The sequence below is a fragment of the Eurosta solidaginis genome, chromosome 3 (assembly GCF_040869045.1).
Source record: "Eurosta solidaginis isolate ZX-2024a chromosome 3, ASM4086904v1, whole genome shotgun sequence".
Classification (NCBI taxonomy): domain Eukaryota; kingdom Metazoa; phylum Arthropoda; class Insecta; order Diptera; family Tephritidae; genus Eurosta; species Eurosta solidaginis.
In genome coordinates this window covers 269420570-270574002 of record NC_090321.1, presented here as the reverse complement: position 1 = coordinate 270574002, position 1153433 = coordinate 269420570, and the positions used below count along the sequence as shown (strand labels likewise).

Below are 1153433 nucleotides of genomic sequence, written 5' to 3'. Positions count from 1 at the left end.
TGATAGAAATGTTCTCCAGAAGATTTATGGTCCTGCGGTGATGCCGACGGCAAGTATCGAAAGATAGGAGAATAGGAAATAATAAACGCCCAAAGGCTTCACTGGCCAAGTCATATTATTTTAACGGACGAATACGCTCCGCCTAAGAAAGTATTTCCATCAACAGGTGGAGCAAGACGTGATCTCCATCGGCTCACCCAATTTGCGTCAGTATCGAGGGATAGCTGGTCTGAATTGTTACGAAGTGGGAAGTGGTCAAAATTGCCTAACCGGCTATGTGGAAATTAATGATGATGATAAAGTGAGAATGAAATGTTGATCATCCCATGCATGCCTACTTAACTTAACCTAAAATAAACCAACAATTCTTACATTACCCCAGTAGTAGCCAATGACAAAAGAATGAAAACATCTCGGTGTATAATCCAGCTTTAATATAAAATCGACTAATCCATCATCTGTGAGGCTAATAAAGTTACGCTCGCCCAATATCATAATCGAAGATGAGCTCCTGTGTGAAAAGAAATTCTAATTCAAATGAAATGCATTCAAGTCCTGCACAAACTTACGTTTTTGTTTGTACTACGCACATGTCCACAACACCTTCACCAATGCAAACTGACCAGGAAGGCTGGAACTCCGACCGATTCAGAGACGAATGTGAAAGATCCTGGTAACTATACGAAACATGTATTACATTACATTTTACTGAAACTGAAAAAAAAATCCAGCACTTACGTAAAACACTCCAAATTCCAACCAGCGGTAAATCGTAAGAAACTATCAGTACGTTCACAATAGGCCACAGGCACTGGTAAGGCGCGATTCCCAGGTAACTGACACTCATATAATATACCATCCTGCTCATGAAAAGTCAATGTACCATCCAAATGTGTAATACAAAAGAATTCACGACCTTTGACGCGCCCAAATGAACCTTTAGTCAACGCCAACGCACCACGTTGTAGCTTGTACTCGGCTAAGGAATGCAGACGTAGTTGAGTACCATGCTCAGCAACACCACCAATACACTGCAGTTTGTAGATAGCCACTGAACGTGGGTGCAGAAGAGCAAGTTGATTGTTCTTCTCGTTAGCCAATTGACCACTGCAGTAATATAAACAAAATGTGAGACACGAAAGGTTTTTAAAAATGTAACATCCTTACTTACCCACTAAAACGCCCAGCATATATGCCCAGTATTGGTTTTTTCAAATTCACTTCCAACAACAAGTCTGTCGCTCTAAATGCATTGCCATCTTCGACACGACGTCCTTGATCCAAATGTGGATAGAAAATAGTCAAAGTACCACTGTGCGAACCCACTAACACATAATCCTTCTCATTATCTTCGAGTCCGAAGCGGACGCATAGTAAACTTGCTGAATCATAGTTCTCTTCCAAATCGGAACACTGTGTGTGCCACCAGTTGCAAACGTTAAAGAGGGACATGACGTCCGACTACACTTTGTGAACTGACACAGCTGCGTATTTAGTGTAGTCCTAACGTACAAGTTCTTTTTCTTGTTTTAGGCGTCGTCGTTTAGGGTGTTGCCATGGCGAAGTTGCGTCAGCTGTTACGGAGTAATACAAGCTCTTGTGCTATTAGGTATAAAACATCAGGAAATTATTACCCAAAAATGTTGCAATCTTGATATATCTTTAAAACATTAAGTATGAATGTATATGTCATAAGACAGTTTGTGAAGCTAAATCACAAAATTGGCCACTTGAGTGATATAATCGCCATACTAAGAGAAAGTAATTTATTCGTTCAAAGAAAGTCCGCACTATGCAGTTGTATGTTGTAGCCTCCGCAAAACCTTGCAAACCGTATCCATCCATCAGGCCTAAGCTTTTCATGGCAACTGGTCTCTAACAAGCAGGGAATGTCCTCCAATGTGAGAAGTGCTAAACTGCACGGATAAATCGGTAGGGGCTATCGGTATAAGAAAACGATACATTAGCTTCAACCGAAAATTTCAAAATGGGCATTGCAACGCTCTTCAAAAATTCTGAAACTTGTCGCTGGCGGCACTTGGAGCAAAGACAACACAGAGCTACCTGTTACTTATAGAGGAAATGTCCAGCCGTTTAAGGCGCTACGCGTCTCCGGTATGTTCGGTGAACTTATGAGAAACAAATTGGTGGCATGTCTCCTTATGCCACCTGCATATCATTTACACAATGAGGCGGAATACCGTTTCCGCAAAATAGCCAGAAACGGCTGATTGAGGCGGCTCCGCCAGGCGTTTAATCTAAAAGAGCACTATAATGCCAGGTGTGTTCGAGCCGCCAAATAATAACAGAAGTACTGCTAAAAAGCTATTGATAGAATTTTGCGTTACTCAAAGAAAATGTTCTGCAATAGCGCAGTGAAAGTTGCGTTTGATTTGCTGGATCAATAGTTCGTCAGCATTTCATTCAACGAACGCGCGAAGTGGCCACAGCTGTTCAAAATTTACCGAACGACGCGATGATCTGTCACTTCTGTCATTAGAAGTAACAAGCGATCATTAAAAAAATTGTCATCAATATCTCTAACGTAAGTCCAAGGAAACTAGCAGTTTCAATAGGGTTGGAGATGTTAGAGGCGTTTATTCCACATTGCAGTCGAAAGATGGTTGGTGTCGTATGGAAATACATTAATGCAGAGCATACATTGAGTACGTCGGGGTTGATTCTGGATAAGGAAGAGCGTAACCAATGGCAGTATCCAGCTCGAAGTTATGCCAGAGTGCCATGTGTTTCGCTGGGGAGTCTGCTTTCCTCAACTGCTAGTTTCCGGTGTTGCACTCTGAGCAGGCCCGACGAGAGGGGAGGGGGAATGGGGGGATTCCCTCCGGGTCCGGGGTTTCTCAGGGGGCCCGCGATTTAGAGCTACTAAGAAATTTGTTTTTAATTCAGTAGAGTCTTTAGTTGTTCCATGTGCAAATTTTAAGTCGAGTTTCAAAAGCAACGAATATTGATAATGATTTTTTGCCTGGGCCTTCGAACAGGGAGACAATAAAAACATCAAATGTATGTTTACATGAATCCCAAATCGTAAAGTTTTCGTGGTGACACTGATGAAGGTTCACCTTCAAAAAGTCTTCCAACAATACCACCAACTTTGTATCAAAGTCCAGATTATTTAAACGACTTTGATATCGGTACCGTGAAAAATGAGTTTTCCGATCTGAAGAAGTCAACGAAATAATTCGTCGAGGTCATCAAAAGTGTCCTGTTATTTTTCCACTTGATTGTCATGACGAGGCATTTCCTACCTCGTTATTAAACAAAATCTTTCCAAATGGAGAGAAAGTGGAGCGTGACTGGTTGTGTGGAGTGCTAGAAGCAATGTTTTTTATTGCCTACCATGTCGTCTGTTAAGCACCAATACTTTAAATCGACCTAAAATTTGTTGTCCTGGCGGATATTCGAAATTCCAGGTATGGAAGAAGCTATACGATAAACTGCCATCACACGAAAATACTCAAGATCACATTAAATGTTATATTCACAATTGATACACTTATCAATGAACAGCTAATCACTGAAACTCAAAAGTGAAAGAAATTTTATATAGAATTTTGGACACTATTTTATTTTTGGGTGAAAGAGGCCAAGTATAAATTGTGCCGAATATTAGCAACACTAAGGGATACTATCATTTCTAAGTCGATACTAAGCAGTGACTTGTATGCACATCAACAAATCAATAATTATGTCTACACATATGTCCATACAAGCAGCAGAGAGAAGCGCACAAACACATGCATATATCTTATCTGAGATGCTCACAAAAGTAGGCATTCATTTGTGCAAGTATCACTCACATATACACGCGCATATGAGAAACGTGCATCTGTAGCTATAGCTGGTAATTTTATAGCTGGTAAACGAAAAGTAAATTCTAGAAACGCCTAGAAATATGCAAACGAGGAAATCTAAGAGTATAAAAGAGCGCCAGCTGAGGCATGGCAATCAGTTTGATTTAAGCACGCTATCTGTTGAGAAGTAGAAGTGTTATTGTGAAGTACTTTAACAAAGGCCATTTTGCATTATTGAATATTTGGAGTTATTTATTCAACAGTTTAGTGATTCGAACGTTAGTAGAAGGTTGCAAGCAAATAAGCGGAATTGCACTAAATTCGTTACAATATCTTGGTTAACGAAACAATGGAAATTTTTTGGGCATCTTAGAACTCATAAGCCATTACCCTGCATGCATGCATGTATAGAGTACTCGCTGTGGACCAAGCGAGTGCTCCAAAATTAATCACAATTCATACAAAAAAAAAAGTTCCAATTAACATTGCGATGTCCTAGGATTGGACCATATATATACTCCAGCTCCGCTTTACATCATAGTTCTCCATGGAGTACCAACAGACCAATAAACATTGTGTAGTGATAACAATCGTTAAAAACGAGCAACGATCGGCTTACAATATGTTCATGTAGAAACACGAGCTGGTCCATTGCTGCATTACAGTGGAGTATAATGGTAAGTACTCTAGTATGACACAAGTGGACCACATGATCCAACGATTTTTGCAGGGTATGAACCGATACTTAGAGATCATTTGGAGAAAGTTATGATTTTCACAACGAGAGCACAAACGTTTACAAGTTCACTATCTTTCCCCAGAGATTCAGAACGAGTTTATAGAAATTTGTGCAAAGCACGTGAGGGAAACTATATTAGATCAAGGCAAGAAAGCCAAGTATTTGGCCATTATCGTTGATGCTATGCCACATTGACTACGTTCATTTTGCGCTAACTCCATTTCAATTCGAGATTCGTCACATTCTCGACAAAAACTCAAATACTGATTACTCGCCTTGTGCAACCGACAGTCTCAATTTATGTGGTGTTGATGCTGCAGAATGTTGTACGGCTGCAATTACTTTCTTCGGAGTGTCCTCAACAAGTTCGAATATATCTGCGATCGTTGATTCGGTAATCACTGGCATTACTGAACGATTTGCAGCTATGAGAAATTTGAGCGAGACGTTTTCCTTTTTGTGGCAATTTGAAGACATGGATGAAACTGCGGTTCGCTAAATGCCATTTATGTTCAAAATCTGTGTACAATTTTCCCCAACATTTGTGTTGCTTTACGTAACTTTTGTACTATACCTGTTACTGTAGCTAGTGCAGAACGGTCCTTCAGCGTCCTTTCAAGAATCAAAAACTTTCATAGATCGTGTTCATCTCAAGAGCGAGTTTCAGGACTTGCCACGCTTTGCGTTGAATCCGTTTTGGCAAGACAGTTAAAGTTATTATAAAAAATTTTGCAGCGAAAAAAGCAAGAAAAGCCACTCTTTGATATCCAAACCCTCTATACTGAATAACTAAAATTTATAATCATCATTAAATTTATCAGAAATGTATTAAAATGTTACCAAATAACTAGAAAAGATTATTTGAAACAATATGCGGCTGTTAAAAGAGAATTTCATTTCTGCGTTACAATAAAACAGTATAAATAGTAAATATTCTGTATTAATTTTATTTTCAGCTCTTAGTCCAAGAATCATTTAGTTGATGTGGGAAAAACTTTTTTTAATCCATCAATAATTATTCATGAATGAGACCTCATTAATTCAAATTAATCAAATGTATTAGTGGAGTTTTTATAGGGGGCCCGTAAATTGTTTAGTCCCGGGCCCGGATTTTCTCTCTACGGCCCTGTCTCTGAGAACAGAGTTCGCTGGGCAATTATCGGCAAATGGTTTTGCCGACTCTTTGGATTTGGGCCTGTTTATTCTCATCTGGTTCTAACGGTTGAATTTTTGTAAGCCGAATCTTGGCGGAGATGCCTCCTTATATCCCTGGGTACAGGGGCCGCACTAATCTGTTGGCTGTTAGGATGTCAAAATATCTGGCAATTCAACCGAAACTGTTCCGAATTTAATTTTTCCATTTTAGATAGATTTCTCGCTTCATTGTGAAGATGTTGTTCTGACGTTATAAGAAGACATTCCGCCTTTTTCCTCTTCTTCATTCCGTGGCAGTTTTGGGAGCGGTGTTTTCACAGGCCTGCTTCCGCCTCTCTCTTAAGCTCGTCGACCATATAGGAGATGTTTAGTACTTTCGCTTCCAACGGCAGCGGGTTCTATGTACCGGAACGACTCGGTATTTTGCTCGAACAAGGACAGTCATTGCAGTGTAACTCCTTAAACTCTAATTTGTTGCGTCCCTCCCACAAATTGTCATCCTCGAAGCTGATCTCTGCGGCGGGACTGCTCTATGCTCTCCTGCTGCGGAAAGTTCGTTCGAGGGGAGTAGAGGAGGACTCGCTTTTATCACAATGATCTGTGGTAGAGGTTTACGCCGGTCACGTAATCGGCGGCGGCGGCGTAGACCGACAAAGTGATCGGCGTAAACCTTTAATTGAATGGCTGGACTTCAAAGTATTACATTGTCCACAACTAATGAATATAGAATGTTTGACGACCTGGAACAATACCATTAACTTCGTATGAGTATCTTGGAGGCTTGTAAAGCAAAAATTAAAAAAAAAATATTTGGAAAGGTTTTGTTTATATGTATTTAAGGAAATCGACGTTTCGGCCAATTCGGAAAGATCCCCGGTTTTTGCCTCAAAATCTCGCATATCGTTCAGAAAATTTCGGGAGTAGCTCCTTGCGGAGAGAGGGAGAAAACTTAACATGGTCACACTTTTGTAGTGTAGTTTCACCGAAGGAGATGTTTTGGCCTAACTCTAATACCCGTCGCACATAGAGGTATTTGAGCAATCTGGGCGGCCAAAATTATTTTTTGCCTTTAAATAGTTTAATTATGTTACTCATGCATGGTGATTTCAGTTAAATTTAACTATTTATTTTATTTTATTATATATACAGTGGTCCAAAAAAGTTTACGGACAGCAGTTCCTTAAAAAGTTATTGTTTTTTGCTTTAAATTATTTAATTATGCTATTCATTGTGATTTCAGTTATATTTAACTATTTATTTTATTTTATTATATATACAGTGGTCTAAAAAAGTCTACGGGCATTCTAGTATAATAATGTACAACTTACAATCAGATCGCATGTTTCGCTGATTTTTGGCATTTATTTGTATATGCCTGGCATCGAGAATTCTAACATAATTTATTAAGTAATTACCAAAAAAAATGTAAGCCTGCGGAAAAATAGTGAAAAAAAGAAAACTCGTATCCCAATCCGATACACTGTTATTTGTAACAGAAGCCCAGTCGCACGGTTAGTTATCATTCTTTAGGGCTCATCATCAGAGGGTATGTCAGGCAAGTCATCATCTTGGATTTCAAACGACGTATATCTCTTTCGAGTTTCAATGGTATCTTTTTTTGAATATGGTCCGAAGCTTAGAAGGTATTTGTCTAAACTAAATTCTACAATTGCGTTTCTAAACGTGAGATTAACATCAAAACTGAGTTTCATAAAAATCAGATATATTTTAATATAACCGCCCACAAGAGTAAGGGGGCATGGCACGGTACCAATCATCACCACATTGTATATATATTCCTTTTATGCTACAACAAGATCACGCGCCGAATTTCAACAAAATTGGAGTACGTTTACTATTTTTTATTGCTCACCCTATGGAGATGGCACCACTGTGCAACGCTCAAAATTACCAATTTTTTTCAAAAAGCGGAAATAAGAGGGGCCAATCGTTCCACTATTTAAATAAACAAAAAAAATTGGAATCAATGCGGGGGAAAGCGGGGCACTAAAACAAAAACCTTCTGGAAAAAAAAAAAAGGGAAAAAATTTTGCCCCAATACATCACTTTTTAAAAATTGTATTACGAAGGCCTTAAGGACTACATAAATCTTAAAATACATAAATATTTTACAAACTTACCTGTTTCATAAGAATCCATGGCTTCTTTTTTATAAACTTCACTGAAACCCGTAAAAATATCAATTGAAAATGTATATACTCTAAGAACGCGAAAAACTGCCGCAAGATATGCACGAATGGTCCAACTTTGAGTGGATGTCCACGCAAGGCATTTGAATTATGAAAATAAATAATTATTGATTCTAATACGCTACAGTATTGGCCTACAAAAAATATTTTTTTTTTATTTGCTGCGTTTTGAAAAATTGATTTTTGGCCGCCCAGATTGCTCAAATACCTCTGTGCGTCGTCGGCACGATTTCTTTAAATAATTTGTGGCTACATGCTGGTCACGCACAAAGGCGACTTACGGTTGCTATCAATTATCTGTTAATAGTCATGGCTCTGGCTTATTGTTGATCGCGCCAAAGGGCGCCTTCAGTTTTTTCGGCTGTTTCTAAGAGCTACAATTCCAAACGCGCGAACAGTAGCAATCCCGACCACCAGTCGCTACCACGCATCCTGGCCCTTATACCATATACCAGCACAGAAGCCATAGGACTGCGACTTCGAACTGATACCTTCGTTGACGCCACTTTCCTAGAAGCTCTAGGTGTAGCTCCGCAGAATTTCTGATTGATGCTTTTATCGCGCTATGCTTCCGAGATACACCAAAAAAACACCTTGAAATGTTAGGGAGTAACTATTCGGCCAAGGATGCCGCTTTCGAAATCATAAGCGGTCAAAGTGGATGTCATTGCGTAACTCATGGTTGAAAATCGTATAATCCTTGGCGCATCTACATACATAATTTAAACTTTACAAGGACCGTGGAAAAAAATTTTAAAATGTAGACCAAAATTTGCAGGCGTTTGTGTTCGATACATTCACTTCAATAGTCTTCTTTTCCGGCCTTATAATATAACAGCTCATTATGGATGACCGCCTTCAGTGTTCAGACTAGTTCGACTACCCCCCCCCCCCCCCCCCCCGTACGTTAGGCTAGTAGAACACCCGGTCATTTGTTGGACTGGCTTGAGAAAGCTTTTGCTTCACCACTTTGAGTGTTCTTGCGAAGGCCAAATCCTAACCTGGTTAAAAAATGTGCCTACGTATTCACATTTCTAACAGGAGCCTCACGTGTAGGTCGTATTTAAACATGGTTGATAGGCTATATCCAATGTGATTCACTCCAAAGGACTAGTTGGGGATAGGGCCGCCAACTTTAGGAAATGTCAAACCGGGAGACGTGGGTGTTGAAGGATGAAGTGTGAAAATCAAAGTTAAGATTTCAGATGCTATTTTATTTTATTTATTTATAGTTCAGCAAATAAAGTGATTTTTCAAACCCTTCTCGTACGTGTTGAAGATATGTATATGCAACTTAAGTATAAGCTGTGAATCATTTCAAAGGAGAATTTAATCCATTGGAGCCTACTAAAGGATTTTGCATCACTGATTTCGCCTATTCTTTCAGCCAATCGGGATATAAAACTCGGCACTTTTCGGGTAACTTCCTTTTTTAACAACTTGAGGACAATTTGAAAATATGTTCGACTTGGGACATTTTATTTAAATACATTGTTCTTTATTAATTTTTTGAAAAAGTTATGCGAAGTGAGCATTTAAATTTATTATATAATTTTTCTTTAAGTGTTTTGTTTTAATAAAATAAATCCGTGTTAAGCCGGCATTGAAAGCGGTTGTTTTCTCAAATAACTTTTGAACGGTTAGGAAGTGTTAAATTTCGCAATTGGATTTTTATAACTGGCAGTGATGCGCATCCCTTGATAACCCTTTCGACCATATCGGACCAATTTTCGAGATGAACAATAATTGGCCTAGACAGTCTTAAGAGTAGAAAATACGGCCGAACGCCGCCGCCGCCGCGCCGATATTTTTGACATTCAGCGGCGGCGTGCGAAAAACGTCGCGGATCGGCGGCGTATATCTCTACTTGGGGGTGGGTGAGGGAGGGATGGCCTGAAGCTTTAATGTGGCCATATAAATCGTCCCGAGATGGTCGGGCTAGCACCTTAATGGTGCTGTGTTACCGGAGCGTACCGGATCTGTATCCGGCAAAGGACCATCTCATCGACCACACTCCCAAAGCCTTTGGGGAGTAACCTTATCGCTACAACAACAACAGCGCAGGCCTTGTAAACTGCGTTGACTGACATCCGAAGGAAACATAGGACATACCCATAGGTGGGTGCTGAGCGACGCACTTTCATTTACGTCGACAAAAGAAATTGGGACGAATATAAAGCAAACACAATGTTATAACCGCCTTTCCAATCCTAACTGATGTTCGTTAAAGGTACCGTGATTTTCGCACCTTAATTGAAGCCGCGCCGGCTTGCATGGCAGAATTACGGAAAAATTTTCCAGCGGAGACAACAGCTTTTGCGAGAGATCGTGACCTTGTGAGACAGCAAGATCTTGGCGACCACAAAACAGGGACATAAACGGGCGAAATGGAAACAGACGCGCACATTAGGACGGGATTGCCATGCTGATACTTAAGAACTTTGGTTTTTACGGGTTAACATACCTGGCGCTCGTCTTCAACCTATCTACGTCCACTTACCGTTATCCCTGATAAATGAAAAATTACGAGAGTGGCTTGGGAAACCTGATAGCGTAGAAGGCTCCTATCGCCAGATGTATCTCTTATCACCAACACACTTGAAGCCGTTATGCTCACTTATTTTAACGCAAACCTGAGGCGGGCAATCTTCATCATGGTTCTCAAAAATTACACAAATAAATTGCGGAGTGAACCACAACCCCCACCATAAGAACAGGGGTGGCTTTCCGTAATTCGATATCGATCAAGAACGAGTATAAAATAATCGTTTTCGCTTTCCGCAACACAAATTGTCGACGCGTCGTATCGAACGTTCGATACAAACTGTTCGATACCAAATTAGGTGTCGAATTGGCTTTTTGAAAGTTATAATTTTATGCTTTGGTGATTATTTAGGGAATGATTTCTTCAGAGATTAAGAAACAAACGCTATTTATAAAAGAAAACATTCTGCTAGTTCCAAAAAGCTTTCTAAACACTCTTTGAACTCTGCAAACGAAAGAGATCATACAAAGATACGGGAACTAAAATGGCATCATCGAGCGTTCGATATCGACTTGAAGTATCGAATCAACGAGTGTCGACTATTGAATTACGGAAAGCCACCCCAGTACTCGCAGTGCTCGACTTATTAAAAGCCTTTGACACAATAGGCCACGTCTCAAAAAGTTGTCTGCAAATTATCTTTGTGGTCGGCAGGTATAGGCCCAGTTCAGGAACGTACCATCAAAACCCAGCATAATTTAACAAGAGGAGTCGCAGTGTGGTATACTATCCCCATTTTTGTTTAATTTTTACAATCGAAGCTCCCTTCCTCACCAGAAGGAGTTACAATTGTGTCCTACGCCGATGACCGTACGATAATAGCAACACGATATGGGCTGGCTTTCCGTAATTCGATAGTACTCGCTGATTCGATACTTCAAGTCGATATCGAACGCTCGATGGTGCCATTTTAGTTCCCGTATCTCGGTATGATCTCTTTAGTTTGCAGATTTCAAAGGGTGTTTAGAAAGCTCTTTGGAGCTACCAAAATATTTTTCTTTTATAAATAGCGTTTGTTTCTTAATCTCTGAAAAAAAAATCATTCCCTAAATAATCACCAAAGCATAAAATTATAACTTTCAAAAAGGCAATTCGACACCTAATTTGGTATCGAATAGTTTGTATTGAACCTTCGATACGACGCGTCGACAATTTATGTTACGAAAAGCGAAAACGATTATTTTATACTCGTTCTTGATCGAGGGGTGGCTTTCCATAATTCGATAGTCAAAAATCGTTAGCTCGATACTTTAATTCGACATCGAACGCTCGACGACACAGTTTTGGTTTACGTATTTAAATTTGAGTACATTTTTCTCGTGTATCAAAAAGTGTTTCGAAAGTATATTGGAATCATCAAAATAATTTCAATAGGGAAAAGCGTTTGTTTGCTGACTCCTTAGCTTAAAATTATTCCTCAAATAATCGCAACAGCATTAAAAACTCTAGCTTACGAAAAGCAATTCGACACCTAAGGTTCTGTCGAACAGATTGTATCGAACGTTCGATACGACGCGACGTTACGGAACGCAAAAACGGTTATTTTTTGATACTCGTTTTTGTTCGATATCGAATTACGGAAAGCCACCCCTGGTATTTTAATTGATGAGCTTTACAGTAAAATTAAAGACTATCTCCCTGATCCTTCCAGTTTTTTCACCTAGCGAAATTTGGCACTGTCATCGACTAAAGTCTCGAAAGCCTTATTTACAACGTGGTCATGGCATATGTCGATAATGTTAGACATACACTTAGACAAACTATACTGTGATTTTTGAATCACTACTCTACCTTCGTTATCACTGCTACAACACCAACAACAACAACAACAACAACAACAACAACAACAACCTTGGTTATGGTTATTTTTAATAATAATTTCCTTAGAATTCCCCACTCTTCGGCGGTAAATGAAAAATACGAGCCACACTGCTCAATATACCGTTCAATATTCTCGGTAGCAGCTCATGCCTTACATATTTTGAGAACAATAAACAGTGGAAAGCAATATGAACAGTGGAGTTAGCAGCCTTTAAAAATCCTTTCCATTAAAAGTTTCTTACACAATTTTTACATATTTTTATTTATATTTTGATTAAATTAATTTGAGATTGATTATATTGTATGCACTGTTTGCTATATTATATATTAATTTTTTTTACACTCACTTAAAATGTAGTTTACTAATTTTAAATTATTCCCCCAATCACTATTGTCGACATAAGTGGCTTTAAACCTCTCTGCAAAGATGTTTAGTCGACTATCAGCTGGATGAGTAATTTGCATTCTAAATATATTTTAATATTAGCTGAAGTTTAAAGGCGACACAACAGAGATGTCAACATCCACTTAAGTCAATTATTAGTAATCGTAATTCTTCCCAACTTAGAAATAAGAATAATGTTAAGTGTACAGCGTTTAATCAACAAATTGTTTAATAGTAAAAAATGTATTTATTAACTATTAAAATATGGAAACGTGAGAAATTGCTACCAATAGGTTTATAATGATGTAGATAAAAGTAGATTAGCGAATATTATATTTTGCCATACATGCTACATATACAAAGCTTATTTAATATGTAATCCATTTTTAATAAATACTAGAACTATTTATTACGTAATCATACCCAATATAAATGTATAATACTTTTATGGGTCTATTATGGATGTCAGTGACAAGACAAATGAAATTAAAATTCCATTTTATTTATAGTCTTTATGATTTGAATATTTGCACGGCAACTACTACAACTCCTTAGTTACCAAAATAAGTACTGTACCAGAGTAATAATAGCTCCATAAGACCTTTTCTTAATAGGTCTCTATGTTGTGTTAAGCACTGTTAACACAACAACATATCCTATCACTGCCTTCGTACAACGGTTATTTATAGAACGATAATAATTTATTCTTTTTCACTTCGTATTTGCATGATTTTCTTTTTCACCAAAGTGCGCACTTGTTGTGGTGTGGCTTGCTGTATTTGCTGTTGTTGATTGCTGCCGCTGGCAATAGTTTGAGTTATTGTCATCACTTCACCTTGTGACGCACCGGATGAAGAGCTGACTATGCTGGAAGAAGAGGTGATATTTTGCTGTTGTCGTTGTTGTATATTTTGTTGTTGTACGACTGCTACCAGATTTCCACCGGCCGTTTGCAGCCGCACCGGACTGGCGTTTTGTCTATGTTCTGTTAAGCAATGTTAACACAACAACATATCCTATCACTGCCTTCTAACAACGGTTATTTATAGAACGATAATAATTTATTCTTTTTCACTTCGTATTTGCATGATTTTCTTTTTCACCAAAGTGCGCACTTGTTGTGGTGTGGCTTGCTGTGTTTGTTGTTGTTGATTACTGCCGCTGGCAATAGTTTGAGTTATTGTCATTACTTCACCTTGTGACGTACCGGATGAAGAGCTGACTATGCTGGAAGAAGAGCCGATATTTTGCTGTTGTTGTTGTATATTTTGTTGTTGTACGACTGCTACCAGATTTCCACCGGCCGTTTGCAGCCGCACCGGACTGGCGTTTTGTCGTTGACCCTGTTGTGCGGCTACTTGTTGTTGTATGAGATGAATGGCTTGCTGCGTTTGCGATTGATTGCCACTGCTTGTGCCCACCTTAATGGTGCCAGCAATGTTTTGACCGCTAGCAACATGAGCGCGCAGATTACCAGCAGTGAGGGCTTGTCCGGAGGCGGCAGAGACAACCTGCACAAAAAGGAAATAAGGTAAATGCATTTCCTCTGTATTTTTAAAGTTCAAATTTAACTTTAAGGAAATAATTTATTTTATTCTATTATTATTTTTTTTTTCAAATTTTTCCTTTTTTCTTTTCGGATATTTAGTTTTGTATGTTAAGTTTTTTATTAATGAAGTTTTTTAAGGATTTAGACGTTTGCTTTTTAATTTTTTTTCTTACTATCCTTTAATTTTTTTAATTCGTTTTTTTTATTTATTTTCTGTTTTTTAATTTGTTTTAGCTTTTTTTCTGCTTATATATTTTTTTTTATTTTTTTATTTATTATTTCATTTTATCTATTTTTATATTTGATTATTGTCATTTATTGATTTATTTTGACCTAATTTCTATTTTTCTTATTTTTACTTTTTTATTTTTATTTACCTATTTTTTTGTATATTTAATAATTTATTTTTATTCCTTTATTTGTATGCTCAGTTGAGCAGAGCTCACAGAGTATATTAATTTTGTTCGCATAACGGTACCCCGTAACGGCATAAACTAATCGTGATAGATATAGACTTCTATATATCAAAATGATCTGGGTGAGAAAAGAAATTCATTTAGCCATGTCCTTCCGTCCGTCCGTAAACAGACATTATTAAACATACACAGGCTGATATATCAATTATAAAACTTTCAAGTTTAAAACAAAATACTACCATAAATAACAACAATATCATAAATATAACGGGCGTTACGACAGATACAGTTTCAACATTGGGTACCATTGAAACGGAACTTTTTTATTAAAATTTTTCAATTCCATATATAGTAGATGACAAATTCAACATACTGTCAGATGGTATTTTAGACAAAGACTTTTTGAAAAAATACAATTGCATAATCGACTAGGCAAACGAGAGCATAACAATTGGCATTGGCAAAAATATTCATAAAATTTCAATTTTACATAATACAACTAATAACACCTTTGTAATTCCTCCTAGATGCGAAGTTTATCGCGTATTTAAGCTGAAAAAATCTATTTATAGACCCACAGGAAATGTAGTGGTGTGTTCACCGCAAAGTGTATCGTTGACACTAACAATACGATAATAAAAGTTTTAAACGTCACTGATGAGGTAAAATACATTAGAAATTGTAACATAGTTACAGATCATCACCAACTATAATGTGTATAAAATCAACGATATTTCAAAAGATTCGAAAAGGTCAGAGGAATTAAAGTCAATTTTAGAAAAACAAATGCCAAATTATGCCAAACCAAAACTTCTCGTTTTATGTCTAAAATATGATGATATGTTTGCACTGAAGATCGATCGTATGACGCTTAACAACTTTTATGAACAGAAACTACGATTAACAGATAAAAATCCTATTTACATAAAAAATTACCGCTTACCATATTGTCAGAGAGAGGAAATTAATAGACAAGTTGATAATTTATTACAAAATGATCTTAAAGAACACAGTTATTCTAACTATAATAGCCCATTGATACTTGTGCCAAAGAAAAATTCAAATGACAGAAATCCTACCGCATGTGTGTCGACTTTAGAGCCGTAAACAAAAAATTGATAGCAGACAAATTCCCACTTGCACGAATAGACGATATTCTGGATAATCTAGGCAGAGCCAAATATTTTTCTACATTGGATTTGTATTCAGGTTTTCATTAAATCCCATTAAATAAAGATTCTAGAGACATCACCTCATTCAGCACTGATCGTGGTGCTTTTCGATGGAACGTTTTACCATTCGGTTTAAACGTAGCTCCGAATTCATTCTCAAGAATGATGTCAATTGCCTTTTCAGGAATTTCTCCACACCAAGCCTTTTTATATGTCGATGATCTTATAGTCATTGGGTGTAGCGAAGCTCCCCATCTTAAAAATTTAGAACAAGTCTTTCAAACATGCAACAAATTTAATTTGCGTCTAAATTTCGAAAAATGCAACTTCATGCGTTCAGAAGTCACTTTCCTAGGACACAAATGCTCATCAAAAGGTCTACTTCCCGACGATTCCAAAATACTTGCAATAAAGAAATATCCGAAACCTTGTGATAAAGATGCAGTAAGACGATTCGTGGCATTCGCCAATTACTATCGAAGGTTTATACCAAATTTGCTTGAATAGCAGCACCTTTAAACAAACTTAGCAGGAAAAGAGTGGAATTTAAATGGGATGAGTCATGTGATACAGCATTTGAAAAACTTCGAAAATCTTTAATTTCTTCTCAAATTCTCCAATACCCAGACTTCAAAAAGGAATTTATAATTACTGTCGACGCCTCAAAAATTGGTTGTGGTGCCATTTTAAGTCAAAATAAAGATGGCATCGACTTACCAATTTGATTCGCGGGCAAATCATTTAATAATTCAGAACAAAAGAAATCAATAATTGAGTTAGAACTTTTAGCTATATTTTTTGCAATCAAACAATTCAGACCATACGTTTATGGTACACACTTTGCCGTCAAGTCCGATCATCGTCCATTAGTCTACTTGTTTAAAATGAAAGACCCCCCTTCAAAACTTTCACGTATTAGACTTGAACTCTCAGAATACAACTTCACTATTGAATACATAAAAGGTAAAACGAACGTAGGCGCAGATGTACTCTCTCGCATCACAATAGAAGAAATTAAAAATTCAGGAAAATCAATTTTAGCGGTACAGACTAGATCACAGGCAAAACAAGAACAATTAACGCAACAACAAATAGTCAAAGAAGAAAACGTAAAGGAAAACATAAAATTACAAGTCTGTGACAATTTTTCAAACAAATTTTCAAAGAAAATACCCAGAATAAAATCCCAAATAAATTACGATAAAAGTGGAAAAATTACAAATTTTGAGATAAATGCGCATTTAAAACACAAAAAAATTGAGTTCATTAAGGTTGCATGTGCTAACAAAATAATACATTTAGATGAATTACTTTTGAAGCTCGAAAAAGAAGCTGGCAAGCGGAATATTAATATAATTGAATTACAAAAAAATTATAATTTTTTTAAATATTTTTCGATATCAGATCTGAAAACCACTGGGAACAAAATTTTAAAACATTTAGAAATCATCCTAACCGAACCCGTAGAAACTGTGACAGATGAAGACAAAAAACAAAAACTGATAACAATTTACCATACTGACCCAATTTCAGGAGGACATTTCGTTAGCAAAAAAGTTTATGCAAAACTCAGAACCAAATATTATTGGAAAGGCATGCGCGCGATATAGCGAAATTTGTTAAAAACTGCGAAAAATTTCCTTTGAATAAGGTAAAGCCAAAAACAAAAGAAAATTTAGTCATAACCGAAACACCCTGTAAGCTATTCGACATTGTTGTTATTGACACTATAGGGCCTCTACCGCAATCCGATAATAGTAACAAGTTCGCTGTAACCATTATATGCGATCTCAGCAAATACTTAGTAACGGTTGCAATACCTGATAAAAGTGCGAAAACGGTTGCATCAGCTATTTTTGAAAGTTTCATACTAATATATGGCATTATGAAAACAATTAAAACTGATTTAGGTACCGAATCCAAAAATGAAATTTTTCAGAGTTAACAAAATTATTAAAAATAGAACATAAATTTTCCACAGCGTACCATCATGAAACGCTTGGCACAGTAGAGCGAAACCACAGAGTTTTCAATGAATATTTAAGATCTTTTCTAAATCCCAATTTTTTCCACTGGGATGTTTACTTGAAATATTACACTTTTCTTCATAATACAACAACAGACACAGTATTCGATAATAAATTCTCACCATATGAATTAGTCTTTGGCATAAAATAGACCCGATTTACAACATAGAAAACTATTCCAAAGAAGTTAAATTTCGTTTTCAAAAAACTTACGCATTAGCAAAAAAAGCTGTTACAGAGTGACCATAACATCAATCATTAAATATTAACCACATCAATTTTTGACCATACCAATCATTCACAATGAGGGTTACCTTAATAAACGTCACTTTGAATGACGCCAATTAATTCCGCGCATTCAAACTGACCGGTCGTGCCTGCACTCGTGAAAACAAAAAAAAGAAATTAATAAAATTATACATATGTGTAGTCCGCCTCTTTTGAAAAAAATAACTTTATTAAATAAACTTTTGAAACTATTGTATCACAATACGGGTGAACAGTTTGTTTTCATTAAAAATAAAAAGTTAGCGTGTGTGCAGGCCGGTGGGAGTAACTACCGAATTGGAACAGCATAATAATTGTGGCGAAGCTGCATGTCGGCAGCGCGTGCAATGGTAAGGATAAAAAATGAGATGACCACGAGGGGCATCTTACAAACGTTACCCCTATTACTATATGTGTTCTAAATAAAAATTAGCAAAATCGGATGACAAACACGCCCACTTTAAAAAAAAAAAAAATTTAAGTCAAATTTTAACAAAAAATTTAATATCTTTACAGTATATAAGTAAATTATGTCAACATTTAACTCCCGTAATGATATGGTGCAACAAAATACAAAAATTTACCAATCCTTGTGAAATTTGGTAAGGGCATAGCTTTTATTTTAGATGAGCAGAGCTCACAGAGTATATTAATTTTGTTCGCATAACGGTATTACAACCGAATCAAACCGTATAAAGAAAATACCAAGAAAAATTTTCAAATTTTGTCTCGAAGTTGCTTTGCTAAAAATACATTCTTGGCATACGGCTCATAGTTTCCACCTTATAGGAGTCATATATGAGTCTTTTATGATTATAGGTTTAGATTTTCCCGAGGCACATATTTCGGACTCTTATCGGACTCATAATTAAGAGCGCTTCGAAAACATTTCAGGGGTGATTAAAAAAATATTCAAATAAAACGAATTGATAGCTGAAGAAAGATAATAAAGGCAAGTTGATCCACTTTTTAGTATTACCGTTTGTATGTATCCATGAAAAAGACAATTTTGTCTCCTAAGCTCTCAGCTGAGTATGTAATGTTCGGTTACACCCGAACTTAGCCTTCCTCACTTGTTATTTATAATTTTTTTATCTTACTTTAAAAGCTAACAATAGTCAGAAAAATCTCATTTGATAAAAGAGTCAGACCAATATTTTTTTCTTGTTTATCGTGAGTATTTGATTTAGTGTTTTTTTTTTTCTTTCGGCTTTTGATATTTTTCTTTTGGTTATTACTGGTTGTATTACGTTATTATTGCTGGCGCTCCTATTGGCATTGCTTTAGTTGCGAAGTATTTCGGACAAATAAAAAAATTATTCGACGGAAGTAGCTATTTACATATCTAAATATTTTTTTTTTTTTTTTAATTTTTTAAGTTTGTTTTATTCTTTAAAATTTATATATTTTTTGTTTAGTTTTGTATTATTATTTTTTTTAATTTTCCTTCTTTTTTCATTTTTAAATTTTTTTGTTAAATTTGTATTTGTCTGGAATTTCAGGTTATCATACTTCCTAATATTATAAAATTTCTTTTATTAATCCTTCCAATTTCATTGTTATTTTCTTACCTGTATGGTTTGCCGTTGATTGGCTTGTGATGCTGCAACCGAAACAGGTATCACGCGCCCCACACTCGTCTTGCTCAACACTAATCCTGTAGCTGCCAAGGAGCCCTGCTGTCCCTGTCTCATCACCTGTTGGATTTGTTGCACGGTCACCGAACTAGGCAAGGATTTTGTATTCTGTATGTGCACCAATTGTGTTTGCACACCGCCTGCACCCTTAGGCTGCTGTTGTACCAGCGTCGCGCCTGAGGGTGATTGTCCCACCGAAGAAGTGGTGACCTGCTGACTACCTGCCTGTGCGGCTGTAGCTATCTGCGTCATACGATTAATTTTGCGCGGCATGTTTAAAGGCTGCATATGCAATTGGCGCATCTGTGCTTGATTCGCCATTGATGTGGTTACCTTTATTTGACCGCCTGGCTTAATGTGTGACAATGCCATATTTACGGTATTTTGCTGCTGACCACTACCGGTTGATACCGTTACACTGCCAACCCCACCTTGCTGCACGACATTTGCACCAGAAGAGGTTTTAACCAGTGTAGCAATTTGTTGTGCGGTGACTTGTTGCACTTGTTGTTGCTGTTGGGATTGCACCTGTTGTTGGCCGCCACCACCACCGCTGGATGACTGCACTTGTGATTGTTGCTGTGGCTGTAGCTGCACTGTGGTGCCCTGTGCCGTAGTAGCTGTGGTATTAAATATTTGTCCTTGCTGTAACACCTGCGCTTTAGGATGTGCACCTATCACTTGACGCTTCACCAATACCATATCATCCCCCACTTGGCGCGTGATCGTCTGTTTACCAGCCACTTGCTTTATAAACTGTGTGCGCCCTTGATGTGCCACCTGAACTGTGGCCACAGAGGTTGAGGCCCCACTTGGTGACGCAACTGCAGCCACATTAGCAGATGAGACAGTGGCGACTGCAACCTTTTGGCCTTGTACCTGCATTGTGGCCTGACCTGCACCAGTTTGCAGAAGACTGCCTTGAATAATAGTGCCAGCTGCATTCACAAGCGCTGTTTGTCCGCTTGCAGTTTGCACGAGCGTTTGGTTTCCTCCCTGTGTTGGTGTTGCTTGTAGTACCTTTAGCTGCTGACGTTGGCGATAGAGTTGTATATGTGCTGGTTGATTGCCGCCAACATTACCAGCAATCTTGCCGCTTTGTTGCAACGTGCTCACCGGTACTTTTGTCACCTGTTGCGATGTGCCTGGCAATGCCGCAAGACGTAGTTGCGCAGCTTGAAATTGGGCCGCCGCAACACTTTGGCCTAAATTAGACATGGAAACGATGGTTGGACTGGGATTTCCGCTGCGTTGCTGCAGCACAACATCCTGTAATGTACCTGTGGTTGCTGCTACAATGCGTTGCGCACGCAACGCGGATGTGTTCAATGCTGTAACTGTCGCACTTGGCTGCAAGTTGGCCGAAGTCGTTAGAACAGTGCCAACAGTGGCCAATTGCGACACAGACACTACTTGAGGTAGGCTCTGAGATGTTATCGTCTGCACTATGCTGGCGCCAATACCCTGTGACGCGCTCGACACAATAGTTTGTGGTGATATGGATACTATTTGCGCGTTAGATGACTGCACATGTTGTTGTTGCGCGGCTTGCACACTGGAGGGGTGGGATTGCACTGGTGTAGTTAACACAACTGAAACTGCAGACGACGTTCCTACGTTACCTTGTTGCTGTAGCTGAACATGTTGAGCACCGGCGGAGACAGCTGCTTGCTGCGTTAGTTGCTGCATTTGTCCAGCGGTAAGAAGTCCCGATTGCGGCGCCACAATCGCTTTCACAATTTGTGTATTACCCATGCTTGTGCGTAATATTTGTTGTTGCGTTGTGCCTGCGCCTGCTGACTGTTGTTGATGTGAGACTGGTAAGGCGCCTGCATGTTGTAGCACAATTGCGGTAGCTGTAGGCTGCTGCCCTACACCCTGAACATTGCCGCTGGGCATATGTTGAATTTGTAGTTGTTGTGTGTGGAGCGTGGGACCAGCTTGTTGTGCCGTTGTCGTTCCGACTGGAATATTTTGTTGCTGTTGCTGCACAACCATTTCTTGTATTTGTACTTGTGCGACTGCCTGTTGTTGCTGTAGCTGGTGCTGTGACTGTTGCTGCAATTGCACTGTTTGCGTAGGTGCTGGTGGTGGCGGCGGAGGGCATTGACTACGCTGCTTCTCGCGTATCTTATTTGCTTTCATTGCAGCGATGTTTAACGGCGAAATTGGTTGATCGTAATTGACGATACCAAATTCTTGTAAAACTTCCATATGTTTCGGATTCATAAGACTTGGCGTACTGAAGTGACGCTTTGGTGGTGGCGCCTTTTTCAAATAAGCTGCTTTGATACAATCAAATCGGGACCGCATTAGCTTCGTAAAAGTAGTGTTGTTGTCATTGACATACAAATGCGTTGTACGTAAATAACGTAATGGGCCTTTTAGGTATTCAGACTTCAGCATCCCTTTCATTTTCTTTTGCTTCTTTGGACTCTCCACAAATTTGCCCTCTTCACGCGGTTGTATAACCATTTCGTAGCGCCAGCGACATTGTTTTGGCGAACGATGTGTTTTTGATTGAAAGTTCACAATTTCCGATACCAGATCCCAATTTGGCGTGTGTCCTGGTGATAGCACCATTAGGTTGCATGGCAATCCTTGTAGATTCACTAATACGTGTAATATTACTATGTCTTCATATATTGTCCACTCGGCCATTCCCTCGGGCTCCACTAACTGTTTCTGAGGCGTTTGTGGCTTCAGTCCCGGTATTTGCACATTCGGTTTGAAAACGCCACGATATCGTTGGTTCTTTAGATCACGTCGTATACGCGCTATTGCCGCTGATGGACGATCGAAGAGTGAACGTGGCGCTACGTAATTATCTTCGCGTCGCATTTTTAACGGTCGTCGACTGCCATCCAGTGCGAAACCGGCATCACCACGCGATCGCTTGTAGTCTTTCTTAATGTAGATGGGTGGTAGTTCGGATTCTGGTATTGGACTCATCTCGTACATGAATGTCAATGAGTAATCAATGTAGATGTCGTTGTCATCTTGTGGCGGAGTTGGTGGGCACCACATCTATAATAAAACAAATATATTTGATTAGAAATTAGTGTTATATTTGTATTCAATCTGAGCTTATCATCTACGTATGTATGAATGTATGGACGTATTCGAGCTACAGTTTTTACAGCAGTGTAACTTTTCATGACAGGGCATCAAGTTCTTCGGCAAAGTATTAGCAGCTGTGCCAACGTAGCGCGTTCGTGAATGGAAAGTTAACATCTATTGATCATCACAAGCAAATCAAATGCAACTGTCGTTATTATACGGTGGCCCGAACACACCATATATCAAAGGTGTTTGCTGCAACGAAAATGATAACAGCGCTATGCTATTCTTTTTACAAAAAACACTTGAAAAACTTCGTAATAAGTCACAGCTTTTGGCCTGATACGTCCTAGCGTGGCTTGTGGAAAGTCATAGATGATCCTAAATAGACCTACATTTTGTTCACTTAACGGCCGTCAGAGGTATTATAAATTTCAACCGACTTTGGCAGCCCGAAAAAAATATGTCAGCCAACTGTTCTTCACGATGATGGCGAAAACAGTGTCAGTTGCAGAAATTCCAAGAGTTACTTTAGATTGGGTAAGCAATTTGGACGTGAAGTCCTCTCGCCACACAAAGAATACACTCTACGAATATCTGATTAAATTTACCCTGATATATGACTGCAAATCAAAAGACCTGTTAAAACAAGATGAGACGACTCTTGAAGTATTCGCTGCTACAACAACTCTTGAAGTATTCGACAAGAACTTCTCTCACCTTGGATATTTATATATTCTGTCGAAATGCAGAACACCACAGCTTAGCATGTACTGTGGTATTAGAAGGACGTGTTTCCAATCACCTCCTGTTTCAACTTTTGATTAGAAATTTGCTTCCGTAATTGTGCCGCGGAAATGCAAGAGGTTTCGATCAACTCAGCTCCACATATCGCACGGTTTATTGTAAATTGATTCAACTCAATATTTTGACTTCATTTAGATTTTTCGATATACCAACATAACCATTTGGGAAGATTATGCTGACATTTATAGAATACTCAGTAAGACTAGAATAGGGGATATTCAAGGTGTTGGGGGATTTAAGGAGTTGACAAGCGCAATACAAAGCTTTATAGCTTCAGAGCTTCCCCAATCTAATGGTCAACACCACCTACGCGAAGGGTATCCTGTTACAAATATGAATGTATCATACACATATTTAGCAGGCCTGGCTCTGGCGACCCCGAGTTCCTCATGGAACTAGGGGTGGGGCGGTAAGGCCTAGAAGATTTAACGTGGTCATTAGAGGTGTCCTTATTTTTAGAAACGTACTTTTTAAAGAGTGCCGGCCTGATGGTTGTTACTTTCGGTCTAAAAAACTTACATGCAAAGTTTGATGGACCCTTTTGCTCATACGGGCACGCTTTGCACATTTAAGTGGTAGGTGAGGGACGATCAAGTGCAAGTATGTGGGGCGAAGAACACAGGAAGAGAATAATATACAAACACACATAAGATTGATAAAGAGAAAATATATATAAGGCATATGGCCTTATACATATGAGGAAAATAGAGCTGCCACCGCTCTTATTATGTTCAAATTATTAAGCGTTTTAGGATAAACTAGCCTTTATTTACCGGCGGCTTCGCTCGCACTAAAGGCCAAAAATATGTAATGTCGCGTTTGTGTTTCACAACTCGAACTGAATTTTCAGATATAATTTTAAAAGTTCAAATCATAAACAAAGCAAGTTTTAAAATTAGAAAAATGGTCGACGTAAATTAAACACACATGCAACACATGTTCCAACAATTTTTGCAGTGTAGATTTAACGATATATGTATGTGAGCTGAAGAAATTTGAAAATTCCTCCATAATTTGAAATTTATAAATAAAAGCAGTTATGTTTATAACAAAACTGGTAAAATTAGTCATTGTTTATGCGATTGGTACCTTTTTTTATTTGTAAACTGATACATTTCTTTCTAGGCTCACGGCAACACTGCCAACAAGTCTGAAAGGTTTTCGTTTTCCCACGTTTGTATACGAAACGTGCATTAGTACGTTTTTCTACTACTACTTCTTCTAATGCTACTACTTTAAAAATACTTTTTTAAATATTTTATGTATATATTGCAAAATGAATCGGCTTGCATATAATTAAATGTATGTGAAGGCGAAATGAATGTCAATAATGCGCTGGTTAACATAAAGTCGACTTCAGTCTATGGTTATTCCGTTTTTCGTATTTCTTGCCAAAAAATGTATGTTTTTGTTTTCGTACTATTGCAACACAGTTTGGGAATTGGTTTTCGAGGTTGAGAGAGAATATTTTCATTTCAGTTTTTTAAGGCCGCGGTACAATCACATTTTTCATATAGATGCGTTTAACACAAGCTTATGCATTCCAATAACATCGCCACAATCAACCAAGATATTGCGTTTATAAATATGAAGGAACTTCAGACGTGACAATTGAAGTTTATTACGCCTTGCCCATTCACATACAAAATTCCGCGAAGCACTTGTATAAACATTATCCCCTTACAACAAAGATACTTGCTAACATATTTTGTGTCGTATTCGATTGTTATATTGCAGTTTTTAATTGTGAAAAATGTTAGAAAATTTACCATGCAGTGGGAAAAATAATTTCACTTGCAAAGTGTGCAAACACCCTTAGCCAAAGCAAATGTCAAATTCTTCTTCTTATGATTTGCTTGGAACAAAATTGGGTAGATGGCTACTTTGCAATATCAGATGGCGCCAGTGTCGCTCATTCTACCATTCCCCATAAAAATACGTGCAATCTACTCATAATGCAAAAGCTTGTGTTAAACTCATCTATATGAAAAACTGCTTATGTGTCGGAGCTGTTAGTGTTTCCGGAACCTTCTTGCGATGAATATCGTTTGAGACGAAGCGTACGATATTTCCAATGTATTTTTTTACTCCCCTAACACCCCAAAACACACAAACGTCTCACCTAGAACTCGCTGGAACTGAAACTGATTTAGGAGCCGAAAATAGGCCCATCCCTGCTTGAGGGTGTGTTTTTTAGGTTTTTAAACAATATTTATATATCGGATCCTATTACAAATTTAGAGCATTAATATGATGCTTGGTTAGAGTGATGCGCACTGTAGTAAAATCTACTTGTTAAGCTGCAAGTATGCACCGACATGTATCGTACGTACGGCCGTTTGTCGTACGAAACACGTTTGACCGAACCCTCAAGCCCGTAGGAATCAATCAGCCCAATTCTAAACGAAAATTCCGTGCGAGTTTTCTCCCTTCTCCCATTCCTCGTATTCTAAATAAAAATTCCTTGTGAGTTTTTTCACTTCTCCCTTTCCTCCTATTCTGAACAATGTTCGAAAAAGCGGAAACCGGTTATGGGAGAAAAGTAGGTATTATGAATGTGAGGGAGAGGGAGATTTCTCTGCCATTTCATAGGAGTTTTTTCACTTGTTAAATTAAAGGGAATGCATCAAAATAGTTAAAGGAAATTGGTTATTTTAAGAAAGAACACTTATTTGTACAAATTTGTGCTAAAAGATGTATTTATATTCTACCACAATATTCTCACTGTTAATACAACAACAACTACAACCACAATATTCTTTATTTTAAGTCGAAAAGTATATCATAAGCAACGGTAGAGCTCTTGGTATACAAATTTGATGCAGCCATCCAGAAATTGCGCAAGGATTTTTTAATAAGGCTTAAATAGATTTTGGCATATGATGAAGGACGAATTCAATTCAACTTGGCCGCCAGAAAATTGCTTTGCTGAATGAAAGCAGGCAACTCCGGCAGATTTGTGTTATGCGGCCGTCTTCTTCTTATGTTCCGCTGTTGATGTTGCTGTGGCACCAGTTCATTACTCATTTCAGTGAATACCACATGAAATGCAATAAATACTGTGCAATGTTTATATTTTATTTCTTAATTTCCAACAAATTTGCAACAATAATTAAACTTTTCAATTTTTTAAACAAAATAAGAAATGTGCAACGAAATTTCAATTGACAAAACAGCTGACTTCGAAAATTCGAAATTCCTATTCCCCAATTATTGTTCTCCCTAGGAGAACAGAATTGGAGGAATTTTTCCGCGGGAATAAAAAAATCCGCGAGAACAAAATTCCGCGAGAATATTTAGAATTGGTCTGAATGTGTGCGTCTGTGTACATGTACATAAGATATTTGTGTGTGTATTGTGTGTGTATTGCACTGTTGCCATTGTCCAGTTTGCATGCATGCTTATGGCGACCGTGACAGGATTTTATTATGCTCGGATCACACGCACTCAACTCACCTGTACCACCACCAAAGACCATCACGGTCGCCATCATCATAGCAGCAGTGAAGCAAAAAATAAGTATATGATATATCTATGTATGTATTAATACAATTTTTCCTAAGGGTTTTTTACATATATGTTTATGTCGGTGCAGTTGATACAGTAGTCAATTATATAAAGGTTCTACTGTATTTCCTTTTTTTCTACTTGCTACTGAGTATGTCTCTCTGTCTGAGTCTCTAGAACATAGTAGCTTCTGATGAAAATAGGTTTTACTCATTACTTCGTTTTTTTATGTTCTATGCTACTGGAGTTATTCTTATTAAACTTGTGAGAATGTACTTGTCATTTGATCATAGTAGTCTTTGCTTTATGTATTACTTGTTTTAATTTCATTTGGTTTCATAGTTATTGAGAGCGAGGTGAGAGTTACAAACTATACCGAGTATGGCCCTTGGATGATGTGTGTGGGTTTGTATGTATGTGTATTGAAAACGATATCGATGGAATATACGTGTTGTATATTGAAATATGACTTAGAGGGGCAATTGAAATTGGAGTGTGAAACTGAACACATCATCAAGGGGCTTACTGCGCAATTAAATTAATTAGAATGGAAGAAGTTGCACCAAATACGGCGAGACACAATAATGAGAACGATAATTCTCAGAATTTGGATGCTGATCCTACATCAGAAGCGGGACGTGCTACGCCACAAGAAAATTCGGCTGAAGTTTGGAGTAAAATTTTGGAATTGCAGAATCGAAATTTTTTTAGAAATTATCAAAGCTGTCCAAGCACCGGCTATGCAAGAAAGTAAAACAATTTTTTTCCAAAATTCAATCCTGATTGTGCTGGAGCGAATTCAATTTCTTGGTGTGCTACGGTTGACGTGATTGTAGCTGAAATTCCCTTGCAGGGCAGTGCACTCATTATAGCCCTCAGCAAATCATTGGAAGGAACTGCTTCACATTAGCTATCACAGATTTACTATGCTGGCATTACATGGCCACAATTTAAAGACTTATTTGTGCAACGCTTCGAGGGTGTGGAGACCGCGGCAGCAACTCTTCTTAATATGTTTAATGGTCGTCCGAAGGAGGCAGAATGTATTTCAGTTTATGGAAGTCGTTTGGTGACGCCGCTTATGTCCAGATGGAAGTTGATGGATATGGAGGAAATTGCGGTATCAGTGGTTCTTACACATGCAGCTCAAATGGACAACAGATTGCAGCGTTTAGTGTTTACAGCGAATATAAGGACTAGGAATGAATTGCAAAAGGAGTTAAAAGCATTTGCGTTTATTAAGAAAAGGGAACACGTCGCTCAAGAAAATGTTTGGTCAAAAAAAAAAAATAATGAAGTTGGAGTCATGTGTAAAGTGTCATTTTTGCGGAAAACAATGGCATAAGATGGTAGATTGCCGGTTGAAGAAAGACAGAGGTAAGCTTCCATCTAAACCAGTCAGCAGCACAGTAACTGCAAGGGATCGCTCATCGCTTACCTGTTTTAAATGTGGAGTGGTAGGCCATATTTCGTCAGTATGTCCAAAAATCAACAGTTCAACCACATCAAGCAATGTCAAAAAAAATGCATATGAGAAGCGAGTGGATATTTGTACAGTAGATGAAACGAAAGGTTTACTTTGTCAGTTGGGTGAGTTTATTCCATTTTGTTTCGACTCGGGTGCTGAATGTTCCCTTGTAAAAGAAGGGGTGTCAGGAAAATTATATGGGAAAAGAATAAATAATATCGTAGTTTTAAAAGGTATAGGCGGTTCGTCTACATGTTCAACATTACAGATTTTGTCGACTATTAATATAAGTGATTTTTCTTTAGAAGTTTTGTTTCACGTAGCTATAGATAATTGTTTAAAGCATGATGTAATGATCGGTCGTGAAATTCTTTCCCAGGGGTTCGGTGTTGTAATTACGCATGACAAATTTGAAATTTTTAAAGAAAAAAACGTAAATGTTTACTCGGTTGCCGATGTAAATATCGATATTACTTCTATCAGTACGGATCTCACTGGGTGTGAAAAATCTCGTCTGATAGAAATTTTAAGAGAATATTCTGATTTTTTTATAAATGGGATTCCGCGAACTCGTATTACGACTGGTCAGTTAGAGATACGGTTGGCCGATCCAAACAAAACTGTGCAAAGGCGACCTTACAGACTTAGCTCGGAAGAGAAAATTATTGTTAGGGATAGGATAAAGGATTTGATGGAATCTAATATCATTCGTCCCAGTTGTTCGCCATTTGCTAGTCCCATTTTGCTTGTTAAAAAGAAAAACGGCTCCGATCGTTTATGCGTAGATTACCGTGAGTTGAATGCAAATACCGTATCTGATAAATATCCTTTACCGCTGATAACAGATCAGATCGCTAGATTGAGAGGTGGCGAGCGGGTTCCATCAAATCCCAATACATCCCAACTCTATAGAACGTACAGCGTTTGTTACTCCGGAGGGCCAATACGAATTCTTGGCTATGCCTTTTGGTTTAAAGAACGCTCCATCTGTTTTTCAACGTGCTGTAATGAAAGCCTTAGGTGAGTTAGGTCATTCATATGTCATTGTTTATATGGATGACATTATGATAGTTGCCACAACAATAGAAGAAGCATTTGAGAGGCTAAGAAATGTGTTGAATGTCCTTACCAAAGCTGGATTTTCATTTAATATCTCAAAGTGTTCTTTTCTTAAAACGAGCGTTGAGTATCTCGGATATGAAATTAAAGCAGGAGAAGTTCGACCTAACCCACGGAAAATACAAGCCTTGACAGCTCTTCCGCCCCCCCAGTCAGTCACGCAGTTGAGGCAATTTATTGGGCTGGCATCTTATTTCCGTCAATTTGTACCTAAATTTTCTCAGCTAATGAAGGTCCTATATTTTCTCACCTCTGATAAGAGTAAATTCTAATGGAAACCTGAACACGAGAAGATACGACAGAAAATAGTGTCACTATTGACTAACAAGCCGGTATTAGTAATATTTGATCCACAATACCCAATAGAGTTGCATACCGATGCTAGTGCAGATGGCTACGGAGCGATTTTGTTGCATAAAATTAATAACAAACCCCATGTAGTGGAGTATTATAGTAAAAGAACGTCTTCTGCAGAGTCCAAGTATCATTCATACGAATTAGAGACTCTGGCTGTTTTTAATGCGATAAAACATTTTCGTCATTATTTACAAGGTCGTCAATTTATAGTGTTCACGGATTGCAATTCTTTAAAAGCTTCACGCACAAAAATTGAACTAACGCCTAGAGTACATCGCTGGTGGACGTACTTGCAGTCATTTGAATTTGCTGTGCAATACAGAGAGGGAAAGCGTATGGCACACGCAGACTTCTTTTCTAGAAATCCAGTTCCGCTAGAGGCAAAGCCCTTTACTAAAGTCGTTGAAAAACGTGTGAATTTAGCTGAGATTTCTGATAATTGGCTTCTCGCCGAGCAGCAGCGTGACCAAGAAATAACCACTGTAGTTTCGAAGTTACGTAACTATGAGCTCCCAGAAGATGTAGCAAAAACATATGAATTACGGGCGGGAACCCTTTATCGCAAAATACAAAGGAACGGAAAAACAAAGTGTTTGCCGGTGATTCCAAGATCTTTCAGGTGGTCTGTAATTAATCAGGTCCATGAATCGATTATGCATCTTGGTTGGACAAAGACTCTTGATAAGGTTTATGATTTCTACTGGTTTGAAAACATGTCGAAGTATGTTCGAAAATTTGTAGAAAATTGTATTACTTGTAGGCTTTCGAAATCACCTTCTGGTAAAGTTCAAATGGAACTTCATCCCATTCCTAAAGTTAATATCCCATGGCACACCGTTCATATTGATATAACGGGAAAATTGAGTGATAAGAATGATCTTAAGGAGTATATTATAGTTCAGATCGATGCTTTTACAAAATTTGTTTATTTGTATCACACAATGAACATTGATGCTGAAAATTGTATAAAAGCATTGAAGTGTTCAATATCGTTGTTTGGAGTTCCATCTCGTGTAATAGCTGACCAGGGTAGATGTTTCGCTAGTCAGAAATTTCGAGATTTTTCTTGTTCACAAAAAGTAAACCTGCACCTAATTGCTACCGGGGCAAGTCGTGCCAACGGGCAGGTTGAACGCGTAATGAGCACTTTGAAAAGTCTGTTAACTGCTGTAGAAACTAGCAATCGCTCTTGGCAGATGCATTAGGTGAGATTCAGTTAGCTTTAAATTTTACTACAAACCGCGTGACTAAATTTAGTCCATTGGAACTACTTATTGGTAAAGAAGCACGACCTTTAGGTTTAATACCCATTGATAATGAGGAATGCAATGTTAACATTTCAACTGTAAGATCACAAGCTTTAGATAACATAGAACAAAATGCTAAATATGATAAATCTAGATTTGATAAAAATAGAGCGAAAATTGTTAGATATAAAATTGGCGACTATGTATTGTTGAAGAATGAGGAAAGACACCAAACAAAGTTAGATCCTAAATTCAGAGGCCCATTTATAGTGACAGAAGTTTTGGATGGAGATAGGTATGTGCTAAAATCATTAACATGCAAGAGAACATCCAAGTATGCACATGAGCATTTGAGGCAAATGCCACAGGGGCAAGTTCCTAAGGGATTCGAAGAAGTTGACAAAAACACTACTAATACTGATGGTACGGAAAATGAATGTACGGAAAAGGATGTTGGTGACTTATAAGATCGCATCACTTTGACTATAATGCAAGCACAAGTGCAAGCAGAAATGTATGATCATGGCGTGTGGCGTGTTTTGTACTGTGATGCGGGTCTAAAAAAAAAAATAAATAAATAAAGCATTTAAGGTATGCGGGAACTGCTGTCTATAAATTGCTGTTAAAGAAAATATTTGTAATTGGTCTCCAAGTTTGAGCTCTGTCATATAAATGAGTTTCTGAAAGATAATAATTATGATATTAATGATAATGTCTGAAGTTGGAAATTATTTGTTCTTTTACTTTAATAAACTGTATAACCTACATATGCTATAGTAATTGCAATGTGTAAATATTTAATTTCTTTTAGACACACCCGAGGACGTATGATAGTCAGGAAGGCCGTGTCGGTGCAGTTGATACAGTAGTCAATTATATAAAGGTTCTACTGTATTTCCTTTTTTTCTACTTGCTACTGAGTATGTCTCTCTGTCTGAGTCTCTAGAACATAGTAGCTTCTGATGAAAATAGGTTTTCCTCATTACTTCGTTTTTTATGTTCTATGCTACTGGATTTATTCTTATTAAACTTGTGAGGATGTACTTGTCATTTGATCATAGTAGCCTTTGCTTTATGTATTACTTGTTTTAATTTCATTTAGTTTCATAGTTATTGAGAGCGAGGTGAGAGTTACAAACTCTACCGAGTATGGCCCTTGGATGATGTGTGTGGGTTTGTATGTATGTGTATTCAAAATGATATCGATGTAATATACGTGTTGTATATTGAAATATGGCTTAGAGGGGCAATTGAAATTGGAGTGTGAAACTGAACACATCATCGTCAAGGGACTTACTGCGCAATTAAATTAATTAGAATGGAAGAAGTTGCACCAAATACAGCGAGACACAATAATGAGAACGATAATTCTCAGAATTTGGATGCTGATCCTACATATACAAAAAATTTACAATTTTTATTAAATGCGGTGCGTTCACATTAAATATAACATTTTTTGATTACAACGGTGCGTCCGTTTATATAAAACACTTGGATTTCTTTACTAAAACAGTGCGTCTAAATCTAACTACCTCACTTTTCAACAATTTTAAAATTATCGAACCATTTTATATATTTTTTTGATATTAACGGTGGTTCCGTGAAAAGCCAATTGAGATTTTTTTTTGAACAAAGCGGCGCGTCCGTGAATATAAATGGAGTTTTGAATAGTTTACCACAATTTTAAGATTTTTACCAATTCATACTTCTGGCCCTTTTTAAAATTCAATTACTCCTTACAGATTTTTCATACAATTATATTTCAGTTGCATTAATTCTGCCAATAAATTTTTAAATATTTTGTTAGCGACAATTCACTGTAAATCAATTCCCTTTTCCCAAAAAATTTTTTTTTCTGTTTTTCCTCAACAATTCAGCTTCAAATACAAATTGGGACATCAAACAAGTGCTTCATTAATTTCATAGTTTGAACTGAATTCTTTTTGCTATTCTGATAACTTGATACGTTCAACAATATAAGAAGTAGGCAAGTGCAAAAAGCTTCAGATTCAGAATCCGATTCCGATAAATCAGCTTCAAGCTACGAAAGTTTAACTTCATCTTCGACAGAAACAGTCACAAACAATAAAAAGAAATTATCCTTGTCGACAGATTTCCCAGGCTTCGAAGATTCTTCTAGTAAAAATTTAACTTCTAATTTAGCTTCAAATCTTAACGATTCAAATAGTGCGAAATTAACTCAACTTCTTCTAACGTAAACCCAGATCTTAAAGATCCAATTAGTACAAACGTTGCCTCACCTTCTTCTAATTCAGCTTCAGGTTTTAACGATCAAATAACCGTAACGGTAACAATAATCAAAGATATCGAAATTCTAACGGAAATAGATACCAAAATAACAACAATAGCAATACACGTCCAAATTCCAATTCAAATTCAAATAGCAGTAACAATAGAAGTAACAATTCAAGATCGTCAAACGGTAGAGGTAGAAACGCAAACGTTCGCGCTTTAAACGCGAGTGCCCCTCAGGAGCGAACACTGAGGGAGGACGAACTAAGCGAGTAAGCGAACTTCCCTCACCAATAGGCATCTATTGTTTAAATTTAAATTACTCAGATTTTATAGAATTACAACTTAACGAGTCACAAAAAATTTGTTCTTTCTTAGTAGACACTCAAGCAGACATTTCATTAATAAAAATATCATGTATAGACAGTCATCATTAAATACACAGTCATTAAATACAAACGACATTATTAACATTACAGGTGTCACTTCAAATTCAGTTTCGACTTTAGGTAAAATTACCGTAAATCTAAATTTTTCCAACTTTTCTCTTAAACATACTTTACATGTAGTAGATGAAGACTTTAATATTCCGTCCGATGGCATATTAGGTAAAGATTTTCTGAAAATTACCAAATGCATTATTAATTATGAAAGAAATAGTATTTCCTTTTGGGTAGGTAATGAAAAAGTCGCGATACCAATCCTGCACGGAACAGAAAGCGACAGTTGTATCATTCCACCCAATGTGAAATATTCAGACTTTTTGATATAGGAGATTCACCCGAGCCACTTTTCGTGGATTCGCAGGAAATTGAAAAGGGTGTTTACACAGCTAGGTGCATTGTTAATTCCAGTAACCCAATAATTAAAGTCATAAACACCAAGGATGATATAAAGTATGTGAAAAGAAACAATATTCGGACAGAAAAACTTTCAAATTATAATGTTTATACAATTAACAAGACAGAGACAGAAGACAAACGTACGAAAAAACTAATTTCAATTTTAAAAAATCAAATACCTCAACATGCTCAAAGTAAATTAATTGACCTTTGCATAGATTATGCCGACATTTTCGCTCTTGAAACGGAAAAAATTACTTTAAACAACTTCTACGAGCAAAAATAAGATTGACAGACAACGAACCGGTATATGTTAAAAACTATCGGTTGCCATACTCCCAACGCGAAGAAATAAATCGCCAAGTAAATAAACTGATAGGCAACGATTTGATTGAACCCAGTTACTCCAATTACAATAGTCCTTTGATTGTAGTCCCAAAGAAGGATACTAATTGTCAAAAAGCTTATCGTATGTGCGTAGATTTTCGCGCAGTAAACAAAAAACTCATTGCTGATAAATTTCCACTAACTAGAGTTGACGATATCTTAGACAATCTTGGCAGAGCAAAGTATTTTTCGACATTAGATCTTTTTTCGGCATTTCATCAAAACCCCTTGCATCCTGACTCACGGGACACTACTTCTTTCAGCACTGACCGAGGTGCATTTAGATGGAAAATGCTTCCATTCGGTTTAAATATAGCACCTAATTCATTCTCGCGAGTGATGACAATAGCTTTTTCGGGTATACCACCCAATGTCGCATTTTTATACGTCGACGATATTATCGTCATAGGTTGTAGCGAAGCACACCATATTAAAAATCTTTCAAAAGTTTTCGATACTTGTAGGTCTTTCAATCTCAAACTTAACCCAAATAAATGCAACTTTTTACGACCAAAGGTTTGTTGCCAGACGACTCCAAAATAAACGCTATTAAAAAGTATACAAAACCGACTGATAAAGACGCGGTACGACGATTCGTCGCGTTTGCAAACTATTACAGACGGTTTATACCTAATTTTGCGTCTCTGGCAGCGCCTCTAAACCGATTAAGCAGAAAAAGAGTTGAATTTGTTTGGGATGTTGAGTGCGAAAGGGCATTTTTATCTTTGAAAGCAGCATTACTTTCACCAAAATTACTACAATATGCGTCGATGTTTCAACAACTAGATGTGGCGCTATTTTGAGTCAAGAACAGCAATGCAGTGATTTACCAATTTGCTTCGCTTCTAAAGCATTTAATAAAGCAGAGCAGAAAAAACCAATTATAGAATTAGAGCTTTTAGCTATTTACTTTGCAATAAAGCAATTTCGACCATATGTGTATGGCACCCATTTCATTGTAAAGTCAGATCATAGACCTCTAGTATACCTTTTCAATATGAAAGACCCATCTTCAAAACTTTCAAGAATAAAGCTAGAACTAGCTGAATATAATTTCACTATTGTGTATATTAAGGGTAAATCAAACGTTGGCGCTGATGCACTATCGCGCATTACAATCGATGAGATTAAGGAATCGAACAAACAAATTTTAGCAGTACAGACAAGATCAATGACAAAACGGCAAAACGATGAAAACCTTCCTAGGAAAACTGACAAAAATGACGAAAAACAACTTACTTTACATGTCTACGACATATTTTCATTTAATTTTTCAAAACAAATACCACGGATGAGATATACTTATGATAAAAATAATAAAACAACAAATTTAAAAATTTTTGCGCATATTAAACATAAAACACGAGTTACTTAGTTTTGAGTTTGTTAACGAAATCATAACTTTAGAGAAATTACTTTCGAGGCTTGAATTAGAAGCCAGCAAACGCAAAATTAAACAAATTGAATGGCCTAAAAATGATATTTTATTCAAACAAATTTCAAAGATATTGGAAACAAGATTTTAAAATCATTAGAAACTAATTTAACAGATCCAGTGGAGACAGTAGCAGACGAAGACACAAAACTAAAACTATTAAATTTTCCCATAATTATCCAATTTCAGGTGGACATTGCGGAATGAAAAAACTTTACGCAAAACTTCGAACAAAATTTTATTGGAAGAACATGACTCGTGATATAGCGAAATATATCAAAAGTTGTAATGATTGTCTTTTAAACAAGGTTAAACATAAAACGAAAGAAAACTCATTTTAACACCAACTCCTTGTAAACCATTTGATCTCCTAGTTATAGATACAAAAGGACATCTCCCTGAGTCCAAACACGTTAACAAGTTCGCAGTTACCATGATTTGCGACATGACAAAATATCTGGTAACAGTTGCTATACCAGACAAATCAGCAAAAACAATTGCTTCAGCCATTTTCGAAACATTTATTTTAACCTACGGCGTAATGAACGCCATAAAATCAGATTTAGGTACAGCATTTAAAAATGAATTTTTTGAAGAATTAACTAAACTTTTAAATATTAAACATAATTTTTCAACTGCATACCATCACGAAACTGTTGGTACAATTGAACGTAATCATAGAGTTTTTAATGAATACTTACGTGCATATTTAAAGAATAATTTCTATGATTGGGATATTTACTTAAAATACTTTACTTTCCTACACAATACAACAACTCGCACAGTTTTCGACAACAAATTATCTCCCTTCGAATTAGTATTTGGTAAAAAGTCAACTTTGCCTCATGAATTACGAAAGGAAAAAATTGATCCACTTTACAATGCCGAAAACTATGCTAAAGAGATTAAATTTAGAATGCTAAAAACACATGAAATGGCAAAAAATTTAATAATTAAAAATAAAATACAAACAATACAAAACGTTTTATGATAGAACGGCACGACCATTAGCTATTAAAATAGGCGATAAAGTTCTCGTACAAAAAGAACCACGCCACAAACATAAAAAAATATATACCAGGGTCCTTTTGTTGTAATTAAAATTAACGACCCTAATGTTACTATTTTTGATGAAACAACAAAAAAAGAAAAGACTGTACATAAAAATAGAATAAACAAAATAAATTAATAAATACAGTAATATTACATTCATATGTACATACAATTTATTTACAAGCAGCCAAGAAGGCAGAACTAAACAAATATAATTTTAAATCTCGGAAAAATACAAATATAAATGTCGAATTTAGCATGTGCATCAATGCAAAATGTAAAACACAAAAAGAAAATATTTTCCATGTATTTATATATATATCTTAATATAAAATTTAGGTAATTGAAAATTCATAATTGAATTATATACAATTTAAATTTATTATAAAAACATACAAAAAAAATATTAATGTAATTTTAAAATTTTTCAATTTATCTTACAACAAAATGTAAAATTGCTCCGGATGAACGAATTTCAAAAAGGAAGATACACCCTAATATTTTCGTTCATCCGAACCAATTAATAGAATACAAAAGAAGAATATGGCACACGTGTTTAATTAATTAATTTTCCAAATTCTTCTTTTGAAAAGGAAGGGTGATATAAGGAACATAAGCCTTACACCAAAATTTAATAAGGTATTCTATGTGGTTGGGCCTTAAGTTGTATTTGACATGCGCGTACAGTTGGCAACGCGCATGTCAACTACAACTGCGGCCCACGTCACGAATATAAAAATGAGGTACCGACAATATATTTTTGGCAGCTAAAAACGTCGGACGACTTTGGGAAAAACATTTGGTAAAATAAAAAGTATTTTTAAAAGTTCAAGAGTTCGGATTTGTATATGAATGGGTACCCGGGAGAGAACCACCACGCCGGACATCTAGTTATTGGAAAAAAGGCCACTGTATGGAGGCGGCACCCTCCAAGAAGGATATTTGGGCAGGTGAGAGCAACCTAACCTACATATGTATATGGTTAGTTTACAACATCAACTTTTGGAATTAGAATTTTTCATGGTGCAAATGGCAGAAACAAATACTGAATAAGAATTTCTGGTTCATTTATTTGTAACCTCCAATTTCATATAATAATTTTAGGATATTTCAACAAAATTTTAAACAATCTTTAGGCCTTTTTGTATAATAACTGCAAACGGTAAAAAATTAGCGCACAAAAGTTTACTAGGCAACTCTGTCTAGTGAGAGAGCGATCAGCTGAAACGTTCTTACGGAAAAAATCAAAATTGGTTTGATTTCTACGTTCAGGGCTACGGACGTACGTGCGTTGAACGTCGGTGAGCTTTCGTTTACATTGCACACTCATAAGTTAGGTCGAGTCAGCCGACACGTTTTTTTCTACGTACATACGTGGGTAACTGACGCTTTAGAAGATGTTGAAAATAGTTATAGCCAATGAAATAGAAATTGTGAAAAATATTTGAGGAATAAAAAAGATTCATTAAGTTTTGGATTTGAGTTACGAAAAGTATCAGTGCACGTCAAACTAAAGTAAATTTACTGGTTTTTATTCGTAGACTAAGCCAAGTTGACTATCAATGCAGCTAAAATATTTTGGCATCAGGCCAGACTTCCTATTCGCGAAGACCATAAATGTGTTGACAAATTGATTAAATTATACGAAAATTGGAAATCGATTCAAAAAACTCCCCAGCGGGTTAGGGGGTCAGAATATACCCGCGGTAGGTATGCCTGTAGTAAGAGGCGACTAAAATATCAGATTCAAGGGGATGTGTGGCGCAACTCCTCATGGAACTTGGGGATGGGGAAGGAGGTATAGCCTGGAGGTTTAATGTGGCCATACAAATCGTTCCCGAGATGGTCGGCTTGCACCTTAATGGTGCTGTTACCGGAGCGTACCGGATCTATATCCGGCAAAGGACCATCACATCGATAACACTCCCCAAATCCTTCGGGGAGCAACCTTTTCGCTACAAAACACTGCTCCTAATAAAAGAGGTAGTGGACAAAAGAAATTAATCGTGCAATATGTGGAAAATTTAGAAGATATGTTTGATATCGCCACAGCTAATGCCTTGGACACCATAAAAATTAACGAAGACAAAAAGTTCCTGGAAAGTCAAAGACAAAAAGGACGTCCTGGATGCATGGCTGGTGTTGATATGGCATTATATGAACGGGAAAAAAGAGCACAAGAGTGGCATGGCAAAGAACAAGAACGCAAAAGAAAACATCAACAAGAAATGTTACATCAAGCGGGTAATTTATATTTTAACTAACAGAGTAAATCATTATTATTGTTTAAACGTTGGGTCCTGTTATCATTTGCACATCTCTTATAAATTTCTTAGCCGTTTTCTCATTTTCTCAATTTTCACAATTTCTTAGCTGTTGCCAATTTGATCGATTGCAATTCATATGATGAAAATGATACATCACATGGCGATCCAGATAGCAATAAAGATGGAAGAGGTTATTGTAGAACAGAAGTGGAATCAATGGCATTTCAACCAAATGCTGGTTTTGAAATAAAACACAGCTCTACTCCTGTCACAAAAACAGGTCGGAAGCACTTTATAACTCCGCGTTTGGTAGCTGCATTGGACAATGCGAAAGTATCGGATGGCATGGCAGCTCATATACTAATTGCAACTGTTGAGGCATTGGGTCGAGTAGAAGAATATGCCATCATGCGTTCCACAATTCATCGCCTTCGTCGGGAAAATCGTTTGAGAGAGTTCAGTAAAATCTCAGCTGGTTTCTCTGATAATGTAAGTTGAACTCGTTAGTAAGCATCGTTAAAAATATTGGTTACTTTTTTTTTAAATTCATAGTTAAGTAAAGATGGAGCATTGATCGCACATTTTGACGGAAAGCTGGTGCAAGACTTAACAGGACGCAGCAAAGTTGAACGAATTGCAGTTTTGGTCAGCTACAATGGTACAAGTAAATTTCTCGGAGCACCCAAAATAAATTCTTCAACTGGTAAAAATATGTATATTGGAACGATTTTCCGTCACCCTTGTCAAATTTGGTTTTGAGACAAACCGGTTTCGGCGTTGTGCCATCATCAGTGTCGATTTTCGTTCTGATCCGTTGTTGTCGTTTTTCCTGTATTTATAGTTCGTAGGTACATGAGCAGGTATGAGCAGTTAGGGTTCTTCACATACAAGCAAAAGGCCGACGTCTCAACGTACTCGAAAACATGGAAATCTACAAACAGAAAACATTCGACGGTAGAATAATAAACGAACAGATAAACACAATTTCTGACACAATATTCGAGCCTTTAAAACTTGTTTACAAGAAACAAATGCTCCTATTACCGTTTACAACTCAACTCTGGTTGGGTTGAAATTTCGCAAATTGGTATTACAGATTACAACTCAACCTGTCAAAAAAATGTCGGTTGAGTTGTCTAGTCTAACAACTTTTTGTGGCATTACCGTTTACAACCTTGTGTTGGTGTAGTTGTCAAAGACGTCAAAATCTTACAACTGATCACTAGCAGTTGTCTCATACAATTTTGCAGTTGTTTTGAAACAATTTTACGCTTTAGAAGACGGCTCATCACCTAATTTTTAACAAAAATTTTCAAAGTTGGTATCAAAAGACACGTTTCGACTAGAGTTGTCACGAATATTCGGCAACTATTCGGTATTCGGCCTATTCGGCCACTTTTTTTGCTATTCGGTATTGGGCCGAATAGTACGTATTACCAAATCATGTAAAAAAGACACGTTATATTACTCAAAATTATGTATTTATTTCCCAATTACAACACTTTAGTATTTAAAATTCATCAGTGGTAAGTTATGACGGATAAAAACAAGCTTTTCAGCACTTTTGGGTAGCAAACGATTACGCTTTTCATCGTAGATGTTACCAACCTCAGAAAATAACCTCTCACTATACACGCTATTTCCAGGAGAAGAAAGATAAACTTTAGCAAATTTCGAAAGGTTTGGGTATTGTTTTTCGTTTACTAACCACCTTCCGCTCTAGGCGAACTGTTTTCAAATAAAAATCCAACTCGTTTGCGACAGCATTCTTCTCCACGTCCTCCTCATCATTAGCATTTCGCATATTATCTGTAGCGACTTCCTCAAAGCAGTTCCAGAAACTGTCGTGTATTTCAGTAGTCCTATCATTTTCATTCAAGTTTCTTTTCTTATGAACTGGAGAAGAATCGTCATCAGTACTATTAGATTCATCAGAACTAAGATTGATTATAACTAACTCGCCCCAACAAGTATTTCGTGCCGAATATTCGGCGCTTCGTCCGACAGCGTTGCCGAATATTCGGTATTCGGCAATTCACTATTCGTGGCATCTCTAGTTTCGACCTCCGATTTTGGAATTTGTATTTGTATTTTGTATTTAATTTCTGTCATATCATTTCGGTTCAAATTTTCATGTGGTTGTTGTATTTTGCCGGATTTTTTGTACACACTAGTGTAGAAAGGCGTTGGATCAACCCAGCGTTATTTTACAAATCGCGGCCGAAAAAACTATGGATCGGGCCTCATATTTCGGACCCTCTCGGGCCATTTTGTGGGTTTTTGTGAATATTTTTCGACAGAAATAAAATAGTTTACTTCCGCTTTGGAATCCTAAAAACGGATATCGAAACGCGTCTTTTGATACCACCTTTGATAAGAGTTAGATGGTGCACGGTCTCATAAAACGTTGCCGCATAAAAACAAAAAATTGAAAGCCGGTAGTTAAACCTTTTTAATCAAACAATAATCAACAATTTTGTACACATTTATAGAAAAAACAACGTTTAAACGAAGGATTACATGGAATAACTTTTTGACTTTATGGAGCGACATTCCGAAGTTGGATGAGGCTGGCCGCAGTCGGATGCAGCCAAAATAGGTGAAATTATGCGCCCATGAGTCCCATCGATATTACTCACTACTCCTGGGAATCCTGTTTTAGAGTAAAACACAATTTTTGCTGTTTGGGTTTTAATCCGCTTCGCACTGTTCAGTACGAACTGCTTAGTATTTGCTTATAAATGAATTTATCAATGACCCTGTATCACACTTAACATATTTTAAGTACTAAGCATCATTGTGAATAAGCATTGTCATTCTAATTTGTTTTGATTTACTCATTCTTTATTACTTACTTTCATTTTTCTCTTTTATTACATCGTATGATTTTTTCTAAAATATATAGATTTAAGCACATTCTAAAAGGCTTGAATAAACCTGTAAACTAATCTAAATTAAATAAAAAGCCTAATCTAAATTACTATTAGTGTTTGAATGCAACATTAAATTGGTGCCGAAACCCGGGAATTCGAATGCAAGTTATTTGCGTAACTATACAAATATTTGCTTTACTTTAATACAAGTAACATAATATTTCGAGGTTATTATCTTTCCCAACACTTCGCCAAATCGCCACCACGTGGAAGGCTCAATATTTAATAAATATTTCCTATAACCTGTTTTCATCTGAGTAGAATGGAAGCTGTAAGCACAGCCATTGAAGATCAACGACGGATGCAGGCGCATCTCCAGCGTATGATGGACTCATTCGAAGCAAAACATTCCGTCGGAAAGACGAGAGGTTATGTTCAAAGTTTGCTTACCGAAACTGACAACATTTACCAAAGCTTCAAGTCTGGGCACGATAAAATCTTAGAAACCCTACGTAATAACTCAATTCAAGAAAAGGACGTTCCCTATTTGTCTGAAGATGTGTTTTACTCATGCTACGATCTATATATTTCATTCAAATCAAAGTTAATTGACCGTCAGCTTGAAATTAGCAATCCAGTTTCACCAGCTATTCATGCAAGCACTTTCGCCACTGTGAATTCTAGGAACGACACTGTAACATCTGCTGCTCGGTTGCCAAAAATCGAGCTTCCTACATTTTCTGGAGATTATCTGGAATGGATTCCATTCCGTGATATGTTTCTGTCACTAGTTCACAACAACACAGCCTTAACAGATGTCCAAAAATATTTTTATTTGAAAGGTTCTTGTACAGGTACTCCAAAGGAAATGGTAGATGAATATCCAGCGGCTGACGCTAGTTATGCTCCTGCATGGTCAGCTTTAGTAAATCGATACCACAACAAAAGAAAATTAGTTGACCAAATTTTAAAGAAACTTTTTGCAGCATCACCTACCAATGGGGGCCTGCAAAGTATAAAAACTCTTCTTGATTTGACCAGAAATTGTCTAGCTTTATTAAAAACGGTTGATGTAATCACAACAGGTTGGGATCCTTTACTAATCTTCGTACTCACTCAAAAACTAGATAAACAATCACGAAAAGAATGGGAACAGTCGTTACATGGAAGCAATGAAATTCCTCAAGTGCAGAGCTTGCTGAAATTCCTTGAGAACACCTATCGTGCGCTTGAGTTTGTTGAAGGAGATAGTGAAGCGAATATAGTTGTCTCTAGTGTTCGTGATTCTAAAAATAAAGTACCAAGCAAACAGCGACGAACTTTGCATGCAAATACAGCGTCTACACCTACAACATCTGCTAGCTCCATCTGTCCCTTTTGTCAAAAGCATCATCACTTGTATAAATGTTTTAAATTTTCTGCTCTCTCTTCTTACGATAAGAAACAATTTGTAATGCTGAATAAGCTGTGTTTAAACTGTTTAGATAAGGGTCACACCTACAGTGAATGCAAAATTAATTTGCGTTGCCAGGAGTGCAAACAAGCGCATCATACTATACTTCATACAGCCTTTACAATCAGAGGCTCCAATAATGCTAACGGTGAGTTGAACGCAACTGTTTCTCTCTGTACAACCAGCAAACCAGTTAGCAATCAAGATGTAACACTTAAAACACCACCAAACGTACACTCTCTATCGAGTAATATTTCTTCTCCGGTCTTACTAGCTACCGTGCGAGTAATTGCTGCTTCATCATCTCATCGGTATAATCTCAAAGCTCTTGTAGATCAGGGAGCACAAGCTTCGTTTATAACAGAGAATGCTGCTCAATTACTCCACCTCAATAAAACCAATGTTAACGTGTCGATTAGTGGTATTGGGGGCATTCCAGGCATAACCGCGAGAAAAGTTGTGAGTCTTACATTGTACTCAAATTTGAGAAAGAGTTTTCGATTGACTGCAGATTGTTCTACCAAAAATTACTTCATATAAACCAAGTCTAGTAAAGGTAAGCAATTTACCTAATATTTCTGATTTACATCTCGCAGACCCAACTTTTGCTGCGCCAGATGATATCGACATGATAATTGGATGTGATCTATATGGTGATATTTTGCTAACCAATATGAGAAAGTATAAGCGGGGAATATTATTACAAGAAACACATTTTGGGTGGATAATTTCTGGCCCTGTTAATAACAGTATTTCTGCAGACGTAATACATTCAAATTTATGTACACATGACGACACACTTCGATTATTTTGGGAACAGGAAGAGCTGTTTGATGAAAAACCTCTTAGCCAGGAAGAAAGAGCCTGCGAAAAACTATTCCTCGAAACACATACAAGGGATGACAATGGACGATATACTGTCCATCTTCCTTTTAAGACTTTACTTACCAACGGAAAGTTGCCGTCATTTCCTTCCACTCACCTAATTGCTGTGAAAAGACTACGGCAACTGGAAAGCCGCTTTAAATCCAATAAAAAGTTTGAAATTTTATACAAAGAGTTTCTATCAGAGTACGAAGCATTGAACCACATGGAAAGGATAGGTGAGTTCCCTAGAGATTTGCAAGAAAATCAATACCTTTTGTGCCATCATGGCGTCTTAAGAGAAAGCAGCACTACAACTAAATTAAGGGTAGTATTTGATGAAGGAAACGGCAGACAGCAAATTACCCGATGGCGCTGCCATAAAATTGCATTTACAGCTGACTTGGAGAAAATGTTTCGTCAAATAATGATTTGTGATGACCACCAACATTTTCAGTGTATTCTGTGGAGAGATGATGTACGGAAGCCAATAGGTATTTATAAGTTGCGAACCGTTACCTACGGAACTACCTCAGCTCCTTATTTAGCAATACGTGTTTTACGTCAATTAGCCTTTGATGAGAAGACCGAGTTCCCTCTCGCAAGTGAAATATTTTTGAAAGACAAGTATGTTGATGACATAATGTCTGGGGTGATTCCATTGCAGAGGTAATAGAATTGCAACAGCAATTGAGTAATCTCTCTAATCGTGGTGGATTTAATTTAAGAAAATGGAACTCCAATTCTATAGAATTAATGAATTTTGTTCCGGCTGAAAAACGAGATAATGCTAACTCATTTCAATTTAGGGATGAGAGATTTGTTAAAGCTTTGGGGCTACATTGGGAAGTAAATGGAGATCACTTATGCTTCAAACTAAACTTTAGTTTCGCGTCCACAATCACCAAAGGTAGTATGCTCTCAGATGCCTCGAAGCTGTTTGATCCTCTGGGTTGGTTAGCGCCTGCTACAATTTTAGCCAAAATGATGTTTCAACGTTTGTGGAAGGAGAAATTGGATTGGGGGGATCCACTTCCACCTGATTTAAAAGAAGAATAGATACAATATCGTGACTCATTAAAAGACTTAGAAAGCATAAAAATATTAAGATGGATTGGCAGTAACAAAAATAGTAAAATAGAATTGCATGGATTTAGTGATGCATCTTCATTAGCGTATGCAGCAGTAGTCTACGCAGTTGTTTACAGCGAAAACAATACATCTTCATTCTTAATCCAGTCTAAGACTAAAGTTGCTCCGCTTAAGACTGTTACGATTACCAGACTAGAACTATGTGCAGCAACACTGTTAGTTAAAGTCATGGCAAAAGTTAAGCGTTATTTCGATCGAGAGCTGGCAAACATTTACTATTGGACCGATAGTATGGTTGTCTTAAGTTGGATACGAAGTTGTTCAACACGATGGGCCGTTTATGTAGCCAACAGAGTTGCAGAAATTCAACGTTGTACTACATCAGAGCAGTGGAGATACATACCTACAAAGGAAAACCCTGCGGACTGTTTGACAAGGGGATTAAAACCACCTGAACTTATAACGTACTCTTTGTGGTGGAACGGCCCACAATGGCTCATTCAAAACGAAAATACTTGGCCTCGTTCCAAACTTGACTGCAGTACTTCCTTAGAACAACGTAAGACTTATATAGCAACACACGCTGCTCTCCCAACTTTACACTGAACTTTTCTTCCCTATCACGACTTAAACGTGTAACAGCATACGTTTTGCGATTCTTTCATAATACTGTAGCAAGAGTACTCACTCGTAAACACCAGGAGGGACATTCTATAGAAACTGGCTATCTCAAGACATATGAACTCAATCGTGCGCTTAACACTCTTATAAAAGCGGTACAATATGTGGATTTCGCGAGTGAAATCGATTGCTTGAAAAATACTCTTGCATTGCCTAACAGCTCGAAGTTTCTAAACCTTTCTCCTTTCATTGATACTCAAGGTCTACTAAGAGTTGGAGGACGAATAAAGAATGCAAACGCACCATTCGACAAAAAATATCCCATTTTGTTAACAAAAACAAATCCACTATCTTTGCTTATTTTTAGAGACGCTCATCACAAAACTTTGCACGGAGGAGTCCAACTGATGACTTCTTATGTCATGCGGTGCTATTGGATTCTCTCCTCTCGTTCTCTAGCTCGCTCTACACTTAGTAACTGTATTGTTTGTTTCAAATATACAGCTAAAGCACACCAGCAACAAATGGCAAACTTACCGACTGTGCGCCTACAACCAACGAAAGCATTCGTCCATAGCGGACTAGACTACGCAGGACCTATAACAACTAAACAATCTACAGCGCGAAAAGCAATAACTTCAAAAGTTTATATCTGCCTTTTTGTATGTATGAGCACGCAGGCAGTTCATCTGGAAGCAGTTACAAGTCTAACATCAGATAACTTTATCGCCGCTTTTCGTCGATTTGTTAGTAGAAGAGGTCGCTGTACAGACCTATATTCCGACTGTGGAACTACATTTGTGGGAGCTGACAAGGAACTGCAAAGTTATTTTAAAAGGCAAAAGGCCGAAGCCACCGATCATTTAGGAGCAGCACTAGCAAACGCAGGAACGACATGGCACTTCATACCCCCTGCGTCTCCCCACTTCGGAGGTTTATGGGAGTCAGGTGTGAAATCGACCAAACATCACTTACGTCGCGTTATGAAAGATCGCATACTCACTTATGAAGAGCTTAGCACGCTACTTACACAAATCGAGAGTTGCCTGAACTCTAGACCTTTGTATCCTTTAACTACTCACCCTGATGATTATCAGGTACTAACACCTGCTCATTTTCTTGTAGGTGAGCCAACCACTTGCATATCAGAAGAAAATTTACTTGACACAAACATCGATCGACTCACTCGCTGGAAACTTGTAGAGCGCCTTAAGCAACATTTCTGGCAGAGATGGACTGATGAATATCTACACACTCTTCAAAAACGTACGAAGTGGACTCATCAAAAAAAAACCCTGCTGTTGGAGACGTGGTGCTATTAATTCATGAGCGCAGCACTCCTGGATATTGGCCATTAGCCATAATACAGGAGCTTCGCCCTGGAACAGATGGTTTGGTGAGGGTAGTAACTCTTTTATGCAACGGAAAATTCTTAAAACGACCTATTTCAAAAATTTGCATATTGCCAATCTCGGATTCGACTTCTGGCAACTAGAATTCCGCTGAAGACTTCGCAGAAGAACATTAAGAACATTCGTTCTTGGAGGGGGAGAATGTTCAGTACGAACTGCTTAGTATTTGCTTATAAATGAATTTATCAATGACCCTGTATCACACTTAACATATTTTAAGTACTAAGCATCATTGTGAATAAGCATTGTCATTCTAATTTGTTTTGATTTACTCATTCTTTATTACTTACTTTCATTTTGCTCTTTTATTACATCGTATGATTTTTTCTAAAATATACAGATTTAAGCACATTCTAAAAGGCTTGAATAAACCTGTAAACTAATCTAAATTGAATAAAAAGCCTAATCTAAATTACTATTAGTGTTTGAATGCAACACGCACAAATATGCTCCTCAATAATATCTAAAACCAGTCCACCACCAAACCCATTTCCACAGAATTTTTGATAGCTGCCATATCAACAAGGAATCTGAGTGTAATAATTTTAAAATAGGGATAAAGCCTTCCCTGGAACGCGTTTGCGGAAATGCTCCTTAATTGTGCTTAGTAATGAGCAAACTGCTTCCTTTCAAATCTGCAAAGTAACTTCATTTGAAGCTCATCATGTCAATTAAACATTTTCTTACTTGGTGCTAGGTATTTCAAGAGATTGGAATGGATGTTTTCCGTATTCGCGACATGTCAATCGCCAACATTTTCGCCATTATAAAATAGATTTCATATCATATAATATCTTGTAATAACAAAATCACTTTTGCAAATGCTTAAATTTCCGCCACAAATTGATCAGCTGTTCATTTATCTGTCAAATCATCACTTTCCTACATTGGCAACACCAATTCAACTTCAACTGAAATAAGTTGTAATTCGTAATACCAAATAGGAGTTGAGTTGTCTGAAAGTTGAGTTGTTTTAATTACAACCCAACTAAGTTGAGTTGTATACCGTAATAGGGGCAAAAGTAATCACACAGGTACAACAGACAAACACACAACAACAAATAAACACAAAACAATTAACACACCAAAACAACAAACCCACAAAGGCCAAACGACTAAAATTACGGATTTTTACCTACCCCAGTCGCCACACAAATCGATTAGTAAACCACCCTCGGTTCTGAATGAACACACAGCACATACACATAACTAAATATACACAAGCATCAATTTTGACAATAACTGCTCATGTCTACGAACTATAAATACAGGACAAACGACAACAACAGATCAGAACGAAGATCGACACTGATGATGGCACAACGCCGAAACCGGTTTGTCTTAAAACCAAATTTAACAAGGGATGACGGAAAATCGTTCCAATATACATCATTTATCCACCCTGTCGGAAAATCAAAAACAACAAGGTAAGTAAAAATATTGCAGAAGTGGTATAGGGTCGACTACAACAATGGAGCTGCAGTTTATTTAGAAAAAATTATAGGCCACAATTTAGTTCATTTACCTTGTAGACACCATATATACGAAATTGTACTTCGTGCCGTATTTGGAAACAAACTTGGCGCGACCTCTGCATCTGGTGTACTCATATTTGAAAGATTTGCCAAATGTTGGCCAAATTTTAACCAAGAAACATTTTCAAGTGGACTTGATGCAATTGTATTTTCACAAATTAGTTCAAATAACCGGAAAGACTTAAGACTTTTGTAGTAACGAACTTACTAAATTGCATAGTCGAGAAGATTATAAAGAAATGCTTCAATTAGCATTGATCTTTCTTGATGCTAGAAATTTCAATTTCAAAACACCCGGCGCCACCGGTCACACTCGGTGGATGTACAAAGCAATATATTGCTTAAAGATATTTATATTTCGGTCGCAATTTAACCTTACAAAAAGGGAACTCGACGGAGTACGAGATATTTGTATTTTTCTTGTAAATATTTATATAAAAGAATGGTTTCTAAGTACAAATGCTATATCAGCACCGCTTCACGATTTGAATTTCATAAAAGATGCGTTAAGATATTCTGAAATAGATACAAATATATCTGTCGTTGTTATCAAAAAAATAAGTAATCATTTATGGTATATTATTCTTCGACCCGAATGTGTCACTTGAAGAAAAACGCAATATGGTTGAAAAACTGGATTCAGAGAATCCAGAAGTCAAGTTAAAAAATGGGTGTAGCTATTCAAACTTATCCGCGTTTACTATTTATACTTTGAGTGACTTTGTCTCAGAACGAACGAAAGAATTTTTTGGAAATTTCGGTTTATCTACGAATTTCATTCATCTTGACGCCTCAGTTTGGGAATCGGCTTTCGATTGTGAAGAAGGCTGGAGCTTCTGCCGCGATCTTTTCATCGTTAACGATGCCGCTGAAAGAGGGATTCAATTTGTTCAAGATTATAATCGGTTACTTACAAACGATGAGGAAGAGCTGCAATTGGTGCTGCAGCTGGTCGAGTATAGAAAACAATATTTTCCTTTTAAAAAATCAGTATTGTGCCAATATGTTGATATGTATGAAACTAGGTGTATAGTTTTTATAAATGTAAAAGATAAGAACTATTTAATGCAATTGACTGAATTCTAGGTTAAAATTACATACAATTTTGGCATTTCTATTGTTTCGATTTTTAAAATAATGTGTTATATACATAAGTATAAAAACGATTAAAAGCAAATAAAATGTGACATACTGCATGCAATTGAATATAAAAACTTCAAATATATTTCGGGTCCATTGAATCTTATCGGATCGCCACCAAACATCGCATGTAAGTTTTTCAGACCAAAAGGAACAATAATCCGGCCGGCACTCATCAGAAAAACAGGTTTCATTTTTTTCGAACAAATAGGAACACCTCTAGTGGTCATATTAATCGTTCCCGAGATGGTCCGGCTGGTACCACAATGGTGCTTGGTACCACGCCGTACCGGATCATCAACATCGATAACACTTCCCAAAACTTTCGGAGTGTTTTTTATCGTTAATACAACAACTACAACAACAGGGGACATTTATGCATGCCTTTGAGTCTCATTTTTATAATGGAACTCTATGAAAAAATAAAACTTTGTTTGCGTTTTCGCAACTAAATTAATTTTTCTCTACAATAAAACGTGCGATATATATCCCAAAATTTCAAAATAATTTCATCTTTAAAATACCCACACCGCTACAAATATTTTAAGATTTCCTCTTGCCTTATCCCTCTCTTTACCTTAATTCTAAAATGTTTCTCTCCCGCTACTTCTCCCACTAATCTCTATAATATATGTGTTCATAAGTGTTAGATGGCATGGCCCCGCAGTTTATATTAAGAACTGTAATTACACAACACTAATTAATCTATATGAGGTATATGTATTAGGGTGGGTCGATTTGTATGGACGAAAGTTAACCGATATCGCGCCATTGATGTTTCGATAGGATTTGGGCTCAGGAAAAAAAGTTCCACTACGCATACCCAAAAAAATAATGATCGAGCCTGCGAAATCTCATTTTTTTTATACTTTTTTTCGACTTTCATTTTTAAGGTTTTTTTTATGACCTACTAAAAATATGTAATATTTTTTTTTTTTCAAAAACTGTTATCGACAACGTTTTTAGCGGACATTTTTGGGTCAGACAGGGTATACATGAAAATTTTACAATCAAATAATATTTTTTATTAGGTCATGAAAAAAAACCTTAAAAATCAGTCGAAAAAAAGTCAAAAGAATTCAATTTCGCAGGCTCAATAATTTTCGAGGGTATGCGTAGTGGAACTTTTTTTCCCTGAGCCCAAATCCTATCGAAAAATCGATGGCGCGATATCGGTTAACTTTCGTCCATACAAATCGACCCAGGTTAATATGTATATCCAAAAAAATTTTAACCTAAACATAATGGACTCGGAGTTTTAACGAATTAAAGAAAAGTTGCATCGCTCACTTCGGTCGTTAATTGAGATGAAAGGTATCCATTACGTGTTCCAGGCGTTACAGGCGCTTGCAAAATTTAATCCAAATCACTTGAATATTTTTGGAGAACACCTCGCTCATACATTATGTCAGAGGTTTTTTATATGTACAAAAATTTCCAATTTTCTTATTTTAGTTTTCGTAAACAAAATACCTTAAATTTAAAACTGAAATATCGACTTACCGGCATCAGTTCCATAGTATTATCCGATATCCAAATCTGTGGCATTTTGCACAAAACCCATAACCATACACGGCAACGATGAGCAAAGAGGAACCAAGATTTCAAAATTGTATGAAATTGTTTCAATTCAATCACGGGAAGTTATCAATTGGATGCAAGAGATGGAGGAAACGTGACGTCAGGCAATTATGCGAATATAGGCATACAGAAGAAAAGAAAAATTTATAACGATGAATAAATACTATTTTCTTTTATGCAATCTGCTTTGGTGTACTTCAAATCTTATATATTTATGAAATTTCATTAAAAGAAAAAGTCGCGAAATTTTATACTTAAATTATATGCTCTAGGTTCGAGGGTATAAACAGTCAACAAAAGGAGAGAAGTTGCGGACAATTTTTATGGAACAATTTCATTTGTGCTTTGCAATGTTTAGCTGCGCTAATTTTTTTAAACAACTTTGTTTTTTAAATAATTTTTTGTGATTTTGCGAAATTCTGAGAAAATAATTAAATAAAAATCTGTGGCCGTTTGGTGAGAGGCAATGAAGGAGAACATTGTGTGAAGTGAAAATAGACACACACACCACACACAAGCACACAAAAACGTGTTGGATTGCAACTGTTTTGGTGCCCAAGCAAATAAGCAACAAATACGTGTTCATGTTCAAAACAATACATTGCTTTTCAACATTTTTTCTAACAATCTGATTTAACTGTTCACAATTAAATAAAGAAGTATACGAATTTACTAAAATATCTTCTTTTTTTTGCCATTTACCAAACGCAACTTTACATCGATTAGCATTATCGCTTTTGCCTTTTAGTCTAAAATATTTTTTACCAAGTTAATATTTAAACGCGCTGAAAATATGTGTGGAGTTGCTTACAAAAAAATTACTTCTAAAGACACCAAAACAGATACCCAAAAAACAAAGCAAGCAAGAAAATAATATTTATACAAGTTATATATTTTCTACCACGCAAATACAGAGTTATTGCCGGCAAAATACTGGTGGAGGGCAGGGCACGCGGATGTGAGAGTGCGTCGTAATTTATTCCAAACAATTTTTACAACACGGGCCAAAGATTAATGTTATTTGTCTACTTGAAGAAGATTTTCGACAAAATCGGTTTGAAAAAAAATCAATCGCAAGGAAACAACAAACACAGCAAAAGACAAATAAAATTGCAATAAAACCACAACATTTTTTTTTATATTTTGATTATTTTTTTTTTTTTTTTGTTTCTTTTAAAAGCATATAAATAAATTTGTTTTCTTTTCTTTTGTTCTTCTTCATATTTTTTCTTTAGTTATTTTCAACGGTTAATTGCTACTTATATAATATACATACAAATATTTATGATTTTTTGTTTATGCGTTTTTTTTTCTTTTTCTTTAGCTCTACTACTTCGACATCTCTTTCTTTCTCTTTTCAAGTGCTCCCTATATTTATCTGTTATAGATACATATATGTATATGTATAACAATTGTGTTGTTTCTGGAACCAATCGAAGTTAAGAATGCAATATTCTACATATTTTTTCTTAGTTTTTATGTGTTGTTTTTAATGCGCAAACATATTTCAGTGGAAAATATTTCCTGATAAGGTAATTTGTAAACTAAACAATATTTGTAAAACTGCATAACTTAACATTAAAACTTTTTTAAATGAAATAAAATGCTATTTTTAAATTATTGTTATGAAGAAATTATATCAGCGGGGTTACGCGCACAAGCTCGAAAAATTATATGAAAAAGGCGCCCACTTGTAGTGTTTTGGATATTTGTTTTCCAAAATCAAAATTACTAATAAATGAAACCGAGACAAAAGATAATCAGCACAAAGAAATATGTCGTGATGCTGTTTCTGAGTTGATTAATAGTAACTAGAGCTTACGATTTCTCGAACATGTTCGAGAAGAAGAACAACAACAAGAGATTTCTCGCGAGTCTCGCCTTCTCGCGAGATTCTCGAATCCCGAATTACTCGTAAAGCTCGCGAGATTATCGAATTACTCATAAGGGTCGCGAGACTCGAATCCCGAATTACTCGTAAGGCTCGCGAGCTTCGCGACATTCAACTTAATCGTCATTGGCTGTTTTATATAGAGCTTACGATTTCTTCTAGAGCACAAGCCAAAATGTCCGCAAAACCACAAGTAATAAACGACGAAATGTATAGAAAATTGCCAATGCAGCGACTGAATTGAAAGGCGAGAAGATCGCGAGCATTATGAGTAATTCGAGATTCGAGCATCTCGCGAGAAGCCGTGTTCGTGATGTCTCGTTGAAAAATGATATATTGCGAACAAAATTATATTTATAACAAATATGTTTTGAGTTAAATGTCATTGGAACAATATAAACAACAAAAAAGTCACAAGTAAAAAAAACCAAGCGTATAAATACTGTCCGTACAGCGATTAAGTAAGAATTTCGAGAAGCTCGCGAGATTTACGAGTACTTCGAGACACGAGAATCTCGCGAGAAGTCGAGTTCTCGATTTCTCGGATTTCGAAAATCTCGCTTGTGTACGAGAAGAAATCATAATTTCTAATAGTAACTAATTTGGGATGGTGGGGCGAGGTTGCCTGGGTAAGCTATCTAGAATGTTATTTCAAAATACGGCAACTGAAGTCAAATTAAAAAAAGAAAAAAAATGTATGGTTTTTTATTTGGAAAAATGTCTAATTCGACTTTCTGTGCCAAAACAATCTTAGCAAAACGGAAAACAAAAAACAGATTATTTTAAGAAATTGAATTGATATCACGACATAACGTCAACAGTTTTACGGCAGAGACATTCAGCCCAATCATGCAATCCATTGTAGACTGTTTTTTCGGGATTCGTCACATTCGAATTCATAACATTGCTACGATGGATTGCGTGATTGGGCTGTTTGTTTTAAATATTTTTCTCGTTTCGTAAATTTTCTCCGTTGGTAAGAACTTGTCGTAGAAAATTTGAAATAAACGTCAACTACCACTGTACGAATTTCGAATTTACTTATTACTTTCCGAGACGCTCGGAAACACGGTCGAATTACATGATAGCAATTTCGTAACTTTCCCGAAAAAACAGTCTACGATGGATTGCGTGATAGGGCTGATTACGTTTTGAGAATAGGACGTTTTCGAAGCGGTAGCCGCTAATACTATGTTCAAACAGAAAAATAAATTGAGGCAATTTCGATTTAAATTGAGTGGTTTTCATACAACTCAATTTAGCTTGCACAATAGTAATTTCCTAGCTGGCTGGCTCACCTCTACAGCAACAACATACCTTAGTTCAGACTGTCAAAATGTGCGTGTTGGTATTAGGGGAATGGAATGAAATCTTAATATATGTCACAACACGTGTCACAACATTTTTGGGCGCGATGGACTCCTTAACCTAAATGTTACGTATACACAATGGCACTCATATTTTCAGGTGGTGCGAATATACTTCCGTGTAATTGCTTGGTGTTTAATTACACAACCTGCTTATCAATAAAAAATATTATACCGAATGATATCAAGTATAGCACATCACCAGGCCCGCCGAGAGGGTGGGGCGGGGGGTTTCTGAGGGGACCCGCGATTTAGAGGTACTATGACATTTTTTTTAATTCAGGAGTCTTTAGTTGTTCCATGTGCAATTTTTAAGCCGAATTTTAAAAGCAACGAAAATCTGCATTTCGTTTTAATATTATAGTGAAGTGAGATATAGGCCGAAACGTGGTCCCGAGTACCCCTAGAATGTGTTTATAGAATATGGATAACAAATGAAAGCTGTTGATGTATGCTTTAGTACAGAGTAATATATTATCCAGATACGGACTGTGACTGGGACTAGGACTAGGACTGGGACTGAGACTCGGAGTGGGACTGGGACTAGAATAAAATACATACCACCCTCTGGGACAGGCAATAAGGGATGCAGAAGAATGAGAAGAAATTGAGAGAAGAGAAAAGAGAGAAGGAGATTGAGAAAGAGACGAAGATGGAGATAGATAAAGCGAAAAAGACGGAGGGAGGAGTGAATAAAAGGATTAGGAAAAAGTGAAGAGGGGGGAAGGCAGAGTCAGACGGAAAAAGCTTATTAAAATGTATGCAGATAGGCCAACGTCTGCCGGGTCTTTTAGTGAAAACATAAATTTTTAAAATCATTTTTTGTGTTGTAAGAAAATGTGTTCAATGTTTTGGTTTCATTTTGAGTTTGCCATCTTCCAATGACAATCCCTATACTCCAGTGAAATGAAAAAAATAAAATTAGCTGATAAGATGAGTCAACCATATAGTTGAGCCATGCGTAACTGACGTTTAAATCTACTCAATAAACACACTTTACAAGGCTGCATTTGTGGCTTGAAACAATTTATCACGCAATTTTTTTTTTAAATTGGCAATTTATTATATGTGACCCGGTCTATGAAAAGGTGGCTTATGACTCAAAAAAGAAATTGCGAGAAACAGCTGTTAACAGCCGTTTTTTTTTTTTTTTGAGTCATCTTTTCATAGATCGGGTCACATATGATAAATTGCGCAATAAATTGCCCCGACGATATCAATTGCCAATTTGGTGTGTGTTTGTACATAGTATAAGATAACAAATCCATTAATCTTTAATAAATTTGGCGGTCAACTTCAATCAAAAAATTAAATTTACAATAAAATATACATAAATCTGTAACTAAATAATCATTTGTCAGTTAAAAAGAAATAGCAATTGTAATAACGTTAATGAGCGGAAAAAAATTTATAGTAACAACTGTAAAATTACATAACGTTTTACAGTCATATACAAATGTCGGTAAATGCTTCTCGATAACCTCATTTCAAGTAAAATAATTACACATATTTTTAAAACAAAACGTGCATTAAAATAGCTAAACAATAGCATAGAATGTATTTAAAAAAAGAAAGTTGAGCTCGATGCAAATACGTATGTGCTCTGAAGTAAACTCTTTCTCAAAAAGTGCGTCCTAACTAAATTTAGTAGTAGCGTTATAAAAACTATTTTATTTGAATCATTTTTTTATTCTTTGTATAATTTAATTTTATACTTAACAAATACAATTAAATTAATACTAAAAGCTACTAGTTGGAACTATAGAACGCACAGCGGTTGTTAATATATTAATGTTATACATGTTTTTCATTTGAGTAATGCAACACTTTTGAGTACACAGCTTTTTCTACTACAAAACAGCTCAAATGTTTCAACATATTAGACTTCACTACTACTGTTTATCTGCAAAACTATGCAGCGAACGAAGAGGGAAAAAGTTATATGAGTTTCCCAACATGTTTAAATTCAAGCAGGATCTTGAACTCGTTTAAGTCAACTTTCGAATTAGTAATGAATGAAGTCGGGATGGCGTTTATACTCGTCCGAATCCAAAAACCGGCAAGTTCGGGGGATGAAAAAAAATTGTTTCGGAGTAGTATCAGAAGGCGGTAGTACCGGAATGTACTGGTCAATCCGACAACACTCCCGAAGCCTTCGTAGGGTGTTTTTGCTTGCCCGTCTTTGCTGTTTATTTGCTGTTGTTGTTGTTGTTGTAGCGATAAGGACACTCACCGAAGGCTTTGGGGAGTGTTGTCGAGTTTATGTTCCTTTGCCGGATGCAGTTCCGGTACGTCCCGGTACCAAGCCCGACCATCTCGGGAACGATTTGTTATGACCAAATGCGACCTTCTACGCCATCCCGCCCTCTCACCCATAGATCCATGAGGAGTTCGGGGTCGCCAGAGCTACGGATAGGTGAGGTTGACAATTGGGTTTGGAGAAGCTATGTATTGCGCTGGCAACCTTAAAGGGCTGCGCTACACAAACCCCTTTAATCCAGTATTTTAGTCGCCTCTTACGACAGGCATACCTACCGCGGGTTGTGTAGCGCAACCTTTTCAGGTTGCCAGCGCAATAGATCGCACACTAACTACAAAAGAGTCACAACTTGAAGATTGTAAATGTTCAGGAGAGAAGAAAAACGGTTTATGTGAAAACGTCTTATACTGAAATCCAGTTTTACAAACAAGGAGACCTTCATTATAAAATGAATTGACGAAATTTTGTTGTAAATATTTATTTACGGACAAAATATATAGCAATTTTGAATTATGACTATTTATGACAATTATATATGATAATTATTTCATCAAAAAAGCCACATTTCACAATACAAGCAAATTTACTTACTCTTTACGTATAAAAAGACACAATTTTAATTAATACACAACAAGATAGTCAGAATTTGAAATAATACGCTCTATGCGTAAAAAAAGTTGTTCTTAAGCACATTGATACAACTAAAAATAGTACTCATTAGTTGATAAACCGCAAGCGATGCAATCAACACCAAAACTGGCATAACGGCAATTTTCCAGTTATAGAAGAAAATAATGACAACGAAATTTATGGGGCAGTTAGAGATGTGTACTGTGAATTGGTTTATGGAAAGCTTCTCCAAACCCAATTGTCAACCTCACTTATCCGTGGCGAATCCTGTTTCATTAACAGCCGAGGTTCTGGCGCCCCAAGCTCCTCCCTCATGGAACTTGGGGGTGGGGAGGGAGGGATGGCCTGAAGGTTTAATGTGGCCATACAAATCGTTCCCGAGATGGTCGGGCTAGTACCTTAATGGTGCTGTGTTACCGGAGCGTACCGGATCTGTATCCTGCAAAGGACCATCACATCGATAACACTCCCCAGAGCCTTCGGGGAGTAACCTTATCGCTACAACAACAACGATTACGGATAAATGTCAAAACGTCATATAACCGGAGGGAATTTTGTTGTTTTAGCAGTGCTTCGTTTCATCCAATAGGGACGAACACTCACAAATTGTCACCAATATCCTCCAACGGGAGTCCGAGCAAATTTGCAGGGATTTTACCAAAGAGATATTGTTGTTAGAGGCATTGGTTCCATATCTCAATTAAAAAGAAAATTAGTGTCATGTGGGAACACGCTACAAGCGAGACATACTTTAGGTATGTCGGGGTTGATTCTGGATAAATAACTGTTATACCTATTGCAGTATTCAGATCAAAGTTGAGCCAGAATGACTCGCGTCTGCTTAGTGTGATTGCTTTCCTCAACTGCGAGTGTAAAGTTATTTGTCATTGAGAACGGGGTTCACTGGGCATTTACTGCATGGTAATTTGCCGACATTTTGTGGGTCTCTCTGAGAGCTTTTTGATGTTTTTCTTTTTTTTTCAAACGGCTGAGTGCCGAATTGCTTCATAGTGTTTACGCATAAACAAATCAGCAAAGATCTCGCATTTCGGAATTGTTGTATTTGTAATCGAATTTGAAAAAAAGTTTGATGACGTAGCGCTTTTGAAGTTTTTCGATTTATTACATTTCTCTCATATTTCGTTACCAGTGTTCGGAGTATTTAAAACTGTTACCTGAGTAAACGACTACGGCGGAGTAAAAATAAAATTTTCGGAGTATATTTTTTTTTCCTTTTTGAAAGCGGGCAAACAACTAACATCAAATTGATTTGGTGACTTGGCAATCCCTTCGATTGTGTTTTCGTCATGAAAAATTTCTCAGCAAAAAAGTTATCTGCCTTATCAGATGCACATGGAGTCGGCCTAAAACGTGTAGGATTACCAAATAATGCTCCCATTAGCACACAACATTCTGGACGAAAAGTGGGCTCTATCTCCACGGATACATATCGCGAAAAATATTATTATTATTTTTGGTTTAACATACATTTTTCATACCCTTTTACTGACAGGAGGTTTCAAGACCGGGCAGATTTCTGTAGGAATGATAATGGCGACCTGGTAACTGACGTACAGAGTGTGGGGGAAGACGAACGCGATATCCCCATTGCCGATTATGAAAAACACGCTCCGGCATCCAACTTTGGCGAAGTGGGAATGGCAATATTACGGCTAAAAAATCACAAGGTGACAAATAATGATCCGCCGGGCTGTTCAAACATGGGGGCGAAGAGCTGGTATAAGATAAAGAAGCAAACAAGTGGGTCTTGCAGTAAATGTGAAGACGAAGTACTTGCTGCCATCGTGTCCTTTGTAGCCACGTCACTGTTGACGGATTCAAAATTGGAGACTGTGAAGGATTTCGTCTATTTGGGAAGCAGCATCAAAAGCAAAAATCAAACGGAGAATAAGTCTTGCCAACAAGTGCTTCTTTAAGCAATTGAAAAGTAAAGTCCTGTCTCGACGAACAAAATTCCCGCTCTATAAGTCACTCATCATAACTGTCCTGATGTATGGCTCGGAATGATGGAAAGTGTCGAGAGAAGATGAGATGGCTCTTGGAGTATTCGAGAGAAAAGTTCTCCGGAGGATTTATAGTCCTATCCGTGATGTCGACGGCGAGTATCGAAGGAGATATAATGATGAGCTATATGAGCTTTTCGCAGATATGACGATAGTGCAGCCAATAAAACAGAAAGCTTCGCTAGCTAGGTCATGTTATGCGGATGAACGAATAAAAATAAAAAAATAAATGTAAGGCGCGATAACCTCCGAAGAGATCTAAGGCCGAGCTTCTCTTCCAATTTGTGTCGTGCTCCTCTTGATTTTTCCCTACAAATTGGCCGGACGGGACCTACGTGTTTTATGCCGACTCCTAACGGCATCTGCAAGGCAGATGAGTTTTCACTGAGAGCTTTTCATGGCAGAAATACAATCGGAGCGCTTGCCAGACACTGCCGAGGGGCGACCCCGCTTAGAAAAATTTTCTTCTAATTGAAAAATCTTATTTCTAAAATTTTGATGTTGCTTTGCCCGGGAGTTGGGATGAACGAATACGCTTCGGAAATTTGTAAACATAGGAAATCGAAGACCTTCACTGAGTTTGGAAAGACAGTTGGAGGAAACTTTGACCTCGCTTGGTGCTCCCAATTGGCGACTGTTATCACAAAACAGGGTTAGCTGACCTCACTGACTCAACGTATTTCATTTTTATATAAAACTTCAAGATGAGCATTATGTTGAATTTAGGCAGGATTAACAGATCGCGTCCGAACACATTTTTTGCTTGCATTTTACTCCTTCTATTCTAACTCCATACGAAAAATATGAACAAACATGTCTTAAAACACGAACAATCATTTCGTCCAATCGTCACTTGTAAATAATCAGCTTTTCATACGTACATATGTATTGAAAACTTCAACCAAAAGATATTACGTAGTAACACTATTTAGTTTTCAGCAAAATACTCCGATTTGAATAAAGTCTGAATACTGCGTCAGCAATAAAACATGTTGTCAAAAGCGTGACGTAACGCCGAGAAATTTATTTCCCAGCCAACTATGATTTTTTTCCTCTCTCATTTTTTATTGCGGGATCTGTTTATTGGTGCATGGTGTTTACGGATTAGGGCATTCGCAGGTGACAAAATTAAAGTACTGGTGAATTTTGGTGTATCAGATACTGAGATGTAAAGTTTCCGTCGTATGAACCCTAACGTCTCTCAGACACGGCCATATTCAAAAGGAATTCTGAAACCACGATAAGTAGATAATTTTGTCTACTTGCTGAACCACATTAGTGCATATTTGCTTAGCGGTATGAATAGTATAACTTTGGAAACGTCTTCTCTAATTTAATACGAATGTTATTCGATAACTGTCAAATTACTATTGTGACGAATATTAGCAACACTAAGCCATACTATCATCTCTAAGCCGATACTAAGCAGCAGGCATGCTTAACCAACGAAACGATATCATTTCGTTACGATAATCAACGTTAATAAACGAAACGAAGTCATTTCGTTTCGTTTATTAACGTTAAGATCGTCAAATTAACGAAATGATTTCGTTTCGTTTTCTGCCATATCAAAACGAAATCAAATCGTTTATGTTGATTATTAATTTCAAACTATGCTGGCAAAGCTGATTGATGGCGGAGTCATTAAAGGTGAAAGCATTATCCAAGCTGATTGCAACTTTTCTCATGAATTTTGACAGTACGAACATTTCTCAGAGTATTTTTGACATTACCACCAACGAATTACACAAACAAATTACATAGAGTTTGTGTGTGTATATGCGCTCGTTGTTGCCACCTTACGGCTTCACCATGGCTATAGCATTGCCAGCATAATTCAAACATAAAGTATCACGTTTTCGTTAACGTTTTTAACGTTAACGAAAGCTTTTCGTTTCGGTTAAAAACGAGATACAATTTATCTTGATAATTTCTTTATCGATAATATTTCGAAGTGTTTCAACGGAAACGGTGGAAATTTTTTGATAAACGATTAGCTTAACGTTAAGGTGCATCCCTGCTAAGCAGTCACTTGTATCTACATAAACAAATCAATCATTATGTCTACACATATTTACATACAAGAAGCAGAGAGATATGCACAAACACATGCATATATCTGAGATAGTCACAAAAGTATGCAATCATCGGTGGTAGTATCACTCACATATAGACGCGCATGTTGCTATGCGAGAAGCTATAAACGTGCATCTGTAGTTTATAGTTGGTAACTAAGTAGTAAATTCTAGAAGAAGGAACTCCTAGAAGTATGCGAACGAGGAAACCGAAGAGTATAAAAGCAGCACAAGCTGAGGCATGAGCAATTCAGTTTGTTTTAAACACGCTATCAGTTGCGAAGTATAAGTGTTATTGTGAAGTGCTTTCAAAGCAGTCTAATAAAGACCATTTTGTAATACAGAACATTGGAGTGTTTTATTCAACAGTTTAGCGATACGAACGTTATCAGAAGGTGTGAAATAAGCGGAGTTTCGCTAAATTCGTTATACTATTTTATCCAAACCCGACCGATACTTTGTTCGCATGGCAATAGAGAATATACTCCTTCTTTATTTTTTTCAACATATTCACCATTATCTTACAAAACATTACCGTTTCAAAATATACGCTGGTTCTCCAAAATTATCGCACGGCGTTCTTTATCATCAAATCTGACGCACCCTCATTAGTTATAAGATATTTACTTGGCATACACACCCTGTTTTCTTAGCCATGAATTGTACAGTAACTAACTTAACTACTTAACTGTTAGCTAAACAGACATATTTACAAGAGTAAAATATTTAACTCTGTATTAATTGTAAAACTAGCAGATTTCCTTTTACAATTATGAAGACCTCTCCTTATTGAAGTATTATGCTTTTCCTCTACCATGCACTGTACATATTGCGCATGAACGCGAGCCCCAGCCAAGAGTAGTATGGACAGTAAGGACATGTAAAACTTTCAATTCGACGCATGCGCAAATATGAGAACTATTTTTTGTACGCCCTTCTTTCAAGTGAAAGTGTTATCCGCCCTCCACCTAGAGTAGTCTCAATATTATCCAAATGAAAATAACCCAACAAACGTACATCAACGCACCAGAATGCACGACAGCTCAAATGCACAAGAAACAGTGCTGATTAATATGTAATAATACTGTCACAGTATTTAAATCATAGTGAGTGAATAACTGAGTGATCTCGCGCTACTTCAGTAGCATATCTTCACTGGTTAATTATTAATGTATATCACCAATTGCGTCAGCAACCCTTCTATAGCATCATGTTGGTCCATTACTTGTCCGATTGGCTGCCATTTTCGGTAATATTACCGACTCTGTAGAGTCCATACTTGAAACTGCGCTATTGTCAGCTAAAGGATCCAAGAGATCATTTGTAGTTGTTTCATATGCATCGCCTTCAGAAGGCGCATCAGCTTTTTTCGTACATTTCGGCGTTTTCAATAGCCAACGATGAAGTGTTGTTGTACCAGAGCGTATATTTGCTGCAGGAACACTTTTCTTTGACAATCGGCCACGGCCGGTTACAGACATGTTTGCCGCATTTGCTTTTGACGCAGGCGCTTTTGCCGCGGCAGCCATCAACTTACTAGTCGCTGTGACACTACTTGCTTGGCTAGTGCTGTTACTCAATCTAGTTTTATGATTTGTGTTGGCATTCTCGGTATCGCTATCCATCAAATGCTGCGCCTCTTCGACCTCGCACTCGCCATCATTCTCCTCACCATATTCGTCTTCCTCATCAACATCGTCGTCACTCTGGTATATATGGCTTGTATTCGGCGTTGACGAATATTTCGCTGTACTCAATCTTCTACTTCGCCGCCTTGGTTGTTCTTTTTTTGCAAACCGCGAAGTACGTATATCTGGCAACACAGGACCAGTATCTAATGTCCATAGATTAATTTTCACCGCTCCACGTGAACGCGTACGCGGGCTGTTAACATCAGCAGGGTTTTGATAACCTCCAGCAGGTGATGGCGTCGTATTTGCTGCTCTCAATTTCGACGCAGATGTATTTCCACCGGCGACGCTTCCACGTTTTGTCGCTGATGACGAGGCATTCAAATGTACGAGCAGTGTCTCATTTTCTTCAGAGTCCGATTCATCCGACACATTGTAGTATGTCGAATTCGTTGTAGTTGTATCATGTATTTGCGTATGCGCATTCCATACATCTAAACTATTCGAATTTGTTGGTACATCTAAATCGTTGCGTCGTCGCCCATTTTCGAACCGCTTATGCATATGCGTAACATTCTCATCATCTTCGGTTGCACTTCCGCTATTCGCCTCATTATTGTCTACGTCCGCCTCATCGCTATCATAGTAATCATCCTGTTCGGCTATATCGAGCACAGTCACATAACTGCAGGCATCATTCTCACTTCCGCCTTCAGCAGTGCTGTTGATATCGTTTTCAGATTGTTGGTCTGGTGTCGGAGAGCAAACATTTCTGGAGCGTAAATTTTTTTTACATGGTGAGTAGGATTTTCTTGGCAACCGTTTGCGCACTTTCTTTACTTTTTCTTCCTCTTCACTCGCATCTTCATTCTCGTATTTACTTTTTTGCTCAACTTCATCCTCACTGCAATGACTTCTCACACTATTGTAATTGTTATCATTTTCGGATGATTCATTTGAGCTACCCACAGTATATGCCTCTTCTTCATCCGCGCCATCATTTTCATCTGCGATTTGCTCGCTTTCGTTTGCCGATTTCTCTTCATCTTCATCTGTAGACGCCACTTCTTCCTCCTCCTCATTCTCGTCATTACCTGTACAATGCTTCCGTGGGCTACTACGCGTCTTTTTCGGACTATTGCGTGTTTGACGTCGGTTTATTGCATTTCTACTTGTTACATTATTAATTACTTTGCCTTTTGTGGGATTTATAGCATGGGGCGTAGTACCACTTACTGTACGCTTTCTCGTATTAATCCTTGAATTCGCATTTTCCCTAAGCATTTTACGTTTCTGCATCATGCGGCGACGATTCAACAAGTTTTGATTTTTTACTCCAGTAGGATTTTTTGTTGATCTCGTTGCTACTGAAGGCTGGTTGTCGTCTTGAGAATCTGACACATCATCGTCGGTTGCATCATCGTCATCTGTATCCCCTCCTCCTGTTCCCTTGTTGGTGACCGCTGTTGCTTCTACCGCCATTGAAGTACGTGTTGTCTTTCTAGTGGATTTTGGTATTGTCATCGTCGACTCCACAGGCTCTTCTGCGGATTCTGTTGGAGAGAACGATCGTTTTGTTGCTCTCGTAGTACTACCCCTGGCGGTAGACCCCCGCCCTACGTCAATACTATTAACTCTACTTCTATTGCTCACACTATTATTTCGTCTGCTACGTACACTCTGATTAGCACTTTTATTCGGCTTAGCCTGTTTTTCCGCTATACTATTATTTCGCGATCTTACAACACGATTTAAACCTTGTCGGCTGCTGGCAGCAACGGTATCAACCGAAGTTTTGTTCACCCTACGTCTACCTAATTTACCACCGCGACCTATCTTTTGTTTAAGTACTCCTCTTCTTCTATTTGACTTAATCATAGTTTTTGTTTTAGTTGAAGTAGTTCCTTGTTTTTTATTATTAACCTGATTATTTGCATCCTTGCAATTATAAGTGAGCATTTCATCAGCTTCAGCCTCCTGTTTAAGCATTTCTTCCTCCTTTTGCAATGCTGCCAAACGATTTGCTTCCCATTCCCTTTTTTGCGCTTCAATTTCTTCTTCCGCTGCGCGTAGTTGTTCGGCAGTCCATGCAGCACCAGTTTCTTCAACAAACCGCATTGCGTAACGTTCGATTGGCGAAAGCTGCGTATTATAAATAAAAACATTTTAGTTAATAGCTTATAAGGATAAAAAATACGTAATTTTTACTTTCTAAAAGGTCAGCCTGAGAATGTAAAACGTTGAGTGATATAACCAAACGTTAAAATTCGTTTTGACTATGTCTGAACGTCTAGATTTATTTTGGCACCCGTTACCGTATTCAAACAAAACTGATACTTTGTTCAAACTGTTAGTAAACTTATGCCAGACTTAACAAAGTAGTACTTTTATATTTAAACCTAGAACAGTTATTTCTAAAGTTTGACCGAGCTACAGCAGATTATGCGGCTTCGGCTATGCTCTGTCGGTTCCTTCGGTTTCAGTTCTACTTCAAACAAACCAAAAAACCCAGCCATGTCTTCATTCACAATAATGATGAGATGATCCTGAAAACAATCCAGAAATTATCCCGAAGTAGTCCCGCAATTATTCAAGAAAAACTGCGATATTATCTTAATTACATTAAAGTACATCCCGCCTTAATCAGATGGATCGGCTGCATGTTAAATTGCAGGAAGATTACACCACAATGGGGATTGTACGAAGGCACGAAATCAGTGGACAGGGGCACGCCGCAGGGAGGGGTGCTATCACCTCTGCTGTGGAGCTGGTCATCAATCAACTGCTCAAGCGATTCGATGAGGGACCCGTAAAACTTACGGCTTACGCAGATGACGTTGCAATTGTCATATGTGGAAAGTGTCTTCCAACGATTAGTTCTTTGATGGATCGGGCGCTTCGCGATATTCATACCTGGGCATCTAATGTCGGGTTGAAAGTCAATGCGGAGAAGACGGATATGGTCTTGTTTACAAAGAGGTATAAGGTCCCAAATTGGACCAGGCCTAAGTTAGGAGGGGTGACCTTACAGGAGAAACCTTGCACAAAATATCTAGGAATCATCCTAGACAGTAAGCTGTTTTGGAAGCTCAACGTGGAGGACTCAACGGCACTCTATGCATGTAAAAGAATGCTGGGGTGTACGTGGGGCTTATCGCCCTCTCTTTCTCATTGGGATTTTACAGCGATTGTAAACCCTATTCTATACTATGGAGTTCTTGTTTGGTAGAAAGCCACACAAAAAACGACATACCTCAAAAAATTGGAGGGGGTATGCAGCCTATCGATGCTTAGCATTACGGGAGCCCTGAAAACAACCCCAACGGCTGCACTGTATGCCATTCTGCACATTCCACCTGTAGACCTGGTAGCAAAGAAAATAGCATTAACAACTGCAACCAGGCTCGGTGCCTCGGGGCAGAGAAGGCGAGAGGTGCACATGATCGACCAAGCGGGAAAGGCATGGGTTCAAGCGCGGGGCTGTAAAGTGTTGAAGATTATGTGTAGGTCTTACAACCTTAGACTAACAATGTTAAAAAAAAAAAAGAGGACTGTAGACTCATGACGGGTATTCTGACTGGACACTGCCTTCTGGCGTCACATGCCTTTAAATTAGGCTTGGCCAGTGATAGCAGATGTAGGAAGTGCGGGTTGGAGGAGGAAACGATCTGTGCTCGTGCCCTGCACTTGCCATACTAGGACTCCAGCTATTAGGAGTGATACAGCTGTTAGATCTAGAAGCTGCAGGAAGTGCGGGTTGGAGGAGGAAACGATCTGTGCTCGTGCCCTGCACTTGCCAGACTAGGACTCCAGCTATTAGGAGTGATACAGCTGTTAGATCTAGAAGCTGCAAGTGGTTCAAGTCCTACGAAGCTTCTAGTATTTGCCAAGAGGACGGAGTTATTTTATAACATAGGTCCTGGTTTTTGATAGGGTTTTTCAGTTTGGTCGTTAAAACAAACTTCTGGTAACACTACGGACTCAATCAGTCTATGTGAGGTCCTCATGGACCGGCCAGTTCAACCTAACCTAACCTAAATGCATGTGAGACAAATCAAAATCTCAACGAACCGGTTAGTCAAGTAAGTGAATTGAAAATAATCAAAATGGAATTGAATCTTATAAAGAGAGAAAATGAGGTTCAAAAAAGGAGATTGAGTTATTGAAGAGAGAAAATGCGATAATGAAATGCAACATGGAGCATAATCAAAATGAATCTTCGTTTTTTATTTCGGGAAATGATAGTTTCTAAATGAAAGTGTTATGAAAGCGCTTATTTCAACAAAGTTAAAAGGACGTGCTTTACGCTGGTTTCATTCGCGATCGGATGCAATGTCACTTACTGTTCGAAATTTACTTGAAGAAATGCAGTTACTGTTTGAAGATCGATCTAGTCGTTTGGTGCTAATAAAATCATTTGAAGCACGAAAGTGGCAGACGAATGAAACATTTCAGCAGTATTTTAATGAAAAAATAATACTATCAAATAAAATGGCAATGAGTGAAGTGGATTTAATAGAACATATCATTGACGGTGTCCCAGATTACGATTTACGTTCGCAAGCCAAAATGCAACGATTCAAAGAAAAACAAAGTTTGATCAAAGCGTTCCAGGGTCTCAAGTTGAGAAAAGACTTTCCGTTTAAAAAAAATGATGCAGTTCAACAATCAAAATCTATAAAATGTTTTAATTGCAATCCTTTGGGCCATTTAGCAGTTGTCTGCAGCAAACCTAAACGTGAAAAAGGAACTTGTCATGCATGCGCACAGAAAGGGCACTATGCTGCTGAATGTCCGACAAGAAGTATCAATCACGTTGATGAAGAAGGCGATGGTAATGACGATGATTACGTAAGAAATATAAAATATAGTTTCATTAAAGATAGTTACATATTTCAATCAACACTAGGTACTTTAATTGACACAGGCAGCTCAATAAGTTTTATCCGCCAACAGTTCGTGCCCGATATACTTTTAGTTAGAAACATTAAACCTAAAAATACATTTTTCGGAATCAACAAATGCCAACTTAAAATAATTGATCAACTTAAATGCATTATTTCATATAATAATTGTGAAAGAGATTTATGTTTGTTTGTTGTGTCAGATGAGACTATGACTTACCCTGTAATTTTGGGTAGGGATTACTTAAATTTGGCTAAATGGAAATTTAAAAATGAAGCATATGCTTGTGATTCTTATGAAAATATGTATTGTACTTTAATGACAATAGATATAAATAAGAAGGATTCATATATTGAAAATAATGAAATAATTGGGAAACAAAACAAAAATTTGATAAAATATTTAAGTCTTTATTTGTACTACGAACGCCCCGATGAACCAGAAAAAAAATGATGAACCAGAAACTTATTGCAAAATGAAGCTTTTATTAAATAATGAAAAGCCTTTCCTTTACCCTCCGCGGAGATTAGCATATAATGAGAGAGAAAAAGTTCAGGAGATTTTAGATGAGTTATTAGAAAAGAATGTAATCAGGCCAAGCAGATCCGAATACTCTTCTCCAATAGTTTAGTACGGAAAAACACAAGAGATATACGGCTTTGTATATGATATGTATGTATTTGGCAACTCTAACACTTACGATATTACAATACCTAACATAAGTATATAATGTAAATTTAAGGTTCCTTATTGTCTTCTTCTTTTCAATAAAGTTAGTCTCTCACTAGCAGTTCCCGGTATCGTATTAATTCTGCCATATATACATATTACTGGCGACGAGGATGGGATTCGAACCCACGCGTGCAGAGCGTGTCTGAGCGGTCAGGGGAATTGTTAACAATTAATACACATATTGGTCTTTTTCAATATACCACACTAATTTTTGGGCTGAAGACCGCGCCCCAAATCTTCAATGGTATAATGTGCGAGATTTTGAAAGGGTTGGATAAAGTTCACGTATATTTTGATGATATTTTAGTATAACGTAAGAGTGAACGAAGAGAAATGCGTATTTTTTCTAAGGAACTTTGCTATTTAGGATACTCCATAAAGCAAGAGGGTATTCGACCAAGCCAAGAGAAAATCGAAGCGGTTTTAAACGCTCCTGAGCCGCTAAACAAAGCTCAATTGGCTTCTTATTTAGGCATGGTAAATTTTTACCAAATTTATCTAGAGAACTCTCGTGCTTGTATACGCTGAATAGCAAACATGTTGACTTCAAATGGACAGCGGAGCATAGTGCTTGCTTTGAAAAGAGTAAAAAAGCTCATTCTCAACATTGATGTTCTTACTCACTATGATCCATCGAAGCCAATTGTTGTTGCGTGCGATGCTAGTCCGTACGGAGTGGGAGCGGTGTTATCACACATTATTGATGGCGAGGAGAAACCGGTTATGTTTGCATCAAGCACACTATCCAAGGCGGAAAAAAATTACTCTCAGCTGCATAGAGAGGCATTGGCTATTGTTTTTGCAATAAAAAAGTTTCACAAATATATTTATGGGTTGAAATTTACTATACAAACAGACCATCAGCCGCAGGGATTCAAGGGGTTGTGTAGCGCAATACATAGCTTCTCCAACCCAATTGTCAACCTCACCTTCGAGCGGCGAATCCCGTTTCACTAACAGACGAGGCTCTGGCGACCCCAAGCTCCTCATGGAACTTGGGGGTGGGGAGGGAGGGATGGCCTGAAGGTTTAATGTGGCCATATAAATCGTTCCTGAGATGGTCTGGTCAGCACCTTAATGGTGCTGTGTTACCGGAGCGTATCGGATCTGTATCCGACAAAGGACCATCACATCGATAACACTCCCCAAAGCCTTCGGGGAGTAACTAATCGCTACAACAACAACAACAACAACAACACCATCAGCCGCTACGAGCGATTTTTGGAAGAAAAAAAGAGATGTCAGTTGTAGCAGCTGATCGTTTACAAAGGTGGGCGATTTTCTTATCGATGTATGACTTCGAAATCCGCTACAGAAAAGGCTCAGATATGCAGCACGCTGATGGGCTATCGAGACTTCCACTAGATAAACCATTAGAAGAAGAAATAGTATCAATAATGTGGCCATCAATAATTTTCCACTTAAAATTGATGAAGTCAGGCAAGAAACAGGAAAGAACAAAATCTTAAAGAGATTATTATTATTATTATTTTCATCATAGTTTACAAATAAATTTTTATAAACTATTTTTGATTAGGGTACCTGGTTACTGAGACCATATGGTTCCCTGCAATTAAGACATATTGGCAAAGATCCCTGTTAATAACACTGAGTCAAAAAACTAAACGAAAAATCTGCTTTAGATATACTTTACCAAAATGTTAGAGGCTTAAACACCAAGTTAACAGAACTGTTTTTAAAATCATTTAACTCAAGCTACGATATAATTGCTTTAACCGAAACCTGGCTGAAACCTCATGTTTTTAACTCAGAGATCCTCTGTAATGACTACCAGATATATCGAAATGACCGCCTGAACAGGGTTGGAGGTGGGGTTCTGCTTGCTGTACACTCTTCAATACCATCTGAAGAGATTTGCGTAACCGCCACCGATACAACTGAGTTCTTGTGCATACGCACACAAATAGCAAATATCCACATTTATTTGGCCATCTGTTATATCCCGCCATCTTCTGAACTGTCCGTTTATATGAATCACATTTCCTTGCTAAGAACTGTTAATTCGATGCTAAAGCCTTCCGATTCCATTATTGTCTTGGGTGACTTCAATATGCCACACATATCATGGTGCATCTCTGACTTTAATATCGTACCAGTTTCGTCAAAGTCTTCCAACAATGAATTTCTAGACGGAATGTCTGAGCTGTGCCTTCAACAAATCAACATCCAATCGAATAAATTCGGAAGAGTGTTGGATTTAGCCTTTGTGGATGATGAATCTAAATATTCCATTAGTCGATGCGAACCCATTATTGAACCTGAAGATGCTTACCACCCTTCCCTCAAAATAGTTTACGAAGTTGTAAATTATGCTTGTAACAGCGGAAATAAACGATACGACTCCAGTTATCGCTTCGACTTTGCGAAGGCCAATTTTAAAAAATTAAATCGTGATCTATCTCGAATAGTGTGGCCAACATTTAATGCTGATGTGGAGCAAAGCGTTTCTCACTTTTACAATACCATTTACTGTCTTTTTGAAAAATACGTACCTAAGCGGATTTGTGTACATTCCGATACAAGCCAAGTATGGTTCACTAAAGAGCTGAAAATTTTAAAGAATAAAAAGTCTCGATCTTTCAAGTTGTTCAAAAAGACGGGTTTACATAACCATTACTTACAGTACTCGATTCTACGCTGCAAGTATTTTCAATTGAACAAAAAGTGTTACAAAGCTTATCTTTGTAAAATGAAAAGAAATATAATTTGCAACCCGAAGGCATTTTACGGATTCGTAAAATCTAAACGCAGGGTGAAAGGGTTTCCATCATCCATGAAATTCCAAGATAATATTTCCAGCGATGATCAAGAGATCGCCGACTTCTTTGCGGAATTTTTCAAATCAAATTACTCTATTGAGACCAACGTTTCACCTAATGAATACCCATACCATATTGATTCATGTTATTCAATCAGAGCTCCATTTATATCTTCAGAAGATGTATTATCTTATTTAAAAACTTTAAAAGTATCATATTCATACGGCCCCGACAGGATCCCGACACACTTTCTTAAAAAATGTGCCGCAAACATCTATCAGCCGCTAACAGATTTATTTAATTTATCTTTAATTTACGGCGTTTTCCCAACAATATGGAAGGAATCTTTTCTTATTCCGCTTCATAAAAATGGAAGCAGGTCTTCAATAGAAAACTACCGGGGCATAGCAAAGTTATCCGCTATCCCACAGTTATTTGAGGCTATTGTTACCCACCACCTAACATTCCCTATTTCCCCCATAATTGCAAGCTCGCAGCATGGGTTCTGTAAGGGCAAATCACCTATCACCAATTTACTAGAATTTACCACCCATGTTTCTAATGGATTTAGAAAAGGCCTTCACACTGATGTAATTTACACCGATTTCAGTAAAGCTTTCGACAAAGTATCACACCCATTACTTATTCATAAGCTCAGTCAACTCGGTTTTCAACCCCGTCTTATATGTTGGATTTCTTCGTATCTTGGTTATCGTACGCAAAAAGTAATCTTTAAAAATACACTTTCTGGGGTCATCAATGTTTCTTCTGGTGTTCCTCAGGGCAGCCATCTTGGTCCGATTCTGTTCTTGTTGTTCATAAACGATATATCTGGTACAATTAAATACTCAAAAATCTTGATGTACGCAGACGATGTAAAACTTTTCAAATCATGTGCCTCGGTTGAGGAACATTCCTTGCTTCAAATGGATTTAAATCACTTGGTTACCTGGTGCAATGTAAATTATATGCCGCTCAATCTCAAAAAATGTAAATTCATGTGTTTTTCTCGGAGAGTTTCGCCACCAGCTTCATATACAATTAACAACTATAATCTAGAAACTGTAAATAATTTTATTGACTTGGGAGTCATGATGGATTCCAAACTTAGTTTCAATCTTCATATTAATGCTACAGTGAATAAAGGCAAAGGTGTTTTTGCATTTGTTAAACGGTGGTCAAAAGAATTTAACGACCCTTACATAACTAAAGCACTTTTTACAACATTAGTTAGGCCAATATTAGAATACGGCTCGATAATTTGGAATCCGCGTTATCAAGTCCATGCAGACAGTCTCGAATCAATACAAAAACAATTTTTACTATTTGCCTTAAGAAATTTCCAATGGGACTCTTTAACTAATCTTCCACCTTATACTAATCGATTAAAGCTTATCAATCTTCCAACTCTTGCTAGTCGAAGGGAAATGCTTGGTGTGATATTTATGACAAAAATTTTAAATGGATCAATTTCGAGCCCATTCCTTCTGAATGAAGTGAACTTTTGCGTTCCCTCTCGGACATCGAGACACTTCAAACCTCTTCTGCTGAAACAATGTAGAACGAATTTCGAACAAAATGAACCTTTTCGGCGTTTATGCCAAGATTATAACTCTCACTCAAACACATTTGATAGCTCGGACTCCCTTTTTTCTATAAAAAAGATTGTTCTCACCTCTCTAAATTAATGTATAATACGTTTGCTTCTGTTCTCTTTAAGTATTACGCTTGGCTGATGAAATTTCTTCTGTAGCTGAGCAGTCTCAGATCGTGACGCTTGACAAACCGCTGCCCATCAAAGACTCGGCAAAATAAAAAATAAAAAAAAAGTTATTATATATATATATAAATCGATCGCGTGAACAGTGAACAGGATTAGCCTGGTTTCATTGGGCCACTTGAGGGCAGCGCGCTGCCACAACGTCCATTATAAAAAAAAAAAAAAAAAAAAAAGCTAAGTGTATATTGTCTTAACTTAAAGGGTATTTATTTTTCGTTGCTGTGTTAAGTAGTGTGGTAGACGTTGTGGGTTTTCAAGGCGTTATTGACAGTGTTAATTGTTTCCGTTTTACTGCAATCTAGTGCAACATCCATGGGGGTTGATACTTTCGTCAACGGACAAATTTGCATCATGTGTTCGGGAGTCAATGCAGTGGAGCATGTCGAACATTGAATCGGGCCATTATCATTGTAATGATGAGATATGTTGAACAACGTGGTTCCAACTCTCATTCTTGCAATCTTTATACTTTCATCGCTGGTAAAGTTTATATTGTAGTTTGGCCTCTTTGTACCCGGGTTGTGTGTTCGAAGAAATATATTTGAACTTTTCCATTTTTCTTGTTCTTCAACATCTTGACAACTATAACAATGGTTTCTTATAATACTGCTATAGCAAGGTACTTCCACAGTTAATGGTAACCGGAGCGCTGCTTTTGCTATGTGATCAGCTTCTTCATTTGTGGCCTGGAACCCAAAGGATTTTTATTAATTGAACATCTCTAGGTCTTTGGATTTCCGGTCCATTATATGCAGTAGAGCCAATGTATTTGACTACACTTTGGCTGTCGGAACATATCAACGTTTTTGCTTTTCTTTCAGCAGCGTATATAATTGCCTGTTTAACAGCTGCAAGTTCTGCATCGAAGATTCCTGCAAGTAGCGGTAATAGACTTTGCTTCAGAGTTTTAAAGGAGTCAACTGAAGTTTGTTCTACTAAAGCATAGGTTGAGGTGTCGCACTGCCTAGAGTCGTCAGTGAACAAGATAAGTTCTGGGTTGAATTCATTTTTTATTTTTGCGTAGAAGGTTTTAAAGATGTTAGCATTTGTGTTTTCTTTTTTGAATTCGCTGAGTGTCATATCCGTATGGAATTTTATTTTAGGTGATTTCCTTAGTGGTTGTGCTGGTATGGATGTTTTTTTAATGTTAAGGTAGCGTATAATATTTTCCAGAGCGCTAGCGTTTCTGCCGCCTACTTTTCTTCTATTGGCTGATTGTAGCTCCCACATATGCTCGTGTAATGGGTGATCTGGCAGTGTCAAAGCTTTCGCTGCGAGCTGACCTTCTTTGTAGTTGCCAATCGATTACGTGGTACCGCGCTTCTAGTCTGAGGGCGGCTATTGGGGTGGCCATGAGCAACCCTGCAGTCGTTCGAAAGCATCTATTCATACATGCATTGATTTTGTTTTTATTCTTTTCGGATGTCCACCCATAAACCGTGAGTCCGTGTTGAATTATTCCTTCACATATAGCTCGACTGATTTATATGGCAATGTCTATGTGTGGTCCTTTGTTCCTCGTACAGAATATCTTTAGTAGGTTATTAACCTTGATTAGTTTTTCGCAAATTTTGTTGATATGCTCAGTCCATAGTGCATTTCTGGAGAAAGTGATGCCAAGGATTGAGATATGGGGTTTGAACCTAACATCTTGGTTGCCTATTTTCAATGCGGATATATCAAATTTGTGTTTTTTGCATACATGCATAGCTTCTGCCTTATTAATTGGTACTACTGCACCAGTTGCTTCTGCCCACCTTTGTACTTTGGTGTTTACTTCACCAAGGCTGTTATTTATTTGTTCTGCTGAGCCTGAAGATACAACAAAGATGTTGTCAGCGTATACACCAATAAAGTCCACCCCATTTATGTTTCTAATATTTTTAATAAGCGTATTACAATATGCTGCAAATAATATGACTGACAGTGGAGATCCTTGGGGGAGGCCATTGTCTAGATTGAGAAACTTCGATACAAAACCATCTACTCGAACTATAATTCTACGATGCGACATAAAGGAATGTATAGTTTTCAGCACTAGTGCCGGAACACCCCAGGAAGAAAGTTCTTTTATTACAACAAATGAAATAACTCTATCAAAGGCCTTTTCTATGTCTTCTGAAAATATAACATTTGTGTTTATTTGCTTTAAGATTGTCTTTTATTTTTGCTTTAAATGCGTGACACAATGTATGTACTCCACGCTGTGGGAGGAAGGCCTGTTGCTCTGGGAGAAAGTGCGATTTGTAGTGTTCTCTAATTTTCCTCGCAAGAATTTTGTCAAATACTTTAGCTAGGACCGATATTAGCGAAATGGGTCTGTATCCTTCCACCAGATTTGCGTTTTTATTTGGTTTGGGAATTGGAGCAAGAACTGCTACCTTCCAGTAGTGCGGATAAGTTCCAGTTTCGAGTATTCCCGTGTATAACTTGCATATTCTCTTCTTCAGCGAGATGTCCGAATGTTGTATCATGCAGTATGTTATTTTATCAATTCCCGGTGTTGTGCCTTTTGAATTTTTTATTGCTACATTGAGGTCATCGATTGTTATATTGGAAAAATATTTATGAAGACTGAGTGCTTCCCCGGATGGGGAGTCAATTTTATAGTTTTGTTTAGCCAGTATAACTTGTGTAGCAAACGAATTGTCGGAGCCTATTAAACTCCATGTTTCTGCAAATTTATCTGCTATCTGTTGGGGATGAGTAAGGCACTCGTTTTCTGAAAAAAATTGGGAAAACTTATATATTGTGGCGATTTGACTTTTTTAATTTTGTTCCATATTGTCCTTGTATCCATAGTAGGGTTAAGGGAGTTGATAAAGTTTTGCCATGTATCCCTCTTGGCTTGTTTACATGCACGCTTTACCTGTGCGCAGAGTTGTTTGTATTTTATTATATTAGCAAGATTTCGTTTCACTTTATAGACCTTCCACGCGAAGTTCTTTAATCCAATTAATTTGGCTATCTCGGCATTAAACCATACGGGGGTTTTGCGTGGCTTTGTATTCTTTTTTACTGGCATGACAGCCTTCCTGATAATTTTCTTTATGTTGGCTGCCTCTTGGTTAATGTTGGTCGTTACTTTAAATTCTCGACTTACTTTTACGGTCTTTTTTGAAAAAATCTCCCAATTTGCTTTAGCATCTACAAAACCCGGTTTAAATTTTTTTGGAAATTTTGTTGGAAATCAAAATTGGGAAGTGGTCATTTCCTTCTGGATAGCAGTTCCAAGTTAGGATACCTGCCAGTTCTGCACTAGCCATAGTTACATCTACAGTCGTCAGAGTGTTTTTTGTGTTGAGCAGCGTTGGCGAACCATCATTCAAGAAGACTAAGTTTCTACAGTTTGCGAATTCTTCCCATATTTTCCCGGTACGGTTCGTGGTTTATGATCCCCATAGTGTGTTGTGTGAGTTCAAATCACCAAGCAGTAGATGATGCCCACAGCTGTATAGTGGAATGCTGTCAAGCAGTTGTGAAGTAAGATATACATCTACTTCTTTATATATATTAGTTATGTGGAGATCCGTCAATCCATGTACGGTAAGTGATTGATGAAGGAGGTTATTCCTAGATACCACATGATTTGATACGTTTAAAGTACTTTTTATTAAGAAGATAATGCCAGATTTGGCGTATTGAAAATCTTTATTATGTTTAAAAGTTCTATAATTAGGTAAATGTAGTAGATGCAGATTCTTTTGCACTATGTGTGTTTCTTGTAATATAATGATATCGGGATTATGTTTTTTAACTAGTAATTCAAGGGCATATTTATTATTGATATATCCTTGAATGTTCCATTGGAGGATTGAAAAATTAAGTCCGATATCCATATTTTTAAACGTTTAAATTGTTTTATTTATTCAAAGTCAGAGATGTCGCTGTCAAATTGTTTTGTTTGGACGAAGTAGTTATTGCTTTCTATTAGGTCTTGTGTTAAATTAGTTATAGGTGATTGGTATATTTGCGGTTGGGTGTAGTCGCTAGAGTTGTTGTGAGTTTTGTTATTAATTGAGTGTATTGGAGTTGAGTGGTAATTATTATTGTTTGTTGTTGTGCAAGGTGACATTTCTATGTCTCCACTTTCTGCGTTTGTATTATTAGCTAGTGCGTTTGTTGTTGTATTTTGTTTAGCTTTTTCTGTTATCTTTGTAATCAATGTATCAATATTGGAGTTTGAACTTGTCTTTTGAATGTTATTTTGAGGTGGTTTTGTACTGATTTTGTGTTTGGTTTGTGTTTTCTTGGTTTTGAATGTTATTTGAAGGTTGTGGATCTGGTGCGGTGACCTGTTTGATATTTTCTTTTAGCGGTCGTTCGATGTTATTATTTTTTGTAATTTGTGCATACGAAGCCTTGTTTGTATGCTTGCTTCTGGGTTCTATTTGGAAAGCAGTGGGGTTACTGTTGTACAATTTCCAAGTTTCTCTTACAGTACACCGACGTTCAATTTTTATTTTGTTGATGGATTTATGCTTGAGGAAGCTAGGACGGGCGGGGTCTTCAGAAGTATGTGTGTCAATATTGCAATTTACACAGAAGATTCTCGAGCAAGTATCATGAGGTGGAGGTGTCGCACATTGCTTGCACAGCTGATTACCTTTGCAATTATTTTTTGTATGCCCCAACTTCAAGCAATTTCTGCATTTCATAGGGTTAGGAATGTATTCTTGAACTGCGACTTTTTCCCAGCCCAAGCTAATTTTTTCTGGTCTCCGGATTAGATTAAATATTAGAATTGCTGCTCCTGTTGGTGCTGGTGTATCGTTAGTTACCTTCATGACTTTCCTAACTTCGATTACTTTTTGGTCTGCTAAGCCTTCCAATAACTCTTTTTCAGTAAGGTGGATAATGTTTTTCGAAAATATTCTACCCTGTGTTGAATTGAGGTTTTTGTGAAATGATATTTTAACTGGTACAACATCAATATAGGTTGCTTTGATGAATTTTTCTGCTGCGTTAAGGTTATTTGCCTTTATCAGCAGGTCACCAGATTTAAGCTCTGTTACTTCAGAGTATTCGGAACTTATGTGTTTAAGCCCTTTTTCTATTTGGAAAACGTTATAGGATGCTAATGGTCGGGTTTCAGTGTTGTTTTGGGCGATGGCGGTGACTATGATGTATCGTGGTATATGGTTATCATTTTGTGCTATTGGCGGTATAGGTACAAAATCCTCTTCCCTTGGTCTTTTAGATTTGGTTGTAGGAAGAGATATATTCTCGTCCGGATCTAGGTGTTTAAACCTATTTCTATGAGGGGGGTTAGCCCCTTTCATTTTGTTTGATTTCAGCTACCAAATATGTAGTTTTTAACACAACCACTTAGAAATAATATATACACTAACGGTCGCGTAGAAGAAAAATACAATACAAGCTTGTTTAACACACTATAGTGTCTATAGACTTAGTTGCGCTGCGAGAAAAACACGTCTGCGTAAGGCGGCTGCCCGAATAAGACTGTTAAAGAGATGATATAAGATAATTAAATCGAAAGATTGGCCGAATACTGTGAAAACAGAGCTAAAAGCTTATTTTTCTAAGCGTGTCACTGGCAATAGAAGATGGTTGCATTTCTTATGGCGATCGATTGTATTTTATTTGTATTTGTATTTATTAGGCAATTCATCCCAGCACAACAATTTGACAAAAATTATTTTACAGTGCTAGTCGGTAAAAGGCATAAAATAGGAACAATCTAATCTTGAAACTTAAAGCTAATGACTATGGCTAAGAAAAGGTTACAACAAATAATATATTTAATAAATAGTAAATAGATAAATAAAGGAATGATAGAGTACATTTGCTTAAAAGGAATCAGTATTTTAATTGTCTAGGTTATTATAGAAACTTGTTAATTCTTTATTGAAGAGCAGAGCATTGCTTATAAGCCTAAGTCTAGAAGGGAGCGAGTTCCAAAGACGTATGGAATTAATGAAGAACTGGCGATCAGATATTAGCATACGATGTCTGACGTGGGTAAGGAGAACAGATCTAGACGACTGGAGAAAATTTAGCCTCCGATACAGATAGTCAGGTTCCTTCATATATATTAATTTATGTAGCGTAGTGAGCGTTTTAAGTTTAATAAGGTTATCGAAAGAAATGTTTAGCAACCTGTAAGCATGTTGAGAGACGTGGTCAAGTCTTTTCAACCCATAGACGTATCTAGCAATGTTGTTATACACAACATTAAGTTTCCTATTACATACATAGTCACAATTGGAGTAAACCTCACAACCATAAAGGAGCGTAGGTATTAAGTACGCTTTTGCTATTAGTAGACGAATATGTAACGGAGTAAAATATTGTGTAAGCCAGAGTGTACGAAGCATCCCATACACTTTTCCCACTGTGCGGAAGATGTGATCTTTCCATGTCAGGGTTTTGTTAAAAACTATACCTAGATTTTTTGCCGTGTCAACGTATTCTATAATAGTGTTGTCTAAAATTAAATTTTCCATTCCACTTTTATCTAGTGACCTTCTATGAATGACTATACATTTCGACTTCTTAGGGTTAAGACATAAGCCGTTCATAGAAGCCCACGTACCAATTTGACACAAATCGTAATTTAAGTTATTAATACATGAACTGGTACGATCACTAGGATAGCACAAATACAATTGTACGTCGTCAGCATAAATGTGAATTGCTGATTCCAAAATCGTTAGTTAGGGCAGTATTAGAACTCTTGCATGATAGTCACTTAGGTATAGTGAGAATGAGGTCAATCGCGCGCTCATATGAATGGTGGCCGAACATCGATAGAGACATAGAGAACTGGGTCACGCAATGTAAATCTTGCAGTGTTTTTAAAAATAATCCACCTCCTAGTTTGACTAAATGGGAGTCAGCGCAGTTTCCGTTCTAAAGAATTCATATCGACTTTTGTAAAATTTCAAACATAACGATTTTGGTGTTATTTGATGTGTACTCTAATTGGATAGAGGCTGTAGAAATGAAACGTACAGACGGTAAGTCTTTGCGATGTTTTGAGAAAGATATTTGCGATTTTCGGCTTACCACAGAAAATAGTGAGCGATAATGGGCCTCCCTTCAATTCAAATGCATACTTAGCCTTTTGTAACTCCAATGGTATAGAGGTATTGAAATCTCCCTCTTACCATCCTCAGTCGAATGGAAGTGCAGAAAGAGCAGTACAGACGGTGAAGCAGGCATTAAAGAATAGTCTAGTTGACCCGAAAATGGAAAATGGGAGTTAAAATTACAAAATTGTTTGCTTATATACCGCAACATCCCCTCGACGGCTACCAACGAAAGGCCAGCAAGCCGAATGTTTACATATATGCCTCGAACGTTATTAGATGTGTTAGCGAACACAGAAGGTAGGAAGAGAGAGAACAAAATTCAGAAACAGGTTACAACTACTCAGGAAGGGGAAAAGAGAAAAATAAAAAGGAGTTTTAAAGTAAATGAAAATATATTGTATAGAAATATATTTGGAAACGAAGTCAAATGGATATCTCGACGTATAATAAAGAAATTGAGTAATATAAGATTTGTTATTGTTGTAAATGTTTATCAAAAACATGTCCACATAGATCAAAAAAGAAAAGCAAATACAACATATGTTAGAAGTTGTCCCATTACTTTTCAAAGTGAAGATAGTCGAAAAAGGTCGAGATCACCGGAATCAAATATAATCGTAACACGAAGTCGAAGCAAGAAAATTAGAGGTGAATTAGGTACAGAAAAATAATAATAAGCATAAATAAAGAAATATGTAAATAAAGCAAAGAGCTGCCATGTAATGAAATTAAATCTATAGTAAACATATCAATAATGTACATACTTGCACATTTAATAAAATGGTAAGAAGATGATATGTATGTATTTGGCAACTCTAACACTTACGATATTACAATACCTAACATAAGTATATAACGTAAATTTAAGGTTCCTTATTGTTGTTACGGTCTGCTGCTACGGTCTACGGTTACGGTCCACTTGGGAGCGTGTCAGCGCGAACACACTTATTGATGGGGCGAAAGTTGCGATAAAAAGTATCGAAAAAAAAACAAGGAAAAAGACAGACGGGCGATCACTAGCGAAAATTGCCATGAGTTTCCGGCAAGAAAAAAAAGAGGAAGGGTGGAAAATTGCGTGAGCTAAATTTTGGCGGCCCTACAATTATACAAATGGGAATATATAACATCTAGGGGCATAACTTCAGCAGCAAAGGCGTCAAGCTCCGCTAATACGCTGCTTTAGTAACCTCATTGCTCACTTCGCATCCCCAACGATATTCAACTATACTGCTTTGGTAACCGCAGTGAGCAGCGCATCCCCAGCGATACTCAACTAATCACAAAACATCCTCGCCGGCTGAGCGCGTAAGCAGGTAATTGTCCAGAAACTAGGAAAGAGTCGATAGCGCAAAGCACCGAAACCGTTCTTTCCGACAAATCTCGTTTCTACGCGTCTATTTTGGGTGGTAATAAACCTTGCACCAGTTGTTTTGGGTGGACACAAGATCCAGTTGGAGTAGGTCGGCTTTCGCAGTCACACCTAGTGAGATAAACCCCTTCCTCTACGTTTACGAAGAACACTACCACCTGCGGAAAAGCGTCCGACACCACCTCTGCCTCCAGGGCTAGCAGTACGCTGCCGCGTAATACAATCAACGTCAAAATAGCCAAGTCATCCGGCTCGTGAAGGGTAACACGAAGCTTTATCGCCACCCGGTTCACTCGGTTACCTCGACCCAAAGCGCCAACCACCACCAACGGCGCCTACTATTATCACGGGCATCACCATCGGTAGTACCTCCCCCAACCTCTTCATTAATTATTAATATACAAACATATTCAAATTCAAGGCTATCACCCTAGTATAGAATCCTAACACGTAATACATACATACATGCATATACCTAAGTTAAGGAGAGCAAGCTGCATCCACTTGTAGTAAAGTTAACTTATTATACCATACAAAAAAAAAAGGAGACGTTACGTAAAGTTAAGTAAAGAGGTTTAATTAACTTAGAAGCAAAAAAAAAAAAACAAAACATATCTTAATGGTCATAGGTAGGCAATTTGTACTGCCTGTGAAACGAAAAAAAGTTTCAGGTATTAAAATTTGCTTTGCGTTACAGTAAAATTTTACTATTACTTTTTAATTAATGCAATTGTTGCGGATATGTTTTTGGAATGAGCAAAATGTATTGATATTGTTTCTTTAAGGAATAAAGTTTTATTGGTAATTCAAATTCAATTGCATTATCAGTTAAAACGCATTAAATTTATATTAAGGGATACAATTAACGAGTAATGCAAATTAATTTACATTATCAACAAAAAATATACTATTTTCTATAATCTTTATCAGTACACTGTTAAATTTAGTGATAATGTAAATTAAAGTACATGCAAATTTTTATTGCTTACTGCCATCTTACTAACTGCAGCATGCCCGTGTAAATTGTGAATAATTAATATGGCATCTACTTTATTGCTTTTTTCATTATCAACCTCAACTCAAGAAGTGAATGCATTGTCGAGCTTAACTTACAAATCATAAAATTTGCAGTGGAACTTAAATTGCTTCATTCTACATGAATATATGTCAAAAATAAATTTATACATATTAAAGTAATATTATTATATACATACATGAAACATTTCAAATCCGAATTATTTTCTTTGTTCTTTCATTTTATTATTTTAATTTTTTTTTAGACTTAATTGAACTAAAAACAAAACAATACCAGCACTGGCTGGTAAATGCAAAACAGTTTACGTTTTACCTGAACATGTAAAACGATGTCGTTAATTTTACTACAAATTTAAAAGTTCACGTTTTACCTGAACATGTAAAACGATTTCGTTAATTTTACCATAAATTTAAAAGTTCACGTTTTACCTGAACATGTAAAACGATTTCGTTAGTTTTACCATAAATTTAAAAGTTTACGTTTTACCTGAACATGTAAAACGATGTCGTTAAATTTTCTATGAATTTAAAAGTTCACGTTTTACCTGAACATGTAAAACGATTCCGTTAATTGTCCTGTAAATTTAAAAGCTTACGTTTTACTTGAATATGTGAAACAAATTCTTCGAGGAGTATGATTTACCCCAAATTTAGTCTTAGTTGCGTTTATAACAATTTTCTTAGTACATATTATATATTAGTGTCATTATACTATGCGTTATACCGAATTGATATTTTGTTAAACTCAAAAATAAACTACAACAACATTAATTTTGTAAGGGGGCCCCAATTATCGGAATTTGTATCCAAACTTTATAGCCCTAAAATAGGTTTATGAATGAAAAGAAAAAGGGCATTTAACCAAATTTTTACTTTGTATGTAATATATCTACTATTCATAAGCACATTTATTTTAAATTTTTTTCTCACACCAAGCGCTTATAACCCTTGTCAAGAAAAAAAAAAGGGGGTGACATAAATATAGGTATAGCTTGAAATATTTCTTTTATGCATATATACGATAGTAATAATGAAATCTGAATAAACTTGTAAATAATATGGGAATGCTGGCGTCCACATTTATTTAGAAGGCACTAGGTAGGGTCTACAGGTCAGGGGCCACCGAAATTTAGGTGCGTCGGTGGCCATGGTTTTTGAGGGTGGGATATGCACCGGGCGTCGCAACAACACCCGCGGCGCCCCCAAGTTATATTCGGCCCTTTTCTTTTTTCATTTTAATTTTCAGCTTTTTTTGCAATTTTATTTTTCAGCAGTTTTTTTTTGAATTTTGATTTTAGAGTTAGTAACCGGTCATGTCCGGTTCGGTAATTTTTGTTGCGTTAGATTTTTTTTTTTGAATTTTGAGTTTAAATTTTGAATCTTTTAACGGTCTGTCCGTGACATCCGGTTCGACCGGATGTTGTTTTAGTCCATTTGAGCGTTTTGAATTAGTTCTGCGCTTTTGACAGTTGAGTTTTGATAGGCATGATAGGAATTTTTTTCTGTTTATGGCGCAGGAACAGTAAGGTTGGCAAGGACCCGCCCCAGCCGACAATGACTAGCCAATGTGCACCACCACATCATGCCGACCGCCTTCCTTACTGCTTCCATCGAAAATGCGTATTCCATAACATTGTCTTGTTCTTTTCAATAAAGTTAGTATCTCACTAGCAGTTCCCGGTGTCGTATTAATTCTGCCATATATACATATTAGTATAGATTATCGAACATTAAATAAAAACACTTTGAAGGATAATTATCCAATACCATTAATTGATGACCTTTTAGACAGATTAGTTGATAAAACTATATTTTCGCTTTTGGGCTTAAAAAGTGCTTTCTATCATGTGCGAATGGATGAAGATTCTATTAAGTACACATCTTTTGTAACCCCTTTAGGGCAATATGAGTTTTGCAAAATGCCATTTGGGCTTAAGAATACTCCATCTTCGTTTCAGCGTTTCGTTAATTATGTTTTTGATTATTTAATGCGTGCAGATAACGTTGCCATTTATTTAGATGACATAATGGTTGCAACTAAAAGCGAAGATGAGCATTTGGAAATTTTGAAGGATGTTTTTTGATAGACTAGTTAAAAATAAGTTGTTATTTTGTAGTGCACAAAAAGGAGATGTGTCAGATTTTTTGAAAGAAAAATTGGAAGAGTTTTGCTTGCATGAAGAGGAGCGAGATATGGACAAGGCACGTTCAAAGCAGCGGAGATCATTAAAAAATGTCAAAAATACAATAAAAATCAAAAAGATCGCAATAGAGTTTCGAAGATTTATAGAGGAGATTTCGTGGTTGTTAAAAATTTCGTTAGTAATTCGGGGGCTTGTAAGAAAATAATTCCTAAATATAAAGGGCCGTATCGAGTATCCAAAGTTTTGCCCAATGACCGATATTTGGTAACTGATGTTGAAGGGTTCCAGGTTAGTCAGATACCGTACGAGGGTGTGTGGGAAGCGGCGAATATGAAATCATGGTTGGTAAATAAAGACTTGGAATCAATCGGGGCGATTGCAAATCAGGATGGCCGAACTGTGGCACTGTAACTTTAACTCTTCACACGTTATATAAATAAATTGTGTATTCATAGAGAGACTTCAAATAAAGAAAAAATATATTGAGTCGGAAAATAAAGAGTTCGAGTAGAAACATATAAAAAAAAAAATTAAAGCCGGTAGTTAAAAATTTTTCAATCAAACAATAATCAACAATTGTACACATTTTTAGAAAAAACAACGTTTAAACGAAGGATTACATTGCATAACTTTTTGACTTTATGGAGCGCCACTCCGAAGTTGGACGGGGCTGGCCGCAGTTCGGATGCAGCCAAAATAGGTGAAATTATGCGTACGTGAGTCCCATTGATACTAATCACTACTCGTCGGAATCCTGTTTTAGAGTAACATACAATTTTTGCTGTTTGGGTTTTAATCCACTTCGCACAAATATGCTCCCCAAAAATATCTAAAACCAGTCCAACACCAAAATCATTTCCACAGCATATTTATAGCTGCCGTCAGCAAGAAATCAGAGTGTGGCGCATAATTTTAAAATACCAACGCGTATGTGGAAATGGTCCTTAATTTTGCTTAGTAATGAGCACAATGCTTCCTCTCAAATTTGCAAAATAACTTCGAAAGAAGCACATCATTTGTCACATGAAGATTTTCTTACTTGGTGCTTGGTAGTTCCAAGGGATTGCAATGATCACGCGAATGTTTCCCGTATTCGCGAAATGTCAATCACCAACATTTTCGCCATTATAAAATAGATTTCATACAATATCCGTTTTGCTTTTAATAACAAAATCACTTGCAAATTCTTAAATTTCCGCCACAAATTGATCAGCTGTTGATTTATCTGTCAAATCATGAACTTCAACTGAAATAAGTTGTAATTCGTAATACCAAAGAGGAGTTCAGTTGTTTTAATTACAACCAACTAAGTTGAGTTGTAAACGGCAATAGGGTAGAAGTAATTCAAAGAAGTTCTTTGGCGTTTACTTTAGAACTACATATTGCCCTTAAGTAACTCAGTCGCTAGAGGGTCCAATAACATTTCATATTTTATACTAATTCAAACAAAAACTGTGCTACATAAAATTTCGCAGATATTAACGGGATCTATGTATTATATGGCCTTAGTGTTTTTGCCCTGGGATCGATATAAATTATATTACATATTATTTTACGCACCTGCTTCACAAGATTTTGCATTTCCAAATCGGCTTTACTCATTTCTGTGGTTGATGCAGCAGCACCATCTGCTGCTGTTGTTTCATCAATGGGTATGGATTCATCGAATTCTGCCAAATCAGCAGCAGCTTCCGCTTTAGCCGTCTTTGTAGCCAGCACATCTTGCTCATCCTCAGCAGCTGCTAATGCGCTTTCAAAAGCACGCAAAGATTGTTTCTCCGTTTCAATTTCACTCCCCAAGTCGCTAACTAACGCTGCTGCAGCACTCGTTGATGGCGTTGGGTTATCCATACGACCAACAGCACTGCTATTTACAACATTAGCCCCAATCGCAGACGCGTCACCATCTTGTTCAGGTTGTTCCAAATTAAAGAGATCTTTGATGGTGGAACTCTTGAAATATGTTGTTGTAAAATTGCCACCTTCAATTGCCATATCACTAAGCATTCGCTTTTGATTTGCCTTCTTGAGTATATTTACTTCGATTGTCTTTTCCGACACTAAACGATAGATATGTACATCACGCGTTTGTCCTATGCGATGACAACGATCTTGTGCTTGAGCATCCATGGTTGGATTCCAATCGGAATCATAAAATATCACAGTATCCGCACCGGTTAAATTTATACCAACACCACCGGAACGTGTTGATAAGATGAAAACGAATATACGTTTGTCACCATTGAAACGTTCCATCAGTACTTGACGTTGTTCGACGCGCGTTGAACCATCCAAACGTAAATAGATGTGGCCATGATAATTTAGGAATGCCTCTAACACATCCAACATTTTTGTCATTTGTGTAAATATGAGTACACGATGCTGTTCCGTTTTCAACTGACGCAATAACAAATCAAGTGTTTGTAATTTACCGCAATCGTATTGAATAAGACGTGGGTCAGGAAATTGTGTTGTCATCGCCGAAATGACGGGGTGCAATAACGCCAACTTCGGTGAAACATATTGTGTGACCGTGCGCTCAATTACGCGCTCACGTTGCAAGCGTCCGGATGTTAGATGTTGCACATAAAAACGTATGCGTGGCGCCATTGCAGGTGGTACATAAATCACGTAATTATTAAATGTTTGACGTAATTCGTCAACACGTTTCTCATACGATTTCAATATTTTACTAAGTGTCCAGCTATCTCGCCGTATCATAGCTGTACAACAATTAGTATGACTACGTGTTTGCCAATTGGAATATTCTAATGTGCGACTTGGTCTAACACTTTTTGCTAAGGCATCGCGGCAGTCCTCACCATAAATTGGCACAGCCTCTATACGTCGTTTATTTATAGCGGCCATTAATTTAAGACGCGCCATACGCTGTTCTTTACGCTTCTCCAATATCTCCTGCATATTGTAAATTGGATCATTTTCGGATGTTTCAGTTGGTGTAGTTTCTTGCTCATCGACGTCCATTGCTGTGCTTGCTGCGTCGTCATTTGCTGTTTCTGCGCTGTTGCTTTTCACTTGTAGCGCAATGGTTGTTAATAATTGAGTGTTCTCTATTTTCGGCTTTATAGTTATATTGCCTTTTCCACCTATACTAGCGCTACACGACGGTGAATTTGCAGCATTGGTGGTGGTACTTGTTTTGCATACCAATGTTACCCGGTTACCAGCCATTGTATTACTTGCAGTTAACGTGTCACTTAACGCACTGCTGCCAGCAGAAGATGTAACCAGAAAGTATGGTTTACCATTGCTATGTTGCATCAACTTAGCGAATTTAGCAGCCGGTGGCGTCAAATTGCCACCTGTTTGTGGTGCAACTTGTACGCGCGTCAATTGTATTCCAGAGGAAGTGCGTATATTACCAATGCCACTATTAAGGGATATGCCTGCTGATGCGGAAGTTGAAGGCGCCGTGGACAATGTGGGCAATTTGGAAACGTTAATGGGATTTATATTGCTTAAACGCATTGTTAGTCGCATATTAGCCGTATTGGTTTCACGCAGAGGTACGATTTTATTACCATCTGTACGCATGGCAGGGCTAGCGCCAACCCTCACAGACGTGGTATTGTGTTGGCTCAGATTTTGTTGAACTTGTTGATCGCGAACGCGTATATAGAATTTAAATTTTCCACGAGGGCAGGGCGGCGGAAGCTCTGGCGCGCTATCGATTTCTTCAATCAGTTTGCGAGACGGTTCGAGTACACGTGACTTGTGCGATACATAAGCGGTGAGTGTATGTTCCAAATTAATCAAAAGTAAATTAAGCATTTGCATGTCGATTTGCTGAAAATAAAATTATTGAAGTATTATTAAATCGGGTACTTCAACTTGCATCCTTCGTACATATTGTATAAGCTTTTATTGTGGTGCATTATATTTTAACAATTATTTGTGGGGCATTCCACGTGAAAGGAAAAATTACTAAAATTTAAAAATTCCTCGAATAAATTTCGAATAAGTTCTAATTCATTATTAAAAGTCTATATTTCACTGATTTCAAAACTTTTTATTAATCATCTAACTAATTCTAGCAAGTGAGTCATTAGGAGTATTCTATCTAAAATAAAATAATAAAAAAAATTTTTTAAAGTTAAACTGTTTTATTGAAAATAATACTTACATGAAGTAATAATAATACTAAAAGCTAGAAAATAATTATGTAGGTCCTAGGTACTAGTCATCACACTCCTCATCAATCTAGGGCGTTGATCAGACAATTGAATAAAAGCGTTGTACGCGTCAAATTTTTATTGATAGTCATAGGTAAAACCAACTGAACCTTACCCAGGTTATGCCACGCCTCACATTTTTAGAAATTTTAAGCGCCCAACGCTTTTATTTGTCTGATCATCGCCCTAAATTGATGAGGAGTGTGATGACTAGTACCTAGGACCTACCTAATTATTTTCTAGCTTTTAGTATTACGAGCCAGACCCGTGCGCATCTTGCGGAACCAATATTTAAAGGATCTTATCAAATATCAACAAAAATCAGCTGTTCTATCAATCAATTAAAACTTACAGCTGGCGCTGCCATCTGGTGTATGGTAGCAACTGCCGGTAATGCAGTGCAAATATTCACAATAGTGTCATAGTACAAATAGATTGTGTACTCACAATCGTTTATTTTTAACAAATTATTTTAATAAAATATAGCTAAACAAAAGCTCTACGACCAAAATTGCCCAAAGCTCGCTAATAGCCCGAATCTCCATCTTTACAACCAAAGCTTTTTATAGATTTGGATTCCAAATAAGAGCGAAAAAGGGAAATAAAAAATAAATGTAAGGCGCGATAACCTCCGAAGAGATCTAAGGCCGAGCTTCTCTTCCAATTTGCGTCGTGCTCTTCTTGATTTTCCCTACAAATTGGCCGGACGGGACCTACATGTTTTATGCCGACTCCGAACGGCATCTGCAAGGCAGATGAGTTTTCACTGAGAGCTTTTCATGGCAGAAATACACCCGGAGCGCTTGCCAAACACTGCCGAGGGGCGACCCCGCTTAGAAAAATTTTCTTCTAATTGAAAAATCTTATTTCTAAAATTTTGATGTTGCTTTGCCCGGGGTGCGAACCCAGCGCATACGGTGTGATAGGCGGAGCACGCTACCATCACACCACGGTCAGCGCCATAAAAACAGCAACTAGAAATAATCAGACCAATTCTAAACATTTTGAATTTTGTTCTCACGGATTTTTTTATTCCCGCGGAAAAATTCCTCCAATTCTTTTCTCCTAGGGAGAAGAATAATTGGGGAATAGGAATTTCGAATTTTCAAGTCAGCTGTTTTGTCAATTGAAATTTCGTTGCGCATTTCTTATTTTGTTTAAAAAATTGTAAAGTTTAATTATTGTTGCCAATTTGTTTGTGTTATGTATGAAACGAAGTGGTAACGCCACACACTGAATTAATTTACTATCATTTTGGCAACTCTGTTTTGCTTATTCTTTTTCGTTCTTTTTTTATTCTTTAGTATTAACTCAACACATTTTATATTGAAATGTTCATATCCACTCATATTAAATAAACTGAGTAAATATACATATACAAAAGTGGTGTCAAAAGTGGGATTAAAAAGATGAGCCTCACACCGGAAGATTTGAAGAGGGTGATGGATGCATTGGCAGGGGCAATTCGCGAGGCTGTAGAGGGGGCGTCCCACAGTGCTGGGGCAAATGCAAATCAGCGGGCAGCAACCAAACCGCCACCGTTTAGTATTGCAGAATACAAGTCAGAAGACAAATCCTCAGTGCAGGATTTTTTCACACACGTAGATCGGGCCTTACAGCTGAGCAAAGTTCCAGAAGAGGAAAAACACAAATTCGTACTCGTGCATATGGGGGCAGAGCTGAACGCCGCACTAAAAATACTTGTTAGCCCAAAGACGCCTGACTCGCTGAAATACAATGAAATAAAAACAGTGTTAATTCGCCATTTTGATGGATAGCTCACGGAACAAGTATGCTGAAAGTATCAAATTTAGACAAAGTAAGCAAGAAAAAGGCGAATCGATTGCCGAGTACGCACTTCGTTTAAAAAAGGGCGCTGCATATTGTGAATATGGCGACTTTTTGGATAGGATGTTAACAGAGCAGTTACTGTATGGCGTGGAGTCACGCTATATTTGCAATGAGGTTATAAGTAAAAAACCAAACAATTTTACTGAGGCATACTAAATTGCGCACACAATCGAACTAACACAAAGTGCAACAACAGATCTGAAGTGTACAGAGTGGGAACAACCAAGTGAACCAACGTTTAAACTGGGATACGAACCAGTCAAAACAAAAATAAATGCAAATGCTGAAAAGTTGACCAAGAAGCCAAAAGAAAAATCCGCAAATTGTTACGGATGTGGGGGCCAACACAGCAGAAAAGACTGCAAATTCAGTAGCTCCAAATTTTTTTCGTGTGGAAAATTGGGACACATTGCAAAAGTGTGCAAGGCTAAACTAGATCAGATTTCAGAGGATGAGCTCGAACCAGGGGTGGCTTTCCGTAATTCGATAGTCGACACTCGTTGATTCGATACTTCAAGTCGATATCGAACGCTCGATGATGCCATTTTAGTTCCTGTATCTTGGTATGTTTAGAAAGTTTTTGGAGCTATCAAAATATTTTCTTTTATAAATAGCGTTTGTTTCTTAATCTCTGAAGAAAAAATCATTCCCTAAATAATCACCAAAGCATAAAATTATAACTTTCAAAAAGGCAATTCGACACCTAATTTGGTATCGAACAGTTTGTATCGAACGTTCGATACGACGAGTCGACAATTTGTGTTACGGAAAGCGAAAACGATTATTTTATAGTCGTTCTTGATCGATATCGAATTACGGAAAGCCACCCCAGTTCAGCAGCTGAACAGCATTAATGTATGTAAAGCAGTAGACAGAAAAATGCTACACGTAAATATCGATGGAAAGCAAATACAGCTGGAGCTTGATACGGGTGCCCCATGCGCCATTATTAATTATAAAACTCTTCGCACTATAAAACCGAATTTTAGATTATTAAAAACAGATAGACGATTTACAAGCTACACGGGGCATAGAGTGAACTGCATGGGTAGGGTTGTAGTAACCGCATCAATGGGGAGGACTAAGCGGCGCCTGAATCTGTATGTTGTCCAAGAAGATTTCGATACACTTTGCGGCAGAGAATGGATCTCACAATTCGCACGTGAAATTAACTTTTCGGAGCTATTTTCGTCAGCCAGGCAAATTAACTCTATAAGTTCAACCGCGCCAAAACTTTCAGAAAACCAACGAGAACGGCTGCAACATCTCCTTGCAAGTTACGAAGAAGTCTTTGACACGACAGCGGGTAAGTTGAGAGGGCCGCCTGCAAAAGTGAAGCTGAAGGCGGGAGCCACACCAGTGTTCGCACGAGCACGCGAAATATTTATTTATTATTTATTTATTTATTTATTTATTATTACGGTCTTTAAGACCTAGTTTAGGTTAAAATAAGAGATTAAACATAAATACTCATGTCACATTTAGTGACGTACAATATAAAAACAATTTTTCTTTGAACTTACTAATATTTTCACAGTCTTTCAAATCAGAAGGTAACTCATTATACATTTTATACCCTAAATATTCAAGAGACCTTTTGGCGAACTCAGTTCTTATTCTAGGCAGTCTTATATTATTGCAATTTCTTGTTCCATAATTGTGGATTTCATGATTATAATGTATTTTACTACTCAGGTAATTCGGTAACATTCCTAACCTAAGTTGGTGTATAAATTTCAATGTGAAATAACTAACTGACTGTTTAATACTAAGCCAGTTTAATCTATTGAGCATTACAATTTTTGGCGTTCTTGGAGGACATTTTAAAATAAATCGCATTGCCTTGTTTTGCTGTATTTGAAGTTTCTTAATATATATATCATTACTTAATAGCAGAATAGTAGGACAATAAATAAAGTGTGGTTCAATAATTGAACGATATACCAATATTTTATGACTTTGACTGATATGTTTACATGTTCTATACATGAAGCCTATTTTCTGTGCAATTTTCCTTTCCAGATAAGTTACATGCTCTCCAAAATTTAGATTATCATCAATCAAAACTCCTAAATACTTAATTTTGTCTACTCTTTGGATTTCCATGTTTTTTACCTTCAGCGTAATATTATTTAAACTATTGTTACTTATGATATTAGTGTTTTTACAAAATATCATGAACTTAGTTTTTTCGACATTTAATTTCAGTTTTCTAAGGCATAACCATTTGTATAGCGAGTCCAGGTCTTCTTGTACTTTCAGCATGGCACATTCTGCATATTTTTCACTTATGATAAGCAATGCATCATCCGCAAATAGACGTATTTTACAATATTTTAAGCATCTTTTGATATCATTGATATACAATGTAAACAATATTGGCGCCAAGACCGAGCCTTGTGGTAAACCAATGTTAACATCCACCACTGATGAAACCTCCTTTCCAATTATCGTTCTCTGTTTTCTGTCACCCAAATAACTCCGGAACCATTCCAAAGCCTTTCCTCTTATACCAATTTTAAACATAACGTCCAATAGCTCAGATCTATCGACAGTTTCAAAAGCCCGTTTTAAATCCAAGAAGACAGACACCGTAAATTTTTTGTCCGCCATGTCTTCTTTCCAATCTGCAATTACCATATTCAACGCTGTTTCACAAGAATGGCTCTTCCTGAATCCCGATTGTTCTGGGATAATCACATTGTGCTTCTCTAAGTATGCCACAAGTTGATCCTTCACCACTGTCTCCATAATTTTTTCATCTGTAGGTAACGTGTTAATTGGACGTAGTTCCTCGGGTTTCATTGTATTTTTTACTTTTTCAACAGGTATTATTGTTGAAATTTTCCAGTAACTAGGTACAATACCGCTGTTTAAGGATTCGTTAATTATGTCTTTGTAGAAATTAGCAGTATATGTCATGGCATCTTTAACGACACCCTCCGATAAAAGCTTGTCGCCGCCATATTTGTTTTTAAGTGATTTTGTGATAATAATAATATCGTCCACTACAATGTCAGTAAATTTAAATGTTTCAAATGGATTACTATGATTTGCGCTTATTTCATCCCCATTTACAATTTCTTCGATGCTATCATTAATTTCAACAATACTTTGTATAAAAAAGTTTTTAGGGCATTAGCTATGTATATCATATTCATTTTCCATTACCAATGGCATTGAGAGAGGCGTATGCCAAGGAAATAGATCGCAAAATCCAGTCTGGCTTTTACGTGAGAGTAGAGCATTCGGAATAGGCTTCAGCAACACATGTAGTCGCGAAAAAAAATGGAGATATTCGCACTACTGATTACAAGCCAACGGTTAATCCAAGAATGATTATTGACGAACATCCGATTCCTAAAGCGCAAGACTTGATCAATAAAATGAAAAAAGCGGCGATATTTTGTCACTTGGATATAACCGACGCATATACACACCTTACGATCGACGATGATTTCGCACATGTTTTAACATTAAACACAGCTACACACGGACTAGTACGACCGACTCGTGCGGTATATGGGGCAGAAAATATTCCAGCTATTTGGCAAAGAAAAATGGACCCGCTCTTGCAAGGAGTGCCAAACGTTTTAAATTTCTTTGATGACATCTTGGTGTTCGCGGAAAATTTTGAAGAGCTGCTGAGGGTTTTGGCGACAACGCTAAATCGCATAAATGCAATGGCCTACGCTTAAATAAGTCAAAGTGTGTTTTTGCTACTCCATCGGTGGAGTTTTTAGGCCATCGCATCGACGCAGAGGGGGTGCATAAATCTGACAAACACATTGAAGCTGTACTGAATAGCCCCAAACCAACGAATGTGGAGGAGCTACAGCTGTTTTTAGGAAAAGCTACTTACTATAGTGCATTTATCCCAGACCTGGCGACGAGAGCGCGACCATTGCGCGATATGCTGAAAAGCGAAAAATTTCACTGGTCCAAAGAGGCAAATTCAGCCTTTGAGTATCTAAAACAGGCGCTGGTTTCTCCACAAGTCTTGATACCCTACAACCCGGCACTACCGGTTCTACTAGCGACGGACGCGAGTCAAACAGGGTTGGGAGCGGTGCTATCACATCGCTTAGAGAACGGAACTGAACGACCCATTGCATACGCAAGTCGAACACTGAATACTGCAGAACAGCGATACCCACAGATGGACAAAGAGGCACTGGCAATAGTATGGGCAGTTCAGAAATTTTTCAAATATTTATACGCGCGTCATTTCACGCTAATCACAGATCATAAACCGTTGTCACAAATTTTACAACCAGACAAGTCTCTACCAGTACTTTGCATTAGCAGAATGGCTAATTACGCAGACTTTCTGAGTAGATTTTATTTCGAAGTGGTGTATAAAAATTCAAAGGCAAACGCTAACGCTATCTTTCACGAGCCGACCCTCTACGACAGCAACCATTACAGGTGGGACAGATGCGGCAGGCATATACGGATAATCCAGACGAATACGACGAGTTCGACAACTTTGTGATTCGCCAAATCAACCAATTACCATTAATATCCGACAAAATTGCAAACGAATCCAGAAAAGACGAGCGACTGGGTAAAATAATTAAACTGCTGGAAACAGGTCAATGCTTGAAGAGGACAGGATACAAGTCCCCAGAAGTGAGTTACAAGCTATCGTCAGGATTTATTTAATAATTTGGGAAAAATTTAAACAACGTGGCATCAGGACGGACAAGGCGACAGCTGTTTCGATTATACCTTGTAAATCTCTTCAAAGCCTTTTCTCCCGGGAGTGGGAGTCGAACTCGCACTCCTACGATAGTTGAAATGGTTATAAACGCATTCAGCTACGTCATGCCTTAGTTGTTGTAAATTTTTTCCCAATTGCCTTCTGTTTGCATATTTTAATCTTTTACACATTGCATACTTCGTATGCAATTATGTGTTAAAGCTATGCTTGGTACGGTGGTTTCAAAGAAACTTTGGTTTTGTTGCTGTTTTTGTTCTATTTATAGAACTACAACGAATTAACCAATTTTGTCTGTTTGTATGATTTTAATAATCGGGGATTGCCCATATTGCTTTTTTTTAAATGTATGAAAACATTTATTTGAAGCAATTTTTTAATTTTTTATAATTTATTTAATAATTTGGGAAAAATTTAAACAACGTAAACAACGTTAAACAACGTTGTTTAAATTTTTCCCAAATTATTTAATAAATTATAAAAAATTAAAAAATTGCTTCAAATAAATGTTTTCATACATTTAAAAAAAAAGCAATATGGGCAATCCCCGATTATTAAAATCATATCGTCAGGATGTTTGATGTTCGAGCATCGCGTCGTCATTCCACCAAAGTACAGAGCCAAACTGCTTGACAATTTACACACATCACACCTAGGGATTGTCAAGATGAAAGGAATCGCCCGCTCATTCATATACTGGCCGGGCATTGACAATGATATCGAGAACATGGCGAACAAATGCGAATCATGTGCAAAACAGGCAAACAAACCCGGGAAAAGTGGCGATCATCATTGGGAGTATCCCAAGGGACCGTGGGAACGCATTCATATTGACTATGCGGGGCCGTTCAAAGGAGCAATGCTACTGATAATCTCGGATGCGTATAGCAAGTGGTTAGAGGTGAAAATCACTAAATCAATTACGGCGGCCGCGACAATTACTTTGCTGGACGACGTATTTGCGGCTTATGGCGTTCCTCAAACGGTTGTATCTGATAATGGAACAAATTTCACGTCCGAGGAATTTAACAACTTCCTGACTACAGTCGGTGTTAAATATCACAAATACTCAGCACCGTATCACCCGGCAACTAATGGACAAGCAGAGCGAAGCGTACAGATGGTCAAGAACGCATTGAAGGCGATGGGTACCACCCACGAATAGTTCTTTGCAGGAAAACATAAACGAATTCTTGAGACAGTACAAAAATGCACCACATTCGACAACAGGCACCTCGCCAGCACTATTGTTTATGGGGCGGCAGCTACGAACACGATTGGACTTGATTCGACCAGAGGAAATCTCGAGGAAAGTAGAGGAAAAACAATACATGCATCTCAAGAAAAAGGGAAGAGAGTTCAAGGTAAATCAAAACGTATACTTCCTGTCGGGTAACCCGCGAATTTCTAAGTGGCGCAAAGGAACAATACACGCCCGTCTAGGGGATCTTCACTATCAAATACAATTCAATGGGAAAATGATAAAAAGACATGTAGACCAAATACGGAAGTCACACGCGGGGCCCGATAAAGCAACACCGGAAGTGAATCATCATGAAACGAGAGTTGCAGCCAAAGAGAACGGCACAGCTGCATCGGGTATAGTAGAAAACCACGAAGAAGTCGAAGCACCCATAGAATCACCACAAAATATATCATTGGGATCAGTAGAAGATTTGGAAAGGTTCTCTACTCCCAACACTACAATAATACAGGACGATACACCGCCATCGCATTCAACACCAGCACGGCAGGCGACACCGGAAAGAGATCCGGAACTAAGCGAGACGCCGGCAGCCCCTCGGCGGTCGACCAGACAAAGGAAACCGAGAGTTCCATTCTCACCTTAACTCCTGCAGAGGAAGGAAAAATGTTATGTATGAAACGAAGTGGTAACTCCACACACTGAATTAATTTACTATCATTTTTGCAACTCTGTTTTGCTTATTCTTTTTCGTTCTTTTTTTATTCTTTAGTATTAACTCCACATTTTATATTGAAATGTTCATATCCACTCATATTAAATAAACTGAGTAAATATAAATATACAAAAGTTTGAAATTAAGAAATAAGGTATGAACAATGCACATTATTGCATTTCATGTGGTGAAATGAGTAATGAATTGGTGCCACAGCAACATCAACAGAGGAGCATAAGAAGAAGACCGGCGGGATAACACAAATCCGCCGGAGTTGCCTGCATTCATTCTGCAAAGCAATTTTCTGGCGGCCAAGTAGAGTTGAGTTTGCCTTTCGCCATATGCCAAAATCTATTTAAGCCTTCTTAAAAAATCGTTGCGCCATTTCTGGATGGCTGCATCAAATATGCGAAGAGCTTTTCCGTTGCTTATATTTTTCGACTTAAAATAAAGAATATTGTAGTTGTTGTTGTATTAACAGTGAGAATATTGTGGTAGAATGTAAATACATATTTTCGCACAAATTTGTACAAATAAGTGTTCTTTCTTAAAAGAACCAATTTCCTTTAACTATTTTGATGCATTCCCTTTAATTTAACTAGTGAAAAAACTCCTATGAAATGGCAGAGAAATCTCCCTCTCCCTCACATTCATAATACCTACTTTTCTCTCATAACCGGTTTCCGCTTTTTCGAACATTGTTCAGAATAGGAGGAAAGGGAGAAGTGAAAAAACTTACAAGGAATTTTTATTTAGAATACGAGGAATGGGAGAAGGGAAAAAAACTCGCACGGAATTTTCGTTTAGAATTGGGCTGAACATATATGATTATTACTTAATGTATTATTTTCAATAAAACCATTTAACTTAAACAATTTTTTTAATTATTTTATTTTCAAGTTTTTAGTCTTTATTTAATTGTCTAATATTTCTTATTCTATTTAGTTCATTTAGTGACTCATTATTACAAGGATTCTTTCCTGACAATTTGTTACAATCTAACTCCTCCAACTCCAAAGTATTATGATGTCACTTCTACCGGACTGTATGTAATATTTTTTCCAAATATTAGCCAAATCGGACCACAAATACGATTTTTTTTTTCAAATATTTGGATCCTTGAGCCACCTACCTGCGATTATTTTTAATAAATTGGAGTTCTTTTTGCTTCTAACCATGGTGAACGAGTAATTGATGGTATAGGAGCAATAACAAAAAGAACTCTTTGGTCTGATATTATGACAAGAAAAGCAGTAAAGTAATTAGAAATGGCAGACTGGTATAGGTACTTTGCGTTAAAAGGTATCAAAGGAATGCATATTTTATATGTTGATGCAGATGATATTGAAAAAAATCAGACCAAACTTGACAAAAGAAAGCAAAGCATTAAAATGATTTACTGCTAAAGGATATAATAAATGTGTTATCCGCTAGAGGCATCTCTTCTGAATACCAAAACGTTTCAATAATCCAAGAAGAAAAGTTAAACTATTCTAAAGTATATAACTCCAGCGACAGTAAATAGAAACTGGGGATAAATCTAAAAAAAAAGATTGCCCTTAACATATTTACTATAATAGTTTATTTTATTTTTGTTATGAACAAACTAAGTTAATCAAGATTATCTTATCAGCATGATAAATTCCTTATTTGTGTTCTTTTTATTATGAGCTTATGATTGGTAAGATTCCAGGATCACATGTCCCACTAATGACTGTGGATTGCCCTTATATGTATCAACAGCTCCAATAATTTGGAGGGGTGGCTTGGGGTCACTTCCTCTTCCTGATAAACACACATTAGCTTCTTGAAATCACGTTCATTCCGACAGCCTTAGGGAGTGTTATCGATGTTGATGGTCGTTTGCGGATGCAGATCCGGTATGTTTCGGTAAGAAGCAATATTAAGGTACTAGCTGGACCATTTCGGGAAGGATTTGTGAGAGTGTAAGGAAAAAAATGTGATAAGAGTGTCCCCAGATAATACAGGTAAACCAGTTGTCTGGCAGAACAGTCCGCATCTAAGTCATAGAGGTAGTTTGCTGGCCTAACAAGCCAAATGTTTCAAGACATGGGACAATTAGCATCAAAATACGTTTAGAGCATATGGCATTAAACTTTATTATTATTATTAGTAAATCAAAAACTTGTTCTACAAGTATCTTAAAATTATCAATCAATTGATAATCATAAATATATAAATAAATAAAAAATAAATTAATGAGGATGGTAGCCGTTTTACTTGTTACATTCTTTTTTTTAATTTTATTTATTTATTTATTACCATCCTCGGTGATAGAGGATATTCGAGAACAAGTTGACAAAAATTTTACTGCTTTCCTGACTCTTCTCGACCATTCAAAAGCGTTTGACTCGGTCGACCACACCGTTCTCTGCAAGAAGCTGGACAACCTATTTAATTTCTCCAACTGTGCAACAGCCCTAATCAGATCGTATTTGGCCGACCGAACTCAGGCAGTAAGTGTTGGTAGCAGAAAGTCTGACTTCGTCAGTGTTTTAAGAGGAGTCCCACAAGGCTCAATCCTTGGTCCCCTGTTATTTGTTTTGTATATAAACGATTTGCCTGGTGTTCTCAAGTATTGTAATATTCACATTTATGCTGACGACGTACAATTGTATATGTGCTGTCCTAGTGATCGTACCAGTTCATGTATTAATAACTTAAATTACGATTTGTGTCAAATTGGTACGTGGGCTTCTATGAACGGCTTATGTCTTAACCCTAAGAAGTCGAAATGTATAGTCATTCATAGAAGGTCACTAGATAAAAGTGGAATGGAAAATTTAATTTTAGACAACACTATTATAGAATACGTTGACACGGCAAAAAATCTAGGTATAGTTTTTAACAAAACCCTGACATGGAAAGATCACATCTTCCGCACAGTGGGAAAAGTGTATGGGTTGCTTCGTACACTCTGGCTTACACAATATTTTACTCCGTTACATATTCGTCTACTAATAGCAAAAGCGTACTTAATACCTACGCTCCTTTATGGTTGTGAGGTTTACTCCAATTGTGACTATGTATGTAAGAGGAAACTTAATGTTGTGTATAACAACATTGCTAGATACGTCTATGGGTTGAAAAGACTTGACCACGTCTCTCAACATGCTTACAGGTTGCTAAACATTTCTTTCGATAACCTTATTAAACTTAAAACGCTCACTACGCTACATAAATTAATATATATGAAGGAACCTGACTATTCTGTATCGGAGGCTAAATTTTCTCCAGTCGTCTAGATCTGTTCTCCTTACCCACTTCAGACATCGTATGCTAATATCTGATCGCCAGTTCTTCATTAATTCCATACGTCTTTGGAACTCGCTCCCTTCTAGACTTAGGCTTATAAGCAATGCTCTGCTCTTCAATAAAGAATTAACAAGTTTCTATAATAACCTAGACAATTAAAATACTGATTCCTTCTAAGCAAATGTACTCTATCATTCCTTTATTTATCTACTAGCCTTTACCCGCGGCCCCGTCCGCAAAGAGAAAATTAAATATATGGGATATTCACGTTAGCCTGCTTATCAAGTTATCTGTTTAAAAAGATGTTTCTGTCCAATACATTTTATTTTTGTAATTGAGTAAAAAAAGAACTAAATGAGCTGATAACCTGACAGGATCCCCAAATGATCCCGAAGTTATCCAGAAAAATCCACGAAATGACCCCGACGCTATCGCGGACAGATCCCGAAAACCATTTAGAAATGCCACGCAAGGGTCTCCAAATTCTAGACTTATCCAGAGAACCACAAAGAAATGATGCCTGAAGGGTACCAAAATGATCCCGAAATAGTCCCGAAAAAGTTCCGAAATGACCCTGACGGGCTCCCGGACGGTTCTCAAAAACCATCCAGAAAATATCCAGGAAGGGTCCTTAGGGGATCCACGACGGATCGCGAAAACCATACAGAAATGATTCCGGAAGGGTCCCAAAATGATCCCATATTAGTCCCGAAAAAGTCCTGAAATGACCCCAACGGGATCCCAGACGGATTCCGAAAACTATTCAGAAATGATGCCGGAAAGGTCCTCAAATGATCCCCTAATAGTCCCGAAATGACCCTGACGGGATCTCGAACGGACTCCTAAATGACCCTGACGGGATCCCGGACAGATCTCGAAATCCATCCAGAAATGATCTTGGAAACCCAAAATAATCCCGAAACAATATCTGAAAAGTCCAGAAATTACCCCGACGGGATCCCTCACGGATCCCAAAAACTATCCAGAAATGATGCCGGAATGTCCTCAAAAGATCCCCTAATAGTCCCGAAATGACCGAAAACCATCCAGAAATTATGCCGGATGGGACCCCAAATGATCCCGAATACCATACAGAAATGATGCCGGAAAATACCCCAAATGATCCCCAAATAGTCCCAAAAAAGTTCCGAAATGACCCGGAAGGGATCCCGGACGGATCCCGAAAACCATCCAGAAATTATGCCGAAAGGGTCCCCTAATGATCCGATACCAGTCGATAAAAAGTCCCGAAATAACCCCGACGGGATGCCGGACGGATCCTCAAAATCATATAGAAATGATGCCGGAAGGTACCCCAAATGATCCCGAAATAGTCCCGAAATGACCCTGGCAGGATCCCGTACGGATCCCGAAATCCATCCAGAAATGATGCCGAAAGGCTCCCCTAATTATCCCGTATTAGTCCCGAAAAAGTCCCGAAATGACCCCGACGGGATTCCTGACGGATCCCGAAAAGCATCCAGAAATAATGCCGAAAAGGTCCCCAAATCATCCCGTATTAGTCAAGAAAAAGTCCTGAATTGACCCCGTCGGGATCCCGGATGGATCCCGAAAACTATCCACTAATGATGCCGGAAGGTATCCCGAAATAGTCCCGAAATGACCCTGACGGGATCCCTAAAACCATCTAGAAATGGTGCCGGAAGGTACCTCAAATGATCCCGAAATAGTACCGAAATGACCCCGACGGGATCCCGGACGGATCCCGAAAACCATCTAGAAATGATGCCGGAAGGTACCCCAAATGATCCCGAAATAGTCCCGAAATGACCCCGACGGGATACCGGACGGATCCCGAAAATCATCCAGAAATGATGCCGAAAGCGTCCCAAATGATCCCGTATTCGTCGAGAAAAATTCCCGAAATGACCCCGACGGAATCCCGGACGGATCCTCAAAACCATATAGAAATGATGCCGGAAGGTACCCCAAAGGATCCCGAAATAGTTCCGTAATGAACCTGACGGGATCCCGGACGGATCCCGAAAACCATCTAGAAATGATGCCGGAAGGTACCCCAAATGATCCCGAAATAGTCCCGAAATGACCCCGACGGGATCCCGGACGGATCCCGAAAACCATACAGAAATGATGCCGAAAGCGTCCCCAAATGATCCCGTATTAGTCGAGAAAAAGTCCCGAAATGAACCCGACTGGTTCCCGGACGGATCCCGAAAAGCATCCAGATATGATGCCGAAAGGGTCCCCAAATGATCCCGTATAAGTCGAGAAAAAGTCCCGAAATGACCAAGACGGGATCCCGGACGGATCCCGAAAACCATCCAGAAATGATGCCGAAAGCGTCCCCAAATGATCCCGTATTAATCGAGAAAAAGTCCCGAAATGACCCCAACGGGTTCGCGGACGGATCCCGAAAAGCATCCAGATATGATGCCGAAAGGGTCGCCAAATGATCCCGTATTAGTCGAGAAAAAGTCCCGAAATAACCCCGACGGGATCCCGGACGGATCCTCAAAATCATATAGAAATGGTGCCGGAAGGTAACCCAAATGATCCCAAAATAGTCCCGAAATGACCCTGATTGGATCCTGGACGGATCCCGAAAACCATCTAGCAATGATGCCGGAAGGTACCTCAAATGAACCCGTATTAGTGGAGAAAAAGTCCCAAAATTACCCTGAAGGGATCCCGAACGGATCCCGAAAACCATACAGAAATGATGCCGAAAAGGTCCCCAAATGATCCCGTATAAGTCGAGAAAAAGTCCCGAAATGACCAAGACGGGATCCCGGACGGATCCCGAAAACCATCCAGAAATGATGCCGAAAGCGTCCCCAAATGATCCCGTATTAGTCGAGAAAAAGTCCCGAAATGAACCCGACGGGATCCCGGACGAATCCCGAAAACCATCTAGAAATGATGCCGGAAGGTACCCCAAATGATCCCGAAATAGTCCCGAAATGACCCCGTCGGGATCCCGGACGGATCCCGAAAACCATCCAGAAATGATGCCGAAAGCGTCCCCAAATGATCCCGTATTAGTCGAGAAAAAGTCCCGAAATGACCCCGACGGGTTCCGGACGGATCCCGAAAACCATCGAGAAATGATGCCGAAAGGGTCCCCAAATGATCCCGTATAAGTCGAGAAAAAGTCCCGAAATGACCAAGACGGGATCCCGGACGGATCCCTAAAACCATCTAGCAATGATGCCGGAAGCTACCCCAAATGATCCCGTATTAGTCGAGAAAAAGTCCAGAAATGACCCCGACGGGATCCCTGATGGATCCCGAAAACCATCTAGAAATGATGCCGCAAGGTACCTCAAAGGAACCCGTATTAGTCGAGAAAAAGTCCCAAAATGACCCTGAAGGGATCCCGAACGGATCCCGAAAACCACACAGAAATGATGCCGAAAAGGTCCCCAAATGATCCCGTATTAGTCGAGAAAAAGTCCCGAAATGACCCCGACGGGATCCCGGACGGATCCCGAAAACCATTTAGAAATGATGCCGAAAGGGTCCCCAAATGATCCCGTATTAGTCGAGAAAGGGCCCCGAAATGACCCTGACGGGATCCGGACGGAACCCGAAAACCATCCAGAAATGATGCCGAAAGGGTCCTCAAATGATCCCGTATAAGTCGAGAAAAAGTCCAGAAATGACCCCGACGGGACCCGGACGGATCCCGAAAACCATCCAGAAATGATGCCGAAAGGCTCCCCAAATGATCCCGTCTTAGTCGAGAAAAAGTTCCGAAATGACCCCGACGGGATCCCGGACGGATCCCGAAAACCGTCCAGAAATGATGCCGGAAGGGTCCCCAAATGATCGCGAAATAGTCCCGAAATGATCCCGGAATAGTCCCGAAAATGTCTCAAAATAATCCCGACGGAATCCCGGACGGATCCCGAAAACTATACACAAATGATCCCGGAAGGGTTCCAAAATAATCCCGGAATAGTCCCGAAAAAGTCCAGAAATGACCCCGGCGGGATCGCGGACGGATCCCGAAAACCATCCAGAAATGATCCCTGAAGGGTCTCGAGATGACCCAAACGGGATTACAAATATGGTGAAGATAATTATAAAACCATGTTAATAAGGCAACAGGCGCGTTGGAGCGAATGAAGAGTTACAAAGAAACATACAGGTAAAGCTAATAAAAGCGTGCTAATAAAAGCAATTGATGGAGGGCGGATGGCGGGAGGAGGAGAGTACCACTGATCGTTTTGCCAAAATTGTTTAGATCTCGATCTGTATGAGACAGATACCAAAAATTATTGATTTTAGGACAAAATTTACATTGAGTTATAACAATTTATAGATTTTGCCCGAGAGGGGAAAGGGGGGGGGGGGGGGGGGGGGGGGCGGGGGTGTATCACTGCTCACTTTGTAAGCCCTCGACTTATTTCACCCATTGAGTTTGTAATATTGGCGAAGGTCAGTATACGTAAAGTTATAATGTGTAAAAATTGTTAAAAAGTAATTATTCGAAGGGGTTGTGGGACCCCATTCCCCCTTTCCATGTTCGAAAAAAATTTCGCCAGTAGCCTATTATCTCTGTCCCAAATTTCATCAAAATCCGTGAAGCCGTTCGGGCGTGATTCAGTCGCAAAGACAAAAATATATAATAATTAAATTATAACTGTTCCTAGGGGGCGGAGACCACGCCCCTTTTGAAAAATATATAGCTAGTAGATCCTTCTAGACTATTGGCTATATGCATGCCAAATTTCATACAAATCCGTCCAGCCGTTCTTGCGTGATTGAGTCACAAAGACAAACGTCTGGACAAACATCCAAACATCCAAACATCCAAACATCTTCACATCCAAACTTTGCCATTTATAATATATATTAGATTTACTATTTATTAAATATATTATTTGTTGTAACCTTTTCTTAGCCATAGTCATTAGCTTTAAGTTTCAAGATTAGATTGTTCCTATTTTATTTATGCCTTTTACCGACTAGCACTGTAAAATAATTTTTGTCAAATTGTTGTGCTGGGATGAATTGCCTAATAAATACAAATACAAAAAATAAAAAAAAAATAAAATTGACTATTTATTGACCCTCTTATTAATTTAACAATAAATAAGACACCAAGCATCTCCCTGCGGCTCTGCAATGTGGGCAGCTGTATTAGTTTTAACCGGCTGCAATAGGGGGGGAAGATTTTTGGAAGGATCCCATGGTAAGTGTTTTAAAGCGAAACGCAAAAATTGTTTCTGGACCGATTCCAGCTTGTCAGAATGAACCTGATAACGCGGATTCCAAATTATTAAAGCATATTCCAAAGTAGATTTGACCAATGATGTAAAAAGACTTTTTGTAACGTATGGGTCATTAAATTCTTTAGACCAACGTTTAACGAAAGCCAAAGTACCTTTAGCGCTATTCACGCAAGATTCAATATGAAGTTTAAAATCGAGTTTTGGGTCCATTGTAACGCCAAAATCAATAAAATTAGTGACTTACTTGATTTCATAGTCGCCAATAACATAATCATGGGATTGGAAGGACTTCTTTGTAAAACACATGAACTTACATTTAGGTAGGTTTAGTGACATGGCGTTTACATTACACCAGTCACCAAGACTATTCAGATCAGCCTGAAGACATGCCCTATCCACGGGTGAGCGGATAGGCATTACAACTTTGACATCATCAGCGTACATCAACGGCTTGCAGCTCTTCAAAACACTAGGAAGGTCATTAATGAACAACAGGAACAAAACCGGCCAAGATGGCTGCCTTGAGGAACACCAGAAGTTACGTTTATGAACCGAGACCAACAAGTATTAAATATAACTGTTTGTTTTCTTTCCTTCACATAAGAAGACACCCAAGATAGAAGCAAAGGAGGAAATCCCAACCGATCAAGTTTGAATAAAAGTATAGAATGAGAAACTTTATCAAATGCCTTACTAAAATCAGTATAAATAACATTAACTTCACAATTAGTCTTAAAACTGTTGGTTACAAAGGTTGTAAACTCGAGCAAGTTGGATACCGTTGATTTACTCTTGCAAAAGCCATGTTGTCGAAAGTCAATTAATGAAGATACTCTAAAAGCAATCTGTTTTGTGATAATAAATTCAAATAGCTTAGGAATAGTGTTGAGTTTGGCTATTCCTCTATAATGTATAACACACGTTCTTCTTCCATTTTTATGCAGTGGTATAATGAATGATTCTTTCCAATTCTTGGGGAATACCCCTTGCTTCAGGGACGCATTAAACAAACAGGCTAGAGGTCGATATAAGTATCGAGCACAAGATTTCAGCACTACCGACGGAATTTGATCCGGACCACTAGAGTAAGAAATTTTTAGATTTTCCAGATGAGTTAAAACATCATCAGTATATATATATGGGACTGCCTGGGAATCCAGGCGAGACAATCTGAAAGGATAATTCGATGGCGGGTAATCATAGGTGTTTGAATAAGTAGATTCTAGAAATCCGCAAACATGTTAGCAATTTATGCTATCAAATATTTCGTAATATATACTGTACCACAATCTCATAATTCAGACAAATGCCTCGCAAATGCGAACATCCTTTTTATCTCGATCCGCTCAATAATAGATTGGATCAAAATGTCAGTGACAATTTATCATCAGTTTAAACTATAAAATTTTCGCAAGACATGCTCAATGCATTTCAATATATTCTGCAATAATAAAATTTTTGATTTTTATCTCAATGCATTCAACATATCCAACAAAGCTTTAACACGCACATAAGTTATAACATACCGTAAACGGATCATATTCCAACAAATCATAAGTAAGCCGTGGCGCATCATATGTTATGCCTTCCATTTGAAATGGCGATATTGTTGGACGTACTTCAAACATATTTGGATGATTACAAACTTTACGCAATTGCATCAGCACGTTGATGACACTCAAAAGATTTCCTGCTGATAGTGTTTCTTTTGTTCTAAACAAGTAAAAATAACGGGGAAAACAATTTTGTTTAATTTATACAATTTCATAAATCAACAGCAACTAGGTTTACACACTCACTTTGACCGGCTCATAAAATCTTCGTACAAATATCGCTGCCGATTAGACAAACGACACATTATAACGTGCTCATATTTTTTGGGCATTTGCTTTTCGACTTCTTTTTTTAAACGCCGCAACAAGAATGGACGTATGACCTGAGATTAAAAAGGAATAATTGAGTGTAAATACACAGACGTTTTCTGAAGAAAACTAAACCTTATGCAAACGACTTATGAGCGTCTCATTATACTCCATGTTGCCTTCAATCATACCAGTCATCGGATTTGAAAACCATTCTTTGAACTCACGATGTGAAGAAAACACATATGGCATAAGAAAATGCATGAGTGACCATAATTCCATTAAATCATTTTGAAGCGGAGTGCCAGTGAGTAAAAGACGTCTAGGAAGAGAGTAACGAATTATATAAGTACGAATTATTATTATAAAACATACTATTTGGTCTTAAATAATTTTTATTTAATTTTTACTTTATATTTTTAATTCTTATTTTTTTTTTTTAATTTGTTTTTTTTTTAATTTTTTATTTATATTTTCGTTTACTATTAATCTTATTACTTTTCTTTCTATTATTTTTAAATATAAATATTTTTTGATATTTTAAGACGGGTAACATTTTTACTTTTTATTATATTTAAGATATCAATACCCCTGGGAGCATACCCGAGCACTTTTCAAGCGAAAGTATTCGCCATAAGCCGGTGCGCTGACCTGAACCTTGAGCGCAAATACTCCAATGAAACAATTGCCATACGCATTGACAGTCAGGCCGCCCTCAAGGGAATCTCGGGTTTGAAATAAAATCAGGACTGGTCCCTGAGTGTGTAGAAAAGCTAAATCATCTAGGAGCACACAACGAACTACTGTTGGCCTGGGTTCCAGCCACAGGGGAGTTGAGGGTAATGAGCAGGCGGACAGCCTGACCAGAGAGGCAGCAACGACACGACCTATTGGTCCCGAGCCGTCCCTGCCAGTAGGCCCACAGGAAATTAGGGGGCATCTATTAGTAGAAGAAAGGGAAAAGAGGGAAGAACACTGGCGAAATATGCCAGGCCTGAGACAATCTAAGTTAATATTAGGGCGTTACAGCACAACTCGATATAGGGCATTAATAGGCCTCTCGACTAACAGCTATTCTTACAGGACACTGTAGGCTGAACAGTCACATGCAAAAGCTGGGTATAATATCGAACAACACATGCCGATTTTGTGATCGATCAGCAGAGACGGCGGACCATATCCTCCTGGAGTGTGACGAAAGCTCAAGACGTAGGGCTAAGTTTATGGGCTCACCATGGCAAGAGCATTCTCACATCAAATCCATCAAGCCAGGTGAACTGCTAGGGTTCATCGGGGATGTCGGCTTGGATGAGGTGCTGTGAAGCAGCTGAGGGCACAATAGACCAATGGTCGCAGTGCGATCCTCAATTAATTATCTATCTATATTTTTTAACTTTTTTTATCATTTACCATTTTTTTACAATTTCTTAAGTTATTATAATAGTTTTTCTTATTTAATGTCCTCAGAACGAATTTTAAAAGCCAATGAAAATATTTTACAAAGTCTCTCGTATAATAACTCTTCTGGATTATTTTAAGCACCCAAGCGTAGTTCTTATTCTAATAAACAATTCGAATAAGCACTGATTATGGTGCTAAACCTAAGCTTCCAAGTAAAGTAAATTCGACTCAACTCACCTTTCAGTTGAGAAATTCAATAGTAATTGCCAACGTTGTGACTTGAAATTTTTGATATTTTGTGCTTCATCCAATATAAGATATTTCCATTTCTTGCGACGAAAACTCTGTTGATCTTGTACCACCAATTTGTATGATGTTATACAAACATGAAACGCATTCGGTTTCGTCCATCCTACACGTTTCATTTTGCGCTCTTTCTGTGTACCATAATAGGTGAGTATTTTGAATGCCGGACACCACTTTTTGAACTCCATTTCCCAATTAAGCATCACCGATGATGGCACAACAATTAAATGCGGACCCCAGTTGCCTTTGACGCATGCCAGATGCGCTAGCAGAGCTATTGTTTGTATGGTTTTACCCAAACCCATTTCATCAGCAAGTATACCGTTCAATTTGCGCTCATTCATAGTAACTAACCAATCCAAACCTATATGTTGATATTCACGTAATGTATGTTTAAGAAGAAATGGTACAGGCGTCACCACATTTGTCGAAGATAGTGTATTGCCTTTGGGTTGTATACTTTCGGCAAGAGCAGCAGCATCTTTAATCATATCATCTTTACTGTTGCCATCAGTCTGTAAGAGTGCATTAGTGTCAAAAAAAGAGATGAAAGAAGTTCTGGTATATATTATTTACTTACATCCTCCAACAGACTTTTGAGACCATCTTCCTGTTCATTTTCCTCACTCTCATCAGTGGAATTCACATCGTCATAGTCTTCAACTTCGTCTGAATCGCTTTCGGTTTCCACTGCAGTATCTTCACTGCTGGTATCAGCTTGATCGTCATCGTCCGAATCTACACTCTCCATTTTAGCGCGCTTATTTGCTGGTGGTGCTGAACCTTTCCTGCGCGTTGATATTGCTTTTATTGGTTCATCGATTTTACCTGATTTATACTTTTCTAATAATTGTTCAACTGTCAAATCATTATCGGCTTCTAATTCGTCGATTTCCTTTTTATGATCAATATCCATTTCTTCTTCCTCTTGCTTACTTATTGTATTTTCATCATCGCAGCTATCTTCATTCGCTTCGAATTCGGCATCATCTGCATCATCTTCCTGGCTGCTTGTCGCCATTTTGGAATTTTCCTCTTCAAGTAAAATTTTATCGCGATTCTCCAAATAACCTTTGGGAAGGTCTTTGAGGAAATCATCAAGATCCATTTGAGATTCTTTTTCCAAAGCTGCTACCTCTTCTTTAACATCCGCTGCTTCCTCTTCCGCTTTGGCAATTGTTTCCTCATCATCCTCTGAGCCAGATTCTGGACGGAATTCGTCTAAAAAAAGCGCAAAAATTTAGAAGTCAATTTACAATAACCGATTTAGATAAGCAATGCACACTCACCATCGGATCCGTTATCGCCCGCCGTTTGACGCTTAGGCGAGGATATTCTGCTCGAATCCATGCTTGCGGCTCCGCTAGCACCTGCCGCCGCTGCTGTATCCACTAAACTCTTATTCATCCCTTCAGCAAGTTGCTGAGAGAATTTCTCCGTTTGATCAACGATGAAGCTTAAATGCTGATCAAGCGCTTTCTTTCGCTTCTCTTCCAGCTTTGTGTGGTGTTTATATTCAACCAATTTCTCCACATTTGACCAAAACATTTTTACCTCCTTTGAAATAAATGAGGCTATTCGCTTCAAATGTAACTCTTGCGCTTTCTCAGCCTTTTGCGCCGCATTTGCTTTATCCTGAAAGAATTTCTGTACCATTTTGGCACATTTCTTTGCAGCATTCTTTTTCCATTTGCGTTCTTGTGCAAAATCTGCTGCCAACCAAACCATTTCCTCCAACAAATAGTCCCAGTGTGCTTTCGGACGACTGGGTTCTTGCAATTTTGGCAATCTTTTTTCAGTCCATAATCCCTCTCGTTGTAGTTCGGATACGCGCTGCAGCACATAAACCTCTTGCTTAGCTTTGAATGAAAATTCGAGCGAGTTGTTCGCGGCAGCACTGCCATTGCCGCTATTCGTTGATGTGTTTGTGCCGGTCAAAGCTATTGTATCTACACTACTGCTAGCTGCAGCGGCATTACTGCTATTCACCGATGCTGGCACCAATGTGGCATTGGGTGTGGGCGAATAGAGCGGTGGAGGCGGATTTGTATGCAAATTGCTGTTAACAGCGGGTACAAGCGGTGTGCCACCTAAGAGGATATCGATGTGAAAATGCAAAGAGAAAATTTAATATATTTCACGAATTATGATTGCTTTAACATTCAATTATACAACGGTACATGCGTTAGAGGGATGCACAAATTATACAAAAAAAAACAAAAAAATCAACAAGCAATGGACGGCGTTACAGATAAAGCCAATCGAATTTATTTTTAGAAAACCAATTAATATTAATTAAGGAATAGTGCTTTAACTACAAAGGCAATAAGGATAATGGATGGATCTCAATAAGAAAAATGTGATGCTATTTTATTTGACCCAAAAAAAAAGGAAAACATTGCTGATAATTCGGATGCTCATTTGCAAAATTTGCGATTATATTTCTTATTTATTACGTTGGAACTTTAAGTCGGACTTGCACTACACATAAATCTTAGTAAAAATAGGCTTAAATTCTTTAATATTCCATTTTTTAAATTTATTTCCTTTTATGTTTTTGTTGTTATTATTTCTTCGTTCGTTTTTTTTTACAATTAATTTAAAGAATCATGGGCTCGCATTTTTTCGCTTATTTTTTCCTTTGTTGTTTTTGTTTATTTTTTCTTCCTTTTTTGTTATTTTTTCCCCTTTTTATACTCAGCGTGTTTTGCACACAGAGTATATTAACTTTTATTGGATAACGGTTGGTTGTACAGGTACAAAGGCATCGAGATAGATATAGACATTCATATATCAAACTCATCAGTGAGTAAATATTGAGATATCTTCACCAAATTTGGTACACGAGCTTATCTGAATAGATTTGTATTGAAAATGAGCGAAATCAGATGATAACCACGCCCACTTTTTATATATATAGCATTTTGGTAAAAACACAAAAAACTAATTATTTAGTAAATAATAATGTTGAAATTTGACGTGTGGACTGATATTGACTCTTGATAAAAATAAAAAAATAAAAAATTTGTAATGGGCGTGGCGCCGCCCACTTGTGATAAAATCAATTTTACAAATATTATTAATCATAAATCAAAAATCGTTAAACCTATCGTAACAAAATTCGGCAGACAGGTTGCCTTTACTATAAGGAATGCTTTGAAGAAAAATTAACGAAATCGGTTAAGGACCACGCCCACTTTTATATAAAAGATGTTTAAAAGGGTCGTGGACGAATAAAATAAACTGGGCAAATATAGGCTGACACATCGGAGAATCAAAATCTTTTCCAACTCCTTGGCCCACCGAACGGTGTGCTTCCTTCATTTATTACACCGAGCACGTAGGTAAACGCAGCCTTGTTTAGGCGGAGTTTTTATAACACTAAATTTTTTAAAACCTTTATTATAAGTTCATTAAAACACTCCTTTCATTTACATAACCTCTTCTACTCCAAGACTTTCCTCGCAATTTTTAAATCATGTCTTTCTTGCTCATTTTCTTCTCAAAAAACTGCAAATGATAAGGAATCCATTTTAAGCTCTAAACTTTTTGTTTTTTAATGATATAATGCAATTTTAAACTAAAATTTAAGTTGACATTTTTATTTACAATCGCTCAGCTGACTTCGAATAACCAAAATTTGACATTTTATGTTGGCAGCACTTTTTACGGTTTCACATGAGTTCAGTGATAGCAAATTGTTCGTATGCAAATGATACGGAATCCATTTTAAGCACTAAACTTTTTTTTTTTAATGATATAATGCAATTTTAAACTAAAACTTATGTTGACATTTTGATTTACAATCGCTCAGCTGACTTCGAATAACCAAAATTTGACGTTTTATGTTAGCAGCACTTTTTACGGTTTCACATGAGTTCAGTGATAGCAAATTGTTCGTATTCGTAGCGGAGGGTTGTATTCGCAGATTTTCTACGATGGATTCAAGAATAGAGCTGATTATATCAAAATTATCATCTGTATTTAAATCGCTTTAAGCAAAACTAGGTGAGAACTGCGAAGTCTTTATGCCGTTACGTTTTTCATTTTTATATTTGGTTTCTATTTTTTTTATATCTCTATTTTTAGGGCTATGCCATTTTAATGTAATTTTTTTAGGTTTTTCCATATTTTTTGGTTATGTTTTAATTTTTTAATTACCATCAATTTTGTTTTTACTTAAAACGCTTGTTTTAATTTCTTCCCAATTTTTTAATTTTAAATTCCTATTTACATATTTTCTTTTTTTTTATCCATATCCTTTTTTCCTATCCATTTTATTTTATCCTGTTTTTTTTTTGCCTTTTATAGTTAGTTATTTTATTTATTATATTACAACAAAGAATTATAAAAGTAGAAATTGTAAAACTATACTTTAAAATAATAAATAATGGATCTTAGACAATAACATTAATTGTTGCGTGTCTACATAGCACATATAGTTAAAAACAATAGTTTAAGCAAATTCTGTTACAATAAGTTCCCTATATTTAACGCAACTACTTATATAAGAGCGTAGCGAGTGATAGTTACCACCACTAAGAATAGTTAAAACCTTTTGCAGGTCCAAAACTTTCTCACCAAAACATTGAAACCGGATATCTTTGTAAATAGGACATATCCCAATAAAATGAAAGGTGTCTCCAGCAGTACATAAGTTGCAAACCGAGCAGTTTACAGAAGTGACATTTTTAAAAGCTCTTGCATTGAGGTTTAGCAAGCCACCCCTAGCGCGAAAGATCAGACTTATGGCGTAGGCCGAAAACTCATTGGAGAAGTAAGTGACCTAGATTGCAGTGCACTCTCGGTGTAGCTAGCAAACTCTTTTTGCAGCAATCTCTCTAGTACTACAGGAATTCGCAGTTTTAGCGCTGCAGACGAGAAATCACGCTGAGGGTCCATATCAACACTTACATAAACATTTTCCCAGCTTTTCACCCAGTACGAGCCTTGACGCACTGTCGCCTCAGCTACAATGCGGGTCAGTCTATTTGGTGATAAACTAAAACAGCGCGCGATATAATACATGTGCGTGCTCGAAGTATGGTAGAATAGCGAACATACACCTGATTCGACGTGCAACATATAGTTTGGAGTGTTAGATGGGAGAAATATTAGCTTTTTTATAAAGAACCGCAGGTGTTTCTCTACGGACTCAAACCTATTAATAACCCATAGTTGCGAGCCATAAAACATGATAGACCTGGACGCCGCTTCGAAAATTTTCATCTTTTGCGAGATGGGAATTCTGGCGTTATTTATATATTTGAGCCATGTAGCAACTATAGCAGTTTTAGCTTCTGGCAGTTTCGCATCTAAGTGCTTTATGAAAGAAAGTATATAATTTAAAAGCACGCCTAAGTATTTGTACTCATTTACAATCCCAATAGTGTCATTACCATAATTCCAGCAATACCCCGCGGGCATCCTGCTAGCTTCCCTAAAAACTAATATTTTGGATTTAGAGAGATTAACTGTTGTTGTTGTTGTTGTTGTTGTAGCAGTGCTTCGCCCCACCTAACAGACGCGACCGATCACAAATTGTCATCAATATCCTCTAACGGGAGTCCAAGGAAACTTGCTGTTTCAACAGGGGTGGACCATAAGGAAAGGGGTGTTAAGAGGCGTTGGTTCCACATTACAATTAAAGAGATGGTTGGTGTCATGTGGGGACACATTGCAAGCGGGGCATACATTTTGTATGTCGGGGTTGATTCTGGATAGGTAAGAGTTTAACCAGTTACAGTATCCAGAGAGATTAACTGTCAAACCCCACTGCTTACTGTAAAGGTAAAGCGCATCTATCATTTTCTGTAAATCTGTTGCAGAGTCTGCCAGAAGCACAATATCGTCAGCGTACAAAAGAACTTTAACTACAGCGTCAGCAACCTTTACACCATAGGAGAGAATGTCACTTAAGTCATTAATATATAAAGAGAACTGGACTTAGCATGCACCCTTGCCGTACACCCTGTTTAACAGAAAATGGTTCCGAAAGCACTCCATCCATTCAAACCTGACTAGTTGTATCTTCAATAATTAAGCGAAGTACCTCAATAATGTGGCTAGATAGACCGAGCTGGGCAAGCTTGTAGAAAAGCAAATTCCGTGGAACTGTGTCAAACACATGAAAAATCGAAAAGAAGGCGAAAGTTTTCTTTTTCACACTAAAGTTCAAGTGTACAATACTGGTCAGGTTGAACATATTGTCAATTGTTGAAAAGTTTTTGCGGAAGCCCGCCTGAAACTCGGTAATAACATTATTGCAATCGAGCCAAGTGTTAATGCGACACAGAAGCAAAGCAGCGAAAATCTTATATATGGTGTCAAGCAGTGATAGTCCCCTGTAGTTGGAAGGAAGGTCAGGGCCGCCTTTTTTGAAGAGGGCGATAACAATTTTGCCTTTTATATATTTTAACGAATTTGCTGCAAATCCTCTTATTTGCAATCCTCTGCTAAGTTCGAATCACTAAACTGTTGAATAAATAACTCCAATTTGTAATAATGCAAAATGGCCTTTATTAAAGTACTTCACAATAACACTCAAACTGTGCAACGAATAGCTTGCTTAATAACCACACTGATTGATAGCTCAATGAAACTCTACTATTCAAAATAATACTGCTATTGCTAGATATCGTCTTAATCGCAACTGCTTACTAGTTAGTTTCGGCTACAAAATCGCCAGCCACAACTACGTGCACAAATTATTGCTCTCTCTTGTAACAACTCAGATAAGATATATGCATGTGTTTGTGCATTGCCGCTCCGCTGCTCGTATACGTACATATGTGTAGACGCAATTATTTATTTGTTTATGTAGATACATAATGATTGATATATTGATGTGAATGTTTGTAGTTTACAGTCTCTCGCGCATACATAGCCGTATAAGTAAATGCATCTGTGTGTGACATCTTTCGGCTGCCTTATATATGTGTATACATGATTTGATTATTGACGTAAATACTGCTTATCGTGGCCTTGGCATCGCCTTAGTGATGGTATAACTTAGTGATGTTAATATCCGTGACACTGCCCTCCACCTAAGTCTGATCGTCCCGATCAGACAAATCTCCCGATCTAAACTTTGCCAGCCTTTCCAAATGGACCACTTTCATTTTGGTTCGTAGATTACCGATGGTTTGTATGCGGTACACTACATCGTTGATCCGTTTTACAACTTTGTATGGGCCTTCCCAATTACACTGCAATTTCGGGGACAAACCTTTTTTTCGTTGCGGGTTGTATAACAGCACCAAATCTCCTTCCTGAAAACCTTCTGAATTAATTGCTTTATCATATCTGGCTTTCATCTTGTCACTCATAATCTTTGTTCGTTGCCTTATCAGATCATGTATTTCTCTTAGCTCTTCTTCCAAATCACTAGTGGATTTCATGACATTTCTCTCCGCATTGGCATCTATCCCAAACTTCAAATCAGCTGGCAGTCTAAGGTCATTGCCAAAAATTACTTTTGCAGGGGTTTGGCCCGTTGTCTCATGCATTGCTGATCGGTAAGCCATCAAGAATAATGGTATGCGGGTATCCCATTCTTTATGGTACTTGTCCACTACTTTCCTTAAGTGCTCCTCCAATGTTCTATTGAATCGTTCTACCATACCATCGGATTGAGGATGCAATGTAGTTGTCCGTGTTTTTCGAATGCCCAATGACTTACACATTTCCTGGAACACAGCTGATTCGAAATTCCTGCCTTGGTCAGAATGTAACTCCATTGGTACACCATACCTTGCAACCCAATTGTTTATAAACACTTCTGCTACCGTTTCCGCTTCTTGATTTGGGATTGGGTATACCTCTGGCCATTTGCTGAAATAATCCATAACTACCAGTACATATTTGTTTCCGCCGTTGCTAGTAGGAAATGGACCGGCGACATCCATAGCGATCCTTTCAAATGGCGCACCTGAGTTATATTGCTTCATCTGGCCATGACTTCGTGTTCTGGGCCCTTTCGCTCTGCTGCAAACCTCGCAGTTCGCAATCCACTCAGTGACCGACTGACGGCAACCAACCCAATAGAATCTCTGTTTAATCTTCTCGAGCGTCTTCGTGATTCCAAGATGACCTCCGCTTGGACCATTATGCAGCTCGCTGAGCACATCAGGAATCCTCTTTCTGGGAACAACTATCAGTTTATTCTTGTATTTACCATCCTCACTCTCCCATACTCGATGAAGGCAACCGGATATCAATTCTAAACTGTTCCACTGTGCCCAATATGACTTCGCAATGGGACTCTCTGCTGACATCTCTTCTCTGTTTGGTCTTTCATTTCGTTCGAGCCCTTGCATAACACGTGACAGATCTGCATCTTCTAGCTGGCACTTTCTTAGCTGTTCCTTGTCCCATTCATCTGTACATGTTATAGTCATTAGCCGGACATCTATAATGTCTTCTTTAGCCTCGGCTTTTGAATAGTGCTTGCATTCCAAACTACATGGTCTTCGTGACATTCCATCGGCATTTCCATGGATACTACCTTTTCGATGCTCAATGGAAAAGTCATAGCTTTATAGTCGCTCGATCCACCGTGCCAATTGTCCTTCCGGATTACGGAACTGCAGTAGCCATTTTAAAGCTGCGTGATCTGTCCTGACACGGAATCGCTGGCCGTAGAGGTATTTGTGAAAATGTTTAACGCACTCTACCAATGCCAACAGCTCTCTCCGCGTAACGCAGTAGTTCCTCTCTGGTTTTCCAATCGAACGGCTGTAATAGGCAACTACCTTCTCCTGTCCATCGACCAGTTGTGATAAAACGCCTCCTATAGCATATCCACTCGCATCTGTATCTAGAATAAATGTTGCTCCTGGAATCGGATATGCTAACATTGGGGCAGTGCACAAATGTGCACATTCAATGTTTGGAAAGCCACTTCTTGCTCCTTCTTCCATTCAAAAGCTTTATTTTTTCTTGTAAGCTCATGGAGGCTATGGGCTACGCTGGAAAAATTTTGTACAAATCGGCGGTAATATGTGCACAGCCCAAGGAAACTTCTTAATTCGTGTAGGTTCTGTGGTCTTGGCCAATCCTTTACAGCCTCTATCTTTTCGTTCGCAGTGCAGATGCCCTCTGTCGTTACCTCGTGACCCAAATAATTTACTTCCTTTTTAAACAGCGCACACTTTTTGGGACTTAACTTCAGACCAGCGCCAGCTATTCTTTGGAAAACTTCCTCCAAGTTCTTAAGATGTTCATCGAAATTCTTGCCCAATACGATGATGTCGTCCAGGTACACCAAGCATGTTTTCCAATGTAGTCCTTTCAATACCTGATCCATGAGTCTCTCGAAAGTAGCTGGTGCATTACATAGTCCAAAGGGCATTACTGTAAATTGCCAAAGACCATCTCCGACGCTGAAGGCTGTTTTCTCTTTGTTTTCCTCCTTTACCTCCACTTGCCAGTAGCCGCTTTTCAAGTCCAGTGTGGAAAACCATTTGGTACCAGAGAGCGAGTCCAGAGTGTCGTCAATTCTTGGCAATGGGTAGCTATCCTTTTTCTTAACGTCATTCAACTTCCGGTAGTCCACGCAAAACCTCATTTTTCCATCCTTCTTCTTTACAAGTACTACCGGTGAGCTCCAGGGACTAGCTGATGGTTCGATGACGCCGCTGTCGCTCATTTCTTGTATAATTTGACTCACAACTTCCCGCTTCGCCAGTGGAACACTACGTGGAGCTTGACGGATCGGCCTCGCATCTCCAGTGTCAATTTGATGTTTCACAACGTTGGTGCGCCTGGTTTAGAACCATCCTGGTCAAATATGTTCGCGTACTTTAGGAGCAGTTGTTTTGCCTTACTCTGATATGCTTCCTCTAGCCCCTGCGTCCATGCCGTGATGTCATTTGAAAGATTAGTATTACTAGCTGAAACGTGTTCCTGGAGCTGTTCACAGTTAATAACTACTTCAGCCTCTTGGCATCTTCCCAAAATAGCTCCTTTAGTCAGTTTGAGTGGTGAATTGAACTCATTGAGTACTCTTACCGGAATACGTCCATCTTGTTTTGTCATAGCCAGGGTTTTTCCTACAAGTATGTTCAGTGCTGATTTTTTTGCTGCTTCGACAACCCACAATTTGTTTGTCCCACAATCTCCATCAATCTCCAGCACTCGTTTACTGCTGTAGCCTCTCTCGTAGCCGAAATTAAGTGGTACATCCATGTTCTTATATCGCATCGTCTTGCTTTGCATGTCGATCTTGATGCCCTGGTCGATTAAGAAGTCCACTCCAATTATGATTTCATCAGCAATCTCTGCCACTATAAAATTGTGTACTACCGTGACGTTCCCAATTGCGACTTCACATGATACTTCTCCTAGAACCGTGCTGTCTTCTCCAGTGGCTGTACGCAATCTTGCTCCATGCAATGGTGTTATCTTCTTGTTGACTAAATCCGCTCGAATGATGAAATGAGATGCACCCGTATCTACAGTCAGTAAACGTTCCTTTCCATCCACATGTCCTCCGACAGTAAGATTGTTTGACCTTCCAATTTGTGAGATAGAGATTATGGGGCATTCAATTGAGGGAGCCAGCTGTCGCCCCTTGCGGCTGACTCGCTTTAGTTTAACGATTGAGTGGACTTGGAGATTTGCTCATCTCCTTCAGCTCTGCGTTTATGACCACCCACATTGTTGGAGCTATTGGGACCGGTGCTGCAATGTCGTGCAATATGAACTGGGTTGCCGCACTTGAAACATTTAATAACTCCGGCATTTTTCTGTTGTGATCCCTTCAGTGCTTCCAAAATTGTGTCTACCCATTCTGGCCTTTCTACTTCTACACGATGAGCCTTATATGCTGGTTTACTCAATAGGGAGGCAGTTTCCTGAGTCAATGCATGTGATACCGTTTCAGCAAATGTCAGTTTTGGGTTCGCGTATGTAGCTCGCTTCGTTTCCACGTCCCGTATGCCATTTATGAAACTTTGGATTTTTACCCTTTCAGTGTATTCCACGGGTGCGTCCGCATTTGCAAGATGAGCCAATCTTTCAATATCTGAAGCAAACTCCTGCAATGTCTCATTTGCTTTTTGGTAGCGGTTTTGCAACTCAATTTGGAATATCTGTTTTCTATGCTCGCTTCCATAACGTCGTTCTACAGCAGCCATCAATGCTTCATAATTGTTCCGCTCTCCTTCGGGAATCGTCTGTAGGATTTCCGCTGCTGGCCCCTTCAATGCCACAAACAGTGCAGCAACTTTATCTTCCGCATTCCAGTTGTTCACTGCTGCGGTCTTCTCAAACTGTAGCTTGAAGACCTGGAAAGGAACAGAACCGTCAAATGATGGTGTTTTTACCTTTGGATTGTTTGCTAAAACAGCTGGGCGGTTTAGTTGTAACTGCTCCATACGGCCTTTTAGCGCTTCTATTTCGGCATCAATTTTATCCTCGAGTTGTACAATTTTTGCATCCTGCTCTTCCAGTTTCACAAAGAGCTGCGATGATACCTGTTCCGAAATTTGTGCCGACATTTCAGATATACGTGCCTCTTCCGCTTCCAGTTGAGATGCCAAATATGTCTTCTGTTCTTCCAATTGTGATGTTATACGGGTTTCCTGCGATTCCAGTTGGGATACCATATACGTCTTCTGTTCTTCCAGTTGTGAAGAAATTTGTGTTTCCTGTGCTTCAATCTTCGATGTTATTCGTGTCTCTTGGGATTCCATCTGTGATGACATATACGTTTTCTGTTCTTCTAGTTGAGATGACATATACGTTTTCTGTTCTTCTAGTTGAGATGCCAGTTGAGATGTTATATCTGTCTTTTGCGATTCCAGTTGAGAAGCCACTGTCGATGTTTGAGCAGATATTGCAGCCAAAATCATGTTCAAGTCTGTGTTCGCCATTGTCTGCGGTGTTTCTTCCATTTTTGTTATTTCCTCGCCATCAAGATGAAAGTCATACTCTTCCACATCAATTCCTTCGCTTCCATTGCCTCTCGTAGCCGTGCCTGAAGTTCAAGTTTAACGACGCTTGTATTCAATCCACGGCTCCCCAACTCCTTCTTTAGTTGCTGGATCTTCAATTCACTGAACTTTGCCATGTCCTGGTTGTCCTCTGGAATTTATTCAACAATTCCTCTTCTGACACCAATTGTAACGAATTTGCTGCAAATCCCCTTATTTGCAATCCTCTGCTAAGTTCGAATCACTAAACTGTTGAATAAATAACTCCAATTTGTAATAATGCAAAATGGCCTTTATTAAAGTACTTCACAATAACACTCAAACTGTGCAACGAATAGCTTGCATAATAACCACACTGATTGATAGCTCAATGAAACTCTATTATTCAAAATAATACTGCTATTGCTAGATATCGTCTTAATCGCAACTGCTTGACAACTCAAATCAAACTGAATTACTTCTTGCTCGCCTGCCCCGCTTTTATAGTTTACGCTGCATACTTCTAGGCTCTTCGATTTCCAGAAGTTACTAGTTAATTTCGGCTACAAAATCGCCAGCCACAACTACGTGCACAAATTATTGCTCTCTCTTGTGACAACTCAGATAAGATATATGCATGTGTTTGTGCATTGCCGCTCCGCTGCTCGTATACGTACATATGTGTAGACGCAATTATTTATTCGTTTATGTAGATACATAATGATTGATATATTGATGTGAATGTTTGTAGTTTACAGTCTCTCGCGCATACATAGGCGTATAAGTAAATGCATCTGTGTGTGACATCTTTCGGCTGCCTTATATATGTGTATACATGATTTGATTATTGACGTAAATACTGCTTATCGTGGCCTTGGCATCGCCTTAGTGATGGTATAACTTAGTGATGTTAATATCCGTGACAATATATTACTGTTTTATTAGGATTTTTTATCTTTTTACCTAAACTATTAACAGCATTAATTTTAAGCTGGAAAATAACAGTTTATGTAATCATTTAATGTCTATCAAAATTTCTAGCTTTTAGTCATTTGTTTTTAATAAATACAATAATTAAAAAAAATTTAAGTTAACGGTTTTATTGAAAACAATTCTTACATTAAGTAATAATAATACTAAAAGCTAGAAAATAATTAGGTAGGTCCTAGATACTAGTCATCATACTCCTCATCAATCTAGGGCGTTCATCAGATAATTAAATAAAAGCGTTGGACGCGTCAAATTTCTATTGATAGTCATAAGTAAGACCAACTGAACCTTAATAAGGTTATGTCACGCCTCACATTTTTAGAAATTTCACGCGCCTAACGCTTTTATTTGTCTGAGCAACGCCCTAGATTGATGAGGAGTATGATGACTAGTACCTAGGACCTACCTAATTATTTTCTAGCTTTTAGTATTATTATTACTTCATGTAAGTATTGTTTTCAATAAAACCGTTTAAATAAAAATTTTTTTTTATTATTTTATTTTCAAGTTTTTAGTCTTAATTGCCTATTATTTCTCATTCTATTTAGTTCATTTAGTGACTCATTATTACAACGACTCTTTCCAGACAATTTGTTACAGTCTAAGTTGAACTCTAAAGTATTTTGATGTTACTTCTACCGGACTGTATGTAATATTTGTTCCAAATATGAGCCAAATCGGACCACAGATACGAGTATTTTTAAATATATCGATCCTTGCGCCACCTGGCGGTGATTTTTTCATATGTCGCTTTCTATTCATTAATGTAATATGTGTTCCAAATATGAGCCAAATCGGACCACTAATACGATTTTTTGAAATATTTCGATGCATGCTCCACCTATCGGAGTTTTGTTTATCTTATTATTGCATTGTTATTGGGTTCTGAACTATAATTCCAAGTTTCAAGCTTGTAGCTTATCGGGAAGTTACTTAAATTTTAATTACAAATGTTGTGCCGGCCGGCCTTGTCAGCTCAAGCTAAATAAAACCGTTTAAAAATAACAAATTTCCAAGAAAATCTTCTTGGAAAATTCTAAGATAATAGTTTCCAATAACATTTTAAATTCAGGCGATCATTTGTGGGAGGTTTTTGGAAGTTCATACTAATTGTCAGCAACTTTAAACGATTGTTTGCGATAATCTAGAATGATTTAGCTTCTGAATTGTAAGCAATCAATTGGCAGTCTCGCAATTAATATATTTTTATAGCACTTTTTTTCAAAATCCTGTAATAGTTTCTATTATACACGATTTGGATCAGTGCAATCATACGCTCGAATAATGCTCCATCACAAAAATAAGATAATAATATAAAATATGAGTTTAAAACAAACTTGATTTTTTTGTCAGCGATAATCTAGAGTGATTAAGCTTCTGGATTGTAAGCAATCAATTGGCAGTATCGCACTAATAAAATTTTATCTTGCACTTGTATTAATTATCTTGAAAAATTAGCTTTCATGCATTAGACAAGATTTCTAGAAGTGCCGAATATAAAAGTTCATCTGAATAGATGTTGAATACTGGGAATGCAATTTTATATTTTGTCCTGTAATACATTCATTTTTTTCTGGCGTCTGCAAAATTTCAGTTGCCTTGAAAAGGTAGTTTTACTCCCAAAATTATGATCAAATTTTAAAATTTTTATAAGTATTAAAAATTTTATATACATAAATTTAAAAAAAAAATCAAAATATAATTTATAAAAAAAAGTTGTTTGGGAACATTTTTCGAGCACAAAATATTAAGGGAGTTTAAGAGTTGTATGCATTTGTATAGGAAACGTATCGCATAGCAAAGAGAATCTGCGGATAGTTAGCAATTTTAAATTATTAAGTTTTTTCTTTTCACATTTTGTTTCGTATTGATAGTTACAAATTTGTTTTTCAATGTTGAAAAAATAAACAATGAATTTTGGTGTTGCGTATTTGCAATGACGTAGCAAATGCATGGCAGTGTGTTTTGTTGGTGTATTGTAGAAAATATACTACAACACTTTGCAATGCAATGATGCTAGACCATTTGCACAAAATCGTGAAATCCGTTATTATATATTAAAGACGCATGGCCTCAGTTTTTGAAAGCTATCTATGAAAAGATAATAATTTACTAGGGCTCTGAACTGCATCCGGATTTTGCAACTATCCGGATAAACCGGATATTCGAATAACCGGATAAACTAAGCAAAAAATCCAGTTATCCGGATTCACAAATGGGTAATCCTGATATCCGCTGTTCGGCTATACGGATACGTAAACGGAAAATACGGATATCCGTATGTCCGGATACTGGAATATAAAAGTTGAATATCTGCATATCAGAATTGAACGAAGCAAACATCGAAAAATTATTCCCAAAATATGTTTATAGGTTATTAAATTAACATCAAAAACTAAAAAGCTACAATTTTACAACAAGTGAAAATAAGAACAGTGCCATTTGTTTATATTGTGAAAAAGCGCTGTTAATTGATTTAAATGCGCCACGATTTTATTGTTATTAATGTTAAATAAACATATATGGTACATCAATTTGGTGCTTTCACTGGATATCCAAAAATACGGTTAACCGGATCTTCATAAATCCGGATAGTTTCACAAACGAATATTAAACGGATATCCATCCCATCCGGATTTTATCCGTGTTAACGGATATCCGGATATTTGAATATGCGGATAGTCCCAGCCCTATTATTTACACACACCTGAAGATATGTTACCTTAATTTTAACCAAAGGTGACGAGCGTTTCCCCCCAAAATCAAAAACAATCTGATTTTTAACAAAAAAAAAACGTGATTGCCGTTGCTTACTTAATATTATAAAAGCCCAAACTTTATAAATGTAAAATGTAAATCTTCTGCAACTCGCACGTAAACGTTTTAAATGCCTATTACAAAAATAATTTACATTTATTAATATGAAAAAAGAAATTTATTACAAAAAAAAAACAAATTTTTTTAGCAAAATAAAATCTAATGGAATTAATAGGCATAATCAAATGATATTTAAAAATCTTACTTTTGATACAAGAAGCATAAAAAAGCATAAGAATAGTATTTTATAGAAAATGAAAATAATTTTTATGTTTATATTGATTGCATATTAAATGCACACTTAACTACTCTCAACAAACAATAAAAAAAACCAAATAAATCAAAATATAAAAGTTACACATACACTCTGTGGTACTTTGAGAAGAACACACCTTGATCCTTGACAGACTTTCTTTTGTTTATTAAATATTCAGCATTTGCATTTATCAATAAATTGCATTCATTAATAACTTATCATAAAGTTTTGCGCTCAAACTCGAAAGATGCGCCAGGTACCTTCCCAGTATATGACGGCATACAATGTGTGTTTTTTGTGCAGTTCGCATTATTTTTTAGCATAAAAGTTTGCAGGTTTCCTGTGTTGCGTTCTATTAAACACATTGTATTAAATAGACAACAAGAAAAACTGTCCATACTGCGGTTCAAATGTGGTCCAATTCAAGTCACACAGAGGTAAACAAATATGTAATCTCGTAGAAAAATTGTCTATGTATGTAATATTATAATACGCAATTCAAAAACTATTTACTTTCATGTTTAATAAAAAAATTGCATATTCTAAACAAAAAAAAACTTTAAGCACCTGGCACCAAAGGTAAGGTAGAGTTTCCTACAGCTGGTGGAGCGGGTATTTGACCAAATACCATCCCGTGCCGACCTCCTAAAGGCCTACCGGGTATGTGACCTATGTAGTATATATAATGGATCATACAATATTAACATGATACACAACAGAATATAATAAAAAGTGAGTGTGGCAGTATTTTTTATGGTCGAAATTAATGCGACACAACTTAACTAAAATTAAATGGCCAAAAATGTCTAAATTTTTTAATTTATGTGCGTGTACAATAGGCTTAGGCTTAGTTAATAAAATAAAATTAAAATAAATAAAACACGTATTAAAAATAATAATAACAAAAGTTTTTCATAGAGACAGAAAAGGTTTCATGTGTATGTGCATGGTGATCGGGGAAGCAAAGAGGAAGTTGCAATTTAGTCTTTTTTTTTGTGTTAAATTTTAAGCCTTTTTATGTCTTGGGATTTCAGTGAAATGTTGAAAACGAAGAAACTGAATTATTTAATTAATTATATATCCTACGGCACACATACCTTGTTGAGTGAGTTGTACAACAGATGCTGGTAGCTTTGTAGATACCGCCACAGGCGTTGCACCAACAGCTGGTATTTTAATTTCAGCACCCTGTGGCAGCACGTCGCCACTTGCATTGGCGGACCCACTAACACTGCCACTATTAGGCGTTGATATTGTCGTTGTAGCAGTACGTAAATTGCTAGCGTTTTGTGTGGCTCTGATAGAAGCCCCACTACTGCTACTATTGCTATTACTACCAGTAGCTATGTCTGTAGATATTTGAGATTGCGAACTCTGCAAAGAAGGAATGTTTTATACAATAAACATAATTAATCAGTATATATGTATATAGGATACAATTGTGATTTTATTCATATGCATGTATACAAATAATGGAAGTTAGTAGTATGAATCAGACAAATGCCTCGCAAATGCGAACATCCTTTGAAAGTAGGCTTTCTCAAAAATAGAGTTAGCTAACTTGTTCAGTGACATTTTATCATCATTTTGAACGAACACCGCTAAATTTGAAATTACACAGAAAAAGGTTAGCACACGACAACATAGTTATTTGCATTTTTTTAAATTCGAGTTCGAGATGATACTTAAGCTGAAAAGGAAATTTTGCGTGCGAGTTTTACTTTGACAGTTCAAGCATATGAATTTAATGATGGCAACCAGAATGAATGCATCTACGAAAAGTGTGACAACTTTTTGACTTTTGACGACTTTGTTTATAATATTCCATTTCTCTTGTATTTGCTTTTTTCCAAGTTTAAGAACCAAAAGAATCAGTGGGTTAAGGGGTCATAATATACCCGCCGTAGGTATGCCTGTCGTAAGAGGCGACTAAAATACCCCGGCAAATCCTGTTTCATTGACAGCCGAGGCTCTGGCGACCACAAGTTCCTCATGAAACTAGGGGGTGGGGAGGGAGGGATGGCCTGAAGGTTTAATGTGGCCATATAAATCGTTGCCGAGATGGTCGGGCTAGCACCTTAATGGTGCTGTGTTACCGGAGCGTACCGGATCTGTATCCGGCAAAGGACCATCATATCGATAACACTCCCCAAAGCCTTCGGAGAGCAACCTTATCGCTACAACAACAACAACATCAAGTTATTTCGTGACATGAATATATAACCTTTCCCCAGAAATACCCGCGGTACGTATGTCTGTCGTAAGAGGCGACTAAAATACCAGATTCAAGGTGCTGGGCTTCCCAAGGCAGTCGGTTCTATGTACCGGAGCGACTCGGGTTTTTTCCCGACCAAGGACTGTCATTTCAGTGTGACCCCATTTAATTTGTTTCGTCCCTCCCACAAATTGTCATCCTCCCAGCAGCTCCTTGCAGCAGGGCTGCTACATATTCTCTTACTCCGGGAAGGTATCGAACCCAATCCGGGTCCGTCTCCTGACCCCGGTCATGAGAAATGGTTTTGCTGCATTTGCCAGAAAAGAATCTTTTTAGGACGGTCATACTCTGTTCAGTGTGTCTCGTGCAAGGGATGGTTGCATCGGACAGGGTGTTGGGCTTGATCCCAAAACCCGACGTCCACGTAACTTTTATAAATCTTTTGTGGCTCCTTGCTGCTCACGCCCAAGGGCGTCCCGTAGTCTACGCCTAAGCGTATCCCCACTACCTTCCAGCAGCTTCGCTGCTCAGCAAGCCACAACAAGTACCCGCTGCTGCTCGCGCCCCCCGGCGCCAACAGCTCAAACAGCTGATACCACTCATAACTACTACCTTCGTAGTAGAGCTGGTAGCAATGCTGAGCATCAGCCCCTGCCCCCGTCTTCTTCTCCCCCCCTCTTTTCTGGCAGCAATCGTGCAGTTCAGGGAAACAGACTCTTAGTCCCTGCCTCCGTTTGCACCGTCTGCCAGCACAGAATATATAGGTTTGCGACATCCGCTCAATGCAGCTCCTGCCTTCGGTGGTGCACCTTCCTAGATGTTCTGGTCTCCGCGACGGCAACCCCCCGACGGGTTTCATCGCGCCATGTTGCCAGGTCGCAAACCCAAATCATCCGGGTACCCCAATGCTTGCCCAAGGGCGCCCAGTCCCAATGCCACAACAGCAATTGCGTCCTGGCCTTCCACAACCTAGGCGTAGTCACCCCTCACTTACCCCTAGAGTGGCGGCGTCACCCCTCATGCACTTCAGAATTCTGCAGTTCAACTGTAATGGACTAACTGGGAAGATTACGGAGATAGGTGATTTCATGAAGCGGCACAACATCCGCATTGCTGCGATTCAAGAGACTAAACTCACGGCAAGATCTGCATTGCAGACCTGCTCTGGTTATAATGTCCACAGGAAAGACCGCGAGAGCGGAAATGGAGGCGGCCTCGCGTTTATTATACACCACTCTGTGCAATATCATATATTTGATCGTGGCATCGACCGCAGTGACAATGTCTTAGAACGTCAAGGCCTATCTGTCCGGTCAGGCGATGCAAATCTAGAAATCATCACCATCTACATCCCTCCTGTCACCTGTTGCCCCAGTGGATACCGCCCTAATATCGAGGCCTTACTCACTGGCAACAATCGCATTATCTTAGGCGATTTCAATGCCCATCACGACCTATGGCATTCAAACTTGCGGGCGGACAGTAGGGGTGAGATGTTGGCGGATCAAATAGACGAAACGACGTTCTGCACAATAAACGGAGACGCCCCCACACGTATGGTAGGAAGCTGTCATAGCTCGCCAGATATCTCAATCGTGAGCGCAGAACTCGTAAACTGCGTCAACTGGCAGCCGATGGTAACATTGGCATCCGACCACCTGCCCATACTTATTTCGTTCGAGCGTACCGCCGACTTCATCGTCACCGAAAAACGCACTTTCATAAACTTCAAAAAAGGAAAGTGGGAAGAATATAAATCTGCAACAGACAGCAGCTTTGCTGCCCTCCCTATCCCGACTGATGCCCGCCAAGGGGAGCGTGCCTTCCGTAAGGTCATTGAATCCACCTCGGCACATTTCATTCCCGCCGGGAGAATTCCCGAAATCCGGCCCCACTTCCCGGCGGAGGCCGCGAGCTTAGCGAGGGAACGCGACCTTATAAGACAGCTTGATCCAGGCGACCCCCAAATAAGGGATATAAACCAACGCATCAGATTGCTTGTGGACGAACACAAGCGGGCGAAATGGGAAGAGCACCTAAGAGGTTGTAACCTCTCTACCGGTGTAGGTAAACTTTGGTCCACCGTAAATTCCTATCGAATCCGACTAAGCACAAAGACAAAGTTTCCATCGCCTTTGGCGATAAGGTGCTGTCGGATGCGAAAAAATGCGCGAGCGCTTTCTGCCGACAATATATAATGCATCCTACGGTCGACAAAGATAGACGGAGAGCCAATAGACACGCACATAAACACAAACTCAGCGCGTCACCAATTACCATCACCGCTAGAGAGGTTGAGGACGCCATTGGTCGCGCTAAACCATCCAAAGCAGTGGGCCCAGACGGCATAGCCATGCCGATGCTTAAAAACCTAGGGAAAGAGGGTTTCAAATACTTAGCGCATGTCTTCAACCTGTCTCTTTCCACCTTTGTCATACCCGAGAAATGGAAAATGGCCAAGGTGGTCCCGCTACTAAAGCCTGGGAAACCAGTTAACGTAGGTGAGTCATATCGTCCGATATCTCTCCTATCGCCAGTGGCAAAGACGCTTGAAGCCATTTTGCTCCCTTATTTCCAAGCACATTTGCAGCTAGCCCCTCATCAGCATGGCTTCAGAAAACTCCATAGCACTACCTCCGCGCTAAATGTCATTAGCACCCAGATAAATTGCGGTTTGAATCAATATCCCCACCATAGAACAGTACTCGTAGCGTTAGACCTATCAAAAGCTTTTGATACGGTCAACCATGGCTCGTTACTGCAAGACCTGGAAGGGTCCACCCTTCCCCCATGTCTTAAAAGGTGGACCGCAAATTATCTGGGTGGTCGGCAGGCATCGGTGCAATTCAGAAACAAAACATCAAAACAAAGGAGAATTAAACAAGGGGTGCCACAGGGTGGTGTCCTATCCCCGCTTTTGTTTAATTTCTACATATCTAAGCTACCTTCACCACCGGAAGGAGTCACAATCGTTTCCTACGCCGATGACTGCACAATAATGGCCACAGGCCCAGGCCCAAAGATCGATGAGCTATGCAATAAAATAAACGGCTATCTCCCTGATCTCTCCAGTTTTTTCGCCTCGCGAAACCTGGAATTGTCACCGACTAAATCTTCCGCGACTATTTACAACATGGACGCCCCAAATGTCGACCATATTGAACATCCACGTCGATGGCACTACGCTACCGACTGTCCTACACCCCAAAATCTTGGGTGTGACGTTTGATCAGGATCTACATTTTGGTGCGCACGCAACCGCAATTGTTCCAAGAATACAGAGCCGTAATAAAATCCTCAAATCCCTTGCTGGCAGTACCTGGGGAAAAGATAAAGAAACGCTCTTGACCACATACAAAGCAATTAGCCAGCCGATTACGTGCTACGCGTCACCCATATGGTCGCCAAGCCTAAAAACCACCCACTGGAAGAAACTACAGGCCTGCCAAAATACTGCCCTCAGAATCGCCACGGGCTGTCTTCTTATGTCCCCAGAACACCATCTGCATAATGAGGCAAGAATACTCCCCATCAGGGAGAGAAATGAGATACTGACCAAACAGTTTCTGTTGAATACCCAGAAACCTGGGCATCCCAACAGACATCTGATTGACGAACCAGCACCGCCTAGGGGCCTAAGGAGTCATCTCCGTAAGCATTTTGAGGAAATACGGCACCTGAGAACCCAGCCGTATGAAGCGGAAAAACACAAGCAGGTCCTTGGTGAACTCCATAGACAGGCGTCGGACCTTTATGTCGGGAATTGCCGGGTGAATCCAGTACTTGAAGAAAAATATCCAGAACTCGCAGAAGAGGAACGCATACTCCCCAGGGAAACGCGTGTCACTCTTGCTCAACTTCGTTCTGGATACTGTAACAGGTTAAACTCTTACCTATCCAGAATCAACCCCGACATACAAAATGTATGCCCTGCCTGCAATGTGTCCCCACATGACACCAACCATCTCTTTAATTGTAATGTGGAACCAACGCCTCTAACACCCCTTTCCTTATGGTCCACCCCTGTTGAAACGGCAAGTTTCCTTGGACTCCCGTTAGAGGATATTGATGACAATTTGTGATCGGTCGCGGCTATTAGGTGGGGCGAGCATTGCTACAACAACAACAACAACATTCAAGGTGCTGTGTAGCGCAACCCTCTAGGTTGCCAGCGCAATATATAGCTACTCCAATCCCAATTGTCAACTTCACATATCCGCGGCGAATCCTGTTTCACTAACAGACGAGGCTCTGGCGACCCCAAGCTCCACATAGAATTTGGGGGTGGGGAGGGAGGGATGGTCTGAAGGTTTAATGTGGCCATATAAATCTTTCCCTAGATGGTCGGGCTAGCACCTTAATGGTGTTGTGTCACCGGAGCGCACCGGATCTGTATCCGGCAAAGGACCATCACATCGATAACACTCCCCAAAGCCTTCGGTGAGCAACCTTATCGCTACAACAACAACATGAGATGTTGACGGTGTTTTTAAACTTGGTGACCGACCAAACTTCTGGTAGCACTAAGCAGTCTATATTACGCCCTAAACAATCGAAATGTGGGTATGCAGCTCCGTAATCTGCCATCAAATATGTTTGCGTGTACCAAAATTGTTTTGTGTAATATTGGCATTATCACAGTATTAATTAATTACAAACCGTTTTATCTGTTATTGCAGTCAAATAATCTTGTGTTTCTTTTTGCGTTTTGAATTGTTGTTGCTGCTGTTGACTCAGTTGATTGCCACTGGCAACGCCTATTATTGTTGCTATGTTATCTGTATTTTTTTCTTGTTGTTGCTGCTGCTGCTGAACTAAAGCAGCAGCTCTGTCCTCGCTAACCAACTGATCTAGACGATAAGCATTGCTAAAGGTGACAAATTGCGGGGTTGGTGGTTTCTTACGCCACGTTGGGTAGTCCATCATGTTGCCACCACTTTGCAAATAGAATAATTCGGCGACATTTTCTGTGTGTCTACAAAAAATAAACAAATTATACATTTGTATTCATGACAATCAATTAAAATTATATTTTCCACTCACCTTTCTTTAAGACTTCGCAAATGGAGATATTTTTGTTCCAAAATGCGCTTCTTAAGCGCATTTATATCCTGTGGTGCTGACACTGCCGTATTGCCACTATCCTGCGTACTCCCACTAGCTGGCAACAACGAAGCAGTCAAGCTACCACTCACACACCCCCCAAGTTTTGGACGCTTGGGCAGCGGTGAACCGCTGTATGTATCCTGTTCTCGGTGCTCTGCTTCTACAATTAAATCACTTGTATTTGAAGGAGTTGAAAAAGTAGTTATAAGGCTTCCGGACGAATCCGTCCTCAAAATACGTTGTTGTGAGATTTGAGCACAAAATTTGTTATCGATTTCCGAACTGAAATCTGTTGTTGATGTATTTGTTATTCCTGTTATTCGTGATGATGCTTGCGGCATAGGCAATTGATGCGCCTGCGCCACTTGATGTTGAAATTTCTGTGTTATTGCTTTATTTTCAGGAATTTGTAAATTAGTACTCGTTGATAATAGTGTTGTACCAATTTGTTGTTGGTTTTGCAAATGTTGCTGCCTGAATGCTTGTTGAAAGTTGCGAGTCGCTGGTGTATCGGATGTATCTCCAAATGTACTTGATACGGCTTGATACGATTCTGTATTGCCTGAAGGCAAAGTTGTCGGATTGGTTATACCACTGCTATTGGTGGTCGCTGCCACCACCAATGTTGTTGGATTTTTTGACGATAAAACTGATCTATGGTCGGATACAGCAGGAGGGGCTGGGCTAGCCCGTTGATGCCCCCCTCCTGCTGACTCACCTTCATTCATGTTTGATGCATCTGAAAATGAATAGTAGAAAAATTTAAATAATTTACTGATTTAAAAGTATGTATTTAGGTGACAAACTATTTTTTCAGAAAAATTCGATTATAGCAAAACTTGATCACTCCTGAATCCATAGTAAAGTTTCAGAAGCATAAAGCTAGTTTCGCGTTATTATTGCAAGGTTACAAATTGTTTTATCAAGGAATAATATGATAACACAGAGTGCCCTTGCGAACTAAATACAAAAAGAATAAAACTCCATAAAAATATATCAACATATATGAATATCATACCAAGGATTAATAAAATAGTCAAGTAGGTATTCTAAATTATAGCCCTTATAGAACCCAATATTCCATCCGAAACGCAAATTAATATATTTAAATGCCTAAGGCTCACTTTTTAACTCAGAGATAACCTGACACAAGGAGTTAAACTTATACATTTTTTAAATTAGCTCTGAGCTAAAAAAATAACCTGCCTTTCTGCAAGTGGGCCTACAGCCATCGTTTTGTTTCTGACTGTAATTTTAATGGGTTCACCATGCTAAGTAAGATATACGTGGATTAATATTGGCAGCAGTTTGTCACTGTTTTCTTTTTTTTTATCACTGTATTTTGCCAGTAGTTACTATGACAATTTAGTTGATAAGATCAAACAATAGCCATTAGTCGGGTAAATCCATCTCACGACACATAGGCTCGACTGTCGTGGGATGTTGTTGTTGTTGTAGCGATAGGGACACACACGAAGGTTTTGGGGAGTGTTATCGATGTTGATGGTCCTTTGCCAAATGCAGATCCGGTACGTTCCGGTAACAGGCACCAGCCCGACCATCTCGGGAACGATTTGGTATGACCACATGAAACTTTCTAGGCCATTCCGCCCTTCCACCCCCTAGGCTCATGAGGAGTTAGGGGTCGCCAGAGCCTCGGCTGTTAAAGAAACGGGATGCGTTACGGGTAGGTGAGGTTCACAATTGGGCTGGAAAAGCTATATATTACGCTGGCCCCCTTGAGGGTTTGGTATTTTCAATTTGGTATTTTAGTCGATTCTTACGACAGGCATACCTACAGCGCCTGTATTAGTTATTCACAAGTGATATTAGCGTTTATATCGCAAATTATTTTTATCACACGGGTAAATCATACGACAGAGCGCCCTAGTAAGCGCACGATTTTCATCTCGGATCACCGAAACATTGTGATATACCCAATGGTTTTACTTTTCTTGATGTGGCACTAGAAATTTATATTTGGCAAACTGAAAGAAAATAGATATGAACTTACGAGATGCGACAGAAAGCATTCGCTTGAAATACAAAAATAAATTTAAGATTTGTAGCATTTTGTTTATCACTTAAAAATATTAAATTGATTTATAAGTGTAATGATAAATGCTTTAATTTTGCAAGGTTACAAATTGTTTTATCACGTTGATTAAATGATAACACAGAGTGCCCTTGCTAGGTCTTGAATAAAAAATAATATGCATACCAATGATGGCAAAAAGTTTTTTGCCTGTCCTACTGTACTTGAAAAAATAAAAATTATTGGAAATGCATTTCCTTCTCAACTTTTCAAATCTGATACTTTCGATGTTTTAAACTTTAGAAATTGTGTTAACTAGAAATGAAAACATAGTATGAAATTTGTATTTTATATCAAGCATGGTAAATTACCAGCCTACCTAAGTGAAAAACTTGGTTATGTGAATGAAACCCACTCTTACATAATCAGGGAAAATAATAATTTTAGATTACCCCTTTTCAAAACATAAATGGACAAGCAAAATATATTTTACAAAGGCCTGAAATGTTTTAATGAACTACCTAATCATGTTAAAAATTGTGAAAACTTAAACACCTTCAAAAAAAGTTTATTAGAATATTGCAAAACCCTTCCAATAAGATAAAATATTTTGTATCTGTATTTCATGTTACTGATCCTTGAGCGTACGTGGCAATCCAAATAGACACAGAGGAACTTTATGCATCAAAATACCAGATTCAAGGGGTGTGTAGCGCAACCCTTCAGGTTGCCAGCGCAATATATAGCTTCTCCAAACCCAATTGTCAACCTCACCTATCCGCGGCGAATCCTGTTTCACTAACAGGGGGTGGGAGGGCGGTTGGCCTAGAAGATCGCATGTGGTCATAACAAATCATTTCCGAGATGTTCGGGCTTGGTACCGGAATGTACCGGATCTGCATCCGGCAAAGGACCATTAACATCGATAACGCTCCCCAAGGCCTTCGGGGAGTGTCTTTATCGCTACAACAACAAGAGGATTATTTTGTTTGTACTGTCCCCTTCAGGTAAGGGGTTACGAATATGCCCGCAGTGGGTATACCGATCCTAAAAGGCGATTATAATACCATGTCTTGACACGAAACAGGGCAATGCGGGCATGTGCGCTTCCGCGACCCTAAAAAAACCCTATAAAAACTGTATCCGCGGGGAGCAGAACAAGTCAGTTGTGACCTGATATAACGTATCGCTTGCCAACAGGTCGTGTCTCCTAGCTTGAGGATTTGGATGAATTGCGGGGCTGGTTTCATCTCAAAGAGTTCACTCATAGAAGTCTGACAGAGACATCTGAATTGACCATAAAGTTTTTCATCACTGAAAACCGACTCTGAGGGGCAGATGAAAAGGTTGGCCACATTCCATAATTGTGACAATCGGAGAAAACGGGGCTGAAACAGAGAAACGGATGCGTATTGTCAGCTAAAACAATCGATAAATGTACGAGTGAGCCAGCGCTCATCTTGTATCTTCAGATGGTTGAAGCTGCCTTTGGCTAGAAAGGATGCAAAAACATGTTGTTAAACAGGTATGTGATGTGAAAAAGTTGCCCACATCCCTGGATTGTGGTTTAAATAGGAATGAAAATTGGAGTGAAAATAGAGCTTAATGAAGATGTTTAGTACACTGTTACATATCTCATACTGATTATTAATTTAATCTGATATTGAGACAAACTCGGAACTCGCGGTGGAGCAACCGGGTGCTTAGAAATGGAAAGGCGTGGTATAGATAGGTCTCCGAACTCACCAAAGCTGGTTGCCTTGAACACCCAACTTCAGCCAATTGGTACCAACTTTGTTGGGTCAGTGATCAAGTGATATTGATCCGTGCGTTTTAGCATACCGTGTCATCTCGTGACAGGTACCCACCTGAAATTTTACACTCTGTTCCTTCTTCATGATGACGAGCTCACATACGGACGGATACATTGCTCTTTTTTTGGTTGCAGTAACAGCAAAAACCGTTATCCGTTAGGCAATGCCGGATATACATAAGTTCGCTACTTTGACGCAGTCGAATCATTAGGTCCTCTCACTTTGCTTACATGTTCTTCAAAAAGGTGTTTTGAGTTAATAACTAATTATACGCATATTGTCACTTGCGAAGCGAATGAAAATTTTGTCGAATTTCGCGGTCTCGAATTGCGAGATGCGAATCGCTAGCGAATTCGCAAAAAAAAGTCGAATGAGTGACGAAGATGAATTTGTCGAATTGCCACAAGCGAAAAAATCATATTCGCTTCGCCAAATCTGTCAAAATTTGTCGAATGCTTATTTTGTTCGCGCTTGAAAATAGAAAAGGACGCATTGGCATTTATTTGAATGTGTTCAATTGAAAAAAGTAAATAAATTGAATAAATAAATAAAAGTGAGTAATTCATTAAATTAAATTGAGTTATTTATTGGTTTGAATAAATGAAGTTTTCAGAATGAGAAGAACAACGCCGCAGCAATTCCAAAAGCTGGTCGAGCTGATGGAAAATAATCCAGACGTCGCCAGAGGCATGGGGAATTTTGGAGAGACCAGGAGGAGCATGGCAGAATTGTGGGACCATTTCGCCACGGATCTTAACTCCATATGTCCTCCAATACGTAATGGGCGCGAGTGGAACAAGGTAAGAAGAATATACCTGCACGAATAATACAAAAGTATACATCGCAGAATCGTGGCATCGTAGCATCGTACGGTTACTGACTGGAGTTACTTTTGATACTTAAGGCTGTTTTACACGAGTCGAATTACTGATGGTTTTTTTGACTCCCAACTCAATTCAACCATCATATACAAGTAGGCACTTTGTTTGAGAAAATTTACCAGGAAATCGACTCGAGTAAAGCAGCTTTACCTGCTAATGTATCTACTCGGGTATGTTACTGGCATTTTGAAGGGTGCAGAGATGGGCCCTAGGTTTGGTTAGATCCTAGCTCCGAGCCACCGCCTACTATTTTTCTGATAATACCCGATAAGATACTTAACCAGTTAGTTTCAAAAGTAACCGTACGATATCACGATGCAAGTTTCCAAAGTAACCGACAACGTGATAATTGTCAGAAGCGTTACTTAGTTATATACCCGAACCATCGTATCCGTGCAGGCCTCTAGTAGTAACTGAATTGTATTCTGTGTGTCAGTTCATACTTACCAACATATTTGCCCTAGGTTTGGTTAGATTATAAGTTGAAGCTTAAAAAAAAGGTTACTACAAACCGCAGCGAGACCGTAGCCACTGGAGGAGGACCGTACGCCCATCGAAGTTTATCTGCGCTAGAGAGATCCGTGGATGAGCTACTGAACCTCCAAGAAGCCGCCAACCCGACAGGACAGTCCTTTGGAACCAATAATCCGGGTGATAACGGGCGTGGAACCAATATTCCGGGTAATAACGGAAAAAGGATCAACGTTATAAAACATTTTTAACTTTATTTATTACTATTTAATAAACTTGTTTTTTACATTTCTGTTTGAGCACAAATAAATAATAAAAACAGATGACAGAAACGTCAAATTCGGATGAACTAATTAAATTTGTTTGAATGGCAATGACACATTGCAGTCGAATAAGTTCATTCGCCACTCACAATGCAAATTTGATGTGAATTCGCCAATACGTTCGACTCGCCAAATATATTCGCTTCGCAAGTGACAATATGCGTATTAAAGTAGGAAATTTAACGTCCCTTATTTTAGCGGCGATAGGTTGGCGGAATAAGTTGAAAATTTTACATAATTAGTAGCTAATTAAATGCAAATTAAGTGCGAGAAAAAAAATTTATAGCTTTACAATTTTTTTTTTTTTGTGACATTCTGCGCTAAAATAAGACTGAAGTTAGCGAAACCAATCGGCGAAAGGTTGGCGGAATAAATTGAAAATTTTACATAATGAGTACCTAATTTATTGCAAATTAACTGCGAGAAAAAAAATTTATAGCTTTACAAAATTTTTTTTTATGACATTCTGCGCTAAAATAAGACTGAAGTTAGCGAAACCAATCGGCGAAAGGTTGGCGGAATAAGTTGAAAATTTTACATAATGAGTACCTAATTTATTGCAAATTAACTGCGAGAAAAAAAATGTATAGCTTTACAAAATTTTTTTTTATGACATTCTGCGCTAAAATAAGACTGAAGTTAGCGAAACCAATCGGCGAAAAGTTGGCGGAAGAAGTTGAAAATTTTATATAATGAGTACCTAATTTATTGCAAATTAACAGCGAGAAAAAATATTTATAGCTTTACAAAAATTTTTTTTATGACATTCTGCGCTAAAATAAGACTGAAGTTAGCGAAACCAATCGGCGAAGGGTTGGCGGAATAAGTTGAAAACTTTACATAATGAGTACCTAATTTATTGCAAATTAACTGCGAGAAAAAAAATTTATAGCTTTACAAAAATTTTTTTTATGACATTCTGCGCTAAAATAAGACTGAAGTTAGCGAAACCAATCGGCGAAGGGTTGGCGGAATAAGTTGAAAATTTTACATAATGAGTACCTAATTTATTGCAAATTAACAGCGAGAAAAAATATTTATAGCTTTACAAAATTTTTTTATGACATTCTGCGCTAAAATAAGACTGAAGTTAGCGAAACCAATCGGCGAAAAGTTGGCGGAAGAAGTTGAAAATTTTACATAATGAGTACCTAATTTATTGCAAATTAACAGCGAGAAGAAAAATTTATAGCTTTACAAAATTTTTTTTTATGACATTCTGCGCTAAAATAAGACTGAAGTTAGCGAAACCAATCGGCGAAAAGTTGGCGGAAGAAGTTGAAAATTTTACATAATGAGTACCTAATTTATTGCAAATTAACGAGAAAAAAAATGTATAGCTTTACAAAATTTTTTTTATGACATTCTGCGCTAAAATAAGACTGAAGTTAGCGAAACCAATCGGCGTAGGGTTGGCGGAATAAGTTGAAAACTTTACATAATGAGTACCTAATTTATTGCAAATTAACGAGAAAAAAAATTTATAGCTTTACAAAATTTTTTTTTATGACATTCTGCGCTAAAATAAGACTGAAGTAAGCGAAACCAATCGGCGAAAGGTTGGCGAAAGAAGTTGAAAATTTGATATAATTAATAGCTAAGTAAGTGCAAATTAATCGGGGACAATTTTGTCTCTGATGTAACGTGGGTTACCATGGAAGTGCCCATATGTATGTTCCAAGGCGCCGTCCGTGGAATTGATTGATTTAGATCTATGTATATGTTATAAACATACATATGTCAGGGCGCCGCAGCGCAAGTGACCAATTTCTTATGAATTACTGTGTGACATCCCAGTAAGCCGCTGAAGCTGCCAAGTATCAATACTTTCAACCTAACATTTCACCTGTGAGGCTATACAACTTCAAGGACTTTTCTCCATGACTAACGCACGGCGATGGCCGCCTACTCGTACCAAAGAGGATAAATATAATAATAGCCGCCACTCGTTATTTTTTAGGCATTTACTCGATGTAAACTGTGAGGTAGTCGCTACTTTTGTTTTATGAGGAACATTTTTGAATTTCCTTCCATTTATCCATGCGGTGTTGTCACTTTATGCAAACGTGTTTTTTGGAAAGAGAATTAAATAATTAATTAAATACAGTCGAAAAAATAAACACAAATACCCCATGAAAATGTGTAGAAGACATTTATAAACATCTCGCCCAAAAAAAAGTAGCGACTACCTCACAGTTTACATAGAGTAAATGCCTCAAAAATAACGAGTGGCGGCTCTTATTATATTTATCCTCTTTGGTACGAGTAGGCGGCCATCGCCGTGCGTTAGTCATGGAGAAAAGTCGTTGAAGTTGTATAGCCTCACAGGTGAAATGTTAGGTTGAAAGTATTGATACTTGGCAGCTTCAGCGGCTTACTGGGATGTCACACAGTAATTCATAAGAAATTGGTCATTTGCGCTGCGGCGCCATGACATATGTATGTTTATACCATATACATAGATCTAAATCAATCAATTCCACCGACGGCGCCTTTGAACATACATATGGGCACTTCCATGGTAACTCACGTTACATCAGAGACAAAATTGTCCCCGATTAATTTGCACTTACTTAGCTATTAATTATATCAAATTTTCAACTTCTTCCGCCAACCTTTCGCCGATTGGTTTCGCTAACTTCAGTCTTATTTTAGCGCAGAATGTCATAAAAAAAAATTTTGTAAAGCTATAAATTTTTTTTCTCGCTGTTAATTTGCAATAAATTAGGTACTCATTATGTAAAATTTTCAACTTATTCCGCCAACCCTTCGCCGATTGGTTTCGCTAACTTCAGTCTTATTTTAGCGCAGAATGTCATAAAAAAAAAATTTTGTAAAGCTATACATTTTTTTTTCTTGTTAATTTGCAATAAATTAGGTACTCATTATGTAAAATTTTCAACTTATTCCGCCAACCCTACGCCGATTGGTTTCGCTAACTTCAGTCTTATTTTAGCGCAGAATGTCATAAAAAAAATTTTTTAAAGCTATACATTTTTTTTCTCGTTAATTTGCAATAAATTAGGTACTCATTATGTAAAATTTTCAACTTCTTCCGCCAACTTTTCGCCGATTGGTTTCGCTAACTTCAGTCTTATTTTAGCGCAGAATGTCATAAAAAAAAATTTTGTAAAGCTATACATTTTTTTTCTCGTTAATTTGCAATAAATTAGGTACTCATTATGTAAAATTTTCAACTTCTTCCGCCAACTTTTCGCCGATTGGTTTCGCTAACTTCAGTCTTATTTTAGCGCAGAATGTCATAAAAAAAAATTTTGTAAAGCTATAAATTTTTTTTCTCGCTGTTAATTTGCACTAAATTAGGGACTCATTATGTAAAATTTTCAACTTCTTCCGCCAACTTTTCGCCGATTGGTTTCGCTAACTTCAGTCTTATTTTAGCGCAGAATGTCATAAAAAAAAATTTTGTAAAGCTATAAATTTTTTTTCTCGCTGTTAATTTGAAATAAATTAGGTACTCATTATGTAAAATTTTCAACTTCTTCCGCCAACTTTTCGCCGATTGGTTTCGCTAACTTCAGTCTTATTTTAGCGCAGAATGTCATAAAAAAAAATTTTATAAAGCTATAAATTTTTTTTCTCGCTGCTAATTTGCCCTAAATTAGGTACTCATTATGTAAAATTTTGAAATTCTTCCGCCAACTTTTCGCCGATTGGTTTCGCTAACTTCAGTCTTATTTTAGCGCAGAATGTCATAAAAAAAAATTTTATAAGGCTATAAATTTTTTTTCTCGCTGCTAATTTGCAATAAATTAGGTACTCATTATGTAAAATTTTCAACTTCTTCCGCCAACTTTTCGCCGATTGGTTTCGCTAACTTCAGTCTTATTTTAGCGCAGAATGTCATAAAAAAAAATTTTGTAAAGCTATAAATTTTTTTTCTCGCACTTAATTTGGAATAAATTAGGTACTCATTATGTAAAATTTTCAACTTATTCCGCCAACCTTTCGCCGATTGGTTTCGCTAACTTCAGTCTTATTTTAGCGCAGAATGTCATAAAAAAAAATTTTGTAAAGCTATAAATTTTTTTTTCTCGCAGTTAATTTGCAATAAATTAGGTACTCATTATGTACAATTTTCAATTTATTCCGCCAACCTTTCCCCGATTGGTTTCGCTAACTTCAGTCTTATTTTAGCGCAGAATGTCATAAAAAAAAATTTGTAAAGCTATAAATTTTTTTTTTCGCACTTAATTTACATTTAATTAGCTACTAATTATGTAAAATTTTCAACTTATTCCGCCAACCTATCGCCGCTAAAATAAGGGACGTGGAAATTTATAATGAGAACTGAGTCGTTACATTCGTTAATCAGTCCTTAATTTCAAAATCACTATGTTTCGCGCCATCTGGACCGGTTATAAGTCCAACCACCAGAGATATGCCACCCCCCCCCCCCCCCCCCTTCCAAGAAGAAGGAGACTTTTTATGCGTCTCGCGCCCCACGAGCTTAGAGTGGTAGCACGATTCAAGATTGCTCCATCTCACACCAGCTTCCCTAAGGAAAATCCCTTTCAAATGAGCTTACAAGCAGCGAGGGGAATACTAAATCCCTTCCAGTACGACGAAAGCGGAACGAATGTGCCCCCTCTTACAAGTTCGTCAGCCATCTCATTGCCCGGTATATCCGAGTGTACATGCACCCACACCAGAATAAAGGAAGTTTGCTCAGCGATCTCGTTAAGATATTTGCGACACTTCTCTACTGTCCTGGACTTACATCTGACCGATCAAAGTGCTTTTAGTGCAGCCTGGCTGTCAGAGCAAATACAAATTTGGTTACAGCCGTGAGCAGCCTTCCCCAGATGATCAGCGGCGTCCTTTATAGCATCCACCTCCGCCTGAAAGACGCTGCAATGATCGGGTAGGCTAAATGATGGATTCCACCCTAGTTGAGGTGCAAAGACACCGCTACCCATCTTATTATCCAGTTTAGAGCCGTGAATATATATATGCAGCCTATCGGTCCGGTCCGGCGGCTCCTTCAAAAAATAATCCCTATCCGGGGTAATAACCTCGTACTTCATATTGAAAAATACAGTCGGAGCGCAATAGTCCGACAAAGGCGAATCCAGATACTTACGGATGGCTGCATGGCCGTCCACATTATCTCTCCATCCGGATAACTCTCGCAGCCGCAGAGCCATTCAATCTATTGGCAACACATTAAAAATAGTGTCCAGCTCCTTCGCAGGGGTGGTGCGCAGAGCACCCCCCACGCAGATTAGATAACTTCGGCGTACAACTTCAAATACTTCAAGCCTAGTTGTAATAAGTAGTTGGCTAAATTCCATCTGGAACTCTTTGGTTATTTATACTGTACATGATCACTTCATCATTTCATATGGAAAAAATATAAATTCTCATACAAATATCTAATACTTAGAGCCTGGCGCGCGTCTAATCACTACCATCGTCTCAGACACGGGCAACTTTTCATATACGAAAGTGCAAATATTATTTGGGCTGCACAATACGAAGATGATGATCCAATAGCAATTCAGCGTTCAAATTTGAATGGGTTAGCAGGTGGCATTGTCGTGCTTGGTTCAACGGGACAATTGCGTATTGGATATTTGGGCGCAGAACCTTTTTTGTTTAAGGTACCCGCAGTGAATATGGAAGAACTTAGCTTCAGGCAGGCACACAAAGAGTTACAGCAGTTAGAGGAAGAGATCAGAGCAGCTGTGGATGTAACAGATGTAGAAGATATCAATAAACGTGCTGCTGATGAGATGCGTATACATTTTACAATTAAATGAGTGATCAGTGATGATGTGGATATGCTGATGCTGGATGTTCCCGCACAAGTAGCCGTTAAAGAATTGCCCGCTTGCTCAGGTTTGCTGAAATTGAGATGTAAACTGGAGGTAGCTGAACTGTAGTCAAGATACAATCACATATTTGGATATGCAGTGGGACAGGTAGAGACGTTGGAGTTGGATAGGTCTCTGAAGCTAGCCCAACCTTTACAGCCCAATCAGAAAACGAGACCGTACTAAATTGCACAACATTTATTACTAATTTACTACCGGTTAATTAAATTTATTACCCTTGTATTTTAAAAAATATCGAGGGTTGGGCTAGCTTAAGTTTAAGCCAGCCCAACCCATATGCACAATCAAAAAACGAGACCGTACTAAACTGCCTAACATTTATTACTAATTTAGTACCGGTTAGTTAAATTTATTACCCTTGTATTTTAAAAAATATCGAGGGTTGGGCTAGCTTAAGTTTAATTATTATTAAAATGTATTTATAATTTGTAATAATCTAAGTTTTAGGCTTAAAACGCCGAAATAATAAATAAATAATAATAATAATAATGACAAGGCAGATTAAGTAACCTGCACAATATCTTGCCAATTGTTTGGGGTCATCACCTATCAAATTCGGTTGCCCGTAGTTCATATAATGTTCTTGACTGCAGCGTTTTAAACAATTCATAAATGATATTGGTTCCTGCTTCAAAAACTCCAATTTTCTGCTATTTGTTGATGATCTTAAATTTTTCCGTAGAATTAATGCCCCTTCGGATTCCTGCCTTCTGCAAAGTGACCTTAATAATGTGGATGATTGGTGTCGCGCCAATAATCTTTTCTTAAATGTTAAAAAATGCTTTAGTATGTCTTTCACAAAATCCATGAGTTACTATTCTTCGTTGTACTCTATTTCAGGCATCCAGTTGGCGTCAATTAACGAACATGTTGATCTAGGCGTTGTCTTTGACTCAAAATTCACAAAAAAATTAAAATTAAATATGTTATGTGCTCCCAGTGGCCTACAGGAACCTTGTTTTCTTCGCAGATATGCAAGGGACTTTAAAGATCCGTATACTAAGAAAGCCCTATATATATCGTTAGTACGCTCCAAAATTGAATATGCTTCCAATATCTGGAACCCCATCTACAGTAATCATTCGGCCAGAATAGAAAGAGTTCAAAGAAAGTTTGTCCGTTTTGCTTTGAACTCCATACATTTTGATAACCCGCTGCTTTCTTATTCTTCTCGTTGTCAACTGATCAATCTGCAATCACTTGAAGCAAGGAGAACGGTGCACTTGGTTATGTTTGTGTATGACTTAATTGTGGGCTCTTTGGACTGTGCGACTCTTCTTGAGAAAATATCGTTTAATGTGCCGCAAAAAAATTTGCGCGCATTCCTGCCTTTTTACTTGAGTTCTTGTAGAGCAAATTACTTTTATTTTGGCCCAATTTTCCGCGCCCTTACTGAATTAAATAAAATCTCTACTAGACTAAATAATGATTTTTCTGCGTCCAGAGATACATTCAAGGCTTCCTTTGTCTTACTCTTTACATAATGTTGTACCTAATGTATATGTTTAATACCTATATTTATTTTATTTTTAATATGTTATTGTATCTAGTCTGTAAGATGGTCCTATTAAGGTGGCAGACACACTATAGCAAACAACAATATTATATATTAAATAATTTATACCTCATTTATTGGCAATTTAATACCGCAAAAAAAAATTTAAAGCTGCGTCCGGTTCCGAGAAACGGGAGTGTCTGCTAGCTTAAGACTCAAGCCAGCAGACACTTCGTGAAAACACGACCTACGACTTCCGAACGACTTGGATAATTGATATTACATTTATTGGCAATTTAGTACCGCAAACAAAAATTTAAAGCTGCGTCCGGTTCCGAGAAACGGGAGTGTCTGCTAGCTTAAGACTCAAGCCAGCAGACACTTCGTGAAAACACTACCTACGACTTCCGAATGACTTGGATAATTGATATTACATTTATTGGCAATTTAGTACCGCAAAAAAAAATTTAAAGCTGCGTCCGGTTCCGAGAAACGGGAGTGTCTGCTAGCTTAAGACTCAAGCCAGCAGACACTTCGTGAAAACACGACCTACGACTTCCGAACGACTTGGATAATGGATATTACATTTATTAGCAATTTAGTACCGCAAAAAAAAATTTAAAGCTGCGTCCGGTTCCGAGAAACGGGAGTGTCTGCTAGCTTAAGACTCAAGCCAGCAGACACTTCGTGAAAACACGACCTACGACTTCCGAACGACTTGGATAATTGATATTACATTTATTGGCAATTTAGTACCGCAAAAAAAATTTAAAGCTGCGTCCGGTTCCGAGAAACGGGAGTGTCTGCTAGCTTAAGACTGAAGCCAGCAGACACTTCGTGAAAACACGACCTACGACTTCCGAACGACTTGGATAATTGATATTACATTTATTGGCAATTTAGTACCGCAAAAAAAAATTTAAAGCTGCGTCCGGTTCCGAGAAACGGGAGTGTCTGCTAGCTTAAGACTCAAAGCCAGCAGACACTTCGTGAAAACACGACCTACGTCTTCCGAACGACTTGGATAATTGATATTACATTTATTGGCAATTTAATACCACAAAAAAAAATTTAAAGCTGCGTCCGGTTCCGAGAAACGGGAGTGTCTGCTAGCTTAAGACTCAAGCCAGCAGACACTTCGTGAAAACACGACCTACGACTTCCGAACGACTTGGATAATTGATATTACATTTATTGGCAATTTAGTACCGCAAAAAAAAATTTAAAGCTGCGTCCGGTTCCGAGAAACGGGAGTGTCTGCTAGCTTAAGACTCAAGCCAGCAGACACTTCGTGAAAACACGACCTACGACTTCCGAACGACTTGGATAATTGATATTACATTTATTGGCAATTTAGTACCGCAAAAAAAAATTTAAAGCTGCGTCCGGTTCCGAGAAACGGGAGTGTCTGCTAGCTTAAGACTCAAAGCCAGCAGACACTTCGTGAAAACACGACCTACGTCTTCCGAACGACTTGGATAATTTATAGTACATTTATTGGCAATTTAATACCGCAAAAAAAAATTTAAAGCTGCGTCCGGTTCCGAGAAACGGGAGTGTCTGCTAGCTTAAGACTCAAGCCAGCAGACACTTCGTGAGAACACGACCTACGATTCCGAACGACTTGGATAATTGTTTTTACATTTATTGGCAATTTAATACCGCAAACAAAAATTTAAAGCTGCGTCCGGTTCCGAGAAACGGGAGTGTCTGCTAGCTTAAGACTCAAGCCAGCAGACACTTCGTGAAAACACGACCTACGACTTCCGAACGACTTGGATAATTGATATTACATTTATTGGCAATTTAGTACCGCAAAAAAAAATTTAAAGCTGCGTCCGGTTCCGAGAAACGGGAGTGTCTGCTAGCTTAAGACTCAAGCCAGCAGACACTTTGTGAAAACACGACCTACGACTTCCGAACGACTTGGATAATTGATATTACATTTATTGGCAATTTAGTACCGCAAAACAAAATTTAAAGCTGCGTCCGGTTCCGAGAAACGGGAGTGTCTGCTAGCTTAAGACTCAAGCCAGCAGACACTTCGTGAAAACACGACCTACGTCTTCCGAACGACTTGGATAATTGATATTACATTTATTGGCAATTTAATACCGCAAAAAAAAATTTAAAGCTGCGTACGGTTCCGAGAAACGGGAGTGTCTGCTAGCTTAAGACTCAAGCCAGCAGACACTTCGTGAAAACACGACCTACGACTTCCGAACGACTTGAATAATTGATATTACATTTATTGGCAATTTATTACCGCAAAAAAAATTTAAAGCTGCGTCCGGTTCCGAGAAACGGAAGTGTCTGCTAGCTTAAGACTCAAGCCAGCAGACCCTTCTTGACAACACGACGTACAGCTCCCTAACGACTACAATAATTTATACCTTATTGATTGCCTAAATGTTTCGTTGTCCTGAAAAATATTTTCACTATACCAAAAGGAAAAATGAAATTTTATATTTTGCCGACCCTAATAAATATAAATTATAATTTTCGAAAATCAGTGAGTTGCATGTTACTGATTACTCAAAACTTAGCAACACTTAACACTTAACTTGACTGTTGAATTTTGATTTTCTATGTAAGTTCTAAGTGACGTTTACATTTTGAGATGCCATTTATTTGTTTCCATTTCATTTTGACATACAGATTGACACTTATTGATTATGATGCCAGAGTGTATGCGCTAAGTGGAGTATAATCGGTACTAAATTGCCAAGTTTACGCCAAGTCAAGTCAAGTCTATGCTAAGTATCAGTAATGGGCCCTTAAGTCTGAAGCCAGCAGACGCTTCGCGAAAACACGTATGAACATACATGCATACATACATATGTGCACATGTACAATGTACATGTTACCGCGCATACAATGATTTAAGTAATGCGTAAATTTAGTTGCATCAATATGTTGATTGTTTTTGTGTTGATGATGTTCGCAACTATAACGGTTTATGAAATACATGTCGGTCTTCTTTCTTTCGAAAATCAGAGAAAAGTTTGTGCATATTTCGTATTTGTATTTTCCCGCTTGCGCGCAGGATTTCTGATAACGGGTACATATGTATGTATGTACATATGTGCTTTAGGGTGTGCCGAGAAAAACAACTTTTCAATTTCCATCCTCTCAAATGTTTCTATTTTATTAAAAACAAAAAACCCTCACCAAAGATGGGTCCTATAACTCCACTCTACAGGGTACGATATTTTTATTTTATTTTCCCATTTCGTTAACATGGGAACAACTATTTTTTGTCCAAACTTGAATTTACTCAACTTTTTACGAAAATCTTTTATGTGCCGTTTTGCCTAGTTTTGAGGTCTTGTACAGGTTACAAAAAGTTTTTATGATTTTTTTCTAATCATATCATTTGAAAACACTCTTAATGTATTGCGACCTTAATTACGAATTTATGTTATTATTATATTGTTTTAGTTATGGCTATGTGAATTTATGCTTTATCATTTCAATACACTTTTTAAGTGTGAAATAACTGTTTACACAATTTCGTCAAAGAACACAACTTCAAATGACCACGACTTTTGGACAAAAATCGTAATTAAGATCTCAATATATTAAAGAGTGTTTATAAATGATATGATTAGAGAAAAAAATCATACAATTGTTTGAAGCCTGTACAAGACCTTAAAACCCGGCGGGAAATCCGTTTTTCGGGTACCACTTAGGGTGGAGTAATAGGACCAAACTTTGGTGAGGGTTGTATTTTTATATGAAATTGAAACATTTCAGAGGATAGAATTTGGACAAAATTTTTTTTCGAACCACCCTAATATGAACTTTTTCATATGTACCCATTAGCGCAGAAATCCTGCGCGCATGCCATTTGAAACATATCGAAATACAAACTTTTCTGTGATTTTCGAAAAATAGTAGAGCGAGATGTATTTTAGAAACCGTTATAGTAGCAAACATATCAGTTTGTGCTACCACATACACAATCAACATATTCATGCAACTAAATTTACTCATTACTCAAATCATTTGTAGTAAGTATGCTCGCTACCTTGAATGTATGTTCCAGCGTTGCCACTCGCTACCTTGAATGTATGTTCCAGCGTTGCCACTCGCGCAATTTTTTTTGTTCCTAAAGTGTATCATTCCTGAAAAAATTTATCAATTCGTTTTAATAGATTGATACATAGTTTTTGAGTCATTTCGTCTGAATTTTATATAATGTGTGAAACAAAATTCTGAAATTAATAATATTTAAAACAAAACATCACCGCACTATTTTGGCTAAACGGATCACACAACTGAATTTTATAAAATTTTACCAACGCTCAGTTTTAAATAAATGTCGCTGTTATAAAGGTTTTTCTATTTAACATATCGAAACGCGTTTATTTAAACGGAATTATTGTTTATACGTTTTTTAACAAACACTACTTATTTTAAACAAAACTAATACCAACAAAATAATTATGTGGAAGAAATACGGTTTATCTATATATATAATATAGGTATAAAGGAAAAAATAAATATCATTCTAAAATTTGATTTACTATAAAACTGCATATTCAAAAATTTTTTAGAAATCTTACTGAAAATTTGTAGTTCCCATGACAGGGACAGAGCTTCAATCTTCCAAAATAAAATGTATACATTTTAGATTTTTTGTATATTTGTATCCACTCATTAAAAATGTATTCAAATGTATACAATTGTATCCAAATGGCAACCCTGGCATGCACATTGTACATATCTGTTTTCATATGTACGCACTAGGGTAGATCTCCTGCGATCTCATGCTATTAGAAAATATTGTTTAGGACAACGAAAAATTTAGCCTGTTAAAATTGCATGGGGAAACTAGGTTATTTTATATTATTGCCACTTACCTAATTCATGGCCAAGCATACCGAGAGATATTGAGAGTTTGTAAAGGACAACGTGCCAAACAAAAGTAACACCTTAAAAATTTTTGACAAAAAAATTCTATGCAAAAATTTTGAAAGCAATAGTTCTTGTTTGGAACATCGATATTTAAATATTTCTAACCCAGCTCAATGAGTTCAAAGGGCGGAACAAAGTATCAAATATACAACCATACCAAAAGTTTTAAATTTCAAATTTGTTTTCTTTATTTTGTATATATTTATAGAAGCGTAGGGTATATTTGAAAAACTGGTGTTATTTGAAAAACAAAAGGTGTGGTACCAATTTTGTGTTTTCCTTGAGCGTTTTTCGAGTGCATTTTATGTCATCGAATTCATGCCAAGTATTACCACGTTTTACTGCCGCAACATAGTGACCCATTAATGCTGCAGTCCTGCGCAACATTGTAGCATCATCGTAATTGGCTGCCAGAGTTATTTCCTGAAATGAATTTCTGCTACTTCCCCTATACGCGATAATGCCAACAAGTTGCAGGTGTTTGGATTTATCCATTGGGTTGTTCATTGTAGATGGCAATTACTTAATAGGAATTTGTTTATTGTCATCTAGGGAATTGAACATGTCAATGACAAACAGTGGGCCTGAAATATGATTAGTGTTAAAGAAACATTTCGCATTATAAATCAATCACACAAAATTGGGTCAGAAAAATGAATGTGGTATTCATGTTTCCCGATGACAACAAAGTAATGCTGTTCCTGTTTGTATGACACATTCGTTGATATGGCTCAACAATTTTTGAAATTAAGGTAAGAACAGCACACATTCATTCATTAATTTTTACTAATAATTTTAATTATTTTAAATATTTAATTATTTCTATAATAATTAAAAAATGGGATTCGGCACAACGCTATCCGAAAAAAGGGTAATTTACCAGTTGGGCCAATTCTTATAGCGTATTCGGACTCAGCGCATCAAAATTCATAGAAAACATGAGCCGCATTACCTGATCCGACTACATTTTTTAATTTTTTTGTATAGCTGTGTTAAAAAAAATTAAATCAGTTTTTAAAACTTTTGTTGTGCCAGAAAAATTAATGGGCTAAATCTCGGAGAATAAAAGGGATGCGAGCAGAACTGTTATTTCAGTTGAAAGAGCATATTGTGAGTATAATATATATGTAGATACGTTTTTACATTAGAAACTAATTCTTCGAAATTTGAGAGAGCAATAAAGTTTGAAACTCGATTTCCCAGCAATTTAATTTTGGCACATTCATGCTTCTGCTAAGCGGGCGACGATATAACACGCGCTACACGTTCATCAAAAAATCCTTTTTTTTATTTCAAAGTGGAATGTTAGTTCAAAAAATATTAAATCATTTATGACGTGACGCCGAGCAGCTTGCCTACATTTACTTGGAGCAGGCAATTTGTTTCACTAATTGTATGCAGCTAACGCGTGCCTTTGTATGAATGCATGGTCGAGTTACCCTGCAAAAATTCGTGCGATTAATACATAAAGAGATTAGACTCCGCTTGATCTCTTTTGTCTACATTTGAGCATAATTGCTCCCCTTTAGTCCCTTTCGGTTGCAGTTGCGATTAGTTTGAAATCTATGTAGCCCATTTTAAAAAATATTTAATATAAAACGCCCTAAATTTGTGGATAATATTTGTTATTCCTTTTTGAAAAACGGGGAAAACAACTTTCAACAAATAGATTTGGTGGCTTGGCATACCCTTCGATAGTGTTTCTGCCACGAAAATGCAACTGCTGCCTATTTGAGACCTTGTTGAACCGATAGGGACTAGTCTTCATATGTTCGCATAAAGGTACAAAAGGGACTGGTTATATCGATCCCTTTCGGTATAAATGGGTAAAATTAGTCTTCATAGGACATGCTCAAACAAAAGGGAACAGTTGAACTCATACAAAGAGATCAAAACAGGCATTGGTCACATACTCCATTGCGACTCAACCCGGATTCATCATAGACTAATCGCATTTTTTGCAGGGTAACTACATATACATACATATGTACATATGCAATCGTAAATAAACGTACTAATCACTTGGTAAGTAGCTAGTATTTGTGTTTTACCAAACCATTATTGTAAGACAATAGGATACAAAAGAAAAAAATTATTTCTATTCTTTTATAAATTTTATTTTCACACTTCGTTGCTCATTTTCCACTTATAACAATAAAATAACAAAATTTAATAATAACTTGTAAAATATTAATTTTACAAAAGTAATTAATATAAATTATAATTTATTATTAGAAATTATTAAATTCTATTTTCGAAAAGGAAATTTTTTATATTATTACATGAGGTATCTAAACGTGTACACTATACTGGGTCGATTTATTAACCGATAGCGCGACATCGTTTTTTCGATAGGATTTGGGCTCAGGAAAAGAAAGTTCCACTACACATGCCCAAAAAAAAATAATTTTCGAGCCTGTGAGAATTATAATTTTTTTTTACTTTTTTTCGACTTTGATTTTTAAGTTTTTTTTCATGACCTACTAAAAAATCTTCATTTGATTGTAAAATTTTCATGTATACCCTGTCCGACCAAAAAATGTCCGCTAAAAAAAATATTCTTTTTTTTTTCAAAAACTGTTATCGACAACGTTTATCGGATATTTTTGGGTAGGACAGGGTATACATATGAAAATTTTTTTAGTAGGTCATGAAAAAACCTTAAAAATCAAAATCGAAAAAAGTCAAAAAAATGACATTTCGCGGGCTCGAAAATTATTTCTTTGGGTATGCGTAGTGGAACTTTTTTTCTTGAGCCCAAATACTATCGAAAAATCGATGGCCCGATATCGGTTAACTTTCGTCCATACAAATCGACCCACCCTAGTGTACACATATATTTTCTTACGAAGGTTTTGAAATGTGCGTTGTGAATGCAAATAAAATTTATAAAATAACTAAAGGAGTAGAAATTATTTTTTTATTTGTATCCTATTGTCCTTTGTACTACAATAATGATTGCATATGTATATTATATATATATATATATATATATATGTTGTTGTCGTTAAGTTGGCCATGCATACATACGTACATATGTATATACATACATACATATGTAGGCACGCGTTAGCTGTATACAATTAATGCCACCTATTGCTTGCTGTAAGTAAATGTAGGCAAGCTGGTCGTAGTAACGTGAGAAATTAGTTAATATTTTTTGAACTAACAAAATAAAATAAAAAGGGGAATAGAGTATGTAATATTTGTTTAAAAAGTATAACTTTTATTTACTATTTCGATTTTATAAAATAATAATTTTATTATTTATTTACTATTTCGATTTTATAAAATAAAATCTTTCTTTAACGCAGTTATAAAGTAAATGTCGTTACCTTCAAAATAAAACAAAAACGACGAGTGGAACCAAATATATAGAATTTGGAATGTGGGCAAGTTTGCTTAACCATGGAATCTGAACACATGCAGATTTTTGAAATAAACTTTTTTTGAAGGAAGTCTTGATATACATATGTATTTAGGTATTGACTTAAATTGTGAAATGATTCCAGGAAATCTGGTATCTTTAACCTTCCTATACCCGCGCGTTGGTCTGTGAGACCAACAAAACGCTTTTACGTAAATACTCTTTTTTCCAGCAACCCTAGAAATTTGAATTTTCTGTTAGCTGCCGCTTTTTTTACAGGCTTTGTTTTAGTGTTTGTGCGAGACGGGCACACTGGTGTCTGGTGTATTTGATAATAATTGGTCTGTGAGACCGGCACGGGTATATGTGTAACTTTTTGTGCAGGTAAAATTTTTTTTGTGTTTTTTCTTCATTGCTGTGCATTTTAAGCTATTGCATAGATTTTATCGCGGGCTTGGCGACTAAATCAAAAAAAACCGTAACGGATATTTGTCAAAAAAGGTTCGAAAAGGTTCGAAAAGTTTCGAAAAAGTTTCGGTGTTAGCAAAAAGATGATTACATAAAATTGGATCTATTTATGCGAATATTGGTTGTTGTCTTTGGTGTACATTTATCTTCACTACTGCGCCGTAGATGGCACTGGTAACCGCCAGATGCCAGATGACCTGCACGCTAGATTTAATCAATAAAAGTAAAAAATTTGTTTTCTTATCGGTCACCACGCTTAAAAAGTGTAACTTGAATTAATATCAAAGACAAAACTTGAATTAATATCAAAGAAAACAAAATGTTGCATAAATATTATAATTGCATAAGTGATAATATGCAATAGCTTTACCGTGGCAGTCCCCGAGTGCCACACGTCCTTTTTTATTATTTTGAAGGTACCTGTAATTATCAAAATGAATCAAGAGCAAATCAAACTACTTTTGGAGGAAGAAATTTCGAGTTCTGAATATAAGGATGAAAATGACAGCCAGGTTGAAGATTTGTTTGGAACATGCTATTATGGTATGTTCTAACTGTTACTGTAGGGTGAAGAAGCTTTTTTCTTACCGCGGAAAAAATTCGAAACAGGGACTGAGCTGTGCTCTAAATTAAAAGAAAAATAGCACGATAAAACTACGCCTCTTGGTGGTTCACTGTAGACTAGTTTATTCAATATAAAGAGAAATGTAGTTTAGTTCTAGTTATATAACAATAGCTGTGTTTTTTTTACTTCTATATACGTTTACGCTTAAACTTTATATGGACTGCTAAGCGACAAACTTTAAATACACCTCTGAAATTGATGCGCATAAAATTTGTCCTACTAAATTTCAATACGCATTATACTCAAATGTAACTGAAATATTTGTCTTTATTTCACCCTCTACACTAATTCTATGTATTCTATGTGTGTCCACAATTCATCGCAACCGATTCAGCTATATGTTATACCCTATGTCCATCAGAGGGTTGTGACTCCGCTTTTCGGTACACCCTGTGATGTTATGTTAGTTATTTAACCACTGCCGCTAGATGGGTCTCCTAAGCATTATCCAAGAAAAGATAGGCGTTTTTTCACGCGCAAACGAAACGTATACGCGAGTATAAAAAAACACGGCTATTGTTTCAGTGTAGCTGCATATGTAGGTATACATACATGCGTTTGTTAGAATTAGTCTAGAGCGTTACATAGAATTAGTCTAGAGGGTGAAACAAAAACACATATTTCAGTTACATCTGAGTATAATGCGTATTGAAATTTAATAGGACAAATTTTATGCGCAGCAATTTCGCGTAAACGTACATACATATATAGAACTAAAAAAAACACAGCTATTAATTATGTGGGTACACACATGTCTGTTTGTATTATGAGTTCATGCTCTAATATTGAAATGTCAGTGCGACAGTTATGTACATTATTAAATGGTAAGGTAATGATTGAATTTAAAGTAAATGCATTTGCAAGTGCTCCTGCCTACGACAACATGCAGCGTGTGAAAAATTCCTAGTTATACATCAAGCAAGGAATATGTATGTAAGTGGAAGGAAGATAATAATCTTTTTCATAGTTTTCAATCAATTTTTGTAAAATTGGAAATTATTACCACTACCACCCAACTTAAAATGTTGATGAAAACAAAAGTTTAGTGCATTGTGCTCTAATTAAATGTTGCGATATGAATTAAAAAAATACTTACTTCTTGATACACTTTTTCACGCTCGCGATTTAAAGAAATGTCGACTAACGCCCCGATTCTAGTGTGGTAACAACATTCTTCACCACGGTAAAGAAATCATGTGGAAACTTTTACACCCTTTTGGTATTCTATCCGTGAAAGTAGCCGGATAATTTTTTACCCACAAAAGTAGGTGGTTACATCGAAATAAGCACACAACAGCTGTTGTTTAGAAAAAGGCAAAACTGAAAAATAAAGAATTGTAAGCGCAAATAAGTAAAGATAATAGTAAAAAAGTGTTGCCTCTTGCTATATATTATATATTTGTTTACATTATGTTCTTTCACAGAATAAATTACAATATAACTATGTAAAATCTTATGCATGTATGTACACATATACACATCGTCTCGTTTCTTCGTTAACCTCGTATCTACGAGTGACACATTTTCGGTAAAGCCATGGCGGAACCATACAAGGTGGCAGCATGGTGACATACCTACAAACATAAATAAAAATTGCATGTACTTTGTTTTTGTAAATTCGATGTACGAATGTCAAAATCGTACTGCGCCGGAAGTTGATGTATCAAATCAAATAAAAAAGCTTATATTCAGCTGTCGCATGCTGCCACTTTGTATCGTTCCGCCATGGATACAGCGAAGAAAACCAACGTTTAAATTTCACCACAGACATTGGTGAGTTCTTTGGTGATGACAGCGTTTCCACTTTGGCCAGAATCGCGAATAAAAGAACTGGTAACGATTTTCGGTTACATAATGTTCTGGGTACTATTTTACCGGTAACGCTCAGAATCGGCCCGTAAATTCGTATAAAAATAACACAAAATTCACTCTATTAATAAATAATATTTTATCACATTTATTTAGAACGCACAACTTTTTGAATCTATTTCTTATTTGCAACTGAAGAAATTCCTCAGAGCAACCTCTTTAGTTAACAAATCGCGAAACAATAAAACATCGAATTCGGCAGCAAAGAAGTTGAAACCATCAAAAATTGTACTAAATGATAATTACATACAAAAATATGCATACCCCACGCGTACCCGTTAGCGCAGGAGTCCTGCGCGCATGCCATTTGAAGCTTATCGAAATACAAACTTTTCTCTGATTTTCGAAAGAAAGAAGAGCGAGATGCATTTTATAAACCGTTATAGTAGCAAACGTTTCCTTTTTTGTTAACATAGGTATATACAATCAACATATTTATGCCACATCATGTTTTCATTTGGGACCAAAATTCATCGAAAAAAGGACCAAATCTCAAAAAAGGGCCAAATTTTTCTTTTAGTTTATTGTTATACAAACAATTCGGCAATTTACTAGAGTGTCGTTTCGTTGTGAAATATAAAAAATTTTGCATTTTTCCTTGGTTTCCTACAAAAAATAGATACCATCAGCTGAGTTTAAATTAATAAATAGAAAATAAATATTAAAAGTATACAAAAACTACGTTAATTATTTAGGTATAACATTTCCACATTTCTAGGATAAGCCTATGTCTTTCACCAAATTTAATGACAATGTGCTTGCCCAAGGATCCAACACATCTCTTTTTAATGCCTCGCCTAAATTATCTCGTTGGTGAAATGTCATTGTTCTGTTACATTTTGTTGACTGAGCAATTTTTATATTAAGAATTACATTGAAGTAAATTGAAAATTATATGTGAGTTAACGAGCGTGTGGCAAATTTTGTGAGCAGTATTTTGAATTTTTCCCTCAGTGAAAAGGAAAGGAAAGTACCAAAATCGTGGCTACTTTCTAAAAAGGACCAAAATTTAAAAAAGGAACCAACGGACCAAATTGGCAACAGTAGTGTAGCAAGTATGCGCGCTAACATGTATGTGTGTACAGTTGTGAACACGAAAATAGCAGTGAAATTCTAAATGGTATGATTTTCACATTATAGCTGTGTTTTTATACATACATATGCACTCAAACATTATATGGACTGCTTAAGGTGTAATTTTATCTATTATGAAATTTTTGCGCCTAAAATTAGTACTGCTAAATTGCGGTATGCATTATACTCAGTTGCAACTGAAATGTGTCTCTTCGTTTTATCTCTGCGTCATTCTCCACTTCTATGACCGAAAAAGGGTGTGTGTCCACTATTAATTGTAACCGATTCAGCTATAGGTTATACACTATGACCAACAGAGGTGCGTGCCTCCGCTATTCAGAACAACCCGTTTTGTAGCAAGTTATTTACCACTGCTGCGAGTCTTCAATAATTGCCGCTAGATGGACCTCCTAAACATTATCTAAGCGTTTTTTTAACCACAAATGTAGATGTATATGAAGAGTAAAGAAGAGCAAGATGTATTTCATAATTTATGTTCTTTAGGATGGGCCAGATATAAAAAGTAAAATTTTGTCTTTTGGTATAGTAAAAATGTTGTTGAGAACAACGAAAAAGATGGTCCTTAAAAATTGCAGCTTTTAATTTTTATGTTAAGAAGTGCCTCATCGCGATTTTAGTTTCTCCATACAAAATTATATGGGAAGGTTTTGATTTTTTTATTTGAAGTGTACCTGCGCTGGGTCTTAAATGATGAGCAATACCCATTCGTATAAAAAAGTGTGAGTTTCAAGCAGCTGAGAAGCCTTGTTTATTTAATTAACTTACGCACTTTTGCCATATATTCCAGGAGAATAATAGAGTTTTCTTTTCTGAAATAAAAGTTTTCCTAAGTAAATGGTAAAGCCTTAATAGAGTTACTCCTACCCCAGAAAATTTTCAACATTTATAGTGCATGCAAAGAACATAAATGGCTACCCCGTGTATTAGCTGATTTTCAAAAACACACACAGAATTATTTCCTTCATTTAAATTTTCGTCGCTAAAAATTTGTGAAGTTATGAAAATAAATTGCCACGATCAGGTGGTTTAGCAGGGTTGTTCTGCCACACCGCCATTTTTTGCAGGGTAAAAGTGTAACGCTTTTGCGTTACCTGCTTTTTAGAACAGAACAAAATATATTTACAACTCTTGCGCCGCGTACAAAAATCATAACACTTTTGCCAGAAAAGAAAACGCTATAAGACCGGATCATTAAGTAAACGTCATTAAAGCGTAGGTACACATCGAATAAAAATTCCCCATGTAATTTGTAAGAGAAAACTAGATTCGCATGATGCACCTCTTAACATTAAAATTAAAACCTGCAATTTTGACGGGCTAAATTTTTCGTTGTCCTAAACAATATTTTCTAATAGCATGAGATCGCAGGAGATCTACCCTAGTGCGTACATATGAAAACAGATATGTACAATGTGCATGCCAGGGTTGCCATTTGGATACAATTGTATACATTTGAATACATTTTTAATGAGTGGATACAAATATACAAAAAATCTAAAATGTATACATTTTATTTTGGAAGATTGAAGCTCTGTCCCTGTCATGGGAACTACAAATTTTCAGTAAGATTTCTAAAAAATGTTTGAATATGCAGTTTTATAGTAAATCAAATTTTAGAATGATATTTATTTTTTCCTTTATATCTATATTATATATATAGATAAACCGTATTTCTTCTACATAATTATTTTGTTGGTATTAGTTTTGTTTAAAATAAGTAGTGTTTGTTAAAAAACGTATAAACAATAATTCCGTTTAAATAAACGCGTTTCGATATGTTAAATAGAAAAACCTTTATAACAGCGACATTTATTTAAAACTCAGCGTTGGTAAAATTTTATAAAATTCAGTTGTGTGATCCGTTTAGCCAAAATAGTGCGGTGATGTTTTGTTTTAAATATTATTAATTTCAGAATTTTGTTTCACACATTATATAAAATTCAGACGAAATGACTCAAAAACTATGTATCAATCTATTAAAACGAATTGATACATTTTTTCAGGAATGATACACTTTAGGAACAAAAAAAATTGCGCGAGTGGCAACGCTGGAACATACATTCAAGGTAGCGAGTGGCAACGCTGGAACATACATTCAAGGTAGCGAGCATACTTACTACAAATGATTTGAGTAATGAGTAAATTTAGTTGCATGAATATGTTGATTGTGTATGTGTTAGCACAAACTGATATGTTTGCTACTATAACGGTTTCTAAAATACATCTCGCTCTACTATTTTTCGAAAATCACAGAAAAGTTTGTATTTCGATATGTTTCAAATGGCATGCGCGCAGGATTTCTGCACTAATGGGTACATATGAAAAAGTTCATATTAGGGTGGTTCGAAAAAAAATTTTGTCCAAATTCTATCCTCTGAAATGTTTCAATTTGATGTAAAAAGTGGTACCCGAAAAACGGATTTCCCGCCGGGTTTTAAGGTCTTGTACAGGCTTCAAACAATTTGTATGATTTTTTTCTCTAATCATATCATTTATAAACACTCTTTAATATATTGAGATCTTAATTACGATTTTTGTCCAAAAGTCGTGGCCATTTGAAGTTGTGTTCTTTGACGAAATTGTGTAAACAGTTATTTCACACTTAAAAAGTGTATTGAAATGATAAAGCATAAATTCACATAGCCATAACTAAAACAATATAATAATAACATAAATTCGTAATTAAGGTCGCAATACATTAAGAGTGTTTTCAAATGATATGATTAGAAAAAAATCATAAAAACTTTTTGTAACCTGTACAAGACCTCAAAACTAGGCAAAACGGCACATAAAAGATTTTCGTAAAAAGTTGAGTAAATTCAAGTTTGGACAAAAAATAGTTGTTCCCATGTTAACGAAATGGGAAAATAAAATAAAAATATCGTACCCTGTAGAGTGGAGTTATAGGACCCATCTTTGGTGAGGGTTTTTTGTTTTTAATAAAATAGAAACATTTGAGAGGATGGAAATTGAAAAGTTGTTTTTCTCGGCACACCCTAAAGCACATGTGTACATACATACATATGTACCCGTTATCAGAAATCCTGCGCGCAAGCGGGAAAATACAAATACGAAATATGCACAAACTTTTCTCTGATTTTCGAAAGAAAGAAGACCGACATGTATTTCATAAACCGTTATAGTTGCGAACATCATCAACACAAAAACAATCAACATATTGATGCAACTAAATTTACGCATTACTTAAATCATTGTATGCGCGGTAACATGTACATTGTACATGTGCACATATGTATGTATGCATGTATGTTCATACGTGTTTTCGCGAAGCGTCTGCTGGCTTCAGACTTAAGGGCCCATTACTGATACTTAGCATAGACTTGACTTGACTTGCCGTAAACTTGGCAATTTAGTACCGATTATACTCCACTTAGCGCATACGCTCTGGCATCATAATCAATAAGTGTCAATCTGTATGTCAAAATGAAATGGAAACAAATAAATGGCATCTCAAAATGTAAACGTCACTTAGAACTTACATAGAAAATCAAAATTCAACAGACTTCTAAGTCAAGTTAAGTGTTGCTAAGTTTTGAGTAATCAGTAACATGCAACTCACTGATTTTCGAAAATTATAATTTATATTTATTAGGGTCGGCAAAATATAAAATTTAATTTTTCCTTTTGGTATAGTGAAAATATTTTTCAGGACAACGAAACATTTAGGCAATCAATAAGGTATAAATTATTGTAGTCGTTAGGGAGCTGTACGTCGTGTTGTCAAGAAGTGTCTGCTGGCTTGAGTCTTAAGCTAGCAGACACTCCCGTTTCTCGGAACCGGACGCAGCTTTAAATTTTTTTTTGCGGTAATAAATTGCCAATAAATGTAATATCAATTATCCAAGTCGTTCGGAAGTCGTAGGTCGTGTTTTCACGAAGTGTCTGCTGGCTTGAGTCTTAAGCTAGCAGACACTCCCGTTTCTCGGAACCGTACGCAGCTTTAAATTTTTTTTTGCGGTATTAAATTGCCAATAAATGTAATATCAATTATCCAAGTCGTTCGGAAGACGTAGGTCGTGTTTTCACGAAGTGTCTGCTGGCTTGAGTCTTAAGCTAGCAGACACTCCCGTTTCTCGGAACCGGACGCAGCTTTAAATTTTGTTTTGCGGTACTAAATTGCCAATAAATGTAATATCAATTATCCAAGTCGTTCGGAAGTCGTAGGTCGTGTTTTCACGAAGTGTCTGCTGGCTTGAGTCTTAAGCTAGCAGACACTCCCGTTTCTCGGAACCGTACGCAGCTTTAAATTTTTGTTTGCGGTATTAAATGGCCAATAAATGTAATATCAATGATCCAAGTCGTTCGGAAGACGTAGGTCGTGTTTTCACGAAGTGTCTGCTGGCTTGAGTCTTAAGCTAGCAGACACGCCCGTTTCTCGGAACCGGACGCAGCTTTAAATTTTTTTTTGCGGTATTAAATTGCCAATAAATGTAATATCAATTATCCAAGTCGTTCGGAAGTCGTAGGTCGTGTTTTCACGAAGTGTCTGCTGGCTTGAGTCGTAAGCTAGCAGACACTCCCGTTTCTCGGAACCGGACGCAGCTTTAAATTTTTTTTTGCGGTACTAAATTGCCAATAAATGTAATATCAATTATCCAAGTCGTTCGGAAGTCGTAGGTCGTGTTTTCACGAAGTGTCTGCTGGCTTGAGTCTTAAGCTAGCAGACACTCCCGTTTCTCGGAACCGGACGCAGCTTTAAATTTTTGTTTGCGGTATTAAATTGCCAATAAATGTAAAAACAATTATCCAAGTCGTTCGGAAGTCGTAGGTCGTGTTTTCACGAAGTGTCTGCTGGCTTGAGTCTTAAGCTAGCAGACACTCCCGTTTCTCGGAACCGGACGCAGCTTTAAATTTTTGTTTGCGGTATTAAATTGCCAATAAATGTAATATCAATTATCCAAGTCGTTCTGAAGTCGTAGGTCGTGTTTTCACGAAGTGTCTGCTGGCTTGAGTCTTAAGCCAGCAGACACTCCCGTTTCTCGGAACCGGACGCAGCTTTTAATTTTTGTTTGCGGTATTAAATTGCCAATAAATGTAATATCAATTATCCAAGTCGTTCGGAAGTCGTAGGTCGTGTTTTCACGAAGTGTCTGCTGGCTTGAGTCTTAAGCTAGCAGACACTCCCGTTTCTCGGAACCGGACGCAGCTTTAAATTTTTTTTTGCGGTACTAAATTGCCAATAAATGTAATATCAATTATCCACGTCGTTCGGAAGTCGTAGGTCGTGTTTTCACGAAGTGTCTGCTGGCTTGAGTCTTAAGCTAGCAGACACTCCCGTTTCTCGGAACCGGACGCAGCTTTAAATTTTTTTTTTGCGGTACTAAATTGCCAATAAATGTAATATCAATTATCCAAGTCGTTCGGAAGTCGTAGGTCGTGTTTTCACGAAGTGTCTGCTGGCTTTGAGTCTTAAGCTAGCAGACACTCCCGTTTCTCGGAACCGGACGCAGCTTTAAATTTTTTTTTGCGGTACTAGGTAGGTAGGTAGGTAGGTTGAACTGGCCGGTCCATGAGGACCTCACATAGACTGATTGAGTCCGTAGTGTTACCAGAAGTTTGTTTTAACGACCAAACTGAAAAACCCTATCAAAAACCAGGACCTATGTTATAAAATAACTCCGTCCTCTTGGCAAATACTAGAAGCTTCCTAGGACTTAAGCCACTTGCTGCTTCTAGATCTGACAGCTGTATCACTCCTAATAGCTGGAGTCTTAGCCTGGCAAGTGCAGGGCACGAGCACAGAACGTGCTCGATCGTTTCCTCCTCCAACCCGCACTTCCTACACCTGCTATCACTGACCAAGCCTAATTTAAAGGCATGTGACGCCAGAAGGCAGTGTCCAGTCAGAATACCCGTCATGAGTCTACAGTCCTCTCTTTTTAATGATAGAAGCAACTGTGTTAGTCTAAGGTTGTAAGACCTACACATAATCTTCGACACTTTACAGCCCCGCGCTTGAACCCACGCCTTTTCTGCTTGGTCGATCATGTGCACCTCTCGCCTTCGCTTAATCTCGCCCAATCTTATTGGGACGTCTACGGAGCAAGCTTCAAGGGATGCGCCCTTTTTAGCTAATTCGTCCGCTTTTTCATTCCCATCTATTCCCATATGCCCTGGGACCCAATATAGATGTATGCTTCTCCCTGTCCCGATTCTCTCCAGAGACTGCTTACACTCTAACACGCATTTAGATGCTGTGCTATGCGAGATTATTGCCTTAATTGCTGCTTGACTGTCAATATAAAAGTTAACACGGTTGCAGCTTAAGCTATTCTCTTCCAGGGTTTCTACTGCTTTGGTTACGGCTAATATTTCCGCTTGGAAAACGCTACAGTAATCCGGCAGCCTGTAGGATCTGCTTAATTCCGGATCAGCGCAGTATACCGCAGACCCTACTCCTTCCACTATTTTGGAACCATCGGTGTACACATGTATCGCCTCGTCCGCCATTTGCGCACCCTTGCGCCAACCGTCCACCTCTATTGTGGCCTTAAGATCTCCCTCAAAGTGCAGGTAGGGAATCATGTAGTCTGTTCGTCTTGTGACTGAGGACGCTATACTACTATGGCCATATGGTCGGCGCTCAAGCTGCCCCGAAGCACCGAGCCTGGTTGCGGTCGTTAATGCTTTGTTCTTTGCTACCAGGTCTACAGGTGGAATGTGCAGAATGGCATACAGTGCAGCCGTCGGGGTTGTTTTCAGGGCTCCCGTAATGCAAAGCATCGATAGTCTGCATACCCCCTCTAATTTTTTGAGGTATGTTGTTTTTTGTGTGGCTTTCCACCAAACAAGAACTCCATAGTATAGAATAGGGCTTACAATCGCTGTAAAAACCCAATGAGAAAGAGAGGGCGATAGGCCCCACGTACACCCCAGCATTCTTTTACATGCATAGAGTGCCGTTGAGGCCTTCTTGACCCTCTCCTCCACGTTGAGCTTCCATGACAGCTTACTGTCTAGGATGATTCCTAGATATTTTGTGCAAGGTTTCTCCTGTAAGGTCACCGCTCCTAACTTAGGCCTGGTCCAATTTGGGACCTTGTACCTCTTTATAAACAAGACCATATCCGTCTTCTCCGCATTGACTTTCAGCCCGACATTAGATGCCCAGGTATGAATATCCCGAAGCGCCCGATCCATCAAAGAACTAATCGTTGGAAGGCATTTTCCACTTATGACAATTGCAACGTCATCTGCGTAAGCCGTAAGTTTTACGGGTCCCTCATCGAATTGCCTGAGCAGTTGGTTGATGACCAGTGTCCACAGCAGAGGTGATAGCACCCCTCCCTGCGGCGTGCCCCTGTCCACTGATTTCGTGGCCTCGTACAATCCCCATTGTGATGTAATCTTTCTGCAATTTAACATGCAGCCGATCCATCTGATTAAGGCAGGATGTACTTTAATGTAATTAAGACCATCCATAATCGCCCATTTTGCAACATTATTGAAAGCCCCGGCAATGTCCAAGAATACTCCTAGAGCATACTCCTTATATTCCAGGGATTTCTCTATGCTTATTACCACCCTATGCAATGCGGTGTCTACCGACTTGCCTTTGGTGTACGCATGCTGTGTTGTGGAGAGCAGCTTTCCATCCACGTTGGACTTTATGTACACATCTATCAGCCTCTCAAAGGTTTTGAGCAGAAATGATGTTAAGCTAATGGGTCTATAGTCTTTGGGATACTAAATGCGGTACTAAATTGCCAATAAATGTAATATCAATTATCCAAGTCGTTCGGAAGTCGTAGGTCCTGTTTTCACGAAGTGTCTGCTGGCTTGAGTCTTAAGCTAGCAGACACTCCCGTTTCTCGGAACCGGACGCAGCTTTAAATTTTTTTTTGCGGTACTAAATTGCCAATAAATGTAATATCAATTATCCAAGTCGTTCGGAAGTCGTAGGTCGTGTTTTCACGAAGTGTCTGCTGGCTTGAGTCTTAAGCTAGCAGACACTCCCGTTTCTCGGAACCGGACGCAGCTTTAAATTTTTTTGCGGTACTAAATTGCCAATAAATGTAATATCAATTATCCAAGTCGTTCGGAAGTCGTAGGTCGTGTTTTCACGAAGTGTCTGCTGGCTTGAGTCTTAAGCTAGCAGACACTCCCGTTTCTCGGAACCGGACGCAGCTTTAAATTTTTTTTTGCGGTACTAAATTGCCAATAAATGTAATATCAATTATCCAAGTCGTTCGGAAGTCGTAGGTCGTGTTTTCGCGAAGTGTCTGCTGGCTTGAGTCTTAAGCTAGCAGACACTCCCGTTTCTCGGAACCGGACGCAGCTTTAAATTTTTTTTTGCGGTATTAAATTGCCAATAAATGAGGTATAAATTATTTAATATATAATATTGTTGTTTGCTATAGTGTGTCTGCCACCTTAATAGGACCCTGTAAGATTCTTGATCATAGACTGAATTAATAAACTATACTAATTGCATTGGGCCCTTACCTCTCTGAAGTTGGCAAGACAACTTTTACGTGGAAAAAAATTACCTATTGGGAAAATTGCCGTGAATTTGCCGTAATTTATCCGCGAAACAAAAAAATTTGCCGTGGCCATATTTTAGAAAATACAGGGTGGCACGCCAACTTCGCGTGAAGTTAGCGTGCCTCTTTTCGAAAACCACCTTAGACACCAGTTAGGAAAATAAGTCTTGCACGTGAATTTGCCGTGAATTATCCGTGAAACAAAAAAATGTGTCGCGGCCACGTTTTAGAAAATACAGGGTGGTACGCCAACTTCACGTGAAGTTAGCGTGCCACTTTTCGAAAACCACCTTAGACACCAGTTAGGAAAATAATTCTTGCACGTGAATTTACCGTAAATTTGCCGTGAATTATGCATGAAACAAAAAAATTTGTCGCGGCCACGTTTTAGAAAATACAGGGTGGCACGCCAACTTCACGTGAAGTTAGCGTGCCACTTTTCGAAAACCACCTTAGATACCAGTTAGGAAAATAATTCTTGCACGTGAATTTGCCGTGATTTATCCGTGAAACAAAAAAATTTGCCGCGGCCACGTTTTAGAAAATACAGGGTGACACGCCAACTTCACGTGAAGTTAGCGTGCCACTTTTCGAAAACCACCTTAGACACCAGTTAGGAAACTAATTCTTGCACGTGAATTTGCCGTGAATTATCCGTGAAACAAAACAATTTGACGCGGCCACGTTTTAGAAAATACAGGGTGGCACGCCAACTTCACGTGAAGTTAGCGTGCCACTTTTCGAAAACCACCTTAGACACCAGTTAGAAAAATAATTCTTGCACGTGCATTTGCCGTGAATTATCCAAGAAACAAAAAAATTTGCCGCGGCCACGTTGTAGAAAATACAGGGTGGCACGCCAACTTCACGTGAAGTTAGCGTGCCACTTTTTGAAAACCACCTTAGACACCAGTTAGGAAAATAATTCTTGCACGTGAATTTGCCGTGAATTATCCGTGAAACAAAAAAATTTGCCGCGGCCACGTTTTAGAAAATACAGGGTGACACGCCAACTTCACGTGAAGTTAGCGTGCCTCTTTTCGAAAACCACCTTAGACACCAGTTAGGAAAATAATTCTTGCACGTGAATTTGCCGTGAAACAAAAAAATGTATCGCGGCCACGTTTTAGAAAATACAGGGTAGCACGCCAACTTCACGTGAAGTTAGCGTGCCACTTTTCGAAAACCACCTTAGACACCAGTTAGGAAAATAATTCTTGCACGTGAAACAAAAAAATTTGCCGCGGCCACGTTTTAGAAAATACAGGGTGGCACGCCAACTTCACGTGAAGTTAGTGTGCCACTTTTCGAAAACCACCTTAGACACCAGTTAGAAAAATAATTCTTGCACGTGAATTTGCCGTGAATGATCCGTGAAACAAAAAAATTTGCCGCGGCCACGTTTTAGAAAATACAGGGTGGCACGCCAACTTCACGTGAAGTTAACGTGCCACTTTTCGAAAACCACCTTAGACACCAGTTAGGAAAATAATTCTTGCACGTGAATTTGCCGTGAATTATCCGTGAAAGAAAAAAATTTGCAGTGGCCATATTTTAGAAAATACCGGGTGGCACGCCAACTTCACGTGAAGTTAGCGTGCCACCCTCAGAAAACCACCTTAGAGGCCAGCTAGGAAAATAATTCTTGCACACGAATTTGCCGTAAATTTGCCGTAGATAAGTGGCATATTTTATAAATTTGTGTGCAAGAATTATTTTCCTAGCTGGACTCTAAGGTGGTTTTCTGAGGGTGGCACGCTCACTTCACGTGAAGTTGGCGTGCCACCCTGTATTTTCTAAAATATGGCCACGGCAAATTTTTTTGTTTCACGGATAAATTACGGCAAATTCACGGCAATTTTCCCAATAGGTAATTTTTTTCCACGTAAAAGTTGTCTTGCCAACTTCAGAGAGGCTGGGCCCTTGGTATCATAGGATATGCCATACATGTTTCATAGAAAATTTTCTTGAATTCCCTTAGTGTTATTTCATTTGACATCTTTGATTAGCCACACATTTTGTTGTTGTATTTATGTAACGATAAAGACACCCTTATTTATATTTATTGTACGGACTTATGGAAAATTGTACCCCATATTCCATTCGAATGAGTGGCGTGGAAGGGATTACAAAGAAAGGCTTGTCAACCTCACCACAACGAGAGGAATCCTGTTATAAATATAAATGAATCATACAAATATTTTGCATGAGAGGCTCTGGCCAGGACCAGGAGATGGTGGGCGCTATGGCCTAGAAGGTTTAATGTGGTCATATTTTTATTTCATTTCAGCAACAACATCGATAACACTATCCAAAATTTTCGGGGTGCGTTTATCGCTACAACCCACCCAGGGTAATTTTATAACCGCAGCCGAAAGCTCTGTGAAGTTGGCACCTACTTGGTCGAATAATTAAAAAACCATATCTCATTCGTTTGTCCACCGTTTGTCCATGTTTGTCCAGGAAAAATTTTCGTTTGTCCACCTTTTGTCAAAGAGTATATATTTGTTAAGAGGCGTCACTCGATACTTTGTTGTTGCCAAAGCAACCCTGTCATGTCGAATGTGATTCTCAAGGAAGTTTTGTTTAGTTTTTTTTAATTGAATCCTATATAGTTATGCGGTAAAGTGACTTTGCATAATTACGATTTTTCGAAAGAGAATTAATTAATTAATTTAATACAATCAATAAAATAAACACAAATACCCCACGAAAATGTATAGGCGTTTTTATAAATACATCTGATAAAAAAAACCAACGACTACCTTGAGAAAACATCGAGTAATTTGCTTTGGCAACAACAAAAGTATCGAGTGACGCCTCTTGACAAATATATACTCTTTGCTTTTGTTAAAAAGTTATTTCAAAAAAAAAAAATCGTGTGTGAAGTTGGCACCTCCATTTGCGAGTATTTAAAAAAACTAAATGCCATTCGTTTGTCCATCGTTTGTCCACGTTTGTCCAGGAAAAATTTTCGTTTGTCCACCTTTTGTTAAAAAGTTATTTCAAAAAAACAAAAATCGTGTGTGAAGTTGGCACCTCCATTTACGAGTAATTAAAAAAACTAAATGCCATTCGTTTGTCCATCGTTTGTCCAGGAAAAATTTTCGTTTGTCCACCTTTTGTTAAAAAGTTTAGCACAATAAAGCGAACAAAAATTTTTTTGGGTTTTTTCGAAAAAAAATGTTTTTGTTATAACTTTTTAACAAAAGGTGGACAAACGTAAATTTTTCCTGGACAAACGTGGAGAAACGATGGACAAAGGAATGGCATTTGGTTTTTTTAATTTCTCGTAAATGGAGGTGCCAACTTCACACACGATTTTTGTTTTTTTGAAATAACTTTTTAACAAAAGGTGGACAAACGAAAATTTCTCCTGAACAAACATGGACAAACGATGGCAAACGACGGACATACGATTTAGCACAATAAAGCGAAACAAAATTTTTTTTGGGTTTTTTCGAAAAAAATGTTTTTGTTATAACTTTTTAACAAAAGGTGGACAAACGAAAATGTTTCCTGGACAAACGTGGACAAACGAATGGCATTTGGTTTTTTTAATTACTCGTAAATGGAGGTGCCAACTTCACACACGATTTTTGTTTTTTTTTTTGAAATAAACGAAAATTTTTCCTGGACAAACGTGGACAAACGATGGACAAACGAATGGCATTTAGTTTTTTTAATTACTCGTAAATGGAGGTGCCAACTTCACACACGATTTTTGTTTTTTGAAATAACTTTTTAACAAAAGGTGGACAAACGAAAATTTTTCCTGGACAAACGTGGACAAACGAATGGCATTTAGTTTTTTTAAATACTCGCAAATGGAGGTGCCAACTTCACACACGATTTTTTTTTTTTTTTTTTTTTGAAATAACTTTTTAACAAAAGGTGGACAAACGAAAATTTTTCCTGGACAAACATGGACAAACGGTGGACAAACGAATGAGATATGGTTTTTTTTAATTATTCGACCAAGTAGGTGCCAACTTCACAGAGCTTACGGATACAGCGATACGACATACGGCACCAATGACTCCGGCTTAAGGCTCCATTACTGATACTTAGCATAGACTTGACTTGACTTGAGAACTGTCACAGTTCTGTTAAATGAACAGTGCATGTTACTGATTACTCAAAACTTGGCAACACTTAACTTGACTTAGAAGTCTGTTGAATTTTGATTTTCTATGTAAGTACTAAGTGACGTTTACATTTCGAGATGTCATTTCTTGGTTTCCATTTCATTTTGACATTTTGTCATCCAAACTGACATTTATTGATTATGATGCCAGATTGTATGCGCTAAGTGGAGTATAATCGTGGCTAAGTTGCCAAGTTTACGCCAAGTCAAGCCTATGCTAAGTATCAGTAATGGGCCCCTTAAGGCTTATTTTATATAAGCACGGCCGAAGGGCGCCTGAGCGGAAAGGTGATCTAATGATTAGATTAGATTATTTATTTATTACGGCCAGAAGCCTAATTCGTAAATTAGATAATATTACAGTTTTTTATCTTATAGCTAAGGTTTTACAATATTCATATAATTTTGTTTTAAATACTGTTATTTGGTTGCAACTTTTTATATCCATAGGCAGATCATTGTAACTTTTCAGACCCTTGTAGAAAATGTTCTGTTGCCAATTTCAGTGGCTTAAGTGCAGTATACGGACAATTCCAAAATCAACAAGTAAGGAAGGTTAAGTTCGGGCGTAACCGAACATTATATACTCAGTTGAGAGCTATGGTGACAACATAAGGGAAAATAACCATGTAGGAAAATGAACCGAGGAAAACCCTGGAATGTGTTTGTATGACATGTGTATCAAATGAAATGCATTAAAGAGTATTTTATGAGGGAGTGGGCCATAGTTCTATAGGTGGACGCCATTTCGGGATATAGCCATAAGGTGGATCAGGGTTGACTCTAAAATGCGTTTGTACGATATGGGTATCAAATGAAAGGTGTTAATGAGTATTTTAAAAGGGAGTAATCCTTAGTTCCATAGGTGGACGCCGTTTCGAGATATCGCCACAAAGGTGGACCAGGGGTGACCCTAGAATTTGTTTGTACAATATGGGCATCAAACGAATGGTGTTAATGAGTATTTTAAAAGGGAGTGGGCCTTAGTACTATAGGTGGATGCCGTTTCGAAATATCGCCAGTAAAGGTGGACCAGGGGTGACCCTAGAATTTGTTTGTACAATATGGGTATCAAAAGAAAGGTGTTAATGAGTATTTTAAAAGGGCGTGGGGCTTAGTTATATAGGTGGACGCCTTTTCGAGATATCGCCATAAAGGTGGACCAGGGGTGACTCTAGAATGAGTTTGTACGATATGGGTATCAAATTAAAGGTATTAATGAGAGTTTTAAAAGGGAGTGGTGGTAGTTGTATATGTGAAGGCGTTTTCCAGATATCGACCAAAATGTGGACCAGGGTGACCCAGAACATCATCTGTTGGATACCGCTAATTTATTTATATATGTAATACCTGCCAAGATTTTAAGGGTTTTTTATTTCGCCCTGCAGAACTTTTTCATTTTCTTACACTTAATATGGTAGGTGTCACAACTATTTTATAAAGTTTTTTCTAAAGTTATATTTCGCGTCAATAAAACAATCCAATTACCTTACCATGTTTCATCCCCTTTTTCGTATTTTTTATAGAATTATGGCATTTTTTTCATTTTTCGCAATTTTCGATATCAAAAAAGTGGGCGTGGCCATAGTCGGATTTCGTTCATTTTTCATACCAAGATAAAATGAGTTCAAGTAAGCACGTGAACTAAGTTCATTAAAGATATGTCGATTTTTGCTCCAGTTATCGTGTTAACGGCCATGCGGAAGGACAGACGGACGACTGTGTATAAAAACTGGGCGTGGCATCAACCGATTTCGCCCATTTTCACAGAAAACAGTTATCGTCATAAAATCTATGCCCCTACCAAATTTCAAAAGGATTGGTTAATTTTTGTTCGACTTATGGCGTTAAAAGTATCCTAGACAAATTAAATGAAAAAGGGCGGAGCCACGCCCATTTTGAAATTTTCTTTTATTTTTGTATTTTGTTGCACCATATCATTACTGGAGTTGAATGTTGACATAATTTACTTATATACTGTAAAGATATTAAATTTTTTGTTAAAATTTTACTTTAAAAAAATTTTTTTTTTAAAAGTGGGCGTGGTCCTTCTCCGATTTTGCTAATTTTTATTAAGCGTACATATAGTAATAGTAGTAACGTTCCTGCCAAATTTCATCATGATATCTTGAACGACTGACAAATTACAGCTTGCAAAAGTTTTAAATTACCTTCTTTTAAAAGTGGGCGGTGCCACGCCCATTGTCCAAAATTTTACTAATTTTCTATTCTGCGTCATAAGTTCAACTCATCTACCAAGTTTCGTCGCTTTATCTCTCTTTTGTAATGAATTATCGCACTTTTTCTGTTTTTCGAAATTTTCGATATCGAAAAAGTGGGCGTGGTTATAGTCCGATATCGTTCATTTTAAATAGCGATCTGATATGAGTGCTCAGGAACCTACATACCAAATTTCATCAAGATACCTCAAAATTTACTCAAGTTATCGTGTTAACGGACGGACGGACGGACATGGCTCAATCAAATTTTTTTTCGATCCTGATTATTTTGATATATGGAAGTCTATATCTATCTCGATTCCTTTATATATGTACAACCAACCGTTATCCAATCAAACTTAATATACTCTGTGAGCTCTGCTCAACTGAGTATAAAAAATGAAGTATAAGGATTGATAGACATGGTCAATGTGAGTATAACTTCACAATTTTGTTTGTGGGCAAATGCCAATAAGAGGAGTTATTAAGGGCTAAAGTTCATATGAAGCATTTTTTTAAATCCAAATTTCTCTTTAAGTATCGAACCGATTTTCAAAATTTTGTTTTCATTGTATAGGTAGTAAAATTGCCATATCAAATAATGCTGTTTGTATTCCTATCCCGTAAAATACTTAAAAACCGATGTTTAAAAGTGCTATATTTACTAAGTAAATTACGCATATTTATTTGTACATATGTATGTGTGTATGTATATTGAAATAAAGCCAGTATGACCTTATTGCCATTTTCAAAACACTGTTGTTGTAATTTTATTAGGCTGTACCTAAAAACGCGCAAAAGAGTGCGTACCGTGGCATGTTGCCACGGTTCAGGCAACCACCCGGACTTGGCATGGCGTAGCCCAGGGTTATTTAAATAAGCGCGGCCGAATGCCGCCAACTCGGAAAGGTGTTCTGCACATAAAGGAAACAAATACCAGGTGTTCTGCGCAGAATTACTGTTAATTTGCACAAAATTAAGTTTTGGTATACCAGGAACACGACAGTTGGTATTGCATTGATGGGACTAAGGATATTATATATAATTTTAAATGAAAGCTTAAATTATTTCCCATCTACCAAATTATATTTTTATATATTTAATACAGCAATTAAATTAAAAAAAATTAAGTTTTTAAAAATTTTGATGTTTTTTTAAAAAATTATATTATTTCAGAAAATTCTTTGCAGTTATATACTTAAGATATACATACATACATCAAATGAAAGGTATTGGAAATACATATCCAACGACGTCAAAATTTTGAAAATCGGTTCAATACTTTAGAAGTAATTTAGATTAAAAAAAAGCTTATTATTAACTTTGACATTTAATAACTTTTGTTGTTGTTGTTTGCCCAACAAAAAAAATATACCGTTATGTTTCTTTTATTAATACCTATCGATCTCAATTTTTCGTTTTTATACTCAGTTGAGCAGAGCTCACAGAGTATATTAAGTTTGATTGGATAACGGTTGGTTGTACATATATAAAGGAATCGAGATAGATATAGACTTCCATATATCAAAATAATCAGGATCGAAAAAAAATTTGATTGAGCCATGTCCGTCCGTCCGTCCGTCCGTCCGTCCGTCCGTCCGTCCGTCCGTCCGTCCGTCCGTCCGTTAACACGATAACTTGAGTAAATTTTGAGATATCTTGATGAAATTTGGTATGTAGGTTCCTGAGCACTTATCTCAGATCGCTATTTAAAATGAACGATATCGGACTATAACCACGCCCACTTTTTCGATATCGAAAATTTCGAAAAACCGAAAAAGTGCGATAACTCATTACAAAAGACAGATAAAGCGACGAAACTTGGTAGATGGGTTGACGTTATGACGCAGAATAGAAAATTAGTAAGATTTTGGACAATGGGCGTGGCCCCGCCCACTTTTACAAGAAGGTAATTTAAAAGTTTTGCAAGCTGTAATTTGGCAGTCGTTGAAGATATCATGATGAAATTTGGCAGGAACGTTACTACTATTACTCTATATGTGCTAAATAAAAATTAGCAAAATTGGATTAAGAACACGCCCACTTTTTAAAAAAAAATTTTTTTAAATTCAAATTTTAACAAAAAATTTAATATCTTTACTGTATATAAGTAAATTAAGTCAAAATTCAACTCCAGTAATGATATGATGCAACAAAATACAAAAATAAAAGAAAATTTCAAAATGGGCGTGGCTCCGCCCATTTTCATTTAGTTTGTCTAGAATACTTTTATTGCCATAAGTCGAACAAAAATTTACCAATCCTTCTCAAATTTGGTAGGAGCATAGATTCTATGACGGTAACTGTTCTCTGTGAAAATGGGCGAAATCGGTGGAAGCCACGCCCAGTTTTTATACACAGTCCACCGTCTGTCCTTCCGCTCGGCCATTAACACAATAACTTGAGCACAATCCGATATATCTTTACTAAACTTAGCCCACGTACTTACCTGAGCTCACTTTTTCTTGGTATAAAAAATGGGCGAAATCTGACCATAACCACGCCCACTTTATCGATATCGAAAATTACGAAAATTGAAAAAAATGCCATAATTCTATACCAAATACGAAAAAAGGAATGAAACATGGTAACTGGATTGGTTTGTTGACGCAAAATATAACTTTGGAAAAATCTTTGTAAAATGGGTGTGACACCTACCATATTAAGTAGAAGAAAATGAAAAAGTTCTACAAGGCGAAATCAACAGCCCTTGGAATCTTGGCAGGAATACTGTTAGTGGTATTGCATATATAAATAAATTAGCAGTACCCGACAGATGATTTTCTGGATCACCTGGTCCACATTTTGGTGGATATCACGAGAACGCCTTCACATATACATCTAAGGGCCACTTGCTTTTAAAACCCTCATTAATACCTTTAATTTGATATCCATATCGTACAAAAACATACCAGAGTCACCCCTGTCCCACCCTAATGGCGATATCTCGAAAAGGCGTCCACCTATAGAACTAATGCCCCCTCTCTCTTAAAATGCTCAGTAACACCTTTCGTTTGATACCCATATCGTACAAACATTCTAGAGTAACCCCTGGCCCACCCTAATGGCGATATCTCGAAAAGGCGTCCACCTATAGACCTAGTGTCCACTCCCTCTTAAAATGCTCAGTAACAGCTTTCGTTTGATACCCATATCGTACAAACATTCTAGAGTCACCCCTGGCCCACCCTAATGGCAATATCTCGAAAAGGCGTCCACCTATAGACCTAATGCCCACTCCCTCTTAAAATGCTCAGTAACACCTTTCGTTTGATACCCATATCGTACAAACATTCTAGAGTCACACCTGGCCCACCCTAATGGCAATATCTCGAAAAGGCGTCCACCTATAGACCTAATGCCCACTCCCTCTTAAAATGCTCAGTAACAGCTTTCGTTTGATACCCATATCGTACAAACATTCTAGAGTCACACCTGGCCCACCCTAATGGCGATATTTCGAAAAGGCGTCCACCTATAGAACTAAGGATTACTCCCTTTTAAAATACTCATTACCACCTTTCATTTGATACCCATATCGTACAAACACATTCTAGAGTCACCCTGGCCCACCCTAATGGCGATATCTCGAAAAGGCGTCCACCTATAGACCTAATGTCCACTCCCTCTTAAAATGCTCAGTAACACCTTTCGTTTGATACCCATATCGTACAAACATTCTAGAGTCACCCCTGGCCCACCCTAATGGCGATATCTCGAAAAGGCGTCCACCTATAGACCTAATGTACACTCCCTCTTAAAATGCTCAGTAACACCTTTCGTTTGATACCCATATCATACAAACATTCTAGAGTCACCCCTGTACCCCAGCGGGTTAGGGGATCAGAATATACCCGCGGTAGGTATGCCTGTCGTAAGAGGCGACTAAAATACCAGATTCAAAGGGCTGTGTAGCGCAACCTTTTAGGTTGCCAGCGCAATATATAGCTTCTCCAAACCCAATTGTCAACCTCACCTGTCCGCGGCGAATCCTGTTTCACTAACAAACGAGGCTCTGGCGACCCCAAGCTCCTCATGGAACTTGGGGGTAGGGAGGGAGGGAATGGCCTGAAGGTTTAATGTGGCCACATAAATCGTTCCCGAGATGGTCGGGCTAGCACCTTAATGGTGCTGTGGTACCGGAGCGTACCGGATTTGTATCCGGCAAAGGACCATCACATCGATAACACTCCCCAAAGCCTTCGGGGAGCAACCTTATCGCTACAACAACAACAACAACAGTCACCCCTGTCCCACCCTAATGGCGATATATCGAAAAGGCGTCCACCTATAGACCTAATGCCCACTCGCTCTTAAAATGCTCAGTAACACCTTTCGTTTGATACCCATATCGTACAAACATTCTAGAGTCACACCTGGCCCACCCTAATGGCGATATCTCGAAAAGGCGTCCACCTATAGAACTAAGGATTACTCCCTTTTAAAATACTCATTACCACCTTTCATTTGATACTCATATCGTACAAACACATTCTAGAGTCACCCTGGCCCACCCTAATGGCGATATCTCGAAAAGGCGTCCACCTATAGACCTAATGCCCACTCCCTCTTAAAATGCTTAGTAACACCTTTCGTTTGATACCCATACCGTACAAACATTCTAGAGTCACCCTTGGTCCAGCTTTATGGCGATATCTCGAAAAGGCGTCCACCTATAGAACTAAGGATTACTCCCTTTTAAAATACTCATTACCACCTTTCATTTGATACCCATATCGTACAAACACATTCTAGAGTCACCCTGGCCCACCCTAATGGCGATATCTCGAAAAGGCGTCCACCTATAGACCTAATGCCCACTCCCTCTTAAAATGCTCAGTAACACCTTTCGTTTGATACCCATATCGTACAAACATTCTAGAGTCACCCTTGGTCCACCTTTATGGCGATATCTCGAAAAGGCGTCCACCTATAGAACTAAGGATTACTCCCTTTTAAAATACTCCTTACCACCTTTCATTTGATACCCATATCGTACAAACACATTCTAGAGTCACCCCTGGCCCACCCTAATGGCGATATCTCGAAAAGGCGTCCACCTATAGACCTAATGCCCACTCCCTCTTAAAATGCTCAGTAACACCTTTCGTTTGATACCCATATCGTACAAACATTCTAGAGTCACCCCTGGCCCACCCTAATGGCGATATCTCGAAAGGGCGTCCGCCTATAGACCTAATGCCCACTCCCTCTTAAAATGCTCAGTAACACCTTTCGTTTGATGCACATATCGTACAAACACATTCTAGAGTCACCCCTGGCCCACCCTAATGACGATATCTCGAAAAGGCGTCCACCTATAGACCTCATGCCCACTCCCTCTTAAAATGCTCAGTAACACCTTTCGTTTGATACCCATACCGTACAAACATTCTAGAGTCACCCCTGGCCCACCCTAATGGCGATATCTCGAAAAGGCGTCCACCTATAGACCTAATGCCCACTCCCTCTTAAAATGCTCAGTAACACCTTTCATTTGATTCCCATATCGTACAAACACATTCTAGAGACACCCCTGGTCCACCTTTATGGCGATATCTCGAAACGGCGTCCACCTATGGAACTAAGGATCACTCCTTTTCAAAATACTCATTAACAGCTTTCATTTGATACCCATATCGTACAAACACATTATAGAATCACCCCTGGTCCACCTTAATGGGGACATCTCGAAAAGGCGTCCACCGATAGACCTAAGGCCCACTCCCTCTTAAAATGCTCAGTAACACCTTTCATTTGATACCCATATCGTACAAACAAATTCTAGAGTCAGCCCTGGTCTACCTTTATGGCGATATCCCTAAATGGCGTTCATCCATAGAACTATGGCCTATTCTCTCTTAAAATACTCTTTAATACCTTTCATTTGATACACATGTTATACAACCACATTCCAGGGTTACCCCAGATTGATTTTCCTTATTTTGTCTCCATAGCTCTCAACTGAGTATGTTATGTTCGGTTACACCCGAACTTAGCCTTCCTTACTTGTTTTATATCAGCATTGTCCGTATACTGCACTTGTTCCCCCTTTCGTTTGCATATTTATCTGGCATTACTTGAGCTACAACTGTGCTTCCGCATTTAGAAAGTACAGATTCACCGTGTTTAGGCCAAAGTAGAAATGCAGCCCCCGGAGATTGAGCCAATATTGTGGCAGAGTATTGTTGTCCAGAGCTTTGTGATGAGCGATCAGCGCTAAATGCCTTTGAACGAGATAACGTTGGTGTACGCATTTTGTTGCGAGAGGTATGAGTATTCATAACAGCGGAGGAGCTTGTACTAGGTTTTACAGCTGAAACTCGTACTAAATCATGGTTAACTGAGCGTCTGCGACGTGGGCGTCTGGCTCGAGCTGAGCTTAGCGGTCCTGGAGTATGACCACGTTGAGTGTGCGTTTGTTTTATACTTGACTGCCTGTATGCATATATAATTGACGTAGAAACGCCAATTCCACTCCCGCCTTTTGAGCTATCCTCTGTAAGGTAACCTTCATCTTTTGGGTTGAATTGTCTGCTTGAAGTAGGTTTAAGTCCACCACTGTTGTTGACAGCTATTACCTTAAGTATTTATAACTTTTTAAGCCCTTTTGGATAATTGACTTTCGAACAAAATTAGATCATGTTCTACGAAATAAAGTCAGAATAATTTCATTTTAAATTAAATCCACTACAACGTCAGCTGTAAGAGGTTAAACTCTTACTTACCTATCCAGGATCAACCCCGACATACAAAATGTATATCCTGCTTGCAATGTGTCCCCACATGACACCAACCATCTCTTCAATTGCAATGTGGAACCAACTCCTCTAACACACCTCTCACTATGGTCCACCCTTTTTGGAACTGCAAGTTCCAAGGAATCTCCACATAGAGGACATTGATGACAATTTGTGATTGGTCGCACCTACTGAATGGGGCTAAGTACTGCCACAACAAATTTGCAACCTTTAACAAGTTTAAACTATAAGTTTGCGCACTTTAAGTTATACATATTTGTGATCAGAAAAGTCGCCTCTTTCACCCTAAAAGACACCATTTTTTATATGAAGGTGGTGCTATTCTAAAATTTTCCCATTTTTATTTATAAAAGTACATGAATGGAGCGCTATTTAAATAACAATATACTACAAATTTATTGTAAAACAAAGTCAACACTGCACAGTGAAATGAAATGAAACGAAACATCGCGCAAAATTTTTGAAACGACTTCCCTTGTTTTCTGCGGCCGCCATATTGGTACTACATTTGCCGATCTATATTCGAAGACTGTCAAATACAAATTCTGCAGCACAACGTTTCAAACAGTACCAATGAAACGAATAAAAGAACGCCACAATCCATTATAAAGTATGCACAGCTTTTGTAGTAGCCACACCTTTTCAAATTATTTGCAATATATTATATTTTTTTTTTACAAACTTTTTTAATTTTTAAATTCCTCAAAACACATCGCGCACTAAAAATACAACACTGCATATACCAATCGAATTTTCTCTATCCCGAACAGACGGATGAAACTGGCAGCCATTATCACTTACCTCAGACAGCTTTTTTCAATCACGAAATTTCTAGTTTTCCCATGAGCATCTGTCCACAAAACAATGACAATTTTAATATTAGAGCTCAGCTCTAGATGGCAGCGTAATAATTTTTTAAATTATCGTTATATTTCCCACAATTAAATACTTATTTAAAATGCTTTGTATTTTACAAGAAAAATTTCTGCGCTTCACCGGAATTGAGCTTATATTGTACTCTTCACTCTCACACGATACCGTATGTTCCGTCTCATTTATTTTCACAAAATTTCACTTCACCAACCACTTTAAAATAACATCTGAACGCGTTGAGAACATTACGGAAACTGAAACGGCGAGCAGAAAATTTTGTGAACGAACCGACCATTTTGGATTGAATCATGCTAGCTCGTCAGCCATTTTACACAGAGTTGCATATTAAATGTAAATGATGAGCTTCAATATTATTGCACAATAGTTTTGATTTCGATTTTCTGAGTTGTTCACACTCGTACAGTTTGAAAATTTGGTGCGTAAAAACACAACTAAAATCAACCTTAAGGTAAGGCCACATTAGGCTGCATTACGCAGCACTGCACTGCACTACAAAATATAATTTGTATGTATTCTTATGAGGCAATTCACACCTAGCGTCAGCAGCACTGCGCGACCCGGCACAGCGCGGCAAATTTGATCAACTAGGCAAAAAATCCGCGTTGGGAAGTGTCGCGCAGTGCTGCTGCCGCTAGGTGTGAATTTTTAATTTAATTTATTTATTATTACGGCTGTTTACTAAGTACAATTCATTATTATATCATTTATTACTATTGAATATGCTATTGGAATTGCCTCATAAGAATACAAGCAAAGAATTTTGCACCATCTTTTTTCAATCGGGCAAAAGAGTGTGGAATTCCATTTCCTCATATAGATTTATTATATGCAAACGCTGATATACTGTCTTGTGTAAATCTTGAAGACCACAGAATATCCGATCACGAAACTATTTCATTTGCTATAAAAGTAAGTAATTCAAACCCGTTACGAAGAGTCATTTCATCAACATCCTGGGAGAATTATTCGGCCGATAACTTGACGACTCTACTGAGAAATTGCGATCTCAGTTTAATAAGAAGCATGAATGTCAACGACATGGTCAACTATATAAATACTTGTTTACTAGATTGTATGGGAAGAAGGCGTAATTAAAGATTCGGTATCGTACATGGGTTTCTTCTATGCAACCGCTATAAACAAATCCATGACTACTGGAATAGTGCCAGACATGTGGAAAATTTCGAAAATAGTACCAATTAGGAAAGTAAAAGATTCAATAATGGCAGAAGAACTAAGACCGATAAATACACTGCCGAACATAGAAAAAATTCTGGAAATTGTAATAAAAAATCAACTGCTTAATTACTTAGAAAATAATAAAATCCTTATAAAGGAACAATCCGGTTTCCGACAAAGGCACTCTTGCGAGACGGCGTTAAATTACGTCATATCTAGCTGGAAGGAAGAGCTGAGCCTAAAAAAACATATAGTAGCAGTTTTCATTGACCTGAGAAGAGCGTTCGAAACAATTGATAGGAATATAATGCTCGATAAACTACAAAAAATTGGTATTAGGGAAAATGAATTGCAGGGGTTTAGTAGCTTCTTATCAGACCGGAAACAAAGAACAACCATCGAGTCAGTAGTTTCATCCGAGGCACAAGTGGACATAGGTTTACCACAAGGGTCGGTATTAGCACCAATCCTGTTCAACATTTACATAAACGACATATCATCAGCACTGAAATATAGTAAAGTCAGGTTGTTTGCAGATGATGCGCTACTTGAAGTAAATGAAACGGACATTTCAATAGCAAGGAGCAAATTTCAAGAAGATTTGGACTCATTGTATAGATGGCTTTGCACTAAAGCTTAACGTTAACAAAACTAAGTTCATGGTTTTATCTAGGACGACCAATAGAGAATCACTTAATTTTGATCTAAAAATAATGAATACGAGCATTGAGGATGTCAAAATATTTAAGTACTTAGGGATCCTGATTGACAATAAACTGAGGTTTGCAGATCATATTGATTATATTGTAGCCAAAATGGGAAAAAAAATTGGATTTTGGAAGAGATCGTGTAAACTTATTAGTAAGAAATATATGTTGATAGTTTATAGATCCATCATAGAACCGCACTTCTTATATTGCCCTACAATATTCTTTATTGCCAATGAAACACAAGTAGACAGGTTACAAATTATGCAAAACAAAGCTATGAGATTTAGATTGAAAGTGAGGTACGACACTTCCATAAAGAGTATGCTTGATGCACTAAACTGGCTGAGCGTAAGACAGTTGATTTTTTACCATAGTATGAAATTTGTAGTTTATATCAAGCATGGTAAAATACCAGCCTACCTAAGTGAAAAACTTGTTTATGTGAATGAAACCCATTCTTACATAATCAGGGAAAATAATAATTTTAGATTGCCTCTTCTCAAAACAGAAATGGACAAGCAAAATATATTTTACAAAGGCCTGAAATGTTTTAATGAACTACCTAATCATGTTAAAAATTGTGAAAACTTAAACACCTTCAAAAAAAGTTTATTAGAATATTGCAAAACCCTTCCAATAAGATAAAATATTTTGTATCTGTATTTCATGTTACTGATCCTTGAGCGTACACGGCAATCCAAATAGACACAGAGGAACCTTATGCATCAGGTCAAATACATATATTGCTCGCAATCAAATTAGGAAAGAATTCCTGAAAATATCGTCCCAGACAAATAGTTGGAGTGTTCATGTGAATCACGTGTATTCCTACAACAATGGTATATTATAATTAATTATGTTTACATAAAATCTGGTACAGGGAGGATTGGAAACACGTCCTTTCAAACCGTCCGATAAGAGTGGCTTATTCTGCTGAGCTGCTACCTTTTGGGTTGACCGGAATCAAATGCATTCCGACAGCATAAATAATAAAACTGGGTAATCATACGTCTTGGAGTAGGGCAGGATTGAGAACACGTCCTTCCAACCTCCCAATGATATGACTCCAAGACTCGCCCATTGGGACCACCAGTTCCCGTGCTGTCGGAATCTCATGCATTCCGACACCCCAAACGCTAGAATCCTATTATTATTAAAATGTATTTAAAAACTTGTATTAATCCAAGTTTTAGGCTTAAAACGCCGTAATAATAAATAAATAATAATAATAATAATATCTTGAGGATGAGATGTCTTGGACCCATAGCCACGACCTTTTTCTTTTCCTTTCCTCTTCTTCGCACAAAAATGAAATAATTACACCTTCAAAAACTGTGTCGTCCATTTTGCAAACAAAAATAAACACAAACTTTTGCCGCAATGTGTCGCTCGATTGCCGCTTAATGTGAATTGCCAAAATATGTCGCTCTGTGAGGCGCCGCTGCCGCTACGTGTCGCGCAGCATAATGTGCGCGTACCTTAAGGCAAGGTGCACACGAGGCTACGCGTCTTAAGGGCGAATTAAAGCTGGAGTCATTGGTGCCGTATGTCGTATCGCTGTATCCGTATCCCTAACGTAATCAGCTGTTTATCGTTACGACGGTAAACCAAAACCCAATTGGTTGGCTACGATACGGTTACGACTTTAGCGGCACCAATAATCGATTGCATTGATTCTCATAAGGTTGGTCGAATCAGCTGTTAAAAGGTTACCGATACGGTTACCGATAAAGCACCAATGTATCCAGCTTAATGGTGACCTATAACCATAAAGCCATAACCAGATAAAACAGCTGATCGAACCTACCTTATCGAAATCAATGTAGTCGCTTAATGGTGCCATACCATAACGCTAACTCGATTACATTGATTTCCATCAGGTAGGTGTGATCAGCTGTTTTATCTGGTTATGGCTTTATGGTTATAAGTCACAATTAATTCGCCCTTTAGACGCGTAGAAGATATTTCATATAGCTACAATCATTCGGCTAGAATAGAAAGAGTTCAAAGAAGGATTGTCCGTTTTGCTTTGAACTCCATACATTTTGATAACCCGCTGCCTTCTTATTCTTCTCGTTGTCAACTGTTTGTGTATGACTTAATTGTGGGCTCTTTGGACTGTGCGACTCTTCTTGAGGAAATATCGTTTAATGTGCCGCAAAAAAATTTGCGCGCATTCCTGCCTTTTTACTTGAGTTCTTGTAGAGCAAATTACTTTTATTTTAGCCCAATTTTCCGCGCCCTTACTGAATTAAATAAAATCTCTACTAGACTAAATATTGATTTTTCTGCGTCCAGAGATACACTCAAGGCTTCCTTTGTCTTACTCTTTACATAATGTTGTACCTAATGTATATGTTTAATACCTATATTTGTTTTATTATACCTTTCATGAAAATGAAATGGTATATTAATTTCGTCACGAAACCGAAAATTGTAAGTCCTTAAAGGAAGATAGATAGACCCACCATTAAGTATACCGAAATAATCAGGTTGAAGAGCTGAGTTGATTTAGCCATGTCCGTCTGTCCCTCAATTTTTGAGATATCTTGATAAAATTTGGTGAGCGGGTGTATTTGGGTGTCCGATTAGACATTTGTCGGAACCGACCGGATCGGACCACTATAGCATATATCCTCCATACAACCGATTTTTCAGAAAAAGAGGATTTTTGTAATATCTTACCCAACTTAACAGATTGAAGCTTCCAACTTCATCATATACTTTCGTATATTCCACATATTGTTGCCTGAAAAAATTGATGAGATCGGTCGTATATATAGTACATATCCCCCACAACCGATTGTTCAGATAAGGAACTTTTCGTAATTACTGCCCTATTTTAAGAGCTAGAGGCTTCAAATTTCAACGAATGCTTACGTATATAGCATATATTGTTGTCTGAAAAAATCATAAAGATCGGTGGTATATATAGTATATATATGGTGGTATATATAGTATATTCGCAAATTTTAGCCCCATTTTAACAGCTAGAAGCTTCAAATTTCACCGAATACTTACGTATATAGCATATATTGTTGTCTGAAAAAATCATAGAGATCGGTTGTATATATAGTATATATCTCATACAACCGATTGTTCAGATAAGAAACTTTTCGCAATTTCTACCCCATTTTAACAGCTATAAGCTTCAAATTTCACCGATTGCTTACGTATATAGCATATATTGTTGTCTGAAAAAATCATAGAGATCGGTTGTATATATAGTATATATCTCATACAACCGATTGTTCAGATAAGAAGCTTTTCACAATTTCTACCCCATTTTAACAGCTGTAAGCTTCAAATTTCACCGATTGCTTAGGTATATAGCATATATTGTTGTCTGAAAAAATCATAGAGATCGGTTGTATATATAGTATATATCTCATACAACCGATTGTTCAGATAAGAAACTTTTCGCAATTTCTCCCCCTTTTTAACAGCTATAAGCTTCAAATTTCACCGATTGCTTACGTATATAGCATATATTGTTGTCTGAAAAAATCATAGAGATCGGTTGTATACATAGTATATATCTCATACAACCGATTGTTCAGATAAGAAACTTTTCGCAATTTCTACCCCATTTTAACAGCTATAAGCTTCAAATTTCACCGATTGCTTGCGTATATAGTATGTATTGTTGTGTCAAAAAATCATAGAGATCGGTGATATATATAATATATATATAATGGTATATATAGTATATATATTTTTTTTTTGCGATTTCGGCCCCATTTTAACAGATAGAAGCTTCAAATTTCACCAAATGCTTACGTGTATAGCATATATTGATGTCTGAAAAAATCATTGAGATCGGTGGTATACATAGTATATATCTCATACAACCGATTGTTCAGATAAGAAACTTTGCGCAATTTCTGCCACGGTTTAACAGCTAGAAGCTTCAAATTTCACAAAATGCTTACGTATATAGCATATATTGTTGTCTGAAAAAATCGTAGAGATCGGTGGTATATATATTATATACTTCATATAAACTGTCATTTTTGCCCCTTTTTTACGGCTAGAAGCTTCAAAATTCATCAAATTTCATCAAATAGTTACGTTTACGTCATATATTTTTAAAAAACGTGATTCGTAGTCATAGTTTTTACATGCAGACCACAAAAAACGTGAAGCTTTGCATCCTCACATAGATTACCTACCTATTTTTATACCTTTCATGAAAATGAAATGGTATATTAATTTCGTCACGAAACCGAAAATTGTAAGTCCTTAAAGGAAGATATATAGAACCACCATTAAGTATACCGAAATAATCAGGTTGAAGAGCTGAGTTGATTTAGCCATGTCCGTCTGTCCGTCTGTCTGTTTGTATGCAAATTAGTCCCTCAATTTTTGAGATATCTTGATAAAATTTGGTGAGCGGGTGTATTTGGGTGTCCGATTAGACATTTGTCGGAACCGACCGGAGCGGACCACTATAGCATATATCCTCCATACAACCGATTTTTCAGAAAAAGAGGATTTTTGTAATATCTTACCCAATTTAACAGATTGAAGCTTCAAACTTCACCATATACTTTCGTATATTGCACGTATTGTTGCCTGAAAAAATTGATGAGATCGGTCGTATATATAGTATATATCCCCCACAACCGATTGTTCAGATAAGGAACTTTTCGTAATTACTGCCCTATTTTAAGAGCTAGAGGCTTCAAATTGCAACGAATGCTTACGTATATAGCATATATTGTTGTATGAAAAAATCATAAAGATCGGTGGTATATATAGTATATATATGGTGGTATATATAGTATGTATATATATATATATATTTTCGCAAATTTTAGCCCCATTTTAACAGCTAGAAGCTTCAAATTTCACCGAATACTTACGTATATAGCATATATTGTTGTCTGAAAAAATCATAGAGATCGGTTGTATATATAGTATATATCTCATACAACCGATTGTTCAGATAAGAAACTTTTCGCAATTTCTACCCCATTTTAACAGCTATAAGCTTCAAATTTCACCGATTGCTTACGTACATATATAGCATATATTGTTGTCTGCAAAACTCATAGAGATCGGTTGTATATATAGTATATATCTCATACAACCGATTGTTCAGATAAGAAACTATTCGCAATTTCTACCCCATTTTAACAGCTATAAGCTTCAAATTTCACAGATTGCTTACATATATAGCATATATTGTTGTCTGAAAAAATCATAGAGATCGGTGGTATATATATTATAAACCCCATATAAACTCTAATTTTTGCCCCCTTTTTACGGCTACAAGCTTCAAAATTCATCAAATTTCATCAAATAGTTACGTTTACATCATATATTGTTGAAATACGTGATTCGTAGTCATAGTTTTTACACGCAGACCACAAAAAACCTGAAACTTTGCATCCTCACACAAAGTACCTACCGGGCCATCTCGGGAAGTATTTATGGCCTTACTGCAGTAAGGGGCGCTGCTGTGGCGGACGGTTCTTTCCCCGTATATAATACTGGACCGCTGAGCCCGCCTTGTCGGGCAGGTGGTCGTACGACCAAGATGAACAACTCATTACCTGAATGTAATAAGGAGGATGTAAAGAGGAGGACTGAGTCGCAATCCAAGGACGACAAATACGAATTAAGCGATGCGTCGGACTCGGGGAGCGAGAGTAGTGCTGATTCAATGAACTCCGTGTTGGAGAAGCACACAAATGAAAACGGAGTAGAAGAGTGGAGAAGGGTACGGAGCAGAGGAAGTAAAAGAGCTCTCTCGCAGTACCGTGCAGCACTAAGAATTGTACAACGCTTGGGAGCAGTGGTCGACCCAACAGAAGTGGAGATCGAGCGCTTGGAATGGGCCCATGAAGCGGTAGAAGTAGGTCGAAGGCAGTTCAAAAGCTTTGCTGCGAGAAACCCTCGGTTCTGCAACCGGTACGAGGAGGAAGAAGCGTCGAATGGCAGAATGAAGAGGCAACGTTCGGCAGAAGGCGACAAGCCTGCTTTCAAGAGGCAGAAAGGACCCAGTCCTAGAGCCGCGAGGCAGGGCAGTCGCATAGACAAGACAAGTAGGCCCAAAGCTGTAAGACAGATGGGTTCCAATAGCGAGGTAGCAACTACCTCGAAAGCTGCCAGTCAGAGGGAAGTTCCAACTACGGAAATAGGATATAAGTCAAAGGGAGATAACGCTAAGACTCCGGCTTTCTCGGAGGCGCTAAAGGGAGTTAACGCAAAGACTCCGGTGTTCTCGGAGGTTCCAAAGGGAGATAACACTAAGACTCCTGCTTTTCCCGAGAAGATGAGTGATGTGGCAAAGCAGTCACTGACTGTGGCGCTGGTTGATCGTAGCAGTCCGTTCGGACAAATGACTACTGAAAGGTGGAGATCTGTGGAAAGGGAGCTTATTAGCTTAATGCTTAAGATGATGCGGGAACAACCAAGTAAGCCCCTTCCAACCTTTGATTCGGGGGGATGGTATAATGGTGTGAAGATGATAGCGTGCGACAACATCGCGAGCTTGCGGTGGCTGGAGGAAGTCGTTCCAAACCTCCAAAGGCAAGGCACGAACGCGCGGTTTGAGGTGGTGGATAAAGCGCAAATCCCCACGGTACCAAAAGTTAAGGTATGGATACCATGCGTGATGAAGTCGGAGGATACACTGCGACTTCTGCAGAATCAGAATCCGAACATACCGACACAGGATTGGAAGGTACTTACTGTATCTCGACCTACCGAGGATGGTCAGTTCTACATCTTCCAAATAAACAAGCAGGCGGAGGATATTTTGTACACGCAGCTTGGCAAAATGTCCTTTGGCACTGGCAAAATTTACATGCGACTCAGGAAAAGAAGTCCCGAGGATAAAAATCCTAACACGCTGGAAGTGGGCGAAGTCGAAAAGGACCTCAGAAGCCTAAGGGAAAAAAGACAGGTGGAGGTCCACGACGTCACCACGAACGTGCTAGAAGAGAACAAACCGCTAAATGGTGCTGTGACTCGCACAGAGGAACACACGGCACAACATTCACGAGGGGCTGAAGGGGGCCTCGAATACTCTAAACCAAAAGGGCAAGAGGAGGACGACGACGTCAAGACGAAGGTGCTGGAGGGGGACAAACAGCCCAATGGTGCTGCGAGTCCTACAGATAAACCTCCAACACAGTAAAGTGGCGTCGAGCGAACTCCTCCTAACCCTTGAGGAGGGTTCGTTTGACGTGGCGCTGATCCAGGAGCCGTGGCTCTCATCGGGAGGAAAGGTTTCTGGACTTAGCGCGCGCGGGTTTGGCGTTTACTACGCACAAACGGAAGGACGGGTGCGAGCTGTAGTAATTGTAAGGAAACAGCTTCATTCATATATGCTGCCTAATTACACCACCGAGGATCTCGTAGCGGTGGCCGTTGAGCAAAAGAATAAGCAGGCATTTATCCTGGCGTCTTGCTACATGGCCCATGCTGCGGAGGTTCCACCGATGGAGTGCAAAAGGCTAGTACAGGAGGAAGGGCGCAAAGGGCGGTTGGTCATAGGCGCTGATGCAAATGCGCACCACAATGCGTGGGGAGGAGCAGATACGAACGAGAGAGGCGAATCTCTATTTTGTTACATCCTGCAAACCAATTTGCAGACAGCCAACAGGGGAAATGTTCCTACATACATTGGTCCAACATCCAGCAATGTTCTGGATATTACATTGAGCTCCGAGCGTTATATATCAAGGTATGATTGGATGGTTCTCGATAGACCATCCTTCTCCGACCATGCGTATATAAGCTTCAGCATCCCACTAAAGAGGGTAGAGAAGGGAGGAACCTTTAGAAACCCTAGGGCAACGAATTGGACTAAATTCCAGAAACATGTAGAAACGAAACTGGGACAACCCAAAGAGGTTGCTAATGTAGAGGAACTGGAGGAGTCGAATGAATTCCTAACAAGGACGCTTATGACTGCGTATAACAAAGCTTGCCCTCTAAGAAGATTCAGAGGAAAAGCAAAGCCGCCATGGTGGAGCAATGAGCTGAGTCTTCTAAGAAGACAGGTAAAAGAAATGTTTAAACTCGCAAAGACCGCGGAAAGCGAAGCGTGTCGAGACGAGTACAGGGATCTACTGAGGATCTACAAGCGTGAAATTACCAGGGCGAAGAGAAACTCATGGAAAAGTTTCTGTACGGACATAGAGTGCTCCAGTGAAACAGCACGGTTGAAAAAAGTCCTAGCAAAGGGAAACATAGTCCAGGGACTAATAAAGAAAGAGAACGGGGAATGGTCACGTGATAGTGAGGAATCCCTTGAGGTGCTTCTCGATGAGACGGTTTAGAAGAACCAGCAGACATCACTCACACTTCGATCACGGAGCTAGTGGTGCCGGGCTTGGTGACCGATACCAAGATCGAGTGGGCAGTGAAGACGTTTTCTAAGTTTAAATCGCCTTGCCCAGATGGTATATTCCCGGCCATGCTACAAGTCTCAAGTAGGGCGTCGTGGAATGGCTTAAAATAACATTCGATGGGTGCATAAGACTGAATCATGTACCGCACTCTTGGAGAACTGCTCGTGTAGCTTTTCTACCAAAGGCGGGGAAGATCGGTCACGTGTATCCCAAAGACTATAGACCCATTAGCTTAACATAATTTCTGCTCAAAACCTTTGAGAAGGCTGATAGATGTGTACATAAAGTCCAACGTGGATGAAAAGCTGCTCTCCACAACACAGCATGCGTACACCAAAGGCAAGTCGGTAGTCACCGCATTGCATAGGGTGGTAATAAGCATAGAGAAATCCCTGGAATATAAGGAGTATGCTCTGGGAGTCTTCTTGGACATTGCCGGGGCTTTCAATAATGTTGCAAAATGGGCGATTATGGATGGTCTTAATTACATTAAAGTACATCCTGCCTTAATCAGATGGATCGGCTGCATGTTAAATTGCAGAAAGATTACATCACAATGGGGATTGTACGAGGCCACGAAATCAGTGGACAGGGGCACGCCGCAGGGAGGGGTGCTATCACCTCTGCTGTGGACACTGGTCATCAACCAACTGCTCAGGCAATTCGATGAGGGACCCGTAAAACTTACGGCTTACGCAGATGACGTTGCAATTGTCATAAGTGGAAAATGCCTTCCAACGATTAGTTCTTTGATGGATCGGGCGCTTCGGGATATTCATACCTGGGCATCTAATGTCGGGCTGAAAGTCAATGCGGAGAAGACGGATATGGTCTTGTTTACAAAGAGGTACAAGGTCCCAAATTGGACCAGGCCTAAGTTAGGAGCGGTGACCTTACAGGAGAAACCTTGCACAAAATATCTAGGAATCATCCTAGACAGTAAGCTGTCATGGAAGCTCAACGTGGAGGAGAGGGTCAAGAAGGCCTCAACGGCACTCTATGCATGTAAAAGAATGCTGGGGTGTACGTGGGGCCTATCGCCCTCTCTTTCTCATTGGCTTTTTACAGCGATTGTAAGCCCTATTCTATACTATGGAGTTCTTGTTTGGTGGAAAGCCACACAAAAAACAACATACCTCAAAAAATTAGAGGGGGTATGCAGACTATCGATGCTTTGCATTACGGGACCCCTGAAAACAACCCCGACGGCTGCACTGTATGCCATTCTGCACATTCCACCTGTAGACCTGGTAGCAAAGAACAAAGCGTTAACGACCGCAACCAGGCTCGATGCTTCGGGGCAGCTTGAGCGCCGACCATATGGCCATAGTAGTATAGCGTCCTCAGTCACAAGACGAACAGACTACATGATTCCCTACCTGCACTTTGAGCGATATCTTAAGGCCACAATAGAGGTGGACGGTTGGCGCAAGGGTGCGCAAATGGCGGACGAGGCGATACATGTGTACACCAATGGTTCCAAAATAGTGGAAGGAGTAGGGTCTGCGGTATACTGCGCTGATCCGGAATTAAGCAGATCCTACAGGCTGCCGGATTACTGTAGCGTTTTCCAAGCGGAAATATTAGCCGTAACCAAAGCAGTAGAAACCCTGGAAGAGAATAGCTTAAGCTGCAACCGTGTTAACTTTTATATTGACAGTCAAGCAGCAATTAAGGCAATAATCTCGCATAGCACAGCATCTAAATGCGTGTTAGAGTGTAAGCAGTCTCTGGAGAGAATCGGGACAGGGAGAAGCATACATCTATATTGGGTCCCAGGACATATGGGAATAGATGGGAATGAAAAAGCGGACGAATTAGCTAAAAAGGGCGCATCCCTTGCAGCTTGCTCCGTAGACGTCCCAATTAGATTGGGCGAGATTAAGCGAAGGCGAGAGGTGCACATTATCGACCAAGCAGAAAAGGCGTGGGTTCAAGCGCGGGGCTGTAAAGTGTCGAAGATTATGTGTAGGTCTTACAACCTTAGACTAACACAGTTGCTTCTATCATTAAAAAGAGAGGACTGTAGACTCATGACGGGTATTCTGACTGGACACTGCCTTCTGGCGTCACATGCCTTTAAATTAGGCTTGGTCAATGATAGCAGGTGTAGGAAGTGCGGGTTGGAGGAGGAAACGATCGAGCACGTTCTGTGCTCGTGCCCTGCACTTGCCAGGCTAAGACTCCAGCTATTAGGAGTGATACAGCTGTCAGATCTAGAAGCAGCAAGTGGCTTAAGTCCTAGGAAGCTTCTAGTATTTGCCAAGAGAACGGAGTTATTTTATAACATAGGTACTGGTTTTTGATAGGGTTTTTCAGTTTGGTCGTTAAAACAAACTTCTGGTAACACTACGGACTCAATCAGTCTATGTGAGATCCTCATGGACCGGCCAGTTCAACCTACCTACCTGTTTTTTATTTTATATTTATCTTAAGAATCGTTAAGGTATCTAGATCTGTTCACTATATATTTCTTATCTTATACATCCGATTATTCGGAGAATACGAACGGGATATGATTATTGTTCAGCCCCATTCATGAAAGGTATGAAGTCTTCGACACAGCCGAAGACAGTCCCGTTCTTACTTGTTTTTAATATGTTATTGTATCTAGTCTGTAAGATTCTTGATCATAGACTGAATTAATAAACTATACACAATTTCTCTACGCCTCAAGATCTGCACACGAAGCTACTTTCGAGCGTCGCTACAAAAAGCAAACAAATAATTGAAAAAAATAAAAAATTAAATTTCAGATATACCCGTGCCTTTGTAAATTATGAGAGGCAATTTTAAACCACCTCGGACTAGAGAAAAGGGTGATATCTAGTTTCAAACACTTTTTAGCCTTTTAAACGCTTCAACAATGTCTAACCAAGCTGTTGTGGCGTTTAATACTCTTTTTCGCTTTCGTAATATACCTTTTACGCACTATTATTAACTAAAGTAACATTTTTTAACTAATTACACAAATTTGCATACAAAAAAATGTAAACAAACATCTTGTTCTTCCTTATTTTTAAGCGTACGTACGCTCAGCGACCAACATTGCTGTACGCTTAGCTACACGAAAATTTCATTCCTTTGTCGCTTTCATGCAGCTGACGCCTCGTATGCAGCTCTCCATTCAAATACATGTGTTCGGCATCAAAGCGTACAAATTTCGCCTGCAGCGTCTATGACGCGTAGCCTCGTGTGCACCTTGCCTAAAGGTTCATGCACGTTAGACTAGGTCCGGGGAATATTTTGAATAAGGTGCCACGATTTTCCAACTTTTTTTTCGAGGGGCGGCAGGGTCCTAAAAATCACAAAATTATCATCCGCAACTCTAGGAAACTCTTAGTTTATGAAATATAAGCTTATTAATTTCCAAATTTAGTAAAATTTCAACTTAAGTCCTGCACTTAAAATTTGGGTTGCACATGTCGATAGCGGTGTCAAAAGACGCGTATTTGCGTCAAGATTCAGAATCCGAAAGCAGAAACTATAGTTTTTATCTCGTTTAAAAGTTATTCGCGGAAACCCCGTAGGTACTATTGTCGTTTTTTTCGTTCTTGCAATTAAACAAATGAAAACATATGAAGGTGGTGAATAGTGTTGCCAGCTCCGCAAAAATATCTTTTTATCATGATAGAACATCATAAGGTGGTGGCTGGCACGTCGACATAAATGCAAACAAACATACACTATCAATGTATTTTGGGCTTGAGTGCAGAATACATACATTTGTCAAACAAAACAAAAAAATCGGACTTTGTGCTGATTCCAACGGTATATTTATTTTTTGGTGCAAATGAAAGCTTTGGGGTAATTCCATGTCAAAAGGCGAAATTATGAATTTTTCAAATCAAAATATCTCCGAAACTAGTGGATGGATTTCAAATTTTAAAAAATCGTAAAATAACTTATAAAAACACCTTTCATCTGATGTATATATATCTTTAACTTTTCTAGTCTTTATTTACCAAAAAATTGAAAAAGCTCTTTTTTGGTGGAAATTTTTTAAATTTTAATTTTGCGTAGAACACCCTTCTGCATAGGCGGCCTTCGGCTGTGCTTATAAAAAATTACCCTGGGCTACGCCATGCCAAGTCCGGGTGTGTGGTATAACCGTGGCTACCGCCACGGTGATGTCCTTCTGCGTAGTACACCCTTCTGCGTATCTTTTGACGTGGAATTACCCCTATAGTTATTATTTGCACCAAAAAAATTATAGGGTTGAACTCACCATAAACACCACTACCGATACTCATATAAATTTTTTTTTTACAAATGTATGTATTCTACACTTAAGCCCAAAATACATTGATAATTTATGTTCGTTTGCATTTATGTGGACGTGCCACCACCTTATAATGTTCTACCATGATAAAAAGATATTGTTGCGGAGCTGGCAACACTATTCACCACCTTCATATGTTTTCGTTTGTTAATTGCAACAACGAAAAAAGCGACAATAGTATCGACGGGTTTTCCGCGAATAACTTTTAAACGAGATAAAATATATAGTTTCTGCTTTCGGATTCTGAGTCTTGACGCAGATACGCGTCTTTTGATACCGCTATCGACATGTGCGAACCGAGTTTTAAGTGCAGGACTTAAGTTGAAATTTTACTAAATTTGGAAATTAAAAAACTTATATTTCATAAACTAAGAGTTTCCTAGAGCTGCGGATTCCATTTTGGTGATTTTTAGGACCCCCTCTACCCCTACAAATCAACAAAAGTTTGAAAATCGTGGCACCTTTTATAAAATCCAACCACTAGGTCCAAAGAGGATAGGTATATCCAACCCAGCGGGTCAGGGGGTTAGAATATACCCGCGGTAGGTATGCCTGTCGTAAGAGGCGACTAAAATACCGGATTGGCCTGAAGGTTTATGTGGCCATATAAATCGTTCCCGAGATGGTCGGGCCAGCACCTTAATGATGCTGTGTTACCGGAGCGTACCGGATCTGTAAACGGCAAAGGACCATCACATCGATCACTCCCTAAACCTTCGGGGAGCAACCGTATCGCTACAACAACAACAGGATAGGTATATCTATATATATTTATCCTCTTTGTTAGTACTTTGGCATATGATCCTCTGTAGTAGCTCCATGGAGTACTACAATGAAAGTACTTTGGAAAGTACTCTCATGTATGTACTCTATGGAATACTCACAAACAAAGCGAGAGTGGGATCATCTACTCCTCTCCTAGGACATTGCAATGTTAATTGGAGCACATTTTTTGTATGAATACAGATTAGTTTTGGAGCACTCCTATGCTCCTAAAGGAGTATTCCTTACACTACCCGTGTTTTTTTTTACACTCGTATACGTCTCGTTTACGCGTGAAAAAAAACGCCTATCCTCGCTTAGATAAAGCTTAGGAGACCCATCTAGCGGGTGTGGTTAAACAACTAGCTACGGGAACAGGGTGTACCGAAAAGCGGAGACACAACGCTCTGATGGCCATAAGGTATAACATATAGCTGAATCAGTTGCGATGAATTGTGGACACACATAGAATACATAGAATTAGAGTAGAGGGTGAAATAAAAGACACATATTTCAGTTACATCTGAGTATAATCAAAGAGGATTGGTATAATGCGTATTGAAATTTAGTAGGACAAAATTTATGCGCAGCAATATCAGAGGTGTATTTAAAGTTTTTGCTTAGCAGTCCATATAAAGTTTATGCGTAAACGGATATACGCGTGTTAAAAAACCCGGCTACTATTTATGGAATACCCTGCAAAAATTTTTGGATTACGTGTTCCATTTTCTTCATGTTTGAGTACTCTAACAATACTCCTTTGCAAAGCGTTTGCGGACCACCATCAGCCGATCATAGCTCGTTTTTAACGACAGTGATCACGACACGATGACGATCGAACAGAGTTGCCAAAAGCAAAACATTGCATGCAAATAACTAATAATAAAATTTTACTTTGGCTACTCTGATAAAATGCAACAACGCACTGGTTTTATGTATACATATTATATTAGTTTCTTTATTCACGTATGCGTATGCGTATTATATTAATTTCTTTATTCACGCAAATGCTAAATAACATAAGAATATTCGTAGTATAAAATATAAAAGTTGTATTGCCCCTCTTCATTTACTTTCATTTTATATTAAATTCACTTCGATAATTCTTTCCGACACAATTCCTTTTTAGTACTTTGGCGGATCATATGCCTGTCGGTTCTCAATGGAGTACTACAGTGAAAGTACTTTGGAAAGTACTCTAACGTATGTACTCTATGGAATACTCACAAACAAAGCGAGAGTGGGATCACCTACTCCTCTCCTAGGACATCACAATGTTAATTGGAGCACATTTTTTGTATGAATGCAAATTAGATTTGGAGCAGTCCTATACTCCCAAAGGAGTATTCCTTACATTATTTATAGAGTACTCGCGTTTTTTGAAGGGTACTCGCGTTTTTTGAAGGGACATCCAGACCGTTCCAATGAGATTTGATCGTGAGCCAGCGGCCGATGACTCAATGGAACGTTCCTAATGTGAAATATTTGTAGTCGTAGTATCGTGTTATCGATTTTACAACCAGCAAGGCTTCATCTCTAAATATATCAGCTGTTCACCGCCAACCGATTTGATATGTACAATTGTATTTGATTCGAAGTCTTCCAAACATAGGAATGACGAATTTAGGACAATTCGATGGAATGGGCTTATCCACGTACCTTGTAAAGAAACTACAACAAAAGGGCTTTACAACAAAACACGAATTGCTTATCAGTAATAACTTGGAGCTAATGGAAATCACAGGCTTTTCGGATGTCGCAATTCTGGAAATGAAACAAAAATTAGCTGAAGATTATTTTCCGCGTCAACAGCATATATCGAACTCAAATATATACAAAACTGGTATAAAAAGGTAAGCTGGCAATGGTTTAGGTAATAAATTTTAAACACTCTTAAATGGTTTTTAATATTTATAGCATCGATGATCTCACTGCTAAAATACCGTTAAAAACCGGTAGTGTATGGGAAATAACCGGCAAGGCAGGAATTGGAAAAACACAGCTTTGTCAAACTATTGCAGTCAATTTTGTAGAGCGGACATGTGGCGCAGTCCTCTATGTGGATACTAAGAGCGACTTCTCAGGTACGCGCATAATGGAAATGCTGCGTAGTCGAAACATCCCCAATACAGATTGTGGACGTATTATGCAAGATATCTTAGTTGAGCGAACAAATACAGCTAATGGTGTTTGTGATGTACTTGCCAAATTAGCGAGCCAATTGTTGGCGGGAGCAGAGGCGGATGGTAGTAACATTAAGTTGGTTATAATTGATGCATTGCCAGCTGTATTTTTTACATATCGTACTGAAACCAAGCGACTAAAAGGTTAAATTATTCTGTTTTTTGATTGATTCGTATTATTTGAAGGATTGTTGTTGTTGTTGTCACTGTCATTGTTGTTGTTGTTGATCATAAATTCTTATTTAGGCAACTATTTGCTAGCAACATTAAATAACTTAATATACAAATTGGCAAAGGAATATTATATGGCTTTTGTATATATTAATTTATTAATGGACTGCGAGGAAGAACAACCTAATGCTGAAGATGCAAGTATGCTGTCATGATATAACACTTATCTCCATTAATTATGTTATTTAGTATACATTTTTGTTTATGCTTTTTGCAGATTTAGAGTGTGATGCATATTTTGAAGATATTCTTACTACGTCCAGCACTTATAGCAACAAAAGTCTGCGACCGGCCTTAGGCGAATATTGGAGTCGTGCCCCACGTTTGCGCTTAGCATTAGAATGGCCTGTAAATGCAGATTATGCAACAGATGAGCGCAGTCTAAGAATTTTGAGAAGCTGTTATTCTGCGGTTGGGGCCATATGCAGTCTACGTATAACTTCTGCTGGTATTTTATCAATTACAAATAAATAGCAGAAAGCCATATATTAAATGCGAAAACGTAAGCTTACAATTTGTTCAATATACTAATATATTTACTAAAGTACATAACTAAGCAATCTAAACATAAACTACCTGAAAACCGCACGTTCATCAATTTTAAGAAAGGAAAGTGGGATGGTTACAAATCTTATACTGACAATGACTTTGCTGCCTTTCCTATCCCGACTGATGCCCGCCAAGGGGAGCGTGCTTTCCGCAAGATCATTGAACCGCCTCGGCTTGCTTCATTCCCGAAATTCGGCCCCACTTTCCGACGTAGGCCGCAAATTTAGCGAGAGAACGTGACCTTATAAGACAGCTCGATCCGGGCGACCCCTAGATACGGGATATAAACCAACGCATCAGATTGCTTACAGATGATCACAAGCGGGCGAAATGGGAGGAGCACCTGAGCGGTTGTAACTTCTCTGCCGATGTAGGTAAACTTTGATCCACCGTAAAGGCCCTATCGGATCCATCTAAGGACAATGACCGCCTTTGGCCATAAAGTGCTGTCGGATGCGAAAAAATGCGCGAGCGCTTTCTGCCGACAATATATAATGCATTCTACGGTCGACAAAGATAGACGGAGGGCCAACAGACACGCACATAAACATAAATTCAGCGCGTATGCAATTACCATCACCGCCAAAGAGGTTGAGGACGCCATCGGTCATGCTAAAACATCCAAAGCAGTGGGCCCAGACGGCATATCCATGCCGATGCTTAAAGAGGGTTTCAAATATTTATCACATGTCTTCAACCTGTCTCTTTCCACCTTTGTCTTTCCCGAAAAAGGAAAATGGCCAAGGTGGTCCCGCTACTAAAGCCTGGGAAACCAGCTAACATAGGAGAGTCATATCGTCCTATATCTCTCCTATCGCCAGTAGCCAAGACGCTTGAAGCCATTTTGCTCCCCTACTTCAAAGCAAATTTGCAGCTAGCCTGTCATCAGCATGGCTTTAGAAAACTTCATAGCACAACCACCTCCCTAAATGCCGTTAGCACCGAGATAAATTGCGGTTCAAATCAAAACCCTCGCCATAGAACAGTACTCGTTGCCTATCAAATGCTTTTGATACGGTCAACAATGGCACCTTACTGCAAGACCTGGAGGGGTCTACCATACAAGTCTTAAAAGATGGACCGCAAATTATCTGGGTGGTCGGCAGGCATCGGTGCAATTTAGAAACGCAACATCAAAACCAAGAAGAATTAAACAAGGGATGCCACTGGGGGTGTCCTATCCCCACTTTTGTTTACCTTCTACATATCAAAGCTACCTTCGCCACCAGAAGGAGTTACTACCGTTTCCTACGCCGATGATTGCACCATAATGGTCACAGGCCCAGGCCCACAGATCGATGAGCTTTGTAACAAAATAAACAGCTATCTCCTTGATCTCCCCAGTTTCTTTGCCTCGCGAAATATGTCATGATCACCGACCAAATCATCGGCGACCTTATTTACAACATGGACGCGCCAATTGTCGACCATATTGAACATCCACGTTGATGGCACTACGCTACCGACTGTCTTACACCCCAAAATCTTGGGTGTGACGTTCGATCAGGATCTACATTTTGGAGAGCATGCAGCCGCAATTGTAGCGAAAATCCAGAGCCGTAATAAAATCCTCAAATCTCCTGCCAATACTTGGGGAAAAGATAAAGAAACGCTCATTACCACTTACAAACCAATTGACCAGCCGAATGCATACTACGCGTTCCCGATATGGTCGCCAAGCCTAAAGACTACCCACTGGAAGAAGCTACAGGCCTGCCAAAATACTGCCCTCAGAACCGCCACGGGTTGTCCCCAGAACACCATCGACATAAAGAGGCGAGAATACTCCCCATTAGGGAGAGAAATGAAATGCTAACCAAACAGTTCCTGTTGAATACCCAGAAACCTGGACATCCGAACAGACATCTGATTGATGAGCCACCACACCCCAGGGGCTTAAGGTCATCTCCGTAAGTATTATGAGGAAATATGGCACCTGAGAACACAGCTGTATGAAGCAAAAAAACAGAAGCAGGTCCTCAGTGAACTCCACAAACAGGCGTCGCACCTCTATGCCGGGAATTGCCCGGTGAATCCTGTACTCAAAGAATAATACCCAAAACTTACAGAAGAGGAATGCACACTCCCTAGGGAAACGCGAGTCACTCTAGCTCAACTTCGGTCTGGATACTGTAACAGGTTAAACTCTTACCTATCCAGAATCAACCCCGACATACAAAACATATGTCCTGCTTGTAACGTGTCCCCACATAACACCAACCATCTTTATAACTGTATTGTGGAACCAACGCCTCTAACACCCCTCTCATTATGGTCCACCCCTGTTGAAACAGCAAGTTTCCTTGGACTCCCCTTAGAGGATATTGATGACAATTTGTGATCGGTGGCGCCTAATGGAGAAACACTGCTACAACAACAACAACAACAACAACTTGGGTTAGGCTCAATACTCTCCCGGAGCAGGAGCGAATGGAGCAGTCCAACTGCATGGACCTGGAATGTAAATATGTTTGAGGGAAGCTACCCAGCCAGCATTTTTTGAAAATTTTGATAAAAAAATATTTAAATATCATACCCCCAGATGATTAAAAACGTTCAAATTTAAAAGCATTTTCTGTTCGAAAATTAACGTATCGTCGGGAGAAAAATGTACCATAAATGTGATCATTCTTGAATAATCATTTATGATTCCTATTTCGAAACGCTTTTTATTCATATTTGATATCATTGTAAAATTGAGCTTTAATAGTTTTAGAGTAGTATTTGACTGCTTTTCACCGCTTCCCAAGGCAGTCAGTTCTATGTACCGGAGCGACTCGGGATTTTTCCCGACCAAGGACTGTCATTTCAGTGTGACCCCATCTAATTTGTTTCGTCCCTCCCACAAATTGTCATCCTCCCAGCAGCTCCTTGCAGCAGGACTGCTCCATATTCTCTTACTCCGGGAAGGTATCGAATCCAATCCGGGTCCGTCTCCTGACCTCGGTCCTGAGAAATGGTTTTGCTGCATCTGCCGGAAAAGAATCTTTTTAGGACGGTCATACTCTATTCAGTGCGTCGGCAAGGGATGGTTGCATCGGACAGGTTGTTCTGGGCTTGATCCCAAAACCCGACGTCCACGTAACTTTTATAAATCTTTTGTGGCTCCTTGCTGTTCACGCTCTAGGGCGTCCCGTAGTCTACGTCTAAGCGCCCCCCCACTACCTTCCAGCAGCCCCGCTGCTCAGCAAGCCACAACAAGTACCCGCTGCTGCTCGCACCCCACGGCGCCAACAACTAAAACAGCTGCTACCACTCATAACTACAATCTTCGTAGTAGAGTCGGAAGCGATGCTGAGCAACAGCCCCTGCCCCCGTCTTCCCCCCCCCCCCCCCCTCTTTTCCGGCAGCAATCTTGTAGGTCAGGGAAACAGACTCTTAGTCCCTACCTCCGTTTGCACCGTTTGCCAGCACAGAATATATATGTTTGCGACATCCGCCCAATGCAGCTCCTGCCTTGGGTGGTGCCACTTCCCTAGATGTTCTGGTCTCCGCGACGGCAACCCCCCGACGGGTTTCATCGCGCCATGATGCCAGGTCGCAAACCCAAATCATCCGGGTACCCCAATGCTTGCCCAAGGACGCCCAGTCCTAGGGCCACAACAGCAATTGCGTCCTGGCCTTCCCCAACCCAGGCGTAGTCACCCGTCACTTACCCCCAGAGTGGCGACGTCTCCCCTAATGCACTTCAGAATTCTGCAGTTAAACTGTAATGGACTAACTGGGAAGATTACGGAGTTAGTCGATTTCATGAAGCGGCACAACATCCGCATTGCTGCGATTCAAGAGACTAAACTCACAGCAAGATCTGCATTGCAGACCTGCTCTGGGTATAACGTCCACAGGAAAGACCGCGAGAGCGGAAATGGAGGCGGTCTCGCGTTTATCATACACCACTCTGTGCAATATTTTATATTTGATCCTGGCATCGACCGCAGGGACAATGTCTTAGAACGTCAAGGCCTATCTGTCCGGTCAGGCGATGCAAACCTAGAAATCATCAACATCTACATCCCTCCTGCCACCTGTTGCCCCAGTGGATACCGCCCTAATATCAGGGCCTTACTCACTGGAACAATCGCATTATCATAGGCGATTTCAATGCCCATCATGATCTAACATCAAAACCAAGGAGAATTAAACAGGGTGTGCCACAGGGTGGTGTCCTATCCCCACTTTTGTTTAATTTCTACATATCTAAGCTACCTTCACCACCGGAAGGAGTCACAATCGTTTCCTACGCCGATGACTGCACAATAATGGCCACAGGCCCAGGCCCAAAGATCGATGCGCTATGCAATAAAATAAACGGCTACCTCCCTGATCTCTCCAGTTTTTTCGCCTCGCGAAACCTGGCATTATCACCGACTAAATCTTCCGCGACCTTATTTACAACATGGACGCCCCAAATGTCGACCATTTTGAACATCCACGTCGATGGCACTACGCTACCGTCTGTCCGATACCCCAAAATCTTGGGTGTGACGTTCGATCAGGATCTACATTTTGGTGAGCACGCAGCCGCAATTGTTCCGAGAATTCAGAGCCGTAACAAAATCCTCAAATCCCTCGCTGGCAGTACTTGGGGAAAAGATAAAGAAACGCTCATGACTACATACAAAGCAATTAGCTAGCCGATTACGTGCTACGCGTCACCCATATGGTCGCCAAGCCTAAAAATCACCCACTGGAAGAAACTACAGGCCTGCCAAAATACTGCTCTCAGAATCGCCACGGGCTGTCTTCTTATGTCCCCAGAACACCATCTGCATAATGAGGCGAGAATACTCCCCATCAGGGAGAGAAATGAGATGCTGACCAAACAGTTCCTGTTGAATACCCAGAAACCTGGGCATCCCAACAGACATCTGATTGATGAGCCACCACACCCCAGGGGCTTAACGTTATCTCCGTAAGTATTATGAGGAAATATGGCACCTGAGAACACAGCTGTATGAAGCAAAAAAACACAAGCAGGTCTTCAGTGAACTCCACAAACAGGCGTCGGACCTCTATGCCGGGAATTGCCCGGTGAATCCTGTACTCAAAGAATAATACCCAAAACTTACAGAAGAGGAATGCACACTCCCTAGGGAAACGCGAGTCACTCTAGCTCAACTTCGGTCTGGATACTGTAACAGGTTAAACTCTTACCTATCCAGAATCAACCCCGACATACAAAACATATGTCCTGCTTGTAACGTGTCCCCACATAACACCAACCATCTTTATAACTGTATTGTGGAACCAACGCCTCTAACACCCCTCTCATTATGGTCCACCCCTGTTGAAACAGCAAGTTTCCTTGGACTCCCGTTAGAGGATATTGATGACAATTTGTAATCGGCAAGGGTGACACGCGTTTCCCTGGGGAGTATGCGTTCCTCTTCCGCAAGTTTTGGATAATTTTCGTTAAGTACTGGATTCACCGGGCAATTCCCGGCATAAAGGTCCGACGCCTGTTTATGGAGTTCACCAAGGACTTGCTTGTGTTTTTTCACTTCATACGGCTGTGTTCTCAGGTGCCGTATTTCCTCAAAATGCTTACGGAGATGACTCCTTAAGCCCCTAGGCGGTGATGGTTCATCAATCAGATGTCTGTTGGGATGCCCAGGTTTCTGGGTATTCAACAGGAACTTTTTGGTATTATTGGTAGTATTGGTTTAACGTATCGTCGGGAGAAAAATGTACCATAAATGTGATCATTCTTGAATAATCATTTATGATTCCTATTTCGAAACGCTTTTTATTCATATTTGATATCATTGTAAAAATTGAGCTTTAATAGTTTTAGAGTAATATTTGACTGCTTTTCACAGTCATTTTCTGATCATATTCGTGAATATATTTCAATCGTTTTGAATGCCATTATAATGCATTTATTCTTCATATCTCATTCAAAATAGGATACTACATAATAATCTTATTTCATCAGGGGAAGAAAGCATGCGAAAGTGAGCTATTCGAACCACAGCTAACTCGCAAACAAACTTGACCGATATACACCTGCGACTACAACATCCAACATTATCTACTATGATCGTCAATATCTTAAAATACAATACGGTACGGGATGTTGAAGACATATCCAGGTACATATGTCAAGAGAGTTTCACTTACCTGGGGTTCAAATAGCTCACAACCTTTGTATTGTCCAACTATTATGTATTTTCCGGGAAGCCGAAGGCGGAGAAATGGTTGAGGAAATCTTCGGTCACGAGCATCATTTACATTATTTCTTGTCTTGAAGAATAAATAATAAAATTTTTATATATTTTTTCTGAGCTTCATGATTGAAAAAATATGTATGTGTATGTGAAAAAAATAAGATTTTCATTGAAAAGTAAAATGTTAACAAGTATAAAATTCATTATTCAGTCAACAAATATAGTCAGAAAAGGTTCAGAAAGCTGAATTAAAAATGATTATAAATTTTTGATCACCTAAAGTAAACACATTTAATTCAAATATAATTCCAAAATGTGATTGAAAAACTATATTCAGTTTTTGATCATCAAAGGTAAGCATATTTGGTTATTCCTTTTGTTGTTTTTTATGAAATATTAAAATTTAATCATCAAAGGACTTCAAAAATGATTCCAAAAAGTGATCGAAAAATGATTTTTAGTTTTTCATCATCAAAAGTATTCATATTTGATTATTTCTTTTGTTCAATTGTATGATAACTCATTATTTAGTCAGAAAGAGTAATCAAATTGTATTGATATGTAGGGAAATTCAAAACTGAATCACCTAAATGCTGAGTGGGTACAAATTAAATGGAACCTAATGGTTCAAACCAGGGGTTCAACCCCCCATGGGCTTACAACGACTGAATTTTTTTCATAAAAAGTGGTATATGGAAGAGTGTTGACTGATAGCCAATAAATATGGTAAATGTTTCTCTTTACTCCCGTTTCTATTAATTTTTTATCGCAAAACTAGTCTTGCCAGTAACAGATGCTACCTAGGAGCTTCCCGCTTCCCAAGGCAGTCGGTTCTATGTACCGGAGCGACTCGGGATTTTTCCCGACCAAGGACTGTCATTTCAGTGTAACCCCAATTAATTTGTTGCGTCTCTCCCATAAATTGTCATCCTCCCAGTAGCTGTTGTTGTTGTTGTTGTTGTTGTAGCGATTAGGTTACTCCCCGAAGGCTTTGGGGAGTGTTATCGATGTGATGGTCCTTTGTCGGATACAGATCCGATACGCTCCGGTAACACAGCACCATTAAGGTGCTGGCCCGCCTCCCAGCAGCTCCTTGCAGCGGGAATGCTCCATATACTCATTTGCTCCGGGAAAGTGTCGAACCCAATCCGGTTCCGTCTCCTGACCCCGGTCCTGAGAAATGGTTTTGCTGCATCTGCCGGAAAAGAATATTTTTAGGACGGTCATACTCTGTTCAGTGTGTCTCGTGTAAGGGATGGTTGCATCGGACAGGTTGTTCTGGACTTGATCCCAAAACTCGACGTCCACGTAATTTTTATAAATCCTTCCTGTTCACGCCCAAGGGCGTCCCGCAGTCTACGCCTTAGCGCCCCCCAACTACCTTCCAGCAGCTCCGCTGCTCAGCAAGCCACAACAAGACGCTTGACAGCTGTCAAAGAGTGAAGACGTGTTTTTTACTGCTCTTATTCTTTTATTGTTTTTGCGTTTAATTTATCGTTTTGCTTGCTATAAACAATGGATGATTTCTGTGGAAAGTGCAATAAAGGTTTCGGTAGATCTGATTCTATGATTGTCCCATGTAGTGGCTATTGCAAACAGCTCTTCCATCGCGCCTGCTGTGCAGGGCCTATCGCCGAATATGACGTGAACCTGATGAAATCTAGCCACAATATTCGGTACCTGTGCCCAGGCTGTGCTAATGGGCCTGAAAAACTCTGTAAACTATTTGAGTCTGTGATTGCTACACAAAAAAGTGGGTTAGAAGCACTGATGACTGCCTTTGAAATTAAATTCAAAGATTTGGCCGCGCAAATTGATACTCTAAAAGCTAATATGAACATAGTGCCGTTGCATTACAACAACGAAACCAATAAAAGTAATGTGACTGACAATAATGGTGCAAAAAATAGCAAAAAAACGCCAAAAAAGAGCAAAACAACACGAAAATAATATTAATACGGCTTTACTAGCCGCAGAAATAAATGCCCTAAAGACAGATGTAGTTAGCTCTCGTACTTTTAGTGCTAAAAGCAATCATAATATTAATAGTGATAGTTGTCGTTCTGCAGATGTCGATTGCTTGGTATTCTCGCCTTTGCCCAGTACCTCACGCACTCTCCCTACTGCACATCTGGCTACCACTCCTGCTAATAAACCTGTTAACACTGATCCTAAAATTAATGCTGCTACAAATACATACAATAGTAATACTGCCGCGATCAGTAGTGCGCCGTCAATTAACCATGCTACTAATACGGTTGAATCTATTTCTGCTGTTCCGTCTGCAGGGCCTGCTGCTGTTTCTACTGACGGCTGCCCTGTCTTTTCGGCTGCGTCCCGACGAATAGACTCTGCAAACATCATTGCCATAACTGCTGCTGGCATTTTGGGCCAAGATCTTAATCATTTGGCCTCCATTTCATCACAGCCTGCTGTTTTTCAGAATGTTCGAAGAGAAGTGACAGCCGTTCCGCCTCGTAAAGTGATCTTTGTATCAAGGTTGCATGCATCACTATCGGAAGAAGACATTTCTAATTATATCTGCACTAAGCTTGGAGTTGAAAATAGTGGCATCAATGTCTTCAAGTTTACTTTTAAATATGCGAGAGACATATCTTCCTTCAAAATATCGGTTCCTGATAAATATTTTGATAAGGTACTGGATACTTCCTTTTGGCCGACTCATTCTGTGGTTCATGTATACTCTAAAAAGCATGTCAATACGTCAAAAAACTAAGAGACCTGTGCTGTGAGAGCAGCACATACCTTGATAGCTGTCTACCGTCCTGTTCAAAAGGTCAGGGAGTTGATAATATTTCCATAAATGGCACCCAAAAGCAATTGAGTGTCTACTTTCAAAATGTTTCCGGAATGCGAACTAAGTCTAACGTAATGTACAATATAAATTCGCTTGTGGACTATGACGTGTTCGTTCTTATTGAAACCTGGCTAAATCCTGAGTTCCTTGATGCTGAGTTTTTTGACTCTAACCTGTACACTGTCTATCGCAAGGATCGCGCTTTTTCCAAAACTGGACTCTCTAGAGGCGGTGGAGTTTTAATTGCCATACACCGGCACATCAACTCGTCGCTTGTGGAGCTGAAGGATCAAGACTCGCTTTTGGACCAACTGTGTGTCTCAGTTCGCGGCATCTCTGAAATTTTTATCTGTGTGTCATACATTCCACCGTCTAGTCTAGACTCACTTTATAAGTCTCATGTAGATAATATTACTGATTTAGTTCGTTCTTGTGATAGTGGTAACTTTTGCATATTGGGTGACTTTAATTTACCTAATATTGAATGGTCTTATATCGATAATAACTACTCATTGGTTCCGAACAATGTAAACACCACTTCTGAGATTTACCTTATTGACAGTTTCTCAAGTGTTAGTCTTTCTCAGATCAACGGCTTCACCAATCAACTGTCGAGAATTCTTGATCTTGTCTTTCTTAATGATAATTTTAGCTGTACCGTCACCGAATGCCTGGAACCGTTGTCGTGCCCTGGTTTGCACCACATTCCGCTTATCCTCGAAGTAGAATTCTATAACTTCGAAAGTATTGGAACTCTGAATGAGGATCCTACTTTTTCATTTAGACGTGGAAATTATGACTGTTTATATCAGGAAGTTTCTTCTGTTGATTGGGAAGCCCTGTTTCGGGGATGTGATCTTGCTCGATGCTTCAGCTTATTTAAAAACGTTGTAAATCAAATCTGCATAAACAATATACCTCAGAAAATGAAGCGGTGTTACAGAATACCATGGTATACTAGAAAACTAAAGAGGCTTAAGAATCAGAGGTATAGGTTTTACAAAAAGTTCAAGGCCACTAAGCTAATGGCGTATAAAGAAAAATACCTGCGTTATTCCAAATCATTCAAAGCGTTAGGCAAGAGGCTCAATGGTAACTATGTTCGTAATTTTGAATCCGACATTAAGGAAAACCCTAGGGCATTCTGGACTTATGTAAATTCCAAAAAACGATGCTCAAGTATCCCTGCCTCAGTAATCTATAATTCTGAGCATGCTTCATCAACAGCTGAAGCGGCCAATCTTTTTGCAGCCTTCTTCTGCTCCAATTTCGTTACGTCACCGGAAGACCCGCAGGAGTTGCCCACTGTGGTTGACAGTCCCATTAACTTTGGTGCGCTGACTCTATCAATTGAAGATATGGTCGATGGAATCCAGAATATTAAATCATCTACCCATACTGATATTGACGGCTTATCGTCTTATCTTTTGAAAATTTGTTTGGCTCTGGCATTTCCCCTCCTTTTAATTTTCAACAAATCTTTAGAGTGCGGCGAATTTATTGATGCGTGGAAGATAACCTTCATCAGCCCTATTTTCAAGTGCGGTAGCAAGAACAATGTCGCGAATTATAGGCCCATTGCAAAATTATCATCTGTTTCAAAATTATTCGAGTACATTGTGAAACAAAAAATGTACTTTGCCGTTAAACCTCTAATCACTGAAAATCAGCATGGTTTTATGGCCGGTAGATCCACTGTAACAAACCTATCTATCTTCTCTGATTTTTGCATATCTTCTTTTAATGACCGTTGTCAAGTTGATACTGTGTACACCGACTTCTCAAAAGCATTTGATAAAGTTAGTCATTCTATCCTGATTTCTAAATTGACTCGCGTGGGCTTCCACTCGATGTTTTTATCATGGATTAAATCATACCTCCACCAGCGTAGCTGTGTTGTGGTTATAGACAATAACTCTTCAAACACATTCACAGCCACCTCCGGGGTGCCTCAAGGTAGCATACTTGGCCCATTACTTTTTGTAATTTTTATAAACGATATTTCCACCTGCTTCCAGCACTCTAATTTTCTATTATACGCTGATGACCTAAAGATTTTTAATACCATCGCAAACTCAGACGACGTGATTAAAATGCAATCTGATTTAGATAACGTTGCTGTTTGGTGTCGTGTCAATAACTTGCCACTAAATGTTAGCAAATGCTTTCTTGTAAGTTGTCTAAATCACGTGGCCTCATTCCCACTTCCTACTCTCTCGATGGTATCCACCTCTCAACTCTTAACGAGATAAAGGACTTGGGTGTTGTCTTCGATTCGAAATTTTCTTTCACGACTCATATAAATTCTACTATTGCTAAGGCGTATTCACTTCTGGCTTTTATTAGGCGTTCCTGCACATACTTCACGGATCCCTACACCCTCAAGTTATTGTTCACTGCACTAGTTCGTTCGAAGCTGGAATATGCCTGTTTTATTTGGAGGCCGTATCATGAATGCCATATTGTTAGGCTTGAACGTGTGCAGAAAGCGTTTGTTCGGTTCGCGCTGCGCTCGATGAACTTTTCTGAACCGATTCCATCTTATAAATCCAGGTGCTCACTTATCAAATTAGAGTCCCTGGAATGCAGAAGAACTGTCCTATCGCTCATGTTTGTTTATGACATCATTAATGGTGTAGTTGATGCACCTTGTCCCCTCAGGAGTCTCCGATTCCATATCCCTATAAGGCCTCTTCGTAATATACCTATTTTCTATACGGATTGTGTCCGAACCCTCTATGCTTCAAACGCACCTTTGCTTAGAGCTATGACCGACTTTAATCGCATCTCTGATTCTTCAGCTATTGATTTTGCTCTTTCTAAGTTTACTTTTAAAACAATACTTACTGATATCTTTTCAAACAGATAAATGTGCTTGTCAATCTCTTCATAGCATGTAAGCTTTATTGTGTCTATACTCAACTCATGTACTATACTATTAAATAATTATCTAATTTTAATTTAACATTGTTATCTAGTCTGTAAGGGCTTTAAATGCCATAGACTTAAATAAAGAAAATAAAGAAATAAAGTACCCGCTGCTGCTCGCGCCCCACGGCGCCAACAACTCAAACGGCTGCTACCACTCATAACTACTATCTCCGTAGTAGCGTCGGTAGCAATGCCGAGTATCAGCCCCTGCCCCCGTCTTCTTCCACCCTCTTTTCCGGCAGCAATCGTGTAGGTCAGGGAAATAGACTCTTAGTCCCTACCCCCGTTTGCACCGTTTGCACCGTTTGCCAGCACAGAATATACATATATGTTTGCGACATCCGGCGGTGCCACTTTCCTAGATGTTTTGGTCTCCGCGACGGGAACCCCCCGATGGGTTTCATTGCGCCATGTTGCCAGGTCGCTAACCCAATTACACCGGGTACCCCAATGCTTACCCAAGGACGTCCAGTCCCAGGGCCACAACAGCAGTTGCGTCCTAGCCTTTCACAACCCAGGCGTAGTCACCCATCGCTTACTCCTAGAGTGACGACGTCTCCCCCGTTGCACTTCAGAATTCTGCAGTTAAACTGTAATGGATTAACAGGGAAGATCGCGGAGATAGTCGACTGGCAGCCGATGGCAACATTGGCATCCGACCACCTGCCTATACTTATTTCGCTCGAGCGTACCGCCGACTTCATTGTCACAGAAAAACGCACTTTCATAAAATTTAAAAAAGGAAAGTGGGACGAATACAAATCCTTTACAGACAACCGCTGTGCTGCCCTCCCATTCCCGACTAATGGTCGCCAAGGGGAGCGTGCTTTCCGCAAGGTCATTGAATCCGCCTCGGCTCGCTTCATTCCCGCCGGTAGAATTTCCGAAATTCGGCCTCACTTTCCGGCGGAGGCCGCAAATTTAGCGAGAGAACGTGACCTTATAAGACAGCTCGATCGCAGCGACCCCCAAATAAGGGATATAAACCAACGCATCAGATTGCTTGTGGATGAACACAAGCGGGCGAAATGGGAGGAGTACCTAAGCGGTTGTAACCTCTCTGCTGGTGTAGGTAACCTTTGGTCCACCGTGAAGTCCCTATCGAATCTGTCTAAGCACAATGACAAAATTTCCATCGCCTTTGGCGATAAAGTGCTGTCGGATACGAAAAAATGCGCGAGCGCTTTCTGCCGACAATATATAATGCATTCTACGGTCGACAAAGATAGACCAAGGGCCAACAGACACGCATACAAGCACAAATTCAGCGCGTCTCCAATTACCATCACCGCCAAAGAGGTTAAGGATGCCATCGGTCATGCTAAACCATCCAAAGCAGTGGGCCCAGACAGCATAGCCATGCCGATGCTTAAAAGCCTAGGGAAAGAGGGTTTCAAATATTTAGCGTATGTCTTCAAGTTGTCTCTTTCCACCTTTGTCATTCCCGAAAAATGCAAAATGGCCAAGGTGGTCCCGCTACTAATGCCTGGGAAACCAGCTAACATAGGAGAGTCATATCGCCCGATACCTCTCCTATCGCCAGTAGCCAAGACGCTTGAAGCCATTTTGCTCCCCTACTTCAAAGCAAATTTGCAGCTAGCCTGTCATCAGCATGGCTTTAGAAAACTCCATAGCACCACCACCGCGCTAAATGCCATTAGCACCCAGATAAATTGTGGTTTAAATCAGAAGCCCCACCATAGAACAGTACTCGTAGCGCTAGACCTATCAAAAGCTTTGATACGGTCAACCATGGCACGTTACTGCAAGACTTGGAAGGGTCTACCCTTCGCCCATGTCTTAAAAGGTGGACCGCAAATTATCTGGGTGGTCGGCAGGCATCGGTGCAATTCAGAAACGAAACATCAAAGCCAAGAAGAATTAAACAAGGGGTGCCACAGGGTGGTGTCCTATCCCCACTTTTGTTTAATTTTTACATATCAAAACTACCTTCGCCACCGAAAGGAGTTACTATCGTTTCTTACGCCGATGACTGCACAATAATGGCCACAGGCCCGGGCCCACAGATCGATGAGCTTTGCAACAGAATAAACGGCTACCTCCCTGATATCTCCAGTTTTTTCGCCTCGCGAAACCTGGCATTATCATCGACTAAATCATCCGCGACCTTATTTACAACTTGGACGTCCCAAATGTCGACCATTTTGAACATCCACGTCGATGGCACTACGCTACCGACTGTCCGACACCCCAAAATCTTGGGTGTGACGTTTGATCAGGATCTACATTTTGGTGAGCACGCAGCCGCAATTGTTCCGAGAATTCAGAGCCGTAACAAAATCCTCAAATCCCTCGCTGGCAGTACTTGGGGAAAAGATAAAGAAACGCTCATGACTACATACAAAGCAATTAGCCAGCCGATTACGTGCTACGCGTCACCCATATGGTCGCCAAGCCTAAAAATCACCCACTGGAAGAAACTACAGGCCTGCCAAAATACTGATCTCAGAATCGCAACGGCCTGTCTTCTTATGTCCCCAGAGCACCATCTACATAATGAGGCGCGAATACTCCCCATCAGGGAGAGAAATGAGATGCTAACCAAACAGTTCCTGTTGAATACCCAGAAACCTTGGCATCCCAACAGGTATCTGATTGATGAGCAAACACCGCCTAGGGGCTTAAGGAGTCATCTCGAATTATGTGGAAATACGGCACCTGAGAACTCAGCCGTATGAAGCCAAAAAACACAAGCAGGTCCTCAGTGAACTCCACAAACAGGCGTCGAACCTTTATGACGGGAATTGCCCGGTGAATCCAGTACTCAAAGAACAGTACCCAAAACTTGCGGAAGGGGAACACACACTCCCCAGGGAAACACGGGTCACTCTAGCTCAACTTCGATCTGGATACTGTAACAGGTTAAACTCTTACCTATCCAGAATCAACCCCGACATACAAAATGTATGCCCCGCTTGCAATGTGTCCCCACATGACACCAACCATCTCTTTAATTGTAATGTGGAACCAACGCCTCTACCCCAGCGGGTTAGGGGGTCAGAATATTCCCGCGGTAGGTATGCCTGTCGTAAGAGGCAACTAAAATACCAGATTCAAGGGGCTGTGTAGCGCAACCCTTCAGGTTGCCAGCGCAATATATAGTTTCTCCAAACCCAATTGTCAACCTCACCTATCCGCGGCGAATCCTGTTTCACTAACAGACGAGGCTCCTCATGGAACTTGGGGTGGGGAGGGAGGGGATGGCCTGAAGGTTTAATGTGGCCACATAAATCGTTCCCGAGATGGTCGGGCTAGCACCTTAATGGTGCTGTGGTACCGGAGCGTACCGGATCTGTATCCGGCAAAGGGCCATAACATCGATAACACTCCCAAAGCCTTCGGGGAGCAACCTTATCGCTACAACAACAACAACCAACGCCTCTAACACCCCTCTCATTATGGTCCACCGCTGTTGAAACAGCAAGTTTCCTTGGACTCCCGTTAGAGGATATTGATGACAATTTGTGATCGGCGGCACCTATTGGATGGGGCGAAGCACTGCTACAACAACAACAACTATGAGCTTCCATATGTTCAAAACCCTTCTCCCCCCATAGACAAATCCTGCGCACGCTCCTGATTCAAACCATTTTAGTAAGTACGAAAAGACGCTAGTAACGGAGCGTGTCTGATTTATATCCGACAACCATCTGTACATATCCGAAATTTTTGTCGCGCTCCTTTTAATTTTTCCTATAAATTGGGGGGACTGGACCTGATGTTTTACGCCGACTCCGAACGGCATCGGCAAACAGATGAATTTTCACTGAGCATCTTTTAAAGGAAAAATACACTCGGAGTATTTGCCAAATTACTGCTGAGGGCGACCCCACTTAGAAAAACGTTTTCCTAGTTGAAAAAAGAAACCTGTTTCTAAATTTTTGAAGCTGCTTTGCCCTGGAATTGAACACAAGATCTTCGTTATTGTAGGCGGAGCACGCTACCACCACACCACGGCGGCCATGCTAATCATATTTTCATCTTTAGTCTGTATATTTTTTTCAATATTTTATTATTGTTCGCGATATATTCGAATTTGTGCACCTCCTTGTTATTATTAGTTAATCAACGAGTTTGGTGCAATAAGAATCCAACAAAACTTTGATACAAAATTTAAAGCAATTCCATTTTTGCACATATCTGCTAAATTGCATAATCTACATACCGGTTCTTTGATAACCCATTGAACTCGTCGAAACTATGCGTCACAGAACCATTAGTACGGCTTCCTTGCTCGCTTCAAATGCTTATACATATGTATCTAGTGTGGTTTCTATGAATTAGCTAGGCAATTGGAACAAATATATCTTGCTATTAAAAGCATCTAAGTATAAGCTTCGGCTCCTTTCATAAATCTCTATGATTATGAAAAAAATATTAGAATGGTCGAAATGATTTTATCATATTATTTTATTGTATGTACAGTAGGGTGTCTGTTATTGCCACTGTCTAGAGAGGTACCTACCAATTTTAATATTCCTTCTGTATGCAATTGACAAAAGGCCCTGTATTTTCTGTTCCAGCGAGATCAGGAGGCCTTTGAAAAAATGTAACTAAAATCCACAGACCCTAATGGTCGTGGTATCGAAAAAATGCCTCCGGTCAGGGCTAGTAACAACAGGTGCTGGTACCCGAGCATTTTGGAATTTAAAATTTTATATGAAATATAATTTTTTTTTGAGCAGAAGTCATGCAAATTTGTTTGATTATAGTTCTCACTAACATATTGTGACGAATATTAGCATCACTAAGCTGATACTAAATAAATAATCACGCAACATTAAAAAAAAAAACATTAAGCATCCACTCGTATATACATGAACACATCAATCATCATTTACACACATATATAAAAGGCAACTAAGAGATAACTCACACGCAGATGTAGTCATCAGCCGAAGTTGTTACTCACACATACACACGCATATAAATAAATAAATGTAAGGCGCGATAACCTCCGAAGAGATTTTAGACCGAGCTTCTCTTCCAATTTGCGCCGTGCACCTGTTTTAATTTTTTCTACAAATTGGCGGGACGGGACCTACTTGTTTTATGCCGACTCGGAACGGCATCTGCAAGGCGGATGAGTTTTCACTGAGATCTTTTCATGGCAGAAAACACTCGCAGTGCTTGCCAAACACTGTCGAGGGGCAACCCCGCTAAGAAAATTTTTCTTCTAATTGAGAAACCTTATTTCTAAAATTTTGATGTTGCTTTGCCCGGGGCGTGAACGCAAGATCTTCGGTGTGGTAGGCGGAACACGCTACCGTCACACCACACGCATATATGTAGCTCATTTGCCAAGCGGGAGATACAGCAGTTCTAGAAGGCGAAACGTCTAGACTTTGGTAGAGGTATGCGAGTCAAGCAACGGAGTGTATAAAAGCAGCGCTAGCTGAGTAGTCAGGGTTCAGTTTTGATTTAAGCACACTATTGGTTGTGAAGTGTAAGTGTTATTGTGAAATACTCTCAAAGTAGTCTAATAAAGACCATTTCGCATTATTGAATATTGGAGTTATTTATTCAACAGTTTAGCGATTCGAACGTTAGTAGCAGATTTCAAATAAGCGGAATTTCCCAAAATTCGTTACAATGTGTAACATACAATGCTGGTAATAACCCAATTTTGTCCGAAACCCACTTTGGCTGCTATTGGGCACTTTCAGCGTTAAGTGGTAATTTTCTGCACGCACCGTTAAGTATTTTTGATCCACTCAAGGGTTGGGATTTAGCGGCACGTTACTGAGCATAATTTTTTAAAGATATTATGTTATTTCATTTGACAAGGACTCAACTGACGGAAAGATGTTTGCACCTTTTCAACAAAAATAGTTGCTGTGGTGTTAACAGTGCTTCGTCCCATTCAATCGGCGCGCCCATTCACAAACTGTCATCAAAGTCCTCTAGCGGTAGTCCAAGGAAACTGGAAGTTCAACATGGAAAGGATGATTGGTGTCATGTGAGGACAAATCGCATGCAGAATATACATTATGTATGCCGGGGTTGATTCTGGATAAGTAAGAGTTTAACATGTTACAGTATCCAGAACGAAGTTGGGCCAGGGTGACTCGTGTCTCCCTTGGTAGTGTGCTTTCTTCTTCTGCAAGGGTAGGATATGGTATATTGATAACAGGATTTACCGGTATGGCCAACGAGGCAGCAAAATTCAGCACCTCAGCTCCACTAAAACTTAAATCCACACAGCATAGATCAGATATCCTACGAACCGTTAACACGGCATTAAGTACCTACAAACGGGAGATTTGGGACAATTACCAGCATGTATACAAGAATATTAACCCTAATGGAAAAGCAGCCATATACCCACGCAATATTCCCAAAAGAGACCTTCAAAAATACACTCAGATACGCTTGGGTCATACACGGCTCACCCACTCCCACATATTTTCCCGAACCTCGCCGCCGATATGCAACCTCTGCGACCAAGCACAATTAACTGTACCACATCTAATATTTGATTGCAATACAATCTCTAACACTTGTAATAACCACAACAAAACCATGGCAGAACTACTAACAATTACATCTGAAGAAAATATTAAAATATTTACAAAAATACTGAGAACTTGTCAACTATATTTTGATATTTGACTTTTATAATTGCAGGCTGAAAACCTTAGTCGTTAGTGCCTAGCTTTAAGTTTATTGTATAATTTATTATGCAAATAAATAAATAATAATAATAATAATAATATTTTTTATACTCAGCTGAGCAGAGCTCACAGAGTATATTAATTTTGTTCGCTTAACGATACCCCGTAATGGCATAAACTAATCGAGATAGGTATAGATTTCTTTATATCAAAATGATCTGGGCGAAAAAGAAATGATTTTAACCATGTCCGTCCGTCCGTCTGTCCGTGAACACGATAAAGTAAATTTTGAGTTATCTTAATGAAATTTGGTATATCAGTTCTTGGGCACTCAACTCAGATCGCTATTTAAAATGAATGAAATCGGACTATAACCACGCGCACTTTTTCGATATCGAAAATTTCGAAAAACCGAGAAAGTGCGGATAAGCGATGAAACTTGGTAGGTGGGTTGACCTTAAGACGCAGAATGGAAAATTAGTAAAATTATGAACAATGAGCGTGGCACCGCACACTTTTAAAAGAAGGTAATTTAAAAGTTTTCCAAGCTGTAAATTGGCAGTCGTTGAAGATATCATGATGAAATTTGGCAGGAACGTTACCCCTATTACTATATGTGTGCTAAATAAAAATTAGCAAAATGGGATGACGAACACGCGCACTTTTTAAAAAAACAAGTAAGGAAGTCTAAGTGCGGGTGAAACCTAACCCTGGTAAAGGCGTCTACCGATTCTGTGTGAATTTTGTTTAGGGCCTCCTTATGCTTGCCTGGATCAATCATAGTTCTTATAGAGATGCTCATTTAAACCCCGTGGAGGCGGGGCTAGATCAAGCAGTTGTTTGCTAGGGTGCCCTAGTTTGTGACAGTTAAGCAAAATCTGCTTGTTCAGCACTTCGTTGTGCTCTTTAATGTTGAGCTTTTGGCCTTGCTATGTAGGTGGTGTTCAGGGGTCATAACAAAAATAGTGTTTGCTAAAAGCACCAATTGCTTGTTGTCAGAGCTGGGTAAATGCAATTCCATTACATTTCCAATTACATTCCTCAGTAATTGGAAAAAGTAATCTATTCCTTTTCTCTACAGCAAAGGAACCAGAGCTGTAAAAATATTGCATCAATTGAATGTGCATTCTCTCAACATTCTTTTAAAAATTTGTGATTATTTGGTTGCATATTATAAATCTCCATTCCTGAATGGCTTAGAATACTTTAACTCAAAGCTAAAGTGTGTGTGTTATGAATGGTAAAATATAGTTCAATATAGAGTGTGAATGTAGAAACAATTCCCAGTCTTTATTGAATGTAAAGTTGAAATAAATGCACATTTTTTTTCCATTCAGTACTAAATACTTTTTCCCCAAGGTTATTTTTTTATATACTTTCATTGCCCTCAGATATGTAAAATCAATTTAGGAGTTGGGTGCAAAAAAGGCGTAAAACTGGTCAATAGAAATAATAGCCCCTTCTAATTATTCAAGTAGTTTATTATAAAACTAGAAAGTCTTAAATCATCTTCATGGTGTCCAAACCTAAGACATACAAGAAATACTACTTCATAGCAGATTTTGTATACATCGTAATTGGGTTGATTTTTCTTTCATTAATCGTGTAGGATCAAGAAATTTGAGGCTCTTGTGGGTTGACTGGTTTCCTTTTTAGGTATATCTCGCGGATAACTCGCTTTTATAAAAGCATAGGGATCTTGATTATGCAAAGTATTCCAAAAATGAAGATATATTCGAATTTTGCTGAAACTTCGCAAATCTATTGCTTTCTTGCTATGTGTCAAAATGTTACTATATCTCCTACTTATTTTGCTATTGTTGTAAAATGGATTATGTAAATGAACACATTGTGCATAGACCAAATAGAGTAATTGTGGTTAGTTTTTGTCGATCATATAACAAAAACAGATACTTAAGCTTAAGTAATTTAAATTTAAATACATCAAAGTACATTGGTCTATCGGCGATTTCGTTGGAGCTTCTTAATTCCGAGAATTTCGATAAAATTATGTCTATTTCCATGGCATCGTCCTACAGCGATTCAGGCTTTGTCTATCCACCTCAGTCACCTTCTCCGTTTTCATTCATCTGTGCTACAAAAATTGGTAGAAGCTCTTCATAGGTTATTAATTTCCCTCCCCACAAAGAGATTGACTTGCTCCATCGGACTACAGTTTTTTAAAGCTGATGTTTTGACAGTGTTTGACGGGATATAAATATAGGACCCGAGTGATTGAGAAGGACCATTAGTCTATCTGCCTATTTGCACGGCATTGGTAAAAGATTGAAATTGCTGAATTCTATCTTACTTGAGTATATTTGTATTCAAAGTCAATTTTCTTCGCTATCAAAAAAGCTACAACTACCTATAGAGCCTCGGTTAATTGACTGTATTGTGTTTAGAATATTTTTCTTAAGAATTGTACGTTTTTCACACAGAAACTTAATGATCTCATTTCACCTTCTAATGAAATCGTAAATTTTTTGCTTTCACACAGAAGTAACTGCTCGATTAGTATGAAGGAATGTCAAGCGAATAAAATGACAATGCTATATGACAGACAATCATGGCGGAACGATACAAGGTGGCAGCATGGTGACATACCTACATACATAAATAAGAATTCCATGTACTTTGTTTTTGTAAATTCGATGGACAAATGTCAAAATCGTACTGCGCCGGAAGTTGATGTATTAAATCAAATAAAAAAAAGGTTATAATCAGCTGTTCGATGCGGCCACCTTGTATCGTTCCGCCATGCAGACAATGACATTTACTTTGACAAATGACATTTTTAAGCACTGAACACACCAAAAACTAAGAAACTGAACGCGCCCAACAGAGTTGCATTGTGCTTTTGATTTCATTAGGCATTCGATTAGCTACTAATGAAATAATTATAGATTCGAGTTTTGTAGGGAAGATTGAGCTCAATAAGCGTCTTAATGTAGAAAACTGCCTTTATTATTCAATAAGCCGTCTGTGTGAAAACAGTATTAGAGAAACCTAGTATATTGCTATTACAATTTGCAAACCCACAAACGAGTATAGATACAGTATTAGACCAGAAGAATATATGAAGGAACTTAAGAGCTTTTTTTTATTGAATTGCCTTTTCTTCAATTGTTTAATCACCAATTGAGGACGTTCAAATGTAGGTTAGTACTTTTTCATGCAAGTACCTTTTATATGGCACATTGGCAACACTTATTTGAAACGATGACAATTTTTAAAACAGGGAATATTTTACATTTTTTTATTATTAAATTTTTAGGAAAATTTCAATAAAAATAATTTTCCAGTTAACTTCTCTGTGTTTTTTATTACTATTTAAATAACGAATAAACTGGTCATCACGGACAATAATTAAATTTTTGTGTTGATATTTTGAAGTGGTTTTAATTAAATGCAACCATGTGATATTTGAGAGGGTTTTGTGCATGTACGACATTTTTCATAATTGATTGGTACTAGAAAAGTATGTGCACACTCAGCAAAGGCCCCATTTATTTGAATGCTTATTCTGTGTATAAAAATGTTTGTGTTTCATTCAATTACTTCATTCTTTCTTCGAATTCAGGAGGGCAATCTTTTTTCCACTACTGAATGAATAATGGGTTAACTTTTAAGCCACATTCCTTCACAAGGAATGAATGAATGAAGAGCAAGCATTCTCAAATCAATGATTTAAAATTTCAAATGATTGCAGTTTTACAGCTCTGAAAGGAACTGATTACATTTCAATTCCAAAAAAAAAAAAAAAAATACCAAAAGTAATTTCGTTTCTTTTGAGGCTCTACTACAAGAAATTTTTGTTTGTAATTGAAACAATTAAAAAATACTTTGCGCAAATGTAAAATCTGCCCCAGTACTTTCGAACGAAATTGGAAATGTAATTGATTTTTTTGTTTTCAATTACATTACAAGGAATTGCAAAAGGACTTTCAATTCGCCCATTCCATTCCTCAAAGGAAATGTGACAGTAATTGAAAAACTACAAGTTAATTCGTATATAAGAACTTATTCCGATTGATACGGATGACTTTTCGGATCACACCTTTCATTATTTTATCAGATTTTTCTTGCGAGTGGGTACACAAGGCATTTGGAAACATCAAGTCATATAAAACCATTATTCTCCTAATCTTCCCAGCTAAGTAAGGGCGTCTTCTACCCTCCCATATCATAGGAAGGTTGCTATATGGATACCGCACACCAGTGATTGAAAATCCTTTTCTATTCTGGAGTTTTTCCGTTTGCTACTGCTCCGGCTCTCATCATGTATGGAGCAGAGCCATAGCATACAAATGTGATAGCATTTCTCCGGCTCTGCTATGCGCTACGTCGTGGTTTAGAGCAATAAAAAAAATGTATTGTTTATGCTCCGTTCGGCGTTCGTGGTAATTTCGGCTCAATTCGAGGTGACATTAGGATCATTTCGGGATAAATTCTGAATTTTTAAAGGATTATTGAGGATTGGTATCATGGATTATATAGGTGGCATTTTGGGATGATCTCGAGAACATTTTGGGTGATATTTCGGTCTCATTTCGGGATCATTTGGGGGTCTTTTTGGAATAATTTTGGGGAATAGGTATCTTGTGGTCCTCCTGCAGTAACTTGGTTGTCACTCGGAATGATTTTTGGAACTAATTACGTGGTCTATTTTATTTCGGGTCCCCTGTGGAGATTTTTAGATCACTAAAAGTCCGATTTAGGGCCGTTTCCGAATGATTTTGCGTACTTTATTAAGGTCCTTGCACTTCGGGATCAAATCGGGATGATTTGGGGTTATTTAGGGGTCCGTACACCTAACAGCTGGAACGCTTATTCTTATATGTTTTTTTACTTTAATATTTATTTAGTATTGAAAGCTCTTTCAAGCGGATTGAATAGCCTTTATATAGACAGTCCAAATGCCAATTTTTAAGATAATAGCTATCGAAGTTACCTGAAGTGACCTCCCAATGACCCAAAAAACCATCCGGAAGTGATGCCTAAGAGGATCAAGAGAGAATCTACAAAATCATTCCGAAATGACTCCGAAGTGGTTCTCAAATGATCTATAAATAATCCTGATATGAGCCCAAAATATCACCCAACATGATCTCGACATGACCTCGAAAATACGATAGGGTTAGGAAAAATTCTCGTGCGGTTTTATTAACCTGATGCCCACTACCTGCAGTGTGGCCACATACAATCACGCTTTGAATCGCAAAATATTTTTTATACTCAAAAAACTTGCATCATAACAACCCTTATGAATCTCTCGAAACATTCTACAAGTAAAAGTGCTCACATTACCCTCTTCCGAAAGACAGCCGAAGGCTACACCGCTGCCGGATGGCAATTCCACTACACAGACGGATCCAAAACCGCAGCAGCTACAGGGTACGCTATTGTGAACCATAACTATGATACCATACAACTTTCGTTACTCAGTCCGGACAGTTCAATTTTCACTGCTGAAACCGAAGCTATACTTGATGCTGTAAAGTGGTTAAAAACCCAAAAAGGCAAGCACGTGGTGTGCTCCGACTCACAATCCTGCATAAAAGCTGTGATGAACATATCACACTATAATGATTCCATTTGCGAAATAAGAGATATACTCATCAGCTTCCCGCAAAAAATTAAAATTATGTGGATCCCTGGGCATGCCGGGATTCATGGTAACACTATGGCCAACGAGGCAGCAAAATTCAGCACCTCAGCTCCACTAAAACTTAAATCCACACAGCATAGATCAGATATCCTACGAACCGTTAACACGGCATTAAGTACCTACAAACGGGAGATTTGGGACAATTACCAGCATGTATACAAGAATATTAACCCTAATGGAAAAGCAGCCATATACCCACGCAATATTCCCAAAAGAGACCTTCAAAAATACACTCAGATACGCTTGGGTCATACACGGCTCACCCACTCCCACATATTTTCCCGAACCTCGCCGCCGATATGCAACCTCTGCGACCAAGCACAATTAACTGTACCACATCTAATATTTGATTGCAATACAATCTCTAACACTTGTAATAACCACAACAAAACCATGGCAGAACTACTAACAATTACATCTGAAGAAAATATTAAAATATTTACAAAAATACTGAGAACTTGTCAACTATATTTTGATATTTGACTTTTATAATTGCAGGCTGAAAACCTTAGTCGTTAGTGCCTAGCTTTAAGTTTATTGTATAATTTATTATGCAAATAAATAAATAATAATAATAATAATAATATTTTTTATACTCAGCTGAGCAGAGCTCACAGAGTATATTAATTTTGTTCGCTTAACGATACCCCGTAATGGCATAAACTAATCGAGATAGGTATAGATTTCTTTATATCAAAATGATCTGGGCGAAAAAGAAATGATTTTAACCATGTCCGTCCGTCCGTCTGTCCGTGAACACGATAAAGTAAATTTTGAGTTATCTTAATGAAATTTGGTATATCAGTTCTTGGGCACTCAACTCAGATCGCTATTTAAAATGAATGAAATCGGACTATAACCACGCGCACTTTTTCGATATCGAAAATTTCGAAAAACCGAGAAAGTGCGGATAAGCGATGAAACTTGGTAGGTGGGTTGACCTTAAGACGCAGAATAGAAAATTAGTAAAATTATGAACAATGAGCGTGGCACCGCACACTTTTAAAAGAAGGTAATTTAAAAGTTTTCCAAGCTGTAAATTGGCAGTCGTTGAAGATATCATGATGAAATTTGGCAGGAACGTTACCCCTATTACTATATGTGTGCTAAATAAAAATTAGCAAAATGGGATGACGAACACGCGCACTTTTTAAAAAAACAAGTAAGGAAGTCTAAGTGCGGGTGAAACCTAACATTGCATACCCAGATGTACACTTGAAATGCTGTTGTTGTTTGTTTTGTGCGCTTAATATTGTTACAAGGCTGCGCAATAATCTATATATGTATGGTTCTATTCTGAACTAATTTTCGTTTAAAAGAAGCAAAAAGGATACAGAGGCTAACACCAATGACCTTGAGTGGGTAATAATGCAGTTTGCCTTCATATATGGGGATTTCCCTACTGTTTATTTTAAAACAAAGATATAACAGAACAATAAACATAAACACACAAGCGTCATTGTACTAAAAAGCGTCATTACAAAAGAACGACAGGGTTATAAATTTTCCAAATTTTACTAGAAATAGGTTATTACCTGCATCTACGCACTTTTACAAAATCTTGTACATAAAAGAAGGCGATTTAACCGATTTAGTCCATTTTTACTGAAAATATTTCCTGTTAAACACCAAATTTTTCGTCGAGTTATGGCTCCAGAAACGTCGGTTACACCCGAAGTTAGCCTTGCTTGTTACACTAAGAGTTTTCCAATTACTTTTCCAAGTAATTTAAGTAATAGGAATTTTCTAATTACTTTTGGGATTCCTTGTAATGTAAATGGATAATTTTCAATTATATTTTCAATTCCTTTCGAAAGTATTGCGACAGAAATTACATTTGCGTCCTCATATTATTATTATTATTTTTTTTTCATTAAAAACAAAAAATATGTTTGTACTTAAGTCCCTTTTTTTAAGGAATTGAAATGTAATCAATTCTTTTACTGTGGAGAAAGGGAATTGATTACTTTCCCCAAGCACTTGTAATGGGAATTGACGGTAATTTAATTCCTAAAGTAATTATTACTACCCAGCTCTGCTTGTTGTTATAAAATTATAAAAAAAAACACACTTTCGGAAACCTTGTACCTTCTGTTAAGTTTATTCAATTTATATACTCAGCGTGCTTTGCACACAGAGTATATTAACTTTGATTGTATAACGGTTGGTTGTACAGGTATAAAGGAATCGAGATAGATATAGACTTTCATATATCCAATTCATCAGTGTCGAAAAAAATTTAATTGAGCCATGTTCGTCCGTCCGTCCGTCCGTCCGTCCGTACGACTGTCCGTTAACACGATAACTTGAGTAAATATTGAGATATCTTCACCAAATTTGGTACACGAGCTTATCTAGACCCGGAATAGATTGGTATTGAAAATGAGCGAAATCGGATTAAAACCACGCCCACTTTTTATATATATACCATTTTGGAAAACACAAAAAACCTGATTATTTAGTAAAGAATACACCTAGAATGTTGAAATTTGACGTGTGGACTGATATTGCGACTCTTGATAAAAAATTTTAAATTTTAACCGCCCACTTGTGATAAAATCAATTTTACAAATATTATTAATCAAACATCAAAAATCGTTAAACATATCGTAACAAAATTCGGCAGAGAGGTTGCCTTTAATATAAGGAATGCTTTGAAGAAAAATTAAGGAAATCGGTTAAGGACCACGCACACTTTTATATAAAAGATGTTTAAAAGGGTCGTGGACGAATAAAATAAGCTATATCTTTGCAAATAAGGGCTTTATATCAATGGTATTTCATTTCCCAAGTGGATTTATAGCAATAAATAAGAAAAACTTCAAATTTAAAGAATTCGGCGTGGTACCGCACCTTTTATGACTAAGCAATTTTCCATGTTTCGGGAGCCGTACTAGAAAGAATGGACGAGATCGATTGAAGACCACGACAACTTAGATATAAAACAAGTTTAAAAGGGTCGTAGACTAGAATAATAAGCTATAATTTAGTAAAAAATTATTTTGAATCAATGATATTTCACTTATCAAGTTTTATTGTAAGAGGAAATGGGGAGGCATTTCTTTTAAACGGGCGGTGCCACGTGTTATGTAGAAAAGTAATTTATCTGAAATGAAATGTACAATTGAAGCTCACGCTGAGTATATAATGTTCGGTTACACCCGAACTTAAACACCTTTACTTGTTATTAATATCTTAGCTAAATTATTTATTTTTCATTTTAGTTTTTGTCCTAGTTTATCTGCTGCCAATTGGTTGAGAGTGACTATCTGTTTCTTTGATTAGTTGAAAAAATATTTGAAATTTGAAGCTGCCTCAGAAAAAACTTGGAAAATAGCAGACACCCTAATGTACAATGCTTATCAGTGTGTAAATATGATCGTGTTCGCATTTATGCGCTCAGTTTGTTTTAATTTTGTATTCATTCATTGTGGTTGCATATTCCAAAGCCTTCAGTTACTTAACGAGCAGTATCAAATCTCGCTTGGTTTCATAGCAGCGCATCAGCAGTGTAGTGCAATTCAGAAATCGTGAAATTTATAAGAGGATATTTCTTTTGGATTAGTTTGTAGCGAAAATGTCTCAAACTATAACATATTCAGAGGAAAATAGAAACGGTGTCAATTCCCGTGTACCACTGAAAGTGGCGATTGTTGGCGGCGGTTTAGTGAGTGAAAAGTACATTTTTTTTTAATTTACCTAAGAGCTGGAAACAGCAAAAAAAAACTACTTTTTATATTTAAGTGGAAGCTCAAAGTTCGCATAGTTTAAGTGGTTTTCTAATAAGAAATTGCTAGTATGATGGAGATGCTGGAGGATTCTAAGGGCGCGAATGTTATTGGAAGTGACGTTTGAGATGATAACGAAGTTAACATCTTCGTAAGCACCTAACCACTCAACCTTTGATAAGGATCTGTGAGTGCTCTCACCTACTGAATGGGGCGAAGCACGGTTAACACAACAACAACAACGAAGAGCGTGATTTTGCGTTTTACGCCTAGATTCTGAGCGTTACCGGTAAAATAGTTCCCAGAACATTATATAACCGAATATCGTTACCAGTTCTTTTATTCGCGATTCTGGCCCAAGTGGTAACGCTGTCATCTCCAAGAAACTCACCAGTGTCTGTGGAGAAATTTGAAAGGTAGTTTTCTTCGCTTTCACGGTAGCCACTTTGGTCCATTTGGACCAAAAATGGTCCCTTCCAACCCCATTTGGTCCGCTGGTCCCGTTTCTTCAATTTTGGTCCTTTTTAGGCAGTAGCCACGATTGGTACTTTTCTTTCTTTTCACTCAGGTAAAAATTCACAATATTGCCGAAATATTCGCCACACTTTCGTTAGCCCCCATATAATTTTGAATTTACTTCAATGGAACTCTCACCATAAAAAATTGCTCAGTCAGTAAAATGTACCAGAACAATAACATTTCACCTAGGATATAATTTATGCCAGGCATTAAAAAGAAAAGTGTTGGCAAACACATTGTCGTTAATTGTTGTTGAAATAACCGACTAATAAAAAAAAACTCTTGTTTTATAATAATATTAATAACGGCTAGTTATTTCGATCGGTTATACAGCACTATGTAAAATATATGAAAAAAAAATTTCTTCTCGCCTAGCATAGCTTATAGCGAGCACTTTGTAGTGACCTAACACTTTCAAAGCTTATACAAAGAAATTCGATGCATTACTTCTCGTTTGGAACTTTCATATTTAAATCTTTCTCACCCAGCTCAATGAGTTCAAGGAATTCCAGGACTATTGTGGTGTTAAGCCACGCAAGGTAATTGAAAACTAAGTATCTTCGCACAAGAAATATTTTAACTCGAAGACAGAAGGAAGCAAATGCAAAAGAGATTTGATTTCGGAAGAAATGTTTTGTATAAAATCATGCCCGTAGGTGCTAGCAGAATCCCTGAGTCATGGGATCAAAACTCACACTTACTGAATCTAGGCTCTGATATTAAGTTTAAACGCTAAGAGAAAAGGTAAGCATCTATAAAAATAGCACTAACAAAATTGCCTAGTTTCATTTATGATTTACTGAGTTTTCCACGTACATAGTTCGGCAACACCAGAACGCAAAATTTTGAACCGTTTCTTACTAAAACCTAACTGCACCATACATTTTATTTCATTGCAATCAACAACATAATGCTGGAACCAAGAGCTTTGTCACCAAAACTAGGTTCACAACGTTTGGTTGGTGGAAGACATAGACTTATCCTATGTCAAAATATAGTATCATTTTTGGTTGTATGCCCATATATTTGTTTGTTCAGCTTGAATTAAAGGAAAGTCTTCACTATGTTTAGTCAAATTTTATATAGAACCATCCTAAAATTTTGTATTTTATACTAATAAAATAAAACAAAAATTTCTTTTTTTCGATGAATTTTGGTCCCAAATGAAAATATGGTGTGGCAACCGTGTTCGCTTTACCGAAAATGTCTCAAGGGCCAATTAATGGTGACTTAGAACCATAAAACCATACCCAGATAAAACAGCTGATCGGACCTACCTTATGGAAATCAATGTAATCGATTAATGGTGCCATACCACAGCGCAAACGCCATAACCATACCATAGCCAACCAATTGGTTTTTGCTTTTTCGCCATATCCTTAACCTAAAAATATTTGAGTTGGTGAATTTATTAACTTTTTGTATATTTTATTTATTGTTTTGGATACGTTGTTTAGATACGTTTTACTAAGAGACTTATCTTTTGTGGAATATGTTTGTAATTTCTTGCGTTTTCTTCATTTATATGAAATTTTCACGATTTTTAGGTTAAGGCACCATTAATCGATCACATTGGTGATGGTTATGGATATGGGTATGGTTACAACTATGGCGTTAGGGTTAAGGAAGTTTAATTAGCCCTTCACTTGTAGATACGAGGTTAACGAATAAACGGGACGATGTGTATATGCATATTATGCATGTTAGGTTTCTACATAGGTATATTGTAATTTATTGTGTGAAAGTACATAATGTAAACAAATATGTATAGCAAGAGGCAACACTTTTTATACTCAGTTGAGCAGAGCTCACAGAGTATATTAAGTTTGATTGGATAACGGTTGGTTGTACATATATAAAGGAGTCGAGATAGATATAGACTTCCATATATCAAAATAATCAGGATCGAAAAAAAATTCGATTGAGCCATGTCCGTCCGTCCGTTAACACGATAACTTGAGTAAATTATGAGGTATCTTGATGAAATTTGGTATGTAGGTTCCTGAGCACTTATCTCAGATCGCTATTTAAAATGAACGATATCGGACTATAACCACGCCCACTTTTTCGATATCGAAAATTTCGAAAAACCGAAAAAGTGCGATAATTCATTACAAAAGACAGATAAAGCGACGAAACTTGGTAGATGAGTTGAACTTATGACGCAAAATAGAAAATTAGTAAAATTTTGGACAATGGGCGTGGCACCGCCCACTTTTAAAAGAAGGTAATTTAAACTTTTGCAAGCTGTAATTTGGCAGTCGTTGAAAATATCATGATGAAATTTGGCAGGAACGTTACCCCTATTACTATATGTACGCTTAATAAAAATTAGCAAAATCGGGGGAAGGACCACGCCCACTTTAAAAAAAAAAAAATTTTAAGTAAAATTTTAACAAAAAATTTAATATCTTTACAGTATATAAGTAAATTATGTCAACATTCAACTCCAGTAATGATATGGTGCAAAAAAATACAAAAATAAAAGAAAATTTCAAAATGGGCGTGGCTCCGCCCTTTTTCATTTAATTTGTCTAGGATACTTTTAACGCCATAAGTCGAACAAAAATTAACCAATCCTTTTGAAATTTGGTAGGGGCATAGATTTTATGACGTTAACTGTTTTCTATGAAAATGGGCGAAATCGGTTGATGCCACGTCCAGTTTTTATACACAGTCGTCCGTCTGTCCTTCCGCATGGCCGTTAACACGATAACTTGAGCAAAAAACGATATATCTTAACTAAACTTAGTTCACGTACTTATCTGAAGTCCCTTTATCTTGGTATAAAATATGGCCGAAATTCGACTATGATCACGCCCACTTTTTCAATATCGAAAATTACGAAAAATTAAAAAATGCCATAATTCTATACCAAATACGAAAAAAGGGATGAAACATGGTAAGGTTGTTTTATTGACGCGAAATATAACTTTAGAAAAAACTTTATAAAATGGTTGTGACACCTACCATATTAAGAAGAAGAAAAAGAAAAAGTTCTGCAGGGCGAAATAAAAAACCCTTAAAATCTTGGCGGGTATTACATATATAAATAAATTAGCGGTATCCAACAGATGATGTTCTGGGTCACCCTGGTCCACATTTGGTCGATATCTGGAAAACGCCTTCACATATACAACTACCACCACTCCCTTTTAAAACTCTCATTAATACCTTTAATTTGATACCCATATCGTACAAACTCATTCTAGAGTCACCCCTGGTCCACCTTTATGGCGATATCTCGAAAAGGTGTCCACCTATAGAATTAACCCTAACGCCCTTTTAAAATACTCATTAACTCCTTTCGTTTGATACCCATATTGCACAAACGAATTCTAGAGTCACCCCTGGCCCACCTTTATGGTGATATCGCGAAATGGCATCCACCTTTAGAACTAAGGATTACTCCCTTTTAAAAAACTCATTAACACCTTTCTTTTGATACCCATATTGTACAAACAAATTCTAGGGTCACCCCTGCTCCACCTTTATGGCGATATATCGAAACGGCGTCCACCTATGGAACTAAGGATTACTCCCTTTTAAAATACTCATTAACACCTTTCTTTTGATACTCATATTGTACAAACAAATTCTAGGGTCACCCCTGGTCCACCTTTATGGCGATATCTCGAAAAGGCGTCCACCTATAGAACTAAGGCCCACGCCCTTTTAAAATACTCATAAACACTTTTCATTTGATACCCATATCGTTAAAACAAATTCTAAAGTCACCCCTGGTCCACCTTTATGGCGATATTTCGAAACGGCGTCCACCTATAGAACTAAGGCCCACTCCCTTTTAAAATACTCATTAACTCCTTTCGTTTGATACCCATATTGCACAAACGAATTCTAGAGTCACCCCTGGCCCACCTTTATGGCGATATCGCGAAACGGCATCCACCTATGGAACTAAGGATTACTCCCTTTTAAAAAACTCATTAACACCTTTCTTTTGATACCCATATTGTACAAACAAAGTCTAGAGTCAACCCTGGTCCACCTTTATTGCGATACCCCGAAAAGGCGTCCACCTATTGAACTAAGGTCCACTCCCTTTTAAAATACTCATTAACTCCTTTCGTTTGATACCCATATTGCACAAACGAATTTTAGAGTCACCCCGTGGTCCACTTTTATGGCGATATCGCGAAACGGCATCCACCTATGGAACTAAGGATTACTCCCTTTTAAAAAACTCATTAATACCTTTCTTTTGATACCCATATTGTACAAACAAATTCTAGGGTCACCCCTGCTCCACCTTTATGGCGATATATCGAAACGGCGTCCACCTATGGAACTAAGGATTACTCCCTTTTAAAATACTCATTAACACCTTTCTTTTGATACTCATATTGTACAAACAAATTCTAGGGTCACCCCTGGTCCACCTTTATGGCGATATCTCGAAAAGGCGTCTACCTATAGAACTAAGGCCCACGCCCTTTTAAAATACTCATAAACACTTTTCATTTGATACCCATATCGTTAAAACAAATTCTAAAGTCACCCCTGGTCCACCTTTATGGCGATATTTCGAAACGGCGTCCACCTATAGAACTAAGGCCCACTCCCTTTTAAAATACTCATTAACACCTTTCGTTTGATGCCCATATTGTACAAACAAATTCTAGGGTCACCCCTGGTCCACCTTTATGGCGATATCTCGAAACGGCGTCCACCTATGGAACTAAGGATTACTCCCTTTTAAAACACTTATTAACACCTTTCTTTTGATACCCATATTGTACAAACAAATTCTAGGGTCACCCCTGGTCCACCTTTATGGCGATATCTCGAAACGTCGTCCACCTATGGAACTAAGGATTACCCCCTTTTAAAATACTCATTAACACCTTTCATTTGATACCCATATCGTACAAACGCATTCTAGAGTCACCCCTGGTCCACCTTTATGGCGATATCTCGAAAGGGCGATCACCTATACAACAACCACCACTCCCTTTTAAAACCCTCATTAATACCTTTAATTTGATACCCATATCGTACAAACACATTCTAGAGTCACCCCTGGTCCACCTTTATGGCGATATTTCGAAACGGCATCCACCTATAGAACTAAGGCCCACTCCCTTTTAAAATACTCATTAACACCATTCGTTTGATGCCCATATTGTACAAACAAATTCTAGGGTCACCCCTGGTCCACCTTTGTGGCGATATCTCGAAACGGCGCCCACCTATGGAACTAAGGATTACTCCCTTTTAAAATACTCATTAACACCTTTCATTTGATATCCATATCGTACAAACGCATTCTAGAGTCAACCCTGATCCACCTTTATGGCTATATCCCTAAATGGCGTCCACCTATAGAACTATGGCCCACTCCCTCATAAAATACTCTTTAATGCCTTTCATTTGATACACATGTCATACAAACACATTCCAGGGTTTCCCTCGGTTCATTCTCCTACATGGTTATTTTCCCTTATGTTGTCACCATAGCTCTCAACTGAGTATGTAATGTTCGGTTACACCCGAACTTAACCTTCCTTACTTGTTTACTATTATCTTTACTTATTTGCGCTTACAATTCTTTATTTTTCTGTTTTGCCCTTTTCTGAACAACAGCTGTTGTGTGGTTATTTCGATGTAACCACCTACTTTTGTGGGTAAAAAAATTATTCAGCTACTTTCGCAGGTAGAATCAAAAGGGTGTAAAAGTTGCCACATGATTTCGTTACCGTGGTGAAGAATGTTGTTACCACACTAGAATCGGGGCGTTAGTGACAAGTGGAAAGGAAAGAGGAAAATTTTTTTGAAATTCACTGGACAACTTCTAAGAGTTGGATACTCAAAAATATAAAAAATCGATAAAATTTAAAGGGTAACGTAACTAGTGTAATTTAAAAAGAAAAAAACAAAAGAACAGTTCATAAGCAAACATCTGGATTTCTAATAAAAAAGCTAATAAGCAGAATCAATAGGACGTAGAACCGCTATATGATCGCCAAAAACAAACGGCTTATTCTAGTATTTGATGACTTTAAAATAAGAATTTGGAATCTAATTCCACTGAAATATCAGTTACTTACTTGGGATTCAAGTTTTAAAGGAATCTCACTAAGTGATTTCTATTTGAAAGCAATTAAGAAGGAGTTATATTCTTGTATTGCTCGTTTTCATTTTTCTCCTTGTTGTTGTTGTTGTAGCGATAAGGACACTCCCCGAAGGCCTTTGCCGGATGCAGATCCGATACGTTCCGGTTCCAAGCCCGACCATCTCGGGAACGATTTGGTTTGACCACAGCCGACCCTCTAGGCCATAACGCCCTCCCACCGACTAGATCCAGAGCCTCGACTGTTAATAAACAGGATTCGCCACGGATAGATGAGGTTGACAATTGGGTTGGAGAAGCTATATATTGCGCTGGCAACCACTTAAAAGGGTTACGCTACACAACCACTTGAACATATTTGGTATTTTAGTCGCATCTTACGAAAGGCATACCTACCGCGGGTATATTCTAACTCCTAACCCGCTGGGGTAGTCTTTTTTCTTATTTTTTTTCTTTTCGCCGTTTTGTGCCATAATTTTCTTGTGTTGTAAGACCATTGCAACAACTATTAAAGAAGAATGCAAACTTTAACTTTGAGGACCAGTGCATTAATGTATTTGAGGATTTGAAAACTAAATTAACTGAAAGTCTCCGCTTCCTATTTATAATCCTTTAGAAGAAACAAAATTACATTGTGATGCCAGTTCTCTTCAACCTAATTCTGATATAGGGCGTTTTTGTGACAAATCCTGAAATGGGAAATTTTTGAAAAGTATTTTTAGATAGGATGATTTTGAATTGGCAGCCGGCATGGGGTGATAATGAACTGACAAAAAAAAAAATTCAAGAAAGTGGCTTATTCTCATAGAACTTTATATTCCGGCCTTGACTTGGTAGAAGAGTTAAGCTTTTGTGCGGTCCTGCTACACAGGGAGTATTTAAATTTTTAATATGAAATTTCCATTTAAGTATTCATGGAAGTGTTCTGGATAAACCGTTAATTTAGAATATTCGGAACACGTTCGTTTGATACTACCTCACGAGATTCGAATATTCCAAATAAGTATATACATAATATTTCAAACGACTCCATATTCTTAAATGCAGAAATGTCCGGAACATACGGAATGAATAAGTTAGCATGCTGAGTACAATTCGTTATGGCATCTCCATTATTTACTAATGACATTTCTACGTAAATCCATTTACTCGTCGAGTTTTTGACGTGGAACGATGAATTTTAAATTGGTTTAGATTTCGTATGTTCATAGGTTTATGAGAGTGCACGATTTCTTGGTTGTCCTCTCTTTTCATAAAATTACATATGTCCAGCCAAACTAATAGATCATGGCACGGTTAATAAATTAATAATAAAATTAAAAAAATTGTTCCAAGGAATTATGTATTTCTGTACTTATCGGATATTTGTAAGCTGATTGCTTCCTATTTCTACTACTAATATTTTTCGAAAAACCGCAAAGAAACAACACAGTTAACGGATGTCAATGCGATTTGGGAGCAAAATGGCTGCAATTGTCAAAAAATTTGTCAGGCGAGCAAACCTCTTGTGATTGAATCATGCGCTATATGTACCTCGGGAAATGAAAGATAATATAATAAGTTTAATACATGAAAAAATTGGACATCAATCTGCTATTGGTTTCCAAAAATGAAGCAAAAAGTTGAAAAATGTTTACGAAACTGCATTTAATGTATTATGTATGCATATCCAGTACGAGTAAATGAACGAAATTTATATAAATATCTAAAAGTCCCTTGCCATTTGATAGAATTCATGTTGTCCACTTTGGTCTCTGCCTTCAATACTATCCAAGCGGAAAATTTTGTTAGTTGTGACTGACGCCTTTACAAAATTTTTTAACTTTGAGCAAATGCTTCTGAGGCAATCAAGAAAAAACAAGAATATAATTTTAATTACTTCTATAAAAATAGTGTGACGGCGAAAGAATACAAATTTGGATATTTTGTAGTTATAAGAAATGTAGGCACGGTTGTGAGAACAAATAAAAAATTGTTACCAAGTTTTAAAGGGGCCAATATAGTATATAAGGTATTGGGAAATGATAGATACTATCAGCCCAATTCTAAACGAAAATTCCGTGCGAGTTTTTTTCCCTTCTCCCATTCCTCGTTTTCTAAATAAAAATTCCTTGTGAGTTTTTTCACTTCTCCCTTTCCTCCTATTCTGAACAATGTTCGAAAAAGAGGAAACCGGTTATGGGAGAAAAGTAGGTATTATGAATGTGAGGGAGAGGGAGATGTCTTTGCCATTTCATAGGAGTTTTTTCACTAGTTAAATTAAAGGGAATGCATCGAAATAGTTAAAGGAAATTCGTTCTTTTAAGAAAGAACACTTATTTGTACAAATTTGTGCGAAAATATGTATTTACATTCTACCACAATATTCTCACTGTTAATACAACAACAACCACAATATTCTTTATTTTAAGTCGAAAAATATAAGCAACGGAAAAGCTCTTCGCGTATTTGATGCAGCCATCCAGAAATGGCGCAAGGATTTTTTAAGAAGGCTTAAATAGATTTTGGCATATGGCGAAAGGCAAACTCAACTCGACTTGGCCGCCAGAAAATTGCTTTGCAGAATGAATGCAGGCAACTCCGGCGGATTTGTGTTATCCCGCCGGTCTTCTTCTTATGCTCCTCTGTTGATGTTGCTGTGGCACCAATTCATTACTCATTTCACCACATGAAATGCAATAATGTGCATTGTTTATACCTTATTTCTTAATTTCAAACAAATTCGCAACAATAATTAAACTTTTAAATTTTTTAAACAAAATAAGAAATGCGCAACGAAATTTCAATTGACAAAGCAGCTGACTTCGAAAATTCGAAATTCCTATTCCCCAATTTTTCATCTCCCTAGGAGAAAGGAATTGGAGGAATTTTTCCGCGGGAATAAAAAAATCCGCGAGAACAAAATTCCGCGAGAATATTTAGAATTGGTCTGTATATAGTGCGTGATATAGAAAACTGCCAACAAACTCAATTACCCTATGATGGAGTTATTAAAGCTAACCAAATGAGAAAATAGCTTGCCAATAATTTTAGTGAGGGAGATATGATGTTACATAATAGCGTAGATTAAAAAAAAAAAAATTATTTCACATATACGTTATAAACCAAAAGAATCAATATTAATTGTTATGAAAACTAACTTTAACCCTTTCGCCCCTACTGGGACAATGCGTCCCAGCAAACTTCAAATATGTGTACAACTTTTAATTTTTATCCAATTACGCATTGAAATGTGCCCAATAAAACCTTGAAGCCTTCCTTGATGATCAGTAACCGCCTTCCGTCATTATTGACATCAAATTTCCTCTTACGCAATATTTTGCACTGACATGTCGCAAAATTTCATCAGTAACGCGTTGTATTTCAGTGTGAAACGTCTATCTGGTACCGTTTTTATTCGTAATATACCGCTTGCTGTAAAGTTTAGGTGTGAATAAATATTATTCGTTCGAAATTGGAAAGAAATTATAACGAAAAAAGTAAGTTTTTTATATTTATAACTGCATTGGGACATATAATCCCAATAATGCATTTGTATGGGATAATAACATCCCAATATTTGTTTATACCTTTAGATGTGTACACATTTTTGGCCCTTTTGGTATTATTAGGACTTATTCGTCCCACCTATAAATGTTAATAAATGTTATTCGGATTATATATCCCAGGATAACGGTAAGGATTCAGGTATGCCAAACATTTCATATTATAGTCATATTACAGGATTAGCTGTCGTAATGATGAAAACACCGCCTGATTTCGAAAAAAACCTCAGGGGTGAAAGGGTTAAATTATATGACCGAGGTCGGTCTTAATTGGCCGAGTTGTAAACAGCATTGTACAAGAAAAACCCATGATGCAATTACTAGAGGTTTGTTCTCTAATAATGACAGAGCTTTGACACTCCCAAATTTGAAAATCTGGACGGGTTGCATTTACGAAGCAAGGAAAACGTGAATTAATTCAATCCTCTTCAGCGAAAATTGTAGTAGAAAAGTACCTTTAGAAGTATATTTCTGTGATAAGAAATTTGTAAATGCCAACAGGGTTTAGGTGAAATAATTCATTTTCTACTAAATATTTCGTGAATTTAATTTTTTTATTCAAAAATGCACTATCTCAAAATTTGTTTCAAAACTCCCTAACTGAGCATAAGTTCAATGCATTTTGACATAAGAGGGAGTTAATGAAAAGCATTTTGAGATAAGGGGTTCTTCAACCTAATTCTGATATAGGGCGCTTGCGACAAATCCTGAAGTGGGAAGTTTTTGCAAAGTATTTTGAGACAGAACGATTTCGAACTGGCAGACGTCATGGGGTGATGCTCTACTCCGCAGCTGCAATGAACTGACAAAAAAAAACAAATGAAAATGATTTATTGTCTTAGAACTTTATGTTCCGGCCTTGACTTTGACAGAAGAGTTAAGCTTTTGTGCGGTCCTGCAACTAGGGAGTATTTAACTATTTATTATGAAATTTCGGAAAGCTCTTTTCCGTTTAAGTATTCATGGAAGTTTTCCGGATAAACCGCTAATTTAGAATATTCGGAACACGTTTGTTTGATACTACCTCACGAGATCCGAATATTTCAAATAAATATATACATAATATTCCAAATATAAACTGAGTCCACAAATTATTAAATGGAGACGAATGTTGCGAACATACGGAATGAATAAGTTAACATGCTCAATGTATACATTTCGTTATGGCATCTCCATTATTTAGCTACTAATGAAATTTTTACGTGAATCGATTTACTACTTGAACTTTTGACGTTAAATTGGTTTGGGTTTCGTATGTTCATAGGTTTACGAAAGTGCACGATTCCTTGGTACCTGTACTTTAACTAAAATTACTTATGTTCAGCCACACTAATAGATCATGACATAGTTAATAAATTCATCATAAAATTAAAAAAATTGTTCTAAGGAATTATGCAGTTCAGGGCCTGTATTCAGTAAGTGTGAGTTTTTAAACATACATTTTTCTTTCATATAAATTACATGAAGAACAAGTAAGGAAGGCTAAGTTCGGGTGTAACCGAACATTACATACCAGCTGAGGTCTATGGAGACAAAATAAGGAAAAATCACCATGTAGGAAAATGAACCTAGGGTAACCCTGGAATGTGTTTGTATGACATGGGTATCAAATGGAAGGTATTAAAGAGTATTTTAAGAGGAAGTAGGCCATAAATTTATGGGTGGACGCCATTGAGGAATATCGCCATAAAGGTGGACCAGGGCTGACTCTAGAATTTGTTTGTACGATATGGGTATCAAATGAAAGGTGCTAATGAGTATTTTAAAAGGGAGTGGTGGTAGTTGTATATGTGAAGGCGTTTTCGAGATATTGACCAAAATGTGGACCAGGGTGAGCCAGAACATCATCTGTCGGGTACCGCTAATTTATTTATATATGTAATGCCACGAAAAGTATTCCTGCCAAGCTTCCATGGGCTTTTGATTTCGCCCTGCAGAACTTTTTCATTTGCTTCTACTTAATATGGTAGGTGTCACACCCATTTTGCAAAGTTTTTTTCTAAAGTTATATTTTGCGCTAATAAACCAATCCAATTACCATGTTTCATCCCTTTTTTCGTATTTGGTATAGAATTATGACATTTTTTTCATTTTTCGTAACTTTCGATATCGAAAAAGTGGCGTCCGACTACGACGGATTTCGGCCATTTTTTACACTAATACAAAGTGAGTTCAGGTAAGTACGTGAACTGAGTTTAGTAAAGATATATCGATTTTTGCTCAAGTTATCGTGTTAACGGCCGAGTGGAAGGACAGACGGTCGACTGTGTATAAGAACTGGGCGTAGCTTCCACCGATTTCGCCCTTTTTCACAGAAAACAGTCAAGAATCTAAGCCCCTACGAAATTTCACAAGGATTGGTATATTTTTGTTCCATTTAAAGTATTCTAGACAAATTAAATGAAAAGGGCGGAGCCACGCCCATTTTGAAATTTTCCCTTATTTTTGTATTATGTTGCACCATAATCATTACTAGAGTTGAATGTTGACATAATTTACTTATATACTGTAAAGATATTAAATTTTTTGTTAAAATTTGACTTAAAAAAAATTTTGTTTTTTAAAGTGGGCGATTTTGCTAATTTTTATTAAGCATACATATAGTAATAAGGGTAACGTTTCTGCCAAATTTCATCATGATATCTTCAACGACTTCCAATTACAGCTTGCCAAACTTTTAAATTACCTTCTTTTAAAAGTGGGCGGTGCCACGCCCATTGTCCAAAATTTTACTAATTTTCTATTCTGCGTCATAAGTTCAACTCACCTACTAAGTTTCATCGCTTTATCCGTCTTTGGTAATGAATTATCGCACTTTTTCGGTTTTTCGAAATTTTCGATATCGAAAAAGTGGGCGTGGTTATTGTCCGATATCGTTCATTTTAAATAGCGATCTGAGATGGGTGCCCAGGAAACTACATACCAAATTTCATCAAGATACCTCAAAATTTACTCAAGTTATCGTGTTAACGGGCAGACGGACGGACGGACATGGCTCAATCAAATTTTTTTTCGATACTGATGATTTTGATATATGGAAGTCTATATCTATCTCGATTCCTTTATACCTGTACAACCAACCGTTATCCAATCAAAGTTAATATACTCTGTGAGTTCTGCTCAACTGAGTATAAAAAGTGTACATTTTGAATCTCACAGTTACTGGATCTACCCCCACTACTTATCGGGTATTTGTAAACTGATTACTTCCTGTTTCTACTACTAATATTTTTCGAAAAATCGCAAAGAAACAACACAGTTAAGGGATGTCAATGCGATTTGGGAGCAAAATGGCTGCAATTGTCAAAAAATGTGTCAGCCGAGTAAAGCTCTTGTGATTGAATCATGAGAAAAACCTTTGTAATTTTCAGGAAATCGTATATCATTATGTTTTTCTTTTCTCAATTTTGATATGTGAAAATTTATTAAAAACTACAATATATTGTATGTACATACATACATACATTGAAGTCGAATTTCATTTTATAATAGCTTCTCAGCGTCCCCAACTCAATTGTCAACTTCAACTACCTGAGTCGAAACCTGTTACAAAAATTCGTGTATCATACACATATTTGGCAGGAACAGTTAATGCTCGCTAGATGATGATGATGATGAGAAGCTCCAAACCATTCCAAGATGCGAAACTTTGAAAAAAAATGCTCCCGAATCGAATCTTCAACGCTAACAATATAATTTCCGACGGTTCTGATAGTGTTTGAAAAAAATGTTCTTTACGGACCTTTACACGTTGCCTCCGGAGAGTACAGAAGATTACTAAATCGTGAGCTGCACGAACTTTATTGTCCAGCTAATTAAAATCCAGCGGCTAGGCTATGTTATGTGAATAAAACAAGATACGTCGGCCCAAAAAGCTTTCTTTTCGGTACTCATTAATGGAAGCAGTGATAAAAGAAAGCCCCCCCCCCCCCCCCCTCTATCAAAGAGACCAATTCTAAAATTTTAATACCGTTGGGCCTATGTTTCCAATTGGCTGCAGGTGTCGAAATGGAAAAACGACTGGCCCGCATTCATGGACGTCCTAAACGGTTTTTGCGGCTAAGCGCCGATTACAATTAAGGATTCAAAAACAAGCTTTTCGCACTTTTTATTCTAATGCTTTAAAAGTTTAACAACGGACTCATCTAATATATATGCTTTATTAATTGTGTTAAAGCAATACAAATAGGAAAATGTTGGCGTGGTCTGCTTTCCAAATTTTTTTAACTGTCAAAGTTATTTTATTTTCAAGACAGATTTTCGAAAAAATTAAAAGCGCTAAATTACATAGCTACATAAAAATAAGTTAGCTAATCTTATAATGCCACACATGTACTCCTATGTATTTTGATGCGATGAATCCAAATGGAATGCTAAAGTTGGGGGTTTCGGTTCGGCACTAACTTTAAAACAAGCTCAATGGTCAGTATATTTTTTTTCTAGTTTTTAGAGGTTAGGGCCGAACAGCGACCGGATTTTTCTCAGTGTGTCAATATGCATAGAAATATATGTATCGCAGTACCAGATCCGGTTGATTTTTTGTGTGGTTGTGTGTAAGCTCGCTCTTTAGGCATATGTGCACAGGAAAAAACAGGAAATGCATGTGTTGATGCGCTGAGTCCGAATTTGACATCAGAGTTGACCTAACAGGTCGTGGCGATTGAAATTTGTTTGAGGTTAGGGCCGAGCTGGAGCGCCCTAAGGCAATACGGTCATCGGATTCGAATTCAGCGTATTGTAATGCATGTGTGTACATGCGTGACATCACCTGATCCAGTAAAATTTTTTTATATACCAGTGTAATTTTACGCTTTTAATTTTATCAAGATTTACATACCTTTTGACCCCCATTAAAATATCTGTTATAAATAAAAATGTATGCAGTTCAAATAGTAAAAGGAAGTAGACCACACCTATATCTTTATTTATATAAATAATAAGGGAAAAAAAGAGATTAATAGGATGGCTAACTTCTGGCTGGTTTCTAACTTCGAAAGTCAATATCCATATTTTTCCTACAAATCTTTAAAACGGGGAAACTGATTTGTTGCATATGGATCAGACTATTCAAAGAACTTGATTTGGTCTAATACCCAGCCGAGTGTTTGTACCGTTATGTTGATTAGGCTGTACTTGCTGGTCAATAAAGACCTCACATAGACTGAATGTGTCCATATTGTTACCAGAATTTGTTTGACTACCAAACGGAACAACCCCAATTTGCGAATACTAGAAGTTTTCTAGGACTTAGCTTAATTGCTGCTTCGTGATCTGGCAACTCTGCTTTTGATCTCGTAAGCACAGGCTTAAGCTTGTCTCTTTAGAGAGAGGAGCAACTTTGTGAGTCTAACGTCGTAGGATTTTCATACGATCTAAGAAGTTTGGCAAATCCGCGCTTGTGTGCACGCTTTTCCTGCTTGATGGATTATATGCAATGCCTGTCTCTTTTTCACTTCTCCCAAACGGACTGGAACGTCTACCGTCAATTCAACGAGCGCTGCACCCTCCTTTGTCAACTCATCGGACTTTTCGTCGCCTTCTATCCCTTTATGACCGGGAACCAAGTACAGATTTATGGTCCGGCCTGACCGAAGTCTCACTAATGCTTCTTTGCATTCTAGGACACTTCTTGATTAATTACTGTTTGAGATTATTGCCTCGATTGCCGCTTGACTATCAATATACATATATGGGGTATTCCATCCCATTTCGACCAATTTTGAATCCAACCCCTTTAGAATTGGCTGAAAGTTTTTCTTCTTTTTCTAGCTTACGAAAGACGTTTTTCAGAATTTTTTAAAATTTTTTCATCCAACTCAAAAAAAGTATTGAATTTTAAAAAAAACACCGTTTTTGTTTTCAAAATGCTGTAACTTTTTCAAAAATTGACCGTTTGGGATCTTTTTTTTTTTTTTAAATTTGTTTTTAAATGTACTTTTCGAAAAAAATACAAAAAAAATTTTAATTTTTTTTTAATTTTTCAGTTTTTCGAGATTTTTCGAATTTCGCCATTTTTTTTTTCTCATAAGAAACTTCAATCAATTCTGCAATCATCCCCACTAATCCCGGAGTGGGCCGATTTTTTTTTTATATTTTTTTTATTTAATTGAAAAAAAAATTTTCAAAAATAAAAGATTTTTTTATCAATTTTATTTATATAACAAAAAAATGTAAGAAAACGATTTTTAAGTATTCTTTTCTTTATATATTATGAGAATCTACGATTAAAATAACGAGTAATTTTAAAGCGAGAATACTTAAAAATCATTTTCCTACATTTTTTTGTTATATAAATAAAATTGATAAAAAAAAATTTTTATTTTTGAAATTTTTTTTTTTCAATTAAATCAAAAAATATATAAAAAAAAATGGGCCGACTCCGGGATTAGTGGGGATGATTGCAGAATTGATTGAAGTTTTTTATGAGAAAAAAAAATGGCAAAATTCGAAAAATCTCGAAAAACTGAAAAATTAAAAAAAAAATTAAACATTTTTTTGTATTTTTTCCGAAAAGTACATTTAAAAACAAATTAAAAAAAAAAAGATCCCAAACGTTCAATTTTTGAAAAAGTTATAGCATTTTGAAAAAAAACGGTGTTTTTTTTTTTAAATTCATAACTTTTTTCGAGTTGGATGAAAAAATTTGAAAAAATTCTGAGAAACGTCTTTCGTAAGCTAGAAAAAGAAGAAAAACTTTCAGCCAATTCTAAAGAGGTCGGGTTCAAAATTGGTCGAAATGGGATGGAATACCCCATATGTATATTGACGTGACTACAGTTTAAGCACGCTTCCTCTAGAATTTCTGCTGCTTGCCTTACGGCTACAATTTCCGCCTGAAAGACACTTGCAAATATTGCTACACACGTGTATAGTATTGTGACGAATATTAACATCACTAAGCTGATACTAAATAAATAATCACGCAACAATAAAAAAACATGAAGCAGCCACTCGTATATACATGAACACATCAATCATCACTTACACACATATGTAAAAGGCAACGAAGAGATAACTCACACCAGGGCCGTAGAGAGAAAATCCGGGCCCGAATTTAATGATGATTACAAATTTTAATTATTCAATATAGAAATTTCGGATATCAAAGAGTGGCTTTACTTGCTTTTTTCGCTGCAAATTTTTTTATAATAATATCAAAATTTAACTGCCAAAACGGATTGAACACAAAGCGTGGCAAGTCCTGAAACTCGCTCTTGAGATGAACGCGATCTATGAAAGTTTTTGATTCTTGAAAGGACGCTGAAAGAACGTTCTGCACTAGCTACATTTAAAGGTATAGTGCAAAAGATACGTTAAGCAACACATATGTTGGGGAAATCGTATGCAGATTTTGAACATACATATGATGCATTCCATATGAAAAGATAGGTCGACCTCTACGATTTTCTTTAAATTCGGAAGATATGTAGTATTTGACGTCTACAATAGTGTGTCAAAATATTTTTTTTAAATTTTGAATATTTTGGATTTTATTAACGGTTGAAAATTTTTGAAAGCTAAAATATCTTTTAAACTATTAATTTTAGAATAAAATCTTTTGCTACAAAAAGTCTTTAAAATTAGTGAAGTTTATAAAAAAATTTTATGTTCTCAAAATTTCGAAAAATAATATGATTGAAAAATAAAATAAAATTTTTTTCAGTTTAAATTAATGAAGGATAGCACCGATTCTCTTTAAAAAAATCTGAAAGAAACTTGAATATGTTCTTAACCTACCCTTCAAATTTGAAAGAATGGTTTTATTTTTTTTTTTTTTTTTGAGAAAAAAAAATTTTAAATTCTATGTTGAATAAATCTATGATTTTGACGCACAGTAAGTTTGTGATACAAAAATTTTTACACTATATAACACTTCGAAATGGCATAAATATTATGAAAATGTAGTTTTATATTTTAAATTAGGTCAGTTTTTTTACTACTTTAAAAATTTTACAATCGCTCTCATTACATGGCGATACAACTTTACATTTAATTTTGTTGCTTGAAAAGGGTATAAAGCTGCGGAATGACCGTGTGCCATTGATTCGAACAGCTGTAGCGAAACGATCCTTTAGGAAGTCTTTCTTTTTGGTAATCAGCTTTGGAACAGAAACCAAATTGCATTGTTTTAAATTCATTTTTGACAGTATTAAAAAATTCAATTGGGGTAGTAATTGGTGTGGAGTCAGGACGGCGTAAACTTTCTCGTCGAACAAATCTTTTAACAGTACCACCGATTCCATCACAAGCGTTTTTACCATGCGATGTGGCAAAAAGTGCTATTCCGCTTTTATATTAAAATCCTGAAAGTGATACATTAAATTAATAAAATTGTATTTAGTTTTATATTGCGAAACTGCGCCATCTGAAAAGTAGTAAATTTTTTTAACATTGTCGTTATTATATTTTGATACAAGCTAATTAATCATTTTCTTTTGAAATAAATAAAAAGCAGTTGTATCATGGATATTACACTCTGAGATGAGTACAAAGCTCTCAAATGTGAAGCTCTTATTCTTATCCTTTTCTGCGCGATAAACAACAAAGGGATGAACTGTAACCTGATTGCTGTTCCAGTGGTAATCCTGAATGGCGTTCTGTACCAGAAAAGTGAAATTTTCAGAGAACCCACCAACTACTATAAATTCGCCTTCCTTTAATTGAAGTTTCAGTGCTTTGAAGAACTTGTTTTGGCTCTTGGCTATAAAATTGTGTGTTAAAATTACTGAAGCATCGGCTTTCAGCATTTCAATAAACGTATGAGTATTTTGATTCACTGCTTCTATAGAAGAACGGTCTGTATTGGTCCACTGTAAAAATTCCAAACTTTTTATATTATTTAATTCAAATGCTTTTCCAAGTTCAATACTTATTCCTTCGAAACCTGGACAAGAATTACACTTCCTAAGTTGACAATTATGTTCGAATTTCTCACAAGTCATCTCACGTAAGGCATCTTCGTATGTTTGAATGTATGCATGTGTGTCGTAATTTTGATAGAATTACTCCGACTTCGCATTTTATATATTAATTAACGGCCTTATTCATAGAAAATAAAATAGGTTTGACCAATCTTTTTTATTTTCTATGAATAAGAAGGTAAATATATATGTAGAAAACATCTGTTAACAATATGGATGCCATTTCGAAGTGTTATATAGTGTAAAAATCATAGATTTATTCAACATAAAATTTTCAAATTTTTTTTTCTCGAAAACAAAAAAAAACCATTCTTTTAAATTTGAAGGGTAGGTTAAGAACATATTCAAGTTTCTTTCAGATTTTTTTAAAGAGAATCGGTGCTATCCCTCATTACTTTACACTGAAACAAAATTTTATTTTATTTTTCAATAATATTATTTTTCAAAATTTTGAGAACATAAAATTTTTTTTATAAATTTCAATAACTTTAAGGACTTTTTGTAGTAAAAGATTTTTTTCTAAAATTAATAGTTTAAAAGATATTTTAACTCAAAGAAAAGCTTTCAAAAATTTTCAACTGTCAAATAAAATCCAAATTATTCAAAATTAAAAAAAAATATTTTGACACACTATTGTAGACGTCAAATACTACATGTCTTCTGAATTTGAAGAAAATCGGAGAGGTCGACCTATCTTTTCATATGGAATGCATCATATGTAGATGGCATTTAGTAATTCCAATGGTGACAGACCTTTATCAAAATTTGCTTCTGTGTTTCAAGTGAATTATTTCGTATTCTAAGCTTTGAGAGATGTCCGACTTGTATTTTTGGACAAATTTTGCAGCGCTCGCCCGAATCGTAGTTTCATCTTTGTCTTCAAATTGCCACAAAACGTCTCTCTCAAATTTCTCATAGCTGCAAATCTTCAGTAATGCCAGTGATTACCGAATCAACGATCACCAGGAATGTATTGTTTTTAAAATCAGGCTCTGAATAATCTGTAATCATCTCTTTTAAATTATCTTCAGAACGTCTTTTGGGTTTTCTTTTTCGAATGTCCGGAAACTTTGGCGAGATGTTCAATTGAATAGCAACTGTTTTGCATTCGTTTAAAATTGTTTCCCATTGGTTCCTGATCAACTTCAAATCAGCTAATAAGGCATCTAGATGTTTGACCTCAACATCTATGGTGGCATGGAAGACCACGTTTCTTTCATTAATGGTAGTCAGTATTTTGAACCAAATTGAGGACAGCAAAGATACATTCGAACTTGGTGGTGTACTTGAGAATGTGCCGGGAACATCGCCGTATGCTTGCGCAGTCAAATTTGGCTTTTGGCTGAAAGACTATGAAGAGAGCTCGGTATATTTTTTTTGAGGATGTCCTATCGTTGTGGAGTACTGCTGAAAATAGTAAAATATTTTTGTACAACTCCGAAGAAAGCAATTTCTGCCGTACAACATTCTGCAGCATCAACACCACATAAATTGAGACTGTGGGTTGCACAAGGCGAGTAATCAGCATTCGAGTTTTGTCGAGCATGAGACGTAGCACTCCGTTGTAAGCCCTTTCATATTCGCGCCGTTATCGTACCCTTGTGCACGAAAATCTTCAATCAAGTATGGAAAATTAGATCAGCGATTTTCTGACCAGTTTTTTGGTTACAATTCACGAAAGCCAAAAACCGTTCTTGAATTGTAAAATTTGTTGCTTTCGTATTGAAATGCAGTTAGCGCAAAATGAACGTAGTCAACGTGACTAGCATCAGGCATAGCATCAACGATAATAGCAAAATACTTGGCTTTCTTGCCTTGATCTAATATAGTTTCTCGGACGTGCTTTGCACAAATTTCTATAAACTCGTTCTGAATGTCTGGGGAAAGATAGTGAACTTGTAAACGTTTGTGCTCCTCTTGTGAAATCCTAACTTTCTCCAAATGATTTCTAAGTATCTGATCATATTATGGCTTATGAGATGTTAGATGCCCAAAAAATTTCCATCGTTTCGTTCACCACTTTCGCCTTTGAAAGCTAGGCCACTTTCACCCAAAAATAAAATAGTGTCCAAAATTCTATTGTCACGGATATTAGCATCACTAAATTATCCCATCACTAATGCGATGCTAAGGCCATGTCAAGCAGTATTTACGTTAATAATCAAATCAAGTATACACATATATAAGGCAGCCCAGAGAGATGTCACACACAGATGCATTTACTTATATGCCTATGTGCGCGCAAGAGACTGTAAACTACAAACATTCACATCAATAATTCAATATTTATGTATCTACATAAACGAATAAATAATTGCGTCTACACATATGTACGTATACGAGCAGCGGAGCGGCAATGCACAAACACATGCATATATCTTATCTGAGTTGTCACAAGAGAGAGCAATAATTTGTGCACGTAGTTGATGTCTGGCGATTTTGTAGCCGAAACAACTAGTAAGTTCTGGAAATCGAAGAGCCTAGAAGTATGCAGCGTAAACTATAAAAGCGGGGCGAGCGAGTAAGAAGTAATTCAGTTTGAGTTGAGCTATCAATTAGTTTGATTAAGCACGCGATCTGGCGGCCAATAGTAGAGTTTCATTTGAGTTATCAATCAGTTTGGTTATTAAGCCAGCGAGTAGCAAAGTATAAGTGTTATTGTGAAGTACTTTAATAAAGGCCATTTTTCCATTATTCAATATTGGAGTTATTTATTCAACAGTTTAGTGATTCGAACTTAGCAAAGGATTGCAAATAAGAGGATTTGCAAGTAAATTCGTTACAATTGGTGTCAGAAGAGGAATTGGTGAATAAATTCCAGAAGACAACAAGGACATGGCAAAGTTCAGTGAATTAAAGATCCAGCAAATGAAGAAGGAGTTGGAGAGCCGTGGATTGAATACAAGCGGCGTTAAACTCGAACTTCAGGCACGGCTACGAGAGGCAATGGAAGCAGAAGGAATTGATGTGGAAGAGTACATATGTATTTCACCTTGATGGCGAGGAGACAACAAAAATTGAAGAGAAAAACGAAACATCGCAGACGGTTACCAGCACAGACTTGAACATGATATTGGCTGCAATATCTGCACAAACATCGACAGTAGCATCAATGTCGTCGCAATTGGCATCCCAACTGGAAACACAAGAGGCACGTATAACAGAAATGTCATCGCAAATATCCACCAACATGTCATCTCAACTGGAAGAACAGAAGACATATATGGCATCACAATTGGAAGAACAGAAAACACACATGGCGTCACAAATTGCAGAACAATTAAAAGAACAAGAGGCACGCATAACATTACAGCTCGAAGCACAAGAAGAACGTATCTCAACAAAGCTGGAGGCACAGGAAACAAAATTCTCATCGCAGCTGGAGGCTGTTAGTGAACGACGAAATAAAGTGGAGGCCGAGATGGATGCTTTGAAAGATCGGATTCAGGAGTTACAATTGAACCGTCCAATCACTTCAACGTCTACTCTGAAGGTAAAATCCCCAACGTTTGATGGTTCTGTTCCATTCCAGGTATTTAAGCTCCAATTTGAGAAGACGTCGACAGCGAACAACTGGAATGATGAAGATAAAGTTACAGCTCTGTTCGTGGCATTGAAAGGGCCAGCAGCCGAAATCCTACAGACGATTCCCGAATGAGAGCGGAACAACTATGAAGCATTGATGGCCGCTGTCGAGAGACGTTACGGAAGCGAGCATAGGAAACAGATATTCCAAATTGAGTTGCAAAACCGCTACCAAAAAGCAAATGAGACATTGCAGGAGTTTGCTTCAGATGTTGAAAGGTTGGCTCATCTCGCAAATGCGGGCGCACCCGTGGAATACACCGAGAGGGTAAAAATCCAGAGTTTTATAAATGGCATACGAGACGTGGAAACGAAGCGAGCTACATACGCGAACCCAAAACTGACATTTGCTGAAACGGTATCACATGCATTGACTCAGAAAACTGTCTCCCTATTAAGTAAACCAGCATATAAGGCTCATCGTGTAGAAGTAGAAAGGCCAGAGTGGGTAGACACAGTTTTGGAAGCACTGAAGGGATCACAACAGAAAAATGCCGGAGTTATTAAATGTTTCAAGTGCGGCAACCCAGGTCATATTGCACGACATTGCAGCACCGGTCCCAATAGCTCCAACAATGTGGGTGGCCGTAAACGCAGAGCTGAAGGAGATGAGCAAATCTCCAAGTCCACTCAATCGTTAAACTAAAGCGAGTCAGCCGCAAGGGGCGACAGCTGGCTCCCTCAATTGAATGCCTCATAATCTCTATCTCGCAAATTGGAAGAAGGTCAAGCAATCTTACTGTTGGAGGACATGTGGACGGAAGGGAACGGTTACTGACTGTAGATACGGGTGCATCTCATTCCATCATTCGAGCGGATTTATTCAACAAGAAGATAAGACCATTGCTTGGAGCAAGATTACGTACAGCCACGGGAGAGGACACCCAGGTAATTGGAGAAGTAGAATGTGAAGTAGCAATTGGGAACGTCACGGTACTTCACAATTTTATAGTGGCAGGTATTGTCGATGAAATCATAATTGGAGTGGACTTCTTAATCAACCAAGGCATCAAGATCGATATGCAAAGCAAGACGATGCGATATAAGAACATGGATGTGCCACTTAATTTCGGCTACGAGAGAGGCTACAGCAGTAAACGAGTGCTGGTGGAAGAGAGTCAGCAAATACCACCAAAATCAGAAGCAGTCATCTGGGTAAAGGTAGATGGAGATTGTGAGACAAACAAATTGTGGGTTGTCGAAGCAGCAAATAAATCAGCACTGAACATACTTGTAGGAAAAACCCTGGCTATGACAAAACAAGATGGACGTATTCCGGTAAGAGTACTCAATGAGTTCAAGTCACCATTCAATTTGACCAAAGGAGCTATTTTGGGAAGATGCCAAGAGACCGAAGTAGTTATTAACTGTGAACAGCTCCAGGAATACGTTTCATCTAGTAATACTGATCTTTCAAATGATATCACGGCATGGACGCATGGGCTAGAGGACCCCTATCAGAGTAAGGCAAAACAACTGCTCCTAAAGTACGCGAACATATTTGACCAGGATGATTCTAAACCAGGCCGCACCAACGTTGTGAAACACCAAATTGACACTGGAGATGCGAGGCCGATCCGTCAAGCTCCACGTAGTGTTCCACTGGCGAAGCGGGAAGTTGTGAGTCAAATCATTCAAGAAATGAGCGACATCGGCGTCATCGGCGTCATCGAACCATCAGCTAGTCCCTGGAGCTCACCGGTAGTACTTGTAAAGAAGAAGGATGGAAAAATGAGGTTTTGCGTGGACTACCGGAAGTTGAATGACGTTACGAAAAAGGATAGCTACCCATTGCCAAGAATTGACGACACTCTGGACTCGCTCTCTGGTACGAAATGGTTTTCCACACTGGACTTGAAAACCGGCTACTGGCAAGTGGAGGTAAAGGAGGAAGACAAAGAGAAAACAGCCTTCAGCGTCGGAGATGGTCTTTGGCAATTTACAGTAATGCCCTTTGGACTATGTAATGCACCAGCTACTTTCGAGAGACTCATGGATCAGGTATTGAAAGGACTACATTGGAAAACATGCTTGGTGTACCTGGACGACATCATCGTATTGGGCAAGAATTTCGATGAACATCTTAAGAAATTGGAGGAAGTTTTCCAAAGAATAACTGGCGCTGGTCTGAAGTTAAGTCCCAAAAAGTGTGCGCTGTTTAAAAAGGAAGTAAATTATTTGGGTGCCACCGTGGTGTGATGGTAGCGTGCTCCGCCTATCACACCGTATGCCCTGGGTTCAACTCCCGGGCAAAGCAACATCAAAATTTTAGAAATAAGATTTTTCAATTAGAAGAAAATTTTTCTAAGCGGGGTCGCCCCTCGGCAGTGTCTGGCAAGCGCTCCGATTGTATTTCTGCCATGAAAAGCTCTCAGTGAAAACTCATCTGCCTTGCAGATGCCGTTCGGAGTCGGCATAAAACATGTAGGTCCCGTCCGGCCAATTTGTAGGGAAAAATCAAGAGGAGCACGACGCAAATTGGAAGAGAAGCTCGGCCTTAGATCTCTTCGGAGGTTATCGCGCCTTACATTTATTTTTTTTATTTAAATTATTTGGGTCACAAGGTAACGACAGAGGGCATCTGCACTGCGAACGAAAAGATAGAGGCTGTAAAGGATTGGCCAAGACCACAGAACCTACATGAATTAAGAAGTTTCCTTGGGCTGTGCACATATTACCGCCGATTTGTACAAAATTTTTCCAGCGTAGCCCATAGCCTCCATGAGCTTACAAAAAAAAATAAAGCTTTTGAATGGAAGAAGGAGCAAGAAGTGGCTTTCCAAACATTGAAGGAGCGTTTGTGCACTGCCCCAATGTTAGCATATCCGATTCCAGGAGCAACATTTATTCTAGATACGGATGCGAGTGGATATGCTATAGGAGGCGTTTTATCACAACTGGTCGATGGACAGGAGAAGGTAGTTGCATATTACAGCCGTTCGATTGGAAAACCAGAGAGGAACTACTGCGTTGCGCGGAGAGAGCTGTTGGCATTGGTAGAGTGCGTTAAACATTTTCACAAATACCTCTACGGCCAGCGATTCCGTGTCAGGACAGATCACGCAGCTTTAAAATGGCTACTGCAGTTCCGTAATCCGGAAGTACAATTGGCACGGTGGATCGAGCGACTACAAAGCTATGACTTTTCCATTGAGCATCGAAAAGGTAATACCCATGGAAATGCCGATGCAATGTCATGAAGACCATGTAGTTTGGAATGCAAGCCCTGTTCAAAAGCCGAGGCTAAAGAAGACATTATAGATGTCCGGCTAATGACTATAACATGTACAGATGAATGGGACAAGGAACAGCTAAGAAAGTGCCAGCTAGAAGATGCAGATCTGTCACGTGTTATGCAAGGGCTCGAACGAAATGAAAGACCAAACAGAGAAGATATGTCAGCAGAGAGTCCCATTGCGAAGTCATATTGGGCACAGTGGAACAGTTTAGAATTGATATCCGGTTGCCTTCATCGAGTATGGGAGAGTGAGGATGGTAAATACAAGAATAAACTGATAGTTGTTCCCAGAAAGAGGATTCCTGATGTGCTCAGAGAGCTGCATAATGGTCCAAGCGGAGGTCATCTTGGAATCACGAAGACGCTCGAGAAGATTAAACAGAGATTCTGTTGGGTTGGTTGCCGTCAGTCGGTCACTGAGTGGATTGCGAACTGCGAGGTTTGCAGCAGAGCGAAAGGGCCCAGAACACGAAGTCATGGCCAGATGAAGCAATATAACTCAGGTGCGCCATTTGAAAGGATCGCTATGGATGTCGCCGGTCCATTTCCTACTAGCAACGGCGGAAACAAATATGTACTGGTAGTTATGGATTATTTCAGCAAATGGCCAGAGGTATACCTAATCCCAAATCAAGAAGCGGAAACGGTAGCAGAAGTGTTTATAAACAATTGGGTTGCAAGGTATGGTGTACCAATGGAGTTACATTCTGACCAAGGCAGAAATTTCGAATCAGCTGTGTTCCAGGAAATGTGTAAGTCATTGGGCATTCGAAAAACACGGACAACTGCATTGCATCCTCAATCCGATGGTATGGTAGAACGATTCAATAGAACATTGGAGGAGCACTTAAGGAAAGTAGTGGACAAGTACCATAAAGAATGGGATACCCGCATACCATTATTCTTGATGGCTTACCGATAAGCAGTGCATGAGACAACGGGCCAAACCCCTGCAAAAGTAATTTTTGGCAATGACCTTAGACTGCCAGCTGATTTGAAGTTTGGGATAGATGCCAATGCCGAGCGAAATGACAGGAAATCCACTAGTGATTTGCAAGAATAGCTAAGAGAAATACATGATCTGATAAGGCAACGAACAAAGATTATGAGTGACAAGATGAAAGCCAGATATGATAAAGCAATTAATTTAGAAGGTTTTCAGGAAGGAGATTTGGTGCTGTTATACAACCCACAACGTAAAAAAGCTTTGTCCCCGAAATTGCAGTGTAATTGGGAAGGCCCATACAAAGTTGTAAAACGGATCAACGATGTAGTGTAGCGCATACAAACCATCGGTAAACCACGAACCAAAATGAAGGTGGTCCATTTGGAAAGGCTAGCAACGTTTAGATCGAGAGATTTGTCTGATCTGGACGATCAGACTTAGGTGGAGGGCAGTGTCACGGATATTAGCATCACTAAATTATCCCATCACTAATGCGATGCTAAGACCATGCCAAGCAGTATTTACGTTAATAATCAAATCAAGTATACACATATATAAGGCAGCCCAGAGAGATGTCACACACAGATGCATTTACTTATATGCCTATGTGCGCGCAAGAGACTGTAAACTACAAACATTCACATCAATAATTCAATCTTTATGTATCTACATAAACGAATAAATAATTGCGTCTACACATATGTACGTATACGAGCAGCGGAGCGGCAATGCACAAACACATGCATATATCTTATCTGAGTTGTCACAAGAGAGAGCAATAATTTGTGCACGTAGTTGTGGCTGGCGATTTTGTAGCCGAAACAACTAGTAAGTTCTGGAAATCGAAGAGCCTAGAAGTATGCAGCGTAAACTATAAAAGCGGGGCAAGCGAGTAAGAAGTAATTCAGTTTGAGTTGAGCTATCAATCAGTTTGATTAAGCACGCGATCTGGCGGCCAATAGTAGAGTTTCATTTGGGTTATCAATCAGTTTGGTTATTAAGCCAGCGAGTAGCAAAGTATAAGTGTTATTGTGAAGTACTTTAATAAAGGCCATTTTTCCATTATTCAATATTGGAGTTATTTATTCAACAGTTTAGTGATTCGAACTTAGCAGAGGATTGCAAATAAGAGGATTTGCAAGTAAATTCGTTACACTATATAAAATTTCTTTCCACTTTTGAGTTTCAGTGATTAGCTGGTCATTGATAAGTGTATCAATTGTAGCGTTCTTTTGAATTAGATTTTGTAAAGATCGCCTTTGAATATAACATTTAATGTGATCTTGAGTATTTTCGTGCGATGGCAGTTTATCGTATAGCTTCTTCCGTACCTGGAATTTCGAATATCCGCAGAACAAATTTTAGGTCGATTTAAAGTATTGGTGCTAATAGACGACATGGTAGGCAAGAAAAAGCATTGCTACTGGCACTCCACACTAACCAGTCACGCTCCCTTTTCTCTCCATTTGGAAAGATTCTGTTTAACAAAGAGGTATGAAATGCCTCGTCATGAAAATCACGCGAAAAAATAACAGGACCCTTCTGATGACCTCGACGAATTATTTCGTTGACTTCTTCAGATCACAAAAACTCATTATTCACGGTACCGATATCGAAGTCGTTTAAATAATCTGGACTTTGATACAGAGTTGGTGGTATTGTTGGAAGACTTTCTGTTGAAGATGAACCTTCATCAATGTCACCACGAAAACTTCACGATTTCGGATTCATGTAAACAAACATTTTTATTTGATGTTTTTATTATCTCCTCTGGCCCAATCAAAAAATCATTATCAATATTCGTTGCTTTTGTAATTCGGCTTAAAATTTGCACATGGAACAACTAAAGACTCTCCTGAATTAAAAGAAATGTCTTAGTACCTCTAAATCGCGGGCCCCTGAGAAACCCCGGGCCCGGAGGGAATCTCCCAGGAACTCTACGCCATGGCGATGTCGAGAACCGAATAAGATATAATGATGTGCTGTACAAGCTTTAGGCAGACATCAACTGAGTCCAGCGAATTGAAACTCAGCGGCTGGGCCATGTTATGCGAATGAAAGGTGATGTTCCGGCTAAGAAAGAATTTTATCGGAACACGCCTATGGAAGCAGAGGAAGAGGGCGGCTCCCACTCCACTGGAACGACTAGGTGGCAAGAGATTTAAATTCCCTTGGTGTGACCAATTCGCGCCAGTAAATCGCAACGCAAAAGCAACTGGCGTGCCTTGTTGAACGGTCATAACCGCTTAAACGGTTAAGTGCCAAAATAAGTAAGTAATTACAGCGGAGTCGTACCAATCAAGAGATTTAATGGGTTTCGAGCGTAATATCGTTAGCTTAATGTGAAAATGTGCTAAGCCACTTTTTACGAATTTTACAGGAGACGAAAGAAAATGAATAATTTTTGAAAAACCCTTTTTTTTCAAAACTGTGAATGAGGATACCTTAGTTGCAATACTTTTGAGTGTAACGCCCCGATTATGAGCTTTACGGGTAAAATAGTACCCAGAACATTGTGTAACCGAATATCGTTACCAGTTCTTTTATCCGCGATTCTGGCCAAAGTGGTAACGCTGTCATCACCGAAAAACTCACCAGTGTCTGTGGAGAAATTTGAAAGGTAGTTTTCTTCGCTTTCACGGTTGCCACTTTGGTCCATTTGGACCAAAAATGGTCCCTTCCAACCCCATTTGGTCCACTGGTCCCTTTTCTTCAATTTTGGTCCTTTTTAGGCAGTAGCCACGATTGGCACTTTTCTTTCTTTTCACTCAGGTAAAAATTCACAATATTGCCCAAAAATTCGCCACACTTTTGTTAGCCCCCATATAATTTTGAATTTACTTCAATGGAACTCTCACCATAAAAAATTTCTCAGTCAATAAAATGTACCAGAACAATAACATTTTACCTAGGATATAATTTATGCCAGGCATTAAAAAGAAAAGTGTTGGCGAACACATTGTCGTTAATTGTTGATGAAATAACCGACTAATCAAAAAAAAAAAACTTGTTTTCTAATAATATTCATACGGCTAGATATTTCGATCGGTTATACAACACTATGTAAAATATATGAAAATAAAAATTGCTTCTCGCACATCAAATCTTATAGCGAGCACTCTGCCGTGAGCCTAACACTTTCAAAACTTATACAAAGAAATTCTATGCATTACTTCTCGTTTGGCACGTTGATATTTAAATCTTTCTCATCCAGCTCAATGAGTTCAAGGAATTCCAGGACTATTGTGATATTAAGCCACGCAAGGTAATTGAAAACTAAGTATCTTTCCACAAGAAATATTTTAACTCGAAGACAGAAGGAAGAGATTTGATTTCGGAAGAAATGTTTTGTATAAAATTATTCCCGTAGGTGCTAGCAGAACTCCTGAGGCCTGGGATCAAAACTCACACTTACTGAATCTAGACTCTGATATGAAGTTTAAACGTTGAGGGAAAAAGTTAGCATCTATAAAAATAGCACTAACAAAATTGCCTAGTTTCATTTATAATTTACTGAGTTTTCCACATACATAGTTCGGCAAGACCAGAACGCAAATTTTGAACCATTTCTTACTAAAACCTAACTGCACTATACTGTAACGAATTTACTTGCAAATCCTCTTATTTCCAACCCTCTGCTAAGTTGGAATCACTAAACTGTTGAATAAATAACTCCAATTTTTAATAATGCAAAATGGCCTTTATTAAAGTACTTCACAATAACACTCAAACTTTGCAACGAATAGCTTGCTTAATAACCAAACTGATTGATAGCTCAAATGAAACTGAATGCCAGCGTCTCTACATTTGCTGCATTTTATACTCTCTGATTTCCTCGTTCGCATTTTCTAGGCGCTTCCATTTCCAGAATCTACTAGTTGACCTTCAGCTCTCAAATTTCTCAGCTGTAACTACAATTGCACGATTTTATAGCTTCTCTCATTGCATACTTTCAGGAGTATCTCAGATATATGCATGTGGTTGTGCCTTGCTTCTCAGCTGCGTGTACCTACATATGTGTAAACATAATGATTGATTCGTTATGTAGATACAAGTGACTGTCTGCTTTATTGTTGTTGTGACTTTATTTACTTAGCATCAGACTAGGGATGTGAGTATCACTTAGTGTCACTCATATTCGTCACACTGCCCTCCACCTAAGTCTGATCGTCCCGATCAGACAAATCTCCCGATCTAAACGCTGCCAGCCTTTCCAAATGAACCACTTTCATTTTGGTTCGTGGTTTGCCAATGGTTTGTATGCGGTACACTACATCGTTGATCCGTTTTACAACTTTGTATGGGCCTTCCCAATTACACTGCAATTTCGGGGACAAACCTTTTTTTCGTTGTGGGTTGTATAACAGCACCAAACCTCCTTCCTGAAACCTTTCCGAATTAATTGCTTTATCGTACCTCGCTTTCATCTTGTCATAATCTTTGCTCGTTGCCTTACCAAATCAAGTATCTCTCTCAGCTCTTCTTCCAAGACACCACTGGATTTCTTGACATTTCTCTCCGCATCGGCATCTACCCCATACTTCAAATCAGCTGGCAGTCGAAGGTCATTGTCAAAAATTATCTTTGCGGGAATTTGGCCCGTTGTCTCAAGTACCGCCGATCGGTAGGCCATCAAGAATAATGATATGTGTATATCCCAGTCCTTATGGTACTTGTCTACTACTTTCTTTAAATGCTCCTCCATTGTTCTATTGAAACGTTCCACCATGCCATCGGACTGAGGATGCAATGCAGTTGTCCGTGTTTTCCGAATGCCCAACTTCTTGCACATTTCTTGGAACACAGCTGATTCAAAATTCCTGCCTTGGTCAGGATGTAACTCCATTGGTACCCCATACCTTGCGACCCAATCGTTTGTAACCACTTCTGCTACTGTTTCTGCTTCTTGGTTTGGGATTGGGTATACCTCTGGCCATTTACTGAAATAATCCATAACCACCAGTACGTATTTGTTTCCGCGGTTGCTAGTAGGAAATGATCTTGCGACATCCATGGCGATCCTTTCAAATGATGCACCTGAAATATACTGCTTCATCTGGCCATGACTTCGTGTTTTGGGCCCTTTCGCTCTGTTGCAAACCTCGCAGTTGGCAATCCACTCCGTGACCGACTGACGGCAACCAACCCAATAGAATCTCTGCTTAATTTTCTCGAGCGTCTTGGTGATTTCAAGATGACCTCCACTTGGACCATTATGCAGCTCGCTGAGCACGTCAGGAATCCTCTTTCTGGGAACAACTATCAGTTTCTTCTTGCATTTACCATCCTCACTCTCCCATACTCGATGAAGGCAACCGGATATCAATTCTAAACTGTTCCACTGTGCCCAATATGACTTCGCAATGGGACTCTCTGCTGACATCTCTTCTCTGTTTGGTCTTTCGTTTCGTTCGAGCCCTTGCGTAACACGTGACAGATCTGTATCTTCTAGCTGACACTTTCTTAGCTGTTCCTTGTCCCATTCATCTGTACATGTTATAGTCATTAGCCGGACATCTATAATGTCTTCTTTAGCCTCGGCCTTTGAACAGTGCTTGCATTCCAAACTACATGGTCTTGTGACATTGCATCAGCATTTCCATGGGTACTACCTTTTCGATGCTCAATGGAAAAGTCATTCCTTTGTAGTCGCTCGATCCACCGTGCCAATTGTCCGTCCGGATTACGGAACTGCAGAAGCCATTTCAACGCTGCGTGATCTGTCCTGACGTGGAATCGCTGGCCGTAGAGGTATTTGTGGAAATGTTTAATGCACTCTACCAATGCCAACAGCTCCTTCCGTGTAACGCAATAGTTCCTCTCTGGTTTTCCAATTGAACGGCTGTAATATGCAACTACCTTCTCCTGTCCATCGACCAGTTGTGATAAAACGCCTCCTATAGCATATCCGCTCGCATCTATATCTAGAATAAACGTTGCTGCTGGAATCGGATATGCCAACATTGGGGCAGACCACAAACGCTCTTTCAATGTTTGGAAAGCTACTTCATGCTCCTTCTTCCATTCAAAAGCCTTATTATTTTCTTGTTATCTCGTCGAGACTATGGGCTACGCTGGCAAAATTTGGTACAAATCGGCGGTAATATGTGCACAGGCCAAGGAAACTTCTCAATTCATGCAGATTCTGTGGTCTTGTCCAATGCTTTACTGCCTCTTTTCATTCGCTGTACGGATACCTTCTGTCGTTACCTTGTGACCCAAATAATTTACTTCCTTTTTAAACAGCGCACACTTTTTGGGACTTAACTTCAGACAAGCGCCAGCTATTCTCTGGAAAACTTCCTCTAAGTTTTTAAGATGTTCATCAAAGTTCTTGCCCAATACGATGATGTCGTCCAGGTACACCAAGTATGTTTTCCAATTTAGTCCCTTAAATACCTGATCCATTACTGTAAATTGCCAACGACCATCTCCGACGCTGAAGGCTGTTTTCTCTTTGTCTTCCTCCTTCACCTCCACTTGCCAGTAGCCACTTTTCAAGTCCAGTGTGGAAAACCATTTCGTACCAGAGAGCGAGTCCAGAGTGTCCTCAATTCTTGGCAATGGGTAGCTATCCTTGTTCGTAACGTCATTCAACTTCAGGTAGTCCACGCAAAACCTCATTTTTCCATCCTTCTTCTTTACAAGTACTACCGGTGAGCTCTAGGGACTAGCTGATGGTTCGATGACGCCGCCGTCGCTCATTTCTTGTATAATTTGACTCACAACTTCCCGCTTCGCCAGTGGAACACTACGTGGAGCTTGACGTATCGGCCTCGCGTCTCCAGTGTCAATTTGATGTTTCACAACATTGGTGCGGCCTGGTTTGCAACCATCCTGGTCAAATATGTTTACGTACTTTAGGATCAGTTGCTTTGCCTTACTCTGATAATCTTTCTCTAGCCCCTCCGTCCATGCCGTGATGTCATTTGAAAGATCAGTATTACTAGATGAAACGTGTTCCTGGAGCTGTTCACAGTTAATAATTGCTTCAGCCTCTTGGCATCTTCCCAAAATAGCTCCTTTGGTCAGTTTGAGTGGTGACTTGAACTCATTAAGTACTCTTACCGGAATACGTCCATCTTGTTTTGTCATAGCCAGGGTTTTTCCTACAAGTATGTTCGGTGCTGATTTGTTTGCTGCTTCGACAACCCACACTTTGTTTGTCCCACAATCTCCACCAACCTTTGCCCAGATGACTGCTTCGGATTTTGGAGGTATTTGCTGACTCTCTTCCACCAGCACTCGTTTACTGCTGTAGCCCCTCTCGTAGCCGAAATTAAGTGGTACATAGTACATGTTCTTATATCGCATCGTTTTGCTTTGCATGTCGATCTTGATGCCCTGGTCGATTAAGAAGTCCACTCCAATTATGATTTCATCAACAAACTCTGCCACTATAAAATTGTGTACCACCGTGACGTTCCCAATTGCGACTTCACATGATACTTCTCCTAGAACCGTGCTGTCTTCTCCAGTGGCTGTACGCAATCTTGCTCCATGCAATGGTCTTATCTTCTTGTTGACTAAATCCGATCGAATGATGGAATGAGATGCACCCGTATCTACAGTCAGTAAACGTTCCTTTCCGTCCACATGTCCTCCGACAGTAAGATTGTTTGACCTTCTTCGAATTTGTGAGATAGAGATTATGGGGCATTCAATTGAGGGAGCCAGCTGTCGCCCCTTGCGGCTGACTCGCTTTAGTTTAACGATTGAATGGTCTTGGAGATCTGCTCATCTCCTTCAGCTCTGCGTTTACGACCACCCACATTGTTGGAACTGTTAGGGTTGGTGTTGCAATAATGCGCAATGTGCCCTGGCTTTCCACACTTAAAACATTTGACTGCATCATTATTCTTCTGTTGCGTACCCTTCAATGCTTCCAAAATTGTGTCTACCCACTCTGGTCTTTCTACTTCTACACGATCAGCCTTATATGCTGGTTTACTCAATTAGGAGGCAGTTTCCTGAGTCAATGCATGTGATACCGTTTCAGCAAATGTTGGCTTTGGGTTTGCGTATGTGGCTCGCTTCGTTTCGACGTCCCGTATGCCATTTATAAAACTCTGCATTTTTACCCTCTCGGTGTAATCCACGGGTGCGTCCGCATTTGCCAAATGAGCCAACCTTTCAACATCCGAAGCAAACTCTTGCAAAGTCTCATTAGCTTTTTGGTAACGCTTTTGCAACTCTATTTGATGTATCTGCTTCCTGTGTTCGCTTCCATATCGCCTATCTAGAGCACTCATCAATGTTTCGTAGTTGTTCCGCTTTCCCTCGGGGAATAGTCTGTAGGATTTCAGCAGCAGATCCTTTCAATGCCACGAATAGTGCAGCAACTTTATCTTCAGCACTCCAGTTGTTCACTGCTGCGGTCTTCTCAAACTGAATCTTAAACACCTGGAAAGGAACAGGTGTTTTTACCTTTGGATTATTCGCTGAAACAGCTGGGCGACTTAGTTGTAACTGCTTCATACGACCCTTAAAATCATCGACTTCTGCCTGAAATTGAGCGATTTTTGCATCCTGCGCTTCCAGTTTTGATGATTCCCTTGCTTCCTGTTCAGACAGTTGCGACGATATGCGAGTTTCTTGTGCTTTCAACTGCTCAGCCATATATGTCTTCTGTTCTTCTAACTGTGTTTCCATCTTAGATGTTATGCGTGTCTCTTGCGATTCCAGTTGGGATGCCAGTTGAGTTTCCATCTTGGATGTTATACGGTTCTCCTGGGATTCTAGTTGAGATGCCATATATGCCTTCTGTTCTTCCAGTTGAGATGACATTTGCGACGACATTGATGTTACTGTTGATGTTTGTGCAGATATTGCAGCCAATATCATGTTCAAGTCTGTGCTCGTAACTGTCTGCGATGTTTCGTTTTTCTCTTCAATTTTTGTTGTCTCTCGCCATCAAGATGAAAGACATAATCTTCCACGTTAATTCCCTCTAATTCCATTGCCTCTCGTAGTCGTGCCTGAAGTTCGAGTTTATTGCCGGTTGTATTCAATCCACGGCTGCCCAACTCCTTCTTCAGGTGCTGGATCTTCAATTCACTGAACTTTGCTATGTCCTTGTCCTCTGGAATTTATTCAACAATTCCTCTTCTGACACCAATTGTAATGAATTTACTTGCAAATCCTCTTATTTGCAACCCTCTGCTAAGTTCGAATTACTAAACTGTTGAATAAATAACTCCAATTTTTAATAATGCCAAATGGCCTTTATTAAAGTACTTCACAATAACACTCAAACTTTGCAACGAATAGCTTGCTTAATAACCAAACTGATTGATAGCTCAAATGAAACTGAATTCCAGCGTCCCTACATTTGCTGCCTTTTATACTCTCTGATTTCCTCGTTCGCATCTTCTAGGCGCTTCCATTTCCAGAATCTACTAGTTGGCCATGAGCTCTCAAATTTCTCAGCTGTAACTACAATTGCACGATTTTATAGCTTCTCTCATTGCATACTTTCAGGAGTATCTCAGATATATGCATGTGGTTGTGCCTTGCTTCTCAGCTGCGTGTACCTACATATGTGTAGACATAATGATTGATTCGTTTATGTAGATACAAGTGACTGTCTGCTTTATTGTTGTTGTGACTTTATTTACTTAGCATCAGACTAGGGATGTGAGTATCACTTAGTGTCACTCATATTCGTCACAATACATTTTATTTCATTGCAATCAACAACATAATGCCAGAACCAAGAGCTTTGTGACCAAAACTAGGTTCACAGCGTTTGGTTGGTGAAAGACATAGACTTATCCTATGTCAAAATATAGTACCATTTTTGGTTGCATGCACATATATTTGTTTGTTCAGCTTGAATTAAAGGAAAGTCTTCACTATGTTTAGTAAAATTTTATATGGAAACATCTTAAAATTTTGTTTTTTTATATAATAAAATAAAACAAAAATTTGGTCCTTTTTTCGATGAATTTTGGTCCCAAATGAAAGCATGGTGTGGCAACCGTGTTCGCTTTACCGAAAATGTCTCACTTGTAGATACGAGGTTAACGAATAAACGGGACGATGTGTATATGCATATTATGCATGATAAGTTTCTACATAGCTATAGTGTAATTTATTCTGTGAAAGTACATAATCAGCCCAATTCTAAACGAAAATTCCGTGCGAGTTTTTTCCCTTCTCCTATTCCTCGTATTCTAAATAAAAATTCCTTGTGAGTTTTTTCATTTCTCCCTTTCCTCGTATTCTGAACAATGTTCGAAAAAGCGGAAACCGGTTGTGGGAGAAAAGTAGGTATTATGAATGTGAGGGAGAGGGAGATTTCTCTGCCATTTCATAGGAGTTTTTTCACTAGTTAAATTAAATGGAATGTATAAAAATAGTAGCGGCCACCGTGGTGTGATGGTAGCGTGCTCCGCCTACCACACCGTATGCCCTGGGTTCACACCCCGGGCAAAGCAACTTCAAAATTTTAGAAATAAGGTTTTTAAATTAGAAGAAAATTTTTCTAAACGGGGTCGCCCCTCGGCAGTGTTTGGCAAGCGCTCCGGGTGTATTTCTGCCATGAAAAGCTCTCAGTGAAAACTCATCTGCCTTGCAGATGCCATTCGGCGTCGGCATAAAATATGTAGGTCCGGTCCGGCCAATTTGTAGGGAAAATCAAGAGGAGCACGACGCAAATTGGAAGAGAAGCTCGGCCTTAAATCTCTTCGGAGGTTATCGTGCCTTACATTTATTTTTTTATTTTTATAAAAATAGTTAAAGGAAATTCGTTCTTTTGAGAAAGAACACTTATTTGTACAAATTTGTGCGAAAATATGTATTTACATTCTACCACAATATTCTCACTGTTAATACAACAAGAACAACAACCACAATATTCTTTATTTTAAGTCGAAAAGTATATCATAAGCAACGGAAGAGCTCTTCGTATATTTGATGCAGCCATCCAGAAATTGCGCAAGGATTTTTTAAAAGGCTTAAATAGATTTTGGCATATGATGAAAGACTAATTCAACTCGACTTGTCCGCCAGAAAATAGTTTTGCTGAATAAAAACAGGCAACTCCGGCGGATTTGTGTTATCCCGCCGTCTTCTTCTACTTATGCTCCTCTGTTGATGTTGCTGTGGCACCAATGCATTACTCATTTTAGTGAATACCACATGAAATGCGATACTATGCATTGTTTATATTTTATTTCTTAATTTCAAACAAATTCGCAACAATAATTAAACTTTTCTATTTTTTAAACAAAATAAGAAATGCGCAACGAAATTTCAATTGACAAAACAGCTGACTTCGAAAATTCGAAATTCCTATTCCCCAATTATTCTTCTCCCTAGGAGAAAAGAATTGGAGCAATTTTTCCGCGGGAATAAAAAAATCCGCGAGAACAAAATTCCGCGAGAATATTTAGAATTGGTGTGAATGTAAACACATATGTATAGCAAGAGGCAACACTTTTTTACTATTATCATTACTTATTTGCGCTTACAATTCTTTATTTTTCAGTTTTGCCTTTTTCTAAACAACAGCTGTTGTGTGGTTATTTCGATGTAACCACCTACTTTTGTGGGTAAAAAATTATCCAGCTACTTTCGCGGGTAGAATACCAAAAGGGTGTAAAAGTTGCCACATGATTTCGTTACCGTGGTGAAGAATGTTGTTACCACACTAGAATCGGGGTGTAAAACTATATATTTAACAAAAAATACTATTTATTTGTCAAACTATTTCTAACGGTTCTGATCTGGACTCTTTAGCCGGATGGTTTATTTTTAAATTCAAACAAATGCTGTGTGGTGTCTTATTCCAAAAAGACAACTGCCACATACTTTACATACAAACTAAATGCTAAATCTCTTAATCGTTGTCAAGAGAGTTAAGACTTGGATGTAATTTTTGACTCCAAACTCTCTTTTTCTAGTCACATTTACTTCATTGTTTCAAAATTTGTTGCAATGGTTGGGTTCAGTAGACGTAACACCAGTGACTTTAAGGACCCTATCAGAAGTGGTGTTGAATATTGCTCAATAATATGGAATCCTTTCTATGACTCTAACTCCTATAAAATTGAGAAAGTTCAAAAAAATTTTACAAAAATTGCTTTACGTATGCTTCACTGGTCAAACGGCCTCCCATCATATACCAGCAGGCACAAATTGCTTGGTTGTTGTTGTTGTTGTTGTAGCAATGCTCGCCCCACCTAATAGCCGCGACCGATCACAAATTGTCATCAATATCCTCTAACGGGAGTCCAAGGAAACTTGCCGTTTCAACAGGGGTGGACCATAAGGAAAGGGGTGTTAGAGGCGTTGGTTCCACATTACAATTAAAGAGATGGTTGGTGTCATGTGGGGACACATTGCAAGCGGGGCATACATTTTGTATGTCGGGGTTGATTCTGGATAGGTAAGAGTTTAACCTGTTACAGTATCCAGAACGAAGTTGAGCAAAAGTGACACGCGTTTCCCTGGGGAGTATGCGTTCCTCTTCCGCGAGGAAGTACTGGATTCACCGGGCAATTCCCGACATAAAGGTCCGACGCCTGTGTATGGAGTTCACCAAGGACCTGCTTGTGTTTTTTCGCTTCATACGGCTGGGTTCTCAGGTGCCGTATTTCCTCAAAATGCTTACGGAGATGACTCCTTAGGCCCCTAGGCGGTGCTGGTTCGTCAATCAGATGTCTGTTGGGATGCCCAGGTTTCTGGGTATTCAACAGCAACTGTTTGGTCAGCATCTCATTTCTCTCCCTGATGGGGAGTATTCTCGCCTCATTATGGAGATGGTGTTCTGGGGACATAAGAAGACAGCCCGTGGCGATTCTGAGAGCAGTATTTTGGCAGGCCTGTAGTTTCTTCCAGTGGGTAGGTTTTAGGCTTGGCGACCATATGGGTGACGCGTAGCACGTAATCGGCTGGCTAATTGCTTTGTATGTGGTCATGAGCGTTTCTTTATCTTTTCCCCAGGTACTGCCAGCAAGGGATTTGAGGATTTTATTACGGCTCTGAATTCTCGGAACAATTGCGGTTGCGTGCGCACCAAAATGTAGATCCTGATCAAACGTCACACCCAAGATTTTGGGGTGTAGGACAGTCGGTAGCGTAGTGCCATCGACGTGGATGTTCAATATGGTCGACATTTGGGGCGTCCATGTTGTAAATAAGGTCGCGAAAGATTTAGTCGGTGACAATGCCATGTTTCGTGAGGCGAAAAAACTGGAGAGGTCAGGGAGATAGCCGTTTATTTTATTGCATAGCTCATCGGTCTCTGGGCCTGGGCCTGTGGCCATTATTGTGCAGTCATCGGCGTAGGAAACGATTGTGACTCCTTCCGGTGGTGAAGGTAGCTTAGATATGTAGAAATTAAACAAAAGTGGGGATAGGACACCACCCTGTGGCACCCCTTGTTTAATTCTCCTTGGTTTTGATGTTTCGTTTCTGAATTGCACCGATGCCTGCCGACCACCCAGATAATTTGCGGTCCACCTTTTAAGACATGGGGGAAGGGTAGACCCTTCCAGGTCTTGCAGTAATGAGCCATGGTTGACCGTATCAAAGGCTTTTGATAGGTCTAGCGCTACGAGTACTGTTCTATGGTGGGGGTATTGATTCAAACCGCAATTTATCTGGGTGCCAATGACATTTAGCGCGGAGGTAGTGCTATAGAGTTTTCTGAAGCCATGCTGATGAGGGGCTAGCTGCAAATGTGCTTGGAAATAAGGGAGCAAAATGGCTTCAAGCGTCTTTGCCACTGGCGATAGGAGATATATCGGACGATATGACTCACCTACGTTAGCTGGTTGCCCAGGCTTTAGTAGCGGGACCACCTTGGCCATTTTCCATTTCTCGGGTATGGCAAAGGTGGAGAGAGACAGGTTGAAGACATGCGCTAAATATTTGAAACCCTCTTTCCCTAGGTTTTTAGGCATCGGCATGGCTATGCCGTATGGGCCCACTGCTTTGGATGGTTTAGCGCGACCAATGGCGTCCTCAACCTCTCTAGTGGTGATGGTGATTGGTGACGCGCTGAATTTGTGTTTATGTGCGTGTCTATTGGCTCTCCGTCTATCTTTGTCGACCGTAGGATGCATTATATATTGTCGGCAGAAAGCGCTCGCGCATTTTTCCGCATCCGACAGCACCTTATCGCCAAAGGCGATGGAAACTTTGTCTTTGTGCTTAGTCGGATTCGATAGGGACTTTACGGTGGACCAAAGTTTACCTACACCGGTAGAGAGGTTACAACCTCTTAGGTGCTCTTCCCATTTCGCCCGCTTGTTTTCATCTACAAGCAATCTGATGCGTTGGTTTATATCCCTTATTTGGGGGTCGCCTGGATCAAGCTGTCTTATAAGGTCGCGTTCCCTCGCTAAGCTCGCGGCCTCCGCCGGGAAGTGGGCCGGATTTCGGGAATTCTCCCGGCGGGAATGAAATGTGCCGAGGCGGATTCAATGACCTTACGGAAGGCACGCTCCCCTTGGCGGGCATCAGTCGGGATAGGGAGGGCAGCAAAGCTGCTGTCTGTTGCAGATTTATATTCTTCCCACTTTCCTTTTTTGAAGTTTATGAAAGTGCGTTTTTCGGTGACGATGAAGTCGGCTGTAGGCTCGAACGAAATAAGTATGGGCAGGTGGTCGGATGCCAATGTTACCATCGGCTGCCAGTTGACGCAGTTTACGAGTTCTTCGCTCAAGATTGAGATATCTGGCGAGCTATGACAGCTTCCTACCATACGTGTGGGGGCGTCTCCATTTATTGTGCAGAACGTCGTTTCTTCTATTTGATCCGCCAACATCTCACCCCTACTGTCCGCCCGCAAGTTTGAATGCCATAGGTCGTGATGGGCATTGAAATCGCCTAAGATAATGCGATTGTTGCCAGTGAGTAAGGCCTCGATTTTAGGGCGGTATCCACTGGGGCAACAGGTGACAGGAGGGATGTAGATGTTGATGATTTCTAGATTTGCATCGCCTGACCGGACAGATAGGCCTTGACGTTCTAAGACATTGTCCCTGCGGTCGATGCCAGGATCAAATATATGATATTGCACAGAGTGGTGTATAATAAACGCGTGGCCGCCTCCATTTCCGCTCTCGCGGTCCTTCCTGTGGACATTATACCCAGAGCAGGTCTGCAATGCAGATCTTGCTGTGAGTTTAGTCTCTTGAATCGCAGCAATGCGGATGTTGTGCCGCTTCATGAAATCGACTATCTCCGTAATCTTCCCAGTTAGTCCATTACAGTTTAACTGCAGAATTCTGAAGTGCATGAGGGGTGACGCCGCCACTCTAGGGGTAAGTGACGGGTGACTACGCCTAGGTTGTGGAAGGCCAGGACGCAATTGCTGTTGTGACCTTGGGACTGGGCGCCCTTGGGCAAGTGGGGTAACCGGATTATTTGGGTTTGCGACCTGGCAACATGGCGCGATGAAACCCGTCGAGGGGTTGCCGTCGCGGAGACCAGAACATCTAGGAAAGTGGCACCACCCAAGGCAAGAGCTGCATTGAGCGGATGTCGCAAACCTATATATTCTGTGCTGACAGACGGTGCAAACGGAGGTAGGGACTAAGAGTCTGTTTCCCTGACCTGCACGATTGCTGCCAGAAAAGAGGGGGGAGAAGAAGACGGGGGCAGGGGCTGATGCTCAGCATTGTTACCAGCTCTACTACGAAGGTAGTAGTTATGAGTGGTATCAGCTGTTTGAGTTGTTGGCGCCGTGGGGCGCGAGCAGCAGCGGGTACTTGTTGTGGCTTGCTGAGCAGCGAGGCTGCTGGAAGGTAGTGGAGGGGCGCTTAGGCGTAGACTACGGGACGCCCTTGGGCGTGAGCAGCAAGGAGCCACAAAAGATTTATAAAAGTTACGTGGACGTCGGGTTTTGGGATCAAGCCCAGAACAACCTGTCCGATGCAACCATCCCTTGCACGAGACACACTGAACAGAGTATGACCGTCCTAAAAAGATTCTTTTCTGGCAAATGCAGCAAAACCATTTCTCAGGACCGGCGTCAGGAGACGGACCCGGATTGGGTTCGATACCTTCCCGGAGTAAGAGAATATGTAGCAGTCCTGCTGCAAGGAGCTGCTGGGAGGATGACAATTTGTGGGAGGGACGAAACAAATTAAATGGGGTCACACTGAAATGACAGTCCTTGGTCGGGAAAAATCCCGAGTCGCTCCGGTACATAGAACCGACTGCCTTGGGAAGTGCTTGGTCTTGAGGCTTTGCATGACAGAAGAACTTTTATCTCACTCATGTTTGCCGATAATGTAATAAACTTTAGCACGAATTGCTCTGATTTATCTAATTTGTTCATTCCATATATTCTACTGCGTGATCTTCGGCATAATAGATTATTTATCGAAATAACTCATAAAACGAATTATGCTATGAATGACCTATAACTAGGACTATACATCTAGCAAATCGATTCAGTAGTGTTATTAATTTTAATAACAGCTTATATAAGTTTAAGCTTGAATTGTTTTCTATTTTTAACTAGTCTGTAAGAAAGCATGTGGTTATCGACATGTAAGAGTTGAAGTAGAATATGGTCAGCGCAAAGCATTTATCAAACACCAAAGTCATGTCTCAATTGGGTGAATCCAATTTCAGAGGTTGTGTTCGCAACCCTCTCAAGCAAGGGGTTGCCAGCGCAATATATAGTTTCTCCAACCCTTGTGGTCTGCGTGTAAAAACTATTACTACGAATCACGTATTTCAACAATATATGATGTAAACGTAACTATTTGATGAAATTTGATGAATTTTGAAGCTTCTAGCCGTAAAAAAGGGGCAACAATTAGAATTTATATGGGGTGTATAATGTATATACCACCGATCTCTATGATTTTTTCAGACAACAATATATGCTATATACGTAAGCATTTGGCGAAATTTGAAGCTTCTAGCTGTTAAAATGGGGCAGAAATTGCGCAAAGTTTCTTATCTGAACAATCGGTTGTATGAGATATATACTATATATACCACCGATCTCAATGATTTTTTCAGACATCAATATATGCTATATACGTAAGCATTTGGTGAAATTTGAACATATCTAAACGATTTTTATTTATTTATAAAATAAAAAATAGGTAGGTACTTTGTGTGAGGATGCAAAGCTTCACGTTTTTTGTGGTCTGCATGTAAAAACTATGACTACGAATTACATATTTCAAAAATATATGACGTAAACGTAACTATTTTATGAAATTTGATGAATTTTGAAGCTTCTAGCTGTTAAAACGGGGTAGAAATTGCGAAAAGTTTCTTATCTGAACAATCGGTTGTATGAGATATATACTATATATACAACCGATCGCTATGATTTTTTCAGACAACAATATATGCTGAATACGTAAGCATTCGGTGAAATTTGAAGCTTCTAGCTGTTGAAATGGGGCTAAAAATGCTAAAATATATATATATACTATATGTATATACTATATATACCACCATATATATACTATTGTAACGAATTTACTTGCAAATCCTCTTATTTGCAATCCTCTGCTAAGTTCGAATCAATAAACTGTTGAATAAATAACTCCAATATTGAATAATGGAAAAATGGCCTTTATTAAAGTACTTCACAATAACACTTATACTTTGCTACTCGCTGGCTTAATAACCAAACTGATTGATAACTCAAATGAAACTCTACTCTCTACTATTGGCCGCCAGATCGCGTGCTTAATCAAACTGATTGGTAGTTCAACTCAAACTGAATTACTTCTTACTCGCCTGCCCCGCTTTTATAGTTTACGCTGCATACTTCTAGGCTCTTCGATTTCCAGAACTTACTAGTTAGTTTCGCTACAAAATCGCCAGCCACAACTACGTGCACAAATTATTGCTCTCTCTTGTGACAGCTCAGATAAGATATATGCATGTGTTTGTGTATTGATTCTCCGCTGCTCGTATACGTACATGGTACATATATGTAGACGCAATTATTGTTTCGTTTATGTAGATACATAATGATTGAATTATTGATGTGAATTCACGTCACTGCTTAGCATCGCTTAGAGACGATAGCATCGATCAGTGCTGCTAACATTCGTTACACTATATATATCACCGATCTTTGTGATTTTTTCAGAGAACAATATATGCTATATGCGTAAGCATTCGTTGAAATTTGAAGCCTCTAGCTCTTAAAATAGGGCAGTAATTACGAAAAGTTTCTTATCTGAACAATCGGCTGTGGGGGATATATACTATATATACGACCGATCTCATCAATTTTTTCAGGCAACAATATGTGCAATATACGAAATTATATGGTAAAGTTTGAAGCTTCAATCTGTTAAATTGAGTAAGATATGACAAAAATCCTCTTTTTCTGAAAACTCGGTTGTATGGAGGATATACGCTATAGTGGTCCGATCCGGCCGGTTCTGACAAATGTCTAATCGGACACCCCAATACACCCGCTCACCAAATTTTATCAAGATATCTCAAAAATTGAGGGACTAGTTTGCATACAAACAGACATACGGACAGACGGACATGGCTAAATCAGCTTAGCTCTTCATCCTGATTATTTTGGTATACTTAATGGTGGGTCTATCTATTTTCTTTTAAGGACTTACAATTTTGGGTTTCGTCACGAAATTAATATACCATTTCATTTTAATGAAAGGTATAAAAATAAAAACACAAAAAAAGCCATGAGCACTGTGTCTGTATTTAAGGGCTCACTTTCCGCTGCGTTTTTTTCCACTTGTGTACACACAGAGTATATTAACTTTGTTCGCATAACGGTAATCCGTGACGGCATAAACTAATCGAGATAGATATAGACTTCTATATATCAAAATGATCTGGGCGAAAAAAGAAATTCATTTAGCCATGCCCGTCCGTCCGTCCGTCCGTCCGTAAACACGATAACTTCAGTAAATTTTGAGGTATCTTGATGAAATTTGGTATGTAGGTTTCTGGGCGCTCATCTCAGATCGCTTTTTAAAATGAACGAAATCGGACTACAACCACGCCCACTTTTTGAATATCGAAAATTTCGAAAAACCGAAAAAGTGCGAAATTCATTACCAAAGACGGATAAAGCGATGAAACTTGGTAGGTAGGTTCACCTTTTGACGCAGAATAGAAAATTAGTAAAATTTTGGACAATGGGTGTGGCACCGCCCACTTTTAAAAGAAGGTAATTTAAAAGTTTTGGAAGCTGTAATTGGCAGTCGTTGAAGATATCATGATGAAATTGGGCATAAACGTTACTGCTATTACTATATGTGTGCTAAATAAAAAAATAGCGAAATCGGATGACGAACACGCCCACTTTAAAAAAAAATGTTTTAAAGTCAAATTTTAACAAAAAATGGAATATCTTTACAGTGTATAAGTAAATTATGCCAACATTCAACTCCACTAATGATATGGTGCAACAAAATACAAAAATAAAAGAAAATTTCAAAATGGGCGTGGCTCCGCACTTTTTCATTTAATTCGTGTAGAATACTTTTAAGGCCATAAGTCGAACAAAAATTTACCAATCCTTGTGAAATTTGGCAGGGGCATAGATTATAAGACGATAATTGTTTTCTGTGAAAATGGGCGAAATCGGTTGAAGCCACACCCAATTTTTATACACAGTCAACCGTCTGTCCTTCCGCTCGGCCGTTAACACGATAACTTGAGCAAAAATCGATATAACTTTACTAAACTTAGTTCACGTACTTATCTGAACTCACTTTATCTTGGTATAAAAAATGGCCGAAATCGGACTAGGACCACGCTCCCTTTTTCGATATCGAAAATTACGAAAAATGAAAAAAATGCCATAATTATATCTCAAATATGAAAAAAGGGATGAAACATGGCAATTGGATTAGTTTATTGACGCAAAATATAACTTTAGAAAAAACTTTGTAAAATGGGTGTGACACCTACCATATAAAGTAGCAGAAAATGAAAAAGTTCTGCAGGGCGAAATCAAAAGCCCTTGGAATCTTGGCAGGAATACTGTTCGTGGTATTACATATATAAATAAATTAGCGGTACCTGACAGATGATGTTCTGGGTCACCCTGGTCCACATTTTGGTCGATATCTCGAAAACGCCTTCATATATACAACTACCACCACTCCCGTTTAAAACCCTCATTAATACCTTTAATTTGATATTTGATAAAATCAACTAAACAAGCTAAAACAAACCCCAAAATCCATAAAACTGAGGCTAGTAAAGCTTTACAATGGCATATTCGAATCCGGTGTAATTCCTCAGAGTTTCAAGACAACGACTATCATTCCAATACTTAAACCACATAAAGAGCCAGACGATTTAAAAAGCTTCGACCTATATCACTTATTCCCTGTATGAGCAAAATGATGGAGAAAATAATCGCTACCATGTGGTTTTTACGAGGTACGAGCACTTTAGATGCTCTTCTTTTTCTTGATCATCACATATGTAAAACTCTGTCAAACAAAAATCACATTTCCATCCTTTCGATCGACTTTGCTAATTAAAGTTTCAATGCCCTTAATTATGAAAAATACAAAATAGTTATTTATACAGCTTATTAAAATCGGCGTTATTTATACATATTTGAGTCGTGTGAATAAAAAATAAACAAAAACATTTCTTTCTAGATTCGAGGAATTTGAACAATAAAACACTTCCGCATTTATATTTATATTTATTTTAAGTATGTATATCTGAGACTTCAGTCTTTTAAGATACATCAACAAGGTGGAAATTTAACAAGTATATAAACTTAAATCTAATACAATTTTGTTTAAATTAATAGAATAAAATTAAATAAAAATTTTACAGTGGGTATCAATTAAATTTATGTATGTTTCAGATAAAATTTATTTTTAATTTCAAGTTTAAAAGTGTAAATATATAGCATATATAGGATTTAGAACCAGTATAGTATAGGACAGACACTTAGGAACATGAAGCAGTTAGATTGCAATCATACTCACTCCGCAGAACTAAAGTAATTGTGAATTACCCTTTTGTAATTACAACCCATAGCAGCTTTGGCATGTTCTGGAATAGAATTCCACAGCCTCACAGCATTAACGAAGAAAAGTCTTGATGAGCACAAATAGGTATATTGTGGAACGATCAGGTTATGATGCTTTTTAGACCTTACGAATTTCAGTTTCTCATAAAAATATTCGGGAGTTTTATATTCTATAAGCTTGTAAATGAATATACAATTTCTTGCTGCCAGGTAATCTCAAATGGTTCATCCTAGAATTTTAGTCTTCCAAGCCGATATGTGGTCATATCTTTTAATACCATAAACATATCGCGTTACATTGTTGAATGCAACATCAATTTTGTGAGATGAAATATAATCGAGTTTGCTGTATACGAGCTCCGAGTACGTAAAGTGAGGCAAAATTAGTTGAACTGCTAACTTTTTTCTGGTATTTAGAGGCTTAAATGAGGCTGACATTCTTAATCTTCGTAGAACAACATACACATTACTAACAATTTTATTTATATGGTCTGAGCAAGTTAGCGAGGAGTTGACTACAAATCCCAAATTCCGTATCTTCTCAGTAAACATTAAGACGCTATTACCAACACACAATTCTGTAATGTATTCCACATGAACGACACTATTACTGATAGGCAATTGTAGCATGATACATAGGGCGGGTCGATTTGTGGGGAGGCAAAAAAATCGCCCATTTCTCTGTGAAAATCATATTCTAGGGATCAAAATAAGAAACTTTGCCGAAGGAAATATACCTCTAAAACGAATTCTGATGCCCCCCCCCCCCAAGTAGGGGCAAATTTTGAAAAATCCCACTTTGACCCATTTAGAGTGCTCCACTCGAGTCCAAATGTATGACCGACCCCCACTAACTTTGGAGGCCCGACCCACCGATGCCAGTAGCACACCTCCTGAACCCCCCTGGGGGTTCACCATGCATTTTTACTGACTCAAATAACCACTTGAGTTCATTCGCATTGACCAAACCATTCAATATGTATGAATCATACATTAAGTTCATTTGCATTGCCCACACCATTCAATATACCGATAAACCAACTTATGCATGAATCACATTAACGGTATGTAGGTCACTACACATTATGCTGACTAATCATTATTTATTATGAAACTATGTACATTGTGGTATGTAAGCATTAATGTAATTATGTATGTATAGGTTAACAAATTGTGTATAAAAAAAGAATTTCTTTAATAAAGAATCAATCGTCAATGAGCAATCAAACTATCATCAATTATCATTTATCGACTGATGTATTAAGTCCCAATTCGTTTTTATTTAACGTTTAACATTACACAATACATACGACTTAGCGGCATTTAGACAAAAACAATTATCGGATGCCCATTGAGAAATTGCCAAGAGATCACTGTTAATTTTAAAACACAAAAACTCAACAGGACCAACGCGACTGGAAAAATACAGTTGAATATCATCTGCGTAAGCATGAGCTTTGACGTACTGACATACAGAAAATACATCGTGTACAAAATTGCTAAACAAAAGGGGACCAAGAACAGATCCTTGGGACACACCAGAGGTAACACTACTAGACATTGAAGACTCAGCATTGCAGGCAACCCTTTGTGTTGTTCCAGTAAGGTAGCTTGTCATTAGTTTAAGGGAGCTATCCGAAAATCCAAAAAGGTATTTAAGCTTTTTGCAAAGGAGGTCATGATTAACAGATCAAAAGCCTTAGAAAAGTCCAGGAGACAAAGGAGCGTAAGATGACCATCGTCGAACTGTGACCTAATGTCGTCTATTATTTTTACCAGAGAGGTACCTCTGAAGTTGGCAAGACAACTTTTAAAAAAATAAATAACTTTTAAAAATAAAATAAATGTAAGGCGCATAACCTCCGAAGAGATCTAAGCCAAACTTCTCTTCCAATTTGCGTCGTGCTCCTCTTGATTTTCCCTACAAATTGGCCGGACGGGACCTACATGTTTTATGCCGACACCAAACGGCATCTGCAAGGCAGATGAGTTTTCACTGAGAGCTTTTCATGGCAGAAATACACCCGGAGCGCTTGCCAAACACTGCCGAGGGGCGACCCCGCTTAGAAAAATGTTATTCTAATTTAAAAACCTTATTTCTAAAATTTTGATGTTGCTTTGCCCGGGGTGCGAACCCAGGGCATACGGTGTGGTAGGCGGAGCACGCTACTATCACACCACGGTGGCCACGGTGGTGGAAAAAATTACCTATTGGGAAAATTGCCGTGAATTTGCCGTAATTTATCCGTGAAACAAAAAAATTTTCCGCGGCCCTATTTTAGAAAGAGCACCTTAGAGACCAGCTAGGAAAATAATTCTTGCGTACAAATTTGCCGTAAATTTGCCGTAGGTAAGTGGCATATTTTATAATTTCGAAAAAAAAATATTTACTCTACTATTTATAGGTTACTCACCATCCCTCTAAACAAAGGACATAGGCTTTTATTCACTTGTGAACACAAATCGTTACCGATAACTCTGTTATCGATTAGTTTATCGAATTATCGCAAAGTAATATTGCATTGTCATCGGAGTTATACATGTGTGCAAAATTTCAGCCCAATCGGACACCGGGAAGTGTATCAAATTTAACTTGCAAGAATTTATTACAAACAACAGCCAAGTGAAAGTAAATAAAAGCTTATAAATAAAATGAATGTCCATTTGTGTGAGGCTTATAGAATCAAAAACTATCCGGTCGATTTTGTACAAACTTTCACATAAGTTGCGTATACCTCACGCAGTGGTTTACACATAGGTTTTGTTGCGATCTATCCACAGGGTCTCGAGATATAGGCCAAAACGTGGAAAGAATTCGACTGGCTAAAAAAGTTGGGGCAATCTTGCACGGTTTACCGCGGAGACGTGAAGCCATTGTTCATATAAATGTTAAAATTTGTAATAAAACTTTTCGCGCACTTGCTAAGTGAAACTAAACCGTCTAAATCAAAGAATGATACGATAGTGATTTGGGTAACCCAATTTCTATTCCTTTTACATATATAAGTGCCATTTCAATAGACATCAACACTTGTCATCGCACTTACCACACATTAGTAACAATTTCAACCCTTTCAAAAAAATCTTGCGCGCTTGTGCAATAAGCGGATTAAACATTTCGTAAAATGCAACGTAAACTAGGGAAAAGCTTCGGCACAGATCTTAGAAAATGTTCTCTATACTCCTCATACATAAGTATCACAAATAGGACAACCAAGTGGATAGTTGCGGTCATGTACACACGTACATATGTACATTGGGCTGGGTCGATTTGTATGGACGAAAGTTAACCGATATGGCGCCATCGATTTTTGAATAGGATTTGGGCTCAGGAAAAAAGTTCCACTACGCATACCCAAAAAAATTTTTCGGACGTGTGAAATTTCATTTATTAAACTTTTTTTCAACTTTGATTTTTAAGGGTTTTTTCATGACCTACTAAAAAAATTTTCATATGTATACTGCTAAAAACGCAGGCGATAACAGTTTTTTGAAAAAAATAAAACAATTTACAATCAAATGAAAATTTTTTAGTAGGTCATGACAAAACCTTAAAAATCAATGCCGAAAAAAGTCAATAAAATGAATTTTCGCAGGCTCGAAAATTATTTTTTTGGGCATGCGTAGTGGCGCGATATCGGTTAATAAATCGACCCAGTCTAATGTACACACATATGTATATGACCTTATGTTCGTTTACTTCATGTGTGTAAAAAGGAACAAAGTATGTATATAGCATTTCCTAAAGGCCGCGGCACAATGACATTTTTCATAAAGATGCATTTAACACAAGCTTATGCATTCCAATAACAAGACCTGCTGAAGACCTAACTCGGCTTAAAGGCACATAAGCTTGACCAGCAGCAAATAATTTGCAGTCTAGATAAATAACAGCATAATCTACAGTAGTTTACTGTATGTTGTGCATAGCGTACAAGTACAAGTGTGTTGACTTCTTTCTGACAGGCACTCGCTTAAGTGAGCATAACGGGAAAATCTGGGTTGCCATTGTTGTTTCTGTTGAAAACGGTCAAATAGGGTTCTGTGCAGAGACGTAAAAGATTGAGCATTTTAATTTTAGATCATGGCGAAAAGTGTTCAGTTCAGAGTTATTCATTTTCATTAAAAGTTTAATTTATTACGGAGGATTACTCCTTTAAGTGTAAAAAGCAGAGAAAACGTAGTTTTTCTAATTATTGTGAAAAACTTTAATTTGAATTTCTGTACCCAGGTTTACTATATTTGTGTAACACAAGAATCTGGAGGTCAATTCCTTAACTATGAAAAACGGAAAAATGTACACTTATCGAAAACTCATTTGCACAAACAATTTTCACTTTGAATTTAGTTGTGTTTTTATGCACAAAATTTTGAAACTAAAAACAAAATTTTCATTTGTCAGAAAAAATAAAGAAAAAACGGCCTAATGTCAAAAAACCCTATCGAAATACAAACTGGCTTGTGTATTCGTGGGTTTTTATATTATCTTAATATATAAGAAACACGTGTGACACAATTTTGAGGCCAATGGACTCCTAAACTACTAAACTGATTTTGAATTTGTTTTGCACCCCGTTTGTAGTTTGATCTAACTTGAAATATAGGATAGGTGACTGGGTGACTAGGGTCTCGAGATATAGGCCAAAACGTGGATCCGGGTACCCCTAGAATGTGTTTATAGAATATGGATATCAAATGAAAGCTGTGGATGAGTGCTTTAGCAGAGGGTAATTTTCCTACCCCTGGGTGACTAGGGTCTCGAGATATAGGCCAAAACGTGGGCCAGTGGATGCCTAGACAGTGTTTATACAACATGGATATCAAATGAAAGCTGTTGATGAGTGCTTTAGTACAGAGTAATATATTATCCAGAGACGGACTGGGACTGGGATTAGGACTAGGACTGGGACTGAGACTCGGAGTGGGACTGGGACTGGGACTGGAATAAAATACATACCACCTTCTGGGACACGCAATAGGGGATGCAGAAGAATGAGAAGAAATTGAGAGAAGAGAAAAGAGAGGAGGAGAAGGAGATTGAGAAAGAGATAGAATGAGACGAAGATGGAGATAGATGAAGCGAAAAAGACGGAGGGAGGAGTGAATAAAAGGATTAGGAAAAAGCTAAGAGGGAGGGAGGGCAGAGTCAGACGGAAAAAGGTTATTAAAATGTATACAGATTGGCCAAATTTAGGGCAGGACAACGTCTGCCGGGTCTTCTAGTACCTTTATATTAAGTCGCTTTCATGCTTGTCCCCTCATTTCCTTACGAATTTTTGACCCACGGAAAAGTATTTTTCGGTAACTTCCCGTTGAGCTAGACACTTGATACTTAGAGCATAGTTCAGATCTGGGGAAGTTACAATGCAAGTGAAAAAAAATCCGACAGGTGGCGCACGGGACGAGATATACAGAAAATTTATTTTAAAATGGAAATTTCGAATTTTAACTAACTTCTCGGTGATCCAGAGACTTGAAACTTAGCACATAGTTTGCGAGTCGATGGCATTACAATTCGTGGAAAACAGAATGCCGCCAGGTGGCAGACGAATCGAGATAAACGAAAGTCCCTGAAGAAAGGCAGGGAATTTTGCGATCGATTTTTAGGTAACTTCCCTTTGCCTGAGCAGGGGATTTAGGATGGAACAAATAATTGTCAAAAAAAAGGGCAGGGTTATTAACGAAATTTTCCAACTTTTACTAGAAATAGCTTATTACCTGCGTTTTTAATGAAAATATTTCCTCTTAAAAGGCATACATGTGCACCAAATTTTTCATCGAGTTATGGCTCCAGACACGTTGGGAACTGCATTGTAAGAAAAGTGCCACGCACATTTTTCAACATTTGAATTTTTGCCACTTTCTTGTTATAATGGCACAAAATACGATTGGTACAAAACTATTTTTCGCTAAGATTTAACTTATTATTTTTGCCTACAACCCTTTTTAAAGTCGTATTATATAAAAGTGGGCGTGCTCCTTAACCAATCTTACCCATTTTTCTATCTGCTATAAGGAAAATATGTATACCCAACTTTGTTGCGATATGTAAATTATTCTTAGAGTTATGGCTCCCGATACATTGAAAATTTCTTAGACAAAAAAATGGGCAGTGCCACACCCATTTTCAAAAATTTTAGTGTTTTCCAATTTAATGTTATAATTCAATTTAGAAAGTAAAATTCTATTGATACAAAGCTCTTTTTCGCTAAGATATAGCTTATTATTTTCGCCTACGCCCTTTTAAAAATCTTTTATATAAAAGTGGGCGTGATCTTTAACGGATCTCGTCCATTTTTTCTAGAAATATTTCAAGCTATGGGGAAAATTTGTATTCCCAATTTTATTACGATCCGTTAATTTTTCTTTCAGTTATGACTCCTGCAACATAAAAAATTGCTCAGTCCTAAAAGGGGCGGAGCCACGCCCATTTTTTAAAATTTGAAGTTTTTCCTATTTATTGTTATAAATCCACTTGGGAAATGAAATACCATTGATATAAAGCTGTTTTTTGCAAAGATATAGCTTATTTTATTCGTCCACGAACCTTTTAAAAATCTTTTATATAAAAGTGGGCGTGGTCCTTAACCGATTTCGTTAATTTTTCTTCAAAGCATTCCTTAGAGTAAAGGCAACCTCTCTACCGAATTTTGTTACGATATGTTTAACCATTTTTGATTTATAATTAATAATATTTGTAAAATTGATTTTATCACAAGTGGGCGGTGCCACGCCCATTAAAAATTTTTTTTTTCAATTTCTTTCAGGAGTCTCTATATCAGTCCACACGTCGAATTTTAACATTCTGGGTGTATTATTTACTAAATAATCCGTTTTTTTGTGTTTTCCAAAATGTTATATATGTTATGTTATAAAGGGGACCAAGAACAGATCCTTGGGGCACACCAGAGGTAACACTACTAGACATTGAAGACTCAGCATTGCAGGCAACCCTTTGTGTTGTTCCAGTAAGGTAGCTTGTCATTAGTTTAAGGGAGCTATCCGAAAATTCAAAAAAGTATTTAAGCTTTTTGCAAAGGAGGTCATGATTTACCAGATCAAAAGCGTTAGAAAAACCCAGGAGACAAAGGAGCGTAAGATGACCATCGTCGAACTGTGATCTAATGTCGTCCATTATTTTTACCAGAGAGGTGCCTCTCTGAAGTTGGCAAGACAACTTTTACGTGGAAAAAATAAATGTAAGGCGCTGTTTTATGCCGACACCAAACGGCATCTGCAAGGCAGATGAGTTTTCACTGAGAGCTTTTCATGGCAGAAATACACCCGGAGCGCTTGCCAAACACTGCCGAGGGGTGACCCCGCTTAGAAAAATTTTCTTCTAATTTAAAAACCTTATTTCTAAAAATTTGATGTTGGTTTGCCCGGGGTGCGAACCCAGGGCACACGGTGTAGTAGGCGGAGCACGCTACTATCACACCACGGTGGCCACGGTGGTGGAAAAAATTACCTTTTGGGAAAATTGCCGTGAATTTGCCGTAATTTATCCGTGAAACAAAAAAATTTTCCGCGGCCCTATTTTAGAAAAACCACCTTAGAGGACAGCTAGGAAAATAATTCTTGCATACAAATTTTCCGTAGATAAGTGGCATACTTTATAATTTCGAAAAAAAAAATTTAAATTTGTTTATGGTGCACCGCCAACTTCACGTGAAGTTAGCGTGCTACCCTCAGAAAACCACCTTAGAGACCAGCTAGGAAAATAATTCTTGCACACGAATTTGCCGTAAATTTGCCGTAGATAAGTGGCATTTTTTATAATTTCGAAAAAAAAAATATTTAAATTTTTTTATGGTGCACCGCCAACTTTACGTGAAGTTAGCGTGCCACCCTCAGAAAACCACCTTAGAGACCAGCTAGGAAAATATTTCTTGCACACGAATTTGCCGTAAATTTGCCGTAGATAAGTGGCATATTTTATAATTTAAAAAAAAATATTTAAATTTTTTTATGGTGCACCGCCAACTTCACGTGAAGTTAGCGTGACACCCTCAGAAAACCACCTTAGAGACCTGATAGGAAAAAATTATTGCACACGAATTTGCCGTAGATAAGTGGGATATTTTATAACTTCTAAAAAAAAATTTCAAATTTTTTTATGGTGCACCGTCAACTTCATGTGAAGTTTCGAAAACCACCTTATACTATGTTCAAACAGAAAAATAAATTAAGGCAATTTCGATTTAAATTGAGTGGTGTTCATACAACTCAATTTAGCTTACACAATAGTAATTTGATAGCTGGTTGGCTCATCTCTACAGTAACAACATATCTTTGTTGAGACTGTCAAAATGTGCGTGTTGATATTAGGTGAATGGAATGGACTGAAAACATAAAATTTTTAGCGGTATACATATGAAAATTTTTTAGTAGGTCATGACAAAACCTTAAAAATCAATGTCGAAAAAAAGTCAATAAAATGAATTTTCGCAGGCTCGAAAATTATTTTTTTAAGCATGCATAGTGGCGCGATATCGGTTAATAAATCGACCCAGTCTAATGTACACACATATGTATATGACCTTTCATGTTCGTTTACTTCATGTGTGTAAAAAGGAACAAAGTATGTATGTAGCATTTCCTAAAGGCCGCTGCACAATGACATTTTTCATAAAGATGCGTTTAACACAAGCTTATGCATTTTAATAACAAGACCTGCTAAAGACCTAACTCGGCTTAAAGCCACATAAGCTTGACCAGCAGCAAATAATTTGCAGCCTAGATAAATAACAGCATGATCTACAGTAGTTTACTGTATTTTGTGCACAGTTGAAGCCCACGACACGACAAGACAATCGGCTGCTTGCAGCTGTGCCGTGATTAAATTTAGAAAGAAATTGAACTGATTTAGGCTGTATTATGTGAACGCCATCGTTACCAAAGCCTGCGCGAACCGATGATATATCGTTATGGTATAGCTGAGCACGTCTGTAATATGGCCATATAATTTCAGTGATGTGACCTATTGCTCCATTTACAAGTCCCTTAGCAACGTCAACGTTAGATCTCAACATAACTTTAGCACCAACAAATATTTCTAGTTTTTTAGAAAACCTCCTGTTTTGTTAATATCTGAGTGTATTATATTATTAACATCAATTTGATCATTGTTTTTTGTTCCATCAATTAATTGATCTTGCTAATAATCAGTTATCAGCTGAGTGAAAGAAATTGTGCTTTTGAAACGATAAGTTGAGCCAACTGTCAACAACCAATCGACAAAAACGTTGAGTGAATAGAGCGGACAATTTTTATGCTCACTAATTTGTCGTAAAGTTGCAACTGTGCGTTCCAAGAAGTTATCACTAATCAACTTCGCCAGCAGTTGTGCTTTTGGAATGCGCCCCATGCTTTCTTTGTTCAACTCATGGCGAAACGATACAAGGTGGAAGCTGATTATAAACTTTTTTTATTTGATTTGATACATCAACTTGCGGCGCAGTACGATTTTAACATTTGTCCATCGAATTTACAAAAACAAAGTACATTGAATTTTTATTTACGTTTGTAGGTATGCAACCATGCTGCCACCTTGTATCGTTCCGCCATGGTTCAACTCATTCAAATGAATTTGTATATATGTGCATACACATGTTCACGTGTTCTTGCAACAACAAAACGTTTAATACATACATACATATGAATATACAGATTTTCGAGAAAACATATCGTATGTGTTTGCCAAAAGTGGCTTCACTTCGTATATCAGCATCTTCGGTTTGTCAAATCTTTCGCGTTCAACGCAAACGCGGTGTCAGGATGAAAAAGACTCTCAACCAAATTACTGATACGTATCGCTACGTTTAAAGCCGGAGTCATTGGTGCCGTATGTCGTATCGCTGTATCCGTATCCCTAACGTAATCAGCTGTTTATCGTTACGACGGTAAACCAAAACCCAATTGGTTGGCTACGATACGGTTACGACCTTAGCGGCACCAATAATCGATTGCATTGATTCTCATAAGGTTGGTCGAATCAGCTGTTATAAGGTTACCGATACGGTTACCGATAAAGCACCAATGTCTCCAGCTTAAATAACCCTGACTGAGTATGAGTACACGATTTTTTATATCATAGACTGGAAAGAGTACAAAAGAGTTTCATTCGATTTGCTCTGCAACCGCTTCACTTCGCTGAAGCGCTACCATCATATGGTGCACGGTGTGCCCTCATAAGCATTAAGTTGCTTTCGTCTAAACGTTGCATTCAATCTTTGATGTTTGTATATGATTTAATATGTGGCTCAGTTGACTGCCCGGAACTGCTGACACAAGTAAATTTCTATGTACCAAGTAGAACTCTCCGTGCGCAATATCCGTTTCACGTTAATCTAATTAGCTAATTACCATAATTATGATCCTATTTCTAGGGCCCTCAGTGAGTTTAACAACATTTTTCGTAGTCTTGATCTTGATTTCGCACTCCCGAGATCGTGTTTTAGTGCTAAATTAGATTCATATTGTGTATAATTTCAATTTTAATATGTATGTACACTTAAGATTCTGATTTGTACATGCTAGTCTGTAAGATTATTGCAATCATAGACCTAATAAACTGAATTGAATTGAATATATTGGGGCATATTCATAATCGAAATAAAATGTGACTAAGTTATTTGAAGCATTTTTGACAGAGAGCACATATAAAATAGTGTCAAACAGGGCTAAATAACTTAAAATCATATTTTATTTTGACTTTGCCTATGTCGCGTTCAGTTTACTACTACTCATTGCAGATCTCTGCTCTGTGGGTTAAATCTGTAAAACAAAATCAAGTGCGCAGAAAAGTATGCAACATTGAGGAATAGCAGCCTAACTTCTACGTTCGTTGTATACACAAACAAAGCAAAGTTACCTCGTTCTTGAGCCGCTGTAGGTTACTCACCATCCCTCTAAACAAAGGACATAGGCTTTTCTTCCCTTGTGAACACAAATCGTTACCGATAACTCTGTTATCGATTAGTTTATCGAATTATCGCAAAGTAATATTGCATTGTCATCGGAGTTATACATGTGTTCAAAATTTCAGCCCAATCGGACACCGGGAAGTGTATCAAATTTAACTTGCAAGAATTTATTACAAACAACAGCCAAGTGAAAGTAAATAAAAGCTTATAAATAAAATGAATGTCCATTTGTGTGAGGCTTATAGAATCAAGAACTATCCGGTCGATTTTGTACAAACTTTCACATAAGTTGCGTATACCTCACGCAGTGGTTTACACATAGGTTTCGTTGCGATCTACCCACAGGGTCTCGAGATATAGGCCAAAACGTGGACCCGGGTACCCCTGGAATGTGTTTATAGAATATGGTTATCAAATGAAAGCTGTTGCTGAGTGCTTTAGTATAGGGTAATTTTCATACCCCTGGGTGACTAGGGTCTCGAGATATAGGCCAAAACGTTGACCCGGGTACCCCTAGAATGTGTTTATAGAATATGGATATCAAATGAAAGCTGTTGATGAGTGCTTTAGTTGAGGGTAATTTTCATACCCCTGGGTGACTAGGGTCTCGAGATATAGGCCAAAACGTGGACCCGGGTACCTCTACAATGTGTTTATAGAATATGGATATCAAATGAAAGCTGTTGATGAGTGCTTTAGTAGAGGGTAATTTTCATACCCCTGGGTGACTAGGGTCTCGAGATATAGGCCAAAACGTGGACCCGGGTACCCCTAGAATGTGTTTATAGAATATGGATATCAAATGAAAGCTGTTGATGAGTGCTTTAGTACAGAGTAAGTTTTTACACCGCTGGGTGACTAGGGTCTCGAGATATAGGGCAAAACATGGACCCGGATACCCCTAGAATGTGTGTGTATTATGGATATCAAATGAAAGCTGTTGCTGAGAGCTTTAAAGTAATTTTCATTGTGATATTCGATTTAGTCGCATCAACCTGGCAAAACTGATAAATATGCATGCGAAGCCGAAATGAAGACATGAATTAATAATACCCTACCTATTTACATACGTCCTATTCGATTTGCCTGAAATTTGGTATATAAATTTGCCCATATTAGTATTTACGATGCTTTTTTCCGTAGACCAGAAGTAGACCAGAAACGGACTAGGACTGGGATTAGGACTAGGACTGGGACTGAGACTCGGAGTGGGACTGGGACTGAGACTCGGAATGGGACTGGAATAAAATACATACCACCCTCTGGGACTGGCAATAACAGATGAAGAAGAATGCGAAAAACTTGAGAGAAGAGAAAAGATAGAAGGAGACTGATAAAGAGATAGAATGCGATGGAGATAGATGAAGCGAAAAATACGGAGGGAGGAGCAAATACAAAGATTAAGAAAATGTGTAGAGGGGGAGGGCAGAGTTTGACGGAAAAAGCTTAGTAAAATGTATGCAGATAGATCAAATTTAGGGCAGGACAACGTCTGTCGGGTCTGCTAGTTATACATACACATGAAATTCGACTGCTTTCCGAAATAAAATATTTTCTGTTCCTATTAATAAGGAATAGTTGTGATTCGACTTTTTTCCATTTTAATATTGTATAATATAATTTCATTGTTCAATATCAATAAAATTTTGGATTTTTAAATGAGTATAGTTTTTAACCGACTCATTTCTAACTCTCAAACTTTCTTTAGTCGGTAATTAAAGGTTTTTTATGAAGCTTTTATCTATATTTCGCCTTTAAATAGCACCCATATAAAACCTGTGAAAAACGCAGTTTCGCAAAATGTGTTGTGAGTTGAGGTGACAATGTGGATATCAATCAAAAAGTATTGAAGAAGGTATCAATATGGGAGGGTTATTATTTCAAAAACCCACTTAGGTTTGGGGATATTGGCCTAAATTTTTACCATAGAATGTGTTTATACAATATAGGCGTTTGACACTTATTGTATTGGTGGGGACATAAATATAGGATGCTATTACTTTCAATAAATCATTTTGCCTGAGCAGGGGATTTAGGATGGAACAAATAATTGTCAAAAAAAAAAGGGCAGGGTTATTAACGAAATTTTCCAACTTTTACTAGAAATAGCTTATTACCTGCATTTTTAATGAAAATATTTCCTCTTAAAAGGCATACATGTGCACCAAATTTTTCATCGAGTTATGGCTCCAGACACGTTGGGAACTGCATTGTAAGAAAAGTGCCACGCACATTTTTCAACATTTGAATTTTTGCCACTTTCTTGTTATAATGGCACAAAATACGATTGGTACAAAACTATTTTTCGCTAAGATTTAACTTATTATTTTTGCCTACAACCCTTTTTAAAGTCGTATTATATAAAAGTGGGCGTGCTCCTTAACCAATCTTATCCAGAGGCAGAGGTAGAGGGCGGCCCCCACTCCGTTGGAAGGACCAGGTGGAAAACGATTTAAACTCCCTTGGTTTGACCATTTGGCGCCGGTTGGCGGAGCGAAGGAGCGACTGGCGCGCCTTGTTGGACGGCCATAACCGTTTAGACGGTTAAGCGCCAATTAAGTAAGTAAGTATAATGAAAATATGTATACCCAACTTTGTTGCGATATGTAAATTATTCTTCGAGTTATGGCTCCCGATACATTGAAAATTTCTTAGACAAAAAAATGGGCAGTGCCACACCCATTTTCAAAAATTTTAGTGTTTTCCAATTTAATGTTATAATTCAATTTAGAAAGTAAAAATCTATTGATACAAAGCTCTTTTTCGCTAAGATATAGCTTATTGTTTTCGCGTACGCCCTTTAAAAAATCTTTTATATAAAAGTGGGCGTGGTCTTTAACGGATCTCGTCCATGTTTTCTAGAAATATTTCAAGCTATGGGGAAAATTTGTATTCCCAATTCTATTACGATCCCTTAATTTTTCTTCCAGTTATGACTCCTACAACATAAAAAATTGCTCAGTCCTAAAAGGGGCGGAGCCACGCCCATTTTTTAAAATTTGAAGTTTTTCCTATTTATTGTTATAAATCCACTTGAGAAATGAAATACCATTGATATAAAGCTCTTGTTTGCAAAGATATAACTTATTTTATTCGTCCACGACCCTTTTAAAAATCTTTTATATAAAAGTGGGCGTGGTCCTTAACCGATTTCGTTAATTTTTCTTCAAAGCATACCTTAGAGTAAAGGCAACCTTTCTACCGAATTTTGTTACGACATGTTTAACCATTTTTGATTTATGATTAATAATATTTGTAAAATTGATTTTATCACAAGTGGGCGGTGCCACGCCCATTTAAAACTTTTTTTTTTAATTTCTGTCAAGAGTCTCTATATCAGTCCACACGTCGAATTTTAACATTCTGGGTGTATTATTTACTAAATAATCCGTTTTTTTGTGTTTTCCAAAATGTTATATATATAAAAAGTGGGCGGGGTTATCATCCGATTTCGCTCATTTTCAACACCAATCTTTTCTGGGTCCAGATAAGCTCGTGTACCAAATTTGGTGAAGATACCTCAAAATTTACTCAAGTTATCGTGTTAACGGACAGACGGACATGGCTCAATCAAATTTTTTTTCAATACTGATGATTTTGATATATGGAAGTCTATATCTATCTCGATTACTTTATACCTGTAAAACCAACCGTTATCCAATCAAAGTTAATATACTCTGTGAGCAAAGCACGCTGAGTATAAAAACACTTCCGCATTTGAATTAATGCAATTTATAGAACGGAAGTTTTTTATTTTTTTATCACTCAACCCATTTCACTTTGAGTAAATTTTTGGTTAGAAGTGCTTAATAAAAATTCCAATGCCCTTGATGATGAAAAATACAAAATATTTATACAGCTTTTTAAAATAGGCGTTATTTATACATAGTTGGGTTGTGTGAATAAAAAATAAACAAAAACATTTCTTTCTAGATTCTAGGCATTTAAGCAATAAAAACGCTTCCGCATTTGAATTAAAGCAACTTATAGAACGAAAAATTTTTAAATCCGGTATTTTTCTGTTAATTTTAAGCGGATTATTGTTGATATAATTTAGCGAGTTAAAAACACGTCTTTCTGCTTTTTATGACCAAACCAGAAGTGTCACCATTTCCTTTTTTTCTTTGTTGTTGTTATTGTTGTTGTAGCGATAAGGTTGCTCCCCGAAGGCTTTGGGAAGTGTTATCGATGTGATGGTCCTTTGCCGGATACAGATCCGGTACGCTCCGGTACCACAGCACCATTAAGGTGCTAGCCCGACCATCTCGGGAACGATTTATGTGGCCACATTAAACCTTCAGGCCATCCCCTCCCTCCCCACCACCAAGGCACATGAGGAGCTTGGGGTCGCCAGAGCCTCGTCTGAGGTTGACAATTGGTTTTGGAGAAGCTATATATTACACTGGCAACCTGAAGGGTTGCGCTACACAGTCCCTTGAATCTGGTATTTTAGTCGCCTCTTACGACAGGCATACCTACCGCGGGTATATTCTGATCTTCGTTTTTCTTTGTATTATCTTTTCTTACATACATATACATGGCTGTGTTCATTGTTTAAATACCAAGTAAATACTGAGTTGCATTCGTTACGATAGATTCCTTATATTAAGTTCACACAGTGTTTCATTATACCGCTTACGTTACATTTACAACTCGGCCAACCTGATACATGATCGACCTCGATCAAACGCAACAAAGAAGCCTAACCTATTTCTAGTGGATCCTTTTCTGTATTCTCGACGCAAACCTCGGGGGGTTGCCGCCACATTTTCATTCGGTGGCTCTCTATGACACCATCATATGGGATTTGGGTAATTTTAATTATTACCACTCCGCGTTGTTCGACTCCAAATAGAAGTCGACTCGGGGTATCTCGGCAGGTGCTATGTACAGAGTTATTAATTGCGTATTCGACCTCGAGCAACTTTTTAACCCAGTCATCATGGTTGATAGGATCGGTTAACTTTCTCAACATGGTTTTTAATACTCTATTCACTCTTTCCACTTGCCCATTATCTTGTGGAGACGCCACTGCCACCTGCACATGGCCAATATTTCGCTTCCACAAACATGAACTAAATTCAAGAGATGTGAAGTAAGTGCCTCGGTCACTAATTATCCGCCGTGGCCTACTATAATAACTGAAGTACTTGTCTAAGGCCGCGGTGACCTCTCGAGTGTTAGTTGAGTTAGTTGGATAGAGTTTTACATATTTAGTGAATGCAACAATGACAACCAAAATATGCTTTCTCTTTGACTTAAGTGACGGAAGTGGTCCAAAATGATCCACATGAATCGTATCAAACGGCAGTGGGGTTTTGGGGATGACATATAAAGTCCTTCCTTTATCCTGTGGTGGTGTCGAATACATAATGCACTTAAAGCAATTCCTAACAAACTTTTCTAACTTTTGTCGCATGTTTGGGAACCAGTAATACTATTTTAACTTTCCGAGAGTCTTTTCCGCCGATTTTTCCAATATATCAGCTGTATAACGTTATGTTCCATCTCACTGGGTACATAAAGAGCCTTTTTACCGTCCGGTCCTACTTTGTAAACGAGTCCATCCACTAAATTATAGTCGTTGTCATCCTCGTTTTCTAATCGGCGCCGTATAGAGCTAATCTATTCTAGTTGTCTCGCTCTTGTGCAATCTGTATCTGGAACTCCACATCGTCAGTGTTTACGATCAATGCTATCTGTCTCCTACTGAGGGCGTCAGCGTGCCACATGGATGGATGATCCTTTTCTGTGCTTTATCTTATAATCGTAATTTTCGAGCTCAAGTGCCCATCTGGCAAGCCGAGAATTCAGCTGTCTTTTCTCAAGAGTCATAGTCAATGAGTTGCAGTCTGTTATTATAGTGAAGGGTATACCCTCTAAATGAGTCCTAAACCTCCTAAGTGCGTGTATAATGGATAGGGTTTCCAGCTCAAAGCTGTGATATATTGACTCGGCACTTGATGCTGTTTTCGAAAAATATGATATAGGGTGGAACTTATTATAGTCTTGCCGTTGCAACAACACTGCGCCAAATCATAAACTACTGGCACCACAGTGAAGCTCCGTTTCCTTAGACGGGTTAAATATTGCCATGACTGGGTTCTTGACCAATCTTGATTTGAGTTCGGCAAAGGCATCGAGGCATTTTTCGTCAAAGTTATATGGTGAGTTTCTCTTAAGAAGATTCTGCAATTTGGGAAAAGGAAGGCACAAAGCGGCGAAAATATGAAAAGAGACCTATACACGATTGTAACAGCTTTGTATTTGTCGGAACTGGAAAATTTTGTATACTTCTAATGTGGGAGTTATTTGGCAATATTCCTGACCGTGACACAACATATCCTAAATAATTAACTTCATCGTATCCAAATTGGCATTTATCCAAATTGATCTTCAGACCCCGTAAGGCCAGTCGTTCCAATACTAAGTTCAGCAGAGTTATGTGTTCGTCAAAGTTTCCTGTAGCTATGATAATGTCGTCCATTGACACGGGAGCCATTTGCACATGGTGAAACCCGTTTTTTAGATCTATTACCGAATAGAAGTGTTTGTTTTCTAGGTATTCTATGCAATCATCGATTAGGGGCAATGGGTAATTATCTATGACAGTGATTTTGTTTAACGTCCGATAATCCACTCCCATGCGTACTATACCACTATTCTTCTTAACTAGTACTATTGCCGAAGCGTAAGGCGAATTACTAGGTCTTATGATTCCATCTCGGCAGAATTCGTTAACTATGGTATGCACTTGTGTTCTTTCGGCATACGAGAACCTTCGGGGAGCACAATGGAAAGGTACATCACTCGTCAGATGTATCTTCATTTCGTACTTTAATGCTTCGGGTTGTGTACCCGAGTCCAAGTATGCATCTCTAATAAGCCGTTCTAAATCATTTTGCTGCTGCTTAGTTAACTTAGTACTTGTGTGTAGGTCCTTTTCGTCATGTGGAATTTCAATACACAAGATGTCAGGTACGTCAGCTACGGTGAGGTCATCAGACACGTTAGCAGTGGGATCGCCAGGTACGTCAATAGCGGCAGGATCTTGAATTTTACAGGGGTAGTCATTTTGATATTGACCATCACCCCAGTTTGATTTAGTAATAGCAAGGTGTGTGTCGGAATCAGTTACAAACTGCTTTGCTTTATAAAGGTTATAACTTTTAGCATCATCTCTCATTTTCAATAATTCATCTCTAGTATATCTATTCCGATCACTAATCAGACTAATATTGAACTTGCTCAGAAAGTCACGTCCCATAATAACCGGCATACTCATATTTCGATCTTCAATGACATTTAATTCGATTTCTCTTATCTTGTTTACAAATTTAATATTACATTTTATTTTATAAAGTATTTTAATTTTGTTCCCCCCGATGCCTTTATAATTAGGCCCCGTCCTAATCGTATGGTTTTCCTTTAGCTGTTCTGGGACCAGTGACCGTCTCATCAAACTGATTGGGCTGCCGGTGTTATAAAGAGAAAGTACGCTATAAGAAATTTGACTCCTGATTGTCTTAAAAACTATACTTACAATATTGAAAACACCCATCTCGTCTGCTAAGTCGTCTTCGTATTCAGCAACAGTAGCTATCTCTCGCTTCATTAGAACTTTGCCTGGATTTGGAGAGGAGCGGTGGTCATGCCCCATCTTCCAGTATCGAAAGCAGGATCCGTCTGGTCGTATCGGGAATTGGCAGTTTGGTTTTATGTGCCCGTTTCTTGAGCAGTTGAAACATTTAACTTTTGCCTCCTCCGTTGGCCTCGTCACGGTTTGCCGTTGGTTGTTGGTTTGCGTCAACTGTGTCCCACCAGCCGCAAAATATTTGTGCTGATATCGATTCACTAGCGTCTTGAGCTCATCCACACTCCTTGCCGTCATGAGGATGTTTGTATGCGGGGTGGAGCTCCCGATACCGTCGATTATAAAGTCAATTAATTCGGTGTCACTAATGTTTGCACGCTTACCTATTTCCTGCATGGTGAGCACATAACGGTAAAGAGGCTCCTCCGTTTTTTTCCAACGCCGCTGCGACAGCATTTTATACACTTCTTGTCGCGTAATTCCTACGTCAAATTCGCTTAGTAGAGTCTCCTTCAACTCTTTGTAATTTAAGGCAGTCGTGGTCGTTAAAAATACACGAGCCGTACCCTTCAGAGACCGGCGAAGGGCAAGCAGCCGGAAATGTTGATCCGCTCCTGAGGCCTCCATGATCTCCTCAAGATCACGTAAATATTGGCGAACGGGATATGTTATGTCGTCACCGTTGAACTTAGGGAGAGACTTTTCAATATCTCCAAGTTGCAGGCGGCTCTGGCTTTTGTACTTTGGAGATAATTCTCGTTCCTCAATCTCCTGGATCTGCCTGCGCAGCGACAGTATCTCGAGACGTCTTTTTAGAGCTTCTACTTCCGACTCTAAATCGTTGATAGCAGCAGCCTGCTTGACGGCGGTGGCATTAGTAATGTCAATACTAGCGGCAGTGAAATTATTGATGGTAGAAAAGGCGGTGGTATTGGTAACGGCAGCGACGTCGGCATCGGTGGTAGCGATATTATTGGAAAATTTTTTGAATATAAAATATTGCATGCGCGAACTTCGGTGGAAAGCAGCGGAGCGTAACAAAATTCTAGTAGGTCACTTTCACCACACCAAAAACTTGAACACAATTTTTAACATAATTTAAGCACAGAAATACACTGATTTGAGTTTTAGTGAGTAAAAGTTAAAATTCTGAACACATTAGCTGAATAAAAAGTGTACATATAATTATTAAATAACAAATACAGACAGTGATAGTTTAACAAATTCTGCTGTGGTAAGTGGTGAATGTGACCTACTAGAATTTTGTGAAGCTTGCCTCACACGATTTTTCGTCTATGCAATGTCTCTATATTATATCGTTTCTGATTATTGGTGGCATCAAAGGCAGTGTTATGGATGTCAGCAGCGTCAGTGACGTCGATGGCGGCAGTGAAGTCGTGAGCGGCAGTGACGTCGGTAGCAGCAGTGACGTTAATATTAGTACCAGCCGTGGTAATATCAGGAGTATTAGCGGCGGTGTTCTTGGCGGCAGCGCCGGCGGTATTAGAATTGTTAGTGATAACTGAATTAGGAGCGGCCATGGCAAGATCAGTGCTAGGAATGGAGTCCATATTATCACCTATAACGCTTTTGAACAATTTACGTAATTGCTGTACTGTGGCCGTTGGTGGAAATTGCCTTGGTGACGTCTTCCTTGGAAGTGGCCATATTAATCGGCGTTTTCTCCGTTGTTCCTTGAAAATAATCTTGTTTATCGTTGACTTGGGTATTCACCCCACACCTGAGCTTTAAATCCGGTATTTTTCTGTTAATTTTAAGCGGATTATAGTTGATATAATTTAGCGAGTCTTTCTGCTTTTTATGACCAAACCGGAAGTGTCACCATTTCCTTTTTTTCTTTTTATTATCTTTTCTTACATACATATACATGGTTGTGTTCATTGTTTGAATACCAAGTAAATACAGAGTTGCATTCGTTATTATAGATTATACATTCCTTATATTAAGTTCACACAGTGTTTCATTATACCACTTACGTTATATTAACAAATTTTTATTTTTTTATCCTTCAACCCATTTAACCTTTAGTAAGTTTTTGGTTAGAAGTGCCTAATTAAAACTTCAATGCCCTTAAAGATGAAAAATACAAAATATTTATACAGCTTTTTAAAATGGGCGCTATTTATACATAGTTGAATCGTGTTAATAAAAAACAAGTAAGGAAGGCTAATTTCGGGTGTAACCGAACATTACATACTCAGTTGAGAGTTATGGTGACATTAGTTGTATATGTGAAGGCGTTTTCGAGATATCGACCAAAATGTGAACCAGGGTGACCCAGAACATTACCTGTCGGATACCGCTAATTTATTTATATATGTAACTAGCAGACCCGTCAGACGTTGTTCTGCCCTAAATTTGGTCTATCTACATAAATTTTTATAAGCTTTTTCCGTCTAACTCTGGCGCCCCCCCTCCCCCTCACTTATTCTTAATCCTTTTATTCGCTCCTCCCTCCGTCTTTTCGCTTGATCTATCTCTATCTTCGTCTCACTCTATCTCTTTCTCAGTCTCCTTCTCCTTCCATCTTTTCTCTTCTCTCAAGTTTTTCCCATTCTTCTTCATCCCTTATTGCCAGACAAATCGGATAGGAGGTATGTAAATAGTTATATGCGTATTATTAATTCATGTCTTTATTTCGGCTTCGCATGCATATTTATCAGTTTTGCCAGGTTGATGCGACTAAATCGAATATCACAATGAAAATTACTTTAGAGCTCTCAGCAACAGCTTCCATTTGATATCCCTATTACACACACATTCTAGGGGTATCCTGGTCCAGGTTTTGGCCTATATCGAGACCCTAGTCACCCAGCGGTATAAAAATTACTCTGTACTAAAGCACTCATCAACAGCTTTCATTTGTTTTCCATATTGTATAAACACTTTCTAGGGGTACCCGGGTCCACGTTTTGGCCTCAATCAAGAGACCCTAGTCACCAATAGGTGTGAAAACTACCCTGTACTAAAGCACTCATCAACAGCTTTCATTTGTTATCCATATTCTATAAACACATTCTAGGGGTACCCGCCTCCACGTTTTCGCTTATATATCGAGACCCTAGTTACACGCGGGTACGAAAAATACTCCTATCAAAGTACTCATAAACAGCTTCCATTTGATACCCACATTGTACAAACATATCCCAGGACTACCCAGGTCCACGCTTTGATCTCAAGACCCTAGCCAGAACGGGATACAAATTATTCTATGTCAGTCTCCTTGTTCTAAGCTACGCCTCCACCAATTTTCAGCCAAATATGTTCATTCGTTCCTTCCTCTTCAATCACTCTTTATCTATTAAAAAAACGCATCAAAATCCGTTGCGTATTTTTAAAGGTTTAAGCATTCAAAGGGACATAGGGTCAGAAAAAGCGACTTTGTTTTATACTATGTAGTGATGTACATCCATACATACCTATAAACCTACGCCCGAAGTTAAATAACGCAGCGACTGCTATATATGTACGTGTGTATGTGTCGCATCATCCCTCACTCAAAAGCAATCAGCGCGCTCAGTTCACAGCGAACAACCACACAAACACATTTTTTGGTAAAAATGTTACTTTTGTTTAAACAATTTGGCTGATTTAAGAAATAAATCAAGTATTTTTTTTTGATGAAGATCGAAGGTAAATATTTGAAAGTTTTACTGAAAAGTAGAATTTTTTAAATCCATCCATCCGTTTATGAGTTATAGGTGTGTAAACAAAAATTTTATGATTTTTTACTACATTTTGGCAATTTGCCACGCCCCTATAATATATATCTTCAAATTATATTAACTGTACCATCTCACGTACCTAAGCTTTCAAATGCCAAAAACCGTTTTAAAATCGGAGCATTCTGTGTGAAGTTATGTGCATACATGGCATTTAGCGACTTTATTTTATAAGATTTACTAGCAGACCCGTCAGACGTTGTTCTGCCCTAAATTTGGTCTATCTGCATACATTTTAATAAGCTTTTTCCGTCTAGCCCTGCCCTCCCCCCCCCCCCCCCCCCCCTCTACACTTTTTCTTAATCCTTTTATTCTCTCCTCCCTCCGTCTTTTTCGCTTCATCTATCCCTATCTTCGTCTCACTCTATCTCTTTCTCAGTATCCTTCCCTCTTTTCTCTTCTCTGAAGTTTTTCCGATTCTTCTTCATCCCTTATTGCCAGTCGCAGAGGGTGGTATGTATTTTGTTCCAGTCCCACTCCGAGTCTCAGTCCTAGTCCTAGTCCTAATCCCAGTTCCAGCCCGTCTCTGGTCTACTTCCCGGAAAAAAAAGGATCGTAAATATTAATATAGGCAAATTTATATACCAAATTTCAGGCAAATCGAATAGGACGTATGTAAATAGGTATGTGGGTATTATTAATTCATGTCTCTATTTCGGCTTCGCATGCATATTTATAAGTTTTGACAGGTTGATGCGACTAAATCGAATATCATAATGAAAATTACTTTAAAGCTCTCAGCACCAGCTTTCATTTGATATCCATATTACAGACACATTCTAGGGGTATCCGGATCCAGGTTTTGGCCTATATCTCGAGACTCTAGTCACCCAGGGGTATAAAGATTACTCTGTAGCTAAGCGTGGGGCAGTTTAGGGCGAGCAGTTTAATGTGAGCTATAAGGGAGTAATTTGATGTGCTTGTAGGCACAGTGGATGACGTACCCGACTCACACGTTTGGGGTTGCGGGTTCAAAGCCCATTGCAAGCAAGCATTTTTTTTTTAATTTATTATCTTTTTTTATTTTATAAATTATTATTTTAATGAACTGTATGTTATTTTACTTAGAGAGAGGTCACTATGTACCTGTTACACCTTGTATTTATTCATTGGGGCGAGCACTGGGGGCTCCAAGGTATTGGCTGCGGGATGAGCCACCTTGTTTTGCTTTGAAAAACCCCTATTACACCTTGTATTTATTCATTGGGGGCGAGCGCTGGGGGCTCTGAGGTTTCGCTCTAATGAGCCACCTCATCTTCTACTCGAAGAACCTCTTGTATTTATTCATTGGGGGCGAGCACTGGGGGCTCTGAAGTTTCGCTCTAATGAGCCACCTCATCTTCTATTTGAAGAACCCTTAAAAAATGTGATATCGAGGCGAGCACTGGGCTCTGAGGTATTGGCACCCCATCTTCTACTCTAAGAACCTCAATTTTAAATTAAAAAATAAAACTATATCTTTAGAATATTTCACTAACAAGTTGAGAATTACAAGCACACTCAATGGCTAATGAAACAAACGAAAGAAAAACAGTCATAGTTTAAGTCGCTTAAACACTCTGTACTAAAGCACACATCAACAGCTTCAATTTGATACCCATAATGTAAAACCACATCCCAGTGTTACCCTGGTCCACGTTTTGGCCTACATTTCGAGACCATAGTCACCAATAGGTATGAAAACTACCCTGTACTAAAGCACTCATCAACAGCTTTCATTTGTTATACATATTCTATAAACACACATTCTAGGAGCACCCGCGTCCACGTTTTGGCCTATATCTCGAGACCCTAATCACCCAGGGGTACGAAAAATACCCCGTATCAAAGTACTCATAAACAGCTTCCATTTGATACCCATATTGGACAAACATATCCCAGGATTACCCAAGTCCACGTTTTGATCTCAACACCCTAGCCAGAACGGGATAAAAAGTATCCTATGTCTGTCTCCTGGTTCTAAGCTACCCCTCCACTAATTTTCGGCCAAATCTGTTCATACGTTCTTGAGTTATAAATAGCGTAACTAACACCACTTTCTTTTATATATATACATCACATTAGAAACTTCAAAAATAACAGCATTTCTCCACTATTTAATGGATGTTATTATACATATAAACCTTCCTCCTCAATCACTCTATCTACTAATAAAAGCGCATCAAAATCCGTTGCGTAGTTTTAAAGGTTTGAGCATTCAAAGGGACATAGGGAAATAGAAATTTAAGGAAATGTTCAATATTTTTAACGAAAGAGTATTTTTCGAGAGCTGTATATATTATTAACCATTGATTATTATTTGTGTATGTACATACATATGTATGTCAAGCTGATATGAAAACACATACATGCCTATAAACCTACGGCCGAAGTTAAATAACGCAGCGAATGCTATGTGTATATACGTATGTATCGCATCATGTCTCACTCAAAAGTAATTTTCTCGCACAGTTGACACCGAACAATCACACACATGAATTTTTTGGTAAAAATGTTACTTTTGTTTAAACAATTTCGCTGATAAAAGAAAGGAATCAAGTTTTTTTTTGATCCAGAACGAAGGTAAATATTTCAAAGTTTTACTGAAAAGTAAAATTTTTCAAATCCATCCCTCCGTTTATGAGTTATAGCTGTGTAAACAAAAATTTTATGATTTTTTACTACAATTTGGCAATTTGCCACGTCCCTATAATATATATGTACCTTCAAATTATATTAACTGTACCATCTCACGTAGCTAAATTTTCAAATGCGAAACACCGTTTTAAAATCTGAGCATTCTGTGTGAAGTTATGTGCATACATGGCATTTAGCGACTTTATTTTATTAGATTTATAGATAGATAGATAGATACCACGAATAGTATTCCTGCCAAGATTCCAAGGGCTTTTGATTTCGCCCCACAGAACTTTTTCATTTTCTTCTACTTAATATGGTAGGTGTCACACCCATTTTACAAAGTTTTTTTCTAAAGTTATATTTTGCGTCAATAAACCAATCCAATTACCATGTTTCATCCCTTTTTTCGTATTTGGTATAGAATTATGGCATTTTTTCATTTTTCGTAATTTTCGATATCGAAAATGTGGGCGTGGTCATAGTCGGATTTCGGTCAATTTTTATACCAATACAAAGTGAGTTCAGATAAGTAGTGAACTGAGTTTAGTAAAGATATATCAATTTTTGCTCAAGTTATCGGGTTAACGGCCGAGCGGAAGGACAGACGGTCGACTGCGTATAAAAACTGGGAGTGGCTTCAACCGATTTCGCCCTTTTTCACAGAAAACAGTTATCGTCCTAGAATCTAAGCCCCTACCAAATTTCACAAGGATTGCTAAATTTTTGTTCGACTTATGACATTAAAAGTATCCTAGACAAATTAAATGAAAAGGGCGGAGCCACGCCCGTTTTGAAATTTTCTTTTATTTTTATATTTTGTTGCACCATATCATTATTGGAGTTGAATGTTGACATAATTTACTTATATACTGTAAAGATATTACATTTTTTGTTAAAATTTGACTTAAAAAAAAATTTTTTTTAAGTGGGCGTGGTTGTTCTCCAATTTTGCTAATTTTTATTAAGCATACATATAGTAATAGGAGTAACAACGTTCCTGCCAAATTTCATCATGATATCTTCAACGACTGACAAATTACAGCTTGCAAACCTTTTAAATTACCTTATTTTAAAAGTGGGCGGTGCCACGCCCATTGTCCAAACTTTTACTAATTTTCTATTTTGCGTCATAAGTTCAAATCACGTACCAAGTTTCATCGCTTTATAGCGATCTGAGATGAGTGCCCAGGAACCTACATACCAAATTTCATCAAGATACCTCAAAATTTACTCAAGTTATGGTGTTAAATGACGGACGGACATGGCTCAATCAAATTTTTTTTCGGTACTGATGATTTTGATATATGGAAGTCTATATCTATCTCGATTCCTTTATACCTGTACAACCAACCGTTATCCAATCAAAGTTATTATACTCTGTGAGCTCTGCTCAACTGAGTATAATAATCAAAAACATTTCCTTCTAGATTCCAGGAATTTTAACAATAAAACCACTTCCGCATTTGAATTAAAGTAATTTATAGAACGGAAAATGTTTATTTTTTATCACTCAACCCATTTAACCTTGAGTAAATTTTTGGTTAAAAGTGCCTAATTAAAATTTCGATGCCCTTAATGATGAAAAATACTAAATATTTATACAGCTTTTTAAAAAGGGCGTTACTTATACATAGCTGGCGTTACTTATACATAGTTGGGTTGGTGAATAAAAAATAAACAAAAACATTTCTTTCTAGATTCCAGGAATTTGAGCAATAAAAACACTTCCGCATTTGAATTAAAGTAATTTATAGAACGGAAAATGTTTATTTTTTATCACTCAACCCATTTAACCTTGAGTAAATTTTTGGTTAAAAGTGCCTAATTAAAATTTCGATGCCCTTAATGATGAAAAATACTAAATATTTATACAGCTTTTTAAAAAGGGCGTTACTTATACATAGCTGGCGTTACTTATACATAGTTGGGTCGTGTGAATAAAAAATAAGCAAAAACATTTCCTTCTAGATTCCAGGCATTTGAACAATAAAACCACTTCCGCATTTGAATTAAAGCTTTTCATAGAACGGAAATCCTTTACTTTTTTCACTCAATCATAAGATGAACAGACTACCTGATTCCCTATCTGCGCTTCGAGGCAGATTTTAAGGCCACAATAGAGATGGACGGTTGGCGCAAGGATGCTCAAATGGCGGACGAGGCGATACATGTGTACACAGATGTTTCCAAAGTAGTGGAAGGAGTAGGGTCTGCGGTATACTGTGCTGATCCGAAAATAAATAGATCCTACAGGCTTCCGGATTACTGTAGCGTTTTCCAAGCGGAAATATAAGCCGTAACCAAAGCAGTAGAAACGGTGGAAGAGAATAGCTTAAGCTGCAACCGTGTTAACTTTTATATTGACAATCAAGCAGCAATTAAGGCAATAATCTCGCATAGCACTGCATCTAAATGCGTGCTAGAGAGTAAGCAGTCTCTGGAGAGAATCGGGACAGGGAGAAGCATACATCTATATTGGGTCCCAGAGCATATGGGAATAGATGGGAATGAAAAAGCGCACGAACTAGCTAAAAAGGGCGCATCCCTTGAAACTTGCTCCGTAGACGTCCCAACTAGACTGGGCGAGATTAAGCGAAGGCGAGAGGTGCACATGATTGACCAAGCGGGAAAGGCGTTGGTTCAATCGCGGGGCTGCAAAGTGTCGAAGATTATGTGTAGGTCTTACAACGTTAGATTAACAAAGTTGCCAATATCATTAAAGAGAGATGACTGTAGACTCATGACGGGTATTCTGACTGGACACTGCCTTCTGGTGCCACATGCCGTTAAATTAGGCTTGGTCATTGATAGCAGATGTAGGAAAATTTGGAGCATTTCCATGGTGGAGCGCTTATTATATTGTTTCTCTGTGTTCAATATGGAAATCGGGAAAGTGGCCCGTATCCTAACAATGGACCTTTAAGGCGGTTTTATTTTCCGAAGCGTTGCTCCCAAGTTTAACATTGAACTTATGGGCGGAAATCCTAGCCTTTGATTTTAATTTCGTTGTCCCCGCATACACATTTAAGAATAAGTAAGACCCGTCACTGTTGCATGGGATTCTGTACATTACGTTCGATATCTCATCCTTTGGAATTCTGTCCTTTGTATTGCTGTAAATATGTCTCAATGTATTGTTGCATTTGAACGCTATTTTGACCCTTTCTTTGTCATATAATAAATCCGATCTCTTGATACTCTCTGCTATTCTTGGCACTTAGATTATTGATTTGTATATTTTTTTATTTGCCAGTTTATTGACCAATCCACTTGGAAACTCATTTTCCTCTAGGGTTTTTTTGATGATAGTAATATTTTTCTTGTGATACATTCTGTCGCTTATTGTAAGTGCCCATCTTATGAAGCTTTTGGCGGTATTTAATACTGTACTTTTTTCATGGTTTTAATAAAAGTTAATTAGTCTTCCCAAAGCTGTGGGTTTTCTGTACCAGTCAATATATAATTTGTTGTTTCTTCTGTTGATTGAAGTGTCCAACTACGGTAGTTGAGAGTCTTTCTTCGCCTCTATTGTAAATTGAATGCTTCTGCTGTAGCTGTTGAGTTGAGTGAGTACGTTTTCAACTTCTTCCGTGTTTACAATGGCAAATAAGTCAAACACATATCTACTTTGTAAGTAGGCGTGGTTTGGTAGTAGCTTCTGTCTCGAATCTTGTTAGCAAACTTAAATACTTTAAATGAAAATCGGTTCGGATGTATACATTTGGATAAGATTAAGTAACTTATAACGAAAAAATTAGTAAAATATTGCTAGCCTTCTTGCTAACTATGCAAGAAAATATTTTTGGGACACAGGTGTCGCATATGCGTAAAAGGGTTAAAAATACGGTCATATTGTACACGTATCTCTTAACGTGAACTTAATACCACAATTCGACTGTACAAATATAGAAACGAGCAAGTAAGTAAAATTATATTTGTTATTTTGGTATATCAAAAGCTATTTGTTTAACTAATTTAGAATTTGTATTACGCTTGACGCATTCGTCATTTTAGCAGGCACACGGTAAAAACTTTGAGCCTAAATCTGAAACATTTTGGATATATGATCAAACCAAATTTTGTTTAAATATAAATTATAGCGGTCTTCCTGAAAGTGAGTGCATGGAACTGGGTTTCAAATTGAAACTGGAGAAGTCTACACTTAAAGTTAAAAAAAAAATAGTAGAAGTAGTAGACTGAAATCCTTTCAGTCTAACTAGTAATACACAATTCTGGTTCGGAACTAAACCTAAATTGCCAAATAAGTACAAATTAGGTATTAACAAGATTTTACCCAGTTATAAAATCTACAGCTTGGGTTTTTATATTTCATATTCAATTTGAGAAATATGTTATCTAGAGGTTCCGAATGTTTTAGAAACGTAGCAGTTTTGAACTAGATTTTCCTACAGCGTTGCTCCACTTACTGTGTAAGAAATCAATTCGGAACACCTTATATGTATAACACAATTTTTTGAAAAAGATTCGATAACTTTCAGCGCTTTTCACAATTAAAATTTGTTATTTTTGATTTTTCAGCACCAAATTTAAACTCTTAGGATACGTTTTAAAATCAGACGGTCTTATTCCATTTTATATTTTTATATTTTTGAAACCTTGTGCTTTTGTTTCAAGCCCAGAAGTGACTACAAGTTTGTATTTTTGGATTTTTTGAAACTTTTCTGGTTTTGTTTTAAAACAATTTTAATATATAAAAATCACGTTTCACTATGTTTGGCGCCAATGGACTCCTAAACTACTGAACCCATTTTGAATTTGTTTTGCACCCCGTGTGTAATTTGATCTAACTTGAAATATAGGATAGGTTAGGTATCAGTTTATAATCGCAATATTTTTTTATTGCAAATTTTTTTATTTGTTTATACGTAATAATAAAATGTTACGTATACGCACCGGCACTCACATTTTCAGGGGTGCGGATATACTTCCGTGTAATTGGTTGGTGTTTAATTAAACAAGGGCGTGGGCCTTAGTGCTATTTTCGAGATATCGCCATAAAGGTGGACCAGGGGTGACTCTAGAATTTGTTTGTACGATATGGGTATCAAATGAAAGGCGTTAATGAGTATTTTAAAAGGGCGTGGGCCTTATTTCTATAGGTGGACGCCTTTTCGAGATATCGCCACAAAGGTGGACCAGGGGTCACTCTAGAATTTGTTTGAACGATATGGGTATCAAATGAAAAGTGTTAATGAGTATTTTAAAAGGGCGTGGGCCTTAGTTCTATAGGTGGACACCTTTTCGAGATATCGCCATAAAGGTGGACCAGGGGTGACTCTAGAATTTGTTTGTACGATATGGGTATCAAACCAAAGGTGTTAATGAGTATTTTAAAAGGGAGTGGTGGTAGTTGTATATGTGAAGGCGTTTTCGAGATATTGACCAAAATGTGGACCAGGGTGATCCAGAACATCATCTGTCGGGTACCGCTAATTTATTTATATATGTAATACCACGAACAGTATTCCTGCCAAGATTCCAAGGGCTTTTGATTTCGCCCTGCAGAACTTTTTCATTTTCTTCTACTTAATATGGTAGGTGTCACACCCATTTTGCAAAGTTTTTTTTATAAAGTTATATTTTGCGTCAATAGACCAATCCAGTTACCATGTTTCATCCTTTTTTTCGTATTTGGTATAGAATTATGGCATTTTTTTAATTTTTCGTAACTTTCGATATCGAAAAAGTGGGCGTGGTCATAGTCGGATTTCGGCCATTTTTTACACCAATACAAAGTGAGTTCAGATAAGTACGAGAACTGAGTTTAGTAAAGATATATCGATTTTTGCTCAAGTTATCGTATTAACGGCCGAGCGGAAGGACAGACGGACGACTGTGTAAAAAAACTGGGCGTGGCTTCAACCGATTTCGCCCTTTTTCATAGAAAACAGTTATCGTCCTAGAATCTAAGATCCTACCAAATTTCACAAGGATTGGTAAATTTTTGTTCGACATATGGCATAAAAGTATCCTAGACAAATTAAATAAAAATGGGCGGAGCCCCGCCCATTTTAAAATTTTCTTTTATTTTTGTATTTTATTGCACAATATCATTGCTGGAGTCGAATGTTGACATAATTTACTTATATACTGTATAGATATTGAATTTTTTGTTAAAATTTGACTTAAAAAAATTTTTTTTTAAGTGGGCGTGGTTGTTCTCCAATTTTGCTAATTTTTATTAAGCATACATATACAGACCAATTCTAAATATTCTCGCGGAATTTTGTTCTCGCGGATTTTTTTATTCCCGCGGAAAAATTGCTCCAATTCTTTTCTCCTAGGGAGAAGAATAATTGGGGAATAGGAATTTCGAATTTTCGAAGTCAGCTGTTTTGTGAATTGAAATTTCGTTGCGCATTTCTTATTTCGTTTAAAAAATTGAAAAGTTTAATTATTGTTGCAAATTTGTTTGAAATTAAGAAATAAAATATAAACAATGCACAGTATTGTATTTCATGTGTTATTCACCGAAATGAGTAATGAATTTGTGCCACAGCAACATCAACAGAGTAGCATAAGAAGAAGAAGACGGCGGGATAACACAAATCCACTGGAGTTGCCTGCTTTCATTCAGCAAAGCAATTTTCTGGCGGCCAAGTCGAGTTGAGTTCGCCTTTCGCTATATGCCAAAATCTATTTAAGCCTTCTTAAAAATCCTTGCGCAATTTCTGGATGGCTGCATCAAATATACCAAAAGCTCTTCTGTTGCTTATGATATGTTTTCTACTTAAAATAAAGACTATTGTGGTTGTTGTTGTTGTATTAACAGTGAGAATATTGTGGTAGAATGTAATTACATATTTTAGCACAAATTTGTACAAATAAGTGTTCTGTCTTAAAATAACCATTTTCCTTTACCTATTTTGATACATTCCCTTTAATTTAACTAGTGAAAAAACTCCTATGAAATGGCATTCATAATACCTACTTTTCTCCCATAACCGGTTTCCGCTTTTTCGAACATTGTTCAGAATAGGAGGAAAGGGAGAAGTGAAAAAACTCACAAGGAATTTTTATTTAGAATACGAGGAATGGGAGAAGGGAAAAAACTCGCACGGAATTTTCGTTTAGAATTGGGCTGATAGTAATAGGAGTAACGTTCCTGCCAAATTTCATATGCCTTCATGATGTCTTCAAGGACTGCCAAATTACAGCTTGCAAAACTTTAAATTACCTTCATTGTCCAAAATTTTACTAATTTTCTACCAAGTTTTACCAATTCTTACCAAGTTTCATCGCCTTGTCTGTCTTTGGCAATGAATTATCGAATTTTTTCGGTTTTTCGAAATTTTCCATATCGAAAAAGTGAGCGTGGTTATATAGTCCGATATCGTTCATTTTAAATAGCGATCTGAGATGAGTGCCCAGGAACCTACATACCAAATTTCATCAAGATACCTCAAAATTTACTCAAGTTATCGTGTTAACGGACAGACGGACGGACGGACATGGCTCAATCAAATTTTTTTTCGATACTGATAGTTTTGATATATGGAAGTCTATATCTATCTCGATTCCTTTATACCTGTACAACCAACCGTTATCCAATCAAAGTTAATATACTCTGTGAGCTCTGCTCAACTGAGTATAAAAAGAAAGGCTAAAATGTGTGTTAGTTGGTCGCCGGTGTTTGAAGAGATGCGTCGGTCGATTTTGTTCAAACTTTCACACAAGTTGCGTAAACTTCACGCGGTGGTTACTACATAGGTTTGGTTGCGATCGACGTACAGGGTCTCGAGATATAGGCCGAAACGTGGACCCGAGTGCCCCTAGAAAGTGTTTTTAGAATATGGATAACAAATGAAAGTTTTTGATGAGTGCTTTAGTAGAGGGTAATTTTCATACACCTGGGTGACTAGGGTCTCGAGATATAGGCCAAAACGTGGGCCAGTGAATGCCTGGACAGTGTTTATATAATATGGATATCAAATTATAGCTGTTGATGAGTGCTTTAGTACAGAGTAATATATTATCCAGAGACGGACTGGGACTGGGATTATGACTAGGACTGGGACTGAGACTCGGAGTGGGACTGGGACTGGGACTGGAATAAAATACATACCACCCTCTGGTACAGGCAATAAGGGATGTAGAAAAATTAGAAGGAATTGAGAAAAGAGAGAAGGAGATTGAGAAAGAGATAGAATGGGACGAAGATGGAGATAGATGAAGCGAAAAAGTCGGAGGGAGGAGTGAATAAAAGGATTAGGAAAAAGTGAAGAGGGGGGAGGGCAGAGTCAGACGGAAAAAGCTTATTAAAATGTATGCAGATAGGCCAAATTTAGGGCAGGACAACTTCTGCCGGGTCTTCTAGTTTTAATATATTAAACTTATTGTTTAAACAAGTTTTAAATTGAAATTAAATAAAATTAAAAAAGACAATATTAAATTGAGAGGTTTCCAATTTAGTAGCGAAATGTTTCAAAAATTGTTGAAACCGATTAATGGATAAACATTTGAGCTCAGATTTCTAACCGTGCACTTGCACCCGAAAATCTCATAAAGCCACTGTATATAAATAGCGCACACAAAACGTTTCTTGCTTTAGTTACTTTATATTTAGCGAGCAGCGTAAAACGTCCAAAAAACTAAAAACTATGAATTTACATAATTATATCGCAATCCTGGCTGTCGTACTTGGCGGTCTTTTGACCCATGTAAATTCGCAGACTGAAGAGTATTTGGTATCATTATTTAAAAAGAACGTTTTTTTTTGCCGTGGCTCATTAGTCACTTGGAGACTAGTTATCACAGCTGCGGGATGCATGAAGGATTACTATATATATACAATATACGTTGCAAAATTCAATAAAAAAAGCCCAAACGTTTTATGCGCACCTTTTCGTATAGTGGATCGTGTATTTTATGTAGAAAATAATTCATTATGGCAAACAGAGAACGATTTTGCTGCAATTACACTGCATCAAGACTTTACAACTGATGATGGCCTGATGCCAACTGTAATTTGCCCAAATAATCTTCCGCAGGGCACAACGATGAAAATACTCGGAATACATGAGTTAACTATAGTAGCACCAGGTGAATGTGACTATTACCCCAAAGGAAATAATATGTATTGTGCTAAATATGACGGAAAATGTGAAGAAAAGGCTGGAGATCCAGTCATCTTTGAGAAACATCTTTGTGCGGTGGCAACATTTGCGACGGGAAATCCGAAAGTGTATATAAATTTAGGTGATCCAACGATTTCGCTTTTCCTAGCAAAATTGATTAAACGTTTGAGCTAAGTGAATCATTACTCTATATCGGCTGAACGCTCCATTTCAGATTTATTTCGTAAACGTCTCAGCTCATATCAAAATATATTGAATTTAAACTTATATAGAGCGCTTTGGAATAAAATACTGAAGGGAGGTTCCATAACGAAGTGAACTTTGGTGCGCAAAAAATGTAACTTATAACACTGGATATAGTATGTATACAAAAAAAAAAATAAATTTAACCTTTAAACAATTTTCAATTTCTTGTATTCTTTTTAAAATAAAATGTAGATTTAACTTTTTCAATAAAGTTGAAATAGTATTTCCAATCTAACGATTTGTTGTTTTTTGCTGTTATCGCTTGATGTACTTGTTGGTCCGTGTATTATACTTACTTTTGATGGTTTGGTACACCTTATAGGAGTTTTCGTTCTTTAAGGTGCTCTCCGTTTGAAAATTTTTAGTAATTTTTATAGCCTTATACGTTTATGTTGTGTTTATTTTATGAGCTTAAAGGCCGGAAGGTAAACTAAAGCACAATGTTTAAAATTGTTTTGTTTTTTAATTTGTCGATATTTCGGCTTCAATGTGAAGACATGTTCAGGATTGTTGGTAAACACAAATATATAAAAAGGAACATTAAATTTGGATATATGGTCATTAAAAATTATTAATTTATGCAACTACTGTGTCACTTTTAAAATTAGTTCTCTCATCGTTAGGCGTGTTCAAAATGTGGAGCATTTCCATGGTGAAGCGGTTATTATATTGTTTCTCTATGTCCAATATAGTAACATTTTGGAAATCGGGATAGTGGCCCGTATCCTTACAGTGGGCTGTTAAGGCTGTTTTATTTTCCGAAGTGTTGTTCCCAAGTTTAATATTAAAATCATTAACGGCGTAGGTCTTCTTATGGTATCAGAACGTGTCATTTGGTTAACACTCGATCACAAAACGATCGGATACTTTCAACAATGATCCAACCATGGTTAATGAAATTAAGTGGCAGAGACTGCACCCCAACATTTTCACCACGTCGAGTGCAGCACTAGTTGTAAGTTTCATGAAGAAACTGTGGGGTGAAAATTCGTGTGCAGAAATGGTCTGGGAAACTGAAGCGCGGGAGCATTTGATCGCCGCGGCAGCTTGGTGGCATAGATAGGTGCCACTAAGAATTCTCCGGGTGGGGTGTTAACCAGCATCCCAGTTGTTGGAGAGTTTAATATCTACTGCATGCGGTCTTGTATCGAATCAGCTTACTGTTTAAAAGTTTACTCCGTTTATTTTGGGAACGATTCAGTTCAGCCTTGGCTCCTTCAGCGAAGTGGGTGCAAGCCATAGATGTCAGTCTCTACAAAGGAGGTCTCCTGGAGGTTTGATATGGTGGTCACAGTGCTTCTATTCAATGTTATGTTGCATTGGCCAAACAAACTAGACACTGGTTCCGGTTTCAAAAATATGGCTCTGAATGACTTAAATTAGACCATCTAAGTATGTTATTGAAGGTATTGCTGAACTACACCTAATCAGTTAATATTGTTAGGAAAATGAAAGTGGCAATCCAAAATTCTCACTTCGTCAAACGCAGCCCTAGTTGTAAGTTTCATGCAAAAGAGGTAGGATAAAACTCCTTTGCAGAATTGTTCTGGCGAACTGAAGGGTGGAAGCATTTGAACGCTGCAGCAGTTTTCTAGCATAGATAGGTGCCACTTAAAATTCACTAGGAGGTGTGTTAACCGGCGCCTCCAAGCTCTCAAACAGTTTAATAACTACTGTATGTGGTCTTATCCAATAAGCTATCTCTTTGAGAATTTACTCCGATTATTTCCGGAATGATTCAATTGAGCATTGGCTGCTTAAGCGTACCAGGTACAAGCAATAGGCTTTCGGTGTCAATCTTATTGGTAATATTACTTCGGTTCCAACTCCTATTCCAGGTACGTACCGCAGTCTCTATTGGTTCCGGTTTTGGTATTGTTTGGACTTCAGTCTACATATATGCTGATTCTATTATGCTTTTATCGGCGACCACCGTGGTGTGGTCTTAGCGTGCTCCTCCTACCAAACCCAAGGTCCTGGGTTCAAGTCCCGTGCAAAAGAAAAAGAAAAAAAAAACATTGTTTCAACTAGAAACAAGTTTTTCTGCGTAATATCGCCACTTGGCAGTGGTTTGGTCAACACTTCAAGTGTATTTTTGCTATGAAAAGTTTTTTTATGAAAATTCCTCTGTCTAACAGCATACATTAGGAATCGGCATAGGTCCCTTAGCGCCGATTTTTAGGAGTAATTAAAAGGAAAACTATGTAAAGTGTAAGATGAGCTCCTCCAAAATCTGATCGGAATTAAATCGGGTAAAGTATATATAGTTTTTTATTCTGGTTTCGTCATCGGTCCCCTCTCTACTCCTTCCTCTCCTTTTATTTTTAAACACTGCTAAAGATATACGGCGATTTAGTCGCCACTACTTCGTATGCGCATTTCTCTGCGCTCCCTTTCAGCATGCATCAATTTCGTCATTACTATAAAGGCCATCTTGCTCTCAGCAATCCAACAATATATTTGTCCGCACATTCGTGGAACTAAATTCCTAATGGAAGGCTCCTCTCCAAAAACTCTGTTTACAGACAGTCTTTCGCCGTGAGAACGAGGGCAGTGAAACATTACATGTTCTGCGCTTTCCAATTCGGAGGGACAGTTTGGACAGAAAGGATCCTCCTCTATCCCACGCTTATGTACCATTCCGCTATATTCCGGACTAGCATAAAAGTCCAGCGCCCTTTTCTCGAATCTTCCCACCGTTCTTGCCACCTAACTATTGTTCGTGATCTTGCGCTTTTCTTAGTATCTTCAGATGGTCGGCTGATTCCAATGCCATACAGATCGGCCATTTCACCTGAGAGTAGATCTACTGGAATTTTCCTGAATAAAACATGGATCGCGTCGTCGGACACCGTCCGATAAGCACATGCTATTCGAATAGCAGTAATGCGGTAGGCTGCTAGTATATCTTTTTGGCGGACCATTTTAGATCCGTGCCATACTGGTGCTGCATATAATATTATTGAGCTGGTTACGTTGGATAATAGCTGACGGGTAGCTATGCTTGGGCCGCCGATGTTGGGCATTATTCGCGTTAGGGCTCCACTAACTCTAGAAACTTACTCCCCCACCGCCCTGAAGTGCTCCCTAAAAGTTAGTTTTGAGTCAATGATTACTCCTAGATATTTCAAGGAAGGCTTTGAATTTATTTGATAATCTCCTATGGTTAGGACCAACTCATCCACAGTCCGCTTTGAGCCCACCAGAACCACTTCTGTCTTATTGCTAGCCATCTTCAGCCCCATGTTTGTCAACCATTCCTCTATTCTTCCCACGGCGTCATTACATAATGTTTGGAGCAAATCAAGTTTCTTGGCCACTGCTACTACGACAATATCATCTACATAGCCGACAATTTCCGTGCCTCCGGGAAGGTCGATTTGTAGCACCCCGTCATATATCGCATTCCAAAGAGTTGGACCTAGAACAGATCCCTGAGGGGCACCGCCCGTGATGTTTTGCTATCTTGGTCCCTCCTCCGTATCAAAAAGGAGTACTCTGTCGCTTAGATAGCTACCAATTATCCGGAGCAGGCAAGCAGTTGTGCCAAAGTTTCGTAGCGCTGTCATTATCTGCATCCAGTTCGCGGTGTTAAAAGCACTTCTAATATCCAAAGTTATCAGTGCACAGAGCTTCCTTTTACTTTGGCCTCCGGTTATGGCTCCGCGGGCTATATTGACAACTGTTTGTATTGCGTCTATCGTGGATCTCGATTTTCGAAATCCAAACTTACTATTTGAGAAGCCACCTGGGCCTTCCAGGGTCTGCTGCAGACGCCAACTAATAATACGTTGGAGAATCTTTCCTATTGAATCCATCATACAAAGTGGCCTTTATGAAGATGGCTGGTCGGTTTGGTAATAAACCAAATATTTATTTTATTTTTAAAAATTTATTTTTGTTTATTTTTGAGTTTAGATATTTTCTAACTAATTAGAATTTTCTTTTTTTGAAGTTATTCAAAATTTTAAGTTAACACGAAAACTCAATTAAAATTATTTTAAAAATTAAAGTAAAGAGTACAAAGTAGTTAACACTATATTTACTCCCCCTCCAAGAAAATTTGAAACAAACAAATTATTAATTAATATTAAAAGTAACCTTTTTTTGTTTTTTGTTGTTTGATGTATTTGTATTTAAATTAGTGTTAATAAGTATGTTTGCTGGTTTAAGTAAATCAATTGAAATATTTTTAATAGTATTTTTGTATTGAATTGTAAATGTTTTATTTTTCTTAGAGATAACTTTAAAAGGTCCTTCATAAGGTGATTCTAAATTAGATTTACGAAGAACTTTAACAAAAACATACTCACAATTTTCTAATTGTTTAGGAACGAAAAAATTTTCTTTATTATGATGAAACACTTTAGAACGAACAAGCGAAAAATATTCTCTTATTTTATGAAGAGCGTCATTAGAAAAATCATGTTCTTTATTACTATTTGAAATAATTAATTCACCAGGTATTCTAAGTGTTTGGCCATAAACAAGTTCAGCAGATGAACATTTTAAATCTTCTTTAATAGAAGTTCGTAAACCAAGTAGAATGAATGGTAAAATGTCAGACCAATGAACCGAGTCGTTTGATGCTATAATTGCTGCTTTTAAAGTTCGATGAAATCTCTCTATCATGCCATTTGCTTGGGGATGGTAAGGAGATGTATGAATTTTATGAGAACCTAAAAGTTTAGTTAATTCCGTAAAAAATTTTGAGGTGAATTGTGAACCTTGATCTACTGTAATATTCAATGGTATACCAAATCGTGGTATATAATTTTGAATAAAAGTTTTTACTATAGTATTTGTTGAAATATCTTTAAGTGGATAAGCTTCAGGCCAACGTGAAAATCTGTCAATAATTGTTAAAATATAACAATTTCCATTTGAAACTGGAAGAGGTCCAACAATATCCATATGAATATGTTCAAAACGGCCTGATGGTATTTCAATTTTTTGGATAGGAGATTTAGTATGTCTTGAAATTTTGGATTTTTGACAATTGATGCAAGATGAAGTCCAATCGTTAATCTCTTTACGCATGTTAGGCCAATAATATTTATTTTGAATTAATTTTCTAGTTGTTCTTATACTTGGATGAGATAATGAGTGAATTTTGTCAAATATAATTCTTCTCATAGAATGTGGAACATAAGGTCGAAAAGGTTGTAGAGAAACATCACACCATATGTTTAAATTAATAATTGGAATATGAATTTCTTTTAAATTATTTTTAGAATTTGGATCAGAAATGGTTTTTTGTAAAAATGTATCAGTTTGCTGTTCTTTATATAAAGTTTCTAAATTTATATCTTGAGTTGAAATTGCATTTATTTCTGGAATACGGGAAAGTGTGTCGGCAACTATGTTGTCTTTTCCACGTATATATTGAATATCATTTGTAAATTGAGCAATATATTCAAGATGACGTAGTTGACGAGGAGATCTATCTACTTTAGAATTTAGAACATGAATTAAAGGTTTATGATCAGTATAAATTGTAAAAGTTCTACCTTCAAGAAAATGTTTAAAATGTTTAATTGAATTATAAATTGCCAAAAGTTCACGATCAAATGTTGAATATTTAGTTTCTGTTGTAGTTAGTTTTCTTGAAAAATAAGCTAAGGGTTCTAGTATATTATTGCTAGTTTGTTGAAGAACTGCTCCAATAGCAACATTTGATGCATCTACTGCTAATGATAAAGTACCATTTTTGTCGAAATGTGTAAGTAAAGTATTTTTAGCAAAAAGTTTTTTAACATTTTCGAAAGCTGTTGTGGTTTCATTTGTCCAATTTAATTGTTTGAGTTTGTTTTTAATTGCATGTGTTAATATTTCATGCAGAGGACTAAGTTCTGTTGCTAACATTTTAATATATCTGTGATAGTAATTTATCATACCTAAAAATTTTTGTAATTTATTTATAGAAATTGGTTTTTCAAAATTTGTTATGATTTCAATTCTATCTAAAGATGGTTTAATACCTTCGCCTGAAATTTCGTAACTTAAAAAATTTAATTTATTTACACCGAGAGTACATTTTGAAGGTTTGATATTTAAATTATATTCTTCAAGTCTTTTGAAAACTGATTTTAAATGATTTATATGTTGATCTTCATTATCACTGGCAATAAGAATGTCATCAATGTATGTAAATACAAAATCGAAATCAGAAAATACTTCATTAATAAAGCGTTGGAAAGTTTGAGCACTGTTTCGTAAACCGAAAGGCATTCTTACGAATTCAAACATTCCAAAAGGGGTAGTTATTGCAGTTTTATGAATGTCTTCTTCTGCCATTGGAATTTGGTGGTAAGCACGTACAAGATCAATTTTGGAAAAATATTGTTTGTTTTTTAAATCAATTGTTAAATCGTGAATATGTGGTAAGGGATACCGATCTGGTGTAGTAATAAAATTAAGTCTTCGATAGTCTCCGCAAGGTCTCCAATCATTTGGTTCTTTTTTAGGAACGAGATGAAGTGGAGATGCAATAGGAGAATTTGAGGGTCTGCATATACCCGTTTTAACTAAAAATTCAAATTCAGCTTTAGCAATTTTAAGTTAGATTGGATCAAGACGTCTTGGTTTCGAAAATGGCAAAATACCTTTTGTTTCTATCCTGTGAACCGTATGGTGTTTAACTTTTTTAGTATAATCTGGTTCACAGGTAATAGATGGAAATTCATTAAGTAATTTTGAAAACTTATTTTCGACAATAGGAATTTTGAGTGAGAAAATATCAGAAAATCCAGAAGATCCAGTAACTTTAATTTTTGTAGTAGAATCCATTATTTCTTTATTTTTAATATTGACAATAATTCCGAATTTTTCTAAAAAGTTTGCTCCTAAAATTGGTGTATCAATATTCGCAATAATGAATGGAAATTCAAAATCTCTTCTTAAACCTAAATCAATTTTAAGTAGTTTTGTACCGAAAGTTTCAATTGAAGAACCGTTTGCTGCAGTCAAAGTAAGATCCGAATTTCTTTTATAAATTTTAAATTTAGAAAAAGGAATAACTGATACAACTGCACCTGTATCGATAAGAAAATTAAGTTTATTGAATTTATCAAATATGAATAGGCGACGAGTAGGTTTAATAATAGTTCCATTATCCGTCACCGTCATAATGGATCGTTTCAGTTTAAATTTTGTTCGGAATTTGAATTATGATTTTGATTAAAATTGCATGGGGGTATACATTTGAGAGCGTTATTCTTAAATTTTTTGTGATACCAACAAATAGTTGTTTGTGAATTAAAATTACGATTGTTTGAAAAATTTCTTGATTCTGAAAAATTTCGAGATTTAGATCTATTTCTATCTTTAGATCTTGAACGGATTTGTAATTGATTAATATCATTAGAAATTTTATTTAAATTTTGATAAATAGTCGTAGTTAATTCAGTTAAATTTTTAACGCATTGTTCTAAAATATTATTATTTATACTTGAGACTACAGGAGATTTGGAAGAATGAGGTTTATTGATTAAATCAAAAAGTTTGTCAGCTAAAATAATAATTTCATCTCTGTTTTGATTATTATTGGAAGTCAAATGAATTTGTATTTCTTGTGGTAATTTACGAATCCACAATTTAAAGAGTAATTCTTGACTAACTATGGAGTCAGAACCTATAAGTGATTTCATAAATCTGAATAATTCAGATGGTGAACGATCACCAAGTTCAGTTTTTGAAAATAATTGTTCTAATCGTTTTTCTTCGCTAAGAGAAAATCTTTCACATAGAACTTTTTTGATTGTATCATATTTATTAAAAAGAGGAGGAGGGTTAATAACATCTAAAATTTTAGATATAGTATCTCGTTGAAGAGTAATTAGAACATTTTGAAATTTTAAATTGTCATCATTGATATTGTTAATTTCAAATTGTCCTTCAACAAGCAAAAACCAGGCATCAGGACAATCTTGCCAAAATTGTGGTAATTTAATAGATTTAGTAGAAGGAAAATTTGTAAAGTTATCTTGTGTTGAAGTATTTTGTGTTGTTTTAGAGATGTTGTTTTGTGTTGTATTAATGTTAGAATTTTGAGTTGTATTGTGAGTCACGATGTTATTTGTATGGTTGATATTTTGATTTTCTGAATTTGTAAAATTACGGGTTCGTATTGGTGAACGTAGAACCATATGAAAAAAAAAAAAAATTAAATGAAAAATTTGAAAATTAGAAAATATTTAAGAATTTTTTTGGAAAGGGAGTTAACAATTTAAATAAAATATTTATTTTTATATAAAAAAAAAGTAGATTTAAATAATTTATATAAAATTGTTAAAATATAAAAATAATTTTAAAATAAATTTGAAAATCTAAAAGGTTTAAAATTATAAAATTTTAATTTATATTATATTTGCAAAATTTTTAATTTAATATTAAAATAAAAATTGTACTTACATAATGTTGGAGGTCCTCTAATTTAAAATAAAAACAGCCGCTCTTCTGAACAATAAAGAATGTTTATTTCGACTTACTTCAACGTCGGTTAGATACACAGATAGAAAAGAAGTATTCGTAAGTTAAAATGGCGAATACAAAGAAAGAATTCGCAAAGCAAAAATGCGATTACAAGTTGCAAATGAAAAACAGAGTTGCCACATGAAATAGAATTTCAACACTCCTCCTCAAATCTGGTATTCATTTGCAGTCACAAATTAATAATTTAACTCAAAAAAAACTTTGAAGTTATTTTACATGTACTAGATTAAACCTAACAATTTTACAAACTTGTTATGATTTAACTTGCTTAGATTTTTCGTAAATACATCTGCAATATTATCTGAGCTTGAACAATATTGTAATTATATGATGATATTTAATTTCTATGTGCTTACATCTTGTATGGTATACAGCATTTTTGATAAGATGTAATGAGCTTAAATTATCACCATTTACAACAATTTTGTCAGGCCTATGTACATTTATTTCGTCCAAAAATTGTTTTGTGAACATAACCTCTTTTGCGGCAGTTGACAACGATATGTATTCCGCTTCGGTGCTGCTCAAGGCCACTGTTGATTGCTTCTTCGACTCCCAAGACACCGCACCACCGGCTAAAAGAAATACATAGCCAGTGAACGATTTGCGCTCGAGTGACTCTCCACCCCCAATCAGCATCAGCATAGCATTGTATCGGCGTTCCCTTCTTACTGTACGTGAGCGATAAATCAATCGTAGAACATAAATATCTTAACACCCTTTTTGCCGCTGCCGAGTGTTCGCTATGTGGCTCATTATTATGCTGCGCAAGCTTGCACACTGTATGTATAATATCTGGCCTTGTGCACAATGCCAGATACAACAACGAGCCTATCAGCGACTGGTACTCTTGTTTGCCAACGCGCTTGCAACTAGAATCAGCGCATAATATTTGTTGCTTAGGATCGAGTGGTGTTGCTATAGGACGACAGTCTAACATTTCATGTTGTTGCAGCAATTCTTTGATTTGCCCTTTTTGTCGTATAGCTATTGCGCCCCTTTCACCTTCTCTTTCGACTTCCATACTAAGAAATAATTGAACAGGACCCTTATCTACCACTTGCAGTCTTTTCGAAATTTCGTGTTTAATAGAGCTCATCTCTTTCTTGTTTGAGCTGGCTATTAGCAAATCATCTACATACACTGCTAACAAATTGATGTGCCCGTCGTGATGCTTCGTATATACGCAAGGCTCTGTTACACATTGTTTAAAACCAATATTAATTAAAATGTCATGCAACCTCATATTCCATTGACGTCCTGCCTGTTTCAAACCATATAAAGCTTTCTTTAACTTTAAGACTTTATTGGGATACTCGCTGTTTGTAAATGTTTCAGGCTGCACCATATATATTTCGTCATCTATGATACCATTTAAAAACGCAGATGAAACGTCAACATGGTGTAGGTATAGCTGGTACTCTGCAGCTAACGCGAAAATTGTACGGATCGTAGAATACCGCACCACAGGTGAAAACGTATCGGTATAGTTCACCCCATATACTTGGCTGCACCCTTTGGCTACTAGCCTTGCCTTAAATCGATCAATTTCACCGTTCTTGTTTTTCTTGATCGAAAATACCCATTTGCACTTTATGGCTTTCTGATTTTTTGGTAAATCTACTAGCTCCCATGTATCGTTGTCTAAAAGAGCTTGATATTCAGCACACATTGCTTTACGCCACTCACTTGCATGGTCACTAGACATGGCTTCACCCACTGTATTCGGAATATCAACATCATTGAGAAAATTTGCATAATGGTATTCTTTCTTTGGCCTTCCTGGTTTCCCTGACCGCACCAACTTAGGCCGACCAGGTCCTACTTGTTTAGTAGCAGGCTCTTCATCACCTTCTTCTTTTGCAGATTTATAATCACTCTCTGGGTCGTCTTCAGCACTAACACGTTCATTATCTAGCTTGTCTTCAGTGCTAACACATTCACTCTCTGGCTTGTCTTCAGTGCTAACCCACTCACTCTTTAGCTTGTCTTCAGTGCTTACACATTCACATTCTGGCTTATCTTGATTTGACTTTAAAATATATAAATCAACGTTTAGATTTTCTTTCGGAATAGTTGGTTCTATAAATGATACATCACGTCTTAAAATAATTCCTCTTGTGGCAGAATCATACAAGCGATAGCCCTTGGTAGCACTACCGTAACCAACCATTACATACGCTTTTCCCTTAGCATTGAATTTACTTTTAGGTTTTTTATCTAAGGCGTAAGCCACTGATCCAAATGTTCTTAGATGTGACACAACTGGTTTTCTTTTATACCATGCCTCATAAGGCGTCATTTCATCAACTGCTTTTGTTGGTGACCTATTTCGCAAGTAGGCTGCAGTATTTACAGCTTCTGCCCATAATGTATCACTCAAATTCGCACCAATTAGCATGCTCCGTGCCATCTCTACCAATGTCCGGTTATAGCGTTCAGCTACACCATTCTGCTGCGGGGTGTAGGGTACCGTGAACTGATGCAAAATGCCACAATCTTTTACATACTGCTGAAACAAATTATTTGTGTATTCAGTGCCATTGTCACTTCTAATAGCTTTAATTAGACACCCAGTTTGACGTTCAGCGAAAACCTTGAATTCTTTAAATTTACTGAAAACTTCGCTTTTGTGCTTCATTAAATAAACAAAACCATATCTTGATTTGTCATCTACAAATGTCAATACGTATTTCGAACCACCAGCCGATGTTTTTACTGGCCCAAATACATCTGTATGTACTAGTTCAAGTAATTCGCTTGCTCGATTTGAACTTGATGTAAATGGTTTTGTTACACATTTACTCTGCATACATACAACACACTGAATAGATTTTGGCACATTTACTTGAAGCCCGTTCACTAAATTTTTGCTTACAAGCATACGCATGCTGTCATAGTTCAAATGACCATACCGTGCATGCCACTTCATTGCTTCATTCTGCTGGCCTGCAAAGAATAACATTTTCTTATTTTCTGTGAACAAAAATATACCACCAACTTTGTTTCCACGCAATATTACGCTGCCGTTGTTTTCATATACCGTGACAAAATCTTTTGCAAATTTAACACAAAGGTTATTTTTCACTGCTTTCGATACTGAAATAAAATTGCATTGCAATACAGGAACATAAAGTACATCAATCAGCTGGATTTCTTTCCCTTCTGCTTTTAGTCGAACTGTTCCCTTTCCCATTGCTTCTATACATTTGTTACCAGCAAACAAAATGTTTTCATTGTATTCATTCAACTCATCGAACATGTTTCTGTCACAACACATATGCGACGTGGCTCCGCTATCGATACACCATACGTTCGACTGCAAGTTGTTTGACTCAAACGCTGAGAACAGAGTAAATGCTTTTGGTTTCTCGTTTGTTTTATCTGTCTGTTCCTGGTTTTTGTTGCTTTTGTTGCATTGTGCAGCAAAATGACCCGTGCGTCCACAACTAAAACATTTTAAGTTCGATCGATTTCTAGAACATTTACTTCGCTGCGACGACTTGCTGCCACTGCTTTTACCCTTTTCATGTGCCATGAAAACCTGCACGCTACTTTCTGCAATAGGCGACACACTCATTTTTCGACGTTGCTCTTCCTCAAGCAATTTAATTTTTAACAAACTCAGCTTTGGAAGCTCATCGCGTGACTCTAACGCGACAACTAAATTTTCGAAAGACTTCGGAAGACTAGCTAGGAGCATTATTACAAATAACTCCTCCTGCAGATCTATACCAATTTCTGCTAGCTTCTCAACTATACTCGAAAAATTGCTTAGATATTGTTGTACCTTATCACTTTCTGCCATGCGCATATCCAGTAGCTGCTTAAATAAAGACACCTTTCGGGCAAGGCCTTTTGGTCGATGTATATCCTGCAACACACTCCATGCTTCTTTTGCTGTTTTGCATTTTTTCACGTAGGCAATTTGTATTGGCGTTAGGCTTAACACAATTGTTGCCATGGCCTTCTCATCACTCGATTTCCATGCTTTTTGTTCAGCGTCTTCGGCTTCTGTAGCTGGCTGCATAAGTGCACCTGACACCACATCCCAGAGCTCCTTGTATACAAGTATACTTTTTACTTGAACGCACCATGCGTCATAGTTGGACTCATCCAACTTCTCAACATTAAAAAACGAGGAATTGTTCATTTTTCTTAGCACTTTATGTAGGGGCTGGGCCCATAACCTGTTGGAGGTCCTCTAATTTAAAATAAAAACAGCCGCTCTTCTGAACAATAAAGAATGTTTATTTCGACTTACTTCAACGTCGGTTAGATACACAGATAGAAAAGAAGTATTCGTAAGTTAAAATGGCGAATACAAAGAAAGAATTCGCAAAGCAAAAATGCGATTACAAGTTGCAAATGAAAAACAGAGTTGCCACATGAAATAGAATTTCAACACATAAAATTAAATTTAATAAAAAAATATTAAAATTAATAAATAGTTGATTGATGATTGTAAAGATTTTAAGCGAATTAATTGCGTTTTTTTGACGTGATAATCATTAAATACATCGTTGTTGATGTTTATGCAATTGTTTTGTTATGCAATGGCTTTGTTATGAAATGGCTTTGTAATTAGTGAAGAGGACAGGTTACGAATGATTCCAAAAAATGGCATACAATATGATTTGTTCGCTGAAAAGTTGACGTAGTGTATACTCAATTAAATAATTTATTATACACAAAGTTCACACAAAAATCTCTTTGTTATAAGAGAAAATACTTGGTCAACTTTTATAAATTTTCGTTTCGATGATATGTGCGTGGAATAAATGTCGTACGCACAGAATATTACATAAATAAATAAATGTGTATACATACACATACGAATAAGTGAATGTAGAAAAGTTAATTGCTTTTGATTATTTTCAATTTTTGTTCATAAATCTGGTAAAATTTGGGTTCCATTTTCGGATTATTATTAATTAATTTGTCTTAATCTGTATTTGGATTTAATATTTTTATTTATTTCTTTTATGATGTTGTTGTTAATAAGGTTTATTGTACATAAATAATAACTTAAAATATCTTGTAAATGTCTTAAATCATGTTCAGTTTTTCGTAGTACATTAGTGATTTTAAAATTTATTCCGTATTCCGTTAGTGGCAAGCATGTATAGTCACTGCCGTTGGAACAGAAAACACTGCAAATTCCACTGTTTTTTTTTTTTTTTTTTTGTAATGAAAATGTGTTGAAAAAATTCTACAGGCTTTTATATTTCTCTGCTGTAGTGTGCTTAAATCCTTTTCGTTCATTAACTTTTAAGATTTTTGCAATACATACATCGATTCCTTAAATTTTTTGGTATTGTTTTTGCACATCACATAAACATATAAAGTTCGTTGGTGGGATCGCCAATATATTTGGTAATAAACCAAATATTTATTTTATTTTTAAAAATTTATTTTTGTTTATTTTTGAGTTTAGATATTTTCTAACTAATTAGAATTTTCTTTTTTTGAAGTTATTCAAAATTTTAAGTTAACACGAAAACTCAATTAAAATTATTTTAAAAATTAAAGTAAAGAGTACAAAGTAGTTAACACTATAGTCGGGCATCTTACCAGGTTTCAGCAATAGAACCAGTCTGTGACGTTTCCATGAGCGGGGGAAGACGCCTTCTTGGAAATAGGCGTTGTAGAGATCCGTAAATACCGATGTTCTAGACCTTATCGCTGATTTAAGAGCTATATTTGGCACTCATCAGGTCCTGGAGACTTACTGTCCGCAACTATTTGTGTTGCATCTAGTACCTCGTGCTCTGTTATTTCTGGGATTTCAATTCCTTCCAGAAACTCACTTTAATAGGTCCGGTAATGATGTATATTGGAACGATTTTCCGTCATCCCTTGTCAAATTTGGTTTTGAGACAAACCGGTTTCGGCGTTGTGCCATCGTCAGTGTCGATTTTCGTTCTGATCTGTTGTTGTCATTTGTCCTGTATTTATAGTTCGTAGGTATATGAGCAGGTATTGTCAAATTGATGCTTGTGTATATTTAGTTATGTGTATGTGCTGTGTGTTCGTTCAGAACCGAGGGTGGTTTACTAATCGATTTGTGTGGCTGACTGGGGTAGGTAGAAATCTGTGATTTTAGTCGTTTGACCTTCTTTGTCGGTTTTTTGTTTTGGTGTGTTAATTGTTTTGTGTTTATTTGTTGTTGTGCGTTTGTCTGTTGTACCTGTGTGATTAAGTTGTTTCCTGTAAACAAGTTTTAAAGGCTCGAATATTGTGTCAGAAATGGTGTTTATCTGTTCGTTTATTATTCTACCGTCGAATGTTTTCTGTTTGTAGATTTCCATGTTTTCGAGTACGTTGAGACGTCGGCCCTTTTCTTGTATGTGAAGAACCCTAACTGTTTTATTGATGTTTGCTGGGGAACATTCATTCTCGACCATGTGATTCGCGAAGTTAGACTCGGGTATAATGTTTGGATTCCGTATTTTTTTGTTGTAATCTCTAATATGTTCTCTGAACCTCGTTCTTATTTGCCGTCCTGTTTGTCCTATGTAACTATGCTGACATCCGCAGGTAAGCTTGTATACGCCGTGGCTGCTAAACGGATCCTCTGAGTTAATGTTAGTTCTTAGTTTTCGCCCTAGATTGTTCGATGTTTTGAATGCTGTGTTAATGTTGTATTTTTTAAAGAAATTTGCCAATTTATATGTTGCTTTTCCAGTATATGTCATAGTCGTCCAGCTATTATTTTCTTTTTCATTATTTCTTTTTGGTTCTCCATTTGTCCTTCTGAGCTTATCTACTAGTGCTTTTTTATATCCGTTGTTTGCAGCGATATTATATATGACCTCAAGTTCTCTCTTATATGCCTCTTGTGTAAGAGGTGTTATTTCAAGTCTATGTACCAAGTGCCTTAATGCTGCATTTTTATGATGTTGAGGGTGATTTGAGGTATTGTGTATTATTGTGTCGGTGGCCGTTGACTTTCTATATATGTCATAGTTAAATCTTTTGGCTTCTTTATCAATATTTATCGTGAGGTCTAGATAGTTGATTCCTCCGTCTTTTTCGGTTTCCATTGTAAATTTTATATTGCCGTGCTGTTTGTTGAGGTACTCCAGTACGAGCTCTTCGTTATTAGTAGTTAAAACGCATATTATGTCATCCACGTATCTAGCATAAAATGACACGCCTAATTTGGACTTCAGCTCCTGTATGTACTTTTCTTCCCGATTTTGCATGAACACTTCCATAAGAATTGCTGATGTGGGGCTTCCCATTCCAAGACCGTTTGTTTGTCTATATATTTTATTGTTGAATTTAAAATAGTTTTGACGTAAAGTGGTTCTTAGCGTATTTGTGATTTGCACACTTTTTACTTTGTTTTTTGTGTTATGAACTATTGTTGAGCTAACTATGTCCAAAGTCTCCGATAGTGGTATAGATGGGTATAGATCTTTTATGTCAAAAGATACCAATTTGCTGTTTCTTGTTAGCTCTACGGTCTCGAGTCTCTCTATTAGTTCTGTTGTGTTAGCTATTGCATATTCGTTCCTTAGCTCCAGAGTGTCTATCAATATCGTTTTTAAATATTTGGACAGTTTGTAACATGGTGCCGATTTAAAATTAATGATGGGCCTCATTGGCGTGTCCGGCTTGTGGATTTTTGGTAGCGCAACCAGTGGAGGAGCCGAAGGGTTCATTTGGACCAATCTATGTGCCATGTTAGAATCTACTATATTTGTTGCATTTTTTATAGCAACTTTGATTTGTTTTTGGTATTCATCTGTGGGATCCTCTCTCATTCTACGACATTTCATTTCCTCTATGAGATCCTCGGTTTTGGATATATATTTCTCTTTTTCGATTAGCACAGTGGTGTTTCCTTTGTCCGCTTTCGTTGTGACAATATTGTTTTTCCTTAGTTTATGCCGTAGATTCTTTATTGTTTTCTCCTCTGTATTCGGTTTTTGTCCTTCCTGTGCTTTCACCTCCTTTCTTATGATTTCTCTGCACATGTGTCTTGCGTGCTCCTGTTCTTCCTGTGGTATCAATGATATTGCGATCTCCGCATCTACAATCGCTTGCTCCGTTTTTCTTACTGTATTCTGGTTCATGATATTGTGCTTCAGGCCCTTTTCGAGAAGTTGTGCCTCTTCCTTGGTAATGGCCACTGTTGTGAGGTTAACGAACTTGTCATGAAACTGGTGAGTGTTTTGGTTTTGGTTACCCTCTCGTCGTCCTGCCAGCTTGTCCAATTTTCGGTTCAGCGACCTGTATTTTTGTTGTAGTTCCTGATCGACCTCTGTCTTAATGCGGTCGAAGCATTCCATTAATACAGTTGTAGGTAGTTGTTCTGCCAATCTTAAATGGATAGATAATAACTCGGCATTTATCTCATCCTTCTTCGAGTATAAGTTTTCCAACTCATATTTTAAAAAATCCTTTTCCGCTTTTCTAACTGTTTTCCTGCTAGATTTGGTATTTGCCTTTATTGTTATTTTTGCGAATTTCGGAGTAACATTCAATTCCAGGCATTGTTTGTTGAACCAAATGCTCGCCTTTGCTTTATATATTTTCAGTAGGCGTCGCTTGTAAATTGTTAGTAGTCCGTTCGCGTTCAAGTTAAAAGCCTGACAAGCAATAACTGACTTATCTTGTTTGGTTGATTTTCCGACAGGATGGATAAATGATGTATATTGGAACGATTTTCCGTCATCCCTTGTCAAATTTGGTTTTGAGACAAACCGGTTTCGGCGTTGTGCCATCGTCAGTGTCGATTTTCGTTCTGATCTGTTGTTGTCATTTGTCCTGTATTTATAGTTCGTAGGTATATGAGCAGGTATTGTCAAATTGATTACAAGTTGCAAATGAAAAACAGAGTTGCCACATGAAATAGAATTTCAACACATAAAATTAAATTTAATAAAAAAATATTAAAATTAATAAATAGTTGATTGATGATTGTAAAGATTTTAAGCGAATTAATTGCGTTTTTTTGACGTGATAATCATTAAATACATCGTTGTTGATGTTTATGCAATTGTTTTGTTATGCAATGGCTTTGTTATGAAATGGCTTTGTAATTAGTGAAGAGGACAGGTTACGAATGATTCCAAAAAATGGCATACAATATGATTTGTTCGCTGAAAAGTTGACGTAGTGTATACTCAATTAAATAATTTATTATACACAAAGTTCACACAAAAATCTCTTTGTTATAAGAGAAAATACTTGGTCAACTTTTATAAATTTTCGTTTCGATGATATGTGCGTGGAATAAATGTCGTACGCACAGAATATTACATAAATAAATAAATGTGTATACATACACATACGAATAAGTGAATGTAGAAAAGTTAATTGCTTTTGATTATTTTCAATTTTTGTTCATAAATCTGGTAAAATTTGGGTTCCATTTTCGGATTATTATTAATTAATTTGTCTTAATCTGTATTTGGATTTAATATTTTTATTTATTTCTTTTATGATGTTGTTGTTAATAAGGTTTATTGTACATAAATAATAACTTAAAATATCTTGTAAATGTCTTAAATCATGTTCAGTTTTTCGTAGTACATTAGTGATTTTAAAATTTATTCCGTATTCCGTTAGTGGCAAGCATGTATAGTCACTGCCGTTGGAACAGAAAACACTGCAAATTCCACTGTTTTTTTTTTTTTTTTTTGTAATGAAAATGTGTTGAAAAAATTCTACAGGCTTTTATATTTCTCTGCTGTAGTGTGCTTAAATCCTTTTCGTTCATTAACTTTTAAGATTTTTGCAATACATACATCGATTCCTTAAATTTTTTGGTATTGTTTTTGCACATCACATAAACATATAAAGTTCGTTGGTGGGATCGCCAATATATTTGGTAATAAACCAAATATTTATTTTATTTTTAAAAATTTATTTTTGTTTATTTTTGAGTTTAGATATTTTCTAACTAATTAGAATTTTCTTTTTTTGAAGTTATTCAAAATTTTAAGTTAACACGAAAACTCAATTAAAATTATTTTAAAAATTAAAGTAAAGAGTACAAAGTAGTTAACACTATAGTCGGGCATCTTACCAGGTTTCAGCAATAGAACCAGTCTGTGACGTTTCCATGAGCGGGGGAAGACGCCTTCTTGGAAATAGGCGTTGTAGAGATCCGTAAATACCGATGTTCTAGACCTTATCGCTGATTTAAGAGCTATATTTGGCACTCATCAGGTCCTGGAGACTTACTGTCCGCAACTATTTGTGTTGCATCTAGTACCTCGTGCTCTGTTATTTCTGGGATTTCAATTCCTTCCAGAAACTCACTTTAATAGGTCCGGTAATCTTGTGTCGGAAAAAGAGTTTCTGCGATTCTTCTCATTAGTATCGGGCATGTAGGCTGCTCTGAGTTCCGCCCTTTAATTTTCGCCATCACCGTTCTGTAAGCCAATCCCCAAGGACCAAGATCAGCACTATCCATCACTTCCTTGAAGCAGGCTCTCTTGCTCTTTTTTATAGTATTTTTAAGCGTCGTTCTTTGGGCTATGTAGGTATTGTGTAGCTCATCATATCGTGGCGACGAGCGTGCCCTCTGTGCCCTTCGCCGTGCCTTGTGGCATTCTCTACGCTCCTCCGCTATTTCCTCGTTCCATCAATATACTGGGGTCCGATTTACTTTTGCGCGACTTCTGGGCATGGCAGCATCACACGCCATACCTAATGACTTAGATATTTGAAACGAAAGATCTTCTGCACGTGTCCTTCGTATTACGGCATCGTTCCATACAACATCAAATACTTCTGGTTCAAAAATGTGTTGTTTCCATCTTATTCTTTGCAGTTGGTTGGAGGCATTCCTTGGTGCAGTTTCCACTAGATCTAGGCTAATAGCTTTGTGGTCGCTGTGTGTGTAGACGTTACTGATGGACGATTTTCCTCGTCTCGCTATTTCGCTACTAGGAAACGTGAGATCTATAATGGAGCGCCTATTGCCAGTATCGAATGTATATTTCCCTGCCTCAATTAGAAGTTCTAGCCGCAGGGGTGTAAGGCTTTCGAGAAGAACTCTACCTCTATCGGTAGTTCTACTACTACACCATACAGTTAACCATGCATTGAAGTCTCCACATATTATAAGCGGGTGTTTACCCTGTGCTTCTATGGTCATTCCAAGAATCATGATCTCAAACTCTGTGCTACTCATGCTCGGAGGTGCATAGCAACTAAAATGTATATTCCTTTGATTTTTGCCCACGTGAATCCTGCCACTGTTGGTGCCATCTTTTCCTGCGGAAGAAGTCTTTTTGGTATCAAATTGAGGCTTTCCCAGCCGAGTCCGTCAGCCAGCCTTGCTCCTGCTTATTTTTGTATGGCTCAGAGAGTACCGCTAAGTCAAATCCTCCTTCAAACATTGTTTGGGATAAGAGGTCTTGGGCCGCTACACAGTGGTTTAAATTGAGTTGCAACAATCTCATAGGGCAATCTGGCTGCTTCCTTCCTGTTGTGGGCATCTAAAACTGCCTGCCGAATGTTCTCCCCCACATAACGCACATTTCGGTACGTTGGTCCAGTTCGCGGCCTTGTGTCCATCCTGACCGCATTTCCTGCAAAGTTTTGACCTATCTATAGTCTCTTTGCACTTCTGGGCTATATGTCCATAGGCCCAGCACCTATAACAGTATCTCTCCTGTTTCACCTCTCTAATTCGACAAGATACCCATCCTACTCGTGTTCTTTGCGCCTTTAGAACAACTTTATCATCATTCGCTGTAAGACGTACAAGTGCCGATTTTGTACCACTGTACCCTGTACGTAAACTTTTTGTGGCAGTTGAATCAGGCCGTTCTATCCTACATTGCTGATGGATCGCATCACAAATCTCATCCGGCGTAGTTATTTCATCGAGGTCTCTGAACTGAACTTGAGATTTTGCTGTGACCTTCGCTGACTCGTTTAGAACTGCTTCAATCTCCGCTTGGTACGTGCTTGTTTTCCCTTTTGGGCTCTTTTAAGCTGCAGCAACAAATCTCCTTTTGCCGTTCTTCTAATAGTTTTGACATCACCCCCTAGGGCTTTTAGTTCATCGCAACTCCTCAATTTTCCCAGTATGTCAGCATACGTAGCATCTCCAGTCCTGTATAGTAGAACAACCCATTGATAGGCTAATACTTGTGACCAAAGGGATCAGAAGGTAGACGAAGAGGAATTCGATAAATGATTTTATGGAACCCGGCTTGGGGTCGTGGGACGAAGCCACACGTTGGCCAGGAATTTAAATTTAGTGGGCTGCAGTAGAATCTTCTTTTGCTCACGCTCCATGATGCAGGCACCATCGGCGGTTGCGAGCATGTAACCGCAGCCTCCTTTTTTTGTTACATAGTGGGCATGAGTGTGTCTTTCGACAAGAATGCGTTTTGCCAATGCAAGAGTATGTACCGCGAAGTATGCAATATTGCTGCGTGGCTAAGAGTGAGTGGAGTGTGGGTAAAAGTGTGATCCAAGTTTTACCGAGTGTTTGAGCCGAGCTGTATTATACCAATTATTTTGGAAAATATGGGTGACAGGCTGACGCTTGGTAGTTGGGTCGACTGCAATCCCCAAATGCAGGGAAGATCAGTTCTCAAGAAGTTTCAAGTGAATGCAGTGGTCATGAGTACACATTTACAAAGTGCAGTATTCGTGGTTCGAGTTAGTATAACACATTTGAACGTAGTCCGACGGTAAAAGTGTCCGTGCCGGTGGTGCAAATTAAATTGGCTAAAATATATAGCTAAACAGGAGCCACCAAACTAAACTAAAGCTAATCCCAAGAGTTCCCGCCATATTTGAGGACTTCGCCCGCGGGAGGTTATATACAGTTACCTCAAAATTTTATAGAAGTCCCAACTGAACTTCACTTTCCGTTATATATATATATATATTTGGGTACAAAGGAAAACTTACGGCAAATTAGTTAAAACGCTCCTACCCCTAATCATATTATAACAAAACAGCTGGACTATCGGCTAATTGGATGTGGGTCAACGTCCTAGCAAGTGCAGTCGCAGCAAATGCCAAAAACACTTGTCGTCGTACACCAAACCATTGAGAGCGGGGAAATTTGCTCGCCTTACTAAGCCGATCGAGCAAAGGAAGACAAAGATTATCGAAAATAAAGATGTTGTAGGGACGAAAAATCGTGTGAAGCAAGCTTCACAAAACTTCTAGTAGGTCACATTCACCACTTACCACAACAGAACTGGTTAACTACCACTGTCTGTATTTGGTATTTAATAATTATTTATACACTTTTTATTCAGCTAATGTGTTCAGAATTTACATTTTTACACTCTAAAACTACAATCAGTGTATTTTGTGCGCTTAATTTATGTTAAAAATTGTATTAAAGTTTTTGGTGTGGTGAAAGTGAGCTACTAGAATTTTGTTATGCTCCGCTGCTTTCCACCGAAGTTTGCGCCTGTAACATCTTTAGCGAAGGTTGATTGAAGAATAAAGATGTTGCATGCGCGAACTTCAGTGGAAAGCAGCGGAGCTTCACAAAAAATTCTAGTAGGTCACTTCCACCACACCAAAAACTTTAATACAAATTTTAACATAATTTAAGCACACAAAATACACTGCTTACAGTTTTAGAGAGTAAAAATTAAAATTGTGAACAAATTAGCTGAATAAAAATTGTACAAATAATTGTTAAATAACAAATACAGACGGTGGTAGTTTACCAAATGCTGCTGTGGTAAGTGGTGACTGTTCAAGAGTTTGTGAGACTTGCCTCACACTATTTTTCGTGTGTGGAATCGTTTCAACTTAAAGTGTTACGAAAATTAAACTTGCCGAATTACATGTAAAGTTACTCTAGTGGTGAATTACCTTCCTGCGATTTGATTCTTTACTTTCCTATTACTTACAAGTTCTCTATTTATGTTATTTCAAACATTTATATACAAGTTTTGTTCGAAACAATCAAGTGTGGCAACTACATGCGAGAGAAGAAATTGAGAATGAGTTGAGCTGCAACTGAAAGAATTGAGAATCAGTTTTGTGACTACAATTTTCATTTCTATTTGCAAAGCGAAGTTCAAAACTATAAATTAAATAAATTATAAAATATAAAATTTGGTGAAAGTGCGTTTAATAAAACAAAATAATAAAGTGTATAATGTTTAATGTGTGCCAGCATATTTGATGTAAGCCCAATTGAAGTTCGGTTAGTAAGTGCGTACATATGTATGTATATGCACCCATATTGAAACATTAGATGATAAATTTTTGAACTTTCCTTTATATCAATACAATTTGACTACTCCTTGCGAATAAATACTGAGTTTTCATACAGTTGAACAAAATAAATAATAAAATAAGATTAGTTTTAATGATCAAAAACTGAAAATCATTTTTCGATCACTTTTCGAATAACTTTGATGAATAGATTTTAAGATTTTATAAAAATGAACATAGAGAATAACAAAACTTGTTTGCTTTTGATGATGAATAATTGAGAACAATTTTTAAATCACAATTTGGAATCATTTTTGAATTTAATTTCTTTAACTTCGGTGATCAAAAATTTAAAATCATTTTTCAATCAACTTTCTTAATATTTGCAGACTACCTTTCTTGAATAAATGATGAATTTTTTACTTGTTAAAACTATACTTCTCATTGAAAATTTGATTTTTCTTCATTAGCTCACAATTTTTCAATCATAAAATCCAAAAAAAAATTACAAATATACAACACATATTCAAGACTAAAAGTAATATAAGTGCTGCTGCTAACCTGAGATGTCTTCTAGCATTTCTCTAGACGCGGCTTCCCAGAAAAGACATACTGGATGGAACCGATGTACGGAAGTTGTAAGCTGTTTAACCGCTGGTAAGTTAAGCTTGATCGACACGCCTGGACCCGGCTTCAACATCCTCCATGAGCTATGATTGTCGAAAACATCTAGTTATATTTAAAGAATGATATGAGACATAGTAAAATCGTGATTTTTAAAGTGACATCGTTACCATGATCTAAGATGATGATCATAGATGATGTTGGATGTTGTAGTCGTGTGTGTGTACAACGGTCAAGTTAATTACTACCTGCGGTTCAAAAAGCTTACTTCCGAGCTTCCAGATGCTTTCACCCCCTGATGAAATATGATCTTTATATAGTATTTAGTTATGTATTAAATATGATGGAAAAATGAATCACAACAATCTTATTCACAAATGATTCAAAACCATCATATAATATGATTGAAAATTGTTCTTAAATGTGATCAAAAAATGACTGTGAAAAGTAATCAAATGTTATTCCAAAAGAAGTAAAGTACAATCTTCCAGTAATATCAAGTATGATAAAAAGATGAATAAAAAGTGTTTCGAAATATGAATCATAAATGATTATTCAAGAGTAATCACATTTATGGTACATTTTTCTACCGACGATACGTTAATTTTCGAACAGAAAATGCTTTTAAATTTGAACGTTTTTAATCATCTTGGGGTATGATATTTGAATATTTTTTTATCAAAATTTTCAAAAAATGCTGGCTGGGTAACGAAAGTCTAGTAATGTCGAAAATTCTTATTTCAATACAGAAAAACTTTATTTTAATGTTGCGCAATATTCAACATATTTAATATTTTTCGGCATTGATTTAATATTTGATTCTTATCGAATTGAGTTGTCGTCTTATTGAATCAATATCAAAGAATTATTAAATTAATAGTGAGCATTGTTGTTGCAAAACAGGAGCAATATTAAATTCAGAATGCCAATTATTAATATTAAATGAAAACGTTATTAAATTAAAAACTTACATTATTAAATTAAAAACGCACGCTATTAATACTAAATTACGGAATTGTTGACCTCTTCCCTCCTTTACTACCCCTTTACGGTTTTACTGACTTTACAAAACCTTCAGTACAATTCATATATCATTTTTTATTCGTATTCTTCGATTTAAAGAGCTTCACTTACCAAACTCAACTCTTGTGAAACATAAACACAATATAATTTTCAAAAGGGAACAAAAATTCAAAAGATTTCATGAAAATAAAAAGTAACAACTATGCTATATATTTTTGTCTGACATATGTTTTACCATTGCATAGCGGATATACATAGATGTAGAGGCGAAGTATTTAACTCTGAAAATGTTTTTATTTCTAAACATTCCTTCAAATATCCAATTTCATACGATTGGAAATGTGAACAAAATTTTTTTATGAAAACTTCTTGACATAAAATATAAGCTATGCTAATTTGATACAAAAACATTTATATTTTATATAACTTAAATGTGCTGCTATGTAAGTTGGTGGACAAATAATATTTTTTTTTGCATTTCGTTCCACTATAAAGAAGTTCATAACAATATTGTATTCTTTTCAGGTCGATATCGTATGCTTGAGTCATTTTAGAGAAATAGTGTTGTTTGGTAATATCAATAAATTCTTCTGATTTCAAAAAGAAAAAATCGTTTCAAAATGCTTGAGATAGGCTGCAAAGCACTTCTTACCTCTTCCTTTCTCCATGCAATGAGCTTGCTGCGAAACTTTGCCCGGAGGCCAATCGGTGGAATAGCCAACTTTAAGTCATCCTTGTCTAAATACTGAAGGCTTTCAAGAGTTACCTGCGCACCTACACTTAAGTATATATATATATATATATATATATATATATATATATATTTAAAATTAGAATTTTTTAGTATTAATAACAATAGATAAATTTGCTTTGAAGGTACACCAAAAACGTTTGATAATGTATGATCTTTCAGCCATTCGATCGGCTTTTTTCTATCTTCTTCGTCATTGACTTCATCGATGGACACAGTATTTTGGTCACATTCACTGAAATTCACATTTTCTAGTGCAAATTCTTCAACAATTGCAAGATGAAGTTGCATTATTGTTACAATTCCACCATTTTTGTTGGATAAAACACCGTCTTTCAAATTTAATTGAATAGACATTTTTTAAAAGCACGTGTTATAATTTGCAACAAAGAACGAATCAGCTGATTGATATAAAATGTTGTCATATTGATTTAGAAATTTAATGTCATTGATTAATGTTGTTTCAATATTGATTTAATGTTGTGCAATATAGATTTAAAAATGTTTCAACTTAGCGTTAGAATCAATATCAAAAAATTCTTAAAATAATATGGTGCAACATTTTTTTTTTTAACATTAAAATAAAGTTATTTCAATATTATTTTCGAAATAATTAATAAATACAATCAAATCAAAGTTGGAAATTGTTAAATTAATGTATTTCAATATTATTATTCCCCTAAGTTGAGAGTTATTGAATTAATATGTCGCGTTCTTGTTTTTACAATGCACTTTTTTCGTATTTATTTATTCACATATGTGTATGGCAACATAGGTACTTTCGTACAAAGCTGTCGCAACAACTTTTTTTTGTTCATTTGACTACTAAAACGGTCAATTACGAATCAACGATTTGTGCGCAGTTGATTCAACATCTTGATGCGATGGATAAAAATTGACAGAAATTTCGGTTGAATTGACCCGTATTTCGGTTGATTTTACCAGTCTTTTTCTTTCAGTGTGCCTTACGGCTACAATTTCCGCCTGAAAGACACTTGCAAATATTGCTACACACGTGTATAGTATCTTCTGCATTTCCCCATCTTTGCGCCAACCTTCCGGTTGTAGAGTGTAATGACTTAAATTGTCTCACCCGCCACTTTGGAATATCCCATAATGTTTAAGTCTTAAAAAATTAATTAGTCTCTCTAGATCTTGCAGTGATTAATTACAATGATAGCTGCTAACTCGGCTATCAGTGCGCTACAAATACCTTATTAATCGGCTAAAAAATAAGATTAAAGAGATAACTCATTTTTTTATTAAACCCATTTGGCAAGAGTCTAGTTTTGCTTTTCGTGAGATAGTGCTATTGACTGAGCAGTCTAGTTGTTTTTATATTCTTAAAATCGTCATTGGTAAAAACGTTTCGAAAATTTATGGGGTGATGATGATTTGACAGTGATTTGCCCAAATGCACCTGTTCTTTGTTTAGACGCGGCAGCCGTAAGAATTTTTAAATTCTAATTACAGCAGTGGGAACCAGTAATAACACAAACAACACCATCAACAAAGAATCACGCTTGCCAGTAAATGCTACTTTGGACTAGGTAGGCAATTGAAAATTGAAGTCCTCTCTCGGCAAACGAATATCATGCTCTATAAGTAATTTATCGTACCCTTCCCGCTATATGGTGCAGAAGCTTCGACCATGACAACATCAGATGAGGTGGCTCTGAGAATATTCAAGAGAAAAGTTTTTCGAAAGATTTAAAAATAAAATAAATGTAAGGCGCGATAACCTCCGAAGAGATCTAAGGCCGAGCTTCTCTTCCAATTTGCGTCGTGCTCCTCTTGATTTTCCCTACAAATTGGCCGGACGGGACCTACATGTTTTATGCCGACTCCGAACGGCATCTGCAAGGCAGATGAGTTTTCACTGAGAGCTTTTCATGGCAGAAATACACCCAGAGCGCTTGCCAAACACTGCCGAGGGGCGACCCCGCTTAGAAAAATTTTCTTCTAATTAAAAAACCTTATTTCTAAAATTTTGATGTTGCTTTGCCCGGGGTGCGAACCCAGGGCATACGGTGTGGTAGGCGGAGCACGCTACCATCACAACACGGTGGTCGAAAGATTTACGGATCTCTAAAACTCAGCGGCTAGGCTATGTTATGCGAATGAAAGGTGATGTTCCGGCTAACAAAGTATTTTATCGGAACAAGCCTATGGAAGCAGAGGAAGAGGGCAGCCCCCCCCCCCCCCTCCACTGGAACGACTAGGTGGCAAGAGATTTAAATTCACTTGGTGTGACCAATTCGCGCCAGTTAATCGCAACGCAGAAGCAACTGGCGCGCCTTATTGAACGGTCATAACCGCTTAAACGGTTAAGTGCCAATTAATTAATTACAGCAGAGATTTACTAATCAAGAGATTTAATGGGTTTCGAGCGCAATATATAGTTTAATATCTACACAGATTCTCCAAACGTTGGTAATTGTTTTGAATATATATGCTCATATATTTAGCAGGTGAGGCTCTGGCGATGCCACCTTTCTAATGCAAGTAGGAGGGGGATATTATCAAGTAGATTCGATGTGTTCAAAACAAACCGCTCCGGAGATTGACGGACTAGAACTGTAAATTCCTGAGCGGTTGCTGCCAACTCCCAAACTTGTTTCTAAAGAACAAATAATTAAGGTGAGACAACACAGAAGCTTCGGCGTGGTCAAATCAAAACGTTCGCACGGCAGTCTTGCTGCCTATTTGACAATACTCCTCAAACTATTCGGAAGTGATCTTGTTGTAACAAAAAACACACCTTCCCGAAAGCTCTTTTAACCGCATTCGTCATAAAATCTTAATGTTAAAGTTTTGCTCGGATCCAACTCTTATAGAATTTGTGACCCATGGGACTCCACAGACATCGCTGATGCTACGCACATTCTGGGACATCGGGAGGGACCTTTGACAATCCGTCTTACAAAAGCATCTGCCGTAGTGAAACCGTAATGAAGTGCAGTTCGACATTTCTTTCCATGATGCCATTCACATCAGTCTACTGCATTTCCTGCACTGTTAAATCACACACAAGATGAGACAACATCTCACCACTTCGGTGGCGATTAGTAGAATCAGCCCCTTCAAATACTATACTAAAATGGAAACCGGCACAAAGATTTTGAGAATAATATTATTATACTTGCACGAAATGAATTCGAGAACACGTTTTCGGACATTATACAAAGAGAAATATTAGGCGTAATAAACAGAAAGAGGGAGAGGCAGTAAGACACTCTTACTTGTCAATCAACCCCGACATACGTAGTGAATGTCCTGGATGCGATGTGTCCCCACATGACACCAACCATCTTTTCTTTTGTAATGTGGAACTTACGCCTCTAACACAAATCTCCCTCTGGTCTGCCTCTGTTGACACTGTCAGTTTCCTTGGACTCCCGCTAGAGGACTTTGATGACAATTTGTGAGTGGTCGTGCTTATTGAATGGGGCACTATTAGCAGTGTTAATACAACAACAGAGAAAGAGGGAGAAAGAGAGTGAGATAGAACGAGAAAGAGAGAGATTAGGAAGTTTGAGACTTATTTTATATCAATCCTAAAAACAACCCGACTAGAATAATATTTTTGTACTTGTAAAACTAATATAATTAAACCTTGAAGCTCATTATCCAAAAAGAAGTATTGATCTAGTTGAGTAGATAGATGGACTACCTGTCACAGGATTATCAATGCTTTAAACAAAATTAATTGTTAAAAGGATAATTTATTTTTGTATACTGAAACTATTTTACTAATAAAAATATACATATATTGTCTTTTCTTTCGCTCTCCAGGTGGGTTCATTAGCCGCCCTCGGTTTCGCTAGTCGTGAACATGAAGTGCATTTATATGAATATCGTGAAGATATACGAACCGCAGAATTAGTACAAGGCCGCAGTATAAATTTGGCTTTATCGCAACGTGGTCGAAAGGCTCTAGCTGAAGTAGGTTTAGAGCAGGAGGTACTCTCAACTGCAATACCAATGCGTGGAAGAATGTTGCACGATATCAAAGGTCAGCGCAGCATTGTACCTTACGATCCCTGTACACATCAGTGTCTCTACTCAGTGGGTAGAAAGCATTTAAATGAGTTGCTATTGAATGGTAAGTGGTAAAATTGTCCTTAAATTATTGTTTATACTCAAGTTAATGTCTCGTTTTAGCAAGCGAAAAGTTTCCAAATATTCATAGGCATTTTGAGCATAAGTTAAATTATGTAGATTTGAGTGAGGGGCGTATGGAGTTTAAACGGTGAGTTTGTTATTTTATTTAATACTAATGTCAGGTTTCATAACTAGTATTTTAGTTAGGCTTACAGCTAAGCATCGATTGAGTGTCAGCTTCCGGGTTTTCTTTTAAAAATATTTTAGAATTTTACATTCTTTTAAAATATCGGATTGAGCCTTAATTTCGTCAGATACTGATTGAAACTAAAATTATAAATAGCGGCACGAAATACAATAAATCCATACTTATGTAATTTTAGGTCCATTTTTATACTCAGCTGAGCAGAGCTGACAGAGTATATTAATTTTGTTCGCATAACAGTACCCCGTAACGTCATAAACTAATCGAGATAGATATAGACTTCTATATATCAAAATGATCTGGGCCAAAAAAGAAATTCATTTAGTCATGTCCGTCCGTCCGTAAACACGATAACTTGAGTAAATTTTGAGGTATCTTGATGAAATTTGGTATGTAAGTTCCTGGGCACTTATCTCTTTAAAATGAACGAAACGGACTATAACCACGCCCACTTTTTCGATATCGAAAATTTCGAAAAACCGAAAAAGTGCGATAATTCATTAACAAAGACGGATAAAGCGATGAAGCTTGGTAGGTAGGTTGAACTTATGACGCAGATTAGAAAATTAGTAAAATTTTGAACAAAGGGCGTGGCAACGCCCACTTTTAAAAGAAGGTAATTTAAAAGCTTTGCAAGCTGTAATTTGGCAGTCGTTGAAGATATCATGATGAAATTTGGCACGAACGTTACTCCTATTACTATATGTATGCTTAATAAAAATTAGCAAAATCGGAGAACGACCACGCCCACTTAAAAAAAAAATTGTTTAAGTCAAATTTTAACAAAAAATTTAATATCTTTACAGTATATAAGTAAATATTGTCAACATTCAACTCCAGTAATGATATGGTGCAACAAAATACAAAAATAAAAGAAAAATTCAAAATGGGCGTGGCTGCGCACTTTTTCGTTTAATTTGTCTAGGATACCTTTAATGCCATAAGTCGAACAAAATTTTACCAATCCTTGTGAAATTTGGTAAGGGCATAGCTTCTATGACGATAACTGTTTTCTGTGAAAATGGGCGAAATCGGTTGAAGTCACGCCCAGTTTTTATACACAGCCGACCGTCTGCTCTTCCGCTCGGCCGTTAACACGATAACTTGAGCAAAAATCGATATATCTTTACTAAATTTACTTCACGTACTTATCTGAAATCATTTTATCTTGGTAATAAAAATGGGGCAATCCGACTATGACCACGCCCACTTTTTCGATATCTAAAATTTCGAAAAATGAAAAAAATGCCTTAATTCTATACAAAATAGGAAAAAACGGATGACAAATGGTGATTGGATTGGTTTTTTTGTCGCAAAATATAACTTTAGAAAAAACTTTGTAAAATGGGTGTGACTTCTACCATATTAAGTAGAAGAAAATGAAAAAGTTCTGCAGGGGAATCATGGCAGGAATACTGTTCGTGGTATTACATATATAAATAAATTACCGGTACCCGACAGAAGATGTTCTGGGTCACCCTGGTCCACATTTTGGACGATATTTCGAAAACGCCTTCACATATACAACTAAGGGCTACTTCCTTTTAAAACCCTCGTTAATACTTTTAATTTGATACACATATCGTACAAACACATTCCAGGGTTACCCTAAGTTCATTTTCCTAAATGGTGATTTTCCCTTATTTTGCCTCCAAAGATCTCAGCTGAGTATGTAATGTTCGGTTACACCCGAACTTAGCCTTCCTTACTTGTTCTTTTTAAACATTACCCTTAGACAAATTTTTTGCCAATAACACTCTGCTGGATATTGGACCAAATAAGTTATTTTCCCGTTTTTTGAAGTTACGTTCCAAAAAGAATATTGGCTTTCGAAGTTCGAAATTTTACCCAGCCCAATATATTTTTATACTCAGCGTGCACAAAGAGTACTTTGATGGGATAACGGTTGGTTGTACAGGTATAAAGAAATCGAGATAGATATACAGCCCAATTCTAAACGAAAATTCCGTGCGAGTTTTTTCCCTTCTCCCATTCCTCGTATTCTAAATAAAAATTCCTTGTGAGTTTTTTCACTTCTCCCTTTCCTCCTATTCTGAACAATGTTCGAAAAAGCGGAAACCGGTTATGGGAGAAAAGTAGGTATTATGAATGTGAGGGAGAGGGAGATTTCTCTACCATTTCATAGGAGTTTTTTCACTAGTTAAATTAAAGGGAATGCATCAAAATAGTTAAAGGAAATTGGTTCTTTTAAGAAAGAACACTTATTTGTACAAACTTGTGCTAAAATATGTATTTACATTCTACCCCAATATTATCACTGTTAATACAACAACAACAACAACCACAATATTTATTTTAAGTCGAAAAGTATATCATAAGCAACGGTAGAGCTCTTGGTATACATATTTGATGCAGCCATCCAGAAATTGTGCAAGGATTTTTTAATAAGGCTTAAATAGATTTTGGCATATGAAGAAGTAGGAATTCAACTCAACTTGGCCGCCAGAAAATAGCTTTGCTGGACGAAAGCAGGCAACTCCGGCAGATTTGTGATATGCGGCCGTCTTCTTCTTATGTTCCGCTGTTGATGTTGCTGTGGCACCAATTCATTACTAATTTCAGTGAATACCACATGAAATGCAATTAATACTGTGCATTGTTTATATTTTATTTCTTAATTTCCAACAAATTTGCAACAATAATTAAACTTTTCAATCTTTTAAACAAAATAAGAAATGTGCAACGAAATTTCAATTGACAAAACAGCTGACTTCGAAAATTCGAAATTCCTGTTCCCCAATTATTCTTCTCCCTAGGAGAACAGAATTGGAGGAATTTTTCCGCGGGAATAAAAAAATCCGCGAGAACAAAATTCCGCGAGAATATTTAGAATTGGTCTGATTGACTTCCATATATCAAAATCATCAGTATCGAAAAAAAATTGATTGAGCCATGTCCGTCCTTCCGTTAACACGATAACTTGACTAAATATTGAGATATCTTCACCAAATTTGGTACACGGACCCAGAATAGATTGGTATTGAAAATGAGCGAAATCGGATGATAACCACGCCCACTTTTTATATATATAACATTTTGGAAAACACAAAAAACCTGATTATTTAGTAAATAATACACCTAGAATGTTGAAATTTGACGTGTGAACTGATATAGAGACTCTTGATAAAAATTTGAAAAAAAAAATGTTAAATGGGCGTGGCACCGCCCACTTGTGATAAAATCAATTTTACAAATATTATTAATCATAAATCAAAAATCGTTAAACATATCGTAACAAAATTCGGCAGAGAGGTTGCCTTTACTATAAGGAATGCTTTGAAGAAAAATTAACGAAATCGGTTAAGGACCACGCCCACTTTTATATAAAAGATTTTTAAAAGGGTCGTGGACGAATAAAATAAGCTATATCTTTGCAAAAAAGAGCTTTATATGAATGGTTTTTCATTTCCCAAGTTGATTTATAACAATAAATAGGAAAAACTTCAAATTTAAAAAAAAAATGGGCGTGGCACCGCCCCTTTTATGACTAAGCAATTTTCTATGTTTTGGGAGCCATAGCTCGAAGAAAAATTAACGGATCGTAATAAAATTGTGTACACAAATTTTCCTTATAGCAGAAAATATTTCTAGTAAAAATGGAATGGATCGGCTAAAGACCACGGCAACTTAGATATAAAACAAGTTTAAATGGGTCATAGAGTAGAATAACTTAGCAAAAAATAGTTTTGAATCAATTATATTTCACTTATCAAGTTTTATTGTAAGAGGAAATGGAGAGACATTTTTTTTTAAATGGGCGGTGCCACGTGTTATGTAGTACGTAGTAATTTATCTGAAATGAAATGAAATGTACAATTGAAGCTCACGCTGAGTATATAATGTTCGGTTACACCCGAACGTAGACACCTTTACTTGTCTTTATTTATTGTATTTAAAAAGTGCATGCTCTGAATCCTGATGGGCGCCCAGAATCGGCCTAGCGTGCCCTAACGCTCAATCGCCAGAGATTTTCTTTCGAAGAGATCGCACAGCCACAAACAAAAATAGTAAACGAATCTGATAATGCGATAAATGTTTTTCCATGGGCTGAATTCGCGTACAACATCAGAATGGTTTGGCATTCGGCCTTAATCTAAGGAGGAAAAACAAACAAAGATGACTGGGATTTTTTGAGGTTAGCCCCGAACCAGCGCCGGCAACGCCAGTCCTAGGAGCGGATTCAGATTCAGCGCACCAAATGCATGAGAATACAGTTCGCCTTATGAGATTCACCAATATTTTTCTTTTGTATTGCTTTTGACTCTTTCTTGGATCTGCCCTTTTGCTCCGTTTAATATCGTATTATTTCAGCATGAAAAGAAACAAATTAAACATATAATTTAAATAATAAAAGAAGGTAGCCTACGTTTTAACTTTTAAAAATTTATATATATATAACTAGGGTCCGAATCTTAACTTCGAAAGCTAATATCTACGTTCTGGAGGCTAAAGCTGCAGTTACCCACGAACGTACGTACAAAAAACGTGTCAGCTGACACGACCTATCTTATGAATGTGCAATGTAAACGAAAACTCACCGACGTGCAACGCACGTACGTACGTAGCCAGGAACGTAGAAATCAAAACAATTTTGATTTTTTCCGTAAGAACGTGTCAGCTGATCGCTCTCTCACTAGACAGAGTTGCCTAGTAAACTTTTCTGCGCTGATTTTTGGCCGTTTGCAGTTTTTATGCAAAAACTTCTAATTAAAGTTTGAAAAATTGTGGAAATAATTCGAAATAATTATGTAAAAGTTCAGATTATAAATATGTTAACTATTTATACTTATTTAGTATTAATTGCAGCCTTTTACAACATCAAAAATTAAAATAGAAAAAGTTGATGTTTCCATAAGCATGCATTCAAACAGGTCAATGGCAACAATTTTTTCTTTGCCACTACGGGCATAAATAGACCCATTAGCTTAACATCATTTCTGCCCAAAACCTTTGAGAGGCTGATAGATGTGTATATAAAGTCCAACGTGGATGAAAAGCTGCTCTCCACAACACTGCATGCGTACACCAAAAGCAAGTCGGTAGACACCGCATTGCATATGGTGGTAGTAAGCATAGAGAAATCCCTGGAGTATGCTCTAAGAGTCTTCTTGGACATTGCCGGGGCTTTCAATAATGTTTCTAAATGGGCGATTATGGATGGCCTTAATTACATTAAAGTTCATCCCGCCTTAATCAGATGGATCGGCTGCATGTTAAATTGCAGGAAGATTACATCACAATGGGGATTGTACGAGGCCACGAAATCAGCGGACAGGGGTGGTATCACCTCTGCTGTGGACGCTGGTCATCAACCAACTGCTCAGGCGATTATATGAGGGACCCGTAAAACTTACGGCTTACGCAGATGACGTTGCAATTGTCATAAGTGGAAAGTGCCTTCCAACGATTAGTTCCTTGATGGATCGGGCGCTTCGGGATATTCATACCTGGGCATCTAATGTCGGGTGAAAGCCAATGCGGAGAAGACGGACATGGTCTTGTTTACAAAGAGGTACAAGGTCCCAAATTGGGCCAGGCCTAAGTTAGGAGGGGTGACCTTACAGGAGAAACCTTGCACAAAATATCTAGGAATCATCCTAGACAGTAAGCTGTCATGGAAGCTCAACGTGGAGGAGAGGGTGAGGAAGGCCTCAACGGCACTTTATGCATGTAAAAGAATGCTGGGGTGTACGTGGGGCTTAAGGCCCGCTCTTTCTCATTGGGTTTTTACAGCGATTGAAAGCCCTATTCTATACTATGGAGTTCTTGTTTGGTGGAAAGCCACACAAAAAACAGCATACCTCAAAAAATTTGAGGGGGTATGCAGACTATCGATGCTTAGCATTGCAGGAGCCCTGAAAACAACCCCGACGGCTTCACTGTATGCCATTCTGCATATTCCGCCTGTAGACCTGGTAGCAAAGAACATAGCATTAACAACTGTAACCAAGCTCGGTGCCTCGGGGCAGCTTGAGCGCCGACCATACGGCCATAGTAGTATAGCGTCATCAATCACAAGACGAACAGACTACCTGATTCCCTATCTGCGCTTCGAGGGCGATCTTAAGGCCACAATAGAGGTGGACAATTGGCGCAAGGGTGTACAAATGGCGGACGAGGCGATACATGTGTACACAGATGGTTCCAAAGTAGTGGAAGGAGTAGGGTCTGCGGTATACAGTGCTGGTCCGGAAATAAACAGATCCTATAGGCTGCCGGATTACTGCAGCGTTTTCCAAGCGGAAATAGTAGCCGTAACCAAAGCAGTAGAAACCGTGGAAGAAAATAGCCCAAGCTGCAATCGTGTTAACTTTTATATTGACAGTCAAGCAGCAATTAAGGCAATAATCTCGCATAGCACAGCATCTAAATGCGTGTTAGATTGTAAGCAGTCCATGGAGAGAATCGGTACAGGGAGAAGCATACATCTATATTGGGTCGCAGGGCGTATAGGAATAGATGGGAATGAAAAAGCGGATTAACTAGCTAAAAAGGGCGCATCCCTTGAAGCTTGCTCCGTAGACGTCCCAATTAGACTGGGCGAAATTAAGCGAAGGCGAGAGGTGCACATGATCGACCAAGCAGGAAAGGCGTGGGTTCAAGCGCGGGGCTGTAAAGTGTCGAAGATTATGTGGAGGTCTTACAACCTTAGACTAACAAAGTTGCTTCTATCATTAAAAAGAGAGGACTGCAGACTCATGGCGGGTATTCTGACTGGACACTGCCTTCTGGCGTCACATGCCTTTAAATTAGGCTTGGTCAGTGATAGCAGATGTAGGAAGTGCGGGCTGGAGGATGAAACGGTCGAGCACGTTCTGTGATCGTGCCCTGCACTTGCCAGGCTAAGACACCAGCTCTTAGGAGTGATATAGCTGTCAGATCTAGGAGCAGCAAGTGGTTTAAGTCCTATGAAGCTTCTAGTATTTGCCAAGAGGACGGAGTTATTTTATAACATAGGTCCTGGTTTTTCAGTTTGGTCGTTAAAACAAACTTCTGGTAACACTACGGACTCAATCAGTCTATGTGAGGTCCTCATGGTCCGGCCAGTTCAATCTAACCTAACGGGCATAAATTTCGCTCAAATATGTGTACGTACGGCATACGTATACGTACGTTACACACGTCGTTGGTGGGTAACTGCAGCTTAACTTCAAAATAACTTTTTGCTTTTGAGGCAATCTCTACAAAAACATTGGTTCGGTCCACTACCTCCACCCGAGTGTAGAAGTATAAACTCTGTGGTCATAACCAGTAATCGCCTAAAACCCACGTAAAGGATAGGACATAGGCGATTATTGCTTGTGACCACTGAATTATAGTTCTTAAGTGAAGAAAAGTTTTAAAACGAAACGTCACCCGTTAATTCAACTATAAATTTGAAAACCTTCTGAAATTGTGAAGAGCCTCAACTTATAATCTTTCTTTTCATTTCAACAACTTACAGCCTATCCAATAAAGAAATTGTTGAAGATGTCGCTGATTTGGTCGTCGGTTGTGATGGCGCATTCAGTTCAGTGCGTCAGCAAATGTCCAAAGCGCCTGGTTTCAATTATTCACAAGAGTATATAGAACATGGCTATTTGGAACTTTGTATACCTGCAAAAAATGGCGAGGTAAATGTGTAATAGCTTTTTTCAATAATTTCATAAAAAATTATGTTGCAGTTTCAAATGCCTGAAAATTATTTACACATTTGGCCACGTGATGCTTTCATGATGATTGCGCTACCCAACCAAGATAAATCGTTTACGGTCACACTTTCGATGCCATTTAAAGTATACGAAACTATACGCACTACCGCCGATTTAATGAAATTCTTCCATAAATACTATGCGGATGCGGTGCCATTAATTGGTGAAGAGAGATTGATAAAGGATTTCTTTAAAATGCCACCACAACATTTGCTCTCAGTTAAGGCAAGCGAATTCGAAAAATATTGTATTCTTGTATTCCATTCAATAAATAATATCAAAATATGTATATCCCTGCAGTGCAACCCCTATCACTATGGCTCGAAGGTGCTCATTATTGGTGATGCTGCACATGCTATGGTACCCTATTATGGACAAGGCATGAATGCTGGCATGGAAGATTGTACATTGCTTATGTCATTATTTAATCAAGAAAATCTAAGTACTGCAGAAATATTGGCGCAGTTTACAGAAATGCGTTGGCGTGATGCTCATGCTATTTGCGATTTGGCGATGTACAATTATTTGGAGGTAAATTTAAGATCAACATTTATATCATGCATTTCTTAATTTTGGTTGTACCTTTTACAAAGTCATGTGGTATTGAGAGCTAAGTGGAATGTAACCTGATGTTGTTGTTGTAGCAGTGCTTCGCCCCATCCAATAGGTGCGACTCACAAATTGTCATCAATATCCTGTAACGGGAGTCCAAGGAAACTTGCTGTTTCAACAGGGGTGGACCATAATGAGAGGGGTGTTAGAGGTGTTGGTTCCACATTACAATTGAAGAGATGGTTGGTTGTTGGTTGTTGTTGTTGTTGTAGCGATAAGGTTACTCCCCGAAGGCTTTGGGGAGTGCTTTCGATGTGATGGTCCTTTGCCGGATACAGATCCGGTACGTTCCGGTAACACAGCACCATTAAGGTACTAGCCCGACCATCTCGGGAACGATTTATATGGCCACATTAAACCTTCAGGCCATCCCTCCCTCCCCACCCCCAAGATCCATGAGGAGCTTGGGATTGCCAGAACCTCGGCTGTTAATGAAACAGGATTCTCCATGGGTAGGTGAGGTTAACAATTGGGTTTGGAGAAGCTATATATTGCGCTGGCAACCTGAAAGGGTTGCGCTACACAACCCTTTGAATCTGGTATTTTAGTCGCCTCTTACAACAGGCATACCTACCGTGTGTATATTCTGACCCCCCAACCCACTGGGCACGAGATGGTTGGTGTCATATGGGGACACATTGCAAGCAAGGCATACATTTTGTATGTCGGGGTTGATTATGGATAGGTAAGAGTTTAACCTGTTACATTATCCAGATCGAAGTTGAGCTAGAGTGACTCGCGTTTCCCTAGGGAGTGTGCGTTCCTTTTCTGCAAGTTTCGGGTATTGTTCTTTGAGTACAGGATTCACCGGGGAATTCCCGACATAGAGGTCCGACGCCTGTTTATGGAGTTCACTGAGGACCTGCTTGTGTTTTTTGGCTTCATACGGCTGTGTTCTTCGGTGTCGTATTTCCTCATAATGCTTACGGAGATGACTCCTTAAGCCCCTGGGCGGTGTTGGCTCATCAATCTGATTGATCAATGTAAACTGATCTCAGTTGTCAGCTTGAAAACACCTTTTTTGCGAGTCATTTTTAAAGAACAACTTGGGTCAAAAATACTCTAGTCCTCTCTTTGCTAGTTTTTTTGTTTGTTTTTTCAAGAACCCCTTATCTCGAAATTTTTCCAACGGAACTCGGAGGTAGAGGTTTTGGGGAGTGTTCTCGATGTTGATGGTCCTTTGCCGGATATAGATACGGTACGTGCCGGTCACAAGCACCATTAAGGTACTAGCTCCACCATCTCGGGAACGATTGATTATGACCACATTGAACTTTCTAGGCCAACCCGCCTCCCTACACCCTAGTTCAGTGAGGAACTTGATACATGCACATTTGTAACAGGATTTACCTCGTGTAGGTGACCCCTTGAATCCCAATGTGTATTTATGCATACAGTTAGTAAAACCAAAATTACATAGCTAGTTCAGCGAACACTCTTCATATAAGTTAAAAGTCACACCAGGCACAGTGCCTACAATGTATGTATGTATATTAGACTAGGTCGATTTATTAACCGATATCGCGCCATCGATTTTTCGATAGGATTTGGGCTCAGGAAAAAAAGTTCCACTACGCATACCCAAAACAATAATTTCCGAGCCTGCGAATTGACATTTTTTCTTCTTTGATTTTTAAGGGTTTTTTCATGACCTACTAAAAAAATTTTCATTTAATTGTAAAATTTTCATGTATACCCTGTCCGACCCAAAAATGTCCGATAAAAACTATGGCGATAACAGTTTCTTGAAAAAAAAAAAATAAATTATATATATTTTTTATGAAAAAAGTCAAAAAATTGAAATTTCGCGGGCTCGAAAATAATTTTTTTGGGTATGCGTAGTGGAACTTTTTTTCCCGAGCCCAAATCCTATCGAAAAATCGATGGCGCGATATCGATTAACTTTCGCCCATACAAATCGACCCACCCTAATGTATATACTTCGATTGTACTGCATTTTTTGAAATTTTTTAATTAAATAATTTTCCACTTAAAATGTAGAGGAAGAAGTTAATAGATCTGCATAAAGACAATTGCAAGCATTCGCTCATAAATTTCTATGTAATTACAAGTCGACTGATTTCCAAATTATGTTTTTCTTTTTACAGATGCGCGATCTTACTAAGCGTAATAGTTTTCGTTTACGTAAATGGCTTGATACGTTACTGTTTCGTTGGTTTCCACGCACTTGGGTGCCACTCTATAATAGCGTGTCCTTCTCCAGCATGCCCTATAGTAAATGTATAGCAAATCGAAAATGGCAAGATAAGGTAACTAGAATTTGAGCTACATAAGTCAAATATAAATGTTAATATTATTTCTTTTTCAGCTGATGAAAAACGTACTTATATCTGTTTCGGTTGCATTATTGGCTACCTTCATTTCTAATTACTTCGGTGTTTTTTAGGATGTTACTATAAGTAATGGAGTTCATAGTTTTTAAGAAATGCTGCTTTACATCGCTATATAAATAGGTACTAAATTACTATTTTAGTAGTACAATTTTGAAGTTTGATGCATGTTGTGTATTAGTATATATGTATGTAGTCGTAGAAGCAGTAATAATTCACTACATGTGCGGAAGGTCGCTTTATTTTGGATTATCATGATGTAATTGTTACCCAAAACTATTTTCAAAAACACCCTGTTTAAGAAGTTTAGAATGAGCATTCAAAATTTCGGAGTTTTAACCCTCCGATTAGCGGTGAATAAATTCAACACATCTTAGCGTTGTCGTCTGGCCAGAAGAAATTTTACACTTTGAACTTTATCCACAAATATTTAAATTTTTTCAATTTTTATTTAAATTTTGAAGAAAACTCGTCGCACACTGTGATAAGTTTGAATTTTTATTGATAAATTTTGAAATGAACTCGATCTATGAGGTTTTATAGGCTTAAAAATATGTTCGTCTACCCAGACGACAACGCTAAAATGTGGCATAATCAAATTTTGTACAAAAAAAAGATAAAACAAAATCCACAAATATTTCAATTTTTACTAAAATTTTGAAGAAACTCGTCGCACACTGTGACTATCCAGAAATAAGTTTGAATTTTTATTGATAAATTTTGAAATGAATACGAACTATGAGGTCTTATCATGATGAAATAATAAAGGTGATGTCAACGACATAACCTCACTTTTTCCGCAGCTCTATTGCTTTCATGTATGTATTTTAGGGTAGCGAAAAAGGGGAAAAATTTAGTACTATTACGTACTACCTTTTTGGTATTAATTCAGTTTTTGTGTAAAAAGAAAAATCGATATACCCAGTGCAACCAGTACCTTAAAAAAATATATCTTCAACTATCAGACGGCTTGGGCTAACTTAAGCCAGTTAACTGGCATAAGAGGTGAAATTCTAAAACGGCAGAAAAAAAGGGTTCCACAATTTTTAAGCATTTCTGCCTTAAGTTATAGAAAAGCTTGTAACTCACTCTGAAAAGATATAAGGAAAATAAAAGGCCCTAAAGTTATTAAAATAAAATTATTTATTTTTCAAAGACTTGTTTAGAAACTCAATTCAAAATGCATTCGACATTTAAAATAAGGTCGTTTTATTTTTCCATCAAGTCGCGAATTCCTTGATGCGTTTAGCATAGCTTCCACAAAATGATTTCCACCAAAAATGTTGTCATCATTTAGCTTGGTAAATAGAGATTTTAGGTCGATACTACTAATGAACCGATGAAACCTGTATAGGGCACTGTCAAAACCACCAAGGGGCGACCTCGAGGTGGACAGTACTTCAAAACATATCAAACAATAAAACCCATGCCAGGGCTTTGCCGATAACATCGTGAAATGAGCATTTATCCTAAAAAAGGGATGATGTGTCGGTTTAAATTTCAAGGTAAACCCTTTAAAGCCGACCAAACGACCCCAGCGGGTTAAGGGCTGAGAATATTCCCGCGGTTGGCATGCCTGTCGTAAGAGCAGACCAAAATGCTCAACACCTGAGTTCGAGGCAATCCTCCACCTGACCTCAACTACACCTAGCAGTAGATCAGTCAAACGAAACCTGGTAATGTTATCCCACAATATGGATAAACTGAGAATAAAAACTTAATATATCAACTTCCGATGGACACACCAGCAAAACTTACAACGTGGATACCCCACGACAGTGAAGCCGCACTCAATACGAATTCGCTCTTCGAAATAAATTCAGCGCTACTTCCTAGGAGCTCCCAGTGCTGTTTGCTGGTTCCCGGTCACAGACGAATGGAAAGCTATGAGCAAGAGTGATTCAAGAACAATTATTATTAAAGGATAATTGCAAAACGACCAAATGACACGTACCGATTTTTTGAACTATCATCAGAAAATGCAGAGCAAATTTTTGCGCTCATCAAACAAACGATGAGAAGAACACCGACCTCCGCAGATCCTGTTTTAGGAAAAAACGGTTATATCTCTTTCGAAAACTTATTTTTTTCCAAACTTACAATATATTTCCGCAATTTTTCGTTTGGGTTTTGTCAACGCATAATTTTTTTTAAAGAGAAATTCAAATCAAAACAGTGACAGAAATAAAGTAGTGCCTACCAATTTATTTTTAGATGTTTGCTCCCATTTTGTTCATTTCCGTATGTAAATATAGTAAATTATGTAAGCTTGGTATCACTTTATTACATACATATTTTATGCATGCCGATCTTGTCAGAATAACGGAAAACGTCAATGGAATGCAAACACCTGAAATTTCATTTCATCATGAGGTCTTAAGTGCTATGTTCGTCTAGGCAGACGACAACGCTAAAATGTGACATAATCAACTTTGGTACAAAAAAAAAACAGATAAAATAAAATGAAAAAAATATCGATTTCGGAGTTATTATAAAGACCGCCTGTAAACTTAAAAAGTCACTAAAGCTTTTCATGATCGGGTGGGTAGCAGTAAAGTTATTGACGAAAATAAAGTCTTCTCGTCTGGCCAGACGCCACAATCTATCGGAGTTTTAATTTTTCACTCAAGCAATTCAGTTAACTTTAGTAACATAAAACAAAAGAGAGATATAACTTTTTTAAACTTCTCAACGTCGAATAGACTTTGGATAACACCGTTGAAGGGACAGTTATTGGTGATAAATTGTGTGCAACATAAGCAAAAAAAGTTTAAACTCCCACTGAAAGCCCGGATTTAAGATATTCGTTCAAAGTTCAGTAGGTATATTCTGTGATAGCTCTCGAATTAATATCAAGAGAATTTGCGATTGTCAATTTCTTAGAACCATCAAGCATAATATAGAGTTTAAACTCTGTTTATGTTTGAAAGTTGGCGGAACAACGGAACTTTGAAGCCATGATTTCTTTCTGGTGAGCATTCAGTTACAGGCAAGTATGGAATGTACCGCAACGAGCCCAAAACTGTTGCATACTTATAGGCTCACCAACGTGTAGTTAAAACAAGTAAGGACGGGACAGCCGAAGACTTCATACCTTTCATGAATGGGGTTGAACAATAACCTTATCCCGTTCGTAATCTCCGAATAATCAGATGTATAAGATAAGAAATATATAGTGAACAGATCTAAATACCTAAACGATTTTTAAGATAAATATAAAATAAAAAACAGGTAGGTACTTTGTGTGAGGATGCAAAGTTTCAGGTTTTTTGTGGTCTGCGTTAAAACTATGACTACGAATCACGTATTTCAAAAATATATGACGTAAGCGTAACTATTTGATGAAATTTTATGAATTTTGAAGCTTCTATCCGTAAAAAAGGGGCAAAAATGACAGTGTATATCAAGTATATAATATATATACCACCGATCTCTATGATTTTTTCAGACAACAATATATGCTATATACGTAAGCATTTGGTGAAATTTGAAGCCTCTAGCTCTTAAAATAGGACAGTAATTACGAAAAGTTTCTTATCTGAACAATCGGTTGTGGGGGATATATACTGTATATACGACCGATCTCATCATTTTTTTCAGGCAACAATATGTGCAATATACGAAAGTATATAGTGAAGTTTGAAGCTTCAATATGTTAAATTGAGTAAGATATTACAAAAATCATCTTTTTCTGAAAAATCGGTTGTATGGAGGATATATGCTATAGTGGTCCGATCCGGCCGGTTTCGACAAATGTCTAATCGGACACCCAAATACACCCGCTCACCAAATTTTATCAAGATATCTCAAAAATTGAGGGACTAGTTTGCATACAAACAGACAGACGGACAGACGGGCAGACTAAATCAACTCAGATCTTCAATCTGATTATTTCGGTATACTTAATGGTGGGTCTATCTATTTTCCTTTAAGGACTTACAATTTTGGGTTTCGTGACGAAATTAATATACCATTTCATTTTCATGAAAGGTATAAAAAGCACATGTTTGGCTATTCAACATAGGTATCTATAGATGTACAATTAAAATATTAATAATTTACTGACTACTGGTTTTTCTTTTTATAAATTAAGTTTAAAAAATAATTAAAATAGCATTTCACAACTTACTACAATTTTATTTTGTTGCTTCATTAAAAAATGTCCCATTGTTTCTTGCTTTTGAATTTAAACACTTTGCTATAAGCTAGGCACATGTTTCACCTCCTTCACTTTGGATCGAAATGATTTGCGATCTGTACTACAACCTTACAAATAAAACATGTGATTATATATTTAAATATTCCACATACACTACTATCATTAAGGAATACAAACATTTGTATGGCGCACAATATTCATGGACCTTTCATATACTTTTGTGATCTACCTTCGTACCATGTGCACAAATGAAAGGCAATTGTACGGCAAACAATTTTTTTTTACCTACGTAAGTATGTATATACATATGTATGTTAGTGCGTATGTATGTGCCTGGCCACTAATTTTGCCGCCTAAAGTGCTGAGTTCAGTGTTGTAGTCAGATTTCGACTAAGGCGGGATTTCTTCCTCTCCGTTCTTAATTAAACTATAAAACAAAAGTTGGTATTAATGTCTTAATTAAATTTCGAACATAGTATGCAATTTAAGTTTCGAAAACTTCAGAATGTTTTCTGGCGTCTTTCCGACTTTGCAAACAATTTTTTTTTACCTACGTAAGTATGTATATACATATGTATGTTAGTGCGTATGTATGTGCCTGGCCACTAATTTTGCCGCCTAAAGTGCTGAGTTCAGTGTTGTAGTCAGATTTCGACTAAGGCGGGATTTCTTCCTCTCCGTTCTTAATTAAACTATAAAACAAAAGTTGGTATTAATGTCTTAATTAAATTTCGAACATAGTATGCAATTTAAGTTTCGAAAACTTCAGAATGTTTTCTGGCGTCTTTCCGACTTTGCCTCACAGAAGATATGGTCAGCACAGAGTTTATAATGCTTCCTGTAAGCCGACACACATATATATCTTATTACACATAATTGCTTTTGCAAAAGATAGTAGAACAGTACCTCTCACTATAAACATTTTGCTTTCTTTGACGGTAAGCAAGCTGATTGTTCGAAAAGATATTGAATACATCACTCTGGTACTAGTTCGCCTAGCAAAGGGCTAGTACCAGAAGGCTCTACAACGAGAGCGTACTGGATTCATATACGTAAGAGGGGGAGGCCATTTTGAGTTTCTTTTACTAAATGAGCAATACAGAATTAGTTTTTATCATGAACTGGCCAACAGACTTTAGCAGAAAGACGAACCAAAGTAGACTGGATTAAAACCACATTTTGTAAAATATCGCGCCTAAATTTGATGCTTATGCAGAAGTGTTGTTGTTGTATTAATGATAAAGACACTCCCCGAAGGTTTTGGGGTTGTTATCGATGTTGATGGTCCTTTGCCGGATATAGATCAGGTACGTTCCGGTAACAAGCATCATTCAGGTACTAGCCCGACGATCTCGGGAACGACTTTATATGACCACGTTAAACCTTCTAGCCCATTGCCTTGTTCCATGAGGAACTTGAGGTCGTCAGAGCCTCGCCTGCTAAATACGTGTGTAATATATTTATATTCGTAAAAGGACTTCCCACGCGTAGGTGAGGTTGACAGTTGGGTTGCGGAAGGTTTTAAGATATAAGGCTTTGTATTGCGCTTATCAGCCCCCAGAATCCCTAGAGAAGTTCTACATTTCCTTCAAATGTCTCTTTGAACTCCGAAGTAGTTTTCATATATCTTTGTTAATTTAATCAGTTGTACCCCTTAAAATATGCTGCTCGGTTAGGCGAACTATGAAAAAATGATTAACGCATATTAGAAATAATTATAATTAAAGCTTTCCAAAATAATGACGTATCAGTTCTTAAAGGCCCTGACAAAGTTGACGTATCCATATCCATATAAAACAGCTGATCCAACCAACCTTATGGAAATCAATATAAATGGTCAACGGTACCATGCCATAAGGCCCTAACCATAACCAATACCATAGTCAACCAATTGGTTTTTCCCCATATTTTGGTGAGTTGGTGAATTTATTAAAATTTTATATATTTTATTTATTTGTTTGGATACGTTTTGACTAAGACAATTTTAAGTGTACTTTAACGCACGTTAGCATGCATGCGGGCTCTGCAAACCATGGGTGGCAAAAAATTTACACTAAGCTAATAAATCCAAACATTTAAGCTAAAGGGAATTATATTAACTACTCCACCTGCTATACAGCTTCAAACACAATATAAGAAAGTCTGCATGAAAGTAGTGTGCTACACATATGACTTTTGTTCGCAGTAATCAAGAAAAGTAGAGTACAAAAAAGTACCTATTAATACATATATCGCAAGTAAATATCGGTTAAAACTAGAGCGCGTTTTCGAGCCTTTTTTTTAATCTTGACGGCCTATGTAGTAAGGAGACATTGTGATCGCCTTCTACACCGAAGACCCTTAGATCAAGTCCGAAAAAAATTACATCAAAAATATTTCAAAATTTTTTCTAAACGGGCTCACCCAGTCGAGGTCGGCGGTTGGTTGGCAATCACTTTGAATGTATTTCTGTCATGAAAATTCATCTCTCTTACAGATGGCTTGTAACAATAAGGCTCCCCCTATTTTTTAAGCACTTCACAAATTAGAAGAGAAGTTCGGCCTAAATATTCTCGGTGATACATCGTGCCAAGTTATTGTTATTGTTGTTAGCAGAATTACCTCAAACAGAGACTCTTCAAGAGTTTGTATTGCCTGTTATAGGTTACCCTACAGGTGATAAGATAGGGTGCCTAGAAAAATGTCCTTGCATATTGACATCGCCAGCTCACTCCTCCAAAACAGTATGGCAATGTGATTCAGTGCTTTCGCTATCGAGTATGCCGATAAATACTCCAAAACCGACTTCGATGTAGTCGAGGAGTTGGTTCTTGGTAGTAAGCCACTGTAATGAAGACTTACTCTAGCCAAAAATGGACTCCTCGGACGAAAGAATAGACCTCCCGACGATGAAACCTCTTTAGAAGGTGCCATGTTAAGGGTGTAATGTGTAGGTATCGCTTTTTAGTTGGGGCAGTGTCTCCCACATATTCACCCATTGAATACGCCTATGATTGATTTAATGTTGCTCGACCGCTGACAGAAACAAAAACATGAAAGATAAAGATGTAAGAGGAAATAAAGAGCGAAATATTGAATGAGAAAGCAAAAAAAACCTATTTCCCATTTCTAATACCACTGCATACATACATACATACAACTTTTATCGCGCTTTTGTGTTTACTAGAATGTTCTATTTTTCTATCATTTTTGTTTTGTTGCCATATTCTTAACAATTTTATGCCGGCTAAGTATATTTTCATGTGTATGCAGTATATGTATGTATAAGCGATCAGCTATTGAAAAAAAGGTATATATGTATGTACCTATTTGTAGGAGAACGACTTCTGATATGGAGACGTATGTACAAGCGCCTATTAGTTTATATATATTTGAGTTCGCACTCTCCCACGTTGGTATGTATGAATTTGATGCCGCTATGGGAGTCGCCTATATGTACATATATAAGTACATTGGTTGCAATTAAATTAGACTTGATTTGGCCAAAAAACAGAAACAGACTCCCCGAAGGTTTTGGGAAATGTTATCGATGTTGATGGTCCTTTGCCTGATATACATATATCCGGTACGTTCCGCTAACAAATCACCATCTCGGGAACGATCTAATATGATTAGGTACATTGAATCTTCTAGGCCATCCCTCCGCCCACAATGGAACTTGGGGTCGGCAGACCCTTGGCTGCTAAAGAAACAGAATTCGACATAGGTAGGCGAGGTTGACAATTGGGTTGGGAAAGCTATAGATAAATTACGCTGGCAACCCCTTGAAAGAGTTGCGCTACACTACCCCTTGAATCATTTGGGTATTTTAGGCGCCTCTTACGACAGGCATAGGTACCTGCCGCTGGTATATTCTAAGTCCCCTTGTCCGGTGTGGTAGATTGGCTCATATCGGAATTCGCTGTGCCTGCAAGTTGGATTAATAAAGGAACACTCATCAAAATGTTTGCATTATCGGCAGGAGAAACGACCAAGCAGAACGCGCCGAACATTTCTTATTCTGATACTAGGTACATTTCAAGCTATAGGTACCAAGAAAACTTAAAGCAGATAAAGTCCCATACGTCTTTAAGGGTCGTAGGCAATCTAAACATGACCAATCGAATAAACGCCAAAAGCTTGTGATTTTTCGCGACTGAGCTATCAATATCTGGAGATATCGTGTAACATAACTTTCGGATTGTAGGGTCGTCAAAGATTTGTCTAAATGTATATCTTAGGGGCATTAGTATCTACCGAAAGGTTTGCAAATTTAGAACTGTCTATAAGTTTTTTAGTAATGACATAGTACGCTTTGAATAAATTATTTTTGAATTGGTGCTTCATGCCGCTTTAAAAAATTAATTACCGTCTGAAGATAAGTCTTCAACAAGAAAAATGAATACGAACGAAGAGCTTCGTAAAAAAGTTTTGTACATTTGGACGAATAATCCCAATGGTACTTACAAAAGCGAAACTCATAGGGTCATCCTATGACACTGCCTAAAGTACGGTTTTGTGGTACAAGGAGTGTGGATTAGTGAAGGCCAATCCAAAAAGTGGCCGCCCAAATGGATCAGCAGACGCCCAATTGGAGAATATGTTCTACCCATAATTGGGAAAACCTGATCTATGTCAACAAGATCATGCCAAAATAGCGAAAAGCACAAATGTGCAGGCCGCACGAAAGATACTAAAGCGTACGAAAAGAAAACAGTTTCAAAACGAAGTGTAAAATAGACCTCAAAAGGCATTTCCCTTGCACGTGGGCCTACGAGTTCAGCATCTCAAAATTTATAAAAAATGTGATCTGAAATAAAAAAATTTTGTTTTGTTTTTATTTTACAATTAAAAACAGCTAAAAAATGGCAAAACTACGCTTTCAAACACCTTTTACCAATACAAATTTTTGTTGCATTTTCCATTCTTCATATTGGAAACTATGACAGTATTTGAAAATTCTTCAGATATAATAAGTAGGTAGTTTGTAAGGATTAAAAACACGATCATACAAATTGTAAAACAGACCAATATCTTAAACTTCATTCAAACTTTAAGTAGACATTTTTGTGTGAAGCGATACCCCTTTTTTATATGTATGTATATTCCAGTTCAGCATCTCAAAATCTATAAAAGGCTCGATTTATAACAAAAAGATAAATTATTTTCAAAAACAGTTTTCGATTTCGATTTTTCTCACATCCTTAAAAAATGTGCATTTCAACCATTTTTTGTTTGATAAGTCTAGCCTTTATCGTTTCGGAAAAATTTTGAGACCACTCTTTCCAGTTTACCCCATAGTGCGCCGTTCTTCACGATGTGAACAATCAACGCAGAAATTTACGTTAAATGGTCACCCTTATCGCGAAGTTCACACGGAAAAGTGTTCGCTTTCACTTTTTTTGTTCGGGTAAACTTTTTCCGCTTATCGGCAATTTCGGGCGAACAAAAGTTCACTTCGAAACAGCTTGCTCTATTGTGAATTAGCAGTGAACAAATAATTTATTTGCAATTGTGTAAATTTTGTAAACAAGCAGATATATATTTCCTTAAAAGACAGCAAAAAATAGAGATAAACAAGTAAGGAAGGCTAAGTTCGGGTGTGACCGAACATTACATACTCAGTTGAGAGCTATGGAGACAAAATAAGGAAAATCACCATGTAGGAAAATGAACCTAGGGTAACCCTGGAATGTGGTTGTATGACATGTGTATCAAATGGAAGGTATTAAAGAGTATTTTAAGAGAGAGTAGGCCATAGATCTATGGATGGACGCCATTTAGGGATGTCGCCATAAAGGTGGACCAGGGCTGACTCAAGAATTTGTTTGTACGATATGGGTATCAAATGAAAGGTGTTACTGAGCATTTTAAGAGGGAGCGGGCCTTAGGTCTATGGTGGACGCCTTTTCGAGATATCGCCATTAAGGTGGGCCAGGGGTGACTCTAGAATGTGTTTGTACGATATGGGTATCAAATGACAGGTGTTAATGAGTATTTTCAAAGGGAGTGATCCTTAGTTCCATAGGTGGACACCGTTTCGAGATATCGCCATAAAGGTGAACCAGAGGCGATTCTAGAATGTGTTTGTACGATATGGGAATCAAATGAAAGGTGTTACTGAGCATTTTAAGAGGGAGTGGGCATTAGGTCTATAGGTGGACGCCTTTTCGAGATGTCGCCATTAGGGTGGGACAGGGGTGACTCTAGAATGTTTGTACGATATGGGTATCAAACGAAAGATGTTACTGAGCATTTTAAAAGGGAGTTGGCATTAGGTCTATAGGTGGACGCCTTTTCGAAATATCGCCATTAGGGTGGGCCAGGGGTGACTCTAGAATGTGTTTGTACGATATGGGTATCATATGAAAGGTGTTAATGAGTATTTTCAAAGGGAGTGATCCTTAGTTCTATAGGTGGAAAGAAGCCTTTTCGAGATATCGCCATAAAGGTGGACCAAGGGTGACTCTAGAATGTTTGTACGATATGGGTATCAAACGAAGGGTGTTACTGAGCATTTTAAGAGGGAGTGGGCATTAGGTCTATAAGTGGACGCCTTTTCGAGATATCGCCATTAGGGTGGGCCAGGATGACTCTAGAATGTTTGTACGATATGGGTATCAAACGAAGGGTGTTACTGAGCATTTTAAGAGGGAGTGGGCATTAGGTCTATAGGTGGACACCTTTTCGAGATATCGCCATTAGGGTGGGCCAGGGGTGACTCTAGAATGTTTGTACGATATGGGTATCAAACGAAGGGTGTTACTGAGCATTTTAAGAGGGAGTGGGCATTAGGTCTATAAGTGGACGCCTTTTCGAGATATCGCCATTAGGGTGGGCCAGGGTGACTCTAGAATGTGTTTGTACGATATGGGTATCAAATGAAAGGTGGTAATGAGTATTTTAAAAGGGAGTAATCCTTAGTTCTATAGGTGGACGCCTTTTCGAGATATCGCCATAAAGGTGGACCAAGGGTGACTCTAGAATCTTTGTACGATATGGGTATCAAACGAAAGGTGTTACTGAGCATTTTAAGAGGGAGTGGGCATTAGGTCTATAGGTGGACAACTTTTCGATATATCGCCATTAGGGTGGGCCAGGGGTGACTCTAGAATGTTTGTACGATATGGGTATCAAACGAAAGGTGTTACTGAGCATTTTAGGAGGGAGAGGGCATTAGGTCTATAGGTGGACGCCTTTTCGAGATATCGCCATTAGGGTGGACCAGGGGTGACTCTAGAATGTGTTTGTACTATATGGATATCAAACTAAAGGTATTAATGAGGGTTTTAAAAGCGAGTAGCCCTTAGATGTATATGTGAAGGCGTTTTCGCGATATCGACCAAAATGTGGACCAGGTGATCCAGAAAATCATCTGTCGGGTACTGCTAATTTATTTATATATGCAATACCACTAACAGTATTCCTGCCAAGATTCCAAGGGCTGTTGATTTCGCCTTGTAGAACTTTTTCATTTTCTTCTACTTAATATGGTAGGTGTCACACCCATTTTACAAAGTTTTTTCCAAAGTTATATTTTGCGTCAATAAACCAATCCAATTACCATGTTTCATCCTTTTTTTTTCGTATTTGGTATAGAATTATGGAATTTTTTTCATTTTTCGTAATTTTCGATATCGATAAAGTGGGCGTGGTATTGGTCGGATTTCGGCCATTTTTTACACCAATATAAAGTGAGTTCAGATAAGTGCGTGGACTAAGTTTAGTAAAGATATATCGGTTTTTGCTCAAGTTATTGTGTTAACGGCCGAGAGGAAGGCCAGACGGTGGACTGTGTATAAAAACTGGGCGTGTCTTCCACCGATTTCGCCCATTTTCACAGAAAACAGTTACAGAGTCTATGCCTCTACCAAATTTAAGAAGGATTAGTAAATTTTTGTTCGACTTATGGCATTAAAAGTATTCTAGACAAACTAAATGAAAATGGACGGAGCCACGCCCATTTTGAAATTTTCTTTTATTTTTGTATTTTGTTGCATCATATCATTACTGGAGTTGAATTCTGACTTAATATACTTATATACAGTAAAGATATTAAATTTTTTGTTAAAATTTGAATTTAAAAAAAAAAATTTTTTAAAAAGTGGGCGTGCTCTTCATCCAATTTTGCTAATTTTTATTTAGCACATATATAGTAATAGTATTAACGTTCCTGCCAAATTTCATCATGATATCTTCAACGACTGCCAAATTACAGCTTGCAAAACTTTTAAATTACCTTCTTGTAAAAGTGGGCGGTGCCACGCCCATTGTCCAAAATCTTAATAATTTTCTATTCTACGTCATAACATCAACCCACCTACCAAGTTTCATCGCTTTATCCGCCTTTGGCAATGAATTATCGCATTTTTTCGGTTTTTCGAAATTTTCGATATCGAAAAATGGGCGTGGTTATAGTCCGATATCGTTAATTTTAAATAGCGATCTGAGATGAGTGCCCAGGAATCTACATACCAAATTTCATCAAGATACCTCAAAATTTACTCAAGTTATCGTGTTAACGGACGGACGGACGGACGGACGGACATGGCTCAATCAAATTTTTTTTCGATCCTGATTATTTTGATATATGGAAGTCTATATCTATCTCGATTCCTTTATATATGTACAACCAACCGTTATCCAATCAAACTTAATATACTCTGTGAGCTCTGCTCAACTGAGTATAAAAATGTTTGGTATTGCACTTAGGTTGGTATTGATTGAGCGCAAGGATAATATACATAAATTTGAAAGCGATTCGGATGCAATTAAGGAACTGTTCTAACCCTTTCAGCACTTTTGAATAAAAAGTTAACTCTTTTAAAATTAGTTTTCGGCGCTAATACAGGCTAAACAAGCCGGCATTCAAATAGGTACTTGCTAGATATTCTTAATAAATCCTTGCACCATTGAAGCAAAAATTTGGAGTTCCAACAAATTGTAAAGTTGAGCGCATGTCTTCGTTTTTTCGCCGAAGGAGGACATCAAAAAGGCGTTGGAAAGGACCATGACGGGGGTCTTAGGCAGTCTTAATTCGGTGAGTTACTTTCAGAGGTGCTGAACATTTTGGAACCGTTGCTTTGTCCACAATGGACAACTTGGCCGACTTTAAAAGAGCAACGTCAAACTGCACACGATTTTTATACAATGTTCGGAATACTAGGAATTGTAGGATGTTGGGCCCGCCTCCTGTCCCCTTTGCATAAATTGCATTTTTAGACGCCTTTCGTAAATATATTTTTTGGTCATTCCATACCTAGAAAAAGACACGTTGTCATAAAAAATAGAATTTAAATACTTAGCAATAAAGGAATTTTACTTTTTTCCACTCAGCTTCACTCAAAACAGGTGGAACAAGGCTATTTAAACATAACGTTGCTTCCAGAAGTCCCGCACTTTTTCTCGATCATCTTGTCAAGCAGTATTTATTGATTTACTTCTGTGCATTATTTATTGATTTACTTCTAATAATAAAAGTACATACATATATATATAACAAGAATATCAAATTTCAAAACAAAAAATCACTTACATTTTGTTTTTATCTCGTTCGCCTGTAAAATATAAGTGAATAAATTTGAATTACTCCGCTATTCATTTCGCCCGAATAAAGAGTTGCCTATAAGGTGAAATCTTTTTCGAACACGAAAAATTGTTTGTCACCCTCTGCGATAGGGTGAACAAAAACTGTGAATATTTTCGGGTGAAAATAAAACTCGCGATAAGGGTGGGTGTCTTCAAAAACGTTTACTCCTATTCCTACGTTATCATAATGGTTAAACTATATTTTGGCCGGACTTGGTTCCATCACATTACGCTCTTGTCACCCATAAGTAATTCGAATATAACGAAGAACATTATGTTAGAAAATACTTGAATCCCTTTAAAGTATTTACCAGTGTTGCCAGGTTAGCCTTTTCGAGGCTAGATTTAGCCTTTTGTTTTTGCCTTTAGCCTCGAAATTTTGGGTTTAGCTTCGTGACTTTTTTCTAGCCTTTTTTACTCCGAATGTATTTTTAATAATTTCTAAAATAAAATAATTTCAATAGTTCCTGTGAACACCTAATACCTAATAATATGATTTCTCTACAAAAGATTAATTCTTTTTCTGCTGAAAATTCGTTGAAAATTTCAAAGCCAGATGTATTTTCTTACTTTGAAAAAGAGAAGTGTAGTTATTCTTCAATCAAATAGCATTAATAGAGCTGCAGTGGCGAAAACTTATAACTATACAATGGAAAAATGTACACTCCACTATGGAATTTTGGTCGGAAGTCCGAGAACATAAAAATGCATTAAACGAACCTTCTTTTTTAGAACTTGTCGAATTCATATTTAGTTTTTTGGTATTACCACTCAGTAACGCGGAGGTTGAAAGAATTTTTAGTGGCATGAAAATTCTGAAAACTAAATTAAGGAACAAACTAAAAATTAAAATGCTTAATGCGCTGCTTAATATTAGATGCTCGTTAAAACGCTTATCTAAATGTTGTAATGATTTTGAAATTACCGATGATCTCAAATCTATGGTAAATAGCCAAACTTTATACGCAGACCTAAGCTCTTTTGATTCTTCAGACGGGGAATATTTTATATAAATAACTAGTTTGTAATATTTTTTTTTGTATATACACATATGCAATCATTTAAAGTAATTCCATGTGCTAGTCAAGGAAAATGTGCCTGATATGTTTTGAAACAAGAAGTTATGTTTATAAGTTTTTATTTTCAAATGTGTAAACTAAAATATAAAAAAAAAATTAATGAATTAACCAAAAAAATTCTGGCCTTTTTTTAGCTGCTTTTTTCTAAATTTAGCTTTTTCTAACCTTTTTTTTGCCAATCTAGCTTCTTTTTTTTCATCACCTGGCAACACTGGTATTTACGTTGCGGTCAACTGAGCGATGTTGGGCTCTCATCAAGGCAAACTTTTGAAAATGGCGAAACCAACAAAAACGATTACAGAAGGAAAAATGTGGCAAAAATTATTGCTAAAAGTGAGCAAAACCGTTGTATAAAAATTGATGCCAGCTCATTCTAGAAAAGTTCGGTTGTACAGTCTACAACGGATAAATTGATAAAATTTGTCTACCTGTTCAGCACTTTATGAGCTTTTTTTAATTTGCAGTACTTTTTGTAACAATCCTTATGCAAATGTATTTCTTTGATAGTATTAAGAACATCCTTGACAAATGATAAGAGGAAAAAAATGATATTGACCGGAAGTAAACTTTCGTTAAATAAAATTAAATGTCCTCAATAGCATCTACATTAAACATAAATATAGAATTAGCATAACAATAAATAAATATAAAAAAATGTGCGAGAAGTAAACATTCAAACAAATATTTTGATTCATAAATCTTTTTAATATATTGCCCGCTAAAACAATTGAATCAACATATTTACACCCACTCTTTAGTAAGCTGTTTGGTGGTCTGGGCACTTGAACCCACAATATATTTATCAAGGCTTTGATTTTTTTTTTCTTATTAGTGTAAACAAATTTACGTTGTTATTTTCCGGTGTATTGCATGACACTTTCTTCTTTCCTTCGCTTTGGGCTTTTCACGTGATTATTGTTCGCCCTAATAGCATCGCTTTTAAGAGTTTATATGCTAACTGATATAGTGGTCTACCTAAAGTATGGGGGTTGCCATACAGTGAAAATAAAATTCCAATTCCATAGTAAAAAATATAGAATCAAATATTATTCATTAAATGTTTGTTTTATTTTTTATATTTTTTCAGAACATGCTGCTAAGTCTTGAAATTCATTCCTAAATGGTCCGACCCAAACTGTCATCATATATTTGGCTATCAGGGCTTACACTACGCTTTCAAATACTCTGGTTCACTGAACTAATAAATTTGCATCACAATTTACCCATACATAGGATAGATAATCCCGAAATAGGCCACCCTCCAGCAACCGGATAATTTTCAATCGTGAATAGTGAGAAAATTGGTGTCGATGGTCATGAATTGGCAACGCCGATAGTCAAAATTGATAACTCGGTTGATCGGCTAAAACAATATTGAAGTTTTGTTGACGTGACGTGATGCAAAATTTCTCAACATAGTTTTTGATGCCGAGAAGCGCTGCAATACGAAATTCGGCTATTAAAAATTGGTAAAATAAGCTTTATTCATTCTTATAAATACGCGTTATTTATTTATTTTTAATTAAGTTTCAGAAAATGGTTAAAATAACCAACAACGGGCAATTCACGGAGCTTGTTGCAGAATTTGAAAACAATGCAACCCTTGCCAAACGGTTTAACAAGGGGGCAGTTCCAACAAATTTTAAATAAAGTCTTTATATTTTTCCCGGAATAGATAATTGTGCTCTAATGGAAATCAGCAATAATAGTACTAACTTCCTATCTGGCAAATTTGAAATGTCAGACCTTTGGCGCATCTCTTTTCATTGGAGAAGTAACATCTCCTTGCACTCGTCATCACTCGAATTTTCACTGTCCGATACGAGAAACATTTTAAATCACAAATTTTACACTAATTACTTTATAACCACTGAACAAATTGTAAATAAACAATTGCCAAAAGTATAGGGATCACAGTTTTTCTATAAAACTATCGATAACATAGCAACGTTTTAGTAAATACCCATTTCGCATTGACATGACGTTGATGTCGATACGACGTGATGTCGATGACAATACGAAGTGATGGTTGACGTTGACAACCATAATAATAAAAATTGAATCGAATCGAAGCCAATCGTATATAAAGATTTCGCAAATTGCGCTTTGCTTTCATTTAAAAAAAAATTTTTTTCTAGTTGTACTCCAACTATATCAAGTGAGGTTTTACTAATAATTTGATAACAAAAGTTCTTTAGTTGATATCTTAAGCAAGGCGATTTCAGTACTAGCTGATGAAGATAGAATTTCAAGCGATCACAGAATTGTTGTCGGCCGTTGTCGTTTTTCACTGCCGATAAATTCACGCGTGTTCCATTTTATCGTCCGATTGTGTTTGTTAAATTGCGTGCATTTACTGTGAAAAAATAATTATTTGTGCGATTGGACTGAAAAACTAATTAGTTATGTGCAAAACAGGCGCCCTTTATGAGATAAGCACACAAAAGCAAGCGTACGAGTATTTTTGCGAAAAATTAAAAAAAATTTAAGCCTTGGTTTCCTCGGAAGCGGTGCCGTTACATAGCGGCCGTTATATAGCGGTAGAATATGTTGTCAAAAATGTTGCATTGTAAAAGTAATCATATGGAGATTAAGAAGGCGGTGGAGTTCACAGTAACGTAATTAGCGGTAGGGCATAAAATATTACGACTGTCATGACGGTAGTAACTCGTTCATCACCGTCTTTTGCCATCGCTATTGTCAAAGCGGTGAACATTTTGTCAAATAAATGAAATTGTTTATAAAAAAAAACATTTTTGAATTACGTGTCACGTCGTATAATGTGCATGAACCTTTAGTGAACGTAACATAACGGCACCGCTTTTAGAGCAAACCAAGCTTTTAGCACCAGCGCGGACGACTGCAATTTTTCGGCTTATCAGTGACTGTGTAAGCGTACCATTATGGAACAAAATTTTGAATCTTTGTTTTATTGTGGGAATCGATATGTCCTCATGGAAATGATAAATCCCGTTTTTATTGCCATTTTTTTCTTTTACCGCAATTTTACGGATATGCTTATAAGTTTCGCTTTTATTCATTACCAATACTAATCCATCTTTTACAGCCGACCGTTTATATAACTCTTGGATTGGTTTGAAATCTTCCGGGGTTGGCAATATTCTCATTATTTGATCAGCAGTTTCGTTCAGAGTTTTCAATTACACAATGTGCCTATTTTCTAAACGATCAAATATTTGTAGGCATGTATTAGACATATTTATGCGGAAGCATATACAAACTTTGTTTTACTTTCCTTCCGCTTCTAAACTCATCATCCATAATTTGTACATATGATTATTTAATTTGGCGCGCAAGAGGGCTCTTCGTATATTTTTGACAGCTGAAATCGAGAGCGTACTCTCTTTTCGATTCGCTCACCGTGGGACGCGCGATCTTTTAATGGTTTGCTCTGGCGCTCCCAATCATACTTTTAATGTTACCATAGCGGAACGATACAAGGCAGCATGGTGACATACCAACAAACATAAATAAAAATTTCATGTACTTTGTTTTTGTAAATTCGATGGACAAATGTCAAAATCGTACTGCGCCGTATTTTGATGTATCAAATCAAATAAAAAAAGCTTAAAATCAGCTGTCCCATGCTGTCACCTTGTATCATTGCGCCATGAATGTTACTTTGCTTGCCGGGTGGTATTCTCTTCCACCTTTCTACTAAATTTCGTTATCATATTTTTGCGATTTTACCTTTGCACTTGTTTTCGTAAAATCCACTGTCTTTCTAGCTATTTTTCATCTTCGTTTTCGCCGTTATACGCCGCCGCCAGCTGTTTGGAAGTGCATGTACATACATACATATATATGTGTGACTGTACTATTGCTTAGTTTCCTTTCGACTGGTTACTAATATTTTATAAGTATGTAGCTGCATATTTATTTTGTTTTCCTGTTTTTGTCTGCTTTTTCTCTTTATTCCACGTTTTGCCAACCATTTCTTTTACTCGTCGGTTTGAATGCGAAAATATTTTCATGAGTGTGTGTATGCGTATATTAGGTTAATATTATTTGTTTGGTGACTTGCTGTTCATTAAAAAGACTACGAACTTGTCAAGAGCACATGGGGGGTCGGTGACATGGAATACAGTGTTAATAGTGGCGAACGTTTTGTATGTTTCGGCGAATTGCACTCGTTACGTACAGTAAATGTCTTCGTTTCGACATCAGTTGTTCGTCACATGTTCGACGCGTATGTATGTCCGGTGAAACGTTGTTTGATAAATAAATTTCCAAATTAGATAATTGAATATAAATCGAAACGTATTTTTTGTGTTTTGTGCAAAATTTTTACTGCTCCAGTTGCGATATTTTACAAACTTTAAACGTCGCCTGTTTGTATGTAACAAATCGATTGAGGAAATTGTGTAATAGAGTGAATCACGTTAAAAGCAAAAAAGTCCATTTCTTATTGAATACCATAATTTGCAGACTGTTTGTGTATGTATGTGTGTGTGGCTTTAGTGAGGTTAAAAAGGAAGCAATTAAAAAAATATAAAAAATCATATGAAATAGTAAAAAAATCTTATAAAACCAAACCAAAACCCCAGTGCTCTTTAATTTCTCTTCGAAGTGTATAAAACGTGCACACGTGCTACTAGTTTAAGGCCATCGTAAACTCTGGACGGTACAAACACCTACACGAAGCTCACTTAGACTCCAAACACATATATGTATGTAATAATAGAGAACAACAAAATTATTAAGCTGCTAAATAAGAAGTGTATGTCTATGTAGCAATTTTAGAAATAAGGTTTTTCAATTAGAAGAAAATTTTTCTAAGCGTGGTCGCCCCTCGACAGTGTTTGGCAAGCACTGCGAGTGTATTTCTGCTATGAAAAGCTCTCAGTGAAAACTCATCTGCCTTGCAGATGCCGTTCGGAGTTGGCATAAAACATGTAGGTTGCGTCCGGCCAATTTGTAGGGAAAATCAAGAGGAGCATGACGCAAATTGGAAAAGAAGCTCGGCCTAAAGCGCCAAATACACGACACGAACATTTCCGCGAACATTCCCGTTATTTCATGTTCTGCGACCTTTTCTGTCGTGTATGGTGGTGTTTGCCAGTTCGCGCAAATGTTCGCCAAAAATCAAAATATTTTAATTTTTGGCGAACATTTGCGCGAACTGTTCGTGCGTGTATGGCGAAATAGCTCATAATCGTAGTAATTTCTGAACGGAACAGACGTGCGCGGAAAAGTAAAATGGACAATAAAAAATTTCTGAGTGAATTTATTGAAATGTATAAATCTTTGCCATCATTGTGGCAAGTAAAAAGCAAAGATTATTGTAATAGAATTAAAAAGAATTACGCTTAATTGCCACAGCGAGCAATATTGCTGCAGCACAATTGTTGTCCGTATTCATCGCTGTCTGAAAGAGAACTAATGTTCGGCCAAAAGTTCGTATGGTGTATGGCCAAAGCTGCGAACAAGATTGCGGAATGTTCGCGGAAATGTTCGTGTCGTGTATTTGGCGCTTTAGATCTCTTCTGAGGTTGTCGCGCCTTACATTAATTTTTTTATGCTTATGTATAAATGAGACAACCTTCATAACAAAAAAGTAAAATAATGCAAAGTTGTAAATAAAACAAATCAAGAAAACTAAATATTTTCTTTAGTTTTTATAAAAATCTTTAATTTACTATATGCAGGCTAAAACGTACAGATTGTGGTTGTTTACCATTTTTTTTTTCATATCCCAATTTTGACATTACAACTTTTGTTGCGCATTTTCATTTTGACATTTCAGCCCCAGAATTACAAAACAAAGTATATTTTAATACATATGTACATACATACGCTTAAGGAAAACGTTTTGGCAAACAAAACCAAACAGGGTTTACAATAAAAAACCTCTTTGTAGAAAAAAACATTTAATTATTTAATATTTTTGTTATAATAATCGATATACGCAAAACGCATCTAATACAAATATCCACGAAGTAATTGTATTTGTAAAAGCCCCGTCACATAAGCAGTTTTTTTCATGTAGATGCGTTTAACACAATCTTATGCATTATGAGTATATTGCACGTATTTTTACGGAGAACGGCACATGTAGCGACACTGGTGCCATCTGATATGAAGAAGTAGCAAACTGACTTATTTTGTTTTGTTGATTTTCCGACAAGGTGGTTAAATGATGTATATTGGAACGATTGGAACGTACTCGAAAACATGGACATCTACTAACAGAAAACATTCGATGGTAGAAAAATAAACGAACAGATAAACACAATTTCTGACACAATATTTGAGCGTTTAAAACTTGTTTACGAGATACAAAGTAATCACACAGGTACAACAGAGAAACACACAACAACAAATAAACACAAAACAATTAACGCACCAAAACAACAAACCCACAAAGAAGGTCAAACGACTAAAATTACGGACTTTTACCTGCCGAAGTCAGCCACCCATATCGATCAGTAAAAACCACCCTCAGTTCTGAATGAACACACAGCACATACACATAACTAAATATACACAAGCTTCATTTTTGACAATACCTGCTCATTAGAGCGAGTCAAATTGTATGGGGAAAATACTTCAGGTGCACATGCAGTTTCTGAATCTATGGGTCATACTGAGTAATATTGTCCATGGGACCATAGGTCTGAAATGAATTTCGATCCTCCCTAATTTTGTTAGAAAATTGGGATATATCCCAATCCGAATAGCGCCTCTAACAAATAAAATACATGAATTTAAATGTCAAATTCGGATTGGGATATAAAATTTTCTAACAAAATTAGGTAGGCTCGAAATTCATTTCAGACCTATGGTCCTATGGACAATATTACTCAGTATGACCCATAGATTCAGAAACTGGATGTGCACTTGAAGTTTTTTTCCCAATACAATTTGACCTGCCCTACTGCTCATGTACGTACGAACTATAAATACAGGACAAACGCCAACAGATCTGATCGAAAATCGACACTGATGATGGCACAACGCCGAAACTGGTTTGTCTCGAAACCAAATTAGACAAGGAATGACGGAAAATCGTTCCAATATACATCAAGTAGCAAACTCCCAACTTTTGTTGCAAGCAAATCATATGAAGAAGAATTTGGCATTTGCTTTTGCTAAAGATGATTTCACACTTTGCAAGTGAAATTATTTTTCCCACTCGTTGGTAATTTTCTAACATTTTTCACAGTAAAAAACTTAGCAAATGAATACGACAAAAAATATATAAGCAAGTATTTTTCTTGTATAGTGAAAATGTTTATAACAGTGCTTCGCGAAATTTTGAATTGTGCAAAGCGAAATAAACTTTAATTGCCAAGTCTGAATTTCATTAATATTTACAAACGCAAAATCTTGTTTGATTTTGGCGATGTTACTGGAATGCATAAGCTTGTGTTAAAGGCATCTATGTATATGAAAAACTTTATTGTGTCTCGGCCTTAAAGCAAAATAAAACTCTCCTTTTCAAAGAACAAATGCTATTTTTGATTGAGTAGGCAACTGAAAAGTAAAGTATGAGTCTCTCATCATACTTGTCTTCATATATAACTCGTATTAATGGACGCTGTCAAAAGACGATGCCATGGCCCTAAGAGTGTTCGAGAAAAACAGTTCCCCGTGGTAGTTATGGTCCTATCCAAGGGACCAAGATGATCGAAATAGGTACAATCATGAACATAGTGCAGCGAATGAAGGCCCTATGCCTTCGTCGTGTTATGCAAATGAAGGAAAACGCTCCCTTTAACAGAGGATTGACATGTGTTTTTGAAACAAGAGGAAGTGGGGAACATACATTGAGTTGGGAGATACATTTGGAGGAAGAATTGGTGTCCCTACCACGGTTATAGCTGGTGTGGCTTCCTATACCACGGCTCACTAGGCGGTTACACGTCAATTCAAGATAATGATCATGAGAAGGGAAATTGGAGAAGTGCCGTTTGAAGTGTCTCAACGTTTTTGTTACTATCTCCCCTATTATGATTTTTCATACGATAGCCGATAAACGCTTGCTAGCGTATCGTAAAAAAATCAGCTTTCATATTGCGATTTCCACACGCCCGATAGATGCACTATTGTGAATGACAGCAGAGTTTTTTTTTTACAAATTATTGCGAAACTATACGAAAAAGATAGCAAAACAAAACGCAAATAATAAAAATTCAATTTTCTTGTACGTAAAAGTGGCAAAAGTTTTTAAAAGCTGTAATAATAACGTGTTTTCTGCAACCTCAGTTGCCTTTTATATAAACTCAAATGAACAAATTGACGAAACTCGCATAGAGGCCATAAAAAGAAGAAAATTGAGAGATGCTTTCAATCTTCTTGAAATTAACTCTACACTGTAAGTACTTGACATACTAAAAGTAAAAAAAAGTTTAATAAAAAAAAAATAGATTTCAGAGTATGTCTTAACAGAATTAGAAGGCAGTTTGCGCGCCCGTAAAAATAGTACATCTATCCTAAATATTTTCAAGGTTTGTGCCACTTTAAGGTTTCTTGCCCAGGGTTTTGCAACAGAGTGTTGGGAATGAGGCTTTAGTGGATTCTTTTGGATTTTGTAATAATTTTATATTTACTTTTATTTATATAGCTGCCAACGTGTTGTGCAAAAATTTATCAACGATAGCTGGCGTAGAAAATTGAACCGCCGATGCGATAGTTAGCGTATGGCAATACCACGATAAACGATAAACGCTAATGATCGGGTTTCACGTGTTGGAATTTGTTTCATATTACGGTATGACAGCGAGCGTTTATTGCGGTATGATTGCAAGCGTTTATTGTGTATCGTATGATTTCATAATAGGGGTGTATATTTTGTGAGGTTTCCCTTACATTTCAAAACATAAATTTAAAAATTATCCTCGCTAGGAATGCAAAAATATCAATTTTCTAATGACATAAATGTTTTGTTCTTAGCCCAATCAAAAATCAAGTTATAAGCCAATATGTGAATCAACCTATGCAAAGGAGGTATTTGGCCCCTTACCCCGGTTTTGAGAGTATATTGGAAATTCTAAGTACGTGGGGACTATGTGCTCGATTAGACTTACAAATGATGGATGGTACATATCGGCAAGAATATATTTTCACTGTCAAACAATGCAATTGATGTTATATGATGATGCACCAAAATGCAGTTTTCTCAAAAAGCGCTCGGGGAATTTTAGTAACATTTTACTGATGAGGTTATTATAGCTCACAAAACAGGAATCTGAAAAAATCTGAGGTGGTTTGACTTCGAATTAAAATATAGTTAGGTACCCCGTACTGCATGTAAGGACGAAGATGAAATCACAATCTCCCACTAGGGGCCAATCCCAAGGACAGGAGAATAAGACCTGAGCGTAAAAGTTTACGCGGGTACCTCTCATGGATGACCCAAGCCCATGGTGTACTTAAACGCGTATCAATATACGTTGATCACAGACCCAACAAAGTTGTTACCAATGGGCTGAAGTCGGGTGCTCAAGTCAATCAGCCTTGGTGAGGTCGAGGGCCAATCTATGCCCCGACATTCCATTTTTAGGTAAATGGCACCCAGTTGTTCGGCAACTCAACCGCGAATTCCGAGCTTGTCTCAGTATCCCTCTTTCATTGATTATTGTTATCTCAATATCTGATTAAATTATTAATCAGTATGAGATATGTATTTGTTTTTTTTTCATTGCTACTTACAAGTACAGGTGTCGGTACTTTAATGATATCGTCTCATCCCTATGTGTATTAAAAAACAGAACAAGCCATAGACAATTTACGCACTTAACTAAACAAAAAAAAAAAGCCCCGACACATAAGCACTTTTTCATATCGATGAGTTTAACACATACTTATGCATTATGAGTAGATTGCACGCATTGTTATGGAGAACGGTAGAATGAGCGACATTTACCATTGGTTGGTAAATTTTTGTAACATTTTTCGTAGGTAAAAAACTGTAATATAACAAATGAATACGACGCAAAATATGTTAGCAAGTATCTTTGTTGTAAGGGGATAATGTTTACAACAGTGATTCGCGAAATTGTTTATGTGAATGGGCTAGGCGTAATAAACTTCAATTGTCACGTCTGAAGTTCCTTCATATTTACAAACGCAACATCTTGGTTGATTGTGGCGATGTTATTGGAATGCATAAGCTTGTGTTAAACGCATCTATATGAGAAATGTCATTGTACCGCGGCCTTAAGCATCTGGAAAGTGTTGCTAGTATGTAATCCGTTTTTATGAAATAGTAGATAAACAGCAACACAAAAATAAACAGCGCATTCTAAAAACCAAAACATAAAATGCGGGGAAACAGTTCAACGTTTGTATTCATTTATTTTTATTTAATTAAAAAAAAAGAAAAGAATACAATTTCAAAATAGAATTTCGCAAATTACATAATAACAAATTTAAATTGAAATGAAATTTTTTTTGAAAGCGTTGGCGATTGCTTAATAGCAAAAATGTAAATAAAAACAAAGGTGTCTAAGATCGGGTGTAACCGAACATTATATACTCAGCGTGAGCTTCAATTGTAAATTTCATTTCAGATAAATTACATTTCTACATAACACATGGCACCGTCGGTTTAAAAAAAATGTCTCCTCATTTCCTCTTATAATAAAAATTGATAAGTGAAATATCATTGATTCAAAACTATTTTTTGCTAAGTTATTCTACTCTACGACCCTTTTAAACTTGTTTTGTATCTAAGTTGCCGTGGTCTTTAACCGATCCCATCCATTTTTACTGGAAATATTTTCTGCTATAAGGAAAATATGTGTACACAATTTTGTTACGATATGTAAATTTTTCTTCGAGTTATGGCTCCCGAAACATAGAAAATTGCTTAGTCATAAAAGGGGCCGTGCCACGCCCATTTTTTTAAATTTGAAGTTTTGCCTATTTATTGTTATAAATCCACTTGGGAAATGAAATAACATTGATATAAAGCTCTTTTTTGCAAAGATATAGCTTATTTTATTCGTCCACGACCCTTTTAAAAATCTTTTATATAAAAGTGGGCGTGGTCCTTAACGGATTTCGTTAATTTTTCTTCAAACCATTCCCTATAGTTAAGGCAACCTCTCTGCTAAATTTTGTTACGATAGGCTTAACGATTTTTGATTTATGATTAATAATATTTGTAAAATTTATTTTATCAAAAGTGGGAGGTGCCACGCCCATTAAAAAAAATTTTCAAATTTTTATCCAGAGTCTCAATGTCAGTCCACATGTCAAATTTCAGCATTCTAGGTGTATTATTTACTAAATAAATACTCAGGTTTTTTGTGTTTTCCAAAATGTTATATATATAAAAAGTGGGCGTGGTTATCATCCGATTTCGCTCATTTTCAGTACCAATCTATTCTGGACCAGATAAGCTCGCGTACCCAATTTGGTGAAGATATCTCAATATTTACTCAAGTTATCGTATTAACGGACGGACGGACGGACATGGCTCAATCAAATTTTTTTTCGACACTGATGATTTTGATATATGTAAGTTTATATCTATCTCGATTCCTTTATAGCCGTACAACCAACCGTTATCCAATCAACGTTAATATACTCTATGTGCAAAGCACGCTGAGTATAAAAAGCGCACAAATTGATTGAGTAAACTGTGTATGTACAGGGGCGAATAAGGGTTGGGGTTTTGGGGCTTTTAAACCCCTCATCAGCTTAATGAAAAGACGCTTACCCGTCTAGACGATTTAGGCCATCCAGCACTTGCATATTTCTTTAGTCACCCACTTCTGCCCAATGCTAGATTTTACCACATTGAGAGCTAGTAACCAGTCTTCAAGCCTTCTGATAAACTTTTCTCACGCATATTCTAAGGCACGTCTCATCTGCCTTTAACGCCAGATGTATGTATATGAGTTTGCCCTATATATAAGAACGAAGATGGCATAAAACATATAGATTATTGTTCGTCAAGAGATGGACTATAGTTTTCAAGTGACTACATAATCTAGAGTAGCATTTGCTACACGCTACCACCTAATAATAAAAAATTTATTCCGAGTTTCGTATATGCGTATGTCAAAAGTGATATGGCTGCCAAGACGCTAGTGAGTCGATTTTTTTATGATGACAGCAAGAACTAAAAATTCTCCTCTGTTGGATTATCCTCCCCAGCATTAAGTCCAAGAAATCTTTCAAGGAGTCGCTTGTTTGAAGCCTGGGTGAGCTATAGTGGTAGAAATACTTGGTTTGAAGAAGCATAATAAGTTTCAATCGTCGTCGTGGCGGTGGGCTTAAGGCTTCATTCTGTATTGCGAACAACAGCTAAGGCGAACGATTCGCCTCTAAACGATTTCGTCTACTAATGAAATTATCTACCATTTTCGCTCAGCCTTTACGTTTCTTATTTCATGTCAAACAGGAAGGCGAAAGCAATTGTCAATGATATGTTGCCAGCGTTTAACATAGTGCAAATACAGTAGCAATTCGTCTCTGAGGCGAAACGGACGATCCTTTCTTTCGTAGTAGAGAATGAGGCCCTTAATTTTTGTATAATAAACCCGACAGAACTTCCGCTGGTGAACTGGGCCGATTGATTGCACCTTCCGAAAACACTTTGCCTCCGCCCATGTTTTGAAATGTGTAGATGAAGTCTTTATGTACAAAACAAAAAAAACAAAGAAATAACAAAACAAATAAGAGTTACATACAAATAATTTACTATTGGTTTAAAAGGTTCTTCCGCTATATATCCACATATTGCACGTTAAAATCTAAAAGGAGCTAAATAAAAACTTGCGACTTTACTCTGCAGGGGTCCTGATTTCTAGATCGAACCATCTCTAAACTGGATTAAATAGCCGTTCCATTACTCAACAAAAAACAGCGTGGTAAAAAATTCTTCAAGTCATGTGGGCAAGCCTGCAAACTTCTCACATTTTCCGAACAACCTGTTTTTGAGTTGGTCACTGGTCACTTATGCGCTCTGTATAAATAAATAACCAAAATGCTTTTATGTGCATATTTTACTCTTCCGGTTTTTCGCCAAATTTTTAGTTATCGCCCACTTTACTTCAATGCTTGCTTTCGCATATTTTTCTTATATGAGTTCTACTTTTTGAACATCTTTGCCCTTCTTTTTCTACAGTTAATTGTTGTTTTGCCGCCTTTTGTTTTACTGACGTCACAACATGTTCTCACCTCTGCCAGTGCGGACCCCGCTTCCTGCTCACACATACCAATCAACTTGAGTACAGTGACTTTTAGCAATTCTTTCGTCAGTTTCTATAGATTATATTTAGTAAAATTATTTTATGTATTTTCCTTGGTGAGAGTTTCATATTTACGGCTCTCAGCACATTTATACTGTTTTCACACAGACGGCTTATTGAATAATAAAGGCAGTTTTCTATATTAAGACGCTTATTGAGCTCAATCTTCCCTACAAAATTCGAATCTATAATTATTTCATTAGTAGCTAATCGAATGCCTAATGAAGTCAAAAGCACAATGCAACTCTGGTAGCAGCGTTCCGCTTCCGTTACCGCTTCTTAATTTTTGGTGTGTTCAGTGCTTAAAAATGACATTTGTCAAAGTAAATGTCATCCCTTCAAAAAACGCGAGTACTCTATAAATAATGTAAGGAATACTCCTTTGGGAGTATAGGACTGCTCCAAATCTAATCTGTATTCATACAAAAAATGTGCTCCAATTAACATTGCGATGCCCTAAGAGAGGAGTAGGTGATCCCACTCTCGCTTTGTTTGTGAGTATTCCATAGAGTACATACGTGATAGTACTTTCCAAAGTACTTTCACTGTATTACTCCATGGAGCACCCACAGAGGATCATATGCCAAAGTACTTAAGAGGAATTGTGTCGGAAAGAATTATCGAAGCGAATTTAATTTAAAATGAAACTAAATGAAGAGGGGCAATAAAACTTTTATATTTTATACTACGAATATTCTTATGTTATTTAACATTTGCGTGAATAAAGAAACTAATATTTCTCTATACGTACTTTAGTATGTATACATAAAACCAGTGCGCTGTTGCATTTTATTAGAGTTGCCAAAGTAAAATTTTATTATTAGTTATTTGCATGCAATATTTTACTTTTAGCAACTCTGTACGATCGTCATCGTGTCGTGATCACTGTCGTTAAAAAACGAGCAATGATCGGCTGGTCCGCAAACGCATTGCAAAGGAGTATTGTTAGAGTACTCCAACATGAAGAAAATGGAACACGTAATCCACACTTTTTGCAGGGATTGTCTACATGGCGGAACGATACAAGGTGGCCGCATCGAACAGCTGATTATAACCTTTAACCTACATCAACTACCGGCGCAGTACGATTTTGACATTTGTCCATCGAATTTACAAGTACATGGAATTTTTTTATGTGTGTAGGTATGTCACCATGCTGCCACCTTTTATCGTTCCGCCATGATTGTCTGTCATATAGCATTGTCATTTTATTCGCTTGACATTTCATCCTTCATACTAATCGAGCAGTTACTTCTGTGTGAAAGCAAAAAATTTACGATTAGGTAGGTAGGTGAGAACGCTACCATCACGCCGCATGGCAAAAGTATACTCTTCAGACGCGAACTACTACGTAAAGCTAGTTGACTCAACTAATCGACAATAGCCATCATACTAGATTCTATTTGCTAGATTCGTATCAAGCTCAATTCTCACGGAAAGTCCTGGCTCATTGGGAGACTTCAAAAGTAGAGTTAATGATATTTTTGTACACATGAGTTGTGATAGGCAGATGTCGCTGTTGTGTTTCATTTACACATAAGACTAATGGCCAATCAGCGATATCTATTTTGAAAAAGTCAGTTTAATAAAGGCAGTATATCCAAACTACAGACAAGAAACCAAACAAATTATCTGGCTTATAAATTGAACCAGAAACCTATCTGGATCTATCTAGCTCCGGATCATAACAAGCAGATAAGATGGAATATTTCCCTCCTGCACAGAATAGCAATTAAACTTCCTTAACCCTAACGCCATAGTCGTAACCATACCCATATCCAAAACCATCGCCAATGTGATAGATTAATGGTGCTTTAACCTAAAAATCGTGAAATTTTCATAAAAATGAAGAAAACGCATATAAACATATACCACAAAAAATAAGTCCTCCAAATTTTTATAGGTTATGGATATGGCGAAAAACCAAAAACCAATTGTTTGACTATGGTATGGTTATTGCTAGGGCGTTATGGTATGTAATCATTGACCAATTACATTGATTTCCATAAGGTTGGTTGGATAAGTCAAAATATGCTATTGACTATGGCGTTATGACTATGTCAACTTTGCCAGATCCTTTACACACATCCCGTTTATCGAATATTTTTCTTAGTCACTGTAAATACATACTTACCTTCGTAGGTAATTCAAACACCTCATCGTACACAATAATGTGCAATTTCCTTTACACTCTCTTTTTCCCTCTGCCCTTACACCGTTCAGATCTACTTTTGCAATATGCGCCTCGTGCAATCGCGCTCAAGTGACAGACAGATGTGTTTGAAGAAAGTAGTGTGAATAACAGAGATGTGAACTGAAGACAATTCGTGCAAATTTAATGTGGGTAAGCTTGTTGTCTCGCCAGTTGAAAACACACCGACCGATCTGCTCTTCGCTGGTACATGTTATAACATGCTTGGACAAGCATGTGGATTGGAACCACGAAATGTAACCGAAATCTTGCCAGCGAAGGAGACAAGGAAATTAAAACTTGAAAACAGAAATCTTATCATATCTTTGTTAGGTTTTTTCTTTAACTGTTAGTACCTACATACTTGCAAATAGCCGATATGCATATTAGACTGGGTCGATTTATTAACCGATATCGCGCCATCGATTCTCGATGGGATTTGGGCTCAGGAAAAAAAAAAGTTCCAGCCTGCGAAATTTCATTTTTTTTTTTTTACTTTTACAAAAATGTCCGCTTAAAACGTTGGCGATAACAGTTTATTTAAAAAGGAAAATGTTTAACGGAAATTTTTGGATCGGACAGGGGAGACATATGAAATTTTTTTTAGTAGGTCTTAAGAGGCGTCACTCGATACTTTGTTGTTGCCAAAGCAACCCTGTCATGTCGAATGTGATTCTCAAGGAAGTTTTGTTTAGTTTTTTTTAACTGAATCCTATATATTTATGCGGTAAAGTGACTTTGCATAATTACGATTTTTGGAAAGAGAATTAATTAATTAATTTAATACAATCAATAAAATAAACACAAATACCCCACGAAAATGTATAGAAGGCGTTTTTATAAATACATCTGACAAAAAAACCAACGACTTCTTTGAGAAAACATGGAGTAATTTGTTTGGCAACAACAAAAGTATCGAGTGACGCCTCTTAACAAATATATACTCTTTGGTAGGTCATGAAAAAAACCCTGAAAATCACTGTCGAAAAAAAGTAAGCAAAAAAATGAAATTTCGTAGGCTCGAAAATTATTTTTTTGGGTATGCGTAGTGCAACTTTTTGTTCCTGAGCCCAAATCCTATCGAAAAATCAATGGCGCGATATCGGTTAACTTTCGTCCATACAAATCGACCCACCCTAATGCATATACCTAAGTACATACATACGAGTTTCAGATCTAATTAGCTGATTGTTGTAATACATAGTTAGCAAATCAGACTGTCTAGATCGTTTGGGCCGATGCAATAAAGCACGCAGTTTTAGTAGTTTCGAAATTCTGCAGGAGAACGTAAAACATAGCGTCCGCAAAAGCAGTCTTCGTTCACACCCATAGCTTTCTTCAAATGGATATAAGCGTGTTACGCGTAGGAGGTTATTTTCAGCCCCGACAATACTGGCTCTGCCCATACCGGAGCGCACTCGCTAGCTTTCCTGTACACTTGATCCTTCGCCAATTCCTGTAGCTATGACTGGGTTGACGGGTCTTCCACTGAAAAAATACAAGTTTTCTAATACAACTGAATTTATAGTAAAAAATGTTCTTTTCCAAAGGAAATTTAGTTCTGTTAGATTAGGTTGAGTGGCAGTTAAAGGACAGGTCACTTGCTTGGTCTTTTTCTGGTCAGTTGCGCTACCACATAATTTAAGGGTGATATTAGCTTCCAGTTATTTAGCGAATTGCTGCGTGGCACCCAATAAGTTGCAAATAAGACGCAAAACGATGCTGGATATTTTCTCCGGATGGTCGAATACGTTTCGTTCTAGTTACTTACGGCTTGTCTACGCAAAGGCTGGACAGCTAAGCATAAAGGGACTGGATGATTCCAGCTCGTCGTCCTCCATACGGCTAATACAGCTGAGGCTGTCCCGTATATTAAGGCGCATCATATGGACTTAGCGTAAGTCACTTTCAAAACGTAAATTGAGTCGTAAGTTCTACACCTATTCAAAGTCAAATATTTAATGACGTCACTAACCCAATATAATTTCTTGGCTAACCCTGAATTTCAGAAAATTATAAAACTGCCGATTTAGTCTTAAGATTTTTGATGGTGGAATAAAGCTGAGACCTTCAAACTTGCCGTATCTGAACTCATTATTGTTATTAAAACCGTATTGTTTGTTGTCATAGACTACACAAAACTGTACTTAGAACCTAACTAAAGTTAATATACCTGCTAAGCTCAACCTTCCATTTCTTAGAACTGTTTTTTTTTTTTGTATTTTTATTATATAGCTGTGATGTGATGGTAGCGTACTGCGCCTACCACACCGACGTCCTGGGTTCAAGTCCCGGGCAAAGAAACATCATAATTAAGAATCGAGTTTTTTCAATTAGAAAACAGTTTTTCCAAGCGGGCTCGCTCCTCCGAAGTTGTTTTGCAAACGCTCCGAGTGAGTTTCTGCAATAAAAAGCTTCTCAGTGAAAATTCATCTGCCTTGATGCTACCGTTTCGGAGTCGGCACAATATATATACATACATAGGTCCCGTCTTACCAGTTTTTAGGAAAATTAAAAAGGGTCACGAGGCGCACTGAAAGAGAAGACCGGCCTAAATTACCTCGAAGGTAAATCGCGACAAGTATTTTTTTAAAATCTACCTTGAAAGTGTTTATTCGACGCTACGAACAAAGAAGTTTTTCCTTACCGGGAATATGCATTCAAAAATAATTTTTTATTTCTATTTAAAAAATGAAATATTTCATACATACATATCTGATATTCTAGCCAAGCATTTGATTGACGTCAATGAAAACGTTAATTATTTTGTAGCGAAAGAAAGATGACTAATACTGTTTTCACACAGACGGCTTATTGAATAATAAAGGCAGTTTTCTTCATTAAGGCGCTTCTTGAGCTCAATCTTCCCTACAAATTTCGAATCTATAATTATTTCATTAGTAGCTAATCGAATGCCTAATGAAGTCAAAAGCACAATGCAACTCTGTTGGGAGCGTTCAGTTTCTTAGTTTTTGGTGTGTTCAGTGCTTAAAAATGTCATTTGTCAAAGTAAATGTCATTGTCTGCATGGCGGAACGATACAAGGTGGCCGCATCGAACAACTGATTATAACCTTTTTTTATTTGATTTGATACATCAAACTTCCGGTGCAGTACGATTTTGACATTTGTCCATCGAATTTACAAAAACAAAGTACATGGAATTCTTATTTATGTATGTAGGTATGTCACCATGCTTCCACCTTGTATCGTTCCGCCATGATTGTCTGTCATATAGCATTGTCATTTTATTTCCTTAACATTTCATCCTTCATACTAATCGAGCAACTACTTCTGTGTGAAAGCAAACAATTTACGATTTCATTAGAAGGTGAAATGAGATCATTAAGTTTCTGTGTGAAAACTGTATTATACAGGCTAAGTTGTTGTTGATCACGTTAGAATATCATCGACTCAATGCATTTAAGGAACCTTGAAAATTTAAATAAAAGTTTCTTGAATTCAATGTGGGTTTATGTTAGGTCGGTAGGCAGGACCTTCGGCTCATTTTGAAGAAAATTCGGTTAGCAAACTTTATCTGTGAAGGTAACTCATTCAAACTCGCGATTGCGTCGGAACGATTTTGGCCGTTTCGTAACAAGTTCGCCAGCTATCGCTGTTTCGCGCTTAATTACGCCAATTGAGAGAACCAAAGGAGATCAAGTTTTCTCCCACCTACGCCTCTCTCAACTCAGTGGAGGTTTTGCCCTTCCTCTGCTTCTAAGTACGGGTACCGATAGAAGTACTTTCTTGACCAGAGCCTCTTCGTTAATTCGCATAACTTGACATAACTAGCCAGCAAAGACCTTGCATTTTAATATCCCCGGGAAGCACATACAGCTCAGATTTATTATCCTTCGGTACTCGCCGTCGGCGTTTCTCAAAAACTCCCAAGGCCATATGTGCCCATACATGAGGACAGGTATGATGAGCGTCTTGTAGAGCATGAATTTCGTTCGTCCAGAGAGAACTTTACTTTTCCATTGCCTACTTTGTACAAAGTTGCACTTGTTGGCAAGAGTTGTTTTCTGTTTTCTGCTGATTTGCTGGTTTCCAGATAGACGAAGTCCTTTACAGTCTCCAATTTACATATATTCGTCATCAGTGACGAGGTTGACAAAGCGCGAACGCGCTGATTATTTCTTGAATGACAGCAAGTCCTACGTCTTATCCACATTTACCACAAAACCCACTTGCTAGCCTTTTAGAGAAAGCAGAACTTACTTGTCTAGCTAATCTAAAGCCTAATTTAGTTTCGGGTGGCTCGAAGAGTCCTTTCCAATCCTTATGGACATGGTAGTCGGTTTACAAAAATGTACTTGGTTTAGTTGAATTTGGTAAGCTTACTCTACAATAAGGTGCACTGGTCGTATTCGTTAGGTTACACCTAAACTCAAATTGATAGGGATGCACTGGTCCATATATTACGACGACGGGACCTTCGGTATGTTACGCAAGCACACAAGTCTCCTAGGATGGGAGGTGCTAGTAGATACTGATATATCGGACGATGTAAAAATATCGTACCTAATTAGCGGCTAATAAGCAACAAAATACCAGCTAAGTCGCATTTCAATCAGGGAAATGTAAGTCAGTTTTATGAGGGTGCTTCGCACACTACACGTAAACCACGAAGCACAATAAAACAATCACTAAAAAGGAGTTAAAAATGTTTCTTTTCGCAACTAATTAGCGCCTAATACGCGGCAAATACCAGCGATTTCGTACTTAGATCAGTGTAGTACGAGATAAGTCAGTTTTTACTAGGGTGCTTCGTTAATTTCACGTGAATTTAAGCGAAGCCCCCCAAACCAAGCACTTAAGAAAGCGCGGAAAATTTTTTCTCGGCGCAACTAATTATCGCATAGTTTGCGACAAAAGTGCTTGCCCAATCACTACGGATCGACCACGATTAGAAAAACTTTTTTGTTAATTGAAAACACTTTTTTTTTAATTTTTGCGGTAACTTGCGAGTTGAACCCAAGACCCTCGGTGTGGTAGGCGGAGCATGCCACACACCACATAGGCCGACGGGGATGAGAAAGTAAAAACTTAAAAGTTGAATTCCGTACATGTCCCGTACAAACACGCATGTCCCATACAGACAATTTAGGTTTAGCACTACACTTTTACTATTGTGATGCCTGACCTTTCAGCCATTTACCATTTAAGTATCTCTTCAGACTTTCAACTCCATATCACAAAAAATTAGGAGTCACACCACCTAGATACGAGAGCCTCTGACTTACCAGAGCGACGCATCCGCAGAGAATGTTAACTGTCGTCTCATCTTTTAGTTCACAAATGCGACAAACTTATGTATCGGATAGAGTTAATTTACTTAGCTTATATCGTAGATTATGGTGTTCTGAATAGTACACAGTGAGAGTTCGTAGGTTATCTCTGCTTAGATTAATGAGTTTGTATACTGTCGTTGCTGGCACTCTGTATTTGTCCTGGACATTGAAACCTATTCCTAGTGTGTGTCGTTGTGAGTTCACAGGTGGGCTCTAAATCACCTATCTGAAGTTGGCAAGACAACCTTTACGTGGAAATAAATTAACTATTGGGTAAATTGCCGTGAATGCTGCTATAGTACCCCGCTCGACTATGTGGTCTGCCTGTTCATTACTTTCATGTCCCTGATGTCCGTGAACCCATCCTAAAAACTCCTTGTTTTAAATGCCAGACTCCAATGCATTTCTCTATTAGCTTTGAAGTAATTGTGTAAGATTCAAGACACGTAAAGCTGCCTGGCTGTCTGGTGGGGATCGATCAAAATCGCCTAGGCACTTTTGCACCAATGAATGACGATGATGATCTTTTAATGAGTTGTATGTATTTGTACAACAAACTTCCTTAAATACCAGGGACGGAAAATAATAATTTTTTTTTCGGAGTCGAAAAAGTCCTGGTCAAAAAATTGTCCTAGGTGAAAATGTTTGAGTTTCCAGGTATCCCTATAGCAATATCATGTCGAATCATGCATCCATTTTTATTTTTCGAACTTTTTCCATAGAAGTCCACATATAAAAGTAAAATCTGTATTTTTATTTTTTTAGTCCGATAGAACTAGTTAAACACGGACTTTTAAAAATAAAAGTCCCGAAATAAAAGTTAAATCCGGACTTTCATTTTTTAAGGCCAAAAGAAAAGTCCGGCTTGGTAACAAAGAAACGGCTTATCCGAATTAAAAAAAAATGTTTGTTTCGGATAAGCCGTTTCTTTGTTATCAAGCGGGACTTTTATTTCGGCCTTAAAAAATAAAAGTCCGGATTTAACTTTTATTTCCGGACTTTTATATTTAAAAGTCCGAGTTTAACTAGATCTATCGGACTCAAAAATAAAAATCAGAAATAATTTTTATCTTGATCCAAATATATTAAAAGTCCAAAATTAATAGTTTTGCAAGGAATTATATTCAGACCAATTCTAAACGAAAATTCCGTGCGAGTTTTTTCCCTTCTCGCATTCCTCGTATTCTAAATAAAAATTCCTTGTGAGTTTTTTCACTTCTCCCTTTCCTCCTATTCTGAACAATGTTCGAAAAAGAGGAAACCGGTTATGGGAGAAAAGTAGATATTATGCATGTAAGGGAGAGGGAGATTTCTTTGCCATTTCATAGGAGTTTTTTCACTAGTTAAATTAAAGGGAATGCATCAAAATAGTTAAAGGAAATTCGTTCATTTAAGAAAGAACACTTATTTGTACAAATTTGTGATAAAATATGTATTTACATTCTACCACAATATTCTCACTGTTAATACAACAACAACCACAATATTCTTTATTTTAAGTCGAAAAGTATATCATAAGCAACGGAAGAGTTCTTCGCATATTTGATGCAGCCATCCAGAAATTGCGCAAGGATTTTTTAAGAAGGCCTAATTAGATTTTGGCATATGGCGAAAGGCGAACTCAACTCGACGTGGCCGCCAGAACATTGCTTTGCAGAATGAAAGCAGGCAACTCCAGCGGATTTGTGTTATCCCGCCGTTTTCTTCTTATGCCCCTCTGTTGATGTTGCTGTGGCACCAATTCATTACTCATTTCAGTGAATATCACATGAAATGCAATAATGTGCATTGTTTATACCTTTTTTCTTAATTTCAAACAAATTCGCAACAATAATTAAACTTTTCAATTTTTTAAACAAAATAAGAAATGCGCAACGAAATTTCAATTGACAAAACAGCTGACTTCGAAAATTCGAAATTCCTATTCCCCAATTTTTCTTCTCCCTAGGAGAAAAGAACTGGAGGAATTTTTCCGCGGGAATAAAAAAATCCGCGAGAACAAAATTACGCGAGAATATTTAGAATGGTCTGATTATAAAAGGAATAACAGTTTCGGCCTCTGTTAAATACATACAAATGTATACATTAGCACGTGCTCTTTTGTTGTTGATGTCGTAGCAGTGCTTCACCCAACAGCAACCATAACAACAACACGTGCTTTATCTACTGCATAGGGTTACATACATTCATTTTTGTCAAACCGGTTTTTATTAGCCGGCATGCTGACTCATTGTGCTCGACCGCAATCTTACACATCTACAGGCCTATAAGTATGTAAATGCGCTTGTATATCTATACAGTAAGATATGTGCCTAGGTAGGAAAAGTCTGGTGCTGGGTATTCAAGGGAAATTGAATATTTGGGCCGTAGTTAACTGATATCTGTTTCTGAGCCTTTGCCAAACAGTAATAAAGCTCCTTAAAATCAGGGGTCGTTAAAGTTGTAACTTTTGTAATATAAAAACCTTTTTAATGATTATTTTTTGACGTACATGATGGTAGCCGTCGCAAACATTGGAAGAAAATTAATTAAACCCCAGACGCGCCAATTTTTGCATTGATAGCCTCCCAAGCGCGGTGCTGCAAAGTGTCGAAGATCATGTGCAGGTCATACAACCTTAGACTGACACAGTGACTCCTACCATTAAAAAGAGAGGCCTGTAGCCTCATGACGGGTATTTTGACTGGAAACTGCCTCCTGGCGTTACATGCTTTCAAATTAGGCTAGTTAGAGATGCTGTATGAAGTGCGGTTTGGAGGAAAAAACTACGGACTCATTCAGTCTATGTGAGGTCCTCATGTACCGGCCAGTTCAACCTAACCTAGTCCACTACGCAAATACCAGATTGAAAATCCGCGCCGATTCCTCTAAAATGCAGTGGCTTTCAAGCTAGCGACTACGCCTGTAAATGTTGCTCAATCACCTGCAGTACTGGTGAGGGTTGGTTGGTAGCTACACTTGTACCAATAACGCTTGAGTCTTCCATATGTATTTAAAGTTATTAATCAAAGTCAACGAATATTTCAGAACCAGTGCCATTTCGGAGGGCACCAAATTATTAAATAAATATCTATTAAGTGTTAGCTCTATTCACTGAAGGAAAATTTGTGAAGACAGACCATGATATACCAACATTCACATTAAGTATGACTCCCATAAACGAGGTGCTGATGACGTTGAATTATTGGGCATGAAAGTCAGTACGCAATGCCAGATTCGAGAAGGTGTCACAGAGGATATAAGAGAAATTATTTGTAGAGGTCGATGAGGGCTTTAATTTGTAAAAATTTACCTACACGAGGAATAGGTCAATCAATTATTATCAATCTCTCATCTGTCCATCGCTTGCGCTTAGGTGTTAAGGAAGAGCACTGAAAGTTACTTACTATATTGCCATATTTATACAGTTTTAGTGTGACTAGTGTTGTTGCATACCATACTTAATGCCCAAAGTGAGGGGTTTAGACCTTTAGTCAATTACTCTATTAACGTTGTTGTTGTTGTTGTTGTAGCGATAAGGTTGCTCCCCGAAGGTTTTGGGGAGTGTTATCGATGTGATGATCCTTTGCCGGATAAAGATCCGGTACGCTCCGGTACCACAGCACCATTAAGGTGCTAGCCCGACCATCTCGGGAACGATTTATGTGGCCACATTAAACCTTCAGGTCATTCCTCCCTCCCCACCCCCAAGTTCCATGAGGAGCTTGTGGTCGCCAGAGCCTCGTCTGTTAGTGAAACAGGATTCGCCGCGGATAGGTGAGGTTGACAATTGGGTTCGGAGAAGCTATATATTGCGCTGGCAACCTGAAGGGTTGCGTTACACAACCCCTTGAATCTGGTATTTTAGTCGCCTCTTACGACAGGCATATCTACCGCGGGTATATTCTGATCCCCTAACCCGCTGGGGCCCACTATTAACGTAGTTTCCAGGTGCTTTAGCACCACCTTCGCTGATTCTGGAGCACCTATAGCCTATATCAGCTGTCGTTACACGAAAGCAGCGGGTGAAGTGCATTGATTATCTGGCATTCGATCTTGTATACCTACACCTGCCAAACGAATTGGGGACGATCCACTGAATCTGAAAGCCAGCCGCAATTAGATTCCATCCATTTTCTCAGGTGTTGTATCTCTTGCTTGCTCTTAAGTAAGTTGCTCATAAGATGAAATCTCCACATTAATATGCCTTATCAGGGCATTTACATAATCGACTTGATGAAGTTGCTTACCGGTCTTTGCTAGGGCAAAATGCAGTACTGGCTTGGGCAGAAGTCTTTGATCATATCCTGGCGAACTTGCTAACGGCACCAAACAGCAATTTTAATATCATGAAAACGGCATTCATCTTCAAGTACACTAGTTGGATCAGTTAGAGCAGCAAAGGGTCTATAAAGGTGTCAGTAATAATTTCTCTGTTCGCGGTGAAAACAACATTGTACTGTGAATGGTGCAAGTAACTGACGTGTAACGAAATTCGTTGTCCCCATTGCATTGTCCATTAGCGGCGGTAAGACTGGTAAACATTCTGTCTACAAGTTTTTCTTTATTAACGAGACAATTCGGTCCCCGCCCTTTTCTATGTCGCCCTCTCGCCTACAAATCCTGTTTCCGAGCTATCCCTTAAACCTTTATGTGGGATTAACTGCTTATTCCAGAAATGCTGACTGCCTTTGTCGTACTGTCTAGGCACACGATTAAAAATTGTATGTTAAGTTTTAAACCATTCATCGGTTAATGCAAGTTTTCAAACTTGTTTGACCTAGTAAATTGAAACCCTTTCAAATTACTACTATTATGCTTTCTGATTTTATTTGGTATAAAAATGTTTTAAGACCAAACCCAAAAAGTTCAAAACGTCAAAAAATAGAAACTTCTAAACAGTACTTGTTTTAAAACAAAATCCGAAGTTTGAACTTGCCGCTGAAAAATTAAAAAAATTTCATTTCCTAAAATTGCTGCAAGTAAGATTCTGTTGGCTTCCCCTACTTTCGTAGGCGGGCCGCTGCGTTTCAATTCGGTGAACTTTGTTAGTGTCTGCATAAAGCTCGTACATCTCGTCATTAAATCTTCTTCGTTACTCGCCGTCGCCAATGCCTAGAGGCCCATAAATTTTTCGAAGAACTTATTTCTCGAACACTCCCAGAACCGCCTCATCTGATGTTGTCAAAGCCAATGTTGTCATAGCACCATATAGCAGGACGGGATCGATAAGTGATTTGCAGAGCATGATCTTCATTTGCCGTGTGAGGACTTTACTTTCAGTCTCGACAGACGTTGTTGTTTGTGTTTTTATTTAGTTTAGTCGCATAAAAACAGCAATTACTTTGGCGGTTCACAAAAGTCTTATTTTTCATGTTGTCTCTCCATAGTTTGAAGCTGCAAGCTGTTAAAATGAGGATGCTTTGACAAAAAACCGTCTTATCTAATCGTTTGTGTGGGAGTTATATGCTAGAGTGCCCTGATCCGGTCGGTTTCGGCAAATGTTTAATTGGACATCAAAATATACCAGCTCACCAAATTTCATCAAAATATCCAAAAAGTTGAGGAACTAGTTTGGCGTTTAAACAGACAAACGTACAGATGAACATGGCCAACAAATCAACCCAGCTAGTTATCCTAATCTTCTCGAACGAAAATTTGTTCCCTCATAGCATTTTTACGGTTGTTGTTGTTGTTATAGCGATAAGGTTGCTCCCCGAAGGCTATCGATGTGATGGTCCTTTGCCGGATACAGATCCGGTACGCTCCGGTAACACAGCTCCATTAAGGTGCTAGCCCGACCATATCGGGATCGATTTATATGGCCACATTAAACCTTCAGGCCATCCCTCCCTCCCCACCCTCAAGTTCCATGAGGAGCTTGGGGTCGCTAGATCCTCGTCTGTTAGTGAAACGGAATTCGCCGCTCGAAGGTAAGGTTGACAATTGGGTTTGGAGAAGCTATATATTGCGCTGGCAACCTGAAAAGGTTGCGCTACACACCCCTTGAATCTGGTATTTTAGTCGCCTCTTAAGACAGGCATACCTACCGCGGGTATATTCTAACCCCCCAATCCGTTTTTAACAACAATAGCTAATAAAACAACAGCACTAAAAAAGCTGATATACCAAGTAAATATGTGCATTGTACATATGTACATATAACAAACATACTGTGTGTGCGTGTAGAGTTTGTAGAAATGATCGAGTAAGCAATACAAAATAGAGCAAAGCATTTGAAAAAGTGGAAAGAGAAAGGTGAAATTAAAAACACCGCAACAAGTAAATCATTAAACCGAATAAAAAACAACAACAATAATTAAGCTAGCGTGGTGAATTGCGCAGTGCAGGCACATTGTTGGTTCTAACGGATCAACATCAGCAAGCAAAACCAGCAGTAATAAACAAAGCTGAAGAATTTTTTGGTTTAATTTAAAGGCTCAGTGGCTGCTGAAAACTAAAAGCAACAGTGTTGTTTTCTTTTATTCTGGATAAGGAAAAATTTTTCTTTTTTTTACGTTTACAGTTGAAAATCGAAAGGGGCGCTTAATAACTGACGTATAGAACGAATCGCATTTTAAAATCTATTGGGAAAGTTATTGATGAAGTTTGTTAAAATCACAAGCTAAGTACCAGATGTATAAACACTGTTGAAAGGTATAACTAAAGAAAACTTAAGTGAATTTCGAATATTCGAAGTTATAAAAAAAATACTTAGCAGTAAAATCAGCGTGTTTTTTTTTGTTTAGAAAAGAAAAAAGTGCATTTGTGCAATTTCGAAATTAATTTCGAATTTTTGAAGATCTAAAAAAATTATATATTTGCTGTAAAAGTGAACAGCTGAATGTAATAGGCAAAGCAGCAAGCTCATACAAGCTGGAAATTGCGAATTAACTAAGTTTCTCGTTTTTATAATCCATAAAAAGTCAAGTTTCTTTAAAAAAGTCAAATAATAAGTGTCGGCATAACTAAAAATCGCCAACATTCCAAAAACAACAATAGCGCTGCAACGAACGGTGCTTCAAACCAAAAACACTGCTACGTGTGTGTGTGTGTGCATAAGTGTGTGTTATTGACGTTAGCTAAAAACGCATAATGGTAAATTCGAACAACAACAACAAAGCAGCAACGTTGGCGACAACAAATTCAAAAGCAAAAAATTCAAAGCAACAAGTGAAGCAGCAACGACAAACGGTTGGTGTTGTTGTAATGAGCGGTACAACAACATGGGGTTCAATAAGTAGCGCACAACAAAAACAACAGCAACAACAAGAGCAACAGCAGCAAACACCTTTGGGGGAACAAGAGGAGAAGCAACAACAACAAGAACAAGAGAAACAGCAGCAAGCAAAGAAAAACAAGTGCAAAAATTCCCAAAAGCTTGATAACAACAACAAAACCAATAATGAGAAAACCGGCGCAGATAACAAAGAAAGTAATAACAATAACAATGTTGCTAACAAAATGAAAAATGTTAATAGTAATGACATGCTTGATGAGAATGTCAAAACAACAACAAAACTTATACAAACTACAACTGCAACACAAACAGTTTCCGCCGTTAATAGCAACAACAATAACAGTAGCGGCAATATTGAGGCGAATTCATGCGCCACCAGCAATGATAACGAAACAAAAATACGAAAAAATCTAGAAGAACAATTGCAATGCAAAACGACAACAAATGTAAATAAAATCAACAACAATCGAACTGTGAGCAATAATAATAAAAATAGCGCCGATAAGAACTCCAAAACAAACAGCAAAACACGTAGCGAAAACAAACAAAAACAACAGCCAGGCACACAACAAGCTGATAACAACAACAAAATAAGTAACAAGAAAAATAACAACAATAAAAATAAAAATGATAGCAAAATTTCCACAAACACCAAAAACAAAATCCAATGGAAGCGTATTGAAAAGCGTAATAGCGTCATCTTTAGCACCAATCATCACTACAACAACTATAATAATTACAACAATTCCAATAGTAGTAGCAATCAAAAAAATAAAAACAACAAATATCATATACCCGTATCTAGCACGCCCAGCACAATCACCGACGAAGATTACTATGATGAAGATCGTGATTATGATTTGTATGATTTGTGCTTCGACAACAGCAACAACAACACAGCTGATGATACCGATTCGCTGCCTTCACAGGATTTTCAACAAAACAAATATACAACACGCCGTCGACAACAACAGCGCCATGAAAATAAAAATACAAAAAAATTGCCAAGCGCCAGTGATTTATTGACCGCCGCTCTTATGGTACCATGCAAGAAATGTAATAAAGTGAAAGCATTCGGTATATCAGGCGCATTTGGGAATCCAAAACAATTTCGTAAATCCAAATCATGTTTGGGTGGTGGTGGTGATGAGACTGGTTTAGTTAGCGAACGTAATTCTATTATTTCCATGAACAGTTTAATGGAGGCTTGGCAAGATTTGGGTGGTAGTAATGTTGGCAATAGCAAAAATAAAGATAATAAAAACCAACGTCCTCAGCAATATGGACGTTCACATAGCGATCGACGCACTTCATTCGATCGCGTATTCGCTGAACGTAATAAAGATTTTGTACCAATTATACAGCCTACGCGTCCAGTACTCGCATCATCTAACATCGAACGGATTCTAAGCGATACAACGAAGCTGGTGATTATCGAACGTGTGGGGAAGGGACGCTACACATATCCCATTATGCAGGTGAGTTTTATGAGAAGTGATTATTTGTAAACTATTTCCTAAAGAACAGTCTACCTAAAAGTCCGAATATTAAAAACGTATTCTAAAAAACCTAAGGCCAATTATCGAAAATAATATTAACAACCTAAGCGCAGCTAGACTGCCCTCCCATAGCGAGTTAGAGGGCTTACCCAAATGATGCAAAGAGTGGTGGTGTAACGTGCGTTCCATGTGGGCATATTAAACCGTTTTTTATTGTTACCGGAACGTACGGGATCTGTATCTGGCAAAGTACCATCAACATCGATAACTCTCCCCAAAACCTTTATCGCTACAATAACAACAACAACAAGACAGTCCCAGGATAGTACAGCAAATACATTTTAATAAAATCGGACTTCTACAGATATTTTACTAAGCGCTGACGTGCAAAGGTAATGTCAGTGGCTTTTGTTTGCTATGGCACAGCAGCATCTGAGGGTTCGAAAGGTTTTCGAAATAAATATATACTAAGGCCACGAGTTAGATATTTATGAAACGTTATGTTGTTATGAAACAAGCCGTTAATATGTTATGAAACAAACCGAATGATTGCATGACCCCTACTGCATTTTTGATGGGAAAATAATGAGCTTCCTTCGATTCATCACTTTCTCTGCCGACATCTAGTACCACAGACGAAACGACTCATATTGCTAGGAAATTGTTTTCTCCATAGTTTTATTTAACTCCATTCGTACTTTGCTCGGCCATATCAATACAAAAGTGAAATACCACTATAAATATTGCATTTTTTTAATAACAGACTGTGAAGTCTTTTTATAATTTTCCAAAATTTTATCAAATTTTTATTTTGGATCATAAAGTCAATCCACGTAACAAGCTTCAGCACTTTGATAATGAATTAATGCGTTTTTTTTTCATTATTCGAAATTTTCTATATGAAAAAGTCGTCTTACTTCGCTTATTTTCAACATCAATATGTTCTGGCTAAGCCAGTATCCCCAATTTCGTAATAATATCTCAATTTTTGCTCTAGTTATCATGATAACGGATGGACGGACAGATGTTGTTCAATCAGAAAATGTTTCGATGCAGATAATGACGATGTAATGAAGGCCATATGTGTATATCTCGATTCTTGTATGCATATTCAAGTACACGTTGGGTATAAACATTTCAGGACAGTTACGGCATTGTTTTCAGGTTCTTTCGAAGCTTCCGGATTTGTGTCGACAGCATTTTGCCGCCTTTACAAAACCCTTTCGGGATCACTTAAGGACCTTTTCGGGCCAATTTCGGTATACCTATTCGAGACATTAGCGTCGCGGATTTTTTTTAGTTCTATTTCATGATTTCATATTTAATTTTGGGCTCAATTCGATACTATGTATTTCAGGATCATTTCGTGATCATTTCGGGAATTGTTTCCAAGACTAATTCGCAAATTAGTTCAGCATCATATCTCTATTGTTTTTGCAGATATTTTGGGATACCAGATCATGCTATGGTAAAAGTTAACAAATAATTATTAAATTTTTATTTACAATCCCTGTTCTGTACCAATCTATTTTGAGAACTCTGGTGTGTATCAAATTTTGCACAACTTATCAATTTGCATTTTAAACTACTTTAAATCTTTTGCATTTGATAAAGTTCATGACCTTTCAAAGAGCAGGAAATATGTTTCGTATGTAAATATGAGAAATAAATATGCATAAGAAGGAAATTACACAAATTTTAAATTTAATAGTAAAACATTTCGCAACAGGTTTCGATAATGTGGTTTAGATATGCACACTCGTCACTGTGCCACTTTTGGAAAAAAATATTTCTATTATAAAAATACCTCATTCAATCAACACATATTTTTTATAAAATAATGATTGAAAGCATTCATTTGCTTGTTTAATTTTCCAGCGTGCGAATCACAGTTATACCACTGGTTATGTAAAATGATACCAAAAAACTTTATGAAAATTATCGCAAACTAGAAATTTTTATTAGTTTTATGATCATTAAATTGTATTTTTTGTTGTTGTGCGTACATTTTCCTGCTTTTTGTTATTGATATTAGAGAAAAATTGTAAGTTTACAAACGGCGATGGTTACTAGGACATGTTTCTGAATTTCACTTCTTCATCAGCTAGCTTTTCGGGAGCTGAGCGTTGAACTGGAATCTCCAACATTCATATGAGTGCAAAGGCAGATAGATGCCTTTATAGCTCCGACACATAAGCAGTTTTTTATATAGATGAGTTTAACGCACGCTTATGCATTATGAGTAGATTGCATGTATTTTATTGGAGAATGGTAGAATGAGCGACACTGGCGTCATCTGATATTGAAAAGTAGCCAACTCCACAATTTAGTTCCAAGCAAATCATAAGAAGAATAATTTGACATTTGCTTTGGCTAAGGGTGTTGGCACACTTTGCAAGTGAAATTATTTTTCCCACTGGTTGGTAAATTTTCTAACATTTTTCACAATTAAAAACTGCAATATAACAATCTAATACGACACAAAATATGTTAACAAGTATTTTTGTTGTATAGGGAGAATGTTTACAACAGTGATTCGCTAAATTTTGTATGTGAATGGGTAAGGCGTAATAAACTTCAATTGCCAAGTCTGAAGTTCCTTCATATTTACAAACGCAACATCTTGGGTGATTGTGGCTATGTTATTGGAATGCATAAGCTTGTGTTAAACGCATCTATATGAAAAATTTCATTGTGTCACGGCCTTTAGCTGCTTAGCCATCCTGCTTTTCAGTTGCGGAACGAAAATTAAGAAAAACGTACGAAAACTGCAAACACGTTTTATTTTCAGTATCATTGAAATTAAAGACGTTGTTAGCGATAAGGAAAAAACATATGAAAATATATTTTGATTTATTTTTTGCAAGTAGCAAATGCCGCCCAAATTATTTTGCCTGCACACAAGGCGAATTCATTACAGGTGGTGTTATCCCATCAGCTGATTGCTTCTTCTTGATAATTTTCCATACAAAGCCTTGTAGTACAACATATCAGTTAATCGAAATCAATGAAAATTTTCTTTTGACTTGACATTCTTCCGTACGGCGAATTTGTTGAATTTGCTTTGCCACCACCTAGCACAGATTCGCCTTGCCCGCACCTTAGCTTTCATGTTTTTAAACAAAATGCGCTCTATTCTCTCTTTTCCTACACAAGTCACTCTCATTCACATTTGGCCTCTCCCATTCCCTTTAGTTCTCATTCCATTTCGACTTTCTCTCCTTTTTCCTCTGCCTACTCTCTTTCATTGCTACTCTCACTGCCATTTCCATTACCACAACAGCTTCATATAACTCTTTACCAGTGGTCGGCAAAAATTAAAATAAGAGTGTATTAGTGAGAGCGAGAACACGAGCAACCCAGCAGGAAACTAAAGTTAAAACAAGTAAGGAAGGTTAAGTTCGGGTGTAACCGAACATTACATACTCAGTTGAGAGCTTTGGTGACAACATAGGGGAAAATAACCATGTAGTAAAATGAACCGAGGGTAACCCTGGAATGTGTTTGTATGACATGTGTATCAAATGAAAGGTATTAAAGAGTAGTTTATGAGGGAGTGAGCCATAGTTCTATAGGTGGACGCCATTGAGGGATATCGCCATAAAGGTGGATCAGGGTTGACTCTAGAATTTGTTTGTACGATATGGGTATCAAATGAAAGATGTTAATGAGAACTTTAAAAGGCGTGGGCTGGTAGGTGGACGCCTTTTCGAGATATCGCCATAAAGGTGGATCAGGGTTGACTCTAGAATTTGTTTGTACGATATGGGTATCAAATGAAAGGTGTTAATGATTATTTTAAAAGGGCGTGGGGCTTAGTTCTATAGGTGGACGCCTTTTCGAGATATCGCCATAAAGGTGGACCAGGGGTGACTCTAGAATGTGTCTGTACGATATGGGTATTAAATTAAAGGTATTAATGAGGGTTTTAAAAGGGAGTGGTTGTGGTTGTATAGGTGGTCGCCTTTTCGAGATATCGCCATAAAGGTGGACCAGGGGTGACTCTAGACTTTGTTTGTACGATATGGGTATCAAATGAAAGGTGTTAATAAGTCTTTTTAAAAGGGAGTGGGCCTTAGTTCTATAGGTGGACGCCTTTTCGAGATATTGCCATAAAGGTGGACCAGGGGTGACTCTAGAATGTGTCTGTACGATATGGGTATTAAATTAAAGGTATTAATGAGGGTTTTAAAAGGGAGTGGTTGTAGTTGTATAGGTGGTCGCCTTTTCGAGACCATAAGGTGGACCAGGGGTAACTCTAGACTTTGTTTGTACGATATGGGTATCAAATGAAAGGTGTTAATGAGTCTTTTTAAAAGGGAGTGGGCCTTAGTTCTATAGGTGGTCGCCTTTTCGAGATATCGCCATAAAGGTGGACCAGGGGTGACTCTAGAATATGTTTGCACGATATGGGTATCAAATGAAACGTGTTAATGAGTATTTTTAAAAGGGAGTGGGGCTTAGTTCTATAGTTGGGCGCCTTTTCGAGATATCGCCATAAAGGTGGACCAGGGATGACTCTAGAATGTGTTTGTACGATATGGGAATCAAATTAAAGGTATTAATGAGGGTTTTAAAAGGGAGTGTGGTAGTTGTATATGTGAAGGCGTTTTCCAGATATCAATCAAAATGTGTACCAGGGTGACCCAGAACATCATCTGTTGGATACCGCTAATTTATTTATATATGTGATACTACGAACAGTATTCCTGCCAAGATTTCAAGGGTTTTTTTTCGCCCTGCAGAACTTTTTCATTTTCTTCTACTTAATAGGGTAGGTGTCACACCCATTTTACAAAGTTTTTTTCTAAAGTTATATTTTGCGTCAATTAACCAATCCAATTACCATGTTTTTTCCGTATTTGGTATAGCCTTATGGCATTTTTTCATTTTTCGTAATTTTCGATATCGAAAAAGTGGGCGTGGTCATAGTCGGATTTCGGCCATTTTTAAACCAATACAAGGTGAGTTCAGATAAGTACGCGAACTGAGTTTAGTAAAGATATATCGAGTTTTGCTCAAGTTATCGTGTTAACGGCCGAGCGGAAGGTCAGACGGTCGACTGTGTATAAAAAGTGGGCGTGGCTTCAACCGATTTCGCCCTTTTTCACAGAAATAAGTTATCGTCCTAAAATCTAAGCCTCTACCCAATTTCACAAGGATTGATAAATTTTTGTTCGACTTATGGCATTAAAAGTATCCTAGACAAATTAAATGAAAAAGGGCGGAGCAACGCCCATTTTAAAATTTTCTTTTATTTTTGTATTTTGTTGCACCATATCATTACTGGAGTTGTATGTTGACATAATTTACATATATACTGTAAAGATATTAAATTTTTTGTTAAAATTTGACTTAAAATTTTTTTTAAAAGTGGGCGTGGTCGTTCTCCGATTTTTAAAATTTTTATTAAGCATACATATAGTAATAGGAGTAACGTTCCTGCCAAATTTCATCATGATATCTTCAACGACTGCCAAATTACAGCTTGCAAAAATTTTAAATTACCTTCTTTTAAAAGTGGGCGGTGCCACGTCCATTGTCCAAAGTTTTACTAATTTTCTATCCTGCGTCATAAGTTCAACTCACCTACCAAGTTTCATCGCTTTATCCGTCTTTGGTAATGAATTATCGCACTTTTTCGGTTTTTCGAAATTTTCGATATCGAAAAAGTGGGCGTGGTTATAGTCCAATATCGTTCATTTTAAATAGCGATCTGAGATGAGTGCTCAGGAACCTACATACTAAATTTCATAAAGATACCTCAAAATTGACTCAAGTTATCGTGTTAACGCACGGACGGACATGGCTCAATCAAATTTTTTTTCGATCCTGATGATTTTGATATATGGAAGTCTATATCTATCTCGATTCCTTTATACCTGTACAACCAACCGTTATCCAATCAAAGTTAATATACTCTGTGAGCTCTGCTCAACTGAGTATAATTACAACATGCAGAGGATGTATTTATACCAAAAATGTTGGAAAGTGCCATTTTTGATTCAGAAATAGTTTAAAATACATTCATATTTTCAAGTCGCTTAAAAAATCAAATTTCCAAGACTTATGTATATATTTGCCGCAACCGAGGAAATACGAAATGTTTAAAAATATGTAGCTGATTTAAAAAACAAAATCATAAAGATACATTCATGTCAATTTTTTTACTATTTTTCTAAGTGTTTAAATATTCTATAGTAGTTTTTTGCAGTGCAGAAGTTCAATTTTTTTTGCCGAAGAAAAAAAAAGGAGTCCAAAATGAAATTGTTACAACTTTTGTTAAAAAAATTTAAAAAACTCATAACTGTTGTATTGAAAAGTTATTTAATATAATGTACCCAAAAAGGTAAAAAACCAAACCTAAACATGTTTGGAAAATGAGCTACATATGGAAAGGTCGGCATACCAGTTGCGTTATGCCATCGTAATATTTCTCACAAGGAACCTTATCACTTTTGTGACAACCGTACGCAGTGTTTAATCGTTGCTGTCTCGCTAACGACTGACGATGGAGAAGCAAGTCTGGCTCAATTGAGCTATGGCGCGCCGACCACTGCACCATTGTGAATGATGACAAAGTGTGTTATCTTATCTGTCAACTGCCTGACAGGCTGTTCAATATGGCTACTTTTCAGCGTTTTGACAGGCTCTTCAATATGGCGTCGCCTATCTTCAGCGGGTGATAGAAAGAGATACAGAATGAGACAGCGATAGTCAGATACGAATCAGGTGATCCAATCACTTTGGGATTTTGACGTTTATGCAGAAGATATCACACTTACTCATCATTCACAATGCACTGCACTTTATCAATGTTTAGTATTCTACCATGAATACTTCCAAAAATATACAAAATGAAGTATTATGTTTATTTGGAATTTGTCCCCCGCTTTTCCAACTGTGGAGATCAAGCTTATTTTATCTATTACGCAACTTGAGTTATCTGCGATGAATACTTCCAGAGATATGCCATATTAAAAATTTGTATGTGGTCTTTATCAAATTTCACTTTTAAAGTATGTTTATTTACCGAGATATGAAATATCTCAGCAAAACATGTGATCAGTCCACTATGAGTCTAGAAAGGGAAAGTAATACAAAGGAAAACAAATGTTCGATGCGAAACTTATTATAATTGTTTATGCCTGAACGGATACCGTCAGATCGGGCCTGTGTATACGCCTTCTTGTAGTGTCGGACAGCTTCTATTTCGCCTAAACTTTTTTGAATCATTATGAGTTTTTTTCAGATAGATCCTCTTCGTACCTCTTTTCTTTGAGCATTCCCTATGAAAAGCCCAATTATCATCTGTTTTTATGCTTTAAACGGTACTGTCGCACTAATTTTTTTTGTACCCCGCCTTTACAGTCGATAGGTTTTCTTTTTTCGCATACTGGTACGGTCGGGCGGCTCCTTTTTCTACCCTACGGAAATACTTAATATTATTTTAGACTGAGTAATCACAATACCCATAAGGCGTAAGTGGCAATCAATTACAGCTCATTTTAGACAAAAGGGATCAATCGTGCCACCCTCTCTTTAGGAATTCGTCGCACAATTTTTGGAAGGATTTGAATAACAACGGACATTGACACGCCCACGATTCATAAATATAACCCACCCAGCATTGACAAAAGGTAAAACAAGTTTCGAAATAAACTTTTTTTTAACTTTTTAATCAAGAAACCGAATACAATACGAACGTTGAGTAGAATATCACCAAATCTCAGAAAACTTTTGAATAACGCCCTATTTGAGAATTTGTTTCAACAACGCGTTTTCCAACCATTTTCTGATCTTAAATTCAGTACATTTTGATATAATCTGAAGCAATTATGAAAACAAATTTAGATAGGGCGTTTTTGAATCCAGACCTGTTAAATAATTATTACAAATGGTAATGATTAGCCGTTCCATTGATTATTTTCTTTACACGCCATTTAATGATTACTTGCCATTTTTTTTCTATTTTTAATGATTACTTTTCAATTAATTAAAAAAATAATCAAAAAAAAAAAAAAAATCATGATTTTTTACGATTATTAAAAAAATCAAAAATAATCAAAAGTAATCAAAAAACGCCCTTTTGATTACTTTTGATTATTTTTGATTTGTCGATTATTTTTGAATTTTTTATTTTTTTGATTTTTTAAAATTTTTTTTTTGATTTTTTTTGATTACTTTTGATTATTTTTCCGCTTTGTTAAAAGAAAAATTCTTATTTGTGCATGCACGGAATAATTTCTGCATACAAGTACATTTTAGGATGCAATATTAAATCGTAACCGCTTATCGAGGGAAATATATACATGCAACATATAGGGCGAATGGTATATGAGCGTTGATCTAAACATATTCTCCGGTAAGTATATAAGCCAATTTTGTTTTGTATACAAAATTAATATATCCAATATTTTGGATTACGTTATGGTTATGCACTGATTGTTTTGTAATCAAAGTTTATCATATTTATTTTAGTAATATTGGTTTCATATCTTCGCCAGTGTGGGGCAATGTTCTCCAACAAAAGGTGGGCTGAAATATTTGGTACAAAATGAGCTGTATAGCTATCTGGGTGATTCATGTACTAGCATGGACATTTGAAAAACACGAAGTGCGTTGAAAGAAACTGCAAAACTCTTCAACACGCCTTTAACTTCTTCTGCTCCTTTTGGATCACTATTTTCCTTTGCAGCAATTATAAATGCTCCAAGGCGTAAGTCTTTGTCGGACGTTTCATTCGCAACCTTAACTTTATTGAAAGCAAATGCAAATTTGTTATAATGACTCAAACAACTTTTAGATAATGAATATACATAAATACCTCTTATTATACTCAGCTGAGAAGAGCTCACAGAGTGTATTAACTTTGTTCGCATAACGGCAATCCGTAACGGCATAAACTAATCGAGATAGATATAGACCTCTATATATCCAAATCATCTGGGCGAAAAAAGAAATTCATTTAGCCATGTCCGTCCGTCCGTAAACACGATAACTTGAGTAAATTTTGAGGTATCTTGATGAAATTTGGTATCCGGGTTCCTTATCTCAGATCGCTATTTAAAATGAACGAAATCGGACTGCACCCACGCCCACTTTTTCGATATCGAAAAAGAGAAAAAGTGCAATAATTCATTACCAAAGACGGATAAAGCGATGAAACTTGGTAGGTGGGTTGACCTTATGACGCAGAATAGAAAATTAGTAAAATTTTTGAAAATGGGCGTGGCACCGCCCACTTTTAAAATAAGGTAATTTAAAGGGTTTGCAAGCTGTAATTTGGCAGTCGTTAAAGATGTCATGATGAAATTTTAAAGAAACGTCACTCATATTACTATTTGTGCGCTGAATAAAAACTAGCAAAATCGGATAGCGAACACGCCCACTTTAGAAAAAAAAATTTTTTCATCAGATTTTAACAAAAAATTTGATATCTTTACAGTATATAAGTAAATTATGCCAACATTCAACTCTAGTAATGATATGGTGCAAAAAAGTACAAAAATAAAAGAAAATTTCAAAATGGGCGAGGCTCCGCCCTTTTTCATTTAATTCGTGTAGAATACTTTTAATGCCATAAGTCTTAACTTAGTTCACGAACTTATCTGAACTTACTTTATCTTTGTGTAAAAAGTGGCCGAAATCCGACTATGACCACGCCCACTTTTTCGATATCGAAAATTACGAAAAATGAAATAAATGGCATAATTCTATACCAAATACGAAAAAAGGGATGAAACATGGTAATTGGATTAGTTTATTGATGCAAAATATAACTTTAAAAAAACTTTGTAAAATGGGTGTGAGACGTACCATATTTAGTACAAGAAAATGAAAATGTTCTGCAGGGCGAAATCAAAAGCCCTTTGTATCATGGCAGGAATAGTGTTGGTGGTATTACATATATGAATAAATTAGCTGAACCCGACAGATGGTGTTCTAGGTCACCCTGGTCCACATTTTGGTCGATATCTCTAAAACGCCTTCACATATAAAACTAAGGGCCACTCTCTTTTAAAACCCTCATTAATACCTTTAATTTGATACGCATATCGTACCAACACATTCTAGAAAAAGCGTCCACCTATAAAAATAAGGCCTACTGCCTTTTAAAATACTTATTAACACCTTTCAGTTGATACCCATATCGTACAAGCACATTTTAGAGTAACCCCTGGTACACCTTAAAGGCGATATCCCGAAACGACATCCACCTATAGAACTATGGCTCACTCCTTTTTAAAATACTCTTTAATACCTTCCATTTGATACCCATATCGTACAAAGAGATTCTAGAGTCACCCCTGTAGTGGAATTCACTAACTTATAACGATGCCATTTGTCGAGATTTTAATTAACGATTTTTTCGCTTGCCTTATCGATTGTACTATTCACTAACTAGTTTTAACGACTCGAAATAAATGACATTTAAATTTCGTTTTAATAGTAGAAAGGTGGCAGTATTGCTTAACGAAACCTAAAAAATGCGAAAAGCACAAAAGGAATGCCAAAAATAAATAAATTCAGTATACTAACTTCTTTTAAATGTCATTATTGTGCTAGTGTTAACATATTTTAACAAATGGTAAGTAAATGCGGCATTAATTTCTTGTTTTCTCTGTTGATGATTTAAGTGGAATGGGTTATCTAGTTTTCTAAGAAGGTGTCTGTCCACTGGCGATGGCCTAAGTAATTCTTCATCTTGTGATAAAACGTACGCCAAGTACTCAAATGCCATTTGGTTTATAAGGCAGCTTTTCGTGTTTGAAAGCATTTAATTAAAGTTCCGATTTTCTTTTTTAACTAAAATTTCGTGATTTTTAACGCAGTCAATTTACTTGCCGTTTATTTAACAACACAGCTGATCGTCGGTCAACAAATATCGATATAAAATTTTTACTGAATAACGAAATCGTTATAGTTATCGATTCGCAAATACAGCGATGGCAAATGTCGTTAAAAAAGTTAGTGAATTCCACTACTGGTCCACTTTTATGATCACTCCCTTTTAAAATGCTATTTAATACCTTCCATTTGATACCCATGTCATACAAACACATTCCAGGGTTACCCTAGGTTCATTTTCCTAAATGTTGATTTTCCCTTATTTTGTCTCCAAAGCTCTCAGCTGAGTATGTAATGTTCGGTTACACCCGAACTTATCATTCCTTACTTGTTTTACTTTCTTTTAAGTTTTGATTTCCATCGAAATATCGTTATTTTTGGCAATGTTAATTTAATGAAACAATTTTTAATTGATGAAAATAATTATTAATTAGATACACATTTCATAACAACACTACTTCCTTTTTAAACATCAACTTGTGCAATTTTTATGTTTACAAAAACACATTATTAATAAAAAATAACATAAAATTACTAAACTAACTGTACCATTGAGCATGTATATTAGATTGGGACGAAACCTCACTTTTCTGTAATTTGCGTTGTTAATACTAAAAATATGGCTCACTATGCAAAACTTAAGATCTTATAGAAAATATCCTAGACGTAATCATAAGGAAATAAAAAGTTTTAATCTAATGTACATGGACATATGTTAATAAATTTATCTGGGATATAACAACCTTTGGTTAGACAACTAATCATGATGATGAATGACAACTTAGAGGATCGCTCCAGTTGGAAGTGAAGCTATGAACCATCAACCTAATTAGTATTACTCATATATATTGTTTGAGCATATTGTTTTGTCATAAAACAATACGCACTCCCCAGGTATTCATCGGAAACACTTATAGACACGATAATTTGTAGGTGGGTATGTACATACATACATATGTACCCATATGCCTAGATAAGTGCTCACGATGTACCGGTACATCCTCCAATGTACTTTTGTGTACAAAACAATCAGTGCAGAGCCATAACGTAATCCAAAATAGTGGATATATTAATTTTGTATACAAAACAAAATTGGCTTCACTTAAGGATGGACCATAGAGGATCGTTATTATTTTATATAATGAGTGTAGGTAATTATGCGATTACGATTTAATATTACGTGCGTAAAGCTGGCAGACCCAAGTGCTCAAAAATAAGTTTAAGTTGTTTGAGAATTAAGTGCATTTTAGGTGCTATTTAGGGCCACAAAAGATAATTTAGGTGCTCATTTGGTTTTCGAGATATTCGCAAAAAAGTGTGGGTCTGCTAGGTTAACGTCAAGCTAGCAGACCCACAATTTAAATAGCACCTAAAATGCACTTAATTCTCAAACAACTTAAACTTATTTTTGAGCACTTGGGTCTGCCAGCTTTACGCACGTTTTAATATTGCATCCTAAAATGTACTTTTATGTAGAAATTATTCCGTGCATGCAACAAACGAGAATTTTTCTTTCAACAAAGCAGAAAAATAATTTAAAACAATCAAAAAAATCAAAAAAAATAAAAAATTAAATATAATCGAAAAAATCAAAAATAATCAAAAGTAATCAGCATTTTTTGATTACTTTTGATTATTTTTTATTTTATTTTTTTTTTTGATTTTTTTCTAATGGTAATCAATTAGCTTTTTACGGAAAACAATTCAAATAATCATTGGCCGTTAAAATAGGCGTCTAATTAATTGATTACTAATGCTAATTTAAATTTAACAGGTCTGTTTGAATAAAATTCTGAATATTATAAGATATGCCACGCCCATTTTCTTAATTTTAAAGTTTTTCCTATTTATTGTTATAAATCCACTTGCGAATGAAATAAAATTGATATAAAGCTCTTTTTTGCAAAGATATATGTAGCTTATTTTATTCGTAAAAAGTGGGCGTGGTCCTTAACCGATTTCGTTAATTTTTCTTCAAAGCATTCCTTATAGTAAAGGCAACCTCTCTGCCGAATTTTGTTACGATAAGTTTAACAATTTTTGATTTATGATTAATAATATTTGTAAAATTGATTTTATCACAAGTCGGCAGTGCCACGCCCATTTTAAACAAAATTTTTTATCAAAAGTCTCAATATCAGTGCACACGTTAAATTTCAACATTCTATGTGTACTATTTTCTAAATAATCAGGTTTTTTGTGTTTTCCAAAATGTTATATATACAAAAAGTGAGCGTGGTTATCATCCGATTTTGCTCATTTTCAATACCAATCTATTCTGGGTCCAGGTAAGCTCGTGTACCAAATTTGGTGAAGATATCTCAATATTTACTCAAGTTATCGTGTTAACGGACAGACGGACGGACGGACATGGCTCAATCAAACATTTTTTTTCGATACTGATTATTTTGCTATATGGAAGTCTATATCTATCTCGATTCCTTTATACCTGTACAACCAACCGTTATCCAATCAAAATTATAATACTCTGTGTACAAGTACAACTGGGTATAAAAAAACAAAAAAATCATCAAACTCACATGAAATGATATGTATACGTACAAATGTATTATTTGCTTAATATAATTACACTTTTTACTGTTTGTTCGTTTGCTTTTATACTCGCAAACAGCCTTAATTCCAATAACACTTTTTTTCGCAAAATAAATATTTTTTTATTTTTAATTGTTACCAATAAACTGTTCTGGATTGGTTATATTTCCCTACCAAATTTGACGCAACTCATTCACATCATAAAATTGCATTTTTTCATGAAATTTCTAATCTACGACCGATTGAAAAGTGACCTTCAAACTCACCATTTTCACTAGTCTTTCACGTCTGATAAAAGCTGTATGTTATCAGTAAATATTAGAAATAAATTTTTGTCGACTGGCAAAAACAATTATTGTGTCAGTTTAGAGTACAATTACCGAACCTAGGTGAATAATTTCTTCACGTCTATTGAGATTGGAAGTTGAGCAGTAAGGGTGATCTTAAATCGCGTTCTACCATTGGAATTTTGGGTATGATAAGAAGCTTATAATTAGCTATTGTTTAAACCTTCGAAATCAAAATTCATCAACATTAGGAGGATTCGTTTTGTCTTGCAAGGTGCACGAATTGCATATATTGTTTATATCCTATACAACACTACGACAGTACCCCATTGCGAAGTTAAAGCATTTATCAGTAGAACCTTCAAAATATTGGCATGGTTAGATTAGGTTAGTGTGGCCACAGATGCGAGCACCAGTGCAGTTAGGCCCTAAAAGGTCCCATTGTGATACGACGTGGATCTCTCCCCTACTCAAACCAACAGCTCGATACAGCAAACGTCAGGAGTTTCTTAGGTTCCAACTTAGCCAGATCACAAAGATCGTGAAAGAAGGGAGATCCCAGAGATTTCTTCCTCTTGTGCCAAAGCGCGGGACAATCGCACAGAAAATGTTTGACTGTTTCTATCTCCTTTTCGTATTTGCAGCTCCTGCAGGAATCATTATAGGGAGCACCCAGTCGTTGTGTGTGCCTCCCGATTGCTATGTGGCCGGTTATAAGTCCAACCACCAGAGATATGCCCCTACCAAGAAGAAGGAGACTTTTTGTGCATCTCGCGTCCCATTCAGGCCACACGAGCTTGGAGTGGTAGCAGCATTCAAGATTGCTCCATCTCACACCCGCTTCCCTAAGGAAAATCCCTTTCAAAATGAGCTTACAGGTAGCGAGCGGCATGCTCAATTCCTTCCAGGACGACGAAAGCGGAACGGATGTGCCCCCTCTTGCAAGTTCGTCAGCCATCTCATTGCCCGGTATATTCGAGCGTCTAGGCACCCATACCAGACTGTGGGAAGTTGGCTCAGCGATCTCGTTAAGAAATTTGCGGCACTTCTCTACTGTCCTGGACTTACATGTGACCGATCCAAGTGCTTTTAGTGCAGCCTGGCTGTCAGAGTAAATACAAATTTGGTTATAGCCGTGAGCAGCCTTTCCCAGGTGATCAGCGGCTTCATTTATAGCAGCCACCACCGCCCGAAAGATGGTGCAATGATCGGGCAGGCTAAATTATAGATTCCACCCTAGTTGAGGTGCAAAGACACCGCTACCCACCTTATAATCCAGTTTGGAGTCGTCAGTATATATCTGCACCCTATCGCTCAGGTCCGGCGGCTCCTTCAACCAATAATCCCTATCCGGGATAATAACCTCGTACTTCATATTGAAAAATACAGTCGGAGCGCAATAGTCCGACGAAGGCGAATCCAGATTCTTAAGGATAGCTGCATGGCCATCCACATTGTCTCTCCATCCGGATAACTTTCGCGGCCGCAGAGCAGAAAAGGCCGCACATTGCTTGGGCATTAAATCTATTGGCAACACATTAAAAATAGTGTCCAGCGCCTCCGCAGGGGTGGTGTGCAGGGGTGGTGCGCAGAGCACCCCCACGCAGATTAGAGCACTTCTTTGTACCTTCTGGAAAACCCTTAGGTTTGATTTAGTAACTAAGCTCGTCCACCAGACCACTGCCCCGTATAAGAAAATTGGTCTAACCACAGCGGTGTAGAGCCACAGGGTAATATCCGGTGATAATCCCCATTTTCGCGCAACAGCTCCCCTAGAGCTGTACAGTGCCACCGTTGCTTTTTTCACACGCTCCTGAGCGTTTTCCCTCCAGGATAGTTTCGTATCCAAAATTACTCCTAGGTATTTGGCAGAGTCCCTCAGCATCAGGGTCATACCCGCTAGCACCGGCAACTGCAACGCAGGTATCTTATATTTCCTGGTGAACAAAACCAGTTCAGTTTTGGCTGAATTGACCGATAGACCTTTACTCCTGGTCCAGTTCTCCACCAGTCTCAGCTTTGTTTGTATTATATCGCATAGTGTCTGCGGAAACTTCCCGCTGACTAACAGCGCAAGGTCATCTGCATATGCGATCACCTTGCTGCATCCGTCCTTCTTAAGAAGAACCAAGAGCTCATTTAGTGTGGCAACCCATAGAAGCGGAGAAAGTACTCCCCGCCCCCCCTGCGGGGTGCCTCTCCGTATGTATTTGACCACCGTTGAACCAGCCAGATCGGCATGAACCTTTCTTCGCAACAGTAACTGCTGAACAACTTTCACTAGCCCCGAATGGGCCCCAAGCTCATTAGTGCATCAGTTATCGGAGAGGGCGTAACGCTCCCTCAATGTCGAGGAAAGCTATTAGTGTGAATTCCTTGAATGCCAAGGATTTCTCGATCTGGGAGACAACTGCATGCAAGGCCGTCTCCGTGGCCTTCCCTTTCATATACGCATGCTAGGATGTCGATAACTTCCCCTTAATGCGGAGTCTATTTACCTCTCGAGTGTCTTCAGCTGAAAGGATGTCAGACATATCGGTCTGAAGTCTTTAGGGGTCGCGTGGCCAGTCCTTCCAGCTTTTGGTATAAAAGTGACCCTTGAATCGCTCCAACCCCGTGGAATATAGTTAACAGCACAAACTCCTTTGAAGATGTTATACAACCACAAAGAACTCAGCTCGATTGTTTGCTGGAATTGTACCGGGCCAATCCATCCGGCTTGAACGACATTAAAGCCCATTTAATTTTACCAATAGTAATGAACTTCCCCTCATACGACTCATCAGTGTGAGTCTCCCTCCAATTCATTACTTCATCACTAGCGCCCGGAAAGTGCGTACTCAGGAGCAGGCACTCTCTGCCGAATCCGGCCATGTCCCAACAGATCCTTGCAGGCATCCCGGGACACATTTTGGAGCACCTTTCTGAGCCTAGATCCCTCAGACACCGTCTCCATTTCGCTACAACACTTCCACCAGGAGATCCTCTTCGACGACCTTAGCAGTTTCTTGTAATCCCCTAGGATCATTTTGTATGCGTCCCATTTTTCAGCCTACCTGGAGGCTTTAGCAAGATTTAATGCTTTCCGACATGCCTTGCGTAGATTATCTATGTCCCTGTTCCACCATGGTGGTTTGGTTTTACCCGTAGATTTCTTCCTAGGACAGGCCTTACCAAGAGCCTCCCCGCATGCCTTCGTGAACGAGTGAACCATATTATCCAGCTCCGCAGAATTCTGGGGTATATGAACACTAAATCCGAGAGCCTCTCTTGAAGCTCCTCACTGTAGATAAGCCAGTTGGCGTTTTTAAGGTTCCTATGCCAGACCGCTTTGAGCGCCACCCCGCCGAGGTCGAAGCGGACAAATCTATGATCCGAAAAAGAGTGGTCATCAAGCACCGTCCAATTTTTTATCATAGATTCCCCGCTGCCCGAGATCAGGGTGGCGTCCAGAACCTCCTGTCTGCTCTTAGTGCCAAACGTGGGCACCGAACCCCTAATACAAATCTTAAAGTTATGATAAATAACAAAATCAAAGAGTGACTAATCCCTCTCGTTCGTGTCTCCACTGCCCCAAGCCTCGTGGTGCGCATTGGCATCTCCCGCTAGTAGTAGTGGCCCCTTTGCATCCCGAGATATCTTACGGACTAGCTCCGTCGGAGCTGACTCCTCAAGAGGAAAGTAAAAGGACGGCAGTGTAATATCCGTACCACCGACCGTCAACGTCATAGTTGTAGCAAAATGTAATATTGGCATAGAAAATAACAAAATACCACACAAAATCCAGAAATATAAAAGCGAAAAGCGAGAATTGAGAGGAATAACGTTGAAGCAGGTTTGCATTTTTTATATCCTACAATTCGTTGCATTAAAATATACATAGGTTTGAGCATAACATAAATTGCACGAATTTCATAAAATTTTTCCGTGTATTTTGTTGTTGTGACTTTACAATCTATGCAATACATGCATTTCGTGCATTCCGTGCACCGCTTGCAAAACAAAGCGAATCTCTATTATAGCCAAGTTTAAACACAAATTTTGGCCTCCGCTGTGTTTTGTTACATTTATATAAAGGAATCGTTTAGAATAGTTCAATAATGAGTCCCTTGAAAATAGATCGCAAGATCGCCGCACTCCTTTACATACGATTTTCAAAATTCGCCGAACCGTTCGACCCTAGCCTAACTTTTTGGGATAGGGCTCTGAATTGCGTTAAAAATTTTTAGCTTTCCAGGAAATTTATGAAAATCGGAATATATACTTTAAATCTCGTATGATTTTTGTATCATCTCGATACCTGCGCCGCCTAGCGCGATTGTTTCCCGTTTTGTTTCATTTTCTTGGTCCTCTTAACTAAATGAGGAATTTTCTTACAGCTTGATCTCGAAATTCACTCGTTTGCTCAGTAAATTCTAAACATTTCGCTCCGGGCGTCACCTATAGCAATTTTCCCCTTAATTAAGGTCATATCGGGTTCTCAACTTTGTTCGAGAGATTAAGTTTTTTAATGCCCGAGTATGCATGTAAATTTTAAAATTTTATAATCCCATTACAAGCGAGAATAATTTGTTATGGTAATTTGGAAAAAATTTGCGATTACAATGTTAATCATTTGCTACAAAATGGCAAACTCAAAATAATTCAAAAAAAAAAAAAAAAAACTAAAGTTCGAATTTTTCGTAAAATATTTTCAAATTTTAGCATTTTTTCGAAAACGTTTTCGATATTGGTTTGCATAGCTTTATTTACAATATTGATAGAACACATCTTTAAATTATAGAAAACTAAAAAAGAGAAAGGTATTTGACGTTATTTGATAAAAAAATTCCCTGTGTTATTATCGCATTCGCTGCTGCACGTACTATACAGCCTTCTGGCAACATTCGAACCCGCAATGTGCAAGCTTTTCTGGGTTAAAAACTATCAACGGTTTTCGGTATACATATTCGTTAATTATTCCTCAGCTTGCAATGTTTTTATACTCTCTGTTGTCTCGTTTACCTATTTCTCTTATGATCTAGATTTTCCACGAACAGCCTTCTCGAACAGTCGCTTGTTTATTTCTCTTGTTCACTGCTGACTTCTGTGGTTATGTATGCGTAGTAATAATTTCTGCGCTTTCAGCTGTTGTTTCCATATATGTGTAACAGAGATCTGCTTTGAGTACTAATAAAATTAGTGCACTTAGTCATGAGCCAAAAAATTGTGTCCAAATGTGTACTTAGTCAAGTGCAGACAAATACAAATATGTCTCATACATATATGGCAGTGTTGAGTATAAACTGATGTCATAGTCGCATTAACTCAGTAGCACTTTGATTTCGTGTGTAATACACTGTATACTTCGTTTATCATCGGTTTTACTTTGGCGCTGTATTCAGTTTAGTTTCTTGTACATCGTTGTGTTGCTAGCGTCAGAAGACTGATTTGACTTTATTCATTTTATTGCACTGTTAGTCTTAGTTATTCCAATTAGTGTTTTCGTATAAGACACTTGAGTACTGTATTAATTTTACGAAGCATGACTATGTAAATGTGTGTTAGTGGATATAAGTGCTTGATGTTCTTTCTTTGCATACGCACCAGAGGACTGCTTTCAGTACTAATAAAATTAGTGCACTTAGTCATGAGCCAAAAAATTGTGTCTAAATGTGTACTTAGTCAAGTACAGACAAATACTATGAGTGATTAACACATAAAATAGAAAATACATACGAGTGCCCGTAACACATATGTCTCATACATATATGACATTGTTGAGTATAAACTGATGTCATAGTCGCTTTAACTCAGTAGCACTTTGATTTCGTGTGTAATACACTGTATACTTCGTTTATCATCGGTTTTACTTTGGCGCTGTATTCAGTGTAGTTTGGTGCACATCGTTGTGTTGCTAGCGCCAGCAGTCTGATATGACTATATTCATTTTATTGTACTAGAGTCTTACTTATTCCAATTAGTGTTTTCGTATGACACAGGTGACTTTCTTGCTCAAAAAGTCAATTGAGTACTGACTGCTTCGTGGCTTATGAGCGGTTATTCATTTTACGAAACTTGACTATGTAAATGTGTGTAAGTGGATATAAGTGCTTGATATTCTTTGTTTGCATACGCACTAATACTCATTTTTTAGTTAGTCCACTAATAACCTTAAAGGGTCAGTTATGCTTACATGGCATAGCGGGCACAGCAACATTGCTCTCACAAACAATATCTGTTAAATGAGATTTGCGTGTACTTGATTAGACTATGCAGCGCATTGCATTGCATTGCATGTAAGTCTGTTGAATTTTAATTTTCATGTATGTGCTATGCGCGCGACTCTCTCACTCCCTGTGCTGTTAACATTGTTAAGAGTGGAAAAATGAGCATCACTCTCAGAGTAGCACATATTGCTTGCTTGTGGTTGTATATATTTTACATACAAACTTCATTTATGTGTGTGCTTGCCCTTGTCAGCGATAGTCTATGTACGCTACGTAAAGTATAATCACGTTTATGTTTCACATGCTATGTACTGTTTTGTCATGCAATGCACTGTAAGTATAACTGACCCTTAAAAGATGAATAATTGCAGCTCACTGATGTGTAATAACATCTGAGCTCTAATGAGCTCACACTGTTGCCTTCTATGCATATGTGTGTGTATGGCTGAGTAATATGCGCTGTTTATTGCTATGTACATGTATATGCGGCTGTTTTCTCTTTCGGCGGCATATTGACGTATTGGAACTGCTAATATTCGCCACAATATCTTTCTTGCATAATTCCTTGAGCTTTAAATGTGAATATATATGAAATAAGTTCCCTCAAACTAGCCTTAAGTCCGCAGCATTTTCAGGGGTCACCGTTTTTTCTCATAGAAATGAACTGGTTGACATTTGTCAGGGAATTGTGACTTATTGCAGATGTACCGCGTTTGCGCGTTTGCGAATATTTGCAACATCCCTAATATGAACCAATGGACAGTGATTTGCTTCTTGTGTGCGACTGTGACGTCAAAGCTCTTAATGAAATCTTACTCACCTTCGTATCGTTCAAATATATTCACATTAACTTGACGGACAAAAACTTATCTTACATACTACTGATTTACATACATACATATGTAAATGTGCACAAATGTATGCACATATTTATTAATTTATCTCCAAATCCCTTTTCGCTTGAAGAGGGTTTTACGCAATTTTTGCAAAGCTAAAGTTTCTAATAATAACAATTAATTTGAATTCTATTCAACATAAGTTTTATGCTTTTAAATTTTACAGTTATTTAATTATTCACTCTCACTGCTTTCAACTTCTTTTACATTCAAATAAAAGTTTTACCTATACTACATTAGGGTGTCTCTTCATCACTTTTTTTTTTTTTTTTGAATGAAGGAATTCACAATTTTTTAGTTACAGTCAGGGTTACAGGTCAAGCAAGATACATTTACGAATAAGGCTTGAAGTTTGAAATTAAAAAGAAGTGATAAAGCCGAAGGTGCATAATGATAATAAAGGTGATAATGAATTGATGATTTGCACTAAAAAGGTATTCAAAAAATGAAGTCTTCCCTTGATAAACAAAAATCAGAAAATTCTCACCTTACCTGTTTTGATGTATGACGTTACGGGAATACGATGAGACCTACATTTATAAGTATTGTTCTTGTTATAGCAGAGCGACTACTCACAAATCAAAGATGACTTGAAACGAAACTCTCTCATTTTTTGCGCTCTCACGAGGGATTTATCTCAAATTTGTGCTGACAAAAATCACAGATAACTCCCTCGCGCCAGCTGAAGCGGGTGCCAGAATAAAAAATGTGTCAGCTAAAACGAAAAACGGGCCAAAAATTTCGGTAAACTTTAGTTTGACCTACAACTGTAGAATAGCGTTAAAAAATTATGGGAAAAAGGATAAAAATACTTGTTTTAGTGTAAATATTATTAGTTCGATGGCGGAGGGTAAATATTATTTCCCATTCAAAAGTTATCACTAAAAACAGGTTTTGTAAATATGAAGTCCCGATGCAACCAGTCCATGTTGTTCACAGAACCTGGAACGTCAGACATGTAGGATAAGCCCTACCCATTAAATGATGTTAACTATTATATCATAGGTCCGATTTACTGAAATTTCAAAAAAATATATGGTTTTCACTGTAGTTAAATGCGTTACAATATTTGACTAATTAATTTAATCAAAATGAAAATTTTACTTAGATTTGTTTATATTTAACTCTAACTAGTCGTATTATTGTAAAATTTGTTTAAAGAAATGAATATTTTACGACTATCATTTTATTAAATGATTGAAACTATAATCGCCGAAATGTATGCCAAAATCGCCATATTCAGATCTGTTCATTTTTGCTTGGAGTGGCATCATTGACAAAATTGTGCATTTTGACAGCGCTCTCTCGAAACAAAGGAGTTGCAAATCCATTCATCTATGCCACAAATTGGCTACTTAAAGAGATATGCTATTGAAAAGATTGGTGTCATGTGGGGCACGTGACAGGTGGGACATACATTATGTATGTCGGGGTTGATTCTGGATAGGTAAGAGTTTAACCTGTTACAGTATTCTGATCGATGTTGAGATAGAGTGACGGGGGTCGCTCTGGGGAGGCTGGTTTTCTCTAATACGAGTTTAGGGTGTTTGACTTTAGTGATGGAGTTCTCCGGGCAATTCCTGGCATAGAGGTCCCATGGCTTTTTCTGGATATCTCTGAGGACCTCTTTGTGCTTTTTTTCTACATACGGCTGAAATTTCAGATGCCATATTTCCTCATAGTGCTTGCGGAGATTACTTTATTAACCACTGTGATGTGTGTGTGGTGCCATTCAATGAGATGTCTGTTGGTATGCCCAGGATTCTGGGTATTCAGCAGAAACTGTTTGCTCAGCATTTTACTTCTCTCCGTTATGTGGAGTACTCCTGCCTCGCTGTGTAAATGGTGTTTTGGGGACATACGAAGACAACCCGTAGCGATTCTGAGAGCGGTGCTTAGACAGGACAGCAGTTTCTTTCAAGGTATATCCAGTAGGCTCGTTGACCATATGAGAGACCCGTAGCAAACGGCCAGTCAATTGATTTGTAAGTGGTAATGAACGTTTCTTTTCTTCACCCCAAGTGCAGATCTCTGCCGGCAAGAGATTTGAGTTTTTTGTTACGGCTCTGGATTTCAGGTGCAATTGACATAGCTCATCAATGGGTGGGCCGGGACCCAATGGTAACTCCTTCAAGTGGCGAAGGTAACTTCGATATATAGAAATTAAACAAATGCGGACATAGGACACCACTCTGCGGCACCCCTTGTTTAATTATTCTGGGTTCAGATGGTACGTTTCTGAATTGCACCAATTCCTACCGATCAGACAGATCTTTTGAGACTAGGACGATGGAGGGACCCTTCTAAGTCTTGCAATAACGTGTCGTGGTTTACTTTGTCAAAAGCTTTTGATAAGTCTAGCATTCCGAGAAGGTCGGGCTTGTACTTTAATGGTGCTTGTTAACGGAATGTACCGGATCTATATCCGCCAAAGGACTATCAACATAGATAATACTCCACAAAACCCTCGGGGAATGTCTTTATCGCCACAACAAGAACATTACGCTTACTGACATACCATCGGTACAGTGTCGGTAACATAAACGCTAACGATCATGGTTTTTAGTTTTAAAAAAGTAGCGGGCCATCACGGCAATTAGCGGCTCCCATGGTATAGTGAGATTGCATGTCATACCAAAAGTTGAGGTTTCTGTAACGAGAAAAGTAAACTCTACACGATTTGCACTTCGACAGTGGTCGAAAAATCTCCCGAGTGTACTGCTGTCATTGATTCAGCACGAAAACTATGTGTAATCAATTTGTAGAACAAATGAAAAGTATCAAAATCCAAATAGGAAAAAAAGTTGAGCCCAAAACTTCGCAAAATTCTTTCGCTCAAAAGTATTATTAGATATTATTATCACCTGTATTAAGGTTAAGTTAACCTCAATATATTTCATTATATGCATCAATTAACTCGATTTCTTGTTTGTTCGGCTGAAACAACTTATCACATTGTCGCGTGGAGCTAAATGTTCGAGCTTTTATTGGCTAGCAATATTAGCACAATTGCTTCCATAATTCCATGATGCTCGCCGGAGTCTGGCGTATCTGAAGGCCGAGAAAGAGTAAAGTTTTCATGGTAAGAGCTGAGAACAGATTGGCTCTAAATATGGCACTAGGTTAAGTTCTAAATTTGGATCTGTATGTGAGGAAAAGACATAAAGGTAAATGTTTAACTTGACTGAGTAAATCTCGTCATTCTTTGCTACGCACTGAAAACCATCGCTCTTGGCTACACTGTGGCTGAAGTGTGTTTTCGTAAGAGCTCTGAATTTAAGTTTGAAATCAGTCTTTTATGTCACTTATAAAGCTTGTCAATACTAGGACAAGAAAAAAAATTTTAATCAAATAGCATTCTATCAGTCAGCAATCAGAGTTCAGCTCTAAATCTCCATCATATTTTGTCTAAAAAAACTGCGTATAATTTTAATTCTTGAATACCTTGCGGTTCATCTTATCCCATGTTGTCCAAAAGATGGATAAACTCAAAGAAGAGCTTACTAACGTTGACGTCTAGGCTACATGGATAGGATATGTTATACGTGTGAGTTATCAACATCATCATTATGAATCATTATTCCAGCGATTTGCAGCAGAGGACAGATCTGTCATACAGTGAAACTATCAGTTCAGAACTATTTGACTCTCTCCGTGACGTTTGGGCGTACTTTACATAAATTTACTATTATTATAGGCATTTTTGTAGAAATGATCCATATGCAGCAAAATAATTTACCTCTTTTTCGAAGTTAGTATCCAAAACATATATATCGGCTTTAGTAGTTATTAAACTGTAGGCGGGTGTGGTCTGCTTTCTTTTTATACTCAGCGTGCTTTACACACTTGCCAATAAATGCTACTTTGGACTAGGTTGGCAATTGAAAAGTAAAGTCCTCTCTCGGCGAACGAAAATCATACTCTACAAGTCACTTATCTTACCCGTCCTGCTATATGGGGCAGAAGCATGGACCATGACAACAGCAGATGAAGCGGCTTTGGGAGTGTTCGAGAGAAAAGTTCTTCGAAAGATTTATGGACCTCTACGCGTTGGCGTTGGTGATGGTTGGACTGATATTGAGACTCTTGATAAAAATTTGAAAAACTTTTTGAAAAAGGGGGTGGCACAAAGAGGTTGCCTCTACTATAAAGAATGCTACGAAAAAAAAATAACTAAATCGGTTAAGAACCACGCCCACTTTTATATAAAAGATTTTAAAAAGGATCGTGGATGAATAAAATAAGCTATATCTAATGCAAAAAAGGGCTTTATATTAATTATATTTCTTTTGCCAAGTGGAATTATAACAAGAAGTAGGAAAAAATTAAACTTAAAATAAAATGGGCTTGTCACCGCCCTTTTATGACTAAGCAGCTTTCTATGTTTCAGGAGCCATAACTCGAAGAAAAATTAACGGATCGTAAAAAGATTGAGTGCACACCAAAACCAACGGGATCGGTTAAAGACCACGCCCACTTTTGTATACGTATAAAGGATGTTAAAAAGGGTCGTAGACTAGAATAATAAGCTATATCTTAGCGAAAAATACATATACACAAACATCTATTTTGACAATACCTGCTCATGTACCTACAAATTATAAATACAAGATAAACGACAACAACAGATCAGAATGAAAATTGACACTGATGACGGCACAACGCCGAAACCTGTTTGTCTCGAAACAAAATTTGACAAGGGATGACGGAAAATCATTCCAATATACATGTCTTACAACTCGTTAACCCGATTCTGATAGCGAATCAAAATTCATGACAATATATGTGACGCATTACCAGCTCCGCATACTTGTTTGTTTTGGCAAATGTGCACAATCATAAAGATAAAATTAATTTCTTTCCTAAATTGCATATTTGTAGCATCTCTAACAAACCAACAGCGGGCTTTTTTGTGTTCTGTTTACTTTGCTTTTATTTCAAAAGAGTTATCTTGGTTTCCATCTCTTTTGGTATTGTAACAAAAGCTCTCTTTCATGTGAAATCAAGCTTCAATTCAATCGTGCCTTTATTACTGTTGCCACGTAAAACCGTTTTACACAAAAATGGTCCTTTTTTGTTTGGGTTTCGTGCGCTGGTCCATTTCCTTCTAAGTCGGTCCGTTTTATGAATTTGTGTGCGATTATGATTATATCAATCTATGTTTGGTTAGCCCCGGTAAAACTCTGATAAAACTCTATTCAAAACCGTAAGACTACTAATGACGAAGGCTTAGCAAATTAAAAAAAGAGCAATTATTATCATTCAAATTATTGTTCTGCCCTTGAGGTCGAATCAAACCTGGAACTGTCTTAAAATCAAGTGATATGAGAGTAATTTCACAGAAATCATGCAGCCCTTGAACGAATTTTATTAAACTTATTAATATATACACATAACTTTCAATAATAATTCATTTTAGAAATGAGAAAAATCGGCAGATGCTATCACGTATTCTGAAGAGGAGTTTAACATGTTCATTAAAGCTAAGGCCCACTTGCAGAACAATAGGTTAATTTTTTAACACAGAGTAAACCTGACATGACGGTTTGAACTCATACATTTTTGACAAATTTTTTGAAACAACTCTGAGCTAAAAAAATAACTTGCCGTTTTGCAAGTGGCCCTAAAAGTGCTATAATTAAAAAAAAAACCATTTTCGAAAAATATCAACATGGCACATACGACGAATTGCTCTATTTGGTTCTTTTAAGTAATGAGTTTTAGTACAAAGAGAAAAATTCGCGGCAACCCTAGTCTTGAGTCTTTGTTGGCTTAAGCTCTGAAACTTTTAATTTGCAGTTGCGGCCTAAAAGTATGCTTAAGTTAGCTGTACAACAGAATGATCGCTAGTGAGTATGGTCATCTTGCTGCTAAGACAAACAACACCTTATTGGGCCATAATTTGTTTTCTTTCATTTGTTCAAACGCGCAAATAAATGGTTAAATAGCAAGGCAAACACGTGCTATGCCTTGCATGCAAGACTACAGAAAGTCTAAGAGACTACTTCAGTAATGCAATAAATTTGTTGATCATAGACATATAGGAATATTTCTGGAGAATTTTTGTTGCTTCCTGTCTGGAGTTTACTTTGGGCATATGAGCCCGAGCTTCATACAGATTCAAAGATAAGATTACAACATCGGCAGCGGCAATATAACAAAGTTGATCATGAGCATCCTTGTTGAAGGGATTAAAGTTTCTCTTCTAAATAGAGTTAATTGTGGTGGAGTATATCAGAGATATGTCCACTACTGTGGGCTTTAAACAACGGAAGCTATGCGATTATATAGAACGTTGCTTTTAATTGTTACGTATTTGTGGAGGTGAGTAACTACTTGCTTCGGCCTTAACTCAAAGAGCACCAGAAGCACAAAGCTCCATCATCTTCTTCCGATAGTCCGTTCTATGGAATCGAGGTTTGACGCAACTTTGCATTCGATTTATTCCGCATTTGAATTTCAACCACAGTCATCGCATATATATTGAAGGCCTATCCAATAGCAAATTAGAGCAAACTCTAAGAGTATCTTGCTTCCTGTGTAACCAGATTTTAAGTCTCTCGTCGCACTTTAAAAGAAAAACATTAGCTGGAAACCTAGACTTAGATTAAATCTGAGTATCCGGACCTCTGCCAGAAAGGAAACATACTGGATGCAACCGAACGTAATATTCCCAACGTGGCTACTTTCCCAACGGCCCAATAATTTCCTTATTACACAAACTCCCACACGACTATTATTCCCCAAATAGCATGTCTCTTCACAATTGTCGGGCCTCCATTTATTCTGCAACGGCGTGCTAATCCTCCATGATTCATAGTCTGAAAGCAACAGTTTACTGCATGGCCACTATGTCGCGAGGTGTTGCATCCAGCAAATCTTGGATCGTATACGTAGAAAATTTGTAACACAAAGGCAAACATACTGCCTTACACACTAGGCACTCGTCTTAGGCCATAGGTAGCAGTACAAAGAGGTCAGAAAAATTTGTACGAACTACGTACCGACTCATAACCCAATTAGTAACCCTCAATAATCAAGATTTTCTCCTTCAGACACTCCAAGTGTGAGATAAAATGCAACTCTTCACCCATCGTCAGCCCTTATATATAACCTGACTCACATTCGCGATTTTGACCTCATTTATGCGTACAGCCGGTGAGCGCTCCCGCCAAATCCTCTCCGTGAACAGCATTGTCGCGGTTTCGATCAACGATATGTCTGCACCTACGTCATTGTTCCAGTTTGCCATTATTGTGCATGTATACTCACTCAGGCACTTCGAATTCCCTCCACTATGGGGAGGAGGTCCTCCGTGCATGGTCAAATTTGGTTCTTGATGTCGCTGCAGGGAATGCATCATTATATGTACTGCAAGCGGATTCCTGCAGGCAACTACGAGCCAGCTTACGTTCATACATTTGTTAACCCCAATGATCTAAGCCCTTCTGTCCCAAAAAAATGACTCCTCATAAGGGACATTTTAGGGCATTTGAGCTCCGCCAAATACTCGATGAGCGCTGGGGTGATGGTTACTCTTTAAAGGTTCAGCGATCCTCCAGTTCAAGTTTTATCGCCAAACGTTCGAGTATGCCCTTTAATTTCACTGCTTCTAAGGCCCCCCTTCGGAGAATGTCTTTACCGCTACAAAAGTGTAGAAGGGGTCAAAGAGAAAGAGATTCCTCACGCAGTGACAGGCCGCATTGTTAATTTTGCAGCGCATGGGAGACATGGTCGTACAAACCGACTGGGAGAGTGGGCGCTTGGCATGACCGAGGGGCCGCGAGGGCGTAAAAACAGTCCGGAAGCAATTCGGTAACAAGAGCTTTGCATCAGAAAACCCTCTATACCGCAATCGGTATAAGAAGGAGGACACTTTGTGCTAAAAGAAGGGGTAGTCCCAGGGGCTTGAGTTAGGTTATGCACATCGACACATAGCTGTAAAGCTGGAAGACAGATGAACTCCTATAGCAAGGTATCAACTACCTCTAAAGCTGTATGTCTGAAAGAGAATTGATAATTTGCTTGACGGTAACAACAGAGAGGAGGACGAATGAAGCGGTTGATACGCTAATGGAAGGTAATTCGAATTTCTAGTGGAGTCGAAAGGGAGTAACGCTATAACTCCGGCTTTCTCCGAGAAGATGAATGACGTGTGCGAAACAGCCCCTGACTGTGGCGCTAACTGATAATGACCGTCCCTTTGGGCAGATGTCTACCGAATGATGGTAGGAAAGGCAAAGACTAAGCTATGGATCCCATGTGTGTAAAGTGGGATTACATGTTGCTCTTTCTCATCATTTGGCGCTTCATCGCCTAAGCGATTTTGAGCGTTTCGTAACAAGTCGGGCCAACTATCTCTGTTTCCCGATAACCTACGCCAATTGGGAGCACTAAAAGAGGTCAAGTCGTCCTCCACCTGCCTCTGCTTCCAAACTGCGGTGTCGACTGAAATACTTTCTTGGCCGGAGCGTCTTTGTCAATTCGCATAACATGACCTAACCACCGAAACCTTTGGGTTTTTAATCGCTGCATTATCGCCATATCTGCGTAGAGCTCATAAGCTCATCATTATACCTTATTCGATACTCGTCTTCGGCATCAGGGACAGGACCATAAAACTTTCCAAGAGTCATCTCACCTTCCCTCGACACCGTCCATGATTGCGAGCTATACATTAAGACAGGTATGATGAGCTAATTGTAAAGTGTGATTTTTATTTGTCGAGAGAGGACATTACTTTTCAATTGCTACTCAAAAAGTAGCTCTTTTTCGCAAGAGTTATTCTCCGTTTGATTCTTATCTGACATTATTTTTGCTTTTAATGCTGCTTCCCAGACAGACGAATTCCTTCACAGTCTCCAAGTGGTCCAATCATCTTATCTATAGCCAATAAATAGGGTGCGTCCAAAAACTTTAGTAACATTGAATGGGACCGCGTTATTTCGTAAGGTAGGCTCTGGTTTTTAATATATTTTTCAGGTTGGTCGTGGAACAAGTTTTTGAGAACACTACATACTGTAAGTGCACCTTACGGACGGCACAGTTGAATCTGAAGGTTTTTGCTGACCTTTCGGCTTTATCTGGTGGTCATCTTTGGCAGTCTGCTAAATTGAGCATACTAAGGATGCGGGTATTCACAACTGTTTTTTATACTCAGCTGAGCAGAGCTTACAGAGTATATTAACTTTGTTCGCATAACGGTAATCCGTAATGGCATAAGCTAATCGAGATAGATATAGACTTCTATATATCAAAATGATCTGGGTGAAAAAAGAAATTCATTTAGCCATGTCCGTCCGTCCGTCTGTCTGTCTGTCTGTAAACACGATAACTTGAGTAAATTTTGAGTTATCTTGATGAAATTTGGTATGTAGGTTTCTGGGCGCTCATCTCAGATCGCTATTTAAAATGAACAAAATCGGACTACAACCACGCCCACTTTTTCGATATCGAAAATTTCGAAAAACCGAAAAAGTGCGATAATTCATTACCAAAGACGGATAAAGTGATGAAACTTGGTAGGTGCGTTGACCTTATGACGCAAAATAGAAAATTAGAAAAATTTTGGACAATGGGCGTCGCACCGCCCACTTTTAAAACAAGGTAATTTAAAAGTTTTGCAAGCTGTAATTTGGCAGTCGTTGAAGATATCATGATGAAATTTGGTAGGCACGTTACTCCTATTACTATATGCATGCTAAATAAAAATTAGCGAAATCGGATGACGAACACGCCCACTTTAAAAAAAAATTTTTTTTTAAGTCAAACTTTAACAAAAAATTTAACATCTTTACAGTGTAAAAGTAAATTATGTCAACATTCGACTCCAGTATTGATATGGTGCAACAAAATACAAAGATAAAAGAAAATTTCAAAATGGCCGTAACTCCTCCCTTTTTCATTTAATTCGTCTAGAATACTTTTAATGCCATAAGTCGAACAAAAATTTACCAATCCTTGTGAAATTTGGTAGGGACATAGATTCTATGACGATAACTGTTTTCTGTGAAAATGAGCGAAATCGGTTGAAGTCACGCCCAGTTTTTATACACAGTCGACCGTCTGTCCTTCCGCTCGGCCGTTAACACGATAACTTTCGCAAAAATCGATATATCTTAACTAAACTTAGTTCACGTACTTACCTGAAGTCACTTTATCTTGGTATAAAATATGGCCGAAATCCGATTATGACCACGCCCACTTTTCTGATATCGATAATTACGAAAAATGAAAAAAATGCCATAATTCTGTACCAAATATGAAAAAAGAGATGAAACATGGTAATTGGATTGGTTTGTTGACGCAAAATATAACCTTAGAAAAAACTTTGTAAAATGGGTGTGACACCTACCATATTAAGTAGAAGAAAATGAAAAAGTTCTGCAAGGCGAAATCAAAAGCCCTTGGAATATTGGCAGGAATACTGTTCGTGGTATGACATATATAAATAAATTAGCGGTACCCGACAGAAGATGTTCTGGGTCACCCTGGTCCACATTTTGGACGATATCTCGAAAACGCCTTCACATATACAACTAAGGGCTACTCCCTTTTAAAACCCTCGTTAATACTTTTAATTTGATACACATATCGTACAAACACATTCTAGAGTCACCCCTGGTCCACCCTTATTGCGATATCTCGAAAAGGCGCCACCTATAGAACTAAGGTCCACTACGTTTTAAATAATCATTAACACCCATCACTTGATACACATGTCATACAAACACATTCCAGGGTTACCCTAGGTTCATTTTGCTAAATGGTGATTTTCCCTTATTTTGTCTCCAAAGCTCCCAGCTGAGTATGTAATGTTCGGTTACACCCGAACTTAGCCTTCCTTACTTGTTTTTTACGTAAACTTACGTAAATCGCTAGACCTCAAAATGAGATTAAAAAACTTTGATAAGAAGAAATAAAAGAATTTGTTAATGTAAGTATTTTGATCAGTTTTGCATATCGACTGCACGAGCTTGCTTTGTAATTCCGTCTTCAGTATTCGTACAAACCCACTCAAATTGAAAATTTACACACACACATGTATGTGCACACATATATATGGGGTATTCCATCCCATTTCGACCAATTTTGAACCCGACCCCTTTAGAATTGGCTGACAGTTTTTCTTCTTTTTCTAGCTTACGAAAGACGTTTTTCAGAATTTTTTCAAATTTTTTCATCCAACTCAAAAAAAGTTATGAATATTTAAAAAAACACCGTTTTTGTTTTCAAAATGCTATAACTTTTTCAAAAATTGACCGTTTGGGATCTTTTTTTTTTTTTAAATATGTTTTTAAATGTACTTTTCGGAAAAAATGCAAAAAAATTTTAAAGTTTTTTTTTTAATTAAATAAAAAAAAAATATCGGCCCACTCCGGGATTAGTGGGGATGATTGCAGAATTGATTGAAGTTTTTTATGAGAAAAAAAATATGGCGAAATTCGAAAAATCTCGAAAAACTGAAAAATGACAAAAAAAAACTTTAAAAATTTGTTTGTATTTTTTCCGAAAAGTACATTTAAAAACAAATTAGAAAAAAAAGATCCCAAACGGTCAATTTTTGAAAAAGTTATAGCATTTTGAAAACAAAAACGGTGTTTTTTTTTTAAATTCATAACTTTTTTTGAGTTGGATGAAAAAATTTGAAAAAATTCTGAAAAACGTCTTTCGTAAGCTAGAAAAAGAAGAAAAACTTTCAGCCAATTCTAAAGGGGTCGGGTTCAAAATTGGTCGAAATGGGATGGAATACCCCATATATACCCTGCAAAAAATCGTGTGATTAATCCCTAAAGAGATTGGTCTCCGATTGAACTCTTTTGTATACATTAGGGCATAATTGATCTCCTTTAATCTTTTTCGGATTTCTTCGAGATGGTTTAGTCAGTTTGAGATCTATGTATAAAAAAACGATAACGAAATGAGTAAAATGAAAAAGATTACAGGTCATTCAATCGAACTATTTAATAAAAATGAAAAGCATTAGCTTAGTACCTGAATAAAATACAAATTATAAAAGACTGAGTCTCGGAAAGGAAATGAAACTAAAGCAATTTTAATTATTAATTTTTTTAAAAATGTATTAATCGGTGAGTATCATTCTACTACCACTTGGGTTAAAAATGCGACTGGCCCTCATTTGAGTCCTTACTGAACCGAAAAGGGTCTAGTCTTCATATTGTTACGAATTTTTGGCAATTCTGCTTATTTTAAACCTTCTGCTAACGTTCGAATCGCTGAACTGTCGAATAAATATCTCCAATCATATATATTATTTCTAATTTCTGGTCCCTTTCTCGCTTTTATTTGGAATCCAAATCTATAAATAAAGTTTTGGTTGTATTTTATTAAAATAATTTGAAAAAATAAACGATTGTGAACATACAAAGAAATATATTTGTACTATGGCACTATTGTGAATATTTGCACTGCATTACCGGTAGTTGCTATTGTACGCTAGATGACAGCGCAAGCTGTAAGTTCATAGAACAGCTGGTTTCTGTTGATAAGAGACTTTTATATTGGTTGCGCAAGATCCGCACGCTCGTATTCAGTATTGCAAAATTGTCTTTATTTAGACTACTTTGGGGTAGTGCTTCACAATTATACTTCACAACTAATAGCGTGTTTAAATCAAAACTGACTACTGATTCCTCAGCTTGCTCTGCTTTTATACTCTCGGTTACCTCGCTCGCCCATTTCTGCTAGAACAGTTGTATCTCATGCTTGGTTATTTAGCTATATACATGTATATCTGTAGTTTATACTTTTCTTCTAGACATATGCGTGTGTATGTGTGAGTAACAACTTCTGCTCGTAGCTGCCGGCTACATATAAGTATGTGAAATAATGTCTCTGCTTCAAGCTGCTGGTTATGTGTATGGAATATTCTTTGTTGCCTTATACATACTCCTTTGCGACTCATCCTGGATTCATCCTAGACTGATCGAATTTTTTTGCAGGGTACATACAAAAGCAACCATACATACAAGCATACATATATTGTACACATTATATTAAATATTACGTAAGTCAGTCAGTCAGCCAGTGTTGGAGACTTGGATTCCGTTTGTTCATAAATCGAATTGAAGCAGAATTTGGTAACCGAAAACTAAGAAAACTGAAAAAAAGAAACATCAAAGTAAAAAACAATGAAAAAAAATGCAAAAAAAATCTATACATTCGTGAGCACCTTTCAAATTCTGTAGTCGCTGCACACCGCTGCTGCAATTCTTCAGCGATCTCTGCGACGCGATCGTTGTTAAACTCGCAGTTGGTGTACGTCGTACTGTAAATCATAGAAGTGCAGCATAGGTGCTTGTAAGCCATGCGACACGCCATGTAGCTGTGGGGCTTTGGAATCGCTGAGCTGATCGCAGCATTTCTTGATATGAACATTTTATTTTTTTTGTTTGCCGGTATTTTTTTTTTGTTTTGGTTTTTCATACTAAGCGGGGATTTTTGTTTGCTGCAGAATTTCAATTTTGTTTCATAACTTTGTCGTTGTTGTTGTTATTGGCTTAGCAATTTGTTTGCATTATTAATAAGTAACACATATTAGGTGGCTTAGAATGGTAAAAGCTTTAAGCTGCAGCTTAAAAATATAAAATTTTAGCTCCAAATTGAGTTTTGTGAGTTTTGTAAAATGTAATTATGTACCACGAATGGATTTTAAATTTTTTAAATAGCAATAACAATTGTAATATTATATGGCAATTTGCTTAATGAAGTGGTAACGGCATTGATTGGTATTTTTGCAATTTTTTTTAATGCCAAATAATGTTCGTTAGCAATGGAACGTTTTACAATTTAGAAGCGAATTGAGCAATTATCTGCAAAAGAATTAAATATGTTGCAAAAAAAAAGGATTGCATACGAAGAATAAGATAAAAATCAATAATTGAAATAAATAAATCATAAAATGACAAAAAAAAAAAAAAACAATAAAAAAAAGAAACAAAACAAAAAATTTACCAGATAAAATAATTATGAATTAAAAATAGAAAAAAATTTAAATTGCTAATTAAAAAAATACATCCAAATAAATAAAGTAAACCAACTTTTAACTAGGTTAGGTTAGGTTGAACTGGCCGGTCCTCACATAGACTGATTGAGTCCGTAGTGTTACCAGAAGTTTGTTTTAACGACCATACTGAGAAACCCTATCAAAAACCAGGACCTATGTTATAAAATAACTCCGTCCTCTTGGCAAATACTAGAAGCTTCCTAGGACTTAAGCCACTTGCTGTATCACTCCTAATAGCTGGAGTCTTAGCTTGGCAAGAGCAGGGCACGAGCACAGAACGTGCTCGATCGTTTCCTCCTCCAACCCTCACTTCCTACATCTGCTATCACTGACCAAGCCTAATTTAAAGGCATGTGACGCCAGAAGGCAGTGTCCAGTCAGAATACCCGTCATGAGTCTACAGTCCTCTCTTTTTAATGATAGAAGCAACTTTGTTAGTATAAGGTTGTAAGACCTACACATAATCTTCGACACTTTACAGCCCCGCGCTTGAGCCTCCGCGCCTTTCCCGCTTGGTCGATCATGTGCACCTCTCGCCTTCGCTTAATCTCGCCCAGTCTAATTGGGACGTCTACGGAGCAAGCTTCAAGGGGTGCGCCCTTTTTAACTAGTTCGTCCGCTTTTTCATTCCCATCTATTCGCATATGCCCTGGGACCCAATGTAGATGTATGCTTATCCCTGTCCCGATTCTCTCCAGAGACTGCTTACACTCTAACACGCATTTAGATGCTGTGCTATTCGAGATTATTGCCTTAATTGCTGCTTGACTGTCAATATAAAAGTTAACACGGTTGCATCTTAAGCTATTCTCTTCCAGGGTTTCTACTGCTTTGGTTACAGCGAATATTTCCGCTTGGAAAAGGCTAAAGTAATCCGGCAGCCTGTAGGATCTGCTTATTTTAGGATCAGCACAGTATACCGCAGACCCTACTCCTTCCATTACTTTGGAACCATCTGTCTACACATGTATTGCCTCGTCCGCCATTTGTGCACCCTTGCGCCAACCGTCCACCTCTTTTGTGGCCTTAAGATCGCCCTCGAAGCGCAGATAGGGAATCAGGTAGTCTGTTCGTCTTGTGATTGATGACGCTGTACTACTATGGACGTGTGGTCGGCGCTCAAGCTGCCCCGAGGCACCGAGCCTGGTTGCGGTTGTTAATGCTATGTTCTTTGCTACCCGGTCTACACGTGGAATGTGCAGAATGGCATACAGTGCAGCCGTCGGAGTTGTTTTCAGGGCTCCCGTAATGCTAAGCATCGATAGTCTGCATACCCCCTCTAATTTTTTGAGTTGAACTTTTAACTAAATAATAAAAAAAAAATCAAGAATAAAATGAGAATAACAAGTGAAAAAAATTTAAAATAAAGAAACTTAGTTGAAAGTTTGTTAAAACAAGCAAGGAAGTCTAAGTTCGGGAGAAACCGAATATTATATACCCAGCTGTACACTTGAAATGCTGGTGTTGTTTGTTTTGTGTGCTTAATAGTGTTATAAGGCTGCGCAATAATACACATACATACATGTGGTTCTATTCTGAACTAATTTTCGTTTAAAAGAAGCAAAAAGGATACAGAGGCCAATGACCTTGAGCGGGTAATAATGCAGTTTTCCTTCAGATATGGGGATTTCTTTACTGTTTATTTTAAAATAAATATATAACAGAACAATAAACATAAACACACAAGTGCCATTGTACTAAAAAGCGTTATTACAAAAAAAAAAAAAAGCCCGGGTTTCAACGAAATTTCCCAACTCTTACTAGAAATAGCTTATTGTATATAAAAGAAGACGACTTAACCGATTTAGTCCAATTACTGAAAATATTTCCTGCTATAAGGAAAATATGTGTATCCAATTTTGTTACGATATGTAAATTTTTCTTCGAGTTATGGCTCCCGAAACATTGAAAATTGCTTTGACAAAAAAGGGGTGGTGCCACACCCATTTTAAAAAATTTTAGTGCTTTCCAATTTAATGTTATAATTCAATTTAGAAAGTAAAATTCTATTGATACAAAGCTTTTTTTCGCTAAGATATAGCTTATTATTTTCGTCTACGACCCTTTTAAAACTCTTTTATATACAAGTGGGCGTGGTCTTTAACCGATCTCGTCCATTTTTTCTAGAAATATTTCTTAAAAAAAAAAAAAAAAAATGAATGTAAGGCGCGATAACCTCCGAAGAGATTTTTAGGCCGAGCTTCTCTTCCAATTTGCGTCGTGCTCCTCTTGATTTTCCATACAAATTGGCCGGACGGGACCTACATGTTTTATGCCGACTCCGAACGGCATCTGCAAGGCAGATGAGTTTTCACTGAGAGCTTTTCATGGCAGAAATACACTCGGAGCGCTTGCCAAACACTGCCGAGGGGCAACCCTGCTTAGAAAAATTTTCTTCTAATTGAAAAACTTTATTTCTAAAATTTTGATGTTGATGAACCCCGGGCAAGACGGTGTGGTAGGCGGAGCACGCTACCAACACACCGCGGTGGCCGCCAAATATTTCTTGCTATAGGGAAAATTTGTGTATCCGATTTTATTACGTTCCGTAAATTTTTCTTCGAGTTATGGCTCCCGAAACATAGAAAATTGCTTAGTCATAAAAGGGGCGGTGCCACGCCCACTTTTTAAAATTTAAAGTTTTTCCTATTTATTGTTATAAATCCACTTGGGAAATGAAATACCATTGATATAAAGCTCTTTTTTGCAAAGATGTAGCTTATTTTATTCGTTCACGACCCTTTTAAAAATCTTTTATATAAAAGTGGGCGTGGTCGTTATTTTTTCTTCAAAGCATTTCTTATAGTAAAGGCAACTTCTGTGCCGAATTTTGTTACGATAGGTTTAACCATTTTTGTTTTATGAGTAATAGTTTGTAAAATTGATTTTGTCACAAGTGGGCGGTGTCACGCCCATTTTAAATTTCTTTTCTCAAATTTTTATCAAGGGTCTCAATACCAGTCCACACGTCAAATTTCAACATTCTAGGTGCATTATTTACTAAATAATTAGGTTTTTTGTGTTTTTCAAAATGTTATATATATAAAAAGTGGGCGTGGTTATCATCCGATTTCGCTTATTTTCAATACCAATTAAGCTCGTGTACCAAATTTGGTGAAGATATCTCAATATTTACTCAAGTTATCGTGTTAACGGACAGACTGACGGACGTACGGAAGGAAGGACGGACGGACATGGCTGAATAAAATTGTTTTCGATACTGATGATTTTGATATATGGAAGTCTATATCTATCTTGATTCCTTTGTACCTGTACAACCAACCGTTATCAAAGTTATAATACCCTGTGTACAAGTACAGCTGGGTATAAAAAGGGTGCATGTACTTATGTACGCGCATGTGAAGTTATACTTCTTTGTCATCATTAAAAAATAGTTTGTAATTGCATGCAAAAAAATAAATTTCTAACTTACTTCTAACTGTTTAAACGGTAAATAATTAATTACAATAAAATAATAAAAAAACTGGAAAAAGATACATTAAGTGCAACATAAATTTGCGAGTTACCCGAATGTTATTTGAAAATAATGTCCAATGCCATAGCATCTTGCGGTAATGACCAAATCGGAGCTTTAGAAAAAGGCTACGTATATACCATATGTCAGGCAAATCGAAGCATGAACAGAATTCGTTCGAATAAATCGGTACCTGGTCCGTTTCCCGGAAAGAAACTTCCCAGAAACACTCTGGATTGCTATGAAGCTATTCTGTGAATTTTAATAAAATCGGATTAAAGATAGATTAAATCTCCTAAGTGCACAAACGTTACCATACATGTACATATATACATACAAACTAGGGTGCTCGACCTGGTTTATTCGAACCGGTTTTAAGCCGGTTTTTTCTTAATTTTTTGGCCGGTTTTCTTTTATCCGAATGTCGAAAAACCTGGTTTTTTCAGCTAACCGGGTTTTCAGGAGGACTATAAAGGCTTTTGAAAGTTTAACTAAATACGGTAACATGTTAAATTTTTATCGCGATCTGGATCATTGTCCACTGGAACGCGGGGTAATTGTATTATCATCTTGTTTCTATTGAGGCGGCAACCACAATATATGTATCAGAGAACTGCAAGAATCACAATTTTCGTGATTTAATCAAACACTGAAACTTGCATTCACATTAAATCATGCGAATAAACTCATAATTGAATAAACTCAGCATCTGGCTTTACTAGACTCCGTTAGCATGATTGCGATCGAATGACCGCACAGGTTTTGCGTACGATTGTATTGATCAAACGAAGGCAAGCGGAGAATAAAATCAAAGCACCAGAATTAGTATCGTTTAGTTCGGCAAACAAACAGAATCGTAAGCAATGTTTATATGTATGTTTATATGTAGCTTGTCGCCGGCAGAAGAATCATGCAAATATTCAGACGCATGGAGTTTTCATATTTGCCTTTTCGTTCCGATGAATGTAATCGCTGTTGAAGCAAACGAGCAAACGCCTGAATTGATAATATTCACGCATGCAATAAGTTGGTTGATTTTAAATCAATGTCGATTATGTTCGTTTAAGCAAGTTGGATCATTGCACACGGTCATGTTGCCGAATGTAATCGAGCGTTGTTGTGTTCGATTTTTGCTGTTCTCTGATATGTATATGGATGACCTTATGTGTTTGTATGGTAGCATGGTTAATACGTTTGTTGGAAAAATAAAGCAAAAGTAAAATATTGTGAACGATTTTGTATATTTTGCCAAATATCAGAAACGGACAGAAAATTTTGAAAAATTTTATAACGCATTACTGACAATAAGTTCTACCAGCACATTGAGTGAAAGAGCATTTTCTGTCTCAAGTTTCATAAATACTAAAGAAAATAATAGATTGAGCCCGAAACATTAGAACTGTATTTTATTTTTAAAAGATAACTTTAATCGCAATTAGTAAATTCTTCACACATGAGCACTTTTAGTTACCATAAATGAATATTATACTGTGAAATGAAATAAAACTTAATATTCTTTTGTTTATAACTGTATTAAATACACATTGAATTTTTTGTATGTTTTTAATAAACGATTGGTATGTTAACCTTTTACTTTTAGATGAAGGAAATTTTATTAATTTGGGCAAGTGCCAAAAACCGTTTTATACGGTTTTCCCCGGATTTGAGAACTTAAAACCGGGTTTTTTCTAATTACCATTTTTCGAATAATCGGAAATCCGGTTTTTGGAAAAAGTCGAATAATCGAACACCCCAATACAACACATACCAGAAAAGAGAACTTGTTTAGGAACTTAAACGAAACGTTTAAGATACATACATACATCCATACATACCTATAAATGCACATCCGAAGTTACATAACGCTAGCGAATGTGTACTTTTTACACCATTAGATCTAATTCAACATGTACATATATATGTGACGCATAATATGATGTGGTGAAAGTCCCACTCAAAGCAAGTATGCTCGTACAGTTCACAGCGAACAACCACGCGAAGTGCATTTTAAACCTCTTTATTTTCCGTCACATCTTAAAATTTCACGCTCATCATTTTTTCATAACGCACCTAAACATGTATAAATTCAAAAAGTAACAAAGAAAAAAGATAGAAATATGCAAAAAAAAAAAAAAAAAAAAAATGTTAACACTTCCAAAATAAGTTAAACATGGAACTAAAATAAACTAGACAAATGTTATTAAAAAACTTGTAATAAAAACAAACTAAACAAAAAAAACTTTGTTATAAAAGATCAGAAGAAAAAAGAATACAAAAATTATAAAAATGTATTGCAAACAACTTTAATATGAGACCAAAATAATTTAAAAAAAATGGTAACTAAAAAATTAGAAACATATGTATATAAGTAGTTGAGCTTACTTATATTCATGTTTTTATTTACTTGGTCATTTTGCTTTATTTTAAATAATTTTAAATTTTATAGAATCTTCCATATTTTTGTTATTTGCTTAAAACTATTTCTTGACCGTGTTTTCTACACCATTTTTGATGCAGAAAACAAACAAATGTATAATTAAAACTAACGAAGAAGAACGCAGTAATTTTTCGCCCTGAAGAAGACCACAAAAAATTGTCGAAACCTCGTCACCATATGAAATAAAAAAGGAGTTTTTCTAATTTTTTAGACTGTAAACCCGATCTTCTAACAACTCCAATTACAACGAAACCGTCGGTAGTACAAAATCTTAACTAAAAAAGAGAACAATAACGAAATATGAAAAAAAGTATATATAAAAATACTAGCCTTAGATCTGTCCGAAAATTGGAATGCTTACATTTCAAAAGTGACCCTCGCTTCCCCTCCTCACTTGCAATCCGTTGCTCTTCTACTTTATCTTCCATTTTTCTTCTAGTTTTTGTCCACCCCTTATTCCATTTATATTGCTACTACCCTTTCCACTCCCACTGCCACCCCACTCCCATTCTTATTTCCACTACCATTCCTATTCCCCCACCTCTCTCTATTCCAAATATGAAACGGCTTCACCTGACCGGTTATAAAACACTATGAAACAGAAATGCATTGTTTAATGTAGAGATTCTCTTTGAGGGAGTTGAGTTACGATTAAGGTATCGAATCCTGATCTCGGGATCCCGAGATTTTTCAGGATTATGACATACGTTGTAATGTATATAAATACGAGTTTAATAAAAAACATTTATTTGAAAAATTTCTGTTTTATCGGATAATTGGAATTTTTGACGTCCAAAGAAGGAAAGAAGATGTTTGAAATTAAAACTTAAACAAATAAACTAATTAAAGATCAGCTGTATTTAATTAGCGAGACATTGCTTTATACAATTGTTTTTGTTATTGATATTAGAGAAAAAAATTGCAAAGTTTACAAACGGTAATGGTTACTAGGACGGGTTTCTGAATTCCACTTCTTCATCAGCTAGCTTCTCGACAGCTGAGTATTAAAATCGAATCTCCAATATTCATACCTGATACTAGTGTAAAGGCCTTTAGATGCCTTTGTAGATGCCTTTAACCACTCAGCCATATGAATATTTATTGCCTTTACTATATATTGACCTTCCATGGAATCACAATCTCATTTATTACACTAAATACATTTATTTACGCTGCTCAATGTATCCAGACATACAAAAATATAAATGAACCTCCATGCATATTTTAAATTGCTAGATATAAATTATTGCTTAAAAATAACTATAATTTAACACTCCTTCGCAGACTTGTCTGTATAGCATAAAAAGTGATTTAATTTATTTTTTCCAATTTTTGTTGTATTGCCTTCTCGTGACAGCTTTTTTTGTTCGTTTTTTCTTCTTTTAATCCGATAATGTTTTCAATGTAAGCATTGTTATTAACTAAACTGCATTGAATTTAAAATGCAGCGAAACACAAATATTGCAAAATACTTAACACTCTTTGATGCTCTGCTCAAATGTAATTTTTTTTTTTTTTCACGCAAACATTTTATTATAATTTTTATTATATTCTCAGTTTAACGTGGCAGGTTCTTGAAGAGTTAGTTTTAAATAGATGTTTTGTGTGAATATTGATTAAGGTAGTGTTGGTGATTATTTTACCCAGCAAGCGATTTTTAGTAAAAACAAAAGTGTGGGACATTTGCATTTTATCAGTGACTTGTTTGGAAAAGTTCATTAATCTGCGTGCTTTATGAACACTGACGCGATTAGATTGTGCCATCTGTGAAGGTGATATGCAACATGTATGATATCAGACATCATGATTATGCCATTTACATCTCATTAACATTAACCATATCGAACGATGTACATATGTACTTATGCATGTATGATGATATTGCGTTGGATAAGTTAAATGTGTTTACATCATATTTAATAATATCATACACATACCATGTTATATCATATTCAGTTATTTGACCATATTCTATTATGACCTGGTGTGTTTTGTGTAGGTCATATGATATGATATGATCGTATCTGTTAATTTCGTATAACACATAACACCATATACGAACACATAAAACTACAATAAAATACCCATGTTAAAATTGGTCAGATCATATCACATCGCATAATATTATGTCACATGGCTAGTTTCCTATAACACCATATCATACTAATTAAGATCACATCACAGCATATAAAATCATATAAAGTTACAATAAAGTACCTACAACTTGATCAGATTATATCATATCAGATATCCGGTCATTAGTGACCCTTGGAGTGCTATTTATATTGAGCATAGCCTCACCAGTCGACCAGTCGGCTGTTTGGGTATAAGAAAAAAGGAGTTAACGTCATATTTGGCCACACAAGATCATAGAACTGTAAATACCATTGGATCAAAAAAGGTCATACCGCCATGTCACATCATACCAAGTTATTCGACCCTATTCTTATTGGAGTTATGACCTCGTTCTCTGTAGATTGTGTAGCTCATATGATATGATATGTTTAATTACCTTAATTTCCTATTACACCATATCATATCGTTTAAGATCACTTCACACTATATTTTTACGAAGGGATTAATTTTTACGAACATTAACGTAAAATTTGGTTAGGTCGCATCATATCAGATAAGCTGATCATCTGTGTCCTACACAGTGTTCTATATATCCGAGCATATGTAGTTTCACTAATCTGCTCTTTTGAGGTATCAAAAAAAATGGAGGTTTCAGCATATTCGATAAATTGATTATAACACCACACACCATTTAATAAAACATCAAAATTTTGTCAGAATGCATGTCATCACATCATATTATGTCACATCATATTATGTCACATCGTTAAATCCATATAAAAAAAATACCTGGAGCGATATAACTTTAAGCAGATTTAGGTTGTTGCTATTGCAACTTGCATTGTGTTTTATTTTTTAATCTTTTCTACAAAATAGTAGGATGTCACCTGCATATTTTATGCCGACTCCGAACGGTACCTGCAAGTCAGATGAATTTTTTCTGAGAAGCTTTACATGGCAGAAATTCGCTCGAAGTGCTCGCCAAAGGAGGGTCGATTATGATTATTTATAAAAACAAATCACATCATATTCTAAATCAAAGCACATCATATCATATACTTATGTACGATCATCTAAAAATACTATAAAATACGTTAAATATGGTCATATTATATCACGTCACAAAACTTCATGTGGCATCATATCACATGTGCCGCCTCAAATCAGTTACAATCATCAATTCATGTTGTATCACGTGAAATCATATCACGGCATAACCTTTCATCCCATATCATATTACCACAAAGCATCTCATTCCATATTATATTATGTCATATCATATCTCACCAAATCAGAATACGTCAAATCATATCCCTACATCACATCAGATGAAATGCTTGCGATATTTTATCATGTCACGATATGTAAAACACTACTCGTTTACAACTAGGATTTTTTGACTGACATCAAACTAGCCCTGAAAAATACCCTCTTGCATTTAGTAAAACACAGAGTTTTGGCTAATCATAAAGTTTTCAGAGTTGGAAAAATTTCGCGAGATTTTTTTTTTTTTTTTTGTTAGCCGAATTAAGTAAAATTTATTATTTTGCCATCCAGAAGGATATCCCCACTTAAAATATACCATTTATTTTGATGAAAATACGGCAGTTCGCTGACTAGTTAGTTTGACTGCAGAAGTAAGAAGCAACCCTGCATCCAAATCATCGAAAACTTTCAAGTAAAACGAATTTTTTAGCATAAAAATCAAAAATACTCAAACTCAAATGCAAATGATCTCCTTCATTTTGTTTACCGGGTTGCTCGGTTATTTGATTTGGTCGCACGTTTTGCTAGCTATGATTGAACTTTCAAGTTTCAACTTTAGCCAACAGCCAATAGGCAATAATCAAGTTACAAGTACACACAAGAATTCCGCAAGTGACAAGTGACTTTAAGCAGAAGACACGCTTGCGCAGAATCAACATAATGGTTATGAGTCGTGTATAAGGTAAGCCAGTTGTTGGATTCTTGCTCGATTTATTATTATTTTATTGTTATTATTGCGCTCATAGTGCGGTGTACATCATTTCATCTGTCAGCCAAGACACAGTGATGCTAGTGCTTGTATTGTTGTTGTAGGTGCTGAATGCATGCAAATGCAGTAAAAATGCAATTGAGTTAAATGTCAAAATCTACTTTGGCAGCAGGAAAGTATGGTAAATGCTAACTTGTTGATCTTCTTCTTCGGTTTTCGTAGTTGTTGCTTACACTGTGAATGACATTAAAATTGATTTCGATCGTTGTTTGGGGTTTTAAGGTTATACAAAGATGACGAAAGAAGAAGATAAGATGTAACGAGAAAAATAAAGGAAAAAAAGGATAGGGAAGACATGAATCGGACCGGGGATAGGTTGCAAAGTGTATCGTATAATGAGTTTTTTTTTTAGCCAAGTTATGACATTCGAAAAAGATAAGGACTATTTCTTATTTATCCACACCACGGGAAGTTCAGGATCTTAATCCTGCCCATTCTAGGTAGGTATTTGCAATGGTAACCATATCCAGTAAAAATTGTGTCAGTCGGCCTATTTATATGGCCGCTGAACACATACCTGTAGTTCGGAAATTTATTTCTTAGTATTCTTTCCAACCGATAGATAGCTGTTACCAACCTCGGTTCGATTATTCTATTACGTGTATGGCAGCAGCGTCCCGTGATACTTCAGCCACGACCATCGCTTCTGGATATTTCAGGGCTCTTAATCTGCTCAATTGTCGATTGCGTTTACCAGCTCTCCTTATTCGGCCACATCGCCAGCTGAAGGCCGTGATCAGTCATACATATGTATATTGACATTGTTCAAGACTTGCGAATGGGATGTGTATAAAAGTCCACACAAGCAGGGACAACTTCCGTCGGTTTTTTTGCAACTTTTTCAGAGCACTCGTGTCCAAGTATCCACTGAACATCTCCTTCATGGTACGCCAATGTTTTAAGGCACAACCTTCTCGCTAGCTAGCGGGCTCAATCGGCAGTGTCTGCTCACACCGAGGTGCGGCTACAAGCGATCAATTGGCTCTCCATACAATCTGAAATTACATATTTACCCACAGAGCGGGTTATGCGCTGGGTTGAGACGCGCAACATATTTAACAACACACTCCAATAAAAATTCCAGCCTCGAATAACGAGACAGCTCTTGTTGATAAGGACCATTGAAAAATTGTAAAGGCCTACGTTTAGAGGACACGCGTCTGGAATGGGGATGGTGTCTCTTCCTGACTGGTTGATATCCTATTGAAACAAAAGATGATACTTCCGCCAGCTGCCATAAACGGGTCACAGTACCCTGAGAGGTTGTTCAAATGCTTCGAGCGACCATGTCGTCTCACCTAGTTATGTTAAAGCAGTTTTAACGTTCTACGTGATCAGTCGCATTCATGCTTTATTGGTAGTAGGCTGTCTCTTGACTGGCTATCTCGTCTGATATGATAAAGCACTCAATCAGAATCCAAGCTGCGGCCTCTTTTGCTCTTCTTTTCTATCTAGTGGGGAAGGTTATTGAAAATTTATTGTAAATGTGCAATACCACATCTAGGCAAAGTTATTTAAAGTTCTATTTATTGCCTCTGCGCCTATGCCATCAATCCATGAGTTTTATTTTGGTGCTACACGAGGCTATTTTGAGCTATTTTTCGACCACGCTGTGGTGGTGGCGGCCACCGTGGTGTGATGGTAGCGTGCTCCGCCTATCACACCGTATGCCCTGTGTTCAACTCCCGGGCAAAGCAACATCAAAAATTTTAGAAATAAGATTTTTCAATTAGAAGAAAATTTTTCTAAGCGGGGTCGCCCCTCGGCAGTGTCTGGCAAGCGCTCCGATTGTATTTCTGCCATGAAAAGCTCTCAGTGAAAACTCATCTGCCTTGCAGATGCCGTTCGGAGTCGGCATAAAACATGTAGGTCCCGTCCGGCCAATTTGTAGGGAAAAATCAAGAGGAGCACGACGCAAATTGGAAGAGAAGCTCGGCCTTAGATCTCTTCGGAGGTTATCGCGCCTTACATTTATTTTTTTTTGTGGTCCCAATGAATAGCGTGCTCAGCATCTCCGGTTAGTTAGGTGATAGAAAGAACGAATTAAGCAACAATAACAATGAACTGATTACTTTTATATAGCTAATGCAGCAAAGATCTTCCGATATGTCGAGATGCACCGAGACAGTATCCCGACCTAACTTAAATCACCAAAGACTAATGAGCCTCAGTGAAATTAACAAATCGGCAGCGAGACTGTAATCACCTACCCTCTAGAGCAGATTACAGGTGGCCTACAGTTGTAACGTGTGTTTCACAAGTACCTTTTCCATGAAATAAGTTTGACAATTGCTTGGAATGTTGCAATACCCCGTGACCCGAGGCTAGTAATCTTTAGATAGTTCGAGCCTATCAAAAGCAAGGTAAGGCAAGTCCAGACCACCCTCGATTGCGTCATTATTTAGCTCAGGGACGTAATTGCCATGTCATAGTAAACTCCTTAAACGTTATATCCCTGGCTAGAACCTAATCCACCACATCTTTAACTGCCGCAACTTTCGCCTAGAGCACACTACAATGATCACGCAGCTCAAAACCTGAGGCTTACGTAAAGTTAGGTTAAAGTGGTCGCCTCCGCTGCCCAAGCGGAGACTCCCGTGAAGCTTAACCAGCGAGTTTCCTAACGTAGCGTAGAATTTTCTTTTATATTTGCGGTTTCTAGCTCCGCAAGGCACTGAAAGAAGTCAACAGAGGTGATTGTTTGCAAACTGGTACCTTCCCTTGCTAGCTCACCAGCAGCGCAGTTTCTCGAAATGTAACTGTTGTCTGATACACATATGATGCTCAGGTTGCAATTATATTGGGGCTTATATTAAGCTCCAAACAATAAAAAAAAAAATACTAAACAAAATTTATGAAAATTCCCTGGACAGCGAAAAATGAAGCTCTCTGATACTAATAAAATCTATCAATACATCTGCCTTGTCTGCGCGAAAGTGGAAGCAATAGTGCCTCAAATTCGCAAGTGAATCAGTTTGCTCACGTAGTCTGATTAAGGATATCTAGTGCCATGGTCGGTTTTGTCTAAACTCCCCATAGAAGACTATTGCCTACAACGTCATAAAGTCTGTGTTCGATTGTTGGTGAAAACGTCCTCGATGGTAAGTAACTAAGCCACCTTTCTAAGTTATTTAATGCCGAGTTATTAAAACCTTTGAGAAAACGCCTGAGGTAATCGCTAAATCGACATCTGAAAGCAGCCATCTTATCTATTCAGTTTCGCTAGGATTGACAGCAAGCTCACATGACTCTAGCCACTTCATCACTGCCTTCAGATAAAGCAAGAAATCGGTTAAGTCTTGCCTGACTTGATTCTTCACAACTTGAATTTGAGGCTTTATTTTATGAGAACTATGAAAGTACATAAATTAGAGTGTTGCTGTCAATCCATCACCATAATTTTGTTGCGCGGAAAACCCCACAAGCTGTCTAATACCTAGTCTACCAATTTTTTTTGTTTGTTTTATTAATTAACGCGAACTAAATTCTACGTAAATAAATCAAGTTGAAGATATTCAATTTAACGCCTACACTTGATATAAGCTTTAACGTTGGCATTTCCGTTGCTCTCAACTTTTATTTACTCGAAACAAAATATAACAAGTAGAGGGGAAAAGTGGCTAAATAAAAACCGATGATATAATACACAAATCATAAAGTTGATAGCCAGCGCGGTTGTGTTAGAATAAGAAAAAAATAACGAATCAAAATTGTTTATTGAGCAGTCTTGAGCAATTACTGATGACAGCAATCTAAAACGGCAAACAATAGAGGTATTCACAAAAGGCTTTTTTGATGTAGAGAAGGTAACTGTTTTTCATTTCAAGAATATATATAAAAATCCCTTGAGTCAGATTGGATAGTTTTTCCAATAATGTATATATATATCAATTAGAGCTGGAGCGCGTAGCGACCGAAAGCTCACAGTAAAACGCCGCGACAAATTCCAAGAAATCGCTGTGACTGACTAACAGAACGCTTTCCAATATACCTATCACAGCTTTCATCGCAGAAACCATTATCTGTGACCATATGAATCAATGAACCTGTAATTTGTACTGTGTTTAAGCAGCGTCATGCAAACTCATCTACAATACTTCGGCGGCTCCTGGATATTTAGTCGGCTATGTATGTGTTTGCATTTGGAATATACTATTGGAGCTATGAGGGCGTACCCGACGGTGTTAAACTAGATTTATGTAGAGATGGCAAATGTCGCATTTTTTGAGGAGCTACGTGCTGTGACTTTGACTGAACAGTGATAAAAGAGGAATATGATCTAAATCGCTAATCTCAATCATGATAACAAATAATAGCAATCCCAAATCCAATCACAGCTCTCTTCACATCAGATAAATTAACTCTCCCAAAATGAAACAATATTTCCGTCATTTTTTCTGCGATCATTTTTTTGCTATCACTGCGAAATCACGACCGCGGATGAAAATCACTGCGACACAGTCACAGATGAAATTTTTCTTGGAAAATCGCTTTTCAGATATATCTGAAGAAACCTTGTTTTACACCAACAAGTCTTATATGAACTGAGTTAAGGGAGAAGAAGAAAACGCAAGAACAATCACTTGTCCGTCGATCATAATGTCGCATAATATGGGTATAGCTGCTTATTATGCGTATTGTGAGTATTGTGATTGGAACTGTGATTGCTATTATCGTTAGACGCGACACATACATATATGTATGCCGTCACAGTCAGTCATCTTCGTTGATTTATTCGAAGCTGTCGGTGCAATTTACTGGGAGCTATCACTCGCTCTGATAAAATCGCCGGAACATGCATGAATGTTTGTTCAAGATTACTTCCTTCACATGACTGTCTAAAATGCCACCACTCTAAGTTCATCATTTTGGCAGACCTGCAGCCTTTTTCAGTATGTTTTCCTTTTTTTGAGCAGTGTAGCTAAACGATAAAATTCATCAAATTCAGTGTAGCTATTTTCCATCATATATCGGTCGGATGTTGGCGGCCGCCGTGATGTGGTGGTAGCGTACTCCGCCTACCATACCAAATATCCTGGGTTCAATTCCCGGGCAAAGCCACATCAAAAATTTAAAAACAAGTTTTTTCAATTACAACAATCTTTTTCTAAGTCGCCCTTCTGCAGTGATTGATGAAACACTACGAGTCTCCCATGAAAAGCTTCTCAGTAAATCTTATATGCCTTGGAGATGGCGTATTATTATTAATAGGTCTGGAAGCACTGCGACCTTTGTGCAGATCTATTGTACAAGACCTTTCAGCCTCATTTTGTATCTGGAGGCTTTTGATGTATCTAAGTACCTCTTCAGGCTTAGATGGTATAGTCTAGATGGTATAGTCTCTGCCAAGCTAGAGCGACGCATTCGCAGATAATGTGAACCGGCGTTTCATCATCCAGCTCATAGAAACGACAAATTTGGGTAGCGGATAGATTTAATTTACTTAGGTGATATCGTAGACGGCAGTGTCCCGTGTAGTACCCAGTGAGAGTTCTTAGGTCCTCCCTGCTTAGATTAATGAGTTTGGCTGATACTTTCGTTGCCGGAAGTATAAACAGTTTAGCCTGCCTTTGCCCTGGGCAGTCAATTCAGTGACGTCTGAATTGTTTAGTTTCCCAGTTACTTATAGTTTGCCTGATGTGTGATTTTGTAAGTCCACAAAAGGGCTCTGAACCATAGAATGCTGCTGTAGCACCCTGCTTTGCTAGGTAATCTGCATGTTCATTACCTTCATGTCCCTGATGTCCGGGAACTCATCCTAACAAAACCTTGTTTTTAGCTCCCAGGACATTAAGGATTTCAGTGCATTCATCCACTAGCTTAGATGTGTACTGTGTAAGATTGTAAGGCACACAGGGCCGCCTGGCTGTCCGACATAATGTAGATTCTCTTCGATGTCGAGCCTCTACGCAGACATTCTCTACCACAGACTTCTATTGCATGAATTTCTGCCTGAAATATGGTGGGGTAGCATCCCATTGGTATCGATTTCTTGAAGTTCGGCCCATAGATGCCAGCTCCCGTTCTTCCGTCATCGAATTTCGATCCATCCGTGAACCAGACCTCTGAGTCAGGGTCGTTATAAGAATTCCCTATTTCCCAGTGGGTCCTGTCCACGATGGACACTTCAAAGTTCCGTGAGATTCTGAGCTTAGGGGACATTATGTCACGCAGTTGTATTGAGCGATTTCCTATGAATTTTCTTATTACTTTCATATGCCCTATCATATTTCCTAGCTTCAACTCAGAAATATTTGGAAGCCTAGTGTTGCCTCTTTCTCTATCAGAATAGGGAACGGAGGTATTCCCACCAATTTGTGGTAAAAATTAAAACGAGCAAGACGCAAATTGGGTGAGAAGCTCAGCCTCAATTCTCTTCGCTTTGTTTTTTTTTTATTATTTTTATTATCGGTCGGTTTCGCACCTTCCAGTCACCTCCCTTGAGATTTATGTGATTTCGAAATACTGACTTTAAGTCTAACTTGTTCTTCTTTCTTTCCTCTTTGCAGGTATGTAAGAGCTGATACTGTTCCTTAAAAAGTCGTCTTTTAAATATAAGGTATGTAATTAAATTCTTATAATTTCTCAATTCAAAAAAGTTATAGCATCTCCTTTTTGATAATTGACGCGAACTACAAATAGCAAGGCGATCAGTCCTGTTGAGCTGAGTAATGGGACACCTTTCTTCTGTTGCCAAGGCAGGAATTGAAAGGAATAATTTCTGGGCTGTAGCGAGTCCTTTTTATTCGTTTAATCTGAACGAGACAGCCAGGCCAAAACAGAATGACGATTATTGTATCAGTTGCTATTCTGAGCTTTACAAAGTGAGCGAGAGATATGTATTCACTGCTTCATAGTTTCGATACACATCTTTTCCAAAAACAACCCAAAGAAAATACTACACAGTGAAGTTTTTAACAGCTCTTTGTGAATACCCCTAACGACTATAAATTCGATCGACTAGCGAATATTTAACTCGTATCAATTTGAAGCGAATGTCTCTGTTCACGTCAAGCTATTACTTGATTAACTAACCACGAATATCAGATGGCCAACAGGCAATTCGTTTTGGCATAAATTTGTGATTATTTAGTTAAGTTATGGCGAAAAATTGTAAATACGGTTAACTGCAAAAACTCAATTAAAGCAAGCTACTGCAATAAGCTTAGAGTAGAAAATGCTAGAGCAGGAGAGGAAGACTGCGCTTGAATACAGGTGGCAGGGAGAACGAGATACAAATAAAGTTTAATCGTCTGAGGAATGCTGTTAAAGCTGGCGTCTGAGCTCCCAACACTTAACAAATTTAACATTTTAATCACTTATTGACGTTTAGTGTCGATGCTGAAAATTACACTTTGCTGTTGCTTTTTCAGATCTTTCGAAATTCGCTACCACGAGTTTTGTTTTGAGTTCGCGCGAGTATGCAGTTACCACGCAAAATCAGCTCGACTTGAATCGCACCTCCTTTATGCCACTACAAAAATCTTGCGCTATGCCAGAGTGCGAAAATTTATGCAAATTGAAAAAGAATTTATAACAAAACAAAAAAAAAAAAGAGAAGAAATCGAATGCAATTAATCTAAAAGCAAAAGCTGGTTTAGAACTCCATAAAAATACAACAAATGGGATAAATTTATAAGAATTAATGCATTTGAACTGACAAAGACCACTTTGAACAATAATGACAACAATAACAACAAAATAAAATAATGCCGACTGCAAATTAGACGTTGATGGTGATGATCCTCTATCAACTTAACCACCACAAGTTTTTTTATGTCACCAATTTTATTTCAACTTGGTTGTTTTGGTTGTTGTTGTTCTTATGCGGTTACTGGTTCACGCTTATCGCTCAGTAAGATGGTTGGAAAAAAATCGTATTATATATTAAGTACTTATTGATGTACTCTTTACAATGTACCAAACGATGTAAGCACTTACATACATATGGGGCATTCCATACCAACTCATCCTTTTGATGGATTTTACGCCACCATTGTTTACTCTTTAATTTACAAGTTTAGGGTGGGTGCTATTGAAAAAATGTCGCGGCCTGTAAGGCACCGCTGTGTACGAGAAGGGAAACGCGCGCTAAATTCGAGCGTTATCGTGAGGCGATGAAAGAAGAGATACGCAGAACGGCGTGATTGCGAAAGGCTACAGATACTGGCTGATACGAATAATGCCGCAAAATCTACTAAACAAATCCTGCAGACGACGGAAGGTTCAAGACAGAGGTAGATTGCTGATGGAAAGATAACGGTGACTCTGAAACTGACGCACAGGCTGTGCTTAAGTTGTGCAGGAAGCATTTCCATTCAGTGCTGGAGAGGGAGAAGAAGAACCCGAATACCTGATTACGGAAAGCATGTTTCGGCATCCGACTATGACAAAGATAATATTCCTGCTGACGAACAACAAGGGGCTGGGAACCGACTCTCTCTCTGTCGGAGCACGCTACCACACCTCGACGGCCGCCGTCTAAGAAGTTTAAGCGCTCAAAATTTACGGAATACATGCAAGTTTTCTCTTCCTTTGTGTAAGATTTTGGTTTTCTTGCTGGAAGCCGAAAGCGCGTGTCGATTAAGCCGACTGGGACCCACTAGACCAATTCTGGTGGCGGTTTCGTATTCAGCGCCACTTTGCCAGATTGGCCAACTAATTTTGTGTAGCTGTGTAATTTCTTGTTTTTAACTTATTCGAAGATCTATGTACCTTTTGAGACCATACAATAACTGAAAGAAAGCCTAAAAAAAATTATGCATTTCAAATGAGAAAAGAAGGGCCTACTTTCATTTATACCTTTTTTTATTCTTCTAATCTAGTAAGATAATAAAATGTGTTAGGACGCGTACATTTTCAAATTTCGAAGCTAATTTCGAAAATCAAGGAAATGAGTTTTTTTGCTTATTGATTAATCTCGACAAGAACAAAAACGATTTGGCCCGAAACCCAGAAAAGGGATGATTGATAAGTTATTTATTTGGTTAGTTATTTTATCAACTCTCTTCAATTCTGCTGGTGATCACTGCCAGAATTGACACAATGCTTACCTAAATAAAATGAACTTTTAGGCACAGGGGAGAATGTGCCAGCAAATGCAAAAAAAAAGATAGAAACAAATATTTTTTCTGTTTAGTCCCCGGTTAACTCATATAAGTAGACAACATTTGGTTAATTCGTTGTAGTTCTATAAATAGAACAAAAACAACAACAAATACCAAGTTTCTTTGAAAACCGCTTTACAAACATGCATAACTTCAACACATAGCTACATACGAATTATGTGATGTGTGGAATATAATACATATATGCGAAAGAAGGCAATTGGGAAAAGCTTTACAACAACTAAGGCATGACGTAGCTGAATGCGTTTATAACCAATTCAACTAGTTATCGTAGGAGTGCGGGTTCGACTCCCACTCCCGGGAGAAAAGGCTTTGAAGAGATTTACAAGGTATAATCGAAACAGCTGCCGCCTTGTCCGTCCTGATGTCACGTTGTTTAAATGTTTCCCAAATTATTAAATAAATTATAAAATTAAAAATTGCTTGAAATAAATGTTTTCATACATTTAAAGCGATACGGGCAATCCCCGGTTAACTCATATAAATATTTTTTCTATTTAAATTTCATTATTAAGCTGATAAAAAAAAAAAAAAAACAAACAACAAAGGTGTTGTTAGCAACAACGGTAACCTGAATTGAGTTCAGCGACAACGATAATGAAAATATATCAAAGTGACGTTAAAAGTTAAAAGAAACAAGTAAGGTCGGGACTGTCTTCGGCTGTGCCGAATACTTCATACATTTCATGAATGAGGCTGAACAATAATCTTATCCCATTCGTAATATCCAAATAATCGGCTGTAGAAAATATGAAATATATAGTGAATAGATGCATATACCTTATCGATTTTTAAGATAAATAGTTAACAAAATTTTTAAGTTAAACGGTTTTATTGAAAACAATACTTACATTAAGTAATAATAATACTAAAAGCTAAAAAATAATTAGGTAGGTCCTAGGTACTAGTCATCACACTCCTCATCAATCTAGGGCGTTAATCAGACAATTAAATAAAAGCGTTGGACCCGTCAAATTTCTATTGATAGTCATAAGTAAGACCAACTGAACCTTAATCAGGTTATGCTACTCCTCACATTTTTAGAAATTTCACACGATTTTATTTGTATGATCAACGCCCTAGATTGATGAGGAGTGTGATGACTAGTACCTAGGACCTACATAATTATTTTTTAGCTTTTAGTATTATTATTACTTAAGGTAAGTATTGTTTTCAATAAAACCGTTTAACTTAACATTTTTTTGTAATTATTTTATTTTCAAGTTTCTAGTCTTTGCTTAATTGCCTGTTATTTCTCATTCTATTTAGTTCAATTAGTGACTCATTATTACAAGGACTCTTTCCTGACAATTTCTTACAATCTAAGTCCTCAATACATAATCCTTCCAAACACTGTATTCGAATCTGCGCCACGTATGTTTGTTTTGATGTCACTTCTACCGGACTGTATGTAATATATGTTCCAAATATGAGCCAAATCGAACATCATAGGTCGCTTTCTATTCGTGAATGTATTATGTGTTCCAAATAGGGACCAAATCGGAACACCAATACGATTTGTTTGAATATCTCGATCCTTGCCTAACCTGGCGGCGATTTTTATCCATAGGTCTCTTTCTACTTTTGTATGTATTATGTGTACCAAATATTAACCAAATCGGACCGCAAACACGATTTTTTGAAATATTTCGATATATGCGCCACCTATCGGAGTTTTTTTTCTTATTATTGCATTGTCATCGGGTTCTGAACTATATTCCAAGTTGCAAGCTTGTAGCTTATCGGGAAGTTACTTAAATTTCAATTACAAAATCCGTTCACAACGGCCATGCGGCCGTGCTGCCGGCCTGTCAAGTCAAGCTAAATAGGTAGGAACTTTGTGTGAGGATGCAAAGTTTCACGTTTTTTGTGGTCTGCATGAAATAGCTATGACCATGAATCAGTTATCTCAACAGTATATGACGTAACCGTAAGTATTTGATGAAATTTGAAGCTTTTAGCCGCTAAAAGGGGGGGGGGGGGGGGGGCAAATATGACAGTTTATATGGGGAATATAATATATATCTCTATGGTTTTTTCAGACAAAAATATATGCTATATACGTAAGCATTTTGTGAAATTTGCAGCTTCTTGCTGTTCAAATGGTGTAGAAATTGCGAAAAGTTTCTTATCTGAATAATCGGTTGTAGGGGACATACCCTATATATACGACCGATCTCTTCGAATTTTTCAGACAACAATATTAGCTATATACGAAAGCAAATGGTGACATTTAAAGGTTATAGCTGTTAAAATGGGGCAGAAATTGCGAAAAGTTTATTCTATGAACAATCGGTTGCGGGGGATATATGCTATATAGACGACCGATCTCATCCATTTTTTCAGACAACAATATGTGCAATATACGAAGGAATATGGTGAAGTTTGAAGCTTCAATCTGATAAATTGAGGAAGATAGGACAAAAATTCTCTTTTCTGAAAAATCGGTTGTATGGGGGATTTATGCTATAGTGGTCCAATCCGGTCGGTTCCGACAAATAATCTAATCGGACACCTGAATATACCCGCCCGCCAAATTTTATCAAGATATATCAAAAATTGAGGGACTAGTTTGCATACAAATAGACAGGCGGACAGACGGACATGTCTAAATCAACTCAGCTTTTCATCCTGATCATTTCGGTATACTTATTGGCGGGTCTATCTCTTCTCCTTTAAGGACTTACAATTTTGAGATTCGTGACAAAATTAATATACCATATCATTTTCATGAAATGTATAAAAACACATAAAATGGAATAATTATTTGCAAAACGGCAGAGTCAACTTTGACAGTAACGGTAGCTGACAATTAAAGCAACATCACACATTATCAGCAGCAAACAGATCCTTGTTCCACTGTGCAATCATAATAATGATAATGACAATAACAAAATTTTAGTTCACATAAATGATTCGAATAGCAGCCATCGACCTAATGTACATTAGGATGGGTCAAAAGAATAAAGTTAATTTGTTTTTCTAAATGAGCCACATAAAAATTTGTTGCATGACGGTATTATACAAGGTGGCAGCACGGTGACAGCTGATTTGAACTTTTTTAATATGATTTGACACATCAACTGCTGGCGCAATACGATTTTGACATTCGTCCATCGAAATTAGCAAAAACAAAGTACATTGAACTTTTATTTATCGTTTAACGCTATTTATCTGCGGAATGAGGTTTTGCCAGCTTAAACAATTGTAAAAAACAGTTTATAAAAGGATTTTCCGACTGACCATAATTCGCCCACATCAAAAGGAGCTTACTTGTCATCACCAGCAAGTATGTCACAGGTCCCTGTAGCTGACCAAGTTGCCCTATAAAGAAGGCATGACGTACCGCGAGAATATTCTACATCTCTTAACACAAAGAGGCATGAGGCTTGCTGACCTTCCAAAAGTAACTAAAGTTTCTCACAACGCAGGACGGGAGCGAAAGTTTTGAGAACTATGCATGGCCGTTATTTTCTGTTATTTTCTAATTGAATGCAATTATGCTCCAATAATACTGAATGCAATTAATTCTATAATATGTATTGCATATGTTTATTTTTTTGTAATGATCTTTGATAAAATTAAAAAATATGAGAGCAGAGAGAATTAAAAAATTTCGTTAAACGTCATTTGTCTCTTACCGGTTTTACCTTGTAATATTTTTACCATGATCACACCAGTTTCGCAAGAGCTGATGCCATATGATAGATTCAAAAGATATAGTTTTCTTCCACCTGCCAACTCAGTGGAGGTCTCGCTCTTCCACGCTTGCCCCCAATTACTTCCATGATTCCGGTATTATTTGTTGGCAAAAGCTATTCTCCTTTTGATTTCTAAGCTTACATACATTTTTTTCGCTGTTAATTCTGGTTTCCATATTGGCGAATGACTGCACAGTCTCGAATTTATATGGGTCAACAGTGACGTAACCGCGAAGGCACGTATGCGCCGATTCTTTCTTAGATAACAGCAACCACTCCGTCTTGTCCTCTACACCCACAGAGCGCAGAACTTACTGCCGGATTGCCAAGGACAAGAAAAATCTTCTCGTTGGGTTGGACCAAAGAGATATGCATGGTAGAGGCGTTGGTTCCATGTTGCAATTGAAAAGATGGGACACATTACAGGCGGGACATAAATTGGATATGTCGCGGTTGATTCTGGATATGCATGAGTTTATCCTATTACAGTATCCAGATCAATGTTGAACCATAGTGAAGCGCGTCTCCCTGGAGAGATTGCTTTCTTCAACTGCAAGTTTAAAGTATTTGTAATTAAGAACGGAATGCACCGGCCATTTATTATCATAGTAATGTCTCTGAGGGGTTTTTTATGCTTTTTTGTTCGAACGAATTTATTTATAGTGCTTACAGAGATGACTTATCAAGTTCCTTAGAGGGCGGCCCCTTTAATCAGATGTCTGTTTGAATGCCCAAGTTTCTGGGTATACTATGGGGATTGATTTCGCCTCACTGTGTAGATGATACTCTGGTAAAATAAGAGGACATCCCGTTGCAGTTCTGAGCGTAGTGATTTGGCTGGCACGTCATTGGAGGTGGCGTCCCACACACTGCCGACATTGACATACACTTTTTCTCAACATACCAATTACTAACTAAATTTCATTGAGAAATATCCACCGAAGAGGCTTGACAATGAGCATGGTGGGGAAAGGGCCATTAGGAAGTACTTGTCGAATTATTTACACTTCCGCTAAGAAGTATTTCTCTGGCTCATTTAAGGAAATCACTTCATTGTCGACCCTATTGTGTATGTGCAAATATACTTATATGAAACAATCATAAAATTACAATTAGATAGTGCAATAAATACAATAATAATAAGTATATTAGTAGGTACATTAGGATGTTTCAGTTTTTTTAACTATTTTTTCTTCTGCACTACTTGAAAATCTTATCCCACTCTGCAGTCATAATATCCCAATTGCTAAGAAAAGGCTAACTAATTGCTGATATTTTACGGGATTCCGAAAAGAAGATCACGTTTAGTTAACTACAAAAAGTAAGCTACTAATTGGAAAGTCATGCAGCGTTTCCATGGTAACCAAAATTAGTTAGCTTTTTTCAAAGAAAAGAAATAGATAAAACTGCATCAATGTTTATTAGAAGCCAGCCTGTAGTAAGCTTAAAATAGGTTTATTTTCCTGTTGAGCAGTTATAAATGAAAAAGAATAAGATAACTAACAAATAAGTATATCTAGTATAAACATATTTAGTTTCCCTGCAGAGAATTGCACTACTTCCGAACTAGCGCAAAACTATTGCATTAAAATGTGTTAATAATTAAAATTCTGTTCCCTCGCAGATACTTAACATTTTGATGTCCTACACTGAAAGAAATGGTGCTAGTAAAATCAACTAAATGGTTCTGTTGTTCTTGACTTAACGGAGATTCGGTGAAATTGATCGAATTATGGTTAGTTCGACCGAGTTCTCTGTCAAGCGAACAAATTAGTTTAGTCATTTCAACAGAAGCGAAATTGTCGCACTTAAGTTAACAAAATTTTGTAAAATTGACAGATTCCCAATCAATCTAACTGATTTTTCTGTTAACACAATTGATCTTACAGATGATTTCAACGGCGATCAATTGTCAATACATGAGCAAATTTCAAAGAGAATTTTACGCTCTCTGCGCTCTCTACTTTGTACTTATGACGATGGTCTCACTTGTTAAAAAAAAACACCAAAATAAGAAAACCATCAAATCGGAAAACAACAAAGAAATAGTTTTTCAGTTATCAATACAAAATAAAAGTTTGAGTTGTTTTGGAATCGTTTCAACCTAAAGTGTTACGAAAATTAAACTTGCCGAATTACATGTAAAGTTACTCTAGTGGTGAATTACCTTTCTGCGATTTGATTCTTTACTTTCCTATAACTTACAAGTTCTCTATTTATGTTATTTCAAACATTTATATACAAGTTTTGTTCGAAACAATCAAGTGTGGCAACTACATGCGAGAGAAGAAACTGAGAATGAGCTGAGCTGCAACTGAAAGCATTGACAATCAGTTTTGTGACTACTATTTTCATTTCTATATTCATATGTATGTATATGTAGCAAGCATGCGTATTTATGTATTTACGTATTTATATGGCGGCCGCCGTGGTGTGATGCTAGCGTGCTCCGCCTACCACACCGATGACACTGGTTTCACACCCCGGGCAAAGCAACATCAAAATTTTAGAAACAAGCTTTTCAATTAGAAGAAAAATTTTCTAAGCGGGGTCGCCCCTCGGCATTGTTCGGCAAGCACTCCAAGTGTATTTCTGCCATGAAATGCTCTCAGTGAAAACTCATATGCCTTGCAGATGTCGTTCGGAGTCGGCATAAAACATGTAGGTCCCGTCCCGCCAATTTGTAACAAAAATTAAAAAGGAGCACGACGCAAATTGGAAGAGAAGTTCGGCCTAAAATCTGTTTCGAGGTTATCGCGCCTTACATTTATTTACATATTTATATGGCAACATAGGTACTTTCATACAAAGCTGTCGCAATAACTTTTTTTTGTTCATTTGATTACTAAAACGGTCAATTACGAATCAACGATTTGTGCGCAGTTGATTCAACATCTTGTTGTGATGGATAAAAATTGACAGAAATTTCGGTTGAATTGACCGGTATTTCGGTTGATTTTACCAGTCTTTTTCTTTCAGTATACGAAATGGCATTTACCCCATTACCTTGAAATAGGAGATGTTTCGTTTGTTTTTTTGATGAGTCTAATGTTCGTGTGCTACTCATGAATGTTTGTCAGCTCACTTTGCACTTTTTGAGCTCCATACTAACATTGGCGCTTATCAGTTACAGTGGTTTTTGTGGTTTCACTATCTATGAACTTATTTGTAGGTGCAACATTGTTGCAATCTATATTCTTTCTTTGTTTATAGAAAAAGCTTGTTAATTGGAAATATATATAGTAGAAACCTTTTGATTTTGGCGACCTTTTTGTTAACGAATCACTTTTTTTCTAGCTGGCTTGAGGTCTGAGTTGAAATAAAAACACAAGGGTTTTTTTTTATATTACCAATATATTTCGATTACACACGGTAATCGTCTTCAGGGTGAACACTACAAAACATAAAACAACAAAATAAATAAATAAATAACAAATTTCCTAACATACAAATTTAAAAAAAATTATAACATACATTTTTTACACGTGTGTATCACTTGACGTGGAGTTTATCACTGATCGTTTGTTTGTCAACAAATATCTATAGAAGCTAGCAGAGTTATCTACGTCCGTTTTATAGTTCATTCGTTTACTGGTTGGTGTGTTAATAATGTGAAGCATTTCCAGAGTAAATCGTTTTCTGTAATGTTGTTCTTGTTGAAGAATAGTAGCTTTGTCAAAGTTTGGTGAGTGGGAGTTTTCAGTACAGTGGGTCATAAGTGCAGTTTTTTGGTTTGCAGTATGTTGGCAATATTTGTAATCCGATTTGTGTTGCGCTAGTCTAGTTTTAAGTTTGCCTTTTGTTGTTCCAATATATACGCTGTGGCATGGTTGGTTGTTTTTTCCATTGCAAGGAATTTCGTAAACTATATTGCTTTTTTCTGTATGTGGAATTTTTGATTTTGTTTGATTATATATGTTTTTTAATGTATTTATCGGCTTATGGGCTATTTTTACTTCATCTTTGTTGTAGCAGTCTGATTTGGCCAATCGTTCCGACAATTTTGGCACATAAGCTACTGACTTAAATATTTTCTGCGGTTTTTCTTTTTCTTTTTCTTGATTCTTTTCTTCTTGATATTTATTTAAAAGTGTTTTAATTATGTTTTCAGGAAAATCATTTCTTCTTAACAAAAGTTTTATTTCATTTTTAATTTCCTCGTGGTAAGTGTCGTCCGTAATTTCTAACATTCTTCTTATACAGCCCATTGCTGTATTCATTATCATCGTCTTTGGATGCTTTGAGTAAAAGTTGATGATTCGTCCTGTTGATGTTGATTTCTTATACCACTTTAACTTCAATTCGTTTTTGCTTCTAATAACAACTGAGTCAAGATATGGTAGTTTTCCGTCTTCTTCAAGTTCCATTGTAAAATTTATATATTTATTGAAAGAGTTTAGTGTGTCTAGCGTACTTTTTACATCATCTTCGTGTATTATAGCAAATAGATCGTCGACATATTTTGTGAGTAATCTGGGTACTCTTGCTAATTTCGTTGTTGTGTTCTCTAATAGTTTTTCCATCACTATATCGGCAATTACTGGTGATGTTGGGGATCCCATCGGCAATCCTTTTAGCTGTGTATACAATATATCATTGAATTTGAAATACCTATTTTCTTCGATGCAAAACGTAAGTATTTCCATAAACAGTTTTTTTGGTATATTTGTGTGTTCTTCTATTTTCATCCAATTGTCTCTTATGATCTCAAGGGCTAATTGTGTGGGAATGCTGGGAAACAGGGAAATTACGTCGAAAGATATTAGCTTTTCATTGTCAGAAATGTAGGTGTTTTTAATTTTTGTTTTAAACTCAAGTGTATTTTTAATGTTGTATGCCGAGTTTGCTGTTGCGTTTTTCAATATATCTGCTATATATTTGCATAGGCTATGTGCTGGCGATCCAGTGGCCGAACAGATTGGCCTGAGCGGTGTTCCTTCCTTATGTAGTTTTGGTAGTCCATATATCCTCGGAGGTAAAGCTGTTGTTGTAGATAATTTATTTTTCTCTATTTTTGAAATTAAATCCAATTTATAAAGTTTGTCGACCAGACTGTTATTTTTGCTTTGTAGTCTCGATGTAGGGTCCTGTCTTTGAACCCTATACATTGTCAAGTCGTTTAATATATCGCCCATTTTCTTATTGTAGTCACTTATATCCATAGCTACCGTTTTGTTGCCTTTGTCAGATGTTAATATACGAATGTTTTTATTTTTACTAAGAAATTTCCGAGTCCGTCCCACTGTATCAGTTATTGCACGATCTATTGTACTTTGCCTATTTGTTGTTGTATGGTCTTTTATAAGTAATGAGAGTTTTGTTCTTGCTTCATCTTGTTTCTCTTTAACTTTAATTGTTTGTACAAGATTCTCTCCATCAGCTATATATTTGAATAAAGGAAATTTTGTATTCTCGATTGGAAGCGCAAATTTTGGACCTTTTGTCAAAAGCGTTTGTATGTCTGATGGAAACTCGACTTTCGTTTTGTTTACGAACCAACCTTCATTTTTATTGTTGTCAGCAAAGAGATGATTTCCATTTTGACGCAGTTTGTCGTGTTTTGCTTCTTGTCGTTTCTTTAGAGTTGTTGTGAGTTTTTTTGCGACTTTTGTTTCACTTTGAAGTAATTTCTCAAAATCTCCCGCGTTTAGATATTCCTTAAGTTTTGTTTTTGTTTGTTCCATCTGTTGCTGCTGTCTTTTTAGTATGTTGTGTTTTTGTTTTATTAGCAGACTAAGGATTTTTGTGTGAAAACAGTATGTATGTCTATCTAATGTTCTGTCTATGTCTGTTTGTGTATAACGATCAAATATGAACAAGCTGTTACATTTTGTAGAATTTTTAATAAAATTAGGAACTAACTTAGATTTTCTGCACTTTAAAAGGAACTTCATATTACATTTTTGCTTTACCACTTTTTTTGAAATATACTGTAATTTATTTATTAATGCTCTGGCGTTGTTGCTGTTGGTTTTGATTTGAGTATAATCCATTTTATTGTTGCATGTATACGGCGTGCCTTCCGTCTTTATAAATTTTGATTTTGGCGACCTTTTTGTTAACGAATCACTTTTTTTCTAGCTGGCTTGAGGTCTGAGTTGAAATAAAAACACAAGGGTTTTTTATATATTACCAATATATTTCGATTACACACGGTAATCGTCTTCAGGGTGAACACTACAAAACATAAAACAACAAAATAAATAAATAAATAACAAATTTCCTAACATACAAATTTAAAAAAAATTATAACATACATTTTTTACACGTGTGTATCACTTGACGTGGAGTTTATCACTGATCGTTTGTTTGTCAACAAATATCTATAGAAGCTAGCAGAGTAATTGCCGATATAGTGATGGAAAAACTATTAGAGAACACAACAACGAAATTAGCAAGAGTACCCAGATTACTCACAAAATATGTCGACGATCTATTTGCTATAATACACGAAGATGATGTAAAAAGTACGCTAGACACACTAAACTCTTTCAATAAATATATAAATTTTACAATGGAACTTGAAGAAGACGGAAAACTACCATATCTTGACTCAGTTGTTATTAGAAGCAAAAACGAATTGAAGTTAAAGTGGTATAAGAAATCAACATCAACAGGACGAATCATCAACTTTTACTCAAAGCATCCAAAGACGATGATAATGAATACAGCAATGGGCTGTATAAGAAGAATGTTAGAAATTACGGACGACACTTACCACGAGGAAATTAAAAATGAAATAAAACTTTTGTTAAGAAGAAATGATTTTCCTGAAAACATAATTAAAACACTTTTAAATAAATATCAAGAAGAAAAGAATCAAGAAAAAGAAAAAGAAAAACCGCAGAAAATATTTAAGTCAGTAGCTTATGTGCCAAAATTGTCGGAACGATTGGCCAAATCAGACTGCTACAACAAAGATGAAGTAAAAATAGCCCATAAGCCGATAAATACATTAAAAAACATATATAATCAAACAAAATCAAAAATTCCACATACAGGAAAAAGCAATATAGTTTACGAAATTCCTTGCAATGGAAAAAACAACCAACCATGCCACAGCGTATATATTGGAACAACAAAAGGCAAACTTAAAACTAGACTAGCGCAACACAAATCGGATTACAAATATTGCCAACATACTGCAAACCAAAAAACTGCACTTATGACCCACTGTACTGAAAACTCCCACTCACCAAACTTTGACAAAGCTACTATTCTTCAACAAGAACAACATTACAGAAAACGATTTACTCTGGAAATGCTTCACATTATTAACACACCAACCAGTAAACGAATGAACTATAAAACGGACGTAGATAACTCTGCTAGCTTCTATAGATATTTGTTGACAAACAAACGATCAGTGATAAACTCCACGTCAAGTGATACACACGTGTAGAAAATGTATGTTATAATTTTTTTAAATTTGTATGTTAGGAAATTTGTTATTTATTTATTTATTTTGTTGTTTTATGTTTTGTAGTGTTCACCCTGAAGACGATTACCGTGTGTAATCGAAATATATTGGTAATATATAAAAAACCCTTGTGTTTTTATTTCAACTCAGACCTCAAGCCAGCTAGAAAAAAAGTGATTCGTTAACAAAAAGGTCGCCAAAATCAAAATTTATAAAGACGGAAGGCACGCCGTATACATGCAACAATAAAATGGATTATACTCAAATCAAAACCAACAGCAACAACGCCAGAGCATTAATAAATAAATTACAGTATATTTCAAAAAAAGTGGTAAAGCAAAAATGTAATATGAAGTTCCTTTTAAAGTGCAGAAAATCTAAGTTAGTTCCTAATTTTATTAAAAATTCTACAAAATGTAACAGCTTGTTCATATTTGATCGTTATACACAAACAGACATAGACAGAACATTAGATAGACATACATACTGTTTTCACACAAAAATCCTTAGTCTGCTAATAAAACAAAAACACAACATACTAAAAAGACAGCAGCAACAGATGGAACAAACAAAAACAAAACTTAAGGAATATCTAAACGCGGGAGATTTTGAGAAATTACTTCAAAGTGAAACAAAAGTCGCAAAAAAACTCACAACAACTCTAAAGAAACGACAAGAAGCAAAACACGACAAACTGCGTCAAAATGGAAATCATCTCTTTGCTGACAACAATAAAAATGAAGGTTGGTTCGTAAACAAAACGAAAGTCGAGTTTCCATCAGACATACAAACGCTTTTGACAAAAGGTCCAAAATTTGCGCTTCCAATCGAGAATACAAAATTTCCTTTATTCAAATATATAGCTGATGGAGAGAATCTTGTACAAACAATTAAAGTTAAAGAGAAACAAGATGAAGCAAGAACAAAACTCTCATTACTTATAAAAGACCATACAACAACAAATAGGCAAAGTACAATAGATCGTGCAATAACTGATACAGTGGGACGGACTCGGAAATTTCTTAGTAAAAATAAAAACATTCGTATATTAACATCTGACAAAGGCAACAAAACGGTAGCTATGGATATAAGTGACTACAATAAGAAAATGGGCGATATATTAAACGACTTGACAATGTATAGGGTTCAAAGACAGGACCCTACATCGAGACTACAAAGCAAAAATAACAGTCTGGTCGACAAACTTTATAAATTGGATTTAATTTCAAAAATAGAGAAAAATAAATTATCTACAACAACAGCTTTACCTCCGAGGATATATGGACTACCAAAACTACATAAGGAAGGAACACCGCTCAGGCCAATCTGTTCGGCCACTGGATCGCCAGCACATAGCCTATGCAAATATATAGCAGATATATTGAAAAACGCAACAGCAAACTCGGCATACAACATTAAAAATACACTTGAGTTTAAAACAAAAATTAAAAACACCTACATTTCTGACAATGAAAAGCTAATATCTTTCGACGTAATTTCCCTGTTTCCCAGCATTCCCACACAATTAGCCCTTGAGATCATAAGAGACAATTGGATGAAAATAGAAGAACACACAAATATACCAAAAAAACTGTTTATGGAAATACTTACGTTTTGCATCGAAGAAAATAGGTATTTCAAATTCAATGATATATTGTATACACAGCTAAAAGGATTGCCGATGGGATCCCCAACATCACCAGTAATTGCCGATATAGTGATGGAAAAACTATTAGAGAACACAACAACGAAATTAGCAAGAGTACCCAGATTACTCACAAAATATGTCGACGATCTATTTGCTATAATACACGAAGATGATGTAAAAAGTACGCTAGACACACTAAACTCTTTCAATAAATATATAAATTTTACAATGGAACTTGAAGAAGACGGAAAACTACCATATCTTGACTCAGTTGTTATTAGAAGCAAAAACGAATTGAAGTTAAAGTGGTATAAGAAATCAACATCAACAGGACGAATCATCAACTTTTACTCAAAGCATCCAAAGACGATGATAATGAATACAGCAATGGGCTGTATAAGAAGAATGTTAGAAATTACGGACGACACTTACCACGAGGAAATTAAAAATGAAATAAAACTTTTGTTAAGAAGAAATGATTTTCCTGAAAACATAATTAAAACACTTTTAAATAAATATCAAGAAGAAAAGAATCAAGAAAAAGAAAAAGAAAAACCGCAGAAAATATTTAAGTCAGTAGCTTATGTGCCAAAATTGTCGGAACGATTGGCCAAATCAGACTGCTACAACAAAGATGAAGTAAAAATAGCCCATAAGCCGATAAATACATTAAAAAACATATATAATCAAACAAAATCAAAAATTCCACATACAGAAAAAAGCAATATAGTTTACGAAATTCCTTGCAATGGAAAAAACAACCAACCATGCCACAGCGTATATATTGGAACAACAAAAGGCAAACTTAAAACTAGACTAGCGCAACACAAATCGGATTACAAATATTGCCAACATACTGCAAACCAAAAAACTGCACTTATGACCCACTGTACTGAAAACTCCCACTCACCAAACTTTGACAAAGCTACTATTCTTCAACAAGAACAACATTACAGAAAACGATTTACTCTGGAAATGCTTCACATTATTAACACACCAACCAGTAAACGAATGAACTATAAAACGGACGTAGATAACTCTGCTAGCTTCTATAGATATTTGTTGACAAACAAACGATCAGTGATAAACTCCACGTCAAGTGATACACACGTGTAAAAAATGTATGTTATAATTTTTTTTTAAATTTGTATGTTAGGAAATTTGTTATTTATTTATTTATTTTGTTGTTTTATGTTTTGTAGTGTTCACCCTGAAGACGATTACCGTGTGTAATCGAAATATATTGGTAATATATAAAAAACCCTTGTGTTTTTATTTCAACTCAGACCTCAAGCCAGCTAGAAAAAAAGTGATAGTAGAAACCAATTTCAAATAATATTTCTTGGGGAGTTTTTCATATCTTCATAAATATGTGGCTGATAGTGAATCTATTTGACTTTATACAATTGCTGCTAGAAATAATGATAAAACTAGTAATGTTTTTTAAAATTTAGCTTCGATGAGCTAGGTCGGATTTTGGACTCGTTGGGGTTATGCCTTTCAATATTAAAAATTATAGAGGAATCAATGCAATGGAAGTTTGCGGTAGGGAATGCCTACGGAGAGGCTCATCCTCGAAGATCATCTACATTATGTCGGACAGCCAGGTGGCCTTGCGTACCTTGCAATCCTAAACAGTTACATCTAAGCTAGTGGATGACTGAAATAAAATCCTTAATGACCTGGGAGCCAAAAACAAGGTTTTGTTAGGATGGGTTTCCTGACATCAGAGACATGAAGGTAATGAACATGCAGATTACCTAGCAAAGTAGGGTGCTACAGCATTAATATATGGTCCAGAGCCCTTTTATGGACTCACTAAAGCACCCACCAGGGAAACCATAAGTAACTGGGAAACAAAACAATTCAGACGTCACTGGATTAACTGCCCAGGGCAAAGACAGGCCAAACTGTTTATACTTCCCGCAACGAAAATATCAGCCAAACTCGTTAATCTAAGCAGGGAGGACCTACGAACTCTCACTGGGTACTATACGGGGCACTGTCGTCTACGATATCACCGAAGTAAGTTAAATCTATCCGATTTGTCGTGTCTATGAGCTGGAGGATGAAACGCCGGTTCACATTTTTTGCGAATTCGTCGCTCTGGCAAGGCAGATACTCTCCCATCTAGGTGGTGCGACTCTTACCCCTATGTGATATGGAGTAAAAAGCCTGCAGAGGTACTTAGATACATTAAAAGCCTCCACATACAAAATTTGGCTGAAAGGGCATGCACGATACATCTGCACAAAGGTCGCAGTGCTTCCATGCGCAATAGTAATAATAAATAGAGGAATCAAGCCCATAGGCCAGTTTATAATTCCCTGCTAAGTTTGATGAGATAATTTTGCTACGTGTCACCTGATCAGAAAGCAACTTGACAATAAACATTTCCAGCAGACACGGCTGGAACCGACTGGAACTTTTCAATACCTCTACTGGCAGACGTTTCAAAGTAACTAGGAGCAAAAACGTTAGGAGAAGACTTATTTATCTTTAGTTAGAAGCAGAGTGTATACCAACAAAAAAAGCCGCACCTTATCTGGGCCTATGATTATAGCTACTTCGAAGAAACCTGCATGACTGATGAACTTGCGAGGTAATTTGCAATCCAAAGGTTTTTCCTAGACAGTGGAAGACCAAAACATGATTTCTGAAAGTTATAGAAAAAAGGCTGAATAGTGATGGAATGGAAAGAAAATTGTGGTTAAAATCTTTATTTTCTAAAAAGTGAAGGTCAGCACGCTCAAAGTAGCGTTAGATTGTGAGTTAATGACCACATGTTTGAATAGCTGTAAGCCAAATGGCGAAGGCCACTTCAAAAGGAGTGCCTTTACCAGTCTTCCTTTAGTTCATAAGACTGTGTGGTCTAGGCCTTTCCCTCGGTGGAAAAACCTTAGCTTCCATTTTCAAAAATATCTCGTGCATAAAGTGATATTACCAGAGTGTGGATTGTAATTACTCACTCACAAAAATAGGTCTAGAATGAATGAGTAAACTCATAAGTGCTCAATTATAATACCATCTCATAGACAGCTTGGGGAGTGCCCATACCTGTATAAGATGATTGGCTCATATGCGAAGCTTTCCCGCCAGGGGTTTGCTGTTAACTGTTTACAGGTATATTGCCAATCATGCATTTACATACATAACATAAAATTTGTGTTAAATTGGTTTGATTACATAAGAAGACAACAAACAAGTAAGGTAGGCTAACTTCAGGTGTAGCCAAACAATTCATACTCAGCTGCCAAATTACAGCTTGCAAAACTTTTAAATTACCTTCTTTTGAAAGTGGGCGGTGCCAAGCCCATTGTCCAAAATTTTACAAGTTTTCTATTCTTCTTCATAAGGTCAACCCACCTACCAAGTTTCACTTTTTCGGTTTTTCGAGAATTTCGATATCGAAAAAGTGGGCGTAGTTATAGTCCGATTTCGTACATTTTAAATAGCTATATGAGATGTGTGCCCAGGAACTTGTAAGGGGAGTTCGTCGATGGCTGGGTTAGCAGTCAGCCAATCCAGAGTCGAGAAAAACACCTATGGATGTCGGCAGCCGATGGTAGAAGAAATCGACGTTGGTCGGCGGATCGGTGGATTAGTCGGATGTCGGCGGGTCGGTTCCCAAGCAACCGGCGGTTGCTGAAACCGACGCTGGACGGCTGGACGGCGGATCGGTCGATTGATGGATGGTGGCGGGTCGATTTCCAAGCAGCCGATGGTTGGTGAAATCGTCTCTGGTGGTTGATCGGTGGATTGGTGGATGAGGTGGTGGATGGATGCAGGCGCCTTCGAACGCAGCTGTGAATCGATTTTCTAGCAACCGATGATTGGTAAAATCAATGCACGCTTGGCGCGATTACCTCTAACAATGTCCTGGCTCGGAAGCTGAGGAAGCACCAGTGTCTGGGAGAAGGGGAGGTAGGAGTGGGATTCCTTCGCTACCCAGTCTCCGGACACACCAAAAGTAGTCGATGACCGAAATCACCACTAATACAACGCAAGTGGTGGACCTGTGCAGGGCAAGGGGATTTAATTGTTCGCACAAGTTGTGGTACAAACCTCACCGTAGGTCGCACTTTCGATCATCAATATGTACCAAACGTTTCTACTTAAATATAAGTAGATATAAAGTAAATGAGAAGTTTAGCGCACTTGTGCTAGGCGATTGGCGCGCGAATGAAAGCTTGCTAGTGATGATTTGCATATTCTCTTGTGCCTTGCATGCGCTTACTGATCGCTGTTACAGTGGCACGTATGGGCGTATATAGCGATAACTATAGCTGTATTTCGTTGCTAACTAGTACAATTAAAACACTAGCTAGCAACAATAAAAAGTAATCGAGTTGAGTTTGCTAAGCGCTTTCAGTTGAAACCGCTTAGGTAATTGTCGACCTGATTGATAGTGTTGTATAGTGTTGCATATTCGAAAATTGGGCACTATTGTGAACGACCGAATGAAATGAACATACGAACGTGCAGATAAACAAAAATAACAAAATAACAGCGTGGCGGCAGGGTGACATACATACAAACAAACACACGCATTTCATGTATTTTGTTTTTGTAATTCTCTGGTTGAGTGTCAAAAACTTACTGCGCTAGAAGTGGAAATGTCATAGCAGCTAAAAAAAGTAACAGTTAGCTGATAAACTTCCACCATCTGTATGGTTTTGGCATAATGAAACTGTTTAGCTAGTTAAAGCGTTTTTTCAAGCTCGCTTGAAAAAAAAAAAACACCTTATATGAAATACTTGTGATGCTACTGAAAGCGGCATTACAAACTTACATACCAAATTTCATTATGATACCTCAAAATTGACTCTTGTTTACGGACAGACGGAAGGACGGACATGGCTAAATGAATTTCTTGTTTCGCCCAGATGATTTTGATATATAGAAGTCTATATCTATCTCGATTACTTTATGCCGTTACGGGGTGCCATTATGCGAACAAAATTAATATACTCTGTGAGCTCTGCTCAGCTGAGTATAAAAATTGCAAAAGAAATTAAACATGAGTTTCTGGTATGAAGTTAACATATTTGTTTGTGGCAACAAAACTCTTTGTTTTTACACGAAAATAATATTCTTCATTGTTAAGTATACACATACCCATATTTGTGTGTGTTGATGTTTTCCAGCTGCCAAAAGACATAATCGAACGGCATTGCTGTAGGCAGTCTCTCAACTAACCTGATTTGTCTTGTCACACACCCAGATATTAGCTGTCAACTAAAGATGATAATAGCACTTTATATCCATTTTTCGGTCCAGTGACACTTGAATCGAAAACCTAACGAATTCGGATTCATAGTCTTCTCTATATAGCACATCTAAATACTTTAAGTATTTTTCTTATGCTGATATATACTGTCGATAATGGTGAAAGTTCTTTTATTTGAAGGCCCTAATACTAGCATATACAAGTACTCATCCGCTTATGAGCGCTGAGAGTCGGCTATCTTGAATCAGTTTTTCATATCAGTCACTAGGCTATTTGTAGGGACACATCCACCTGTGTAAATATGTAAACAAGTCTTTATAGGCCATTGTCAATAAATATGACAAGGGCATAATTCTTAAAGAGTGTTTTCAGAACGAGCGCGTGATTTTAATGGCACAGCTGCTTGTCTTATTTTTTAAAGTTTTCGGGATTATATCGCGGATTTGAATTGAACTGTGTGATTGTTATGATACAATTTTTCTTAAATGAAAAAATTGTTTAAATTAGAATAGAACAAAGAAAACTTTTAGACAAATGCCAAAGCTCGTTCAAACGTCGCCGATGAAGGAATTTAGCAGTTCCCGAAATGCATCTTTCTTCTATTCTTATTTAAAAAAAATTTTCATTTAAGAAAAATTGTATCATAATAATCATAAGATAAAATAATTATTGTTAGGCCTTGAGCTCGATTCGAACCTGCGATCTTACAAGTCAGTAGGCTGATACAACAACAAAAAACTGTTCTCGGGATCATATGATCAAAGTTTCGGTTTCAAATGAAAAAGCCACTTTAGTATAGTATTGGTTTTTTATTTTTATTAAAAAGTTTTATTTAGGTTGACTTGACAGGCTGCACGGCCAGCGCGAATTTTGTAATTAAAATTTAAGTAACTTCCCGATAAGCTACAAGCTTGAAACTTGGAACATAGTTCAGAACCCGATGACAATGCAATAATAAAAAAAAATCGCCGCTAGGTGGCGCAAGGATCGAAATTTTCACAAAAATCGTATTTGTGGTCCGATTTGTTTAATATTTGGAACACATAATACATACATTATTAGAAAGCGACCTATGAAATAAAGTAAATAAAAAAAATGTTTAAGTTAAACGGTTTTATTGAAAGCAATACTTACATTAAGTAGTAAGTACCTCGGCGACCGAGCTTTACTCGGCAATCTTCGAGTATGCCGCATAACATACTTTGTTCTACATGTCATCATCCTATTCAAAAATGTCCCTATTGTAATGCGGAGTGAAGTACCTTTCGTTTGATACCCATATCGGCATATCTCATGCAATTTTTTTTTTTTAAATTTCGAATAGGTGGCAATCGTAAATGGCAACCCTACTCAACAATGGCCCTGTTGTAATGCGGAGTGAAATACCTTTCGTTTGATACCCATATCGGCATATCTCATGCAATTTTTTTTGGCAATACAAATACTACTACTGAGCCGTTCCCGAGATTGTTCGGCTATACAAACATACACATATACGAATATACAAATACTACCCCAACCCTAAATGGCAACCCTACTCAAAAATGTCCCTATTATAATGCGGAGTGAAATACCTTTCGTTTGATACCCATATCGGCATATCTCATGCAATTTTTTTTTAATTTCGAATAGGTGGCAACCTTGTGAAACATTCTGAGTGGCAACACCTAGGTAGAAAGTCTTAGAAGGTGATACATTATCTCTGTACCAAATTTCATTTAAATTCGGTTGAGCCGTTCCCGAGATCGTTCGGCTATATAAACATACTAATATACGAATATACAAATATACAAGAATTGCTCGTTTAAAGTTATAAGATAATACTAAAAGATAGAAAATAATTAGGTATGTCCTAGGTACTAGTCATCACACTCCTCATCAATCTAGGGCGTTGATCAGACAAATAAAAGCGTTGGGCGCGTGAAATTTCTAAAATTGTGAGGCGTAGCATAGCCTTATTAAGGTTCAGTTGGTCTTACTTATGACTATCAATAAAAATTTGACGCGTCCAACGCCTTTATTTAATTGTCTGATCAACGCCCTAGATTGATGAGGAGTGTGATGACTAGTACCTAGGATCTACCTAATTATTTTCTGGCTTTTAGTATTATTATTACTTAATGTAAGTATTGTTTTCAATAAAACCGTTTAACTTAAAAATATTTTCTTAATTATTTTATTTGTCTTTTAATTGCTGAGGCAAATTAACGTGCGATTTTGTTTTATTGACGTCATTTTGGGTATTCAAAAAGTGTCATATTGTCATAATATCATAAAATTGTGTATCGGCGCTATGTTTAGGACATGATGAAGTATTGGGATACTTTGTGAATCTTCCAAATGCTAAAGCTGGAGACATTGGTGCTTTATCGGTAACCGTATCGGTAACCTTATAACAGCTGATTCGACCAATCTTATGGGAATCAATGCAATCGATTATTGATGCCGCTAAGGTCGTAACCGTATCGTAGCCAACCAATTGGTTTTTGGTTAACCGTCGTAACGATAAACAGTTGATTACGTTAGGGATAGGACTACAGCGATACGACAAACGGCACCAATGACTCCCGCTAAGCCACTATGCCCCCTAAAACTACTTACACTATGACACTCCAATTATGTGTATCATGACACAGGTGGCCAGCAATGGGTTAAACTGTTTGGTATTCAACTTAATAATTCATCACAAACTACTCGTTCTGTTTACCGTAACGACACCTCTTTATGTTAAACACAAATTTTTGCTTCTATTTCGAATTTGGCTCTCACACGCAAACTATTAACGGCAATATTCACTAACATTCATATTTACATACACAAATATTTAACTATAATAAATTCGGCAATCGAATGTAGCAACAATTTTAATCAAAATATCTGCATTACTAATAACCAAAACGTCATAACAAATGTCAACATTGTGACGCGTTTGCTTCAGATTTTGTGTGTGTATGCATTTGCGCTACTCCGCCAGTAATTTAACTGGCTGCCGACTACTCGAAACTAGTATTGCACTGAGGATCATGTTTTTTTAAAGCGCTTTTGTTAGCTTTGCTTTTACGCTTATTTTATTTTATTATATCTATATTTTATACTAAACTAGAGTACCCCTCAGACTTTGTTCTGCCCATAAGTTGGTCTACCTACATTTAGAAATTGAGGCTAGGTTCATCTCTTCACTATCTATCCCATTCTCTTCTACTCTAACTTCTATTTGTCTTATAACTTTTGCACATCCCTTATTTCATTTGTCTGCCTCCTAATCCGACTCCAACTCCCGAATCCCATGCCTACTCCTACAACCACTCCCACTTGCGCTAAACATCACATTCCCATTCGCACTTCCAGTCCTAGTTCCACTCCCACTGCAACTCCCTTTCGAACTCCCATTCACTCTCCCTCTCTTACTTTAATTTCCTCATATTTGGAATCTCTACACCAAATATCGAACACCTGCTTCCTGGCCGACCGATTTCAAGATCTTTGTTTGTAGAAAACTAAAAGAAACTATATGAAACTAACACAATTTTTAAGATCACTATCATTCATATAAATAAAGTATAGATGGATAATTGACCCGTCCTCCTACCGGTAATATTCCTCCATGCGATGTTATTACTCTACCAATAAACAAAGGCATTTTTCATATTGTAGCTTCTGCAAAAGAAATAAAACTTCTTGACTCTCCTTCTTTCTCTCCATATTTGATCCCTGCTTAGGAGAGAACGTATGTTCACCCTTTTGCATTTTCGATTTTTCTTTCTTCTACTTCCACTTTCTTTTCTCTCCCTGAACCTTCCTCTATTCTTGTTCATCTCCTTCTTTGCACATGCTTCCTCCCCTTTTTATCTTCCTCTCGCACTTTCTTCATTTTTATCTCCTCCCTTCTCCTTCTTCCCCTTTTCAATTACCACTTTGATCTCTTATTTTCTTTTTTCGAAAGACTGCCTAAACAATACATTTCAAACAAATTGCAAAAAAATAAGTTTTTTTGGAATAGTTATGCCCTTGGTCTGTAATGGCACCCTAAGGTCAATCTCACCACATAAAACACACATCAGCTGATGTCGCTCGCACGGGCTAATGCAACCGGGCGCGTGATTGGCTCGGCCATTATAATTTTTGAGCTTTAAGTGAACGGCTACAATATTTAATATACTGACAATTTGCATTTGAGTTATCTAACAAAAAAAAACTGAGTTTGTGTCAAGTTTAACTAAAGTAAACTAAGTAATTTAATATATTTAATAAAATGCACGTCGAGTGTGATACATCAACTGTAACATCCACGTTTTATTTTGCACCGAACATTTGGGATGTCTTCCGGCGTGCCGGATATAATTTATACAACTTTTAACGTGAAGGTATAGTACAGGTCCACATGTCGGAAAGAAAGTTGTGCAAGTATATAGCATGTCGAAGAGGAACTCCTTTACTAAATTTCAAGCAAATCGCACTATAAATAAGACTTTTTCAAATAGGTCGGTAACTGGTCCACTTCCCGGAAAGAAAAGTGACTTAAACTATGAGCAACCAGATGAATAAAAAAGGAGCTGAGTGCTGCGAGATGGATGTTTGCTAGGCACTGCGATATAAACAACCCTCAGTTTTTTAATCCACAGGATATCATGCCACCATTTCCTTCATGGAGGAAATTATTTCATGTCGAATTCCCTGTGCCAAAATGCTGTTTTAATACAAATACTGATCCGGCCCGCACAACCTTAATTTAAGACTTAAAAACTGACTATGGGTCAGGAGCAGGCGGGTTTGTTGAAGACAATATTAACGAACTCACTTTTCTCCTGGGGAGTTTACCTCAGTGTTCCAGGCTAAGGTTTTTGCAATTTTTCAAGGCCATGGACTATGTCGTGGGGAAAGCTAGATAGAGGGGCAGAAGTATATTCTCTGGCAGTAATCAGCCAATCTGCACAATAGGCGTTGACTAGCCCTCTTACTACTTCAAAATAGGTTCTTAATACCTAGCCACACGGAAGTCCCTGAGAATTAGATTACTGACCACTTGCCCGGAGTGAGGTCTCAACAGCCATTCCTTGGCAAACAAACTGTTATATCTTACAGACGGCTGAGCATTTCCTATGCTCCTGCTTCGCCTCTGGCAGGATCAGTAAGTGTAAGCCTTTTGGGCTGGGTATGTTAGGAGACAAAAGCCTGAGCTCTTCGACACCCAAAAATTAGCTTGTGTTTATTTGTAAATCGTGTAGATTCAAAATAGATAAAGCGAACACGACCAGTTTAGGCTTTCTTTGCACGTTAAAAAAATCTTTAAAGCTACGAACTGCTTACATTATCGATCAGCCCATTTTTCTGTATGTGACGGCGGTCGGGCACCAAATTCAAATTAAAGCTATGTGGATGCGGCAGTCCAATGGCTAGCTTCTTACAGCGCTTGAGCGCGCTTGTTAAATCGAGCATCTTATTATGTTCCTGACGTGTTCCGAATCATATATAATCTTTCACGATTCATAGAGTGCAAATACTTAATCTTCAAACACGCTCTCTGACTTAGGACGACGCTTATCGTAACCCAGAATTGTTATAAAGATAAAAAAGTCGACCCACCAATGATCTGTACATTCATGAAGATGGAATTACCGATATGTATCTATCCTGCAGGCTCTGAGTGCAGCAAAGAGTTGGGGATGTAAATAGTCTATAATATATATAACTGGTCCATAGTTTGCTACTTCCAATTGCGGGTCGCAAATCAGACCATGCCCGCTTTACTATAAAGTCTTCAATAGCCGCCCTGCAAAAATCGCGAATATTCCATGCATGCATGTATGGAGTACTCGCTATGCACCAAGCGAGTGCTCCAAAATTAACCACAATTCATACAACAAATATGGTCCAATTAATAGTGCGATATCCTAGGACTGGACCATATACTCCAGCTCAGCATTACATCACAGTAATCCATGGAGTACTCCAGTATGACACAAGTGGATCACATGATCCACGATTTTTGCAGGGCGCGAACAAAGTTGGATAGCTTCTGTCAGTTTGAAACGAATATTATTATGAGCACACAATATGCCTAAAAACGCAGCTAACTGTAAACTGCAGGTATACTGTTTGTTTTTAACTGATGCCGGTTTGAAATAGGTCTTGTCTCTTCGGACAAGATTGACTAAAAAATATTTAACCATCTAGTTTCACCACTGGTTTATTTCAATGAGGTTTCACTTCAGGGTATATATTGGAATTGTGTTATTGACCAACCCAATCAAATTAAGCATTTATCTAAGTTCTGCAAAGTGGAGCTATGATCGTGTTTATTACAAGTATCTAACTATGAGTCGTATGTGTATGTGCTTGTGTATGTTTCAACCCAGCCAATGCATTTAACAAGTGACCATACTTGAACAATTGTCATAACTCTTAAATATCTAACCTAAGCGATTTTTTGTTGTTGTTGGATATGTCATAAAAGAATTTACAGATAATAGTTCTTTGCCATTCATTGTATTAGTGTATGTATGTACATGAATACCCACAAAAAATTTAGCGTCATCTATAAAACTTAGTTTACTTGATCTGAAGCTTTCAACATGAGGTCTGATGTTTTTACTGACTTTAGGCTCTTTCAAGTAGGGTTTATATATATAAGGCCATTGACATTCATGCCGCCTTCTTAAATACATTTGCACTGTAGTTTAATGTGGAAACAATATACGTGAGCGAAGTCAGACAACAAATCTGTGATGTATAAAGGAGAAAGTGAAACGACTCAGGAAAGAAATTAAATGTAAAGAAAATGAAAATAAGAAAAAAAGGATGAATGAACATGGTAATTGGATTGGTATATTGACGCAAAATATAACTTTAGAAAAAAACTTTGTAAAATGGGTGTGACACCTACCATATTAAGTAGAAGAAAATTAAAAAGTTTTGCAGGGCGGAATCAAAAGCGCTTGGAATCTTGGAAGGATAACTGTTCGTGGTATTACATATATAAATAAATTAGCGGTACCCGAAAGATGATGTTCTGGGTCACCCTGGTCCACATTTTGTCGATATCTCGAAAACGCCTTCACATATACAACTACCACCAGTCCCTTTTAAAACCCTCATTAATACCTTTCATTTGATACCCATATCGTACAAACAAATTCTAGAATCACCCCTGGTCCACCTTTATGGCGATATCTCGAAAAGGCGTCCACCTATAGAACTTAGGCCCACTCCCTTTTAAAATACTCATTAACACCTTTCATTTTATACCCATATTGTACAAACGCATTCTAGAGTCACCCCTGGTCCACGTTTATGGCGATATCTCGAAAAGGCGTCCACCCATAGAACTAAGGCCCACTCCCTTTTAAAATACTCATTAAGACTTTCATTTGGTCCACCGTTATGACGATATCCCTATATGGCGTCCATCTTTAGAACCATGACCCACTCCCTCTTAAAATACTCTTTAATACCTTCCATTTGATACCCATGTCATATAAACACATTCCAGGGTTACCCTAGGTTCATTTTACTACGATGTGATTTTCCCTTATTTTGTCTCCATAGCTCTCAACTGAGTATGTAATGTTCGGTTACACCCGAACTTAGCCTTCCTTACTTGTTTTGTATTATATTAGACATTTGTCGGATCCGGTAGGATCGAACCGCTATAACATATATCTCCCATACAACCGATCGTTCAGGTAAGGCGATTTTGGCCAATTCTCCCTTAATTTAGAAAACATAAACGTGAAACTCGGTGATATATATTTTAATATATCATAGAAGATTTCATGAAAAAATCACTTTGATCGGAGCTATATATAATATATATCCCATACAACCGATCGTTCAGATAAGGTGGTTTTTTCCATTTTTTATTTTACTTACTTACTTAATTGGCGATTAACCGTCTAAACGGTTATGGCCGTCCAACAAGGCGCGCCAGACGCTCCTTCGCTCCGCCAACCGGCGCCAATTAGTCACACCAAGGGAGTTTAAATCGTTTTCCACCTGGTCCTTTCAACGGAGTGGGGGCCGCCCTCTACCTCTGCTTCCATAGGCGGGTTCCGATAGAAACACTTTCTTGGCCGGAGCATCATCTTTCATTCGCATAACATGGCCTAGCCAGCGCAGCCGCTGCGTTTTAATTCGCTGGACTATGTTGATGTCTGCGTATAGCTCGTACAGCTCATCATTAAATCTGCTTCGGTCCTCGCCATCGCCAACGCGTAGAGGTCCGTAAATCTTTCGAAGAACTTTTCTCTCGAACACTCCCAAAGCCGCTTCATCTGCTGTTGTCATGGTCCATGCTTCTGCCCCATATAGCAGGACGGGTACGATAAGTGACTTGTAGAGTATGATTTTCGTTCGCCGAGAGAGGACTTTACTTTTCAATTGCCTACCTAGTCCAAAGTAGCATTTATTGGCAAGATTGATTCTTCGCTGGATTTCAGTGCTGATATTGTTGCTAGTGTTGATGCTGGTTCCCAAATAAACGAAGTCTTTTACTACTTCGAAAATAATGCCTGCCAACAGTAGCGTGGTTGCCAAGGCGCATATGCGCTGACTCTTTGCTCGATGACAGCAGGTACTTCGTTTTGTCCTCATTCACCATCAAACCCATCTTTACCGCTTCTTTTTCCAGCTTGGAGTAAGCAGAACTAACAGCGCGGGTGTTTAGGCCGATGATATCAATGTCATCAGCATATGCCAGTAATTGCACGCTTTTATAGTATATTGTTCCAGTGCGGTTAAGTTCTGCAGCTAGTATAATTTTCTCCAGCATCAAATTAAAGAAATCGCACGATAGGGGGTCACCCTGTCTGAAACCTCGTTTAGTTTCGAACGGCTCGGAGAGGTCCTTCCCAATTCTGACTGAGCTGATGGTGTTGCTCAACGTCATTTTGCACAGCCGTATAAGTTTTGCGGGGAAACCAAATTCAGACATAGCGGCATATAGGCAGCTCCTTTTCGTGCTGTCGAAGGCGGCTTTAAAGTCGACGAAGAGGTGATGTGTGTCGATTCTCTTTTCACGGGTTTTTTCCAAGATTTGGCGCATTGTGAAAATCTGGTCGATGGTAGATTTACCAGGTCCGAAGCCGCACTGATAAGGTCCAATCAGCCGGTTCACGGTGGGCTTCAATCTTTCGCACAATACACTTGAAAGGACCTTATATGCGATACTAAGAAGGCTGATTCCACGATAGTTGGTGCATTTTGCAGCATCCCCCTTCTTGTGGACTGGGCAAAGAACACTTAGATTCCAACCGTCGGGCATGCTTTCGTCCGCCCATATTTTGCTAAGAAGCTGCTGCATGCGCCTTACCAACTCCTCGCCGCCGAACTTGAATAGCTCCGCAGGCAATCCATCAGCACCCACGGCCTTGTTGTTTTTCAATCTGGTTATTGCTATTCTAACTTCGTCATAATCGGGCGGGGGGACATATATTCCATCATCATCGATTGCGGGATCGGGTTCTTCATCTCTGCGCGGTGATTTGCTGCCTCCATTTAGGAGAGCAGAGAAGTGTTCCCTCCATAATCTAAGCACTCTCTGGACATCAGTTACAAGGTCGCCGTTTTCATTCCTACAGGAGTTTGCCCCGGTCTTAAAACCTTCCGTCTGTCGCCGTATTTTTTGGTAGAATTTTCGGGCGTTATTCCTGGTGGCTAGCAGCTCAAGCTCCTCGCACTCACGCCTTTCTGCTTCTGCTTTTTTCTTCCTGAAAAGGCGTCTCGCTTCCCTTTTCAACTCACGATAGCGTTCACACACTCCTCTTGTCGCGCTCGCTTTTAACGTAGCCCTGTAGGCAGCGTCTTTTCTTTCGGTTGCAACGCGGCATTCTTCATCATACCAGTTGTTTTTTCGTGGCCGCCGGTAACCAATTTTTTCCTCGGCGGCAGTATGAAGTGCTTTGGAGATATGCTCCCACTGCTCCTGTATTCCTTCAGGATGAGTTGTGCCCTCAGAGAGCAGGTGTGAGAGTCGAGTTGCGAAATCATTGGCAGTCTGTTGTGATTGAAGCTTTTCGACGTCTAGCTTTCCTTGTGTTTTTTGTTCCTTGTTTTTAGCCGCGTTAAGGCGGGTGCGTATTTTGGCTGCAACGAGATAATGGTCCGAATCGATGTTAGGTCCTCGGATCGTTCGCACATCTAAAACACTGGAGGCATGCCGTCCGCCTATCACAACGTGATCGATCTGATTGCGAGTATTTCGATCAGGAGACAGCCATGTAGCTTGATGTATATTTTTATGCATGAACCTCGTGCTTGATATGACCATGTTTCGAGCACCGGCAAAGTCAATCAGCCTCAGTCCGTTAGGAGAAGTTTCATTGTGTAGGCTGAACTTTCCGACTGTAGGGCCAAAAACACCTTCTTTGCCCACCCTGGCGTTAAAGTCGCCAGGCACGACTTTTATATCATGACGGGGGCAGCGCTCGTATGTGCGTTCTAATTGTTCATAAAAAGTGTCTTTCACCTCATCGTCTTTCTCCTCTGTCGGCGCATGGGCGCAGATGAATGATATATTAAAAAATTTTGCTTTTATTCGAATAGCGGCGAGACGCTCGTCCACAGGCGTGAACGCCAGCACTTGGCAACAAAGTCTCTCTCCCACCACGAATCCGACGCCGAAACTGCGCTTATTCGCATGGCCACTCCAATATATGTCACAATTTTTGATCTTCTTTCTTCCTTGCTTCGTTCAACGCATTTCTTGGATGGCGGTGATGTCGGATTTTGCTTTGACGAGGACATCAACCAGCCGGGCATCTGCACCAATCCCATTCAGGGAGCGGACGTTCCAGGTGCATGCCCTCAATTCATTGTCCTTCAAACGTTTGCCATGGTCGTCATCAATAGAGAGTGTATTTATCCGAGGCTTGTTGTTATATTTCATTGGAGTATGGTTTTACGTGGCGGGTCCCAAGCCCAGCGCACAACCCGCTCAGCGGTGGTGAAAATATTACTTGGCACGTTTATATAGCGAGCCGCTTGCTCCAAGACAGACGCCCGCTTGCAGCCGCACCTAGAGGTGTACAGACGCTGCCGATGAAATCTCCCCCGGTTAGCCCTTAAACCGATTATGTCAGAGTGGCCTAGCCAGGTTGTCGCCTTCTCACATTAGCTCACCGCTAAACGGGTGTTTAGCGGCTACCCAGAGGATACTTTTATTTTACTTTTTTTATTTTATATTTATCTTAAAAATCGTTTAGGTATGTACATCTGTTCACTATATATTTCATATCTTATACAGCCGATTATTTGGATATTACGAATGGAATAAGATTATTGTTGATTCATTAAAGGTATGAATTCTTCGGCACAGCCGATTATATTCCCGTTCTTACTTGTTTTATATTTTTTTAAGTTTTATGTTTGATTTTATGATTGTGATTTGACATATACATAGATACATTCATATATAAAATGAAAAAATAATAGCCTTTGTTGCTTCTAACAATTTTGAAGGCTTCAGTTTTTTTTTTTAATTTTGCCATTATTCATATTCGATGCTGTTTATTTTTAATCTAGATAACCATCTGTTAGTACGTTCACAACTTTACATAAATTTGTTTGAATCCGCATTATTATTATTGTTTTTCAATCGCTAAATAGGTAATCAAGCCTGGTCTGAATTCTGACTCGAATTGTAAAGTAAAACCGTGCTGATACCGAGTCGATTTCCTCATGGTGCTATCTTCCAAATTAGGGCGATTCCTCATTCAGCCGTCGATATATGCGGCTTTTCGCGGCCGTCGATATATGCGGCTTTCCCACTCCGAAATTTGTTATCTCCATAATCCACCAAAGTAGGTGAAAATATTGTCGTTGTAGGGTACATTAAGTATGAGAAGACCTTGCCAACTCGTGGGGTAAGATCATATTCTAATCTAATACCACTATATGCTTGAAAGTCCCACGGCAACAGTTCCTACTTACGGGGGAAGCTTTGTTTTTTTTTTTTTGAATAGCGATTTTCTTGAGATCGGTACGTATGTCACTTATATTGATGTAAGCGGTCGATGTACTGCGACTGCCTTAGTAATATCTAACAATGCACCGGCTTTTGCCAGTTCATCCAATTTTTCATTGCCGTTCCTCTGACCTGGTACGCCTGTAAGTGTAATATTCGCTGAGTTTGCTGCATTGCACGGCACCCTCTTACAGTTATCGACGGCCTTGGATGACGTAAGTGATGAATGCAACGCCATGAGCGTTGCCTGGCTGTCTGCTAATATGCATACCTCACTACCGATCACAAAGTTCTCCAACAGGAAGCAACATAACTTCTGTTTTTTTTTGGTAGCTCGGCTTAAACTACTACCTGAGTTTGGAAGACGGTTTGAGAGTGCGATGTCGCAGAAGACCCTTGCACTAACTCCGCAGTCTATTTTTGACCCGTCAGAAGAAGAGTGAGGTGACACCTTCCTTATATACCATGCCGGCTGAGCAATCTCTTTTTGAGAGTATCAGCACATTAAAGTACTTATTAAAGTTAAATGCGGGCGAAAGGTGATTATTGTGGAATCTACATCATGTAACCATACGAGAATACCGCTGGGGCTATACTGCTTCTCGTTGCAGCACCTAGACTCCCTAAGTGCTATGGTAGAGGTAGTAGCTGTAATGCACATGTAGAGGTCTAGTGGCAGCTGTTCAAAGATAACATTTAACACGACCGTTGAACACGATCTAACTGCCTATCTAATAGCCCTTCACAGGCTGCCCTTTGTACTTTTTTACGTTTTCCAACGTTGTATTGCTTGTACAGGGCTGGTCGCTACACTATCGCTCCGTACGATAGAATGACCCTTATGACTACTGACTACTGACCTTATGGCCACATCGTAAGTTTCGGTTTTAGACATCATTTCGACTGCAAAGTAATTAACCTTCCTGAAAGCGAGAGCTCTATGTCGTTTAGTAAACGCAGGCGAAATTCAGATATTTTGCTGCTGTTGCTGAAGAATATCAGTTTTGTCTTGCTTGGGCTAACATTAACGCCGCTCGATGCCCGCCAGGTATGTAGCCTGCTAAGATCACCCTGTAGAATTTCGCTTAACTTTGTGGGAAAAGCCCCGAGGCTGCGATTCTTATCAATCTCGAACAGTATCTTGTTCAATGCTACAATATACAGCAGTGGGGAGGGAAAACCACGCTGGGGTGCTCCCATGTTTTGGGTCGTTGTCATCGAACCCCTGTCTGCCTGTATAGTTCTGTTCTCCAGCAGTGATTGGGTCCAAACCAGGGATGCACCTTAACGTTAAGCTAATCGTTTATCAAAAAATTTCCACCGTTTCCGTTGAAACACTTCGAAATATTATCGATAAAGAAATTATCAAGATAAATTGTATCTCGTTTTTAACCGAAACGAAAAGCTTTCGTTAACGTTAAAAACGTTAACAAAAACGTGATACTTTATGTTTGAATTGTGCTGGCAATGCTATAGCCATGGTGAAGCCGTAAGGTGGCAACAACGAGCGCACATACACACACAAACTCTATGTAATTTGTTTGTGTAATTCGTTGTTGGTACTGTCAAAAATACTCTGAGAAATGTTTGTACTGTCAAAATTCATGAGAAAAGTTGCAATCAGCTTGGCTAATGCTTTCACCTTTAATGACTCCGCCATCAATCAGCTTTGCCAGCATAGTTTGAAATTAATAATCAACATAAACGATTTGATTTCGTTTTGATATGGCAGAAAACGAAACGAAATCATTTCGTTAATTTGACGATCTTAACGTTAATAAACGAAACGAAATGACTTCGTTTCGTTTATTAACGTTGATTATCGTAACGAAATGATATCGTTTCGTTGGTTAAGCATGCCTGGTCCAAACACATATGTGGCTGTCTACTCCGGCCGTTTGAAGGGTTTTGACAAACGCGGTGATTTCTATATTATTGTTTAAATGGGGAAAAACTGTTGGATTTTAGTAAGATTAAAGTTCACTTTTTTTCTGTAGGACCTGGTAATAAGACAAACTAGGTCTACGCAACAGAATATTTTAATTTTTTTTCCTACCCTATAGAGGGCGTGTCCATTCCTCTGGAACGCAAGTCTTATGGATGTAAAACTTTTAAGACATCAATGCTGAGAAGAGCTGAGGGTAATAGTATGAGAACAAACACCACACAACACCATTACTATCTTTTAGCAGCTTGATAATTTTTATGCGCTGCAAATTAAGAGTGGCGAGGTCGTTAAATTAACATTAAAGTTCTTAACCTCAAACAACAACTTAGTTGTACCGTAAAGTCTAAATCTACTCATGGCACTCTAACATAAATATACATTTAATGTTTTGTGAAATTGTTGTTGTTTTTTTTTTTTTTTAACTGAAATCTAATACTAACGACCAACACCTTTGAGAAAAATTTGACAAAATTGCAATCCTTCATGCGTGCATAATACATAGTTTTTGTTGTTGCTTCCTCTGTTCTAAAAGGAAAAAAACAAGAACAGCTACAAGAGGTGATAAGAAACCGCAAATGCGCTTAATTTTTAGAAGCAATGTAATTTATATAAACTTTATTTTGCCCACTTATGGCAAATGTTTTTATACCCAGCTGAGCAGAGCTCACAGAGTATATTAATTTTGTTCGCATAACGGTACCCCGTAACGGCATAAACTAATCGAGATAGATATAGACTTCTATATATCAAAATGATCTGGGCGAACAAAAAAATTCATTAAGCCATGTCCGCCCGTCCGCCCGCCTGTCCGTTAACACGATAAGTTGAGTAAATTTTGAGGTATCTTAATGAAATTTGGAATGTAAATTCCTGGGCACTCATCTCAGATCGCTATTTAAAATGAATGAAATCGGTATCTAGGTTAGGTTGGGTGGTAGCTTCCCTGATAGAGGAAGCTCACTTGGACAACATGAAGGTCCGTTGTGATACCACATATAATAAACTAAAATAACCGTGACGTAGATATAACTACATAGAGAATCGTTGGGTAGCAACGATAAAGTTCCGAATTATCCCGATCTCAACCTTGGATAGCTCCTCGAGAGATCCAAGTGAGTCGCGACCGAAATACGTTCGCATAGTTCTGGCAAAAGCTGGGAAATCAAGCATAAAGTGATTTGGTGATTCCACCTCATCATCCTCTATACAGCTGCAGCAGGATGGATTTTCCAATATATTGAGACGTACCGCATGGATACCCATGGGACAGTGCCCTCTCAAAACCCCAATGACTATTGATAGGTGAGCCTTAGTGAACCCAATTATTTCAGCAGACCTCCTGCCATGCACTTTCGGCCAGAAAGATCTTGCGACCCTGCAAGACGTAGTACCCGCCCAACGTTTGCTGAGCTGACTCGAGGCCTAGCTATGGAAGAGCAATCCACAGGTAGCTAGCGGAATCCCGAAATCCATACAGCCGTCTTCATCCGGTTCAGTTGTACCGATTCGGGGTAAGAGAGCCGCTTGACAGTTACCCGGAATATCACTATGGCCCGGGACCTAGATAATCTTAATTGTAAAATAATTCGATGCAATCGCAAGTGAGGTCAGGCACTCCCAGACCACCCTCGATCGCACTGTAGTTGAGCTCAAGGCCTTTATAGCCGCTTGGCTATCAGAGTAGAGGTTAAATTCCCTAACCGTAGTAGCACTGGATAGCATTTCATCCACCGCATCCTTAATCGCAGCAACTTCCGCTTGGAATACACTGCAGTGATCAGCCAACTTAAACTTGCGGTTTACATCTAGCTCTTGACAAAAGACCCCCCGCCAGCCTTTCCGTCCAACTTCAACCCATCCGTGAACAAGTTTACCGGTCCCATGCCCCCCATAATTCCTCTTCCCCACTCCACCCTCGGGGGAATGACTGGGCTGAAGGTTGCATAAGGAGGTGTTGTTCTCAGAGCGCCACTGATACCAATCAGCGCCGTCCGTTGCACTGACACTAACATTTTTGAGGTGCTCGCCGTGTCCAGTGCTTTCCACCAGATCAGCACCCCATGGAACAGAATTGGTTTGAACACCATCTCATAAAGCCAGTGTACTACTCCTGGCGAGAGCCCCCTCTCTTTCCGATAGCCCCCCTGCAGCAGTACAAGGCAACCGTGGCCTTCCTGGCCCTATCTTCCAATTTGGGCCTCCAGGACAGCTTCTTGTCCAGAACAATCCCCAAATATTTAACCCTGTCAGTAAGTACCAACGGTGCCCCTCCAATCGAAGGAGTTCTGAAGTCGTGTATCTTATATCTCCTTGTAAAAAGAACCAATTCTGTTTTCCCGGGTTGACCGCCAATCCACATGATTCAGCCCACCTAGCCACAGTATCCAGGTAGCCCTGCAAAACATCGCGCAGGGTGCCCAGAAATTTGCCTCTGACTAGGATAGCGAGGTCATCTGCATAGGCAACTACCCGACAACCATTGGCTTCCAGCTCCACAAGAAGCTCGTTGACTACCACAACCCAGAGCAGAGGAGATAGGACACCCCCCTGTGGCGTGCCCCTGCACACCTTCCTCTTAATTATGGCCCCTCCCCACTCCGCTGCGACAATTCTGCCGCATAGAAGTTTGCTAATAAATTCAACCAGAGCCGCTTCGACTCCTAAACCTACCAGAGCTCTTTCGATTGCCCCCGGCAAGACATTCTTAAAAGCCCCCTAGATGTCTAGAAAGGCACCCAGAGCATACTCTTTGTGTTCTAGGGACCCCTCTATTTGCTTTACAATCGAATGGAGAGCCGTTTCCGTCGATCTGCCCTTGCAGTGCGCATGCTGTAAAGCCGACAGTAACACCCGAGGTATCCTTTCCCGTAGGTACAGGTCAATCAACCGCTCAAACGTCTTAAGAAAAAAAAAAACGAGAGATTGATTAGCCTGAAATCCTTAGGTGATACATGAGAGCCCCTGCCGGCCTTCGGAATGAAGATGGCCCTAACCGTGTGCCACGACTTAGGGATATAGTTAAGCCTGAGGTAGTTAGTGTAGATGATGGCCAACCAGCGGCAGGAAATCCCTGAAGAGTTTTGTAGTTGCGCAGGAATGATGCAATCGGACTATAACCACGCCCACTTTTTTCATATCAATAATTTCGAAAAACCGAAAAAGTGCGATAATTCATTACCAAAGACGGATAAAGCGATGAAACTTGGTATGTGGGTTGACCTTATCACGCAGAATAGAAAATTAGTAAAATTTTGGCCAACGGGTGTGGCACCGCCCACTTTTAAAAGAAGGTAATTTAAAAGTTTTGCAAGCTGTAATTTGGCAGCTGAGTATGTATTGTTCGGTTACACCCGAACTTAACCTTCCTTACTTGTTTATTCTTGAAGTTGTTGTTGTTTTCGCTCATTTTGTTTTTGTTGTTGTGCTGAGAAACTGACTTCAAACAAGAAAAGCTTTAGCAATAGACTGCAACATTGGGGTATCAATACAACAATAACAAAACAACAAAAATGCAAATGCAACAGCGATAAGAATAACAAAAATACAACGACAATAAGTTGCAATACAAACAATAACAATAACAATACAATCAAGCATCAATAATAAACTAACAGCAATAATAATATAAACACTAATGACACCAGCAGTAGCTAAATAAACCAATAGACGTCAACAGCAACAACATCAACAACAACAACAACAACAACATCAGCGCCGTAGCCAACTTGAAATACTGCACCGAAAAATTTTGAATATTTTTTTAAGCTAAAATCCGCTATATGTTGTTGTTATTTTGTTGTTGTTGCTTTTGTTGTTGTAATAGTTATGTGTGTTGTCGCTGTGCTAGTCAGCAAATGCAGTCGGTGCAAATTCGTTTCACTTTTGTTTTTATTGTTTCCTTTGTTGTAATGTTTGCCACAAAACCTAACTAACAACGACACTACAATAACAACAACAACAACAGCCATTTACAAAAGTCGTAATACAAACTTAGTTAAACCTGTAAAATTGGTTTTAAGTTTCAAGGACTTTTAGTGGACATTCACTTTTCGGTTGGTTTTCAATCGCATGGCAGCAGCACCAACAACAGCAACAGCGTCAACCTAAACCAACTAACCAGAAAAGCAAGCAATCCACTCAATATTTACTAACAACATGCAGCAGAGGCAGAGTGAATGCCAACAGCAATAAGCGTTAAGAGCGCCTTGTTGATGGCTTAGTTAAAATAACTCAGCTCAGCTCAGCAGATAAGACAGACAGACGGGCATAGAGTTGTAGCGCGTTTACAAGTCGCCATTAGTATCCCAGTGAACAATAGAATGCTGGTGATTCCCGCACAGGATTACATGTAACTCGCTACTAGTTATGAATTAAGCACATTTTCATGATTGAGTTCATATGCTACCAAGAGTACGAGTCAGCGAGTGCAATTAAACCAAATCGCAGTCCAAGATATGAAGGGAAATGAAAGGCGACAAAACTAAAAGAGATAGGCAACGAAAAGGAAGTGTAAAATTAAATGAAAAAAAGCAGGGAACGGCATGAGCGGTTCCAGGGAGGGGAACTTTTTTTGTATTGACTGTAATGAAGTACATAATACAAATCTACATAGTAGTTTCTTATCACAAAACGGATTTTTACTAATTTTTAATTTTTCTTGCTTTTTTACATTATTATTATATAAAAATAGAACGTAAAAAATCAAGAAAAATTAAAAATTAGTAAAAATCCGTTTTGTGATAAGAAACTACTATGTAGATTTGTATTATATACTTCATTACAGTCAATACAAAAAAAAAAAAACAAAAAAAACACAGCTCATATCGCCCACTTTTTCGATATCGAAAATTTCAAAAAACCGAAAAAGTGCTATAATTCATTACCAAAGATGGATAAAGCGATGAAACTTGGTAGGTGTAAGTAAAGTGTTAGTAAAATTTTGGACAATGGGCGTGGCACCGCCCACTTTTAAAGGAATGTAATTTAAAAGTTTTGCAAACTGTAATTTGGCAGCTGAGTATATAATGTTCGGTTACACCCGAACTTAGCCTTCCTTACTTCTTTATTTTATACAGCCGATTATTTGGATATTACGAATGGGATAGGATTATTGTTCAGCTCCATTCATGAAAGGTATGAGGTCTTCGGCACAGCCGAAGACAGTCCAGTCCTTACTGGTTTTAATTAAAAGCCAATCAGTTACACACAAACATATCCTTTTCATAAGTAAAGACGGATACCGGTTCGTATACGTAGCATTTTTTTATAATTCTATGCATGTTAAAAAGCACGATAAAAGAGAGCGAAGAAGGTAAAGAGGAAGAATAAGGACTATTATTTTCAGTCTTGATGCTTTGCGACCTTAAACTAGATCTATTGTGCTTGACCTTTTAGCTTACTGCTACAACAACAACAACAACGACAACCTTTTAACTTATTATTGTACCTGCATCTTGCGACAGATCAAATCAAGAGGTGTATCGGATAGATTATGGGCCAGATTATGTATCACGCCGTGACACTTTGCGTCGCAGTCACCCACATTCACAGTCTCCACTATATAATACCAAATATTTCAAAAAGACATTCCGGTTTACTGGCACTCACTGAAACGAATGAATGTTCTTTCTTATATTGTAGAAATTTTGGTTCACACGAGGAAAACTTACTCGTTTCGTTATACATAAATTGGCCCTTAATTTAATTTGGTGATATCGTAAACTAAAGTGTTCCGTATAGTGCCCAGTCTGATATTCTTTTTGTTGGGCGTATAAACAAATGCCAATCCAGTGTTACCTGCTTTGGATGGTAAAATGCTGCTGTAGCAACCTGTTTAACAATATGGCCTGCTGGTCATTTCCCTCATGCCCGCTACAAAACCTGTTTTTTCGCACCTGAGAACACTGAAACATTCATTCAATAGTTTCAATAGTTGCTGTTGTTCGTTCAATAGTTGTTGTGTGCGACAGCAAACCACGAAAGATTGCCTGGCTGTAAGGCATAATATGGATACTCCTCAATGATAAAACCCTTGAAAAGTATTGTCTACCGCAAACTTCTACGGCATGGAATTCTGTTTTAAAGATTTGGGGGTAACATCCCATTGGTATAGATTTCCCGAGCTTCGGCCCGGAGGTACTTGCTTGTTTTACCATTAAAAACTTAGTCGGTATCAGTATATGGAGTCAATGGTCCCCAGCGAATTCTGTGTGTAGTGGATTTCCCAATTAAAGACCACGGCTATGGCTTGGGTTACTTACGGCTACGGTAAAGGTTATGGTTCCATCATAGCTCTGTTGAATGTAATTGGTACGGTTGCGGTCAGGATTGTGATTGTGGTGGCGGTTACTGCGCCGGCTTCGCTGAGTGTTGCGGTTACGGTTATAGTTATACCAGTTGGGATGATGATTTTACTCATAAAACCTGGTGCGGATTGTTACGCTTGCGGCTACAGTTTTGATAAGGTAATGGTTCATAGCACTATAATATGATTAAGCAAGGACATGACTGTTCCGTTTGCATTTATAAAAGAACCGGCCCGTCCTCGGTAGGAAATGCCAAGCCTTCTGAGTGTATTGATAGCTTGTCATATATCGGTTTGCTATCGGAATGTTACCAAGCTGTTATCGGCGCGTCGTCAAAAAGTTATCGATTTGTTATTAAAAGGTTATAGATTTCCTATAGAAAAGTTACCGATTTGTTTTCAAAAGCTTATAAATTTGTTATCAATAAGGTATAGATCTTTTATCGAAATTTAATCGACTTTTCTATCAAAAAGTTATCGCTTTGTTATCGAAAATTTATCGATTATTTGTCGAAACGTGTTTCGTATCCTGATATTGATTTACCATTCGGTTTTTACCAGCATGTTATCAGCGTGTTATCGATTTACTATCGAAAGAATATGTTATCAAAAAGCTATCGACTTTTTTCAAAAAGCTATCGATTTCTTACTTCTTAGTCTTTATCGTTTGTTATAAGTTTTATAGCCGTACACCCGTATGTACACAGATCGTACTTCAGTCGAGTACATACTTGGCACTCATATCGTTTTTTGTTTATTGGGTTATCATTCATCTGAAACCCAACCATATCTAAATACATGCGACCTAAAACAAACCACCAACTGGTGCTGCACTATGTTGCCACTTTGCGGCTTAAAATGCCTACAAGTTTTGACTGCACGAAATCAACATTCAGGTTATAGTTTGTAGATCCTACCACTATTTGGATATGTGAATGTATAAATACTGTAATCATCTGTTCGCCCGACCTCGCGCTTGGTTTGCTGGTGATATATTTTCATTTGCGTCTTAAAACACAGAAAGCGCTTTAAAGTACTTTGCCATTTGTAGACGTATTGAATTATTTTATATATAGCGTGGAAGGAAATTTCCAGCCTCTTGAATTATGAATATTCCAGAACACTAAAGCTATCAAAGTATGTAGTACAATATTTCAATTCGTAACTTTGGCAACGTGCTAAGTGGAGGCCTAGTATACCTCAGTTGCCCGTCCAAACTAAACTTTTTATTCCCTCTCATTTACACTATTTGTACAAATAAACATCCACACAGATGATAACGAATGCGTACAATACTGAAGTTCTACAGATGTGACATCGTATCATCTATGAAGTGAAATCAACCGACTTCAATTTAAGCACTAAGTACGAGCTCAAAAGAGTAGATACCATCGCGTGCTTCTCGACTAATGCCCACTCTAAGACTCTTCTAATAGTGATCAAACGCTGCAGATTTCTGCAAGGAAGCCGAATATGTCTATAAATTTTAAGCCTGTGTTGATAGGTTCGTTGTTTTTCTTCCAGTGTGGATGCATCTCTTAAAGTGTATTTAGCGCAATCTACAACAAATATAATCCCGTAACGCGTGATAATAGTCGTGAAATAAGTTTTGTAGGAAAATTTGAAGTCAAAAGTCGACACAACTTTTCAGTACTTATCTATGATATTTCGCACTCTCAGATTTTCCCCATACTCCAGGTACTGCAGAAGGTTCGTGATGGAAAATTCGAGCGCAATTTTTGCTTTTCGACTTTAAAGTCAATTCCGATAAGAAGTTGTCTGTATGCTGCTATGTCTGAATTTGAGTTTCCTTCAAAGCAAGGGACGTCTCCTCGAAACCTAACGACACCAGATTCAGACTAGGCGATTGTACATCGCGAGATTGCCAAAACTTGGGGAGGTTAAGTGACTATATTTTAGCAGATCTATTGACCAGAGGAAAAGCGGGGCAGGTGATACCTTTTCGGGTTTGCTTTGGAAGGAATGGGGAAAAGACAAAGTAGTTGTTGTTATCACAAAAAAACCTGCCCAATCGCGCATGGAATGACTCTCGGGGTATCAGGGCAAAATGCGAATCGCACTCACATTTGTCCTTCTTTTGTTTTAATAACATTTAGATGATGGTTAGATTAGAGTGGCCACTCAGGAATTTCTTAAGTTACAAACTAGCTTGATCACAAAGATCAACAAGAAAGGCAGATCCAAAAATTTTCCTCTTGTGCTAAAACGAAGGAGAATCGCACAGGAAATGCTTAACTATTTCTAACTCCTCCTCGTCGCTACAGCTTCTGCAGTTATAATTATAGGGAGCACTCAGCAGTTGTACATCACCGCCGATTGCTATGTTGCCGGTTATAAATCCGACCACCCAAGATATGTCGCTCCTTCCAAAAAGAAGCAATTCGCATCCCATACTGGCTACACGAGCTCAGTTTCACAGGATTTAAGATTCCTCCATATCACACCCGCTTTCCTAAGAAAATTCCTTTCGTAATGAACTTATAGGTAGCGAGCGGCATGCTCAATTCCTCCTAGGACGACGAAAGCAAAACGGATGTGCCCCCTCTTGCAAGTTCGTCAGTCACCTCATTGCTTGGTATATACGAGTGTCCAGGCATCCTAAGGGAAATGTGCTCAGCAATGTCATTAAGAGATTTGCGACACTTCTTTGCTGTCTTGGACCTGCAGGTGACCGATCGAAGCTCCTTTAGTGCAGCCTGGCTGTCTGAATAAACACAAATTTTGTTATAGCTGTGAACAGCATTTCTCACGTGATGAATGGTCTCGTTAATTGCAGCGACCTTCGCCTGTATGATGCAGCAATGATCGGTTAGACTAAAGCATAGATTTCACCTCAGTTGAGGTGCAAAGATATCGCACTTTATTATCCAGCATGGAGCCGTCAGTATATATCTGAATCCCATCGCCCATTTCAGCGGCTCCTTCAACCAATAATCTTTATCCGGGATGAAAGCACATAGTAACATAAGACTGAATTTCGAACTCCGAAAGCGCATAACTATGTTTTGAACGTTAACTACGGAAAACGGGGAAATATCGTTTTTTAATTTCAATCTGTTAACAAAGCTCGTTTGGTTTATTAATCCGAATAAAATTGATTTCACCGTTTATCGTAATTGCGAGGGGCTCTATGTGGAACTTCGAAAGATCATAAACATTCTTTCGAGGTCAACTTAGAAAAACGAAGAGTGACTGTGTAGTTGTTGTATTAACAGTGCTTCGCCCCATTCGGTGGGCACGACCACTCACAAATTGTCATCAAATTCCTCTAACGGGAATCTAAGGAAACTTACTGTTTTAACAGGGGGGACCATAGGGAGAAAGTTGTTAGAGTCGTAGGTTCCACATTACAATTTAAAAGATAGTTGGTGTCATGTGGGGACACAACGCATTCAGGACATACATTACGTATGTCGGGGTTTATTCTGGCCTGGTAAGAGTTTAACCTGTTACAGTATCCAGAGCGAATTGGGGCCAGGGTGACTCGTGTCTTCTTTGATAGTGTGCTTTCTTCCTCACCAAAGGGTAGGATATTGCATATTAATAACAGGGCTCCCGGGCGCATCCTGGCAAAGGCGTTTACCGATTCTGTGTGGCTTATGCCTGTTTGAATAAAACGGCTATGTTAGCAGGTCTCGTCTTAGTACTTGTGGAGATGTTCCCTTAATCCCAGTGGAGGCGGTGCTAGATGAAGCAGTTGTTTGCGAGGTTGCCCTCGTTTGTAACGGTTCAGCAAAAACTGCCTGTTCAACATTTTGTTGTGCTCTTTAATATTGAGCTCTTTGGCCTCACTATGTAGGTGGTGTTCGGGGGTCATAAGGAGACATCTGGTGGCAGTTCTGATTGCAGCATTTTGACAGACCTGTAGCCTTTTCCAGTATGTGTTTTTAAGACCAGGCTACCAAACTGGTGACGCGTAGCTCATGAGCGGCCGGTCAATTGCTTTGTACGTGATTAGCAACGTTTCCTTTCCCCAGGTGCTGATGGCAAGCGACTTGAAGATTTTGTAGCGACTTTGTACTTTAGATACAATTTCGTTGGCATGGACCTTGAAGGATAGAGTATTATCGAACGTTACCCCTAAGATCTTTGGGTGACTGACAGTCGGTAGTGTGACACCATCGACGTGAACGTCCAATATTTGCGACATCTGTTCCTTCCACGTCGTAAACAGAGTGGCCATGGATTTTGTCGGTGACAATGCCAGGTTGTGCGAAGTGAAGAAACTGGAAACATCGGTAAGATGACTGTGTGTTGTTGATTAATTAAAAAAAAAAAAAAAATAAATGTAAGGCGCGATAACCTCCGAAGAGATCTAAGGCCGAGCTTCTCTTCCAATTTGCGTCGTGCTCCTCTTGATTTTTCCCTACAAATTGGCCGGACGGGACCTACATGTTTTATGCCGACTCCGAACGGCATCTGCAAGGCAGATGAGTTTTCACTGAGAGCTTTTCATGGCAGAAATACAATCGGAGCGCTTGCCAGACACTGCCGAGGGGCGACCCCGCTTAGAAAAATTTTCTTCTAATTGAAAAATCTTATTTCTAAAATTTTGATGTTGCTTTGCCCGGGAGTTGAACCCAGGGCATACGGTGTGATAGGCGGAGCACGCTACCATCACACCACGGTGGCCGCTAGAAATAATGTCTTTGTCTAAAGCTCTGCCACCGTGGTGTGGTGGTAGCGTGCTCCGCCTACAAACGGGGTCGCCCCTCGACAGTGATTTGACAAGCACTAAGAGTGTATTTCTGCAATGAAAAGCGTCTCAGTGAAAATTCACTTGCCTTGCAGATGCCGTTCGGAGCCGGCATAAAACATGTAGGTCCATCCTGCTAATTTTGTAGGAAAAGTTAAAAGGAACACGACACAAATTGGAGTAGAAGCTCGGCCTAAAATCTCTTCCGAGATTATCGCGCCTTTTATCTATTTATTATTATTTGGTCTGTAGCTCGATACTGATTTAGTAGTAATTTATTTCTTAAAAAATAATTATTTGTTATATAAAATTAAAAAACTCGATTTCATTCATTCATAACTGTCACCATAAAAGCATGACTGCTACTTGTAACCATCTACACACACACATACAAATATGTTACCAAAATTGTACGACGCCCATTAATGGCCTACTTAACGCAATAAATTAAGTGGCTATTGGGCTTGGCTACCTTCAAAACAAACAAACGAACAAACAAACATATGTTACAGTTACTGAATACATATGTACATACAATAAATACAATGGTAGCTTACATATGTTCGACAAGTGGTCTGGAGGACTTTTGCCTTAAGAACATAAACGAATTCTCGCAATCGACATAATCAAAACTATAGCAGAACTTTTAATTAATGTGCGCCTACAAGAAGTACAATTTTTTAGTACTTTTAAATGCGTGCAAATGCCTGTAATTGGCATTTATAGGTGTTGGCAGCGCTCAACAAGTGAACGTCAAAAATGATATGGAGCGGCAGTCAAAACTCAACCTCTCAAGTCTTTGCCTCGGTCGGTGGGGTGCACAAAGCATTTTACCGCTCCCGTTCTGCTGCGCATGCGCATAAAACGAATTTGACAATCCTGCAGAATAGTAAAATAAAAATAAAAACAAACAAAAGAGTTTAAAACAAGTAAAGGTGTCTAAGTTCGGGTGCAATCGAACAGTATATACTCAGCGTGAGCTTCAATTGTACATTTCATTTCAGATAAATTACTTTTCTACATAACGCCGCCCATTTAAAAAAATGTCTCCCCATTTCCTCTTACAATAAAACTTGATAAGTGAAATATCATTGAATCAAAACAATTTTTTGCTAAATTATAGCTTATTATTCTAGTTTACGACCCGTTTAAACTTGTTTTATATCTAAGTTTCCGTGGTCTTTAACCGATCCCGTCCATTTTTACTAGATATATTTTCTGCTATAAAAAAAAATATGTGTACACAATTTCATTACGATCCGTTAATTTTTCTTCGAGTTATGGCTCCCGTACCTGTTGGCCTCACAGACAACCTTTTAGCGGAGACGAAAATTGCATGGGCAATAGATAGCTTCTCTCCATATAAATCACCGGGCGTGGATGGTATTCTACCTCTTATGCTGCAGAAGACTCAGAAATCTTTGGCTAAGGAACTAAAGGAGATCTTCTAGGCATGCATTCGTCTCAATCACAATCCGGTCTTGTGGACGAAAACAAGGGTGGTTTTCATCCCTAAGGCCGGCAGAAGGGGGCATGAAATAGCCAAAGACTTTCGGCCAATAAGTCTCACGTCCTTTGTTTTGAAAACGTTCGAAAGGCTACTAGATATACATATACGGGAGCTTCTAGGCGAGACTCCAGTTTCCACGGCACAGCATGCGTACCTGAGAGGAAAATCCACAGAAACCGCGCTACATGAGGTAGTTCGAAAGGTGGAAAAGTCCCTTCATCACAAGCAGTTTATTCTGGCTGCGTTTGTAGATGTGGAAGGCGCGTTTAACAATGTAAGAGCCGAAGCGATTGAGGCTGCCCTCGGTAGGGCAGGTGTTGAAGAGCCACTACGGCTTTGGATTTCTACCCTGCTTCGCAACCGCGAAATAACAGCAGAGCTAGTGTTGGCAAGCAGGTATGCAGAGGCACACCACAGGTGGGGGGGTTGCTTTCACCTCTGATTTGGTTGATCACCATAAATGAAATCCTAGGAAAACTTAACGCAGGGGGGTTAAGATCGTGGCGTATGCCGACGACGTGGCGATCTTGGTCTCTGGTTCTCTCCCCTCCGTAAAAAGCGAAATCGTGGAAAGGGCCTTGGCTAAACTCAGCAGGTGGGCACAGGGATGTGGCCTTAGGTTAAATCCCGACAAGACGGCCCTGCTTCTCTTCACGAGGAAGTACAAGCCACCTGCTTTCAGACTACCATTCTGCAGCAACTAAACCTGTCATCGAGTACCAAGTATCTGGGACTAACAATTGACTGCAAGTTGAATTGGAAAGTATGCATCGAAGAGCGGGTACGGAAGGCCTGCATCGCCTTCTGTGCCTGCAAATCAATGTTTGGTAAGAAATTGGGACTCAAGCCAATCATGGTACTTTGGATGTACGAGGCGGTGGTGCGACCGGTGCTTACCTATGGTTCCATAGTCTGGTGGGAAGCTCTAAGTAAGAGCTACAATCTCACCAGCCTGCAAAAAGTCCAAAGCACTGTGTGCGTTGGTGCCATAAGGGCCGGGCGCACTTGCCCCACAACTGCTTTAGACCCCATTTTCACCTGCTTCCGATCGACTTGTATATACTTTGTACATCGTCACAAACCGCACTGAGACTCATGGAGTATGGGTGTTGAAGGATACTCAGCAAGGGCATAGTAGTATCCTAAAGAAACTTCCGGATGGTACATGTAGTACCGAGACAGATTACTACCCTCGCAAACTGAAGTTTGAGTACGGTTGTAATACCGCCATTCCAAGCAGGAACGAGTGACAGAGAAATCCGGGCATAAGAGTCGACGACATCCAAATCTACACTGACGGCTCCAAGATGGAATCGGGAGTGGGGGCCGGAGTCTTCTCTGAGTCCCTAGATTTGTCTGCATCATTCAGACTCCCATCGCACTGCAGCGTGTTTCAAGCTGAAATTCTCGCGATTTGACAAGCCTGCAAATCACTGGAGGGCTTGAATGTAGCGGGTAAAGTTTGCATCCTGTCGGATAGCCAAGCAGTGATAAAAGCGCTTTCCTCGCCATACATTAACTCAAAATTAGTGTGGGCATATCCCAGTTATCCACCAATCTAGAACTACGCGTTATCTGGGTCCCGGGTCATAGGGGGATAGAGGGTAACGAGAAGGCCGACGAGCTAGCACGCAGGGGCTCATCGGAGGTGAACTAGGAAATAACCAGTGTCGAAGTAGGCATACCCTTAGCAGTAGCCAAGGGGAATATCCCAAGCTTCTATTTGAAGAAAGCACAAACAAAGTGGAATGACATCACTACCTGTGCAATATCAAAATCCATTTGGCCAAACTGGAAAGAGGACGAGTGCCACACCCATTTTCAAAACTTTTACTGTTTTCCAATTTAATGTTATAATTCAATTTAGAAAGTAAAATTCTATTGATACAAAGATTTTTTTAGCTAAAATATAGCTTATTATTTTCGTCTACGACCCTTTTAAAAATTTTTATATAAAAGTGGGCGCAGTATTTAACTGATCTCGTCCATTTTTTCTAGAAATATTTCCTGCTATCGGGAAAATTTGTGTACCAAATTTTATTACGATCCGTTGATTTTTCTTCGAGTTATGGCTCCCGAAACATAGAAAATTGCTTAGACATAAAAGGGGTGGTGCCACGCCCATTTTTTAAAATTTGAAGTGTTTCCTATTTACCGTAATAAAAACACTTGGGGAATGAAATACCATTAATATAAAGCTCTTTTTTGCAAAGATATAGCTTATTTTATTCGTCCACGACCCTTTTAAAAATCTTTTATATAAAAGTGGGCGTGGTCCTTAACCGATTTCGTTAATTTGTCTTCAAAGCATGCCTTGTACTAAAGGCAACCTCTCTGCCGAATTTTGTTGCGATAGATTTAACGGTTTTTGATTTTCGATTAATAATATTTGTAAAATTGATTTTATCGCAAGTGGGCGCTGCCACGCCCATTTTAAACAATTTTTCCAAATTTTTATCAACAATCTCAATATCAGTCCACATGTCAACATGTTTCAACATTCTAGGTGTGTTATTTACTAAATTATCAGGTTTTTTGCGTTTTCCAAAATTTTATATATATATAAAGTGGGCGTGGTTATCATCCGATTTCGTTCATTTTCAATACCAATCTATTCTAGTTCCAGATAAGCTCGTATACCAAATTTGGTGAAGATATCTCAATATCTACTCAATATCTACGGACGGACGGACATTGCTCAATCAAATTTTTTTTCGATACTGATGATTTTGATATATGGAAGTCTATATCTATCTCGATTCTTTTGTACCTTTACAAACAACCGTTACCCAATGAAAGTTAATATACTCTGTGTGCTAAGCACTCTGAGTATAATAACAAACAGCGCTGCTCTATTGCACGAATTGCTAATTGGAGACTGTGTCGAATTCGTTTTGGTAAACGGACACCCAAATTTGAACGAAATAAATTCTTTTTATTTTTTATAAATTTTTTTTTTTTATTTGTTATTCTTGTGAATTATCATTTTTCATGGTGTGGCGTGTTGCCATTTTAATTTTAAAAATTTAAGTTGATTTTTATAATCTTATGAAATTGTTATGACCGTGTAGTGAGGTGCGACAGGCCATTATAGCGGCGACAGTGGTTGGACTTGCTCAAATTTACTAAGCGATGAAGTGAGGTGCAACCGACAGCCGCAGTGGTTACAGTGGTCGATTTGATTAATAACTCGTTAAGTGAATTTAATATCTTGAATCGGATTTATTTGAAGCATAGTAAACATTTTATACAAAATAGAAATACATACTTTTTTAACACTTTTATACCAAATAATAAAAAAAAGGTTAAATGATGTGGAACGATTTTCCGTCATCACTGGTCAAATTTGGTTTTTATACAAACCGGTCTCGGCGTTGTTCTGACCTGTTGTTGTACAATTCAACTCCATCTAACCTTTGCTCTACGTAATCTTCCATATCAACGCCTGTCGTTGAACAAAAAGAAGTTTTTTTTTGGAAAGAAGTGTTTCTCCTGTTTTTCGAAGTTAACCTCCAAAGTATAGATATATAATTTCCAAGTTCGAAATCGGACCCATTCTAAGATCTTTTTTTTATTTGCTGTTAAAAATAATTAAAAAATTAAAAATGTAGGCGTAGACTTCCTCACTTTCTTATTTGTAGTCAAAAAGCAGAACTTCGAAATTTTTTTTCGGTATTGGACCAAAACACTTTTTTCTGTTTTTCGTAGCCAGCCGTCAAAACATAGAAATTGGTTTCCGATTTTGGTAATTTTTTATTTGTTATGTTTAAAAATCTAGGAGTGGTCTGCCTTCTTTTACATTTGAAATTTCTAAACTTTTTTTTTCTTTTCAAGCTTATACAACATGTACTATAAGAGACAAGAGGAAGATTTTTGGAAAAATTAAAAATAAATTACGCAAAAAAGTTGGCGTATATTTGTATCTTGTCAGGGTTCGGCTCTCACGTCAAAAGTCGCCGAATTGCTAGTACAAGTTTGCCTTTCTGAGGCTAGAACTGAACCACGATGCCGTAGGCCAATTCTAATACCGGCTTGAAATTAAAAAAGCTTATACGGTTCAAATTGACTGTTGAATGGTATAACACCTTATCTCGACTGCCGTTTCAAAAACGCCTTATCTCAGAAATGAGAGATATCTTTGGTGGGTTTAAATTTCGAGGTTGAATAAATTAAAAGCTCAAAATGTGTAAAAAAAAATCTTCAGATTTTATTTCTTAAAATAATAATAACACATTTTTTGCTATTTGACCTATAAATGTCTCAAACATTAAAAATTTCCATTAAAAATAAATATGTGTAAGGCGCGATAACCTCCGAAGAGATTTTAGGCCGAGCTTCTCTTCCAATTTGCGTCGTGCTCCTACATGTTTTATGCCGACTCCGAACGGCATCTGCGAGGCAGATGAGTTTTCACTGAGAGTTTTTCATGACAGAAATACACTCGCAGTGCTTGCCAAACACTGTCGAGGGGCAACCCGCTTAGAAAAATTTTCTTCTAATTTAAAAACCTTATTTCTAAAATTTTGATGTTGCTTTGCCCGTGGTGTGAACCCAGGGCATTCGGTGTGGTAGGCGGAGCACGCTACCATCACACCACGGTGGCCATCATTAGTCTTGAATTAAAATAGAATTTTGAACCGCTAGCGTGACAAAATCGATCACTGTGCAAATTCTATGTTGCTAAACGCTCTAGAGCCAACGCGCCGCGCCCAGAAATGCCCATAATTGTAATAGGTTTACTTTTTAATATTGAAAAGACATTTGTTTGCAGCAGTTTGATAATTTTTTTTTTGTTAACATTAATATTATCTTTAAAATGGTTTTTTTCAGCTTCTGCATAAGTCCGGATTTATACTTTTTTTATTTCAATTGTTTTAATTTTTATTTTTTTAGTTGTATTTGCACATACATATTTTCAGCTCTTTGTTATTGTTTTTGTATTTTGATTACCTTGTATCGAATTAGGCTAGTGATTGTAATGTGTTTTTCTGTACATTTATGTTTATCGGTTTTGTATGCATATGCATAGTTATGTTTACATGTAATCATATGTACCTACTGTGTTAATAGCGGATACGTTCACTTTACTGAGTTCTAATCAGTTAGTGTCTCTCAAATTAATAAAGCTTTTTTTGAATTTTCGAGTTTTTTTTGTCCTTTTGAATTGGTAGTGGAGAGTATTCAACGCAGTTAATTATTTATTGATATCGATAATTTTTCGATAACAGATCCATAAAAGATCGATAACTAGCCTATACCAGACTAGCACCAAACCGATAACTTTTCGACAACAATTCGATTAAACTTCTATAATTCTTATAGCAAACCTGTAACTTTTGCTAACATATCGCTACTAAGTTGATAACTTTTCGATACCTCCTCGATACCAATCGATAACCATAGATAGTCTGTTATGGATAACAAATTTACAAAAATTTTACAACAAACAGATAAGTTGTTAATAAGAAATGGATAACACGCCCAAAACTCGTCAATAACAAACCGATAACTCATCGGTAACAAACCCTCAACACTTCTTTATCAAATTGATAACGCGCCGTCTGATTTCGATTTCCTTTCCTTTAAATTTCATTTTTTTCTGTCCTTTAACTTTTTCCTTTCCTTTCCTTTCCTCTCCTTTTCTTTTCTTTTCTTTCCTTTTCTTTTCTTTCCTTTCCTTTCCTTTTCCTTCCCCGCCTCCCATTTTCCTTCATTACCTTTTCTTTCCTCTTCTTTCCTTCCCTTCCTTTCATCACCACTATTTGTTTCCATTCATATCTGCACAGTATGACCACAATTGATAAGAGTAACGTCAGGCATTCCGTTTTGGCCTATGCCACTATGTGAACTAACCATGAATCGCATATGAGGGCGAAGCTTTCTTCATCTTGGTGTATGTATCAGTCCATTACTCCCGGACTATAATAAACTCAGCCAGTGCAGCTCGAAACAAAGAAAGCCAAAGATCAGGTCTCCAAACCGGCTTCGATTTGGTAACACCCACGATTAAGACGGGGACGAAACGAAGGAAGTGTTCATTACGCACAACGTTACGCAGTATTAACGCTTTAATCGCAATTGCGTCCGCATGGAAAAGTCCTTAAATTGTCGCGCTATAGTTATCGAGTGATTTGACCCCTGTCAACTCCTGCCCGAGACTCTATCACGCCGATATTAACGCATATACAATTTTGCGATTGCAACCTTTGTTACTATAACTTGAATTAGGGATAGGAAACTCTCACGATCCGCCGGTATATCCACCGACATTGCAGAACTAATAGGTTGAGTTAAGTGTGTAAGGCGCGATAACCTCCGAAGAGATTTTAAGCCGAGCTTCTCTTCCAATTTGCGTCGTACTCCTTTTTAATTTTTCCTACAAATTGGTGGAACGCGGCCTACTTGTTTTATGCCGACTCCGAACGCCATCGGCAAAACAGATGAGTTTTCACTGAGAGCTTTTCATGGCAGAAATACACTCTGAGTGTTTGCCAAACACTGCCGAAATGCGACCTCGCTTAGAAAAATTTTCCTCTAATTGAAAAAACTTGTTTCTAAAATTTTGATGTTGCTTTTCCCGAGGCGTGAACTCAGGATGTTCGGTGTGGTAGGCGCGAGCACGCACTCATCACATCACGGCGGCCGTCATTGGTTGAGTTGGCTTTATGAAATTTACTAAAGCTCCTTCATCCCTTATTTGCAGAATGTGTTCAACTGCATCAATTCTATACAAGTGAAGCCAACTTCAACATCGAAATAAATATACAAGTAAACAACCTTAAGGGGCACTCGAAGCGAAAAGACCTAAATGTGGTCTCGTATCCAGGCGAAAAATGTGACAGCTCTATGAGATTTGGCAATACATAAAAAAGCCTTTTGGTACGACAGTGTACCGGTGGACCATAAAAAACATCCTTAACGCGTAGGTACATATTTCCGTTTTCTTTTGCCGAGAGAAACGAACTCAATCACCATGCATAAGAAGCGAGGCCTACAGGTGCAGGCGCTGGTGTGCGGTGAAAAGTTCCTTTGGGGGTTAGTACAAAAAGAGCAGGACAACGTCCAAGAGCAAGTAAGAATAAATGTCCGCCCATCGTGCTTAGAAACATAATTAGCCTCAAGTACCTCTGTGCGTTCCCTCAGAACTGGAAGAATTAAAAAAAATGTGAAGCTACATAGCTTATTTAATTGAAGACAGTATCAAGAATGTGAGTAATATATTCGATCAGAATGAGGAAATGCCTAACGTAAAAAGAAACCAAATCATTTTATAATAGTGATTTGTTATTCGAATATGGAAAACACACTGCAACACAAATAGTAAACAACCGCATACAAATAACAATATGCTATACGAAGGCGGACTAACGCAAGTTCGTTAAGTTTAATACAAAGAAATATTAAAATTTTACTCTAATTTTTGTGCATATTTATTTAATATAAAAAATTGTAAAAATAAATTATATATATATATGCATGTAAACTGTAATGTGCTTCAAAATCTTCTAAATTTTATGCACACACTTGAAATTAGTTAGGATATTCCGTATAGCATCCGCACACACCACCCCGATAAAACTGCCACCGTTCCTCTTTAACTCCACTCAAACGTATCGAAAACATTTTTTATAACTAAGTATTAGCGAAGCTGTATTAGATATCTTTATTCCTCGTTAAAACACATAAATCTCTATTTTCTTGAGGTAAGCCTAGATCACCCATAAGTTTTAGGAAGTCGACTGGCATCAACTCGACTTAACCTATAGGAGATGAAATGTATGTGTGCGAGACAACTATCCAGGAAATTTTTTCAGACAACTCACCCATATTTACCATGAAAAGAGTCCCAAAAAGGCTTCAGCCGTGTTCTAACTACACCATTTTGAGTTTTAAACCAGATATTGATACCACGGAAATTCAATTTGTCAATTTCCGATTTCTATTCTGAAAGTTATTATACATATTCAGAAAATTATTGTTCTGGCCTTGAGCTCGTTTCGGACCTTGAATCCTTTATCGATAGGCCGATAAAAACAAAAACAAGTTCAAAAAATTGTAATTCAAGTTCTGAAATTAAAATTTTAATTCAGAAATTTACAACTGAATTTTAGAAAAATGCAGTTCGAATTAAGAGCTTCCAATCTAAGTTCATAAAATTGCAATTTGAGTTCAAAAATTCAAATTTAAATTTGGAAGTTGACATTTAAATTTCAGAAAAATGCAATTCAAGTTCAGAGTATTACAGCCAAATTCAAAATTTCCAATCCAAGTTTATAAAATTGCCATTTAAGTTCAGAAATTCAAATTTAAATTTGGAAATTTTCAATTCGATTCCAGAAAATTGCTATTCAAGCTTAAAAATTAAAATTTAAATCCAGAATTTACAATTCCAAATCAGAATTTCCAATTTATGTTAAGAAAATTGTATTTCAAGTTCATAAATTGAAATTTAAATCTAGAAATTTACAATTCAGTTTCAAAACAATGCCATTCAAATTCAGAATTTCAAATTTAAGCTCAGAAAATTACAACTCAAGTTCAGAAATTCAAAAATTTACAATTCATTTCAGGAAAATGCTATTGTAGTTCAGAGAACTACAATGAAATACAAAATTTCCAATTTAAGTCGAGAAAACTGCAATTCAAGTTCAAAAATTAAAAGTCAAGTTCAGAAATTCAAACTTAAATTCAGAAATTTACAATTAAATTTCAGAAAAATGCAGTTCAAGTTCATAGAGTTACAAATCAAATTCATAACTTCCAATTTAAGTTCATAAAAGTGTAATTCAAGTTCAAAAATTTAATTTGTACGAATTGAAAATATTTATTTGGCGCAATTTTTTTTTCCAGAAAAATGTTACTCAAGTTCAGAGAATTACAAGTCAAGTTTAAAATTTTCAATTTATGTTCCGTAATTTGCAACTCAAATATAAATAAATAAAATTTCAATTCAACTTCAGAATATGTTATCTAAAGCTCAGAAATTTTATTTCAGTTTCTGAAAGTTAAAAGCCATGTTGAGAGTTTTTATTCCAAATTCCAAAAAATTTTAGACTTAGTTTTAGATAATTAGAATTCAAGTTCTGAATCTTAAATTTAAATTCAGAAGTTAAGGAAGTCCAATTTAAATTCAGAAACTTACAATTCAATTTCAGAAAAATTCAATTCCAGCTCAGAAAATATAAGTCAAGCTCACAATTTTCAATTAAAGCTCAGAATTTCCAAATCAAATTCATAAATTCATTCCTAAATTCAAAAATGTACAATTAAACTTCAGCAAATTGCAGCTAATATCCAGTTTAATTCAAAAACTTACAATTCGAGCTCAGAAACTAACAACTCCATTGTAGAATCTCGATTTTAAATGCAGAAAATTAAGATTTTCAGTATATTTATTTTATACTTCACTTTATGCTTTGACCGAACTTTTGTTGATCCCCCTTCCAACCACCGCTACATTCCATATCGTTAATTATTGTAATTAATGATGTGGAAAATGTTCAATGAAAATCAACTGAATGGAAATAACATCTGCAAAAGGAAAAAAAATTAAATAAAGAATAAAGGTAAATAAGTAAAAATATAAATAAATGCAAAAAGGGGGGGGGGGGGGGGGGGGATCTCGTAGTGAAAAATATCACGAGCTTAGTCATGATTTTAAAATTATTGCAAATTATTTTAGTCTGAGGCGCATAATTGATCTGCTTAGAAAATGTATCATAGCAAATAATTAGGCAAATTTTAGATAACGTTTTTTCCTCCGACATAAGACAAGAACTAGTCTAAACATCAATCTCTTTCGCTACTTATTTTGTTCCCTCCCTTCCTCACAATGTAACTTCAATGATACACCATCGATCCTGTTCTGATTTTCGCAAAAAAATACGAATCGAATTGAATTCCCGTTCTTTCCTCGAGGCCTTAGGGCCCGTCACAAAAGTCGACAGCCATATGAGAGCCTAGTCCAAACTTTACCACCTCCTTTGCTGAATTAAGTTGCTTTCTGTCTTGGACTTCGTATCAGATCAGAACCTTGTCAAGCGCTTCGGAGCGATCCATACCTCTCAAAGTAGCAGAACTTTCCTTTTAATTTGTACGAATGTGGTTTCTGGGAGTGTTTTTTGAATAAGAGCAATCCGCATTGAAATCTTTGGACTAATTTCGATGCGACGCTCAAACCCCTCACAGTATTTTTTTGGACTGTGAAACAAGTGAAAGTTTTAAGAAACTGCCTAATGATGCCACAAGTGCTGAGTCGTTGCCAGGTAGCAAGAATGAAGACGAACTCAATACACTTATTTCCCATGACGAAAAGCATGTTCCGGCACCCGAATATGACGAACTGAGAATGACATTATCCCAGCTAAATAATAACAAGACCCCTTATCAACTCCTATGCCAAACATGGTCAGGCGAGCGCATACCGCCGTATTGGAGTTTAAAGGGCATACTTAACCAATTAACAAGAAAGGCAATTCCACAAAGCGCGCCAATTACCACGGAAGCAGCCTTCTTATTATCGCTCATACGGCTATATCTAGCGTGCTGTGCGCAAGACTGAAGCGCAAAGGCTACGAACTGATTGTATCTTACCAGTCCGGCTTCAGACCGAGTAAATCTACTATCGACCAGATCACCCGGTGCGCCGGATCATGGAGAAGACTCACGATGAGAGAATCGTCACTCATCATCTTTTTGTCGACTTCAAAGTAGTAGTAGTAGTAGTAGTAGTGGTAGTAGTAGTAGTAGTAGTAGTAGTAGTGGTAGTAGTAGTAGTAGTAGTAGTAGTAGAAAAACGTTGCTTGTATTCTGATATCTCTGAACTCAAGTTCCCTGCAAAGTTAATAAATGATGTTAAACAATACCATCAGCTTCGTATGGATCTTCGAGATACTCTCCGAGACATTCGAAACCGAATGGCGTTTCAGACAAGGCGACTCTCTTTCGTGCGGTTTCTTTTAACTAATGCTGGAGAAGATATCTCTAGTAGCAAAACTATACCGTAATGGCACAATCTATTACAAGAGCGTACAACTACTGGCGTATGCTGATGATATTGTATTGACACTATTGGCTTGAACAAAGGCGCTGTGAGTTCCGCATTCTCTGGATTAAGTAAAGAAGCAAGTGGGGCTTGCGGTAAACGAGGACAAGGCAAAGTACTTTCTGTCATCCAAGAAATTATCTGTCCACCCGCACCTTTTTACCCACGTCACTATTGACGGATATAAATTAGAAACTGTGAACCACTGCGTCTTTCTGGGAACCAGCATTAACAGCGAAAACAATGTCAGCTTAGAAATCAAACGGAGAAGAACTCTTGCCAACAACTGGTACTTTTGGATTGGATTTAAAAGTACATTCCTCTCTGGGCGATCAAAAATCAAGCTCTGCAAATCACCCATCATACCTGTCCTGATGTATGGTCTCGAAATAAATGACGGCGTCGAGAGAAAATGAGATGGCTCTTGGTGTGTTTGAGAAAAGTTATCCGGCAGATTAATGGTTCTGGCCATGATGTCGACGTAGAGTTACTTCGGAGGTATAATGATGACTATATAAGCTTTATGAAGATAGTGCATTGAATAAAAGTCAAGAGGCTTCGCTGGCTATGCGAATGGACGAAGGCGTTCTGGCTAGGAAAGTATTTCAATTGACATTGCAGTTTCGAAGCAAAGGAAGGGAGAGATTTCCATTGAGTTGGGAAGGGCAGGTGTAGGAAGACTTGACCTCCCTTGGTTCCCCAATTGGCGTTAGTTTTCGCGAAACGGACCAATTAATGAGTGATTGAATGATGCTACAAGTTAAAAAAATTGCAAGAAACTCAATTAAGCAATAACTTGAAAGTTATCATATGAACTCCATATCCTATTCAAATTGAAAGCGTAAGACATAATAATAGTTTCGGTTTACTTTATAAAGAGCCAAGCTTGTTGTTGTTGATGTAGCGATAAGGTTACTCCCCGAAGGCTTTGGGAAGTGTTATCGATGTGAAGGTTTTTTGCCGGATACAGATCCGGTACGCTCCGGTAACACAGCACCATTAAGGTACTAGCCCGACCATCTCGGGAACTATTTATATGGCCACGTTAAACCTTCAGGCCATGCCTCCCTCCCCACCCCAAGTTCCACGAGGAGCTACACAACCCCTTGAATCCCAGCTTGTATTCTTGTGCTTTGAAATCGCCGACCAGTTTTTTGTAAAAAAAGATACTTCACGCAGGCCACATTTTCATTTTTTAGTCTATTTGAAAATTGGCACATTTTACAACAAAACATTAACGCAGGAGCGGACTTTTAAATCAGGGACCGTTGTGGCCACACTTGTCTACTAAAATTTTTGAAAACTTCAAAATCTTTTATAAAAGTTAGTCACATTTTAAATTTATTATTACGAACTTATAATTACAATAATTTAAAGTATTTGTTTAATCCGTCTCAATTTAATAAAATATTACTTTGTTTTGTACCAACGCATGCAGCAGAGAATTTACTACACAAGCTATGGATTTTACGAAGCTTTGATTCCAAAATGGTGAAGCTTCCTTTTTATATAGAACTCTGAATGTGGGGAGCCAACAGCAAATTACCTCCTTGATAGTTGTGAGGTGAAAAGAGCACTTCTGACAAAAAAAATTTGGAAGTGGAGTGGTTTTTAAAGACCAGACTGCTCAAATTCGATATATTTGAAACCTTTTATGATCATTTTTATATTTTGTGGGATGTCGGAGTCATATTGGAGACTTGTCTTGAAACTTTGTTTATGCTTGATTGGAATCCTTTCGGACAGATAGAAGTTCGACTTTTAATTTCTTTGTGGCGTTATGTTGCTACTCATATTTAAAAAAACCGCAAAATTAGCGATACTTTTTGAGCAAACCTCGCATTAGGGATATTTTTTTTTTAGAAATCTAAAGTAGTTTTTACCAGTTTTTACTAGCGCTATAGATAACCCGGTAAATTGAGCGCTTCGAGTGGCCCGATACTCGTTTGCAACTCGTTCGTTGGGCAATTGAAAGAACCGCATTACAACAGACTGCACTGAGAGGGTACATCAAAACTCCCGTAACTAACTGAAAGATGAACTCTTATCACAACGATAAGCTTTGACGGCTGCTGCTGACATTGCGGCTGACCTCTACTATTATGCTTTTTCTGAAAACAATCTGCCTTCCTCTTGAAAATGCTCACACACTTCCCCTATCACCTAACCGGTATGTGTCACTAGGCAAATAACTCTAAGACTTAGTTTTTCACGAGCCTTTAAGATCCCAAGATTTTGGGTACAAGGTGTACGAAACGGTGACCAGTTTCGTCTCTGCGTGTCGAAAGCGTCGTCTCCTGACACCGTCTTCACAGCAAGCATAGTGATATCTTAGTGAGATGACTTAAGCAATTCCTTTACCCAAGAAGCTTCACGTGCTCGAGTTAAAGCTTTACAATTTTTGAGGAATAAGCACTGAACAGTGGTGCGAATACTCGTTGCTCGAACACCCGGGCTGCTCGAAAATGTGCGAACCAAATCGAGAGCTCTTGTATGTACCACCACTTTTTATATAAATTAAGAGCCAGCTTTTATAAAACACTCACCTTAAGTCGCAGCCACTCACGTGCAGATTCACCACTATATAAAATAAAATAATGTTCACAATGGCAATGAGGCTTACCATCACTCACTGAAGTTAGTGAATGCTCTATATATATATATACTATATCAATTGCCCACATACGAAAAAGTCACTTGTGCGGCTGAGTTACGCTTTATTCGCCCCTTAATCATATGGCGCTACGATTAGTCCGGTCCTGTATACACAACTACATGCATATGGTATAGAGTGCAGTTTGACGTCATAAGAGCGTAGAGGCACACTTGGAAAGCAACATATTTATATAAATATATATATGTACCCAATATATACGAGGGGATCTTTATTATGATTCACTGATAATAGAGCACTAGTAGAGGAAAAATGTATAACAACAACTACAAATGTACATTACAGGCAGAAATATAATTTGACACGTCTGAGTCATTAAAGAGCCATATGTATTTGCTCACCACCCAAATCTGTGCCACCCACGCACAATACCTGTCAGATGGAGAGAGAGCAGTGAAGAGTGTATGTGCAAATTCATTCATAACATTAAAGTAGGGACGGCTGATATGAGGATACATACTTATTTACACACATCTGTTTGTAATTTTTACGTTTCATATGTATTACATGTGTTGCACGTAGATGTGGACAAATGCGTTGCAAGTAAAGTTGCCACTTTGATCCATTTGAACCAGAATTTGATTCGTTTTGTTTACGTTTGGTCTTTCTTTCGGTTATGCTTATATAAAAAATATAAATAAACAATCGCTTAAGGGATAACTGGAAAGGTACGTAAAGACGCTTGCTTTGCTCCAGTAAAAAGGGTGACCGTCGGCTTCGATGACTCAAATGTACAAAAGAGCGCAAGAACGTCCTCTCGAAAAACTCACCCTAGAGTTACATGCTCCAAATCACAGTAGCATCTTCCAGGTTGAAGCATATTAAGGTAAAAATATTTAACAAGAGACACACCGTTGTCCTCAACTATAGGTAAAAGGGCAGTTTAACAGACCATCAAATGGAATGGATTGGACCTTATGTGATTATCAAGCATGGGTGGATTGTACGTCGCGTGTCAACAACTTCAGACAAGGCTACGAAATATAACAATGAAAAGTATCTTTTTAATATCAATCACTCTATCTTACTTTATCAAGGAAATGCCATGCCAGGATGTTCTTAGGCTACCGGAGGTGGGAATACGGAATTGTGTAGGATTACTTTTCAAACCAAGAATTTTTGGGAAGCTCATCAAGTCGCTAGAAAATTCAAAATTTCAGCTTTGAGGAATGTGTGGCTTGCGGAAAAGGAACGTTATAATGCGTAACACTGCCAAACGTGTTGAGACCTTTGCAACTTCTGGATTCAGCGTAGCTGTTTAAAAAAGGTCCTTGCTTCCCTGAGTCTTATCAAGGATTGTTTAGCACGGCTTATGTCAGGGTTTAGTTAAGAGTTTCCTCAGAACTTATAGGTTTTTCGAAACACAGCTAAGTAATCAATTCAAATATATTTTTTTTATTAAACTGAGTGCTCCTATTAAGATTGCTTATTTTATTGACAAGTGTATTAAAAATAGATCTGAGCGAAAGATCCTGGCCTGGTTTGGCATATAAAATTACATTTTACTAGAATAAGGCCAGTGAATCTCTCTATGCTGACTATGAATGGCAGCTGCGAGGCAGTTGACTTTTCACTGAGAAGCTTTTCATGGCAGAAAGACACTCGTTGTAGTTGCCAAATAACTGCCGAGGGGTGGCCCGCTTAAAAAAATGTTTTCTTTATGTGTTGATGTTGCTTTGCCCGGAGCTTGATCCCGGAATCTTCAGTGTCGTAGGCGGAGTAAGCTACTACCACAGCACGGCCGATTTATCGACTTTCTTATTGGATTTTTATTCACTAATAATCGGCGGGTAACAGATTTGTAATAACGAAGTGATGAGTCGTCAATAACACGCCAACTTCAAATTGGTAGCACTCAGTTAAAATTCGATAACTTTTCGATAAAAAATATATAACTTTTCGACAACATATCTATAACACGCCTAGAACAAAATTGTAACACACTGATACAATTTTTTTTAAACATTTTTCGATAAGAAATCGCTAACCTTTTCACAACATCGATAATTTTTCGATAAATAGTCGATAACTTTTTGATAACATATCGATAACTTTTGAAAAATGATTCGATTACACGCCAATAAAAAACTGGTAGCACTCTGATAAAAAATCGATAACAAATTGATTACAAATCAAAAACCTTTCTTTTACTTATCAATACTTTTTTGATAGTAAATCAATAACTTCTCCATAACAAACCGATAAAAATGTAATACAAAATTTAGAACGTTCGATATCATATACCTCATCGATAGCACACCTTATAACAAACCTGTAACTTTCTCGACTTCCTTTCCTTTCCCTTTTTTCCTTTCCCTTCCTTTCTCTTCCTTTCCTTTCCTTCTTTTCCTTTCGTTTCCTTTCCTTTCCTTTCATTCCCATTCCCTTCCCTTTCCTTTCATTCCCATTCCCTTCCCTTTCCTTTACCTTCCCTTTCCCTTTCTTTCCTTTCTTTTACAACCCTTTTCTTGCATTACCTTGCCATTATTTGCTGTCTGATTTCGCTATAGTGTAGTGACTAGAATTACGATTACATTCTAGATTCCCCCATACCGTCAGCAAAGAGTTTTACACATCAAACTCGATTCATTGTGGGAAATTTTAAAAGAGTTTCCATTTGTTTTAAAGCTTTGGTAATTTTCAATAAAGATATTCGTACCAAAATAAAAAAAATGTTTTGTGGCAACCTTAGTGTTGACATCAATGTTATGCAAGTATGCTAGGGAAGCTGTAATTTTTACGCAAACAAACAGATAAAGAAAAGCAAACAAACATTAATGATCGTTTTCACCAAACTAAACTTAAGTTACATTTTACTTGGGGGATAGCAATCTATCAGATAGCTTTTTTTGACATATTTGTTTTCACCAACACAGGGTGACCAAACCACGGTTATATCGATGATAATTGTGAATATTTTGCAGAACAAATTGCAAAAATCTAGCGTAAATACACGAAAACTGGCTGAACAGCTGACATTTGTTTACACCTTTTGTTTGTACGTAATTGATACGCAAAGCTTCTGTTAGCATGGAGAAAACGAAAATTTCCATAACTTATAGGTAAGTGAAGATGGTGAAAACGGCCTTAATTGTGTGAGCTCATGCGTTTAATGCGAATGCGCGCGTATGCGTACTACATACCAGCATAAAAAACACACACACACACAACTGCATTTGAAAAATATGTAGAAATGTTATCAAGGACACTCAAGAGTAAAAATGTTATGAGCGTTTTTGTTCAAATACTTTGCTGTGACGCTGTGACGTTAACTTGTTGTGTTATGAAATTGAGTGCCAAAAGGCAATGAGTAGGCGTTAACTGAGTTGAAAGTTGCAGTAGTGGTTGAGTATTTAAGTACAGTAGCTGCATGTGCTGAGAGTATGCCTCATTTGACCTTCGCTTTCGCAGATTTTGTGCGAAAATTCGAGGACTTCATTCAGAAATCTCTCTCGCTTGAATATCCAATAAAATTTGCTTTGCTTTCGAATAATGTGCGCAGTAACTAAAAAGTATGTACATTCGCTTAAAAACATACATTTACATGTGTAAATATATTTATATTGAAAAGCATGTGGGCAGCAAAACAATCGATGGGTAGCTTTTCCGTAAATTTTTGTTTGCTCCGAAAACCACTGCGTATACGTGACTTTTTGTTTAAAGCATTACATTTTATATGGAAAATTCGAAAGTTTACAATCCCTTAGTTGAAAGTACTAAAAATAAAGCAATTTTCTTATTTTGTTGCCCTTGAAATATTCAAAAAGCGTGCATTTTCGTTTACCATATGGCAAGTAATTTGTTGTTAAAACAAAAAAAAACAAACCGGTAACCACAAGTAGTGCGCCTGCGGATAAACGCCGCTCATCGCACCCACACATCAGCATCAACCAACTGTTACGCACATCGCTCGTTTATAGATTTTTCGAAATTGCACATACATTACATTTTCGAAAAATATATTTCTAGCACACATTATTGGAATTTCATAGAATAAAACTTCTCAGAATTAATTTGTACGAAAAGTGCTTTGAATGGACCTACATTGGGATTTGTTGTTCGTTGTAATTTGAGGATTTGCGTTAGTTTTTGCGTTTTATGAAGTTATGGTTACTGTGTCTGATATAGTTCTTAGAGTTCAATATAAAAGCTGTTTTCTTTTTTATATGGGTATACATATGATCTTAAACTTTATATGGACTGCGTAGTGTGTAACTTTATCTACACTTACGAAATTGGTGCGTAGAAAATTAATACTGCTAAATTTCAGTATGCATTATACTCAGTTGCAACTGAAATGTGTCTCTCCATATCATTTCTACACTATTCTCCACTTCTGTGACCGAAAATGGTGTGAGTCCACTATTCATCGCAACCGATTTAGTTATAGATTATACACTACGACCAACCCTGCAAAAATAGCGAGTACTCCATCCATGCATGTATGTGCGAGGTCCTAGGACTGGACCATATACTCCAGCTCAGCATTACATCAGAGTAATGCATGGAGTACCCACAGTCCAATAAACATCGTGTAGTGATTACAATCGTTAAAAACGAACAATGATCGGCTTACAATATGTTCGTTTAGAAACATGAGTTGGTCCATTGCTGCATTACAGTGGAGTAGAATGGTAAGTACTCCAGTATGACATAATTGGACCACATGATCCAACAATTTTTGCAGGGAACAGATATGTATGTCACCTGCAAAAATCGTTGGATCATGTGGTCCACTGGAGTACTTACCATTATACTCCACTGTAATGCAACAATGGACCAACTCATGTTTCTACACGAACATATTGTAAGCTGATCATTGCTCGATTGTGGTTAATTTTGGAGCAATCGGTTGGTCCATAGCGAGAACTCCATACATGCAGGCATGGAGTACTCGTGATTTTTGCAGGGTCTCCGCTATTCAGAACAACCCGTTTTATGCGAGTTATTTATCACTTGTCGCGAGTCTTCAATCATTGCGCTAGATGGGTCTCCTGAACATTATCTAAGTGATGATAACCTTATTTATTTTACCCGCAAATGTAGATGTATACACATTTAAAAAACACGGGTAATATAACAGTACAGTTATTAAGCGGCGTTGCATCAGCTCCACATTCAAGCCGATCTTTCTCAGAAAATCTGTTCGCTCTGATGTGACGATGTACATAAACGAAAGGGTGGATCTTAGCTAAGATAAGGTTAGGTCGTGTGATACCTACTTTGAGTAAAAGAAGCTGATTTTTACTGCATGAAAGTCTAAGGGGATTTCCCATAAGGTAACGCTTACGTTAGCTTCAATCGCTTAGAGCATCTTTGTGTAGTAATGATATAGTTAAGACTACGCGCGACCTTTGAAAAATTATCCAAGGATCGCTAGCTGTCTAAGCATGGACTTGCCTTGATTTTGATTGTATAGAACTACTTTGTGTAAATATCATAAAGTGACCAAACGCAGAAATATCATATCCTGCCAACTGAAGTTGTTTATTACTAGGAACTTTGCTAGTCAACTTAATTCTTGCACTGCGTTGCTGTATATGTAGGACGTGAGTCATCTGAGCCATCCTGCTAACTCAAATTCTTACAAGGTGTTGAGATCCCTATGACCAGCTTTGGTCGCCAAAAGCTGTTGTTGTTGTTGTCGTTGGAGCGATAAGAATACTTCCCGAATGTTTAAGGAGTGTTATCGATGTTGATGGTACTTTCCCGGATATAGATCCGATACGTACTAGCTTGACCATCTCGGGATAATATGAACACATGAAACCTTATAGGCCATACCGCCCTTCCACCCAGGAATTCCATGAAGAACTTGGGATCGCCAGAGCACCGGCTGCTGAAGAAATTCCATTCGCCACGGGTAGGTGATGTTGACATTTGTAGAAGCTATAAATTGCGCTGGCAACCCCTTTGAAAGGGTTGCGCTACACAACTTTGAATCATATGGGTATTTTAGTCACCTCTTACGAAGGGCATACCTGCCGCGGATATATTCTAAGCACCCTAACCTCCCTCAATTGAACTAGTAAGGTTCCCTATATTTTTATGTTGAGAGGATAATCAGCAAATCACTGCCCAATAGGATGATTCTCATCATCATCATTAATTGGCGCTTAACCTCCTCAGCGAATCTGGTATTTCCGTAACAAGTCACGCCAGCTATACACACGTGTTAAGCGATAACTGACGCTAATTAAGAGAGGGAGGTCAAGTCTTCCTGCACATGCCTCTCCGAACTCATTGGAGGTTCCTCTTTAATTTTTTTTCCAAACCACGTTGTCGACTGATATACTTTCTTTGCCAGACCGTCTTTGTCCATTCGCATTCACGTGCTCCAGCCAGCGAAGGCTTTGGGATTTTATTCGTTGTACTATCTTCATATACGCTTAAAGCTCATGCAGCTCATCATTACACCAATGGGACGTTCTTAGTTATGTGCGTTACTTATTGGCTAAGATTTTATCAAGGAAGAATATATGCGTTGATATGGCAGAACTGGAACCTTCTAAAAGCCCCATCGATATATCTATATATCTATGTTCGTTGTCTGCTTCATTCCGAACAATACCTTTCAACGCAGCAACCCAACCCAAATAAACCCAAACCAACATAACGCCAAACTCACGCTTAAATCTATATACACATGTATGTACCCTTATATCTGTGACAATTTGAAAAAAACAACCTATGTCGAGTTAGGACAAAAGTGATATTCTGGCTTCATAACAGAAATCCGTTACAGATCTCCCTGCGTTACTTACTCATAGCCCTAGCGCAAAATGGCTGCTACAAAATATAGGAAGTTACAATGGTGAATTGCGGCTAGCTTTTCAGATATAGGTCTATGTATCGCCATTATGCTAACTCGACATAGGTTGTTTTTGTTCAAATTGCCACAGATATGTGGTACGTCAATAGATTCAACTGTTCAATCATCTGTTCTGTCTGTTTAATCGACTTTTTCTTTCACTCGATTGTGGGTTCCTCCATTTCCCCCTTGAATTCGTAGGCGTCATAAGTTCGCATTTCAAATTATTAACGAATTTGCCATATGGCAGCGGCAGCCAACCGGCTGCAGTTCATATCCCGTTGTGTCTATAAAATTAGCGTAGACGTAATTTACGCTCATAAATAGAATTGTGTGCGCATTTTTACACTGACCAATATGTTTTGTTTGCTCCGCTTACTCTTTCATTCATCGATTTTTTTTAAATGTCACCAGTCCATGCAGGCAAATGAATGAAAATTTTGCGTAGAAATGGCAAACTAATACAACGTAAATTTTTTACTTTTGCGTGGGTATCATCTATTGACGCGATTAACTGTATATGAGTATGTGTGTTGTGTTAGTATTAGTTAATTGTAAGCGGTTATCGTGCATGATGTCAAATGGGGTTTTTTGATATTTAACTTTTTCTGGAAAAATTTTATCTCCTGATTAACGTCACCGCGTTAATATTTGATCGACGGTTTCAAAAGCGTTATAATTATTATAAATATTGACACACGTTATTCGTGGATGGATGCAGATAACAGTATATATAATATTGCGCATAAATGTATGTATTTTCAGGTCAAATTAAACTTTTTTCAAATCAAATGAAACTTTTTGCAAACAAACTGAAACTTTTTTCAAATCAAATGAAACTTTTTCCAAATCAAAGAAAACTATTTTCAAATCAAATGTGTTCTTTTTGCAGTCAGGTGAAACCTTTCTCAAATCAAATGGAACTTGTTTCAATTCAAATAAGACCTTTTTCAAATCAAATTAAACTTTTTATTTAATTTATACAACGTGACATCAGGACGTACAAGGCGACAGCTGTTTCGATTATACCTTGTAAATCTGTTTAAAGCCCTTTCTCCCGGGAGCGGGATTCGAACCCGCACTCCTACAATGGTTGAAGTGTTACAAACGCATTCAGCCACGTATTGCTTAGTTGTTGTAAACTTTGCCAATTCCTTCCTTTCATATTTTATTCTTTGCACAGTTTTTCATTTAAATTAAACAATTTTCAAATCGAATCCAGCCTTGATCATGTCAAATGAAATTGTTTTTCATTTCAAATAATTTTTTTTTTAAATACTATTATATTTTCCTTTTCCCTAAAGATCGATAATGTTGATCACGTAAAATTATAGCCTATATATTTAATGTTAAGAGGTGTCTCCTGGATTTTTTATACAAATAACATGGAGGATATTTAATATTAGAAATGTGCCTGTGTTATAAAGAATAGTACCCAAGTGGCAAGCAATTTTAATTTTGTAGATAGTTGAAGTTGAATAAATTAACTTGATTTCAAAAAAGTTTAATTTCGCTTGAAAAAAGTTTTATTAAAGGTAAAAAAGTTACATTCGGTATTAAAAAAGTTTCATTCAATTTGAAAAAAAGTTTGATCGACTTTTCGAAAAAGTTTCATTCTTTTTGAAACTAGTTCTATTTGATTTGAAAAAAGTATCATTTGATTTAAAAAAAGTTTCATTTGATCTCAAAAAAGTTTCATTTGATATGAAAAGGTTTTGGTTGACTTGCAAAAGGTTTTATTTGATTTAAAAGCAGTTTAATTTGATCTCAAAGAGTTTTATTTGATTTGAGAAAGTTTAGTTTGATTTGAAAAAAGTTTCATTTGATTTGAAAGAAGTTTCATTGGACTTAAAAATGCTGAATACGTTTTTATGTTTTGATCCGGGAAATCAATGTTGTTGTTGCTGTTATAGCGATAAAGACACGCCCCAGGGGTTTGGGGATTGTTGGTTTCATTTGATTTGAAAAAGTTTTAGTTGACTTGAAAAACATATCATTTGATTTGAGAAAAGTGTCATATGATATGAAAAAAGTTTAATATGGTTTGCAAAAAGTTTAATTTGATTTGAAAAAAAGTTAAATTTGATTTGAGAAAAGCTTAATTTGGTTTGAAAAAAGGTTTCATTGGACTTAGAAATGCTAAATACGTTTTTATGTTTTGATCCGGATAATCAAAGTTGTTGTTTTAGCGATAAAGACACTCTTCTCCAAGGTTTTAGCGGTTGTCGTTCCACTAACAAGCAAGATTAAGGTACAAGCCCGATCATCTCGGGAACGATTTTATATGACCACGTTGAAGCTTCTAGGTCATCCCGCCTCCCAACCCCTAGTTGCACGAGGGTCGCCAGCGCCTCGTCTGTTAAATAAATAGGATTCGCCACTTGTAGGTGAAGCTGACAATTGGGTTGGAGAAGCTATAAATTGTACTGGCAACCCCTTGAAAAGGTTGCGCTACACAACCCCTTGAATCATTTGTGTATTTAAGTCGCGTCTTACGACAGGCATACCTGCCGCGGGTATATTCCAGCGGGTTAGGAAAATTGTAAAATCTAGTATGGAACAACTTCTACAACGATTTTTCTTCTTTTAATTTTTTCAGGTATGTTCAAAATATACCACATTGGCCATTTATACATAATATACCGTAGAAATCGCTTAAGTCGGTAAGTATCGATGCAAACAAAAAAAAGTAGATACAAAATTTTAAATATTTCCGTTATATAAATGAATCGAAAAGCTGCGAACAATGTGTCCTTAAAAAAATTTTTTTCGGCAACTTGATGAAGGAAATGTTTTTTCTTCTGATGTACAGAAAGTGTGGTTTGTAAGACCAAACCGTTTTGCTCTGCCCTAGGCGAAAAATATTTTCTTGGCTTCAATAATCGTTTGGAAGAATTTCTGCAGTTACTATCGCCTCAGCTTATGCGACTACCTGAACATCTAGTTCTGGGTTCCCTATCATGCTCCTGCACATCGTCCCCATTTCAACGTTGTTGAAGGTACCTTCATTGTCGACATTGTCTGTCAGGTCAAACTTCTTTAGTGTTGTCCTTATGTTTAGATCGATAAGCGTTTGTATTATAGGTAGTATAACCCACTAGGAGCAGCTGATACGTAGCCCTTACTATCTACTGCTATAAATAAATAAATAAATAATCTACGACGTTTATGATGTCGGTTTCCTGCGGATCACAGAAAGTGTGTCTCAAGTCCTCCAAAATTTCTGACTAGAGACAATTCGCGAACCATCATGCGTCTTTATACTAATTGGAATAAGATTGGACTGCAATAGTATTTTGTGAATTTATGATGCCTCATTTGTTGTACTCAGGTTTCTGTGAGTTCGATTGAAGAACTTCCAACTTCCTATCTCGGAATCTGCTTCATAATCACAGCAAAATATTTTGAGTTTCAGCTCATACAGAGCGTTGTTGAGACCAATTTGCAGAAAGGGTGTTTTTAAATACAGTTGTGAGGTGGGGCGCTTTCAAACCAATTCTGAGGTAGACAATTTTCTGAGATAAGGTGTTTTGGAAACGAGATAGGTTCATACTTTACTCAGCAATCGATAAAATATGTGAAATAATATGTGTGTAGTATGTTGCCGCCCTAACATATCCTCATCAATCTTTCTTTTTCCTTCCGCCACTCTAAGCATTTTTCATCCTTGTTATTTTGGTTTATGTACACTAGGGTGGGTCGATTTATTAACCGATATCGCGCTATCGATTTTTCGATAGGATTTGGGCCCAGTAAAAAAAGTTCCACTACGCATACCCAAAAAAATAATTTTCATTTTAAAAATTCTTCTAAATCTCCATAAAAGATTTTTTTTTGTCAAAAAACTGCATTTACCATCGTCTTTAGCGCACGAATTCACTTGGGACTGCGCCAATTAACACAAAAAAAAATACATAAAAAATGATTTGGATCCTTGAAAATGAAAAAAAATGCTTAAAAATCGAAAAAATCGATGAAATTTCGCAGGCTCGAAAATTATTTTTTTTTTTTTTTGGGTATGCGTCGTGGAACTTTTTCCTGAGCCCAAATCCCATCGAAAAATCGATGGCGCGATATCGTTTAACTTTCCTCCATGCAAATCGACCCACCCTAATGTACGCTCATTGACTATTATTTTATATATATCATGGCGTTTGTATCAGCTCAGCAATGTCGACTAAATGGGTTGGGTTAGGAGTATCTCAGTGGATTCCCCATGACGTGCGCTATCGTGTTTGAATAGCAAAAATATATAAAAACTTTCTGCGATAGTGATATTCTAAAATTGCTGCAACTGCTTTCTGTAACTGAATATCTTTAACCAAAACTAACAAGAGTTTAGGTTCTTATATGTTAACTCAAAGCATGTACCATCTTATTCATAGACTTAAGAGTTTTGAAGATTCGGCTGTTGTTGTTTTTATCGATGTTGATAGTGCTTTGCCGGATGCAGATCAGGTACATTCTGGTAACAAGCACCATAGAGGTACAAACCCAACCATTTTGAAAACGATGTAATATGACCACATTGAACCTTCTAGGTTATCCCGCCCCCACCGCCCACTTTCATGAGGAACTTGGGTGGCCAGAGCCTCGTTTGCTAAAGAAACAGGACTCGCCACGGGTTATTGGGGTTGACCGTTGGGTTGGAGGAGCTATAAATTGCGTTGGTAAACCATTAAATCATTTGTGTATTTTAGTCGCGTTTTACGACAGGCATACCTTCCGCGGGTATATTCTAAGCTCCCTAACCGGCAAGAGTACAAATACATAAAAATATCCACTTGTTTATATGTAGCTAAATATATATGTATACGACATTTTATATATGCCCGCATGTTTAATACACAGGCGCCATGGAAACCCTGTATTTCGTCCTTGAAAGAGTATATTTTTCACATCATTAAATATTCTTTTATTTGGTATCGTTAGATGAGGCGTTAGTAGCCGCACTTATTCTGCGAAAGACTATTTATATATCGTACAGCAAAAATCAAAAAGTATGACATGAATGTAGGTTGATGGCAGTTTTTAATGGGAGCATCCTTGATATAATTGCTATATAAAAAGTATGTAAATGGATGTAGATAGTTAAGTGCATCTAATTTTACACAGTTAAATAGCGGTGTAAGTGTGAAGCGTAGCGAAATTCATATGAAAACACACACAGAGAGATGTTGTTGTTTTATTAACGACAAAGACACTCCCCGAAGTTTTTGGGGTGATAACACTCCGATGTTGATGGTCCTTTGCCGGATATACAAGATCCGGCATGTTCCGGTAACAAGCACCATTAAGGTACTAGGCCGACCATCGCGGGAACGATTTATATGACCACATTAAACCTGCTAGGCCATACCGCCCCCTCCTTGCGGAACTTGTATTGTGTATGTGTATGATACATTCATATTTGTAACATAGTTCGCCTAGCGTAGGTGAGCTTGAAAATTGGGTTGCGGAAGCTCTTGAGCTATAAAGCTTTGTATTGCTCTTATCAACCCCTTGAATCAAAAGAGAGATGTCATAGATCCTTGTGCCAGCTAGAGCAATCAAAGGTGGTAGTTTCGCTTTTTTTTGTTCTTTTGTAAGTGAAATAAGAAAACTTAGAAAATAACTGCTATTTTGAGATCGAAATAAAAAATTTCGAAAATAACTGTTATTCTGAGAGTGAAATAAAAAAACAGAAAATAACTATTATTTTCAGAGCAAAATAAAAAAAAAACTATTACTTTCCAAGCAAAATAAAAAAATAACTGTTATTTTCCAAGGAAAATAATAAATTGGCGGCTATCGTGGTTTGGTGACAGCGTGCTCCGTCTACTGCAACGAAGGTCTTGGGTTCAAGTCCCGGGAATAGCAACATCAAACAAGTGGTTTCAATTAGAAGCAAATAGGAAAAAAACTTCGGCCTAAATCTCTGCGGAAGTAAATCGCGCCTATTATTTCACATAGACCGGGCTTAGAACCACTAACCGCTTTTTCTCCTGCTTTCCTTAAAAACTTCACTTCATTGTTGCTTAGTAAGCTAGTTGATAAAGAGTTTAAACTATATGTGGATCGCGCTTAAGGTTCTACCACACATGATCTTTACCCTTACTTGGCTCCCGTGAGCGTTACATATTTTGACGACGAACATTATGCCATTAGCTTAATTCTCCGTGCGAGAGGTGGTCTCTTGAACTTTAGTGCGAGATCTTTCAAAAACGTAACAACTGCAATATGTCCAGTATGTAACCTAGGCGATGATGAAAATGTTCACCACTTTATCGGTGTTTGCCCAGCCTACAATGATTACCGGTTGGCTAGTTTTGGTGAAAAAGTTTTGTAGCTGGCAAGTGTGGTAAACATCCTTAATGGTAGAGATTATGTTAATTTGTTTAAGTATCTGCAAACCAGCTTAAAGTATAGAGATCTTATTTTAAATGAATTTTCGTAAGCTCTTTATGTCAAATACGTTTAGTCAATTATAGTGTGGCACTCAGCACGTTTGTAACTGCCATAATTTTAATTTATTTTAAACTATTTTTAAGTCTTTAATGTTTATTCATTATCTTACAAATGTATGCTCCTTTGAATGGTTGAAAATAAATATACTACTACTACTACTACTACTATTTATATATATTTTTTTTTATTAAAATTTAAAAAATAACTTTAGTTTTAGAATAGAAAATAAAATACAAAAATACTTTTTTTTCCTAACGAAATATAAAACTTAAAAATAAAAGTTTTTTTGAGAGTGAAATAAAAAACTCAAAAAATAGTTTTTATTTTCCGATAGAAATGGAAGACTCAAAAAATACTTTGTATTTTCCGAGAAAAGCAAAAAACTCAAAAAATAACTTTAATTTGCCTAGGGAAATCTATCTATATAAATCTTATAAAATAAAGTCGCTAATGCCATGTACGCACATAACTTCACACAGAATGCTCCGATTTTAAAACGGTTTTTTGCATTTGAAAGCTTAGCTACGTGAGATGGTACAGTTAATATAATTTGAAGGTATATATTAAAGGGCCGTGGCAAATTGCCAAAATGTAGTAAAAAATCATAAAATTTTTGTTAACACAGCTATAACTCATAAACGGATGGATGGATTTAAAAAATTCTACTTTTCAGTAAAACTTTGAAATATTTGCCTTCGTTCTGCATCAAAAAAAAAATTTGATTCCTTTCTTATATCAGCGAAATTGTTTAAACAAAAGTAACATTCTTACCAAAAAATTCGTGTGTGTGGTTGTTCGGTGTCAACTGTGCGCGCAAATTGCTTTTGAGTGAGGTGACACATAGCATTCGCTGCGTTATTTAACTTCGGGGGTACATTTATATGTATGGATGTGTGTATGTATTTTCATACCATATCAGCTTGACATATGTATGTAAAAAATAAATAAATGTGAGGCGCGATAAACTCCGAAGAGATCTAAGGCCGAGCTTCTCTTCCAATTTGAGTCGTGCTCCCCTTGATTTTCCCTATACATTGGCCAGACGGGACCTACATGTTTTATGCCGACTCCGAAGGGCATCTGCAACGCAGATGAGTTCTCAGAGAGAGCTTTTCATGGCAGAAATACACCCGGAGCGCTTGCCGAACACTGCCGAGGGGCGACCCCGCTTAGAAAAATTTTCTTCTAATTGAAAAACCTTATTTCTAAAATTTTGATGTTGCTTTGCCCGGGGTGTTAACCCAGGGCATACGGTGTGGTAGGCGGAGTACGCTACCATCATACCACGGTGGCCGACATATGTATGTACATACATATTTGTGCGTTGTTGCCAAGTTAATGCAACATAAATGGTTAGGAATGCAAACATCTCTTGAAAAATACCCTTTCGTTAAAAATATTGAACATTTCCTTAAAATTCTTAAACAAAAGTTTTATTTTTGGTATTTTTGCATGTATATGCTAATATTTGTGCACTAAGGAAATTTAATTCTTCAATATATTTTTTATGCTAAGGTAATCCTGGGATGTGTTTGTACAATATGACTATCAAACGGGGAATTTTTCGTACACCTGGGTGACTAGGGTCTCGAGATATAGGCCAAAACGTGGGCCCTTGTACCCATAGACAGAGTTTATACAATATGGATATCAAATGAAAGCTGTTGATGAGTGCTTTAGTAAGGAGTAGTTTTCATACCTATTGGTGACTATGGTCTCGAGATATAGGCCAAAACGTGGACCCGGGTACCCCTAGAATGTGTTTATACAATATGGATAACAAATCAAAGCTGTTGATGAGTGCTTTAGGAGAGGGTAATTTGCATAGCCGTGTGTGACTAGGGTCTCGAGATATAGGCCAAAACGTGGGCCCTTGTACCCATAGACAGAGTTTATACAATATGGATAACAAATCAAAGCTGTTGATGAGTGCTTTAGTAAGGAGTAGTTTTCATACCTATTGGTGACTAGGGTCTCTAGATATAGGCCAAAACGTGGACCCGGGTACCCCTAGAATGTGTTTATACAATATGGATAACAAATCAAAGCTGTTGATGAGTGCTTTAGGAGAGGGTAATTTGCATAGCCGTGTGTGACTAGGGTCTCGAGATATAGGCCAAAACGTGGGCCCTTGTACCCATAGACAGAGTTTATACAATATGGATATCAAATGAAAGCTGTTGCTGAGAGCTTTAAAGTAATTTTCATTGTGATATTGGATTTAGTCGCATCAACCTGGCAATACTGATAAATATGCATGCGAAGCCGAAATAAAGACATGAATTAATAATACCCACATACCTATTTACATACGTACTAATCGATTTGCCTGAAATTTGGTATATAAATTTGCCTATATTAGTATTTACGATCCTTTTTTCCGGGAAGTAGACCAGAGGCGAGCTGGGAATGGGACTCGGAGATGGACTGGGACTCGGATTGGGGCTGGAACAAAATACATACCACCTTCTGGGACTGGCAATAAGGGATGAAGAAGAATGGGAAAAACTTGAGAGAAGAGAAAAGAGGGAAGGAGACTATATAGAGAAGAGATAGAGTGAGACGAAGATGCACATAGATGAAGCGAAAAAGACGGAGGGAAGAGTGAGTAAAATGATTAAGAAAAAGTGAAGAGGGGGGAGGGCAGAGGTAGACGGAAAAAGCTTATTAAAATGTATGCAGATAGACCATATTTAGGGCAGAACAACGTTTGACGGGACTGCTAGTAATAAACTAAAAAAAAACTGTTATTTTAGGAGCGAAATAATAATTTAAAAAATTAACACTAATTTTCGATTTCTATAGTAAAACTAAAAAAAATCAAAATCAGTTATTATTACCGTTGATGGGCGCCAATAATTAACGTATGTACTTCTTATGTTGATAAGATTACCCAGTCAGTATTATTTTTTTCGTCTAATAAAAAAACGTTACGTATTTGCGCCTGAACCCGTATTTTCAGATGCAGCAAATATGTTGCGTGTAATGCTTCTCAGTACTGTTTTTTTTGTTGTTTTTGTTTTTTTGTTGCAAAACATAGCGCTTCCGCAGAATCTGGTCGAAGAACGCCCTATCTCGGAATTTTTTTCATAAAAGTCCTATCTCACTTCAAAATGTATTGAACTCATACTCAGTTAGGGCGAATTGGAACCTACTTTCCAGAGATTGCGTTTTTCATAGAATTTCCAAAGAAGGGCGTTATTCAAAAGTTCTCTGAGATAGAGCGTTTGCGAAAAGGCAGCTGAAATAGTGCTATATTCCACTCAGCAGTCGATATAGTATATCTGAATTTCCTACTGGGTCATATGTCTATTTTTTTGTTTTTTGTATCATTCTTGTAATTGCTGACACCCACTACAACAGGGACATTTATTGGGGTTAACGCAGGATAAATACACATGAATAAAATCACTCTGCTTGCGTGCTGCACCCACACACAAATTTACCACCTACAAACACCAACATAATACTCTTCAATACTCTTACACTCGATTTACTTGCGGCGTAGCTTATGATGTGAGCAACTGCTTAGAAAATCCACGCCAAGCAGATATTTATCTGAATGTCTGGATGAGTTTGTTTTCTACCTTCTACGGCTTGCTTGTTGTCCAACTTTTGCTTTGACTTTTATACGCAACAAGTGTTAGTATGTGCATTTTTTCATAAAAAAAAAAAATAAATAAATGTAAGGCGCGATAACCTCCGAAGAGATCTAAGGCCGAGCTTCTCTTCTCTTCCAATTTGCGTCGTGCTCCTCTTGATTTTCCCTACAAATCGGCCGGACGGGACCTACATGTTTTATGCCGACTCCGAACGGCATCTGCAAGGCAGATGCGTTTTCACTGAGAGCTTTTCATGGCAGAAACACACCCGGAGCGCTTGCCAAACACTGCCGAGGGGCGACCCCGCTTAGAAAAATTTTCTTCTAATTGAAAAACCTTATTTCTAAAATTTTGATGTTGCTTTGCCCGGGGTGTGAACCCGGGGCATACAGTGTGGTAGGCGGAGCACGCTACCATCACACCACGCACCACCGTCACCACAGTCTCCTGCTGTGCTCAGAGAAATTGCGAAAAATTTGTAGCAAACCACCTGCCTCCCCTCTCACAATAACTTTCCCAAAGCCAATGCCGGTTATAATAAAAATAAAACTCGCGTGGTATATTTAAATTCTCACTGAATGTTGATTATATTAAATTGTGAATTGTGTGGGCATTGGCTGGGTGTTGTAATTTGTTCTTATTGCTTCTGTTGTTGTTGTTGCTATTGTTGTTTCTGGCGTCATCATTTTCACAGTCATCACCCCAGAGCTGGCCACTAGTTGCTGCTTCCGTCTACGTAGCTTCCTCCATCGCTTCAGCCTTTCAACGCATTGAAGGATTGCATTTCAATGGGTTGTTTTTTTTTTTCTAAATGTGTGTTGGTGTTGGTTGAAGATGAGATGGAGCAATCACCTGTAGCAGCCATCAGCTTCAGCAAGTTGTTGTTGGTGGTTGGTTAAGCTGTAAGTTTTTGTTTGATGGTTTTCTATTTTTAGTTTTTCCATCGCAATGAATAAAGTTTTGCGTAAATGTAGGCGTAGTGACTGATGAAAAAAAAAATATATATAAACACGTTGCGGGTTTGGTTATACATATATGTGCGCACTCACACACGTGATTTAGTTATTTATTTTTTCAATATATCCATGGACTTTAATCCTTACAGACCGTGATACAAACTTAAACTAAGTAATACATATTTGTAAAAACAATACAGGGTACTTAGAAAGCAGAATTTAAAATAATCAAGACTTTCGCTTTTGGAGCAGAAAACTCTAGAGTCGCTGACTCAATCCAAAGAGATGACGCTCCAATAATATCAACAACTACAGATGACGCGTTGGGCGTTCACATTGTTGGCGTTAGGCTACCGACTGTCAGTCACCATGCCACCGAAATTGTATCTAAAGTACAAAGCCGCAACAAAATCCTCAAGTCGCTTGCCGACAGCACTTGGGGAAAAGATAAAAAACGCCGCACAAAGCTACTGGCCGGCCGCCCATGTGTTTCGTGTCACCAGTTTGGTCGCCTGGTCTGCAAACACACACTGAAAAAGGCTGCAGGCCTGCGAAAATGCTGCACTCAAAACTCACGGCATGCCTTCTTATGACTCCTGAACATCAGCTACATGGCGATGCTAAAGAGCTCAATATTAAACAGCATAACGAAATGCTGTACAAGCAGTTTTTTTTAATTTTGATATCTCCATGATGAGATCCGGCACCGATGAGATCCGGCACCAGCCAATACATCCAATTGAGCCAGACAAGCATAAGGAGATCCTAGGAAAATCTACACCGAACCGATAAACACCTTCCTAGGACGCATCCGGTGAACCCCGTTTTCAATATACACTATCCTATCCTACCCTTGCCGAAGAAGAAAGCACTTTACCAAGGGCCCAACTTCTTTCTGGGTATTTTAACAGGTTAAACTCCTACTTGTCCAGAATCAACCCCGACACACGTGACACCAACCATATTGTTACGAATATTAGCAACACTTAGGGGTACTATCATCTCTAAGGCGATGCTAAGCAGTGACTTGTATGCACATCAATAGACCAATCATTATGTCTACAGATATGTACGTACACCCAGCGGAGAAGAGACGCACAAACACATGCAAATATCTTATCTGAGATGCTCCCAAAATTATGCAATTATAATTATGGAAGAGTCGCTCACAAATACATACGCATATGAGAAGATATACACGTGCATCTGTAGTTATAATTATATAGCACTAACTAGTAAGTTCTGGAAATGGAAGCGTCTAGAAATGTGTGAACGAGGAAACCGCACAGTATAAAAGCAGCAACAGTAGAGGCGCGACAATCAGTTTTGATTTAAGACGCATCTAGCGAGAAATAGTAGTATTATTGTGAAGAACTTTAATAAAGGCCATTTTGAATTATCAAATAGTGGTGTTATTTATTCAACAGTTTAGTGATTCGAACGTTAGTAGAAGATTTGGAAAAAGCGGAATTTCAATAAATTCGTTACAATATATTCAATTGTAATGTGAACCTACGTCTCTAACACAAATCTCCCTATGGTCCACCGCTGTTGAAACTTCTAGTTTCCTTGGACTTCATTTAGAGGGCTTTGATGACAATTCGTGAGTGGTCGTACCCATTGAATGGGTCAAAGCTCTGTTAACACAACAACAACAACAAAGTCTAGAGTTGCAACAGTACTGATAATGTTAAACTCATGGAGAGCACGAACAACAGGAGCATTACTAGCATAATTGGTTTTAAAATTACCACAATAGAATTGACAAAATTACGAAGACACCTAGGGGGTTGAAATCGAATCCCACCAAATAAATATGAACAGTCAATGAAACCATTAATAATATCATACGTAAATGACAATCACAGAGAACGATATTTGAAAACGATTTTTTTGTATTCCGTCAATCCTGGTAACTGCAGTTTGACTACTTGGTCTCCAAATAAAAAGGCCATATTTTAGGTGAGACCTCACGAACGTATAGAGATCTGCGAACCTGGAAGCATTGCGCCTTACAAAGCCTAGCATAGAATATGATCTGGAGGTTACCAAGGTCCTAAACTCTAACTCACTTACATATTGAAGCTCACAATTCGATATACTATATGGGGTTACACTGAAATTGCAGCCCCTGGTCGGAAAACCTCCTTAGTCGCTCCGGCACAAAGAACCGGGTGCCGTGGGCAGCATCCGCAATTGTTCCCTAAATCCAGAGCCGTAATAAAATTTTCAAATCGCTACTTCATATTGGTGTAAAGAAGATGCTTTTATCCACTCAGCCATATGAATGTCATGCTGATCGCTTTGCAATTGTTCTTTAAGTATTGCCTTTTTGTTGCTTTTCCTTTATACACCAATGGGTACATACTGATTCTTTATGTTTTCAATCCTAATTGTGTGGGATACTTACAGGCGCGCTCTTGAAAGCTTAGTAATATTGAATTTTTAGCAGTGCTTTATAAGCAATACTCTCGCTGTTCACTATTATATCAATATTGTTATCTGTATTTAATTAGCGAGACGTGCTCATATTGCTTTATACAATTGTTTTTGTTATTGATATTAGAGAAAAATTGTAAAGTATACAAACGGCGATGGTTACTAGGAGTTGTTTCTGAATTTTACTCAATTATGATTATAAAGAAAGAATCCGTATGTACCCAATGGTGTATAAAGGAATAACAACAAAAAGGACAATTGCAAAGCGAGCAGCGGGGAATTCATATGGGTGATTGGATAAAGGCACCTAATAAAATATCTCTGTATTAACCTCTAGAAAACCATCAAAGACATTTTTTTTTCGATCCAAAATATATGCTTGTAAAAGAAAACACCCTGTAAATATTGAGATGATCCATCAATGATACGGCGAGTCCAAAGCGCTCTTATGAATCCAATTTCTTTTTTTCTTGCCAAACAAAATCAAAATTAAATAGAATAAAAAACAAGTAAGGAAGGCTAAGTTCGGGTGTAACCGAACATTACATACTCAGCTGAGAGCTTTGGAGACAAAATAAGGGTAAATCACCATTTAGGAAAATGAACCTAGGGTAACCCTGGAATGTGTTTGTATGACATGGGTATCAAATGGAAGGTATTAAAGAGCATTTTAAAAGGGAGTGGGCCATAGTTCTATAGGTGAACGCCATTTCGGGATATCGCCATAAAGGTGGACCAGGGGGACTCTAGAATCTCTTTGAATGATATGGGTATCAAATGAAAGGTAATGAGTATTTTAAAAGGGAGTGGGCCTTAGTTCTATAGGTGGACGCCTTTTCGAGATATCGCCATAAAGGTGGACCAGGGGTGACTCTAGAATGTGTTTGTACGTTGTATATGTGAAGGCGTTTTCGAGATATCGACCAAAATGTGGACCAGGGTGACCCAGAACATCATCTGTTGGGTACCGCTAATTCATTTATATATGTAATACCACGAACAGTATTCCTGCCAAAATTCCAAGGGCTTTTGATTTCGCCCTGCATAACTTATTCATTATATTCTATTTAATATGGTAGGTGTCACACCCATTTTACAAAGTTTTTTCTAAAGTTATATTTTGCGTCAGTAAACCAATCCAATTACCATGTTTCATCCCTTTTTTCATATTTGATATAGAATTACGGCATTTTTTTTCATTTTTCGTAATTTTCGATATCGAAAAAGTGGGCGTGGTTATAGTCCGATTGCGGCCATTTTTTATACCAAGATAAAGTGAGTTCAGGTAAGTACGTGAACTAATTTAGTAATGATATATCGATTTTTGCTCAAATTATCGTGTTAACGGCCAAGCGGAAGGACAGGCGGTCGACTGTGTATAAAAACTGGGCGTGGCTTCAACCGATTTCGCCCATTTTCACATAAAACCGTTATCATCATAGATTCTATGCCCCTACCAAATTTCACAAGGATTGGTAAATTTTTGTTCTACCTATGGCTTTAAAAGTATTCTAGACGAATTAAATGAAAAAGGGCGCAGCCACGCCCATTTTGAAATTTTCTTTTATTTTTGTATTTTGTTGTAACATATCATTACTGGAGTTGAATGTTGGCATAATTTACTTATATACTGTAAAGATGTCAATTTTTTTGTTAAACTTTGATTTAAAAAAAATTTTTTTTTTTAAAGTGGGCGTGTTCGCCATCCGATTTTGCTAATTTTTATTTAGCGCACAAATAGTAATATGGGTAACGTTTCTGCCAAATTTCATCATGATATCTTCAACGACTGCCAAATTACAGCTTGCAAAACCTTTAAATTACCTTATTTTAAAAGTGGGCGATGCCACGCCCATTGTCCAAAATTTTACTAATTTTCTATTCTGCATCATAAGGTCAACCCACCTACCAAGTTTTATCGCTTTATCCGTCTTTGGTAAAGAATTATCGCACTTTTTCTGTTTTTCGAAAAAGTGTTAGCTCAAAATATTACCGCAAAAATAAAGAAAACACAAACGAACAAATATGAGAAGCTTAGGGAAAAACAAAAACAATTAACATAAAAAACGTACCACAGTGGTTTCATAATACAACAAGTACTACCATACCACCAGACGTTCAGTGGATTCTCTCACTAGGCCCAAAATACTCTTTACCAACAACAAAGAATAGCCTCCCCCTTTTTCAAATTATAGCAGATGGCGAAGACTGCATACATACAATCAAAGACAAAGAACAGCAAGAAATAGAGAGAAATAATTTTACAACAATTATACGAGATCACCAAAACAAAGCAGATATTAGCGCGAGGGACAGGTTTGTTCTAGATACCCTACAGTCGACAAAAATATTTCTTAGAAATAATAAAGAATTGTTAGTTTTAAACGCGGACAAAGGAAGTGCGACAGTTTTAATGAAAAGGGACGATTACGAAACAAAATTACAACGCATCGTCAATGACATTTCCACATATCGAGTATTAAAACGAGATCCGACTACCAAGCTCCAAGACAGAAACAATGCGATCGTGGAAAAGCTCTTTAAAAACAATATGATAGACTTGAAAGAAAAATACCGACTCTTGAGTAAGACCGCTAATGCACCAAGACTGTATGGTCTACCGAAGATTCATAAAGAAGGTATCCCATTGAGGCCAATATGTTCTTCCATCAATTCGCCTTCGTACAACCTATGTAAATTCGTTGTAAATATTTTGATGAATATAACCAAAGAATCAAAATACAATGTAAAAGATTCCGTTGAGTTTAAAAATAAAATTAAGGATACATATGTCTTTGATGATGAGAGCCTAATTTCGTTCGATGTTGTCTCATTATTCCCTAGCATTCCAGTAGACCATGCTTTGGAAATCATTTCGTCCAAATGGAACCAACTTAAAAAGCATACAAATCTAACCAAAGATCTCTTCCTTGAGGTAGTACGATTTTGTATTAAAGAAAACAGGTACTTCAACTACAACAATAAGATTTATGAACAACGTGCAGGAATGCCTATGGGGTCACCGGCATCTCCGGTCATAGCAGATATTGTGATGGAAGAACTGCCAACTAAATTTGAGGAAGATACACCATATAAACCACGCCTCCTCACTAAATATGTAGACGATCTGTTTGCCATTGCAAGAACGGACCATATTGAGAAAATGCTGGCTAACTTAAATGAATACAACAGATCTATAAAATTTACGTTAGAAGTTGAGAAAGATGGAGAATTGCCATTTCTGGACACTCTGGTAATAAAAAACAACAACCACCTCACGTTCGATTGGTATAGAAAGCCTACTGCCTCCGGTAGATTATTAAACTTTTATTCGAAACACGACAAGTCTGCAATTGTAAATACGGCCAAAAATTTCGTAAGACGTGTTCTCACAATTAGCGACGCGATGTACCATAAGAAAAATATTGAAATGATTCAAAAAGTTCTTGAAAATAATGAATTTCCTGCTCAACTTATAAAACAATTCATACATAGCCATTTCAAGACGACTAGAGACAAGAAAGCCAAACCAGATAAAATATATAAATCCACCACTTTTGTACCAGGTTTTTCGAATAGGATAAAGCATTCGAATTTGTACGACAGGGAAAAATTTCAAATTGCCTTCACATATAACAACACTTTACAAAAAATATTTACAAATTCAAAAAGCAAAATCGGAAAATATGAGAAATCTGACGTTATATATAAAATTAAATGCAACGGCGACGGGTCCCACGTATGCAATAAGGTATATGTGGGGACAACTAAATCCAAACTAAAGACAAGGATTTCCGCTCACAAATCAAACATAAAAAATAGGGATCACACTAATGATAACAAAACGGCCCTCACTCAGCATTGCAAAACAACTGGACACTCTCCGGATTTCGATGAGGTAGAAATTCTACAACAAGAAAAATATTATACGAAACGCTATATTTTGGAGATGATTCACATAACCAGCACACCCAACGATAAAAGAATGAATTTTAAGTCAGACACAGACCAATGCGCTCACGCATACAGACAATTGGTAAAGCAAAATTGCAAAAATTAATGCTGAGAGTGTTATACAACAACATTTACCTGGTGGGAATTTAGTACATACTTATGCTATGGGTGTCGCTCACAGTTTAACTTTTTATGCTATATTGTTGTTAGTTAAGAATTTTGTTTATAATTACGGTTCTTTATTTGTTTACTTTTTATGTTTATTTTCGTTTTTGTCATATCAAATTTTAAATTAGTCGATCTGGTACATCCAACGATGTAAGTCAAATATATACATGTACTTTTATGTTTTTTATTATAATACTTGTATTTTTGTATTTCTAGTCCTGAAGATGACTTCTAATTGAAGTCGAAATATCGATAAATAAAAAACGACAATATATAACATATACAAATAAACAGATTTCTTTGTTTGTTATTTAATATTGTATGGCCTCGAGCTCGACAATTTACAAACATTTTTCGAAATTTTCGATATCGAAAAAGTGGGCGTGGTTGCAGTCCGATTTCGTTCATTTTAAATAGCGATCTGAGATGAGTGCCCAGGAACCCACATACCAAATTTCATCAAGATAGCTCAAAATTTACTCAAGTTATCGTGTTTACGGACGGACGGACGGACAGACATGGCTAAATGAATTTCTTTTTTCGCCCAGATCATTTTGATATATAGAAGTCTATATCTATCTCGATTAGTTTATGCCGTTACGGATTGCCGTAATGCGTCAAAGTTAATATACTCTGTGAACTCTGCTCAGCTGAGTATAAAAATACTAAGAAATATTATATCATAGAAATAAAAGCAAAAAAAAAAAAATACATATGTACATATATTGTTAGCGCCTTGAGTTCGATCTCAAACCTATTATCTCTCAAAATTAGCTGGTCGAAAAATAACAATAAGCATTATAATCTTATTCACTTAAAATATTTAAAAATCCTTATTAGTCCTTTAAATATTCACAACACCCTATATTCAACATATTTCCAGTTAGCCGGCTTATTCCTTGATTTAGCTTTTCAGTTGCAGTTGGAAATAGTTTGGCCATATTGTTACGAATAATTAAATTTATACAATGCTAATGCGCTTGAATATTTGAAGAGATTTCATAGTGACTGTAAAATACGCATAGAAATATACTAAGCTAAATACATATGTAGATGAGAGCAAACAAAAAACAAAAAAAAAAAACTGTTGATCTGCTTGTGTTTAGGATTTAGAAAATATAAAAAAGTTTCTTTGGCAGCTAGTCCTCCCAATTGGTTCCTACAAATCAGAAACGACGTAGAATCATTTATATGCACCAAAACTAAGTACACTATATATAATTCGTTAATTATATCTTATTTAATGATTCATATATATATGATTATATTATAATTACTTTTTTCATTTTAATTCAAAATATTTGGAATTTATTTTTAATTGTTTTTATATCATTTCATAATATTTTATTTTGTTTTGCTTTATTTCATTTTATTTATTTTAATTTATATTTTATTTATTTTTCTAAATTCTTTGTTTTTTATTTTATTATTTTTTTAAATTTAAATGTTTTATTTTACTTTTTAATAAATTTTTTTTTATTTAATGTAATTTTATTTGGTTTTATGTTGCATTATTTTATGTTACTTTATTTTATTTTATGTTATGTTATTTTATGCTATGTTATCTGTTATTTTATTTTACTTTATTTTATTTTATTGTATTTTATTTTATGTTATGTTATTTCATTTTATTTTATTTCGTCTTATTTAATTTAATTTTGGTGGCGGCCACCGTGGTGTGATGGTAGCGTGCTCCACCTACCACACCGAATGCCCTGGTTTCACACCCCGGGCAGAGCAACATCAGTATTTTAGAAATAAGGGTTTTTCAATTAGAAGAAAATTTTTATAAGCGGGGTCGCCCCTCGGCAGTGTTTGGCAAGCACTCCGAGTGTATTTCTGCCATGAAAAGCTCTCAGTGAAAACTCATCTGCCTTGCAGATGCCGTTCGGAGTCGGCATAAAACAAGTTGGTCCCGCCCCGCTAATTTGTAGGATAACTTATAGTAGCACGACGCGCGAGGTTATCGCGCCTTACATTTATTTATTTAAATTTAATGTTATATTTTTTAATTTAATTAAATTTTTTTTTTTAATTCAAAAGTTTTATTTTATTTTTTTTTAAATTTTTCGTTTTATTTATTTTTTTAATTGAATTTAATTTTATTTCATGTTACATTATTTTATGTTACTTTATGTTATTTCATTTTCTTTTATTTTATGGTATGTTATGTTATTTTATTTTATATTATTTTTTTATTTTATTTTATTTATTATTTTCTTAAATTTATCTTATTTTACTTTATTTTTTATTTTTTTATTTATATTATGTAATTAATTTTATTTTTATTTAATTTTAATTTGTTTATTTTATTCAGTTATTTTATTTTGTTTTAAAGTATTTTATTTCATTTCTTTTTATTTTATCTCATTTTATAAATTTTTTATATTGTTTTATTCTATTTTATTTTGTTTTGTTCTATGGTATTTTAGTTTGTTTTGTTTTATTTTTATTTAATTTAATTTATATTTCCTATTAATATCTTCTTAATTTCAGTTAACTTTTATCCTTTTTCATCAAAAATTACTCCTTTTTCATCAAACATTAATTCATTTATAACAAAGATTAATTCATTTATAGCAAAATTTTTGCAATTTTATTATTAATTCAAATTGTTAACTACATTACGCCTGCAGCTGCCCACTTATCAAGCCAATTAAACGCTTATATGGTCTCTTAAGCCATATCTGCGCAAATTATTGCCTCCGCCTAACGTTTGGCGCTTTGTGGCGTGGTAGTCGAGTGCACATGCGCGCGTCACCTTTCAAAATTCACAAAATCTCTTTGATTTTAAACCGACTTTAAAAGTAACTTTCAAATTAAGTTTTTGTTGTCATTTTTTGTTTGTTTATAACGCGTTGGTTTTATTGCTTAATCTAGTCAAATGCTTGTTTTCGTGTTGTTGTTGTCTAACCAGTATGCTTGAATTCTAGTTTTCAAAGCTTTGAAATAAGTATTTTTATACTTTGACTGGTTGCTAGGAGAGCGCAATTGCTAACTTGAGTGCATTATCAAATTAGTTCACGGCAAAATGTTTGCCGCTGCGTGCTACTGCACCTTGCATATTCGGTGTTCCTTTTTCAATATGAAGTTTTCGACTATTGTTGTTGTGGCGCTGTAGACTAGCAACCATATATGTAGGTATGTGAGTGTGTGCGACGTAGCTACATGGACTTGTGCATGAAAATGCATTGAATACTCCAAATCCACCTTGTCGAACGCTTAAGATACTCGTAAGCTATTGCATGCACTCAGGCTGTGGTCATTAATGCAGCGCGTGAGAAGTGCTACTCTACCCACATAACCAGTTACAGTTAGCTGAGCTGGCCATGTACTGGCCAATAACTTGAATTTATAAATATAAATATAGTAAACTCTAATAAAGTCCAGCATCCGCTTCCAGCGTAAAAAGTAGGAGCTATTAAGTGAAGGAATGTCGAGTACAAAATACACATTTATTCAAGTAAAGGTGTGTATAAGGGTATTCCAAAAGAAGAAAAAATATTATGTTGTTCTCTAGCTGCGGACACGAATAGAAGAAGGGAATTGTGAGTAAAAACTGAAAGGATGAACAAGTGAGAACTGACTTGAAAATTAAGAGTACGAGGTGCAGGGAATGGTAGGGAAGGAGAAAAGGCTAGAGAGCCAGGAAGCTGCAAAGCCAGAGGGAAGGGGAAGAAAAGTCAGCAAAAGGGAAATGGAAATGAAAGAGTCGAAGTGAGAGAAAAATGGAAAGGCATGGCCTGCCAAAGATATCATTAAAAGTTTTATGTTTTATGATATTGTATCGAAGTTTGGAAAATTCCTGACTATTTTGCAGCTTCTGTTCGAATCTTTGAACTGTCGAATAAATAACTTAAATATTCAGTATAGTAATATTTCCTTTATTAAGACTAATTTGCCAGTAGTACAATTACAATACTAGCGTACTTTGCTAAAGCGTGTTAAAATCAAAACTGATTAATTATTCCTCAGCTTGCGCTGCTTTTACACTCTCTGTTGCCTCGTTCGCATATTTCTCCTATGGTCTCGACTTTTCACGAACATGCTTGGTTGCTTAGCTATATGTGTTTGTATGCCTGATTAACAACTTCTGCTCTTAGCTGATGATAGCGTGATGTGAGATTGTTTCTCTATCTTCTTCGCTCTTATCTGCTGACCACATATGTGTATGTGAAATAATCTCTCTACTTTAGGCTGCTTGTTTTGACGTGTTCATGTACATAAGTGTGGCTGCTTGCTTTATTGTTTTATGGACTTATTTAGTGGCACCATAGTGATGTATAGAACTGCTAGTATTCGCTACAATATCATTGCTTTATTCATTCACACTTATTTTCGTACTCCCTACTGTATGTACTGACAGCAGGTGTATTGTTGTGTTGTAGACGGTGCTGCTAAGGTTACTTAGAGGACATCAATTTATATGTGTAAGCATGATTTTATGTCTGTATCGGCTGCAAAGGCTTGCCACTTAAAAATGTCAATGTGCTGCTAGTGCGTTCTTGCTGCGGACGTTGATTGCAGCCATTCTAATGGTCTTGGGACACTCCTCCAAAGCACGGCAGATTACGCTGACGTCGTTTTTGTTGTCATCCGTTTCAATACTTTTGCTAACTAAATGCGCCCTTGACGTAGTTTCTTGACTTCGTTCAAGCATCCAAACTTCAAACCTGTGTAGCAGCTGTACCAAGCAACTATAATAACAACAACAACATCAACAATTATTATAATAATAACAAGAACAATTCTAGCATCAACAGCGTTTGCTTTGAATTAAACAAGTATAAAGTAAGAACAAGTACGCGAATGTACTCGTCTAATCACTGGTCCGTTGACTTGAGTTCGCCTAGAGCAAAGCGATAGAGTTTATAGTATCAACAAACTAAGAACTTTTTATATTTCATCAGCTGTACTAGGTATCTGTATTTTTTTGCGTGTGTTTTTAAAAAACCAGCTAAATCCATCAACAACCGCCTTTGTTGCTTTTGTATGCGTTACACTTCTAAAATATGTATAGTTGAACCTTTTCAGACTTCCCATATGCAGAGAAGATCCTGTTGGTATGTATTGATAGGTGGTTTGGAATTTTAGCGCAATTGGCTTTATGATAGGAAGATGTAGCTGGCTTAACATTTTTTTTCAATTAGGTATTTGATATAAAGCTACTACACTAAGTTTAGATTTTATTTGCATTCTAAACCCTTAGCATGCCAGGCAATCCTTTCGTAAACTACACACTGTACCCTAGTTGCACCCACATGTTAGCTGTAAAATTTACGGAAAAGCTGGAAAAGTCATTCTCTCGCCGCATCTGCGGTTAGTGCTCTCACTCCGCCTTCGGTATAGATAAAAGCTCACTAATGCCGCTCATAAAGTCTTGGACTCATGCGTATCCAAAACAAAGTCGGTTACTGAGTGGCGCAGAAATATCAACGAGATGACCAGTGCAGCCGGAGAAATATTCGGTGGGTATACCCATACATCTTTAAACTTTTATAAGTGTAAGACATTTGGGCGCACTTTGTTTTGCATTAAATGAAGATACCTAAATCTGACTCTAAAAGAATTGTGGATACTGCCCGTCATTAGCATAATTACTGTTTAATAGGCGCCCACGCCGCGAGAACAGTTTCGAACCTGTAGACGTTATGAGAAAGAGTAGAGGAGGGATTAAGTATCTCTTCTACTAAGGACGATTGCGAAAGTAATTTAATTGCCCTTCAAAAAGTGAACTAACAGTGCTGTCTGCCATCTGGTGCTTAGAACAGGTAACGTGCCAATCGTCCGTGGGTGGTTAGGTATCAAGCAGCATGCCCACGATATGCTACTCATTATCCTCCCCTGCCAACTGTTCCGGTGGACGTAATTTCTTTATTAATATTCCGTTCGTGTTTACAGGGGTCTCGATTAAATTCTTCACAACGCGCTTTTCAGCAGTTTTCTTTGCAGCACCAACAGCATTATTTGCTCTAGCCTCCGAAATCTACTCTATTCCTCGCATTTCCTCAGTATACTGGTGTTTTTTCCATACACATTACTCCCCTTAGTATACTTGTGTCTTTTCCCCAGTCATTACATTCCGTGGCGTATAGACATGCTAAGCGTGACGCAGTCAGTTAACCGCCGCATGAGACACACACATGCACACATACTGATATAAAGAACCCTGCAGTATGAACCCTGGATTCGTTCCCGGTCAGTGTTTTGTGTGATGCTTTCGATACCTATTTCTGAGCGTGGTTTTTGTTGCGATTTATTGTGATCGCTGCCAGTAAGATCCTCTAGGTCTATACGTCTAGTAGCGCTTGGCAGCAAGCTTTCTGGTTGTTATGTTGTCTGCCTTTTATCTCAAATACTAACTGAACCCGGTTTTTAGTTTGTTGCATTCGACGTGTCTTGCGTTAGACGATCAGGCTACCATCTAGGTCCCCTGGATAATCTTCTAGTTCTAGTTCATCCCAGAACGTTTGTATTGGATATTTTCAAGATAAGTACCAGCTAACTATTGGGGACATCAGCCGTATTTGTGCAAACGTAGACTGTCCGACAACAAGGGTCACATTATTGGCGTTAGTGTCTACGATACAGATCGATGTAGTGCCCGCCGAGGACTAAACATTTCGTTTTATGGTAAAAAACCATGGTTCGTGACTAAAAATTCTCCGATTTTGGTTCACTTGAAAGTCGCTTTTTAGTACTGGCAGGGAAGTTAGGCTTTTGCAACAACATCTATTGCAATAAAACTGCTACATAGCCTAGACTCTGGCACATAAGAGAGCTTCTGTGTATTATACAAACTGAGTTTTTGGCTTTCGGTGCAGAACGAGGCTGTTGTGGTCATTTTGCCTGTACTCTTCTTCAAGGTCTTCTAGATCCTTGTAATCAGCCGCCTGGTGTCGAAAGTTGAGACACCCAAGAAGTGTTGAACTTCCACAATCTGTCCGATTCCTGACTTAATTCTTAATTAATGATTTTGGGGTCTTTCAGTAGGTCGCTGCCGATGTTCGGCTACTTTTGTTACCTCTATTTTTTCATATAAGCACTAAGTAACTTCAAAGTACAAACAAGGTTTCGTGCAAGCGAAATTAACGTTTTCTATAAGTACAAACAGAGTTTCATATACATTTTTTTTAACTATTTTCACGTATCTAAATTTTAATTAACGAAGCATTTTAAACTACATTCCAGATCAGTGATTTATGAATAAAGCCATTGAAATTCAAATTAATAAAATGTATTATGTATAGTGATACAGATATAGGAGCAGAAAAGAAAGCTTCTAGGTCCTAGTTTTTGATGCGGGTTTTCAGTTTTGATCGTTAAACTTCTGGTAACCCTACGGACTCATTCAGTCTATGTGAGGTCCTCACGCACTGACCAATTCAACCCAACCTAACCTAACAACGCCGGTCTAAGCTCATCAAACAGTCGATCGATCATCTAATAAAATCATAAGTTGCAAGATAAGCTCTATATTACTTAAAATTAAATCAACTGAATATTTATTCAAAACCACCTATCATAAAAAAATAAATATTTTATCGTTCAAACGCAAATTGTTTCGATCATTATCGCATAACGCCAACAAAATTATAACTAATCCGATCCTTTATCTGCGTAAGCATATTTAACAAACTTGATTAATTTGGACAGTTTAATCGTCGCTAAAACACATACAAATAATTATTTGTTTAAAAGTAGTTTTAGAATGGCCGCAAATACAATTTGTTTAGGTTTTGTTTTTGTTTTTTTTTTTTTTCGTTCAAATACTTTATTATTACTTTGCATATTGAAATAAATTTTAAAATGCGATTAATTCTTACGCTGCATAAATTAAACGCTCCGCTGCCAATGACTCGACGGCCTTTAGGTGGTGCATTTATTCTGTTTCTATATGATTTTGTTTGAGTGTTCTCTGGCGTAAATGTTTATGGCGCATGCGCAGCCCAACCCAGCGCAACAATGTGAAGTGACTTTTAAAATTATGCAGCAATTTATTTGCACCGTTACAACACAACACACAAGCAACAAAAAAAAAAACAACTTATTACATTTAATCATAATAATAATACTTTTATATTTTAATACTCATATTTTTTTTAAACTTTTATTTCTTAAATTTTTCTAAAAGGTCTTAGTTAATCCGGTTATGCGCACGAATAATATGCAAATGAAATGACCAACTCAGGGCCAGGTGAGAACGCCACAATTAAAAAATAAAATAAAAAATTAAACGCCGAAGAACATAACCATCATAAAAGCACTCTGAATTAGCAAAAGAGAAGTGCGCTTTGGTGCGCTTATTTGCGAATGCTAATCGAAAGAATGTATTTAGTCAAGGACGTTGATTTAAAGTTTAAATATTCAAAACAAATCAGGCATTCAAGTCCATATGCATTCAAGTCCATATATTTGTGAAATAATTAGCCAAAGGTATTTAACTTACTTATATAACCGCGTACATACAACACTTCCAATGACTTTGGAGAAGGCCACTTATTGAAATCCTTAATATATTACTTGGAATTTCACAGTAAACTTTTTTATGGCCCTAGTTATTTGTAATTAAAGTTTTTATACCCAGCGTGTGCTCATTTTGATCGGATAGCAGTTGTTTAAAAGGGCATAAAGAAAACGAGATATATACTTCCTTACATCAGCAGTATCAGTCTCGAATGTTTTTTTTTTTTAGCAAGCCATTTCCGTCCGTTTGCGGCAAAAATTGAGAAATTTAGTATGCAATAAATTGCTATTGAAGGGAGTGACATCGAAAATTTTGAAAATTGGAAAAAATGCCACAACTAACTACCAAAAACCGATAAAGTAATAAAAATTGATCCACGGGTTGTCTTTATGAAAAAAAGCAGAACTTTGATAAAACTTTGGATTTTTTTGCCCTACCGTCCACATTTGAAAGAAGAAAACTCAAACGTTTTGTAAGCAGTTGAAGATGTCATGTTGAAATTTGGCAGTCAGGTTGTGCTTGCTGCTGTATATGCACTCGATGAAAATAAACAAAATCTGTTGACGACACACGTCCATTTGAAAAAAAAATGTTTTTCAAACCTACACCATTTCCAGTTGCAAATGAAAAAGCGTCAGATGCAATATTAAGAATATAAAAATGGTAATAAAAATAAGCTATGCATGTGCTACAGGGCATAACCTTCAAGGATCATAACACGTAATATAATAAGTACCTGAGCGACCGAGCTTTCTTTGGCAATCTTCGAGTATGCCGCATAACATACTTTGTTCTACATGTCATCATTAATCAAACTCTACTTTTTTATACATATGTACATATATTATATATTTTTACTTACCAATATTTGATTTCCTTAAAAATAGATTTCAACAAGTAAGGAAAGCTAAGTTCGGGTGTAACTGAACATTACATACTCAGCTGAGAGCTTTGGAGACAAAATAAGGGAAAATCACCATTTAGCAAAATGAACCTAGGGTAACCCTGGAATGTGTTTGTATGACATGTGTATCAAATGAAAGGTGTTAATGATTATTTAAAACGTAGTGGGCCTTAGTTCAATAGGTGGATGCCTTTTCGAGATATCGCAATAAGGGTGGACCAGGGGTGACTCTAGAATGATTGTACGATATGGGTATCAAATTAAAAGTATTAATGAGGGTTTTAAAAGGGAGTGGCCCTTATTTGTATATGTGAAGGCGTTTTCGAGATATTGACCAAAATGTGGACGAGGGTGACCCAGAACATCATCTGTCGGGTACCGCTAATTTTTTTATATATGTAATACCACAAACAGTATTCCTGCCAAAATTCCAAGAGCTTTTGATTTCGCCCTCCAGAACTTTTTCATTTTCTTCTACTTAATATGGTAGGTGTCACACCGATTTTACAAAATTGTTTCTAAAGTTATATTTTGCGTCAAAAAACCAATCTAATCACCAGGTTTCATCTCTTTTTTCATATTTGGTACAGAATTATGACATTTTTTTCATTTTTCGTAATTTTCGATATCGGAAAAGTGGGCGTGGTCATAGTCGGATTTCGGCCATATTTTATACCAAGATAAGGTGACTTCAGATAAGTACGTGAACCAAGTTTAGTTAAAATATATCGTTTTTTGCGCTTCAACCGATTTCGCCCATTTTCACAGAAAACAGTTATCGTCATAGATTCTATGCCCCTACCAAATTTCACAAGGATTGGTAAATTTTTGTTTGACTTATGGCATTAAAAGTATTCTAGACGAATTAAATGAAAAAGGGCGGAGTTACGCCCATTTTGAAATTTTCTTTTATCTTCGTATTTTGTTGCACCATATCATTACTGGGGTCGAATATTGACATAATTTACTTTTATACCGTAAAGATATTAAATTTTTTGTTAAAATTTGACTTTAAAAAAATTTTTTTTTAAAAGTGGGCGTGTTCGTCATCCGATTTCGCTAATTTTTATTTAGCACACATATAGTAATAGGACTAACGTGCCTACCAAGTTTCATCATATCTTTAACGACTGCCAAATTACAGATTGCAAAACTTTTAAATTGCCTTCTTTTAAAAGTGGGCGGTGCCACGCCCATTGTCCAAAATTTTTCTAATTTTCTATTTTGCGTCATAAGGTCAACGCACCTACCAAGTTTCATCGATTTATCCGTCTTTGGTAATGAATTATCGCACTTTTTCGGGTTTTCGAAATTTTCGATATCGAAAAAGTGGGCGTGGTTGTAGTCCGATTTCGTTCATTTTAAATAGCAATCTGAGACGAGCGCCCAGGAACCTACATACCAAATTTCATCAAGACACCTCAAAAGTTACTTAAGTTATCGTATTTACAGACGGACGGACGGACATGGCTAAATGAATTTCTTTTTTCACCCAGATCATTTTGATATATAGAAGTATATATCTATCTCGATTACTTTATGCCGTTACGGATTACCATTATGCTCTGTTAGCTCTGCTCAGCTGAGTATAAAAACGTATCAAACACTAACCCCAAAATGTACTGGAATGAAAATTTCGAAATGAGTAATTCCAGCCTATAGTATAAGGGATTGTTATGACAATTAGTGAAATCGAGAGCTAAGTTATTTAGGTCGAGTATCTTCATGCGCCGAATTATTAACCTCAAACATTTTTTCAGTTATACACTATGAAAGTCTCACAATTTTATTACATACCAAAAACTTCACGAATGACAACTATCAGTTAGTTTAATTAAATGTCAACTTATTTCCCTAAGCGCCATCTGTTGGTAAGTAGCTAAATGGTTAGATGTTGTTTTCAAATTGAACATATGCCTCTAGTGTTCAACGGTAGCAAATTAACATGGTGAGATATATGTTTGCTATGGTGAGAAATCTTTAGTAATCTGTGAGGAATTGCAATTATTCATTTCATATTTGCAAAAAATATGCATTTAAATAAATTTTGCTAGAATTTGCCACGGCACGTATGTGAAATTAAGAAAATTAAGTCGAATCATGTGTAAGATTTTTTTACGAAGATTTTTAACTTTAATGTTCTCTTTTAAAGCTTTGATAGAATATGAGTACTATTTCGTCTAACTACCCCAACCCTAAATGGCAACCCTACTCAAAAATTTCCCTATTGTAATGCGGAGTGAAATACCTCTCGTTTGATACCCATATCGGCATATCTCATGCAATTTTTTTTAATTTCGAATATGTGGCAAGCCTACTCAAAAATTTTCCTATTGTAATGCGGTGTGAAAGACCTTTCGTTTGATACCCATATCGGCATATCTCATGCAATTCTTTTTAATTTCGAATAGGTGGCAACCCTACTCAATAATGCCCTATTGTAATGCGGAATTAAATACCCTTCGTTTGATACCCATATTGGCATATCTCATTTTAATTTCGAATAGGTGGCAAGCTTGTGAAACATTCTGAGTGGCAACACCTAGGTAGAAAGTCTTAGCAGGTGATACATTATCTCTGTGCCAAGTTTCATTTAAATCGGTTGAGCGGTTCCCGAGATCGTTCGGCTATACAAATATACGAATATACAAGAATTGTTCGTTTGAAGTTATAAGATAAGCAGTTTCCTATGTTCCAATTGACATGTATTGGAATGAGAAAACATTTCCATGGAACCATATTGCATGCTGGAAGTCTCCAACGCAGTCTCCTTCAGTTTTTGAAAATTTATCTAAATATCGCAGCTGTTGCTATACAACCTAGGTTTGTCAGTTGCATGTTAATGGGTCCTTGTATCTATGTTTTTACTTTTCCCTAAAGGGTCTCGATGGGAATCAGCATTGTCGAGCACGGTGCTAAATGTAGCACTTCCGTTTGGCTATTTTAAGCATCAGCTACCGCCGACTCGCTTGCTCTGCCATGCAGTGAGCAACTGACCTTACTCAAGCAGCGCAAATGCTCATGCTAAACGGACCCTCTTTGTCGGTCGACAATACAGGCACTGACATCGCGCTGAATAAATGAATGTATGGCCCTATATGAACAACCTTATATATACCTTGTACTGTGGAAATTACTTATACGTATATACTTTGTATAGACATTGTAAACTGTAAACTAAAAAAAAAACAAGTAAGGAAGGTTAAGTTCGCGTGTAACCGAACATTACATACTCAGTTGAGAGATATGGTGACAACATAAGGGAAAATAACCATGTAGGAAAATAAACCGAGGGTAATCCTGGAATGTGTTTGTATGACATGTGTATCAAATGAAAGGTATTAAATAGTATTTTATGAGGGAGTGGGCCATAGTTCTATAGGTGGACGCCATTTAGAGATATCGCCATAAAGGTGGATCAGGGGTGACTCTAGAATGTGTTTGTACGATATGGGTATCAAATTAAAGGTATTAATGAGGGTTTTAAAAGGGAGTGTAGTTCTATAGGTGGACGCCTTTTCGAGATATCGCCATAAAGGTGGACCAGGGGTGACTCTAGAATGCGTTTGTACAATATGGGTATCAAACGAAAAGTGTTAATAAGTATTTTAAAAGGGCGTGGGACTTAGTTCTATAGGTGGACGCCTTTTCGAGATATCGCCATAAAGGTGGACCAGAGGTGACTCTATATTGTGTTTGTACGATATGGGTATCAAATGAAAGGGGTTAATGAACATTTTAAAAGGGAGTGATCCTTAGTTCCATAGGTGGTCGCCTTTTCGAGATATCGCCATAAAGGTGGACCAGGGGTGACTATAGAATTTGTTTGTACGATATGGGTATCAAATGAAAGGGGTTAGTGAGCATTTTAAAAGGATGTGGGCCTTAGTTCTATAGGTGGAAGCCTTTTCGAGATATCGCCATAAAGGTGGACCAGGGGTGACTCTAGAATGCGTTTGTACAATATGGGTATCAAACAAAAGGTGTTAATGAGTATTTCAAACGGGTGTGAGGCTTAGTTTTATAGGTGGACGCCTTTTCGAGATATCGCCATAAAGGTGGACCAGGGGTGACTCTAGAATGCGTTTGTACGATATGGGTATCCAATTAAAGGTATTAATGAGGCTTTTAAAAGGGAGTGGTGGTAGTTGTATATGTGAAGGCGTTTTTCAGATATCGACCAAAATGTGGACTAGGGTGACCCAGAACATCATCTGTTGGATACCGCTAATTTATTTATATATGTAATACCACGAACAGTATTCCTGCCAAGATTTTAAGGGTTTTTTATTTCGCCCTGCAGAACTTTTTCATTTTCTTCTACTTAATAGGGTAGGTGTCACACCCATTTTACAAAGTTTTTTTCTATAGTTATATTTTGCGTCAATTAACCAATCCAATTACCATGTTTCATCCCTTTTTTCGTATTTGGTATAGAATTATGGCATTTTTTCATTTTTCGTAATTTTCGATATCGAAAAAGTGGGCGTGGTCATAATCGGATTTCGGCCATTTTTTATACCAATACAAGGTGAGTTCAGATAAGTACGTGAACTGAGTTTAGTAAAGATATATCGAGTTTTGCTCAAGTTATCGTGTTAACGGCCGAGCGGAAGGACAGACGGTCGACTGTGTATAAAAACCGATTTCGCCCTTTTTGACAGAAATAAGTTATTGTCCCAGAATCTAAGCCCTGCCAAATTTCACAAGGATTGGTAAATTTTTGTTCGACTTATGGCATTAAAAGTATCCTAGACAAATTAAATGAAAAAGGGCGGAGCCACGACCATTTTGAAATTTTCTTTTATTTTTGCATTTTGTTGCACCATATCATTACTGGAGTTGAATGTTGACATAATTTACCTATATACTGTAAAGATATTAAATTTTTTGTTAAAATTTGACTTAAAAAAATTTTTTTTTAAAAGTAGGCGTGGTCGTTCTCCGATTATGCTAATTTTTATTAGGCATACATATAGTAATAGGAGTAACGTTCCTGCCAAATTTCATCATGATATATTCAACGAATGCCAAACTACAGCTTGCAAATTTTTAAATTACCTTCTTTTAAAAGTGGGCGGTGCCACGCCCATTGTCCAAAATTTTACTAATTTTCTATTCAGCGTCATCAGTTCAACTCACCTACCAAGTTTCATCGTTTTATCCGTGTTTGGTAATGAATCATCGCACTTTTTCGGTTTTTCGAAATTTTCGATATCGAAAAAGTGGGCGTGGTTATATTCCGATATTGTTCATTTTAAATAGCGATCTGAGATGAGTGCTCAGGAACCTACATACCAAATTTTATCAAGATACCTCAAAATTTACTCAAGTTATCGTGTTAACGGACAGACGGACGGACGGACGGACGAACATGGCTCAATCAAATTTTTTTTCGATCCTGATGATTTTGATATATGGAATTCTATATCTATCTCGATTCCTTTATACCTGTACAACCAACCGTTATCCAATCAAAGTTAATATACTCTGTGAGCTCTGCTCAACTGAGTATAAAAACTGGGTGATTTCAAATACTTCCTAAAAATTCGTCAAAAATCGTCAATTTTTTTGTTGTTTTTGTATATTTTTTTTACTATTCTCTTTAAAAAGCTAATACCTTCAATATTTAGTCCAACGTAATTACGGATCTTGAAGAAAACAATTGGACGTGGAGCACTTCACGGATATTGTTATATGGGGCAGGGAACCTGTTAAGTGCTTTCTCGCTTGCAACTGACTATTCTCATTTCCGTATGACGCTTGACTATTCCCACTTTCATATGACTATTCTCAAATGGAAATGACGGTTTCGCATTTACATTTGACACTCTCCCATTTGCAAATGACTCCTTTGATATCGTTGTGATGCTACTACGCATTTACAGTTCACTAGTCTTGTTTTCATTTCATTCACTATTCTAATTTTCAATTGACTAATCTACATTTCCATATGACGCCTTCTCATTTGCATCTGAAAATGGTCTGGTCTTAACAAAAAATTCAAAAAATTACCGTATATAACAAAATTATAGTGACATTTAACCTCTGAAATGATTTGGTGATACAAACTACGAGATAAAAAAATATTGAAAATGGGTGTGGTCCCGCCCCTTTTTATAAGCTTTTGTTTAGTTTCACTTGGCTGCTGTTTGTAATCAAATCTTGCAAGTTAAATTTGATACACTTCCCGGTGCACGATTGTTATTGAATATTATTTTGCGAGAATTCGATAAATTGATCGATAACAGAGTTATCGGTAAAGATTTGTGCTCACCTTGGCATAAAAGCCTAAGTCCTCAAGAACGCAGGTAACTTCGCTTTGTTTGTGTATACAACGAACGTAGAAGTTAGGCTGTTATCGCTTAATGTTGCATACTCTTCTGCACACATTGTGATAACAAGAAAGGGAGGTCCTAAATGTTCTTAATTATACCATCCAAATTTAACACGCCTTTTATTAGAACAATTAGGACGGTGATATAAACTGTAAGATTTAATAATTTAGGTGTAAAGTTTTAATGTTAAAAGTATATAATTATGTACAGTATGGAATTTTTTTGTTGCAGACGAAGAAGCCTAATTATCGTTAAAGGTTACAATGAACTTATAAAGTGTTATATTTCCTTACAGTCAATTTATTTTTTTACCTTTTAGTTAATTTTATCAACCAATAATAAAAGCTTATTTTTAAAAAAGTTTTTTTTTCTTTAATTTTATTTTTTTTTTTATCTTTCCATAATAATCTTAATGCTATAAATCGAACATACATACACCAACCCTTACTAAATTTGGTTCAAGTATTATTTTTATGACTCACAATTTTTTGTTGGGAAAATCGGCCGCGACCACTTTTTAATATCGATAATTTGGAAAAATGGAAAAAAGTACAATGCATTAACATGCATTGGTAAAGTGATAAAGCTTGGCGAGTGGATTAACTTTATAACGTAAAATAGAAATTTGGTAAAATTTTGGAAATTGCCCATAACACTTTCAACCGAATTTAGAAGAAAATTTTAAAAATTTGCAAGCTATAATCAAAGTCGTAGAAGTGTTGTTATTTGAATTACAGCAAAATGGGTTGTTTTGCTTCTTCCGCACTAAGATTTCTTTACATGTAACGAAAGTTTGACCTTTAATTTACGTTACAAGCAGACTGAAAGATAGCCGATCTAATCGGACTACAGTTATAGTTTTGATTTAACAATGCCGGACCAGATCCGCTTTGCCATCCCAAACGCATATGACTTATCAAGGAAGGTGAGGCTTTTCGTAGATAAATGACGTCTATCGTTGATTGCCCGATGTTCTTTAAAGCCAAATTAAACTTCCTTAACCCTAACGCCATACTCGTAATCATACCCATATCCATAACCATCTCCAATGTGATCGATTAATGGTGCCTTAACCTAAAAATCGTGAAAATTTTATAAAAATTAAGAAAACGCATAAAATTACAAACATATTCCACAAAAAATAAGTCTCGTAGTCATAACGTATCCAAAACAATGAATAAAATCTACAAAAAGTTATTAAATTCACCTACTAAAATATTTTTAGGTTATGGATATGGCAAGAAACCAAAAACCAATTGATTGGCTATGGTATGGTTATGGCGTTAGCGTTATGGTATGGCACCATTAATCGATTACATTGATTTCCATAAGGTAGGTTTGATCAGCTTGATATAAGTCACCATCAATTAGTCCTTTAGGTCCGTGACACTTAAAGCCATAAGCGTACGTTTTGTGAACGTATACACTGGCTTCTTTTATGGCCTGAAAAGTGCTGTAATGGTCGGACAAGAAGTAAATTTGCTGAGTCGTCAGTGAAAATAGCAAAGAGATTGTGGTTTAGGTTCCTATCATTTTCCCATTCGCGCATCATAACTTATCTCACCTAAATATTAATTCAATAAGGCAATTGTCGATTTTTAAGTCAGATGACGGAAAGTAATTGGTTAAGATTTCCGGTTAAAGATTTAAATCTCAAAATGATAAAATTCGCAAATATACATATTTGCAAATCTAAAATTAAACTTATATGGTTAAATACTTAGCTACCTAAAGCAAAAAAAAAAGCGAAAGACAAAATAAGATAAATTGCATAACGCCAACAACAACAATTTGATCTTAAATCTCATTAACTTTGGCAGAATATTTTCGATTTCGATACATGAAAAATTTTAATACCAAAAAATTCCAACAATTAAACCGTGACTTTAATGCATGGCTACGAGCTTAAACTTACACACATATATGCACGAATACATGCACACATTCATTCATACACTCACATATCATATACAGCAGCGAACAGCAAAATAGCAGTGGCAGTTTGGGATAAAATTTTGTCAGTAAAACTCATGCTTTTTATACTCAGCGTGCTTTGCACACAGAATATATTAACTTTGATTGAATAACGGTTGATTGTACAGGTATAAAGGAATCGAGATAGATATAGACTTTCATATATCAAAATCATCAGTGTCGAAAAAAAATTTAATTAGGCCATGTCCGTCCGTCCGTCCGTCTGTCCCTTAACACGATAACTTGAGTAAATATTGAGATATCTTCACCAAATTTGGTACACGAGGTTATCTGGACCAAGAATAGATTGGTATTGAAAATGAGCGAAATCGGATGATAACCACGCCCACTTTTTATATATATAACATTTTGGAAAACCAAAACCCGATTATTTAGTAAAAAATACACCTAGAATGTTGAAGTTTGACGTGTTGGCTGATATTGAGACTGTTAATAAAAATTTTTAAAATGGGCGCGGCGCGGCCCACTTGTGATAAAATCAATTTTACAAATATTATTAATCATAAATCAAAAATCGTTAAACCTATCGTAACAAAATTCGGCAGAGAGGTTGCCTTTATTATAAGGAATGCTTTGAAGAAAAATTAACGAAATGGGTTAAGGACCACACCGACTTTTATATACCAGATTTTTAAAAGGGTCGTGGACGAATAAAATAAGCTACATCTTTGCAAAAAACGGCTTTATATCAATGATATTTCATTTCCCAAGTGGTTTTATAACAATAAATAGGAAAAACTTCAAATGTAAAAAAATGGGCGTGGCACAACCCCTTTTATGACTAAGCAATTTTCTATGTTTCGGGAGCCATAACTCGAAGAAAAATTAACGGATCGTAATAAAATTGGGTACACAAATTTTCCTTATAGCACAAAATATTAATAAATAAATGGACGGGATCGGTTAAAGACCAGGGCAACTTAGATAAAAGACAAGTTTAAAAGGGGCGTAGGGTAGAATAATAAGCTATAACTTAGCAAAAAATAGTTTTGAATCAATGATATTTCACTTACCAAGTTTTATTTTAAGATGAAATGTGGAGACATTTTTTTTCCTATGTTGGGCCCCAGGACACATCAATATAGATGGGAAGACAAGCGCGGATGAGTAAGATAAAATAGGCGCATCCCCCGAAGCTTGCAGCGTAGACGTTCCAATTAGATTGGGCGAGATTAAGAAAAGGCGAAAGCTGTACATTGCAGACCAAGCAGGAAATACATGGACTTAAGCACAGGTCGTAAATTGTCTGAAGATCATGTGACGATCTTCGAACCTTAAACTAAGAAAGTTACCTTTATCGTTAAAACGAGAAGGCTGAAGGCTCATTATGAGTATTCTGACTGGGCACTGACTTCTGGCGTCACATGCCTTCAAATTAAGCCTAAACTAAGCTGGCACAGCTATTTTCGTGTTCGCTGCTGTTCGTATGTCTAATGGGTGAATGTGTGGCCAAGAAACGGCTTCAACAACAGCACCAGCTGACATTAAAGCTTTTGGATCAAATTGATGCAAAAAAAAAGATGGAAAATAACCAACAAAAAGGAATTTTAAATCTAAAAAAAAAACAAAAACAATAAAAGCTTTACAAGAAATAGCAATGAGTAAGATAAACAAGAACAATGGCAACAAAAACACAAAAGCGCAATCGCACACGTCTCTCAAACAAAAAAGACCTTGCTTTCGATTTCAATCTATAAAACATTCAATTGTCATATTACAGCAGTGATGTGAACGCTAGCATAGAAGAAATAGAAGAAGTAAATAGAGGAGAAGAAAGAAAAAGAAGTGGTTTTATTCAGCGCTGGCAGTAAAAAGAATAAAACAAAAAAATGCTACGTATGAATTAGTTAAAGAAACTTGGGTGCAACAAGCAAGGCGCATGCGCACACATTTTCGATATCCACTTACACTTTGCTTGCGTTTGGGTTGTAGCGAAGTTGGAGGAAATGATAGAAAAATATGTTTTATTTGTATAGACTTGCAACATATGCTGCTGAGGGGGGAACTGTAGATAGAGTATCGGCTTTAGGTGCATGTCTTAAAAATAGTGACTCGCTTGCAGTTTTACAGTGTCGAACTGGCAAAGCTCACCATTTTATATATTATACTCTGACCTTTGGTATTATGATACCATACCGATACTGACTTAACACCATTTATACCACACCGCCGAATAGAAGTTTGGGAATGGGTGTGATCATAAAGCGAAAGCTCGCTTTCAATAGATCTCTGTCTTTCTGTAGACATCGGTTCGAAAAGATTATGGGTTTCCTTCCCTCTTTATGACTTGCAGCTTCGAGTTTGTTGCGTACTCGCTCGTTTCTACAGCTTTCGACCCACATATCTTGCCGATATGGCTATCCTTTCTCATGGCCTTCGGACTGATCGTTTTTGCCACTTGAAAGCAGGCAAGGTCACCGTTACTTCTCGAGGAGACCGAATAAATACCCTGGCTTCAAATCATCGAATAGTCATGGGTCGTGTATAATCCTGGATTAGAGTGAGGAATTCTGCTTGTTTAGCTGACGAGGCTCTTACGACCCCAAGTTATTGATAGAAGAAAGTACTTAATGACCATCAACATTGAAAAAACTACCAAAAACCTTCAGGAGTCTCCTTATTGGTACAAGAAGAGGAGGAAGGGGGGTCGGCATTTCTTGGTCTCCTACATCCCGAGGCCACATATTCGGGAGGTATGGAGTCCGACTAAGCCTCCACAACATCGACAAAGTACCTACCCTAGTGACGGCATGGTATGTTGTGAAATACCTAGCCGCCTCGGAAAATAAAGATACTGAATATAGGGCCATGCTACGTACAGCGGCTTCAAATCTACTTTAAATCCATAGTCCTTATGTAATTTGGCAGTAGGTAAGGGGAAAACTTCCTTGTTGCCACTAAACTGCTTAAGTGTAATATTAATGCGAAACGCCATTTCTCTTTTAAAGGGTCTTCAAAAGTCGCTACTGGAAATTGTTCCAAAAAACAAAAAACAAAACACGGCAACAAATTTAGTATTTACAAGTGCCCTGATCGAAATGAAAAAAAAATCCAAAAAAGCAAAACTTGCAGTACAAAACAAAAATTAATCTGTAAAAACAACAACAAAAATACGTGACTTTGAGCAGCAAACAACCAACTCGTAATTCCACAACTACACCACTACAACAAGAAATAGGCGAAACATTAAAATGGAATTAACGCTTGATACGCGCAAATAGATATTAAAATGGACGCGTTCGCAAAATTCTGCCATACTTGAGCTCCAATTGTAGATTGGCCAAATCGAGTTTTGATCGCATGTCGGCTTCGCCTGCTTTGTGTTGTTGTTATTGTTGTTATTTTTATACTCAGCTGAGCAGAGCTGACAGAGTATATTCATTTTTTCGCATAACGGCACCCCGTAACGGCATAAACTAATCGAGAGAGATATAGACTTCTATATCCCAAAAGGATCTGGGCGAAAAAAGAAACACGATAACCTGAGTAAATTCTGAGATATTTTAATGAAATTTGGTACATAAGTTCCTGGGCACTCATCTCAGATCGCTATTTAAAATGAACGATGTCGGACTATAACCATGCCCACTTTTTCGATATCGAAAATTTCGAAAAACCGAAAAAGTGCGATAATTCATTACCAAAGACGGATAAAGCGGTGAAACTTGGTAGGTGAGTTGAACTTATGACGCAGAATAGAAAATTATTAAAATTTTGGACAATGGGCGTGGTACCGCCCACTTTTAAAAGAAGGTAATTTAAAAGTTTTGCAAGCTGTAATTTGGCAGTCGTTGAAGATATCATGATGAAATTTGGCAGGAACGTTACTCCTAATACTATATGTGTTCTAAATAAAAATTAGCAAAATCGGATGACGAACACGCCAACTTCAAAAAAAAAAAATGTTTAAGTCAAATTTTCACAAAAAATTTAATAAATTTACAGTATATAAGTAAATTATGTCAACATTCAACTCCAACATTTGTCTCCAAAGCTCTCAGTTGAGTATGTAATGTTCGGTTACTCCCGAACTTAGCCTTCCTTACTTGTTTTTGCTTTCGTTTTTAATTCAATCGCATTCACTGTTGCTACTTTGGTGCATTTTTATTTGGGTTTGGTCCACTGATCCTTTTATGAAATATACATCGACTTGATAGATAGGCGTCATATGTTAAGAACAATGACATTTTTTTGATTCTCTTTATAAAGTCTACACACACAATTCGTCAGAGTCAAGAGTGAAGTTTCTATGTAATATTTTAGTATTAGTCACACAGACATGACTCTGGCTGCCTCATCAAAAGGAATTTGATTTTGACGGCGAGTCAACATGTGCACAGCTGACTCGCGAGTCAGACGCATCGTGTATAGACCATAAAGTGTCTGTAGCAACACCTCATTTAAGCCATATATTGAACTCATTTTTCGAAGTCTATTACAAAGCAAGGCAAAACTTTGGTCTGGCATAATTCTGCATCCTTGTTATCACTTGATATTAAAGAGCATTCCATACCATACTACTGACTAGAATATCGCCTTATTTCTGCTGATGGCAAAAATAACATTCAAATGCTTTAGACACTTTTTGTTTTTAAACGCGGTCGCTCCAGCTTGGTTTGGGAAGCCCTCAGAATGTATTTCTGCCAAGAAAAAATTCTCAGTTTCATTGTAATAAATTAGAGTATTTTCAAAAACAATCCCTGCTCTTTGCGTTGAGAAGTTCTTTTTACAAAAACTAAAACACCTACCAACCATAACAAGTTGCAGGGAAATACCTGGTGTATAATTAATTGTAAAATTTGCCAGGCACATGGTGGACAGCCAAGTTTTGCTTAGCGGTATTATGTTCAACATCCCCTCCAGGCTACCTAGACATTTTCAATCACTTTTCTTAGGCACATGTAGCTCACATCTTGAAACTTCTGACTCGCTGTTCTAAACTATTAAGGGTATACTGGATGCCTTAAATAATTAAATACAATATTTAAGGTGGGTAGCTTAGAGAAAAGTCCTTTCCAACCTCCCAAGTAGTACAGCTCTAATTGTTGTAAGATAAAATTGTACATGGGCCTGTGCTGCTCGGCGTAATAGCTGCTGCATGAACGTTGCAATTCCCGGAGAGAAAATTTGAGCAATCTTACTTCAAACGCAGAGGCAAGAAACGACTTGTTTTTTTTTTCCATTTACGTTAGTTATATAAAATGGTTTAGTATGAAGGGTAGATTCTTCTACCAGATGTATATTGGGATGCCCAGGTTTCTGGGTATTAAGCAGAAACTGTTTTTTCAGCATTTAGTTTCTCTCCCCTATGGGGACTGGTCTCGCCCCACTGTGTAAATTGTGTTCTGGGGACATAAGAAGCCAACCTGTAGTGGTTTTGAGGGCGGTGTTTTAACAGGCCTCTAGCTTCCTCCAGTGTGTATTCTTTAGGCTCGGTGACTATATTGAGGACACGTAGCATACAAGCGGCCGGCCAATTGCTTTGTATGTGAATATTATCGTTTCTATATCTTTACCCGCGGGCAAAAGGTTTGATTATTTTATCACGGCTCCGAATTTTAAGTACAACTGTGGATGCATGCACGTCAAAATGTAAATCCTGATCGAACGCCACACCCAGTATTTTTTGGATGCAAGGCATTTGTAGCGTAATGCCAACGACATGTATGTCCAATATTGGCGTGCTAATTGAAATAACTACAAATCCCTGAAAAACGAGGGGAATTTGCGATCGCTTTTTGAGTAACACGCCGGTGAGCTAGAGACTTGAAACTTGGGCCGTGGGTCAGAACCGGGTGACAATGCAACATTTTATTCAAAAAAAAATTCGCTTGGAGGCACGCGGATCGAGATAGTAAGAAAAAAATTTTAATATGGGAATCTTTGAATCCATTTTTAACAAACTTCTCGGTTACATAGAGACTTGAAACTTGGCACTTAGTTAGAGGCCTGGTGACAATATAACCTGTAGAAAACAAAATTCCGCTAAGTGGCGCGCTAGTCAAGATAACTGCAAATCCTTTGAAAACGGGGGAATCTTGCGATCGATTTTCGAGTAACTTCCCGATGAGCTAGAGCCATGAAACTTGGGCCGTAAGTCAGAACACGGTGACAATGCAATATTTTATCAAAAAAAATCCGCTAGGTGGCGCTTGGATCAAGATATTGAGAAAGCTAGTTTTAAATTGGAAATCTTGCAATCGATTTTTAACAAACTTCCTGGATATCTAGAGACTTGAAACCTGAAATATAGTTTAAAACTCGGTGACAGTGCATTGTTTGATCAAAAAACGTGAGCTATGTAACGTACAAGTCGAACTATTTAGAAGATTAGGCCATACCTTCATGTCTAGCCTCTTGAGTGTTGCAGGCGTTGTAGAATTCCACCTCGTTGAAGGCCAATTCAATGCACGACCTTGCATACTTATAGGCGTGCGCGACTTTCACCATGATTATTTTAGACTTTCAAGCGTATGCGAATTTCACCACGATTTTCAGCTATGCAAATTAAGTAGCTAACAAACGAGGTGGAATACTCTTGTTATAATGCGAGGTGGAATTCTGTTGTTTTCGCCAGTGTTGTCAGCGAAAATTCCACTAATTCTCTTAAATCTTGCTATTTTGAACAAATAAGGTCGCTGGTGATTTAGTCGGTTACGTGGTATCGTGTGGCGAAAAAACTGCAGGTATGAGGGATATAGTCGTCTATTTTTCTAGATAGTTCATCAATGGGTGGGTCGAAGGTTGTTGCCGTTAACGTGCAGGTTGGTCTTATTTTTCGCCTATGCACTATGTAAGAAATTTATTTGGAACATAAGTAACGGTACGTTCATATTAATACAAGCATTGGTATTTCTCACGGCACTCAAGCTAGCATTACAAGCAATAACTAACTTATTTTTGTTTTGTTGATATTCCGACAGGGTGGATAAATGATGTATATTGGAACGACTTTCCGTCATCCCTTGTCAAATTTGGTTTTGAGACAAACCGGTTTCGGCGTTGTGTCATCATCAGAGTCGATTTTCGTTCTTATCTGTTGTTGTCGTTTGTCCTGTATTTATAGTTCGTAGGTACATGAGCAGGAATTGTCAAAATTGATGCTTGTGTATATGCTGTGTGTATGTGCTGTGTGTTCATTCAGAACCGGGGGTGGTTTTTACTGATCGATTTGTGTGGCTGACTGAGGCAGGTAATTCCGTTACTTTTTCTGTTTTGTTTGTTGATAATTTAATTTATTGTTCTGTAAATTGAATTGAATTTTGTATGCATATTTGGTGACATTTTCTGTTAAAACATTTTATTCTTGTATCTTATTGTAATGCATGTGGGTACACAATAGTTTTGGTTAGCAACATATAGCTGGCCATGGACAAAGCACGGACTAGCTAAATGTAATCCTGCTACAGTAAGCGATTGTCCCTGTGCTTTGTTGATTGTAATTGCAAAAGCAAGGCATACGGAAAATTTAAGCGCTCAAAATTTAATGGCAAATTTGTAGGAATCATTGGGATTCGTGGTATGAGCACATGTTGTTGTTGTTGTTGTAGCAGTGCTTCGCCCCACCTAACAGACGCGACCGATCACAAACTGTCATCAATATCCTCTAACGGGAGTCCAAGGAAACTTGCTGTTTCAACAGGGGTGGACCATAGGGAAAGGGGTGTTAGAGGCGTTGGTTCCACATTACAATTAAAGAGATGGTTGGTGTCATGTGGGGACACATTGCAAGCGGGGCATACATTTTGTATGTCGGGGTTGATTCTGGATAGGTAAGAGTTTAACCTGTTACAGTATCCAGAACGAAGTTGAGCCAGAGTGACACGCGTTTCCCTGGGGAGTATGCGTTCCTCTTCCGCAAGTTTTGGATACTTTACTTTGAGTACTGGGTTCACCGGGCAATTCCCGGCATAAAGGTCCGACGCCTGTTTGTGGAGTTCACCAAGGACCTGCTTGTGTTTTTTCGCTTCATACGGCTGTGTTCTCAGATGCCGTATTTCCTCAAAATGCTTACGGAGATGACTCCTTAAGCCCCTAGGCGGTGCTGGCTCGTCAATCAGATGTCTGTTGGGATGCCCAGGTTTCTGGGTATTCAACAGGAACTGTTTGGTCAGCATCTCGTTTCTTTCCCTGATGGGGAGTATTCTCGCCTCATTATGTAGATGGTGTTCTGGGGACATAAGGAGACAGCCCGTGGCAATTCTGAGAGCAGTATTTTGGCAGGCCTGTAGCTTCTTCCAGTGGGTAATTTTTAGGCTTGGCGACCATATGGGTGACGCGTAGCACGTAATCGCTGGCTAATTGCATGAGCGTTTCTTTATCTTTTCCCCAGGTACTGCCAGCAAGGGATTTGAGGATTTTGTTACGGCTCTGAATTCTCAGAACAATTGCGGCTGCGTGCTCACCAAAATGTAGATCCTGATCAAACGTCACACCCAAGATTTTGGGGTGTAGGACAGTCGGTAGCGTAGAGCAATCGACGTGGATGTTCAAAATGGTCGACATTTGGAACGTCCATGTTGTAAATAAGGTCGCGGAAGATTTAGTCGGTGATAATGCCAGGTTTCGCGAGGCGAAAAAACTGGAGAGATCAGGGAGGTAGCCGTTTATTTTATTGCATAGCTCGTCGACCTGTGGGCCTGGGCCTGTGGCCATTACTGTGCAGTCATCGGCGTAGGAAACGATTGTGACTCCTTCCGGTGGTGAAGGTAGCTTAGATATGTAGAAATTAAACAAAAGTGGGGATAGGACACCACCCTGTGGCACCCCTTGTTTAATTCTCCTTGGCTTTGATGTTTCGTTTCTAAATAGCACCGATGCCTGCCGACCACCCAGATAATTTGCGGTTCACCTTTTAAGACATGGGGGAAGGGTAGACCCTTCCAGGTCTTGCAGTAACGAGCCATGGTTGACCGTATCAAAAGCTTTTGATAGGTCTAGCGCTACGAGTACTGTTCTATGGTGGGGGCTTTGATTTAAACCGCAATTTATCTGGGTGCTAATGGCATTTAGCGCGGAGGTAGTGCTATGGAGTTTTCTGAAGCCATGCTGATGGGAGGCTAGTTGCAAATTTGCTTGGAAATAAGGGAGCAAAATGGCTTCGAGCGTCTTTGCTACTGGCGATAGGAGAGATATCGGACGATACGACTCTCCTATGTTAGCTGGTTTACCAGGCTTTAGTAGCGGGACTACCTTGGCCATTCTCCATTTCTCGGGTATGACAAAGGTGGAAAGAGACAGGTTGAAGACCTGCGCTAAATATTTGAAACCCTCTTTCCCTAGGCTTTTAAGCATCGGCATGGCTATGCCGTCTGGGCCCACTGCTTTGGATGGTTTAGCGCGACCAATGGCGTCCTCAACCTCTTTAGCGGTGATGGTGATTGGTGACGCGCTGAATTTGTGTTTATGTGCGTGTCTATTGGCTCTCCGTCTATCTTTGTCGACCGTAGGATGCATTATATATTGTCGGCAGAAAGCGTTCGCGCATTTTTTCGCATCCGACAGCACTTTGTCGCCAAAGGCGATGGAAACTTTGTCTTTGTGCTTAGTCGGATTCGATAGAGACTTTACGGTGGACCAAAGTTTACCCACAACGGTAGAGAGGTTACAACCTCTTAGGTGCTCCTCCCATTTCGCCCGCTTGTGTTCATCCACAAGCAATCTGATGCGTTGGTTTATATCCCTTATTTGGGGGTCACCTGGATCAAGCTGCCTTATAAGGTCACGTTCTCTCGCTAAGTTTGCGGCCTCCGCCGGGAAGTGGGGCCGTATTTCGGGAATTCTCCCGGCGGGAATGAAACGTGCCGAGGCGGATTCAATGACCTTGCGGAAGGCACGCTCCCCTTGGCGGGCATCAGTCGGGATAGGGAGGGCAGCAAAGAGGTTGTCTGTAAAGGATTTATATTCTTCCCACTTTCCTTTTTTAAAGTTTATGAAAGTGCGTTTTTCGGTGACGATGAAGTCGGCGGTACGCTCGAGCGAAACAAGTATAGGCAGGTGGTCGGATGCCAATGATACCATCGGCTGCCAGTTGACGCAGTTTACGAGTTCTGCGCACACGGTATGAGCACATCTTCACATTTGCTTTTACCGCTGATGATTGTTGCTTGATTACATTCGGCATTAATTTCTAAACGAAAAGTCTGATTCCATTGCACAATTTTGGTGGGTTTAAATTCCGAAGAAGCATGATTCGTGAGCCAATTTCAAAGTTGATATATGCGCAGGCATTCCTTTTGGTTCTAACGAGTATAGAAATTCATTTGGATAATTCATAATTTTATCTTCATCTGTAACTGTGTCGATTGATTTATATTTCGTCACTTCACCAGGAAATTGGTTTTGAATGCGATCATTGATTTGTTAACATGATCATTTTTGGGAGCTAATATAGCCAAAAAAGAAAAACAAAAACATTTGAATTTAAAATTCTTAATTCTGAAATATGAAAAACTTTCGTCTTGATCGAAGGAACCTAGAGCCAAAATTTGGTGATGATCGAAGTATAGCAAACACGTTTTCATAGGGAACACACACACAGAATTTGATTTTTATAGAAGATGTAGATAGACTGAAGCTAAACAATTTTTTTAACAGCGGCAGATTACTAAACGTCCAACGGCATAACATCCAAACTCAACAATGCAGTCAAATTTTAGGTGTTAAAATAACTTAAGTTTGTACGGCAGCCCTAGTTTTTCCCCATTCCACATTTTACTGAAGGTGTTAGGACTTAACGTCACATAGCTTCTTACATTAATTATCCTACCATTACGACATCCAGATATATGCAGTATAATATATTCCATTTGTATGGGAGATGCCACGCCCCCTATTTCCCAATTCCATATTTTCTTGGTGGTGTTAGGAATTGACCTCATATGACTCCTTACTGAATCTCAATGTTCTGGCATGTATACCTTCAAAGTTATGCAGTATCAAATATTCCATTTGAATGGGAGGTGCCACGCCCCTTTTATATATCGAAATTATTTTTAGCCTAAAACCTTCCCGTTGATCGAAGGAACCCATAACCAAAATTTGCTGATGATTGAAGTGTGGGAAATACGTTACCATAGCGAACACACACACCCACACACACACAGAATTTGATTTTTATATATATAGAGAGATAACCATATCTAGACATTTTAACTTATACTTAGTCAGTTAAACGGTAGCTCAATTATTCAAACACTCACTATCACTAAGCTACAGAGTAGCTTTCAATTATGTATATATGCACATTAGGGTAGTTCTTATAATACAAGCTAAAAAAGTATGAACTATAAATTATGGTTCCGGTGGAGACAGGGTGGGGCATGGAGCTTAGAGATACACAGAAGATAAATAATAAATATAATTGTAACGTACACCTACAGTACAGTCGGAAAGTATTAGAACAAGATAAAAAAAGATGTTGTTGAAAAAGCCTCAGCTACAGTAAATATCCGTCGAAATACGAGCCCAAATTATTATTTTGCAAAAAACAGGGAAAAACTATCGAGAAATAGCCAAATTTTTGAAAATATCTGTGTGTTCAGTTCATACGGCCATTAGAAGATATCGGGAAACTGGACAAATACTAACAGAAAACGATCTGGTCGACCAAGAAAAACAAATCAAAGAATCGCCAACAAAATATATTCAATAAGTAAGGCCAATCGAAATTTGTGCTGAAATCAATGAAGACTTGGATTTAACAATATCGCTCATGACAGTCAAAGGCCGGCTTAAAGAAAAAGGTATGATTGGACACATTGCTGTCAGAAAGCCACTTCTACGGCCAGTACATAAACAGAAAACAGACTGAATTTCGCTCAAGAATATATTGATCAGGGCGATTGATCAGTGGAAATCAGTTTTATGGTCAGACGAATCAAAATTCGAAGTTTTCGGTAGCCATAGGCGTCAATATGTTCGCAGAAATGTCAAAGAAATATTCAAAGCAGTTTGCATTGTGGCAACTGTGAAACATGGCGGTGGCTCATTGATTGTTTGGGGCTGTGTCAGCTACGCTGGCGTTGGTCAACTAAAACAAATTGAAGGAATTATGAAAAAAGAGCAGTATCACAGTATACTCCAACGACATACAATACCATCTGGCATTAATTTGATTGGTCGTGGTTTCATTTATAACAATATAACCATCCGGAACATACATCAAAACTTTGTACTTCTTATTTAGAACGAAAAAAGTCCTTGATACAATGGAGTGTCCACCACAATTCCAACATTTAAATCCCATCGAACCGGAAGAATTGGATCGACGTGTGAGAGATCTAAATCCAACAAGCCTTCCTGACCACTGGAATTGTTTGAACGAAGCGTGGAAAATAATATTCCACATCAAACACTTCAAAAAATCATCGAAATAATGCCGAAATTGTGCGCTGCAGTCATCAAAGCAAAAAGTGGCCATTTTCAAGAAAATCGCTTTAAGTCACATACTCACTGTTTTCTTATAAATTTTGATGGAACTTTCAGTAAAATTCATTCAAAATGTCTTCGTATCATATAACTACGTTGAATGTGAAAACTACTGCGAATATGTGAATAATATTTTAATAAATAATACGATAAACTGACACAAACAACTTTTTTCAAGTTGATCTAATACTTTCCGACTGTACTGTATTGATCCCTTTGGCAAGGAGGAATGCCCCCAGCTAGCTCAGTATGAGGGGTCGTGGCTCTTAACCCTTGTCCACCTTGATGGAGGGTAAATGTTACAATCATCTTCATTCCCCACAGAGATGCACACACATCGCACACGAGTCTATTCTGACTCATCATCATGACGCACGTGTTTGTAATTTTTGTTTACCGAGTCGTTGAAGGCAGGGATTTGTTGAGCGTCGAGATATAAAACTGCTTAGCTACAGAGAATTGTCAACCTCAACAGCTATGTAAAACACTAATAAGGTAAGTTAAGTACTACTGACAGTTTTTGATTTGATTTTAACCTATCTGCATGAAGTTGATAACGCGGATTCCAGACTATCGATCCATATTCTATTATTGGACTAACCAATGTTGTAAAAAAAGTTTCCATAACATAAGGATTGCAAAATTCTTTTGACCAACGCTTTACGAATGCTAACACACCTCTAGCCTTATTGATAGTTTCATTAAATGAAGGTTGAAACGAAGCTTGCTATCCATCGCAACCCCCAAGTCGACAAACTCATACATTTGCCTGTTTAAACTTGTTTATAATTATTAATTGATTAGGCAGCTGGGTGCGAAGTTCTACGTGATAAACGCGTGTTTTTAAATATCTTTAAGTTAAGTGGCATGTAGTTTAAATCGAACCAAGTAACTACAAAGTTTAGATCTGATTGTAACAATTTCCTATCTTTGGACGAAAAAGAGGATTTTAAAAGCCCAAGAAATTCGTGCACGTTTCGATTGACGCATGCAGGTAGCACATTAAATTAAACTTTAGGAGAAAAAGATATTTTCAAATAGAAAAAAATAGACCTTATGATTTCTTCTCGAACACAAGCGAAAATTCCGAGACCCGAGAAATCGAGAACTCGACTTTTCGCGAGATTCTCGTATCTCGAAATACTCGTATATCTCGCGAGCTTCTCGACATTTAATTAAGTTGCCCCAAGGGCAGTACTCTACGCATATCGGTGTTTTATAATTGCGGTATTGTGGAAATTTTCGCTTGTGCTCCGGAATAAATAGTAAAAAACCAATGCATCGATTAAATGGAACTTCGAGAAGCTCGCAGGCCTTACGAGTATTTATTTATTTTATTTTATTTATTTCATTAACCAAACACTCAACCTTAGGTTAATTTACAGTGTTTGAGCTTAAAACTAACTTAAAAATAACATTAAAAAATAAAATTGACAAGTGAATATGCTTAACAGGTTTGTTTAACAGAGAATAACAAGTCTTAGGATGTAATAAAATGCAAAGAAGAAGAATGTAAGAGAAAGTGCACATTGCCTTTTTATTGACGGAAATAATTTATGAGCTCATTCTTGAAGCGCAGCGCATTTTGTATGGCTTTAAGTTTTTGGGGCAGAGCGTTCCAAAAGCGAACAGCGTAGACAAAAAATTGACGTTCCGTAACTAGGCAGTTGTACTTCATAGTAGTTAAGTTGAACGATCGAGGTGATCTGTTAAATTTAAGGTGGTCCATGAGATATTCAGGTTCTCGAGATGCGATGATCTTGTGAAGCAGTGTTAGGCACTTTAATTGTAACAGGTTATCGAATTTAATAGAAAAAATCCGCTTGGCGAAAATGGAGATGTGCTCGTAACGACCAACACTATACACATATCTGGCTATATTATTATAGAGGACATTTAGTTTACTACGACAAAAGCTATCGCAATTGGCATAAAGTTCACATCCATACAATAAGGTGGGTAACAGATATGTTTTAGCTAACAGCAGTCGAATTTTCACTGGGGTAAAGTGTTGGGTAGTCCAAAGTGAGCGAAGCATGCCATAAACCTTGCCTTTTGCTATATAAATAAATGTGGTTATTCCGTGTTAAATTCCTATTAAAAATCATTCCAAGATTTTTTGCGGTGTTTACATAGCCTACGACTGAGTTATTTAATTTTACTTTATTGAAACTACCAAGCGATATGATTTTCTTATAGATTACTATGCACTGTGATTTATTTGGGTTTAAAAGTAGGCCATTATCACTTGCCCACTTGTTTACAAGTTCGAGATATCGTAAGCTCTAGAAGAAACCTCACATTTGGCTTAAAAGGCGGAAAATAATTTCTTGAGCGTTCTGTTATGACCTGGATAAGGCGCCCAAGGCGTGTCGCACCATAGTCACAGTTCATATTTTAATATATTCATCGGATAATTTAAACTTAGACCCCTATACGCCACCCGCTAGCCATTTCTAGACCGATATCGTCTGCTAACTATTAATCGATTTTGAGTAATAAATATAAAATAAAATGTTTATATTTTACGAGTCAGATTAAAGTGGCTGGTCAATAAAGACTTCACCTAAACTAAATGTGTCTATAGTGTTAATCGTCCACAACTTGTTCATAAAATTATATACGCCATAAAAAAAAACTAGCTTGTTTGATTTATAAGGACCACCCTAATGTACATAAAAAGCACTATTGAAAATAAAATTAAAAAAAAGTCGTCAAAGAAACTAAAAAATGTTTATCTAACCACAACAAAAATGGTTTTTGGTAAAATTAAAAAAAGTAAATATTAGAATTTATATATTTAGGGTGTCCCTTATAATACCGAGTTCGCACCTTTTTAAGGAAGTTTTCGCAATTTTTCTCTTGTTTGTTTCCTTCAGAAAATCTGAAATTTCGACAGACTTGAAACTCTCTTATAATTTAACAAGGCGAAATCCTCTCAATTGATTATCTCTCTTCGATACATATTTGAAATTTAAAACCAAGTTTATGTTGACAGTAATCGTAATTAAACAAGTAAGGAAGGTTAAGTTCGGGTGTAACCGAACATTACATACTCAGTTGAGAGCTATGGTGACAACATAAGGGAAAATAACCATGTAGGAAAATGAACCGAGGGAAACCCTGGAATGTGTTTGTATGACATGTGTATCAAATGAAAGGCATTAAAGAGTATTTTATGAGGGAGTGGGCCATAGTTCTATAGGTGGACGCCATTTAGGGATATAGCCATAAAGGTGGATCAGGGTTGACTCTAGAATGCGGTTGTACGATATGGGTATCAAATGAAAGGTGTTAATGAGCATTTTAAAAGGGAGTAATCCTTAGTTCCATAGGTGGACGCCGTTTCGAGATATCGCCATAAAGGTGGACCAGGGGTGACCCTAGAATTTGTTTGCACAATATGGGCATCAAACGAAAGGTGTTAATGAGTATTTTAAAAGGGAGTGGGCCTTAGTTCTATAGGTGGACGCCGTTTCGAGATATCGCCATAAAGGTGGGCCAGGGGTGACTCTAGAATTCGTTTGTGCAATATGGGTATCAAACGAAAGGAGCTAATGAGTATTTTAAGAGGGAGTGGCCTTTCTGGACCAGGGGTGACTCTAGACTTTGTTTGTACGATATGGGCATCAAACGAAAGGTGTTAATGAGTATTTTAAAAGGGAGTGGGCCTTAGTTCTATAGGTGGACGCCGTTTCGAGATATCGCCATAAAGGTGGACCAGGGGTGGCCCTATAATTTGTTTGCACAATATGGGCATCAAACGAAAGGTGTTAATGAGTATTTTAAAAGGGAGTGGGCCTTAGTTCTATAGGTGGACGCCGTTTCGAGATATCGCCATAAAGGTGGGCCAGGGGTGACTCTAGAATTCGTTTGTGCAATATGGGTATCAAATGAAAGGTGTTAATGAGTATTTTTAAAAGGGAGTGGGCCTTCGTTCTATGGGTGTTCGCCTTTTCGAAATATCGCCATAAAGGTGGACCAGGGGTGACTCTAGAATGAGTTTGTACGATATGGGTATCAAATGAAAGGTATTAATGAGTATTTTAAAAGGGCGTGGTCCTAAGTTCTATAGATGGACGCCTTTTCGAGATATCGCCGTACAGATGGACCAGGGGTGACTCTAGAATGCGTTTGTACGATATGGGTATCAAATGAAAGGTGTTAATGAGCATTTTAAAAGGGAGTAATCCTTAGTTCCATAGGTGGACGCCATTTCGAGATATCGTAAAGGTGGACCAGGGGTGACCCTAGAATTTGTTTGCACAATATGGGCATCAAACGAAAGGTGTTAATGAGTATTTTAAAAGGGAGTGGGCCTTAGTTCTATAGGTGGACGCCGTTTCGAGATATCGCCATAAAGGTGGGCCAGGGGTGACTCTAGAATTCGTTTGTGCAATATGGGTATCAAATGAAAGGTGTTAATGAGTATTTTTAAAAGGGAGTGGGCCTTCGTTCTATGGGTGTTCGCCTTTTCGAAATATCGCCATAAAGGTGGACCAGGGGTGACTCTAGAATGAGTTTGTACGATATGGGTATCAAATTAAAGGTATTAATGAGAGTTTTAAAAGGGAGTGGTGGTAGTTGTATATGTGAAGGCGTTTTCCAGATATCGACCAAAATGTGGACCAGGGTGACCCAGAACATCATCTGTTGGATACCGCTAATTTATTTATATATGTAATACCTGCCAAGATTTTAAGGGTTTTTTATTTCGCCCTGCAGAACTTTTTCATTTTCTTCTACTTAATATGGTAGGTGTCACAACCATTTTATAAAGTTTTTTCTAAAGTTATATTTCGCGTCAATGAAACAATCCAAGTACTTTACCATTTTTCATCCCTTTTTTCGTATTTGGTATAGAATTATGGCATTTTTTTCATTTTTGGTAATTTTCGATATCGAAAAAGTGGGCGTGGTCATAGTCGGATTTCGTTCGTTTTTCATACCAAGATAAAGTGAGTTCAGATAAGTACGTGAACTGAGTTTAGTAAAGGTATATCGATTTTTGCTCAAGTTATCGTGTTAACAGCCATGCGGAAGGACAGACGGACGACTGTGTATAAAAACTGGGCGTGACATCAACCGATTTCGCCCATTTTCACAGAAAACAATAAATGCCATAAAATCTATGCCCCTACCAAATTTCAAAAGGATTGGTTAATTTTTGTTCGACTTATGGCGTTAAAAGTATCCTAGACAAATTAAATGAAAAAAGGCGGAGCCACGCCCATTTTTAAATTTTCTTTTATTTTTGTATTTTGTTGCACCATATCATTACTGGAGTTGAATCTTGACATAATTTACTTATATACTGTAAAGATATTAAATTTTTTGTTAAAATTTTACTTTAAAAAAATTTTTTTTTTAAAAGTGGGCGTGGTGCTTCTCCGATTTTGCTAATTTTTATGAAGCGTACATATAGTAATAAGAGTAACGTTCCTGCCAAATTTCATCATGATATCTTCAACGACTGCCAAATTACAGCTTGCAAAAGTTTTAAATTACCTTCTTTTAAAAGTGGGCGGTGCCACGCCCATTGTCCAAAATTTTACTAATTTTCTATTTTGCGCATAAGCTCAACTCATCTACCAAGTTTTGTCGCTTTATCGGTCTTTTGTAATGAATTATCGCACTTTTTCGGTTTTTCGAAATTTTCGATATCGAAAAAGTGGGCGTGGTTATAGTCCGATATCGTTCATTTTAAATAGCGATCTGAGATGAGTGCTCAGGAACCTACATACCAAATTTCATCAAGATACCTCAAAATTTACTCAAGTTATCGTGTTAACGGACGGACGGACGGACATGGCTCAATCTAATTTTTTTTCGATCCTGATTATTTTGATATATGGAAGTCTATATCTATCTCGATTCCTTTATATATGTACAACCAACCGTTATCCAATCAAACTTAATATACTCTGTGAGCTCTGCTCAACTGAGTATAAAAAAAAACTGAAAATACGATTATTAAGATTATTAGATTATAGTAATCGTATTTGCGATAATTCTTATTGCCCAGCTCTGCTACCATTTATATGTCTGCAGCTAGAAATTTGAACATTAAAAATTTCTCCAAAAACTAAAATTATACAAAACTCTTTTCTTTCTTTTACAGGTAAAAATTTATTACGTGTACATATGTCTAATTTTTCATGAATGATTCAAAGCATATCAAAAAGGTAAATTTATAAGTAGAATAGATGTTTTCCGAATTTTTCCGAAAGCATTAAAACAATCAGAACCGAAACCGTTAACGTTTTAACAGTTAAACCGAAATAGATTAACTTTGAAAAACTGTGTTTGAAGCACTTTGAAATGTCGAAAAACTATGCAAACCCGAAACCTAAAAACTTTGAAAAGTAGAGGCACTTTCAAAAACCAAAACCGATAAAATTTTAAAAGCAAAAACGCTTTGAATAAAAGTAATCAAAACCCAAATATTTTGAAAAACAGAAACCTAGGCATTCTAAAAGCCGATATTGAAGCAATTTCGAACACCGAAACCGATTAACTGTCCTAAAATGTAATCGAAACACTTTGAAAAGTCGAAACCCAAACTTCAATACTGTGTAAACTCTAAATCGTAATACTTTCAAAAACAGAAACCGAAACACTTTGTAAGTCCGAAAAACCTTTTTGAAAAACTGTAACTGAAACACATTGAGACCGCCAAACTAGAAACTTTGAAAAATCGAAACAGATAAACCTTAAAAAGCAGAAACGCGTTGAAAAGTAATAACCAAAAACGATAATTTTCGAAAAACTAGAACGGAAATCGTAACGCTATGAAATCTTGAAACCCAAAACAGATCAGATACTCTATGAAAATGCGAAAACAAACAGTTCGGAAACTCAAAACTGAAGCGCTTTGAAACTTGCAACACTTTGAAACCCAAAACCAAAAACCCGCTCAAAAACTCAATCCCGAATTTCATTGAAAAGCGAAACGCTATGAAAGACCAAAAGTAAACACTTTGAGAGCTCAAAACTTATCTCGTTTCTTGTTTATAATTCGATTTAGAACAGTTTAACTAGATATAATTTGGTTATGTTAACTATATTAGTGCAAAATCTTAATATGACAATAAATTGTTTGTTAAAAAGCGAGACAGTCAAGAACACATGCAAAAGTTGACATTATCCCACATTTCATATCGCTCTTGTGTTTGTTTGTTTTGACCTCCCTAACCTTCGCGTTGATTATAATCGTTACATAATACAATCGAAATCGTTTCAAGTATCAGACTTAGCTAGAAACCGAACTCATAGAACCTGCTCTTTAAACTCTCGTTACTGCATATCACTAACATTTGTAGGGTCAGCAGGTGGTGGTGGTGGAATTAATGGCATGGGCACACTGCCTAAATTCGCATGCATTCCTATTGTTTGAGTATGTAAGCAACTGTGTTTGGGGTTCTGTGTACTTGTATTTTTATGCCACCTTAGGCTGTTCAGCTAATAAGAGTGGATACAGATTGGTAGCATGTTTGTGTGACGTAATTTTCTGTTCAACCAAATTTTAGAGCTTTCAATTTCATTGTTTACTTGCACCTCCTGCTATTGCTCTTGTTGTTTTTCTTTTGTGTTGCCTTTAAGGTTTTGCTGTTATTTTATGAGTAATTTGGCATGTTGTAACTGTTTTTATTGTTTCAGACTTGTAATGTCTTCAGCGTTTTGTTTTTGTTTCTTTTGCTATCTATTGTTATTGTTTACGTATGGCCCTTAGCAATTTTTAGTTTGATGGGCTGGTTGAATTGCATTCTGTTTTGGAATTTTAATGTTGCTTATTTTGATACGTTTGCTTGAGCTGTGATAGTCCGAGTCCCAGCTGATATCGGGTTAATGTACGACAAAAAGTGGCAGGTTTGATACTTTATAGATAAGCAAGCACAATTGCCTCCCGGATGACAATTACAGTTGCGAACTTTCCTGGAATAAATAGCCCTAGGACTTTACTTCTAAGTGCTTCATAAAAGCTTCTCTGGAATGCTCCAGCGTACCGAGCGCATCGTTGTCTGCACTCATCATAGTCCTCAATATAAAAGCTCGGCCTTTAATAAATGTATTTTCTCAATTTCTTCTTTATTTGAATTTCTCTGGCTTTGTATCGATAAAATGCAGGCTCCACCCTCAAGTGGAGGTCTCGGTTGTGGATTTGTCTTTTAAGTAACACGTATAGTTCGCCACTTTTTTGTCTCTCAGTGCCGAATACTTTGCAAAGACATAAGACTTCGAGAAATGGTACCGATAAAGTGCGAATACTTTGCAAAGACGCAACACTTCGAGAAATGATACCGATAAATTCTGAAAACTGTAACCGAAGCACCTTCAAAACACGAAATACCTTGAAAACCCCATCAACCGAAATAGTAGCACTCTGAAAAACCGAAACCGGTAAACTCTGAAAATGAGAAAAGCTTTGAAAACCAGTAACCGAAACACTTTGAAAACCCGAAAAACCTTGAAATCCCTATCAACCAAAATCCTAAAACATTGAAAAATTCAAACCGATAACTTTGAGAAGCAGAAACCCTATAAAACATATAAACAAAGCCGAAGCCCATTAAAAAATCCAGAACACTTTCAAAACTCTAAACAGTTTGAAAAAGCGGAACATTTTGAAACCCCAGAACACTTTGAAAAATCGAAATACTTTGAAATCCTGAAACACTCTGAAAACCCACAACACCTCAAAAACCGAAACCGGAAAACTTTGAAAAGCAGAACAGCTTTGAAGGCGCTCAACCAAAACGGAAACATTTTGAAAAACTGGAACCGAAACCCGTAGAAAAAGCAGGAACACTTGGAAAACCTTTAACAATTTGAAAAATAAAATATGGACATTTGGAAAACCCCCATTCGGAACACATTTTAATAAAACGAAGACAAAAAAAAAATTCTCGAAAAACCGAAACCAAAATGGAATCCTTTTGAAAAACTATAACTGAAACCGGAACTTCGCCAAAAACTAAACGATTTCAAAAACTGAAACCGAAACCCTTTGAAACTTCGGAACACTTTGAAAAAACAAAACGCTTTGAAAAACTGAGAACCGCACATTTCGAAAGAATTAAAACATAGAAATCAAACAGTTCGAAAACGGAAGACCGAAGAACTTCGAAAACGCGAACACTTTAAAATCCGAAATGCATAAGCTTTGAAAAGCAGATAAGATTTGAAAAACCGTAACCCAAACCCTCTAAAAACCCGGAGCAATTAAAAAAACTAAACGTTTTAAAAAACTGAACATTTTGGTAACCCGAATCTCAAACATTTTAAAAAACCGAAATGAATAAAGTTCGAAAGGTTGGTAGATACGAAACTGAAACACTTTGGATACTCAAAACATATTCGAAAATCGAAACCCGAACATTTGAACAACCAAATTTTTTGAAAAGCTTACACTCAAGCACTTTGAAGAATCGAGATTACAATTACACAATTCAAAACTCGATTTTGCTCGTTTCCCGGAGTCCAATGCAACCACACCAATAGGCAACGATAACGATGTGAGTCAATAATAAGAGTTTAATAAGTTAGATTTGAAACGAATGCATTCCAGCCGTCCATTTAGTAACTGTGTTGATCGCCTTTACCGGCCGTATAACAAAATCTAAAGGAACTAGCGTACCCGGCAGACGTTGTCCTCCCTGTACTTGAAAAGTATACTTATCTTCCCTCTATCACTCTCTATATCATCGAATAAACTACAACTTTACGAGATTTTCTTCCATTTCTCCTTCTTATTGCTGTCCTTTCCTTATATCCTTTATATGCACTCCCATCTCATTCAACTCGCATTCAAATTCCCATTGCCAATCTCACCTAAATTGCTCCATATATCAAATATTTGATACCCCTTCATAAAATTATGGAGGCATTGAGAATTCAATTTTTGTTTCATTCACTACAGCCCCCACTTCCACGGTCTCTACCTCTTTAACCCAAAATAACACCTAAATTACCTCAGATATGGAATCTTGGCGACCGCCGTGATGTAGAGGTAGCAAGCTCCGCCTACCACACCGAAGATCCAGGGTTCTTGCCCCGGGCAAAACAAAATACAAAATTTAGAAACAGTTTTTTTTCAATTAGAAAAAAGTGTTTCGAAGCGAAGTGATTTGGCAAACATTGCGAGTGCATTTCTGTCATGAAAAGCTTCTTAGTCAAAGCCCATCTGCCTTGCAGATGCCGTTTGGAGTCTGCATAAAGCATTTAGGTCCCGTTCCGCCAATTTGCAGAATAAATTAAAAGGAGTACGACGCAAATTGGAAGAGAAGCTCGGCCTAAAATCTCTTCGGAGGTTGCCGCGCCTTTCATTTTTTTTATGTAATCTATGTACTAAATAATGGATACCCCTACAAATAATAACGCAGATATAGGAAATTTAAATATTTGTTTCACTCGCACTCTCATTCACCCTAACGCTCGCGCTTCCATTCCCACTCTTAAACTTCCACTCTCCCTCCAAAGCCATCTTACCTCATATATCGAATTCATGAATCAAATATTGTATACCCGTAATCAGATAATAACATAGATATAGCGAATTAAAATTTTTGTTTAATTTTTACTCCTACTTTCATTCTCATTTTCACTTCCACCCTTACTTCCACTTTCACTCCTTCTATTTCTCGCACCTAAATAACTTCATGTACTGGATATATAACGAAATATGGCAAATATATCGATTTTAAAACTCTTGTTTCCTTTCCATTCTCTCTCATATCCTTTCCCTCTTTCTTCCACTTCGACTTTCATTTCTACTCCCTCCACGTTTATCACCTAACTTTTTTGGTATTTGGAATTTCACTACCAAAAATGCGATACCTACCTTTAAATATTTAAATATTTACTAATTGGGGGCTGGCACCGCTTACTTTTTCAAAATAGCAAAAAAAAAAAAAAAAATACCGGGTGACCATGAACTCCCTGGTAAATTTTTGGTGAGTACTTTGGACGGTAACAGGTCACACAACACATACCCAATTCTATTTATAAGATAATCACTTACTTGGATGCTGAGATAGGGGAGGATTGCTACCTCCATCCATCACTTTCCTTAGCTGTAGCATACATGTATAAAACATATACAAATGCAGCTTAACCTAAAGGACATGGGTGGATGAAGTGACTTAAGTATATAAACATTATATACGACAATTTTATTGTCTCATAAAATGAAATTAACTTTCGCCAGTGTACTTAAATATTTATGAATAAAATAATTTTCCAGCACAAAACAAATTATATGAATTCAAAGAATATACTGAGTACCTACGCATCTCAAAGTGGAAGCTAATTAAAAAAAAAGGTGAGATCCAATTGGAGTAACTTTTAGGGGAAGAGAAAAACTTGTGTGTGTTCGAAACAATGAAAAAAGCGCAACATATGGTTATTTTATTATGAATACACACACTTATAGAAGCAAAAGTTGTGTGTACCTAAGAACTTTTCGTGCTTTTGTGCGCTGTGCGGTGGGTGGAGAAAGAGATTGTATTGTTCATGCTGCATGCAACGCCGTTAATGCGTCGAAAAACAACAATACGAAGAGCAACAATGCAAGGCAGAGCAAAACAATGCAATAAAAGATGTACTAATGGTGCATACAATGCAACTCAGTGAGCATGCAACAACCATGACAATAATAACAAGTTAATGCTGTGTAACACCGTGCAGTGATCCGCCTTTGAGTTGAAATTGTGGGGGGTGTGCGGCTGAGCATTAGGAAAAAAGATTAAAATAGAGATGGAAAACTATTTTTTTTTGGTGTGAAAAGAAAGATACATAAAAAACAAGTAAAGGTGTCTCAAGTTCGGGTGTTACCGAACATTATATAATCAGAGTGAGATTCAATTGCATATTTCATTTCAGATAAATTACTTTTCTACATAATACGTGGCACCCCCCGTTTAAAAAAAATGTCTCCACATTTCCTCTTACAATAAAACTTGATAAGTGAAATATCACTGATTCAAAACTATTTTTTCCTAAATTATAGCTTATTATTCTAGTTTACGACCCTTTTAAACTTGTTTTATAGCTAAGTTGCCGTGGTTTTTAACCGATCCCGTCCATTTTTACTAGAAATATTTTGTGCTATAAGGAAAATTTGTGTACCCAATTTTTTTTACGATCCGTTAATTTTTCTTCGAGTTATGGCTCCCGAAACATAGAAAATTGCTTAGTCGTAAAAGGGGCGCTGACACGCCCATTTTTTTAATTTGAAGTTTTTCATATTTATTGTTATAAATCCACTTGGGAAATGTAATGCCATTGATATAAAGCTCTTTTTTGTAAAGATATATCTTATTTTATTCCTCCACGACCCTTTTAAAAATATTTTATATAAAAGTGGGCGTGGTCCTTAACCGATTTCGTTAGTTTTTCTTCAAAGCATTCCTTATAGTAAAGGCAACCTCTCTGCCGAATTTTGTTACGATAGGTTTAACGATTTTTGAGTTATGATTAATAATATTTGTAAAATTGATTTTATCACAAGTGGGCGGTGCCACGCCCATTTCCAAATTTTCCCAAATTTTAATCAAGAGTGTCAATATCAGTCCACATGTAAAATTTCAACATTCTAGGTGTATTATTTACTAAATTATCAGGGTTTTTGCGTTTTCCAAAATTTTATATATATAAAAAGTGGGCGTGGTTATCATTCGATTTCGGTCATTTTCAATATCAATCTATTCTGGGTGCAGATAAGCTAGTGTACCAAATTTGGTGAAGATATCTCAATATTTAATCAAGTTATTGTGCTAACGGACGGACGGACATGGCTCAATCCAATTTTTTTTTTTTTTAATAATTTTGATATATGGAAGTCTATATCTATCTCGATTCCTTTATACCTGTACAACCAACCGTTAACCAATCAAAATTAATATACTCTGTGTGCAAAGCACGTTGAGTATAAAAAATATAATGTAAGGCGCGATAACCTCCGAAGATATTTTAGGCCGTGCAGTTTGCGACGTGCTCCTTTTTAATTTTTCCTTCAAATTCGCGGGACGGGACCTACTTGTTTTATGCCGATTCCGAACGGCATCTGTTTCACTGAGAGCTTTTCAAGGCAGAAATACAGTGGGATTGCTTGCCAAAAACTGCAGAGGGGCGAACCCGTTAGAAAATTTTTTTTCGTATTGAAAAAACTTGTTTCTAAAATTTTTATGTTGCTTTTCCCGGGGCGTGAACACAGGATCTTCAGAGTGGTAGGCGGTTTGGTGGTTAACCAAATACTAAAATATTTATTTTCTGAAATATTATATAATTTATTTGATATTTTAAAATATTATAATCAAAAATTTTCATTTACCAAAAACTAATTCGATAACAAAATATTTAAAATTCATATTATAAAATACAAAGTTAATAATTTAACAACAAATAATAAACACTATATTTACACCCCCTCCAAGATAATTTAAAACAAACAAATTATTAATTAATATTAAATGTAACCTGTTTTTTTTGTTGTTTAATGTATTTGTATTTGTATTTAAATTAGTGTTAATACGTATATTTGCTGGTTTAAGTAAATCAATCGAAACATTTTTAATAGTATTTTTGTATTGAATTGTAAATGTTTTATGTTGCTTAGAGATAACTTTAAAAGGTCCTTCATAATGTGATTCTAAGTTAGATTTAGCGGAGCACCCTACCATCACACCACGGCGGTCGCCAGATATATAAATCTTATAACTTTAAACGAGAAATTCTTGTATATTTGTATGTTTGTATAGCCGAACGATCTCGGGAACGGCTCAACCGATTTGAATGTAATTTGGCACAGAGATAATGTATCACCTTCAAAAACTTTCTATCTAGGTATTGCCACTCCGAGAATGTTTCAAAAGGTTGCCACCTATTCGAAATTAAAAAAAAATTTGCATGAGATATGCCGATATGGGTATCAAACGAAAGGTATTTTACTCCGCATTACAATAGGGACGTTTTTGAGTAGGGTTGCCATTTAGGGTTGGGGTAGTTAGAAAAAATAGTACTCTACTTACTCATATTCTATTAAAGCTTTAAAGGAGAACATTAAAGTTAAAAATCTTCGTAAAAAAATCTTACACATGATTCGACTTAATTTTCTTAATTTCACATACGCCAATAAAATTGAAATGCACCGTGGAAAATTCTAGCAAAATATATTTAAATGCATATTTTTGGCAAATATGAAATGAATAATTGCAATTTCTCATAGATTACTATTAGAAAGATTTCTCACCATAGCAAAAAGATATCTCACCATGGTAATTTGCTACCGTTGAACACAAGAGGCATAATGTAATTATTTCTTATGTTTTATTGTTGAAAATAAATAGACTTCGCCCCTGAAGAAGCTAGGACGGCTAGCGAAACGTAGGACCACAACAGTGGAATAATTACCATCTTTTTATTTCCTACTGGAACCCACCAATAGGTCAAATAGACTAAAAACAAAATAGAGGCATATGTTCAGTTTGAAAACGACATTTAACCATTTGACTACTTACCAACAGATGGCGCTTATGGAAGTAAGTTGACATTTAATTAAACTAACTGATAGTTGTCAATCGTGAAATTTACAAGTTTTTGGAATGTAATAAAATTGTGAGACTTTCATAGTGTATAACTAAAAAAAATTTCAAAGTATGTTATGCGGCATACTCGAATGTTGGCGAGCAAAGCCTGGTCGCCCGGGTACTACTACTACTACTACTCTTTTAAATAATAAACTCATTTCTCAAAGATTTCATTCCATTTCCTAAAATATCGAAATAGATACATATTTACTTTTTTAATTTTGGAAAATTAAATTATTTAATAAAAGAAGAACCAATTTTTAACACCTCCTTTACACAAATCGATCAAAACACAACGGCAGTGTGTCCTTAAACCATGGGTCTCCAAAAATTTCAAGCGATTTCCGTTTCGTATACGCACAATTGTTGAGGTCCATACCATAACGCAACATTTGTAAATGATTTTCATATAAATAGATTTCATTTTGGTATGGAGCTGTTTATAATAGTTCTTTTTAAAATTTAACAAACACAAGTAAGGACGGGACTGTCTTCGGCTGTGCCGAAGACTTCATACCTTACATGAATGGGGCCTGAACAATAATCGTATCCTGTTCGTAATCTCCAAATAATATATAGTGAACAGATGTACATACCTAAACAATTTTTAAGATAGATATAAAATAAAAAATGACAAAAAACCCCCTTATCTGAAAGATCGGTTGTATGGGATATATATTATATATAGCTTCGATCGAATTATTTTTTACAGGAAATCTTCTATGATATATTAAAATATATATCACCAAGTTTCACGTTTTTATATTGGAAACTAAGGGAGAAATGGACAAAAATCTTTCTATCTGAGCGATCGGTTGTATGGGATATAACTATATATTGCTCCGATCAAAGTGATTTTTTCAGGATATGTTCTATGATATATTAGAATATATATCACCAAGTTTCACGTTTATACTTTCTAAATTGCGGCAGGAATGGCCAAAATCGTCTTATCTGAACGATCGGTTGCATGGGAGATATATGTTATAGTGGTCCGATCCTACCGGATCCGATAAATGTCTAATATAATACAAACATACATCCTTGTGCCAAATTTCATTGAGATATCTCAAAATTTGAGGGACTAGTTTGCGTTCAAACAGACAGACGGACGAACGGACAGACGGACATGGCTATATCAACTCAGTTCGTCGTCCTGATCAATTCGGTATACTTAATGGTGAGTCTATCTTCCATATTTCTCAACGTTACAAACATCGGACCATATTTTTTTTTATTGTATTTAAGGGCCTACGTTCCCCTGCGATTTTCCCACTTGTATAAAGGAAGTGTTAAATTTTTTTCTGTATTTCTCCCCCTTTCTTGTATTGTCTCGGTGCTGTGAACTATATATAAGGTTGTAAGTTTGTATCTCAATGGTAAGTCTCCTTACGATTGGCCCTCCCTCCCCCATTCCGTACTATGTTTCTTCAGTTGCTTGAATCTTATAGCAAGTTTCCCTCCTCTTCCATTCCGTACGATTTAATTCGTCGATCAGTGCGATTAAATAAATCGGTCTGTGCCGCTCCTCTAGCGGAACTGTTTGTAATAAATATGGCAATTTCTTCGTTCCTCTTATCAAATACGCTTAAAATTTCATGTCTAGCTTGCAAGGAAGTTAAATTTGACTGAGGTAGTCAAAGTCTCGTATGAATTTACTTATTATGCATTGTCCAGGCCCTTTGAACCATGTAAGAGATTGCAAGTATTAGCTTAATTTGAAGTTTCTTAAAACTTGATCTCAAGATTTCCCCGTTGAAATTTCTTAATATCTCGCCCCGGACCTATCAAATAAAGTTAGTTAAAGTATTGACTTCAGATTCTCAATTAAGTGTGACGTATTAAGTTTTTAGCCAAATCTACAGTTTATTCAATGCGCGGTCGTTTTCCTAAATATATAAATCCTTGCGACACCTATCGAAACTGTTTGTCATACATTTTTAACCCTTTTATTGACCTCCGAACCACATTTCAAATTGCAAGTCTGCAGCTCCCCTGGAAGTGACTTAAAAGCCGATCCCAAATTTCCTAATCTCGAAGGTTTTTCTTGGTGCGCCGCCCATCGAAAAATTCTATCATTTTGTTGTATTGTTACGATGACCCGAACTAAGGTTTCAAATTTAACATGCTCTTTATTGATTTTTAAAGACTTCTAAATATCCCTATCGCTGTCAATTCAATATGATAGATGGATGCATCATGAAAAATCTTAACTCGAAATATAAATTTTAGTAGCAATTCCAAAAAAATCTGTCACAGTCCCAATATTGTGGAAAACACATCTTTGAGCTAAGATATGGTATTTTTAAAACCAATGCTGAGTTTGGACATTCTTTAACAGAATTCTGGGATTGAGCGTTTAAAAACAAAAACTGCCGGGATGAGGTTTTCTTTAAATATTTTGTTTTCGGATACGCCTTTTGGGCGGTGGTGGTTTGGTGTTTCTCCTAATTACTATTTATATACTGAATATTACTGCATAATGTTCTTCCTTGCTGCAGATTCGTAAGCTAATACGCTGATACCGCCCATGTTGCCCGTTTTATAGTTTTAGCGCATGCAAAGGTAACACCATTACCCATAACTGCAAAAAGTATGTGCTTAAAAAACTGGCAAAGCTTGAGGCAACTCAACTCTGGAGGCTACTTAGCACTCGTGGTCGTTCAACAAGCAAGTTTGTCGAGCAACAAGCTTAGTGCAGTACTTTTGCAATGAATAAAAAATAAAAATAAAAGTAACTAAAATATTTAAAGACACAAATTGAAATGGAGCGATGGGTGAAATATGGTAATTTCAACTCTTTTTATTTTATAATAATCGTTTTATAATCCAGCAGGGAATGGTTTAACTTTTTTTGCAAGTACTTTTAGCTGCCGCACCTCAATGTTATGAAGCAGTGGGTGTTAGAGTATTGGAAGTGTAGATGTACGCGGTCAGATAAGCAATAGAATCTACCTAGAGTCCTATACATCAAGGCCTCCGTTGCGCTGCTGCAAATTTCACTCAATTCCGATTATTTAACGAAAGAAATTAACGTCTTGTGTTCGAGCTGCAGTGGTTGCAGTAGTGTTACCTATTATGACAGAGCTAGCAAATCAAACGAAATATAGAAACGTCCAATTTCCCACCGCAATTCATTCAGGCATCAAGCAATCTGCCCTTTCTTCGAGCAAACGATACCCTGTGGACGCTAAGATGATTAGCGACACGTCGGGTTGTACTAGTGGAGACTTTTGACTTGTACTAAAGCACATAGTGGTCAATAAAGCCTATTTTTGTTAATTAATTTGATAATACAGATAGTCTAGCAAAACAACCAGAAATCGATATTAATTACATGGAGTTGGAGCATGCCTTAAACTCTGTCAAAGATACCACTCCGGCTTTTGATAAAATCAACTACCAAACGCTAAAACAAACCCCAAAATCCATAAAACTGAAGCTACTAAAGCTTTACAATGCCATATTCGAATCCGGTGTAATACCTCAGAGTTTCAAGACAACGACTATCATCCCAATACTTAAACCACATAAAGAGCCAGACGATTTAAAAAGCTCTCGACCTATATCACTTATTCCCTGCATGAGCAAAATGATGGAGAAAATATTCGCTACCAGGCTGATGTGGTTTTTACACAATAAAAAGCTCCTATCCCATTCCAAGTAGGGTTTCAATCTGGTACGAGCACTTTAGATGCTCTTCCTTTTCTTAATCATCATATATGTAAAAGTCTGTCAAACAAAAATCACATCTCCATCCTTTCGATCGACTTTGCTAATTAAAATTTCAATGCCCTTAATTATGAAAAATACAAAATATTTACACAGTTTAATACAGGGATGCACCTTAACGTTTATCAAAAAATGTGCACCGTTTCCGTTGAAACACTTCGAAATATTATCGATAAAGAAATTATCAAGATAAATTGTATCTCGTTTTTAACCGAAACGAAAAGCTTTCGTTAACGTTAAAAACGTTAACAAAAACGTGATACTTTATGTTTGAATTGTGCTGGCAATGCTATAGTCATGGTGAAGCCGTAAGGTGGTAACAGCGCGCGGACATACACACACAAACTGCATGTAATTTGTTTGTGTAATTCGTTGGTGGTAATGTCAAATATACTCTGAGAAATGTTCGTACTGTCAAAATTCATGAGAAAAGTTGCAATCAGCTTGGCTAATGCTTTCACCTTTAATGACTCCGCCATCAATCAGCTTTGCCAGCATAGTTTGAAATTAATAATAAACATAAACGATTTGATTTCGTTTTGATATGGCACAAAACGAAACAAAATCATTTCGTTAATTTGACGTTCTTAACGTTAATAAACGAAACGAAATGACTTTGTTTCGTTTATTAACGTTAATTATCGTAACGAAATGATATCGGTTCGTTGGTTAAGCATGCCTGGTTTAATAAAATGGGCGTTATTTATACATAGTTGGGTGGTGTGAATAAAAAATAAGCAAAAACATTTACGTCTAGATTCCAGGAATTTGTCCAATAAAAACACTTCCGCATTTGAATTAAAGCAATTTATAGAATGGAAAATTTTAATTTTTTTTTTGTTTAGAAGTGCCTAATTAAAATTTCAGTGCCCTTAATGATGAAAAATACAAAATACATATTTATACAGCTTATTAAAATGGGCGTTATTTATACATAGTTGGGTGGTGTGAATAAAAAATAAGCAAACACATTTCTTTCTAGATTCCAGGAGTTTGAACAATAAAAACACTTCCGCATTTATATTTATGTTTATATTTATTTTAAGTATGAGGGTGTATATGTAAGACTTCAGTCTTTTAAGATACATCAACATGGTGGAAATTTAACAAGTATATAAATTTAAATCTAATACAATTTTGCTTAAATTAATAGAATGAAATTAAATAAAATTAAATTAAAATTTTACAGTGGGTATCAATTAAATTTATGTATGTTTCAGATAAAATTTAGTTTTAATTTCAAGTTTAAAAGTATAAATATATAGCAGATATAGAATTTAGAAACAGTATAGGATAGAACAGACACTTAGGAACATGAACCAGTTATTATCATACTCACTCCGCAGAACTTAAGTAATTGTGAATTGCCCTTTTGTGATTACACCTACTCATAGCAGCTTTGACATGTTCTGGAATAGAATTCCACAGCCTCACAGCATTAACGAAGAAATGTCTTGATGAGCACAAATAGGTATATTTTGGAACGATCAGGTTATGATGCTTTTTAGATCTTACAAATTTCAGTTTCTCATAAAGATTTTTGGGAGTTTTATATTCTATAAGCTTGTAAATGAATATACAATTTCTTGCTGCCAGGTAATCTGAAATGGTGCATCCTAGAATTTTAGTCTTCCAAGCCGATATGTGGTCATATCTTTTAATACCATAAACATATCGCGTTACATTAATGAATGCAACATCAATTTTGTGAGACTAAATAGAATCGAGTTTGCTGTGTACGAGCTCCGAGTACGTAAAATGATGCAAAATTAGTTGAACTGCTAACTTTTTTCTGGTATTTAAAGACGTAAATGAGACTGACATTCTTAATCTTCGTAGAACAACATACACATTACTAACAATTTTATTTATATGATCTGAGCAAGTTAGCGAAGAGTTGACTACAAATTCCGAATTCCGTATCTTCTCAGTAACCATTAAGACGCTATTACCAGTATACAATTCTGGAATGTCTTCCACATGAATTACAATATTACTGATAGGCAATACATACGATTTAGCGGCATTTAGACAAAGACAATTATGGGATGCCCGTTCAGAAATTGCCAAGAGATTACTGTTAATTTTAAAACACAAATCCTCAACAAGACCAACGCGACTGGACAAATACAGTTGAATATCATCTGCGTAAGCATGAGCTTTGACGTACTGACATACAGAAAATACATCGTTGACAAAAATACTACACAAAAAGGGACCAAGAACAGATCCTTGGGGCACACCAGAGGTGACACTACTAGACATAGAAGACTTAACATTGCAGGCAACCCTTTGTGTTCTTCCAGTAAGGTAGCTTGTCATTAGTTTAAGTGAGCTATCCGAAAATCCAAAAAAGTATTTAAGCTTTTTGCAAAGGAGGTCATGATTTACCAGATAAGACACCTTTGAAAAGTCCAGTAGACAAACGACCGTAAGATGACCATCGTCGAACTGTAACTTAATGTCGTGCATTATTTTTACCATAGCTGTAGAACATCTGTGTTAAGGTTTAAACCCTAATTGTAATGGGGATAACAAATTATTTCGCTTAATAAAAGTAGAAATTTGCGTTGCCACTAGGGACTCACACACTTTTGAAAAGGCTGACAGAATTCTTGTTGGTCTATAATCACAAGGATTAGTGGCATTATTCTTTTTTGAACTGGTATAATAACAGCCTTTTTCCATTCCCTTGGAAAATGTGCAGTGGTAAAACAGTGATTTATAATATGTGATAGAGGTCCCAGAACAAAAGGCAACACTTATTTTAAAAATTTCAGGGATAACCCATCATTACGTACTGCGTTTGATTTAATCATGGTGAGTGATTTTAAGACATGACACTCAGATACTCCCTCGAATTGAAATTTCTCGTTTGAACTAAAATTATCCACAAGTGTTAGAGGTGGGGGGCTATGCATACTTCTACTAGCACTAGTAAAGTAATCATTTAGTACATCTGGAGCTATTTTACACTCAGCCTCAACTTTCCCATGCACATTAAGCTTTTTCAGGTTATTCCAAAGTTCTCTTGTTGATAGAGACGGGCTCAGTTTGGCATCACAGTGACGTCGCTTCGCATTTCTAATGTTGTTGTTGTTGTTGTAGCGACAAGGTTGCTCCCCGAAGGCTTTGAGGAGTGTTATCGATGTAATGGTCCTTTGCCGGATACAGATCCGGTACGCTCCGGTACCACAGCAACATTAGGGTGCTAGCCCGACCATCTCGGGAACGATTTATGTGGCCACATTAAACCTTCAGGCCATCCCCTCCCTTCCCACCCCCAAGTTCCATGAGGAGCTTGGGGTCGCCAGAGCCTCGTCTGTTAGTGAAACAGGATTCGCCGCGGATAGGTGAGGTTGACAATTGGCCTTAGAGAAGCTATAAATTGCGCTGACAACCTGAAGGGTTGCGCTACACAGCCCCTTGAATCTGGTATTTTAGTCGCCTCTTACGACAGGCTTACCTACCGCGGGAATATTCTGACCCCCTAACCCGCTGGGGTAATTTCGCATTTCTTATAATCACAGTCGCTTTGTTTCGTGCAATTTTATACTGCGACCAAGCGTATGCAGTACCCGTCCTTCTCCATCTATCATATAATGTATTCCCAATTTTAATAGCTGACTTTACTCTATTGTTATACCAAGGGCAAGACGTGTTAATGGACTTAACACTACGAATAGGGACGTGTTCATTAAATAATTGAGCCAAGGTGTTATTGAAAAATTCAAGTTCTTCATCAACACTCTAATCCAAGTCCTTGTTATAATGAGTCACTAAATGAACTCAACAGATTGAGAAATAATTGGCAATTAAATAGAGACTAAAAACTTGGAAATAAAATAATTTAAAAAAAATGTTTAAGTTAAACGGTTGTATTGAAAACAATACTTACATGAAGTAATAATAATACTAAGAGCTAGAAAATAATTAGGTAGGTCCTAGGTACTAGTCATCACACTCCTCATCAATCTAGGGCGATTCATTAATTGCGCGACTTATGGAGCATGATCCAAGTGGTAGCTGGGTGAATGACGATACAGAAGGGGAAAGTGGTGCATCAGCAGTTGGCATGCACTACAATCAGTTAAACGAAGAAAGCAATGGACGACGAAGAGGAGTCACTGATGGTGAAATACTTGAAGATAACAATGCTGACGGAAGAAGTGACGGCAGTGAGTTGCAACTGGAGAGACGGGAATATGAGATGTTTTTACGAAGGCATCAACATGAGATGGAACTAGCAAGACGTGAGAAAGAGCTAATGCAACGGGAGATGCAGGACGCAGTAGTGAAATGAATGTTAACATTGGAGGAGGAGTAGAAAATAATACACGTACAACCTCGACTATGAGTCTCAAGACCGTTTCTGAGCTAATAAGTGAATTAGATGGAACACCTGGTAATTTTAATGTGTGGAAGAAGCAATTAAATTTTATCAAAATAGTACACAATATCAGTGATGTTGAAGCTAAGGCTTTAATTTGCGATTAAATTGAAGAAAAAGGCATTTGAGTGGCTACATTCAAAAGCAGAACATATGGAGATGATGTTTGATAATTTGATGTTGGAGATAGAGCGAATGTATAGACCAAAGATGAGCAAGATTGACAAGCACAAAGAATTTGAAAACCGAATACGGCGAAAGAGTGACACATTTAGGGAGTATACTCATGACAAAATTATTATGGGTAATAAAATTGCTGTCGAAGATTCCGATTTGGTGGAGCATTTAATTGAGGGGATTCCTGATCGTTTATTGTGCAATCAAGCAAAGATGCAACAATTTCAAACAAAGGAAAACTTAATAGAAGCATTCGAAAAAATTAGCTTGAGCGAATCTTCCGTTGTTAAGAGATTATCAAATGATAGTAGCGTACAACAGAGAGTAGCTAAAAAGATTTGTTTTAACTGTGGCGAAAAGGATCATGTAAGTGCAATGTGTTCAACAAAAACACAAGGACGAAAATGTTTTAAATCGCATCAGAATGTCCAAAATAAGCAACTTATGACAAACAGACTAATTTTGTAGTGTGTAATACGGGTAAGCGTTGTTTAAAGTTGGTAGAAATGGGTGGAGAAAAAATCGATGCGCTTCTCGATACTGGTAGTGATTTAACGTTGATGTCCCACGGCCAGTATAAAAAAATTGGGTCACCGACATTACATAACTGTGGAGTGCATTTTTCTGGACTTGGCTCTCCTTTTCACACTGTAATTGGTGAATTCGAAGCATGCATTGTTATAGATGAGCATAGTTGTCCCATTCTAGTACGTGTAATTTCAGATAGCATTTCACGGTATAAGCTTCTAATTGGTATTGACTTTCTGGAGCAAAGAAATTTTCATGTAAATAAAGGTTCAATCTCTTTCGATCCAGACGAACATGATGAAATATTACAGATGAATGCACTAGATGGAATAGAAGACTGGAAAAATGATTTATCTTACATTAAGGAAGGTGATGTAAAAAGTGAAGTACAGAAATTGATTGACAACTATACGCCGAAGAAATCAATTGAAAGAACGATTAAAATGAGACTTATACTTAAAGATGATGAACCTATATATGAAAAAGCAAGACGGTTGTCCATAGCTGAAAAAGGCATTGTTAACAAAAAGATAAAAGATGGCAAGTTAGAAGCGTTTTTACGTCCAGTTGATAAGGGAATTACTCCTTCTAATACTTTTCACGTTGATCACATGGAACCATTGCCAACAACAAAAAAATCGTATGCTCATATTTTTGCTGTAGTAGATGCGTTTACAAAATTTGTTTGGCTTTATGCTACCAAGTCGACTACATCAGTAGAGGTAATTGAGAAGTTGCATCGTCAAGCAAATATTTTCACAAATCATAGGCGCATTGTTAGTGAGGCACAGCATTTACGTCAAAGTAATTTGCTACGTATTGCGCAGAAGAAAACATTCAGCATAATATATTAGATTAACAACAGCTGATATGCCTAGGGGTAACGGACAAATAGAAAAGGTGAATAGGACATTGATTCCACTGATCACAAAATTATCTGCACCAAAGCTACACGAATGGTATAAATATGTTCACAGAGCTCAAAAGCTGGTTAATACGAGTACACATCGAAGTACTGGAACAACTCCTTTCCAACTTATGTTCGGCGTTGAAGCATATTTCAATCCAAAGTTAATGGAGTTATTAGAAACTAAATGCATACATGATTTTGATAAAGAGAGGAGTGAAATACGACTTCAGGCGCATGAAAATATATTACGCCTTCAAGCAGAAAATAAACGAGGTTTTGATAAGAAAAGAAAGAAAACTTATCAATATCGCGAGGGTGATATAGTTGCTATAAAACGCACACATCAAGGACCAGGGTTGAAGTTCAAGCATAAGTTTCTTGGACCCTATCATGTTACGAAATGCCTACGAAATGACAGATATTTGGTCAGACGTATAGGAGATGCCGAGGGAGATGAACAAACTTCTACTGCTAATGAAACAGTGGAGCTCTGATGATGATGAGGACGAGTTTCGTAGTAATGAAGAAGAAGAAAATAATGGTTAAAGTAACCATACAGATACTCGGGTCGATTATATTATCAGGACGGCCGAATGTAGGGTAATTTATTATATTACTGTCCATCGATATACTTGTCTTGTTATATTTCTACGAATTATGTTGGCCTTGAGTATTATTTAATTTGAAATTCGATTTGTCATTGATGAAAGTTTTTAAGATTCAGATTTCTTGAAGCAATCAAATTGTACACATCGCACATGTTTAATGCTGTACCAGTAAAGAAATTTATTCTTCATTATAAAATGTGGTATTACAGTATGTAATATTTGTTCCAAATATGAGCCAAATCGGACCACAAATACGATTTTTTTGAATATATCGATCCTTGCGCCACCTAGTGGCGTTTTTTTATGGGTCTCTTTCTATTCTTGTATGTATTATATGTTCCAAATCAAGTCAAGCTAAATAAAATCGTTTAAAAAAACGAATCTAACATGCAACATCTATGAGGATTGTACACACATGACGCTAGTATTTTAGTAACATTATCTGTAATTTCAGCAATAAGAAATTCAGTTTCAGAGTTATTTGATATTGCTAGAGTTCTGACAGCAAGTGTAAACCTAAAATAAAGTGCAACTCCTCCACCTTTTTTGTGAGTTCGATCATGCCCAATCAGACTGAAATTTGGGATGCCATAATGAATATCAGACACTGCAGGATTAAACCATGTTTCTGAGACACAAATGACATAAACACCTGACCCTCCAAAAATATCCCTAACGTAATCCAACTTTTCACTATTAAGACTTCGCGCATTAAAATGTACCACATTCAGGCCATTAGACTGCTGACATAAAATATTAATTAAAGTTTTATGGTTATTATTATAGTTATTATTAATGCTGGAGGCCAATGTTCTACTAGGGATTAAATCCATCACACCGACTTTATGAAGAAAACACCACAAAATAAATGCAATACAAAAACAAAAGAATATAACAAAAATAAAATATGATTGAAATTAAACAAGAGAAAGAAGAAGAAGAACACAGTGTAGAAAGAAAATATTTGAGATTTGAAAAGAGTAAGCTGAGCACATGTACCCAAGAAAGTAAACAACCAAAGAATATACAGGATAGGAAAGAAAAAAATTGTTTCCAACTTAAATTGTAAACACAGGCATTTGAATTAAAGCAATTTATAGAACGAAAATTTTTTATTTTTTTTATCACTCAACCCATTTAGCCTTGAATAAATTTTTGGTTAGAAGTGCCCAATTAAATTTCAATGCCCTTAATGATGAAAAATACAAAATATTTATACAGCTTTTTAAAATGTGCGTTATTTATACTTATTTGAGTTGTGTGAATAAAAAATAAACAAAAACATTTACTTTTAGATTCCAGGAATTTGAATTAAAGCAATTTATAGAACGGAATTTTTTTATTTTTATCACTCAACCCATTTAACCCTTAGTAAATTTTTGGTTGGAAGTGCCTAATTAAAATTTCGATGCCCTTAATGATGAAAAATACAAAATATTTATACAGCTTTTTAAAATGGGCGCTATTTATACATATTTGGGTCGTGTGTTCTAGTATTTGCCAAGATGACGGAGTTATTTTATAGCATAGGTCCTGGTTTTTGATAGGGCCTTTCAGTTTGGTCGTTAAAACAAACTTCTGGTAACACTACGAACTCATTCAGTCTATGTGAGGTCCTCACGGACTGGCCAGTTCAACCTAACCTAACCTTCATGTGCGCCGTGTGACTTGCATGTTGTCGCTGCTTAAGTAATAAATTGCGATTTGCATATATATATATGCGCATTGGTCTGTGTCACTTTCAAAATTGATTCTCTTATCGTTAGGCGTGTTCAAAATGTGGAGCATTTCCATGGTGGAGCGCTTATTATATTGTTTCTCTCTGTTCAATATGGAATCGGGATAGTGGCCCGTAAGGCCGTTTTATTTTCCGAAGCGTGGCTCCCAAGTTTAACATTGAACTTATGCCTTGCCTTTGATTTTAATTTGGTTGTCCCCACATATACATTATAGCATAAGTGAGACCCGTCACCGTTGCATGGCATTATGTATATTCTGTTGGATTTCTCATCCTTTGGAATTCTGTCCTTTGTATTGCTGTAAATATGTCTCAATGTATTGTTGTATTTGAACGCTATTTTGACCCTTTCTTTGTCATATAGCAAATCCGATCTCTTGATACTCTCTGCTATTCTTGGCACATAGATTATTACTTTGTATATTTTTTTATTTGCCAGTTTATTGACCAATCCACTTGGAAACTCATTTTCCTCTAGAGTTTTTTTGATGATAGTAATATTCCTCTTGTGATACATTCTGTCGCTTATTGTAAGTACACATCTTATGAAGCTTTTCGCGGTATTTAATATTGTACTTTTTTCAGCTGTGGTTCTTCTGTACCAGTCAATATATAATTTGTTGTTTCTCCTGTTGATTGACGTGTCCAACTACGGTAGTTGACAATCTTTCTTCGCCTCTATTGTAAATTGAATGCTTCTGCTGTAGCTGTTGAGTTGAGTGAGTACGTTTTCAACTTCTTCCGTTTTTACAATGGCAAATAAGTCATACACATATCTACTTTGCAAGTAGGCGTGGTTTGGTAGTAGCTTCCGTCTCGAATCTTGTTAGCACACTTAAACACTTTAAATGAAAATCCGTTCGGATGTATACATGTAGATAAGATTAAGTACTTATAACGAAAAAATTAGTAAAATATTGCTAGCCTTCTTGCTAACTATGCAAGGAAATATTTTTGGGACACAGGTGTCGCATATGCGTGAAAGGGTTAAAAATACGGTCATATTGTACACGTATCTCTTAACGTGAACCTAATACCACAATTCAACTGTATAAATATAGAAACGAGCACTTAAGTAACATTATATTTGTTATTTTGGTATATCAAAAGCTATTTGTTTAACTAATTTAGAATTTGTATTACGCTTGAGACATTAGTCATTTTTGCAGGCACACGGTAAAAACTTTGAGCCTAAATCTGGACATATGATCAAACCAAATTTTGTTTAAATATAAATTATAACGGTCTTCCTGAAAGTGAGTGCATGAAACTGGTTTTCAATTTGAAACTGGAGAAGTCTACACTTAAAAAAAAAAAAAATAAATGTAAGGCGCGATAACCTCCGAAGAGATCTAAGGTCGAGCTTCTCTTCCAATTTGCGTCGTGCTCCTATTGATTTTCCCTACAAATCGGCCGGACGGGACCTACATGTTTTATGCCGACTCCGAAGGGCATCTGCAAGGCAGATGAGTTTTCAGAGAGAACTTTTCATGGCAGAAATGCACCCGGAGCGCTTGCCAAACACTGCCGAGGGGCGACCCCGCTTAGAAAATTTTCTTCTAATTGAAAAACCTTATTTCTAAAATTTTGATGTTGCTTTGCCCGGGGTGTGAACCCAGGGCATACGGTGTGGTAGGCAGAGCACGCTACCATCACACCACGGCCAGTCTACACTTAAAGTTATAAAAAAAAATAGCAGGCGGCTCCTTGAAATCCTTTCAGTCAGCACCTAGTAATACACATTTCTGGTTCGGAACTAGACCTAAATTGCCAAAGAAGTACAAATTAGGTATTAACAAGATTTTACCCAGTTATAAAATCTACAGCTTGGGGTTTTATATTTCATATTCAATTTGAGAAATATGTTATCTACAAAAAAACTGCTACCAGCTTTAATTAACTTCGACTATAAGTATGATTTCTTTTCCCAAACTTTGCCACACTGGCTCGGATGTATCGATAAATGCTCGAATATCGGTTCGTAACCAAGGAAATAGTACCAAGAAAACAAGTAAGCTGACATTTTAATACTAGTTCGGAACTACCGAAAGATATAGAGGGCGAAAAAGTAGAGGTACCGAATGTATTAGAAACGCACCAGTTTTGAACTAGATTTTCCTACAGCGTTGCTCTACTTACTGTGTAAGAAAAAGTTTCAATAACTTCCAGCACTTTTCACAATTAAAATTTGTTATTTTTGAATTTTCAGCACCAAATTTGAACTCTTAGGATAAGTTTTAAAACCAGACGTTCTTATTCCATTTTATATTTTTATATTTTTGAAACCTTTTGCTTTTGCTTCAAGCCCAGAAGTGACTACAAGTTTGTATTTTCGGATTTTTTGATTTTTTTTTGGTTTTTTAATATTAAACTTATTGTTTAAACAAGTTTTAAATTGAAATTGAATAAAATTAAAAACAGACAATACTAAATTGAGAGGTTTCCAATTTAGGCTGGGTGCGAGTTCGCCTAAATTTTAGGTACCTAAACTAATATTCCGCTGGAACTTTCCAGCACTGCAATAATTTAGAAAAAAGCTGTCAGAACTGTGCGAGTTGATTTGAAAACCTAAATTGTTTAAATAATTTCCCATTTGGTATGTTTGATGCGTTTTCACGCTTAAAATGAACAGAGGTCAATTAGGGTCCGCGGTAAGTACCTATGTATCCCAAGATAGCAGTTCAAGAAAATCCAGTGGCTCCGTTTTATAAAGCTTTTTTCGAACATAATGGATCACGTGCACAATGACCTTTTCCACAATCTCGAATTCAATGCTGTCATGTTGGTACGCCTCCAATAACTTCTTTAGGCCAATTAGTGCACTTGGCTGCCAAATATGTTCAGATAGCAGTCCATATTTGAGAAGGATCCAATTCTTGAGTCGCCACCATCAGCTTGGACAAAATTGAGCCCACCATCACATACAATCGATCGGACCTTAATCGCAGCAGGGATCATCGCTCTATGATCTATGATTTACTTAAATTGAATGGACAACAGCCATTTATTTGTATACCTATACAATATTGAAAAATCAATATTTTTGTTTTTGAAATTTGACATTTGAATTTAGGTTGAAAAGCATGCTCATAAAAATTCTGAATTTTTATTTTGCACTGCCTTACCGACTGTTTCCAGTGATTTAGGTTTTTTCTCTATTTAGGTCGAAATTTAGGTCAACTCGCTCACAGCCTTAGTAGCGAAATGTTTCAAAAATTGTTTAAACCGATTAATGGTTAAAAATTTTGGCTCAGATTTCTAACCGTGCACTTGCACTCGAAAATCTCATACAGCCAATGTATATAAATAGCGCACACAAAACTTTTCTTGCTTTAGTTACTTTATATTTAACGAGCAGCGTAAAACGTCTAAAAAACTAAAAATTATGAATTTACATAATTATATCGCAATCCTGGCTGTCGTACTTAGCGGTCTTTTGACCCATGTAAATTCGAAGACTGGAAAGTATTTGGTATCATTATTTAATAAGAAAGATTTTTTTTGCCGTGGCTCATTAGTCAGTTGGAAAATAGTTATCACAGGTGCGACATGCCTGGACGAGATCGATAAAAACTCAATACACGTTGCAAAATTCAATAAAAAAAAGCCAAAAGTTTTATGCGCACCTTTTCGTAAAGTGAAGGATATACATTATGTAGAAAATAATTTAAAATGGCAAACAGACGACGATATTGCTGGAATTGAACTGCAGGAAGAGTTTAGATATTATAATGGCCTGAACCCAATTGGACTTTACAAAGAAGAAATTTCGGAGGGCACCACGATGCAAATACTCGGAATACATGAGTTAACTATAGTAGCACCAAGTGAATGTGAATATTACCCCGAAGGAAAGAATATGTATTGTGCTAAAGATGACGGAAAATGTAAAGAAGTGGCTGGAGATGCAGTCATCTATAAGAACCAACTTTGTGCGGTGGTAACATTAGCGGTGGATAATCCGAAAGTGTATATAAATGTAGGTGATCCAAGGATTTCGCGTTTCCTAACAGAATTGATTAAACCTTTGAGCTAAGTGAATCATTATTCTATATCGGCTGAATGCTCCATTTCAGATTTATTTTGTAAACATCTCAGCTCATGTCAAAATATATTGAATTTAAACTTATATAGAGTGCTTTGGAATAAAATACTGAAGGGAGGTTCCATAACGAAGTGAACTTTGGTGCGCGAAAAATGTAACTTATAAAACTGGGTATAGTATGTATACAAAAAAAATAAATTTAATCTTTAAACAATTTTCAATTTCTTTTATTCTTTTTAAAATAAAATGTAGATTTAACCTTTTCAATAAAGTTGAAATAGTATGTTCTATCATACGATTTGTTGTGTTTTTTGCTGTTATCGCTTGATGTACTTCTTCGTCCGTGTATTATATTTGCGTTTGATGGTTTGGTACACCTTATAGGAGTTTTCGTTCTTTAGGGTGCTCTCCGTTTGAAAATTTTTAGTAATTTTTATAGCCTTATACGTTTATGTTGTGTTTATTTTATGAGCTTAAAGGCCGGAAGGTAAAGTAAAGCACAATGTTTAAAATTGTATTGTTTTTTAATTTGTCGATATTTCGGCTTCAATGTGAAGACATGTTCAGGATTGTTGGTAAACACAAATATATAAAAAGGAACATTAAATTTGGATATATGGTCATTAAAAATTATTAATTTATGCAACTACTGTCTCACTTTTAAAATTAGTTCTCTCATCGTTAGGCGTGTTCAAAATGTGGAGCATTTCCATGGTGAAGCGGTTATTATATTTTTTCTCTATGTCCAATATAGTAACATTTTGGAAATCGGGATAGTGGCCCGTATCCTTACAGTGGGCTGTTTTATTTTTCGAAGTGTTGTTCCCAAGTTTAATATTGAAATTATTAACGGCGTAGGTCTTCTTATGGTATCAGAACGTGTCATTTGGCTAACACTCGATCACGGATACTTTCAACAATGATCCAACCATGGTTAATGAAATAAAGTGGCAGAGACTGCACCCCAACATTTTCACCACGTCGATTGCAGCCCTAGTTGTAAGTTTCATGAAGAAACTGTGGGGTGAAAATTCGTGTGGAGAAATTGTCTGGGAAACTGAAGCGCGGGAGCATTTGATCGCCGCGGCAGCTTACTGGCATAGATAGGTGCCACTAAAAATTCTCTGGGTGGGGTGTTAACCAGCATCCCAGTTGTTGGAGAGTTTAATATCTACTGCATGTGGTCTTATATCCAATGAGCTTACTGTTTAAAAGTTTACTCCGTTTATTTTGGGAACGATTCAGTTGAGCCTCGGCTACTTCAGCGAAGTGGGTGCAAGCGATAGGTGTCAGTCTCTACAAAGCAGGTCTCCTGGAGGTTTGATATGGTGGTCAAAGTGCTTCACTTCAATGTTATGTTGCTTTGGCCAAACAAACTAGACACCATATTCTGGTTCCGGTTTCAAAAATATGGCTCTGAATGACTTAAATTAGACCACCTAAGTATGTTATTGAAGGCATTGCTGAACTACACCTAATCAGTTAATATTGTAAGGAAACTGAAAGTGACAATCCAAAATTCTCACTTCGTCAAACACAGCCCTAGTTGTAAGTTTCATGAAAAAGAGGTAGGATAAAATTTGTTTGCAGAAATGGTCTGCAAAACTGAAGCGTGGAAGCATTTGAACGCTGCAGCAGTTTTCTAGCATAGATAGGTGCCACTTAAAATTCACTAGGAGGGGTGTTAACCAGCGCCTCCAACTGTTTAAGATTTTAATAGCTATTGTATGTGGTCTTATCCAATAAGCTAACTGTTTGAGACTTTACTCCGATTATTTTCGGAATAATTCAGTTGAGAGTTGGGTGCTTAAGCGTACCAGGTACAAACAATAGGCTTTCGGTGTCATTCGTATTGGCAATATTACTTCGGTTCCAACTCCTATTCCAGGTACGTACTGCAGTCTCTATTGATTCCGGTTTTGGTATTGTTTGCACTTCAGCCTACATATATGCTGATTCTATTAAACTTTTATCGGCGGCCACCGTGGTGTGGTCTTAGCATGCTCCTCCTACCATACCCAAGGTCCTGGGTTCAAGTCCTGTGCAAAAGAAAAAGAAAAAAAAACATTGTTTCAACTAGAAAAAAGTTTTTCTGCGCAGTATCGCCACTTGGCAGTGGTTTGGTCAACACTTCAAGTGTATTTTTGCCAGGAAAATCTTTTTTATGAAAACTCTTCTGCCTTACAGCATACATTGGGAGTCGGCATAGGTCCCTTAGCGCCGATTTCTAGGTGTAATTAAAAGGAAAACTATGTAAATTGTAAGATGAGCTCCACCTAAATCTGATCGGAGTTAAATCGGGTAAAGTATATATATTTTTTTATTCTGGTTTCGTCATGGGTCTCCACGCTCTATTGCTTCCTCTCTTTTATTTCTAAACATCTTTTCCTCTTCCATCATCGTTCTCTATAATTTTTCCTCCCCTCTCGCTATCTCGACTCAATATCCCTCTTCTTCTTGCACTCCCGAGTGACGAGATAGGGAGTGCCACCTAATATAACTGGAGCCTAGTGGCACTCATGGCTTGCGGCTTGCAAGAAAATGGGATGGGCGGCTTTCACCCGACGAGCTAGCTGGGGCCAGCGAGCATGCCTCCCCGTTCTGTCCCTAAATACAAAGCAACATAACACCATCTCTATCTTCATCTCTATATTCGTCTTTATCTTAATCTCTATATTCGTCTTCATCTCCATCTACATCTCAATTTCATTTTCAATCTTTACCTCCATCTAGATGTTCATCTCTATCGCCATGTCCATGTTCATCTTTATCTCCACCTTCATCTCTATTTCCTATCTCCAACCACATCTTCATCACAATCTCAGTCTCCACATCCTTCGCTTCTCTTCTCCACCTTCGTGTTCTTGCTCTTTTATTCTTCTTATATTTCCATCTTATCCCTCTTCTTCTTTGTTTTACTTCCTCTCTTATTCACCATTGCTTTCGGCCCTTAAATTTTACCACCCTCTTGGAAAATAATTCAGAACCCGATGACAATGTAATAATAAGAAAAAAATTCCGATAGGTGGCGCATGGATCGAAATATTTCAAAAAATCGTATTTGTGCTCCAATTAGGCTCATATTTGGAACATGTATTACAATAGAAATCGCTTTGTGAAAAAAACTCCCGCTAGGTGGCGCATGGATCGAAATATTTCAAAAAATCGTATTTGTGCTCCGATTAGGCTAATATTTGGAACACATATTACATACATGAATAGCGCGACATATGGAAAAAATCGCCGCCAGGTGGTGCAAGGATCGAGATACTAAAAAAATCTTATTTTACTTTTTACTAGCTCCGTCGCCATTTTTGTTTATTTTTGGATTTCTAAGTAGGTGTGGTCACGCTTCTGTAAGACGCTCGTGCCGATCCCTGACTCAAAATATTAATTTAGTGCAATTCATGTACTATTAGGTGGGTTTTGTCTAAGGCTGGGGTAACGCTCAGTCAATCCAGATTCGAGTAAAGGTCCCACAAACCCCTACTGAATAAAAAGTCAATATTAATGTGTTACGAACACACGCACACTCGGCTGGAGGTGTTAGGAGAGCAGCAGCTTTCCGTTCCAAGATAGCGAGGTGGAGTGCCGGATAATGGTCATCGAGCAGAGGCGGGTCGGCAGGACGGTTGAAGTGCGGTAGGGTAACGGACGGATTGGTACGGTGGTATCAGCACGGCGCACATAGAGGTATTTGAGCAATCTGGGCGGCCAAAATTATTTTTGGCTTAAAATATTTTAACTATGTTACTCATGGTGATTTCAGTTATATTTAATTATTTATTTTATTTTATTATATATACAGTGGCCCAAAAAAGTCTACGGACAGCAAATTTTCTTAAAAAATCATTGTTGTTTGCTTTAAATTGTTTAATTATGTTATTCATGGTGATTTCAGTTATATTTAACTATTTATTTTATTATATATACAGTGGTCCAAAAAAGTCTACGGACAGCAAAGTTTCTTAAAAAATCATTATTTTTTGCTTTAAGTTGTTTAATTATGTTACTCATCGTGATTTCAGTTATATTTAAGTTTTTATTTTATTTTATTACATATACAGTGGTCGAAAAAAGTCTACAGACAGCAAAGTTTCTTAAAAAATCATTGTTTTTTGCTTTAAATTGTTTAATTATATTACTTATCGTGATTTCAGTTATATTTAAATTTTTATTTTATTTTATTATATATAAAAAAGTCTACGGACATTCTAGATAATAATTCATTCTAGTATAATAATGTACAACTTACAAGCAGATCGCACGTTTCGCTGATTTTTGGCATTTATTTTTATATGCCTGGCATCGAGAATTCTAACACAATTTATTAAGTAATTATCAAAAAAATTTAAGCCTGCGGAAAAATAGTGAATTTCCATACATGGCTTACGTGTGCGGTATTACCAGACTAGTAAATAATCAATACTAAAGCTAAAACTCGTATCCAAAATCCGATACACTGTTATTTGTAACAAAGGGCCAGTCGCATGGTTAGTTATCATTCTTTAGGGCTCATCATCAGAGGGTTTGTCAGGCAGGTCATCATCTTGGATTTCAAATGACGTATGTTTCTTTCGAGTTTCAATGGTATCTTTTTTTGAATAAGGTCCGAAGCTTAGAAGGTATTTGTCTAAACTAAATTGTACAATTGCGTTTCTAAACGTGAGATTAACATCCAAACTGAGTTTCATAAAAATCAGATATATTTTAATATAACCGCCCACAAGACAAAGAGGGCGTGGCACGGTACCAATCATCACCACATTGCATATATATTCTGCTACAACAAGATCACGCGCCGAATTTCAGCAAAATTGGAGCACGTTTACTATTTTTTATTGCTCACCCTATGGAGATGGCCCCACTCTGCAACGCTCAAAATTACCAAATTTTTTTTTCAAAAAAAGGAATTAGCGGGACCAATCTGTCCACTATTTAAATTAACAGAACACAGGCTTTCTAAAAAAATTTAATCAATGCGGGGCAAAGCGGGCACTAAAACCAAAACCTTTTGGAAAAAAAATTGGGAAAAATTTTGCCCCAATACATCAATTGTATTGCGAAGGACCCATAAAATCCTAAAATAAGGACCATATAAATCCTAAAATACATAAATATTATACACACTTACCAGTTTCTTAACAATCCATGGCTTCTTTTTTATAAACTTCACTGAAACCCTTAAAAATATCAATTGAAAATGTATATACTCTAAGAACGTGAAAAACTGCCGCAAGATACGCACGAATGGTCCAACTTTGAGTGGATGTCCACACCAGGCATTTGATTTATCAAAATAAATAATTATTGATTCTAATACGCTAGAGTATTGGCCTACTAAAAATAATTTTTTTTTATTTGCTGCGTTTTGAAAAATTGATTTTTGGCCACCCAGATTGCTCAAATACAAAAATAGGCTGGCGACTGACTTGGCACTTTTGCGCGTTTTTTTTTGACAACAGATGAATTAGCACTTTTGCATATCATTGCCAGAAGAAAGGAAAAAACAATTTTTTTCCATTTTTTCATCTATATAATTTAAATTTATTTATCGTACTGCATTAAAAACTAATTTTTTATAAAAAGTTGACTTAGCACCTATTCTTATGAAGCTGGCGATATGTTTGTTTCGATTCTATTAATTTGGCTTTACACGCAGCTAATAATATTTCTTCTGTAGCTGAGCAGTTTTAGATCTCGACGCTTTACAAATCACTGCCCATCAATGAAATAAAATAAATAAAAAACTAGGAAGGCTAAGTTCGGGTGTAAACGAACATTACATACTCAGCTTAGAGCTTTGGAGACAAAATAAGGCAAAACCACCATGTAGGAAAATGAACCTAGGGTAACCCTGGAATGTGTTTGTATGACATGGGTATCAAATGGAAGTTATTAAAGAGTATTTTAGAAGGGAGTGGCCATAGTTCTATAGATATCGATATATAGTTCGAGATATCGCCATAAAGGTGGACCGGGGGTGACTCTATAATGTGTTAGTACGATATGGGTATCAAATTAAAGGTATTAATGAGGGTTTTAAAGAGGCCCTTAGTTGTATATGGGAAGGCATTTTCGAGATATCGACCAAAATGTGGACCAGGGTGACCCAGAACATCATCTGTCGAGTACCGCTAATTTATTTATATATGTAATACCTCGAACAGTATTCCTGCCATGATTCGAAGGGCTTTTGATTTCGCCCTGCAGAACTTTTTCATTTTCTTATACTTAATATGGTAGATGTCACCCCCATTTTACAAAGTTTTTTCTAAAGTTATATTTTGCGTCAATAAACCAATCCAATTACCATGTTTCATCCCTTTTTTCGTATTTGGTATAGAATTATGGCATTTTTTTCATTTTTCGTAATTTTCGATATCAGAAAAGTGGGCGTGATCATAGTCGGATTTCGGCCATATTTTATACCAAGATAAAGTGACTTCAGATAAGTACGTGAACTAAGTTTAGTTAATATATATCGAGTTTTGCTCCATTTATCGTGTTAACGGCCGAGCGGAAGGACAGACGGTCGACTGTGTATAAAAACTGGGCGTGGCTTCAACCGATTTCGCCCAAACAGCTAACGTCATAGAATCTATGCCCCTACCAAATTTCACAAGGATTGGTAAATTTTTGTTCGACTTATGACATTAAAAGTATTCTAGACAAATTAAATGATAAAGGGCGGAGCCACGCCTATCTTTAAATTTTCTTTTATTTTTGTATTTTGTTGCACCATATCATTACTGGAGTTAAATGTTGACATAATTTATCTATATCCTGTAAAGATATTCAATTTTTTGTTAAAATTTGACTTAAAAATTTGTGTTTTTTTAAGTGGGCGTGCTCGTCATCCGATTTTGCTAATTTCTATCTAGCGTACATATAGTAATAAAAGTAACGTACCTGAAAAATTTCATCATGATGTCTTCAACGACTGCCACATTACAGGTTGCAAAACTTTTAAAATACCTTCTTTTAATAGTGGGCGTTGCCACGCCCATTGCCCATAATTTTACAATTTTTTTATTCTCCGTCATAAGGTCAACCCACCTGCCGAGTTTCCTCGCTTTATTCGTCTTTGGTAATTAATTATCGCACTTTTTCACTTTTTCGAAATTTTCGATATCGAAAAAGTGGGCGTGGTTATGGTCCGATTTCGTTCATTTTAAATAGCGATCTGAGATGAGTGCCCAGAAACTTACATACGAAATTTCATAAAGATACCTAAAAATTTGCTCAAGTTATCGTGCTTACAGACGGACGGACGTGCGGACGGACATGGATAAATGAATTTCTTTTTTCGCCCAGATCATTTTGATATATAGAAGTCTATATCTATCTCGATTAGTTTATGCCTTACGGACTACCGTTATGCGAACAAAATTAATATAATTTAATAATATTCCTATCTTCATTGCTCATACAAATGAGACTTCCAGCTAAGCATAGAACGGAAACAATTCTCAAGTCACTTTCCCGCTACATTTGGGATAAAAATAGTATTTTGCAGGTCTGACAAAACTCCGTTATGAGAATAATCGCTTCAAAGCACTTAATAAACCAAACCTCACTTGTCCATTTATTTAATGTTACTGACCGCAACAAAAATGTACAGAGGTAGTTGCGAATGGGATACCAACTTGCGGAACATCTCTGCAGACAACTGCTTGATGGAGGCTATAATGAGGCCGTATAATGAAATCAATGAAATTGGGCGATAGACACAGCACCCCTTTGGTACAGTCGTCTACCGCCAGGCCGTCACCTATGTATATCCACAATGTCGAAAGTCGGTCAAAAACCTCGTTAACTTTTCTCGACGAACGTTGGAATTAGCTCAATCACCACCATTCTTAGTTAGGGTTACAATGCGTCCCATAAATCCGAGACATGTTTTCATTACTAAATTCGCAATGGACGGACGAAAAGAATCGTTGCGAAGTGGAAAACATGACGCACATTATGATCATTCAAATTAATTTTGCAAACTTGACGTGCTATGATTTTTTTCGACATTTGTCAGACCCTGAATGTTAAACTTCTATTTACTAGTCCACGCTACTGTTGGCAGCCATAACTTCGAAATGGTAAAATACTTTGTTTATTTGGGAACCAGCATTAATACTAAGAACAACATCAGCTCTGAAATCCAGCGAAGAATCACTTTTGGCAATAAATGCTACTTTGGACTTGGTAGGCGACTGAAAAGTAAAGTCCTCTCTCGGCAAACGAAAATCATGCTCTACAAGTCATTTATCGTACCCGTTGTTGTTGTTGTTGTTGTTGTTGTAGCGATAAGGTTTCTCCCCGAAGGCTTTGGGGAGTGTTATCGGTGTGATGGTCCTTTGCGGGATACAGATCCGGTACGCTCCGGTAACACAGCACCATTAAGATGCTAGCCCGATCATCTCGGGAACGATATATATGGCCAAATTAAACCTTCAGGCCATCCCTCGCCAGAGCCTCGTCTGTTAGTGAATAGGTGAGGTTGGCAATTGGTTTTGGAGAAGCTATATATTGCGCTGGAAACCTGAAAGGGTTGCGCTACACAGCCCCTTGAATCTGGTATTTTAGTCGCCTCTTACGACAGGCATACCTGCCGCGTGTATATTCTGACCCCCTAACCCGCTGGGGGGGGGGGGGGGTATCGTACCCGTCCTGCTCTATGGTGCAGAAGCATGGACCATGACATCGTCAGATAAAGTGGCTCTGAAAGTGTTCGAGAGAAAAGTCCTTCGAAAGATTTATGGACCTCTACGCCTTGGCGATGGCGAAAGAAGATTTAATGATGAGCTGTACGAGTTGTACACAGACATCAACTTAGTCCAGCAAATTAAAACGCAGCGGCTGCGCTGGCTAGGCCATGTTATGCGAATGAAAGGCAACGCTCTGGCTAAGAGAGTGTATTCTACCGGAACCTGTCTATGCAAGCAGAAGAAGATTGCGGCCCCCACTCCTCTGAAAGGACCAGGTAGTAAACGACTTAAACTCCCTTGGTGTGAGCAATTGGCGGTTAAGCGCCAATTAAGTAAGTATTTTGACAACAGCAACATCGCCTGTAGGTTAAGAATCACCTTAACTCCCCTAATTTCCAAAAAACTCGGAATTAATTGTCTTAGTTGACACTTGTAAATGAGTATGTAAGCTTGCTGCTCAATTCATCCATATCGACAAGCTTATAAGTTTGTATAACTTTATTGTAGATTTGGCGTTCTGGTAAGCTTTTATATATGGGGTATTCCATCCCATTTCGACCAATTTTGAACCCGACCCCTTTAGAATTGGCTGAAAGTTTTTCTTCTTTTTCTAGCTTACGAAAGAAGTTTTTCAGAATTTTTTCAAATTTTTTCATCCAACTCAAAAAAGTTATGAATCGTTTTTGTTTTCAAAATGCTATAACTTTTTCAAAAATTTACCGTTTGGGATCTTTTTTTTTTTTAAATTTGTTTTTAAATGTACTTTTCGGAAAAAATACAAAAAAAATTTTAAATTTTTTTTTTTTTTTGTAATTTTTCAGTTTTTCGAGATTTTTCGAATTTCGCCATTTTTTTTTCTCATAAGAAACTTCAATCAATTCTGCAATCATCCCCACTAATCCCAGAGTGGGCCGATTATTATTATTATTTTTTTTTATTTAATTGAAAAAAAAAACTTTAAACATTTTTTTGTATTTTTTCCGAAAAGTATATTTAAAAACAAATTTAAAAAAAAAGATCCCAAACGGTCAATTTTTGAAAAAGTTATAGCATTTTGAAAACAAAAACGGTGTTTTTTTTAAATTCATAACTTTTTTTGAGTTGGATGAAAAAATTTGAAAAAATTCTGAAAAACGTCTTTCGTGAGCTAGAAAAAGAAGAAACACTTTCAGCCAATTCTAAAGGGGTCGGGTTCAAAATTGGTCGAAATGGGATGGAATACCCCATATGTACATATTTTGATTTGCCCGACGCTCAGGTTTGTGCTCATTTGGGCGTAACACTCTTTATCAAGTCTCGCATTTAATTCGGCACCGAGTGTTGAGTACATTAACTATGCCCACGCTCAGACTAAAATAATGCAGCTTTCTGAAAAGCACTATCAACTTTTTTCATTGTAGAGGTATGTATATATTTTTACTTGCGTAGTGTAAGCTAAGTAATTGTAGCATTTCTAAAATGCGCCGTAAATATTAAAAAAAAGCTTTGAGAGATTGTGTATTTAATTGTAGCCGAAAACATTCTAAACACTTGAATGTGTGTGCTAAATACTCATTTACCGTAAAATGGGTGAAAAGAGCAATTGACCACATGCCTCAATATTTCATTTTAGCGATTGACTCAGCGTATTTCATACTCAAAAACCACTCACATTTCTTAAGTCTCACTTTTGTTTATTCACTCATTTACTCTTTTGCTCACGCGTACTCAGTGTTGTACTCATCTTTTTACTTACTCACTACCTTCTGAAAATAACTCGCCCTTTCACTCAAATATGGTCACCTTTTCGGCACTTCTTCTCTTTTGAATTATTCGCTCATTATTTTGCCGATTTATGTATTCCCTCAATTGATTGCCACCTTTGCACTTAGCTCAGCAACTTCGTTTTCTCCCCTGCTGCTTTCCAACAATAAAAAAGTCATCATACCAACCATTCTCCAGCTGTTAAATAGCTGTTTTTTATACCTAGTTGCATTTAAGCTAATTTCACTGTTTATTATTGTAGAGGTGGACTTCCAGTCACTGTAACAAATGAAAGGCGAGCGGCCGTTGTCATCGGCCAACCCCATTTGTAACAGGCACTTCTGGCAAAGGGGCTCAGCTTTTGAAAACAGCAACACCTGGGTATATAACGTTCAGTTGTACTCAATTATGGACTGCGTGAATTGTTTTACTTTGTTTGCGCTGTACTTAGTGTTTTCTCCTATTCAAGTTGTGAAAAAAGTAATCTCCACATGTTTGCACAAAACTAGCACTAAATGAAAAAATATAAAAAGAAAATTTAAATTAAAAGGAAAAATAATTAGTCGCGAAAAGAAATTAGAAGAAGTAATAAGTGCAAAGAGAAACGAAAATTATTGTGTAAACTGTTTTTGATTTTGGTACTTTTTCCCAGAAAGCGATTACTTACTTATTTTAATCTTTTTTTTCATATACTACTTTTCGTTAGTCACTAGAAGTACTGAGATGTAACCCGGAACGTTAACACATTTAAATCGACAAAACTGTCAAAGTTATCGCAAAGCCATCGATGTTCGAAAATACCGACTCTCAGGGCGAACTGTGCATCTCTACAATTGTTTTTCACTACGCAATAAATAAGCATCTGTAGAAATCAGCTAACATTTCATAGAAATATAGTGATGTATAAGTAGGAACGCTTAACTAATTGAAAGGGCCATAAGTTGATTAAATTTGTGGCTTGTTTCAGGTTCGTGATTAAAAGACAAAAAAAAGTTGCAATAGTTCATTTCAAGATGCTTCAAATAAGAAAGTTTGCCTGAGACGTAAATCATTGTGAATGATAACTAAGTGTGATATCTTCTGCATTGAAGTCAAAATTCCAAAATGACTGGATCACCTGATTTGTAATTGACTATCGCTATCTCATTCTGCATCTCTTTCTATCACCCGCTGAAGATATGCGCCGCCATATTGAACACCCTGTCAAAACGCTAAAAAGTAGCCATATTGAACATCCTGTCAGGCAGTTGACAGATAAGATATCACACTTAGTTATCATTCACAATGACGTAAATGTTTGGGCATCTGAAATTTTTTATGTAATGTCAAATATTTTTCAGTGCTGAAAACAAAAGCAAAGTTAGACCAGAGTGGCTCACCAATTTTGAATTGCTCTCTAGCAAAGATGGTCCAGCCTTTTGTAAGGCATGTAATAAAGGCTTAATCAATCACCTGACTCATTTGAAAAGGCATGAAACTGTTACTGCCCATATTCAAAGTATGGAAGCAAAAAAGAAGCAAATATCAATGGACTCCTTTTTAGATGCAAATAAGAGGCAAATAAGCAAAATGGTACAAAGCGCTGAGCTTACCATGGAAATGTTCCTGATAACGCACAATTTACCATTCACATTCATGAATTACTTGCCTGAGTTGCTCGCTGAATGCTGTCCTGACTCAGAAGAACTGAAGCTACGGCAATAACGGAAACAATTTGTTTTAGTACAATGAAAGACTTATGTAGTTTCGGAAGTTAAGTCCTGTAAGTTTTCTCTAATTATCGACGAAACAACAGATGTTTCCGCAAAAAAGTGCTACGTGTTAGTAGTATGTAGGTATGTCACCAATCTAATTGTTTGCGATCGTTTTCTTGCTTTAATCGAATTGCCAAAATGTGCTGCAAATCCAATTTTTGCAGCTATTAAAGCATTTTTTTATGCACATGAGATTCAAACTAAAAATGTTATTGGTTTCGCTACTGACGGAGAAAACGTGATGGCGAGACATTTAAAGAGTGTAAGAATTTTATTTGAAGCGGAAGCAAATATTTGTTTATTTAAAATATTAAACACGTCAATCACTCCATCGCTGTACAACCTATGCTTGCAAAAAAATGCCACGGGATATAGAGATGCTATGTCTAAATATTTACGGTTTTTTCTCGCATAGTCCTAAGAGAGTATACGATTTTATTGAATTTGAGTTGTATATGTATTGAATATTAATTTAAGTTGTATATGTTTTGTTTCTTTATTGAAAATAATAACTGATTAAAAAAACCATTTGTCTTTTGTTACTGCGAAACATTTTTTTTGGTACTCTCAAATGTCCTTTGGTACGTTTTTGATACGAAAAAAAAAAAATGTGAGTGGCAGCCCCGGTGGGGTACGCTGTGGCTGCTGTTGCCACATTTCTGTTTTTTGGGACCCAAACTCAGAAGGAAAATATACCAAAATTATAAAAAAAAAACATAAATTTTTTTTTTTTCCATATTTCTCATCATACCTGCCCTGATGGTGGAGTCTACGCGGGAGATATTTCTCGAAAGATTTTTAACCTTGTCCGTGATGCAAACGGCGAGTATCAAAGGGAGCATAGTGTATAAGTTTTACGCAGATATGATAAAGTGTTACGAATAAAGGCCCAAAGGTTTCGCTGGCTAGGTCATACTAGGCGAACGAATGATGACGCTCCGGCCAAGAAAGTATTCGTTTCGACAGCCACATTTAGAAACAGAGAAAGGGGAAATCTCCACTGAATTGTGACAGAATGGTGAGCCAACACATAATGCCCCCAATTAGTGTCAGTAGCCACCCGCGCAAAGTGACAGCTGGCGTGATTTGAGATGTCTTTATTGACCGGTTATTTCATCTTCTTATCCTTATGCCGTTCATTCAGCTGAAACCATTCCAACAAAACGGGATTGATTTGGCTGTGCAGATTGGAGAATCCCACTCCCGGAAGAAGAGATTTACAAAGTATATTCGAAACTGCTGTAGTTTGGTCCCTCTTGATGTCGCATTATTAAAATTCTTCCAAAAATATTCATCAAATTGAAATTTAAAATTGCATTAAAAAAATATTTTCATACATTCAACAAGCAATAAGATACTACCCGCTTAACAACAGCGGATATCTCGAAGTAATTTGCGATATGTTGAAATATTCAAAATGATAAGATATGAACTGTTTTGAAATGTGCTAATCGGGTCGTATTTTTCTACTAGAATAATCATGGGCACTAGGGTAATCGACAGAATGAAGGTGAAGAAAGGCCTTCTTGCTTAATTAAGAGTTGCCCCTAGATAAGCATACCCTCTGGCGGTTCCATTTCGTCTTTTAATTCTGGCGGAAAACTGATAGCGGTGTCATTCGGAGATGATTATTTCTTCTCCGGGTAAAAGGCAACAGCGCAGTGAGCCATAGCTATCTGCTTACACCTGTGTGAAAAATTCATGGTTCCTCAATACGCTAATGGGTCTATTAAAGTTTATAAAGTCATAAACGCAATCAATTATTTAAGTCCGGTTTTAAGAAGGTCTTATGTGGGGCTTGAATCTACTACTCGATGAAACGAAAAGGAAGAGAACAAGCCTTTTGAGTAGATATTGGGAGAAGCACCGCCCAAGGGGAAGTTGCCCCGATAAACGCCATAAAATGTTTAAATCCTGAAACTAATTGGGCCGCGAACGAGGAAAGTCTGGGAGAACCTGATCTCGGTTGTGATTTCGTCCAACTTTTTTGAGATTAAGATCATCGGGGTACCGGGAAAATGTGTTGCGGATTTTTTACCTCGAAAGGAACAATTTAACTGAATTTAGATAGCAGTAAAAAACGCTGAGCGGACACTACTTCTTGCGAAATTCTTCTGATCGGAAAGTGGACTTCGGGCTTACTTTTTACTTATTTGGCGCTTAACCGTATAAACGGTTATGTGACCGTTCAACGAGTCGCGCCAGACAATCAATTGTGATTGTGGTTTACCCCTTAAAGCATGTCTGCATTGTACGTCTACATACGCCTGATAAGTACACCTCCTGTTGTAGATGTGTATTTCGGTTATGTGAAAGTATTTCGGTTATGGATTTTTTTTGAATCTGAAGAGGATTATGACCAATGTCATAACATTGCAGACATACTAGGATTTCTTCTGTAAAATGCTTTTCAAAGATTGAAGAATATTTGGAAAATTATGGAAGATATCAACTTTAAAACTAAACAATTTCTCAAAGGTTGAAGCATGATTTGAAAATTATGTTGACTCCCAATTTGAGAATTAAAAATTTCTTAAAGGTTGATGAATAATCAGATAATGGTGTGGAATATGAACGTGAGAACTTAAAATTTCTCAAATGTTAAAGAATAAGTAGGAAATGATGCTGAATATCAACTTGAAACTTAATATTTCTCAAAGGTTGGAGGATATTTTGAAAATGATGTTGGGTCTTAACTTGAGAGCTAAAAATGTCTGAAGGGTTAAAAAATAAAAGGATAATGATGTTTGATATCGATTTGAACTAAAAAATTGGAAAATTATTTTGGATGTCATTTTCAAAACTAAAAATTTCTCAAAAGTTGAAAAATTATTTGGAAATGATGTTCGATATAGTAAACTTAGGAACTAAAAATTTCTCAGCATATTTTTGAGACTTCCATGACTTAAAACTGGTTCACCCATAGGTAGTTTTGAGACCAATTTTTATTTTTTTATTTTCATCTTTAGCATGGCCAAAACAGTCAGCAAATAATAAGTTAGCAAACGATCTTCCTGGTTTTTTTGTTATCTCTTAATTGACTGCCCCTTTATAGGTTCACAAATTCGGTGTTTTTTACTATAGCGGTAGCAGAAACGAGATGAACCCAAAAATCTTTAACAAAAAGCAACATTTTTGGCACGAATAAAACAAAGTGGCATTCCTGTTGCTGCTGTTGCTTCTGACTGTTGCTCTTGTGGCAGCAGTTGTTGTTATTGTTTGAATTGTTGTTGCTGCTGCTACTAGACGTCGTAGAGTATGTGGCTTCATTATGCTGCAGTTGCATCGACCAGTTATAGTCGTTCAGTAAATGTAGCCGCGTCCAAAAGTGTCTCCAAACTAACGCTTGATCTACGTCAATGTGATTTTCTTAGGATTTAAAGATAATGAATAATTTAAAATTCAAACTAAAAGGTTTCATATTAAATGAAGATAATGAAAATAGTAAAATATTCGCGAAGAAGTGATTTTTGCAGTTTTTAAGATAAAAAAATAAAAATTTGAAGGTTTTTTTTTGCAAAAAAACTAAAAGAATCTCAAAACGTTCGAGAAAAATGGACTAAAAATAAAATTTTGATAATAATAAAAATAGTGTCAGCTGTTTCTCACATCGCACTGATTAAGCAGTTCTTTTGCTGCCAAAGCGAGCAATATTGCGAGTAAATAATTAGCAAAACAACAAAGTAAGAAAAAGCAAACATAAAAGAAAATTACGAATTGTAAATTAAAAATTGAAAACTTTTTATGTAGTAGCCGTAGTTGCGTATGCCTTGCTATGTATGTATGTATGTGTGCAAGTATTTATGTATGAAATATGGCGAGAGAATCGACGCATAAAACGAAAACACAACAACAAATCTTAATGCGCTGCAATGTACAAGAGAATGCACCAGTTATTGCAACCGCAACTCCTTTCCCTTTTACATCACATTTTTACCAGCTCTGCTGCTCAACCCCATACGTCTATCTTATGCTCTTTTAGCTTCAATTGCCTTTTCTTTTCTATTACATTTATTGCACTTGCTTTTGCTTTCGCCCATTTTTGGTCTTATTCGTAATTGCAAGATTTACTGTTGTTGTTTTCGTTATATACCTATCCAAGGCGAATCTATACTAGGTGGTGGCAAAGCGAATTCAACCAATGCGCCGTACGGAAGAATGTCAAGTCAAAAGAAAATTTTCATTGATTTCGATTAACTGGCATGCAGTACAAGGCTTTGTATAGAAAATTATCAAGAAGAAGCAATCAGCTGATGGGATAACACCACCTGTAATGAATTCGCCTTGTACCTATTTAATGTGATTATTTTATTGTATTTTGAGTTGCTTCTTAAATTCGCATATTTTAAATTAATTCTCACTGTTAAAATTACAAATTTGTTAAGCGAGGAGTGAAAGCTTATTAGTGTAAGTAAAATTGAAGTGAAAGTCCGATAGACTGTGAATATGTTTGTTCTATGAACAATTCTTGGAGCGCCAAAAGATTGCGTGAAGTATTTTACCGTGGTCTCATCAGCACCTGATTATTGATAATCCGTGTTTACTTACTTACTTACTTAATTTATCGCTTAGCCGTTTAAACGGTTACGCACGTCCAACAAGGCGCGCCAGTCGCTTCTTAACTGCGTTAACTGGCGCCAATTGGTCACACCAAAGGAATTTAAATCATTTTTCACCTGCTCCTTCCAGCAGAGTGCGGGCCGCCATCTCCCTCTGCTTCTATAGGCGGGTTCCGATAGAAATTCTTCCTTAGCCGGAGCATTATCTTTCATTCGCACAACATGGCGTGGCCAGCGTACCCGCTGCGTTTTAATTCGCTGGACTATGTTGATGCTTGCATAAAGCTCATACAGTTAATCTTCGGTAATCGCCGTCGCCAACGCGTAGAAGTTTGTAAATGATTTGAAAAACTTTTCTCTCGAGCACTCCCAGAGCCGCTTCATCTGACGAGGTAATGGTTCATGCTTCTGCACCATAAAGCAGGAAGGGTACGAAAACTGACTTGTTGAGCATGATTTTCTTTTACCGAGAGGGGACTTTACTTTTCTTTTTTTTTGTCTGCCTAGGCCAAAGTAGAATTTATTGGCAAGATTGGTTCTTCGCTTGATTTCCGGACTGATGTTGTTGTTTGTGTAGCAATAACAAATAAAAGAAGTCTGTTACTATTTCGAAATTATGGCTGCCAACAGTGTCGTGGTTGTCTACAGGCAAACGCGCTGATTCTTTGCAGCTACTTCGTTTAGTCCTCAGTCAAATCCATCCTTTCCGCTTCTTTTCCAGTTTTAAGTAAGCAGAACTTTCGGCGCGTCTGCTCAAACCGATGATATCATATCATCAGCATACGCCAGTAATTGCACGATTCTATAGAATATTGTTCCAAACGGTTAAGTTCTGCATTATTTTCTCCAGCATCAGTTTAAGGAAATTGGACGATAAAGTACCATCTTGTCTGAAACCTCGTTTAGTTTCGAACGGATTCAGAGAGGTCCGTTCCTATTCTGACTGAGCTGATGGTGTTGCTCAGCGTAATTTTGCACAGCCGTAAAAGTTTTGCGGGGAAACCAAATTCAGACATAGAGATAGTATATCCCGTTATTTTTGAGAAACAACGTGATCTGTGATCCATTGTAATATGTAGAAGAAAAACACAAATGATATCCGCAAAAAGGCATCTGACCTCTATGCCTCGAATCGCACGGTGAACCTCGTCCTTAAAGTTAAATACCATGAACACAGCAGGGGAAAGCAATCTCCCCAGGGAGACGTCTGCTACTCTAGCTCAACTTCGATCTAAATACTGTAACAGGATAAACTCTTACCTACCTTACATAATGTATGTCCTGCTTTCCACGTGTACCCGCATGACACCAAAAATCTTTTCAGCTGCAATATGAAATCAACGCCTCTAACACCTCTCACTGCCTGGTCCACCCTCGTTTAAACTGCAAGTTTCCTTTTACTCCCATGAGAGGATATTGATGACAATTTGTGAGTAGTCGCGCCAATTGAATGGGACGAAACTGTAGTTGAGAGACGTCAACAGACCTTTTGAACGTGTTTTTAACGGGTTCGGTCGTAGGTGGTTGTGAAAAAGTCGTAAGCTCTGATTAATTTACTTTAATACATGTAACTGAGACCTTACCGCTGTGGGTACAAGTATGGCTAGCAACTTGCCCGCTCTATATCCGATAAGTGCCAGTTTGGAGGTAGTCACTTAACATTTGTTAGAAAAATGTACATAGCTTTTCGGGCTACCTCCCACTTTCTCTTCAGGGTATCTGCCACTTGTGCAGTCAAAGTTCTTCCATGGTTAATGCTTACTTGTTCAACAAGAGTGCCGATTGGGTCATATATGGCATTTGTTATGCTTCCCTAGGTCACCATACATTTACCGCTTTAGTTGTGCATATCTGGGTTACTATTAACTAATGCATTGAATACAAAAACAAGTAAAGTAGAGACTTTACTTTTTGCATCACCCTGTTTATGAAAAGTGCATATGGAAACATATTCATATATGGATATGTGAGATCTATTTTCACTATCATGCAATCCCTGTCCATAGCGTGTTGTATATTCGTGCAAAACAAAGTTATAACAAATAATATTGGAAATACAAAAAAAAAAAAAAAAATAAAAAATAAAAAATTTGGCGAATCAGCAGTGGGGCAGGCGCAGACTTCAGTTCAATTGCAATCGCAGTGTTTTTGTTTTTTATACTCAGCGTGCTTTGCACACAGAATATATTTTAACTTTGATTGGATAACGGTTGGTTGTACAGGTATAAAGGAGTGAGATAGATATAGACTTCCATATATCATAATCATCAATGTCGAAAAAAATTTGATTGAGCCATGTCCGTCTGCCGTTAACACGATAACTTGAGTAAATATTGAGATATCTTCACCAAATTTGGTACACGGAGTTATCTGGACCCAGAATAGATTGGTATTGAAAATGACCGAAATCGTATGATAACCACGCCCACTTTTTATATATATACTAGCAGACCCGGCAGACGTCGTTCTGCCCTAAATTTGGCTTATCTGCGTACATTTTAAAAAGCTCTTTCCGGCAACTATGCCCTCTCCCCTCTTCATTTTTTCCTAATCCTTTTATTCACTCCTCCCTCCGTCCTTTTCGCTTCATCTATCTCCATCTTCGTATCATTCTATCTATCTCTCAGTCTACCTATCTACCTAAATAGGTATGTGGGTATTATTAATTCATGTCTCTATTTCGGCTTCGCATGCATATTTATCAGTTTTGCCAGATCCATACAACTAAATCGAATATCACAATGAAAATTACTTTAGAGCTCTCAGCAACAGCTTTCATTTGATATCCATATTACACACACATTCTAGGGGTATCCGGGTCCACGTTTTGGCCCATATCCCGAGACCCTAGTCACCCACTGGTATAATATATTACTCTGTACTAAAGCACTCATCAACAGCTTTCATTTGTTATCCATATTCTATAAACACATTCTAGGGGTACCCGGGTCCACGTTTGAACAAAATCGACCGACGCATCTCTTCAAACACCAGCGACCAACTAACAGACATTTTAGCCTTTCCTTTTATATGCATATATATAGATTTTTATTTTTCACACTTCACTATAATATTAAAACGAAATGCAGATATTCGCTGCTTTTGAAATTCGGAATAAAATTGCACATGGAACAACTAAAGACTCCCCTGAATTAAAAAAAATGTCTTAGTACTTCTAAATCGCGGGCCCCCTCAGAAACCCGGGGTCCGGGGTAATCCCCCCTCCTCTCGACGGGCCTGGTTATGTGCTATACTTGATATCATATCATTCGCTATACTATTTTTTATTGATAAGCATGTTGTTTAATTAAACACCAACCAATTACACGGAAGTATATCCGCACCACCTGAAAATATGAGTGCCGGTGAGGATACGTAACATTTTGTTATTACGAATAAACATATAAAAAAATTTGCAATAAAATAATATTGCGACTATAAACTGAGATATAACCTATCCTATATTTCAAGTTAGATCAAACTACACACGGGGTGCAAAACAAATTCAAAATTGGTTCAGTAGTTTAGGAGTCCATCGCGGACAAACAATGTGACACGTGATTTTTATATATAAAGATAACATTTTGTAAAACACAAAAAACATGATTATTTAGTAAATAATACACCTAGAATGTTGAAATTTATTGAGACTCTTGATAAAAATTTGAAAAAAATTGTTTAAAATGGGGGTGGCACCGCCCACTTGTGATAAAATAAATTTTACAAATATTATTAATCATAAATCAAAAATCGTTAAACCTATCGTAACAAAATTCGACAGAAAGGTTGCCTTTACCATAAGGAATGCTTTGAAGAAAAATAAATGAAATCGGTTAAGGACCACGCCTACTTTTATATAAAAGATTTTTTAAAGGGTCGAGAACGAATAAAATAAGATATCTCTTTACAAAAAAAGCTTTATTGTATTTCATTTCCCAAGTGGATTTATAACAATAAATAGGAAAAACTTGAAATTTAAAAAAATGGGCGCGGCACCGCCCCTTTTATGACTAAGCAATTTCTATGTTTCACGAGCCAAATTCGAAGAAAAATTTAGATATCGTAACAATATTGGGTACACATATTTTCCTTATAGAAGGAAATATTTCTAGAAAAAATGGACGAGATCGGTTAAGACCACGCCCACTTTTATATAAAAGATTTTTAAAAGGGTCGTAGACGAATATAATAAGCTATATCTTAGCAAAAAAGAGCTTTGTATCAATATAATTGTACTTTCTTAATTGAATTATAACATTAAATTGGAAAACACTAAAATTTTTGAAAATGGGTGTGGCACCGCCCCTAACTAAGCAATTTTCTATTTTTCGGGAGCCATAACTCGAAGAAAAATTAACACATCGTAATAAAATTGGGTACACAAATTTTCCCTGTAGCAGAAAATATTTCCAGTAAAAAATGGACGGGATCGGTTAAAGACCACGGCAACTTAGATATAAAACAAGTTTACAAAGGTCGTAGACTAGAATAATAAGCTATAACTTAGCAAAAAATAGTTTTAAATCAATGGTATTTCACTTATCGAGTTTTATTGTAAGAGGAAATGGGGAGAACATTTTTTTTAAACCGGGCGGTGCCACGTGTTATGTAGAAAAGTAATTTATCTGAAATGAAATGTACAATTGGTCACACCCGAACTTAGACACCTTTACTTGTTTAAAAATAAGTAGCTAATAACAAGGGCATCGAATACGAGCAAAATGAGTAGTGGAAATTCATGCACTGTAGATTTGTGAATGTATGTAAATTAGACCGATTTAAAAAGGTTGTTTTCTTTTTTCCCTCACAGTTTAATATGTGGGGTACAAAGATAGCTACTCAAACATAGGTTCACCATCTTTAGGGTACAATAATACGTCATACGATCATAAATTCATAAACATTACAGTACAGTACCTCTTTCAATGGACACGTTTATTAGGGGGGCACCTCCCTTAGCCGGACAGTTTTTATTCATTCAGTTTTAGGTATACTTTTTATAACAAATTTCCGCTCGACAGGCGGATACTCTCTTGGCCGGACGCGGACATTTATATTATTATTATTACTATTATTATTGCTATAGTATAGGAGGAAACATCTACTGAGCGGGTATGTACCTCTTATCGGCGGGCACTGACACCTTTTTTTATAACAAATCGATCAAAAACCTCTCTAGGGCAGACGCCAACTCCTCGTAGGGAGGAAAAGTGTCAGCTTATATATCGCTTTACGCGTTTCAAAAACGTCATGCTTGTTACGTTAATATGCATTTGAATAAGGGGACTCTCAGAGAAAAACCAATAATTAGATAAATAACCATGTAATCAACTTTAAGAAGTGCCATAATGTGAACAAATATTCAGGTACGAGAAGCTCACTACTTGGTGACACTTTTATGTAAATGAAAATTAAGGAAACCGTAATGCTTGTTGCTAGGTTAGGTTGAAATGGCCAGTTCGTAAGCATCTCGCATTAACTAAATGTGGCTCATTCGATTGTAAAACTAAAAAATCCCCTAAAGAATCATGAGCTATGCATAAATTAATTGCGCCTTCTTGGAAAATACTAGAATTATTCTACGGCCCACCCTACTAGCTGCTTCTTGATTTGAAAACTTTATTCAACATAAGTTTTGACACCTTGCAGCCCTTCGTTTCGTTGCACAACTTTCCTGCTGCATTTATCATGTGTAGCTATTGTTTACTTCCCAGTTCATCCGTCTTTTCATGACCATCTATGCTCATATGAATGGTGCCGTATAAGGATGATAAGCTTATCCATATCCAGTACTTCCAGGTGCTTACTTACACTCCGCTTATCTGCAACCTTCTACTAACGTTCGAATCACTAAACTGTTGAATAAATAACTCTAATATTCAATAATGCAAAATGGCCTTTATTAAAGTACTTCACAATAACACTGATACTTCACAACCTTGCTTAAATCAAACTGATTGTCGTGGCTCTACTGTTGCTGCCTTTATACTCTGTGATTTCTCGTTCGCATACTTCTAGGCGCTTCCAGAATTTACTTAGTTACTGCTATAAAATTATAACTACAGATGCACATGTATAGCTTCTCATATGCGCGTGTATATGGGGTATTCCATCCCATTTCGACAAATTTTGAACCCGACCGCTTTAGAATTGGCTGAAAGTTTTTCTTCTTTTTCTAGCTTACGAAAGACTTTTTTCAAATTTTTTCATCCAACTCAAAAAAAGTTATGAATTAAAAAAAAACACCGCTTTTTCAAAAATTGACTGTTTGGGATCTTTTTTTTTTTAAATGTGTTATTAAATGTACTTTTCGGAAAAAATTAAGAAAAATGTTTAAAGTTTTTTTTTGTAATTTTTCAGTTTTTCGAGATTTTTCGAATTTCGCCCTTTTTTTCTCATAAAAAACGTCAATCAATTCTGCAATCATCCCCACTAATCCCGGAGTGGGCCGAGAATTTTTTTTTTATTTAATTGAAAAAAAAAAAAAACTTTAAATTTTTTTTTGCATTTTTTCCGAAAAGTACATTTAAAAATATATTTAAAAAAAAAATGCTCCAAAACGGTCAATTTTTGAAAAAGTTATAGCATTTTGAAAAAAACGGTGTTTTTTTTTTAAATTCATAACTTTTTATGAGTTGGATGAAAAAATTTGAAAAACTTCTGAAAAACGTCTCTCGTAAGCTAGAAAAAGAAGACAAACTTTCAGCCAATTCTAAAGGGGTCGGGTTCAAAATTGGTCGAAATGGGATGGAATACCCCATATGTGAGTGACACTTCCACAGATAATTGCCTACTTTTGGGAGCATCTCAGATAAGATATATGCATGTGTTTGTGCGTCTCTTCTCCGCTGCTCGTATGGACATATGGGTAGACATAATGATTGATTTGTTGATGTGCATACGAATCACTGCTTAGTATCGGCTTAGAGATGATAGTACCCCTTAGTGGTGCAAGTATTCGTCACCATATTATGATATCATGACAATATGTTATATTATATAACTTTGTGAACTCACAAAGCGTCATAACAAGTCAATTTCTCTTAATATCATAAATCTTATGACGGTTATAAGTTTGTGCCATTATGACAATACGACGTATGTATTTTGAAGGAGTTTGAATACCCAATAATTATATCACCATACAGTGCCTTTGCTAAATGAAAAATATAGTACAGTATGTACATCCTAAGTTTGAAGAGGTTTTGTATATTCCTTTTGAGCAGCAGTCTAATGTACGTACATACAAACATATATAAAACATGCATTTACATATATATTAGGGCGGGTCGATTTAAAAATCGCTCATTGCTCTGTGAAAATCGTATTCTAGGGATCAAAATAAGAAACTTTGCCGAAGGAACCATACCTCTAAAACGAATTCTGAATTCGAACTTTATATGCTCAGCGTGAGTTTCAATTGCACATTTCATTTCAGATAAATTACTTTTCTACATAACACGTTTAAAAAAACAATGGCTCCCCATTTCCTCTTACAATAAAACTTGATAAGTGAAATATCATTGATACAAAACTATTTTTTGCTAAGTTATAGCTTATTATTCTAGTCTAGAACCCTTTTAAACTTGTTTTATATCTAAGTTGCCGTGGTCTTTAACCGATCCCGTCCATTTTAACTAGACATATTTTCTACTATAGGGAAAATATGTGTACACAATTTCACTACGATATGTTAATTTTTCTTCGAGTTATGGCTGCCGAAACATAGAAAATTTCTTAGTCATAAAAGGGGCGGTGCCACACCCATTTTCAAAAATTTTAGTGTTTTCCAATTTAATGTTTTAATTCAATTTAGAGAGTAAAATTCTATTGATACAAAGCTCTTTTTCGCTAAGATATAGGTTATTATGTTCGTCTACGACCCTTTTAAAAATCTTTTATATAAAAGCTTATTTTATTAGTCCACGATTCTTTTAAAACTCTTTTATATAAAAGTTGGCGTGGTCCTTAACCGATTTCGTTAATTTTTCTTCAAAGCATTCCGTATAGTAAAGGCAACCTCTCTGCCGAATTTTGTTACGATAGGTTTAACGATTTTTGAGTTATGATTAATAATATTTGTAAAATTGATTTTATCACAAGTGGGCGGTGCCACGCCCATATTAAAATGTTTTTCTAATTTTTATCAAGAGTCTGAATATCAGTACACACGTCAAATTTCAACATTCTAGGGATACTATTTACTAAATAATCAGTTTTTTTTTTTTTTTTTGTTTTCCAAAATGTTATATATGTAAACGGTGGGCGTGGATATCACCCCATTTCGCTCATTTTCAATACCAATCTATTCTGGGTCCAGATAAGCTCGTGTACCAAATTTGATGAAAATATCTCAATATTTAGACAAGTTATCGTGTTAACGGACAGACGGGACGGACCGACGGACGGACATGGCTCAATCAAATTTTTTTTCGACACTGATGATTTTGATATATGGAAGTCTATATCTATCTCGATTCCTTTATATCTGTACAACCAACCGTTATCCAATCAAAGTTAATATACTCTGTTTGCAATGCACGCTGAGTATAAAAACATAGGCATTTCAAAGTGGGATTTTTCAAAATTTGCACCTACGACCCAAAGGGGGGGACATCAGAATTCGTTTTAGAGGTATGGTTCCTTCGGCAAAGTTTCATATTTTGATCCCTAGAATATTATTTTCACAGAGCAATGGGCGGTTGTTTTGCCTCCCTACAAATCGACCCGGCCTAATATATATATAAATATTCTTAAGCCATTAGACGATACGTAACCAATAGATACGGGTATTCAAGCAATGCAATTAAACTTTTGCACGAATAAATGATGAAAAAGCACTCCACATGTGATAAACTTTGAACACAAAAAAAAAAAAACAACTAAATTAAAGAAATAGGAGAAAAAATTACTGAATATATAACATTTTAACTCAAAATAATTATCGAAATAAAATTGGAAACCTAGATATGTAATTACAACAAAAAAAAAAAAAAATAATAATAATAAAGAATCATCAAAACAAATATTTGCAATTAAAAAGCTACACATTTAAGAATCTAATATTTGTAATAAACGCAATCACTGTTAAGCAATTCATTCAAAAAACAATTATGTTGCAAATAAATACTCATACACTGACACACATATCCTTACCTCATATTCTTCATACATCAGTCTGTCGCTTGTTTCGTAAATTGTCCCAATGACATAGTTTATTGTTATGAAAAATATCAATCAATTCATAAATGTTTTGCTCAAAGAGCGCTGAATTTTTGGCGGCGCGGTTTTGCCTCTAGTACATTGACCCAAATAAGTACAGTATTTTTTCGCAGCCAAACGAATAGTGAGTAGTATACAGGGTACAACTGAGCAACTTTATACAGCCTTCGCTTCTATAACAAACTCAGCACCTCTTTATTAAGTGTAGAGCAAATATAAGTGTAGAGCAAATATAAAATGCATTGTACTCCGTGACATTCTGCTGTTCTTGCTTGATCACTTGACCTCAACTAGGACACACTAGTGGAATTATTGAACATTAGGCGAGTGTTTTTCTGAATGCAGAGACTAGTAAAGGGAGGCTCCCCGCTAGAAGGCGTTCTCTCCAATAATTTCGGTGGTAATTGTGAAGAAACCGGTACGGCTCAAGGAGACGGAGGACCATGAATAAAATTCGCATATGCGAACTATATCTGTGTTATCATGTAGGAAAAGCTGGTTCAAACCTTCTGTAACTAGAAGTTCTTGCTGCACCTGCTAGAGGAAAATTGTTGCTTCGTTGGGCTTTCTTCAGTACTCTTGATCTATATAGCCATTTTACAACCGATTTTACTTAATGAAGTTGAGATTCTCCGAACGCTATTAGCTTAATGGTGTAGCCGAAGAGGTTGCATTTAATCGCTCCTGAAACTAAATACCCTTTCCGTCTTCCCGACCATTGTAATTTATTATAACAAACCGAATTTAAAATGGAAAATTATGCATTTTTTTTTGTTGTTTTTTATTCCAGTCGTAGTACAAAGATTTATCCATACATTTTTCAATACATAGCGCCTTTTATCAACCACCCTGTATCTTCCCGCATCACACAATTGTCGCCGTGTGACAACGTTTACCATTCCTACGAAGCGTTTAAAAATCCGATACACTGCTAACTGAGTGACTTTGCGCTCCACTGGGGATTTTACACATTTGTGTGTGTGTGTGTATGTATGTATATATTTATTTATGTACATACAATAAAAAAGCAGGGTGCTATTGCCATCTAACCGTTGCATTTATTTATATGTTATCTCGAACTTTCTCGAATGCACGAAGAGTCGTCTGCACGCCATACGAAAATGTAGTACGACTGTTCAATGCACTTTGTTTTTATACTCAGTTGAGCAGAGCTCACAGAGTATATTAACTTTGATTGGATAACGGTTGGTTGTACAGGTATAAAGGAATCGAGATAGATATAGACTTCCATATATCAAAATCATCAGGATCGAAAAAAAATTTGATTGAGCCATGTCCGTCCGTCCGTCCGTCTGTCCGTTAACACGATAACTTGAGTAAATTTTGAGGTATCTTGATGAAATTTGGTATGTAGGTTTCTGAGCACTCATCTCAGATCGCTATTTAAAATGAACAATATCGGACTATAACCACGCCCACTTTTTCGATATCGAAAATTTCGAAAAACCGAAAAAGTGCGATAATTCATTACCAAAGACGGATAAAGCGATGAAACTTGGTAGGTGAGTTGAACTGATGACGCAGAATAGAAAATTAGTAAAATTTTGGACAATGGGCGTGGCACCGCCCACTTTTAAAAGCAGATAATTTAAAACTTTTTGCAAGCTGTAATTTGCCAGTCGTTGAAGATATCATGATGAAATTTGGCAGGAACATTACTCCTATTACTATATGTATGCTTATTAAAAATTAGCAAAATCGGAGACCGACCACGCCCACTTTAAAAAAAATTTTTTTTTAAAGTCAAATTTTAACAGAAAATTTAATATCTTTACAGTATATATATAAATTATGTCAACATTCAACTCCATTAATGATATGTTGAAACAAAATGCAAAAATAAAAGAAAATTTCAAAATGGGCGGGGCTCCGCCCATTTTCATTTAATTTGTCTAGGATACTTTTAATGCCATAAGTCGAACAACAATTTACCAATCCTTGTGAAATTTGGTAGGGGCTTAGATTCTGGAACAATAACTTATTTCTGTGAAAAAGGGCGAAATCGGTTGAAGCCAAGCCCATTTTTTATACACAGTCGACCGTCTGTCCTTCCGCTCGGCCGTTAACACGATAACTTCACCAAAAATCGATATATCTTTACTAAACTCAGTTCACGTACTTATCTGAACTCACTTTGTATTGGTATAAAAAATGGCCGAGATCCGACTATGACCACGCCCACTTTTTCGATATCGGAAATTACCAAAAACAAAAAAAATGCCATAATTCTATACCAAATACGAAAAAGGGATGAAGCATGGTATTTGGATTGGTTTATTGACGCAAAATATAACTTTAGAAAAAATTTTGTAAAATGGGTGTGACACCTACCATATTAAGTATAATGAAATGAAAAAGTTCTGTAGGGCGATATAAAAAACCCTTGAAATATTGGCAGGAATACTGTTCGTGGTATTATATATATAAATAAATTAGCGGTATTCAACAGATGATGTTCTGGGTCACCCTGGTCCGCATTTTGGTCGATATCTGGAAAACGCCTTCACATATACAACTACCACCACTCCCTTTTTAAACCCTCATTAATACCTTTAATTTGATACCCATATCGTACAAACACATTCTAGAGCCACCCCTGGTTCACCTTTATGGCGATATCTCGAAAAGGCGTCCACCTATAGAACTAAGGCCCACTCCCTTTTAAAATACTCATTAACACTTTTCGTTGGATACCCATATTGTACAAACGCATTCTAGAGTCATCCCTGGTCCACCTTTATGCCGATATCTCGAAAAGGCGACCACCTATACAACTAGCACCACTCCCTTTTAAAACCCTCATTAATACCTTTAATTTGATACCCATATCGTACAAACACATTCTAGAGTCACCCCTGGTCCACCTTTATGGCGATATCTCGAAAAGGCGTCCACCTATAGAGCTAAGGCCCACTCTCTTTTTAAATGTTCATTAACCCCTTTCATTTGATACCCATATCGTACAAACAAATTCTATAGTCACCCCTGATCCACCTTTATGCCGATATCTCGAAAAGGCGACCACCTATACAACTAGCACCACTCCCTTTTAAAACCCTCATTAATACCTTTAATTTGATACCCATATCGTACAAACAAATTCTAGAATCACCCCTGGTCCACCTTTATGGCGATATCTCACATGTCATACAAACACATTCCAGGATTACCCTCGGTTCATTTTCCTACATGGTAATTTTCCCTTATGTTGTCACCATAGCTCTCAACTGAGTATGTAATGTTCGGTTACACCCGAACTAATCCTTATTTGTTATTTTTGTTGTAGTGGTTCTTTTGCACTTTATTTTTTACTCATATACAACTTTTTTGTGGACTTTATAACAAAACTTGCATTCTAGAGCATTGTTTACATTGGCTTATATAAAATGTAATAAGTGTAGATGGGAGGGGATGAGTTTAAATATTTGTGGCAAATATGAAACAAATATTCAGTGAAAGTGTTAAAGTAAAATAATGTAGGAATAATGAACATATAAAGAGCGAACTTTAATTGCTTGTTACTCAGGTTCTCACTATGATGAATTTTTAAAGCGGGTAGCGCTCAGTCAAGTATCGAGTAGGGCTTTTGCTTACAAATACACGCTAATATATTGTTCGGGAACTACAGGTTGAAAATGTGCGTTAGGTAGTTTATTCCCTCAGCGCCAAAATTTTTTAGCATTGGCATGGCTATTCGGTCTGGGCTCCCAATTATGTAGTTCAATATGTTAATTTTGTCTGCTATACTGTAGCTAGATATATAAGTATTTGCATCCTTCGTAAAAAATAGTTGCAAATCTCGAATGTAAGAACTAAACAATCTTTAGAATGAATAAATAAAATACATAAATAAATGAATAAATAAATGGAATCAATCTCTTACCTATCCTCTAACAATTTCTCATTCGTATACCACTTGCTGCAATGAGGTGTGTTGAACACTTCCTGGCCCTCCAGATGTACGCACTAACTGTATTTATTCTTTTGCTAATTTATTTATTTATTTTCTTTGAGAAAACATTAGTAATATTTTTTCTAATAACTACATACAAATGTGAATTCTTTTAGCAACGGCGGCGTTTTGCTTTTTCATACCAAACATATGGTGGCCGATTTTGGCGCAGACATTGACCATTTGTGTGTGTTAATGGAACATGCGGTATTTCGATGTTCGAATATGTGCGCACAATTTACATACATATTGTACATCTAGGCAAAAGTAAGGTGGGGATTCCGAGAAAGTGCCCAAAAAATGAAAAAAGGAATAGAAAATACAATTTGCATGATTTCTGCGAATTTTCAGTGTTATAGTTGACTTGTTTCCTTACAGACCATTTATAAATTAGTAGATTCTATGAAAAACGTTAATCAAAAACTAAAACGTGTTTCAGTCTAATTTTAATCTTCTTTGCAAGTTATTGCAAAGGGAAATATAGTCCAGGGACTAATAAAGAATGGTCACGTAATAGTGAGGAATCCCTTGAGGTGCTTCTCGATACAGATTTCCCATCGGGAGATGGTTTAGAAGAGCCAGCAAACAGCACTCACACTTCGATCACGGAGCGGGTAGTGCCGGGCTTGGTGACCGATACCAAGATCGAGTGGGCAGTGAAGACGTTTTCCAAGGTAAAATCGCCGGGCCCAGATGGTATAGTCCCGGCCATGCTACAAGTCTCAAGTAGGGCGGTCGTGGAATGGCTTAAAATAATATTCGATGGGTGCATAAGACTGAATCATGTACCGCACTCTTGGAGAACTGCTCGTGTAGCTTTCCTACCAAAGGCGGGAAAGATCGGTCACGTGTATGCCAAAGATTATAGACCCATTAGCTTAACATCATTTCTGCTCAAAACCTTTGAGAGGCTGATAGATGTGTACATAAAGTCCAACGTGGATGAAAAGCTGCTCTCCACAACACAACATGCGTACACCAAAGGCAAGTCGGTAGACACCGCGTTGCATAGGGTGGTAATAAGCGTAGAGGAAGCCATGGAATATAAGGAATATGCTCTAGGAGTCTTCTTAGACATTGCCGGGCTTTCAATAATGTCTCTAAATGGGCGATTATGGATGGTCTTAATTACATTAAAGTACATCCAGCCTTAACCAGATGGATCGGCTGCATGTTAAACTGCAGGAAGATTACACCACAATGGGGATTGTACGAGGCCACGAAATCAGTGGACAGCGGAACGCCGCAGGGAGGGGTTCTATCACCTCTGCTGTGGACGTTGGTCATCGACCAATTGCTCACGCGATTTGATGAGGGACCCGTAAAAGTTACGGTTTACGCGGATGACGTTGCAATTGTCATAAGTGGAAAGTGCCTTCCAACGATTAGCTCTTTGATGGATCGGGCGCTTCGGGACATTCATACCTGGGCATCAAATATCGGGTTGAAAGTCAACGCGGAGAGGGCGGATATGGTCTTGTTTAAAAAGAGGTACAAGGTCCCAAATTGGATCAGGCCTAAGTTAGGAGGGGTGATCCTACAGGAGAAACCTTGCACAAGGTAACAAGGAATCATCCTAGACAGTAAGCTGTCATGGAAGCTCAACGTGGAGGAGAGGGTGAAGAAGGCTTCAACCGCACTTTATGCATGTAAAAGAATGCTGGAGTGTACGTGGGACTTATCTCATTGGAGTTTTAAAGCGATTGTAAGCCCTATCCTATAATATAGAGTTCTTGTTTAGTGGAAAGCCACACAAAAAGCAACCTACCTCAAAAAATTAGAGGGGTTATGCAGACTACCAATGCTTAGCATTACGGGAGCCATGAAAACAACCCCGACAGCTGCACTGTATGCCATTCTGCACATTCCACCTGTAGACTTGGTAGCAAAGAACATAGCGTAAACAACTGCAAACAGGCTCGGTGCCTCGGGGCAGCTTGAGCGCCGACCATACGGCCATGGTAGTATAGCGTCATCAATCACAAGACGAACAGACTACTTATTCCCTATCTGCGCTTCGAGGGAGATCTTAAGGCCACAATAGAGGTGGACGGTGGGCGCATGGGTGCTCAAATGGCGGACGAGGCGATACATGTGTACACAGATGGTTCCAAAGTAGTGGAAGGAGTAGGGTCTGCGGTATACTGTGCTGATCCGGAAATAAACAGATCCTATATAAGGCTGCCGGATTACTGTAGCGTTGTCCTGTAATATTAGAAATGAAAAAGGTTTGAATTCAGTGTAGTTCCATTTAAGCGGCACCAGATAGAATTGACTGCCATTGAAGCGGCAGCAGATTGAATTGACTTCTTTATTAAAAAGTTGTTTCTTTTATACAAAATTTCTATAAGCTAAAATACCTACTTACACTAATACTTACAAACTAAGTTAATTACATACATATACTTTCAGTTCCCTGGGAAATGCACTCTCAACGGAAGCATAAATAAATAATGTTAATAATTTGTATACAGGTAAAGGCTTGTGGCGAGCATTTGATTAGCTTTAAACAGTAACATACCAAGGTTCAAGTTACCAGACGGTGCACGGCGTAGTTACCGTGGCGTGTAGAAAATTTATCTGTGTACAAATGAATGAATATGTCAATGAATCTCAGGCCGTACCAAAGCGAGCCAAAATATATGTATGTACAAATGAATGGATAACTTAATGAGTGAATGCTACAGTCCAAGCGGAAATAGTAGCCGTAACCAAAGCAGTAGAAACCCTGGAAGAAAATAAGCCAAGCTGCAATTGTGTTAACTTTTATATTGACAGTCAAGCAGCAATTAAGGCAATAATCTCGCATACCACAGCATCAAAATGCGTGTTAGAGTGTAAGCAGTCCCTGGAGAGAACCGGGACAGGGAGAAGCATACATCTGTATTGGGTCCCAGGGCATATTGGTCTAGATGGGAATGAAAAAGCGGATGAATTAGCTAAAAAGGGCGCATCCCTTGAAGCTTGCTCCGTAGACGTCCCAATTAGACTGGGCGAAATTGAGCGAAGGCGAGAGGTACACATGATCGACCAAGCAGGAAAGGCGTGGGTTCATGCGCGGGGCTGTAAAGTGTCGAAGATTAGGTGCAGGTCTTACAACCTAAGACTAACAAAGATGGTTCTATCATTAAAAATAGAGGACCGTAGCCTCATGACGGGTATTCTGACTGGACACTGCCTTCTGGCGTCACATGCCTTTAAATTAGGCTTGGTCAGTGATAGCAGATGTAGGAAGTGCGGGCTGGAGGAGGAGACGATCGAGCACGTTCTTTGCTTTTGCCCTGCGCTTGCCAGGCTAAGACTCCAGCTATTAGGAGTGATACAGCTATCAGATCTAGAAGCAGCAAGTGGCTTAAATCCTAGGAAGCTTCTAGTATTTGCCAAGAGGACGGAGTTATTTTATAACATAGGTCCTAGTTTTTGATAGGGTTTTTCAGTTTGGTCGTTAAAACAAAGTTCTGGTAACACTACGGACTTATTCAGTCTATGTGAGCTCCTCATAGACCGGCCAGTTCAACCTAATCTAACCTTGCAAGTTATTGAATAAAAAAAAAGAGATTAAAATCTTTACTAGAAATTTGTTCCTTCTGTTGGCTGGTTATGCCTTTATATCTTCTGCAGTGCTCATTTACTTATTTATCTATATAAAATAGGCAAGTTAAAACTTTGCACTGCAAACATTCAAGTTGGAGTATTAAATCGTTTTGTTGGTTACAACAATTTTGTATACTATAAATAAAAGAAAACAACAAAATTTTTTTAAGCGGGGTCGCCCCTCGGCGATTTGTAGAAAAAACTAAATGGAGCACGACGTAAATTGGAAGAGTATCTGTGCCTAAAATCTCTTCGGAGGTTATCGCGCTTTACATTTATTTTATTTCTTTTATAAATAAAAATATATAAAATGAAATAAATAAAATAAAACAAAATAAAATAAGATATACAATAAATTAAATAAAAAATGAAACAGAATAAAATTAGATATATAATAAATTAAAAAAAAATAAAATAAAATAGAATGTAATGAAATAAAAAGAAGAATAAAATTAAATAATCAAAAATAAAATAAAAACAAAAAATTAGACAAAATTTTAGATTTTATTGAATTTAATAAAATAAAATAAAAAAATAAAATAAAATAAAATAAAGTAAAATAAAAGAAAAAATAAATAAAATAAAATAAAGTAAAATTAAATTAAATGAAATTAAAATAAAATAAATTAAATTTAATTAAATTAATTTAAATTTTTTAAATATAAACGAGCTCTAGGCCAAATTAAATTAAACTAAGTTAAATTAAAGTAAATAAAAATAAATTGAGTTAAATTAATTTAAAAAAATAAAATTAAATTAGTCTAATTTAAATTAAATTAAATAAAACAAAAGAAATAATTCAAAATAAACAAAAATTAAAAGAAAAAATAAGCAAAAATAAAATAAAAATAATTAGAAAATTCTTTGATTTAATTGAATGTAATAAAATGAAATAAAAAATAAAATAAAATAAAATAGGATAAAATAAAACAAAATAAAATTAAATTAAATAAAACAAAATAAATAAAATAAGATCCTCGATTAATCGGATGTAATAAAAAAAAAAAAAGAAAAAAATTTCATGTTAAACCGTTTTATTGGAAACAATACTTACATGAAGTAATAATAATACTAAAAGCTAGAAAATAATTAGGTAGGTCCTAGGTACCAGTCATCACACTCCGTCAATCTAGGGCGTTGATCAGACAATTAAATAAAAACGTTGGGCGCGTGAAATTTCTAAAAATGGGAGGCGTAGCATAGCCTTATTAAGGTTCAGTTGGTCTTATATATGACTGTCAATTGTTACTTGACGCGTCCAACGCTTTAATTGTCTGATCAACGCTCTAGATTGGTGAGGAGTGTGATGACTAGTACCTAGGACCTACCTAATTATTTTCTAGCTTTTAGTATTATTATTACTTTATGTAAGTATTGTTTTCAATAAAACAGTTTAACTAAAATTTTATTTTTTTTTTAAATTAATTTATTTTCAAGTTTTTAGTCTTTATTTAATTACCTATTATTTTTCATTCATTCTAGTTCATTTAGTGACTCGATATTACAAGGACTCTTTCCTGACAATTTGTCACAATCTAAGTTCTCAATACATAATCCTTCCAAAGACTTTACTCGACTCTGCGCCACGTATTCCACGCGCCCCATAATATTTTGATGTCACTTCTAACTGTATGTAATATGTGTTCCAAATATAAGCCAAATCAGACATCATAGGTCGCTTTCTATTTATGTATGTATTATGTGTTCTAAATATGAACCAAATCTGACCACAAATACGATTTTTTGAAATATTTCTATCCATGCGCCACCTATCGGAGTTTTTTCTTATTATTGCATTGTCATCGGGTTCTGCACTATATTCCAAGGTTCAAGCTTGTAGCTTATCGGGAAGTTACTTAAATTGCAATTACAAAATTCGTTCACAACGGCCTGTCAAGTCAAGCTAAATAAAACCGTTTAATTAAAAAAAAAGTTATAAAAAAAAAAGCTATTGATTTAATTGAATGTAATAAAATGACATAAAATAAAATAAAAAATGAAATAAAATAAAATTAAATAGAATAAAAAAAATTTAATAAATTAAGATCTTAGGGTTAATCGAATGTTACAAAACGGAATATACAAAAGAAAAAAAGAAAATAGAATAAAATGAAATAAAATATAATGAAACAAAGGAAAAACGCGAAATGAAGAAAAGGAAAGCATAGGAGGGGAAAAGAAAGGAATTGAAAAGACAGAATAAGAAAGAAAAAAAGAAAAGGAAACGAAATGAAATAATAGGTGGGTAGCGAAAAGGAAAGTAAGGAAAGGAAAAGAAAGAAAGGCAAAGGAGATGACTTCGTAGTGGTTGAATTTTAGACACTAGCCAAACTCAAGCAAAAAAATAAAAGTTAAAACTAAAATTAAAATTAAATTCAAATTAAAACTAAAAAATTTAATAAAAAAAAAATTCAAGTTAAAATTAAATTAAAATTAAAGCTAAAATTGAAATTGAAATTATGGTTTAAGCTAAAAATAAAATAAAATTTTAAATTAAGGTTTAAATTAAAATTAAAATTGAAATTATATTTAATCCTAAAAGTAAAATTAAAATGAAAATCAAAATTATAATTAAAGTTGAAATTAAAATTAAAAATTACAAAAAAATTAAAATTAAGGTTTAAGTCAAAATTAAAATTAAAGCTAAAAGTAAAATTAATATTAAAATTAAAATGAGGTTTTAATTTTACGTTGAAATAAATTAATTCATTGAAATCTATATTGAAAGTAAAACTATTATTAAAATAAAAATAAAATTTAATTTTTAAAGTTAAAATCGCAAACATAAAATTTATATTAAAATTAAAACTAGGAGCAATGTAAATGAAAGCTAGAAATAAAATAAGAACGAATTAAAACACAATGCGGCAGACTATTGAGGACGATACACGAAATAAAATTAGTTGTAAATGTCGTTGTAGCGTAAGCGCCAATAACGAAAAGAGCTCCTTTTTTGTGGCACATTTTGCCGGCTCATATTGGATTGACCTTCTCCCAGGAACAGAAAAATTTTGTATACTCACACGGTGTTCAACTTGTTAAGGAAAATTCCCGCACAGTAATATTCGTTGAATATTATTATGTCAGCAAAAAAATGGGACTAAGTCTAAAACAGCAGCTAAAAGATTTCCAGTTACGGATATGCTATGCAAACATTAAATACTGCCACGACCACCACGACTTCCTGGGGTACAGCGACTGCCGAAAAAGTATGATAGAGCATAGCGGATAACATCCAGTTGTAAAATAGAAAAAAAAAATTAAAAATTGAAATGTAATAAGCCTGTTGTTTCATTAAAAACCAACCAATTACACACAAACATATCCGTGCTACCTGAAAAGACGGGTACCGGTGCGTATTCGTAACATTTTTATTCCTTTCATTAACATGAAATGGTATATTAGCTTTGGTCCGATGTTTGTAACGTTGAGAAATATAGAAGATAGACTCACCATTAAGTATACCGAATTGATCAGGGCGACGAACTGCGTTGATATAGCCATGTCCGTCTGTCTGTTTGAACGCAAACTAGTCCCTCAAATTTTGAGATATCTCAATGAAATTTGGCACAAGGATGTATTTTTGTATTATATTAGACATTTGTCGGATCCGGTAGGATCGGACCACTATAACATATATCTGCCATGCAACCGATCGTTCAGATAAGACGATTTTGGGCATTTCTCCCTTAATTTAGAAAGTATAAACGTGAAACTCGGTGCTATATATCTTAATATATCACAGAAGATTTTCTAAAAAAATCACTTTGATCGGTGCTATATATAGTATATATCCCATACAACCGATCGTTCAGATAAGACGATTTTGGCTATTTCTCCCTTAATTTAGAAAGTATAACCGTGAAACTCGGTGATATATATCTTAATATATCACAGAAGATTTCATGAAAAAATCATTTCGATCGGAGCTATATATAATATATATCTCATACAATCGATCGTTCAGATAAGGGGGTTTTTTGTCATTTTTTATTTTATATTTATCTTAAAAATCGTTTAGGTATGTACATTTGTTCACTATATATTTCTTATCTTATACATCCGATTATTTGGAGATTACGAACCGGATAAGATTATTGTTCAGCCCCATTCATGAAAGGTATGAAGTCTTCGGCACAACCGAAGACAGTCCCTTCCTTACTTGTTTTTATTATTATTTGGTATTTAAAAGCCACAGAATCCCTATGAATCTTCTGCAAGCAACAAGCAAGAAAAAAACGTAAACCAAAATATCAAAGAGAAACAAGTGAAAAGAAATGCTATCACTATTCAATCGGCTGCAATAATTTTAACCTAAAATGCATTCGTTTGTAGCATAAAGACCATAAAATAATTGTGTTTGTAGTAGCCGACTTTTTGCCTTTCTGTACACTTTAAACACTACAGCGGCAGACCAAAAAACGCATAAACATTAGCCATACGAGCAAATACTGATAAACAAACAATTTATAAAATTATATTTAGTTCAACGTTTTGCTTGTACCGCGAATGCACTTAGCAACAGAAGAAAAGTAAAGCTAATTTGCTGGCGGCGCTGGTAGTCAATTACAAACAAACATTCAAGCTAACAAATAAAGTAACAAGTGATTAAGTTTTAGGCTATGGGGTTTGCATTTTCTTTAAAATACCTCAAAAAATTTTAGGCGACAAGTTTTATAAAAGAATTGCAACAGCTAGAACAAAGGGCGGTAAAGCAGAGGTTATCGGGAAATTGGCGTACCACCTATTATAAGGACATTATTACGAACTGAGGTAACACTATATTAGTCCCAGAGCATGCTAATCTACACAGATGGCTCTAAAATGAACTCAGATGTCTATTCGTTTTCCCTAGAGATTTCTACATCACAAAAAGTGCCCTCATACTTTAGTGTGTTTCAAGCAGAAGTCCGCGATTAGGCAGGCCGAAGTTCGGAACATAATTGGCAAAGTAACAATCTTTGCTCACAGCAAAGCAGCAATATAGGCGTTAGCTTTAGCCAGTTCAAAGCCAGTAAGGGCATGCAAGCAACTTATAGCTGATTTAACCGACACTCTGGAAATATGCATTATCTTGGTTCTGGAACATAGGGAAAACGAGGGAAATGAGATGGCTGATGAGCTGGCACGAAGTGGTTCAGCAGAAGGAAGGAAGGGAATAACCAGCGTCGAAGTAGGCATTTCACTGTAGCTAACCAATTGGAAATTCGAGATTTTTACGTGAACAATGTTGAGCAAAAGTGGAAGATCACTACGAGTCCAGACTATAATGAAAGGAGAACGCGGAGTCTACTGGGCAGATCTATAGTGGATACCCATAAACTTATAGCGGTCTGCAGCGGTCATTGAGCTCTAGGCACGAATGCGAAAAATATGGGTAATCCGCTTAGTGACCACTGCAGAAGTTGTTAAGACCTAACTAAAGTAAATGCCTGGCTCTAGCTAGAACGCCTTTAAGATCCATCGGAATGCCCTTTGGAAAAATTTTATTTTTATCTGGTTGTTGTACATATTTGATGTACCATTTAGAAGGTTCAAACGATGGCACAAAATGGCTTTCTTTACCTGCCCATCTAGCTATTGTCAGATATTAAGCAGTGCCTTCAGTTTTTTCTCTTACACTACTTTACACCACCTTTGCTTTCTTCCGTCACATAGTTATATTTTTATCCGTCTTTTTTTAGCTGTTTCCTCTCAGTTTCCTAGTATCTATCCTATCCTCTTTTCACCGCGTATCTGTTTTCTCTTTTACTTTATTTTTACTCTTGCGCTCTTTTCCCACGAGATTTGCCAATGGCAATGCAACAAATGTATTTCCATGTATTTTGCTGCACAGAATCTGAAGCGACTGTAAGAACTAGACTTACAGTTCGCGGTCCGACCCACGGTTTAAGCCCTTTTTTGAATATAGGACCGGTCCTGGACAAGATATGCCAATTATAAAAGCGAGGTCAAACTCAGAAGATCTCTAAGTATTGCCTTTTTTTGCTACTCCTTTATTCACCATTTAGGTACATACAATTCTATATACAGCAAAAAGGCAACACTTAGAGACCAATTGCAAAGCGAGCAGCGGGTCGTTAGTGGATAAAGGCCTCTTCCTTTACACTAGTATAAAGTATGAATGTTGGAGATTTCGAGTTCAATACTCAGCTCCCGCGAAGCTAACTGATGAATAAGTGAAATTGAGAAACATGTCCTAGTAACCAGCGCCGTTTGTAAACTTTGTAATTTTTCTCTAATATCAATTTAAATATTTTATAAAAAAACCTTCCAAAAAAATCTTTTTGTTTATTAATTTTTCCAAGTAAAAATGCTCTAGTTTAAATCTGACTCTGGACAACCTCTCTTTTGAGTACAAATCTGGTGCACAAAATTTCAGATTTACTCAAGTTTTCGCAAAATTTTTGCTTTCAAATGCGTAAACTAACTTATCGCATAATTTGTGATCTTTTCTGTGAGCAAAAAGTTGTTGGATTGTATCTAAAGGCATTGAATGATATCACATTTTTTTATGTAGGCTAAGTTAGGTTTAAGGCACTCACGTAGGTTGAATATATTCCCAGTCTGACCAGAGGTTTTCTCGACAACCAAACTGAAAAACCGCATAAATAACCAGGACCTGTGTTACAAAATAACTCCGTCCTATTGGCAAATACTAAAAGCTTTCTAAGGCCTATCCTTTTGTTGAATTCTAATAGATAGAGTCTTCTTCTGGAGGGGATAGGACTTGAACACAGAACATGCTGAAGAAATGTAGTATTGACACTTGTTTAGAGTATGCGACTCTAAAGAAAACCCCAGATACTGACCAAGAGAATGCCATGAAATACCTTTTAGCTGTATTTTAATGTGAAATCTTGGCACATAAAGTATAAACGAGCTATTCCCTTATCCATATTTGCAATTTTGTATATTAACTACTATCTCAGAAATTGAATTTCTCACAATAATTCGAAGAGAGATTGAAAGAAAAAAATGAAAGTCGCACGAGAAGTGCCCTAGTCAGTGGCGTAGTGAGGTTTTCACGCGCCCGGGGAAAAATATTTTTTTGGCGGAGGGAGCTTCGTTCCCCGGCGGGTTGAAAGTCTTTGAGGAGGTACTTAGTTTTGTCCGGCAGCATTCATGGCATGCAAACTGGAATCAACAAAAGAAAACTATGCAGAATAAACAGTTATATAATTTGTCTCTTAAAATTTTTCACGTCACAGAACTTGGCACTGATTTAATGTACATACGGCCATATTGTTCACGACGTGGACCTTGCACATAACACAACAACTGGACAGCCACTTCGATCGCATAACGTTACTGCTGTGGCACCCCAACAATTTTTGTTTATGATGTTGGAGCACAGTCTCTGCTTCAATATAAATGCATCAGAAATTGCCTGCAATGCACAAAGATGCATCAAAATCCTCAAATCGCTGCAACGGAGAAAGTTGCAGGGCTGCCATATTTCCCACTTAGAACTGCCACGGAATATCTTCTTAAGACGTCTGAGCACCGAGGCGTCCAAAAAGACGATTTATTGATGTAGTTGCTCCTCCAAGCCACATAAGAAGACATTTGCATAAGCCCTATGACGAGATCTGGTGTAGTATGATCAAGAGCGACACGAACGCAGATTCTGTGATTTCTTTCAAAGTCAGGCTCCCCGAAGACATCGCCGAAGAAGAATGCACACTTCCGAAGGATATGCGCGTTACTCTGTCCCAACTGTGATCTCTATGTATGGCCCCAGCCTGTTATATAGCACAAATCATCTATTCGTCTGTAATTTGGAACAAAAATCTGTAATAGCAACTGCTTTTTGGTAAAACCATATTGAAACAGGTCGATTTCTTGGACTTCCGTTAGAGGATTTATTTAAAGTTTCTTGAGTGCTCTAGTCTCGCCTGAGGCGAGGGATTTTTACAACAAAAATAATAAGAACTTCGGATAGTTCGGTCAGATTTAAGACCATGATACGCTTCCCTAAAATTCATCCTCGGATTTTGTAATCTGAGCTGCACACGATCGATCCTCCTTAAGTTTTCATACCAGAAATGAACTAATGTTATGAAACTAAAATTTAGTATATTTTGCAGCAGAATTGTAGCTTCGCTTTTGGTGTCACTTGTGGTGTTAGTGTTCTCTGCTAAATGTTCTAAGTGTTCTACTACATTCTCTAGCCCATCGATGATAACGCTAACCGCTTGTATTCTGGCGTCCCATCGTGTTTTAGATTCATGTTTGACAGTTTTGTTAAAGAATTTTTTAATAATTCCGATCATAACGTTGAACTTGTGAAAAAAAGATATGTGCTTTTAATTATTCCACAACCTGTCGCAAGTGTTCCGGATATATGCATTTTTTAGTATAGACAATTTTTTCCAGAAATCAATATTTTCCAGAAATTAGTTATAATAAAAATACAAATTATCCAGGAAGTTCTGCTTTGCGGACCATTTCCCTGTGAGTAGCGCCCGGGGCAAGATGCCCCCTTGCCCCCCTCACTACGCGACTGGCCCTAGTTGACATTAAGATGAGAAAATTAGAGATGAGAAATGCAGAACTGCAAACATATTATTGCACTTACATACATACACATTTTTCTGCTTTCCCAATAAACATTTTTGTCAATTCTCAGTTTGAGTTACATTTGAGAATCAGTCCATTTCTCACATTTCAAACGTTAGTTTTCAAATGCATTTCAAATAACCGTTGATAGCATTCTCAAGCCAAAAGGCACATTTTTAATATGGAATTTTTCTTTATTTTCAAATTGAGAATTTTTGGATTCTCAACTTTTTCTCAAAGGAGAATAAAGCGGAACGAAATGAAATCCACTGTTATGCCACTTACGGTAAGGAAATTTATTATTTGCCTCACTTCACTTTTAACTCGTTTAGATTTATGCATAATGTAGTACAATATCACTTAATATTATTAAAATGTATAAATACTTCCTTATTTTTTCACTTTATGTCCAACTTCACTCAATAAAATAGCTTGTTTACATTTCCAGCTAAAGTATGCAAATTAGAGATCGACGAATTATCAACGGCACTATCGACGACTGTCGATAGCATTTATGTAAAATAAGCATGTTGTACTATGTTTTATTTTATTTTTGGGTTTCATGAACACTTATTATGTACTTTAAAATTTAGAAAGTATTCAAATTATTATTAATGAAAATATTCCATGATATCGATGGTTTTCAACTAGAATGGAACTAAATGCAAGTATATCTCAAACCATTCTCAAGTTGAAGAACAACGTTTGAGAAAAAGTTGAGAGAATATTTAGCTTCAAATGATTAATAATGCGGAATATCGAACTGAGAATTGATGTTTTCTCAAACATTTGAGAGAAACAAATTTTCAAGTATGTCTCAAATTATTCTCAAGTTGAAGATCGACGTTTGAGAAAAACTCGAGAAAACGTTTTATTTCAAATGATAAATAATGTTGAATATCAAACTGGGAATCAATGTTTTTCTCAAACATTTGAGATTTATGTTTTCAGTGTTTGTTGGGATGTTAACATTAACGAGTCTTTTCGCTATAAATACATATATGAATGCCACCATGGCGTATACGTAACATCTAACTAACTTCATCAGTTCCTGTTAATTTCGTTCATTTACCACTCACCTTTGGCCTAGTTTAGTTGGGTTAAATTCCAGTGATTTCTTATCATTTGGCGCACAAGCTTTGCCTGCACTCTCTTTTAACGCTTTTGTTATATCTAAATACAAATATATGTATGTATGTGCTGCATGTGTACAAATTGTGTCTAGTCAGTCCCGATTTCGCTTTAGCCATTTTTCGCAAAATTTTGCTTATAATTTTTGCTAACATATGGTGTTTTGGCTTCAAATCAGCAAAATCGAAAAAATATAAAAAGCACAAGAAATATTTGTGCTTCGCCGATTGCCTCGTGCCAGTTCGATTGTACATAAATAAAAGCGTGCTGATGTATGTATGTGTGTAAGCAACTGCGTACAGTGCACTGAAAGAAAAAGACTGGTAAAATCAACCGAAATACCGGTCAATTCAACCGAAATGTCTGTCAATTTTTATCCATCACAACAAGATGTTGAATCAACTGCGCACAAACCGTTCATTCGTAATTGACCGTTTTAGTAGTCAAATGAACAAAAAAAGTTGTTGCGACAGCTTTGTATGAAAGTACCTATGTTGCCATATAAATAAATAAATGTAAGGCGCGATAACCTCTGAAGAGATTATATGCCGAACTTCTCTTCCAATTTGCGTCGTGCTGCTTTTTAATTTTTCTTACAAATGGCGGGACGGGACCTACTTGTTTTATGCCGACTTCGAACGGCATCTGCAAGGCATATGAGTTTTCACTGAGAGCATTTCATGGCAGAAATACACTCGGAGTACTTGCCGAACATTGCCGAGGGGCGACCCCGATTAGACAATTTTTCTTCTAATTGAAAAAGCTTTGTTTCTAAAATTTTGATGTTGCTTTGCCCGGGGTGTGAACCCAGGGTCTTCGGTGTGGTAGATGGAGCACGCTACCATAACACCACGGCGGCCGCCATATAAATACGTAAATATGTGAATACATAAATACGCATGCTTGCTACATATACATACTTATGAATATAGGAATGAAAATAGTAGTCACAAAATTGATTCTCAATTCTTTCAGTCGCAGCTCAGCTCATTCTCAATTTCTTCTCTCGCATGTAGTTGCCACACTTGTCTCGAACAAAACTTGTAGTATAAATGTTTGACGTAACATTTGAAAAAGAGAACTTGTAAGTTATAGAAAAGTAAAGAATCAAATCTCAGGAAGGTAATTCACCACTGGAGTAACTATACATGTAATTCGGAAAGTTTAATTTTCGTAACACTTTAAGTTGAAACGATTCCAAAACAACTCAAACTATGTATTATTTTGTCGGAAACATCAACATTAAAAAAGGATGCTTTTTTATTATCTTATTAGATTCGTTCGCGTGAGTGAAAATTCATAAAGACTTGAATAAAATGCTACTAACTTTGGAAAAATCCTGTTCGTTCAATCAAAAATTTTGCAACAAAAGGGCGCAATTTTGCATGTCGCTTGGATGAGAACTTGCAAAATTGAACCCGATAAATAGGTGTCCCGGTATCTCAAAATTTTTTGCACAGTAAATTCAAAAAAGAGGTTTTTCGTTTTGTATTGATAACTGAAAAACTAGTTTTTTATTGTTTTCCCATTTTGTGTGTTTTTTCGATTTGATGGTTTTCTTATTTTAGTGTTTTTTTTAACAAGTGGCACAATCGCCATATGTACAAAGTAGAGAGCGCAGTGAGCGTAAAATTATCTTTGAAATTTGCTCATGTATTAACAGTTGATCGCCGTTGAAATGACCTGTAAGATTAGTTGTGTTAACAGAAAAATCAGTTAGATTGATTAGGAATCTGTAAATTTTATAAAATTTTGTTAACCTAAGAGCGACGATTTCTCTTCTTTTGAAATGACTAAACTAATTTGTTCGCTTGACAGAGAACTCGGTCGAATTAACCATAATTCGATCAATTTCACCGAATCTCCGTTAAGTCAAGAACAACAGAACCGATTTGTTGATTTTACTAGCACCATTTCTTTCAGTGTGGCTTGAACAAAGAATATCTTAAGTATTTTTTTTTAATCGTAAAAGGCCACACATAGAATGTTTGACCACCAAATAGAATAACCACAATAAGCTGCCGGGACGTATGTTATAGAATAACTCCATCCTCTTGGCAAATACTAGAATTTTGTAAGACCTAGCTTAATTGCTGCCTCGAGATCTGAAAACTCTGCTGCCCCTAATAAGAAGACCATTAACCTGGCGATCGCAGAACACGAAGACGAGCTTGGAAATTTTGCCATTGAGTTTTAAGGAAGTTCCCGATAACCCAGAGACCTTAAATTTTTAATGAAATTTCGAGCTTTATTAGGTTGTGTTATTTAGGATAAACGAGTTTTCTATATAGGACAGGGATCGAAATATTTAGAGGTACTTAAAAGTCGATTTAGAATTGTGGAATCTTTTGCTCGATTTCTAAGTAACTATTCATTGAACTTAAAAAATGAAATCTTTCACAGAGTTCAGGACACCTTGGCAATGCAAGAAGGAGAAGATAAAAAGGAGATATTAAATTTGTATATAAATAGCCCAGAAGAAATGAAAAATGTGTCCTTAAACAAAGACATGATCTTGTTAAACTTTGATATTCAAATTTTAACATAACCACTGTAAATATTTGTATGAGGAACTAAATTTACTTATGTGGGTAAAGATTATATCGAAAGTCTGTTTATAGCACTTTGCCTTTATATTTTTGTTCCTCATAAACATTTTTACAGTGCTTATATTAAAATTAGAATATCCAAGTTCAACAAGTTTATGTCTTTGAGACATCTTTTGTTCCTTCTGGTCCATTTACATCAAGGAAGTACCTAAAAATTTTGTATCCTCTTTTTTTCTCTAGGAAAAGCGTTAGAATTTCTTGTGCTTTTTAACGCCGACAAGAGATTTTTGTCTTTTGCATTGTTTAGTAATTTTCTTTACGCTATTTGTTTAAAATTATTTTAGCTTATTTTATTTTGTTTATTTGTTTTCATTTTTGTTATTTTTATACCTTTCATGAACATGAAATGGTGTATTAACTTTGGTCCGATGTTTGTAACGTTGAGAAATATAGAGGATAGACTCACCATTAAGTATACCGAATTGATCAGGACGACGAACTGAGTAGATATAGCCATGTCCGTCTGTCCGTCTGTCTGTTTGAACGCAAACTAGTCCCTCAAATTTTGAGATATCTCAATGAAATTTGGCACAAGGATGTATTTTTGTATTATATTAGACATTTGTCGGATTCGGTAGGATCGGACTACTATAACATATATCTCCCATACAACCGATCGTTCAGATAAGACGATTTTGGTCATTCCTGTCGCAATAAACGTGAAACTCGGTGATATATATTTTAATATATCATAGATTTTCTGAAAAAATCACTTTGATCGGAGCTATATATAGTATATATCCCATAAAACCGATCGTTCAGAAAGAACAATTTTTGGCAATTTCTCCTTTAATTTCCAATATAAAAACTTTAAACTTGGTGATATTTATTCTAATCAGCCCAATTCTAAACGAAAATTCCGTGCGAGTTTTTTCCCTTCTCCCATTCCTCGTATTCTAAATAAAAATTCCTTGTGAGTTTTTTCACTTTTCCCTTTCCTCCTATTCTGAACAATGTTCGAAACAGCGGAAACCGGTTATGGGAGAAAAGTAGGTATTATGCATGTGAGGGAGAGGGAGATTTCTTTGCCATTTCATAGGAGTTTTTTCACTAGTTAAATTAAAGGGAATGCATCAAAATAGTTAAAGGAAATTGGTTATTTTAAGAAAGAAAACTTATTTGTACAAATTTGTGCTAAAATATGTATTTAAATTCTACCACAATATTCTCACTGTTAATACAACAACAACAACAACCACAATATTCTTAATTTTAAGTCGAAAAGTATATCATAAGCAACGGAAAAGCTCTTCGCATATTTGATGCAGCCGTCCAGAAATTGCGCAAGGATTTTTTAAGAAGACTTAAATATTTTTTGGCATATGGCGAAAGGCGAACTCAACTCGACATGGCCGCCAGAAAATTGCTTTGCAAAATGAATGCAGGCAACTCCGGCGGATTTGTGTTATCCCGCCGTCTTCTTCTTATGCCCCTCTGTTGATGTTGCTGTGGCACCAATTCATTACTCATTTCAGTGAATACCACATGAAATGCAATAATGTGCATTGTTTATAACTTTTTTATTAATTTGAAACAAATTCGCAACAATAATTAAACTTTTCAATTTTTTAAACAAAATAAGAAATGCGCAACGAAATTTCAATTGACAAAACAGCTGACTTCGAAAATTCGAAATTCCTATTCCCCAATTATTCTTCTCCCTAGGAGAAAAGAATTGGAAGAATTTTTCCGCGGGAATAAAAAAACCGCGATAACAAAATTCCGCGAGAATATTTAGAATTGGTCTGTATATATCATAGAAGATTTCATAAAAAAATCATTTCGGAGCTATATATGATATATATCCCATACAACTGATCGTTCAGATAAGGGGGTTTTTGGCATTTTTTATTTTATATTTATCTTAAAAATCGTTTAGGTACGTACATCTGTTCACTATATATTTCTTATCTTATACATCCGATTATTTGGAGATTACGAACGGGATAAAATTATTATTCAGCCCCATTCATGAAAGGTATGAAGTCTTCGGCACAGCCGAAGACAGTCCCGCCTTACTTATTTCATTTTCTTTTTGCCTGCATTGCGCTTGACCTTAGGCAACTATATTTTTAAATCAATAAATTAAACAAATTAATTAGATGAACAAACATGCATAGCCTGCTTTTTTGTAAGTGCAACGTACAATCCACATTCAAGGTAAAAGGCAAAAAATAGAATTGGCGAAAAAAAATAAAATAGCAACGAAAGAGAAAGAAAAATACAATTGAGTGTACATTGACCGATGAATGACTTCAGCAAATTATAGATTTATGTAGCACATAGAAGTGCGAAAAGTAAATTGAAATGCGTAAAGAAAATGCGTGGAAATGGGAAGCCCATAGCAATTAGATTGTAATGAAAACAAAAAGTGTGAAAAGCTTTGTATAAGCTTGAAGTGACTTAAAATGAAAAAGTGGTGAAATAAACAAGTAAAGAAAAAAACTATAAAAAAAGGAATCTCAAATTTCAAAGGTACACAAGAAATTCTTAGAAGAAATAAGAGTGAATTAAACTTGCAACCCTTCAAAGTACAAAAATAGATATCTAAAAAAAAATTAAAAGAAAGTAGTATTTATTTCTGATTATCAATTTTCTCGGTGTTGAGATAATTCTGTGGAATTTTATACTTTTTCATGTTCCTTTCGAATCACTGATTTCCGTATAACTCTGTAGTTCTTCATCATACTCAGATTTGAGAACTATACTAGAACTTAGAAAAAGAAGGCTAATTTACATTGTTAATTATAGAATAATAAAATCTTCTTGCTGCTATCTCTTGAACGGTAAATGTCTCGCTTGACAACAAATACACATATACATACATAGTAGGGAACCTTGAGGGATTTGATACGAGTGCTTACCCACTTTCCATTGCGGCGCCTTAGACTGAGAATTGATTGGAATCATGTCCTTTCAGGCCACGATAAAAGAAAAAAGAATTGGGGCGTTAAAAGGGCTGGAATAGGGATGTGCTTGAAAACACGTCCTTTTCATCCTCATTGCAAAAATTTACTCATCCCATTGAACTGTGTTGATTGGAATTTTACACTCTAAGACACTTTCGGAATCACTTTGATAATATTTTGGGATTGCATTTTGGCAATTTTAAAAATAAAAACATAATTTCCGGGTTGCTTCGTGCCCATTTTGTGATCAAGTGAAACTGTTAAGTATAACGTTAATATATGGTGGATATAGTTGAGATATTATCAGTAAAAAGGAAGAGTGAGAAGGAGTAGAAAGAGAGGTAGAGAAAAATAGTTGTAGAAAACGAAAAAAAGCCGGAGAATAGAAAGAGTACCGATTGGAAGAAATTTACGTGACGATGGATAGATACAATTAACACAAAAGAGAAGGATACTGAGAGTGGAAGGTAGAGAGTGAAGGTTCAGGGAGAAGGAGATGAAGAAAGAAGAGAAGGGAAGCAAAAGAGGACTAGAATAGAGTATTATCTAGATAGGTACAGACACTGAGTATAACACTGAAAGAGGCGAACAGACAGGGACCGAAAACATAGCAGGAGAATGGGAAAATTTTCAAAGAACTTCCAATTTACCTACACCGTGAATGTAAAAATAGCATAAAATATTACTAACAGGTTGCATTTGTTATGTTATTATTTCAATACGAAATCAATTTCAATAATCCAATTATTCGGAAGTTTTTTTTTTTTTTTAATTTTGATGTACATCTCAAAATGTCCCTTTTTCTATTTCCAGAAGTGGCAGCCCCTGAATCCTCTCAAAATCGTAACTAGCTTACATATACATTTTTTTTTTCTGAAGAAATTTTTAGACTTTCTTTAGCATTTTGTATGAAATAAAATCTAAAGCATCGTCCGGAAAAAACTTTCCAAAATCAGTGCGAATTTCGAAATGAAGAAATTACATTATTGAATTTCATTTTAAAAGCACAAAACTTTTTGGGTGTAAAAGCAAGGTTTAAAACCTGTAGATCGCATATGCCAAAAGTTTTTTGAAATAAAAAAAAAAAGGTTTATTTGAAAATAATTTCCTTTGATATGAAAAAAGTTTCACTTGGACTGAAAATGATATGTACTAAAATTTATTAAGGTACAAAACAGCATACCCGAAAAAATTCCAAACATTCTGTGTAAATAGAAAATTTGAAATTTTCATACGGATTTTGATACTTTTCTGGAATTAAAATATTTCTAAAATTTTTGCAGATTGTGGATAGGATTTTTCGGTGTGGTCATTAAAACAAACTTCTGGTAACACTACGTACTTATTCAGTCTATGTGAGGTCCTCATGGACCGGCCAGTTCAACAGCTCTGTGAAGTTGGCACCTACTTTGTCGAATAATTAAAAAAACCATATCTCATTCGTTTGTCCACCGTTTGTCCACGATTGTCCAGGAAAAATTTTGGTTTGTCCACCTTTTGTTAAAAAGTTATTTCAAAAAAACAAAAATCGTGTGTGAAGTTGGCACCTCCATTTACGAGTAATTAAAAAAACCAAATGCCATTCGTTTGTCCATCGTTTCTCCACGTTTGTCCAGGAAAAATTTACGTTTGTCCACCTTTTGTTAAAAAGTTATAACAAAAACATTTTTTTTCGAAAAAGCCCAAAAAAATTTGTGTTTCACTTTATTGTGCTAAATCGTTATTCAAAGTTATTTAAAAAAAAAAACAAAACTCGTGTGTGAAGTTGGCACCTTTTTTTTGCTCGTAAATGGAGGTGCCAACTTCACACACGAGTTTTGTTTTTTTTGAAATAACTTTTTAACAAAAGGTGGACAAGCGAAAATTTCTCCTGGACAAACATGGACAAACGATGGGCAAACGAAGGACATACGATTTAGAACAATAAAGCGAAACAAAAAATTTTTTGGGTTTTTTCGAAAAAAAATGTTTTTGTTATAACTTTTTAACAAAAGGTGGACAAACGAAAATTTTTCCTGGACAAACGTGGACAAACGATGGACAAACGAATGGCATTTGGTTTTTTTAATTACTCGTAAATGGAGGTGCCAACTTCACACACGATTTTTGTTTTTTTGAAATAACTTTTTAACAAAAGGTGGACAAACGAAAATTTTTCCTGGAAAATCGTTGACAAACGATGGAAAAACGAATTGCATTTGGTTTTTTTAATTACTTGTAAATGGAGGTGCCAACGTCACACACGATTTTTGTTTTTTTGAAATAACTTTTTAACAAAAGGTGGACAAACGAAAATGTTTCCTGGACAAACATGGACAAACGATGGGCAAACGACGGACAAACGATTTAGCACAATAAAGCGAAACAAACATTTTTTTGGGTTTTTTCGAAAAAAATGTTTTTGTTATAACTTTTTAACAAAAGGTGGACAAACGAAAATTTTTCCTGGACAAACGTGGACAAACGATGGACAAACGAATGGCATTTGGTTTTTTTAATTACTCGTAAATGGAGGTGCCAACTACACACGGGATTTTTTTTTTTTGAAATAACTTTTTAACAAAAGGTGGACAAACGAAAATTTTTCCTGGACAAACGTGGACAAACGATGGACAAACGAATGGCATTTAGTTTTTTTAAATACTCGCAAATGGAGGTGCCAACTTCACACACGATTTTTTTTTTTTTTGAAATAACTTTTTAACAAAAGGTGGACAAACGAAAATTTTTCCTGGACAAACATGGACAAACGAATGAGATATGTTTTTTTTAATTATTCGACAAAGTAGGTGCCAACTTCACAGAGCTCAGTTCAACCTACCCTAACCTTGCAGATTGTGTTATTGAGCGGAGACTTCCTCCATTGCTTTCAATGTGCGAAAACGGTTTTTAAATTAAAAAAAAATTTTTTAGTTGCTTGTTTTTAATGGTGTGTTTAATTTATACTTATTATTAAAAATTCATGAGCTTAACACCGGCTTATAATAATTGAGTTTTCAATTTCTAGGTGTACCATCGCAATATGCCGGTAAATGTTTGTTTCTTTCTTTTCAGTTTTCTTAAAAAAACAGAATAATTGAATATGCAATTACTATAAGCTCATGAATTCTTAAATATAAGTATAAACTGAACACACCATTAAACGAGTTTACAAAGCTTCTCATTTGCAACGAAAAAGAAACTTTACAAAAACAAATCTACACAACACACAAATTAATTGAGACAGAATGTCTCAGTTGTGTTGTTAGTGTAGAAATGAGATAAACTGAATTAAGCAAGGAAACAAATACAAGCAGGATAGCCTAGTGGTTAAGGCAACTGCAGTTTCACCATGTGATTCGCGGTTCGAATCTCGGTGAAACCTTTGATAACATTACGAAATTGCCTGATGATGATTACGTGGCGGTTTTCGAAATGGTACCATCGCAATATGCCAGTAAATGTTTCTTTCTTTCTTTTCAGTTTCTCTTAGAAAAACATAATAATTGAATATTCAATTATTATAAGCCGGTGTTAAGCTCATGAATTTAAAAAAATATTTTTTTTGTTTTAATAATTTGGGAAAAATTTGTAAGCACTGTGACGTAAGGACGAACAAGACAACAGCTGTTTCAATTATACCTCGTTAATCTCTTCAAAGCCTTTTCTCCCGAACGTGGGATTCAGCCCTCACTTCTGTGATGGTTGAACTGGTGGCAAACACATTCCTCCAAAGCCTTGCGCTTGTTGTTGTGCAACTTTTCCCAATCGCCTTCTTTGCATAGATTTATTCTTTGGACAGTCATACTTTTGTATATTAACTTGTACCAAAGCTATGCTTTGTTGTTGGCGGTTCATTTTAAAAACTGGCTCTCTATGTTCTATTATTTGCGTTGTCCATTATTAAATTAAATAAATGAAAAATTTCAAACATTAAAGGCAATGAGGAAAATCCTCGCTTAATAATAAAAAAAGATATATTTTCATAGGACCTCATATAGATTAAATGAGTTCACAGTATTACCATAAGTTTGTTTAAAGACCAAACTGAAAAACCCTATCAAAAACTAGGACCTATCTTATAAAATAACACTCGCCTCGTGGCAAATACTAGACATTTTTTAGGACCAACAGCACTTACTGCTTCTAGATCTGACACCTGTATCACTCCTAATAGCTGAAGTCTTAGTCTGGAAGGCGCAAGGCACGTGCACAAAAAGTGCTAAATCGTTTCCTCCTACAACTCGCACTTCCTAAATCTGTTATCACATTGTTTGTTAATTCTATGCATTCCTATAAGTACAACAAAGCAGACTAGTCCTTAAAATTCACCGGCAACAACAATGCATTGCTCTCGTACAGCGAACGTATGTGCGTACAACGAATGAGAAGACAATTGGGAAAAGTTGCACTGCAACAAAGGCATTACTTTGGCTGAATGTGTTTATCTACAGTGCAGCCATCGCGGGAGTGCGGTTTCGAGCTCCACTCCTGGGAGAAAAGGTTTAGATAGACATTGGTTTGCATAGCCAATTGAGTTTTTTTTTTTTATTTTCGACAATTTTCAGAAAAACTTCTATAAGTTTTCTAACTGAAACGAAAAAAAACAAGTAAGGAAGGCTAAGTTCGGGTGTAACCGAACATAACATACTCAGTTGAGAGCTTTGGAGACAAAATAAGGGAAAATAACCATTTAGCAATGTTTGTATGACATGGGTTTCAAATGGAAAGTATTGAAGAGTATTTTAAAAGGGAGTGGGCCACAGTTCTATACGTGGACGCCTTTTCGAGATATCGCCACAAAAGTGGACCAGAGGTGACACTAGAATGTGTTTGTATGATATGGGTATCAAATTAAAGGTATTAACGAGGGTTTTAAAAGGGAGTGGTCCTTAGTTGTATATGGGAAGGCGTTTTCGAGATATCGAGCAAAATGTGGACCAGGGTGACCGAGAACATCATATGTCGGGTACCGCTAATTTATTTATATATGTAATACCCCGAACAGTATTCCTGCCAAAATTCCAAGGGCTTTTGATTTTGCTCTGCAGAACTTTTTCATTTTCTTCTACTTAATATGGTAGGTGTTAGAGATATACGCCGCCGATAAACGCCGCCGCCACCGCCGATTTTCGTCGTTTTTTGCACGCAGCCGCCGAATGTCAAAAATATCGGCGCGGCGGCGGCGGTGTCCGGCACGTTACTATATTTTCTACTCATTTAAGACTGTCTAGGCCATTTATTGTTCATGTCGAAAATATGATGGATATGGTCGACAGGGGTATCAACGGTTGCGCATCACTGCCAGTTATAAAAATCCAATTGCGTAATGTAACTATTTCTACCCGTTCAAAAGTAATTTAAAAAAACAGGCGCTTTCAATGCCAGCTTAACACGGATTTTGCATCACCCAATTCACCTAAACACGAAAAGAAAAATTATATTAAAAATTTAATGCTCACTTTGTATAATTTTTTTATAAAAATTTAGAAGGAACAATGAATTCAAATAAAATTACCCAAGTCGAACATGTTTTCAAATTGTCCTTATGTTGTTAAAAAAGCAAGTTAACCGAAAAAAATGCTGATTTTTTCAAAAATTTTATATTCCAATTGGCGTAAATATTCGCTTATTATTATTCTTATTATATATTATTAGTTATGCAAAATCCTTTAGTAAGTAGGTCTCAGGGGATTAAACTCTCCTTTGAAATGATTCTCACCACATACTTAAGTTGAAGGTAGAAGGGTTTCAAAAATCACATTCAAACATCTGTTGTTTATTTGCGAAACTTTAAAATAGCGTCTGATGTGTTAGTTTTGATTTTTATACTTCATCATTCAACACCCACGTGTTCCGTTTTGATATTTCCTAAAGTTCGCGGCCCTATACCAGCTAGTCCCTTGGAGTGAGTGAATCACAGGGATTCTAGCCTATCAACCAAGTTTAAATATCACCTACACGTTTCGGCTCCTATTACATATGTGAATACGTAGGCACATATATTAACCAGGTGAGGTTTTGTCCTTCGCAAGAACACTAAAAGTGGTGAAGCAAAAGTTTTCCCCAGACAGTCGAACAAATGACCGGATGTGCTACTGCTCTGATGTAGTGGACTGTCGAATTAGTTTGAAAACTGAAGCTACGCGATTATTCATAATGAATTCTTGTATCAAAAGGCCGGAAAGCAACAGTTTGAATTGAGCGTATAACCTTACCATCTTTCAACTTAAAATCGGTCGACTTTCATTCTAAAATATCGTTTTGGTTTAGCGAAGACTATTGAAATCAATGTCTCGAACACAAACGTCTGCAAATTTTGGTCTACATTAAAAAAAAAAAAAAGGTATCCAGAGAATGTAACAGAAATATGCTGCAATGACCAAAATTTGCTTTAGTGCAAGTCAAAGGACTCCACTATTCAAGCCCTACGTTTCGCTAATCTTCTTAGCTTCTTCAGGGGCAGACTGCATTTATTAAATAGTAGTATAATACACCACAAACAACAACGTTGAACATGAAACATGAAAATAGGAAATTATAGAACTTAAATTGAAGAACTTTTTTTGTGTAAATATCACATTAAGATAAAACCTTACAATTTATGTGTATAAATATGTAATTATAATTTATATAATACACAGTTGTCATTAATAAATAAACTAAATTCAAGTCAAAATTTGAAAGGTTTAGATACCCTTCTGTTTAGGTATACTTGTCAAATTGGACTTTGATCCATAAGTACAAAAAACCAACAATTATCATAAACATAATAAATAAGCGGATGAAATGTCATCAGTGTCCTCTTTCCTGTTTACAGTTCGGCTTCTGTTTTGCATTATTCGCAAGCTTTCCAGTGTCAATCTGACTTTTCCTCGTTTTTCTTTGTCTAAGATTTTAGCATTGTTTATGTCAGCTATGTAGCCAGTGGCTGTTGTATGTTGCGATAGTGCTATGCTGTTTTTGTTGGTTTTAATGTCTGCAGCATGTTCTTTTAATCTTACGCCTAGTGTACGTTTTGTTGTTCGTATTGTAACGAATTTGCTTGCAAATCCTCTTATTTGCCTTTTTGCTAAGTTCGTATCACTAAACTGTTGAATAAATAACTCCAATATTGAATAATGGAAAAATGGCCTTTATTAAAACTTTCAAAATAATACTGCTATTGCTCGCTAGATATCGTCTTAATCGAAACTGCTTGACAACTCAAATCAAACTGAATTCCAGCGCCTCTACAATTGCCGCCTTTTATACTCTTTGATTTCAACCTTCGCATCTTCTAGGCGCTTCCAGAATCTGCTAGTCCAGCAGCTCTCAAACTTCTCAGCTGTAACTACAATTGCACAAATTTATAGTTTTTCTCATTGCATACTTATAGGAGTATCTCAGATATATGCATGTGTTTGTGCATTGACTCTCCGCTGCTCGTATACGTACATGGTACATATGTGTAGACGCAATTATTGTTTCGTTTATGTAGATACATAATGATTGATCTATGGATGTGAATTCACGTCACTGCTTAGCGTCGGCTTAGAGATGGCAGCACTCCTTAGTTTTGCTAATATTCGTAACAGTATGTATGTTTTATTGCATGTTTGGTTTTCTGTTCCCTTCCAGAGTCCTTTTATTTTGTTAAATTTAAATTATGTAGGATTATACTATTTTCACCCATGAGTTACGCAATAATATCCACTTGGACTGCTTATGATTTCGAGGGCGGCATCCTTGGCCGAATAGTTACTGCCTAACCTTTCATGGTGTTTCTCTGGTAGCGCTAGGCAGTATAGCGCGACAAACAAAAAATCCGTCAGAAAGTCTTCGGAGCTATACATAGAGCTTCTAAGGAAGTTCACGACGGTATGAGTTCGAATTCGCAGTCCTATAGTTTCTGTGCTGGCATGTTGTATGAGGGCCAGGAGGCGTGGTCGCAACTGGTGGTGGACAGGATTGCCACTGTTCGCACTTAGGCGCGGTTAACAATAGGCCAGTGTTGGTGGTCATCGTTAAAATTGTGCCATGAGTATTAAAAGACCATTAATAGCAACCGTAAGTCGCCTTTGTGCGTGACCAGCAAGGGGTTACAAATAATTTAAAGAAATCGTGTCGATAACGAGTATTAGAAGTTAGACAAGAACATCTTCATCGGTGAAACTACGCTTTGTACGAGACATACAGACAAAAGTGTGACCATTTTAAGTACTTAAATTTTTTTCGGCAGACGCAGCAGTACCAGTCCCTTAGACCGGGGCTAGGTTCGAAGCCTCCCTGGAGTAAGTGAATGAAGGACAGTCCCTCTGTAAGGAGCTGCTTTTGAAATTTTTTGAATGATCCGCGAGAATTTGAAGAAAAAACCCCGGATATTTCCGAAATCGTGAATGCGTTGATTCCCTTAAATACATACAAACAAAACCTTTCCTAAATATTATTTTTTTAAATAGAAAAAAGCTTTTTAATGCAAGAACACCGGCGTACATCGGCGCGCCGCCCACGCCGCCGCCGCTGCCGATATAGTGATCGGCGTAAACCTCTAGTAGGTGTCACACCCATTTTTCTAAGTTTTTTCTTAAGTTATATTTTGCGTCAATAAACCAATCCAATTACCATGTTTCATCCCTTTTTTCATATTTGGTATAGAACTATGGCATTTTTTTTTAATTTTTCGTAATTTTCGATATCGACCATTTTTTATACCAAGATAAAGTGAGTTCAGATAAGTACGTGAGCTAAGTTTAGTAAAGATATATCGATTTTTGCTCAAGTTATCGTGTTAAGGGCCGAGCGAAAGGACAGACGACCGACTGTGTATAAAAACTGGGCGCGGCATCAACCGATTTCGCCCATTTTCACAGAAAACAGTTATCGTCATAATCTATGCCCTTGCCAAATTTCAAAAGGATTGGTGAATTTTTATTCGACTTATGGCATTAAAAGTATTCTAGACGAATTAAATGAAAAAGGGCGGAGCCACGCCCATTTTGAAATTTTCTTTTATTTTTGTATTTTGTTGCACCATATCATTACTGGAGTTGAATGTTGACATAATTTACATATATAATGTAAAGATATTAAATTTTTTGTTAAAATTTGACTTTAAACAAAATTTTTTTTTAAAAGTGAGCGTGTTCGTCAACCGATTTTGTTAACTTTTATTTTGCACACATATAGTGATAGGAGTTACGTGCCTGCCAAATTTCATCATGATATCTTCAACGACTGTCAAATTGCAGCTTGCAAAACTTTTAAATTACCTTCTTTTAAAAGTGGGCGGTGCCACGCCCATTGTCCGAAATTTTACTAGTTTTCAATTTTGCGTCATAAGGTTAACGCACCTACTAAGTTTCATCGCTTTATCCGTCTTTGGTAATGAATTATCGCACTTTTTCGGTTTTTCGAAATTTTCGATATCGAAAAAGTGGGCGTGGTTTAGTCCGATTTCGTTCTTTTTAAATAGCGATCTGAAATGAGCGCCCAGGAACCTACGTACCAAATTTCATCAAGATATCTCAAAATTTACTCAAGTTATCGTGTTTACGGACGGACGGACAGACGGACGGACGGACGGACATGGCTAAATAAATTTCTTTTTTCCCCCAGATCATTTTGATATATAGAAGTCTATATCTATCTCGATTAGTTTATGACGTTACGGATTACCGTTATGCGAACAAAGTTATATACTCTATGAGCTCTGCTCAGCTGTATATAAAAATGTCAAAACCGTTATCGAAAAATCGAGAAACTTTTACGAAAATTTTGAACTTTTTACTTAGAGTTTTCCGAATTTTTTTGATTACGCAGTTTTAAAGCCAAATCAATTTTAGTCTTACAAAGTACAACTTAGAGAGCTCTCAAAACTCGCAAAGATTTTTTCAAATTTTTTTTTTCTCAAGCGTGTTTCATATTTTCTCCTATATAAAATACTACCTACTATACATATTTACGTACGCATTGACATTTGACCCCTTTTACCGGTATTATTATTATCGAATTAAAAACAAAATACTTTACGCCTGACTAACTAATATTTATCGTACTATATATTTAGTTAATTGCAGTACAGTTACAAAATAATGCGGAACCTCGATATATGACGACTAAATAGGTGCTATTCAGATAAATAATAATTACAGTTAGTCATGTTAAGCATGACATACTTAGAAAGAATTATTAATTTATTAAAATAATGAAAATTTTAAAAGGTTTGTATTTATAATCAAACTTCTATTTTATGAGTGGGCTTGAAACAATCTAGCTGAATGCTGACACTCAGAGGAACTTTTACGATTAATTTATTCATACCGTTTTTAAAACCAAATCTAACAGGTAAGGAAGGCTAAGTTCGGGTATAACCGAACATTACATACTCAGCTCCCAAATTACAGCTTGCAAAACTTTTAAATTACCTCTTTTTCGGTTTTTCGAAATTTTCGATATCGAAAAGTGGGCGTGGTTATAGTACGATTTCGTTCATTTTAAATAGCGATCTGAGATGAGTGCCCAGGAACTTACATACCAAATTTCATTAAGATGCGTCAAAATTTACTTAAGTTATAGTGTTTACGGACAGACGCACAGACTGACATGGCTAAATGAATTTCTGTTTTCGCCTAGATCATTTCGATATATAGAAGTCTATATCTATCTCGATTAGTCTATGCCGTTACGGGGTACCGTTATGCGAACAAAATTAATATACTCTGAGTATAAATACATACATAAATTCCATGTCACGTTGTTTGTCCGCGGTGGACTCCTAAGCTACTTAACCGATTTCAATTAAATTTGCACACCGCAGCTTGACCCAGCTTGAAAGCTTCGTGTGAATTTTTTTTCCGGGAAGTGGACCAGGGACCGATCCATTCGAAAAATTATCTTCACGGCATAAAATTGAGTATATAGGTAGACCGTTGCCTAGATTAGTTGTTACGATACTTTTTTCCAAGAAGAGGACCAGGGACCGATCTTTTCGAACAAATTCTGTTCTTGATTCGATATATTTGAAATTGGGCATATAGGTAGCCCTTTGCCTAGATTAGTAGTTATAACACTTTTTTCGGGGAAAGGAGCAGGGGCCGACTGGGAATGGTACTGGGATTGGGACTGGGACTGTGATTGGGACTATAACTGCGACTGAGTCCGGGACTGGGGCTGGAAAAAGGGATGGAGAGGAACACGAAGAACTAGAGAGAAGAGAGATGGAAGGAGAAAGAGAGAGGGAGTTAGCAGGAGGTATAGAGATATCGATAGATGGAGCGGAAAATAAATGAGGGGAAACATGGAGAGGGATAAAGAGACGCAGAGAAAGAGAAAGGAAGAGGGAAGAGTGAATAAAAAGATAAGCAAAAAGGGGAGAGAGGGGAAGGGAGAGTAAGAGGTATAAACTGCATAAAAGTTATGCAGATAGGCCAAACCTAGGGCAGACCAAAATTCTGCCAGGTCTGCTAGTCTTATATATAAAATTCGCATGTATTTTTCATTCCCCCAAATGTTAAGGGTGATCCGTCCATTTATTTTTTGTTTGTTTTTTTTTGTATGAAACAGCATTTAAATATAAATACAATTCTCTGGGACTGAGACTTAGACTGGGAAAGGGACTGGAAATAAGAGATGAAGAAGAATAAAAAGAACTTGAGAGAGAAGAAAAACGAGAGAAGGAGACTGAGAAAGAGATAGAGTTAGAGGAAAATAGTGATATAGGGATTGATTGAGCGGGGGAGAAAGAAGTAGTGGGAACTAGAGAGAAAAGAAGGGATGAAAAATACGGAGAGGGAGAAAGAGATGCAGAAAGGAGAGCGGAAAAGGGGAGAGAGGGAGACTAAGAGGGAGGTTAGTTTAGGTTAAACTAATCGGTCAATGAAGACCTCACTTAGACTGAGTGTATCCATAGTGTTACCAGAATGTGTTTGACGACTAAATATTAAAAACCTCAACTAGATACCAAGAAGTATGTTATAAAATTACGCCGTCCTCTTGGCGAATACTAAAAGTTGACTGAAAAGCTGACTTGAGATCTGGCAACTCTGCCGCTTCTAGTTGCTGAAGCCTTGACCTGGCAGAACGTGCTCAAATGTTTTTTCCTGCTGCTCGCTGTTCCTACATCTGCTGTTACTGACGAGGCCTAACTGATCGTGAGCCGTGAGTCTTCTCTCCCTAGAGATGTCAGTCTAACGTCATAGGATTTGTACATGATCTTAGAAGAGGCAAAAACTTCTTTAAAGTTATGCAGCTAGACCAAAGTTAGGGCAGAACAACGTCTGCTGGATCTGCTATTAAAAAATATATATTTATACTCAGTTGAGCAGAGCTCACAGAGTATATTAAGTTTGATTGGATAACGGTTGGTTGTACATATATAAAGGAATCGAGATAGATATAGACTTCCATATATCAAAATAATCAGGATCAAAAAAAAATTTGATTGAGCCATGTCCGTCCGTCCGTCCGTCCGTCCGTCCGTTAACACGATAACTTGAGTAAATTTTGAGGTATCTTGATGAAATTTGGTATGTAGGTTCCTGAGCACTCATCTCAGATCGCTATTTAAAATGAACGATATCGGACTATAACCACGCCCACTTTTTCGATATCGAAAATTTCGAAAAATCGAAAAAGTGCGATAATTCATTACAAAAGACAGATAAAGCGACGAAACTTGGTAGATGAGTTGAACTTATGACGCAAAATATAAAATTAGTAAAATTTTGGACAATGGGCGTGGCACCGCCCACTTTTTAAAGAAGGTAATTTAAAATTTTTGCAAGCTGTAATTTGGCAGTCGTTGAAGATATCATGATGTAATTTGGCAGGAACGTTACCCTTATTACTGTATGTACGCTTAATAAAAATTAGCAAAATCGGAGAAGGACCACGCCCACTTTTAAAAAAAAAATTTTTTTAAAGTAAAATTTTAACAAAAAATTTAATATCTTTACAGTATATAAGTAAATTATGTCAAGATTCAACTCCAGTAATGATATGGTGCAACAAAATACAAAAATAAAAGAAAATTTAAAAATGGGCGTGGCTCCGCCCTTTTTCATTTAATTTGTCTAGGATACTTTTAATGCCATAAATCGAACAAAAATTAACCAATCCTTTTGAAATTTGGTAGGGGCATAGATTTTATGGCTTTAACTGTTTTCTGTGAAAATGGGCGAAATCGGTTGATGCCACGCCCAGTTTTTATACACAGTCGTCCGTCTGTCCTTCCGCATGGCCGTTAACACGATAACTTGAGCAAAAATCGATATATCTTTACTAAACTCAGTTAACGTACTTATCTGAACCCACTTTACCTTGGTATGCAAAATGAACGATATCGGACTATGACCACGCCCACTTTTTCGATATCGAAAATTGCGAAAAATGAAAAAAATGCCATAATTCTATACCAAATACGAAAAAAGGGGTGAAACATGGTAAGGTAATTGGATTGTTTTATTGACGCGAAATATAACTTTAGAAAAAACTTTATAAAATGGTTGTGACACCTACCATATTAAGTAGAAGAAAATGAAAAAGTTCTGCAGGGCGAAATAAAACACCCTTAAAATCTTGCCAGGTATTACATATATAAATAAATTAGCGGTATCCAACCGATAATGTTCTGGGTCACCCTAGTCCACATTTTGGTCGATATCTGGAAAACGCCTTCACATATACAACTACCACCACTCCCTTTTAAAACTCTCATTAATACCTTTATTTGATACCCATATCGTCAAACTCATTCTAGAGTCACCCCTGGTCCACCTTTATGGCGATATCTCGAAAAGGCGTCCACCTATAGAAAGAACTATGCCCTACACCCTTTTAAAATACTCATTAACACCTTTCTTTTGATACCCATATTGTACAAAAAAATTCTAGGGTCACCCCTGCTCCACCTTTATGGCGATATCTCGAAACGGCGTCCACCTATGGAACTAAGGAATACTCCCTTTTAAAATACTCATTATCACCTTTCTTTTGATGCCCATATTGTACAAACAAATTCTAGGGTCACCCCTGGTCCACCTTTATGGCGATATCTCGAAAATGCGACCACCTATACAACAACCACCACTCCCTTTAAAAACCCTCATTAATACCTTTAATTTGATACCCATATCGTACAAACACATTCTAGAGTCACCCCTGGTCCACCTTTGTGGCGATATTCCGAAAAGGTGTCCACCTATAGAACTAAGCCTCACACCCTTTTAAAATACTCATTAACACCTTTCTTTTGATACCCATATTGTACAAACAAATTCTAGGGTCACCCCTGGTCCACCTTTATGGCGATATCTCGAAACGGCGTCCACCTATGGAACTAAGGATTACTCCCTTTTAAAATACTCATTAACACCTTTCTTTTGATACCCATATTGTACAAACAAATTCTAGGGTCACCCCTGGTCCACCTTTATGGCGATATCTCGAAACGGCGTCCACCTATGGAACTAAGGATTACTCCCTTTTAAAATACTCATTAACACCTTTCTTTTGATACCCATATTGTACAAACAAATTCTAGAGTCACCCCTGGTCCACCTTTATGGCGATATTTCGAAAAGGCGACCACCTATACAACAACCACCACTCCCTTTTAAAATCCTCATTAATACCTTTAATTTGATATCCATATCGTACAAACACATTCTAGAGTCACCCCTGGTCCACTTTTATGGCGATATTTCGAAACGGCATCCACCTATAGAACTAAGACCCACTCCCTTTTAAAATACTCATTAACACCTTTCTTTTGATACCCATATTGTACAAACAAATTCTAGGGTCACCCCTGGTCCACCTTTATGGCGATATCTCGAAACGGCGTCCACCTATGGAAATAAGGATTACTCCCTTTTAAAATACTCATTAACACCTTTCATTTGATACCCATATCATACAAACGCATTCTAGAGTCACCCCTGGTCCACCTTTATGACGATATCTCGAAACGGCGTCCACCTATAGAACTACGGCCCACTCCCTTTTAAAATACTCATTAACACCTTTCGTTTGATGCCCATATTGTGCAAACGCATTCTAGAGTCACCCCTGGTCCATCTTTACGGCGATATCTCGAAAAGGCGTCCATCTATAGAACTGAGGTCCACGCCATTTTAAAATACTCATTAATACCTTTCATTTGATACCCATATCGTACAAACGCATTCTAGAGTCAACCCTGATCCACCTTTATGGCTATATCCCTAAATGGCGTTCACCTATAGAACTATGGTGCACTCCCTCATAAAATACTCTTTAATGCCTTTCATTTGATACACATGTCATACAAACACATTCCAGGGTTTCCCTCGGTTCATTTTCCTACATGGTTATTTTCCCTTATGTTGTCACCATAGCTCTCAACTGAGTATGTAATGTTCGGTTACACCCGAACTTAACCTTCCTTACTTGTTTTATGGTATTTTTATCGATGAACATAATTCATTTATAAGATATCTCTATTGATTTAAAACAAACCAACCAACCGATTCAGCTGCATGTGCATAATTCTTATTATTGTTGCGATGTCACGTGCCGGCGCACTGGACGCGACAAAATAACCGCCATAATTGCTGTGTTAATAAATGTCACAGCATGGCATGGCATGTTTGCGGTATTGCATGTTTATTAGTAGAATGCTACCTATTTGCCACCTTTCTAACGGTAAATGCACTTTTCTAGCGCTCTGATGTGCATCAGTGCAACACATACCGTCAAAGTCACACCGTTACTGAGCCCACTTGCCCTTACTACGCCCCCATCTGCTATTGCGTGCGTCATGTGCAGCCGTAATTGCGACGCTCATCTTCAAATGCAATTGACACATATCAAAAAAATGAGCTAAAACTAATTATATGCCGATAGTGAGGGATTGTCACAGTAAGTGGGTTGACAATTCAATATGAACATGCCTATGGAGCATTCCAGGCCAACTCATGCTATCGATGGATTTTGTGTTATAAATGATTAATGTGTAAACATCTTTGTTGACGGTAAAAGGGAATCCTGAACGTAGGTGTAAGAGTAGTCTTTTTTAGTGGTATCCTAAATGTGGGATATGCATATACATTAAGCTGGGTCGATTTATTAACCTATATCGCGCCATCGATTTTTCGATAGGTTTTGGGGTCAGGAAAAAAAGTTCCACTACGCCAACCCAAAAAAATAATTTTCGAGCCTGCAAAATTTGAGTTTTCTGACTTTTTTCTTTGATTTTTAAGGTTTTTTTCATGACTTACTTAAAAAATTTTCATTTGATTTTAAAATTTTCATATACACCCTGTCCGACTTAAAATTGTCCACTAAAACTTTGGCGATATCAGTTTTTTGAAAAAAAAAAAAAATATATATATTTTTTGGGTTTTGAGGAGTGTTTTGGTGAAAAAATTTATGGGCAGAAATGGCGAAAACCCTCTTATTGAACAATCGATTGTATGGGAGGTATATGCTATAGTGGTCCGATCCGGTCGATTCCGACAAATGTCAAATCCCCCATCAAAATATGCCTGCTTGCGAAATTTCATCAAGATATCTCAAAAATTGAGGGACTAGTTTGCGTTCAAACAAACGGACAGACGGACATGGCTAAATCAACTTAGCTCGTCCCCTGATCATTTTGGTTTACTTATTGGTGGGTCTAAGGGAAACATATACATAAAAAATGATTTGGAGCCTTCAAAATGAAAAAAATCGATTTCGACCAAAACAAGTCCCAAAAAACAAAAAAAAAAAACTTTTTAAAAAACTGTTAATGCCAACGTTTTTATCGCATAATTTTAAGTGGGATAGGAACTATGAGACAAATTCATTTTCATCGGCAACACTTTTGCACGTTTCTGAAGAAACCCTTAAAAAAAATTTTTTTTCACCAAAATACTCCTCAAAACCCAAAAAATATATTTTTTTTTTTTCAAAAAACTGTTATTGCCAAAGTTTTTAGCGGACTGTTTTGAGTCGGACAAGGTATACATGAAAATTTTAAAATCAAATGAAAATTTTTTAAGTAGCTCATGAAAAAAAAACCTTAAAAATCACAGAAAAAAAAAAGTCAAAAAACTCAAATTTTGCAGGCTCGAAAATTATTTTGTTGCGTATGCTTAGTGGAACTTTTTTTCCTGAGCCCAAAACCTATCGAAAAATGGATGGCGCGATATGGGTTAACTTTCAACCCAGCTTAATATACATATGTATATATAGATGCAACCGTAGCTTGTCGTTTTGGTAAACTATATGAAGTTTTACAGAATGTGCAAGTGTAGGTGCAGTATGTGGGATTAGTGAGCGGAAGCATCGAAATTACGGTACACTTGATGATGATTGCATTTCCCTATTTATGGGTCTAAGTATTCTGCGAAGATATTGCTATACGCCAAAGAAGATATACGCCACTGCTTTGTCTTTTTAGAGGATCTCGTTCCCTGCCGTTGCGTATTAAATGGAACTGAACTTATGGATATTCTTATTTTCCTCTTGCATACTATTTTTAAAAAGAGGATCTAGGGTGAATTAAGCAAGTGCTGTACCGGGCAGCAAGATATTTCGTCCCAATTATTCACGGCAGGACGTCAGTCGAAATTTTTGGTTTGAGTCAGATAAACGTATTCCTGATTTCCTTCCTAGGTGGTCGGCTAAAAAAGATACTCAGAGCAAGCAACGAAGCTAGGAATGCAGTAACAGATAAGCGACATTAGTGCGGTATCATTGAAGGGGGATAACAGAGAGCGTGCACCATTAGCGGAGCATGAACAAATTAGCAGGATTAACATTGGCGTGCCACCCATTTTTTATCGACGAGTTACCAGTTTAATAAAGGTGTGTTTTCGAAGACTTACAGACGAGTTATCGATTTACTATCGAAATGTGATAGATTTCTTTTTGATGGCAAATATTGTTGCTGAGTTGGGTTACCAATTTTTTTCTATGAATTATCGCTTCGTTATTGATTAACTATCGAAAAGTTATCGTTTACTTAACGAAAAGTTGTTGTTATATTTTTAGAAGGTTATCGATTTATTACAGAAAAGTTACCGATTTGTTATGAAACAGTGACCAATATGTTGTCAAAAACTTATCGATATGTAATCGAAAAGTTATCGATTGAGAATTGAAAGGTTATTGTTTATCGAAAAGTTGTCGTTGTATTTTTAAAAGGTTATCGATTTATTAGAGAAAAGTTGCCGATTTGTTATAAAAAGTGACTAATATGTTGTTACAAAGTTTTTGTTTTATTATAAACAATTTATTGATTTTATATCGGAAATGTTTTATCGATGACCCAGCTTCAGTAATTTTGGGCGGGTGGCTTGGACTCCTTTCCAACCTTCCCCACACATCGCAACCATACTTTTCGTGTGTTAAATATACATCAGCTGCTCGAAATCACGCCCATTCCGACAGCTCTAATAGTCAATTCCCCTTACTTGGCTTCACAGTCGATCCCGACAACTGATATAATTATATATATACATATTTTATAATATTGTAACGAATTTACTCAAATTCCTCTTATTTGCAACCTTCTGCTAACGTTCGAATCACTAAACTGTTGAATAAACAACTCCAATATTCGATAATGCAAGTTGGTCTTTATTAGACTACTTTCAAAACAACACTACTACTTCTCGACAGATAGCGTGCTTAAATCAAACTGATTGGTCGTGCCTCAACTGTTGCTGCTTTTATACTGTTTGGTTTCCTCGTTGACATATTTCTAAGCGGTACTATTTCTAGAATTTACTAGTTAGTTATCAGCTATAAAATTACCAGCTATAACTATGTTTATAGCTTCTCATATGTGCGTGTATATGTGAGTGATACTTGTACAAATTATTGCCTACTTTTGGGAGTATCTCAGATATATACATGTGTTTGTGCGTTACTCTCCGCTGATTGTATGGACAAATGGGTAGACATAATGATTGATTTATTGATGTGCATACAAGTCACTGCTTAGTATTGGCTTAAAGATGATAGTATTCCTTAGTGTTGCTAATATTCGTCGCAATATAAATTTTGTTCACTATGTATGCTTCTGTAATTTATCTGTAATCCGTAAATGTATTTAGTCCTATTAGTTGTTAAATTTATAGACTAATAAATAAATAAATAATCGACTGATCGGTTTTTTTGGGAAACAGATACCGATAAAACTTCAATATAAAAAGAAATGATCTGTCTCTAACCCGTCCACAAAACATGCTTATAAAAAGCCGATGACTCGGCGATAAGAAGCTGATAACAAACCGATAGCTTAGCGATAATAATTTGCTATCGATCATAAAACAATAAGCTGTTGGCGCTTGTGACCGATAAGGAGCTACCGACGTCTTCTCAAAAAGTCTGAAACTATTTTCTTCTGGTAAAGTTACCTCTCTTGTGGTATAGCTTCAGCGTCTGGGTTAGCTTTCGTTAACTAACACATTAGTCTTCTGAACATGGAACTTTATAAACAAATCTTATATATTCAAACTTTAGTGAAATCGTTGATGCACCTTGATAAATTGAGCTGGCATGAAATGCGCCACATGTAGTATGGACAAGTTCATATATTTGTAGTAGGTAAGCATTGTTTTTATAAAAGACTATATTTGTATGCATATAATAGATTTATGACTAATTATTTTGGCATGTCTTTAAGAAATGTTATTTAAGAAAATTCTTATAAATAAATATATGTATATATTTATGTGAAAACTGTTACTCATACGCCACCGCTAACCCACCTAACTGAAAGCACTCATTCACTCAGCCAACACCTTGTCTTCAAATCCATATACTCATCTTCTTGTGTATTGTCTGTGGCATTAATTTTATTTTCTTATATCCACCAATCGAAGTATGAGCTCGTTTCTAGACATGAACTAAAAAAGAATTATTTGTGTAGGCTTTTGAACAGACAGTCACAATCACAAATAAAATGAACAGGCTTGTTATCGACCGGTAGCAGATGAGTCATCGTTTTTATATTGAAGTTTTATCGATATCTCTTTCGTAACAAACCTATGAATCGTCGATCACAGGCCGATAACAAATCGACAACTTTTCTAAAACATCAAACATTTTTGACAACAAATCGATAAATTTTCGGCGGCAAACCGCTCAATCGTTGATAACTTTTCTATAAAAATTCTTCAACCTTTCGTTAACTAAATCGATTTCTCATCGAAAACCTTAGTCATCGATAAAAAATCTATAAGACACCTGTAACAAATCGTTAACTCGTCGATAACATACCGAAAACACCCCGTTGATTAATATATACATAACCCGTCGGTAATAAGCCGATATCTGGAGCTAAATAAGTTTCTCTCTGATCGATTTCTGTAAATCGATGTTATTGTTTATAGTCGAACTTATCAAAGATCATGCTTAGATTTTTTTTTAATTCGCTGTCCCATTTCGATTCTAAGTGGCTATATCAATACCCGTTAAACAGCTGTTGAAGTTCATTTGGCGATGTAGTGATAGTGATAAGTGGCGCTAAGTTCATTAGGCTTAGCAGTACAATGTACATAACACATGGAACACTTACGTAGATCTGAAAAGCGTTAACTCAAAAATATCGAATTATGAAGGCGTATAGACTAGCAAGTTTCTGGATGCAATACCTATTTGCCTAATCAAATAAATAATAGCTTTCCTTCCAAACGAGAAAAGGCTCAGTAAAAAGTGGATACTTATTAAGAGCGTAATCAATAATGCATAATCATCAGTTTTGCTCGTTTTCTTAACGTCGCTCTTATTACATGAAACTGCTCATTCGATTTTAACAAAATTTGGCACATAAATAGTATGGTATATTCTAAGGCTTTGAAGATAATTGTTGCTAGGTATTTAAATTTGTATAAATTAAGTACTTTATTATCGAAAAATTATCGATTTGCAATCGAACAGCTGTTATCTAAGTGTTACCAATTTGTTATTGGCCTGTTATCGCTTTTTTATCGAAAATATCTAGATTTTTAATCAAAAAGTTATCGATTTTTATATAAAAGTTATCAAGAAGATTGTTATCGATTTTCTGTCGGAGTGGTACCATCTTGTTATCGGCGTGTTATCGAAAATATAGCGAATTGTTACCAAAAGTTTATCAATTTTTATCGATTATTTATCGAAAAGTTACCAACGTGTTATCCATTTGATTTTGCAGTGTTGCCAATTTGTTATCGACATGCCATCGATTCCTTATTGAAAAGTTATAGTTTTTTTATTTAAATTGTAATGATTTGTTATCATAAACCAATGGATTTGATATCGTTTTTTTGTCGGAGTGTTACCAATATGTTGGCGTCGTGTTATCTATTTGTTATCGAACACTCATCGGTTTTGTTATGAGACAGCCGATAAACACTCAGTACGAAATCGATGAGACATATGTTGCCCGTCGATAACAAGCCGATAAGCAACCAATACAAAAGTCGATGACTCGGCGATAACAAACCGATAAAGACGATTATTTCCCCTACCCCTTAAGCAGTCGAGCCGAGCTCTACATAGTTACTTCAGAAACATTACTTTTCTAGGCAAACACCTTTATGGTTATACACCGAACTTACCGAAAAGTACTCGTAGTCACGCCTTTTTACTACCTTTATATTAAGTCCCTTTCATGTTTGTCCCCTCATTCCATACGAATTTCCGACCCACGGAAAAACCTTCTCGTTGAGCTAGACACTTGATACTTAGAACATAGTTCAGATCTGGGGGACATTACAATGCAAGTGAAAAAAAAAACAAAAATCCGCTAGGTGGCGCACGGATCGAGATATACAGAAATGTAATTTTAAAATGGAAATTTTGCGATAGACTTTTAACTAACTTCTCGGAGATCCAGAGACTTGAAACTTAGTACATAGTTTGCGAGTCGATGGCACTACAGTTCGTGGAAAACAAAATGCCGCCAGGTGGCGTGCTAATTGAGATAACTACAAATCCCTGAAAAAGGAGGGGAATCTTGCGATCGATTTTTGAGTACCTTGCCGGTGAGCTAGGCACTTGAAACTTGGGCCGTGAGTCAGAACCAGGTGACAATGCAATATTTTATCAAAAAAATTCCGCTAGATGGAGCATGGATAGAGATATTAAGAAAATTAATTTTAATTTTGGAATTTTCAATCCATTTTTAACCAACTTCCCGGTTACCTAGAGACTTGTAACTTAGCACATAGTTCGAGACCCTGTGACAATACAATTTATAAGAAACAAAGTTCCGCTAGGTGGCGTGCTAATTGAGATAACTACAAATCCCTGAAAAACGAGGGGAATCTTGCGATCGATTTTTTAGTAACTTGCCGGTGAGCTAGGGACTTGAAACTTGGGCCGTGGGTCAGAACCCGGTGACCATGCAACACTTGAAAAAAAAAACCGTTGGTGGCACGCGGATCGAGATAGTAAGAAAACAAGTTTTAATTTGGGAATCTTTCAATCCATTTTTAACTAACCTCCCGGTTACCTAGAGACTTGAAACTTGGCACCTAGTTAGAGGACTGGTGACAATACAACTTATAGAAAACAAAGTTCCGCTAGGTGGCGCGCTTGTCAGAATAACTGCAAATCCTTTGAAAACGGTGGGAATCTTGCGAACGATTTTCGAGTAACTTCTCGATGAGGTAGAGACATGAAACTTGTGCCATAAGTCAGAACCTGGTGACAATGCAATATTTTATCAAAAAAATTCCGCTAGGTAGTGCATGGATCGAGAACTGAGAATACTAGTTTTAAATTGGGAATCTTGCCATCGATTTTTAACTAACTTCCTGGATATCTAGAGACTTGAAACCTAAAATATAGTTTAAAACTCGGTGACAGTGCAATGTTTGAGCAAAGAATTTGAGGTACGTAACGCACAAGTCGAACTATTTAGAAGATTAGGACATACCTTCATGGCTAGCCTCCTGAGTGTTGCAGGCGTTGTAGAATCCCACCCAAAATTCTTTTACAAGCGCTATTGTTAACGTTTTTTAGTCAAAATTCAACAAGACTATATCTGTATTAAAGGAAAAATTGCCTTCTATTTTTTGGTCCATTTATATAAAGGTAGTCCTTAAAATGTTTTTATCATCTTTTTATTTTATTATTTAATTGTGTTTTCTTTTCTGGAAAAGAGTTTACCCTTGTGTTGCACTCTTATATTCTAACTTTTGAACTGAGTCACCTGGAGCTACGCAATATGACTCTCTTTGTAGGTGATGAGATCCCTTTTCTTGTCTATTGGTAAATATTCTGTGAAAGGAACACATAAACTCACGAGAGAGCCTAGAAAAACCAACAGAACGGCATTATTTTCAGAAAAGAAAACGCCAGCCATTTTTATACTCAGCTGAGCAGAGCTCATAGAGTATATTAATTTTGTTCGCATCACGGTGCCCCATAACGGCATAAAGTAATCGAGATAGATGTAGACTTCTATATATCAAAATGATCTGGGCGGAAAAAGAAATTAATTTATCCATGTCCGCCCATTCATCCATCCGTCCATCCGCCCGTCTGTCCGTAAACACGATAACTTGAGTAAATTTTGAGGTATCTTAATGAAATTTGGTATGTAAGTTCCTGGGCACTCATCTCAGATCGCTGCCTAAAATGAACGGAATCGGACTATAACCACGCCCACTTTTTTATATAGAAAATTTCGAAAAACCGAAAAAGTGCGATAATTCATTACCAAAGGCGGATAAAGCGATGAAACTTGATAGGTGGGTTGACTTTGTGACGTAGAATAGAAAATTAGTAAAATTTTGGACAATGAGCGTGGCACCGCCCACTTTTAAAAGAAGGTAATATAAAAGTTTTGCAAGCTGTAATTTGGCAGCTGAGTATGTAATGTACAGTTACACCCGTACTTAGCCTTCCTTACTTGTTCATAAAATATTTTAGGTAGTATTTCCACCTAACCTCAATTAAGTATTTGTATATGTATCAATTATTTGTCTAAAAAAAATACGATAAAATGTACAAAAACAACACAAACTATGGCTTTGGCATTTTATTATCTACATTCTCTCTAACTCTGCACTTTTGCGTTTCACATATTAGTTTAAAACCTAACTTTTTGTGGCATTAATTGAACGCAAAATGTTGTTACTCAAGTTACGTATGCAATTATTTATCGCTATGAGATTATAAGCATGCGCAAAAGCTGTATGTACGTATATGTGTGTGTGTGTGTGTGTGTGTTTGATGGCATGTGTGTATGGTGTAAAAGTGTGTTACTTGAAAAGTAGTTAATTCGTTTGGCGTGCAAATGAAAAAATATGTTTTATTGATTAATTAGATGCCATTAACCTTCAGCAATGATTTTGACCAACGGTTCGTTGGAGCTTGGTTAGTTAAATGGCTTATTTAGTTGATTTACAGTTTAGTTTTAGTGGAAGTTCTTGTTTGATGAAAAATTTGTTGACGTTAAAAAAGTTTCGCCAGTGGTATGGTAGGCCATGCTGCGATTTTTGTTACATTAGAGCTTAACTGAAACGAATACTGAAGGCTGTGCAATGTACAGGTTTTTATACTCAGTTGAGCTTGTACACAGAGTATATTAACTTTGCGCTTCTAACGTTAAATTGTCGCGACATAAACGAATTTGGTTTAGACATTGACTTCCATACATAAAAAAAAAAAATCTCAAAATGGAAAAGGTTGCTTCCAACTGTTTGTATCACATAGTATCGACTCAAATGGTTCTTTGTTAAAGAGAGCTATAAGATGACACTGCAGCAGAAACTGGTGGATATGTGACTGTGAGCTGTGAAGAGGATGTTCCGCCGTTCATAAGAATGTATCCCGAGATAGTTATGATAGCGAATCCCTTTTAGACAAGCCACTTCGTTCAATGTGTGAACTTAAGATGAAGCGAAAATATCAGTGAGTAGTAGATACTGACGTCAAGTAACTCAATACGTAGACCACACAATACCGTACCCTTGCGGGAACAGCAAACTTTCCACAAAGATCCCTGAGAGGAGTGAGTGGGCAAATTGCATGGCATCGGCAAGTCAAGAAATCTCCGTTTTCACGGACAGCGCTAAGCTGAACAACAGAGTTAGCAGTGGAATATTCTCAAAGAAACGCAATATAAATAAAAGCCTACGCTTACCAGACCACTGCGGTATTTTTCCAGCAGAGCTTATAGCTCTCCGAGATCCTGCTCTCTATATAATTAGCCTGTCGGCGTCTAACTCTATTTCCATTTTTTCTGACAGTCAATCTGCAATAAAATCCCTACAATGTAGTGATACAGCGTCACTAGTAGCGCCAAAATGCAGGGAAGCTCTAAACAAGCTAGCTGATAAGTGCATCGTGAGCGTAATATGGGCCCCAGGCCTCATTTACATCTCGGGGCATTGCGGCGCTGATGAGCTAGCAAAGGAAGGCTTGCAAACAATCACCTCTGCTGGCTGTGTAAATCCTCCTGCAAGCACTGGGTGCTATCTCAGTTCGCGGAACAAATAATCCAAGATGGGTCATGGAACCAACATGTAGGGTGTCCAGGCAAATCTGGCCTAAACTGGACGAAAAGAGATCGCAATCGGTCGTATTTCTGAATCGCCTCTCTGATAGCCCATTAGTGGGTATTCTAACAGGAGTTGTCTTATGGGCGCCCAAGGGGCTCATATGCGACTGCAAACAAATGACTTCTGCTGCAGCTGCAGGGACGAGGAAAGCGTAGAGCATTATCTATGCCATTGTCCCGCCCTGTCAAAGACCAGCTACCGATGTCACCACAGACACTTCTTTGGGTGCATTGCGGAGCTAGAATCCGCAAAAGTAAACGAAATTATGTGCTACATTAAGGCAAATGCACTGGTTTAGCATTATGGGTGTATCAACCACATTCTACAGAAGGGAAACTAGGGCACCTTCGTGGTGTCACAACTAGCCACAATGGCCTACGTGAGTCACCGCTTGGGCAGCGGAGGCGGTCACTTTAATCTAACCTGACCTAACTCAAGTACGTTTCTGCAACACGGGTGCTTGAGAGACTATTTTTCTAAATCTTATCGCAAAGCAAAAAAGCTATAAAACAACCATATGTGCGATTTTTGAGCAGTCCGTAAAAGATTATGGTTCGTTTATTTTGGTGGGGAAGGCAAGTTTGTTATGTAAAAATCACGCATGGTAACGCTTATAGTTTTTTTTTTAAATCGTTTTTTAACAGTCATTTTTTGAGTTAAAGTTTTCGCTCGGATAATAACTGTTATACTTCGTTATAAAAATTAAATTTTGAGCTTTTAATTTCTGTCGAAAAATAACAGTTAATTTTCCAAATTTTTTATTTCGCTCAGAAATCAAAAGTTATTTTTCGAGTTTCTAATTTCGGTCCAAAAATAACAGCTATTTTTTAAGTATTTCAAATCGTTCAAAATATAACATTTTTTTATACTCAGAGTGCTTTGAACACAGAGTATATTAACTTTGATTGGGTAACGGTTGGTTGTACAGGTATACAGGAATCGAGATAGATATAGACTTCCATATATCAAAATCATCAGTATCGAAAAAAAATTTGATGGACCCATGTCCGTCCGTCCGTCCGTCTGTCCGTTAACACGATAACTTGAGTAAATATTGAGATATCTTCACCAAATTTGGTACACGAGCTTACCTGGACCCAGAATAGATTGGTATTGAAAAAATAGCGAAATCGGATGATAACCACGCCCACTTCTTATATATATAACATTTTGGAAAACACAAAAAACCTGATTTAGTAAATAATACACCTAGAAAGTTGAAATTTTACACGTAGACTGATATTGCGACTCTTGATAAAAATTTGAAAAAAAAAAATTTCAAATGGGCGTGGCACCGCCCACTTGTGATAAAATCAATTTTACAAATACTATTAATCATAAATTCGGCAGAGATGTTGCCTTTACTATAAGGAATGCTTTGAAGAAAAATTAACGAAATCGGTTAAGGACCACGCCCACTTTTATATAAAAGATTTTTAAAAGGGTCGTGGACGAATAAAATAAGCAAAAAAGAGCTTTATATCAATGGTTTTTCATTTCCCAAGTGGATTTATAACAATAAATCGGAAAAACTTCAAATTGTAAAAATGGGAGTGGCACCGCCCCTTTTGTGACTAAGCAATTTTCTATGTTTCGAAAGCCATAACTCGAAGAAAAATTAACGGATCGTAATAAAATTTGGTGCACAAATTTTCCCTGTAGCAGGAAATATTTCTAGAAAAAATGGACGAGATCGGTTAAAGACCACGCCTACTTTTATATAAAAGATTTTTAAAAGGGTCGTAGACGAAAATAAGAAGCTATATCTTAGCGAAAAAGAGCTTTGTATTAATAGAATTTTACTTTCTAAATTGAATTATAACATTAAATTGGAAAACACTAAAATTTTTGAAAATGGGTGTGGCACCGCCCCTTTTATACCTAAGCAATTTTCTATGTTTCGGGAGCCATAACTCGAAGAAAAATTAACACATCGTAATGAAATTGTGTACACATATTTTTCTTATAGCAGAAAATATTTCTGGTAAAAATGGACGGAATCGGTTAAAGACTACAGCAACTTAGATATAAAACGAGTTTAAAAGGGTCGTAGATTAGAATAATAAGCTATAACTTAGCAAAAAATTGTTTTGAATCAATGATATTTCACTTACCAAGTTTTATTTTAAGAGGAAATGTGGAAACATTTTTTTAAACGGGCGGTGCCACGTATTATGTAGAAAAGTAATTTATCTGAAATGAAATGTAAAATTGAAGCTCTCGCTGAGTATAGAATGTTCGGTTACACCCGAACTTAGACACCTTTACTTTTTTTATTCGAGCAATGATGTTGAACTTTATAAATCTTCTTTTCTAAACATGGTTCAATTCCAAATAGATTCTCAAAAATCGATTTAGAGAAGAGATTTATAATTATTCTTGCTGATTGCCTTAATTTCTATTGATAACAAGTGTTGGCATTGCATTTCTGTTTGCGGATGGCCGTTTGTCATTTTGCTCTGTCATCCGGGCTATGCTTCTTGGCTTTAAAATTAGGTGGCCTATAAAGTTGGCTAAACACTGCAACTGAGAGATTTTGCAGGTCCTTTCTTTTTATTTTGTGCGGTCCTATTGGGACAGTTTATTGTTGTTTACAAGTCTGTTAAATTTTAACCTCAGAGTTGGTGGATCTATGGTGTACTCAATAGCGATAGTCTACTTTTCGAATAAAGCTTACCGAAGCGAATGTGTCGTGAATGAAATATGGATGAACTGCTTTTGTTCCAGAACCAGCGTTAAGTTTACTGCTCAGCATTTTACCTTTACACTGCTTAAAAATAAAAATAAACCTCAGCTGTTGTGGTATTCTACTGCCTTAGCAGTATTCGGCGTAGTTGGCTTGAATTCGTAGTGATAGACACTTCCACCTAGCCTCATAGTCTGCGTACCTAAATATGTTTATATATACAGTAGAGCGGATCGATTTATAGGGCATCGAAATAACGGGTAAATTGCATGCTAGCCATTTTTTCTTCAGATGTTGTCGATCACAAAGGTTATCGATGATTTTTAGATTTTTATCGACGATTTATTGGGTTTTTATCGAACTGTTACCGAATATCGATCAAAAAGTTATAGATATGCTAACAAAAAGTTATTATTAGTTTGTAATCGAAAACTTATCGATTTGTTATCAGAGCGTTACCAATTTACTATCGGTAAGTAATCGTTCTGTTATAAGAAAGATGTCAACATTTTATCATTTTAATAGCGCATCGCCTTGATATTGCAAAGTTATAGACTTCTTTTCGGACCGCCAGTACTTTCTTATCGGTGCCCTACCGACGACACATCCGTTTTTATGAAACCGATACCGATAGAACAAAAGCCTATAAGAAACAAATAAGAAGCCGATGACTATCCGATAACAAACCCATAGATCAAGTATTACAGATCGATATCGAATCTTCTCAAAAAACCCAAAATTATTTGTTTCTGTTGTGGTTTAACTTCGAGCTCTTGGCGACTCTAGTGTACTTAGAAAATATACCCAACTTATACCCAGGTGTGTTAAGTAAAATTGCTCAGTACGTATAGCATTTTCTATATATGCGATGTTGAGGTGGATAAATCTACCCGCCCTAATATCGCTTTAAAAAGCATACATGTTTAAATTGTTATGACACCTTCGTTGGTATAGCACATTCCTACCTTGTCGAAGGTCAATGCTGCATTACGACCCCCCAAACGTATTTTTTGTTATGCCTACATGAGCACACTGGAATCACATAGCCTTAAGCACGTTGGACATCCACAATGCAAGAAAATTATAACAATAAATACTATGTAGTACGTAGTAGTTAAATAAAATTGTCTATTGTATTGCATTATGTGGAATTGAATGCTGATATAAAACAAAGTAGTTTTTTGAATAAAAGCTTTTTTGTATCTATTTTTAGTATCATTATTTTTGTTTATTTTATTTCGCAGTGGTTTATATGTAGTATGTAGTCTACATATGTATGTACATACATATGGATTGTTGTGCCTAGACGAGTTTTAAATAATTCATTGCAATGCTAATCAAAATTAAAATTCCAAATAACAAAAATGACAGCGGGAGGCGATTGTTTGCAATTACTGTATGTAATAGTTAAACAATCACAACGAAAACAAGTAAATTGCTGCCTACTTGTAATTACGTTTAAAAGGTGTCCCTACCAGAGTTAACGAATAAATCAAAATAGGGTGATGCAAATTTAAAAAATGTAAGAAAAAAAAACATTTTATTTTAATGTGCTTCTTATTTTATTTTTATTTTTTTTATTAAAATATGTTTATTTTTTTTAATTGTTTTTGTTTCATCGGCCTATTGATAAAGGATTTAAGGTTCGATTCCAGCTCAAAGCCAGAACAAAATTTTTTTAAATTTTTTTGAGCAGAGCTCACAGAGTATATCAAGTTTGATTGGATAACGGTTGGTTGTACAGGTATAAAGGAATCGAGATAGATATAGACTTCCATATATCAAAATAATCAAGATCGAAAAAAAATTTGATTGAGCCATGTCCGTCCGTCCGTCCGTCCGTTAACACGATAACTTGAGTAAATTTTGACGTATCTTGATGAAATTTGGTATGTAGATTCCTGAGCACTCAGGTCGCTATTTAAAATGAACGATATCGGGCTATAACCACGCCCACTTTTTCGATATCGAAAATTTCGAAAACCCGAAAAAGTGCGATAATTCATTACCAAAGACAGATATAGCGATGAAACTTGGTACGTGAGTTGAACTTTTGACGCAGAATAGAAAATTAGTAAAATTTTGGACAATGGGCGTGGCACCGCCCACTCCTAAAAGAAGGTAATTTAAAAATTTTGCAAGCTGTAATTTGGCAGTCGTTGAAGATATCATGATGAAATTTGGCAGGAACGTTACTCCTATTACTACGCTTAATAAAAATTAGCAAAGTCGGAGAAGGACCACGCCCACTTTTAAAAAAAATTTTTTTTAAATTAAAATTTTAACAAAAAATTTAATATCTTTACAGTATATAAGTAAAATATGTCAACATTCAACTCCAGTAATTATATGGTGCAACAAAATACAAAAATAAAAGAAAATTTCAAAATGGGCGTGGCTCCGCCCTTTTTCATTTAATTTGTCTAGGATACTTTTAATGCCATAAGTCGAACAAAAATTTACCAATCCTTTTGAAATTTGGTAGGGGCATAGATTTTATGGCGTTAACTGTTTTCTGTGAAAATTGGCGAAATCGGTTGAAGCCACTCCCAGTTTTTATACACAGTCGTCCGTCTGTCCTTCCGCATGGCCGTTAACACGATAACTTGAGCAAAAATCGACATATCTTTACTGAACTTAGTTCACGTACTTACCTGAACTCACTTTATCTTGGTATAAAAAATGAACGAAATCCGACCATGACCACGCTCACTTTTTCGATATCGAAAATTACGAAGAATGAAAAAAATGCCAAATACGAAAAAAGGGATGAATAATTGGATTGGTTTATTGACGCAAAATATAACTTTAGAAAAAAACTTTGTAAAATGGTTGTGACATCTACCCTATTAAGAAGAAGAAAGTGAAAAAGTTCTGCAGGGCGAAATAAAGAACCCTTGAAATCTTGGCAGGTATTACATATATAAATAAATTAGCGGTATCCAACAGATGATGTTCTGGGTCACCCTGGTCCACATTTTGGTCGATATCTGGAAAACGCCATCACATATACAACTACCACCACTCCCTTTTAAACTCTCATTAATACCTTTAATTTGATACCAATATCGTACAAACAAAGTCTAGAGTCACCCCTGGTCCATCTTTATGGCGATATCTCACATGTCATACAAACACATTCCAGGGTTTCCCTCGGTTCATTTTCCTACATGGTTATTTTCCCTTATGTTGTCACCATAGCTCTCAACTGAGTATGTAATATTCGGTTACACCCGAACTTAACCTTCCTTACTTGTTGTATATTATTTTATATTTTTAATTTTGTTTTACTTTATATTATTTTTATACTCAGCGTGCTTTGCACACAGAGTATATTAACTTTGATTGGACAACGGTTGATTGTACAGGTATAAAGGAATCGAGATAGATATAGACTTCCATATATCAAAATCATAAGTATAGAAAAAAAATTTGATTGAGCCATGTCCGTCCGTCCGTCTGTCCGGCCGTCCATTATCAATTACAATTTTGGAAAACACAAAAAACCTGATAATTTAGTAAATAATACACCTAGAATGTTGAAATTTGACATGTGGACTGATATTGAGACTATTGATAAAAATATGAAAACATTTTTTAAAATGGGCTTTGCACCGCCCACGGCAGAGAGATTGCCTTTACTATAAGGAATGTTTTGAAGAAAAATTAACGAAATCGGTTAAGGAGCACGCCCACTTTTATATAAAAGATTTTTAAAAGGGTCGCGGACGAATAAAATAAGCTATATCTTTGCAAAAAAGAGCTTTATATCAATGGTATTTCATTTCTCAAGTGGATTTATAACAATAAATAGGCAAAACATCAAAATAAAAAATGGGCGTGGCACCGCCCCTTTTATGCCTAAGGAATAATAAGTTATATCTTAGCGAAAAAGAGCTTTGTGTCAATAGAATTTTACTTTCTAAATTGAGTTATAACATTAAATTGAAAAATACTAAAATTTTTGAAAATGACTAAGCAATTTTCTATGTTTCGGGAGCATAACTCGAAGAAAAATTAACATATCGCAATGAAATTATGTACACATATTTTCCTTATAGCTGAAAATATTTCTAGAAAAAATGGACGGGATCGGTTAAAGACTACAGCAACTTAGATATAAAACGGGTTTAAAAGGGTCGTAGACTAGAATAATAAGCTATAATTTAGCAAAAAATAGTTTTGAATCAATGATATTTCACTTATCAAGTTTTATTGTAGGAGGAAATGGGGACACATTTTTTTTAAACGGGCGGTGCCGCGTGTTATATAGAAAAGTAATTTATCTGAAATGAAATATGCAATTGAAGCTCACGCAGAGTATATAATGTTCGGTTACACCCGAACTTAGACACCTTTACTTGTTTTTTTTCTTATTTTATTTTATTTTAGTTAATTTAATTTAATTAAATTTTATTTGATTTTATTTTATTTGTTTTACTTCCTGCTATATTTTTCTAATTTACTTTGTTTTATTATTTGTATTTCTCTATTTTTATACCTTTCATGAAAATGAAATGGTATATTAATTTCGTCACGAAACCGAAAATTGTAAGTCCTTAAAAGAAAATAGATAGACCCACCATTAAGTATACCGAAATAATCAGGTTGAAGAGCTGAGTTGATTTAGCCATGTCCGTCTGTCCGTCTGTCCGTCTGTCTGTTTGTATGCAAACTAGTCCCTCAATTTTTGAGATATCTTGATAAAATTTGGTGAGCGGGTGTATTTGGGTGTCCGATTAGACATTTGTCGGAACCGACCGGATCGGACCACTATAGCATATATCCTCCATACAACCGATTTTTCAGAAAAAGAGGATTTTTGTAATATCATACCCAATTTAACAGATTGAAGCTTCAAACTTCACCATATACTTTCGTATATTGTACGTATTGTTGCCTGAAAAAATTGATGAGATCGGTCGTATATATAGTATATATCCCCCACAACCGATTGTTCAGATAAGGAACTTTTCGTAATTACTGCCCTATTTTAAGAGCTAGAGGCTTCAAATTTCAAGGAAAGCATTCATATAGCATATGTTGTTGTCTGAAAAAATCATAAAGATCGGTAGTATATATAGTATATATATGGTGGTATATTTAGAATATATATATAGTATATATATATATATATATAGTATATATATATATATATATATATATATATATATATATATATATATATATATTTTCGCAATTTCTACTCCATTTTAACAGCTATAAGCTTCAAATTTCACCGATTGCTTACGTATATAGCATATATTGATGTCTGAAAAAATCATTGAGATCGGTGGTATATATAGTATATATCTCATACAACCGATTGTTCAGATAAGAAACTTTGCGCAATTTCTGCCCGGTTTTAACAGCTATAAGCTTCAAATTTCACCGATTGCTTACGTGTATAGCATATATTGATGTCTGAAAAAATCATTGAGATCGGTGGTATATATAGTATATATCTCATACAACCGATTGTTCAGATAAGAAACTTTGCGCAATTTCTGCCCCGTTTTAACAGCTATAAGCTTCAATTTTCACAAAATGGTTACGTATATAGCATATATTGTTGTCTGAAAAAATCATAGAGATCGGTGGTATATATATTATATACTTCATATAAACTGTCATTTTTGCCCCTTTTTTACGGCTAGAAGCTTCAAAATTCATCAAATTTCATCAAATAGTTACGTTTACGTCATATATTTTTGAAAGACGTGATTCGTAGTCATAGTTTTTACATGCAGACCACAAAAAACGTGAAGCTTTGCATCCTCGCACAGATTACCTACCTATTTTTTATTTTATATTTATCTTAAAAATCGTTTAGATATGTTCAAATTTCACCAAATGCTTACGTGTATAGCATATATTGTTGTCTGAGAAAATCATTGATACCGGTGGTATATATAGTATATATCTCATACAACCGATTGTTCAGATAAGAAACTTTGCGCAATTTCTTCCCCATTTTAACAGCTAGAAGCTTCAAATTTCACCAAATTCTTACGTGTATAGCATATATTGTTGTCTGAAAAAATCATTGAGATCGGTGGTATATATAGTATATATCTCATACAACCGATTGTTCAGATAAGAAACTGTGCGCAATTTCTGCCCCTTTTTAACAGCTAGACGCTTCAAATTTCACCATATGCTTACGTATATGGCGGCCACCGTGGTGTGATGGTAGCGTGCTCCGCCTATCACACCGTATGCCCTGGGTTCAACTCCCGCGCAAAGCAACATCAAAATTTTAGAAATAAGATTTTTCAATTAGAAGAAAATTTTTCTAAGCGGGGTCGCCCCTCGGCAGTGTCTGGCAAGCGCTCCGATTGTATTTCTGCCATGAAAAGCTCTCAGTGAAAACTCGTCTGCCTTGCAGATGCCGTTCGGAGTCGGCATAAAACATGTAGGTCCCGTCCGGCCAATTTGTAGGGAAAAATAAAGAGGAGCACGACGCAAATTGGAAGAGAAGCTCGGCCTTAGATCTCTTCGGAGGTTATCGCGCCTTACATTTTTTTTTTTTTTTTTTACGTATATAGCATATATTGTTGTCTGAAAAAATCATAGAGATCGGTGGTATATATATTATATACCCCATATAAACTCTAATTTTTGCCCCCTTTTTACGGCCAGAAGCTTCAAAATTCATCAAATTTCATCAAATAGTTACGTTTACGTCATATATTGTTGAAATACGTGATTCGTAGTCATAGTTTTTACACGCAGACCACAAAAAAACCTGAAACTTTGCATCCTCACACAAAGTACCTACCTGTTTTTTATTTTATATTTATCTTAAAAATCGTTAAGGTATGTAGATCAGTTCACTATATATTTCTTATCTTATACATCCGATTATTCGGAGATTACGAGCGGGATAAGATTATTGTTCAGCCCCATTCATGAAAGGTATGAAGTCTTCGGCACAGCCGAAGACAGTCTCGTTTTTACTTGTTTTATTTAATTATTTAATTTTTTATTTTATTCTCTTTTGTTTCATTTCATTTTATTCTACTTTATTTCATTTTATATTATTTCTTATATTTTATTTTATTGTTTATGATTTATTTTATTTTATATTTTTTATTCCATTTTTTTAATTTTAGATTCATTTTGTTCAATGTTATATAAATATTTTTGTATCTTGTTTATTTTATTATAAACTATTTTATTTCTTTTTATAATATATTGTTTTTTATATTTCCTTCTTATTTATTTTTTTCTCTCGTATTTCGTTATATTATATTTTATTTTATTCTAAATTATCTTATTTTTTTTTTTTTGATATAATTTTTTTATTTTATTTTATTTTACTTTATTTTCTCACTTTTTAATCTCATTTTGCTTGGCTTTATTTCAATTTATTCTATTGTATTGTATTTTATGTATTTTTTTATCTTATTCAATTTTTTTATTTCTTATTACGTTGTTTTATTTTATTTGATTTTATCTATTTTTACTTTATTTTATTTTAATTTAATTTAATTTTATTTTATTTTATTTTCCTTTGTTTTATATATTATATTATATATTTCATTTAATTTTATTTTACTTGGCTTTATTTCATTTTGTTTATTTTAGATCTATTATATTGACTTGTATTTTTTTTTTGCACATAACTTTGTTTTATGTTACTCTTTTATTTAATTTAATTTAATTTCATTTCATTCTACAGTCTTATTTTATTTTACTTTGTTTAATTTATTTTAATTAAATTTTATTTTATTTTGTTTTATATTTATTATATTATATATTTTATTTTATTTAATTAAATTTTGTTTCATTTTACTTTTTATTTTATTTTGTTTAATTTGATTTCGTTTTATTTTATTTTGAGATTCAGTTAAAGTTTTTGTTTTTAACCTTCTCACGAAGAATTATTTGGAGTTTGGTTATATACATACTTCCACAAAAAAAGCCTTTGAGTGCAGTTTTTAGGCAGCCTTTAAAACTGTATTTTATGTCAACCGCGTATGTTACAATGTTATCTAGTCATTTGAATTATGCGTGCGCGCTTACTTACATATGTACTTATCCAATTATACATACATACACCCATTTACATACTTATTAACCGCACTGATAATAAAATTATTGCCAATTGTGTTAACTGGCTGACACAGTGGCTTACTAATTGAATAACTTACATATGTATGTGTGGCATACCTATTTTCATACAAACACATACACTGAAAGAAATGGTGCTACTAAAATCAACAAATCGGTTCTGTTGTTCTTGACTTAACGGAGATTCGGTGAAATTGACCGAATTAATGTTAATTCGACCGAGTTCTTTGTCAAACGCACAAATTAGTTTAGTCATTTCAACAGAAGAGAAATTGTCGCTCTTAAGTTAACAAAATTCTGTAAAATTGACAGATTCCTAATCGATCTAACTGATTTTTCTGTTAACACAACTGATATCACTGTTCATTTCAACAGCGATCAACAGTCAATACATGAGCAAATTTCAAAGAGAGTTTTACGCTCACTGCGCCCTCTACTTTGCACTTATGACGATGGTGCCACATGTTTAAAAAAAATACCAAAATAAGAAAACATCCAAATCGAAAAAACACACAAAATGGGAAAACAACAAAAAACTAGTTTTTCAGTTATCAATGCAAAACGAAAAACCGTTTTTGAAATTACTATGCAAAAAATTATGAGATACCGGGACACCTATTTATCGGGTACAATTTTGCAACTTCTCCTCCAAGCGAAATGCAAAATTGCGCCCTCTTGTTGCAAAAGCTTTTTTTGAACGAACAGGATTTTTCCAAAATTAGTAACATTTTGTTCAAATTTTTACGAATTTTCACTCACGAGAACGAATTTAATAAGATAATATCTGCCTCGCAGATGTAGGTACCCTCCGGCCAAGGGAAAATCAAGAGGAGCACGACGCAAATTGGAAGAGAAGCTGTCGTACAAAGCTGTCGCAAGAACTTTTTCTTTTTTTTTGTTCATTTGACTACTAAAACAGTCAATTACGAATCAACGATTTGTGCGCAGTTTATTCAACATCTTGTTGCGATGCATAAAATTTAACAGAAATTTCGGTTGAATTGACCCGTTTTTCGGTTGATTTTACCAGTCTTTTTCTTTCAGTGTATGCATACAGGTACATACATATAAATATACATAATTTCATAATAACTGATAACTAGTTATAATGCATATAGATTACAGAAAAGCTGAATAATTATTATATTTTGAGTTGACAGGTTTGTGGGCGTGTTGATTATTACCTATTAAATTAATGTTAAAATGTATATTTAGATATTTGTATGTATGTCATTTTGAGTGTATGCATATATTGTGTGTAATTGCTCACAAATCATTTGGTAGCATTTCTGCTATGTCTTCTTTAATATATCGTTAAATGCATTCCAACATTTATCCAACGCATATACAAAACTTCATACATATGTATATGTAAGCATGTAGTGGTACAATATATATCAGACTTACTTAAATGCATAAGCACGCCGCAGCTATAACTAGTCCGAGGCAGTCGTAATCAAGGTTCTCAAGCTTTGTTTATTGGCACTGAAAATGCGGCATTCAAGGAATAGCTTTATATAAGTTTATATACCTACTAATATGTACATATGTATCAGATTGTGGTTGTGTTAAAAGGGCAATTTATTGCGTTTTCGGTTTGGCTAGAAATATGTTATACGTAGGTGAAATAATTAAAGGTTTGTAGAAAAAACATAAACGCAGTGAAATTAAATAAAATAATTACAGGTAATTACTTGCGCCTGTGGCTTTACGTGAGCGGCATCACATTGTGGTAGAGGAAGCACGCGGTAAGCAACAGTTGATCCAAATAACATTTTGTATAAAAAATGCTACTATTAAAAATGTTCAAGATATCGGCTGAAATGCCAGTTTTCAGGCTGATGCCAACTCCGTTCTTAGCTTTCGTTAGATTGTCCTCTTAGACGACAAGTAAAAGTGATTTTTAAGTTTATGAATATCACAGGAAGAGAAGCGTGAAATCTACTGGGCGAGGAGCACCTCAATTCAAGGGGATTCAAGGGGTTGTGTAGCGCAATATATAGCTTCTCCAACCCAATTGTCAACCTCACCTTCGAGCGGCGAATCCCGTTTCACTAACAGACGAGGCTCTGGCGACCCCAAGCTCCTCATGGAACTTGGGGGTGGGGAGGGAGGGATGGCCTGAAGGTTCAATGTGGCCATATAAATCGTTCCCGAGATGGTCGGGCCAGCACCTTAATGGTGCTGTGTTACCGGAGCGTATCGGATCTGTATCCGACAAAGGACCATCACATCGATAGTACTCTCCAAAGCCTTCGGGGAGTAACCTAATCGCTACAACAACAACAACAACAACCTCAATTAAAAATTACTGCGCGTAGATTGATTGCTCCAGCGAAACAGCGAGGCCGAGAAAAGTGCTATCTAGCGGAGATATAATTTAGGGACTAATAAAGAATTATAACGATGTATAGCAGCGTAACAGCAAAGTATCTCGAGGTTTTTCGACGATCATCTCTAATGGGGAGATGGGATGATATGGAACTAATAATTCTAAGACTTGTGGTGGATACCAACTTTCCTGACGTCAGTACTTATACTTCGGTCATGGAGAGGATAGTGCTAAATATTGGTGATTGATACCAAGATCGAATGGGCGGTGAAACAATGTTTAGATCGCAAAACCCAGGTGCCATATTTCCGAAAATGATCGTGGAATAGCTTGACAAGCAAAAGTGCACTTAAAAGGCTACAACATCATTAGCTTAATATCATTTCTGCTTAAAACCTTTGTGCTGCTAATAGATGTGTATATAAAGTTGACATGAATGAAAAACTGTACTCCTGATCACAACATGCGCTTACCAAAGGCAAGTGGGTATCCACAACACACTGGCGTGGTGACAAACATAGAGAAAGCCTTGGAATACACGAAATCTTAGGAGTATTGCAATGTCTCGAAGCCGGCGATGATGGACTGTCCCAATTTCAACGAACTACATCCAGCCTCAACATCTGACGTCAGATTGATCACCAACAAGATGAAGAAGGTATTAGTTTCTGAATGGGAGCTAGTTTTAAGCTAGTTTCGGTAATCCTGAAGGAGAAAACTTGTTCAAAATATATAGGAATCATACTAGCCAGTAATCTGTATTGGAAGCTCAAAGTGCAGGAAAAGGAAGAAAAGTTCTCTACGACACTTTTGTGCATGTTAAATAAAAGGCCCATGGGCCTCCGTACTTCATTTGGTGTAGATGTATAGAAATAACTTGAATTTGCAGATGAGAGGAAAGATTCCACAATGCACATAAGCGAGGCGGACAGCTCCGTACGATGAAAATCGAGGAACATGAGATTTAGAAAGCAGACTTGCTCTGGACCAATCGGGATGCTTGCCAGGTCTCAAGCAACTAGCTTCCTTCCCAAGCTAAACAAATCTGCAGTGAGAATACTTACGGGTGCCATCACACGTCATTGCGCTATTGCACGAATGCTCTGACTGTGGCGCATACCAACAAGCTCCCTCTGCAGAAGCTGTCAGGATGCGGAGGAAGAGGAGGCTATTAATCACTTTTTCTGCCGATGACCATTCTGGAACTGCTTCGTGCTACTCATACATACAAAATGCATTAATAAATACCAACATTCTAAACCCGATAAAAAAATTAGAACTGTGATTGACTAATGAAAATGAAATACGTTTCCTAATAAAAATATAATTAATATAATTAATTTACTAACAAAACAAGTATCTAAAATACCCGAAAAGTGTCGAAGAAGTTGTTTAGTGCTGTTTCAAGGCCTACGTTTTTATATGCGAGAGTATTGAATGAAGCAGCAGTGACGGTGTTGTTGTTGTAGTTACCTATTATTTACTCTTTATAAGGTGCATATATCTTCATATACATATTTCTTCTGTACTTGTGTTTGTGACTTAAATGAAACTGTGTGTGTTTGTTCAAGGGGATTTGGGGATGCTTTGGATTCACAATTTTATCCGGGAAGTGGAGCAGGGACCGACCTGTTCCAAAAAGTCAAATTTAGCGTACGATTCGCTTGAATTCTGTACAGGGGTACATATTTGACCAAAAAAACTTTTGAGAAACTTCTCACTCCAATTTGGTATAGAGGTACTTCCGTGACTAGCACAATATTTGTAAAACTTTTCTTTCCAGGAAATGGCCTATGACCGTCCTATCCCAAAAAATCGAAAAATTCGATTTACTAAATCCTTTTTATAGGCCCATTTGTTTGAGATTTTTTTTTATCGGGGTTCCTCTTGTACAAGCTTATTAATTGGGACCTATTATCTGTGGAAAAATGAACAAGTGCCAAACAATTTAAAAAATCGTGGTTGCGGTGCAAGCATTCTATATTTGGTCAAGTGATTTCGTGTATGAGGAAATTGTGGTGAGAGAAGTAGAGGCCGTGGGAGTGGGAGTGGAATTGGAAGTGGTAGTGTGAGTGGTAGCTTGAATAGCACTAGTAGTGTTATTGATAGTGTGAGTGGGAATTGGAGTGCGTGTGAGAGTAAGAATGGGAGTGGAAGTGAAAGTATTACTAGGAGTGGGAGTGGGAGCAGGAGTCTGAGTATGATTGTGAGTGAGCGGTAGTTGGATTGTCATAGGCTCAGGACTAGGAGGAAGATAAACCCAATAAGGGATGGACAGGAATAAGAATAAAAATGGAAGATCAAGTAGTAGGGAATGGGATAGAGAGCGAAGAGGGGAAGCGGGGCTCACTTCAGAAAAGTAGGCAAATCAATTTTCATGCAGAGCAAAGTATGCCGGGTTTTCCAGCATAAAAATAATTTTTTAGGTACAAACGTCTTAAATATGTACTTAAATAAGAGCTAAGTAGAAATGCACTCATTGAATTTGTAGCACTCATTAATGACGTAGATATATTTTAGTGCACCATCATTAGCAGATACAATGAAAAGTGAAACCTACTAAAAAAACAAAAACAACAACTTGGGTAGCACATTGTGTCAGCATATGCGGATATTAGCGCTTTATGATATTTCATTAATTAAACAAATAAATGTTTTGCATTGGCATTGTGATTGATTCGAATCAGATTGCAAATATTAATCTTAAAACAAGTAAAGGTGTCTAAGTTTGGGTGTAACCGAACATTATATACTCAGCGTGACCTTCAATTGTATATTTCATTTCAGTTAAATTACTTTTCTACACGTGGCACCGCCCGTTGATAAGTGAAATATCATTGATTCAAAACTATTTTTTGCTAAGTTATAGCTTATTATTCTAGTCTAAGTTGCCGTGGTCTTTAACCGATCCCGTCCATTTTTACTAGAAATATTTCCTGCTATAGGGAAAATTTGAGTACCCAATTTTATTACCTTCTGTTAATTTTTCTTCGAGTTATGGTTCTCGAAACAGAAAATTGCTTAGTCATGAAAGGGGCGGTGCCACGCCCATTTTTTTAAATTTGAAGTTGTTCCTATTTATCGTTATAATTCCACTTGGAAAATAAAATACCATTGATATAAAGCTCTTTTTTTACAAAGATATAGCTTATTTTATTCGTGCACGACCCTTTTAAAAATCTTTTATATAAAAGTGGGCGTGGTTCTTAACCGATTTCGTTAATTTTTCTGCAAAGCATTCCTTATGGTAAAGGCAACCTTTCTGTCGAATTTTGTTACGATTGGTTTAAGGATTTTTGATTTATGATTAATAATATTTGTAAAATGTATTTTATCACATGTGGGCGGTGCCATGCCGATTTTAAAATTTTTTTCCAAATTTTTATCAAGAGTCTCAGTCCACATATAAAATTTCAACATTCTAGGTGTACTGTTTACTAAATTATCAGGTTTTTTGTGTTTTCCAAAATTTTATATATATAAAAAGTGGGCGTGGTTATCATCCGATTTCGCTCATTTTCAATACCAATCTATTCTGGGTCCAGATAAGCTAGTGTACCAAATTTGGTGAAGATATCTCAATATTTACTCAAGTTATCATGCTAACGGACGGACGGACAGGCAGACGGACGGACGGAAATGGCTCAATGAAATTTTTTTCTATACTGATGATTTTGATATATGGAAGTCTATATCTATCTCGATTCCCTTATACCTGTACAAGCAACCGTTATCCAATCAAAGTTAATATACTCTGTGTGCAAGGCACGCTGAGTATAAAAATAGCGGAAGAAATTTGTTGGAATTATCTTTACGGTCTTTTGCGTCATAATTTAACAACAAGCAATGTTCTTCATTGGTTTTTATCCCATATGCTGCCGTCCATAGCAAAAAGGTGGTAAAGTGCAAAAAGTGAAATCGTGGAAAACTGAATTTTTGTTTCGGAAATTCAAGACAGTGTGAATTTTAAATCAGTTATTGTTTAGTTAACGACCAAATTGTAATCACTGAAATTTATTGTCATTAAAATTTCTATAGGGCAGTAACTGAACTTTACTGCCTTTTTGCTATGGATGGCAGTATACATGATTACCGTTTCTTCAATTTCAATTACGTCAATAAATTAATGACATTTGTTTGAACAATTATCACCGGCACAACTATTTACCCAACGCCGTTTAACGATTGTAATAACAACATTTATACTTTAAGGGTGTTCCAATTAGCTATTCATCTTGATCACGATCGAGTCCACAACCAACGGAAATACGACAAAAAACGAAATCAATAGAACCATCCTGTGGATCGGAACTTGATCCAGATGAATATCGGGACCACATTGTTGTTGTTGCACTTGCATGTTAAATTTTTATCGGGATCTGGATCAGTGTTCATTGGAACCTAGGTTTTATTTATGTAAATTTTTTACTTTCTTTATATTGTTACGAATATTAGCAACACTAAGGGGTACTATCATCTCTAAGCCGATGCTAAGCAGTGCCTTGATGCACATCAATAATTCAATCATTATGTCTATACATACGTACGTACACGCAGCAGAGAAGCAACACACAAACACATGCATATATCCAATCTGAGGGGCTCACAAGAGAGGGCAATAATTTGTGCAAGTATTACTCACGCGCATATGAGAAGCCATAAACGTAGTTGTGGCTGGTGATTTTGTAGCTGATAACTAACTAGTAAGTTCTGGAATGGAAAAGCCTAGAAGTAGACAACGAGGAAACCAGACAGTATAAAAGGCGACAACAGTAGAGGTGCGGAAATCAGTTTGGTTTAAGCAAGCTATTGGTTGCAAAGTATAAGTGTTATTGTACTTTAATAAAGGCCATTTTGCATTATTGAAGAGTGGAGTTATTTATTCAACAGTATAGTGATAAGAACATTAGTATAAGGTTGCAAATAAAAGGGAATTGCAGTAAAATCGTTACAATATTAATTTCGTTTAATGTTTTTCACTGAACTGCTATACAAAATTGTAGAATCTTGTAATAAATTTTTGAGTAAATTTGCAAAAAGCTAGGGTCTTAAAACTTGGAACACACTTCGAAACCCGTTGAAAATTTAATATGCGCGAAAAAACTTTGCTAGGGAAAAAACTTTCCAGGGATCGTGAAATTCGAAAAATCCTCCGAACTTGGAAATTTTGCTTTCGAGTTTTAATTAACTTGCGGATAAGACAGTGACCTAAAACTTTGAACATAGCTTCGGTCTTTATTACGTTGTAATATTCAGGTTAAAAAGTTCTCTAGATGGGACAGGGAGCGAGATATTTAGAGATATTTAAAAATTCCTTTTACAACATGTGGAGTTCTGCGATCGCTTTTTAAGGAACTTCCCGTAGAGCTAGATTCTTGAAACTAAAAACAGACTTCAGAACCCCATGACCACGCAACATATAGGACACAATTATCGCCAGGTGTCGTGAAAACTCAAAAATATTTTCCGAACTTGGCAATTTTGCTTTCGAGCTTCGAGGAACTTTCCGATAACAAAGTGAATTGAAATTTTGAACATGGCTTCGGGGCTAATTATGTTGTAATATTTAAGATAAAAAAGTTTTCTGGATGGTACAGAGGTCGAGATATTTAGAGGTATCAAAAAGTCCATTTTGAATAGTGAAATAAATTTTAAGTAACGACTCATTGACCTGGAAACATGAAACCTTACACATAGTTGAGGTCCCTTGACAATGCAACAAAAGGGAGAAATAAAAAAAAGATAAAATTTGTTTAAGTACTTCCTTTATATAAATGGACCACAAAAAACGAAAAATGTCTATTTAATCGAAGACAAAATCTTGTTGAACTTTGATATTCAAATATTAACACAACCACAAAAACAAAAATATAAGGTTGGAGCCCACATTGCCGGACTTAGGAAAAGATTTTATTGATAGCCTCTTTATTTCACTCCACCTTTATATTGTAACAAATTTTGGGGATTTATGATAATTATGCTCCTTCTTCTAACGTTTAAGCGCTGAACTGTCGAATAAATAACTCCAATATTCAGTATTCGCAAAATGGTCTTTATTTGGACTAATTTGGGGGTAGTACTTCACAAATTCAATTATACTTCACTACTAGCGTGTTTAAATCAAACTGATTACTGATTACTCAGTTTGCGCTGCTTTTATAATCTCAGTTAGCTCGTTCGCCCATTTCATCTTAGGTCTAGACGTTTCACGCACATGTCTTCTAGCACAGTTGTATCTCATGCTTGGTTATTTAGCTATCTAAATGTATATCTGTAGTTCATGCTTTTCTTCTGGCTATATGCGTGTGTATGTGTGAGTAACAACTTCTGCTCTTAGCTGCCGGCTACATATGTGTATGTGAGATAATCTCTTCACTTCGAGCTGCTGGTTTTGTGTGTGGAATATTCTTCGTTGCATTGTACATAAGTGTGGCTGCTCGCTCTAATGCTTACATGAACATAAGTGTGGCTGCTTGCTTTTTTTGATGTTGTTATTATTTACTGATATCATAGTGATGCTAATATTCGCCACAATATTTTTGTTCCTCATAAAACATTTTAAAGTGCTTATGTTAAAATTTGTATATCAAAGTTCAACAAGATTATGTCTTTGTTTAAAGACACATTTTTCATTTCTTCTTGGTCCGTCCATATACAACGAAGAATTTAAAAACTTTCGTCTTTTTATGCTTCATTATTATTTCATTAGCGATTGTCTGTAGTGTGATGTTTTCGCATATCGCAATTTTTAGTTTGTTTAATTGTGCTGCATTGTTGTTATTGCCATAGTTGTTGTAGTTTTTGTTGTCGACGTATTTCTTTTCTGCTGTTGTCATTTATTGAATTCTTTTTCTACTTTGACAATTTGTTGTTGTGTGTTGTCTTGAATATATTTTTCTTCTATTTTGTTTCTTTGTTTTGTGGTTACTTGGTTTTCTTTTATTTTTCTTTTTCGTATTTTCTGTTTTTGTCTTTGTCACCTAATTACCCTAACATTGTAATGCACTGATTGGCCTATCGGAAGTGAAAAGTGCATGCAAATTTATAATGAGTATTTAGCTTCGTAATATTCATACAAATTTGCACCTAATTAAAAGAAAAAAAGACATATTTACAAATACACAACAGCTTTTAATTTCAAGCACTGTATTATTTTTTGTTGCAACAAAATGAAATTCAAAGTCGAATGCTGATTCACATAAAATTAAATTATTTGCAATATAAACTTTTAACAATGTTATTAAAATTATAATTGCGAACGCTCGGATGTTCAGATGTTTGGCTTTGTAATTCAAGTGAGTTATCGTTTTGTATGAAACAAATATGGACTCATTAAGGCATTGTTAGCTCCTCACGGACCGACCAGTTCAACCCAGCGTTTTGTTATCGATGAGGTAAAGGCTCGATAACCATGCTGTTGTATAGTTATCGATTTGTTAACAAAAAGTTCTCAATATGTTATCGATTGTTATTGAAAAGTTATGCATATACTATCGAAAAGTTCTTCAAAAAATATCGATTTGTTATCAACAAATTATTGATTTCTTGTCAAATAAATATCTACAAGTTATCGAAAAGTTACGGATTTGTTATCAGAGTTATCGATGAGTTTTCGGTTCTCTGTCAGGCTGATACCGATAAAATTTCAATATGAAATCGGCAAAGATTCGATATCCCGTTAATGCAAGGCCGTTAAGTAACCAACAAGCCAATAGCACGACAATAATTTCGCTATCGATAATAAGTCGATAACAAACGATATTGATGCTACCGATAGTAAGATTTTCGCCGAGATTCTGTTCCAATTCGCGTCGTGTCCCTTTGTTATTGTACCTAGAAGTTTCTTTGGACGGACCTACGTGTTTTATGCCGACTCCGAACGTCAGTTGCAATGCAGCTAAACTTTCAATCGGCGTTTTGCCAAATTACTGCCAGTTAGGGGTTAGGCTAACGGCAGAGTGCTCTCCATAGGCTTTTCCTGGCGCGTAGCTTGAACCGTTTCTCGTTTTGTGACAACTTTTACAATTTTCCATAAAAAGTCATTCTCATAGCTTTCTATCCTTATACTATACCAACGACTCTCGCTTTCACTCTGTCGTCAGTCTGAGCATATGCCCGTGGCAGGTATACCACTCGCTGTTGTTGTTGATGCTGTTGTAGCGATAAAAACACTCCTCGAAGGATATATGTATATAGATCCGGTACGTTCTGGCAACCATTAAGGTACAAGCACGACCATCTCGAGAACGATTTAATATGACCATATTGAAACTTCTAGGTTGTTCACATCCCTGAATACTTGTGTTCAAATTGTGGAATCTTGTATCTAGAGTCAGTAAAAGAAAATTTCAAAATGGGCGTAACTCCGCCCTTAATTCGTCTAGAATACTTTTAATGCCATAAGTCGAACAAAAATTTACCAATCCTTGTGAAATTTGGTAGGGACATAGATTATATGACGATAACTGTTTTCTGTGAAAATGGTCGAAATCGGTTTAAGCCACGCCCAGTTTTTATACACAGTCGACCGTCTGTCCTTTCGCTCGGCCGTTAACACGATAACTTGTGCAAAAAACGATATATCTCAACTAAACTTAGTTCACGTACTTATCTGAAGTCACTTTATCTTGGTATAAAATATGGCCGAAATCCGACTATGACCACGCCCACTTTTCCGATATCGAAAGTTACGAAAAATGAAAAAAAAATTCCATAATTCTGTGCCAAATATGAAAAAAGAGATGAAACATGGTTTGGTTTATTGACGCCTGGTCAGGAATCCCTCAGGGTACCCATTGCGGTCCTCTACTATTCCTAATTTTTATCAATGATCTGCCTCAGCAATTCAAGTTCGCTAAATGTCCAATGTTTGCAGACGACGTCAAGCTTTTTCTAAGTGTCCGTGATACTTCCGACCACTTAAACTTACAATCCGATCTCAATTCTTTTGCCGAATGGTGCTCAAACAATAACTTGCTCCTAAACACAAACAAATGTTGTGTTATTTCATATTCTAACAAGTAAGGAAGGTTAAGTTCTGGTGTAACCGAACATTACATACTCAGTTGAGAGCTATGGTGACAACATAAGGGAAAATAACCATGTAGGAAAATGAACCGAGGGAAACCCTGGAATGTGTTTATATGACATGTGTATCAAATGAAAGGGTCTAATGAATATTTTATGAGGGAGTGGGTCATAGTTCTATAGGTGGACGCCATTTAGGGATATAGCCATAAAGGTGGATCAGGGTTGACTCTAGAATGCGTTTGTACGATATGGACATCAAAAGAATGGTGTTAATGAGTATTTTAAAAGGGAGTGGGCCTTAGTTCTATAGGTGGACGCCGTTTCGAAATATCGCCATAAAGGTGGACCAGGGGTGACTGTAGAATGTGTTTGTACGATATGGGTTTCAAATTAAAGGTATTAATGAGAGTTTTAAAAGGGAGTGGTGGTTGTTGTATAGGTGGTCGCCTTTTCGAGATATCGCCATAAAGGTGGACCAGGGGTGACTCTAGAATGCGTTTGTACGATATGGGTAACAAATGAAAAGTGTTAATGAGTATTTTAAAAGGGAGTAATCCTTAGTTCCATAGGTGGACGCCGTTTCGAGATATCGCCATAAAGGTGGGCCAGGGGTGACTCTAGAATTTGTTTGTGCAATATGGGTATCAAACGAAAGGAGTTAATGAGTATTTTAAAAGGGAATGGGCCTTAGTTCTATAGGTGGACGCCTTTTCGAGGTATCGCAATAAAGGTGGACCAGGGGTTACTCTAGACTTTGTTTGTACGATATGGGTATCAAATGAAAGGTGTTAATGAGTATTTTAAAATGGCGTGGGGCTTAGTTCTATAGGTGGACGCCTTTTCGAGATATCGCCATAAAGGTGGACGAGGGGTGACTCTAGAATGAGTATGTACGATATGGGTATCAAATTAAAGGTATTAATGAGAGTTTTAAAAGGGAGTGGTGGTAGTTGTATATGTGAAGGCGTTTTCCAGATATCGACCAAAATGTGGACCAGGGTGACCCAGAACATCATCTGTTGGATACCGCTAATTTATTTATATATGTAATATCTGCCAAGATTTTAAGGGTTTTTTATTTCGCCCTGCAGAACTTTTTCATTTTCTTCTACTTAATATGGTAGGTGTTACAACCATTTTATAAACTTTTTTCTAAAGTTATATTTCGCGTCAATAAAACAATCCAATTACCTTACCATGTTTCATCCCTTTTTTCGTTTTTGGTATAGAATTATGGCATTTTTTTCATTTTTCGTAATTTTCGATATCGAAAAAGTGGGCGTGGTCATAGTCGGATTTAGTTCATTTTTCATACCAAGATAAAGTGAGTTCAAGTAAGCACGTGAACTAAGTTCATTAAAGATATGTCGATTTTTGCTCAAGTTATCGTGTTAAGGGCCATGCGGAAGGACAGACGAAAGAGTGTGTATAAAAACTGGGCGTGGCATCAACCGATTTCGCCCATTTTCACAGAAAACAGTTAGCGTCATAAAATCTATGCACCCACCAAATTTCAAAAGGATTGGTTAATTTTTGTTCGACTTATGGCGTTAAAAGTATCGTAGACAAATTAAATGAAAAAGGGCGGAGCCACGCCCATTTTGAAATTTTATTTTATTTTTGTATTTTGTTGCACCATATTACTGGAGTTGAATGTTGACATAATTTACTAATATACTGTAAAGATATTAAATTTTTTGTTAAAATTTTACTTTAAAAACAATTTTTTTTTAAAAGTGGGCGTGGTCCTTCTCCGATTTTGCTAATTTTTATTAAGCGTACATATAGTAATAGGAGTAACGTTTCTGCCAAATTTCGTTATGATAACTTCAACGACTGCCAAATTACAGCTTGCAAAACTTCTAAATTACCTTCTTTTAAAAGTGGGCGGTGCCACGCCCATTGTCCAAAATTTTACTAATTTTCTATTCTGCGTCATAAGTTCAACCCATCTACCAAGTTTCGTTGCTTTATCTGTCTTTTCTAATGAAATATCGCACTTTTTCGGTTTTTCGAAATTTTCGATATCGAAAAAGTGGGCGTGGTTATAGTCCGATATCGTTCATTTTAAATAGCGATCTGAGATGAGTGCTCAGGAACCTACATACTAAATTTCATCAAGATACCTCAAAATTTACTCAAGTTATCGTGTTAACGGACGGACGGACGGACGGACGGACGGACATGGCTCAATCAAATTTTTTTTCGATCCTGATTATTTTGATATATGGAAGTCTATATCTATCTCGATTCCTTTATATATATGTACAACCAACCGTTATCCAATCAAACTTAATATACTCTGTGAGCTCTGCTCAACTGAGTATAAAAAGACAACCGCAACATATTTTAATTATAGACTAAATGACAGGTCTCTGAATCGCTGTCATAAAATTAAAGATCTGGGTGTGATTTTTGACCCTAAACTTTCCTTTTCAAGTCACATTGATTTCATTGTCTCGAAGTCTTTTGCAATGGTTGGATTTATTACACGTAACACAAAAGATTTTAAGGACCCTATGACGTTAAGGCACTTTATACCTCATTGGTAAGAAGTCGTCTGGAATACTGCTCAATAATATGGAATCCATTTTATGAAGCTAACTCGCTCAAAATTGAGAGAGTTCAACAAATTTTTACAAAAATTGCATTGCGTTTGCTTCATTGGCCCGATGGTCTCCCATCGTACACTAGCAGGCGGAAATTGCTCGGTCTTCACGCTTTGTGTGACAGAAGAACTTGTTTCTCACTCACGTTTGCCTATAATGTTATAAACTCTAACAACAACTGTTCCGACGTATCCAGCTTATTCATTCCGTATGTTCCTCCACGTTATCTACGGAATAATAGACTATTTATCGAAGCAACTCATAGAACGAACTATGCTATGAATGAGCCTATATCCAAGACTATACATCTAGCAAATCGATATAGCAGTGTTCTTAATTTTAATAATAGCTTATATAAGTTTAAGCTTGAACTCTTCTATTTTTAACTAGTCTGTAAGAAAGCCTGTACTTTTTAGACTGAATGAATAATAAATAAATAAATAAATAAATAAATAAAATATAACTTTAGAAAAAACTTTGTAAAATGAGTGTGACACCTACCATATTAAGTAGAAGAAAATGAAAAAGTTCTGCAGGGCGAAATCAAAAGCCCTTGGAATTTTGGCAGGAATGCTGTTCGTGGTATGACATATATAAATAAATTTAAAAAAAGGCGTCCACCTATAGAACTAAGGCCCACTACGTTTTAAATAATCATTAACACCTCTCATTTGATACGCATGTCATACAAACACATTCCAGGGTTAGCGTAGGTTCATTTTGCTAAATGGTGATTTTCCCTTATTTTGTTTCCAAAGTTCTCAGCTGAGTTCGGTTACACCCGAACTTAGCCTTCCTTACTTGTTTCATTCTTGCTTTATCGATTGCCTAATGGAGCGAAAACTCGAGTCGGTTTTTAAAATGACATGGACAATGGTTTCTGTGTGAAATTGGTATACATTTCTTCATATATATTTGACTTAAATGTATTTCCTATTACAAAAATTTATATTAAATACGTGAATGATTTTATTTTTAAAATTAAATTATAAGCTTACATTTTTTATCATTTTCTCTTTACAGGTAATTAACTACAAAAGTCAAAAATACTAAAAACTAAATATTAATGTTGATGTGTACAAAAGCACAATAAGGAAGAAAAAAATAATGGTTTGAAAAAATTTAGCCAAACATCCAACTCAGACGTTCAAAACTCGAGTATACGACTATCTGAAGGTAAATATTGCTTTTTGACCAGCTAGTTTTGATCATTTCCCTTTTATTTAGTAAAAAATTCAAATAATTTAGTGTAGCGGTAATATTTTAAAATCAATCGCAAGTTGCTTTATCCAGCGATATATTTTATTTTTTTTCTAACTTTTTAATCTTCATTGCCTCCGTTTTAAATTTATTTATTTTAGTTGCAAGTAGTATTTAGTTCGTCTCAGCCTCTCAGACAATTTCAATCAGTTATGACGTGAAGCGCATCAACGAGACCAACAACAAACTTTTGCTTGACATATTTGCATTTCTTGGCGTCAGGTTTTTCTTTTCTTTTGTTACTCAAGTTTTCTCTGTTTTTATACTACATTGTGAAGAGGTCGTTAAAGTGATCGACTTATGCCTTACCCGTTGATAATCCAGCAAAAGGCCTTTCTTACTGCTTCAGTCCATAGATGAAGAGCCACTTTGAGGTTCGCCTAATACATGTCGTCACATACCACCCTCTGAAATAATGAGATTTGAGCACATTCGCAAAAAGCGTATTAGACAAAATGGAAGAAGTACTTGCGGTCATCACAAAATGCCGCGCCGCATTGATGTTTTTGAAGACTATCCCTAGTTAAGAGTCAATGAATGATTAAAGACGCCATGGCTCACAAGTTGTTCTTGCCTCGATTTCACTCTGTTTTCTCAAATAACCAGTTATCGCTAGAAAAGGATGATTGATGTGGGTTGCTTGCGTACTTAATGTTAAAAATCGCGTAGGCGGATAAGCAAATCAAAAAAGGCATCAGTTTAATTCACTGTTCGCCTCTCTATTCGTGTGGCATTTGAGCGTAGACCTGCCCATGTTGATCACATGGTCCTGAATACATGGAATAAGATATTTGTATCAATCTCTTTTTGTCGGTCTATGTATTTTCGTATGATAATAAATTCTTGTGTCGGGGTCGTCTACTCGTTCTACTATTTGTTATTTTATGCGTCCATAGTCAGCAGCGAATCTATTGTTCTTTGTCGCAGATTTCATCCCCTTACTAAACTGTAAGAGAAAGAAGAAACTATCGTATCACCCGTCAAGGAGGTATAGAAGAGTTATCGATTTTCTATAGAAGTGTTATAAATTTGCTTATCGATTTATTGTTGTTTATTTATTGGAAAATTATAGATTTTTTATCGAAAATTTATCGATTTACTATCGAAAAGCTATCGCTTTGTTACCAAAAAGTTATCGATTTGCTAACAAAAAGTTGTTGATATATTATCAAAAATTTATCGTTTTGTTTTTAAAAAAAGTATCGGTACTTTATTGAAGAATTATCGAGATGTTACCAAAATGTTATCGCTTAAAAACTTCACCTGGCAATCACCAATAATAACCAGTTTAGTGCAATATAGGTACATTAGATCTTTATCTATTAGCCTCATCTTTCCAATCCATACTAATACTCGTCCGATCTAAACTAATGCGCCTTCGCTCTGAATGGGCGGTTGAAAAGAATGTTTTTATAATGCGTGTTTTTTTTTTCAACTTTATTGAAAAGGTTGCAAAGCGCTGTTACCCAATCCGCATTTTCACTACTTACTTATATAGTCAGAGTGGGCGCAACAAGCTTCCGATCTGAATTAATGTCCATTCACAAATTTTCCATTTTTTGGGTTGAACCCTGCCCTCTCTATTTCACCTGTTATGAGACCGGAGCTTGCTGTATCCCTCTCATACATCTTGGAAACATTTTTGTATTATTTTCACAGAATTCTTGCTGATGTTTTTCCCACAGATCTCGCAGTTTCTAAGTTATTCGTGGTTGAGCTGAAGTAAATAATGCTTCAAGCAACCATGACCAGTCAGCGGATGTTTTAAGTAGAAGCCTAACCCACTGTGGCGGGAATGAGCTTGTATGTAAGTCTAGATGGCATTGGTGGAGTTATCACATCTAAGTTTCCATTCAGATAGAACATTTATCACACAGCTTTTGTGGATTTATGGAGATCTGCACAAATTTCAAGTATGGGCCAGGACAAAGCCAACACAACTCAAGTGTTTTTAGCCGATTATCGGTGTTATTTTACTCAAATCCATTTGTTTGATGTTGGGAGCCAAACAGAGGAAAAGTGATTTTGTTGTGAGCCCAAGAGAGCTATTAGGGTAATTGTATGCGTTTTCTTGATGTATACTATCATCGAGGCACTGCTGCCATAGAACAGACTCCTCTCCCTCCCTCCTTATCTTTCTCTCTCTCCCTCTCTTTCTCTCTCTCTCCCTCTCTTTCTCTCTCTCTCTTTCTCTCTCTTTTCTTACAAACCCGCAACCGAGTATATAGTTTTCGATTTAAATCGAGTTTGAATTTCGTTACTTGTTCCACGTTTTTCTTTTGTTTTCTCATTCAACCTTTTTTTTTCTACATTGCAAGTGCTTTGCTGGATTACCGGCTGTACTTGTGTTGTTAGTTGACTTGGCTGCTTAACTGTTAAAAATACAAGCGAAGCGAACCGGCTGCTAGCCTGTTGCTGTTGCTTTATTGCATACAAGAAGATTCCGCATAATCATCTGCAGTCTCAGCAGCAGTGGTAATTGCAAAAAATATGCATGCTCTTGTTGTTGTGGTGCATAAAACAACTTACTTTCACTAAGCAATGAAGGCTTACCGACAAACAAACATACATATTTAAGTGTTTTATTCGTTAACAAGTAACGGCTTTAGATGCTGTTATATACAAATAATTTCGGCGGAATATATATCATTTAAACTGAATGGCAAATTACGAGTTGTTGGTTTTTGCGCGAATTGATATTAAAAATAAAAATTTAAAATAATTTTTTTTTATCATCTGTGAGTTTGTTAAATTTTCTCAATTGAGGAAGTCTATTGACCTCGTATTTTTCATGTCATTAGCAATTATGAACGCTTTTGATTTTGGTACGTTTTATGTTTAGTAAAAGGCTATATTATAATAATGAGTTTGAAACTTATATATCAGTCCAGTGATTTTGGCCGCTCTGATCTGAGATACGGCCAGCAAACTTAAACGTAGAGTTTTCACGTGATATGGAAACTGAACTCACAAATCGATTGGTGAGATGGGTGTATTCCCAACAAATAATAGTAATAAAAATTCACAGCAACTTAAAACAAGCTAAACTCAAACCGAAGCATACCTCGATTATATAGCCACATACGCGACCTTATTCAATCCGCTCTAAGGTTATAAATCAAGTAAAGTGCAACTACAACTGAGACCTCTAATAATAAATTCTTATTTTAAAGCCGCTTCAAGTGATTGATGATGCGATCTATGGGGAAAAGTAGTTATGACGAATCATGCTTCCTTTTTTTTAAATTTTTTTATTTTTGTTTTATATTTTTTTTTATATTTTTATTTTTTTTTATATTTTTTTTTATATTTTCGGAAAAGCCCATAAATAAAGGTTAAATACTGATTTAAATTTTTTATGTTCGTAATTAGTACTACTCAACTAGAAAACAGATCTTTTAACAGTCACAGCATGAGTTCAAAAACCTTCAGAATAGAATGAGAAAAAGGTTACAAAAACGTTTCAAAAGTAGAGACCGAAGAAGCTCCAGAAAATGATCATAAAAAAGTTCCGAAATTACTTGAAAGTGGCTCCAAAATTCATTTTAAAAGAGTCATAAAACTCTCAGAACTCGACTTGACTCGTTTCATTGTGTGAACCTCTTAGGGCTCTCGAAAGCGCTAATTTCTGCTTCGAAAGCATTTTGTAGCTATTTAAGAAGTGGTTTCCTTTCCCTAAAATGTCCAGCACAATAGTAAGCCCAGTTCCAAATGCTTGAGAATAAGTGATTGCAATCTTAGTATTTAATTACTTTTTCTTAATTGAGTGCAATCAAGTAAATTTTAAGGTATTGCCAATTTCACACAGAGGCTTAATCAAATAATTATTAGTCGTCTTCTACATGAAAGCTCCCATTGAACTTAATTTTAACTATTTTTTGTAAAAGTGTAATATTTTTATGGGGCTGCTGACAGATGTTTGCTTAATGAAGCAAGTGTCCGTGTGAAAAAAAGGAAAACTTAATTATTTGATTGAATAAAATTTTCATTCGATTCAGTTTCTGGGTGAAATTGGCATGTGATTGTAATTAATTTTATATTCCATTTTGCGCAATCACAAAAAAGCAATACAATTTTCTGACGATGTAAAGCGTAGAGTAATCCATAGACTGTTAATCTAAACTAGTATCGCCTGTGGTCGAAATTCGACCAACGTGTATTTTTTTCAACTCAGTCTATGCAAGTGTTGGAAATATAGCAAACTGGTCTAACTGACTTAACTTTTTCTTTAAAATTTTGAATTTGATCTAAGACTTTGTACTTTTTGATTGTATTTTCTTAAATTTTCTACGAACTTTTCACATGTAATTATAACGTTTTGGTATGGAGCTCCTTAAACAAAAATATAAAAATTATGTAAAATCAAATGAAATTGACATAGAATTATGGTGAAATTACTTGAAATTGAATTCAAAAATAGGTTTTTCACACCAACCGGAAGGTCCCCGTTGGCGCGCTACCGAAGTTAGTTTTGGGAGCTCGGTTCCCCAGTAGGCTTATATCACACATATACATATATCGCCCATTTACTTCAATAGTGTCATAATTCAAAAAACATGAACTTTTAATTAAAAACGAAGAAATGTCACGCCACCCGTTTAATTTTGTATAAATACATTTCACTTCAGTTACATATCTAATATGTAAGTGTGACACAAAAAAAAATTCGATAAAAAATTCATAAAAAATAAAATAAAAATATAAAAAAATTATGTAATGAGGAAGAAGGCAGAGTTTACTAAATAAATGTTTAATTAAAGAAAAAAAATTAAGTACTTAAATTGCGAAAAAATTAAGTGAAGTGAACAAACAGTTCCATATAAAAACGCAATAAGTGCACTTAGACTTTTTTCCAGCTTTTAATATGAAAATAAATTAGCCTAAAAAACAATATATATAAAAAATTTAAGGTTATATTTTTGTAACTTTTTTTTTGTTCAGTATAAGACGTACTTTATTTAAAATGAGGATTAAATTTGCAAATGCAAAAACATTTTCGGGCAATTTTGCCATTAATTGTCATAAATGAATTTAGTTAGTTTCAACAAAAGTTAACTCATTATTTGTGATTTCATGTTCTTTTGAAAACAACTAAAATAAAAAACAAATAATCTGTTAAATAAAGACTTATATATTTACGTGTAAGTGAAATTTGCCACAAAACATGGGCCAAATTAATTCTACCCTGCAAAAATTGTTGGATTACGTGTTCCATTTTCTTCATGTTGGAGTACTCTAACAATACTCCTTTGCAATGCGTTTGCGGAGCACCATCAGCCGATCATTGCTCATTTTTCAACGACCGTGATCACGACACAATGACGATCGAACAGATTTGCCAAACGTAAAATATTGCATACAAATAACTGATAATAAAATTTTACTATGGCAACTCTGATAAAATGCAACCGCGCACTGGTTTTATGTATACATACTATAGTATAGAGAAATATTAGTTTCTTTATTCACGCAAATGCTAAATAACATAAGAATATTCGTAGTAAAAAATATAAAAGTTGTATTGCCCCTTTTCATTTACTTTCATTTTAAATTAAATTCACTCCGATAATTCTTTCCGACACAATTCCTCTTTAGTACTTTGGCATATGATCCTCTGTGGGTGCTCCATGGAGTACAACAGTGAAAGTAATTTGGAAAGTACTCTCACGTATGTACTCTATGGAATACTCACAAACAAAGCGAAAGTGGGATCACCTACTCCTCTCCTAGGACATCGCAATGTTAATTGGAGCACATTTTTTGTATGAATACAGATTAGTTTTGAAATACTCCTATACTCCCAAAGGAGTATTCCTTACATTATTTATGGAGTACTTGCGTTTTTTGAAGCGTATTTAAGTTTTTTTGGTACGCTACAAATTATTTTGGAACAATTTTTTTTAGTATTTTGGTAGAGGCTATTATAAGTAAGTGGCAACAATGGGAAACCATATTTGTTTGTAGGTGAAACATTTGTGCTTTCGAATTTAGCGGGGATACATAAAGGTTTAGGTCTTTGAAATTCGCATTAGAACACTTAGATAATTGTTCACAAAGATGGCGCGCTTGTGCACGAAAATGAATTTCGATATTTGTATGAATTGTTCAAATTTACAAAAAACTTTTTCTATTAATTATAAACAAATAGAGTGATATTTGTTAACAAAAACAGGCCTATACACTGCGGCTGATCAATACGAATCGATTCATATAACTTTTATATGATTTTACGCATGCTAAGTATGCGAAACAGCCTGTCAATTGATTGTGTGGAAATTTTGTTAGCGTATTAATATATAGATGATGGTAAATTTTTACAGCGTTCGTTATCTTCTGCTTTCTTTTTTGTTGTTGTTTTTGTTGTAGCAGCATTTTTCACAAGTGAGCTGGAAGTACTTTCTTACTGATGTCCGATAAATGATAACAATCGCCACAAAATGGTAAATTTCTACCTGTGATTATTATTATTACTATTATTACTAGGCCTGGAAGTGCGTCCTTTTTCCAGATCTATTGTGCATGCCCTTTCAGCCTACTTTTGTACCTGGAGGCTTTTGATGTATCTAAGTACCACTCCAGGCTTTTTACTTCATATCACACAGGGATTAAGTGCCACACCACCTAGATGGGAGAGTCTCTGCCTAGCCAGTGCGACGCATTCGCAGAGAATGTGAACCGACGTTTCATCGACAAATTTGGATATCGGATAGATTTAACTTATTTAGTTGATATCGTGGACCACACTCCGTATAGTACCCAGCGAGAGTTCTTAGGTCATCCCTGTTTAGATTAATATGCAGTCAATCCAGTGGCGTCTGAATTGTTTAGTTTCCCAGTTACTTATAGTTTCCTTGGACTGTGCATTTGTTAGTCCACAAAAGGGCTCTGAACCATAGAATGCAGCTATAGCACACTGCTTTCCTAGGTAATCTGCATGTTCATTACCTCCCAAGTCCCTCGTGTCCGGGAACCCATCCTAACAAAACCTTGTTTTTGGCTCCCAGGTCATTAAGCATTTCAGTTCAGTAATCCACTAGCTTAGATGTAACTGTGTAGGATTGCAAGGCACGCAGGTCCGCCTGGCTCTCCGAAATAATGTAGATGCTCTTCGATGTTGACTTCTATTGCATGGATTTCTGGCTGAAATATGATGGGGTAGCATCCCAGTAGTATCGTTTACTTGAAGTTCGGCCAAAAGATGCCAGCTCCCATTCTTTCGTCATCAAATTTCGATCCATCCGTATATCATTATAGGAATTCCCTGTTTCCCAGTGGGTCCTGCCCACAATGGACACTTCAAAGTTCCGTGAGATTCTGAACTTAGAGGACATTACGTCACGCAGTTGTAATGTGGGATTTACTATGAATTTGGGATCCTGTGATATTAGGATCCCAAACATCGCCATCGTTTTTTTTATCGATTTCAAACCGGAATAGAGACAAAACTTTCTCGTATGATAAGGCTGCTTTAAAGCGCTAGCAATTGTTGCTTGCCAAAGGTTTATGAGGTGAAATACTGTTTGTATTTTTGCGGATAACATCGTCCTTCTATAGAAATGGCTTTTTATTTGTTTTTGTGTGTCCCTCAGAATACGCATCCTTAATATCGGGCTGCAGTTAATATGCGGCAAGTCTATAGGGCTCGTATATACGTGGTCGTCTTTCACAGTGCAATTATGTTTAACGCAACAAGTTCAATTTTTCTCGTATGAACTAAAATTTCTATCAGATAAAATCATTAATTCACTTGAGTTAGTGACAGTAATCCTGAATGCCTTTATGAAGTTTTTAATATTTTATAGTGGCATGTAAATGACTAAGGCCCGATTTTTCAGTACAAGTTTAACTCAGTTTGTCAGTTAAACTACGCTTAAACTTATTCTGCAGTTTTTTAGTCTACTTTAACTAAAGTTTAAGCTGAGCTTAAGCGGTCGATCTGGATTGGTTAAACTCTAGTCAACCTATCGGTGCTTTCCGTTCGTTCGGAATGGCGTCGAGTATACCCAACAAGCATTTGGGCTTGAGTACCATTAGATAGATCATGTTGATAACCGGACGGGACCTACTTGTTTTATGCCGACTCCGAATGGCATCTGCAAGGCAGATTAACTTTCACTGAGAGCTTTTCATGGCAGAAATACAAACGAAATGCTTGCGAAACACTGCCGATGGGCAATCCCGCTTAGGAAAGTGGGTTCGAATTGAAACACCTTGTTTCTAAAATTTTGATGTTCTTTGTACGGGGCGTGAGCCCAGGAACTTCGGTGTGGTAGGCAGAGCACGCAACCATCATACCACGGCGGCCGCCTATATAATTTATTTTTGATTACTTACGCCTCATTACTGCTATCAATTAGGTGTTTATTTCTCACAATAAATAGCTATTTGCTTTGGTGGTACCACCTTGGACATTTTTTTTCAACTTCGCCTCAACTCGTTATCCAATGTAGGATATCAACTGGAGAAACTTGTTGAATATTCATTTGAGAATTGTACATTTCTCAAGATCTCTCGAAATTAGGATATTAATTGGAAAATATTAATGACATTAGAGATCAACTAGAAAACTTTTAATTTTACAAAATTTCTCAAAAGTTGGATAGTGGATTGGAGAATGAAGTTGGATATCAGCCCAAGAACTATATGGTTTAAGAATAATTAAATAATGATGTTGGATATCAATTCCGGAACTATATATTGTAACGAATTTACTGCAATTCCCCTTATTTGCAATCTTCTGCTAACGTTCGAATCACTAAACTGTTGAATAAATAACTCCAATAATTAATAATGCAAAATGGCCTTTATTAAAGTATTTCACAAAAACACTGATACTTCACAACCTTGCTTAAATGAAACTGATTGTCGCGCCTCTACTGTTGCTGCCTTTTATACTCTTTGATTTCTCGTTCGCATCTTCTAGACGCTTCCATTTCCAGAATCTACTAGTTGGTTATCTGCTATAAATTTCTCTGCTATAACTACAGATGCACAGTTTTTATAGCTTCTCTCATAGCTCATGCGCGTGTGTTTGTAGGTAATACTTGCACATGTATTGCATACTTTCAGGAGTATCTCAGATATATACATGTTGTTGTGCGTTGCTTCTCCGCTGCGTGTACGTACATATGTGTAGACATAATGATTGAATTATTTATGTGCATACCAGTCACTGCTTAGCATCGGCTTAGAGATGATCGTATCCCTTAGTGCTGCTAATATTCGTTACAATATATATAATATCGCTGGAGAACTTTTATCCATGTTTGTTGGGTAAACACAATCCAGCTGTTGCCGTATCTACAAATTATCTAGATAATAAAAAAACGAATGTTGTCGCACAAAAAAGCATACCCTAAAGGCGGCCTTAAACTGTGACTGAAAAACTGCTCAGTAGTTTAACTGGAATTTAAATTTGACTAGAGTTTAAGCAAGCTTAGTTGAAGCTTAGCTTAACCAGCTACTGAAAAACCGGGCCTAAGACGCAAAGTGTCATGGGGCCATACATAATCTGGCCCCTAACCATGGAATCTTTAACATCCTTAGAAAACGGTACAAACACGCCTACAAAGTTTTACCTGCCAAACAAAACAACTAAAATTTGTATTCCTGTTAATCTTTGTGAAAACTTTTCTTAAGTGTTGTTATGTTGTTAACACCTATGTTGAGTGTTCTTTTAAACTTTCCACACATTTCTTTTTTAACAAACAAATGTTTTCGAACAACCGAAAATGACAATCGCCAGCTTTACATGCACCTTTTTAGTCATTATTGTTGTTAACACCGGTAACAAATATTTTGTGTGTTTCCTGCCTGCCTCCCTCGCTCTATTCAAACAATCAACCACAAAAGGTGTTCACGCAATGTTGGCCCCTTCAGGGATTGTTGTTAAAACTATTATTTAACCGGTTGTTTTTGTTGTTGTTTTTATTGCGTAGCAATTGTGGAATTCTTACCGAATATTGTTGAATGCGGTTGAATGAGCATACAATTTTCACAAAAACAACAATGACAATAAATACGCACACGTGAATTAACTAAACTGTCAACAGCTGGTTAAATTATGTTGTTGTTTTGTGAGTGACAGCCATGCAATGATATACGAGATTGTAATGCATTTTTCCACAAGTTTTTCCTTTTGTTTCACATTCTTTTTTACAACAAAACAACAAAAACAAACAGAGACATCAACTTAATTTCTTGTTTGCCTTTGGTGATTTATCAAATGCCCAAACAAATGTGTAGGCAAGCGTACAACCAAATCAAATATGCAACATATGAGCAATGTTTGTTGCTGTTGCTATTGGCTATTGGTGAAGAGGAGACAGCGTTTCAAGACGACAATGAATGACTTGAAGTGTAATTTGCAATATTAACCAAATCGCAGCAAGATACTACAAAATACTACAAAATGTTAAACAATTTTTGCGCGCTTCCAAATCGTATGTAATGGACAAAAACAAGAAAATAACAACAAAAGAAGCTTTGTAATAAATGCATAAATTAACTAGAAAATTTTTGTTGTAAATAAATCAAAGAATAAAAAATCAAATTGCATGGTTGTCGCCTAATATGTCGTCTGTCCACATATCTGTCTGACTGAGTTCGCTTTGTAATTGGCTAATGTGAAGTACATATGGAGCCTATACAGTCGTGTACACTAGGTTAGGTAGGGGCCCTCCCCTCCCCATAGATCCATGACGAACTTGTGGTAGCCACAGCCTCGCCTACCTAATATGTGTATGATACATTCATACTCTCCTATGGTAGGTGAGATTGACAATTGGGTTACTGTGCACTGAAAGAAAAAGACTGGTAAAATCAACCGAAATAGGGGTCAAAATGAACCGAAATTTCTGTTAATTTTTATCCATCGCAATAAGAAGTTGAATCAACTGCGCACAAATCGTTGATTCGTAATTGACCGGTTTAGTAGTTAAATGAATAAAAAAGAAAAAAAAAGTTGTTGCGGCAGCTTTGTACGACAGCTTCTTTTCCAATTTGCGTCGTGCTCCTTTTGATTTTCCCTACAAATTATTGGCCGGACGGGACCTACATCTGCGAGGCAGATGAGTTTTCACTGAGAGCTTTTCATGGCAGAAATACACTCGGAGCGCTTGCCCAACACAGCCGAGGGGCGACCCCGCTTAGAAAAATGTTCTTCTAATCATCACACCACGGTGGCCCTTACTAATCGAACGTCAATTGGGCTTACATCAAATATGCTGGCACACATTAAACATTATACACTTTATTATTTTATTTTATTAAACGCACTTTCACCCAATTTTATATTTTATAATTTATTTAATTTATAGTTTTGAACTTCGCTTTGCTAATAGAAATGAAAATAGTAGTCACAAAACTGATTCTCAATTCTTTCGGTTGCAGCTCAGCTCATTGTCAATTTCTTCTCTCGCATGTAGTTGCCACACTTGATTGTTTCGAACAAAACTTGTATAAATGTTAAAAAGGATGTTTTTTATTATCTTACTAAACTCGTCCGCGTGAGTGAAAATTCGTAAAAACTTGAACAAAATGTTACTAACTTTGGAAAAATCCTGTTCGTTCAAACAAAACTTTTGCAACAAGAGGGCGCAATTTTGCATTTCTCTTGGAGGAGAAGTTGCAAAATTGTACCCGATAAACAGGTGTCCCGGTATCTCATAATTTTTTGCACAGTAAATTCAAAAAAGTGTTTTCGTTTTGTATTGATAAGGGAAAAAATTGTTTTTTGTTGTTTTCCCATTTTGTGTGTTTTTTCGATTTGGTGGGTTTCTTATTTTGGTATTTTTTTTAAACAAGTGGCACCATCGTCATAGAGAGCGCAGTGAGCGTAAAATTCTCTTTGAAATTTGCTCATGTATTGACTGTTGATCGCTGTTGAAATGACCAGCGAGAGCAGTTGTGTTAACAGAAAAATCAGTTAGATTGACAACGAATGAAGAAGTTCTCCCTCCGCAACTTATGCAAGTACATATTAATGGCCTCAGCTACCAGTCAGTCGCCATTGAGGGTAAGAGGTAAAAACTTCGTACAAGTTAGGCAGGTTGGCCAAAGTTTGGGCAGAAAACCGTCTGCTGGGTCTGTTAGCTATTTTCCACTAGTGTGCGTCAATGATCAATAATGCAATTTTGTTAATATGATTGTTTTTTAACACACATTCATTCACTTTCTCACAAACGAAGTTATTTTTGTATGCCATAATCAGCATTTTCTGATATCTTATTTTATTTATGCTTATTTTTTCTATATTTTTGTCATCCCATGTAACTATTAGACAATCTACTCATTTGGTCATATAACACATAATCAATTTCATATGCATATTACTTAAACGTCACAATCGCATTAACCACCTCGTCCCCAATGTTGTTGCCTATGGAGTCCCCTATGTTTGTATGTCACATGATGGAAGATTGGTGAATTGGCTAGTTTCGCTTACAATACGTTGACAACATAATTGTTGTATGCCAATTTTTTTACAATCTTAATTTTTATTCCTCAAAAATTTTTTTTAGTTTTTGCAACTAAATTTTGTCGCATTTTTCAATGCAGGAAGAAATAATTTGGCAAGGTGGTTTCAACATAAAAATATTCACGATGAATCGCATAACTGAATATTTATTTGGTATTAATATAAAAATCTGAGAAAAAATAGATAGTCTAATGGTTTGTTTTGTTAAAATTTGTCCATCACATATTAACGTAGTCACAATATTTCGGATGAGTAATTATGAATTTATAATATTTAATATGTACTAGCCGGGTTTGTAGACGTTGTTCTGCTCTAACTTTGGTCATTTTCCATAACTTTCAATACCCCTTACTCTGCCTCTCATCTCTCCCCCGTTTACTTATCCTTTTATTCACACCTTTCTCTGTCATTCTCTTTCTTTGTGTCTCTTTTCTATCAACTCTTTTCGCTATAGCTCTATTTCCTTCTCCCTCCACCGCTCCATAAACTACTTTATATCTATCTTCATCTAATTCTCTTTTTCAATGTCTTTCTCCTCCCCTCTTTTCTCTAGTTCTTATTATTCTTCTCCATCCCTCAATCCTAGTCTTAGTAATAGTCCCAGTACCAATTCCAGCCCCAGTCATAAAAAAAATAAAAAACAAAAAATATTGTCTAAAAAACAGTTTGGGCGTGGACCACCTTTACCACTTAGGGGTATAAAAATAGGTGTTTGCCGATTCTCAGATCTACTCAATATGGTCACAAAAATTTCATGGGAATCGGTCGAGCCATTTCGAAGTATTTCAACTACAAACACCCATTGATCCCACGTATGCTTTTAACTTTCAAAATGCTCTCAAAGCCCTACAATAATGCGACTGGTTACATACCCTCAAAAGACCGCCCATCTCTAAGAACAGCATCAAAATACTTCATAAATCAGTTTCAAATCGGGTTCGCCTTTTGTCAGTAGTTTGGTGATCCCTTCGGGCGCATTTGAAAAGCTTCTTTGATAAAACTAGAAAAGTAGCCCACCAAACATTAGAAGAGACGCTCGGCCTTAATTTCCTTGGAGGAATATTATTATTATACTAGTATTTACATGCCGCTCCGCCCGCACGAATAGAATAAAACTTTAAATTATTGTTATACAGCACAATCCAGCAAATAATCTTGAAAATAATTAGACATTATGAAAAAAATCGGCAAATTAAACGATGGTAGTCCTGAAATTATCCCAAAGGTACCGAGATTACCCCAAAATGATACCAAAATAAATCGAAAAATCCAAGGAAAGCCCAAAAATTCTTTAAAAAAAAGCCACGAAATTATCCCGAAAGAAATCTCGTAAAGATCATGAGATAGTCTCGAAACTATTGGAACCATCTTGAAAAAGTCATGTAGTGATACAGAATGCTATTCGAAATTATAACAAAAACATTTCCGATATTATTTTTCCGAAATTATACCGACGAAATCCCTTAAACTAGCCTCGAAATAATCCTCAATACAGTACCGAAATACATAATCCTGAAATGATCAGGAAAATAATCCCGAATGGATCCGCATATAACAATACAGTTAAACAGTACGGTGCGTTGTCATCCTTAAACTAATCCCGAAACGATGTTGAAATAGTCCTTAAATAATTTTAAAATCCTCCCGAAATAACTCCGAAAAAGGAGGCGGGTGTCTCCGATCATTCTTTCAAAGCTGTAATGAATTATACAAACAATTTAATAACACCACCAATAGGCTAAGAAATATAGCGATTTAAAAAAGATTCCAGAAGCTAGGGGCGGCACTGACCTCTTTCAAATTTTTGAGCCGCAACTCATGTACTCAATATCGTTGCTAAATTATTGAAATGTTAATGCTCCCAGGAGGCAGGAGAAATCTCGTCCGAGTCTCTCTACTTGTTCTGGCGTTGTTGAGGCCTAAACTTGATTAAAATGCAACTCATCCCACAAGAGGTAAGACTCGGCCTTTTCCAACAACAAAAAAAAAAAAACACAATTTCGAACAGATAGTGCATCCTTCCAGAGTATTGGCTATCTGCTGCCACACTTTATCTCAATCTGCTCAATGGTTCTCGCGAGATCTACCGTCGGCCAGATTTTACTATGCGTCAAATCTTTGAAAAAAAAACCGCGAAAAAAATTAACCCACATAGCCTCTTAGTCGATTTTAAAGCCGCCTTCGACAATACAAGTACACACCAATCAAGCAATGGGTGAAATTTTGGATGAAAAGGAGTACAACTCAATAGTTGCATCTCAAAATCAATATTTAGAGGGTACCAAAAAGACCATAATTTAATAATTAATAACAAGCACATACCTCTATGTTTGAATTTTGTTTGCCAGCAAAACTTTTACGGCTGTGCAAAATGACGTTGAGCAAAACCATCAGCTCGATCAGAATTAGGAAAGACCTCTCCGAGCCGTTCGAAGCTAAACGAGTTTTCAGACAGGATGACCCCCTATCGTGAGATTTCTTTAGTTTGTTGGTGGAGAAAATTATACTAGCTGCAGAACTCAACCGCGCTGCAAAAATATTCCATAAAAGGGTACAACTACTGAAGTATGCTGGCGATATTGACATCATCAGCCTGTACACCAGCGCTGTAGGTTCTGCCAACTCCAAATTAGAAAAAGAAGCGGAAATGCGCGTTTACGTCTTGGAAACCACGTCACTGTTGGCAGCCATAATCTCGAAATAGTAAAGGACTTCGTTTATTTGGGAATCACCACAAACACAAACAACAACATCAGCCTAGCAATCCAGTGAAGAATCACTCTTGCAAACAAATACTACTTTGGTCTAAGTAAGCAATTCAAAAGTAAAGACTTCTCTCGGCACACGAAAATCATGCTCTAGAAGTCACTTAACGTATCAGTACTGTTTATGAGGCAGGACCATTTTAACATCAGAACAAAATTCTTCGAGACATTTATGGGTTTCTACGCATTGGTGACGGTGTGTACCGAAGAAGATTTAATGACGAGCTGTACTAGATTTATGCAGATACTAACACAGCCCAGCCAATTGTAAAAAAGAAGAGCGCGTCCCCCACTCCGCTAGAAGAAGCAAGCTGAAAACGAGTTAGACTCCCTTGGTGTTACCAATTTTCGCCGTTAAAATGGTTAAGCGCCTATTGAGTAGCAAGTAAGATTCTGGCGAGTTTCAGTCACAAAAAGATGAAACGTATTTTTCGCTCTGCTCCATTCCGACACAATCTTTATCGTCTTGTAGCGATACGATTTTAGAGTGTTTTACCGATGTAGAGAAAATGCACTCTTTGTTGAGGAAATTTAAATTCTCACGTGAGGAACTGCTGAGAAAGAAACGCTTTCTCTCTGGACTTTAAAGCGATTGGAGTCCAATTTTTTATTGGATAAATAAATTGAACAGCTTGTTCAAAGTAATTGCGTGTATTTATTTAACAATTCAGTAATCGTTAAATTCGCCACAATGTTGAAAATATTTAGTACTGTAAACTTCAATACATTTGAATCTCTAACTAGTCTACACTAATCTCCGTACATAGCGAAGCCTCGCACATCCGTGGCTATATCTATTAAGATATATGTATGTACATAAGTAGTTGCCTGAATTTAATTAAAAACATTCTAAACTTGCTTTGTTTTGTTTCGACCTTGCCACACCATGTTCGCACTATTCGTAGATATATATATATTTTCACACAATGCCATATTTGTATTTATAGTAAACCCAACCCTTCATTGGCTATCTCCAATTAACTGATGTGAAACGCCCCTTACTTAATGAATGTCAAAGTTTTTTCAATTTTTCTTACCATATTTGTAGTAAATTTTTAGCAATTGTATAATTTAATTAATTTAATTTTCATACATATATAGATACATATTAATTATTGCAATTTTTTTCATTTTATAAACAATATAACTGTATCTAATTCTCACGTGTCAGTTATGAGCAACGACAAGTAAAGGTGGGTTCTACGAACAACAATTACCGCCTAGGACGGTCATTCATTCCCAATTGCGGTGAGGCAAATAATTGTACAAGTATAAGAGAAAAACAAGTAAGGAAGGCTAAGTTCGGGTTTAATCGATCATTACATACTAAGCTGAAAGCTTTGGAGACAAAATAAGGGAAAATCGCCATGTAGGAAAATGAACTTAGGGTAACCTTGGAATGTGTTTGTATGCCATGAGTATCAAATTAAAGGTATTAAAAGGGAGTGGCCCTAGTCGTATATGTGAAGGCGTTTTCGAGGTATCGACCAAAATGTGGACCAGGGTGACCCAGAACATCACCTGTCGGGTACGGCTAATTTATTTATATATGTAATACCACGAACAGTATTCCTGCCAAGATTCCAAGGGATTTTGATTTCGCCCTGCAGAACTTTTTCATTTTCTTCTACTTAATATGGTAGGTGTCACACCCATTTTACAAAGTTTTTTCTAAAGTTATATTTTGCGTCAAAAAACCAATCCAATTACCATGTTTCATTCCATTTTTCCCATTTTTCGTATTGGATATAGAATTATGGCATTTTTTTAATTTTTCGAAATTTTCGATATCGAAAAAGTGGGCGTGGTCATTGTCGAATTTCGCCCATTTTTAATACTAAGATAAAGTGAGTTCAGATAAGTACCTGAACTATGTTTAGTAAAGACATTGATTTTTGCGCAAGTTATCGTGTTAACGGCCGAGCGGAAGGACAGACGGTCGGCTGTGTATAAAAACTGGGCGTGGCTTCAACCGATTTCGCCCATTTTCACAGAAAACAGTTATCGTCATAGAAGCTATGCTCTCACTAAATTTCACAAGGATTGGTAAATTTTTGTTCGACTTATGGCATTAAAAGTATTCTAGACAAATTAAATGAAAAAGGGCGGAGCCACGCCTGTTTTGAAATTTTCTTTTATTTCTGTATTTTGTTGCACCATATCATTACTGGAGTTGAGTGTTGACATAATTTACATATATACTGTAAAGATATTAAATTTTTTGTTAAAATTTGATGTTTAAAAAATTTGTTTGAAAAAAGTGGGCGTGTTCTTCATCCGATTTTCCTAATTTATATTTAGCACATATATAGTAATAGGAGTACTGTTCCTGCCAAACTTCATCATGCTATCTTCAACGACTGCCAAATTACAGCTTGAAAAACTTTTAAATTACCTTCTTTTAAAAGTGGGCGGTGCCACGCCCATTTACCAAATTTGTACTAATTTTATATTCTGCGTCATAAGATCAGCCCACCTACCAAGTTTCATCGCTTTATCCGTCTTTGGTAATGAATTATCGCACTTGTTCGGTTTTTCGAAATTTTCGATATCGAAAAAGTGGGCGTGGTTATAGTCCGATATCGTTCATTCTAAATAGCGATCTGAGATGAGTGCCCGGGAACCTACGCACCAAATTTCATCAAGATACCTCAAAATTTACTCAAGTTATCGTGTTAACGGAGAGACGGACGGAGGGTCATGGCTCAATCAAATTTTTTTTCGATACTGATAATTTTGATATATGGGAGTCTATATCTACCTCGATTCCTTTATACCTGTACAACCAACCGTTATCCAATCAAAGTTAATATACTCTGTGTGCAAAACACGCTGAGTATAAAAATAGTTATTTAATTGTAAAAAGTCTCTGAAGCATATAAATACGTACAAATGAATCTAAAACAAGCCATATAAAAAGCATAAACTTCTATTGACTTGCAGTCAAGTTGGAGAGTGTATTGACATCAGGGTGGCCCAAATTTGCGAACAAAAAACTACAATTATTTTGGTGTTTAGAATTTGCTTTGATTATTTTATATTAAGTCTACAGTACACACTACCTTACAGACTGATAAAAGTTTACAATATAAATAAGAGAATATATCATCGACACAAAGGAGGCTCTGATAGGGAAAAATCAATTGACTTAGTGTAAGTTAAGCCATTGAAGTCCCTTAGGGCCCGTGAAATGGGTGTATTACTCACGAGTTTAGTTCTGCAGCTATCAACGTAAAAAGGAAAGAAATTACGCAGACTTTTTTGTGGATCATTAAGATGTCTGATCCTAAAGATATCTTTTCTCACCTTGATTTTCTTACTATTGTAAATCGACCAAGCTTGTTTGGTTATGATGCAGCTGTCCGAGGAGTATCAGGTGGAGACCGCTACCTCCTGGAAACCGCTATGTATGCTACTTTTTATTGATGTAAGTGGATGATGCATCTCGAACGCCTCCGCAGCTTTCATCAGTGCCCCTGCCTTAGTGTTGCTTTTCCATCTCAGAAAATGCATACCTCGCGCCTTCTAAACAAGACTTTGACAGGAGCGTACAGGCTCTTTCGCTTGAACGCCTCCGCAGTATCCATCAGAGCCCCTGTGTTGCTTTTCCACCTCAAATGCATATCTACCGCCTCTATTCGAGACCTTCGACACCTTTTTTTCCCCCCTGGCCGGTGACCATACTATGTATAGTCCCATATGTTAGTATGGGTCTGACGGCGGTCATATAGTCACATCACGAGTGTGGGCTTAGACCTCAGTTTAGAACCTTTTCGACCCCGCTATGATTTCTTGATACAAACTATCTTTTTAAAATCAGAATAACTTCTACTGCATCTTTTGAGATAAAGTTTCAGAACAATCAAAATTTAAGTTCTAGATAGCTCCTAAGTAATATACCCATATTGCATGCAAATACGTGGGCCTTAGGGCCATTTAACTAGTGCAAATGAAGACGCTTGCGAAGAAAAGGTAGAACACATCCTGAATGTTTGTGCTAGTAAGAGTGACACAGGTCTCGCAAGTAGTTTTTATCTAGAACTTGTCGGGCTAATATTATAAGATAAATTTAAATTCTTTATAGAGAATGTGGTTGTCGATCAAACTTCATATTCAGTTTGGGTGAAGTCCCATTCCTACTACCACTTTCACTCCCACCACCACTTTCAGCTCACTCCGATTCTACTGCCACTCTCACTGCCACTTTCGTTCTCGCTCCAACTCACTTTTTCACCTTCAGTCCACTCTCACTTCCATCCCCTCTACTTAACTTACCCAAACTCCCTTATATATAGAATATGTTCAGTAAATATTGTTTGACTGTTTCAAATAACGCCGGCGATATAAAGAAATTTACCTTCCCAAATACTGGTCGTGGTGCTGCAGCTCTGTAAGTTGTACTATCTGTCTTCACGGCAAAATTTTTGAACAGAAACCCCAAAACATTTTGGCCACCCTATTATAAGTAAACCCGTATTAGTGTTCCATCGTAGCGTTTGAACATTCTAACATTCGCCATGCATCTACCAAATATATTCAAGCACACACACACACATGTGCACAAACATTTAAGCGCATTCACATTTACTATGGCGCGATTTCGATCGACTGACTGCAACATTTCATTAAATTGCAATTATTTTGCAATACTTGCATTTTGTTGTTGTTACAGTTGCTGTTGTATTTGTAGTACTCAATAGCACAACGAGCGTTTTCTTATATTTTTTTTTGTTTGCTGATTTTTGCTTCTTTTTCTTTTGTTGTCGTAAGCCACAAATTCTGTCGGGTTACAAATGCATAGTAAAGCAAAGCAAGACAAGCAAAAAATTTACAAAAAATAAAATAAACATCTCAGCAAAATCCACCAAACAAAACTCCTTTCACTTTTGTGTGCTGCAGGCAATCAAAAGCCAGTAACAAGCAGTTCAGCCAAGTCAGACTACATACTAAACTTAAAAAATATGACCGCAGTTGACGCGCTGCACATTGCTAATTATATATTTGCACACATACATACGAATACTCAAGTTAGCAAAAACTGCATTCATACAATGCAAGCAATGCACATGCAAGAGCGATTTGTACCCAGTAAACCAAAATCGAACACTCAGTGATATTCAGAATGTAAAACAATTTAATATAACGCAGATGTGACCACCAAAGTTAAGCCCTGACTACTTGACCTTTAAATGTACTAACTAGTGCTCTATCGGATCTTTGGATCGTGTTTTGTGTTTCCTTGTATCTCGATTCCTTGACGACCTTACGAAATTTTTCTGTTTTATATAGCAATTCATCACATTCTAAATGAAATATGAGGTTTCAAGCCACTAGGTGACCTGTGAAGCAATGGAAGCAAGACCAAGTTCTACAATATTGCACGGTACGCTCAAACAGTATTTTTCCCACTTTCCATTGCAAAGGCATCAAATTGCGAGGTATATGGTAGATTTCAAGCATCTTACTTGCTAGGAGGTCATTTGGAATTGACTTGCTTTCAGAACACCTTTGATTGGCGGAATACCGCTGACACTTTCTGATACGTTTAAGTATCGTGGAACTATAATGCACAGGAAACTGTTCTATGAACTCTGGCCAAGGGTAGTACACTGGCTTTACGGGGTATTGCGTTCCGCACTTAATACGGCGTGTATTACCAAAATGTTAGTGTCAGTACAACATACAACGTATGTTGGTATGAGCGGCGCTCTTAGAACAACGCCTGCCTTGGTATTGAATGTCATGCCGAACATGCATGGTGGATATTGCAGACAAGATGGTTGCAGGCTTCGAGACATGGGCTATGCGTTTCTCGTGTAAGGAATTGCAGCATTCTTACCAACCTTGACTTTATCTTGGACAATACAGACTATTGTGTGCCAAAAACTGTCCTCCCCCTGTGCAAGCTTTAGAAAAGTCATTCCCTCGAGAGTGCGAGGACAGGATTTTATTAGGGCAGTGAACTAGTTGACGAATCGGTCGAAGTTTGACAGGAAAGTTGGACGAGGGGAGACCTATGTAAGCCGCAAATGCAAGTTGCCTGATTACTGCAGCCTCCCAGGTTGCCGCAATGAAGGTTGTGATGGCAGGGATGCTGTCCAGTCTTAATACGGCTACTCCGATAATCAAGCGAAATTTAAAGCCCCAAGTTAAACTGTGGTGCGATGCAGTGTGGTTTGTTTCAATATTAACATCATATTGGTCCCAAGAGGAATACATAATATACCTGGCACCTGTCACGCGGATCTCCTAGCGCGCATGGGTGTAACTGAACCGAATATGCTTGGGTGTAGGGAGTACAGAGTACCTCTGTCCACCTGTGTTCTGCTCCTATATAGATGTGCCTCGAGTAAGCTAAGCAAAGGCTGGACAGACACTACCACTTGCAGGGTAGTGAGATCCTTTTGGCCGGAAGCGGATAGCAAGCGGTCTGCTGAAAAACATTGGGTTCAACAGGACCCCTCTTTAAATGTTTTCTGGGGTTTTGACGAGTCACTGTCCAATGGGAGTTCACGCAGTCCGTCCCAACATATTGGAAAACGCTTCTTGCTGTAACTGCATAGATAATTATGAGGCGGAATCTCTGATAGCTGAACTTTTCCCAGAACTGGACAATAGCATTTCGGTTTCGGCCCACTAGGATCTCCGAAGGACTTATTACGGGTAGAGATCGGTGTTATTCGAGACTACATCTCTTCTTTTTTAAATAGATGTAGCTTACGACGATCGATGTGGCATGGAATTGCATTCGGTTTGGCAACTATGTTCAAGTCTAAAATTTATACTGTGTTTCTATACTCAGATGTTACCAATACGTTTCTAGGCATCCTTATCAATACGCATAATATCTACTCGCCATAAATAACAGTGATTTTTATAAAAAAAAAAATCAATTCCAATTTAAGCTGAGCTTCTTTTTCAATTGGCGTCGTGCTCCTTTTGACCTGTTAATATTCCGACAAGTTCGCATAGCGGACAAGACTAGAAATAATAAGGAGTTAATTTCGGCTGTCTTTGTTGCAGCTCCAATTGTACCTGGATATCTTTTTTATATGGGCAGGGTTTTCCGTCTGGAGCTTTTTTTCTCAGTGAAATGACAACCAGACCACCACTTGCAAAACGGCAATGTTTCTCTTCCTCGCCTGGTTGTCTTTTCTATTTTTATCGCCGTAACACTTGAGCCACACTACTGAAGAGCAACGCCAGTAGGTTTGGCAACTGCCTGCATCCAGCGTCCGTATATTAAAGGAGAGCGGTAGATATTCCACGTGGGCACAACTGTTCACTCAGCTTACAGCTATCCATGAAGAAGGTTTGGGCCTTATATATTTTTATACCTTTCATGAAAATGAAATGGTATATTAATTTCGTCACGAAAGCCAAAAATTGTAAGTCCATAAAGGAAAATAGATAGACCCACCATTAAGTATACAGAAATAATCAGGTTGAAGAGCTGAGTTGATTTAGCCATGTCCGTCTGTCCGTCTGTCTGTTTGTATGCAAACTAGTCCCTCAATTTTTGAGATATTTTGATAAAATTTGGTGAGCGGGTGTATTTGGGTGTCCGATTAGACATTTGTCGGAACCGGCCGGATCGGACCCCTATAGCATATATCCTCCATACAACCGATTTTTCAGAAAAAGGATTTTTGTAATATCTTACTCAATTTAACAGATTGAAGCTTCAAACTACACCATATACCTTCGTATATTGCACATATTGTTGCCTGAAAAAATTGATGAGATCGGTCGTATATATAGTATATATCCCCCACAACCGATTGTTCCGAAAAGAAACTTTTCGTAATTACTAACCTATTTTAAGAGCTAGAGGCTTCAAATTTCAACGAATGCTTACGTATATGGCATATATTGATGTCTGAAAAAATCATAGAGATCGGTGGTATATATATTATATACCCCATATAAACTGTAATTTTTGCCCCTTTTTTACGGCTAGAAGCTTCAAAATTCATCAAATAGTTACGTTTACGTCATATATTGTTGAAATATGTGATTCGTAGTTATAGTTTTTACACGCAGACCACAAAAAACCTGAAACTTTGCATCCTCACACAAAGTACCTACCTATTTTTTATTTTATATTTATCTTAAAAATCGTTTAGGTATGTAGATCTGTTCATTATATATTTCTTATCTTATACATCCGATTATTCGGAGATTACGAACGGCATAAGATTATTGTTCAGCCCCATTCATGAAAGGTATGAAGTCTTCGGCACAGTCCCGTCCTTACTTGTTTTATATTCATTTCTACCTCACTAGAAATTCGATGGGGAACTTATTTCCGAAAGAACAGATCGAAATAGTGTAGTCCACTTCATGCAAATTTACGCCGAAATTTGATACCACTGCAGGAAAAGATTGCATTTAGTCTAACTGCAGTTGAACTTGCCTAGAGTGAACGTGTCAGGTCTCTCAGCTTTTATTACTGCGGAGGGAAGAGACTTTAATATAAGCATTGTAACAGATTTTTGCTATCTACTCATTCTGAAAATTTTGGTGCTTCCTCCGAGTGCCAGTCACCATTATAAACGCCTGCGATGTATAGCCGGTGCATCATGCGTGGGCTTAGGGTTAAAAATCCTACTTAATTGGCTTAATTGAGGGGTGTTAAAGCATTTCCCAATATGTACTCGTCATGCAGAGTATATTTAAGAGTTTGATAAAGAGATGGCAGATCCCACGATACTTAAAAAATCACTTAGTGTGCAAGCTTGACTTTTGAATGCCAGTGACTTTTGTCAGTGTCTGTGAATGAACAATGTAAAAGATCAGGTCACCTTTGATTTGTTTTAGGGTAATTTTCACCCAGATTCAAAGAAAAATATATTCATATTTTAATGACACTTTCTCCTACTTTAGTTAAACCACAGATTTAGTATGCAACTGCGCCATGTACTGCCCTTTAGCCGAATCACTATTCAACTCAGTTACATAAGCCGTGATTAGATATGTCATTGTACCTTTCATTATGAGTAAGATGGGAATGTTTTCATCGTGAGACCGTTACACCTTTATCCTCGAAGTGTTCGCGTCAATTGGTGTGACAAAATCACATGTAACCTTATATAAATGTTAAACTACATACATAACCAACTTTTTTGGTTTTAAATGCAGACCTTGCAATGTTTAAAACGAAATGAGCTCATATGACTGGTTTTGAATTGAAACATTTTAGTTTTGTCCAGCAAATTTCCATTTTTTTAAAACTTCTGGACTAATATTTAAACCCAAGTATATTATAAATTGGGTTTACCCTCACATATATACCAAAAAAAACGCTTTGTGGGTAAAACTTTTTAGTTTTCATTTTAATGGTTTTAATTCTTCAAAAATTATATTTTTCAAGTATCTGGACTAAAATTCAAAACTAGATATCTTAGAAATTTAAAAAAGCTTAAAATCAGCAGAAAACTTTGCTAGGTTTAAGAAATAAACTAAAATGTTTGACCATGCAACAATAAAAATCTAGTTGGCTAGAATAAGAATAAGCATAAGTACTGAGGCAATTCTTATTTATAAGTTCGCCTTCCTCGGTTTGTTCGCTAACACCTTATGGCCTTCAGACTTCAACACTAACAACCTCTTTTTGCACTCAGTTGAGCAGAGCTCACAGAGTATATTAACTTTGATTAGATAACGGTTGGTTGTACAGGTATAAAGGAATCGAGATAGATATAGACTTCCATATATCAAAATCATCAGGATCGAAAAAAAATTTGATAACTTGAGTAAATTTTAAGGTATCTTGATGAAATTTTGTACGCATGTTCCTGGGCACTCATCTCCAATCGCTATTGAAAATGAACGACATCGGACTATAACCACGCCCAGTTTTTCGATATCGAAAATTTCGAAAAACCGAAAAAGTGCAATGATTCATTACCAAAAGGGGATAAAGGTATGAAACTTGGTAGGTGAGTTGAACTTGTAACGCAGAATACAAAATTAGTAAAATTTGGGACAATGGGCGTGGCACCGCCCGCTTTTAAAAGAAGGTAATTTAAAAGTTTTGCAAGCTGTAATTTGGCAGTCGTTGAAGATATCATGATGAAATTTGGCAGGAACGTTACTCCTATTACTGTATGTATGCTTAGTAAAAATTAGCAAAATCGGAAAAATTTTTTTAAAGGCAATTTTAAAAAATTTTTTTATATTTACAGTATATAAGTAAATTATGTCAACATTCAACTCCAATAATGATATGTTGCAACAAAATACAAACATAAAAGAAAATTTCAAAATGGGCGTGGCTCCGCCCTTTTTCATTTAATTTGTCTAGGATACCTTTAATGCCATAAGTCGAACAAAAATATACCAATCCTTGTGAAATTTGGTAGGGGCTTAGATTCTAGGACGATCATTGTTTCCTGTGAAAAAGGTTGAAGCCGTGCCCAGTTTGTACACACAGTCGACCGTCTGTCCTTCCGCTCGGCCGTTAACATGATAACTTGAGAAAAAATCGATATAACTTTATTAAACTTAGTTCACGTACTTATCTGAAGTCACTTTGTATTGGTATAAAAAATGGCCGAAATCCGACTATGACCACGCCCACTTATTCGATATCGAAAATTACAAAAAATGAAAAAATGCCATAATTCGATACCAAATACGAAAAAAGGGATGAAACATGGTAATTGGATTGGTTTATAACTTTAGAAAAAGCTTTGCAAATGGGTGTGCCAGTTACCATATTAAGTGGAAGAAAATGAAAAAGTTCTGCAGGGAGAAATCAAAAGCCCTTGGAATCTTGGCAGGAATACTGTTCGTGGTATTACATATATAAATAAATTAGCTGTACCCGACAGATGATGTTCTGGGTCACCCTGGTCCACATTTTTGTCGATATCTCGAAAACGCCTTCACATATACAACTACCACCACTCCCTTTTAAAACCCTTATTAACACCTTCCATTTGATACCCATATCGTACAAACAAATTCTAGAGTCAGCCCTGGTCCACTTTAATGGCGATATCCCTAAATGGCGTCCACCTATAGAAATATGGCCCACTCCCTCTTACATGGTGATTTTCCCTTATTTTGTCTCCATATCTCTCAGCTGAGTATGTAATGTTCGGTTACACCCGAACTTAGCTTTCCTTACTTGTTTTTCAATGGCATTCTACACCTCACACGGCATTTCGCTTGACTGGGTGCAAGAATTACGGAATTACGAGTGTACATACATATTTTTTTACCTTTGGCGTTTTTCGACAACACAGTTAGTGGGCTCACACCAAAATCGCTTGTGACAGCCACTGATGGTGGAGCAGCGATCGTCGCTATCTTCACTTCATCGCTCTGATGTCGTATTGTATTGCACGCCGCCAGCGCACTAGAAGACATACAACAATTATGTTTATTATGGCAGCTAACAACTGCCGGTTTTGCTCGATGAATCCAAGCTAGGGCTCCGTCAGCAACGTTTCTTTGCCATTTATTGTCTGTGCGCATGCGCATACCTATGTGTGCGACATATTGTGTAACCCGAAGTGAAAAACTTGCAGACAAATAAACAACAATTGGATGGACAGTTTTTAAGTTGAGTATTGGCAGTCAGGCAATTGGCCAGAAAGTCAGTTTGTTGTAAAGGATGAGAAGAAATAGGAGTGGAAACGAACATAATAAGGAGCAGCAGAGGCGAAACTATGGTGAAGAAGTGAAAAGAGGCGAGGAAATCATTGAAAATCAAGCATTACAGTGGCACGTTTTGTTTTAGTCGTTTTTGTTTTGTTTTTGTTTTCTATTTTTATTTACATTGTATTTACGGTATTTTTCTAAGCATTATTAGCAGCATCGAATCGAATCATATTATAAGCGACGCCACGAGTTCATTGTTTCTACTTGGTCGTTTGCTGCCTTATAGCTGAATTTCAAAAACGACGATTTTGTTTGTTGTTATTGCCTATTTGATCGCGCTAGTTTGTTGTTATTGTAATTAAATAGTTTCTTTTATTTTTGCAGCTTCTTTGTCTTTTTCAAATTACTTATTAGATTGCTTGACGTATTTGTAATTTATATACCCCGTAGCTGAAATTTCAATATTTAAAAAAATTTAAAACTTCAATAACAAATTAAATCCAGTGGCTAACATAAAAATTTTTAAGATTTCAAAATCTTAGTTTTGATTCTCTTCTTGAAAATCTAGTCGGTGGTAAATTAAGACTGAAGCCGCGCTGATTATATCCAATCAGTTTGCCCACTTTGTCCATCCGTTTTTCCAGCTATATGGAATTTCATGCGCGATATTAGGCAGGCTGATTCCACAGTTTGGTTGACGATGTTTGCAGGATCAGATTTAATTTCTTGTGGATAGGGCCCATTAAAATGCTAATCTGAATGCATGCACTCATTGGAGCACATTTTTCATTAGTTGTTGCATCTATTTTTTCCGACTCTTCCCCTTGGTATTTGAACAGCCCGAGCATGGTCTGTAAGTTTCAGCTGACTTTATAGATCTTGGTATCAAGTTCTTCATCTGGCTGTTTATTTACGTAAGCGAGGAAGTAAGAGCTCCATAACTTAAGCACGCCGTTGTTTTTTAGGGTTCGCCGGAGCCATATTATGTCCCAAACTGCTGTAAGTTGAAACTGTGAAATGTGTCGAATATTGACTGTAAACTTTAATTGCGCTGTGGCAATAAATTTCTTTGTCGTAGATGCCACATCGTAATGGGGGAGTCGATGTTTTTACTTCCTAGAAAACTTTCATGTTATTGTTGTTGTTGTAGCGATAAGGACACTCCCCAAATGCCTTGGGGAGTGTTATCGATGTTGATGGTCCTTTGCCGTATGTAGATCCGGTACGTTCCGGTAATAAGCATCATTAGGGTACTAGCTCGACCATCTCGGGAACGATTTAGTATGACCACGTGAAACTTACTAGGCCATACCGCCCTCCCACCCCCTACATCCATAAGGAACTTGGGATCGCCAGAGCCTAGGCTGTTAAAGAAACAGGATTCGCCACGGATAGGTGAGGTTGACAAGTGGGTTGGAGAAGCTATATATTGCGCTGGCAAACCCTTGAAAGGGTTGCGCTATACAACCCCTTGAATCAACTTAGTATTTTAGTCGCCTCTTACGACAGGCATACCTTCCGCGGGTATATTCTAAGCCTCCTAACCAGACGGAAGTTTTTAATTCCTCCTGTCCTGTAAGAACGAAAACGGCACATTGCAGCCGATATCCAGAGAGTACTAAGATTATGAAGGGAAGGTAATGTAACGCCCAGAGAGAATGAACCCGATCCCCCAATCTATGTTGATGGAAATAAAACTCCCACTTCCGATTATGACGAGGTCAGAATAGCAATAGCCAGATTTAAAAACAACAAGACCGCGGGCGCTGATGTATTGCCTGGGTAGCTTTTCAAATATGAGCATAAATCTTCCGAACATTTTCTCTGGAACATTCCAAGAGCCATGCCATCTTCTCCCGACATCGTCCATGATTCCGAGCCATACATCAGGACATGTATGCTTAGCGACTTGTAGAGCGTGGTTTTTGTTCGTCGAGAGAGGACTTTACTTTTGAACAATTTACGCAGTCCAAAGTAACACTTGCTGGCAAGAATTGTACTCCCTTTGATTTCTAAGCTGACATCGTTTTTGCTGTTACTGCTGATTCCCAAATATACGAATTTCTTCACAGTCTCAAATTGATATCCGTCAACAGTGACGTGGCTGTCAAGGCGCTCATGCGCCAATTATTTCTTGGATGACAGTAAGTACCGGTGAAGTCTCTTTCCCTCCATGTTCCAACATACTAAATGCATATTTCGCTCTCTACTTTCTCGGCACTATATTTGATATCGTAAAAAACGGTTGTACTCCTGCCATATTTCGTATATCGCAATTTTTGATTGCTGTGATGTCAACCTTTACTGAATGTAAGATAGGAGATAACAGATAATCACTCAAGCAGAAAACTTTTTTATTTCAAATATTCTCTGCTGGGCTGGGTGTATGATTCAGGTGTGCCCCCTGTTTAGTCGCTTTATTCTTTGCAATACCGGCAAACTGACCAATCATCATTCCCAAGCATTTTTTTAAAGAAAGGAAAGATGCTAAGCATAAAACACTGAGTTGAAATACGCCGTTGCGCATGCGACTGCTAGAAATTGCAAATATCTGTTGATTCGTATGTATGTAAACGTCTTGCAATGCAGTACATAAGCGAAAAAGCTTTTAGTACACATTTTTTGTTGTGGTTAGTACCATGCAGATGCTTCTTCTACTATTATATGCCTTTAATTAGTTTTTATTGAATTTGTTATTAATTTTTTGTTTGTTTTTTCGCTTGCATTTTTTGACTCAATTAAATTTTCAAATTTCAATTTTTTGCGTAAACTTCAACAAAATTGAGTAATATACTTATACATACATTCTGTACTTACATAGGTATTCATACCAACAAAATATTTTTGTTTGTGAATAGAAAGAGAAAACAAATTTTTGTTATGGCAGTGGTAAGCAGTTTGGGCTGACGTGGTCTTAATACAACATTCCAATTAAAAATTATTAAAAAATGTATAAATAACAAATAAATATTTGGTAGTTTGCTAAATATATTCCAACATATTAAATTGCACCACACATTTTTTTGTTTTTGTATACCCAATTTTTGTTTCGTCATGTGCACTGCACGCGTGCATGCGTACTTGTACGTGCGTATATTTGATGACGACACTATGTTGTAAAAAAATCAATAAAAAAATAAAAAATATTAAAAATTTTCTGCATTCCATAAAGCGCAGTTATGCACATTCGCTCTATCACCTGTTTAGGTAACTTTGAAGTTCGGTTGTCTGTGATGTACTTACATATACATATATGTATGTATGTACCTACTTAATTATCATGCCCATTTGTACGGTAGCCCAGTTGTTCAAATTAACGGAACGACGCCATAACTACATTTTTGGACGCCACTCACTTTGCGTGCTACAAAATATCAGTGACCAAATGTGCGCAAAGTTAAAATATTAAAAAAAAAATCCTTCGAACATATATACAACTTAATGGTTAATTACTGAGAACGCGCGTGCTACTACTAACTAGATAAAAAGAAGAAGAAAAAAAACATTTTTAGAAAATATTTCGCTCCTTATACACTGAAAGAAATGGTTCTAGTAAAATCAACAAATCGGTTCTGTTGTTCTTGACATAGCGGTGAAATTGATCGTATTACGGTTAATTCGACCGAGTTCTTTGTCAAACGAACAAATTAGTTTTAGTCATTTCAACAGAAGAGAAATTGTCGCTCTTAAGTTAACAAAATTCTGTAAAATTGACAGATTACTGATTAATCTAACTGATTTTTCTGTTAACACTACTGATCTCACTGGTCATTTCAACAGCGATCAACAGCTAATACATGAGCAAATTTCAAAGAGAATTTTACGCTCACTGCGCTCTCTACTTTGTACTTATGACGATTGTGCCACTTGTTAAAAAAAACGCTAAAATAAGAAAACTATCAAATCGAAAAAACGCACAAAATGGGAAAACAATAAAAAACTAGTTTTTCAGTTATCAATACAAAACGAAAAATCCTTTTTTGAATTTACTGTGCAAAAAATTATGAGATACCGAGACACCTATTCATAGGGTACAATTTTGCAACTTTTCCTCCAAGTGAAATGCAAAATTGCGCTCTCTTGTTGCAAAAGTTTTGTTTGAACTAACAGAATTTTTCCAAAGTTAGTAACATTTTGTTCAAGTTTTTATCAATTTTCACTCACGTGAACGAATTTAATAAGATAATAAAAAACATCCTTTTTTAATGTTGATGTTTCCGACAACATAAAAGTTTGAGTTGTTTTGGAATCGTTTCAACTTAAAGTGATACGAAAATTAAACTTGCCGAATTACATGTACAGTTACTCCAGTGGTGAATTACCTTCTAGCGATTTGATTCAAGTTTTGTTCGAAACAATCAAGTGTGGCAACTACATGCGAGAGAAGAAATTGAGAATGAGCTGAGCTGCAACTGAAAGAATTGAGAATCAGTTTTATGACTACTATTTTCATTTCTATTTGCAAAGCGAAGTTCAAAACTGTAAATTAAATAAATTATAAAATATAAAATTTGGTGAAAGTTCGTTTAATAAAACAAAATAATAAAGTGTATAATGTTTAATGTGTGCCAGCATATTTGATGTAAGCCCAATTGACGTTCGGTTAGTAAGTGCCACCGTGGTGTGATGGTAGCGTGCTCCGCCTGCCACACCGTATGCCCTGGGTTCGCACCCCGTGCAAAGCAACATCAAAATTTTAGAAATAAAGTTTTTCAATTAGAAGAAAATTTTTCTAAGCGGGGTCGCCCCTCGGCAGTGTTTGGCAAGCGCTCCGAGTGCATTTCTGCCTCGCAGATGCCGTTCGGGGTCGTACTTTCGTACAAAGCTGTCGTAACAACTTTTTTTGTTCATTTGACTACTAACACGGTCAATTACGAATCAACGATTTGTGCGCAGTTGATTCAACATCTTATTGCGATGGATAAAAATTAACAGAAATTTCGGTTGAATTGACCCGTATTTCGGTTGATTTTACCAGTCTTTTTCTTTCAGTGTATGGACATACGTATATACTTTTTTCTCAGGGTTGCTTTATACTAATTTTTGAACTACCTAAAATTAAAAAAAAAATTTTTTAATATTCATTAGTGCAAGGGTATTTTAAGCGTTTTTTTCTTCTCACTACTGCGGTGATTTTTTGTAAGAGGCCGAGTGGAGGTTAGGATACTTTCACCGACTCCTAAGAAAAGCTAAGCATGAACGTATTTAATGATTTTGAATACTCACCGTCTTACCAGTGAAAAAGAAAATAATCCTATAAACTGAGTCCCATCACTTAGACTCCAATTGTAGGACTCGGTAAATTATTCGATCAATCGACTAATCAGTTAACCAATAATTCGCTATAAAATCGTTAGCATGCTTATGAATCGGTTAACTGTATTAGAATAGTCGCCTATCTTCGACTAATCGAATAGTCGCTTTGCTTCAACTAACCGAGTGCCATAGCAAATCGAATTTCTACAACCGACTTGTCTTTAAAATTTCTGTAACAAAGAAAACTTAAAAAAAAAGTATAAAAAGTGTTATTCAAAAAGTTAAACAAAAGGTAAGTCAGGTGTAAGAAAAGAAAGTGACGAGAATTGTTGGCGCTTTTGCATCAATTTATCCACATTATCCAACGGGAAAATCTTCCAATTCACAGCTTTTGAATTAATCAGTTAAAAATATTGAAATAAAACTGGCGAATCTCTCGTTTTCCTCTCCCATGGAATTTTGTAGTTGCGACATAAAGTGCTGCGTTTCAACCCTACCAGATCCCTATGTACCGCAATTGTGTAAACCTTAGATTGAAATACACGTGTTAAGTTCGGAAGGCGCTTATGAATGGACGCGGATAGCGTTGTCGTTAAGACTCCTGCTCCCACCCCACAAGCCATGTCATATCACTCCGCGAAACTGAGATGTCAACTTTCATCTTCGCAATAAGTCCTTGCAAGTAGAGGATAATAAAATTCGCGCAATTTTTGACCGTGCCCGTATGTAGGCTTTTTCTAGACGCCGTTTACTTCATAAGGAGATTGATCGGTGTCCCACTTTATGTTTAAAGCCTCTGAAGGTCATGATCTAATCTCTGCTGGAATCGCACCAGAGGCAAATTTTTATCCTCCCCTCCCAGGTTAATTATGGAGTTTACTTCAAATACTTTCCTACGTACATCGTTTTTTGAAAAAAAAAAAAAAAAAAATAACCATAAATCCAAGCTTGCTCATCAGCCATCTCATGCTCGCATATGTTGTGATGCCCCTGCACCCAAATTTTGGGAGGTCCTGTCGACTCGCTGGATCTTTTACAATAATTGATCATATGATTATATGCGTTTGTCAGAGTCCACTTTGCATAGTTTCTAGAACACGACAACCTCGAATAACCCCGGAAATACCTTTGGCTCAGTTGCTATTATACTTACCCCAAAGTTGAAATAATTTTACTTTAGTTCATATATGTGCATTCCTAAATGTAAAAAATCTTACTACATGCATTCTATTAACCGAAAATTAACTAGTCGACGAATTTCGACTAATCGAATCCGAGCTCTATCCAATTGCCCTATCAAAAAAGCAAGCATCAGTCATAAATAAACCTTGGTTAGCCCAGTTCATTGTTTTGAGTGCACACCATCCACTGTTGACCAGAGGGATTTCACTAATTTTGAAAATGAAGTACATGCTTAGCTTTTGCTTAGACTGAAGATGGTGGCCAGCGTAGCTTCGAACTACTAACAGTCATCCAATGCTGTGCGATGTAAAAAGTTCCCGCGATCTTGTTTCATCCAGGCTCACAAGTAATATATGTACATAAGTATGTATGAACTCATCCTATTGCATAGTCGGGTGATTTCGTAGTCCAATCCGTCACTCTGGAAAAGTGGTAGTTGTTTGTGTATATTACACGCCTTAATTCTATACTACAGTGGCTTCGTATCAGTTTTAGTTATTGACATATTTATCTTTCTTTTTTTCAACGGGCGGAACTTTTAAGTGGCGCTCCTGTGTGATTCCACTGTAATTCTGCTAAGTCTGAAGCAAATAAATCTGGGTATTAAAAAAAACGCAAACCAGAGATATGCGCTAAATAAAATAGTACCCAATTACTTGAAAATATACAAATATTTATCGTTATTAATATATATCTATTTGCATGCGTACACATGTACTCATGTATGTATTCACGTTTTCAGTTTTTTTTTTTTAAATCCGTTAAAATTTCGTTACGGTATGACTAGATCCGGCTGAACAAGTTCAATAAAAATTCTTAAGAAAATAATAACCAAATTAATAAATAAATAAATTGAAGATATTTGAATGGTTGATTATCTGATTGTTTTGGTTTTGTTTTCCACAAATTCTATTAATCTTACAAGTACTTAGCGGATAATAAAGTGGTGAACAGCAACAGACAATCAAATGAACTGACTGTGCTTAACCCATGTGTGTATATTTTTATTTACACACATACAGACATATATTAAAATGGCTTTTGATTGAACTTATACTAGCAGACCCGGCAGACGTTGTTCTGCCCTATATTTGGTCTATCTGCATACATTTTAAAAAGCTTTTTCCGTCTAACTCTGCCCTACCCCCCTCCTCATATTTCCTAATCCTTTTATCCACTCCTCCCTCCGTCTTTTTCGCTTCATCTATCTCCATCTTCGACTCATTCTATCTCTTTTTCAGTCTCCTTCTCTCTTTTCTCTTCTCTGAATTTCTTCTCATTCTTCTTCATCCCTTATTGCCAGTCCCAGAGGGTGGTATGTATTTTGTTCCAGTCCCATTCCGAGTCCCAGTCCCAGTCCCACTCCGAGTCTCAGTCCCAGTCCTAGTCCTAATCCCAATCCAAGTCCGCCCCTGGTCTACTTCCCGGAATAAGGATCGTAAAAACTAATATAGGCAAATTTATATACCAAATTTGAGGCAAATCGAATAGGACGTATGTAAATAGGTATGTGGGTATTATTAATTCATGTATTTTTGTTTCGGCTTCGCATGCATATTTATCAGTTTTGCTAGGATGATGCGACGAAATCGAATATCACAATGAAAATTACTTTAAAGCTCTCAGCAACAGCTTTCATTTGATATCCATATTACACACACATTCTAGGGGTATCAAGGTCCACTTTTTGGCCTATAGCTTGAGACCCTAGTCACCCAGCGGTATAAAACTTACTTTGTACTAAAGCATACATCAACAGCTTCACTTTGATACCCATAATGTAAAAACACATCCTAGTGTTACCCTGATCCACGTTTTGGCCTATATCTCGAGACCCTAGTCACCAATAGGTATGAAAACTACCCTGTACTAAAACACTCATCAACAGCTTTCACTTTTAGACCGTTTGGGATAGAAAAATTTTAACCAAGAAAAAGTCTTAATTTTCATTCTAAAATAACATTTCCATAAATATATGTGCAAGGCAGTTTGCAGCCCGAAGCATAACTGCAGAAATGCTGTGCGGCCCGATTTCAAAGACACTTGGTAAAAAACATGTATGAGTGCATGCCAAGCGCTACATAGAATCAGTGTTGGGTAAAGAAAAACTAAAACAAGCACAAAATTAAATGCGAAATAAAAAAAATATGTTTTCGTCACTTTAGTTGTTTTACTCATTTAAAGTCAAAATTTTATATTCGAAACATTTTTGGTGGATATAAAAGTTGATTTTAGGTTGATGTGGCTGCACTTGTAACTACAAAATTTCGCTGCAGCAGGCAAATCTGCTGCACTTGTGTTTTGAATGTAACGTCCAACAAATTTTCGGTATCAATGCCTGTCTAGATTTGTGGTAGCCATGGCGTATGAGCAACATTTTACATTCTTTCTCCAGTGATCGTGGCAAGGATTCTGGGTATGGTGCCATTTCAACAATTAAACAATTGTATGCAAAAAATATAACGATTTCTGAAAATATTGTATCGAAATCTGGGAATTTCTGTTATTTTTCACCTTCTGCAAACGTTCGTATCGCTGAAATGTCGAATAAATAACTCCAATATTCAGTATTGTAAAATGGTCTTTATTTAGACTACTTTGGGAGTAATATTTCACAATTATACTTCACAACTAATAGCGTATTTAAATCAAACTGATTACCGATTCCTCACCTTGCGCTGCTTTTATACTCTCGCTTTCTCGTTCGCCCATTTCTCCTAAGATTTAGTCCTTTTGCGAACAGTTGTATCTCATGCTTGGTTACCAACTATATACATGTATATTTGTAGTTTATGCTTTTCTACTAGCCATATGCGTTTGTATGTGTGAGATATCTCTTCACTTCGAGCTACTGGTTATGTGTGTGGAATGTTCTGCGTTGCCTTGTACATAAGTGTTGCTGCTTGCTGTGTTTTGTTGTTGCGATTATCTACTAACAGCATAGTGACGTCAACATTCGCCACAATATATATATTGGATGATGGCTACTTTTTCCTGACAGATGGCGCTGGTGTCGCTCGAGCTACTGTTCTTCATAAAAATACGTGCAATCTAGTCATATCGCGTAAGATTGCGTTAAACGCATCTATGTATATGAAAAGCTGCTTGTGAGACGGCGCTTTAATTCACGGGTGCGCTATTCGTTTACAGCAACTGTATAAGGTAACATATACAAACATATACATACAGAACGTTATTTATATTTTTTCGGCCATCGATTGTTCTCTTGTTCTACATATTCCATTTGCTTGAAAATGGTCTTCCTCTGTGTAATATCGAAACCAGCAGTTCTGCCATTCAACAGTTACATAAAAATTGTAAATTAAATAACTGTTTTCATTGAAAATATCGGTTCGGTAACTAATATTTGTTATCTCTGGAAAATACTTAAAAAAAAGTTTAAAGAAGTAAATCGGACAATAAGTTATATGGTATTAAAAAAAAGTATGCAAAAATATCCAGAAATTTTCAAAAATGTATATCTTTTAAGGGCTTGGAGAAAAATTTTAAAAATACACAGAAGGTATTTCCGAAGGGTCTGAAAATATGCTAAAATTTCACCGGTTGCCCTTGTCATTTGGGTTATTTAAAAGCCCCCGCTTGGGTTCATCGCTGACTACGCCCCTGAATGTACATGCATATGTATTTGTTTGCAGGAAATGCATTTACAAATATGTAAAACAAAAATACATTGCATGCAGGTAAAATTTGAAGAAAACAAAAGTGGCACACAAATTTTGGCATATATTTTTTAATTTTGGTTTTCTTTTTTTGTTTATTGTAATTTTGCAAAGCCATCGCCATTGATGCATGATACCCACATTTGAAAACGATGTTACATTTGTGCATTCAAAAGCAAGAAATTTTAATTAAGTAAACGAGCGATAAAAATATGAACAAAAAAATAATTCTACAACCCAATAGCCGACATTTTTAAGTATTTCACATGATTTTGTACGCATAGCATTACGACTTACAAAAAATATTACATAAGTTCCGCACTTAACTTGCATGTAAAAATAAATAACATTTTTTTCAACTTTTCTAAGTTTTTGTGTGTAGGTGTTATTGATGATGGCATCTTCCTTTAGAGCAACACCCTGCCAAGTGCTCTCTAATGCGTGCGTAGATAGCCCATATTTGTACACACATCCATTTATGCAGAACCTACATAACCATTTAAGCAGGGCTGCAAACCGGTTCGCACTGAACCGGCTCATGAACCGAACCACCCACTATTTTGGGGATTTGAACCGAATCGCGAACCGAACCGTTTTTTTCTTAACTCCAAGAACCGAACCGAAAAACACCCAAAAAAATGGTTCGATTCGGTTCAAAATAAAGTTTCAACAAAAATTACTTAACTTATTCACTTCACCACTTTGCTTGAAAATACACCTCTAAGATAAAATTGCATAAAATTTTTCTCGATGGCAACGCCGTCACTTTTGATAGTAATAGCGTCTACTGTTTGCGCCTGTGGTCAAAAGCTTGTGGAAAAATAAACAAATTTACATAATGAGTTCAAACGCCGTGCATAACAACTTTGTATATGAAAGAGCTTTTTCATTACTCATTTAAAACATAGTCCGAACTATAACACAAACCACATACATATGTATAATTATAAAAATTGTAAAGTTAAATTAATCAAATTTTTATCAATTTCCGAAACTTTTTATTAAGAGTTTTTAGAAAATTTCTGAATGGGCAGTCTTGAAGCTCATTCAATTGTAGTGTAATAGTTTGCAAGTTGATGAGAATGAAATGAGAATTAATTTTTAAAAAAATTTTCACCGAGGGTGTTGCGCATATCTTCCATATAAAAACAAATTTTGTTCGTGCGGTGTATAGAAAAAAATGCGAACACCCTCTTCAAACTTGCACATTATTACACTACAGTTAGATGAACTACAAAACTGCACACTCAGACATTTTTTGAAAGTTTTTAATAAGTCTGGAAAACTGATGGAAATTTGAGTAATTGTTGGGAGCTTTGTGTAAGCTTTGAAATGTATGTATGTATATATAAAAAGTTTGTGTTATAGTTAGAACGATATTTTAAATTGGAATTATTAAAAACTAATAATAAAGATAATTTGGGAACAATACCGTTTTAAAGGGAGACCATATTATTTAGCACATAACCGTATATCAACATTTATAAGCTTAATGCCAAAGAAAAGCAAATAAGGCATTTATATTTTCATGAATATCTTTTAGTTTGTGTAGTAATCTCGCATCTAAAATTTAGTAGCTATGTTTTATAGGTACATATGTGACCCGGTCTATGAAAAGGTGGCTAATGACTCAAAAAAAAAAAAAAAGAAGAGCACAAACGTCCTAAAGAAATGTATTGTTTATCTTTAACAGCTGTTTCTCGCAATTTCTTTTTTGAGTCATAAGCCACCTTTTCATAGACCGGGTCACATATATTGAAAGAAGCTAATTGAATAGTTTTTCTTCTCTTAAAAATACGACTACTTTCTTATGTGCAAAATATAGCTATACGTTGTAAATACTCCCTATAGGTATAGTCATGCATTGGATTTGATCGCAATAACTGTATTTTATTTGTATGCTTAGTAGGTACATATCGATGGTTGGTTGCACACAGATCACAAGTGAAGAATTTCAAATTTTGTATACTATCAAAACTTAGAATTAAACGTTTGAACCACTTGAACCGAACCGGTTCACAAACCTGTTCAAGTTTTGCCTGAGTGGTTCGAATCACTGGAACGAACCGCTTCGAATTTCGAGGCGGTTTCAGCCCTGCATTTAAGTATATGGCATATAACCCACTTCATTTAAATCTGCTTTTTGATTTGAATCGACACAACAAACTAACCACTTAACGATTAAGGCTTGTGCAAATATTTATAAACAAATTTTCAATTACTTGCATAAAACACAAAACGTGCAAAGTCAAGTGAAGGGAGGAAGCGACGTGCTTAGATTTTTGTTTGCTTTTATTGCATATATATATATATTTTTTTTTTTTCATTTGATCGCCTCACATTTGTGCCACTGCCTTTACCTCCGCGTTTGCAGCTGCTTTAATTATTCATTTGATATCCGCATACAAAAACAAAAATGCAAAGCGTTAAAAGTGAAATCATGAATATTAATTCGAAATACATAAATAGTTATAAAGTTATGTAGATTTGGATACACAACAACAACAAGTTGTGATGAGTGCACGGCAACTAACGTCAGCGCTTCAAATAATGCATGCTAATGAAAAGACTACGTAAGACCGTAATTCATTCATATAACTTCCAAAAACTGAAAACACAACAACAAAATGCAAAGTAGTATTTGGCCATGTTTGCCAAATTAGTTTATGTCTAGCCCTTAGTAAAAAAATTTGATTCCGGTGTGAATGAAATATAAGTGTCTTTGAGTCGACTATGCCATGCGCTCAGTTCAAAGTGGAGAGATTTGTAAATAAAGGTGCTTGCAAGTTATGATTTTGCATGTTGGACGGGGCTTCTGGTATGTTTGTGTATAAGAAAGGGGGGCATAGCCAAAAACCCAAAGTAAATGGACGAAAAAATGGCTTTGACTATGGGATGTTTTAAGATTTTTGCATAGATTTCGAGTCTGAGCATAAAATTTGTTTGTAATAGGCTTAATTTTTCCACTCCAGTTGATGCAGCACATGTGCTTATGTCGAAAACTTATGGCCCATTAAGTGGAATATAGAAAAATTCTTAAAGGTTTCAAACTAACAACTAAGACAAGGAAAGCAAAGAAAGGAAAGAAAAGAAAAGGGGGGAAGAGGAAAGGAATGATTAGAAGTCAAAACAGAAGCCAAAACAAAGGTTGTCGATTTGTTATCGAAAAGCTATCGATTTATAATCAAAAAGTTATAGATTTATTATGCCTGGAAAGAAGCGGCACGGGAAAAATCACACATATATATTGTGTCTCAAGGCATATGGGAATAGATAGGAATGAAAAAGCGGATGAAAACTAGCTAAAAAGGCTGCAGCCCTTGAAGCTTGCTCCGTAGACGCCCCAATTTTATTGGGCGAGATTAAAAGAAGGCGTGAGGTGCACATGGTCGACCAAGCGAGAAAGACGTGGGTCCAAGCGCGGGGCTGTAAAGTTTCGAAGATTATGTGTAGGTCTTACAACCATAGACTAACAAAGTTGCTTCTATTATTAAAAATCGAGGACTGAGGACTCATGATGGGTATTGTGACTGGATACTGCCTTCTAGGCGCACATGCCTTTAAATTAGGCTTGGTCAGTGATAGCAGATTTACGAAGTGCGGGTTGGTTGAGGAAACGGTCGAGCATATTTAGTGTTCTTTCCCAGCGCTTGCCAAGGTAAGACTCCAGCTTTTAGGAGTGATACAGTTGTCGGATCTAGAAGCAGCAAGTGGCATAGATCCTAGAAAGCTTCTAGTATTTGCCAAGAGGACGGAGTTATTTTATAATATAGGTCCTGGTTTTTGATTGGATTTTTCAGTTTGTCATTAAATAAACTCTAATAACACTACAGACACATTCCCAACCTAACCTATGGATTTGTCAAAAAGTAATCGAGTTATTATCAAATAGTTATGGATTGTTTATCGATAAATTTTCGTTATGTTATCAAAAAATTTCGATTTGTTATAGTTGTGTTATCGATTTGTTATCGAAATTAAAAAGTTATAGATTTAATTTCGAAAAGTTATCGATTTCATATCGAAATGTGACCAATTTTTAATCTGTGTTATCAGTAGGTTATCGAAAAGTTATCGATTTTTTACGATAAAGTTATCGGTTTGTCTATGAGTTCAATGTCGAAAAGTTGTTGGTTACTTATCCAAAATTTAACAATTTGTTATCGAAAGTTTATCGATTGCCCTCAAATAGTTATTTTTTTTTTTTTATAAAAAAAGTATTAATTTTTTGCGGAGTGTTACCAATTTGTTATCGACGTGTTACGAATTTGCTAGCAGCGTGTTATTACTTGTGATCGACGGCTAATAGATTTGTTATGAATCTTGTACCTCTAAAACTTCAATATAAGAACGATGACATATCTCCAACCAGTCGAAAACAAGCCGTTAACAAAAAAAAAAAAAAAACTCGATAACTCTACGATAACGCAATCGATTATATGGCGATAAAAAAGCATTAACTTGTCGGTAGCGATTTTGTTGATAAGAAACCGAAGAAGCTCCTCTCAGGAGGCCCGAAATCATTTGCTTCTGGCAAAGTTACAGTACAAAGTACTTACGCATTTCTTTCTATAAAACAGATTATTAAAAAACTTGTAAATTTTATCAAGCTGGCTCAGCGGTTAAGACGATGTGGGTCTGGAATTTATACGTACTTCTTTGGAACTCTTATACCACCCAAAACTACTTAAGAGGCTTGCAGTGTAGTTATCAAGATGTTGCTCCTTTTAACTTTCCCTTTCTGTCGTTTTAAATGACAAAGATTCCAGCCCTTGTTCCGGTAAAGCTATGCCATTTTCACAATCTATATCTTAACCAGCCTTAGCAGTAATTGTTCGGATACCGCCTGTTTAGCGAACACTGTGTAATATGAGGTAGCCAACAAAAAAAAATTTCTTAATACTTACTTACTTAATTGGCGCTTAACCGTCTAAACGGTTATGGCCGTCCAACAAGGCGCGCCAGTCGCTCCTTCGCTCCGCCAACCGGCGCCAATTGGTCACACCAAGGGAGTTTAAGTCGTTTTCCACCTGGTCCTTCCAACGGAGTGGGGGCCGCCCTCTACCTCTGCTTCCATAGGCGGGTTCCGATAGAAACACTTTCACTTTCACACTAAACGTGACCAAAGTTTTACGAAAACTGTAAGTTTGTCGCTCAGTAAAGATATGAGGCAATGAATCTCTCGGATCAAAAAAAAACAAAAAATAAGTGTTTTCTGCAGCGCTCTTCCATCAGAAGCTGTCGCGGAAATTTCCACTGCGAACATCAGGACAGTCGCGGTGATATTTTACCAGAAGATCAAATTAACTAATCAAGCCTCATTCAAAATCTTATAAATTAAAAATTTATCTGAATCACACTTATATGTAGGAAGGTACGCACATACAAATTTACAACAATGCAAGCATCCAAATTTGTCTAAAGCCCTCTGTACTTGCAATAAATCGTACATTTTATTCCATTTATTTATTTATGTACCTAAGTATTTGTTTGCATTCACATTCACGTTCGTATGTACATACATATATGGTAAACGTATTTATATTTAACAAGTTTTAATGTAAACCAAATTCTGTCTCGTGTCAAGTAAGCGTCCGCGACTTATGAGGTCAACAAACTGTAAGCAAGTTTGTGTTGCTAAGCAAGCAAATTTCAATAAATAAACACAGCCTAGTATACATATGAGCACATTTATACCTACATTTATATTAGGGTGTCCTATGTGTTGGTGATTTTATCAGTAGCCGAGAACAGGCGTTTACTATATTAACGTATATTGAAGAAGTCTAATTTTGGTTGCCCTGCAAAAATTGTGTGATTATGCCAAATAACGATAGGAAACACCTATAGCTCCCTCAAACCTCAACGAGCCCTTTTAAATCATACAAAGTTTTCAAAAAGCTCAAATCCTATCAAACGGTTAATGCTAGAGCGGAATTAGGACCACAAAACTTGGAAGAGCGACTTACCTTCTTGGTTAAACTAAACCTTTTATCTGAGATCTCTTTCTTAATCAAGATAAGACTACAAATAACAGCGATTTCTACTGCGAAGGCTGTCTTCTGATCGGAAGGTTTTTACACTTACGTATAGAAAATCAAATTCTTGATTGCATACGGTTATCTGCTAATCCCTTACGTGCCATCTCGTCAGGCATCTCACTTCAAAAACTTCTAACAAAAGTAGTTACTTCACCAGTTTTGTTCTGGTCATTGTATGATTTGTAGGCTGTTAAACCGCAAGAATTTATTCTTGAAATACACTGCAATACGGCGGCGTTTAACTAGCTTGGAAATCTTTAAGTTGTTCGAGTATATTCCAGGCCCATCTTTAAAGTGTATGAGCATATGCCACCCCCATTGTAGAGTCCATCTGGGAGCCATCAGTGTAGGTGTGTTTACCGCTTCCAATCTATCCTGCTACAGCTTAGTAAGCCTACCAGTCTAGCTCTGAGAACTTCTACGGAATTATTTAATATGACGCTGGAGCAACATCCACCATATTTTCTTTAGTTACGCTGACCATATTATACTCGCGTTGCTCTGTACCCCAGATTTGGCGACAATCGCCGTTGAATGCGTCAATAATATGGAAATATTGTAAGGAAAGATAATGCTTTAGCGCTATTGCACGCCAGTCGATGAGCGTATAATATGGCCTTCCACATACAACTCGTCTCATCTACGTATCATGATCGTATAAAAAATCAATTTACAGTCACCTTCGTCATCGGGATTCAAATCGAAGTTCAAAGTCACGCTTAGTCCATATTCGTAATCATAAATGCAATAACAGCTTTTGTTATAGCAAAAAAGAGAGCTGCGACAATATGAGACCTGAGTCCTTGTTACGTACTGTTATCCTCTGCCAGATATCGCAGTAGGCTGCTAGATGTTGCAATTGCAGCACAAATAATAGATTCCTTGCTTCATATTATTGCAGCCATTTGCACCTGTGCCAAAAGCTGCGATTGGGTCTATGATTGTCATTATTCGTAAGCGTGATTATGAAAGAGCCGCCGATGCCGTCACAGTGACTTAGTCATGATAAAATTTTTGAGACTATCGCAGCGATCTTTTACAGTTTGAGGTGTGGCTTTTCAAGTTATTTTTGGCTTAACTTTTTAGTTTCTCATTTAAAGAGATGTTTTTGACTATTCATAAATCTGCGAAATTCCATTGTAGACTTGCGTGAATTTGTGTTCGTTCGAGAAATTCTAGGAGAAGCTAAATGTGCGGAAGACAGGTTAAGGAACATTCACCCTTATTGTAATTGTCGTTGTCGTCACTGAATGACGACGACTCACGATGACGTGTTAATTTCGGTATTGCCATCGTCGTTTTCGATAACTATTGACGACTATCGACACATGTTTGGTATTGGCTAAGCAAATTTGCTGTCGTCGTCGCCCTCACACGACGCCATTTGTGTCGACGCCGTTTTTACTTGCGACAAAAGGAAAATTTGTAAGTAAAACATTTCTTTTTCAATTAATTAAATATACAAATATGTAATATGCATTGTTCTTTTAGATATTCAAAATGAAAATAACGAGCGCGCAACAATTCGAGGTTCTTGTAGCTGGGCTAGAAAAAATCGGAGTTATTTCTGACTTTATTTTCTATTGAGTCTAAGCTCCTCTTTATTATTTCCGTCACTAGAGCTCATAATAAAACATTTTTGTAAAATCTTGAAATGAAATATTTAAACAAATCTCAAATCGCGAAAAAAGATACAGAAATAGTAAAAAAAATCAAACAGCTGATCCAGAAATGACAGAGATGGTATATTTTCCTTCCATTTTATCGATAAATTGTCGTCGTCGTCTCAACAAGCTTAATCAATACCGATTTGGTGTAGAAGTGACGACGACGTCGATACGATGTGACGTCGACTGAAATACGACGACGATGTCGACGACGACAATGACAATAAGGGTGATTATTTTTTCATCTAAAAATTTTTTGTATCACACTAATGTTCATATAGGAGAAGTTAGTTTGCACTGCAGTAAACAGTCCACGCAGCTTTACTGCGGTGCTGACAATGCATTTTTTGATATCGAAACTGCGTTACGGGTAGGTATAGCTATATGCTGAGTATTTTTAAAAATAATAAAATATAGTTTAGAAATAAAGAAATGATTTAGTTTTTGTATAACTAGTACTTATTTATTGGTATTAGAAAAAATTGCAAAGTTTACAAACGGCGATTGTTACTAGGACATGTTTCTGAATTTCATTTCTGCATCAGCTAGCTTCTCGGGAGCTAAGTATTGAACTCGAAATCTCCAACATTCGTACTTTATACTAATATCATGGCAGATGCTTTTAACCATATGAACGCCACACAATTAGGATTAAAAGCATATAGAATTAGTATGTACCTAAATGATGAGTAAAAGAATAGCAACAAAAAGGCAATACTTAGAGACCAATTGCAAAGCGAGCAGCGGGGCATTCATATGGCTGAATTGTTAAAGACATCTGCCTTTACACTGGTATAAAGTAATTCATGCTTTGGAGATTTCGATTTCAATACTCAGCTCCCGAGAAGCTAGCTGATGCAGAAGTGAAATTCAGAAACATGTCCTAGTAACCATCGCCGTTTGTAAACTTTGCAAAATTCTATAATATCAACAACAAAAACAACTGTATAAAGCAATATGATCATGTCTGGCTAATTAAATACAGATAATAGTGCTTATTTATTTAATCAACATTTTTACGCACGTGAGTGTCATTTCTTTGTGGTAAAGTTTTCGCAGCGCTTGAATTAAAAATACTTATATTTCACCTCATTACAATCAATTGTAAGCGCAAAGCATGTTGTCTGTTCATTGTAAATATATTCTGCATTCAAAATTTACATACAGTACTGGTAAAATAGTTGATACTATCATTAAAATACTATTTATTACGAATTTTATATTAGAGTCAATAGCCTTTTATCGTTTTAAATAGAGCTTACGATTTATCGAACTTGTTCGAGAAGAGATTTCTCGCCAGTGTTGCCTTCTCGCGAGATTCTCGAATCTCCAATTACTCGTAATACTCGCGAGCTTCTCGACTTTAAATTCTCGCGAGATTCTCGAATATCGAAATACTCGTGATATTTGCGAGCTTCTCGACAATTAATTTAATCGATTTATTGGCTGTTTTACATATAACTTACGATTTCTTCAGGAGCACAGGCGAAAATTTCCACAAAACCACAACTAAAAGACACCGAAATGTATGGAGTACTGCCAATGCAGCGACTGAATTAAAAGTAGAGAAGCTCGCGAGTATTACGAGTAATTCGAGATTCGAAAATCTCGCGAGAATTGAAAGTCGAGAAGCTCACGAGTATTACGAGCAACTCGAGATTCGAGAATCTCGCGGAATTGAAAGTCGAGAAGCTCACGCGTATTACGGGTATTTCGAGATTCGGGAATCCCGCGGGAAGCCGTGTTCTCGATGTCTCGTTATAAAAATAAAATATTGTGAACAAAATTATACGTATAATAAATATGTTTTAAATTAAATGTTATTGGAAAGCAATATAATCAAAAACAAGTAAGGACGGCACTGTCTTCACTTCATACCTTTCATGAATGGGGCTGAACAATAATCTTATCCCATTCGTAATCTCCAAATAATCGGATGTATAAGATATGAAATATATAGTGAACAGATGTACATACCTAAACGATTTTTAAGACAAATATAAAATAAAAAATGGCAAAAAACCGCCTTATCTGAACGATCAGTTGTATGGGATATATATTATATATAACTCCGATCGAAATGATTTTTACAGGAAATCTTCTATGATAAATTAGAACAAATATCACCAAGTTTAACGTTTTTATGTTGGAGATTAAGGGAGAAATTGCCAAAAATCTTTCTACCTGAACGATCGGTTGTATGGGATATATACTATATATAGCTCCGATCAAAGTTATCTTTTCAGAAAATCTTCTATGATATATTAGAATATATCACCGAGTTTCACGTTTATACTTTCTAAATTGCGGCAGGAATGACCAAAATCGTCTTATCTGAACGATCGGTTGTATGGGAGATATATGTTATAGTGGTCCGATCCTACCGGCTCCGACAAATGTCTAATATAATACAAAAATACATACTCGTGCCAAATTTCATTGAGATATCTCAAAATCTGAGGGACTAGTTTGCGTTCAAACAGACAGACGGACATGGCTATATCAACTCAGTTCGTCGCCCTGATCAATTCGGTATACTTAATGGTGAGTCTTGTTGAGTCAGAATTAGTTGTCGCAATAATTAAAGTTGAAGCTGCAACTTTACTTAGGCCACCCTGCCTTCGCCGTGGAGGGCGCCGCATCCAAACTGATGCAATGTTGGTTAACTTACAGGGAAATGATTTACTTGGCGCAAATCACCGCCATTCTTCGATTAAATAAAGACCGCGCAACTTTATATATTTTTTATGCACTAAACTTTATTTAGAATAATATTTTTCCGAAGCACGTCCGATCTGGCCAAGTGTAAAATTCTTAGTCTTTTTTTCTATTTCCTTTGTGACGTGGGCTGCAGTTGCATTTGACATGCGCGTTGCCAACTACCTGCGCCTGTCAAATCGACTTAAGCTCACGTCACATAGACTAGCTTATATTATTATCCTTACAGTCTATCTTCTATATTTTCATCGTTACAAACATCGGACCAAAGTTAATATATCATTTCATGTTCATGAAAGGTATAAAAGCGAAGTGTATAAATACTTTTCATAGAGCAATTAAGTTTATGTCGAGAAGCTCGCGAGATTTACGAGTACTTCGAGATACGAGAATCTCGCGAGAAGTCGAGTTCTTGATTTCTCGGGTCTCGAAAATCTCGCTTGTGTTCGAGAAGAATTCGTAAGCTCTAGTTTTAATATTTAATAAAAATGTTACTCATACGCCATGGTGTATGAATACCCATTTTGGAGTTCCTGCGCTAATTGAACAGAATAGAAAGGAAGTTATTATTGTTTTATACCATAAATAGGTGCCCACTTCCTATACTCATATGCTCATTTTGTTTCTGTAAAACTCGTAGGCATTGAAATTTGAAATTTATTACTCAGCTATACTCACCTACAAGAAATTATATTAATAATACAAGCAGACTTCGCAGACGTTGTTAAGCTCTGGCTATGGTGTATCTGCATAACTTTTAAGCAGTTTTTGCCTCTTACTATCAATTCTCCTATCTCCCCCTTTTCCTTATCTTTTTGTTCACTCTTCCCTCTGCCTTTCTCTTTTTCTGCATCTCTTTGTCTCTCTCCGTATTTCCCCTCACTTTTTTCCGCTCCATCTATACGTATGTATCTCTGTATATTCGTCTAACTCCATCTCTTTCTCCTTCCCTGTTTTCTTTTCTCTCTAGTTCTTCTTGTTCTTCTCCATCCCTTGTCCAAGTCACAGTACCAGTCGGTCCTTGCTCCATTCCCCGAAATAAAATATCGTAAATACTAATCTAGGCAAAGAGCTACCTACATATATAAAAAATTGCATATAAATCGAACCATAAATAAAACTTGTTCGAACATATCGATCCCTGATCCACTTCACGGAAAGAAACTTCACAGTAATGCTATTCTATCTTTCAAGTTGGATCAAATTACACATGTTGTGCAAGTTTGATTAAAATCGGTTAAACTGTTTAGTAGTCCATCGCGGACAAACAACGTGACACGAAATTTACATATATTTAGATTGGCAGCTATGCCAAGCTTTCCAGGAGAAATGTGATATGGTAAGAAAAAATGTTAAGGGACCCTCTTTTCCAAATCGTGTCACTTTTCTCCACTGATATATCACAAGACTATACGCCTCATAGATATCACATTAGATATCTCATCTTTCATACGTTGATATATGTATCAGATGCCGCACTACTCTTCCCAATGAACCCCAATTTTCGTTAATATCTTTGACCTTAAAAATGATGTGGAAAGAAGAATTTTTTGAAGTAGAACATCAACTTTGGGAGGTACAACACCCACTTTTCAAATTTCACGGATTTGACACCATTTTAACATATGGTTATAGCCTTTTAGAAGCGGTTCGTGACATATATCGCCCTACTAGTTCAAATGCAACTGAGTGAAGCATATGTAAGAGTAGTGGTGACTATTTAGTACTCTATAAACCTTTTATGGGTTGGTCTTAATATAATTGGGGATATATCGCAACTTGTATTTTTATTTAATTATTTTTATAAGCCTTATGATCATATCCTTACATATAAAGGGGAGTTATGGGAATGACAGTTGCAGTAATCAAAAGCAAATATCTGCAAAACAGTCGGGAAGTTCAATTTCAATGAAAATTTTATATAAATAGTTACTTACACACATACAAAAATATATAGTTGTTTTCCGTTGTATATGAATTACTCACCCATCAAAAATCTGTGAGCATTATTGTTTTATATTGTTCTTTAAGTTGAATAAAAATATACGTCTTTTCCATAAGAAACGTGTTTGTAACTTTTGTGTGGCCACTAGTGTAATAAATGCAAAACAGTGGCATCAATAATATGTACTAACCTACTGCGAAATGAAAAACAAAAAACACAAATGCCTTTATCGCTATATCATCGGTATTCGTTAGCTTATTTATAATTATTTATATACATTTTTTATTTTATTTATTTATTATTAATATATATCTGAACATATATGTATGTATGTACACTAGGGTGGTCCTTATAAATGAAATAAATTATTTTTGCCAGTCTCACCCCTTTCAGACGGTAATGCGTAGGTCAGGTATCACATATAAATTTTGGTCCTTTTTTCAGATACGAAACCAGGTAGTCTGCGTTCCAAGTGAACCACCCAAACATGCAGCTGAAATAAGCAAATTTCACATATGAGTTGAAATAGCGACCTCTTATAGGAAATTTTTGAAAAAGAGGCTTGGCCCCGCGCGCTGCTCTCAAGAGTGTATTTTAACAAGAAAATTAATGAGTGGGCGTGAAAAAGCCCATTTTTTGACCAAACATTTGAAGAAAGATGACCTTGCATAGAAAAGCAAAACTCGGTATATATATTTCCATCTTAATCCCCACTTTTTTCAAACAAAATGGTTGAAATTGAATAAAGACCATGCCCACTTTTATGTAAAAGATTTCTAAAAGAATCGTAACAAAACCTAATAACCAATAAATATGCTAAAAAATAACTTTAAAACATACCAGTGTAACAAGAAATTGGAAAAATTACAAATATTTGAAAAGGAGGGAAAAGGAGGGGACTCTCCTTTAGTCACACAAGACTTTATGTTTCGGAAGCCATAACTGAAAAAAAAAATTAACTTGTCGTGAAAAAACTGGATAAAATTGCTTGCTTTATAAATAAGAATGTTTCTATTAAAAGTGGGAAAAATCGTTTAATAAACACGCCCACATTTGGTATGCCCAGTGACAAAAAACTGAAACTAAACCAACTGTACAACAGAACCTCTCAGCTTAGTATATAGTATTCTGTTACTTGTAGCGTTTTCTTTTCTGAAATAAATTGTTGCCAAAGTAAATGGTAAAGTCTTAATAGAGTTACGCCTACCCCAGAAAATTTTCAACATTTATAGTGCATACAAAGAACATTTCAACTCACCATATTCCCTCATATTAACAGAGTATATGTGGAACTTAAGAGCTAATTGAGAGTTTCACAGAGTTGCACTGCCACACCGCCATTTTATACAGGGTAAAAGGGTAATGCTTTTGCGTTGCGAACAGGCTACTGCAGTTTCACCATGTGATTCACGGTTCGAATCCCGGTGAAACTTTTGATAACATTACAAAATTGCCTGATGATGATTACGTTGGCGGTTTTCGAAATGGGTCCATCGCAATATGCCAGTAAATGTTTCTTCCTTTTCAGTTTCTCTTAGAAAACATAATAATTGAAATTCAATTATTATAAGCCGGTGTTAAGCTCATGAATTCTTAAATATAAGTATAAATTGAACACACCATTAAACAAACATACATTTTTTGTTTTTTTGTTTTTTCAATCAACACGTGAACCAATTGTTGTCGGTGTCGTCCATATTTGGTCAGGTTTGTGGCTCACTTTCTGTTTTAATATTTATACATCTTGTTTGTTCTTCAATGCTTACCTTAGAAACACCTTACCAGCAAGTGCCAAATGTATTTAAAAACAAGTAAGCAAGGCTAAGTTCGGGTGTAACCGAACATTTTATACTCAGCTGTCAAATTACAGTTTGCACAACTTTTAAATTACCTTCTTCTAAAAGTGGATGGTGCCACGCCCATTGTCCAAAATTTTACAAATTTTCTATTCTGCGTCATAAGGTCAACCCACCTACCAAGTTTCATCGCTTTATCCGTAATGAATTATCGCACTTTTTCGGTTTTTCGAAATTTTCGATATCGAAAAAGTGGGCGTGGGTGTAGTCCGATTTCGTTCATTTTAAATAGCGTCTCATATCGCCCATAAACTTACATACCACATTTCGCTAAGATACTTCAAAATTTGCTCAAGTTATCGACGGACGGACGGACGGACATGGCTAAATGAATTTCTTTTTTCGCCCAGATCATTTTGATATATAGAAGTCTATATCTATCTCAATTAGTTTATGCCGTTACGGGGTACATGCCTACATTGATTTAAATATGATTTTCTGCTGCTTGCGCGACAGAAAATATTCGTTTATTGGCGTTTTTGTTCTATACACACTATGCACATATGGGTAGGTTAGGTGCACCTATGGGTCATTATTTTACAAATCGTACGGATTTGTAGAAAAAAAATTTTCACTTTTTTAAAAGACACCAAATTTATTTGTTGGAATCTTTTCGCAATTTAAGTCAACACATATATATATCAGGATTTCCTCGAAAAAAAAATTTTTTTTTTCAGAGATCTGCATGTGCTCAGATTCGATGGGTAAGCAAACTTGCCCACATTCAAAATGCTATATATTTGGTTCCACTCGTCGTATATTATTCATTTTTGTTTTGTATACAGCCAACGCCTGCCTGTGTATGCATGCATGGTCAACTTAACTACACCATACATATGTATATGTAATTGTAAACAAAAACCAAACGTCGCTACCAGTTTCACTGGGTACTTCGCTGAAATTAATATCATCTGCTTCTTTCATCATTTCAATAAAGTAAATATTGTTACCTTCAAAATAAAACAAAAATTAATAAGATACGACGAGTGGAACCAAAGATATAGCATTTTGAATGTGAGTAATTTTGCTTACCCATCGAATGTGAGCACATGCAGATCTCTGAAAAAGAAATTTTTTCGAGGAAATCCTGATATACAGGTATTTGTTTATTTCGTATGAGCAACCTAAAAAAAGTTTTAGCCGAATCAAAATTATGAAATCTCAAAAGTTGTTCGATTTGTAAAATAATGACTCATATATAAGTAGACTCATTTGAAGATTAACGTCATTAAAATAAGCAGCTGTGACAAAGGCAAATCACAAATGTGCTTTTTATAAATATATATTTTTTCATACACTCAGCTCATCCCTAGACAATCTAGTCGCTTTGGCTTTGACTTAAAAAAGCCGACGGTTCACAAAACACACGAGACATTTTAACAACAATTTTTATTTGTACATACATTACATAACAAAAATAACATTAGTTTTGCATATTTCTGTGGAAATTTTTCTCTTGTGATAACGTGATTTTATGTGTGGAAACTTTTATTAAGATACCCTGTAGAAATATTGGTGAGTGCAGAGAAAACAACTAAACTCAAGATGCTGTGCATTCAAAATTCGCTTCAGCTGCGCTTTTAGAAATTTGACACAAACTGTTGAATTTGTTTGCTAATTATTTTCTTGATTATTGCATAAGCTTCTTCTTAACGCTGGTTTCATCATCTTGAGTTAAGTTAGATTTGACCAGAATTGTAGCAATGTAGCAGATAGCTTTATTTGAAATTTTCGTTTTTTTGTAAAACAAATCGCATTGTGAATACACGCAAACTAGCCAAACAGCTGGGTTTTGTTTACATACTTTCTGGAACTTGGCTGAGATGCAAAGCTCCAGTAAGCATGGAGATAACGAATATTTCGATAACTTATAGATAAGTAGCTAACTTGGTGAAAACGGTCCTGACTGAAGATGTTGGAAACGGCCCTTAATTGACAGTTAAGCATTTGGGGCCGTTCGTTGCTCATGTGTTCGTGGATGGTTTTTACCATCCCTAGTTAAGTTCGAATTTAATTGGAAGACAACAATCTTATAGATAGTTTCATTTTAAATTTTAGTTTTCAACAGAACAGGATAATCAACCTCAAGTTGAATGGAAAAATGGCAATATTTTGGTGAATAAATCACAAAAATCTATTGTGAATACATGAAAATAAGCAAATCAACTGACTTTTGTTAACATTTTTTCCTTCTTCCTTGACAGGCAGAGCTTCGGCTTGCAGTAAACGAAAATTTCGATAACTTGTGAAATAAGTGATTTACTGATGGTCGCGTCACAATGAAATTTGTCATGTTCAAGAGTTTTGATGCAAAATCAAACATCGTCACAATCGCGCAAAATTATGCATTCGTAATAATAAAAAGTAAGGAAGGCTAAGTTCGGGTGTAACCGAACATTACATACTCCGCTGAGAGCTTTGGAGACAAAATAAGGGAAAATCACAATGTAGGAAAATGAACCTAGGATAACCCTGGAATGTGTTTGTATGACATGGGTATCAAATGGAAGGTATTAAAAAGTATTTTAAAAGGGAGAGGGCCATAGTTCTATAGGTGGACGCCTTTTCGAGATATCGCCATAAAGGTGGACCAGGGTCTCTCTAGAATGCGTTTGTACGATATGGGTATCAAATAAAAGATGTTAATCATTATTTAGTTCTATAGGTGGACGCCTTTTCGAGATATCGCCATAAAGGTGGACCAGGGGTAGCTCTATAACGTGTTTGTACGATATGGGTATCAAATAAAAGATGTTAATCATTATTTAGTTCTATAGGTGGACGCCTTTTCGAGATATCGCCATAAAGGTGGACCAGGGGTAGCTCTATAACGTGTTTGTACGATATGGGTATCAAACTAAAGGTACTAATGAGGGCTTTAAAAGGGAGTGGCCCTTAGTTGTATATGTGAAGGCGTTTTCGAGATATCGACCAAAATGTGGACCAGGGTGACCCAGGACATCAACTATCGGGTACCGCTAATTTATTTATATATGTAATACCACGACACTGTTCCTGCCAAGTTCCAAGGTCTTTTGATTTTGCCCTGCAGAACTTTTTCATTTCTTCTATTTAATATGGTAGGTGTGACACCCATTTTACAAAGTTTTTTCCAAAATTATGTTCTGCGTCAATAAACCAATCCAATTACTGTGTTTCATACCTTTTTTCGTATTTGGTATAGAATTATGGCATTTTTTTAATTTTTCGTAATTTTCGATATCGAAAAAGTGGGCGTGGTCATAGTCGGAGTTCGGCCATTTTTATACCAAGATAAGGTGAGTTTAGATAAGAACGTGAACTAAGTTTAGTAAAGATATATCTATTTCTGCTCAAGTTATCGGGCCGAGCTGAAGGACAGATGGTCAACTGTGTATAAAAACTGGGCGTGGCTTCAACCAATTTGGCCCATTTTCACAGAAAACAGTTATCGTCATAGAATCTATATCCCTACCAAATTTCACAAAGATTGGTAAATTTTTGTTCGACTTATGGCATTGGAAGGTACTTACTGTATCTCGGCCTACGGAGGATGATCAGTTCTATATCTTCCAAATAAACAAGCAGGCGGAGGATATTTTGTACACGCAGCTTGGTAAAATGTCCTTTGGCACTGGCAAAATTTACATGCGACTCAGGAAAAGAAGTCCCGAGGATAAAAAGCATAACACGCTAGAGGTGGGCGAAGTCGAAAAGGACCTCAAAAGCCTAAGGGAAAAAAAGACAGGTCGAGGTCCCCGACGTCACCACGAACGTGCTAGAAGAGGACCAACCGCTAAATGGTGCTGTGACTCGCACAGAGGAACACCCTGCACAACAGTCACGAGAGGCTGAAGGGGACTCGAATATTCTAAACCAAAAGGGCAAGGGGAGGACGACGAAGGTGCTGGAGGGGGACAAACAGCCCAATGGCGCTGCGAGTCCTACAGATAAAACTCCAACACAGTAAAGTGGCGTCGAGCGAACTCCTCCTAACCCTTGAGGAGGGTTCGTATGACGTGGCGCTGATCCAGGAGCCGTGGCTCTCATCGGGAGGAAAGGTTTCTGGACTTAGCGCGCGCGGGTTTGGCGTTTACTACGCGCAAACGGAAGGACGGGTGCGAGCTGTAATAATGGTAAGGAAACACCTGCATTCATATATGCTGCCTAATTACACAACTGAGGATCCCGTAGCGGTGGCCGTTGAGCAAAAGAATAAGCAGGCATTTATCCTGGCGTCCTGCAACATGGCCCATGCTGCGGAGGTCCCACCGATGGAGTGCAAAAGGCTAGTACAGGAAGAATGGCGCAAAGGGCGGTTGGTTATAGGCGCAGATGCAAATGCGCACCACAATGCGTGGGGAAGAGCAGATACGCACCCCAGCGGGTTAGGGGATCAGAATATACCCGCGGTAGGTATGCCTGTCGTAAGAGGCGACTAAAATACCAGATTCAAAGGGCTGTGTAGCGCAACCTTTTAGGTTGCCAGCGCAATATATAGCTTCTCCAAACCCAATTGTCAACCTCACCTATCCGCGGCGAATCCTGTTTCACCAACAGACGAGGCTCTGGCGACCCCAAGCTCCTCATGGAACTTGGGGGTAGGGAGGGAGGGAATGGCCTGAAGGTTTAATGTGGCCACATAAATCGTTCCCGAGATGGTCGGGCTAGCACCTTAATGGTGCTGTGGTACCGGAGCGTACCGGATTTGTATCCGGCAAAGGACCATCACATCGATAACACTCCCCAAAGCCTTCGGGGAGCAACCTTATCGCTACAACAACAACAAGAGCAGATACGAATGAGAGAGGCGAATCTCTGTTTTGTTACATCCTGCAAACCAATTTGCAGATAGCCAACAGGGGAAATGTCCCTACATACATTGGTCCAACATCCAGCAATGTTCTGGATATTACATTGAGCTCCGAGCGTGATATATCAAGGTATGATTGGATGGTTCTTGATAGACCATCCTTCTCCGACCATGCGTATATCAGCTTCAACATCCCCCTAAAGAGGGTAGAGAAGGGAAGAACCTTTAGAAACCCTAGGTCAACGAACTGGACTAAATTCCAGAAACATGTGGAAACAAAACTGGGACAACCCAAAGAGGTTGCTAATGTAGAGGAACTGGAGGAGTCGAATGAATTCCTAACAAGGACGCTTATGACTGCGTATAACAAAGCTTGCCCTCTAAGAAGATTCAGAGGAAAAGCAAAGCCGCCATGGTGGAGCAATGAGCCGAGTCTTCTAAGAAGACAGTTAAAAGGAATGTTTAAGCTCGCAAAGACCGTGGAAAGCGAAGCGTGTCGGGACGAGTACAGGGATCTACTGAGGATCTACAAGCGTGAAATTACCAGGGCGAAGAGAAACTCATGGAAAAGTTTCTGTACGGACATAGAGTGCTCCAGCGAAACAGTACGGTTGAAAAAAGTCCTAGCAAAGGGAAACATAGTCCAGGGACTAATAAAGAAAGAGAACGGGGAATGGTCACGTAATAGTGAGGAATCCCTTGAGGTGCTTCTCGACACACATTTCCCATCGGGAGACGGTTTAGAGGAGCCAGCAGACATCACTCACACTTCGATCACGGAGCTAGTAGAGCCGGGCTTGGTGACCGATACCAAGATCGAGTGGGCAGTGAAGACGTTTTCTAAGTTTAAATCGCCGGGCCCAGATGGTATATTCCCGGCCATGCTACAAGTCTCAAGTAGGGCGGTCGTGGAATGGCTTAAAATAATATTCGATGGGTGCATACGACTGAATCATGTACCGCACTCTTGGAGAACAGCTCGTGTAGCTTTTCTACCAAAGGCGGGGAAGATCGGTCACGTGTATCTCAAAGACTATAGACCCATTAGCTTAACATCATTTCTGCTCAAAACCTTTGAGAGGCTGATAGATGTGTACATAAAGTCCAACGTGGATGAAAAGCTGCTCTCCACAACACAACATGCGTACACCAAAGGCAAGTCGGTAGACACCGCATTGCATAGGGTGGTAATAAGCATAGAGAAATCCCTGGAATATAAGGAGTATGCTCTAGGAGTCTTCTTGGACATTGCCGGGGCTTTCAATAATGTTGCAAAATGGGCGATTATGGATGGTCTTAATTACATTAAAGTACATCCTGCCTTAATCAGATGGATCGGCTGCATGTTAAATTGCAGAAAGATTACATCACAATGGGTATTGTACGAGGCCACGAAATCGCACTTTTTCGGTTTTTCGAAATTTTGGATACAGAAAAAGTGGGCTTGGTTATGGTCCGATTTCGTTCATTTTAAATAGCGATCTGAGATGAGTACCCAGGAACCTACACACCAAATTTCATCAAGATACCTCAAAATTTACTCAAGTTATCGTGTTTACGGACGGACGGACGGGCATGGGTAAATTAATTTCTTTATTCGCCCAGATCATTTTGTTATATAGAAGTCTATATCTATCTCGATTAGTTTATGCCGTTACGGATTACCTTTATGCGAACAAAATTAATATACCCTGTGCGCTCTGCTCAGCAGAGTATAAAAAAATTTTGCGAAGCACTTTTATATACATTCATACTAAGTATACAAGAAAAATACTTGCTTACATATCTTGTCTCCTATTCTTGTGTTAAAGTGCAGTTTTTAATTGCGAAAAATGTTTAAAAAAAAAATACCAACGAGTGGGAAAAAGAATTACACCTGCAAGGTCTGAAAGCACTCATAGTCAAAAGAAATGTCAAACTCTGCTTCTTATGCTTTGCTTGCAACAAAAGTTGAAATTGGGCCAGTTTTTCATGTCAGATGTCGCTGGTGATGCGCTGCTTTCGCTCTCCATGCATATACATTAGACTAGGTCGATTTATTAACCGATATCGCACCATCGATGTTTCGATAGGATTTGGGCTCAGGGAAAAAAAGTTCCACTACGCATACCCAAAAAAATAATTTTCGAGGCTGCGAAATTTCATTTTTTTTTTTACTTTTTTCGACTTTGATTTTTAATGTTTTTTTCATGACCTACGAAAAAAATGTTCATTTTTTTCAAGCCATTGTTATCGACAACGTTTTTTGCATCCAAAATCGTATGCCATGGGGCTTTTAAGACGGCGAAAACATCCCTTAAACGATTTAAATGCATAACCGTGACCATCTTAGAAATATCTGCGAAAGACTTTGATCAACTCAGATCCTACAGGGTACTTTTTTGTAAGCAATTAATGTGCAAATTAGTTTTTGAGTTGAACAACAAACAAATAACAAACTGCGAAATTCCCAAACGCATTAGTCATGAGCCGGTAGTGAAGGAGATCAACAACGTTTAGCGCATGTTTTATAAATTCATTTAACTATACATTTGTACAGATGTATGTATGTGTGTTCGTAAATATAAGCAATAAATCTGAGAAATCAATGTCGGCGAAAATTTTATTTTTAGATAAACACGTAAAACGTATCAAAATTTGTTTAAAAAAAAAAAAATTGGGGTTTTATTCATGGTTGAGTGTTGGGCATATTTGGTTTGTTGATACGACTTACCAAAAATGCGACTGTCATTTACTAATGGCGTTTTCTTTTCTGAAAAGAATGCCAGCCTGTTGGTCCTTCTTTGTCCACTCGTAAATTTGTATGGCCTTTACACAAAATATTTCCCTTTGACTTACACAAAGCCTTCCTTTACCTCCAAATTAAGCCATTTAACAGGGCGCTAGGTGATTGAGTTAAGAGTGCATCATGATGGTAACATTTTTGTTAGAAAAGAAAAGGCCATCAGTGTGCAGACATACCCTTGCATCATTTTGTAAATTTCGAACATGCGTGACTTTCATTGAATGTCAAATTTGAGAGTATTAAAGAATAAAAAATTTGTTTTTTCAAATGATGCAATAAAACCAGGCAGGTAAAGTCAGGGCCCGTATTACGTGTTACGATCAGTGACTCAAAACCATTTTCACTCAAGCGATAACTATGCAACTGTTAAATTTTTTTTTTTTTAATTATAATAAATAATGGATCTACCGAGTACTATTTGTCGCTAGTACAAATATGCCATTAATCCGATACACCTTTTCAGAGCTATTGTGTTTTAAAAAATGAGTTTCGATTACGGATCGTAACACGTAATACGGACCCAGTATTACCAAATGGAGTTACATATGACAATACTCGCGCTCATAACTTGAATGTGTTGATTCTTGATTTTTTCTGCAGCATTAATTTGTTTTAGTATTATAGAAAAATAGTACATTTATGCCATTCCGAAATATGAAATAAAGCAGATAATGCCTGCGTTCCATATTTCCTTCTGTGGGCGAGTGTTATTCCTTTTTAGTTTAATAAATAATGTCTGTTGGCATTGATTCCTTTTTTCAGACGTTCATTCCGCGGGAATTCTTTCATTGCACCAGAATTTCGTAGCTACCGAGACGAAATGAAAAATTTCTTGTCAACGGAACTGAATTGCTGGATCTTTAGATTATCACATTAACATAACGCTAACGTCAATAGGATAACTGGCGTTCTGGAACAATGTCATGAAGTTGCGGATGGGTATCTTGAGGGCTACCAAAACCCAGCATTTACATATGTAAACCGGACGTTAAGAAATTTAGCACATAAGCTTGTCTGAACTCCAAAAATATATTGGTGTTGGTAAATGGTCTAAAAATCTAAAACTGAGACAATGCATTAAAAAATACTGATAAATTGGTGAAACTTGGTGCGTGAATAAATGTATGTCATAAATATGCATTAAGGGCCAAATTATGTATGACGCCGTGACACTTCGTGTCGCAGTCACTGGTGTTCACATTCACTACTATATAATATCAAAAATTTCACAAAGGCAATCAGGTTCACTGTCACTCACTGAGGTGAATGAATGCGCTTAAATCGTACGAATGTTGGTTCACACGAAAAAATTCGACTCGTTAGGTTAAACATAATATGCCCCTAAGTGAAACTTTGAAAATTGCGCATTGTGCCGCATTTAGTAGAAGGAAATTCAAAGGGTTTGAATGTCGTAAATCAAAATCATTGATTCATATTAATTTGGGTATTATATCTTGATTTGAGCAAAACTGGTTGAGAACCATGCCCACTTTAAAAAAAAAAGTTGCTTAAAGATTTAACCACCACAAAATTGGCAATATATAACTACATTGCTATTATAGATATGTCAGTGCAAAGTACGAAAAGGTGATACGACAACTGAGAGTATAAAAGCAGCGCAAGCTGAGGATTAATCAGTCAGTTTTATTTTATCACGCTATAAGTGAAGTATGCGAGTACTTAAATTGTGAGGTACTACTAAAGTAGTGTTGTACATAAAGAACATTTTACTATACTAAATGTCTGAGTTATATATTCGACAGTTTAGCGACTCGAAAGATTAAAAAAGGTGTAGAATGATCAAGAATTCCTACAATTTGTAATAATATGTTTGGGAAATGCTACTGTGCGTGGTTAACGCAGATATGAAGATAGTGCAGCGATTAAAAACGCAAAAGGTTCGCTAGATAAGTAATGTTAAGCGAATGGGAGAATACGCTACGGTAAAGAAAGTACTTCAGTCGATACCGCAGTTTGAAAGCAGAAATAGGGGGAGACCTCCACTAAGTTGGAAGAAGCAGGTGGATGATGACTTGACTTCGTGTGGTGCTTCCAGTTGGCGTCAACTATCGCCAAAGGAGGGATAGCTGACATGACGTGTTACGAAACGGCCAAAATCGCTTAGGCGGTTAAACGCAAACTAATGATGATGACGATGATATGCAACTGTTTATGCTTGATACGGGCTCAAAAATGGTAGTAAATTTTTGTAATAAAAATTCAATAGGATAACTATAAATGTTGAATTTCACATTTCCGTTCATTTGCAACTGTTTTACCAATATTATTATTTACATAATTTCAAGTGCGCAGTTTATATGCGACTATGTAGTTTTATGTTAATCTATTGATGGGTAGCAATCATTATTTGAAATTCTCAACGCGTGATGAGCTATTAAAATTTTTTGTTATTTTCGTTTTAACAAAAAATACAAAAAAAAAAAAAAAAACTCAATTGTTACTATTGTTGTTATTTGTTCAAAATGATTGTACATACATACAAACAATTAAATAAAATTTATGAAGAAAATTTTTAACTGTGTCACAATGTCAACACTCAAAACATGATTAAACAAAAATAAAAACCATAATAGTAAACAAAAAAGAAAAAAGCTGAAACACGTTTCGTGTTAAATTCTATAAACTAAAACAGCATAGTCAAACTTTAGACAGTGAAAAGTATTTTAAACGCGCTTTACTTTAATGCATTAACTAGCATGCATTCGTATTTATAGCAAAAAAAATTAAAAAGAATAAAAATTACATAAATAAAATACCTTACTTACTAAACATGTAGCAATTTTGAGGTTAGCAAATTTAAAATTTTTAATCGTACTTATACAGCCACGAACAGAAAACTAGTACTGGTAATTTATTTTAAATTTCCTTGACTTAATACTTCTATTCTCATTTTCGATATTTTGGGAAAAAAAATTCCATGATTTTTATAACTGAAACTGTACAAACCAATCTTAAAAACGTTTTCGAAAAAATCTGAAAACTGAAGAAAGTTTTAAATTTTACCACATTTTTAACTAAATCAGTTTTAGTCCCACAAAGTGCAAGTTATTGATCTTTCAATACTCGCATTGATTTTGGAATTTTTTTCCGAAGTTTGTTTCAAATTTGCTTTCATATGAAAAAACACATTTTAAGTAGAGGAAAATATAAAAAAAACCCATCGGAAACAAGTAAAGGTGTCTAAGTTCGGGTGTAACCGAACATTATATACTCAGCGTGAACTTCAATTGTACATTTCATTTCAGATAAATTACTTTTCTACATAACATAAATTAAAGATTAAAAATCTTTAACCGATCTCGTCCATTTTTTCTAGAAATATTTCCTGCTATATGGAAAATTTGTGTACCAAATTTTATTACGATCCCTTAAGTTTTCTTCGAGTTTTGGCTCCCGAAACATAGAGAATTGCTTAGTCATAAAAGGGGCGGTACCACGCCAATTTTTTAAATTTGAGGTTTTTCCTATTTATTGTTATAAATGCACTTGTGAAATGAAACACCATTGATATAAAGCTCTTTTTTGCAAAGATATAGCTTTTTTAATACGTCCACGACACTTTTATATAAAAGTGGGTGTGATCCTTAACCGATTTCGTTAATTTTTCTTCAAAGTATTCCTTATAGTAAAGGCATCCTCTCTGCCGAATTTAGTTACGATAGATTTAACGATTTTTGATTTATAATTAATAATATTTGTAAAATTGATTTTATCACAAGTGGGCAGTGCCACGCCCATTTAAAAAAAAATTCAAATTTTAATCAAGAGTCTCAATATCAGTCCACACGTCAAATTTCAACATTCTAGGTGTATTATTTACTAAATAATCAGGTTTTTTGTGTTTTCCAAAATGTTATATATATAAAAAGTGGGCGTGGTTATCATCCGGTTTCGCTCATTTTCACTACCAATCTATTCTGGGTCCAGATAAGCTCGTGTACCAAATTTGGTGAAGATATCTCAATATTTACTCAAGTTATCGTGTTAACGGACAGACGGACGGACATGGCTCAATCAAATATTTTTTTTTTCGATACTGATGACTTTGATATATATATCTATCTCGATTCATTTATACCTGTACAACTAACCGTTATGCAGTCAAAGTTAATATACTCTGTGTGCAAAGCACGCTGAGTATAAAAATTTTAGTATGCACTATACTCAGTTCTCTATTGTCCACTTTTACGACCGAAAAGGGTGTGTGTACACTATTCATCGCCACCAATTAGGCTATAGGTTAAAAACTTTGACCATGGTCAAATCTGGAGTGGCAAGAGAACTAACATAAAAATACTTTCGACGAGTTCTCTAAAGTACGGTTGCTCCTCGGTAGTGGGTTGCCAACACCTTCGAATGTATTTATGACATGAAAAGTTTCCCAGCAAAAAATTTATAATTTAAAAGCAGCACATCAAAAATTGCAAGAGAAGCTTGGTCTGGAACTGCTCACAGATATATCGCGCAAAAGTTCTTTTAAAAATTTTTGCCGGATTAGCATCGCTGATGCTAAATCAGCTTGCGGTTAAAAGCATCAGTTCCCTAACAAGTGTTTTCTACTTGTCGTTTGAGCCTTTGCCATTCCAGAATAATGAAAAACGGCAAGGATAATCCAACTATTATATATTATATATTATATTATTTCCTTAGCCAGTAGAGCACCTATGGAAATCGATCTGCTCTTCTTTATTAAAGGCAAATATTCAGCTAGCCGGCCATCAGCATGGCTCCCGTAAAATGCATATCAATACCACCGCCCGAAACGCCATCAACACGTCTTCTTATGAGTCCTGAACACCACCTTCATAGTGAGCCAGAAGATATCAACTTAAAGGAGCATAACGAAACTACGAGTGAAAAGTTTTTGCTGAAGCGGGGCATCCGAGAAAACAACTACAGCACCTACCAACTCTGCCGGTAGTTCCAGATTAACATAAGGAGGCCCTTAGTCTAATCCACAATGTCGGGCCCTGTGAACTGTGTTATCAATTTCAATTTGTATGATATTGGTGTATAGAATTTTACGAATTTTGGAAAATTCCTGATAATTATGCACCTTCTGCTAACGTTCAAATCGCTGAAATGTTGAATAAATAACTCCAATATTCAGTATTGCAAAATGGTCTTTATTTAGACCACTTGGGGAGTAGTACTTCACAATTTCAATTATACTTCACTACTAGCGTGTTTAAATCAAACTGATTATTTATTCCTCAGCTTTTTTATACTCTCTGGTGCCTCGTTCGCATATTTCTAGACTTTCCACGAACCCGCCTTCGGGAACAGTTGTGTATCATACTTGGTTATTTAGCTATATGCGTGTGTATATGTGAGCAACAACTTCTGCTTTTAGCTGGTGACTACAGTTGTGTATGTGAGATAATCTCTTTGCTTTAACCCTGCAAAAATTGTTTTAATTGTTATGCAAAAATTGTTTATTTTTAACGATTGTAATCACTACACGATGTTTATAGGACTGTGGGTACTCCATGGATTACTCTGATGTAATGCGACGTTCGATTATATGGTCCAGTCCTAGGATATCGCAATGTTAATTGGATCATATTTTTTGTATGAATTGTGGTTAATTTTGGAGCACTCGCTTGGTCCATAGCGAGTACTCCATACATGCATGCATGGAGTAGTCGCGATTTTTGCAGGGAAACAGCTGGTTATGTGTGTGGAGTATTCTTCGTTGACTTGTACATAAGTGTGCCTGCTTGATTTAATATACACATGTACATATCTGTGGCTGCTTTTTTTTTTTGTTGTTGTGATTATTTACTAACATTATAGTGATGCTAATATTCGCCACAATAATAACTAGTATGCCATCTGGTATAGTGCTGGCGCAGAGGCTGACGAGTGCGTCAATTGGTATGACCCTGATGCATATACTGACTGGTATGGTATCTTGTACGATTCTGGTGTACGATAATGGCTATTTTGTCAACTGATATGATGCTGATGCAGAGAGTGGAAAATTATGTCCCGGCTGGATAGCTTACTAATGTCTATATACGGATGAACAAGAATAAACAATACTTCCTAACAAATTTAATATATTTAGTGCATTCTCAATTCGCATTCTCAACTCCAATTACATTTTTCGATAAATTTTTTGTTTTTTGCTTTTTTTAAATTTTAAATTTTCATAAAGGCAATGCTTTGTTTAATTTACGGTGCTTTACTTGGTGGTTTTATTTTAATTTTATTTTCTTGCCTAGCATGCACTGCAATAATTTATCATTCTAAAAATGATATAACTAAGTATGTTTTTTTATGATTTATAAATTATTTCAATGTCCGCTTAATATTGTCTGGTGAATGGAGTGCACGGTTTTTTTTTTATAAAATGCAAAGTCATTGCTAAGTTTTGCCTATAGTTATTTTTAGTAAACACTTTTTTCAGTAATAATTAATTAAATTTGTTTTGTAGTGACTGTTTTATATTTTTATTTAGAATTTCATCTGCTTAGTTGTGCCGTTCGTTTGTTATTAAAGTGATTAATAACCTGGGCTACTCAACCATAGACCACATTTAAGTACGTATTTTATATACTAGCTCAAATATATATAATGCAGCCGCCGTGATGTGGAGGTAGCGTGCTCAGTCTACTACACTAAAGGTCCTGGATTCAGATCCCTGACAAGGCAACACCTCTCTGTTTGGCAAACACTACGAATGTTTTTCCAACATGATAAGGTTCTCAGTCAAAATGGTTATGCCTTGCAGCTACCGTTCGGCGAAGGCATAAAGCATATAGGTCTTGTACCTAGGGAAAATACATATAGGTCTTGTACTTCTTGTACCTAGGGAAAATCAAAAAGACGCTAATTGAAAGAGAAGCTCGGCCTATATCTGATCTTTGGTGAATCCCGCCAAATATTTTTTATACTCAGCGTGCTTTGCACACATAGTATATTAACCCTGATTGGATAACGGTTCGTTGTACAGGTATAAAGGAATCGAGATAGATATAGACTTCCGTCTGTCCGTTAACACGATAACTTGAATAAGTTTTGAGGTATCTTGATGAAATTTGGCATGTAGGTTCCTGGGCGCTCATCTCAGATCGCTATTTAAAATGAACGATATCTGACCATAACCACGCCCACTTTTTCGATATCGAAAATTTCGAAAAACCGAAAAAATGAGATAATTCGTTACCAAACACGAATAAAGCGATGAAAAATGGTAGGTGGGTTGACCTTATGACGCAGAATAGAAAATTAGTAAAATTTTGGACAATGGGCATGGCACCGCCCACTTTTAAAAGAAGGTAATTTAAAAGTTTTGCAAGCTGTAATTTGGCAGTCGTTGAAGATATCATGATGAAATTTGACAGGAATGTTACTCTTATTACTGTACGCTTAATAAAAATTAGCAAAATCGGAGAAGGACCACGCCCACTTTTAAAAAAAATTTTTTTTTAAAGTAAAATTTTTACATAAAATTTAATATCTTTACAGTATATAAGTAAATTATGTCAAGATTCAACTCCAGTAATGATATCGTGCAAAAAAATACAAAAATAAAAGAAAATTTAAAAATGGGCGTGGTTCCGCCCTTTTTCATTTAATTTGTCTAGGATACTTTTTACGCCATAAGTCGAACAAAAATTAACCAATCCTTTTGAAATTTGGTAGGGGCATAGATTTTATGGCGTTAACTGTTTTCTGTGAAAATGGACGATATCGGGTGAAGAAACGCCCAGTTTTTATACACAGTCGACCGTCTGTCCTTTCGCTCGGCCCTTAACACGAAAACTTGAACAAAAATCGATATATCTTTACTAAACTTAGTTCACGTACTTATCTGAACTCACTTTATCTTGGTATAGAAAATTACCGAAATCCGACTATGACTACACCCACTTTTTCGATATCGAAAATTACGAAAAATAGAAAAAAATGCCATAATTCTATACCAAATACGAAAAAAAAGATGAAACATGGTAATTGGATTGGTTTATTGACGCAAACTATAACTTTAGAGAAAACTTTGTAAAATGGGTGTGACACCTACCATATTAAGTTGAAGAAAATGAAAACGTTCTGCAGGGCGAAATCAAAAGCCCCTGGAATCTTGGTAGGAATACTGTTCGTGGTATTATATACATAAATAAATTAGCGGTACCCGACTGATGATGTTCTGGGTCACTCTGGTCCACATTTTGGTCGAGATCTTGAAACCGCCTTCACATATACAATTAAGGGCGACTCCCTTTTAAAACCCTCATTAATACCTTTAATTTGATAGCCATATCGTACAAACGCATTCTATAGTCACCCCTAGTCCACCTTTATGGCGATATCCCGAAATGGCTTTCACCTATAGAAATAAGGCCCACTCCTTTTTAAAATACTCTTTAATACCTTCCGTTTGATACACATGTCATACAAACACATTCCAGGGTTACCCTAAGTTAATTTTCCTACATGGTGATTTTCCCTTATTTTGTCTCCAAACCTCTCAGCTGAGTATGTAATGTGCGGTTACACCCGAACTTAGCCTTCCTTACTTCCTTTCGGCCATACCAAGATAAAGTTAGTTTCGATAAGTACGTGAACTAAGTTTAATAAAGATATATTGATTTTTGCTCAAGTTATCGCGTTAACGGCCGAGCGGAAGGACAGACGGTCGACTGGTCGCCCTTTTTCACAGAAATAAGTTATCGTCCTATAATCTAAGCCCCTACCAAATTTCACAAGGATTGGTATATTTTTGTTCGACTTATGGCATTAAAAGTATCGTAGACGAATTAAATGAAAAAGGGCGGAGCCACGCCCATTTTGAAATTTTCTTTTATTTTTGTATTTTGTTGAACCATGACGTTGAATGTTGACATAATTTACTTATATACTGTAAAGATATTCAATTTTTGAACTTGAAATTTGACTTAAATTTGACTTTTTAAAGTTGGCGTGTTCGTCATCCGATTTTGTTAATTTTTATTTAGCACACATATAGTAATAGGAGTAACGTTCCTGCCAAATTTCATCATGATATCTTCAACGACTGCCAAATTACAGATTGCAAAACTTTTAAATTACCTTCTTTTAAAAGTGGGCGGTGCCACGCCCATTGTCCAAAATTTTACAAATTTTCTATTCTGCGTCATAAGGTCAACCCATCTATGAATTATCGCACTTTTTTGGTTTTTCGAAATTTTCGGTATCGAAAAAGTGGGCGTGGTTGTAATCAGTATGCCTTGGCTTGATTTCATAACCGTCTGGAGAATGATAGCATATGTACGTATTAGTCGCCGTCACTAATTATGGGCTTGAATTAGGTTGTTAGGTTGCCAGGCGTGGCCGTATGTGAGAAATATAATTTGCTGACTCAGGGAACATGTATTGGCCATCCGTGGAAACGTGGCAATAAGGGCAACTGGAGCGTGTTAACTTATATGATGAAATATACATATTAGCAGTTCGCAAACAGATAAAACTAATTAAGTACTACTAATTGTACTTTCCATTAAAAACAGAGTCATTGTACAAATGTTTAATTAATAACAGAATTCAACTGCGCAAATACGTATGGGCAATTCCTGGGTAGGCGGACACGACACTCGGACGCATTTCAACCAGCGGATATTAAAATATTTGAAGCAAAAATTTTGTGTACCTAAAAAGGTGAGTATATATGTACGACCGTATAAAATGCGGTTCGGAGCGAAAAGAAATAGAAGTAGTTTTTTAATGCTTGTGAAAGTATACAACACTTAACGAAGCTAAGGGGAAACTTTACATTCCTTTAATGAGAGAATAAAGGTGAACGAACACCCAATGCCCGTAGATTTTCATAATCTGGAAAATCTTTTTTAAGTCGCTGTATATAAGCTTAAAGCCAGGCTGCACTTAAAGCGCTTGGATCGGTCACATGTAAGTCCAGGACAGTGGAGAAGTGCCGCAAATCCCTTAACGAGATCGCTCAGCAAACTTCCCTCAGTCTGGTATGAGTGCCTGGACACTCGGAAATACCGGGAAATGAGATGGCTGACGAACTTGCAAGAGGGGGCACATCCGTTCCGCTTTCGTCTTCCTGGAAGGCATGCCGCTACCTGTAAGCTCACTTTGAAAAAAATTTTCCTTAGGGAAACGGGTGTGAGATGGAGCAATCTCGTATCCTGCTACCACACTAAGCTCGTGTGGCCTGAATGAGACGCGAGACGTACAAGAAGTTCCCTACTTCTTAGAAGGGGGGACATATCTCTGGTGGTTGGACTTATAACCGGCCACATAGCAATCGGGAAGCATGCACAACGGCTGGGTGCTCCTTATAATGACTACTGCAGGAGCTGCAAAGACGAAGAGGAGATAGAAACAGTGAAGAATTTTCTGTGCGACTGTCCTGTGCTTTGCCGCAAGAGGAAGGAATCTCTGGGATCTCCCTTCTTTGACGATCTTTGTGATCTAGTTAAGTTGGAACCTAAGCAATTCCTGACATTTGCTGAATCGACCTGCTGGTTTGAGTAGGGGAGAGATCCACGTGGTACCACAATGGAACCTTTTGGGCCTAAGTGCACTGGTGCTCGCACCGGTGGCCACTCTAACCTAACCTAACCATTTAAGCTTAAATACGGTTACGAATGCGACACTAAATAACATTGAAAAGATATTCTTTGCGAGAAACACCTCAAGTTTTAAATCTAATATCTACATGCCTAGAATTTCGAAGACGACCTCAAAGTCCGGGCTTATAATAAAACTCAACGAATAAATACCCTCCAAACCCCGCTCAGCCGACGTGAGGGTTGCATCCGCATGACGCACGTATTTATTTTTACCGAGTTGTTGATAGGCGGGGGTTTGTTAAGCGTCAAGCTACAGAATAAAAATCATCAGCAGTATTACATAGCAGTTCGAAATTACACATATGCTACTTTTTTAATCAAGTGAACATTTTCCGTACGTAAAGATTTTTTATTTTTTTCTGTTACCAGTTAAAATAGGATGGACAGCTTTCTTTATGTTAAAAAGTGAATCCATTATATGAAATGAGTTAGAATGAAAGTTAAAATCATGAGACAAACATCGAAAAGGGCCATTTAGTTAGAAATTAGTTTCATAATGCCTAGGATTGCAAGTTATTTCCCTTTTCATCTTACAGATGTACGTATTATAGCACTTTTGGTATAACTCAAAATATTTATGACGCAAAATACACTACTTCAAGTGATTAGAGAGCCCGACCTTTTCTACAACTTGAAGTAGAGCGATTTTTGGTTTTTTTAAAGACTTCACCTCTTTAGTAAATCTTATTTAGACTGGTTCGGTAGACACGCGTTTTCGCTTAAGTAAGTATATTTCCAAACTAACGTAAATGGTGGTATAAAAGTCAGAAACACCGTATTTGGGTCAAGCAACTGTAGATATAATTTAATTAAGTTTACTAGTGTTAGCCTTCGCAAAGTCAGATACAACAATTTAAATTTGCGCCAAATTCGCAAAACCGATGAAGCCTTTCTTGAAATCAGGTTTATCTGTCCAGGATAAGTGTACCACTGCACTAAATCTTGCTTACTGCACTTGTAGTTTGCATTAGCTGTAGTCAGCGTTGACATATGAAAGAATAAACTATTTAATTTCCACATCATATACACTAGGGATATACGCCGCCGCCGCCGATTAGGGTCGATTTTCGCACGCCGCCGCCGAATGTCAAAAAATATCGGCGCGATGGCGGCGGCGTCCGGCGCGTTACTATATTTTCTACTCGTTTAAGACTGTTTAGACCATTTATTGTTAATGTCGAAAATTGGTCGGATATGGTCGAAAGTGGTGTCAACGGATGCGATTCACTGCCATTTATAGGAAACTAATTGCGAAATTTAACTCTTTCTAACTGTTACAGGCGTTTTCGATGTCAGCTTAACACGGACTTTGAATCACCCAATTCACCAAGTTATTAAAACAAAACACTAAAAGAAAAGTTATATAATAAATTTATATGCTCACTTTGCATATATTTTTCAAAAAATTAATAATGAACAATGAATTCAAATAAAATGACGTTTCAAATTCTTTTCCAATTGTCCTCAAGTTGTTAAAAAAAGCAAAAAAGGTGCCGATTTTTTTTTTAATTTTATATTGCGATTGGCTGAAAGAATAAGCCAAATCAGTGATGCAAAATCCTTAGGAGGTTCTAGGGGCAAAAACACTCCTTTCAAATGATTCTTACCTAATACTTAAGTTGAGGATATATGTACGCATAAGAAGGTTTTGAAAAATCATTTGGGATTACATTAAAAAATAGCGTCTGAAATGTTAATTTTAATTTTCACACTTCACCCTTCAATACTCAAGTCTCCCGGTTCGACATAAAGTTGGCGGCCATATCCAAACTATTGCCTTGGAGTGAATCACATTGATTATAGCCTATCAACCAAGTTTAAATATCTCCTACACGTTACGGTTCCTTTTACAAATGTGAATACATAGGCACATCTAATTACCAGGTGAGGCTTTGTCCTTCGCAAGAACACTCAAAGTGGTAAAGCAAAAGCATTCCCAAGACAGTCGAACTAGTCTGAAAACTGAAGCTACGCGGTCATCTATAATGAGCTCTTATATCATAAGGCCGGAAAACAGCAGTAAATATCTGTCAACTTAAAATCGGTCGACTTTCATTCTAAAATATCGTTTTGATTTAACGAACACTATTGAAATCAATGATGTGAACACAAACGTCTGCAAACTTTGGTCTACATTTAAAAAATTTTATCCAGGGTCCTTGAAAAATTTGAATTATGTAGATTGCTTATGATTTCGAAGGCGGCATTCTTGGCTGAATAGTCACTCCTTAACGTTTAAGGTGTTTCTCTGGTTCGCCAGCATAGCGCGACAAAAGCATCCGTTGGAAAGTCTTCAGAGCTACACCTAGAGCTTCTAGGAAAGTGACGTCAACGAAGGTATGAGTTCGATGTCACAGTCCTATAGCTTCTGTGCTGGCATATGGCGTGAGGGTCAGGAGGCGTGGTAGCGACTGGGAATTGCACATCGGAAATCGGGAATTGTAGCTCTTAAAAACAGCTGAAAAAACTGGAGGCAGGCGCAGCAGTACCAATTCCAAAGACCGGGGTTAGTTTCGAAGCCTCTCTGGAGTAAGTGAAAGGGAACAATCCCTCCGCAAGGAGCTACTCCTGAAAATTTTTGAACGGCCTGCGAGATCTTGAGGCAAAAACCCCTGATCTTTCCGAAATGGCCAACATATTGATTTCCTTAAACACATACAAAGAAAACCTTTCCTAAATACTATTTTTTTAAATAGAAAAGTCAAGCTTTTTAAAGTAAGAACACCGGCGTACGCCGGCACGCCGCCCACGCCGCCACCGCCGGTATATGATAGAGCCTACGCCGCCGCCGCCGATAAAGTGATCGGCGTAAACCTCTAATACACACATTTGACCTTTACTTCCAAGTAATAGAAATAAAGTCGGACCACTTTTGACTTTCGGTTCGTGGTGGAACTTATTTGGAATCGCCCGTATATAAAAAAACAATTGCAAGGGAATTTTGTTTTGATAAAGTATAGCAAAATGTTTTGTCAAAGCTGCGCTTATTTGATTTCGCTGTTCTGTTTGATTTGCTAATTAATTTTGAATGGAAAGTTTTTGGTTATTTTTTATTGACACGACTCAATTAAGTATAAATAGCGCCCACCAAATATAGTTTCACTGATTCCTTAGTCAGTATGAGAATGGTGGTTACAGTTGTACATTTCATATAAGCGCAGAACTGAAGAACGTCGATCCAGCTGGTGTAGAAAGTAGACGTGAAATAAACACAGGAATGGAGCAACAACTCAATGCGATGGATATACGTTATCCTTGTGATTATGTACCAAAAAAAAATTTATTAGAATACAGAACTGTGGTAAAAGTGAATGGAGTCATTAATCCGAAGGATAAAGTAGAAGCAAAATCACTTTGCCGTGTCCGATTAAGACGGCGCAAAATGCTACTAGTTGATAGAAGGGATTCGGTACCTGTAAATAATCAAACTCCTTCTCCTCTTCTCAAATCTGTGATAGTGGATATAGTAGACAAAAGAAATTGTTCGCATGGATCAGAAACAACCATTTGTGCTGGAAGTAGAGATGAAGTGTGCCTTGTATCTTCTGGCGCACCGGGCGTTGACGATTGACAAATTTGTGCGGTGTAACAAGGTGGTTGTAAGGGCCGCCATTCTTCAGGCTTATTTACGGATTTACTTACATAGAGTTAGTAGTTATTTTAATATTATTATCATCTCATGATCTATTTATACACACTTAAGTCATTTACTTGCGTCACACTTTTTTTTTAAACAATCAAAAATATTTATTTACTTACAATTATAACAATTTATTTGTACATTATACAAGAAAAAAATATCACTATTTCGAATGCTGAGTGGAATATAACTATATCTCAACTGCTATTTCGAAAACGCTCTATTTCAAAATGTTTCTTATTCTATCTTATGAAGTTATTAAATTTTTTAGGTTAAGGCATCAATAAACGATACCAATATACATTTATCTATGGTTAAAAGAAAATATGTGTAACAATCGTGCGTTATGAATATATTAAAGAGCCGATATTTTACCAAAACAGTGTTTTACTTTAGCAATAGGTGTCGCTGGATGTCGAACTGATCCTACGAAATTTACACCTAAAGTTCGCTTTCACTTTGCGTTGTGCTTCTTTTTTGTGTTCCTTACAGGTTGAAGGAACGGGACCTACAGGTTTAATGCCGACAGAAATACACTGGGAGTGTTTGCACTGCCGAGTTGTTATCTCGCTTAAAAGTACTTCTAATCTAATTGAAACAACCTTGTTCGAAGTTGTTGTTGTTGCTTTGTGCGGGACTTTAGCACAAGGCCTTCAGTGTGTTTGGCGGAGCACCCTATCACCATCCAAGCAAACGCAGTATCTAACGTTAGAAAAGTATTCTGATTTTATATTAGAATTTTAATGTAGTACTCTAGTGTATCTCTAATCGAAAGCTAAGTTAGAGAATTAGGTTAGAATTCGATTAGAGAACTGTTTGAGAAACACTAGAAACGCGTTGCTGTCACAGTTATCGATTATTTTTAGGACATAATCACTTTTCCTTAGTGTTATACAAAAGTATTAAAAATGGTGAAACGTTTTGTCAAAATATTGGTAGTTCCAAAATCAGTTTTTCATTTATAATAATTAAAATTAGTAAGCGAAAATTAATAAAAACAAGTAAGGAAGGTAAAGTTGGGTGTAACCGAACATTACATACTCAGCTGAGAGCTTTGCAGACAAAATAAGGGAAAATCACCATGTAGGAAAATGAACCTAGGGTAACCCTGGAATGTGTTTGTATGTTATGGGTATCAAATGGAAGGTATTAAAGAGTATTTTAAAAAGGTGTGGGCCATAGTTCTATAGGTGGACGCAATTTCGGGATACCGCCATAAAGGTGGACCAGGGGTGACTCTAGAATGTGTTTGTACGATATGGGTATCAAATTAAGGTATTAATGAGGGGTTTAAACGGGAGTGGCCCTTAGTTGTATATGTGAAGGCGTTTTCGAGATATCGACCAAAATGTCGAACAGGGTGACCCAGAAAATCATCTGTCGGGTACCGCTAATTTATTTATATATGTAATACCACGAACAGTATTCCTGCCATGATTCCAAGGTCTTTTGATTTCGCCCTGCAGAACTTTTTCATTTGCTTCTACTTAATATGGTAGGTGGCACACGCATTTTACAAAGTTTTTTCTAAAGTTATATTTTGAGTCCCTTTTTTCATATTTGGTATAGAATTATGGCATTTTTTTCATTTTTCGTAATTTTCGATATCGAAAAAGGAGGCGACTATGACGGACTTCGGCCATTTTTTATACCAAGATAAAGTGAGTTCTTCACCCGTTTTCGCATATTTTCACAGAAAACAGTTATCGTCATAGCATCTGTGCGCCTACCATATTTCACCAGGATTGGTAAATTTTTGTTCGACTTATGGCATTAAAAGTATTCCATACAAATTAAATGAAAAAGGGCGGAACCACGCCCATTTTGAAATGTTCTTTTATTTTTGTATTTTGTTGCACCATATCATTACTGGGGTTGAATGTTGGCATAATTTACTTATATACTGTAAAGATATTAAATTTTTTGTAAAAATTTCACTTTAAAAACATTTTTTTTTTAAAGTGGGCGTGGTCGTTCTCCGATTTTGCTAATTTTTATTAAGCATGCATGTAGTAATAGGAGTAACGTTCCTGCTAAATTTCATAATGATATCTTCAACGAATGCCAAATTACAGCTTGCAAAACTTTTAAATTACCTTCTTTTAAAAGTGGGCGGTGCCTCGCCCGTTGACCAAGATTTTACTAATTTTCTATTCTGCGTCATAAGGTCAACCCACCTACCAAGTTTCATCGCTTTATCCGTCTTTGGTAATGAATTATCGAACTTTTTGTGTTTTTCGAAATTTTCGATATCGAAAAAGTGAGCGTGGTTATAGTCCGATTTCGTTCATTTTAAATAGCGATCTGAGATGGGTGCCCGGAAACCTACATACCAAATTTCATCAAGATACCTCAAAATTTACTCATGGCTAAACGGACATGGCTAAATGAATTTCTTTTTTCACCCAGATCATTTTGATATATAGAAGTCTATATCTATCTCGATTAGTTTATGCCATTACGGATTGCCGTTATGCGAACAAAATTAATATACACTGTGAGCTCTGCTTAGCTGCTTAGTGTCCTTATCGCTACAACAACAACAACAAGCTCTGCTTAGCTGAGTATAAAAATCAAAGGTTTAATACATATAAATTACTGTTCAAATTTCATCAATGAAAACTATTTCCAGTATCTACAGCAAACAATTAAAACCATTGTGAAGTGCACGTAAAATTTAATCACATGTTTTCGTATTTTTGTATGAAATCGCTTATTAATTATTACTTGTGTAATAAAAGATTTTTCAATACAATTCCCCCGAATAAAAAACATCGCACACGCTATCACATCACCCAACAAGGCACATCAGTAAATAAATTAACGCCCAAAGTAATGAGTAGCCAAATAACACAGGCGTTAGGCGAGACCTTTAGTCAGACAATTTAAACATTTATTTGAAGAAGTCATGCAATAAAATAATTATAGCATATTCATCTGTGGTGTTGTTTTTGAATCAATGCGGGTACAATTCAACACATTTTATTTCCAATAAAATTATAAATATTGTGGTACAGAGCAAACTGATCATATTATGGTAAAAACAAACTAAATTAAACCGAATTACTGGTCAATTCTACCGAAATTTCTGTTAATTTCTACACTGAAAGAAATGGTGCTAGTAAAATTAACAAATCGGTTCTATGGTTCTTGACTTAACGGAGATTCGGAGAAATTAATCGAATTATGGTTAATTCGACGAAATTCTTTGTCAAGCGAACAAATTAGTTCAGTCATTTCAACAGAAGAGAAATTGTCGCTCTTAAGTTAACAAAATTCTGTAAAATTGACAGATTCCTAATCAATCTAACTGATTTTTTTGTTAACACAACTGATCTCACTGGTCATTTCAACGGCTATCAACAGTCAATACATGGGCAAATTTCAAAGAGAATTTTACGCTCACTGCGCTCTCTACTTTGTACTTATGTATGCTGTGTACTAAATATATGCACATATTTACGTATGCATATGGCGGCCGCCGGGGTGTGATGGTAGCGTGCTCCGCCTACCACACCGAAGACCCTGGGTTCACACCCCGGGCAAAGCAACATAAAAATTTTAGAAATAAAGTTTTTCAATTAGAAGAAAGTTTTCCTAATCGGCGTCGCCCCTTGGCACTATTCGGCAAGCACTACGAGTGTATTTCTGCCACGAAAAGATCTCAGTGAAAACTCATCTGCCTTGCAAATGCCGCAACATAAGTTCTTTCGTACAAAGCTGTCGCAACAACTTTTTTTGTTCAGCTGACTACTAAAACGGTCAATTATAAATCAACGATTAGTGCGCAGTTGATTCAACATCTTGTTGCGACGGATAAAAATTGATAGAAATTTCAGTTGAATTGACCCGTATTTCGGTTGATTTTACCAGTCTTTTTCTTACAGTGTATCCATCGCAAATGGCTGTTAAATCAAAGTCCCAAAAATAGTTGAATCTGAATTGACTGTTTCAACAATCAAATCAACAATCAAATCAAAAATCATATACGACCAAAGATTTTCCCCTGTGCAACGCTACTGAAGACTCACGTGGAATTTTTTTGTCATTCCTACAACAAGATCACCAAAATTGTCGTATTATACCTTATTTATGTAAAAACTTCGCTAAAGCAATGGTATTCTAAATTTACAAGAATTGTTGCTGTTTTTCCATAAAAATCAAAAACACTAAGATTAGAGGAATTTTACAGTTATGGATTGTAATTTAGAATATATGAATCCGGCTCGCTTCGGATCAGCAACTTCTGGTTCTAGACTGACTGCTATTATATCCCCTAAAATATTTTAGTGAATAATAACTTGGTAGCATTAGTAATACATCATGAATTCAACTGTCAGGAAATTTTGGTGGATCTTCTGATAAAGTTTGTGTAATATATTAGAAAAGCATATGTTTTACTTCTGAATCTCAACGACAAATCAACGGATCAGATGGGTATTTCAATGGATTTTTAGGGATGGAAACACATTTAAAAGCATTACGACTACTTCCAAGGGTGACTGTAAAACTTTCAACTGCAGTTGAAGTCAGTTTACTTTGGCCGCATCCATTGAATTTTACTGCTCATCACAGTTTATGTGGCCAAATTGTCGTTTATTTTTATTTTTATCCTATGCTAAAAGTAATGTAATGGACCAGTGCGAGCCTTTGTATCCCCTTTTGCATTGACGTTAGGTGGCACCGATATGCTGCAAAAAAACAGTTTCTGTAATGGATTTCGTGGCATGGTATTTATTATGCCCAGCGTTCTTTGCACACAGAGTACAATAACTTTGATTGGATAACGGGTGGTTGTACAGGTACAAATGAATCGAGATAGATATAGACTTCCATATATCCAAATCAGCAGTATCGAAAAAAATTTGATTGAGCCATGTCCGTCCGTCCGTCCGTCCGTTCACACGATAACTTGAGTAAATATTGAGATATCTTCACCAAATTTGGTACACGAGCTTATCTGGACCCGGAATAGATTGGTATTGAAAATGAGCGAAATCGGATGATAACCACGCCCACTTTTTGTATATATAACATTTGGAAAAACACCTAGAATGTTGACATTTTTTTTAAATGGGCGTGGCACCGCCCTCTTGTGATAAAATCAATTTTAGAAATATTATTAATAATAAATCAAAAACCGTTAAACCTGTCGTAACAAAATTCGGCAGAGAGGTTGCCTTTACTATAAGGAATGCGTTGAAATATTCAAACGAAACACCGCTGCATAGCTAAATGGTTAGCGCAGCGTGCCTAAAGCGTGCTGATGATGAAGGCTTAGCACCCTTCGAAATGGATCTATCTGCGCAGCTATGGCAGGTATCTAAAAATTTTATACTTACTATTCCAAAAACAAAATACAATTTTTCAATTATAGAAAAATTAAAAAAAAACAATAATCATTACAAAAAAATATTGTTCTGGCGTTGAGCTCGTTTCGAACCTTGAATCCTTTATCAATAGGCCGATAAAACAAAAGCAATTAATTTATTATATTTTAATTTTTTCCTTCTGCTTTGCTATACTTCTTCTTCATCTATGCTTTTCATGCAAATCTATTTTGTGTCGTTTTTATGTGGAATACATTTTTTTCTGTTGTTTTTGCAAATGACTTTTTGTTATTAATTTGAACTTGAATTTTTTATGCAAATAAAGCGAACACACGCGCGCTCATGTCAAATTTTTTTTTCAGCTTTCGCTTGTTTTTTTTTTTTTTGTTGTAGCTAAGAATATAAAAAAAACTAATGGGACTTTATTTTCTGTTTATCAATTCGCAATTTATTAAAGTCGACACAAAAATTAACTGAATGTAGAAGCATTAAAGCATAATTTTTTGTTTTGCGCCCGCCGTTATTTATTGTATCAAATTTTATTGTGAATGTGGTTTCATTCTTTCGGTGGTCCAAAAATGCTAATTTCAGGTTTTTTGCCTTCTTTTTATCTGCCAATTTATTATTGCTTTTGTTGCTCGTTTTCAGTTGCGTTTTGCTTCGTTGGATTAGGTATTTGTTTATTTATTGTTTCTTTTTTTGCGTCTATGGTTTTGAATCTCCCCAAAATTATTTTTATATATTTATTAAAAATTTTTATTTTACAAGAATTGTACTTAAACTCGTCCCCACGATGACATCTACTACCGTTATCGTAGCATCGTACAGTTACTTACCCTTTGATACTAACACGGAACAAATATGTCGAAGTGGTTTTAAAAACATTATAGACATTCTTTCTAAGTAATCCGTAAATAATTCCAAAATGATCCCGAAGTGATTCCTGAACTATACCATAGTGATCGCAAAAACAACCTTAAATGATATCAAAGGTATCACGAAAAATATCTCCAACTATTCCCGAATTGATCTAAAAAATTATTGGATCCCAAAAAGGTATCGCAAATACTGCGAACATGATACCAAATGGAAACGATCAGGGACTGAAACACAACCTAATTTTGTGCAAAAAACAACAACGAAGCTTTGTAGACCAAACTATCTTCCCCGCTATCCCTGTTTTGCGATAACTGGCGCCAATTGAGAGCACCAAGCGTAGTCAAGTCTTCCTCTACCTTACTCTCCCAATTCAATGGAGGTGTTCCACTTTCTCTGCCTCCAAAATGCGGTGTTGACTGAGGCTTGGGTTTTTGCTCGCTGCACTATCGTCATATGAGCTCATACAGCTAATCATTATACCTCCTTCTATACTTGCCGTCGGCATCACGGACAGGACCATAAATCTTCCAGACAACTTTTCTTTGAACACTCCAAGAGTCATCGCATCTTCTTTCAACATTGTCCATGATTCCGCGCTATACATCAGGAAAGGTATGATGAGCGGCTTGTAGGCGATGATTTTTGTTCGTCGAGAGAAGACTTTACTTTTCAATTACATACTAAGTTTAAAGTAGCACTTGTTGGCAAGATTTATTCTCCCTTTGTATTCTAGGCTGACAGTGTTATTGCTATTAATGCTGGTTCCCAAATAGACGAAGTCTCAAATATAGATTTGTTATAGAACCGTTTGAATCGTTAACAAATTTTATCGATTTTTTACGGACGAGTTATCGATTCGTTACAGAAAATTTGTCGACTTGCTACCGGAAGGTGGTTGATTTACTATCGGAATGCTATAAATTTTTTATCGGAGTGTTATCGGTTTTTTTCGAAAATTTGTCGATTTGTTACTGAAAGCTTATCTCTTTACGCTATCAAATGTCATCGATTTACTATCGAAAATTATTTTTTGGCCTCGAAGTGTTACCAATTTTTATCGGCTAGTTATCGGCTGGTTATCGAAAAATTATCGATTTGTTACTGAAAGTATATCCCTTCGTTATCAAAAGTCATCGTTTAACTATCGAAAAGTTATAGTGATATCGAACTGTTACCAATTTATTATCGACGACTTATCATACATATGTATATACTACATTCTATATATACTTACTCACTTTCTTAACCGTTTAAACGGTTATGGCCGTCCAACAAGGCGCACCAGTCGCTTCTTTTCTGACTATACATGACAGGATATTCTCTGATTAGCTGGCGCCAATTGGTCACACCAAACGAATTTAAATTTTTTTCATTTTTCATTTTCCATCTGGTCCTTTCAGCGCAGTGTGGGCGCCCTTTTCCTCTGTTTTCATAGGCGAGTTCCGATAAAAAATACTTTCTTAGCCGGAGCTGCATTCTGCATTCGCATAACATGGCCTAGCCAGCTTAGTCGCTTCGTTTTAATTCGCTGGACTATGTTGATGTGTAAAGCTCGTACAACTCATCATTAAATCTTCTTTGGTACTCGCCATTGCCAATGCGTAGATGTCCGTAAATTTTTCGAAGATCTATGCATACTAATAATATCTTTAATGTAACTACATATGTACATCAACCTTTTATAATTCATTAGGTCTCTTAAGCTAGCCCAACCTTTTCAGCCCAATCAAAAAACGAGACCGTACTAAATTGCACAACATTTATTACTAATTTAGTACCGATTAATTAAATTTATTACCCTTGTATTTTAAAAAATATCGAGGGTTGGGCTAGCTTAAGTTTAAGCCAGCCCAACCCATATGCACAATCAAAAAACGAGACTGTACTAAATTGCACAACATTTATTACTAATTTAGTACCGATTAATTAAATTGATTACCCTTGTATTTTAAAAAATATCGAGGGTTGGGCTAGCTTAAGTTTAAGCCAGCCCAACCCATATGCACAATCAAAAAACGAGACCGTACTAAACTGCTCAACATTTAATACTAATTTAGTACCGGTTAATTAAATTTATTACCCTTGTATTTTAAAAAATATCGAGGGTTGGCCTAGCTTATGTTTAAGCCAGCCCAACCCATATGCACAATCAAAAAACGAGACCGTACTAAACTGCAAAACATTTATTACTAATTTAGTACCGGTTAATTAAATTTATTACCCTTGTATTTTAAAAAATATCGAGGGTTGGGCTAGCTTAAGTTTAAGCCAACCCAACCCATATGCACAATCAAAAAACGAGACCGTACTAAACTGCAAAATATTTATTACTAATTTAGTACCGGTTAATTAAATTTATTACCCTTGTATTTTAAAAATCAAAAAACGAGACCGTACTAAACTGCAAAACATTTATTACTAATTTAGTACCGGTTAATTAAATTTATTACCCTTGTATTTTAAAAAATATCGAGGGTTGGGCTAGCTTAAGTATAAGCCAACCAAACCCATATGCACAATCAAAAAACGAGACCGTACTAAACTGCAAAACATTTATTACTAATTTAGTACCGGTTAATTAAATTTATTACCCTTGTATTTTAAAAAATATCGAGGGTTGGGCTAGCTTAAGTTTAAGCCAACCCAACCCATATGCACAATCAAAAAACGAGACCGTACTAAACTGCAAAACATTTATTACTAATTTAGTACCGGATAATTAAATTTATTACCCTTGTATTTTAAAAAATATCGAGGGTTGGGCTAGCTTAAGTTTAAGCCAACCCAACCCATATGCACAATCAAAAAACGAGACCGTACTAAACTGCAAAACATTTATTACTAATTTAGTACCGGTTAATTAAATTTATTACCCTTGTATTTTAAAAAATATCGAGGGTTGGGCTAGCTTAAGTTTAAGCCAACCCAACCCATATGCACAATCAAAAAACGAGACCGTACTAAACTGCAAAACATTTATTACTAATTTAGTACCGGTTAATGAAATTTATTACTCTTTTATTTTAAAAAATATCGAGAGTTGGGCTAGCTTAAGTTTAATTAGTAATAAATGTTTTGCAGTTTAGTACGGTCTCGTTTTTTGATTGTGCATATTGGCTTAAATTTAAGCTAGCCCAACCCTCGATATTTTTTAAAATACAAGGGTAATAAATTTAATTAACCGGTACTAAATTAGTAATAAATGTTTTGCAGTTTAGTACGGTCTCGTTTTTTGATTCTGCATATGGGTTGGGTTGGCTTAAACTTAAGCTAGCCCAACCCTCGATATTTTTTAAAATACAAGGGTAATAAATTTAATTAACCGGTACTAAATTAGTAATAAATGTTTTGCAGTTTAGTACGGTCTCGTTTTTTGATTGTGCATATGGGTTGGGCTGGCTTAAACTTAAGCTAGCCCAACCCTCGATATTTTTTAAAATACAAGGGTAATAAATTTAATTAACCGGTACTAAATTAGTAATAAATGTTTTGCAGTTTAGTACGGTCTCGTTTTGTGATTGTGCATATGGGTTGGGCTGGCTTAAACTTAAGCTAGCCCAACCCTCGATATTTTTTAAAATACAAGGGTAATCAATTTAATTAATCGGTACTAAATTAGTAATAAATGTTGTGCAATTTAGTACGGTCTCGTTTTTTGATTGTGCATATGGGTTGGGCTGGCTTAAACTTAAGCTAGCCCAACCCTCGATATTTTTAAAATACAAGGGTAATAAATTTAAATAACCGGTACTAAATTAGTAATAAATGTTGAGCAGTTTAGTACGGTCTCGTTTTTTGATTGTGCATATGGGTTGGGTTGGCTTAAACTTAAGCTAGCCCAACCCTCGATATTTTTTAAAATACAAGGGTAATCAATTTAATTAATCGGTACTAAATTAGTAATAAATGTTGTGCAATTTAGTACGGTCTCGTTTTTTGATTGTGCATATGGGTTGGGCTGGCTTAAACTTAAGCTAGCCCAACCCTCGATATTTTTAAAATACAAGGGTAATAAATTTAAATAACCGGTACTAAATTAGTAATAAATGTTGAGCAGTTTAGTACGGTCTCGTTTTTTGATTGTGCATATGGGTTGGGTTGGCTTAAACTTAAGCTAGCCCAACCCTCGATATTTTTTAAAATACAAGGGTAATCAATTTAATTAATCGGTACTAAATTAGTAATAAATGTTGTGCAATTTAGTACGGTCTCGTTTTTTGATTGTGCATATGGGTTGGGCTGGCTTAAACTTAAGCTAGCCCAACCCTCGATATTTTTAAAATACAAGGGTAATAAATTTAAATAACCGGTACTAAATTAGTAATAAATGTTGTGCAATTTAGTACGGTCTCGTTTTTTGATTGTGCATATGGGTTGGGCTGGCTTAAACTTAAGCTAGCCCAACCCTCGATATTTTTTAAAATACAAGGGTAATAAATTTAATTAATCGGTACTAAATTAGTAATAAATGTTGTGCAATTTAGTACGGTCTCGTTTTTTGATTGGGCTGAAAAGGTTGGGCTAGCTTAAGAGAGCTCTTCTATTCGGACATCATTCTCATTTTAGTGAACTCGCTATGCCATAAATTATACAAGTCAAAGCTTAATTGGTCTATTAAAAGCAAACATTAGATAAGTTCTTTATTAATTGTATCTATGTATGCAAATATCTAAAATATATATTGCAATTAAAAGTCATTTAACGCATTCACAGCAATTTAGACCGTCACAGACACCAGAAAACTGCATTCAATGCTCAACAAGTAGTAATTTAATGCCTTTTTTTAAGATACCAAATAAAGATACGTCAAGATTTAGGGGTGCATAAAAGTGCAAGCGAATGCTGTTTTTACAGCGATAATATCAAATTTGTATTTACATATATATAATTCTAATTTTATCATTGAATAAGTACTTATGAAGCAGTTTGAGCGTATGAATATCAAAGTAAAGAATAAAAAAAAAAAAGAGTAATAGACTAGGCGCCATAGAATTTCCTTTTCACTTCAAGATTAAATAGTTTTTTTCAGATTTCTACTCTTGCAAACATTTCGCGTATAATAAAAAAAAATATTTATTATACCAGTCAATTGGAGATTTTCGCAATAAAAATTTGAACGATATAAGAAAAGTTATTTGTTAACATTTATTATAACGAAATACTTCATAGATCTCTTATACAGCTCAAGAAAATTTATTGTGCAAATAAAAAGAAAACAATAGTTTACAATAACAGAAGTAGTAACAGCAGAATTAACCAGAGTATCCGTCAGACTTTGTTCTGTCCGAAAATCGGTTTACCTACATTTCAAAAGTGAGCCTTGCTTACTCTCTTCGTTCTCCATTTCATTGTCTTCTATTTTATCTTCTATTTTTATACTCAGCTTTGCACACATATATCAAAATCATCAGTATCGAAAAATAAGTAAGGAAGGCTAATTTCGGTTGTAACCGAAATTACATACTCAGCTGAGAGCTTTGGAGACAAAATAAGAGAAAATCACCATGTAGGGTAACCCTGGAATGTGTTTGTATGACGTGGGTATCAAATGGAAGGTATTAAAGAGTATTTTGAAAGGAAGTGGGCCTTAGTACTATAGGTGTGCGTCTTTTCGAGATATCGCCATAGAGGTGGACAAGGGGTGACTCTAGGATGTGTTTGTACGATATGGGTATCAAATGAAAGGTGTTAATGAGTATTTTAAAAGGATGTGGCCCTTAGTTCTATAGCTGGACGCCTTTTCGAGATACCGCCATAAAGGTGGACCGGAGTGACTCTAGAATTTGTTTGTACGATATGGGTATCAAATGAAAGGTGTTAATGAGTTTTTTAAAAGGGAGTGGGCCTTAGTTCTATAGGTGGACGCCTTTTCGAGATACCGCCATAAAGGTGGACCGGAGTGACTCTAGAATGTGTTTGTACGATATGGGTATCAAATTAAAGGTGTTAATGATTATTTAAAAGGGAGTGGGCTTTAGTTCTATAGGTGGACGCCTTTTCGAGATATCGCCATAAAGGTGGACCAAGGGTAACACTATAACGTGTTTGTACGAAACGGGTATCAAATGAAAGGTACTAATGAGGGCTTTAAAAGGGAGTGGCCCTTAGTTGTATATGCGAAAGCTTTTTCGAGATATCGACCAAAATGTGGACAGGGTGACCCAGAACATCAACTGTCGGGTACCGCTAATTTATTTATATATGTATATCCTGCCAAGATTCCAAGGGCTTTTGAGATCGCCCTGCAGAACTTTTTCATTTTCTTCTCCTTAATATGGTAGGTGTTACAAAGTTTTTTCCAAAGTTATGTTTTGCGTCAATAAAACAATCGAATTACCATGTTTCATCTCTTTTTTGATATTTGGTATAGAATTATGGCATTTTTTTCATTTTTCGTAATTTTCGATATCGAAAAAGTGGGCGTGCTCATAGTCGGATTTCGTCCATTTTTTATACCAAGATAAAGTGAGTTCAGATAAGTACGTGAACTAAGTTTAGTAAAGATATATCGATTTTTGCTCAAGTTATCGTGTTAAGGGCCGAGCGGAAGGACAGACGGTCGACTGTGTATAAAAACTGGGCGTGGCTTCAACCGATTTCGCCCATTTTCACAGGAAACAATTATCGTCATAGAATCTATGCTCCTACCAAATTGCACAAGGATGGGTTAATTTTTGTTCGGCTTATGGCATTAAGCGTATTCTAGACAAATTAAATAAAAAAGGGCGGAGCCACGCCCATTTTAAAATTTTCTTTTATTTTTGTATTTTGTTGCACCATATAAATACTGGAGTTGAATGTTGACATAAATTACTTATATACTGTAAAGATAATCAATTTTTTGTTAAAATTTGACTTTAAAAAATTTTTTTTTAAAAGTGGGCGTGTTCTTTATTCGATTTTGCTAATTTTTATTTAGCACATATATAGTAATAGTAGTAACGTTCCTGCCAAATTTCATCATGATATCTTCAACGACTGCTAAATTACGGCTTGCAAAACCTTCAAATTACCTTCTTTCAAAAGTGGGCGGTGCCACGCCCATTGTCCAAAACTTTACTAATTTTCTATTCTACGTCATAAGGTCAACCCACCTACCGAGCTTCATCGCTTTATCCGTCTTTGGTAATGAATTATCACACTTTTGGATTTTTCGAAATTTTCTATATCGAAAAAGAAGGCGTGGTTATAGTCCGATTTCGTTCATTTTAAATAGCGATCTGAGATGAGTGCCCAGGAACCTACATACCAAATTTTATCAAGATACCTAAAAATTTACTCAAGTTATCGTGTTTACGGACGGACGGACGGACGGAAATGGCTAAATGAACTTCTTTTTTTGCCCAGATCATTTTGATATATGGAAGTTTATATCTATCTCGATTAGTTTATGCCGTTGCGGATTACCGTTATGCGAACAAAGTTAATATACTCTATGAGCTCTGCTCAGCTGAGTATAAAAAAACAAAATGAGTTGCTAACTTGATCGGATTGGTGTGGGTGTTGCACTAGTGCAAAGATAGGGGAAGTAGGTTGCACGGACCTTTGACTATACCGACATGGACTAGATTAGGACTCATTCGGACGGACTAGTGTCAGGATTTGGAGCGCTGTAGAATGAGAGGAGCCATTACAGCGCCCATAACTTCAAGCGCGCCGCGCCGAAGAAGCTGGGTAGATTCCAACTGCGGGACAGGACGGGCATAGTCTTTTCTGTGTTTTTCTGATTTCTTTCCTCCCTGTCACAAGAACGTTTCTAATATGGCATTACACAACTATTTTTTGATTACAAAGCTGAAGGCTGGGCTGGTGGAAATTAACCCCTCCCAACCGACGAGTTTTAGATGGGCTCGCCACCATGCCACGTGCCACCAACAGCCTGTTATGTAACAAATTTGAGTCGTGTTCCTTTTAATTCTTCCTGCAAAATGGCGGGACAATACCTACTACATACATACACTTTATGCCTACTCCGAACGGAATCTGCAAGGCAGATGAGTTTTCACGCATGGCAGAAATACACTCGGAGTGCTTTCCAAACACTGCCGAGGGGCGACTCCGCTCTAATTTAAAAAACTTATTTCTAATATTTTGATGTTGCTTTGCACAGGGCGTGTACCCAGCATCTTAGGTAGGCGGCGCCCGCAACCATCACACCACGGCGTTCGCCAATATTAAAAGAGGCGATAAAAGCCGTCCGCTACAACAACGCCCCTTGCTGTGGTAAGGCCATCATTACTTCTAGAAGCGGTCCGGTATGGGGAAAGCTCCCTTCTGAAAATACCCCCTGGTTGCAATTCATTTAATAGTGACCGTGCCTAGCATCCTTGATTAGGAGGTTGGAGAGATGTCAATTTTACCTTGTTCAATATTATAAATAGCGATAAGTACTTCAATTAGTAGGGAAAGGTATTCATTTTTCGTGAACTCATAATTGGTGAAATAGAAATAAATGTATGAGTTTGGTTTAAGTCAGTAAAGAAAGTAACAACTTAATTTATCACGAATTCAATATAATATAATATAACCAAAACTTTTTATTAAATCGCATTTTCTAGATAATACCATAAAAACATCGCCATTTCGACTTCTGAGTGGAATTTCACGCTATCTCAGCCACCATTTCGAAAACGCGCTACCTCTGCATAAATTTAAGATGTTTGGACGTGAGCTGAGGCATTTATACAAAAAATCCTGTAATGGGGCTTTCAGGCGAGATAGGGCGATGTTCCAGTCAGCAGTCATTTGACAATAAAAAATTATAATTTAGGTAAATTTCCTTATGGAAAAGAAAAACGAAAACATTTTGATAGAAAGATATGAGCACTCTGATGTTTGCGAGTGTTTCGTCTCTGTACTATTTATTCAGAAGTATTAGATAATTTTATGACAGACAGCATTTAATTTATAACACTTATGAACATCCCGTTCTTAATTTTATATAGTGTCGAGCAATACTTCCTTTAGATAAATTTGTATATGTATTTGACGAAGAGCACACACGTGATGCCAGTGCACAAAGAGCTCCGTCCACAATGCCCGGTGCTCCATTATCTGCTAAACCTTGTAAACCATATATAGCACAATCCGTTCCTGTAAAACGTTTCCTTACCACATGGATATAAGGAGTACAACATTCCTTCTTTACTATAATTTCGACAGTAGAACAGATCTTATCACTAAATGAATACCATCCATGAACATGCATTTCCATGTCCGGTCTTAATTTAGTTTTGCAAAGTTCTATTGTTCCTGCTGAATCTTGGCCAAAGGCGGGGCACACTTGAATTATAGTTAAATCTATTTCGTAGCTGTCCCGGGGTGTCATTAGAGCACAGGCATTGCGAACATCCCCACCTTCATATATACTTTCTACTACACCAGCTTTAACTGTAGTCAATTCCAGTAGGGCTTCTCTCAAGCATTCCTCACCTGTAAGCACGTATTCCAAAGTTATCAATGATCCAGTGGAAACATATTTTTTGGCATGATATACTGCCACCAGATATGATTTATCCTCTGTAACCACAGGACGGCTAGAACTGCTACCTCCATGGCTAGAACTGCTACCACCACCGCGAAATTCGGCATTCGTGTAAGTAAAAGAAAAAATATGCGCGACCAACAGTACGAAATAATTTCTTAAACTCATTTTAAATTATAACTTTTTGAGACGCTTGTTAAATATAGAGTAAATCAAGATCAGTTTTGTGGGCACTATTTATACATTAGTGGGATGTGAGAATAAGAAATAAGTAGAAACTTCTAGATTCAGGAAATAGACACGAATCAAATATTTTGCTGTTTTCAAAGAAAATTTCCACGTGATTTTTTTTTATATATTTGCACAGTTTAATTGTGCTATTGAATTGAGAAAGGCCATGTGATATAATGTTTGTATTTTTAATGAACAAACACAGAAAAGTACAAAAGCTACACTAATTAGTTGTATCTGTTGGTATTTCTAATGAATAAACACTAATTAGTTTTATCTGTTTCGAAACTGCTAATCTGTCTATTTTATACCGCCAAAACAACAGAGTGGGGAGCAGTGCACCAAGTTTTGAGCAGCAACATTGCTAGAAGTTAAAAGGGCTGACATCATCAAGATCCTGTGTTAAGTGTTAATGAGACGTTAGTTGGTTTTGGACTTAAACGTCTGTTCATCCTTCCCATATTCGTAAAGTTTAGAGATTTCTATAACAAATTCACACTGAGGGTTAGTGAAATATTTAGCTAATTTTTCTACATTAAAGCCCTTGATAAACCCAATGTTCCATACAAAACACAAATTCTTAATTATCTCATTATTGCTTTATTGAGTGCCTAATGGAGTAAAAAATCTAGACGGTTTTGTGGCGCTATTTATGCATTAGTGGATTGTGTGAATAACAAATAAGTAGAAACTTCTAGATTCAGGAAATGGGCACAAATCAAATATTTGGTTGTTTTGGTTTATTGACGCAAAATATAACTTTAGAAAAAACTTTGGAAAATGGGTGTGACACCTATCATATTAAGTAGAAGAAAATGAGAAAGTTCTGCAGGGCGAAATCAAAAGCCCTTGGAATCATGGCAGGAATACTGTTCGTACATTCTAGAGTCACCCCTAGTCCACCTTTATGGCGATATCTCGAAAATGCGTCCACCTATAGAATTATGACCCACTCCCTTTTAAAATACTCTTAATACCTTTCATTTGATACCCGTCATACCAACCCATTCCAGGGTTACCCTAGGTTCATATTCTTATGGTCATAGCCGGATTTCGGCCATTTTTTATATCAAGATAAAGTGAGTTCAGATAAGTACGTGAACTAAGTTTAGTAAAGATATATCGGTTTTTGCTCAAGTTATCGAGTTAACGGTCGAGCCGAAGGACAGACGGTCGACTGTGTATAAAAAGTGGGCGTGGCTTCAACCGATTTCGCATATTTTGACAGAAAACATTTATCGTCATAGAATCTATGCCCCTACCAAATTTCACAGGGATTGCTAAATTTTTGTTCGACTCATGACATTAAAAGTTTTCTAGACAAATTAAATGAAAAAGGGCGGAGCCTCGCCCATTATGAAATTTTCTTTTATTTTTGTATATTGTTGCACCATATCATTACTGGAGTTGAATGTTGACATAATTTACTTATACACTGTAAAGATATTAACTTTCCTTTTAAAATTTGACTTTAAAAAATTTTTTTTTTAAAAAGTGGGCGTATTCGTGATCCGATTTTGCAAATTTTTATTTAGCACACATATAGTAATAGGAGTAACGCTCCTGCTAAATTTCATTATGATATCTTCAACGACTACCAAATTACAGGTTGCAAAACTTTTAAATTACCTTCTTTTAAAAGTGGGCGGTGCTACGCCCACTGTCCAAAACTTTACTAATTTTCTATTCTAAGTCATAAGGTCAACCCACCTACCAAGTTTCATCGCTTTATCCGGCTTTGGTAATAAATTATCGCACCTTTTCGGTTTTTCGAAATTTTCGATTGATTGATTGAGCCATGTCCGTCCGTCTGTCCGTTAACACGATAACTTCAGCAAATATTGAGATATCTTCACTAAATTTAGTACACGAGCTTATCTAGACCCAGAATAGATTGTAAATGAGCGAAATCGGATGATAACCACACCCACTTTTCATATATATAACATTTTGGAAAACACAAAAAACCTAATTATTTAGTAAATAATACACCTAGAATGTTGAAATTTGACGTGTGGACTGATATTGAGACTCTTGATAAAAATTTGAAAATTTTTTTTTAAATGGGCGTGACACCGCCCACTTGTGATAAAATAAATTTTACAAATATTATTAATCATAAATCAAAAATCGTTAAACCTATCGGAACAAAATTCGAGAGGTTGCCTTTACTATAGGGAATGATTTGAAGAAAAATTTACGAAATCGGTTAAGGACCACGCCCACTTTTATATAAAAGATTTTTAAAAGCTTGTGGACGAATAAGATAAGCTATATCTTAGCAAAAAATAATTTTGATTCAATGATATTTCACTTATCAAGTTTTATTGTAAGAGGAAATGGGGCGAAATTTTTTTAAACGGGCGGTGCCACGTGTTATGTGGAAAAGTAATTTATCTGAAATGAAATGTACAATTAAAGTTCACGCTGAGTATATAATGTTCGGTTACACCTGAACTTAGACACCTTTACTTGACGTGCGTAAAGCTGGCAGACCCAAGTGCTCAAAAATAAGTTTAAGTTGTTTGAGAATTAAGTGCATTTTAGGTGCTATTTAGGGCCACAAAAGATAATTTAGGTGCTCATTTGGTTTTCGAGATATTCGCAAAAAGGTGTGGGTCTGCTAGGTTAACGTCAAGCTAGCAGACCCACAACTTAAATTTCATTTTATTTTAAATAAAAAATATATCAAAATTAGGAGCTATTTAGGTGCTTTTTAGGGCCACAAAAGATAATTTAGGTTTTCATTTCGTTTTCGAGATATTCGCAAAAAGGTGTGGGTCTGCTAAGTTAACGTCAAGCTAGCAGACCCATAATTTAAATTTCATTTTTTTTAAATAAAAAGTATATCAAAATTAGGAGCTATTTAGGTACTAAACTGCAAAACATTTATTACTAATTTAGTACCGGTTAATTAAATTTATTACCCTTGTATTTTAAAAAATATCGAGGGTTGGGCTAGCTTAAGTTTAAGCCAACCAAACCCATATGCACAATCAAAAAATGAGACCGTACTAAACTGCAAAACATTTATTACTAATTTAGTACCGGTTAATTAAATTTATTAACCTTGTATTTTAAAAAATATCGAGGGTTGGGCTAGCTTAAATTTAAGCCAACCCAACCCATATGCACAATCAAAAAACGAGACCGTACTAAACTGCAAAACATTTATTACTAATTTAGTACCGGTTAATGAAATTTATTACTCTTTTATTTTAAAAAATATCGAGGGTTGGGCTAGATTAAGTTTAAGCCAGCCCAACCCATATGCACAATCAAAAAATGAGACCGTACTAAATTGCACAACATTTATTACTAATTTAGTACCGATTAATTAAATTTATTACCCTTGTATTTTAAAAAATATCGAGGGTTGGGCTAGCTTAAGTTTAAGCCAACCCAACCCATATGCACAATCAAAAAACGAGACCGTACTAAACTGCAAAACATTTATTACTAATTTAGTACCGGTTAATTAAATTTATTACTCTTTTATTTTAAAAAATATCGAGGGTTGGGCTAGCTTAAGTTTAAGCCAACCCAACCCATATGCACAATCAAAAAACGAGACCGTACTAAACTGCAAAACATTTATTACTAATTTAGTACCGGTTAATTAAATTTATTACCCTTGTATTTTAAAAAATATCGAGGGTTGGGCTAGCTTAAGTTTAAGCCAATCCAACCCATATGCACAATCAAAAAACGAGACCGTACTAAACTGCAAAACATTTATTACTAATTTAGTACCGGTTAATTAAATTTATTACTCTTTTATTTTAAAAAATATCGAGGGTTGGGCTAGCTTAAGTTTAAGCCAGCCCAACCCATATGCACAATCAAAAAACGAGACCGTACTAAATTGCACAACATTTATTACTAATTTAGTACCGATTAATTAAATTTATTACCTTTGTATTTTAAAAAATATCGAGGGTTGGGCTAGCTTAAGTTTAAGCCAGCCCAACCCATATGCACAATCAAAAAACGAGACCGTACTAAACTGCAAAACATTTATTACTAATTTAGTACCGGTTAATTAAATTTATTAACCTTGTATTTTAAAAAATATCGAGGGTTGGGCTAGCTTAAATTTAAGCCAACCCAACCCATATGCACAATCAAAAAACGAGACCGTACTAAACTGCAAAACATTTATTACTAATTTAGTACCGGTTAATGAAATTTATTACTCTTTTATTTTAAAAAATATCGAGGGTTGGGCTAGATTAAGTTTAAGCCAGCCCAACCCATATGCACAATCAAAAAATGAGACCGTACTAAATTGCACAACATTTATTACTAATTTAGTACCGATTAATTAAATTTATTACCTTTGTATTTTAAAAAATATCGAGGGTTGGGCTAGCTTAAGTTTAAGCCAGCCCAACCCATATGCACAATCAAAAAACGAGACCGTACTAAACTGCAAAATATTTATTACTAATTTAGTACCGGTTAATTAAATTTATTACCCTTGTATTTTAAAAAATATCGAGGGTTGGGCTAGCTTAAGTTTAAGCCAATATGCACAATCAAAAAACGAGACCGTACTAAACTGCAAAATATTTATTACTAATTTAGTACCAGTTAATTAAATTTATTACCCTTGTATTTTAAAAAATATCGAGGGTTGGGCTAGCTTAAGTTTAAACCAATATGCACAATCAAAAAACGAGACCGTACTAAACTGCAAAATATTTATTACTAATTTAGTACCGGTTAATTAAATTTATTACCCTTGTATTTTAAAAAATATCGAGGGTTGGGCTAGCTTAAGTTTAAGCCAACCCAACCCATATGCACAATCAAAAAACGAGACCGTACTAAACTGCAAAACATTTATTACTAATTTAGTACCGGATAATTAAATTTATTACCCTTGTATTTTAAAAAATATCGAGGGTTGGGCTAGCTTAAGTTTAAGCCAACCCAACCCATATGCACAATCAAAAAACGAGACCGTACTAAACTGCAAAACATTTATTACTAATTTAGTACCGGTTAATTAAATTTATTACCCTTGTATTTTAAGTTTAAGCCAGCCCAACCCATATGCACAATCAAAAAACGAGATAGTACTAAACTGCAAAACATTTATTACTAATTTAGTACCGATTAATTAAATTTATTACCTTTGTATTTTAAAAAATATCGAGGGTTGGGCTAGCTTAAGTTTAAGCCAGCCCAACCCATATGCACAATCAAAAAACGAGACCGTACTAAATTGCACAACATCTATTACTAATTTAGTACCGATTAATTAAATTTATTACCTTTGTATTTTAAAAAATATCGAGGGTTGGGCTAGCTTAAATTTAAGCCAACCCAACCCATATGCACAATCAAAAAACGAGACCGTACTAAACTGCAAAACATTTATTACTAATTTAGTACCGGTTAATTAAATTTATTACCCTTGTATTTTAAAAAATATCGAGGGTTGGGCTAGCTTAAGTTTAAGCCAGCCCAACCCATATGCACAATCAAAAAACGAGATAGTACTAAACTGCAAAACATTTATTACTAATTTAGTACCGATTAATTAAATTTATTACCCTTGTATTTTAAAATATCGAGGGTTGGGCTAGCTTAAGTTTAAGCCAGCCCAACCCATATGCACAATCAAAAAACGAGACCGTACTAAATTGCACAACATTTATTACTAATTTAGTACCGATTAATTAAATTTATTACCTTTGTATTTTAAAAAATATCGAGGGTTGGGCTAGCTTAAGTTTAAGCCAGCCCAACCCATATGCACAATCAAAAAACGAGACCGTACTAAACTGCAAAATATTTATTACTAATTTAGTGCCGGTTAATTAAATTTATTACCCTTGTATTTTAAAATATCGAGGGTTGGGCTAGCTTAAGTTTAAGCCAGCCCAACCCATATGCACAATCAAAAAACGAGATAGTACTAAACTGCAAAACATTTATTACTAATTTAGTACCGGTTAATTAAATTTATTACCCTTGTATTTTAAAAAATATCGAGGGTTGGGCTAGCTTAAGTTTAAGCCAGCCCAACCCATATGCACAATCAAAAAACGAGACCGTACTAAACTGCAAAACATTTATTACTAATTTAGTACCGGTTAATTAAATTTATTACCCTTGTATTTTAAAAAATATCGAGGGTTGGGCTAGCTTAAGTTTAAGCCAGCCCAACCCATATGCACAATCAAAAAACGAGACCGTACTAAATTGCACAACATTTATTACTAATTTAGTACCGATTAATTAAATTTATTACCTTTGTATTTTAAAAAATATCGAGGGTTGGGCTAGCTTAAGTTTAAGCCAGCCCAACCCATATGCACAATCAAAAAACGAGACCGTACTAAACTGCAAAATATTTATTACTAATTTAGTACCGGTTAATGAAATTTATTACTCTTTTATTTTAAAAAATATCGAGGGTTGGGCTAGCTTAAGTTTAATTAGTAATAAATGTTTTGCAGTTTAGTACGGTCTCGTTTTTTGATTGTGCATATTGGCTTAAATTTAAGCTAGCCCAACCCTCGATATTTTTTAGAATACAAGGGTAATAAATTTAATTAACCGGTACTAAATTAGTAATAAATGTTTTGCAGTTTAGTACGGTCTCGTTTTTTGATTCTGCATATGGGTTGGGTTGGCTTAAACTTAAGCTAGCCCAACCCTCGATATTTTTTAAAATACAAGGGTAATAAATTTAATTAACCGGTACTAAATTAGTAATAAATGTTTGGCAGTTTAGTACTATCTCGTTTTTTGATTGTGCATATGGGTTGGGTTGGCTTAAACTTAAGCTAGCCCAACCCTCGATATTTTTTAAAATACAAGGGTAATAAATTTAATTAACCGGTACTAAATTAGTAATAAATGTTTTGCAGTTTAGTACGGTCTCGTTTTTTGATTGTGCATATGGGTTGGGTTGGCTTAAACTTAAAATACAAGGGTAATAAATTTAATTAACCGGTACTAAATTAGTAATAAATATTTTGCAGTTTAGTACAAGGGTAATAAATTTAATTAACCGATACTAAATTAGTAATAAATGTTGAGCAGTTTAGTACGGTCTCGTTTTTTGATTGTGCATATGGGTTGGGCTAGCTTAAGTTTTTGTATTTTTTAAAATACAAGGGTAATCAATTTAATTAATCGGTACTAAATTAGTAATAAATGTTGTGCAATTTAGTACGGTCTCGTTTTTTGATTGTGCATATGGGTTGGGCTGGCTTAAACTTAAGCTAGCCCAACCCTCGATATTTTTTAAAATACAAGGGTATTAAATTTAATTAATCGGTACTAAATTAGTAATAAATGTTCTGCAATTTAGTACGGTCTCGTTTTTTGATTGTGCATATGGGTTGGGCTGGCTTAAACTTAAGCTAGCCCAACCCTCGATATTTTTTAAAATAAAAGAGTAATAAATTTCATTAACCGGTACTAAATTAGCAATAAATGTTTTGCAGTTTAGTACGGTCTCGTTTTTTGATTGTGCATATGGGTTGGGTTGGCTTAAACTTAAAATACAAGGGTAATAAATTTAATTAACCGGTACTAAATTAGTAATAAATATTTTGCAGTTTAGTACAAGGGTAATAAATTTAATTAACCGATACTAAATTAGTAATAAATGTTTTGCAGTTTAGTACGGTCTCGTTTTTTGATTGTGCATATGGGTTGGGTTGGCTTAAACTTAAAATACAAGGGTAATAAATTTAATTAACCGGTACTAAATTAGTAATAAATATTTTGCAGTTTAGTACAAGGGTAATAAATTTAATTAACCGATACTAAATTAGTAATAAATGTTGAGCAGTTTAGTACGGTCTCGTTTTTTGATTGTGCATATGGGTTGGGCTAGCTTAAGTTTTTGTATTTTTTAAAATACAAGGGTAATCAATTTAATTAATCGGTACTAAATTAGTAATAAATGTTGTGCAATTTAGTACGGTCTCGTTTTTTGATTGTGCATATGGGTTGGGCTAGCTTAAGTTTTTGTATTTTTTAAAATACAAGGGTAATCAATTTAATTAACCGGTACTAAATTAGTAATAAATGTTTTGCAGTTTAGTACGGTCTCGTTTTTTGATTGTGCATATGGGTTGGGTAGGCTTAAACTTAAGCTAGCCCAACCCTCGATATTTTTTAAAATACAAGGGTAATAAATTTAATTAACCGGTACTAAATTAGTAATAAATGTTTTGCAGTTTAGTACGGTCTCGTTTTTTGATTGTGCATATGGGTTTGGTTGGCTTAAATTTAAGCTAGCCCAACCCTCGATATTTTTTTAAAATACAAGGGTAATAAATTTAATTAACCGGTACTATCGATATTTTTTATAATACAAGGGTAATAAATTTAATTAACCGGTACTAAATTAGTAATAAATGTTTTGCAGTTTAGTACGGTCTCGTTTTTTGATTGTGCATATTGGCTTAAACTTAAGCTAGCCCAACCCTCGATATTTTTTAAAATACAAGGGTAATAAATTTAATTAACCGGTACTAAATTAGTAATAAATATTTTGCAGTTTAGTACGTCTCGTTTTTTGATTGTGCATATGGGTTGGGCTGGCTTAAACTTAAGCTAGCCCAACCCTCGATATTTTTTAAAATACAAAGGTAATAAATTTAATTAATCGGTACTAAATTAGTAATAAATGTTGTGCAATTTAGTACGGTCTCGTTTTTTGATTGTGCATATGGGTTGGGCTGGCTTAAACTTAAGCTAGCCCAACCCTCGATATTTTTTAAAATACAAGGGTAATAAATTTAATTAACCGGTACTAAATTAGTAATAAATGTTTTGCAGTTTAGTACGGTCTCGTTTTTTGATTGTGCATATGGGTTGGGCTGGCTTAAACTTAAGCTAGCCCAACCCTCGATATTTTTTAAAATACAAGGGTAATAAATTTAATTAACCGGTACTAAATTAGTAATAAATGTTTTGCAGTTTAGTACGGTCTCGTTTTTTGATTGTGCATATGGGTTGGGTTGGCTTAAACTTAAGCTAGCCCAACCCTCGATATTTTTAAAATACAAGGGTAATAAATTTAAATAACCGGTACTAAATTAGTAATAAATGTTGAGCAGTTTAGTACGGTCTCGTTTTTTGATTGTGCATATGGGTTGGGCTGGCTTAAACTTAAGCTAGCCCAACCCTCGATATTTTTTAAAATACAAGGGTAATCAATTTAATTAATCGGTACTAAATTAGTAATAAATGTTGTGCAATTTAGTACGGTCTCGTTTTTTGATTGTGCATATGGGTTGGGCTGGCTTAAACTTAAGCTAGCCCAACCCTCGATATTTTTTAAAATACAAGGGTAATAAATTTAATTAATCGGTACTAAATTAGTAATAAATGTTGTGCAATTTAGTACGGTCTCGTTTTTTGATTGGGCTGAAAAGGTTGGGTTAGCTTAAGAGACCTTAATTCATTATATGTGCAGACTATTTGTTTTTTTTTTTTTTTTATGATGGAAAAACCGAAAATAGTTAAGCATACTGGCTCATATGATACCTATTTCGATCTCTCCAATTATCTATTCTTCACCTTTGTATTTTTAAATAGGAAATTTATCCTCTTTAAGTTGAGACTCATCTTACCAGTACCAGTACCATTATCATATCATAATTAATTGCATTGGCATTTCGAATGTAAAAACGAAACTTTAAACAAATTGCTGCTCAGATTTCTTCAGACAGAAAAAATAATTAATAATACACATATACATAAATTTCATATAGTATGCATGTTAGTAGTTAAACTCTGATATGAAGAGCTCTAAGGCCAAGGTTTACAAATTTTTGTGATCCTCACTCCCATACGCTTTTAGCTTGCAGTTTTTACCATCAGAGTTTGCCGCCTTGGTGGGTTGCAAACTTGAAACATGTGGATTGCAAATATAATACACTCAAAACGCAATATCCTATATTGGTTCCCATCTGTATACATTGTTATCTTTCGTTTCATTAAATAAGCGACACTAATTGATGAACTCTGCACATGCGACCTTGAACATTCGAATACGAACATACAATTTTTGATTTTTTTTTTTTTGTTGATGACAAAACAGTGCAACTAAAATCATTACTTACAAAAACCGCAAAAAAAAGAGTAGCAGATATAAAGCGGAGTGTTTGATTCAGTAAAGTTAGGAAAACAAAAAGCATTAATATATCATTAACAGACAAGAGAAATATATGTCATTAGTCTCAGACGATGTGCAAATGCAGTTCGTTTCACCTGTTTGGCTATTTCGGTGATTGATCGATGTTTTAATTTTAAATCTCACAGAAGGCTCCGAAGTGATTAAGGTTTTTAGTGGGGTTATTATTTTGTATATAGTATGAATTCATTGAAAATGCTATTCTACTTGTTCGATAACAAAACGATATATTGTCGATAGCAAGTCGATATGTTTTCAGTGGCAAAACGATATATTGGCGATATAATTTTTATCATAAATCGTTATTTTTTCAATAATTCGCCAATAATATACCGTTATATATTCGAGAACAGTTATAATCGATAGCAAGCCAATAATTGGCCATAACAATGCTATAATAGTAAAAGACCAATAATTTTTCGTATTCATAATTGAATTGTTCAGAACCCTGCTAAACAATTCCCAAATTGTACAAAAATTATCCCGAAGTAGTCATTAACATAATCCCTTTATTATTTCGAAATGGCTACGGCATGATTCCAAGATGATTCTACAATGATATCAAAATAGTCACAAAGTGATACCGAAATAATCATGCAAATAACCCGGGATTGTCAAACTGATCTTCAAATAGTACTTAAAACAATCCCGATATGATCTTAAAATAGTCCTGGAGTTATCCCAACATTACTACAAAGCTGCCTCGAAGTGGTCGCAAAATAATCCCCGCACAGTGCAAAGATGATTTTAAATTAGTACTGCAAATAGTCCCTGCTTGAGTCCAAATTTTTAAAATCGGGACGTAGTGTGGGTTTTTTGTGTTAAATGTTAAGTTTACATCATATCATGTTGAATCGAACAGAGGAAATGAGAAATTTATCATTCCCGTAACCTAATTCTGTGCCAAAATAACAGTTTTAAGAAAACCTTTGTCAAACAAATCACGACAAACGATCTTAGTGATAACAAAAAAACATTTAAAAATAAAAATCAATCACTAAGAAAGACCGAAGATATTCAAAAATAAACATATCTCACTGCGAAAACCCTTCTTAATTTTTGGTACCGGTGTTATCCGTGTTAAACTGAATTGTTTTTTCTCAATCTCTGCTATATTCGTGTTCGCTGCTGTATTTCGAACACATTTCCTCCTAATGGTAACTTTGTGCCACTTGTATGACCTTTTCAACCACACATTTTCAGGTCTTTCAGTACTCCCCTACAATCTCGAGAAGTGTTTTTGCCGTTCATACGACAACAACAACCAGTGTACCTCGTAAGTTATGGGATAATTAAAAAAATAAAATAAAACAAAATAAAAATAATTCAATCATTTTTTGACAGCCATGATGATTGCGTTTCGCCGATTTATATTTGTTTGACGAAAATAATTGGAACTTATAACACGACCTTGCAAGATTTGTCCGTCACTTTTGGTTGTTAAGAAATTAAGTTTTTTGTTTTCAACTATTTCTCTTATTTCATTTAACCCAGTTTAGTTTACTTACGAGTATTTATTGCAAATTAAAGGCCTTCGATTCTGTTTTTCCACTAATTAGTTATCTGTAGAAACGGTGATTACTGTATATATGTATGTTTGTATGTATATATGTAACTAGCTATGCATGAATGCGGAACTCATTAAGAATGTTGCCCAATATGAAGTATGTATGTCGATACATTTTATATAGCATTTGAAAAAAAATAAAAATAATAATAATAATAAAAAAGTAGCATGACTTTTGTAAAAACTAATTATCGCACAATTTTAAAAATTCTCGAGCAGGGTTAATTAGTTTATTAAGAATGTAAATACAAAGTGTAATAAACAGCATTTACTATATATGATTTTTTTTTTTTAGAATTTATAAGTAAGGAAGGCCAATTTCGGGTGTAACCGAACATTACATACTCAGCTGAGAGCTTTGGAGACAAAATAAGGGAAAATCCCAATTTAGCAAAATGAACCTAGGGTAACCCTGGAATGTGTTTGTATGACATGGGCTTCAAATGGAAGGTATTAAAGAGTATTTTAAAAGGGAGTTTGCCATAGTTCTATAGGTGGACGCCATTTCGAGATATCGCCATAAAGGTGGACCAGGGGTTACTCTAGAATGTGTTTGTAAGATATGGGAATCAAATTAAAGGTATTAATGAGGGGTTTAAAAGGGAGTGGCCCTTAGTTGTATATGTGAAGGCGTTTTCGAGATATCGACCAAAATGTGGACCAGGGTGACCCAGAACATCATCTGTTGGGTACCGCTAATTTATTTATATATGTGATACCACGAACAGTATTCCTGCCAAGATTCCAAGCGCTTTTGATTTCGCCCTGCAGAACTATTTAGTTTTCTTCTACTTAATATGGTAGGTTTCACACCCATTTTACAAAGTTTTTTCTAAAGTTATATTTTGCGGCAATAAACCAATCCATTTACCTCTCTCTTTTTCCATATTTGGTATAGAATTATGGCATTTTATAATTTTTCGTAATTTTCGATATCGAAAAAGTGGGCATGGTCATAGTCGGATTTCGGCCATTTTTTATATCAAGGTAAAGTGAGTTCAGATAAGTACGTGAACTAAGTTTAGTAAAGATATATCGATTTTTGCTCAAGTTATCGTGTTAACGGCCGAGCAGAAGGACAGACGGTCGACTGTGTATAAAAACTGGGCGTGGCTTCAACCGATTTCGCCCATTTTCACAGAAAACAGTTATCGTCATAGAATCTATGCACCTACCAAATTTCACAAGGATTGGTAAATTTTTGTTCGACTTATGGCATTAAAAGTATCCTAGACAAATTAAATGAAAAAGGGCGGAGCCACGCCCATTTTGAAATTTTCTTTTATTTTTGTATTTGGTTGCACCACATCATTACTGGAGTCGAATGTTGACATAATTTAATTGTAAAGATATTCAATTTTTTGTTAAAATTTGATTTTAAAATTTTTTTTTTTAAAAGAGGCCGTGTTCTTCATCCGATTTTGCAAATTTTTATTTAGCACACATATAGTAATAGGAGTAACGTTCGTTCCAAATTTCATCATGATATCTTCAACGACTGCCAAAGTACAGCTTGCAAAACTTTTAAATTACCTTCTTTTAAAAGTGGGCGGTGCCACGCCCAAAATTTTACTAATTTTTTGTTCTGCGTCATATGGTCAACCCACGTAATAAGTTTCATCGCTTTATCCGTCTTTGGTAATGAATTATCGCATCGGCAATCACATTTTTTTTCGATACTGATGATTTTGATATATGGAAGTCTATATCTATCTCGATTCCTTTATACCTATACAACCAACCGTTATCCAATCAAATTTATAATACCCTGTGTACAAGTACAGCTGCGTATAAAAAAATGTGTGCACTGTACCTAACTATGGCATTTATCACTGCAAGTCAAAAAAAATCAGTGGCGTTTATTTTGTAAGAAGAAGAATATAATTTAAATTATTATATTGTAACGAATTTACTGCAATTCCCCTTATTTGCAATCTTCTGCTAACGTTCGTATCGCTAAACTGTTGAATAAATAACTCCAATATTAAATAATGGAAAAATGGCTTTTATTAAAGTTCTTCACAATAACACTTATACTTTGCAACTAGCTTGCTTAATAACCAAGCTGACTGATAGCTTAAATGAAACTGATCTATTGCCCGACAGATAGCGTGCTTAACTGAAACTGCGCATAGCGCCTCTACCGGTGATGCTTTTATACTCTGTGATTTCCTCGTGGCATCTTCTAGGCGCTTCCAGAATTTACTTAGTTTATTATAAATTTCTCAGCTAAAACTACAGATGTATAATTTTTATAGCTTCTCTCATACTCCATGCGCTTGTATGTCTGAGCGACACTTCCACAATCACAATTGCATACCTTTGGGAGCATTTCAGATAAGATATCTGAATGTGCTTGTGCGTTGCTCTCAGCTGCGTGTACCTACATATGTGTGACATAATGATTGATTCGTATATTTAGATACATAATGATTGATCTATGGATGTTCATGCAAGGCGCTGCTTAGCATCGGCTTAGAGATGGCAGCACCCCTTAGTTTTGCTAATATTCGTAACAATATTTTTTTTTAATTTTAGTTATAAGAATTACTAAAAGTTTACATCAAGGTTCTAATCACTTTTTTATTCTTATTTAATTTCAGGTAACATTTTTTGCAACTAAATGCTAAGCATCTATATTAGTTTATATTTCTGAGGAAAAGAAAGTTGCGGTACAATAATTAATGTGAGTGAAACACAAGAAATGGAAAAACTTAAAAAAAATAGGGACGTTTTATCATTGTCACAATGTAACATCATTGAAGTTACTTCTTTGTGAGGTAGAAGGAAATTTTTAAGCCCCTAGCGGCTCTTGTAGCAACATTCTCCGAGTGTAGGGTTCTTCTGCCCTTCTGAAGGGCAAACCTTGCATTATTTTGGCAGTCGGCGCAAGTTTTAAATTACTTCAGCTCTATTACCTTCTCGTTTGGCTAGAGTTAAAAATTCTTACATATTTGCTTACAGGGGATTCCATTGTCTAGTATCACACCTTGATGAAAGTATGGCGTATGTCGTCTACCTTATCTTAGTAAAAGATCTATCTATGGATAATATCCATAACAGAAACAGTTTGGGTTGTCAATCTTTTTCCCTCGAACTTGTCGTTAGGGTCGTGCAACGGTTGACACCTGCTCGCGCAATAGTAGTTCCCTGTTCCACTTTTACACAGTCCTGCTGTTTGTTGTTGTTGCTATTTTAGTTCTTTTTGTAGCAACAATGCACTTCCTTAATGTTACGGATGTACGGATATGGACAATCTTTAGTCAGTTCGGTATCGAGTTTGCTCCGGGAAGTTGAGCTTGCTGTCTAGCCTAATCTAAGCTTCTGAACTACATATACATTTTTTTGTGCTTTAGGTTTCAGTTTGTAAATCCTAGCTGACGATATTGAGGATGTATCGTGAAGATTTTAGAAAACATATTTGCTCGATGGCATGCAATTTGCTGGGCAATACAAGACCGTTGGGGTTTTCAGCCTTCTCCAGTTAACATTTGTAAGTGAAAACAGCCGGAGATATAATCATATGATGTAACAGGTTCCAGCAATAAGAGATCTACTATCGGCCTGTATGGGGAGATAAAAATTCAATGCCAAATCAATAGAGAGTTAGTACTGAAAATAGTCACTTAGCTATCCGGGAATATCGTCTTAATTACGAAACTTATTCCGAAATAAATTCGCAGTGCTTCGGAGATAACCCCACATAATTCAAAACCAATCTCGAGATAGTTCTGAAACTACCCTGGGATCGTTGCTCATGAAATGTTTGATGAACTTGAGGCCACAAAGTAAAAAAAAAATATTTGTTTTTGTATAAAACTTCTTCGATAGACTTCACTCTGAAGTAATCCAAAGTGTTCTGAAGATATTCCCTAAATGATCCCAAATACAATGGCGAAATAAACGTAAAGTGATAATGCTGGAGAAGATAATTCGAGCAGAACTAAACCGTGATGGTACAATCTATATAAGAGCGTACAAATACTGGCGCACGCGCTGTGAGCTCTGGCTTTTCTGGATTAGAAAAAGAAGCAAAAAAAATGGGTCCTGTGGTAAATAAGACAAGACGAAGTACTTGCTCTCATCCAAGAAAGAGTCGGTGCATCAGCGCCTTGTCAGCCACGTCACTGTTGACGGATACTTCCACTGAGTTGGGAGAGGCAGGTGGTGGAACACTTCACCGCGCTTGATCCTTCAAATGGGCGTTAGTTATCGAGAAACAGGGATAGCTGGCGTGACTTGTTACGAAACGGCCAAAATCGCTTGGGCGGTTAAGCGCCAATTAATAATGATGATGATGATCCCGAACTGATTCCGCAGTCACGAAGTAATCGCAAAATATTCCATAAAATAGTCTCTGCATGGTGCCCAACCCACACGATCTGATTCGTTAACAAAACTTGACAGTATTTAAAAGAGTTCCAAGCAGCCTCGTTCATGCTTACAATTTGGAACGTGGTAACCCAGCTACATTGGGACGCAGGATATACACACAAACATCCATGCAATAGTTTTAAGCTCAAAAGCAATGCATATAAATCGATTGCTCGTTTGTTTGGCAGCTCAGAAACGTGACAGCGTTGGCACATTGAAATAATTCAATTACTAAATAACTACGCATTTAGCTGCTAGTACGCCTCCATAGACAGCATACCACCTACTTCTAAACAACTATTTATTTATTTGCACACATGCGTATTTACAAACGTTAGAGCATTTTTACTATACATATAGACATATGAATATAGGCTGTCTTCTGGCGCATGTTACCATCTTTTGTGATATTTTTCAGAGATCTCAACACTTTTAGGTTTTTACAAAAATCACTTTTCGAACGACATGGATCTTCGGTGTGTTAACATTTAAATTTTCTTGGTACTCGTCGTCGCCTACGCGTAGAGATTCGTAAATCTTCGATTCGTCGATGGTTTCTCTCGAAAACTCTCAGAGCCGCTTCATCTGCTGTTGTCATGGTCCATGCTTCTGCACCATATAGCAGGATGATAGCATTTTTTGGCAAGAGTGATTCTTCGCTGGATTTCAGAGCCGATGCCGTTTGTGTTAATGCTGGTTTTCAAGTAAACGAAGTTACTATTTCAAAATTATGCCCGCCAATGGTGGCGTGGTGGCCAATGGGCAAATACTCTGACTCTTACGCTAGTAAATGTACTCCTTTTTGACCAAGAGCGGTTAAGTTCACCCTGTCTGAAACCTCGTTGAGTTCCGAGCGGCTCAGTAAGGTCCTTTCCAATTCTCACTGAGCTGATGGTGTTGCTCACGGCGGGCCAGTACAAACTCACCTAACGATGTCTGTGTAATAAGAAATGTGCTGGTGGTTTTTTTTATGCAGGTGGCATTGCACCTTCAGTCTGATCTTTGTGGTTAAAATTTTGGTCAGTACCAGTTATTTGCTAACCCCGTTATTGTTGTCGTGTATGCTTTTTCTTACGTTTATTCCTGTTCAACAGAGAACGTGACTGGCAGCTCTCGTAGTTGCAGGTGAACAATTAAATGTCAATTGGTTCATCTGCAAACTAGCATAAGTTAGAATTAACGCAAATACCTATTTGTGATGCATATACATATAAACATTTGGTTGTACATTAGGGTGTTCTTTGTTATTCAAATTCTCAGGTTTTCATTCCTGTAAACGGTAATAGCAAGGGTATGTTCCATCGTTACGGAATCAGTTCGTGAACTAAATAAATTCGTGTTAAAGAAAATTCTAGGAATTTTTACTTTTCAAGGCTTTGATTCTGATTTAAGGGCCATGAAAACACCTAATTTATATATGTCGTTTTTTAATTTAATATTTCTACCGGACATTATCAGTTTATTTATCTCTGTTAAGCTTATATGGCGTACTAACAATACCAATTTTTTTAGCAAATATTTCTGCATACTTTTGATAAAATTTAATATCGTTAAATGTTGCAATTAATTAGATTTGTTGAGCTTTTGGTCCAAAATTTAAATTTATGAATATAAAACAAACCAAAAGGAAGTTTTATTCAATACCGCGTCCTTTCAGCTCAACAAATCTAATTAATTTCTGCATACTTATCACGGGTGGGACATAATTTGTGATTGATACATTCCTCCACAATTCTTAGGATGTGAAAATTAAATTTTGCGATATATTTAAAATCAGTTTCTAACATTTTATAACAATTATCAAACAATAGAAAGATAAGAAAAAGATAAGATAACAACTTTCGACTTTTTTTGTTACCTGTGGGACACAGCTAATACCGTTCGATACATCTTATAATAAGAGTATAGTATAAATTGTAATTTAAATCAATTTGATTAAAAAAAAAAGGAATTACTGTAGTTATCTCAAGTGGTAGTCATGAGTTGTTTGACAGCTCTTTGAAAACAACCTATTTCAAGCTAATTGTAATGCTGAGTAAAAAAATGTATTGAAAATTCATTTAAAAATTAAATTTGATATTTTTCGCTTGATTGAAGGTTTTAACAACGCTTGTATCCATACTGTCTCTAGTTTTATAAGAAACGATGTATATTGGAACGATTTTCCGTCATCCCTTGTCAAATTTGGTTTTGAGACAAACCGGTTTCGGCGTTGTGCCATCGTCAGTGTCGATTTTCGTTCTGATCTGTTGTTGTCGTTTGTCCTCTATTTATAGTTCGTAGGTACATGAGCAGGTACTGTTAAAATTCATGCTTGTGTATATTTAGTTATGTGTATGTGCTGTATGTTCATTCAGAACCGAGGGTGGTTTACTAATTGATTTGTGTGGCTGATTGGGGTAGGTAAAAATCCGTAATTTTAGTCTTTTGACCTTCTTTGTGGATTTGTTGTTTTGGTGTGTTAATTGTTTTGTGTTTATTTGTTGTTGTGTGTTTGTCTGTTGTACCTGTGTGATTACTTTGTTTCTTGTAAAACAAGTTTTAAAGGCTCGAATATTGTGTCAGAAATTGTGTTTATCTGTTCGTTTATTATTCTATCGTCGAGTGTTTTCTGTTTGTACTACCGTCGAATGTTTTCCGGTTTGTCTCAAAATCAAATTTGACAAGGGATGACGGGAAATCGTTCCAATATACATCATTTATCCACCCTGTCGGAAAATCAACAAAACAAGATAAGTTTATAAGAAACATTATATCCGCACCAAAGTGCACTTTCTCATAGAACCTTCTCTATGGCCAAAATTATCACATGCAAATTTTGGTCCCAGTTGGAAACGGCGTATGGCGCTGGCGTTGAAATATGAACTTTAACCACACTGCTAGCCGGTTCCAGTATAAAATTTGTGATCCGTATATGTATTTATATAATGCCACTCATTATAATATTATCGATTTTTGATATAAGAATATGAAAAACTAAATTGTTATATTTTGAGAGTCCATAGAGAAATCTTATCTTTGACCCCTGTGCGACAACTCTTAATCACCTCGAATCAGGACCAAATCTCACACATAGAGAAGAGAAAAAAATAGGTAATTTGATTTATAAGAACTACCCTAATGCACATTCATAAATGCAAAAACTTCTTTATCTTTTTGCCCATTTGCCTGTTAATTTGTTTGTTGTTGTTGTTTTACCTGCCTTTCTTTAGCTTAACTATTTTCAGAATGTTTACAATTCTTCCTTTAGCATACTTTTGTATCGATTATTTTGATAAAAAATTTTATACTTAATATAGAAGAACAGATACGTATACCCGAGTACCGTAATATTCATTTGTTGTAGTCTTATTATTTTTATTGTGCCGTTTTATAGATTACATAACTTTTTTTAACTTCATAAAAAACAGCAAAATTTAAGCTTGTTTTAAATATAAAATCTCTATGAAAAAATACAATTCTTAGTGTTTCTACTTCAGCAATTACCTCTTTAACGGTAAAGTAATTGTCACAGCTCATTTGTTGTGCTCGTCATTAATTCTTCAATAAACGAAACCAATTTTCCTTCGATTGACCGTCCACATTTGCACTTGTATAATAAAACATATTCTTAATTTGTTATTTTGTTGCTTTCCGTTTTTTTCCCATATTGGAAAGAGCTACAGCAAATTTTTGATTGTAGTGCCTACTCTGAGTTAACGTGTTTCAAAAATTTTCACAAATCGGTATAAATTTCTATAATTGTCATATGGAAATCTAAACTTAAATGGAATTCCTATAAATCTATGTACTAAACACTGTTTACACATATTTTTAGAGAGTTCAAAAAGGTTTCGAAAAATTAATTATTTTTTTATCTTTTCAAACTTTAAACAATCTGCAGCCAATTATCAGGCCCAGCAGATGTTGTTCTGCATAACTTTTATCTCGTTCACTCTTCCTACCGCTTTTCTCTTTCTCTGCGTCTCTTACTACCTCTCCGTCTTTCCTCTCAACTCTTTTCCGCTCTACCACTATATTCTATTTTCGCTTGACTCTATCTCTTTGACAGTCTCTTTCTCCTTCTCTCTTTTCTAGTTCGTATACTTCTCCATCCCTCATTCCCAGTCCCAGTTACAGTTACATGTACAGTCTCAACCCAAGTCCAAATTCATGTCCCAATCCCATTCCAAGTCCCAGTCAGTCCCTGGTTCCGAAAAAAAGTGTCGTGTTGTGCTATCTTTATACCAAATTTCAGGCAAGATCGGTCCTTGGTCCACTTCCCTGCAAAAAAGTATCGTAATTACTAATCTAGGCAAAGGGCTTATGTATATACCAAATTACATGTAAATCCACTTACCGGAAAAAAAAACTTCACACGAACACTCTCCAGATTGCTGAGAGGCTATCCTCCAAGTTTGACTAATATCGGTGGAGTTGTTTCAGAGTCCATAATCATCATATATTTGTAGATAACAAAAATGGGTAGGCAATTGAAAAGCATAGTCCTCGCTCGGCAAAGGAAGATCATGCTCTACTAGTCAGTTATCGTACCCGTCCTGCCATATGGTGCATCCGGGAGCGTTCTTCAAAGTATTTACGGTACCAAAGAAGATTTAATGATAAATCAACATTGTACAGCGAATTACATCACAGCGGATATGCTGGATAGGCCATGTTATGCTAATAAAAGCTGATGCTCCGGCTAAGAAAGTATTTATATGTATATCGGAACCCATCTAGGAAAGCAGAGAAAGAGAACGACCTCCACTACGCTGGAAGGACCAGGTGAAACACGATTCAAATTCCCCTGGTGTTACCAATTGGCGCCAGTTAGAACAGCGAAAAAGCAACTTGGACGGCCCTACCAGCGTCAATTAAGTAAGACTTAAAAAATGTTACGTATACGCACTGGTACCCGTAGTTACAGATGGTGATCATATTTTTGCTTGCACTTGGTTGGTTTTTAATAAAATGCCACGTTGTTTAAAATAAAATTATGAAAGGTTCAATTTCGAACTTCATAGGTCATATCTATATTTTGAAGGCTAGCTTGTACAAACGGAGAATTTTTGTTTTTTGCTTTTGGCTTAATCTTTCCAAAACTTATTTTTGAACAACATCCAGCTGGCTGCTGCACTATATAATTTATTTGTACCAAATAATATGTTTACTTTTCTTAATTTATAGTAAGCTTAAAGTTAGCTTAGCCTGCTTGTTGCAGAATTGATATTTTTCCCACCTTGGCCACAATAATTTGTTGGTGATTTCAAAAAGAATTTAACAAACCTCATCTGCGCATCGAAATGCTACTTGTATCAAGTTTCTCATCCAATTATCAAGTACATTGCCCACAAAATTAAATATATTTGTATGTAGTCCAATATTTTTATCTTACTTAAAGCATCCTCAATTTAATCTTCATTTTAATTGAATCAATTTCAAAAAGACGTACCAATACATATGTTTGTACAACTGCAAAAAAATATATATGTATGTATACAAAGCATAATAATCAAATAAAAAATTAATCACATTTATCAACTATGCTCCCCAAGCTGTCAACCTTGGCTTCGCAGCAGTCTGTAAATGAATATATTTATATGTATGTGAGATTTGAAAGCCGTAAGTTCGCATATGCGTTTATATATACATATAGCGATTAAATGTACATATGTATGTGTACAAATTGATAAGTTTATGCATGTTTGACCTTTAACAAATGCAAGCCTCTACACATTTAACTTTAACATAACGAGTTTGGTGCTTCGCAAAACCCAACCCCAATCATGTTTTTGCATTTGTTTTGTTTTTATTATTTTCTATGCTTAAGTTTTGTTTACTTAACGCCCACTAACAAGCCAAAAGGAACTGCCAAGTGTTGCTTCTCAAACGTTTGTATGTGTCAATGTGTGTGTGTGTGTGTACTATAAATCAGCTCATTTACTTACTCACATTTGTTATGAAAATAAACGTGATATCCCTGAAAGAGTATGAATACGAACATTAATAACAATGAAAGCAATAACAAAAAATATTACTATTATAACAACAACTAACCTTGGCCTAAACGTCCAATCGCGCAAAAATCTTTGTTTTTAAATAAGAAGCTGACGCTGGACAGGCAAGTAAGCATTTAGGCAGATGTAAAATGGACAGAACTGGATGGGTTTTGCAAAAGCTCAGTACAACCAGAGGCAGTAAAACTCCGCTAAATTGAAGTTAAGCTTACATTTTGTTGCTTGACGCTAAACGGTTCTTGCTTTCAATTAAGATTCAGAATACTGACACAACATTTTGCAACTTAGCTATTAAATAATTTTGGTTTTAAAGTATTTTAAAAGCAAATTTTATTTTATGCATATAATCGAATGAGATCACTTAGCACAATGCTCGTCCTTCTTGTTTCCTTGTTAAGAATTCATTTATTAAATTAGTAAGTGTAGTAATTCCTGCTCGGGCGCCAGCTATGAACTATTCCTTTTTATTAAAATTTAGCTGACACTCGCTAAATTCAGGTTATATACACGTTGATTTCCTTCAAACCTACACTCTACGAAACATAGTATTTATGGTGGCCGCCCTAGTGGGGTGGTAGCGTGATCTGCCTACCACACCGAGGGTTCTGGGTGCAACTCCCGGACAAAGCAACATCGAAAATGTAGAAAATACTTTTTTTAAATAAGAGGAAAAGATTCAAGATTCGAACTCGATTAGAAGAAAGTTTTTATAAGTGGGGTCGTCACTCGAGAGGTCAAGCCTCGTCCAATCAGTGTAGTTCTATCCCTTCCTGTGGTTACAAAAGCGGTATTCTATTAAAGTAATTTCTTGACCGGTATCTGTCCATACGCATAACGTGACCTAGTCAGCAAACCTTTGGGCTTTTATTCATTGCATTATATTCAAATCTGGGTAAAGCTCATAGGGCTATCATTATACCTCCTTCAATACCGACTGTCGCCATCAGCGGCAAGGCCATAAATCTAGAGAAGAACTTTTCTCTCGAAGACTCCAAGAGCCATTTCATCTTCTCTAGGCAACGTCCATGATTCCGTGCCACACATCAGAACAGGTATGATGAAGGCGATGTAAATGTGTTATAGTTATAGATGTGTTATCGAAATTATCGATATGTTAGAAAAAATTATTGATTTGTTATCGGAGTGTTACTTATTTGTTATCGATTTGTTGCCGAAAATCTTTCGATGTGTAATCAAAATGTTAATATTTGGTTATGAAAAAGCTATCGATTATTTAACAAAAAGATATCGATATGTTATCAAATAGTTAGCGATTTGTTATTGAAAAGTTATCGACTTCTTATTGCAGTGTAAACCAATCTGTTACCTTACCTTCGATTTGTAATTGAAAACTTGTAGATTTTTTATTGAAAGTTATTGATTTGTTATCAAAACGTTTCCGATTTTAGATGAAAAAGTTATAGATCTCTTTTCAGGGCGTTACCAGTTTGTTATCGGCGCGTTGTCGATTACTTATCGGTTTGTTATTAAACAGATACAAATTAAACTTCAATATGAAATCGTTGATACATCTGTAACTCATTGATAACAAGCCGCTAACAATCGATAACTCGACGATAATAATTTGCTTTCGCTAATGGGCCGATATTGAAACAATACCTTTGCGGTTTCGGTTGTTAACGATAAAGAGGCGCCGAAGATCTTCTAAAGAAACCAGAAATTGTTTGGCTTATCCCTCTTCCGCGTTATGCTGATGCAGCCACACTCATAGGTCTACGCTTTCACGTTGTTCTATAGGCAGCTCGTTTGCTTTACATTGGAAGTTTCTTGTAAGGCCGCTGTAATGCTACCATGTCCTCAGCGCGGAATATATTAGAAATGGAAGCACGTTAGTCACACCTCCCAGTACTGAACAAACCTTCAGGAGCTCTTAGGGCAGGTATGTCGTAGTAGCTGCAGTAAAGCTCCCTTTCTTTCTGCTTTTACTCAAACCCTAGCAAAAGAGATTGGACGATGGATTGGTATACAAAGCTCGGTATTAAGTACAGTACTGCAACTGTACCAGCTCACTCAAAGGTACAAACACGGTACATTGCATTCGCACTCCGATTGCAACCTACTGTTTCGCCTCAACTCGGTTTTACTGTACAAGAATGCATTGCAGCAAGACATGTGTATGAGGGGTCATCTTGAAACCGAAAAAAAAACAAAGAATAAATCAGCTTTTATTGCTATGATTATTACGTATTTTTATCTCACGATTGGCTATTCGAAGGCATGCAAAATATTGCAAACTTTTTGAGTTTGCGTTTGCATTTGTTTTTGTAAGTTTATGTGTGTCCATATGTATGTATGTATGTGTTTATATGTATAATATTAACTGCATTCATATGATAGGTTTAAATGTGTTCGGGAGTGAATGTACGACTTGCTTATGGATAGTTTTTTTTTATGTATGTATATGTATTTTTTCTTGTAATTTTGTTTTTTTTTTATTTTTGTTGCTTTTTGTTTTTATTATCTTCTTGTTTTTTTTTTTTTACTTCCTGTGGTGCAATGATCCGCATGCAATGATCCATCAAATTAAATTTAATGCGATTTTGCGAGTTGCTTATGCCACTCGCATTGTTGTTATGTTTGCAACTTGAGCTTTGATACATGTGTACTAGTTTTGGTTGTTGTTTTTTTTTGCTGTTGTTGTTATACTTGTTGTAAACATGTTATTGTTTGGCGGTTGTGTGGTGAATGGCAGGCGCTTAACATGCCATGTCTGCACTGCACTCACGCTCGTCAGTCCGTTAAACTGGCTATCAGCGCGCAGAACAGTGGAGTGTTTTGTTGAAATTTTTCTCAAAAAAAAAAAAAAAAAAAAAACTTTAGTTTTATTCTTCATAAACTATCCAATAGGTACGTGGCTGCCATTTGTTATGCTCTCTTGTTGAAATTCAAAAACGCGCATCCCTACTATTTCAAAATCCATATATATATATTGTAAAAACATTTTTGCGGGTGATTGGTTCGAAATGCCTAATGAATTTGGCAGCTGAGGGAGGGTGACTTCATTTGAGCTGAAAAAAACAGATGAAAAACGACTTGGTCTCCCCTCTTCGTCTAAACTAGCGTTGCTAAGTAACGAGAATTAAGCACAAATTAATGATGATGCTGATTTTCGTCACTCCAATCTTACTCCCAAATAGTTGACTTACTTTCTGACTTTCGAAGCCAATTTTGGGATTTTTTGTTGAAAGTATCAGCGCTTGTTCTTTTGCTACCAGTTTTCAGCCTTGAGAAGCTCACCAGTTCTTGTCTGATGGCGCTAGTCTAAATTTATTTCTCCAGCTCCAACCGTTTTTGTCAGACAAATTCGCAGACGATTGGGTCTCTGTATTTCAAAACCGGGTTTGAAAAAACCGACCAATTTAGAGAAATTTGGTAAACACGTGCCTCTGCATATTATCTCCATAAAAAAGTTAATGGCCGCAGAAAAATAAATTAGAATTAGAAAATCGAATCAAACTTCACATGCAAAAGTTAGAGCTTATCACGAAAGTCGTGCAGAAAAGGCCGACAGGCCATCACTAAAGTCGCATATAGAGCTACAATATCAGCATTCACTGACTTCTTCAACGATGTGTGCAATAAGTCTGTTTAATCGGCAATAGAAAAGATAAAGTCAGGTAGATTTGCTGATAAGGTATACGGACGGTCGTACTCATTCAGACGACTTTCAGGCTAGAGTTGCTAGGAAATATTATCGCTATTATAATTAAGCTCCCACAGGATTCTAGGTGACTAGTCAAATCAGATAAGATTTCTTTAATGAAATCCATAAGAGATCCTATCCAAACAGTTGTCGAGCCTACGTAAAAATTCGCTCTGTGTCAATAATTTCAATTAGATGCAAATGGTGGCTGCGCTACGAAGCGAAGGCACTCACGTTTTTTTGCTGATAACCTGCTTTCTTCTCAGAATATTTGGAAGCTAGTTTAAAAATAAGGTACTCATCATTGACACGGATAGAAAGTCCCCCTGGGATCTGTTTTCGGGCCAACGCTAAAGGATGCGAAGGTGTTGTAAAGATCGATCTACCACAAAAAAATTGTCGGCTATGCAGATTACAAGTCAGACTAGATATGCTATAAGCATGACGTAACGATTCCCAAGAAAGAAAAATGCAATCGCCGACGAATATGGCGCTGGGTATTGCCATCCTTAAAAACAAATATGATTTTCGTGAGTTCCAAATCAACTCAAAAAATCGCATTAAATATTTAAAAGTTTACACTGAGCAATTCAGAGAGGTATGAGAGAAAGTTGCTTAAGTTAGCGGAGCACAATCAATTATTGTCCACCGTAACCAATACCAATCCCCATGATACACAATCCCAGTGTGTAATGAATCTAAACTGAACCAACAACGAAACATTATAGCATCGCCTTACAGTTAATCGTTGTTTTCTCCCGAAAAGTCCGGCGACTAAAATCTACAAACCAATATGGTTAGATGTGATCTTAGCAAACCTTAGCAAGCTGTATTGAAGCTTATAAATATTCCTCGTTGTCGCTGTGAAAGACATACTATGTACAGTGCATACAGAGCGGCTTCCCATCAGCTTTTTTTGTGCCATTTGTCCCGTGACTTCAAACATGGATCTTGTTATGGTAGGCCAACCCAGTATCCTAGTAGTAGAATAGGAAACCACAGCTATTGATATCGGTGTTGAATTTTAAGAGCGACTTCATCAAAACACCTCATTGTGCACAGCTTTACAAATACACAGATATTCACATGTACTCGCACACTCACACACATTCATAAAATATGCAACGCGCGATCTACATGACTGCCTCGGTGTTTCTTTGAAATGCAACATTTCAAAAAAAATTAAATTTTTTCTGTTTCGCTTGTTGTTGTCTATGTAGTAATTGTGTTATGCTGACTGACAGACTGACTGAGTGACTGCTACTTTGGGGTGTTATTTTCTTTTGCTGTTTTTGTTGCTAGGCGTCTTGTCACGGTACTTGTATAGCACATTTTCATTCACTCGCTCACCAAAGCCGCTTGTAAAGTATTAGATTTACACTGAGCAGAAATGCGGAGCGTTGCTAACAAATGTTGCAAAAAACAAATAAAAAAAAAAAAACAACAGTAGCAACAACAAACAAACACAAAAAGCAGCAGCAGTAAGCGAGAGCAACATTCTGCGTTCGAGCATATTTATTGGGTCATGGTCGCTTACTAGACTTGTAGTTGTTGTTGCTACAAGTGTTACTGCTAACATTACTTTTGCTTTATTGTTTTGTTATTGCTTTTTGTTGGCGTTAATGTATTTTAGAACTTGTTGTTTTGTTGCAGTTATTTTTGTTGTTGCTGTTACACTAGCTTTTTGTCTTTGACAACTGTTGCTGCGCTCTAACTGGCGGCTATTGTTGTTGCCATTGTTTCTGCTGCTGCTGCTGCTGCCACTGTGCTGCACATGTTGTTGTTGTTGGCCACATCACTCACTATGTCAGCGTGTCAGGCGTTCGTTGTCTTGTAAAATAATATATTTGAGTTTGTAAAAGTACAATGTACTGCATGTAGCTTATGCGCATGCGCTTAGATTTCACATGCCTAGTTCGTGGTTGTTCATTGTACGGCAAGTGCTACATATGTATGAATATGTTTGTGCACATGTGTTTGTTTATAAGTTTGCAAGTGGATTGCACGTTTGCCACATGAAGCGTGGCAGCAGCAGGTAGCGTAGTATCTCATCCGCTATGAAATACCGCACTTTTGAAGAATTTGTTATTGTAACGAATTTTGGGAAATTCCTGAATTCTGTTAACGTTCGAATTTCTGAACTGTCGAATAAATAACTCAAATATTCAGTATAGCAATATCTTCTTTATTTACAAACTTACTGTAGTAGTACTTCACAATTAAAATGTTCGCGTACTTCACTAATAGCGTGTTAAAATCAAACTGATTCATTATTCCCTAGCTTGCGCTGCTTTACCACACTCAAATACCTTGTTAACCAATTTCTCCGAAGGTCTAGACTTTTTGCGAACAGCCGCTTATTTATGATCCTTTATGTATCTGACATTTACGTTTCTCTTCTAGTTATATACGTGTGTATGTGTGAGTAACAACTTCTGCTCTTAGCTGCCGACTACATATGCGTATGTGAAATATTCTCTTTGCTGTTAGCTTAGCGGTTTAATTGTATGTATGGCTGCTTACTTTGTTGTTGTTATGCATTTATTTACTAGCAACATAGTGATGTATAGAACTGCTAATATTCGCTACATTATGTATGTCGGTAATATGCTCCAAAATATTATATTTAATTTTTTTATTATTTTAGTATGTTTTAATATTCTCTAAGACATATTTTCTATAAAAGCGTGCAATTACTGGCATATGCTGATGACATTGATATCATAGGCCTAAACACCCGCGCTGTTAGTTCTGCTTACTCCAAGCTGGAAAAAGAAGCGGTAAAGATGGGTTTGATGGTGAATGAGGACAAAACGAAGTACCTGCTGTCATCGAGCAAAGAGTCAGCGCATAATGCGCCTTGGCAACCACGCTACTGTTGGCAGCCATAATTTCGAAATAGTAAAAGACTTCGTTTATTTGGGAACCAGCATCAACATCAGCACTGAAATCCAGCGAAGAATCAATCTTGCCAATAAATGCTACTTTGGACTAGGTAGGCAATTGAAAAGTAAAGTCCTCTCTCGGCGAACGAAAATCATACTCTACAAGTCACTTATCGTACCCGTCCTGCTATATGGGGCAGAAGCATGGACCATGACAACAGCAGATGAAGCGGCTTTGGGAGTGTTCGAGAGAAAAGTTCTTCGAAAGATTTATGGACCTCTACGCGTTGGCGATGGCGAGTACCGAAGAAGATTTAAAGATGAGCTGTACGAGCTATACGCAGACATCAACATAGTCCAGCGAATTAAAACGCAGCGGCTGCGCTGGCTAGGCCATGTTATGCGAATGAAAGATGATGCTCCGGCCAAGAAAGTGTTTCTATCGGAACCCGCCTATGGAAGCAGAGGTAGAGGGCGGCCCCCACTCCGTTGGAAGGACCAGGTGGAAAACGATTTAAACTCCCTTGGTGTGACCAATTGACGCCGGTTGGCGGAGCGAAGGAGCGACTGGCGCGCCTTGTTGGACGGCCATAACCGTTTAGACGGTTAAGCGCCAATTAAGTAAGTAAGTAAGTTTTCTAGGCATGCTTTTTCTTCTCTACCATCAAATTACGAAATTCTGCATACCTACACTGAAAGAAATGGTGCTAGTAAAATCAACAAATCGATTCTGTTGTTCTTGACTTAACGGATATTCGGTGAAATTGATCGAAGTATGGTTCATTCGACCGAGTTCTTTGTCAAGCGAAAAAATTAGTTTAGCCATTTCAACAGAGGAGAAATTGTCGTTCTTAAGTTAACAAAATTCTGTAAAATTTACAGATTCCTAATCAATTTAACTGATTTATTTGTTAACACAACTGATCTCACTGATCATTTGAACAGCGATCAACAGTCAATACATGAGCTAATTTCAAAGAGAATTTTACGCTCACTGCGCTCTCTACTTTGTACGTATGTATGCTGTGTACTATATGTATGCACATATTTACGTATGTATGTATATGGCGGCCACCGTGGTGTGATGGTAGCGTGCTCCGCCTACCACACCGAAGACCCTGGGTTGACACCCCGGGCAGAGCAACATAAAAATTTTAGAAATAAGGTTTTTCAATTAGAAGAAAATTTTCCTAAGCGGGGTCGACCCTTGCCACTGTTCGGCAAGCACTCCGAGCACATTTCTGCCATGAAAAGATCTCTGTGAAAACTCATCTGCCTTGAAAATGCCGCAACATAGCTACTTTCGTACAAAGCTGCCGCAACAACTTTTTTTCATTTGACTACTAAAACGATCAATTACGAATCAACGATTTGTGCGCAGTTGATTCAACAACGTGTTGCGATGGATAAAAATTGACAGAAATTTCGGTTGAATTGACCCGTATTTCGGTTGATTTTACCAGTTTTTTTCTTTCAGTACAGGAAAGAACAGAAAATACAACAAATTTCAATATTAAAAAAAAATTGATATGTGGCACAACTATACTTTGTCATGATATGAAGAATGTCCTGTTTAAAAATTCGATTGAAGAACGTCATATCTCAGAATTTTAAGAATAGATAAGGAATTATGTGAAATAAATTCGTTTGTCAGATTCTGGGATAGAGCATTCTGATACGGGTTTCTTCAAACAAAATCTATGTAATACTAGCAGACCCGGCAGATGTTGTTCTGTCCTAAATTTAGCCTATCTGCATACATTTTAATAAGCTTTTTCCGTCTAACTCTGCCCTACCCCTCTACACTTTTTCCTAATCCTTTTATTCACTCCTCCCTCCGTCTTTTTCGCTTCATCTCCATCTTCGTCTCATTCTATCTCTTTCTCAGTCTCCTTCTCTCTTTTCTCTTCTCTCAAGTTGTTCTCCTTCTTCTTCATCTCTTATTGCCAGTCCCAGAGGGTGGTATGTATTTTGTTCAAGTCCCATTCCGGGTCTCAGTCCCAGTCCCAATCCGAGTCTCAGTCTCAGTCCCAGTCCTAGTCCTAATCCCTGTCCCAGTCCGTCTCTGGTATACTTCCTTGAAAAAAGCATCGTAAATACTAATATAGGCAAATTTATATACGAAATTTCAGGAAAATCGAATAGGACGTATGTAAATAGGTGTGTGGGTATTATTAATTCTTGTCTTTATTTCGGCTTCGCATGCATATTTATCAGTTTTGCCAGGTTGATGCGACTAAATCGAATATCCCAATGAACTTTAGAGCTCTCAGCAACAGCTTTCTTTTGATGTCCATAATACACACATTCTAGGGGTATCCGGGTCCATGTTTTGGCCTATATTTTGAGACCCTAGTCACTCAGCGGTATAAAACGTACTCTGTATTATAGCACACATCAACAGCTTCAATTTGATACCCATAATGTAAAAACATATTCTAGGTATATCCGGGTCCACGTATTGGGCTATATCTCGAGACCCTAGCCTCCCAGTTGCATGAAAATTATCCTGTACTATAGCACTCATGAACAGCGAAAGGAAGTTAAAAACGGAAGCGATCCTTACAAACAACAAAAGTAAGCTTACCTATAACGTATGGAGGCCACCGTGGCATGGTGGTAGCGTGCTCCACATACCCCACCGAGGGTCCTGGGTTTAACTTCCGGACAACAATTAGAAGAAAGTTTTTCTAAGCGCTGTCGCCTGCAGTGATTTGGGAAAACACACCGAAAGTGAATTTCTGCCATGTAAAACCGTTCCGCCAATTTCTGGGGAAAATTAAAAAAGGTACACGACGCAACTTGGAAGAGAATCTCGACCTAAATCTCCTCAGAGGTAAATCGCACCAAGTTTTTTCTTTTTATTTTTTAATTATTCGAATAAAAACTTATAAGGAAATTATTGAAAGCTTATTTATTCATGAATAGTAAATTTTTGATAGATAGTTTATTTTTAAAATTATTTTGGGATTTTTTTTTCAGAAACTCATAGTTTACTCATTTAAATTTGAAACAGTAAAAATTATTTTGGTTGTATTTTTTTTAGTTTTTATTCATTACTCAAATAAAGTTATTATCGAAGGCGAAATTATAGTCGAGTTTGTGATCGGCTTGTTATCGACGATCGATAAGGAATCGATATCACGTTGATGAGTTTTACACCGCTCATCGATATCAAATCGATGAAATTTCAAAAACAAATCGATAACTACTCGCAAATTACTTGACAAAAAGTCGACAAAAGTCGATAGAACATCGATAACTCATCCACAAGAAATGGATAACACGCCCGTTTCCCATTGATAATAAGCCGATAACTCATCGATAACAATCTGTTAGCCCTTCTATAACAAACTGCTAACAAGCTGTCCAGTTTCGGTTACGCCTTGGGTTTTGAATTCTGGAACATAATTGTGTAAAAATCAGAACTTTCTCTACGCTTAGTGTTCCAAAAAGGCGTTTGGTATAACAAAAGATTGCCTAGACAGGTTAAGCAACAGTTTATGAATGAACGCTTTTTTTATTTGATATAACTACAACAACAATTCTCTTTTGTAATATTGCATTTCTGTTTGTATTTTTTCATTCACACAACATATTATCAAACGAGCAACCTATCCGCTGAAGCTAGTAAACTCCACCACGCCCAATTTTTATATATATACTAGCAGACCCGTCAGACGTTGTTCTGCCCTAAATTTGGCCTATATGAATACATTTTAATAAGCTTTTTCCGTCTAACTCTACCCTCCTCCTCTTCACTTTTTCCTAATCCTTTTATTCACTCCTCCCTCCGTCTTTTTCGCTTCATCTATCTCCATATTCGTCTCTTTCTATCTCTTTCTCAGTCTCCTTCTCTCTTTTCTCTTCTCTCAAGTTCTTCTCATTCTTCTTCATCCCTTATTGCCTGTCCCAGAGTGTGCTATGTATTTTTTTCTTGTCCCAGTCCGTTTCCGGTCTACTTCCCGGAAAAAAGAGTCGTAAATACTAATATAGGCAAATTTATATACCAAATTTCAGGCAAATCGCATAGGACGTATGTAAATAGGTATGTGGGTATTATTAATTCATGTCCTTATTTCGGCGTCGCATGCTTATTTATCAGCTTTGCCAGGTTGATGCGACTAAATCGAATATCACAATGAAAATTACTTTAGAGCACTCAGCAACGGCTTCCATTTGATATCCATATTACCCACACATTTTAGGGGTACCCGGGTCCATTTTTTGGCCTATATCTCTAGACCCTGTACGTCGATCGCAACCAGAGCTAAGTAATAACCACCGCGTGAGGTATACACAACTTGTGTGAAATCGACCGACGCATCTCTTCAAACACCGGCGACCAACTAACACACATATTTTAGCCTTTCGTTTTATATATATAGATTTTTATTGTTCACACTTCACTATAATATTAAAACGAAATGCAGATATTCGTTGCTTTTGAAATTCGGCTCAAAAATTGCACATGGAACAACTAAAGACTCTCCTGAACTAGAAAAAATGTCTAAGTACCTTTAAGCCGCGGGTCCCCTCAGAAACCCGGGGTCCGGGGGTAATCCCCCCCGTCTCGACGGGCCTGGTGATGTGCTATACTTGATATCATTCGCTATAATATTTTTTATTGATAAGCACGTTGTTTAATTAAACACCAACCAATTACACGGAAGTACCACCTGAAAATATGAGTGCCGGTGCGTATACGTAACATTTTATTAATACATATAAACATTTAAAAAAAATTGCAATAAAATAATATTGTGACTATAAACTGAGATATAAACTATCCTATATTTCAAGTTAGATCAAACTACACACGGGATGTAAAACAAATTCAAAATCGGTTCAGTAGTTTAGGAGTCCATCGCGGACAAACATAGTGACACGTGATTTTTATATATAAAGATATACTTTCCCTTATTCTACCTGACCAATATAATCTTTTTTTTTTATTTGTTGTACGAAATCTATTATCATATTATGCTGCCTTGTGTAAGCCGGATTTTTATAGTATCTTGTGAAAAAGCCTTATGTAACTATAATTTAACTTTGTTCATAAGTTTTATAAAAAGGTTGCAATATTTTACCTACTTAATGGCTTATAATAATTCCTCATGTAAGCCTTATTTTATATGGGCATAAGCCTTATAAATAACGTTATCTTTCAGATAAACCGTATGCTTGATGATATAAGTACAGTTCAAAACATGAAGTATTATATTAAGAGACAATGTTATAAGCCTTTTGGCCATATGACATAAGCCTAATAAATTTTTTGCTAATTATCTGGCACACGCAGCACTTCTTTTCTAAATCAACGTTTTACTTTCGCTTTATGTCTTTGCCTAGAAAGGCTTAGCAAATATGAAGGTTAAATAACTTTTGAATACTTTTTTATTTATTAATGACTTATGTATGTGTACAACCGCATTTTTATATGATTACTTACTTTTTGAAATTTTTTTTATATTTGTTTTTGTGTTTTTGTTTTTTAAAATCGCTCAACACAATTAGCTATGTCATGAAGACAGTGCAAAAAATTCTTGGAAAAGCGCAAGTAGTCGGTTCTGATAAGATACGTTAAGTGAATTTTTTCTTTCATTAATTTTAGTAAAAATTTTGCTAGAAAAATTGCGCAATCAATTAGAAAGTATGTACTGTAATATGCATGCATCTAATCTCTAAAGGAAATGCCAATACTCTGACTTCCTGTGTACAACTAAAATTCGTGAAATATTTCTTTATTTTCATTTATAAGTATAAATTGAGATGAATGCTCTCGAAAAAATATCACTATCATGTTATTATACTCTCCTGTTACTCACTCTCAGCGTATATACTTATCAACACCTGAGCCTTCTCTTTGTGCTGCACGAGGCTATCATGAGTTTCTTTTTGTCCACATTGTGGACTTCCCGAATACTTAGCATCCTTATCATGTCTATCCACTAAGGTGAAGAGGGCAGCATATTTGAGATTCGCCAAGCATCAGCCCACTCTATGATTGCAGCTCATAATCATACACTGCTGGTTAAGGGCTTAGAATATTGCAACAATAGACCATGCCCTTCGTAAGAAGAGACTGAAATCCACGGACTCGAACGAGTTTTAAGGGATCAAAAAAAAATCGTCCGCGTCAGGCTAGCACCAGAAGATGTCAGTAGCAGTGCGTACCGAATTCAATCCGGCAAAGTACTACCCATATCATCAATCAATTTCCTACACTCTCCAAACCGCCGAAAAATGTTTTCGCGGCCAAAGCAACAAGAGCAACATCTTCCGAGCAGCTACAGCAGCAAGGATTCTACGATATGTTAGGATGCATCGCACGGACGTTGCTCTGACTTAACCCAAATCATCAAAGGCAAATGAACACAGTGAACCCACGAGTTCGACAGCGTACCTATTCCAAGAAATCAGTTTGACAATTTTCATTCCCCGATCTTAAAATAGTGCGTATCTTTCAAAAGCATGATTAGGCAAACTAAGACCACCCTCAATCACATCACTTTTTAGCTTAGGGCAGTAATTTCCACCTCTATGATAGTAGATCACAAACTCCTTGACCATCATTGGCTAGCCCCCAGCGGATTAGGGGGCTTAGAATATACCCGAGGTAGGTCTGCCTATCGTAAGAGGCGACTAAAATACCAAATTGATTCAAGGGGTTGCCAGCGCCATATATATACGTAGCTTCTCCAATCGAATTTTCAACCTCACCTACCCGTGGAGAATCCTGTTTAAAAGCCGAGGCTCTGGCGACCCCAAGTTCCTTATGGATCTAGGGGGATTGTGCTTGTTACCGAAACGTACCGGATCAGCAACAACAACAACATCGTACCATTTTTTATCACAGGCACTCCGGAATTCCATAAACAACTTTATGATGGGACAATGGAAGCTCGTATTTATTTAAAATAACTGCCATAGAAACTTGTTATGAACGCAATTAAGCTGCTATCTTCCTAATTAACATTTTTTCACTAAGCGTTCTAAATATTTTATAATAAAATTTTTTTAGCAAAGCAGTAGCAAACTTGCTGCTGATAACAAAAGTTAATATGAAAAAAAAAACAAATAAAAAACACACTTCAAATACACAAACAATAACAACAATGTAAACACATATGTATCAATAATAATAATAGAATACATTGGCAATAGATGTCATTAACTTCTACAACAACTTTAAGTACCAAGTAGCCGCATATTAAAAACAACCAATCAAATACAAAAAATCAAAGGAAAAACAACAACAAATGCTAGGCAAACGAAAGTGCATTTTCAAGCCAAGTAAATGCTTGTATTGATGTTTTGTCGATCTGACCAGCTGTCAGACGGATTTGTAGGTGTTTTTACAATACATACCTGCAAAAAATCGTGCGATTAATCCCTAAGGAGAGTGGTCTGCGGTTGATCTGTTTTGTCCATATTGGGGTATAATTGATCCCCTCTAGTCCATTTTGGGTATATTTGGCATCAGTCAGTTTGAAATTTATGTAGCCAATTGAAAAAATAAAAAAAAATTAAAAAACAAAAAGCAAGGAAATGAATAAAATAAAAAGATTAAATGTGACCGAATAGAATTATTTAAAGAAAATGCGGAACTTTATACCGAACCTAAAATATTAGGACCATATGTTCCACTATCGTAATATTTTTTATATATACCTTTCATGAACATGAAATGGTATATTAACTTTGGTCCGATGTTTGTAACGTTGAGAAATATAGAAGATGGGCTCACCATTAAGTATACCGAATTGATCAGGGCGACGAATGAGTTGATATAGCCATGTCCGTCTGTCTGTCTGTTTGAACGCAAACTAGTCCCTCAAATTTTGAGATATATCAATGAAATTTGGCACAAGGTTGTATTTTTGTATTATATTAGATATTTGTCGGCTCCGGCAGGATCGGACCACTATAACATATATCTCCCATACAACCGATCGTTCAGATAAGACGATTTTGGTCATTCCTGCCGCAATTTAGAAAGTATAAACGTGAAACTCGGTGATATATATTCTAATATATCATAGAAGATATCCTGAAAAAATCACTTTGATCGGAGTTATATATAGTATATATCACATACAACCGATCCTTCAGGTAGAAAGATTTTTGGCAATTTCTCCCTTAATTTCCAATATAAAAACGTTAAACTTGGTGATATTTATTCTAATATGTCATGGAAGATTTCATGAAAAAATTATTTCGATCGTAGCTATATATAATATATATCCCATACAACTGATCGTTCAGATAGAAATATTTTTAGCCATTTATCCCTTAATTTCCAATATAAAAACGTTAAACTTCGTGATATTTATTCTAATATATCATAGAAGATATCCTGAAAAAATCACTTTGATCGGAGCTATATATAGTTATATCCCATACAACCGATCGTTCAGATAGAAAGATTTTTGTCCATTTCTCCCTTAATTTAGAAAGTATAAACGTGAAACTCGGTGATATATATTTTAATATATCATAGAAGATTTTCTGAAAAAATCACTTTGATCGGAGTTATATATAGTATATATCACATACAACCGATCCTTCAGGTAGAAAGATTTTTGGCAATTTCTCCCTTAATTTCCAATATAAAAACGTTAAACTTGGTGATATTTATTCTAATATATCATGGAAGATTTCATGAAAAAATTATTTCGATCGTAGCTATATATAATATATATCCCATACAACTGATCGTTCAGATAGAAATATTTTTAGCCATTTATCCCTTAATTTCCAATATAAAAACGTTAAACTTCGTGATATTTATTCTAATATATCATAGAAGATATCCTGAAAAAATCACTTTGATCGGAGCTATATATAGTTATATCCCATACAACCGATCGTTCAGATACAAAGATTTTTGGCCATTTCTCCCTTAATTTAGAAAATATAAACGTGAAACTCGGTGATATATATTTCAATATATCATAGAAGATTTTCTGAAAAAATCACTTTGATCGGAGCTATATATAGTATATATCCCATACAACCGATCGTTCAGATAAGGGGGTTTTTTGCCATTTTTTATTTTATATTTATCTTAAAAATCGATTAGGTATGTACATCTGTTCACTATATATTTCTTATCTTATACATTAGATTATTGTTCAGCCCCATTCATGAAAGGTATGAAGTGAAGACAGTCCCGTCCTTACTTGTTTTTTATTATTGTACAACACCAATACGAAACAAAATTTTGAATATGATATTAAATTTTAAAAAATTGTAAAATCCGTAAGAAATCCCGTACGAGGACTTGTCCAACAGTACCCATTGGCGAGCAAAGATAATATGTCCGACAATACCCGTAGGGGTACAAAGAGGAAGTGTCGAACAGTACAAAAAGGATCTGTTCGACACTACCCGTTCAGGCATAAACAGGTAAAATTGGTCGCTCCATAGGACATATGCTCAAACAAAAGGATCACTCCAACCCATATAAAGAGTTCAGAACTGGCTATATTCGCATATTCCTTTGCGACTCATCCGGGACTCATCCTAGACTATTCGATTTTTTTGTAGGCATGTTTTGGTGATAACAACAACATGTGCCCTCACACATACATTCATACATACATATTTGGGTGCTAATGATTAGTAGGTGGGTGTAAACAAATGAAAGAAAATGGAGTGAGTGTACTAAGTAAATGTATTAAGTTAATGCCTTAAAAGCTTTCCAGACTTCAGCAGCCACAGGCAGGCGGCACGCAGGCGTCTATTTGTTGATTATGCACCTATTTAAGTACATATGTGTGTGTGTTTGTGTATGTGTATGTATAGACAGCTGGGCAAAGCGATTGCATGTTTTTGAGTTCATTGTTTTGTTTATGCGGCAACTGTTATTTATTTTTAATGCAAGTAGAACATCTGCTGCTGTTTGTTGTTGTTAATAGTACTACTAAGTATTGCATGTATTTGTTTTTTCCATGCCTGCATTGTTTGTAAATGTGTACTTTTCAAACATATTTTTCAATCTCTTTAATGCAATTTATTTACCAATAACAAGCTGATAACGACAAATGTAATAATTTTATATATAAGTAGCAATAAAAAATGCATTAAAGAACATAGCAACAGCTGCACCCGTAATATAAGTTGAAGCAAATGCACTGAAGATGTTTATTGTTGAACAACCAAACACCGATGGTGTTGTACTTTCTCTTGTTTGCAGTGGTTTTGTTGTGTTTAGTGGAGTCTTTAGCACATAAACGTATAAACTTAAATTTTTACACTCGCAAGAAGCAAAATACTATTGAAATAATGTTTGCATGCAATGTGTTGAAGAGAAAGCATTGGGATTACCTCTCTATTCGTACAGCTCTATTGCTTTGTAGAAAATATGTACATAATTGCTTAGGCGGCTTTGCGCGTCTATATTCGCTGCTACTTACATACATATGTATATGTAATTACGAAAATTATAATTTCTGTTGCAATGTGCAACCGCAATGAGTCAGCGTGTAACCACTTACGTCAGTCATCGAGTCAATTAGTCTGTGAAATAATCAGTCAATAATTCAGTCAGTACTTGTTTATGAGAATTATTCAATTGTTCAGTATTCAAGCAAATATTTCAACAATTTTTTTCAGAATACCCGAAATATTACGCTACTCAATCGAATTAAGTTACAGTAAAATGGTGCATTGATGAAATGTCAGTGTACTAAAGTGTGAGGCAATAAGTCTATGAAAGTTTTCAGCGTTAGAACTTTGCGTAAGTGATCAAAGTGTTCAAATGCCACACAGAGTCTTTACTAGTTTAAAAATATACCTAAAATGTATTGCATAGACTGAACTTGTGATCATCAACTGAGTATTTTACATATACAGTGAAATTCCTTATAACCGCATACTCACCGTCGCAGTGTTTTTGTCCGGCTATGGGAGATGTCCGCTTATAAGGGATGAACAAAATATATACCACACATATAAACTGTATTGTACATAGTTTATTTAAGAAATTTTTGGAAGTAAAGAATATTTGCATACTTTAGTATTACATATAAATACATATACATACATATATGATTAAGTACATTGTACAAGTCTTTACATTTCAATAATAGTTTGATTGAAAAAATTGGGTAATGCTTTATTGCTTAAACATTGATTGCTTTAATTTAAAATGTTCATTTTCAAAGTGACTCTCGATATTTTTAATATGCTGAAAAACTACATAATCATTTTTTGCATATTGTTTCAAGCGCGCAACAAGTTTTAAAGCCTCATCATATGATCATATGATAAAATTCATCTTCTGAATCACTTATGTCCATAGTATCATCTTGTTGGTCAAACTGAATTTCTATATTGAAAAGATTTTGATCCATTTAGAGGAAACCTTCCAAATCATTTGCCAAAACTAGTCCTTCCTGAAGCCTAGTATAGATTGCCGGTGAAATGTCATCTTCGGGATCAAAATCTGGAAGATCCTCATAAGTTTCCAAAAATCCTGCTTTACGGAAGCAATTTCGGACGGTTGTGGCTTCCACTTTATCCCAAGATGCTTTGATGAAATACACAGCTTCTGTACATTAATCGATTTTGAGAGCTCTGAGGCTGAACTTGTGTTGTCAATTTTAGATAACAAGTGTTTTAAAACTAAGCTTCTATACAAAGTTTTAAAAGTTTGGATTATACCTTGTTCAAGGGGTTGGCTAACTGCCGTTGTGTTTGGCGGCAAGAAAATAATTTTTATGTTGGTTAAGTTTAATTCCTTTGGATGAGAAGCAGCGTTATCTAAAAACAAGACAATTTTTCGATTCTGGGCTTTTATTCTTCGATTGAACTGCTGCAGCCATTCTCTAATTACTTCTCGAGTCATCCATGCTTTTTTATTAGACTTCCAATCCACTGGCAGTTTTGCGATTGGAACATGTTTAAAAGATCAGGGACGGGCTGCTTTACCTATAACCAGAAGCTCCTTATCTCCAGCCATGTTAGCACAGAACAAAATTGTGAGTCTTTCCTTTGACAGTTTACCACCCATGCCTTTTTCAGATTTAAGAGCGAGGGTTTTGTCAGGTAAGGCACGAAAGAAAAGCCCACTTTCGTCTGCGTTGTAAATGTCTTGAGGCTTGTAACCGGTCAACAGAGATGGCAGTTTTGTCCTACGCTGTTCGACACCATCCTGGTTTACATTTGCAGCTTCACCAGATATGCATTTGAAAGCAACATTATTCCTTACTCGCCATTTGTTTAACCATCCACCTGAAGCATTAAAATTAGGTACACCCAGTTTGCCTGCAATTTCCATTGCCTTTGCTTTCAAAATGGGATCACAAATCGGAATGTTTGGACTTCTAGCCTTAGAGAACCAATTAAAACACATCTTGTCTATTTCAGAGCCGCCTTCTTTAAGAAAACTTCGCTTGTGATGAACATTAACTCCAGCCTTCAATTTAGAACGAATTTTTTCTTTATTTTTTTGATTTCAGCAGCTTGTGTTTTGCCAATATTGATCCTTTCAAAACAAAAGAAACGTGTATCTACTACCATTAAATTTTTGGGCTCACTATACTTTACCCTTTTGCAACTCCACGTACTAATAATTTATCTTTTTCGAAAACATTAATAATTTCCATTTTTTTCTTTAATAGAAAGTACCTTCTTTTTCGGTGCCATATTATTACGAACTTTGAAGGCAACCATTCGCATGCAACTGATTAACAAACTGAATGGAAAACTACCCTTAATTTGAAACACACGGCTTGAATATGTGCATACATGTTAAAAGGGGAATCACCTATTTCATTTTTATAATGAACAACAAAGCTTGCTTATGATATTTTTGAATTTTGTCCGTTTATGAGAAATGTATTCTATTTTATCTATGCTGCCGTCCATAGCAATAAGGCAGTAAAGTTCTCTTACTGCCTTTTAGGAATTTTGATGCCAATATATTTGTACGACACCAATTTACTCATTAACTTAAAAATGTATCATTAAAAATTAACAATTTTTGTTGTTATATCGGCCTACTGATTTTAAGATCGCGGGTTCGAATCGAGCTCAAGGCCTAACAATAATTTTTTATCATTATTATTGTTATGATAAATTTTTTCTTAATTGAAAAAATTTTTAAATTAGAATAGAAGAAAGAAAAAATTTTAGACAACTGCCAAAGCTCGTTGTATAGATCCATTTCGGGAACTGCTAAATTCCTTCATCGGCAACGTTTAGGCGCCGCTGCTATAACCATTCAGCCATCACAGCGGTTTTTTGTTCGTCTTCATTAATCCTACTTCTATTCTGTTTCGTGCCAATTGATATTCACAACACTGCGACATCTGTTGCAGAATGGCTGTGAAAATTGGACTTGTTTGTTGGCAACGCCGCCATAGTGTCATAATTTATTGACACTTTTTTTCCCCGTGCTCTGGGATGTATTAACAATTCTTGTTGTTATATCGGCCTACTGATTTTAAGATCGCGGGTTCGAATCGAGCTCAAGGCCTAACAATAATTTTTTATCATTATTATTGTTATGATAAATTTTTTCTTAATTGAAAAAATTTTTAAATTAGAATAGAAGAAAGAAAAAATTTTAGACAACTGCCAAAGCTCGTTGTATAGATCAATTTTCAATTAAGAAAAAATTTATCATAACAATAATAATGATAAAAAATTATTGTTAGGCCTTGAGCTCGATTCGAACCCGCGATCTTAAAATCAGTAGGCCGATATAACAACAAAAATTGTTAATACATCCCAGAGCACGGGGAAAAAAAGTGTCAATAAATTATGACACTATGGCGGCGTTGCCAACAAACAAGTCCAATTTTCACAGCCATTCTGCAACAGATGTCGCAGTGTTGTGAATATCAATTGGCACGAAACAGAATAGAAGTAGGATTAATGAAGACAAACAAAAAACCGCTGTGATGGCTGAATGGTTATAGCAGCGGCGCCTAAACGTTGCCGATGAAGGAATTTAGCAGTTCCCGAAATGGATCTATACAACGAGCTTTGGCAGTTGTCTAAAATTTTTTCTTTCTTCTATTCTAATTTAAAAATTTTTTCAATTAAGAAAAAATGTATCATAACAATAATAATGATAAAAAATTATTGTTAGGCCTTGAGCTCGATTCGAACCCGCGATCTTAAAATCAGTAGGCCGATATAACAACAAAAATTGTTAATACATCCCAGAGCACGGGGAAAAAAGTGTCAATAAATTATGACACTATGGCGGCGTTGCCAACAAACAAGTCCAATTTTCACAGCCATTCTGCAACAGATGTCGCAGTGTTGTGAATATCAATTGGCACGAAACAGAATAGAAGTAGGATTAATGAAGACAAACAAAAAACCGCTGTGATGGCTGAATGGTTATAGCAGCGGCGCCTAAACGTTGCCGATGAAGGAATTTAGCAGTTCCCGAAATGGATCTATACAACGAGCTTTGGCAGTTGTCTAAAATTTTTTCTTTCTTCTATTCTAATTTAAAAATTTTTTCAATTAAGAAAAAATGTATCATAACAATAATAATGATAAAAAATTATTGTTAGGCCTTGAGCTCGATTCGAACCCGCGATCTTAAAATCAGTAGGCCGATATAACAACAAAAATTGTTAATACATCCCAGAGCACGGGGAAAAAAAGTGTCAATAAATTATGACACTATGGCGGCGTTGCCAACAAACAAGTCCAATTTTCACAGCCATTCTGCAACAGATGTCGCAGTGTTGTGAATATCAATTGGCACGAAACAGAATAGAAGTAGGATTAATGAAGACAAACAAAAAACCGCTGTGATGGCTGAATGGTTATAGCAGCGGCGCCTAAACGTTGCCGATGAAGGAATTTAGCAGTTCCCGAAATGGATCTATACAACGAGCTTTGGCAGTTGTCTAAAATTTTTTCTTTCTTCTATTCTAATTTAAAAATTTTTTCAATTAAGAAAAAATGTATCATAACAATAATAATGATAAAAAATTATTGTTAGGCCTTGAGCTCGATTCGAACCCGCGATCTTAAAATCAGTAGGCCGATATAACAACAAAAATTGTTAATACATCCCAGAGCACGGGGAAAAAAAGTGTCAATAAATTATGACACTATGGCGGCGTTGCCAACAAACAAGTCCAATTTTCACAGCCATTCTGCAACAGATGTCGCAGTGTTGTGAATATCAATTGGCACGAAACAGAATAGAAGTAGGATTAATGAAGACAGACAAAAAACCGCTGTGATGGCTGAATGGTTATAGCAGCGGCGCCTAAACGTTGCCGATGAAGGAATTTAGCAGTTCCCGAAATGGATCTATACAACGAGCTTTGGCAGTTGTCTAAAATTTTTTCTTTCTTCTATTCTAATTTAAAAATTTTTTCAATTAAGAAAAAATTTATCATAACAATAATAATGATAAAAAATTATTGTTAGGCCTTGAGCTCGATTCGAACACGCGATCTTAAAATCAGTAGGCCGATATAACAACAAAAATTGTTAATACATCCCAGAGCACGGGGAAAAAAAGTGTCAATAAATTATGACACAATGCGGCGTTGCCAACAAACAAGTCCAATTTTCACAGCCATTCTGCAACAGATGTCGCAGTGTTGTGAATATCAATTGGCACGAAACAGAATAGAAGTAGGATTAATGAAGACAAACAAAAAACCGCTGTGATGGCTGAATGGTTATAGCAGCGGCGCCTAAACGTTGCCGATGAAGGAATTTAGCAGTTCCCGAAATGGATCTATACAACGAGCTTTGGCAGTTGTCTAAAATTTTTTCTTTCTTCTATTCTAATTTAAAAAATTTTTTCAATTAAGAAAAAATTTATCATAACAATAATAATGATAAAAAATTATTGTTAGGCCTTGAGCTCGATTCGAACCCGCGATTAAAAATTAACATTTAAAGATAAAACAAGATTTAAAATTTGCCTAATATTTCTATTATCTCAAATTTGTCAACCAAAAAAGCAGTAAATCGATTTTCCAAGATAAGAAAGCAGTATAAAGTAAATATTATTGCTTTTTTTTGCTGAAAGTTGGTTATACAAAGAAAACTTATATTTTACCATTGTATTTATACTCAGCTCAGCAGAGCTTACAAAGTATATTAATTTTTAATCGAGATTGATATAAACTTCTATATACCAAAATGAACTGGGCGAAAAAAGAAATTCATTCCGTACGTCCGTCTGTCCGTAAACACGATAACTTGAGTAAATTTTGAGGTATCTTAAATGAAATTTGCTATGTAAGTTCCTGGGCACTCATCTTAGATCGCTATTTAAAACGAACGATATCGGACTATAACCACGCCCACTTTTTTGATATCGAAACTTTCGAAAAAACCGAAAAAGTGCGATAATTCATTACCAAAGATGGATAAAGCGATGAAACTTGGTAGGTGCGTTGACCTTATGACGCAGAATAGAAAATTAGTAAAATTTTGGACAATGGGCGTGGCCACCATCCACTTTTAAAAGAAGGTAATTTAAAAGTTTTGCAAGCTGTAATTTGGCAGTTGAGAATGTAATGTTCGGTTACACCCGAATTTAGCCTTCGTTATTTGTTTTACTTCTGTTCCTAGTTTTTGTCGATTTTCCTATTTACAAAAGTTTTGCTTTCATCTAAGCTCAATATCGCAAAAATGTCTGCAGACCCTTTGGTAAAATTTTTTGTCAACATAATACACGTTGTTATCTTCGAACCAATTTCAGGAGATACAGGCGTAATGCTCTGTAGTAGGAATAATGGAAGACATTTTTGAAGACACTCGGTCACGTAAATTTCTGTATTGATAGTTCCCATCGTTAAGCAAGGCGTGGATTTATGCTCGCATCCAGAAATAACTTTCCAAATCAGAATCTTCCTTCTAAGCTTTCCTATCTGGACGTTCCTTTCCGAATCAAGAATGTTCTCTTCAGACTGCAAGCTGTAAAACTGAACAATGTTCTCATATCCACTTTCAAATACTTTTCGTTGTCCATGGTAAGGTTAGGTTGAACCGTAGTGTTACCAGAAGTTTGTTTACCGACCAAACTCTTAAGCCCTATCAAAAACCAGGACCTATATTATAAAATAGCTTCGTCTTCTTGGCAAATATAAGCAGCTTGCTGCTTCTAATTCTGACAGCCGTATCACTCCTAATAGTTGGTGTCATAGCCTGGCATGAACATAAGAGGTCGTTCCCTCCTCTAACCCGAACTTTTTACCTCTGCTATCACTGAGCATACCTAATTTAAAGGCATATGACGCCAGAAGGCAGTGTCCAATCAGAATACCATTCATAAGTGTACATTCCTCTCTTTTTAATGATGGGAGCAACTTTGTTAATCTAAGGTTGTAAGACCTACACATAATCTTCGAAACTTTACAGCTCCGCGCTTGAACCCACGCCTTTCCCACTTGGTGGATCATCTGCACCTCTCGCCTTCTCTTTATCTCATCCAAGCGAATTGGGACGTTTACGGAGCAAGCTTCAGGGGATGCACCCTTTTTAGCTAGTTTATCCAATTTTTCAATCCCATCTATTTACATATGTGCTTTGACCCAATATAAATGTATGCATCTCCCTGTCCCGATTCTTTCAAGGGATTTCTTATACTCTAACACGCTTTTAGATGCTGCGCTATATGAGATTATTGCCTTAATTGCAGCTTGGCTGTCAATATAAAAGTTGACACGGCTGCAGTTAAAGCCATTTTTTTTTCAGTGTTTCTACTGTTTTGGTTACGGCTAATACTTCCGCCTGAAAAACGTGGTGGTTATCCATAATTTCACCAAAAATCTCTTGTTTACATGAAACAGCTTTTCCTAATTAGGGTTATAACACTAGCCACCAATAGAGCGTCTGCTGATCGCTTTGGGCGACCACCTGTTGGCTTGTCCTCACTAAGCCATCTTCGTAGAAGCGAAATCCCGTTCTGCAGGCAGCGTCATATAATGACTTTAAAAGCCAATATATTTTTAAATTTTAATTTAATTTCTCATTACTAAAAAACTTGTAGGGAAATCTAAGTTGGCAGACCTTTCTATACTAGTCCAATAGTTCATAGATTAGATCGTTTTTCGTGTCTGTTTCTGGTTACAAGTTTTGAATTCTGGTACTTTTATCGCATATTCATCTTCAACCCTACACAAACTTAAAGATATTGTAAAGTATCCTAAGAGCGGTGAACTTCAGATTTTCTACGTAAACTGCTATCACGAATAGGAATTTCAATGTCTCACCCGTTAAATTGATGCCCGGATATGAGAACGGCTATTTGTAGTAGTCTCCTACCACTATTACATAGACCACGATGTTCGAATAAAAATGTTTTTCATGCTAAATGAACTTTAAAAATAATAAATATCATATGAAAAACAAGTTAAAACAAACAAATACACCAACATTACATTCACATTTCGCCATTAACTCGAGTTAGTGGGTTATTTGTGTGTTTAAGGCCTGCTATGGAGTTAACTCCAAAATGGCCCATAAACTCGAGTTTTTGGCGCAATGCGGGTCTAATGCATTTGCGCGAATTCCTTTAAACTCGTCTCTGAGTTCAACTCATTGTTTTCGCCATGGTTTAAGGGCCAATAGTGACTTAAAACCATAAAACCATAACCAGATAGAACAATTGATCGAACCTTATGGAAATCAATGTAATCGATTAATGGTGCCATACCATAACGCTAACGGCATAACCATACCATAGCCAGGCAATTGGCTTTTGGTTTCTCGCCATATCCATAACCTAAAAATATTTGAGTTAGTGAATTTAATAACTTTTTGTAGATTTTATTCATTGTTTTGGATACGTTATGACTAAGAGACTTATTTTTTGTGGAATATGTTTGTAATTTTTTGCGTTTTCTTCATTTTTATGAAATTTTCACGATTTTTAAGTTAAGGCATCATTAATCGATCACGTTGGAGATGGTTATCGATATGGGTGTGGTTACGACTATGGCGTTAGGGTTAAGGAAGTTTAATTGGCCCTTTTCGTTTAATTATTTCACCATACATATGTATGTAATAGTACCCATTCGCCCTTTCATTTTCATGTATGATAAAATCAACAACCCACCCACATGACAAACTGATTCATTGACTGAATAAGCGAAGCGAAGTTGATTAACGACCCACACAATTACACTTCTTGCCCCTACAGCACTGAACTTGCGTTTGCCCGTAGCATTGCCGTGAAAAGTGTAGACAATTTTAAAACTTCCTTCTTCAATAATCCAGAAATAGATGGACTATTTAGCTAAGTAGCTCTCCTCGTAGAGCTAAATGTATGAATTTGTTTAAAAAACGTTCTGGCTCAATACGCTAAGTAGTGCCGGAGATTACCTATTTGAAAAATTTAAGACTTTGAATTTTAATATGCTAAGGTAAAGAATAACATTGTTGTTATAATTACACAGTCTCACAGAAAAAAAGTGGGATGTTCAACGGACAAAATATAACAACGAAATTTAAATAGTCGTAAAATGTTTAATTCTTAAAAACCATAAGGGTAATTAAAAATACACATGATTTAATATCTTGAAATGTTGAAAATATCAAATCTTTGTATTTTATGAAAAATGAGTAATTAAATTTATGCATATTACTTTTTACGTAGTTCTATCGTTCATTTGAAACTTAATAAATTTGAACATATTGTAACGAATTTAGGGAAATTCCGCTTATTCCAAATCCTCTACTAACGTTCGAATCACTGAACTGTTGAATAAATAACTCCACTATTCAATAATGCAAAATTACCTTTATTAAAGTACTTCACAATAACACTTCTACTTCTCGACAGATAGCGTGCTTAAATCAAACTGATCACTGATTCTCAGCTTTACCTCCTTTTATACTCTGTGATGTCTCGTTCGCATACTTCTAGGCGTTTCTATTCTAGAATTTACTACTCGTTTACCGGCTATAAATTTCTCAGCTATAACTACGATTATTATAGCTTCTCGCACAGCCCATGCGCGTGTATATGTGAGTGATACTTCCACAGATGATAGCCTACTTTTGGGAGTATCTCAGATATATGCATGTGTTTGTGCGTTGCTTTCCGCTGCTTGTATGGATATATGTATAGACATAATAATTGATTTGTTGATTTGCATACAAGTCACTGCTTAGTATTGGCTTGGAGATGATAGTATCCCTTAGTGTTGCTAATATTCGTCACAATATATATGTACAGCGTTACATTAAAACAAAACATTTTGTTGATGTTTATAATAGAAGGTTAGTGGCTCATTTCCATTGGTTATTTGTATAGAAACCTAAAGAAAAATTATTCAGTCTAATGTGGACAAGAATTTGAATAGACATAAATTGATGGATTGCTTAGAGGTTACTCAAGACCAAACGAATTTCAGTGGCAAAGTCAACATTACTTACTTACTTAATTGGTACATAGCAGTTGAAACGGTTATGGTCGTCCAACAAGCCGCGACTGCGCTTCTTCGCTGGGTAAACTGTCGCCAATTGGTCACTTCAAGAGAATTTAAATCGTTTTCCACCTGGTCCATCTAGCGGAGTGGGGTGCCGCCCTCTTTCTCTGCTTCCATAGGCGGGTTCCGATAGAAATACTTTCATTCGAAAATAACATGACCTAGCCAACGCAGCGGCTATGTTTTAATTCGCTGGACTATGTTGATGTTTGCGTAAACCTCGCACAGCTCATTATTAAATCTTCTTTCCTACTCGCCCTCGCCAGCGCGGGAAGATCCGTAAATCTTTCGAAGAAATTTTCTCTCGAACACTTCCAGAGCTGCTTCATATGATGCTATCGTTTTCCATGCGTCTGCACCATTTAGCAAAGCCGGTACGATAAGTGACTTGTAAAGCATTATTTTCGTTTGCCGAGAGAGCACTTTAGTTTTTAATTGCATACCAAGTCCAAAGCAGCATTTATTGGAAAGAGTGATTCTTCACTGGATTGATGTTGTTGTTTGTGTTGTTGCTGGTTCTCAAATAAACGAATTAATTTATTTTTTCGAAACTACGGCTGTCAGCAATGACAAAGTTGCCAAAGCGCAATTGCGCTGACTCTTTGCTCGATGACAGGAGGTACTTCATTTTGTCCTCATTCACAATCAAACCCCCTTTTTCGCTTCTTTTTCCAGTTTATTCCAAAAAAGGAATTTACGTCGCCGATGTTCAGGCCAATGATATCAAAGTTGTCAGCATACGCCAGTATGCCAGAATATTGTTCCAGAGTGGTTAAGTTATGCAGCTATGTTCTCCAGCATAAAGTCGAAGAAATCGCACTATAAGAGATCACCCTCAGAAACCTCGTTTAGTTCCGAACGACTCAGAAAGAACCTTCCCAACTCTGACTGAGCTGATGGTGTTGGTTAACGTCATTTTGCACAGCCGCATAAGTTTTGCGGGGAAACCAAGTTCAGACATAGCGGCATATAAACAGAACCTTTTCGAGAAATCCAGAGCCGTAATAAAATCCTCAAATCCCTTGCTGGCAGTACTTGGGGAAAAGACAAAGAAACGCTCATTACCACATACAAAGCAGTTGGTCAGCCGATTGCATGCCACGCGTCTCCTATATGGTCGCCAAGCCTAAAAACTACTCACTGGAAGAAGCTACAGGTCTGCCAAAATACTGCTCTCAGAACCGCCACGGGCTGTCTTCTTATGTCCCCAGAGCACCATCTACATAATGAGGCGAGAATACTCCCCATCAGGGAGATAAATGAGATGCTAACCAAACAGTTCCTGTTGAATACCCAGAAACCTGGGCATCCCAACAGACATCTGATTGATGAGCCAACACCGCCTAGGGGCTTAAGGAGTCATCTCCGTAAGCATTATGAGGAAATACGGCACCGGCGAACTCAGCCATATGAAGCAAAAAAACACAAGCAGGTCCTCAGTGAACTCCAGAAACAGGCGTCGGACTTTTATGCCAGGGATTGTCCGGTGAATCCAGTACTCAAAGAACAGTACCCAAAACTTGCGGAAGAGGAACGCATACTCCCCAGGGAAACGCGAGTCACTCTAGCTCAACTTCGATCTGGCTACTGTAACAGGTTAAACTCTTACCTATCCTGAATCAACCCCGACATACAAAATGTATGCCCCTCTTGCAATGTGTCCACATATGACACCAATCATCCTTTAATTGTAATGTGGAACCAACTCCTCTAACACCCCTTTCATTATGATCCACCCCTGTTGAAGCAGCAAGTTTCCTTGGACTCACGTTAGAGGATATTGATGACAATTTGTGATCGATCGCACCTATTAGGTGGGGCGAAGCACTGCTACAACAACCTTTTCGTGGTGATAAGGTCCAATCAGCTGATTAACGGTGGGATTCAATCTTTCGTACAATACACTTGACAGGACCTTATATGCGTTATTTAGAAGGCTGATATATATAGTTGACCCATCATAATCATATTCCTGCAGAACGTATGAATGGGACACGATTAATAGCTTTCGTCTAAGATGGGCTTTAATCGAACCGCACTAGTCCTTTGTCCGTATAGACAAGACTAGTCGTATGTTTTGCTGTGTTCGACATAATCGTATGCTTATAAATTTTTCACTCCATTATATTAAATTTTTTTGTAATTGCATTTTGTAAAAAATGCAGCTACAGCGTAACTGTTACTACAAATTAATTTTCCATATTATGCTCGTTAGACATGCAAACGCATTTTGCCAACCTCTCGCACAGTGTGACAATTGCTTACTTTTTGTGATAAACAAAATAACCGCTGAAGGAAATGCGAGTTGAGCACTGCTTTGGAATAGTTAAGCATGTGAAATATGACTTCAGGTGCGTTGATGTTTCAAATTATCACCAGTTAGTATACATACATGAGAGAATATAATGCTTACTTAGTTTTTATAAGTTCAAAATGATTGACATCAAAAACTGCCTTAAAGTGGCCCGCTGGTCATTTGGTGTCAAATGCGTTTCCATTCCATCATATAATCGACTGGAAGTTGATAAAGCAGTGTGTGGTAAAAACCAGTCTATATTTATGTGCGCATTTATTTCACAACGCCTTTTAACGTTTCCCGTTATATGACAAGCAGTTTAAATTGATATGACCAAGTTTATGGTCAAAACTGACCTTATGAAAACCAAGTTGAATGACTTACATCCAAAACAGATTCAAGCCATTTCGCTTGTAAGTTGGGGCAAATGCGTTTCCGTTATGTCACATGACTGACTCGAAGCCGATAAAGGAGTGCCTGGTCAAAACCCACGCTAAAATTTGGTGTTCATTTTTTTCCGGTGTTTCACAGTATGTGTCTTTATTTATTGATGGGTCGCCAGTTGGCCAGCGAAAATAAAATGTCAACATGTTAGCAAATGAAATTTGAATGTCAAATTTGCCATATCGTTGAGTAATTGTAGTTTTTACTCTTTTGTCTATTTTACGGTCACTTTGTAGTCAAAACTTACTGCAAAAGCGTTTGACAGTGCAAGACAAGCCAGGTTTACTGATATGGCCAGGCTTTGGTTAAACTTGATCTATTGAAAACCAATAATAAGCTATTTTAATTAATTTTGAAGAGGTTACTAACTTTGAAATTAATAAATTGCATGGAATTAAGAACAACGGAAGAAACTGAAAAAAAACTAATATACCAAGAGAAATCTCAAAGATTCCATATTATTATGAACTACCATTTAATAAAAATATCTAACAATCCGCCTTTCTTCTTTTTGCAGGTAAATAACACCTTCAGTCGTCGTCGGTATATCTAGGATAACATCATAGGCAAGTTTATCATGTACACAACTACTCAAGTGATTATTTCAGCAACACACAAAATGTTATTTCAAAGAATTTGAGAAAATAATAATAGGGGAGTTCAGGATTATTAAGAATTCATGAGCTTAACACCGGCTTATAATAATTGAATATTCAATTATTATGTTTTTCTATTCTAAGAGAAACCGAAAAGAAAGAAAGAAACATTTGCTGGCATATTGCGATGGTACCATTTCGAAAACCGCCAACGTAATCATCATCAGGCAATTTCGTAATGTTCAGCATTTTGTTTAAATGGTCTAGCATCATTGTATTTGCAAACTGGTGTAGTATTTTTACACAAAACACCAAAATATATGTTACGTCATGGCAAATAACCCACATCAAAAGCCGTAGCTTATTTTTTCAATTTTGAATAGCAAATTAACATCTGTCAAAACAAAACAAAGCAAACCAAGCAAAAGTATAAAACGAAACAAAGTTGTTCACGATCCGTAGCTTTCATTTGCTATAGCAAAGTTTACAACACCAAATACACAAAATTCTGAACTCCCTTAATATATTTGATTTATTTATATATATTGCATAACCGAGCAGGCTCGTATTGGTTTACACAATTTTTTATTCTTGTTGTACAGGCATCTGCCTTAAACCTGTATGAAAGCAGGTGTACTGGGGTTCTAAGCTCAGCACCCAAGAACCTAGCTGTAATTCAGAACCATGTCTTGTTAACCATCGCCTTGGAAAAGTTTTGAAAAGTTTAAAAAATGTACAGCGGGGCATTCAAATGACTGATTGGATAGAGACCAAATACACAAAACAGTATGATTGCAGGTGTACTCGAATTCAAAAGTCAGCAGCCAAAAAGCTAGCTGATGAAGAAATGAAAATAAGAAATATTTCCAACATCGCCGTGTGCAAGATTTGTAAAACAATTTTCAGAAACAAAATGCAATGCAGACATGACCAAGTAAAATTGCTTGAAATAATAGGGACTTAATCATGTCGAGGCTACGTATGAGCTGGAGCTGAGCACGTTCGGATTTCTTATTTCTTAAAATACCGAATACTGAAAAACCCGGTTTTTTGACTTCGGTTTACCGGTTTTTCACAAGGTTTATAAAAACCTTTCGAAGTTTATCGAAATACGGCAACATGTTAACTAATTAATAATGATCTTGTTTTATTGAAGCGGCAACAACAATATTCATGTGAGCTTATGTGTTTGTATGGCAGCACTGAAAACATATGATTGCTTATTTTACTTCCGGACACTCCTACCCTTCTTTCGATACATAACTCTCAGGAGATTGAGAATGCAGTACCGTTCAGAGCAGACAGCCGAAACTAGGTTTCGAATTTGTTTGTATTAAAGATAATTGGGTATATTTGACAATTTAAACACAATTTTCTGAAGATGGGATGTACCATGCCCACTTCTAGCAATAAGCTATCCTAAATGTGATAAAGACGAGGATGGAATTGAAGGGGAAGATGTAGTATTGTGAACAGGAAATATTTAACAAAATAATCTATCTAATAATTCTTCAATAATTACATTCTAATACTTTAGTCATATTTGTCTCCTCCGTGACACCGTGCCACATCGTGGCCAATACCTACACTTGCCGCTAATATTTTAGTAAACAATTTTAACACCAAATCTCGTAGAAGGAGGAAAAAACATTTCAAGTCGCCAGTACGGCGCATACAATACCGGTAACACGTACTAAATTTTTATAAGGGCTGACCGAGCAGGAATGTTAGCCCTCACTTAATGGCTTTTAGTACAACAGCACGCGGTCATAATTACTCATACGGCGGCGTGCATGCAATAATATTAACATATAATTAAATTCTAACAGGTCGATGTCTATTGATAAGAATGGTGCTTATTGGACCCTCTGAATAAAAATCAGCAGTTTTTAAAATGTGTGTCTGTCTGTATATTTGTACTCACATCAATTAGAAACCAATGCATAGATTTGAGTTTAACTTTCACTGTGGCATCAGCCGAAGTGAAAGCTGCTGATTAGGGTTTAGTACAAAGCGACATCTCAACCCGCTTACGAGATATAAGCTTAAATGTATGTGGTTCAGGGGTATTATTATAAATCTTTATATATAAAAATCACGGTCACTATGTCTGTCCGCGATGGACTCCTAAACTACTGAACCGATTTTGAATTTGTTTTGCACCCCGTATGTAGTTTGATCTAACTTGAAATATAGGATAGGTTATATCTCAGTTTATATTCGCAATATTATTTTATTGCAATTTTTTTAAATGTTTTTACGTAATAATAAAATGTTACGTATACGCAGCGGCACTAATATTTTCCGGTGGTGCGGATATACTTCCGTGTAATTGCTTGGTGTTTAATTAAACAACCTGCTTATAAATAAAAAATATTATAGCGAATGATATCAAGTATAGCACATCGATTTTGTTCAAACGTGGACCAGGGTACCCCTGGAATGTGTTTATAGGATATGGATATCAAATGAAAGCTGTTGATGAGTACTTTAGTACAGAGTAATATAGTATACCGCTGGGTGACTAGGGTCTCGAGATATAGGCCAAAACGTGGACCCCGATACCCCTAGAATGTTTGGGTAATATGGATATCAAATGAAAGTTGTTGCTGAGAGCTCTAAAGTAATTTTCATTGTGATATTCGATTTAGTCACATCAACCTGGCCAAACTGATAAATATGCATGCGAAGCCGAAATGAAGACATGAATTAATAATACCCACATACCTATTTACATACGTCCTATTCGATTTGCCTGAAATTGGGTATATAAATTTGCCTATATTAGTGTTTACGATCCTTTTTTCCGACCAGAGGCGGACTGGGACTGGGATTAGGACTAGGACTGGGACTGAGACTCGGAGGGGGACTGGGACTGGAACAAAAGAGATAGACTGCGAGAGAGATAGAATGAGACGAAGATGGAGATAGATGAAGTGAAAAAGACGGAGGGTGGAGCGAATAAAAGGATTAGGGAAAAGTGAAGAGGGGAGCACAGAGGTAGACGGAAAAATCTTTTTTTAGGGCAGAACAACGTCTGCCGGGTCTGCTAGTTAAACTATAAATGAGGTCGCTACATGAGAATTTTAGGAAGTTAATCTTAAAATCCGCCAGGGTTTAGATTACGATTACAACTGGTTAATAGCTCTACGAGATAATCAATGGAAGCTTACACAGTGCTACAAAAAAGATAAAAGTGAAAATACCTGGAAGTCATACCATCTTTCTAGTAGATCTCGAAGATCTAAGAATGAATACATACAAGATGTTCCCCAGACACTCGTGAGTTACGGCCAAAAACCTGGTTTTTCGTGCCTTTGGACTCTTGCGAAAAATTGTTATTATTTATTATTAGAAAAACTGAAAATCGGATTATAGCCAACAAAGTTGTGGGCTCAAAGGTACGAAAACGCGATATTTTTGCCTGTAATTCACGATTTTGGGGGTGTTCGGGAAAAATCTTGTTTGCAATCATTCTTAAATCTTCGAGATCTATTAGAAAAATGATACGACCTCCAAGGTATTTTTTTGTTTTCACACAGTGTTCTTCCTTCAGTGCAGCAACTTATTTTTCTCTTTTACGGTAAGCGTAGCAACAATTCTTGGGGTGTCAACTATAGAGACCTACGCCCAAAATTTAACAAAAAGCTAGCATATTACGAAAAGCTTCTTATCTAAACAATCGTTTTGTGTGGGACATATACTATATATACGACCGATATTTAGGTTTTTTTCATGCAACAATATATGCTATATACGCAATCATTTAGTGAAATTTGAAGCGTCAATCTGATAAATCGGTTGTATGGGGGATATATGCTAGAGTGGTTCGATCCGATCGTTTCCGACAAATGTTTAATCGGACACACAAAAATGTAATGACTAGTTTGCGTTCAAACAGATAGACTGGCAGACGGACATAGCTAAATCAGCTGAGCTCGTCATCCTGATCATTCCATTATTGCTGGGTCGATCTCTTCTTCTTTAAGGACTTACAATTTTGAGATTCGTGACAAACTTAATATGTCATTTCATTTTCATGAAAACTAAAACAGAAAGAAAAAAATAAATAGAAATATACTTCAAGTAACTTGCTTTTAAATATTTTATAAATTTAAGAATATGTATGACTAAGCTCGTAATTGAAATTCACAAAAAAAAAAAAAAAAAAAAAAAAAAAAACAATTAAAAATGTTATCTAGAAGACATTGAAATACTGTTAGAATTACTTTATTCTTTTCATACTAAGCAAACATTTTTTAAACGCATGAGCGTATGTCTGCCATACTGTTTTTAATTAATAGTTTGTTTTTTTGTCGCTTGTGACACTCACATAAATTTGCATTCTAAAGTTTTCTTTCAACATAGTACTTTTATTTTGTTCTGAAATTAGTCGTTTGTTATCGTTTTAAATTTGCGTAAATTAATACATTAAATAACGTTTTCAATAACAAATAGGCCAACAGGGTGTCACAATGCGGCATATCAACGAATATGGAGCTAAGTTCCACCTTGGTTCACACATAAAAAATTGACGGACTTCGATAAAATTTTGAAGAAGATGTAACTATATCGTCTACTCTTGGACCATTTGCTGACTACTGCGGCACCGTCTACAAGATCGCTGCCGGAATATTTTAGGTATCATTTCGGGACAATTTCAGGATCATTGCATGACTATTTCGAAGCCATTTCGGCTCGAAATCGAAACAATTTCAGTATCACTTCGGGACTAATTTAGGTAATATTATTGCAAAACATCGGAATCATTTCGAGATACTCTCCCGCATTCAAAAGCTATTTAGAGTCAAATATTAACCTTTACGGAAGCGCCTACACTTGAGAGAAAAAAATCCCCTAAACTGAGTAAAATTACTATTGTGAAGTAAGAGAAAATGGAGTGAAATGTTTTCCGTAATCTATTCATGAAAATGCTTTTATGAATCCTTCTAAGTACTTTTCTTTATAAGCAAGCTGTTTTATTAAAAACTAATCAATTACACGCAAACATATCCGTTCGATCTAAAAGGACAGGAACCGATGCGTATACGTAACATTTTTTTTAAATTTGGTATAAAGCTCACTTTTGCTTATGAGGAAAAAGTTTTAAAAGCGGGCTCCCTAGAACAACGTTTTCTTGGGTTACTAAAATAGCTACATTGCTTGACAGAGGGTCAAATATAAGCATTTGCCTTTACTTTGTTCATTTCATACTTTGCAAAAAATTTCGAAGTGAAGTTATCGTTTCCTCTATTGGTCATAACTTCTTAACAGGTAAAGATATTTTGACCATTTTGGTTTCGAATAAATCGTAGAACTCTATACTTTAAGCAAAAGCTTTTAATTTTGCGGTAGAACTACTATTTCTACCACTTAGCAGTTTTTTATGCAAATTAGCAACAAAATATTCAGGCGTCAACCTTACCCAGCCGAAGACAGTCCCTTCCTTACTTGTTAGTACTCATTTTATGCGCAACAATTCCATGAGTGTAGAAAAGCTTTGCACTTAGCAGTCCATATAAATTTTAAGTGCATATGTATATACATGTTAAAATAAAATTAAAGAAAAAAAACTTTTTTAAAAATAAACTTTTATTATTGGTTAATAAAATTAACTAAAAAGTAAAAAATAAATTGACTGTACAGAAATATTACACTTTATAAGTTCACACGGTCCTAATTTTTCTAATAAAAGCGTGTTACATTGTGATAGCAAGAAAAGGAGGTCCTAAATGTTCTTAATTATACCATCAAAATTTAATACGCTTTTTATTAGAACAATTAGGACTGTGATATAAACTGTAAGATTTAATAAGTTAGGTGTAAAGTTTTAATGTTAAATATATATAGTTATGTACAAAATGGAATTTTTTTGTCGCAGACAAAGAAGCCTAATTATCGTTAAAGGTTACAATGAACTTATAAAGTGTTATATTTCTTTACAGTCAATTTATTTTTTACTTTTTAGTTAATTTTATTAACCAATAATAAAAGCTTATTTTTAAAAAAGTTTTTTCTTTAATTTTATTTTTTACTTTTTAGTTCGTTTTATTAACAAGTTATAAAAGCTTGTTCTTAGAAAAGCTTTTTTCTTAAATTTAATTAAAATATCAATTTTTTTAAATTTTTAGTAGGGTAAAATATTGTTTAAATTATTTATGTAATCTTTACTTAGTTATTTGTAACGTTTCTCATCCTACCCATTTCCTTTAATGCATGAACATTACAAGGTTTCTTCGAAGTCAACTTTGAACAGTCAAGTTCTTCGATTCGAAGACCTGCTAAAGATCTAACTCGGCTTAAAGCCACATAAGCTTGACCAGCAGCAAATAATTTGCAGCCTAGATAAATAACAGCATGATCTATAGTAGTTCTCTGCATTTTGTGCACAGTTGAAGCCCACGACAAGACAATCGGGAGCATTCCTCTTTCAGCTGTGCCGTGATTAAATTTAGAAGGAAATTGAACTGATTTCGGCTGTACTATGTGAAAGACATCGTTACCAAAGTCTACGCGAACCGATGGTATATCGTTATGGTATAGTTGAGCACGTCTGTAATATGGGCATATAATTTCAGTGATGCGACCTATTGCTCCATTTACAAGTCCCTTAGCAACGTCAACGTTAGATCTCAACATAACTTTAGCACCAACAAATATTTCTAATTCTTTTGGAAGACCTCCTGTTTTGTTAATGTCTGAATGTATTATATTATTAACATCAATCTGGTCATTGCTTTTTGTTCCATCAATTAATTGATCTTGCTAATAATCAGTTATCAGCTGAGTGAAAGAAATTGTGCTTTTGGAACGATACGTTGAGCCATATGTCAACAACCAATCGATAAAAACGTTGAGTGAATAGCGCAGAAAACTTTTATGCACACTAATTTGTCGTAAAGTTGCAACTGTGCGTTCCAAGAGAAGTTATCACTAATCAACTTCGCCAGCAGTTGTGCTTTTGGAAGGCGCCCCATGCTTTGTTCAACTCATTCAAATGAATTTGTATATATGTGCATACGCATGTTCACGTGCTCTTGCAACAACAAAACGTTAAATAGATACATACATACATATGAATATACAGATTTTCGAGAAAACAATGTGTATGCCAAAAGTGGCTTCACTTCGGATATCAGCATCTTCGGTTGTCAGATCTTTCGCGTTCAACGCTAACGCGGTGTCAGGATGAAAAAGACTCTCAACCAAATTACTGATACGAATCGCTACGTTTAAATAACCCTGACTGATTACACGATTTTTATATCATGATCCGAATATATTGGATCATATTCATAATCGAAATTAAATGTGACTAAGTTAGTTGAAGCATTTTTGACAGAGAGCACATATAAAATTGTGTCCAACAGTGCTAACTAACTTAAAATCATATTTTATATTGTGACTTTTCCTATGTCGCTTTCAGTTTACTACTACTCATTGCAGATCTCTGCTCTGTGGGTTAAATCTGTATAACAAAATCAAATGCACAGAAAAGTATGCAACATTGAGCGATAACAGCCTAACTTCTACGTTCGTTGTATACACAAACAAAGCGAAGTTACCACGTTCTTGAGCCGCTGAGGTTATTCATCATCCCTCTAAACAAAGGACTTGGGCTTTTATTCCCTTGTGAACACAAATTTTTACCGATAACTCTGATTAATTTATCGAATTCTCGCAAAGTAATATTGCATTGTCATCGGAGTTACACAAGTGTGCAAAAGTTCAGCTCAATCGGACACCGGGAAGTGTATCAAATTTAACTTGCAAGATTTGATTACAAACAACAACCAAGCGAAAGTAAATAAAAGCTTATAAAAAGCGCAGCTATTATGTAAGTCGGGGATGATTCTGGATAGGTTATAGTTTAACCTGTTACAGTATTCAGATCTAAATTGAGCTAGAGTGACGCGCGTCTTCATAAGGCTGAGTTCTCAGGTACCGTATTTCCTCATAATGCTTGTAGAGATGAATTCTTAAGACTCTGGGTGGCGGGACCACTTCAATCAGATGCCTGTTTGGATGTTCATATTTGTGGGTATGCAACAGAAACTTTTTGTTCAGCATTTCATTTCTCTCCCTTATAGGGCGTACTCTCGCCACACTGTGGAAATGTAGTGCAGCCCCATTAATGTTAATTACTTTATTCCTTTATTAAATTGTTTTGAACTAATCGTACGATAAAAAACCAAGTTGGTAACTAACGAACACCCTAATGTGTGTCCATATTTTTGATAAGAAATACTTACGCATGCACACAAATACTTAAGGGAGCATTTGAAACTAAATTGCTTTATACAAACTCGTGCAATTTCCCACAGCAATTGAGTTATTATGAAAAATTTATATGAATCTATAACCGTAAAATAATTGCCGTTTTGTAAAAGCAATAAAATTTTATTACAATTAATTTGGAATTCATGTTTGATTTATATGCACGATAATACCAGCTGAAAAATTCGTTTTACCATAGTCTTTGTAGGCTGATGACGTGCACTGTCACCGTCTATCAGCGGCGCCCGCTGCAGTAAAATTCGTACCGTCAGAAATGTACACCTTTAAATCAACAACAACAATATTATCAACAGGTATGCAGTAAAAGTATAATGAAAAATGAGAACAAAAATAACTAAATAGAAAATAAATAAAAACCTAAAATGTGATGTGAGCATCGATATTCGAACATACACAGAAACAATGATGGGCCCAATGTACAGCAGAGCAAGTGTAAGAATAAATGAAATGTCGAAAGACAAATATATGTAATAAGACAGGATGTTTAAGTTCTGATGAAAACCGAAGACTATATACCCAGCTTTATATATTAGGGATTCCTTATGTATATATATAAAAGTACTTGGGCGACAGAGCTTTGCTCGGCAACGTTTCATTGTGCTGAGGAATATTTGTAATAGTAATCTGTGAGAAATTGCAATTATTCATTTAAAAGAAAATTATTTAAAATTAAGTCGAATTATGTGTAAGATTTTTTACGAAGATTTTTAACTTTAATGTTCTCCTTTTTTTTTTTATTTATTTGTTCTCCTTTAAAGCTTTAATAGAATATGAGTAAGTAGAGTACTATTTCGTCTAACTACCCCAACCATAAATGGCAACCCTACTCAAAAATGTCCCTATTGTAATGCGGAGTGAAATACCTTTCGTTTGATACCCATATCGGCATATCTCATGCAATTTTTTTTTTAATTTCGAATAGGTGGCAACCTTGTGAAACATTCTGAGTGGCAACACCTAGATAGAAAGTCTTAGAAGGTGATACATTATCTCTGTGCCAAATTTCATTTAAATCGGTTGAGCCGTTCCCGAGATCGTTCGGCTATACAAACAAACAAGAATTGCTCGTTTAAAGTTATAAGATTATGTGGAGCCTTGCCCATTTACGAATTTAAGAACGTCACAGAGTTCGAATTTTTTTTATCAAACTTTGTATGATATGGATTCCAGTGAATTACACCAAAGTTAATTTTCTTGAAACGTTTGCTTCATGGTTCGAAGAAGATAAGAAATTTAATTAAAGGTATGTTCAATTGTGAACAAAAGAACAAGATACGGCTATAAGAAAGTTTTTGTTTTGTGTATATTAAAAATTTTTGGAGGGGGACCAAACCCTCCCCCCTTCGCTTATCCTCACTGAAGCGGGGTAAGGCATACAAACATATTCACTTGGTTTTAATGAAATATATTCATATTTCAGTGAGTTAGCGTCTAAATCATGGAAAAATGCCACTGTGCGTCGCTCACCCACTGACCACTTACATATAGATTTAGGGTGAGGCTCCTTTATTTACAATTTTTTAAGAGCCTTCTATTGTTCCTGCTTCTCACTGGCTTTGCCTCACGTCTGGGCGACTTGGCCGCTTTCCTTCAACATTATCGACAGTAATTTGGTCGAATATGTGCTCGTGCATTCGTCGATTCTGGCTCTATCTTAGTCCATTCTTTGTAGATATTTCCTGTCCCAATGGTATCCATCTCCTTCATTGTGCTTCCACATTTCCAAGCAGTATTCCAATGTGTCTTCCTTTATATGCCACCGTAACCGCTGAGGTTTAGTTCATTAAACTACATCGATCACTGCATAAAGCAAACGCAGCTCGTCATTAAATCTTCTTCGGTACTCTGCCTTTACACTGAAAGAAACCGAAATACGGGCCAATTCAACCGAAATGTCTGTCAATTTTTATCCATCGCAACAAGATGTTGAATCAACTGCGCACAAATCGTTGATTCGTAATTGACCGTTTTAGTAGTTAAATGAACAAACAAAGTTGTTGCGACAGCTTTGTACGAAAGTACCTATGTTGCGGCATTTGCAAGGCAGATGAGTTTTCACTGAGATCTTTTCATGGTAGAAATACACTCGGAGTGCTTGCCGAACAGTGACGAGGTGCGACCCCGCTTAGGAAAATTTTCTTCTCATTAAAAAGCCTTATTTCCAAAATGTTTATGTTGCTTTGCCCGGGGTGTGAACCCAGGGTCTTCGGTGTGGTAGGCGGAGCACGCTACCATCCCACCACGGCGGCCGCCATATACATACGTAAATATAAGCATACATATAGTACACAGCATACCTAAGTACAAAGTAGAGAGCGCAGTGAGCGTAAAATTCTCTTTGAAATTTGCTCATGTATTGCTGTTGAAATGACCTGTAAGATCAGTTGTGTTAACAGAAAAATCAGTTAGATTTATTAGGAATCTGTAAATTTTACAGAATTTTGTTAACTTAAGAGCGACAATTTCTCTTCCGATGAAATGACTAAAGTAATTTGTTCGCTTGACAAAGAACTCGGTTGAATTAACCATAATTCGATCAATTTCACCGAATCTCCGTTAAGTCAAGAAGAACAGAACCGATTTGTTGATTTTACCAGCACCATTTCTTTCAGTGTACATTTTTATTCGCTGCACTGTACAAAGCTCATCTTCTTTCAAATCGTTCCAAGATTCCGATTATTTTTGTTCATCGAAAAGGAGGTACGCTTACAAATTGCCTACTCTGTCCAAAGTAAGACTTGTTGGCAAAAGTTATTCTGCGTTTGAGTTCTAAGCTCGCATTGTTTTCTTCGCTGTAACGGTGTTTTCCAGATAGACGAAGTACTTTACAGTCTCGGATTTATATCCATCAACAGTGATTTGGCTGCTAAGCCGCGAATGTGCCGGTTCTCTCTCTAATGGCAGAAAGAACTGCGTCTTGTCATCATTTACCGCAAGATCCACTTTTTTCTCCTTTATCCAACCTATAAAAGTCCAAACTCAGTGCGCACTTGGTAAGGTCGATAATATCAATATCATCAGCATACGTCAGTAATTGTACGCTCTAATAAAAGATTATGCCATCGCTGTTCAGTTCTGCTGGTAGAACTATCTTCTCTAGCTTTAGGTTACAGAAATCATACGTAAGAGAGTCATTATGTCTTAAGCCTCGTTTGGTTTCGAATGGCTTGGAGATGTTCTTCCCAATTCTGACGGAGCTGGTGCTGTTTGGCAGAGGCTTATTAACTTTGGAAGAAACTTAAATTTAGACATAGCAGCATACAAGCAACTTTTTTTTCGCAACCGCTTAGGCAAAGTTCAAAATTGCTTAGGAATTCACCTTTACCTGTTTCGCGATAACTGATGCTAGCACCAATAGAGGAAAGGTATTTCTGTGTCAAGTTCATACATCTCGTCATGGAGTCTTCTTCGATAAATACATTTGGGATCACTTAAAAAGCCACACTACAGAGCCATTTCTTGTTTTTTTGGCAGCTCCCCTAATTAAGAGCCATAGTTCGGGACATGTTTTATCTGAGAATTGTAAAACGTGATTTATGCTCTACGACAGAGCACTTCACTTTTTAATAGCCTTCCCAATCCACAGAAGTTGACAAGTGTAATACTTCCAATCACTAGTTGGTGTATCGTGAGAATTTGATCGCGTAACTGGCACATTTTCTTATGCTAGACAGAACCTTATACAATGCGATAGTTTTACAAATGGCGGGATCGCCCTCTTAAAAATTAGGCAGAGCATAAAGTTCAACCTTGAATCGTGCGTCCAAACACATTTTTTCATTCTTTCACAGCTCGGCCATGTTTTTTGTATTCGGATAGTAGGCCATATTTTTCGGCGTCAAGTATTAGATTATCGGATTCAACATGGCTTTCTAACTATGAGACGATGTGTTCCCTCCAAAACTTTCTGTGACAGCTGAGTATTAAAATGCGAAACATCAGCGCAATACACCGGAATTTGAATAAAAAATAAACGAAAATGAACAAATAATGAATAAAAAAGCAAGCCGAGAAAATGAAATAAAATTTTTTAACAGAAACGAGATAAACAACTAATGAAATGTAAATAAACGAAAAAACAAACCAAACATCCGCAAAAGCCGCATCATGCTTTTTAATATTTATGTATGAGTACTGCCTACACCTGCGAGCGAAAAAAAAGCTGGGAGAAAAGTTTCTAGTCTGCTATATGACTTATTTTAAAATTTTCTCACTTAAAAAATACACAGTAGCGAACAAAAAGACAGCAAATATAAATTTTTTCAAATTTCGTAAATCGCATTTGTTTTGCTTATTTAGGACAAAATTGTTACTGAAACTGTGAAAACTAGAGCTTACGATTTCTCGAACATGTTCGAGAAGAGATTTCTCGCGAGTCTCGCCTTCTCGCGAGATTCCCGAATCTCGAATTACTCGTAATGGTCACGCGATTCTCGAATCTCGAATTACTCATAAGGCTGGCAGGATTCTCGAATCTCGAATTACTCGTAAGGCTCGCGAGCTTCTCGATATTCAACTTAATCGATTCATTGGTTGTTTTATATAGAGCTTACGATTTCTTCTGGAGCACAAGCCAAAATGTCCCCAAAACCACGAGTAAAAAACACCGCAATGTTTAGAATATTGCCCATGCAGCGACTGAATTCAAAGTTGAGAAAATCGCGAGTATTACGAGTAATTCGAGATTCGAAGCCGTGTTTTTGATGTCTCGCTGAAAAATAAAATATTGCGAACAAAATTATATGTATAATAAATATGTTTTGAGTTAAATGTCATTGAAGCAATATAATCAACAAAAAGTCATAAGTAAAAAAACCAAGTGTATAAATATTGTCCATACAGCGATTAAGTAAGAATGTCGAGAAGCTCGCGAGATTTACGAGTACTTCGAGACACGAGAATCTCGCGAGAAGTCGAGCTCTCGATTTCTCAGGTACCGAAAATCTCGCTTGTGTGCGAGAAGAAATCGTAAGCTCTAGTGAAAACCAATCTGAAACCCGTTTTCAAAAAAATTTAAAAATTCAAGAAAATTTTGCGAAAATATCGAACAATTTATTCAGAGTTTTTTGAAATTTTTTGAAGCTGCAGTTTTCTAGCCCATTCAATTTTAGCCTAATAAAGTACAAGTTATAGGTCTCTCAAAACTTGCATTCGTTTTTGACTGTGAACTGTATTCTTCCAAATGTAGGGCGTGTAGCTAAAATTTCTCTGAAAGAAAATCTGAAACACCCTTCGAAAATCAGAGTGAATTTTTAGAAACATCTAATTTATATTTTATAAAATTAAAATTTATTGGGCTATAAAACTGCATACTCAGAAAAATTTAGAGAACTCTAACTCTAAACTAGCAGGATTTGTGTGGAATAGTAGGATGTTTCACTTGTTCGCGTAGAAGCCTAAGACATTTCAACTTCTCGCGTGGAAGGCTAACGCGTTTCAGTTGTTCGCGTGGGAGACTAGGACAGTTCGATAAGAAAAGCTTAAGCCCAATTTGCAGGTTCCTTCAAATATTTTTAGCAAATTTATGCATAAAAATATATTGTTATCTGTTTAAATCAATATCTCGGGAACCATAAGTAGTACATGAAAATTTAAACATTCGTTTTATTCATGATAAAATTGTCCACATTTTTTACTTTGATAATTTTTTTATACAATAAATTCGTAAAAATTATTACGGCTATTTCGCCATCAGTAATAAAATCACAGAAGTTGTTTCCTAAGTTAACGAAACATTTCCGCTGCTATTTTCGTGTTCGCTGCTGTATGTATGTATATAAAATAATTTCGAAAATGTCTTCGAAAAAATTCGAAAACTCCAGAAGTTTTTAAAAATGTTCGTAAAAGATATCAAATTCTATTAAGAATGTTAATGTAATTTTTAGTATACAGGTTTTTAATCCAATTCATTTCTAATAAAATTTTGAGGTCTTCCGAAATTAGCAGTATTACAAAAAATACACTTTGCTTTAAAAAAAAATTTCAAAAATTCCTTGCCAAAAAAGATTGTCAAAAATCACTTCAAATCTAGAGACATTGAGAGGTTGTACTTTATTGACTACAAAACTCTTAACGCAAAAAAGTTGCTGAAGTTCCAAATTAGCAATTTAAAAGAATAATAATTTTTAACCCAAGTTCATAGCCAGTTTTTGTTATGCCGCAAATTTAATTTTTTTTAATAACGAAAATACAAAAAATTATTAAGTAACTTAAAAAATTCCTCAATAATTTTGGCTGCTATTTTTGTACTCGCAAATCAACATTCATACAAATAAAATACGCATTTGCACTTGTGCGAGTGATGGGAACGGCGCCGTTATTGTAGACGTCGGCATCTCTGCCATCGTTTAAACAATGTGTTCGTACGGCGTCGCTCTATTGGTCGAGAACAATCTAGAAGAGGCGCCAGAGATAAAATACAGCATTAGAGGCTTTTTGTACAAACCCAAATGCACGTATGTACATACATATTTAGATACATATTTACATATACATATACCGCTAACCAATAATCGGTTGTCTCCGTACAATTAAAGCATAAATATTTACCTACTATTTATTTAATATATATGTACATGTCTTTTTATTGTGTTTGTTTTTGTAGTAAAAGTTAAGCCAGTGTATGGCAAACCCACACGCTGAGTATGCACATACGACACTCTTACACATGCAACAATCATTGGAGCGTCCTCACATTTTATTTATTTATATTATTTGCCCCATCATTGCGCTCCCAACACTATAATTGTAACATACATGCATACATACATACCTAAAAAGATATGTGTATACATACATGTATGATGCCATATCCATCATATTCGCATGCCTCCCTGTCTTCCACCGTTAGTGTGACGTCAGTGCTGCGCGCCTTTCTAAGTTACCTCCACTGCCGCCTTCATACTCGCTGCTTGTATCATTCCATCTATACAATATTTGTATGTATGTACTCATTTTTATTTTGCACGACAGCGCCCCAACGAGGGCAATCTTATTCAGTTTCGTTCAAATTTTGTTGTTTTTTTTTTGTTTGCGAAATTCGAATAAACTTGAACAAACTCAAAAGCTTTGGAAAAATATAAGTGGGCGATCATTGACTGCGACAAACTAACGAAGGAAAAAAAAGAATTTGTTAAATGTAATAAATAAATGCAAGCGAATTTGCACGAAAATGAGAAAGAGAGCTAGATATAGGGAGAGAAAATAAAATGAGAATTTAAGAAAGTGCAAGTATTTTATTCGAGCAAATCGCTTGAGTACAGAAACTTTTGAGTTTTTGGTAGCACCGGAGCGTATGAGCGACTAATTTTGGAATGTTGATGGAGCGCTTGAGTGCTTTGTCTGAATTGAGTGTGGAATGTACTAGCTTCAGCGTATAGGTTGCTCATTTGAAAATATCTTGTTTGAATGAAAAAAATACAAACAGAAGTGCACTATTACAAAGGAGAATTGTTGTTGTAGTTATATTAAATAAAAAAAGCGTTCATTCATAAATTGCCGCTTAACCTGTCTAGACAATCTTTTGTTATACCAAACACCTTTTTGAAACACTAAGCGTAGAGAAAGTTCTGATTTTTACACAATTATGTTCCAGAATTCAAACCGAAGACGTAACCGAAACTGGACAGCTGTTATCGAAGGGCTAACAGTTTGTTATCGATGAGTTATCGGCTTATTATCGATAGCAACGGGCGTGTTATCCATTTCTTGTGCATGAGTTATCGATATTCTATCGACTTTTGTCGACTTTTTGTCAATTAATTTGCGAATAGTTATCGATTTGTTTTTGAAAACTCATCGATTTGACATCGATGAGCAGTGTAAAACTGATCAACGTGATATCGATTCGTTATCGATCGTCGATAACAAGCCGATGACAAACTCGACTATAATTTCGCTTTCGATAATAACTTTATTTGAATAATGAATAAAATCGAAAAAAAAATACAACCAAAATAATTTTTACTGTTTCAAATTTAAATGAGTAAACTATGAGTTTCTGAAAAAAAAAATCCCAAAATTATTTTGAAAATAAACTATCTATCAAACTCTATTAACTATCTATCAAATTTACTATTCATGAATAAATAAGCTATCAGTAATTTTCTTATAATAAGTTTTTATTCGAATAATTAAAAAATAAAAAGAAAAAACTTGGTGCGATTTACCTCTGAGGAGATTTAGGTCGAGCTTCTCTTCCAAGCTGCGTCGTGTACCTTTTTTAATTTTCCCCACAAATTGTCGGAACGGGACCTACATGTTTTATGCCGACTTCGAACGACATCTGCAACGCAGATAAATTTTCACTCCGAAGTTTTGCATGACAGACATACACTTTCGGAGTGTTTTTCCAAATCACTCCGGACGACACCGCTTAGAAAAACTTTCTTCTAATTGTTGTTCGGAAGTTAAACCCAGGACCCGCGGTGTGGTAGGTGGAGCACGCTACCACCACGCCACGGTGGCCGCCATACGTTACAGGTAAACTTACTGTTGTTGTTTGTAAGGATCGCTTCCGTACTTAACTTCCTTTCGTGTTTTGTAATACGTGTGGTATGACTTACATTTCGTTTTGCGCTCGCTTTTCTAAAAAATAATGTTACTCTTACTGCACTGATATTTGATTTGCTGAAATTCACTCTTTCTCGGCGACCACTACAATAACGTTTTATATTACATAGATTTTGTTTGAAGAAACCCGTATCAGAATGCTCTATCCCAGAATCTGACAAGCGAATTTATTTCACATAATTCCTTATCTATTCTTAAAATTCCGAGATATGACATTTTTCAATCGAATTTTTAAACAGGACATTCTTCATATCATGACAAAGTATAGTTGTGCCACATATCAATTTTTTTTTTTAATAATATAGAAATTTGTTGTATTTTCTGTTCTTTCCTGTACTTTGCGCACACTGAAAGAAAAATACTGGTAAAATCAACCGAAATTTCTGTCAATTTTTATCGATCGCAACAAGACTTTGAATTAACTGCGCACAAATCGTTGATTCGTAATTGAGCGTTTTAGTAGTCAAATGAACAAAAAAGTTGTTGCGACAGCTTTGTACGAAAGTACCTATGTTGCGGCATTTGCAAGGCAGATGAGTTTTCACTGAGATCTTTTCATGGCAGAAATACGCTCGATGTGCTTGCCGAACAGTGGCAAGGGTCGACCCCGCTTAGGAAAATTTTCTTCTAATTGAAAAACCTTATTTCTAAAATTTTTATGTTGCTTTGCCCGGGGTGTGAACCCAGGGTCTTCGGTGTGGTAGGCGGAGCACGCTACCATCACACCACGGTGGCCGCCATATACATACATACGTAAATATGTGCATACATATAGTACACAGCATACATACGTACAAAGTAGAGAGCGCAGTGAGCGTAAAATTCTCTTTGAAATTAGCTCATGTATTGACTGTTGATCGCTGTTCAAATGATCAGTGAGATCAGTTGTGTTAACAAAAAAATCAGTTAAATTGATTAGGAATCTGTAAATTTTACAGAATTTTGTTAACTTAAGAGCGACAATTTCTCCTCTGTTGAAATGGCTAAACTAATTTTTTCGCTTGACAAAGAAATCGGTCGAATGAACCATACTTCGATCAATTTCACCGAATATCCGTTAAGTCAAGAACAACAGAATCGATTTGTTGATTTTACTAGCACCATTTCTTTCAGTGTAGGTATGTAGAATTTCGTAATTTGATGGTAGAGAAGAAAAAGCATGCCTAGAAAACCCATGTTGTAAAAAACAAATTTTTAGGCTATCTGTATCGAATTGGTGTTCATATATTTATACTCGATGGTTGACCCATAAAAGATTGAGTCAGTTTTTTGGCAAAAGCCATGCAAATCATAGATTTTAACTCAATTTCGTTTTAACTTTACTGTTATTACTTGTTGTCATAGATAAATGAAATTCACTATTCATTTTTACTATCATATGAATCAAACAGGTATCGTGATTACGTTTTTTGTACAGATACCTACTGTTCTGTTATTTTTTTTTTTTTTGCAACAAAACATTCTTATTGAAACAAATTATCTGAAGTACTCATTCACATATTTTTGACTTGTCGTCCTGGCAAACATTCACCTATATGATGCAACACTCTCAACCGATTAGCACCTGCTCCTCAAAATGCACAAAATGAGCAACAGAATTTAACACAAAAACATTTTCGCTCATATTCAAAGTATGAGTGATACTCAAGTATGAGTAAAGAGAGTTTAACGACTGAGTATAAATTCTTGATGAGTGTACTAAAAAAACTCAAGCTTTTTTTCAACCTCACTCAAACTCTCATGCTTTGACGTCCATTCTGTTGTTCATTGGTGTACTTAGCACAACAGCCCAATGCTAACAACAGTACGATTTGGAACTCGCACGGCGTAAGTTATTTACTGCTATTGTAGACGCGGTCGTATAAACACATACATTGAAAGAAAAAGTGCCAAGTTGCCAAAATACAAAGCGCCAACGGTTTTTTTTTTTTTAATAATTTGGCTAACGGTACAACAATCAACCTGTACAGAATAGCAAATTAAAAAAAAAACGATTTTGTTTCATTTGTTGTTTTTGAAATATTTTTAGTAGTGTTGCATAGCGCACGTCATCATAATAAACAACAACAATTACAAAACTCATATAACAGCATTTCTACAGTTGTAGAGCAGCTGGTGTAGTAGTCGTCGATAAATCGTAATCGTCGTCATCTAAAAAGTGTGTATATATGTAGTGTATTTTATATTTCTTCACCCAAAGCTGATTATTTGAAGAAAAGTGAAATAAGAAGAGCGAAGCAAAAAACTTACCAACAAAAATTTGTATTTGAAAATTTTCGAAGCTGCTGAAGAAAAAATAAAATTGCGTGGCAGTGCAAAAAAGCACTCATATTCTGCGAAATTGTAAATTTTTAGCTACTCAAAAGAAAAAAAAAAAAAAAATTGCAAAAAAATCGCCGGAAACAAGTGCTCGAACCATTAAGCTTATTTAAATGCCACTTAACAATTTTAAGAGCTACGCAAAAACAACAAATTTATCGAATTTAACGAATTTATTGCTAAAGTAGCAAAATTTCACAAGTTCGCGACATTCGAAAATTGAGTGCATGAAAATAGTTGAGAAGAAGATTTTTATTTCTCAATTCTGTAAAACAAATAAACCAATTAAATTAATTTAATTGATGTAAAAAGTCTTGTGCGAAAAAAAACAAGAAAATATTGTAAATTTAGTAGACAGCTGGCACATTCCTAACATATGTACATACATATGCACATACGTGCGAAATAACTACGCATATACAAACAACAACAAAATATTTGCCACTTATTACTTGAAAGCGAAAATTCAAGGCAAAAAAAATTTTGTTTTGTGTTCAACGCAAAAAATTTTGAAATATTAAAGAAATTTGGATTTATGATAAGATCAACGTAGAAATAACGGAAAATAGTGCAGCGTAGAGTGAATTCATTGGTAGTGTTTGTGCAGATTCCTGCAATAATTTGGTAGGTGCATTTTTTAAATAATATTCTTTTTTGTTATTTCAAAAATAGTTGACTGAAGAAAAGTTAAGCAATAAGAAAAAAAGAAAAAAGAAAAAATAAATTTAAGTAAAAGTTGAATACAAAAATATATCAAACAAATTTTTATTAATAAAATGCAAGTAAAAATCAAGAAAAATACCAATTTTTTATCTTTCAATTAAAAATTTTTATTTCATATACATATATAAAATGAGAGAAATACAGAACTAAATAGCACACATTGAAGATAAAATAATAATAAAAAAGAAAAATAGAAAACATTAGAAAGTTTAAAAAAACATATTTAATAAAAAAAATTTATTTTTATCTAAAAATTTTATAAATGAAAATCGTTAAACTAAAAAATCAAATTTAATTTTAAACAGTTTAAAAACAAAATAAATGTAGAAACTCAAAATGTAATACTAAAAAATTGTACTTTCATACTTTTTTTATCTTTCAATTACAATTTTTATTTCATATGTATATCGTGGTTAATGGTATACCAATAAAATTTGTAAAAATTATTCTGCCATTTATACTGAGTACCTTCACACACATCATCAACCATTGCATCACAACTTCTCGGTTTCCTGAATCGTGGAAATGTGCTACGGTAAGACCCGTCCCGAAGAAACGGCTTGCAAACTCGGTCTGTGATTATCGACCCATTAGCATATTGCCCGCGCTGTCGATAGTTTTTGAAAGGCTGCTAGAAGAACAAATAATTTTGCACATTTCTAGAAATAACCTCTTATCACCGCACCAATCGGGCTTTAGAGCCAAGCATAGTTGTACAACGGCACTACTTAAAATTCTTGATGACATACGCATACCTTTTGATAAAAACCAACTAACTCTGCTTTGTCTATTAGATTTTTCTAAAGCTTTTGATTCTGTTGACTATGCGTTACTTTTTTATAAACTTAAAACAGTGCTCTGATGGTAATGGAGAGTTACTTAACAGGAAGATCACAACTTGTTAATACTGATTGCGAAATATCGGGGATCAAACACTTACCCCGAGGTGTTCCGCAGGGTTTAATTCTTGGGCCTTTGTTATTCAGTATTTTCGTAAAAGATTTCTTTTCGGTTTGTCAGCACATGAAAATGCATGCATATGCAGATGACATACAATTATATTTGTCTGGTAATTTCACGGACGTAGCCAACCTCTGTCTTAAAGTAAATAATGATTTATTTTCAGTACAGAACTTGGCCAATAATAATGGTGGTCTCTGCCTTAATGCAACTAAATCGTTCATCTTGCCCATTTCGAAGAATAGGTCCGTTGATGCCATTGCCTCACCAATATGCATTGGTAACACAGCTTTACAAATTGTTTCTAGAATTAAAAATTTGGGTTTCGTTATCAACTCTAATCTAACTTGTGAAGACCATATCAATACAGTCATGGGTGAAGTGTATACCACTTTGCGTAATCTTAGGCAATCTGCACCTTTGGCACCTCCGCATATTAGAAGAAAACTGGCCCTACAACTTCTTTTGCCAATAATAAACTATTCAGAGCTCGTTTATAACAAGTTGGACTCATGTCGCCTTTAATCATGTAACTCGTTACGTTTTCGGGTTACGAAAGTTCGATCATATTTCGGCTTGGAGGTCCAAACTATTAGGATGTAACATATTTGACTACCAAAAAGCTAGAAGTGTGATTTTTTTATACCGCTTGATTGTCACAAAATCACCAGCATATCTTTTCGAGAAACTGACATTCACTAGGTGTCTCCCAGGACGAGTAATCTAGTTGTGCCTAACTTTAACTTCGTTGCCTCGACAAGGCTGTTTTTCGTCAACACCGTACGTATTTGGAACTCTATCCCAGCTGCAATTAGGAATAATGTAAACCAAAGCAACTACAAACATATTATTTTCAGTTATTTTTGTAGTCAACAAACTTAAACTGGGCATTTATTTTATTTTTATTTTACCTTAATCTAATTTAAACAAAATTTAAAAAATTAAAAATTTTAAGTTTTGTAGTATTGTTTTGATATGCTTGTTATCTAGCATCTTTTATTTATTGATTTATATACAAACATACATATTTTTTTTAATCATACATATTTTAATTCATATATTTATTTAGTTTTCCATATCGGTAACATGTACTTAAATATTCTGACTTACTTTACGTTATATTGAGTCTTTGTAATATGATTCCCTTTAGTCGTTATGAATTATGTTTGTTGTACTACAAAAGACAATTTGTCTTACTGTACTAATGTATATTCTCTGAATAAATGAAAAATGAAATAAAAATATAAGATGAGACAAATACAGAACTAAATAGCACACATTGAAGATAAAATAATAATAAAAAATAAAAATAGAAAACATTAGAAAGTTTAAAAAAACATATTTAATAAAAAAAAAATTTATTTTTATCTAAAAATTTTATAAATGAAAATCTTTAAACTAAAAAATCTAATTTAATTTTAAACAGTTTAAAAACAAAATAAATGTAGAAACTCAAATTGTAATACAAAAAAATTGTAATACTAATAAATTTACTTAATGGCGTACGTATAGAAATAAAAAACAAAAGCTAATTAAAACTAAAAATTTAAAAATAAAAAAAGTTAAATTAAAGAGCGATAGTTATAAAAAATTTAATACCAAAAAAACCTCAAAGGAGTTAATTTCGACAAATAAGAAAATATTAGAAAATGAATTTTTTTTTGTTTAATCAAAAAGAAAAGGTTGTATGTAATCAAAAATATTCTGAAAACACTAGAAAGAAACGTAACATAAATATGATTCAAAAAAATGTATTAATTGAAAAGTGATAATAAAAAAATAAAGGTTGAAAAAAAATCATAAGCAAAAAATATATTAATATAAAAATAAAAATTAAGAAAATGCGTAGTATTTGTTGAAAAACATTATTTTTAAGAATTAATGAGTTTAACAACGGTAAATAATAATTCTTATTCAATTATAATTTTCTTGTATTGGGGAAAGCAGACAATTTCGTAACGGTTTTCCAACTGGTTTCCTCGCAGGATCGAACCAAGATTATTCCGCTGAAAATTACAGGTGCCTAACCAGGTGCCTAACCTAAAACAAAAAATAACCAAAACAATTTTTCGTTTTGTTGACTTCCAAAAAAATTACAATTACAGTTTTGATGATAACAACAAAAAAAAAAAAACAAATAATAATAAAATAGCTTCAACCTGAATACTTGGTCACTAACGTATAGAGTTTATCAGTATCGCACGCTCTTAGGAATAAGCTTAGTGAAGATGTTAGAACTAGATTTGCAAAACTATCGTAAGTGCTTTCGAAATAATTCAAATAACTATCGAAAGTCTTTGATGGTGTACAAGAAAACAAACCATCGACAGGATTATCGTATAGGAATGGTTTCTAGGATGATACACTGTTTTCAATTTGTGCAATAGTAATGAGCAAAAATTTATGCAGAAGTGAAGTGTAAAATTATCGATAGCACACAAAACAATCGATATTAAAAGATGGTTTTAAAAAACTATCGATGAACTTTGATAGTCTCAAAAGAGAAAAAGCAAACCATCGATAGTTTTGCATACTTTAGAAGCAACTCAAAGAAATATATTGGTACGAGGTCCAAATACAATAAAAGATGTCTTAAGTAGAACATAAAGAGGAGCAACTATGTATATAAAAAGGTATTTTCACATACCATTTTATATACATGAGCCACATGTAAGGGTTCGGGATCTAACTTTCTCTTTCTGCGTCTGTTCGATGAAACGACTGGTGTGTCAAGCTAACGTAAAGAAAGCAAATACAACACCGTAGCCCAATGGTTAGACGACTGTGATTTTCAGCGAGGTGGTCGTTGTCGTGGTTCGATTCTCGGTGAAACCTGTTGGAAAAAATATTACGAAATCGCCTGACGAAGATGACTTGGCGGTTTTCGAAATGGTGCCATCGCAATATGCGAATAAATGTGTCCTTTTTTTCAGTTTCCCTTAATAATAATAATAAAAAATAATGAATAGCAATTTTTTGTTAAGCTCATTGATTCCTAAAAATATTTAGTAAAATTGAACAAACCAATAAACATACAAACATATAAAGAAAAAATTTTAAAAGTGAATAAAAATAATTATAAAATACTATAAACAATGTAAAAAACTAAAAATGAAAATAAATAGATAAACAAAATAAAAAATTTACTAATAATGACAACAGTAAAAAAATAAAGATAAAAAAATAAAAACAGAGAATCATGAAAAATAAGAAAACATTAGAAAATATTTTTTTTTTCTTTTAATGAAAAAAATTTAAATAATAAATTAAAAAAAAAAATTATTAAAAAGCTTTGAATAAAAGAATTTAAAAACACTGTAAAGAACATAAAATTAATATATAAAAAATTAAAAAACACATGGCGCGATTTAGTTCCAAGAAGATTTAGGCCGAGCTTTTTTTCCAATTTGTGTCGGTCGTTGTCTTTAATTTTTTCTGCAAATGATGGTACGGATCCTAAATATAAAAAAACGTTAAATAGTTATAAAAAACCCAAACTTAAAAACATGAGTAAAACAATTAAGAAAACAATAAAAAATTAAATTTTTTATTAAATAGAAATAAAACTAAACAATTAATTTTAAATACAAAACAAGTGTATGAAAAGCTAATTAGAGAAGATTAAAAAATTTTAAAAACTGAATAAAAACTATGCATTTTCTTTTAAAAAGGCTTGATTTTAATTCGAAAATGGTAATTCAAAAACTTAAAAAATTATATTTAAAAAAAATTCAACTTCAAATTTGAAATAATATAAATACTAAGATATACAATTTAGAAAATTTAAATTTAAATCTTGAAACGTAAGCATAAAATAAAAAATTTAAAAATGAATCAATTAAAATCAAATGCCAAAATTTAAAAGCATAGTATTAATATTTACAAATACACGTACATATGTGCGGTATTTCTCTTGAGTACATTCGTACATAAGTTGATTAATAGCGCACCATTAAATTTGTGACTTATGGCAGTGAATCAAAAAAGAAAATTCAAAGTCAACCATTTTTTGTGTGCCCATTTGCGATTATTCATTTAATTTATTTCGCTACCAAATTGTGTTAATATATACATTCATACTACGTACATTTGTACATGTGTATATATTTTGATTTTTATTTCTTTATTTTTTTTTTTTTTTTTAATGTCATTAAATACATTTATTTAAATTTTTCGGTGAATTAAAACTTTGTCCTTCCAGCTAGTAAACAAAATAATTACATTGATGCGGCTGTTTATATAGACAAAAAATCGGAGTGAGAAAGGTCATTATTTACACGTAAAAAGTTTAAAATGATTGAAGAATATCAAATAATTATACTAAATGTAGAATAAATATTGTAATATCAATCTCTCACAGAGAGATAATGAAATAATCAGTCAAGTTTTCTACATTAAAGTACCTATTGAACTTTATCTTCCATACAAAATACAATTCCTAATTTTCTCATTATTGTTTTATTGCATGCCTAATAGAGTCGAAAATCCTAGGTCAAGTGGTAGCTGCCATGGTAGGGGAAGCTCACTTGAACAACATAAAAGTTCGTTGGAACACCACATAAAATAAAGAAGGCGTAGCGGGTTAGGGGGATTAGAATATAGCCGCGGCAGGAATGCCTGTCGTAAGAGGCGACTAAAGTACTAAATTAATTCAAAGGGTTGTGTAGCGGAATCCTTTCGTGGGATTGTCAGCGCAATATATAGCTTCTCCAACCCAATTGTCAACCTCACCTATCCGTGCCGAAGCCTGTTTCTTTATCAGCCGAGGCCCTGGCGCTCCTAAGTTCCTCGTGATCTAGGGGGTGGGATGGTCATACCAAATCGTTGAAGTAAAATAAAAAAAACATTGTGTGTGGTATAAATAAATTTTTACAACTTGCAATCAATCAATCGAAAATTGGCTAAACTAAATTTTTTCAATTTAATCAATTAATATTTAATAATCCTATAACAACAAACAGTTTTCACATAATCTTAAGGTAATTATTTTGTGACTTATATGAGCGATATTATCGCAACTAGATTAAACTAATTAAAATTGGATCAACTGAACTTAATTGAAATTTTTCCAGTGAAATATAAATGCCTTAAAGTAACATAAATTTTACAAATAGGAGATTGATTAGTTGTATACATATGGACCATTATCAGGAAGATAAAGTGAAATATTTTAAAATTAAAATTAATCCCATAACATCATTTAAAATAACTTCAAATACTTCGAGCAAATTCTTGAATACCTTATTTATAGCAACTATCTTCAGGTAATTCCAAATTAAGTTGAAACTCTCAAATTTGTAATATCCCCAAGTTGCCTAATGTATATCCTATCTACGGAAAATTTTTGCGAAAGCCGTCAATTTTGAAACTTAATATAACATCAGTCATTCGCTTCAATTTCAACATATATGCAAATAATACTTATAGTTATTATAATCAAGAACATATCGAAGCTCCCTTCCGTACCAGAAGTAATAATCATTGTTTACGTAGGCCAAAGACTGTATGATAATGTTGAAGAAACAGCGTCTGCTAAATTCCCAGAAACCTGGGCATCCTAACAGAAAATATTAAGGAGCATCTCCGTTAGCACATGCCTGCCTACAAGAATACAGCCGTTTGAACCAGAAGAGCATGAAGGACCTCTGCGTCATCCATACTCAGTCGGCAAGGTCTTATGCCGATAAATTCCTCATAAACCCCGTTCGCAGAGTTGAACATCACAAACTCACAGTATAGGAAAGAAAAATTTTGCCTGAGAACACTCTCTCACAACTCGAATTCGGTTACTGTTGTAGGCTACATACGTGAAATATGTCCCGTATGTAACATATCCTCAAATAGTTGGTGTCCCAGCAAACACAGTTTCTAACGTTAGAGAAATATTGTAATTTTACATTAGAATTCTAATGTAGTTCTCTAATGCATTTCGAATCGAAAAATAGGTTAGAAAACTAGGTTAGAATTCGACTGTGAAACGATTCGAATAACACTAGAAATGCGATGTTATGATAACTGTCATAGTTATCGATTCTCTGCACGACATGATCACTCATTCTTAGTATTATAAAAACAAAATAAAAATAGTGGAAATATTACAAGTTGCGAAATAAGTTTTTTTATTTATAATAAATACTAGTAAGTGAAAATGAATCAAAAAAAGTTAAAAAAGGAAAGCAAGCATATTATTGAAGTGCTATTTGGCATGAGGAAAACGCTTCCTCATCCGTACCTCAAAACAACGCTGAGCTCAATATTTAAGTACGGGTTTAATTTATTATAACAGAAAATGCCTTTGAAATATGTTCATTCTTAATACATAAGATTATAACCAAATAAACGTATTTGATATAATGAAACAATGAAAATTTCGCTGATTTTAAATAATTGAACTTAATTGCGCATCACTTCAAAATTCTCATTAGAAACTCTTTAGAATTTGGCGTTAGAATTCGATTAGAATTCTAACCCTTTTTTCGATATCGAGAGCGAAGTCCCCTTTTTGTCGAGAATGCTATAATTCGCGACAGTTTCGCAAATCGTCCTCTAACCTTCTACCTTAGAAAAATACATTAGAATTCGATTCGTCTTCTAATCGTTTTCTAACCTAAATGTTTGTTGGGGTCATTTCGTCAACGGATGCTTCTAACATCTATGTCTCTTTGGTCCGACCCTAATGAAACTACAAGTTTATATGGACTTGCGTTAGCGTATACCGATGACAATTTGTGAATGATCGCACCTATTGGTTGGGGCAAAGCACAACAACAAAAAAATACTATAAAAATCCGTATCACAAAAAACACAGTAGGGGTATTCACGTACTCCATTCACTAAAAAGAGGATAAATGGTTACAACTTCCCGGAGAAATTCCTTTTGATATCCTTGGAATAGAGAAAATAAATTTTAAACGCAAACGTATAAATTTAAGGTGATTCACAAAGTGTCATACCACCTCATAGTGTCACAATATCATAAATTTTGTTAACTTCTTATAATATTTAATATTATGACAATAATATTATGCATGAACTAGTGAGTACTCTTCTACAGCCATCACTTGGATTTGAAAGGGCTCACAAGTGTTTGCGTATGGTACAACATGACGTGTTATAACAGTTTGTGTATGCTCTAATTTAGTTTATATTTATTCGCATGTTTACCGGTAAATAATCTGCAAATATTTTATCTAAATTGAAACTTAATGAGTTTCTGAGAATTGTGTTTTTTTGCATTCCCCTTACTGCGCATAAATTTTAAAAACAAGTGCCAGTTCATTGCCAACAATAACTAATTAAAGAGTTTTGTGTCACAGTGCTCCATGCAAAACTAAGCGAAGAAATTGAATTTTCGTTTTTATTAATTAAAAACTTAAAGGCCAATTATATTTTGAGAATTGTATAATATATGTAGGAAATTGGCAATTTTTTAAAGACCAGCAAACAGCGAAAGAATTTGTATGAATTTAATTTTAAATTTTATGCCAAATTAAACCTGCTTAGTTATTGAAATATTTGAAACATTTTAATAAATAATAAAGTAATTATTTCTATTTATTTTGTGCAAATATTTTTCTTAGTACGTCATTTTTCAATCGAAATTTTTATATATGCATGGGTTTATAATTAAAAGATATTAATATATTATATTATATATTATGCTACCTTAATATATATAAATTTCGTGTCACGCTGTTTGTCCGCGATGGACTTCTAAACTGTTTAACCGATTTTAATCAAATTTGCACACCGTGTGCAGTTTAATCCAACTTGAAAGAGAGGATAGCGTTTCTTTGAAGTTTCTTTCCGGGAAGTGAACCAGGGGCCGACTGGGACTGCGACTGGGAACAAGAGATGGAGAAAGGTAAGACGAACTAAAGAGAAGTGGGAAGGAGAAAGAGATAGAGTTAGACGAAGATATAGAGATAGGTAGAGATGGAGCGAAAAGAAGTGAGAGAAAAGACGGAGAGGAAGAAAGAGACGTAGAAATAGAGAAAGGCAGAGGGAAGAGTGAATAAAAAGATAAGGAAAAGGTGTGGAGAGGGGAAGGGAGAGTAAGAAGTTATGCAGATAAAGGAAAAGGGGTGGAGAGGGGAAGGGAGAGTAAGAAATTATGCAGATACCCCAAAGCCAGAACAGAAAAACGTCTGCCGGATCTGCCAATATTATATATACTACACATTGTACTATAGTATACCTGCAACATTTTTTTAAAAGAACTTAATTTAGCTTAAGAAAGCGCTAATAAATTGGCTAATAATATCATAATCTATTGAACATTCCGCGAGTCTACACCAGAGCTGCACAACGTCAGCAGAGCTTCGAATACAAATACCACTTTCTTTCTCTGTCCGGCGTTAAAGTGTGCAAGACAGCGTTGCCTGGGGGCTGCCTTTTTGAGTAATTTACGCCAGGCCGTGGAGTACGACATTAGGGTTTTGGTAGCTTTTATTAGGTTACCGAAATGGTTCGAAGAGCAGAGATAATGGTGTTTTTTTGTGGTATCACAAGGGGCCTCCTTCCACTGACCTATGTATGTATGTGTGCTTCCGCTGAAGCCACTTCAACCTCGCCTAATCTAACCTCCTTTGTAGCAGTATGCGTGTAAAAAAATGTTTGAGCTTACAATTCACGTATGAGATGTTTACTGCTTGAGCTACAAGATAAAAGTGATTGCTTGCTTTGCTGATTCTCCGTCGCTGCGCTCACACGACGACAAATTTTCCGAAGCTGTCAATGACATCTTCGATCTATCTGTACCTATCCCTGGCTCACATTTAGGCTGACTTCTTATGAAGAACGTAAGATCTTGAGATAAAAGCCATGTGACATGTTACTGTAGCTAATTCATTGTACCTTTGATATAAAAATATCTGTATTGAGGCTCTCTACAGCAGTTTTCATTTAATAATTATGTTTATTCAAAAAACACATTTGAATGATACCTGGGTCTACATATTACAAAATATTTCCTGAGATGACTGAGACTTTAAGCATCTTAAATATATACCAAATTTCAAATCAGGAGCCGAATCGTAACTAACTAACGAACGGTGATCGATTGACGTTTTTTAAAACACAATAGCTCGGAAGTGGGGTACTCATTGTGACTTATTGAAATTGTGTGTATATTGATGAACAACGCGTACTCCCAAGATCCATAATATATTAAAATTTTTTTTTTAAATAGTTGAATGGCCTAATTTTAATCGCTTTAGTGAAAGTAGTTTTCGATCCGTGATCATTTGTTACGATTCCCTAGAAGATTCTAGCAATACAATCATGGAATCGAATAGTCGATTAGTCGAGTAGCAACTTATGCATTGACTGAAAATGGACTAGTTGGTATTAGATTTTAACATAGCATGCAATCGACTAACTGTGATCATTTGAATACTCATGGTTTAATAAACTCAATTTAGCAATTTTGAAATTTCATAAACTAAATTTTTGTCTCAAAAATTACTAAAATGAGTTTCTGAACAATTAAAGTAGTCGATTATTCGAATAGTCGATTATATAGAGCTGTTGTGATGCATGTGCAAGCATACAAACAGACAGACAAAGGTTCTAAAAAGTGTTAACTTGTATAAATTTTCACTAATAATCACCATCGTCGCCGTAGTGTGGTGCTAGCGTGCTCAGCCTACCACACCGAAAATCCTGGGTTCAAGACCTGGGTAAAGCAACATTGAAAATTTAGAAAAAAATTTTCAATTAGAAAAAAAGTTAACCTAAGCGCAGTCGCTTCTCGGCAGTGATTTTGCAAATACTCGGAATGTATTTCTGCTATCAAAAGCTTCTCAGTGAAAATTCATCTGTCTTGCAGATGCTGTGCGGAGTAGGCATAAAACATGTAGGTAAAGTCCCGTCTATTTGTAGAAAAATTTGAAAGGAACATGACGCAAAGAAGCTCGGCTCAAAATCTCTTCGGAGATTATCACGCCTTGCATTTTTTTTATTTATTTTTTCTGATAACACTGGGGACTCATTCATCCTATGTGAATTCCTCACAAAGTTAAAGCTGTTTCCTTGCCTTTAGAATGATGAAATTTTAACTCATCAGTCAATTTTGCTCATAATACAGTCTGTAATTTAAATTAATTATTTTTCATTAAAACATGAACTGTCATTGATTTATTAATGTAATACATATGCGCAAAAAATCTGTTAAATAAAAAAAAAATCATAATGTAGCGTACAATAGCCGTGTTTTGTTTTACACGAGTATACGTTTCGTCTGTGCGTGAAAACAAAACGTCTATCCTCGCTTAGATAATGCTTAGGAGACCCATCTAGCGGCAGTGGTTAAACAACTAGCTACACCAACAGGGTGTACCGAAAAGCGGAGACACAACCCTCTGTTGTATTTCTGTGTATAACATATAGCTGAAGTTGTGATAGATAGTGTACGCGCATAGAATACATGGAATTAGTGCAGAGGGTGAAACGTGGACACATATTTCAGTTACATCTGAATATAATGCGTATTGAAATTTAGTAGTACTGATTTTATGCGTAGCAATTTCAGAGGTATATTTAAAGTTTGTCGCTTAGCGGTCCATATAAAGTTCAAGCGTAAATGTTTATAAATAAATAAATAAATGTAAGGCGCGATAACCTCCGAAGAGATCTAAGGCCGAGCTTCTCTTCCAATTTGCGTCGTGCTACACTTGCTTTTCCCTACAAATTGGCCGGACGGGACCTACGTGTTTTATGCCGACTCCGAACGGCATCTGCAAGGCAGATGAGTTTTCACTGAGAGCTTTTCATGGCAGAAATACACCCGGAGCGCTTGCCAAACACTGCCGAGGGGCGACCCCGCTTAGAAAAATTTTCTTCTAATTGAAAAACCTTATTTCTAAAATTTTGATGTTGCTTTGCCCGGGGTGTGAACCCAGGGCATACGGTGTGATAGGCGGAGCACGCTACCATCACACCACGGTGGCCGCCGACGTAAACGTATATGGACGTGAAAAAAAAACACAGCTAATATCATAAAGAAAACAACAACAACAACTAAAAGTCAGATAAACATACATAACTAAAAGTTAGCCACACACAATTTTAATTGAAAGAAATCTGAGACGATGACTAGTCACTATCTCCAACCACAAGCTCTATCTATCAAGTAGGCATGCTTACAGATAGACGGACAGACAGACAGACAGACATATGTACATAAGCGTACAAAAGTCAATATATGCATACATGCTTATGTAGTACTGAAGCAACATGCACATACATACATACACACGCTTATTCGAACATTGATTTTTGTATAAAACCAGAATGGCTTTTTTTAATTTTTTCTTTTATTTTCTTTTCACCTTTTTAATGCAGTAAATGTTTATATACAATTGTATATATGTATAAGTGTCTATATGAATATTCATAAAGCCATATATATGTGGACGGACGATTAACATGTAAACAACAGCATTGCCATTTTTTTCTTCTTTCCCCTCACATACACATATGCAGTGATTATATAGGTGTGTATAATTTATTTCTATATAAAATTAATTCGCATAACTTAACAAAGTTGTTGTTGTTGCTATGGAATAACTTAGCTAAGTTGAACCGCAGTGCGCTGATCAGTAAACGAGCAAATAACAAATACGAGATAGATTAATATTGACAGATATGTATGTATATACATTAGTTAGGTTCGCAGGGGAAGATGCAGAGAGGAAACTTGTTTTTTTTTTTTTCGAACAGAAACAAACAGCAATTCCACACAGTTATTAATGGAATTTGGGCTGAGCAATTTCGCCGGTGCGCGAATCGGTTCCATCTCAGCTTTAGGTATACACATAAAAGGATTCATCAATGATCGGGAAACACAACCAGATCATTTATGTTTCAATAGGCGGACGGCATCCTTACAGTATTTTAGATAGTCGCGCGATTTGAGATCCCTACATCTAGTCGGTACATTATATCGCCACATCTCTGTGAAAGCACTTCGAGCCAATGCCGAGAAAAATGTTGGAATTGGAGCATCTTGGACAACGAAGACTATTGTAAAATGTACCACATATACACAACGTGTTGACATCGAATGCAACGAGAGGAGTGTGTGAATGCTGCCATAAGTTGAAGAAGAAAGCTAGGAAAATTTTCACACAGTATGAAGAGTTTCTTGCCAACAGAATAGCGCCCAATTTTGCTACCAAATTCGCGAATAGGGTTAGGTTTCAACCTAAGGATGCATTCCCATAGAAAACGATGACCTGATAACTCATGCCAAGAAATTAGTTAGATCATGAAGGTAAGACTATCTACCCTCTTAGCCGAAGGCATCAATCAAGCACCCAGGTGTACCGAGCCGATAATCTGAAAGCGGAGAACTAACGTATGCTTTTTAGGACAATTCAGAAATAAAGCCATGTCTCTGCAAACGAAAATCTATTTATATAAGTCACTTTTCGTTCCCCTTCCGCTACATAGTTCGGGGTTAGCTGGGTGATCCGAGAGAAAGATTCTGCGGGGGATTTGTGGATATTAGTGTGCTTGCTCTGGCCCCAGTTTCCTCCTTCCGTAGATCTGCCACTGTTGGCCCGTCAATAAAGGGTGATCTTAAATTGCGTGTACATATTTTTGAGACTTAGACGAACAAAAAGTTATTGAAACATTTTTGAGTTCCATACAACTTTTTTCAAGAAATCGGTGCTCAAATCTACGTCAGCCGATTATCACTGATCGCATCAGGGTCCATTGCGAGGATATTTATTATCATAGAAAGAATATATATGGCGAGTTGAAAGCAAAAGATATTAGCGATGATCACAAAAATAATTCGTAAAATTTGGAAAAAATTTAAGTTTTTGAAATAACTGTCAAAATATTGATTTTTTTTCAAACTTTTTTATTTATATTTTTATCACCAAAATCAAAAAATTAAAATTTTACTAGGCGTCACCAGTCGTCTTTTTTGTTGTATCTTTGTTTATTTGATCGCTACGAAATTCGCTTCGATTCAAGTCTTTGTACATATGAGTCCTTGCTTGTGGTGGAAACTCGGCAATACTAACCCGCCACACATCTTTGAATTTCTTAAATAATGGGATGCAGTAGTAATAAAACTCATAGCTTAAACACCGTTGCTGACACCCTGTTAGTTTTTTTTATACCTGTCATGAACATGAAATGGTATATTAACTTTAGTCCGATGTTTGTAACGTTGAGAAATATAGAAGATAGACTCACCATTAACTATACCGAATTGATCAGGGCGACGAACTGCGTTGATATAGCCATGTCCGTCTGTCCGTCCGTCTGTCTGTTTGAACGCAAACTAGTCCCTCAGATTTTGAGATTTCTCAATGAAATTTGGCACAAGGATGTATTTTTGTATTATATTAGACATTTGTCGGATCCGGTAGAATTGGACCACTATAACATATATCTCCCATACAACCGATCGTTCAGATAAGACGATTTTGGTCATTCCTGCCGCAATTTATTAAGTATAAACGTGAAACTCTCTGATTTATATTCTAATATATCGTAGAAGATATCCTAAAAAAACACTTTGATCGAAGCTATATATAGTTACATCCCATACAACCGATCGTTCAGATAGAAAGATTTTTGGCATTTTCTCCCTTAGTTTCCAAAATAAAAACGTGAAACTTGGTGATATATATTCTAATATATCATAGAACATTTCCTATAAAAATCATTTCGATTGGAGCTATATATAATATATATCCCATACAACCGATCGTTCAGATAAGGGGGTTTTTTGCCATTTTTTATTTTATATTTATCTTAAAAATCGTTTAGGTATGTACATATGTTCACTATATATTTCTTATCTTATACATTAGATAAATTGGATATTACAAATGGAATAAGATTATTGTTCAGCCCCATTCATGAAAGGTATGAAGTCCCGTCCTTACTTGTTTTTTTTTTTTTGTTTTTTTTGATAACAGCATCAGTATGTATTTTGTTGCATTGCTGAACGCGCAATTCTTTTTACGTAAAGAAAAAGAACTCGCCCCCACAGAAAGGCGAAAGACGTTTCGATCACAGACTGTACATCTCTTCAAGTCCTTTTCACCCGGAAATCTGACTCGAACCCGTACTCCTGTGATGATCAATCTGTTAACAAACAGATTTAACACAAGCCATGTCTTGTTGTTATACAAAAACTTCCCAGGTACCTTCTGCTGCATATGAACAGGTTTTTGCCAACACACATGAGGGTATAAATATGTATATGCAGCTGAAGGTAACTGGGAAATACTTGTACAACAACCAAATATTACTTTGATCGAGTATGGTTGTCAACAGACAACAGACTTTAAAAAAAATTACATGGTATAACAAAAACTGTTGTCGCCTTGTCGTCCTGATGTAGTCATGGTTGTTTAAATTTTCCCCAAAATATTTAATAAGTTGAAGGTATAAAATTGATTTAAAAATGTATTCATACTAAGCAACGACAACTGCTTAATAACACTCAGATTTAGCTCTTCACTTCACAACACCATAGTCAAAACAACATCATCATTCTCATCATTAATTGACCACCTAACCATTTTTGGCTGTTTTGTAACAGGTCATGCCAAAAATCTCTTTTTCGTGATAACTGACGCCAATTTGGAGCACCGTGTGAGGTAAAGTGTTCCTCCATTTACGTTTCTTGGTGGGATCATCTTCGTCCATTGGCATTACATGACCGAATAATTTCCTCATATCTGCGTAAAGCTCATACAGCTCATCATAATACCTCCTTCGTTACGCGCCGGCGGCATTACGGACAGCACCATATATCTTCCGGAGTACTTTTCTCTCCAACACTTCAAGGCTCACCTCATCCTCTCTCGACACCGTCGATGACTCCGAGACATACATCAGGACAGGTATGATCGGCGACTTGTAGAGTGTGATTTTTGTTCGCCGAGAGAGGGCTTTACTATTCGATAGTCTACTCAGTCCAAAGTAGCACATGTTGGCAAGAGTTAAACTCCGTTAAAATTCCAAGCTGACAAACAGACAAAATCCTTCACATTCTCGAATTTATATCCGTCAATAGTGGCGTGGCTGCCAAGGCGCGAATGCATTATGCCTTAGAATTTCCGCTTAAGAGAGCGTTTTTTGGGCTTTTAAGCTTTTTTGTCAATAGAAGTTTAGCAAATATTCGGCACACCTTTTTGATTTAAGAAAAACGAAATAGTAATTTGGCGATCTTCATTTTGAACAAGATAACTGTTTTCTTTCAAAATCTTGGCTAACGATATGACAAATACAAATTTTATCAACTGTTTTTTACTGAATTTCTGTTACCAGAAAAGAGAAAAGGATATTTTTGTAACCCGCTAATATATCCCTGCAAAAAATTTAATTAGTCTAGGATTAATACGGGATTAGTCGCAAAGGAGTATGCGACCAATGCCAGTTTTGGTCTCTTTGTATGAGTTGAACTGTTTCCTTTTGTTTGAACATGCCCTATGAAGAGACTAATTGTACCCATATATACCCAATCCCCTTTGTACCCATATGAGAACATGTGGAGACTAGTCCCTTTTCGGTTTAATAAGGACTCAAATGTGGTCCAGTCGAATTTTTAATGCAGAAACACGATCGAAGGGTTTTCGAAGCCACCAAATCTATTTTATGTAAGTTGTTCGCCCGCTTTTCAAAAAGTAGTAAAAAATATGCTTAGAAAATTTAACCCTAAATCCGGCGTAGTCGATGCGTCCTAGTAATTTAGGTTCGGTATAGTGCTCCGCATTTTTCTTAAATAATTCGATTCAATCACCTGTAATCTTTTTCATTTTACTAACTTCGTTGCCGGTTTTTTTTTAATACTTCTTAAAATGGGCTACATAGATTTCAAACTGACTAATCCAACTGTACCCGAAAGAGACTAAAGGGGATGAATTATGCCCAAATGTAAACAAAAGAGGACAATCGGAGACCAATCTCTTTAGGGATTAATTACGCGATTTTTACAGATATACTTAAGATGTGTACATATTTGTGACTTTAATATATATACTGTGTATATTCCTTATGTGTACACTTTCGCATACATCCTTATGTGTATGTGCATTAGTGTGTGTTGGTTTTGCCCATGTAAGCGATGACGTTCAACTCTGTTTACTATTTACGTCCATTTAAGTCCATCATACATCTGTGAATGTTTTTGTGTGTGTTTGTTTGTTTGTTCGCCAGCTTAATACTGTTAAATACGTAAAATAAAAGCGAGAATGAAAATGAAAACGTAATGAAATTGCGAAAAGACGCTTTAATTAGTTAGCAACGAAAAGAAGAATGACCACAAAAAACAACAAAAGTAATAATATAAGCAACAACAATCCCATTGAGTCAAAGTTGATTATTTGCAGTACAGTTTGGTTCGAACATTTGATTGTTTTAAAATTCGAAACTGTGGTTTTTATTTCTTTTAAATGTCGGTATACATATACATATTTATATTGTTTAATTTTTTATGATTTTTATACCTTTCATGAACATGAAATGGTATATTAACTTTGGTCCGATGTTTGTAACGTTGAGAAATATAGAAGATAGTCACACCATTAAGTATACCGAATTGATCAGGGCGACGAACTGAGTTGATATAGCCATGTCCGTCTGTCCGTCCGTCTGTCTGTTTGATCGCAAACTAGTCCCTCTAATTTTGAGATATCTCAATGAAATTTTACACAAGGATGTATTTTTGTATTATATTAGACATTTGTCAGATCCGGTAGGATCGGACCACTATAACATATATCTCTCATACAACCGATCGTTCAGATAAGACGATTTTGGTCATTCCTGCCGCAATTTAGAAAGTATAAACGTGAAACTCGGTGATATATATTTTAATATATCATAGAAGATTTCCCGAAAAACTCACTTTGATCGGAGCTATATGTATATAGTATATACCTATCCCATACAACCGATCATTGAGATTTTTTTTCCTCCCTTAATTTCTAATATAGAAACGTGAAACTAATATATCTAGAAGATTTCCTGTAAAAATCATTTCGATCGGAGTTATATATAATATATATCCCATACAACTGATCGTTCAGATAAGGCGGTTTTTTGCCATTTTTTATTTTATATTTATCTTAAAATTTTTTAGGTATGTACATCTGTTCACTACATATTTCTTATCTTATACATCCGATTATTTGGAGATTACGAACGGGATAAGATTATTGTGCAGTCCCATTCATGAAAGGTATGGCGAATACAGTCCCGTCCTTACTTGTTTTTTATTATTTTTTATTTATTGCCTTCAAATTGCTTAAAAGTGTTGAGTATCGTAAAACTTTGCATAAATTTTGTTTTTTTTTTTATACTTTTAAATGAGCTTAGATTGATATTAAAAATAGTTCGCATGAAATTTATTTCGATTACTTTGAAATTTTTGGAAAAAAATCAATAAATTAAACAAATGCTTAAATAAATACACATTTGAGTAATTATGTATGTGCCATGTACGTATGCATGTATGTATGTATGTATGCATTTAAATTGCTTTTGCTCTCAAGGTTGCGCTGGTAATTTAATATTATTGTGTATTAACAAACGACAACATTTTTTAACAATATAGCATAATTGGGCTTTTGTAATAATGATAAATTAGACCTTCATACCAAAATTGGATCTCTGTGAATGGGCTGCTTGTAGTTTCAATCTGCTTGATTTTTCCTCAAATTTTTTTTAATCTTTTTTAAATTTTTTGTTGTTTCAACAATAACAAATCTAAATTTAACGTTACTAGGCATGTGAATTTTACTAAAATTTCTCATATTGGTTTTGTCAAGTTAAGCCAAGGCATTAAGAAAGGTGAGAGCTTTCACGTTTTGTGGGACGACTTCAATGTAAGAGATCTAAATAGTTCAGGCTTCTGGAAGTATTGGATTCAGTTTCAGACCAATTTTATTATTATCCTTTAGTTTCTTTATATGCGAGATCTGCCGAAAAATTCATGTTCGGTTGGATACTTTCTTTTAATTGGTGTCTTGCCAATAATTTCTACTTTAGTTTTAGAAAATGTTTCCTTATATCGTTTTCTCAGTTATAGTCGTTGTGCAGGGCTTCGTGCCATCCAATAGATCATCCCAACTCGGTCTACATAAGGGACTTAGACTGAGAAAATGCTTGCAACGTGGCCCCACATTATACCTACCATCTTTTCAATTGCAATGTGGAACCAACGCCTGCCTCTAACACCCCCTCTCATAATCTGTTCGCAAAGACTAGTGCCAGAGAGGATCAGTTTCGGGATCTGTATCCGTTGAAGGATTATAAGCATCGATAACAGTCCCTCAACCCTTCGGGTATTGTTTTTATAACCATTACAAGAATCCTATGCGGCCGCTGTGGTGTGATGCTAGCGTGCTCCGCCTACCACACCGGAGACCCTGAGTTCACCTCTCTGAAGTTGGCAAGACTACTTTTACGTGGAAAAAAATTACCTATTGGGAAAATTGCCGTGATTTGGCCGTAATTTATCCGTGAAACAAAAAAATTTGCGCGGCCATATTTTAGAAAATATTGGGTGGCACGCCAACTTCGCGTGAAGTTAGTGGGATGTTTTCTTGCCAAAGTGGCCTGAGGCAAATCCATTAGAGTCAGCAGCGGTAGCCAATCAGCACAAAGTACATCTTAAATTTTGTGTTAGTTTTATCGTTTATGTAAATTGTCAAATTCCCGTGCAATAATTATTATATATTATATAACTGGTGTCTAAGCTGGTTTTCGAAAGGTTCATGTGAAGTTCGCGTTCCACCCTATATTTTCTAAAATTTTTTTGCTTCACGGATAATTAGGGCAAATTCACGGCAATTTTCCCAATATGTAGTTTTTTCCACGTAAAAGTGCCTTGCCAACTTCAGAGAGGTCCTGAGTTCACGCCCCAGCCAAAGCAACAACAAAATATTTGAAACAAGTTTTTTCAATTAGAAGAAAATTTTTTTAAGCGTGTTCGCCCCTTGGCAGTTTTTGGCAAGCACTCCGGGTGTATTTCTGCCATGAAAAGCTCTCAGTGAAAACTCACCTGCCTTGCAGATGCCGTTCGGAGTCGGCATAAAACATGTAGATCACTGCCCGCCAATTTGTAAGAAAAATTAAGAGGAGCACGACGCAAATTGGAAGAGAAGCTCGGCCTAAAATCTTTTCGGAGGTTATCGCGCCTTACATTTATTTTTTTTTTTATTTTATTTGAATTAATAAAATTTAAATTTAATTTTGTTTTATTTCATTTTATTTATACATTTGTTTAACCGGCTTTAGGTCCAATTTTTTTAGTATTAAAACACCAAAAATTGTTTTATTTTATTTTTGTCTTGTTTCATTTCATTTCCCTTACTTTATAACTTATATGTAGACTATTTTCTTTTTACCCATATCTGTAGCCAAACACTGGAAGAAATGGTGCTAGTAAAATCAACAAATCGGTTCTGTTGTTCTTGAATTGTGGTTAATTCGACCGAGTTCTTTGTCAAGCGAACAAATTAGTTTAGTCATTTCAACAGAAGAGAAATTGACAGATTCCTAATCAATCTAACTGATTTTTTTGTTAACACAACTGATCTCACTGGTCATTTCAACAGCGATCAATAGTCAATACATGAGCAAATTTCAAAGAGAATTTTACGCTCACTGTGCTCTCTACTTTGTACTTATGTATGCTGTGTACTATATGTATGCACATATTTACATATGTGTATGGCGGCCGCCGTGGTGTGATGGTAGCGTGCTCCGCCTACCACACCGAAGACCCTGGGTTCACACCCCGGGCAAAGCAACATAAAAATTTTAGAAATCAGGTTTTTCAATTAGAAGAAAATTTTCCTAAGCGGGGTTGCCCCTCGGCGCTGTTCGGCAAGCACTCCGAGTGTATTTCTGCCATGAAAAGATCTCAGTGAAAACTCATCTGCCTTGCAAATGCCGCAACATAAGTACTTTCGTACAAAGCTGTCGTAACAACTTTTTTTTTGTTCATTTGACTACTAAAACGGTAAATTACGAATCAACGATTTGTGCGCAGTTGATTCAACATCTTGTTGTGATGGATAAAAATTGACAGAAATTTCGTTTGAATTGGCCCGTATTTCGGTTGATTTTACCAGTCTGTTTCTTTGAGTGAAATGACATTCTATCAATCTCGCGGCTGCACTACCAAATTCGTGTCGACTTTTCTGCCGGAAATTAAGTTGCAACGCCAAATTTGTAAAAACACTTTCTCACTTCCGTAAACACCAACAACGAATATTTGGTCCGCAATAGTTTGCGCAATTTTGAGGTCAAGTTCTCACTTTGCCAAAGTAAAATCCGATAGCATTATGCGATTACAAATATTTACATACAGACACATTTTTACGAATACACGTAAACGTGCATAAAATATATGCCAAAGCGGTAAGTTTTTGTTTTTGTTTTTGATGTCATCGTCGCACTACTGACCAACAAAAACGTGAAAATACTTTTCCGTTGTATCGCAAGTTGGCGATTTTAGATGGCAAATTCTTTCACATGCCAAGTCAATACATACAAATGTAAATATGCATACATGGGGGACTGTATGTATGTATTAGGGCGGGTCGATTTAAAAATCGCTCATTGCTCATTGTAAAAATCGTATTGTAGGGATCAAAATAAGAAACTTTGCCGAAGGAACCATACCTCTAAAACGAATTCTGATGTCCCCCCTTAGGGTCGAACTTTTGGGTAGGGGCAATTTCAATTCTACCTGCTGTGTCTTGTGGTGGCTTAACAACACAAGCCATTTTACGATCTGCAATTGTGTCACAGTGATACCTTCATTTTTTAAAACGGTTGAATAAAAAATCCACACAACTATGTTTACGACATACAAATGCATCACAGTGATGCCTTGGTTTTAAAAGGGTTGTAAAAACGCTAATTTCTAATAATTTTTTTTAATTTCTTTTCTATTACTAAGTTAAATTCATTTTTTCATTTACATATGTTCTGACTAAATAAATTTCTGAAGAGAAAAATAAACTCCAAAAAGAAAAAACATAGGCATTTCAAAGTGGGGTTTTTCAAAATTTGCCCCTACGACCCAAAGGGGGGGACATCAGAATTCGTTTTAGAGGTATGGTTCCTTCGGCAAAATTTTTCATTTTGATCCCTAGAATATGATTTTCACAGAGCAATGGGCGATTTTTTTGCCTCCCCTCAAATCGACCCGGCCTAGTATGTATACATATATGTATATTTTATAAATATACAAACGACACCCACAACAACCGGCGCCCACAATGTTAACAAACATTCATACTTTCGTATTTACTTTTTATCCAATCCCCGGCTGCATTTTTGTGTCTGTTATATACATACATGCATGTACTCATAAACGTACATGCTATTATGTATAGATGTATTTATTTTGTTACCATCGTAGTCATTGTTGTTGAATCACAATTTAAGCTGCTGATTCCTATAACATCCACTTTGGCTGCTTGTCAAATGGAATAGTCATTTGGTCGGCCAGTACGACAGCCAATTAAACATACTTTTGCTGTTCACATAATTTGTGAATACTTTTATTTTTATATACATACATGCACGGTTGTTTGCCGTTATGCATAACAATTATCTGACAAATAAAAGCCACGTCACATAAGAGGATGCGTTTTACTCAATCTTATGCATTATGAGTAGATTGCATGTATTTTTATGGAGGACAGTAGATTGAGCGACACTGGCGCCATCTGATATGGAAAAGAAGCCAACTCCCAGCTTTTTTTGCAAGCAAAGCATAATAAGAAGAATTTGACATTTGCTTTGGCTAAGGGTGCTGGCACACTTTGTATGTGAAATTATTTTTCTCACTCGCTGGGAACTTTTCTAACATTTTTCGCAATTAAAAACTGCAATATAACAAATTAATAAGAAAAAAAATATGTTAGCAAGTATTTTTGTTGTATCGGAAGAATGTTTATAACAGTGCTTCGCGAAATTTTGTATGCGAAAGAGCAAGGCGAAATAAACGTCAATTGCCAAGTCTGAAGTTCCTTCATTTTTATAAACGCAACAACAGGGTTCATTGTGGCGATGTTACTGGAATGCATAAGCTTGTGCTAAACGCATCTATATGAAAAAATTCATTGTGCCGCGGCCTTAGGCATTGAATATGGAAAAAGCGAATAAATATTTGAATACATACATAGTGTTATGATGAATAATCCAAATGAAATTGAGAGTGCTAAAGAAATTAGCATTCAATTGTTGATTCGAGTAAAATAAATAATAGAAATAAAGTGGGTAAATATCCCATAATTTGAATTCTTGTGCATACATACAAATTTGTTTATAGGAAGTTTGCAGCAGTCTGGCAACATTTTACAACAAAGTAGAATTTTTGATTTTGTTTTCCATATACTTGCTTATATTACAACTGTTGTTTCGTAAATCTTTTGTTGACGTAATTAAAAACGCCAGGAGTGAACCCACAATATCTTTGATTATCAGCCTATTATCTAATTATATTTTTCTACTGTATGTGTGATGTGACTAAACTCCTCCTAAACTACTGGACCGATTTAATGAAATTTTGTGTGTGTGTTCAAGAAGATTTTAGATTCATAATTTGGTCCGTGAACCAGGGGCCGATCTCTTCCAAAAAATCTAATTTATGTTGCGATTTGCTTGAAATCCGCTACAGGGCTACCTCTTTGGCCAAGTTAATATTTGAGAAACCTTTAATTCCGGGTAATGGGCAGGGTTCAACGTATTCTTAAAAATCTTATTTACGATGCGATTTCCTTGACATTTACAACAGGAGTACCTTGACCTGCTTATTATTTGAGAAGCTTTCCTATTTATGGATAAATTTGCTTGAAATTTAGTACAGTAAAGGTAGGAGTGGGAAACGGAGAGGGAGATAATGAGAAGAGTGAGAGAGCAAAAATAGTGTTGGGGAGAGAGGAAAGAAACTGGGAGCAGGAGAAAGTGCGAGGGAAGATAGTAACTAGAAGAACGTGGAGAAGGGAAGGAAATGAAGAAAAATAGAGGAAGGTTGAAGGATAGAAATTAAGTGGGAGTAGAAAAAGGAAAAATCGGGAAAGTCAAAGGTGGTAGGCGAATCAAGCATGGCGAGCAGGAGGGAGAGACAAGAAGATACAAATTTTTTTTTAGAAGTGCGAGGGGGACCAGGAGTGGAAATGGGATTGGGAATGAGGGGGGTAATGGAAGTAGGAATAAAGTGTAGGAATAGGAATGCGAGTAAAAGAAGTATCGGGATAAGGAGTGAGAGTGGGTGCGAGTGCGGTAGTTGAAGTTGGAATGGGTTTGGGAGGAATATAAATGAAATCAGGGATGGACAGGAATAAGAAGAAAAGTGAAAATAAAATAGAAAAGAATGCAATAGAGAGCGAGGAGGGGAAGCGACGCTCACTTTTGAAATGTAGGCAAACCAATATTCGCCCAGAACCAATTCTGCCGAGTGCTCTATAGCACATATATAAAGAAGACATTGAAAGGAAATAAATAAATGAAAAGAAGATGAAGCAGAAGCAGAAAAGCAGGAAGAAAAAGAACAGTATAATAGCAATGTCGATAAGGATGTGGATGATAATATGATGCTTACGATAATCGTAACGTCTGCGCAGCCAAGGCAATTCAAGGAAAGGAAAGAAAAAGGAAAAGGAAAGAAGAGGAGAGGAAACGAAGGATTAGAAGTGAAAACCGAAGCTTGAACCGAAACCGGACGGCATGTTATCAATTGTATATCGAATGCTAACGACTTGTTGTCGAGGATTTGAAAGTTTGCTATTGAAAAATTGTTGATTTAATATGAAAAACTCATCGATATATCACTAAAAAGATATCGATAAGCTATCAACTTTTTTTTGTCAAAATGTTATCGATTTGCCATCGTAAAGTAGGTAGTCGATTTACTATCGAAAACGTATCGATTTTTGTTTCAAAAGTTATCGTTTATTTACTGAAAAGTTAACATCTGTTAATTACAGATCGATTTGTTATCAAAAATATGTCGCTTTGTTATCGAAAAGTTATCGATTTTTTATCGGAGTTTTACCAAATTGTTACCTGAATATACCGATGGCGATAAAACTTAACTATAAAATCGCTGATCCATCTGTAAAAAGCTGATAAGAAACCATTAACAAGCCTATAACACGGCTATAACAAGGCAATAACAAACCGATGACTCGACGATAAGAATGCGCTGTCGATAGTAGTACCATAATCAAACAATTACTTAGATATCTGTTATTACGGAAGCCGACGAAGCTTTTCTTAAAAAGCTCGAAACTATTTTTTTCTGGTAAAGTTGTGGTTTGACCTCAACTCCTGGACGAGTGTAGTTAATAAAAAAAAACATTAGTTTTCTACAACCTACACTTGTACCTTTACATCTGTTTTATTCTACCCAGTAAAACAAAGGAAGTTCTGTACAGTAGTAGCTTTATCCAGTACAAAGTAGAGCTTACGATTTCTTCGCGAATTCAAGCGAGATTTTCGAGACCCGAGAAATCGAGAACTCGACTTCTGGCGAGATTCTCTTGTCTCGAAGTACTCGTATATCTCACGAGCTTCTCGATTTATACACTTAGTTTATTTTTTACTTGTGACTTTTTTGTTGATTATATTGCTTCCTACGACATTTAACTCAAAACATATATTATATATTATACATATAATTTTTTTCGCAATATCGAATTACTCGTAAGGCTCGCGAGATTCTCGAATCTCGAATTACTCGTAATACTCCCGATCTTCTTGACTTTCAATTCAGTCGCTCCATTGGTAATATTCTATACATTTCGGGGTTTTTTACTTGTGGTTTTGCGGACATTTTGGCTTGTGCTCCAGAAGAAATCGTAAGCTAAAACAGCCAATGAATAGATTAAGTTGAATGTCGAGAAGCTCGCGAGCTTTACGAGTAATTCAAGATTCGAAAATCGCGCGAACCTTACGAGTAAATCTAGATTTAAGAACCTCGCGAGAAATCTCTTCTCGAACATGTTCGAGAAATCGTAGGCTCGAGTACAAAGTTTAACGGATATTTCATGGCATCATTTATCTATCCATTTGTCGGAAAATATGTTTGGAGTATGCAGTTTTATAGCGTATTTAATTTCAGACTAACATAACTTAACTTAAAGAGTGTCACAAAATACGCGTTAATTTATCAGGAAAGGGAAGTGCTTTACAGTGGGATACCCCATCCCACAAACTGAGTAGACCTGAGATCGCAGCAGCAATTCGATAAGGCATGTAGTGGAAACGCACACTTGTAGACTCAGACTATGTACTTTCTAAGGCCCATTCTTACAGTGTTGACTAAGCTAAGCTTAAACTAAGTTTGCGTAAAGTTTAGTCAGATTTAAACTCCAGTTAAACTACTGAGCAGTTGTTCAGTCATAGTTCAAGGCCGCCTTTGGGGTATGCGTTTTTGTGCGGCAACTTTGGTTTTTTATTATCTATATAGTTTGTAGATACGACAACAGCTGGATTTTGCTTACCCAACAAACATTTAAAAGATATTTCTCCAGCGAAATATACATCTAGTTCCAGAGGTGATATCCAACATCATTATCTAGTTATTCTTAAACAGATAGTTCTCAAGTTGATATTCAACTTCATTCTCCAATCACTTGGAAAAGTTTTTAAAAATTATAGTTCTCGAGTTGATCTCCAACGTCATTAGCATATTCAAATTATTATCTAACCTTTGAGAGACTTTGAGAAATGTACAGTTCTCAAATGAAATTCAAAACGTTTATACAGTTGATATCCTACATTGGATATAGAGTTGAAGTGAAGTTGAAAAAAAATCTCCAAGGTGCTACCACCAAAGCCAACATCTATTTATTATGAGAAATAAACACATGATTGATAGCATTAATGATTTATATATATTTTATTTTATTTTCGTGAAAATACTGTAGTATTGGAATCTTACACTTGAGTACAGCCCAAATGCTTGTTGGGTATATTCGACGCCATTTCGAACGAACGCAAACCACCGTTAGTTTAACTAGAGTTTAACCCTGACAGGTCGGCCGCTTAAGCTCAGCTTAAACTTCAGTTAAAGTAGACTGAAAAACTGCAGAATAAGTTTAAGCGCAGTTTAACTAACAAACAGAGTTGAACTTGTACTGAAAAACCGGGCCTTACAGCTATTTTTATATTCCTTATTATACATAAAAATTGCATAAATCTACATTTAATTAACCAAACTTAGTTACAATAAAACAAACTTAACCAAAATCAGTTACAACAAACAAAAAAATGTAATGTAATATTCTAAAAATAGTGGTTCTGAGTAAGTTTATGTCAAAAAAGGTGAAACGACGATACTTAATATATGTAAATTTCAAAATTAATGTAGTGCACCATTTATTTATTTTATTGTTTTATATTTTTTAAATTTATTACACTTTAATTTGTATTCTAGTATTTTATTTATTTAAAACTTTTTTTTTTTATTTGTTTTTAACTTGCTTTATATATTTCCCTTGAATTAAATATATTTTCTCCATCCATTCATATTTTATTTGTTTGTTCTGCCACGCTGTTTTTAACGTTGTTAAATAATTTGTATCTGTTGACATCATTTTTACAGATCCATAAAATTTTTATTGTTTTTTTTTTCTTTTTGTTGCTGTACTATTTTCGTTGGCATAACATTTTGTTTATTTATGATATTTTTGCGCTTTTGTTGTTGTGTCTGACACCTTTTTCTCAACCTGTCTGTAATTGCATTTAGCATGCCAGGGAAATTTTCTTTTATTATATTGTTTTTGCATCTATTTTGCACTACATATTATCTGGTGCATAAAGCACAAGAAATAAATAATAAATATTATAGTAATTATATGCTGATTTTAGTGGGATTGAAAAGAAGTAAAGATTGGGCAAACTGTTCTGAATAAATTTGTTTAAGGTACTTCTTAGCTGTTACGAATTGATCTACACTCAAAAGAAAAAGTTATCATAAGGGCATGCCATCTAGGCATCAATGTACACTTTTCGCTTATCTTTTTTTTATCAATAATCTTATATGTTATTGACATTTTCGAAATTGTGAAAATTATATTTTCGAACTTTTCAATTTGATACTAGTTGTTATCAATTTAATCAGGGCTGTCATGGAATCCAATTGTTGCCGGAATCGGATTTAAAAACGACAAAATAATTACTTTGGTGTCATGAAATCCAATGTTATCGGTTTAATATTCGAATTGGAATTATTATCGGTTTTAGGTGTCATAGAATCCGATAATATCGATTTTGCTATCGGAAACAATCCAATCAGTTAAATGCTGTTGGATTTCATTTTTTCCTAGTTGTATTTCCTTGCAGTTGAGTATTTTTTAAAAATGTAAGTAAATAGAGGTTTATTTTATAAAAATAAATGTAAATTTACATATATTTTCATTCTTGATAGGGGAAAACATAAAAATTCAGTGCAAAACAGTATTTGACTGAATTTATGTAGAAACATCCAGATATTGCGAAGGGCTTCACGAAGCACGTAATCTAAATTCGTTGACACCGTGCTTCTACCTACACTCATCCTAGAATCCTTGCTAACTGATCTTTGATAGGGTCCTTCAGCTAAAAATCGTAACGTAGCTGCTAGTTGCAGGACTGGCAGAACTTTCGAGCGAGTTAAGCGTCCTTCAGTGCTGTCCAATACCATTCGGAAAGCCTCTTTGTTTATGCGATAGTATGCAATGTAACTGCAAATACATTATAAATATTTAGAAACCCACATTAAGAAATATTTTTAATTACGCTGTCTCTGGAAACTCAAGTGGATTGCTGCGATCTCTCAACATTTTCCTTTTGACCTTCTCGCAACTTTCTTCTTCCAATAAAATAAATGCTACAACTGCTGATGCCATTTTGATGTCAATAAATTTCTTTATTTCTGTTTAAATGCACAAAACAACTATTTTATAAAATTTTGCCAAAAAAATTAACATCAAAATTGCCGGTGAACCGCAAAACAGCTGATGCGAACATCGGTTTTATTTACATTCGAAAAGAGCAAAACCAATACGGTTTTATAACACCAATTTAAATCAAGATTGGTTTGTAATTCCGACAAAACGCAAAACCGACTTGGATTCCATGACAGGCCTGAATATATTTTTGATAATATCAATTTGATACTGTCTGTTATAGAATTGAAACTTTTTGTATCAAAACTTAGTATCAATACGATTCTTGTGTTTATTTAATTGATACTCACTTTTGTAAAATTTATACCATTTTTTGTTGCCAATAGAATTGACCCCTTCCCAAACAGAAACTTTTTAGTACTTCAATCCAATTTAAAAAAAAAATGTTTATAGTTTGGTCCATTATAAACAAATTTTTCAATTATAATATTTTGAAAGTTTTCGTTTAAATTTGACAGTGCGTATGAAAAATCGGACGTTTCTATATTACAAAATACTGATTTGTGTATCTCAAATGTATCTTCAAAGCCATTCTCGCGTTGTCCTAAAAATGTTGTAAACTTTTACTGCCGCTTTTAAACTTAATGAATATGTAATGTTCTTTCTACACATAATGTTTCGTGAATAAATTTTAGCTCCTCTGTGTTTTGCTTCAAATCTTAAGTTCCAGGGATGCTTTGGAGGACCACCTTTTCTAATTACTTCTAGATAATGCGTAAGAAAATGAAATTTGGTTTAAGAGATTGATTAAACAATCTTTTGTTTATCTTTAACAGCTGTTTCTCGCAATTTCTTTTTTGAGTCATAAGCCACCTTTTCATAGACCGGGTCACATATTATGAATCCGAAAGCGAAAATTAAAAATTTTATTTGTCAAAAATTATTGCGGTCCAACACCGGCTACGCGAATCACAGAATTTCTGGGCAGTACATCTCTCTGCATTAGTGTGTGTGTGTTCGACAAAAATCATGCATAGTACAAAAACTACATGAAAATCTAGCACTGTTTTTTCGCTTCCGTATTCTTGTTAAGAGGGTCAAAACGCGTCTTTTGATACCCCTCTAGACAATTTCACATAAAAATTATGGGGTGCACCGTCTTGTAAAATGGAAACAAAACAAACCTTTGAACTGTTTTCAGATGGATAATAGTTTGATTCTGGCCACGCAGATGTACCGTGACACAATTTCACTTCAGCATACGTTTATTTAAAAATGTTGCAAATTTTTTGCGTGTATTGTAACGCAAAGTGTGTAATAAAAAACTAAAAATTTATTCAGATGATATAATTTGGAATATTTCAACAGATTATTATGTTTGCTGTAAAGAGAAAGAGTTTCCAAAAAAGGTGTCAAGAGGCTGAAGAATCCAATGGCTGGTTCGAATTCGTGCCGGACGATACATTCAAAGCATTTTGTAAGGCGTGCAATGCATCGTTTCAATTTTCACTCAAACATTTTCGTTTGCTCTGATTCCCTTTCTTATATGAAAAAAGCATATAGCATGTTTCGATTCTATTAATTTAAGTATTAAACTTAGCTGAAGATATAGCTTCTGTAGCTGAGCAGCTTTAGATCTCTACGCTTGACATACCGCTGCCTATCAATAGCGCGGAAAATTAAATTTTTTAATTTAGGATGTGGGAAATTAGAGAATTTTTTTAAATTTCTTTGCGTTATTTCACAGAGTTTATCTGGTATCGCCGATCTATCATAAAATGAAGTGAAGAAGCATTTACTTCTGATCGACATGCCTGTTAAGTTCAGCAATTATTGAGGTCTGTAGTCTGGTGACTAAAATCTTTTAGATTTTTTACCAGATCGTGCACTTAACATGCAATCAGCGGCATACAGTGCATCGACCAAGATCAATAGATCAGAAAACGTATCTGAGCGATAGTGAAAAACTGACGCATGCAATGAACTTTAACTCTTACTTCTCAAATCTTTAAATATATTTCAAAACAAAGCTAAATAGCAGGTTATATCACGTGCTTAATATATTAGCGTGTTGATTGTAATCTATAAAATAGTTAATATATAAAAGTACGCTGAAGCGAACTAATCACACATTCATACAAACGACTTAATAATGACACCCAGCATTTTCTAAGAATATATGTTTTTCATAAAGCCTAATTAATTATCACATATTTTATTTTAAAGATTCCAATGATAATAATACAACTTAACAAACCAGTGTGAAATATATTTCAATAATTCCAGCTCAGCATAAAAAATATTCAAAACTAAACATTCAAGTTTGAAATAACGATTAAATTTTTATTGGTTAGTATGTCAGTCTTAATTGCTTAATCAGTTTTCGTCTTGAAGACGAATTATTAATATAATTTTCGTAAACAGAGCAATAAAATAAACCAACATCATAAACGGCTGCCGCCATGATGTGGTGCTAGCGTGCTCCGCACACCACGCCAAAGGTCCTGGGTTCAAGTTATGGGCATGCAACAACTAAAAAAAAAGTTTTTTCAATTATGAAAAGGTTTTCTAAGCGGGCTCGCCCTTTAACAGTGGTTTGAAAAACACTCCGAGTGTTTTTCTGCCATGAAAAGCTTCTCGGTGAAAATTCACCTGCTTTGCCGCTGTCGTTCGGAGTCGGCATAAAACGTATAAGCCCGTCCCACCAAATTGAATGAAAAACTGAAAATAAGCACGACGCTATTTGGAAGAAAAGCTCGGCCCAAATCTCGTCGTAGGTAAATCGGGCATGCTCTTTATTTGTTTTTAATTAATGAATAAATTTACTGAAAAATATGAAATTTGAATGAGGTATAAATTTGTAACAAATATAAAGAGCGCTTACAACTAAAAAGTTTTTAGCGACAAAAGTAAAATTTTACAACAGAATAAAATTTTGTTATTAGTAAATACTTGTTATTATGTAAAATAATTGGATAATCAATACAAGTTGGAACTTATTATGTATTCTAATTTCCGTTCTTTCGGCTTCAATCTAATTAAAACTTCTAAAGAAAATAAGAATAAAACAAAGTGGGTTCAAAGAAATCAACACTAAATAACACAATTTTTTCATGGAACGCATTTCGCTTATTTAGGATACAGCATAAAAATAACAAAAAAGTGGTGTCGCTCATTATACCTGTATGTCTCAGAATCATGGAAGATATCGAGAGAAGATGAGATGGCTCTTGGAGTGCTCCAGAGAAAAGTTCTCTGACAGATGTATGGTCTTGTCCGTGATGCCGACGGCGAGTTTCGAAGGAGATATAATGATAAGCTGTATGATCTTTACGCAGATAAGAAGATAGTGCAGTGAATAAAAACCGAAAGGTTGAGAGTATAAAAAGACTTCACAAATGCATGAAATGTATAACGTTCAAAGTTTGGATCTGTGCTATCTGGTATTGATTACTTCATGCTATTACGAAAAATTGTTGTATGGTGTAAAATGAACGCTGTTTGAATGGAAATACGATTTAGGAAGGAAATGTTATTACATTTAATAAGATCGATCAGTGAAACTGCTGAAGAGTGGAATCTTGATAATGAGTTCAGAATGAACTCGAAATATCGACACTAATAAAGTAATGACATATATTTATTAATCAATCGTGTTTTTCTCCTCGCGACGTTTTTTGAGAACTTTTTGCAATTTAACAGGGCGCCGTATGGTGTGTTACGATTCGTATAGAAATCAAGTTTTCACTCAAACATTAAATCAAAACGGCTCTGAAATCGTGAGTCCGAATAACAACATATGTGAACTACTGACTTCGCGTACTAGTTAGATTTATAATTTGCCAAACTATTTAGGCAGTTTCATATTTATAAATTGACCGAAGAAGGATTCCGATAGTAATCGTAACACACGATACGGCCCCAGTTTCTGAAAAATTGCGAAAAAATATAATTTTGCGTCCAATGCCCAGGACTCATTTAATTTATTGTAACTGTAATAATAGGCTAACATATTTTGAGATCAAAATTAGATAATTAGTAGTTAGTTGATAAGTAATGCAGAAATATCGATTTCTCTAACTGTTTTGCGGCCATTGCCCTACAAAAGTAGTTTGCAACTTTTGTCAAAGAAACTAAACAGATAATAGAGCTCGTCAGTTTATTGGAAACCAACTTCTAGTAAGCTTGGATTTAGCTTCTTTTCATGCTGGGTAGGGAATAACAAATCACAATTGAACAGACCACATATTAAGAATAGATCCAAATAAGCATTCTATAGAAGGAAACTAGCAATTTCCAAAAGCACGTTTCCCACTATATATATGGCTATTTTAGAGGAATACCTCAAATAGAAATTTTTTTTTATTGGGAAAATTGCCGTGAATTTGCCGTAATTTATCCGTGAAACAAAAAAATTTGCCGTGGCCATATTTTAGAAAATACAGGGTGGCGCGCCAACTTCACGTGAAGTTAGCGTGCCACCCTCAGAAAACCACCTTAGAGACCAGCTAGAAAAATAATTCTTGCACACAAATTTGCCGTAAATTTGCCGTAGATAAGTGGCATATTATATAATTTCGAAAAAATAAAATTTAACTTTTTTTTATGGTGCACCGCCAACTTCACGTGAAGTTAGCGTGCCACTTTTCGAAAACCACCTTAGACACCAGTTAGGAAAATAATTCTTGACGTTGAATTTGCCGTAAATTTGCCGTGAATTATCCGTGAAACAAAAAAATTTGCCGCGGCCATGTTTTAGAAAATACAGGGTGGCACGCCAACTTCACGTGAAGTTAGCGTGCCACCCTCAGAAAACCACCTTAGAGGCCAGCTAGGAAAACAATTCTTGCACACGAATTTGCCGTAAATTTGCCGTAGATAAGTGGCATATTTTATAAATTCGAAAAAAAAATTTCAAATTTTTTTTATGGTGCACCGCCAACTTCACGTGAAGTTAGCGTGCCACCCTCAGAAAACCACCTTAGAGGCCTGCTAGGAAAATAATTCTTGCACACGAATTTGCCGTAAATTTGCCGTAGATAAGTGGCATATTTTATAAATTCGAAAAAAAAAAAAAAATTTAAAATTAAAAATTTTTTTTCGAATTTATAAAATATGCCACTTATCTACGGAATTTGAAATTTTTTTTTTTCGAATTTATAAAATATGCCACTTATCTACGGCAAATTTACGGCAAATTCGTGTGCAAGAATTGTTTTCCTAGCTGGCCTCTAAGGTGGTTTTCTGAGGGTGGCACGCTAACTTCACGTGAAGTTGGCGGTGCACCATAAAAAAAATTTATAAAAATTTTTTTTTGAATTTATAAAATATGCCACTTATCTACGGCAAATTCGTGTGCAAGAATTATTTTTCTAGCTGGCCTCTAAGGTGGTTTTCTGAGGGTGGCACGCCAACTTCACGTGAAGTTAGCGTGCCACCCTGTATTTTCTAAAACATGGCCGCGCAAAATTTTTTTGTTTCACAGATAATTCATAGCAAATTTACGGCAAATTCACGTGCAAGAATTATTTTCCTAACTGGTGTCTAAGGTGGTTTTCGAAAAGTGGCACGCCAGCTTCACGTGAAGTTGGCGGTGCACCATAAAAAAAATTGAAAATTTTTTTTTTCGAAGTTATAAAATATGCCACTTATCTACGGCAAATTTACGGCAAATTCGTGTCAAAGAATTATTTTCCTAGCAGGCCTCTAAGGTGGTTTTCTGAGGGTGGCACGCTAACTTCACGTGAAGTTGGCGGTGCACCATAAAAAAAATTTTAAAATATTTTTTTTTTCGAATTTATAAAATATGCCACTTATCTACGGCAAATTTACGGCAAATTCGTGTGCAAGAATTTTTTTCTAGCTGGCCTCTAAGGTGGTTTTCTGAGGGTGGCACGCTAACTTCACGTGAAGTTGGCGTGCCACCCTGTATTTTCTAAAACGTGGCCGCGGCAACTTTTTTTGTTTCACAGATAATTCACAGCAAATTTACGGCAAATTCACGTGCAAGAATTATTTTCCTAACTGGTGTCTAAGGTGGTTTTCGAAAAGTGGCACGCCAACTTCACGTGAAGTTGGCGGTGCACCATAAAAAAGTTAAATTTTATTTTTTCGAAATTATATAATATGCCACTTATCTACGGCAAATTTACGGCAAATTCGTGTGCAAGAATTATTTTCCTACCTGGTCTCTAAGGTGGTTTTCTGACCACGGGGAGTTAGCGTGCCACCCTGTATTTTCTAAAATATGGCCACGGCAAATTTTTTTGTTTCACGGATAAATTACGGCAAATTCACGGCAATTTTCCCAACAGGTAATTTTTTTCTACGTAAAAGTTGTCTTGCCAACTTCAGAGAGGTAACCTTTTGAAGAACATAATAAAATTATCTGACTTGTCTTATACCAACTTATAGTTACCTTCTTTTACTGCAGGGTTTTTAGGCGACACAACAGTTACAAGATTTAGCAAATACATATAATAGCATCTACACTCATATAAAAAGATTGATTTTACGCCATAGAAACACTCTTCTTAATCAAGACAAGTATGTAGTTCCTTAAAAACGGAGACGTTTTTTTTTCTTGGCCAAAGAAATAATTTCCTTAGAAATTGTAATTGTATTAAAAAAAAATAGAAAATTTATTTGTGTAGCTGTCAAGGCCGTGGATTTCTAGTCGAGGTCCGCAACTTTACCATCGAGTCCTCTTATTCACTGAGCTAACTCGTACAAGTAGGTATTGATTGAAAAAAATGAAGAAACATTTTTCCTTAAGTTGATGAAAAGCTTTATCCAAAAATAAGAAATTCTTACTCTTCACATTGAAATTTTTCTTAATTTAAAGAATTTTTTTTAGCCAATGTTTAGCCTCATTATAGATAAGTGTTTTTTGTTAGTGTGGCATTGCATTAAGTACTTACACTTGAATTTTTCTGAAATACATTTGGGCCTATCTTTGCCTATTTCTGAATACATTTCATCATTTTGGGATTTACTTAGGAATTTATTTTCTTGTGCCTTTCCCTATAAAATTAAAAATTCACGAATATTTTCCACGCCAGCCGGTGTTTCCAAGCTATGCATATCAACCGCTAAGAGTTTTCATTATAAAAGGAAAACAAATTTTTCTCATTGTGCCTGCAGAATATAACGTGCTAATTACGTGCACCTTTTCCTACAGTACAAATATTTAAAAAAATTTATTTTTAATCACATTTAAAAGCACCTAAGTACATACATTCCAACTATATTTATAAGTTTTTGTGTGTACTTTTAATGTTTTTTTCTAATTTTAGTATGCTTGCCTTAATATCTATTTATATACCTGAAGAGGCACCAACCAAAATATATGGGGGTTTAATGATGGCGCATCTTCTCTGTTGCTATGTTAAATACACTTGACTTTGTGCTATAATTAAATAATTTTTGTCTGTCATTTAATTTTCATTTATTTTTAATAATAATTTGTGACGACCTTTGCGCTTAAGCAAAAAAATATTGTCATACATATAAACACATATATGTGGGTGTATATTAAAATTACATGAATACTTTTGTTATTTTCATTATATGAAATGATTTTCAGCAAATATATCGAGTTAAGAGCTTTTTTAGAAGGTTAATAATTATGGAAGCAGTTTTGTAACAATTTTAATTTACAAATTACTAAAAAGATAAATTTGAAGAAAATTTGAAAGCAAATTGTTTAAATGACTTAAGCTGTGAAGGTTATATTTCATTATTTCATAAGCAACCCACTTATGAAATAAGTCCCAAAAGGGATCTTCACAGCATAATAAAGTAGTGGCAACAAGGTCAATACTTCAAAGCCTTAGCGTTCTTACTTGCTTAATTGGCGTTTAACTGTTTAACGGTTATGCTGCACCAGTGGCCCCTTTGCTGTGCCAACTGGCGCCCATTGGTAACACCAAAGGAACTTAAATCGTTCTACTCTGAACACATCTCCAATTTTAAGTGTATCGTTTCACTCTGAATTAGTTAATGTTCAAAAAAAATTGTTATAACATACGTAATAAAAAATAGTTTAATATTAAGATAGGCATGCAGTAGTTGTTCCGGCCTCACGTTCTTCTCCATGAGCAAATAATTACATATTAAAAACTAACTCAAACGAAAGTCACTCGCCGTATGATTTTAATTTAACAAATTAATGAAGTTACTTTAATTAATATTTTTCATTTATTTAATGTGCTTTATTTTTATTTAACTTTAATTATTTTAATATTTTATTTTATTTATTTTTTAATTTAAATACTTTTTTTTATAATTTTGTATGAGGTTAAAGTTGATTCAGTTTATCTTGGCTATATTAAGTTTAATTTGGTTCACTTAAGTTCTGTGAGTTATATAAAATTAAATGAATTACGGTTTGGTAAGATTTTAGCAATTCAATTAAGCTAATTAAGTTCACTTTTTATCTTAAAATTTTAAAAATCTTTCAAGGACTTTTTGTTACTTTCTTTAATATTTGTTTGGGTACACAAGTTTTAGTGTTTTGTTATCTGCCCTATCGTTTATTTTGTTTTGTTAAGTTTAGTTTAATTTAGTAGAGTTTAGTTTAGTTTGGTTTATATTAGTACAGTTTAATTTGGTTCACTTAAGTTCTGTGAGTTATATAAAATTAAATAAATTACGGTTTGGTAAGATTTTAGCAATTCAATTAAGCTAATTAAGTTCACTTTTTATCTTAAAATTTTAAAAATCTTTGAAGGACTTTTGTTAGTTCCTTTAAAATTTGTTTGTAAGGTACACAAGTTTTAGTGTTTTGTTATCTGCCCTATCGTTTAGTTTGTTTTGTTAAGTTTAGTTTAATTTAGTAGAGTTTAGTTTAGTATAGTTTAGTTTTGTTTAGTTTAGTTTGGTTTATATTAGTTTAGTTGGCTTAGCTTAATTTATTTCAGTTAGTTTTGCTTAATTTAGTTTAGTACAGTTTAGTTTGGTTTATATTAGTTTAGTTTAGTTAGTTTAGCTTAATTTAGTTTAGTTTAGTCAGTTTAGTTTAGTTTAGTTTATTGTAGGTTATTTTAGTTCAGTTTACCTTAGTTTAGTATAGTTTATTTTTGTTTAAATTGATTTGGTTTAGTTTAGCTAAGTTTGTTCAGTAAAGTGAAATTTAAAGTAATAAGCTTTGTTTAGCTGAGTTAAGTCAGTTTAGTAAATTTGAATTTCGTTTGATTAAGTTCAGTTTATTTAGTTTAGTTGAAATTGATGTAGATAAATTTGGTTTATTAATTATAACAATACTACATCAGGACATGTCTCTTGAAAGCCTTTGTTCCCAGGAGTGGGAGTGCACCCTTGCAATCGATATGTTGACGTCACCTCAACAAAGTAAACTAAAGCCAAATCTTGTTTTTATATAGATTTTTCTCATTCACCTTCTGCTAATTGCTTGCTTTTTGTTGTAGCAGGAGCTCTGATATCTTATCCAGTCAAATAGGCTGAAAATGTCACCTTATTTATATATGTATATCTTTTGACATTTCGATGCTTTCTCAACCAACTTTAATAATCTTCTTTTTTCTTCTCTTTCTCCCTTTCCAGTGCGGGACCTTAGACGCACACACCGAATCGTCATATCACTATCAACAGCGTTCCAACAGAATGGACGTCTATCAAATTGACGATGGTTTTCACTCGGACGGTGGCACTGAAACGCCACCGCCATCACCCAGTTCAGGCTCATCAATAGCTTCAGCATCTGATCATGGTTCATTGGAGAGTGTCGACACAGGTGGTACACAACGTTTGGCCGTACTCTCGTTTGAACAAGTACGCAAACTACACGATGTTATGGATGAAAAGGTGGCCATACATGGGCGTGGAAATTTTCCCACACTCGAAGTACCACTAAAAGATTTGGTAAACTTGGTTAGGCGCAAATTGGAGGCGGATGTTAGTGCAGGTGGCGCCGGTGTTATAGTCAAGGATGTGCGCTTAAACGGTGGTGCAGCTAGTCATGTTTTAGCTTCAGAGGATCAGCCATATAATGACTTGGATTTGATCTATGCCATTGAATTGACTTCATCACGTCATTTTGATCGTGTCAAGACAGCTGTGCTCAACACTTTATTAGATCTCTTGCCTGAAGGTGTGTGCAAGCGACGCATTATGCCGTGTGCTCTCAAAGAGGCTTATGTCGGCAAGATGGTTAAGGTTAACAATAATAATGATGGTGATCGTTGGTCGCTCATATCATTGGGCAATTCGCCGGGTCATAAGAATGTCGAACTGAAATTTGTCGATACAATGCGCCGTCAGTTTGAGTTTTCGGTAGATTCGTTCCAAATTGTATTGGATTCATTGCTGCTATTCTACGACTGTGCCGCTTTACCCATATCGGAGAATTTTTATCCTACAGTCGTTGGTGAGTCGGTTTATGGTGATTTTCAGGAAGCGCTCTATCATTTGCAAAAGAAATTGATCTCAACACGACAGCCCGAAGAGATACGCGGCGGTGGTTTGCTCAAATATTGCAATCTATTGGTGCGCAATTATAAGCCAGTCAATCCGCAACATATCAAAACTCTGGAACGTTATATGTGCTCAAGATTCTTTATAGATTTTCCTGATATAAATACGCAAACGAAAAAGTTGGAAGCGTATTTGTCCAATCACTTTTGGGGCATTGACGAGGAGCCATTACAATATCAGTACCTGATGCATTTACGTGAAGTCGTCGAAATTTCCACGGTTTGTTTGATGGGCCATGAACGGCGGCAAACCTTATTACTAATACAGACTTTGGCAGCGCAGGTGCTCTATAAGGAGCAACAAAAGCAACATCATGCGCAAGAGCAATACCATCAACAACAGCAGCAACAACATCAGCAGCAACAACACCATCAACAGCAGCAACAGCAAGCGGTTGAGTTACAAAAGGCACAGTCACAACAACAGCAGCAGCAGCAAGTAACGCTGGTCACAACACAACACCACAACCAACACCAACACCACCACCAACAGCAGCAACAACAAATGCAAGCGCCACCAACACAGACTATTTACGTGCAACAAGCTACAGCTGCGACGTCACCTCAAACCGCCGGAGGCGCTACCACAATATGCTGTACGACAACAGCAAGCGCCGAACAACAACAGCAATTGCAACTACAGCAACAACAACAAGTTCAGACGCTGCAAACACATGCCGCAGTGGGACAACCGGCGACCATTTTGGTTTATAACGGCGTCTATTATGCTCCTGTGATTCCGGCTATTTGTACATGTAACTCGACGTGGTTGAGTACGTGATTAACCGACGAGCCATTTAAAGAACAGGAAGAAGAAGAAGCTGCTACGGTAACAACAACAACAGCGAACACAAATGCAGCAGCAATAGCAGTACCATTGCCAATAACAACAAACACAACAAATGGACAACAACCAATAACAATACAGCTTCCGTCAGCAGCAACAACAGCACTTGGCTATCAGCAATTGTATGAAATAGAAGCAGAAACAGCATCACCTGACTACTTAGAAGAACAATCAACATATAACAAGAACAACAACAGCTACAATGCAAGCGAGCTTCATATGCCAACATCAACAACATCATTCACATCAGCGGCAGATGCAGCAACAATTATATGCGACTGCAAAAGCAAAAGTAATTGCACACTTGCGCCGAATTATGCATTTAACAACAACAATACCAACGACGTCTATACATGCGCTACAGCAGCAGTTAATCTGCCAGCATGTTTAGCTACAGCAACAACAACATCAACCGCAGCGTCGAATCAAATTGCTGCCTCACCGTGCTACGATGCACAGTGTATTTTGCAGCAAAAACAACAACAACATACACAGTTACAACAATTGCAATTGCAGGTAGCGCTACAATCAGAGCAGTGGCAGCAGCCACAACAACAACCACCAACAACACAAACACCACCTCCTTCATTTTATATGCAACAAATGCCGTTAGTAACGACAGCAGCACACACCCAATCCCAACAACAATCACAACAACAGTATGCCTTGCAATTGCAATTGCCATTGTTGGAGCAACAACAATTGCTTTTGCAACAATATGCGCAGCAAAACGTGCAGGAACAACAACAACAACAAACTTTCGCTGTTTATTTTGCTCCACAGCAATTGCTACCACAACAACAACAAACACAATATGTACAATTTTATCCCTATGAGACAAATGTTGTTGCTGCTGCTGCTGCCTACAGCAGTTGATGGGCGACATAATAAGGGAATTTAAAAAATAGTAGTTTTCGGTATGGAAATCTAGTTGATTTTAGTTTTTTTTTTTTAACTCTCAAAAAACCTTAAAAGTTGCGCGAACGTCAAAATATTAGTAAATTTATCAATCAAAACAAATTGCTCAAAAGCTTTTAGCCAAGTACATAGTTATATAGTAAAATTATTGTCCCAAAAAATTTAATTTTATAAAATTGCTTTTTAAAATTATGCATTTTTTGTGAATTGTTATGTGGAAAATATTTTGTTTTATGTACGCATCAATAGAGCTTTCAAAAAAATAGAGATTTCATAAAAAAATCAGTATTCCATTTAAAAATTTTTGATAATCAGGTCTGATCTTCAAAGAAGCTTAATCTTTAAAAACTTTAATTCGAACTTCAAGCGCTCTTCAAAACAGTTTAGTAGAGAAATTAGATTTTCATAATTGGGAGTTTCGCAGTTAATTTACATTCTATTCCACTTGTGCTTTTGAGTGCAAAGCTTTTCTATTAAAGCCGGGCTTTTGAAAAAAGTTATAAAAGAAAAGCTGACCGTGGTAATGTAGCTTTACTCGAATGAAAGCACAAGACATATGACATTTGAGCTTTTAAAATGTTTCCTCTATTTCAAAAACCCTAACTTTTGGCAATAAATTTCATTATAAAGCTCTTCAAAAATCTAATTTTTGATAATAAATTAACTTCAAAAGACATATCTTACTATATAAAGAACCAACTTCGAAAAACTAGATAAGTTTTTACAAAAAGCTATGGTTCTCAAATATATTTAGGAGTCTAGCTTTTGAAAAAGCACAATACCAAACACAAGTCTAATTTACTTAAGCTGATCTACATTCGTTGACGTATAACCAAAGATCTTTCCGAAAGTAGATTCAATATGTAACTTCTCAAAACCGATGCTGCAACGAGCTTTCTTCTGAACTCATACTTTATAGCGCAATTTGAAAAAAAGGACACAAAACAAATGCGTGATTCTCTACAAAAGGCCCTCCCGGCCCTCCGTTCACAGCCATAAAATTTGGCTTACTTAAAACGAAACTTCCCAAGAGAATGTTATCGGGCTTCAGTAAGCTTTTCGTGCCTGTATAAGGGGAGCCCACTTTAATCAGCGCTTTTACCTGATATGTGAATACTCGAAGGCAAAAACTTGCGATGTTTCGAAAATCATTCATCTTATTTGTATTTTGTAACTTAAATGAGAATGCGAATTAGTATCGTTAAATTCAATTTTTTTTCCAAAGTTAAGACTTTTAGCCTGCTTGCTGTGGCAAACTTGTACGCAGTTGATCACTGTGATTTTTGTCGAGTTCCAAAGACTGTTATGCTTTTTTGATCGAAGAGAGTTAAAGCTGAAATGGTCAACGTATTTACATAATCAGAAAGGGCTTTCCTAGCCGTTAGTACGATGCTACTACTTACTAAAAGATTAAAGTGGTACGAAAGCTTCAAAATTCCAGCATTTGTGACGATTAAGATTTAAAAAAATTTATATATGTATATTCTGAAAGCTTTCAGGACTGCCCAAAGTAAAAACGTAATGCGTGGACTCCACCTTTTACACCCAGTAATGAGAAAAAGTTAATTATTTGAGGAAATAAGCTTATAATGATAAAGGGAAAAGTAATTTTGAGAATACATAAATTAGTACTGAGACAGTTTTTTTTTTTAATTTATAAGCTAAACCATCGAACTACAAATTTTCCCTTTTCTCATTTTAAATTGATATTTTCTCATTATAAGTTTACGCTTTCTTATTACAAATTTATGAATTATCATATATTTCACTATATCAATCCGGTTTACGAATTCCGTTATGGTTTCTCTTTTTTTGAGAAGGCAAAACTTAATTGTACGTTCCATCAAAATTATTTCGGAAGCTGAGTAGGCTGGACTGCCGTCAATAGCATCTTATCTCAACAAAAGACCACAGAAAATTGCCTCGTACAAGAATTTGTTTCAAGGACATCCTAACTCTAAACTTTTTTCAATAATGCCATATATGCGAACTCTATTGAATATTGGTCCTATCTCAGAACTCGATTTAAAAATGTCATATTTTAGTAAATGAAAGTCCTATTTGAGTGTGAGTTAAATACATTTTCAACTGAAGTAAGACGTATAGTTATAAAAAAAATATTTAAAATTGGCCGTTCTTGAAACGAGTTGTTGTGGGATGTTGCGATTTTCAATGAAGGTCTGGTATAGACCAAAAGTCTGATATTAACCAAATTCTGAAAAAGCGTTTTCGAACTGGAGGCCAAGACCGTGTGATATAGCACTCAGCCTTTTATTTGTGGAAAACAAAATATCACACCTGTAAAAAAATGGAAACTTTTTTTAAATCACTACGTCAGTCATAGCGTGCCGTGCGTTACAGTTCTTACTCTCAATTTCTGCATAACAGTGCCTTTAGCTGCTTGAAGTGGTTTGCATAATTGCTAGGCTGTTGGTTTGCGTGTTCGCTAAGCTGCTGTTGGATTGTGTCCATGCTAAATACACAAGTGTACTGTTATTTGTGTACTTTAACTTTTTTATACCATTTACATATTATACCTATATTTCATAAATAACTGAATACATACATACATATACTATATAAATACTACAATACATATAATGATAAATTTATGTCTAATGTAACGTTTATGATAATAATGATTATATAGTGATGTTACTTTGATTTCCATTAATTTATAAATTTAAAGTTGACGCTACTTCATTGATTTATGTATGACTTCCTAACATTTTGTGCGTTAGGTTTTTTTACCTTTAAATAAAAATGTTTTTATTTTTATTAATTATAAACGAGAATGAATAACTTTACTACTCTGTACACACTAAATACTTACATATGTAATAGTGTTATACAATACAATAAAGAGGAAGCAAAGTTTAGAAATGATTTGAGAGAGATGAAAGAAATAAAAGAAAAAACGATATGTATGTAAATGCGATTGTCAAATTAATTAATTACTTATGTCATACTTTTCTAATTATTTTTATATTTATATGATAATTATTAAGAAAAACTTGCCTGTGCGCAGCAGTGTTATTAAAAAAAAAACAAACACACACACACATCCACATACATACTACAATTAAAATGCAAACTAAATCAAAAACAAAAAATTTTATAAATATTAAAAAGCGTTTAAAAGCAAATGTGTGCGACGTCAGTTTTGTTTTTATTAATTTTCCATAGAATTTAGTCTATTACATATGAACTACATTTACAAATAAATATATTTGCTATAAAAAATACATACATATATACAAATAAATATACTATGTACTACAATGTATGAATACGAATATGAAAAAAGGAAATTATGTAGAATTTTATTATATTTTTTGCGTTACGCTCAATTAGCATTGAAGCCTCAAATTCTTTGTTAATGTTTAAGAGATTTTAAATATTTAATAATAAGAAATTAAGAATTTTACTTTTACAATGCTTATATGTATGTACACATATGTGTGTGTTTGTAAAAACAAAACTACAAAAAACATGTAGAGATGTGAACTTTTGTAGGCCAAAAAAGAATGCTTTTGTTCGAAAAACTTGATTTCTATGCAAATTTGGAAGCTATTGAAAATAAAAAAAAAATAAAAATACTAAAAGAAAAAAATTTGTAAAAAAAAAAGTTAGCATAATATGAAAAATATTTAAAGCGAAAAACAAAACAAATGTAAACAAAATTCAAGAAAACACTATAAAACAATTTTAAAAAAGTAATAAAATTAATAATAGCGCTAAAATATATATCACATTAAATAATAAATTTCACAAATTTAACTACAAAAAAAGTAAAAAGCAAAGGGCAAAATAAGCAAAGTAAACAAAAAAAATTAAAAAATAAACGTGCAGCATATACTATAAAGTAAAAAAAATATTAAAATATTGCATAGTGAAAAAAAATGTATAAATAAATTTTGCTATACCAAAATTATAAAACTTGAAAATAAAAATTGTTATGCAATAAACCAGAATAAAATATAAAAAACGCCTGAAAGCGCAATTTGATATATATAAAAAAAATAATAATTTAACATAAAACATCAATGAATAATGTGAGGACATAAAAAATAAAATGAAAAATATGAAGCACATAAAAATTTAAATAAATTAAATTAACTACATTAAAAGTTAAGATCAAGTAAAATTAATTATATATAAAAAATTATTCAAGTATTAAAACTTAAAGTAATAAATTAAAAAAAAACTTAAAGGTAAAAGAATATCTAACTTTCGCAAAGTGTTAAAAAAAGAAATTAAGATGAAAATAAAATTTTTATTGTTAGAATTTTCTCTTCATAATAAGATCTATTACCTAAAAATTTATTTCTTTTAGTTTTAATACTTGAATAAGTTTTTTTTCAACATAATAATCACACAAAATGCATAACAACTAAAACTAAATTTAAATAAATTTTAACAAAAATTAAATAAATCTAAAAAAATTTCCCATGTAGCCTAAACAATTTGCTTAGCACGACAAAAAAAAGGGATGAAAAAATAATATAAAAACAGAATAAAATAAATAAATTTAAAACAAAATTTTTTTAAAGGCAAATAATAAAAAAATAATAATAAACTAAAAATAAACAAAACTAAATGTAAAAAATAAATAATTAAAATAATAAAAGAAATTAAGTAAAAACATAAAGTAAATGAACAAAAATACATTTAAAAATAAAATACTGTATAAAAATATTCAAAGCTAAATTAAAACAAAAAGCTGATAAAATTTAAATTAAAAACAGATTGTATGCAATAACAAAATAAAATAAAAGTTAAAATATTTATAATATTAAATTACAATAATAAAAAAAATAAATTTAAAGATTAAGTAAAAGAAAAAAACACAATATCAGAAATCAATACAAAAATATTCAAAGTTGATTAAAGTAAACAAGTTATAAAATTTAAATAAAAAAATAAAAATACAATAACAATAAAAAAAAATAAAACTAAAAAAAGAGTAATATGAAATTAAAATAATAAATAAAAACTTTTAAGAAATGAAGAAAAACATAATAAAAAAATAAACATGAAAATGTGCAAAGTTGATTAAAAAAAATATAAATTTAAATCAAAGAAAAAAATATTTTTACTACTAATATACAATATATAAAAAAAAAATTATAATTTAGAGGAAAAAGCTTAAAAATCACAAAAAATTTTAAATTACTCAATGAAATACAGAAAAAATAAGGTTAAAAAATAAAAAATAAAAATATGTAAAAATATAATTATTAAATAAAATATTTCAATTCATCAGATATTGTGTAGAAATAAATAAAGACAAAATATGCATCGGTTACTGAGCGGAATATTGGATATCCTAACTCGACTGCTGTTTCAAAACTGTCTTATCTTAGGAAACTTTTGAAAAACATCCTATTTAATAAATTGGTTTTAAATGACGCCCACTACAGAACTTCAAAACAACCCTATCTGAGTAAAAGTTTTATAAATTTCGACGTTAGATAAGGCGCTTATGAAAACAGCTTTGAAATAAGGTGTTCTGAGATTTGAAGGTTTCGAAACATCCTGAGATAAGATGTTCTTGAAAAATATTCTGAGATAGAGCAGTTTTAAAAACTCTCAGCCGAGGTAGGATGATATTCCAATTAGCAATCGATATACATATGTATAATTTGAAAATTTTAAATGAATTAATAAAAAATAAATAAATAAAATAAGATAACAAGTTTGTGTTTGAAAAATGAGCCTATCAGCCCAAACGTAGTGTAATCAACTATGTATTTTGGTTTTGGTACTTTCAAGACAAGCGTGGAATAGAACACCGTAGATATCCATGAATAACTATATATAAAAAATCTTAATTGCATGGGGAGTGAAATAATAAATTGCACGGGAAGTGAGAGCAAAAATAATAGAAAATTAGAGATAAGCGAAACGACCACTTTTTTTTAGCTTGGGGTTACACCATGTTTGCGCTAATAACCCCAAATAATACTAAACTTTCGTGATTATAAAAGAGACCAAGCAAACGTTTTTGCAATTGATAAATATTGATGACTTGTAGTCTATGTCTAGACTAACAATCAAAACTTTCGAAAGTGAACTTTCGCTTACACGTTCATTAACTAGTTTGAGCTTTCGATGGTTATATTTTTTACAAAATGACGGAATGCAATGGACTTATTTCTTAAAAAAAAACTGCATTGTTTTCAAAATTGAGCATTCGCTATTTAATATCTGTCGATATTTCTAAACTTTCGAAGAACAAAAATCTCGCATATTGGTACATTTTAATCGAAAATTTATAGCTCTAAAACATGCTACTGCGAAGTTTATCGATTATATTATATCATTAAGCAATTTCACCACTACGATAAAGGTGAAATTAACCTAGTAAAAGATAGACAACAGAAGATGCGAATGAGATATGTAGTTACAAGAATAATAGCATTGCCAGACTAGAAAACGCAGTAAGCAAAACAAAGCATTGCAAGCTGTTTAATTTAACACATTGGCTGACTGACAGTGTATCACTGGTGATAACACAAAGGAAAGCTTTAAAATTTACATCTAAACCAGAGTTCCAGTTATAATTTTGATTGTTCACTAATATTCTTGGGGTAAATTATTATGCGTTAAACAAAAACAAACATACATGGTAGCAACTGATAGTGGTAACTTGAAGTGATCACCGGTGGTACACTGGACTTCAACGTATTAAAGCTATAGAGATAAGTTTAAATTTGTAGTACTATTTTAAATGGTGAATAAAGTTAATTATTTGGAAACAGTATTTGCATGTATTTGACAATCAAGTGACACGAACCGATAATAATATATTGAGTTTATATAAAATAAACCAAAAAAATGAATTTTTTGAATTTTCAAGTTAATTTGTTTGAGCTTTTGTTATTCATCGCCTTAAAAATGAGATGTTAACCTTTTTTTGCAACGCAAAACCTGCCACCCTTCTACTAAATTTATTTATTTTTAAATTAATTTAAAATCGATAAAGTTTCATGTCGAACCGTTAAAGTTTTCCCTTTATAAATGCATGCACCCTATGTTGATCATTCAAATCGATTGTAAAACACGAACTTTTCTAGTTTTTTCCCCCCAAACAATGCATGTTTTAAAATTTTTTTATAAATTTATTACATCTCTTTAAAGTCTACATTGCTTGTAATAATACATTTGATGTGCTTTCAAAAATTTCTAAATAATTAAAAATTATTACAATTTGTCCTTCCAAAAGCTCGACTTTCGGCGCATCGTGCTTTTGTAGAATGCTCGATATTGAAAATATCTAGCACAACTTAAACACTAAGCTGATCAAGATTTATTTAAATTATTACTTAGTAGTAGAAAACATGAACAGCTTAAGCTTAGTTGAGCTCCCTTTTTCGATTTAAAAAATTCTATCTTTTTCAAGTCTAACTTAACTTTCTTAAAACTTGAAATTCTTCAAAAAGCACGGAGTTTTTTAAATGTGTCATGCGCAGGAACTTTCGTATACTTATAATTGGTTATTTAGCTAAAAAAAAATTTCTGTAGAATGATTAAGATAAAAAAAGCTCATATATTGAAAATGTTTCAAGTAGAAACCGCAAGTTTTTTTTTTAGAAATGTATGTCTTTTTTTTGTGTTTCAAAACGCTTTCTATATAGTAGCTTTTTAAAGTTTCATCGTCAGAAAATAATGCATGTTTCGAAGAATTTTTACAAATCTATTTCATCGAAATAAAACCTTGACTGTGAAAAAGTTATTTTTACAATAATAATTTAGCTTAAACCTAGATGCATCGTGTTTTTGTAGAAAGCTCAAAGTTTCTGAGGTTTTGGATAGCTTAAATGCTAAGCTTTCTCTCTTTGAGCTTTCATTATAACAAAGCTTTAAAAAAATTTGTTTACGTTAAAAAAATACTTTAAAAGGACAATTGAGCACGTGTTGATTCGAGAGTGTTCTGTAAAAGACATGTTTTGGAAAAAAAATCTAAATTGCAATTTTTAAAGTTTTAATCCATTGTGCTTCAATATTTAGATTTTAAGTAAAAAAGCTTTTTTCTCCATTTTAAAAAATGGAGTTTTTTGGAAGATTAATATAGCTTTCTTAAAATTGAACTTTTTAAATTATCGCTGGTAAGCGAAATGCCAAAAAAAGCTTTCCAAAGTGATATCCAAAACGCAGCTTTGGTCTACCCAAAATTGGTTATTCAGCTATACATTCTCCTTGCACAACCGATAAAGATATAAAGCTTATGATCAGTTTCATTTTGAAAGTTTAAAGCATATCAAGTCAATACTAGGCTGAAGTTGAGACTTAAAATATCTCAAATACATAAATCCTAAACTGAGGGTGAGCTTAAAGTTGTGTAACAATTATTCAAAATTTTCGATAATGTTTTAAAAGGCAAAACAAAAACAAAACCATCTCTACATGTAAGCTCAAAATCATGACAAACACAACTAGAAGCATGAATCAAGAAATATGTGTTATTATCATACAAAACATAGTACTAAGTACATTGAAGCGATGGCGCATGCGCACCAACGAAAGACCACACACACATACACATAGCAACACTTATGACATTTCTACTGCATAGAAAAAATAAAATTAAGAAATAATTACATATGTAAATCAAAATAAACTGTATGTGTTATATAAGTATAAAATACAAGAACTTATGTACTATTTTTAAGTGATAAATCATTACATAAAGTAAATATAAATAGTCTCCATTGTAAATGTTAAATGTAAAATAAAGAAACTACAAAAAAACTGAAAAACTAAATTTTTATTGTGTATTTACTGAGATGATGAAGACGTTGAAAAGAACTATGTATTGTATTTAATTTTTTTTTTTTTTTTTCTAGGACAAATTTACGGAAAAATATTTGGAGAGAGCGGCTGGCAAGATAACAATATGCAGGCGGTCTTCTGACGTTGAACCAAAATTATAATTTAAGAATGATTTAAAAGCAAATCAAACAAGGTAGAGCTGACAACTGAAATGTTGTTGTTGTTGTAGCGATAAGGACACTTCCCGAAAGCCTTAGGGAGTGTTATCGATGTTGATGTTCCTTTGCCGGATACAGATCCGGTAAGTTCCGGTAACAATCACCATTGAGGTACCAGCCCGATCATCTCGGGAATGATTTAGTATGACAATATGAAACCTTCAAGACCATAACGCTTTCCAACCCACTAGCTCCATAAGGAACTTTGGGTCGCCAGAGCCTCGGCTGTTAAAGTAGAGGATTCGCCACGGGTAGGCGAGGTTGACAATTGGGTTGGAGAAGCTATATTTTAAAAATTGTAAACAGGCGCATTAACCCTTTGTGATCTAAGAATATTTTTGGGTAATATACATATATATGTATATATATTTAATTCAAAAACAAGATTACGTATACTAAATATTCCAAACTTGATAGAAATGAATACAAATTTTTAAAGAACAATTGATTGTAGAAGCTTATATATTATTTCTAATTGCTGTTTTTATGTACAGGTCCCTTTTTCGCTGTTATTTGGAATCCACATCTATAAATAAAGTTTTGGTTGTAAAGATGGGGATTCATGCTATTAGCGAGCTTTGGGCATTATTAGCCCTTTTGCTTTTGTTTAGCTCGTACTTTATTAAAATAATTTGTTAAAAATAAACGATTGTGAGCACACAAAGTAATCTTTTTGTACTATGGCACTATTGTGAATATTTGATTAGAACTAACACTGCATTACCGTCACTTGCTAACATTCGCCAGATGGCAGCGCAAGCGAATGCAAGTTTATAGATGTTTGATTGATAGAACAGCTGATTTCTGTCGATATATGATATGAGAATTTTATATTTTGTTAGCCGAACAGAGGTCACACTATAGAAATCGCCATCACATGAGTAATGGAGTATTCGTAGAAATTTCTTCGAGGTATATTTCTGCTCTATTAATGCATTCAATGCATGAATGAATAAAATTCAATAATATATTTAGATGAAGGGGCAAAAAAAGTGAGTCTTGCACTGAATAAGGACAAGACGATGTACTCGTGTAGGACTTTGTCTATTTGAGAACAAACGTAAGCAGCGAAATAATCAGTATTGCCAGCAATTCATCACTTTCAAATGTTTTTACTCATATTTTTTGACTGAGATTTGTACCCCTGATTACAAGAGCGTCGACATTCTCAAACTATGCACGATATGACTATCGAAATTAAAATATTATCAAAATCGGAGGAGTGGTTTTGGATTTCACAAGCTGCACATGTGCGTACATGATAACCTAAGTTCTTTATTTACTCAGCCTGCATCTATGCAATGGCTCTTAATTACATCTAGAAATACTTTTGGCCTTTCAGGCACTTGCTATTGGGAAGCTGCAGGTACGGGCAAGTCCACAAAGATAAAAAACTGAAGATTGGCCGTTTGGTTATTTACGCAGAAGATAAGCACATTTGAGTTGTTTGCATCCTTTTTTTCTGTTTCGCCTATATTTTTGTTGTATTAAAAGCACTTCCCTGAGGTTTACAGTAGCATTTCCAATGTGAACAGTCCTTTACAGCCCAGAATATGTATTCAACATGCACTGATGTCAGATCGACTTTTCCGGGATCAATTCTTTTTACTACGTTTGATTCCTCTATTTGCTTATTTATTCAACGAAACATATTTCAAGTTCTGATGGTAAGCGACAGGGAGATGTGGTACGCGTAATAAAAAATGTATCGCCTATCAAGCTGCACATCACTACCCTGCAGGGATGCGGTTAAAGCTTTACGTTTGCCGAAATACAGCTCACAGGGCTGCTCGGAGTTCTACAGCAAGTATGCGCACCATACTACCAAAGCAAATTACGCTTAGCACGATCCCAAGCACCACCGAATGCAACTGTGACGTCACCGAAAGCACTGGCAAAACTCCGATCCACATAATTCGCAAACGACAAAATCAAATTTCCACGAAACGTGAAGAGCATCACAGCTATGCAAAGTTCACATGACACAATTGAATTAATTCATGTTCTTATGTCATATATTGACGGTACATGAGCAGCTTACCGTGTGACCATAATATAACACTTAGTTTGATTTACAATTTGCATATTGCAATTACTTTTTGGTTTTGCTTTTCGGCATTTTGTATAACAAGGTTCACTAATAATTTATTGCATCAAGACGCAGTAAACCCAGGCAGTTGAAGTCAGTAGTGCAAGAACAAAAATTTGGCTGCCCTCATAATCCGGTCATGAATTTTAAAAGAGTGGGGAGGGAAAATTGTTCGTACTATTTTGCCACTTTTTACTACCTTAGTACTTAATGTAATGTGCGCAAAAAAGTAAAACTCAGTATATCGCCACATTGGAAACGGGGACATGAAAGATTTTAGACTGCGCTTCTCTTCCAATTTGCGTCGTGCTCCTCCAAATTGGCGGGACGGGACCTACCCGTTTTATGCCGACTGCGAACAGCATCTGCAAGGCAGATGAAGTGAAATCTCGGGTTTTCATGGCTGTAATACACTCGGAGTGCTTGCCAAACACTGCCGAGGGGCGACTCCGCTTAGCAAAATTTGCTTCTAATTGAAAAACCTTCTTTCTAAAATGTTAATGTTGTTTTGTCCGGGGCGTGAACCCAGGATCTTCGGTGTGGTAGGCGGAGCACGCTACCATCACATCACGGCGGTCGCCACATGACATGAAAGAAAATAGGAGAGAAAACAGAGGAAATGGGAAGAAGTCGGAAAATTAAAAAGAAAAAAAAACAAGTAAGGTAGGCTAAGTTCGTGTGTAACCGAACATTACATACTCAGTTGAGAGCTATGGAGACAAAATAAGCGAAAAACACCATGTAGGAAAATGAACCTAGGGTAACCCTGGAATGTGGTTGTATGACATGTGTATCAAATGGAAGGTATTAAAGAGTATTTTAAGAGAGAGTAGGCCATAGTTCTATGGATGGACGCCATTTAAGGATATCGCCATAAAGGTGGACCAGGGCTGACTCTAGAATTTGTTTGTACGATATGGGTAGCAAATGAAAGGTGTTACTGAGCATTTTAAGAGGGAGTGGGCCTTAGGTCTATTGGTGGACGCCTTTTCGAGATATCGCCATAAAGGTGGACCAAGGGTGACTCTAGAATATGTTTGTGCGATATGGGAATCAAATGAAAGGTTTTAATGAGTATTTTAAAAGGGAATGGGTCTTAGTTCTATAGGTGAACGACTTTTCGAGATATCGCCATAAAGGTGGAACAGGGGTGACTTTAGAATGTGTTTGTACGATATGGGCATCAAATGAAAGGTGTAAATGAGTATTTTAAAAGGGAGTGATCCTTAGTTCCATAGTGGACGCCGTTTCGAGATATCGCGATAAAGGTGGGCCAGAGGTGACTCTAGAATGTGCTTGTACGATATGGGTATCAAATTAAAGGGTTTTAAAGGGGAATGGTGGACGCCGTTTCGAGATATCGCCATAAACGTGGGCCAGGGGTCACTCTAGAATGTGCTTGTACGATATCGGTATCAAATGAAAGGTGTTAATGAGTATTTTAAAAGGGAATGGGCCTTAGTTCTATAGGTGAACGCCTTTTCGAGATATCGCCATAAAGGTGGAACGGGGGTGACTCTAGAATGTGTTTGTACGATATGGGCATCAAATGAAAGGTGTTAGTGAGTATTTTAAAAGGGAGTGATCCTTAGTTCCATAGGTGGACGCTGTTTCGAGATATCGCCATAAAGGTGGGCCAGGGGTGGCTCTAGAATGTGCTTGTACGATATCAGTATCAAATGAAAGGTGTTAATGAGTACTTTAAAAGGGAATGGGCCTTAGTTTTATAGGTGAACGCCTTTTGGAGATATCGCCATAAAGGTGGGTCAGGGTTGACTCTAGAATGTGTTTGTACGATATGGGTATCAAATTAAAGGTATTAATGAGGGTTTTAAAAGCGAGTGGCCCTTGGATGTATGTATATATGAAGGCGTTTTCGCGATATAGACCAAAATGTGGACCAAGGTGATCCAGAAAATCATCTGTCGGGTACTGCTAATTTATTTATATATGCAATACCATGAACAGTATTCCTTCCAAGATTCCAACGGCTGTTGATTTCGCCCTGTAGAACTTTTTCATTTTCTTCTACTTAATATACCTACCATACACCCATTTTACAAAGTTTTTTTCGTAATTTTCGATATCGAAAAAGTGGGCGTGGTTATAGTCGGATTTCAGCCATTTTTTATACCAAGATAAAGTGAGTTCAGATAAGTGCGTGGACTAAGTTTAGTAAAGATATATCGGTTTTTGCTCAAGTTATCGTGTTAACGGCCGAGCGGAATGACAGACGGCGGACTGTGTATAAAAACTGGCGTGGCTTCAACCGATTTCGCCAATTTTCACAAAAAACAGTTACCATCGTAGCATCTATGCCCCTACCAAATTTAAGAAGGATTGGTAAATTTTTGTTCGATTTATAGCATTAAAAGTATTCTAGACAAACTAAATGAAAATGGGCGGAGCTACGCCCATTTTGAAATTTTCTTTTATTTTTGTATTTTGTTGCATCATATCATTACTTGAGTTGAATGTTGACTTAATTTACTTATATACAGTAAAGATATTAAATTTTTTGTTAAAATTTGACTTTAAAAAAAATTTTTTTTTAAAAGTGGCCGTGTTCTTCATCCGATTTTGCTAATTTTTATTTAGCGCGTATATAGTAATAGTAGTAATGCTCCTGCCAAATTTCATCATGATATCTTCAACGACTGCCAAATTACAGCTTGCAAAACTATTAAATTACCTTCATTTAAAAGTGGGCGGTGCCACGCCCATTGTCCAAAATTTTACTAGTTTTCTATTCTGCGTCATAAGCTCAACTCACCTACCAAGTTTCATCGCTTAATGCGTATTTGGTAATGAATTATCGCACTTTTTCGATTTTTCGAAATTTTCGATATCGAAAAAGTGGGCGTGTTTATTGTCCGATATCGTTCATTTTAAATAGCGATCTGAGATGAATGCCCAGGAACATACATACCAAATTTTATCAAGATACCTCAAAATTTACTCAAGTTATCGTGTTAACGGACAGACGGACGGACGGACATGGCTCAATCAAATTTTTTTTCGATACTGATGATTTTGATATATGGAAGTCTACATCTTTCTCGATTCCTTTATACCTGTACAACCAACCGTTATCCAATCAAAGTTAATATACTCTGGGAGCTCTGCTCAACTGAGTATAAAAACAAGAGAAAGATGGAGAGTGAGAGTAAAAGTAAGAATAAAGGCAATGGTTTGAGGCATAGTAGTAAAAAGAGATTAACAGGAAGATTAAGAATAAGTGTTAGACTAAAAGTATTGTGGCGAATGTTGACATCTCTATGCTGTTAGTAAATAATCGCAACAACAAACCACAGCAAGCTGCGACACTTATGTACAAGGCAACGAAGAGATATCTCACACACACACATGTAGTCATCAGCCGAAGTAGTTATTCACACATAGACACGCATATGGCTAACAGAAAAGCATGAACTACAAATATACATGTATATAACCGGTAAAAAAAAAAACCAAAACAGAAAGGCGTGAGTGCGAGGAGCTTGAGCTGCTAGCCCCCAGGAATAACGTCCGAAAATTTTACCAAAAAATACGGCGACAGACGGAAGGTTTTAAGACCGGGGCAAACTCCTGTAGGAACGAAAACGGTAACCTTGTAACTGATGTCCAGAGAGTGCTGAGATTATGGAGCGAACACTTCTCTGCTCTCCTAAATGGAGGCAGCGATTCACCGCGCAGAGATGGCGAACCCGATCCTGCAATCGATGATGATGTCCCCCCGCCCGATTATGGCGAAGTTAGAATAGCAATAACCAGGTTGGAAAACCACAAGGCCGTGGGCGCTGATGGATTGCCTGTGGAGCTATTCAAGTACGGCGGCGAGGAGGTGGTAAGGCGCATGCAGCAACTTCTTCCCAAAATATGGGCGGACGAGTGCATGCCCGACGATTGGAATCTAAGTGTTCTTTGCCCAGTCCACCAGAAGGGGGATATTGCAAAATGCACCAACTATCGTGGAATCAGCCTTCTTAATATCGTATATAAGGTCCTTTCAAGTGTATTGTGCGAAATACTGAAGCCCAACGTGAACCGGCGGATTGGACCTTATCAGTGCGGCTTCAGACCTGGTAAATCTACCATTGACCAGATTTTCACAATGCGCCAAATCTTGGAAAAAACCCGTGAAAAGAGAACCGACACACATCACCTCTTCGTCGACTTTAAAGCCGCCTTCGAAAAGGAGTTGCCTATATGCCGCTATGTTTGAATTTTGGTTTGGTTAGAGGCATAGAGGGTCCGGGCGCAATCAATTTAAAACATATCCCAATTTCGAAGTGATCTAGGGGGTATATGGAGACAAATACTCGTACCCGTCCTGCTATATGGGGCAGAAGCATGGACCATGACAACAGCATGCATTGTCGATGGCGAGTACCGAAGTAGATTTAATGCTGAGCTGTACGAGCTATACGCAGTCCAGAGAATCAAAACGCAGCGGCTGCGCTGGTTAGGTCATGTAATGCGAATGAAAGGTGATGCTCCGGCCAAGAAAGTGTTTCTATCGGAACCCGCCTATGGAAGCAGAGGTAGAGGGCGGCCCCTACTCCGTTGGAAGGAGCGACTGGCGCGCCTTGTTGGACGGTCCTAACCGTTTAGACGGTTAAGCGCCAATTAAGTAAGTAAGTAATATAGCTGGTAACCAAGCATGAGATACAACTGTTATCGAAATTACTAGACATTAGGAGAAATGGGTGAACGAGAAACCCGAGAGCATAAAAGCAGCACATGCTGAGGAATCAGTAATCAGTTTGATTTAAACACGCTATTGGTTGTAAAGTGAAGTATAATTGTGAAGTACTCCCAAAGTAAATAAAGACCAGTTTGCAATACTGAATATTGGAGTTATTTATTCGACAATTTAGATTTCGAACATTAGCAGAAGGTGCATAATAACCAGGATTTCCCAAAATTCGTTACAGTATTAATGAGAGTTATACTTGGATAAGAGCAAGAGTGCGAGGAGTAAGATGAAAAGCAGGAAAATTCACGGGGAGAGGAAATAACCGACTAAGAGGGTTAGATAATGGATAGGCGGTTGAATAAATAGAGGAAGTCAGAATAATATCTGTCTGGTTTCATCATACGTCTGGGATTATTTCATCTTTGTCTAAACGTTTATAGGATTATCCAGAGCTGTTTACAATAAAATTCTGATAAGCCAATATTTTCTTTTTCCTCCTTCTGCTCAGTGAGCCTACCTCTCGATTGGTTTACATAGATAATTGTTGGGTCTTGAGATCGTATACTGTCAATCCCGAGTTATCGGATTACAAGCTTCCAAGATACTCATCCGCGACTTCATGATATTGTTCTAGATCGTTTATCATCTCAATGACGTCAGCAGTGTGTTTCCGTATGTCTTAGTTGTGGACAATGTGATACTCTGAAGATCCAGCCATTCAGTTCCGTTGACTAAAACTTTTCCATTTCCTCTAAGGAAAAGGAAATGCAGACCACAGGCGTTATTTTCCTGCATGTTTCTTCACATTTCGAAAAGGCATTAATATAGTACTTTGGTATGATACTGAAAATATCAATGCAGCAGATAAGTCAAGAAGCAACACTTAAAGTTATGAGGGCGAATATTGTTAAATGTAACTTCAGTTTGTCATATTGACTTCATCGGTCTGCTTTATTGCATCATGATGTTGCATAAATATGTCAATAAAAAAATAACTTAAATATTATACTTAGTTACTGGATTTCTCATACCTAAAATAAAAGATCACACGAATATACACAGAGCGTGTCTAAATATATTTATTTATGTACAATATAATTAAATATGTAATTAGAAATACAAAGTCATAAAATAATCTTACAAATAGGTCAGGTTAGGTAGAAGTGGTTGCCCGAGGGCATACTTAGGCCATTGATATAAGGCCCGTTGGGATACCACAAAAATACACCATTACCTGTCCCCTTCGAACCATTTTGAGGACCTGATCAAAGCTACTAGGTCCTTGATGTCATGCTCTACACAACCTGGCTCAGATTATCTAGAAATGGAGCACCCAGAAAGCGCTGCCGTGCGTCACTAGTGCCGGGCAGTTGCAGATGAGGTGAACCGCCTTTTCCTCCTCCTCATCTTCTTTGCAACTCGTGCAGCATCGCCGATAAAGAGCTCCTAACATTTCTGCATGCCTACCTATAAGGCAATGTAAGTTAGTTAGTGCCCACGCAAGTGTGGAAATTATATCCCTACTTAGATTGTACACGTAACGGGTTCTTTTAGGATACCATATTACGAATGGGATGAGATTATTGATGAGCCCCATTCATGAATGGTATGAGGTCTTCGGCAGTCCCGTCCTTAAATGTCATTAGCACCCAGATAAATTGCGGTTTAAATCAAAACCCCCACCATAGAACAGTACTCTTTGCGCTAGACCTATCAAAAGCTTTTGATACGATCAACCATGGCACATCACTGCAACACCTGGAAGGGGCCACCCTTCCCTCCTGTCTTAAAAGGTGGACCGCAAATTATCTGGGTGGTCGGTAAGGGTCGGTGCAATTTAAGAACGCAATATCAAAGTCAAGAAAATTAACCACAGGGTGGTGTCGTTTCCCCACTTTTGTTTAACTTCTACATATCAAAGCTGCCTGCGCCACCAGAAGGAGTTACTATCGTTTCCAACGCCAATGACTGCACAATAATTGCCACAGGTCCAGGTCCACAGATCGATGAGCTTTGCAACAAAATAAACTGCTACCTCCCTGACCTCTCCAGTTTCTTCGCCTCGCGAAACCTGACATTATCAGCGACTAAATGATCGGTGACCTTATTTACAACATGGATGTCCCAAATGTCGACTATTTTGAACATCCACGTTAATGGTACTACGCTACCGACTGTCTTACACCCCAAAATCTTGGGTGTGAGGTTTGATCAGGATCTACATTTTAATGAGCATGCAGCCGCAATTGTACCGAAAATCCAGAGCCGCAATAAAATTCTCAAATCTCTTGCTGGCAGTACTTGGGGTAAAGTTAAAGAAACGCTCATTACCACGAGAATACTCCCCATTAGGTAGAGAAATGAAATGCTAACCAAACAGTTCCTGTTGAATACCCTGGAACCTCGGCATCCCAACAGACATCTGATTGATGAGACAACACCACCCAGGGCTTAAGCAGTCATCTCCGTAAGCATTATGAGGAAATACGGCACCTGAAAACACAGCCGTATGAAGCCAAAAAACACAAGCAGTTCCTCAGTGAACTCCACAAACAGGCGTTGGACCTCTATGCCAGGAATTGTCCGATGAATCCTGTACTCAAAGAACAATACCCAAAACTTGCGGAAGAGGAACGCACACTCCCCAGGGAAATGCAAATCCCTCTAGCTCAACTTCGATCTGGATACTGTAACAGGTTAAACTCTTACCTATCCAGAATCAACCCCGATATGCAAAACATATGTCCTGCTTGTAACGTGTGCCCACATGAAACCAACCATCTCTTTAACTGTATTGTGGAACCAAAGCCTCTAACACACCTCTCATTATGGTCCAGTCCTGTTGAAACAGCAAGTTTCCTTGGACTCCCTTTAGAGAATATTGATGACAATTTGTGATCGATCGCACAACACCAGTGCCGTCCTTACTTGTTTTTTTTTAGTTTATATTGCAAAATAATAATTTCGCTTTGGACCTTACAAATATTCATTATAATTAATATGTCTCTGGAAAATTTTCGTATAAATATATTACATTTGTGTAATCTTACATAATTTCCTATCAATGGGTCGGCCATAGAATTGCGCACTCCTTCGTTTTGCGGCACCATTCTTTCCGCGCAGTGAAGGTGACACTTGTACTGAATGGATACACACAATCACACTGCCTTTACATCCCCTGGCTACCCACCCTTTTTCCTAGCGACTAGCGAAACTTGATTGCTTTAAAACTCCATTTGTTGAAGTAAGAGTCTAATAAAGACGTTCTCATTAAACGTAATAGCTACGATTTGATGCAATTCAATCATACTTTATTACTAATTAACTAGAGTCGTTAGATGGATATAAATAGCGGAGGCAGGCGCTGTCTGGTGGCATAAAATATATTCACATTCGCAATTTGAACTTGCCCAAAGATTTAACGGTTCATTCACTTTAATGGAGTAAGTAAATATGACATCTTCCCATCGCTCAATAGTCCTAGAAAGTAATATAATCTCCATAATACAAGGTTGTTGCTGTTTTTTCGCTGCAAATATTTCTGTTTATTTAGCTTTCGCTAAATGCAAATTACTTCATAGTCTTGCTGTCGATTTTCAGAATTCGCTCAATGCACTGGAACTAATTGCTGACGCTTACAGTGATGTAATAAATTTCATGCCATTTAAACCAAATATAATTGGAAGTTTGTGTTGTCTATAGATTCGCTACTGTTGCTTGTAAAAAAAGTTATCTCATTGTTGGTATTGTTGCAGTTTTTACTGCTGCACACGTGTAAGCTCATTGCGTATGAACAAAGATGTTGTATCTATATCCCCCTAAAGCATTGTTGGAAGTATCACTGGGATTTTTAATGCAAATACCCATGCATGGGTTTATATAAAATAATTGATCTGAATCAACAACAATAACAACAAAAAAGAACGGCAAACCCATCGACAACGCCATATTAACCCGCAAAAGAAAGCGACTGCTACTTAACAGGCTTTAACAAGACCCTCGTACGTTGTTCATAATGCGACGATTCCATTTGGACCTTAATGGTTACCGAAACCCTTACTCAGAGCCGGAATCGCGTTTCGCCACAAAATCCTTTTGCGAGGATTTAGCTTTCTATCACATATCGTAACGAATTCTGGAGATTTCTGTTATTTATGCATTTTCTGATAACGTTCGAATCGCTAAAATATTTAATAAATCACTCCAATATTCAGTTTTGCAAACTGAGCTTTATTTAGTTTACTTTGGGAGTAGTACTTCACAATTATAATTCACAACCAATAGCGTGTTTAAATCAAAACTGATTAGTCAATCCGCAGCTTGCGCTGCTTTTATACTCTCTGTTGCCTCGACCGTATATTTCTCCAAAGGTCTAGGCGTTTCACCTTCTAGAATTGTTGTATCTCCTTCTTGGTAATTTAGTTATATGCGAGTGTATGTGTGAGTAAAAACTTCGGATGATGACTACATGTGTGTATGCGTGAGATATCTCTTCACTTCAAGCTGCTGGTTATGTGTGTAAATGATGATTAAATTGATGTGTTCATGTACACAAGAGTAGCAGCTTGATTTACTGTTGTGCCTTTATTTACTAGAAATATAGTGATGCTAAAATTCGCCACAATATCTTCCGTTTCGCCACAATATCTTTCGCACCAGGTCCGGTTGAAGTAAGGGGCAGAGCAATAACGAAAATTTAAGAAAATGTTTTGCCAACTACAAACAAGTTTATTTGAGAAATACAACGCGATTTCAATGAGAAGATCGGCTTTAATCTCTTCGGGGGTACATATATCGCACCAAGTAAAATTTTGTTTAAGGAATTTTTACATCTTAATGCGTTAGTCTAGGAGAGATCAAGTCCATTAAGGGCAATAGACTACAGACACTCCCTAAAACCAGCGCTTCTGATTTCACCGGAGCCTACATATGAGATGGTTAGGCAAACTTGGACCCGCATCAATAATAACCGAGCTAGATTGCTACTTAATCCTAATATGTGAATATTCTAGTAAATGAAATAATGGGACAGTTCATTTACAGGCCTTTATGATTATATGCACTTAAAAACTGTTCTTGATTGCTGTGCTGTGTGGCAGCCACCGTAACCTACCAAGCTTATCTTAAAGACAAAGCCATGATAGGGTCAACCTGGTAGCTATTGTGGGGTAAATGGCTGCCGTTGCTGAAACGATCAGACACTTTTTCTAAGGCAGCTAGTACTTTGTCTTGTCTTCATAAAAGATAAAACTTACATATCAAAGAAGTGCATTCATTCATTGCTTGGCCCTCAACCGACTATAAAATTTTTACAAACTTTGGTGGCTTCCTTCTTACTTACCGATGCCAATCAGATAAACGAAATAGGCCAAGCCATCAGAATTTCTATTTCTTATTTGTAAACAAGCGGACACCGTGGCATAGTGGTAGTATACCCTGCCTACCACCCCGAATGTTCTGGTTTGGTAAACAGTTCGAGTTTATTTGTGTCATCAAAAGCTAGTAGGAACATTTAAACAGAAGCACGACGCAAATTGGAAGACAAGCTGGGACTAAATGTCCTCGAAAACAAATCGTGCCAAAATTTGTTTTCAATAGTCAAGAGATTTTTCTTCTTGTCCACGTTCTGCTCCAGGTCATATGTTTTCGCTTCTTTATTCAGAGCAGAGAAGGCTGACTTTGTACAGTGACATCAGTATTAGGAGCCTGGTGTTAAAGGGTGCTGATAAAGACAAATCATTTCGGCGACTGTATGTTTCGGTCTTTTGCTAAACAAACTCAACGCAAGTTATCACTGGACAGGAAGGTGTATTTATCATGGAATCAGAAATTCCCAACAACCAGGTGGCTGGATGGTTCCCCCCATAAATTCAGAAAAAAAAAAATTCAGAAACACATTTTTTCCGAAAACAATAGTCAGAACTCTTTTTCCAGTAAGCCAAAATTCAGATATAAAATTCAGAAGTCAAAATTCAGAAAGTAATGAGACAGCAAAAAACCTTTAATTTTGTGTTTTTAAATTTTAATGTTTTTTTGCTGTCTGATTACTTTTTGAATTTTGACTTCTGAATTTTGTCTTCTGAGTTTTGATTTCTGAATTTTGGCTTTCTGAAAAAAGGTTTCTGACTAATGTTTTCTGAAAAAATGGATTTCTGAACTTTTGTTTTCTGTCTATGTTGTCTCAATCGATTTTCAGGTGTAGGAAAATTTAGAAACATGAAAATTTCAAAATGCGATATCTCAGCGAAAAAAAATGATATTTGAGCAAACTCAACGCCATTTGAAAGAAGAATACTTGTATTTAAAGATGCCATCCATATCCTTTAATTTTGGTGAAAGAAAACATCTCCAAGGCTACATAACCTCAAATATGGGCAAAAACGGTGTTTTTTGCACTTTTAGGTTAGGATATCTCGAAAACCAGAGCTGATAGAGCAATTCTGAGGCCAGATTTGGATTCAGCGCATCATAAACCTTCGGAAATATAGAGTTTAGTTTCTGGGTCTGAAATGCTGTCGGCATGTGTAATAATATCGAGGGATGGCACAACGTCATTCGGAGTGTGTTTGGGACACACCGTAACATATTTAATTTCATAAATGAAATAAAAACCAACAGGCAATAACAGAAACAAAACTGCAGCACGTTTCAGCTGGAGGCAAGCCATATCAGAAACGCGAGATAAAATATAAAGACTTCGCTTTTTTAATATTGTAAATTCATTTGAAAATGATAAACGCTAAAAGATTTAAATAATTACGTGCTTGCTATTGCACACAATTTAAAATTTTAGATTGTAGTACTTTTTCTTTATACATAATTCCTTCCAAATAAATAAACCTTTCTGAATTTTGAGAAAAATGTTGTTTCTGTCGTCTGATTACTTTCTCAATTTTCACTTCTGAATTTTGACTTCTGAGTTTTGAACTCTGAATTTTGTCTTTCTGAAAAAGGCTTCTGACTAATTTTTTTCTGAAAAACCCGGCTCGATATATATCTGATATTTCTTGCGATTCGTGGATTTCTTTATGCTGGTGTCAAGCATTTAAATAGGTACATATGTATGTTTAGATAGCTGCCATGTCAATCAGTCCGTCTTCTTTGTATCCGCCCTAGTAGACGTCGAAAAATTTGATAGCCTTTATGCTTCCATGTCGTCATTTAAATGCCTTGGTACACATGGATTGAGCATTAACAAAAAGGAAGGGTCTTATTCGAGGGTTGGATCTAAGTGGCAGGCCCAGCAACTATGAAACAATTTCACTCTGGTTACTATAACAAACCCACCTTAATCTTTTCTAGATTAAACCGACCTTATGTAGAGATATAACTACACCATAAGGCACCTTTACTTTAATATTTCTTGATGTGGATGCTTCATTCCGAAACTCAAGTGAAACTTGTCGATCGTTATAATTTATGACCCATCGTTTCGGTTTCTAAGCTTTGTTAGCGGGAGATTACTAGGGTTACCGTTTATTATGTGCCTTACAAATGGAGTAATAGTCCAAGCAATGAAAATATTGTGACGAATATTAGTGGCACTAAGTGATACTCACATCACTAATCTGATACTAAGTAAATAAAGCCACAACAACCATAAAGCAAGCAGTCACTTGTATCTACATAAACGAATCAATCATTATGTCTACACATATGTACGTACACGCAGCGGAGAGAAAAGCACAAACACATGCGTATATCTTATTTGAGATGCTCACAAAAGTAGGCAATCATTTGTGCAAGTATCACTCACATATACACGCACATATCAGAAGCTATAACGTACATCTGTAGTTATAGCTGGTAACTAAGTTAAATTCTAGAAATGCCTAGAAGTATGCGAACGAGGAAATCATAGAGTATAAAAGGAGCTAAAGCTGAGAATCAGAATCTGTTTGATTTAAGGACGCTATCTGTGGAGAAGTAGAAGTGTTATTGTGAAGTACTTTAATAAAGGTCATTTTGCATTATTGAATAGTGGAGTTATTTATTCAAGAGTTTAGTGATTTAAACGTTAGTAGAAGGTTGCAAATAAACGGAATTTCTGAAAATTCGTTACAATATCAATGATATTGATCCGAAAAACCGTCTATTTGATTGACAACTAGACCCTACCAGGCCCTCATGGCTGTTATAATCGTAAACTGCAACTTATTGGGTTTGAAACCGCTCGGCCTTGCCTTCCTTTTTTAACACAATGTATTGATAAAATTAATTATTAGTGCACTATTTCCGAACTAGCGCGGAATCATCGCATTCGAGTTTATTTTGTCCCGGAGTTTTCAACTGACATTTTTAATATTTTGATGTCCACTGAAATAGCAACTGGCAGACCTTTGGAGTTCGTTCTTAGCTTGTGAGATCGTAGTTGATTCTGAAATAGTCACTGCCTACGATTCTAATATTTAAATACATATTGCTCAATTCTAAGCACTGTTAGTATAAAAATTGCGGTCAAACTCTGACGCTCTGCACCCGATTAGGACCAGTTTGGTGGCAGTCATTAAACTTGTAATGCGAGGGACAATTAAAATTCGCCTTTTAAAGAGATTAAGAGCAAACTATTAGTGATTCCAAATGAAATAGAAGATCACTTATTCAGAACTAGGCGTTTTCCCTACAGGGTATGTAGCAGGTCCAGAATACCAGTCAATTTAAGCGAAAATTTTATATAATCTACTGATGGCCCATCTATAGCCGGAGGGTTAATAAAAACATAATATCCCAAAAGCAATAATACTTTTACCCGCATTTAACATTTATTTGGGCTTTTGATTCCACAATTGGCTTGCGACGCAGACAGCAGCAACTAATCACCAGTGCCCCTTTTGACTGTGTCTGCAGCATTTAGGAAGCAGCAGCACGAGCATCGGTATTATTATTATCATTATTATTGTTGTTTTTGTTTTTTTTTTTCATTTGGAGTTGTTGCGTTCCTCGCTTATTTCTGCAAACATGGGAATCATCGAAATGCTATTTCAGTTAAAGTTAGCTTCCTCCTTTCAAAAATCCATTTCAACTCGAATTTAACATCCATTCCCCGTCCTCAAAACACACTGACCAAATCATTAGGTGCGGTGGCGGAGGTGGTAACGAAATTGAAAACGATTACAACAATGCCATGCGAATGGTCATTCCTAGTTAAATTGGTGATTACGACGATATCCATGATTTTAAAGTTAATTTGTTAAAGCACTTTTTACACTGTCCACAGTTCGCATTATTCCTCACCCCTGATACCACGAAGAGAAACAAGTAAGGAAGGTTAATTTCGGGTGTAACCGAACATTACATACTCAGTTGAGAGCTATGGTGACAACATAAGGGAAAATAACCATGTAGGAAAATGAACCGAGGGAAGCCCTGGAATGTGTTTGTATGACATGTGTATCAAATGAAGGGCATTAAAGAGTATTTTATGAGGGAGTGGGCCATAGTTCTATAGGTGGACGCCATTTAGGGATATAGCCATAAAGGTGGATCAGGGTTGACTCTAGAATGCGTTTGTACGATATGTGTATCAAATGAAAGGTATTAATGAGTATTTTAAAAGGGCGTGGACCTAAGTTCTATAGATGGACGCCTTTTCGAGATATCGCCGTAAAGATGGACCAGGGGTGACTCTAGAGTGTGTTTGTACGATATGGGTATCAAATTAAAGGTAATAATGAGGGTTTTAAAAGGGAGTGGTGGTTGCTGTATAGGTGGTCGCATTTTCGAGATATCGCCATAAAGGTGGACCAGGGGTGACCCTAGAAATTGTTTGTACAATATGGGCATCAAACGAAAGGTGTTAATGAGTATTTTAAAAGGGAGTGGACCTTAGTTCTATAGGTGGACGCCTTTTCGAGGTATCGCAATAAAGGTGGACCAGGGGTGAGTCTAGACTTTGTTTGTACGATATGGGTATCAAATGAAAGGTGTTAATGAGTAGTTTAAAAGGGAGTAATCCTTAGTTCCATAGGTGGACGCCGTTTCGAGATATCGCCACAAAGGTGGACCAGGGTTGACCCTAGAATGTGTTTGTACAATATGGGCATCAAACGAATGGTGCTAATGAGTATTTTAAAAGGGAGTGGGCTTTAGTTCTATAGGTGGATGCCGTTTCGAAATATGGCCATAAAGGTGGTCCAGGGGTGACTCTAGAATGTGTTTGTACGATATGGGTATCAAATTAAAGGTATTAATGAGGGTTTTAAAAGGGAGTGGTGGTTGCTGTATAGGTGGTCGCATTTTCGAGATATCGCCATAAAGGTGGACCAGGGGTGACCCTAGAATTTATTTGTACAATATGGGTATCAAAAGAAAGGTGTTAATGAGTATTTTAAAAGGGAGTAATCCTTAGTTCCATAGGTGGACGCCGTTTCGAGATATCGCCATAAAGGTGGAGCAGGGGTGACCCTAGAATTTGTTTGTACAATATGGGTATCAAAAGAAAGGTGTTAATGAGTATTTTAAAAGGGAGTAATTCTTAGTTCCATAGGTGAACGCCGTTTCGAGATATCGCCATAAAGGTGGGCCAGTGGTGACCCTAGAATTTGTTTGTACAATATGGGTATCAAACGAAAGGAGTTAATGAGTATTTTAAAAGGGAGTGGACCTTAGTTCTATAGCTGGACACCTTTTCGAGGTATCGCAATAAAGGTGGACCAGGGGTGACTCTAGAATGAGTTTGTACGATATGGGTATCAAATTAAAGGTATTAATGAATTTTTTATTTCGCCCTGCAGAACTTTTTCATTTTCTTCTACTTAATATGGTAGGTGTCACAACCATTTTATAAAGGTTTTTCTAAAGTTATATTTCGCGTCAATAAAACAATCCAATTACCTTACCATGTTTCATCCCTTTTTTCGTATTTGGTATAGAATTATGGCATTTTTTTCATTTTTTGTAATTTTCGATATCGAAAAAGTGGGCGTGGTCATAGTCGGATTTCGTTCATTTTTCATACCAAGATAAAGTGAGTTCAAGTAAGCACGTGAACTAAGTTCATTAAAGATATGTCGATTTTTGCTCAAGTTATCGTGTTAACGGCCATGCGGTAGGACAGACGGAAGACTGTGTATAAAAACTGGGCGTGGCATCAACCGATTTCGGCCATTTTCACAGAAAACAGTTAACGTCATAAAATCTATGCCCCTACCAAATTTCAAAAGGATTGGTTAATTTTTGTTCGACTTATGGCGTTAAAAGTATCCTAGACAAATTAAATGAAAAAGGGCGGAGCCACGCCCATTTTGAAATTTTCTTTTATTTTTGTATTTTATTGCACCATATCATTACTGGAGTTGAATGTTGACATAATTTACTTAAATACTGTAAAGATATTAAATTTTTTGTTAAAATTTTACCTGTTTGTATGATTTTTAATAATCGGGGATTGCCCATATTGCTTTTTTTTTTTTTTTTTTTAAATGTATGAAAACATTTATTTGAAGCAATTTTTTAATTTTATAATTTATTTAATAATTTATAATTGGTTAATTCGTTGTAGTTCTATAAATAGAACGAAAACAGCAACAAAACCAAAGTTGCTTTGAAAACCGCCGTACCAAGCATAGCTTTAACACATCATTGCATACGAAGTATGCAAAGTGTAAAAGATTAAAATATGCAAAAAGAAGGCAATTGGGAAAGACTTCACAACAGGCATGACGTAGCTGAATGCGTTTACAACCATTTCAACTATCGTAGGGGTGCGAGTTCGACTCCCACTCCCGGGAGAAAAGGCTTTGAAGAGATTTACAAGGTATAATCGAAACAGCTGTCGCCTTGTCCGTCCTGATGTCACGTTGTGTAAAATTTTCCCAAATTATTAAATAAGTTAAAATTTTACTTTAAAAAAATTTTTTTTAAAAGTAGGCGTGGTCCTTCTCCGATTTTGCTAATTTTTATTAAGCGTACATAAAGTAATAAGAGTAACGTTCCTGCCAAATTTCATCATGATATCTTCAACGACTGCCAAATTACAGCTTGCAGAACTTCTAAATTACCTTCTTTTAAAAGTGGGCGGTGCCACGCCCATTGTCCAAAATTTTACTAATTTTCTATTCTGCGTCATAATTTCAACTCATCTACCAAGTTTCGTCGCTTTAGCTGTCTTTTGTAATGCATTATCGCACTTTTTCGGTTTTTCGAAATTTTCGATATCGAAAAAGTGGGCGTGGTTATAGTCCAATATCGTTCATTTTAAATAGCGATCTGAGATGAGTACTCAGGAACCTACATACCAAATTTCATCAAGATACCTCAAAATTTACTCAAGTTATCGTGTTAACGGACGGACGGACGGACGGACGGACATGGCTCAATCAAATTTTTTTTCGATCCTGATTATTTTGATATATGGAAGTCTATATCTATCTCGATTCCTTTATATATGTACAACCAACCGTTATCCAATCAAACTTAATATACTCTGTGAGCTCTGCTCAACTGAGTATAAAAAATATTAGCCGTAACCAAAACAGTAGAAACACTGGAAAATAATAGCTTAATCTATATTGGGTCCCAGGGCATATGGGAATGAAAAAGTGGATGAACTAGCTAAAAAGGGCGCTTCCCTTGAAGATTGCTCCGTAGACGTCCCAATTAGACTGGGCGAGATTAAGCGAAGACAAGAGGTGCACATGATCGGCCAAGCGGGAAAGGCGTGGGTTCAAGCGCGGGGCTATAAAGTGTCGAAGATTATGTGTAGGTCTTACAACCTTAGACTAAAAAAGTTGCTTCAATTATTAAAAAGAGAGGACTGTAGACTCATGACGGATATTCGGACTGGACACTGCCTTCTGGCGTCACTTGCCTTTAAATTAGGCTTGGTCAGTGATAGCAGATGTAGGAAGTGCGTATTGGAGGGGGAAACGATCGAGTACGTTCTGTGGTCGTGCCCTGCGCTTCCAGGCTAAGACTCCAGCTATTAGGAGTGATACAGCAAGTGGCTTAAGTCCTAGAAAGCTTCTAGTATTTTCCAGGAGGACGGAGTTATTTTATAACATATGTCCTGGTTTTTGATAGGGTTTTTCAGTTTGGTCGTTAAAACAAACTTCTGGTAACACTACGGACTCATTCAGTCTCTGTGAGGTCCTCATGGACAGGCCAGATCAAACTAACCTACCTGGGCGACCGAGCTTTTCTCAGTATTCTTCGAGTATCTGCATAATATACTTTGTGCTGTCATTATAAATATTCTTTTTTTCTTATACATATTATGGCGAATATTAGCATCACTGTGCTGTTAGTAAATAATCACAACAAAAACAGCAAGCAGCCACACTTATGTACAAGGCAACTTACAATATTCCATACACATAACTAGCAGCTTGAAGCAGAGAGATTATTTCACATACATATATGTAGATGGCAGCTAAGAGCAGAAGTTGTTACTCACACATACACACGCATTTGGCTAGAAGAGAAGCCTAAAGTACAGATATGCATGTATAGAGCTAAATAGCCAAGCATGAGATACAACTGTTCTAGAAGGCATGCTCGTGAAATGTCTAGACCTAAGGAGAAATGGGCGATCGAGGTAACCGAGAGTATAAAAGCAGCGCAACGACTGCCAATTTCCGTCATGCACAAGTTTTAAATTACCTTCTTTTAAAAGTGGGCGGTGCCACGCCCATTGTCCAAAATTTTACTAATTTTCTATTCTGCGTCATAAGTTCAACTCATCTACCAAGTTTCGTCGCTTTATCTGTCTTTTGTAATAAATTATCGCACTTTTTCGGTTTTTCGAAATTTTCGATATCGAAAAAGTGGGCGTGGTTATAGTCCGGTATCGTTCATTTTAAATAGTGATCTGAGATGAGTGCTCAGGAACCTACATACCAAATTTCATCAAGATACCTCAAAATTTACTCAAGTTATCGTGTTAACGGGCGGACAGACGGACGGACGGACGGACATGGCTCAATCAAATTTTGTTTCGATCCTGATTATTTTGATATATGGAAGTCTATATCTATCTCGATTCCTTTATATATGTACAACCAACCGTTATCCAATCAAAGTTAATATACTCTGTGAGCTCTGCTCAACTGAGTATAAAAATACATCTTGTTTGTCTTCAATGTTCAGCTGCTGTACGCTCTTCTTTTGTAAATGTGTTTTTTTTTGGATATTTGGTTTCAATATTTGATTCAGTCAATGGACTTGCATATTTATATTTGATCGCTGTTTTTGTTGTTGCTTCGTGTTTTTATTACATTTATATTTACAGTATTTATACTTTTTTATGGACACTTGATTTCATTATAGCTTTAGTTGATGTCGACTAAATTGCTTCATTTACAAAAGAAGCGTCATCTATGCGACACACATACACACCCAAATAGGGGGGAAACACACATAGATTTTGATACTATGTATTAGGGTGCTCCTAATGATTTAACCTAGGTTTAGTAGATATCCCAAATCACTAACAAATATCTCGACAAACAAAATCAAGATATCGTCGACTAAGTGGATGATCACCCTAATTTGGCTGGCAATTCGGAAGGGTAGAAGTATAAGAAATCAAAAATACCCTATCTCCGATTTAACCGCCACTGCTTCGCATGCTCATTTCTCCGCGCTCCCTTTCAAATGCATAATTTGTGTCATAACTAGAAACGTCAGTTATCCATCAATTTATATGCACATTTGGTGTGCCCTTTCCTCTTTTCCTCCCACCGTTCTTGCCACTTAACAATTTTTTTTTTGCCTCTTCAGATGGTCGCATGAATCCAACGTCATACCTGTTAACCATTTCACTTGACAGCAGATCTACTTTAGTTTTCCCAGATTAAGTAAAAATCGTGGTCGGACACCGTTCTTATAGCATTAAGTCTGTAGGCTGTATAGTGTATCTTTTTGGTTTAGATCCATGTCACACTGCTGCTGTGTATACTGTTGTCGATGGGCAACTTCGCCTGGGCCGTCTGTGTCAGGCATTATTCGCATAAGGGCTACAACCTCAAACTTTCTCTCCCACGACCCTGAAGTGCTCCTTAAGTGTCAGTTTTGAATCACCATTTAATTATGAATATTTTAAGTGGGCTTTGAATTTACTTCATAATCTCCTATGGTAAGAACTAACTTATCCAGTCTCCATTGAACTCACCAAAACAAAATCTGTTTAATTTTTAGTCATCTCCAGCCCCATATTTATCAGCCATTTCTTTATTCTTCCTAAGGCGTCATTAAATAATGTTTGGAGCAGGTTGATTTATTTTGATACTGGCACGGCGGCAATATCATTTGCATAGCCGACAGTGTGCGTGCATTCCCGCTCTCCATAGCGTTGGCTCTAGAACTGATCCCTGAGCGACGTCGCCGGTAATAATGTTCTTTCTTGTGCACTCAAGGATCAGTACTCTCTCACTAAAATGAGTAGCTACCAATAATTCTAGGCATGTAAGTAAGTGTGCCAAAGCTTCATAGAGCTGTCATTATCTCCATCCAGTCGCAATGTTAAAAATTTGTCTAATAGTCTCACGGGAAATATTGTGACCTTTTTGCATTGCATATATTGTCGTTGTTGATTTTTGAAATCCAAACTTATTACTTGACAAGCCACCTGGGTTTTCCGGGGTCTACCGTAGATGCTGAATAATAATACGCTCGACAATGTATTCTAGTGAATCCGGCACACAAGTAGGCATTTATAAGGATGGCTGGTAGGGTATCTTACCAGCTTTCAGTCTTTGACGCATCCATGAGTAGGGAAAGATACCTTCATGTATACAGGCGTTGCAGAGATCCGCAAGTACTGATGTTGTAGAAATTACCGCTGCCATGAGGGCTAGATTTGGCACTCCATTGAGATCTTTGTGTTCTATTCAGTACCTCCTGCTCTGTAATTCGTGGGACTTCCATACCATCGAGGCCCCCCTTTAATAGATCCATTAATCTTGTGCCGGAAAAAGAGTTTTGACATTTCTTGGATTTAGCATCGGGCTTGAGGGGTTTTCTGATTTCTACCGCTCAATCTCTACTTGTTTATCTACCTCCGCCGTTGCGTAATAGTTCACGCCAGCTATCGCTGTTTCGCTATAACTGACTGCAAGTACCATGATAGTTTAAGTACTTAGTACCTGCTTACATATAAAAGGTATAAATAACAAAAATATTATAAAATTTTGAAAAAATACATGAACTAAACGCTCTCCCTAATGTGCATAATCACCTAACTCCATTCATGTAACATTCGTGTGTTTAGTAAGAGTTGATATTCGTTTTGAGCTGAACTGTCCACTGCACAGCTGTTACTCGTAACTCATCCGTACGCCAATAAGTGAATGGTGCTACTAAAGTAACTGTACAGCAGGCAGATGACTTGATAAATAAATAACATACAAGCTTACATAGACTGGACACACGTACGAATGTATATATTTAAAGATTAATTTTGTTCAGCTTATCAACATTTATGTTCATCTCATTATATGTTTGTTTGATAATTATAATTAAACAACTTTTCTAAATGTTCACGCATCTGTATACGCAGGTATGTATGTAAGTACATTAGACCAATTTAAAAAAACCTCTTTCAAATATGCCCAAGACTTTCACAATCACAGTATTCAGGAAAGAAAAAAAAGCTGCTTGACTTCCCATATGTATCAATGCAGTTTTTAGTCTTCAACATGCCCTAATTCTTTGCTCTAAAATTAAGTAAAGCCTCTGGAAGATAGTGAAAATAATTTTCCAGTACCATTAGTTTTGCAGATGTAGTGGAAAATTATTTTCACTAGTATATTTCCATTATTTTCAATACGCTTAGAAAAATTTTGCTGTAATAAGAAGTGGAATTAGCTTTCCACTATAACTGAATTATTTAGTGATAACGGAAATTTTTACACTACCTTTAAAAATTTACTGCACTGTGCCCAACTTATAAAACTACCGGTTTCCATGATCTCCCGTTGGAACATTTTTATGATTCCTGATAGATTTGCACCAATTGTATGACAGGAGACATTATTATTACAGAAACGAGAGTGTTTGTTATTTGTGTCCATAGGCTACAGAATTCACATACCGATAATAATTCGATAACTTTTCGATAACATTTCAATAGCAAAGCGATAACCCGCCTTTAACTGATAACAAACTTGTAGATAAAAAGTAGATAACCTGTCGATAACACTTCAATAAAAACCGATAACTTTTCGATAACACGCCGATAAATTCTAGGTGACAAACTCTCATAAAGAGTTCATAACTTTTCGATAGCAAATCGCTGTTTTCGAAAACAATTTGAAAAAAAAAATAAGAAACTATTCTTCAAATTTGAGTAGCCGGTTTTTAATTTTTCCTGCAAATTGGGGGAACGGAACCTGCTGTACATATATCGAGTGCGAAGGGAAACTGCTGGGCACATAAATTTCCACCGAGAAGCTTTTCATAGCAGAAATACACTCGAAGTTTTTGCAAAACTATTGCCGAGGGCGGCTACGCTTAGAAACACTTTTTTTTTAATTGAAAAATTTTTTTTTCCATAAGTTAAGCATGAAGCCATATACCCGTCGTTAAAAAACAGACAACCTTTGTTTTGATACCAAACACTTCTATATCAAGTCAGTAACGCGTGTATACCTTGCCGATAACACGCCGATAACATTCCGATATCGAATGTATAACAAACCTTTAACTCGTTGAAAAGAATTGGATAGCACAAAATGCAACGTTAATAAACTAGTAACTCTTCGATAAGGGTTGTTATTAACACCAACAGTTAACTAACACTTCCAAAACAAGTCAATTAATTTTCAATGACAATTCGATATTTTTTCGATACCAAAAAGATAAATGTTCGATAAGAAAATCGATATCTAAATTTTCGATAGCTTATAGATAAAAACTCGATAACTCAAAATCGATAACAAATTTATAGCACTTCGATAAGAAATGAATAACTCGTGTTTAGCTTGTTGATAGGACGCCAATAACATACTCATAGTAAATGGATAACAAACCAATAACTCGTCAAAATAATTGAATTACAAACAAATAACTTATCGATAACAATCCGATAACACACCGATAGCGCATGTAGCAAAACAAGGTAATATCAAATCCAACTCGTTTGGATTCGCCTTGCTATTTTAGGGTGTAAAACACATTTAACATGCTATGCTACTTATAGCAACTTATCTAGTCCTGTCTAAGAGATCGCGGGCATACATCAGAGTGCCGACAGACCATAAAAGTTACATGCGGTTCACCACTGAGATATGATCTCGGCACTCTTTTGCGGAACGTCGGCTAGGATGACATTTTCAATCTTGAAATACCGAATGACGAATTCTTACTATGACACATTACTCCTAGCAAGAAAGTATATACCGTTAGATGTTTGTTTCGAAACTTTCCCTTGAGATAAAGCCCCGTCAAAGCTGGTTATTTATATAGGAGTAGTATTGAATTCCCGGCTCCATAGTGTCGAAGCTAAGTAGGTTGGTATCGAATTTGGGAACAAAAACAAAAAGTAAAAGAAAGCTGTTGAACTGCGCTAGTGTACTGCTCGGAACTGTGGCCAAATACATTTAATACGGTGAACCTAAGTTTATTAATAACATCTTTACAATGAATAGCAGATGCACGAGTAGCCTTTGCTTATCGCAATGTAACAGGACTACCCATACGAGTGCACGAGTCATCGCCCAATTAGTCCCCATCGATCTATCATACGTGAAAAAACGATATATGATCTAATAAACAACGTAGATAAAGAAAGGCGGTAGCCAAAAGGTGGGATGGAAATATTTAGGTTGTGGGAAGACTGCTAGGATAATGACCAACTTGGCAGAAGGTTGGAGATACTTATCGCAGATGTTAAAACATGAAGCAATCGAAGTCACCACTTTATCCAAATAATCTTTGACCACATGTGCTTCAAAAAATACCTCTATATGGCAAAAAAAAAAAAAAATCATTCAAAAAATGGAATATTTTTGTGCAGGTTTTCTCTATGGATGTGTTGAAACTTCCGTGATAAGTTTGTTGTAGGGTTAATCCATAATAACTTTAAGCCTCATATTCTAGCAGTTCGTTTAAGACACCAAAAGGCAACTTATGAGTTTATTTGAAGAGGGAAAAACACATATATATTTTTTCTAAATCGATTTAATACCAAACATCAATATTTACAATTGCAGATGGTCATACATGTGTATATACATACCTACATATCTACACATACTTCTACATTAACATTTCATAGTAAGTATCAAATACTAATTAGATTAGATACATATGTATACACTAGGGTAATACATTATTCGAGTCTTCCCAAAGCCGGTAAATACGAAAAAACTGTTTCCCAAAATACATATCCACACACCTTGAAAGACGTGGGCCGATGCGTATACGTAACATTTTTTATATTATTTGGTATGAAAAAGGAGAGTTACGTACATAGAAACATACAAGTGAAGCTAATATAAACAAGTAAGGAAGGCTAAGTTCTGGTGTAACCGAAAATTACATACTCAGCTGAGAGATATGGACACAAAATAAGGGAAAATCACCATGTAGGAAAATGAACCTAGGGTAACCCTGGAATGTGTTTGTATGACATGTGTATCAAATGGAAGGTATTAAAGAGTATTTTAAGAGGAAGTGGGCCATAGTTCTATAGATGGACGCCATTTAGAGATATCGCCATAAAGGTGGACCAGGCCTGACTCTAGAATTGGATTGTACGATATGGGTATCAAAAGAAAAATGTTAATGAGTATTTTAAAAGGGAGGGGGCCTTAGTTCTATAGGTGGACGCCTTTTCGAGATATCGCCATAAAGGTGGACCAGGGGTGAATCTAGAATTTGTTTGTACGATATGGGTATCAAACGAAATGTGTTAATGAGTATTTTAAAAGTGCGTGGACCTTAGTTCTATAGGTGGACGCCTTTTCGAGATATCGCCATAAAGGTGGACCAGGGGTGACTCTAGAATTTGTTTGTACGATATGGGTATCAAATGAAAGCTGTTAATTAGTATTTTAAAAGGGAGTGGGCCTTAGTTCTATAGGTGGACGCCTTTTCGAGATATCGCCATAAAGGCGGACCAGGGGTGACTCCAGAATTTGTTTATACGATATGGGTATCAAATGAAAAGTGTTAATGAGTATTTTAAAAGGGAGTGGGCCTTAGTTTTATAGGTGGACGCCTTTTTAAGATATCGCCATAAAGGTGGACCAGGGGTGACTCTAGAATTTGTTTGTACGATATGGGTATCAAATGTTAATGAGTATTTTAAAAGGGAGGGGGCCTTAGTTCTATAGGTGGACGCCTTTTCGAGATATCGCCATAAAGGTGGACCAGGGGTGAATCTAGAATTTGTTTGTACGATATGGGTATCAAACGAAATGTGTTAATGAGTATTTTAAAAGTGCGTGGACCTTAGTTCTATAGGTGGACGCCTTTTCGAGATATCGCCATAAAGGTGGACCAGGGGTGACTCTAGAATTTGTTTGTACGATATGGGTATCAAATGAAAGGTGTTAATTAGTATTTTAGAAGGGTGTATACCTTAGTTCTATAGGTGGACGCCTTTTCGAGATATCGCCATAAAGGTGGACCAGGGGTGACTCTAGAATTTGTTTGTACGATATGGGTATCAAATGAAAGCTGTTAATTAGTATTTTAAAAGGGAGTGGGCCTTAGTTCTATAGGTGGACGCCTTTTCGAGATATCGCCATAAAGGCGGACCAGGGGTGACTCCAGAATTTGTTTATACGATATGGGTATCAAACGAAATGTGTTAATGAGTATTTTAAAAGTGCGTGGACCTTAGTTCTATAGGTGGACGCCTTTTCGAGATATCGCCATAAAGGTGGACCAGGGGTGACTCTAGAATTTGTTTGTACGATATGGGTATCAAATGAAAGGTGTTAATTAGTATTTTAAAAGGGTGTATACCTTAGTTCTATAGGTGGACGCCTTTTCGAGATATCGCCATAAAGGTGGACCAGGGGTGACTCTAGAATTTGTTTGTACGATATGGGTATCAAATGAAAGCTGTTAATTAGTATTTTAAAAGGGAGTGGGCCTTAGTTCTATAGGTGGACGCCTTTTCGAGATATCGCCATAAAGGCGGACCAGGGGTGACTCCAGAATTTGTTTATACGATATGGGTATCAAATGAAAAGTGTTAATGAGTATTTTAAAAGGGAGTGGGCCTTAGTTTTATAGGTGGACGCCTTTTTAAGATATCGCCATAAAGGTGGACCAGGGGTGACTCTAGAATTTGTTTGTACGATATGGGTATCAAATGTTAATGAGTATTTTAAAAGGGAGGGGGCCTTAGTTCTATAGGTGGACGCCTTTTCGAGATATCGCCATAAAGGTGGACCAGGGGTGAATCTAGAATTTGTTTGTACGATATGGGTATCAAACGAAATGTGTTAATGAGTATTTTAAAAGTGCGTGGACCTTAGTTCTATAGGTGGACGCCTTTTCGAGATATCGCCATAAAGGTGGACCAGGGGTGACTCTAGAATTTGTTTGTACGATATGGGTATCAAATGAAAGGTGTTAATTAGTATTTTAGAAGGGTGTATACCTTAGTTCTATAGGTGGACGCCTTTTCGAGATATCGCCATAAAGGTGGACCAGGGGTGACTCTAGAATTTGTTTGTACGATATGGGTATCAAATGAAAGCTGTTAATTAGTATTTTAAAAGGGAGTGGGCCTTAGTTCTATAGGTGGACACCTTTTCGAGATATCGCCATAAAGGCGGACCAGGGGTGACTCCAGAATTTGTTTATACGATATGGGTATCAAATGAAAAGTGTTAATGAGTATTTTAAAAGGGAGTGGGCCTTAGTTTTATAGGTGGACGCCTTTTTAAGATATCGCCATAAAGGTGGACCAGGGGTGACTCTAGAATTTGTTTGTACGATATGGGTATCAAATGAAAGGTGTTAATGAGTATTTTAAAAGGGCGTGGGCTTTAGTTCTATAGGTGGACGCCTTTTCGAGATATCGCCATAAAAGTGGACCACGGGTGACTCTAGAATTTGTTTGTACGATATGGGTATCAAATGAAAGGTGTTAATTAGTATTTTAAAAGTCCTTAGTTCTATAGGTGGACGCCTTTTCGAGATATCGCCATAAAGGCGGATCAGGGGTGACTCCAGAATTTGTTTTTACGATATGGGTATGAAATGAAAGGTGTTAATGAGTATTTTAAAAGTCCTTAGTTCTATAGGTGGACGCCTTTTCGAGATATCGCCATAAAGGCGGACCAGGGGTGACTTCAGAATTTGTTTTTACGATATGGGTATCAAATGAAAGGTGTTAATGAGTATTTTAAAAGTCCTTAGTTCTATAGGTGGACGCCTTTTCGAGATATCGCCATAAAGGCGGACCAGGGGTGACTCCAGAATTTGTTTTTACGATATGGGTATCAAATGAAAGGTGTTAATGGGTACTTTAAAAGTCCTTAGTTCTATAGGTGGACGCCTTTTCGAGATATCGCCATAAAGGCGGATCAGGGGTGACTCCAGAATTTGTTTTTACGATATGGGTATCAAATGAAAGGTGTTAATTAGTATTTTAAAAGTCCTTAGTTCTATAGGTGGACGCCTTTTTGAAATATCGCCATAAAGGCGGACCAGGGGTGACTCCAGAATTTGTTTTTACGATATGGGTATCAAATGAAAGGTGTTAATTAGAATTTTAAAAGGGCGTGGATCTTAGTTCTATAGGTGGACGCCTTTTCGAGATATCGCCATAAAGGCGGACCAGGGGTGACTCCAGAATTTGTTTGTACGATATGGGTATCAAATGAAAAGTGTTAATGAGTATTTTAAAAGGAATTGAGCCTTAGTTCTATAGGTGGACGCCTTTTCGAGATATCGCCATAAAGGTAGACCAGGAGTGACTCTAGGATTTGTTTGTACGATATGGGTATCAAATGAAAAGTGTTAATGAGTATTTTAAAAGGGAATGGGCCTTAGTTCTATAGGTGGACGCCTTTTCGAGATATCGCCATAAAGGTGGACCAGGGGTGACTCTAGAATTTGTTTGTACGATATGGGTATCAAATGAAAGGTTTTAATTAGTATTTTAAAAGCGAATGGGCCTTAGTTCTATAGGTGGACGCCTTTTCGAGATGTCGCCATAAAGGTAGACCAGGGGTGACTCTAGGATTTGTTTGTACGATATGGGTATCAAATGAAAGGTGTTAATTAGTATTTTAAAAGGGCGTGGACCTTAGTTCTATAGGTGGACGCCTTTTCGAGATATCGCCATAAAGGCGGACCAGGGGTGACTCCAGAATTTGTTTGTACGACATGGGTATCAAACGAAAGGTGTTAATTAGTATTTTAAAAGGGAGTGGGCCTTAGTTCTATAGGTGGACGCCTTTTCGAGATGTCGCCATAAAGGTAGACCAGGGGTGACTCTAGGATTTGTTTGTACGATATGGGTATCAAATGAAAGGTGTTAATTAATATTTTAAAAGGGAGTGGGCCTTAGTTCTATAGGTGGACGCCTTTTCGAGATATCGCCATAAAGGTAGACCAGCGGTGACTCTAGGATTTGTTTGTACGATATGGGTATCAAATGAAAGGTGTTAATTAGTATTTTAAAAGGGCGTGGACCTTAGTTCTATAGGTGGACGCCTTTTCGAGATATCGCCATAAAGGCGGACCAGGGGTGACTCCAGAATTTGTTTGTACGATATGGGTATCAAAAGAAAAATGTTAATGAGTATTTTAAAAGGGAGTGGGCCTTAGTTCTATAGGTGGACGCCTTTTCGAGATATCGCCATAAAGGTAGACCAGGGGTGACTCTAGGATTTGTTTGTACGATATGGGTATCAAAAGAAAAATGTTAATGAGTATTTTAAAAGGGAGTGGGCCTTAGTTCTATAGGTGGACGCCTTTTCGAGATATCGCCATAAAGGTAGACCAGGGGTGACTCTAGGATTTGTTTGTACGATATGGGTATCAAATGAAAGGTGTTAATTAGTATTTTAAAAGGGCGTGGACCTTAGTTCTATAGGTGGACTTCTTTTCGAGATATCGCCATAAAGGCGGACCAGGGGTGACTCTAGGATTTGTTTGTACGATATGGGTATCAAAAGAAAAATGTTAATGAGTATTTTAAAAGGGAGTGGGCCTTAGTTCTATAGGTGGACGCCTTTTCGAGATATCGCCATAAAGGTAGACCAGCGGTGACTCTAGGATTTGTTTGTACGATATGGGTATCAAATGAAAGGTGTTAATTAGTATTTTAAAAGGGCGTGGACCTTAGTTCTATAGGTGGACGCCTTTTCGAGATATCGCCATAAAGGCGGACCAGGGGTGACTCCAGAATTTGTTTGTACGATATGGGTATCAAAAGAAAAATGTTAATGAGTATTTTAAAAGGGAGTGGGCCTTAGTTCTATAGGTGGACGCCTTTTCGAGATATCGCCATAAAGGTAGACCAGGGGTGACTCTAGGATTTGTTTGTACGATATGGGTATCAAAAGAAAAATGTTAATGAGTATTTTAAAAGGGAGTGGGCCTTAGTTCTATAGGTGGACGCCTTTTCGAGATATCGCCATAAAGGTAGACCAGGGGTGACTCTAGGATTTGTTTGTACGATATGGGTATCAAAAGAAAAATGTTAATGAGTATTTTAAAAGGGAGTGGGCCTTAGTTCTATAGGTGGACGCCTTTTCGAGATATCGCCATAAAGGCGGACCAGGGGTGACTCCAGAATTTGTTTGTACGATATGGGTATCAAAAGAAAAATGTTAATGAGTATTTTAAAAGGGAGTGGGCCTTAGTTCTATAGGTGGACGCCTTTTCGAGATGTCGCCATAAAGGTAGAGCAGGGGTGACTCTAGGATTTGTTTGTACGATATGGGTATCAAAAGAAAAATGTTAATGAGTATTTTAAAAGGGAGTGGGCCTTAGTTCTATAGGTGGACGCCTTTTCGAGATATCGCCATAAAGGTAGACCAGCGGTGACTCTAGGATTTGTTTGTACGATATGGGTATCAAATGAAAGGTGTTAATTAGTATTTTAAAAGGGCGTGGACCTTAGTTCTATAGGTGGACGCCTTTTCGAGATATCGCCATAAAGGCGGACCAGGGGTGACTCCAGAATTTGTTTGTACGATATGGGTATCAAAAGAAAAATGTTAATGAGTATTTTAAAAGGGAGTGGGCCTTAGTTCTATAGGTGGACGCCTTTTCGAGATATCGCCATAAAGGTAGACCAGGGGTGACTCTAGGATTTGTTTGTACGATATGGGTATCAAAAGAAAAATGTTAATGAGTATTTTAAAAGGGAGTGGGCCTTAGTTCTATAGGTGGACGCCTTTTCGAGATATCGCCATAAAGGTAGACCAGGGGTGACTCTAGGATTTGTTTGTACGATATGGGTATCAAAAGAAAAATGTTAATGAGTATTTTAAAAGGGAGTGGGCCTTAGTTCTATAGGTGGACGCCTTTTCGAGATATCGCCATAAAGGCGGACCAGGGGTGACTCCAGGATTTGTTTGTACGATATGGGTATCAAAAGAAAAATGTTAATGAGTATTTTAAAAGGGAGTGGGCCTTAGTTCTATAGGTGGACGCCTTTTCGAGATGTCGCTATAAAGGTAGAGCAGGGGTGACTCTAGGATTTGTTTGTACGATATGGGTATCAAATGAAAGGTGTTAATTAGTATTTTAAAAGGGCGTGGACCTTAGTTCTATAGGTGGACTTCTTTTCGAGATATCGCCATAAAGGCGGACCAGGGGTGACTCTAGGATTTGTTTGTACGATATGGGTATCAAAAGAAAAATGTTAATGAGTATTTTAAAAGGGAGTGGGCCTTAGTTCTATAGGTGGACGCCTTTTCGAGATATCGCCATAAAGGTAGACCAGGGGTGACTCTAGGATTTGTTTGTACGATATGGGTATCAAAAGAAAAATGTTAATGAGTATTTTAAAAGGGAGTGGGCCTTAGTTCTATAGGTGGACGCCTTTTCGAGATATCGCCATAAAGGTAGACCAGGGGTGACTCTAGGATTTGTTTGTACGATATGGGTATCAAAAGAAAAATGTTAATGAGTATTTTAAAAGGGAGTGGGCCTTAGTTCTATAGGTGGACGCCTTTTCGAGATATCGCCATAAAGGCGGACCAGGGGTGACTCCAGAATTTGTTTGTACGATATGGGTATCAAAAGAAAAATGTTAATGAGTATTTTAAAAGGGAGTGGGCCTTAGTTCTATAGGTGGACGCCTTTTCGAGATATCGCCATAAAGGTAGACCAGGGGTGACTCTAGGATTTGTTTGTACGATATGGGTATCAAAAGAAAAATGTTAATGAGTATTTTAAAAGGGAGTGGGCCTTAGTTCTATAGGTGGACGCCTTTTCGAGATATCGCCATAAAGGTAGACCAGGGGTGACTCTAGGATTTGTTTGTACGATATGGGTATCAAATGAAAGGTGTTAATTAGTATTTTAAAAGGGCGTGGACCTTAGTTCTATAGGTGGACGCCTTTTCGAGATGTCGCCATAAAGGCGGACCAGGGGTGACTCTAGGATTTGTTTGTACGATATGGGTATCAAATGAAAGGTGTTAATTAGTATTTTAAAAGGGCGTGGACCTTAGTTCTATAGGTGGACGCCTTTTCGAGATATCGCCATAAAGGTAGACCAGGGGTGACTCTAGGATTTGTTTGTACGATATGGGTATCAAATGAAAGGTGTTAATTAGTATTTTAAAAGGGCGTGGACCTTAGTTCTATAGGTGGACGCCTTTTCGAGATATCGCCATAAAGGTAGACCAGGGGTGACTCTAGGATTTGTTTGTACGATATGGGTATCAAATGAAAGGTGTTAATTAGTATTTTAAAAGGGCGTGGACCTTAGTTCTATAGGTGGACGCCTTTTCGAGATGTCGCCATAAAGGCGGACCAGGGGTGACTCTAGGATTTGTTTGTACGATATGGGTATCAAATGAAAGGTGTTAATTAGTATTTTAAAAGGGCGTGGACCTTAGTTCTATAGGTGGACGCCTTTTCGAGATATCGCCATAAAGGTAGACCAGGGGTGACTCTAGGATTTGTTTGTACGATATGGGTATCAAATGAAAGGTGTTAATTAGTATTTTAAAAGGGCGTGGACCTTAGTTCTATAGGTGGACGCCTTTTCGAGATATCGCCATAAAGGTAGACCAGGGGTGACTCTAGGATTTGTTTGTACGATATGGGTATCAAAAGAAAAATGTTAATGAGTATTTTAAAAGGGAGTGGGCCTTAGTTCTATAGGTGGACGCCTTTTCGAGATATCGCCATAAAGGCGGACCAGGGGTGACTCCAGAATTTGTTTGTACGATATGGGTATCAAAAGAAAAATGTTAATGAGTATTTTAAAAGGGAGTGGGCCTTAGTTCTATAGGTGGACGCCTTTTCGAGATATCGCCATAAAGGTAGACCAGGGGTGACTCTAGGATTTGTTTGTACGATATGGGTATCAAAAGAAAAATGTTAATGAGTATTTTAAAAGGGAGTGGGCCTTAGTTCTATAGGTGGACGCCTTTTCGAGATATCGCCATAAAGGTAGACCAGGGGTGACTCTAGGATTTGTTTGTACGATATGGGTATCAAATGAAAGGTGTTAATGAGTATTTTAAAAGGGCGTGGGCCTTAGTTCTATAGATGGACGCCTTTTCGAGATGTCGCCATAAAGGTGGACCAGGGGTGACTCTAGAATTTGTTTTTACGATATGGGTATCAAATGAAAGGTGTTAATGAGTATTTTAAAAGGGCGTGGGCCTTAGTTCTATAGATGGACGCCTTTTCGAGATGTCGCCATAAAGGCGGACCAGGGGTGACTCCAGAATTTGATTGTACGATATGGGTATCAAAAGAAAAATGTTAATGAGTATTTTAAAAGGGAGTGGGCCTTAGTTCTATAGGTGGACGCCTTTTCGAGATATCGCCATAAAGGTAGACCAGGGGTGACTCTAGGATTTGTTTGTACGATATGGGTATCAAATGAAAGGTGTTAATTAGTATTTTAAAAGGGCGTGGACCTTAGTTCTATAGGTGGACGCCTTTTCGAGATATCGCCATAAAGGCGGACCAGGGCTGACTCCAGAATTTGTTTGTACGATATGGGTATCAAATGAAAGGTGTTAATTAGTATTTTAAAAGGGCGTGGACCTTAGTTCTATAGGTGGACGCCTTTTCGAGATATCGCCATAAAGGCGGACCAGGGCTGACTCCAGAATTTGTTTGTACGATATGGGTATCAAATGAAAGGTGTTAATTAGTATTTTAAAAGGGCGTGGACCTTAGTTCTATAGGTGGACGCCTTTTCGAGATATCGCCATAAAGGCGGACCAGGGCTGACTCCAGAATTTGTTTGTACGATATGGGTATCAAATGAAAGGTGTTAATTAGTATTTTAAAAGGGCGTGGACCTTAGTTCTATAGGTGGACGCCTTTTCGAGATATCGCCATAAAGGCGGACCAGGGCTGACTCCAGAATTTGTTTGTACGATATGGGTATCAAATGAAAGGTGTTAATTAGTATTTTAAAAGGGCGTGGACCTTAGTTCTATAGGTGGACGCCTTTTCGAGATATCGCCATAAAGGCGGACCAGGGCTGACTCCAGAATTTGTTTGTACGATATGGGTATCAAATGAAAGGTGTTAATTAGTATTTTAAAAGGGCGTGGACCTTAGTTCTATAGGTGGACGCCTTTTCGAGATATCGCCATAAAGGCGGACCAGGGCTGACTCCAGAATTTGTTTGTACGATATGGGTATCAAATGAAAGGTGTTAATTAGTATTTTAAAAGGGCGTGGACCTTAGTTCTATAGGTGGACGCCTTTTCGAGATATCGCCATAAAGGCGGACCAGGGCTGACTCCAGAATTTGTTTGTACGATATGGGTATCAAATGAAAGGTGTTAATTAGTATTTTAAAAGGGCGTGGACCTTAGTTCTATAGGTGGACACCTTTTCGAGATATCGCCATAAAGGTGGACCAGGGTGACTCTAGAATTTGTTTTTACGATATGGGTATCAAATGAAAGGTGTAAATGAGTATTTTAAAAGGGCGTGGACCTTAGTTCTATAGGTGGACGCCTTTTCGAGATATCGCCATAAAGGCGGACCAGGGGTGACTCTAGAATTTGTTTTTACGATATGGGTATCAAATGAAAGGTGTTAATGAGTATTTTAAAAGGGCGTGGGCCTTAGTTCTATAGATGGACGCCTTTTCGAGATGTCGCCATAAAGGTGGACCAGGGGTGACTCTAGAATTTGTTTTTACGATATAGGTATCAAATGAAAGGTGTTAATGAGTATTTTAAAAGGGCGTGGGCCTTAGTTCTATAGATGGACGCCTTTTCGAGATGTCGCCATAAAGGCGGACCAGGGGTGACTCCAGAATTTGTTTGTACGATATGGGTATCAAAAGAAAAATGTTAATGAGTATTTTAAAAGGGAGTGGGCCTTAGTTCTAAAGGTGGACGCCTTTTCGAGATATCGCCATAAAGGCCGACCAGGGCTGACTCCAGAATTTGTTTGTACGATATGGGTATCAAATGAAAGGTGTTAATTAGTATTTTAAAAGGGCGTGGACCTTAGTTCTATAGGTGGACGCCTTTTCGAGATATCGCCATAAAGGCGGACCAGGGCTGACTCCAGAATTTGTTTATACGATATGGGTATCAAATGAAAGGTGTTAATGAGTATTTTAAAAGGGCGTGGGCCTTAGTTCTATAGATGGACGCCTTTTCGAGATGTCGCCATAAAGGTGGACCAGGGGTGACTCTAGAATTTGTTTTTACGATATGGGTATCAAATGAAAGGTGTTAATGAGTATTTTAAAAGGGCGTGGGCCTTAGTTCTATAGATGGACGCCTTTTCGAGATGTCGCCATAAAGGCGGACCAGGGGTGACTCCAGAATTTGTTTGTACGATATGGGTATCAAAAGAAAAATGTTAATGAGTATTTTAAAAGGGAGTGGGCCTTAGTTCTAAAGGTGGACGCCTTTTCGAGATATCGCCATAAAGGTAGACCAGGGGTGACTCTAGGATTTGTTTGTACGATATGGGTATCAAATGAAAGGTGTTAATTAGTATTTTAAAAGGGCGTGGACCTTAGTTCTATAGGTGGACGCCTTTTCGAGATATCGCCATAAAGGCGGACCAGGGCTGACTCCAGAATTTGTTTGTACGATATGGGTATCAAATGAAAGGTGTTAATTAGTATTTTAAAAGGGCGTGGACCTTAGTTCTATAGGTGGACACCTTTTCGAGATATCGCCATAAAGGTGGACCAGGGTGACTCTAGAATTTGTTTTTACGATATGGGTATCAAATGAAAGGTGTAAATGAGTATTTTAAAAGGGCGTGGACCTTAGTTCTATAGGTGGACGCCTTTTCGAGATATCGCCATAAAGGCGGACCAGGGGTGACTCCAGAATTTGTTTGTACGATATGGGTATCAAAAGAAAAATGTTAATGAGTATTTTAAAAGGGAGTGGGCCTTAGTTCTATAGGTGGACGCCTTTTCGAGATATCGCCATAAAGGTAGACCAGGGGTGACTCTAGGATTTGTTTGTACGATATGGGTATCAAATGAAAGGTGTTAATGAGTATTTTAAAAGGGCGTGGACCAGGGATGACTCTAGAATTTGTTTGTACGATATGGGTATCAAATGAAAAGTGTTAATGAGTATTTTAAAAGGGAGTGGGCCTTAGTTCTATAGGTGGACGCCTTTTCGAGATATCGCCATAAAGGTAGACCAGGGGTGACTCTAGGATTTGTTTATACGATATGGGTATCAAATGAAAGGTGTTAATGAGTATTTTAAAAGGGAGTGGGCTTTAGTTCTATAGGTGGACGCCTTTTCGAGATATCGCCATAAAGGTGGACCAGGGGTGACTCTAGAATTTGGTTGTACGATATGGGTATCAAACGAAAGGTGTTAATAAGTATTTTAAAAGGGAGTGGGCCTTAGTTCTATAGGTGGACGCCTTTTCGAGACATCGCCATAAAGGTGGACCAGGGGTGACTCTAGAATTTGGTTGTACGATATGGGTATCAAACGATAGGTGTTAATAAGTATTTTAAAAGGGAGTGGGCCTTAGTTCTATAGGTGGACGCCTTTTCGAGATATCGCCATAAAGGCGGACCAGGGGTGACTCCAGAATTTGTTTGTACGATATGGGTATCAAATGAAAAGTGTTAATGAGTATTTTAAAAGGGAGTGGGCCTTAGTTCTATAGGTGGGCGCCTTTTCAAGATATCGCCATAAAGGTGGACCAGGGGTGACTCTAGAATTTGTTTGTACGATATGGATATCAAATGAAAGGTGTTATTGAGTACTTTAAAAGGCCGTGGGCCTTAGTTCTATAGGTGGACGCCTTTTCGAGATATCGCCATAAAGGTGGACGAGCGGTGACTCTAGAATGCGTTTGTACAATATGGGTATCAAACGAAAGGTGTTAACGAGTATTTTAAAAGGGAGTTGGCCTTAGTGCTATAGGTGGATGCCTTTTCGAGATATCGCCATAAAGGTGGATCAGGGGTGACTCTAGAATTTGTTTGTACGATATGGGTATCAAACCAAAGGTGTTAATGAGAGTTTTAAAAGGGAGTGGTGGTAGTTGTATATGTGAAGGCGTTTTCGAGATATTGACCAAAATGTCGACCAGAGTGACCCAGAACATCTTCTGTTGGGTACCGCTAATTAATTTATATAAAATTAAAGGGCTTTTGATTTCGCCCTGCAGAACTTTTTCATTTTCTTCTACTTAATATGCTAGGTGTCACACCCATTTTGCAATGTTTTTTTCTAAAGTTATATTTTGCGTCAGTAAACCAATCCAATTACCATGTTTCATCCCTTTTTTCCTATTTGGTATATAATTATGGCATTTTTTTCATTTTTCGTAACTTTCGATATCGAAAAAGTGGGCGTGGTCATAGTCGTATTTCGGCCATTTTTTACACCAATACAAAGTGATTTCAGACAAGTACGTGAGCTAAGTTTAGTGAAGATATGTCGATTTTTGCTCAAGTTATCCTGTTAACGGCCGAGCGGAAGGACAGAGGGACGACTGTGTATAAAAACTGAGCGTGGCTTCAACCGAGTTCGCCCATTTTCACGGAAAACAGTTATCGTCATAGAAGCTATGCCGTTACCAAATTTCACAAGGATTGGTAAATTTTTGTTCGACTTATGGCATTAAAAGTATCCTAGACAAATTAAATGAAAAGGGGCGGAGCCACGCCCAGCGGGCGTGGTCCTTCTCCGATTTTGCTAATTTTTATTAAGCGTACATATATTAATAGGAATAACGTTCCTGCCAAATTTCATCATGATATCTTCAACGACTGCCAAATTACAGATTGCAAAACTTTTTAATTACCTTCTTTTAAAAGTGGGCGGTGCCACGCCCATTTCCAAAATTTTACGAACTTTCTATTCTGCGTCATAAGTTCAATTCACCTACCAAGTTTCATCGCTTTATCCGTCTTTGAATTATCGCCTTTTTCGATATCGAAGAAGTGGGCGTGGTTATAGGCCGATATCGTTCATTTTAAATAGCGATCAGAGATGAGCGCCCAGGAACCTACATACCAAATTTCATCAAGATACCTCAAAATTTACTCAAGTTATCGTGTTAACGGACAGACGGACGGACGGACGGACGGACATAGCTCAATCAAATTTGTTTTCAATACTGATGATTTTGATATATGGAAGTCTATATCTAATTCGATTCCTTTATACCTGTACAACCAACCGTTATCCAATCAAAGCTAATATACTCTGTGAGCTCTGCTCAACTCAGTATAAAAATTAAAAAATGTAGGGCGCAATAACCCCCGAAGAAATTTTAGGCTGAGCTTCTCTTCCAAATTGGGTGGTGCTCCTTCTAATTTTTCCTACAAATTGGCGGGGCGGGATCTACTTGTTGTATGCCGACGCCGAACGGCATCTTCCAGACAGATAGATTTTCACTGAGAGGTTTTCATGGCAGAAATACACACGGGGTGCTTGCCAAACACTGCCGAGGGGACCGCCGTGAAGTTAATATAAGCTTGTAAAAAATCGGCTTAATCACCCTGATAATAATTATTACATAACTTTAACACATGATTACATACAAAGTATATACAGTGCAAAAAGAATAAAATATGCCAGGAAGGTAATTGGGATAAAGTTTACAACAACTAAAGCATGACGTGGATGAATGCGTTTGTAACAGTTCAACCATCGTAGGAGTGCGGGTTCAAATTCCACTACCGGGAGAAAAGGCTTTGAAAAGATTTACTGGGGGCCACCGTGGTGTGATGGTAGCGTACTCCGCCCACCACACCGTATGCCCTGGGTTCACACCCTGGGCAAAGCAACAGCAAAATTTTAGAAATAAGGTTTTTCAATTAGAAGAAAATTTTTCTATGCGGGGTCGCCCCTCGGCAGTGTTTGGCAAGCGCTCCGGGTGTATTTCTGCCATGAAAAGCTCTCAGTGAAAACTCATCTGTCTTGCAGATGCCGTTCGGAGTCGCCATAAAACATGTAGGTCCCGTCCGGCCAATTTGTAGGGAAAATCAAGAGGAGCACGACGCAAATTGGAAGAGAAGCTCGGCCTTAGATCTCTTCGGAGGTTATCGCGCCTTACATTTTTTAAATTTTATAATCGAAACATCTGTCGCCTTGTCCGTCCTGATGTCACGTTGTTTAAATTTTTCCCAAATTACTAAATAAATTATAAATTAAAAATTGCTTCAAATAAATGTATTCATACATTTAAAAGCAATAAGGGCAACCCCACTTAATTCATATAAATAATTATTAAAATTTGATGCACTATACCGCCGGGAATATTTAGGCTGAAATTCTTCTTCAATTTGCGGAGATATTAATAAATTGTTTGAATTAGATAAAGAACCAACAAAAAGTGGGTCTTATGGTAAATAAGGACAGGACAAAGTACTTGCCGTCTTCCAGGAAAGAATCGGCGCATTCGAGCTTGGTAGCCATGTCACTGTTGAGGTATATAAATTTGTGATTTTGAAGTATTTTGTCTATTTGGAAACCGGCATTCACAGCAAAAACAATGCCAGCTTAAAATTAAGCGGAGGATAACTCTTGCCAACAAGTGCCTAGAAGGTTTAATGTGGTCATATTAATTGTTCCCGAGTAGGGAACGGTACATACCGCATCTATATCCTACAAAGTCCAACTCGAAACCAGTGCGATTCTCTGCAACGAGCCTGAGTTTCATATGCTGGCTAATAAGCTACTTGATTAAATTGATACTTAGAAGATAATTCGAGTTGCATAGCTTATCTGCTAAAAACAAGTTCTTACAAGGAGACCCAATTGCTTGCGTTTGGCGTTGATACTGGTACTGATACCATTGACATCAGTTTGATAAAAGTTCCGATATCAATACTGTGAATTGGGAGACAATGAAGTGAGTCCTGCCGTGACTGTTGAAAGTTGTATATATTATGAACGAAAGGTACTACAATAAATGGTTTGACTTAGGAGTCCCACGGATCATCAACTCGACAACAAGTGTTATCTTTTACTGAGTAAATAATTGAGAAGTAAAGTTTTCTCTAGACGAACAACGATTTTGCTTGAAATGTAACACATAATACTTGTCCTAATATAAAGCACAAAACGGAAAGCTCAAACATTTACATGAGATGGCATTTACAGTTTTCGTGAGAAGAGATCTTTTGAAGATTTTGTATATATACTTTTTTATTGTTCTACCGGTGATTATGGCAAGACTTTTTGTGAAGACATGTACGAGCTGCAGGCAGTTACAAATAAAACTCTAAGGACTTCCTTTGCATAATGGTTATATGACTGAACAAAACTGATGCGGTTCAGAAGCAATTCCTATCCATAACAGCCGATTTCTATAAAAACAAAAAAAAAGCCGCGGCATCAAAAACACAAGGCGGAGGTTGACTTGGACTCCCTTCTAAATCCCGATTGGCAACATTTTTAACGAAGAACACAAAACTGTCTTGGGAGGCGGCCAAATTCGACTAAACGGTTGAGTCCTTTTAAAAATTCTTCGTTTATATCAAGTACAACAAGAAAATGAAGCAGACATGGACACTAACTAGCAAACTTTTTTAATTTAGCCATTAAGCTTCGTCTTTTAACGGCTACGAAATTTAGTATTTAAAAGCATTGGCCCATAAACTGCATAATACAAAAAAGCACTACACAGTGCCTTTCAAATGGTACACATCAAGCTTAAAAAGCTCTGTTTAAAAATGTTTAAAAATAAGCTAAAAGATATTTATAATCAAGCATAAACGAAGCATAAAACCAGTCTAAGTTCACAGCAACACAATTGGTAAATATGAAGTGAGCAGTACCAAAGAGGATAGCTAATGTAAGCTTCATTTAAACAACGGTTATACTCTTCACTCCAAGATGACAGCATACACAGTATTAGTGAGTTTCTTAGCTTATTTACTTGGAAAACTAAAGCACTTTATGGAGCACTGGAAGAAAGAGCCTACGTATTTGTATTGTGTTGTTGTATGGAGCCGGGAACATACTGTATCGAAACTTACATATGTAAGTACGTAGAATAAAGAATAAATATATGCCATAAAACACCATGCGACAGTGAAATGCTACCACTACCGTACTAAAAAAAACGGCAGTTGATGTGAATAATTTCACTAAGGCCCACTTTCAGAACGGCAAGATAACTTTTTTACTCACAGTTAACCTAAAAAGAGGGGTTAAATTCGTACATTTTTGACACATTTTCTAAATAAACTCTGAGCACCACCGCCGAGGTGTGATGGTAGCGTGCTCCACCTACCACACCGAAGATCCTGGGTTTACGCCTCGGGCAAAGCAACATCGAAATTTTAGAAACACATTTTTTCAATAGTGTTTAGCAAGCACTACGTGTGTATTTCTGCCATGAAAAGCTCTCAGTGAAAACTCATCTGCATGGCAGATGCCGTTCAAAGTCGTGAAAAGTTATCTATAAATCGTCTTTACCTCGTTGTTAATACGGCGATAACAAATGGATAACAAACCATTCGCACTTCGATCGATAACACACCATCGGGTTTCGGTTTTGGGACTTCATCTTTCCTTTCATTTTCTTTCCTTTTCACGATGCAGATCCGTGGCCCTAATAGATCTCGGGAATTTCTACGGGCAGCTCTCTATCGGAAAAAGGGAGTTAAGTAGATACGGCTGAACAATATTAACACCTTAAAGATGAAGGCAGTTTTTGCAAACTTTCAAAGGCGTGGCAAGATTCCCATGTGAGGTAAAATTTGAGGACACTCCGAACCTGTCGCATAATCAAAACCCTAATATACCGACACATCATGGGACAAGGGGGTGGGGTCAGGATGGCCAAGAAGGTTGAATGTGGTCATATTAAATCGTTCTCGAGATAGTCGCTAGTACCTTAACGGTACTGGTTCAGAAACGTATACCGGATCTATATTCGGCAAAGGGCCATCAACATCGATAACACTCCGTTCGGGGAGTAGTATTTCTGTGAAGTTTAATTCCCAAGAATTTTACCAGGGACCGATCTATTCAAACGAATTTTATTCATGGTTTTACTTGTCTGAAATTCGATACATAGGTAGCCATTTATGTAGATTAGTATTTACGATACTTTTTTTCCGAAAAGAGGGACTAAGACTGGGACTGGGACTGGAACTAGGAATGGGACTGAGATTTGCACTGGGACTGTAACAGGAATTGGGGCTATGAATAAGGGACGAAGGAGAATAAGAAGAGCTAGAGAGAAAAGAAAGAGAAAAGGAGAAAGATACTGAGAAAAAGATAGCCAAAAATAGATAGGGAAAGATGGAGCGGAAAAGAAATATGGGTAAAGATGTGGAGGGAGAAAGGGGGAGAGGGGATGGAGAGTAGGAGGTAAAAACTTCTTAACAGTTATGCAGATAGCCGAAAGTTGGGGCAGAACAATGTTTGTCGGATCTGTTTGTAGTTGAATAAAAATTCCCTAAAAAAATTTTAAATTTTCAAAACTTTTGTTGAGGTTGCAAAGCCTTTTAAGCAATTCACAAATTGTGTCACTGACAACTAACACGTTTTATGTCAAATAATGTCAAAGTGGGCTAACCTTGTTTTCTTGTATCATGTTTATATTCTTTTTCTTAGTGGTTTTTTTTTTTTTTTTAGATGTTACATTCTTATTATCTATCACCCACACATCGGCGTTTGCCTTTTTCGATATTCCTTCAGATTTAGAAAGAATTAAGGGCTTTTTGCTCAATGTTATACAAACGGTGTTATTCATTTCTAGAACACAAAAACATAAGTATGTATAATAAGCTGGATCGATTTATTAACCTATACCGCGCCATCGATTTTTCAATAGGTTTTGGGCTCAGAAAAAAAAGGTCCACTAAGCATACCCAAAAAAATAATTGTCGAGCCTGCAAGCCTGAGTTTTTTGACTTTTTTTCTTTGATTTTTAAAGTTTTTTTCATGACCTACTTAAAAAATTTTCATTTGATTTTAAAATTTTCATGTGTACCCTGTCCGACTCAAAATTGTCCGCTAAAAACTTCGGCGAAAACAGGTTTTAAAAAAAAATATATATATTTTTTGGCTTTTGAGGAGTGTTTTGGTGAAAAAATTAATTTTTTCGCCATTTTTTTTAAGGGTTTCTTTAGAAACGTGCAAAAGTGTTGCCGATGAAAACGAATTTGTCTCATAGTTCCTAGTTTTTGGAATTTGTTTTGGTCGAAATCGAGTTTTTTCATTTTGAAGGCTCCAAAACATTTTTTATGTATATGTTTCCGTTAGACCCACCAATTAGTATAACAAAATGATTAGGGGATGACCTGAGTTGATTTAGGCATGTCCGTCTGCCCGTCCGTCCGTCTGTCCGTCTCTCCGTTAGCTTGAACGCAAACTAGTCCCTCAATTTTTGAGATATATTGATGAAATTTGATAAGCAGGCATATTTTGACGGGGGATTTGACATTTGTCGGAATCGACCACAAAATAAATTTTTTCACCAAAACACTCCTCAAAACCCAAAAAATTATTTTTTTTTTTCAAAAAACTGTTATCGCCAAAGTTTTTAGCGGACAATTTTGAGTCGGACAGAGTATACATGAAAATTGTAAAATAAAATGAAAATTTTTTAAGTAGGTAATGAAGAAAATCTTAAAAATCAAAGAAAAAAAGTCAAAAAACTCAAATTTTGCAGGCTCGAAAATTATTTTTTTGGACATGCTTTTTCCTGAGCCCAAAACCTATCGAAAAATCGATGGCGCGATATGAGTTAACTTTCGTCCATGCAAATCAACCCAGCTTAATGTACAAGCATTCTCGATGGCGCAGCGAAATAATGCTTGGTTGAATACAAAATTCTTTCGCAGGCAAGCACAAAAAAAATTTGTGTTACACGGTGTAGTGTACACTTTTTGAGCTCATTGAAAAAATAACTAAAATAAACATTAAGTAAACGGGTGGGTGTATGATGGTAAGTTCCCATTATTCTCTGTAGGCAGGTAATGAGCGCAACTGATGAAGTTCTCATAAAAAGCTTGACTACTCATATGGCATGGCGGAATGATACAAGGTGGTAGCATGGTGACATACCTAGAAACATAAATAAAAATTCCATGTAATTTGTTTTTGTAAATTCGATGGACAAATGTCAAAATCGTACTGCACCGGAAGTTGATGTATCAAATCAAATAAAAAAAGTTTATAATCAGCTGTTCCATGCTGCCACTTTGTATCGTTGCGCCATGTCATATGGAAAGCTCGATGCCCATATGGTGGGCTGTTTTAACTTAGCTGGAAATCGGTTATTCGCTTGTTGGTATTGTATCTACTGCTTTATTTAACTGTTAGGTAAATACGATAGCTCAGTTCCAATTCTCGAGTTCGCCTAAACGATTGGTTAAAACGGTTAACGTAAAAAAAATATATGTAAATCATCAGAAAAAAAGCACTTTTACACAGAATAACGTTGAGGCGCGTTTAAGAGAAGTTCGCAGGTATTTTGCAAGTGAAAAAATGTGATAAAAATTTTATATTTTTTAATAAGAAAATTTTAATAAAATCTCTTAGATGTAAGCACAATTTTATCTATCCAATGTATCAAAGTTAGTGAAAATTTTGTAAAAAAAAAATCAGAAATTGTTCCTATGTGTGCTATTGGTGTGAGAAAGAACTCCGTTAACACGTTTGCCAAAATCGAGGTGCTCAAAAATATCTATTGGTAGAAATTTTACATACTACATGTATACATATGTACATATTTACATATATATTTAAGAATATATAGATTTATTTGTGATTTGTGCTCAAAAACAACGATTTTGCATATTGCTGATACTGTAAAATTAAATAAAAATTGAAATTTCCGTGCCTCGAATGTTAATGATTTTAAATATATATATCCATATGTGCAAACATTGTCCATATATAGTGTTTTTTGATAAAATTTATTAAACTGAGATAATTTCATGGTGCTGATTGCGTTAAATGCATTATTTTCTCTTTAAAAAATATACTTTAGCCAACATTACTCAGTTATTATTGTTATAATCCATCGGCAACTTAAGTATGTTACAGTAAAATATTACAACAACTTACTTAACTCCATCGACAACTCCATTAATATTTACATATCGCGATATGCCTGTTCTTCGGAGCGTCATTTTTGATGTTGCCATACTTTTTTAACAAGAAAAATTTATACATTTTTGGAAAAAATGTTCAGACATGCTTTGAATCATGGCGGAACGATATGTGAGCAGAGCTCACAGAGTATATTAACTTTGTTCGCATAACGGTAATCCGTAATGGAATAAACTAATGGAGATAGATATAGACTTTTATATATCAAAATGATCTGGGCGAAAAAAGAAATTCATTTAGCCATGTCCGTCCGTCCGTCCGTCCGTAAACACGATAACTTGAGTAAATTTTGAGGTATCTTGATGAAATTTGGTACGTAGGGGCCCGGGTGCTCATCTCAGATCGCTAATTCAAATGAACGAAATCGGACTACAACCACGCCCACTTTTTCGATATCGAAAATTTCGAAAAACCGAAAAAGTGCGATAATTCATTACGAAAGACGGATAAAGCGATGAAACTTGGTAGCTGGGTTGATCTTATGACGCAGAATAGAAAATTAGTAAAATTTTGGAGAATGGGCGTGGCACCGCCCACTTTTAAAAGAAGGTAATTTAAAAGTTTTGGAAGCTGTAACTTGGCAGTCGTTGAAGATATCATGATGAAATTTGACAGGAACGTTACTACTATTACTATATATGTGCTAAATAAAAATTAGCAAAGCAGAATGAAGAACACGTCGACTTTTTAAAAAAAAATTTTTTAAAGTAAAATTTTAACAAAAAATTTAATATCTTTACTGTATATAAGTAAATTATGTCAACATTCAACTCCAGTAATGATATGGTATAACAAAATACAACAAGTAAGGAAGGTTAAGTTCGGGTGTAACCGAACATTACATACTCAGTTGAGAGCTATGGTGACAACATAAGGGAAAATAACCATGTAGAAAAATGAACCGAGGGAAACCCTGGAATGTGTTTGTATGACATGTGTATCAAATGAAAGGCATTAAAGAGTATTTTATGAGGGAGTGGGCCATAGTTCTATAGGTGGGCGCCATTTAGGGATATAGCCATAAAGGTGGATCAGGGTTGACTCTAGAATGCGTTTGTACGATATGGGTATCAGATGAAAGGTATTAATGAGTATTTTAAAAGGGCGTGGACCTAAGTTCTATAGATGGACGCCTTTTCGAGATATCGCCGTAAAGATGGACCAGGGGTGACTCTAGAATGCGTATGTACGATATGGGTATCAAATGAAAGGTGTTAATGAGCATTTTAAAAGGGAGTAATCCTTAGTTCCATAGGTGGACGCCGTTTCGAGATATCGCCATTAAGGTGGACCAGGGGTGACGCTAGAATTTGTTTGCACAATATGGGCATCAAACGAAAGGTGTTAATGAGTATTTTAAAAGGGAGTGGGCCTTAGTTCTATAGGTGGACGCATTTTCAAGGTATCGCCGTAAAGATGGACCAGGGGTGACTCTAGAATGCGTTTGTACGATATGGGTATCAAATGAAAGGTGTTAATGAGCATTTTAAAAGGGAGTAATCCTTAGTTCCATAGGTGGACGCCGTTTCGAGATATCGCCATAAAGTTGGGCCAGGGGTGACTCTAGAATTCGTTTGTGCAATATGGGTATCAAACGAAAGGAGTTAATGAGTATTTTAAGAGGGAGTGGGCCTTAGTTCTATAGGTGGACGCATTTTCAAGGTATCGCAATAAAGGTGGACCAGGGGTGACTCTAGACTTTGTTTGTACGATATGGGTATCAAATGAAAGGTGTTAATTAGTATTTTTAAAAGATAGTGGGCCTTCGTTTTATAGGTGTTCGCCTTTTCGAGATATCGCCATAAAGGTGGACCAGGGGTGACTTTAGAATTTGTTTGTATGATATGGGTATCAAATGAAAGGTGTTAATGATTATTTTAAAAGGGCGTGGGGCTTAGTTCTATAGGTGGACCCCGTTTCGAGATATCGCCATAAAGAAGGACCAGGGGTAACTCTAGAATTCGTTTGTGCAATATGGGTATCAAACGAAAGGAGTTAATGAGTATTTTAAGAGGGAGTGGGCCTTAGTTCTATAGGTGGACGCCTTTTCGAGATATCGTCATAAAGATGGACCAGGTGTGACTCTAGAATGCGTTTGTACGATATGGGTATCAAATGAAAGGTGTTAATGAGTATTTTAAGAGGGAGTGGGCCTTAGTTCTATAGGTGTACGCCTTTTCGAGATATCGCCATAAAGATGGACCAGGTGTGACTCTAGACTTTGTTTGTACGATATGGGTATCAAATGAAAGGTGTTAATGGGTATTTTTAAAAGGGAGTGGGCCTTCGTTCTATAGGTGTTCGCTTTTTCGAAATATCGCCATAAAGGTGGACCAGGGGTGACTCTAGAATGAGTTTGTACGATATGGGTATCAAATTAAAGGTATTAATGAGAGTTTTAAAAGGGAGTGGTGGTAGTTGTATATGTGAAGGCGTTTTCCAGATATCGCCCAAAATGTGGACCAGGGTGACCCAGAACATCATCTGTTGGATACCGCTAATTTATTTATATATGTAATACCTGCCGAGATTTTAAAGGTTTTTTATTTCGCCCTGCAGAACTTTTTCATTTTCTTCTACTTAATATGGTAGGTGTCACAACCATTTTATAAAGTTTTTTCTAAAGTTATATTTCGCGTCAATAAAACAATCCAATTACCTTACCACGTTTCATCCCTTTTTTCGTATTTGGTATGGAATTATGGCATTTTTTCATTTTTCGTAATTTTCGATATCGAAAAAGTGGGCGTGGTCATAGTCGGATTTCGTTCATTTTTCATACCAAGATAAAGTGAGTTCAGATAAGTACGTGAACTGAGTTTAGTAAAGATATATCGATTTTTGCTCAAGTTATCGTGTTAGCGGCCATGCGGAAGGACAGACGGACGACTGTGTATAAAAACTGGACGTGGCATCAACCGATTTCGCCCATTTTCACAGAAAACAGTTAACGCCATAAAATCTATGCCCCTACCAAATTTCAAAAGGATTGGTTAATTTTTGTTCGACTTATGGCGTTAAAAGTATCCTAGACAAATTAAATGAAAAAGGGCGGAGCCACGCCCATTTTTAAATTTTCTTTTATTTTTGAATTTTGTTGCACCATATCATTACTGGAGTTGAATCTTGACATAATTTACTTATATACTGTAAAGATATAAAATTTTTTGTTAAAATTTTACTTTAAAAAAAAAATTTTTTTAAAAGTGGGTGTGGTCCTTCTCCGATTTTGCTAATTTTTCTTAATCGTACATATAGTAATAAGAGTAACGTTCCTGCCAAATTTCATCATGATATATTCAACGACTGTCAAATTACAGCTTGCAAAAGTTTTAAATTACCTTCTTTTAAAAGTGGGCGGTGCCACGCCTATTGTCCAAAATTTTACTAATTTGCTATTTTGCGTCATAAGTTCAACTCATATACCAAGTTTCGTCGCTTCATCTGTCTTTGGTAATGAATTATCGCACTTTTTCGGTTTTTCGAAATTTTCGATATCGAAAAAGTGGGCGTGGTTATAGTCCGATATCGTTCATTTTAAATAAGGATCTGAGATGAGTGCTCAGGAACCTACATACCAAATTTCACCAAGATACCTCAAAATTTACTCAAGTTATCGTGTTAACGGACGGACGGATGGACGGACGGACATGGCTCCATCAAATTTTTTTCGATCCTGATTATTTTGATATATGGAAGTCTATATCTATCTGGATTCCTTTATATATGTACAACCAACCGTTATCCAATCAAACTTAATATACTCTGTGAGCTCTGCTCAACTGAGTATAAAAATAAAAGAAAATGTCAAAATGGGCCTGGCTCCGCCCCTTTTCATTTAGTTTGTCTAGAATACTTTTAATGCCATAAGTCGAACAAAAATTTACCAATCCTTGTGAAATTTGGTAGGGGCATAGATTTTATGACGGTAACTGTTTTCTGTGAAAATGGGCGAAATCGGTTGAAGCTACGCCCAGTTTTTATACACAGTCGACCTACTGTCCTTCCGCTCGGCCGTTAACACGACAACTTGAGCAAAAATCGATATATCTTTACTAAACTTAGTTCACGTACTTATCTGCACTCACTTTATCTTGTTATATAAAATGGCCGAATTCGGCCTATGACCACGCCCACTTTTTCGATATCGAAAATTACGAAAAATGAAAAAAATGCCATAATTCTATATCAAATATGAAAAAAGAGATGAAACATAGTAATTGGATTAGTTTATTGACGCAAAATATAACTTTAGAAAAAACTGTAAAATGGGTGTGACACCTACCATATTAAGTAGAAGAAAATTAAAAACTTCTGCAGGGCGAAATCAAAAGCCCTTGGAATCTTGGCAGGAATACTTTTCGTGGTATTACATATATAAAAAAATTAGCGGTACCCGACAGATGATGTTTTGGGTCACTCTGGTCCACATTTTGGTCGATATCTCGAAAACGCCTTCACATATACAACTAAGGGCCACTCCCTTTTAAAACCCTCATTAATACCTTTAATTTGATACCCATATCGAATCAAGAGTCACCCCTGTTCCACCTTTATGGCGATATCCCAAAAGTGCGTCCACCTATAGAACTACGGCTCCACTCCCTTTTAAAATACTCTTTGATACCTTCCATTTGAAAACCATGTCATACAAACACATTCCAGGGTTACCCCAGGTTCATTTTCCTAAATGGTGATTTTCCCTTATTTTGTCTCCAAAGCTCTCAGCTGAGTATATAATGTTCGGTTTCACCCGAACTTAGCCTTCCTTATTTGTTTTATTTGATACACCAACTTCCGGCGCAGTACGATTTTGACATTTGTCCATCGAATTTACAAAAACATAGTACATGTAATTTTTATTTATGTTTGTAGGTATGTCACCATGCTGCCACCTTGTATCGTCCCCTCATGCTTTGAATATAACTTGTATTGATTTTTGGATTGATTGGAATGATAAGCATTACTGATGTTGAGGCAAAACTTAGCCATTATAATCCCACTTTCAACTGTATATGAAATACCACTTTTAGAGGAACGAGCCTATACAAAATATGTTGTTTGTGAGGCGACTCAAATCTATTGATCCAAAGAGGGATTCGGGGGATCGAAAAAACGTTCTTACAGCCGGAAGGCAAACTCCTACCCACATCGGTAACACTCCCATAAACCTTCGGGCAATGCTAATATTCCCTGCCGTGAAGCGCTTTAGTTTTGAATTAGAATAAAATTATCAGATTAAGAGACGGCATTGATTCATCTGACACTCTTAACATTGTGATGTCCTACGACATGGCCTTCTTTATTGGTACATTCGTATGTGGTTCTAATATAGTCGCAGCCTTTGATAAATTAATTCGCATACATACAGCTCAGACCTCAACGCTGTTGGTACAAGTTTGACTACCAACAGCCCAACTCTGCATCTTCTCTTGCGACAGCTAGTAGAAAAACCCCGACCTACTCTGACGTAATGAAAATGAGCGATATATTAACATGTTGGACAGAAAACTTCAAAAGCAGCTTGCCAAACTTCAAAGAACGATCATTACGTGTTGTGCCAATAAAAGACCATGCGTGTGTCCATAGTAATAAGAGGACTGACCACTTGGCAAGTGTAGGCTCGAAACAGACATCATTGAGCCCAAAACATGCCTCCCTTCTTCTCCGCCATCAAGGTCACGGTTTGAAACTTTGCGAATATTTTAGACTTGAAAGTATCGAGAGCTTGCAGGGGAATAAACCTCAACCTCAAACATGTGTTTACTGTAATTGCGCAAGCTGCACAGCCGACAATTTATGGGATAAAAACACGGCAACACTGCTCATAGTTACGTTCATTGGTTTTCGATATTTTCTTTTATCGTATCATCGTTATTATTATTATCAGTCATACTTCTGTATGAACTTCGTTATATTTAAGCTGTTCACTCTATCTTCGCTCATTTCTCGGGGCTGTTCATTGTTGACGTAATGCAGCTTTCGGTAGAACTAAAAATTAAAATAAAACCAAAGGATGTATGTATGTAAACAAATGGAATTAACATTGAACGTGAGAAGGGATAGAAATCAAAAAAACAAAAGAGTTAAACTAAGCAGAAAAGTGGACAAGTGAAAAGTGCACCATAAATGAAAATTACAGACGAGCCCTTTAAGGCAAAATTAAATTAACGAAAGCATAGAATACTTGCTAAATAGTACTTACGTACCTACCTGCAAAAAGATACAAATTATTGGTGATTTAGAAAAAAATTTGTTAGATAGAACCATATACGTGATATTATGCAGGCAGGCTGATTCCACTGTAATTAACCCTGTTTCATGTGGATTGGGCAGGCACAATTAAATTCAGAGAGACATGAGCTCGTCTGACAAAATTTGAATTTTTAGTGAATGCCCGGCGGGTTGATGCATGAAGAGCTTGGAGAGTACTGCATCGTTACTCGGCGCTTTACCATTCTGCAGCCGGGATATTGCCATTCTCATTCCTTCATTGTCGGGTGCCGGAAAATCATTGACGATTAGGGTATCAGCGAAAATGTTCCATCCACAATTTAAGCACACTCTGTACGTCAGTTACCAAAACTCCATTTTAAGTCCCACAGGAATCTATGCAGGCCTTAACGCTATGCCTCTGCACCATACATGCAGACGGGTACCGCTCTCAGCGCAATTTATAGGTCGTCAAATCCAACTGTTAACCTCAAATATCAGTGGCGAGTTTTGTTTATTTAGCAGGGGAATCTCTGGTGATCCCAAGTTCCTTATTAAAGAAGGAGATATGACGACCGTTAAAATTCAACGTGGTCATATCAAAATATTCCAGTGATGATCTCTCTCTCTCTCCCTGAAAAACCTTCCCCTTATGACTACACGAATAAGAGGACGGGTACGATAAGAGACTTGTAGAGCATGATTTTCTTTTACCGAGGGCTTTATTTTTTAATTACTCGGAAACATCCCATTAACAAACCTATGGCCACTACTATGGCCTACCCACTAGATCTACTTGACTACCGTCCAGTTTTAGAACATTTCTATGTAAACTCTTTAGCGAATCCGAAGCTTTATATTTTATAGGATAAAACTCGAGTTCTAGTTTTATACCGGCGGAGTTATGATATGAAATCGTAATTGATTTGATATAAATATTGCAAAAAACAGAAGCATTTAATATCGTATGAATATCGCGTGCTATGTCTGTATGACGATCTTTTGGAAGCTGAAATTTTGCTAAAGATATCCTTCAAAGGTATCGAGGTTATCCTTGATATAAATGTTCAAAATATGTCCAATATTATTGTCATTTTGTAGATGGCAGTTTTTCATAAAAAGTATGGCAGTTTTACATGACACTGGAATAAGCTCATCTGGTATAGCATTTTTCGTTGAAATGGAGCTTTTTTCAAGTCAAATTAAACTTTTTTCAAAGAAAATTTAAATTTTTAACGGTTTTATTTAGCTTGACTTGACAGGCCGGCCAGCCGGCCGTTGTGAATGAATTTTGTAATTAAAATTTAGGTAACTTCCCGATATGCTACAAGCTTCAAACTTGGAATATAGTTCACAAACCGATGACAATGCAATAATAAGAAAAAAAAACTCCGATAGGTGGCGCATGTATGGAAATATTAAAAAAAAAACAAGTAAGGAAGTCTAAGTTCGGGTGTAACCGAACATTACATACTCAGCTGAGAGCTTTGGAGACAAAATAAGGGAAAATAACCATGTAGGAAAATTAACCTAGGGTAACCCTGGAATGTATTTGTATGACATGGGTTTCAAATGAAAGGTGTTAATGAGTATTTTAAAAGGGAGTGGGCCTTAGTGCTATAGGTTGACGCCATTTGGAGATATCGCCATAAAGGTGGACCATGGGTGACTCTAGAATGTGTTTGTACGATATGGGTATCAAATTAAAGGTATTAATGAGGGTTTTAAAAGGGAGTGGCCCTTAGTTGTATATGTGAAGGCGTTTTCGAGATATGGACCAAAATGTGAACCAGGGTGACCGAGAACATCATCTGTCCGGTACCGATAATTTATTTATATATGTAATACTACGAACAGTATTCCTGCCAAGATTCCAAGGGCGTTTGATTTCGCCCTGCAGAACTTTTTTTCATTTTCTTCTTCTTAATTGCAAAACTTTGAAATTACCTTCTTTTAAAAGTGGGCGGTGCCACGCCCATTGTCCAAAATGTTACTAATTTTCTATTCTGCGCCATAAGGTAAATCCACCTACCAAGTTTCATCACTTTAGCCCACTTTTGTAATGAATTATCGCACTTTTTCGGTTTTTCGAAATTTTCGATATCGAAAAAGTGGGCGTGGTTATGGTCCGATTTCGTTCATTTTAAATAGTGATGTGAGATGAGTGCCCAGGAACCTGCGTACCAAATTCTATCAAGATACTTCACAATTTAGTCAAGTTATCGTGTTTACGGACGGACGGACGGACATGGCTAAATGAATCTCCTTTTTCTTCCAGATCATTTTGATATACAGAAGTCTATATCTATCTCGATTAGTTTATGCCGTTTCGGATTACCGTTATGCGAACAAAGTTAATATACTCTGTGAGCTCTGCTCAACTGAGTATAAAAATCGTATTTGTGGTCCGATTTGGCTCATATTTGGAAAACATAATACATACGTGAATAGAAAGCGACCTAGGAAGAAATCGCAGCTAGATGGCTAGAATGTTCAATTATTATAAGCCGGTGTTAAGCTCATGAATTCTTAATAATAAATTTAAAAAAAAAAATTTTTAAGTTAAACGGTTTAATGGAAAACAATACTTACATTAAGTAATAATAGTACCAAAAGCTAGAAAATAACTAGGTGGGTCCTAGGTACTAGTCATCACACTCCTCATCAATCTAGGGCATTGATCAGACAATTAAATAAAAGCGTTAGGGGCTTGAAATTTCTGAAAATGTGAGGCGTAGCATAACCTTATTAAGGTGCAGTTGGTCTTATATATGACTGTACCTAGGACCTACCTAATTATTTTCTAGCTTTTAGTATTATTATTACTTCATGTAAGCATTGTTTTCCATTAAACCGTTTAACCTAAACATTTTTTTTTAATTATTTTATTTTAAACCTTTTAGTCTTTATTTAATTTCCTATTATTTCTCATTCTATTTAGTTCATTTAGAGACCCATTATTACAAGGACTCTTTTCTGACACTTTGTTACAATCTAAGTCCACGAACTCCAAAGTATTTTGATGTCACTTCTACCGGACTGTATGTTATATTTCTTCTAAATATGAGCCAAATCGGGCCACATATACGAGTATTTTTAATATCTCGCTCCTTGAGCCACCTAGCAGCGATTTTTTTCGTAGGTCGCTTATTAAGTATTCATGTATGTAATATGTGTTCCAAATGTGAGAATAATCGGAGCACAAATACGATTTTTTTGAATAGAATATCTCGATCGTTGCGCCACCTAGCGGTAATTTTTTCATAGGTCGCTTTCTATTCTTGTATGTATTATGTGTTCCAAATATGAGCCAAATCGGACCACAAATACGATTTTTGTGAATATCTCGATCCTTGCGCCACCTATCGGAGTTTTTTCTCTTATTATTGCATTGTCATCGGGTTCTAAACTATATTCCAAGTCTCAAGCTTTATAGCTTATCGGGAAATTACTTAAATTTCAATTACAAAATTCGTGCCGGCCAGCCAGCCAGCCTGCCAACCAGCCTGTCAAGTCAAGATAAATAAAACCGTTTAAAAATAGATTTTTGTTGCCCAACGAAAATAGCCGGTAAAAAATCACTTATTAATTCATGCGCGTTCGCCAATAGTTTTGTAGCACTGACTAAACGCTTGTAAAAAAAGCCCACCAAATAGTAGCAGCTGCAGAATTCCCACAGTTACTAGTAAAATTAATTAAATAAAAAAATACCCATAAAGAAAACAACTAAAGTGCAATTAACATATACAAATATCAAGTGCATAAGATAAAATTAAATATCAATAAAATATCAGTGCAAGCCAAAAACGAAAAATTAATCAACTATTGGAGACTGTAAAACTACAAAAGCCGAGGCGGAAAACTGGGATTTTTGCAAATTTGAAGCAAAAATTAACTGCCAAACAAATATAAATATTATTGAACGTATACGAGTAAGTATGGTTTTTTTTTTGTACATAGTAGTCTATACACAACTATATTACTTATCAATTTTTAAGACTGTAGAGCTTTTTAAGCAAAACCAACCATTGTCTAATCAAGTGTTTATTCGTAAAGAGAGCCCATTCGGCAAGCGGCTGTTGATCTTCAGTTTTTGCTTTGTTTTTTTGTTCCTCTATATTAGGTCGGTTTAATGCAGGGCGAATTCAGTACCAGATGTTGTTATCCCAACAGCTGATTGCTTCTTCTTAATTATTTTGCATACAGCGCCTTGTACTTCAATATGTCAGTTAATCGAAATCAATTAAAATTTTCTTTCGACATGACATTCTTCAGCACGGCGATTTGGTTGAATTAATGGATTTCCCTTGGTTTTATGTTTGTGCAGAAATTTCAAAACAAAATTGGGGAATCTTGCGACCAATTTTTGAGTAACTTACCGTGGGGCTAGGTCTTGAAACTACTACTATATACTTCAGAACCCGATAATAATGCAGAAAAAGAATTTTTGCTAGGTAGTGCAAATGAAAATTTCTTTTCCGAATTTTAAGTAACTATGAGACCTGAAACTCTGAACATATCGTATCGTCATATTAAGTAATAATATTTAAAATAAACAACTACACAAGTCGCAATAATACATATACATATGGTTCTCTTCTGAACTAATTTTTCTTCGAGTTATGGCTCCCGAAACATAGAAAATTGCTTAGTCATAAAAGGGTCAGTGCCACGCCCATTTTTTTAAATTTAGAGTTTTTCCTATTTATTGTTATAAATCCACTTGGGAAATGAAATACTATTGATATAAAGCTCTTTTTCGCTAAGATATAGCTTATTTTATTCATCCACGATTCTTTTAAAAATCTTGTATAAAGTGGGTGTGGTCCCTAACCGATTTCGTTAATTTTTCTTCAAAGCATTCCTTATAGTAAAGGCAACCTCTCTGCCAAATTTTGTGACGATAGGTTTAAGGATTTTTTATTTATGATTAATAATATTTGTAAAATTGATTTTATCACAAGCGGGCGGTGCCACGCCCATTAAAAAAAGTTTTTTCAAAATTTTATCAAGAGTCTCAATATCACTCCACACGTCAAATTTCAACATTCTAGGTATATTATTTACTAAATAATCAGGTTTTCGTGTTTTCCAAAATGTTATATATATATAAAAAATGGGCGTGGTTATAATCCGATTTTGCTCATTTTCAATACCAATCTATTCTGGGTACAGATAAGCTTGTGTTCCAAATTTGGTGAATATATCTCAATATTTACTCAAGTTATTATGTTAACGGACAGACGGACGGACGGACGGACATGGCTCAATCAAATTTTTTTTCGATACTGATGATTTTGATAAATGGTAGTCCATATCTATATCGGTTCTTTTATACCTGTACAAGCAACTGTTATCGTTATCGTTATCACAGTTATAATACCCTGTGTACAAGTACAGCCGGGTATAAAAAGAAATTCTACGAACATGGAAGCTGGCATATACATATATTGTCTTCCGTAAGCGGCGATAAAACAGTTACTGTTCTAAAAACAATGTTGTTATAGATCAGATGCTGTCATCTAGTGAAATAGTTATTCGCTTGCACTTCACATATATTATTACTCTCACTCGTAAAGTAGTCATTGAGCAAGCGTAGTAGACAAATTGGTTGTTTATTTGCGATGAGAGTTGACAAATATGCGTGCATATGTCTTGCTTCATTGCTCGTTAGTTAACGACTAAACCGCCACCACTACGATGGCAATACACATAGTCCAAGTTACCAAGTTTCACTACTTCATCAGTATTTGTTAATGTTTTTTTCCAGGTTTTAAGTTTTTCGAAATTTATCGTGTTAGCGGACAGACAAACGACCCAGACGGCTGGATATAAAAAACGGGCGTGTTTTTCAACTGATTTCGACCATTTTTTTTTTTCAAAAAAAAAAATTGTTGATGTTGTAAAGTCAATGCTCTTACCAAAAGTTGCTATGCTAGGGACTAATAACTAAAAAATGGGCGAGCGCACCCATAAAAAAATAGATAAATAAATGTAAGGCGCGATAAGCTCCGAAGAGATTTTAGGCCGAGCTTCTTTTCCAATTTGCGCCGTGCTCCTTCTTAATTTTTGCTACAAATTGGCGGGATGGGATCTACTTATTTTATGTCGACTCTGAGCGGCATCTGTAAGGCAGATAAGTTTTCACTGAGAAGCTTTTCATGGCAGAAATACACTCGAAGTGCTTGCCAAACACTGCCGTAAAGATATCAATCGATTTCGCTTATTTTCAGTTAATTTAACTCTCATGAACGTAATAGCAAAGTTGTGCCAAATTTCAGCACATCTTTGATTAACGGCTTGCAAATTTTTTAAATTTTCTATTTTTTTTTTTTTTTTCAAATTTGGCCGGTGCCACGCTCACATTGACATGACTTTGTTGTGTTTTTGGCAGTCGGTATAAACTATTTTCGAATCTTCTGAGCTCACAGGCCGATTTAAATAAAAACAATATATATCCTGTTTTTTTATTTATTTTGCATTTCGACTTCAGACTGAAGTCATCATGGGGAACCTTCAGGTATGTCTTCTAAACATAGACTCTTACCTATAATAATAATAATAATAAACCCAACGGAGTAATACCCTCCAAAGCCCGCCCAACCGACACGAGGGGCGCATCCGAATGACGCACGGATTTGTTTTTGTTTTTGCCGAGTTGTTGATAGGCGGAGGTGTGTTAAGCGTCGAGATCTAAAACTGTTCAGCTACAGAATAAAAATCATCAGCTGAGTATTATATACATAGCAGTTGAAATAAGTTAACGCTTTTAGCATATACATTCAGGTATTTTTAGAGACATAAAGGGTGTAGTTTCTGTGTGGTGCATTTTACTTTTCAATTGCCCACTCAGTCCAAAGTTGCACTTGTTGGCAAGAGATTCTCCGCTGGATTTCTAGGCTGACATTATTTTCGCTGTTGCTTTTGGTTCTCAGCACCTCATAATTTTGTGACAATTGACCTATTCTTGTTAATGGAGTGCTTGTCTGGTTGTATTTAAATGTATATAATTATGTTTATGGCACCCTTCGCACAAACAATAGAATTAGCGATTATATTACCTTATTTAGTTAATCAGCTTTTTATATGTCAAAAAGTGTATCCATACTCATTAAAACATCTTAAGCAGTCAACTACTATATCCTTATTATGAAGTAATAATTGGATAAAAATATATTAATGTTCTCTCCAAATACACACATTTGGCTTGAAAAGCATACTGAAAAAAAAAAAAAACTCCCATATCCTACATAAACAATTTCGCCGCTTTTATTCTTTCCAATATAGCTACTCGTATTACATCACACACACCCATACTTGTTCATGTATTTGTGTATGACTTTGTTCGCTTTCCCTAATTCGTTAACAAGGATGTATCTAGTTCACTGTTTGCCTTAATTCCAGTCGCGTGCTTATTCTTTATATAATAGACGTGTTAGAAAATTGTCACAATTTTTGTGAACAAATTGTGTCGAGTGGGGACAAGTATTTATAGACAATGTTGCATGAGAGTGGACTTGTGCTAAATAAAAGACAGAAAGACTAGTTCATAAAATAGTGGTATAAGACAATTTCTTATTATTTTTTTCTTTATTCAGTTAAATCTGAATTCGTACATTTGTAGCTTCATACAGTAATGACAATAGCCATCATCCAGTGAGTCTTCTAGCTCCGTATCATGCTCAGCTTTCACGGGAAAGCTTTGGATCATTGGGAAACTTCAAAAGCAGTGGCCGTGATATTTTTGTACACGTGAGCTGTGATAGATAGATGTCGCTATTGTGTTTCATTTAACACATAAGACTAAAGGCCAAGCAGCAACATCTATTTTGGTAAAAGTAGGTTTATTAAGGACAGTTTGACCAAGCTAAAGACAAGAATTCAACAAATAATCTGGCTCACAAATTGAACCGGATTTCTAACTGAATATATCTGGCTCAAAATGTTGCTGTTGCACTGACATGCAAAATTATTTATCTGGCTCAGAATCTTTGACACCGGATAATTCACTAACAAATTAAGCCAGCATCCCCGTCGTTCGTCTTTCTCGAAGCAGGGGCGGTAAGAGTTGTAAAGTCGATTTTCTTTTTGTATGCTTTAACTCATCGTAATACTGTTAGTTAAATTAGAATATGTTGATCACATTAAAAGTTTTCATATTCTAAACTAAGTCTCAAAATAATAAAACATAAAAAGGCAAACCAATCCTGATGGGTGATAACTTGAAATGGAGCAATGCGAGCACGTGCAGCGCTTGCGTGATCACGGTCAATAAAAACTATACTCCGGGGAGCAGGATAAGCCAGTTGCGACCTATACATAATGTATCGCTCTATCCTTATATACAGATCTCACCACCTGTCCTTGAGATCAGGATTCATATAGGATGCTGTCTTCTTCCTTAATGCGATCAGTTAAATTTTTAGGGATGTTGACAATAAAGCATACCTAATAAAACTATGCAGTTTCTTCTTCTCCGCTGAGAGTAGGCTATGCTGAACGTTTGGCATCTGAGACGATAATTTTAACAGATTACATTGAAGTAGTTATTCCACAGCAAACGGATATTTCAATTCGATATGCCGCCAAGGCTTTAATCACATCCCTTAATTTTGATGCAGGATATCCTTGTACTCAGAAAGGATTGTTCACATTCCTTAATGCTTAAACTAAAATTGTGGAATTTTATAATATATCTTGCGGTGTCTCAGCATTCAAAGCAACAACTCATTGGCATGGGAAGAGCACCTCCCTATGGGTACTGTTTCCAAACCCGTGTATACCTGTATGATTCGGTTCTTCATCATTCTTTGTATCAATCTGCAGACGAGACCGTCTACTCTATACCTTTTAGAATTGACAATTGCGATTGTTTTTATGCTGTAGAGCACCTGTGCTTGGCGCCGAAGGTAAGTATCGGAGATGTTCAGAAAATAATAACGTTCAGGCCTAGCAAGTATTGCTATCGACACACTCCGCAGAGTCGAAAAGATGATCGCCCAATGCTTATGACGTATGTTTATGATGTATGAATGAACATTACTTGGAGTTTGTTATTGAACACCACTATCGCAAAGAAGGGATGATTGCCGCGCTTAGTTGCGGCACCGCCAAAAACGTCTACTTAGGGCCGTTCTCACCACCAAGTTAAGTTAGAAATTAACTGGAGGATAGCAATCCACCAGATAGCTTTTAGATATATTTGTCATATTCTTTTCCACCAACTTAAGTTGACCAACTCCAAGTTAAATCGATAATTGTGAATTTTTTGTAGAACAAATAGCGAGGGTCTATTTTGAATACACGAAAAATGATAAAACAGCTGACTCTTTTTTACACTTTTGCTTTGCACTTAACTGACAATCGATGCTTTATTTAGCATGGACAAGGATGATAAAAGTAACAAGAGCCATTAGTCTGTTACGAGTGGCGAGTAACTCACTAAATATTGATGCCTACACTGAAAGAAATGGAGCTAGTAAAATCAACAAATCGGTTCTGTTGTTCTTGAATTAACGGAGATTTGGTGAAATTGATCGAATTGTCAAGCGAACACATTAGTTTAGTCATTTCAACAGAAGAGAAATTGTCGCTCTTAATTTAACAAAATTCTGTAAAATTGACAGATTCCTAATCAATCTAACTGATTTTTTTGTAAACACAACTGATCTCACTGGTCATTTCAACGGCGATCAACAATCAATACATGAGCAAATTTCAAAGAGAATTTTATGCTCACTGCGCTCTCTACTTTGTACTTATTTATGCTGTGTACTATATGCATGCACATATTTACGTATGTATATGGCGGCCGCCGTGGTGTAGTGGTAGCATGCCCCGCCTACCACACCGAAGACCCTGGATTCACACCCCGGGCAAAGCATCATACACATTTTAGAAATAAGGTTTTTCACTCATCTGCCTTGCAAATGCCGCAGCATAGATACTTTCGTACAAAGCTGTCGCAACAACATTTGACTACTAAAACGGTCAGTTACGATCAACGATTTGTGCGCAGTTGATTCAACATCTTGTTGCGATGGATAAAAATTTACAGAAATTTGGGTTGAATTGACCCGTATTTCGGTTGATTTTACCAGTATTTTCTTTCAGTGTAATGTTTTCCAAGAGGGACATTTTCAATTGTCTCGCATTTATCCATGCCATATAGGCACCTTATGCAAATGTGATTTTTGGAAAGAGAATTAATTAATGAATTAAATACAGTGGGAAAACTAAATATACCCCACGCAAACGTATAGAAGACATGTATGCACATCTCGCCCAAAAAGACCTACGACTACCATAACGAAAACATTATATATTATATACGCCGCCGATAAACGCCGCCGCCGCCGCCGATTTTGGTCATTTTTCGCACGCCGCCGCTGACTGTCAAAAATATCGGCGCGTTACTATATTTTCTACTGTTGTTGTTGTAGCGATATGGTTGCTCCCGGTAACACAGAACCATTAAGGTGCTAGCCCGTCCATCTCGGGAACGATTTATATGGCCACATTAAACCTTCAGCCCAACACGTTGATTCCCTTAAATACATATAAACAAAACCTTTCCTAAATATTATTTTTTTAAATAGAAAAATCAAGCTTTTTAAAGTAAGAACAACGGCGTACGCCGCCGCGCCGCCCACGCCGCCGGCCACGGTACATAATAGAGCCTTCGCCGCCGCCGCCGATAAAGTGATCGGCGTAAACCTCTAATATAAAGTAACGAGTGACATCTCTTATTATATTTGTCCTCTTTGGCATGGATAGCCGAAGATGCTGAAAATTACCCTTAGAAGGTAAACGACCAACAGATACAATTATAACACTAGATTTTTTCAAACATGGGTATTGCATAAATATGTGCTAAGCTCGCTTGTTCAAAAGTAAACCGATTGCCATCTGGAAACTTTCCAAATTCCTGCTGGGCTATGAAACAAACTTGCAAACTTTTTATAGCTACTAGAATATGCACACATACATACATACTGCCTTAAAAAGTATGGTGCACATGGATGTGTAAATAATGTATTATATTTTGTTTGCCTACCCCAACATACATTGAATCGTCCTTTGATCCTTTGTCCCATAAAAAAGGTAATACCGTTGTGCCACATTCTAAGCCATTGTAGGTGTTTATACAAGGATGTCTGTACATCTATAATACATGAATAGTGTAGTGAAATGCAGATATGTATGTAAACAAAAATTTGAGTGTATGCCACTTTGATTAGAGGATATGGATTTTAAATTTAAATTTATAATGGCAACTTGGGGGTCAACTAATATTTAGAGCTTAATGTGTTATAATAAATGTAAATGAGTTCCGAAAGTGATTTAAGTCGTTCTATTTTTTTGTTTTACTTGAATTTATCTTTATTAGGAAAGGATGGATTAAAATAAAACAGGGATGCTATTCAGACTATACCGCATTATTTTTTCGTACTGGAGGCCTAGGAATGCCGATTTAAGTAGCATTGTTATTATTGCTGGGGTGGGTTAGGTCAAGAAATCGCCTGTTCGGTGAATATAAGCCCAAAATTGTTATTCCTGCGAGTAGATAGCTGCACATGGCTTTTATAGATAGTATAGATTTTACCTTCATTCATTAACCACCACAGAAAAGCAATATGTTCCTATACGTTTTTTGGGATCATACCTGAAACTTTTTATACTACATATAACCAAACCAATTTTGGTTTGAAATAAAGATTATACCGGTTTTCCTGAGTATGAGTGCGCAGAATATGGTTTCAATTTTGAAAGTCTACACTAATATTCAAAAAAAAAAAAAAAAATTAAGTTGTGTGGTCCGCGGGCATGTTTCGAGCCGAAGTACTCTTGATCGGTGTCGTGCGGTCCACCCACATACATAGGTCGTTATTCAAGCGTTTTCTGAGATATGGCATTTTCAAAAGACTCCAGCTATTAGGAGTAATAGAGCTAGCAGATATAGAAGCAGCACGTGGCTTAAGTCCTAGAAAGCTTCTAGTATTTACCAAGAGGACGGAGTTATTTTATAACATAGGTCCTGGTTTTTGATAGGGTTTTTCAGTTTGGTCGTTAAAACAAACTTTTGGTAACACTACGGACCCTCTCAGTCTATGTGAGGTGCTCATGGACCGGCCAGTTCAACCTAACCTAACCTAAGTATTTGGTTAAGCTTATATGAAATAATAAAGTACTAGAATAAAATTAAATTTAATTAAATTTTATTTAAATAAATTTAAATAAATCGATTTTTAATCGACGAGCTATACTTTTGTTATCGAAAGGATATCATTTTGTTTTCGGAAACTTATAGATTTTTTATCTTAGTCTTGGCAATTTGTTATCGATGTCTCTTCGAAAAGTTATCGATTTTGATAACAAAAATGTATCGATTTGCTATCGATTTCTTACCAATTTGTTATCGGCAGTATATAGACTTGTTAACGTCGACTCATCGTTTTGTTATGAAATAAATACCTTCAAAACTTCAATATAAAATCTATGACATACATACGGTAATGAATTTAGGGAAATTCCGCTTATTTCACACCTTGTACTAACGTTCGTATCGCTAAACTGTTGAATAAATAACTCCAATATTCAATAATGCAAAATGGTCTTTATTAAAGTACTTCACAATAACACTTATACTTCGCAACCAATAGCGTGCTTAAATCAAAGTGATTGATCATGCCTCAGCTGGTGCTGCCTTTATACTCTTCGGTTTCCTCGTTCGCATATTTCTAGGCGTTTCTCCTTATAGTATTTACTAGTTCGCTGAAGATTGCATACTTTTTTGAGTATCTCAGAAGTGACAACTACTTTGCTGATTATTGCATACTTTTGTGAGTATCTCTCCGCTGCTGTATGTACATATGTGTAGACATAATGATTGATTTGTTTATGTAGATACAAGGGACTGCTTAGTATCGACTTAGAGATGATAGTATGCTTTAGTGTTGCTAATATTCGTCACAATACATTTAACCCCTCTATAGAAAGCCATTAAAAATCAATAAGAAGACAATGACAAGCTGATAATAAATCGATACCGAGCTGATAAAACATCGAAATCCCAAAGATAATAATTCGCTATAAATAACAAACCGATAGTAACACCATAGTTTAACGGTATTTAACGGTTTGTTCCCAATAAGAGGCCGACGAAACTCTTAGCAAAAAGCCCGAAACTATTTGTTTCTGGTAAAGTTATCTCTGTTGTGCGTTTATTTCAATCCCTGGGTGAGCTCTTCTTAACTTAAAAACATTATTTTCCTAGTCCACCAGTATGTTTACATATCGAACTTCATAAGTACTTGGTACTTGGTTTTAGTTTTCAGAAACAATTTTGTGTATACAAGTTTCTATTTTTAGATTTTTGAAACTTTTTTGGTTTTTATTTTAAAACAAATTTAAGATTTGATTGTTTAAATAAGATTAAAAAGTAAATTGAAGGTTTCCAATTTAGTACAAAAATGTTTTGATGAAACGGATGATTGGGTCAAACCGCGTAACCATGGTTTGTCTTTTAAGAGTTAGATTTAAAGATCACTCAGGACTTTGTTAAAAAAGAACTCCTCCCTTTTAGCAAATACTAGCAGTTTTCTACGAACCTATATTAATCGCTGCCTGGATATTTGGCACCTCTACTATACCTACTAGCTGGAGCCCTGACCTCGCACGCCCAGGACACGAGCACAAAAAGTGATAATTCGTGTCCGCCAGCCTAAACTTCCTAAATCAGCTGTTACTGACGAGACTTAATTTATAAGCATGTGACGGTAGCAGGCAGTGCATTATTAGTGCGACCATTACGAGGCGTAAGTCTTCTCTGTTAAGAAATATTAGCAAATCTAATATGCAGGAGTTGCCCATGATCTGAGAAATTTTGCAGCCCCGCGCTTCATTTCACGGCTTTCCTGCTTGTTTTGTTAAATGCAATTCTTGTTCCTCCTTTTGATTTCTGTCAATTGGATTGGATTGTCGATTGGGAAGTCGATTCGACAAATGATGCACCCTCATTTGCCAACTCATTGGCTTTTTTGTTACCTTCTATGTATTGCTTTGTGCCCAAGTACCCTGCATATATTAACGGTCTGGCCTGAGCGAAATCTCTCGAATGCTTGGTTGCATTCCAGAAAAATTCTTGATGAAGTTTCTTGTGAGAATATGGCCTTAAGTAATGGCTGCCTGAATTGAAGTTTTGCATATTTGGATACAAAATTCTATATGTCATTGGAAAGCTTTAATATAATATAGGATATCATAACTCAATTACTAGGCGTTTTTTCTCGAATGATGACAGAGCTTTTACACTCCCAAATTGAAAAATAATAATTCAATCCCCGTCAGCGAAAATTTTAGCAGAAAAGTACCTTTAGTAGTATATTAGTAGTGATAATAAATTTCTCCATGCCAATAGATTTTGGGTGAAATAATTCATTTTCTTCTAAATATTTCGTGAATTGATAAAGTTTCGTCATTCTCTCAGAATTTGTTTGAAGATAGCCGTACGTTAGAATTTTATTCAAAAATACATTATCTCAAAATTTGTTTCCAAAACCCCCTATCTGATCATAAGTTCAATGCATTTTGACATAAGTGGGAGTTAATGAAAAGCATTCTGAGATAAGGCGCTCTTCAATCTAATTCTAATATATGGTGTTTTTGTGACAAATCCTGAAAAGGGAAATTTTTTAAAATATTTTCAGTTGGGACGTTCTTTGAACAGGCAACCGACATGGGGTGATACGCCACAATGAACTGACAAAAAAAATAAAAGAAAATGGCTTATTGTCTTACAACTTTATACTCCCGCCTTGACTTTGACAGAAGAGTTAAGCTTTTGTGCGGTCCTGCTAAACAGGGAGTATTCACCTTTTTATTCAGAAATTACGGAAAGCTCTTTTCCGTTTAATTATTCATGGAAGTGTTCCGGATAAACCGTGGTCCGAATATATCAAATAAGTATATACATAATATTCCAAACATAAACCGATTCCACAATCTCTTAAATCTAGACCAATGTTCCGAACATACAGAATGAATAAGTTAACATGCCCAATGAGTACATCTCGTTATGGCATCTCCATTATTTAGTAATGATACTTTTACGTTAATCGATTTACTAGTCGAGTTTTTGACGTTGAACGATGAATTTTTAATTGGTTTAGGTTTCATATGTTCATAGGGTTACGAAAGTGCATGGTTCCTTCGTGTCCGTACTTTTCATAAAACCTATGTTCAGCCACACTAATAGATTCTGGCATAGTTAATAAAGTCATCATTAACGGCCCGATTCTTAGCGTTACCGGTAAAATAGTACCCAGAACATTATGTAACCGAAAATCGTTACCAGTTGTTTTATTCGCGATTCTGGCCAAAGTGGTAACGCTGTCATCACCGAAAAACTCACCAGTGTCTGTGGTGAAATTTAAAAGTTGGTTTTCTTCGCTTTACCCATGGCGGAACTATACAAGGTGGCAGCATGGGACAGCTGAATATAAACTTTTTTTATTAAATTTGATACATAAACTTCCGGCACAGTACGATTTTGACATTTGTCCATCGAATTTACAAAAACGAAGTACATGGAATTTTTATTTATGTTTGTAGGTATGTCACCATGCTGCCACCGTGTATGGTTTCGCCATGGTTTTACCGAAAATGTGTCACTCGTAGATACGATGTTAACGAATAAACGGGACGATGTGTATATACATATCTACATACATGTATACGTTTTTACATAGCTATATTGTAATATATACTGTGAAAGTACATGGAAACAAATATGTATAGCAAGAGGCAACACTTTTTATACCTTTCATGAAAATGAAATGGTATATTAATTTCGTCACGAAACCGAAAATTGTAAGTCCTTAAAGGAAAATAGATAGACCCACCATTAAGTATACCGAAATAATCAGGTTGAAGAGCTGAGTTGATTTAGCCATGTCCGTCTGTCCGTCTGTCTGTTTGTATGCAAACTAGTCCCTCAATTTTTGAGGTATCTTGATAAAATTTGGTGAGCGGGTGTATTTGGGTGTCCGATTAGACATTTGTCGGAACCGACCGGATCGGACCACTATAGCATATATTCTCCATACAACCGATTTTTCAGAAAAAGAGGATTTTTGTAATATCTTACCCAATTTAACAGATTGAAGCTTCAAACTTCACCATATACTTTCGAATATTGCACGTATTGTTGCCTGAAAAAATTGATGAGATCGGTCGTACCGATTGTTCAGATAAGGAACTTTTCGTAATTACTGCCCTATTTTAAGAGCTAGAGGCTTCAAATTTCAACGAATGCTTACGTATATAGCATATATTGTTGTCTGAAAAAATCATAAAGATCGGTGGTATATATAGTATATATATGGTGGTATATATACTATATATATATATATAGTATATATATATATATATATATATTTTCGCAAATTTTAGCCCCATTTTAACAGCTAGAAGCTTCAAATTTCACCGAATACTTACGTATATAGCATATATTGTTGTCTGAAAAAATCATAGAGATCGGTTGTATATATAGTATATATCTCATACAACCGATTGTTCAGATAAGAAACTTTTCGCAATTTCTACCCCATTTTAACAGCTATAAGCTTCAAATTTCACCGATTGCTTACGTATATAGCAAATATTGTTGTCTGCAAAAATCATAGAGATCGGTTGTATATATAGTATATATCTCATACAACCGATTGTTCAGAAAGGAAACTTTTCGCAATTTCTACCCCATTTTAAGCTTCAAATTTCACCGATTGCTTACGTATATAGCATATATTGTTGTCTGAAAAAATCATAGAGATCGGTTGTATATATAGTATATATCTCATACAACCGATTGTTCAGATAAGAAACTTTACGCAATTTCTACCCCATTTTAACAGATATAAGCTTCAAATTTCACCGTTTGCTTACGCATATAGCATATATTGTTGTCTGAAAAAATCATAGAGATCGGTTGTATATATAGTATATATCTCATACAACCGATTGCTCAGATAAGAAACTGTGCACAATTTTTGCCCCTTTTTAACAGCTAGACGCTTCAAATTTCACCATATGCTTACGTATATAGCATATATTGTTGTCTGAAAAAATCATAGAGATCGGTGGTATATATATTATATACCCCATATAAACTCTAATTTTTGCCCCTTTTTACGGCTAGAAGCTTCAAAATTCATCAAATTTCATCAAATAGTTACGCTTACGTCATATATTAGCCGTGTTTTTTAACACGCGTATATCCGTTTACGCTTAAACTTTATATTGACTGCTAAGAGACAAACTATAAATACACCTCTGAAATTGCTGCGCATAAATTTTGTCCTACTAAATTTCAATACGCATTATACTCAGATGTAACTGAAATATGTGTCTTTGTTTCACCCTGTACACTAATTCTATGTATTATATGTGTGTCCACAATTCATCGCAACTGATTCAGCTATATGTTATACCCTATGGCCATCAGAGCGTTGCGTCTCCGCTTTTCGGTACACCCTGTTGCTGTAGCTAGTTGTTTTACCACAGCCGCTAGATGGGTCTCCTAAGCATTATCTAAGCGAAGATAGGCGTTTTTTAACACGCGCAAACGAAACGTATACGCGCGTGTTAAAAAACACGGCTATTATTGAAATACGTGATTCATAGTCATAGTTTTTACACGCAGACCACAAAAACCTGAAACTTTGGATCCTCAGACAAAGTACCTACCTATTTTTTATTTTATATTTATCTTAAAAATCGTTAAGGTATGTAGATCTGTTCACTATATATTTCTTATCTTATACATCCGATTATACGGAGATTACGAGCGGGATAAGATTATTGTTCAGCCCCATTCATGAAAGGTATGAAGTCTTCAGCACAGCCGAAGACAGTCCCATTCTTACTTGTTTACTATTATATTTACTTATTTGCGCTCACAATTCTTTATTTTTCAGTATTGCCTTTTTCTAAACAACAGCTTTTGTGTGGTTACATCGATGTTACCACCTATTTTAGTGGGTAAACAATTATCCGGCTACTTTCGTGGGCTGAATACCAAAAGGGTACAAAAACTACCACATGAAGAAAGTTGCCGTGGTGAAGAAAGTTGTTACCACATTAGAATCAGGCTGTAAATAAGAAAATTGTTCTAAGGAATTATGCAGTTCAGTACTTATCGGGTATTTGTAAAATAATTGCTTCCTATTTCTACTACTAAAGGCCGCGGTACAATGACATTTTGCATATAGATGCGTTTAACACAAGCTTATGCATTCCAATACCATCGTCACAATCAGACAAGATGTTGCGCTTGTAAATATGAAGGAACTTCAGACTTGGCCATTGAAGTTTATTACGCCTTGCCCATTCACATACAAAATTTCGCGAAGCACTGTTGTAAACATTCTCCCTATACACCAAAAATACTTGCTAACATATTTTGTGTCATAATCGATTGTTATATTGCAGTTTTTAATTGCGAAAAATGTTAGAAAATCTGCCAACCAGTGGGAAAAATAATTTCACTTGCAAAGTGTGCCAACACCCTTAGCCAAAGCAAATGCCAAATTCTTCTTCTTATGATTTGCTTGGAACAAAATTGGGGAGTTGGCTACTTTTCAATATCAGATGGCGCCAGTGTCGCTCATTCTACCATTCTCCATAAAAATACGTGCAATCTACTCATAATGCATAAGCTTATGTTAAACTCATCTATATGAAAAACTGCTTATGTGTCGAAGCTATAATATTTTTCGAGAAATCGCAAAGAACTAGAGTTGTGATTTTTCGTTCATTTCAGAGATTCGATTCTTTAGTTCTTTTTCTGATGAACGAACAAGTTGTTCTTTTTGTTCATCCGTTCTTTTTTGTTTTCAAGCAAATTTGTTCACTTCTGCTTGCACCCGCGAAAAAAGCCAACAAGTATATATGAGGGTGTGTATGCAGCAATGCTTTGTGTAGGTATATTTAAATGTGTTATGAATAAATAAGTTAATATATACATATATGTTTAATTAACTTCAAAAAAAGTTACAAATTTCGGAAGATCCAGGAAACTGAAAGAGTACAGACAAAAATGGTAAATATGATCTTTTCATGTTTAATAAATGTAGTTTCTTACAAAAGATGTTTTTCATAATTAGTCCACACAAATAATAACATTAGATAAAACGAACTAAAGGAACAAATGAACTAAAAGAACAAATAGAACCGAAATCGAAGATCTAGTTCACTTGTTCAGTTGAGAGACCCGGTCAATTGAACAAATTCAGAACGAAACGACCCAACTCTACAAAGAACCAACACAGTTAACGGATGTCAATTCGATTTCGGAGCAATGGCTGCAATTGTCAAAAAATTTCTCAGCCGAGCAAACCTCTTGTGCATTGTGGATAAAACAAGTGTGATAACTTTTGCATATACGTCAAAATTACAAATAGAATGGATCACCTGATTTTTAATTGACTATCGCTTGTTCATTCTGTATCTCTTTCTATCACCCGCTGAAGATAGCCGTCCCTTTGCGACGCCATATTGAACATGCTGTCAAAACGAGCTCAAAATGCTAAAAAGTATTTGAATTTTATTAGACTTTGCTGGTCTAGTGAAGTTAATCCAAGTAAAAACTCGTACCTACTTTTTCTAAAAAATATATCACACTACGTTTCGCCAAGCTCCTTGGCATCCTCTGGGGCATAATCTTTATTTTTCAACAACAAAAAGACACAACAAAGCCATATTGAACATCCTGTCAGGCAGTTGACTGATAAGATATCACACTTGTTTTATTCACAATGCTCTTGTGATTGAATCATGATAGCTAATAAAAAAATTTTTTAAATGAATTTTTTCAAGAAAAATTAAAAAAGAAAAAATACTATATGACAATTTTTTTTTCGACCATCTTTAATGTTCACTGAAAATTACTGCAAAAATGCTACAGAATGTATTCAATAAGTATAAAAGCTATTTAGTAATATTCAAAAAAAAAAAAAACCGATTGTGAAAAATATTAAATTTTCAAGCCCTTGTATTTTGAAAACCCTTTGTTAGTAAGTCTTGCTTTTGGCATATAAGGTTATACAAAAATTGATGCAAGGTTTTATTAAAATTGGAAATATGAAATAATTTATGAGGTACACTTGGAAAATTTTACATCACATTGTTGCATCACAAGTTGGGATTATGTTGTGTGGCCAGCAGAGATCTGCTTTGGGTACTAATAAAATTAGTGCACTTAGTCATGAGCCAACAAATTGTGCCTAAATGTGAACTTAGTCAAGTACAGACAAATACTATGAGTGATTAACACATAAAATAGAAAATACATACGAGTGCCCCGTAACACATATGTCTCATACATATATGACATTGTTGAGTATAAACTGATGTCGTAGTCGCCTTATACTCAGTAGCACGTTGATTTCGTGTGTAATACACTGTATACTTCGTTTATCATCGGTTTTACTTTGGCGCTGTATTCAGTTTAGTTTCGTGTACGTCGTTGTGTAGCTAGCGTCAGAAGACTGATTTGACTTTATTCATTTTATTGCACTGTTAGTCTTAGTTATTCCAATTAGTGTTTTCGTATAACACAGTTGACGTTCTTGCTCAATAAGACAATTGAGTACTGAACTGCTTCATGGCTTATGAGCGGTTATTCATTTTACGAAGCATGACTTGCTTGATATTCTTTGTTTGCATACGCACTAATACTCATTTTTTGGTTAGTCCACTAATAATCTTAAAAGATGAATAATTGCAGCTCACTGGTGGGCAGACATGCAAAGTGACAAATTTAGGAAATTAAATATGCTCCTGTTCACGTTTAATCAGATATGTACTCAAATGTTTTTTTTACAAAATTCGTTGTGGAATAAACTACGTACTCTAATTATAACACCTCAAGCTATATAGATTATGCTAATAACAACAATACCTTCAACAAAAAATTCGCAGAATGTGTATAACTAATGGCTATTAAGTAATTTTCTAAATAGCATTGGTATCGTGGGAAATAATTTTTATTATATATTCTGTAAATTTCATACCAACACACACAAACATAAGAAATATTCATGCTAAATATTTAAATACAAATTTCCATGGAAATAAAATTTAAACCTCTCTGAAGTTGGCAAGACAACTTTTACGTGGAAAAAAATTACCTATTGGGAAAATTGCCGTGAATTTGCCGTAATTTATCCGTGAAACAAAAAAATTTGCCGTGGCCATATTTTAGAAAATACAGGGTGGTACACCAACTTCACGTGAAGTTAGCGTGCCACCCTCAGAAAACCACCTTAGAGACCAGCTAGGAAAATAATTCTTGCACACGAATTTGCCGTAAATTTGCCGTAGATAAGTGGCATATTTTATAAATTCGAAAAAGAAAATTCAAATTTTTGTTTATGGTGCACCACCAACTTCATGTGAAGTTAGCGTGCCACTTTTCGAAAACCACCTTAGAGGCCAGCTAGGAAAATAATTTTTGCACACGAATTTGCCGTAAATTTGCCGTAGATAAGTGGCATATTTTATAAATTCGAAAAAAAAAATTTCAAATTTTTTTATGGTGCACCGCCAACTTCACGTGAAGTTAGCGTGCCACCCTCAGAAAACCACCTTAGTGGCCAGCTAGGAAAATAATTCTTGCACACGAATTTGCCGTAAATTGGCCGTAGATAAGTGGCATATTATATAATTTCGGAAAAAAATTATTTTCCTAACTGGTGTCTAAGGTGGTTTTCGAAAAGTGGCACGCGAACTTCACGTGAAGTTGGCGGTGCACCATAAAAAAAAGTTAAAATTTTTTTTCCGAAATTATATAATATGCCACTTATCTACGGCCAATTTACGGCAAATTCGTGTGCAAGAATTATTTTCCTAGCTGGCCACTAAGGTGGTTTTCTGAATTTCTAAAATATAACCACGGCAAATTTTTTTGTTTCACGGATAAATTACGGCAAATTCACGGCAATTTTCCCAATAGGTAATTTGTATGTATGTAGGTTCACATATAAGCTGAAATGAAAAACATTATCCGCACTGTTCCGCATGGTACCCTGCGCCACTTCAGAACGAGATCGAGATTCAATTAAGCCAGTCAGCTTCTTCGCTGGGTTAACTGGCGACGATTCGTCACACTAAGGGAATTTAAATAATTTTACACATGATCCTTCCAGTGGGGTTGGGGCCGTCCTCTTCATCGGCTTACCTAGGCAGGTTCCGATAAAAATACCTTATTATCTGCAGCATAATCTTTCATTCGCATAACACGGTATAGCGAGCGTAGCTATTACGTTTAACTTCGCTGGATTATGTTGATGTCTAAGTAAAGCTCGTACAGCTCATCATTAAATCTTCTTCGGTATACGCCGTCGCCAGCGCGTAGGGGTTCGTTAATCTGTTGAAGAACCTTTCTCTCAAACACTCCCAAACCCGCTTTATCTGGTGTTGTCATGGTCCATGCTTCTGCACCATATAGTAGGACGTGTACGATAAGTGACTTGATGAGCATGATTATCGTTTGCCAAAAGGGGACTTAACTTTGCAAATTCCTACCTAGTTAAAAGTAGTATTCACTGGCAAGAGTGATTCTTCGCAGGATTTCAGAGCTGATGTTGTTTTTTGTGTTAATGCTGGTTCCCAAGTAAACGAAGTGTTTTAAAATAAATAAATAAATGTAAGGCGCGATAACCTCCGAAGAGCTTTTACGCCGAGCTTCTGTTCCGATTTGCGCCGTGCTGCTTTTTAATTTTTTCTGCATATTGGCGGGACGGGACCTACTTGTTTTATGCCAAATCCGAACGGCATCTGCAAGACAGATGAGCTTTCACTGAGAGCTTTTCATGGCAGAAATACACTGGCAGTGCTTGCCAAACACTGCTGAGGGGCGACCCCGTTTAGAAAAATTTTCTTCTTTCTAAAATGTTTGATGTTGCTTTTCCCGGGGCGTGAACCCATTATCTTCGGTGTGGTAGGCGCAGCACGCTACCATCGCACCACAGCGGCCGCTGAAGTGTTTTACTATTTCAAAATTATGGCTGCCAACAGTAGCGTGGTTTCCAAGGCGCAAATGCACTCACTCTTTGCTCGATGACAGCAAGTACTTCATTTTGTCCTCATTCACCATCAAACCCATCTTTTCTGCTTCTTGAGTTCTGCAGCTAGTATAATTTTCTCCAGCATCAAATTAAAGAAATCACACGATAGGGGATCACCCTGTTTGAAACCTCGTTTAGTTTCGAACGACTTGGATAGGTCCTCCCCGATTATAACAGCGCTGATTGTGTTGCTCAACATCACTTTGCACAACCGTATAAGTTTTGCGGGGAAACCAAATTCAGAAAAAGCGGCATATAGGCAGCTCCTTTTCGTGATGTCGGGTTTAAAATCAATTATTTTTTCAGCTTTTTTTCCAAGATTCAGGGCATTGTGAAAGTCTTGTCGATGGTAGATGGTGGGCTTCAATCTTTCGAACAATACACTTGACATGACCTTTTATAAGAAAGCTGATTCCGCGATAGTTGGCGCAGTTTGCAGGATCACCTTTCTTGTGGAGTTGGCAGAAAACACTTAAGCTCCAATCGTCGGGAGTGCACTCGATTGGCCATAATTTACAAGATAGCTGATGGATGCGCCAATACCAAGAAGTGTACCATGCCTACCTATTAAAATATAAATTTAAATCATCCAGTGAATGAGATTTTTTCTTTTAAATGATTTTGAAAGTGCCGGACTCTTTTTAATAGGACCTCACTGTACTTAATTGATTCTCTTCTCAAACTTTACTAATTTTTTGACCCTGCGTATTGACTTAGCTCCCATATACCTTTGTTGACATTTATGTCAAGTCTGATACTAATGGGCACATACGTTTGTATCTTTCTTGGTTTAACTTAATAATATATTTGCTTTGTACCTCCCCTGAGTGTCACGTGCTGTTGTTATTGATTATATATAAGAATCCATAAGTACAACATTAAGATAGAAATCGGTGATATCCGTTTCTTGTAATGTCATGAGCAAACAAATGTTTGTTTACACATCGAACTCCATCCACCATCTACGGGCACCGCAGTGTGGCCTTGGAATAGACTATTCTAGTGTTTATAGCGTTTTCTTTTTGAGCGATTGCTTAAATTTGGCAAAGTTGCATGACATTAAACAACTAGAAACTGCACAGTAGGTGAATTCACGTATCAACCTCAACGGACTTAAACTTTGATACTTCGCCCTGACCTTCATAATAAATGCTGATGCTAGCGAAGGTAATCGTAAATGCCAAAAATTATAAGCACAAAATACTTTCACAATGGTTATGGGTACGTGATGTTGCTTAAATGTTTTATCTTACATAATCGTGAGCATTTATAAACACATTCCTTGATATAAGTTTGTTTGTTAGATCTTTTGTAGTTTTCTATGACATCGTCCCTGACTGGCGCTACCATGCGACATCACCAGCAATATATGTATGTGTTAGTGTATTTGTTTAAATACCCTGCAAAAAATTGTGCGATTAATTCCTAAAGCGGTTGGTCTCCAATTGTTCTCTTTTGTCTACATTTGGTCATAATTGATCCCCTTTAGTGCCTTTCGGGTACAGTTTGGAATTAGTCTGTTTGAAATCAATGAGCCCATTTTAAGAAATATTAAAAAGAAAAAACGGCAACGAAATGTGTAAAATAAAAAATATTACAGGTGATTGAATCGTATTATTTAAGAAAAGTGCGGTATAGACCTAAGTTAGGGGATCAGAATATACCCGCGGTAGGTATGCCTGTCGTAAGAGGCGACTAAAATACCAGATTCAAAGGGCTGTGTAGCGCAACTTTTTAGGTTGCCAACGCAATATATAGCTTCTCCAAACCCAATTGTCAACCTCACCTATCCGCGGCGAATCCTGTTTCACTAACAGACGAGGCTCTGGCGACCCCAAGCTCCTCATGGAACTTGTGGGTAGGGAGGGAAGGAATGGCCTGAAGGTTTAATGTGGCCACATAAATCGTTCCCGAGATGGTCGGGATAGCACCTTAATGGTGATATGGTACCGGAGCGTACCGGATTTGTATCCGGCAAAGGACCATCACATCGATAACACTCCCCAAAGCCTTCGGGGAGCAACCTTATCGCTACAACAACAACAACAAAAACTAGGACTTAACGACTACGCCGGAGTTAGGGTTAAATTTTCGGAGAATATTGTAACGAATTTAGGGAAATCTTAGTTATTTATGCACTTACTACTAACGCTCGAATCGCTGAACTGTTGAGTATATAACTCCAATATTCAGTATTTCAAAGTGGTCTTTATTTAGACTACTTTGGGAGTAGTGCAATTATACTTCACAACTTATATACTCGCGCGCTTTACTAAAAGCGTGTTAAAATCAAACTGATTAGTTATTCCTCAGACTGCGCTGCTTTTATACTCTTTGTTGCTTCGTCCGCATATTTCTACTAAGGTCTAGACGTTTTACCTTCTAGAACTGTTGTGTCGCATACTTGCTTAGTTAGCTATATGCGTGTGTATGTGTGAGTAACAACTTCGGCTGATGACTACATGTGTTTGTGTGAGATATTCGAGCTGTTGGTTGTGTGTGTGCATGTACATAAGTTTGGCTGCTTACTGCATTTGTTGTTATGATTATTTATTAACAGCATAGTGATGCTAATATTCGTCACAATATTTTTGTATTCCTTTTTTAAAAGCGGGCTAACATACTTTCATCAAATAGATTTGATGGCTTGGCAAACCCTTCGATTGTGGTTCTGTTGAAAAATGCGACTGGTCCCTATTTGAGTTCTTATTGAACCGAAAAAGGACAATGTGCCCATATGGGTACAAAAGTGATTGGTCCTATCGATCCCTTCCGTGTATAAATGGGTACAATTAGTCTCTTCATAGGATATGCTCAAACAAAAGGGAACAGTTCAACTCATACAAAGAGATCAAAACTGTCGTTGGTCGCATACTCCTTTGCGACTCTTCCCGGATTCATCCTAGACTAATCGCATTTTTTGCAGGGTATTAACGTAAAATGTTTGTGTGTGTTAGACAAGCGCTGACAACTGTTAGTCACGGTCTAAGTAAAGCGGAAGTTAAAGATCAAGTGCAAACGTGTCATCAGCGGAGTTTGTTTAGTGAAAGTTGTAGCTCGTGTATAAAACAGTATGCAATTAAAATGAGTACGTTTATCAAAAACAACAAGTAAGAACGGGACTGTCTTCGGCTGTGCCGAAGACTTCATACCTTTCATGAATGGGGCTGAACAATAATCTTATCCCGTTCGTAATCTCCGAATAATCGGATGTATAAGATAAGAAATATATAGTGAACAGATCTACATACCTTAACGATTTTTAAGATAAATATAAAATAAACAAGTAAGGAAGGCTAAGTTCGGGTGTAACCGAACATTACATACTCAGTTGAGAGCTATGGAGACAAAATAAGGAAAATCACCATGTAGGAAAATGAACCTAGGGTAACCCTGGAATGTGGTTGTATGACATGTGTATCAAATGGAAGGTATTAAAGAGTATTTTAAGAGAGAGTAGGCCATAGTTCTATGGATGGACGCCATTTAGGGATATCGCCATAAAGGTGGACCAGGGCTGACTCTAGAATGTGTTACGATATGGGTATCAAATGAAAGGTGATAATGAGTATTTTAAAAGGGAATGGGCTTTAGTTCTATAGGTGCACGCCTTTTCGAGAAATCGCCATAAAGGTTAACCAGGGGTGACTCTAGAAAATGTTTGTACGATATGGGTATCAAATGAAAGCTGTTAATGAGTATTTTGAAAAGGAGTGATCCTTAGTTCCATAGGTGGACGCCGTTTCGAGATATCGCCATAAAGGTGGACCAGGGGTGTCTCTAGTTGTACGATATGGGAATCAAATGAAAGGTGTTACTGAGCATTTTAAGAGGGAGTGGGCATTAGGTCTATAGGTGTACGCCTTTTCGAAATGTCGCCATTAGGGTGGGCCAGGGGTGACTCTAGAATGTGTTTGTATGATATGGGTATCAAATGAAAGATGGTAATGAGTATTTTAAAAGGGAGTAATCCTTAGTTCTATAGGTGGACGCCTTTTCGAGATATCGCCATAAAGGTGGACCAAGGGTGACTCTAGAATGTTTGTACGATATGGGTATCAAACGAAAGGTGTTACTGAGCATTTTAAGAGGGAGTGGGCATGAGGTCTATAGGTGGACGCCTTTTCGAGATATCGTCATTAGGGTGGGCCAGGGGTGACTCTAGAATGTGTTTGTACGATATGGGTATCAAACGAAAGGTGTTACTGAGCATTTTAAGAGGGAGTGGGCATTAGGTCTATAGGTGGACGCCTTTTCGAGATATCGCCATTAGGGTGGGCCGGGGGTGACTCTAGAATGTTTTTGTACGATATGGGTATCAGATGAAAGGTGGTAATGAGTATTTTAAAAGGGAGTAATCCTTAGTTCTATAGGTGGACGCCTTTTCGAGATATCGCCATAAAGGTGGACCAAGGGTGACTCTAGAATGTTTGTACGATATGGATATCAAACGAAAGGTGTTACTGAGCATTTTAAGAGGGAGTGGGCATTAGGTCTATAGGTGGACGCCTTTTCGAGATATCGCCATTAGGGTGGGCCAGGGGTGACTATAGAATGTTTGTGCGATATGGGTATCAAACGAAAGGTGTTACTGAGCATTTTAAGAGGGAGTGGGCATTAGGTCTATAGATGGACGCCTTTTCGAGATATAGCCATTAGGGTGGGCCAGGGGTGACTCTAGAATGTGATTGTACGATATGGGTATCAAATGAAAGGTGGTAATGAGTATTTTAAAACGGAGTAATCCTTAGTTCTATAGGTGGACGCCTTTTCGAGATATCGTAATTAGGGTGGGCCAGGGGTGACTCTAGAATGTATTTGTACGATATGGATATCAGATGAAAGGTGGTAATGAGTATTTTAAAAGGGAGTAATCCTTAGTTCTATAGGTGGACGCCTTTTCGAGATATCGCCATAAAGGTGGACCAAGGGTGACTCTAGAATGTTTGTACGATATGGGTATCAAACGAAAGGTGTTACTGAGCATTTTAAGAGGGAGTGGGCATTAGGTCTATAGGTGGACGCCTTTTCGAGATATCGCCTTTAGGGTGGGCCAGGGGTGACTCTAGAATGATTGTACGATATGGGTATCAAACGAAAGGTGTTACTGAGCATTTTAAGAGGGAGTGGGCATTAGGTCTATAGGTGGACTCCTTTTCGAGATATCGCCATTAGGGTGGGCAAGGGGTAACTCTAGAATGTTTGTACGATAAGGGTATCAAACGAAAGGTGTTACTGAGCATTTTAAGAGGGAGTGGACATTAGGTCTATAGGTGGACGCCTTTTCGAGATATCGCCATTAGGGTGGGCCAGGGGTGACTCTAGAATGTTTGTGCGATATGGGTATCAAACGAAAGGTGTTACTGAGCATTTTAAGAGGGAGTGGGCATTAGGTCTATAGATGGACGCCTTTTCGAGATATCGCCATTAGGGTGGGCCAGGGGTGACTCTAGAATGTTTGTGCGATATGGGTATCAAACGAAAGGTGTTACTGAGCATTTTAAGAGGGAGTGGGCATTAGGTCTATAGATGGACGCCTTTTCGAGATATAGCCATTAGGGTGGGCCAGGGGTGACTCTAGAATGTGATTGTACGATATGGGTATCAGATGAAAGGTGGTAATGAGTATTTTAAAAGGGAGTAATCCTTAGTTCTATAGGTGGACGCCTTTTCGAGATATCGCCATAAAGGTGGACCAAGGGTGACTCTAGAATGTTTGTACGATATGGGTATCAAACGAAAGATGTTACTGAGCATTTTAAGAGGGAGTGGGCATTAGGTCTATAGGTGGACGCCTTTTCGAGATATCGCCATTAGGGTGTGCCAGGGTGACTCTAGAATGTATTTGTACGATATGGATATCAAATTAAAAGTATTAGTGAGTGTTTTAAAAGCGACTGGCCCTTAGATGTATATGTGAAGGCGTTCTCGCGATATCGACCAAAATGTGGACCAGGTGATCCAGAAAATCATCTGTCGGGTACTGCTAATTTATTTATATATGCAATACCACTAACAGTATTCCTGCCAAGATTCCAAGGGCTGTTGATTTCGCCTTGTAGAACTTTTTCATTTTCTTCTACTTAATATGGTAGGTGTCACACCCATTTTACAAAGTTTTTTCCAAAGTTATATTTTGCGTCAATAAACCAATCCAGTTACCATGTTTCATCCCTTTTTTCGTAGTTGGTATAGAATTATGGCATTTTTTTCATTTTTCGTAATTTTCGATATCGATAAAGTGGGCGTGGTTATGGTCGGATTTCGGCCATTTTTTATACCAAGATAAAGTGAGTTCAGATAAGTATGTGGGCTAAGTTTAGTAAAGATATATCGGTTTTTGCTCAAGTTATTGTGTTAACGGCCGAGCGGAAGGACAGACGGTGGACTGTGTATAAAAACTGGGCGTGGCTTCCACAGATTTCGCCCATTTTCACAGAGAACAGTTACCGTCACAGAATCTATGCTTCTACCAAATTTGAGAAGGATTGGTAAATTTTTGTTCGACTTATAGCATTAAAAGTATTCTAGACAAACTAAATGAAAATGGGCGGAGCCACGCCCATTTTGAAATTTTCTTTTATTTTTGTATTTTGTTGCATCATAACATTACTGGAGTTGAATTTTGACTTAATTTACTTATATACAGTAAAGACATTAAATTTTTTGTTAAAATTTGAATTTAAAAAAATGTTTTTTTAAAAAGTGGGCGTGTTCTTCATCCAATTTTGCTAATTTTTATTTAGCACATATATAGTAATAGTAGTAACGTTCCTGCCAAATTTCATCATGATATCTTCAACGACTGCCAAATTACAGCTTGCAAAACTTTTAAATTACCTTCTTGTAAAAGTGGGCGGTGCCACGCCCATTGTCCAAAATCTTACTAATTTTGTATTCTACGTCATAACATCAACCCACCTACCAAGTTTCATCGCTTTATCCGCCTTTGGCAATGAATTATCGCATTTTTTCGGTTTTTCGAAATTTTCGATATCGAAAAAATGGGCGTGGTTATAGTCCGATATCGTTCATTTTAAATAGCGATCTGAGATGAGTGCTCAGGAACCTACATACCAAATTTCATCAAGATACCTCAAAATTTACTCAAGTTATCGTGTTAACGGACGGACGGACGGACGGACGGACGGACATGGCTCAATCAAATTTTTTTTCGATCCTGATTATTTTGATATATGGAAGTCTATATCTATCTCGATTCCTTTATATATGTACAACCAACCGTTATCCAATCAAACTTAATATACTCTGTGAGCTCTGCTCAACTGAGTATAAAAACGGGTAGGTACTTTGTGTGAGGATGCAAAGTTTCAGGTTTTTTGTGGTCTGCGTGTAAAAACTATGACTACGAATCACGTATTTCAAAAATATATGACGAAAACGTAACTATTTGATGAAATTTGATGAATTTTGAAGATTCTAGCCGTAAAAAAGGGGTGAAAATGACAGTTTATATGAAGTATATAATATATATACGACCGATCTCTATGATTTTTTCAGACAACAATATATGCTATATACGTAAGCATTTTGTGAAATTTGAAGCTTCTAGCTGTTAAAATGGGGCCGAAATCGTAAAAAAAATATATATATACTATATATATATACTATATATACCATCATATATATATTATATATATCACCGATCTCTATGATTTTTTGACACAACAATACATACTATATACGTAAGCAATCGGTGAAATTGGAAGCTTATAACTGTTAAAATGGGGAAGGAATTGCGCAAAGTTTCTTATCTGAACAATCGGTTGTATGGGATATATACTATATATACCACCGGTATCTATGATTTTCTCGGACAACAATATATGCTATACACGTAAGCATTTGGTGAAATTTGAACATATCTAAACGATTTTTAAGATAAATATAAAATAAAAAATAGGTAGGTAATCTGTGTGAGGATGCAAAGCTTCACGTTTTTTGTGGTCTGCATGTAAAAACTATGGCTACGAATCACGTATTTCAAAAATATATGGCGTAAACGTAATTATTTGATGAAATTTGATGAATCTTGAAGCTTCTAGCCGTAAAAAAGGGGTCAATATGACAGTTTATATGAAGTATATAATATATATACCACCGATCTCTATGATTTTTTCAGACAACAATATATGCTATATACGAAAGCATTTTGTGAAATTTGAAGCTTCTAACTGTTAAAACGGGGCAGAAATTGCGCAAAGTTTCTTATCTGAACAATCGGTTGTATGAGATATATACTATGTATATCACTGATCTCAATGATTTTTTCAGACATCAATATATGCTATACACCAGGGCATTTTTTAAGTAATACGAACGTGGCCAAATGGCCACGTAGTAGTCCGCCGTGGCCACGTAGTAATCATAATCTGGCCACAACTAAATTTCGAAAATGCGTGAACAACACCTAACTGAAATAATGTCAGAAATTTTTTGAACATACATGATTTCCCCAAAATGTCAAAAAATATATAACTTGCTAATTCTAATAAAGTTTTTGGTGCTAATAGAAGAAATTTATCAACGAATGAATGATAGTTAGAGATGGGAAAGGGGTAAATACCCAAATGGTAAATACACGGTAAATTGGTTATACATGGTAAAAATGGGTAAAGTCCCAAATATTTACCCAAAATAAATACCCACGACGGCCACCGTGGTGTGATGGTAGTGTGCTCCGCCTACCACACCGGATGCCCTGGGTTCAAACCCCGGGCAAAGCAACATCAAACATTTTAGAAATAAGGTTTTTCAATTAGAAGAAAATTTCTCTAAGCGGGGTCGCCCCTCGGCAGTGTTTGGCAAGCGCTCCGGGTGTATTTCTGCCATGAAAAGCTCTCAGTGAAAACTCATCTGCCTTGCAGATGCCGTTCGGAGTCGGCATAAAATCATGTAGGTCCCGTCCGGCCAATTTGTAGGGAAAATCAACAGGAGCACGACGCAAATTGGAAGAGAAGCTCGGCCTTAGATCTCTTCGGAGGTTATCGCGCCTTACATTTATTTATTTATTTTTAAAGGTAAAAATAATCTTTTGGAAAATATGGGAAACCAACACACAAATTCATTCCAAAATGTATCCAATTTGTCCTATATTGGTGGGTAGTTATCCATTATGCTATCGGTTGAATTAGTTTTAATCTGTAATCCAGCGTTTTTCAAAAATATTTAGCCAATAATGCATGCCGTTGCAAATATTTAAGTTTACTCAGTAAACATTTTGAGTCGAAAAAGAGTCGGAAAAATATCTAAATTGGAGCCTTTACAGCCGGTATGTGCTCATTTGGGAGGCCAAAACCAATGTATTTCCTTCTTGCAATGGTCGTCCTATATGAGCCTATTAACGTAAATCATTTGAGCCTAAAAAAGATGCTTATACAATAGGGCGGGTCGATTTAAAAATCGCTCATTGCTCTGTGAAAATCGTATTCTAGGGATCAAAATAAGGAACTTTGACGAAGGAACCATACCTCTAAAACGAATTCTGATGTCCCCCCCTTTGGGTCGAACTTTTGGGTAGGGGCAATTTTAATTCTACCTGCTGTGTCTTGTGGTGGCTTAAAAAAAAGAACACAAGTAATTTTACGATCTGCAATTGTGTCACAGTGATACCTTCATTTTTTAAAACGGTTGAATAAAAAACCCACACAACTATGTTTACGACATGCAAATGCATCACAGTGATGCTTTGGTTTTAAAGGGGGTTGTAAAAACGCTAATTTCTAATAATTTTTTTAATTTCTTTTCTATTACTAAGTTAAATTAATTTTTTCATTTACATATGTTCTGACTAAATAAATTTCTAAAGAGAAAAATAAACTCCAAAAAGAAAAAAAACATAGGCATTTCAAAGTGGGATTTTTCAAAATTTACAAGTTCGACCCAAAGGGGGGGACATCAGAATTCGTTTTAGAGGTATGGTTCCTTCGGCAAAGTTTCTTATTTTGATCCCTAGAATATGATTTTCACAGATCAATGGGCGATTTTTTTGCCTCCCCATAAATCGACCCGGCCTATTATACAATAAAAGAATAGGAAGGGTAAAAATAATGTACAAATGTAATTCATTTTGTATTAAAATGAACAGTGATCGTAACAAAGTTTCAAAATTTGTTCCAAACTCGCTGTGACGAACATAAATAGTTGATAAATTATAATTTTTGCATGCAAGATTAGGAGCTTTTAGGCCGTTAAATAAAAGGCAAAAATTAAATTTTCTTTTACCCTCCTACGCGTTTCGACGCTTTTCTGATTCCTATATTGCCCACTTATTTTGGATTCGTTTCGGATTCTTAAATTATGAGCGCCGTGAGCCTGTTTGTTTGGGTAAATATGTGTCCCTTATAAATATTCTCTTACAGTTCTGGAGTTTAATATGGTTCAAAAGCTTCAAAAATTCTATCACCTTAGAGTCTTTTATGACTACGATTTGATGAAATTATAAACAAACGAAAAATATTAGAATTAGTAAACTAGGCAGCTCCGGAAAAAAACTCTGAAATTTTTCTGCGACAATTTATTCTAAATAAATAATTAACTCAACTAATACTTATTTCATTTCTATCTTATCCTCATGTGAGTTTTATCACATTCTCCCCTATGTTTTCCGCTTCGGATATATGTCAAAAATTCTTCCTAAAAGCCCTGAAGTAGTGTCATTAAAAGGCTCAAAATTAGCAGTATATGACGCCAATAAGGCTCATATATGATATCGGAAGAAGGTCTGTATAAGACTTATGTTAGAGGCAAAATATAAGCATATATCATTCGCTTCAGGTTCCTAAATGAGTTCATAACGAGTGCAAACGATCCAAAGTTTGGACTCCTTTCAGACTAATTGTTGACTCCGAGTGTTTGCTGGGTTGTTTGTTTAAAATAAAAACGAAATTTTTTTAATTTCAAATGGCGTATAAATTTAATTGCTGAATTGTAATTCCAAGCAGCCTCGATTCAAATGATTTTTAAATACCCAAAAAAAGGTACAAAAAAGGAATATTCCGGGTATTTTCTCGGTATTTACCAATAAAAATGGTTAATACCCGGTAGAATCCCAACTCTAATGATAGTTCATCAAATATACTATCAATGAGGATTTATATGGAAAAGAACATAGGTACTCACGACTTCCGTGACATATATAAATTCTACAAATTCTGCAAGTGCTCGAGGATTTTTGTCAGCATATAATAAAAAATGTTTGGCCAAGTATGTAATAAGTTGGATATGAAAAATAACTATTCCTGGGATTACTTGTTTTATTGCAAATGTTTTGGTATGAGTGAATCACAACCACGGTTGCCACAGCATGTTGTCGAGGAGATATTTTTCTTTTGGCCACCTAGTGAAAAATCCTTAAAAAATGCCCTGCTATACACGTAAGCAATCAGTGAAATTTGAAGCTTCTAGCTGTTAAAATGGGGTAGAAATTGCGAAAAGTTTCTTATCTGAACAATCGGTTGTATGAGATATATACTATATATAGAACCGATCTCTATGATTTTTTCAGACAACAATACATGCTATATACGTAAGCAATCAGTGAAATTTGAAGCTTATAGCTGTTAAAATGGGGTAGAAATTGTGAAAAGTTTTTTTTTTTTTTTTTTTTTTAATTGCGAAAAGTTTCTTATCTGAAAAATCGGTTGTATGAGATATATACTATATATACAACCGATCTCTATGATTTTTTCAGACAACAATATATGCTATATAAGTAAATATTCGGTGAAATTTGAAGCTTCTAGCTGTTAAAATGGGGCTAAAATTTGCGAAAATATATATATATATACTATATATATACTATATATACCACCATATATATACTATATATACCACCGATCTTTATGATTTTTTCAGACAACAATATATGCTATATAAGTAAGCATTCGCTGAAATTTGAAGCCTCTAGCTCTTAAAATAGGGCAGTAATTACGAAAAGTTCCTTATCTGAACAATCGGTTGTGGGGGATATATACTATATATACGACCGATCTCATAAATTTTTTCAGGCAACAATATGTTCAATATACGAAAGTATATGGTGAAGTTTGAAGCTTCAATCTGTTAAATTGGGTAAGATATTACAAAAATCCTCTTTTTCTGAAAAATCGGTTGTATGGAGGATATATGCTATAGTGGTCCGATCCGGTCGGTTCCGACAAATGTCTAATCGGACACCCAAATACACCTGCTCACCAAATTTTATCAAGATATCTCAAAAATTGAGGGACTAGTTTGCATACAAACAGACAGACGGACAGACGGACAGACGGACATGGCTAAAACAACTCAGCTCTTCAACCTGATTATTTCGGTATACTTAATGGTGGGTCTATCTATTTTCCTTTAAGGACTTACAATTTTCGGTTTCGTGACGAAATTAATATACCATTTCATTTTCATGAAAGGTATAAAAATATGAAAAACTGTACAGCACTACCTTTACTTATAAATATAGACCAAAACGCAGCAGACAACATTTCCTATCAAAAATAAACCACTCGTGATACAAATTTATTAAAATTTTTGAAAATAAATGTGATGCCGCCCAAAGTGTAGGCATTTAATGAAACTAAGAAGGCGTGATCTCCTCTTCCAATTTGCTTCGTGATCCTTTCAATTTTTTCTAAAAATTGGCGGATCAGAACTTTAGTGTTTTGACGCCGACTACGAACGGCACGTTTTTTCACTGAGAAGCTTTTTATGGCAGAAATACACGCGGAGTGTTTGCCGATTCACTTCTGAGGGGCGACTCCGCGTAGAAAAACTTTTTTTTTTAATTGGAAAAACTTTTGCGCTCTCCATGTACATTGCTTCAAGTTATCATCATTTATCATCAATTAGCCCTTAACCACAAGTCATCCCATCTATCCTTGCTGCTCGATAACTGATGCCAATTGGAAGTGATACATTTTTCCTTCACCTGGCTCTCTCAAAACAGTGGATAGAAAGACTTTATTGTACGAACACAGAACAAGGTAAGGCCTAAACGGATCTCCGCAACCCCTTTATCACCACTGGCACCCCAATTCCTCTGGCTCCGCTTCTAGTATGCGATCCATCACTTACTGCCACTGTAAGTCGCCCCGCTACTTAACGACCGCTACCGACGACCGGCTGTTGCCGTTACGATACCCTCAGTGGCGTCAACGACCGCCCAAAACGAAGTACATGCTGTCATCCAGCAGCGCACTTGCACCTTGGTTAACACGCTACTGTAAGCAGCCATAATTTGGAACAAGGAAAACACTTCAGCACTAACACAAAGCAGCGGAAGGGGACGGCACCAGCTACACTGGAAGGACCAGATGGAAAACGATTTAAGTTTCCTTGCTGTGGCCGATTGGCATCCGTTAACCCGACGAAGAAGCGACTGGCTCGTCCTGTTGGACGGCAATAACCGTTCAATTCGTTAAGTTTAGCTCTTGTGCACCTCTGGATTTTGACTTTTCTCACTAAATTCTCTTATCTGTTCGCGAAAACGTGGTACTGATCCTGCGGTTATTTTGCCGTATTAACACCATTTTTGTTTATTGTGAATGCCGGAGGCACATTCGTCCAACTAGATAACTTCCTAGTAGTGCTCAAAGGGCGGGCTTCTTGCTTAATACGATGAACTTAAGTATGAGCGAAAGATCCATCTTCCCAGCCCCTGCCAGACCGTCAGAAAACCGCACGCGCAGAAATCTGACACGTCTTGTTTGCAGTCCTGGGATTGGCCGCGACAGTGATGAACTAACTCCTCTTACTGCTCATCCTGGCAGTTTCTGCAGAGGGATATTTTTGGTATGCGCTACGGTCAGAGCATCGGTACAATGCATTGACTTGTGATGACATCCGTAAGTACTCTCACTGAATTTTTGCAATAAGGACCTTGAGGCCTCGCAATCATCTACAGCATGTCATTTGCTCTAATATTATATCGCTAGATTTTCCTCACGAGATAACCCAGGGGGGTCGTACGAAGCTCTTCGCCTCTCGTTTGTCCATTTCATAACTTTTCCCTTTCATCCGCTTAATTATTTTCTTTAATATCGCTGCGCCCAGAAATACATCAAAATGGAACTATTGAGATGCTATTTATACGCCAGTGAGGCTCGATACCTCCGCACAATATCCGACTTTACAAAGTTGGCTTTTCAAACTTTTAAGGCTGCTTGGGCATTGACATTGATTGTTTCATTGTTGTCTGAGACCATGCCTCCAGGACAGTATGTCTGTTGCTTTATCTGAAGTATAGACCTCTGCCTGGAAGACACTGCATGAGTCAGGAAATTGGCACCACTGATTTACACGCAGCTGCTTTGAGTACAGTCCGGCTTCAATTACCTTTTCCATTTTCGAGTCATCTGTGTAGATTGTAATACCCTCCCCCTCCCTACCACATTCTATGGCCTTCATCCTATTCCTCCCCCGAAGGATGTCTTATGTGCTGCATCTGGAAATCAACAGCTGTCGTGATATAATCCGTCTCAGACATTAGGTCAGTTATTATCCTATTTAGTCATCCCTTTGTCAAATCATCTTATATCCGTGCGTACCTGTATTCGGTTTTTTTTGCACATGGCGGATCCTCCTGGTCCTAGAGCCCCTTTCGTGACCAAATCTTACACGAACACTTTTAAAAATATATAGAGAAATATTATATTTCCTGAGTTCCAGGGCAATAAGACTCCCCAGTGTTTTAAGTATAAAAAAGGAGAGGCTTATTAGCCTTTTATTTTTGGTTTCTGGGAGGTTTAGTTGTCTAAATTGTTGAGTTTTCCTGTCCTCTACTCTATTCAATATTATATTTCTATATCTATGCTGTGTATTGAGTAAGTTCAACATTCCTTCGTCGATTCACGTGTTTTAATTTCCCACTTCAGACTTTTTTTAAATGATTTCTATTTTTTCTTTTTTGTGTCACATATTCAATTAGCAGAATATAAGAACATACTTGACTAAGTAATTTTCTAACAATAATGTAGTTCTTAGTTATATCCTACATAAGTATGTACAAGAGATGTACGCCGCCGATTAGGGTCGTTTTTCGCACGCCGCCGCCGAAAGTCAAAAATATCGGCGCGGCGGCGGCGTCCGGCACGTTACTATATTTTCTACTCGTTTAAGACTGTTTATGACATTTATTGTTCATGTCGAAAATTGGTCGGATATGGTCGAAAGTGGTATCAACGGATGCGCATAACTGCCAGTTATAAGAAACTGATTGCGAAATTTAACTCGTTCTAAATGTTCAAAAGTTATTTAAAACAAGTAAGAACGGGACTGTCTTCGGCTGTGCCGAAGACTTCATACCTTTCATGAATGGGGCTGAACAATAATCTTATCCCGTTCGTAATCTCCGAATAATCGGATGTATAAGATAAGAAATATATAGTGAACAGATCTGCATTCCTTAACGATTTTTAAGATAAATATAAAATAAAAAATAGGTAGGTAATCTGTGTGAGGATGCAAAGCTTCACGTTTTTTGTGGTCTGCATGTAAAAACTAGGACTACGAATCACGTATTTCAAAAATATATGACGTAAACGTAACTATTTGATGAAATTTGATGAATTTTGAAGCTTCTAGCCGTAAAAAAGGGGCAAAAATGAGAGTTTATATGAAGTATATAATATATATACCACCGATCTCTATGATTTTTTCAGACAACAATATATGCTATATGTAAGAGAAAATGCAACTCTGATGTTTGTAACAGAGGCAACCCAAACACGATAACTTTTAGTACACAACTTCAACTCTGTATTAGTTATAAGCCAAAGCTGTTTACAATAAATGAATTACTAGTGAACGGTCGTGTCTCGATTTCTCTCGGATATTTAACAAGGGTTATGGGCCCAGGTAACGTTGTTCGGTAATTTTAATAGTAATATTTATTGTGTAAATCGTTTATCGATTTTGTAGCCTTTTCCAAAAAACAGTTGATTAGTTGATTAAAAAAAAAAAAAAAAATGAGTTCGTCGTTAATAAATATTGAAAAGTTGACCGGCGAAAACTATTCGACGTGGGCGCTGCTTATGCGTAGTTTGTTGGTGACACAAGATTTGTGGTACGTCGTTGCTGATGATATTAAGACGGAAGCATCGGAAAAGGAGAAGGAGCAGTGGCAGAAAGCTGACCAAAAGGCATTAGCGATGATTCATTTGTGCATTAAACCTACGGAGCTGATCCAAATAAAAAAGTGTGTGACAGCAAAAGAGGCATGGAAGTTGCTAAGCACCCTCTACAATGCAGACGGTCCAGCCAGAAAGGTAAATTTGTTTAGAAAATTGATTCAATTCAAAGTGAACGCTGCACATAAATTTGCCCTTCAAATCAATGAGTTCTGCTCTATTGTGGACAATCTTAGCGAAATCGGTGTTACTGTACCCGAAGACCTGCTCTGCATATTACTGTTATGTAGTCTCCCAGATGAGATAGAAAGCTTCGTAATAGCTATTGAAAGTAGAGACAAGTTACCGAAATTAGAAGTTTTGAAGGTTAAAATATTGGAAGAAGAGCAAAGGAGAGGGCAACGCATCGTAACCGAAAATGTGTTTGCAGCGAATTCCAATGGCAAAGTTGAGAAAAGAGATCAAACACAAGGCTTGTCTAATGAACGCGACAATCGTAGCAACAACAAAGTTAAGAGTATAAGGCGAAACTTCAGCAATGCAAAATGTTATAATTGCGGTAAAAGAGGTCACATCAGAGCTAATTGCAAAAGCACTCAAACTCCAACGGTGCTAAGTTTGTTTGACTCCCACGCTCAAACAGCGAAAGCTGAGAAGGCATGGATACTCGATAGTGGAGCATCATCACACATGTGTAGAGATATCACATTATTCTCTTGCTTGCGAAAAACCACTCAAAAGGTATTTTTAGCATCTGGAGAATCGGTTGAAGCAGAGGGCGAAGGAAAAATAATGCTCAAATCGGAAACTACTGACATCGTATTGATGGGTGTATTGTACGTACCAAAGTTAAACAACAACTTCTTAGCTGTGAGCAAAATTCTGAGTAACGGAAACGAAGTATGCTTTAAAAAGAATAAAGCAATTGTAAAGACAAAAGAAAATAAATTAGTGTTCACTGCTGATATGCAAAACGGAGTTTTTCGCGTAAATTTGACTAAAACTAAAAACAAAGAATATATTAATTTAGTAACTGAAAATAAAAATGAACATGAAAATGTGCAAAAGTGGCATCGGCGATTCGGCCATGTAAATTATAAAGATTTGTTTATGCTTGCACAAAATAATATGGTGCGTGGCTTGTGTATCAATAAGAAATTGAATATTGATTGTGACATATGCGCAATGTGTAAAATCAAAAGAAGCGCTTTCCTTAATTATTCGAATGTGCAATCAACAAAATGTTTGGAAATTATTCACTCCGATATTTGCGGACCTATGCGTACGACATCGCAAGGTGGCTCAAATTATTTTATCACGTTTATTGACGATTTCTCGCGCTACATTGAAGTAAAATTTCTAAAGAAAAAATCTGATGCATTTCTTGCATTTAAGCAATTTGTTACGTGCGTAGAAAATCAGTCTGGTAATAAAGTAAAATGTTTGCGCAGTGATAATGGGCGTGAATATTTGGGAACGGATTTCCAAAGTTACCTGAAAAGTAAAGGTATTATACATCAAAAGACGGTGGCGTATACACCAGAACAGAATGGCGTGGCAGAACGCGCCAACCGCACTTTAGTTGAGATGGCTCGGTGCATGTTAGTTTCATCGAATCTCACACAATCGCTATGGTCGGAAGCAGTCAACACCGCCGCTTACATACGGAATAGGTGTCCCACGAAAATTTTAAAAAATAAAACGCCGTATGAATGTTATCGAGGGTACAAACCGAGTGTTAACCATTTCAAAGTATTTGGTTGTGAAGCTGTTGTGCTTAACAAGCAGCCAGGAAAATCAAAGTTCGATTGTAAAGGATCGAAGGTACGGTTTGTAGGCTATGCTGATCATACTAAAGGGTATAGACTTTATGATCCCTTAAAGAAAAGCATTGTAATTGCCCGTGATGTAATATTTTTCGAACACGCTTTGCCAAAACTTGAAACCGTAGAGGATAACTCCGATGAGCACGAAAATGCTGATTCTAACGTGATCATTGAATTAATTACCGAAAATGCAATTAAATCGATTGAAAATGCAGATATGAGTGGAAATGATGGTGAAAATGCAGATATGAGTGTTGATAAAAACTCAAGCAGTGATGACATGGCAAATGATGAAGATGACGACGATGCATCTGAAGATAGTGCTTCGAGTGACGAAGGCGAAATGGTATTTGGAAGAAAACGAGGACGACCGCGTATATGCCGAACAGGAAAAGTAGGCAGACCAAGGAAAAAATATATAGTTGAGGTACTTAATCTGGCGTACGAAAATCCAAATTCAGTCGAAGATGCGATGCAATCTGACGAAAGTTCGCAATGGAGAAATGCTATGCAGGCGGAATATAATTCCCTAATGAAAAGTGGTGCTTGGACTCTAGCTGACTGTCCACCTGACAAAAACGTGATTGGTTGTCGCTGGGTGTTCGCTAAAAAGTTCGATGGCGATGGTAAACTTGAAAAGTATAAAGCGCGTTTAGTTGCGCAAGGTTGTTCGCAGAAACCAGGCGAAGATTTTACCTTCACTTATGCACCAGTCGTCAGGCATTCGACTATTCGTATGATTCTTTCATTAGCAGTACAATATAAGCTGCTGGTCAACCATGTCGATGTCGTAGCTGCATACCTAAACGGTGATTTGAAAGAAGAGTTGTACATGCGCCAGCCTGAAGGTTTTGTTGATGAGCAACAACCCCAAAAAGTGTGCAGACTTCAAAAATCTTTATATGGCCTTAAGCAGGCCGGCAGATATTGGAACGAAAAGATTGATAAAGTTTTGAGCGACATTGGTTTCGTGAGATGCAGATCAGACAACTGTGTATATACTATGTGTGGCAATGGCGAAATTAATATATTGAGCATATACGTTGATGACATCATGTTGGCTTGTTCATCAGAAAACACGATGCAGAAAATTATTAAAATGCTTAATGAGAAAGTAGAAGCTGTCGATCGTGGCCCTATTCGTTATTACCTGGGCATGGAGGTTGAAAGGGACGATCTCCGTGGAAGTATTTCAATCCATCAAGGGCGCTATGTCGACGAGTTATTAAAGCGCTGGAATATGGCAGATTGTAAAGGTGTTGCAACGCCTTACAGTAAAGGCACGGTTCTTGCAAAATGCAGTAACAAAAATTGTGCGGGTTTTCTCACCAAGCACTATATACCTAAGCAATCGGTGAAATTTGAAGTTTATAGCTGTTAAAATGGGGTAGAAATTGCGAAAAGTTTCTTATCTGAACAATCGGTTGTATGAGATATATACTATATATACAACCGATCTCTATGATTTTTTCAGACAACAATATATGCTATATACGTAAGTATTCGGTGAAATTTGAAGCTTCTAGCTGTTAAAATGGGGCTAAAATTTGCGAAAATATATATATATATATACTATATATATATACTATATATATATACTATATATACCACCAAATATATACTATATATACCACCGATCTTTATGATTTTTTCAGACAACAATATATGCTATATACCTAAGCAATCGGTGAAATTTGAAGTTTATAGCTGTTAAAATGGGGTAGAAATTGCGAAAAGTTTCTTATCTGAACAATCGGTTGTATGAGATATACACTATATATACAACCGATCTCTATGATTTTTTCAGACAACAATATATGCTATATACGTAAGCAATCGGTGAAATTTGAAGCTTATAGCTGTTAAAATGGGGTAGAAATTGCGAAAAGTTTCTTATCTGAACAATCGGTTGTATGAGATATATACTATATATACAACCGATCTCTATGATTTTTTCAGACAACAATATATGCTATATACGTAAGCAATCGGTGAAATTTGAAGCTTATAGCTGTTAAAATGGGGTAGAAATTGCGAAAAGTTTCTTATCTGAACAATCGGTTGTATGAGATATATACTATATATACAACCGATCTCTATGATTTTTTCAGACAACAATATATGCTATATACGTAAGCAATCGGTGAAATTTGAAGCTTATAGCTGTTAAAATGGGGTAGAAATTGCGAAAAGTTTCTTATCTGAACAATCGGTTGTATGAGATATATACTATATATACCACCGATCTTTATGATTTTTTCAGACAACAATATATGCTATATACGTAAGCATTCGCTGAAATTTGAAGCCTCTAGCTCTTAAAATAGGGCAGTAATTACGAAAAGTTCCTTATCTGAACAATCGGTTGTGGGGGATATATACTATATATACGACCGATCTCATAAATTTTTTCAGGCAACAATATGTGCAATATACGAAAGTATATGGTGAAGTTTGAAGCTTCAATCTGTTAAATTGGGTAAGATATTACAAAAATCCTCTTTTTCTGAAAAATCGGTATATGCTATAGTGGTCCGATCCGGCCGGTTCCGACAAATGTCTAATCGGACACCCAAATACACCCGCTCACCAAATTTTATCAAGATATCTCAAAAATTGAGGGACTAGTTTGCATACAAACAGACAGACGGACAGACGGACAGACGGACATGGCTAAATCAACTCAGCTCTTCAACCTGATTATTTCGGTATACTTAATGGTGGGACTATCTATTTTCCTTTAAGGACTTACAATTTTCGGTTTCGTGACGAAATTAATATACCATTTCATTTTCATGAAAGGTATAAAAACAGGCGTTTTCGATGTCAGCTTAACACGGACTTTCCATCACCCAATTCACCAAGTTATTAAAACAAAATACTAAAAGAAAAGTTATATAATAAATTTATATGCTCACTTTGCATATTTTTTTCAAAAAATTAATAATGAACAATGAATTCAAATAAAATGACACAAGGCGTTTCAAATTGTTTTCAAATTGTCCTCAAGTTGTAAAAAAAACCAAAATACCCAAAAAAGGTGCCGATTTTTTTTTAAATATTATATTGCGATTGGCTGGAAGAATAATCGAAATCAGTGATGCAAAAACCTTTAGTAGGTTCTAGGGGCATAAACAGTCCATTGAAATGATTCTTACCTCATACTATAGTTGAGGATATATGTATGTATGAGAAGGGTTTGAAAAATCGCTTGGGCTTACATTCAAACATCTGTTGTTTATTTGCGAAATTATACAATAGCGTCTGAAATGTTAATTTTGATTTTCACACTTCATCCTTCAACATTCAAGTCTCCCGGTTAGACATTTCCTAAAGTTGGCGGCCCTATCCAAAGCTAGTCCCTTGGAGTGAATTACATTGATTATAGCCTATCAACCAAGTTTAAATATCAACTACACGTTACGGCTCCTTTTACAAATGTGAATACGTAGGCACATATATTTACCAGGTAAGGCTTTGTCCTTCGCAAGAACATTCAAAGTGGTGAAGCAATAGCTTTCCGAAGACAGTCGAACTAATGACAGTGTGTGCTACTACCCTAACGTAATGGACATTCGAACTAGTCTGAAAACTGAAGCTACGCGGTCATCCATAATGATCTCTTATATCATAAGGCCGGAAAACAGCAGTAAACATCTTTCAACTTAAAATCGGTCTACCTTCATTCTAAAATATCGTTTTGATTTAAGGAAGACTATTGAAATCAATGTTGTGACCACAAACGTCTGCCAACTTTGGTCTACATTTTAAAAATTTTATCCAGGGTCCTTGTAAAATTTTAATCATGCAGATGCGCCGAGGATTAAACGATTTTCACCCATTACGCAAAGACTTCCACTTAGATTGCTTATGATTTCGAAGGCGAATAGTTTGGCCGAATAGTCACTCCCTAACGTTTCACGACGTTTCTCTGGTGTAGCTCGGCGGCATAGCGCGACAAAAGCATCCGTTGGAAGGTCTTCGGAGCTATACCTAGAGCTTGTAGGAAAGTGAGGTCGAAGAAGGTATGACTTCGAAGTCGCAGTCCTATAGCTTCTGTACTGGCATATGGTGTGAGGGTCAGGAGGCGTGGTAACGATTGGTTGTAGGGATTGCTACTGTTCGCACATCGAGAATTGTAGCTCTTAAAAACAGCCGAAAACACTGGAGGCGCCCTGTGCTACGAGAGTCATGAGTATTAATAGACCATCATTAATAGCAACCGTAAGTCGCCTTTGTGCGTGACCGCCAAGGAGCCACAAATGATTTAAAGAAATTGTGTTCGCGACGATTATTAGGAGTTAACCCTAGGTGAAACTACGCTTTGCACGAGATATCCAGACAAAAGTGTGGCTATTTTATGTATCTCTATTTGTTTTCAGCAGACGCAGCAGTACCAATTCCAAAGACGGGGGTTAGGTTCGAAGCCTCTCTGGAGTAAGTGAACGAGGGACAATCCCTCCGCAAAGAGCTACTCCTGAACATTTTTGAACGGTCTGCGAGATCTTGAGGCAAAAACCCCGGATCTTTCCGAAATGGCCAACACGTTGATTTCCTTAAATACATACAAACAAAACCTTTCCTAAATATTATTTTTTGAAATAAAAAAATCAATCTTTTTAAAGTAAGAACGCCGGCGTACGCCGGCGTACGCCAGCGCGCCTCCTATGCCGCCGCCGCCAGTATATAATAGAGCCTACGCCGCCGCCGCCGATAAAGCGATCGGCGTAAACCTCTAGTATGTACATATGTATATAATATTCTCCTATGCATAATTGACCTTAATCGTCTCAATTGGTATGTGGCAGGCAAAAAGGCAAAAATAACAGCGAACCTTCTACCTTTGTTTCTACCTTTAATTTGTACTTTGTATTAATTGAAATGAAGTTCTTTTAACAATACAAGCTTGTTGTACAGTACAATATTATCGATAAAGTGCAGTCAAGCGAGCAAATAACCAGTTTTTGACTCAACCCACCCAATTAATGATCATAAAGACACCCTTCACATCTCATACCTGTAATCGACCTCTTTTGCCGTCATGGTGTGGGCGTCCTGGGTACAATGCGCCAATTAAATGACTTAAAAGCTATTATTTGTTCATACGCTTTCCCTCCCTCTGGACAATCTTCTGCGACTCATCAATGATTAATGTGACGCGACTTTGTCATTTGCTTTAGGACCCTCTAAAATCAAATGTGTGAAGCATCGATTTAAAGACACATACCAAATATTTCTGTATCGTTTTATGAACATGTATTGGTGTATTTATAATTTTTGTTATGTCTTTTTTACTTCTTTTTTACATGGTCCAGTTTTTGTGTCATTTATTGTTTAGTTTGCTTTGCTTAATTCTTTCCTACGCACCGCTGTTTAGTTTTATATACATATGTATATATTTATGTCAGCCGATTACTCATTTCCAGGCGGCCATTGATGATTTTGTTATGTTTAATTTTATTGTTGCCTGACACAATTCATTTTTGTCATTTTTTTCAAGGGACAACGGAAACTCAAAATGCCCCGTCACAAGCAGTTTTCAAATTGATGCGCTTAACGTAATCTTATGCATGATAATTAGATTACACGTATTTTAATGGAGAACGGCGGATAGACCGACACTCGCACCATCTGACATGAAAAAGTAGGCAACTTCCAATTTTTGCTGCAAGCAAAGCATAATAAGAAGAGTTCGACAGTTCCACTTGTTGGTACTTTTCTAACATTCTAACACAGTTTAAAACTAAGTTAACAAATTAATAAGTCCCAAAATATGCTAGCAAGTATTTTTCTTGTATATTGGGATTGTTTATAACAGTGCATCGCGAAATTTTATATGTAAATGAGCAAGGCGAAATAAACATCAACTGCCAAGTCTGAAGTTCCTTTATATTTACAAACGCAACATCTTCCGTGATTGTAGCGATCTTACTGGCAAGCATAACATTGTTTTGAATGCATCTATATTGAAAACTTCATTGTGGCTGGGCCAAAATTAAGACAAAAACCCAACAACAAGTAAATACACTCATTTTGTGCGTAACTTAAAATAATATTGCAAATCAGGGTTAGAACTACTCAAGTGAGTAAAATAAAACGTATTAAAATACAGAACTTCGTAGTAGACTTCCTAAATTTAAATTCATGAAAAAAATGAACCCCGTTATTCATAAACAAGTAAGAAACTCTAAGTTTGGATGAAACCGATAATTACATACTTGAAACGCTGTTGTTGTTTGCTTTGTGTGATTAACAGTGTTAATAGTAAAACTGCGCAATAATACATACATGATTCTATTCAAAGGGGCGGGTCACGCCCATTTTTCAAAATTTGTTTAAGTTTTGTTCTTAGCTCAACCGTACCACTACTGAGGTAGAATATCAATCAAATGTAGTTAAATACCATAGAATTATTGCAAATTTTGGTAAGGTTAGACCTTTAGGAAAAGTGTGCGAAGTCTTTAACCGATTTTAGTTATCTTCACTCAGTCTATATAGAGTCTCTGAAAAAATTCAATGCAAAATTTTTCACGGTTTTTGAAATATTTTTAACGGCTTGTTAAACTTCCGAATTGTCTTCTTCTAAATGTGGGTGGTGCCACGCCCATGTTCCAAAATTTTTTGGAAATTATTTTTTGCCTCATAAAACCAATCCATCTACCAAATTTAATTAGCGGTATTCATTTTCTAATAATCTCATTTTTTCCATTTTTCTTAATTTTCGATATCGAAAGTGTGGGCGTAGTTATCGTCCGATTTCGCTCATTTTCAATACCGATCTATTCTGCGTCCAAATAAGCCCGTATACCGATTTTGGTGAAGATATTTCAATATTTGCTCAAGTTATCGTGTTAACGGGCGGACGGACAGGGCTTCATCAATTATTTTTTTCGATACTGATGATTTTGGGACGATTCCTTTATACCCGTACAACCAACCGTTATAAAATCAAAGTTGTAATACCCTGTTTACAAGTACAGCTGGGTATAAATATTGTGATGAATATTAGCAACACTAAATGATACTATCATCTCTAAGCCAACACTAAGCAGTGACTTGTATGCACATCCATAAATCAATCATTATGTCTATACATATGTCCATACAAGCAGTGGAGAGCAACGCACAAACGCATGCATATATCTGAGATACTCCCATAAGTAGGCAATAATTTGTGCAAGTATCACTCACATATACACGCGCATATGGGAAGCTATAAACGTATTTATAGCTGGTAATTTTATAGCTGATAACTAACTAGTAAATTCTAGAGATAGAAACGCCTAGTAATATAGAACGAGGAAATCAAGAGTATAAAAGAGCGCAATCTGAGCAATCAGCAATGAGTTTGATTTAAGCACGCTATCTGTCGAGAAGTAGTAGTATTGTGAAGTACTTGAATAAAGGCCATTTTGCATTAGTTTAGTGATTCGAACATTAGAAAAAGGTTGCAAATAAGAGGAATTGCACTAAAATTCGTTACAATATGTTTTATACTTCGAATATCTTAAACTACCCAACCAAAACAAACAGTAAATCAAGGCAAGCAATTAGTTTAAAATAGACAACACTCTCCGAAAATTGGTTATACGTCTTCAACAGGCATGTGTGAACGTGTTCGCGTGGCTTTTATTACTGATATAAAAAGTGTTTACAAAAATAGTGCACGTGGTTAGGTATTTATGTTTAAGTTGAAATTGGTTTCTTTTGAGGGTTTTGTTGTTTTTAACATCTTTGTTAGATGTTCAAGAAGGAATCAAGTGCAAATAAAGAAAAAAATAAATAAATAATAATAATAAAATTAAATAAAATAAAATTTAAAAAATTAATATAATAAAAAATATAAATAAAAATATTTTTTATAAAAAAGAAAAAAGGAAAAAATAAATAAATAATAATAATATCATTAAATAAAATAAAATTTAAAAAATTAATATAATAAAAAGATAAATAAAAATATTTTTTATAAAAAAGAAAAAAAGGAAAATAACATAAAATTGAATTAAATATAGTAAACTTAATTAAAAAATTTAAAAAAATTTAACAAAGTAAATTGAAACAAGATAAAAGAAAATCAAATAAAATCATATTAAATTAGACTGTTTTAAATTAAAATATATCAAGGAGTTATCCGTTGCTGATGAAAAGTTGTTGACTTATCATCGAAAAGTAAAATCAAATAAAATAGAAGTAAAAATAAGTAAATAAAAATTAAGTAAAGATGAATAAGGTTAAGTTAGAAATAAAAGTTTAAAAGCTCAAAAAAGCCGTTAGTAGTGTTGCTAAGTACAATGAACCATTTTGAATATTTCTGATTTCTGGAAAATTTTGGGACAATTTCGGGGCATATGCAGGGCCATTTGTTGTTATGATAAAATTTCTGGACTATTTCAAAATTGTCATTCGGATTTTTTCGCGATAAATTTAGAAGAAGGTTAAACTCTTACTTGTCCAGAATCAACCCCGACATACGCAATGTATGTCCTGCATGCGATGTGTCCCCACATGACACCAACCATCTTTTCAATTGTAATGTGGAACCTACGCCTCTAACACCTATTTCCCTATGGTCCGCCCCTGTTGGAACAGCCAGTTTCCTTTAACTTCCGTTAGATGACTTTGATGACAATTTTTGAGTGATCGTGCCCTGTTAATACAACATCAACAAGTCACTTATCATACCCGTCCTGCTATATGACGCAGAAGCATGGACCATGACAACATCAGAAGAAGAAAGTATTTATATCTGAACACGCCTATGGAAGCAAAGGAATCGTACGGCCTCAACTCCGTTGAAAGGACCAGGTGGGAAACCATTTAAACTCCCTTGGTGTGAACAATGGCCGCCAGTAAAGCCAGCAAAGAAGCGACTAGCGTGCCTTGTTGGACGGCCATAACCGTTAAGCGCAAATTAAGTTAGTAAGATTCGGGATAAGTTCGAGACCATTTGAGAGCACTTTTCCGTACTACTTTATGTTCATGTCTGGACGGTTTTCGGTATGGTTACAAGACACATGCTGGATATTTCCCTGATCTCTTGCGTGACTTTTCAAGACCGTTTTGAAGCCAAATCGGGAGCCTTTTTCGATAAACTTATCGGAACTCAATCTTAAATATCAGCTTGGTGTCTGTAATTTAAGTGCATTGTACGCATCGTTAACAGACCAATAAATAAAAAAAAATAAATGTAAGGCGCGATAACCTCCGAAGAGATCTAAGGCCGAGCTTCTCTTCCAATTTGCGTCGTGCTCCTCTTGATTTTTCCCTACAAATTGGCCGGACGGGACCTACATGTTTTATGCCGACTCCGAACGGCATCTGCAAGGCAGATGAGTTTTCACTGAGAGCTTTTCATGGCAGAAATACACCCGGAGCGCTTGCCAGACACTGCCGAGGGGCGACCCCGCTTAGAAAAATTTTCTTCTAATTGAAAAATCTTATTTCTAAAATTTTGATGTTGCTTTGCCCGGGAGTTGAACCCAGGGCATACGGTGTGATAGGCGGAGCACGCTACCATCACACCACGGTGGCCGCCAACCACCAGACCAATACCAGACTCCATATGTACTTGGTACACAAAAAACTGTCATTATCAACCCCTATACACTTATAGCAGTTTTGGTTTTGTTTTGCCCTGAAGAATGGGCACAGGTGCAAAACTCACACTTGGTGTTCATAGCACTCCCATATGACCTCACACATAAATTCGATTCATATGAAAGTGCCTGAATTTCATGTGAAAGTGCAAAGAAAAAGTACTTCCATATGAAGCCAAGGCACTTCGGTATGATATTCAAATTTGCACTAAAAACATTTTTTTTAAATATTGTAACACTGAGAAAAAATTTTAATTGAAAATTTATTCATTAGGGGGACCATCAAAATTCTTTAAACATTTAAAATAATTTTTTTTTTTTTAATTAAAAAGTTTCAGTGTATATATAATTTTGTATATGTATTGTGATTTGCACTTCAATATAAAAATTTTTGAAAAGGCCTGGTTATTATGTAAATAATACAGTTATTCATCGTAAAAATGGGATTCTCAAAATAAGCGTTAGTGATAAGGTTTGAGTGAAAAGAACAAAATCTGTAACTTTTTTATAATTTCACGTTTGTATAAAAAGTGAATCGACACCAGCTTATATTTACGTATGTGTATATGCATTGGCGGCCACCGTGGTGTAATGGTAGCGTGCTCCGCCTACCACACCGTATGCCCTAGGTTCACACCCCGGGTAAAGCAACATCAAAATTTTAGAAATAAGGTTTTTCAATTAGAAGCAAATTTTTCTAAGCGGGATCGCCCCTCGGCAGTGTTTGGCAAGCGCTCCGGGTGTATTTCTGCCATGAAAAGCTCTCAGTGAAAACTCATCTGCCTTGCAGATGCCGTTCGGAGTCGGCATAAAACATGTAAGTCCCGTCCGGCCAATTTGTAGGGAAAAGCAAGAGAAGCACGACGCAAATTGGAAGAAAAGCTCGGCCTTAGATCTCTTCGGAGGTTATCGCGCCTTACATTTATTTTTTCTTATATGCATTCGTTATCTAAAGGCATACTTACATGAATGTATTTATGTATTTATATGCGCCTTCTTAGAGATGTCGAATCACAACTATTAATAAAATATCGTACCTACACACATAATTACAAAAATGTATATACTAAATATATATAAAATAAATAGTGGCAACAGCGCAATTCACTATAGAATCCGAACCACCACATACAAACACACGTCCATTTTAGCCCCTATTCAGCGTTAAGTACGCGCTTGAGTCCCATGCAGAACCATAAAAAAGGCAATTACGCCTTCCAAGTTGCATTTTGCTGCAAGCCATCAACCGCAAGAGTTTACATGCTTTCAAGCCAATACTTCATTAAGTGCCATACTTGTCTACATGCATGTGTAGTGGTTTTGTTTGTTTATTATACTCAGCTGAGCAGAGCTCACAGAGTATATTAATTTTGTTCGCATAACGGTAATCCGTAACGGCATAAACTAATCGAGATAGATATAGACTTCTATATATCAAAATGATCTGGGCGAAAAAAGGAATTCATTTAGCCATGTCCGTCCGTCCGTCCGTCCGTAAACACGATAACTTGAGTAAATTTTGAGGTATTTTGATGAAATTTGGTATGTAGCTTCCTGGGCACTCATCTCAGATCGCTATTTAAAATGAACGAAATCGGACCATAACCACGCCCATTTTTTCGATATCGAAAATTTCGAAAAACCGAAAAAGTGCGATAATTCATTACCAAAGACGGCTAAAGCGATGAAACTTGGTAGGTGGGTTGACATTATGACGCAGAATGGAAAATTAGTAAAATTTTGGACAACGGGCGTGGCACCGCCCACTTTTAAAAGAAGGTAATTTAAAAGTTTAGCAAGCTGTAATTTGAAGATATCATAATGAAATTTGGCAGGAACGTTTCACCTATTACTATATGAATGCTAAATAAAAATTAGCAAAATCGGATTACGACCACGCCCACTTTAAAAAAAATTTTTTAAAAGTCAAATTTTAACAAAAAATTTAATATCTTAGTATATAAGTAAATTTTGTCAAAATTCAACTCCAGTAATGATATGGTGCAACAAGATACAAAAATTAAAGAAAATTTCGAAATGGGCGTGGCTCCGCCCTTCTTCATTTAATTTGTCTAGAATAATTTTAATGCCATAAGTCGAACAAAAATTTACCAATCCTTGTGAAATTTGGTATGGGCATAGATTCTATGACGATACCTGTTTTCTGTGAAAATGGGCGAAATCGGTTGAAGCCACGCCCAGTACTTATACACAGTCGACCGTGTGTTCTTCCGCTCGGCTGTTAACACGATAACTTAAGCAAAAATCGATATATCTTTACTAAACTTAGTTCACGTACTTATCTGAACTCACCTTATCTTGGCATAAAAAATGGCCGAATTCCGACTATGACCACGTCCACTTTTTCGATATAGAAAATTACGAAAAATGAAAAATCCCATAATTCTATGCGAAATATGAAAAAGGAATGAAACATGAAATTGGATTGGATTATTGACGCAAAACCTAACTTTGGAAAAAGCTTTGTAAAATGGTTGTCACACCTACCATATTAAGTAGGAGAAAATGAAAAAGTTCTGCAGGGCGAAATAAAGAACCCTTGAAATCTTGGCAGGTATTACATATATAAATAAATTAGCGGTATCCAACAGATGATGTTCTGGGTCACCCTGGTTCACATTTTGGTCGATATCTCGCCACTCCCTTTTAAACCCCTCATTAGTACCTTTAATTTGATACATATCGTACAAACAAGTTATAGATTTACCCCTGGTCCACTTTTATGGTGATAACTCTACCTTTTAAATAGCCATTACCACCTTTCATTTGATACACATATCGTACAAACACTTTCTAGAGTCACCTCTGGTCCACCTTTATGGCGATATCTCGAAAAGGCGTCCACCTATAAAACTATGGCCCACTCTCTTTTAAAGTATTCTTTAATACCTTCCGTTTGATACCCTTGTCATACAAACACATTCCAGGGTTACCCTAGGTTCATTTTCCTACGTGGTGATTTTCCCTTATTTTGTCTCCAAAGCTCTCAGCTGAGTATGTAATGTTCGGTTACACCCGAACTTAGCCTTCCTTACTTGTTTGTATAGTATTTTTGTATTGTGCAGAATTTGCTATAAATATGCGCGGCCAAAGTTTATATTTTTACATAATCATAAATGCACATACATATAGTCTTTAATAAATTTACTAACATATATTTATTTATCATGCATGCATAAGTTAATATTTAAACACAAACGTCTGTAGCCGAATTGCAAAATTGCACTGAGAGCAATATCTTAAAGAACTTAAAGATAGCTACTTTTCCGTTCTCCCAGTTCTTTTATACTTTCCGACAAGGGGTGCTACAGTTCCGACCAACCATCAAGCTTCCAACCGTTTCATTACGGCGCGTGTTTTTCCGGAAATACTTTCGATTTTGACAGGCTAGTTAGCAGTCCAGATTAAAGATGAGCCTGGAATTCCCTAATTTTTGATGAAAAGATACCGATGCCTGGCTGTTTCATTTGGAAGTACCTAAGCACGATTAGCAAGATAGAAGAATGACAGGGCCTTGCGAGGTCTACTACAGTGGCCATACGTAAAAAATTCTCCACCAAGTGGTGTCGTTAAGGGCTGTGAACGAGCGTTTCGGCGCAAACTTCATGAAGACAAAGTTTTACAATATTTCTTTTATATGCGCTTACGCACGGCAGAACGATGCGGATGACAAGGATAAAGTTGTCTTCTATGTGAAATACTAAAATACTGTTTTTAAAGAATGCCTTACTTTTTCTTGTTTTATAATGTAATCTTTAGCTTAATATACTTATTTGTTACATATATACTTGTTAATTTTTTAAGGAAAATGAATGAATGAATAAATCTATCTATAAACTGGAAAATACATACTCTCACTGCCCCCACCATAATATCAGAATCATCCTGCCCAACAACAACGCTAGGCTGGGCAGAAAGGGTCTTTCGCTCTATAGTATGAAAATTAACTTATCTTGTTTGGTTGATTTTCCGACAGGGTGGATAAATGATGTATATTGGAACGATTTTCCGTGATCCCTTGTCAAATTTGGTTTTGAGACAAACCGGTATTTAGTTATGTGTATGTGCTGTGTGTTCATTCAGAACCGAGGGTGGTTTACTAATCGATTTGTGTGGCTGACTGGGGTAGGTAGAAATCTGTGATTTTAGTCGTTTGACCTTCTTTGTCGGTTTTTTGTTTTGGTGTGTTAATTGTTTTGTGTGTATTTGATATTGTGTGTTTGTCTGTTGTACCTGTGTGATTAAGTTGTTTCCTGTAAACAAGTTTTAAAGGCTCGAATATTGTGTCAGAAGTTGTGTTTATCTGTTCGTTTATTATTCTACCGTCGAATGTTTTCTGTTTGTAGATTTCCATGTTTTCGAGTACGTTGAGACGTCGGCCCTTTTCCTGTATGTGAAGAACCCTAACTGTTTTATTGATGTTTGCTGGGGAGCATTCATTCTCGACCATGTGATTCGCGAAGTTAGACTCGGGTATAATGTTTGGATTCCGTGTTTTTTTGTTGTAATCTCTATAAACAAGCATCAATTTGACAATACCTGCTCATATACCTACGAACTATAAATACAGGACAAACGACAACAACAGATCAGAACGAAAATCGACACTGACGATGGCACAACGCCGAAACCGGTTTGTCTCAAAACCAAATTTGACAAGGGATGACGGAAAATCGTTCCAATATGAAAATTAAGCCTCCTCAGTATAACATCGCCTAGAGGGTTCCAGTGTCCTAGATATTTGGAATCTACGAATTTCAAATATCGACCTTGTGGGAAAAGCTGCTCACGAAACGGACATCTGATGATTACTGCACTCGGGCCTCACGCTTGCTAACAGACAGCAATCTTCGACCTGGTGGTGTAGCCGAACAGTGGGAGCATATTTCTCTCTCATTAAGTACCTTTGCTGCTGATAGAAGGCAAGCCTGCAAAAACAACTGGTACAATGAGGAACGTCAAGCTTCCTCGGGAAAAAAGACGCTGTCTAGAGGGCCACTCTTCGTATTGGAGTGCCAACTAGCGGTATATTGGGCCTTTATCATGTTGCGAATAAGGATTAGTTTAGAAGAAAAAAACGTGAAGCAGAACTTCGTGAGTGCGAAGAGCATCCAACAATTGCCGAATACCGGACAGATTGCTGCACGAATGATAATGGCGACCTGGTTGCTGACATACATAGCGTGTTAAGTTGCGAAGGGAGCAATTTTTCGCACTACCAGCTACCGAGGACGAAGAGATGACAAATCGCCTATGACGGAAGCACGCCCCGCCAACCGTTTATGAAGAAGTTAGATCGAAAATATCGCGACTAAAGAATAACAATCCTCCGGATAACGACGGCCTACCCGCCCAGCTGTTCAAACACGAAGGGAAGAGGTTGATAAAGAGCATGAAGATCGGATTGAAATCCAAACATTATCTGCACAAACGACAATAAAGGTCATTGCGCAAGGTGCCCTAATTACCATGGAATCAGCCTGCTTAATATTGCATATAAGGTTCTGTCTAGTGTGCTATTTGAAAAACTAAAGACAAAAGTCGGTTCAGTGGAACTTATCAGTGCAGCTTCAGACCTTCAAAGCAGCTTTTGATTGCGCGAAAAAGAGTTTTTTGTATGCTGCTGGCTTATGCTGACGGTATAGATATTAGTGACCTTAAAGAAAGCGCCGTAAGTTCTGCCTTCTCGGGATTAGATACAGAACAACAAAGTGGGTCTTGCGGTAAGTGAGGACAGTGTGCAGTACTTGCTGCCATCCCAGAAAGAATCGACGCATTCGTGTCTTTGCAGCAAGCCACTCCAGAATGTGAAGGATTTCGTCCATCTGAGAACCAGCACTAACAGCGAAAAGAATATCAGCCTCGAAGTCAAAATGAGAACAACCTTGAAATGAGTTAGGTTAATTAGGTAAATGCAATCTTAACCAAAATATCTTCAAAGGACGGGGTTTGTGGCGCTAGATCCATGGAAAGCTTTCGATTTTGTCAGCCATGCCAAACTTCTTGAAGATCTCGAAGCAATCTAACTCTCCAGGTAACAAAAATTTACCATATATTATATGAATATTTCATAAGCATGAATATTTCATAAGAACTTGTTGCCTCTAAACCCTAACAACTATGGATTAACTCTTAATTTGGATCCCTGATGACTACGTACAAAACAGAAACACTCCGGTGTCTTCCGTGGGTCGTCAGTTCGTGGTATGTATACGTGGTTCAGATCTTTTGCTTAGGAGATTTTAAATACTGGAGACCTTATATGAGAGTTTATAAGACGAACGTTGCATTTTGCAATATAATTACAAACGATTACAGCCACACGTTTACATATACTGAAAAAACTATGTATGTTTGTATTGTATATACAGCGCACGCTCGATAACGTAAACGCTCTAAAGCGTGAACACCCCAAAACGTGAACAGGCATTTTTGTACATTGAGTACTCTAAAACGTGAACAAACCCAAAAAGCTCTATAACATGAACAATAAACGTTACAATTATTTGAATGTAGTTTATATTGATCTCAAGTAATTCTGAAATTAGGGAATCCCCTAATTATAAAATAGGCATGTTATTCATAATTGCATGTAAGGAGTAAAATATTGCAGTCGCGGTTTTGGTGTTGCAAAGAAGAGTGTTTCGTCTTATGCTTTCTGGTGAAAATGAGTTCTAAAAAACCAGTGTGTTTGACATTAAAACAAAAGGCTGAAATTCTCGGCTTTTTAAAAAAAGGCTCATCTGTGACGAAAAAATATAATGGTGCTAGATCAACAATTTGTAACATTAAAGCGAAAAAGCAAGTGATTTTAAAATGCGTAAACAACACGTATTGTGGACCTGGAAATAGAAAAACACTGCGTTCTTTAGAGTTGCCCAAAATGGAGAAATTTAAAGAAAATGAAGCAAACTTTCTCGCTAGTGATGGATGGCTCCAAGGATTCAAGAAGAGGTACGGTATTCGTCTTCTTAAAATATCAGGTGAAAAGCTGTCTTCGCAACCTCAGCTAGTGGATCTGTTTAAAGAAAAACTTAAAGCTAAAATGGCCGAATTAGAGTTGTGCAACGATCAGTTATATAATGCTGATGAGTGGGGGTTATTCTGGAGACTTTTGCCAGAGAAGAGAGCCCGAGAAGCAGCGAATCACGTTTTTATGCTGTTCAAACGCCACTGGATTCCATAAGCTTAAGCTTTTGGTAATTGGAAATGCGAAGAATCCACGCTGCTTTAAAAACTTTCAGTGTCCCACCGCCTATAAGAGCTCGAAATCCGCCTGGATGACGTCGCCTATTTTCAAGCAATGGTTTCATGAGTCATTTGTTTCACAGGTGAATATTCCTTTTAAGTTTTGTCCGATTTTTAAGGTTAATTGGTTGTTTTTTAAGGCTACATCGTTTTTAAATGAGAAAGCCTTACCAATTAAAACTCTCCTCCTAATCGACAACGCTCCTTCTTACCCAAATGAAGCTGAACTGACAACGGAGAATGGGCAAACTTCGGCAATGTTTATGCCACCAAACGTTACTCCCCTCACTCAACCGATGGATCAGAATGCAATAAAAATCACTAAGTTGCATTACAGAAACAGCCTTCTAGCTTCAATAGCAGCGACAAAGTCTGAGTCGCTCGAATTGTTGAAAAAATTATCTTAAAAACAGCAATAAATCTTTTGAATGCGGCTTGGTTTCGTGTTGGTTAAGCAACATTAGCTAAGTGCTGGAACAGTATTTTAAATTTTGCGGTAAACAATGATGATCTCCAAAAATGGGAAGCTGAACTTCGCACCTCGATGAGCAACACCGTCGATCTCCTTAGTAGTTTAAATCCTGAGGTTCATTCGTGTACGCAGATTGTATGCTCAAAGATATGTATGTGGGTTATTGAAAAAACTTTTTTTTATTAAAAATGTCTGATTGAATTCACGTTACCAACCATTCATGAATGGAACGAAGAAATCGAGGAGGGCAATACAGATGACGATCATCAACAAGAGGACGAATCCGATGATGATAGCGTATCAGAGCAACTGGAGAAAATTAAGCCGACTGAAGCAGTTGATATTTTCAGCAAGGCGTTAATATGGGCTGGTCATGAAGACGTCGATCAAAATGATATGAGTGTGCTAAGACGGTTAAGGGAGAAAGCTGTGCTTCAAGTTTTATAAAAACAGAAGATACAAAAGGGATGACTGATTATTTAAATAAAACTATCGTATGACTTAATTTTCAATTAATATGTAACGAAAACGAGAATAAAATGTGAATTTAAATGTGAAAAATTTTATTTACTTAGCCTTTTTGGGCATTCCAAAACGTGAACCCTTTGTTAACGTGAACTGCCTTGGTTTGAATTAGTTCAGGTTATCGAGCGTGCGCTGTACATATTTGTATAGGAATATGCATGTGCACATGCTTAAGTGCATGCCTGAATGTCATTCTTTATGCGCATTTCACTTGAAAGACAATAATTTCTACTCACATTAACTATCTTTTTATCATAAAATATTTAGGTACCCTACCCTACATCAAATTTGTCAGTAAAAATACTAACTTCAAACTGACTAATGGAAAAATAGTCCAAAAATGGACAGACCTATAACAAACAAGTAAGCAAAGCTAAGTCCGGGTGTAACAGAACATTACATACTCAGCTGCCAAATTACAGCTTGCAAGACTTTTAAATTACCTTCTTTTAAAAGTGGTGCAGTGCCACGCCCACTGTCCAAAATTTTACTAATTTTCTATTCTGCGTCATAAGATCAACCCACCTACCAAGTTTCATCGCTTTATGCGTCTTTGGTAATGAATTATCGCACTTTTTCGGTTTTTCGAATTTTTTGATATCGAAAAAGTGGGCGTGGTTTTAGTCCGATTTCGTTCATTTTAAATAGCGATCTGAGATGCCCAGAAACTCACATACGAAATTTCATTAAGATACCTCAAAATTTACTCAAATTATCGTGTTTACGGACAGACGGACGGACAGGCGGACATGGCTAAATGAATTTCTTTTTTCGTCCAGATCATTTTGATATATATAAGTCTACATATATCTCGATTAGTTTATGCCGTTACGGGGTACCGTTATGCGAACAAAATTAATATACTCTGGAGCTGTGCCCAGCGGATTATAATAAAAAGTAGAAAGATCAGTGAGAACTGAATTTTTTATATTTTTAACAAAACTTACTTAAACAGTAAGTACACTGAAAGAAATGGTGCTACTGAAATCAACAAATCGGTTCTGTTGTTCTTCACTTAACGGAGATTCGGTGACATTGATCGAATTATGGTTAATTCGAGCGAGTTCTTTGTCAAGCGAACAAATTAGTTTAGTCATTTCAGCAGAAGAGAAATTGTCGCTCTTAAGTTAACAAAATTCTGTAAAATTGACAGACTCCTAATCAATCTAACTGATTTTTCTGTTAACACAACTGATCTCACTGGTCATTTCAACAGCGATCAATAGTCAATACATGAGAAAATTTCAAAGAGAATTTTACGCTCACTGCGCTCTCTACTTTGTACTTATGTATGCTGTGTACTATATGTATGCACATATTTACATATGTATATGGCGGCCGCCGTGGTGTGATGGTAGCGTGCTCCGCCTACCACAACGAAGACCCTGGGTTCACACCCGGGCAAAGCAACAAAAAAATTTTAGAAATAAGGTTTTTCAATTAGAAGAAAATTTTCCTAAGCGGGGTCGCCCCTCAACGATTTGTGCGCAGTTGATTCAACATCTTGGTGCGATGGATAAAAATTGACAGAAATTTCGGTTGAATTGACCCGTATTTCGGTTGATTTTACCAGTCTTTTTCTTTCAGCTTACCTACGTAAATGCCCACACTTTCTTCACTATCTTCGAATAGCAAAAAATGTTCATGAACCCCAAGACAAAGAGCATATTAAATTAGATATGACTGCTAATTGCCTAAGCTAGCGGTTGTCGATGCCGCTTGTAGTAAGGGTTTCGAGGCTCTTCACCCACGCCCGCTTCTAGCATGCTAAGATTATTATCATTGGGACTTCTTTTCCTGAGCCGCAGATAGATTTTGCCTATGGCCCAGCACATTTTCTTACGCTGCATATACAATATTTCCTCCCCGTTTTTGCTTATTTGGAATATGTGGTGCTAAGCCTCCTTCGCAGGCCAAAATACATTCAGTACCTTCCAATATTATGTCAGTATATTCGGGTTCTAATGCATGGTATCTATAGTTTGACTTTTCATATCGTGAGGATTTGCGCTCTATCCATCACTTCAATTCGCGCACTCGTGCCTTGCCTTTTGAGGCTTGCAACAACTGTCTCTAGCCGCTGCAAACACGTGATGCTGTCGCAAGCTTTCATGATTACATCATCTAGCCACCCCACCGAATCATAGGTTGAATGGAGTTTATTTAGTTCCTTCCGCATCATCTTGAACAATAAGCTGATAAGCTTTCTTTCTATATACATCCACTTTTCAGTAGACATCTGTCCGAAAGAATTGTTTCAATCAACCAGTGCCACAGTCAGTGACTCTCCCGCCACATCACCCATGCTCTGCGGCACAGTCGAAGTGTTGATGTTACCTACCTTTGCCCCTCTGAGAAATACGGAGCCTTAATTTGGATCTTACCTTTTACTTCCACGACCGTTGTTGGCATATCGCCACTTTCCACATGGTCTCCCTTACTTGCAGATTTCGAGGTTCTTTCTTTCGAGGAAGTGGCTATCTTGCCATTATGGCAAAACTTTCCTATAGTTTAGCCCCACTTGTCTGGTCCATGTGGCCAGCTGGCCTTGCGCACAGGGACTGGATCCTTTCTTCCTCTTTAAAACGGTCTTATTGAAAGTATTATCTTCTTTCTGCCACTAAAAATTTACGGCGGTTTTTCGCAGAAAAACTCTTGAACTATCTTCCACCTTCTTGTACCGCCACGAGGGCCCATTTCAAGCACTTGCTCTCAAGGTCTGTTGGGGCGACCACTGCTCGCAAGCATTGTAAAATTCTTAGTCATGCACGGTACTGCGATGGAGTTTTCTTGTCCTCTCCCCGACAAGGTGGGCTCAGCGGTCTAATATTAAAGATGGAGGAAAAAACGTCTGCCACAGCAGCGCCCCCTTACTGTGGTAAAGCCGTCGTTACTTTCCAAGTTATCACATTAGCGGGAAGGCTCAGCTGGAATGCAGCCGAATATATCCCCTGACTGCAAATTATCCAGTCCGCATACCAACCTAGATTAGATTGTTTGGCAGTTCCTGGTTACCGAAATCCCGCTGCCTTTATATGAGGCACAAAGTGCCTAGTGTCTTTTAGCCACCCTTGAAATGGCCAAACCTACCACACGGACTACGTTCTTGTATATGAAGTTATCTCAAACCTCGATTGATAAGTTTACCACGGTAATATCCACTCAGCTCCCCGACGATGTGATTCGGAACTTGACATATGATTTTACTTAGAATTTTAAGAAACTGTTGCTTCGTTCATTGGCTCCGTTCGCAGGATAGTGTTTTATATTGTTTGGACTTAACCGCCTTAAACTCAAATCATCTAGGCGCTCTCGATGTAGGAGTTAATACAGGCTTTTCGCTTCTTTTTGTTGTTTTTTTTTTTTGAGTTTTCAGCAAAATGCTGAATTTGCGGTTCGGCATCTTCGATCATCGATTGGGCATCATTCAGCCGTTCGGCTTCCTTTCTTTTATTTTTAAAAAGAATTATGCTTTCAGTCTTGAACAGCTTATCCGCAGCAAACTTTCCTAGGGGATCTGTATATACCTTCTTCGTTGCGCAGAGGCATATCTTAGCTGCAACTACATCGTTAACTGAATAGTTGGTGAAAGCTCAAAAAAGAGCATCTCTCTATTGCGGACACGCAGAAATGTTCTTCCATTAGGAAACGGCAGACTGCAAGTCGTCTCATTCCCACATCAAGTTCGGCACGAGTTCGTTTGCTTGTATAAATGGGAATATTTGGCGGACTAGTTATCGACTACTTTATTTGTCGGCAGGGTATGTATGCATGTATGTGCGCACATATTAAAGCGCTTAAGTTGCCTCCCTCTTGCATGAACTTTAAGTAGCTGTTTTGTGGAACTCGCGGACTTACACACCGGCACACAAAAAATGAATTAAGTTGATTGCATAGGATAACTTTTTCTGGTTTCTGTTGTTGTAGCAGTATTTACAGCAATTTTGTTGTTGTTTCTGTCGTTGTTGTTGTTATTATTATAGTGAATGCAAGTACATAGATGTAAATATCTGATAGCCTCAATTAAACACTTTAATGCGAATATTTTTGTTTTTCAGCAAGCGTATATTTATCTACTTTTTTCATGAAATATAATATTTTGTGTTGAAATTTATATGAGTGGGTATGTGATATGTGTTGTAAAACCTACTAACTGCATCATCAACTTTTTCTTTTAAAGTCCACTTGACTAATGAATAAAAACAATGTCATACCTGTGTAAGTGAGGAAAAAATTGTATGTCAAAGAGATCAAGGTTCTGAATTAAGTTGTATCATGGAATACTCGTATTTCGATTTATACAGCGCGTAAAAGAGAATTTCTAAATAACTCGACGCTAAAGTTATTACCGATGATGTTACCAATAGGAAAATATCGCAACTCGATGACGTGAATAACTGCAAGGTGCGCCCTTAGATATTAGACAAAGCTCTGGAAGTAGAAGTATAGAAAATTAGTATAAACAATCAGGGAATTTGCTCGAAAAAAGAAATTTTGGGGACGACCACCCTATGATGTTCTCTGTAATAATAATAACCAGAAGTTTGCTCAACGACCAAACTGACAACCCCTATCAGAATCTCGGATTTACGTTACATAATAACTCCGTCCTATTGGCAAATACTAGAACCTTATTAGGATCTTTGCTACTTGTTACTTCTAGACCTGGTAGCTGTGCCGCTCCGAATATCGGAGTCTTAGCGTGGCGAGACCAGAGCATGAGCACAAAACGTTCTCGATCGTTTCCTCCTCTAATCCGCACTTACAAAATCTAATTTAAAAGCATGTGACACCAGAAGGCAGCGTACAGTCAGAATACCCATAATGAGCCTACAGACCTTTCTCTTTAAAGCTAAGAGTAACTTTGTTAGCCTAAGGTTGTTAGACCACTGGGAGCGAAAGTTTCTAAAGTTAGCGAAGCCCTTATGCGAATAATGTCCAATATCGGCGGCACAGGTGAAGCTACCCTCCTCAGCTTTTCGTCCAACGTAACCAGCTCGATAATATCATACGCTGCACCAGTTGGGCAGGGAACTAAAATTACCCACCAAACAAAAAAACTAGCCGCCTACCGAACTAATACGAATAGGAAGTGCTTATCAGACGGTGTCCGACTACGCGATTCTATTTTTATCTCGGAACTTTCCAGCAAATCTGCTGTCTGTATGACATTGGAATCAGTCGACCATCTGAAGATGCCAAGAAAAGCGCAAGGTCACGAACAATAGCTGGGTGGCTGGCAAGAACGGTGGGAGGAATCTAGGAAAGGTCGCTGTACCTCCTCGTTAGTTCGGAATAAAGAGGAATGATAAGAATGGGAGCACGCTCAACTAAAGTACCACCTCACGCAGATATTGAGTGGGCACGACGATTTCAAGGAGGTTTAACATAAGCGTAGGATAGATAAGGATCCTTTCTGCCCACACCGTTCCACCAAATTGAAAAACGCAGATCACGCAATGTTTCATTGCCCTCGAAAGACTCTCTATCCATAGAGTTTTTGGAGAGGACTCCTCCACAAAGAATTTAATTCCTCTAATGTGCAAACAAATAAATTATTTGATTTCTGTGAGCAAAATGACATTTCATCGATATAACTATGTACTGCTGGATGCAACTATACATATTGACATATAGCACAAAGCCCAAATAAACATAAATTCCATTTCATTTACATATATATAAATAACATTTTTCTAATCATATCCTATCACACAATTACCGCACCACAACAAACCGGTCAATCGACTTATTCCACCCATCGGATCTTACACTTAATTACAGTCTTTTCTCTCGCGTTTCGGGACATTTTTCACGTTTTTAAATAATTTTGCATTCGCCATAAGTTGATAAATAATAAATAGCTTCATTACATGGAGTACACATTTAAGTACACACTTACATATATATGTATGTACATTCATATTGTAACGAATATTAGCAACACTAAGGGGTACTGTCATCACTAATCCGATGCTAAGCAGTGACTGTATGCACATCAATCATTCAATCATTATGTCTACACATATGTACGTACACGCAGCGGAGAAGCAACGAACAAACACATGCAGATATCTTATCCGAGATGTGCAATTATAATTGTGGAAGTATCGCTCACAAACACACGAGCATGAGCTGTGAGAGAAGCTATAAAAATTGTGCATCTGAAGTTATAGCTGAGAAACTTATAGCAGATAACCAACTAGTAGATTCTAGAACAGAACCGCCTAGAAATTTCAACGAGTAAACCAAACACTGCAAAAGGCCGCAACAGTAGAGGCGCGACAATCAGTTGGATTTAAGACGCTATCTAGCGAGCAATAGCAGTATTATCAGTTTCATTTAAGCAAGCTATTGGTTGTGAAGCACTTTAATAAAGGCCATTTTGCATTATTAAATATTGGAGTTATTTATTCAACAGTTTAGTGATTCGAACGTTAGCAGAAGATTGCAAATAAGGGGAATTGCACGAAATTCGTTACAATATGTTTGTAAACAAACCAACATATATAAGTACAGTGTAGATTGTACACTAGTGGTCTGCCAAGGATTATCACAAATTTTTGGAAGCTTTTTTTTTTGCAATTGCTTTCTCTTTGAAACAATAAAAATTAATAAATAAATAAAATTAACAAACTTTATTGATTTTTTTATGAATGTTTTGAAAATTTTTAATGCGTAAACATCACGGTTTGTGGGAATCCAGCATGAAGGCGTAGTCTGTACTGTAGGCGTAGTCTGTAGACTGAAGGAAAAATACTGGCAAAATCAACCGAACTACAAGTCAATTCAACCGAAGTGTGTGCCAATATTTATCCATCGCAAATAGCTGTTGAATCAACTTCGCACAAATTTTTGAATCTGAATTTACCGTCAAATCAACAACAACAAAAATGTATCATACACCAGCCATAACCCAGTTAATTTAACTTTTATTACTCTCACCCTAAAAATACCAATGATAACTGTTAAAATAACAGATTTTCGTCAAAGTTAGAATAACAGTGAATACTCTTGATATGATAGATATTTCTTTGGAACCATGATCATAAGGACAAAGTAGTGAGCTTCTAAACGTAAGTTTCTCTTTAAAATACTGTAGCTACCCGGCATAACCAAAAAAGTCACTCACAGCCTACCGGATCCGACAAATGTCTAATATAATACAAAACTACATCCTTGTGCCAAATTTCATTGAGATATCTCAAAATTTGAGGGAGTAGTTTGCGTTCAAACAGACAGACGGACGGACGGACAGACGGACATGGCGGACATCAACTCAGTTCGTCGCCCTGATCAATTCGGTATACTTAATGGTGAGTCTTTCTTCTATATTTCTCAACGTTACAAACATCAGACCAAAGTTAATATACCATTTCATGTTCATGAAAGGTATAAAAAAGAAAAAGTAAGAAAGCCTAAGTTCGGGTAAAACCCAACATTACAAACCCAGCTGTGCGCTAGAAACGCAGTTGTTGTTTGCTTTGTGTAGTTAATAGTGTTATAAGGCTGCGCAATAATACATACATGATTCTATTCAAAGGGGCGGGTCACGCCCATTTTTCAAAATTTTGTTAAGTTTTGTTATTAGCTCAACCGTACCACTACTAAGGTAGAATATCAGTCAAATGTAGCTAAATACCATAGAGTTATTGCAAACTTTGTTAAAGTTAGACCCTTAGGAAATATGTGCGTGGTCTTTAACCGATTTTGATTATCTTCACTCAGCCGTTATAATTTGGCAAGGATCGTGTATCTGCCAATGTATTATCTTTAACGGCTTGTTAAACTTCCACATTTTTTTCTTCTAAATGTTTTTTTTTTTTGTATTTATGTTTTGCGTCATAAAACCAATCCACCTACCAAATTTCATTAGCTTAGCGATATTCGTTTTAGAACTAACTAATTTTTTCCATTTTTGTAAATTTTCAATATCGAAACAGTGGGCGTGGTTATCGTCCGATTTCGCTTTCAATGATTTTCAGCACCAATCTATTCTGGGTCCAGATAAGCCCGTATACCGAATTTTGTTGAAGATATCTCCATATTTGCTCAAGTTATCTTGTTAACGGACGGACAGACAGACGGACGAACGGACATCCCTTAGTCAAGTTTTTTTTTTTTTTGATACTGATGATTTTGATATATGGATGTCTATATCTATCTCGATTCCTTTATACCTGTAAAACCAACCGTTATTCAATCAAAGTTATAATACCCTGTGTACAAGTACTGCTGGGTATATAAAACAAAAACAAAGAAGACAAAAGAAAATTGAGGTATAATAACTAAAAAGTTTTTTTTTTTATTTTTATTGCCTTTATTTTTGGCAAGAACTGTCGTTTATGATATCACCATTGCGAAACAAACAATTTTTTTTTTTTGTTTTAAATTTATTAATTTTAATTCTTCAATGCTTATGACCGGTTAAGAGCGGATGTTGTCGGTTTACAGTCACCAAAAAATATTAAAGCCAAACCAAAGATGGAATGTTTGAACAGACTTATATATATTTACCTGAAGGCATGAGTAAACACAACAAAAGCACAAATAAAAACTACCATAAAGGAAACAAAACGATTATTTTAAAACCAGCACGCAATAAATTTAAAAAATTGTTAATCAACAAAATAATTTGCAAATACTCAAATTAGGAGCCACACATTATTTATCAATTCGTGCCCATTTGTAAAATTATTTTACTTCACTGATTAGTGATAACTCAATCATATGATTTGATTATTGTAGATAATTTTATTTCATTTGTATTTGACTATACGTCAATCACCACTATGACGTCAACAACAGCAAAACATTACAGTTTAATTCTGATTACTTCTCTTATAAAAATAAAATGATTTTACCTGCATTCATATGTGCAAAATGATAGCGCGCAATTATCTTGTAACAATTTGTGAAATATAAATAGATGTACTTATATGAACATTAGAGTGACCTTTTGGATAAAGAAAAAAAGAAAAAGGACCCAAATGTAATAAAAAACAAGCGTTTTACCTCCGAGGAGTTTAAGGCCGAGCTACATGTTTTGGAACGACCCCGAACATTATCTGCAAGCCAAATACCATTGAGAAGTTTTTCATGGCCGAAACACACTCAGAGTGTTTGGCAATGACAAACCACTAAAAAAAGCTCAGAATAGTTATAGTAGTAATAGTTTCATGAAAAATGACGCAAGCGCTCTCAAGTATAATAACATAAAAACCAAAATACGGTAAGAGTCTTCTAACGGTACATAAAAAAATAACCCCGGATGGATTTCGGAGGGTTGACCCCGCTTGGAAAGGCTTTTTATAAAAGATCTGGTTTCTAAATTTTTGATGTTGCTTTGCCCGGGAATCGAACCCGGGACCTTAGGTGTGGTTGGCGGGGCACGCTACCACCATACCACGGTGGCCGCCAATGGTATATTATTTTATATAATATTGTTCGCGATGTTATCAACTTGCGAAACAAATGCTGCCGCAACAACAACGGCATCTATATGCACAAGGTAGATAGCAAAAGCTACACACAGCCGGTTGTTGTTGTTGTAGCGATAAGAACACTCCCCGAAGGGCTTGGGCCTTGGGAGTGTTATCGATATTGATGGTCTTTTGCCGGATGCAGATCCGTTACGTTCCGGTAACAAGCACCATTAAGGTACTAGCCCGACCATCTCGGGAACGATTAGGTATAACCACATGAAGCCTTCTCCGCCAAACGGCCATCCCACCCCTAGATCTACAAGGAACTTGGGGTCGCCAGAGGCTCGGCTTTTAATGAAACAGGATTCGCCACGGGTAGTTGAGGTTGACAATTGGGTTGGAGAGGGTATATATTGCGCTGGCAACCCCTTGAAAGGGTTGCGCTACACAACCCTTTGAATAATTTTGGTATTTTTGTCACCTCTTACGACAGGCATACCTACGGCGAGTACATTCTAAGCCCCCTAACTCACTGAGCGTACACACAGCGGGTCATATTAAATCGTGAAATCTTCAAATTCGTCACAATATAAAAGTGCTGAAAATATTCATGAAAAAAAATCCAGTCACGAGGTCAGGTAGCGCAATTCGTTGTAAGAGCGAATCTTAAGATTTGTCCCATACAAATTCAATGATCAAATTCGATTGCAACGTTTCGAAATCATTCTAACTTAGCTCGCAACTAAAAAAACGTACAATTTCACTTTCAATTCAGCTTTTTGCGAAAAATTGCCTACTTCAGATTTTGTTTTTCACGAACCCCCTTCTTCTTCTTTTTTTTGCGATAAAAGCATTCCCAGAAGGTTTTGGGACTCTTCTCGATGTGGATGGTCCTTTAGCGAATATAGATATAGTACGATACGGTAACAAGCGCCATTAGCCCGACCAGTCGGGAACGATTTAATATAGTGAACATTATAGGTCTAGACGTAGGTGTTTATTATATGAAGGGAAGGTTAACACCCAGTTAAGTGTAAGAGGTAGAAGAAAAAAAGTTATTGCGAAATCTATATACGAGGACCGGCCACTCTAATGTATAAACATACACATTAAATCATTTTATTTTCTCCCTAAACTAGCCTTAAGGCGTAATAATTTAGACGTTTGTGTTGAATAAAAATTCCAAGGAAAGGTTGTGTTAATTTCAAAGCTAATAAACGAATTATCACATTTTTATAATTATACTGTCAATATAAAATATATTATGTACTAATTTCTCGGCATATCTTTTGGCATATATGTCTATGCATGTGTTGACACAAATATTTGCTTTAAGATAAGTAAATTATCAAAAATTATACAAGTACTTTTATGAGTTTAACAGAGTGCAAATGTTAAAGCGCAGGTAATAGAAAAATCTATTTTTCCCCCCGATGACACGAATATTATTTTATATACCCAGAAGGGTAATTATTTAACTTTTTCGGCATGGTTTTTTTTTTTTTGTTTTTTCAGGGAACCAAACTAGTATTCCTTGTATAATAAAACTCTTTCAAAAAAATGTGTTACTTGGACCTAGTTTAGATTAGCTTAGGTTTTCGTTTTTATTTAATGGTAGGTTAGAATAATTTTTAGAAAGATTTCAGGATTTGTGGAACAGAACTTTTACGAAATAGTTTCAAAATGATTTCAATTGAAATGTGGCGAATATAATCAGTTTCGATACGGCACTATGCTCCCAGTAAATAAATGCACAAACGCCATTAAAGTAAGCAGCCACACATATATGTAAACAATTAAGCTAGGAGCGAAGAGAATATTTCACATAGTAATCAGCAGCTAAAAGCGAAGAATAAAGAGAAGCAGTAACACTTACATGTAATCAGCATTACTCACGAATATACATATACATAGCTAAATAAACAACAATGTGATACAGAAGCGAGGTATATACATGCAACTGTCCGAGGAGGCTGTTCGTAGACCTCAGGAGAAATAGGAGAACGAGACAATTGAGTGTATAAAAGCAGCGCAAGCTGCGGAATAATCAAACAGTTTGATTTTAACAAGCTTTAAGTGAAGTTCGCTAGTAATTAAATTAAGTGAAATTCTACTACCAATGAAGTGTGGTAACTAAAGAACATTTTGCTTTATTGAATATTTGAGTTATTTATTCGGCAGCTCCGCAATTCGAGCGATACCAGAAGGTGCAGAATAATTAAGAATTCCTAAAATTCGTTACAATAGCCCCGAAATTATCGAGAAATACGCTGAGAGCAGTGGCGGATGCACAGGGGTGGGGGGGGGGGGGGGGGGGGGGGGGGGGGGGGGGTGGGGGGGAGGGGGTCCGGACCCCCCATTAGGAAAATAGATTTTTTTTTAATTTTTATCGGCTCCTAATTTCCAAATTTTGTTAGGGAACGAAAAAATGTCACATGAGCAAGAGAAAAAAATAAAACAGAATGAATATTTTTGCTTTAAAATTGAAGAACTTTATTAATTATTATTACATTCCATTTAAAAGTAAAGAGCAGGCTACATTCAAACATTAGTAAATTTTCGAGGTTTTTTCAAAAATTCTGGTAGAATTTCGTCCTCGGTGAGTTCAATATGGGTATGGATATTTAAAGAAGCAAGACCATTCAGTCGATCCTGTCCCATCGTATTTCTCAGGTAATTTTTGATCCTCCTTAAAGTCGAAAATGATCGTTCTGGAGTTGCTGTAGCTATAGGTAGTACTGGCAAGATTCGCGAAATTTTATCGACATTTTTGATTGATTTGCTATTGATGACCTGAAAAATATCGCCAGATTGGTGTTTGCACAATTTTGACTCGATCCGAGAAAAGGGACCTACTACCTACTAAGATTTCACTTTTGTCTAGTAGGTGCCTTTCTCGGATTGCGTCATATATAAACTTTTTTACATGTAGATGTTTGATCGAAAAATACTCACCAGTAAAGCATCAAGCGCATTTTTGATGTTTTGGCCATGGATCCGGTGTCTCCACATCTTGACTTCAGATAGAAAATTTTCTTTTGAACAATCCAAGACATCTTCATAAAATGTGTAGAGGTCAGCGCATTTATTTTCGTTGAATTCGTGTTGAAGAAACACGATGCTTCGATGTGTTTCAGCAATGACCCCAATATCATTCTTAGGAAAAAGCAGAATATCGTCTTAAAGAATAGTCGATGAGTTTTTCAAGATATGTTGATTATCGGGAACCATTGCACCATTGGAAGTAGAAACGGAATCTGAGACCAACTTTTCCGGTGTCAAATCCTCCATCTGAATCAAAGAAATATTTAAGAATTAAACTATGTTTAAACATAAGATACGAAATTCATGCTGCTTCTTGATAATTGTACAGCTTTCAAATCAAAATCAATAGTAGCTAAACCTTGAAAAATCAATGCAAGGAATGACAGATTCATCTGATTTTTATTAACAAATATATATGAATAATGTGTAGGAAAATTGTTAACAGAATATATTGAGCTAATCTGAATGTCATTTTTTAACAACCAATTTCATCAATTTATTCAATTCAATAATCCTCCAATTCCTAAAAAAATAATTCTCAAGAATTAAAAATAGTACAAACAAAATCTGGATTGAATGTTACCCAACCAAACAAAAAAAAAAATTTCGCTTGAAATTTTTGGACTCACCGATTGTTCTTTCCTTTTTGTTCTGGTTCAGTCGGTTCAGACGCTGGATCAAGCCGAGTAAAATATGAAAATAGAGCCCTCTTCATATTGTAGGTTCAAAATAAAATGCATTTTTTTAGGCTGGGTGCGAGTTGACCTAAATCTTAGGTACCTAAACTAATATTCCACTGGAACTTTCCAGCACTGCAACAATTTAGGAAAAAAACTGTCAAAACTGTGCGAGTTCATTTGACAACTAATTGTTGTTTATCAAACAATAAAATCATACCTTTTGTTTATACAAACAATACCACAATGCCTCAAATAACTAATTTGACATTTCAATTTAGGTGGAAAAGTATGCTCAAAAAAATTCTAAATTTGCTAAATTGCACTGCCTTGCTGACAGTTTCTAGTGATTTAGGTTTTTTGTGTATTTAGGTAGCAATTTAGGTCAACTCGCACACGGCCTTAATTTTCAAATTGCTATTTTTCTCAATGACACTTTAAAGAAAATTGGCACTTGGCAGGCTTATCTAGGAAAAGTTCGAGAAATTTTCTGACAGTGCTGCCATTGGATCCTTTTTGGCGCAGTATTTGAAAAATTAGACTTGTTACATTTGTGATGAGTATTGTGTATGCCGGTAACGATTTGAACATACTATGTATGAGTAGAATATGCTGTTGATTAGGTTAAATCAACTCGATTTGATTTTAAAGAAGTAAAGTTTCGAACCTACTTTACCTCCTGGCTACACCTTCAAATTTTGCTCATGTCAATCTCTTTAACCTTTTTTTGGATCTTGTCTAGTTGTTCCTATACGGTAGCTCATAATTTTCTGTTATATATAAATTTTGAGTTATAGAATATGAATATGAATATGAAATTAGCGCTGACATGTCCCTGAAACACAAGAAATTGGTAGTGTGTTACGGGCTATTAAAACTGCCACTCTCTGAGATATATTTATTTTCTTCTCCCTCAAATATATATTCGTAAAACTAGTGTGCATTTTTGTGATAAATTAGGTGGATTTAAATCTACTGAAATGTGCTACGTACACAGTGATCCAAAATTCTATTTAAATACTTTTCGTACATATTCCTGGAACCAAGACGGGCATTAATATAGTTACGTTTTCTTTTCTGGATAAAATGTTACCTTCATGTTGCGTTCTTAATTTCTATCTTTTAGTTTAAGATCACCTAGCACTCTGCAAAATGACAATATTTAGGAAATATTTTTTAAAGGGAACACACAAACTTACGAGAGAGCAAAGAAAAACCAACAGTGTGGTGTTATTTTCAGAAAAGAAAATACCATAAGAGTTTCATACAACTTTCTTGAGAAAGCTCTCATGCTAGCCGATTGTCACTCAGCACATCTCAATCGATTTTGAGCGTACTTTTTATCGTAGAAAAATAAGGGACCGTTTCGTGTGTTACGATTCGTACCGGAATCCATTCTTCACTCACTTTATAAATATGAAACTGTCAAACTACTTATACAAATTATGATAAATTATAAATCTAACTAGTACGCGAAGCCTCTAGTTCACATACATATGTATGTCATTATTCGAACTCAATATTTCAGAGCTATTTTGATTTAATGTTTCAAGTTTTTAAAATGATCGATGTATCAGCGTATTTTCATATCCCTAATTCTCCCCAAATTATAACGCGCACCGAATAGTTCATTAAGTATTCATTGAAATTTGTACTAACTAAATTGTCAACATTTTATTATACCGTAATGACACATTAAGTCAAATAAGATAACAAATTTGTACAAAAACCTCTAGAAATATACAAATGTGTACATAGAAATTAATTAAACTTATTGCTCCTAAAATTATGTATGTATGTGTGTAATATTAGTTGAGTGGCGTGAATATTTAAAGAGCACAGCGCAGTCTTTGTCATAAAAAACGACAATGCATTTAAAAAAAGAAATATACTTATGGCTCGTTATTTATAATTACTTACATTTTTATACTCAGCTGAGCAGAGCTCACAGGAATATTAATTTTGTTCGCATAACGGTAATCCGTAACGGCATAAACTAATCGAGATAGATATAGACTTCTATATATCAAAATTATCTGGGCGAAAAAAGAAATTAATTTAGCCATGTCCGTCCGTCCGTCTGTCCGTAAACACGATAACTTCAGTAAATTTTGAGGTATCTTAATGAAATTTGGTATGTAAGTTCCTGGGCACTCATCTCACATCGCAATTTAAAATGAACGAAAACCACGCCCACTTTTTCGGTATCGAAAATTTCGATAAATCGAAAAAGTGCGATAATTCATAACCAAAGACGGATAAAGCGATGACACTTGGTAGGTGGGTTGACCTTATGACGCAGAAAAGAAAATAAGTAAAATTTTGAAAAATGGGCGTGGCACCGCGCACATTTAAAAGAAGGTAATTTAAAAGTTTTGCAAGTTGTAATTTGGCAGCTGAGTACGTAATGTTAGCTTACAGCCGAAATTAGCCTTCCTTTCTTGTTTTTTTTTTATTAATTTTCATTTAAAATAGATAGCAACTTTAACAGAAACTGCCATGTAGCGAATCGCACTAATCTCCAACTAGCGCAGAACAATTGCGTTATGAGACTGCTTTCAGCTGCCACTTTTAACATTGTGAAGTCCTACAAAAGGGCAATTTCCCCTCTTTACAAAGCTTTTCAGTGCGTTCTGTCTTCAGTTGTCGCTTCCTTTTATTGATTAACTAGCAGACCCGGTAGCCACCGTGGTGTGATGGTAGCGTGCTCCGCCTACCACATCGTATGCCCTCGGTTCACACCCCGGACAAAGCAACATCAAAATTTTAGAAATAAGGTTTTTCAATTAGAAGAAAATTTTTCTAAGCGGGGTCGCCCCTCGGCAGTGTTTGGCAAGCGCTCCGGGTGTATTTCTGCATTGAAAAGCTGTCAGTGAAAACTCATCTGCCTTGCAGATGTAACATGTAGGTCCCGTCCGGCCAATTCGTAGGGAAAATCAAGAGGATCACGGCGCAAATCTGAAGAGAAGCTCGGCCTTAGATCTCTTTGGAGGTTATCGCGCCTTACATTTATTTTTTTTATTTTTAGCAGACCCGGCAGACATTATTCTGTCCTAAATTTGGTCTATCTGCATAAATTTTAACAAGGTTTTTTCGGTCTTACTCTGCAAGCCTCCCCCCCCCCCCCTCCCTCCCTCTTGACTTTTTCTCAATCTCCCTCTGCATGTTTCCTTCTTTGCGTATCTTTTTTGCCCTCTCCGCCTTTTCCTCACTTCTTTTTAGCTTCATCTATCCCTATCACTCTATCTCTTTCTCAGTCTCTTTCTCCTGCCCCCTTTTCTCTTCTCTCTAGTTCTTCTCATTCCTCTGCAACCTACCTAAGGGCGACAACGCTTAGAAAAAATTTCTTCTAATTGAAAAATCTTGTTTGTAATATTTTGATGTTTTTTTGCCCGGGGCGTGAACCCAGGATCTATGGTGTGTTTGGCGGAGATTGCTACCATCACACCACGGCGGCCGTCAATTCACATGATATCATATAATTCACAGATATTATACATACGATCGATCCTGGCGATTTTAACCTTTCACATATGGTGAAATTTCACGCTTTTAGCTGTAAATATAAGGAAAAGATGGCGAAAATTTTTTCATCTGAACAATCGGTTGTGTCGTATAGGTATACAAAAAATTTATATACGACCGATCTTTCAGACCATAATGGATGCCGTGCGTATAAGCTTCTGAAAAAATTTCAAACTTTTAGCTGTTAAAATGATGAAGAAATTACGTTATTACGTTAAACCTCTTATCTGAACAATCCGTTGTATGTAATATATATTATATATATGACCGATTATGAAACATTTTTTTAGACAACAATATAAACCGTCTATGTAAATATTCTGTGGAATTTATTTATTTAAGTTGAGTTTTTGTTTTTAGATTCTTACAGAATATATTACGCAAATTTTTACGTTAACTTAATTCTAAGAAACATAAGATCTTAAACTGTTAATTAAGGCAGCGTAAGGAAAAGTGTAGTCAGGATCTGAGAAGTTAAAAAGCGTATTCAGATCATCGAACGATTCATCACAAGCCCTAGAAATAGGAGCATTTACACCATAAATAGTTCTGGAAAACGCAATTTTTAAGGGTTCAAACTGTCGGAGGTTTTTGCATGGGACATTAAATTGAATTTTATCAAGAAGCGATGGACAATCAACGGTCCCTGAAATTAAGCCAATGACAGGCAAGATAGAATCGAACGTCTATTTGCAAGCGTGTTTAGTGCAATTAAAAGGCATCGCGATTCATACGAAGGCATTGGTTCAGAAAAGTTTAAATATCGAGGAGCATATCGTAAAAAAACTTTCTGAACACGCTCAAGCCGATTAAAGAGGCCAATTTGGTAGGGTCTCCAAATGACAGCTGCATACTCCAACCTAGATCTGACAAATCCACAATATAGTGACTTCATACTAGCTACTAGCTATTAAAAAGAGGAATAAATAACAAAAATCCACTTTTCCGAAAAATAGGTTGTATGGAAGAAATATGCTAAAGTAGTCTTATCCATTCGTCCTGATCATTTCGGTATATTTATTGGTGGCTCTATCTCACCTCGTTTAAGGACTAACAATTTTCTTTAATCGTTCCCAACTTTATATACCATTTCGTTTTTATGAAAGATTTACAAGTTCATTGACGCTATAAGCCTCTTGGGGGATTGATGCCGAGCCTCTCTTCTTATTAGGCAGAAATTACTTTCAATCAACAAGATGAGTTTTTACAAGACACCAATCTTAACTAGATTTTTCTTGTAAAACTTTCTTTAATCAACTCATCATCAGCAGTTGCTTATAAATTCGTCGTACGTATTTTTTAATCGCACCTCGTTAATACACAATTTGTTTGTAAGAAGAAAAACTAACGATTTGCTTGCATATTCTTCGATCAATACTTAGAGCCCTACCTCTGTACCCCCCCCCCCCCCCCCCCCCCCCACTATTCTATTGCGTCATAGTAAGTTAATTTTGTATGTACATATGTATGCGTGTACGTTATTTTTTTTTATATTTTCATTATATTGCTAATAATAGTACTCATCCCCTTTCTTTTACGTTAACCTCTTTTGCAGAGAAATGCGACTAGACTCCAATTCCAATGAGGTAACTAAGACGTCGACAGACTCGGCATTGTGCGTAAGTAATCAGATAATCAAAAGTATTACTGTTACAGACAAATCGCAAAGTATTGTTCTCATTTATCGCTCTATTCTTTCATTCCTTTTTTTAATTTCAAAACCAAAAGAAAGTGAAATTTGATACACTCTCAGTCTGGGGCGGTTTAGAGAAGACAGATAGCCGTTTACCAATAACGGACTATTCCACTTTGGGTGGACCACGACATAATTGCAGTCCATTTCCGCTATCGAAAGATATCAATAATCGGTTTTTGCTATGGTAAGTAAGATCAATTTTTTATTTATTTTTTTTTTTCAATACTTTTCTTATTCGTCTTCTAATGCTATTAAGTGAGCTTTTTTATAAACATTTTTACTGGCTTTTTGATATTTTACAGGGAAGGTGATATAGCCACACTCGAAGTGGACGCCATCACAAACATAATCGAGGAGACACAAAACGAGACTAATCCAATTGCTGAACGAATTTATGCTGCTGCCGGTAATCAATTGAAAGAGGAATTAAGCAATAATTTAAAGGGTGTGTAGACACTTCTTTAACTGTTAATACAATACGTCTAATATTCAATGAATTTGCCTTTCTTTCGCTTAGAGTGCCGGACTGGTGAGGTGTGTGTTACTCGTGGTTACAATTTACCAGCCAAATATGTTTTACACACTGCCGGACCAGCTGTTAAGGAGACATTCAAAAGTGCTGCTGAAAGTGCATTGCATTACTCTTACAGGTAAAATAAATTTAAAATAAGCATGCTGTTTTCTTAAAAGCAATCAATTACGCACAAACATATCCGCACCACCTGAAAAACAGGTACCGTTGCGTATACGTAACATTTTTTTTTTTTCATTATTTGGAAACAAACAAGTGAAGCTTATATAAGAATGTCAACGAGAGGTTCTTGTATATAGAAGAATAAATAGGCTCATAAAATCTTCCCGTAAGTATTTGGAATGTATTCGAACCCTAAAAGAAATACAAAATTTTTGCCGATTCTATATAGTAGAGAGAAATGTCCTTAAAATAATGCTAAAGCCGTTGCGCTGCTCTGCTTAAGAACAGTCCTGGCTTTTTCGTTGTTACTTTATTGTAAAGAACATTATTTGCAGGGTTTATAGAGTTCTAGCCATTCATAGTTCTTTTCCGAATATGAATTCCGTGCAACTCGATTGCTGATCTACAGATATAACACCTCTCACTTCTCACTTTCAATCTTTCTTCACATCGGAAGGCGCAGTTACCTCCGAAAGTTTTTTGGAGAATATTGTAACCAATTTAAGGAGATTCTGCAAATCTGGCAACTACCCCTAATAGTTACAGCATTGATCTGGCGATTGCAGGACACGGGCACAGAACGGGCTCAACCTGCTGTTACTGACGAGGCCTTACTTATAAGTCCGTGACGACAGAAGGCAGTTCCCAGTTAATAAGCCCATCATGAGCCTCAAGCCGGCTCTCTTATTTTGCACCTTCTGCTAACGTTTGAATCGCTGAACTGTTGAATAAATAACTCAAATATTCAGTATAGCAATATTTTCTTTATTAAAACTATTTTGGGAGAATTACAAATACAATACTCGCGTACTTAGCTAAAGCGTGTTAAAATAAAAACTGATTCATTATTCCTCAGCTTGTGCTGCTTTTATACTCTCTGTTGTCTCGTTCGCATATTTATCTTAAAGTCTAGACTTTTCACGAACATGCCTTCTGGAACAGTTGTATCTCATATTTTATACGTGATTTAGCTATATGCATGGATATGTGTGAGTAACAACTTCGGCTCTTAGCTGATGATAACGTGATGTGTGATTGTTTCTCTTTCTTCTTCGCTCGTATCTGCTGACCACTTATGTATATGTGAAATAATCTTTCTGCTTCGAGCTGCTGGTTATGTGTATGTGTGGCTTGTTGTTCTGATGTGTTCATGTACATAAGTGTGGCTGCTTGCTTTACTTTTGTTGTGCATTTACTTAGTAGCAGCATAGTGGTGTATAGAACTGCTAATATTCGCTACAATATATAAATGAATTCGGCCGAAGAGCTAAGCAAATCACTTCCTCGACATGTCGGGCTAGTATCAGAAGGTGATAGTACTGGAGCATGGCGGTTTTATATCTGGAAAATGACGTCCTTTGTCGTTAGGTTAGGTTAGGTTAGGTTAGGTTGAACTTCCCGGTCAATAAAGACCATTCATATGAATATGCTTACAGTGTTACCAGAACTGGTTTGACTACCAAACGAAAGAACCCCAATCAGGTGCCGGGACTTATGTTATAGAATTACTCCATCGTCTTGGCAAATACTAGAAGTTTTCTGGGACTTAACTTAATTGCTGCCTCGAGATCTGACAACCCTGCAAAAATCGCGAGTACTCCATGCATGCATGTATGGAGTACTCGCTATGGACCAAGCGAGTGCTCCAAAACTAACCACAATTCATACAAAAAATATGATCCAATTAATATTGCGATGTCCTAGGACTGGACCATATACTCCAGCTCCGCATTACATCAGAGTAATCCATGGAGTACCCACAGTCCAATAAACATCGTGTAGTGATTACAATCGTTAAAAACGAGCAATGATCGGCTTACAATACGTTCGTGTAGAAACATGAGTTGGTCCATTGCTGCATTACAGTGGAGTATAAATGTAAGTACTCCAGTGGACCACATGATCCAACGATTTTTGCAGGGAACTCTGCTGCCCCTTATAGCTGGAGCATTGACCTGGCGCGGGCCGGACACGAACACAAAACGTGCTCAACTGTTTCTTCCTGCAGCTCTCACTTTCTGCACCTGCTGGTACTGACGAGGCCTTACTTACAAGTATGTGACGCCAGATGGCAGTTCCCAGTTAGTATGCCCATCGTGAACCTCCAGGCGTCTCTCTTCAGAGATGTGAGCCACTTTGTGAGTCTAATATCGTAGGCTTAGCACATGATCTTAGAAATTTTGCAGCCCCACTTTTGTCCACATCTTTCATGCTTGATGGATCATATGCAACTTCTGTTTCCTTTTCGGTCTTTTTGCTACCTTCTATCTCTATATGACCGAGAACCCAGTATAGATGCATGGTCCGGCTTGAGCCTGAAGGTTTTTTCCGTGCTGCTTTGCATTGCAGAACACTTGATGGAGTAGTGTGGGAGATCTATCAATATATATATTGACGCGAGTGCAGCTTAAGCACGCTTCCTCCAGAATTTATGCTGCTTTCTTCATGGCTATAATTTCCGCCTGAAAGGCGCTGCAGTAATCTGATAGCCTTTAGGATATTCTTATTCCTACATCGACACTGTAAACAGCAGCCTCACTTCTTCCCTTAACTTGGAGTATACACGTGAATAGTATGTTCTGTCATTTCTGCACCCTGACGCCAACCGTTCGGGTCAATTGTGGACCCAAGAAGTCTTTCGAAGCTCGGACACGGAACCATATATTCCGTTTTCTCGATAGTATACGGCGCTATACTGCTATGGCTATACGGCCTGCACTCAAGTCGCTCCGAGGCCTTAAGCCTTGTTGCAGTGCCTAACACGATATTTTTGGCCATTAGGTCTGCGGTTGGGATGTGTAGAATGGCGTGCAGTGCTACTGTGGGGGTAGTTTTTATTGCTCACGTTATGCTAATCATTAGTAATCTGTAACACTCCTCTAAACCAAAAATGGCCGCATAGTGGCTATTAACCACGCACACCAACATCAATATGGCAGCATTCAGTTCAGAGTTGTTATTATTGGATGAATACACTGAGGGATCCACTCAAGTGTACTGTGCTCAGCAGTTTCATCCTGTATGTGATAGCAGTGACAGAAGCTCTGTGGCATTATGTAATCCTAATGAAAACGTTGAATATCACACACGGTGGTCAGGTACAGCAACATTTTTGACTTTTCTCCCAAACGAGACGGATAGGGCTAAGGCTAGTTGTCACGGCTATCAGAACTGTCCCTATAATCGCTCAGTTGAACACTTGCAGGTTTTAAAGGAATAGTATATGCATGACGGAGAAAAGACGTATTCACTGAAGGTTTGGGTGTTCCGATTGTTTTAAGCTTTTGATCAAGAGTACAAAAGAGATGTAAGCCGATGAATTTTTGCTGAGAAGCTTTTAACTCTCAGTGTTTTCCAAACTACTATCGAGAAGTGCAGAAAAAGTGGTTTCTAGTATAAAAAACGTTTTTATGAAGATTTTGGTTTTGCCTTGCCTGAGCCTTCGCTACCATAACACGGCGGCCGTCATGCATATGATTAAATTGCGTCAATCTCTGTTGAATTTTGGGAAATTTCTGATGTACATGTCAGAAGTTTACGCTTACCGAAATAGCATTTGGAAGTGTATTTTAAGCACTTTTTTATACACGATAGCACATTTTCAGCCTGGTGTGGTGTTCAATTACAGATCTTGGTCGGGGTAGAACCGGGATCGATATGGTACGTAGAATCGACTGCCAAGGGAATGGTATGGGGTAGGGCGGGTCGATTTAAAAATCGCTCATTGCTCTGTGAAAATCGTTTTCTAGAGATCAAAATAAGAAAGAATTCGTTTTAGAGGTATGGTTCCTTCGGCAAAGTTTCTTATTTTGATCCCTAAAATATGATTTTCACAGAGCAATGGGCGATTTTTAAATCGACCCGCCCTACCCCATACCATTCCCTTGGCCTAGTATGGGGTCTATAGTAAATCTTAAAAAATTCAACTCCTTTGAGGTGAAGAATCGAAGTAAGTATTACTCAAAACCTTTTGCATAGTACACCCGCTATAAACAAACATGCCACATTAGTCACTGAAATCTACGACGTCCAGCGAAAATTTAGAAAAATTAGCCAATTATAAATTACTAAGTCCGCTCGGTTTCGCTGTACAGAGTTTTGAAACACCTTCGATATAACAAAACTTGATGTCTGGCGACAAGATACTAAGTATAATCAGATCTGCGTAACTACCTTTCCTGTCTATTACGCATAGATTAAAGAACCACTTGCGCTATGTTAATGTGGTAAAATAAAAAATCCTTGGCCCCTGTTGTTCAAGCATGTTTTGGGAAAATATATTAAAAGTAATCCCAGCCCCTCTTCAAGCGTGCAATATTCGTCCTTATGCCTCAAATTTTAATCTGCTGACAATTTCTGGCAGTATGGGATATGCTTAACAGGATGGGATACTTTTTTACCAAGGGGCATAGGGTTTGCCATTAACGGTGGGTGGTTAATTCGAATAGAGGGACGATAGACGACATCAATAAAAATCGTCTAATCCATTTAGTTTTCAATTAAAACTAAATATTGCCAAACTTTTTTTTTAATTTGCGCGTCTAAATATATGCAGTATTTAGACTTTATAATTAAACTAGCAGACCCGGCAGACATTGTTCTGCCCTAAATTTGGTCTATCTGCGTACATTTTAATAAGCTTTTTCCGTCTAACTCTGCCCTCCCCCCTCTTCACTTTTTCTTAATCCTTTTATTCACTCCTCCCTCCGCCTTTTTCGCATCACCTATCTCTCTCTTCGTCTCACACTATCTCTTTCTCAGTCTACTTCTCCTTCCCCCTTTTCTCTTCTCTCAATTTCTTCTCATTCTTCTTCACCCCTTATTGCTAGTCCCAGAGGGTGGTACCTATTTTGTTCCAGTCCCATTCCGAGTCCCAGTCCCACTGTGAGTCTCAGTCCCAGTCCTGGTCCTAATCCCAGTCCCAGTCGGTCTCTGGTCTACTTTCCGGAAAAAAGGGATCGTAAATAATAATATAGGCAAATTTATATACCAAATTTCGGGCAAATCGAATAGTACGTATGTAAATAGGTATGTGGGTATTATTAATTCATGTCTTTATTTCGGCTTCGCATGCACATTTGTCAGTATTTGCCAGGTTGATGCGACTAAATCGAATATCACAATGAAAATTACTTTAAAGCTCTCAGCAACAGCTTTCATTTGATATACATATTGTGTAAACACTATCTAGGGGTACCCGGATCCACGTTTTGGCCTATATGTCGAGACCTTAGTCACCCAGGGGTTCGAAAAATTCCCCGTATCAAAGTAATCATAAACAGCTTCCATTTGATAGCCATATTGTACAAGCACATCCCAGATTACCTTAGCATAAAAAATATATTGAAGAATTAAATTTCCTTAGTGCACAAATATTAGCATATACATGCAAAATACCAAAAAATAAAACTTTTGTTTAAGAATTTTAAGGAAATGTTCAATATTTTGATCGAAAGAGTATTTTTCAAGAGATGTTTGCATTCTTAACCATTTATGTTGCATTAACTTGGCAACAACGCATAAATATGTATGTACATACATATGTCAAGCTGATATGATATGAAAATACATACATACATTCATACATATAAATGTACTCCCGAAGTTAAATAACGCAGCGAATGCTACATACATATGTGTCGCCTGCCTCATTCGAAAGCAATTTGCGCGCACAGTTGACACCGAACAACCACACACACGCATTTTTTGGTAAAAATGCTACTTTTGTTTAAACAATTTGGCTGATATAAGAATGGAATCAAGTATTTTTTTTTTTTTTTTTTGATGCAGAACGAAGGTAAATATTTCAGAATTTTACTGAAAAGTAGAATTTTTTAAATCCATCCATCCGTTTATGGGTTATAGCTATGTAAACAAAAATTTAATGATTTTTTACTACATTTTGGCAATTTGCCACGCCCCTATAAAATATACCTTCAAATTATATTAACTGTACTATCTCACGTAGCTAAGCTTTCAAATGGCATTTAGCGACTTTATTTTATATTATTTAAGAAGATAAGAAGATAGATAGATATATATAGATAAACTGAAGTTGTGTTACTTTGCTTTAATTTATATCATATCTATCAATACTTATAATAATTCTTTTCATATCTTCTTTCAGGAATGCTCTGTACAAAGCTAAAGAACTAAATTTACGTACAATCGCTGTCAGCAACTTAAGTGCCAATCATAGTAGTTTCCCAGCCGATTTAGCTGCCCATATAGCGTTGCGTAAATAAATTGAAAACTTTCGCCAAACGTCTTTTACACAAATAATAACACAAATTTCTCTTGTTTTCAGGTACAATTCGTCGATTTTTAGAGAAATATCTAACACAAATTGTGATATTGTGTGTTAATTCACACGAACGTGGCATTTATGAGGTGCTAGCGCCGCTCTATTTTCCACGCGATCATCTAGAGGAGCGTAGCGCTCTGTGGCAATTGCCAAAAGATATTGGTGGTGAATATGGTGAGCCACAGAATAACGACCGACAAATACGTATCATACGGAATCCACAGCATAGCGTACTAATGAGACACGGTAAGTGGGTAATGGTTGTGTTACGCGTATGAAGAAATATTTAAACTTGATTATTGGCGAAAGACCGTGAGTACGATATCGATTAAAATGTTCGAGAACTGCATAGAAGAACGAAGGGAGACATTCTCTGCCCGCCACCAAAGAATTCACCACGTGGAAAGACAACCCTAAAGGCCTCGCCTCCGTCGGTGATTCCGACGACAGTAGTGATAGAGACTTATAGCGCGTGATTTTGGCTTGTCAGGAGAGGACTTTGCTCTACTAAGTTCAAAAAAAAATATATTAGAAGGTAACCAGATCTTTTTTATTGTTCCTGCAGGAATTAGGCCGGGTCCCGAAACCTTGCGTCTTTCTTCACTCTCCGTATGACGGTGACGCCTAAAAGAATGTTTCTCGAAATTACCCAGCGTGACCCTGCAATCCGCGTCTTTCTTTTCCAAGTTAGTGTAGCATTCCTCACTTTACCAGTTAGTTTCCTAGACTCTATGGAACTCTATAATGCCCGCGACGAAGGGACGTAAGCAGAACAGAATGTGGTGCTTGTACCGTAGACGTCCTTATTAGATTGGGTGGGATTAAAACACGGCGAAACCAAGCAGGAAAGATGTGGAACCAAGTGCGGAGCTACAAGGTCAGTACTAATGACCATAGACCTGATGAACTCATTAGGTGTGAGGTTCAACCCAATCGATGTTATACCTGCCATCGATCACGACGTGTTCGAATAAGTTTCGTGTTTTTTATCAGCAGGCATCCAAGTAGTATGATTTATCTTTATATGTTGGAACCTGAAATTCCAGTAACCATATTTCGATTGGCGAGTCTCAATTGACTCCAATTAGCGGTCACGCGGCGTTTTGATACCACCAACTCGTGAGTTAACCAATGAAAGGGTGTTGTAAGAAGACTAATAAACATTTTCAAGCGCCTTAGGGAAACCCGTCCCCCTATATCCATCCCGTGGATTTTATAAATTTGAGAAGCTCTCCCGGCCTAATATCTTTGAGTTCTGGGAGGCTTTCGAAAAAGGGCTTTCCAAGAAACTTTATTCTGCTTCGACAGTGTGCTGGGCATTCGCACAGCAGATGCTCAACTGTTTCCTCCTCCTCCGGACGCTTGCAGCTGCGACAGGAGGTACCGTTTTCCAGTCCCATCCGTGCCGCATATGCCCCAGTTGTCCAATGCCCCATGAGCACTGCAACTACTCTGTATATATCCCTTCTGATCCTAAGGACAGCTATAGATCGTTTTTTTGTTATATAATGGCCACATGCTCTTGGAAACTCTAAAAGTCCGCAACCGATTCCACCTATTGTTGGCCTCACCAGTTCTGGGAGATGCGTCCCCTGATACGTCCCAGGGGTGCAAGGACCTCCTTTGCTCCTGAGACATCAAGAGCCGCTCCACGCCGTGCCAGCTCATCCGTCATCTCGTTACCCTGTAGGTTTCGATGCCCCGGCACTCATATCAGGGTAACGATCTGCCGGCTCGTCAGAATCATGGCGTTCTCCCTACACTGCCCAAACAGGTTTGATGACATCGTCTCTAACCCGAGGGCCCCAAGAGCCGCCTGGCTTCGGAGAAAATGGCGACCTTGTTACTGTTACCATCGATATCCATTAACGCTTTACACGCCTATTAGATAGCGAAAGTCTCAGCTTGAAACACGCTTGCATAGTCGAGAAGCCGCATACATAAGGACGTGGGCGGGACAGTCGCAAATACTCCCGCTCCCACTCCTTTATGCATTCATGCCATGAGGTCTGGCAGACCCACTGTTACCTAGCATTTCTGTGTAGGCATGCATAGCCCCGTAGGCTCGTTTGACTGTGTGCTCTGTGTTTAGCCTCCAGTTCAGCTTTGGTGTTAAAAATACTCCTAGGTATTTGGGCCTATCAGAAAGACCCAACTCCTGGCCATCAAAATCATAGTGGACGCTAAATTTTCCGCCTACCTGCTTCCTCGCGCAGGACCTCCATGTCAAAAATGGGCGATAATCATATATTTTTTCTAGTTTACAAGCCTTAGAAACCTTGGGCATCCTCATCCATATCGTCCTCATCGTCTATCTTTATTGAATAGCCTCTTATTGATGTGTGTGCTTCGCCCACCACAACGAAGATCCGCGGATCAATTCCCAGACAATGCAGCATCAAAAATTAAGAAACAAGTCGTCCCTCTGCAGAGATTTGGCAAACAATCCAAGTGCATTTCTGCCATAAAAAACGTCTCAGTGAAATCTCTTCTGCCTCGCAGATGCCGTTTGGTGTCGCTTCAACTACTAGTCAAAGGAACATCGAAAATTTAGAAAAAAAAGTTTTTTCAATTAGAAAAAAGTTTTACCAATCTGGGTCGCCTCTCGGCAGAGATTTGGCAAACACTCCGAGTGTATTTCTGGCATGAAAAGCTTCTCAGTGAGAATACCTTGCAGATGCTGTTCGGAGTCGACATAAAAAATGTAGGTCCCGTCCAGCCAATTTGCAGGAAAAATTAAAAGGAGTACGACGCATATTGAAAGAGAATGTCGGTTTAAAATCTTTTCGAGGTTTATCGCGCCTTGTATTTATTTATTTTTATTTTGAGACTGCAAGAAAGAAGCTAACTACGAGCTAATTATAAGTTGAATTCAATTAAAGCAAATAAATTAAAATAAATAAATTCAATACCTCCGAAGATATTTAATTCCGAGCTTCTCTTCAAAATTGCGTCGTGCTCTTTTTAATTTTTCCTACAAATTGGCGGTACGGGACCTACATGTTTTATGCCGACTCCGAACGACATCTGCAAGGCAGATGAATTTTCACTGAGAAGCTTTTCATGGCAGCAATACACTCGGAGTGTTTGCCAAATCACTGCCGAGGAGCGACCCCGGTTAGAAAAACTTTTTTTTTAATTGAAACAACTTTTTTCTAAGTTTTCGATATTGCTTTGACTGGAAGTTGAACCCACGGTTTTTGGTGGGGTAGGTGGAGCACGCTACCACCAAATAATTAGTGCCCATTATTATTTGATTAGTTTCTGTGAAGAGATCTGACTATTCTTATATGCCTTGGGTCGGAAAAAAGAGGAGATGCTAACTCCTGCATGACATAACAGCCAAAAAGAAGTGAGCTGTGTTTCTTCGTGGCTTCACAGCTTGTTTAATAGCTGACTTTTTTAAAGTCAACAACCAGTTAGCTTTTTGTTAGAGATTGCTAATTTTCTTCTCTGGGAGATTTTTTTGGTACATTTAGTTTGGAAATTTGGTACAAAATCAGGAATTTTTTTTTTATCATCCCTGGTGTAGACGCTGTTGAGTACCGTTTGTGTGATAAGTTTGATTAGATTACAAAAGAGTTTAAACAATGATTCAGAGTTGCCAACTCTTTATATAAATTGCACACGAAAATTTATTATTTGCATTGTAAGAAGTGTAGTGATTTAAATACTTAGTCATAAATATTTTTCGGCATCTTTCTTAGTCAAACTAAATATTACATTGATTATTCGTATAAACTTTGCCAAAATGATTCATTAGGAGGCAGATAAATAATATCAATGAAATATTATCTAATTTTAATCAGTTCGAGGTTACTTGTTTCACTGCTAAAAATTTTAACTGATAAAAGGCATTGATTTTAATTTTCATTTGGTATTTACTTACAAACAGTTGAAGTGTGAAGATTGTGAACCATTTATTTGGTTACTGCATTTGTGGCTGTGAAATATAAACGACTGCCTTGACCTGGAAGATATAGTCGATTTTTTAAGTGCGTAATCATATTTTTTTGTCAATAATAATTTCCACAAATCAGCCATCGGAAAAATATTTCTCTATAAATTTTCTATGTGAACAAACCAAAAAATATGCAGAAAGCACAAAAGAAAGCCCACAAATGGAGCTTTGTAAATTTAGATTGCACTGGATAACGTTTTTCTGGGATAGTGATTCACAAAACAAAAACAAAGAAAATAAGTAAGGACGGGACTGTCTTCGGCTGTGCCGAAAATTTCATACCTTTCATGAATGGGGTTGGACAATAACAAATTTAGGTCAACTTTTGGATCTGAGCAGATAAGAACGATTCTTAACTATATTTGATATGCTGAATTCGAATCTGCATTCAGTTTCCGAGTTCTCGCATGATAGCACCATTGTGCTGTTATAGCAGCTGGAACTGTAAAATAATATAAGTGATTAGAGCAAATAAAAAGGCAGAGACAGTGTTGCAAAGTTGATTCAAAGTATTTTTGTTACGTTTGTTGTTGTTATATGATTAAAAAAAGTGGCAAAATAATAACAAATGCGCTCAAAGATGCGTATCTGCACTACTTTGGTTTCAGAGTAGCAGACACTCATAAGTCATGGATACCGAAATTTATTTCAACAGGTAATTGGTATCTTAACTGGGATGCAATCAGGATTCACCAAATTTTGTTGTTTTTATGCTTGTGGGATAGCCGCGCAACTGAAAATCATTATGTGAGAAAAGAATGGCAAAGTCGTACTCAATATGAGCCTGGACAGCAAAAGGTCTCCGCTGAGCCACTTGTAAATCCACAAGACATTTTCCTGCCACGCCTTCACATTAAACTAGGTCTTATAAAGAACTTCGTCAAAGCATTCAACTGTGAAGGACCGGCTTTTCAGTACTTAGTCAAGTTGTTTCCTAAATTGTCATATGCAAAAATCAAAGAAGGAATATTTGTCGGACCTGATATTAGAAAATTAATGGCTGATGAATTTACAAAATGTTTAACGCCCGATGAAACAGCCGCATGGGCATCTTTTCAATATATCGTTCACCACTTTCTTGGTAATCATAAATCCCCAAATTTTAAGGAAATTATTGGCGATATGTTAGAAAATTATCGAAAGATTGCAGCTAGAATGTCTGTAAAGATGCTTTTTCTGCATTCCCGTTTCGATTTTTTCCCGAAAACTTGGGAGATACGAGCGACGAACAAGGAGAGCGGCTACACCAAGATCTAGCCAACATTGAAAGACGATACCAAGGATTTTGGGATAAAGGCATGATGAGCGCCTACTGTTGGACTCTAATACGCGAAACAGATACTAAACAATACAAAAGGCAAAGTTCCACCAATCTTCATTTCTGATTTGTTACTTTTAAGTTAATAAAATGAATATTATTTGACAAAAATCTTTAAAAATGAATTTATTGACTGTATTAAAAACTAAATCAATCTTGAAAAACGGAATGAAGAATCGGATTCAGCGTCATAAATTGGCTTAAAAACCACTTTTAGTTGCGTAGATCCAAAACCGTGGATACTTGTGTAATCTTATCCCATTCGTAATATAAAAATAATCGATTTTTAGATAAATAAAAAATAGGTAGGTACTTTGTGTGAGGATGTAAAATTTCACGTTTTTTGTGGTCTGCAGGAAAAAGCTACATATCACCATGAACCACTTATCTATTTGAAGCTTCCAGCCGTTAAAAAGGGGGCAGAAATTCCAGTTTATATGGTATATATTCTATATATACCACCGAACTCTATGATATTTTCAGACAACAATATTTGCTATATACGAAAGCATATGATGAAATTTTAAGGTTCTAGCTGTTAAAATTGGGCAGAAATTACGAAAACTTTCTTATCTGAACGATCGGTTGTATGGGATGTATACTACACTGGGTCGATTTATTAACCGATATCGCGCCATCGATTTTTCGATAGGATTTGGGCTCAAGAAAAAAGTTCCACTACGCATACCCAAAAAAATAATTTTGGAGCCTGCGAAATTTCATTCTTTTGACTTTTTTTCGATTTTGATTTTTACAGTTTTTTTCATGACCTACTAAAAAAAATTTCATTTGATTGTAAAATTTTCAGTTTTTTGAAAAAAAAAATAATAAAATATAAAATATTTTTTTAGCGGACATTTTGGGTATACATATGCAAATTTTTTTAGTAGGTCATGAAAGAAACGTAAAAAATCAAAGTCGAGAAAAAGTCAAAAAAATGAAATTTCGCAGGCTCGAAAATAATTTTTTTGGGTATGCGTAGTGGAAATTTTTTTTTTCCTCATCCCAAATCCTATCAAAAAATCGGTGTCACGATATCGGTTTACTTTCGTCCATACAAATCGACCCACCCTAATATATACAATATATACCACCGATGTATACAATATTTTTAGACAACAATATGTGCTATATACGAAAGCTTATGGTGAATTTTGTAGCTTCATTCTGATAAATTTGTAAGATATGACCAAAATCCTCTTTTCTGATAAATCGGTTGTTTGGGGATATATGCTCTGGTGGTCCAATCCGGCCAGTTCCGGCAAATGTCTAATCGGACACCTAAATATACCCGCTCACCAACTTTATCAAAATAGCTCAAAAATTTAGGGACTAGTTTGCATACAAACAGACAGACTCCGTCCTCTTGGCAAATACTAGAAGTTTTCTAGGGCCCAGCTTAATTGCTGCCTCAAGATCTGGCAACTCTGCCGCCCCTAATAGCTGGAGCCTTTTCCTGGCGAGCGCAGGACATGAACACCGAACGTGCTCAACCGTTATTTCCTGCAGCTCCACATCCTATAGCTGCTGTTACTGACGAGGCCTAACTTATAAGCATGTGACGCCAGAAGGCAGTGTTCAGTCAGTATGCCCATTGTGAGCCGTAAGTCTTCTCTCTTCAGAGATATGAGCCACTTTGTGAGTCTAATATCGTAGGCTTTGCACATGATCTTAGAAATTTTGCAGCCCCTCGCTTTTGTCCACGCTTTTCGTGCTTGATGGATCATATGCAACTCCTGTCTCCTTTTGATTTCTCCCAAACGGGTTGGGACGTCTATCGTCGACTCAGCCAGCATAAAACCCTCCTTTTCCAACTCATCTTTCTATCTCTTTATGACCGGGAACCCAGTAAAGATGTATGTTCCGGCCTGAGCGATGTGTTTCCAATGCTTATTTGCATTCCAGAACACTTCTTAATGAAGTACTGTGTGAGATTATTGCCTTAATCGCAGCCTGAATATCAATATATAAATTGACGGTACTGCAGCTTAGGCACGCTTCCTTCAGAATTTCTACTGATTTCTTCACTGCTATAATTTCCGGTTGAAAAACGCTGTAGTAATCTGGCAGCCTATAGGATCTATTTATTTCTGTGTCGACACAGTAAACAGGAGACCCAACCCCTCCATTAATTTGGAACCATCCGTATATACGTGTATAGCTTTTTCTGCCATTTCTGCAACCCGGCACCAACCCTACAGCTCAACTGTTGCCCCAATATTTTTTTTCGAAGCTTAGGCACTGGACCATATATTCCGTTTGCCCGATATTAGATGGCGCTATACTGCTGTGGCCATAAGGCCTGCACTCAAGCTGCCACGAGGCCTTAAGCTTTGTTGCCGTTGCTAACGCGATGTTCTAGGCCGTTAGGTCTGCAGGCGGGATGTGTAGAATGGCATGCAATGCTGCTGTCGGGGTAGTTTTTAAGGCTTCCGTTATGCCAATCATTGATACTCTGCATACCCTCTCAAATTTTTTGGTATACGTACTTTTTGTGTGGCTGTCGACCAAACAAGAACCCGATAGTAAAGTATGGGTTTGACAAACGCCGTAAATACCCAATGAGAGAGTTTGAGTGATAAGCGCCACGTGCATCCTAGCATCCTTTTGCATGCATAGAGGGCCGCGGAGGCTTTCTTCTCTCTCTCTTCCACATGGAGTTTCCACGACAACTTACAATCTAGTATAACTCCTAGATACTTTGTGCTATATTTTTCTTGCAGGGTTACCCCTCCAAGCTTAGGCTTACTCAAATTAGGGACCTTATACCTTCTAGTAAATAATACTATATATGTTTTTTCCACGTTGGAGGTTAACCCGACCCCAGATGCCCAGGCATGTACATCCCGAAGTGCCATTATTGCTCTTTTCGAGACATTATTGCAAGCAATGTCCAGAAAAACACCTAGGGCATATTCCTGGTGTTCCAAAGCCTTCTCTATATTCATAACCATCCTATGCAATGCAGTGTCTACTGACTTGCCTTTGGTGTAAGCATGTTGTGCTGAAGAGAATAATTCCTCATTCATTTTTGATTTTGTATGCACATGTATTCATCTCTCTAGGGTTTTGAGAAGAAAAGATGTCAAGCTAATAGCCCTGTAGTCTTTCGGGTGCATCTGACTGGCTTTTCCCGCTTTCGGTATGAAGACTACTCGAGCCGTTCTCCAAGATTGCGGGACGTGGTTCAGTTTTATGCAACCCTCAAAGGTTGTTCTTAGTCATTCTATAATCGTTCCACCGGCCATCTGCAACATACCAGGGAATATCCCATCTGGGCCGGGCGATTTGAACGTTTTTATGGCTCATTCAATTTTGGTCTCTGTCACCAATCCTGGTACCTCTCGCTCCGTATTAGAACTGTAGACGTGATTACATAACTCTTCCGCATCGTCTCCTGGTGGGAAGTGTGTGTTAAGTAGCGCCTGAAGGGACTCTTCACTACTGTGTGACCATTCCCCGTCGTCTGTTTTTATTAGTCTCTGGAAAAGGAGCCGTAATGTGTAGCTGATATTTAAACTTGGTTGATAGGCTATAATCAATGTGATTTACTCCAAGGGACTATTTTTGGATAGGGCCGCCAACTTCAGGAAACCGGGCGACTTGGGTGTTGAAGGATGTAGTGTGAAAATCAAAATTTACATTTCAGACGTTATTGTATAGTTTCGCAAATAAACAACCGATTTTTGAATATAAGGTCAAGTGATTTTTCAAACCCTCCTCATACGTACATTTATCTTCAACTTAAGTATGAGGTGGGAATCATTTCAAAAGGGTTTTTATGCCCCTAGAACCTACTAAAGGATTTTGAATCACTAATTTCGCTTATTTTTTCAGCCAATCGCAATATAAACAATTTTTTAAAATCGGCACCTTTTTTGGGTAATTTCCTTTTTTTTAACAACTTGAGGACAATTTGAAAACATGTTCGCCTTGGGTCATTTTATTTAAATTCATTGTTCATTATTAATTTTTTGAAAAAAATATGCAAAGTGAGCATATAAATTTATTATATAACTTTTCTTTTAGTGTTTTTTTTTTAATAACTTGGTGAATTGGGTGATGCAAAGTCCCTGTAAAGCTGACATCGAAAGCGCCTGTTTTTATACTCAGCTGAGCAGAGCTCACAGAGTATATTTTTTTGTTCGCATAACGGTACCCCGTAACGGCATAAACTAATCGAGATAGATATAGACTTCTATATATCAAAATGATTTGAGCGAAAAAAGAAATTCATTTAGCCATGTCCGTCCATCCGTCCGTCTGTCCGTAACTTGAGTAAATTTTGAGGTATCTTAATGAAATTTGGTATGTAAGTTCCCGGGCACTCATCTCAGATCGCTATTTAAAATGAAGGAAATGGGACTATAACTCCGCCCACTTTTTCGATATCGAAAATTTCGAAAAACCGAAAAAGTGCGATAATTCATTACCACGGATAAAGCGATGAAACTTGGTAGGTGGGTTGACCTTATGGCGCAGAATAGAACATTAGTAAAATTTTGGACAATGGGCGTGGCACCGCCCACTTTTTAAAGAAGGTAATTTAAAAGTTTTGCCTGCTGTAATTTGACAGTCGTTGAAGATATCATGATCAAACTTGGTAGGGACGTTATTCTTAGTTTCTTATAGCTGGCAGTGATACCACTTTCGACCATATCCGACCAATTTTCGACATGAACAATGAATGGCCTAAACAGTCTTAAGCGAGTAGAAAATATAGTAACGCGCCGGACGCCGCCGCCACTGCCTCCGCGCCGATTTTTTTGACATTCGGCTGCGGCGTTTATAGGCGGCATCTCTAATGACTATAGCTTTAAAAGTAAGAACCAGCAGCACTTCGAACAGGAAATAACAATATCAGGTATGCTTTATTTATGAGGTTCATTGCATTACTCATGTCAACAACTGACTGATCAACACATATCAATTCCACGTCAGCTAGCCATTACAACTCAAAAGAGTTTCGACATTCTTGATAGCAAGCAGAATATTACACGTTCATATACATACCTACATATGTAGATCTTTTTTTGTTTGTTCTATTTTCTTATTTGTTTGGGTTATTGTCATTTATTATCGTTACGTTGCAATTAACGATAGGTTGGATGAACATTTTATCTAAATAAAACAGGCCTCATTGCAATGCAGGCAGTGATTTACAGTTAGCATTCTCATCTTGTTTTGGGAACGTTCGGCGTTGTTACGGATTTTTAGTTTCAATTAATTCGCGTATATTTCTATGAACTTTACCTGAACAGAATTGTTGTGATTGTTCGGGAGCTTCTAACACATTTTTTTAATTTTTTTTTTTTTTTTGTATAACATCTGCACTTACTTTAAACGAAATAAATATGAAATTTCAATATAAAAGTTTAAAAGGTAACTAAAGATTTTATAATTTTTTAAGCTCAGCTGTGCATAGCTCCATGGTTAAGTGGGCACTTAAGTTAACTGCCTTACTATAACATAACAAACATAATATAAGATAACAAAGAATAAGGATAAGTTAACTGCCTTACTATAACATAACAAACTGCCTTACTATAACATAACAAACATAATATAAGATAACAAAGAATAAGGATAAATCATTTCCCTATACCAGGATTATGTTCTGGACCGAGATAAGGTTCAATATTTTTCCGGGGCAAAAGAATATGGAGCAGTACCGCGGTAAGGATCTGCTGGGAGGATGAAAAATTAAATCGACATCCACGTCGATGGTATTGCGCTAGCGACTGCCTTCCATCCACAAATATTGGTTGTAACGTTCAGTTAAGGATCTGCATTTTGGCGAAGATCCGTCCGCAATCCTATCTAAAGTCCAGAGCCGTAAGAAAATTCGCAAATCTTTTTCCGGGAGCACATGGGGTAAAGACAAAGATACGCCAATATGATCGCCGAGCCTAAGGAATACACACTGGAAAAGAAAAGCACAAAGAGGTTCTCAGTGATGTTCACATAAGGGTGTCGGACCTCTATGCTAGGAATTGCCCGGCGAACCTCGTTCTTAAAGTCACAGTAGAGGAAAGCAAATTCCCCAGGGTGACGCGCGTCAACCCAGGCATACATAACGTATGTCCTGCTTGTAACGTGCCGCCAAAACTGCAATGTAGAACCAACGTCTCTAACACCCCTTTCTCACTGGCCCAACCCTGTTGAAACTGTAAATTTACTCGGACTCCCGTTAGAGGATATTGATGACAATTTATGCGCTGGCCCACATATTTGATGGGGCGAAGCACTGCTTCAACAACAACTACAACAACAAGGATATCCGCACATAAATTAAATATAAAATTAAGCAATAATTTTTCGGACATCAAAACGGTTTCATCATCCAACTGGTTTTTTTGGGTGTAGGATAAGTCGGTAGTGTAGTACCATCATCGTGGATGTCCAATATTACCGACATTTTCCATGTCCTCCTTGTAAATAAGGACGCCGAAGATCTGGTCTGTGACAGTGCCGAATTTCGTGATGTGAAAAACTGGAAAGACTAGGGAGATAGTCGTTAATTTTGCAGCAAATATCATTGAATGAAACATTGGTAACTCCTTCAGGTGAAAAAGGGATCTTCGATATGTAAACGTTAAACAAAAGTGGAGATAGGACACCACCCTGTGGCAGTTCTTGTTTAATTCTTCTGGGTTTTGATGTTACGTTCCTGAACGGATCCAATATCTGTAGTCCATCTTTCTGAACTGAGAGGAAGGATGCATAATTTCAAGTCTTACAGTAAATTGCTGTAATTGGCTGTGTCAAACGCTTTTTATAAGTCTTGTGTTACGCGTACTGTCCTATGGTGGTGTTCTTGGTCCCGTCCGCAATTTATTTGCGCGCTGATGGCGTTCAGCGTGGTGGTGGCTATTTTCGGAAACTATGCTGGTGATTGGCAAGTCACAGGTTTGAGGTGAAATAAGGGATCTGGACGGTTTCAATGGGAGAGATATCAGACGATAAGAGTTCCCTACGTTTGCTGGTTTCCAAAGCTTTAGTAGCTGTACCGCACTCGCCATTTTCTTGACCTTTCATCTCTATGGCGATGATGGTAATGAGAAACGCGCTGTATTTATGCTTATTTGCGTGTCTGTTGACCTGCCGTCCGTATTTGTCAACCGAAGTATGTATTGCTTATTGCAGGCAGGAAGCGCTAGATTTTTTCTCATTCGATAGCACTTTATAGCCGAAGGGGATGGATATTTTGTCATTGTGCTTATTAGGGTTTGAGAGGAACTTTACGTTGACCACAGTTTATCAACACCGGCAGAGAGGTTACAGATTTTTAGATCTTCCTCCTATTTAGACTGTTGGCGCTTGTCCACAAGCTATGTGAGGCAGAACTTTATGTTCCTGATGTGGTGAACGCTAGGGTCTTTGCTGTCTCACAAGGTCACGCTCTCTTGCTAAAGTTGCGACCTCCGTTGGAAAACTTGGAAAACTTAGCCGGATTTCCAGCAGAATAAAGGGAATCGACGTGTATTGAATGACCTTGTGAAAAGCACCTTCCCCTTGATGGACATTAGTCGGGAATGATGTGATTTTAACAAGTGAGAAAAGCACTGATACCAGGCCAATATCCACTAACAAAGCAGGTGACAGTGTATGATTTTTAAGCTCGCATGGCCTGACTGGGCAGATTATCTTATCTCTACACCCTGTGGCCAATGCGGGGCTCAAATAGATTATATTTCACCGTGCGATTAGTGATAAAAGCGAGTACTCCTCTATTTCCTCTCGCACGATCTTTCCTATAGGCTTTGTAGCCAGAACAAATCTGAGATGCTGATTTTGCAGTGGGCTTAATCTCTGGGATCGCAGCTATGCAGATGTTGTGTCGCTTCATGAAGTGAACTTTCTCCGTGATCTTCCCAGTTAAACCGTTAAAGTTTAACTGCAGTATTCTGAAGTGCAACGGGAAAGACTTAATTACTCTGGGTGTAAAAGATAGGTGCGTGCGCCTTGGTAGTATAAGTTGCACAGTGTTGTTTTGGCCCTCGGACAGGTGCCGAGTGTGCTCAAAGAGGAAGCCAGCAAGAAGACCAACGCCTCCAATTGGTAGCTCCATGCTTATGCCATACAATTTGGCCGTATGTGAGATATCTTTCAACACAGAGAAGTGAGATTAAGAGTTTAAGTTTCTCTCATCTTATTAGACTTCTCCTTAGTTGTGTCGTAACAAGCAGATCATTTCTCGTAATTCCTTCATAATCAGTTACTTACTTTCTTATTGAGAGTAAGTTAATATCGAGCTCATTAACACTTCCAAACAGATAAGTATATATCTCGCTTATTCACTCTATCAAGATAATTCCACATTAATTAAATTAAAGTTTCATACACAAAAATCTTAATTTTTCGCCGAGCAACGACCGCTTCAAAATCTCACCCCATGCTCATCTCTTCTCATAACGCAACATGTCGGATTGTGTGAGTGATTGTCTTATCAGCGATAAAAAAAAGCTTGTAGAGATTTTGGACTTACCCCTGCTGAGGGTTTCATGCATGAAATAAAGTATGTATGTACATTAGGGTGGTTACAAAGTATATGGTGAATTTAAATTTTTGTTCTATCTTTCGGGGCACCCTCCTAAAATATGCCAATAGATCAGAAAATGATTATTGCAAAGTTTCAGGCCAATAATGTTAAAAGGTGCCTCATTGAGGTCAAAGTTAGGAAAAACAGTGAATTTTCAGAAAAATGTTAGTGTTTCGTCAGTAAAAGTGAAACCATTTATTCGTATACCATTGAATATTGTAATGTCCATAGACGTTTGCATGGAAATTTAAAATTATGGACATACACTATGACCTGATCTGATAAATGATAAATACTGCTAAAAATAACCGTTTTATAAAAATATTATTCAAATCAAAAACAATACAAATAAAATTAACTATCGAATGGTGTACGAGTCAAGTTCCTGGCATAAATGGTTTACCTTTTACTGACGAAACACAAAAAATGTTTTCTAAAAATTCACTGTTTTTCCTAACTCTGACCTCAATGAGGCACGTGTTAACATAATCGGATTGGCCTGAAACTTTGTATGTATCATTTTCTAATCTATTGGCATATTTTATGGGGGTGCCCCAGAGGAAAATCTAAAATTGATTTCTTGTGGCCACCCTAATGTACATATGTACGTATCTTTGAAATTTAAAGGCCAAGAATAAGCAGCCTTATCTCTGTCAACAACCCAACTGACATGAGAGTTGGATAAATAGGAGGCGGATCTTGAAATTCATTTTTCCAGAGCGTGCATTAATATACATATGTCGGGCAGAGTTAAACTACAAGCAGCAAGAGAATCAGCGGAGCATTAACATCATATGGAACTTGTTGTTGCTGTAGTCAGGTTCAGTAAACAAAAAACACATCAACCAACGCGTTCACTTATTTCGTACTTAGATGCCAGTGAATTACTTTACTCTTAACATCGTATTCATTTAGTCCGATATTAAATGTCACTTCATTCATTAGACGTTCTTAACTCAGCGCAATCTGCTCATTCAGATGTGAAGAAGATCCAACGGCTAATTGTGTAGTGGAAAGTAAAACACGCAAAAACAAAAGAAAGAATTGAACGTATGAAGTTTTGTAAATATTTTCGAGTCCTAACTTTAGGGGAGAGCAACAGAAGCTAAGAAATCATCTAGGATAACAGATTTAAGCTGAACGCAGTTAAAATGATCAACGATTCGTTTGAGTTCTCTTGTAAATGCAAAACTGTGTTTTTTTTTTTAATATATATTTATAGAAAAACTTGAATGCGTTGTTATGTAGTAAATACTTGTTTGTTTACTTTAATTTTGTTTTCTTCTTTTCAGCCGACGACGATTCTGATAACAATCCACACGATATGGAAGGTAACGGCTCAGATTTAGAAAGCGGCTTCACAGATATGAATGGCCTCAATCTTAATAGTTATAGCGGTGTCACATCAACCGCCTATTCGCAGATGCAGGTAAGTTGAAATTAGAAATATATTTCTGTGTTTGTAGATTAAATTACGAAAGTTTTTGTGCCGTAGGTCAATGTCCTGAAAAACGCAATGAAGCTAGCTTTTTTACCAAATTCTTTAATTAGCCTGAGCCATGTCTACATGAACTTTTCGTCGATAGTAGTGGATATTAAAGGCCAATCACAAAGCTTTTGTGCTGGTTCCATAAGCGATAAAACCCAAATGCAGAGCTCTTTTTCAGTCCTTAGTTTCTTGCGAAGTTTTTTCGTTACCTCGAGGCATCTTCAGGGCCAAATAATCAATCAGTCTTCAATCACAAAGCTTGTATGCCGGCTGGAAAACAACTAAATGCTCTTCGTCAAACCCCAGTTTTTTGACAACTTATCCGGCCATTCTAAGCCGTCTTCAGGGCCAATTATTTTATCACCGTATTATGGAATTGTTTTCTCTGAAAATGGGTGCACATCAAAACTAACCACTAAGTTTTTATGCAGGTTCAAAAAAAACTAAATTAAACTGAGGTTCTGTCCTCAGATCGAATTTTTGCGCCATCTTGAAGAGCCCGTAAGGTTTCATAATCATATATTAATTTCGGCAATAATTACAAACCAAGTACTGGACAATTTCTTTCAGATGCTAAGTGCAGCTAACTGCAATAAACTCAGTTAAGCATGGTCGTAATGAGCAAAGTATAATCTGGCATACATTCTATATCAAAAGTTTTAACTTGCGATATGTTCGTTTCTATACATAAACTATTCTACAGCTTTAAACTCTATACCTGAGAGCGCTGGGATCTCCACTACAATATTTTCCTTCGAATAGAAAATTTATTTGAACTTCTTATTTTGATCTGAGCTCTGATCTCATACGTTCATTTAGGAAAACTTCAGTTTCACTGTTAACTTCTACCTTCATTCAACGGGTTTCCACCTCAGGGGCTTCCTCTCAGACGTGTCTCAGACATGTATTGTTGATATTATTGCAGCTGCAGTTAAAGCAGAGGGTTGCGTATGTCTGAAGTACCTTCGGGATATGAATCCGATATGTTATGTCACCAGTATCTTCTGGTAATATCCCAACTGCACCGATAACATATTTTAATCCATCGATGCTTCGGGTCTGTAGATTTTAGCCGCCACTTACGATAGGCAAGATTTGCCGTGGGTCTAATTCAAATACCTTGGTCGACTTGGTCAGTAGAGTATATTTAAAAAAAAATTTATTCGATTCATATGTTTCCGCCAGTTGTGCACTCCTTCGTCCATCTGTAAGCAAGATAGGTTATGTTCAGTTAAGAGGGTGCACAAAAGAGTTTCCACAGTTCCATGAAAAAACATTAATACCCATTGTAAAAGCGCGCAATAAGTATCGGGTGGCTACACATTCGTCCAGACAGATAGTTTTTACTATCAAAAGATGAACTTATTTTAATCTTTAACTCTGATTTCGATAGATTGTTTATTGAAAACTGATTGTGCAGTTATGTCACTCATGAGAGGACTGCAGATTTCTTTAGTTTCAGAAGGAAATTAATTATTTTCAACCATTGATATATTGATACTTCATATTATGCCGGGTGGTCCATATCATTATCGCTGCCATACAAACCTGCCCGCCAACCATATGTTTAACCTTTTCGGAGACTTTTCATGCCATTAAATTAGCGATTTCCTTAATTTCGGTATGATTTGAACATACCAACATAGCTCGGCAATTCAACACATATTTGATTTGTATGCCTTTAAGGTAGTGTAGTTGTCAACAAAGTCAGCGATGTTAAATTCTTCAACTGTACCAACCTGCAACAGACTGGCTCTCTTTTCTATAGCACTCACCTACACTTCCATTTTAAGGCTATTAAGATGATTAATTTCCTATAACACTTTAAGCTCTCCCCATTCCTACCTTGTGAGCTACATCAACAGTCATATCGGATGTTAGGTCAGTTTTGATGCTGTTTTTTCGTCCGTTTGCAATATCATCTAATATCTCACCATGTCTATTCCGATATTTGATACTGCCAGTCTAAGCACTCTTTTTTAGCTTAACCTTAACACTATAAGGTGGAAAACGAAGGAGTAGCGCCTCTTACTTACTTACTCAATTGGCGCTTAACTATTTTAACTGCTACGGCTGTCCAACAGGGTGCACCAGTTGCTTCTTCGTTGAGCTTACTGTTGCCAATTGGTACCACCGAGGGAATTTAAATCGCTTTCCACCTGGTGCTTCCAGAGGAGTGGAGACCGCCCTGCTCCCATAGGCGGGTTCCGTTAAGAATACTTCTTTGTTCAGCTGCCTTTGGGTATTACAATTTTCTATAAATTTTTCACCTCTTCCAGTGCCTTCCACCAGGTCAACACACTATGTGTTAGTATTGAAAGATAGTGGATGTCTTACCATTTATGTTGTACCGTATAAATCTCTAGTTTTTTGCGAATGCTTTGCAGCTGTAATGCACGTTCAGACCCTTCTTTGATTTCTCCTCAACATTTCTTTTCCGGCCTAATTTAACATTAAGAACTATGCAAGGATGTAAAATGTATTTTTATTTTTCTAGTGAATGGGATGGTGCTTCTTCTATTTGGGTGAAATATCCCAAAGACTGCTTGGTAGGAACTTATGCATGATCAATAATATTAAGACGTTTGCGTAAGCGACTAACTTCGTTCTTTTTGCTATAATTTTTTCTGGAATTTTGTGAACTACCTACGTCCTGGAAAGAAGCGATAGTTCCGCTCCTTCAAGGACGACCTTGTCATTCATTTTACGTGAAACACGTACACAAGATTTACATGGCTACTCTTCTCTCAAGAAAGTCCTTACAACTATATCGTCTTCAGTCGCATGTCATGCAACTTCTCCGGCAAAGTACTTTGGTAAAAACGAGATACAGCATAACAGCGTTTAATATGAGGAATTTTATAAGTAAATTGTTTTCATACTTTTCAAACAGAATGTATTCGTGTTTTTGTTTTTTTTTTACAACAGAACTCGTTCCATTGCCCGGTATGAGGTTTATTGACATTAACATCAGCGAACAGAAAAGAAGCAGTGTAGATTAGATCAACTTTCGTCAATTAAGTCCTTTTTTTATACTCAGCGTGCTTTGCACACAGAGTATATTAACTTTGATTGGATAACGGTCGGTTGTACAGGTATAAAGGAATCGAGATAGATATAGACTTCCATATATCAAAATCAGTATCGAAAAAAAATTTGATTGAGCCATGTCCGTCCGTCCGTCCGTCCGTTAGCACGATAACTTGAGTAAATATGGAGATATCTTCACCAAATTTGGTACACTAGCTTATCTGGACACAGAATAGATTGGTATTGAAAATGAGTGAAATCGGATGATAACCACGCCCACTTTTTATATATACAAAATTTTGGAAAACACAAAAAACCTGAAAATTTAGTAAATAATAAACCTAGAATGTTGAAATTTGACATGTGGACTTTTATTAAGACTATTGATAAAAATTTGGAAAAAACTTTTAAAATGGGCGTGGCACCGCCCACTTGTGATAAAATCAATTTTGCAATATTATTAATCATAAATAAAAAATCGTTAAACCTATCGTAACAAAATTCGGCAGAGAGGTTGCTTTTACTATAAGGAATGCTGTGAAGAAAAATTAACGAAATCGGTTAAGGACCACGCCCACTTTTATATAAAAGATTTTTAAAAGGGTCGTGGACGAATAAAATAAGCTATATGTTTGTAAAAAAGAGCTTTATATCAATGGTATTGCATTTCCCAAGTGGAAATAGGAAAAACTTCAAATTTAAAAAAATGGGAGTGGCACCGCCCCTTTTATGACTAAGCAATTTTCTATGTTTCGGGAGCCATAACTCGAAGAAAAATTAACATATCGTAATGAAATTGTGTACACAAATTTTCTTATCGCAGAAAAATTTTCCAGTAAAAATGGACGGGATCGGTTAAAGCCCACGCCCACTTTTATATAAAAGATTTTTAAAAGGGTCGTAGACTAGAATAATAAGCTATAGCTTAGAAAAAAATAGTTTTGAATCAATGATATTTGACTTATCAAGTTTCACTGTAAAAGGAAATGGGGAGAGATTTTTTTTAAACGGGCGGTGCCACGTGTTATGTAGAAAAGTAATTTATCTGAAATGAAATGTACAATTGAAGCGCATGCTGAGTACATAATGTTCGGTTACACCCAAACTTAGACATCTTGACTTGTTTATTTTCTAGTTTCTAACAAAACCTTCTCAACCCTTTTTTTTTTTGAAATAAATCGAAAATTTGAAAAATTTCGAACTTTTCAATTCGAAGTTCTCTAAATTTTTTGAGTATGCAGTTTTATTAGCCAAATCAGTCAAACAAAGTAATTTTTGATAATTTTTTTTCGAAGGGTACTTTGGGGATTTCTCCATACAAAGTATGAATGAAAAAAACTGAAATACCCCCCGGAAAGAAATTGTCAAAATCAATGCGAATTTTGAAATGCATATTTCTTATAATTTGTTTGACTAAAATTGTTTGGGCTTCAAGATCACATACTCAAAAACATTCAAAGAACTCCTAATAAAAAGTTCGAAATTTTCTCAAAATTTAAATTTTTTGCGTGTTGTTTTTGAGATTGGTTTGAATAGTTTCAGTTACAAAATTCGTAGAAGTACTTCCTAAAATATCCAAAATAAATAAGAGAAAAATTAAATTGAAGAAATTGGCTAAAAATTGCCACTGCTATTGTTATGTTCGCTGCTGTAACTCTCATTCTTTTGTGCATTCGTTTACATGCAAGATTTTTTAATACAAAATCACATACAAATTACCTTTTTTCCTTTTAAAATTATGCAGTTTAATAAAATTAAGCACAAAAGAACACAAATAAAAAGAGTCAGATGCAAGCAGGACTGCATCAGCATATTGCTCCAGGAACTACTCTCAGACTAACTTTTTCCAAAAAAAAGCACACTGCCAAAATCATCACTAATTGATGCTTAACCGAGAGAGCAAAAGTTGGCCGTTGTGTAAAAAGGCGTGTCAGTTATCCCTGTTTCGAAATAACTTTCTTCAACTATTTCCCCAACTTACAGGAGGTTATTGTTGTTGTTGACCACTCACAAATTTTCATCTAAGCCCAGTTCTGTGTTTACCGATTCTGTTTGGAATTTTTCCTAGGGGCTCTTTATGCTCGTCTGGATCAAACGGCGGTCTCTGTGGAGATATTCCCTTAACCATCTTGGAGAGGAGCTAGAATAATCAGTTGTTTGGTAGGGTGTCCCAATTTGTGACAATTAAGCAAAAATAGTATGTTCAGCATTTCATTATGCTCTTTGATATTGAGCTTCTTAGATGTTGTTCAGGGGTCATAAGAAGACATCCCGTGGCAGTTCTGATTGCAGCATTTTAGCAGGCCTGCAGTCATTTCCAGTATGTTTTTTTAGACCAGGCACTGGTGACGCCTAGCACATGAGCGGTCGGTCAGTTACGTTATACGTGGTTGGCAACATTTATTTTCCCTAATTGCTGGCGGCAAGCGACGTCTCCACCTTAACCTGCGTCAGCTATCGCCTAGCCAATTAAGTGTCAACTGAAGATTATGGTGAATATTTAATCTATTTTGCGCCACCATTGTATACAGCGTTTTCCCCATGCTGGCGTAGGTAGGCATCGACTGCCAGTTAAGTGCTAGCCAAGAATGTAAACAATAGTCAGCTGCTTTGTTGTTGTTAATGTATTCGCAATCGATTTTTGCGATTTGTTCTACGAAGTATGCATAATTATCGATTTTATTTAGGGTGGGTCACGCTATGTTGGTGACATGAAACCATCTGTATGAAAATGTCAAACGAAACTATCTACAGGATTGCTATCCTCAGAAAAGGTTACAAACGATGATTTCGTGCTCTTTAGTAAATTGTTGTCGTTGTTGTTGTTGTAGCGACAAGGACACACCCCGAAGATTTTGGCGAGTGCTATCGATGTTGATGGTCCTTTTCGGAATATAGATCCGGTACGTTCCGGAAATAAACACCATTAAGGTACTAGCGCGTCTATCTCGGGAACGATTTTATTTGACCACGTTGAAACCTCTAGGCTATCCCGCCCTCATCCCCTAATTGCAAGAGGAATTTGGGGTCGCCAGAGCCACGCCTGCTAAGTTTGTGTATGATACATGCACACATATTTGCAACTGGATTCGACTCGCGTAAGTTGAGTTGATAATTGGGTTGCGGAAGCTATGAATTCCTTGAATCTATTAGTCGGTTGATTTGTTCCATAGTGCTGCTATTAGCTCCCGGCGTATAATTTATTGCTTTAATGATATATTTAATATACAGACTTCCTAGTACAAATACTATATCATTTCCAACAATTTTAGATCGATTTGGATCGACAACACCTCTTAGGAAATCGAAATCAGGTTTTTGAAAGTGTTATTGCTGATGGTCTGGAGGGCATAGAACATCAAGAGAGGTAAGTAGTTATGTTATTCTTGTGCTATTTACTGCAACTATTGGTATGCTTGTATTTCTTAAATATTACATAAGTACTTCAACATTCATCGCTCATTTCAGTACCATCGACTTGTTGATTATAGACGTCCCATAAAAAAGGGCATTCCGTAGCAATTACAGCAAGTCGAAGAAAGTTTTCCGCTAAGTGTTTTATGAGCTCAGAAGAAGTTACCCTATATATATATTCAAATGTCACTAAGACTACCCTTTGAGCGGAACGTATTCATGCATTTGCCTGATATACACCTATGTTGATATCGGCGTAGAGCTTGTGCAATTCCGGCTTACTCAGCTTAAGCACCCTCCGAAGACTCTGGCATCTTTTGTTGTTGTTGTATAGATAAAGACACCCCCGAAGGTTTTAAGAAGTGTTATCGATGTTGGTGGTCCTCTTCCAGATATATGTAGACCCGGTATGTTTCAGTAAAATACACCATTAGCGACTGTTACAATGAGATATTTCACGACACACCAAATCCCTGAGAACAGGACCGACGAGAGGGGAGGGGGAATGGGGGGATTCCCCCGGGCCCGGGGTTTCTGGGGGCCCGCGATTTAGATGTACTAAGACATTTTTTTTTAATTCAGGAGAGTCTTTAGTTGTTCCATGTGCAAATTTTAAGCCGAATTTCAAAAGCAATGAATATTGATAATGATTTTTTGCCTAGGCCTTCGAACAGTGAGGAGACAATAAAAACATCAAACAAAAATGTATGTTTACATGAATCCGAAATCTTAAAGTTTTCGTGGTGACACTGCTGAAGGTTCATCTTCAAAAAGTCTTCCAACAATACCATCAACTCTGTATCAAAGTACAGATTATTTAAACGACTTCAATATCGGTAACGTGAATAATGAGTTTTTGCGATCTGAAGATCTCAACGAAATAATTCGTTGAGGTCATCAAAAGTGTCCTATTATTTTTCCACGTGATCCTCATGACGACGCATTTCCTACCTCGTTGTTAAACAGAATCTTGCCAAATGGAGAGGAAATGGAGCGTGACCGGTTGCTGTGGAGTGCCAGTAACAATGCTTTTTATTGCGTACCATGTCGTCTGTTAAGCACCAATACTTTAAATCCACCTAAAATGTGTTGCCCTGGCGGATATTCAAACTTCCAGGTATGGAAGAAGCTATACGATAAACTGCCATCACACGAAAATACTCAAGATCACATTAAATGTTATATTCAATGGCGATCTTTACAAAATCTAATTCAAAAGGAGGCTACAATAATAATAATAATAACACCCAACGGATTAATACCCTCCAAAGCCCGCCCGAGCGGCGAGAGGGGCGCATCCGCATGATGCACGGATTTGTTTTTGTTTTTGCCGAGTTGTTGATAGGCAGAGGTTTGTTAAGCGTCGAGATCTAAAACTGCTCAGTTACAGAATAAAGATCATCAGCTGAGTATTATATACATAACAGTTAGAAATTATACTTATACATACTACATTATTAAATTAGAGAACATTTTTAGTTTATTCGATTGTTTTTTTTACACTTATCAATGAACAGCTAATCACTGAAACTGAGTGGAAGTGGAAAGAAATTTTGTACAGAATTTTGGACACTATTTTATTTTTGGGTGAAAGAGGCCTAGCTTTCAGAGGCGAAAGTATATATCTTGGTGAACGAAACAATGGAATTTTTTTGGGCATCTTAGAACTCATAAGCCATTATGATCCGATACTTAGAGATCATTTGCAGAAGGTTAGGATTTCACAACAGCAGCACAAACGCTTACAAGTTCACTAGCTTTCCCCAGACATTCAGAACGAATTTATAGAAATTTGTGCAAAACACGTGAGGGAAACTATATTAGATCAACGCAAAAAAGCCAAGTATTTTGCTATTATCGTTGACGCTATGCCTGATGCTAGTCACGTTGACTACGTTCATTTTGCGCTACCTGCATTTCAATTCCAAAGCAACAAATTTTTCAAGTTAAGAGAGGTTTTTGGCTTTCGTGGATTGTAACCAAAAAACTGATAAGGAAATCGCGGATTTAATTTGCCATACTCTAGGTAGCATGAAATCCCATTAAAATATTGTCGTGCACAAGGGTACGATAACGGCGCCAATATGAATGGAGCTTACAACGGAGCACAACGTCACATTCTCGACAAAAATTCGAATGTTTATTACTCGCCTTGTGCAACCCACAGTCTCAATTTATGTGGTGTTGATGCTGCAGAATTCTGTAGGGCTGCAAATTACTTTCTTCCGAGTTGTACAAAAATGTTTTACTACAACGATGGGCCATCCTAAAAAAATGTACCAAGCTCTCTTCACAGTCTTTCAGAAACTAGGTGGTCGGCTAGAATTAAGGCATTCAGACCATTCGCAAACCATGTTCCAGGATTAACACAAGCACTAAACGCATTACATACGCTAAATTTGACTGCACAATCATACGGAGATGTTACCGGCGTTCTCAAGTACATCAACAAGTTCGAATGTATCTTGTTGTCCTCAATTTGGTTCAAAATACTGACAACCATTAATGAAAGATACGTCGACCTCCATCCAAGCTAGAGACGCCACCATAGATGTTGTGGTCCGACAGCTAAAAGAAAACCCAAAAGACGTTTTGAAGATAATGGAAGTGAAATGATTACGAATGATCCAGAGTCTGATTTTAAAAACTATACATTCTTGGTGATCGTTGGTTCGGTAATCACTGGCATTATTGAATGATTTGCAGCTATGAGAAATTTGAACGAGACGTTTTCCTTTTTGTGACAATTTGAAGACATGGATGAAACTACGGTTCGGGCGAGCGCAGCAAAATTGGTCGAAAAATACAAGTCGGACGTTTCGCAAAGCTTAGAATGCGAAATAATTCACTTGAAATACATTTAAGAAGCAAATTTTGATAAAGTTCTGTCACCATTGAAATTGCTAAAGGCCATCTACATATGTTCAAAATCTGTATACAATTTTCCCCAACATTTGTGTTGCTTTACGTATCTTTTGCTCTATACCTGTCACTGTAGCTAGTGCAGAAATTTCTTTCGGCGTCCTTGCAAGAATTAAAAAAACTTTCATAGATCGTGTTCATCTCAAGAGCGAGTTTCAGGACTTGCCACGTTTTGTGTTGATTCCGTTTTGGCAAGACAGTTAATTTTTTATTTATAATCATTATTATATTTATCAGAAATGTACTATAATGTTACCAAATAACTTTAAAAGATTATTTAAAACAAGACGTGGCTGTTAAAAGAGAATTTTATTTCTACGTTACAATAAAACAGGATAAATAGTAAATATTCTGTGTTAATTTTGTTTTCAGCTCTTAGTCCAAAAACCATTTAGTTGATGTTGCAAAAATTTTTTTTGATGTAATCCAACAATAATGATTAATGACTGAGACGCCATTAAATCAAATTAATCGAATTGTATTAGTGGATTTTTTATAGGGGCCCGTAAATTTCTTAGTCCCGGGCCTGGATTTTCTCTCTACGGCCCTGCCTGAGAAGAACCATAATAAAGGAATTGACACGATCAATTCTCACAGCGCAATAAAAGGTTTCTTGTTTGCTGCTAAGTCTGAATTTGAGCTTTATTGCTTTGCCTAATGACGTTAAGTAACAACACTACCTCGGTAGGTTTTGAGGAGGACACCGATCTCCGTCATGTAATTTATTTAACCTCGTGCTGGAGAAGATAATTCTTGTAGTAGATCTAGTCCGCAATGCTTGAACGTATGATGATATTGATGCATTGGCTTTAAAAATGTGGGGCAAATTTTACTTTCTCTAGTTTGGATAAGGAGGCGTTTCTAGTGGAACTTGCTGTGAATAGAACAAGACGAAGTTCTTGCTGACATAAATATATCTGAAGTATTCCAGAGAAAGTTCCGCTGAGGAGTTATGGTCCTTCCGCGATGGCAAAGGTGAATATCGAAGCAAATTGAATAGTGGTAGATATACGCCTTTCGCAGATATAAACTTACTCGTATGTAGGCAGCGGACAAAAGTTCAAAGGCTACGCTGGCTTCATCACGTTTTCCAATGGATGAATATGCTCCAGCGGAGAAAGTATTCTTACCCCCAATTTGAAATTGAAAGTTTTGATGTGGTTGTTGCAATTTTGAGGATTTTGTTGTACCCACAAAAAAACTATGGTTTATTGGTTTGAAAAATTCTGCGAAGTGGTTCACAGTTTTCGAATCTGGACGAGCAAAATGGGTAATTTAATACAAATTAAAAGTTGTTCATTTGAGCCGGGCAGGGGGATAGTAGACACTTATAATCTCCGAAGCATTAGAACCCAATTAAACAGCTACGTTTTCGCAGTAACATCTGTTTCCAGGAAACGAATTATACTTCTAAAATATCAATTATACCACGGGAAACATATTTTTCTCCTGGTATAGAAATCGGGCACTGGTGGGACTACTGAAACCCGGGTACCCTGTTCACTTATATAAGATATGTTCACAGGCATTCCTATCACCCTATTAAAGAACAGTCCAGTCAACGCTGATATAGTAAGGGTATATGGCCTCCGCCAACAGCGATCCTGTCAAAGTACCGCTAGTAGCGCTTAAAACCTTTAAAAATACTTAGCATGTCGTGATGCTTGGAAGCATCGGATAGCTCACTTTAGCTTCATGGCAGTGACGTGGTTTTCTATTTACATTTCTGGCCCGTAAAACGACTATCTCATCTCATCAGGCACAAATCTTGGCCTATACTCTGTATCGCGATACGACAGGCTATACGATTCCAAAGCTAACAAATTACATATATACTTTGTCAAATGCTAAATAAACTTGTTTCTTCTTATAATGATGATTGCAGTCTGAGTTGATATTGAGAATTCGTATAGTGCCTGTATCCAGGGTGCAAGAACTGCGTCTGCTATCTATCTAGACATGATTGATTCTACTCCGCTTTTTTCAGTAGCAGGTAAACCCCTGGGCGTATATTTCTAAGCTTCGGCCTGGCACTTATCTGCCTATCTCTGCATGTTTCGGTCTGCGGTGAAGGCAGTCAATCTCTTCCCAATCGCGATATTTCAGTCTTGGTGTGACAGTCTTGGAGAATTAGCCTTTTTCCTGCCACAAATCTAACCACACATCTTTGGTATTCTTTCTTTTCTTGTGAGTCGGTTAGATTAGTCTGAACTGAAAGGTCAACAACGATCTCACATTTAATGAATATGTCCATAGTGTCACCAGAAATAGTTTGAAGACCAAACGGAAGCACCCCAATAAGGTGCCAGGTGCCATAGAATAACTCCGCCCTCCTCTTGGCAAATACTAGAAGCTTTCTAGGCCCTAGCTTAATTGTTGCCTCGAGATCTGACAACTCCCCACCTCTTATAGCTGGAGCTTTGATTTGGCGAGCGCAGGATACGCACACAACCGTTTTTTTTTCCTGCAGCTCGCACTTCATACATTTGCTGTTACTGACGAGGCCTAACTTTTAAGCATGTAACGCCAAAAGGCAGTGTCCAGTTATTATGCCCATCGTAAGCCTTAGATCAACTATCTCTAGAGATATGAACCATTTTATGAGTCTAATATCGTAGAAATTTGTGAGTCGGGGAAATCAGTCCTTAAAACTTGTCTCGTGGTCGTCACTAGAAAAGTGCGATCCGATCCCGCACTTGCTCATATTTATATTCATAAGAGCCAAGGTGTATAACAATGCTTAAAAAAAAGTTCACAAAAATATTCTTCGTAACAAAATAATATTATGAAAGCATGTCACGCTAGATGGATATGTAATAAATAGCACCTGACTTACTTATGTATATCTTCATATGTCTGTAAATATATACAGCAGAGAAGAGGAAAATAGCAGTGGCAACTTTATCAAATTTCGTCAATTAAATTCTTCTTGGTTTTATTTTCGATAATTTAAGAAAAACTTCTACAAATTTTGTTACTAAAACTATACAAACTCATCTAAAAAACATTTTCGGAAAAATTCGAAATTTTGGGAAAATTTTACGAAAATTTCGAACTTTGTACATGGAGCTTTTTTTAATTATTTGGTATTTAGCATTTTTTTTCGTGTGTTTAATTAGAATAATTTGATTTAATTTTTCTTTTCTTTAAATTAAAAAATACTTCCGTGAATTTTATATCTGGAAGTATGCAAAAAAATTTTCAAAACATATTCGAAAATTCGAGAAAATTTCGAATTTTTTATTTAGAATTTTCTGAAATTTTTTGAGTATGCAGTAATGTAGCCCAATCAATTCTACTCTAACAAAGTACAAGTTACTACGTATTTACACCGATGATTCCAAAGTAGTAAAAGCAGTAGGTTTTGCAGTATAAGGAATCGGGTTAGGGAGAAGCACAAAGCTATATTGGGTCCCAGGATATATGCTAATAGATGGCAATAAGAGAGCGATTGAACTAGCTGGCGCATCCCCCAAAGCTCGTTCCGTATACGCCCCAGTTAGATTGGGCGAGATAGAGAGAAGGCAATAGTTGGACATGATGGACCAAGCGGGAAAAGCGTGGACCCAAGCGCGGCTCTATGAAGTGTCCATGATCATGTACAATCCTAAACTAACAAAATTAATGCTACCATTAAAAAGAGAGGACAGTAGACTCATGGTGGGTATTCTGACTGGACACTGCTTTCTGACGTCGCCTTTAAATTAGGCTTGGTCAGTGATAGCAGATATAGGAAATGCGGGTTGGAGGAGAAACTGAACGAGCACGTTTTGTGCCCATGTCCTGCGCTTGCCAGGCTAAGATTCCAACTATTAGGAGTGATACAGTTGTCAGAGCTTGAAGCAGCAAGTAGCATAGATCTTAGAAAGCTTCTAGTATATGCTAAGAGCATGCAGTTATTTTATAACATAGGTCCTTGTTTTTGATAGGGTTACACAGCTTGGTCGTTAAACAAATTTGTGGTAGCACTACGGACTCGTTCACTATGTGTGAGGTCCTCACGGACCGGCCAGTTCAACCCAACCTAAGTAATGTTATTGATCTCTCAACACTCGTATTGTTTTTGAAAACTTAATTTTCGATTTCCTTCGATATAAAAAAGCGCCCTTATTATGGAAGAAAATATAAAACACCTATCGGAAAAAAGATTTCAAAAATTAACATAGCTTGTACTTTCTGTGGCTTAAATTAATTAGAATACATAACTGCAAAAAAATTAAAAAACTCAAAATAAAAAGTTCGATATTTTAGTAAAATTTTTTCGGAAGCATCTTTCAGAATGGTTTGCATAGTCTCAATTACAAAACGTAATGAAATGTTTGCTTAAATTATCGAAAATAAAACGGGGTGCACTTATTTAACCAAATTTGATAAAAATTGCCAGTGCTATATTTATGTTCGCTTCTGTATCTTTATATGGTTCTCATATGAGTACGTCATTTGTCTTGTGACAAACGCAATAAATATTCAGCTACTTAAGACATTAAAAAAAGCACAAAATCTAAATAAACAAACACACAAATAAATTCTGAAATAAAAATAAAATAAAAAATTTTAAGCACTTCCTTTGTATAAATGGCCAAAAAGCAGCGAAAAATATATCCTTATATAAAGACATATTCTTGCTGAACATTGATTTTTAAATTTTGACATAGAAATTGCAAAAATATTTATGAGAAGTAAAAATATAAAAGTGGAGCACACATTACTTGGATTGGAATGTTGGTAGGAAATGAGATATTATTAGTCAATCAATTGCGCTCCACCTTTAACTTTTTACTTCTCATAAATATTTTTGCAATTTCGGTTTAAAAATTTAAAACTCAAAGTTTAGCAAGAATATGTCTTTATATAAGAAGAAATTTTTCGCTGACTTTTGTCCATTTATATAAATTAAGTGCTTAAAATTTTTATACTCAGTTGAGCAGAGCTCACAGAGTATATTAAGTTTGATTGGCTAACGGTTGGTTGTACATATATAAAGGAATCGAGATAGATATAGACTTCCATATATCAAAATAATCAGGATCGAAAAAAAATTTGATTGAGCCATGTCCGTCCGTCCGTCCGCCCGTTAACACGATAACTTGATTAAATTTTGAGGTATCTTGATGAAATTTCGTGTGTAGGTTCCTGAGCGCTCATCTCAGATCGCTATTTAAAATGAGCGATATCGAACTATAACCACGCCCACTTTTTCGATATCGAAAATTTCGAAAAACTGAAAAAGTGCGATAATTCATTACAAAAGACAGCTAAAGCGACGAAACTTGGTAGATGAGTTGAACTTATGACGCAGAATAGAAAATTAGTAAAATTTTGGACAATGGGCGTGGCACCGCCCACGTTTAAAAGAAGGTAATTTAACAATTTTGCAAGCTGTAATTTGGCAGTCGTTGAAGATATCATGATGAAATTTGGCAGGAACGTTACCCCTATTACTATATGTACGCTTAATAAAAATTAGCAAAATCGGAGAAGGACCACGCCCACTTTTAAAAAAAAATTTTTTTTAAGTAAAATTTTAACAAAAAATTTAATATCTTTACAGTATATAAGTAAATTATGTCAACATTCAACTCCAGTAATGATATGGTGCAACAAAATACAAAAATAAAAGAAAATTTCAAAATTGACGTGGCTCCGCCCTTTTTCATTTAATTTGTCTAGGATACTTTTAACGCCATAAGTCGAACAAAAATTAACCAATCCTTTTGAAATTTGGTAGTGGCATAGATTTTATGACGTTAACTGTTTTCTGTGAAAATGGGCGAAATCGATTGATGCCACGCCCAGTTTTTATACACAGTCGTCCGTCTGTCCTTCCGCATGGCCGTTAACACGATAACTTGAGCAAAAATCGACATATCTTTAATGAACTTAGTTCACGTGCTTATTTGAACTCACTTTATCTTGGTATGAAAAATGAACGAAATCCGACTATGACCACGCCCACTTTTTCGATATCGAAAATTATGAAAAATGAAAAAATGCCATAATTCTATACCAAATACGAAAAAAGGGATGAAACATGGTAAGGTAATTGGATTGTTTTATTGACGCGAAATATAGCTTTAGAAAAAACTTTATAAAATGGTTGTGACACCTACCATATTAAGTAGAAGAAAATGAAAAAGTTCTGCAGGGCGAAATAAAAAACCCTTAAAATCTTGGCAGGTATTACATATATAAATAAATTAGCGGTATCCAACAGATGATGTTCTGGGTCACCCTGGTCCACATTTTGGTCGATATCTGGAAAACGCCTTCACACCACTCCCTTTTAAAACTCTCATTAATACCTTTAATTTGATACCCATATCGTACAAACCCATTCTAGAGTCACCCCTGGTCCACCTTTATGGCGATATCTCGAAAAGGCGTCCACATATAGAACTAAGCCCCACGTTCTTTTAAAATACTCATTAACACCTTTCATTTGATAACCATATCGTACAAACAAAGTCAAGAGTCACCCCTGGTCCACCTTTACTACGATACCTCGAAAAGACGTCCACCTATAGAACTAAGGCCCACTCCCTTTTAAAATACTCATTAACTCCTTTCGTTTGATACCCATATTGTACAAACAAATTCTAGGGTCACCCCTGCTCCACCTTTATGGCGATATCTCGAAAGGGCGTCCACCTATGGAACTAAGGATTACCCCCTTTTAAAATACTCATTAACACCTTTCATTTGATACCCATATTGTACAAACAAATTCTAGAGTCACCCCTGGCCCACCTTTATGGCGATATCTCGAAACGGCGTCCACCTATGGAACTAAGGATTACTCCCTTTTAAAATACTCATTAACACCTTTCTTTTGATACCCATATTGTACAAACAAATTCTAGGGTCACCCCTGCTCCACCCTTATGGAGATATCTCGAAACGGCGACCTATGGAACTAAGGATTACTCCCTTTTAAAATACTCATTAACACCTTTCTTTTGATACCCATGTTGTACAAACAAATTCTAGGGTCACCCCTGGTCCACCTTTATGGCGATATCTCGAAAATGCGACCACCACAACCACCACTCCCTTTTAAAACCCTCATTAATACCTTTAATTTGATACCCATATCGTACAAACACATTCTAGAGTCACCCCTGGTCCACCTTTATGGCGATATTTCAAAACGGCGTCCACCTATAGAACTAAGGCCCACTCCCTTTTAAAATGCTCATTAGCACCTTTCGTTTGATGCCCATATTGTACAAACAAATTCTAGGGTCACCCCTGGTCCACCTTTATGGCGATATCTCGAAACGGCGTCCACCTATGGAACTAAGGATTACTCCCTTTTAAAATACTCATTAACACCTTTCTTTTGATACCCATATTGTACAAACAAATTCTAGGGTCACCCCTGGTCCACCTTTATGGCGATATCTCGAAACGGCGTCCACCTATGGAACTAAGGATTACTCCCTTTTAAAATACTCATTAACACCTTTCATTTTATACCCATATCGTACAAACGCATTCTAGAGTCACCCCTGGTCCACCTTTATGGCGATATCTCGAAAAGGCCACCACCTATACAACAACCACCACTCCCTTTTAAAACCCTCATTAATACCTTTAATTTGATACCCATATCGTACAAACACATTCTAGAGTCACCCCTGGTCCACCATTATGGCGATATTTGGAAACGGCATCCACCTATAGAACTAAGGCCCACTCCCTTTTAAAATACTCATTAACACCATTCGTTTGATGCCCATATTGTACAAACAAATTCTAGGGTCACCCCTGGTCCACCTTTGTGGCGATATCTCGAAACGGCGTCCACCTATGGAACTAAGGATTACTCCCTTTTAAAATACTCATTAACACCTTTCATTTTATACCCATATCGTACAAACGCATTCTAGAGTCACCCCTGGTCCACCTTTATGGCGATATCTCGAAAAGGCCACCACCTATACAACAACCACCACTCCCTTTTAAAACCCTCATTAATACCTTTAATTTGATACCCATATCGTACAAACACATTCTAGAGTCACCCCTGGTCCACCATTATGGCGATATTTGGAAACGGCATCCACCTATAGAACTAAGGCCCACTCCCTTTTAAAATACTCATTAACACCATTCGTTTGATGCCCATATTGTACAAACAAATTCTAGGGTCACCCCTGGTCCACCTTTGTGGCGATATCTCGAAACGGCGTCCACCTATGGAACTAAGGATTACTCCCTTTTAAAATACTCATTAACACCTTTCATTTGATACCCATATCGTACAAACGCATTCTAGAGTCAACCCTGATCCACCTTTATGGCTATATCCCTAAATGGCGTCCACCTATAGAACTATGGCCCACTCCCTCATAAAATACTCTTTAATGCCTTTCATTTGATACACATTCCACGGTTTCCCTCGGTTCATTTTCCTACATGGTTATTTTCCCTTATGTTGTCACCATAGCTCTCAAGTGAGTATGTAATGTTCGGTTACACCCGAACTTAACCTTCCTTACTTGTTTATTTTATTTTTATTTTCTCCTTTTTTTACATTTTTTCTGTGTCTTAACCTATCTGTTAAGTTTTACGCTTGTAGCTCAATGAGAACGTACATAAAAATCAATCCCAAAATTCCCTCCGTTTCGTATGATTTTTCTAAATACCTCATCCCGTGCGCCACCTAGCAAATCTTTTTGTATCTTCTCAGCGGCCTCTGAATTAAGTTTGAAATTTCAAGTCTCTAGCTCAGAAGTTACTTAAAAGCTGGTTTGAAAATTTTCTAAATCTTATCTAACTATTTCGATCTGTGCGCTCCCTAACGGCCTTTTTCCCTTTTGTTGTATTGTCACGGTGTTTTATCCTATGTGTAAAGTTTCACGTTTGTAGCTCAATGAGAAGTTACTTAAAAATCGATTGCAAGATTTGTATGAAAAGCGGACAAAAATTCAACCGACCTACTATAAAGGAAGTAAAAAGTAAATCGCTGCTTTAAATAAAAAAACTTACCAGCACATTCAAATAAACTTTTATACGCTCATTTTATTTGCCATATAAATATTTAAGTGCACATAACACCACACATTTTAAATATTAGATAACCCATTGAATATCATAATGGAGAAATGTCCCTGATGGAACTCTCATTCCACTGTTGTCCTTCTAGACGTCATTGAATATGTGGGGGGTTTCTATAAAATTTCCAGTGTAAATATTTAAGTTTAATAATAGCCAAGGACATGAAGCTATTCATAACGTAAGGCTATAAATAGCCCTTGTTCTATATTTGAATCAATTTTCTTTTAGTTGCTACAATTACGAATTTCAATTGCTTGACGGCTTATCCATCGTGTCGTAATATTACTTTAGTCCAATGTCAACACAGAAACATTCAAACAGCGCCATGATGACAATGCACACCTTTGTATATATGTACATATATCGCATTTGTAATTGTGTATGGGTAAAGGTGAGAGGTCAATGAAATCATAGCCTTATTATATTGATCGCATAAAGTAAGTCGGCCAAGCGTTTCATGTAAATGTGCTTAGCAACTGCCGCACTCTGCAACTACGTCATTGCATGCGTGCTGTGACTTGATGACGTCATGGCTAAATATGCCTTTAATGCAAACATACTCTGAATGTGATTGCATAAGCATACAAATACACATACTTAAATATGAAGACTTGTATACGTACTATGCTGGAAGATTTAGTTGTATCCTTCGATTTGGTTGTATGTAATTAGATATTCGTGGCAAGACATTTTGCAGACCGATAACAATGAAAGTAGTATATATTTTTTTTTTTTTTTTAGTATATATTTATTGTTTTCACATATACATACATAAAATAGTACTGCAAATAATTAAAAAAAAAATATTGAATACAAAATTGGCCAGAAGTTACTTCTTTTTCTTCATTTTTCGTGATTGGTACCTAACGTCTAGACATTTTATATCAAGTCAAATAATGTTCGGTAGTCAATCCTTTGATGCCTTTAAAATACACTGAGCGAATTAAGGTGCCTGACCTTTCAACACAGTGAAAATAATGGGGTTCTTCATCAAACTCATTTTCTTGTATACGTGCAGCATAGTTGAACTTGTATAGCCGCCGAATCCGACGCACAGTGGTCAGTTTAGCATCGCGACCGGTGGAAATTTTTAAATTTATAAAAGTATGTTGTATATATGTGGCGACAGCCACAAATAGATTATTAGTTATCAAACACAATCGAGTACTATCGAAGGTGTTATCGTTTTCACCTATCACCTTTAGCTAATTCCCACGACAGTCAAATCATATTATGTACGTTGTATTTTTACCTCCTCATCTATTTACTCAAATTCTTACACTCTCATAATGCAGTTAAGACTGGTTTGATTTTTAAGTCCTGTTATTAAAAATCATACGATTCTAACGCTCTACAGTATCGTTTGGCTTTAAGCCGGAGTCATTGGTGCCGTATGTCGTATCGCTGTATTCGTATCCCTAACGTAATCAGCTGTTTATCGTTACGACGGTAAACCAAAACCCAATTAATTGGCTACGATACGGCTACGACCTTAGCGGCACCAATAATCGATTGCATTTATTCTCATAAGGTTGGTCGAATCAGCTGTTATAAGGTTACCGATACGGTTACCGATAAAGCACCAATGTCTCCAGCTTTAGGCTTAATATTTAGTCAAATGTAATTTTAGTTTTAGTTTCTTTACTGTACCAATAAAGACCAGTTCGTATTTTAGCTTACGCGTTATGGTTTTATTTTATATTCACCGGCCGCGCCGCTAAACTGGTGACCCCGACGTGATTCCTTTTTAAGGAAAGTGTCAATTCGCGTACGAACTAGTTTTTTTACAACCAAAAACCACGCTAAAAATTTTCTTCAGCAACTGGCATCAAACAAATTATATTTTTTTTAAAAAGTAAGTGTATCAGAAAAATTTTTTTTTAAAAGTGAGTGCTTAAAAAACTTCATAGAGATTATCACCGCTTGTGCATTGCGGAGCGCCCAGGACGTTGTGCTGCACCGGTGTTATTTGAGGGACACGAATATGTGCAAATCAAATTGTGGTAATTACGATTATTCGGTGATATAATATTTAAAAGGGCTGTGTGGGCAGAGTCATCAGCAAACCCTTTTTTTTATATTTTTCGAGACTGCCGAAAATCAAATTCTGTAAAATGCCTAACAGTCACGATAATAATTCCGACATTAAACCAATAGTTCTCGGGTCCATAAAGGCTCCTAGCTTTTGCCCCGAACGTGTAAATTTGTGGTTTGCTCAGCTGGAGGCTCGGGTTATGATTCACAGCGTTAGTACTGAAATCGCAAAGTTTAATTACGCCGTGTCACTAATTGATACACGATACGCCGCTGAGGTAGGAACCCTTATCATTAAACCCCCTACAACTAAACCCTACACAGAACTCAAAAAAGTTTTGACCAGTTGTTTTACAAAGTCCGAAGAAGCTAAACTTCGCCAACTTCTTGATGGTGAACAAATCGGCGACAGAACACCGTTACAATTCCTGAGACACCTAAAATCCCTAGCGCCCAACGTAGACGAAGCAGTAGTTAAAACAAAATCGCAACCGTCACAGTTCTAAAAATCGCAATTCTTCAGGTAAGCGTTTGAATAAATCTACTGATACGTGCTGGTATCATACTAAATTCGGTAGCCAAGCACGTTAATGCGCCACAGCGTGCACATTTAAGGGAAACGCCAACCAGAATCCCTAGAGGCGGATAGTGATTCTGCAACTTCTTCACGCCGTCTGTTCGTTAAAGACCGAGCCACTGGCACACAATATCTCGTGGACACTGGTTCGGATCTCTCCGTGTATGCATATGGCTTGTTAAAGAAAGCCTCTCGTTGCCCCATTGTTTACCAACTCTACGCAGCTAACGGAACACTAATCCAGACGTACGGCCTTATAACTTTGGCACCCGACCTCGGACTTAGGCGAGACTTTACCTGGCAATTTATCATGGCTGACGTCACGAAGCCAATAATCGGCGCCGACTTTCTTAGTCATTTTGACTTATTAGTCGATTTAAAACCTAAATGCCTGCGTGATGGAATTACCAATTTGTCCAACAAAATCAGCTGATTCAATCAAAGCTATTGGCAGTGATTCCATATACATAAGACTACTACGCGAGTACGAAGACATTACGCGACCTGATACCATCTATTCAAGGACCAAAAAACACCCGACGATGCATCACATCAAGACGACCGACGGTCCACCCGTAAAAAGCAATCCTCGTCGCCTTTGTCCCCAAAAACTTAAAATCGCGCAAGAGGAGTTCAGGAAAATGATAGAACTCGGTATCTGCCGACCCTCGGATAGTCCCTGGTCTTCACCACTGCATCTTGTGTAGAAGAAGTCTGGAGAATGGAGACCGTGTGGCGATTACCACCCTTTAAATGCCCGAACGATACCGGATAACTACTCCTTACGTTACATTGAAGAATTTGCTGCAAATTTGTATAATAAGAACGTTTTCTCCGTCTTCGATTTAGTTCGCGCATTTCTACAAATTATCGTAGCCCCCGAAAACGTTCCTAAAACGGCAATTATTACACCTTTTGGCCTATTCCCAAACTTTCCAAAGGTTTATCGACGAGGTCACGAGAGACTTGGATTTCGTTTTCCCATACATTGACGACCTTCTTGTCGCATCCAAGGACGAGGTTGAACATCTCGAACATTTAAAAATTTTGTTTAAATGCCTCCGAGACTATGGGTTGGTTATTAATTTGCCGAAATGTCAAATCGCGCAACCAGAAGTAAAATTTTTGGACCACCTTATCAATAAAGATGGAATAAGACCTCTCCCGGACAAAGTCGAGGCCATCGTCAAGATGGAACCTCCCAAAACCATTAAATCTTTACGTGGATTTCTTGGCACCGTTAATTTTTATAGGAAATTTATTAGGAACGCAGCAGAAATTTTGTCTCCTTTAAACAAAGTTCTTGAAGGCCCTAACATAAAAGGTTCTCATCCTGTCGACCGGACTCCGAATCTTCAACGCGCTTTCGACGCTGCCAAACAGGCTCTTGCTGACGCTACCCTGGTAGTTCATCCAAACAACAACGCAAAATGGGCTGTTTTTACGGATGCGTCCGAATACGGAATCGGAGCTGTCTTGCAACAACGAGTGAACAATGAATGGCAACCCCTGGCGTTTTTCAGCCGAAAATTGACACCTTCTATTCAGAAGCTTTCGACATACGACCGAGAATTGCATGCAATTTACGATGCTGTAAAACATTTCCGTCACATTTTTGAAGGACGGCACATTACAATCTATACTGATCATAAGCCGTTACAGCACGCATTCCAACAACGCACGGAACGAGCATCGCCGTGGCAATTCCGTAGGCTTGACTTTATCGGTCAATTCACAACCGATATTCGCCACATATCGGGTATTGACAACATCGTTGCTGATACGTTATCACGCCTCGAAGCCATCGCTGCACCAATCACGCACCAAGAACTCGCCGATTCTCAAAGAGATGGCAGCGAATTACAACAACTCCTGCGCAACACTACACCGCTCAACCTGATAGCCATTCACATTGACAGCGGACCAGCAGTGTATTGTGACATCGCGACAGGTACAGTGCGTCCATACGTCCCGGCGCAACTTAGGAAACAAGTTTTTAATTCCCTCCACTCACTCGCTCACCCTGGCATTAGGGCATCACAAAAGTTAGTAGCAAAACGGTATGTCTGGCCCTCTATCAACAAAGATTGCCGCGAATGGGCAATAGCATGTATCGATTGTCAACGCAACAAGATACAACGACACGTTTCATCTCCGATTGCTAACTTCCAACCACCATCCGAAAGATTCGAGCATATCCACATCGACCTCGTAACACTGCCAGTGTCAAAAGGTTTCAACCGTTGCCTTACTATAGTCAATCGCTTCACACGCTTTCCAGAGGCAATTCCGCTTGAAAGCGTATCAACCGAAGTTGTAGCACGCGCCTTGATTCATCACTGGATTGCACGCTACGGAGTACCTGGACGAATTACTTCTGACCAAGGCGGGCAATTTGAATCTATTTTATTTCGCACTCTCACTGAATTATTTGAAATAAAGCATTTACGTACGACAGCGTTTCATCCACAAGCAAATGGAGTTGTGGAGCGCCTTCATCGACAGCTTAAAGCTGCACTTCTATGCCACAACGAGTCATGGTACGACGCATTACCAGCTGTTTTGTTAGGTTTACGAGCTGCATGGAAGGAAGATATCGCCGCAACACCGGCTGAACTTGTATAATTTGTTAAGCATCCCCAAAAATCATTTTAATACGTTGGCACCGACAGAAATGTCGCGCCATGGAAAAAATATGTTTTCCTTTACAGAAACTTTCAAACGTGCACTCGTGTTTTAGTACGCAACGAACTCATAAGGCCGTCATTTTCACCACCCTACGAGGGACCCTATCGCGTCATCAGTCGCCATGAAAAGTATTTCGTCGTCGATTTCAAACGCTCGCCAACAGCAATATCGATCGACAGACTCAAACCTGTGTACGAAGCTTGCAGCGACGAAGTTTATGGCGATCAAGAATCATCCAAACCTGATAAGCAACGCAAAGATGTCAAGATTTCTAGTATGAAAACATTATACTATTAATTAATACATTTATAATCATTCATAACATACAATCATGTCAATGTAATTTTTTTCTGAAGCTAATTTGTTTCTCTTCGCTAAAGTTTAGCGGCGCGGCCGGTGAATATAAAATAAAATCATAACGCGTAAGCTAAAATACGAACTGGTCTTTATTGGTACAGTAAAGAAACTAAAACTAAAATTACATTTGACTAAATATTAAGCCTAAAGCTGGAGACATTGGTGCTATATCGGTAACCGTATCGGTAACCTTATAACAGCTGATTAGACCAACCTTATGAGAATAAATGCAATCGATTATTCGTGCCGCTAAGGTCGTAACCGTATCGTAGCCAACCAATTGGGTTTTGGTTTACCGTCGTAACGATAAACAGCTGATTACGTTAGGGATACGGATACAGCGATACGACATACGGCACCAATAACTCCGGCTTAAAGCCAAACGATACTGTAGAGCGTTAGAATCGTATGATTTTTAATAACAGGACTTAAAAATCAAACCAGTCTTAACTGCATTATGAGAGTGTAAGAATTTGAGTAAATAGATGAGGAGGTAAAAATACAATGTACATAATATGATTTGACTGTCGTGGGAATTAGCTAAAGGTGATAGGTGAAAACGATAACACCTTCGATAGTACTCGATTGTGTTTGATAACTAATAATCTATTTGTGGCTGTCGCCACATATATACATACATATAAATTTTTTTCAATAAACATTTTTTTCTTAAACATTTGTAAGCAATCAAAATACATCATTCGGGCTAAGTTACATAACAGTGTCAGACAAATCAGTATTTTCCATAAGTTTCTTCTTCATTGTATTTCATATTTCTTAATTAGATATATTCAGTCGGGTTTATTTCGGAATTAGAAAAAACATCTAAGAATTTCCAAAAATTTTATTAAAAATTCTAAACTTATGTTTATTAAAAGTAGAGTTTACGATTTCTTCTCGAACATAAGCGTGAGTTTCGAGACTCGAGAACTTGGCTTCTCGCGAGATTCTCGAATCTCGAAATACTCGTAAAACTCACGAGCTTCTTGGCATTTAATTTAGTGGATGCATTGGCAGTGTTATAAGGTAGAGCTTATGCCATCTTCTCGAAACTCTCGCTTCTGATTGAGAAGAAATCGCAAGCTCTATTTAATACTTCAGATGCTGCAATCAAGTTGAATGTCGAGAAACTCGCCAGCCTTACGAGTATTTCGAGATTCTCGAAAAAATTCGATAAATCGTAAGCTAAACTTAAAACTTAAAAAAACATGTTGAGCAAACGTGAGCTGACATTTTCTGAAAAATAAAATTTTTTCGTAAGTTTTGTACTTTTTAGCCGCCTGGGATAAAGATTTCTTAGCGCGTTCGCCCCTCGGCAGTGATTTTGCAAACACTCTGCCCTGCAACACCTTCTCAGTACAAATTTCCTTTCGGCGTTTGTCATTAAACGGGACCGCCAATTTGTGGAGAAAACTAAAAAAAGATGATAAAAAAATTTTAAGGACTACCTTTATATAAATGGACCAAAAAATAGACGCCAATTTTTCCTTTAATACGACAAAGACTTTTTGAATTTTGACTAAAAAACTTTAACAATAACTCTTGTAAAAGAATTTTCGGATTCATTCGCAAAGCCTTTCGGCTTTTATTCGTTGCACTATCGTCATATCTACCCAAAGCTACCCACTATCGTCATATCTACCCCTTTCTGTTCATACAGATTAGGCTTAACCATTCCAGTTCTATAGTTTTGAAACTGGTGGTCTGTTGAAATCCTTTTGTTTCTTATCCATACCGTATAACACACAGGCTATCCCTTATCCTGTGTGCCTGCTGCGCGGGCTTTTGAAATTAGTCTTATGGGGCCTTCGGGTTTACTGTGCCGCGGCCAAAATGATATAGTTTTGCCTTGAAATTTGCTAAGAAAGAAAAAAGTTATTAAATTAAGTAATGTCGATGGTCCCTGCTGTGAGCTCAAGGTAGTGAAAGCTGTTTGCATCATCAATTTGCAAAAGTGACGCACATGCATAGATACAAAGAGCATATATGTATATACAAAAATTATTTCCCGTTCACACGAAATAACCGCAAAATTTTTTTCCGAAAGTTCGCACGGTATTCATTGAATTTGAAAAAAAATTGTGGTTAACCTCAAATCAACTGTTAACTAATAAAAGTGACAATGTTTAAACAGTACGATGACCATACAAAATTTTAAAAATACAACAAAAGCAAAAAAATAAAACCATTAACTGAATTGAATCCCGTTTATTCTAATTAACATGTGAATGGTGAATTGATTTCAGCGTGCGCGAAAGTATTTATATTTAAATGCCTTAATATGCATATCCCCAAAAGCTAATGACACAATCACCGAACTAGCGCAGATCTATCGTATAAAGAGACGGTACTAGATCTAATTCTATCTACTCACTGTGCTTTTAACGAAATGACAACTGGGCCCGTTATAGACCTTTTGATCTAAGATAGTTGTTGCTTTCTATAATAATTTAAATACATACATATATCACAGACTTAGGCTTGGTATAAGTGTGTCTACCTGTTCGAAGGTAGTCATTCAACCTACAGCGCTAAACTATCACTTTGAGCGACTGAATATTGATAAATAATGGTTTATTAGATTGACATATGTACTTACTATATTTGACGAGTTCCAAACCAAAACGTAACAAGAAAGGTAGCCCAGCATTAAATGAAGGCACATTTTGAAATTCTGATATTACAGCAATAACAAGAGAGCACACAATAAGAAAATGGACAACTAGATTCTAAGTTAACACACATATTTGTTTGTTAGTTTGTTGTAATTATTGCATTTTGGTTTGAAAAAATTCATTTATAGCGTTTTGGTTTGGAAGTTTTTGCAATTTTAGCATTTTGGTGTGACTTTGGGAAAAAACGTTGGAATGTGCATAATTTTTGTCATTTTAGTACTCCAATATATTTTACATGGCTAGCTACAGAGTTGCTTGTGATTAGTTCATTAAGTGATTTTTTGAAAAGCTCTCAACTAAAGGTGTTCCATGGAGTACTTTGAAGAAGAATTACGAGGTGATGTATCTGATTCTCGCCTAGTACCTCGCAATGTAAGTTGAGCTACATTTTGTATACGTATAAGGATCAGTTGTGTACCCGTACGCTTTTCATATTCTTCTAAGGTACTTCTTAAATCGTCCTTAAGGAGTTAATTTGTACTCCACAACTTATAATCATTCATATTGTAACGAATTTTGGGAAATTCTGATTATTTATCACCTTCTTTTTTAGTTCGAATCTCTGAACTGTGGAATAAAAAACTCAAATATTCAGTATAACAAAACGTTCTTTATTAGACTACTTTGGGATTGGTACTTCACAATCACCGCGTACTTCACTAAAGCGTGTTTAAATTAAAACGATTATTCTCGCTTGCACTGCGATGCTTTCATACTCTCGGTTACCTAGTTCGCCCATTTCTTCTAAGGTCTAGACTTTTCACGAATATGTCTTCTGGAACAAATGTATCTCATTCCTGGTTATTTAGCTATATATGTACATGTATATCTGTAGTTTATGTTTTTCTTCTAGCTAAATGCGTGTGTATGTGTGAGTAACAACTTCTGCTCTTAGCTGATGATAAGGGGATGTGTGATTGTTTCTCTTTCTTCTTCGCTCTCATCTGCTGACTACATTTGTGTAGGTGAAATAATCTCTTTCCTTCAAATATGTGTATGAAATATTCTTCGTTGTCTTCTATGTATGTGTGTAAATGGCTTACTGTCGTTCTTGTCGCTTTACTAGCAGCATATCAGCATAGCGATGTTAAAATTGCTAATAGTTGCCACATAACAAAATTTACAATTCAAGAAATTTAAAGAATGTATGAAATTTTGTTTAAGTGAGTTGTGCTCACTTAAATAGCAAATGATATTCCTGTCCCTAATTGACTTTTTGTCACCAAATCCCACCTGTGACTTGCGATCACTTCTCCGGTGACTTACGTTTACCTCACTTGTTATATGACTTGCGTTCATACAACCCTGACTGTAAAGTAGACTATAGTTGCCATCCAATACTTCCAGTCGTAATATGCGTGAGTTGCCTTCCATCGACAATTCCTTTCTTATAAATACGAGTGCGATGCGTCAACTCGCTACCTAGCTTTTACTTCTGCGAACAACCTACATCGATCAAACAACCGGATCCGTTTTAAGTATATCATCTACAAGCATCTACCATTTTCATCAGGTTACAAAACTCGGAGCAATCATTTTCAGCATTACCTCCACCACATTCAACAAAAGGAAAACCAAAGGAAGTATCTATCCACAAACCGCAAGTTGCAATTTTCCTTATCAATCAACTAGAAGTAGCACTTGCGCTGCACTAGTCCCCAAAATATAACCAAACCCTTGCGCGGTAGAGAGGCGGACCATCCATAATCAATTTCCCTTTTTTCGTTGTACAATACCAATAATTTAATAATCAATCAAGGTAAATCAACTTTCATTGTAAATGGCATTATCGTCAATATAGAATTCAATAAATTCAATAAATGAATTAGAATGGGATTAAAGTACATTTCCGTGAAAGCGTTTAACAAAATTGTTGCGTTTTACTATAAAATTTAATAATAATTTCTCGAATGTTCCAGAATGGCTTAATTTTCTGTTTTTTCACTTCTCATAAAGTGTATTGCAATGATTTTAAAAGTAAAGTTAAACTGCATCTAAATCAAAAAAAATATTAGGAGTGTACTTATTGCGTTTTGATTTGGAACTCCTCGTTATGCTCGCAGGCTAAAAATGCCTGTTAAACTTGTATCTTCTCTTAAAATCAATGTTCGTATATGCATAAACAAGATCAACTTTTATTTGGTTATTAAGTAATTTTTTGATACATGTACTTATGCATGTAGGTGCAAATTTTAATGACAATCTGACAGTTAAAATAAATTAATTAAAAATCTGTACGTAACAGGTAGAATTAGATAAGATCCAAATTACAGTACTGATATTAATGACTTCGTATAATTCTAGATACAGTGTACGACAAATGTGTCCGCACAGCACCCTGTATATGCAGAAGAATCGTAACGACTGTAGGAGCTTTTCAATAGTAAAAGTAAGGATTTGTTAATTAACTATTTATTTAAACATGATAACTAATATTATTTCACTGTCTATATTAATTAAAAAATTTCCACTAAAAACTCTAATAGTCCTTTGTGCACTGACGAGTTAATTAATTAAAGAAAGAGATAAATATTACGAACGAACTATAGACAAAGATTTGTACGGGTTTTGCCCCTGCCTCCAGACAAAATTGTTTGAGTGTTTCCTACCACTAAAGATCCCGGAAACCTCAGACTGTTTCTTAAAACAGATTCCACATCTTCTCTTTGGTTTTAAGATATTTTGCAAAAAATACTTATGTCTTGATTGTTTCTTGCCGAGATTCAGAGTTGTTGGGATTTTGCTTTGTAGCTATTCACTTGTCTTTATTTTGGGCAGTTTGAACAGTATTCTGTCGGGATTTCTACAAATTGTTGTGATTATGCCTTGTGGGGATTGTAAATGTTGGAAAAATTCCATTTGATGAGGTGTGCCTGTGAAATACGATGATAATCGCCACAACAGAAGAAAGGGTTTCGGGACTGAGTTTTCTAAAAGCATCGATTGAACTAAGAAAACATTTAAAAATAATTTAAAAAAATGTTTTAAGTTAAACGGTTTTATTGAAAACAATACCTACATGAAGTAATAATAATACTAAAGGCTAGAAAATAATAAGGCAAGTCCTAGGTACTAGTCATCACACTCCTCACCAATCTAGAGCGTTGATCAGACAATTAAATAAAAGCGTTGTTAAGGTTCAGTTGGTCTTACTTATGACTATCAATAGAAATTTGATGCGTCCAACGCTTTTATTTAATTGTCTGATCAATGCCCTAGATTGATGAGGAATGTGATGACTAGCCCTAGGACCTACCTAATTATTTTCTAGCTTTTAGTATTATTATTACATCATGTAAGTATTATTTTCAATAAAACCGCTTAACTTAAATTTTTTTTTTTTAGTTATTTTATTTTCAAGAGTTTAGTCTTAATTGCCTATTATTTCTCATTCTATTTAGTTCATTTAGTGACTCATTATTACAAGGACTCTTTCCTGACAATTAGTTACAATCTAAGTCCTCAATATATAATCCTTCCAAAGACTTTACTCGACTCTGCGCACCGTATGCTTGTTCCTCCTCGAACTCTAAAATATTTTGATGTCACTTATACCGGGCTGTATGTAGTATTTGTTCCAAATATTAGCCAAATCGGACATCATAGGTTGCTTTCTATTCATGTATGTATTATGTGTTCCAAATATGGACCAAATCGGACCAAAAATACGATTTCTTCGATGCTTGCGCCACCTAGTGGCGTTTTTTTTATAGGTCGGTTTCTATTCATGTATGTGTCATGTATGTATGTATGTAATGTGCCAAATATGAACCAAATCGGACCACAAATACTATTTCGATCCATGCGCCATCTATCGGAGTTTTTTTCTTCTTATTATTGCATTGTTATCGGGTTCCGAACTATATTCCAAGTTTCAAGCTTGTAGTTTATCGGGAAATTGCTTAAATTCGCATTACAAAATTCGTGCCGGCCAGCGAACCATCTAGACTGTCAAGTCAAGCCTCATAAAACCGTTTAATTAAAGAAAAATCGAACAACACTGATCGGGTGGCGTGATCTTAACACTTTGTTAACATTCTATATATTAACACTACAATGTACAATATCTTCATACGCAGCAATAAACCACATTCATATTGATGAAAACATAAAATACAAGGCGCGATATACCTCCGAACAAGAGGCCGAGCTTTTCTTCAAATTCGCGTTGTGTTCCTTTTTATTTTTCCTACAAATTGGCCGGAACGGGACCCGTATCCTTTATGCCGACTCCGAGCAGCATTTACAAGGCAGATGAGTTTTCACTGATAAGCTTTTCATGGCAGAAATATAGAATTAGATTTTTTTTTTTAATTGAAAAAACTTCTTTCTGAATTTGGATGTTAGTTTGCGCGGAAATTGAATAATGGACTCGCGGTGTGGTAGGCGGAGCATGCCACCACCACACCACGGCGGCCGCCGAACATTAGTTCCAAATGTACCAGAAGTACACCAGTTCATAACTGCACATTTTCTCAAGAGGGCATACATTTAATATCATATTCAGATCATCTTTAGGTCATGACCTCTTCCGCCTTGTAATCATTTCTCCACGTGCGCGGTAAAAAAATTTATCCAACAACAACATCCATTTGGCCCAAGCTAATTGAAACAGCATGTTTCCTAGGTTTGCATTTAGACACCTTCGATGATAATTCATATATAAACTTGGCAAGAATAAGGGCTCCTAAATTAACAATATCAACTTCCGTCTTGATTTTAGATAGGAAGTTACTCGTCTACAAGTTACGCACCTCACCCACACAGTTAACCTTAATTGCAATATCAAAGTCCCTGTGATATGATATTCAGTTGAATGTTAACCTTTTCAGAATGAGAGATTAGGAAATTTCGAGATTTGGATACCAGTAAACGGCGGCAGTCGCCGTGGTGTGATGCGTGATGAAGCGTGCGTCGCCTACTGCGACATAAAATATTTAGGTCCGTAGGACCACGACCCATTATGGAAGAGAAACTCGGCCTTAATTCCTTGGGGGTAAATCACGCCAAGTATTTTGTTTTTCCAAAACCAAAATATTGGCCACAGACACAATTGTCCATAACATGGATAGCACTAATTACAACATAATTGTCAGCAACATTGAAACACAATGACATTTTAATTAAAGATTGGTGAACCGGCTGGAAAGGCCCGTTGTGTATCAAAAAACGGTTCTCCCAAAATAACGCTTTTATCGAAAATGCCAAATATGAGGTACTACATTAAATAAAGGCAAGCTCTTCGTGAGACAAAGCATATACTTGTGCGCATGTCTCTAAAGAGAGAGATTCAATTACGATAAGGAGCGAATGAGATACAGACGAAGCAACTAAGACTTATAAAGAATGTTCCCACGCATTTAAGGGCTATATTTTCTTAGCGCTTTTTGATTTATTTTCATTTAAAAATTGTAACGGGTGCAACATCTGTTTGTCACGGTTTTATGTTCTAGTGCTGGTCGACATCTCTTAAGTTCCTTCAGGTCCAAACAAAGTTCAGTATCGTAAAATAAATAATAATAAGATAAATTATTGTAAATACATTTCAAACTCATTAAGTTTACGAGTATAATATATGAACAGACGCTTAAATCAAAGATCATAAACAAATGTTTGTGAATAAAGAACGTTTTTATAGGAAAGGTTAGGCTAGGTTTAAATGGGCGGTCCATGAGGATCTCACACCGACTGAATGCGTTCGTAGTGCTACCAGAAGTTTGTTTACGACCAAACTGAAAATCCCTATCAAAAACCAGGACCTATATTATAAAATAACTCCGTTCTCTGCCAGAAGGGCGTTGGATATTTACCGCCCCCTCCCCTTCCTATTTACGTACAATCGAACTTTTATTAAAGAATATTGCTCTTAATGCCTAAGGTTCCGTGATTTAGGAAGTGCTTTTTCTTTCATATAAGTATAATGGTTCCTTACGAAATCACTATTTTATAGCTTGAGACATAAATTTCTTCTGAAAAAATTCCAAAAAAATACTGTAGGCTTTCTTACTACAAAGAAGGCCAAAACGCAGGTTGTCTACAAAAAAACAAAAAAAAAACAAAATTGTTTCTAAGCTTATTCAACAGTTTATGTGTGTAAGCAATCAAATTTAAGCATTCATAAATTTTAAAATTTTCATCAGCACTTCAATTAATTTAAAAAAAAGTTGCTCATACGCCGTGTATGTTTAGTATTTGGTATGACCTCACAAGGATATTTGTAACCCATACAACACGTACGCTACTGAGCGGAGCGATAGCCAGCTAACACACATATCGATACCGAATACCGATATAAGCAACAACAACAACAAAATAATACAACAACAACACATATTAACACCGGCATTCAAATCGCTGCCGACTCTGCTGCTGTTCACTCTGCTTCAGCTTTCATTTGTAGCAGCCACTGTTATACTTATTACAGCTATATAGTCTCAGCAACTTGTAATCTTTTAACACAGAATGTTACGATGTTACACATTTCATGTAGCACGCGCTTTGCTGCTCTAATTGCATTCGTTCTCTGGCTGCGCCGCTGCTTTCACTGCCCCAACACTTTGTTTGCCTCACTGCTCTACTGGTTGTTTGTTGTTTACGCTATTTTACGCTTCTCAGCCTTACAAATCAGCGCCCCATTTTGCTCTGGATTGCGCGTGTGCCTGCTCTTCTTTGTAGCTTCTCATACATACGTATGTATTTGCTTTCGGCTTTGCTCAATATTTGCTTTGTTTTTTATACTCAGCGTGCTTTGCACACAGAGTATATTAACTTTGGTTGTATAACGGTTGGTTGTACAGGTGTAAAGGAATCGAGATAGGTATAGACTGCCGTATATCAAAATCATCAGTATCGAAAAAAAATTTGATTGAGCCATGTCCGTCCGTCCGTCCGTTAGCACGATAACTTGAGTAAATATTGAGATATCTTCACCAAGCTTATCTGGTTCCAGAATAGATTGGTATTGAAAATGAGTGAAATCGGATGATAACCGCGCCCACTTTATACATATATACAATTTTGGAAAACACAAAAAACCTGATAATTTAGTAAATAATACACCCAGAATGTTAAATTTGACATGTGGACTGATATTGAGACTCTTGATAAAAATTTGGAAAAATTTTTTTAAATGGGCGTGGCACCGCCCACTTATGATAAAATCAATTTTACAAATATTATTAATCATAAATCAAAAATCGTTGAACCTATCGTAACAAAATTCGGCAGAGAGGTTGCCTTTACTATAAGAAATGCTTTGAAGAAAAATTAACGAAATCGGTTAAGGATCACGCCCACTTTTATATAAAATATTTTTAAAAGGGTCGTGGAGGAATAAAATAAGCTATATCTTTGCAAAAAAGAGCTTTGTATCAATAGAATTTTGCTTTCTAAATTGAATTATAACATTAAATTGGAAAACTCTAAAATTTTTGAAAGTGGGTGTGGCACCGCCCCTTTTACGACTAAACAATTTTCTATGTTTCGGGAGCCCTAACTCAAAGAAAAATTAACGGATCGTAATACAATTGGGTACACAAATTTTCCTTATAGCAGAAAATATTTCTAGTAAAAATGGACGGGATCGGTTAAAGACCACGGCAACTTTTTTTTTTATTTTTAACTTAGATATAAAACAAGTTTAAAAGGGTCGTAGACTATAATAATAAGCTATAACTTAGCAAAAAATTGTTTTGAATCAATAATATTTCACTTATCGAGTTTTATTGTAAGAGGAAATGGAAAGACATTTTTTTTAAACGGGCGGTGCTACGTGTTATGTAGAAAAGTAATTTATCCGAAATGAAATGTACAATTGAAGCTCACGCTGAGTATATAATATTCGGTTACCCTGAACTTAGACACCTTTACTTGTTTTTTTTTTAGTTTTTTTGTATGGTGAGCGCCACAGGCAATTTGCCTCAAGCTTACTTAGTACATAAATGATAATTTCGGCGCTAGAAAACTTCGTCTCATTAACTCATCGGTTGCTGAGTATTGTGTGCTTAGTCAAGAAAAACTTTTCGGTGAATGCAGACGTTTTTTTACAAATGTTTCGCGTTGAACGATTTTGTACTTTTCTTAGAAACAAAAGCAAATTTAAAGCGAACTAAATTTAGCGACGGCTGAGAATATTTTGTATGTAGCAAGCATATTTGTTATATAGGAAAATTGTTGTGAAAAACTAAACCCAATTGAAAAAAAATTGTGAATTTGCTAGATTGAGCAGCACGAGCAATTAGGTAATTTAGGAAAAACAAAATCTACCCAAAAGACTGCGTAGTAGGTAACACAAAATTGTTTTCCAAAAATAATCGTTTTTCAAAATAGACAAAAATAAAAGTGAATTCGCGATTTGCGTCAAGAAAAGTGATACAAACAACAAGTAAATGTGGAAATTTTCAATTTCATTTTACGCAAAAGGAAGTGAAATATTAATGAAATAAAACTTAAGAAATTTATATACAAAATTGATCACCAGCATTTTGTAATTCGAAATTCGTAACTACCCTTTTGAGAATATTTTAGCATTGATTTTTCGTACTTATACAAACAACAACACACATATACAAATACTTGTAAAGAACTAGATTCTGCCGTGGAAAGTTTTATAGCATAGATTGTGCATTTTTTTTTTCTGCTTTCAATATTTCATTCAATTTACAGCCTACGCAAAATACTAAAATGCGTTTGACAAGCGCATCAATAACAAAAATTGTACTTAACTAAGTACGAAAGGTACAAGACAAGTGTCAATCAATAGCAAAGCAATTAATAAGAAAAATAAAGTCATATAAACACACAAAATAGTTACATTTAATAAGAATGAAAGGCAGGCAAAAAATAAGTGTGGGATTCAAGTTCTAGTCACATAAAAACAAAATCATAGAGAAAACTAACAGAAAATACAAAAATAAGTAAAATACAAGAATAAATAAAACGTAACGCCTGTGAGTAAAAGAAATCGGACGTGAAAAAGAGCAGAAAAGAAAGAACAGACATTTAAAAATAAAAAATTCAACTAAGTAACACCAACAAAAGTAAAGAGCGAAAAAAAACTCACAACAACGCCGTGTTTAAAACCATATCCAAAGAGATACTGCTAAGAAGAAAGAATAGACTATCTAATAATCGCGCGTGATTAATTAAAATTTAGTGATTAGCCAAGTGACGCCCGAACGAGCCATCTTTACTTTACCCCGCTTACATACATACGTACTTATTTTCATACTTACAACGCGTGTTAAATTTCATTAAGGACCCACACAAGCATAGATAAAAAGAAATTACATAAAATTACAATAACAATAAAACTATGGCCATGCTTGAAGGTATGACAAGCATAGATTTAGGGGCAAGTCCCATACAAGAAACAACAGCAGACATAAATGATGCAATAACAATGCCTGAAGAACCAATCGAAACGCCAGAGGAAAGGTCAGTTGTTGTGAATTTTGAAGGAGTAAGAGTGGGTGGAATATTGTAATAATATTGAACTTGGAATCAAATATTTACCTACATACGTACATTATTTATTCTATAAACATATTTCGTAGCAAATTAATTATTTAGAAAACGGTAGGAAGGATATTTATGTGGTGGTGAATATGCGTAGGCAACCGAGCGTAAGCAGAGAGTAAGTAATATATGATTAACACACTATTATTTGTACACACTAAGTACACTCAAAAAAAATACTTTTTTCAAAACCAGAACATGGAAGACCTATATGATATTTCGACAGAGAAACTATTTCCTCAAAATCCGTGTTTTTTTTTTTTTTCAAACGAAAAAAGTTTCAATACACAAAAGAAAGGTTTTCTTGTTTTCAGAAAAATGTTGATTCTTTTAAAGAAGAAAAACCAGTGGCGAAAAATTATTCCCAGGAAGTTTTTTCTTTCAGTGAACGTGTATATATTAGGCTGGCTTGGTCTCCATACTAAAACAAAACTTACAAAAAACCAAAATTCTGAGGAAAGGGTGATTTTAGTAAAATTAGGAAATAGAGCATTCGTCAAACAAGGCAGGCGTTTTAAACATGATATGTAATTTTTTAAGGTTCAAAAAGCTCTTAACGACTAACCCACAGCATACAGGGGCAGTATTCAGTAAGTGTTAGTTTTGAAATATACACTTTTCTTTCACACAAATTATATAAAAATAAAAAGTGTACATTTTAAAACTCACACTTACTAAGTCTACCCCCAGTACACCAGATGCTTACGTATATACTGAAACCCTTATACCTATCCCCAACAAATAAGGAAACCGATCAGAGGACTCTTACAATATAATCATCATTAGAAAGATGAAACGTCTAAAACCAAGAAACAAAAAACACAAGGAGGGCTAAACTTTGAAAGGATGCAATCGCAACATACTGCCAATGGTTTCGCAACTCGATTCTCACGTCTGCTCTCTGAGAGCACAAGTCGAGCCTACACAATACAGGTACAGTGGAAGCATATCTCCAAAGGACTTCGTACCGCCTCCGAGGAAACAATTAGATGCCGACGACCACAGAAAAAAGGCTGATAAGATGAAAAATTTTGTCTTGCAACCGAATAAAAGACGCTGCCTACAGGGCTTCGTTAATAGCGCGAGTAACAGGAAGAGCGTGTAAACGCTACCGCGAAAAAGAAGGTAAAAATATGGGTTTGATGGTGAGTAAGGACAAAACGAAATACCCGCTGTCATCAAGCATAAAGTCAGGACATTTGCGCTTTGATAACCAAGTCACTGTTGACATCCATAATTTTTAAATAATAATAGACCTTGTTTATTTGGGAAAGCATCACACATCCAACACAAATATCAACATCAGCTCTAAACTCCACCAAAGAAACACTCTTGCCAATAAATGCTACTTTGGACTAGGTAGGCAATTGAAGAGTAAAGTTCTCTATCTTCCGCTGGTTCCTAAATCAAATTGACCTTTTACTATATCGATGACTGCCAACAGGGGCGTTCGTACTTCGTTTTGTCCTTATTCACCATCAAACCCACCTTTTCCCCTTCTTTTTCCAGTTTGGACTAAGCAGAACATACGCTGCGGGTATTCAGGCCAATGACATCAATGTCGTCGGCATACACCTGTAAGCTAAGGCAGTCTAGGTTGCCTGGCTAGTTTTAATTGACGGATATAAACTAATTGATTTAATTTTACGAAGTACATATCAAGTTCGACCTTTTAATAGGAAATATAAAAGTTTTTTTGTTAAATACCCTAATGTACTTCAATATGTACAGGATATAAAGTCGTATAAGATAATTAATATTTTCATCGCGTGAAGCAATAATTATAGCAAACACAGTTTTCCATCAAACAAATTATTCAGTTATCGTAAGAGTAAAGTACTAAAACAAGGTTGTTGACTGGCCAATAATAATTATAGACTACACAGGAGTATGAAGTGAGGTTCCATCACACATTTAATTATAACGTGTTAATCTAACTTTGCTAAAATGGTGGATCGTATGGTTTTCAAGATGCCTTTGGCAACAGATGTATCGATTCGAAGACAACGGCTAATAAAATAATTCCTACGCAAGTGCCACGAAAAGCTTCTCAACAAATTTATCTCTGAGAGCAATGCCGTTCGGAGTTTACATGGAACATGTAGGCTCACTAATTTGTAGCAAGAAAGAGAAACCAGTTTACCACAAATTGAAAGGGAAAGCTCGACCTTAATCTTCAAGGAGGTTCATATGGATGGTTCAGAAGTAAATCAATGTATGTCAGTATTTTCTTGAAATTTACTCACGTACTGAAGGTTCTGCCTCACTGTTCATACCCTCCTCTGCCAAAGTACCCTAGTTATTGAGATGGTAGCACCAATTGTGGCCTTCTATTTTCCTCCACTTTTTGCTTTACTGACTTATGCTGAATCATCCCGATACTGCATTAAGTTATTATTATTAGCTTTAATGTTGTTAGTACACATGGAAGGCATTTTGAGGTTGGTAAATATTATTCAATAAAAATTTTCGATTTGCGCAGTCAGCGGGCTCGTATATCAATCAGAGAAAAACCGAATCGATACTTTTAGTTAACAGCCAACGCACCTAGGGAGTCCAGAAACTAGAATGAAAATCAATATCAGTGGTATCCTCAGATTGCTCTCCGACGTGGACTCGTCAACATATTGTCTTTCGTCCGCGTTGAAGTTTGACTAGAATTTTTAAGGTGAGGTTTCCCTCAACAACGAACTGTTCAGTCGACATAGTCACTTTACTTTACATTGAAGTTACCTACTTTTCGCTTATAATCTACTTCCACATCTGGTGTTGGCGAATGGCAGCTGTTCTTGTCCGTGTTTTCAGCTTTCGAAGTATTTGCTACCCCGTTAGTTGTCTTTCAACTTTATACCCACTTGTCAAATCTATGCGGCTGGCCTGTCTCACGGCCCCTCTTGAAAGCAGATTTCGTGCCTTCAGCCTAATGTTACCACTTCCTTTTGCTGCCCGAAGCTACAAATACACACACACATTTTAGGCCAAGCTTCTCTCCAATTTGCATTGGCGGGACAGGACGGCATCTACAAGGCAGATGAGTTTTCACTGAGAAGCTTTTCATGGCAAATATACACTCGGAGTGTTTACCGAATGACTGCCGGTGCGAGACCCCGCTTAGAAAAACTTTCTTCTAAATGAAACAACTGTTTTCTAATATTTTGATGTTGCTCTTCCCGAAGCGTGAACCCAGTTCGGTTTGGTCGGCGTAGCACGCTGCCATCACATCACGCTTAGCTCTGGCCTAACAATGTTACCCTAAATATAACAATGAATACTATTAGAATATAACAGTATCTGTTGATATAACCGAAATTTTTGTTGCACGATAGCCATAAAAACAAACTGTGAGCGTAAGTTTTTTTTTAAAATTAGTCAGTTGTTTGCTGTTTAAGTGATTAATGAAACCAGTTCTTCTAACAGAGAAATCAATTAAACTGATTAAGAATCTGTCATTTTTACAGAATATTGTTAACTTGAGAGCAACAATTTTTCTTCTGTTGAAATGACTATGTAAGTTTTTCCTCTTGACTAAAAGCTCCTCTGAATCAACCATAGTGCGGTGTAGTATAGTTGGTAAAAAAAGAACTTTATATTTCATCGTTCTTTAGTATGATCTACAGTGGTCAATGAATAAATTGCACTGAGTTTCAGAATTATCTTGGTTGCAAATTTTGACTGTTTATTAGTTTTTTTGCCGAAACCGCAAAAATTAAATATACCCAAAGGTTCTAAAAATTTACCGAACAAAAACAGATATTTATACTAATTATTAATACCAAATAAACACTCATTATTTGCACACAAAATCTGTTGCACTTTTTCCACCCGCTACTGTATGCATATTGAACTCATATTTATAACGATTTGTTTGATTTAAAATGCAGGTGCGTTTTGGCTGTGAAGAATTGATGAATGCTACATTTCAGCTGTTAATTTTATTTCAAAACAACTATAATTCCAACAGTAAAGTGAAGCTCAGCTGTCAGATTTGTATATAAACACAATGAACTAAATACACGTAACTTATATCAGTACAATTGATGATCATGCTGATGATCATCAGGTATAAGTAAATATTTTTTTTGAATTGACTTACATTAATGTGAGAAAGTGCTAAAACCATTGAATTGAAATGACATCAGAAAGCTAAATCATACTCCCGCTTTATAAGACGCCATTCATTTATTGTCACGCACACATGTTTAGAATGAAAAATTTTTAATTAGTATAATAATGTAAGCCGTAAAGCTAAAAATGCATTAATAACAATTTTCTATTCTCTAACATGCATAATTCTCACATCTGCAATTCTGAAGAGTGTGGTTTTAATATGATTTTTTAATGATTTTGTAAAAGCGGCGTGCTACTAAATTTACAGTACATATATATGAATATTGCTGAAACTAAAACACAGGGTGACACGTTTTCAGAAAAACTATAGCTGAGACCTTTATAGTTTATTAATACTGTTTTCAGCTATACACGGAATACGAAACCAATAGAGTAGTAACTCTAGGTTAGGTTAAGCAGTAGCTGCCCTGATAGGAGAAGCTTACTTGGACAGCATGAAGGTGCTTTGTGATATCACATAAAATAACGATGATGTAGCTATATCTACTTAGAGAATCATTGTTTAATTCAAGGGGTTGTGTAGCGCAACCCTTTCAAGGGGTTGTCAGCGCAATATATAGCTTCTTTAACTCAATTGTCAACCTCACCTACCCGTGGCGAATCCTGTTTCTACAACAGCCGAGACCCTGGCGACCCCAAGTTCCTCATGGATCTGGGGGGTGGGAGGGCGGTATGGCCTTGATTCACATGGTCATACTTAATCATTCCCGAGATCGTCGAGCTAGTACCTTGATGGTGCTTGTTACCGGAACTTACCGGATCTGCATCCGGCCAAGGACCATCAGCATCGATAACACTCCCCAAGGCCTTCAGGGAGTGTCCTTATCGCTACAACAACAACAAAAGAGAATCATTTCTCAGCAACGATATAATTTCTAATAAAACCGATCTCAACCTTGAACAAATCATTTGGAGATCCAGGTGAGTCGCGACCAAAATACTTTCGGCTTATTCTGGCAAAAGCTGGGCAATCAAGCATAAAGTGTCTCCATGATTCCACCTCATCATCATCCATATACAGCTGCAGCAGGTTGGAGATTCCAGTATATTCAGACGTGCCGCATGGATTCCCATTGAACAATGTCCTGTCAAAACCCCAATGACCATTAATAGATGAGCCTTAGTGAACCCAATCATTTCGGCAGACCTCCTGTCATCCACTTTCGGCTGGAAGGATCTTGCTACCCTGCAAGTGGTGGTGTCCGCGCAAGGCTTGCATAACTGACTCGAGGCCCGCATATGCACGAGCAGACCACAGCTGTCCATAAATAAATATTTCGAAATTCATACAGCCATCTTCATCCGATTTAATTGTACCGATGCGGGCTAAAAGATCCACTTGACAGTTGCCCGGGATATCACTGTGGCCTTGAATCCAGATAATCTTAATGATAAATTAGTTCTACGCAGTCATAAGCGATGTCAGACACTCTCAGACAACTCTCTCGATCGCACTATAGTTTAACTCAAAGCCTTGATAGCCGCTTGGCTATAAGAATAGATGATAATCGTACCAACTTCCGCTTGGAAGACGTTGCGGTGACTAGCAAACATAAACTTGCGGCTTACATAAAGTTCTTGACAAAAGACCACCCCACCAACCTTTCCCTCCAGCTTTGACTCATTCGTGAACAAGTTAATTGATCTCCTGCTCCTTTTTGCATGTATTACTACATATTATAAAACAAAGTCGCTTTTTCTGTCCCATGTCCCTTTGAATGCTTAAACCCTTAAAACTACGCAACGGATTTTCATGCGCTTTTTTTTAATAGATAGAGTGATTGAAGTTTGTAGATTGTATAATAACATCCATTAAATAGTGGAGAAATACTGTTATTTTTGAAGTTTCTAATGTGATGTATATACATATATAAGAAAAAGTGGTGTTAGTTACACTATTTATGACTCAAGAACGGATCATCAGATTTGGCTGAAAATTGGTGGAGGGGTAGCTTAGATCTAGGAGACAGACATAGGATACTTTTTATCCCGTTCTGGATAGGGTCGTGAGATCAAAACGTGGACGTGGGCAATCCTGGGATATGTTTGTACAATGTGGGTATCAAATGGAAGCTGTTTATGAGTACTTTGATACGGGGTATTTTTCGTTTCCGTGGGTGACTAGGGTCTCGAGATATAGGCCAAACTGTGGATCCGGGTACACCTAGAATGTGTTTATAGAATATGGATATCAAATGAAAGCTGTTGCTCAGAGCTTTAAAGTAATTTTCATTGTGGTATTCGATTTAGTCGCAGCAACCTGTCAAAACAGATAAATATCCATGCGAAGCCGAAAAAAGGCATGAATTAATAATACCCACATACCTATTTGCATACGTCCTATTCGATTTGCCTGAAATTTGGTATATAAATTTGCCTATAATAGTATTTACGATCCTTTTTTCGGGGAAGTAGACCAGAGACGGGCTGGGAATGAGATTAGGACTAGGATTGTGACTGAGACTCGGAGTGGGACTGGGACTCGGAATGGGACTGGAACAAAATACATACCACCCTCTGGGACTGGCAATAAGAGATGAAGAAGAATCGGAAAAACTTGAGAGAAAGGAGGGAAGGAGAAAGTGACTGAGAAAGAGATAGAGTGAGACGAAAATAGAGATAGATGGAGCGAAAAAGACGGAGGGAGGAGTGAATAAAATTATTAAAAAGAAGTGAAGAGGGGGAGGGCAGAGTTAGAGGGAGAAAGCTTATTAAAATATATGCAGATAGACCAAATTTAGGGCAGAACAAGGTCTGACGGGTCTGCTAGTATATTTATATATGTATGTCAAAGAACTTAGGTGCTCCTCCCCTACCATATTTTTTTCTATAGCATTTTCTCAACAGTTCAACCATTTATTTTTTTGGTTTTTGTATCGAAATGTCAGAATTCTTCAGGCAAAAACAAATGCTTGGCTTTGTTGAAATATAACAAAAAAAAAGTTCAAAAGTAATATCCTGATTTTCAGCGTATTACATACCATAAGTACTTCCTTATGGGATTCCATTTATTTTTTTAACAATAAATTTTTGAACAAAAAATGTGCTGCATTAAAATATTTACAAAACTGAAACCATAAATTCTGCACAAACACACAACATTTTTGCTCTGGAGAGCGGCATATGGGCATACTTGTTTGTTGTTTTGATTTATTCTATTTTTTGTGAAATTTTTGTATTTATTTTAATTTTACTGGTTTGTTTTTTTTTTGTTTTTTTTTTTTTTTTTTTGTTTTGTTCCGCTTTTGGTTGATTGTGCACACGCCACTTTTTTGCGTGCGAAATTTTTTAAAGTATGAATGTATTATTTAACATTAAAAGTAAAATTGTTTGTTAAATATTTTTTTTGTTATTATTTGTAAATTGAATTCGTGAATCGTATGAATTTATTACTTTCGTGTGTTGTGAGCATTTTAGCTCGCAGGGTATCACGAATTGATATTACAGTTCATAGTTTCAGTATATGAAAGCCCTGTAGGAAAACCGAATCCACGCTATTATACAAATATTTTATGTTAATTGAATCGTTTATTATCAAAAGGTATAATGGTTTCAAATTAATGTAATGATCGATTGGTTGCATTTTTTCAAGCCGCAATTCGAATGTTCGATAGAAATCAGCAGGTGGAAGGGATTTGCATTAATAGCTCTTTTATATACTTAGCTGAGCAGAGAATTTTAACTTTGTTGACATAACAATAGCTTGTAATGGTATAAACTTATCGATAAGTCCTTATCAAGGTAAAAAAATTAGTTCATTTAGTTCTGGATATGAGCGAAATCCTACTTTTTAACACGCTTTTATTAGCTTGGCCTGTATCTATGTAACGAAATCTTTGAGCTTAATTTTCACCGGTTTCTAGAAGTCTGATTAATTTGAAACTTTGCATACGTATCAAGGACCGATGACAATGCATTAATGTGATGGTGTGGTGACATAAGGTCAACGGCCATAAGGTCAATTGGCCTTATTACCACTTTGAATGGCCATAAGTTTGATTGAAACTTTGCACACGTATCAAGGCTCGATGACAATGCATTAATGTGATGGTGGGGTGACATAAGATTAACGATAGTTAATTAAGTTATTAATAAAATTTAATTAAATTTTTCAGGATCCTGCCATCTTCGCTGCTCCCGTCTATAATGCCAATGATCTGCCGACCCTTGGCAATTTCGGCGAAAGACCGCGTCCAGCCTCCCTGCGTCTTAGCCCTTTTCGGTGCCGTAGGGTTGGATTCATCCATGGACCGCTGGCGTTTCGAGGTTTCATCACTCTCGACTAAAACTTTTAAGATTACTTGAACTAAAAAATTTAAAATAAATAATAGTTTAAAAAACTAAAAAAAACACGCTTTTATAGCTAACCGAATTAAAAAATAGAAAATAATTTTCAATTAAAAAGAGTTTATATAACAGTAGTAGAAGGTCAAACAATCATTTATAGTTAATCACCTCAAAATAAAATTATAATAAAATTTAAGTTATTAATAGGATAATTTAATTCACAGTAAAAAGCGTGTGGTGCTTGATATTGAATGTTACAATCATTCTATTGGCAACTATCTGAGAGGAAAGATATGAAATGTAGTCAATGCAAATGTGAGAGAGGACTTTACTTTTTAAATGCCTACCCAGTCCAATGTAGCACTTGTTGGCAAGAGTTATTTTTATTTCTAAGCTGACTGAAGCTAGCCGAAATCCTTCACAGTCTTAAATTTATATCCATCAACAGTGACGTGGCTGCCAAGGCGCGTATGCGTCGCTTCTTTCTTGGATGACAGCAAGTACTTGGTCATTTACCGCAAGACTCACTATTTTGCTTCTTTATCTAATACCGAGAAGGCAGACCTCACAGCGCTTTTGTTCACACCAGCAATATCAAAATCATTAGAAGCTATCTTTTCTCCAGCCTTATGTCAAAGAAAAGGCACGAAAGGGAGTCGTTTTGTATGAAGTGTCGTTTGATTTCGAATGATTTGGGAGCCAAAAGCAAGGTTTTGTTATATGAGATCCCGGTCATTAGTGACTTGAAGGTAATGAACAGCCAGACTACCTAGACCACCAGACCCAGAGCCCTTCTGTGGACTCACAAGGGCACATAATAGGGAAACCATAAGTAACTGGGAAACGCACGCTACACTTGGATTGAATGCCCAGAGCAAAGGCTGACCAAATTGTTTATACTCCCAGCAACGAGAGTATCAGCCAAACTCCTTAGTGTGAGCAGAGCGGCCCTACGAAATCTAACTGGGTACTATACGGCAAACCGTTTTCTACGATATAAGCTAAGTAAGTTAAATCTTTCCGATACACAAATCTGTCACTTTTTGAGCTGAAATGCGTCGCTCTGGCAAGGCGAAACTCTCCCATCTAAGTGGTGTGACTCTTAATCCTCTCTTGATATAAAGTAAATAGCCTGAAGAGGTACCTACCTAAATATATTAAAGCCGTCAAGCACAATAGATCTAAATAAAAGTCGCAGTGCATTGAGGTATAATAATAATTATAATAATATGGAAAATTATATTTTCTTGCGTTGAATATACATATAAACTTAAATATTATAGGCTATTTTTAATCAGTATAGATTTGATATTTTTTAATTGGTAAATTAGTCATGACAGTCACTTTTTAAATCGATTAGGAACTTTCAAACTTCAAAGAAAATAAATTTTTTTTGTTTATTTCCTTCTACAATTTCCAATTAATATACGAGTAAACGTACGTACTCGCTATTATTTGCTTATTTGATTGATGCTTTACTTTAAGTTCGCTAATACTTAGTTAATTATTAGTAATTAACTCTGACAGATGTAATACAGTGATTATGGAGATTTTTATAAGCTTTTCAATGTGCTTACGCATTAAAAGTTCTGTTGCTACTAATCATCATAATGCCTGTGGTGTTACTTATCCGATTAGCACTGGCCCACTCAATGCAGGCAACTTATGTGCATTCCGTCGATTTGTTTTCTTAATGTAGGGCCCGAATTACGTGTTACGATCCGTGATCGAAATTTATTTTTTAAATTACAATAACTTTGAAATGGTAGATCGGATTAATGAAATATGCGATCTAGCGACGAATAATACTCGTTAGATACATAACTTGATTTAGATTTAAGAATTAATTAGACAGTTGCACAGCTATCGCTTGAGTGTAAATGGTTTTCAGTCACTGATCGTAACACGTAATACTGGCCCAGTTTGCACCATCTTAACCCTTTCTACTCCAGTGGCGAGTGTCACTCGACATTGATTTTGTTCCACCAACTCCACTGTCGAGTGACACTCGATATAATGTAATACTTCTACTTCTAATACTTATCCAGAACTTCGAATTAAAAACGTTCGAATTATCCACGTTCCACTGAAGGATTGTGCTGTGTATGTGTATTTTCCAACCGTAAAGTTGAAGAAGGGAGAAGAGAAATATGATATTTTTGCAAAATATGCTAAGCAAAACCTGAGCTTCGTCCCGGGATTTGTTTTGAATAATTCCATACCCAAAGAGTTTATAAAGATTAGAATTAAGAATATTAATATATATAGTATCATGTAATTATTCATAAACTAAATTTTATTAGATAAGAAAAAATCAATTTTATTTACAAAATGCAAAAAAAACCTGAAAGGTAAAAAAACGCAATTTTAGCGTGGAGCTGATGGAATAAATACAAAAAAAGCTTGGAGTGGAAAGGGTTAAGTTAGAACCATGACGGAACCAGAAACAGATGACGGTCAAAAATCAGCTGATTGGCACCTTTCTAATATTGTTTGACATTTCCAATTCCGGCGCGGTACGATTTTGACATTAGCTTGTTTACAAAAACAAAAAACATGGAATTTGTGTTTGTAATTGTATGTATGTATATCACTGTGCTGCCACCTTGTATGGTTCCGCCATGGTTAGAAATTATCTAGATGTTAGCAATCATTCAGGCAGCTTCATTTGACATTTTCGTTTTCACCAACACAGGGTGACCCACCAACAGTTATATCGATAATTGTGAATATTTTGAAGTATAAAGCTGGAGGCATTGGTGATTTATCGGTAACCGTATCTGTAACGTTTTAACAGCTGATTCGACCAACCTTATGAGAATCAATGCAATCGATTATTGGTGCCGTTAAGGTCGTAGCCGTATCGTAGCCAACCGATTGCCTGCAAAAATTGTTGGATTACGTGTTCCATTTTCTTCATGTTGGAGTACTCTAACAATACTCCTTTGCAATGCGTTTGCGGACCACCATCAGCCGATCATTGCTCTTTTTTTAACGACAGTGATCACGACACATGACGATCGAACAGAGTTGCCAAAAGTAAAATATTGCAGGCAAATAACTAATAATAAAATTTTACTTTGGCAACTCTGATAAAATGCAACAGCGCACTGGTTTTATGTATACATACTAAAGTATGTATAGAGAAATATTAGTTTCTTTATTCGCGCAAATGCTAAATAACATAAGAATATTCGTAGTATAAAATATAAAAGTTGTATTGCCCTCTTCATTTACTTTCATTTTAAATTAAATTCACTTCGATAATTCTTTCCGACACAATTCCTCTTTAGTACTTTTGTATGTGATCCTCTGTGGTTGCTCCATGGATTACTACAGTGAAAGTACTTTGGAAAGTACTCTCACGTATGTACTCTATGGAATACTCACAAACAAAGCGAGAGTGGGATCACCTACTCCTCTCCTAGGACATAACAATGTTAATTGGAGCACATTTTTTGTATGAATACAGAATAGATTTGGAGCAGTCCTATACTCCCAAAGGAGTATTCCTTACATTATTTATAGAGTACTCGCGTTTTTTGAAGGGTTGGTTTTTGGTTTGCCGTCGTAACGATAAACAGCTGATTACGTTAGGGATACGACTACAGCGATACGACATACGGCACCAATGACTCCCGCTTTAATCGCTAAAATCTATTGTGAAAAGGCGAAACCCAAAAAACAGCTTACATATGACTATACTTTTTCTTGCACTTAACTGGCAATTCATGCTTCAGTTAGCATGTAGAAAACAAAATTTCTGTAAGTAGTTTTTGTAAAAGTTTACGCTTCCCCACATTAAAAATACTATTGGGCAATTCACAAGAGCGTCGTATTCATGCAAAATTTTAAGATTTGATTTGTTATGAGCTTTACGCAAATGTGAAGATAGTGCAGCGAAGTAAAGCCCATAGGCTTTGCTGACAAGGGCATGTTATGCGAATGAACGAATACGCTCGACCAAGGTAGTATTTCTGGCGATACCGCAGTTTCGGAGCAGAGGAAGGAGAAAGCCTCTACTGAGTTAGATGAAGGTGGAGGTGGAAGAAAACTTGAACTTCCATGGTGCTCCCAATTGGCGTCAGTTATATCGCGAGCAGGGATGACTAGCGTGACTTGTCAAAACCGCTTAGGCGTTTAAGCGCCAGTTACTAATGATGGTGAACTATTTAATTTTAATGTAGGAATTAGTTTGACCGGGTGGTGCCACTAGGCATATGAGCATTCAGGTCAAGATCAAACCCACCTTTTTCGCTTCTTTTCCAAGTTTAAGTAAGCAGACCTTCCGCCTCGGGTGTTCAGGCCGATGATATCAATGTAAATATAATAATATTTATTATTATTACAATAATAATATAACTGCTTTTGTTGCCCATTGGTATCTTGTTCTGAATTAAAATTTTTTTTCCTGAAAGCGTTGTCCATTCTCTTCCATGTAAACCTTAAATTTGTTCCAGCGCTATATGGGGAAAGTCCGGCGAAAAAAATTCCAAAAACTGAAGACTTAGGCTCGTTTCTTTTAGTGCGTTTAAGTTAATTGGAGTCTAAACGCGCTCTTTTGGCCCCTTTAGATGAGCTCTAAAATTTTGTGTAAGCGGTTATATGGACAGGGATGCTTGAGATTAGCTTTAACCATAGATGGAATTCGCACTAAGAAAAGTTTACCTTAGCAAAAATGGCAAGGTAAAATTCTAGTCAAGTTTAACTGTTGTTTTACGTCACACTAAAAACCCGTGTCTAAATTTAAGTAAGCTAGAAAATTTTGTTTTTCGTTATTCGGTCTGAAATAAAAAAAAAATATATTCAAAATTTTTGAAACATTTGATACATGTCGAAAATATGGTAGAGAGTTACGCAACGGTACAGCCTCGCACTACAGGTTTTTATAACTACTTTCTAACTGGTGCGTATCAGATGCAGAGCAGCACCGTTGGTAGCCACACATGTACCAACAGCGCTGAAATTGTTGTTGTAGCGATAGCGGTAAAGGCAGCGACTACCTCAGAACCACCTGAGGCTGAACCAGCTTAGAACGCGTTCAAAAGGTTTACAAAGGGGGGCTATTCCTGTGTCGTTCAGCATTACAGTGTTAAAAATGTAAGTTGAAAGCGCTGCGAGGAGACGGTATGAGAACTGGTGGCGTCCGTTAATGCGGTAGTTCTGTGCTAGTTCCGAACTAGCGAGATTTCCAACAAGAACAAGTGTATCTATCTCTTGCACAACAGACCGTGGACTTGAAATTAATATAAGGCACGATAGACTCCGAAGAGATTTTAGGCCGAGCTTCTCTTCCAATTTTCCTCATGCTCCTTTTAGTTTTGCCTACAAATTGGTAGGATGGAACCTACTTGTCTTATGCCGACTCCGAACGGAATCTGCAAGGCACATGAGTTTTCACTGAGAAGCTTTGCATGGCAGAAATACACTCGGAGGGCTTGTCAAACACTGCCGAGTGGCGAATTTTATCCGTCCTTAAAAAAATAAAATTTGGACTTATCTTTTATTTTTGGACTTATTAAATTAAAGTCCGGAAATAATATTTTCTGAGTGACTTTTACTATAAAAGGAACAACAATTTGGGTCCCTGGCTGAAATACATCAGTTCTGAGTGAGTTATATACACGAATTTTGGTATAGATCACTATGGATATGCTGCACAATTTCATCAATAATTTATTTTTCTCTTATTAGTTCAATGTTCGGAATTAAGATGATGGTGAACTTTTATATTATTAACATATAATTTTAAATTTCGTTTTTGAAACTGATTTAAAACAGAAATCGCACGTTTTATTGTAAACTGATTCCACTCAAAATTTAGACTTTTTGAGATATATTTTTGGATATACCAACATATCCAATTAATAGAATTATGCTGACATTTGAAGAAAACTTGGAAAGTCCAAAATAGGGGACATATATGCCTTTGAGTCTTATTTCCATAATGGAACTCTATAAAAAAAAATAATACTTTTTTGCGTTTTCCCAACAAAATAAAATTTTGAATTGCATCGTGCGAAATATCTATAAATGCTAGGACATGTTTCTGAATTTCATTTCTTAATCAGCTAGCTTCTCGGGAGCTTAGTATTGGACTCGAATCTCCAACATTCATACTTTATACCTTTATCCACTCAGCCATATGAATACCCCGCTGCTCGCTTCGCAATTCATCTCTAATAATTGCCTTTTTTTGCTATTCCTTTTTTATTCACTATTTATGTACTACACTCTGTATGTTTTTTAATCCTAATTGTCTGGAGTGTTTTAGGCGCACTTTGAAAGCTTATAGCGTTTTCCTTCCTGAAATAAATTGTTGCCTAAGTAAATAGTAAAGCCTTAATAGAGTTACTCCTACCCCAGAAAATGTTCAACATTTATAGTGCATACAAAGAACATTTCAACTCATCATATTCACTCATATTCATAGAGCATATGTGGAACTTAAGAGCGAATTGAGAGTTTCACAGAGTTGCACTACCACACCGTCATTTTATACAGGGTAAAAGTGTAACGCTCATTGCGAGCAGGCAACAATTTTCACAAAAGAACGAAATACCCCATAAAGGCGTTGCCTGTTTTTTAGAATAGAACAACAACCCTTGCGCGGTGTACAAAAAGCGTAATACTTTAGCCAGAAAAGAAAATGCTATTAGTAACATTTGTTTGGATATTTACAGCTTTTGTTTATAATACTTCCGCTGTTACAATTATATCAATGTTATGTAATTATATTTGTTTAATTTTTTCAACTTCGTTGACTGTTCTTAAAGGGTTATATCGGCACATGGAAGACTAGCACGATTCGTGATCGCATGGAAGATTAACCCACTTAGTTAAAAGAAGCTTAAGTCCAAATTTACAAGGCCGTGCGAAACTGCGAATCTGGACTTAATCTTTTCTTAACGCACTGTGCTAGTCTTCCACGCGAACAAGTGAAGCGTGTTAGTCTTTAATGGGACCGACGATATATAGTACAACTTCCGTAATTAGAATTTTTATTCTTAAAAATTCAAAATATTTATTTTAAAATCTGAACCTTTAATAATATCCGCTTTTAACATTCAAATACAATAAACTCTTATAAAAATTAAAACAGGTGTGTAAGAAATTTGCATACTTAAAAAAGTAAATACTTATTCGTGATCTAAATTTAAATGAACTTCGTGTGACATCTTTTTAATGCAAATCTTGAATAAGCGCGATGCAAATTTTTTATTAAAATTTTAAGTAAAATAAGTCCAATAAAACGCAAAAGAAAAATATAAAACACAAATATGTTGAAACGCAAAAGTTTAATTTTTCGTTGTTGGTGCTCATCATTATTCCACTATTTTTTCTTCCCTTATTCTTATTTCATTTTATTTTCTGCACTAAAGACATGGGCAGATCATTGAAATGCTGCAAAAGTAACTCTTTGTTTGCGTCACAAAATTTGTTTTGCACAACTTTTCGCTAATAATGTTAATTGCTGGAGCAACACATTTTTAATAATGGAAAATTGTGGCATGACGTACAAGTGAAGAAAACCATTGGTTTATTTTTATCACTTTTAAAATTTGTTTCTTTTACAATAGTTATTTATTTCTGTTCGTTTTTTTTTTTTTAATGGTGTGTTCAAGTTTTACTTAATATTCAAGAATTCATGGGCTTAACTCCGGTTTATAATAATTGAATATTCATTTTCATTATGTTTGTTGTAAGAGAACCTGAAAAGAAAGAAACATTTACTGCCATGTTGCGATGGTACCATTGCGTTATTTATAAAATATTAAGTAAAATGGCACGCTTAAACGGTTTGCAGTTGATTGCTTCTAATCTGTATTTAATTTGCGAGACATGCTCAAATACTTTATACAATCGTTTTTGTTATTAATATTAGAAAAAATTACAAAGTTTACAAACGGATAATAAAATAATTAAATACAGATAATAATATTGATATAGTAGTGCACAGCGGAAGTACTGCTTATAAAAAGCATTACTATAGAAATCAAATGTTACTAAGCTCTTAGGGCGCGCCTATAAATATTCCACACAATTAGGTTTAAATAGCATACAGAATTAGTATATACCTAAATGGCGAATAAAAGGAATGGCAACAAAAAGGCAACACTTACTGACCAATTGCAAAGCCAGCAGCAGGGCATTGGTATGGTTGAGTGGATAAACTCCTCTTCCTTTACACTAGTATGAGTTATGAATGTTGGAGATTTCGAGTTCAATACTCAGCTCCTGAGAAGCTAGCTGATGAAGAAGTGAACTTCAGAAATATGTCCTAGCACCATCGCCGTTTGTAAACTTTGTATTTTTTCTCTAATATCAATAACGAAATGTCGGCGTAATTCTTGTTTACCGGATCTCACCGAAGCGGTTAAGAACACTTATGTATATCCCTAGAAGGCGGACTCTCAACAATCAGTTGTTTTTTAGAATACCCAAATTTCTGAGTATTTAACAGAAGCTGTTTGCACATCATTTTATGTATCTGTTTTATGACTATTGTAATGAAAAGTGTCTTTCATCTCAAATTTGGTGGGTTGAGATTATGCTTAAATAAAGAACTCCGGTATTTATACGCTAATATTTGACACGTACGTCAGAATTTGTTTAGTGCTTTCAAGATAACAATGCGGATTATATATCTTCAACATATCATAAAAATTTACAAAAACAAATAGAAAAGTAGGTATTTAAGTAAGATAATAATTACTGCAGAATCTTATTATATGTACCTACATTTGTACGTCACTCTTGTGTGATCTTCATATATGTACAAGTGTTTTAAGTTTTCAGTAGTACGTCATAACTTTGTACATATATGTATAAAACTTGTTCAAGACATTGAGTGACGGCATCGAGATGATAACTCAGATGTCAAATTAAAATCTATACTCATTTACAATAGAGGTTTACGCCGGTCACTTAATCAGCGGCGCCGGCGTAGGATCTATTATATACCGGCGGCGGCGGCGTGGCCGGCGTGCCGCCAAAGTGATCGGCGTAAAACTCTGAATTGAATGGCTGGACTTCAGAGTATCACATTGTCCACAACTAATGAATATGGAAACATACTGTTGACGTCAATGGTATTGTTGACGATCTGATACAATATCATTACTTTGCGGATGAGAATCTGGGAGTCTTGTAAAGCGAAAAATTAAAAAAAAATAATATTTGGAAAGGTTTTGCTTATCGTGGATCGTTCAAAAAATTTCATGAGTAGCGGAGAGAGGGAGAAATACTTAAAATGGTCACACTTTTGTAGCGTAGTTTCACCGAAGGAGATGTTCTAGGCTAACTCTAATAGCCGTCTTCGCCATGATTTCTTTAAATCATGCACATAGGCGACTTACGGTTGCTATCAATTATGTACTAATAGTCATGACTCTCGTGTCACAGTTTTAACGATAAGCATCAATGCTGGCTTATTGTTGATCGCGCCAAAGGGCGCCTTCAGTTTTTTCGGCTGTTTTTAAGAGCTACAATTCCCGACGTGCGAACAATAAAAATCCCGACCATCAGTCGCTATCACGCATCCTGGCCCTTATACCATATGCCAGCACAGAAGCCATAGGACTGCGACTTCGAACTCATACCTTCGTCGACATTACTTTCCTAGAAGCTCTAGGTGTAGCTCCGAAGACTTTCTGACGAATGTTTTTGTCGCGCTATGCTTCCGAGTTAATTCTTGGCGCATCTATATAATTTAAACTTTACAAGGACCGTGGATAAAAGTTTAAAAATGTAGACCAAAATTTGCAGACGTTTGTGTTCGATACATTGACCTCAATAGTCTTCGTTTCCGGACTTATGATATAAGAGCTTATTATGGAAGACCGCCTTCAGTTTTCAGACAAGTTCGACTAACCTCAACGTTAGGATAGTAGAACACCCGGTAATTTGTTCGACTGTCTTGAGAAAGCTTTTGCTTCATCACTTTGAGTGTTCTTGCGAAAGACAAAGCCTAACCTGGTTAAAAAATGTGCCTACGTATTCACATTTGTAACAGGAGCCGTCACGTGTAGGTCATATTTAAACATGGTTGATAGGCTATATCCAATGTGATTCACTCCAAGGGACTAGTTTGGGATAGGACCGCTAACTTTAGGTAGCTAAGCGTGGGGCAGTTGAGGGCGAGCAGTTTAATGTGAGTTATAAGGGAGTAATTTGATGTGCTTGTAGGCGTATGAGTCGTGGCACAGTGGATGACGTACCCGACTCAAACATTTGGGGTTGCGGGTTCAAAGCCCACTGCAACCAAGCATTTTTTTAAATTTATTATTTTATAAATTATTAGTACTGTAGTGGACTGTATTTTATGTTCATTTGGTTTATGGTGTATTTAAAAACACGGGACGATGCAAAGCATCGGTACACCTTTATTTATTTAATTTGGGGCGAGCATAGGGAACTCTGAGGTTTCGCTCTAATGAGCCACCTCATCTTCTATTTGAAGACCCCTTTCAAAATGTGATGTGGAGGCGAGAACTGGGCTCTGAGGTATTGGCACCCCATCTTCTACTCGAAGAACCCCAATTTTAAATTAAAAACTAAAACTATGTCTTAAGAATATTTCATAAGCCGGATGAGAATTTCAGCGCTTATGAAACAAACGAAAGAAAAAAACTCATAGTTTAAGTCGCTTAAACCTTAGGAAATATCAAACCGGGAGACTTGGGTGTTGAAGGATGAAGTGTAAAAGTTAAAATTTGCATTTCATAGTTAAGCAAAGTAATTTAAGTGATAAGCAAGTAATTTTTCAAACCCTTCTCATACGTGTATATGGAACTTAAGTATGAGCTTAGAATCATTTCAAAGGAGAATTTAAATCACTGGAGCCTATTAAAGGATTTTGCATCACTTATTTCGCTTATTCTTTTAGCCAATCGGGATATAACATTCGGCAACTTGCTTCGGGTAACTTGCTTTTTAGCAACTTAAGGACAATTTGAAAATATGTTTGACTTGGGAGATTTTATTTAAATTCATTGTACTTTATTAATTTTTTGAAAAAATTATGTGAAGTGAGCATTTAAATTTATTATATAACTTTTCTTTTAGTGTTTTGTTTTAATAACTTGGCGAATTCGGTGATACGAAATCCGTGTTAATCTGGCATTGAAATCGCCTGTTTTCTCAAATAACTTTTGAACGGTTAAAAAGTGTTAAATTTCGCAATTGGATTTTTGTAACTGGCAGTGATACGCATCCGTTGATACCCCTTTCGACCATATCGGACCAATTTTCGAAATGAACAATAAATGGCCTAGACAATCTCAAAAGAGTAGAAAATATAGTAACGCGCCGAACGCCGCCGCCGCGCCGATATTTTTGACATTCGGCGGCGGTGGCGGCGTTTATCGGCGGCGTATATCTCTAATTTACAACAGCTTTGCATTTATGCATAACACTCAAACTATGAGTCATCGCTAGCTAAAGAAAAGCGTACCATATACATATCGCCGCTGCACTAACGAAAACAGTTATGTGTTTTTTGTCAAAATTTTTTTATTGTATATTTCATTATCACTATATACAGCCCATATTTCTTCATATGCCGTTTTTTTTATATCTCTTAGTTTAGAAGTAACCGAAAACCGCTATGTGCTCACAGTCCTAGAAGTACTCTAAAAAAGGGTTATGTACTTAGGTTAGGTTAGGTTAGGTAGTAGTGGCTGCCCCATGGGCACACAGAGGCCAGTATCAGTTGGCCCGTTGTGGTACCACAGGAAGACACCATTAGCCCTCCTCTTAGAACCATTTCAAGGACTTAATAGAAGCTAGCAAGACCCTTATATCATGCTCCCAGACCTGGCGGAGATCGCTCAGGAAGGGAGCTCCCACACAGCGCTGTCTGGGGCAACTTAACGCCGTGCAGTTGCAGATGAGGTGCATCACCGTTTCCTCTACCTCGTCTTCTTTGCAACTTCTGCAGCATCGTAGCTTTTCCGCATGCGTTCCTATGAGGCAGTGCCCAGTCAGTATTCCAGGATTGCTTTGATGTTCTACATCCCGGGGTTAGTAGCCATCTATCGTTGGCTTGACTGTAGGTATACTCTTTTAGCATTCGCTTGCAAGTGGTAAAAGGCATACTTAGGCGTTTTTTGTCTGGAAGAATCTGTCTGGTCGTACCCTGCCTAGCAAGTTCGTCTGTAGCGCAGTTTCCCTCTATGTCCCTGTGTCTCGGGAACCACGTGAGGTGGATACTGTTCTGTTGGGCCATCTCCTGAAGAGATCGGCGACAGTTTAGTGTCAATTCAGAGTTGAATGAATAGGAACCAAGGGATTTTATTGCCGCTTGGCTATCGCTGAAAATAAAGATTTTCTTACGGATATTCTGGTTATGTACTTACTTTCTTATAATTTTTTTACTCGCTGGCGAAAGTGCTTTGATTTCAATGTAAAAAATAATTACAAATCATCTTGCTTCCCAAGGCCGCTGGTTTTATGAGCCGGAACAACTTGAGATTTTTCCCGACCAAGGGCTGTTATTTCAGTGTAACCCCATTTAATTTGTTGCGTCCCTCCCACAAATTGTCATCCTCATAGCAGATCCTTGCAGCGGGACTGCGCCATATTCTCCTACTCCGGGAGGGTATCGAACCCAATCCGGGACCTGCACCTGACCCCGGTCCAGATAAATGGTCTTGCTGCGTTTGCCGAAAAAGAATATTTTGAGGATGGTCACACTCTTGTCAGTGTGTCACATGCAATGGATGGTTGCAGCGGACAGGATCTTCTGGGCTAGACCCCAAAACCCGAAGTCCTCGTAACTTTTATAAATCTTTTGTGGCTCCTTGCTGTTTACGCCCTAGGGCGTCCCGTAGTCTGCGTCTTAGCGCCCCCACTACCTTCTAGCTGCCCCGCTGCTCAGCAAGCCACAAAAACACAGAATTCTGCAGTTAAACTGTAATGGGTTAACTGGGAAAATCACGGAGATGATAATTGATTTCATGAAGCGGCATAACATCCGCATTGCAGCAAACCAAGTCACCAAACACACAGCAAGGTCTGCTCTGCCGACCTGCTCTGGGCATAACGTCCACAGCAAATTATGCGAGAGCGCAAATGGAGGCGGTCTCATGTTAATCACGGATATTTAGATCGTAGAAATCTCTATATGAGCTTGGAAATCACACATATTTAAGGGTCATATATATCAGTAAAATTTAGCAACACGAGAGAATATTCCAAACCGATGTTGCAGTATACATTTTATCTTATGTTCACTTTTTGGAAGCTAATCGCACTATATCCCACACAACCCATTATTGAAATAAAAGGAGTATCATCATTTCTTCCTCATTTTAAGAGCAAGAGACCTAAAATTGTACGATATGCTTACATATGTAGCATCCATTGTTTCTGCAAAATGTTATATACATATATCCCATAAAACCGGTTTTTCGAATACAAGGTTTTCGCCATTTCTTAATGTTTTTGACAGCCAGAGGCTTGAAATTTTACCCCATACTTACAGATGTAACGTACGTTATTGTCTATAAAAGTCGTCAAGATCGGTCAAATATATAATGTATATTGCATACAGCTGATTTTTTAGATTATATGAACCAAATTTCATCTTATTATTGTTCAGCTCCTCTCATAAGAGGTATGAGGCCTTACTTGTTGGGCTCGTTAAGTTGCCTCGATATATTTTCGCAATGGTGACTCAAAATTTGTACACATGTTGATATTTGCACATGTTCTGACTCATTTCTAAAATATATATAAATAGATAAATATACATATATACATATTAATTGCATAAAAGCTGCCACAATGCACATCACTCTGTATATTATCTGCTGCACGCTACGTCCTTCATACACAAATTTATGTACATACATATGTTTATTGGACTGGGTCGATTTATTAACCGATATCACGTCATCGATTTTTCGATAGGAAAAAAAGTTCCACTACGCATATCCAAAAAAATAAATTTCGAGCTTGCGAAATTTTAGTTTTATACCTTTCATGATCATGAAATGGTATATTAACTTTGGTCCGATGTTGGTAACGTTGAGAAATATACAAGATAGACTCACCATTAAGTATACCGAATTGAGCAGGGCGACGAACTGAGTTGATATAGCCATGTCCGTCTGTCCGTCCGTCTGTCTGTTTGAACGCAAACTAGTCCCTCAAATTTTGAGATATCTCAATGAAATTTGGCACAAGGATGTATTTTTGTATTATATTAGACATTTGTCGGATCCGATAGGATCGGACCACTATAACATACGTCCAGATAAGACGATTTTGGTCATTCCTGCCGCAATTTAGGATGTATAAACGTGAAACTCGGTGATATATATTCTAATATATCATAGAAGATATCCTGAAAAAATCACTTTGATCGGAGCTATATATAGTTATATCACATACAACCGATCGTTCAGATAGAAAGATTTTTTGCCATTTCTCCCTTAATTTAGAAAGTATAAACGTGAAACTCGGTGATATATATTTTAATATATCATAGACGATTTTCTGTAAAAATCACTTTGATCGGAGCTATATATAGTATATATCCCAAACAACCGAACGTTCAGATAGAAAGTTTTTGGCAAATTCTCCCTTAATTTAACATACATATATAAAAACGTTAAACTTGGTGATATTTATTCTAATATATCATAGAAGATTTCATGACAAAAACATTTCTATAGGAGCTATATATAATATATATCCCATACAACCGATTGTTCAGATAGAAATATATTTAGCCATTTCTCCCTTAATTTCCAATATAAAAGCATTAAGCTTGGTGATATTTATTCTAATATATCATAGAAGATTTCCTGAAAAAATCACTTTGATCGGAGCTATAAGTATATAGTATATACCTATCCCATACAACCGATCGTACAGGTAGAAATATTTTTGGTCATTTCTCCCTTAGTTTCCAATATAAAAACTTGAAACTTGGTGATATTTATTCTAATATACCATAGAGGATTTTCTGTAAAAATCATTTCGATCGCAGCTATATATAATATATATCCCATACAACCGATCGTTCAGATAAGGGGGTTTTTGCCATTTTTTATTTTATATTTATCTTAAAAATCGTTTAAATATGTACATATGTTCACTATATATTTCTTATCTTATACATCCCATTATTTGGGGATTACGAACGGGATAAGATTATTATTCAGTCCCATTCATGAAAGGTACGAAGTCCCGTCCTTACTTGTTTTTTTTTTTTCCTTTTTTTGACTTTGTTTTTTAAGGTTTTTACCTACCTAAAAAATATTTCATTTGATTGTAAAATTTTCATGTATACCCTGTCCATATGAAATTTTTTTTAGTAGGTCATGAAAAAAACCTTAAAAATCAAAGTAGAAAAAAGTCAAAAAAATTTAATTTCGCCGGCGGGAAGTTACACGAAAATCGATCGCAAGATTCCCCCCGTTTTTAAGGGATTTGCAGTTATCTCGACTAGCGTGCCACCTAGCGGAACTTTGTTTTCTATAAGTTGTATTGTCACCAGGCCTCTAAGTGCCAATTTTCAAGTCTCTAGGTAACCGGGAAGTTAGTTAAAATTGATTGAAAGATTCCCAAATTAAAATTTGTTTTCTTACTATCTCGATCCGCGTGCCACCTAGCGAATTTTTTTCATCAAATGTTGCATTGTCACCGGGTTCTGACCCACGGCCCAAGCTTCAAGTCTCTAGCTCACCGGCAAGTTACTCAAAAATCGATCGCAAGGTACCCCTCGTGTTTCAGGGATTTGTAGTTATCTCAAATAGCGCGCCATCTAGCGGAACTTTGTCTTCTATAAATTATATTGTCACCGGGTCTCGAACTATGTGCTAAGTTACATGTCTCTAGGTAACCGGGAAGTTAGTTAAAAATGGATTTAAAGATTCCAAAATTAAAATTAATTTTCCTAATATCTCGATCCAGGCGCCACCGAGCGGAATTTTTTGATAAAATATTGCATTGTCATCGGGTGCTGACTTGCGACTCAAGTTTCATATCTCCAGCTCACCGGGAAGTTACTCAAAAATCGATTGCAAGATTCGCCCTCGGTTTTCAAGGAATTGTAGTTATCTCACTTAGCGCGCCACCTAGCGGAAGTTTGTTTTCTATAAGTTGTATTGTCACCAAGTCTCGAACTGTGTGCCAAGATTCAAGTCTCTAGGTCACCGGGAAGTTAGTTACAAATGGATTGAAAGATTCCCAAATCAAAACTAATTTTCTTAGTGGAATTTTTTTGATAAAATATTGCATTGTTACTGGGTTCTGACTTACGGCTCAAATTTCAAAAGTTACTTAAAAATCGATCGCAAGATTCCCTGCGTTTTTCGTTTATCTCGATTCGTCTGCCACCTGGCGGCATTTTGTTTTCCACGAATTGTAGTGCCATCGACTCGCAAACTATGTGCTAAGTTTCAAGTCTCTGGATCACCGAGAAGTTAGATAAAAGTCGATCCCAAAATTTCCATTTTAAAATTAATTTTCTGTATATCTCGATCCGTGCGCCACCTAGCGGATTTTTTTCACTTGCATCGTAATATCTCCCAGATCTGAACTATGTTCTAAGTATCAAGTGTCTAGCTCAACGGGAAGTTCCCGAAAAAGAATTTTTCGTGGGTCAAAAATTACTATGGAAATGAGGGGACAAACATGTAAGGGACTTAATATAAAGGTAATAATAAAATATAAAAAACTGAAATATTTATACTCCCGTCCATAGCAAAAAAGGCATTAAAAATCACTTACTGCCTTTTAAGAGTTTTAATGCCAGAAAATGCCGGTGATTACAATTTATTATTAACTAAGCAAATATTCATTTAAAATTCACAGATAAAGATAGAACAAAGTTTTGAATTTCATACTTACATGAAAAATATTAAATTTCCCAAATAAAAATTCAATTTTTTCCGAATTCACTTTTTAGAGTTTACTGTAGTAAAAATACAGTATAGGTTACGGATGTGGCGAAAAGCCAAAAACCAATTCGTTTGCTATGGCACGGTTATGGCTAGAGCTTTATGGTATAGCGGCATTGGCTAATTACATTGGTTTCCATAAGGTTGGTTGGATCCGTTGATAAGTATAGATATGGACATGGCCAGTATATCAGGGTCTTGAGAATCGAAGAAACAGTATTTATTCAAAATCATCGTGCAAAATCACGACGCTTACTCGAATTGCAGTTAATTTGAAATTGGGTGAAAAAAAATTTTGAGACAAAAGATTTGCACATTTGCTATCACTAACCAAGCCTAATTTAAAAGCCAGAAGGCAGTGACCAGTCAGAATACCCGCCATGAGTCTACAGTACTTTTTATGATAGGAATAACTTTGTTAGTCTAACGTCCGCGACAGTTTGCAGCCACGCGCTTGGCTTCATACCTTTCCCGCTTGGTAGAAAATGTGCAGCTCTGGCCTTCTCTTAATCTTGCCTAATCTAATTGGGACGTCTACGGATCAAGCTTCGAATGATGCGCTCTTTTTAGCTAGTTCATCCGCTTTTTCAATCCCATCTATTCCCATATGCCTGGAACCCAATAGTAGTAGTAGTAGTGATTTATTTATTTTCTTTCAACTAGTAATTACAAAAGTAAAGCAAAATGAATTAAATCTATAAATATATAAAAATAAATAAAGATTCCAGAAAATAACAATAAATGTTGTGTGTCTTAATATGACTTATAACTAAACAACTCATTTAGGAAAATCGTTGACAATAAGTTCTCTATACTTAAGGCAATTTCTTATATAAACAAAGAGTGAGTTATAGTTATAACCCTTAAAGATATTTACCACCTTCTGCAGATCTAAAACTTTCTCACCAAAACAATTAAACCGTATGTCTTTATATATAGGGCATATCCCAATGAAATGATGGGTGTCTTCAGCTACACATAAATTGCACATAGAACAGTTTTTGGAAAAAACATTTTTAAAACATCGAACAAGCCACCCCTTGCTCGACAAATCAGACTTATGGCGTACGCAGAATACTCATCGTTAAAATAGGTAGAGTACATAGGGAGCAAGTCGGAGTAAAGATCATGTGATGACTGAAAAGAACTATCGGCATAGTCTGCAAACTCTTTTTGAATTAATTTCTCTAGTAAAATTAGTATGCTTATATTGAGCTATGTGGAAGAAAAGTTAGACAGAGGCACCATGTCGACACTTTCATAAACGTATCTGCACTTTTTGACCCAGTATGACCCCTGTCTCACTGTCTCTTCTGCTACAACTCGGGGATGTCTATTTGCTGCCAAACTTAAACAGCGCGTAATATAAAGCATGTGAATGCGTAAGGTGTGACTGAATAGCGACGATAAACCTGATTCAAGGTGTAACATATAGTTTGGTGTATTAGTTGGTAAAAAAATTAACTTTTTTAAAAAGAAGCGAAGAAGTTTTTCTACGCATTCAAACTTATCAACACCCCAGACTTGCGCACCATAAAACGTAATGGACCTACATGCTGCCTCGAAATTTTTCATCTTATTTGAGATACAAATGCGAGGGTTATTTATGTATTTTGACCAGGTAGCATTTAGCGCTGTTTTAACCTCAGCTAGTTTTGCCTCGACGTGCTTTGTAAAAGATAGTTTGTAATTCAAGAGAACTCCCAGATACTTGTACTCATTTACAATCTCAATAACATCGCTACCATAAGACCAACGAAAAGAAGGACACCTGCTACATTTCCTGAACACTAATATTTTAGATTTGGTCAGGTTAACTCTCAAACCCCACTGCATACTATACTCGTAAAGCTCATTTATCATTTTCTGTAAGACAGTGGCAGAGTCTGCTAAAAGAATGATACCCAATATATGGAGCCAGTTGCTACAGTTCAATCAAGGACGGAGTCATAGCCGATGTTACTAATCCCGAAAGGATGAAGATGATAGACTCACCCTTGTTTCATTTCCAGCGATTTCGATACTAAAAAGTGAAACTGACAGTTACCTGTTTCACTCGATTTGCGCGACATTTCATGTCAGCCATCTTTTTGGCGGTGATTAATACAGGGAATCAATGCACACGAATTCTAAAGTAAGACGAATCACTTAGATGAATTTTTAAATAATTGGCATAATTAACCAGCCATTGATTGAATTTACGTTGACTTCAGAGTGAAATACCTACCACACCAATCAGTCTCCAAACATCCCTTGGCGATATTTTTAACTTTTTAAATTATATACTGCTTTTTTGAAAAACTAAGCCTCACCTCAGCGAAAATAAATCTTGCCAGTGACCTTCCCAAAATGCAAAGCCGCTGCTGATGTTATGAATATGTATGAAAATATGTATGTATAGTACATAGATATGTATGGATTTGACTTTAATTTTTATTGTAAATAAATTTATATGCATTAACTTTGTTGAATGTTTCCTTTGTTGTCAGTATCTTTATGCAGTACAGGTGGGCATACATTTTGTTTTTAGGGGGAAACTGCGTCGGCGCTTCTGGATTTCCTAGGCATTAGTGATAAGCATCCCAACAGTGGCACAGTGACAAATCTGTTTTGTGCGTAGTACGAAAAAGACAAACCCCAGCGGATTAGGAAGCTTAGAATATATCCTCTGAAGGTATGTCTGTCGTTAGAGGTGATCAAAATACCCAAATGATTCAAGGGGCTGCCAGCGCAATTTATAGCTACTCCAACCCAATTTTCAACCTCACCTACACGAGGCAAATCCTGTTCCTTTAGTAGCCGAGGCTCTGGCGCCCCTAAGTACCATTGAACTAGGGGGTGGGTGGAGGGATAGCCTGGAAGGTTCAATGTGGTCATATTAAATCGTTCCCGCGATGGGCGACTTGATAACACTCCCCGCTACAACAGCAACAACAAACTGGGTTAATGGCTACTGGCCAAAAGTTCTTACTACATTTTTTTCTTTTAAAAACTCTTATTTTACCTTGTAATTTATAAATTATTTATATAACAAGCACGTGTACATATTTGAGATTTGCTTGATATTTAAGACAATTTCGCTGAAAATTTTAAAAATCATTGTATTTAAGATAAAGTTTATTTGTATTTCTGTCGCTTATCATAAACCATGAAAGTTTTAAAATTTACAAGACAGAAGCTCAAACAAACTGTTTATCTAATAAACATAATATTTGAAGAAAAGATAAGTACAAAAAAGAGCTACTTTAATGACTAACATTATTTAAAATTTTTATTTGCGCAAAAGACTTGCCACTCAGAACATTTTTTTTAATCTACCTGAGAAAGGGAGTTGCCAGTGATTTGAAACTTCAGTGCACTACCAGGTACCTGAGAGTTGTAAATTAAAGCTGGACGGTGGGCAGTGAGGAATCCTTTGGGTCTCTAATGGACTCTCATATTGCGAATGTCTCAGTTGCGTGGAAATCTACTTCCCAAATAGCTATTGCCATCCTCAGAAAATTGCAATCCACCGCTACGGGCTGGATGGAATAATTCCTGCGCAGCTGCAGAGATCTTTGGAATTTCGTTACAGCTGGCTGGTTGCCGTTTATGCCAACTACCTGCGCCTAGGCTATCTTCCCAAGTCTTGGAATATGATCAAAGTCACCATCATTCCAAAGGAATGGCAAAGCTCTCATTTTTTTACCAAATACTATAGACAAATCAGCCTATCCTCGTAACTTCTAAAAATGCTGGGACACCGAACTGTTAAAGAGTTGCCTCGAGAGCAATGAATTTGTGCAGGGTGCCTTTCTTGACAAGCTTTCAAAAATGTCCCACTATCATTAACTGAAGGGGCCCTCCCAACAATGGGAGTCGTATCGACTCTGGTAGTTCAGGGGTAACATGTAGTGGCGGAGTTGGGAGGAAGCGAATGTTCAGAAAAGGTAAGAAACAGCATGCCACAAGGGGCGCCCTTTCTTCCCCGCTTTGGGTCTACCGGCATCAGGCCCTCGAAGGAAGGAGCTGCCATGTGGTGACTTATGGCGATGACCTGGCAGGTCTTATCAGTATTTAATTTCTGAATATACTGAGGGACATTCTACAGCCTATGTAACCAGGTGGTTCAAATCATGCGAATTTGTTGGAGCTCGTTTTGTTTGCGCGAAGGTAAAAAATTCCCCCTTCTTACAACACCAACACTCACACTAAACGCAATGCTCAATCTGTACCCGGTTGAAATATGCGACTTCGTGACACGGGCATACGTTTGTGAATTATAGGCATTCGGCATTCGCTCCTGTTTCGACATTAATCACTCATAGTCCCTTAGGAGAGGAGTCGAGTGTGGAGTTCATATGGAACGGGCCTTTTGTGAACGTGTTCAAGGATGGATCCAAGCTGGATGGAAGCATTGGGGGTTAAGTATTGTACCACGAGCACACTTTTAACCGAAAATTTAGGCTGCATAATCACTGCAGCGTCTTCCAGGCGGATGTGGCCGCTATGAAGGATGTGGTAGGCTGCCATCCGAGACTGTAATTTTTACGGAATTTATCATCTATTCTGATAGTCAGGCGGCAGGGACGTATTCGACTGTTCGGAGGAAACTTCCAGGATTGATGTGCGCCTTATTCGTAGCTTTTCGTTGCCACTCAGCGATTTGCTAAAAATTGGTAGCCAATTTCACAGTTTGAGCGTGTAGCAAAACAACGAACCAACATAAAAGTGTATAAGTGAGCTTTTCTTAACTGGAAAGGTGCCACCAAATTTAACCTTTCAGGTCGATATACATGTTTTCGTTATTGATATTAGAGAAAAATTGCAAAGTTTACAAACGGCAATGGTTACTATGACATGATGCTGAATTTCACTTTATCAGCTTCCTTTTCGGGAGCTGAGTATTGAACTCCAAATATCCTACATTCATACTTTATAGTAGTGTAAAGACGGATGCCTTTAACCACTCAGCCATATGAATGGCCCCCTGCTCGCTTTGCAATTGGTCTCTAAGTATTGCCTTTTTGTTGCTATTCCTTTATTCACCATTTAGGTGCATACGAATTCTATATGCTTTTTAATCATATTTGCGTGGAATAATTATAGGCGCGCTCAAGAGCTTGGTATCATTGGATTTATAGTAGTGCTTTTTTTATAAGCAGTACTTCCGTTCAATAACAAAAACATTTGTATAAAACAATATGAGCATGTTTCGCTAATTAAATACAGATATACATGTTTTCTTTATAAAAAGAGCATTGAGTTGTTCCTTTCGGAATTAGCAGCAAGTCTATGTGACATAAGCACCCATCATAAATCTTATTTAGGATTTCATGTGCGTGTTTACAGACCTCAATTTACTTTGCATAGCTAAATATGTCCAAAGTACTACAAAAATGCTAATTGTGATAATTAAATGCTCCAATGGCATACATTCAGCTACTTTTTACATAAACATACATATATACCTATGTAATACATAGTATGTATGCCTTCGTCACACTCTCCACTAATTTACAATATCATTTTTCTGTCTTAGGTTCCTCCTTTCGTACAAATAACTTCCTAATATGATTAGCATCGAGTTGTAAATGCTTGTAATGCTCAGTTGTTTCAACAGAGATATTCACCGGAGAATTTATTACGTTCTAACGAATATACTCGTATATACAAATTAGTAGTGTAGAGAAACAAGCAAGCGAATCTTGCCAACTGTATTTACGAGTACCTACATAAATTTTTTTATTATTGGAAAAAATATTCTTAATTATTACATCTTATTTTAAGGGACTACAATTTATACGTCGCAGCTTTCTCCGTGATATCATGGTTTGGCCTTATCACGAAACAAATATTCATCTAATTTTTAAGGAACACTCTATGTATACTTTTTAATCATTCTTTCGATCAATGAATTATTTTGCAAGTCCTTTTCCCTCTCTTTTTCTATCGATAGGTATGAACGGCTTTTGCATCGTGCTCAAATCGAGGATCTATCAGAAGTCTCTGGCATTGGTTGTCTGTACCAGAGTGGTGTCGATCGTTTAGGTCGGCCAGTTGTAGTATTTTGTGGCAAATGGTTCCCAGCACATAATATCGATCTAGAAAAGGTAAGTCGAGTGGCGTGACAAGAAAACATATTGCCAATCTCGTGGAAGATTGGCAAATTTCATTATTCGCACGAAAGACTAGAACATTTAGTTATTTGCGTGAAAGAAAGATTTCGCAATCTTGTGTGGAAGACTAGAACATGTCATAATCTAAAGTGAAAGACTAGCGTGTTTTGAATTCTTCGAAGTTTTAAATTATTGTCTGAAATGCCTATAAATTATGCTTGGTCAGTAATAGGAAGGAAACGATCGAGCACGTTTTGTGCTTGTGCTCTGCGCTTGCCAGGCTAAGACTCCAGCTATAAGTAATGATACAGCTGTCAGATCTAAAAGCAACAAGTGGCTTAGGTCTTAGAAAGCTTCAAGTATTTGCCAACAGAACGGAGTTAGATAATAACATAGGTCCTGGTTTTGATAGGGTTTTTCAGTTTGGTCGTTAAACAAACGCCTAGTGCGCAGTGGTAGGGCTTGGTATCAACCCTTACAAGATGGCTATTGTCCCCTTAGCCAGGAGAAGAACACTATACGATATGAGGCAGATAGCAATGGATGCAGTACGATTGGAGCATATGGCCGAAGTGAAATACTTGAGAGTCGCTTTACACTTCAACACACTGTGGAGAAAGCATGTCAAGAACATCATATCAAAGGCAATGAGTGTAATAATGGTGTGCAGACGCATTGGGCGAAAATCTTGGAGATGTAGCCCAAGGACGCTAAGGTGGATGTACACGATGATAGTAAGATCGATCATAGTGTATGGAGCAGTTGCGTGACACTAAGAGCAACTCACTCACCAAGCTCAGACACATGGCATTTGTCCGCGTTACAGGAGCCATGCACAGCCAGGCTGGTAAACATTGCTAAACTGGGCTCTGCCAGAGACAAAGTGATACAGTCTCGGTATGTAGCTATAATGAAAGAACAAATCCCACTCGTCCAGCTTACTAGAGGTGACACCAGGAATCATATTGGGTTGAAAACGTCCTTTACTATAAAGCTAGGTAAATGGTTACGTTGCAAACTTCCAAGCTAGAAACGTTCCACCGGAAACACACTCTCATATGAGACACAGATAGCGCGAAGACACCAGAGGGCATCGAAGTGGTGATTTACGGCCCCAGTAATACGATACCCATACCACTCCAATTTATTCTGAGCATTTTTCAGGGCAAGGCTGTCGCCATAAGCCGGTGTGCAGAGATCAACCTGCAACGAGGCTGGATTAGATCATCACCAGTCCTTGAGTGCATGGAGTGATTGAATCGTAGTAACACGATAGGCTGGCTTTTGTATCAGCGAACGGAGGGTGGATGGATAAGAAACGAACGGGTAGACCAGGAAGGCACCGGCCAAAATACCTACCGAGTCCGTCAAGGCGATATGATCTCACACAATAAGGGAAGAATTCAGGCAGTGGGGGTCACGCCTCTCGTGGAATACCAGAACTCTGGCAGGCAAAGGTACCGATAGTAGGTTATAACACATAGCGATATAAAGCCATGATAAGCATTTCACAATTCAGCATTAGAATTTTAACAGGCATACATACAGGTCAGGACCAAGTAGCCACATGCACAAACTAGGACTATGGTAAATAGCCTCTGTCGTTTATACGACAGCGAGAATGATAGTGCAGAATACTTTCTTTTCGAGTTTGATGCTGTCCCGAGAAAAAGACTAAGGATCCTTATATCGCTTGAAATAGGAAGTAAACACATACACTCTATAAAGCCGAGCATTTACCTGTATTTCCTCAGAGAGCTTGGCTTGCATGAGGTGCCGTGAACAAAATGAGGGTACAATAGACCTATAGGTCTCAATGCATTACATCACAACGATCTATCTATTTATGCATGCAATGAAGGAAATGTGCTAGACTTCGTTGGGAAGGGCATAAATACCCGTAATAATTTCGTTTAATATTTATTTATCGTTCTGCATTTTATTTTATAGGCACTTTTATATTTAATTAAACTTTTGGATCCCATCGTTAAAGGCGATTATGTAATTGCGTACTTCCACACATTGACTTCAACAAATAATTATCCATCACTGAATTGGTTGCGTGAAGTTTACAGTGTATTACCATATAAGTAAGTCTACTTTGATATCTTTTTTTCAAATCTTTCATGTTTATCTTAGTACGACCTTTTTTCAATATTTTAACCTGTATTTCGTCTCTTTTGTTATTTCAGATATAAGAAAAACTTAAAGGCCTTCTACATTGTACACCCAACATTCTGGACCAAGGTGCGTTACTTCCCATGAAATGAATGTGTTCATAAAAAAAATATTTCATATTTAATTCTTATCGAATAGATGATGACCTGGTGGTTCACGACATTCATGGCGCCAGCTATCAAAGCTAAGGTACACTCACTTCCCGGTGTCGAACATTTATACTCGGCCATCACCAAGGATCAATTAGAAATACCTGCGTATATCACCGAATACGATATGACGGTAAGTGGGTGATGAAATATGCGACGCTTTTCTGATGACCTGATAACACTGAAAAGGCATCAGATTAGGGCTTTCAGCAATAATGTACTACTTCACAAAATATCAAGCCATAAAGGAGCAAGAGACTTAAGTTTTGAAATAGAAATAGAAATACTAAGTAAAGTTCAAAGCCTTACGATAAACCGAAGTCATTGAGACACCATTTTAAACATAGGCTCCAATTTGTATACATTTTATAACTTTATTCATTGTTCACGGAATCAGCTTGCTTAATATCACGCATTAGGGTCTATCTAGCGTACTGTGCAAAAGACTGAAGCCTAAAGGCAACGAACTGAATAGACCTTATCAGTGCGGCTTCAGACCTGTAAAACCTACTATTGACTTGATCTTTACGATGAGCTGATACTGGAAAAGACTCACGATAAGAGAAGACAAGACTCGGCACTCATCATATTTTTGCCGACTTCAAAGCAGCTTTCGTAGCGCGAAAAGAAATGGCTTTTATTATGCTATGTCTGAACTTAAGCTCCCTGAAAACTTACTAAGTCACTGCCAAATGACGTTTAGCGACAATACCAGCACTGTAAGAAATGGGAAGGAATAAACGCGCCGTGAGTTCTGCCTTCCTTGATTTAGATAAAAAGACTAAAAAGTGGATCTTGCTGTAAATGAGGACACAACGAAGTTCTTCCTGTCATTCAAAGAACCCTCGCCTTAGCAGACACGTCTCTTTTGATGGATATAAATTCGAGACTGTGAAGGACTTCGTCTATCTGGGAACCAGCATTAACAGCAAAAACAATATCAGCCTAGAAACCAAACGGAGAGTAAGTCTTGCCAACAAATATTACTTTGGACTGAGTAGGCAATTGTAAAGTAAAGTCCTCTCTCGAAGAACAAAAGTCACGCTCTACAAGTCGCTCATCATACCTGTTCTCATTTATGAATCAGAATCATGGACGGTCTCGAGACAGTATGAAATGACTTTTATCGTGTCGACAGTGCGAGAGAATATATTCTATGGAATATTTATCGTCCGTCGTGGAGTATCGAAAGAGGTGTAATAATCAGCTGTATGTGCTTCGCGCACATATGAAGATAGTGCAGCGAAAGTCTTCGATGGTAGGTCATGTTATGCGAATGGGAGAAGACGCTTCGGCCGAGAAAGTATTTAAATCAACACCGCAGTTTAGACGCAGAATAAGGCGGAGACATCCACTGAGTTGAGGGATTTGGAAGAATTGATATCGCTTGGTGCTCCCAATTGGCTTCAGTTATCGCGAAACGACAAAAATCGCTTAGGCCGTAAAGCTCCAATTAATGATGATGACGATGATATAGCATGGGCGATATCTAACATCCTTTGGTGGAAAATGAGATGATTGCATGTGGTAGAGTGCATGTTGAAGCCAAGTTTCGTTAGGGTTTAACGCAACTGTGCTAAGTCTTATTTACAAGGGCTTTTCTGGAGTAAATTATTCTTTAAAAATATTCTCCAAAAATCATTGAGGGTGTCTAAATAAAATAAAGCTTTAGTTAGAGGATAATAAGGTGGCTTGGTCAATGCAAGTGGGATTTTTTTAGACCTAGTGCTCTCTTGAAAAAAACGATTAACTTAATTTTAATCACTTCCAAGCGCATGTGCTCAACCTATTTTTTTAGAACCGTCCACTGAATGCTACTTACCTATTTGCCTTGCACGGACTGATTTATAGCGTCGGCAAGATTAATATTGACATCGTCGCCAATCGAGAAACGCGAGTAGTATCTTAATTTTTAACACTTTCATTCCACGTTTAAAGCCACATAGGAAATGTATTAACCTTACCTTGTAGGCGAGACTAACAATCAGTTTTTCCCAATTTTCGTTCTTTGCACTAATATATCTATAAAGTTAATGCATTAACGGGTTATAAATATGTAGCCAATTTACGATGGCTAAAACTTTAAGCAACTTTAAAAAAAAAAAGGTGGACGTGGTTATTAATGAGTTTTCTTCAAACAATTCTGTAAAATAAAAAGTGATACCAACGGTCTCTCATTAACGGCTTGCAAAACTTTTAAATTTGCTTATACTAAATGTGAGCGAGCCACGCCCATTTTCCGAAATTGTTCGAAATTTTAAAATTTTTGTACTTTACTTAATTCCTTACTTAATTGGCGCTTATACTGTTTTCACACAGACGGCTTATTGAATAATAAAGGCAGTTTTCTACATTAAGACGCTTATTGAGCTCAATCTTCCCTACAAAATTCGAATCTATAATTATTTATTAGTAGCTAATCGAATGCCTAATGAAGTCAAAAGCACAATGCAACTCTGTTGGGAGCGTTCAATTTCTTAGTTTTTGGTGTGTTCAGTGCTTAAAAATGTCATTTGTCAAAGTAAATGTCATTGTCTGCATGGCGGAATGATACAAGGTGGCCGCATCGAACAGCTGATTATAACCTTTTTTTATTTGATTTGATACATCAACTTCCGGCGCAGTACGATTTTGACATTTGTCCATCGAATTTACAAAAACAAAGTACATGGAATTCTTATTTAAGTATGTAGGTATGTCACCATGCTTCCACCTTGTATCGTTCCGCCATGATTGTCTGTCATATAGCATTGTCATTTTATTTCCTTGACCTTCATACTAATCGAGCAGTTACTTCTGTGTGAAAGCAAAAAATTTACGATTTCATTAGAAGGTGAAATGAGATCATTAAGTTTCTGTGTGAAAACAGTATTAACCCTTTAAACGGTTATGGCCGTCCAACAAGGCACGCCAGTCGCTCCTTCTCTCTGCCAACCGGCGCCAATTGGTCACACCAAGGGAGTTCAAATCGTTTTCTACCTTGTCCTTCCACTGGAGTGGGGCCGCCATCTACCTCTGCTTCCATAGGCGGGTTCCAATAGAAACGCTTTCTTGGCTGGAGCGTCATCTTTTATTCGCATAACATGACCTAGCCAGCGCAGCCGCTGCGTTTTAATTCGCTGGACTATGTTGATGTCTGCGTATAGCTCGTACATCTCATCGTTAAATCCTCTTCGGTACTCGCCATCGCCAACGCCTAGAGGTCCATAAATCTTTCGAAGAACATTTCTCTCGAACACTCCCAGAACCATTTCATCTGATGTTGTCATGGTCCATGCTTCTGCTCCATATAGCAGGGCGGAAACGATAAGTGACTTGTAGAGTATGATTCGCGTTTGCCGAGAGAGGACTTTACTTTTCAAATGCCTACCTAGTCCAAAGTAGCATTTATTGGCAAGAGGGATTCTTCGCTGGATTTCAGAGCTGATGTTGTTGCTAGTGTTGATGTTGTTTCCCAAATTAACGAAGTCTTTTACTATTTCGAAATTATGGCTGCCAACAGTAGCGTGGTTGGCAAGGCGCATATGCGCAGACTCTTTGCTCGATGATAGCAGGTACTTTGTTTTGTCCTCATTCACAGTCAAATCCATCTTGACCGCTTCTTTTTCCAGTTTGGGTGTTTAGGCCAATGATACCAAAGTCATCAGCATATGCCAGTAATTGTACGCTTTTATAGAATATTGTTCTAGAGCGGTTAAGTTCTGCAGCTAGTATAATGTTCTCCAGCATCAAATTAAAGAAATCGCACGATAGGGGGGGTCACCCTGTCTGAAACCTCGTTTAGTTTCGAACGGAGAGGAGCTGATGTGTTACTCAACGTCATTTTATACAGCCATATAAGTTTTGCGGGGAAACCAAATTCAGACATAGCGGCATATAGACAACTCCTTTTCGTGCTGTCGAAGCCCTTTAAAATCGACGAAGAGGTGATGTGTGTCAATTCTTTTTTTTTTTTTTTAATTTCTACACTAAAATTTAGTTATACACCGCAAGGGTATTGCATTTTTGGTTACTATTTGACTTTGGAAATATATTTCTTTAAATGGGCGTGGTTGCTAACCGATTTTGGTGATTTACCAAGGACAACCTCTATGCAATACCTTCAATAGCTTTTGATATACGAAAAGCGAAGCTTTAAAATTTTCTTCTTCACATTTTCCAAAATTTTACCAACTTTCTCTTTTTCGTCATAACTCAACACATATATCAAGTTTCATCACTTTGTCTTTGATAATGCATTATCGCATTTTTTCCATTATATGAAATTTCCATTTCCATTTTTCTTTAACTTTCGATTTTAACTTTCACAAAGTATATATATAAAAGTAAGCGTAACCTCCGCACCAAATGTTAATACCTTCAAAGGTTTAGGATTTACGGCTTGAAAATTTTTCAAATCTACACTTTAAAATTTTTTTGTTTTTGTGATAGTCATCTTGCACATCAAGCTTCATCACTTTATCGATCTTCGGTAATTAATTACTGCTTTTTTAATTTTTCGAAATTTTTGATATCGGAAAAGTGGGCGTGGTTATCATTCTGGGTCAAGGTAAGCCAGTGTACCAACTTTAGGGAAGATATTTAAATTTTCGCTCAAGTTATACTGTTAATGAAGGGACGAACAAACGGATATGGCTCAATCAAAATGACTTATTTTGTTTTGTTGATTTTCCGACAGGGTGGATAAATGATGTATATTGGAACGATTTTCCGTCATACCTTGTCAAATTTGGATTTGAGGCAAACCGGTTTCGGCGTTGTGCCAGCATCAGTGTCGATTTTCGTTCTGATCTGTTGTTGTCGTTTGTCCTGTAGTTATAGTTCGTAGATACATGAGCGGGTATTGTCAAAATTGATGCTTGTGTATATTTAGTTATGTGTATGTGCTGTATGTTCATTCAGATCCGAGGGTGGTTTTTACTGATCTATTTGTGTGGCTGACTGTAAATCCGTAATTTTAGTCGATTGACCTTCTTTGTGGGTTTATTGTTTTGGTGCGTTAATTGTTTTGTGTTTATTTGTTGTTAGTGTTTGTCTGTTGTACTGTGTGATTACTTTGTTTCTTGTAAACAAGTTTTAAAGGTTCGAATATTGTGTCAGAAATTGTGTTTATCTGTTCGTTTATTATTCTACCTTCGAATGTTTTCTGTTTGTAGATTTCCATGTTTTCGAGTACGTTGAGACGTCGGCCTTTTGCTTGTATGTAAAGAACCCTAACTCAATCAAAATCTTTTTCGATCCTGATAATTTTGATATAAGAAAGTCTTTATTAACTGTCTCGATTCCTTTATGCCATTACGTACTTTCCGTATCCAACTAAAGTTATAATACCGTTGTACACGATGGGTATAAAAATGGAGGATAAATAGACGAGAATGGTAATGAGAGAAAAAAGTAGAAGCGTGGCTTACTTTTTCAATGTAAGCAAAACAATTTACAGGACAAAGTCTGCAGGGTACACTAGTAGCTTATAAACAATAATAACATAACATAATAAACATTACATTTATGTATCTAGTATTTACTTTATACTAACAAAATGTTTTCTCTCTTACAGATCAACGGTCTACATTATTTTACACCAATGCCGACTCCATCATAGATATCAATTGTAGCGATTTAGTGCGATTCATGTTCCAAATCTAAAGCATAGTAATATTAACAACAACAATAAGCGCTTACGTGTCGAGAAAAATCATATAGATATGTAGAAGAGAGTAGAAAAAAACCCATTGTGACTAGCAATCCGATAAAAAGCTGAATGTTGTACCTATTCACATAAATTGTTACAAAGAAACATACATACAGACATACATTCGTGCTAATTAAAAATTACTACTAATAAACTATACAATTAATACACAAATACATATGTTTTGTCAATGAAATTATATAACAAAAAAATATTTATACAAATAAGTTTATTAAATTACAAACACATAAACATGCATATATACACACATACATACACTTATATAGTTTAAAAACAAATAATACAAAATGAAGTAATTACAAATTAAAGCGTGTACTCGTAATATTGCAAAATTAATGCAATATTGAAGCGAATCAACTATTGTTAAAAATTGTTATTTTGTGCGCAAACATTTGAAATTATTGATTAGAAATTAGATTTTGAAAAAAAAAACAACCATTAAGAAATAATTAAAATTGGACTTAGTAACTGAAACGTACAGTAGTTATATAGCGCAGCTAGATAAAGAAAATGAGCTATTTATAAGCTGTTGTTGTAAATCCTTGAAAAAAAAATTTATATTTATTATGTAAGCAGTTAACAGTGAAATAAAAATTAAAAAAAGAAAACAAATACAAATAAAAAAACCAGCAAATGTTCTTATGATGAGAATAGTTAATAACAGCAATTCGGTTGATTGGGAACGATGTAAAATAAATTGAACTTTGCAATAAATGCACTTTTTTACAATAAAAGCCACAAGCTAAAGTACTAACTAAGCTAGCGCATTGAAAATTCGAAACCAATACATTTACAGCAGTGGAAATTTGTATTAAATTTCGCCAAATAAACTTTTCTTTTTTTACGCAAAAACTTTTTATCGGAATTTCTCTGAATGTTTGTGGATATGCAGTTTTGTAGCGCAATGAATTTTAATCTCACACAGTAAAAGTTATACAAGCGATAGTATAGTGCTTTCATTTTCCTCCACACAAAGTGTGAAACATTTATTTTATGGAAGAAGATCTAAAGCACCCTTCTTTTCAAGCAAATTCAAAAATCAATGTGAGTTTTGAGAGACTTTTAAATTGTACTTTATGAAACAAAAGGGTTTCATTCTCTATTACGAAGCTAACGTTCGGTTTGCCTCAAAGACGTATCGCTAATATTTTTGCACTATATTAAACAATGGCAATATATCATTTGATACTTGCTTTCACCTTCCTGTTTGACATAAAGTAAGAAACGTAAAGGCCGAACGAAAATTATTGAAAATACTATTGCTAACGAAATCGCTTAGAGATGAATCGTTCGTCTGAGCTATGGTTGTTGTTGTTGTTGTTGTTGTTGTTGTTGTTGTAGCGATAAGGTTACTCCCAGAAGGCCTTGGGGAGTGTTATCGATGTGATGGTCCTTTGCCGGTTACATATCCGATACGCTGCGGTAGCACAGCTCCATTAAGGTGCTAGCCACATTAAGCCTTCAGGCCATCCCTCCCTCCCTCCCCACTCCCAAGTTCCATTAGGAGCTTTGGGGTCGCCAGAGCCTCGTCTGTTAGTTAAACGGCATTCGCCGCTCGAAGGTGAGGTTGGCAATTGGGTTTGGAGAAGCTATATATTGCGCTGGCAACCTGAAAAGATTGCACTACACAACGCCTTGAAGCTGGCATTTTAGTCGCCTCTTACAACAGGCATACCTACCACGGGTATATTCTAACCCCCTAACCCGCTAGGGGTTCTGAGCTATCGTTCGCAATACAGAATGAAGCCATAAACTTGATTGCGCTGCATAGTCAAACAAATTCAGAGAACTTAAAATAAAAAGATCGAAATCTTGACCAAACTTTCTCAAGCCTTTTCGAAAACGTTTTCGTGATTGGTTTGTATCATGATGAAATGAATATTCAGGTGCTCTCATCCCGTTGACATTATCCCTTATTCAGACAAGTTCGGCATGCATATTTTAGAGGGTTGTCTATCATACAGAACTGCTTTTGAGTTCTTCTACAATCGTAGTAGATTTTACTATACGTTTAGAAATACTATAACTATATATCAGCCGCTACTAGAATTGTTAAGCCAAAAAGAACGTAACTTTGTATTTCCTAACTGAATTTAGATAAAATTTTGCAGGAAACTAATTTCTTTGAAGAATTTGTACGAAAAATTAAGCAATCCAAATTTATTACTTTTTAAATACACGTAAATACTGGCAAATAGAGCTGCCGAAAAAGTGAGGTTATGTTGTTGATATCACCTTTATTATTACATCATGGGTTTGTATAGTCTCAGTAACAAAATTCGAGAAGCTTCTCTTAAAACTTGAAAAATGAAGAGGAAAAAACTTAATAACTTAATTGATGAAATTTGTTAAAAATTGCCACCGCTTTTTGTCTATTCGATGCTGTAGTCGATAAGCAAAAGTTGTTTAGTAAAGTATTCGATTATTACTAATCAACTACTGGTTTGCTTTCGATTAGTGAAAGATTCGACTATTGGAATCGTATTTTTTTTTTTTTTTTTTGGCATTTAAATGAGTTCTGCTATTTGTAAGTTGTGGAGTTATTTGTAAGCCATATGCAGCTACGTCCACTGTTATGAAAAAAAAATTTTATTTCTGAAATCGTCAGAATTCTAATGACGACACTAAATCGATTATGATGAAATTGAATGCCAGCTAGTCAATTTTGATTCAATGCAAATTTACTACTCGACTAATCGGAAAGTAACAGAGTGTGGCGTCCTCTTTATTTTGTCTATAAAAACTAAAATTTAAGTTAAAATCATACTTTTGGTCAAATTTTTTTTTTTTGACATGATCAATATTATCTTTTAAATGTTTCAGACCTATTGACTTCTGGATTTGCAGAATCTTCATGGGTGAATACCGAATAGTTTTCCGTTGCTCTGCCAAGCTCTTGGGGGTATCTCTGTTCTAATGATTTACATTAACGACAGTAGCAACAAAGCAAAATCTGTCAAATTATTTTTACACATGTTCTTATGAGGGTCGAGGGTCGTTATTTTCGGCGCGATAGAGCAGCACGGCATATAGGTCGGAGCTAATTTAAAAAATTTTTCAAAAATGTATCAGTTTAACTCCTCAGGTCAGGTTAACTGTGAGCTAAAAACTAACTTGCCGTTCTGCAATGGGCATTAATTATGAATGCCCGAATAAATTTAAGCCTATTTTTGGTAAGCGACAGAAATTAATGTCCTTTTTAATTTGTCAATAAAAACCAAAATAGAAGTATATAACTGTTAGCAAAAGGTTTTAATATTTTATTTGTATGTTTTCTTAACATAATTAATATTTTTTCTAAATTATCGCCACTATTTGTTAAAATTTATATTTGTGACTTCAGCGTTCAAAGTAATCAAGTAGTCAATGCTTGGCTACGGTTGTCGTGAAGTTTTGCTTTATTTTGGCTGTGGCAGTGATGCCAGATAAACTCTGTGAAATTACCCGCAGAAATAAAAAAAATGCCCTAGTTTCCCACATCTTGAATAAAAAAATCGCATGAAATTCCCACAGTGATGAAGGTGTCTATTTTTTCTCTTTTCTTGGACGTTATGGCAGCGCACTGCCTTCAAGTGGCCCAATGCAACCAGTCTTATCCTGTTCATTTTTTGTTCCGGACTGTTTGTGGGCAGCGGTATCTAAAGTTGCACAGCTACAAAAGCGATATCAGCTGAGTTTAATACTTACAGTTGTCCTTGGTATTTAACCGAATGTGTTCTTGCAGGGTCGTACATATATTTCTTGGTTATACCAGAACTCCCCTGTGCTCGTTTGCTACAAAATCTTTAGAAAAAGGTAGCCGAAAGCATACGAGTTTTCTTGAGAGTTGGATAGTACTTGACAAACGAAATTTTCTTGAGCGTTTCTTCTAAGGAATGATATAATTCTTATGAAATGGACACCATGTATAAGACAGGTTAGAACAGTCTTTTTATAGAAAAAATGGAATCCGAGCTATCATAAGTATGTGTTTGAAGGAGAGTTGAAAAGGTGCCTTGCACGCTTTACAAAAAATGCATTGAATGCATCGTCCCGTACAGATTCCAACTAACCACTGTACTCTTTCTCCTCCTGAGAACTTCTTTGGAAACGCTTTTTCTTTACAGCGGACATAAGAATATAGTGAAATATTTCAAATTATGTTTTCTGAAGAAAGTCGCAAAATTTTTAGAAAAAATCAAAAATGATAGCAAAATTTTTAGGGTAATAAAAAAATATACATATGCTGTTATGAAATATGAAAATGCGAACGACAGGTCAAGCACAAATAATGACATTTAATGCTCGAGTTGCCAGAAACACAAATGAATTATCTAATGGAATTGTGTCAAGGTGTAGTGCGAATCATTTTGCAGCATTGTTTAGCTTTTCAGACATTGTTAGCTTTGTTACAAAAAACTGCTTTTTTATATGGAAGTCAAAAAAATGTCCCTTTTCCCTTTTACTAACATTTTTGGTGAAATATCCCTCAAAAAGGGTAATTTCCCACAATCTGGCATCACTGGGTTGTGGTCTGTAGCCGCTATGCTCAATTTGATGAGGCTGCCTACAATGGATTGACTTCGATTGTAGGCGAACTTAAGACTTTTTGAAACAGTATTGTTAGCATATTCGGCAAAAATTCTAAAAAAACAGTTATTTTCGATACTCATAATTCCCCTTTGCATTGTATTGGTTTGAATTTTTAATGAGCAACAATTTTTAAAATTATAACAATTATTTTTACAATAAAATATTTAAATGTGTTTTATATATGTATTTTTTTTATAAAAAAATTACCTGAAAAAAAAAAATTATTAAATGTTTGAATCAATTTCAAGAGTGACTGCAATAAAAATCAATTATAATTTTTGCAAATGTCGAAAAACAATAAACAAAATAACAATACAGTTACGGTACTAACTGTTGTTGTGTTTATCAGTTTTACAGGGAAATTACAATGCAAAGCATTCACTGTGCTGTAAACAAAAAAAAAACATTTATTCTAATCTAAACGATTTCAAAACAAATATATTCAAAAGTGTTGCAAAATCATTAATCGAAAAAAATATTTTCATATTTTTAATTGAGGATTTGGCAACAGTAATCCACTTAACTTTCAATACCCCAAGTATTTAATACAAAAACTAAAATACAAATTATGTTTATGTACTATATGTTTATAGTTTAAGATTATTTTAATATTTTGTGAAAAACTAAAAAAAAAAATTGCATTTATGTTTATTTCTTTTATTTAATAAAAGTGTATTTTAACCTCTTAGTATGCTTATGTTAACAATAAGTGTTTGGTTTTATTATTTCTATGTGCTTTTTACTTATTATTTTGTTAATTTGAATTATATATAAAATAAATTAAGAACTCAAACACAACAACACTTATTTTTATTGTTTGATGTTTTGTTATTAACAATGTACAACAGACGAGCTCCCCAGCTTTATTTAACCTTACTTCTCCTTACTCTTGTTGTTGTTGTTGTTGTAGCGATAAGGTTGCTCCCCGAAGGCTTTGGGAAGTGTTATCGATGTGATGGTCCTTTGCCGGATACAAATCCGGTACGCTCCGGTACCATAGCACCATTAAGGTGCTAGCCCGACCATCTCGGGAACGATTTATGTGGCCACATTAAACCTTCAGGCCATTCCCTCCCTCCCTACCCCCAAGTTCCATGAGGAGCTTGGGGTCGCCAGAGCCTCGTCTGTTAGTGCAACAGGATTCGCCGCGGATAGGTGAGGTTGACAATTGGGTTTGGAGAAGCTATATATTGCGCTGGCAACCTGAAAGGTTGCGCTACACAGCCCCTTGAATCTGGTATTTTAGTCGCCTCTTACGACAGGCATACCTACCGCGGGTATATTCTGATCCCCTAACCCGCTGGGGGTTCTCCTTACTCTCATATCTCGTCGTGCTTTTTGGCCCAATTGTTAGTAAGGATTAGCAATTATCTTCGATTCTTTCCTTTTTGCGGACCTTGCTGAGATATTTTTCTACGTTCATATTTGTATTTGCGTTTGGTTTGTAGTATTTTAAATTTTTTGCTACTAGTCATTACTCCTCTTTAGCAAGGCGAGCGCCGCGGCGGGTATTTTTACTTCCTTTAGTTATATTAGTTTCATTTCATTTGATTTTTTTCCGACAAATTTCCATACAAAATTGGAGAATCTTGTAATCCATTTTTTAATGACTTCCAGGAGAACTAGAGTGCAAACCTGGAACCACACTGCACCCGCTGAAAATTTAACACGAGTTAAAATCGCTAAAATGCTAAAAATCATCCGAACTTGTAAATTTTACTTTCAAGTTTTAAGGATCTTCCCGATAACCCAGCGACCTGAAACTTTGAACATAACTTCGGGCTTTAATACGTTTCAATATTTAGGATAAAGGAGATTTCTAGATGGGACATTTACGACTTGTACAATTTTGCCACCGCTGAGCAACTTCACGCAGTGCTAGATTCTTGAAAGTAAGAACATACTTCCAAACCCCATGACAATGCAATATGGGGGAAAAATTTTTTCACGACCGTGCCCAGGAATCGTTAAAATTCAAAGAAATTGTTCAAGCTTGGAAATTTTGGCTTCGAGGAATCTTTGAGCTCTATTACGCTGTAATATTTAGGATCAAATGGTTTCCTATATTGGACAAGAATCGAGACATTTATAGATGTTTAGAAAGTCCATTTGCAACATGTGGAATCTGGCGACCGCTATTTGAGTGACTTTTGAGAGCTCGATTCTTAAGACTAAGAACATAATGACTAAGAACTCCATGACAATGCAACATAAAGGAAAAAAAATTTCGCTAAACGTTCCAAGAACCGTGAAAATTCAAAAACATGGTCCGAACTCGGAAATTTTGCTTTCGTGTTTTAAAGAATTTCCCGATAACGCAGATACCTAATACTTTGAAAGAAACTTTGGGCTCTATTAAGTTTTACTATTTAGGATAAGAGAATTTTTTAGCTGGGAAAGGCATCGAGATATTTAAAAAAAACCATTTAGAATTGTGGGATCTTGTGATCGATTTTTATATAACTTCTTATTGAGCTAGAAACATGAAACCTGGCATATAGTTCAGGTCACCTTGACAATGCAACAAAAGGAGAAAATAAAAAAAGATAAACAATTTGTATTTCCTGGATACATGTCTAAGGCGCGATAACCTCCGAAGAGATCTAAGGCCGAGCTCTCTTCCAATTTGCGTCGTGCTCCTCTTGATTTTCCCTACAAATTGGCCGGACGGGACCTACATGTTTTATGCCGACTCCGAACGGCATCATCAAGGCAGATGAGTTTTCACTAAGAGCTTTTCATGGCAGAAATACACCCGGAGCGCTTGCCAACACTGCCGAGGGGCGACCCCGCTTAGAAAAGTTTGCTTCTAATTGAAAACCCTTATTTCTAAAATTTTGATGTTGCTTTCCCCGGGGTGCGAACACAGGGCATACGGTGTGGTAGGCGAAGCACGCTACCATCACACCACAGTGGCCGCCAAGTGCAATAATATTCGATATAATATTTACCTAGTTTCGGCAATTCGCGCTCCACCTTTTTATTTTTGGTTATGCTAAAATTTGAAGATCAAAGTTCGAAAAGTTTGAAGAGATATTTTTCGTTTCTTCTGGTCTATGTATATAAAGGAAGTACTTAAAAACTGTTTATGTTCTTTTTATTCCCGATTTTACTCCGCTACACATACTTATTACTTTTCGTATACCATATAGACCCATAAACTATTGACTGGATGCATAAGGCTCGTACAGCTCATCATTAAGTCTTCTATCTTTCGAAGAAATTTGTCACTCAAACACTCCCAGAGCCGCGTCACCTAATGTTGCAATGGTGAATGCCTCTGCACCAAACAGCAGAACTGGTAGGTATTTCGTTTGTCCTCATTCACCATCAAACCCATTTTTCGCCTTTTTTTTTCCTGATTGGAATAAGCAAAACTTACCACACAGGTGTTCAGGCCCATGATACCAAAGTCCTTAGCATATGTCAGTAATGCCATGCCTTCATAAAATATTGTTTCATAGCCGTTAAGGAAATTCTAAGAATTTTTGCTTTCTAAGGCTTTGACGCAGATTCAAGTGCCATGAAAGAACCTACTTCATAGATATCGTACTTTGATTAAAATGTCTACCGGACGTAATTAAGTGATGTCCCTGTTGCAATTATAAGGCACAGTAGAAATGCCTACTCAATGCTGACAACTGTTCCTGCGTACTTGTGGCGGGTGTGACATACTTCATTACTGAATAATGCCTTAACAACTTCATAGAAGTCAAAACTGAATTGTTGAATATATTTAAAACTAGTTTTTAATACTTTAAAACAAGCTATTTCAACCTTATTAAAAGTGTTAAATTAGCACTTTTGTTCTAAAAGTGAAAAAGGTATTGAAAATGCATTTAAAGATTAAATTTAATATTTTTGGGTTGATTGCAAGTTTTTACAACGTCTATATCCACACTACCTCCAGTTTTATACAAAAAAAAATATTATCCTCGTTCCAAGGTTCACAAGGTTCTCAGTATAAAGATTGAAAATAAATTCAAAACTGCCTTAAATAAATAGATATATATGATTTCAACCTTTTGGCTATATCTTTTCGAGAAATTATATAAAACAATTGTATACCAAGGTACCTGGAAAAAAATTTCCATGTGCATACATGGAGAAAAAAATATTTCTCCCAAAAAGTTAAAGGTTTGAGGATTTTGCCATATATGAATTTAGGTATATGACAATACTGATTCAAAAACACAATTTTATTTCCATTTTGTTGTTAGCGATAAAAAACTACTATATCAATTATACTTTATTTAAAAATATATACATATGTATACGTACATTGAATAATACAAGAATTCACAAAGAGATTGAACTTCAATCACAAGGGACGGCACTTTACCTTTGTTTTCATACCCTTCCTCTTTTTCCTTTCAACTCCTTTACTTTCTTCTCTTTTTTATCTTTCCTTCCTTAACCTATCCTTTCCTTTTCTTTCCTCTTCTTCCCGTCCCTTCCTTTCTTCTTCCTTTCGTGCCTGTCTCGCAAATCAAATATATATTATTTTATTTTATTTTATCTTATTTTAATATAGCTTTTTTGTATAAATTTTTTTTAATTTATTTAATTTAATTTTATCTCGTTTTTTTCTTATTTAAATAATGTTTTTATTTATTAATCTTATTTTATTTTATTTTATATAATTTGACTTAGTTTCTTACCTTATTTTAATATAATTTGTTTAATTTTTTTATATATTTTAATTTTTTTTCTTATTTTATTTTATTTCATATAATATAATTTTGTTTTATATTATTTTATTTTAATTTAATTAATTTATTTTATTTTATTTGACTTTATTTTATTTTATTTAACTTTATTTTATTTTATTTTTTTATTTTGTTTTATATTTTTTTATTTTATTTTATTTTGATTTATTTAGTTTTGTTTTATTTTAATTTAGCTTTATATTATTTTATTTTATTTATTTTTTTATTTAGTATTCTTTTATTTTGTTTTATATTATTTTATTTTATCTATTTTCTATTTTTTTATTTTTTTTTTGTTTTTTGGTTTTATTTTTATTTTTTTTAATTTAATTTATTTTTTATTTTATGTCATGTTATTTGTTTTTATTTTTTTTTTTATATAATGTTATTTTATTTTAATTTAATTTTATTAGATTTTATGTTATTTTATTTTTTATTATTTTGTTGTATTTTATTTTATTTTTTTTATATTATTTTGTTTTATTTTATTTTAATTTATCAATAACAAAGTAGTACACAAATTTGTTTCAACCAAAAAAATTAATAAATATTATTTTCGTTTGTTTTTGTAAACACTTTGAAAATTACAAATTTACTCATATTTGCTGACTCTCGTTAAAATTTTAACAAAACACTCTTCGTTCTAATGTTAGCGAGATCAAATCTTGGCTCGTATTTCTTTTTACGATCAGTGACTAAAAACTATTTTCACTGAAGCGGTTACTCACTTCCTCTGCGAGTGCCCAGCCCACGCGAAATTTCGGTCCCGAACTCTAGACAACTATGTGTTTCCCGACATAAGGGCGGTGTCAAACTGCCGCATCAAGGACATCAGTAGGTTTATTGTTTTAACCAAGTGGTTTGAGTAAAGCAATACACAGGGTACATCAGCCAACATATGTATAATTGGTTCCAGGAGAAAGGGCATCAAAATGGCGCCCAGAGCGCTACTTGGGCCCGGCTCCATAGACGGCAGCACAGCAACCAACCAACCAAGCGATAAATATTAACAACAGCTAAGCTATTTCCAAAAACTATTATAATTTATGGATCTAATGAGTATTATTTCTCGCTAGTTCCACTATGTCATTAATCCGATGCACCTTTTTAGAGCTTTTGTGATTTAAAAAATGAGTTTCGATCACGGATCGTAAAACGCAATACAGCGTTCTTAGTGTGTGAGTAAAAATTTTTATAGTTTAAATACGTGTTTAGAATTTGTAGTTGTGATATTGTTAAATTAATATTTTATAATAATAAACTTTTTTGAATTTTTTTAGTGGCCTGCATAGCTCTTTGAGGAGGCCTATCGATACATATGTATGTATATATTTCATATAATTTTCAACTTTCAATATTGTGTACACAAATTTATGTAGATATGTAATTGTTTACTAAAGGTACACAGCCAAAAGAAACAAACAAAAAAATTGGAAAAAATATCTCAAATTTGCCACTTTATAAATACTATGCACATTTACATATATAGGTATACAAAATTAATTAGTTAAACAAAAAAATTAAAATAAAAATTAATTAGGTCCAATTAAAATTTTCCAAATGTACCTGTAAACACCAAATGCATTAAAAAATTGCCTACAGTCAAAATAAAAATTATATGCGTAGAAAAAAAATTAACAAAATGTATTCAACTAAAAATTTTCAAAATTAAATGTAAAAATTTAAACGTTCTATCCGCAGCCTCAAATTATTTAAAATACATATATATATACAAAAATACAAAGATTGTGCCCTGCTAGCAGTACTAGATTGTATTGTATTGTATTATTGATACACATACATACATACATATGTACCACATACCAGAAGTGCAATAAAATTGTATTATTAAAACAATTTAATTAACAGCTTGAACTTAAATGTAAAGTTGAAATTTAAAAATAAGATAAAAGTAATTAAACAAAAGTATAATAAAAGTATAATTGCGCCTTGTTAAAGTCATTTTGATAAATTTTTAAGAGCAAACATTAAACAGCATTTCAAGACTGTCTTATTTCTATTATATTTCCTATGTAAACAAATTGTTGCTTAATTTTTATGTAGTTGTAGTAGTAGCATGTAGCCCTCTCTACTATTCATAGTTGTCCACTTATACTACAATAATAATAAAAAAAAAAAACAACAACTAAATAATTGAAATATAATAAGTAGAAAGAACAATTTCTATATGACGCAATATTCTTGTGAGCTTCGATGCTTATTGGACGAACCTTTACGAAAGCAACTCGCTACCGTTTAGCATAACTGATTAGATTGAAAATGATAATATCACTGTCAGCCCTCGGCAAAATTTTAGCACAATCTTCTTATGCTCCTCCTGTATTGGTTTCTATCAAACAAATTAAAAAGATATAACAATTTGAGTAAAAATGAAACAACACGACAGCTGTTTCGTTTATACTTCGCAAATCCCTTCAAATCAGGCATGCTTAACCAACGAACCGATATCATTTCGTTACGATAATCAACGTTTATTAACGTTAATTATCATAACGAAATGATATCGGTTCGTTGGTTAAGCATGCCTGCTTCAAATTCTTCTCCCCGAGAGTGGAATTCGAACTCGCACTACTGCTATGATTAAACTGTTGACAAAAACTTTCAACCAAAGTCATGTCGTTGCTTTTGGGCAACTTCCCCCAACTTCCTTCTTTGCACAGATTTATTCCTTTTACAGTACATACTTTATATGTTTGCTTGTACCAAAGCTTTGCTTGTTGTTGCCAAGTTTTTTTACGAACTGATTTTGCTTTGTTCTATTTATAGAAATACAAAGAATTAACCAATGAATTTTTGTATGTATTAGGGGGACTCATGATAGCATATAAACTTATAAGGTGTAAAATTATATCCATTTACACACGCGGTTATATGAACGCACCTAGTAATACTCTTGATAAACTTGATTGTTTTTCAGCTGTATTATTTCCAAAAAAATTTTTTTGATTCTTATACAAATTAAAAAATACCAAGATTAAGTGAAAAATCAAAACTAAAACGCCTTTACTTGCTGATGTTGGAGATTTTTGATGAAAATGCCGTCTGTAATGTCTGCAAGGTTGCATTCCTTTGAGTTTACCGCGTTTACACAATGAAATGTGCGCGTAAATTTATACAAATTGTGTAAATGATTGTTCATACAAAATTTGACAGCTCGTGCGTAAACTAGATAAATTTATACGTTTACACACTTTATAAGGCATTTATACGGTTACATGAGTCCCCCTATTATAAAGCAGGGAGTGCCCTTAATTACTTTTAATATATGAAAACATATTTTTAGTTCCCAAATTAAGTAAATCAAAATTAAACAAGTAAGGACGGGACTGTCTTCGGCTGTACCGAAGACCACATACCTTTCATGAATGGGGCTGAACAATAATCTTATCCCGTTCGTAATCTCCAAATAATCGGATGTATAAGATAAGAAATATATAGTGAACAGATGTACATACCTAAAAAATTTTAACATAAATATAAAATAAAAAATGGCAAAAAACCCCCTTATCTGAACGATCGGCTGTATGGGATATATATTATATATAGCTCCGATCGAAATAATTTTTACAGCAAATCTTCTATGACATTAAAATATATATCACCGAGTTTCACGTTAATACTTTCTAAATTGCGGCAGGAATGACCAAAATCGTCTTATCTGAAAGATCGGTTGTATGGAAGATATATGTTGTGGTCTGATCCTACCTAATATAATACAAAAATACATCCTTCTGCCAAAATTCATTGAGATATCTCAAAGTTTGCGTTCAAACAGACAGACGGACGGACATACGGACGGACAGACGGACATGGCTATATCAACTCAGTTCGTCGCCCTGATCAATTCGGTATACTTATTGGTGAGTCTTCTTCTATATTTCTCAACGTTACAAACATCGGACCAAAGTTAATACACCATTTCATGTTCATGAAAGGTATAAAAACTTGCTTTGAAAAATGTGTTCATATATTGAAAGCAATAAAGGGCACTCCCCACTCAATAATACTAATGTATACAAGTAAAACTCAATTGTTCGATAGGCTTGGGATCCGCACGCCTAAAAGCACACGTCTCAAGGAATGTGCGTGGTGTTCCAAGAGAATGAATCGATGCCCGTCTGGTTGATGACGTCACTGTTTGGGGAAGGAGGACAATAGCGCCTTGACGAATCTACCACAGTGGATAGAAGGAGAAAAGCGCAAGAAATCGTCCACATGAGTGACACGAAATTCTCATCTCTCGCCAAACATCTCTATCGCCAGACTGGCTGGAACGATCAGCCGTTTTCATTACTTTTGAATGCCCTACTTCTACTGACTTCGAAAAAGCTATCTAGGACGGCTATAAAGAATTTACGGAACGTTGCTTCGCTGCCTACCATATTCCGACTCATGTCCGGCAAGGAATTGTAAGTTTTGATAGGCCATTGATACGGCTGTGATTTACTTCATCCCTGCTGGTAGAATACCGAGGATCCGAGCTTAAATTCCCAACCGAAGCTCCTGAAATAGTGGACCTCAACATGAATATCAGACGGTTTGTTAATGTAGACAAATGAACCAAATGGAAAGAGCATCTTAAAAACTGCATTGCTTGTGTTGATTGGTCGGGCTCAAAGAAATGAGAGAGCATAATTAGCTGGCATTATGTGACGCATCCTTCTGTTGGCAGGGTTAGAAAACGAGACGCAAACACAATCATAACAAGATATGTACGTTAAGAAAGATGAAGACCCTGAAGGCCTAGTAATTCCGTAGTTAAAAAGCTGGGCACTTAGGGCTTTAGCTATCACGGTCATTTAATCTGAAAAAGTAAGAGGAGACCCTCAGTGGTATTATTATCACAAACGACTGGTGCACCCTGTTATCAAAGTCAAATTATTCAGAACAGGAAAACCACCTTACCCTTTAGTTGTTCGTCAACTTGGCATAAATTCGGCTTGGGTACTGGAACAGGTTAAACTTTTGCTTATACAGAATCACCTCCGCTTACGGCAAAGGTCTATGATATAGTACCTGTCTGCGGCTTTGACAAATGAGGTGGCCACCAACATGAATAAAGAATGCTAAACGAGGAAAGACATACGATCGAATATGGTTACCAGTAATACCAGGTTTCAGCAAAAAAGATGCACTAACCAAAGAGCAAAAAACCAAATTGATCACTTTGCGACGGTCGACATAGAACCAGTGCAGATGATGTACGCAATTTACTAATTTCACATATAGACTCAGGCCATTACCCTGTGCCAGACAAGATACGCCCATGACTCTGTACAGCGAAGAAAGTGAGCGTATTGGCGAGAAAAACGTTTGCCGTCAAGAAGCTGCTCAAGAAACAGCCAACTGAAATTAGTATGCTCGGCTCTCTTAGGCCTGCTCACTGAGAGCAGTGCTCGACCTGACGATGTAATAGAGCAGTGATTGTAACGAGAAATGTCGGATCCATGCCGTAAAAAAGAAGTACTCTGCCTGCAATGCCTTCCTGCTTTCTGGCGCAGGGCGTTATCGTATGGGATGAGCTAGCAGCTTTAACGTGATTATATCAAATCGTGCACGAGATGGTCGGACTAGTTCCTTAATGATACTAGTCACCGGAGCGTAATATATTCATTCGCGACAAAGGACTATCAACACCGAAAACACGCTCCAAAACTTTTGGGGGGTGTCTTTATCTTTTAAACAACAACAACAGCAACAACCTGGTAGATACCGTATAGGACATACTTAAGCTATGTATGCAAAACTTCTCCTGATTGCAAAATAGCGATAAAGATCATAAACCCAATACTCAAAATTAAGGAGCTAAGATTGAAGTCGCGGTATAAGACATTACTGTTACAATAGGCGACTAAAATGCGAAGACGAAAATGTCGCAAATTTTTCTTTTTATTCTCTATGACATTTCACATTCTTTGCGCTGTTTCAGTCTGACAGCACTTTTTTTTTGGAAGCTTTAACCATCTAGCTATCGCTTTTAGTATGAAAACTTATTTATTAAATTGTTCTAAGCAATTATACATCCTGAAAGATAAATATGCGATTTCTTATAGATGAATTTCAAAAATTTTTTAATTAATTTTAAAACGCTCAAAAATTAAATCGACCCATAAAAAAACATGCCTTACAATACAAGATATCGAGCCCTAACAGCAACTTTAGTGTAACCAACAAAATTAGAAATTTACAGAAAAATGTTTTCAAGGTGCCACCCCATTTTGCAAAAGGACCAAATTCTAAAAAAGTTGGGATTTTCTCACCCCTTATATAATCACATTTTGTCAAAATTTTTCCTTGGAACTATGTCGTGGCACTTTAAACACTTTCTTCTGTAAATCGCTTTTTTATTGATTATTCTAAAATTGCAGTTAATGCTCGATTTTGTTCGCTTATACTGTGTATTATGATCTAAATTTTTCATTCCGAGCTTGAAACATTTCATCTGTTAATAAGTTTTTTATTTACTTACTAACAATTTTATTCATTTGACTTATAAATGTATTTACAGTTTATCAGTGTTATTTCGGTCATAAGAAAATCTCATTGTTCCTTTTATATACATTGTAAAAAATAATAATAAAAAATAAAAAAATAACAAGTTTAAAAAATGTAGATGTTTATGATATAATATGAATTAGTTTTAAGGAACGATAGTAAAAAATTAAATAAAAACTATAACAACGGCATAAATACGTATTTGTGTTTTTATTTAAGAGAAATAAAGTTATATATACATACAGGCCCCGTTATTAATATTTTTATAGAATTTAATGATTAATAACTAGCGTTAACAACAGCAACCAGGCTCGATGCCTCGGGGCAGCTTGAGCGCCTACCATACGACCATAGTAGTATGGCGTCATCAATCATAAGACGAACAGACTACCTGATTCCCTATATGCGCTTCGAGTGAGATCTTAAGGCCACAATACAGGTGGACGATTGGCGCAAGTGTGCTCAAATGGTGGACGAGGCGATACATGTGTACACAGATGGTTCCAAAGTAGTGGAAGGAGTAGGGTCTGTAGTATACTGTGCTGATGCGGAAATAAACAGATCCTACAGACTGCCAGAATACTGTAGCTTTTTCCAAGCGGAAATATTAGCCGTAACCAAAACAGTAGAAACACTGGAAGAGAATAGCTTAAGATGCAACCGTGTTAACTTTTATATTGACAGTCAAGCAGCAATTAAGGCAATAATCTCGCATAGCACAGCATCTACGTGTTAGAGTGTAAGCAGTCTCTGGAGAAAATGGGAACAGGGTGAGGCATACATCTATATTGGGTCCCAGGGCATATGGGAATGAAAAAGTGGATGAACTAGCTAAAAAGGGCGCTTCACTTGAAGCTTGCTCCGTAGACGTCCCAATTAGACTGGGCGAGATTAAGCGAAGACAAGAGGTGCACATGATCGACCAAGCGGGAAAGGCGTGGGTTCAAGCGCGGGGCTATAAAGTGTCGAAGATTATGTGTAGGTCTTACAACCTTAGACTAAAAAAGTTGCTTCAATTATTAAAAAGAGAGGACTGTAGACTCATGACGGATATTCGGACTGGACATTGCCTTCTGGCGTCACATGCCTTTAAATTAGGCTTGGTCAGTGATAGCAGATGTAGGAAGTGCGTATTGGAGGAGGAAACGATCGAGTACGTTCTGTGGTCGTGCCCTGCGCTTCAAGGCTAAGACTCCAGCTATTAGGAGTGATACAGCTGTCAGATCTAGAAGCAGCAAGTGGCTTAAGTCCTAGAAAGCTTCTAGTATTTGCCAGGAGGACGGAGTTATTTTATAACATAGGATAGGTCCTGGTTTTTGAAAGGGTTTTTCAGTTTGGTCGTTAAAACAAACTTCTGGTAACACTACGGACTCATTCAGTCTATGTGAGGTCCTCATGGACAGGCCAGATCAAACTAACCTACCGAGCTTTTCTCAGTATTCTTCGAGTATCTGCATAATATACTTTGCGCTGTCATTATAAATATTCTTTTTTTCTTATACATATTGTGGCGAATATTAGCATCACTGTGCTGTTAGTAGATAATCACAACAAAAACAGCAAGCAGCCACACTTATCTACAAGGCAACTTACAATATTCCATACACATAACTAGCAGCTTGAAGCAGAGAGATTATTTCACATATATATATGTAGCTGGCAGCTAAGAGCAGAAGTTCTTACTCACGCATACACACGCATTTGGCTAGAAGAGAAGCCTAAACTACAGATATACATGTATAGAGCTAAATAACCAAGCATGAGATACAACTGTTCTAGAATGCATGCTCGTGAAATGTCTAGACCTAAGGAGAAATGGGCGAACGAGATAATCGAGAGTATAAAAGCAGCGCAAGCTGAGGAATCAGTAACCAGTTGGATTTAAACACGCTATTAGTGAAGTATAATTGTAAAGTACTACTCCCAAAGTAGTCTAAAAGACCATTGTGCAATACTGAATATTGAAGTTATTTATTCGACAGTTCAGCGATTCGAACGTTAGCAAGAGGTGCAAAATATCAGGAACTCCCCAAAATTCGTGTCTAGTTTTTTAAAATAGATTTCAAAAACATATCGAACACTAACTGCAAAAAGAACTTGAACAAAAAAATTGTAAACGGGTAATTCAACCTAGTGTCTTGGGGATTTTAACTTACTCCTTAAGAGATTCAATAGAATTGTGTAAGCAGAACGTATTATTATTTCGCCAACCCATTGCCTTAATAACCTAGTCGCATTATTCATTTGTGAATAGTTCAAAATCAATACAAACCCTTGTCAAATATTTTTCGTATCTGAATTTCAAACCTATTTAGGAAATTTTACTCAAATGGGTTAAGCTGCAATCCCTAATTGCAACACCTAGTTGAGAAGTCTTAGAATCTAACACACTATCGATGTACAAAATTTCACCCAAATCGGTTGATGCGCTTCCGAGATATTAGAGGATATACAGAGGAATATACATGTATAATTAGCAGCGGGGGCAACCCTAAGTAGCAACCATACTTAAAATTGGAATGTGAAGTAATTTTCGTTTGATTCCCATATTGGCATATTTCAGGTTATCTTTTTTAAGTTCCAAATATGTGGCAACCTTTTTTAAAAAATCCCCAGTGGTAACACCTGGATAGAGAGTCTTAGAATGTGATACACTATCTATGTACAAAGTTCCATTGAAATGAGTTAAGCCGTTTCTGCGACAGTAGTGCATATAGGTACAAAGAAATATAAATAATAACTTAAGGTGGCAACCCTGCTTAAAAATTTCTCTATTGAAATGCGTAGTGAAATACCTTTCGTTCGATACCCATATTGACATATCTCATGCAATATTAAGTTTAATTGGATAACGGTTGGTTATACAGGTATAAAAGAATCTAGATAGATATACACTTCCATATATCAAAATCATCAGTATCGAAAAAAAAATTGATTGAGCCATGTCCTTCCGTCCGTCTGTCTGCCCGTTAACACGATAACTTAAATAAATATTGAGATATCTACACCAAATTTGGTACGCGAGCTTATCTGGACGCAGAATAGATTGGTATTGAAAATAAGCAAATTCGGATGATAACCACGCCCCCTTTATATATATATAACATTTTGGAAAACACAAAAAATCTATTTATTTAGTAAATAATAAACCTAGAATCTTTAAATTTGACATGTGGACTGATATTGAAACTCTTGATAAAAATTTGAAAGAAATTTTGAAAATGGGCGTGGCACCGCACACTTGTGATAAAATAAATTTTACAAATATTATTAATCATAAATCAAAAATCGTTAAACTTATCGTAACAAAATTCGGCAGAGAGGTTGCCTTTACTATAAGGAATGCTTTGAAGAATAATTAAGGAAATCGGGTAAGGAACACGCCCACTTTTATATAAAAGATTTTTAAAAAGGTCGTGGACGACTAAAATAAGCCATAATCTTTGCAAAAAAGAGCTTTATATCAATGGAACTTCATTTCCCAAGTGGATTTATAACAATAAATAGGAAAAACTTCTAATTTAAAAAAAATGGGTGTGGCACCGCCCCTTTTAAGACTAAGCAATTTTCTATGTTTCGGGAGCCATAACTCGATGAAAAATTAACATATCGTAATGCAATTGTGTACACATATTTTCCTTATAGCAGAAAATATTTCTAGTAAAAATAGCGGGATCTGCTAAAGATCACGGCAACGTAGATATAGCTAATATAGATAATAAGCTATAACTTAGCAAAAAATAGTTTTGAATCAATGATATTTCACTTATCAAGTTTTATTGTAAGAGAAAATGGGGAGATATTTTTTTTGAAGGCGGTGCCACGTGTTATGTAGAAAAGTAATTTATCTGAAATGAAATGTACAATTGAAGCTCACGCTGAGTATATCGGTTACACCCGAACTTAGACACCTTTACTTGTTTTTTTAAATTTTAGCTTGTGAAAACATCCTTAGTAGCAACATCTAGGTAGAAAGTCTTACCATGTGATATACTATCTATGTGTCAAATTTCATTCAAATCGGTTAAGCCGCTTCCGAGATCGTTTCGAATATAAAAACAAATTTTACTCGATTAAAGTAATTATGTTGGGAGGTGGTTTGAGCACTAGGCGGTTTGGATCACATTGCAGTACTTTTTCAGTGGCACGGCGTGAGCTAGCTAGCTACATTCGTATCTGAACGGGTAAAGATACGCACCTTCGTAAAACTAACGGTGGTTCTCAGCGTGATTCACTGCAATGAAGCGTGTTCTGGCCGTTTATTATTAGGGCAATTCTCTATGTCTAGGAAACGTAGTAACCATAGAAAATATTCCACGTTTTCTAGACCAAATATACAACACTCAGAATATTTTTTTTCTATTCCATTAATACTTCGCTAGAGGTTCCGATTGAAGACACTGTGTCTTCAATCCGTGCTCAGACGATTACTAAATTTCTTCTTTGCTTCTTCTTCCGCGGTTGCATATTACTTGCATATGCTTATCTGTGGTGACTTTAATATAAAAATGTTAGCTGATATTACTAGTAACTTCACTCTGTTGGTAACTGTCGCTTAACCGTTTAAACGTAACAGTCGCTCCTTCGCTCTTCAAACTGGCGCCAATTGGTCACGCCAAGGGAATTTTAATAATTTTCCACCTGGTCCTTCCAGCAGAGTTGCTGGCTTTTCCTCTGCTTCGATAGGAGGGTTCCCATGAAAACACACATAACATAGCCCATTCAGCGTAGCCGCTGTATCTTAGTATGCTAGACTATATTGATAACTAGTAAAGCTTGCACAGCTCACCATTAAAACTTCTTCTTTACTCGCCGTAGCCAACGTGTGGAGGTCCGTAAGTCTTTCGAAGGAATTTTCTCTCGAACACACCCAGAGCCGCTTCATTTGATGATGTCATGTTCCATGCTTCTGCATCATATAGCAGGACGGGGACGATAAGTGACTTGTAGAGCATGACTTTCGTTTGCCGAGAGTGGACTTTACTTTCAATTGCCTATCTACCCCAAAGAATGTAACATTTATTGGCGAGAATGATTCTTCGCTGAATTTAAGAGCTCATGTTGTTTTTAGTGTTAGTGCTGGTAAACAGATCTACGACGTATTTTACTATTTCGAAATTATGGCTGCGAACAGTGGCATGGTTGCTAAGGTGCAAACGCACTGACTCTTCCCTCGATGGCAGCACGTACTTCGTTTTTTCCTCATTCACCATCAAACTTTTCAAATTCCAATAAAATTCATTAAGTCATACATAAGGATGCTTTAAAACGGCACTAACGAGTCCTTTTAAGCAATAACCGATCCCCTTCCCCCACAGGGCCAATAATATTAAAAACTTATGTTAGATTTAATGTAATGAAAAGACTCCAAGTATTACTATACTTTAAAATTAGTAATAATAATCTTGCAAATTTTAAGAAATCCTCGATAATTCTCCACCTTCTGTTACGTTCGAATCGCTGAACTGAAATATTTAGTACAGCAAAATGTACCTTATTAACAACACTACTTTGGAAGTAGTACTACACAATTAAATTACTCGCGTTCTTCAGTTATAGCGTGTTGAAATCAAACTGACTGCCAATCACTTTGACTGCGCTGCTTTTATACTCGCAGTTCGCCTCGTTCATCAACATTTCGCAGGATACAGATTTTTCAGGGACAGCCGTCTCGAACAGTTGTTTATTTATTTTCCATTTCATTTGCTTATTTATTCCCGTTTCTGTCTTCTATGCATATGTTTGTGTATGTCCGAGCAATAACTTCTGCGCTTTTAGCTGCTGTTTACATATCGCACACTAAATCAAAAACAGTCCAAACTCAAAAAATCTGAAATGTTCAGGAGAGGCAAAAAACTGTTTTTACAAACATTTTTGCTATTTAATATTCAAATTGATTTCCCCAGTAAAGATAACCATCTTAGAAAATGATTTAGCTTAAGATATTTTAGTTCTGTGCCCCTATTTATACAATAAAAGGTAATTTAGACTTGTGACTCTTTAGTTGAAATTTTTTCGTGAACTGGTGTGTATTATGTCAAATTGTGACTCTTTAAGTGAAAAAATGTTTTGAGTTTCTCTCCTTTTTCCAGCTAAATAGAAAATAGAAACAGAAAAATTCAACAGGACTAGACCTACGGTTTACGTAATTATATTTTTAACAGATTAATTATATTAAATTTAATATTAATTTAAACAGTAGCATTAAACTAATCACTTATTAGGTGTTTATAATAAGCCTCATAATGACTGTTTGGTATATGATGCTTTTTAAGTAATTCCCGTAAGTCACGCTACTTTATAATGGGTAGTTTTAGCCTTTCCGAATAGAGTGAATATAACCTGGAATAAGTCATTATAAAAGAAAAAATTAAAACCATTGTTACAAAAAAAAATAGAAAAGAGATTTTTACAATTCTACTGGCTTTACATAATTTTATCTAAAATACTTACTCGACACAACCCAAAGCTGAAAAAAGCGTAGAGCTGATTTTTGTTACACACTCTTTTTGGT

At 36.7% G+C, this 1153433-nt stretch overlaps 9 protein-coding genes, 2 long non-coding RNA genes, 4 other non-coding genes and 1 pseudogene across 31 annotated transcripts in view; 6 read left to right on the top strand and 10 right to left on the bottom strand.

The window, feature by feature from the left end:
* BBS9 (Bardet-Biedl syndrome 9) overlaps positions 1-1452 on the bottom strand; it is a 9926-nt gene extending 8474 nt beyond the window's left edge. The window contains exons 1-4 of the mRNA XM_067778246.1: positions 1172-1452; positions 739-1107; positions 570-677; positions 378-511 (exon numbers count right to left, since the gene is read on the bottom strand). Of these exons, the coding sequence (XP_067634347.1) occupies positions 378-511; positions 570-677; positions 739-1107; positions 1172-1452 (892 nt within the window). The remainder of the gene's footprint in view (positions 1-377; positions 512-569; positions 678-738; positions 1108-1171) is intronic.
* An 11076-nt stretch (positions 1453-12528) lies between these two features.
* Positions 12529-181788, bottom strand: dom (domino). 3 transcript variants are annotated; one of them, XM_067776462.1, is made up of 16 exons: positions 181486-181788; positions 133770-134571; positions 133386-133701; positions 127609-127885; positions 111823-112623; positions 111114-111754; positions 110465-111048; positions 108962-109148; positions 108764-108900; positions 108491-108677; positions 87347-89593; positions 65910-66128; positions 52031-52066; positions 19670-22762; positions 13783-14178; positions 12529-13449 (listed from the first exon to the last, which is right to left on the bottom strand). In XM_067776462.1, exons 2-16 carry the CDS (start codon positions 134558-134560, stop codon positions 13369-13371), a joined length of 9993 nt encoding a protein of 3330 aa, XP_067632563.1. In that variant the 5' UTR covers positions 134561-134571; positions 181486-181788; the 3' UTR covers positions 12529-13368. The 3 variants fall into 3 exon arrangements, with proteins under 3 accessions (XP_067632563.1, XP_067632561.1, XP_067632562.1); XM_067776460.1 differs by lacking the exon at positions 12529-13449 and having other exon boundaries at positions 13518-14178; XM_067776461.1 differs by lacking the exons at positions 12529-13449; positions 52031-52066 and having other exon boundaries at positions 13518-14178.
* Positions 108255-108361, bottom strand: LOC137247370 (small nucleolar RNA Me28S-Am2589). The gene has a single exon (XR_010951835.1). It is a non-coding gene; the product is annotated as a small nucleolar RNA Me28S-Am2589 (small nucleolar RNA).
* LOC137247371 (small nucleolar RNA Me28S-Am2589) lies at positions 127997-128103 on the bottom strand. The gene has a single exon (XR_010951836.1). It is a non-coding gene; the product is annotated as a small nucleolar RNA Me28S-Am2589 (small nucleolar RNA).
* LOC137247372 (small nucleolar RNA psi18S-841/snoR66) lies at positions 134660-134790 on the bottom strand. The gene has a single exon (XR_010951837.1). It is a non-coding gene; the product is annotated as a small nucleolar RNA psi18S-841/snoR66 (small nucleolar RNA).
* LOC137247373 (small nucleolar RNA psi18S-841/snoR66) lies at positions 135893-136024 on the bottom strand. The gene has a single exon (XR_010951838.1). It is a non-coding gene; the product is annotated as a small nucleolar RNA psi18S-841/snoR66 (small nucleolar RNA).
* Positions 179938-185310, bottom strand: LOC137246149 (borealin-like). Its single transcript, XM_067777236.1, has 2 exons — positions 185275-185310; positions 179938-180504 (listed from the first exon to the last, which is right to left on the bottom strand). Exons 1-2 carry the CDS (start codon positions 185308-185310, stop codon positions 179938-179940), a joined length of 603 nt encoding a protein of 200 aa, XP_067633337.1.
* A 13130-nt stretch (positions 185311-198440) lies between these two features.
* Positions 198441-276773, top strand: Rad51D (Rad51 recombinase D). The gene is made up of 5 exons (XM_067776459.1): positions 198441-198730; positions 198795-199204; positions 199307-199432; positions 199509-199793; positions 275230-276773. Exons 1-4 carry the CDS (start codon positions 198492-198494, stop codon positions 199763-199765), a joined length of 1032 nt encoding a protein of 343 aa, XP_067632560.1. The 5' UTR covers positions 198441-198491; the 3' UTR covers positions 199766-199793; positions 275230-276773.
* Positions 227491-366542, top strand: cn (Kynurenine 3-monooxygenase cn). 2 transcript variants are annotated; one of them, XR_010951343.1, is made up of 10 exons: positions 227491-227729; positions 338693-339002; positions 339062-339149; positions 346672-346840; positions 346892-347143; positions 347219-347449; positions 349639-349800; positions 349860-350004; positions 365774-366155; positions 366214-366542. XR_010951343.1 is itself a non-coding variant. In XM_067776458.1 (8 exons), the coding sequence occupies exons 1-8, from the start codon at positions 227640-227642 to the stop codon at positions 349935-349937; spliced, it is 1380 nt and encodes a 459-aa protein (XP_067632559.1). In that variant the 5' UTR covers positions 227491-227639; the 3' UTR covers positions 349938-351020. The 2 variants fall into 2 exon arrangements, 1 of the variants encoding a protein (XP_067632559.1); XM_067776458.1 differs by lacking the exons at positions 365774-366155; positions 366214-366542 and having other exon boundaries at positions 349860-351020.
* On the bottom strand, positions 293833-296107 carry LOC137247160 (uncharacterized). Its single transcript, XM_067778244.1, has 2 exons — positions 294081-296107; positions 293833-294009 (listed from the first exon to the last, which is right to left on the bottom strand). The coding sequence occupies exons 1-2, from the start codon at positions 295134-295136 to the stop codon at positions 293947-293949; spliced, it is 1119 nt and encodes a 372-aa protein (XP_067634345.1). The 5' UTR covers positions 295137-296107; the 3' UTR covers positions 293833-293946.
* Positions 362714-363817, bottom strand: LOC137247159 (uncharacterized). Its single transcript, XR_010951785.1, has 3 exons — positions 363555-363817; positions 363342-363486; positions 362714-363278 (listed from the first exon to the last, which is right to left on the bottom strand). It is a non-coding gene; the product is annotated as an uncharacterized lncRNA (long non-coding RNA).
* A 2230-nt stretch (positions 366543-368772) lies between the features above and the next one.
* Positions 368773-902872, top strand: LOC137245567 (transcription factor SPT20 homolog). The gene is given in 3 exon segments (XM_067776456.1): positions 368773-369042; positions 392128-394096; positions 891412-902872. Coding segments are annotated over 2 exon segments (4275 nt in total). The 5' UTR covers positions 368773-369042; positions 392128-392473; the 3' UTR covers positions 894064-902872.
* Positions 455271-458128, bottom strand: LOC137245568 (uncharacterized). The gene is made up of 2 exons (XM_067776457.1): positions 458049-458128; positions 455271-457968 (listed from the first exon to the last, which is right to left on the bottom strand). The coding sequence occupies exon 2, from the start codon at positions 457782-457784 to the stop codon at positions 455271-455273; it is 2514 nt and encodes an 837-aa protein (XP_067632558.1). The 5' UTR covers positions 457785-457968; positions 458049-458128.
* On the top strand, positions 620587-627428 carry LOC137245569 (uncharacterized). The gene is made up of 2 exons (XR_010951342.1): positions 620587-623563; positions 624788-627428. It is a non-coding gene; the product is annotated as an uncharacterized lncRNA (long non-coding RNA).
* Positions 902873-948735: 45863 nt separating the features above from the next.
* Positions 948736-1133421, top strand: Gdap2 (ganglioside induced differentiation associated protein 2). 14 transcript variants are annotated; one of them, XM_067776441.1, is made up of 15 exons: positions 948736-948892; positions 959362-959683; positions 1032935-1032998; positions 1033108-1033259; positions 1033378-1033520; positions 1033593-1033725; positions 1039897-1040006; positions 1040077-1040319; positions 1055187-1055323; positions 1061686-1061780; positions 1122923-1123076; positions 1125033-1125172; positions 1125275-1125329; positions 1125399-1125542; positions 1130967-1133421. In XM_067776441.1, exons 3-15 carry the CDS (start codon positions 1032939-1032941, stop codon positions 1131009-1131011), a joined length of 1611 nt encoding a protein of 536 aa, XP_067632542.1. In that variant the 5' UTR covers positions 948736-948892; positions 959362-959683; positions 1032935-1032938; the 3' UTR covers positions 1131012-1133421. The 14 variants fall into 14 exon arrangements, with proteins under 14 accessions (XP_067632542.1, XP_067632543.1, XP_067632549.1 ...); XM_067776442.1 differs by having other exon boundaries at positions 948760-948913; XM_067776447.1 differs by having other exon boundaries at positions 948761-948892; positions 959471-959683.
* Positions 1013365-1014629, top strand: LOC137246148 (jerky protein homolog-like; annotated as a pseudogene).
* Positions 1133422-1153433: the final 20012 nt, after the last annotated feature.

What these genes read in the sequence shown, in the direction of transcription:
- Gdap2 (XM_067776441.1), top strand. Translation starts at nt 1,032,939, where the DNA reads ATGCGACTAGACTCCAATTCCAATGAGGTAACTAAGACGTCGACAGAC. An exon ending in TAGCGTACTAATGAGACACG is followed by an intron (nt 1,040,320 to 1,055,186) that starts GTAAGTGGGTAA and finishes TCTTCTTTTCAG; the next exon opens with CCGACGACGATTCTGATAAC. An exon ending in CCGCCTATTCGCAGATGCAG is followed by an intron (nt 1,055,324 to 1,061,685) that starts GTAAGTTGAAAT and finishes CAACAATTTTAG; the next exon opens with ATCGATTTGGATCGACAACA.
- cn (XM_067776458.1), top strand. Translation starts at nt 227,640, where the DNA reads ATGTCTCAAACTATAACATATTCAGAGGAAAATAGAAACGGTGTCAAT. An exon ending in CGATTGTTGGCGGCGGTTTA is followed by an intron (nt 227,730 to 338,692) that starts GTGAGTGAAAAG and finishes TTCGCTCTCCAG; the next exon opens with GTGGGTTCATTAGCCGCCCT. An exon ending in GGGCGTATGGAGTTTAAACG is followed by an intron (nt 339,150 to 346,671) that starts GTGAGTTTGTTA and finishes AACAACTTACAG; the next exon opens with CCTATCCAATAAAGAAATTG.
- LOC137245568 (XM_067776457.1), bottom strand. Translation starts at nt 457,784, where the DNA reads ATGGATTATACTCAAATCAAAACCAACAGCAACAACGCCAGAGCATTA.
- dom (XM_067776462.1), bottom strand. Translation starts at nt 134,560, where the DNA reads ATGAATGAAGGTGAGTCAGCAGGAGGGGGGCATCAACGGGCTAGCCCA. An exon ending in TTGCGAAGTCTTAAAGAAAG is followed by an intron (nt 133,702 to 133,769) that starts GTGAGTGGAAAA and finishes TATTTTTTGTAG; the next exon opens with ACACACAGAAAATGTCGCCG. An exon ending in GATTTTATGAGCCGGTCAAA is followed by an intron (nt 108,678 to 108,763) that starts GTGAGTGTGTAA and finishes TTACTTGTTTAG; the next exon opens with AACAAAAGAAACACTATCAG.
- LOC137247160 (XM_067778244.1), bottom strand. Translation starts at nt 295,136, where the DNA reads ATGCAATATTTTATATTCAAAAAATTTTCCAATAATATCGCTACCACC. An exon ending in AGATGGGTGTTTTCAATATT is followed by an intron (nt 294,010 to 294,080) that starts GTAAGTATAGTT and finishes TAACACCGGCAG; the next exon opens with CCCAATCAGTTTGATGAGAC.
- Rad51D (XM_067776459.1), top strand. Translation starts at nt 198,492, where the DNA reads ATGACGAATTTAGGACAATTCGATGGAATGGGCTTATCCACGTACCTT. An exon ending in TGAAACCAAGCGACTAAAAG is followed by an intron (nt 199,205 to 199,306) that starts GTTAAATTATTC and finishes ATTCTTATTTAG; the next exon opens with GCAACTATTTGCTAGCAACA. An exon ending in ACCTAATGCTGAAGATGCAA is followed by an intron (nt 199,433 to 199,508) that starts GTATGCTGTCAT and finishes TGCTTTTTGCAG; the next exon opens with ATTTAGAGTGTGATGCATAT.
- LOC137246149 (XM_067777236.1), bottom strand. Translation starts at nt 185,310, where the DNA reads ATGGCACCATTAAGCGACTACATTGATTTCGATAAG. An exon ending in ACTACATTGATTTCGATAAG is followed by an intron (nt 180,505 to 185,274) that starts GTAGGTTCGATC and finishes TAAATACTTAAG; the next exon opens with GTAATAGCTGTCAACAACAG.